This window comes from Homo sapiens, chromosome 11 (genome assembly GCF_000001405.40).
Source record: "Homo sapiens chromosome 11, GRCh38.p14 Primary Assembly".
NCBI lineage: Eukaryota > Metazoa > Chordata > Mammalia > Primates > Hominidae > Homo > Homo sapiens.
This window is the reverse complement of record NC_000011.10, coordinates 90,107,395-91,260,827: the sequence shown is the minus strand read 5'-3', so window position 1 is coordinate 91,260,827 and position 1,153,433 is coordinate 90,107,395. Positions and strand designations below refer to the sequence as shown.

Genomic DNA, 1,153,433 nt, shown 5'->3' with positions numbered 1-1,153,433 from the left:
TCAACTTTGTTCAACTAGTAGTTGTTATAGAAAAGTCTCTTCAGTCATTCTAATCCTACCTTTCCCAATACTCACCACCCATGCTGGGAAATTTGCAGAGGCAGTTTGGAACACTAGGTGTGAGTGCAGGCTTAAACGTTTCCCAGGCTCTTGCTAGTCTTGTGGTTCTTGCTGCAGTAATAGAACATGGATCTTCTCTTTAAGAATTAATTGTTTGGGAAATAACAGTAGCTCAGACATTTTATTATTACCATAAATTCTGAAACAGAGACGACTTTTGCTCGTGAAAAAGCTTTACCATTAATTGGCTATCTCTAATAGTCCTCAGACACAACATGATTAAAATCGAACAAAATAACCTTTTTCTGTTCCTGGCTTCCAATTTTTCCAGGCATCCAATTTCAGAACCACAGGATATTCTCTGATTCCATATTTCTCACTTACCCAAATTCCCAAGTTCTATGGATTTTCTGTCTCCTTCATTGGATTCCTAATATTTCCACTATAGCTTAGATTCTTAACTGTTTCTCACCCACACTTCTGATAACTTCCCACTAGTTAACTGTAAGCCTATGTAAGGTTCACTTCACCTAAAGCACAGCTCTGATCAAGCCACTGCCTGCTTTCTAAACTTTAGTTTGACCATTATGGTGCAACTTGTATAACACCCAATTCTTTCTGCTACCCACATCATATTCTTTGAACGATTTCCAAATATCTTTCTGCATTTTCCCATCCTTGAGTATTTTCTCTAGTCTGTCTAACTATCCATCTTCATTTCCCTTTCCCCAAATACCTTCCAATATCTCTTCTTGTTGAATTTCTATCATTATTCAGGAGTCATCTCAAAAGTAACCCCCTGTGAACAGTCCTTCTTCACTAAATTTCGCCCCCTGTGAACAGTCCTTCTTCACTAAATTTCACCAATTGCACATGGTATTTTTTATCTGAAATTTCCTTGCAGTCTGTTTTCTTCTAGTACTACTTAAGATATACTATATTCTCTGGTGTACAGCAAATTGCTGTAAGAAGTAGTAATAAATTGGAATTATTTCTATTAGTTACAGAGGAGGTGTTTTATTGAGCTGTATTAGTGAAACATATTTTTAAATAGTAAAGTCATAATGTCAGTAACCAGTCTTTGTTCATGCATATCAGTGCTTCAAGTTATTTATTGCGTTAGCTTGACTCACAATAAAAGGAAGAGTTTGAAGAATAGAAAAGTAACACAAAGAGGAAAGATTGGAATAGATAATAAAGGCCTAAAGAAAAGAGAAATTGTGAGCATTAAATGCAATATAGAAGTGATTAGAAAAAATGGTTAAATATTTGCCAACTCCATTCTGGATTGTAAAAGAACCTCAAAGGCAAAGACATATATATATATCTATATATAGATATATAGATATATATATATATGTATGTATATCTATATATGTATATATATATCTATATATATGTATGTATGTATATACATACGGTATAAATGTATAAAAAGGTATATATATATATATATATATATATGCCTTTTTCAAATATTTGCTGCTTAAATACTGGCAGAAATAAGACTGATTTACCATATCAAGTTAGAAAGATTTCTTACCTTTTTTGCATACTCTGATCACAGTAACTTGACTGATATAATTGCTTTCCTGACCCTGCTATCCTTCAGAATAGAAATGTTGTTTTTAATCTGTATCTTTATGAAGTCAACCAAAGGCTATTCTTGTAAAAGGGCCAAAACTACAGAGTGAAAACCATAAATTGCTTCCAGTATAGTCAGTGAAAACATGCTTGTATAACACGAACAATAAATGTTTTTATAGTGAGTTCAGAGTATAAGTTTCCAATTCTTTCTCAATATAAAAATGGTTAGCCAATGTGATTTAGAGAATATTCTCTGTTTATTTCTGGTCTTTATATTCTCTTCCTTTAGTTTCTGCTAAATCTCTTGCACATTCTTAAACTGTGGTTACCTCATGGAGTTCTATGCTACGATACCACTCTTTTATCAGACACCATATGATTATTTCTATTGAATTTCTCAAGCTTTTATTAGTTGTTTGGTAAAAAGAAATCTGCTCCTCTCCAATGGGCATTGCAAAATGCCTTCTATAAATTATTTTCTGTATCTAAAAATTGTTCTCTCATCCCATTTATGAGATGCTGTGGCTTATGGTCACTCTCTGTGCTCTCCATTCTTTTATGTTTTCTTTATGTTCTGCTCCAGCTGTGATTCAGAGGAAAAAAGTATTTTGCTATTCTTTCATTAAAGATATGATAGAATTTCTGACTAGAGTCTGGCCTTAAAATGTCTTTCCTATGGGAAGATGACATGACACTTTCAGTGTGACACCATTAAACACTTTCCTTTGATCAACAGCTCAAGAGTTTATTTAAACTGTTTCATACCCGTTCCCATTCAACCTACATACAAATAATGAACATTTGGTACGTTATTTTTAAAAGGTTACAGTGAATAAATCTGGGGCTTTTGGCTAATAGCCTCTACCAGCATGTGTCCATAATGTACCAAATAGCTATTTCTAAAAAAAGAGTATTCTTGAAAGAGAAACTCAGACATTATTTATGCTTGGCTCAGCATTCACCCTACAATAACATATTCTTCATCTTTTTATTAGAAAAAAATTAATTTTAAGTTTCCTATCTGTAGTAGATCTTGATCTTAAACAAAATTTCCCTTACAGCACTCCCACCAAAAAATTGAAGAACATGTTACCAAGTATTGAAACCAGACTATCTAATTTTATTTCTTTTCTGTTCTTCTTCCATGAAAAGAATACATTTGGTCTGACTTAATGTCTCAGAGATGTGTCTCATCCCAAAATCCTTGGCTGTTATCCAGACAAGTTTCTTGCAGTCCTGTGTGATTTCAGAGTTTAAATGTTCTCCCTGTCTGTAGGGAAATTTCATGGTCAAAAATCAAATAGTTTTCAATTTTTTATGAGAAGACAGACTTCTCTCCAAGTCTGTTTCAGTTCATACCTACACCCCCTACTACAAACACACATATCCACATATCTCCTGGGACATATCATTCTTTCCTCAGGGTGTTGACGAGAGAGTTGGATTGCCTAGCACAGTGAAGAGTAAATAGATGAAGTACTAAGGTAATACATAACACAAGAACATCTAATGATAATTTATTTTTATTTAAACTAGGATATGCTAGTTTCCAAGAGTTGAGTTTTCTTTTTTTTTTTTTTAAGATTGGGGTCCTTTTATATATATATATATATATGTGTGTGTGTGTGTGTGTGTGTGTGTGTATTATATATATTTATTATACTTTAAGTTCTAGGGTACATGTGCACAACGTGCAGGTTTGTTACATATGTATACATGTGCCATGTTGGTGTGCTGCACCCATTAACTGGTCATTTACATTAGGTATATCTCCTAATGCTATCCCTCCCCCCTCCTCCCACCCCACATCAGGCCCCAGTGTGTGATGTTCCCCTTCCTGTGTCCAAGTGTTCTCATTTTTCAATTCGCACCTATGAGTGAGAACATGCAGTGTTTCGTTTTTTGTCCTTGTGATAAATTGCTGAGAATGATGGTTTCCAGCTTCATCCATGTCCCTACAAAGGACATGAACTCATCATTTTTTATGGCTGCATAGTATTCCATGGTGAATATGTGCCACATTTTCTTAATCCAGTCTATCATTGTTGAACATTTGGGTTGGTTCCAAGTCTTTGCTCTTGTGAGTAGTGCTGCAATAAACATACGTGTGCATGTGTCTTTATAGCAGCAGGATTTATATTCCTTTGGGTATATACACAGTAATGGGTTGGCTGGGTCAAATGGTATTTCCAGTTCTAGATCCCTGAGGAATCACCACACTGTCTTCCACAATGGTTGAACTAGTTTACAGTCCCACCAACAGTGTAAAAGTGTTCCTATTTCTCCACATCCTCTCCAGCACCTGTTGTTTCCTGACTTTTTAATGATCGCCATTCTAACTGGTGTGAGATGGTATCTCATTGTGGTTTTGATTTGCATTTCTCTGATGGCCAGTGATGATGAGCATTTTTTCATGTGTTTTTTGGCTGCATAAATGTCTTCTTTTGAGAAGTGTTTGTTCATATCCTTCGCCCACTTTTTGATGAGGTTGTTTTTTTCTTGCAAATTTTTTGGAGTTCTTTGTCAGATGAGTAGATTGCAAAAATTTTCTCCCATTCTGTAGGTTGCGTGTTCACTCTGAAGGTAGTTTCTTTTGCTGTGCAGAAGCTCTTTAGCTTAATTAGATCCCATTTGTCAATTTTGGCTTTTGTTGCCATTGCTTTTGGTGTTTTAGACATGAAGTCTTTGCCCATGCCTATGTCCTGAATGGTATTGCCTAGGTTTTCTTCTAGGGTTTTATGGTTTTAGGATTTAAGTCTTTAATCCATCTTGAATTAATTTTTGTATAAGGTGCAAGAAAGGGATCCAGTTTCAGCTTTCTACATATGGCTAGCCAGTTTTCCCAGCACCATTTGTTAAATAGGGAATCCTTTCCCCATTTCTTGTTTTTGTCAGGTTTGTCAAAGATCAGATAGTTGTAGATGTGTGGTATTATTTCTGAGGGCTCTGTTCTGTCCCATTGATCTATATCTCTGTTTTGGTACCAGTACCATGCTGTTTTGGTTACTGTAGCCTTGTAGTATAGTTTGAAGTCAGGTAGTGTGATGTGCCTCCAGCTTTGTTCTTTTGGCTTGGGATTGACTTGGCAATGCGGGCTCTTTTTTGGTTCCATATGAACTTTAAAGTAGTTTTTTTCCAATTCTGTGAAGAAAGTCATTGGTAGCTTGATGGGGATGGCATTGAATCTATAAATTACCTCGGGCAGTATGGCCATTTTCATGATATTGATTCTTCTTATCCATGAGCATGGAATGTTCTTCCATTTGTTTGTGTCCTCTTTTATTTCATTGAGCAGTGGTTTGTAGTTCTCCTTGAAGAGGTCCTTCACATCCCTTGTAAGCTGGATTCCTAGGTATTTTATTATCTTTGAAGCAATTGTGAATGGGAGTTCACTCAAGATTTGGCTCTCTGTCAATGGTGTATAAGAATGCTTGTGATTTTGCACATTGATTTTGTATCTTGAGACTTTGCTGAGGTTGCTTATCAGCTTAAGGAGATTTTGGGCTGAGATGATGGGGTTTTCTAGATATACAATCATGTCATCTGCAAACAGGGACAATTTGATTTCCTCTTTTCCTAACTGAATACCCTTTATTTCTTTCTCCTGCCTGATTGCCCTGGCCAGAACTTCCCACACTATGTAGAATAGGAGTGGTGAGAGAGAGCATCCCTGTCAAAGGTCTAATATCCAGAGTTGAGTTTTTAATAGCAAAATTTTCATTAAATGTAATGAAAGAGCCAACTAAGTTATATGTATTTTATGCTTCTTAAAGTAGAAAAGGCTAAAATTTGTGACATGGTAATCGTCAAGAATTTTGCCACATCAGAAGCAGAGAGCACATTTAAAAAATCTATCTAGTTTTGTCCCTAAATCTATCATTGAGCAGCATGTCCTTCATGTTTTAGTTGATGTCATGCTATGTAGCAGTGACATGATCCTCCCATGAACATGACAAAGTGCTAGAAGAACCTCCCCAGACAACTTTCCTAGACTTCAGAGCAAATGTAAGTGTCTCTGGTGTCAGTTTGAACCCCAACTCTAATAGGCATGTCACCCTTGGACAAATTAAAGGGCTACAGATATGCAACTATATACAAAGTTGGAATAAAAATGCAACATTCACAAAGATCTATGGATAAGGATATATATATATACATATATATGTATATATATTCTAAAATAGTCTTTAAATAAATATTCTCATCATGTTCCCTTTCTTTTCTTCCAGTTTATTCCCCTCTCCTCTCTTCTGATTTAAGTGGAGAAGAATTTCAGAGATGGTTGTAGTTTCCAAACAGCCTGTGATTCCAGAATTTTTTTTTTTTTTTTTTTACTACTGAATTAAGTTAAATGTATGTGCTCCATGTAAGAACAAACAACTTCCTTGAGGAAAGATGCACCTCTTTGCACAGGGTTGTGCCATCTGGTCCTTGGCAGACCAGTGTGCAAAGATAGGGAGGAACATTAAGTTAAGCACAGCCAGAAAATGATGCACACAGTCCATATGGCTTTATGGTCTGCTCCCCGTATTTCTCTAGGCAGTGGTGACCAAAAAGAAAGCCGGGGAATAAGTTAATCTCGATTCTTTCTTCTAAACTATAAATTTTAAGAGGTTGGGTACTCTTCTTGTTTATTGTATTTACTCCTGAATGAGGTCTTATGATTGGATTGGGAGAGAATAAGTCCTTCACAATTGATTTTTATGGACCTCTTCTATTTGCCACTCTGAGGGTAAACATTTAAAGTTTCTGACAAGAAGAATTATTGTTTAATGGATGCAGAGTTTATTTTGCAAGATAAAAAAGTTCTGGAGATAGAGAGTGATGATGGTTGCACAAAAGGGTGAATGTACTTAATGTCACTGAACTGTTCACTTAAAAGTGGCTTAAATGCTGGGCGTGGCAGTGTGCGCCTGTAATGCCAGCTACCCAGGAGGCTGAGGCAGGAGAATAGCTGGATGAAACCCAGGATGCAGAGGCTGCAGTGAGCCGAGATCAAGCCATTGAACTCCAGCCTGGGCCACAGAGCAAGTCTTCGTCTCAAAAAAAAAAAAAAAAAAAAAAAAAAAAAAAAGGCTTAAATGTTGTATTTCATGTTATGTATACTTTACCACAATTAATTTTTTTAAGTTTCTGATCAGTAGGACTTAAGGGAACAAGAGTAAACAAATTCAAAAGCTAGCAGAAGACAAGAAATAATTAAGATCAGAGCAGAACTGCAGGAGATAGAGACACAAAAACACCCTTCAAAAAATCAGTGAATCCAGGAGCAATTTTTTTGAAAAGATTAACAAAATAGATAGACCACTAGCCAGACTAATAAAGAAGAAAAGAGAAAAGAATCAAATAGACACAATAGAAAATGATAAAGGGGATATCACCACTGATACCATAGAAATACAAACTACAATCAGAGATTACTATAAACACCTCTACGCAAATAAATCAGACAACCTAGAAGAAGTGAATAAATTCCTGGACACATACACCCTCCCAAGACTAAAGCAGGAAGAAGTCGAATCCCTGAATAAACCAATAACAAGTTCTGAAATTGAAGCAGTAATTAATAGCCTACCAACCAAAAAAAGCCCAGGACCAGATGGATTCACAGCCGAATTCTACCAGAGGTAGAAAGAGGAGTCAGTACCATTCCTTCTGAAACTATCCCAAACAACAGAAAAAGAGAGAATCCTCCCTAACTCACTCTATGAGGCCAGCATCATCCTGATACCAAAACCTGGCCGAGACACAACAAAAAAAGAAAATTTCAGGCATTGGCCTGTTCATCCCTGATGAACATTGATGTGATAATCCTCAATAAAATACTGGCAAACTGAATCCAGCAGCATATCCAAAAGCTTATCCACCACGATCAAGTCAGCTTCATCCTTGGGATGCAAGGCTGGTTCAACATATGCAAATCAACAAACATAAACAATCACATAAACATAACCAAAGACAAAAACTGCATGATTATCTCAATAGATGCAGAAAAGACCTTCAGTAAAATTCAACACAACTTCATGCTAAAAACTCTCAATAAACTAGGTATTGATGGAACATATCTAAAAATAATAAGAGCTATTTATGACAAACCCACAGCCAATATCATATTGAACGGGCAAAAGCTAGCAGCATTCTCTTTGAAAATCAGCACAAGACAAGGATACCCTCTCTCACTACTACTATTCAACATAGTATTGGAAGTTCTGGCCAGGGCAATCAGGCAAGAGAAAAAAATAAAGGGTATTCAAATAGGAAGAAAGGAAGTCAAATTGTATCTGTTAGCAGATGACATGATTGCATATTTAGAAAACCCCATCAGCTCAGCCCAAAACTCCTTAAGCTGATAAGCAACTTCAGGAAAGTCTCAGGATACTAAATCAATGTGCAAATATCACAAGAATTCCTATACACCAAGAATAGAAAAGCAGAGAGCCAAATCATGAGTGAACTCCCATTCACAATTGATACAAAGAGAATAAAATACCTAGGAATACAATTTACAAGGGATGTGAAGGACCTCTTCAAGGATAACAACAAACCACTGCTCAAAAAATAAGAGAGGACACAAACAAATAGAAAAACATTCCATGCTCATGGAAAGGAAGAACCAATATCGTGAAAATGACCACACTGCCCAAAGTAATCTATAGATTCAATGCTATCCCCATCAACCTACCATTGACTTTCTTCACAGAGCTGAAAAGATTGCTTTAAATTTCACATAAAAAATACCCCATATAGCCAACACAATCCTAAGCAAAAAGTAAAAAGCTGGAAGCATCATGCTACCTGACTTGAAACTATGCTACAAGCTTACAGCAAACAAAACAGCATGGTACTGGTACCAAAACAGACATATTGACCAATGGAACAGAACAGAGGCCTCCGAAATAATACTACACATCTACAATCATCTGATCTTTGACAAACTTGACAAAAACAAGCAATGGGGGAAGAATTGCCTATTTAATAAGTGGTGCTCGGGAAACTGGCTAGCCATATGGAGAAAACCGAAATTGGACTCCTTCCTTACATCTTATACAAAAATTAACTCAAGATGGATTAAGGGCTTAAACATAAAACCTAAAACCATAAAAACCCTACAAGAAAACCTAGTTAATACCACTCAGGGCATAGGCATAGGCAAAGACTTCATGACTAGAACATTACAAGCAATGGCAACAAAAGCCAAAACTGGCAAATGGGATCTGATTAAACTAAAGAGTTTCTGCACAGCAAAGGAACTATCATCAGATTGAACAGGCAACCTACAAAACGTGAGGAGATTTTTTCAATCTATCCATCTGACAAAGGTCAAATATCCAGAATCTGCAAGGAACTTAAACAAATTTAGAAGAAAAAAACAACTCCATCAAAAAGTGGGCAAATGATATAAACAGACACTTCTCAAAAGAAGACATTTATGTGGCCAACCAACATATGAAAAATAGCTCAACATCACTGGTCATTAGAGCAATGCAAAAAAAAAAAAAACACACACACAACTAGATACCATCTCACGCCAGTTAGAATGATGATCATTAAGAAGTCAGGAAACAACAGATGCTGGAGAGGATACGGAGAAATAGGAATGCTTTTGCACTATTTGTGGGAGTATAAATTAGTTCAACCGTTGTGGAAGACTGTGGCAATTCCTCAGGATCTAGAACCAGAAACACAATTTGATCCAGCAATCTAATTACTGGGTATATACCTAAAGGATTATAAATCATTCTACTATAAAGACATATGCACACATATGTTTATTGCAGTGCTATTCACAATAGCAAAGACTTGGAACCAACCCTAATATCCATCAATCATAGACTGGATAAAGAAAATGGGGCACATATACACCATGGAATACTATGCATTCATAAAAATAAAATGAGTTCATGTCCTTTGCAGGGACATGGATGAATCTGGAAACCATCATTTTCAGCAAACTAACACAGGAACAGAAAACCAAACACCGCATGTTCTCACTCATAAGTGGGAGCTGAACAATGAGAACACATGGACACAGGGAGGGGAACATCACATACCAGGGCCTGTCAGGGGGTTGGGGGTAAGGGGAGGGAGAGCATTAGGACAAATACCTAATGCATGTGAGGCTTAAAACCTAGATGGTGGGTTGATGGGTACAGCAAACCACCATGGCACATGTATACCTACTTAACAAACCTGCATAGTTCTGCACATGTATACTGGAACTTAAAGTTTAATAAATAATAATAAAAAGTAGTAGAAATTTAGGTGTGATGAGAAAATAACAATATTATCTAAAATAAAATGGGGAATGTGTGGTAGACAGGAGAGACCATGTTGGTAAAGTACATTAAGATTGGAAAAACACATCAGAATATTCACATTTTAAAACTGTATTATAAGAATATATATTTTTAATATACATCATGTATATTATAGGAATAGTCTATTACAAGAATAAAATTCTACTGTAAGGGAAAGAATATACAGAGATTTTCCTAGGATGGCATATAAACATAATCACAGAATGTTAGACTGGAGAAAATTATGATAAAGATATAAGCCATATATTGCAATCTCATTTTTACATATGAAGCAACAGGCTTAGAGAGATTCAATGACTTCTCCAAGTTCTTACGTTTTGTGAATGGCAGTCATGGTTAGTATTCACAAACTTTATAGTATATTCTTCCTAAGAAAGACCATACCTTCTATAGAAAGAAACAATAGAATCTCCTTCTATGACTAACTTAAAAAAAATTAGAAAAATCAACTCTCTTGTACATCTTAATAGTCAGAGTCTAAACATTTTGATTTATTTTAAAATCAGCAATAAACTAATCATGTATGAATCCATAAATAGCTTTTAATACTCTGAAATGTTTTTTATCTTATTAATGCTCATTTAATTGTATAGAAATGACATAAAAGACAAATACCTACAAAACTTGTGCATACAATGATAATTGCTGTGTAGCATAAGATCTTTAAATTAGAATCATTAACAGCTGGTTTAAAATATAGGAGAATAAATTGGATTCCATTACATGATCCATTTTCACATATAACTTGACTTCATAGTTAGGATGCTTTAATTCTTTCACCCTTTTCCAGTTTTATTCCCGAACAACGTTAATCTTGTTTTTACACCCAGTATGAAAGTGGTCACTGCTTACAATTCTCCTGTTCTTCTACTCCAGATTCTCTGGTTCTTTCATTGTTTGTCCCAGGAACTTTGCACTTGTTTTTGTTCATACCTAGAATTTTTTCTTGAGACTCCTGCAAAGCTGCCTCTCTCTTATTATTGATCTTCCACCTCAACTCTCACTTTATTAGAAAAGTTATACCTTTCTCACTTTATTTCAGTTTCTGCTTTCTGCATATTTTCTATTGCATCCCTTTTTTCACTTTACATACTACTTTTAACTATCTGAAATTTTTAATTTGATCATTATATGACTTCCCTCTAAGACTAAATTAAACATATGTTCTTTCAGTTTTTGGTTTTACTTGATTTCATTTCCCTACCTTCTCTAGGACATTTAGACTCTTTATCGTGGCATTGTGGGGCTGCTATTTCCTAAGGTAGACATTGCACTCACTAATACTGCCCAAGACACTTTCTTAGCATATCATCTCATTGGCTCATGTGAAGCCTGTATGCATTAAGGTTTTCATGCAAGTTGCTATAAAGACTCTTCTCCCAAATTCTATAGATATTTAATTAACTTTTAAGCAAATTTAAGTGAAGGACTTTATAATTAAGTGCCATAAGAATTTCAAAATATAAGCCAAATCCTTTAGCCATGTCCTTTAGAAAGTCTCTGTAGCGCTCATCTATCGAGAAAGCAGACAAGAAATCCAACATATAGCCCTGTTTAGTTTGCATTCCTTTTTACTTACTGAGCATACCTCATCACTTTAACTCCCCTGTGAAATTATGTTTCATGCATCTAGGAACTCTATATAATACCCATACAAAGGCTGCATTTTGAGTGGCTTGGGGAAATATTTTCAGAATCTTGTTTTGAAAGCAAAAAATATAATAGTGGTGACTCTAGGTGGAATGGCAAATTGCTTGTGTTATGTGTAAGGGAAGCTGTTGGCATGACTGGTGGAATGCTCTTTAGCTATTTGTGAATAAGAGATGCTGTTAATATATTAGATATGGTTCATCTTCCAACTCAACCCATGCCTAATTACACTGTATTGGAAGTTAAGTAGACACTGAAGTTAGGGATGTGGAATCACAGGCAGTGTATCCCCATTGTGATTTCTCCCTAGCACCACACAGTTGTGTTTTTTTAATACTGTAGGGAACTTCATAATTATACATTTTCTGCCTCTGAGAGATCCAGTGTATAATTACACAGTTCAAATACAACAGTGCTGGTTACTGTCAAATGCATGTAGCTACATGGGATTAAAATGTATTTAACCCTAATTGCATAGAAATTAGGTGTTTCTATGCAATGATGGGACCTATTACTTATTTTATTGTGAATGTGAAATGTGCAGGTATAATCTACTCCATTTATATGTGAAGGCAGTGTCTATCTCTGTATGTGACATTGTACAAGAATCCAGTTAGTGTAATGCTTTTGATATTTTAACACATACTTTATAAACATTATACAAGAAAATGAATAAAATCTGCAGTGGGATGTATCTTGGGTACATAGTGCATATTTATCACTTATATATTTTGGAGTTATTTTGCTGTTTTTTCTTTTTCTTTTTCTTTTTCTTTTCATTTAACAAGAACTGTCAGCTAATCTCATCGGTAAACACCAGATGGCGCTGCATTGAATATCATTGCCTTGGCAATTTTCCGTGAATGCTATAAACATTCTGGAGGTGAAGTGCATGTAAGAAATAATCTTGTCCAACTCTCATTTCTCAAATGAAAATACTCAAACTCATAGAGGTTACGTAATTTTTACAAAATTATGTTAAGTGTAAAAGTCTGACACTGCATTCACACCTTGCTGGGTTTTGCATATCCTATCCTATATTACTTGGGACCATGGTTTAGTTGCACTAAAGAAAAAGTAGCACAAGGATAATGGTCAAATTTTAAATCTATGATGTTTCATTTACTAGCTGTATGACAAGTGGGAAAGCCATTTAGCCATCTTCACCTTTAGTTTCCTCATTTGTGGAAAAAACGAAGGATTCAAAACATACTTACTTTATAGTTTTATGTTGATTAAATGTAAACTCTGTATTAAATAGCACAAAATATGCTACACAGGAGATGCTGTAGATATGATTCCCTAGATGAATTTAAGGCACCATACATATTTCCTCATTTTCATAATCCCAAAGCCTTTATTACATACTTAATTTTACTTTACGCTGTATTTAAGATAATTTACCTTTTGCTTTTTAGGAGCTTACACCACAACATAGATATTCTGATGTAGATATGTAGACGAACAGCAGAGTTCAAGTACTCCAAGGAAATAATAAGTAGAAAGATATTAGGCAGTGATGTGTGAAAGGGATATGGTGTTTCAGCTTGACCAGTGCAGGCAAGGGACAATGCAAATTAATTCTCAAGTGGGTTACTTAAAAGCAACTTCACAGGATTGGACTCTCAGACTGTCCACTGATTGGCTCTTTTAATCTCCACTTCAGCTGTGTTCAGCCCATGCATTCTACTCACATTCTTCACTATTACCGCATGCTGCAAACTCTCCATTAGAGCTTCTCCTTTGGATTTTGGTGTCATCTGCATTCTGAATCTAGTCTTTGACAATAGTTAGATTTATGTGCCTAGCCTGGCACTTTTCTATTGTGGCTCCAATTTATTTACATGTAAAATGAAAGGCTGAACTAGATAGATGGTGTCTCTCTGAAATTATGTAGTTCTATTTTTCTCCCGCTCTAGTCTCCAATGACAAACCTTCTCCCCTCCACACACACATGCAAACGTAAGCCTAGTCCAAATGTACTTTCTGGTGGGTCTCAAAGCTCTCTAAAGTGCCAGTATTGTATCTCTTGTCTTCTAGACATTGTTTAATCCTCTCCCACAGTCACAGTACTTTTTCATGTGACTCGTTGTGGCCAGTGAGATGTTAACAAAAGTGATGCAAGCAGAGACTTAATAAACACTTTTTTAATTGACTTGTCTTTTGGAAAACTCGTTTGCAAGCATGAGATCACCATGCAGGACTCATGCCAGAATTGTGGATAAATAGCAAGGGACCTAGACAATAAACAATTACAATAAACAAAATAAATAACAGACATATGGCTCACCCAGCTGTCCTATCCAGCCCCAGCCATTGAAGCCACCTCCAAATGACACCCTAGACCTTGTGATGCCCCCACCCTCATGTCCAGCCCTGTAGTGCTGCCCCATGGTGCCTCTACTCGTTCCAGTCCAATCTGTGGTAGAATCCAGAGATCCTGCAAATCTCTGACTGGTAGAATATAGAGCAAATAGAATGATGGATGTTTTCAAGCTATTAAATTTCTGAGTGGTTGTCACACTTCAGTTGATAACCAAAACAATGTGTAACCTTGTTGACTAGTTTTGGCTTAGCCTCTCTAAGCCTCAATTCCCTCATGTGCGAATGAGGGATAATAATGGTACCAATGTCACAAGATTAGGGTTATTAAGTGAGAATTCATGTTATTAATATGTAACAAATAGTGATTAAGGCAGTGATAGGAATAGAGAAAAATCTCAGTATATAATACTGGTTATTATTAAAGGAAAACACTGTCATGATTTGATAGATTTTGTCCCAAAAAAATCTCATTCAAGTAAAATTAAGGATTGGTTATTAGAAGGTTAATGAAATAACTGTAGTTAATCTGCACAGCTGGCAATTAGAAATTCCAGTGTGGCCTTTGTGACCCAAATATTTCCCAGTTCCAACTGCTGTTTAGTGTACCTGCTGATATTTTTTAGCTGTACCTTAAAAATGAATGGGAAGGACTTGGAGTTTTCTAAATGTTTGGGACTTCCAAAACTTCCCAGTTAATTGACACCTGTTTCTCTCACTCTATTGAAAGACACTAGGTCAAGAGATTAGTAGATTACTGGTGACATGAGGACCCACATTTTACTTCCTTGTTTCCCTTCTTTTTTTTTTTTTTTTACCTATTCCCTCCCTTCTAATTTCTTTATCCCAATCACATTTTCACCAGGTATAAAAACTTTTGCCTGCCTCCATTTGAGAACCAGGTTTGGGTGAAAGAAATGATGGGCTATTGCAAAGCATGTTTAGGTTATGTTATCATGGTGCTTTATTGCATTATAATTCTTTGTTATTATTACCATAATAATATGCTAACTATTTTACACATTTTGTGTATTAGAATACAGATGTAATAAAATGTATACATTATTACTATACACATATTATATATTAAAAACTGCATATCAATAATGTTAAATCACATGCCTGAAATAGCATAATGAATAAGATTTGAACTGGAACAGACAATCATCTATCACTGATGGCATTTTCCCCATGTATATAATTGGGACAATTGTACCTACTACTACAGTCATTGTGAAGATTTTTGGTAATAATACATGTAAATAGCCTATGATAGTGCCCAGTATAGAACTGTTACAGATCTACCTTCTTCCACTCTGGAAAATATTCCTCATCAAATATCCAGGACCTCGTTAGTGGTACTTTGTGTACATGAGATGATCCCATCATCAAAGACCATGAAAAGACCTCACATGAGTCCTTATGACAACTTAGCACTCTATAATGCACACCTGAATTACCTAATATATAAGTGATAAGATGAACATTTGCATTTTTATTTTTGGAGTTTGTTGTTAAATTACTGACCTGGATATCTCTTCTGCTGCAAGCACCATGCTCTGGAGTTTGTTAAGTCTCCTGTGCATTGTCGCTACTTCTATAGATCATTTCTGAGTTACTTTTTATTTCTACAGTAAATTAGATTGAAAGACTGCTAGTGCTGCTCAGTGCACCCAGGAGACAGCTGTAACTTGATCAGGGTCATGCAGCCAATCAGTAATGGAGGGAAGCAGAGGTAGGAGACCTCAGAGGAGAGTATTATTAGGCCAATGATAAGCTGTTATTTGGTCCTCTGGGGAAGCAGGTCATTAGGTAGGTATCAAGGCGAGTAACATGATGCACTTGCCTGAATCATATCACTGAGTGTCTCTTGGGAACCAAAGCATCATGCACCATGGCGTTCTCTCATTCTAAAACTGAGGCTGCTCTGTCGAAGGCAACTAACATTCTGTCCTTTCCCTGGTTTCCCTACTTCTTGGTAGCCATTCTTAGGTTCACTTAGATCAAGCGAAGGAGCCAGGACAAAGCCCTGACAGGCTAGCCTGGATACTTTCCTATATTTTATGTGTGTTTTCATAGTATCATAGAATCAAAAATTTTGAGGCCAGAGTTTAATATCATCTGACATGGCCATTTCACAATACTTAAATTCTCTCTGTAATAATTCTTTTGGTAAACATTTAGTCTTCTACTTCAACACATTTCTTGTAGGGAAATTCATTACCAGGTAAGTAGTCCATTCATTTCTTCAGATTTTTCTAATTCAATAAATATCTTGCTTTCCTTAAATTTTACTTATTTGTTTCTCTATTATCTTTTTGTCATTAATAAATCATCAGATATCTGAAGTACACAATCAAGACTTTTTCTCATTTTCACCACTCTTCATGCTTTCCAATGCCAAGGAAAAAAAAATCTACAGTTCTAGTAATTCTTTATTTCTCATGTATTATGGTTTTGAATTTCCTCATCAGTGTTATTTCACACACACAAAAAAAATATATATATATAGCCTTTGGAGTCAGATCCGGCTCCATTTCTAGCCATAGCAGTAGATTTGCGATTCAGTACAAGTTACTTAAATTTCATGCCCTTATTTCCTCTTCTGAAAAATGAGATGAAAATATTTTATAATTTGATGTTTCAGGCATTTATCCAACTGACTAGTTTCTTTGTTGGAGGAGCCATATCATATGGTTGATTGATTAGGAACTTATATCAACTAAATACCCTAGATTTCCTTTCCATTTTTTTTTTTTTGTCCTTAACTCTGACCTCCTCACCTCATACTTACATAATTGGTGTTCTAACTTAACACAGTTATTTTTACTTTTCTCAAGTTTTAACTCAAAAGATTCATCCAGGAATACAGAGATTTAAGAATTGTTTCGCTATTTCTGACTAGATAGCCATATGATTGGCATTGGCTCATATTTTTATTAGGGAGTATGTGGTAGGTTAGCTTGATTGCTTAATGAAGACTACAGAAACTAAGTGCAATCCTTGGGTGGGTAACTGTTGCAGTCAGAGACTAAGCAGGATCCCTGGCTAGCCTTCTTGCAATTGCACAACAATGGTGTCATAGTGATATATTGTGCCTGGATTCAAGACTGCAGCTCATAAATGAGTTAGGGTATATTTCATGTTTATGTGTGAAGAGCAAATGTTTCTTCAACAGTAGGGTCCTCATTTGAATTAGCATAGGATTTTCATTAAAATGGACATTTTACTGTTAATCTCATAATTCGTTTATTTTTTGGAACTGGTGATATGACCCCTGAGACTCCTTAAATTTATAAAACAGCAGCTTATTGCCACCCCTACTCCAATAACAAACAGGTGGGAGTTACCAGGACTGCTAGTAAGAGTGATATATGTATATGACTTTGCTTTATTTACTCATTCAAATGTACTTGCAAATTACTTTACTTGAGTTTCATTAAGAAATTTGAAGTGACCAACACATTCCACGGTGAATTTCTAAGTAAGTTTCTGGATATTCACCTGACCCATTTTAGGCTCTTTGTGGATAAGCCTGAGTTATATTGTTTGATTTTGGCTTTCTGCATTCCTTGGCAGGGTAGCTATTAATACAAACATCCCCCTTAGTTCATTTAAATAAATGTGTGGTGGTGCATTTTTGACATATTATCTGATGTTGCAATCTTCTAAAACTGTATAAGCTGTTTCACTATTACGTCTTGCTTCTGGCCTTATCGTATTTATAGTTTTCCTTTACCATCACCACTGTCTTTGAAAAATGTTTTATATGTTATCAAAACCTTTGTATGTCCTTAAAACCTTGTTTTCTTTCTGTAAGTCTCAACAGTTTATTTAATTCCAATATCTTGGAGACTAGCCATCTTATAAATTTTCCTAGATGAAATTTATGACATCCAAAAAGTGAGTTGAGTGTTGAATTGCCTGAAGGATGTGATGTTTTAAGGACTTCTTTTGTGGATATGAAGTCATGACTGGAATAGCAAAATCTTTATTTTGTGTCGAATCTAAGTTTGCTTCCATTAATAGGAAATTTGCTAGATAAACTGCATTTATCGTTAATATTTTTATGTAAAAAAGGCTTTCAATGTTTAGACACAATCTGTTTTCAATGCTTAGCAGTGTGTAATTGAATACCAGATGTTAAATACTTGCAAAGTAAATTTTTAATGCCTATTTCTCTATAGATCTGTGTACACTTAAAAATGTTAGTCACATATATTAACTCATTTACCATAATAACTCTGTAAGTGGTTATTATCACTTCAATTTATAGACGAGTATAACTAAGTCTAGAGAGGTCAAAGGATGGGCCTCAGGTCATTCAACTATTAAAGCAACTGAGCTGAGAGTCAAATTTTAGTTTTTTTGACTGTCAACAAAATGTTATTTCAATTCTGCTGGCTGTATATTTAGGAAAAGGTCTTATTCTTGGCCCTTAAGGGACAAAAGACTTGTATATAAATAAGACAATCCCCAAAATACCAGAGGTATAAGATAGAAAAAATAAATAAATGCTGAAAGATTGTTGCAAAATCAAATATAAAGAAAAAACTGTCCTCTCTTTACGATAACATTTATAAAAACAGATTTAATTTTGTGTCAATGTCCCTGCATCTCCTGGAAGATTATTAGCTCCCTACGTTCTCAAACCTCTTCTGCCCTTCTCACAGTTGTAGTCCCAGTGACTAGCGCTGTGCTTGGCACACAGTATGCAATTAATAAAGTTTGCCATATGAATGTGAAATGCGTGCTATGAAGGCACATAGGAATTTTCTCTTTCCTGAATTTGCAGATGAGAACCCCACAAAGATTATAAAATCTTAAGGAGCAAGGAGAAAATAGCCCATGATCTATGCTCAGCCCTAGGTTCCGATTTTGCCATCTTCCTTATTCCTTGAGTGAACATGAGCAATCCTAACCCAGAGACTTGCTGGTTTAATGAGGGTAATCATTTGAAAGTAAAAAATGCAATGTTCTCCTTTAAATTTTGTAATACACATTCTTTATCCTTCTCAGGTCTTGGCTTACATCTAACTAAGGAGAGTTTAGAAATGCAAAAATAAGGAATACAAATAAAACAAACAAAAACATATTTGTGACTTGTATTTAAAATTATAATTCAATAAAACAATTCTCCAAGTTTTATACAAAATAAGATTTTTCAAAATTCCCAAATTGCATTTTAAATATCAAATATTGAAGTTCTCAGATTATTGCATTAGCCAGAATGGAAGAAAAAGTAATTATATAGAAATGAATCAACCTTTCTGGCCAAATAGATTATGGAAAGGAAGACAGAGATCTAGAGAGTTAAATGCATCTCTATTTTGTTTCCTTATACTGGCTTAGACTCAGGGAATATGAAGATGCTAAGGATAAACGACAGCAGTACTATTGCAGAAGTATTTTTAGCCGCTGTCACTAGATTACGATTCTGGAAACAAATTATTTCTCTAGCAGCTATAACACCAAACTGGGATACAGCCATCTAAATTTGGCATTTCAGAGCTTTTTTCAGTTCCCAGTGACATGAAAACTGACATGAAAGCCAAGAAGATTCCATGGATTCTGCCCTGGTGGGAAGAGGCACCACTACCCCAGAGACCAGTGGGCCCACAGGTTTGATAAAGTAAAGAAGCTATGCAAGGATTTGCAGCCAGCAGGAACTAAAGTAAGACCTTCAAATGAAGTATCACCATTCTCTGATGAAACAACATTAGAAAGACTATGGGATGTAAACCCCAAATTTCAAGCATGGAGATCATTAATGCTCTCAGTGACCAGAAAAATACAGAATACAGTAAAAGGATATCAGAAGAATCTGAAGATCTTGTCCCTCTCAACTATAAAATAAGCCATAAAATTTCATAAACCACAACTCTTTCATAAAAAGCTAGATGTCTTTTTTTTTTTTTTTTTTTTTGAGACAGAGTCTTGCCCTGTCACCCAGGCTGGAGTGCAGTGGCATGATCTTGGTTCACTGCAACCTCCACCTCCCAGATTCAAGTGGATTCAAGTGCTTCTCCTGCCTCAGCCTCCTGAGTAGTTGGGATTAGAGGGACGGGGTTTCACCGCGTTGGTCAGGCTGGTGTTGAACTCCTGACCTTAGGTGATTTGCTTGCCTTGGCCTCCCAAAGTGCTGGGATTATAGGAGTGAGCCACTGCACCTGGCCTACATGTCATCTTAATGAAAGCATCAGGGTCCTAGAGAAAGAACTGATAAATTTTAATCATATAATAATATTACCTAGAGGGATTATTTAAACTACTTAGCAGGCTAAGTTTATCAAATGGGATTAAATGAAATTTCTTAATTTTCTTTTCTTTCTTTTTTTTTTTTTTTTGAGACAGAGTCTTGCTCTGTCCAGGCTGGACTGCAGTGGTGTGATCTTGGCTCACTGCAACCTCTGCCTCCTGGGTTCAATTGATTCTCATGTCTCAGCCTCCTTAGTAGCTGGGATTACAGGCATGCACCACCACGCCCAGCTAATTTACATATTTTTAGTAGAGACAGGGTTTCACCATGTTGCCAAGGCTGGTCTCGAACTCCTGACTTCAGATGATCTGCCCACCTTGGCCTCCCAAAGTGTTGGGATACAGGCGTGAGCCACGGTGCCTGGCCCCAAATTTCTTAATTCTCTAATTAAATAGAAAGTGGCATTTTAAGTAAGAATAGGTTCATAACAGACTGAAAGTACTATTTTTATTTTTTTCCCATAGGTTCCAATTGTAGTGCAATTGAGTTTTGAGACTCATTACATTAATAAAATATGGATTTTTTTTGAGTTCTGTTTTCTCAACATCGGCAATAGGACAGCTGAAGTTAGACAATCTGCATTTTGTGTATGTTTGTTATTGTCATAAGAGCAATAGGTTTTTCCAGTGTTCTTATCCCTTTGCTAGTTGATAGAAGAAACACAGGTGATAGCACTGCTCGGGGTTCAGATGGCAAAAACAATTCAATCAAAAATTGGTAGCCTGGGGTTTCCAGTTTCAGGTCCAACATCTAAAGAACTGTCCATCACTACCACCCTTACAACAAGAAAAACCTGAGCAAAAATCTTACCTTGAAATTACCCAGGAACTGCAGTTACAAGGCAAACTGCATCTCCCAAAATCTGGAGAAAGAAGCACTTACAGAGAGAGACAGCTGAGGCTTGCTCACCTGGAACAAAAGCTGTTAAATCTCTTAGATGGTTAGAGGCAGCTAAGTGCTAGTTTTGATGATGTGCTGAAGGTTGAGCGCAGACTATCATGAGAATGAGAAACACCTGGGGATCTTAGTCATAAGGTAAACCACATATTTTCACAGGCTTTCACTCCAGGAAACCCTCGAGGTTCCCACTGTGAGGAACTGAGAAAGATCACCTCCTGGCCCTGGCAGGAATAGGGAAAAAAAATGCTCTCATGAAACCCATCCAGTGTCTTCTCTTAACAAAGACCTAGCATCCTGAGGAAGGAATTTTCCAGAGCATATGCTGAAACTTGATTCAAGCTAGGGGAAGGAGATTCCTTCACACTCCAGCCCTCTCCTAACTTCCACCTCACCTAACAGGGTAAAGGCGAGGGTAGACAACAGGGGAAAAGGCTTCAAGACAGTAGATTAGTGTACTGCAACCAGAAGAGACAGTAGGGAAAAGCAAGCAAAACAAGCAAACAAAAAATGACCTTGGAAGATAGACTAGAATACTTTTGATGGCCATATCCCTGAAACATTGGTCCGCTGAGACTAACACTTCATTAGAAGATTATAGAAATATGCCTCTTATTCGCATGCTTCCATGACAACAGAAAGCTTCAAATATAATAATAATAGTAATAATAATGAATTATGGCTGAAAGAGCTGCAAGTCTCAGATCTTCTTTAAGCATCATTACAAAGGGAAACTCAAAGTCAAGGAGTACAAACGCAAGAACAGGAGAGGAGTTTGAAGCCTCGGGTACTTCTGTGAGACATTAAACAGAGCTCAACTAGCCACATTAACATAAATCCTCACATTGAAGGCCTATTTACTTCACTTCTGTAGCATGCTTGGCTTTCAACAAAAAAATTATCCATACCAAAAGACGAGAAAAAAACACAGTCTAAAGAGACAAAGCCAGTATCAGAATCAGTCTCAGATATAACAAAAATATTGAAATTATCAGATAGATAGGATATTTAAAATAATTGTGGTTAAGATCAAACAACTTTTAATAGGAAAACACACACACATACAACGTACAAGACCAGATGGACACTGTAATCAGAAAAAGAGGAATGATGGAAAAAAAAAGGAAATGTTGTAAATTACAAAAATAATCACAGAAATGAAGAATACATTCAACAGGATTATCATTAGATTCCACACATCTGGGGAATTACTCAATGAACTTAAATATAGGCCAACAGAAATTTTGCAAATTAAAAAGCACAGATTAAAAAGAGTGAAACAAAAAAAGACAAGAAAAAATAGATCAGAATATGTAAGAACTGCAGGATAAAAGGTGTGATACAGGTAACCGGAATACCAGAAAGAGAAGAAAGAGAGAATGAAGCAGAAGAAATATTTAAAGTAGTAATGACTGAAAGCTTCCTCCAATTATTGAAAATACCAAATCATAGATTCAGAAAATTCAGATTATATCAAACTGATTCATCTACTTACCATTCCGCTACCCTCTCCTTCCACAAGAAAACACCTAAGCAAATTATATTCAAACTGAAGTAAACAAAGGCAACAAATATTGAAATCAGCCAGAAGAAGAAAAAAATAGTTTAAGTATAGAGTAACAAGATTAACTATTACTCTCATCAGAAAACAAACAGCAGGAAAATAGGGAAATAAACTATTTAATGTATGAAAGACAAAAAAACACCAAACTCAAATTTCAGATCCAGCGAAATTATCCTTCAAAAGTGAAGAAGAAATAGAGAACTCTCAGATGAACAAGAACCCAGGGGCTTCATTGCCTGCAGATCTTCTGTACAAGAAATATTAAAGTAAGTTATTTATGAATGAAAAGAAGATATTAAAAACTTGCATATACACAAAAAAGAGCATCAGAAAGAAAATAAATGAAGGTAAAATAAAGCATTTTATCTTTTAAACGTTCTTAATTTATCTAAAAGAAAACAATGTTTTAATCAGCTCGGGTATCATAACAAAATAACTGAGATTGGCTTACACAACAGAAATTTTATTTTCTCACCATTTTGGAAGCTGGCTGCGTTCTTCCCCGAAAGAAACCATAAAGCCAGTCTAACAATAAGAAAAATGTGACAAATGAATCTGAAGTATATTCTACAAAATATTTTATCTGTATTCCTCAAAAAAACAAAAAAAACAGAGAAAACATCTTAGTCTAAAGCAGTCTAAGGAGAAAAGACAAATATAATATGAAATCCTAATAGAATGCTGGAATAACAAAAAATATTAGGTAACAACGAAGGAAATCTGAATAATATATTGATTTTAGTGAATAACTATCAATGTTGGTTTATCAGTTTTGACAGATGTGCCATGGTAAAGTATGATGTTAGTAATGATGTCAACTGGGTTTAAGATATACGGGTACTCTCCGTGCTATTCTTACAATGTTTCTGTAAATTTAAAGCTATCCTAGAGTAAATAATTTAAAATATTTCATGTTGCCTCATGGTCAGAATAATAAATATGAACTCTCATTCAAAATTTGGGATGACTGTTAGTCTCCATTTTTACCTACACAGCAATTGAAAACTAGAGACAAATTTGAATTTAAGTGCCTATTTGAGACACACACCCTCCACTTTGCCCTTGTCCCAGTCACCTATTTCCTTGAGTATGCTCTACTTCATACATTTTTGTTACGTACCTATCTTCTTTAGGCATGTGAGTTTCAATCACTGATATAAAATCTATAACAGCCTAGAAATAATTTTGTACTGATAAATAAAATTTGATCATAAAAAATGTTTTAATCTGAAACATTCTCATGTCCTGACTCCCTAGATAAGATTAAGCAGTTGAAACAGACGTAGAACTGCCTCCCCATGCCCACTCCACCAGCACTACACAATACCCATGATGTGAGGGAGCTCAGAAGGTTTGAAAGGGAGGGACAAATGTGAATCAGTCTTGTTTGGTAAGGGGAGTGGATCTAATGAACAGTGAATTTATAAGATGGCCTAGCTCTTGCCAGGACAGTGGGCTTCACCCTTGATTGTTTATAATTATGCTCTCAGTCCCTATTGGAACTCTCTGATTCTTACTTAGAACAAACAACATCAGTTAAAATGGAAGACCTAGAATTAACTAAGTCTTAGTTTAAGATGAGTAATTTGGTGTCAAAACTATTTCAGCCACATTTATTTTAAGAGAAATAAATAAGTCTAGTTAAAATTCTTGGTGTTAAAGAAAACATAAACCACTTGAGCTGTAAGGGTAGACAATGAATTGAGCAATACTCCTATACTTTAACCCACCAAAGCCATCATCAATATATAATATGGCATATTGATGATATAATTTGGCTGATGATATGTGCAAAAGACTTAGAATGTACTAGCAGGTAGAACATATTAAAAACGTACAGATTGGCTTTCATTCTGATGTGTAGTAAATATGCAGGATGGAAGAATGGAGAGTTGGGGAAAGGAAGAACAGAGCCTATGGAAGAAATACCAAAGGAAATAGAAAGTACAGGGTGTATTTGACAGGGATAGGAAGTTTTAAAGCTCAGCTAGAGAAGTTTCAGGAAATATTCATGATGTATTTCTTAAATTTTGTTTTCACCTAAAAAAAGTGGCAACCACAAAAACAGAAGTTTCATAAAACATTTAACTGGATTAACTTTGAGGACAGATCCAACTAGAATAATTTAGGGGTATCATCACACATTCCATTTTCATCCAAGAAACTAGCAGTGTGCCTTAAATGTCGTAAGTACTGAATTACTAATTATTTAATTTATCCCTTTTGTTTTATATATATAACATATGTTATACATATCATGTTTTATATATGTTATATATGATATATATGTTATGATATATATCATAGATAATATATATCATATATGTTGTATATAGTGTTATATATATCATATATAACATATATGTTATATATCATGTTATATAATATATGATATATATCATAATACATATAACATATATAACTATATATGTTATATATATAACATATATATACACATATATATGTTCTTGTATGGTCCTCTTCACATAAAAAGAAAAGACTTTCTGGAACTCACTTGCCTTTGATATTTCTCTCTATTTGATTAGACTTCATTATGCAAATCAAAACCACAATGAGATACTATCTCACACCAGTTAGAATGGCAATCATTAAAAAGTCAGGAAACAACAGGTGCTGGAGAGGATGTGGAGAAACAGGAACACTTTTACACTGTTGGTGGGACTGTAAACTAGTTCAACCATTGTGGAAGTCAGTGTGGCGATTCCTCAGGGATCTAGAACTAGAAATACCATTTGACCCAGCCATCCCATTACTGGGTATATACCCAAAGGACTATAAATCATGCTGCTATAAAGACACATGCACATGTATGTTTATTGCAGCACTATTCACAATAGCAAAGACTTGGAACCAACCCAAATGTCCAACAATGATAGACTGGATTAAGAAAATGTGGCACATATACACCATGGAATACTATGCAGCCATAAAAAATGATGAGTTCATGTCCTTTGTGGGGACATGGATGAAATTGGAAATCATCATTCTCAGTAAACTATCGCAAGAACAAAAAACCAAACACCGCATATTCTCACTCATAGGTGGGAATTGAACAATGAGAACACATGGACACAGGAAGGGGAACATCACACACTGGGGCCTGTTGTGGGGTGGGGGGAGTGGGGAGGGATAGCATTAGGTGATATACCTAATGCTAAATGACGAGTTAATGGGTGCAGCACACCAGCATGGCACATGTATACATATGTAACTAACCTGCACATTGTGCACATGTACCCTAAAACTTAAAGTATAATAATAATAATAATAATAATAAAAGAAAAAAATAAAAAATAAAAAGCTAAGCCAAATTGGCCAGGCACAATGGCTCAGGCCTGTAATCCCAGCACTTTGGGAGGCCGAGGCAGGCAGATCATTTGAGGTCAGGAGTTCGAGACCAGCCTGGCCAACATGGCGAAAACCCACCTCTACTAAAATATATAAAAATTAGCATCACTTAAAAAAAAAATATTAGAGACTATACATAAATGAATAACAAAATGTACTGCATACTGATGAAGATTTGAAAGAAACATATTTAATTTCTTAACTTAGTCCATATATTTTTCTTATAAAATAAATTTTTCTTATAAATCTGAAAATTATTACCTATAAGAATATTTGTTTTTTGTTCAGATTCTACTCATAAACCATGCCCTGGACTCTTCTCAATGGTTCGAAAGAGATTGCTGTTTTTTTGTTTCTTTGGTAAATGTAATATAAGCAGCAAAGAAGCAAAGGAAAGAAGAACTCTCTACATATTTGAGTCAGGAATTAAACTTTATTCAAAATCCTTTCCAATAGTACCTTCCCTCTTCCAAGTCCTTCAGAGTGTCGAGAGAAAAAAATTCAATCAAGATCCCATTTCACTTTATGACAGACCAAAGCTATTTCTTCTTCTCCTTCTTCTTTTCCGGAATTTCTGCATTTAAAAATTATTTTGTAATTTTTAATTTAAAAATTGTATGGAATTTTCCAGTTTTAATATGAACTGAATTTCCTTTTCCCTGAGACCTAGGAGAAGCAAGAAAGAAAATAAAATTGTTGATAAATAAAATGTTTCTCTGAGGAAGACAATTATACATGCAACTAATTACAATTACAAAGGGATGAAATACATTCTCTAACACTACTGTATGGGAGCCCAGAAAAAGAAATGATTAATTACAATAGGTGAATGGATTAAATACAAAGAAAAACTCCATGGGAAAAAAAATAAAACATTGAAATTGGCTCAGAATCATAAACAAGAGTGGCCATGCTGGAAGTCAGAGGGGTGATATCCCAGGCTCAGAGAAAAACTTGACCAAAATACAAAGCTGAAATCACATCTGATTGAGTTGGAATAGAAACCAATTCAATATGGTTAGAATGTAGTTTATTTGAAAGTGTATAATAGGAGCCAAGGCAGGCCAGGAACATGGCTAAATAGGTTAGAGGCTTGGTTAAATAATTTAGTTTTTATAGGTAAAAATTAACTGCTGAAACTTCTGAAAAGGAGAGTGCTAGAACCTATTCTATAAACTAAGTCAACCAATTGCTTCCTTTTTATTCAATGTCAAGACATACAGGCTAAAATGTTGAATAATACTCCATTCTTACAGTGAGAAATTTTATGAAATGAATTATGCCCCCACAACCTTCATGTTGAAGCCCTAACTGCTTATGTGATTGTATTTAGAAATAGGGCCTTTAAAGAAGTAATTTTGGTTAAATAAGGCCCTGAAGGTGAAGTCATAATCTAGTATGACTTATTGTCCTTATAAGGAGCCTGGTCTGTAAAGTTTCCTCTACCACCTTATCCCCTTTTCGTGATTGTTATGGTTTCGCTCTGTCCCTGCCCAGCCCAAATCTCACCTTGAATTGTAATAATCCCCACGTGTCAAGGGTGGGACCAGGTGGAGATAATTGAATCATGGGCGTGGTTTCCTCCATACTATTCTTGTGGTGGTGAATAAGTCTCACAAGATCTGATGGTTTTATAAAAGGGAGCTCCCTTACCAAGCTCTCTTGCCTTGTGTTATGCGACATGTGACTTTGTTCTTCATTTGCCTTCCACCGTGATTGTGAGGCCTCCGCAGCCATGTGGAACTGTGAGTCAATTAAATTTCTTTCTTTTATAAATTAAGTCTCGGGTATGTCTTTATCAGCAGCGCGAGAACAGACTAAACACTGATTTATTTTTCTCCATAGTTTTTATCACCAGCTGATATTCTACATATTTTATTTCTTGATTTGTCTCACTTTCTCAACTACAATGTGTTCAATAAGGAATTGGGGGGCTTGTTTGTTTTGTTTTTTTCCCTACTGTAGCCGCAAAACAGCCATACAACAGTGTGGGGCACATATTAAGAAATGAACAGGTATTTGCTGAATACTGAGTGCATGTACATAAAAAAAGAAAGAATATAGACAAAAAGGAAGACTTAAAAATAATTTAAATAGCTTACATTTATGAAATATGATTATTCTATACGAAGAACACAAAAATTATGAAAAGTTGCTGGTTTGAGGAAAAATTAATAGTTAGCTTCATATATATAGGTCTATATATAAGTCTGTAGGAAGCAGTGACATCTGTGTTTTAGATAGTGGGAAAAATGGGTCTAGAGTCCTAAGAAAAGATTAGACGTATAAAAATAGCCCCAAGAGATCTTCAACAATTAAAAGAGCACTTTTTATGAGAAATGTGGCCCTTAATGTCAGAAATCATTTTAAATTTAACTATATTTTCAATGATTATTTTACTAACCCCTATCTGCTTGTTAGTAACATCAGACATCATATATACACAAGATTGTTGGCATTCAATTTTTTAAATATGTTTTCCAAATGTGGGATTAATTAGTCCTCTTTGACAAGGCACTTGGGTCAGTGGCTTAGGTGTCTGTTAATAGTTTTAAAGAGTGTGAATTGTCCTTTCCATTACTTAACAAAAAGGGTCTATTCTCAGTAGACCTCTGCAGGTCTGGAAGGAGAGAGCCACTAACAGTCTCTGGGTTTTGTCAACATACTTAAAAGTAACATTTTCAAATGTAATTGTGATTATGCAGAGGCACTGGTGCTCTTCCTTCACCTTCCCTCTTTGGGTACTCTGGGTGTGACACCAGGATTTCCCTTTAATTTATCTGAAGCTATGTCAACTCTCTAACATGCAAAATGAAATGGGATAATGGGAGCGTATTTCACAATATTTTTCACTTCAAATTCAATAATTTTAACTCTAGATTAATTTTCAGCCAATTTTATCCAAATAAATGGTAGTGAGCCAGTTCTCTATTATATTAGAAAGTTAAATTATTTTAAAAAGGCAACAAATGCTACTATGTTTTATAAAGAAATGATTAGTATGCACTTATATTTTCCTAACAAAAATATTGAAGGAGTCAAATGGACAGAGGTAGAGGGGTAATGTGATAAGAGTAATCAGAAACATGTGCTTTAGAATGAGAGGATAATGAGCAAAAGAACCAAGTCTCAGCTGTTTGACCGTAAGTGAGACAAGAGTCTCATTTGCTACAGATTCTTCTTCTGTGAAATGGGGATCATCACACTCATGTAATACCGTTGATTAGATGAGTTAATGTAGGTCGATTTTTGGCAACATTTTCTGTAGTTTGGAAGAACTCAATAAATGGCAGCTATTAATAGAAAATAGGCAGAGATAATAGAGCTTTGAAAAGTGGAATTTCCTAAACTATGCCTAGTGTTCCATTACTGGAATGCTTAGCACGCGGGAGTTATTTATAGCCCACTGCTCAGGGTCATCACCAAGGTCTGATAGCAAATATTCAAAAAAATTGTAACCTCAGGCATAAGTGGGTTAAAATGATTCAAACTAAAAGGTATAATTTATTAGGCCAAATGAGTGGTTTTGAAGGTTAGTTTAAGAAAGAACTGCATAACAAATACAAGTTCTCATGTTTCTTTTTTTTTTTTTATCTTCAAAGGATTATGTTAACACACAGAACTCCTTGAGAGCTGCAACTGAGATCATTGTAGCTTCAAAATGTCATTGACATAGAAAAAAAAGTCCCATCAACTTATTTCAGGAAATAACTTAAGGATTGTGGAACGTGAGAGAAAGGCATAATTATCTTAGATAGTCTATGCATTTTTTGGAGGAAAAGAATTCAGAGGATCTGTGTAAGTCTTTCATAATCTGAAGACAGCTCATTTTGAAGTGCACTTAATGAGCTGGTCCTACAAAAGAACTTAAAAGTAAACACATTGCAGACCTAAGAGAAAGAACAATGTACTGGTACAGCACTCTTTTCATCTAGGTGGTTCTCCTGTTACCTGAGAGAGCTTTTACTAACCTCAGCCAATAGGATGGACTGGATCAGTGGCCTGGAGCTAAAGTGCAGTAACAACATCTCATAAAGGCAGCAAACCATATAGGTTTACATTGGCTTTGAAGTAAGAGTGTCAGGGTTCTAAAGTCTCCATTATTGGTTAGCAGTGACACTAAGGTCAAGTTACTTAATTTCTCCAAGTCTCACATTCTTCATTTGTATAATTGGGATAATGATAGTACCTATTTCATAGGATTTATCAGAAATTAAATAAGGTAATTCATTTAAAGCATAGCATACCACCTGGCACACAGTAGCGGATCACTAAACGGATTACTGGCTGTTATGATGCAAATAAAAAACATTTAATTCTTTTATTTACAAAAGGTAAAGAAAACTCAGAGCTGGGCATCAAACATTCATCTTTGTATTTCCAATTACATTTCAAGAAGGACTGCTTTAATGCTTACATATTTTTAATAACATTTTCTTCTGCACCAAAGAGTTTTCTATACAGATAAAATTTTAGGGAGAAGGAGATATTATGGGAGATTGTATAATCTAAGATTGTTTGTGAAATTATTTCAAAGTCTCTCATATTTCTTGCAGTGAAGAGGGGTAGAAATACAACCTTAGGAAAATAATCAAGTCACCCACCCCACGGGCCCCTCTAGCCTAAGTGAACACACAGAGGAGAATTGGAAGTGCGTGGAGCATGGTGCTGGGAATGTAGTCTCAGCAGACCTCACCACAAGACAGCATTTTCTTGAATCTTGATTACTTTAATGAAGCATTTCAGGTCACCGGCCTCAAATTTTACAAATATGAATTTACGTTAGTTTCTTCAGTCTCTTAAAAACACTTTCTGTAGCTCTGTACCTGATTTTAAAATAACACTTATATCTGTTATTTACAAGCCAAATTTCCATGGAAAATAAACATATCTTTGGAAATTGCTGAACTCTTGGACAATTCTAGTGAGTCTTTTCCTCTCTTTAAATTTATTTGAAGACATGGAGTCTCTTTTACTCTCTATTCTCTCTATTTATTTTTTATTCATTTTGTAACATAAAAGATAACCTCTGATAACCTACTATTCCTTATGTGGTTTATATTATCCAACCTTAATACTCCCTTTTATTGGTACAAGTATTAATGGACTTTTTTTCTTGTTTTTACCAGTTTTGCTGTTTCTGAGATAAATATTATTGACTATAAAAGTAAGAATGCATCATTCAAAAGCATCTGTGTTTTTTTTTCCAACACATGACAAATTATGTGTGAATAACTTACTGTCTGACAAAGGCTACTGTGACAGTGAAAAGCTCTGAAAAAAACTAGAAGGAAAACAAAATTAACTTAAGAAAAATCTTAATTTTAAGGTAAATTTCTTCCTTTGCCCAATTTTGTTATAGTAAATTGAGGTTACATTTTAATATAGGGTTCAGACACAAAGATTACTCATCTTAGATTGGTAACTATATATATATATGTACGTGTATATAAATATATGTATAAATATATATAAATATATATATATATATAAAATCTCCACACATATCCACACACACACACACACACGTATATATACACATATCTTGTTAATATTAAATGTATATGGTTTCTCAGGATACCATTTACACAATTTCTTCACTAATCACCTTCCCTTTTATTTGATGCTTTTTTTAGTTCTAATTCCTCATCTTAATTTTGAATCCAGAAAATATTAATATTTAATGGTAATTTTCTTAGCCCTTTCACATAAATTATGTTTTAATTTTAGCCACCTTAAAAGGGCATATGAAAGAAATGCTATCATATTTATCACCATCTTGCAGATAGAGAAACTTAGGAAATTGCCTTTTGCTAGAAGTCAGCAAAATAATAAAAAGTCGAGCTAGCTCCCTATTTTCTAGTGTTTCCATATTTGGCACTAGCTGCAATATTAAGCAAAAGCATTGACTTATAGAATGCAGTATATGGTGTTAGGTGGCACATGGGAAACATAATGTCTGAGATGTGTCAGACAAGTCTGAAGTCTGGCTGCTGCCCAGAGGCCCCACTTTTCTTTCCCATAAGAGCCACCATTTTGCTTGAAATGCTATTTTCTACCATGCCTACCTGGTTGGCTCCAACTCCTCCTGCAGGACATAGAGGAGATGCTCCCTTTCCTGGAATATCTTTCTTTTCTGACCCCTCTATCTCTAATGAAAAGTTCTTTCATCTGATGCTATAATGTGCTGGGTTATCTCATTCATTGATTGAGCAATTATAGAACACTGTACTCTTAGAAATTAGAAAGGAATCACATTGTAATCACCTTCTTTGTTCAAATACCAACTCCTCGCTGAAACCTAGGAAACTATTTCTGGGCTGGCAAAATCTACCTATAGACAAATAAGCATTTGTTGACACATAATTTTTTTTTATTTTTGTTTTTGTTTATTTCTGTGCCTATATCCACCAAAAGATTATCATCAATTTGGAGGTTTAAATTTGCACTTGTAAGTTTTACATTCTCAGAGATCAGAACATCTCCTGAATTTTATAAAAGAAATTAAGAGAGAAAAGGATAGCTAAAGAATGCATGCTTTAAGTGCTTGACCAAGTAGACATTTAATAATCTTTCAGGCTGTGTGACAAAGATAACTCTTCATATATCATCAGCTACACTAATCCTGTTCTCAGTACAACTCTGTAGACCCAGGCCTGATTATTAGGGAAAACAATATATTGTTTCTATGATATGTTGATTGTTAATAATTGTGGTCAACTAAACCATATTACACATATTAAAATCTATTCCCTAGTAGTCATCATTTTCTTCAGTTCTACTGGCTCCAGACAGTCTGGCATTGAATCAATTCTTTGTTCTGTGGAAGAAAAAAGAAGTATATTTAGAACAGGAATGATTAAAAATAAACTAATATCATTCCACCTGGAGTTTATTTGTAAGAAACCATCTGGCCATGCTTGGATCAATACTATCAGGAAGCTTGAAAAATTAAGCTAGTATGATAACTTTCCTTGGTGACTGGTTATTAAAAGAAAATAAGGTGGTACTTATTTTGAGGGGCTTCTTTTAATAAAAGCTTGTGCTTCCCTGAATCTTAAATATAAAATGTAGATTTCCATGGGAGGACTGGAGACCTTAGAAATGATTCAAGTCAGGTGTTAGATAATGTCACAACATTATGTGATATATTAGAGAATGCCACAGGATGTTGAAATGTAGTATACATAGTTTTTTAACTATAGAGAAACCATTTGTAAAAGCAGAAGGAAATCAAAATATGAGAATGTTTATTAATTGTGATGATTTATTCAGTAATAGTTATGGAGACTATATTTTGTGTCAAACACTATGCTGAGCATCAGAAAGATTTAGGAGAGATGAAATTATCTCCTCAAGAGATTACAGTGTAGTGTGGCAAGGGGAAAAATCAATAGGTAAAAAATTATTATAAAGTATGAGATAATAGTAGAGTTGAGGTGTGTATAAGGTGGACTGGGATGCAAAGGAAGGCCATACAACTTGCAGTAGTATAAGGAGTTCTTAGAAAACTCTATAGAGTAGGAAATGCTCGCCCTGAGCCTTAAAAAATAAAATAAATGGACATATCTTCAAAGTAGATAAAGGATTCCAGTAGGAGAAACCAGATGGGCTAAGACAAGATCAAAGCATAATAATTTGGCAGAATGAGTAGTAATTTGGTACAGCTAAAGAATAGGGTTTCTTAAAGCTGGTATCAGTTTTGCAAATGTGGAGTTAAATTTAATCTTAAGAGTATACCCCAATTAAGTAAGCTAAACATTTTTCAGCAATTAACTTCACATACATAAATATGAAGCAAAACCCACAGAGATTCTTAAGCATATGCAAATGAGAGAAACTTTATTTGGGGTACCTGGGAATGTTATATCATCCTTGTGGTGTTCATAGGTTAAGTGATTAGACAATTGAGAGCATTGACTTTGGAGGCAGAAAAAGCTATTGTCACATCCTCACTTTGCCACTTATTACCTGGGTGACTTTGGGAACATTACATAAACTGCTTAATGTTAGTTTACTTGGCACACAAGATAATGTAAATAATAAACTCTTCTTGCAGAGGTATGCCTGGAACCTAGTAGGTCTTCAGGGAATAACAGCTATTATCTTTGTCATGCTGCTAATTACAATATTTTCAATTTGGTCTAGAAGAAGTATTACTATAACAAATAAGACATTGCACTTAGATAATATACAACATATTTTCTTTTTTTTATTATACTTAAAGTTCTAGGGTACATATGCACAATGTGCAGGTTTGTTACATATGTATACATGTGCCATGTTGGTGTGCTGCACCTGCTGCACCCATTAACTCGTCATTTACATTAGGTATATCTCCTAATGCTATCCCTCCCCGCTCCCCCCAACCCATGACAGGCCCCAGTGTGTGATGTTCCCTTTCCTGTGTCCAAATGCTCTCATTGTTCAATTCCCACCTATGAGTGAGAACACGCGGTGTTTGAATTTTTGTCCTTGCGATAGTTTGCTGAGAATGATGGTTTCCAGCTTCATCCATGTCCCTGCAAAGGACATGAACTCATCCTTTTTTATGGCTGCATAGTATTCCATGGTGTATATGTGCCACATTTTCTTAATCCAGTCTATCATTGATGGACATTTGGGTTGGTTCCAAGTCTTTGCTATTGTGAATAGTGCTGCAATAAACATACGTGTGCATGTGTCTTTATAGCAGCATGATTTATAATCCTTTGGGTATATACCCAGTAATGGGATGGCTGGGTCAAATGGTATTTCTAGTTCTAGATCCCTGAGGAATCGCCACACTGACTTCCACAATGGTTGAACTAGTATACAATCCCACCCAACAACAGTTTAAAAGTTTTCCTATTTCTCCACATCTTCTCCAGGACCTGTTGTTTCCTGACTTTTTAATGATTGCCATTCTAACTGCTGTGAGATGGTATCTCATTGTGGTTTTGATTTGCATTTCTCTGATGGCCAGTGATGATGAGCATTTTTTCATGTGTCTGTTGGCTGCATAAATGTCTTCTTTTGAGAAGTGTCTGTTCATACCATTTGCCCACTTTTTTATGGGGTTGTTTTTTTCTTGTACATTTGTTTAAGTTCTTTGTAGATTCTGGATATTAGCCCTTTGTCAGATGAGTAGATTGCAAATATTTTCTCCCATTCTGTACGTTGCCTGTTCACTCTGATGGTAGTTTCTTTTGCTGTGCAGAAGCTCTTTAGCTTAATTAGATCCCATTTGTCAATTTTGGCTTTTGTTGCCATTGCTTTTGGTGTTTTAGACATGAAGTCCTTGCCCATGCCTATGTCCTGAATGGTATTGCCTAGGTTTTCTTCTAGGGTTCTTATGGTTTTAAGTCTAACATTTAAGTCTTTAATCCATCTTGAATTTTTGTATAGGGTGTAAGGAAGGGATCCAGTTTCAGCTTTCTACATATGGCTGGCCAGTTTTCCCAGCACCATTTATTAAATAGGGAATCCTTTCCCCATTTCTTGTTTTTGTCAGGTTTGTCAAAGATCTGATGGTTGTAGATGTGTGGTATTATTTCTGAGGCTTCTGTTCTGTTCCATTGGTCTATATCTCTGTTTCGGTACCAGTACCATGCTGTTTTGGTTACTGTAGCCTTGTAGTATAGTTTGAAGTCAGGTAGTGTGATGCCTCCAGCTTTGTTCTTCTGGCTTAGGATTGACTTCGAAATGCGTGCTCTTTTTTGGTTCCATATGAACTTTAAAGTAGTTTTTTCCAATTCTGTGAAGAAAGTCATTGGTAGCTTGTTGGGGATGGCATTGAATCTGCAAATTTCCTTGGGCGGTATGGCCATTTTCACAATATTGATTCTTCCTATCCATGAGCATGGAATGTTCTTCCATTTGTTTGTGTCCTCTTTTATTTTATTGAGCAGTGGTTTGTAGTTCTCCTTGAAGACCTCCTTCACATCCGTTCTAAGTTGGATTCCTAGGTATTTTATTCTCTTTGAAGCAATTGTGAATGGGAGTTCACTCCTGATTTTGCTCTCTGTCTGTTACTGGTGTATAAGAATGCTTGTTGGTTTTTGCACATTGATTTTGTATCCTGAGACTGCTGAAGTTGCTTATCAGCTTAAGGAGATTTTGAGATGAGATGATGGGGTTTTCTAAATATACAATCATGTCATCTGCAAACAGGGACAAGACAGGGATGCCCTCTCTCACCACTCCTATTCAACATAGTGTTCGAAGTTCTGGCCAGGGCAATCAGGCAGGAGAAAGAAATAAAGGGTATTCAATTAGGAAAAGAGGAACACAACATATTTTCTAATCAGTCAAACTTACGGGCAGGGCGTCTTCATCCCATGTGGGGCTATCCTTTTTACTAAAAATGTCTCAAGCCAGTCAGAAACTACAAGAGCAGAATTGTTATAACGTGAGTATAACTTTTGAGTCCTTTTCCACTACTGACTTCGTATTTCATGTCCCGTTCAAGCTTTGCTGTTTTCTTCGTAGAAATAGGCAACATAAACACAGATATGGCCACAAAGTGAAGTGGTGATACAATTTTTTTCAGTGTAATGATCAATTGTTAAATATATAAAATTTAATAAACAGCTTTCCAAGCTTTTGAACAATGATTACTAATTGATTAGTTAAATTATCTTATGTGATTTAGACCACAATTTCAAACCAGTATATCTTATTCCTCTAACTACTTTTAAGATAGAATATATATAAATACCATAATTTCAAAACTATTCCTAGAGTTATAATAAAGCCTGAGACATCAACACTGATTTTAATTCATATTTCTCTTTTAGATCTTATGTTTTTCAAATGTTATACTTATTTTGAGAGCTTATTAGGGTTTTTTTATTTTGATGCTTTCCTAGGGTTTCTGTAATCCCATTAATTAAAAGTCTCATAATATAATACGTAAAACTTTGCTGTAGGAAAATAAAGGACTCCATTTAATGTTCCTACAAACAGGTCTAATATCTCAACCAATAAATAAATCAAGTGATGTTGTTCTTATTGTTATTGCTCTGTTATATATTGAAGGGTTAACCTGTCACAGGCACTATGCTAATGGCTGTAAAAAATGTGTCCTTATTAATTTTCAGGACATCCTTGTGAGTTAGCTACTGTAATAATCTGCATTTTAGAGGTAGGAAAATTGAGGCTTAAAGTGGTTAAGTTTGATCTCACCCAAGGTCAAACATTTACTAAGTGGTAGATCTAGAACCTGAATCCAGCCTATATTCTAACTCTCATAAAACTAACGACTTTGTTCAGGATAAAATTATATTATTGTAAATATAGAATATTTTATACAATTCTAAAAAGGGCAGGAAATAAATGTCTCTATTTGCAATGTCTTTTTCGTGGCCTTGTTCTAATGTGTAGAAGTCTTGAAGGAGCAGACTGCAAACACGGTACATCCCCTAGCCTTTATACATCATATTATTCTTCCCTCTGATCATATATTAAGAAATATTTATTGAACGGCTACTTTGAATTAGGAACCGGGGTTTCTGTGATGCTCAAAGCATGTTTGCTACCTTTTCAGCTCTATAGAATGTACAATAATAAGAAAAATAGGGTTAAGCAATGCTTATAATACATTATGACAAGTGGTACATAACAATATTGGAAGGCATGAATAACTCTGCCTAGGTTGGAATTAACAAATTTCTTTTTTGATAAACTGTATTATAATAGGATAGTGCTATAGTGACAAATATAATTGATTTTTTTTTAGCTGGGCCATGAAAGAGTGCTTGTAAGGTTAACTAATAGCCACGTACATTTCTGACAGAATTACTCTATAAGGCATATTTATGGATTCATTTTAACTATAAATCAAAAAGCAAATGCCTGGGCTGCCTCCAATTTTGAGCAAGTGCCAACAACTCTAGAGTCTCCCTTACAGTTCCTTCTAAGTCTCCCTCCTATTTATTTCTTTCTCAAAATTCAGTGTTTTATCCTGTTTGGGAGTCAGCCAGACTTGCAAGATTATAGGTCACTTACCTTAGAAGAGGTTCAAGAGGGACTGTTACATGCGCTATATTCAAGGACAAGCCAGGATTCCTGTTGCCCAGCAGGTATTGGTCTGACTCTCTTAGGTGGAGAATAACCTGAAATCTTGCATACCTTCCTGAAAAATGTGACACTTGATGGAAGTGTCCAGTCACTATGATAGGATGGGATACTTTAGTACATATGATAGCAAAATTTATTAAAATAATCCTTTATATTTTGTTTATATTGCTATTGAAATAAGGCTATAAAAATTACTAAAAATAATGGTCAGTTTTGACTCCCTTCCCTTCCTGACTGCAACCAGTGATGTTTTGAAAAAAGCAATATTATTTTTGTTTTTTTGTTTTTTTTTTGAGACAAGATCTTGGTCTGTTGCCCAGGCTGGAGTACAGTGATGAGATCAAAACTCACTGCAGCCGCAACCTCCAGGGCTCAAGCAATTATTCTACCTCAGCCTCCCAAGTAGCTGGGACTTCAGATGAACAGCACCATGCCCAGCTAATTTTTGTATTTTTTGTAGAGATGGGGTTTTGCCATGTTGCCCAAGCTGGTCTTGAACTCCTGGACTCAAGAGAAATGCAATACTTTAAAGAGCTGACATTGACTTTGTTCCAGAGTAAAAACATATTTATGTGGAAAAGAGCAGAATTGTTTTAGTGGAGGAATAACACGTGGGATAGAATCAAGGAAATGAACATTGGTTATAGGACTTGGAAAATGAGGAAGAAGTGGCCCATATTGGCAGTGTGTTTTAGAATGAAGCCTGTTAATTCTTAGAACAGTGAGCTGCTTAGCAGAAAATGAATCAGTGGTATACCTACAGATGCTGAATCTTGTTCACTGGGACTTCTGTCCTAATAAAAGTCTCCAACATGCAGATTCAGATTTTCAAGGATACAGTTACTTTTCAGGGCATAATGCAGCTTAAAAAATGAATATGTAAAGGTCACCAGGACAGACCCAGGCCAGAGGAGATGTCCTAGATATTTGCACTAAATAAAACCTTCTAGACTTCTTTATGTTTCTGGAAAAGAGGCAGTCCATCTCTGGCTAATATATAATTTCTCTAGCACAGTAGAGGAGAGCTGCAGATGAAGTATGAGCTTTTAAGAAATGAATTCAATCTTCCTTATATATTCTCTGAGGGCTCCAATTAATATTTACCACGGAAGTAAAGCCTAAAGGCCATTTAGGCTATGATCCCTTGGGAAAGCTAGAATGGAGACCAAAAGAGAAATTCACAAGCTTTAGGGAAAGGATTAAAAAAATGATTAATCCGTGGCATCAGTAGCCCTATTGATTAACTATGTTGACTGAATTCATTTGACTAAGCAGGCACATTTCTGCTTCCTCCCTTTCTGCTTTATATGCATCTTTTCTGTAGAAGCTCACACTTTCAGATAAAGAAATAAATTTTACTTTATATAGGGAGATCAAGTATTTTTAGAATCTAAGACAATTCTGACTCTAAATCCTTCTATTACCCACACAACAGACTCTGAGATATAATTTTCTCTGCGCATGAGAATCACCATATGCAAGCACAAAATCTTAGTTAACTTCACTGCTTGTACTGAGGATAGCGATAGCAAGATTAAAATGAACATCAGATAACTTCTAAATCATTTATGTTTAAGCACCAGAATACATTTTATAATTTCCTTACTAAATCCTCACTCTTACCTTATTTTGTGGGAGATAAATTTAAAATGGAATGTCCATTTATATTTGCAATCTCAGAATCCATCTGTGGTAGGCAGTCTTTAAAATGGCTTTCAATGATTTCTGCCTCCTAGTGTCCACAGCCTGTGTAACCCTCTCCCCTTGAGTGTAAGCTGGACTTAGTGCCTCATTTTTAACAAACACAGCATGGCAAAAATGTTATCATGCCATTTATTATATCCTTTTCTCTATTCTATCTTCATATTCTATCTTCTCTATCTCTCACTCCTGTGATTCTATGGAACCAAACCACCATGTTGTCACTAGCCATATAAAAAGTCCACATAGCAAAGTACTGGAGTCTCTGCTCAACATCCAGTGAAGGCCTGAAGACTACCAGTAGCTACTTGAGTGAGCTTGGAAGTGAATACTTCCCCCATCTGAGCCATGAGGTGACTGTAGCCATTTATGACAGCACACAGCCTTGTGAAATTTCCTGAGTCAGAGACACCAGCCAAGCCATGCCCAGATTCCTGACTCAGAGAAAATGTGAGATAATAAATATTAGTTATTTCAAGCTACTGTGTTTTAGGATAATTGTTATGCATTATTAGTTAACTAATATACCGCTGAATGGTGAGAGAAGGGCAAGAATGAGTATAGGCTAATGGATGCAGAGTGGAGAAACCACTGGTGAGAGGCAAGCTTGACATAGTCATCTGATCTAGGCTGAATAATCCTACCTGAATACTTACTTCTCTATATAATCAGAGAAAAGACAAGGTACAACTATTGCATCTACAGAAGACACATTCCAAGGAATACAGCTTTCTCAAAGCACATCACATGAGCCCTGGGCTCAGCTAACAAGAAATCCCCATGAACATAAACAGATGTTTTCATGTGCAGCTTCTGTCAGCTAATCTTGTAAATGGTGCCACATTTGCTTTCTACAATGAACTTGTAATAGTATTTCCTTAATATATAAGCAATTATGTTCCTGAAACTCATATTTGTTGAACATTACAATTGTACATTGATTTACCAGTTCTGAAAATCAGTTCTTGACTGCTCTTTGTAAATTTGAGTGAGATTCCAGAATAGACAATTCCTTTATTTGAGAATGAAGTATGTTTATATGGTATCCTCTTATCATGAAACCCTCACTATGGCCTTGAGTTTAATGTTGTGTGTGCGTGTGTGTGTAATATAAACAGGAATCAAAGAGTTCTGGTAGTGCTACAAAAGAGAGATACATTGAACAAAATTCTGTTCTCAGAAAAGACAAGTGAATGTTAGGAATAAGTGACATGTTGATTTCTTGAGGCAAGATATGGGGTTACCATGGTGATAATTGCATAACATCTATATTTCTATAAAACCATCTGGGAGGGAGTAGAACATTCTTTTTTAAAAAGACATTATATCCTTGGCATATTATTTGTAGTTGGTTAAAAATAGCCCAGGCATGTGGGCGTTTGCTATTCTTGTCATAAGCTTAGGCTTAGAAGAAATGCATACCAAACATCTCTCTCCCACCTCACACTCAGTAATTGACACATTACTTTCTACTCTTCTGTCCAGTAATTCTATAGTTTCCTCTCCAGTCTGCAAGGAAAACTTAAGACTACAATTTGGAGTCAATTTCGTACTACTTTTAGTGAGAATCTCTCTACCTTAAGACTAATGCCTTCAGTTACACAACAGGTAAATACCTTATACTGTCCTTCTCCAGGTTAGATTTTTCCCTAACTGGATGACACAGTCTTGCCTGAAGATGGTCAGTCCCCACAACACTTAGACAGATAGCTTTTCATAACTACACTTAAAGTATTGAAAAGAAGTATAAAGAGGTTTTGAGTGGCTGTGGCATCAGTGATGGGGGAGCCACAGCTGTTTTAGAAGAAAGTTTTCTTGTTAGCAAGTGAGTTTTCTAAGGATAGAGGTTGTATCACATTCTTCTCTAAATGAAGTACCTAGCAAAATGAGGCAAACAAAATGTGTTGCGAACATTTTGGCTGAATATGGTTCATCAAAATATTGGTTACCAGTTGATATTCAAAGTGTCACCTTTTTCACAAGTTGAATTGTTCATTCTGAAAGTATTAACCCTCTCAAGCTGTACTGAGTCATGTGATAAACTGTTTCTTCTCAATAATCTTACTAATTAGGATAAGAACAATTTATCTAAAGCAAGAAGTGCAGCTTAAATATATATAACTATTGATCTCATTTGTTTAGGATTTTCTGCCCTAATCACGTTCACCTGCTATTTATAGTGTGTTGTCTTAATAGGCAGGCAAGCTTTTAGCTTGATACAAATGAATATATGTGACATTCTTTTGGATGACATATTATGAAGCTGAATTTTGTATATATTTTGATCTTATTATTTTCACTTTTTATTAAACTCTTAGAGTTATTAACAGGTGAATTAGTAATAGGTGATTTATGAATCAAATTTTTTTATTTGTCTCTTACCTGCCTAAAATTGTTTTCAAAAAGGACTTAGTCTCTTCAGATCCAACTTTCATTTTAGATAAAGTAAGAAGCTGCTGACAAGGATGTGATATAGGAAATATCAGGAAAGCCCCTTGACCCAGTTATCTCCTATTTCTTCCAGCTTGTATCTTTAAATTCCAGTTTTCTCTGGCTTAAAAGCTTGAAGACCCTGTTTAAAGGGCAAGTACTACCTGGACTAGATAGAGCATTTATTTAAAGTCTATTATTTTAAACTACCACACAATTACACTGTTGGTGAGGCATCCTATCAGAGAGCAGGGCACAAAGATGATAGTTTAAGCAACAGACAACTTTGGAGTAGAACATTAACGTTTTTCTGGAAATGGGGACCATCTCTGAATACTCCATGAAATTTGAGGACTGTGGGATGGGGTACCTAAAAGGAAGTGAAGAGATACTGACTATAATTATTAATGGTGTCGCAGTTTTACTTAGGCCCTTATGAGGTGCTGTGCGGAATCATTACATTTTTTGTTCCTGTCAGTAAATCATTCATATGTATAAGAGACAATGAAATAGGGAAATTGATAAACCACAGCAATGAAACATATGCATTCTAAAAATCTGAACTAGAAGTGTTAGTAGACATAATTTTGTCTTATCCTATTTTTCATCTTATATTACTCTCTTTTAAACTTTCAGGTTTAGATTGCTATCATTTATCCAATAATCACTTATTGAATCAAAAAGAAATGTGCTGAGAAGTCACTGTGCTTACTGTCTAACATAGCAACTGCTAACACAGCAAGCTAATACAGAAAGTTTCAGATATTATGAAAACCCAAAATAGAACCTGTCAATTACTGCTGATAGATTGAGTACCTACTCTGCTCTAAGTATTCCTACTAAGATCAGGTCATGAATATGTTGTGATTACAGTGTGTTTGATTAAGTTAACATTTGTCAACCCCAGGAGTCCTGCACTAACAGAATCAGATATTTTATTCCTTTCCCCTTTAGTTAAAAACAAAAAGGGCTATCAGAAGTTTCTAGTATTCCATCACCAAGCAGAAAACCTGGTAAATGCCTACATTCAACAACACCAACACAGCACCAAACAAAAAATAAAGCAATTACTTTTAGAGGAAGAAGCTCTGGTTTCATAGGAACCTCAGCCTGCTCCTGGCCTCTCTTAGATTGTACTGAGTTATTTGGGTCTGACTCAAATCAGTAATAAATTTGGGAAAAAACAGCAGTTTTGGCTTAGCTTCCTCCACTTCCCTCTTTCAAGTGAACTGTGCAGAAGTTGCATTTCCCTTTGCTGCTTCTTGTTGAGTGTCTTATAGAGCAGGGGTCCCCAACCCCCAGACCATGGACCAGTACCAATCCATGGCCTTTTAGGACCTGGGCTGCACAGTAGGAGGTGAGCAGCTGGAGAAAGAGCATTACCCCCTGACCTCTGCCTCCTGTCAGATCAGCGGCATCAGACCCTCATAGGAGCGCAAATCCTGTTGTGAATTGCACATGTGAAGGATCTAGGTTGTGTGCTCCTTATGAGAATCTAATGATAAATGTAATGTGCTTGAATCATCCCCTAACCATCCCTCTGCCCCGCCCTCATCCATGGAAACAGTGTCTTCCATAAAACCTGTCCTTGCTGCCAAAAAGACTGGGGCCACTGTATAGAGAGATGCTTACCCAAGTTTGACAGTGCCGTAACTTGGAAAACAGCTTGTCTTCTTTCTGGACTTCATTACTAGTGGGCCTACTTGCACAAGACATAAACCACATCCTCTAACCTGAGTGCTACCATTAAGAAAAATGTTCTTTATGCTTCAATATTTACTTTAAAAAAATATTTTCAGAATTCAGAGATGGAAGGCAATACCATACACTCTGAGATCCTTAACAGGCACAACCGCAACCACATTTAAGGATAAATAGTAAGAGCTAATATTTGTTACATGCCTAATGAACATCAGACACTGTTTTATGTGCTTTACAAATATCTACTCCTTTAATCCTCATATAAAATTTTAGCATATGGATGTATGAAATGGTTACTATATATAGGAAACAGCTATTCTCTTAAATATCTTGAGATTATTGCCTCCCTGCAAAAAGTGCAACAGATGGCTTTACATGCCCACCAATAATGTGTAAGAACATTCATGGCTTTACCTTTTTCCAAAAGGCATTTTGTAAGACTTCAATTTTTGAGATTATGTTAACAATAAAATTTATTTTGATCAGTTTTAATTTGCAAATCCATTATTATTAAAGTTAAGTAACTCTTTGTTTATCCCATTATAATTTCTTGTTGTGTCAAATGCATGTTGCCTATTTTTATTTTGTGCTGTTTTTTTCTTACCTATTCTTAGTATATTTGATATATTATGCATAGTAGTCCTTTGTTCCTTCCTATGTTAAAAATATCACATCCCACTCTTTGACTTGTGTTTTTACTGCCTATAGAGTTTTATAATAAAGGTAATTTAAATATTATCAATCTTTCCTTCCTTTCTTTGTTAAGCATCTTTATTGAGATACAATTTAATATCATAGAGTTCCTCCACATCTTCACTAGCATTTCATGTTGTTGGTATTTTTCATTTAAGTCATTAGGATAGGTATTTAGTAACATCTTATTATGGTTTTATTTAGCACTTTCTTGATGACTAATGATGCTGAATATCTTTTCAGGGGATTATTTGTCATCTATGTATTCTCTTCTGTAAAGTATCTATTCATATCTTCTATCCATTTAATACATGGATTTTTTTTCTTTTACAATTGATTTTGTGTGCTGATTATGTATTTTGGATTCTAGTCCCTTATCACATAGATGTTTTGCAAGTAGTTAAATAGTTTGCTCCAGTTCTGTTTTTTTTTTTTAAGTAGGGTTTTGCACAAAGTAAATGTTTTTAATTTTGATGAAATCCAATTTACCAAATTTTCTCTTCTGCATTGTGCTTTTTGTGCCAAGGCTAAGACCTCTTTGCCATTCCAAGGATGTCTATCACTTTTCAAAAGGCTTTTTGGTTTTTACTTTATGCTAAAATCCATGATCCATTTTAGGTTAATTTTTATATAAGGTGTGAATTTAGAAAGCCTTTTTTTTTGGCATATGGATATAAAATTGCACCAGCACCATTTGTTTAAAAGATATGTTCCTTCATTGAATTGTTTTTGCATCTTTTTCAAAAATTAATTAGGCAATTTTTATGAGTCTTTTATGAGAGGTTCTGTATTTTACTCCACTGATCTGGAGATCATGTCAATTTATTCATTAATACCACAAAGATTTGATTACCATTGGTACAGGATACATCTTAAAATCAGGTAGACTTATTCTTCCCATTTCATTCTTCTTCAAAATGGGTTTAGATATTCTATATCATTTGCCTTTTTATATAAAGTTTATGATAATGTTGTCTATAGGTAAACAAAATACCTTACAGAAATTTTTATATGAACTGCATTACATTGGAATACGTATTTGGGGGGAATTTGTTTTCACTCTGCTGAATCATTAAATCTATCAGCATTGCATCTATCCTTATTTATATATTATTTATATATATTATATATTATATATACATGTGTATATATATATACACACACATATATACACACACATATATATAGTGTGTGTATGATTGCTGTTGTCAGTAGATTATAGATACATATTTATTATAATGTAAGTTTTTGTTTCTACTGGTACTGTCATATTACTAGCTAAAATGAGACATATATGTATATATACATACACATCTATTTGAATTTATTATTTATATTTATCTTATTTCTTGCACCTTTGTTGAATTTCCATTTTGGTTCTTGATTTTGTTGTAGATTCCTTGGAATTTCCTATGTAAGTAACCATGTCAACTATAAATAAGAACAGATATCCTTCTTCCCTCCTTCCCTCCCTCACTTCCTCCCTCCTTCCTACCCATCCATTCATTAAATAAATAAATTAAATTCATTTTATTATTTCTTTTGAGATTTCCTAAGTTATGCATTATTTAAATATATACATATTTGATTTGCAAGTATTTGAAGGTTTTTCTGTTAACTTTTTATTAGTGATTTCTATTTTGCTTCTATTGTAGTCAAAGAACATAGTCTGTGTTCTCTTAATTCATTTAATTTTTTTAGGCTCAATTAATAAATCAGCATATAATCCATCCTAGTTAATATTTTGTAGGCCCTTGAATAGTATGTATATTCTGCTGTTGTGGGTTTGAATAGTCTATGAATCATTAGAAGTTCATGTAGGTGACTTTTTTTTACTTTTCTATTATATCTCTGTTAATACATGTGGCTGCTCTAACAATAGTTAAAAGAAGGACATAGACATCTCCAACCATAATTTTGGATTTGTCTTTTTATTATTTAAAGTCTATCATTTTTTGATTCACATGTTTTCAGCTCTGTTGTTTGGTACATACACAGGCATCTCTTCTTTGTGAATTGACTCATCTGTAATTATATAATGTCCTCATTCACCGGTAATTTTCTTTGCCATTCACTTTGGTTTATATTAATACAGGTACTTATTCCTTCTTATGGTTGATATCTGTATGCTTTATATTTTTCCATACTTTTATTTTTACTTTGCCTATAGCATTATATTTGGAGTATGTTTCTTATAGACGGCATATAGTTGGATCATGTTTTATTCACTCTTTCAATCTGTCTTTTCATTGATGTATTTAAATCATTTACATTTAATATACCTATTGATATGTTAGGGGTTAAGTTGGCCATTTTTTTTCTGTTTTCCATATGCTGTCTGTTTTTACTTTCTATGTTTTCTTTGTCCTGCCTTACACTGGGATACATGAATATTTTTAGAATGTCACTCTTATTTATCTCTATAATTTTTGAATGCATATTTTTGTATAGATTTTTGTGTGATTGCTGTTGGCAGTAGATTACAGATACATGATTTATTGCAATATAAATTTTTCATTTCTATTGGTACTGGCATATTATCAGTTAAAATGAGAAATATAAATATTATCCCCATTTTATCTCTACTTTCACTAATTTATAGTTTAATTGTGTTAATTTCTCTTCCTACCTTTGGAACTATATCAGATAATGTTATAATTTTTGCTTCATATATCAACTATACTTTAGGAAACTCAAGAGGTGAGAAAAATTCTATTGTATTTGCCTATATAGATGCTTCTCAACTAATGGAGTTACCTCCTGAAGAACCTATCATAAATTGAAAATATCATAAGGCAAAATGTATTTAATACACCTTAACTACCAAACATCATGGCCCAGCCTAGCTTATCTTAAATGTACTTAAAGCATTTACATTAGCCTACAGGTCGGAAAAATCACCTGACATAAACACTATTTTATAATAAGGTATAGAATATCTCATGTAATTTATTGAGTACTGTACTGACGTAGTTTCTACTGAATGCAATTCACATCATTGTAGAGTTGAAAAATGGTAAAGCAAACCACTATAAGTCAGAGATTATCTTTGCTTACTGTTTCTTCTTCTTTCTAGATACCTCAAGAAACTCTCTTGTATTATTTCCTTTCAGTTTAGAGAAATTCATGCAGTTATTGGAAAATAAGGGAATATCTGCTTATGAAAAGCTTTTCTGCTCCTGATTTCTTAACTTAAAATGTCAAGAATTATCTTCATTTCTCTATCATTCCTGAGGCATAGTTTCACTAGATGTAGTAAGCAAAGTATAGCCTGAGTAACATGCTTTAATACTAAAAAAACTTCCATTTTAAGATAGGTCTGCTACAAGCTTTTTATCTCAGTTTGTATTTATCTGGGAATATTTATATTTCACCAGGGCCTTTGAAACATATTTTTTTCTGGTTGTAACATCGTTGGTGGGCAGTTGTTGTTGTTATGGGTTTTTTTGTTTGTTCATTTTCTTTTAGCACTTTGAATATGTCAATTTTCTTCCTTCTGGCCTCCAGTGTTTCAAGTGATGAATTAGTATATTATCTTATTAAATTTCTGTTGTCTGTGAGGAGTCATTTTTCTCTTCCTACTTGGAACATTTTCTCTTTGCCTTTGGGTTTCAATTTTGTTTGTACTGTGTTTGGTTGTGGATTATTTTATGTTTCTCCTACTTGGTGTCCCTTGAGCTTCTTTAATGTGAATATTAGTATATATCATCCATTTTGAGAAATTTCCTTTCATCATTTATTTAAATAATTTTTCATCTTCCTTTTTTCTCTTTGCTCCCATATAATGGGTACTCCCATTATATGTATCTAGGTGCAATTAATGGTGTCCGGATTTGTCAAAGGTTCCATTCACTTTTCTTTTTTTCCTCTGTTTCTCAGATTGTTTAATCTCTGTCCATCTGTCTTCAAATTTGCCGATTATTTTTATGATAACTCAATTCTACCGTTGAATTATATAGTAATCTTTAATTTTATATGTTTACTTTTAAGATTTAAATTTATATGACATGTAAATATAAATTTTGTTTGTATTTATAATAGCTGATTTGATGTGTGTTTCTACCTCTGCCAGTATATGCTTACTCTCACAGTCAGTTTGGTTTCTCTTAGACAAGGGTTTAATATCCAAATCTGTAAGGAACTTAAGAAATTCGACAAGCAAAAACCAAATAACCCCAGTAATAAGTGAACAAAATACATGGACAGATGCTTCTCAAAATAATACATACAAACAGCCAACAAACATATGAAAAAATTCTCAACATCATTAATCATAAGAGAAATGCATCAAAATCACAATGAGGTACCGTCTCTCACCAGTCAGAATGGCTATTACCAAAAAGTTAAAAAAAAAAAAAAACATATTCTGGTGAGTCTGGAAAAAAGGGAACATTTATACACTATTGATGGAAATGTAAATTAGTTCAGCAACTGTGGAAGAAGTTTGGAGCTTTCTCAAAGAACTTAGCACTACCATTTGACCCAACAATCTCATTACTCGTTATCTATCCAAAAGAAAATAAATTGTTCTACCAAAATGATGCATGTACTTGAATTTTCATCACAGCATTATTTAAAATATCAAAGACATGGAATCAAACCAAGTGCTCATTAATGGTGAATTGGATGAGGAAATGTGGTACATATACCCCATAGAATGCTACACAACCATAGAAAAGAGTCACATTGTCCTTTGTAGCAACATGGACGCAGCCGAAGGCCATTATCCTAAGTAAATTATTTCAGGAACAGAAAACCAAATACCTCATGTTCTCACTTATGAGAACTAAACATAGGGTATTCATGAACATAAAGATGGCAACAATGTACATTGGGGACTACTAGACAGGGGAGAAGAAGGGAAGCAAGGGTTGAAAAACTAAGTATTGTGTTCTATGCTAGCTACTTGGATAACAGGATCAACCATACACCAAACCTCAGCATCACACAATATACTCAACAACAAATCTGCACATGTATCCCTTGAACCTAAAATAAAAGTTGAAATCATAAAAAAAAAGGAAGAGAAACAAAAAAACTACATCACACCACACATACACACACACACACACACACACACACAAAATAAAAAGCCTGAAAAAATTACAGTTACAATTAAAAAATCTTTCCCTACACTCAGGTTTTAAAAGTATTCACTTTTGTTATTTGAAATCTTAATTGTTTTGGCCTTTTGGTATGGTTTGAGGTCTAATATTTAAGTCTTTAATCCATCTTGAGTTAATTTTTGTATAAGGTGTAAGGAAGGGGTCCAGTTTCTGTTTTCTGCATACGTCTAGCCAGTTGTCCCAGCACCATTTATTAAATAGGCAATCCTTTCCCCATTGCTTGTTTTTGTCAGGGTTGTCAAACATCAGATGATTGTAGATGTATGGTGTTATTTCTGAGGTCTCTGTTCTGTTCTCTTGGACTATATATCTGTTTTGGTAACAGTACCATGCTCTTTTGGTTACTGTAGCCTTGCAGTATAGTTCGAAGTCAGGTAATGAGATGCCTCCAGCTTTGTTCTTTTCACTTAGAATATTCTTGGCTATTCGGATTCTTTTTTGGTTCCATATGAAATTTAAAGTATTTTTTTTCTAATTCTGCAAAGAAAGTCACTGGTAGCTTGATGGGAATAGCATTGAATTCATAAATTACTTTGGGCGGTATGGCCATTTTCACGATATTGATTCTTTCTACCCATGAGCATGGGATGTTTCTCCATTTGTTTGTGTCCTCTCTTATTTCCCTGAGCAGTGTTTTGTAGTTCTCCTTGAAGAGGTCCTTCACATCCCTTGTAAGTCGTATTCCTAGGTATTTTTTTTCTCTTTGTAGCAATTGTGAATGGGAGTTCACTCATGATTTGGCTCTCTGCTTTTCAATTCTTGGTGTATAGGAATGCTTGTGATTTTTGCACATTGATTTAGTATCCTGAGACTTTCCTGAAGTTGCTTATCAGCTTGAGGAGTTTTGGGCTGAGATGATGGGGTTTTCTAAATATAAAATGTCATCTGCTTTGCTTTTTTGTCTTGTTATTATGTAGTATTTATTATGATGATATTTGTATATTTATTTTTGTCTCTGATTTTAGCCTTTTATCAGTGAGCTTGTTTCATCCATTGTAATAAATTCCTGCATGTTATGTTCTCAAATACTTCATGTCTCTATTCTCTATTTCACATATGTCTCATGACCAAATTATTTATACACACACAAACACACACACACACACACACACACACACACACAGAGTACTCTTATCTAGACAGGATATCTCTTAAATTATTCTACTTTTCATATCTTTTAGTCTGTTTGCATTCCACTCTGGTTGCATTCTTATCTCTTTTTCATTTTTAAGAAATAACTCACTCTTTTCCTAAACTATTTTAAAGCCACTGTTAAATCCATGTATTGAGTTAAATCTCAGTTATTATATTTTTTAGTAAAAATTGTGTTTAGGACTTTAAATGGATTGTTGATAATTTTTGTGTAAGATTTATTTAAAGAATTTCCAATTTTTTTAATATACAGTAAGCATCATTATATTCTGTGCCTGGTCCTTCTGGATCTGAATATTAGCATATTAATTTCTCCTCTTTATTTTTTTGGGTGGTTCTTGCTCACAGTCCTTTGTTTCATAATTTTTTGAGAATGATTGCTCATACTCTTTAGAAAATTAATTTTTATAGTCATTTACAAAATGGATGAATCATTTACAAAAAGAATGAAAGTATGTTTCTCTAGAGTTAGTCAGCTTTGTTTCTATAAAGTGCTTATGAAAACATTATTAGAACAATTCAATTCAAATGAATTTAAGGCTTAAGGTAGTTTTTTGTTTAGCTCTGTTTCTTTTCATTCATTGGAATGAAGAATCACATTTGTTCCCAAGTGACATTACAACATTTTTTCTTTCTCTGGAAAGTGGCAAAGAAATATTTATTATAGTTTTATTTTAATAAATTATTTCTAGTTTATCACCAAATGTATGCATTTTGGGCATCAGTTTCATTCAACATTCAGGGCAGAATGTTGACCTGCTGAGATTCCCCAGCATCAGTAAGCCCTATATTTTTTTTTTCTTCTTCCCATAGCCCTCTGACATAGGTGAACTAGAGTTTCAATTATCCAGGATTGGCAAATTACCTAACAACATGGTTTTACTGTTGTCATTTCTTTCTGGAGTCCTACCTTCACTTAGATTTGATATGATAATTCTTCACTATCTATGAGGCTTTTAACATTTTTATTATTTTTTCTGGTGTTTTCATTTTCAGCAAGGAGTTTGGTTTGACCATGTAGGAAGCCATATTTCCAGAAATGGATGTCTATTCCCATCTTTATAGATACACTTTTACAGAAGGAATTTTGGATTGTAGTGCTATTTCCTCACACCCAAATTTTGCTGTAGAACCTCATTGCCACTCCAACTGAATATTTGATAAATCGTATGTTTATACGTTTTCTGAAATATGTTCTTCCCTTTTCAATGTACATATTTTACCCTCAACTGGTCTTCTTATCTCTTTTAAAAACAGACAAAAAACACAGGCAAGAACAGAAAGCTAAGATTGCTCTGCATTTTAATCAGCAATCTAAGCAAAATTAACATGAAGACACTGGGATGCATATTTAGTTCAATTAAGAATATATATCTAAAAATATCAATCTATGTAAAGGTGTAAGTCTGGTATAAGGACCCTTTCGTAAAATGATCTGATTCTATAATCATAAAATGTAGGTTCATCTCTTTTACTAGGTGAGTAATCTCCATATTTAAAGATATGAGCCACCATTCCATAATGCCCTACCAGAGTTTAATTAGTAATGTTTATTGCTTTTTATGAAAATGAAAGGCATTATGTGCATGCACACAGTTTACAAAGCAAGGGATTTTCTCTAGTGTTTGGTTTACCTGATTTGTATTTACATGAAACAAATGAGATCACTGGCAAATTGCCATTTCTGTTGATATGTGAATAAAAGCTCAAGTAAAATAGTACTCTGAAGAAACTATAGACAGAAAAAAATGAGTCATTGGGCTCTAATTCTCTCAGATGTATATAACTTATTGGATGTTCTCACATTGCCTTATACATCTTTTCTCTAGGTTTATCTCTCTAGGGAGGTCAGATTTTGCAAGGAATCTTGTGTATGACTTAAATATATTATAGATTACTATAATTTTGAAGTTACTCAAAGGCAGTTCCTAATTATTATTTTTACCCATGCTTTTTTGATTAATATAAAAACCTTAAACTGATGCACATAAAGTTTTGACCCCCGTTTAATGTTACTTAATAGTGCATGAAACCAAAATAAAACAATAATTTCGAATATATATTTTTAAATGATAAATGCTTCTCCTGAATTTCTGATACTACTTTTTGAGTATCACATCCCTTTTCACACTGTAAGACTAATCATAGTGTATCTTCAGCTAATGGAACTTCCTGAGGTATTAGCTAAAATAGTGACCTTGCTCATATATTTACAATTTTGGTTTTAAAATTATTCTATTAAAGAATTGAATAAATGTCAGGCTTAATGACTCTACTGAGATTCTGTCCTCCTTCATGTGTGGTATAGTGTCTTGCCTTTCCATACATCTATTATCAATTAAATAAGATGAAGGACATGAAAATAGAAAATAGTTAACAAAATTAAATATTAAAAGTGATTTAAAAATCTGGCCAGTATATTTGGAATAATTCCTTCAAATAGGTTTCATTTGAATAACACTTTTCTATTTTGACACCTAACAGGAACTTTACTATCTCTGTATGAAAGATGGAATTTTGTCATAAATTAGACTTCAACACGAACGTCTCCTGTTAGACTTAATCACTCTATATCAGCTGTGACAAAAAGAGTATAGCATATATTAGTATGTAATTTTCCTCCTCCTTCCTTCAAACTGGATAAAGTTCCACGTTATCATTTTTTCAAAGTACCATCATTCTCAATTCCACTAATATTTTCATCTGGCATATAAGAAACCCAACTCAGAACTGCAGAGAAAAATAACAGTTCTTATTTCTGGAGGGCTGAACAGAAACTGGAATATAAAAACTGGAGTGCCTGAGTGGAAGAAATTCTGTCCTTGAAACTTGGGAAACCAATTTTATGCAAAACAAAGAGCAATTTAAGGCCAGGAATAGGATATATTTGTGCTAGAGTAATAGTGAATACCTAAGTATCTATAAAATAAATAGATTCATGCTTTTTGGCATATTGCTAGAATAATATCATGTACCAGTCTATTTGTTTTTAGACATAGTCCATTTTTGCTTGAGAGGTCTCATTACTGGCCTATTCACAGTCCATATTGGATGTTAGACACAATTGGATTATATTCTTTTTGTGAGTTTTGCCAAGTTCTATGTGTTGGCATCATTAACAGTCTCATCCTCAACTCCAGTCCACTTGAAACTCCCTGTAACTGTTGCATGCACAAGTTATTTCCTGACTGCCTGACTTTGCTTTGGTCTGGCTTACAGTAAAGTCCAAGAGAGAACATCCAGGAAAGTAGGAGCATAGGCTGCATAGCCCTTCTAAGTATTCAGTCTTGTATAGTACTGTGGTGATTTCTCCATAAGGTCTACCTAGCATGGAATTCAAAATGATGTGGTGTGAATTTTATAATGACAAAATCAAAATTTAAACAAACCATAAAATTAGAAGGATGAAGAAGTGTAGCTTTATGAGAGCTCAACAACCAACACTTACTTTCTTCAGTCATTATAATTAAATCCAAAAGCATTTCTGTGGACTTAAATGCCCTATGTGAATCTGGCCCTTGCTGACCTATGAGGACCTATCATCACATTCCACTCTTTCCTTCAATCACTGTATACCAGAAAATCAATCTCTCCATTTCTCTTAACTCCTGAGCTCTCTTCTCCATAAGGTCTTTGCTGCTCTATCTTCCTTAGGTTTTCCTTAGATTTCCATCTACATGATTCCTTAAGATATCGGCTCAACTACTCATTAGAATAACCTTCTCTCACTACCTGCTCTACATTAGCTCTGCCAGTCACTCCTATCACATTAGATATGGATACAGTAGATTACAAATTACATTTCCATTAAAACTGTCAAAGAAAGAAATGAATAACAAAATGATAATCCTCTGAAAAGTTTCCTGTGAGTGTTTTGACCTTTTTTTATATTAAAATCCATAAACAAAGGAACATAAGCAAACTTACAAAAAGTATTTTATCAAAATGTCAAATAATTTTGGATTAATTTATTATACAGTTTTGTAGTCTATATGAATACATATGTATATAATATAGGTGCTTCCAAATATGAACTATGTAAATATATTCATAAATATACCTCGGTTTTACACATTAAAACAAATCTATTCTTAGTCACAGTAATATATTCAAGATGTTAAAATTCTAATACAAAACATATTGAGTATGATTTAAAATGAACAATTACAGTGCATGGATGAGTGAGTAACACAATAAAGGAAATTATCACGTGTCAAAAATATAAGAAAAGTGTAAACCTGAGAAGTAAGCAAGCCCCAAAGCAGATGGCTGCCTAAAGGCATCTGATAATCTCCAGTGTTCTCAGACTTCGGCTGTAAAAAGATGCGATTCACTGTATGAGAAGTTAGTTTGGAGACCCCTGTATAAAATCAAGAACTTGAATGGGAATAACTCCAAGTGAAATTCTGGACTAGTAAAACAGTAAGCAAGAAATGAGGAAGAGCAAGGAAATATTCCTGTCTCCAACAATTAAAACAAATGTAAAAGAAAACAACAAAGGTTTGGAACATGGATTCAAACTACTCACATGGCCAGAGGGGAAAAAAGACTAGAAATTTAAAGTAGACTTGGATGATAAGGGCCCTAGGTACCTAGTAGAAACTAAAATAAATCTTCTCTGTCAAATACCCCACAACCAAGACCTCAGAGAAATCCCATAAAGTTTTAATGAGTATAATCTTAAACTCAAAAACAACACAAACGCATAATAAAACAAAAAAATTAGAAACTCTAAAGTGAAAATACAAACGTGTGATTTTGGAATTACTGTATGAAAAAATGAGAATATGTTATATGTTTAGAGAAATAAAAAGTAAATGAAATTATGAGTAATATCAAAGCCTATCACAAGAGTAATTTGAAAATTATAGTTAGATATTATATATCTGAATACAATATTTCAGTGAAAAATATTCTAATTAAAATCAAAAGCTCAATGAAAGGATTAAAAGGAAGATTAGACATAGATTAAGAATTACTGTACCAGAAGCTGAACTAAAAGTAAAAAGTCATCAAGAATTCAGCCTGAATTACTAAAAAAAAAAACAGTTGCAGAGAAATGTTGAACAAAGAAAGCATATAAGTTAATGGCATAGTTAATTCAGTTTATTATGTTATTTGGGAAAATAGTAAATATACTAAATACTCATAAACTTTGTTCATTGAATGTACATTATGTAACTAGGAAAATCACTGTACATAAATGTCACATATAATATCTATATTTTGAAACTTTGTGTGGTGAAGGAGAATTGAAGGTAAAAACATGTACAAATAAACAAACTTGAAACCTAAATCTATCCAAAACAAAGCAGAAAATCCTTTATCCTTTTATTTTTATTTTTAGAGATAGGGTCTTGCTCTATTGCCCAGGCTGGAGTGTAGTGGTGCAATTATGGCTCACTGTAATGTCAACTTCGTGGGCTCAAGTGATACTGCCACCTCAGCCTCCCTAGCAGCTGGGACTACAGGTGTGCACCACCATGCTCAACTTCTTTTAAAAATACTCTGTGGAGACAGGGTATTGCTCTGTTGCTCAGGCTGGTCCTGAACTTCTGGCTTCATGCCATTCCTCCTTGGCCTCCCAAAATGGTGGGATTACGGGCATGAGCCACCATACCCAACTAGGAACAGTTTGCTAATACATAAAGTAAATTCAAATTAAAAAGAAAACCAGTTATATTGAAATGCTCTATTATCTACCAACTCGCTATGGGTCTGTCATGCTCCAGTTAAGAATTCCTATAAATCTCAGCCAGTGAACTATAGCAAGAAAAATAATAAAAAGATAAAATGATTTGAAAAGAAGAAAGAAAGTATCTACAAGTGATAAATAAGAATACCTAGGAAAAATGTATTTGCATTGGTAGGATTTAACAAGGATGCTAGATTTAAAAAATTAATACCTAGATTTAAAATATTAATATACAAACAAAGCTTGCACTTTAATACTATAGCATCATGTAGTCAATACATTGCAGACAGGTACTATTTATAATAGGAACAATCATATCATGTATAGAAAAAGCATAATAGAAAGCATGCAAGGCTGTTATGGAAATGTTTATAACATGTTAAATGTATGCAAAAAGTCTAGAGACACCTATACCATTTTTAATTAAAATATAATATTTTAAAAATATAAATTATCCTGATAATGACTCATAATTTTGATTGTTTTCTAATCAAATACCAGCAGATGTATTTTCTGGATGTTGATGCATTAATTCTAAAATATATGTGGAAGAGGAAAGAACCAGAAAAAGCCAAGACAAGCCTCAAAAACACCATGATTGCAGAGCACCATGGGACGTGTGAGAATGAGTGTGTGTGTGAGTGCGCACGTGCATGTGTGTGTATGAGAGAGAGAGAGATCCTTACAGAATTCCAGACCTATTAAAAAGTTAGACTAATTGAGTCTATGTTTTATAGCTGTGGAGAAAGACAACAAATTAGCCCAAAATTAGAGAACAAAGTTTCCAAACACTGTCTCATGGATATAAGAAAACTGACATGAGACAGAGATGGCATTGGCATTGAAGGTCAGTAGGGAAAGATGAAACTATTGAGTAAGCAATTGTTGATGCAATTAATCCAATTATCTATAAGGAAAAGTATAAAACTGACTATCTACATTATTCTATATTAAAAAATCAATTCCAGGTAGAGTAAAGATAAATGTCAAAGACAAAATTTGAATTAAAAGAAAGGAAATGTAGAAAATAGTCTCTTTTATTAGGGGTTAGACAAGGATTTCTTCAGCAAGACACACTTAGAGTCTATTAAAATAATAATTGAAAAATTATCAATCAATAAAACTAAGAACTTTCATTTATCAAAAGATAATATTAAAAAGGAATATGGAGCCAAAAACTATAGAAAAGATAGTTGTAATATGTTTAATTGAAAAAAAAGAAATATCTAGAATATATAGAGATAAGATATAGATAGCTGTATTTTAAGACTCTGTGTGTGTGTATATATATGTATATATAATTATATATATGTGTGTGTATATATAATTATATATATGTGTGTATATATATATATAAATATATCAAAGAAGAACAGCTCAGTAAAAAATGGGTCAAAGATATGAACAGAGTTTTATGGAATATGAAAGATAACCAATAAATATGTAAATATGCTCAACCTAATTAGTAATAGGGGAATTGCTAACTAAAACCACAGTGAAATTTTACTACACATCCAAAAGGATTAGGAAAAAAAGTCTTGAAATCTCAAGAATGTCGAATATCATGGATGTTCATAGGCTACTCTGGAAAGCTTCCCTGGTATTGTTGACTGTGCACACACTGATGATGCAGAATTACCAGTCCCAGGAATAGACTTTTGGCAGGTTCAGGAAAGATTTATATAAAAACATGTTTAAAGGCATCTTTAAGAAAAAAAAAGTTACAGAAATTAATGCTATGCCTAATAAGAAAAAATTGAGAATAGTGGTCACTCTGATGGTAGTTTCTTTTGCTGTGCAAAAGCTCTTTAGTTTAATTAGATCCCATTTGTCAGTTTTGGCTTTTGTTGCCATTGCTGTTGGTGTTTCAGTCATGAAGTCCTTGCCCATGCCTATGGCCTGAATGGTATTGCCTAGGTTTTCTACTAGGGTTTTTATGGTTTGAGGTCTAACATTTAAGTCTTTAATCCATCTTGAATTAATTTTTGTATAAGGTGTAAGGAAGGGATCCAGTTTCAGCTTTCTGCATATGGCTAGCCAGTTTTCCCAGCACCATTTATTAAATAGGGAATACTTTCCCCATTTCTTGTTTTTGTCAGGTTTGTCAAAGATCAGATGGTTGTAGATGTGTGGTATTATTTCTAAGAGCTCTGTTCTGTTCCACTGGTCTATATCTCTGTTTTGGTGCCAGTACCATGCATGCTGTTTTGGTTACTGTAGCCTTGTAGTATAGTTTGAAGTCAGGTAGCGTGATGCCTCCAGCTTTGTTCTTTTGGCTTAAGATTGTCTTGGCTGGAAACCATCATTCTGAGCAAACTATCGCAAGGACAAAAAACCAAACACCACGTGTTCTCACTCATAGGTGGGAATTGAACAATGAGAACACTTGGACACAGGGTGGGGAACATCACACACTGGGGCCTGTTGTGGGGTGGGGAGAGGGGGGAGGGATAGCATTAGGAGATATACCTAACGTAAATGACCAGTTAATGGGTGCAGCACACCAACATGGCATGTGTATACATATGTAACAAACCTGCACGTTGTGCACATGAACCCTAGAACTTAAAGTATAATAAAAAATAAGTAAATAATGATGAATAGTGGTATATTCACATAATAAAATATATAGCAGATAAAATTAATAAACTGTGGATACACACTAAACATGGATGAATTTTCCTAAAATTTTGGGGTGTGAAAAACAATTTCAGAGTTTTTACTACATTATTTTGTTTATATAAAGTTCAAATTCAAACATATATACATAGATACATAAACATACATTTCTTATATGCACATATACACAAACATACGCACACAGACACACTTAACTAAAACCATGAAAAACGCAAAAAATTAGCTATCATAATGTTTAGGATAATGGTTATGTTTGCTGGGAAGGGAGGAGAATGCATCCCAGAGACAATCACAAAGATAAACACAGGGCCTTCGAGTATTGATGTTTTATTTGTAAAGTGGAGGTGTAGTTATATAGTCAATACAATTTATTATTCTTTCAATATTTTGTATATCTCAATGAGACTCTTTTGTATGTATGAAAATAGAACTGAAAAATAAACACATACAGCAGAAGAAGGCTGTAGCCAGTGCAACTCTAACATTAGAAATAATATAGTACACAGCCTGAGCAGCCTGTGGGTATGGAACTTTACATGTGCAGAATAATTCTATTTTCTGTCAAATTTTTAAACTAATTAGCTGAAATAATGAGAATATGCTTTAAGAAATGTTGCAACTAATTTAAATTTGTTTTCTAAACCGCCTTCATCTTCCTTTAGCACAGAGCAAATGTTAAGGATTATGCTAACGGTTTCCTGCAGAAAATGGGTGAACCAAAAACATTGTCTGGTCTCATCTTATTGTTTTGTTAGCTATGTAACAGGCTCTATCAGGCCCTGAGCAAATTATTCATTCATTCATTTTTATTCACCTGCAAATTGAAAATAAACTGTTGATATGTACTCTGCTGCAGGCACCGTGCCAGTGACTATGGGTACAAAGACGGATAAAGCATGAATTTGCCTGGACATAACTCACAGCTTACCAGAGCAGGAAAACCTTGGTACCATCGGTAAGTGGTATCTGAGATTTTACTTGCTTCCTTAGCCTTGGTTTACTTTTTAATTTCAGTGTGTTTCTGAAATCTAACCTATATCTTTAACTCTCAATATCCTTATCGGCATCCTGAAAACCTGATTTTCAAGAGATGTTTGTCACTGCCTCATCTGGAAATGAGGAGCATCAGAGAAGATCTTTTCCAAACATACTCCCACAATCCCTAAATGTTTCTGTGCCCAGGACTTCCTGCTGTTATGCCCTCACCTTTCCTTTGGTGGTCTCTGGGATACAGCTAGAGATATTCTGTATTGGCCTAACAGTTGGGATTTCCCTCTAAAGTCAGGCCATTTTGATTTGCAGGGTCCTTTTTGGTTTTTGCTTCATTTCCTTCAAAGTCTAAAACCCTGAAAAGCTAGCATGCCTCAAGATTAAACCCCCAGGGTTTCTAACATTGTCTTCCTCTTAAGTACTGCAGCTAGCAAAATGCCAGTGAGAAAATAGCCTGTGGGCAGTCCCTGAATTAGCTTAGCTTTGGGATGCTCTTGGACCCTGTGTGAAATCTTCTGCAGAGGAATCTCTGGGGAATATTCCTCAGCCTGTGGTTACTTGAAGTTTCATTTTAAAAGAAAATGATTCTCAGCTGAACAAACAGAATAGAAGGCAGCTGACTTGACTAAGGGAAGCTGAGATAACTGATTTTGACCATTTGGGCTTTTTTCTTCGGGAGCCAGAAAACACCTACATACCATATTGTGAGGCTGGAGACTTCTGGGTTCTGTGGTTAAACTGCTAGCCTGGCATTATTAAGATCCAGAATTCATGTGTTCCTCCCTTTAACAGCTGAATTAAAGGGGAAAAAAATTTCCCTAGGGAGAAAGTGGACAGTTCTTACAGGAAATTATAGTGAAAGGTTATCTCCATCATATATATAGGTTGTGCCAAAATTTCCCTTGGGAGAAGAACTGGAGAATGACTAGATTTAATAATAAAATAAACAAAATCCAAAAATGAGGGATTCATCACAATATTATTTAATAATATTTTTAGTAAAATATAACTTTTAAAAAATAAGCAGCTGTATTTTCAAAAGGGAATATCTGAAATCACAAATATAAATTTCCTCTTCGCACATATTTGTAAGCTTTTGTGTCTTTGAGGCCTTCAGTTAGATGCTATGGAGCATACAGTGATAAATCAGAAATGGGTTCTGCCCTCAAAAGAATGGCATTGAAGGAGAATAGATAACATGTACAAAAATATCTAAAATATAATGCATAAAAGGGTAAGTACTCTAATAGAGGTGTTAACAAAATTTTCTGAGCTGATGATGAAGTTTTCACTCACAGCTATCTAAGCAAGAAAATAAAGTAAACATCATCCAAAAAATTAAAGAATATGGGGTTTGAGAAATAGTACATAGTACAGGTTTGTTAGGATAATAGTGATAATTATCACTTAGGGACTGAAATCTGAGACTGCTATGAATAGACTTCATGTGATAAGTGGATAGAGTTGAAGGTTTTTGATTGTATATGTTGTTTGGTTGGGGATATGTCATAATTATAACTTCTTTCTTGAAAAATTAACTGGCTGTGGCATCCATATTAGAAATGGTAGGGAAAATGAAGTTGGAGACCATGAAAAAAAATATTAAATAGAGATATGAGGAGGTCAGAAAATATAAATGTATCTATGAAATGGAGCAATAGGAATAAATATAAATGATACATTAGCCAAAGACTGTACCACACTTGACAAAATAATAAATATGAGAAGATTAAAAGTGAATTAAATTCAATTTAGCAAATATTTTGAGCGCTTGTTATTTCAGAATATATTGAGTTCTGAGTTCTTTGATTAAAGAATTTATAATTTAACTATAATAATGATAGTATCACCACTAATAATAGATAAAATTGTCTTTGAAGGTAATCGATATAGCACAAATTGAGCTTGACATGGTAGAGACATTAAGAAAATCAAGTCAAAAGGTATTTGTAAATTTGGAGGGGTAGGTGGAGAACACAAAAGAGAAATTAAAAATGTGGGTGGAAATTCATAACCAAAAAGTGAGATATGAAACTGTAGAGAATAGTTGAAAAAATAGAGAAAAGAAAGCTTTCCCTATATCATTATCAACATTGAATGTTGTTAAAGGTAAAAAAAGATGTTAATAAGAGAGATGAGAAGACTTAGAGGAGAACTGATGAAATAAAAGGTATTTCAATGTCTTGGTGACTAAGAAAAGGCAGAATTTCAAGAGGTAGGTGTGATAAAGCCAAAATTGCATAGCTCATTACATTAATTGGCCTATGGGAGAGGGCAATAATGCAGTTATTAACACTTGATAATATGAGTTTGAATATAAGGCAGGAGAAATAAAAATGCAATAGTTTAGTGATACAATCATGACACAAAAGAATAGATGACATGGACAGGATTTTCAAAAAGCTTTAAAGTAAAAGAACAGATTATACTATGATGGTTGGTCCAAGGGAAATAGCTTCTAGTGACTTTTTTTCTATAATTTGTTCCCGTATAAAGAAGACATATATGTATAAGGACATATATAGAGAGAAAGAAATAGAGCCAACTACAGTAGTTATTTGTTGTCTTTTAGACATTTAATATTGTTTTACAAACTCATAACCCAATTTCTATTTGAAATATTAACCCTCTCTTCTTGGTCTATGTGACCATGGTGCAATTGACTTCGTACTCCCTTGCTCACTCACCTTCCTTAATTCTAGGCTTCCTGAATTCAGATCTGATCAATTTAAGCACTTCCTTCAACTGGAGAGAGAGATTGACTTAGAAACGTTATATGACTGAGACTTGTATCAGAGATATTGAGAGACTATTTCAGAGTTTTTGTTTTGTTTTGTTTTTTGTGCCAACAAGGGAATAGATTCTTATTCTTCCCATAGATCTGATGATGGATTGAAGTGATACTGAAGTTTCTTATTACCTGTATCTGGAAACTGAGAATTAAGTCAGTGCAGCAGAATGCACAAGAGGAAAGTGGGGGAAAACACAGTCCCCATGGTAGCATTTGATCCTTTTATCTAGCCATTCCTAAAGCCAATTTTACTTGTGGGATTTTTCACTTAAATGTATCTATACATTCTTGTAATTTTAATTTGAGTTTCTAACCACTTGACACTGAAAGGGTCTTAGATGGTATGCTGGTTTCATTGGAGGGTGAGGGAAGTGGATTAAATTGGAGTATGGATTTTGAGAGACTGGGGGAAAAATTTTATCTAGATCAGAAGAAAAATAAGAGAATTTATAATTTATATCTGTCTATCTATCATCTAGAAAAAGAGAGATTGAAGATGGTAGCTTTAGAAGTCTTGCCTTGATAGATTATGAGACAATGACTACTATTGAGGATAAAGGAGGTGCAAATTTGACTTGGAGTTTGCAATGTATGGAAAAGTTTTGAGTCAGTTACTGTGTAAACAAGAGAGCTAACAAAAAATAATAAATAATTACTCAGTTACAGTAAAGCACAGTTGAAGCGGCTCTTTAATTTGGTACAAATTAGATCAATAAAAATACTTGGAAGCTCAGAATTAAGGGTTAAACAGCAGGCAGTGAGGCTTTTTTAAAGCATCAAGACTGGTAGATTTTTTGGATAGATAAATATGGTATTTTGAGATGTACATCAATAACATGACTGATCATGAAATTCAAGTGTATAAGGAAGAATAGAAAGCCAAAGAGTGGTAAATATTCACTATAAGAAAAGTGAGAAAGGACAAGTAATCAGAGTATAAGAGGAAGTTCTCACTAGAAGAAAGAATTTGAAGAAGATACAGTATAAGAACTGGTTTTCAGAGTAGAGGATTTTAAGATTCCAAAACTTGAAAACTGAATAAGACTGCATGATGATTTGAGTTGAAGCTCTCTACTGGGTAGCTAAAATAGAGATGAAGTTTCTAAGATGGGAACTTAGAAAGAAATGTCAACAGACTTAAAAAGAATACTAAGTAGGCGATGGAATTTGTCAAGGAAAATAGTGGAAGATTAGTGTAAGCAAGGTGTGTAAACCATAGGTTATTGAAGAAGCTAGGACAAGGCTGTCAACATTGGCAGCTACTGGATTTATCTTAGGTTGGAGACAAGGTGTTATAAGATGATAGAATGAATTTCAAAACAAGGGAATACTTTTGGAGCAATGGTTATCTGAATGAGACAGTGATGAACAAGCATATTTTAATTTCTGCATTAAAATGTACCCAGCATTTCTTTTAAGCAAGTAAGACATGCACACATAAAAATGATTGTCATAAAGGAAGAAGTTTATACTGACAGACCCCTAGAAGCAGGGGTCACATAATTATATAATCACATAATTATATCAATTTAATTGAAGATATAATTTCTCATACATATAAGAACTAAAGACAAATTGGGGGTAGTACTGTGTATGCTAAGCCACAAATCAGTAGAATAGGAGTTGATAATATATCCATTAAGGCATTACCTGCTGGTAGCCATGACTGGGATTAATTGGATTTCATATGTGCCTTCTTGTTAAAGAGCTGAACTGGGGTCCACTCACCGGGCACAGTAGAACCAGATATGTACAGCAAGGTTTGCAGCTGTAGAAAGGAAGGTGTTGGTCTGCAGGGCCCAAGCAAGGAGGATCAGGCAGCAAATGCTTAAATTTAGAAGACCCCTTCTAGGGGTCACATGCTTCATGTGACCATGAAGGGTCACAGGGGAAGGAAGAGGGTCATTCAGGAGACAAAGGAGCAAAAGGGGAGAACATGGCCCAGAACCTTTATTGGGGCTTTTACAGGAAGAAATGACAAGGCAGGGTTGATATGCTAAAGTTTAAAATTAGGCTGTTTGAATAATTTCAGAGGGTTGTAAGTTATAAGGGTGGTTCTGACTTTTCTGGTATCTGGCCCAAGGGTGACTTGGGCAGGGGAAATACTGGCTTGATATGTGAAAGTGTGATAAAGGAGAGGGCTGGCGGGGTAGGGGAGGGGGGCCGGTGCGGGTTTGATTGGTTGGTTTGTAATTCATAGCAGCCCTTGCAGGGTAGTTCTTTGCTAATTCTAGGAATTAGCTAGCCCTGGCGGTGGGGGTAGTTTCTCTGGGAATCATAGCACCAAATGTTAGAGCATCAAGAATACGGAAAATGGGAAAATACAGTGAATATACCTTCTCTTCCAAGTAACTATGGAGAATAGAGGAAGTGACTAATTACATATTTCCTTTCATTAGCTAATTTAACTCTGAATGTAAATTTATTAACATTAAGATTTGATTACTTTTTCTTGAAACAAATACTAAAATGAAGAAAAAGTTCATGACTTTAATGATAAAATTACTCATTATTTTGAATACTTACCAGCTACTATGCTAAAAACTTTTCACACTTTATATACTATACAATCACTGATTACACTATATAATCATCAGGAAAACCATAATGAGATAACTACTATTAATATGTATGTTTACACCTAAGGAAACTGAGGCTTAGATAGTTTAAGTAACTTGTCCACGTTCACTGGGATATAAATCTAGGTCTGTCTAGATTCAAAAACCTAGGCTTTCTGTAGCAATATCTACCTATTTTTCATGCAATGTGTTCTTAATTCAGGAAATCACCCATTCAATTCCATATCATTCATTGGAGGCACAAGTTATGATAAAATAAAAAAAGTATAGAAGCTGGTGTCTACCTTAGTGGTTTCTGATTTGCTTAGGATTTAACTGAATTTCATTAGTTTTTCACTCTGAATAAAAGTAATCCTTACAATGATACATGGCATGCAGTCTATCTTAAGTTTTATTTTGAACATGGCAGTGGCATGTAATTTAAAAAAAAAAAATCAGCCTAACACTAAGTGTATGAGGCAATAAATCTCAAGTCTCCAGAGCAACATTTTTCTGCCACCCCCTTCCTTCAGACATAAAGAGATGTGGGACTGCTGCCAGAGAAATATAATAAAATGTAATAACAGTTATAAATGAAATACAATCAGAGGCCAACGATCTGCTTCTTTGCTAGCTGTCTTTATTCCTTCCTTGAGGATTCTATTTCTTCCTCTCCTTCACCATGATATTCCATTTCCCTTGCTTTCATTTTCCTACGTTTGCCACTATTTATAACATTTGCCCTTTCTCATTTATTCTCTTTTATGTGTTTTCTTTTTTCTTGAAGAAAAAAGATATCCTATGACTTCATTCCTATGTGTACTCAGGATCAGGGTTAGCTTTTTCTTTTGCCTTTTATTACTTTTTTTATACTGGATATTAATTTTTTCCCTCCTGTGTCTTTTTCCTGCATTTAGTTGGTATTAATACTGTGATCTTACTTCTGGGTTGGATGGAGAAGTTTCCTATGGACTATCATGTTTAGAGATTTTTTTTTCTCTTACCAAAGCCAGTCATAACTTTGCTTATGGGATCAGACATCAGAGTCCCTGAGTCTAAAGAACAGTGCCAAAGTATGTTGAAGGGGTTTACTCTTTCACTCTTTTACTTAGGTAGGTGAAGATATATTTATTCATTTACCCTTTCTTTCATCTCTGTATCCGTCCTTCCACCCTTTAACCAAGTATTTATTGAACACCTTATACTCATTTATTGACCCAGTTAATGATCATTTATAGAGCACCTATGATGTGCCAGGAGTCAGTGGCAAATGTGAGAATAGGTGGAAGCAAAAGATAAGATATGCATTGTCATGAGGTAATTTAAAAGGAATATTGAAGTCAATTGTCAGTCTTTTTTTTATCATCCTCACGTATCCAGATTTCTAAACGATGCTAGTGATAATCCTTCCCATGGAGGCTGTTCACTTCCACCACTTTCCATCTCCCCGTTGGTGTGGAACTTTCTAGTACAGAGCACAACAGATAAAAATTCCTGGCCTCTTGAAGGTTACATTCTAGAAGAAGTGGGTATATGTGTGTGTGCACATATATAACTATATTGATAATTTTATCAATTTAATTGAAGATATAATTTTTCATACATATAAGAACTAAAGACAAATTGGGGGTAGTACTGTGTATGCTAAGCCACAAATCAGTAGAATAGAAGTTGATAATATATCCATTAAGGCATTACCTGCTGGTAGCCATGACTGGGATTAATTGGATTTCATATGTGCCTTCTTATTAAAGAGCTGAACTGGGGTCCACTCACCTGGCACAGTAGAACCAGATATGTAAAGGAAGGTTTGCAGCTGTAGAAAGGAAGGTGTTGGTATGCAGTGCCCAAGCAAGGAGGATCAGGCAGCAAATGCTTAAGTCCCAAACTCGCCGATGCCTTGTAGGTAAGGGTTTCTAAAAGCAGGGGTAAATTGGGGAAAAAAAAAAAAAAAAAAAGTTACAGGCAAAACTGTAAATCAATGTATGGAGGTTACATATTGGTTTTGGCTTAAAAGGCCAGGGTATCTGAAAGCAGAGGCTTATAGGTCATAGGTAGATTCAAAGATTTTCTGATTTGCAATTGGTTAAGGAAGAGAAGCTTTGCTTAAAAATTTGGGGTCAGTAGAAAAGAACGTTAGCTCTAGCTCATGGTATGACTTTCTTCAGGCTTCTTAGGAAGAAATTTAGAACAAGGAATGGCAGCCAAAGTTCAATCCTCAGTTTCCCCTTATCTGAGGTCTATGTGACAGCAGGTCAAGTCTGTGGGTGTCTGGGTTTCTGAAAAACAACTGAGAGCTACATGTTAAGACGTTATCTTTACTTTCTTTAGAAGAACCAAGCATCCCCGTGATTTCAGCTTCCTTGGCTATTGTTTTTTTACTACTGTTACCTTCTGACTTATCAAGGTCCTTATTTGCTTCTTAAGATGAGCTAAGTTTCTGGAATTTCCTTTGAAGGAACTAAATATTTTTCTTTATTTTCATATTTGGGGGACCTGGCAGGCCCCTGAAGGGGTCTTTTGTCTCATTCTGTCAGTGTTGTTACATGCACTTGGGCATCATAATCACCTAGGGGTGTTCTTACAAATAGAGGTGTCCTAGCCCCATTCAGAGAAATTTTAATTTCATTGCTCTGTTGTATGACCCAAGTGTGTATATTTTATAAATTCCTCAGATAATTTGGGCAATCAGTGCTGAGAAACATATACTACATGACCCAAAAAGATCATGAAAAGGAAGTTAAACTAGTTGTTGTAGGTTTGTGTCTTCAAAAATATAATATTCCTGTGCCTCAGTATGTCAAAATATGACCTTATTTAAAAGTAGAATCATTATAGATATAATTAGTTAAGCTAAAATTGGATCTCCTGGTGTAGGCTGGACCCTTAATTCAATATGACTGATGTCCTTATAAGATGATGTGGAGACATACAGAGAGAATGCCAGGTGACGATGGAGACAAAGATTGCAGTGATGCAGCTGCAAGCAGTGAACACCTGCCACCATCAGAAGCTAGGAAAAGGCTAGAAAGACTTCTACCCATAGCATCAGAGAGAGCAGGGCCCTGATAACACCTGGATTTTAGAGTTCTCCGTAACTGCAAGATAATAAATTTCTGTTGTTTTACAGTACCATATTTGTGTTACTTTTTCACAGCAGCTCTAGACAATGAATATAGTAGATTTTGTCATCTGATGTTTATTGTGAATTTATGGTGATGAAGCTAGGAAATATCTTTGCTTTGAGCAATATTTGTATCTGTGTCACCTATATTTAGCCCTGTTGCAGGAGAACAATACACAGTGTTGGACCATCAGGAGAAAAATGTCAAGGAAAATGATTCTAAAGAAAACACATCTTGACCTCTCCACCCATATGAACTTTATTTCTATGCAAACACTGAAGGTTCCTCTAATGTTGCCAGCCAGTTACTAAATTGTTGGTAGCTTAAAATCAACCTTGATAACAGTATATAAGCTATGGAGATCTGCAAATGCAAAAAGTCAGGCTTTTGTTGTTGTTGTTGTTTTTCCAGAGAGTGTTCATCAGCATACTACTACAGGGCCTGGTGAGTCATATAAATGTGAGATATTAAATGTAGAAAAAAAGATGGGAAAGTTAATGGGTTTTCTTGGGCATGATAGGATAATAGGAAAGCATGAAGTGTAAACATCTTCCCTGTAAACAGAGGAAATCATAATGCTACACAGCATCTCAAAGAAAAGTGAATATGGGTTCAAGTTTGACTAAGTGGTTGAACTAGCATGGCTGCTGGCTTCCACTCCCAAGTTCAGCTTCGGAGGAATCAGTAGGGAAAAGGGAGAAAACTGACAAACCCCTGGGAGATGAGGTTTTAAATTGGTGTGTAGGAAGAAGTAGCTTTGACCTGTGACAGGAGGCAATCAAGCACTGCTGAGGTTTAAGTACAGTGAGGATTATTGGAGTTATGCTCTTATTTTTTCCAGGACATTTCCTGGAGACGAATAATGCCTGTGCCACACAGCTGGGTCCAGGTGTATTAGGAATAACTATCAAAGAATCCCTAGGGCTTACTGACTTCAGTCAATTGCTTCTCCATTTCCCATCTTTTCCCTTTCAAAACTCTAAACATTAGGAACTATATTCCAAGTATTTAATGAATACTTCTTGGGCTGAGAAGGAAAAATAATTGATAAAAGTGTTTGTTTTATAAGAAAAGGAATGATTGAATCTGGTTTTCTTAGACGGCTCTACCCATGGGCTTTTCTACTCCACATCTTCTGGATTTATCAGTCTGACAAATACTGGGGTTTTGGTCTTCCTTAACTCTCATTGCCTGAAGAAGAAAAAAAAAGCTAATATTCCTGAGGAAAATGAGTTCACAGATCAAAATAACAAGATATTTAGGTGAAAAAAAAAGAATTTCAAACTGTCACTTCAATATGAGAACATGATAAAAATCATATTAGAAATGTACAGTATCAGAAGTATTGTAACTGAGAAACTCATTAAATTTTTGCATGTAATACTTAAATCAGGAGTGGAAGTGAGAAAGACCAAGACATGTAAAACGATGCTGATTTCTATTTTATTAAAAGAGGTATACAGTTATCAATTTAAAAAAGAAATAATTAAAATAGACATTGCAAAAATAGGATATAATACAAAAATAAGACAGTAACAGTTCTAAATAAATCAATAGTTACAATAAATAAATATGGACAACCTTAACAGTTCAAAGACAAATTCTGACAGACTGAGAATAACATTCAAAATTTTGCTATATACTGATTACAAAAGACACTTAAAACATGAGGATAAACAAAAATTCAAAGAGAAGAGATAAAGACATTTAACACATGTTTTTCATTTCATTTCATATACTAGCACAAGGAAATTGCCATACTGATATTAGATAAATTACAGTTAAGATAATGATATAGGGTAGTGTCACTATCTAATGATGCAATTTCAATTTACCAAGAATTTATAGGTATTAGTAATGAAGTAATTTTGAAATATATGATGCATAAGCTGAGAGAAATACAAAAATAATTTCATAAATCCAAAATTTTATCAGTAGGTTGAACACACATCTGTCGTTTACTAACAGTTAAAAATGTAAATGAAAAGGGGTATATAAATATTTACAACAAAATCAGTAAACTTGCCCATAATCAATAAATTCATGGAATATATATATATATATATTCTACGTGTAACAATTAATGAAAGACATTTTTCACAGACACTTGCAAAGCCTTAGAAAATTTCAAAGGCAGGTATCATAAAGATTATAATCTTTGATCACAATATAAATTAGAAGTTAATGACAAAAATATAAATGTTTAAAATATCACACATTTGAATAATATAAAAACATTGCTAAATAACTCATGGTATAAAGAAGAAATTATACTAAGGAATGACTAGAACTGAATTTTAATGAAAACATTATATATCAAAGCTAGTAGGATACAACAAACCAATGCTTTACGAAACACATGTATAGCCTACTTAGTTTTTTTAGAAAATTAGAAAACTTCTAAATACATAAGCTAAATGCCCATCATAATAAAGTAGAAAAATAAAAATAAAACTTAAAGAAATTAGCAAGTGAAGTAAAAATCTAGCAAAATTCATTAAAATATAAACCAATACTACTGAGATCACCAAAGCCTAAGTAGTTGTTTGAAAAAAGAATTAAAGGGAGACAAACTTTTGTCAACAGTAATTAAGAGAAAAAGATATACATATAGAATGATAGGAATAAAAGTTGTAACACTAGAAGTAATATGCCAACACTTTTGCCAATAATTTTGAATACTTTTGATTAAATTGAAATTTGCAGAAAATATATCTTACTAGAATTAAACCAAGGAGAAAAAAACAGCATGGATAATATAAGCATTCAAGTAATTGACACAGTGCTTAAAATAATCCCACAAGCAAACACTAGGCTCAGAAGGTTTTAAAGATGAGTTCTTGTAAGTGTTCAAGCACATGATACCAAGTTTATTTAGTCTCTGACATGAAATTTTAAAGGAGGAATATTTTCCAATGTACTCTATGAGGCCTCATCAACCTGGTAAAAAATCTAGAGAAAACTATGTAAGAAAGAACAATTGCATGTCTATTTCACTTATGATGATAGATGCAAAAAAAAATTAACATATTAAGAAATCAAACACAACAATGTACAGAAAAAATATTGCACCACAACCATATTGGTGTTATTCCAGGTATGAAAAGACAATATAGTATTAGACAATCCAGAAATTCAATCCAACAAATTGATTAATTTAAAGGGAAAATAATATAATATTCTCTATACATGCAGTTTAAAAAATTAAAACCCATTTACAAGGAAGATTATTACCAAATTAATAATATAAGACCATTTTCTTAATATAATAAGGGTATAAAAAACCATGAGTAGCCGTCCTAAATTAGAGACATCTTCTTTTAAGACAAAAATGTCTATTATATTAGCTACTTATTCCATGCCCCACATCCTTTTGGCTCTCCTTTTACTCAAGTCATATTCATGGCATTCAGCTTCATTAAGGTGTAAACTGATAGCACTTTGCTTCGGTTACACCTCGCATTTTCGCTTTCGGCCTTGGATGTTTCTAAAAGCATGACTTAAGAGACAAGGGAAATCTAACTGATTTTTATGCATATGTGGTCTGGGAAGGTGAATGAATACCTCATGGACAATTCTTGACCAGGGTGAGACAGGAGCCAGTGAATAAATTCTCCCCTCTTTCTTTTCTCAAGTGAATAGTTGCGAAGTTCAGTCTACACAGTATCTTATATAACCTTGATGATGCAAATGGCCTCATTTATCATGGAGAGCAATCAAAAATCGGAAGTACCCTCTGTATTGCCTTCCTCTCCTTACATATTTTACTCTCATTAGCTTTCTGCCTATCTTCCCTGAAATTTTTTCCGCAATTAAAATCCTTGTTTTGTTCTGGATTAACCCTGGTTAAGACAGATGTTATCACTATTCTAGTCAACATTGTGTGAGCAGTCCTAGACTATGATTAAAAACATAAGTATTAGAAGGAAACAGAAGCTTATGTAGCTATAGATGTTATGACCTCTCAATTAGAAAATTTAAAAGAATCCATACGTATATTATTAAATGTAATAAGAGCATTTAGCAAGCTGGCTGGATATAAGATTAAAATATAAAAATGATACATTTTTATACAGTAACAGCATATTTTTTACACCAACTGCTGAATATTAAAGAAAAAATATTTTGTACAGTAGTAACATAATATCCAAAAACATATTTAATAAACTATAAGACTTCTGCAGGAAGAAATAAAACATTTTATGATGAGATATTAAAGAAAACAAATAGGGACATGTACCATCGTGGATAACAGGAATTAATATTTTACAGATATTAATCATCAAAAGACCAACTTTTAAATTTAATAAAATTCCAAACAAATTTTAACAATTTTTATTTTGGGAACTTGATAAATTGCTTCTTTAATTTTATGAAAAATTACTGCACTAAGTATATTCGAGGCGTTACTGAAGGCAAAGTCAGGAGGAGAGGGATATTACTTGATTATATGTTAGAATTAAGTTTGAAGCTAGAGAATTACTTAAAAAAGAAGCAGGGAAAAGGAAGGAATGCACAAAAATCCATCTTGGACTTGTGCAATGGTAAAGGCGGTGATAAGTCTGGAATTTACATTAAAGATCATATTAGAGAATATCTTAAATTCCATAACATAAGGAATTTGTTTCCCGTAAAGCAGGGGGAGAAGTTTGGAACATGTCTAATGTGCTGGAATTTTAGCACATGTTGTGTAGCATACATTGAGAAGAAAGAAGACTTGAAAGAAGCCAGGATGAGAAGTTTTTAAGTTGTCAGGAAGTGAATAAGTAATTGGTTAATGTTTTTGGATATTCTTAAGAACCTCTGACTTAACATATTTAGATATTAAGATACCTCCTTTTGGATACACTTAAATTACCTCCAATTCAATGTATTTAAATTGACTCCTATCATTTGTGTCTATTGATTTTATGATGCATAAGTACATTACTCTAATGATTAGCTAGGTATGATTTTTTTATATAAATATTCTAGCCAATAATCATAAAACATTCAATGATAATAAACCCAGGGCTGCAAATTTACAATGATTGACATAACTTGCATTTATTTGTGTGTGTTTAGTTAACATAGTTAAAATTAATTTTATTATTTTGAAACTATATATTGCATATTTATGACATGAATTTAATATATGAAATAAAAATGTTTATGAGAATTCTTTAGACTTGAATCTCTCATAGGAAAAAGCTTTGATTAGTATTTTATAATTTCCACAGTTATAATATATGTGACTTTTTCCAGAGCTTGATCTTTGGACTCTTTAACATTATTTCTGAAAAGAACAAAATTGTTCCATGCGTATGTAATAAAATATATGAATGATGAATTATTAAATAAAATTCAGGCCAGGCGCGGTGGCTCACGCCTGTAATCCCAGCACGTTGGGAGGCTGAGATGGGTGGATCACAAGGTCAGGAGACCGAGACCATCCTGGCCAACACAGTGAAACCCCGTCTCTACTAAAAATACAAAAAATAGCTGGGCGTGGTGGTGGGAGTCTGTAGTCCCAGCAACTCGGGAGGCTGAGGCAGGAGAATGGCATGAACCCAGGAGGCAGAGGTTGCAGTGAGCCGAGATTGTGCCACTGCACTCCAGCCTGGGTGACAGAGTGAGACTCCATCTCAAAAAAAAAAAATAATAATAATAATAAATAAATAAAATTCAATTAATATTTTACTAATAACCTTGAAGATCTGGTAGCACAACAAATTTCAGAATTGAAATAGCTGTTATAGATTGGTTTTCTTTTGGCTGTTATTGTTGTAATTATCAGGATATATGGGATTAAATAGACTCTCCAAACAGAATATAAACATTTTATCCTTTGCAGATATTTTTGGCCTCAGTTATAGATGACTAGTAAAAATTTACTGGTCTTTTTCTTTAGAAATTTTGAGAGATGGGTATATATATTTTCTTTTTTCTCTTATTTTGCATTGCATTGGGATGACAAATGAAATAATGATTTTACTGACTATAAATTCTTTTTTCTATTTTCAAATATCACAGATTTAAAGTGGAATTATTTATCTCAAAGGATTTACTGAATGGCCAAAATAATAAGAACAAAAATGAAGTTTCTCTAGTTAGGTTGTAGTAAACTTCACCAAGGACTCAGACAAATCTATTAAACAGCAATTATTTGACTGGGCACTCAGTGCAAAGGATGTTATAGACCAGGGGTCCCCAACCCCTGGGCTGTGGATGGGTACTGGTCCGTGGCCAGTTAGGAACCGGGCTGTACAGCAGGAGGTGTGCGGCAGGCAAAGGAGCATTACAACTGAGCTCCACCTCCTGTCAGATCAGTGGTGGCATTTGATTCTCATAGGAGCATGAACCCTATTTTGAACTCACATGTAAGGGATCTAGGTCAAGTGCTCTTTATGAGAACTAATGCCTGATGATCTGAGATAGAAGAGTTTTATCCAGAAACAACCCCCTCTGCCTTCCCTCCTTGGAAAAATTGTCTTCCATGAAACCAGTCCCTGGTGCCAAAAGGCTGGAGACCACTGCTGTAGACAATAAGATGAGAGAAGGCCTGGGCCATGCAATTCAGAGAATTTTTATCTTTACAAACTATGAAAACATTGACAATTAATAGTGCAACAGAAATAGTCAAGATGTAACTACAGCTAAGAGATATAGTTGTGATGCAGGAGAACATTATCATTGTTTCTAGTGGAAAGAGATCATCTTTCAGTGGATGTAAACCCTTTTCAGAGAAAAGGGTTTAAGAGGTATTTTCAAGTTTAGCAACTTTTAGATAAATGGAGAAAGACAGTGAATAGGTGGTTGTAAGATAGATAAATATTTATTTACGGAAAACTTATGAGAAATTAGGACAGGAATGTACGTTGAGATAATGTATCTCAGGACTTGAATGCCAAACTAAAGATTTTGGGCTGTTTTCTAGAAAATGGAGAAGAAAAAAGCAGTTAAATAACTAGATGAAAGTAGTGGTTTCGGGAGATAAATGTAATCATAGATGATTTTATATAGATGTGTGTGTGTGTGTGTGTGTGTGTGTGTGTATGTAGAGTACAAAAGTTACTACAAATTTACTACAAGAAGAAATACTGAGGGTAAAAAGAACAACTGGGAATAAAGACTGGTACAGAGACATAGTACTTTTTTACAATAATAAATGTGTATTTTTCTATACTTTGAATTACATAGTGGCCCCTCCTCCCCATTCCAATAATAGCTAAGGCATTTTTATCTTTATTGTTCAGCAAGGAGACAACACAGCAGTAAGGCAGAATACTTAGAATACTTGGGGTTTTATTTTTTAAGATAGCCATTTATAATTTATATTAGAGACAGCTTTGAGGGAAATAAACAAAAATTATGAGTTTCAAAACTCTGAACTTTTAAATGTCCTCTGCCATAAAGAAATTGCATAATACATGTATGCCATTAAGAAAAAGTAGTTTTAGAGTATAACCCATGGATCAGGTAACATCAGAATCCAGGAAGTAACATTGAGAAAGGGAACCTTCCCCACCCAAGGAAGTGGTGGGTAAACGTGTGACCCCGGGAAACCACGCTTCTCCCACGGACCTTTGCATCCCTTGGGTCATAAGATCCCCTCATGAACCCACTCCATAAGGGCTTCTAGTCTGACACACAGAGCTGTGTGCAGTCACACAGAGCAGCTGCTCAAGCACATGTAGAGACCCAGGAGCTTTAGATACTCTGGCTTTTTGGGCTTCCAAGAAAAGGTAATAGCAACTCCAGCAAAGTGGGAGGTTAGACCTCCATACATACCCCGAGGAAAGAGGCTGAATCCAGGTGGGCAAGCAGCAATGTTCTGCAGGCCCCGCTTCCATGTGACATAGGTCTGTCTCACAGGACACGACCCACTGGCTTGGAGTTGCAGCCAGCCACCAGTAGCAGTGTTGCCCCTACCTGGGACAGAGCTCAGTCACTGTTTGGGCAACTTAGCCATTCTAGCCTATAGGCTTTGGAGAGTCTAAACCGATCAGGAGTGGAAAGGATCCTCCAGCACAGCATAGCTGCTCTACCAAAATGTGGCTAGCTTGCTCTTTAAAGTAGGCCCCACATCTATTCCTCCTCACTGGGCAGGACCTCCCCACTGGGACCTCCAGCCACTTCTGCTGGTGTTCTCCTGCTGATAGATATTTGAAAAGTCCCAGGGACAGCACTCCCAGAGAGAGGGGCATGCCACCATCTTTGCTGTTTGGGAGAGTTAGCTCTTCCAGCCTCCAGGCTCTGGAGAGCCCAAGCCAACCAGGGGCAGAGCAGTACCCCAGCATAGCACAGCTGCTCTATGAAAGCATGACCACACCACTTATTTAAGCAGGTCCCTGATCCCATTTCTCCTCACTGGAAGAAACCTGCAAACCTGGGCCTCCAGCCACCCCCAAAGATGTTCTCTGGCCTACAAAGATTTAAAAACTCCCTGGGCAGAAATCCCAGAGGGAGGGGTGGGCCACCATCTCTGCTGTTTGGGCAACTTAGCAGTTCCACCCTCTGGGATTTGGAGAGTCTAAGCCAACTGGGGGTGAAAACAGTACCCCAGCACAGCACAGAAACCTGATGAAGCTATCCAAATTGTTTTTATAAGTGAGTCCCCAACCCCATTCCACATCACTGCGTGGAGCCTCCCAACCAGGGTCTCTGGCTACCTCTACTGGTGTTCTCTGACTGACAAAGGTTTTAGGCCACCCGGAGATGAAGGGGTAGGCAGAGGGTGATACCTCCAAGTGGACCCCCAGCATACCACAGCAACCCTGTGAAAAAGTAGCCAGACTGTTTAAAAAAAAAAAAAAAAAAGACCCATTCAAAGGTCAGCAACCTCAAAGATTGAAGATGGGTAAGCCCCTAAGGATAGAAAGAATCAGCTCAAGGAAACTGAAAACTCAAAAAGCCCAGAGTATCCTCTTTCCTCCATATGACCATGTCATCTCTCCAGCAAGGGTTCAGAACCAGGCTGAGGCTGAGATGGCTGAAATGACAGATGTAGAATTCAGAATATGAATAGGAAGAAAATTCACTGAGATAAAGAAGTACATTGTAATGGAATGCAAGGAAGCTAAAAATCATGATAAAACATTGCAGAAGATGGCAGACAAAAGAGACAGTATAGAGAATAATGTAGCTGACCTGATAGAACAGAAAAACATATTACAAGAACTTCACAATGCAATCACAAAAGTATTAATAGAAGAGTAGATCAAGTGGAGGAAAGAATATCAGTGCTCAAAGACTGGCTTTCTAAAGTAAGTCAGGCAGACACCGAACAAAGAAAAAAGAATGAAAACCTCTGAGAAACATGGGATTATGTAAAGAGGCTGAATCTATGACTGATTGGTGTACTTGAAAGAGATGGGGAGAATGGAAGCAACTTGGGAAACATATTCCAGGATATCATCCGTTAGAACTTTTCCAACCTAGCTAGAGAGGCCAACATTCAAATTCAGGAAATTCAGAGAACCCTAGTAAAATACTCCATGAGAAGATCATCCCCAAGACATATAATTATAATATTCTCCAAGTTCAAAATGAAAGAATGATAAAGGCAGCTAGAGATAAAGGCCAAGTCACCTACAAAGGCAAGCTCATCAGACTAACAATGGACCTCTCTGCTGAAACCCTATAACCCCAAAGAGAGTGGGTTATCAATATTCAATATTATTTTAAAAAGGAAGTTCAAACCTGAAATTTTGTATCTGGCCAAACTAAGCTTTATAAGCGAAGGAGAAATAAGATTCTTTCACACAAGCAAATGCTGAGGGAATTTGTTACCACCAGACCTGCCTTGCAAGAGTTTCTGAAGGAAGCACTAAAATGAAAAGACAAGACCATTACCAGACACAACAAAAACACAATGAAGTACACAGACAGGTGACACTGTAAAGCAACCACATAAACAAGTGTGCAAAATAATCAGCTAACATCATGATGACAGGATCAAATTTTCACATATTAATATTAACCTTAAATGTAAATGGGCTAAATACCCCCGAATAAAAGACACCGAATGGCGAGTTGGATAAAGAACTAAGACCAATTGGTATGCTGTCTTCAAGAGACCTATCTCACATGGAATGACACATATAGGCTCAAAACAAAAGGATGGAGGAAAATCTACCAAGCAAAAGAAAAACAGGAAAAAAGAAGAGTTTCCAATCCTAGTTTCTGACAAAATAGAGTTTAAACCAACAAAGACAAAGAAGGTACACCCAATACAGTAGCACAAAGATTCATAAGGCAAGTTCTTACAAATCTTCAAACAGAGTTAGACTCTCACACAATAATAATGGGAGACTTTCACTCCCCACTGACAATATTAGAAAAATCATCAAGAGAGAAAATTAACAAAGATATTTAAGACTTGAACCCAGAACTGAATCAAATGGACCTCATAGATATCTATAGAATTCTCCACCCAAAAACAAGGGAATATACATTTTTCTCATTGCTACATGGCACTTACTCTAAAGTCAAGTGCATAATCAGAAGAAAACACTCCTCAGCAAATGCAAAAGAATTCAAATCATAACAAACAGTCTCTTGGACCACAGCACATTCAAATTCAAAATCAAGAGTAAGAAATTCACTCAAAATCATACAATTACATAAAAACTAACCTGCTTCTGAGTGACTTTTGGGTGAATAATGAAATTAAGTCAGAAATAAATGCTATTGTGGAGTAAGTAAAGGGAATAGAGTTTTGACAAAGAAGTTTTAATATTGATAAATGTTTTCTGAGGTCCTGAAAAGATTATCTGAAGGCACTCTTCTCACAAAGAATATTAAATTGCTGGACCTAGCCCTAGAAAAAGAAAAGGAACTATGAGAACACACTGTCATTCTTCACCTGTTTTTTTCTCTTTTATAATTAGTATGTTATATGGTCAGTGTATAAATAATAACTAACTTCAGTGGAACAATATTGTCTAGACCAAGACCAAGGAAATGTAGTAGTTAACTGTCAACAATAAACAGAGAAGCAGAGGAAGACAATAAGTCAGCTACAGTCACAGAAAGTTAGTTGGAGAATGAAGGAGAGTGGCAGCAGCAAATTTAGGATGAGGTTTGGGTACAGTTACTAGGAAAGCAAAGGACAGATTCAATTTCTGAAATGGTAAAGTAAGAGAAAAGATACTGTATCAGTTAAACATTTCAGAAACCAGTGATTCATGAACATAGAGGTGCTGGGTTTTGACTTCGAAAGCATATGTGCTAGGGTGCTTTCAGATGCCAATAATTGAAATTCTAAATTAAACTGGTTTACAAATAAAGAAACATACTGTCAATAAACCCAGCAATCTGGTGGTCTTCAGGTATTGGTATGGTCAGGATACTGACTCCATTTCTTTGTGATTCTTTGTGCTCTGCCTGTCTATGTGTGTTTACTTGATCCTCAGAACAGTTTGCCTTCTGGTTGCAAAATGGCTAGCTAGCTACAACTGGAGCAATAGAATTCCTAGCTCACATTCAACTGATGTGTCACTCCTCCTCCAATCAAAAACTAGTCTCCCTTTAAGTTGATTGATTCAGTTTAGTCTAAGCCATTCCCCAAATCAGTAGGAGTTTCCAGAGAAATGTTTTACATTCACTAGATTAAGCCTCAATCCCTGGAAAGAGAGATTAAATCATCATAGTTAACATAAAATGAAAAAAATCAGCTTTTCCTGAGTCATAGGGATGCATAATTTAAGTTTTTGGAACAAAACTGAAGTTCTGTTAGGAAGAAAGAAAAGTTAATGTCTTCACTAGCCTTTATAGAATAGATTTTGTAAAATGCAGGATTTTCTTGATTCCAGGAGACATTTTTCTCCCCACAGGTTTTAATACCTCTAAAGTTGGGATGTAACTTACAATCAATGTCATCTTAAAGTTGAGTTGGCAATGATCTATTTTCTCTGTTTTAGAGTGACATAGGACACAGTGTTGCATATTAAAATTTTATACCATTATAGATCTTAGGTAACATGATATTTCCTTCAAAGATTAAAACTTTGCAAAAACTAGGACTTTCTTTATATAATGTGACTAGTCCTTTCATTTCTGCAAATACTTACTGAATCAATTCATTTAGGTATGTGAAGGAAATAATCTTGTCAATAACATGTAATAAACATATTTGAATTCTGTCAACTTCTTATTATGTATTCTACAATTTTAGCCCAAGCTACTGACACTTCTCTTATTGATTGTTTCAGTAGTCTCCTAACATCTTTCAGTATTCACTACTGGTCCCCTTTGAAATCTACCACATCACAGTTAGATGGGATTATTTGGAAGTTTAAATCTGCAATTCTGCTACAGGTAATTGTAGAACAGCTTGCATCAGACTTACTTGCAGATAAGTATGACAAAAACTACAAACAAAATATTAAAAATGACTTTCAAAATGGTGGACTTTCAAAACAGAAAAAAGCCAAAAGCAACCAACCACTGAAAGAAGTACCTGCACTCAATAAGATATCTGTTTATTGACATTTTAAATTGGAACACACCCTAAAACAAGTTCTTTGCTAGAACTCAAGTCAAAAGAGCAAGTGGGGTGCTAGGACAAACAGGGGTGCTAGAATTCAACTAATACCAATCAGGGACCGTGGCTCAAGTAGTCAGACAACAGAGTTTGGGGCTTCTTGAGAATCCAGAAAGAGACAGAATGCAAAAAGAAAGGAGCCACAGAGTGGGCAGCCTCATCATAAGCTATGTATATTCTCCAGCTAGATATTTGGATAACCCTCCAACTAAATACATGTATGGTCCCAAAGTGCATTCACAGAAAAACTCCCAGGAGCCTGGTAGAAAGTAACATCTAGGGAGACAGAGTATAAAGTTTGAGTCCAGCCAAGTCAACAGCTCACTAAGAGGATGGCATCAGCAAAAACAACATTCTTCAGATAAAGATGAAAGATTCCAGACATCCTAGGATGTATTACAGCATTGTCCAGGATAAAAAAATAAAATAGCAATTATTTGCAGTAACCAGAAAAGTAGCCTCTCATCAAAAGAAAATCATTCAATAGAAACAAAAACTTAGCTCATATTTTGAAAACATAATGATAAAGTTTCAGATTTAAAAAGTACAATATCTAAAATTTAAAAGATTGCCAGCTAGGCTTAACAGAAAATCTGAAATGGCAGAAGAAAGGACTAGGTAACTTGAAGACAGTTCCATAAAAATTACCAATATGAAATGCAGATACATGTATTGAAAAGATAAAGAGTCTCAGTAATTGGGAGAAAAAAACCCCTAGATATTGTATGTAGTTATACTTACTCATAGCTGTAATTGAAGTAAAAGAAAAAATATTAGGTCAGGAACAAATATTTGAAGAAATAATTTGGGAAGTTTTCTCGAATTTCATTTAAACACTCTTCCTTCCTCCCCATATACACTTAGGGGTTCAAGAATTTCAGCAAATCTTAAAGAAGATAAATACAACAAAATGCAGGATAAAAGACAACACATATATTATAGTTAAAAAGAAATACCTAGAAAGCAACCAGAGAAGCAATATACGTAGAGAGGAATAATGACACAATGAGAGCTGACTCATCAGTAACCATGTAGGCCAGAGCATGACATAAGAGCATCTTTAAAGTGCCAAAATAAATCCAAAGATCTGTCAACCTAGAATTTTCTATCCAGTACTATTATATTTCATAAACATAAGCAAGAAAAAGATAATTTCAACTGACATAAACTATGGGAATTAGTCACCAGCAGATCTGCACTACAAAGAAAGCATTACAATATTCCTTAGAATGAAAAGATAGATCTACAGAAAGGAGTTAAATGGTAAGTCTTTGGACAAATATAAAAGAATATATTAAGTTTCAAATAATTTTTATTTATAGACAAAATTTTTATTTATAGAAAAAATTATTTATAGACAAAATAACCAAATAGTCATCATCATCCAATACCCAGAGAGCCCACCACCATGTGTCTCCTAACATAAAACACCAAGAAGGAAACATCAATTTTGTCAAATTTGATTGCCTAAATCTAAGCATGAGAAAACATGGAGCAAACCCAAATTGAAGGACATTCTAAAAAATAACTGGTCTATGCTTTTCAAAAATATCATTGGCAAAAAAGGAAAGAAATGCTGAGGAATTGTTCCAAATTAAAATATAATATAAAGATATGGCTAGTAAGAGCAATGTCTGCTCCTGGGTTGGATAATAATCAAAAATAACATTTCTGAAAAAATATTACAACAGTTTGAATACAAACTGTTTATTAGTAATAATAATGTATGACTGCTTAATTTTCTCATAGTGATTTCTAAAAGGTATAGATGTGTTCAAGTCTCTTCCCTATTTGACGTTGTATCAAGGCTTACTGTTGGTTTCAAAGAAATCCAAAGTTAACATTAACAAGATCTAGATGGTTCCAAGCATTCTGGCTTCTGATTACCTAGCATCTTTCATCTCAGCTCCTTGTATGCTAACTTTGTTCAAAGCACACAAACATACATTTTGTGCACTCTGTATCTCTCTTTATTATCTCTCTTTTATTTTTCATGATTTTGGTATTCCACCTGTTCTTTCTTATATGTATTTCAACAGTTCTTTCTTTCAACTGTTCTTGCTTATATAGGGTTTTTGCTCCTATCTGGTTCTGTTAAAAAATGTTACTACCTAAGCCCTACTCACTCTTCAGAACTCTCCTTAAAAATTTCTTCCATAGAAAAATATTTTTTTCACATGCCTCATAATCTTTCTTTTATACACCACCCTAACATTATGTATATCTTCTTTATAAAATGTAGGATAATTGTAAGCCAGTAATCTACTATGTTATTAGTTATATATTTATCAGTTCTTCCAGGTAGAATGTAAGCTTAATAAGGATAAGGAATGGATCATTACTCTTTAGTACTATAGCTCCAGCAATCAGCTCAGTGCTTGGCAAATAGACACCGCTGAATACATTTTGTTGAATGAATAAACAAGAAAGAGTGTGAGTATGGAGAGGAACAGTTATAGGTAAGTGTTGTTTGTGTAGAGAAAAAGACTGAAGAGACTCTTAAGTGTCTACTGCACTCCTAATTTCCTTTTGAAGAAAGTGGCTGCAGTTGTTGACACCTAAGAAAAGTTGTTCTCATTTTGCATCATATAACTATGGTTCACTGGCCACAGCTTATTGGCCTATGGATCACTCTAACCAACGGCATCCATCTAGAGGTTAGAAAAGAAATGAAAGTTTCTAATCTTTGAGATGACTCCAAATGTGAGTGCTGTACATTAGTTCTGTACTAGGTTTTGTATTGAATGGTGATTGATTGTGGTAATAAGTTTCTCACTTGGGTTAGGAGTTACAATTAAGAGACAAAGATATAAAGATTATTTAAAAAGAATGGTCAGCATTGTAGAAGATATCAAACATAAAAGATAAAATTAAAATAGATTGAATAGCAGAATCCTAAGAATGCCAGTCCTGAGAATGAAAATCTCTAGAATAAAAGAAAGTAGATAAATTTTATTAGGAGTAACAGGATGGCACTACCATGGACTCCCCTTTTCTTTCTATTATATATTAAAAGAAAAGAATCTGAAAGAATTAAACATATGCCACCCCATCATATGCCAGTCTGGCATATGGACTATTTTGAGTTAAAGGTACTTAAAAACCAGCAGGTACAAGAAGATCACTGTGACCTTTGAGCTATTTCTTAAAAGCAGGAGATGAAATTCCCATATGAAAATGTCTTCTTTCTACCAGAAGGAAAGTATCATTCTAGTATCATTCTCATCTTCCAGGACATAAAGTTGGGGCTGAGGGAAATCTGTATAAACCTTGTTAAATTAAGCCTTATCTTTCTTGCCACATCTATACCCAATTAATTATCTTAGCCAAATCCCTTTTGCCTTGTCACATTTTCATAGTTTACTACTATTTCTCCAATTCAGTAGATAAGCTTTCAACTCTAACTGCATCTTTGGTTCTTCATTTACTTGAGGAAGACCGCTATGTCACATAAAATTTACTTTAAATAAATTTGTAGGCTTTTTTCCTGTTCATCTTTCTCTTGTCAATTCAATTATCAGATCCAGCCGAAACACCTCGAAGATATAGGTAAAATGTTGTCTCTCCTACAGATTCATCCTACTTTTCTATTTAAGACCTAGCTTTGTGTTTGCTGATATGGTTTCTTCTGTTTCGTTGCTCAACCCTAACTACCTCTGGTAACTTGATCATGTGCCTGTTACATATGACACATCTTTCTGTTCTTCTAACACACCTTTTAAGAAAGAAAAATTGTAAACCATATCTTAGTTATATTGTCAGCCAGGAAGCATAATAATAATCATAAATTAGGCCGGGCGCGGTGGCTCACGCCTGTAATCCCAGCACTTTGGGAGGCCGAGGCGGGCGGATCACGAGGTCAGGAGATCGAGACCATCCCGGCTAAAACGGTGAAACCCCGTCTCTACTAAAAATACAAAAAATTAGCCGGGCGTAGTGGCGGGCGCCTGTAGTCCCAGCTACTTGGGAGGCTGAGGCAGGAGAATGGCGTGAACCCGGGAGGCGGAGCTTGCAGTGAGCCGAGATCCCGCCACTGCACTCCAGCCTGGGCGACAGAGCGAGACTCCGTCTCAAAAAAAAAAAAAAAAATAAAATAAATAATAATAATAATAATAATCATAAATTAGGGTATTTTTGAGATTTCTATTACACTGTTTTGTCATTTATTTTGAGTAATATTTCCTTCAGTGAAAATCAGTTTTACTCATAAATAAGTACAAATAAGTGCTACTTTCCATGTATACCTTAGAATTTTATCAGTTAGCAAGTTCACTACAGGTGTCCAGCTTAGAGCGTTAATATAACTTAAAGACAATGATTAGTCTACACAAAATTACAAACAGAATGGTATACATTAAACAGATTTTCAAGGGCATTAAATGACTTGTGTAACTAGTTGCTGTATAATCAAATCATGTTATAATAAATTACATAGAATAATGAAAATTCTCATAGGCATGCGCACAGGCAAGCATGCATCACAATTACACATGATGCTAGAAGTTAGACTGAGGCAATCACACTAAATTTATTCAGATGTTATTCATCCTAAATCATTTGAAATCTAGAACAAAGCTTATCAAATCTGAGATCAATAATATCTTACAAGGACTCTATATTATTTAATGAAGGACTTTTAAGGTCTTTTATTTTTCATAATGTATTTTTGGAAGTGCTGAATAGACATTAATGTAACTGCACTTTAATAATTTCAATTAAATACATTTGTCAAAACAATGTCACTTGTTAATGTTCCTCTACAGATATTTTCATGGAGGAAACCATATTAATGCTAAAGTCAGAGTCACTGCCTTTAAAAGCCCTTAAATGTTATTTGTGTAAAATGTGTGACTGGGAACATATACAACCAGTGAAATAGCAGGTTCCAGTATAGGAGATTATAACCCACCACAAATAACCTTGATAAAAGGCCAGTAACTTTCAAAAAAATCTTATCCAGTCTGCAGAGCCCACAAAATAAATTTTATAAGTGGCCCAGTAAAGAAGGTCAAATATTTTACACTGACAAAATTTTATTAAAGTGGCCCAGATCCTCAAAAGAATTACTGACAGAAGATATCTGAATCAAATAATGGCTTCTCTTATTTGCCCTATTGTATTTTCTTATTCCCTTTGGGCAACACCTCTCTTCAAATTGCCAAGGCTCCTCAGAGTCTCACACTGATATTTGCCATCTGTGTGTACGTATGCTGATCCAGCTGTCACTGCCTAGTTACCTGATATATAGACTGGGTTTTGATTCTATCTGTTTTCTTCTAGTGTTTGAGCCTTGTGTATATACAAGTTGATTCTTTTCTCTATATCTGATGCAGTTTGGATATTTGTCCCTGGCTAAATCTCATATTGAGATGTAACTACCAGTGTTGGAGGTGGGGACTGGTAGAAGGTGTTTGGATCGTGGGGGTGGATCCCTCTTGAATGGCTTCAGTCATCTCCTTGGTGATAAGTGAGCTCTTGCTCTGAGTTAATAAGAGATCTGGTTGTTCAAAAGTGTGTAGTAGCTTCCCTCCCACTCTTTTGCTATTGCTTCTGTACTACCCATGTGAGGTTCCTTTTCCCCTTTTGCTTTCTGCCATGATCAGAAGTGCCTTGAGGCCTCCCCAGAAGCAGATGGAGCTATGCTTCCTGTACAGCCTGCAGAACCATGAGCCAATTAAATCTCTTTTCTTATAAAATACTCAGTGTCAGGTATTTCTTCAGAGCAGTGCAAGAATGACCTAATACAATATCATTGCTTAGTATTTCTCACTGTAGGGTCAGCAAGTGGTTTGATGAGTAATGTCAAAGGAAAACAATGAGGAAAACATTTTTAAGTATATTTCAAAATTTTGAGATACTAAGTTAATTATGATTTTAGTATACATCCCATAGTATTCTTAATGATTTTTACATTTCTAAAGGTTTTTTTAAAGAAAGAAATTGATCATTTAATATTATTTGATATTAAATAGCTTTTAATGTAATTTTCCAATGTCTTTAGCATGTGGTGGTTTATATTTATCAAACATGAATGTTTCAATAGAAATGATTTTTATATTCCCAAAAAATAAAAATAAAAAGAATAGCTTAAAAGTGGTTAATTAACATATCATCACATTATCATTGTACTAGAAAATAAAGCCTAAAAAATGTAATAATAGTAAATAATTAAGAGGACATTTGGATGAATTTCTTTTTCTGGGGATAATGAAATTTAAAAGTGTCATGATTTTAAATAATTAGAAAGGTATGTATAGGAAATGTTACGATGATCATTTGAAAAAACAGATTTTTGGGGAACATCAATTCATTCTTCTCTAGTCCCCAGTGTGTTGTAAAATAGTGGCATGTAGCCATCAAGTGCTTTAATTTCTCCCCCAAAACAAAGTTAATTATTTTATAAAAATAATTGTTTTTCCCCCAGAGACAGTACAAAATAAAGCTCTCCATTATGAAACTGATTATTAATGTGGTTAAGACCACAAAAACCTCATTCAAATTTTATAATCTCAAAGACTGAGAGCAGAATGAGCTTTTGGCAAAATTTTTCAAATGATACTTTTCAGTGTCCTGGAAGATGAAGTCCAACAGCATGGAAGAGTAAAACTACCAAATTTACATATTTACATTCTGGGTGATTTTTTTTTTTTTTTAACAAAGGAAGTGGGAAATACATTACCAGACAGCTTTATTTTCTTCCGAAAGTATCTTGTGAACATTACAGATAATAGTTTAAATAACACAGAGGTGGTATAAGCTATAAGGCTGAAAGAATAATTAAGTGAAGAGAGGAGAAAAGATGCATGATTTAGAAAAGCATAGAATAAGCTGAAATTTGTAAAAAAAAAAAAAATTAAAGTGGCATGTCTACTACAATTTGAAAACTAGCTTAAGCCTTCATTTGCCCTTTCATTTTGTGAAGGCACAGCATTTGTTCCCCCTGGAGGATGTAGCAAAAAGGAATCATCTTGGAAGCAGAGACGGGCCTCTCACCAGATACCAAACCTGCTAGCATCTTGATCTTGAATTTCACAGCACCCAGAACTGTGATACATAAATTTCTATTTTTTATAAATTCCCAAGAATGTGTCAATTTGTTATAGCAACAAAAATAAACTAAGACAACAGATAGATAGATAGTTTTATATCTATTTTATTGATTTTTTTCCAAAAACCATCTCCCAGATTTGTTGATTTTTAGAAGGGTTTTTCATGTCTCTATCTCCTTCATTTCCACTCTGTGCTTGGTTATTTCTTGTCTTCTGCTAGCTGTGGGGTTTGTTTGTTCTTGGTTCTCTAGTTTTTTTAGTTGTGATGTTAGGGTGTTGATTTGAGACCTTTCTAGCTTTTTGAAGCTGGCATTTAGTGCTATAAAGCTCCTCTTAACACTGCTTTAGCTGCGTCCCAGAGATTGTGGTACATTGTCTCATTGTTCTCATTGGTTTCAAAGAATGTCTTGATTTCTGCCTCGATTTCATTATTTACCCAGAAGTCATTCAGGAGCAGGTTGTTCAATTTCCATGTAGTTGTGTGGTTTTGAGTGGATTTCTCATCTTGAGTTCTAATTTGATTGTGCTGTGGTCTGAGAAGACTGACACGATTTCAGTTCTTCTGCATTTGCTGAGGCGTGTTTTACTTCCAATTATGTGATCAGTTTTGGAGTAAGTGCCATGTGGCCCCAAGAAAAATGTATATTCTCTTGTTTTGGGGTGGAGAGTCCTGTAGATATCTATCAGGTCCACATGGTCCAGAGCTGAGTTCAAGTCCTGAATATCTTTGTTAAATTTCTGCCTCAATGATCTGTCTAATACTGACAGTGTGATATTAAAATCTCCCACTATTATTGTGTGGGAGTCTAAGTCTGTTTCTAGGTCTTTAAGAACTTGTTTTACGGATCTTGGTGTTCCTGTATTGGGTGAATATATATGTAGGATAGTGAACCCTTCTTGTTGAATTGATCCTTTTACCATTATGTAATGCCCTTCTTTGTCATTTTGATCTTTGTTGGCTTAAAGTCTATTTTGTCAGAAAATAGGATTTCAACCCCTGCTTTTTTCTGCTTTCCATTTGCTTTGTAAAGTTGCCTCCATCCCTTTATTTTGAGCTTATGTGTGTCTTTGCATATATGATATGTCTCTTGAATACAGCACAATAATGGGTCCTTTGTTTGTTTGTTTGTTTTTAAGAAGAAGTCTCCCTCTGTTCCTCAGGCTGGAGTGAAGTGGCATGATTTTCGCTCACTGCAATCTCTGCCTCCTGGGTTCAAGTGATTCTCCTGCCTCAGCCTCCAGTGTAGCTGGGACTACAGGCACATGCCACCATGCCTGGCTAATTTTTGTATTTTTAGTAGAGATGGGATTTCACCATATTGACCAGGCTGGTTTCAAGCTCCTGACCTGGTGATCCACCCGCCTCGGCCTCCCAAAGTGCTGGTATTACAGGTATGAGCCACTGTGCCCGGCTGGTCTTGTCTTTTTATCCAGCTTGCCATTTTGTCTTTTAATTGGGACATTTAGCCTATTTACATTTAGTGTTAATATTGTTATGTGTGAATTTCATTTTGTTGTCATGATGCTAGCTGGTTAATTTTTCAGACTTGTTAATGTAGTTGCTTCATAGTCTCATTAGTCTGTGTACTTCAGTGTCTTTTTGTATTGGTTGGTAATGGTTTTTCCTTTCCATGTTTACTGCTTCCTTCAGGAGCACTTACAAGGCAGGCCTAGTGATGATGAAATCCCTCAGCATTTTCTTGCCTAAGAAGGATTTTATTTCTTCTTTGTTTATGAAGCTTAGTTTGGCCAGATAGGAAATTCTGGGTTGGAAATTCTTTTTTTTTAAGTATGTTAAATATTGGCCCCCAATCTCTTCTGGCTTGTAGGGTCTCTGTTGAGAAGTCTGCTGTTAGTCTGATGTGCTTTTCTTTGTAGGTGACCTGGCTTTTCTGTCTGACTTAGCATTTTTTCCTTCATTTTGACCTTGGAGAATCTGATAATTATATGTCTTGGGGTAGATCTTCTCATGGAGTATCCTATTGGAGTTCTCTGGATATCCTGAACTTGAATGTTGGTCTGTCTTGCTAGTTTGGAGAAGTTCTCCTGGATGATAACCTGAAGTGTGTTTTACAACTTGGTTCCATTCTCCTTATCTCTTTCAGGTATTCCAATCAGTCGTAGATCCAGTCTTTTTACATAGTCCCATAGTTCTTGGAGGTTTTGTTCATTCCTTTTTGTTCTTTTTTTCTCTAATCTTGTCTGCCTGCCTTTTCTCATTTGCTTGTTTGATACGCCTATTGATAGTTGTGTTTGCATTGTGAAGTTCTTGTGCTGCGTTTTTCAGCTCCATTGGGGTGTTCAGGTTTCTCTCAAAACTGGTTATTCTAGTTATCAGCTCCTATAATCTTTTATCATGGTTCTTAGCTTTTTTGAGTTGGGTTAGAACATAATCCTTAAGCTCAGTGAAGTTCGTTATTACCCACTTTCTGAAACCTACTTCTGTCATTTCATCCATCTCAATTTCAGTACCATTCTGAGCCCTTGCTGGAGAAGTGTAGCAATCATTTGGAGGAGAAGAGACATCCTTGCTTTTGGAATTTTTAGTGTTTTTGTATTGTTTTTTTCTCATCTTTGTGGATTTATCTACCTTTGATCTTTGAGGCTGTTGACTTGACCTTTGGATGGGGTTTTTGTGGGGTCTTTATTGTTGATGTTGTTGTTTCTGCTTTCTGTTTGTTTTTCTTCTAACAGTCAGGCCCCTCTTCTGCAGGTCTGCTGCAGTTTGCTGAGGGTCCACTCCAGACCCTGTTCATGTGGGTATCACAAGTGGAGGCTGTGGAACAGCAGATTGCTGCCTGCTCCTTCCTCCAGAAACTTCATGCCAGAGGCACACTTATCTGATGCCATCCACAACTCTCCTGTATGAGGTTTCTGGCAACCCCTTTTGGGAGGTCTCACCTATTCAGAAGACACGCTATCAGGGACCCGTTTAAGGAAGCAGTCTGACTGTTTCTTAGTAAAGCTGTTGCACTGTGCTATGGAATCTTCCTCGTCCAGATTGCCCAGGCTCTTTAGAGCCAGCAAGCGGGAAATATTAAGACCACTGAAACTGAATGGGTTTATGGAGTTTCTCATGCTGACATATTAGAATTCAAACTCCCCTAGTCTTTTTTTGCTGATTGTCAGTTCAGAAAATCAAACCCTTTCATCTTCTGTTGTCTAATTTCCGACATATGCTTATAGCAAATATATTTTCTGGTACACCTGCTATATTTTAATGCTTCTATAAAAACATTATGTATTATTATAAACTTTGATTTATTCTCCCTACTATATTTCCAATCATCTTTAAGAATTTCAAAGCACTGCTACATTGGTTATCCATGCATATACTCCATTAACCACTTTGCATGACTCTGAAAACATAGGTTAAACATGTTTTCTAAGTAAATTGTAGGTGGGTCATAGTTAATTGTAAGCTTTCTTCCATCATGAACTTCAGATTCTAATAAACAATATGACATTGAAGAAGAATATGTTGTTATCAAAAAAGAAAACATCTCCTACAACTCTTTCTGTCTACTTTACTCTTAAGCTCTTAATTAGTGATGGAAGGGAGGGCAAACAAGCCTTTAAAGACAACAGAGAAGTAATTGAAGGTGGTGTTTAGTGACAAGAAAAGGCTATCTATTATATATACCAAATGGTGTTTATTGGAACACTTTCTGCAAAGTCTGTAAGTGGCAGTGTCAATCCCCTGGAAAGATCTGCAACAATGTGGCTTAAAAGAGAGACCAAACCCTTAACCAGGAATGCCTGAAATCTTGACAGAATAAGTGAACCTTAAGCCTTCCAGCACTCTGAATATATGCTATATATTTCTGTTGACTTGGAGTTATTTCCCTAAGTGCCCTCTTTTGGGGTACTATCACTGAAATAGCATCAGGTGTAACATTCCTATTTTTCTCATCATATGATGAGGTGACTGTAGAAGAAAAAGAGATTAGTAGAAAAGCCTTTTTATTCAATTCACAATTACATAGATGCATATGCATGTAAATATGTAATAGTTTCCATAGATTAGCATAGATCATAATTATTGACTGAAAAGTAAAATTAGGTATAGTGCTTACTGTTATATTTTTAAAGATTCTAGCACTAATTATGCTGTGGTAATTTCACATTTCAAGTGTTTCTGTCTTTTTTTTTTCTGAATCTTTTACCTCCTCCCTTGCTCTATATTCTCTGGCAGCAGCATCCTTCTCTCAACTTCTTCCAGTTTTACTATAATAATTTCTTATAAATACAGATCATCTGAAATAATACAAGGTTTAGCACCACATTTTACAACCAATTTGAGATATGGGCTGTTGTCACTGTTGTGAGAACATGGAAGAGTCTATGAATTAATCAACAAAAGGTAGTAAACATAAATAAATGAGACAGTATTTTCCACTTGTAGTTTAAAGTACATTGAGTCTGATAACCTTTATTAAACCTTGTGTTCACTTGCGAGGAAATCACTATACCTGGTGGAGGTGACTCTGAGCCCTGGTGTCCAATTTGCTGAATTCAAATCCCAATTTTACAACTTATGAGCTATTTGAGTTAAGGAACTTATTCAAATGTTTATATCTTAATTTTCCCAATGATTAAATTTGGGTTAAAAACAATATCTACTTTAAAATTATACATGGATTAAATAAATTCATATGAAAGTGCTGAGTATAATGCCTGGTACATGGTGAATACTCAATAAACATTAGTTATTAATATAGTCATTCAATATACTGAAGCTAGTATTGCCGTTATCTTACCATCTCTTTTCCATTTTTTAACTGAATTTATTCAATGAATGCTTCCTATTTTATGCTTTTTTTAAAGTTCAAACATCGTATGTAGATATGTCTTATATCTCAATATAGCAGAGAATATACTTCCAGTCTGTATAAAAGATCTGTTTCTATAGCTAAATATTCTCACTCAGCAGGCTTTTTTATTGTACTAACTCCCTGTCACAGTTTAGGCTTTCAAATTTTTTTGAACTCATAAATGACTTCATGATATGATTAACCACTGAATTGCAATATCATTTTTCCCATTTTATTTTTTAATCTAATAAATTTGGCTTGATGTTTCCTAACTGTGCTTATTATCCAACTAAATTATAACTCTTTGAGAATAAGAACTCTGTTTTATGCTTCCCCATATTATCTGAAAGATGTGTTGATTTAATGAAAATAGATTACATAAGTAACAATATAGCTGAGTTCTATAAAACTCACCAGTGACTAAATCAGGGCTCATAACATAATGAAATTGGGGTTCCTTAATGAAGCCTCACTTAGATTGGTTTGGTTGCTTCTTCCTGTTTCCTAAGTCACATGTAAAGACTTGTGATCCTCCAGTTTGAACTTGGTACAAAATGGTATTCTTGGAGAGTACTAAGTCTTTCTTGATGTAAGAGACACAGATTGTATTCCTGTAACAGTGAAAGAGATATTTTTATTTTGGATTTTGCTTGCATTAGCACTTTCTTCATTATTCAGTTTAGGTCCCAAGCTAATATAGCACAAAGAAATAACTCTTCATACTTAAACATATTAGAATAATTATGTGGTCTGAAAAAAATATGGACTTTCTGGCAGAAATGCAGTACAGAATAAACACAGACCAATGAGTCAATAAAGATATATTAAAATGATTAAGTATGATAGCTATACCATTACCTCCAGGATCTACATTTGGATAGACTTCATTGATTTTACTTGCAGTCCCATCCAAATTTCCTTTACACTGTATTCTTTCTTGCAGTGACTCGTTAATATTTTGAGTTCCACTTTGCAGAGACTGTATTTGCCTGAGTTGGAGACCTGTATATAGAAAAACATTTTACAAGTGAAAGTAAAGACTACCTTAGAATTTTATTTAGCTGGAACTTATCATATTACTTACTCTTTTTGTAAAATAAGATTTTATTTAATCCAAGGGAACTTTAGAGGTTATTTAAACTTATTTGGGTAGTATAAGGGGTAAAAAGGACTTAACATTTTTACTAATAAAAGATATCAATATCTTACTTTATGGAAACTTAATCACTTGGACTTCATTATAAGAAAGATAATACTGCCTTATTTAATTCTGACAACACTCTCTTGTAGGAAATACTATATTAACTATTTTACAAATATAGATCAAGGTCTCAAAGTGAATGCCTAGCTCACAATGATCAACCTGATCTGTGATACAACACCATATGTATCTAAATTCAGATATTTTAACCTTTTAAAATTCATCACCCTGCTTTCATACTTTATTCTCTGTACAATAAAATGTCACATTTATATGAGCATGCTAATTTATCTGGCCCTCAAAATATACAGAATCTAATCATAATGACAATATTGTAATTGCATTTTATAAATTCCATATTATCTTTGATTAATACTAGTAAAGAATCCATAATATTTGCTTCAATAAGATATTTTTTGAAAGGGGATACAGATGTGAAATCATTTGACTTACATGTAATTTGCATATTCTGAATGACAATTTTGCCCTGAAATCCTCAGTGACAGTTGAATTTTAAGTTGGACCATACGTCATCAAATAAATAATTTGCCTTGGAATTTGACTTGTAATAATGCCTAAGCCTTCAACTTTGACCTTATTGTCATTAGATATTAATGATCTATACCAAAGAATAGCAAAGTTTATGCTAGCTTTTATTGAGATTTTATTTACAAGGACATACAGTCACTAAAATTCATTAGGTTCATAAGTGGAACTTTGTATCCTGAATGTATTCATGCCTTAAATGAATTGCTTTAAGATATGAAATTGAATTCATATTATACAGTTAATGAGAATATATTACATAGATTTTTCTGTTACTTTCTTCACACTTTTCTCTCCTACTTAGATATTAGAGTAATTTGGAGTTTGAGGGTAAAAATCCATATTTTAAAAGGGCACCGTTTAAAATATAAAACCAGTTATTGGAAGATAAACCAGTCTTATATATGACACTTGAATTTATACTCAGTAGAATTAACAAATCTATACAAAAGCCTCTTCAAAAATAAAAGTGACCATGATCACCAGTAATTTATTCCACCATGTTTTACACCATATAGTCCATGTTTATGAGCTAACATTGAATATTCCTTACATCTCCCTGTTCAGAATACGGTGCAGGGAAAGGTATCTGTATGCAACACTGAGCAGTATCAAAAGGCAGTGGTCATGCCTAAAATACACTATAAAGGTCACTACTGGAAAAGGAATAAATGTTGTATCCCAAGGCATACTTTCTTCATTATCTCCCGAAATGCTCTCAAATGCGGTATCTCTGTAAGAATTATAGCATACGTAACACCATCTTTCATGGGGCAAAGTTCATTTTGCTAAAGCATTCAGCATTTCATGATTCTTGCTTGGAAATTTGGCTTGCAACAAGAAGTCCAAGGGTAATCTGAAATAATCCACGGAGGCTTCAAAAATTTCACTGTGCATTCTATAAAATACACTTTATAGTAATAATTTCATTGAGAATACCTAATTAGGCACTACATATTGACGCTATGCATCAGAGATGGGAGTTATATCAATTGACCATTTCATTTATTGAGTTTGACAATCTAAATTCTCAATTAAAATGACAAATGACTTTCTTGTAGCCAAATGATACTTCACCTTGCAATTTTCCTTTCCCTTTTCAATCTTATTCTAGCATAAAGACAGAGACTATTGTTCATAAATATTGTAAACATCTACCATTTGCTTTGTTCAGCCTCAACGGTTATTTTTATGCAATTAGCATCTTGTATCTATTATTACTGGCAATTATCATACGATATTTAAAACATACAATTTAAGACAATAAACACTAGAATGCCTTAGACTCTACCACCCTCTAATGTGTTTCTGAGAAGAAGCCGCAGCCTTTGTCATTGTTTCTTTCAGCAAATATTTACTGCAATGCTTTTTTGTGCTGTGCACTTTACTGGGTGCTTTAATTGATGACTCAGCTCTGCTTGTTTGATACAAGAAATGTATCTCCGTTCATCTTTTTTGCTTCTCTCTCTGTTCATTGTTACTTAAAATCTAGCTTAAGAACTCCACAGATGTGATTTGGGAGTTTCAGGGAAGTTCCTTATAAACAAAGATCATGATTATTTGAAAAGAATGACTAGAACATGCTATTTTTCATGTGATATATTTTCATCTGCAAAGCACATCTGGACAGAACACTTCTGGCAATAAATAATAAAACAGCAACATAGTAGATAAGGGAAAGTCTGATCCAAAAGAAAACCAGTCAAGGCTATACATATCGGCCAGCAGGCAAATAAAAGCAAGGGAAATCACTGTTTACAGTGAGCAGGTGGTGATAGAAGCTGATAAAAGAATGAAAAAGGAAGAAAATAGGATTCATGCTCTGAAGATTTTGAAGTCAATGCTACAGCTGGCCTGGTGACCCAAAACACAACAGTGCCCACCCCACAGGCACAACATATCTGGCTCAAGGCTGAAGTCACAAATACAGTACTGAGTAACCCTCTGTCTGGGAACTTTAAAGCCAAACAAGGTCATGGAAAAGTCAGACTGTTCTTTTTCTTGACAGCCAGTGCATAGAGCAGGGTACAAACTTAATTTTTGCACAGCTGTGGAATCCACTGAATGTTCCTGCACAGAACAATCTGCCTGTGATGGAGATGATCTGCTGGAAGCCCTACAAAGCAAGAATTACAGACATCAGGCAGGTTTGTTCGTGAAAGCAAGGCTTACTACAATTATGTCCAAATAAGCAGTACAAAGTACATGTTCTCTAATGGTGTGGGGGGAGGTACCAAATTCATGCTATTTCAACTATGTAATTGTCAAGTAAGACTGAGTCACTGCCAAAAAGCAATTCCACATTTGTGAGATTGTTGCACTGCCCTCCTATAAATCATTCAGCAAGACAGGTGCTTAGCCTTCAATTGTGCTTTCTCTATCTGGGAAGTGTCTGGAATTTTGGAAGAAGCAAATGGGAGACAGAAGAATGAATAATGAACAAGTTTCTTTGGATTTACAATTTTACTGTTAGAAGTTCTTCACTTCACTATAAGAACATAAATTATAGTAGTAAATTTATATATAAAGCATATTATGTGCTAGATGTGGTTTTAAAAACCTTACAAATAATAACCGCTTTAATTTTTGTTAACAACCCTAGGAGGTCAATACCAATAAGGAAATTAGTAATGAAGAAATCAGTGAATGTGGGATTTGAACCCTTGGAATTTGGCTCCATGCTTTGTGGTCTTTAACCCTATTCTGTACTGACACTCTAGGAATAGAAAGATAAATAGAAATAGATGAGTGATAGTAGTATGGGAGAATTAGGTCTCTTAATTGCAAGCAACAGAAAGAAACTGGCTAAGAGAAAGGGTGGTTATGAAAGGGTGAACACAGAATCAACAGGAGGCAGGGGTACAGGAGAACATTGAAAGGACAAAAGTTAGCAAGTGGGGAACATGAAGATTGTTTCACAGCTAATGAACTTGGTCTGTCTGCAGGCACTATTTCTGCCTCTGAGATAATTAACCAACTTTAAACCTACAATGTGCACCCCTACCTCAAGACATAAAATCCTGAAACCGTCGGAGTTTAGGCCATGTACCTGCCTTCTGTCTGATGGGCCTTGAAGAGGACCTATATCCTTTTTTATTTCATTTGAGAAGTAGATTTTGGAATTATATTTCTCCTAAAATTAATGGGACAGAGAGCTTTCTGAAATAGAAAACAGAAAGTTGTAACATATTCACCCATACTGCTGTCACTTGCCCTGCACAATGGACAAGTAAACACACCTGCAGCTTCACTCTCTTTAAGAACTGTGCACAAAGATGGCTGGTGTATTGGAGCTGCTCGGCATGGAGTAATTGTGGAAAAAGAACGAATTTTCAAGTCAAGCACACTCAATGGATGAGGTATTTATCTATCTGAACTTGGTTTTCTCATTTATTAAACAGAGTTAGTAATTATTCCTATTGCATAGGGTTGTTGTGGGGATAAATTAAACAATGTGTGTGTGATGTTCCCCTTCCTGTGTCCATGTGTTCTCATTGTTCATTTCCCACCTATGAGTGAGAACATGCAGTGTTTGGTTTTTTGTCCTTGCGATAGTTTGCTGAGAATGATGATTTCCAGCTTCATCCATGTCCCTACAAAGGACATGAACTCATCATTTTTTACGGCTGCATAGTATTCCATGCTGTATATGTGCCATATTTTCTTAATCCAGTCTATCATTGTTGGACATTTGGGTTGGTTCCAAGTCTTTGCTATTGTGAATAGGGCCACAATAAACATACGTGTGCATGTGTCTTTATAGCACCATGATTTATAATCCTTTGGGTATATACCCAGTAATGGGATGGCTGGGTCAAATGGTATTTCTAGTTCTAGATCCCTGAGGAATCGCCACACTGTCTTCCACAGTGGTTGAACTAGTTTACAGTCCCACCAACAGTGTAAAAGTGTTCCTATTTCTCCACATCCTCTCCAGCACCTGTTGTTTCCTGACTTTTTAATGATCGCCATTCTAACTGGTGTGAGATGCTATCTCATTGTGGTTTTGATTTGCATTTCTCTGATGGCCAGTGATGATGAGCATTTTTTCATGTGTTTTTTGGTTGCATAAATGTCTGGTGGGGGGAGTGGGGAGGGATAGCATTAGAAGATATACCTAATGCTAAATGATGAGTTAATGGGTGCAGCACACCAACATGGCACATGTATACATATGTAACAAACCTGCACCTTGTGCACATGTACCCTAAAACTAAAGTATAATAATAATAATAATAAAACAATGTGTGAAGCATCTATGTTAGTAGGCTCTCAGTAAATGTTATTCCCTTTCTTCCTAGATTCAATTACTGAGTCCTCATACACTAACAGAATTTAATAAAAATTGCTACCTTTTATTGTATATTCTTTATGCTCTCTGCACTTCTGCTAAGCTTTTCAAATACTGTTTCTTGCTTTAATGTTGCAAAAATCCTGTAAACATGGGTTCTATCATCTTCATTTACAGATGAAAATGCCAAAGCTTAAAAAGGTTAGTTGATTTATCCAGTTTCACACTGCTTGTAAGTAACAATGCTGAAATTCAAACCTAAATCTATCTTTACAATCTTTCTTCTTAGACTTTCTTCTTAGACTTCTTCTTAGACTTTACCATCCTAGACTTTTAAAAAAAAGTATAGTTTGTGATATTGTATCACAAGGATATTTTTGCATTTATTTGCTCTATTTCTCAAATACCTGTATAACTTTTATTATTTCACTTAAAATATTATTTATTTTTTACTATAATCAATGAAATTGAAAAACTTAATAAATTTTAAATTCAAGAAATATAAACATAAAACTCAATTTATAGTACATATGAAAACAGATTATGTTTTAAAGTAATTAGCAGACAAAATTAATATTTTTCAATAATATTAACACAAAAATGAAGAAAATTTAACCAGAAAGTATTTAAATGAAATATTCCCATTAATTTATTCTTAAAGAGGAATTGTTTTGAGGTACAGAAATACTTTGAACATTTTTTTTAGCTGCTGAAAGCTATTTCTGATTTTAAACCAATCTGCTAAATTGAGTTATGACCTAACTTCAAATATTTCCCTCTGACTCCATCTTAAAATAATGACCCATCCGTGTTGGAACTTGAAAATAAAAATAAAGTGAGACAATGGGATACAACAGGCATTGCAGACATAGGTGAGTTTTCTCTGTTCCCTCTCAGTTTCAGGCTGACTTAATGGGAAGTGGCTACAGGATGGAAATATGAAAAGAAATTCCTGAATGCCCAAAGTGTTTGCTGAGAAATCACTAACTCTTGTGGTCTTGGTGGCAGGTATGAGGGCAATGTTAAGTACAGAGAGATTATTAGGGGTCAGTTATGTCCTGTTTTAGGTTAGTCACAAAGAGTAAAGAGGGTTGGGCCCAGCCGTATAAAAACTGTGTCCTCACTTGCACCTTTTAGGCCATAATAGAGAGAGACAGATTTTGTCCTGAGGTCGATGAATGTTTTCCATATCTTAGGAGACCTGGTCATCTGACTCTTCTTTGTACTCCCAGGCAAAGGGCCTCTCTACATCTAATGAGCTAAACTCTTGACCAATTCCCATTGTCACAGCCCGCATCCAGAGTTAACTGCATTTTAGGGGAGGAGGACAGAACAACAGAATCACAGTGATAGATGCCTGAGTCAGAATCGAGAGGCCATTTTTGTCTTCCTGACCAAGAGTAGGAGTCCTGGGTCAGGACTTGGAAGAATTTGACCTCCATTCCTAATTTATTACTGAAATGTTAGTACTTCTTCAATAAATAATGGGTATATTGTGAATTTTTTAATATGCACTATATACAGTTATGCACCACATAAGGATATTTCAGTCAAGACCATACAACAGCAGTCTTATAATAATATAAGAGCTGAAAATTCCTGTCACCTAGTGACATCATAGCTGTTGTAGCATCATAGCACAAGGCCTTACTCACATGCCTGCAGTGATACTGATATAAATAAACCAACTGTGCTGCTAGTTGTATGAAGTATGGCACATACAATTATGTAGACTATGTAATACATGATAATGATAATAAATGACTGTTACTGGTTTATATATTTACTATACTATGTTTGTGTTGTTATATTAGAGTGTACTCCTTCTACTTATAAAAAAAAGTCAAGTGCAAAATAGACTTAGGTGGGTTCTTCAGGGGATATTCCAGAAGAAGACACTGTTATCATAGGAGAAAACAGTTCCATGTGTGTTATTGCCCCTGAAGACCTTCCAGTGAGGCAAGATGTGGAGGTGGAAGATAGCGATATTGATGACCCTGACCAGTTGTAGGCCTAGGCCAGTGTGTGTGTGTGTCTTAGTTTTTAACAAAGAAGTTTAAAAAGTAAAAGAGAAGATAAAAATATTAAAAAGAAAAAAGCTTATATGTTAAGAATAAAAGAAAGAAAATATTTTTTTGGAGAGCTGTACATAAGAAGTATTATAAAAGAGTCAAACAAATATAAAAGTTTATGAAGGAGTTCGTAAACCTTAGTTTATGAAGCTAAGGTTAATTTATCATTGAAGAAATAAAAATGTTTTAAGTAAATTTAGTGTAGGTTCAGTGTACAATGTTTCTAAATTCTACAATACTATAATGTCCTAGGGCTTCGCATTCATTCAGTACTCACTCAGTGACTCATCCAGTGTCACTTCCAGTCCTGCAAGCTGCATTCATGGTAAATGATCTATACCAGTATATCATTGTTCAAATCTTTTATATCATTACTTAACCATGCATTTTCTATGTTTAGATGTATTTAAATGTACAAGTATTATTGTGTCCCAATTGCCTACAGTATTCAGTACAGTAATGTGCTGTACAGGTTTATAGGGTTTATAGCCTAAGGGCCATATACCATATAGCATATGTGTGTAGTAGGCTATCCCATCTAGGTTTGTGCGACCACATTCTGTGATGTTCACACAATGACAAAATCACCTAACAATGCATTACTCAGAATGTATCCCCACTGTAAGGGACACATGACTGAATTAGAAACACTATTGTAATTACTAATTACTTTGATTTATGATGATACCTTCAATTCAACCTCCCCAAATGAATAAAGAATTAATAACAAACATATAGAATATACACAGTAGTGTTAGATGCATTTCTAAGTAAGTGCATAAATCTAAAATCTCTTCCTTAAATATAGATTCTCTTTTGTTTTTCACTAATACAAGGGTTCTTTGGTAACTTGAAATCTGGAAACAATTTAATAAAACAGCTTTCCTTTACCAGGTATGGTCATGGCTATTCTGGACTTGTATTCTGAATCTTAACATTTTTGAAGAGAACACTAAGATTTCTATGTTATTTATGTTAGAATAGACTCAACAACTAGTCAGCTGAGGCAAAGGTTCAACTTGCATAAGTGATTGAAAGTGCTGATTTCAGCCTAAACCTTTAGAAATAAATGCTGAGTTTCTACTTGCTTTATATGGTTGTTACCTGTCACCCTGTAAGCCAAGTGCAACTGAGTTGAAACTGACAATCACTCTAATAACTGTTATGATGTTGCCTTATTGTTAAACTGATAGTGATGGGTCAGGCAGAAGAGGACACATTCCATCTGCCACAGAGGAACCATGCTGTGCAGCCCAAATCCCTCATCACCTTTGCAGCTGCTTCTCTCATGCATTTGCCAATTTTATATAGGCCCCAAAAAATAAAGAGCAGAACGTTCTATATCATTCGTACCTTTGTTTTGGGAAGCAAGGATAGTAGTAGGGCCACAGGAAGTCGAAAATTAGATGCATTATTTTTCAAGAAAATATTTTGCCACAATAACTTTGTTAAGGCTTTAAAATGACAAGCCAATTATTGGTTCAGAAATTGAGAGAATAAACATATTTTGATCATAAAGAAAACTTCTTAAACAGTTTCTTAAACATTGAAAACCTCCCACAATTCCTGGTTAAAAGTTAGACATATAAAATATTTCCTTCTTTTTCTTTTAGAATCACATCTTCCAGAAGAAACATTCTCATGTCTATTAATTTAGAATTTAGAATTTAAGTTTAAAATTCCATGGAATATAGGATAAATCAAGGGATGATCATGAGGTCACTCCTTTGTACAGTAGGTAATTACATAGCCATTTGTGAAAACTTGAATTAATCAGCTTTTTAACTAAAGTATCAGCATGGAGATTGGAATGCATGTGTTTTCACTTCTAATAGGGAAGCTTTCACAATATTAACTTTTCAAGAAAGACCTACATTTTCAGGATGGCTGATAACTTCCATTATATGAAAATGTTTTCAGTTGGTTGTGTTGGTGGTATTATAAGTGAATATATGGTTATAATACCATGAGCTACAGTCAGGATAGCTACCTACTGGATATGTGTGTTAATAAACAGACCTTGCTTTAGTAATATGTTTATGTAGTGTGTTTGCGTATGTTTGTGTGTGTGTGTGTGTTTGTACATTAAAATGTTCTGGTTAATTAGATTTTATAAAATAAATGATAACCTGTAAGGCAGCCAGATACAGAATGACAAATAGTTTGCTTAGGAAACTGAGAACCTATAATTTACACATGATTTTTTTTTTGACATTGGCCTTATATGCAGTTTTAGGCAAGACACCTACTTTCAGGAACTTGATTTCTTAATTTCCTAATATTTAAAATGTAAGTAACAATACAACCTTCCAGAACTCCTTAAGCCCTTTTCCAGTGTTCATTTGTCACAATTATCACTGCTCAATATGTTTTCACTTGAGTCTGTTTTTGTCCTCTGCCTAAAAAAATCTAAGTTCCATGAGAGCAGAGATAAGTGCTCTGTTCACTGCAGTTTTGCCAGCACCTAAAGAGTGCCAGTCACAGAGTAGGCATTTAATAAATACATATTAAATTAGTTTCTTACTAGACATTTTATGAAGCAACTTTGCACATCCAAAATTATGTAGCACAGGTTAACATTGAGTCAGATTTCAGCCCATCTACCGAGGAATAAACAACTGAAAACTGCTCACCCTTTCAAGCTCTGCCATCAACATCTGAATTGTTTAATGTGCCTGCATATCAAAAGTTTCAGCAAATCTGAATTGATTTACTTTATTGGTATAAAATAATGGAAGTCATTTCTTATGTATAATCTCCAGATTTTACCACATACAAATAAAAAATTCTTTATTTTGTTGTGTAAATCATTATCTCCAGGGTTTACTGTATAATCAGACTCTAAGACTTACTGGAATACTACTGTAGGTATATGTCTGTGTCCAATGAAGAGAAGTATGAATGGGACTGGAATTCTACCCTAGGTATATGTCTGTGTCCAATGACGAGAAGTATGAATGGGCTTTAAAAAAAATGGTCTTCTTTTACATAGTAAATATCTTGGAAGAGGATTACAATTTTAAGTTGTTCATGTGCAGGGTTAAACTTTGCATTCAGTTTTCAGTTTTCTTAACTATGTCACTATAGGATATAACAATGTGTTAGTACAATCATTGAAACTCCCTACACTTTAATTTTAATGTACTGTGCATTTAAGAATATGTGTGTTATTCCTTCTAAGCTGTCTAGATACCACTAAAAATAGATACAACTCACCTCTCACCGACTACCGCCACAGCGCTTATTTTTCTCATGCCCTTTAAGAATTATTTTCTTCTGAAGTTTTCACTTCACCGAGCACTTATTTCTGGTGTCCACGATTGATCATTTTACTCTTCTGCCATTGCACACACAGGGATGACTCACTTAGAGCTAGCTCAACTTCCGCAGCTTTCTTCCAAATAACCAATCTCAGACTTGATCATTTTCCTGAAATTTGGTTCTTCTGGTACTGACACTGATGTCTTTTAGTCATTATTTCTGGTCTACTGAGCGAGTTCTTGGCAGCTTAAAGAGTTTCTTTTTATAACTTAAACAGAAAGTAGTTGTATGAAATATTATCAGGTACCTCGTGGAATGAATTAGATGGTTGATGAATTGGTTTAGGCAGAGACTAAGGGGACCCCAGTATTGTCATATGAATATTCACCTTAGAATACTAACATAGCACTATCTACAGCTTTCAACATAGCATTTGGTGCAATGGTGCTGAACCTGGGTCAGATCACCATGTCACTAGATTTTCAATGTGCCCTAGATGTCATTAGAAATAATCCTCTGTAGAACCCTATGTCTTTGTGTCAAATTCTCAAATTTAAAATTTTAGAGGGAATATCTAATTGACCATATATTTTAACTGCCAGGGGTTTGGGAGAGGTGTTACTCTCCTTAGTAGCCTTTTGTAAACAAAGAGATAAAGCTTTGGTTTTCCCCTGTCTTTGGGAAGATTACTTTGCAAATAATGAGAAACCCTTGTGATAAAATCTAATACAATTGTTCTGGTAAATGCCAAAGCTGAGTTTCAAAGTGGTCAAAATATTTAATCACAGTAAACAGATAAGGTGTAACAGGAAAATACTAGCATCAAGATTTTCTGATTCTTAAAGCAATGGTAATTTTACAAAATTAAGCTATCTTTGAAGTTTGGCTGAATTAACCAAACTTTAGTAATGGCTAATAGACTTTCCCACAAAGCATGTACAAAAGGCTACTTCCTACAACTGTGATCATGCTTTAAAATGCAAATAGTCTTAACTCTCTGAGACTTAGTTTCTCTATCTCTAACATACAAATCGAAGGGCCTAGTTGCCAACTTAGCAAGTTGTTTAAAACATATGGCATATTACTCTGTATCAATACATACAATATTTTTAGCATTTGTGCAGTAATGTTAATGGAAATGATTATGTGGAGACATTTAGTCAATATTCAGTTTGGCTGTGTTTATTTTTTAAATATTGAAATGTCTTGATATTTAAACTGCCTTCAAGCCCCTTATGTGCTTCCCTGCTTCCTCCTCAACATTCCCCAGAATAATTCATCATTGTAAGGAGAAAGAGTTAGTGAGCAGGGGTCCTGTATAATCCTTCTTCTGTGCTATTATCAGTTTTTGTTTTAATTGGTATATATCCAGTGAACTTGTGAAATATTTTAAATATTACCCCTATTTATTCTGCCATACACACACACACACACACACGTATGCACACATATACACCTATGTATGACCATATATCATATTACATTTATACTATATAATATACATATACATATAACATATAGTACTTTTAATGGCAAAAATCACAATTACTTTTGCACCAACTATATATATATATATACATAATTATATATTATTTATCATTGTAAACTCATAGATAATGGTACATGAAAATCTCATTGTATTTGAGGAGCAATTGGCTTAAAAATTCTGTTTATTTTTGGATGAATTATATGGTGTTGACTATTTGTATTGATCCAGACAGTTATATAATTGCTCCTGTTGTTTCCATTCTCCCAGGATAAAAACTAGCATTGAACTACAAGCTTTGAGGAGAAATATGAAGATTTTTAGCTTGCAAGAAGTAATCATCCATAAACAACATTATTTTAATTCACAGTTATATCTTCCTATTTTAAGATTAATTTTCTAAAGTTAATCATGGCAAATTAAAGAACACTTTCCATTAGTGGCCACAGATTTTTTTGTTATAAGTAGTAAACGGCATCACTGATTACACTCGTGACAACATACTAGCTTAATCTGAGAGGGCAGAAGTAGAAGGAGAACCCCTTGCTTATCCTGAGACTTTCGTTTGTATTTATGATGCAGACGAATCTCTACAGCTGGTTGTCTCCAGTTTCCTTGAACAAATTTACCAATAAGAGAAATAGGCAGCTACCCTTATTGCTTTGTTTTATGGAAAGGGATAACACATACACCTTTCCATTTGGTAATAAAATCTAAATTTCCAGCTAGATTACCAAAACATTTGCTGTTAAAATATAGTTAGTTATCTTTCAAAAGAAAACAAGTATCTTTTCTGAACACTCCAGTCCTTGGAAATTTTAAGGAAGATGTCAGTAGCAATCATTTGTCACCACTTGAATTGTATTCTTAATAAAATCAAAACTCATGTTAGGTAAGTTTTCATTATGGACCTTGGCCGATATGGCAATCTACTGGGAAGCAAATACTCAATAGATCAGTTACTCTAGTCCTGATACTAAATGTTTGTAACTTCCTTACATTTCATGTAACAATTACTTGGTATATGTTTCTTATGGTGCTAGACATTCTGGATACAGGTATTAAAAAGATGGCCAACTAGAAACCTCTAAGCTCTTCTTTTCTTCAAAGAAACAAGAAACAATTACAGACTGGCTGATATAACTTTTTAGAAGTTCTGGAAATCAATCAGTGATTTCAGTGGCCAGGTGAAAATCCAATCAAGAAAGGGTCACACTCTGAATGGTGGGAAATCACGTGGCATTTTGCTCATTCATACCTCCCTCCCTCCTTATGTGTCATGGAGTGGATTAAAAGCACTGGGCTGGTCCTTAAATTCCTTTCATAAGCCTTACAGAGCAAAGTGAACCTAATTTACAGTGTTCTAACTTGTTTGTGTGATTTTTTGATTAGTTCTCTGTGTCTTAAAATTCTTAATTTACAAGGGATTTTTGTTGTTTGTTTTCTTTTATTTTGCTTAAGAACTTTAAATATATAATTCTACTCCCTTTTGACTTGCAGGTTTTCAGCTAGACGTTACTGATAATCTTTTTGTGGGCTTTTCTTTGTAATGAGTCATTTTTCTCTTGCTGCTTTTAACAGTTTTTCATTCAGACTGATGAGGTTTCAGATGGATATGAGGAATTTATTGGGAACACTGAATTTCACAGTGATGGTTGAGGGTATCTGGTGGAAGAAATTTCCATGCAGCAAATTGTTCAATTGTTGACCTGGCTGCTTCTAACAACATATGCTTATATGCATGAGCAAAGAAATGATCTGAAAATGGAACTTGTATTTAAAAGGCAAGCAGAACATAAAGTTTGGAAAATCTGCACCCTGACCATGTGGTAGAGAAGAAAAACCCATTTTTTGGGAAGAATTCAAGCCTGCTGCAGAAATTTGCATAAGTAAAGAGGAGCTGAAAGTTAATAGCTAATACGATGGGGGAAATTTCTCGAAGACATTTTAGAGTGCCTTGTGGCAGCCCATCCCATGACAGACCCAGAGGCCTATGGAGGGAAGAATGGTTTCATGGGCAGGGCCCAGGTCTCTGCTACTGCCCTGTGAAACCCAGGGACACTGCTCCTTGCATCCTAGTGGCTCCAGCTCTTGCTGTGGCTAAAAGGGTTCCAGATATGTCTCAGGTCATTGCTCCAGAGGGCTCAGGCTGTAAGCCTTGGCATCCTCCCTGTGGTGTTAAGTCTGCAGGTGTGCAGAGGGCAAAAGTTGAGGCTTTGGATCCTCCACCTAGATTCAGAGCATGTATTGAAAAGCCTGAATGTCCAGGTAGAAGTCTGCTGCAGGAGTGGAGCCCTCATGGAAAACCTGTACTAGGGCAGAATAGAGGAAAAATATGGGGTTGGAGTCCCCACACACAGTCCCCTCTGGGGCGCCTACTGGAGGTATGAGAAGAAAGCCACTATCCTCCAGACCCCAGAATGGTATATCCACTGACAACTTGCACTGTGTTACTAGAAAAGCCACAGGCACTCAACACTAGCCTGTGAAAGCAGCTACAAGGGCTGTACTCTGCAGAGCCACAGGAGTGAATCTGCCAAAGGCCTTGGGAGCCCACTCCTTGCATCAGTGTTGCCTGGATGTGTGCTACGGAGTCAAAGGAGATACTTTTGGAAGTTTAATATTTATGACTACCCTGCTGTGTTTCAAAATTGCATAGGGACTACATCCCCTCTCTTTTGGATGATTTCTCCTCTTTGGAACAGGCCTATTTACCTAACACCTGTGCTCCCATTGTATATTGGAAGTAAACTAATTTGTTTTTGATTTTACAGGCTCATAGGCAGAAAGGACTTGCTTGTCTCAGATGAGAATTTAGACTGTGGGATTTTAAGTGAATGCTGAAATGATTTAAGACTTGGGGGACTGTTGAGAAGGGGTGAATGTATTTTGCAAAATGAGAAGGATGTGATATTAGGTAGGGGCTGGGGAGGGAGGAATGATATGGTTTGGATTTTTGTCCTTGCCCAAATCTCATACAGAATTATAATCCCCAATGTTGGATGAGGGGCCGGGTGGGAGGTAATTAGATCATGGGTGCAGTTTTTCTCCTAGCTATTCTCATGATAGTGAGTGAGTTCTCACAAGATCTCATTGTTTAAAAGTGTATAGCACCTCCCCCTTTACTCTATTCCTTCTGCTCTAGACATCTAAGATCTGCCTGCTTATCTTTCCATTATGACTGAAAGTTTCCTGTATAGTCATGCTTCCTATACAGCCTGAAGAACTGTGAACTAATTAAACCTCTTTATAAATTACCCATTCTCAGGTATTTCTTCATAACAATAAGAGAATGAACTAATACAATCCTCATGGCAAAGGCAAAGGAATATTTGTAGAATACATACAAGAGGAAAAGAGAAATGAATCCAAATATGTCCATACAATAAATCAACTAAATACAAAGAAAGTCAATAAAAGCAAAAATGAAAGACAAAAATGCTATAAGACAAACAAAACCCAATTAAAAATAGCAAAGTGAAATATTTCCCTGTCAGTAACTATTTAAATATAAATAGATTAAATTCCACATTTAAAAAAATATATTGGCAGAATATATTTTTGAAAAACAAGATCCAACTATATCTGTAGAAACTCATTTTGTATCTAAAAACACACAGTGGAAAATGAAAATCTGGAAACCGACATCTCATACTAATTAATAATTAAAAGAAGACAAGGTTTGTGGACTGACGTTATCTGACTTCAAGAATTATTGTAAATATACGTGATCAAATTAGGGTAAAACTGGTGAAAGAGTAGACAAACAGATAAATGAAACAGTGGAGAAAGTAGAAATGAGACACCTAACTGTAGTCAACTATTGACAAAGAAGCAAAGGAAATTCAACTAAGACATAGTCATTGCAATATGTGGTGCTGGACCAACTGGACAGTACATGCAAAGAAAAAAATAATCTAGACACTGACCTTATATACCTGATCAAAATTAATATAAAAGGAATCATAGACTTCAATGTAAAACACACAAATATGAAATTACTAGAAAGTGATATAGAAGAAAATTTAGATGATCTTGAGTTTGGTGATGACTTTTTAAATATAACACTAAAGGCACAATGAATTAAAAAAGTTTGATAAACTGGACTTTATTAAACTTATATTTTTTGCAGAAGACTTTATCAAGAGAATGAAATGACAAGCCACAGTCATATCTGATAATGACTGATATCCAAACTATACGTAGAGCACTTAAAACTTAATAAGAGAACAAATGACACAATTTAAACATGATATATGGCTGGATGCAGTGGCTCACGCCTGTAGTCCCAGCACTTTGGGAGGCCGAGGTGGGCGGATCATGACATCAGGAGTTTGAGACCAGCCTGACCAACATGATGAAACCCCATCTCTACTAAAAATACAAGGAAAAATTAGCCGGGTGTGGTGGTGGACACCTGTAATCCCAGCTATCCGGGAGGCTAAGGCAGGAGAATCACTAGAACCCAGGAGGTGGAGGTTGCAGTGAGCTGAGATTGAGCCACTGCACTCCAGCCCGGGCAACAGAGTGAGACTCCGTCTCAAAAAAATAAAAAAAATAAATAAATACTTTAACAGACACCTCATCAAAGAAGATACAGAATAGCAAATGAAAAGCCCATATCCTATATAATTAGAGAAATGCAAATTAAGATAGCAATGACATACCACTATACTCCTATTAGAATGACAGAAATCCAAAACACTGACAATATAAAATGCTGGCAAGAATGTGGAGCAACTCAAACTCAGAATGCTACAGACACTTTGGAAGACAATTTTGCAGTTTCTTGTAAAACTAAACATGCTCTTACCATATGACCCAGCAATTGTACCTTTTAATATCAACCCAAAGTATTTAAAAACTAATGTGCACACACACAAAAAACAAACAAACAAACAAAACTGCATATGGATGTTAATAGTAGCTTTATTCATAATTTCCAAAACTTAGAAGTAATCTAGATGTCCACCTATAGATGAATGGATAAATAAACGGTGATACATCTAGACAATGAAATATTTTTCAGTGCTAAATAAATGAGCAATCAAGCCATGAAATGTCATGGAAGAAACTTAAGTGCATATTACTGAGTGAAAGAAGCCCATCTTAAGGGTTGCAAACTATATGTTTCCAGCTACGTAACCACTGTAAAACCAACAGTGGTTGCCAGAAGCTAGGAAGGAAGGAGGAATTAACAGGCAGAGTGCAGAGTGTTTGTAGGGTGGAGAAATTATTCTGTATGATGTTACAATAATGGATATACCATTAGGCGCTCAAATATAGAATGCTTTTTGTAGAATCCTTTTTAAAATATAATTTGATATGAAGAAACTTCAGAGCAATAGGGTTAGCACATCATCTATCTAGATGTGGAATAGAAAATATTCAAAGTCCTTTAAAAAAGTCATAATCTGCTAGAAAGATTAGAAATATTTGAGCAAGAGTCAAAGCAGAGAGAAAGAATGAGAAATAAAACCCCCTACATTTGGTCAACTCATTTGCTTCTTTATGTTCTAATCGTGGAAGACATTCTGAGTGTCGAGTATCATAACTGCTGTAGGGCTGCTATAGAAATGAATATTGTGCCATTATTGCAGATGCTGGAAGGTGAGCAACTTAGCCAAATGCTGGGTAAAGATGCATGGCTTAGGCCAGTGCTTGTTAAAATAAGGTCACATAATCAGTACTGAAACACAAGCAGTGAATGACAGAAATTGAAAATAAATGTTTAGAAACTAGTATTTTGAAATTGATGTGACATTTGAGTATTGTCATTTTTCTGGTCATTCATTTCCATTGCATTTCACAAAATTAATCAGGTACAAAATAGAATTTAAAAAAGCCCACATGCTTCATCACAGATTGTTTGAAACCTTCTGGATTAGACTACAATCTGCACCCCTGGAGATAGCCAGGTGACTTGAGGTAGGTGGGGGAAGGAGGGAGACTCAGATGTGAATGGCAGATGCTAGCATAGGGTACATGGCCAAGTGTAGCAAAAGGTGGATCTGCAGAACCTTGGAAGGTCTTAGAAGGCAACTCAGGAAACAGATGCTAGGACTCCTCCTCCAATAATCATGAAGTGATATGAATAGTAGATTGTTGTGGTCTTCTCAGTATGTTTAGAAACACAAAAAAATAAAGGTTAGTGTGGCCTTTAGTTATCTGGCTTCTGTGTGGATAGAACTTCCCTAGAGCAACATCTCTGCGATCTCTCAACCTCTTCACTTTCTCTACTCCAGTTAGGAAGGAGAGACATCTTTTTGGGTTTGAAAGAAGGAACTGGGCATGCCACTTCATTTCTGTTTGGAATTGCACACAATTTCCTTTTGCTGTGACTTCAAAGGTACCATTTCTTAAAGGGGAAACTTGTGATTTGTACTCCATCTAGTTGAATGAGTAAGTCTATCTTATGGATAAAGTGTTGTCAAGTCAACTTAGGCAAAACATCAAAGTCACATTTTCCAGTACTATCAGTGTTATCAATAATAAAGGTGATTATTTGTATCTCAATTTGTAAGACTCTTAAATTTATCTTTCAACTGATCCTAAAGAAAAGTCTATAAGTAGTTCATAGAACACAAAGTTTGGAAACCACTACCTTAAAATGAATCATAAATGTCTATGGCTCCTTTCAATTCACTTAGGTTTCTACTGTTCAGAAAGATGTATCTAATTTTCATAACTTTGTTCTTTTGCAAATGGTTAATCTTATATACTGTATTTGCCCACCTAATTAACTGTCAAACAGAACTAATCAAATTCCAGTTTTACAAAATTTCAATTTTGTGGCTAAAAATAGGACTGTGTCAGCAAAAAGAAAAAAGTACTCTGAAGTAAGAAAGTTAGTCACATGTAATAAATTCCTGAATTTATACATTCATTTTTTAGCAGGATGAGGATTGAAACCATGCATTCATAGCATAACTAAACGATTTGCTCAATTGCCAATGATAAATCGACATTTTTTGTTGTTTGTAAACTCAATGAGATGTTATATCTTTATGTGTTGTACACTTTCACAAATTTATTTTGCAAAATTTTATATTTTTTCCAATATTTCACAAAAATTGCAAATGTATTTTTCCCAAGATATATGTAGGTTTTAAAAACAAATTTTAATTTTTTATGCTCTGCCATTGACTTAGATGTTTTTAAAATCTTATATGTAATGTGTTTCTCTTAAATACCACGATGTAGCTATCTATAGAAATAGTTGCATTATTAGGAAAAACATCGAGTTGAACTCAAGAAGTTATTTCCTAAAAATCTTTTATAATTTTTTTCCACTACATTACAAATTGAGGAATGGTAAGTGTTGTTCTACGAGGATAGAGGGGTTTTATGCTTTTATTTAATTACTGGTAAAGAGAATATGCTCACAAAGACCTACAGAAAATCAGGAGACAGCCTTATTATATCAGAATAGTAGGAAACCTATAATATAAGTTAAAGGGCAAGTACTCTCTAAGACTTCATTACATATTTGAGAGAAGTTTGGTATATTTAATATTAGTTGGACCGTATTATTCATCCATTCAGGACTCACTGAGTACTTACTCTGTGACCAGCACTGGAAATACATCATGGTCTTTGACTTGGAAAAATATATGATAAATTAAAAAAAGGTATATGTGGGTATATATACATATATACATGTATATATACATATATGTATGTATATGTGTATATATACATATATGTATGTATATGTGTGTATATACATATATGTATGTATATATGTGTGTGTATATGTATATAGATGTATACGTGTGTATATGTGTATATATGTGTGTATACATATATGTATATAGATGTATATATGCGTATATACACCTATATGTATATATAGGTCTATATATAGATGCGTATATATATGTATATATACGCATATATACATCTATGTATATAGATGTATATATGCGTATATATACATATATGTTTATATATACACACATACAACTGAGATATGCAACAAATATTATAAATAGAGAAAGAGGACACTGTGGAAACACAGAAGAGGCAGGACTTAAGTTTCCTTGAGTTTATGAAGTAAGGTAATATTTGATTAGGGTCTGGAAGAATGAATATAAATTTCTTAGAAAATTACTTTCTGTAAGTGGTGTTTTTTAAATAAATAAATGTATCATTTCAAAAGTCATATTGTATTATGGAAGCCATAAACTCATCTTATGGTACTAGAGATAAGGGAAGGAGTGATATTTCAAGGTGAACTTGGAGAAAATATTTGGTACCAGTTGGGATGAACTTATATTCCATCAGGACTTAGGGTCTGGGTGGAGCTTAATAATTTTAAATGCAGGCACATAAAATGGTCACACCTCTTTTAAAGACAAATTTGGCAAAAGATCAAATAGAGGAAAATGAGTATGGGTATACTATTGGAAATTCTGAAATAAAGTCGTTAAAAAATCTAATTGAGAAATGAAGAAATTAAGAAATAACCAGGTCATTGACCATGACAGCAAGAAACTGGTCTTCAAAAATTCATTGAGGATTGTATAAATATGATGTATCCCAAAGTAAAATAAATTATTGAGAGGTCTGAAAATAATGTCATACAGAGTCTGTGAAAGTGTTTTTCTTTGAGAAGACCAAAGATTTATTTTTTAGATCACATGAAGTTATGTACATTTTGTGGTCCTCATAATATAAAAAAATAAAGTTACAAAGTTGCAACCAGGAAAGATTTGTAATAGTCTTATACAAGAAATCTGAATGTGTATATGCCTTCACAATGCAGTATTTATTTAGCTTGAATCAATACGTGGCTCACAAAAAAGAAAGAATATAAAACCTGAATCACAGGCAGAACACACAGGAGGCTGCTTAAACACAACTATGAAGAGTAGAGCTGGGATGTATTATAACTGATATGAGAAACTCTTTCTTAGAAGTAAATGAATAGAAGGAAATATCTTTCAGTGTATTTTAAAGGGAAGTAAACATTGCTCAGTAATATAGATGATATATATTGAACCTAAAATGAATTTTGAGCAATTGCTAATAGATACACTTTTCAAGAAAGTCATAAAGCCCTGAAATACATAATATCTTACCCTAGATTACAGTTGGACTCAGGAAAGATAATAGTAAAAATGTGGTGAAAAAAATGAATGAGACATATTGAATTCTCTTAGCTGTTCCTGGCTGAGAATTACAACAATCCACATGAAAAAAGAGTCAGAAAATTGAAGGGCTGGAAATATGCAGTATTGGTCAAAATGTGAGAAAATTACCAACTGGAATCTTTTAATGAGTACATAAATTGGCTCTTGTTGACCATGCAGTTTGGAATTATATCACAATTTTTTTTTTTTAAAAAAAGCATGTTATCAACTGAATTGCATTGGTCAAATTTCACATGTTAAAGCCCTAACCCCTGGTTCCTCAAAATGTAACTATATTTGGAGACAAGATCTTTAAAGAAGTAATTATACTGGAATGAGGCACTTGGGGTGGGCCCTACTGCAATATGATTGGTGTTGTTAAAAGAAAGGAGATTAGAATATACAGAGAGAAAGAGAGACCATACAGATAGAGACTATGTGAGGACTTTGTATGATGGTAGCTGTCTACGAACCAAGGAGAGCTTAGATGACACTAGACCTGCCAATACTTTGATTGCAGGCTTCTAATCTCCAGAATTGTGAGACCATATGTTTTTGTTGTTCAAGCCACCCAGTTTGTGGTATGTTGTTATGGCAGTGATGATAGAAAAAACAAATTCTGCCAAAATATATTTAAAGAGGTTTATTCTGAGCCAATATGAGTGACTGGCCCAGGGTGACAATCTCAAAAGGTCCTGAGTAAGTGTGCCTGATGTGGTTGTGTTACAGTTTGGTATTATATATTTCAGGGATATAGGAATTTCAAGTAAAATCATATATCAATGATATAGTTTGGTTGTGTCCCCACCTAAATCTCTCTTTGAATTGCTTTAATCCCCATGTGTCCAGGGTGAGGCCAGGTGGAGATAATTGAATAATGGGGGCTGTTTCCCCATACTGTCCTCGTGGTAGTGAATAAGTCTCATGAGATCTGATGGTTTTATAAATGGGAGTTCCCCTTCACAAGCTCTCTTTCCTGCCACCATGTAAGATGTGACTCTGTTCCTCCTTTCCTTCTGCCACAATTATGAGGCCTCCCCAGCCATGTGAAGTCAATTAAACATCTTCCCTTTATAAATTACTCAATTTTGCGTACATCTGTATTAGCAGCGTGAGAACAGACTAATGCAATCAATAAATCAATATGTGGAAGATATACATTGGTTATGGTGGAAAAGGCAGGATTTCTCCAAATGTGGGGGAACTGGTAGGGGTTCTTACAAATCATAGGTGGGTTTTAGGGATTCTTTAGTTGACAGTTGATTGAGAGAGTAAAGCTATTGTTTAGAGACTTAATGTCAGTAGAAAGGAATGCCTGAGTTAAGATAAAGGGGTCGTGAAGGCCAAGGTTCTTGTTATGGCTATGAAGTCTCATAAATAGCAGCCCTCAGAGAGTATAGATGGTAAAAGTGTCTTTTCAGACTTTAAGGTGTTTGTTAATCTCTCCTTTATCAGGTGTCTTAGTTAATCTCTCCTATATCCAGGAAAGGCATAGAAAGAGAAGGCTTGGCTGCATTAATGGTGATTCTCTGCAGATGCAAATATCCCCTACAAAACAGGGCTTTGCCATGACATTTCAATCTGTTGGCCCTGTGGCAGCAATTTCAAAATATGTAGAAGGTATATATTTTGGGTTAAAATATTTTCATTTCCTTCAGGACCTGTTCTCTGTCATGTGATGCTATACCAGAGTCCATTTAGAAAATAAACCACATTATACAAGGTTAATAAAAATCCATCTAATGAGATGTTATAGTTTGCAGGGTGTGACTCCACAGGCCCTTTAGTTAGGAATTTGGGCAAGAGAAAAATAAAGGTCAGACTTTAGTCTCCAGCAGCCATAGCTGATTTATATAGCACATGATTTACTATGGTGTGTCTACTTTTAGATATCTATCCTCTAGAAATAATTGCACATGGTCCCCGAAATCATAAATAGACATTGTTTATCATTAAAAATTGGAGACAACCTGAATGTCCATTAGTGAAGGAATAATTAAGCTATGTTACATTCATACTATGATACTCTGTAATAGTTTATAGGAGAATAACAGTCAGGGTCCAACCCAGAGACAAGACAAAAACTGCATAGTAACTTGAAAAGGGAATATTTAATATAAAGATTGTGAAGTATAAAAGACATTGGAGTAATGAGGATTAACTAGTAAGAAGTAAAGTGAATGTTAAAGAATCCAGAGATAGTCAAACATAACAAGCAACCTCTAGTGCTATGGTAAAACCTGCAAGGAAAAAGTCATCCTCCCATTTGCAATGAGATCCATTCCTTGCAGAAAACAGCAGGACTTTGGCTTCCTGGATGACAATAAAGCCCCTGACATGTTGTGCTGTTGGAATTTTCTGGAAATATGCCCTACAGAATGATGGGGAAGCTGTCTAAAAGCAATGTCATTCAGAAAAAGGCCCTAATTCTCTTCAATTCTGTGAAGACTGAGAAAGGTGAGGAAGCCCAGAAGGAAAGTTTGAAGCTAGCAGAGATTGATTCATGAAGTTTAAGGAAAGAAGCCATCTTCATAATATAAAAATGTAAGGTGAAGCAGCAAGTGCTAATCTAGAAGATGTAGCAAGTTATCCAGAAGATTTAGCTAAGATAATTGACAAAGATGGCTACACTAAACAACAGATTTTAAATGTAGATGAAACAGTATTATATTAGGAAAAGATACCATCTAGGACTTTCATAAATTCTATGCCTAGCTTCAGAGCTTGAAAGGACAGGCTGACTCTCTTGTAGGGGTAATGAAGCTGGTGGTGTTAAGTTAAAACCAATGCTCATTTATTATCCCAACAATCTTAAGGCCCTGAAGAGTTATTCAAAATTTACTCTGTCAGTGCTCTGCAAATAGAACAACGAAGACTGGAAACAACAAATCTGTTGATGGAAACATCAAATCTGTTTATAGCATGGTTTACTGAATATTTTAAATCCACTGTTGAGATCTATTCTATAAAAAGTTTTCTTTCAAAATATTATTGCTTGTTGACAATGTGCCTGGTTACTCAAGAGCTCTGATGGAGATATGTAAGAAAATTAATGTTGTTTTCATGCCTTTTAACACAATATCCATTCTGTAATCCATGGATCAAGCAGTAATTATGGTTTTCAAATCTTATTTCAGAAATACATCTCATAAGGCTATAGCTGCCACAGACAGTGATTCCCCTAATGGATCTAATCAAAGTAAACTGAAAACGATTTTGAAAGGATTTACTCTTTTAGATGCCATTAAGAATATTCATGATTCATGTGAGAATGTTAAAATATTGAACTAGCAGTAGTTTGGAAGAAACTGATCCAACCTTCCTGGGTGACTTCGAACAGTTCAAGATTTCAGTGGTGGAAGTAACTGAAGATATGGTAGAAATAGCAAGAGAACTACAAATGGAGTCTGAAAATGTTATGGAATTGCTTTAATCTCATAATAATGCAAATGAGGAGTTGATTCTTATAAATAGGCAAAGGCAGTGGTTTTATGAGATGGAACCTACTTCTGTGTAAGGTGCTATAAATATTGTTGGAATGAAATCTAAAAATTTAGAATATTAGATAAACTTAGTGATAAAGCAGCAGCATGATTTAAGAGAACTAACTCCAATTTTGAAAGAAGTTACATTGTGGGTAAAATGGCACCAATCAGCATTGCATGCTACAGATAAATCTTTCACGAAAGAAAAAGTCAACCAATGCAATAAACTTCATTGTCTTTAGAAATTGCAACAGCCACCCCAATCTTTAACAACCGCTACTCTGATCAGTCAGCAGCCATCAACATCAAGGCAAGACCTTCCACCAGTGAAAAGGCTACATCTAGCTGAAGGCTCAGATGATAGTTAGCACTTTTTAATAATAAAGTAGTTTTAAATTAAGGTACATGCATTTTTAGACACAATGGTATTGCACAATAAATACACTGCAGTAAGATATAAACATAATTTTATAGGCACTGATAAATCAAAAAAATCGTGTGACCCACTATTGTGATATGTGTTTTGTTGCAGTGGTCTGAAACTGAGCTCACAATATCTCTGAGGTATGCGTGTACATTAGTAATTTACAGAAAGATTAAAAAAATCTAATCATATGAACATAAGAGATTTTAATATATTCAATAGAGATCCATCTATGTTAACTATTATGTATGTGAATACATAGAGAACAAGATATGAGAACAAATAGATGGTCTGATAACACTGGTAATAACTGCTGAAAGAAAATGACTCAAAGAAAATTACTCAAAATGTCAAATAAATTTTTAAAAAATTTAATTTATATTATCTATAATTAGAATAGATAACTTTTAAATGCATATATTTTTCATTGTATGATGCAGATGTTAATTTTCATCTAAAATACAAAATTATTACAATTACATAATGCATTATACACATATTAGAACTGAATGATATATTACTTAATTTTAGTAGTCAAGATTCAAATATGTTTAAGAGATAACAGTAACCTGACGTTGGGATCTGGTGGTGCTAGGCATAAATATATGCTTTCTTTCCTCTCTCATCTTATGCTTTGTTAGATTTCTTTCTTTCTTTCTTTCTTTTCTGTCCTTCCATCCTTCTGTCCGTCTTTCCTTCTTTCCTTCCTTCCTTCCTTCCCTCTTCCCTTCTTTGTTTCTTTCCTTTTTTTCTTTGTTTGACACTTCCATTGTTTCTACCTTCTCTTCTATCATAGCATCTTTCTGTTGAAATATCCTGGCTGCTTCTTCCACTTTTAAGGGTTCATGTGATTACATTGTTCCCATCTGGATAATCTACAGTAATTTTCATATTTTAAGGTCAATTGAAAAGCAAACTTAATTCCATTTGCAAAATTAATTTCCTTTTGCCATGTAATGGAAAATATTTATAGGCATAACACCAGGGGGTAAAGAGAAAGGGTCAAAATTCTGCCTACCGTAAGAACCAAGTTCATTTTTTAGCATATATGAGTCCCATTGTCTAGCACAATTTTTCAAAAAGACTATCTGTTTATCATTAAATTACCTTTGAATCTTGTTGAAAATTAATGGACCATGTATGTCTGGGTCTACGTCTGGACTCTCTTCTCTTCTGTTGGTTTATATGTATGCATTCACCCATAACATAATGTACTGAATATTGTAGCTTTATAAAAAGTCTTGAAATTAAGTAGTGTGATTCTTCTGATTTTGCTCTTCTGCTTTCTGTTACTTTTCCTAAATTTAGAACCAGCTTGTCAATTTCTTAAAAAAAAAAAAAAAGAATCCTGGTATGATATTGATTGGGATTACACTGTGTCTATAAATCAGTTCAGGAAGTTAGAGGTAGTCGCATCTTAACAAGTATGAATTTTCAAATGTATGAACATGGTGTATATCTTTATTTAAAAAAAATTATTTGTCAATGTTTTATTGCTTTCTCAATACAGACTTTTGTAATAGTTCTATACGTATTGCATTTTTGCAATATGTTTTTATTTTTATTTTAAATTATTTTTTAATTTTAATTTTAAACTGTCTATTAATAATATATTGAGATATTATTGAATATTTATATAGATCTTTTATCATCTTGCTTAATTCACTTATTGATTTCAACAGTGTTTTTTTTTTTAATATTCCCTGGCTTTATTTCTTCCTTTCCAATCTTGATATTTTTTCTTGCTTTATTATATTGGCTACAATACTTATTATGATGTTGAATATGAATAATAAGGCTAGATATATTTCCCTTGTCTTTAGTCATTGGGGAAAAACATTGAACCTTTCACCACTAAGTACAATACTATCTCTAGGTCTTTTTTGTACACCTTTTATTAGGTTGAAGAAGTTCCTTTCTTTCTTAATCTATTTAGAGATTTATTTATCTGTAATCTATTTTATTATTTATTTATCTATAATCTAATTAGAGATTTATTAAGAATGGATGTTGAATTTAGCCAAATCATTTTACTGTATTTAGTTGATTATATTGTTTTTATTCTTCAGTCTCTCTATGAGTAACATTTCTTCAAGTGTAATTTATTTTAAATGCTGAACCAGTGTTGTATTACCAGAATAAAATTTATTTGATCATGTTATTTTAAATATTTTATATATTGCTAAATTAGATTTTCAAGTAATAGTTGAAAACTCTAACAGGTATATTTATTAGGAATACCGGCTTTTAGCTTTTTTTTTTTACTTCTTGTATGTTAGCCTATTATTGGTAAAAGGGTAATGATGACTTCAATAAATTAGGTAGGACATTGTCTTCTTTTGAATTTTAGAAGATTTTGGATAGTATTGCTATTTTTTCTTTCTTACGTGTTTGGAAAAACAGTGAAGATATATGAACCTGTAGATTACTTTGATAAAAGGTTTGTATGAATGTATTTATATCACTTGATGTAAGATCCTTCTGGTTATCTATTTCTATGGCAGTGACTTTTGGTAGTTGTTCCACTCAAGAACTGTCTTTATTTCATCAAAGTTGTCAAATATATGTATACATAATTGACATAATTCCTGTTCTTTTTTTTTTCTTTTCTTTTTTTTTTTTTTTTTTTCCTGAGACAGAGTCTCGCACTGTATCCCAGGCTGGAGTGCAGTGGCGCGATCTTGGCTCACTGCAACCTCTGCCTCCTGGGTTCAAGCGATTCTCCTGCCTTAGCCTCCCGAGTAGCTGGGACTACAGGTGTCTGCCACCACGCCCAGCTAATTTTTTGTATTTTTAATAGAGACAGGGTTTCACTGTGTTGGCCAGGATGGTCTTGATCTCCTGACCTCATGATCCGCCCACCTCGGCCTCCCAAAGTGCTGGGATTACAGGTGTGAGCCATGGCGCCTGGCCTAACATAAGTTTTTAATATCTTTCTGTTGCCTTAGTAACTTTATGATTACCCCAAACCTTATTACCAGTATTGGAAAATATTTATTTTTACCTGAATGGCAAGAAATATATCACTGTTTCAAAGAAAAACTTTTTTTGTTGTATTGATGTTCTCTATTGTGTTTTCTAAATTCTATTTCATTGATTTCTACTAAGTATTTTTAACTCTTGTATCCTTTTCATTTAATTTGCTATTATCTTTACTGTCTTGTAAAGTAGAAGTTTAGGTAATTGTTTCAATACTTTTCTTCAAATAGAAGTAGTGCTGTAAATTTCATCCTAAGCACTATTTCATCAGCAAGCGGTAAATATTGATATATCTTAATTTTATTTCCATACAATACAAAATAGGTTCAATTATCCCTCATGAGTTCCTCTTTGAATCACAGGCCATTTTAGGCATATTGTTTAATTTCCAGTATATAGGGGATTTTAAAGATGTATGTTTTGTTAACTTCTGGTCTAATTCCATTATAGTTATACACTGTGTAATTTTAAATCTGTTTTACTTAAGGATTGTTTTATGGGCCAGAGTGTGGTCTCTTTTGGTGAATATTCCTGAAAATAATGTGTATTCTATCATTGTTGGTAGGTTTTTCTACAAATATTAATTAAATCAAGATGTTTATCAGTGTTGTCCAGGACTTATATATTCTTACTGATTTTATTTCCACAAATCAAATTTTAAAATAGGCAAAACTTCCTTTATGGTGATAAAATTCAAAACATTAGATGACTAGCAAAGGGCCTAAGAAAGTTTCTTAGGTGACTGTTCTGTCTTTATCTGAGTCATTTGAGTGAATATATATGTAAAAATGTATCAAACTGTAAACAAGTTTTGTACACTATAATTATATATGTTTTAACTCATAGAGTATGATAAATAACAAAACAACAAAATAACCAAATTTACCTATTCTCTTAAGAACTGCAATACATCTAAGCCCCATATATATAAATTAAGATTAAAGTATATTATATGTTTTCTTCCTTGATATAATTCCAGCATATCCATTTACATAATTAGAATATATATGTTATATCTTCTGAATCTTTCCAAATATGAAAATTTCAATGCATGTTCTCCCACTTTTTTCGGACACATATCTTAATTTTAATATTCAACTGACATTGTGATTTGGCAGTCTACAAGTTTCAATCATTATTCTTGCTCCCATAGTCTTGTGGCTACAAAGTATAAAAGTTCTTTCAGTCACAATTTTAAATGTTTGTTATTCTCTAGTTGTTACATAAGCCAAAAAATTACTTAGTATTTTCCTAAATTTCTTGTCTCCCTAAGCTTTTCAAAGTAATTAGAGCCATACAGCTTATTACATAATGCTAGAATTCCCCATTTCATTTACTCTGTTCTATGGAAATTTATTGCCCTCACAGCCAATATTCAACTCCAATATTCATTCTGAATGACAACAGGTAATATATTTTTTTCTTAATCACTAACAATTTTTATTTCATACTTAAAGAGCCCTTTTAGGCTTATTTAGGTATAGTTTGTTTTAGAATGAACTATTTCTTTTAAATGGTTTCCTTTTTTCAAAAACATTGTGAAAATAATACAGAAAGTACCTATATAACCCACACTACATTTCCACTATTACTGATATTTTAGCTCCAACTTTGCCAGTCTCCATCTAAGATTTCCATTACCTTGGCAGTCTATTGTTTTTGATAATTTGCAGTTAACAATATATCAGCCAAGGACGTGCCTTGTGGCAAAATCAATCATTCAGTCATTCTAGCTAGTTTAAGCAAGTAAGTTCAGATTCGCTCAGGATATTATTAAAGTCATATAATTATTGATATTATGAAAGGATCATTCCCGAAGTCTTTACGTCTAGTAATACTGGCCAAATCATCTTACAGGGCTTCCCAAAAGAAGACCCAGTACCATATTTGCCTGCAGAGATATGGCAGTTCTCTCTTCCGAGTGTACACTGCTTTCCTGAATCTCCACCAGTGATCCTCCAAATATTCAGATATGTACACTCTCATCTCACAGTAAATATGGTCCTCATAGCACTTGAGTGTTCGCATGAATCATTTCCTGATTTGGGGATGTGTATAATTGGCCAGCCTTTATCACATGCCTACTTGTAGTATGAAGGAAGTCCAGTAAGTTGTGACATTTACTGTAAGGAGACACCAATAAAAAACAGGACATTCCCCAAACATATGAATAGTGCCTCAAAGATACCAGGCTGTCAGAAAATATGGCAAATATTTTAAGTGTGATGCCACTGGTTTAAGAAATAAATGGTAAAGACCTAACCTATGCAATCACCAGGTGATGGGAGAATAGATTACATAATCGAAGGATCACGTTTCACGGTAAGAGTTGGCAGGAAATGTGATGAAGTTTGTATGTTTTGAGGGTTTGTGAAAAACAATTAGGGAAATGCTATCCCAAGCTATTTTTGAGGGGGACGGGGCTATGTGCAGGGATTGGGTCTTGCTCTGTCACCCAGGATAGAGTGCAGTTACACAGTCTCAGCTCACTCCAACCTCCTGGGCTCTAGTGATCCTCCCACCACAGCCTCCAGAGTAGTGGGGATTACAGGCATGCACCACCACACCCGGCTAATTTTTGTATTTTAGTAGAGATGGGGTTTTACCATGTTGACCAGACTGGTCTCGAACTCCTGACCTCAAACGATCCACCCAGTTCAGCTTCCCAAAGTGCTGAGATTACAGGCATGAGCCACTGTGCCTGACGCCTATACCCAGCTTTAAACTGATTTTAGCACCATGAGCGTGATGAGCATTGCATCTTTATATCCACAGTTTGCCTAATTTCAACTGTTACTCATCTGTTGTGCCCAAATAAATCTTAGGTGCTTCTTCCATTATGCTTCCATTACAATTTGTTCAAACTCCTATGTAGGTAGACATGTCTTTTATGTATTTTTCTTGCCTAAGCGTCATTTTCTCTCCTTCTCTAGAAACAGCACCACAATTTTTCATGAGTTACTACCCTTCTCCACTTTCAATAACAGAAAGGAAAACAAGACTGGCAAATCAGAACATTCTCTCCCTCTTACATCAGTGATTGGTTTTTGCTGTGATGCACTAACCAAACAAATCAAATTAAACTTAATTATGGAGATTATTTTTTAAGCTATAGAGAAGAGAAAATTTATCTATGTATTTTTCTGAGATAGTTTACAGACTTGAAACTGAGGGCAGCAGTCTTACCTAAGCGTGGATCTATCATAGAGGAAGAGAAAACCGAGAAGTGATGAGAGTTAAACTGTCTTTATGGCATATATTCATCTAAATCCAGCCATTGATATGTCATTAGACTTATAAATTTTTAGGAACAAGTAATTATCTCCATTGTTTAAGCTACTTTGTGTTGGACTTCTGTCTCTCCCTACTGAAGAAATCCTTAAAAATACATTTTTTGCGACCACATAATTATGCTATTATAATTTTGTATTTGGGTAATTTTCTGATTAAAAACTCCCCAAATCTAGAGACCATGTCTTTTCCCATTTTTTTTTATATTCTCTAACACATTCCCTAGCAAATATCTGTCCCTTATTTCAAGAATGAATGAATGACATATAAGATAGATAAGTAACTAAAGTCATGTAATTCATACCAAAAGTAGGGAGCCTAACCCAAGACACCTGCTTCTCCTACTTATATTCTTTCTATTATGTTTTATCATAGAGGTAAGAAACGAAGTTACATTTCCAGAAGCATTTTTTTTTTACCATAGAACCATGAGGTAGACCATTTTCATCACATGTTCTTATCTGCCCTCCTAGCAAAGTTTCACTACATGAAAAAACAAAGTGAATTAAGATACCTTAAGCCTTTTCTGAAGGGGTGTGTGTGAATGTGTGTGTGTGTGTGTGTGTATCAGAAGTATCTTTTATCTTTTATATATATATATATACAGATTCATACTCTATTGACAAAGAAATATACTCTTAGGAAAACCTCAAACATTTCTTCTCCTGGGAAACAACTGCCCTGTAATACAAGAGAATGACCTAAATGTCTCATTACAGAAAATCCCTAGATCAGTGTATTGATGATATTTTTTATCATTAGGATTCAAAACATAGCTTTCCTCAAGGGTCACTACTGGGCAGCTTAGTCTGTACTTTTACATAGTTTTTTTTAAAATTTGTCAAAGAGGTGACCCAAAAGGAGTAAAATCTTTGTTGCTTCTATATGAGCATTAATTTGCTACCAATGACAGATGGTTCTCTAATCCACTTTCCTTTGTTTGGGAGTTGGGATAATTACACTGAAGAATTTGAGAGAAGACAAAGTTTTCTTGCTTACCTTTCTTCTCTTGTTCCAGTCCAGTAAGAGGCAAGTAAATTAAGCCTTAATATGACAATTACACTAGTGCTTAAAAGTGGTTGATATATAATGTGTAAAATATATACTTGATTTTCATTTCATTTATGCTTGGCAGGTACATATTAGAATCTGTAGTTTTTGAAATCTATAATTAAAAAATGTAACATGTAGACTACTCAAAAAATTTTGAATAGTGTTCCCTTTTCTGTGTTTGTATGGATGATTGATATCATAAATCACATATGCACATGAACAGTGTTTCTTTTTGCATATATTTAGTAGCTTCTCTTTCTCCTTCTTAAGCTAAAGAAAGTAAAAGTGACTGCAACTTGATAGGAAGATAATACATATTTCATATAATGAAAAATTACTTTCATAGACATTTTAAATGTTAGCATTTTTTAAATGGAGGTTTCTGATTCTTATTTAAACACAACTGGGGATATTTGAGGAGTACATATTTCTCCTCTGAAGTATCATATTGTATAAATACTTGATAACTTAAAGTGGCATTCTCTAGCTAAGCAAGTGGTTCCAAAACTGGGCCGTATCATCAATAGAACATTAAAAATATATTTATGGGCTCTACTCCAAGTCAGTTGAGCCTAGATTCAGGAAAACTAGGATCCACAAATCAGAAACATAAACTACAGCCACAGGATTCAGGGTATCCAAATTTAGAAATCACTGTAGCAAGTAATTCCTGTTTTAAAAATAAATTTCTCTTTTTGTCCTAAACTTAACTTACTGATTTCACAAAATCTTCACTTCTTTTTCAGAAGCAGCAGCACTGGCAGTTGAAACAAGAAATATATTTTAGTATGAGGATGTTAGTTGTAAATTAGGTGATTGCCCTCCCTTTGCTCAGATTAGGGTTAAGAAATGTTTAATAATAGAGGTTTGCTGATCCAACAAATATGTATGAAGTCTCTACTACATGCCAGGTTCTGTCCTAGTTATTGGAGATAGACCAGTAAAAATAAAACAGAAAAAACCTTTTTCCTTTAAAGGACCAGGAATTCTTGGAATCTGTCCTGGATAGGGTTTTCCCAGAAGCTTACCCTGAGACAAGGATTTGAGTAAAGTAGTTTATTTGGGAAATGATCTCAGAAAGCAACTGAAGGAGATTGAGGAATGAGGCAGAGAAAGTAAGTTAGTCATGGGTGCAGGTTATCAAGTAGGAAGCTGAAACCTGATTCCATGGGGGAAATTTGGGAGATAGTATAGAATACAATTAAGTGTTATCCCACTCAAAAGTGCCAGGGTATTCACTCTCCAGCTCTACCAACTCCCAGTACTGCTGGTCTCGTGAGGTTGAAAATAAACCTCAGACAAGGAACTGCGGGTGTTTTAATAGGATGGCGTAGGCATGGGCAAGAACAAGGAGTGCTGAGGAAATATGGGCAATGTTCTAACACCATCTACTACTGTAGCATATAGGCAGAAATAAAAGTAGAATACTTGGAAGGTTGTGTTGTGATCAGTAGTATGAGCAATATAAAGCATGCAATAGCAATATGGAATGTATTCATATGTAGAATGGCCAATGTGGAAAACAAAAAGATGGTTAAAATGGCCTCATGGAGAAGGTGATTCTAGAGAAAGCCTGAAGCAGATAAGCGAGCAAGGTATGTGACTATCTGGGATAGAGAGAACCATAAGTTCAAAGGCTCTGAAGTTAGGTTGGACATTGCATGTTGGATTAACAACAACATATTTTAAATGCTCTGTAGATGATTCTGATATATAATCAAGTTTGAGAACCAGTTGCTTAGTTAGAGGGTGTGACTGTTGATAATTATACATTTATGATGTGTGGCTGGAGCTGAGTGGATTAGGAGCTGAGAGCTGAAAGTGTAAAGGGGCTTTATCAGGCAGGTCTTTGGCAATTCAGGGCTTTTAAAGAAGTGAGGGGGGGAACCCTCAAAGGACTCTGAACAGATGTGTTCTGATTTATGCTGAAACAGGATCATTCTGGCGGCTGTGCAGAGAAAAAGTAAAAGGAGAAATTGTGAGAAAAGAGAGATCAATTTAGAGGGTTGTTATAATTCAGTACAGAGATAGTAACTAGGAACAAGGTAGAAGCAGGAAAGGTGATAAAACATAATCACATTGGATATATTTGGAAGGCAAAATTAATGGTATTTGTTGATTAACTGAATATAAAGTTAAGTGAAAAAGTTTAATGAGGGGGATAGAGGATAACTAAGAATTTTGACTTAAAAATTAGACAAATTGAATTGTTATTACCTAACGTAGGAAGCTTTGGTGGAAGGAAGGGCAGATTTAGCAGCTTGTGTTGGGGCATGAGGTCAGAAGTATAGTTTTGAACATGTTAATTCTCTCTATATATTACAATACAAATAGATTCCTCAATTGTCTTTACAAATCTCAACTTCCAGCCAAGAGCTGAGCTAGGAATTATCAGCCTAGAGGTGATATTTAAAGGTAGAAGACCAGATAAGAACACCAAATCAGAATGTGCAAATAAAGATGAGAATACATTCGTGGTTTGAGTCTGGACACGTAATGATTAGAGGTTGGAGAGATTAAAGTACGCTGGAAAAAAAGACTAAGAAGGAATGCAATGAGGTAGGAGAAAAACCAGTAGAATGTGGTGCTTTGGAAGCCAAGTAAAGAAAATATCTCGAGAAAGTGGGAGATGCCATTAAATCAAATGCGTTTTTTAGGTTAAATAAGATTGGACCACGTGGAATTTCTGTTATTGTAGGTCTAACATGGTCAAAATCAGCAGTTTCTCATGGTTCAATCTAAGTAAGATGAGGACAGAGAACTAGTCATTAGTTTTAAAAATAGGAAGCTTGAAAAGAGCAGTTTGGAGTGGATATTTGGAACTAAAGCTTTATTTGAATGGATTTAAGAAAGAATATGAGAAGGGGATTGGAAAGTGTGAATAACACCATTTTTATTATTATACTTTAAGTTTTAGGGTACATGTACACAACGTGCAGGTTTGTTACATATGTATACATGTACCATGTTGGTGTGCTGCACCCTTGAGCTCTGTTCTAAGGAAATATGGTAAAATAGGTTGGGTCCTACTGGTACCAGTCCAGGACTGGGATGTGCCAGTTTCAGACATCTGAAAACTCAGCGTTTGCTTGGATTTCTATTTGTTTTCTCCCCTGACACAAGTTGATGAGTGGATTTATTTATTTATTTTTCCAAACATGAGACCAATATCTTTTATAGGCTACAAAAGAGCAACATCAATCAGGTGAGTGGCACAAAGAATTAGAATCTTAGTCATACAAAGAGAGTCCCATTTCCCTGCAAAGACTCCTGTCAGCTGCAACATTTTGAAGCATATTAATATCAAGCCCTGAATATGTGTCTTGTTTTAAATACTGTAGTATAGGGCAATTCATCAGCCCTTTTGTAAATAATGATGCAGATTTGAAGTCAGGCATATTTTAAAGAAGAGGTGCTCTTCAGTTTTTTGTTTTTTGTTTTTTTTTTTTTTAGAATTTTTGCTTCCTAAGAACAAGGGACTGATAGTCAATACAAATCACCCAGATTCAGAAGTGGGGCAATAAGCATAGTGTACAGGATGGTGTGTATTAGGTCTGATTATGCCTCTTAACTATATTCTGATATTCTCATAACTTCTCTGCAACTGAGCAGTAGCATTCATGCTGCTGTTTTATTTCTCATAGTGTCCAAAAAAAAAAAAAGAAATCCACCAAAAAGAAAAAACCAAACAGATCTTTAAATAAAGAGAATAAAGAGGAGAGTTTTATCCAGTCTTTGATTTTTAAAATTTCAAATAGCAAAAGATCTGTTACATTATAATATCATATCCCAAATAGAAATTTAGATAATTTTAGCCGGGTAAAAGAGATTTTGAATGTTTTATATTCTTTCTTATTTGTAGTATCAACAGGTCAAAAGGTAAGTGTACTCTAAAGCCAAATTTAAAGATCTAAAATTATTCATTGTTTCTTTTTGCTGCTTATTATTCCTAATAAATAATAACTAACAAGGATATGGTAATTTTGATTTTGCTGAGAAAGACAAGCTGTCTTATGACAATGAAAATATGCTTGTAATAGTAACTAAAATAAAAATCCTAATATTCCTTAATCTACACTATTGAAAAATAAAATAATAAAATTAAAATAAAAGATCCTAAAACTATCAGGGACCTTAGAAATAGTTTTACTAAACCATCTCTCTTCAAAAATTAGAAAAATGAAATTTGAGGATAGTAACAAACATATCAAGGTAACACTGGTATGACTCGCCAAAAGTGGCTAGAGAACTCTGCTTTCCTATTCACTAGCCCTGTGTCTCTTTGCTTATGAAATGCAGGCTTTCGTCAGTATTATGAAGGTAAGAGGCTAGTACACTGGCTTCTCTGGCTTCTTAAATAGTGCAATATATGAGGGATATAAAGAAATCTAACACATTCTTTACTGGAACTAGATAGAAACCTCTTGTGAACCCTTAAGTGGAATGAGTGAAATAAGCAATTATCCTAGCTGTTGCAGCAGAAGGAAGAAAGAATGAAATTGACCTTAGTTATCTATTTAAAAAGGGAAGAAAAACTGGAATGAGAAGAAACCTAGCATCATGGTTCAACCAAGAGTTAATATTTGTATCATTTCAGAAAAATGTAATCATTATCTGTTGTGGATGACTTTTTGCTTCATGTGACGGTTCTTACATTGCGGTCAATAAATAAAAGTGCTGACAGAAAGCTCGTGTGGTAGATCATGTAATTTACAAGAGACTGAAATATATCATAATACTCATCTAGTACTTAACCAAGAGCTTCAACAACACATAAATCTTACCTTACTTTGAAACAGTCATAGAGTCTTGTTTCATACTAGGCTTTTCAATTGCAGCTGAGCATTCAAGATTGCTCTTGTAATAAGTACCATTTTTCTCCCCCATTTCTCCCTTTGCCCAAAGAAATGGAATCTGGAAAGTGCTAAAACAATTGAAGCCTCCAGGAAATTGTCCTGAAACCAGAAACCAGCAGGAAATTGTTCTGAATACCCTATAGGCAACATCCAAAGTATTGTTTAAAACATATTCCTTTGTAATAACTGTCACTATTTTTTAATAAGTGCAATAGTATTCATATTCGAGCTACTGAACTCTGTGCATAGATGTTGGGTTGTAGTGTAATATCATCAGAAAAGCTCCAGCACAGGGAGAATTGAACTTTTTATGGGATAAGGAATTTATCTTCACAGCATGTTTAGGATCATCATTGAATATTGCAACTGTCATTAAAAGCCTGTTTAGTGTCTGTACCGGAAAAAAATTCTACTGAAATCCTGATTCCTTTAAAAATTATCTAAAGATATTTTTGAGGAAATGCTTTTTGCTCTATTTATTTCCCACTCCATTAAGTTTTTGCACTGATTATAATTTGTTTTTCTAACAAGCATCTTTAGCACTGCTCCTTACTACAATAGCCTCTTGTAGAGTTGCTGAAACTGCTCTTTAGAGTTTGAAATTTTTTTCTCACATAAATAAAGAGATAAACAGTATTCATCAAGCCCTTTTGAAAATATAACATGCTACCCTCATTTTATTTGATTCTGTAGTTAAATTGGTTAAGCTCATATGTAGTCTTCTCTTTCCAAGTCTTACATTTTACAGTAGGCTGAGCTCATGGGATTGCCCTTTCTACAGCATCTTCAGGTTGCCATTCTCCAGATGGAATTTTCTCTCCAGTCTTTTAAACAGCACACCATAATCACACGTTTTGCTCTTTTATGTAGCTTTGCTCTGCATCTGCAATCTGGTGCCTACTTTGCCTCTCTTTACAACACCTAAGGGTGAATGTGCCTTTGAGCAATAACTCCCAATGTACTTTATTCCAGGATACTACATAAATGAAAGGAAATATAAATGCATGAAGAACAGGAAAGAAAATAATATATCTACCTCAAGTATAAAAGACAGGCATGTTTTATATAACCATTTCCATATTGCTATTACCATTTCTACATTATGGAAATGTATATTTACATTATCCATGGGGCAAACTGAGAACATGAAAATTAGTGTTTTTCCCCGGTGCCTCCTGTTTTTAAATGAAATAATAAATGAAATCGTGTTTTCAGAGCCTGTTTTCTCGTTCTATTCAAAATATCACTCTTTTTCATAGTGCATATAATGTCAGTATTTTAAAAATTGTTCTTTATGTAATTGTAGTTTTTATATTTAATATTTTTCAGGTTTTTAAGAGAGATATATATGTATTATAAAACTTAGAAAATATAGGGAAGACAATAAAACTCATCTGTAATCTTGGACCATTTTTACTTTTATATAATACTCAAGATGAATACATTTAATAAAATTCTGAGGCTATTAGGTACATTGTTTTGTAATCTATTGTTTTCCCATAGCATATCATAAGTTCTTTCCTACATTATTATTTTTTCTTTTTTTTAATATCTATCCATGGGGCTTTATACAACTAACAGTAAATCTTGGTATCCATTAAGACAAGCATCCTCGCTTTTTTCTTTTTATTATTATTATTATTATACTTTAAGTTCTAGGGTACATGTGCACATGCAGGTTTGTTACATATGTATACATGTGCCATGTTGGTGTGCTGCACCCATTAACTCGTCATTTACATTAGGTATATCTCCTAATGCTGTTCCTCCCTCCTCCCCCGACCCCACGTCAGGCCCTGGTGTGTGACGTTCCCCACCCTCTGTCCAAATGTTCTCATTGTTTAATTCCCACCTACGAGTGAGAACATGTGGTGTTTATTTTTCTGTAGTCTTCCATCATGTTCGGGTTTGTTTTCAATTTGTTACTAATACAAATAATTTTGTGTTAAAAGTCACGTGCTTAAAAAAATTCCAGTGCTTAAATTTTTGTGTAAATCTGTTTCTTTAAGTTTGTTGATAAATTGTAAACTTAAAAAACTTTATTATCAAGTCTATTTTTTTCATTCTAATTTTGTCTTTGTTTTACTACATTGTGTCAAAATATAAAAATGTAGGAAAACAGGAAATGCTTGATATCTATAAAAAACTTTCCTCTTATGGAGAGTAATGTCTATCTAGTTCAACTCCTCATTGATTGCTTAGAACTAGGGGTATTGGGAATTCAACAGACTATGCTGAAGTAACATTAGATGGTCACCAATCACCTTGTAAGAGGGTTCGGTTACTGACAGAAATTTGAGGTTTCTTGAATGCCTAGAAAAGTAGGGAAGCTAATTTGGATTACAGAGTAATTGCTCTGGAGAATAGAGGAGTCAGTGAATCTTGTGGCCAAATAAGAAAGGGAAAAAAGAGAGAGAGAGAGAGACCTAGGGTGCTAGAAGGATGAATTGCTATAAATAAGATTACTGACACTGAGTGCAGGTATAGAGGCGGAGAGGAAACAGCAAAGAAAAGAATGTGGAAAGTTAAAATGTGCCTAAAACAGTAAAAGAAATACTCCTTAAAGTAAGGTATCTTGAACCTTAAGGTAAAGGCATCTTGAAAAACAGACATATATTTTGATGATGATGATCAGAAGAACTCTGGACTAGAGGCTGAAGTCCTCCTATGCTTGGCAAGTTTCTGAGAGGCAGACGAGCCCTGTCTACACAGAAGAAACATACGTTAAGTAATTATAATATCAAAGGATGAAATCCAGAGAAGATAAAATATGTGGTAAAACACCAAAATCTTCCTCATACTTACAGATCTACATATATATTTTCCCTTTGCTTTATAGTTATGAAAAATGTTGCTACAAAGCAGAGGAAAATTTAAATAAATGTTAATAAGTGTAAATCATCAATTGCAGCTCTGAATGGAGAACACAAAAGCAAACATAACAACTTGAGTGAAGAGACCATCCGACATTCTAATGTGAGAACCTGACAGGAAATGAAGGTGAATCAGAAACTGAGAAAACAAATAAGAAATAAAAGGGAAAAAAGCCTTCTTAGAAACAAAGATGAAATATAAGGATTTCAATGGAAAATAAGCACAACAGAAAACATGGTAGGGAGATAGAGATTGCATACGAAATGAACAAATGAAGGGAAATAGAATTACAAAAAAGCAAAATAAAAAAACGAGAAAACAGTAGCCATTGGAGATATGATATCTGTAATATTGGAGTAGTCCAGAAGAAAAAACTAGAAAAATAAATTATAGTCATTTTTAAAATTATAAAACTGAACTTAAATAACTGAAAGGAAATGGTATTTTCCAGGGAGAGTTGTTGTACACACAACCCACATAATTAATACAAGAATACAAAGTAGGCTGGTCTCAGATATATCCACAGAAATATTCAATTAAATCCAGAATATTTAGTAAAAACACGTTACAAATACGTACACGGTAAGTCAGTGAAGACGGTGTAGTAGGAAGTATCAGGAATCTGTATTTCCACCTGGCCAATAACTATATTAGCAGAACTTTTCTGAAGTGACTATTTTGGAACTCTGGAACTTATTTGAACACTTGCAGCTTCCAGGGGAAAGCATTGCTTATATGTTGCTGTTAATTTCAGTCCATTTCTACCATTAGCATGATTGCTATCCATCCTTCATCCTTTACCCCCTTGGAAGGCAGCTGTGGGGATGGCAATCACATATTTGCCATGGATTGATGGAGCCAGGGTGAGAAATACAGATGTTGTCCTCCAAATCTCAGGGTCCCAAGTTCTGCTTGTGAATTGATGCTTCTAATTGCTGATGTCAAGCAGATTGACTGCCATGTGACTAAAAATGGATCCAAGACCTAAACTTTAGAGCTGAAACTATATTTATGAATATGACACCAAAAAGCACAGGCAAAGCAACAAATTCAAAAATAGACAAATTAGACTTTATCAAAAATAAAAACTTTTGTGCATCAAAATACACTATCATAAAAATGAAGACTACCTACCTACAGACTAAATGTGAGAAAATATTTGCAAATTATTTATTTGATAAGCGTTTAACACCCAGAATATATAACCATCTCCTACAACTCAACAACAAAAACAGAACAAATGACCCAGTCAAAATGGACAAAGATTGCTACCACAAACATACAAAATATCATGAGGCTAAAATGAACAATTATAGCAACAAACTGGATAACCTAGAGGAAAATGATATATTCCTAGAAACGTATAACGTACCAAGACTGAATCATGAGGCTGGGTTGCAGTGGCTCACGCCTGTGATCCCAGCACTTTGGGAGGCCAAGGTGGGCAGATCACTTGAGGTCAGGAGTTTGAGACCAGCCTGGCCAACGTGGTGAAACCCAACTCTACTAAAAATACGAAAAATTAGCTAGGTGTGGCAGCTACTCGGGAGGCTGAGGTGAGAGAATCATTTGAACCTGAGAGGCAGAGGTTGCAGTGAGCCGAGATTGGGCCACTGCAATCCAGCCTGGGCAATCCAGCCTGTCTAAAAAAAAAAAAAAAAAAAAAAACTGAATCATGAAGATGTATAAACAGTAATTAAAAAGTCTGTTATCAAAGCAAAGTTCAGGACCAGATGATATCATGACTAAATTCTACCAAATATTTAAAATTCTACCAAATTCTAAATGCTACCAGATATTTAAAAAATACAAGTACCTATCAAACTCTTCTAAAGATTCAAGAAAATAGAATACTTCCAAATTCATTTTACAAGGACAGCATTACCCTGACATCAAAATGAGGCAAAGACACTGCAAGAAAAGAAAATTACAGGCCAACGTCCCTAATAAACATACATGCAAAAATCCTCAACAAAATACTAGAAAAATTAATTCAATAGCACATAAAAAATTCACAATGATATAATAGGATTTATCCCTGGAATGCAAAAATGACTGAACAACTGTTAAATTAAGTTTAGCCTAAAGCTGCTTCCTTACATATACATTTGGCCAAAGGGCTTCTTCATACATATTTAACTATAACCTAACTGGGTGTGTAAACAGACTTCAAACTATTCTTGTAACAAGGAGCGGAATCTCAGCTAATCACAGCAGCTGAGTTTCAGACAGTCACAGGTGGCCACTGTGCCTCATTTCCATTTTTGGTACATCACTTTCCCTTTGTGTTCATAAATGTTACTAAACCATGTGGCAGCCCCAGAACTGCTCTGGAACTATTCTACTTCTGGTGGCTCCCTGATTTGCAAATCTCTCTTTGCTCAATTACTCTTAATTTAATTAGTCTATTTTTTTAAGTAATACATAAGCCTATAAATGTTACACAACACATTAATAGAACTGAAGACTAAAACTATGTGTTTGTTCTAATAGATGCAAATTAAACATTTGACAAAATTCAACACCCTTTCGTGGTATAACTCAAAACAAGTATATCAACACCATAAAGCCTACATATGACAAATCCACAGCTAACATTATATTCTACAGTGAAAACCTGAAAGATTTTCATCCAAAGTCTGAGACAAGACAAGGATGCCCACATGTTCCACCCTAATTCAACATTGTAGTGGAAGTTATAGTCAGAGCGATTAGGCAAAAAAAGAAAGAAAATCATCAAGAATAAAAAAGGAACTTGTCTTCCTTTAGCTGACAGCATGATCTAATATATAGAAAACACCAAAGACGCCACGAAAAAACTATTTAGAATTGATTAATTCAGTAAAGTTGCAGGATACAAAATCATACAAAATTCAGTAGTGCTTCTATATACTAACAATAAACTATCTGAAAAAAATTAGGAAAGTGATTCCATTTATAATAGCATCAAAAATAATAAAGTGCTTAGAAAGAAATATAACCAATGAAGTGAAAGACCTATATATTTGAAAACTATACAATATTGATAAAAAGAAATTAAAGAGAACACAAATAAGTGGAAAAATATACTGTGTTCATGGATTCAAAGTATTAATATCATCAAAATATTCATACTACCCAAAGTGATATACAGATTTAATGGAATATCTATCAAGTTTCTATGACACTTTTCACAGAAATGGAAAAACAATCTTAAAATTTACAACTGCAAAAGGCCCTATACACAATCTAGAGCAAAAAGAAGAAAGTTGGAGGCATCACAGTACCTGAGGTCAAAATATAAGACAAAGGTATAATAATCAAAACAGCATGATATTGATATAAAAACAAATAGACTGGTGTAACAGATTCTAGAAATAAACCTATGCATTTGTAGATAATACATTTTTTGACATAACTATAAATAACACAAAGAAGAGATAGACGGTCTTTTCAATAATGTTAGAGAAATTGGATATCCACATGCAAAAAATGAAATTGGATCCTTATGTGACACCACATGCTAAAATAAACTGAAAATGAATTAAATACTTAGTAAGACCTGAAAACATACAACTAGTGGGAGAAAACATAGGGAAAATGCTCTATGACATTAGTCTAGGCAATTTTTTTTATGTAACATTAAAATCATAGAAACAGAAGCAAACTCAACAAATGGGATTACATCAAACTAAAAATGCTTTAGCACAGCAATGGAAGCAATTAAGAGTGAAGAAAAAGACCTCTAAATTGGAAGAATATATTTGACAACCATATATCTGATGAGGGCCTAATATCCAAAAAAATAAACAATAAACTAAATTAAGAAACTCAATAGCAAGAAAAGAAATAAACTGATTAAAAAGTGGGAAAAGAACTTGAATAGACATATTTCAAAAGGAGACATTCAAATGATTGACAGAAACATAAAAAATTCTCTACATCACAAAGTATCAGGAAATTACAAATTAAAAGAATAATGTAGTATCATCTCACATCTGTTAGAATGGCTATTACCAAAAAGACAACACATAAGTGTTGAAAATGTGGAAAAAAGGAAACCTTGTACATTGTTGATGGCAATGTAAATTAGTACAGCCATTATGAAAAACAATACAGAGATTTGTTCAAAAAACAGAAAATAATATTAACATTTGACCGAGCAATTCAAAAAATTGAAATCTGCATGTTGAAGAGATATCTGCACTGCTATGTGTATTACAACGTAATTCATAAGGGCTGAGCATGGTGGCTCACACCTGTAATCCCAGCACTTTGGGAGGCCGAGGCAGGCGGATTACCTGAAGTCAGGAGTTTGAGACTAGCCTGGCCAACATGGTGAAACCCTGTCTCTACTAAAAATACAAAATTAGCCAGGCGTGGTGGCACATGCCTCTAATCCCAGCTACTTGGGAGGCTGAGGCAGGAGAATCGCTTGAACCCAGGAGGCGAAGGTTGTGGTGAGCTGAGATCACGCCATTTGCACTCCAGCCTGGGCAACAAGAGCAAAATTCCATCTAAAAAAAAAAGTATAATTCATAATAGTCAAGATATAGAATCAATCTACGTGTTCATCAACAAACGAGTGAATAAAATGTTGTATCTATACACAATGGAATAGTATTCAGCCTTAAAAAAGAAGGAAATTTTGTGATTTGGAACAATATGAATGAACCTGGAGGACATTATGCTAATTGAAATAAACTGAGCATGGAATGACAAATACTGCATGATCTCACTTACATGTGTAATCTAAAAAATTTTGAACTTATAGAGGTAAAGACCAGAATGATCATTACCAGAGGATGGAGGTGAAGAGTGGGGAATGGAGAGATATGGATGAAAGGATGAAAGGATGAAAGTATATTTTCAGTGATATAGAAGGAGTAGGTATTTGAGATCTATTGAACAGCATGGTGGCTTTAGTTCATAATAATGTCATGTGTGTTTCAAAATTGATAAGAGAGTAGTCGATTTTAAATTGTCACTCCATGCCATTAAAAAAAAGTGTGTGACTTGATGGCTATGTTTATAGCTTGACTTAATCATTCCATAACGTATACAGGTTCTGAAACATTACATTGCGCTCCATAAATACATAAAGTTATTATTTATCAATTAAAGTAAAATTAAACAAATAAGCAAAGGACTTTAACATTTTCCCAAAGATATACAAATGGCCAATAAATGAAAAAGAAATTAGCTCAGCACCATTAGTCATTAGGGAAATCCAAATTAAAGTCATAGTGAGATAACACTTCACACCTATTATGAAAATTATAATTTTGAAAAATGAAAAATAACAAGTGTTGGCAAGGATGTGAAGAAATTAGAATACTCATGTTTTCCTGAGGAGAACTTGAAATGGTACCACAACAATAGAAAGCAGTTTGGTGGTTTCTCTAAAGATTAAATACAGAATTACACATATTCCTGCAATTCCAGTTCAACATATCTATCTAAAAGTATTGAAAGAAGGGGCTCAAACATATTTGTATTCCCAAGTTCATACTAGCATTCTTAACAATAGTCAAAAAGTAGAAATCACTCAAGAGTCCAGCAATATATTAATGGATAAACAAAATGTATGTATATACATACAATGGAATATTTTTGAGCCACAAAAATGAATAAAATTTTGATATATGCAACAACATGGATATACTTTGAAAACATTATGCTTAGTGGAATAATCCAGACAAAAATAACAAATATTGTATGAATCTTCTTGTATGACTTACCTAGAGTAGTCAAAATCATAGTGACAGAAAGTAGAATAGTCATTAGGAAAGCAGAGAGAAAGTGATTGTTTAATGGTTACAAAGATTTTGTGGGGAATGATGAAAACCTGTTGGGTATAAATAGTGAAGATTACACAGCATTGTGAAGATATTTAATGAACAGAATTTTATACTTACAAATGGTTAAAGTGATGAATATTTTGGCACATATATTATATTAAAATATGCAAAAAATTATTAGGCCAGATATAAAAACAATATAATAGAATTTAAATCAAGCATATCTGTCATACAAAACATGTAAATAGAATTAATTTACTTTTTATGAAATAATTTGCAAATTTTCTCCCAAAGTAAACTCAAGAAACATGACTAAAATTTCTTATTTGTCAAACATTACCTGCACATGTGCACACATACATACAGAGCAAAAGGAATCCAAGCAAATGAACATATTAAAAAAATCAGGGAGATAATATCATTAAAAGAATTTTTTCAAAATTGTTAGGATAAACATTTTAAGAACTCTGGGAGTTAACCAAAGGCTTCCAGCAATTAAGGAAGTATTTAATTAAGAAAAATGCTGCAACTTGGTAAGAAAAGTGAGTTTTACGGCATTTAACTTGAAATACTCTCATTCTCCTATCTCCAGCTCCACTGTAGCCTTGAAAATCAACAGCCCACCATCATAGTGAGAATTGCAAACCAGTAGAATGGCAGCCTCCAGAGACTGTAAAAGGGGGCTGGAAATCTTTTAATGTCTCACTCTTAGATAATTGTCGTTCTCTGACATTTTTTATAGTTCTCCACAAAATTCCACTTAAAAGGCTGTCTTTATTTGATCTATCATCTCACATACCACAAAAATCCTTTTTAGTCAGGAATATATTTCAAAAATAATGAGAATAAATTGTTTACATTTCTGGTTTCCTGGGACAATAGATAATAGTTGGGGACAACAACAGGCTATTCAAAACACTTGCTGGTGAAAGTTGGGAAATAACATGTTCATATTGTCTTTGAGCAAGCTCAGAGATATTCCTGGAAACAAGCCCATATGTATTTGTATGACTGCGTGCATGCCCAGGACTTTCTGCATATGAAGAAGTAACAGAGAAGGCACTAAGTTCTCACTTTTGGCTTACTTTGAGACTTGGTGCAAGCAGAAGGTGAAGAATAAAGGACACTTCTCAATTGCCTGGTTGGGTCTTGAAGTCATGCCCAACACAGAGTCCCTTAGCAAAAGATTGGGAAACTTATTGGTTCTAGGCATTCAAGAAAATGTCGTTTCAATCATTAGCTGACCACTAAGCTAACCCAGCAGAGGCTTTCATGGCTACACCATCCAAAGAAACCCTCCCCTAACCCCAAACAAATGACTGTTAAGTATACTAAATAATTTGAAATGGTTGCTAAATATAAGCTCAGTATATAAAAAATTAATTGTGCATAGTGTATTTCTTTGCACTAGCAATGACTGATTTAAAAATAAAAACTATAAAACAATGTTACAGTAGAATCAAAGTAAATAAAATACTTAGAAATAAATTTAACGAAAGTGCAAGATATGTACAATGTAAACTACAAAACATATTGAAAGAAATTAAAGATGGCAATTATCCCCAAATTAATTATCTAATTAATCACAGTCGTTACCAAAAATTCACCTTATTTTTAAAATTAATGTGATTCCTTTATAACTGACAGATAATTGCACGTATTAGGGAGGGAGAGTGTGATGTTTCCATTCAGTTATACATTTTATAATGATTAAATCAGCATAATTTTACTCATTACTTTGTAAATGTATCATTTCTCTGTGATGATAACATTCAAAATCTTCTAGCTATCTTGATATATATACAACACTGTTATTAGCTGTAGTTACCTTACTGTGCAATGTAGAACATCAAAACGTATTCTTCCTATTCAACTGTAACTGTGCCTGTTGACCCCACTCTCCTGGTTCCCTCACCCTTCCACAGACTCTGATAACTACTATTCTACTCTCTACTTCTATGACACTAACTTTTTTAGTCTCCACGTATGAGTGAGATTGTCTTTCTGTGCCTGACTTTGACTTTTTTCACTTAACATAATGTCCTCTAGCTTTATCTACATTTTTGCAAATGACCTGATTTTCTTCCCTTTAATGAATGAACAGTATTAAATTCAGTATTCACATTGTGTGTGTGTGTATGTATGTATACATGTATTACATTTTCTTTATTCATCTATAGATGGGCATTTAGATTGATTCCATATCTTGGCTATTGTGAATTGCATTGTAGTAAACTTGGGAGTTCAGATACATCTTCCACATACTGATTTCATTTCCTTTGGATATATATGGAGTAATGGATTGCTAGATCATATGGTAGTTCCATTTTCAATTTTTTGGGGGAAGCTCCATACTGTTTTTCATAATGGCTGTATTTATTTACATTCCCATCAACTGTGCATAAGAAATCCTCCTAACTTTTTTAAAAAAGATTGACAAGCTTATTCTCAAATTCATATGAAAATGCAAAGAAACCAAAGTGACTATAATAATCTTGAAAAAGAACAAATTTGGAAGACTTCTTTCCAATTTCAAAACTTACTACAAAACTAGAGTAACCCAAATGCAGTATTGAAATTAGAATATACATGGATAGCAATGTTTCCATTTTTGAAACATTTTATAGAAATAAACCAATAGATTTATAGTCAATTGATTTTTTATGTGTGCCAAGAAATTCAATGGGCAACCAATATTACAACAAATCTACATTCATAGGAGACAGCTATTTTACCTAGTAGTAGGAATAAGTAGACTTCAAGAGATGTGTTGTTGGAGTAGCAAGAGGTTATAAATTGATGCAAAGAGGGAAAGCCAGATCAATAATAGAGCAATGGCAATAGGGTATTAAACAGTCTCTCTCCTTATCATCATGAGCTCAGAAAAGGAGAGGTACAGAGTCATTTATGCTTAAGAAATACAACTTGAGCTTGTGTCTCTGTATTTTCAGAACAGATAAGGAGAGACATAGGTTTGCATAAGTAGATTAGAGCCTGATTTGGAAGGCTATTCATACTGTGTAGGTATTTCATGTCAATATTAGAGAGGGGAACAGAAAAAGACAAAACAAGTCACCTATAATTCCAATTTCAACTGAAAGGCAAGTTATATTTGTATCTGAAAACTATTTATCACTAAATAACCTATAATTTTCTCACCCTATGCTTTTGTACATGCTATTCTCTAAGACTAGAACATATATTATTTTCCTGCTTTGCCATTCTCTTCAACTCTACCTCCCATTATCTTTCACTACGCCAGTTTATATAGGTCTGGGTTAAAATGCTGCCTTCTCTGTGAACCCTTTTCTGACTTCATGCAGTTAATTTCCCCTTTGCTGTGTGCCCACACAGAATGTGTACAGTTTTTCACTTTCACACATATCACCTTGAATTGTAATCTATCTGATTTTTCCTCTAGAAATTCATCTTCTTGAAACAGAGATGACTAGGTCTTAATTACCTCTATATCTTACTGCCTACACTGCCTCTGACATATGAGAGATATTCAACAAGTTTTAGTTGAAAATGTACGAATAAGTATCCCCAGTTAATTGATTCATTGGTTAAGACTATCAGCTACTGCTCAATCTGTGCATAATATGAAGAGAAAAACTTTAATACTGTTACTTCCATGCAACACTAACATAAACAATTGATTATTTTACTTTCATTTAACTTCCTCTACAACTGTTCCAGCCTTCTGTGATCCAGTCATGCCAGCTCTGCATATCATCTGTTTACATGTATCTGATCAAAATATTATTTTTCAGAAATCATTTCCTGGGCATGATTTCTAATATAAGCACTGTGTGGTCTGTGTCTTCTGAAATAAATGGTTGAGGACATTGGCAAGCTTTTGCTGTCAATCTTACAGCTGAAAAAAGATTGGTAAGCTCACCAAAATTTGCACTATAGCTGAGGTAGACTGATTCCATACAATAGGTGGAAGAAAAGTAGCATCAGGTCCAATTGGTTGAGTGTCAAATTTAAGTCCAGGACTTACTTGTTAGGTTTCTGCTTTGATGCTGTCTAACACTGTCAGTAGAGTCTTGAAGCCTGTTACTATTATTTTGTGGCTGTCTAGTTCTCCAGAACAATCAGGCAAGATAAATAAATAAAAGATATCCAAATATGAAAAGTCAAACTATCTCTTTTCGCCGGTGATATGATTCTATACTATATCTAGAAAATCCTAAAAACTCTGCAGAAATGCTTCTAGAACTAATAAACATATTCAGCAAAGTTTCAGGATACAAAACCAATGTACAAAATGAGTTGAATTGCTATATACCAATAATATTCTAGCTAAGAGCCAAATGAAGAACACAGCCCTATTTACAATAGAGAGAAAAAAAAAATGAAGTACTTAGAAATACAGCTAACCAAGGAGGTTAAAGATCGCTACAAGGAGATCTACAAAATTCCACTGAAAGAAATTAAAAAAAGATACAAATGTAAGAAGAAACACCCAAGCTCCTGTGTATCAGGACTGAGGCAGATCCAGAAGAATCTATCCAGTGCTTTGGGGATAAGCCAGTTTGATGGAATTCATCGGCATCATAAAATTCATCTTCACTAGCGGAGTAAGAGAACTCTGGGACTGTATTTGGAGACAAGTTCACATGGCTTGGAGAAGTTAGACTGCTATTCGGTGGTGAATGGCCACTGCCTGTACTATTTGGTGTAAGAGTCTTATGCTGTCCCAAGGTAGCCAACACAGGTCCAACTGGTAGGGAAGATGGATGCTGCTGTTTTGACTTACACAACTGAACAGGTTCTGGAAGTAACAATCTGGGAAGGCGTGCTGATCACAGGTTCCAAAGGACTAGGTTGATAGATTGCATCTACAGGATTAATAGTACTTATTCCATCTGCGTGCTTTTCTGCATTACCCTTTAGCAATGTGCAGCAACACAATGCAGTGTTTAGCTGATTCTACTATGCTATTTGTTGTTTCTTTGAGAGTTTCCATTTTCTTTCTCTGTTCATCTTCTTTGTAGTTTTGAAGCTTGTCATCAAAAGACTTTAATTGTTCAATCAAGATTTGTAGGTAATTACATCAGCAGCAGCTCAGGAAATAGTCTAAAACATCCAGATACTAGAGAATCACTTAATTCTTCCATGTCCAATGGAACAAGTGATGCTGACCTTTTTGATTCATATGACAGTAGAGATGATGATGTGTAGGCGGGGTCCGCAGGGAGCACAAGAGCGTTATCATGCATCTCTTGTCACAGGTTAGGCTTGGGATGGATCTTACTAAGGTAGTTCTTCCAAGGTTTATTCTTGAAAGAACATCTCTTTTAGAAATGTAGGCAGACTTTTTGCACACTGGGACCTGTTTGTGTCCATTAGTGACTAGAAGGATCACAAGGATAGAATGGTTCTGGTTGTGAAATCATACCTCTCAGCCTTTCATGCAAGAAGGAAAGGGTCAGTTGCCAAAAAGCCATACAGTCCCATTTTGGGCAAGATTTTTCAGTGTCACTGGACACTACCAAATGATACTGAAGAGAACACAAAACTAGTTTCAGAAAGACCAGTTCCCTGGGTTTCCAAAAATACTGTAACATTCGTGGCTGACCAGATTTCCCATCATCCACCCATTTCAGCCTTTTATGTTGAGTATTTTAACAAGAAGATACAATTCACTGCTCATGTCTGGGCCAAATCAAAATTCCTTGGGATGTCAATTGGTGTTCACAACATAGGGCAGGGCTGTGTCTCATGTCTAGACTATGATGAACATTACATTCTCACATTCCTCAATGGCTATGGAAGGTCTATCCTCACATGGTCCTGGGTGAAATTAGGTGGAGAATGTTGTATTAATTGTTCCAAACAGGCTAGAGTGCAAATATCATCTTCCATACTAAACCCTTCTATGTGGGCAAGAAGCACAAAATTACTGCTGAGATTTTTTTCTCCAAGTGACAAGAAGTCTTTTTGCTCAACTGAAGGGGAATGGAATGGTTTGATGTATGCAAAATATGCAACATGGGAAAATACATCCTTTGCAGATACCAAGAAGTTGCCTGTAATCAAGAAGAAAGTGATGAAGCTAGAAGATCAGAACAAGTAAGAATCCCGCAGCCTTTGGAAGGATGTCACTTTCAACTTAAAAATCAGCAACTGAAGCAAAGCACAGGCTTGAATAAAAGAGCAGAACCCCAAGAAAGGAAAGAGGGAAAGAGAAAGAAATTCAGTGGGAGACAAGGTTATTTCATAAAGATGGAGAATATTGGGTTTATGATGAACCATTACTGAAATATCTTGGTGCTGCCAAGCATTAAGTTTGAAGATGCAAAGTATATACCTGATGATCAGGGCAGTAGACATAATTCAGCAACAAACAATCTTCCTTTGGGAGAAACCTGTTCACTACCTTCTTATTAGAGTGGTTCCTATCTCAGGGATACTGGACTTTTGGACTCAGATGAACAATTAAAGTGCAAAAAACTTCCCTTTTCCCTCTGTGGCAGTTATGATTTTGACTTCAGTCCTGAGAAAAACTTCAGGTTTTGAAAACGAGATGTCTGCTCCTTTTCCAAACCCCACACGTTGAAAATCATTTATAAATCCAAACCTGAAACTCTTTACTCTAGTACTGCTATTAAGATATACAACCTGTTTCTTAGTACATATAATCTTGAGATACGTACATGCACACACACACACACACACACATATATATACACACCACATACACACACGTGTATATATGTATATATATGTGCATATATATGTGCGTGTATATATATGTGTGTGTATGTGTATATATATATGTGTGTATATATATATAATATATATGTGTGTGTATATATATATATAATATATATATGTGTGTATATATATATAATATATATATGTGTGTATATATATATAATATATATATGTGTGTATATATATAATATATATATATGTGTGTATATATATATATTATATATATACACACACACACACACCTGGTGCCAGATTTTTTCATAAATACTCTGCCTAATGTAAATATGGGTTCCTCTGAGTTGTTTTAGAAAATTACCGTAATGTATTAAAATCAAGTGTTAGGAAATGTCATGGTCTTACCTATAATAACTTTTATTTTAGAATTGGACTATTATTAGACTCTATCTAATCCTGGAAAAAAAGGAACAGCCCATACTCATAGATCAGAAGAATAAAAGTTGTTAAAATGGCCATACAGTCCAAAAGCAATTTATAGATTCAATGCTATTTCTATGAAACTGCCAACATCATTCTTCATTGAATTAGAAAAAAAAAAATTATAAAATTCCTATGGAACAAAAAATAGCCCAAATAGCCAAAGCAATTCTAAACAAAAAGAACAAAGCCAGGGGTAGGCATCACATTACCTGACTTCAAATTATACTGGAAGTCTACAGTAACCAAAACAGCTGGGTACTGGTACAAAAACATTGGCATAGACCAATGGAACAAAATAGAGAACCCAGACATAAAGCCACATACCTTCAACCATCTTATCTTTGACAAAGTTGACAAAATTAACCAATGGGTAAGAATTCCATATTCAATCAATTGTGCTGGGATAACTGGCTAATGCAGAAAGATAAAACTAGACCCTTACCTTTCATGGTTTACAGAAATTAACTTGAGATGGATTAAAGATTTAAATGTAAGATTTCAAACTATAAAATTCTGGAAGAAAACCAAGAAAATACCCTTCTTGACATCAGCCTTGGCTAATGTCAAGAATTCCTAAGAAGTTATGGCTAAGTCCCCAAAAACAATTGCCACAAAAACAAAATTGACAAGTGGGACCTAAGTAAACTAAAGAGCTTCTGCAAAACAAAACAAAACAAAAATCAATAGAGTAAACAGACAACCTACAGGGTGGGAGATAATATTTGCAAACAGTACATCTGACAAAGGTCTAATATTCAGAATCTATAAGGAACTTAAACAATTCTGCAAGTATAAAACAAATTACCTCTTTAAAAAATGGTCAAAGGTCATAAATAGATACTTCTCAAAAGAAGACATACAAGCATCCAACAAATATATGAAAAAAATGCTCATAAACACTAATCATCAGAGAAATGCAAATAAAAACCACAATGGGATGTCATCTCACACCAGTCAGAATGGCTATTATTAAAAAGTCAAAAAACAACAGATGCTGGCGAGGCTGCAGAGAAAAGGAAATGCTTATTTACTGTTGATGGGAATGCAAATTAGTTCAGCCACTTTAGAAAGCAACTTGAAGATTTCTCAAAATACTTAAAACGGAACCACCATTCAACCCAGCCATCCCATTAGTAGATATATATGCAAAGGAAAATAAGTTAGTCTACCAAAAAGACAACATGTACTCAGATGCACTATTCAGGATAGCAAAGACATAGAATCAACCTAGGTGTGTGTCAATGGTAGGCTGAATTTAAAATGGTATATATACACCATGGAATACCATGCAGCCATAAAAAAGTGGAATCATGTCCTTTGCAGCAACATGGATGCAGCTGGAGGCCATTATCTCAAGTGAAATAACGCAGTAACAGAAAACCAAATACTGCATGTTCTCACTTATAAGTGGGAGCTAAACACTGAGTACATTTGGATATTCAGATAAGAAAAATAGACACTGGGGGACTACCGGATGTGGGAAGAAAGAAAAGGTGTGTGGGCTGAAAAACTACCTGTTATGTATTATGGTCACTACTTGGGCTATGGGATCATCTGAATCCCAAACCTCAGCATCACACAATATATCCATGCAACAAACCTGCATATGTACCCTCTGAATCGAAAATAAAAGTTGAAATGTTTTTAACAATTAATTTCTTAAAACATGAAATAAGGAGTAGAATCAGCCAGTAGGGTTTATGCGGCACCACCCAGCATCAGCCGACACATTGACACCTGAAAAATGATGACCCTTGATGTGAATATCTATCCCAGGACCTAAGATTCTCTTTCTCTCCTGTTCATTATCACCTGTTGAGCTTTTGCTTTTCAACAGCTATTACTGATCCCAATCATTGTCTTCCTCTATAGGCTTTATTTAAGGGAAAAATATATTTGAGTTACAATAATTTTCATAGAATAGACAACTCACATTATATTGTTGCAACAGATATGGCTAGGAGATGAAAAATGTCCAAACAGTAGAGGGTTTCAAATGCAGTTTGGACACTTTGCCTGCTAGGGGAGGGAAAGTGTTGGGATGTGATGGAAGAATTTTGAGCAGGGGATGGTGATGTGATTAGGTTTATGCATCAGAAAAGCTAATCTGAAATTATATGCAGGCCATATCACACATGATAAAAACTGGAGGCAGGAACACTAGCGAGGAAGCTAGTCCAGACAAATGAGAGGCAATGAGTGCAGAAATTAGGACAATGGAAGGGAGACTGACATTTCTGAGGGCTGACTGGAACATATGCTCTGTATATCTGTCAATAAACTCTTAAATTTGAGATACTCTCCATCCCCAAACAACAAAGTTCAAAAAATTAAAAGCTCCTTCATCTCCATCCCCAAGGTACTCATTATTCCCATCGCTGGCATCATCTCCTTCACTTTTCTCAACTCATCAGTCACTCACTCCTGTTGATTTTATTTCCCAAACACTTCTTAAATCCTTTAACCATTCTGTTTATATTGCCTATGGAGAAGAAGAAGGAAACATTATTTAGTGAGCATAGTTAACCAGATAACATGATCCAGTCCTACCCACAGTGATTAAATTAATTTTAAATGATCTTTGGTGAGCCACTTAATCTTGCTGCATTTTCCCCCTTATCTGTCAAGAATATAATAATCATATAAACCCAATATAAACTATGAAAATCAATATTTTACATTTGGCAACTTTATATTTTTATACTTTCACAGAATCTGGAGACTATTTCAGTAGTTTTCAACTTTAGCTTATGTTGGAATCATTTGAAGGGCTTAAAATACATTTTCAGGTACCATCACCCCAAGAGTTTCTGGAGTGGGCTTTAGAATTTGCATTTCCAACATGTTTTCAGTGTTGACAGTCATGCTGCTCATCTAGAGACCACACTTTAAGAGCATTGACTTATTTGAGTTCCCCTTGAAAACTAAAATGGACTTAAAGTGAGTTTGATTTTATTCTAGTTCCAACACTAACTAAGCAAGAGTATCACCATAGGTATATTCTTTGACTTTATAAGCTATAGTTTTCTAACCTGTAATGAAGTAATTGAGTCTCCAAAGCCTATATTTGTTGCTATGTCCCTATTATGCTTCTGAAGTATGCACATATCTTGCATCTTTATGAAGTATGCAAATAAAATAAAAAGATCATTGTTTCTGAAGGAAAATGTAAGAACCTTTAGTTTGGGTATAAAGATCATTGTAACATTGGTGAAGAAATTATTGTATTTAAGTCTACCTCTCTTAAATTCTCTATTCAGGTGATTCCTGTACCCAGAAATTCTTTCACTTTATCCTGCTTAAGCAATGTTTTAGAGTTTTGGAATATTAATAAATGTTCATAATAAGAAATAATGGAGTGGAGCTGAAATTTAGAAAAATAGTGAAGTGGAGCTGAAATTTAAAATTTTGGTACAAAATTTTAAAAATTTTAAAAATTTTGTGCCAAAATCACAGTAATTCCTTGTGACTTGAGGCGTGTAAGGCTGGCTAATAGTAGTGTAGTAGCAGAGTAAGATGGATCAACAGATGCATTTCCTATCTTATTTCAGTGACTCTTGGCTTGAAAACTTCAAGTTTTCCTTTGACTCTGCTCGAATGTATCCCAAATAGGCTAAGGCATTATGCAATGTAAAGGGAAATACCCAACATAGATCGGTGCATTTGAGAATCACTTAGCTTAAGCTGTTTTTGACTGAGTGCAGTAGCTCTAGAATGAAATTTCACTGGTCAATTTCTCTGCCACTATCCAGTGAAGTGTTATCTGCTTCTATTTTCTCAACTAACTAATGTAATAACACATGAATGATCTTTAGGAAATGGCCGTTGGTGTCAGAAACTTGGAAATTGAAAGGATTATGATTTATAATATAATTAAGAAGTTAATTCTAGATGGCACATTTTCCCTTTCACTTATGTTTAATGTACACATGGGATGTAGTACAAAAAAGTATCTCATGATATGTTCTGAAGGATGCAAGTGACACTAAGCTTTTCCTGTCACTCCAATCGAAGAATGGTCATGTTCCAAATTTAACAAATGATAAATTTGAAATGTTTTAATTGATATAATGGTCCCAATAATACATTTTTGTTAAATATTTGGAGCATGCTCCTGCCTACCTACATTAGAATCTGTCATACAAAGATATTCATTTAAACTCAAATATATTTTATCTCTTATTTTAGAGTCAAATAGGGTTAGGTCTAATATGTGTCATAATATTCCACTCATGGTATATTATTTCTCTAAGTGCTCTGTTGCTTGAACATGTCTAAAACCACTATATTTTAAAGATAAAGAAGGGTAAAAATTGACTATTAAAATTTCACGAACAATTGAATTAATGAACTTAGTTCAGAAAGTATGAAAATCATTATTTCCTTCTGTGTCTGGTATAGTTGTCTCTTGAGTTTTGTATCAGGGAAAAAAAATCAAGCTGTTAATGAAATTGGAACTTCAAGAGCATTGTTTCTAACATACAGTAGGGTGAAAATAAAGGTTGATTTCCTTTCCAATGGCAGTGGTGGTGACTGCGTATACTGGATTCAAGAGATATTTGAAAATAATAGATACAATGAAGTAAGCAACAGATTTAACTTCAGAGTGAGGGAGAGGAATCAGTCTATAAGGACTCCCAGATGTCTAGCTTAAGCCAACAACCACAACAACAACAAAAAAGAAGTTTGGATGGTTAATTTTTTGTGTCAACTTGATTGGGCCATGGAATGCCGAGATACTTAGTCAAACTTTATTCTAAGTGTTTCTGTGAGGGTGTTTTTGATGAGCTTGATATTTGAATGGATTGAGTAAAGTAGGTTGCCCTCCCTAATGAGTGTGGACCTCATCCAGTCAGTTGAACATCTGAATAAAACAAATAGGCTAAATAAGAAGGAATTACTTCTGCTTGACTACTTTGAACTAGGACAGTGATCTTTCCTTGCCTTCTGATTCAAACTGAAAAATTTGGCTCATCTTGGGTCTCAAGCTTGCAGACATTCATACGGGAACTACCTTCTCTTGGATCTCCAGCTTACAGATCTTGGAAATTCTCAGCCTTCACAGTTGCATTAGCCAATGTCTTATAACAAATCTATTTCTCATTCTTTCTCTCTCTCTCTCTCTCTCCATATATATATATATATATATATATATACACACACACACACACACACACACACACACTTGTTTATATAATGAAAGTTTTATATATATATATATATATATATATATACACACACATATAATGAAAGTTGTTTATATACACACATATAGTGATGTGCTTCATAACAACTTTCAGTCAGTGATGAGCTGCACATATGATGGTGGTCCCACAAGATTATAGTACCATATTTTTACTCTACCTTTTCTATGTTTAGATATGTTCAAACGCACAAATACTTACCATTGTGTGACAATGGACTACAGTATTCAGTACAGTGACATACTGTATGTGTTTGTAGCTTAGGAGTAATAGGCTATCCCATATAGTCTGGATGTATAGTAGGCTATACCATCTAGGTTTGTGTAAGTGCACTCTATGATGTCTATACAAAAAAAATTACTTAATTACGCATTTTTCAGAATATATCCTCACTGTTAAACAATATATATACACACACATCTGTACACACACGTGTGTATATATATATATATATAGATATACACACATATACATGTATACAGAGTATATATATGTGTGTGTGTATATATATGTATGTATATGTATATATATATATATACACACCCATACACTTATTGGCTCTCTTGAGAACATACACTTATTGGCTCTCTTGAGAACCCTGACTAATACAGTTAGTTTCAGTATATTCCTATGACAAAAGTAGAAGAAAGTGGCAATCATTCCCTCTCCCATAAATTCTGCCCTTTCCTTACTCTATATTTTTATTTTCAAAGAAAGATATTGTCAATGTGATAGCTTGAAGCTCAAGACATTAATTGGGTCAAACAGGTAATGGATGATGTTATTGTGACTTAAATGTTGACCGAGTGCAGGGCTCTAACATTTTCCAAGAGGTAAGCAGTTCAAGACAAGAGCTTTTCTTTTACTTATACCATCTCCTTTCTTGCAATTGGTTGGATGGACTTAAGACTTGATCTGCAGTTTGTGAGGAGAGTGTGAGATGGTGAGCTGGAGGAACAGGAAGCCCTGCTGAGCTCCAAGTTACATTTTTAATTCCTCAATTATAAATCTCTACATAGGGGGCTATTGACTGCCAGTTTTAACTATTAATAATGCAGTCACTTTTTTCTTACTTGGCCACACTTACTTGCCTTAGGGAGAAAGTTATATTAACTCCCTACTTGAGGAAACTCACATGGAGAAAATGTGAGTGTTAAGTCCGAATCTGTATATTTCTGAACCTTTAGGGTAATACCATAACAACCTCATGTCTACATTTAAACATAGCTGTTAAGTTACTCAGACACCTTTGAAATTGCTCAAAATAAAGATTTGAAGAGAAAGAAATATCAATATAATAATCAAACAGAACTAGAAGGTTAGAACTGGTTTGACTCTCACCCAATACTAGCTATGCATCTTAAGATTCTCTGGGACTCTACCTCCTCATTTGTAAATTTAAAAAAATAGATAATATGCATCATATAAATAACTACAATGAGTCTTTTCAATAGCCTCCTGCCTATTCAATTCCATTTCTATATTCAATTTAACTTGTTTGTTTTTTACTTCATATCTGGATTTAAGTTTGTAAAACATAAGTCTGATTACCTTACTTTCCCACTGAAGAAAAGGTTTACTGTATTCCCCTTACTCTTAGGAACATATAAACATGACAAACTGATATTTTTGAGGCTCTCCCCAACTTTGACTCATCTGATTCATTTAGTTTTATCATCTCGCTCAGACTTTCGTATCTACATAAAAACCAAATTATTTATTATTCTATGAATGCCCTACACTTAATTCTGCATTTTTGAAAAAAAAATCTACTGGGAATTTGAAAAAAAAATCATTCTACTGTGAATGTTCTTCATCATTGCTGAAATCCTCTAAGACCCAGCTGATAGATCATCATCTTTGCCATGCCTTCCCCAGTAAACTCAGCTGGAGGTCACTGCTCTCTCCTGCAGAACTATTTTACTTTTTCCAAGTACATAAAATAATTTATAAGTGTTTTTGACTTCCCATTAGATTTTTAGCTTCAATGAAGGCAGCAGACCTCCACAGGGACAAATACATTGTCTTGTATGTGGGAAGTGCTCAATGAATGCTGAGGTGAGGTAAACAGTGAATCCATATATACATTCTTTTAAATAAAGATCATTTTATTATTAACATTACTTACAACATTTATGTAGAAAATTATATACTGCTCACATATATCTGTTTTCTTTTTATCAATCCTCTGAACAGCATTGCTAATTTATGTTCCTAGTAGACTAATTAGTGTAGAGCAGACCTACTTTGAGTACCCTGAAATAAGTACAGAATGTTTTATATGAGAAGTATGCAAAATATAGCAATGCAAAAATATACACATCTATGAATAATGTGAGTATATATACATATACATATATATTACATTTTTGACTCTCTTTTCTGAGCTATGAATTGCTAAAAACAATAATCATGAAAGGGCACCATCTGCTATACAAAGGATGGAATGCTACAAAATTTTGAACAGAAATCATATGTAGACTTTAAATTAATTCCACTATTTACTAGGTATGTACATTCATGGAATAGGAAACATAGTTTACTAGCTCTGTACAGGCCACATAACAATATTTGGACAACAATGGACCATATATATAACAGTGTATTATGAAATTGTAATTTTTTTTTTACTATACCTTTTCTATGTTTAGATATGCTTAGATACACAGATACTACTGTGTTACAGTTACCTCCAGTATTCAGTACAGTAACATGCTGCACAGGTCTATAGCCTAGGAGCCATAGGCTATACCATATAGCCTTGGTGTGTAGTAGGCTATACTACCTAGGTTTGTGTAAGTTCATTCTGTGATGTTTGCACAATGACAAAATCATCTAATGGTACATTTCTCAGGACATTTCCCTGTCGTTAAGTGGCACATGACTCTACTTAAGAAAGTTACTTAAATTATTCTTAGCTCTAGTTCCATCAACTGTAAAATGAGAATGTTAACATTGATCTCATAAGATAGATATGACAGCTATCTCTCTCTCTCTCTCTCTCTCTCTCTTTCTCTCTCTCACACACACACATACACACCACACCACACATATTTTCAGCCCTGTATCTGGTAAATCATATATGATAAATAATGATTACTTATTATATTAATAAGAACAATGATTAGTATTTTACACTTAGCATAGAATGAGGGTTGGAATTTTTAATGATTTTTTGGAACCCATTCTTCAAACAAATAATTTTGCAGTACTTTAATTACTAACTTATCTATCTTATAAATTCTAGTTATGTATGGATTTTCTTAAACTTTTAAAACCATCTCCTGTAAATAACAGTAAACATATTTACAAAGATCTGAACTTATATCAAAACCAGTCCTGTAAAGTTCTAAGACTGTGTTATTTTTCCTCTAACACAAAATAGTAACAATTACTTTTCTTAAACTATTTCCTGCCTTCTCTAATTTAAATTGGAGACCACAAATAAGTGGACACTTCATATCAGCTTATTTCATTCTTTGTGGCCAGGAAACATCTCAGGTATTTACCTGGTGAGCCATAGCAGCTGTTATTGTACTTAAGATAAAATTCTTATAACACAATAATATTGAAATTAACTTAACATATATGGTATGCTGATATAGTTTAAAAATATCTCTGATGATAGTGTCATGATTTTTCTAAAGAAAGGGTAAATCCCCTTCCCTTTCCCAATAAATATTACCAATACGCACATGAGGATTCCAGTTGAGTCTTACGAGAGCATTTTATTAGACAAAGCCCCTGCATTCAAGGATTTAAAGTTAGAGAAGTTGAAGTTAAAATTGCTATAAATTGAAATTGTTTTAAGCCTCTTATTTGTTATTTTGTTACATATATTATATATATGTTAAATATATATTATATTTGTTACGCAGTAATAGAAAACTAATATAGATAAGTTTTAGGTTTCTTTACTCTGTAGTCACTATGCCTTCCTCAACTTTAATTAGTTTTTCTGTCTGTCCATCTGCATTAAAACAAACAGAAACACACTAATTTAAATATTTGCTCGTAGTGCAATTATTTTTAAATCACTGATCTTTGTCCTTGGCTTTCTACAGATCTGTTCCTTCATAGTCATATAATCAGATCCAGTATCTCATAATTTTTTTTTTATGGAGAGAAAAAAATGTGCTTACAGTGTAAATGTATTTAATGTTGCAAGATTTTGTTCATAGCAGCACAATGAGTCACTATCTTCAGGCAACCGTCTGCCTTAGTAGATAAATTCCAAATGTAATGACCTTCTCTTGGGCCTCATCCTCATCAATATTATGAGGCATTTGGCTCTGCCAACATGCTCACTAGATTTTATGGAATATCAACTCTGCCTGTGCTTCAAGCCTTATATCTTTTCTTCCTCTGATTTTGTGGCCATTTCTTACCCATTAAAATGTTTTTGAAAATCAGTGTTTCTCTATTTGCTTTCTTGCTTTGCTTTTGCTATATGTTTTGATTCACGGGTTTTATCTATTTATTTCAACTATCACCTCTTTGCAGCACCTAACACAGGACCTGGCAGGCAGCAAGACCTTTATACACACGTGCAATTTAGTAACTAACAACACCTAACTTTATAGTTCTAATCCTTGTTCTTCTTAAAACCGTTGGAGCTAATTTCCCAACTACCAATCAGACATATTCACTTTGAACTAGGGTTGCCAGAAAAAATACAGGACTTGTTAAATATAAACATTTGATAAATATTGCACAGGATGTACTTATACTAAAAAATACTCATTGTTTATCTGAAATTCAAATTAAATTGGATATCATGTATTTTTATTTGCTAAATTGGAAATTCTGGTTTGATGCGCACTGAAATCTTAAAGTCAAGATGTGCAAAACAAATTTATGCTATCCTACTCAAAGCAGCACCTGTGATGCCCTTCTTTGTTGGATTTATTTAGCCACTAGGCCTGGTTCCTTAGGGTCAAGAAGTAGTATACGCTGAATAATTTATTAAGCACAGTTTCTAGACCCCTAATTCATATTGTCCAGGGCTACCTCTGAGTTCTATCACTTATTAGCTGCATAGTCTAGAGCAACATACTACATTTGTCAAGCGGTCTGTTTCTTGGTCCATTTTGTGTTGCTATAACAGAATACCCAAGACTGGGTGACTAATAAAGAAAAGAAGCTTACGTGACTTATGATGCTGGGGACTGGAAAGTCCAAGAGCATGGTATTGGCAACTGCTCAACTTCTGATGAAGGCCCATACTGTGTCACAACATGACAGAGAAGCAGAAAGGTGAGCAAATGTATGCAAAGAAACACACACTATAAACTGGGTACACTTTATAGCGATCAACTCTCATGACAACTAATTCATTCCCATGAGAACAAGAACTCAATAGACATGGCATAGATCTATTCTTGAGGGATCCAACCCCATAACCAGACACCTCCTACTAGGCCCCAGCTTCCAACATTTGTGCACTGTAAACCAGGCCTCAACTTGAGTCTTGGAGGTGACAAACCACATCCAAAACACAGGACTCCGTTTCCTTTTAAGTAACACGAAGAAGATAACAGTAAGCCCTATCAAAGGGGTTTCATAAAGATTAAAGTATCAAACAATGTAAAGCACTTAGCAAGGCACTTAGAAAACTCCTTAATAAATGTTTAAAAAGTATTATACATTTTGACTCCCTTACTCTGCTATCCTTATGTGACAAGATACAGAGTCTGAGTTGAAATGTCTCTGAAGGTTGATCTCTAATTTTCATTACTGACACTTCCAGTATAGATGTGAATTACTCTCTTGTGGGCTGCTGCAACATGTGATGTGGTATCCCTGCTCCTGTGTCCTGACATGAATATTTGTCTCGCAAATGTATTATTGGGTTCAAAACGTATGCTCCTTCCCTAACTGCATCAAATTAAGTACAACGTACAACTCCTCACATTCAAAAGCCTCCACAAATTATGCTCTAAATTTACTTTCCAATTTATAGTTTTGTGCAAGTTCTTCTTTTCAGCAAGAATTGATCAGTGAAGTGTCTATTGATCTTTTAATTGGATGCAATTTCAATCTATCCTGTCTTTTATGATGTGAAGCTTTTAGACATAATTTATTTAATATACTGTTTTGTGACTGTGTTCTTGTGTTTGCTACATCTTAATTTCTAAAAATTGTCTTTGCCCTATAAAAATGGTTTATAATTATTAATAAATTATAATAGAGTATAAAGAAAAAATTCTATTTATAGCTCCATTTCTCAAACATAGTATTAGCTAACATATATTAGATCTTTATTGTATACACTCCTCTATATCATTTACATAATGAACAATTTTGGTTCCCTCAAAACATATAAGGCTATTTATTCTCATTTGAAAAAGATCTATGGAGAGGTAAAGTAATAAATCCAAGGTTTGACCACTAGTAAATAGACAACCTAGACACCAAGCTTTAAACCTAATATTGATCCCTGGCAAACATTCTACAATGCATCTTTACAAAGGTAATTAATTGATAAACATTGGCCAGGAACAGTGGCTCCTGCCTGTTTCACAGTACTTGAGGAGGTCAAAGTGGGAGAATTGCTTAAGTAAATGAGTTTGAAACCAGCCTGGACAAAATAGTCAGACCCCATCTCTACAAAAATTAAAAAATTAGCTGGACATGGATATGCACACCTGTGCCCCAGCTACTTGGGAGGCTGAGGCAAGAGGATTGCCTTAGCCCAGGAGGTCAAGGCTGCAGTGAGCCATGATTGCACCACTGCACTCCAGTCTGGGTGATAGAGATCCTGTCTCAAAAAAAAAAAAAAAAGCAACAAACAACAAATTGTTAAACATTTGTGAACTCCAGGTGACAGTGTAGGTTGATTAATGAGAAAGTGTTTCATACAAATCTCCTGGGCTTTATTGTTTATATCTAATAATATAATGATTTATTCAACGGGTGACATGCACCATGATTTCAGTGAGACATTTGCTAATAACCTTAGAATATATTTTGAGCAAGTATGGGAACATGTGGAATAATGAAGATGCTAAATGTAGAGGTACTTGCAACAGTTTAGAGCAGCGGTCCCCAACCATTTTGGCACCAGGGGCCAGTTTTGTGGAAGACAATTTTTCCATAGACAGAGCAAGGGGATGATTTCAGGATGACTCAAGCATATTACATTATTGTGCACTATATTTCTATTACATGGTAAAGTATAATGAAAATATCATACAGCTCACCATGATGTAGAATCAGTGGAAGCCCTGAGCTTGTTTTCCTACAACTAGATGTAGATGGTCCCATCTGGGGCTGAAGGGAGAGAGTGACAGATTGTTAGGCATTAGATTCATATGGAGTGTGCAACCTAGATCCCATGCATACACAGTTCACAATAGGGTTTGCACTCCTATGAGAATCTAATGCCACTGCTGATCTGACAGGAGGCAGAGCTCACATAATAACACAAGTGAAGGGGAATGGCTATAAATATAAATGAAGCTTTGCTCCTTTGCCCGCTGCTCACCTCCTGCTGTGTGGCCTGATTCCTAATATTGGTCCATGGCCTGTGGGTTGGGGACCACTCGTTTAGAGAGTACACAAAAGGAGAAGTTCTAGGGGAAATGCTGGGAGTGGCACATTTGAGATGTCTATAACAGAAAATTGAATGGCCAACATTAGTGTCAATATATTTTATAAACATAAAGCAAGACAAAAAGATGAAACTCACTTTTTTATGTTGAAATAAAAAAATCAAAAATAACTTTAAGGGGCTGAGATGATGGTTTAAATGAAGTAAATAAGTTAAATAAGTAGTAATACTGCATTTAAGTTAAAAATCAGTTATATACGTTGAACAAGTAAGGCTTAAAATTTATAGAAATCTTGGGATTTCAATGTGATACTAGTGTTAAAATGTTAATGCAAATTAAGTATGAATTTATAGCATTTTGCAGTTCAGCAAAGGAACAGAGAGTCCCACTGTGATATGCTTTAGTCATACCATGTTTGGAGTACTATGTTCTGCTCTGGGCTTCACATTTTTACAATTTCATCGTCACTCTGGAATGCATAGAGACTAATGTGGAATCTAGGAACCATGTTATATTGGTGATCATTGAAGAACCTGAGAAATTTAAAGATTAGAAGAAATACGGTAACATTGCATCCTTCTTCAAGTATTCAAAGAGCTTTTATATAGGATAGAATGAGAGTTAGTCAGAAATACTATTTCTGTGCCAGGCATTACACACGTTCATATGCACAACTTCCTTTTTTTTTTAAATTATTAACCAAACTATGAGGTGGGCTTTGTTTTGTCATCTTTTTTTTTTTTTTTTTTTTTGAGATGGAGTCTTGCTCTGTCACCCAGACTGGAGTGCAGTGGTGCCATCTTGGCTCACTGCAACCTCCGCTTCCCAGGTTCAAATGATTCTCCTGCCTCAGCCTCCTGAGTAGCTGGGACTACAGGCACATGCCACTATGCCCAGCAAATTTTTGTATTTTTAGTAGATACAGGGTTTCATCATGTTGGCCAGGATGGTCTCGATCTCTTGACCTCATGATCTGCCTGCCTCGGCCTCCCAAAGTGCTGGGATTACAGGCGTGAGCCACCATACCCGGCCCTGTTTTGCCACTTTTATACATAAGAAAAAATTTTACTTAGATAAAGTAAAATTTATCTAAGTAACTACTTTTTCTAAGGTTATCCACTTACTTACTTTATCTTGTTACTTAGCTAAGAGAAAAGCTTGAAATAAATATCAGGTGTTTCTATTTCCAGAGTTTATGCTCTTTTTTTATTGTGATTTGTTAAAGACTGCAGACCTATGGCTAATGATGGTTAAAAGAATTATGGAGCCAGATCCCGTATCAAAAGAGAGAATGATTATAAAATTGTACTTCACTTTTAATTTTTTTCTCACTAAAAGAGTTCTGGAAAAGCATTAGTGATACTAATTAGTAATGCATCTGAATTAGATGAAAACTGAAGGACTCCTAAAATAATAAATTTAGTATTAAATTAATACTTATTGATAACCAGCAAAACTCTCATAGTTCCTAACTTTGAAACAACATTATTTCAGACAATCCATGCTTTTAAGAACACAAAATACAGAAAATGGGCTCCTATGAGCTTTGAAGCAATGTTAAGGTTCCTGCGTCATTAAGATGTAGGAAGAGAGTTGGCCCCACGAAAGTAGGTTCTGGCCCTATTGATAAAGACCTTTTTAATCATTTGATACCTGTGCTTCTAAGGCTTTTGATAGAATTTGCCGTAGATCAGAAAACATATAATTTATATTCTTAAGAACAGATCCCTGTGCCTGATTTTATCCTCAACCCTTCAGTATAAAAGAAGTGTGCATAGCACCTCCATTGCAGTCATCATATTTTATTGGGCAACTAATTTTGAGCAAGAATAACATAAGGGAATTTAAGTTCTAACTGCTTAGCAAAACATATTTTATATGCTTCTCTTGGTAGAGAATCTTGCTAAAGACAACTGACATTAAGTTTTCAAAGTGAATTAAAGCAGAAAAAGTTCAGTTAACAAGTTTCACACTTCTTAGTGTTACATTTTGCATGTATTAATTTCAGATATTACAGAGGTATTTAGAGTTGTGGAAAGGCAGATATGTAATCATGCAGCAATGTATAAAATTGCACTTACTTTTAGGTGGCTTAGAGGCATTAGAAAATTTTATACAATAAGCATGTATGTTAGCAGACTATGTCATGAAAGGAAAATCAATATTTATTGAGCACCTATACCTCACGGACTTTCCTGAAATGGACAAGGGAGTATATTAGTGAATTCTAAGAGTATAAGCCAGCCTTTCACTTCCTAATTTTAGGTTGAAAAAGTAGTTCAACATCTTGAAACCTCAGTTTCCTCTTTTATACATTGTACATAATAATATCTTATTACTCATGGAAATTAAATTTGATAATGTGTGAAATGTTTAACGCAGTGCTCAGCACAATATCAGCATTCTATAAATTTCTCTTTGAACGTTTCAGCTGGTTTTCTACTTTGTTCACTTTTCTTGTATGCCTTCTTGCTTTCTTCGTCAAGTGGCTTGCTGTCAGTTCTATCCCTTCCCCACTTATTACTTATGGAAAATAGAGTAGGTGTAGTATAGGGTGATACTAGATAGCGGTACTAACTCAGGGATGTTTGTGAAGTGTGAGGAGGTAGTGAATATCTTTATTTCATGACTTTAAAATATTAATATAAAATATATTTATTTGGTAGCATTCTAAATCACAACTAACACTGTTTATAAAAATCACATTATTTTTTCATACGTATGTGTCTGTAAATACTATCCTATGCTGTATTTCTCTCACAACATTTATTTTTCCGGTATAAGAGGGGCTTCCATGTTGGGAAGAGGAGCATGGGTGAAAATTTGGGCTGACTGTGGTTGTGTATTTCCTGACACGGGTCAAATATTTGACAGTGAGGGGATGAAAAAAATTACACTTTGGGAAGAAGTTCAGTAATACCCAATATTTCTTCTTAAAGAGGGAGTTTGACTTGAAATGGTTAAAATGGGTCTGCAGTATCCCAAATTGCATTATTGGAATAATTCAATGTTGAAATATATTAGATATTTGCCTACTTTTAAATACTTAATTTGTCATTAGTAATTGAACCTTAAGTCATTTGATTGTTTACTGTGTATGAATGTAAATGTTAGATAATATGTGACACTCGGAATTGCTCATTAAGGGAGAACTACCATGGAATCTATACCTTAAAGTGAATAGACAGAAATAACAGCTAGGATAAACTGGAGAAGAGATGTGAAATGCTAAAAGCTAGTGATAATTCAATGGTAATAAATCTAAGTCTGTTTATAATAGTGTCAATAAAGAGGAGAGTAATACAGGTTATAATCCAGATCATAATCTGAGATACAGCAGTGATAGCAGTTTAGTGAAGAGTCCTCCAGGCAGTAGATCACGATGTGCTAGAGTGGAACAGAAGTAGAAAATAAGGAATTCTTTCAAAAACCTTTTTATAAACACATTAGATACCTTTGTTATTTGAAGTATCTATGAAGTTAAACGTAATGATACACATCAGCCAGAGAAAAGAAGCTGAAATATTTGACATAATGCTAAATGAACTGCTTATATAAGGATTGGAAATATTAGCAGTCCTAAGTAATTTCCAAGAGAGTTATTTGACAAAAACCTCTTGACCTGGAGTGTGATATGTCACTCAAATGATTCTAGCAATATGAATCTGCAAAGAATGAATCAGACCATGGGATATCATCAGGTCATAGGTCAGTCTGTTCTTTGAAAGGGCCTATCTGTGATTAAAAAAAAATTAACAGATTGGACTCTGCAGTCGGTCAAAGCTTGAATCTGGCTGATACCACTCACCACTGCCTGGTGCTCTAATAACTAATGTCAGTCAGTGCATTCCTAGGGTTATCTTCAAATCTGAAATTGGGGCCTGGCATTTGAACACTAAAGAAAGTGTTCCTTTTTTCCCTCTTAGCACACATGTCTATTTTTTGCATTTACGATGAAAATGTATTAAGTATTTCAAAAGCTATATAATAGGGTTGAGCTATTAAGAGGAATGAATGGAAAAATGCTTTTTGTCTATTTTTAGTTATATTGGCAAAGTTTGTTTTGTTTAGTTTTAAAATGTTTTCCTTGATTTAGAAGTCTTTAGAGAGAGATGTCAATTACATTTGTGGATCTAAAAGACTTACCCCAGTAAAAACAAAGCCCTGTGATACAGAAAAGCTGGTTGACCTCAAGGCACCCAAATGATCAGGGTACCAAACAGAATGCCAGAGGTCAAAGAGTTGAGTTCAGAGGTGACAAGGAAGCAAAGCATATGACAAAAGCAATTATTTAATGATCAGCACAGTTGCAGAAATTCAGAAGATTGAAAATGTGCAGAAATCTCATCTCTATGTATAATTATCAGAATTACTCACTCTGATATTATTTTATATAAAAATATTCCTACACTACCATGATTACATTATTACTTGAAATTTCTGGCTTTGTAAGGGTCATGAGATACTCTAATGCCCTTTACCTTTGACCATGCTTGTGTTTCTATACCCTAGTCTGTACCCCACACTCAAAAAGCAAGAAAGCAAGAAAAGCAAGAAAGCAAGAAAACAAGAAGGGGAGAGAGAGGGAGAGGGAGAGGAAGGGAGGGGAGGGGAGGAGAGAGGAGGAAAGAAAGAAGAAATAAAGAAGGGAAAGAAAGAGAGAACATAGGCATCGAATATCAGGATTGTTCTAAATCAACGATAGGTTGACCAAAAATATGTGATTGCTTTGTTTTTATATTTAATTCTATCAGGAAAAGCGGTATTCTATACAACGTTTTAATTATCTGGCTTTTTTTATTATACTTTAAGTTCTAGGGTACATGTGTACAACGTGCTGGTTTGTTACATATGTATACATGTGCCATGTTGGTGTGCTGCACCCATTAACTCGTCATTTACATTAGGTATATCTCCTAATGCTATCCCTCCCCTCTCCCCTCACCCCACGACAGGCCCCAGTGTGTGATGTTCCCCTTCCTGTGTCCAAGTGTTCTCATTGTTCAATTCCCACCTATGACTGAGAACATGCGGTGTTTGGTTTTCTGTCCTTGTGATAGTTTGCTGAGAATGATGGTTTCCACTTTCATCCATGTCCCTACAAAGGACATGAAGTCATCATTTTTATGGCTGCATAGTATTCCATGGTGTATATGTGCCACATTTTCTTAATCCAGTCTATCATTGATTGACATTTGGGTTGGTTCCATGTCTTTGTTATTGTGAATAGTGCCGCAAGAAACATACATGTGCATGTGTCTTTATAGCAGCATGATTTATAAACCTTTGGGTATATACCTAGTAACGGGATGGCTGGGTCTAATGGTATTTCTAGTTCTAGATCCTTGAGGAATCACCACACTGTCTTCCACATTGGTTGAACTAGTTTACAGTCCCACCAACACTGTAAAAGTGTTCCTATTTCTCCACATCCTCTCCAGCACCTGTTGTTTCCTGATTTTTTAATGAATGTCATTCTAACTGGGGTGAGATGGTATCTCATTGTTGTTTTCATTTGCATTTCTTTGATGGCCAGTGATGATGAGCATTTTTTCATGTGTCTGTTGGCTGCATAAATGTCTTCTTTTGAGAAGTGTCTGTTCATATCCTTTGCCCACTTTTTGATGGGGTTGTTTGTTTTTTTCTTGTAAATTTGTTTGAGTTCTTTGTCGATTCTGGATATTAGCCCTTTGTCAGATGAGTAGATTGCAAGAATTTTCTCTCATTCTGTAGGTTTCCTGTTCACTCTGATGGTAGTTTCTTTTGCTGTGCAGAAGCTCTTTCGTTTAATTAGATCCCATTTGTCAATTTTGGTTTTTGTTGCCATTGCTTTTGGTGTTTTAGACATGAAGTCCTTGCCCATGCCTATGTCCTGAATGGTAATGCCTAGGTTTTCTTCTAGGGTTTTTATGGTTTTAGGTCTAACATTTAAGTCTTTAATCCATCTTGAATTAATTTTTGTATAAGGTGTAAGGAAGGGATCCAGTTTCAGCTTTCTCCATATGGCTAGCCAGTTTTCCCAGCACCATTTATTAAATAGGGAATCCTTTCCCCATTTCTCGTTTTTGTCAGGTTAGTCAAAAATCAGATGGTTGTAGATTTATTTCGAAAAATTGAGATTGTCAAATTGCTTTCTCTTTAATTCTAGGTTGTGTTTGAAATTTATAAATATATAAATATAAAAAGGATTCATATATAAAGAACTTGAGAGAATTGACTTATTAAGCAGTTTTTTAGCACAATACATTTTAACTGTAGCGCAAGTTAACATTTATGCATTAAATTGACCTTGATGATTCTCAGCCTCCTTTGGAAAATATAAACTTTACTTCAACAGAAATTTAGTAAATTTTGTTAGAATAAGGCAAATAAATAACTTTATTAAAGTCATGGACAGAATTATTATACTTCAGTAATCTGCTAAATTTGAATTCCTTGAGTCTGAATGGAGCAAGGGCTTCTAGGTTCAAAATAAATAGTTTTTGATCCTAAGGTTAATATATATGTATATTGTATTTTGCCAACTACACTGCTGAAGTGCAAACCTACTATAGAGTTAATCATTATGAATGGGAAATCAGTCTTAAATAGACAAAGTAATAGTCAGTGATTCATATATATATATGTAATTTGTGTAGCACTTTGCACATTTAAGGAATATAAGTTCAAATATTAAATAAATCCTATAAATAAGCATTGAACAGGTTAAGGAGGCAGATCCAACTTGCTTTGGTACGTTACTGGTATCTGAGGGAGAAGAGGGTAACTCAGTGATGATTCTGAAGTTTCAAGTAGAAGGTAACAGGAAGGCCATACTATGGAATTTGGCAACATAGAAGGGTGTGTGTGTGTGTGTGTGTGTGTGTGTGTGTGTGTGTGTGTGTTTGGGTATACTTAGATAGTAGTGGGATTGTTGCAATTTATGGTAATTTTGTGATCCTTGGTGTCAAGCTCTTAGAAGTATTCAAGATCAACTGGAAAATATTTACAGCTTCTACATACAGTGCAGGAATATAAAAATATGCTGATTACCACAAAGTTTGACCTAGTATGACTGTGAGAGCAAAAACTTTTTAATTAAAAATAAAAATTACATTTGAAGTCTCACTTTTTTCACCTGTCTTGGCATTTCTTCCATACTCGAAACTGATTTGAGGTCATTACATAGATGAGATGACTCTGAGCTGGGAATGAATGATGCAACAGGTAAGAAAGTACAGTTGAAAAAATGTAAATTGGGCTCGAGATACTCACTTGCTATAGTCAAGATGCCAGTGGGAATCTTGCTGCCAACAGTTACAATTTTCTATAGTCTGTACCGGCTTCTTGCTTGTAGACACTGCTCTGGCATTCAAGGAAGGGCATGGATTCTAAGTAAGGCTTTCCTAGTAGCAATGATAGCAAGCACTAATAACTTTGGTTGAGTAGAAAGCAAGAACTGATTTAGACCATAAAGCACTAAACTGAGGTATTTCAGATGTAACTCACCAATAAATGGTGAACAATTGGCCGTTATGTGCTTTTAGAAAAGAAATCCAGTGGGTGAGGTAGTATTTAAGGAAGTGTTGTCTGGCATCATGGTTAAAGGCTAAATGAAATAAGAAAGACTACCAATAAAACTACCCTTCTTTTACAAGAAATGTGAATTGGAAACTTCTTACATTCATAGGTTGTGTCTCCCAATGTCATAAGTGTACACTTCCCACCTTGGTGATGACAAAATGCTGTGATTTAATAAATGAATCAATTGGTAAAATTCTGCTGACTTGGTTGAATCATCTGTCTTCTTTGATAAAGCAACAGTTTCTTATGAGGTAAATGGTTCTCTATTTATTTATGCATGTTCTAAATATTTTACTTCCTATTTCTGTAACCTTTTCATAGCCACCCATTTGGGTATAAGGGAGCATATTAATTAAAAATGAAGGCAATCCTGACCATTTACTCAGGATTATTACAGACAGATCTCCACTGGATACAATCTAGTTTGAATTGACAAGTTCTGACTTTAAAACAACTTTCTGGCCGGGCGCGCGTGGCTCACACCTGGGAGGCCGAGACGGGCGGATCACGAGGTCAGGAGATCAAGACCATTTTGGCTAACACGGTGAAACCCCATCTCTACTAAAAATACAAAAAATTAGCCGGGCATGGTGGCGGGCGCCTGTAGTCCCAGCTACTCGGGAGGGTGAGGCAGGAGAATGGTGTGAACCCAGGAGGCGGAGCTTGCAGCGAGCCAAGATCGCGCCACTGCACTCCAGCCTGGGCGACAGAGCGAGACTCCGTCTCAAAAAAAAAAAAAAAAAAAAAATCCTAATGATATGCAATCGGCAGAAACTTAGTTGCATCTTAATCTCCTGTTATTTCATTCTTATGTATCTATTAATGAGGCCTCAATGAGCTAATACAATATTTGCAAAAGAGGGTAATACGATAAAATAACTGAGGAGGCACACCTTGCAGCAAAGAAGACTTGAAGATATTATGCCTGAAAAGAAAGGCTGAAGGGGGATACAAAATAGTTTCATTTATCTGACATCCTCTTATGTGGAAGCAAAAATAGCATGATCTGATGAGTATATGTTAAAAGGAAATTTAGATACAAAGAGAAAAAGACATTTCTAACTGTTCTGCCTAAGGGTAAAGTGGGCTATTTCAGTTTAAAGACAAAACAAAACAAAACACAATAAAATGAATGACTACCTGTTAAATTAATGTGTTTATTGGTCCAGAGACTGGGGAAGATAATGCATAGAATTATTTTCAAATGCAGCCTTTTCTTAGCTGTACATTATTTTAGCTACCAAATCTACAAAGAAAGAAACTTTGTTTCTGTAATTGCTGAAGTTTAAACTTTCTCAACAAATGAATAGGAAAACTGAAATTATCTTGAAATTGCTAAATCAGAGGTAGCTAATTTTATATTGATGTTACATTGTACTCTAGGTTGAAATCTTGTATATTACCAAACTCTGTAAGCTTTCCTACTGTGAATATTTAAGAAACAGAATCAGAATATCTAACAAAAGCAAGAATAACCAAAAATGTACAAGATGATAAAGTATTAGTCATAGAGAATAGAAATTGATTTCTTCAAGCTAAGCATAATATCTGGTATCTCCTGCTGTATTACAAAATTGAGAACACAGTATCCACCACAAAACTGTACCCAATAGGATACTAAAGTTGAAGAAATAAGTTAAAAATATTATTTATATATATTTATATATTTATATATGTACTCATTATTCAAATGCCATAGTTTAATTATGTAAACACAAGAGAAAATGATGAGCTTCATTTGTATGAAACTACAAAAATATGCTGATTTGACAGAAAAGAACATGATGCATTATGGATGAATTTTAGTCTATATTATAGTTTTCCTGAGTGTGTAATTTATTAAATGCAGCACAATAAAAATAGACATTACTGTATATTACTGAATAGACTGTAAATTGATAGACTACTTAAAGGGATTTTGACAATATTTCAGACATTTTAATTATTTGACAATTCATGGCTGGCCACTTTTTAAGATAAATCATGAGACAAAAAATCTGAATATGGGCTGGGTGCAGTGGCTCACACCTGTAATCTCAGCACTTTGGGAGGCCGAGGCTGGTGGATCACAGGGTCAGGAGATCGAGACCATCCTGGCTAACACGGTGAAACCCTGTCTCTACTAAAAAAAAAAATACAAAAAATTAGCCAGGCTTGGTGGCGGGTGCCTGTAGTCCCAGCTACTCAGGAGGCTGAGGCAGGAGAATGGTGTGAACCTGGGAGGCGGAGCTTGCAGTGAGCCGAGATCCCACCACTGCACTCCAGCCTGGGTGACAGAGCAAGACACCATCTCAAAAAAAAGTAAAAAAAAAATTTGAATGTGGTCCAGGATGTTGATAAAAGGCTACTCATTGCAGCAAAATTTAAAGATTGAAAAATAAAATCTACATTATCCAACATTAGGGTACCATTTAAAAATTTACCCTTTCAGATAATGCAGTAGACTATAATCAACATATTTATTACAGAGCAACGTTTAATGACATGGAAAACTATTTACAATGATTATTACAAGTATATTACAATTGTTACAAAACAGACTTTAAAAGTTGATCTAATTTTGACTAAAGACTAATACAACATAATGTTTTCACTGATATAGCTATATGCCAATGTTACCTAAATTTTCTATATTGTCTCCAATTGCTTATCTTTTTGTAAATTTCCAGTATTTAGGAGATCTAACTTAATTATGAAAACATATTTCTAAATTAATTTTTACCTGTTTGCTAACAATTGTTTGCTGTTAAACTAATTTTATGATCACATAAATAAATAAATTTATGTAAATCTGATCACATAATAAATTCTGATGACTTATTATCTGGTAGTTGTAGTGTGTAGAAATGTGAATTTGGTAACAGATGGATTAAAAAAAAAAAACAGATTAGACTTCTTGCCTCGAGGAAACTGCCCAAAAGGTTCTAAGTTAAAATGATAACTGATTACTTCTTGAATTTGTTCTTACTTTCTAAATTGCAGTATGCATGTTATGTTTACTTATTCTTAAATACAATCAACATCCATATAGTAAAATATACACACAAACACACATATATACAATATGTTGATTGTCTCTGAGTCAGAAAAAACATAAATGTTGTGGGCTAAATTTTAAACCTCAATGAGATTAAAAAATTAGCCAAATTTGTAGATTATAATAAAATATATTATCTTCCAAATCTTGAAAAAAAGATTTACTACTAATGAAGTAAAACAAATATTATTTCAACTTTTGATACTCCTGGTTCATTCCTATCATTATTCACATTTGTAAAACGGACTTAAGGTAAAACAGCAATAAAAATAATCCTAATGTTTAAATTCAATAACAACTTTATATGTAACTTTCCAATACACTGGCTTACTCAAGAGGTCCATAATTTGCTTCCTGAACATATGGGTTGGAAAATTAAAATATTCACTGTGTATCATATGTGTTCACATATGACACAGTTTTTTTAAAGATCATTCATCCAGGTGAATTCTCTTCTTCTACATGGCTAGCTATTTATATTTTCTTTGTAAGGGCGTAATTGTACAATCATTGGGACATGGGATTCCTATTACAATTAATAAAACGCATCGAGATCAGAAGAATCAAACTCCATCTTCTGCATTCCCTAGTTTATAACTTTTAGGGGCCTGTGTCTTGCAAATGAAATTATACATCATTGTGGGCTTAGTGAGATTTAGCAAAATGTATTTCCAGAATGAAAGAAGTAGTGAAAACAACCCTGCAATTTGAGATTAGAAAATACAAAATTGTTCACTTGACAGAAAGGCATTTCCTTAGTATTTTCCCATGAGTATATAATCAGAAAGAAAAATACTTTAATAAGGGGAAAATAAACTTGACAAAATAAAGCACTTAGAATAAGAAGTTATGTTAAAATGCATCAGTTCCATGCAACCATTTAATGTCAAGTGTGTTATTGAAGTGGAATCATTGAATGTGAAAATATTATGAAAAGCACTCAGTGAAAATAGGCAGAGTCATTTTAAAATATTTGTAAACTGCTCTTCATAAAACTTTGCTCAACATATCAAATAAGAAAACTTTATGCCAAGAAGTGTTTATATTTTAGGAAATCTTCCTAGTCCAAAATCTAAAAGATGTACTTAGATTGTCATCAACAAGAATTTATTTGCATACCTAATATATGGGTAGGACCTAAAAATATGAATATTGCCATCCTAAAAGAAGTAAAGTATTCCACTTGGTACTTCTAATATACTATATTTATGTCAAATGTCCTGGTTGTTCTGTAGTAGAAGTGGCTTAGAAATAGGTTATTTTGTTTTCATAAGAGCTAAGCTTTGGGGTAAATTGTTTCCCCAATTCTTATAGATTCTAGATGAACATCAGCACTAAACGGAAATCTACTTAAAATTAATGTTATATGGAAAAAAGTACCACAATTTTACAAAGATACGATGAGTGATTCCCTTGGTTTTTTGTTCTTACCTTATAAGTATCTCCTTTCAGGTTTATTTTTATCATCTCTTTTCTTAGAATCTATTTTGAATCGGTCTTTTAGTTAACATATCCCAAACAGAGCTCTTACACCCCTCATTCTCTTCACTTACTCCTCATTTCAGCAAGTCCCACAATCATTCACCCAGGTGCCCAACCCAAACCAGAATATGATCCTTGATTTATCTTTTCTCTCATCCCTTCCCTCCCTTAAGCAGCAGGCCTATCAATTCCACCTCCAAAATATGGTTTTCATATATCCACTTCTCTCTATCTGCACCACACTATTCTTGTTCATATCGTTAATAATGTCAACCCTCTAACAGGTCTCCCTCTTCCCTGCACTCCATTCTGTACTTGAGTACCTTAAGTGATCTTATTTAAAGTATCTGTTAACTCATTCCATAGGCCTGCCTAAAACACTTGAACGTTTTTGTCATGTATTAGAATCAAAACCTAAACATCTACATTAGTTTGCTAGGCCTACCATAACAAAATGCCACAAACTAGGGGGCTTAAGCAATAGAATTTTAATTTCTAACTGTTCTGGATCCTGGATTTTCAAAATCAAGGAACCAGCAGGGTGTGTTTCTTCTAAGTCGTCTCCCTCTGGCTTGCAGATGACAGCTTTCCCACTTATGTCCTTGCAGGAACCTTCTGTGCTCATGTGCCCTGATGTCTCTTCCTCTTGTTGTGACACCAGTCATGTTGGATTATAAGGCCCCACGCTTCTGACTTCATTTAACTTTTCATCTTTAAAGTCCCTATCTCCCAATACAGTTACACTGGGGTAAGGCTTTCACTTATGAATTAGAGTGGACATAGTTCAATCCATAACAACCCCTTACCAGAATTTCACTGGGCCTGGGAGATCTAGTCTCTCCTTACTTCTTTAATGTCACCTTAGACCACTCACTTACTCTCTGTACCTCATCAACATTGGTCCTTTGATCTTCCTCAAATATCACCTCCTCAGGGACCTCCTCTATTTCCCGAATAATACGTTTCAAATTCGCAGCCCCATTATTCTATTATAGCATTCCATTTTATTTTCTTTCAAATATTTTCCTTTACCAGATTAAAAAAATATTTAATTGCTCACTTGTTTCAGGCTCTGTTTCCCAGTCTAGAATTTTAGCTTTATTTTATTTACTGCTTTATCCTCTAGAATCATATGCAGACAATATAAGTGCTATCTATCATCTGTATAATGCTCTCTATATATATGAAAATAAGTGCTCACTTTCTCTCTCTACATATATGTATAAAAGTTATACATATGACTGTGTCTGACCCCATAGAGGCAAATATTTTAAGAAGAACTGTTTGATTTCTTTCTTTATAAAGCTTAACGCTTAATTTCTGAATTAACTTTAGACAGTAAAATTTTCAATATCATTTATATAGCCAACAGTGAACAAACTAAAAACAAAATCAGGAAGCAATTCCACTTACAATAGCTACAAAAAATATCTAGGAATAGAATCACCAAATAATTGACATATCTGTAAAATGAAAACCATAAAACACTGATGAAAGCAATTGAAGAGGACACACATCAAAAATGGAAAGATATCCCATGCCCACAGATTGGAAAATTAGTATCGTTAAAATGTTCATATTACCCAAAGTGATCTACAGACTCAGTGGAATCCCTATCAAAATACCAATGACATTCTTCACAGAAATAGAAAAAAAATCCTAAAATTTGTATGGAACCATAAAATAGTGCTGGGAAAACTGAATATCTATATGCAGAAAAATGAAACAAGATTTCTATCTTTTGCTGTATCTTATAACATTTATTTTTTACAAATTTTGAAATTCATATCCATTCAAAATTTTGCTGTTTCTCTGTGACTTGAAATTCTCTGTAGATACAGCAACATCTTTTCCTTTCCATTTGTCTTTCAAATATTTTCAATTTTTAAATTAGCCTTCTTATTGGCCTCTCTTTAATGCTGCACAATTTAAACTATTCTTGCCACCTATCCACACGTGTATCTATGCATATGCTTTGCAGTTATGAGCATTTGATTTATGCAGTTATGAGCATTTGCTGGCATTAAGAGCATTTCTCTCTTAACCCCAGCATCAAAAGTCACAGACCTAACTTCTATCATGTAGGAGATGTTTTAAGTAAACACTTATATTTTACACTGCTTTCCTATTGCTAGTATGAAGTTAACTGGAGAATTGTGATAAGAGTAAAAACTATTATAAAACATCTATCAACAAATCTCAATTTGTGTCACTTGATTGTGTTGTGCATATGAGGCTGCATTGCCTTCCTGGAATATATTTTGATGTCAAGCCTAAGCACACTCTCTGATAGCACAGTGTCTGACCTATTGGATATTTCATGTTCAAAGTCTGAAAATCTCATGTTCCTAGCAGTATTCCACGTATCTACAATGTTAGCTATTATCATATGGCACATGTTAAATAAACTTCAAAGATTATGTAATGGTAACAGATTGATATGCACTCAATGCTTATCACAACTCTGAAAATCCCAGAAAAGTAAAGTATTGGGTTAGACATATAGTGAAACTCAGTTTACTCAGATTTGATGTTGTAAAAAATATATAGATCCTCTTCCTATAAATCTCTCCTGTTTTTAGACTCATGAAACCAGATGCTGTCTTTTATTTTTTCTTTTATTGCTGAGTTCTCACGACCAGGTGTGATCTCAGCAGTGTCCTGGACAAGCTTACATACAGTGGGTTAAAATGACAGTGTTTCAGCCTTTCTTCCAACTTTCTAACCACTCTGCTTTTTGTTTGGAACATTTTGGACAGTTTAATAATGAAACTCCTTCCTCTGTATTTCTAAACAAGTCTATAAGAGCCAAAAGGCTGACTAATCGAAGTTCCTTTCTCAAAGTAGGGTGTGGACATAAAGATGCATAATTTATTCACTTCAACATAGGTTTGTTAAGTGCACACATTTTCTTTAAGCACAAGTTTAATTATGAGATTCTTACAGTGTGCTAGAAAGGTATGACATCTGATTTTTCAAAGCAGTGGTTGCTGGAGATGATAATCAGTTAATCTGATGAGTGTTATGAGAAATGAAGATAGTAATAAAAAGGGTCCTTGTGGTGGCTTTGTAATACACCACAAGGTGAATAATTTTCAGATCATGAAATTCTGGTGGCAATAAAATATAATGAGTTTTAAAATATTAGAATAATTTTATTGTAGTTTATATTTCTAAAATTTTATATTCATATGTAATCTTTATAACAATATTGGAGTAGATATCATTATCTCCATTTTGATGATGAGAAAGCACACTGCTATAAAGAAATACCTAAGACTGAGTAATTTATAAAGAAAAGAGGTTTAATTGATTCACAGTTCCACAGGCTGTACAGGAAGCACAGCTGGGGAGGCCTTAGGAAACTTACAGCAGGCAAAGGGGATGCAGGCACGTCTTACATGGCCAGAGCAGGAGGAAGAGAGAGAAGGGGGAGGTGCTACACACTTTTAAACAAGCATATCTCATGAGAATTCACTCAGTATTATGAGAACAGCAAGGGGGAAATCTGCCCCCATGATCCAATCACCTTCCACCTGGCCCCTCTTCCAGAATTGGGAATTACAACTGGACATGAGATTTGGATGGGGATGCAAATCCAAACCATATCAGAAAGATTAAGCCAACAGTTGTTAAATGATTTACCATCACTCAGCTTATAAAACAGAACCAAGGAATCAAACCCTAGGTTTAGAGTCTTAGTCCCATGGTTCCACAGTTATTGAGTATATTTTTAGTACATGAAGCAAATTGATTGCATTTTCTTTTGTGCATTAGAATTCTATCCTATCTATCCATCTATCTATCTATCTATCTATCTATCTATCTATCTATCTATCTATCTATCGATCATCTATCTATCTGTTTTAGTCTGTTTTCACACTGCTGGTAAGACAAACCCAAGACTGGGAAGAAAAAGAGGTTTAATTGGACTTACAGTTCCACATGGCTGGGGAGGCCTCAGAATCATGGCGAGAGGTAAAAACACTTCTTACATGGTGGTGGCAAGAGAAAAATGAGGGCGATGCAAAGGCAGAACCCCTGATAAAACCACCAGATCTCGTGAGACTCACTACCATGAGAACAGTACGGGGAAAACAACCCTTATGATTCAAATTATCTCCCACCGGGTCCCTCCCACAACATGTGGGAATTATGTGAGTACAATTCAAGATGAGATTTGGGTGGTGACACAGAGCCAAACCATATCATTCTGCCCTTTGCCCCTCCAAATCTCATGTCCACATATTTCAAAACCAATCATGCCTTCCCAGCAATCCCCCAAAGTCTTAACTCATTTCAGCTTTAACCCAAAAGTTCACTGTTTAAAGTCTCATCTGAGACAAGTCAAGTCCCTTCTGCCTATGAGGCTGTAAAATCAAAAAAACAGAAAATTGCTTCTGAGATACAATGGGGGTACAGGTTTTCAGTAAATACAGCTCTTCCAAATGGGAGAAATTGGCCAAAACAAATGAATTACAGGATCCATGCAAGTCTGAAATCCAGTGGGGCAGTCAAATTTTAAAGCTCCAAAATGATGTCCTTTGACTCCAGGTCTCACATACAGGCTATGCTGATGCAAGAGATGGGTTCCCATGGTCTTGGGTCGCTCCACCCCTATGGCTATACAGGATACTGCCTCACTCCCAGCTGCTTTCATGGGCTGGCATTGAGTGTCTGTGGCTTTTCCATGCACATGGTGCAAGCTGTAGGTGGCTCTACCATTCTGGGGTCTGGAGGACGGTAGCCCTCTTCTCATAGTTCCACTAGGTGGTGCCCCAGTAGGGACTCTGTGTTGGTGCTCCAGCCCCACATTTCCTTTCTGCACTGCCCTAGCAGAAGTTCTCCATGAGAGCCCCACCCCTGCAGCTAACTTCTGCCTGGGCATCCAGGCATTTTCCTACATCTTCTGAAACCTTGGCAGACGTTCCCAAACCCCAATTCTTGACTTCTGTGTACCCGCACGGTCAACACCACATGGAAGCTGCCAAGGCTAGGGGCTTGCACCCTCTGAAGCCACAGCATAACCTCTACGTTGGCCCTTTTCAGCCATGGCTGGAGCTGGTAGGATGAAAACACCAAGTCCCTAGACTGCACGCGGCATGGGGACCCTGGGCTAGGAAGGAAACCCTATTTTCCTCGTAGACCTCCAGATCTTTGCTGCTGCAAAGGTCTCTGACATGCCCTGGAGACATTTTTTTCCATTGTCTTGAGGATTAAGATTCAGCTCCTCGTTACTTATGCAAATATTTGCAGCCGGCTTGAATTTCTTCTCAGGAAATGGGATTTTCTTTTCTATTGCATTGTCAGGCTGCAAATTTTCCACTTTTATGTTCTGTTTCCCTTTTAAAACTGAATGCCTTTAATCGCACCAAGTCACCTCTTGAATGCTTTGCTGCTTAGAAATTTCTTCTGCCAGATACCCTAAATTATCTTCCTCAAGTTCAAAGTTCCACAAATCTGTAGGGCAGGGGGGAGGTGCCGCCAGTCTCTTTGCCAAAACATAACCAGAGTCACCTTTGCTGCAGTTCCCAACAAGTTCCTCATTTCTGTCTGAGACAACCTAAGCCTGGACTTTATTGTCCATATTGCTATCAGAATTTTGGGCAAAGCCATTCAACAAGTCTCTAGGAAGTTCCAGACTTTCCCACATTTTACTGTCTTTTTCTGAGCCCTGCAAACTGTTCCAGCCTCTACCTGTTACCCAGTTCCAAAGTCATTTCCACATTTTCAGGGTTATTTTCAGCAGCATCCCTCTCTACTGGTACAAATTTACTGCATTAGTCTGTTTTCATGCTGCTGATAATTACATACCCAACGCTAGGAAGAAAAAGAGGTTTAATTGGACTTGCAGTCCCACATGGATGGGAGGCCTCAGAATCATGGCGGGAGGCAGAAGTCATTTCTTACATGGTGCTGGCAAGAGAAAAATGAGGAAGAAGGAAAAGCAGAAATCCCCAATAAAACCAGCAGATCTCTTGAGACTTATTTAGTAACACAAGAACAATATGGGGACAACTGCCCTCATGATTCTAATTATCTCCCACTGGGTCCCTCCCACAACACGTGGGGACTATGTGAGTACAGTTCAAAATGGGATTTGGGTGGGGACACGGAGCCAAACTATATTACTATCTATGCTTATCTCACTATAGTTTATAATCTATTATCTATGTATTTATGTACAGCCAATTTTCATGTACATTTTCTTTGACCATAGGACTACACACATTTTTCTCTCATGCATTGGTTTAAATGGTAAGCAGTATACAATTTTTGACTGAATTTTATTTTATAGGAGATATTTATTGTCTCATCCTAAATGATAGCCAGATAAAAGCTGAAAGTATATAAGAAAATGCTAGCTTTTTATGTTTAGATATGACTTATGAGACTCAACTTTATATATAGAATTTATGATGGGAAGACCCAGATGTTTATTCACTTTAGACATGGTCTAGATCATCATTAAAAGTAAAAAAAATTTCTGTTTTCAGGAACGCCAATTATGTTCTTGTTCCAGCAATGTCTAAGGTTTATTCCAATAAGTTTTTAAAACAAAGTTTTAAACACAAAGGGCAATCCCTATATCAATGACCTCATCCTTAATTTCAAATATGATGTTATTAGGACATTGTATCTAGAATATAGAAAACCATGGTTTGAATTTAATTTTTTTTTTAAACTGAAAGAAGCCTGGAAAAATTTAGCTTGCTTTTCCTCTAAATTAAGAGTCTTCACTCTTTTCTGCCCTAGAACTACCACGGTTATCACAATCATCCAAAGAAAAAAATTAAACAATATTGGTGCAATGGATCTTTTTTCCCTTAAAGGATAATATATAATTCTTATGGCCAAAGTGTTATTTGTGAATCTTTTTTTTTTCCAGGAAAGGGAGTTTTCAGCTCCTCTATTATGATTTCTGATTGTATGAATCAGAGTACCCTCAAAAGAAACCAGCAAACAAATACCGATTTATGTGTTAATTATTATTTTTTTTAAGATACGGAAACAAGAAAACACAGCAAAACCTATAAGCTTCTTTTTCTCAGTCTAATGAATAGGAATTGCAACATACCATGATCCCATGCTGACTCACTAATTTGCAGTCTGGGGACTTGAGAGAAGATGACAGCTGCAGACAGTGTGGAGGGAAAGCCACCTTGCAACACATCTTGTCAAGTTGCAGCCTCTGGCTTTGACCTAGGGCCAGTATTCCTGGACACATGATGAAGTGTGAAAAGTACTGGCAGGCATTTCAGACCAAAAAAGAAAAAAAAGTTAGGCAGTAAGGGAAAATGAGGACCAGAAAAGATTAATATTTGTGAGGTTTACAGCAGAAAAGGCAAAGCAATAGGAAGTAAAGAAATCCCTAAAGAGAATTTCTTACAACAGCAGCAGATTAGAAACAGGATGGGCCTGAATGGGAAGCTTATTTTTCCAGCTGGAACCTTCTCTACAAATCTGAGGTTGTTTTGGGAATGATAGACAAATGCCAAACAAATGTATAATCAAGAAATAATGATAGAATTTACAGTCAGTAGGAAAGGCCGAGAATGGAGGCGCAGAGAGAGAGAGGAATAAACTGTTATACAATTGAATGCACTGGTACACTAAACTTTAAACATTTTGCACAAAGATAAAAACATTCTTGCTAATAAGTGAAGATTTTAAAGTTATAAGGAAAGTTTGAAATGACCTAGTCTAGATATTTTCAAATTTTGTAGCCACAGGAAATGTATTTCAAACAAATTCGTATGCAGAATCCCCACATGAATATAGAAGAGCTGATCTGATTTAAGAAGTTGCAAAGGGTAGGGTGGGGGGCAGTGGGGCTCCTATGCCCTCCTGTCAACTCATGCCTGGAAATTGACTCCTGGGCACTTAAGAAATCTTTAAAGCTTTTCAAAACGATTTGAAAGCAACCTAGCCTAACTTAACCCTTTATTTATTGCCTAAGGAAACAGAGTCCAGTGTCTCAGGGCCTGCAGAGTTACATTTTGAAGGCTTACCAGCAATGAGGCTCTGTGTCTGTTCCCTGAGACACTGGGTTCTGGACACTGGTAGACTTTCAGGACCCCTGTGATGGAAATCTACTGCCTCCAACCTGTTTTATCACGTTGTGGGTAATTGTTATTCTTCCTTCTTAATGATGGATATAAGAATATATTTATAAACTCCAATTTCACTCCGATAAACAGAAAATAATCTTTTTCTCCTTCAGAAATGACGGGATGAAGGATAGTGCTGGGATGGTGAATGGGGCAGAGTTGGCAGTTTAAGAGTAATCTTCCTTTACATGAAACTCCATCTGCTTTCTGTGGCGTGTTCTGCCATAGGTAGCTTTTCCCAACAGTTTTCGTCAGTTTCTCCTGTTTGTGATTACTCCTTTTAAGATCATTTCCATCAATTATCCAATCAACGTCAGCTTTCAGCAATGGCGGCTTATGTTGACTTTAACTGCTGCAGATGTTCACTGAGTCTGCAGTTACTACTGGTTGCTATGATAGGTTAATGGTGTCCCAGCATCACTCTGCAGCTGCCCAAGAGTTCTTCCACCCTGATTAGCACCTCTACAGTGTTTTTCTTAGAAGCAATTCCGGGAAAGTTTTTAACCACAGCTACCTTGCAATACACCCTTTCAAGGTGTATATTCAAATAACCAACTACTTTCATTGGGAAAGCACATCTTTGTATGTACATATTTTGATACATTTATGTTGTTTTTTCCCATTAACCACTGCTTAAAACTGAATTCTGAACTGTGGACAGAAGCATGAGGTATGAATGTTGTCTCCTCTACTTTCTAAAAGTGTGATCTCAAGAAAACTATAAAATCTCAAAGAATTTAATGTCCTTTATCTGTTCAAATGGAGACACATCCTAATGACATTCACAGTAACCGGAAGACTTAAATAAAATCAAATGGATGTGAAAATATTTTCAAAACTACAAACTATTATGTGAATATAAGGATTTGTGTGACCAGAATCACGATAGTATCAATCTGTTTCCTCTCCCTTGCCTACCTTTCTCTCAAGGATCTCACTGTAACAAAAAACTCACTGAGGAAGGAAATTCAAGCTGAGATATACAGTTTCCCAATATCTAAAATTTGACAATAGGGTAATTGGCAAAAATCTCTCAATTCCTCTTCAACTAACATGCAGAGAGGCAATTATGTTTTAATAATGAGTAACAAGAACAGTCCCCTAGGTATTTCATAGTTTCCTGTGCAAAATATAAACAAGCTCACACTTCTTAGAAACTAAAGTCAGCCCAATGCTTTTTATTTGTCAATGAAATAATTCAGTGATCTGAATTTAATGCTTTCAGTGTTCAGTTTGTCATTTATTCTCTGTAAAGGAATCTGTTGATTATTACATGCAATTTCACAAATAAGCTCTTCATTCATTTTCTGCTGTATTTTATTAGCAAATAAAAATACAAGCCACCCAGTTAAATTTGAATTTCAGATAAACAACAAATAATATTTTAGCATTAGTATGTTTTATATGATATTTGCAGCCCTACTTACCTGTCTCCTCTGCTCCGCCTCTCTGCAAACGGTGTTCCTGTTCCGGTCTTTCATAGTTTAAGTCAGAATCCAACCCCTTATACCTGGACTCATGCCACTTACATTTTACGAATCACAGAAGGCTCCTGATTGTATCCTTTTTATGTGTCTCAGATTTATCTATTTCTTTTGACTCCCATTGGCATTTCTCTACTAGAGGTCACCATTAGCTCTGACTTTGATGACAACAACAGCATCCAAATTAGTATTCCTCTCTTAGTCTTGCCTCCAGTCACCCTCTAGTAATCTAAATGTTATTTAAAATGCAGTCATGTAAACCAGAAATGTCATCCAGCTAGTAAGCTTCATGAGGTCAGGATTGGGTCTTTCTTTCTCACTCTAGCATCTCTAGTGATTTACACATTAATTAATTCATTCAAAAAAACATGTATTAAGTGTCTACTGTATAATAAGTAATGTTCCAAGCAGTGGAAATTCAATATAGAACAAGACAGACAAGATCTCTGCCCTCAAGAAGCTATTATTATAGTGAAAGAAGACAAAGCACACAAAAAAGTAAGAAAGTATAAGATAATGATAAGTGCTACAACACAAATGAAACATGTGGTATAACAAAGAGTGTCAGTGGATGGCTACAGGGAAGGGTGTCAAGGAAAACTTCTGCAATGAAGTGATGTAAATGAATGGTTGTCACTTTCCTCATAATTTTTCTGAGGGTCATTTGTGGGCATTCATATAATTGACAACAACATGATTTTTTTTTCTGGTCCTATCTCATTTTGCAAGGCTAATCTTTAGCTACTTTTGAGCATTCTATATATTCTTGCCAATTTGAATTCTAGTTCCTCTACACACACTTCTCATACTTCAGCTGGCATCAAAATCACCTGGAGGGCTTGTCAAAATACAGGTTTCTGGGCCCCTCCCCCAGGATTTCTAATTCGTTAGACCAGGAATGGGGCTAGAGGATTTGCAAATCTAGCATGTTTCCAGGTGCAGTAAAGTTTAGAGAGGAAATCTTTCGGACCATCTAATTACTCATCTTCTCAATTTCCTTTTCCACAAATGACAACGAATTTATTGTCATCATCTAAGTTCATAAGAAACCACAGACTAAAATTCATCTTTGGCTAAAACTGAACTTGTCAGTAGGGAAGCGAAAGAGGAAGAAAGAAAGAGGAAGGGTTAGATTTTTAAAGAGGAAAATTGCTTCTCAGAGATGATATGCATTTAGTGGAGCGTAAAATGAATTTGATCTGAGTTGGGAATTCAGAACGCAGAAGCTTTATGGGATTGCCAAAATCCCAGTCCCTACATTTAACAAATCTATTTTCCACCTTGGAGAGTTAGAAAATAAAAACTACATGTCAGTAGAGGACTGGGGATAGGGCTTTTTGGCTTCTGGAAAGTTTTAAATAAGTCACTTAGTGTCATATGAGAAATAGGTGTTATTCCTACAAAATCCATCATACTATAAAAGCAAAGCACTGTAAAAGACCTTTAACAGACAAACTATCCCACTGCCTGCACACATGCCAATTTAAAAATTATTCCCGACCAATTTTATAAGCCTTCAAAAACTATTTCCTTATTCTGTTTGTAATCTGGTATAGTACGTAACCATTTTAATACTTAAAATTCTTCCTTATATATTAATTAAATCTATTCTTTTTGAGTTTCAAGTCACTTTTTACTTCTCCTGTCTTTCTTCCCTTTTAAAAAAAATTCAAACCTAAGTGCTGATAAATAGTAGCTGGTACTTGTAATTTTCATATGTCTTCACCTTTTATATCATTGGGAAATAATAATTTCTCTCTAGTTAAATAATCTCAGTTGCTTTGACCTTTTTGCCAAGCCTAATTTTTTTTCTTATTCTGATCTTAGTTTCTACTCTCTCCTCCATTTATATTGTATCAAAGTTTCTGTTTATTTATGTGTTCAGTGAACGAGGTAAAGCAGAACGCAGTTTCATACAGGGTTGACTGAAATAATGTAGGCATCTTAACTATCTCTTACTTTCAGTGTGTAAGATAATCAGTGTTGAAAAATTAGAAAATCCAGAAAAGTAAAAGTGGGGCAATTTGTTAACCCAAATAACCCTACTCAGTGGCTACAATTGTCAATATTTTGTCTTATTTTTTCTAGACTGATTACTTGTAAATAATTTATGCTTTATATAATATATCATGATTATTTTATATCGATGAAATTATATCTTAGGAGTAGCTACTATGCGTTGCAGAGTAATTTCTCAAGTCAGTCGGAATGGAGTAAAATTGTAGACATATAAACACACAAACAAATATAGTACAGGGTATCAAGTATCATAATAAAGATATGGTAAAATTCAAGAGGAACAAAACTAGACCACTTTCTTAAAAGTTTTCTGAGAGAAACAGTGAGGTCTGTATAGAAGATGACATTTTAGTGACTATTGGAGGATGAACAGCTGTTTCTCTAACAAATGGAAGAGAATACATACAGAAAAAATGAATCATATAGCTACTAAAGTATAATAGAATTATAGTCTGAGTCTATACAGCTGTTATAGGAATACAGAAGCCTATTATTTAAGCTGTTTCCATAGGATGAATTATTCTTCCTCACCTATTCTACTGGATCTGTAAGGCAGTTCACATCTTCCACAGTCAAGCTAGGCTTAGACCTCAGAGGACAGCTTTAGTCTCTTCATTTGCTATGTGAAGTACTGTAGGATTCCTTGTGGACATGAAGAAGATAATGGGACTACCAGGGAGAATGCTGAGTGGTAAAATTAATGTTACTTTTCTTTTTATAGTTAACCTTTTGTTATGGACTAAGTTCAAAGAAAAGTAAACCAAAAGGCATTACTTGAATTCCAGGCTTCTCTAATTATTATAGCTATGTTGCTTGATATAAAATTACTAAAATTCTTTGAGCCTCAACATCCCATTTATTAAATAGGGGTAATAATAACACCTACTTATATAGTGGCTATGAAAATTAAGATGTTCATAGTGATTATATGAGGAAGTAGTCAAACTCATTCCTTTTGATGCCATATTAGTTAAGGATCAAGATTGTCTTTTCTTTCTCCCACCCTCACACGTTGTGTCTAGTACTTTACTCCCTCATCCAAGAATTTACAAGCATCCATGGTTTTTAGTAAGGCAACATTGTACTCAGGTGTGTTATAAAGAGTTTTAGCAAGTTTTGCTTTTAACAAAATGTTTGGAAATCTCATTGATAACGTATTTTTAATTTGGATAATTTCATGAGGACTAATCCAACTGTAAATTCTTAATGCATGGGGAATAGATGTACAGCATCTTTAAGCAGGACAGTTTCATTTTCCCCAATTGTTTTGCTACTTGGGTCTTCAGGTGCTGTAACCTAAGTTTTCTCTTCAAATGTTCTTACAGATTGTGCTCTTCTCAGAGCCTCCATCTGACTCGAGAGAATATGCTTGTCAGTTACCTGCTAAAACCCTACTGAAACAAAACTTTAGAACTGTAGACAAAGTGTTGTTTATATGTCTCCCAAATGCCTTCTCAAAGGATGTCTTATTGCCACCTACTTTCACATTGTCATATGTATCTAACAGAAAAGAATCGGCCCATTCATGGTACTGGATATATAACGGAGTGAAATATATGCTTCTCTCTAGGAAAGCCACAATAGAAAGATTGCCCTATCTTCTGGAAATTTCAAAGCAAAAGGTGCAAATGGATGGCATAGGCCAACATTCAATGAGTACCTATTTTGAACCTGCATTGTACCAGCTTTTAAATATAAAAATTCAGAGATGTGGAACATATTGTATCCCAAAAGTTGAGAAATGACCTAACATTAAACAAGATAAATCAGAACTGATATGGCAAAATTAATATTTCTGGTTTCTTTCCATAAGGTGACTCCTTAAGAAAAGGAAACATATATTACCACATAAAGAGACACTGAGAGTTAAAGGGGAAGGGCATGGTGCTTCTCCAAATAACTCTCTGTAACATTATAAAGCTCTCTACCAATCCCATTAAGTAAGACCTGCTTGCCCAGGCTAGAAGCTTCCGTATACCTGACCTGCATCTTTGGAGCATTAACTCTCTTAGAAAACACAATAATCATTTTAAGGTCAATTTTCCATGTGTGTTTTCAGATATGTGAAGTTACTGGCAATTAGGCTCAGAGTCAAGCAGAAAGTGAATACCAGGATAAATGTGAAGTGTGTCTAAAGATAAACTACTATTTGGGTTACAGGGCTCTCTGGTGTCTGGCTCACTGCTATATTTGAAAAGTCACTTTGCTGGTCTCTCATCTAAGTTGCTACTTGACACTTTAAGCTGGAAAAATTGGCATGAACTTTCTATTCTCATGTTCGGAACAAAGAATTGTAGGCTTTTTATTATCATAATGTCTGGTAAATATCAATCTCACTGATACTGTAGCAGAGGAGGCCAATATCTCCCTGTGATTCAGATGTGTTTGCTTTAGTAAGTGAAAAAATTACTCTTCCAACACAGAATTGCCTGAGACTTGAACTCATGATGTGTAAACGTCCTTCATCATGTTTAAAGATGTCTAGTGGAAGCTAATAAAACAGTGCACCTTATTCATCTTCTTTTTTTTTTTTTAACAAGTGTGAACTACACCATAATATGACAAGGTTATTCATGCCTTAGTTACTTTTCAGAGGAATTTATTTTCAAATGAAAACTACATCACAGTGTCTATTAAGTTTTGAAATTTTATAATGTATGCCTTGCAGTTTGCTATTGGACTTATAACAGGCCCTAACCTAGCCATGTGGAAAAGACAATTATGAACACAACATTAAAAATGAGGTTTCAGGATATCTGATCTCTGGAAAAACTTAAAGTGCCCTACATGATGAAAACTAATACAGCTGCATTCTAACTTACCTTCTCACTCAGTGTCCTTGAAAATATTAATGCTACTATAATAATACAATAACAGTAGAAATAAATTTTTTTAAAAAATGCAACGTTTGTTCAATTCAAAAGGTATTTTGAATTGAATTATAAAATGGGTTCAAATTTTTAAAAAATTGAATTACGAAATGAGTAAAATCACAGAGGGAAGGTGACTGTTGAACAATCTTTCCTGCATTTCTCATATTATCCATCTAAATTCCTTTACCTTAGAGGGGTGCCTATATGTATACTATATCCATATGCATGTATGTACTCATATCCGTATGCATATCTATAGTCATACCTATATAAATATTTCCTCCTAAACACTTTTGACTAGTTGAATTTCCATGAGTGTAAAATTCTAGATGGAAGAAAATTTTTGTTTGCTTGTTTGTCGGTGTTTCTTTTGGGGATTTCCCTAAAGCACCTACTCTAATAATTGGGAAAGAGACATTTGTTTCTTCTGTACTTACACATTGTTATGATGTGAAATGTGTGTCTTTTATTTCTATATAGAAAAACTGTATGGAATTACTTATTCCATAATGTATGGAAGCCATATATCATGTTAATAGCAAAATGGGAAATCAATATATCTTTTGACCGCATGGTCTGAAATTTTATTTTGTTTCATTTTGTGGTGCTGTATGAACTGTGTGATACTGGTGTCATTGATATGGTATCTGAAGCAATTAATGAAAATAAACTTTTGCATGATATTTAAATAACCTCCTGCCCGAAACAAACTCACCTCATGCACACTTCACAATAGCATGAAGAAGTTTCCCCAGCTAGCCCATTATCCCTATCATAATAACTTGATCCCCATAATAATCAGTGGGTTCTATCACCATAAAAGGTAAAAATAATTCATTTTTATATTTATTCTAAAGGCATTATCCAGTGATCTTATTTTTATACAGTGGAGAATGAATGTTCTGTTTCCATTTTCTTTCCTGACAAAAAACCAAACCCAGTCATCTCTGGAAACATGTCTCCCTGTAACCGTCCAATGTCCAGTTCTTGAAGTTGTAAGAAACTTTTCTTCAAGTGTGTGGTTCTTATGGAGTTTATTTTTATTGTTCTTGATGTTACAGGGAAGGATAACTATTTAATAAATGGTGCTGGGAAAACTGGCTAGCCATATGTAGAAAGCCGAAACTGGATCCCTTCCTTACACTTTATACAAAAATTAATTCAAGATGGATTTTTATTTTTATTTTTATTATTTTTATTTTTTATTTTATTATTATTATACTTTAAGTTTTAGGGCACATGTGCACAATGTGCAGGTTTGTTACATATGTATACATGTGCCATGTTGGTGTGCTGCACCCATTAACTCGTCATTTACATTAGGTATATCTCCTAATGCTATCCCTCCCCCCTCCCCCCACCCCACAACAGTCCCTGGAGTGTGATGTTCCCCTTCCTGTGTCCATGTGTTCTCGTTGTTCAATTCCCACCTATGAGTGAGAGCATGCGGTGTTTGGTTTTTTCTCCTTGCGATAGTTTGCTGAGAATGATGGTTTCCAGTTTCATCCATGTCCCTACAAAGGACATGAACTCTTCATTTTTTATGGCTGCATAGTATTCCATGGTGTATATGTGCCACATTTTCTTAATCCAGTCTATCATTGTTGGACATTTGGGTTGGTTCCAAGTCTTTGCTATTGTGAATAGTGCTGCAATAAACATACGTGTGTGTGTGTCTTTATAGCAGCATGATTTATAATCCTTTGGGTATATACCCAGTAACGGGATGACTAGGTCAAATGGTATTTCTAGTTCTAGATCCCTGAGGAATCGCCACACTGACTTCCACAATGGTTGAACTACTTTACAGTCCCACCAACAGTGTAAAATTGTTCCTATTTCTCCACATCCTCTCCAGCGCCTGTTGTTTCCTGACTTTTTAATGATCGCCATTCTAACTGGTAGGATTAAATAGGGAATCCTTTCCCCATTGCTTGTTTTTGTCAGGTTTGTCAAAGATCAGATGGTTGTAGATATGCGGCATTGTTTCTGAGAGCTCTGTTCTGTTCCATTGATCTATATCTCTGTTTCAGTAGCAGTACCATGCTGTTTTGGTTACTGTAGCCTTGTAGTATAGTTTGAAGTCAGGTAGCGTGAGGCCTCCGGCTTTGTTCTTTTGGCTTAGGATTGACTTGGTGATGCGGGCTCTTTTTCGGTTCCATATGAACTTTAAAGTAGTTTTTTCCAATTCTGTGAAGAAAGTCATTGGTAGCTTGCTGGGGATGGCATTGAATCTGTAAATTACCTTGGGCAGTATGGCCATTTTCACAATTTTGATTCTTCCTACCCATAAGCATGGAATGTTCTTCCATTTGTAAAACATGGCAATTTCTAAAACACCCATTTTAGTGACTGTTTTGGCTTCCTTGATAGCCAGTCTTGATTAATCAGTCTTGAAATCTTGGGAATAAGGCCTTAGTAAATGTAGATAAATGATCAATCATGCTCTCTGGGAAAATACTTGATAATTATTCTCTCTTCAGAAATATAGAAGATAGATAGATAGCTAGATAGATAGATAGATAGTGTGTATCTCTGTGTGTGTGTATCTCATCCACTTTGCTCCTCCACATCCCCTACCGCTATTTCATACTTCTCATTTGATACTGGTTGAATTCTTACCATATGAGTAGGGCAGTTATTGTCCTTCACAGGTCTCAAATGAGTAGCCTAAAATTCAGAGAGTTTAGGTACTTAGGCAAAAATCCCTCAGTGAATGACAAATCCAGGCTTTAAAACCAAGTTTACCAGCTTTGTGTCCACTGTTCTTTTGGTTTATCAAACTTTGAAATGAATATACTTGCATGAAACAAGTATATTCCTTTTAGACCATTTGTATAAATAGCTGTGAAAGAAGGGCATAGGAATACAATGTCATAGGGAGGAAATTAGTCAATGAAAGTATTTAATAATTCTGACAATTATAATTCAAATGAGAAAACAAAGCTTTTCCAAATAAAGTGCTCATGGGCTTTTGGGGAGGGAGTGCTGAAGAAGAAAATTAGGGAATAGAGTTTTACCACAGTTTCTGAGAAATTAGAGCTATGAGTGTGATTCTTTAAGAAATAAGAATGTAAACAAAGCAGAAGACAAAGCTAAATGAGGCAAGCCAGGGCTGTGGATAGTTGCAGTGATAGATAACACAGTCTTCCATGCATGAGTGGGCTCCTTAATTTACCAGAAAATTAAAATCAAGATACGACTATACATGCATATTTAAATTGCTTCTTTAGGTTTCATATACCCTGCCTCTGAATATATACATTTTTATTTAATTTTACATATGTACAGTTTTTTTTAAAACATTGTTATTTTTGAATACATATAGTTAGGAATCCAGTTGTCCTATCTGCCATTTTCAGGTATAGAATGAGCTTGTACAGAAATTAGTCTGAACTTATTTTAGAAAAGATTAGAAAATAGATTTTGTCTTTTCATTTCTTTGAAGCAGCATTTAATTTTAAAAAATAGTTTAAATCCACTGCTTAGAGGAAAATCAAATCATTTTGAATCACAGAGACTAAGATGGGATAGAAATTACTGGGTATCTCTTAGTTGTATCATTTATATCAAAGCAGTGCTATGACAGAAATTTCAAAGAATTTTAGATTGAAAATTACAGTTGTGGAAAAATAGCTTAGACAAAAACGAAGGGTAAAAAAGGGGAAAAATAATGTGATATTTACATCTACAATATAATCTTGTTGGGTCACTTAAGTGTTTAGAAATCTGATTCCCAGTTTTCTCTCGTGGTTTTAAAATGAAGCCATTGAAAGCTGTGCTCAGCAAGCACTCCCTTGGTCCCACTACTCTTTTTGTTTCCTTTTTCTCTCGACAGATACATTCTGTTGCATTTTTCCAGTCACTTCCCTCCAATGCCAGGCCTTCCTCAAAGAATATTTTTTTATGATACTGAAAGTGAATTTTTCTTTTTTTTTTACAAAGGACATGGGGATAATTTGACCTATCCAGGGACTATTTAAACAATTTTTGGGATTGAAAAGAAAACATTTGGGGATTTGTGGGTTCATCTGTAAGAATTTGAGAAAGAATGATCAGCAGGAGTCCATTAATATGTTTTCAAATAATAATCTCAAGTGTTTTATGACAAATGTTCAAGTTGATAGTACAAAATGGCAGCATTTTGGAAGGAACTTAATTGTACCTAGGTGCAAAGATTCTTATGCTAAGGAGGCCATCTATCTTGCTTACTCCAACTTATTAATTTAACTGGACTTGAAAATAAGGTGAAAGAGGTAGAATATAATGATTTTGCTCTGTTTTTACTGCAAAACAAATTGCCTGTATATTTTAACTCTGTGGCCTGAGTATATGGTGAATATTTATGATGTATTGATTTAAGCAAATTTCTGTTATAAGAAAGGTAGTGAGTGTGGTAGGGTGGGAAGTGTATGGATTATCTCTGTCTCTTGTGTTGAATTCAGCAAGTTGTTTAATTACCTCATAAAATGACATTTTAATATTGCTGTTTCAGTTACATGAACTTGAATCCAAATATTCCTCCTATTTCATCTTCTGACATCTAAAATATTCTGAATAACAGAGAAAGGTCTACGATTATGTGCAAAATGGTTGGTGATGATGAGATGGAAACACATTTGTCTGTGCATTCGGCGATCTTCAAATTGAATGCACTATTTTTTTTAATCCTGAGTAGATAATACATTACCAGAGGTCCAACAGACTAGCAAAAGCAAGGAAAAGCAGGAAATTAATAAGAAAAGCGATAGGTGAGGGGCCATTAAGGAAAGCAAAATAAAATAGAGAGGACTCAGGCTGAAGGGAGAGCAAAACATCAGTCATTGAAATAATGAGTAAATGAGTTCAGCAGTCAAAATACACTTATTCATGTGTTCAGGAATGTATTCAACACGTATTTTTTATAATTTCCTCTGTGCCAGGCTCATTTCTAGGGGACACAAGAGGAAACAAAAAAGGCAAAAATTCCTACCTTTGTAGAGCATTCATTCTAGTTAGGGAGAGAGTAAAGAAGTGATAAAGGGTTAAAAATAAAGAAAAAAGGGACAGAGAGGAGAAGCATAAGAAAGCGACATTTAAATAAATTACTGAAAGAAAGGAGGGAGCCTTATGAGAAGAGCATGTCAGGAAAAGAAACAGAGGATGCAAAGAACCTGAAGCAAAGGTGCCTTGGTGAGAAAAGTTGCTTCCATGAGGAGGCTGATGTGGCTGCAGTGGACTGATGCAGTGAGAGTAGCAGGAAATGAGATTTAAGAAGTCAGCAGGCCCGTGATTTCGAGGGCATTGTTTTACTTTGAAGTGAAAAGTCACTGAAGGATTTTGAGAAGTGAAATACATAAGATAAAGTTAGGGAAGTAAGACCAGTGAAAGTCCTTGACATGGGCAAAGTCAAGAAAAGAGGTAGAACATAAGGCAGGGGATAAAAAGAAATGTGGGAAACACATCTCTTAATGGCAGAACATGGGTTGTAATACCCAGGACATCAGCTCTTCCACCAGCACCTCCATTTTCAGTTTGTTGATTTCTTTGAATGCTGTGAAAGTTCTGACTGTGCTTGGTGAGCAGCTGAGTTATGGAGTCAGGGAAAGAAGTAAAGCAGATTATTTACCAATGAACAAAATGAACAAATAACTTTCCCATGGCTTTCCATTGTCTTCAAATCTTTAAAAGACAATAGGTACCATTTTTATCTTGTCATCCATCTTTACTTATTAGTCATCTTGTCATATGTCATCTTGTAATTCATTTCTACTGCTGATACATGGACTAGAGAATGCTGTAGGTAAGTTGGGGCTGGTGGTGGTGTGAAAAGCAGTACTTTTTCTCAGAGGGCATTAGGCTTATTCCAGGCTGAAGATCTAATTTATTTTACCTCAATTTATAAAATATAATGCTATAAGGTGTTGTTTGCTTATTTTTATGAAAAAATATAAACATTTTTGAAATTCATATAATACTATTTATGAGCACCAAGTGGAGGTATTGTTTTAAATAATAAATATGCATTATCCTGCTTCATTATAACATTATTAGATATATTTTATACGTATCTGTTTGGTAAAACATTGTCATTTTGTGGTCACAGTATATTTTAAATATCTTTCAATATTTTGTTAATTTTTCCCAACATGAATCATAATTTCCCAGCATAAAATCCAAAAGTTTCCTTTCCTAGCCTTTTTTAGAGTATATTACCTACATTTCTGCAATTAGATGCACTCTCAGAGCAATAGAAAGAAGAAGGAAGGGGTTGTATTGAACACATTTTTGTGGGAAAAGATGTAGAGCAGCAGTCCCTAATCTTTTTGGCATCAGGGACCAGTTTCATAGAAGATGACTCTTTAATTTTTCCTCTAATGTGGTGGGGTAGTGGTTTTGGGTTGAAACTGTTCCACTTTAGATCATCAGGCATTAGATCCTCATAAGGAGCATGCACCCTAGATCCCTAGCATGCTCAGTTCACAGTAGGATTTGTGATCCTATGAGAATCTGATGCCGCTGCTGATCTGATAAGAGACAGAGGTCAGTCAATAATGCTAACACTAATGCTAGTTCACCAGCAGCTCACCCACTCCTTGTGGCCCAGTTCCTAACAGGTTGGAGAATGACACCCGTCTGTGGCCCAGGGGCTGGGGACCCCTGATGTAGAGTACAATAAAGAGATCACATGTTAGTGGATGGGGTTCTAATAGTAGTGCTCAGTGTCCAAGATGCAAGCTGTGGTTTCTGTGGGTAGGGGTGGTAGGATCTTGCTAGTAAACCTGTGAGTGAGTGGTGATTGCTATTAAAACTGGCTTCATAGCTATGATCCTGCATCTGTAGCTCAGAAATCTTCAAGACTCTTTGAGGTACATAATACCATTTAATATGGAGGTTGATAATGCCTGATTTTGAAAATAAAGTTTTATTGAATGTCCATGCTAAGTATTTGCAACAGAGACCATCTGTCCCATAAAGTCTAAAATTTTAAGTCTCTGACCCAAATAAAAAAAGTTTTCTAGTTTCTACCTTAATAAATACTTTACTGCTTTAGCTAGATGGGTTATAAATTGCAACTAAGGTTTTAATTGATGAAAACTATTTTAAAGGTAAGGATAGGGCACAAAAAGGGTTTAAATAACGTTCTCATGTTCATATATATTTAATAAACATAGAAAACATAAAACTAGGATATAAACTCGAAGGACTCAGCTCTAGAGTTCAAATTTTTAAATACATGTTACATTTCTTCTGTTAAATTTTATGCTGGCTTTAGAGTTAATAAAGATTTGGACTCTTGACTAAGTATTTCAGCTTTCATTTAGATGTATGCATTAGTAGAATCTTGACAAATTTAGTAACTATGTAAGTTTAGCTTCATCGATTTAGGGGCCAGGCTCAGATAGAGGTTTTTTTGTCAATGTAGTTTTTACCAGTTTTAGGTTAGAACTTGATCTGCTAATCTTCTTGTAGAAATATTATGCTACTTATATTTAAGTATTTTTATAATCCTGCACATTTACATAGGCTATTTTCTTTCCGGTTACCCTTAGTGATGCTAGTATTCTTCCAAAAGCCTATTCAATGTCAAATCTTAATGGATTAGTTCACTGCCAGGTTGAAGTAGGATCCTCTGCCTCCGGGAGCAAATTATGGCTGTAACAAAAGTAATTGGTTTAAGAAGCATAAACAAAATCAAATCACCAGGTGATAATGATGTCACATGTGGTCTTTCCGTGGATACAAAATGACTTTTATGAGATCGTAAAACACAAAAGTCCTGAGGTCTGGTTCGTGTGAGAGGACTTTGCCTTGCAAAGTAAGAATTTGAGAAATGGAATTTTAAAAGTAAAAACAAAAATTGCATGGACTCTAAGTTTTGGACCAGATTCCTCACCATCTGTAGCCAATCTGCATTGCCTGTAAATTTAATCAGACATCTTGCCCATCTGTAAATTTCAGTCTTTTCACACTGATTTTGCCCTAATGAATGGAATTTTCTGTCATAATTTTCTTTGTTCATTTGTTAAACTTGGTCTCACAAGCCCAATAGGGCAACTGGGGAAAGATATGGATTCTTTATAAATGAAATGTGTGTCTTTAACACTATGACTCTTGAGTAAATAAAAATAAAGAATGAGAATTGTTGTCACTACCAAGTAGTAAAAGTAATAGAATATTTCATTTCTGTTTACTCCATTGTAACACTGTTTACACAGGAACAATGAAAGTTTTCATTATAAAATTTAGCAGACTGACAAAAACAGTATATCATGGACACATTCTCAGACTCTGAGGAAGGAAGAAAATAAAAGGATTTTGGCTGTTGATGAGTACCAGCTCTGATTTAAAAAAAAAACAATAAAATTAAAGCAATGTTTAGTAGTTGAATTTTTATTTAATTATCTAAATTCTGATGATGGGCTTAAAGTCATTTATGGGCTAAAAGAAAATAACACTCTATATAGATACGTATCTGTAAGTGGGACATTGTACCACAGATTTTGGGACACATAAACATTCAATAATCATTATATATATATATATATATATATATATATATATATATAATCTATCTATATAAATATATATATTTATATAAAGTTAAATAACATACTTACTTTGGCTCAGGTGTTTGAAATGTTCGTCTGACAAGGTGTTTCTTCACTATTTGATAGTTGGCTTTCCCCTGCCAATGGGACTTAATATGCGCAAGATTAAACGCATCACTTGGTACCACAGAGTAGGTAAAATGGCTCTTTTATATAAGCAAAGCAGAGCAAAGAGTTCATACTTCAGTCACTTAGCATGATCGCTTTTAAAAAAATTGATAATTTTTAAAAAAGGGATTTTTTTGTGTCTTGCCGGTACTGTGAGGCCATCGTTCATGTTATTAAAATGTGCATATAATGATGCAGGATGTGACTGAATGTCACTCATTTCGATCCCATTGATCACATAGTGTCTGTTGGTCCCAACTTAATTTGTCATGGCAAGGCACTCTAGTTTAGAGGTGGAAGCAAATGAGTTCAGTCATCTCACAATTCCCAAGGACAGAATCTGCTTTTAATTTTCTATACATGTTACTGCTTTGTGTAATTATTGAACTGAGACCTCAATTAGCAACCTGCTGGGCTTTTTGTGATATTTGAAGTGTCCGTGTGACATAGCCATGAAAGAACCCCAATTTGTACCACCATATAATAAAAATAAACTATTAGCTAGATTTAGTTGTTTTAATACATGTTTTGTTAGGCATTTTAAAAATATATAGATCTGTCTTCATTGCTAGTTACCGATATGACACAATATATGCACTTTTTCTTGGTAAAGTTTTATTTAGGAACAGATGGTTGGTTGAGGTGGGAAATAAGAGACACAGAGCATGATGACCAAGATCTTAAGAGGATAACAGCTTGAATCACAATTACAGGGCATTCTATCCAGCAGAAACGTGTTGGTTTTCTTTTTAAGGTTTCTGCTAACTTTGAGTGTAAGGAGGATTTCTTTCCAATTTACTGTCAAAGCCAGAGAGGAAAGGATTCTGCTGGGAAGTGGCTATTTTAGAACAGTAAATTGGGATGTCTTAGGAATCTTCTTAGATGCATGCTTCAGGAACATGATGCAGGATTCTAGTGGGTTTGGAGTGAGAATCCTTTAATTGATAGTAAGCTCTTTAGGTGCTGAGACTGAAAGTAGGGCCAATGACACTTTGCTCTTAAAAAAGCTCAAAGTGGAGTTATGACGTTTTCAAATACAGTGACTGATCCCAGTGAAATCTTTGGGCTACCAAGTGAGCTTCACACTCAACACTTAATAAACACTGGTGATCAAATGCATTAAAATTTGAGGAATTGTAAGTCTAAGTTACTGATGTTGAGCTCTCATCCATTTTGAAGGAGGCTAAGCAAAGGTGTACTTGATGAATATCTCGATGAGTATTTTAGCAAGTGTAAAAGGAAACAGGTTAGAAAAAAATAGTAAAAAAAAAAAAAGTAAAACTCCAGAATTTTCTTTTTATTTATTTATTTATTTATTTATTTATTTATTTATTTATTTTTTTATTGATCATTCTTGGGTGTTTCTCGCAGAGGGGGATTTGGCAGGGTCACAGGACAACAGTGGAGGGAAGGTCAGCAGATAAACAAGTGAACAAAGGTCTCTGGTTTTCCTAGGCAGAGGACCCTGCAGCCCTCCGCAGTGTTTGTGTCCCTGGGTACTTGAGATTAGGGAGTGGTGATGACTCTTAACGAGCATGCTGCCTTCAAGCATCTGTTTAACAAAGCACATCTTGCACCACCCTTAATCCATTCAACCCTGAGTGGACACAGCACATGTTTCAGAGAGCACAGGGTTGGGGGCAAGGTCACAGATCAACAGGATCCCAAGGCAGAAGAATTTTTCTTAGTACAGAACAAAATGAAAAGTCTCCCATGTCTACCTCTTTCTACACAGACACGGCAACCATCCGATTTCTCAAACTTTTCCCCACCTTTCCCCCCTTTCTATTCCACAAAACTGCCATTGTCATCATGGCCCGTTCTCAATGAGCTGTTGGGTAAACCTCCCAGACGGGGTGGTGGCCGGGCAGAGGGGCTCCTCACTTCCCAGTAGGGGCGGCAGGGCAGAGGCTCCCCTCACCTCCCAGATGGGGCGGCTGGCCGGGCGGGGGGCTGACCCCCCCCCACCTCCCTCCCGGACGGGGCGGCTGGCCGGGCAGAGGGGCTCCTCACTTCCCAGTAGGGGCGGCCAGGCAGAGGCGCCCCTCGCCTCCCGGACGGGGCGGCTGGCCAGGCGGGGGGCTGATCCCCCCACCTCCCTCCCGGACGGGGCGGCTGGCCAGGTGGGGGGCTGAACCCCCCATCTCCCTCCCGGACGGGGTGGCTGCCGGGCGGAGACGCTCCTCACTTCCCAGACGGGGTGGCTGCCGGGCGGAGGGGCTCCTCACTTCTCAGATGGGGCGGCTGCTGGGCAGAGGGGCTCCTCACTTCTCAGACAGGGCGGTTGCCAGGCACAGAGGGTCTCCTCACTTCTCAGACGGGGCGGCCGGGCAGAGACGCTCCTCACATCCCGGATGGGGCGACAGGGCAGAGGCGCTCCCCACATCTCAGACGATGGGCGGCAGGGCAGAGACGCTCCTCACTTCCTAGATGGGATGGCGGCTGGGCAGAGACGCTCCTCACTTTCCAGACTGGGCAGCCAGGCAGAGGGGCTCCTCACATCCCAGACGATGGGCGGCCAGGCAGAGACGCTCCTCACTTCCCAGACAGGGTGGCGGCCGGGCAGAGGCTGCAATCTCGGCACTTTGGGAGGCCAAGGCAGGCTGCTGGGAGGTGGATGTTGTAGCGAGCCGAGATCACGCCACTGCACTCCAGCCTGGGCACCATTGAGCACTGAGTGAAGGAGACTCCGTCTGCAATCCCGGCACCTCGGGAGGCCGAGGCTGGCGGATCACTCGCGGTTAGGAGCTGGAGACCAGCCTGGCCAACACAGCGAAACCCCGTCTCCACCCAAAAAATACGAAAACCAGTCAGGCGTGGCGGTGCGCGCCTGCAATCGCAGGCACTCGGCAGGCTGAGGCCGGAGAATCAGGCAGGGAGGTTGCAGTGAGCCGAGATGGCAGCAGTACAGTCCAGCTTCCGCTCGGCATCAGAGGGAGACCGTGGAAAGAGGGAGAGGGAGAGGGAGAGGGAGAGCCAGAATTTTCTTTACATATTTTATTTTGGTATTGAATCTACTTTAATCCATACTATTAAAGATAACCTTTTAGTTTATTTTTCAAGTAATATAGGCATATTAAATATAACTGTCTATATAAAAAAAAACACTTTATTTTTTTGGCTCATTTCCTTTTTTTTTAGGAGAAAACTCCACAAGTAAAATTGTTGGATGAAACCAGCATTAACTTGAAAACTTTTGAAATGGCATAATTGACCTTTGGAAAGATTGTAACACTCCCAGCAGACTTACTTTTAAGTTTTGAATTGTTCCTAAATTTTGACATATTTCAATTTTTAATTTCTCTTTAAGCTTCTTAAATGAACATTCATTTATTCATTAATTCATTAATTCCCCTAATCACTTTTTTATTCACTGATAGCTCCTAATGTTTGCCCCAAATCATTATAAGCATGGGAGGGAGATGATGATAAGAAGAAAGGGTTATTATGCATATTTATAAAAATGAGATAGTTTGTAAGCAGCATGGCATGTAAACTCACAAGATCTTCATTTCAAAACTAACTTCTGTGTATTATTGTATGTCACTTGACATTTTTTAGGGTGTAGTTGATCATCTGAAAAAATCAAAAAGACAATAACACTGTCAAATAAGCATATATGTAAGTGTTTTGAAAACCAAAAATCTACTAACAAATTGCGGCTGTGAGTTGCTTGACAAATGCAAGATGCAAATCTTTATACCCTCTATCATTTATTTTCTAATTTCTCCTTCCTTTTCTTATACTGCTTTCATCTTTTAGATTTTATATATGAGTTTAATAGACAAAACATTACTTAAAAGGTATATTATTCTGGTGTTTAAAAAATTTAGAAAACATGAGGCAAAAAAAAAAAAAAAGAAAATATGAGACAATATACTGTGAAAATTCTCCTCCTTACTGTAGGGCCCAGCCATTCTGTGTTACTTTTTGAAGGCTCGGATTTTCTAGTTTCTTATGTATTCTTGCATAGTCTCTAATGTAGTCTCTCTTTCTCTCTCCATATACATACATATGTATCCCACTTTACTCAAAAGGATTGAGTATTACATTCACCATTTCACACTTTTGTTTATTCACTTAAAGTCATTTAAAATACATGTTAAAGATTGTCCCATGTGGGCTTATAACTTTGTTTTTACAGCTGTACATTAGTCCATTGTGTATATACCATAAATTATTTAAACAGCTTGCTATTGATGGATTACTGTTGCTTTTGAAATTTGTTTTTAAAATTTTAGAGCAATGCTCCATGTCATTTCACACATGTGATTAGAAGTATAGTACACATTTCTATAATTGGAATTGGCTGTTCAAAGAGTGGATGCATCTATAACTTATAATTCCTCTTGAATTTCACTTTATAGATGTTATACTAGTTTATATACTATGAGAAAACATGAGAGTACATGAATTTTCTCATAATCACTCTCATGATATTTTAACAGATCATTCCAAATTAGGTAAATAAAAATAAATGAATAAAAGGTATCTCACAGTGTTTTAAATTTGACTTTATTCTACTGTGAGAATCGTTGAACCACTTTCCAACTGGTTAAGGAAATAGTCTTTTTCTGTTTATCATCGTCTTCCTATATTATTACCTGTTTTTGCTGATTTCATTTTTACGTGGATAGTTTAATGGATATTTCCTCATACGTGAATTTACATGTATTCTTTTTCATGTAATAAATTGCAAATATTCCTCAACTTTGTGATTCGATGTTTTAACTTGTTTTTTCTCATACTTTTATCATTATGAACACTGTACATTTTCTTACTTTTTAAAATTTTACTTCAAGTTCTGGCATACCTGTGCAGAACCTGCAGGTTTGTTACATTGACATACATGTGCCATGGTGGTTTGCTGCACCCATCAACCTATCCTCTAAATTCCCTCCCCTAGTTCCTCACCTCCCAGTCCCTGGTCTGTGTTGTTCTCCTCTCTGTGTCCATGTGTGTTCTCATTATTCAACTCCCACTTATGAGTGAGAACATGAGGTGTTTGGTTTTCTGCTCCTGTGTTAGTTTGCTGAGGATGATAGCTTCCAGCTTCATCCATGTCCCTGAAAAGGACATGATCTCATTCCTTTTTATGACTGCATAGTATTCCATGGTATATATGTACCACATTTTCTTTATCAAGTCTATCATTGATGCACATTTGGGTTGGTTCCATGTCTTTGCTAAATAGTGCTGCAATAAACATATGTGTACATGTGTCTTTATAGTAGAATCATTTATATTCCTTTGGGTGTATACCCAGTAATGGCATTACTGAGTCAAATTGTATTTCTGGTTCTAGATCCTTGAGGAATCGCCATACTATCTTCCACAATGGTTGAACTAATTGACATTCCCACCAACAGTGTAACAGCATTTCTATTTCTCCGGAGCCTCACCAGCATCTATTGTCTCCTGACTTTTTAATAGTCACCATTCTGACTGGAGTGAGATGGTATCTCATTGTCGTTTCAATTTGCCTTTCTCCAATGATCAGTGATGTTGAACTTTTTTTGCATATGTTTGTTGGCCGCATAAATGTCTTCTTTTGAGAAATGTCTGTTCATATCCTTGGCCCACTTTGTGATGGAGTTGTTTGTTTTTTTCTTGTAAATTTGTTTAAGTTCCTTGTAACTTCTGGATATTAGACTTTTGTAGATGGGTAGAGTGCAAGAATTGTCTCCTATTTTGTAGGTTGCCTATTCACTCTGATGATAGTTTCTCTTGCTGTACAGAAGCTCTTTGGTTTCATTAGATTACACTTGTCAATATTGGCCTTTGTTGCAATTGCTTTTTGTGTTTTCATCATGATGTCTTTGCCAATGCCTATGTCCTAAATAGTATCACCTAGGTTTTCTTCTAGGATTTCTATGGTTTGGGGTTTTATATTTAAGTCTTTAGTCCTTCTTGAGTTAATTTTAGTATAGGGAGTATGGAAAGGGTCGAGTTTCTGTTTTCTGCATATGGCTAGCCAGTTTCTCCAGCACGATTTATTGAATAGGAGATCTTTTCGTCATTGCTTGCTTGTTTTTGTCAGGTTTGTTGAAGATCAGATGTTTGTAGATGTATGGTGTTATTTCTGAGGTCTCTGTTCTGTTCCATTGATCTCTATGTCTGTTTTGGTACGAGTACTCTGCTGTTTTGGTTACTGCAACCTTGTAGTATAGTTTGAAGTCATGTAGCATGATTCCTGTAGCTTTGTTCTTTTTGCTTAGGATTGTCTTGGCTATGCAGGGTATTCTTTGATTCCATATGAAATTTAAAGTAGTTTTTTTTCTAATTCTGTGAAGAAAGTCAATGGTACCTTGATGGGGGTAGCATTGACTCTATAATTTACTTTGGGCAGTATGGCCATTTTCAAGATATTGATTCTTCCTATCCATGAGGATGGAATGCTTTTCCATTTGTTTGTGTCCTCTCTTATTTCCTTGAGAGGTGGTTTGTAGTTCTCCTTGAAGAGGTCCTTCACATCCCTTGTTAGCTGTATTCCTAGATATTTTATTCTCTTTGAAGCAATTGTGAATGGGAGTTCACTCATGATTTGGCTTTTTGTTTGTCTCTTATTTGTGTATAGGAATGCTTGTGATTCTTGCACATTAATTTTGTATACTTAGACTTTGCTGAAGTTGCTTATCAGCTTAAGATTTTGGGCTGAGACAATGGGATTTTCTAAATATGCAATCATGTCATCTGCAAACAAAGACAATTTGACTTCCTCTCTTCCTATGTGAATACCCTTTATTTCCTTCTCTTGCCTGATTGTCCTGGCCAGAATTTCCAGTACTATGTTGAATAGGAGTGGTAAGAGAGGGTGTCCTTGCCTTGCACCGGTTTTCAGAAGGAATACTTCCAGCTTTTTTCCATTCAATGTGATATTGGTTGTGGGTTTGTCATAAGTAGCTCTTATTATTTTGAGATATGGTTCATCAATACCTAGTTTATTGAGAGTTTTTAACATGAAGGGATGTTGAATTTTTTCAAAGGCGTTTTCTGCAATTTTTTGAGATAATCATGAGGTTTCTGTCTTTGGTTATTTTTATGTGATGGATTACGTTTATTGATTTGCATATGTTGACCCAGCCTCACATCCCAGAGAGGAAGCTGACTTGATCACAGTGATAAGTTTTTTATGTGCTGCTGGATTTGGTTTGCCAATATTTTATTGTGGATTTTCACATCAACATTCATTAGGGATATTGACCTGAAGCTTTTGTTGTTGTTATGTCTCTGCCAGGTTTTGGCATCGGGATGATGCTGGCTTCATACAATTAGTTAGGGAGGAGTCCTTCCTGTTCACTTGTTTGGAATAGTTTCAATAGGAATGGTACCAGCTCCTTTTTCTACCTCTGATAGAATTTAGCGGTGAATCCATCTGGTCCTGGACTTTTTTTGGTTGGTAGGCTGTTAGTTACTGCCTCAATTTCAGAACTTATTAGTCTGTTCAGGATTCGACTTCTTCCTGGTTTAGTCTTGGGAGGGTATATGTGTCCATTTCTTCTAGATTTTCTAGTTTATTTGCATATAGGTGTTTATAGTATTCTCTGATGGTAGTTTGTATTTCTGTTGTGTCAGTGGAGGATTCCCCCTTATCATTTCCAATTGTGCTTATTTGAATCTTCTCTCTTTTCTTCTTTATTCGTCTAGATAGCAGTCTATCTATTTTGTTAATTTAGAAAAAACAGCTCCTGGATTCATTGATTTTTTGGAGGGTTTTTCATGTTTCTATGTCCTTCAATTCTGCTCTGATCTTAGTTATTTTTTGTCTTCTGCTTGCTTTAGTATAGTTTGCTCTTGTTTCTCTATCTCTTTTAATTGTGATGTTATGGTGTCACCTCCATACAAAGGGCGTGACCATTGCCAGGTCATCTACAATGGAAGCCCATCAGACTGACAGCAGACCTGTCAGCAGAAACCCTACAAGAAGAAGAGACTGGGGGCCAATATTCAACATGCTTAAAGAAAAGAATTTTCAACTCAGAATTTCACATCCAGCCAAACTAAGCTTCATAAGTGAAGGAGAAATAAAATCCTTTCCAGACAAGCAAATGCTGAGGGATTTCATCATCACCAGGCCTGCCTTGCAAGAGCTTGTGAAGAAAGAACTAAACATGGAAAGGAAAAACTGGTATCAGCCACTGAAAAACACACCAAAATATAAAGACCATAACACTCTGAAGAAACTGCATCAACTAGTGTGCAAAATAACCAGATAGAATCATGAAGACTGGATCAAATTCGCACATAAAAATACTAACCTTAAATGTAAATGGGCTAAATGCCCCTTTTAAAAGACACAGACTGGCAAATTGGAGAAAAAGTCAAGACCCATCAGTGTGCTGTATTCAGGAGACCCATCTCACTTCAAAGACACACATAGGCCCAAAATAAAGGAATGGAGGAAAATTTACCAAGCAAATGGAAAGCAAAAAAAGCAGGGATTGTAATCCTACTCTCCAAAAAAACAGACTTTATACCAACAAAGATCAAAAGAGACAAAGAAGGGTAAAGAAATCAATTCAACAAGAAAAGGTAACTATCCTAAATGTATGCACCCAATACAGGGGCACCCAGATTCATGAAGCAAGTTCACAGAGACCTACAAAGAGACTTAGACTCCTATATAATAGTAGTGGGAGACTTTAACACCCCATTGTCAATATTAGACAGATGAATGAGAGAGGAAATTAACAAGGATATTCAAGACTTGAACTCAGCTCTGGGCCAAGTGGACCTAATAAACATCTACAGAACTCTCCACCCCAAATCAACAGAATATACATTTTTCTCAGTGCCTCATGGCACTAATTCTGAAATAGACCACATAATTGGAAGTAAAACCCTCCTTAGCAAATGCAAAAAAACAAACAAACAAAAAAACCTGAAATCATAACAATAGTCTCTCAGACCACAGTGCAATCAAATTAGAAATCAGGATTAAGAAATTCAGTCAAAACCACACAGTTACATGGAAATTGAACAACTTGCTCTTGAATGACCCTGGGTAAATAATGAATTTAAGGCAGAAATCAAGAATTTCTTTGAAACCAATGAAAATAAAAAGACCAAATACCAGAATTTCTGGGACACAGCTAAAGCAGTGTCAAGAGGAATATTTTAGCACTAAATGCCCACTCAGAAAGCTAGAAAGATCTCAAATGGACACTCGAACTCTATACATTTTCTAACTATTTCTGGGTTTCATATCACATTAAATAGAACATCGTCAGCTGGAGATCTTTAAAGTATATTATTATTTTACTAGTACTATGAAGTTTAAGTGTATATTTCATCATAAACTTATTTTTATGTATTTTTTATCTATTACTCTGTTTACTTATTTTTGACAGCTTTCTAATTATGCAAATATTCTATTAGTAATATGCATTTTACCGAATTACCTACTATATAATCTTTTTCATACAATAATTCTGTAATACATTTTAGCCTATCTCTGGACTTTCCATTCTGTTGTATTGATCTGTCTATCCAACCTCATCCTTTTAACTAACTATGTTAACTTTAAAATAGTTAAAATAGTTTAAAATAGTTAAAATAGTGTAACTATGTTAAAATAGTGTAACTATTTTAAAATAGTTAAAATAGTGTAACTATGTTAAAATAGTGTAACTATTTTAAAATAGTTAAAATAGTGTAGCTATTTTAAAATAGTCAAACTATTTTAAAATAGTTTTTAAATATTTAAATTTAAATATTTTAAAATAGCTAAATAATAGTTTTAAAATAGTTATAATAGTTTAACTATTTTAACTTTAAAATTATATTTATATAATTTATATAATTATATTTAAATATATATTATACACAGTTCCCCCTTATTATTGTTCCCTTTCATAATTATTCTGACTTCTATTATGTATTAATGATGCCATATGCCTGTAGAAGCAGCTAATATCATTCTCCCACAAAAGTCCCTATTGATATTTTTGCTGGGCCATAGAGTGTTATAAGTTAATTCAGGTAGATTTTGAGTACTTATAAAATTGTGTCTTCCTTTACAAGAGTATGGTAACATTTTCCCTCTTTTAATGGTCCTATTGTGACTCTCATTAGCATTAAAGACATTTATATTTATGGATATCTGGAACATTTTTATTCATAGGCATTACGGGATATTACATATTACATTTTTTGTTAGTTTATAAACTATAACTTGTTATGGTTTGTATTATAAAATCTATTAATTTCTGTGCCTTACTGAGTTGTCATTACTAACAGTTTTTCAGAGAATCCTCTTAATTTATGTGAAGCATATAATTATATACAGCATTTTTATGTGTACAATCATATACTTTGCCAATACACAAATAATTATATTTCTTTCTTTCTTGTTTACATTTTCTTTATTTTCTCTTGTCCAGTTGTATGTCAGTAATTTCATACATTGATAAAATAATTCTGTTAATGTATGGTCTTTTTTAACAATAACATAAATATTACTGGTGAAGCTTACTTAAGCATATAGTTAACTTTGTTTTCCTAATTTTAAATTTTAGTTTTTATGAGTACATAATAGGTATATATATTTATGCGGTACATGAGATATTTTGATATGGGCATCCTGTGTGTAATAATCACATCAGAGTAAATGAGGTATCCTTTACTGCAAACATTTGTCATTTATTTGTGTTACAAACATTCCAATTATAGTCTCTTAGTTATTTAAAAATGTACATAAATTGTTGTTCACTGTAGTCACCCTCTTGTGCTATCAAATACTAGATTCCTTTTTGTCTAACTATATTTTTGTCCCCATTCCTTAAGCATCTAGTCAACTTTGGATTAATGTCAATATAATTTTAATCAAAGGAAATATCCATTTACTTCTTGGTCCCCCACAATAATTACTATTTCGTTTTATAAATACCTTTGGAAAAGTTATTTATGAAGCTGATCATCTTGATTTCTTCTCTGATTTACTGAAGTGGAGAATAATATGAATAGACATGCTAAGATGTAATAATTGCACCATTCCTAATGTAAACATCATGTCATGTTTTTGTATTGTTAAAATTTGCTCTTGATTGTTTGCTAATATTCCTAGATAAAATCTGACTCCAGTTTTATTTTTGACATTCTTGATTGTGTTTTGAATTTAATATTAGGTAGATGATACAAATAATTGAGAATGTTTATTTTGTATGATTTAGAATACTTTAAAATGCATTAAGATCTTTCTGTCCTTTAAATGGTTGGTAAAATTCTTATGTGAACTTGTCTGGGCCTGGCATTTTCTTAGGAAAAAGTTAATTTATTTGATTACTTTGAGCAATTTGTACAGATTTTCAGCTTTTCTGGAGGCAGTTTTGGTCATTTGTGTTTTTCAACTTTTACTTGAAAATTTTACTTTTCTGTGTAAATTATTTTTTTAAATCTAGGTTTTAAACTTTATTTGCATAACACTTAACAATAAGGCCTATATTATTATCATTGACATCAGAATCTATTATTTTCCCTAAAAATTTGCAATGATAAAATGTATCATATGTACGATACTATGTAAAATAATTTTAAGTAATATAATATATCTGATATATAATATATAAGATATTTTAAATATTTTAAAAATGTCAAACAAAACCCATGTTAACCCGGCTAAGACTGAAAACATTGGTATCATTTGTGCATCTCCTAGTAGACATGTGCAAGTGTGTGTACTATTGAGAATTAAAATGCTGATCATAGTGTATGAATATTTTCAAATGTACTAGGTATTTACAGACAAAGTATACATAAAAGTATATAATTAAATTTCTGACTGGTCATCTCCGATAGCTCTCAAGACTTTAAATCCATACCAATAATTCAAACATACCTAATTGTTAATTTTTGCCAATATTTGAGTTATTAAATGATATTTCAAGGTGGCTTCAACTGGTTTTTTCCTGATTAGTAGAAAAAGTTGAGTTCCTATTAATATTTTTGCATGTGGATTTATCATTCGATGAAGTATCTGATTAGAGGTTTTCTGCATTTTTCTTAAAAGTTTGAGGAAGTTCTTCATTTATGCTAGAGACTAGTTGTTTGTCAGTATGTATTCCAAATCATACCTCTTACTATATGACGTTTTCACTCTCTTTATAGTGGTTTTTGATGAGTGGAAATGCTTAATCTAAGTGAAGTAGAATGTACTGTTAAGAATGTGGTTAGTATTTTATGCATTTTATTTAGGAATATATTCCCTAACTGAGAATTCAAAGATATTTTACTAATATCCTTAAAGTCTTCATAAATTTGCCCTCAAAATTTCAGGCCACAATCCCTCAGGAACTGATTTTGTATAAAATATGAGGTTAAACTTCATTTTTATCTCAAATGAATACCTAATTTATCAGCATCGCTGAGAATAATAATAAATCTTGTCCTTTTCTCATTGATTTAAAGAGGTATGTCACATGTCAAGCATCCATATATGTGTGCCTTAAGTTCTTGGTTCTGTATTCTGATATATTGGCATTTTTGTCCGCATTTGGAAAATCAATTATTTATTTTAATCACTCTAGTAATAACTCTTGATATCAGGTACAGGGGCTTCCTACTTGTTCTTTTTCAACAGGTTCCTGACCCTTACACACACACACACACACACACACACACACACACACACACACACACACATGAAAACCCTGCTGAGATTTTAATTAGAATTGCATTGAATGTACATAAAATATAGTGTGATTTACAATCTTTCCAATGTATCAGTTCATCTATAATACAGGATATTTGTTTCTATAAATCTCTGTTCTGTGCAAAATCACTTAACCAAAGGGCTGGGGGAATATGGTGTTTTGGGGAAAAAAAACACTTAAAAATTATTCATACATAAAGATATAGATATCTAATAAAATAGTGGCAAATTTTTACATGTTATGTGTTTAAAATACATATAGACTACAATAAATATGACACTTTATCTTGAAAGACACCTGATGTTTACTTGTGAAAGTAGACATTGGAATGGTTGCAACTTGTGAGGTATTATGAAGTGATGAGAGGAGGATTATTTGAAATCAGATAGTTGTAACACCAGGTGTAGATTAGTGTGTCTTATAACAAACATGGTAAACTGAGATAGCCAGTACAGGTTTGAGATGTGTGTATGAGTTTTCTGTGTTCCTATGTGGTTCTGTTCATCTGGGTGCAGTTTCGCAGTCACCTATTGTTTTTAACTTTTGAAATTGAACAAAAGCAAACAGAAAATATGCCTTAGTCTCTAATATATCAATTGCATTGAAGAATAAAATTTTAGCACAAATTTTGTTACATAATTGTATTAGTCCATTTTCACACTGCTGATAAAGACATCCAAGACAGGGCAATTTACAAAAGAAAGAAGTTTATTGGACTTATACATGGCTAGGGAGGCCTCACAATCATGGCAGAAGGTTAAAGGTAAACTCACATGGTGGCAGACAAGAGAGAAGAGAGCTTGTAGAGGGAAACTCTCCTTTTTAAAACCATTAGATCTTGTGAGACTCAATCACTATCACAAGAACAGCACAGGAAAGACCCATCACCATAATTCAATCACCTCCCACCGGGTTCCTCCTATGACATGTGGGAATCATGGTAGTTAGAATTCAAGATGAGATTTGAGTGGGGACACAGCCAAACCATATCAATAATTGATTGTATTGAGTTTTACAATCTATGACTATAGTATAATTGTCCATTAATTTAGGAATTCTTTATTGTCTTTGAATGAAGCTTATTTATTCTTTCTTTTCATTTGCTCCCTAAGAGATTATGCATATCAATTGTTATACTTGTCTATTTGATTTTTATTCTTTGTAAAATATATAAATCTTATTAATATTTTTTAAATTTTTGACAAATTTTTAGTGCCAGTCTATAGAGACACAATTAATTTATTGATGTTGGCTTTTAAAATCTGCCAGTCTGCTAAACTCTCCTAACAATTCTAATAACTTAGAACTGATTATCTCTTATATGAAATATATACAATTATATTACTTGCAAATAATAACAGCACTCCATTTATGGTCCTTATAGTTTTTCTAATTGCTTTATTGCACAAATAAGGAATTCCAGAACAATATTTTAGAATATTGACTGTTGCAATTCTAAACAATTCAATGTATTGTAAATTCAATCTATTGATTGTTGTATTCTAAAATATTGTAAAGCAATATTTTAGAATATTGTCATGTTGCTGGTCATACATGGAGAGCTTTTACTATATGTTTAATTAATGTTATATTTAGAGGACTTTTGCAGTAGATACCCTTAATCAGATTAAATATATTATTTTAAGAGCTTGATAAGAATTTTTATAAAATATTTTTATAGTTTTTGCTCACCTATTTAAATGTACAAATTATCTGTCCCTAATAAGTTGTAATTACAAGCCATCCCTTGTAATATTTAAAGGGATCATGACTGAGGATTTTCAAGTGATGAAAGATATCAATGTACAGATTTAAGAATACAAGCATGTTAAATAAAAATAACAACAAACAAAACAAATCCATGCCTAGAATGAGATTTCATATGAACAAGAGGAAACAAAAAGCAAAGAAAGATCTTAATATGAGACCCTTTTAGCATTTGATGTAAGGGAAAATGTCTCAGCTGTCTCAGTTTTAGCTTTAAGTAAGGGTGTGTAATGTTTTGGTGCTCCAGTTTACAAGGAAAGCTTTTCTTATTAGATTCCTCATTTTGAACAGGCCCCCAACTTTTTTATCTGTATCTTTCAAGGCTATTAAATCTAAAGCTCAGCTTTTCCAAGTTTGAGAACTGCCCTGAGACAAAGTAGCTCTGGTGCTTTGCTTTCCTCTACGAATTGCCGTTTTTAATTATAATTAGCCTGATGATGTAATCGCTTATTCTATAATAATTTTAAGAAGATTTAAAAAAATATTGTAAATAGAATGTCACTTAATGATGGATGGGGTCTTTATACTTATACCCATTCAGTTATTTCATCTCCTCTTTTCTTATTTTAGGTATTTGTTCTTTCCTCTTTTTTTAATGGACAGGAAATAAATCCTAATGGTTATTGATCATTTTATTTCATTTTATTTTTATTATTTTAATTGATAGATGATATTGTATATATTCTTGGTATATAACAGGATATTTTGATACATGTATACATTGCAAAATGACTATATCAATTTCATTAACATTTCCATCATATTACATACTTATTTTTTTGTGGTGTGAACATTTATAATCTATTCTCTTAGCAATTTGCAAGTACATAATATAGTATTACTAACTGTAGCCACCAAGCCATACAATAGATGCCCAGAACTTATTCCTCGAGTTTAACTGAAACTCTGTACCCTTTAAATAACATGCCCCCGTTTCCTGACATCCTTGCCCCTGGCCCCAGCCTCTGGTAACCATCACTGTATTTTCTGTTTTCATAAGTTGGCTTTGTAAAATCCCAAGTATAAGTGACATCATACAGTATTTATCTTTCTGTGCCTGTCTTATTTCACTTAATATAATGTCTTCCAGTTTCATCCAGGTTGTTGCAAATAATGGGATTTCATTATTTTATAAGACTGAATGGTATTCCATTTTGTATGTATACTACATTTTGTTTATCCATTTTTCTATCCATGGACACTGAGGTTGATGCCATATCTTAGCTACTGTAAATAATGCTACAGCGAACATAGGAGTGCACATATCTCTTTGACATAATGTTTTTATTGCCTGTGCATATACACTGAAAAATAGAATTACTGGATTATATGGTAATTATATTTTTAATTTTTTGAGGAATCTCTATACTGTTTTTCATAATAGCTATGCTAACTTACATTCCCACCAACAATAGTCAAGGGTTTTCTTTTCTACACATCCTCACCATAATCTGTATTTCATCTTTTTAATAATTGCCTTCTAACAGGTATGAAGTGGCATCTCATTGTGGTTTTAATTTGCATTTCTCCAATGAGTAATGATGTTTAATATCTTTTCATATACCTGTTGACCATTTGCAAATCTTGTTTTGAAAAATGTCTCTTCAGATCTTTTGCCCATTGTTTAATTAGGTTATTTGTTTTCTTCCTATTGAGTTGAGTTCTTTATATATTTTGAATATTAGCCATTTATCAAAAATATGGTATGCAAATATTTTCTCCTTTTTCTTACATTGTTTTTTCACCATGTTTATTGTTTTCTTTGCTGTGCAGAAGCATTTTAGTTTGATACAATCCCATTTGTCTATTTTGTTGTTGTTGTCTGTTCTTTGAGGGTCATATCCAAAAAATCCTTTCCAAGACCAACATCATGAATTTTTTCCCTATGCATTCTTCCGGTAGCTTTTCAGTTTCAAGTAATACATTTAATTGTTTAATAAATTTTGATTGACAAATTTTAGAATTGTTTTTCTCTTTCTGTGAAAAATATAATTGTAATTATGATTGAGATTGCATTGAATTTATAGATTGTTTTGGGTAGTAGTGACATTTATAACAATATTAATTCTTCCAATCCATGAACATGGGTATCTTTCCATTTATTTGTGTCTTCTTTGATTTCTTTAATCAGTGTGTTACAATTTTCAGTGTAGAGATCTTTAATCTCCTTGATTAAATTTACTCCTCAGTATTATTTCTTTGTAATTACTGATAATGGGAGTCACTTCTTAATTTCTTTTTCAAATGGTTTATTGTTAGTATATACAAACGCTACTATTTTCGATGTTGAAAATTCTTTAATATTGGATAACTCATCATGTTATCGGTGGAAGGTATCCAACTTACCAGCAGCAAATCTGGGGTCTGCAGCAACCTCAATTATTGCCTCCTCAGAAGAAGAAATTCAATTGAGGGGCATACGGCAAAAAAAGAAGCCCAAGTTTCAGAGTAGGAGTGGAAATTTATTTAAAAAGGCTTTAGAACAGGAGAGAAAGTACAGTACAGTTGAAAGAGACCCTAGCACATGACTTGAAGGACAATTGCAATTTTTAACCATGATCCTGGGACTTTATAGGCTGGCCTCTTTCCCATGATTTTTCCCTTAGGGTGGGCCGCCCACATGTGCAGTGTCCTCCTTACTCTTGGGAGGTGAGCACGCACACTGTGTTTAGGAAGTGTAGGCATGCCCATCTGAGGCTTTCTTCCTTTGCTGTGGTGTGCCTCCAGAAGGTCATACTCTGCCATTTTGTCTCTTCATGTGTAGGCCCAGGAATTTGCTTTTCCTTGGTGTCTGCATGCAATTAACACTTTAGTACCACAGGTGTGCACCATCAGGAATTGGCCCCTCCCTGGCTCAGGCTGCCAATTTATCACTTTTATAGATAATATGATAATTGCCAAACAGTCACCTGACATTCCCAGTGGGTCAAGGGAGAGCCCTCCCCTGTCCCGCTCATGCCTGTTTAAATAATTGTGACAATCATATGTCATTTCTATCAATATCATCATTCAGCTTAATTCACTTTGTCTTTGGGATATTCAAAATCATGTCATAACACCACTTAAAAGCAGCCAAGTTATGTTTGGGGGTGATATGGTTTTGATATTTGTTCCCTCCAAATCTCATGTTGAAATGTGACCACCAATGTTGGAAGCGGAACCTAGAAGGAGGTTTTGGATCATGGGGGTGGATCCATCATCACTGGCTTGGTGCTGTCTTCATGGTAACATGTGAGTTCTCACTCTGTAAGTAATTTTGAGGACTGTTATTTAAGAGTCTGGCATCTCTCTGCACCATCTCTTGCCATGTGACATGATGGCTCCCCCTTGCTTTCAATCATGATTTTAAGCTACCTAAGGCCCTCACCAGAAGCAGCTGACAGGACCACACTTCCTGTATAGCCTACAAATCTGTGAGCCAAAATAAATTACCCATGCTCTGGTATTCCTTTATTACAATGAAAAATGCCTGACGCTGGGAGTAAGATATTCTTTTGCTGAAAATCTAAATTTCATAACATAGAAAACAATTATCTTTAAATTGATATTTTAAACTTGAAGGATTTCTTTTGTAAAAGAGAGCTAATGCCTATATTTGAGATTTTATTTCTTAATATAAGAAACATAATAAGGTCTTTGTACCTTTTAAAGAATACAGTTAGATGACAGAAGAAGAAAACAAAACAAAACAATGAGCTATACCTGAGGCTCTGACTCTAGCACTTGGAGTTTAAATCGAAGAGGCAGCCTGAAATGAGAAGCCCGGACAGCTCTGTGCCTTGTCTTACAGCATCAGCCTGACCTCAATGTAAATTGTCTTTAGATAGTGGGGTCAAATGAGAAAATTTTTAGAGAAGTAAAGAAAACACAACTTTAACTAGAAGACGGCTGCCCCTGGGGATTCATTTGAATCTTTTGAAAGCTTTACTTGTCTACTGTTGAGAAAGCATGAAAAGAGATATGCCTCAACCATTCATGTCTCTGTTCTCAATAGATACTACTCTGCGAAAGAAAGAACATATTTTTGTATTCTGGCTTTAAGAAGGTCAAATTTGATTTCATTGTAATGTCACTATTACATGCATTGCCCGGCAGAGGAGAAAGGAAAATGTTTAAATGAGGACAAAGTCCTAGGGTACTCCCCTCGTTATGGAATAAGTCTGTTGCTCACAGGATTGAAAAATGTATTGGGACTCACTTACAAATAGAGTATAGTACAGGTTATATTTTAGTTGAATAATCACATCAAAATTAAAATAAATATCCAGATAGGGACAGGACAATAAAAAAAATAGTTGGCAAATATTGTTAAGGACTTAGAAAAATATCCAAGACTGTCAACATTATGCACCAACAATATTTAGAGAATTTGTATGTATTTTCATTACTGATTTGTCAACACTGATACAGGATTTGACCTGACATTACTAATGTCATCATTAAGATTCATAATCTTTCAACTTGCAAATAACAGCAATATGAAAAGGACTGCTAAAAAAAAGTGCTGGCTCTTTCTAGAAGTAAAAAAAAAAAGTATAAAAATCTAAGAAAAGCATGAGATCCTGAAAATGACCAAATAAGAAATGAGACTAGGCTCCTAACCCTGATTTTGGTCTAACACGTGGCCTTGGGCCATTAACCTCACCTCATGGAACTTCAATTTTATATAAAATTGAGGAGAGAAAAGTTTATATGTTCAATACTGTTTTACATGCATTACCTTCTTTCTAAGGAAAGTATGATTTTTTCTATTTTATAATTATTAGGAATAAGGTTCAGAAAGTTCACATGCCTAGGAAAGTATACCCAGTGAGTCGCAAAGTTAGGTTTCTAACCCAGTTACATTAGACAACAGAAGACACATTACTTACATTATATTAAAGATACTTACTAAGGAAGTGAGTTTTTTCCTGAATATTTATGCAACATAGATAATACGTAACATATGCATGATTCTGGTAGCCAAGTAGTAAACATAACAGGCGTATTTGACTGCAATTTCATATTATTGATGGGAAAACAAGCACCCATTAGAGGACTTCCGAGAGCCCGAGTAATTGTCCACATCCTAACATCTCCATAAAATCACTATAAATCAACGTGAAGAACAAATAAAATAATGAAAATCCACACTTTCAAGGAAATAATGCAAAATGAATTATCTGAGAACATAAAGAGTGAGAACAATCAGGCATATTCAAAAAAGAATTAACTTAGAAGAGGAACGAAGCAAAGGTTGTTCCCTCACTTTTTCTGGCTTTTATTCTAAGGGCAAACCATAGACACAACTTTTTGGACTTCTGAATTCCCAATGGAAAAACCATGGTATTTAAGCCTTAAGACTTCAAAATCAAAACGCGGAGTATCCACAATGGCTTGAAAGTGAAAGGAAAGTTCCAAAAGGGAACTTTTCATTCTCACTGTTATTCTGAGGTTTCAACAGATTTTACACATTTTATAATTTTTGCAAATTATGCGTGCCTGAGACAGACCAAAAACAGCCCAGCTAAGAATGAAAGAGATGAACTGAAGTCTGAACAGACATCCAAATGAGAGGTTAGATTTGAGTTTAAGCAACTTAATTGCCTACCAAAACAAATTAGAGAAAAATAAAACTTTGGTAGATTTATAATAGAATCCACAGTGTACAGGATACGATCAAAATTATTCAACATATTAAGAATATACTTAACTAAGGTGAACCAGATATTGAAGTTAGCAGCAAGTATTTTAAAGCAGCCACAATAATCATGCAATACTATAAAAGAAAATGTGTTCTCCATGTATTAAAAAATAGGAAACTGCAAATAGAAAAATAAAAATTATTTAAAAAGAATAAAAAGATTTTACAAGTAAAAATATCTATAATGAAATTTAAATATCTGAAAAGAGTTACAACATAGAAAATATGGGAGAGGAAAAAACCAATGATCTTGAAGGCAGAGCAATAGAAGTTACTCAATTTGAGCCAGAAAGAGAAGAAGAAAGAAAATGAAATGCAGAATCTGTGGAAAAATTTCAAGAGTTTAATATGTATGCAACTGACAATCCAGAAGAGAAGAGACACAATAGGATTAAAATTAATAAAAATAATTAAAGAAACATCATAGAACATTAGCCAAATTTTAGTGAAATACATAAATTTATTCATGAAGCTCATCATACACCAACAGTATATATAAAGAAAGAACAGTATACACTGAGAAACAAAGATAAAACAAATTGTTCAACAACAAGAGAATAATAACACCTTACAACAAATTGGCAAAAATTAAAAATCTTGATTTTGTTAGTAATGCTTTGGGGAATCAGGTACTCTAATATTGTCTTTGTGAGGCTGCAAAGTAGCTGAATTTTTATAGAGGCAAATTTGCCAATATTTGAAATGTACACGTGTATTTACCTTTGGTCTACTAGCAATTCTACTTCAAAGACTTTATCCTGAATACACACCTCCAGAAAATATACAATGTTATTATCTGCAGAATTATTTGTGATAGTAAATTATTGAAACAAAAATTCATTTGCCCATCTAAAAAATAGTTGAATATATTAGAGAAATGTGCACCTGTAAAAAATAAGAATGATCTTTGTGAATTACTGTGAAGCTTTCAAAATATAATTTTTAGTGAAAAGTTAAATTATGAAAAATAGAGACATGATAGATGAAGATACTTATCTATACATCTATATGCATAGTATATCCATAAGATACTAGCTACTAAGGGAAAAATGATAACTATACACTAAAGTAACCTATCAGAAAAGACATGAACCAAAGGATCTAATACACAACATCACCATTAATTGATCAATCAGCAAAAGTGTTATTATGCACCAACGACACATCACTAATGTGGTCTCTCTGCAAAAAGTGCATATCATGAATCTTATTATGAGGGAACATCAAAGACAATCTGTGTTCAATTTTACAAAATTAGTAATTTTCATTCATTATAAATACCAGAAAAAGGAAAGACTGAAGTTTGCTAGATTAAAATGCACTGAAGAAACAAGCAATGCATGATCTTGCCTTGTATCGACAACCAGAATAAAAGCATAAATAAAAGTATAAATCACAATATTAGAAATGTGATGATAATTAAATATGGACTATGAATTAAATAATAATACTCTTCATTTTAATTTATATGATTTTCACAATTTTACTATTATGTAAAAGAAAACTCTTAAGATATAGATAATATATTATATATTATCTATATCTTAAGAGTTTTCTCATACATATAATTACCTTTTCTGATGTGTTGTATCCTCATTGGTGAAATTGTATGATAGTTCCTTATCATCTTGCAGATGTAATATCTGAATAATAAGATATATATTATATACATATATTATATATATGTGGGAAAACTCTAAATTCCACAGGAATGTGAATGTGGGTCATTTGAGAGTACAGAGAATATGCTTGTGCTTTCCAAGATAAAAAGTAACTGCAGAAAAAATCAAATGACAGAATATGAAAAAAGGACACCTGGAGCCAAAATAATTTGGGAATTATCAGGTCTTGATTACAAGAGGACATGCTTGGCCCAGTAATGTCATGAAGGGAATGGAAGTGTAAGCTCCTTGCTGACTAAAAGTGTAGGCTGTAAGTCCTAAAGAATATTTGAGATTTGGAAATTGAGTGTTTCATTCCATTTTCTTCCATGTAGAATATGCCTCCCTTTCATTTTAGTAACTCGTGTCAAGATGTAACAGTAGAGTGCAGGAGCAAGAGATTTGTAGTCAGGCAGTGCGGACTTGAACCCACCTCATAGTAATTTTGTGAATTTTCTCAAATTCCCTGACTTTTCTGAGCTCCTGATCTGTAAAATGGGGAAAATAGCAATTTCTTCCTGCTTGTGAGGCTAAGTTGTAATAATGTATATAAATTACGTGTATATAAATATTAATAATTTAAACTGTGTACCATGTCCATTCATGTGGACAGCCCCAGGATGCCTACCTGATATGGTCTGGCTGTGTCCCCACCTAAAACCTCATCTTGAATTGTAATCCCCATAATCTTCATAATCCCCACGTGTCAAGGACAGGACCAGGTGGAGGTATTAATAATTGGATCATGGGAGCGATTTTCCCCATGCTGTTCTCATCATAGTGAATCTTACTAGATCTGATGGATTTATAAACTTCTGGCATTTCCCGTGATGGCACTCCCTCCATCCTGCTGCCCTGTGAGAAAGGTGCCTGCTTCTCCTTTGCCTTCCACCAATGATTTTAAGTTTCCTGAAGCCACCCCAGCAATGCAGAACTGTGAGTCCATTGAATGTCTTTCCTTTATAAATTACCCAGTGTTGAGTATTTCTTTATAGCAGAGTGAGAATGCACAAATACACTACCTCTTACCAAATGTTTGAGATGTTAAAGAGGCAAAGTTTTTCTCCTGTCTTCGAATATAAACTTCTAAATATCAATAAAGAAGGTAGGTGAAAAAAATGAAAGAAAATATTGATACTAGTAACTTGTATTATTTTTCCTATACAGGGCTTTCCCACACACATATCCCAAATTGTATAAGATTCAGGCTATACAAACCCTGCATCAGCCTTCTTATGGGATCATAATTTCTATCCTGGGGAGCTGAAACGCCTCTTCGGTGTATGCAAAGTTAATTACTTTTCTGATCTGTTGTATCTTCATTGGTGAAATTGTATGATAGTTCCTTATCATCTTGCAGATGTAATATCTGAATATTGAAAAAACTGAATTAAAACTATATATAATTGTTTACATGTTAACTGTAATTTTTGATGTGGCTTACCTCCAAATCTCTGGTTCAATTACTTCAGGACATTGGTAGAATGGCATGGAAGTGAGGAAAATGCTTTTTTGCTAGTTAATACAAGTAAGTGTTATTTTATTTTAAGATGTTATTAATAGCTCACTTGTTTTGAAACAAGCCATGATTTGGTTTTGTTGTACTGGATTTCTTTTAATTGTTCTACACTGTCTTGTAATCACTGACATGAACTTGAGAGACAGAGAAAGGAAATATACAGTTCAAGGTCTTCAAGTAGAGCAGAGAATAAGAAAGGGTATGGATTCAGTGTCCTATAACCTAGATCATCCACCTTGACTAATTGACAAAAAGATTTTATATATTCAGATAAGACACATTAACAAAAGGAAGCTTAGAAATGTACTTCCCATGCAGAATACGTGGCAATAAAATAACTCCTTAAGATGCAAGAGCCGAAATTTTACCAATACCAGATGTATGGCAGATTTAAGAGAGAAAACCAAGTGACAAATATACCCCATATTTGATACATTATTGACAAATTCTATAATACCTGCTATGTCACAAAATGTTTAGATAACTGTTCATTAAATGTTTAAAAATCTCTTATCTGCCTGACCTCTCAGACATCCAATGTGACTATGTTAAGTGATAGAAAAATCATGCCACATTGTTTTTACAGAATCCTGGATTTGGAAAGGAAATTTAAACCATTTGTTTACTGCACCTCAGAAATATAATCTATTCTCTATAACTGTGCTCCATTGAACACCAGTATTTGGTAAAATACTGACAAGTGTTTCTACATTATAAAGCAGGCCATCTTGTGGTTGAATGATCAAATTCAGCTATAAAGTACAGTTTACTAATATTAATGCAAAATCCCTCTACCATCCAACTAATCATATTTTTTTGTAGTAACTTAAACACTTCTCCTTTATCTAATTTTTTTAAATGTATGCTGTAGTGGATATTGTGGTTATTCCCTCAATATCCATTCTGCTCCATCCCATTGTATAGCAACTATACTTACTGAATGAGGTTGACTTCAGCAGGACCCTGAGGGTTCTAAGCCATCACTACTGTCTCCAATGCCTCATCTTAGTCCTTCTCACTCTCATCTCACTTCGAGTCTCCTAGAATCACTTGTCTCCTCCCTGATTCCAATCCATCCTTCATGGAACCCATTCTTCGGCAGCCCAGATGATCTTCAGTAGCACAAATCATACTGTTACTTCTCTGTTTTATTTGTGCACAAAATTCTACAACTGTTTTGCATTGCTCTTTGAATAAAATCTATTATGTTTTTCATGGATTGCATATCCACAATGTGACCCACTTTCTTTCTACATTCCTAGACTCATCTCATAACATTCCACAACTAAACCAGTATTGCCTGGCCACAACAGCTTCCTTTTCCTTTCAGTGAAGAACTCAGCTTTTTCTCTACAGATAGAATGTTGCAGTTGTCATTCTTTTACCTGGATTTATTTTCCCACAGCAGTTCATGAGTCTCATTCATTCTCATTTTTCAGATGTGAACAAAATGTAGTTCCTTAGAAGAGTTCCATGACACACTAGTATTACTAAAGTACTCCCTCCGGGGTACTGTATTTCTTGTTCACCAGTTTATTTTTTTAATGGAACACTGCATAAGAAATAATAATATTATATGATTCTTAACTTTTAAATTAAATATCTCACCCACTGGGAATGTGAGCTGCATGAAAATAGGGGATATTTTTGTTCTCTTCACTGCTTTGAAATGAGCACTTGAACAATGACTTTTATATTGTGTTTTGTTACACACCAACACATAATTGTTAAATGCTGAATAAATGAATGGAACTAGCATATAATATTTTATTATTCCTATCAGTCATATTACTAAATAACAAGTATAAATTTGTATAGTAGATAGAGGGCAGTAGTAATAGGAGACAGTGCTTCTAATAGCACATCACAAAATATTAAATTATTTTCACTAACACCATCAGGGTACAGTTTAGCATGAAACAGTAAATTAATCACCTGTCCCATTTAGTATTCCTGACTACACTAGCCTATAATAATTTCTACCTGTGAGCATCCTTAGCCTTTGCTAAATATACAACTCATTTGATATTGGCACACACTGTCCTTTGATATCAAGTATATTAATGCAAATTGCTCTCACATTTATAATTGCTTCATGTTTATAAGAAAGTGTCACATATAAATTCTAGCCTATTATGAGCTGTTATAACCTTCCAAAGCATTCTGAAATATAGGCAATGCTAATCACTAGTAAACACTAGTTTAAGACATAGTAGAAGCCAGAGGAATGAAACAAGGGAATAAGGAGAAATGTATTAAACATTTCCTATTAGCCACAATGCTAAGCATGAATGAGTGGAGTAAACACTAGTTTACTAAATAGTAAATAAATATTTTACTTGGCCAGGTGTGGTGGCTCACACCTATAATCCCAGCACTTTGTGAGGCCAAGGTGGGCGGATCACAAGTCCAGGAGGTCAAGACCATCCTGGCCAATATGGTGAAACCTTGTCTCTACTAAAAATACAAAAATTAGATGAGCATGGTGGCGCATGCCTGTAATCCCAGCTACTTGGGAGGCTGAGGCAGGAGAATCGCTTGAACCAGGGAGTTGGAGGTTGCAGTGAGCTGAGATTACGCCATTGCATTACAACCTGGTGGCAGAGTGACTCTGTCTCAAAAAAAAAAAGTATTTTACTTAATGAATATTTTAGTATTGCTTTGATAAATTAGATGTTTGTACTTTTCTTGGGGACCTTCCTTACCTTTTTCAATCATAAAGCCTATCAAAAAAAAAAAGATTTTTATTTTTACATGTGTCCTTCTATCCTCATTTTCTTCTAAGTGTAGAAACCAAAATTAAACAAAGGAAGATAACTTAGAGGTTTTCATTTCACAAATCTCTTTTCACTCACACTAGGTATTGTGCTAAATTTGGAGATATAGCTGGGAACAAAACAAATGACTTTTTTATTGAGATATACACTTTACTTAAGAAAGTAACAAAAAAACAAATACATACATTAGACAGAGTTTTTATGTTTTACTTTTTATGAGATGGAGTCTTGCTCTGTTGCCCAGGCTGGAATGTGGTAGTTTGATCTCATCTCACTGCAACATCTGCCTCCTGGGTTCGAGCCATTCTCCTATCTCAGCCTCCCAAGTAGCTGGGATTACAGGCACACACCGGCATGCCTGGCTAATTTTTTGTATTTTAGTAGAGACAGGGTTTCACCGTGTTGCCCAGGATGGTCTCGAACTCCTGAGCTCAGACAATCCACCCACCTCGGCCTCCGAAAGTGCTAGGATTACAGGCACGAGCCACCACGCCTGGCCAGAGTTTTTATTTTTTTGCTTTTGAAGGCAAGTGTGAAATGATCCCTTTTGTTGAACTGATGGAGGAGTCTAGGCTTTAGTCGAATAATCCCACAGGAAAACCAAGTTGGCCTGTATAATAAGATTGCGCTAGAAGGAGAAACAAAAGAAGCAGCCTATGAGGACTGTTTGTGAGCAAGCTTAAGAGATCTTGGATTTAGGGTGAATGTTTTTATTAGCAGCTGTGTTTGAAATCTACATTGAGAATAAAAGTTGAAGAATATATATTTCTGAAAAGTTTTGCAACGTAACTAATTTATCATTAAAATATTTATTTGACTTTTTTTCATAAGTGTCCTTGGTTGCAGCAGTGATGTTCTATTGAGCCTAGTAGCACAAAGCCTAAATGGGTTACATTGAGTTAGTTCATACTTAGCATAGTAGCTGATAGGTAATATTTAATAAATTGGTCTTCTACCCTTGTTTCATTCCTCTGGCTTCTATGATGATTTAAACAATCATGATTCTTTATGGTTAAAAAGCTTGCTAAGCATGTCATAGAGACCTACCTCCATTTCTCCCTCCTGCCTCCTAGTCTCTCTTTACTGACATCCTCCCTGATATGGTTTGGTTCTGTGTCCCCACCCAAATCTCATCTGGTAGCTCCCATAGTTCCTACATGTTGTGGGAGGGGCCTGGTGTGAGATAACTGAATCATGGGGGCAGGTCTTTCCTGTGCTCTTCTTGTGATAGTGAATAAGTCTCATGAGATCTGACAGTTTTAAAAACACTGGTTTCCCTGTACGAGCCCTCTCTTTGCCTGCGGCCATCCATGTAAAACATGACTTGATCCTCCTTGCCTTCTGCCATGATTCTGAGGCCTCCCCAGCTGCTTGGAACTGTAAATCCATTAAACAGCTTTTCCTGTATAAATTACCCAGTCTCAGGTATGTCTCTATCCGCAGCATGAAGATGGACTAATACACTGCCTCTTTGCTTCCTAATATTTCTTAAACTCTTATAGTGGATCAAGCAACACAAATTTCCCAAAACATCAAAATAATAAATGGAATTCCTTCATAGATATTTTGAATCTCCCAAGGTCTTCAGTGTTTCATTTAACCTGACAGTCCCCTAGTATTTTCTCAGAGTCCTTTTTATACTCATCATAAATTATGAAGTTTACGTTTGTTTCTCAAAGCAAAGCTAAGTTGATAACACTTTAATTTCCAAAATTATAATTTTTTTCTTCTTTTAGAAAGATGAATATACTATTAACCTCATCTGTTTCTTGGTTTGACATTTTATGAAAGTGTCAATTACCTTCTTTAGAAGATCTCAGGGGGCCTTGCCCTACTCACAACTGAATAATTAGAACTAAATATTAAGATACTGTACTCTCTATATAAATATCTGTACATGGGTGATGTGAGTATATAGGAGAAAGACACAATTTAATAAACTCTGAGAATATCATAGGCACCAGGCTGAAAACTACCTATAGTTTTTTGGGTTTAAATACATTATCTTTTTTTTATTTTTTGTTATTATACTTTAAGTTCTAGGGTACATGTGCACAACGTGCAGGCTTGTTACATATGTATACCTGTGCCATGTTGGTGTGCTGCACCCATTAACATGTCATTTACATTAGATACATCTCCTAATGTTATCCCTCCCCCTTCCCTCAACCGCACGACAGGCCCCGGTGTGTGATGTTCCCTTCCTCTGTCCAAGAGTTCTCATTGTTAAATTCCCACCTATGAGTGAGAACATGCCGTGTTTGGTTTTCCATCCTTGAGATAGTTTGCTGAGAATGATGGTTTCCAGCTTCATTCATGTCCCTACAAAGGACGTGAACTCATCCTTTTTTATGGCTGCATAGTATTCCATGGTGTATATGTGCCACATTTTTTTTAATCCAGTCTATCACTGATGGACATATGGGTTGGTTCCAAGTCCTTGCTATTGTGAATAGTGCCGCAATAAACATACATGTGCATGTGTCTATAGCAGCATGGTTTATAATCCTTTGGGTATACACCCAGTAATGGGATGGCTGGGTCAAATGGTATTTCTAGTTCTAGATCCTTGAGGAATTGCCACACTGTCTTCCACAATGGTTGAACTAGTTTACAGTCCCACCAACAATGTAAAAGTGTTCCCAATTCTCCACATCCTCTCCAGCACCTGTTGTTTCCTGACTTGTTAATGAATGCCATTCTTGCTGGTGTGAGACGGTATCTCATTGTGGTTTTGATTTTCATTTCTCTGATGGCCAGTGATTATGAGCATTTTTTCATGTGTCTGTTGGCTGCATAAATGTCTTCTTTTGAGAAGTGTCTGTTCATATCCTTTGCCCACTTGTTGATGAGGTTGTTTGCTTTTTTCTTGTAAATTTGTTTGAGTTCATTGTAGATTCTGGATATTAGCCCTTTGTCAGATGGGTAGATTGTAAAAATGTTCTCCCATTCTGTAGGTTGCCTGATTACTCTGATGGTAGTTTCTTTTGCTGTGCAGAAGCTCTTTAGTTTAATTAGATCCCATTTGTCAATTTTGGCTTTTGTTGCCATTGCTTTTGGTGTTTTAGTCATGAAGTTTTGAACATGCCTATGTCCTGAATGGTATAGCCTAGGTTTTTTTCTTGGGTTTTTAAGGTTTTAGGTATAACATTTAAGTCTTTAATCCATCTTGAATTAATTTTATATAAGGTGTAAGGAAGGGATCCAGTTTCAGCTTTCTACATATGGCTAGCCAGTTTTCCCAGCACCATTTATTAAATAGGGAATCCTTTCCCCATTTCTTGTTTTTGTCAGGTTTGTCAAAAATTATATGGTTGTAAATGTATGGTGTTACTTCTGAGGGCTCTGTTCTGTTCCATTGGTCTATATCTCTGTTTTGGTACCAGTACCATGCTGTTTTGGTTACTGCAGCCTTGTAGAATAGTGTGAAGTCAGGTAGCATGATGCCTCCAGGTTTGTTCTTTTGGCTTATGATTGTCTTGGCAATGCAGGCTCTTTTTTTGGTGCCATATGAACTTTAAAGTAGTTTTTTCCAATTCTGTGAAGAACGTCATTGGTAGCTTGTTGGGGATGGCATTGAATCTATAAATTACCTTGGGCAGTATGACCATTTTCACGATATTGATTCTTCCTATCCAAGAGCATGGAGTGTTCTTCCATTTGTCTGTGTCCTCTTTTATTTCATTGAGCAGTGTAGTTGCATTGAGTGAGTTGTAGTTTTCCTTGAAGAGGTCCTTCACATTACTTGTAAGTTGTATTCTTAGGTATTTTATTCTCTTTGAAGCAATTGTAAATGGGAGTTCACTAATGATTTGGCTCTCAATTTGTCCATTATTGGTGTGTAGGAATGCTTGTGATTTTTGCACACTGATTTTGTATCCTGAGACTTTGCTGAAGTTGCTTATCAGCTTAAGGAGACTTGGGGCTGAGATGTTGCAGTTTTCTAAATACACAATCATGTCATCTGCAAACAGGGACAATTTGACTTCCTCTTTTCTTAACTGAATTCCCTTTATTTCTTTCTTCTGCCTGATAGCCCTGGCCAGAACTTCCAACACTATGTTGAATTTAAGTGGTGAGAGAGAGCATCCCTGTCTTGTGCCAGTTTTCAAAGGGAATGCTTCCAGTTTTTGCCCATTCAGTGTGATATTGGCTGTGGGTTTTTCATAAATAGCTCTTATTATTTTGAGATATGTCCCATCAATACCTAGTTCATTGAGAGTTTTTAGCATGAAGCGCTGTTGAATTTTGTCGAAGGCCTTTTCTGCATCTATTGAGATAATCATGCTCCTGAAGGAAGCACTAAACATGGAAAGGAACAACTGGTACCAGCCACTGCAAAAACATGCCAAATGGTAAAGACCGTTGATGCTAGGAAGAAACTGCATCAACGAATGAGCAAAATAACCAGCTAACATCATAATGACAGGATCAAATTCACACATAACATTACTAACCTTAAATGTAAATGGGCTAGATGCTCCAATTAAAAGACAAGACTTGCAAATTGGATAAAGAGTCAAGACACATCAGTGTGCTGTATTCAGGAGACCCATCTCACGTGCAGAGACACACAAGGTCTCAAAATAAAGGGATGGAGGAAGATGTACCAAGCAAATGGAAAAAAAAAAAAAAAGCAGGGGTTGCAATCCTGGTCTCTGATAAAAGAGACTTTAAACCAACGAAGATCAAAAGAGACAAAGAAGGCCATTATGTAATGGTAAAGGCATCAATTCAACAAGAAGAGCTAACTATCCTAAATATATATGTACCCAATACGGAAGCACCCAGATTCATAAAGCAAGTCCTTAGAGACCTACAAAGAGACTTAGACTCCCACACAATAATAATGGGAGACTTTAACACCCCACTGTCAATATTAGACAGATCAACGAGACAGAAAGTTAACAAGGATATCTAGGAATTGAACTCAGCTCTGCACCAAGCAGACCTAATAGACATCTACAGAACTCTCCACCCCAAATCAACAGAATATACACTCTTCTCAGCACTACATTGCACTTATTCCAAAATTGACCACATAGTTGGAAGTAAAGCACTCCTCAGCAAATGTAAAAGAACAGAAATTATAACAAGCTGTCTCTCAGACCACAGTGCAATCAAACTAGAACTCAGGATTGGAAACTCACTCAAAACTGCTCACCTACATGGAAACTGAACAACCTGCTCCTGAATGACTACTGGGTATATAATGAAATGAAGGCAGAAATAAAGATGTTCTTCGAAACCAACGAGAACAAAGACACAACACAGCAGAATCTCTGGGACACATTTAAAGCAGTGTGTAGAAGGAAATTTATAGCACTAAATGCCCACAAGGGAAAGCAGGAAAGATCTAAAATTGACACCCTAACATCACAATTAAAAGAACTAGAGAAGCAAGAGCAGACACATTCAAAAGCTAGCAGAAGGCAAGAAATAACTAAGATCAGAGCAGAACTGAAGGAGATAGAGACACAAAAAACCCTTCAAAAAATCAATGAATCCAGGAGCTGGTTTTTTGAAAGATCAACAAAATTGATAGACTGCTAGCAAGACTAATAAAGAAGAAAAGAGAGAAGAATCAAATAGATGCAATAAAAAAGATCCCACAGAAATATAAACTACCATCAGAGAATACTATAAACAGCTCTATGCAAATAACCTGGAAAATCTAGAAGAAGTGGATAAACTCCTAGCCACATACACCCTCCCAAGACAACCAGGAAGAAGTTGAATCCCTGAATCCCTGAATAGACCAATAACAGGCTCTGAAGTTGAGGCAATAATTAATAGCCTACCAACCAAAAAAAGTCCAGGACCAGACGGATTCACAGCTGAATTCTACCAGAGGTACAAAAAGGAGCTGGTACCATTCCTTCTGAAACTATTCCAATCAATAGAAAAAGAGAGTATCCTCCCTAACTTATTTTATGAGACCAACATCATCCTGATACCAAAGCCTGGCAGTGACACACACAAAAAAGAGAATTTTAGACCAATATTCCTGATGAACATCGATGCAAAAATTCTCAATAAAATACTGGCAAACCGAATCCAACAGCACATCAAAAAGCTTATGCACCACAATCAAGTTGGCTTCATCCATGGGATGCAAGGCTGGTTCAACATACACAAATCAATAAATGTAATCCATCATATAAACAGAGCCAAAGATAAACACATTATCTTTAAAGCAACCCTGTGGAATAGGATCCATTATACTGTTTCAAAGATGGGGAATAAGCCCAGAGAGGTAAAATACTATACTTAAGTTGGCATAGTTTGCACTAATTGAGTAGCGGCTTGAATGCAGGTCTATAGCCTGGACCAATACACTATCCATAGTAATGAAAGCAATTAGGTATTACTAGTGCAAGCAAATGTCAAGCCCAGTAGGCCAGGGAGAATACTTAGTACTTTGTGTATATTAAATATTTTAATTTAATTCTCAGAATTCTTTTATCAGATGGACAAAATTATTAATTCATTTTACAGTTGGTGAAGTTGAGGCATGGGAAGATTGGGCAATTTTCAATCATCAGTTAAGGATCTAGTAAATCATTCCCCAATCTCTATTGCAATTTTGTAGAAATAGGTGTTTTTCCATTAATTATATTTAAATAAATATAACTCAACTTAGTAGTCTATGACTGTCATTTTTCTCAAAATCAGATATTTGGAGCTTAGTTTGTACTGCATATTTTGCTCTATCCCAAGGAAAATTGAAAAGGGAATAAAATATATATTCGGCTTCTGGAAGTGTTCTGTCTAATTCTTCTGTCTTTAAAGTGAATTGAGATAAAAAATGTTTCAGTGAGTGTCTGTTTCACTGTGGTGTCTTTGAGAAATGTGGACTCTGTAAACTATTCCAGTGCTTCCTTTAAATGTTTAAAATTGTCTCAATTAATGCATAGACCAATGGCCAGAGTGCTAGATAGGGAGTTGATATAACAGTACTTAAACAATAGATTTATCCTTATGTACGTAGTATTGAGTAAGCCATTTAAATTCCCCAAGCCTTGTTTTCCTTATGTCTAAAATGAAAACAATTTGACTGGAAGATACTGAAGGTTTCTCTAAGATTCTATTAAATGTTCTCCTATATCTAATTTCAATTCTAGGAGCTTCAATTTAGGTCAAGGCTTATTAGTTTCTCAGTGGAAAGATGGGACAGATTATTTTTCTTTCAAAATGATAGCATTGAAGGGAAAGAAATCACATATAATTCTGAGGCCAGGATTCTGGATCTTAAGAGAAAATATATTAGTGAACATAAGGTTTAATCAGTTTGGTCAAGACAATATTCCTATGCTTAGGGGAACACAGTTGTGTTAGTGTAAGCAGTGATTGAGTGTTTAAGAAGGCAGGGGTAAGTTTTTCAACTGAATATCTAAAAAATCTTTCTCCTAAAACTTGAAATTATAGTAAAAGCAAGGCATTCCTCTGAATTTTCTAGATATAAAAATAGCCTTGTTACACTTCTAATTCTTAAAAGTATGGAACTTAGAGCAAATATAAATTAAGAGCTGAAATTCCTTATACATACAATTCTCCTCAAAATGAGAAAAAGCTTAATCATTGTAACAAGTAAATAGGTAGGACACACCTCAATATAAATTGATCTTGAACTTGCTCTCAAGGTGTTTGCTGTTTTTTGAAACTTGGCACCTTTAGCTCACTATAGTAAACTTAATATTCGCTGTAAAAGTCTTAAGCTAGGCAGGGTATGATGGTTCATGCCTGTAATCCCAGAAATTTGGGAGGCAGAGCCGGGCAGATAGTTTGAGCCCAGGAGTTTGAGACCAGCCTCGGCAATATGGCAATACTCCATTTCTTAAAAAAAAAAAAATAGCTGAGTGTGGTGGTGTGGGTCTGTAGTCCTAGCTACTCAAGAGGCTGAGGTGAGAGGATCACTTGAGCCTGGGAGATAGAGGTTGCTCTGAACCAAGATTGTGCCACTGCACTCCAGCCTGGGCAACAGAGAAAGACCCTGTCTCACAACAACAACCACGATAACAACAACACAAACACACATACACACTCATTAAAAAAATAAAGTCTTTGACTCTATAGGATAGCAACTTAATAAAAATTGCATTTGAAATTAAAATTGCTTGATGAGTATAAGGATCATTAAAAAGAAATCTGGGCACAAAACAGATATTAAAATAAACAAGGATTAAAAAAAGGAAAACTTAGAATAAAAAAATAAAGAAATGAATCTAACTGCATTTAACATGAATAATGCAACTACACTGAAGGAAATTTAAAAAAAGGATTCTAGCATTTGAACATAGTATTTTTGTTACAAAACTTTCTGCTATATGCAAAGGAATTGTGAAGAAATGTAAGACTGTTTAGTAAGTTTATTTTTCTCAATGTTATGAATTAGAATTTATGAAACACTATATATTTCAGGGCTGAGTAGATAAGCACATATAATGTAAATAAAGAAGTCAAGATTCTCACTGTTGGAGAAGAGAGTGCATGATATATATATATAGGAAAACTAGAATAAACCCTGTGATACTGAAATGGAATTGGAGGAATCAATATAAATTTATGGTTTTCAGTATATGCAGACAGATGTTTAAAATATAAATATAGTAAATAATGTTCATCTATATCTATTGTATATTTTACATATATGTGTGTGTGTGTGTGTATGCTATACATATTTTGTCATCAAACTTTGCCCCCTAAGTTTAACTTCCGCTGATGTTTCTTGCCTTAATCAAATAATTACTATGAAGGTTGACAAATGGCGATTTTCTAATTCTATAATTCCTTCCACATGTATTGGTTGGCTAGTGACATTTGACTATAAAAAGAAAAGAGATGCTGTGTTAGTTATTTCAGGCTGATATAATACAATATCATAAACTTGGTGTTTTTTAAATAACAGATATTGATTTATCAAAGTCCTGGAACTTGTGATATCTAAGATTAAGGTGCCAACAAATTGGATGTCTTGTGAGGGTGTATTTCCTGTTTCATAGATGGGTCCTGCTTTCTGTGTCCTCACATGGTGGAAGGTGGAAGGCAGCTCTCTGGGGCCTCTTTTGTAAGGGCACTAATGCCATTTACAAGGGCTCTGCCTTCATGACTTAATCGGATTCAAATGATCCCCATTTTCTAACACCATAACGTGTTAGATTAGGTTTCAACAAATGAATTTGGGTACCGGGGAGGCAGACACAAACATTAAGATCATAACAGATTTTATGTAGGTAGATCTTATGTCTACTTAAAGGGCTTAGAATTAATGACAGCCTAGTAGCAATGAGTATGCCTGGTCCCCAGATCTTGTTTTCTGTATATCATATTCCACTAAATAGAACCAGGTCTCATTGAAGAAATGGATGATTCCAGGGATGAGGCAAAGTAATACAAAATGAAGCTGGAACATCTTGCTGAACAACAAAGAAACAAAGGTGCTAAAAATTGTGCAGGGAATGTCAGACACAGAAGCAGGGCTTTCATTAGCTAGGATAATTTTCACATGTATATGAATAATGATGCCAATGATTCTAACCCATGGAATAGAACAGAAAGCCATGAGTCTGTACTGACAAATGTAAATATATTAATTAATAAATAACATGTGAAAACATATGTCAAGTCATCAACAAATGTCGAAGGAATGATGGAATTATAAAATCAAAACTTGTCAACCTACATGGTAATAACAAATTGAGGCAAGGCTCAATACATAATTGAATTGAGAGTAAAAGTTTAATGAGAAATACGGTATATACATAACCACAGATTTCTTCCCCAGTAATGACTCTTATTGGAGAAATCTAGCGCAAACTAACTAAATGAAATGATCACAGTTAACATGACCAGTGATGAACACAGTTCACTTTTTTGTGCCAAAAAAGCCCCAGGTTTATTTTGAGTATTCCCCCTCTCAGTACTTGAATCGGCCATTTCTTCAATGAGCTGGGTTTTTTACATTAGATAATAACAGACATTGACATTTTTGAAGAGTCCAGTAAACCTATTGTGTAGTGTCTCTTAATTTGAACTTGTGTGGTGCTTTCTTATAATTATGCTCAGACCATGCATTTTTGGCAAGAACACCAACCTTAGAGATGATGTTTTGTTGTTCTCACTTCATTCTCTCAGAAAGCATATAATGTGGCCTGTTCTGGGATTTCTTTTGGTGGAAAAAAAGGTGGAATGTACTGAAAAAAAAAAAAAAAAAAAAAAACCACACACACACACACTCACACACACACACACACAATAATGAAGGTATATCAAAGGGACATAGAATTCAACCAAAAGGGCATGTCAAACTTCAGTAAAGCCACAGAAAAGCATCAGAGAAAAATCAATTGAAGAATTTTACAAAAATACTTGGCCAATATTCTTCCAAACTATCAAGACCATAAAAAACATGGGAAAGGTGAGAAACTGTCATAGTTCAGAAGACTCTTAGCAAACATGATGATGAAGTATAATGTGGTATACTGGAAGATATCCTGGGATGAAAAAACGAACATTAATTACAAATTTAGAAACTCTATGGACTTTTAGATAAAAATAATATATCAATACTTGTTCCCTAGGTGTGACAAATGTATCATCCTAATGTAAAATCTTAAGGAAAACTGGGTACAGCGTACCCAGAAATCTCTGTCCTATCTTTGCAACTTCTAGAAATCTAAAACTATACGAAAACGAAAAGTTCCTAAAGAAATACATATCAAGGTCATGAAAGGGAAGGAAAAGCTGAACAACATTTTAGATTGAGGGAGAGTTAAAGAGACATGCAAAGCATGATTCTTATTTCGATTCTGTACTTTTTTTTCTTTTGCAATGAAAGTCATTGGGACAAATGGAAATATAAACAATTTCCACAAAGTAGTTGATTCCCCTAAGACTATTTTAATATTTGAGGCTTTAAACAGAGGAGGTAAATCCAGGAGTAGGTTCCACGTGGCAATCCCTCACCTCCACTGCAATCATTGTGAACAAAATAAAAGTAGGCTTAATTTGCTTTGTAAATGATTATTTCTAAGTCAATACTTGAACATCTTGCTTACTAAATCCTTGCCAGTTCACTTATGTAGATCAGATTCCAGAGAACAAAAGTTTTTTAATTTCATTGAATTGCCGGAGACCTTCCCAAACTGAGAATAGGCTTCTCCCTGTGGAATTATTTTGCGTCCACAGGACTTTTGCTGAGAGGCAGTGGAGGAGTGAGAGGACCCTCTTCACAATGCGGAAGTCTCCCTAACTGATGATCCAGCCTTAAATCTGTGAAACTAGATGAGAAATAGAACTAGCTTGGGTAATTTAATAACTTTTTTATTTTTTCTGACGCCTATTCCCACAGATCATGATGTGCAGACATTAAAAAACAACTTTGATGAGGCAGTGGCAGGAAAAAAGTGGAGAAAAATTAAAAGATTACATGCTCCATACCCCATGCACATTGGCTAACTCAAAAATAGGCCCACTTTAAGAATATGCAATAGAAAATTAGGCTTCATTTGTATGTGATCAGTTTAATTCCTGCCTTTATTGTTCCCCATTGGTATAATTCTAAGAACTAAATATGAAAAGGAAATTGTCTTAGAGGAAACTAAATTGAAAAGAATAGGTTTTGTAAGAGAAAGTAGATTAGACATATTAGTTTTTTGCATCTTGGGTATTCAGAAATGTTTGAAATGTTAGGCAGTATTATCCACTAAATATATTTCTCAAAATCGAAGAGTTCTTTAATTCCATTTCTAATCTTTGTAATTGCTGCTTACAGGGTTGCCTTCAGCAATACAGAAGTATTGCTCTGATGGAATGAATGCACATAATTATTCCAGAACCTCACTCAGAGAGAGGTATCATTATTTGCCCGAACAGAGAGTACTTAAAATTTTTGACCTTTAATGGAAACAAAAGGAAAGCCATCCTCCAGGCAAGCCCTAGAGTGGACTCACATCTGAATCCAGCGCTTCTCTAGCTTGCATTGAGGAATGTACCTCTCAGCAGATTCTCTCAGAATTTCATAATTATAGATATTTTGATGTTTTTAGCTAGTAATACCCTATTTCATCAGAACTTCCTTGTCAACTCAGTGATGAAATTAGGAGTTATGCTTTAAATGAAAAAATGAACTTTAAATTTATGCATTTTATATGTATAGGAGATTAAAACTGCATAGCAAGAATGTTGTGCTAAATTGGATCACAATTAAATAAGGAAATCTCTCCTTTGAGTGATTTTGGGGAGTTTTCAGGAGATTTCAAGACCAACCCTTTTTAGAAGGCCCATTCTTTGTTACCTCCATCCCCAGCCAACAAAACCAGAACATTTAACATTAGTATAGCGTTAAAAGCATGAATGTTCAGAATAAAAATGTTAGTTCTGTACCTAAGCAAAAAAAAAAACAGTAACATATAGAATAGAGTGAAAGTAAATAAAGCCTACTACAATAAGCTATTAATAAATTTCGGAGTAAACTTTGTGCAAGGGTCTAAAGGCAATGAAGACTATAGATTGGTCAGTAACAATAGTTCTGAGCAAGCAGTCGGCAGATTATACTTAAATTGTGTTTGATAAAAAATGAATATGAGGATATAGAAGTACAACTTTTCATTTAGCAACACTTACAGGACATATATCAGAAGCCCTTTTGTAGCCTTGTTTCTTTCATGCACTGCTCCTCAACTTACCGCATCCAGGATACTAAATGGGGTAGACACCTTAGATTGGCTCTCACTGCTTGCATTCCTCTTCCTTTCTAATTGGAAAGGTAAAACAAACACACAACATTGTTTCCCAGACTGTTGTGAGACAAAGTGGAAGCTGGTTTTCAATTCCTGTTGCTGTGATAGATACAGATTTCTAGAGACAATTGAAGCATCAAGACTCAGTGTTCCATGTTTTCATCCCTAGCTTCATGGGTATAAAAAATAGCTGTGCAGGACACAGCAGAAGCAGCTGCAGCCTCCTAGTCTCTGAATGTAACTGCGGTAGTTATAGTTGAGTTCTCTTAACCATAATAGGGTAGGGATGGTCTCTTAACTTCTGCCCCACCAGGTAATTCAGTGATTTGGCAGGACCCTAATTCCTTATGTTATTTCCCTTCCCTCTAGCAATACTTTAATTATTCCTTCTAGAATGGGCATTACGTTCTGACTAATTACCAAATTGCAATATATATATATATATATATATATTCTTTTCCATGTAGATTTCTATGTAACATTCTCTTTGCATAATGAGGTTCATTAATTCTTACAAAAGTCCATCTATTATTTTCACAAAGCCCTAAGTTAAAGGAATTCTTCTAATTATTGAACTTTGTAAATTCCCTTTTTGGAGATTTTTAACTGATTATTACAGTGGTACGGAAAGTAGTAAAAAATAAATAAACTTCTCTTGGACAATCCTGTGTTAATTATACTTAATGTTATACGGATAAACTCTCTATTACAAAAACTCTCTTGGAAGATACACAGTGCTAAGTTCCCAGGCTTTGTAAACAAATTCAGAAAAGAGAATCATCTGAATGTCACAACAATATTTATATTGGAATCAATCATTAATTGGCTCATATTATATAGTGTCATTACTAGCACATTGGATGTATTTGTGTGAATAAGAAAAGGAGACACTTTCAGGAACCCCCCCAAAAAACCCAACTTTAAAATAGATCCACTCAGGGTATAGAAATAATAAAAGACAATGACTCTTCCTCCTAGTGGACAAAAATTATGCCGAGGATTTCAGCTATAATTCACCATTGCATTAGCTGACCTTGTACATGGCATGGAATGCACACTGTTTATGATGGCCCTTTCCAAATGCTTGTCACACTGCTTGGAATATGGTAGATGGCTAAAATAAGTATTGGATTAATTAAATTTGTCTTCTAGGAGTCCAGCCAGTGAAGTATGGCAAAAAGACGATAGTATTAATATGTGCCTTCACCTCTTTATCTTCTGCACATAATCTGAGGTCTGATGCATATATGTGGATACCTTACCAAGTCTCTCTCATGATTATGGTAACTACAATTCAGATGAGATTTGGGTCGGGATACAGCCAAACAATTTCAGGCTTATTTGTTGTTCTTTGTTTATATTTGTTTTGTTGTTGCTGTATCTTCAAAGTCATTGCTATTCCCTTCTGTAGTACCTACTCTTCTCTCAAGCCCTTCCAGTAATTTTTTTAACTTGAGATATTTATTTTTCATCTCTTGAATCTTCTATTTACCTATATTTATAGCTGCAATTTACACACTAAGTTTTTGTTTTCCTTTAAATCTACTATTACATTTATAAAAGGTTTTAAGGATTCATTCTGTAATACCAATAGCTCTGATATATCTTTATGTTTTTCTTCATATTTACTTTTTCCTTTAGAGACAAGGTCTCTGTCACCCAGGTGGGAGTGCAGTGGCATGATCATAGTTCGCTGCTGCATTGCACTCTTGGGATCGAGCAATCTTTCCACTTCAGCCTCCCAGAGAGCTGGTACAACAGGTGCATACAACCATGCCTGGCTAGTTTTTTTTTTTTCTGTAGATACAGGGTCTTGCTGTGTTGTCCAGGCTAGTCTCGAACTCCTGGGTTCAAGTGATCCTCTTGCTTCAGCTTCCCAAATAGCTGGGACTACAGGCACATACCACCATGCTGAGATACTTCTTTCAAAAAAACTTTTGTAGATACAGAGTCTCTCTATATTGCCCAGGCTGGTCTTCAATTCCTGGGCTCAAGTGACCCTTCCTCTTCAGACATCCAAAGTGCTGGGATTTCAAGCATAAGCCACTGTGGCCAGCTTGGATGTCCTACTTTTGATTTGAATTTCTTCCATTTATAATTCTCATGTTTGTTTTGTTTTGTTTTGTTTTTTGTTTTTTTTTTTTTGCTTTTTTCTCTGTCTAGTAAAATTTGTATTGAATACCAGACACTGTTAATGTTATATATTTAGACTTTGAACGTCGCTATCTTCATTTAAATTGAATATTGTTTGGGAAGTTTGTTACTTGCAGATCATCTTTAGATGCTTTTGCAGCTTGTTTTTTTTGTTTGTTTGTTTTTGTTTTTAATGGGAGGTTTAGAAAACCTTTGTTGTAGGTTAAATTTAGCCTTACTATTAAGATCTTAACACTATAGGATTTCTCCTGGACTTCTCAAGTGTGTAACAAGAACAAGGTCTCTCCATTTTTATGGATTATAACTTGAACAATTCCCAACCCTTTGTGAGCTCTTTGAATTGTTCAGCTACATCTCTCTGGTATTTTTTTTTTCCAGTATGTTGATGTTTTACCCTACACAGGTACAATTTAGTATTCAACAGACTCATGTTATTTCTTAAGCAGATTGCTCAAGTTCCTCCCTTTCGGTAATTTGCCCTCTACCTTGAAGCAGTGACAACTTCCCTAGACTGTAGTCTTTGCCTTGCCAACTCAGCCAGATCACCGTGTCCTTCTTGTATTTCTTCTCTCTGTGCTACTCAGGAAAGTGAATCATGGCATAAAACTGAAGAATTTTAGCTCTTTTTAGAGCTGTTTTAAAACTCACAGTTATCTCTGGGTATTATGTGGTTGTATCCTTCAATAGGAAAAAAATAAATGGGTAAATGTAGCCTTAATTTATTGCTACTAGGTTTTTTGAATACTAATGGAAATCAAGAGTGCTTTTAGAAGACCATATTCTACTTTGTATACAATTATAAAAAGACTTGGAATTTGGATTCATGCATTCATAACAATGGACACCAATGATTATACCTGGCTTTCTGTCACTAATAATCAACAACAGATTGCCCAAGATGTGCAGCTGCTAGGCTGCTGAGCTGGAATCTACCCAAGCACCACGGCTCTTTAATCAGGCTCTCCAACTCAGTGGCCCATTTCCCAAGCAATTACTTCAATACTCTTCAGTTTTTCTTGGCAAATCTTATATTTTCCTTTTATTGCAGGCATGATTTTTCCCTTGAGAATGATGGAAATATATTAACCATTTATATTTAAGATACGAAACTTTTTTCAAAACCAATTCATTGTCTTGATCCACTTCCTTTCCTGTCCTATTTTGAAATATGACAAGTAAAACATTTTAGGCACAGATGGAGGTGACCACCTGCCAACATATGTGGCAAAAAAGTTAAAATACATTTATAACACAATTTCAAATCTTAGATTGCAAGAGTTTATAAAAGTAATAATTGGTTTTTTTTCTGAGTAAAAGAAATGTTTTCCAATTTGAAATGTTTTAAAAATTGATTTCACACTGCCAATAATTCTATCTCTAACATTATCACAACAAATATGAAATAGTCCAATTGTTTTATACAGTTATGGCATAAAATTTGGAACTCTTCCAAGTAGTTCTCAAAATTTTATTTTATTTGTAATATTCTGAAATCTGTTGAGTGTCTCTGAAATTCATGCAAGTGTACATGTAGCCATGTAATGACATGACCTTTCAGGAATATACATATATGATGTAACCATAAAATTATGTAATAACAAATGCAGTGTTATTCTAAATGGTATTATAGAAATATTTATCAAGAAAATATGTGAATGACATTACAGTGGCAAAAAAGACTACTGGGTGTCCTGTCTAGCATGTTCTTCCAGGTTATTACTACCTTTTATTATCTTTGTGCTACAACTCTGTAAATTATAGAAAACATAACACTGCAAGTGATTTTTGTTCCTAGCAATGCAAACTGTGTCCCATAAAATACTGCTGATTATTCTTCTGTGGTTATTCACTAATTTTGCATCTATTATGTAAATTTTTCTCAGTATTCCTGATTGCCTAAGTATGTATCCATCGTTTGTATTTGCCTTTGATCTAGTTGTAGCAGTTTACTGGTTTTCTCATTCATTAATAAAATTAAATCAAATTCTTGACGTGTACATTTACATTTGTATGAGAATAGAGATTTTGCTTTTAATAATTATTCCTTAACAAAATTTATTATAATTTAAAAGTTTATTTTATTAAATATGGTTTACTAAACATTTAGCAAAATGTTTATTTTATTAAAGTTTGGTTATAGTGTTTTGTTTGAATAATTTCAGAATTTTTATATTAATTTTTCTATTGCTTTTGCCATTTTTCTTTTATCTGCAGATATGCTCTGTCATAATTATTTAATAAGATTGAAAACTAGAACTACCAGAAGAATATTTTTCTTAGCATTTTAGTCAATTAATAAATAATAAATTGAATCAACCATAAACGTGAGAGCACACTTATATGAATACTTGTAGAACTGCAAAAGTTGGCATAACCAACCATGTAGGAAGAGGCGCTTGGGATTCATTCACTTCTTTTCTGACTCGGTTTTAGAAACCACTATTTAGAAATGCTATAATATCATATAAAATCATATTTGAATTTAGTTTAAGATATAAAAATATTTAACTGAGTGTCTACTATCAGTAATAACCCTGCTAAGTGCTGAAGATGCAAAATAAGATATGTTGCCTGCTTTCAGGAAAAAATGAAATTTAAATCTGAAAATGGATGAACAAAGATACTTTTCTTGGGTTTAGTACTGTATACAAACTAGCTTATCTAATGTTAATAGTTATCTACTAAACAGTTTACATTAAATAAGTGATAAGCATCACCTCTATTGTGTAGAAGGCTACCCCGTTAATTGTGTATACTGGCAACTAATGACTCCAAATATCAAAACATTTTCCATAAATTTGACAATAGATTTAGTCTAAGTGCTCACAGCACATTTGTTCAGTTTAATTAGTGTAATATCTTATTCAATGCCTCCATATGTTCCACTGTGCTATATCGTAGGATTAAATGATTAATATATGGCATATTAATTTTCCCCTTAGTTGAGCAAATATAAGTGTTATTGAAGGGGCAAAGGAAGAAACATACATAATTAAATATATAAAAATGCTGCAGGAGTTACAACAGAATTATGAACAAAGAGTTAATGCACCAAAGATAGAGCAAATTAAGCCACAAAGGTGTATAAAGGTTCCACTCAGCAGGGAACTTTTGAACTATTGTTTAAGGAGGGGTCAGTTGTACTTAGAAAAAAAAAAAGAGAGAGAGAGCATTTTGGAGGGAAGACTCAGTGTGTGCTGTCTCAAGGATCACAAAAAGTAAGTAGTATTCAGACATGCAGAGAAACATGGCAAGGGAGACAGTGATGAGTCTAGGTTGTAATGAGATAGAAAACAAAGTGGAAGGGGCTGAAAGCAAGAAACACACCTAAGAAATTAAGTTAAGATCCACTTATAAAAAATCATGTATTGAGTTTTAAACAGTTTTCCTATAGATCTTCTATACAGAATTATGTATGAAGCAACAGTTTAATCAGGAATTTATAAAATTAAATATAGCGGAAATAAATAGAATCTAATGGAAGGGGAGATTAAAAGCAGGGAGTCCAACTAAGATGTCTGATGATTTTTAATATGTACATTTGTCATTTGTTGAGATATCAATGTACAATTGTTATTTTATAAAAGGACCTCCTATGTACAATATTAAAATAGGTAGTATGTCTTTAGAAACCTTTGAGACCCCAGTAGCTGAGACTTGCATACTTCATCATGACCAGCTTCCCTAGCAGCTCCCTCTAGACTTCTACTTTGTAGTCATTCTGTCTTAAAGCCTGTTCTCAGGGGTTAAAAAAAAAAATCTATAGTAATTTACATCTATGTGTGAGTTCAAAAAAACATTATTTCTCCCATGGCATTTTGCATTTGAAATTTAATCTCCAAGCCTAGAGCTAATATTTCATTTATGTGACATCCAGGATATTCATAAATGAGTTGTTTTTTATTCTGTGATATTTGCTGTTGTATAACTATTGTTAATTAATTATGCTACTATTGCAATGAGCAGTGTCTCTATCAGAAGATAAGGTTGAGATGGGAAGCAGTTGTAGAGCTGTTGGTAAAGAATACAAATTTCAGTTAGATAAGAGAAATAGTTTCAAGAGGTATACTTTACAACATGACTATATTTAATAACAATGTATTGTACTCTTGAAAATTGCTAAGGGAGTGGATATTAAGCCTTCTCACCACAAAGAATAAGTATGTGAGGTAACGTGTGTTAATTAACTCAATTTAGCCATTTTACAGTCTATACACATTTAAAATATGTACACAATAAATATATACAATTTTTATTTGTTAATAAATGCAATTTGTAAAAAGGACTTCTTTCATATTTTGCTATGTTAACAACTATGATGACTAAAATCTACAATATCAACTTTGAAGTTTTTTATTCTCATCACTCTCTATGTTTTTATGTAATTACATTTATCTCCTTAATAGTGAATCTACAGATTGCATTTTCATGACAGTAAAAGGCTCTCTCAAAATCCTTGAATTAAAAAAGCTAGCTCTTACTTAACAGAAGCATGTATATTTTTCTTATTTAAGAAAATTTGTAGATCAGATATGGGCCTCATGTGTTCAGTTTCCATGCAGTTGGGTGGTTTTGAGTGAGTTTCTTTTTTTTTTTTCTTTGTTTCTTTTTTTATTTATTATTATTATACTTTGATAAGTTTTAGGGTATATGTGCACAATGTGCAGGTTTGTTACATATGTATACATGTGCCATGTTAGTGTGCTGCACCCATTAACTCATCATTTAGCATTAGGTATATCTCCTAATGCCATCCCTCCCCCTCCCCCCACCCCACAACAGTCCCCAGAGTGTGATGTTCCCCTTCCTGTGTCCATGTGTTCTCATTGTTCAATTCCCACCTATGAGTGAGAAAATACGGTGTTTGGTTTTTTGTCCTTGCGATAGTTTGCTGAGAATGATGGTTTCCAGTTTCATCCATGTCCCTACAAAGGACATGAACTCTTCATTTTTTATGACTGCATAGTATTCCATGGTATATATGTGCCACATTTTCTTAATCCAGTCTATCATTGTTGGACATTTAGGTTGGTTCCAAGCCTTTGCTATTGTGAATAGTGCTGCAATAAACATACGTGTGCATGTGTCTTTATAGCAGTATGATTTACAATCCTCTGGGTATATACCCAGTAATGGGATGGCTGGGTCAAATGGTATTTCTAGTTCTAGATCCCTGAGGAATCGCCACACTGACTTCCACAATGGTTGAACTAGTTTACAGTCCCACCAACAGTGTAAAAGTGTTCCTACTTCTCCACATCCTCTCCAGCACCTGTTGTTTCCTGACTTTTTAATGATTGCCATTCTAACTGGTGTGAGATGGTATCTCATTGTGGTTTTGATTTGCATTTCTCTGACGGCCAGTGATGATGAGCATTTTTTCATGTGTCTTTTGGCTGCATAAATGTCTTCTTTTGAGAAGTGTCTGTTCATATCCTTTGCCCACTTTTTGATGGGGTTGTTTGTTTTTTTCTTGTAAATTTGTTTGAGTTCATTGTAGATTCTAGATATTAGCCCTTTGTCAGATGAGTAGGTTGCAAAAATTTTTTCCCATTTTGTAGGTTGCCTGTTCACTCTGATGAGTGAGTTTCTTAACCCATAGTTCTAATTTGATTGCACTGTGGTCTGAGAGACTGTTTGCTATGATTTCTGTTCTTTTGCATTTGCTGAGAATGTTTTAATTCCAATTATGTGGAAAATCCAGAGCAAAAAGGCTGAGAATTCCAAAAACCAGAACACCTTCTCCTCCAAAGAATCACAACTCCTCGCCAGCAAGGGAACAAAACTGGCCAGAAAATGATTTTGTTGAATTGACAGAAGTAGGCTTCAGAAGGTGTGTAATAACAAACTCTTCCAAGCTAAAGGAGCATGTTCTAACCCAATGCAATGAAGCTAAGAACCTTGAAAAACAGTTAAAGGAATTGCTAACTACAATAACCAGTTCAGAGAAGGACATAAATGACCAGTGGAACTGAAAAACACAGCATGAGAACTTTTTGAAGCATACACAAATATCAAATAGCTGAATCGATCAAGCAAAAGAAAGGATATCAGAGATTCAGGCGGGTGGATCACCTGAGGTCAGGAGTTTGAGACCAGCCTGATCAATATGATGGACCCCCACCTCTACTAAAAATACAAAAATTAGCTGGGTGTGGTGGCATGTGCCTGTAATCCCAGCTACTCAGGAGGCTGAGACAGGACAATCGCTTGAACCCGGGAGGTAGAGGTTGCAGTGAGCCGAGATCATGCCATTGCACTCCAGCCTGGGAAACAAGAGTGAAACTCCATCTCAAAAAGAAAAAAAAAATAATAAAGGGAATATCACCACTGATCTCACAGAAATACAAACTACCATCAGAGAATACTATAAACACCTCTATGCAAATAAACTAGAAAATACAGAAGAAATGGATAAATTCCTGGACACATACACCCTCCCAAGACTAAACCAGGAAGAAGTTGAATCCCTGAATAGACCAAGACTAAACCAGGAAGAAGTCAAAGCCCTGAATAGACCAATACCAAGTTCTGAAATTGAGGCAGTAATTAATAGCCTACCAACCAAAAAAACTCCAGGACCAGACAGATTCACAGCCAAATACTACCAGAGGTACAAAGAGGAGCTGGTAACATTCCTTCTGATACCATTCCAAACAATTGAAAAAGAGGGACTCCTCCCTAACTCATTTTATGAGGCCAGCATCATCCTGATACAGAAACCTGGCAGAGAAACAACAAAAAAAGAAAATTTCAGGCCAATATCCCTGATGAACATCGATGCAAAAGTCCTCAACAAAATAACGGCAAACCTAATCCAGCGCACATCAAAAAGCTTATACACCATGATCAAGTGGGCTTCATCCCTGGGATGCCAGGCTGGTTCAACATATGCAAATCAATAAACGTAATCCATCACATAAACAGGACCAATGACAAAAACCAGATGATTATTTCAATAGATGCAGAGGAGTCTTTCGATAAATTCAACACCCCTTCATGCTAAAAACTCTCAATAAACTAGGTATTGATGGATCATATCTCAAAATAATAAGAGCTATTTATGACAAACCCACAACCAGTATGATATGGAATAGGCAAAAACTGGAAGCATTCCCTTTGAAAACCAACACAAGACAAGGATGCCCTCTCTCACCACTCCTATTCAACATAATACTGGATGTTCTGGCCTGGGCAATCAGGCAAGAAAAGGATATAAAGGTTATTCAAATTGGAAGAGAGGAAGTCAAATTTTCTCTGTTTGCAGATGATATGATTGTATATGTAGAAAACCGCACCGTCTCAGCCCCAAATCTCCTTAAGCTGATAAGCAACTTCACCAAAGTCTCAGGATACAAAATCAATGTGCAAAAATCACAGGCATTCCTATACACCAATAAGAGACAAATAAAGAGCCAAATCATGAGTTAAATCCCATTCACAATTGCTACAAAGAGAATAAAATAACTAGGAATACAACCTACAAGAGATGTGAAGGAACTCTTCAAGAAGAACTACAAACCACTGCTCAAGGAAATAAGAGAGGACAGAAACACATGGAAAAACATTCCATGCTCATGGGTAGTAAGAATCAATATCATGAAAATTGACATATTGCCCAAAGTAATTTATAGATTCCATGCTATCTCCATCAAGCTACCATTGACTTTCTTCACAGAACTAGAAAAAACTACTTTAAATTTCATATGAAATCAAAAAATACCCCGTGTTGCCAAGACAATTCTAAGCAAAAAGAACAAAGCTAGAGGCATCACACTACCTGACTTCAAACTGTTCTACAAGGCTACAGTAACCAAAACAGCATGGTACTGGTACGAAAACAGAGATACAGACCAATGGAACAGAACAGATGCCTGAGAAATAACACCACACATTGACAACCATTTAATCTTTGGCAAATCTGAGAAAAACAAGCAATGGGAAAATGATCCCCTATTTAATACATGGTGTTGGGAAAACTGGCTAGCCATATGCAGAAAACTGAAACTGGACCCCTTCCTTATACCTTATACAAAAATTAAACTCAAGATGGATTAAAGACTTAAACCTAAAACCTAAAACCATAAAAATCCTAGAAGAAAACCTAGGCAATACTATTCAAGACATAGGCATGAGCAAAGACTTCATGACTAAAACACCAAAAGCAATGGCAACAAAAGCCAAAATTGACAAATGGGATCTAATTAAACTAAAGAGCTTCTGCATAGGAAAAGAAACTGTCATCACAGTGAACAGGCAACCTACAGAATGGTAGAAAATTTTTTGCAACCTATCCACCTGAAAAGGGCTAATATCCAGAATCTACAAGGAACTTAAACAAATTTACAAGAAAAAAACAAATTCATCAAAATTGAGCGAAGGATATGAACAGATACTTCTCAAAAGAAGATATTTATGCAGCCAACAAACATATGAAAAAATGTTCATTATCACTGGTCATTAAAGAAATGCAAATCAAAACTGCAATGAGATACCATCTCATGCCAGTTGGAATGGTGATCATTAAAAAGAGAAAACAACAGATGCTGGAGAGTATGTGGAGAAATAGGAATGCTTTTACACTGTTGGTGGGAGGGTAAATTAGTTCAATCATTGTGCAAGACAGTGTGGTGATTCCTCAGGGATCTAGAACCAGAAATACCATTTGACCCAGCAATCCCATTACTGGGTATATATCTAAAGGATTATAAATCATTTTACTATAAAGACACATGCACACGTATGTCTATTGCATTGCAGCACTATTCACAATAGCAAAGACTTGGAACTAACCCAAATGCCCATCAATGATACACTGGATAAAGAAAATGTGGCACATATACACCATGGAATACTATTCAGCCATAAAAAAGGATGAGTTCATGTTCTTTGCAAAGACATGAATGAAGTTGGAAACCATCATTCTCAGCAAACTAACACAGGAACAGAAAACCAAACACCGCATCTTCTCACTCGTAAGTGGGAGTTGAACAATGAGAACTCATGAACACAGGGAGGGGAACATCACACATTGGGGCCTGTCAGGGGGTGGGGGGCTAGGGGAAGGATAGCATTAGGAGAAATACCTAATGTAGATGACGGGTTGATGGGTGCAGCAAACCCCCATAGCATGTGTATACCTATGTAACCTGCACATTCTGCACATGTATTCCAGAACTTAAAGAAGAAAAACAAATTGTGAAAAGTAATTAATTTTATTTTGTAAATTGTCATTTCAATTCTTATTAAAATATCCAAATTACAAGCCTAATAATAATAACAAAAAGTAGACAATGCTGAGATCAACAGATGATTGTTTAATTTCTTTTAATACTTTGAGAATATGGAGTTCCTAAATTCAAAATTCTATACTAATATCTAACTTTTCATCATTCTTTTTCTTTTTTCTTTTCTTTTTTTTTTATGATAGGGAATCTCTCTCTGTCACCCAGGCTGGAGTCAGTGGCGCGACCTCAGCTCACCGCAAGCTCCGCCTCCTGGGTTCACGCCATTCTCCTGCCTCAGCCTCCCGAGTAGCTGAGACTAAAGGCACTCGCCACCACACCCAGCTAATTTTTTTTTTTCTTTTTTTTTAGTAGAGATGGGGTTTCACCGTGTTAGCCAGGATGGTCTCGATCTCCTGACCTGGTGATCGGCCCACCTCGGCCTCCCAAAGTGCTGGTATTACAGGCGTGAGCCACCGTGCCTGGCCTCATCATTCTTTTTACAGTGTACTGGTGAAAAACTGCTAAAGACCTGCAGTGTTCTTCTCTACTAGAGGTAAAAGACCCTGTGAATATAAGTATGCTAGTAAAAGTGAAAAGATTGGATATGACCATCATTCTCCTGTAATTAGGAATTGAGATAAATTCCATCAGATTTTGAGCTTGTGATTTTTAACTTGATTTATAGTTGTATAGAATGAAAGGGTTCATTTAGAAAGTGCTAGTTTCAAAAATATAATTTTAGCTTCCTGTCACCAGAATTATCTACTATACCACAAATCATTTAGCCTGTATTTAAAAGTATACTGCTTTCCTGGCCTCAGTATAGCCAAAAATTTCCATTCTATACTATTTACTCAATATTTATTTTTTAAATATCTGGTTAATTGAGCTATAATTTTCAGGCTACAAGTTTCATCTCTTTTTAGATGTTCACTTCTACATGCTCTAACAAACATACACAGTCATGTGAACACTACCAAAGTTAAGAGAAAGGATTTTCCATCGCCACCCCACTAACACACAAAATTCCCGCATGCCTCTTTACATTCAATCCTCTCTCTCCACCTACAGCCCCTGGCAACCGCTGATCTGTTCTTTGTAGCTATAGTTTTACCTTTTCCAGAATAGCCGATACATGGAATATTCAAACATGCATTCATTATAATATGGTTTCTTTCCTTTAACATATTGGCCATTCGTTCATTTTATTATTGTGCTTAGGAAAATTCTGCTACGTATCTGCACCACATTCTGTCCATTCACCTGGTGTGGACATTTTGGTTGCCTTGAGTTTTTGGAGATTATAAATAAAACCATTATAAACATTTGTGAACCTGGCTTTGTCTGGACATATGTTTTCATTTATATTGAATAAATATATCTAGGAGTTATATTTCTGCATCATATGGTAACTTTATAGGAGACTGCCAACATATTATCCAAAGTAGCTGTACCATTCTGCATACTAGCAATTTATGAGACTTGCAACTGCCTTACACCCTCACCACCTCTTGATATTGCCAGGTGTCAATATAACCTGGCAATATCATTGCTTTGGAAAATGCCTCTTCAAATCTTTTGCTGTTTTCTTCATAGTTTGTTTTCTTGTTATTGAGTTTGAAAGGCCTTTACATTTTATGGATGAGTCTTTTTTAGATATATGTTTTGCAAATATCTTCTCCCAGTAATATAGTTGTTTTTCACTTTTTTTGAAAAGTATCTTTGCATGAGGAGATATTTTAATGTTGATGAAGTCTAATTTTTTTGTGATTTGTGCCTTTTTCCTGTCCTTTGACAAAATATTTGCATAAGTATATTATCTCCTGTTATCTTCTAGATGTTTATATTCATATTTTTGTTCTTTTTGATTTTTTTGTATGTAGCACATAGTATAGGTTTGTTTGTTATTTTTTTGCATATAGATGCTGAATGTTACCAGTATCATTTGGTGAAAAGACTTTAATTTTTCAATAATTACCTTGGCAATTTTGCTGAAAATCATTTCACCATATTTGGGTCTTTCTCTTAGCTTTCTCCTTTGTTCTATTGATTTATGGGCCTATTTTTTCACCAATACCACAGTTTCTTGATTGTTATATCTTTGTAGTATGTCTTGAAATCTTGTAATATGAATCTCACAACTTTTGTCTTACTTGAAAATATTATGGCTATTCTTATTCCTTTGCATTTTCATCTAAATTTTAAAATTAGCTTTTCCATTGTCATAGAAAAAACATGCAATAATTTGGGCTGGAGTTGTGCTGAATATGTAGATCTGAGTCTACATTTATGTAGCTCTTTTTATCTCTCAACATGTGTTATATTTTGCAGCATACAAATGTGCATATATTTTTGAGAACGCATGTTAATTATTTCATGGTTTTGGTTCGGTTTTAAATGCTAATTTAAATATTTCTAGTTGTTCACTGACTGCATATAAAGCTATGATTGATTGTTACATATTGATCTTGTATACTGCATTCTTGCAAAAATTGCTTTTAGGTCTATTACATTTTTTGTAGACTTTGGGAAATTCTATGTAAAGAAGTCATCTTATGTATTCCTTTCTAATCTATATAAGTTTTTTATCATTTTCATTGGCTAAGACATTTATCATGATTTTTAAAAAATGTTTATTTTATTTAATTAATTAAATAATTTATTTATTTATGAGACAGGATATCACTCTATCACCCAGGCTGGAGTGCAGTGGTGCCATCTCTGCTCACTGCAACCCCCGCCTTCTGGGTTCAAGCAATGCTCTGGCCGTAGCCTCCCAAGTAACTGGGACTACGGTCACCTGCCACAATGCCCAGCTAATTTTTTGCATTTTTTATTAGAGGCAGGGTTTCATCGTGTTACCCAGGGTGGTCTCGATCTCCTGACCTCGTGATCCGCAAATGTCCTCTTTAATGAGCTTCAGAATTTTGTGTTTTTTAAGGAATTTATCCATTTCATCCTAGGTGTTGAATTTGTGGACATGAAGTTGTTCATAATATTTCTGTATTATACTTTAACGCCAGGAGAATCTTTAGTAACATCTACTCTCTCTTTTCTCATATTGGTTATTTGTATATATTATCTCTTTCTTTCATTTTTCTTCTTCAGTGTGGCTAGAATTATCAATTTATTGATCTTAGAAAAACATGTTTCCTCATCATTTTCTTTATTTTATTGTTTCTAATTTTAATTTTATTGATTTCTGCTATCTTCATTTTTTTGTTTGATTTGCGTTTAAGTTTGTTTTCTTTTGTATTTTCTTAAACTGAAAACTTAGGGAATTTAATTGGGACTTTTGGTCTTTTCTAACATAAGTATTTAGTGTTATAGGTTTCACCATAAGCAATGCTTTTGTTGAATCCCACAAAAGTTGATATGCTGTCATTTCATTTTTATTTAATTCAAAATATTTTTAAATTTATGTTTCTCTTTGGGCGTGGGTTATTTATAGTGTGTTTATATGAAATTTTCAAATACTTGGAGATTTTGTTAATATCTTTTTGTTATTAATTTCTAGTTAATTTTATTACAGTCAGAAACATAGATTTTGTATAAATTTAGGGGGTACAAGTGATATTTTGTTACATGAATATATTGTGTAGTGGCAAAGTCTGCGATTTTAATGTAACCCTGTCCCCAATAACATACATTGTACCCATTTAGTAATTTCTCATCTTTACTCCCCTCCCAACACCCCACTTTTTCAAATTTCCAATATCTATTATCCCACACTCTGTGTCCACATGTATACATTATTTAGCTACTACTTATAAGTGAGAACATGCAATATTTGACTTTCTTGTACTGAGTTATTTTACTTAAAATAATGGCCTCTAGTTACATCCACGTTGTTGCATGATACATGATACATCATGCAAGATACATGATTTCATTCCTTTGTATGGCTGAGTAGTATTTCATTGTGTGTTTGTGTGTGTATATATACATATATAATATTACATATTTATTATATGATATTTATTTATTCATTTATATTTATTATTTTATTTTTTCTTATATATGCTATTATATTAATTTATTATAAATATAATATATACACATATATACATGCATTATACATACACGCATATAAATACATATACATACATCATATGTATATGTATGTGGACACACATATACATTCATTATATGTATAAGTATGTATATATACACATATACTCATATATATGTATACATGTACATACATTCTTTGTATGGCTGAGTAGTATTTCATTGTGTATATATACATATATACATTTACATATAATGAATGTATATGTATTTATATATGTGTATATATAATGTATGTATATGTGTGTGTATGTATACACTCACACGCATAGAAACACATATATAATTTTATATACCACACCCCACATTTTTAATTTAATCACCCATTGATGGACACTCAGGTTGATTCCACATCTTTGCTATTGTGAATAGTGCTTTGATAAACATATGACTGCAGGTATCTTTTTGATAAAATAATTTATTTTCTTTTGGGTAGATATCCAGTAGTTGGATTACTGAATCATATAGTAGTTCTATGTTTAGTTCTTTGAGACATCTCCAAAGAATATCTCCATATGTTTTCTACAAAGGTTGTACAAATTTACATCCCCACCAACAGCGTAAAAGTGTTCCCTTTTCTTTGCATCCTTGCTAACATTTGTGATTTTTTGTCTTTTTAGAAATAGCCACTCTAATTGGCATAAAATAATATCTCATTGTGGTTTTAATTTGCATCTCTCTGGGGATTATTCATGTTTAGCATTTTTAGTATGGTTTTTGGCCACTGATATATTTTCCTTTGAAAATTATCTGTTCATGTCCTTTTCCCACTTTTTATTGGGGTTATTTGTTTTGTTGTTGTTATTTGGTTGTTTGAGATCCATTAGATTCTGGATATTAGTCCCTTGTTGGATGCACAGTATACAAATATTTTCTCCCATTCTGCAGGTTGTCTGTTCACACTGATGACTATTTATTTTGCTGTGCAGAAGCTTTTTGTAGTCTTATTAAGTTTCATTTGTTAATTGCTGTTTTTGTTGCATTTGCTTTTGAGGTCTTAGTCATGAATTCTTTGCCCAGGTCAATGTCTAGAAGAGTTTTCCCTAGTTTTTCTTCAAGTATTTTTACAGTTTCAGTTCTTACATATAAGTTTTTAATCCATCTTGAGTTTATTTTCATATATAGTGAGAGATAAGGATCAATTTTCATTCTTCTGTATATGGCAATTCATTTTTTCCAGCACCATATATTGAAAAGTATATGTTTTTGTTAACTTTCTCAAAGGTCAGTTGGCTGTAGGTATGTGGTTTTATTTCTGGCTTTATAAGTGTGTTCCATTGATCTGTGTATCTATTTTTATACCAGTGACATGCTGTTTTGTTTACTATAGCCTTGTAATATAATTTGAAGTCAGGTAATGTGATGCCTCCAGCTTTGTTCTTTTTGTTCAGGATTGTTTGATCTGTTTGGGCTGTTTTTGGTTCTACGTGAATTTTAGGATTACTTTTTCTAATTCTCTGAAATCATAACATTGGCATTTTGACAGGAAGTGCATTGAATGTGTAGATTGCTTTCAGAAGTATAGTCATTTAAATGCTATTGATTATTCCAATCCATGACATGAGATGTTTTCCCATTTGTCTGTCTGTCGTATTAGTCTGTTCTCATGCTGCTAATAGAGACATACCTGAGACTGCATAATTTTTAAAGGAAAGAGGTTTAATTGACTCACAGTTCAGCATGGCTGGGCAGTCCTCACAATCATAGTGGAAGGCAAAGGAGAAGCAAAGGCATGTCTTACATGGCAGTAGACAATAGAGGTTGTGCAGGGAAATTCCTATTTATAAAACCATCAGGCCAGGCATGGTGGCTCATGCCTGTAATCCCAGCACTTTGAGAGTCCACAGCGGGCAGATCACTTGAGGTTAGGAGTTCGAGACTAGCCTAGGCAACATGGTGAAACCCTGTCTCTACTAAAAATACAAAAAAATTAGCTGAGCATGGTGGCGTGCATTTGTAATCCCAGCTATTCAGGAGGCTGAGGCAGGAGAATCGCTTGAACCCAGGAGGTGGAGGTTGCAGTGAACTGAGATCGTGCCACTGCACTCCATCTCACAAAAATAAAACAAAACAAAACAAAAAACCCTTCAGATCTTATGAGACTTATTCACTACCACAAGAACAGTATGAGGGAAACTGCCCCCCATGATTCAGATATCTCTACCTTGCCCTGCCCTTGACACATGGAGATTATTACAATTCAAGGTGAGATTTGGGTGGGTACACAGCCAATCCATATTATCTGTGTTATCTACAATTTCTTTCATCACTGTTTCATAGTTTTCCTTATAGAGATCTTTCACCTTCTTCGTTAAATGTGTTCTTAGGTTTTTTATTTTATTTTATTTTATTTTTTGTAGTTGTTGTAAATGAGATTGCCTTCTCAATTTGGTTGTCAGCATGATTGTTATGGGTGTATATAAATGTTACTGATGTTTCAGTTATTCATTTCATATCCTGAAACTTTATTGAATTCATTTATCAATTCTAGGAATCTTTTGAAGAGTCTTTAGTTTTTTCTAGGTATAATATTATATCATAAGCACACAGAGATAATTTGACTTCTCCTTTTTCAATTTGAATGCCTTTTACTTTTTTCTTCTGCCTGATTACTCTGGCAAGGACTTCTAGTACCATGCTGAATAGGAGTGGTGAAAGTGAGTATTCTTGTCTTGTTCTAGTTCTCAGGGAAAATGCTTTCAACGTTTTCCTTGTTAGTATGATGTTCACGGTAGGTTTGTCATATATAGATTTTGTGAGGTATGTTCCTTTGATGCCTAGTCTGTTGAGGATTTTTATTATGAAAAGATGCTGACTTATATTGAATGATTTTTCTCCATCTATGATTTTATGGTTTTAATTATATTCAATGTTTGAAGGTTTGTTTATATCCCATAAAATGGTCTACCTTAGTGAGTTTTCCATGTACCCTTGAAAAGAATGTATATTTTTCTTTTCTTGGCATCTATAAATGTCTGTTTGGTCAAGTTATTTCATAAGGATTTTCAGGTCTTTAATATACTTATTAACTTTCTATTTATTTGATAAATTACTAAGAAAGAAGGATGAAATGCCCAACTATTGTAAAGTTGTCTATTTCTTCTTTGATTTATATGTTTTTGTTTTATATATTGTTAAGTAGATATTGTTAGTTGCATACACATTATATTCCTTTTTATTCTTTAACATGTTATAATAAGACTTCATTGCTTCAAATCATTTGTGTTGATATTTTATAAATTTTACATGGGGTTAGTTATGAATCACACTGAAAATCAATTTTCTTCTGATTAATCATATCTATTTATGTGTGTTTAATATATGTTTATGTATATATTTCATTATATGTATACCACACCGTCCAATTTATTTGGTTTCTAAATGTCTATAGTGAGCATTCAATAGCAATGGATACAAAATTATTTTTAAATATTTTATTTCTGGCTTTTGAAAAATGAGATCTGGGATATAAGAAATTTGAATAGCAAGAGGTATCCATATATAATAAAGGAAGTATGATGTATAGATGAAGGGATGGAAGAATTTTGAATAGAACTTCAGGGTAAAGTAATAGGTAATAGGCAAATTTAAATACACTTTAAATATGTAGTATACCACATACCAAATGAATTATAGACAAATTGTAATAGCTCATAGATTACAGTCCCATCAGTTGAGTGGACCATGTGAAGCCTCCTAATACTTTGAGCCTTTAGATGATTACAGACTTAGCCACCACATAACCACAATCACATTTGAAACTTCAAGCTATAACCCTATGCGAGACTCCAATCTGATTTTATCACACAAGCCAAATCTACTTATAGAACATTGAGATTCTGGTATTTTGAATGGCTCAAGGTTGGAGCATTTTCTAATCAGCATTAGATAACCAGAATAGGCTGAAGAGAGCTACTCAGTTGGAATTATAGGATATAAACCTAAGATAACAACATAGGGCAAACCAAAAGCCCAGAAGAGCCAACAGGTGTGTGGAAAATTTTCCAGGATATAGAAATGGATGACAAATGCCCAGCTGAACTTGAGAATTGCTTTTACTTCATATCCTCTTCCTTTTGGAATAAGAGTATTTATTGAGGTTATCCTATCTACATCTGTAGTGGGATGGGTCTCCCACAAGGTGACTAAAGGGTGTACGCCTGCTGCCTGAACCCTGAAGGCCAGGCTGAGAGCCAGGCCATGGTGCCCAGCTGAGGAGCAGGTGTCTCTGAGAACCTAAACATATCAGAGAGCATCAGATAATGTACCAAGGAAAACAGTCCCATCACACAAACACACACACACGCGCGCGCGCGCGCGCGCACACACACACACACACACACACACACACACACACAGTGGGTAAAGAGCCAGAAAGTTACTTTAAAAGCAGCTTATAAATGGGAGGCAGGGCAGATCTCTAAAGCTATCCTGCTGCCAACCTGGAGTGCCTCCTATGTAAGTTCTATAGACACATCTACTCACCAAGCTGGACTGGTTTGAGTCATTCTTTGGTCCCTTGGCTCCCTTCCAGTTTGGGGGAAGGGCTTTTAGAAATACGATTCTTGATTTTCCTCTTTACAATATCTCTCCACTATATGTTGTACGTATTAATATAAGCATCAGGTAACTAGTCTGTATAGTTCAAAGAACTTTGGGTTGAGAGGTGCCAAACTCAAGAACCGCACCTAGGGGCCTCATTCAGACCAAGATATGATTTAGATAACAAGACCCTGAACTTTGAGTCTGAGCCTGATGCTATAATAAGATGAGACTTTGGGGAGTGTTTTAGAAGAAGGTGAGTGCATTTTGCATGTAAGAATATAAAAAATAACCTTTTGACCATAGGGCTAGATTAAATAAGTTACAATTATTTGAAACTTCTCCCTTTGAGACTTTTAATTGCTCCCCTTTGAAACTACACTGCCCTTAGTGACTAGTTTGACCAATAAAATGCAGTAGATGGGATGTTTAAAGGTCTCAGAAGCTGAGTCATATGAAGCCTTAAAACTTCTGCCAGGGTCTCTAAGAATGTTAACTCTCGAAATATTACTCTTCAAATTTAGCTGCCTTACTGTGAAAACCCCAAGGCACTTGGAGAGGTCATATAAAGATGCTCTAGTTGACAGCCTCACCTAAGCATCGAGCCAGCAATCATCATTTAATGCCAACCATGTGAGTAAGCCGATTTGGTTTTAAAATATAGCCAAGGTTCAAATGGCTGCAGCCTCAATGAACATTTAACTGCAATCACAAGAGAGACCCTCAGTGTGCACTGCCCATCTGAGGCCACGTAACCCACAGAATCAAGAAAGATAATAATAAATTGTTGTTTTAAGCCACTAAGTATTAGAGTTACTTGTTACACAGAAATAGACAACCCAGATACCTACTGATATAACATTTTAAAATAGTATTAGTTGTATTCTATACTTCATAGTCTGTTCTCTGTTTTGCTATCTGAAGCCTACAATGCTGCTTTCCCAATTTTCTCATTTTGAATATTATTTTATTATAGCATATTTTCTTTCCAAGTGAACATGAGATTTTTAATAATGTTCCCTGATAATTGATTATGATTTTAGTTTTTATTGAGCCTTTCAAAAATTTAGCTGCGATTACATTTTTTCAAATTCTAGCTCCAAACTCTTAGAACTGCTAAGTGATAAAAAATGGATTCATTTGAGAATGAAAATCTAGAATAGAAATCATGTTTTTAAATGTGCCTACCATTTTTATCAACTTTAGATAAACATTTTATTCAGACTTTTGGAATATTTAGAACATTTAATGGTGTAAACATGAGCATTGGCAACTAAATACCGTTTGATCTTTCTTGCATTTGTAAGTATTTTAGTTTCATTCAAATTATGTTAATTTTCAGGTGTGCTGAATCTCCTTTACAGGTGGTCTATTTTTGCATAGTCATCAATATTTAAATGGCAAAGATAACCTTGGAAAAAATGATGAACTTTGCTAAACAATTCCTCTGTCATGTATGTTCTAAGAGCCAGATCATTATTCTAAAATTCTTTATTTACATTGACCTTGAATACATTACTTAGTGTTTTCCCTGAAAGTGATGTTTAAGAAAGAAAATAATACTTAACTCTCTATTCATCTCCAAAACAATTAATTAACATGGCCACTCATTTAAAAAAAAAAGCAACAAGCTTATAGTAGATCATTGCTATAACAATAATCACATTTACTAGAGTAGAAATCAGTATCAGAAATCCTTATTATACCACACAGAGCTTCCCAGTGTGGAATAGTTTTAACAAAGGACAAATGATCATAAAATCTTCAATAGTTTTAACATCAAATTACTAAAGCGTGGAATCTTATAAGTCAGAAATCAAAAACATCTTTTCAGTATTATCTCTGTCATTCAGTTTTCAGTCTCCCATTACCTCTTACTTGGTTCTTCTGGTTAATTTGCCCAACTGTCAGTTCTTAGAAGGCACTCTGCTGAGTCTTACATTCATGTATATTATCTACAATTCTTCCACTGCCTAGAATATTCTTCACAAGCTACCACCAGGTCTATCCCCACCTACTCAACTCTTCCTCTTCTTACAAATTATTTTGACCTTATCACACTTTTCCTGATGCTCTTCTTGCTATAAACAAAATTGGAACTGCCCTCATTTGTGTCTCATACATCCGTATCTAATTGCCTATAACAGATTGTTTCATGTGACTTTATAAGTATGAATCACTCCACCATCATGTGATTCTTAAATATAAAGACTGTAACTTATTTGTCCTTGTGTTCACTTGACTGGCAAAAGTGATTATACACAGCAGGCCATATATTTATTTATTGAGTCAGTGAATGAATAAATGAATGAATGAATATATAAAATGATCTTAAACTCATCTCATCTTGAACCCAGGTACTGTAGTGGTATCTATTACATAAATTTGTATAGAATTGAAGACAAATAGTAATTTCAATGTTGTTACAGGAAGATAATTTTTCATCTTCCTTTACAAATCCAGCATGAAGGTTACATTCCATTCTCATACTCCATCATCACATCTATAATCTATTTTCTCTTGGCTTCAAAATTACTTCTGGGTATTAAGGCCTTTGCCTTAAATGAAAAAAAAAGTATATGTGTGTTTTCTCATTTTATAAAATGGTATTTAAAAACAGTAAATAAAACATTTTGACCTTTTTTCATATTGCTGTTTTACACTTTTGAAATAGAAGTCCTACTTATTCCAGTCATTTTTTATAACATAAACTTATATTTCTAGGAATACAATTACATGAATATATAGTCCTGTCCATCCCCCTAACGTTCTCCTAATAAATAATGCCAAAATCAGGAGTATATATTTGTCAGAAGTATAACAAATAATTATAAAAATGATTGTTACTGAATACATTATGTAGGAATAGAATTGAGTTTCAGAAGAGAAAGTGGCTCCTTATACTGATCTCCTATCTTTTCAATTAAAAAAAAAGTAGTCTGTATTTTTAAATATTAGATTTTAGGAAAAGTCTGACAGTGGAGGAAGTTTATTCTTCATTGCTCCTTTTGCTTTTTTGGTTATTTTTTTTTTCAGTATCTTTCAAATAAAACTAGTGAGACCTACCTGGCCAATGGCTATTGAATATTTTTGTATTCTTTGTGTGCACAGCTTCAACCACAATTTTTGATTACCTGTTCTGGCATGATCACAATTTCCTGTAATAGTTCTTTTCTCTCCCAGGGGAAATTAATGTCTGTTTGTAGCATTTGTCCCTTATTTTCTTTGTGAAAACTGAGACAAGAAAGCAAGGGATTAATTTAATATTTTAGCAATATCCATTTCATTTGTCGATAATTTATTCTTATAATTTTTACTCTGCAAGCTTCTTAAGGGTGACCTCTTGTCCTTTATATGCCCAAAACACATTTTGTATAGTGTTTTGACCTCCTGTGATATTTTTCATTCATTCTTCACTTAGGCGTTCCCTTTTATTTTGCTCTCATGACTGTGCCCTTTGTCTCTTTCCTGCAATTCCAGATAACCAATATTTTATACCTCATATCTGAGCTGCTCACATACTTGATTACTTTTTACAAATCATTTTTCATTCATATTGGATTTTTTAAAAATTCTGTGATATTTTCTTTTAGGTTACACATAAACACACTCCTTTGGGAACACTGAGTGTTAATTTACTTTGGAACATGCTCCATTTTCTCTTCTCTTTTTTATTTGAGTCCACAGGAAAAAAAAAGGCTTTTTTTTTTTTTTTTTTTTTGAGACGGAGTCTTGCTCTATTGCCAGGCTAGAGTGCAGTGGCATGATCTCGGCTCACTGCAATCTCCGTCTCCCGGGTTCAAGCAATTCTCCTGCCTCAGCCTACCTAGTAGCTAGGACTACAGGCACGCACCACCACGCCAAGCTAATTTTTGTATTTTTAGTAGAGACAGGGTTTCATCATGTTGGCCAGGATGGTCTCGATCTCTTGACCTTGTGATCGCCTGCCTCGGCCTCCCAGAGTGCTGGGATTACAGGTGTGAGCCACTATGCCCAGACAAAAAAAGAACATTTTTTTTTCCCACAAATACAGTACTGCAGGTTACCAATTCCTTATTTTTCCTTTATTTTTCCTGTATTGAATCTTTTACTCCCTTATTAATCTCAGACGTTTCCTAACATTTCTTTATTCCCTGTTATTTTATACTTGTATGGAGGCATCTTAAAACATGGCTCTATTGTATGTGTTAATAAAAGTTAACACAGTAAATGTGTTCCTACATTTGAACTTCCCCTTTAACTATAACCATTCCTGGTCAAACATGCAAAGAACATGTCAGAATAGCAATAATCTGTTCCCAATTTAGTTTTCTTGTTTTAGATATTTTATAGTTCCTTTCTGTCTTCAATGTTCCTGAAATAAATTCCTTAGACATAGTTATTTTTGATCTCTTTTAAAAATATGCTCTGTACTCTTTAAACTTTGTATCTGATGCTGTGTCTTTTTTCCCATCCAGTTGATTTATTTACTTATGCATTTATTTATTAGAGATGGTGGCTGGTCGTGCTGCCCAGAGTGATCTCAAACTTCCGGGCTTAAGCCATTCTACAGCCTCGGCCTCCCAGAGTGCAGGGATTACAGGTGTGAGCCACTAGTTCCCAGCCCATTCAATTTTGGATTCACATGCAGTTTTAAGAAATAATACAGAGAAAACCTGTGTACCCTTTACCCAGTTTCCTTTCGATGGTAACACCCTGAAAAACTACAATACAATATCAGAATAAGGGTATCACAGTAAAGATACAGAACATTGGCATCATCACAAAGATCCCTCATGTTCCCATGTTTTGGCCATACCCAATTCTCATTTCTAGAATTTTGCATAGATTGCATCATATATTTGTGACCTTTTCGGATTGGCTTTCTTTTCACTCGGCATCAATCTTTGGAGCCTCATCCAAGTTATTACAGGCTTCCATAGCTTATTGCTTTTCCTTTTATTACTGAGTAGCATTTCATGGTATGGATGTATTACAACATGTTTAACCATCCGCCTGTTGCAGGAAATCTAGGTTGCTTTCAGTTTGGGGCCCCTATGAATAAAGATGCTATAAATATTCATGTGCAGTGTTCTGTATGAACCGAACTTTTCATTTCTGTGGAATAGATATCAAGGAATCAAATCGCTGGGTTGCCGGTTAGTTGAATATTGAGTTTTTTAAATAAACCGCAAAAATATTTTCTAGAGAGGCTGTACAACTTTATATTTCCACCAGCAACAATTTGTGAGTCAGTCAGTTTCCCTTCATCCTTCCCAGCATGTGATACCCAAATTTTTACATTTAGCCATTCTAACAGGTGTTGTAGTGATACGTCATGCGGTTTTTTAATTTGCATTTTCTTAATGCCTAATAATGTTGAACATATTTTATATGTGTATTTTCCATCTGCATGGCTTCTTTGATTTATGTCTTTTCATTATTTACTCATTGAATTGTTTTTTACTATTGTCTGTGAGAGTTTTTTATGTATCCTAGATACTGTTCTGTTGTCAGTTACGTAGTTTGCAAATAATTTCCTATAGTGTGTAGCTTGTGATTTCAATTTCTTAAAAGGATCTCTCACAGAGCAGAAGTTTTTAATTGCTGTCTTTTTTAATCTTGGCCAACCTTGATGACTGGCTTAACCAAAAAACTAGAGTGAAAGTGAAATTGCAGGACTTAACAGGTTAGATCATAAGAAGCCATAAAACTTCACGTTTCTCTTACACATGACAGTGAGATTTGCCTTGGTTTCGGTAACTTTGATGATTTCGAGGAATATTGACCAGATGTTTGGTAGACGTCACTCAGTTGGGATTTATCTGATGATTGTCATTTAATAATCACTTGGTGATGATTGTGTGGCATGTAAAATAACTGGAATACTGATAATTAATGTCAAGTTGTGGAAAAATTGATGCAATAAGGAAATGGTACTTCCTGAACCTATGCAGTGCAACTTGTACAAATGTGGTGTTTCCTTAATTGCAAGATCAGGGACACAGGATTTTTGTGAAAAAAGGAAAATGAATTAGTGAATTAAAAAATTATGAGTGCAAAACAGTATACCCTTAAATATACTTAGGATTGTGCTTCTTGCTGTCATTTCTTCCCATTTCTAGAAGAGAGATGAGCTAATGCACAGGTATATGTACATTACCAAATATATCAACAAGTAATAATATACCAAGCAGCTGCATCCCTATTAAACCTAGGGTTTGCTTTTCTGTGTAAGCACTGTAAGCAGGAACATATATGCCATCCATTTACCAGCCTGTTGTAGACTCCTTTTTGTGTCTTCCTAACCACATAAAGTAAAATTAAGTGATGATGACAAGCGTCACTTCTTTTAAAAAATGGAAAAAAAGAACTTCATATTTAAAGGAAGTTGTTGTAGAAAATATATAGTTGTAATTTTGTCTATTCCAGCAATCTCTGCATTTTATTTGGTGTATTTAGACCTTTCACATTTATAGTGATTATTCATATACTGGAATTAATACTGAGCATGCTTGCAAATGTTTTCTATTTGTTAAATGTTTCTTCATTTTTGTTCCTACTCTACTACCTTCTCTAGTTTTCACTGAGCATTTAGATGATTCTGTTATATCTCCTCTCTGAGAATATCAATTATATTTATTTTTAATAGTTTTTGAAGGCTGTCAAAGAGTTTGCAATATATTGTTTTAACTAACCTAAAATCTAAGTCTACTTTTAAATAACACTATATTCCTTCAGTTATATTGCAGGAATCTGATAACAAGAGTATTCCAAATTCTGCTTCTCCAGTTCTTATGACACTGCTGCCATTCATTTCACTGATAAATATGCTACAATCACTCAACATAGTGTTATTACTATTACTTTTTAAAATAGTTATCTTTTAGATCGATTAAAAAAATAGGCTGGGCGTGGTATCTCATGCCTGTAGTCACTGCACTTTGGGAGGCTGAGGAGGGAATATCACATAAGCCCAAGAGTTTGAGACCAGCCTGGGCAACATAGTAAGCCCTCATCTCTACTACAAATTTAAAAAAACATCAGGTGTTGTGGCACATACCTGTGATCTTAGCTACTTAGGAGGCTGAGCCAGGACCATCACTTCAGATCAGGAGGTCGAAGCTGTAGTGAGCTGTTGATTGTTCTACTGCATCTCAGTCTGGGCAACAGAGTGAGACCCTGTCTCAAAAAATAGTAATAATGAATAAAAATTTAAAAATAAAATATTATGTTTTACCTACATACATTCCTTCTTTAATGATTTTTCTTTCTTTGTAGATCCACATGTTTGGCCTATGTAATTTTCCTTCTGCCTGGATAAAATCTTTTAAGATTTTTCATAGAGGCAATCTGCCAGTGATGAATTTCCTCAGTTTTTGTCTGTCTGAAAAAGTCTTTATTTCTTCATCACTCTTACATATAGTTTCACTTCACAGAGATTTCTAGATTTTTTTCTTTCAAATACTTAACTATTTATGTGACTGTTTCTTGCTTTCACAGTTTCTAATAAGACTTTTATAATTCTTATCCTTGTTTGTCTATGGATAAGGCTACCACATGCTCTCTTGGTTTCTTTAAGATTTTTCTCTTTGTTTTTATCCATTTGTATAGGGCATGATTTTATATAGTTCTTATTTTATTTCATTAGTGTGTACTCTAGTTGGTATTCCTGAGTTTTTGGATTCCGTGGCTTAGTGTCTGTCATTAATTTTGAAAATGTCTTGGCCATTATGACTTCAAGTACTTACCCTTTCCCCTTCTCTCTGTATTTTCATTTTGGTATTTCAATTATGTCTATATTCTACTGTTTCAAATTATCCCACAGTTTTTCAGCATTGTGTAATTTTTAAATATTTTTCTGTATGCATTTGAATTTGTAACATTTCTATTGACCCATCTTTAAACTTACTGATCTTGCCTCAACCATGCCTAGATTACTGATGAATTCATTAATGGCTTCTTCACTTTTGTAACAGGGTTTTTGTTTTTTAACATTTTTCCCTTGGAATTATCTTTTCTCATTGCCCATATTTTGTCAAAATCTAATTTTTGTCATTAGAGTTTCTAATAGAGTGATAGATATTTTAACTTCCCTATCTGATAATTCTAAAAATCTCTGTCCCATCTCTGTCCTTCTGAGTCTTGTTCTGAAGCCTGCATTTTTCTCTTCCTTCTGTTTTCCCTTCTCATTTAGAATGCTTATAGATTTTTGTTTAAAACTGAATAAAAATGAATTCTTACATAGCCAGAGAAAGGTGAGGAGCATAGACACCTAACTTTCTTTAGAATTACTGCTTTTCTTCTGGTGCTCTTGCAGCAACTAAGAAATAATTATTAGTTTTAATTTAACTTCTAAACATATAAATACAAAATTTACATAATATCGAGTATGTATTTAAAACGACTATTAACCAATACCTCTTTCCCTTAAATCCCAACAGATCTATATTCACAGGGAAAATCACCACATATACATTTGTGTTCACAGACAACATCCAGAAAATGGTGGAAAAAAAGGAAACTACAATTTATTGAAAACCTATAGCCTGACCTAGGCTAACTTGTATTTATAGTTATTTGTTTACTTAACTGTCAAGTAGCTCTATTAGGAGGTCATTATTACTATTTTACACATGAGAAATCAAAGGTTTATAACAAAAAACACTGCCAAATTCATGAACTAAACTTTGTTACAGTAAATATTTATAACTAGACAGCTTATTTAACCCAAACCTAGTGACAATATGAAACAGATGAGATTGCTTCTTTGCTTTAAAATGATAGCAAGCACTTTGCATATACCTGATCATTATTATAGTCAGTAGGGAGAAATATTTGTTCTGCCATTTTTTTCCTATTCTGCACCCCATAAGTTCTTTACCATATTGTAAAACCTATACATGCTATATTCTAATCGCCCCTTAAAATATGTCCTACTTCAACATTAATTTATTTTCTTGTTTGAAATGCATTAAGACATCATATAGACACTCTTTTGCTAAAACTATAAATTCAGCTTCCTAGGAGCTCAACAAGTCAGCACCAAATATTCATGTAATTCTCCAAAGTTATATAGATCCACAAAAATACTGCATTTTGCACTTTGTGGAAACAGATGCATTTTGTATGAAGTGTTTCTTCTTGTGTTAGCTGCTAATCTCTTCGCCTAGGAAACCATAATCCTACCTTCTCTTAAATCCTATCCTGGAAAAGAAACCATGTCAAGAAAAAAAAAAAAAAAGAGGAAACTTAATACAACTTAAGGTGAATCAGTAAGCCTTAACTATGTCTACACAAAATCAGCTCCAGCTGTAACACAGTTATGGTCAGAGCTTTAATTCAAAACACTTAACATGTTTTGTCATGACAAATCCAACATCCTGAGAAAATTGTATTTTGAAAACTCTTTTCCTTAGATGGTAATTTAACAAAAATTCTTAAACAAAAATAAATATATACAGTTGAATTGTAATTAAGTAGGAATTAATAGAACAGTTTCTACGAAAATATCATGTTACTAAAGTTCTTTAGAAATAGTCACATTAAAATGTTCATTCTATAGGAGTTTTCACTCAGTAGGAAATGACCTCACCATCACAGTAGGAAGTAAACTACTCTTATCTCAGACAGACAACTTAATTAGTAATCTTACCTTTAGAACTGTGAGGCCTTTCTTTATGTTCATTCTTTTCTGGTGTATTTTACAGAGTCAAGGATTTCTGAGTTGTGTGATTTACATGAAAGATCAGTGGTTTTTTCACGATTTTCCTCCTGGGAGCACCGGACTTAATCTGCATAGTCAGTAAACTTAAGATTTCACAGCTTTAATATTAAGCGTCTGATTACAAGAATGGTTATCTTGTACTTCACCAAATGTTAAACAAAAATACAACAAACAAAATAACAAGATCAAACTAAATTTCGTTTCCCAAAAAAACTCACTTTTTTCTAGGAAGCTAATTTTCTGAGATGCTATGCAATAGCACGGTGGAAACAAAATCAGATAAAAGATCCATTTTCAATATTTGAGATAGGGAGCAAAAGTCAGGAGTGCAGTTAATATTTCCATAAACATATTTTCTTTTTTGACTAAATATCAAAGTGTTTCAGACATTTATGAAGGAATTTGGCCAAGATAAAGAAAATAAAAGTGTGAGGAATAATACCAGGCCATTTTTTTTTAGTATCTCAGTGTTTCAGTAATCTGTTTAATAGTAACAAAATGCTATTGCTTAATAGGAAGATTGTTCTTGAGAGTGTTTGATAATACAACAGAAATAGAAAACACTATTTCCATTGTCTGTACTTTAGAGATATCCATATAAATACATATTAAAAATAAAAATATATGACGTTAAAAGAATACCTGACTTCAAATTATGCTACAAGGCTACAGTAACCAAAACAGCAGATACTGGTACCAAAACAGAGATATAGACCAATGGAACAGAACAGAGCCCTCAGAAATAGTGCTGCATATCTACAACTATCTGATCTTTGACAAACCTGATGAAAACAAGAAATGGGAAAGGATTCCCTATTTAATAAATGGTGCTGGGAAAACTGGCTAGCCATATGGAGAAAGCTGAAACTGGATCCCTTCCTTACACCTTATACAAAAATTAATTCAAGATGGATTAAAGACTTAAATGTTAGACCTAAAGCCATAAAAACCCTAGAAGAAAACCTAGGCATTACCATTCAGGACATAGGCATGGACAAGGACTTCATGTCTAAAACACCAAAAGCATTGGCAACAAAAGCCAAAATTGACAAATGGGATCTAATTAAACTAAAGAGCTTCTGCACAGCAAAAGAAACTACCATCAGAGTGAACAGGAAACCTACAGAATGGGAGAAAATTTTTGCAATCTACTCATCTGACAAAGGGTTAATATCCAGAATCTACAATGAACTCAAACAAATTTACAAGAAAAAAACGACCCCATCAACAAGTGGGCAAAGGATATGAACAGACACTTCTCAAAAGAAGACATTTGTGCAGCCAACAGACACATGAAAAAATGCTCACCATCACTGGCCATCAGAGAAATGCAAATCAAAACCACAATGAGATACCATCTCACACCAGTTAGAATGGCGATCATTAGAAAGTCAGGAAACAACAGGTGCTGGAGAGGATGTGGAGAAATAGGAACATTTTTACACTGTTGGTGGGACTGTAAACTAGTTCAACCATTGTGGAAGTCAGCTTGGTGATTCCTCAAGGATCTAGAACTAGAAATACCATTTGACCCAGCCATCCCATCACTGGGTATATACCCAAAGGATTGTAAATCATGCTGCTATAAAGACACATGCACATGTATGTTTATTGCGGCACTATTCACAATAGCAAAGACTTGGAACCAAGCCAAATGTCCAACAATGATAGACTGGATTAAGAAAATGTGGCACATATACACCATGGAATATTATGCAGCCACGAAAAATGATGAGTTCGTGTCCTTTGTAGGGACATGGATGAAGCTGGAAACCATCATTCTCAGCAAACTATCACAAGGACAAAAAACCAAACACCACATGTTCTCACTCATAGGTGGGAATTGAACAAGGAGAACACATGGACACAGGAAGGGGAATATCACACACTGGGGCCTGTTGTGGGGTGGGGGGAGTGGCGAGGGATAGCATTAGGAGATATACCTAATGTAAATGACGAGTTAATGGGTGCAGCACACCAACATGGCACATGTATACATATGTAACAAACCTGCACGTTGTGCACATGTACCCTAAAACTTAAAGCATAATAAAAAAAGAATATAATTCATAATACAATCAATATTATAGAGTAAATTGAGGCTGAGTATGGTGGCTCATGCCTGTCATCCCAGCACTTTGGGGGGCCAAGGTGGGTGGATCATTTGAGGCCAAGAGACCAGCTTGGTCAACATGCTGAAACCCTGCCTCTACTAAAAATAGAAAAATTACCCGGTGTGGTAGTGCATGCCAGTTTTCCCAGCTACTCAGGAAGCTGAGGCAGGAGAATTGCTTGAACCCAGGAGGCAGAGTTGGCAGTGAGCCGAGATGGCACCACTGCACTTCAGTCTGGGTGACACAGCAAGACTCCGTTTCACAAAAACAAATAAACAAAAAATTTTAGAGTCAATTGGATAATTAAAGTTATTCATACATGGAGAGTACAAAATAAATAAAACTTTCTAATGCAGCTTTTGGTAGCACTAATATTATAGAGTGGTAACAAACACAGAAAAAGAATGTATATAAAGTATTTTATTTCTTGAGAGACAATAATTCGTCTGGGATTTTGGCAAAAGCTAGTGTAGTATTTCATGTTGTTAATTTAATATTTACAAATATGTACATTTGACATATTGATATACATATATATTTAAATAGGTAATTAGAGTATGCAGTTAATTTTTTTAGATGGCAAATCACTGAAATGCAACACTATACTCATTATATGGATCATAACAAGATACATAAAGCAGTCATTATTCTACTTTGTGTCCATTATTCACTAGCGTATTTTATTATTCCTCAACTCCCAGATTCTCAATATAAGTGATATCATAACTTAATTAATATGAATTTAAATTAAAACATAGTAGAGATTTGGGTTGTAACTTTATGCTTGGGCATAATTTTTGTCACATTTATGTGACAAAATGCTTGGACATATTGTTATTCATTGCTATAATTATTAAACACACATGGCACATTATATGCATATATTTAATTCTGTAATAAAAGGATTCACAGATGTGGAAATGGAGATGAAAAGAAACTAAGAAGTGACAGAGGTTTATTTTGAACCAGGTCTGTGTGCTACCAAGATCGGCAGCAACCTCCATATCCTGCTCTATCTTATAAGACCCACATAGGTCGTTAAACTGATAATAATAAATCTTCAAGCAAATATCTGATTTCTGTAATGTAAGATGAGAAAAGTTGGCCTTCCGATTTTATAAGTTTGATTCGACTGCTTTGCACAAAATAGTACTTATATAAAAATGGGAACCCTTCCATTTTATAATTACAGAAAATAAAAAATTGGTTTTGAAGCTATTTTTCCCATGAAGAAGGAGCGTGTCTAGTATTATTATAAGCACTCATGAGAAAGGGCACCATAATCCCGAAGGCTCCTGTCTTTCTGATTTATAAATATTAAAATAATAATGCAAATTTCCCTACAGAAATGCATAACAAAGTGTCCACCTACATTTCTAGGATCCAATAGAGGATGTGTTTTATTTTACTTTCAGAAGAAGACATTTTTGATGGTGGTTTTAAAATTTATACTGTATTCCCAAGTAGTGGATGACTATTTAATCATAGAATTTAATTATGTCAAGCTTTTAAAGAATGTTAGACATCATGTTGTTATACAGCTTTTCTGGTCCTTAAACTTTTTTCTTTATTATTTTCTTTCTTGTCTTCTTTTCCCTCTTTGTCTCTCTGTTCTTCCTCCTATTTCCCCATAAACTGTTTATTATTGTGAAAAATGGTGACAAAAAAAATCTTACAACCATTACTTTAATGTGGCTTTCTCTTTGAGTGCAGGGCATCGTTACCATGTGGCTTAACTATAGATAGACGGCTGTTCTGAATTAGGTAGAATGTTACTTTTTTCAGTTCAGTTCAGTTAAGTCAAAGTTGTAGAAATCAATTACAGATGTTTGAGATCCTGGACATCATAACTCTTTAACACTTTTTGTTTATACCACTCATTTGGAATAAAGCATATGCTACTTTATATTTTAAATAATTTTATAAGTCTTTTTGTCTGCATTTTATTATAAACTTCAATGCAAACATAATTAAAATTTCCAAACAGAATGTTATATTTAGCCCCATACACAATATATTTTCTATACATATTTGTTGTTTCAACACAATTTAAAACAACCCAGATGTATTGAATGGCCTACTGTAGGTGACTCAAGTAAGAGAAAATAGTTGTTTTTACATAAAATAAATGTAGAACCAATGTTCAGTGGGGTTTTAGATGTATTGGGAGGAAAAACTTCTACTATAAATGTGATGCAATGTCGCCTAGAGAGAGTGTTTACTTTACCAAGATAGATAAATCATTAATAAAGTATTACCATTTTTTACTTTTCTCAGAAGAATGACATTTCATTGATAGTCATTGAAGTTAATACTTAGTAGATGATCAATAAATTTTGACTAGCAGTAATGTTTTTAAACAGGTGAACAAAATGAAAGGGCCATAATAAGACTCAAGGTTAAAGGTAAACTGGGCAAATTATCCGATTCAATTAGAACACAAATAGCATTATGTTGAAGGGAGAGAAATTTGCCTATAGTTTTAATTATTAATATTACATAATCACAGACTGTGTAGAAAGCAGTAAAATTGTCCCCAGAGATGTCCACACCTTAATTTCTTAGAGACTGTAAGTAGGGAAGAAGGGACTTTGCAGGTATGATTAAAAGTATAAACCTTGAGATAGGGAGATTAACTTGAATTATCTGGATGAGTACAATTAAATCACATGAGTTCTTAATAACAGAGAACCCTTCCTATCTATGGTTGATGAGTGATGTGATTGTGGAAGAAGAGTCAGAGGGATGTGCTGTTCTTGACTTCGAAAATGAAGAAAGTAAATCATGAGCCAAGTAACACAGGCAGCCTCTGGAAATAGAAAAGGCAAGGAAACAGATCCTCCTTTAGAGCTCCTAGGAAGGACACAGTTCTGTCCAACTCCTGTTGGACTTCTAATCCAAAAAAAATATATAATAAATTTATGGTATTTTAAGCATGCTAACTTCATAGTAATTTGTTACAGCAGCAATGGGAAACTGTACAGTATTATGTGACATTCTATGTGGTTAAAATTAATTTATCAGACTGTAGAGAGCTAATAAAGCTTTTCAATCAAGGCAGTGATTTTACTTAATTTCATATGTATTAGGAAAATGACATTACTTTGTCTTTAAAATGTAATACAAATAAAACTAGAGTTAGAAAAATCAGATTTCCAGAAGAAATAGGAAATAATTATATAAATAAAATATATTTTGCCTTTAAATATGAATTAGAAAATCCAGTATAACATTTGTAAGACAAGAAAATATATTTGATATAAATTATAACTGCTTAAAATAAATTATTAGAGAAGGAAGCTATTTTTTCATCTGATATTTTGTTATATTTCTAAACAGGTTGCAGAGATGAAAGAAGTATAGAGTGAAAACTTACGTCATCACAATCTAGATTCTATTATTGATGTTATTATACATGCTTTATCACAATCTATTCATCCACCTTTTTATCAACTATTTTTTATTTAATACATTTCAAAGAAAATGTCAGACATCAGTAGTACCCCCCTTAAATATTTTAGATTTTTGTATCATTAGCTACAGTTCTATATTTGTTTAAAGTTATTTTGTGGAAAATTTACAAAAAGTGAAATGCACAATTGTAACTGCATATTTGCTGAGATTTTTCAAATGCTAACTATTGTTAAAATTCTATCATGATACAGAATATTACTGTCTTCTAAAAAGCTCCCTCACACTCTACTGTGTGAGGAATCAGCTTAAATCAGCTCATAAGAGCTAATTATGCATACCCTTTCCAAAATTCTGTTTGCTGACATCAAGTCGGTAGCTTGTAATTTATCATGGTGATGGTAGTATTATTCACACCAGGGAAATAGGGAAATACTTCAAATGTAAGTTTCCTCCTCATCCCCCACTTAATCCTCCTGAAAGCTGAAGACAATAACTCTTGCAATTTTTCCCCCAACCCAAATTAACTTTGCCTGGCCCATTTTATTTTATTTGCCATTTTATTTCATTGAAATGGCATCATATAGTATGACTACTTTGAATAAATTAACGTTAACTCATCTCAATAACTTTTAGATCTGTGTTATTGAATGTATCAGTAGTTTGTTCCCTTTTATTGATGATTAGATCTCTAGTATACGAATAAACCAGTTTGTTAAGTCATTCTCCTGTTGATGGACACTTGGACTACTTCTAGTTATTGGTTATTATGAATAAAGCTTCTATGAATATTCTTGTACAAATGTTTGTAAATGTATTTTAATACTCAGATAAATATTTAGGATTGCTGGGTCATGTGGTAGGTGTATGTTTAATTCTATAGGAAAATGCCTGACCTTTGCCAAAGTGGTTGCACCATGTTACAATCTCATTGACAATGCATGGTAGTTACAGTTGCTCCATGTCATCTCTAATATTTGATGCTGTCAGTCTTTTAATTTTAGACATTTTAATTGGGTGTGTATTGTTGCCATTTTTTAGTGAAAAATTTGATTTTGTTCATGACTAATGCTGTGAAATAGCATTTTATTTGTTCACTATTTGTATATCATCTTTTGTGAGGTTTCTGCTCAAAATATTTGTATATTTTTATTGGATTAGGTATCCTAATTATTATTGCTGAGTTGTAGGAGTTCATTTTACATGCCTGATAACAATCCTTTACATGCCTTTTGTTTTCTTCTATTGCATTCTTCATTGTCAAAAAGCTCTAGTATAATATTGATCAGAGTGGACATCCTTACCTTGTTCTCAATCTTAGAAAAATATAATTACTATTTCCACATTAATTATGAGGTTAGCCAGAGGTTTTCCATACTAGCAATTTAACAAATTGAGAAAATGTCTGTTTCCAGTTTGATAAGAAGTTTAATCATTAGTTTTTTATTAAAAAATTTTTTTTTGCAAATATTGATAAGATCTCATGATTTTTCTTCTTTTTTATGGTAAACTGAAAAATTATCCTTCTCCATGTTTATGGGGTATAAACTGATACTATGTTTTAAGAATACAATGTAGATAACTTAAATAAAAAAATAATGAACGTAGGCATTAGCTCAAATATTTATATTTTTGTGGTGGGAACTTTTGAAATTTACTACCAGCAATTTTGAAATGTGCAGTACACTATTAGTGACTGTATTCACTATGCTGTGTAATACATCTTAAAAAAAAACCCTACTAATTTAGTATTCTTGTATAAGACTTTGTATTCTTTGGTCATCATCTTCCAACTCTCTCCACCCACAAGCCTCTGGGAACCACCATTGTATTCTCTGCTGCTATGATTTCAATTGTTTTAGAGTCCACGTACAAATGATAACATTCAGTATTTATCGTTCTGTGACTAGGTTATTTCACTTAGCATAATGTTCTAGAATGTTGTTGCAAATGACAAATTGCTTTCTTGTGTAAGACTGAATAGTTTTCCATTGTGTATATATACCACATTTCTTTATGCATATGTCGATGAACTCTTAGTTTTACTCCTTAACTTGGCTACTGTGAATAGTGCTGCAATGAACATGGAAGTACAGGTATCTCTTTGACATACTGATTTCAAAAAATTTTAGATAAACACCCATAAGTGGAATTGCTGGATCATATGGTAATTCATTTTTAGTTTTTTGAGGAACCTCCATACAGTTTTCTGTGATAGCTGTAGTAATTTACATTCCCACCAACCATAAACAAAGCTTCTATTTTCTCCACCACCTTAAAAACTCTGGTTATCATTAGTCTTTTTGGTACTAGCCATTCTGACAAGTATAAGGTGGTATCTCACATTGGTTTTTATCTTAATTTCCCTAATGACTAGTGACATTCAACATTTTTTTGTTTAACTGTTCTCTGTTCACTGTCTACAATAGACATTGAGAATTGTCTATTCAGGTCCCTTGCCAATTTTTTATAGGATTATTTGTTTTCTTTCTATACCATTGTTTGAGTTCCTTATATATTGTGGACATTAACCCCTTATCAGATTATGCCTTGCAAATATTTTCTCCCAACCCATAGATTGTCTCTTCACTGTTAATTGTTTTCTTTGTTGTGCAGAACCATTTTATTTTGATGTAATCTCATTTGTTTATTTTTGCTTTTGTTGCCTGTGCTTTTGGGGTAAAATCTAGAAAATCATTGTCCAAATCCAGCAAATCCAGGTCATATAGTTTTTTTCTTGTACTGTCTTCTTACAGTTTTGAAGTTTCAAGTCTTTTATTTAAGTCTTTAGTCCATTTTAAGATGATTAAGGGTCCAATTTTGTTCTTTCATATATGAATATCCAGTTTTCCAAAGAAATATTTATTGAAGAGACCATCTTTTTTTATTTTGTATTCTTTCTCTTAGAAATATAGTGAGTTATACTGTTTAATTTTTTTAAAATGTTAAGCCAACCTTACTTTTCTGAAATTAACCCTACTTGATCTCAATATATTATTCCTTTTACATATTCCTAGATTGCATTTGCTAACATGTTTTGAACTATTTTTACATATATATATGTATATATAATATATACATAAAGAATATTTTATTTCTGGTTATTTTGGACTTACAATTCGGCAGTATCCTTTCCCTGTATATTTTCTGAAATGATTTGAATAGGATTGGTATTATTTCTTTTTTAAGTGTTTGATGAAATTTATCAATAAAACTATCTATTCCTGGGCAATTTCTTTCTGGCAGTTTATTTTTTATATGTAACTAATAGATATAAGGCTATGCATACTTTCTATTTCTTCAGTCATTTTCAGTCATTTTACTAGGTTGTATCTTTATAGTTACTTATGCATTTCATCTTTATTGTCAAATTTTTGGCATAAAATTATCCACAGTATTATTGTATTATACTTGTAAACATCTCCAAGATCTGAACTCATAACTTTCCTTTATCCCTAACTTTTTAGTCTTCTTGGAGTTAGTATTAACCTTGCAACCATAAATTCACATATCTAATTCTCAATTTTTACTCAAGTTCTAGTATATCTACATATAATATAAATAATAAGACATGATATTTTACTTTTTGCCTTAAATGATCTATGATTTTTAAATAAATAGAAAAGATAAAAATGTTTACCCAAATATTTACCATTTTTTTATGTTCCTTATTTCTGGCTTGAAAAATTTCTTTCAAAATCTCCAGTTCAGGTCCAATAGAAAGAACTCTCTCAGGTAGCTTTTATATGAAGATTAATCTGTTACAATGTCAGTCTCAGTGGATATATTTGCTTGGTATGTAATTCCTGTTTGAAAGTTCATCCCTGCCATTATGTTACTGATGTTTTACCAATGTCTTTTGGACTTGATATTTTCTGTTGAAGCTGGCTTTCATTCAGAGGTTGTTTCCCTATGTGAAATGTCAGACTTCTATGGCCTTTTTCAAAATTTTCTGTTGCTGTTTGTTTTGCAGCAGCTTGATTATGATGTTTCCAGGCATTACATTATTTGGATTAACCTGCTTGTTCAATTTTATTTTATCTGAAATTTGTTCACACATGACTGATTTAGGGGTCAGAGATTCAGAGAAAGTTACACCAATAATTTGGTGATATCTCCTTGAACATTTCCTTTCTGGGATTCTCCCCTCTTTTTTAGCCACATGATTTGCTCTGAACTTTTGCCACTGGAGTTTCATCTCCCCGGAGTAGCATCTATTACAGGCTGACCTCAGACTCAGAGATATAGGAATTGATAACTTACCCTTCCTATTCCCTTTATCTAAGTGTCATCTCCTGGATGTATTTGCTCACATTTCTGAGTGTTTAGGTAACGTCCCTTCATCTGCTCCTAGATATTATAGTTGTCTGGTAGAGGAATGGGTATAATAGCAACCACTCAATCATACTGCAGCAGAAATTCAGTGCTAGGAATTTTTAATAAAGAAAAAAACCATCAAAATCTGTAACTTTGGTTGTGAATAAAATTCAAACTAACTAAATTTATTTTATACTTCTGCTGGGCTCACTGATCTGGAAATACAACCAATTTCATACTCAGTATAAAAGGAATGATAATATAAAGAAAATAGTGATTTCCTTTGAGAGGTTTTACTTTTTATAAAGGCAGTTTGAAGACCATCCTAGATAATGATAATAGTTCCATCTCATTGTAATGAAGAAATTTGACCACTCTTTTTCTTCTAAACTTCCCCACAACTTACCACTTCTCTCATTTTACAAAGAGGAAACTATAAAATGTAAAAACGATTGGACTATCATAATATGGTGATTATGGAATAGCCTGCAAACCATCCCAGTACAACTAGGTCAAATAGATTCAAGAAACATTTACTATGCATGTTTGCTAAGATCACTATCAAAAAAAGTATTTTTTAAGAGAATTGCATTTTAGTAGATAAAGGATGAGAGACATATACAGGGATATTTTTAATTTACCAAGCAAGTACTATGAGAATGATAAACACATAATTCTATAAAAACACATATATAGGGCATCAAACTCAACGTTGTCAGGAGGGAAACAGGTATCTCCTTTATGTCTTACATTGGCATGTGATAAAATAACTGAGTCCTGACAGATTTTTAAAGTTAGTCACATTTAGAATTGGGGCTTTCTGACTTCTACTATGTCATTGCTCCAATGTTGCAGACAATGTTTTCCCTGACCACATTAAAATTGCATTTCCCTTCCTGATACTCACTGTCTCTCCTCAGTTTTATTTCTTTTCCCTGAAATGCTTACTGTTCTCTAATATACTGTATATTTCCTTTGTTTTCTCCTCACCCTGCCATCCAGAATACATGTTGCATCACCATAGGACATTTTTGCCTGTTTTATTCTCTGCTCTGTCTACAATCTTAAAAACAGTGTCTGAAACATAGCAGATTCTCAATAGATACTTGCTGTATGAATCAATTTGATAAATGCTGTGAGTAATAAATAATGGGCAATAACACTTGAAAAATTTTCAGGTGCTACTTAATATAGCACCAGAATGCTGTACTAAGATATTTGGAACTTGTGTTATATGTGATGGGAAATCATCAGAAAGAGGAAAACCACCTGTTTACATGAATTACTGTCATAAATGTAGAAATAATAGATCCAAGGGGGCAAAAATGAAGTTATTTCTATTGATTGAGAAAAACTTCAAATTCACAGCATAATTATAAAATTTATTTTCAATAGAGAATGTAGTTTTGCAAAAGAGTAGTACAAACTTAAAAATCTAATCCTGGAAGATTCACCTTTTGTGAGTAATGAAAATTCTGCCTTATGTAAATTCTGCCATAATAGATAAGAAATTAGGAGTGTCCTGAATCTTTAAATTATATGAAGATCTTCTGGAATCTGAGGGAGCAAAAATAAAGAGAAAATGAGAGGAATGTGCAGTTGACAGGGCAGAAGACAATGTGTTTAGAAGGGTTAATATCTGCAGAAGCACAGAGGTACCGAAGTGCATGCACGCTTGGTGAACCAAACTTGTTTTCATTTATAAATAATAGATCCATATGGAAAAAATGCAGATGTATTAGATTATTAAGCATGTATCCACTTATGTACCTCTTTATTTGTATCCAGCAAATGTTTATTAAGCACAAATTTGTCACTATGCTTCATTTCAAGGATACAATAATGAGTAAATAGTTTGACACAGACTCTGACTTTAGATTTACATTTTAGACATTTCCACAATTATCAATGCTAACATACATTTCCAAGCTATAAGAAGTGTACTATAATCTAATATAAAATAAAATGGATACAAAACCTAACATTGATGGTTAGAAAATAAGTGCCTGAGGAAGTAAAATATCCACTAACCTAGAAAATATTAAGAGAAATTAAGAGGGTAAAGGAAATACAGGTAGGGTACTTGAATGCAGAAGACAAACTATTTGTAGTTTCTATGTTTGGAATATTTAAATAACTTGAGAGTGGTAGGTGATTAATGCCTAGAGAGTGGCAGAAAAACTGACATATGAAATGAAGCAGTTTGAAAGGCCTGGACTATATTAATCCTTAGAGTCCATACAATGATATGAGCTATAGCCTAAACAGAACGAGAAATGTTAATACTTTAGATGCCAAGCTAAGGAGTTGAACGCCATCCTTATCATAATGATGACTACCAAAGTATTAAAAGCGGAGAGTCAGACAGTTCTCAAGCATAATCCTGGCCTTACCTCACTAATTTAGCTTATATTTATTAAGCACCTATGATATAAGACACTAAGCTTAGAGTAATGGACAAAGCAGATGAGGATCTTGCCCTCTTGAAACCCATATTCTCTTTGGAGAGACACATTTGATGGGAAAAATTTGAACACTGCGTTTTAATCTTAAAACCTATATTATCATTGTTTCATGTTCCAAAGAAACATAACATACTCAGAAAAACTAATACAACAGAAATATAGTACTCAAAAAAGCAAAAAACAGTATGGCTCTTAACTAAGTATTGCTTCAGGAGTTAAAATTTAAGGGAAAGAGCGTAGGCAGTGGAAAATGTCACACAACACAAAAATTGCTTAAAATTCATCTTTAGAAATCTCCATGTATAATATACATTCAAACTTTACAAGTTGGAATTTAAGGGAAAATATACATAGACATAAAATGAACATTTAACAATGTAAAATAAAAAAAGGAGTTATTTATCTTATGTAGCCAAAAGCAAATATGGTTAAAGATCAGACCAAAGACCAATAGAATGAGTGATTGTAAAGTCCCAGAGAAACAAAGACTTTTTTTTTTTTTTTTTTTTTTTTGAGAGGGAGTCTTTCCTCTTCTGTCACCCAGACTGGAGTGCGGTGGTGTGATCTTGGCTCACTGCAACCATTGCCTTCTGGGTTCAGGCAATTCTTATGGTTCAGCCTCCTAAGGAGCTTCAGTTACAGGTGTGTGCCACCATGCCTGGCTAATTTTTTGGTAGAAATAGAGTTTTACCATGTTTTTCAGGCTGGTCTCAAACTCCTGAGCTCAAGTGATCTGCCGACCTCAGCCTCCCAAAGTGCTGGGATTACAGGTGTGAGCCACCGTGCCTAGTTAACAAAGACATTTTAAATAAACGTGTAAATGTGTGCTGCTTTATCCATTTGTCAGCTTACCTATAAGGCTGCCTGCTTTGTTGGAGCAAAAAACAATTCTCTATCACATTCAAGTTCTAATAAAATGCCGCGTGTCATTTGGATCTTATAGCCCATCAGATACAATTGTGCTTTAAGTGCCTGTGGCAAATGTGAATTTTTCTTCTAATAAGGCTTGATAGAAGAATTGCAATGTTTGAAACAAGGACATGCAATATTTTGCTAACAATGTTCTTCATTTAAAAAGAAGCTCCTGGCTTGCTACTGCTAGTGGGTTGCTACTTCTAGTGCATAGAGACTGAATGCTCAAGAAAAAGCAACCAAGTATATATGCAACTTGAGCTATTCATCACAAATTAAGTGTTGTCTGATATACTGAATCATAAAGTTGGACATGAAAGAAAACTTTTGAATGTGAATAAGCATTTTATTTTTACACAGAAATGGTATAATACACCTTGATATGGTATGACGAATCCTAGGAAGTTCAGGAAGACACAATTGAATTAATAGGTATCCCATGTCTATGTATATCTATAGTTTCAAGGAGAATTTTCTATAATGAGTTGATGGAGAAAGAAGAATGCATGAGCCTGGTTTATGAAAGAAAATTAAAGGTAGAATTACTTGAACTGACAATGAACTCCTACAACAGAGTTCTACTCATTTATCTGCAATAATCAACAGCATAGAATTTTCCTCACCGAAGATTATTTGAGTCATGGAGCCTTACATAAAGTTTTACCCGGTCACTAAGCCCAGCCCATGACCCTGACCAATTGCTGAACATAGCATGTGGCCACACCTAAGCAAGAAGCCCAGCCAGTGGCCCTGACCAGTCATGGAGCATAGTCTGTGGTCCTACTAAACTAGGGAGCCAAGCCGGTGACCCTAACTCACAGCAGAAAATAGCGTGAAGCCACACCCAACTGTGAAGCACAAGCAACCTGAGACCTCATTTGATAGCAGAACCCAGCCTACAGTCCTACCTGAAAGTGGAGTCCAGCCAGACACACCAAGCAGCTAAAAATGGCATCCCGCTTGACCAGGAGCGATTGCAGAGCTTACCTGTGTCTTGACCCAATCATGGAGGTAAACCAATGACACTTCTAGAAAAGGGAATAGCCTGTAAACTTGCATGACCAGAGGTGATTGAAAAGCTCAGCTACTTGCCCCACTGAACCAGAAAGCTCAGGAAGTGGTCCTACCACAATACAGAGCTCAGTCAGAAGACACCTAACTACAAATCCCAGACAGCAACCCTACTAAACCGTAAAGCATGTGCAGCAGACCTGAACAACTACAAGCTCTGAGATCAGGCCCCTCCTCCTCACAGAATTTACCAGCTGGCCTGTCTAGAACTCCAGGCTGGACAGAATGGTGCAGGTCTTTCCCCACTAAGCAAACCAGCCAAGGCTGAAAGAAGTGATCACTTTCTCAAATACACAGTCATCACAACAAATATATAACTTTCATAAATAACCAAGGAAGCAAAAAACCTCCAGAGAAAACTAATAGATTTCCAATAACTGACACTAAAGAAATGAAGATCTGGGCCAAGTGCGATGGCTTACGCCTATAATCCTAGCATTTTGGGAGGCTGAGGCAGGTGGATCACTTGAGGTTAGGCATTTGAGACCAGACTGGCCAACATGGTGAAACCCCATCTCTACTAAAAATACAAAAATTAGCCAGGTGTGATGGTGTGCACCTGTAATCCCAGCTACTCAGGAAGCTGAGGCACGAGAATTGCTTGAGCCCAGGAGGCAGAGGTTGCAGTGAGCTGAGACCATGCTATTGCACTCCAGCCCAGGTGACAAGAGTGACACCCTGTCTCAAAAATAAATAAAATGAAATAAAATAAATGAAGATCTGTGAACTGACTGACAGACAATTTAGAATAATCCTCTTAAGTTTAGTGTGCTACAAGAAAACAGAGATAGACAATTTAATAAAATTAAGGAAACAATTTGCGAACAAAATGAGAAATTCAGCAAAAATAGAAAACATTGAATTTTTTAAAAATCACACAAAAATACTAAAGTTGAAGTATACAATGCCTGAATTAAAAAAAATAATATATTTAGAAGAAGACTCAAGCAGAAGAAATAACTGTTAAAGTTGAAGAGAGGTTATTTAAAATTATCCTGTCAGAGGAGCTAAAAGAAGAAAAGAATGAAAAAGAGTGAATAAGTCATATGTATGGGACATTATTAAGCAAAATAATTTGTGCATTATGAAAATCTCAAATGAATAACAGAAAGGGACCAACAATCTATATAAATAGTAGCCAAAAACTTCTCAAATTTGGGGAGAGAAATGTACATCTAAATTTATGAGGTTTAAAGATTCTCAAATAACTGTCCCTCTTCACTGATGATATGATCCAATATCTAGAAAACCCTGTCTCAACCCAAAAGCTTCTTAAGCTGATAAGCAACTTCAGCAAAGACTCAGGATACAATATCAATGTGCAACAATCACAAGCATTCCTATACATCAGTAATAAACAAGCAATGAGCAAAATCATGAATAAAGTCCAATTCACAGTGGCTACAAGGAGAAAAAAATACCTAGGAATAAAGCTAACAAGAAATGAAGGACCTCTTCAAGGAGAACTACAAACCACTGCTCAAGGAAATGTGAGAGGACACAAACTAATGGAAAAACATTTCATGCTTATGGATATGAAGAATCAATATTGTGAAAATGGCCATACTGCCAAAAGTAATTTATAGATTCAGTGCAATTTCCATTAAACTCCCATTGATGTTCTTCACAGAATTAGAAAAACTACCTTAAAATTCATATGGAACCAAAGATGAACCCATATAGCCAAGACAATCCTAAGCAAAAATAACAAACCTGAAGGCATTACACTACCTGACTTCAAACTATACTACAAGGCCGTGGTAACCTAAACAGCATGGTACTGGCATAAAAACAGAGGCATAGACAAATGGAACATAATAGAAATCTCAGAAATAAGACTGTATATCTACAACTCTCTGATCTTCGACAAACCTGACAAAAGCAAGCAAGGAGGAAAGGATTCTCTAATAAGTCGTGCTAGGAAAGCTGGCTAGCCATATGCAGAAAATTGAAACTGGACCGCTTCCTTATACCTCATATGAAAATTAACTCAAGATAGATTAAAGACTTAAATGTAAAACCCAAGACTATAAAAGCCCTGGAAGAAAATCTAGGCAATACCATTCAGGACATAGGCGCAGGCAAAGATTTCATGATGAAAAGTGTTAAAAGCAATTGCAACAAAAGCCAAAATTGACAAATGGAATCTAATTAAACTAAAGAGCTTCTGAACAACAAAAGAAACTATCGTCTGCTGGGCATGGTGGCTCACACCTGTAATCCCAGCACTTTGGAAGGCCAAGGTGGGTGGATAAGTTGAGTTCAGGAGTTTGACTCCAGTCTGGCCAAAATGGTGAAATACTGTCTCTACTAAAATTACAAAAATTAGCTTGGAGTTGGTGACATGCACCTGTAATCTCAGCTACTCAGGAGTCTGAGGCAGGAGAATTGCTTGAACCTGGGAGGCAGAGGTTGCAGTGAGCCAAGATCACACAACTCTGCACTCCAGTCTGGAAAACAGGGTGAGACTCCATCTCAAAATAAATAAACAACAACAACAACAAAAAAAAAAACAAGAAAGAAAAAGAAAGAAAAAAAAGAAAGAAAAATGAACTGTCATCCGAGTGAACAGGCAACCTACAGAATGGGAGAAAATTTTTGCAATCTATCCATCTGACAAAAGTCTAATATCTAGAATCCACAAGGAACTTAAATAAATCTATAAGAGAAAATCAAACATCCCCATTAAAAAGTGGGCAAAGGGGCCAGACACGGTGGCTCACACCTCTAATCCCAGCACTTTGGGAGGCCAAGGTAGGTGGATCACAAGGTCAGGAGATCGAGACCATCCTGGTTAATATGATGAAACCCCATCTCTACTAAGAATAGAAAAAATTAGCCAGGCACGGTGGCGGGTGCCTGTAGTACCAGCTACTCGGGAGGCTGAGGCAGGAGAATGGCGTGAACCCAGGAGGTGAAGCTTGCAGTGAGCCGAGATCGCGCCACTGCACTCCAGCCTGAGCGACAGAGCAAGACTCCATCTCAAAAAAAAAAAAACAAAAAAAAAGTGGGCTAAGGACATGAACAGACACTTCTCAAAAGAAGACATTTATGTGGCCAAAAAACACATTGAAATAAAGCTCAACATCACTGATTATTAAAGAAATGCAAATCAAAACCACAATAGGATACCATCGCATGCCAGTCAGAGTAGTGATTATTCAAAAGTCAAGAAACAACAGATGCTGGTGAGGCTGTGGAGAAATAGAAACACTTTTAGACTGTTGGTAGAAATGTAAATTAGATCAACCATTGTGAAAGACATTGTGGCAATTACTCAAAGACCTAGAACCAGAAATACCATTTGACCCAGCAATCCCATTACTGGGCATATACCCAAAGGAATATAAATCATTCTGTTACAAAGATATATGCCCACATATGTTCATTGCAGCATTATTCACAATAGCAAAGACATGAAATTAACCCTAATGTCTATCAATAATAGACTGGATAAAGAAAATGTGGTACATATACACCATGGAATGCTATACAGCCATTGAAAGGTACAAGATCATGTCCTTTGCAGGGACATGAGTGGAGCTGGGAGCCATTATCCTCAGCAAACTAACATAGGAACAGAAAACCAAATACCACATGTTCTCATTTATAAGTGAGAGCTGAACAATGAGAACACGTGGACACAGAGAGGGGAATAACACACACTGGGGCCTGCTGGAGAAGCAGAGGGAGGGAGAACATCAGGCTAAATAGCTAATGCATGCAGGGCTTAATACCTAGGTGATGGGTTGATAGGTGCAGCAAACCACCATGGCATATGTTTACCTATGTAAGAAACCTGCACATCCTGCATATGTATCTCGAGACTTAAAATAAGCAAATAAATAAAATAAAATAGAAGATTTCCAAGTAATTTGAACCTGAAAATGTCTCAACCAGGACAATGTCAAAAGGCGTATTCTCGATATTTATTCTACAAATTTCGTGGATCAGAACCGACATTAATTCTTTACTCCACTAGGAGTTAATTTTTGTGAATGGTTTCAGATAGGTTACAATTTCAGTTCTTCGGTTTGTTTGTTTGTTTGTTTTTGGATATCCAGTTTTCCCAACACCACTTATTGAAGAGACTCTATTTTTTTCATTGTGTATTCTTGGCACCTTCTTCAAATATTAGTTCAGTGTATGTGCAAAGATTTTTATACCAGTACCATAGAGTTTGATTTTGATAGATATGTATGTATTTTGAAATTAGATAATGTAATGCTCCCACCTTTGTTCTTTCTCAAGATTGCTTTGGCTATTTGAAGTCTTTTGTGTTTTCATACAAATTTTTAGGATTCTTTTTCTATTTCTGTAAAAAATGCCACTGTAACTTTTATAGGAATTGTGTTGCATCTGTTGAAGACTTTGGGTGATTCAGGCATTTTAGCAATATTAATTCTTCTAGTCTATAAAGAGATATCTTTCAATTTATTTGTTTCTTCCATTTATTTTATTAATATTGTTTAGATTTCACTTACAACTCTTTTATCTTTCATTAAATTTATTCCTAAGTATTTTATTATTTTGATGCTATTATAAATAGTAATATTTTCTTAATTGCTTTTTCAAATAGTTAATTGTCATTGTATAAAAATGTAACATTTTATATCTTGCAACTTTACTAAATTTGTTAGTTTTAACAGATTATTTTATTTTATTTTATTTTATTATTATTATACTTTAAGTTTTAGGGTACATGTGCACAATGTGCAGGTTAGTTACATATGTATACATGTGCCATTCTGGTGTGCTGCACCCATTAACTCGTCATTTAGCATTAGGTATATCTCCTAATGCTATCCCTCCCCCCTCCCCCCACCCCACAACAGTCCCAAGAGTGTGATGTTCCCCTCCCTTCCTGTGTCCATGTGTTCTCATTGTTCAATTCCCACCTATGAGTGAGAATACGCGGTGTTTGGTTTTTTGTTCTTGCGATAGTTTGCTGAGAATGATGATTTCCAATTTCATCCATGTCGCTACAAAGGACATGAACTCATCATTTTTTATGGCTGCATGGTATTCCATGGTGTATATGTGCCACATTTTCTTAATCCAGTCTATCATTATTGGACATTTGGGTTGGTTCCAAGTCTTTGCTATTGTGAATAATGCTGCAATAAACATATGTGTAAATGTGTCTTTATAGCAGCATGATTTATAGTCCTTTGGGTATATACCCAGTAATGGGATGGCTGGGTCAAATGGTATTTCTAGTTCTAGATCCCTGAGGAATCGCCACACTGACTTCCACAATGATTGAACTAGTTTTTTTTTTTTTTTTTTTTTTTTTTTTTGAGACGGAGTCTCGCTCTGTCACCCAGGCCGGACTGCTGACTGCAGTGGCGCAATCTCGGCTCCCTAGTCCCACCAACAGTGTAAAAGTGTTCCTATTTCTCCACATCCTCTCCAGCACCTGTTGTTTCCTGACTTTTTAATGATTGCCATTCTAACTGGTGTGAGATGGTATCTCACTGTGGTTTTGATTTGCATTTCTCTGATGGCCAGTGATGCTGAGCATTTTTTCATGTGTTTTTTGGCTGCATAAATGTCTTCTTTTGAGAAGTGTCTGCTCATGTCCTTCACCCACTTTTTGATGGGGTTGTTTTTTTCTTGTAAATTTGTTTGAGTTCATTGTAGATTCTGGATATTAGCCCTTTGTCAGACGAGTAGGTTGCGAAAATTTTCTCCCATTTTGTAGGTTTCCTGTTCACTCTGATGGTAGTTTCTTTTGCTGTGCAGAAGCTCTTCAGTTTACTTAGATCCCATTTGTCAATTTTGGCTTTTGTTGCCATTGCTTTTGGTGCTTTAGACATAAAGTCCTTGCCCATGTCTATGTCCTGAATGGTAATGCCTAGGTTTTCTTCTAGGGTTTTTATGGTTTTAGGTCTAACGTTTAAGTCTTTAATCCATCTTGAATTAATTTTTGTATCAGGTGTAAGGAAGGGATCCAGTTTCAGCTTTCTCCATATGGCTAGCCAGTTTGCCCAGCACCATTTATTAAATAGGGAATCCTTTCCCCATTGCTTATTTTTCTCAGGTTTGTCAAAGATCAGATAGTTGTAGATATGCGGCGTTATTTCTGAGGGCTCTATTCTGTTCCATTGGTCTATATCTCTGTTTTGGTTCCCATGCTGTTTTGGTTACTGTAGCCTTGTAGTACAGTTTGAAGTCAGGTAGCGTGATGTCTCCAGCTTTGTTCTTTTGGCTTAGGATTGTCTTGGCAATGCAGGCTCTTTTTTGGTTCCATATGAACTTTAAAGTAGTTTTTTCCAATTCTGCGAAGAAAGTCATTGGTAGCTTGATGGGGATGGCATTGAATCTATAAATTACCTTGGGCAGTATGGCCATTTTCACAATATTGATTCGTCCTATCCATGAGCATGGAATGTTCTTCCATTTGTTTGTATCCTCTTTTATTTTGCTGAGCAGTGGTTTCTAGTTCTCCTTGAAGAGATCCTTCACATCCCTTGTAAGTTGGATTCCTAGGTATTTTATTCTCTTTGAAGCAATTGTGAATGGGAGTTCACTCATGATTTGGCTCTCTGTTTGTCTGTTATTGGTGTATAAGAATGCTTGTGATTTTTGTACATTGATTTTGTATCCTGAGACTTTGCTGAAGTTGCTTATCAGCTTAAGTAGATTTTGGGCTGAGACAGTGGGGTTTTCTAGATATACAATCATGTCGTCTGCAAACAGGGACAATTTGACTTCCTCTTTTCCTAATTGAATACCCTTTATTTCCTTCTCCTGCCTAATTGCCCTGGCCAGAACTGCCAACACTATGTTGAATAGGAGTGGTGAGAGAGGGCATCCCTGTCTTGTGCCAGTTTTCAAAGGGAATGCTTCCAGTTTTTGCCCATTCAGTATGATATTGGCTGTGGGTTTGTCATGGATAGCTCTTATTATTTTAAGATATGTCCCATCAATACCTAATTTATTGAGAGTTTTTAGCATGAAGCATTGTTGAATTTTGTCAAAGGCCTTTTCTGCATCTATTGAGATAATCATGTGGTTTTTGTCTTTGGTTCTGTTTATATGCTGGATTACATTTATTGATTTGGGTATATTGAACCAGCCTTGCATCCCAGGGATGAAGCCCACTTGATCATGGTGGATAAGCTTTTTGATGTGCTGCTGGATTCGGTTTGCCAGTATTTTATTGAGGATTTTTGCATCAATGTTCATCAAGGATATTGGTCTAAAATTCTCTTTTTTTGTTGTGTCTCTGCCAGGCTTTGGTATTAAGATGATGCTGGCCTCATAAAATGAGTTAAGGAGGATTCCCTCTTTTTCTATTGATTGGAATAGTTTCAGAAGGAATGGTACCAGCTCCTCCTTGTACATCTGGTAGAATTCAGCTGTGAACCATCTGGTCCTGGACTTTTTTTGGTTGGTAGGCTATTAATTATTGCCTCAATTTCAGAGCCCCTTATTGGTCTATTCAGGGATTCAACTTCTTCCTGGTTTAGTCTTGGGAAGGTGTATGTGTCATGGAATTTATCCATTTCTTCTAGATTTTCTAGTTTATTTGCGTAGAGGTGTTTATAGTATTCTCTGCTGTTAGTTTGTATTTCTGTGGGATCAGTGGTGATAACCCCTTAATAATTTTTTATTGCATCTATTTGATTCTTCTCTCTTTTCTTCTTTATTAGTCTTGCTAGCAGTCTATCAATTTTGTTGATCTTTTCAAAAAACCAGCTCCTGGATTCATTGATTTTTTGAAGGGTTTTTTGTGTCTCTATCTCTTTCAGTTCTGCTCTGATCTTAGTTATTTCTTGGCTTCTGACAGCTTTTGAATGTGTTTGCTCTTGCTTCTCTAGTTCTTTTAATTGTGATGTTAGGGTGTCAATTTTAGATCTTTCCTGTTTTCTCTTGTGGGCATTTAGTGCTATAAATTTCCCTCTACACACTGCTTTAATGTGTCCCGGAGATTCTGGTATGTTGTGTCTTTGTTCTCATCGGTTTGAAAGAACATCTTTATTTCTGCCTTCATTTCGTTATGTACCCCGTAGTCATTCAGGAGCTGGTTGTTCAGTTTCCATGTAATTGAGTGTTTTTGAGTGAGTTTCTTAATCCTGAGTTCCAGTTTGATTGCACTGTGGTCTGAGAGACAGTTTGTTATAATTTCTGTTCTTTTACATTTGCTGAGGAGTGCTTTACTTCCAACTATGTGGTCAGTTTTGGAATAAGTGCAATGTGGTGCTGAGAAGAATGTATATTCTGTTGATTTGGGGTGGAGAGTTCTGAAGATGTCTATTAGGTCCACTTGGTGCAGAACTGAGTTCGATTCCTGGATATCCTTGTTAACTTTCTGTCTCATTGATCTGTCTAATGTTGACAGTGGGGTGTTAAAGTATCCCATTATTATTGTGTGGGAGTCTAAGTCTCTTTGTAGGTCTCTAAGGACTTGCTTTATGAATCTGGGTGTTCCTGTATTGGGTGCATATATATTTAGGACAGTTAGCTCTTCTTGTTGAATTGATCACTTTACCATTATGTAATGGCCTTCTTTGTCTTTTTTGATCTTTGCTGCTTTAAAGTCTGTTTTGTCAGAGACTAGGATTGCAACCCCTGCCTTTTTTTGTTTTCCATTTGCTTGGTAGATCTTCATCCATTTATTTTGAGCCCATTTGTGTCACTGCATGTGAGATGGGTCACCTGAATACAGCATACTGATGGGTATTGACTCTATCCAATTTGCCAGTCTGTGTCATTTAATTGGAGCATTTAGTCCATTTACATTTAAGGTTAATATTGTTATGTGTGTATTTGATCCTGTCATTATGATGTTACCTGGTTATTTTGCTCATTAGTTGATGCAGTTTCTTCCTAGCATTGATGGTCTTTACAATTTGGCATGTTTTTGCAGTGGCTGGTACCGGTTGTTCCTTTCCATGTTTAATGCTTCCTTCAGGAGCTCTTTTAGGGCAGGCCTGGTGGTGACAAAATCTCTCAGCATTTGCTTGTCTATAAAGTATTTTATTTCTCCTTCACTTATGAAGCTTAGTTTGGCTGGACATGAAATTCTGGGTTGAAAATTCTTTTCTTTAAGAATGTTGAATATTGGCCCCCACTCTCTTTTGGCTTGTAGAGTTTCTGCTGAGAGATCCACTGTTAGTCTGATGGGCTTCCCTTTGTGTGTAACCTGACCTTTCTCTCTGGCTGCCCTTAACATTTTTTCCTTCATTTCAACTTTGGTGAATCTGACAATTATGTGTCTTGGAGTTGCTCTTCTCGAGGACTATCTTTGTGGCATTCTCTGTATTTCCTGAATTTGAATGTTGGCCTGCCTTGCTAGATTGGGGAAGTTCTCCTGGATAATATCCTGCAGAGTGTTTTCCAACTTGGTTCCATTCTCCCCGTCACTTTCAGGTACACCAATAAGATGTAGATTTGGTCTTTTCACCTAGTCCCATATTTCTTGGAGGCTTTGTTCGTTTCCTTTTAGTCTTTTTTCTGTAAACTTCTCTTCTCGCTTCATTTCATTCATTTGATCTTCCATCACTGATACCCTTTCTTCCAGTTGATCGAATCGGCTACTGAGGCTTGTGCATCTGTCACATAGTTCTTGTGCCATGGTTTTCAGCTCCATCACATCATTTAAGGACTTTTCTATACTGGTTATTCTAGTTAGCCATTCGTCTAATCTTTTTTCAAGATTTTTAGCTTCTTTGCTGTGGGTTCGAAATTCCTCCTTTATCTCGGAGAAGTTTGATCATCTGAAGCCTTCTTCTCTCAACTCGTCAGTCATTTGCCATCCTGCTTTGTTGTGTTTCAGGTGAGGAGCTGCATTCCTTTGGAGGTGGAGAGGTGCTCTGATTTTTAGATTTTTCAGGTTTTCTGCTCTGTTTTTTCCCCATCTGTGTGGTTTTATCTACCTTTGGTCTTTGATGATGGTGACGTACCGATATTGCTTCCAAGAGAATAAAATACCTAAAAATCCACCTTACAAGGGATGTGAAGGACCTCTTCAAAGAGAATTACAAACCACTGCTCAACAAAATAAAAGAGGACACAAACAAATGGAAGAACATTCCCTGCTCGTGGATAGGAAGAATCAATATCGTGAAAATGGCCATACTGCCCGAGGTAATTTACAGATTCAGTGCCATCCCCATCAAGCTACCAATGACTTTCTTCACAGAATTGGACAAAACTACTTTAAAGTTCACATGGAACCACAAAATAGCCCACATTGCCAAGACAATCCTATAACTTTCACTTTTGGCTCCATTAGCAGCTCTAGAAGAGAGGACGGCAGTTGCTATGCTTTAGATGATGTAATTATTTCCTCTTTTTCCTTTGATACCTTCTCTGCTTTTTCTGATCTGTGTTGTTAAAGGTTCAACTGTATGTGTTATATGTATATACAGTATAAAGTATATGCATGCACATTTGTTTTGGAAATTCAGCTAGCAAACCTTTAAAAGGAAATGATTCTGCTTACCTCCAGAGCATGCACATTATATAGATAACTAATCTTGGCTTTATTTTATTTCATTTAAAAAAAATTCCACTCCTGAGTTTGAGCTGGGCCTGGAGGACCTGGGCCAAGACTTTCGAGCGGCGGCCGCCTGAGGTGCGAGGAGCCAGCCCCGATTTCCTCACTGGGTCCCGCGCAGGCGTCCCCGGGACCGCAGAGCAAACTTTCTGGACTATCTGAGGACACTTGTCCAGCGAGCCCCACTGCTCGGGGAGGAGGAGCCACGGCCGGGGACAGAAAAATATTAACTGGAGGAGGAGCCAAGATGGCCGAATAGGAACAGCTCCTGTCTACAGCTCCCAGCGTGAGCGACGCAGAAGACGGGTGATTTCTACATTTCCATCTGAGGTACCGGGTTCATCTCACTAGGGAGTGCCAGACAGTGGGCGCAGGCCAGTGTGTGTGTGCAACGTGCGCGAGCCGAAGCAGGGCGAGGCATTGCCTCACCTGGGAAGCGCAAGGGGTCAGGGAGTTCCCTTTCCGAGTCAAAGAAAGGGGTGACGGACGCACCTGGAAAATCGGGTCACTCCCACCCGAATATTGCGCTTTTCAGACCGGCTTAAGAAACGGCGCACCACGAGACTATATCCCACACCTGGCTCAGAGGGTCCTACGCCCATGGAATCTCGCTGATTGCTAGCACAGCAGTCTGAGATCAAACTGCAAGGCGGCAACGAGGCTGGGGGAGGGGCGCCCACCATTGCCCAGGCTTGCTTAGGTAAACAAAGCAGCCGGGAAGCTCGAACTGGGTGGAGCCCACCACAGCTCAAGGAGGCCTGCCTGCCTCTGTAGGCTCCACCTCTGGGGGCAGGGCACAGACAAACAAAAAGACAGCAGTAACCTCTGCAGACTTAAATGACCCTGTCTGACAGCTTTGAAGAGAGCAGTGGTTCTCCCAGCACGCAGCTGGAGATCTGAGAAGGGGCAGACTGCCTCCTCAAGTGGGTCCCTGACCCCTGGCCCCTGAGCAGCCTAACTGGGAGGCACCCCCCAGCAGGGGCACACTGACACCTCACACGGCAGGGTATTCCAACAGACCTGCAGCTGAGGGTCCTGTCTGTTAGAAGGAAAACTAACAACCAGAAAGGACATCTACACCGAAAACCCATCTGTACATCACCATCATCAAAGACCAAAAGTAGATAAAACCACAAAGATGGGGAAAAAACAGAACAGAAAAACTGGAAACTCTAAAACGCAGAGCGCCTCTCCTCCTCCAAAGGAACGCAGTTCCTCACCAGCAACAGAACAAAGCTGGATGGAGAATGATTTTGACGAGCTGAGAGAAGAAGGCTTCAGATGATCAAATTACTCTGAGCTACGGGAGGACATTCAAACCAAAGGCAAAGAAGTTGAAAACTTTGAAAAAAATTTAGAAGAATGTATAACTAGAATAACCAATACAGAGAAGTGCTTAAAGGAGATGATGGAGCTGAAAACCAAGGCTCGAGAACTATGTGAAGAATGCAGAAGCCTCAGGAGCCGATGCGATCAACTGGAAGAAAGGGTATCAGCAATGGAAGATGAAATGAATGAAATGAAGCGAGAAGGGAAGTTTAGAGAAAAAAGAATAAAAAGAAATGAGCAAAGCCTCCAAGAAATATGGGACTATGTGAAAAGACCAAATCTACGTCTGATTGGTGTACCTGAAAGTGATGGGGAGAATGGAACCAAGTTGGAAAACACTCTGCAGGATATTATCCAGGAGAACTTCCCCAATCTAGCAAGGCAGGCCAACGTTCAGATTCGGGAAATACAGAGAACACCACAAAGATACTCCTCGAGAAGAGCAACTCCAAGACACATAATTGTCAGATTCACCAAAGTTGAAATGAAGGAAAAAATGTTAAGGGCAGCCAGAGAGAAAGGTCGGGTTACCCTCAAAGGAAAGCCCATCAGACTAACAGCAGATCTCTCGGCAGAAACCCTACAAGCCAGAAGAGAGTGGGGGCCAATATTCAACATTCTTAAAGAAAAGAATTTTCAACCCAGAATTTCATATCCAGCCAAACTAAGCTTCATAAGTGAAGGAGAAATAAAATACTTTATAGACAAGCAAATGCTGAGAGATTTTGTCACCACCAGGCCTGCCCTAAAAGAGCTCCTGAAGGAAGCGCTAAACATGGAAAGGAACAACCGGTACCAGCCGCTGCAAAATCATGCCAAAATGTAAAGACCATCGAGACTAGGAAGTAACTGCATCAACTAATGAGCAAAATCACCAGCTAACATCATAATGACAGGTCAAATTCACACATAACAATATTAACTTTAAATATAAATGGACTAAATTCTGCAATTAAAAGACACAGACTGGCAAGTTGGATAAAGAGTCAAGACCCATCAGTGTGCTGTATTCAGGAAACCCATCTCATGTGCAGAGACACACATAGGCTCAAAATAAAAGGATGGAGGAAGATCTACCAAGCCAATGGAAAACAAAAAAAGGCAGGGGTTGCAATCCTAGTCTCTGATAAAACAGACTTTAAACCAACAAAGATCAAAAGAGACAAAGAAGGCCATTACATAATGGTAAAGGGATCAATTCAACAAGAGGAGCTAACTATCCTAAATATTTATGCACCCAATACAGGAGCACCCAGATTCATAAAGCAAGTCCTCAGTGACCTACAAAGAGACTTAGACTCCCACACATTAATAATGGGAGACTTTAACACCCCACTGTCAACATTAGACAGATCAACAAGACAGAAAGTCAACAAGGATACCCAGGAATTGAACTCAGCTCTGCACCAAGCAGACCTAATAGACATCTACAGAACTCTCCACCCCAAATCAACAGAATATACATTTTTTTCAGCACCACACCACACCTATTCCAAAATTGACCACATAGTTGGAAGTAAAGCTCTCCTCAGCAAATGTAAAAGAACAGAAATTATAACAAACTATCTCTCAGACCACAGTGCAATCAAACTAGAACTCAGGATTAAGAATCTCACTCAAAGCCGCTCAACTACATGGAAACTGAACAACCTGCTCCTGAATGACTACTGCGTACATAACGAAATGAAGGCAGAAATAAAGATGTTCTTCGAAACCAACGAGAACAAAGACACCACATACCAGAATCTCTGTGACGCATTCAAAGCAGTGTGTAGAGGGAAATTTATAGCACTAAATGCCTACAAGAGAAAGCAGGAAAGATCCAAAATTGACACCCTAACATCACAATTAAAAGAACTAGAAAAGCAAGAGCAAACACATTCAAAAGCTAGCAGAAGGCAAGAAATAACTAAAATCAGAGCAGAACTGAAGGAAATAGAGACACAAAAAACCCTTCAAAAAATCAATGAATCCAGGAGCTGGTTTTTTGAAAGGATCAACAAAATTGATAGACCGCTAGCAAGACTAATAAAGAAAAAAAGAGAGAAGAATCAGATAGACACAATAAAAAATGATAAAGGGGATATCACCACCGATCCCACAGAAATACAAACTACCATCAGAGAATACTACAAACACCTCTACGCAAATAAACTAGAAAATCTAGAAGAAATGGATACATTCCTCGACACATACACTCTCCCAAGACTAAACCAGGAAGAAGTTGAATCTCTGAATAGACCAATAACAGGCTCTGAAATTGTGGCAATAATCAATAGTTTACCAACCAAAAAGAGTCCAGGACCAGATGGATTCACAGCCGAATTCTACCAGAGGTACAAGGAGGAACTGGTACCATTCCTTCTGAAACTATTCCAATCAATAGAAAAAGAGGGAATCCTCCTTAACTCATTTTATGAGGCCAGCATCATTCTGATACCAAAGCCGGGCAGAGACACAACCAAAAAAGAGAATTTTAGACAAATATCCTTGATGAACATTGATGGAAAAATCCTCAATAAAATACTGGCAAACCGAATCCAGCAGCACATCAAAAAGCTTATCCACCATGATCAAGTGGGCTTCATCCCTGGGATGCAAGGCTGGTTCAATACATGCAAATCAATAAATGTAATCCAGCATATAAACAGAGCCAAAGACAAAAACCACATGATTATCTCAATAGATGCAGAAAAAGCCTTTGACAAAATTCAACAACCCTTCATGCTAAAAACTCTCAATAAATTAGGTATTGATGGGACGTATTTCAAAATAATAAGAGCTATCTATGACAAACCCACAGCCAATATCATACTGAATGGGCAAAAACTGGAAGCATTCCCTTTGAAAACTGGCACAAGACAGGGATGCCCTCTCTCACCACTCCTATTCAACATAGTGTTGGAAGTTCTGGCCAGGGCAATCAGGCAGGAGAAGGAAATAAAGGGTATTCAATTAGGAAAAGAGGAAGTCAAATTGTCCCTGTTTGCAGACGACATGATTGTTTATCTAGAAAACCCCATCGTCTCAGCCCAAAATCTCCTTAAGCTGATAAGCAACTTCAGCAAAGTCTCAGGATACAAAATCAATGTACAAAAATCACAAGCATTCTTATACACCAACAACAGACAAACAGAGAGCCAAATCATGGGTGAACTCCCATTCACAATTGCTTCAAAGAGAATAAAATACCTAGGAATCCAACTTACAAGGAATGTGAAGGACCTCTTCAAGGAGAACTACAAACCACTGCTCAAGGAAATAAAAGAGGACACAAACAAATGGAAGAACATTCCATGCTCATGGGTAGGAAGAATCAATATCGTGAAAATGGCCATACTGCCCAAGGTAATTTACAGATTCAATGCCATCCCCATCAAGCTACCAATGACTTTCTTCACAGAATTGGAAAAAACTACTTTAAAGTTCATATGGAACCAAAAAAGAGCCCGCATTGCCAAGTCAATCCTAAGCCAAAAGAACAAAGCTGGAGGCATCACACTACCTGACTTCAAACTATACTACAAGGCTACAGTAACCAAAAGAGCATGGTACTGGTACCAAAACAGAGATATAGATCAATGGAACAGAACAGAGCCCTCAGAAATAATGCCGCATATCTACAACTATCTGATCTTTTACAAACCTGAGAAAAACAAGCAATGGGGAAAGGATTCCCTATTTAAGAAATGGTGCTGGGAAAACTGGCTAGCCATATGTAGAAAGCTGAAACTGGATCCCTTCCTTACACCTTATACAAAAATCAATTCAAGATGGATTAAAGATTTAAACGTTAGACCTAAAACCATAAAAACCCTAGAAGAAAACCTAGGCATTACCATTCAGGACATAGGCGTGGGCAAGGACTTCATGTCCAAAACACCAAAAGCAATGGCAACAAAAGCCAAAATTGACAAATGGGATCTAATTAAACTAAAGAGCTTCTGCACAGCAAAAGAAACTACCATCAGAGTGAACAGGCAACCTACAACATGGGAGAAAATTTTCGGAACCTACTCATCTGACAAAGGGCTAATATCCAGAATCTACAATGAACTCAAACAAATTTACAAGAAAAAAACAAACAACCCCATCAAAAAGTGGGCGAAGGACATGAACAGACACTTCTCAAAAGAAGACATTTATGCAGCCAAAAAGCACATGAAGAAATGCTCATCATCACTGGCCATCAGAGAAATGCAAATCAAAACCACTATGAGATATCATCTCACACCAGTTAGAATGGCAATCATTAAAAAGTCAGGAAACAACAGGTGCTGGAGAGGATGTGGAGAAATAGGAACACTTTTACACTGTTGGTGGGACTGTAAACTAGTTCAACCATTGTGGAAGTCAGTGTGGCGATTCCTCAGGGATCTAGAACTAGAAATACCATTTGATCCAGCCATCCCATTACTGGGTATATACCCAAAGGACTATAAATCATGCTGCTATAAAGACACATGCACACGTATGTTTATTGCGGCACTATTCACAATAGCAAAGACTTGGAACCAACCCAAATGTCCAACAATGATAGACTGGATTAAGAAAATGTGGCACATATACACCATGGAATACTATGCAGCCATAAAAAATGATGAGTTCATATCCTTTGTAGGGACATGGATGAAATTGGAAACCATCATTCTCAGTAAACTATCGCAAGAACAAAAAACCAAATACCGCATATTCTCACTCATAGGTGGGAATTGAACAATGAGATCACATGGACACAGGAAGGGGAATATCACACTCTGGGGACTGTGGTGGGGTCGGGGGAGGGGGGAGGGATAGCATTGGGAGATATACCTAATGCTAGATGACACATTAGTGGGTGCAGCGCACCAGCATGGCACATGTATACATATGTAACTAACCTGCACAATGTGCACATGTACCCTAAAACTTAGAGTATAATAAAAAAAAAAAAATAATAATAATAAAAAAAATTAATTTATACAAAAAAAAAATTCCAAATGATATGCTCTTTACAGCATCTTGTTTTAAATTTCATCTTTTATATATTTTGTAAGTAACCTTAAATTGAGAAGGAGGGGGCAAAGATTTCAATATAACTTTAATACAATGGTCTATGGATATGACTTACTCTTAGTTTCATTCCTTTAAGGAAAGAAACTGTTGTTTCTTTTATAGCTACAGTTTGTTCTGTCCTTTCTGATATTTTATCAGATGGCCCCTTTTAAGTCACAGATTTTAAATACTATAGTACTGTCAAAATTGGGCCTCAGACATAAAAATAAAAACATCATTTATGAGATTTTTCTAGCCAATCTAGAAATGTCATTCACATTTACACGTGTAGTAATTTCAGGTTTGGGAAATACCTCTGAGTATGGCTCATACCTTTATCTTTAATTGAATTTGAAAAATTATTAACTGACACAATTCCTGATTTCAACTTTTTCTTAGTTTAATTGTCCCATTTTTGCCATGGCTTTGATGGATAATTTCTCCACCACTGTATTAACTTGGTTTGTGCCTATTGTTCTGACAATCCTGAACAACTACTTACATGAAAAAGAATTGTGAGAACAAAGAAGTCTTGTGATGCATTCATAGACATTACCACATTTTGTTAGCTTTGTATCTCTTCTTCAGAAGACATTTTAATCACCTTATACTAATAATTTTCTGAGTAAATGAATTCATAACATATATAAGCCTTTCCCTAATCTGTTATTTTCTGCATCAGTATTTAAGTAGTATATTATTGATCAATTTGTAAATAGAGCCCTCATTTGATATCATATTATAGGGAAGCTACTATCATTTCAGATCCTTTATTTCTATACTGAATTATACTACTTAATGTCTCATTACTTTTATATTTTTAAAATTATTTTGTATTTTATTTGACTATTTTGATCCTGCCATTTTAAGGAATATGATTTAAATAATAATATTTCTTGCTTTCTTTAGATTTCTCTGATTTTAACCTACTATACTCATTCTGTTCCAAGATCCCATTTAAGTATACTGAATTATATTTAGTGCTCATGTCTTTTTAAGCTTCTCTTGGCTATGAGACTTTCTTATATGGGCCTTATTTTTGATACTTTGTAAGTTTAGTGGAGTACTAATCAGATATTGTATCAAATGCCCATCAATTAAAATTTTTCTTAATTTTTTTAATTTTTACAATGGGGTAGTGTATGTGGGGAAGGAAATACATGTAAGTTATGAAGATTGTGGGCCTAGACTCTTTATATTATTATCACCTTATGTCTGCAGGATCAGAAGTGATGACCACTCTCTTATTTTGGTTATTGGTAATTTGTTTCTTCTCTTTTTCTTGTATTGCCTAGCTATAGATTTAGTACCTTCACTGATATATTCAAAGAACCATTTTTGTTTCATTTATCTATTAATTTCTTGTTTTCGATTCCATTGATTTCTGATCATTTTTTATTGTAAATTGAAAATATATAGTTGAATATACTAATGGGTTAAAAAGTGATGTCATTATTAATGAATACAATGTAGAATTCTTAAGTCAAGCTAATTAACAAATCCATCACTTCAAATATTTATTATTTTTTGTGGTAAGTACATTTGAAATTAACTCAGTCATTTAGAAATATGCAAAACACTTGTTCCTTGGTATCTGAAAGGGATTGGCTCCAGGATCCCTGGCAGATACCAAAATCTACGGATGTCCAAATTCCTTGTATAAAAAGGTATAGTATTTGCATATAAGTTATGCATATCCTTCCATATGCTTTAAATCATTTTAAGATTATTTACAATATCTAATACAATGTAAATGTTATGCAAATAGTTGTTACACTATATTTTAACGTTTGTATTATTCGTTATTATTGTACTCTTATTTTTTATTGCTTTTTTTACCAAAATACGTTTGATCCATGATTGGCTGATTCCATGGGTGGAACTCACAGATACAGAGGATCAACAATATTCATCACCCTGTGCAATAGATCTCAAAAAAAAAAAAAATCACCCTATTCTTCTGGTCTAATTGAGGCTTTATCTCCTTTAACCATCATCTTCCCATTTCCCCCACCCGTCAGCCTCTTGTAAGCACTATTCTACTCTCTGCTGTTATGAGTTAAATTATTGTAGATTTCATTAAGTGAGAACATGTAAGATTAGTCTTTCTGTGCCTGGATTACTCCACTTAGAATAACGGTTACCAATCCCATCCATGTTATCACAAGTGACAGAAATATATTCTTTTTTAAGGCCAAATAAAATTTCATCATTGTACATATACCACATTTTCTGTATTCATTCTTCTGTTGATGGACACTTAGGTTGACTCCATAACGTGTCTATTGCAAATAGTGCTGCAATGAACATGGGAGTGCAGACATATCTTTCACACAGTGATTTCAAATCTTTTGAGTAATTGTCCAGAAGTAGGAGTGCTGGATCATATCATAATTCATTTTCAGTTTTTTGACGAACTTCCATACAGCTTTTTATAATAGCTGCACTAATTTACATTTCCACCAATAATGTACAACAGTTTCCTTTTCATCACACCTTACCAACACTTGGTATTGTTCATCCTTTTCATAATAGCCATTCTGAAAGTTGTGAGATGGTATCTCATTGGGAATAGCATAATTAATTTGCATCTCTTTAATGATAATATTGAGCATTCTTGATATATCTGTTGACATTTGAATGTCTTCTTTTTAGAAATATCTATTCTGTCCCCTTTCCTTGACAATTTTTCATATGATTATTTGTTTCTTTTTATTGAGTAGTTTGATAATCTTATATGTTTTGGATATTGACCTCTTATCAGATCTATAGCTTACAAATATTTTCTCCCAATCCATAGGTTGTCTCTTGAATTAGTTGTTTTATTTGTTGTGCAAAAGCTTTTCATTTTGTTTTAATCCCATTTGTCTATTTTTGCTTTTTTTGCCTGTGCTTTTGGAGTCTAATCGAGAAAACCATTGCCTAGACCAATGTTGTGTAGTTTCCCCCTAAGTTTTTCTCTAGTAGTTTTGCCATTTCACATCTTTTTTAAAGTCTTTATAATCCACTTTGAATTGATTTTTGTGTATGGTTTGAGATAAGGGTTCAATTTTATTCTTCTGTGCATGGATATCCAGTTTTCTCGAAATCATTTATTGAAGATATTGCCCTTTTTATTGTGTATTCTTGGCACCTTTGTTTAAAATCAATTGACTCTTTATGTTCAGTTTATTTTAGGCTTTCTATTTTGTTCCATTAGTTAATATGTCTACTTTATGCCAGTGTATTGCTGTTTTAATTAATATTACTTTGTATTATAGTTTGAAATCAAATAGTATGACATTTCCAGCTTTATTCTTTTTACTCATGGTTACCTTGACTATTTGAGCTTATTTTGCCATTCCACATGAATTGTAGGTTTTTTTTTCTATTTTTATGAAAAATGACATGGGAATGTTGATAGTGACTGCACTGAATATGTAGATCACTTTAGGTAATATGGACATTTTAACATTAATTTTTCCAGTATATAGACACAAGATATCTTTTAATTTACTTGTGTTTTCTTCAATTTATTTCACTAACTTTCTATAGTTTTCAGTGTGCATGTTCTTCATTTACTTAGTTAAATTTATTTCTAAGTATTTTAGTTTTTGTAGCTATTATAAATGGGATTGCTCCTTTGATATCTTTTTCAGAAAGCCTGTTATCATATAGAAATTCTACTGATTTTTGCATGTTAATTTTATATCCTGTAACTTTAATGTATTTACTTCTAACAATCTTTTTGTATGCATGGAATCTTTTGGGGTTTTCTGTATATAAGATCTCATCATTGGCAAACAGTAAGAATTTCACTTCTTTCTTCCATATTTACATGCCTTTATTTCTTTCTGTTGCCTAATTGCTATAGTAAGGCCTTCCAATACCATGTTGAATGGAAGTGATAAGAGTGGGCACACTTGTCTTTTTCTGGATGTTAGTGGAAAGGATTTCAACTTTTTACTGTTGAGTATAATGGTAGCTGTGAGTTTCTCAAATATGACCTTTATTGTGTTGCAGTACATTTTGTCTATATCTAATTTGTTGAGTTTTTATTATAAAATGATGTTGAATTTTGTCAAAATCATTTTTCTGCATCAAATTACATGATCATGTGGTTTTTGTCCTTCACTATGTTAATATATGTGTCACATCTATTAATTTGCCTATGTTGAACCATTCGTGCAGGAATGAATCACACTAGATCATGATGAATAACCCTTTTAATGTGTTGTTGAATTCAGTCTACTAGTATATTGTTGAGAAGTTTTGCATCTATGTTCATCAAGGATATTGTTCTGCATTTTTTCTTTATTGTATTGTCCTTGTCTGGCTTTGGTATCAGGATAATGCTGACCTCATCAAAAGAGTTTGAAAGTATTCCCTCCTCTAGCCTGGCTAACATGGTGAAACCTTATCTCTACTAAAAATACAAAAATTAGTCGAGCATGGTGGCGGGCACCTGTAATCCCAGCTACTTGGGAGGCTGAGGCAGGAGAATCACTTGAACCCAGGAGGCAGAGGTTGCAGTGAGCAGATATCGCGCCGTTGCACTCCAGCCTGGGTGACAAGGCTCCATCTCAAAAAAAAAAAAAAAAAAAAAAGAAAGAAAGAAAGAAAAAGAACGTATTCCCTCCTTTATAGTCTCTTGGCAGCATTTGCGAAGGACTGTTATTCTTTAAATGTTTGGCAGAATTCAACTGTGAGGCCATTAGATCTTAGGCTTTTTTTTTTTTTTTTTTTTTTTTTTTTTTTTTTTTTTTCTTTTGAGGCAGTGTCTTGCTCTGTCTCCCAGGCTGGAATGCAGTGGTGTGATCTCGGCTCACTGCAAGCTCTGCCTCCCGGATTCACGCCATTCTCCCGCCTCAGCCTCCGGAGTAGCTGGGATCACAGGTGCCCACCACCATGCCTGGCTAATTTTCTTTTTTTGTATTTTTAGTAGAGACGGGGTTTCACCATGTTAGCCAGGATGGTCTCCATCTCCTCACTTCGTGATCTGTCTCTATTTCATTTCATTTCATTTCATTTCATTTCATTTCATTTCATTTCGTTATGCTCTGAACTCCATTATTTATTTCCTCTCCTAATGCTGCGATTCGTTTGTTCTTTAAAAAAAATTCTTAAAACATAGCTTTGTTAATTTAAGAGCTTCTTGTTTGATTTAGGCATTTATTGCTATAAACTTTACCTCTTAGAGCTGCTTTAGTGGCATGCAATAAGTTGGCATAATAAGTTTGGTATTTTATGTATCTATTTTTGTTTCTTTCAAGATATTATAAAACTTAATTTTTCAGTGAATCATTGGTTATTTGCAAATGTATTTAATGTACATGTATTTGTGAATTTTCTAAAGTTTCTCTTGTTATTGATTTTTAATGTTCTAATTTTTTCATTTTTTTCTTTTGTTTACTTTGGATTATTTTTCAATTTTATTTTAAGTTCAGGGGTACATTTGCAGGTTCATTATGTAAGTAAACTTGTATTGTGAGGGTTTGCTTTACATATCATTTTGTTATCCAGGTATTAAGCCTAGTACCTATTAGTTATTTTTCCTGACCTTCTCGCTCCTTCCACACTTCACTTAACTGATAAGTTTCAGTGTCTGTTGTTCCACTCTATGTGTCCATGTATTCTCATTATTTAGCTCACATCTATAAGTGAGAATATTTGGTATGTGGTTTTCTCGTCCTGCCTTAATTTGCTAAGGAAAATGGTCTCCAGCTCCATGCATGTTCTTGCAAAGAACATAATCTCATTCTTTTTTTTGGCTGCATAGAATTCCATGGTGTATATGTGCCATATATTCTTTATAAAGTCTTCCATTGATAGGCATTTAGTGTGATTTCATGTCCTCACTATTGTGATTAGTGCTGCAATGAACATATGTGTGCAGGTGTTTTTATGACTGAATGATTTATACTATTTTGGGTATATACCCAGTAATTGGATTGCTATGTCAAATATAATAGTTATATTTTTAAGTCTTTCAGGAATTGCCACTCTATCTTTCACAGTGGTTCAACTAATTTACTCTCCCACCAACAGTCTATAAACATTCCTTTCTCTCTGCAACCTTGCCAGCATCTGTTATTTTTTTACTTTTTAATAATAGCCATTCTGATGGGTGTGAGATAGTATTTCATTGTGGTTATGATTTACATTTCTGTAATTATCAGTGATCTTGAGATTTTTTTTTTCATATGCATGTTGGCCGCATGTGTGTTCTCTTTTGAAAAGTGTCTTCATGTCTTTTGCCCAATTTTTAATAGGGCTGCTTGTTTTTTCCTTGTAAATGTGTTCCTTTTAGTTTGCTTACAGTTCCTTATAGATGCTGGATGTTAGACCTTTTTCAGATGCATCGTTTGCAAAAATTGTCCCCATTCTGTATTCTGTCTGTTTACTCTGTTGATAGTTTCTTTTGCTGTGCAGAAGCTTTTTTAGTTTAATTAGATCCCATTTGTCAATTTTTGCTATTGTTCCATTTGTTTCTGTTGTCTTCGTCATGAAATCTTTGTCCATTTCTATGTCCAGAATGGTATTACCTAGGTTGTCTTGTAGGATTTTTATAGTTTTGGTTTAATTCATATTGAGTTGGTTTTTGGATATGGTGTAAGGAAGGAGTCCAGTTTCAATCTTCTGCATAAGGCTAGCTAGTTATCCCAGCACCATTTATTAAACAGGAAGTCCTTTCTCCATTCCTTGTTTTCATCAGCTTTGTTGAAGATCAGATAGTTGTAGGTGTGCGGCCTTTGCTGGGCTCTCTATTCTGTTCCATTGGTCTATGTGCCTGTTTTTGTACCAGTACCGTGCTGTTTTGTTTACTGTAGCCCTGTGGTAATGTTGGAAGTTGCGTAATGTGATGTCTCCAGTTTTGTTCTTTTTGCTTAGGATTGTCTTGGCTTTGGCTCTTTTTTGGTTCCATATGAATTTTTAAAATAGTTTTTTTAATTTCTGTGAAGAATGTCATTTTTAGTTTGATAGGAATAGCATTAAATCCATAAATTGCTTAGAAAAGTATGGCCATTTTAGTGCTACTAATTCTTCATATCTCTGAGCATCAGATATTTTTCATTTGTTTGTGTTATCTCTGATTTCTTTGAGCAGTGTTTTGTAATTTTCATAGTAGAGATCTTTCACCTCCCCGATTAGCTGTATTCCTAGGTATTTTATTGTTTTTATGGTAATTGTGAATGGGATTGTGTTCCTGATTTAGATATCGGTTTGACTGTTTTGGGGGTATAGAAATGGTAGTAATTTTTGCATGCTGATTCTGTATTCTGAGACTGCTGATGTTATTTATCAGTTAAAGAAACTTTTGGGCTGAGACCGTGGGGTTTCCCATCTATAGGATCATGTTGTCTGCAAACAAGGATAGTTTGACTCCCTCTCTTCCTATCTGGATGCTTTTATTTCTTTCTTTTGCTGATTGCTCTTGCCAGGACTTCCAATGCTATGTTGAATAAAAGTGGTGAGTGTGGGCATCCTTATCTTGTGTCAGTTTTCAAGAGGAGTGCTTCCAGTTTTTGCCCATTCAGTATGATGTTGGCTGTGGGTTTTTCATAGATGATCCTTATCATTTTGAGATATGCCCCTTCCATACTTAGTTTATAGAAAGTGTTCAACATGAAGTAGTGTTGAATTTTATTGAAAGCCTTTTCTGAATCTATTGAGATCGTCATGTGGTTTTTGTCTTTAGTTCTCTTTATGGGATGAATCACATTTATTGATTTGCATATATTGAACCAGCCTTGCATCCCAGGGATGAAGCCTATTTGATCATCGTGGATCTTATTTCTCCTTTGCTTATGCAGCTTAGTTTGACTAGAAAAAAATTCTTGGATGGAATTTATTTTCTTTAAGAATGTTGAATATTAGCCCCCAATCTCTTCTGACTTATAGCGTTTCTGCTGAGAGTTCTGCTGTTTGATGCGGTTCCCTTTTTAATTGACCCAACCTTTCTTTCTAGCTGCCTTTAACAATTTTTCTGTAATTTTCCCCTTGGAGAATCTGGTGATTATGTGTGTTCGGGCTGATCTTCTTATGGTGTACCTTATAGGGGTTCTCTGCAGTTCCAGAATTTGAACGTTGGCCTGTCTAGCTAGGTTGGAGAAGTTCTCATGGATGATATACTGAAATATGGTTTCCAAGTTGCTTACGCTCTCCCTATCTTCAGGGACACCCATGAGTCATAGATTTATTCTCTTTACATAATCCCATATATCTCGGAGGTTTTATTCTTTCCTTTTGTCTCTATTCTTGTCTGGCTGTCTTACTTCAGAAAGCCAGACTTCAGGCTCTGAGATTAGTTGCTCTGCTTGGTCTACTCTGCTGTTAATACCTGTGTCTGCATTACAAAATTCTTGTAGTATGTTTTTCAGCTCTGCCAGGTCAGTTATGTTCTTTTCTATACTGGCTATTTTGTCTGTCAGCTACTGTATTGTTTGATAGCATTTCTTGGCTTACTTGGATTGGGTTTCCACTACTCTTGCCTCTCAATGGTCTTTGTTTCTATCTAGCTTTTGAATTATATTTCTGTCATTTTAGACATCTCAGCCCAGTTCAGAACCCTGGTTTGAGAGGTAGCACACTCATTTGGAGGCAAGAAGGCGCCTTGGCTTTTTGAGTTGTCAGAGTTTTTGCACTGGTTCTTTTACATCTTTGTAGGCTTTTGTCAGTTTCTTCAGACTTTGAAGTTGCTGACATTTGGATGGTTTTTTCCTTCTTTTATCCTATTTGATGACCTTTAGGGTTTGATTGTGATATAATGTGGGCTCATTTGACTGGCTTTGTTTCTGGAAAATTTTAGGGGGTCAGTGCTCAACTCTCAACTCCTGAACTGCATTAGCGTTTCCTAATATAGAAGATTATTAATTCTGCACTTTTTTCATTTCTAATATGTGCATTCAATACTATTAATTTTCCTCTAAGCACTGATTTTGCTGCATGCCGCATATTTTGATAAGTTATATTTATTATGGTCATTTTTATTTAGTTTGAAATATTTTTAAATTTCTCTGAGATGTCTTTGACCAATATGTTATTTAGTAGAAGTGTGTTATTATCCAAATATTTGGGGATTGAAGCTATCTTTCTGTTACTGATTTCTAGTTTAATTACATCATGGTCTGAGAACAGACATTGTATCATTTCTATTCCCTAAAATTTGGCAAGGTATGATTATGGCCTAGAATTTGGTCTATTTTGGCAAATTTTCCCTATGTCCTTGAAAAGAAAGTATACTCTACTATTGTAGACTGAAGTATTCTATAGAGCCAATTAGATCCAGGTGATTGACAGTGCTGTTCAGTTCATAGTATATCCTTACCGATTTTCTCCATTCTAGTATAAGAACCTATTTTGTCTGATTTCTATTAATGTAGACTAATTACAGTGGATTTATGGTCCATAATGCAGACTGTCTTGGTTAGTAGTCTATGTGAGCTTAAGAATAGTGGATGTTCTGCTCTTTTTCAGTGAAATAGTCAATAAATGTTAATTATACCAAGTTAAATAATAGTGCTGTTCAGGTCAACTATAGTCTTACTGATTTTCTGCCTGATCAATTAATCGATTATCTACTAAACAGGGGTGTTGAAATCTCCAAATATTAGTAAACTGTCTATGTCTCCTTTGAGTTATATCAGTTTTTGTCTCATGCATTCTGATGTTCTATTTTTTGGTGCATGACCATTTAGGATAGTATATCTTCTTAGAGAATTGGCCACTTATCATTATATAATGGCACCCATTATCTCCAATTTATTGTTTTGTTCTGAAGTCCATTTACCCCTGAAATTAATATAGCTACTCCAGCGTTCTTTTGATTAGCATTAACATGAGATATCATTCTCCATCCTTTCACTTTTGACCTAATTCTTTATAGTTAATGTTGGCTTCTCATAGACAACATATAGGTGTGTCTTATTTTTTATCTACTCTGGCAATATTTGCATTTCAATTGTGATATTTAGACTATTTCCCTTCAAAATAATCATTAATCAGATTAGTATCAACCATATTTCTAACTCTTTTCCATTCATTGCATTTGTTTTTGCCTGTCCCCACAACTTTTTGGTTTTATTGAACATTTTGTACAATTTCATTGTGTTTCTTCTCTTAGTGTATTAGTTATCTTCTTTATAATTTGTTTTACTTTTTTCTCCAGATTTTATAATATATATTTGAACTAATATAAGACCACCTTCACCTAGCACTATTTTGCATTTAATATTCCTTCTTAGACAATGTGCTAGTCATAAAGTCTTTGAGTCAAAGGAGTGAGAGGAAAGTTAATCTATAATGAAGATTAACAATAAGAGGGAAGATGTCTTCCCTGGCATTCTTGAGTCTTTAACAACATTTTACAAAACAATGTATGCAAAGAACAAGGCTAATCTATAATAAGATAAACAACCATTATAGCTACCTGTTTAGTTGACTCAGGTCCCATAATCTTATTAAGGCTCAAAATATTTTAAAGTTCTGACAATTTAGGTTTTAAATTATTTATTTTCATGTTATATAGTAAATTGTTTTTCCTGTCAATTTTCCCATTGTCTTTGATTTTCTACGGCCTGAGTATGTTTTCCTGTGTGTCCTTTTGTTTTTATTTTTAGGGGAGTGGTTTTTAATCTGTTTGTTGTTTTCTGGCCTTCCTGAATTTGTGGTTTGGTGATTGTCATTAATATTGAAAAATCTCCTGCCATTATCAATTATTACTCTTTTTTTTTTTTTTTTTTGACTGAGCTGTTGCCCAGGCTGGAGTGCAGTGGCATTTTCTCAGCTCACTGCAACATCCACCTCCTAGGTTCAAGTGATTCTCCTGCCTCAGCCTCCCTAGTAGCTGAGATTACAGGCACATACCACAAAGCCTGGTTATTTTTTGTATTTTTAGTAGAGACTGGCTTTTGCCATGTTGGCCATGCTGGTCTTGAACTCTTAGCCTCAAGTAATCCACCCGCCTTGGCCTCCCAAAGTGCTGGGATTACAAGTGTGAGCCATCACACCTGGCCAACCATTATTACTTCTAATTATTCTTCTGCCTTGTGCTCTCTTTGCTTTTTGTAATATTAATTATGTATATATTATGACCCTTTGAAATTGTCCCACTGTTCTTAAATCTACTTTGTTCTTTCTTTTTGCATTTCAGTTTGAGAAATTTCTATTGACCTAACTTTATGCTCGCTGAATCTTGTTTTTTGCTCCTGTTGTGTCTACTGAGGTGCTCATCAAAGGAACTCTTCACTTGTACAGTGGTTTTATTTTCTGGCATTTATTTTTGAATTTTTCTTAAAGTCTTCATCTCTTTGCTTATGTTATTAAAAAGAGGTCCCTATCCAGACCCCAACAGAGAGTTCTTGGATCTCATGCAAGAAATACTCCAGGGCACATCCACAGAATAAACTGAAATCAATTGTATTCAAGAAGTAAAGAGACAAAATAATGGGTACTACATGGACAGAGCAGGGCATTCCCAAAAGCAAGAAGAGGAATGCTCCCATTTTATTAGGTTTAGTGCTTGTTTATATATAAGATAACAAAGCGAAAAAAAAAACATAGGGGAGGTGTGTTCTATTACAACGACTCCTGACAAAGTATTGTTCATCTTTGTTTAACTACTGACTTTGACAAGACTCTATATGGTTTTATTTAAAGTGAAACTTATTCTTAAATGAAGAATGCTTTTGCCCTTAAGATAACAGGACATCAGGACATTCCCTGAGTCTTTTAGGTGTGGGTCTGTTTAATAAACATATTAATCTGTTCCCTTATTCATAAACATCTTGTGACTAAGAATGCCGAACTCCTGGCAATGCACCAAAGCAGGTCTCAGCCTCATTTGACCCAGTACCTGTTCAAGATGGAGGCATTCTGGTTCAAATGCCCCTGATACTTACATGACTCCTCTTTTCTTGCATGTTGTCTATTATTTTCATGAGAGTTCTTAACATATGATTAATAGTTATTTTAAATTATTTCTCTGTTAATTCCAAAGTCAGTGTGATATTTGAGTTTGGCTCTACAAATTTTTTTTCCACACTAATTTTCTTGTCTTTTGGCATGTCTTGTAACTTTTTGTTGAAAACAGGTTGTATTTTATAGAAAAAGAAGAACTGATTAAAGTTGGCCTTTATTTTGCAAATTTATGTTAATAGGGCTAGAAGTAGTGCTGTATAATATTTGCAATATCCATAGGTACCTTAAAACATCAAAATTCTCTTTTGCCCCATTTTTGTCTCTCATCTTCAGTTTGGACTTTTCTAAGTACACTCATCACAGAGAATCTGTATCTTGCAACTCTTTAAGCTGTTATTCATAGTTATTATAATGGAAGCCTCTTGGTGTGCGGGTGACATGACAAGGGAGGGCTTTCTACAATCTTATAATTAAATCTGTCTTTTAATGGGCCTATTTCTAAGGGCTGTGATCTTCACATGTGTTACTCCAGTGGTGTAACATTCTCCCTCCTGCCCCCAAACATTCTCATTACTTCCTCCCTAGCTACAGAACTCCAGTCTATCTATCTGACAGCCTAAACCTCAGTAACTATGTATTTTATTCCCCGCTGGTGAGATAAAAGACTAGAAGAGACTGGAGTGACAAAAATGCATTTCTCCCAATGGTATACGACAATGTCAGAATCTTTCCAAAAGGCAAAGCTCTGAGCATATTTCACAATGATTAGTTTTTACCTCCACTTCCTGAATCATGAGGGAACCTTTTCCAGAGTTTCAACATTTGAACAGGTTAGGAATCCTGGTCACAAATGTGTGGGAGTTCTCTTAAGACTTCAGTCAATAGGAATTTCTCATTCTAATGCTAGTCCACACTTAGCTTCAGAAATTTGTCAGTTACCATTCAAGTGTCTGTACCAGTTTAGGGTGGCAGAGTTTTCTGCTCCAGGTAAAAGATATCTTAGTTGTGACTATCTGAATATGCTTATCTTCCCTCATTTCCAAGTAGGAGTATGTCCTGCAACATCAATTATTTGTTGGGTCTGTGAAAAGTTATTAGTTTTCGGGTTTCCTACATTTATCTTGAAGTAAGAATGGGAGTAAGACTTTAAGCACTTTACATAGTGAAGCTGAAACCAGAGTTTGTTATCATTACTTTGTATTTAAAAAATATTTTTCCTTTAAATTGTGCTTAAAATAGTCCCACTTTGAAATCCAAGTTCATTTATAAATTGTTGACTTTTTCTGTTTTTAAAATATTATATTTATATTTGAATGAATATGGATGTATATACATGCTTTATTTATTGTTATATACCTGTTGCGTTATGTGGATATTAAGACTTATTACATGTTCATGAATTAAAAGAGTCTCTCATCTAGAGGAAAACAACACCAGACAAGCACTTTAAATGTCATAGGAAAGACACTGAGCTTTTTTCTTGGGCTTTTATTTCCAGTTTACCACTCGCTCATTGAGTCATCTTGTAAACTGAAGCTTTCCATGCAGGATTGTAATGAAGGCTTACTGATAACAATGCAGTTAAAGAGCCTGTGAGAACTCAACTAAACTTACCTATTTCTATTAATATGAATTAAGATCATTGTAAATCAGGAGTACAATTGCTTTAATTGGGATATTGACAGAACAGCATGGGAACAGAAGAAATCATGCCTTGTCCTGGCTCATAAGGTCAAGAAAGGTACAATGCAGAATGTAGGATATTTCTTCTCATGCTGTGTCTGAAAGATGAGGATGAGTTTTCTTAGTAGACATGTTTGGAAAAGGCTTCCCATGCAGAGACAACCTTGTGTACAAGGTATGGTTTACAATTTCAATAACACTGTAGCATTTCTCAAACATAAAATAAAAACTATAAAGTCAACAAAGATAAAGCTAAACAGGAAGCAGGAGCTAATAATGGTAAGCATCTTAAATCCAAATAAGTTTAGATTTTTGTCTTAATGTATGGAACATTTTTATAGTAGAAAAGTGACATAGTCTGATTTCAATATCAATGTTTATTATAGATCAGATTTAGATTTTTTCATTAATCAGGAACTTCAGAAGATATTCAAAAGACAACAAATGACTCATATATAATGAGAATTAAGATGTATGTAGATGAATTCTACATTAATAATCCCTTGAATTTTGGGCACTAGTTTCATGATTTCTCCAAAGTTTAGTTTCATTCTTATAAAAATAGGGAATGTAAAGTATATCTTAAAAAATTAAAATATAATTATTAAAATGAGAACTCTAAATCTTACATTAAAGAAGTAAATAATTAATGTACATACAAATATCCTAAGTCAGTGCCTACCTAGCATAGTTCAGATTCTTCCCTGTTGGTGTTACTCATCAAAGCTTAAACTTTATTGAAAGGAAAATGAAGTTACTTGATCTTTCTTGCTATATTTTCCAAAGATAATTGACAACTTTCCCATATGGCTAGCTCTTTATAACATCCTTTATTTTAATTCTGAACTCATTTTTTTATATTTTCTGTTCCAAAGCCTGTTACAAAAATTTTCAGTGACTTGTTTTCCAGGTTGTACTTAGAACACCTGGTCTCTAAAGTCACCAGAGCAAAGAAGATTTTGGAGCCAGTTGGCAAACATAAATGTAAGAAAACAGGTAAAATCTAAGAGTAAAAGCATTTAGATGGCCTTTTAAATTAAAAAAGGAGAGAGCAAGAAGAGAAATCATTATGTTGGCAGCAAACTGAGAAGAGAAATACAATGAAGAAATTGTAATGTTTTCTACTACCTCCTGCTTCCATGACTACATTTTGCTTTATTGATGACCATTTCGGCAGACTTTTTCAGCTTTTCCAAGAAACCCTTTACTTAACTGAAATACTTTGATCTTTCTCTCTCTCTTTTTCAATTTTTTTTTAAGACAGGCTATCACTCTGTTGCCCAGACTGGAGTGCAGTAGTAGGATCATAGCTCACTCTAAGCTCCTGGGCTCAAGCAATCCTCCAGCCTCAGCCTCCGAAGTAGTTGGGGCTACAAGTACACCCCACCACATCTGAGTAATTTTAATTTTTTTTTTAGAAGAGACTTGCTATGTTGCCAGGACTGCTCTTATACTCGCAGCCTCAAGTAACCCTGCCTTAGTCTCCTGAGTAGCTAGGACTAAGGCATGAGCCACCATGCCCCGACTAGTCTCTTCTATAATGGCCATATTTTATAACTCTTCCCCTACCTTCCTTATATCAGATTTTTCTTCCTTACTCTTTCTATATAATTTATTGACTTTCAGCTCTGGTCTAACAATTGAGCTAGGTCACAGGAAAATCATGTGAGGAAATTGCAGTTTCTACCTATATAAAGATCATAATCTAGTGGAGGAGAAAATCCATCCAAACAAAATAAAAATGAATAAATACCTTTGGCAGTAGATCTACTGTCTACCAATATAGCAAACTTTATAGTAGATGGAATATAATGTGTCTAATATGGAATCCAAGCAGCATTTCTTGACTCCTCTGTGGGATAGGCTAAGTGCTATTTATATTACTTTATTTAATCTTTATAATAATTCTATGAGATTGTATTATTTTGCCTATTTACAATTGAGGAAAATAATGTCCCAGAGCAAGAAAGTTGTTGAGCTAATAGAATGAACTCCTTTAGAATAGATGTCCTTGACTTTCTTAACTTTGAATTTCCTCTGTATAACAATATGCATAGGACATGCTGGCCCCTACATAAAATGCATATTTTCTGAATGAATGAATTGAAATAATATGTGTTCAAGACCAAAAGCCTAGAAATCCTAGAGGTAAGGTGTTCGCTCTGATTTAGGGTGAGAAGGAATGTGGGCAAAAGAGAATTGAGGAAAGAGTTTTATTGTAATAGTTAATCTTTGGTCCTGGTATTCAGTAAACATATGCTTGCATATAAATAGGGTCTTATTGCACATATATAAAAAAGGATATTTATTTATTTATACCATTCATTACACAAAACTGTATAGTTATATAATGTCCTCAGGTATCTCAACAGCATTTTTGGCCCTCTACATTTAGGTAATCTTGAAAAAATGATTTTGTTTTGATTTTTTTCCTGGTGAAAAAATATAATTCTTACATTTTTTTCTTTTGGGGAAAATCATAATTTATTTAAGATTTTTGTCATGTGACTATTTTCATATTCTGTGCTTCTTTTCCTTTTTTTCTTATACCTTGTAACACATGTCTTATAAATTTCTTCTAATGCATGTTTATGAGCACAGGTAGACTCAAGTTTAACAGTTTAACTTTCTTTTAGAAATACAATTAACTCACCCTTATTTTATTGTGTATTTATTTAAACATTCTTTTAAATGCCAAAATATGCTTAAAATCTAAAACTCAAGTATGAGGTTTTCATAAATAGCTGAACTCTTGAGCTCTGATGTCTGTCCAAAAAATCCATTTACTTATCTTTAGGTTGGAGCACTATATTCACTTGCTCCTAAAATAATCGGTAAAATATAAGCCTCTATCATTCTTATTTTCTCAGTGAAGCACATCATAATTTGCCCACTTCGGTCTCTTTAAACTTACCCAAAGAAAGAAATCTGCTGAAAAATGCCTTTAGTCAAACTGAACCATGTCTTACTTTTCTCATCATTTTGATCCTACCAATTTTGGTACCTCATATTTGCATTTGCTCCTTGATTTTCACTATTTCTGCTCAAATTTCATCACCACCACCACAAAACAAATTATATCATTTAATCACTTTTAGGGAAACTATTGGCTTTTTAATTTTAATTTTTAAAATATATTATTATTATTATCCTTACCTGCAGGGCTCTTAAAAGCAGACAGAGTATTCTTATCTTTAGTAATTCATTTTATATTGTGAATGTATTTCCATTATAATTGAAATTTATTATTTTCATAATCTAACAGCTTTTGCAGCTTTGCAAATGTTGATAGTGGCTATTATCAATGCAACCACAAAATAAGAGATAATTTGAACGTCATATTCTATTCTTCCTTGCACTTAATGCAGTAAATTCTACCTACCTCCAAATGTTCATTTTGTTCAAACTAGCTCCCCTCTGAGAACTTGTCCTTTTGTCTAACTTAAATGGTCTCTTACTTAATTGACTCTCACTTACTGTTTTTTGAATTCCTGGAGATATAAGCAGAGACCACTGATAATTGACGTCATTATTCTTTACATGTACTTTTGAAATGTTGCGTGCTCTTCTCTAAACAAGCACTTTTCAATGCATAGTCCATGTGACAATAGTATCTTAAATACTGGGTTGGGATAAAAACCAAAATATTTTGCAGTCAAAGGAAGTCAGTGACTGCCAGAAAACGTATCCTTTTTTTGGATGCACATTAATCTATTAGTGATTCTGGGTCCATTTAACACAAAGAAGCATGTTTAACTTAAATTTCCTCAGCACTTCTTAATCGTTTTTCATTATGAGCTTCATTTTTCATGTAATATCTCTGAACACCCTGTGAAAAAGTGCTTTGGGAATTACTAAATTTGCTCCTTTTTAGATATTTTAACCAATTTGCCTATTTTCCATGGTTTGTCCATTTTATTACTTGCTTTAATTTTTAATAATATTCTTCTCATATTTTTGAATAATTATGTTATAGACTATACACTACATTCTAGTAGGGGTCAGATGCATATGAAATAGAATAGAAAAATGCTTTCAGACTCTTACAGAACTTCATAATTTTAAGACACTCTGATATCATGTTCACTTCTCTTTTTGTACTGAGGAAGAGTACCACCACAAAGATACCAAAATAAAATGGTAATCTGTGTTTCCCACAAAGTTCTTCTTCTTGTTCTTTAGCCATCCAGATAAGAATACTTTCTTTTCTTCTTTAAAAATCTCATGGTTACATAACAGAAAAATAGTATTAAGTCTAATTATGTTGGAATTTTCCTTTCTCTATCACTACCTTTTTTTTTTTCAAAGGATTGAATATTCCTGTAAGGTTATAAAGGTTAGTACTTCAGTTCTTATTTTTAAGAAAAGGAGAACAAGATAAAGTGTTAAGTAAGTTGAGCCAAAACAAATCTTTGGTACCCCTGGGTATCAGCTGGTGCTTTATCTGGTGAATTGTGCCACCTCTAGGCAAGGAACTAGCAGTTATTCCAGTGGAGATCAAGAAGGAGAAATGTAAACCAAAGGAAAGAATAAAAAATCAGTGAAGCATTTGACAGTTTGATATGACCTATACTCTAATGAGTATAAAATGTCAATAAAAATCACAGCAAAATAGTTGTTGGTTTCATTCTGATAATTTTATATTCCTATATAAAGCAAAACAGATACATAAAGCAAAGTAATTCATATATGAAGAAGTATTTTAAGGGGTGAAAACCATTCCATTTACTGCCTTAATACTCTACTTAACTAGAAATGGAAAAAGAGGTTTATGCCACCAAGTAATTAAGTTCAAAAAGTATTGCTTGGGAGATTGAAAAATCTTGATGGCATATCTTTATGTTCCCCCATATAATTACTTATTTATATTGCATTTAATGTGTATATCAGAGGTAATTATTGTATGGACCTTTATTCGCAGGAACTTACAGTACATCCGTCATTCTGTACTGAATCACTCCTTTCATCTGTGATATCTTTCTGAACGTAGATTGGTTAATGACACTTACTTCTTTAAAAAATCATGTGTAAGATTCTAATGATTATGAACTAGATCCACATTATATGGAGTGGCATTCAATACTCTTCTCAGCCTGGGGCCAATTTGCCTGTTCACCAGCATCCTCAGTTCCCAACTAGAGGCCGCTTGTGCACTGTGGTCTTTGTAAGGTGTGCCGTGTACAGACGTTCGCATAGGTTGCAAAGTGAACAAGCCCTGGAGTTGAGGAGTGATACTTTTTTTTTCTCACCACTTCTTGCCTTATATTGCATTGAATTTTTGTCATTTTATGAAGCTGTTGTATTCCCTTACTCTACTGTCAGTTTTTCAATCCATTTAATTGTTTTTTGCCTGAAATGTATTTTCCGTTGTTTGTAATCTGACAAACTCATAGGTATTCTTTAAGACCCAGTTCAAACATTTATTTTCTGAGGACTAATGTAACTCAGAATTTGTAACTGGCTGCTACATTTTCAGTCACTTGCCTGTAACCCCTACTATCAAGTTTACTCCATAAAGGCAGAAATAGGTCTCTAACTCTATTGTTTTCCTATTACTGTTACAACAAATTACCACAAATATAGTGGCTTAAGAACAACATGAATTTATTATATTGCAGTTCCAGAGGTCAGATATCTAAAATTGGTGTTACTAGGCTAAAATAAAGTTGTCATCAGGGAGGTATTCCTTCTGGAGTCTCTGCAAAAGAATCCATTTCTTTGTATTTTCCAACTTTGAGAGGTAGCTCACATTCCTTGACTCATGACCTGTTCTTCTGTATTCAGCGTCAGCAGCGAGGCATCTTTAAGTCTCTCTGTCTGATTCTGATATTCTTTTACTTTTAGGACCCTTATGTGATTATATTCAGCCCACCTGGAGAATGCAGGATAATCTGCCTAAATCCATATCTTTAATTTAAGCATCTGCAAAGTCATTTTGCCATGCAATGTAACATATTCACAGGTTTTGAGGATTACAACATACATATCATTGAAGGGACATTATTCTGCCTAACAAACATACTAATCACGTGTTTAATATTCAATATTTATTAACCGAAGGAATTTGTGAGATTTTTAGTTATTAGCATTTATAGTAGACTTTTACTAGATTATGAAATTCTTGAGGTGAGGGAGCATGTTTTCTTTATCCCTCTATTCTCATGTCCTAAGTAAAAAATTATTAATAGATTCCTTAAGAGAGACACAACTAAATGCTACCTTTAATAAATATAGCTAATGAAATATCTTTATATATATATAAAATAACACTTTCCAGAAGTTATGCACTTTGGGTCTATTAAATCTCGTTCCAGATATAGTATCAGATCAGAAGGGAAAGTAGAAATTACTACACAGAGCTGGCAGCTTTTCATTTGGAATTGTTGAGTTCTCTTTGATTCCCTTTATGGGTCATTTCTAAGCTATATCCTTACTTCTGTTATCAATATTGGTGATGCTGATTCCAGTTCATAACTATATGTAACTCAGTTCAGCGTAGATTTGATAAAGCAGTTCATATAAAAATAATCACATGAAAGTGATCAATAAAAATTAAAAGTCATAATAATATAGGGAAGAAACATATTCTATGACAATAATATCAATGATCTGAGTTTTCTAAGTGGTTGCTGTATTTTACACGTCAGTTTTCCTGTGCTGGTGCAACCCATGTGTCAGAAGCAATGAATTATTTGTTCAAGAGATGCATCTACAAGGTGTGCCAGAACAATATGATTAAATTACAGGGACTCTTTCCAATCTTGCAGCCCACAATCATGGTCATTATCACCTAAAATCAGTATTCATTTTTCTGATACTTTCAAGTTCAGGAGTACATAAATGTTACAATATAACAAAATCTCCTTCCTCTGCTGACATGTTATGCAGTGCCAGGATGAGAGTAGTTGCTTACTATATAAATAACTGTTGAATTAAATTGAATTTTTAAATAATAGACACTTATCCCTTCCTGTTTTCAACCTCTTTGCTTATTTGTCTCATCTTGTATAAGCACCAAGGTAAATTTCTTTATTCTAGCTAAGCAAACACTATTCATGATTTCCTTAATATATACCAAGTGCTACAGTCATCTAAAGCGATATTTTATTTACTCCTATAAACACATATGTTTCACAATATGTTACTTATTCTTCTACATTATCAAGCTTGCTTCAGTCAGTAACTCCAGTTTTTCTTCGGAAGTTCTGAATGTGTTCTATAAAGGCAGCATTTTATTTGCTTATTTCATTTGGTGTACTTACCTTTTATATTTACATTTCTAGATAGGAGAGGTCATGTCCGTTTCTTATCATCACTCTTTAAATGTTTTTAAGACAAGAAACTGTAAAAAATAAAATACCGATCTTTGAATATACCATAATCATTCCTCAGTTCAAGACTCCTGAAATGCTTTTCCTCTTTTCTCTCCCTTTTTAGGTTTATTTTTCTAAATACAGCTCTACGTCTCTCTATTAAAACCTTTGCCAAATTGTGCTGTCCCCTTTGATCTGCTTCATTAATAAAATTGAGTATCAATCATTTTTGTATCATTTACTTCAGAGTCTCCCAATCTCCCCTTGAAGATTAGAATAACCTGGACATGTATTAAATATGTAGATTATCAGATATTTCTCTTATAAATTCTGATTAAGTAATACTGGGTGGGGCTTAGGAGTGTAAGACCCAGATAATTTCTTTCTTCAGAGAAGTTACGCAAATGCTACTGCCATTCACTGACAATTCATGGCATTAGCAGCATTAATGGCAGGCTGGGTCCTTACTGTCTATGGTTCAAATGTCCTAAACACATTTCTACTGACTACTGGCCATTTTATGCCCCTGAAGAAATGTCCTCTACTTTTTATGGTCTGAACACAAATCCTATCTAATATGGAACTGAAATCCATGTCTTTATGGTTTCCACTTACTTCCTCACTTTGACTTTTGGGGACACAGTGACCAAGTTAGAGGTTTTTGATACAGGACAGTCTATCAGTTATGAGAAACTGGCTGCCATACCCACCCAACTCCTTTATTTAAAAAAAATCAAAACGTCAGTTCTGTTGACATTCTCCAAAGTCAAGATTTTACCATCCTGATTAACAACATACCTTTGACCTATACTGTCCAATATGGTAGCAACCACCCACATGTGACCATTGAGGAAATGAAATGTGACCAATGTGTCTAAGAAACTAATTTTATTTAATTTTAACATTTAAAATTTACATTTATAGTCTGGGGGCGGTGGCTCATGCCTGTAATCCCAGCACTTTGGGAGGCCAAGGCAGGCAGATCACAAGGTCAGGAGATTGAGACCATCTTGGCTAACTTGGTGAAACCCTGTCTCTACTAAAAGTATAAAAAATTAGCTGGGCATGGTGGCGGGCGCCTGTAGTCCCAGCTACTCAGGAGGCTGAGGCAGGAGAACCGATTGAACCTAGGAGACCGAGGTTGTAATGAGCGGAGATCCTGCCATTGCACTCCAGCCTGGGCGACAGAGCGAGACTCCGCCTCAAAAAAAAAGATACATTTATATAGCCAGATATAGTTAGGTATAAATTTAGAGTACACAGAGACCACTTTAGGATATGGTTGCCTAGTTTCATTAAGGAATGAGTTAAGCTGAAGCTTTAAAGTAGTTACATGTGAAGAATAACAATTATAGTTGTAATAGGGAGAAAGGTTATTACATTTACAAAAGACTAAAGGTGTAAGTTTAGTAAACATATTAATTAGATAATCTGAACTTGATTCACTAGAAAGTAGTTTTAGGAAAGCTACATAGTTGTTGATAATGTTTGGATAGTTTTGGTTGGATATTTTTGCCATAGTGAGGAAATTCAACTTTATTGTAGAAGCAATAGAGAATTATTGAGAATTTTTAAACAAGAAAGATCAATGTCCAGAGGGATTTATCTAAATAACTTCTGTTTATAATAATTATTAATAAATTTGTTTCTGAAAATAATAATACTAAGGCATTAGACTTTTTATGAAAGATTGAGTGAATATTTTTGCCACAGAAAGACAAGTAGAAAAGGCATAATTTCTAAAATATGGAAACTGTTTTGAGGCTAAATGAAATGGCTTTAAGCAGTTCAATAAGATTAAAGACACAACACAATATGTTACACTACAAGTGACACCTTTAGGAGAATCTCAGTTGGAAATTGAAAATGAATTGCATTCTATGAAATACATCAACTAAATTTCTATATTGGCATTTTATATATGACCTTACATTTTATTCATTCCTAGGCTGTCTCTTTAACTCCTGCCTTTGTCTTTACGCTTCCATGGCTAAAAGATTTGGAAGGTAAAGATAACATTATTTGGACATTACTTGGGGTTCTAATGCAGAACAAATACATACTGAATGACTAAATAAATGCATAAGGTGGAAAAATGACTGTCACAGAAAATAATATAATTGAATATTTAAATTTTTCAATTAAATTTGAATATTGAAACAATTGCATATGCTTATGATTTTTATATACAATATTACTATCACTATTTTCTTTATTTTTAAGATTTGAATGATACAGCTGAATTGTCTACACACCTTGACTTTTTATTTTCTTCTTAACATGAAAGTAGAATGTTCTGGTCAATTTAAGAGCTTAACTATTTTTCTATCTCTATAATTTAAATGTTACAGATCTAAATTTCAGTTTAAATCTTTAAAATAAGATTTAGACCATTTTTCTGTTCCTAGTCTAAGGTGTGTTACTTTGAAGCCTGCGTGTGTAGAGTGTTTCACCAGTGGGCATTTTGAAGGCAATTACCATGACCATTTATGATAATTGTTAAATAAATGTATTTATTTATTAATTCTCTTAATACACAGTTACTAAGCTAGCTACATGTTCCAAGCATGATTCAGATAGAGGGATACGTGGCTAAAAAAGAAAACCAGATAAATTTTCTCATCTTTCATGGAACTTACTTCTAGTGGAAAAAACAAAGAAACAGCACAGAAATAAACCATTAATATAATGTCATACAACATAAAGGAATATAATGTAATATTAGTTAACAAAAGTAGAGTGAGTTTTCTTCAGGTCTGTACTCAAAAGTCGCCTGCTTAGTGTTCCATGGTACTTTATATAAAATGGTATCCACTTTCTAATATTTTATACTATATATGCTTGATATGTATATATCAAGAAGACTATTGATACATATTTGTATTTATATATATTTTAACTTAGCCATTTCTAATATATTTAACATATTTCATTTTTTACTTATTTAAATTTAAATCTACTCCGTTAGAATGTAGCCCCCATGAGGGGAAGGACTTTTGTTTATGTTTTTTACAACTATATACCTAACACTACAATTAGTGTTACCTATTAACAAAAGGCCAATAAATATTTTTGAATAAATAAATGTTGAATTTATGCATTAGTATATCAATACTTTAGGGAGTAATTCTATTATACATATTTATTCTGAAGTTTCTAAAGTTTCAGGGTTACAGTGAAGCAAAACTCTCCCTGTCTGGAAAATGGCACTAATAAACGCATCACTTAAATTAGCCTTTTCTACTTAATCCTAAAACATATTCTTCCATGTCAAATCACTGTTTTTACCACCTTACATCTTTCTGATTTTCTGTTTTGGCAAATTTCTGACAGAATGAGCCAAATACAAAGTAAATAGAGTATTACATGTAATAGCAAAGTTTATAAAGAATCAGAATTTTGTGAAGCCAAAGCTGAGTATTATAATGTGGATAAACACCTTTAATTTGTAGATCAGCAACTTTACAATTGATAAAGAGATTTGAAAAGGAAAATAGTGATAGGCCCTTTAAGTAAAAAGTACCTGGAATGATCAAAATTAGTGACTCCTAAATTTATAAGCCCAGTCCCAAATCCTCCCCACAGTTCTGTCTAATCAAGTGATTTTTTCTTCAGAAATTTTAGGTGAAGCCATTACCTCCAACATCTTGATTTCCTCCCAGTGAAACTGATTTTGGACTTCCAAGCTCCAGAATTATAAAATAATAAGTTCAGTTGTTTTTTGTTACAGCAGCAATAGGAAACTAATACATCACCCTCTAATAGAATACAAACTAGATGATGCAAATGAGAAGAAATCCAACAATTCTGTTTTCTGTACAACCACATGATCATCCTCCACACATCGTCTTTGTCCCTCCAGATGTAAGGCATTATGTTTAGCTCGCATGTCATGATTATGTGGTGATATAATGAGAAGATTTTTTAGTTTCCTTCAGTTGCTTTTTTACTGACTACTTGGTTTGTTGAGACACAGACAAATTGTCATTTTTATTATTTTTTTCCAATTGCTGCCAGAGGTTTTACTACAGCTGTAAGGCAGGAACATGAACTTTTTAAAGTGATCAAAACTAACAGTTTTTGCAATGGGAAAAAATAATCCAAGATAATATTATTGTAATTATTTATTCTATTCACAATGAGATAATTAGTGCAATGAAGACCCATTAGGGATCTATCAACATGTGAGAGAAAAGATCTCAAAAAAAAATCAAGATATCTGAATAATTTCAGAAAACTCAGATAATGGCTGGTCAAATGATCAGCCATGTACAAAACAAAGGGACAGCCATTCTTGAGAAAGTTGTGCAGCTGGTTAAGCTTCCTTTAGGAATCCTCCTTGAAACCTTTTTATGACCCTCCTTCCTTTCCTTCCTTTTTCCTTCCTTTCTTCCTTCCTTTCTTCCTTCCTTTCCTCCTTCCTTCCTTCCCTCCTTCCCTCCCTTCCTCCTTTCTTTCTTTCTTTCTTTCTTTTTCTTTCTTTCTTTCTTTCTTTCTTTCCTTCTTTCTTTCCTTCTTTCTTTCTCTCTCTCTTTGTTTCTTTCTTTCTTTCCTTCCTTCCTTGCTTGCCTGCTTCTTTCTTTCTTTCTTTCTTTCTTTCTTTCTTTCTTTCTCTTTTTCTCTTTCTTTCTTTCTCTCCTTCTTTCTTTCTTTCTTTCTTTCATTTTCTTCAGAGTCACACTGTTGTCACAACAGGCCGGAGTAAATGGCATGATCTTAGCTCACTGTAACCTCCACCTCCAGGGTTCCAGCAATTCCCCTGCCTCAGCTTCCTGAGTAGCTGAGATTACAGGCGCCCACCACCACACCCAGCTAATTTTTGTATTTTTAGTAGAGAGGAGGTTTCACCACGTTGGCCAGGCTGGTCTCGAACTCCTGACTGCAGGTGATCCACCCCCATCGGCCTCCCAAAGTGCTGGGATTACAGGCATGAGGCACCGCATCCGGCTTTTACAGCTTTTCTTACCACTGTATAGCCATTCCATTTATTATATCTCTGGCCAACTAGGCTTTCAGTTAAAGAAGTAATAAAACCAGGGCTATATTTGTATCATCGGTTTCCTATTATTAGCTATATCTCCTATGAACTAAATAACTATTTTGTATAGTTATTTATTTTTCAAAATAAATACAGTGTTTACTCATTTCATAAAATTAATATATAACCACATGGAAATAATAATGACTATTCTTATTTAAGATAGATTATGCACTGGCAACAAATAGTGCTTGGTACCACCACAACATACCTCATTTGATGTGTACCATCTTCTTATTAGATGGGAATTATTACTAATTCATTTTGAACATGAGAAAACAGCATCAGACAGGTTAACAATGAGCTTAGATCTTGGAACTCTAAGGAGTAACAAAAACTAATTTAAATCCAGATTTTTGAACTCTGCAATTTTTACCCTAATTATCATGCTTTACAGAAAATGTAGGCAAGTAAAAGGTATATATAGACATTCATAATTCTACCGACCCAGAAATTACCACTGCTAACCTTTGTTTCATATACTCATTCAGGCTGAACTACAGTGGTGCAACCATGGCTCACTGAAGCCTTGACCTCTCAGGATCAAGTGGTCCTCCCTCCTCAGTCACCCGAGTAGCTGTAACTACAGGCATGCTCCAACATGTCCACTTATAAAATTATTAATATTATTTGTAGAGAGAGAGTTATTACTGTGTTTCCAGGGGTGGTCTCAAACTCGTGCGCTCAAGTGATTCTCCAACCTCAGCCTCTCAGAGTGCTGGGATTACAGGTGTGAGACACTATGCCCAGGCATTGCTAACATTTGTGAGATTTCATACACCACACACACATACACGTGCAGTGCTCAAGGTGAAAATTTTAAATAATGTTAAAGTATAGATGAAAAGTTAAAGTTCCTAGCTTGATTCCTTTTAGTTTTTCCTCATATAGTAACAAATATGATCAGATTCTATGTAGACCTCCATAAATTTGAAGAGATATATATTTGAAACTCATATTTTAAATTGACTACCTATAGTTGACTTAACAATTACTATATATTAAGCTTCACTACATAAAAATACAAAGATTCTATATGACATAAAACATAACATATTCACATCATATTTGTCAATTTAGCTTTTGAAGGGTATAATTAGTTGACAAAAATCTACATATGAATGTTCGAAATGATGATAATGACATTACAGTAATCTATAGTAATATTAAAAGAAGCCACTATTCATTGGATACCAGCTATTTTAGATGTGTACATGTAATTTTTAATATTCATGATATCTACATTTTAATTAGTTTTATTTCTATTGTACAGGTGAGAAGGCATAAACTTAGCCAAGATGAATAATTCAATCTATGCTACATAATCAGCAGTGAAAAGGGATTTAGTCTAGAATTTGTGTGACTATAAAGTCAGTTTTCTATTCACTGTAATACCTTCACTCTCCTGCTTTTTGAGGCTTGAGACTTTCCCTTCACAGCACAGAGTTTAACTTTGTATAGACATACCCACATTTGTCAAATTTGCTAAGTACTTATCAAATTCTACTTTTCTTTGTACTATGTGAGAGTAAAAATCAGGTTTTATAAGTGGTTGCAAAAATCAGTCAATGGAAGAGTCTGAAGAACCATATAGATTTTTTATTTCAGATAAACTTAGTGAGACAAAATTATCCAAAGGCCATTTGAAAGTTTTGCTTTTATTCTACATATCTCCAATCAATTGATTAAGCCTTGGTCTCAAGTCAATATATCTTTGCAGCTTCCTGTTATTTTGGTCATATCCATGAAGTATAACATTTGTTTAAAAGCTTTCAGTAAAAGCTTAGGCAAGTGAGGCAAAGGAAAGAAATAAATACTTGTATTTGTTTTAAGCTTCTTTTTCTTACTGGACTACAGGGACAGTTAATTGGAACAATGTGCATTACAATTTGCTGCTTCTTTGGTTTAAAATGAACAAAGAATGAATTATAAATGTATAAGAAATTATATGATATTCCTAGCAATTGTGTCAAAATCATTAACCAGGATACATGTTATGATACTCATTGATTTAGAATATTTCTTGTCCCTTTTTCCTTCCTTCCTTCCTTCCTTCTTTCTTCTTTCCTTTCTTTCTTTTGTATCATGGGAAAATGTCTAGGGACTCAGGGTATAATTCAGGGAAGACTCTGAAGAAAAGAAGAAAATATCTGAAATAATGGTGGGAAAAGGCCTAATCTTTGTTTGAGTGTTCCAGTTCAGACTGTTAACATCACACATAGCATCCAACTGAATCAAATGAGGCACAAACTACCACACATATGAACGTTACATGGCTCCAAAGGCGAATGCAAAGGAGAGTGTTACTAAATGACAGCTGAGGAGGGGAGCTGTAGGCCAGAGTTAACGAATTTATGTTAAGGAAAAACATAAGACTAAAAATTAGATGTAGAACCAGAAAAAGGTCAGGAACTAAAGAAATTCAGTAATAGCCTAGAAAATCAGATGTAAGAACCTAGAAAGAAGATTCAGGAATTGGCAGTGAGTAGGGTGGGACCTGGGGATATTCTTCCTGAATGTGTTGGGTTCAGTATACTTTGGTAGGGGAACTCAATTTGTAGGGTCAAAGTTGAGGAACAAAGAAAGCATTGCGTGCAAGTTTTGCCCAGGTCTCTAGAAATCTGATCATCCTTTAGGTTCTGTTCTGATGTTCTTGAGCTTATATAACAAATATATCATAAAGTAGGTGGCTTATAAAACACAGAAATTTATTTCTCTAAGTCTAGGATCCTTAGAAGAACAAGATTAAGGTACAGTACCTTTGATGCCCCATAAGTGCCCCGTCCTCATAGATGGTGCCTTCTCCCTGTGTCTTCACATGGTGGAAGTGGCAAAGAAGCTCCCTTGGGCCTCTTTTATAAAGACTCTAACTCCACTCATGAAGTTTCAACTCCTATGATCTAATCACTTCCCAAAAGCCTCGACTTCTCAGTATCAGCACCTTGGGATTATAACAGGGATTTTTAGGGGACAAACATTCAGACAATAGAAGATCATTTAAATATTCATTCTTAAGGAGCTTGTGTTTCTTATGGTACAGTCTTTAACTGACCAAATCTTTATTAGCTGTTTCCAAGGACACCATTTGTTGTAAAAAGTACCAACTGCCCAGTTTATTTGTCAGGGAACTACAGCTCTGTCTTTCTCATCTCCCTGACCTCTATACTCTCTTAAGTGCAAGGGTAGTTTAATGGAAAATGCTGTCTCTAGCATGTGGTATAGGTATTAATCCTCCATTAATCAGAAGTATAGAAACTATAATTTCTTCTTGCAATTCCAGTAACCAGTGAGTCTATCTTGTGTATCCTATTACAAACACTGACCAATGACTAATATTATAGCACTCGCATAATAACATTTTATATGTGAATCCCTCCCCTTTCCTTTTCATGCTTTCTTTGGAGCTCTGATCCCTCCTTAATTACCTTCCTTTCTTTCACTTTCTGAGATTCAGGTTACTGATTACTGTAAGGGTAAGGGACCTGTACAACAAACAGAAATATAAAATGATTCACCTGTGATATAGCACAAAGAAAACATACATTATAGCTATGTGGACTTCCTAAAGGCAGCCTAGAGTGATGGTTGAGCATTCTGTCTGCGAACAGATTAACAGACTTTGAATCTTATTGTGGCTGCTAATTGGCTATATTATCTTGTTCTTTAAACTCGTGGGCCTCAAAATGGGGAACCTACAGCATCTCACAGAGTAGGCATTATAACTCGAGTTTAATGAGAAAATATACATAGAGGTTTTTTTTTTTTATGACTGATCCATAGTAAGTGATTCATAAAAGACAGCTATGTTGCTTTCCCAGGGGAGATTCATCTGCTAATAAACAGGGCAAACTTTGATGGTCAATGAAAGCCTGGGCATATTATTTTAAGCACTCCATAGGAAAGCAGAGCTTTGGAAGACCTGCAGCCTCTAGCCAGATCCATGCCTATTCTTTTACTGAGTAGAAAACCTAAATTTCACTGAATATCACTGATCACAAGACCCTATGGTTCAGAGACACTTGAGGATCTTCAGGGGCCAGCAGATAATTGTGCTTTCTTTTCCCAGTTCTATATCCGCAACACCCTCACAAGTTAAAGTGCAAAGGGATTTGTCACTTACTTTACTCACATGTTCAGTAGATGAAAGGGGGAACACAGTTTTGCACGGATAACGTACTTGTTTTTAGCTTCTGTTAACTCTTGTATGGTCCTTCATAAGGATTAGCACAATAAAAACTACTTTCCTGGCCGGGCACAGTGGCTCATGCCTGTAAATCCCAGCACTTCGGGAGGCCCAGGCAGGCAGATCATGAGGTCAGGAGTTCGAGACCAGCCTGTCCAACATGATGAAACCCTGTCTCTACTAAAAATACAAAAATTAGCTGGGTGTGGTGGCAGGTGCCTGTAATCCAAGCTACTGAGGAGGCTGAGGCAGGAGAATCATTTGAACCTGGGGGGTGGAGGTTGCAGTGAGTCTAGATCGTGCCATTGCACTCCAGCCTAGGTGACAGGGCGAGACTCTGTCTAAAAAAAAAAAAAAAAAAAAAAAAAAAACACTTTCGTTTGGCTTTTAATTATCTGTGATTTATACTCTTATTAACTTTTTCTCCAAAAGTATTCACCAATGTTGGCACCTACAACACTCCCTGCCTTCACATCCTGTAATATCAATGAAGTGTATAGTCTTTTTCATGCATAACAGCCAAAAACTTTGAACGCTTTCATGAATTCTTTTTACCACCATTTTCTGCCTTAGTTACTGGCTTTGAGTGCGCCGTGCATTATATGGTGTTTTTATTTCTGTGACTGGGATTTCTTAGATTCTGTAGATGTTCATTACGTTTTTTTCTCACAACCTACTCCTTAAGCCTCCCCTCCACTCATTTGGCAGAAGCAGGCTGTATTTTTGAAATTTTTGTCTTTCTTCTTTTCTGGTCAGCTTCACAGCATCATTCTACTGAGGATGTGAGCTCATGTGTAAGTCTCATCTCTTCTTCTTGTGGGTAAACTGCCTTCAGGTGTACAGTGATATGTCTGCTTTTCCAAAGGTTTCAGAGTTCCACTTTATCTGTATATGACTTCATTTCAGTAGAAACATAAATTCAATATAAGTGTTGTTTTTTTCTAAGTAACTTCCCAGTTATATGGAGGGTATTGCATCATTTGTGTATGCATTGGTCCCCTCTGATAATTTTCAAACCCCTATAGGGAGTGGGATAGTATGTAATTCATATTTTTATACCCTATAATATCAAACACATTTCTTATACAGAAGAATAAATAAATATTTTCTTTTGTTTTGTTTGAAGGAAATGCCTGTAGTCTATGAGAAGACACCAAATCTATTAAGTGGAGGCAATTCCTTGACCATAGGTTTACAGCAAAAATTAAATGAGTGATCTTGATTTAGATCTTTAAATTTTTATACTCATTTTTTTATTAGTGGAATAGCTTATATTTGCTTACTTACATTTTGTTGTTGTTTTTGTTTTTTGTTTGTTTAAGACAGAGTCTCAGTGTGTCACCCAGGCTGGGGTGAGGTGACGCGATCTTGGCTTACTGCAATCTCTGCCTCCTGGGTTTAAGCAATTCTCATGCCTCAGCTTCCTGAGTAGCTGGGATTACAGGCAAGCACCAGGCATGCCCAGTAATTTTTGTTATTTTTAGTAGAGATGGGGTTTTGCCATTTTGGCTAGGCTGGTCTCGAACTCCTGGCCCCAAGTGGTCTCCTGGGCCTCCCAAATTGCTGGGATTACAGGCATTAGCCACTGTGGCTAGCCTTATTGCAATGTTTTCAGAAGAGATATATTTAATTTCTCCGAAGTTTAGAGGGGACTATGTTATTTTGTTTTATTATAATCCCATGTTTATTTGAAGATTGAAAGAAATGTGGACACTGGAGTTGAAGAAAAATAAATAGCCATCTTTCCTCTCTTAGTTATGCAACTCTCAAATTCTATTTTATCAGAGTATTGGTAATTAACAATACTTTTCTTTATATAATAGGGTGTAAATTTGGATGAATTTTAAGTCCCCAAATGGGCCCCAGTGTGGCTATATGCTGAGTGGCATTGAGCAATTTGCAATGCCTGAGTTTGTTTCAGCACATGTAAAGTGGTGGGTGATAATAATATCTCTCCATAGGATTGTCATGAGGATAAAATAAGATAATGCATATGAAAGTACTTTCTAAACATAAAACCCCTTTCAAGTGTAAGATATTATTATAATTTTTGGCTTACAAAATAATACAACACCCAAACTTTTGAAATTCAATTTAAATGCAATGGATAAGCTGTAATTATCTGCATAGTTGTTACTTAGTCTGTTGAAAGGGTTATAAAATCAGAAGTTTTATATCCTTTGAGGAAAAATTGCTAAATACAATTTCTATGTTCTAACAGGACCTTTGTGCTTGGGTTATTAGCTTAGAGGATGAATTTCTGGTAACTTTTGACCTATTTAAAAATCTGTAACTACTGGATTTTGAGAGTTAAATTAGCATTGCTAATTAAGCATTGACATTCAGTTGGATCTTAAAATTATGGTGGTCTGAAAAAAAAATTAATGCTTTTGAAAAGGCAGAAAATTGAAGCTGTAAGTTTGAAGTCTTCCAGAATTTGTAATTCCTGGTTCTTAAATTAGCCAATCAGATAAATTTATAGAACAGAATTATATTCCTAGCAAAGAGTTTCTTCACTTATCCTAAGGAATAGGAGGAAAAAAAATTGATATCATGAAAAGAGGAATGCATTTTCTCCAGAGAACTCGAATTTGAGTTTTAGCTCAACCACACTTGAGTTATGGGATTCACATCTAGACAAATACTTTAGCCCTATGAGCTTCAACTTACTATTGGATTGTTTACAGGAATCAGATGAAACAATATGTATTGACTGATTGACTGAGTCCACATTTGTATGTATGTGTATACATAATTTAACATTGAAAGATAGAGGCAGAGTAATGTTTTCCATTGAGGAAAAGGACAAAGGGAAGCTACAGAATATAGGTGTATATTTTTAAAAAAATTGTGTACACAAAAAAATCCCAAGCATATCCATGTTTGAAGAATGTTATAGGAGGGGCAGCGAATGGTTGAAGAGAAAAGAGAATAGGAAGACATAAGCCTGATAATGGAGGGTTTTGCAAACAATGCTAAGAGAACTGGACTCCATTCATTATGTGATCATGAGGATTTGAAAGGTGTTACACAGAAAATCAGAACGGTGTTATTTTCATTTTAGCTAGATCTGATATAAGCCACAAAGTTTTTTGATGTTGCTTTTGTTGTTTTAGTAAAACACACTTATATTACTTCTCTGTTTTAAATCATACATTGTTGTCCACCTGAATAACAACAACAAAATAGAAGACTTGAAAGAACAAAATGATCTATAAGTAAATTGACTGCTTGGCCAAAAAAAAAATCCACTATTTAAAGAAAGACAACAAAATCCAACATCCTACAATGTAAATTAATAATGTCTAATATCCACTGAAAAAAAAATCACTAACATGAGAAAGAAAGAGAAAAATGTGACTCACAACCAGTGGATAAATTAATAGAAAAAGACTCAGAAAGTCTGAGATGATAAAAGTGTAAATTAAAGATTGAAGCTGCTATGTCAAGGATTTAAAGAACATGGAAAAAGTATATGTTTAAACAAATTGTGGTTTATGAATACTGGAATCTTTATTTATTAAAAATAAATAAGAAAATGGTGCACGTAACCTGGATATGTCTCAAAACCATTATGCCAAGAGAGAGAAACCAGGCCAAATATTGTATTCTATATGATTGTATTTTATTAAATAATAGAAGAGGAAAAACTAACTCATAGCAGGGGTTCTCAAGTAGATGCAGTTTTGCTCCCCAGGGTATGTCTGGCAAAGTCTATAGTAATTTCTGGTTGTCACAACTGGAATTGTGGGATAAGAGTTCTGCCATCTCATAGGTACAGACCAGGGATGATGCTTAAAAATCCTACAATGCACAGGGCAGCATCCCTCTCCCCCAACAAGAAATTACCCAGCCCAAAGTATTAATATTGCTGAATATGAGAAACCCTAATATACAGTTATAAAAAAGCCAGTGATTTTCTAAAGGTAGTGGTGGAGAGAAGATGGCTGCAAAGGACAAAAGGGAACTGTTCTGGAGCCATGAAAATGTTTTAATTACAGTGGTGATTACAGGGGCATAGCTGGTTGTCAAAATTCAAAGTTTATTCTTAAAATGGATGCAATGTATTGTATATAAAAATTCATTATATATATATACAAACAGTATAGTTATATACCATATATATGTATATACTGTATATATTAATATATTGTGTGTATAGTATGTACATTATATATGTGTTTGTATAGAATACAAACACATGCAATATCTCTATAACTTAGAATAAAACTGAATCATGTAATATGAGGTATAAGGAGATATTACTAATCTGGCCTTTACCTAGAATTCCCATCTAAGCTATCTCACTCTGTGCCTTGCTCAGTATGGTCACTTTCATGGTCCATGAGCATGCCAAACCCTTTTAACTGCTAGCACATGCCACTGCTGTGCCCTGTGCCAGGAATCCTCTTTCCCATCTCATCATTCCAAGCTCAGGAAAATAAAATCAGATCCTCAAATAAATCTTCCCTGACACCTCTCTCATGTGTTTTTCTGACTTTTCTTTCTGTTAGTACACTATTAATGCAGGATATTTCCATGACCCCTTCACAGGACTTGCGACAGGGGTGCCTCATTTACTTAGCTTGCCCCTCTCAACTCCTCATGGGAAGGAGTGCATGAGTAAACAAGGTGGGAACTGGAGTGCACAGGTGCTAGAACCAGCTGGCCATTTTGACACAGGCAGGAGCAAACTCCACTAATTCAGACCTGCTGTGTTCCACCCTTCATGGGAGGGAATTCACAGATGAGAGGGTGCAGGAGCTGGAGCAAGTGCTTTTGGGCACCAGCGGGGGTAAATTCCCTGCAGATTCCATGGCAGTGTGCAGGCAGGGTGCCTGGAACTCACAGAGCCTCAGAGAGTGTATTACAGTGCTCTTTATCTCTGCCATTGATGGATGCCTTAAGTGTTAACAACTCAGTGGGCCTACAGCTGCCCTCCACCAGTGAGGGCAAAGGGCCACGTTGACAACCTTTTGTATCCAGACTCATGGCTTCTGAGCTCTGGTATGGCATCCAGGAGAAATGAGATCACATGAACAAATGAAAGGATAGTAAATGCAGGAGATTTTATTGCCAATGAAAGTGGCACTCAGTGGGAAGGGGAGCTGAAAAGGGGATGGGTTGTGTAGCTAATCTTTTTTGAAGTCTGGCCATGTCTGTCTGGATTATTCTCCTAACTTATGCCATCAAGCTGTCCCTCTGAAGTCAAGCTGCTTCTCTCTGATGTCCAGCTACTTCTCCTTTCTGTCTGCTGAGTCTGGGGTCTTTATAGGCACAGGATGGGAAGGGCCACGGCCATGGGTGGTTTAGGAAAAGGCAACATTCAAGTGGGAAAACAGGGATATAAGTTGTCACGTTGGGCCGCAGTTTCAGGCTTTTCTGCTTGAGGGTTGGTTTTTCGCCAAGGACCTGCCTTTTTCTGTCTAGAATTTGTCTGTCTCCTGTCCCTATTATTTCCCCACTCTGAAGAGGCACATCTAACTGCTGTTAGAACATGGACAATGACTGATTTAGCTAATTCCTGCCGACAGTGGGTGTAGTTTTGAGGTGAACAACAGTCAGATTCTTCCCAGAGATCTATTTTAGGGTTCCCAGGAAGAGGGAGCCATTGTCCAAGGATCAGATTGCCTTCCCATTTGGAGTTTGATGACCTCTAGGTGAGAAGAAACAAGTTTCACAAAGTTAAGTATGCATTGATCAAATATGTGTATTGTATGAAAAGGGGTTAAAATAAAAGAATCTAATGCCAAAGATTACAGAAATAAGAAGTGAAATACACTAATCATCCCTAAAACATTGTACCCTGTGGCATAGAACAGAAAAAAGGTAAGATCAGCAAGCATAGGCAAGACTATAAAGAGGATATCCATGGAAGGTGAATTATTAACACTTACCTTTTGTGATTTTTAGCTTGAGCCTGGTTTCTTCACGTTGGTACTTTGGGTGCTCTTCTGGGTTGAGGGAGGTAATTCCATCAGCTTCCCAGGCCTTTACTCAGGTATAATAAATCCAAGAATCTATTCCAGTGAGGTATTGTAAAAGACTGAGGTGGCCACTTTCAGGAGGTTCTCAAAGTACTATCTGGTCCCAGGGCCTGTTTCTGCACCTTCCTGCTGAGTAATAAATTTATCCTTTAGGATTAGTTGTCTCTCAGCTGAAACAGGAGATCTACAGGTGTGCTTTACCAAGGTCCCTCTTAGACTCTCTGGGAAGGCAATGGGATTCTCATCAAATCCTTGGCCTATCATGGATAGCTTGGTGTAATTGAACTTGGTGTAATTGGTATACTAGTCCCTCCATTATGCACACCTGAAAGTGTCTCCTTTTCCATTCTCCCAAATTATTATTGGGATCCCATCTAGAGTCATCCAATTGGTACTGCTTCTCTTCCAGTTGGATAAAGTTTGACCCCTTCCCTGACACTATATGTGATACAAAGCTCATCCCCAAATCTCTCTGCTGCTTGCAGAGTAGTCTGCTTCTCAGTGCTAGTCAGGGTTTGATTCAAAAGTAACTAATCATCTTTCCAGGAAAGTTCAAATACTTGTGTTAAATACTGGAAAGCCTATATATATCTTTCAGGGTCATCTGAAAAGTTGTCAAGATCCCCCTTAATTTGCCTTAAGTCCTGTAGAGGGAAGGAGAACTGGACCTGGGTGCAGAAGTGCCCCAGGTAGGAGGGGAGTGAGTGAGGAGGGGAGCTGTCCTGTGCTAAACACACCCGTGGCTGTTGAGGTGGGGGTGGGGGGTGGTCTCTCCTCTAAGCACAAATGAAAATCACATTGTTCTGAATCGCGTATCTCGTGACTGGGTCAAATGCTCATTCTACCTAGTAGCATTTCTGCAGTTTGCAGTAACACCCGTTACATTATAAAAGAAGAGATAGGAGCCATTTCAAAACATAAAAGAAAGAAGGAAAGATACCATAGAAAAGTCTGGAGGTCTTGGTTGATGCCCTACCAGGTGGTTGGCGATGGGGTCCAGTCTAGGGGCCTTCTGGCAACACCAAGGAGTGCCCTCAGCCAGATGGTGTCAGTTGCCCCAGGACTTTATTCCAGCCCCATGCGACAGCTAGACTTCCATGAAGGGAAACAGAGCCAGCATTCCTTTTGCCCAAAAGAACGAAAGAGGTGGCAGGGTTGCATCCTGTCTTCTGCAAATGGCATAACTCAGAGAAAAGTCTGAGGACAAGAAGAGAGAGATCCAACAGATCCACATTTACTCACCTTTCTGACATGCCAGAGGAGACTCCATATGAAGTAGAATAGTTCCCTGACCCCTTCACAGGACTTGTGACAGTGTGTCTCATTTACTCAGCCCACCGCTGTCAACACGCATGGGAGGGAGCACATGAGTGAATAAGGTGGGAACTGGAGTACATAAGCACTGGAACCAGCTGGTCGTTTTGGTGCTGGTGGGATCAAACTTCACTCACTTGGACCCGCTATGTGCCACCCATTATGGGAGGCAGCGCACAGGTGAGTGTCTCACCTAATAGGAAAATGAGTCCAATTCAACTCAATGAGCATTCATTGAGTGCATACTAACAACATATTTTTGGCATGATGATAAATGCTGCTTTAAACATTTGATATGGTTTGGCTCTATGTCCCAACCCAAATCTCATCTCAAATTGTAATCCTCATGTGTTGAGGAAGGGACCTGGTGGGAGCTTATTGGATCATGAGGCACTTTCCCCCAGATTGTTCTTGTGATAGTGAGGGAGTTCTCACAAATCCGATAGTTTAAAAGTGGCAGTATCCTCTGCACTCCCTCTCTCTCCTGCCACCATTTAAGACATACCTTGCTTCCCCTTCCACTTCCACCATGATTGTAGGTGTCCCCAGGCCTCACCAGCCATGCAGAACTGTGAGTCAGTTAAACCTTTTTTGTTTATAAATTATCTAGTCTCAGGTAGTATCTTTATAGCAGTGTGAAAACAGACTAATACAATATTGTTCTCTATCTGTAACACAGTGTTAGGTAGCAGCTTTTCTATTTGGTCAGCTATTGTTACCTGGTGGCTTCCAAACTTTCAGAATAACTGTTGGCCTTAGTTAAAATTCATGCATCTGTAGACAATGGAAATGCATAGCTGTGTATCGTAAATAATATTGGTTAAACATAAAATGAATTAATGTTAACTTAGAGCCTTTTAAATCTGTTTGTAGGGATAGGCTGATGCTTAATATTTGTAGGACCTAGAATAATCATGTAAATAGAAGCAACATAATTGTTGTCTAAGTATATAAAAGTTGTAAATCAAATTAATGACTTATTAAATAAAACATGTTGCATGCTGTATCTTGGAACATGTCTTGATAATTTAAAATATGCAATGCTGTAATGTTTATATTATACACAGACAATGGGCAAACATGATTGAATTTGATGTTTTTGACATATGTCTCCTTCTGTTAGTGGACAGTGTCATTTAGATATGCAATAAAATAAATACATTATTTACAAAATATTATAGTCCCATGCCAAATATCATTTTGGTCAGCAACAAACTGCATATATGAAGGTGGTCCTATAAGATTATATGATACCTTATTTTTACTGTACCTTATGTTCAGGAACATTTAGCAAAACAAATATATACAATTGTGTTACATGTGTCTACAGCTTTCAGCACAGTAACATGCTATACAAATTTGTAGCCTAGAAGCAATAGGCTATATCTTATTGCTTGTGTGTGTGGTAGGTTTTACCATTTACGTTTGTGTAAGTATACCCTGTGATGTTCACACACTGATGAAATAACTATGCTTTCTCAGAAAAAATCTCTGTCATTAAGAGATGCATGATTGTATATATTTAGTTCAAACATTGTTTTCTGGCCCGTAATATCATTCCACGTAAATATCATACAACTATCATATAAATGTGTAAGAATATATTGCACTATTATTCTCTGAAAAATGTCAAATTAATTTTCTTCCTTTGTTCAAAAGCAGACTTCCATCTCATCAATGGTAGCATTATCTGCAAACCTTCAAACAATTTAGATATAGCTGCCTTTCCTTTCAGGAACATAGGACAAGAGTCGGGATTAATTGTTTCCCTAAGGTCTATATGGTGTTAAATATGAGAGTAGATAGTTTGGCTAATGTGGTGTATTGTGCCACAATTGAGCACCATATGCTGAGTTCCTGAGACACCCATTTCTAAATAACATTATTATTTGTGTGAGTATTTGTGACTTTTAGGGCTATCTAAATGCGTGCTCCAAAACCAAGAATGCTCTTACCTGAGTCTAACATACTACTGAGTAAAATACATATATAATATATATATATGTATGTATATTTTATGCAACTTCACAAAGTGTGACACAGAAAATATAGACCTGTATAATTAGAAACTGGTACTCAATGAGAAAGTGATTCTTTCAACGGAAAGAAAATAAGCAAATCACAATAGTATAGACAAAAGGGAATTGATCCTGGGTAAAAATAGAGCTAGAGGTGAGATTTCCACCTCACTGTATGTCAAAGTTACATGTGGATTTCTTTTTTTTTTTTTTTTTTTGAGATGGAGTCTTGCTCTGTCGCCCAGACTGGAGTATGGTGGCATGATCTCCGCTCACTGCAAGCTCTGCCTCCCGGGTTCACACCATTCTCCTGCCTCAGCCTCCCAAGTAGCTGGGACTACAGGCACCCACCACCATACCTGGCTAATTTTTTGTATTTTTTAGTAGAGACGGGGTTTCACCATGTTTGCCAGGATGGTCTCGATCTCCTGACCTCGTGATCCACCCACCTCGGCCTCCTAAACATGTGGATTTGTAAGAAATACAGACCTTAGTGGTCTGTTTCTGAAAATTCTATTTTGGTGCACATAGGTTGAGAATGAGGAACTTACATGCTTAAGAAGCTCTGCATATAATGCTGAAACACCTTATTTGGAAACCACATTATGGACTATCATTAAAAAGGAAACTGAAGAGCTAAGCAAACAGATCAAATACATTCCAAGGCATTAAATTATAAAGAAGTAGCATTTTACCAAATAAAAGTAAAATAATATTTGCAAAATAAAACTAGTCACTTGTTATTCAAATCAAAAAATAATCACAAATAAAGAAGAGTTGCAAAACTAAAAAAGCTGCTGAAATTAAAAAAGAAAATAAAAAGTGACTAGATCTAACAAAGAAAGCGACTAGATCTAACAAAGAAAGCATAGACTTAAAACAAAATGAACAAACAGAATGCAGAGAAAAGTCTTATTCAAATATCTTAGACATAGGAAGCAGATTCCAGGCCAAAGCAAAGCAGTGACTGAAGATCAGAGAAGAAGGCAAAATTAATTCTGTTTAGAATTCATTTTATTTAAAATGAGGCAAGGAAATCTTTACAGAGAAGGTGATGTTTGTGCTGGACTTTGAAGAAAATACTCTGTTAATTGACAAGGAAAGAGGTTCTTTTTTTTTAAAAAAAAAGTACATATTCTAATTAAATGTGCATAGCACTTAAAAAGTCCATGCAATTTTGTCTTTCCTTAATAATTTAAAAGACAATTCCATATCTTAGTGTTGCCAAGTCATTACTTTTGACATATATTTTTATGGAATGCACTGAATTATTGACTTTTTTTAACTTAAAGGAAAATCTACAGGGTATGAAATGCTGCAAGAAGAGAAAGAGATATGAAACAACAGTAGATTTTAAAAGATGATTTAAAAAATAAAAATAATGATAGAGTTGTGCTCCTGAGCAATCAACATGGAAAATTAAAATAGCAGCATTGAGAAGAAAGTGCATGAAGACATTACAGCACCCACAGAAGAATGTGTGATAGGTAGAGGGAGTGAAGTCAATCACAATATAAGACGTCTGTGATAATTTTTATATCCATCATACTACTATTATGACTTTTGATTATCTCCAGTAAAAATGATCAGAATAAAAATTGCCAAATAAACAAACAGCAAAGTTGTATATGCCTCTGGGACTACACTAAGAAATAAAGGAATAAAGACAATACAAATGGATAATATTTTTCCATCAGAAGTCTTACAGAAACTTTAGGAATGGGATTTTCAATAATTGTCCATGTATAGAATGCGTCAATCAATAAAGCCTGATGAAGAATAAAGTTTGGCTTTTTTTTCTTATATTTCATACAGGTATTCGATGTGATCCTAAGTGCAGGAAGTTGAGTCAGTCACTCTTCTGCTCCTTATAAGAACGCGAACCTGTCTCACGTTATTTTCTTGCCCCTTCATAGCTGATCTCCACTTCTATTCAACTCCCAATCATGGCCAATGTATTCAATTGATATGCTATTACTTTGGTTACTATTATTTGGTCATTACTATTTTTTTCCCACTCAACATTAAGATCTACAGTGTTGCTGCCATTTATTGTTCCAATGGGTTGCATAGCATTTGCCGCCATGTATATGTCACATTTCATTTCTCCATTGCTTCCTGTTCCATCTCACCACAAACACCATTCTTGAATATCATCTCTTCTATAATCTATATAGTAAACACTCTTATGTTTACCTCTCTTGCAGATACACACACACACATACATACACTTATATATGCATATATACATATCACACATGTACACAAATAGTATTGCTATCATGAAATGTTTATATATTTAATTATAAAAATATTGTCAGAATGCAAAAATTAACCAGGTGTGGTGGCATGTGCCTGTGGTCCAGGGTACTCAGGAGACTGAGGCAGGAGGATTACTTAAGTCCAAGAGGTGGAGATTGCAGTGAGCCAAGATTGTGCCACTACACTCCAGCCTGGGGACAGAGCCAAACTCTGCTTCAAAAATATATAAAAAAAATACTGCCAAATGATTTTCATAACTACTACATCAGTTTAAATGGCCATTAATAGTGCTTGAGATTTATGTTTTCCTGCATGCTTGTCAATATATGGTGCTCTCCTACTTTCTATTTTCTGCCTTTCTGTGGGTGTAATTTCAGTGTGATTGTAATATTAGTTTATTTCAGTATAAATGAAGTTAAGACGCTCCCTTTATAGTTGTTTACGATTTAGATTTTGCCTTCGCTGAATAGCCTATTGAAATACATCATTCTGTTTTTATCGTAAATACATTTTCTTATTTATTTTGCATAATCCAGATACCAAAGTGTTTATTTTTAGGCTTTGCATTTATTTATTATAGGTATATATTTGATATCTATCTTTTCATTGTTGCAGGAAAGCAGTGCTGATTCAGACCCCAAGTGAGCATTCTTGGATTTCATGCAAGAAATAATTCAGGGTGAGTCCATACAGTAAAATGAAAACAAGTTTATTAAGAAAGTAAAGAAACAAAAGAATGACTACTCCATAGACACAGCAGCCCTGAGGGCTGCTGGTTGCCCATTTTTATGGTTATTTCTTGATGATGCTAAACAAGAAGTGGATTATTCATGCCTCCCATTTTTAAATCATATAGGGTAATGTGCTGATGTTGCCATGACATCTGCAAACTACCATGGCACTGGTGGGGGTATAGCTGTGAGGACTACCAGAGGTCACTCTCTTGGCCATCTTGGTCTTGGTGAGTAATGGCCGGCTTCTTTAGTGCATCCTGTTTTATTAGCAAGGTCTTTATGACCTGTATCTTATACTGACCTCCTACCTCATCCTGTGACTTAGAATGCCTTAACCTCCTGGGAATGCAGCCCACTGGTTTTAGCCTCATTTTACCCAGCTCCTATTCAAGATGAAGTTGCTCTGGTTTACACACCTCTGACATTATAATTCTATAAATTTTGGTCTTCTTTGCCACTATATCACCAATACTAAGTATAGCATTTGGCACAAAAAAAGATTCAGTGTATTTGTGTATTTGTTGAATGGAAGATTATGTCTTCATTATAATGCTTCTGCATAAAAAACCCCAAGTTTGTGATGTCTACTTCCTACTTTTGTGGCTACATGCATCATTTAACGCACTAGTAGAATTTTTGAAAGTTTGAAAAAATTGGTAAAAATTTGGTTCTAGGTTTCTATAGAATAAAAAAGCTTCTTTAGATTGGGTGTCTCCATATGTTTCCCACACCACATTCACACACACACACTCAAAACCCATATTGATAAGAAGGCAAATTATACCAACATTAGCCCATGCCTGCAATATACCTGGGAGACACAGAATGCTAAAACTCATGAAGTACATGTAAGTAGGGAAATAAATATACAAAATAACTAAGCCAAGTTTAGTACTTACAACTGAGTTAAGAGTTAAACATATTCAATAAAGAACGGAGACAATGGGGAGCCTGTGGGTAATGAAACACAGGTAAATTTACTCTAAAACAGATGCAGATAATGCAGAGAACATATATGAGTACTGGGATCTATAAGCATTGGCTACTCAGAAGTGAGAATGAAGATTTGAAAATATACAATACATGAAGTGGCTTTTTTTAGAAAGAAGAGGAAATTTGGAAAGGCAAGGAGTCCCTTGATGGCATAGTGGGAAGGGGAAAGAAGGAGTTGAGATAGATGTTAAAAGATCCTTTCCAATCATCAGATCAGAAGGAATAACTGCAACACCCACTGTCTTCTTACCCCCCCACCCCCAAAATATTGTACCATTGATTTAAATAAACTTATTTAATATATTAATATTATATATTAATGTTAATATATCATCAGAAAAGAACAATCTTGAACTAGGAACCTAGTAAGTCACCCAAAACACTTAAACCACTGTACATAAAAATATATCTCATGAGCCAAAAATAAAATTCTGAGCCCCCCAAATGACTGAATGGACCATTCCTCTTGGCCCATGGGATTCCGAAGAAAACTGAAAACTAGTTCAGTCCTTGATGGGAAGTGGGAGTCATACATGACTCATTATATCTTCCTCCCTTTGGAATTCAGGTACAACTGACCAGCATGAACATTAAAACAAGATCTTAAGACAGACAAACAGATTCTTTATAGCAGTAAGATACCAAATACCAACCTGCTTCCAGTATGGCATCACATAACAGTAGCATGCCCTGAATGAAATCAAAGTATTTTACCCCAAAATGTATTTATTTGACATATTTTGAAGTGGCCCTGAAAAGCTGTCTCTTGTGAAGGAGATTTATATTCTGTAGATAATCTCCTTCCCTTTCTAGTCCTGAAGAGATTAGCTGAGAGCCTAAAATCTTTTTAGGTTGGAATAGGAAACATTTGCCATCTATTGACTCTAAGGCTGGATACCTAAGAGACTTCATCTACATAATAAGAATCTTGGTCTTCATAACCCCTTGTCTCAACCCGACACTCTTCTCTATTGATTTCAGGTGTTTAGATAGGCACTTAACTCCTTCAACCAGTTGCCAATCAGAAAATGAATCCACCTATGACCTGTATGTAAATATTTGTACATACTACACATATGCAATCATCCAGACAAAAGGGGTAGATATCTTCACCTCTTGTTACTGATGTGTGTAAGATAATAGATCAATACAGTAGTTCAGAATAAAAGACCAGGAACAGAGTAAATATACCTTGTTTACAGAGAAGTGGTTAATTGTAGTAAAAGTTTGATATTCAGAAGCCAGATGTCACAGATAGATTAGCTCAGCAATATTCAGATAAGATTTTCATTGACTTATTCAGTCTATGTCAATATGTATTTATTGCCTGTCTGTGTTTTATGCATTGAAGTAGAATCCATTGTCACATTTATGATTAAATACAAATGTTCCTCGATTTATGATGGGGTTAAGTCCCAATAAACCTATTGTAAATTGAAAGTATTATAAGAGAAATGCATTTAATACTCCTAAGCTACAGAATATTGTAGCTTGGCCTAACCTTTTTTTTTATTATTTTTTTGAGACGGAGTCTTGCTGTCTCCCAGGCTGGAGTGCAGTGGCGCGATCTCGGCTCAGGGCAAACTCCGCCTCCCGGGTTCATGCCATTCTCCTGCCTCAGCCTCCCAAGTAGTAGCTGGGACTACAGGCGCCTGCCACCACGCCCAGCTAATTTTTTGTATTTTTTAGTGGAGACGGGGTTTCACCATGTTAGCGAGGATGGTCTAGATCTCCTGACCTCATGATCCGCCCGCCTCGGCCTCCCAAAGTGCTGGGATTACAGGCGCCAGCCACCACGCCTGGCCGGCCTAACCTATTTTAAATGTGCTAATGTGCTCAGTATACTTGTATTAGCCTACAGTTGGGCAAAATCATCACAAAGTCTATTTTATAACACAATGTTGAATAACTCATGGCTGTTTGCCCTCCTGATTGCATGGCTGACTGGGAGCTGCCACATGCTGTCAGTACTCAGCATTGAGAGAGAATGTCTTGATGTATATTGCTAGCCTGGGAAAAGAAAAAAAAATCAAAATTCGAAGTAGTTTCTACTGACTGTGTACCCCTTTCTTACTATTGTAAAGTTAAAAAAAAAGGTTGAACCATTGTAAGTCAGGGACATCTGTAATTCTATCTGTGCCCTCAAACATTTCATGGATTACACAATCCATGAAATAATGATGATGCTGTGTGACCACTTTTATGGATAAGAAAAATTATTAAATTTTCATAAGAGTATGGAGGACTCTGCCTGGAATCATTAGCTGTAAGGGAAAGTTTTATTTTAAATATAGCATTTAATTTGGCCTTAAGAATAAATTGAAATATGACAAAAATGGGAGTGCAAATGTCAGTCAAAACAAGGGCACTCTTTTATCCTATATTTATCTGTGAATTTCATGAAAATATGTGCTTTTTATGTAAATGTCTTGAGCAATCCAAATTCATGAAAGTGTTGAAAACATGAAGAATTGCTGCTGCTTCTGCAAAGGAAGTAAAGCAGGATTCACTCAAAAAAGAGAAAAAACAAGGCAAGAATAGTGTAGCTTCCCTACCTGCTCCTGTCCATCCAGTGGACATCTGGGCCCATGAGTCACCTGAAAAGAACAACACTTACTGGACCCAATTTTATATTAGTTAGTATTTTTCTACTTTGACAGATGAGCCAACTTTATTAAATATCACTACAAAACATTTTAAGGAATTATTGATGCCAATAATGGGAATAGTCTTACAATGTCTGATCTTTAAAACATTTGCAAATCTATCACCAAAAACTCTCAAAAAATGTAATAAAAACAATGGCCCTGGCAGAATATCCATCAATATACAAACTGAGGATTAGAGGACAACCTGGTAACAAGGGTACATGCTGCACTAGCTGGCTGAAAACATTTACATGCATTTAAATTATGTCTACATTATCTTTGAGGGAAGGTACGTAAGATCTATTTTTGCCTGTGAACCAAAGCAAATTTAGCAATCCAACTTTCAAAGTAGCCACATGAGAATCTATACACAGGCTATAACAACTTTGAAATATATGCCCTGTAACTTTGGAAGTTAGATAAAGATTCAGTATTGGGGCTATTGTCTTGTGTGACTGACATTTATTTCATTGTCTTTAATCCTTTTGCTGTCTTCCTGTGGAAAGTGTATTTCCTGATGGTGTTGGCCAATTCGCTCCTTTCACTTTAAAACAATCATCACTTCCTGCTTTTAAGTAAGATTTGCTTTTGGTTTTCTGCACTCAGATGAACTATGATTTATTTTTGTTATGTCATCACGTTTAAAATATTTCCTTTTGATGTTTTATTTTCAAGCTGTCCAAATTTTCTTTCAATGTTGTTCTAATCTTCAAGATTGCCAGTTTTGCCATCAGATTAGGTTTTTTTTTTTTCTGTTTGTGTTGATTGTTCTCTAAATGATGCTCACCTAAATCTCAATTAATAAAATTCAGAGGCAAACCGTTTTTAGTCACAGGGGCCTTTAAATTGAATACAGCTGTGTCATGTGCTGCTTTCATTGTCAATGGCATATGATGTGCCACTACCCTTTACTGTTTCCAGTTTGGCAAATCAGTCCCATTATATCAGGGTGATGATGATTCCTGCTGGAAATGTCTCTGAGGCAGATAAATGATAACTGTAATACAAAATGATTCTAGTTCCATTAAGAAATGTTAAGATTATTAAGGACATTATTCTTAATCCTCAAGGAAACATATGATGGGACATAAATGAATGCATGCTCCGGAGTACATTTATTTATAAGACAATGACTTCCATCAAATAATCAGTACATTTAAAAGAGTCACTTTCACTAGAGTTGGCTTCATGCTCCTGCATGGGGGTCTTTGTAGTCCAAGGCAAGAGAGAAAAACTGTAGTGTCTATATTAATGACTTTCTAGAAAATTGAGGCAAAAAAAATAAGCATACTAAAAAAAGCACATTAAACAATATATATTTGAAATCCTAAAAATTATGTGTTAGAATTGTTCAATGAGATGAAAAGACTGATGAATGACTTTATTGTCTTTAAGGATATTAAGAAGCATTACTAAGAAAATGCCTACCAGCTGTTCTACATTTCCAAAATGAGTATGAGCTAAGCAGTAAATGGAATTCAAATTCACCTGTTGGAAGGCAGGGAACCAGATCAAAAGACCTTTTGAGATGACCTCCAGCTCAAAGATTATATAGAAAACAAAATGTCTTACTTTAAGATCATTGAACTATACATGCTGTCAGATGAGTTGAGAGTCTATGTATGGAATAATGGTAACATATTTCCAGTGATTTCCTTCATATAAATGAAGTTATTAACCTTCAATCACAAAAGCATATACTTTTGGTTGGTTGTCCACTAGTGGTGCTTTATTTATATTCTATTCAATGCAGGTTGTTTCCAACTTTAAGGGCAAGTAAACTTAACTGACTTACGTAGGGTTTGAACTCATAACCCTTGACTCATTAGCACTAAGCAAAATGAGCTAGCCACCAGAACCAAGCCACACCAGAATATTTTAGACCAAAAAAAGTTAATCTGTACATATTTTGTCAGAGGCAAAATAAATGAATTAGGCATTATAAATAAAGTAAGCATAATAAATTATTGAGCCCTTTGTATTTCTTGGGATTCTGAGCCTATATAGGGGTTTCATAGGAGAGAGATATGGATAGAGTCTTTCATGCCTGACAACTGATGAAACTTTTAGAATGAGGCAAAGGTTTTAGTCAAGACTCAAGATAAAATGACTGAAGCTTGCAGAAAGAAAAGGTGATTTTCTTTCTGACCCGATTTGCTGATTCCAAATGCAACCCACTGATTCTTTTTCATTAAACCACTAGCCACCATGGTAACCATTTTATATTATTATTCAACGTGGTCAGCAGTTGAGCCAGTTTTCAAGGGGCGATAGTTTTAGAATAGCATTAACAAAAAAATTTCTTCAGTCAAGATAAGCATTTTCTAGAATAAAAGACTTGGCTTGAAGCCTTTCTGTTTAGTGCAAAAAGCAAAAGATAAATCAGATATATTCCCACTGTGGAGTAAGTAGAAGATGGCAGTGTATTTTTGTAGGCATAGAAATGGGAATTAAATAACCCATATATCTTCTTCCTACAAAGCGAGGAAACCTTGGAGAGCAGACACATTTACCTTCTGCAGGGCTTCAAGTACCAAATTCAATTCAAAGAAGAAAGGCACAGAGCAAAAGTAATACTTTGGATTACAACAATAAAGAGTGATGGCAGATTCCCATTCCCATCCCAATGAAGTAAATGCTATCCTAGAGGGAGTTAAAATAGAAAATGGAGGCTGACAATTTTATTCACCAAGGGAATAAATAGATAATACAATAATTTATTTTCATGTGTTATTTCTAGCATTCCCTTAGATACAATAGTGGGCATTATTGCAATTTCATAAATGCTTCCCAGAGAAAAGAACATGATACAGTATAGATGGTTTTTACAAATGTCAAGTAGATATATTACTGGATTATAGAATTTATAGAAGTCAGGCAAGATTGCTAATAGAGTGTGAATATTGAATGTCCTTTAGAGAATAGCTATTTTCCCTTTAAATGGAGGATTTTTCATCCTCTTCAGAGCTCTAGAAAAGTTCACTGAGTCCCCAAGAATCCTGATTATGGGCTCATATGATTCATCTGAAGGGCAGGAGGACTAGGAAAAGACAGAGAAGAAAGGCTGGCCAAGTTACCTACTGCCTTTCATCTCAATAGGAGCCAGTAAACCTGTTAAGGCATCTCTCATTTTTCTCTGAGCCCTGGTGAGTAGAGCCTGAATGGCAGACTGTGAAATTCCAGTCTATCACAGCCTCCTGATTCATACTTGACTGACCAGCTCTAGATTTCTGCTGAGTCCTGTCAATTAGCTTCCTTAACCTGGAATGGATTCAGAATTCCTAGAGTTTAATCATTTTCATACAAAAGAGACAGTAAAATGCTTTTCTTTTCTCCAACATCTCTAAAATGTGCAAATACAATTATGATAATTTAATTCAGTCTGCCTAGTTCTCAATTATTTCTATTATTATTTTTTGAGACAGGTTATTACTCTGTCACCCAGTCTAGTGTGCGGTGGTGCAATCATGGATCACTAAAGCCTCAACTTCCTGGTCTCAGGGCTCCAGCAATTATGATCATCTCACCTCAACCTCCTGAGTAACTGGGACTACAGGCACGTGACACCACACCTGGCTAATTATTTAGTTTTTTGTGGAAATGAAATATCGTTATGTTGCCCAGGCTACTCATGAACTCCCAGGCTCAAGTGATCCTCCTACCTGAGCCTACAAATTGCTGGGATTACAGGTATGAGCCACCACACCAGGCCTCAACTTTGATATTATAGGACAATAAATACCCTTTCCTGTTGAATAGGTGCCAAAGGAAGAAAAAAATGCCTTCTAAACAACTGTTTTTAAGGCCCATTTCTAATTGTGACTTGCTCAGATTTGATCATATGCATATTTATCAGTAAGGATTCTTACATAGAGAAGTTACAGTGGAAGATAATTCACATTGATTCATTGTCTGCTTTGGTTCACTATGATAGGGACCTTATATATTTGTTAATCCACATTTTATAGATACATGGCTTCTATCTCTATGATTTCTAAGAGGTAGAGCTGAAGTTGGAATTCAGCTATGCTTGTTCTGATTCACTGCATAAACAGAAGGTGGAAGGAATAAAGGAGTGGTAAGTATGTAATGTGGATGGCTTATCACCATCTGTATTACACCACTTCTCTAAAATATAAATTTTAAGTGTTCTCCTTGACAGTGAGGATAATTTTAGTAGTGGAAATAACACTAGGGATGAAGCCAATTGAGCTCCTTCTTAGTAACTATCTTCCACAAACTCAGCTTTCCTTTCTGTGAAACAGGAATAAAAACTGCATGGCATAGAGGAGAGTGGAAAGAGCATGAAGTGATTTTGAAGTCACTTTGTGCAACTGGTCAAGTTACTCAACTTAGCTTCAGGTTTTACATGCAGAAACTAAGTTTGGGTTTGAGAAATTACTTATACACACAAAGCCACAGGCTTTAATTTATGAATTTTGTTTCAACTATTGTGTTTCTTAATAGCATTTTATTGTTCTTTGAAGTCCTATGCTTTGTTCCAAATATTCCATAATATATCAGTCAAAATACGCTAGGTTACACTGAGGCAACCAACAATCCTAATATCTCAGCTGCTTGGAGCAGCAAAGAATGCTTCTCACCCATGCCCATTGTGAGTCAGCCAAGGCCCTGCTCCATACTGTCTTCACTCGGGATCCCAGGTTGGTAGAGTTTCTATCTTGAATATTGCCATTTATTATTGCAGCCATAAAAGAGATATGATGAACTCCATACTGGCTTTTAAAACTTCTGCCCCAAAGTGACACAATGTCACATACATGCAAGTGAAGCAAGTGAAGAAATCAATAGAAAGACATTGCTAAACAAGTCACAGAAGTCTTAGAAAAACTATCCTTTCCACAAAGGCCAAATTATTAATATTTTATTTTTTAAAAAAATGGATGTGTATAGTGTATGCTAGGTATGGAGAACATAGAAAAAAGCCATGAGCCCTACCTTAAGACGCCCTTAGTCTAGTGAAGGAGACAGATATATTGTCTTTTTATGTCAAATTGCAGGATTTGAAGTAGAAGTGAAAATGGAGAGGCATTTTTTTTTTTTTACTTTCTCTTTGAAGACTTTGGTGATGCTTTGGATCATGCTGTAGTATTAAGGGCAGTGTCAGTCATATCCATCTGCTCCATGAGCATTGAAACACGGAGGCTATCAATCTTAGAAAGTCGTTACAAACACAGTTTGCAGGTCTTCAATCATTCATTTACTTTGTCCTAAGTGGGAAAACCACAGAAGGAAATTTAATATTCATCTGAATATTACTGTCAATAATCAAGCAGCATCACTTTGACTGTTAAATAATAAGTTTGGAAATAGCCAACCCTAATTTTGAAGTACCTGCTATGCTACTTTAAATTAAATTATTGTTTTAAATGCAAATGTTAATATATCATGCATTTAATAATAATTAACAGCCCCTTATACAGTGTTGACTTAGATAGCATCTTAGTATATGATATCTAATCTAAGAAAAATGTGTTAAGTATAACCTACTCAGTGTCTAATCCCTCTGACTATGCATGCTTATTCTTGAAATCCAGGATGAACTAAAATTTCTCTACATTTAACCATGAATTAACAGAGAAAATGCCTCAAGTGCTGTCTTCCATTCTCTGTTTTGAAGCTTTCTTCATTTGGCCTCCTATACTTAATCTATTGAATTTTCACATAGATTCAACCCTCTGACTACCTTCTCTTTCACAAATGTCTTGGAGTATGTGCTTCTCTGTTGGTGATTCAGCACTTCCCTAGGTTGTTGTCTCACTCACCAGGTCTCTGTACCATGATTAGAGCCAGTAAATGTGCGGTGTCATCCTTCCAATTCTGGAGAGGTATAGGCTTGTAATGGTTGCTTATGATGTTTGTCACATATTTCCTGCTAACTTTTTTAAAGCATGTGCAGGATTGCCCACCACTGTTTCCTTTAATGTTAGGTATGACCATATGATGTGTTTTGACCAATGAAATATGAGCTGAATAGATGTGTGTAATATGCTGCTAGAAGTTTTAAGAGCCATTGCAAACTTTGCAACGTTCCCAAGTTTGTGCTACCCATCAAGTTATGGCCCCAATCACTCTAGGTCTGTGGATGACTATGAAAGCAGAGCCTGCTTGCAAACCTCAATTGAATGTCTACTGTGTATGAGAAATAAATGTCTGCTATTTTGAAACCACTGAAATATTATGTTATTTGTTAGATTTTCTATAATGTCAGCATCATACAGCCTATTTCGACTGATACAATGCTGAAATGAGATAAATTGTTTAGTTGTTTTTGTTTGTTATAAAAAACACATAATATAATTATTTTAGTAATTGGTTATACATGTGTTAAAATGAGAGTTTAGAGCCCATTTGATTTTTTTTTTGCCTTTTAAAAAAATCTTTCTTACATCATTAAAAAAGAAAAATAAGCCTTCTGATGAAATTCTGTTCATGAGTTAAACAAAATCCCAAAAAAGGTAATTTTAAATACGTTCAGATAAATATCTTAACTTTCTTCCAAGGAATTATATGTGGAAATTCTCTGCCAGAATGATTGTATCTCTAAGAAATACTTTGACATTTACAAGGCCAACATAAACTTAGTATTGGAATTTGCAGATCATTCTCAGAGCATAAGATTAAAGGAAAGAGCTTTAAAAGTTTTCAGCTGGTATATGTCAGCATGTCCACCTAAATAAAGAGAAAAAGGCTGAAGGCTCACAACTTTTATTTTGTATAAAGGAATAACCTTATTTATCTCCAGATCACTGACTTTTATCTACCTTAAGTCAATTTACTAAGGTTTTTTATGGCTTTTATGAAAAAGTTGGTGGTCTGGACTAGACATAATATCAAATAGGCAGATGTATAAGTCATAAAAGCAAAGGCTTGAAAGACTGAATATGTTGTGGCTACATAAAAGGAACTAACAGCGAAGGGAAAGTGACCAGGTAAATCATGTCACTGGGCAGTTAATGAACACTAGGAAGAAAATAGCCTGAAGCACTTGCTTAGAGCATTCTTCTTTATCAGTTTCACTATATATATGTAAAAAATTTCAAAACTAGAATTTACTTTGAAAACTAAGTTCTTTACTGACCATCAGCTCATTAACTGCTATTGTCTGTGTCCGTATGTTTGTTTTTATAAATTGGTGAAAGACCAGTGAGATTGAGTAAATGTTCAAATTTCCTGGCTCCATCTTTGGGACCTTATTCAAGGGATCTCTGTGGGCACCAGGAATCCTATTTTAAAGCTATTATGCTATGAAAGACTTTTACCTTGTTTGATTAGGAACAAGATCCAGGCTAATGGAACGTCGTGCTTGTAGCAGGTACTCTGTTCATATTTGCGAAAAGTGCGCAGGTATGTGCTTGTGCATTTAGATGTATATCTATCTTCTGGGTGTACTCAAGATTTTTTCTATTAAGTTAATTAACTGAAAACACCTGAAAGCTGTGCATGACATGATGTAGAAGGCACTTTTCTTAAATGAAAAACCTGCACATTTTGACATTTTTGACATTTCTAGACTCCTTTTGGTCTTGTGTTTTGCATATTAAAATATGGTTTAATAATACCTACATTAGACAATTTTGGTTCTTAGGGTAGAAAAGGACTGTTTTTCTTAGCCTATGGAGTTAACTGCCCCACCTCCTTCTTAAAATAGAAGTGCTTTCTACTGATGATATAACTTTCTTCAGAAACCATCTACTCCCTTGTTCTATTTTATAAGACTTTATTCCCTTTCTCTTAACTTTAAATTTATGTTATTTCAGTTTGATAAACAATAGCATCAAGTTTATAGTCAGGGCAACATGGATAAAAATATTTAAATGTAATCACTTCACCTTGTCATAAACAGTAGTAGTATTATAGGATTTAACTGGTAGAAGTCCAAAATGCATATAAATATTATCTAGTGGAATGTTATGAATAAAACAGTAAGGCTTCTAAATGAAAAAAAAAAGTACTATAAATAAAATGATACCTACAGACACTTAGCTATGAAACTAAGTTTAAGCCAGGCTTAGATGTTTATAAATAATATTTATGTTGTAAACATAACTACTAATTTTTAAAATATGCCAGCTCCTCATAATTTGAGTCATCAGGATGGCAAACTATTTGAAGAAAGAATACTCCCATATGGCCGTGCACGGTGGCTCACACCTGTAATCCCAGCACTTTGGGAGGCTGAGGCAGGTGGATCACGAGGTGAGGAGATGGAGACCATCCTGGCTAACATGGGGAAACCCCGTCTCTACTAAAAATACAAAAAATTAGCCGGGCCTGGTGGCGGACGCTTGTAGTCCCAGCTACTTGGGAGGCTGAGGCAGGAGAATGGTGTGAACCCCAGTGGCGGAGCTTGCAGTGAGCCAAGATGGCGCCACTGCACTCCAGCCTGGGCGACAGAGCGAGACTCCACCTCAAAAAAAAAAAAAAAAAAAGGAAAAGGATACTCCCATACAACTTCCAGAAGAACATTTAAATCACCAAGTAGAATGTTAAAAACATTGGAGGTGTTTTTGTCAAGCCCATCATTACAGAATGATCACTTTATCTGTTTTTCTTCATGACTGATTATGTCTTTTTTATTTTCAATGTCTTATTTTGCACCTGTCGGAGGTAGACATTACTAGAAGCAAAAACAAAAGTGAGGAAATGAGTCAGTGGCATCAGTTCAGAGTCAATGTGAAAAGAATGATCTGCCCCCATTCTTCTACAATGTCCCAAGGTAAAAAAAAAAATTATGTGAAACTGTGCAAAGGTATATGCTCAAGCCTGTATCACTACTGAATTGTAGGTAATCAAAGACTCTGCTCTGAAATTATAAGACAACGTAGTCAAGTAGAAGAAAATAAACTGTGGTCTACTTTCCAGTAAGATCCCCTTTTTATCCCAAAGTGTGTTGAAGGATGTTAATTGTCATATTTAGCCGAATCATTATCATCAACACCATTGCCAGGCACATTCATGAGGTTTCAATATGCTTGTGGAATATTTGAAGTAAAACAGTTTTGCACTCCAACTTCTAGAAGCAAACTTTTTGTAAATTCAGGTTTATTGACATAAAATTTACAGATAATAAAATCTACTCATTTTTAGATGTACAGTTTTATAAATTTTGACAAATGTATGTAGTTCGGTAACCACCCCTAAAATTTCCCTTATGCCCTTTTGTAGTTAATCTCCTCCTCCAACCCCTCACACTTAGAAACCATTGATATAATTTTTGTCTCTATTGTTTTACATTTTCCAGAATGTCAAATACATGGAATCATACACTATATAGTCTTCTATATCTGGTGTTCTTCACTTAGCATAATACTTTTGACATTATTCTTGCTGTTTCATGTACCACTAGTTACTTTTTTTTTTTTTTTTTTTTTTTTTTTTGAGATGGAGTCTTGCCCTGTTGCCCAGCCTGGAGTGCAGTGGCACGATCTCGGCTCACTGTAAGCTCTGCCTCCCGGGTTCACGCCATTCTCCTGCCTCAGCCTCCCGAGTAACTGGGACTACAGGCACCCGCCACCACTTCTGGCTAATTTTTTGTATTTTTAGTAGAGACAGGGTTTCACCATGTTAGCCAGGATGGTCTCCATCTCCTGACCTCGTGATCCGCCCGCCTCAGCCTCCCAAAGTGCTGGGAAAACAGGTATGAGCCACCGCGTGGGCCTAGTTACTCATTTTTTATTAATAAATAGCTTGTCATTGGATCGTTATACTACAGCACTGTTTCCGTGTAGCACTTGATTGACACTTGGTTTATTTCCACGTGTGGACAATTATGAGTAAAGCTGATTTAAACTTTTGCATACAGGTCTTGCTAATTTCAAGCTTTTAAATTATTACCTTAACTCAATGCCAGATGAACATGTGATATAGTTTGGATGTTTGTCCCCTTCAAATCTCACATTGAAATGTGATCTGCAATGTTAGAAGTAGGGTCTAGTGGGAAGTGTTTGGAACATTGGGGAAGATTTCTTATGAATAAGTTAGTGTCCCCTCCCCGCCCCATAGTAATCAGCAAGTTCTGGTGGTATTAGTTCACATGAGAGCTGTTTGTTTAATGGAGGCTGGCACCTCCTCCCCTCTCTTACTTTCTCTCTTGCCACTTGACACGCCTGCCTCCCCCTTCACATTCTGCCATGAGTAAAAGCTTTCTGAGGCCTCATGAGAAGCTGAGCAGATGCTAGTGCCATGCTTGCACAAGCTGCAAAACTGTGAGCCAAATAAACCTATTTTCTTTGTAAATTATCCAGCCTCAGGTATTCCTTTATAGCAATGCAAAATGGACTAATATACCATGAAATGTATATAGTAGCTGCTTAATTTTTTATATGGAATGAATGATAATTACATCAATAATATTGTTTTACTTATTTTTTATTTTATGTATTTTATTGTATTTATCAGTTTCTTTAAAACACATTGTCTCACTCTATTTTCTAGGATGGAGAGCAGTGGCTATTTACAGGCATCATCCTAGTGCACTATAGCCTTGAACTCCTCGGCTTAACTCGTCCTCCCACTTCAGCCTATTGAGTGGCTGGGACTATAGGCATGCACTATTGTGCCTTACTTAATGTTTTATTTCACATATACAGAATAGCATGTGTAATACATAGGCTGAACTCTATAATGTTATCACATATATATAAAGCATAATATAGTAGCATTTATTGTTAATAACACAACAACTATCAAAAGTAGAGGCATGGAGAAATGCCACAAAATGACCATCATTGTTATTATTAACATTATTAGCATTATTTATATTTCAATGACAATGTGAAGACTCTCACCTAATTTATACTCTCTACTATTCTTGACTTGGGTCGTTTAGACAATAGAAGACTGTTTTGAGTAAGAAAAACATGTTTCCATAGCTCCAAGAAAATTAAAAAGCTTTACTGATATCATCAGCTCTGTAGTCATGTTCCAAAAATAAGAAGGCTTAAATTTTCCATTCCCCTGCAAAAGGTGATGGGATCCACATTTCTCCAGTTGACCACTTCCCCTTCTACTGTTTCTTGCCAGGGAAAGAAAAGGACTTTGATACCCAGGACAATTATTCTATCATTAAGTAAGTTTCTTTAAAAAAACACAGTTATGCAATTAAAAAAAAAAAAAAGTATGTTCTGCTTCTCCAGGTCTCACTACCTAAAATTTTGGGAGCTAAACTGGTCTGAGCTGACTACATAGGTAGTTTTTTGTTTGTTTTGTTTTGTTTTGTTTTGTTTGAGATGGAGCTCACTCTGTTGCCCAGGCTGGAGTGCAGTGGCGCGATTTTGGCTTGCTACAGCCTCCACTTCCCCAGCTCCAGTGATTCCCCTGCCTCAGCCTCCCAGGTAGCTGGGATTACAGGCACATGCCACCATGCCCGGCTAATTTTTGTATTTTTAGTAGAGACAGGGTTTCGCCATGTTGGCCAGGCTGGTCTCAAACTCCTGACCTCAGGTGATCTGCCCGCCTCAGCCTTCCATAGTGCTGGGATTACAGGGGTAAGCCACAGCACCCAGCCTCATAGGTAGTTATAAATTGGCCTATCATCACATGATATGAAGTTAGTGTTATGGAAAAACATTTTCTCATTTTACCAACTCACCCCATAATTCTTAGGAATATTCCCTTCAAGTCCACAGGAACTTCAGTTCTCATCATTATATCCAGTGATTTGATTAAGAATAGGGTCCCTCTAAAGTGCAAATAGCCATTTCCAAGTCTGCTCTGTGTTTAATATTTCTTTAGCAGATTTTTCATTTAATATTAAGATTTATGACACTATCGTAAATTCTACTTAGCCATGGAAAAATGGCACCCTCTAGAGGGTACCTAAGTCTTTGATACAGTTTTTAAGGGTAGTCCCTGCAGCAAATTGTGGTTTGATCATTTATTAGTCTTTAACAAGTTGGAAAGAACATAAATGGCCTCTATGGAGCCAACGACCGTTCTCTTTAACTCTGACTCAAGGTTACTAACTGGATATCCAGTGCCTCTGAGGATGTCCACATTAGCTGGGATAGACTATTTCACATTGTCTTGGGCTAACCTTAGGTCTACTAATTTCTTTGCATCCCAAGATGAAGCTTTGATATGCATTCTATAAATAGCTTCCAGAGTAGGCATTGATCCACAATTTTCATGTTCAGCCAGCTACTGCAGCCACTTTCCTATTTTACAATAGTATTAATATAAAAATATTTTAGAAACCATTCTGTCTAGCAAACAAATTCATGATAAGGGTATTGTATTGTTTACATGAAAAGCAAGTGTTAAACCTTGGTATTCTTTGAGAGTATTCTAGGTATCTCTGAGATCCACTAGTGTCAGAGATCATACCAATTTTGATTCACAGAGGACTTTTAAATACTCCATAAGTAAAATATAGGAAATAAAAGTTTGATAACATCTGTTTCCTTCTAACAGTCCTCTATCCCCTGTATATAAACTGTTCGTTGTATTGCTGTTACCAATATTTCATGTTTTATCTTCATTAAACTTCATACCCCATTGCCCATTTGAAGTTGTTATTTAAAGCTTTCTATAGATGTAAAATAATTATAATAGTAAGAGATTATTTATAAGTACAACATCTTCAACACCTTCAACACTAACAGTTTCAACAATAACAGTTATTACAAGCAAGAAAACAATCTATTTTATATTCATAAATTGTTTCCTAAATTTTGAAAACAAAGCATTCAGCAGTCTTTCCTGAGTCTGGCAGTTTAAAAATGAGCATACTTGACTCTTGCCTGCAAGCATCGTAGATTTAACATTTTTTTTTTTTTCTGATGAGCTCTTGGTTTTCAGGCATAGTTTGGTGTGACCTTGGCATCTGTGAGAAATTCTATGTTAAAAGAGTAACTATTGTTCTTCTTACCAGTAGAGGCTTTCAATTCTCCACTTTTCAAGGGAAGAGAAACTGTTTTTATTTTTTTGTTGTTGTTCTGGCTAGAAATCAAAGATTTTGCAAAGACTTAGCAAAAAATAATTCTGTGTAGGAGGAAGAAGATCTGAACTCTAGATGTTTACCAATAAGAACAGCAATTTTTTTACATAACAATGAAAGATTTATCACAATCTGTTATAATTAGTTGCTTGGTTTCTTTTTGCCAGAATAGTGTTCTTGCTTCCATTCTATATATTTGGTCCAAAATCTAGTAGTGTTTAGCATATTGTTTGTCTTAAACAAATGAATAAATCAAAGTATAAATGTTCATTTTCACTTAGCAGCATAGTCAGTTTTTTGGTTTTTTATTTTTTATTTTTTGGTTCCTGGAATGAGGGTGAGAAAATGAGCTCTTTTCTGCAAGTCTGTTTTTATCCCTGCATTTCCAGTCTATGTGAATAAAGTCACCATTTACTTAGTAGATTGTCAGAACCAGAACCTGAGTTACCATAAATATCTCTTTTTTTCCCCCATCTCTAACTAGCAATCATCACCAGGTCTTATCCACTTTCTCCCTTTATAGTTCACTTTACGCAGCACTCCCATTCCCATTACCTCAGTTAATGTCTTATAACTTGAATTTTGGTTGTAGTCTCCAAATTTTTGTTCCCATCACAATTATTCTCCTCCCTTCAATTCAGTCTCATTTGCAATCTGACAGAAAAGTTTTAGGGTTCTTTTTCTTATTTTAAAGTTTCAGTTCATTCATTAATATTTCCAGGAGATTTCTTTTACTCCTTGCCCTTGTTCAGCAGCTGATCTATATGTTATTCCCCTGCTGTTCCATGCCCTCCTTATGTGTATATCTACCATGACACATACCACACCCTTTTACTCCACTATTTCTTCCATTAGAATGCAAACTCCCTATCATATAAATAACACCAGATTTGATTGTATAAAATCTCATATAGAAGTCACAGACAAATACTCGCCATTCAATATATATTTAATGAGTAAATAAGATAATTAAAAATGGAATTAATAAGTGCAGTAGGAGAACTGTTTTGGTAATAATTTAGGACAGCTTTAGAAAATAATCATGAAGTCCCAAGATAGGATGAGTCCTTAACACGTTTTATCATAACATTTTATCAAATAATAAATAATAGAGCTGATCATTTCAAATCAGTCATCTCTGTAAGGAAGATATACCCCGGACTCTAGGCTAGGGTCAGCAATAATTTACTATAAAAGGTCATATAGTAAATTTGTAGGCTTTGATGACAATCTAGTCTTTCTCACAATTGCTCAACACTGTCACTGTGGAAGAAAAAGAATAAGAAAAAAGCTAGAGACAACATATATATTAACAGGCATGGCTATGTTCCAATAAATTTTGTTCACAAATATAGGAAGCTTGTTGAATTGAGACCAAAGGGGCAGTAGTTTGCAGACCACTGTTTCATACCTCAGAAAAAAATACGCATCAATAACAAGGTCATACAAGCGATTGTGTGAAAGTATGTTTTCATTTCTCTTGATTCCTAGCAGTGGAATTATTGGGTACAATTGTAAATCTATGCTTAAAACTTAGAGGAATTGCCAAACTGTTTTCCAAAGTGGGATTTTACACCCCTATCAGTAAGGTCTAAGGGATTCAATTTCTCCACATCTTTGCCGACAAATGCTATTGTCTTTCCTTCCGATTTTAGGCATTGTAGTAGACAGGATGTGGGATCTTGTGCTTTTCATTTGCATTTCCTCTTCCATTTCCCTAACGATTAATATTGTTGACCCCTTTTTTGTGCATACTGATCTTTGCACCTATTCTTTTAAGAAATGACTGTTCAAATGTTGTACCCATTTAAAATTTGGGTTAATACTTTTTATTATTGAGCTGTAATAATTTATTTAATTCTGAATCCTAGGGAGGCCCTTATCAGATACATGATTCACAGGTATTTTCTCTTTTTCTATGGGTTGCTTTTTGCTTTCTTGATGGTACCCTTTGAAGCACAATTTTTTTTAATTTTAATGAAGTCTGGGGTTTTTCTGTGTGTGACTTCTTTTTTTTTGGTGTTATTTTTTGTTTTTTGTTTTTGAGACGGAGTCTTGCTCTGTCACCCAGGCTAGAGTGCAGTGGTGAGATCTCAGCTCACTGCAACCTTCACCTCCTGGGTTCAAGCAATTCTCCTGCCTCAGCCTTCTGAGTAGCTGGGATTACAGGCACCCACCACCACGCCTTGCTAATTTTTGTATTTTTAGTAGAGACAGGGTTTCACCATCTTGGCCAGGTTGGCATCGAACTCCTGACTTCATGATCCACCAGCCTCCACCTCCCAAAGTACTGAAGTCTGTTTTTTTTTTTTTATTACTTTGTTCCTTGTGTTTCAGTGTTGTATCTAGGAACCCATTGCCCATAATTTCTTGTAACGGTTTTATAGTTTTAGCTCTGATATTTTGGTCTTTGACCTATTTTGAGTCAATTTTTGTGTATGGTAAATTAGTGGGTCCAAATTCCTTGTTTTGCACAGGGATACACACTTCTCCCTATATCATTTATTGAAAAGACTATTCTTTACCCCATTGACTTTTCTAGGCACCATTGAAAAAAATGAATTAACTATAAATGTAGTGGTTTATTTCTAAACCTTCTATTGTATTCCATTGACCTATCAGTCTATCCTTATGCTGTGTTGATGACTGTAGTTTTGTGTTAAGTTTTAAAAATCAGAAAGTTTGAGTACTTCTCCTATTTTGTCTTCTTCAAGATCGGTTTACATATTTTGGATACCTTTTATTTCTATGTGAATTTTAGAATCAGCTTTTAAATTTCTGTGGAAAAGTCCTAGATTTATATTATGTTGAATCTGTAGATCAATTTGGGGAATATTGTCCCCTTAATGATATTTAATATTCTGATCAATAAACATAAATATCTATCCACTACTTAGGTTTTTTCATTTATTTCAACATTTTGTAGTTTTCAGTGTATATGACTTGTGCTTCTTTTTTAAAATTTTTCAAAAGTATTTTTTCTGTTTTCAATGCTATTATAGATAGGACTGTTTTTTAAATTTTATTTTTAGATTCTTCATTGCTAATGCATAGAAATAAAATTAAATGTGTATTAATGTTGTATCATGCAACTTTGCTGCTATCTTTGTTAGTGTAATAGGGGTGTGTGTGTGTGCATGTGTGTGCACACACACATCATAATTTTCTATATAAAAGATCAATGTCTTGTGAGTATAGGTATAATTTTATTTCCTCTTTCCAAACTACATAACTTCTATTGCTCTTTTATTCCCATTTACCCTTGCTAGAACTTTCAGTTTAAGTATATTCTTAAGAAGGAAAGCATTCAATCTTTTACTTAGTTGAAGGCAACTGTCTGTCTTTTTGTAGAAGCCCCTTATTAGCTTAAGGAAGCCTGCAGATACTTCCAATTTGGTGAGAGTTTTTACAATAAAAGGATGTTGGATTTTGTCAAATGCTTTTTCTGTTAATTTAGAAGAACACATACTTCCTGTCTTTCATTCTATTAATATGATGCATTGAAATGATTACTTTTTGTTGTTATGAAATCAACCTTCTCTTCCAGGTATAATTCCTTCTTGGTCAAGGGATACAATCCCTTTTATATGTTACTGTATTTGGTTTGCTAGTATTTTCTTGGGGATTTCTGCACTTATGAAAGATATTGATCTGTGGTTTTCTTTTCTTATAATATATTTGCATTTGATATCAAGATAATATTTGCCACCTGGAATTTTTTGGAAGTGGTTGTGAAGGATCAGTATTAACTTTATTTCTGTAAAATCAGTAGTGATATCAGTCAGGACTTTAGTGATTTGAATCGTCTCTCTCTTGTATTTAGTCAGTAGAGCTAAAGTGTTATCAATTGCATTTATTTTTCCAGTGAACCAAGTTTTGGTTTTGTTGAATTTCTTCATTGTCTTCCATTCAGTACTGTAAACATTTCCACTCTAGTATTTATTTTTCTGTTTCTTCCACTTGCTTTGGTTTAATTCACTCTTTTCTTTCCAGTTCTTCAAGTGGAGGTTTAAGATATTGATTCAAAATATTTTTAACATAGCCATCTATAGGTATTAATTTTACCCTAAAAATAGAATTTGTCTACTTTTAATTCATGAGTTTTGGTATATTGTGTTTTTGTTTTTATTCATCTCAAAGAGTTTTCGAATTCCCTTTTGATTTCTCCTTTCAGCCATTGTTTATTTACAAGTGTTTTTGTTGAATTTCTATATATCTGTTCATTTCAAACAAAATTGCCTTTTTTTTGATATCTAAATAATTTTATTGGGTTTAGGGAACATACTAAGTATAATTTTAAACATTTTAAATTTACTGAGTTTTTTTTTTTTTGGCTTAACATGGTCTATGTGGTTTATAACATTGTTCATGTCTTTTATTTCCTTGTTGATCTGCTGCTGTGCTCTTTACATATTGAAAATGTGATATCCAAATTATCAGTGTTTAATTACCTATTTCTGACTTTAATTCTGCCAAGTTTTCTTATATTTTGGGGCTCAGTTGTTAGGTGAATATATGTTTTTAATTGTTATATCTTTTTGGGAGATTTACTCATTCATTTCTATTAAATGCCATTACTTGTCATTAGTTACTTATTTTTCTTAAAGTCTACTGTCTGGTATTTGTGGAGCAATTCCAGTTTTGTTTTGCTTTGGTAACTTTGGGTATAATACAGCTTCTACTTTTAATCTACTCATGTCTTTGAAATTAAAACCTCTTTTAGCATTATATAGTGACATCACATTTTTCATGTGTTTGTTATATTTTCTGGCAATCTCTTATTTTGGATTGAAGTGTGATATATAATTTGATACCGAGAGTCATTCTAGAGAAAAATAATTAAAAAGATGAAGTTTCTACCGGGTGCAGTGGCTCATGCCTGTAATTCCAGCACTTTGGGAGACCGAGGCCAGCAGATCACTTGTGGTCAGGAGTTCGAGACTAGCCTGGCCAACATGGTGAAATCCAATCTCTACTGAAAATACAAAAATTAGTTGGTTGTGGTGGTGCATGCCTGTAATCCTAGCTACATGGGAGGCTGAGGCACAAGAATCGCTTGAAACTAGGAGGCCTTAGGTTGCAGTGAGCCAAGATTGCACCACTGCACTCCAGCCTGGGCAAGACTCCATCTCAAGAAAGAAGAAAAAAAACGATGAATTTTCTGGGTTGGTTCTGAGGTTCCTGAAATCAGTTCTCTAATCTGATTAGATTTAAAGACACAAATAACTCTTTCCGATTATAAAGGAACCACTGATATGTCATGACAAGATATGGCAATAGAGATATAAAAATATCACTGTTGGATATATCTAATCAAATACTGATAAATGGCAAGTTCCTTGTGAACTTGTATTTGATATATTAGAACACTTTTATCAAATTAATGTGTATAATGAGATTAGTTATTTTCTCCTAATGGCTTCCAAGAAAGTAAGGGTGGGGGAAAGGATGAACTCAGGTATTCAAATTGTCAGCTCAAGCTCCACATACACAACTTGAAAATTTCTCTGTCCTCCATGAAAGAAACTCTAATTTCCATTAGACGTAGAGCTGAGACTTTTGAAAAACAAGCTCAGAATCTCATCCTATGAATGGTTGAATTACAAGGCAAATTGAATTCCCAACCTCACAGCATGTATGCTCTAAACTAAGGACATTGTTTGGGAAAAAATTGGATATCAAATATTACAATGGGAACATATGGGAAGATTCTGATGAAGCAGAAGACACTGAACCCTTAAACTCTGCTGAGTCTTTTTGCCAATAGTGACAGCGATCTACCCCATCTAAATTGACTCAAAATGTCACTGTGATCTACCAATCAGAATTGGGGCTTCTGAAGTTCACACGATTTATAGAATTGTAGCTCAGGCTCATTTTACAGTGGGTCCAGTGACTACTCAAACGTATTCCGTGGTTATTTCCCCAGATTCAGAGTGCGTAATTGGAAAAGACATACTCAGCACTTGCAGAATTTTCACATTAACTTTGTAACCTATGGAGTGAGTACTATTATGGTAGGAAAGAAAAAGTGGAAGCCACTAGAATTGTCTCTATGTAGGAAATACTAAATCAAAATAGTGTCACATTTCTGGTGGGATTGCAGAGATTAGTGCTATCATCAAGGACCTAAAAGATCCAGGCCTGGTGAGTTTCACCACATCCTTATTCAACTCACCTATTTTGCCTGTGTTGAAGTTAAATGGATATTGAAGAATGACAGTGGGTTACCATAAACTTAACCCAGTGGTGACTTCAATTTTACTTCCTGTTCCAGATGTAATTTTATTACTTGAGCAAGTTAATACATCCCCTGGTATTTTGTGTGCAGTAATTGATCCGGTAAATGCTCTCTCCTTGGAAACTTAGTAAAGATCACCAGACGAAGTTTGCTTTCAGCTGGCAATGACATCAGTACTGTCCTAAATCTCAGGAGTATATCAACTCTCCAGCCCTATGTCATCATTTCGTTCACAGAGATCTTGACTGGTTTTCTTCCACATGCTATCACACCAGTCCATAATATTGATCACATTATGCTGATTAAAACTAGTTGGCAAGAAGCAACACTTTTCAAAACTCTTTGGTAAGACATTTGCATGTCAAAGGAAGGAAATAAATCTTACAAAATTTCAAGGGTTTTCTATCTCAGTGAAGTTTCTGGGGGCCCAGGGATGTAAGGAATTTTGAGATATCCCTCAAGATGAATAATAAGTTATCGAATCTGCCCTTTTAATAATCTAAACAGAGGTTCAATGCTTAGCGGGCCAATTTGAATTTTAGAGGCAACATATTCCCCATTTGAGAGTATTAGTGAGGCCCATTCATTGAGTGGTCTGAAAGCTGCTAGTTTTGATTGAGGCCCAGAACTAAAGAAGGCTCCGAAAGAGATCTAGATTACCATTCAAGCTACTCTGTCAGTTGGGCCATATAATCCAGTACAGTAAACAATGCTTAAATTTTGGGGGACATTATTTCTTCAAATATTTTTTCTGTCCTTTTTTTTGGAAACCCAATATTCATGAATTATTTGACTATGTTTCACAGATCTCTGAGACTCTGTTTATTTATCTTTTTTATTTTCCCTTTCTGTTCTCTGACTGGAGAATACTCGAATTCTCTAATTCTGTCTTATGCTAATTCAAATCTACTCTTTAGTCAGTCTAATAAACTTTTCATCGTAGTTATTATACTTTTAAACTCCCAAATTTCAATTTGACTTTTTGTTTTTAGTTTAATAATTTTTTCATTAATATTCTCTATTCAGTAGGGCATAGCTCTGATACTTTCTTATAATTCTTTAGACATGGTTACTTTCAGTTCTCTGAACATATTTATAATATCTGATTTAATGCCTTTGTGTGTTAAGTGCAACATCTAGGCTCCCTCAAGGACTGTTTCTTTTGTTTTGTTTTGCATATGAGTTATACTACTTTGTTTCTTTTTTAATAAGCATTTAAATAATACAGTGTTTTATATGTCTTTTTAATGGACATTTAAAATGATATAATGTTATTATTCTGGAAATGAGATCCTCTCCCCACATTTAATGTTTTTACTGTGTGTCATTTTTTGTTGTTGTTGCTAGCATTTAATTGTTTACTTGCATTCTTAGATATTCTATACAATTTGTATTTGCTGTTGTGTACAGTCACTGAGGTCCCATCTCAGTTAGTTTAACGTTAAGGTAATAATTGGAAAGAAATGTGTTTAAATTCCTTGAACCAATACATCTTGTATCCTTGCTGAGTTGCTCAGTGGGTGTATTGGGGCAGCTCTTCCATGTTCCAGCCATTTATAACTGTTCTTTAGCCTTTACTTTCTACTTGTGCAGGCAACAACGTCAGCCAAGATGAGAGGTTGGGACTTCTCAGGTCATTCTTGGGCATGAATATAGTCCTGTAATTGTTTTTAGCCTTCTACATCCTAAAGAACATGCTGTTATTTTTCAGAGCCCCTGTGCATATCTTATTTTTCAGATATTAATTTTTAAGTTTTAAGGATCTTCTTTGCCTTAATTGGTATCTCTTTCTCATATAGCCACAATATTAACAAAATGACACTAATATTTTTTGAAAAATGCTCTATAGAATAGAGCTTTTCCCACCAAGTGAGCCCCAAATCAGTGTAAATAGGGTATTGTCCTGTGATTAAAACTTTTCCCAGGGGGCTGCCAGACAGGTAAAATAATAACAATACTCTGAGGATGGAATTCTTTGAGGAGTTCTCACCCTGTTATTTCCTCTTTGATGGCTGCTGTTTTTGGTGGTTTTCATATTTACTGTGTGGCTATGCATTTTCAAAGTTACCAAGAAGCTGAGAATAGGGATAGTTAAAAATACTGTAAAGCTTGTTATTAACATTGAGTTTCAGCAGCTTTCCTTGAATACATAATAGGCAGATTATTGGAAGTCTTTGGTTGATTTCCAGAGTTCTGTAAAAGTTAACTTTGACAATTTTTGTCAGTGGTCTCATTGCTTGTATGGATGAATGGATTTTTTGAGATTCTTACTCTGCTGTTCCAAAGTCCTGCTGCCCCTTAATTTATCTGATTATTTTCCTTGAATAGCACTTTAAATGATGAACACATGTTTTTTAAATGCCAAGTATTTCTTACTATGAATTATGTGTTACGTTTCTCTTCATAGAATTTCATAGAGATATATTCACAAATCAGTTTTCTGTTAGGGTTTGTCATTTTTGTTTCTAAACTACTCATACTTCAAATTGGGAATAAACATATATTAATGATGAATTAAGTAATACCAACATTGTTGAAACTAAATGTGTTTTGGCTCAACAAATGTATTTTAGTTCACATACATACACATAAATAGCTGTATGAGGTTCTTTATCTTTGTCCATCAATGGTATATCCTTTATAGAATTCAGAAACTGTTAACTAAAAGATGTCTGTGAAGTAATTTCTCAAATCCACATTATTTTAAAAGGACAATTATGAAGCCTAGAGGAAATTAAATTGGGAAGAGGCAAAATCAAAATTTCATAATTCAGTATCTCCATTTCTACAGTAGGACTGGGGCATAAAACAAATTGGTAGAACTTTGGAAGAAACAGTAAACAAAAAATTAATTTATAAAGTGATATAATTGGATCAAGTGAATTCTCAGTTTTTCCTCTCTTTCTGGTTATTCCTCTTTTTGTATAAATATACTATTATATATCTCAACTAATTTTTTTTCTTCTCATTGTACTTCCATCTTCGTCTGCTATGCTGTTTCTCTACAACCCTTTATAGGGAAATTTGCAAAAGAGTTGTATGTATTCAATGCCTCTAATCATGTCCTGTCATTCTTTATTAAAGTACTACAGTCAGACTTTACCTTTATCATTCTCTGACTCTCCTCTTTGGAACATCAACTGAAATCTTCATACTAAGAAACTCAATAGTAGATTTTCAACCTTTATTTTATTTGACCTACTAGTCACATTTAATATTGTTAATCTTTTTTTTTTTTCTGTTTTCTCACAGGCCATCAGCATATCACAGCCTCCCAGTTCCCCTCCTACTACTTTGACTTTTCTTTTTCAGTCTACTTTTCTATTTCATCCTTATCTCCCAGACCTCCTTATAATGAACAGCCCTGATAGTCAGTTCTTAGACCACTTATCTCCTCTATCTAAACTCCTTCCTAGGTGATCTCATCCAGATTCATTACTTTATCACCATAAAACATACTATATTTCTTAATGACTCCAAAATTTTTATCTCCAACACCTCATCTACAATCTCCTTGCTCTAATATATTAAACTCTTGTCTTGGAAGCTCCACTTGGATAGAAAGCATTTCAACCGAAACATGTCTATAACTGAATTTTTCAGCATCTCCCTGAGTCTGTTTCTCCTGCCATAATTTCATATCTGCAGTTACATCAGCCAAGACGGTTAAAATCATCATGGACTCACTCTCTTTGCCTCACATCTTATTTAATCTGTCAGCAAGACCTACTGAGTGTACTTCTAAATACACTTGGAATTTGACCAATTCATACCATGCCCACTGCTACCACTGTGGCCCAAAATGCCACCCTCTGTCACTGAAATCATTGCAATAGCTTCCCAACTGTTCTCCTTACTTTCTGTCCTTGTTTGCCTGTACAGACTATCTGAACCAAACTGTCACACTAGTTATTTTAAATCATAATTGAGAGTTGACATTACTCTTTCATTCAAATCCTCCAAATAGTTCCCTATTTCTTGTAAAATCAAAGTTAAAGTCTTTATCAAAGCCCAAAAAGTCATAGACAATTGGATCACTCTGTCATCTCTCCGACCTCATCTTATTTTACTTGACTGTGTCTGCATTTTGCTGTATCTTCTAAAAGCTGGGCCTGTGCCTGATTCAAGGCATTTGTATTATCTATTCCCTGTGCCAGGTATAGGCTTCCCTAGGACACCCTTGCTTCTTTCAAATCTTTATTTAGATACCTCTTTCCCAGTAATGCCTTCCATATCTACTATTTTTAAAATTGTTAATACATTCCATTCCAGCAACTCTTTATCCTACTTCCTCACTCTATTTTCTCAATAGTATTTATTACAGTACTTAATATATTGTAAATGTTATGAATTTATTGTTTGTCATCTGTGTCCTCCCACTGAAAATCCTAGTGTGTAAACTTCATGATGAAATGAAGTTGTGTATGTTCTTTCACTCCCTAATTCCTCAACTTATCAACACATAGTAAGCACTCAATACATATTTATTGAATAAGTGAATGTTTATTTACAACTGACTTTCTCCTTTTATTATATTTTTTCAAAAATAAGATGGAGGCACCCTTATAGTTGCAAACTACAACAACCAGCCTAACTGTGGAACTCCAAAAATAAAAATGCTTAAAAGCTTTATCAAATTATAAGGCTATTTTAATTACAGAATAATCATCTGTCTTCCTTTTGTCCAAGGCCTTTTTTTTTTCAGTTATACTATGTTTACTAAGTGGCAGAAAATCAGAATTATAGAAGCTTTAATAATAAGCACAAGTGTTTATATCAATAAAACCTTGAGAGGTTATCAGTTCTTTGTTTGAGACAGAATATCATAGGCTCTCTTGCTTATCTTCTGTTTTCCAGAAGTGTCCAGCAGACTTCCCCTTCCAATTCCTTAGTCAGAACTACATCACATGCTGACTCTTGGTTAATTGATGGCATGAAGAAATAAAAATGCCATCATGGAGACAAATCATTATTTACCCCTTGGGTAGGAACAGGAGAATTCCTTTCCTGAGCAAAATGCTCCTTACCAATATCTGGAGAAATAGAGATTTGATAGCAAGCATGAAGGGTGAATTGGCACTTTGATTGGCAATTACCAGGGTATGCCATAGCTCTTTCTCTCCTCCAAGTATAGAGTAAGTTCTCCTTTCATTAAAAATGGTAAACAAACAACAGTAGTACAAAATCATGAGATTTATAAGACAAACCTGAATTAAAACCATGGCTCCTACACTAGACTGATGACCTTAAGCAATTGTCTAATTGTTAACTGCTTCCTCTCTAAACTGATTAGAATACATCCTGTATCATAGGGCTCTTATGAGTATTCCATGAAATAACACGTGCATGTGTTTATCAGAATACAACTTATAGGAAAAGCTTAGTAAATATTTTTAATATTATTGTTAATATACATTCAAAAGAGCAAATGCAGTTACAATATAACAACATTCTTATATGTTTCACCTGTTTGAAAATCTCTGTAACAGGTAGGCAGAGCTGTTATTTGTGTCTTATACTGTTGAGGAAAGTAAGTCATAAATATTTGAACACTTGCTCAAAGTCAAACAGGTAACAACTGTTGACCTCTAACAAAGGTAGACACAAACCTCATGCTTGTGCGTTTCCTGTTCAAAATCATGATTATTATGACTTTGAAGATATAGATGAAACTAGCAATCTAAAACAATGAGATTATCCAAATAACTACAATGAAGAAAATAGTTTTTTGAAGAACTAGATTTTGTTCAGTTGAGAACGTATTTATTTTGCATCTACTATGTTCTTGTTGCACTAGAGGTAGTTACAATATTATTAATCCTTTTATAATTTTATCACATCAAACATGGTTTTACTCTTTCATATAAAATGACTTGGTCCAATCAATATTTCAATTAGAAACAATTATATGGGGGCCTAAAATCATGAAAAAATATAGTTGTCCCAATAAAAAACTACTTTTGGGATTAAAACAAAATTTTGAGACTATGAAGGTGAATGTAGGGCAACCATAATCGTACATAGAAACAAAAACACAATTAGCCCCATAAGTGGTTAATCTGTTCCTAACTACGACAAACGTCTTACCCAATGCAGTTTCCTGTGACCTCATAATGTCCTCAGTATTCTGCCTCTCTTCCTTGATTTTTAAGGTATATTTCATACCATATAAAAATGTCCCAATAGATGAGTAAAGTAAGTAGCCTCTATGATAGTCTCCATTGATCCACACCTACTGGTGTGCTTGTGTAATCTCCTCCCTCTGAGTGTGAGTTGGACTTGTTTTACTTGTTTCTAGTGAATGGGATATGTCAGAAGTAATGAGATGTCACTTGTAGAATTGGGTTATCTAAGAACTGTGACTCACGAACCAGGGGCTCTCTCTAACTCTGTCATTGATGACTTGCTCTGCCATCTTGGAAGCCAGGCCCTCTATTATAATGTAGCCATGTGGGAAGGCCTACATAAGTGAACTTGGAAGCCAATTTTCTCAGACCTTCCAACAGACACAAGAATGTACTCAGCAAACTAACACAGGAACAGAAAGCCGAACACTGCATGTTCTCACTCACAAGTGGGAGTTGAACAATGAGAACACATGGATACAGGGAGGGGAACAACACACACCCGGGCCTGTCGGGGGGTGGGGAGCAAGGTGAGGGAGAGCATTAGGACAAATACCTAATTCATGTGAGGCTTAAAACCTAGGTGATGTGTTGGTAGGTGCAGCAAACCACCATGGCATATGTATGTCTATGTAACAAACCTGCACATTCTGCACATGTATCCCGGAACTTAAGGTAAAATAAAATAAAATAAAATAAAAAAAAAAAAGAATGTACTCAGAAGCAGATCCTTCCTCAACCAGTTTGAGATATAGGAATCCCTAGTCAACACTTTAGAAAGATGCTGATTCAGCAAAACTGCCCCCAGATTTCTGCCACACAGAAACTGAAATAGGCCTGCCATGGTGGCTCACGCCTGTAATCCCAACACTTTGGGAGGCTGAGGCGGGCGAATCACAAGGTCAGGAGTTCGAGACCAGCCTGGCCAACATGGTGAAACCCCGTCTCTACTAAAAATACAAAAAATTAGCTGGGCCTGGTGGTGGATGCCTGTAATCCCAGCTACTAGGGAGGCTGAGGCAAGAGAATCGCTTGAACCTGGGAGGCAGAGGTTGCAGTGAGCTTAGATTGTGCCACTGCACTCTAGCCCAGGCAACAGTACAAGACTCTGTCTCAAAAAAAAAAAAAAAAAAAGAAACTGAAATAATAACTGTTTTCAGCCAGTAAATTATGGCGTATTTGTTACACAGCAACAGAAAACTAACACACTGACAGAAAATAGTACTTTTTACATTCTGAATCTGTTTGAAACTATAGCATGAGTATTTTAAACCAAATACCCTGGTGGTTTTGTAAATGTTTTAGCCATTCCAGGTGGATGACACACTCTCAAGAGTGGTGACCAGAGCAGTGATTCTCAAAGGATACAGAGGGATGCCTATTAGGGTGCAAGAATTTGAATATCCAAGGTTAACATTCCACACTCTCAGGTGATTCAGAGATATTTCCTTCCCTACCCATCAGGAATCACCATGTAACATAAATTGGGAATTAAAATGTTGGCACAAATTAAAACAGTATTAACCAACCATAAATAACCTATGAATGGTTTAGTATCCCTGGAAGATTTTATCTTTACCTTTTGTTGTTAAGTCCTTCCAATGATGACTCTGTGTAGAGTGTGTGTGTGTGTGTGTGTGTGTGTGTGTGTGTGTATCTGTGTGTGTAGCATTTCTGTGGGAACACTATAATATCTGAACAGGATATTACCATTTTATTTCTTTTCATTTTCTCACTCTTGTTCACCCTAATTCCACGTGCTCCTGACTTGTATACTAAATACCATCAGGCAAGTGTTGCCCAGGCATAGAATATTCAATAAATGTAATCTCCAGTAGTTCAAGCAAATATATTTTAAGATTCTATAGGATTTAAAATGAGAAATTAAGTATGCCTGTCCTGAGAAATATCTTCCAGAAAATATGAGTATAGACCTCAGGGGCCTTAATGGTCCAGGAATCCAAACAGGGCTGATTAAGAAAATCTTTGTAGAAAAATTTGTAAATATATTAATTTGACAGTTTGAGAAAATGATGGAAGAAGTGGAGTCTTTCTATCAAAGGAATGCTTTTAAAACAAAATAACATGATCCTCAGCTGGTTATTTGTTCCACCTTACCAGATCATAGACAAAAAAAAATACACAGCCCTTTCACCTATTTAATTAAAACATTCACAGCTTGATGAAAAACACAGAGTAGATGTAACTGTTCCAAGTTTGTAGCTGACAAAACTGAGATTATAATAAAAAAAGTGAACAGTACTTTCAAATCAGTATGCTAGCACTGACTTGTGCATTACTGCAAAACCCTATGAAAGCCATATGATCTGTATAATTCTAGTGAGAAGTGACAGAGGAGAGATTAGGGTTCCACTGCTGAGAGGCTGAGGAAAAGAGATTGCCAGCGGTTTCAACAAATACATAAAACCCAAGAGAAATACACATGTAGACACAGAGACTGGGCAATAGGGCAGCTTCCCTTCATACTTCTCCATATCCCTAAGATATCTTTGGCATACTGATACGGCATGTAAAGACAGCAGTTACCCTGGGTAAAACTTAAAACAAACAAGCAAACAAAACATGAGAAACAATTTTGTAAACTCTCTATTCTAAGACAGACCAATCCCATGTGGACATTCCTGGCACAGGTGTACACAGTCCCTTTAAGCATGTAATACTACTTAGTGCAATTATGTGATTTATTCTATTATGTATACTTTAAATGCTTAATATGTTCCCAAGGAATTTACTATTTGAGAAATCACAATTAAAAGCTGAAATGAGAAATTATAAGATTATTTCAGAATTAAAATGAGAAATAATAGAAAAGGGAAAATGCTGTGCTTTTATTTTAAAAATCAGTAATACTTAAAGTGAATAGTGCAAAGCCATCTTATATATTAGTTGCAAATAATATAATCATATAGTTTATTAATTAAATATGTTAATTAGCTATACCATAGTTAATTATTATAATATGGAAGAGCTATAATTAATATAAACTAGTAAAAACACATTTGCACTCATGTTTTAAGAAGGCTAATGTAAATTATCACTACAATACTTGCTCACTCAAGGTGCATAAATTGTTTAGGTTTTCTGGGCATAACTGTTAATATGAAAAATCTCAAATAGAAAACTGTCTTCCTCGAAATCTTGTCATCTGACAACCTTCTTAAGCAAACACTTGATTGACGTTTGCTTTTTCCCGTAGGGCCAGTACTCAAACCTGGAGGGACAGTTGACCTTTTTTTTTCCCAATAACACAGAATTAGGACTGAATTTTAAGGGATAATAATTGACTTCCTTGGAGGAAGGAAGATAAGTGCAAATTCTCAGGATCAGCAGGGAAATTCGGTTTGGTGTGAATTTTAGTATCTGCAGGTATGAGAAACCAACAGAGAAAAAAGACATCACAGCAGGTAGCAACTGGCTTAATGTGAAAACTACTCAGGATACTAGTTGAAAAAGAAGGTAAATCCAACTGAGGTCTGTTTCTGGTGAGAATGCTATAGCCCAGTTGTTGCCTATATTCGATATGCCCTTAAAATTGGTAAGTGTTCAGTTTTCTTTTCTCCATGAGCATGTGTTGGTGGGGTGGCGGTTATTTGGAAAAGCATAGCTTTAGTGACAAGAGACTTAGGCTTTCACTCAATGTGATTAATCACTTAATTAGCTACCATTTAACTCTGAAGTTGAATGCTCATTGAACAAAAAAAACAACACCATTCAGAGAGGTTGGTATGGGAAATAAAGTTACCAACCACCACCTCTAAGTGATTTGTAGGAATTGGTAAACTTTTAGTACAGACTGAATGTACTGTGTATGTTGATATATGTGGAGGAGAGCTCTGTTTAAAATCTTTGTTCAGAAGCTATCCTTTTTAATCTCAAATAGCATATATTTTTAAGCAAGAAGTTTTTAGTATTCCTCACTCTACTTTTCCTCTTCTAGATGATTCATTTAAAAAAAATTAAACACAGTGGAATAGACAACAGTTGCTTTTAAAACTTTACCAAAATGAATAGCCTAATACATTGGAGAAGGAAGTGAATAGTTAAATCTATAGTATACTCTTTTAAAAACTAAAAGATGACACATAATGGATTTGATGAACCTATGATTACATTATTAATATAATCATTTAGAGCCAAATCTGAGCTTGCACAGAATGTTGAGACTCATAGCCAAAATCACTCTGCAATATTGGCACAGTATATCTATTTATGTTAGATTGGATAAATATAAAGATTTTTCCTAATGTGGATTTTATAGCCAAAGATAAAACCAAATGAATAAACAATATTGAAATCATCATTCTATGTTTAACTTCTCCAGAACAAAATTAACATTTTGGCTCTGTCCACATAATACTAATTGTGAGGAGAGGGAGTGAGAAATAGAGTATTTTTTTGGTAGTGTGCCAAATTATCCAGATGAACAATGATAAATAGTACTGAAACTTTATGCTTAAGAAGTTTATTATTACATTAAAGTATCTTTTTTACCTTCTTTTTAAATAGAGGTGCAAGAGTGGGCATTAGTGCATATATTTAATATGAAAGGCTAGCTTTTATCAAATCTCAGCAGATGAGGTTTACTCATTTTAATTCTAGAATTTGGGGGAAAAGTTGATACATTTATATATGTCATGTTTTAAATAACATGTTTTTATGTTTAATTTGACCAATATAAAAGGAAAAACAATTCATTGCCCTAAAAAAAAAGAATATCAAAGTATTAGCTACAGGATAAAATATTCAAAAATTGATTTAAAAAGCAAACTTCTTAAGAACAATGAAAATTCAAATTTGCTGTGCACAGAAATATTTTTATTAATTTCCAAAACCTACACAGCATTAATTATTTGGGTTCCTCTGAATATACACACACACACGTACGCATTATGCCAGCCTAAAGTAATTAAATATATCTCTATTTAGTGGAATGCCATAGCAAACAAATTCAGATAAAACTTAAACTTCATGTTTCAAACTATTAAAGCACATTAAGAAATGTAGTGACTACCCATGAAAGCTTTGTGTGCATTCAAAACTTATTTCCACTCTGGCTCTGTCACTATCTAACCCCAATGACGCTAAACAAATTACTTAAAGTCTCAGAACGCCTATTCCCTTATCTGTAAAGGGGAGAAATATTATTTACTTCAGAGGTTGTTAAAAAGAGAAAAAGTTGTTTGCCTGTGTAATAAAGTGCTTGTCCTAATGACTAGAAATGCCTCTCTATACATTCGATTATAATTAATAAATATGACTAAGCAACTTATGTTATTGCTTTACTGGGAAAAACCTAGAAGACTCCCATATCTTTATTCAAATACCCCCCCTTCAAGCCATTCTTTTCCTGAAAAATTATCTTACTACAACTCTTTTTAGTAGGCATTGTCTAGTGACAATAATAATAATCATAATATGAAAAGTACTCAATAGTGATAGCCATAATTTAAGGTTATCCTTACTAAGCACTTTCCACATGCTGGGCATTGTGTTAAACGCTTCAATGTGCCCCTCTTTGTGTAACCTCACAGAGTCACTCTAATTCCAGTACCTAATTTAGTTGGACAAATAGATATCCCATCTGGCATGATGGCAGCGAGTGAAGGGGAATGCACTGAGAATGAATGCATATATCATTTTTAAAGAAACAGTAGACATGGACAAATATAACCACTTACATTGTGAATCCTCCATCCAGCATAACTGGTAGATTGACAACCAGTAATACATCAGTAGAACATATTCTAAAGATACAACTATAGCAATGGACTTGGAATAAGAAGACCTGAAGTTTGTTTTGTTTTGTTTTGTTTTGTTTTTTTCCTGGCTTTGACATTTAGAAAACATGGAATTCTTAGAAAATTAATTATACTATTAATTCTTCAAGTTCTTCATCTGTGAAATTAAAATAATCCATTATTCTTTGTCCTTTTTGGCTATTAAAGGACAGACTGATTAAAGGATTAAATGTTAGATAGATGATGCTATTATGCATCTGCATCATCACATTGATTTTATTTGCATTTTTATAAACATTGATGAAATTTAGTCATAGTTTCAATGACTATTGCTGTTAAACAAACCACTCCAAAATGTAGTCACATAAAACAGATTAGATTTTGAGACTCAGGAATTCAGGAAGATCACAGAAGACATGGTATATGTCTACTCCATGACATCTGCACCCTCAGCTGGAATGACTCCATGACTGAGGGTAACTTTGTTACTGGGGGCATGGAATTATCTGGAAGCATCTTTTTTAACATGTCTGGTGACCGATGTTGACTGTCAGCTGGGATCTCGGATGAGACTTTCAACTGCAGTACTTGCATATGATTTCCACATGTGGCTTGAATTCTTGTAGTATGACAGTTAAGTTCGTAGAGAGCTCCCTAAAAGAACTTCCTAAAAGAGAGCCTCAACAACAAGCATTTTAAGATGACCAAGTTGATACTACATGGCCTTTTCTGACCTTAGAAGCCATGTGGCATCACTATTCTATGGGTTAAAGCAGCCACAAATCACCTGAAATCCAAGTAAAAAGGCCATAGACCCCAACGTTTAATAAGATAACTGTCTTAAATTTGGGGACCCAGGTATAGAACCATCAAAATCACATATTAGTATTTATAGATTTATTTTACTTTTTCTAATTTCCTCCTCACTCTAAAATACAATATTTAAATGTTTCTAAATAGGAAATTTTTGCCTCAATATTTTAACTCCCTCTGATCCAAGTTTATGGAAAGTACTCCATCAAACTAGATAAGCCCCATTTGTTTCAATAGCATGAAAATATTTTGAAATCCAACTTCTTTCAAAATATGAAATTATTGGCAAGTTTCCTATCCTTTATGTTTATGTTTATGTTATGTTCCTATATTTTATTCTTAAAGCTACATAGTAAACAAGTTCAGAACAATTATTGACATAATTCAAGTACATAAAATCCCTTTAAAATATCCATGTAATTAGGAATTTGTTAATCAATATACCCTTGAATTATTGAGATATTGGTTTCTGTTGACTTTTTTGATTTGGTTTATTCAGATAATACACAGGTGGGATTATTTTTACAAATGCTTGTAGATAATTTCTTTGAGTTTTATCCTATTGCTAAAGAGATAATAAGTGAGTATGGCTCTAAAAATGTGTATAAAGTTAAATGTTTAATAAGAAAAAATATTATTTTCTATTAAGAAGTTGATTATTTCAGGAAATTCTAAGTACAATTTCAAATTGGTAGAGTGAATTATTAAAACACGGGTTTTCAAAATTTAAATGTTGGTATTTTTATTTTGCTTACTGAAAGGTAAATCAGTAGTTTTTAATATTAATGCCATAAATACATACTATTCATACTTTTAGATGTTTGTGTGCATTAGCATCTTATGTTTTAGGTATTAAGTGCCACAGGATAGGTGATTTTCTTTGTATAATATTGTGTGTAGGAGGATAATTATTGCTTTTTGATCATGATGGATAATTATTATAATTAGTGTAATGGGAATCATGATTTAATATTTTATGTAGCACTATAAAATTCACACTGAGTTGCACCAATTAAAGTTGTGACTCAACAAATAAAAATTAAAAATTTATAATCCATGACCGTGTATTAAATACATAAGCCTAAAATGAATATATTTTTAAAATTGTGTAGGAGTGTTAACTATTAAATGAGCATATTCAATAATAGGCAAAGGTTCAGAAGTTCTTTGAAAAGGTTTTTGCAGTTTGTAGATCAGTCTGGTATCTGAGACTGAATATAACAGGCTATGGGTTGTTTCTCCCTGAGGTGAAACAAAGGAGGCCTTTAGAATGGATGTTGAAGGTGAATAAGGTAAAATATAATTCATGGAGAAGGAAATGAGGACCAAGATTCCATTTGGAAAATATTCCAATATATTTAAAAGAGAGAGAAGATTGTATGTGAAAGAGGAAAGCTGGGAAATCAACTGAGGGCCTCTTCAAGACTCAGCTCAGTTGTCACTTGACAGTTTAGGGTCTTTCAAAGGCTTCTTCTAGGTGCTAATTTAGCCCCCAGTACATATGTAGAGCTGACTCAATATATGTGGAAATTGGGTATTGTAGTTTGGATACTCCAGGAACAGATCCTCACAATAGGTGCAAGAGACATTGATATGAGAGTAATGAAGTAAGGTAAGCAAGAGAAAAAGCAAACATATAGTACATTTAAAAGGCAACTAGTGCTGTATGGCTGGAGATAAGCCTATGGGGTAAGTTATTAGAGAACCAACATAAAACTCACCCTTCAGAGTTGTGGCACAAGAAGGGCCATTGACCTGGGTACTTAGACCCTAACTCCTCTCAGTTACTGATTATGGGTTATTTGTGGGTGTAAGCATTTCTAACTTCTGGCCTGTTTTGGAGAAGACCCTCAGGCACAGAGATGCATATTCCAGCAGAAGGCAATAGGCTGGAACACACTGAAGTAAGAAGGCCTACGGAGTATAGTCTGGCACAGAAAACACCTGACTACCTGTGCAGGCTAAAGTTTTGCATTCGTTTGAGTGGGTATTCATGTACGCATCTATTCTCTTTACTCATTAAATTCAAAACAACTTGTTGACAAAAGACTAATACATGCCATTACAGCTCTTTATTCTGTCAACCAAGGTGTCAACAAAAGAAGAAGATAATTAAAACATTGGCCATTCTTAACTGGATGTAAACATGCTTAGTAAGTAACATATTTATGAAATGAATAAATGAATGAGTAAGCAAATAATAAACCCACATCCAAAAAATCCAACCCATTAACACAAAATTAGTAAGTTAAATTATTGTAATAAAAGCTGTGAAGAAGAACAAAAAAAAAAGTGACAAAATGGTGACTAAATGAGTAAGGCAACTTTCAATTCAGCAGTCAGAGAAGACCATGTTGATGTATGATATTTGAATTTAGACCTTGATAAAATCTGGCCCAAATTAACTTGGTTATAAACAATGATTTAGCTATTTCTGGCCATTATTGGTACTGCCAAAATACAGATATAGACTAGCTATTCACTCTCAAATTCCATACTCAGTTAAAAATAAAAGCAATATTGGGCCATATTCCATTACATATAGTTGACTATGTCCAACACAATGTTGATAGGAGAGAGCTTAATTTACTTATCACCTCAGTAAGCAAGAACACTAGGCTTTGGTAGTATCTCACAGGGAGAAGGACAAGATTGGATTTTATTGAGAATTTGAAGTTGGGTTTAAGGTGAGTTTTTCAATGTGAGGACTGAATTAGAATTGTGTGTCCATCATGGTATATTTAGGATCAATGGAAACAGCAAGACAAAAGATTTTAAGTTGAGATAGTCAGAGTGTCTTATGTATAAACTCTGTTGATGCTTCCTACTGAAGTCAGTGGGTTGAGAAGTTCCTATAATGAACAATAAAGTTACTTGCCTGGAGAAGGGCTTCTAGAAGTAGTTAAATTTTGCCACTGAAGGCAATGGAATAGTAGGTTTGCTTAATGTAGACACTAAGATGTGTGGAGGTCCTCATATAGTCATTTGTCACACCAAATATACTAACAAATTAGGAATAACAAATTCCTAGAGTAGTTCTATTTCATCTATGTTACCTCAATTCTTGGTGCTCTGGTAAAATCTTGAATGAAATAATTTAAGGCTGACACAATATTCAATGTACAATGAGGATTTATAAATTTATAGTTATCATCAAATACAAAATCTTTTGAAATTGTAGTCAAGCATGGACATTTCATAATCAAGTGTTGACTGTCTCTCCAAAAGGTGAAGGGTTAAGGCTTTTTTTGATTCACATGTTTATTTATTTAAAGGAGAGAGGGATCTCTAAAATAACCCACGTATCTTGAACACCGTTAAGTTTACCAATTAAACTCATTTCTAGTTTCTATTATATTGTAAGCACAATAAACATTTGGTGATAAGAAGATAAAAAGATGGCTCAAGTGCTGTAGCAGTAGATTTAAGAGATTGTGAATACATAAATGGGGTAACCAACCAACCACCACTAGAGTGGTGAACAAAGCTGTTTCTGCCAAAAGGTGTCAAAAATTCAGACTGAAGAATAGATGTGAAGGATGATTCCTCTAGGAAGAGGGTGCAACAAGTATAAAAATTCAGAGAGGAGATAGAGCATAGTGTATGAGAGAACAAGAAAATGGCTGTAGCTCAATGAGGGAAGATGATAAGATTTTGGAGGGAGGTCAGCAACAAGGTCACATAGTGCTTTATGTCTGTGATAGGGATATATATATATATAAAATTATATATTAATATATTATTGTATCATTAATATATTGTATATTAATATATTATTGTATAAATTAATTTATTGTAATTTACATTAATATTTTAATATAATCAATATAATTATAAAATATAATTATGAGAAATAAAATATAATTATAATTAATATATTATTATACATAACATTATATATTATATCATATATATTATTCTAAGGGAATAATCCAGAATAGTAAGGCAGAGGGAGATTGGAGAGAAAAGAGAGAGAAAGGAATTAGAAAGAAAATGCAGATAAATGAAGGATACAGTTCTAAAGAAGGAAAGAGTAAGAAGATCCTGAGTACAAGGAGATACACATACTTTTGAGAGGAGCAGATACACTTCCCTATTGGACTGGGAGGAAAGCCTTAAAAAATGAGATTCTGATCTAAGTAGGTTTGTGATATAGCAATAAAAATAGAATAGAATCTCGCTCCATTTGCATCTATATTAATGAATTATGATGCAATTTTATTCGTTGATAACATACATAAATGGGGCTATGGTCATTTTGAAGAGACAGTATGACATGAAGTTAAGTCTTACATTAATATTTGTTTAATTTTATTTAGAGAAGAGGATCTTCATAGTATAGTAAAAAGACATCGTGGAACAATACTTGTAAGGGCATTCCAACTCTACTCTCTCATTCATAATTCAGCTTTGGACCCAAATATGTGTGCTCCACCAAGTAAAACAAAAATTCCACAATGAACTCAATTTAGAAGACATTCAGTCAAAATAATATTCCCTTTGGAAACGTTATATTTCCGTTCTCAGTGACTTATCAAAGCGTTCCTTCCAGTTATCTGTAATAGTAATTCTGGCAGGCTATGCTGGTAAATGCAACGTTTCTGTTCTTCTTGGGGACATTTTTTTAAAATTATACTTTAAGTTCTATGGTACAGGTGCACAACGTGCAGGTTTGTTACATATGTATACATGTGCCAAGTTGGTGTGCTGCACCCATTAACTCATCATTTCACATTAGGTATATCTCCTAATGCTATCCCTCCCCCCTCCCCCCACCCCACAACAGGCCCCGGAGTGTGATGTTCCCCTTCCTGTGTCCATGTGTTCTCATTATTCAATTCCCACCTATGAGTGAGAACATGTGGTGTTTGGTTTTTTGTCCTTACAATAGTTTGCTGAGAATGATGGTTTCCAGCTTCATCCATGTCCCTACAAAGGACATGAACTCATCACTTTTTATGGCTGCGTAATAGTCCATGGTGTATATGTGCCACATTTTCTTAATCCAGTCTATCATTGTTGGACATTTAGGTTGGTTCCAAGTCTTTGTTATTGTGAATAGTGCCACAATAAATATATGTGTGCATGTGTCTTTATAGCAGCATGTTTTATAATGCTTTGGGTATATACCCAGTAACGGGATGGCTGGGTCAAATGGTATTTCTAGTTCTAGATCCCTGAGGAATCGCCACACTGACTTCCACAATGGTTGAACTAGTTTACAGTCCCACCAACAGTGCAAAAGTGTTCCTATTTCTCCACATCCTCTCCAGCACCTGTTGTTTCCTGACTCTTTAATGGTCGCCATTCTAACTGGTGTGAGAGGCATCTCATTGTGGTTTTGATTTGCATTTCTCTGATGGCCAGTGATGATGAGCATTTTTTCACGTGTCTATTGGCTGCATAAATGTCTTCTTTTGAGAAGTGTCTGTTCATATTCTTCACCCACTTTTTGATGGGGTTGTTTTTTTCTTGTAAATTTGTTTGAGTTCATTGTAGATTCTGGATATTAGCCCATTGTTAGATGAGTAGATTGCAAACAGTTTCTCCCATTCTGTAGGTTGCCTGTTCACTCTGATGGTAGTTTCTTTTGTTGTTCAGAGGCTCTTTAGTTTAATTAGATCCCATTTGTCAATTTTGGCTTGTGTTGCCATTGCTTTTGGTGTTTTAGACATGAAGTCCTTGCCCATGCCTATGTCCTGAATGGTATTGCCTAGGTTTTCTTCTAGGATTTTTATGGTTTGAGGTCTAACATTTAAGTCTTTAATCCATCTTGAATTAATTTTTGTATAAGGTGTATGGAAGGGATCCAGTTTCAGCTTTCTCCATATGGCTAGCCAGTTTTCCCAGCACCATTTATTAAATAGGGAATCGTTTCCCCATTTCTTGTTTTTTGTCAGGTTTGTCAAAGATCAGATTGTTGTAGATGTTTTGCATTACTTCTGAGGGCTCTGTTCTGTTCCATTGGTCTATATCTCTATTTTGGTACCAGTACCATGCTATCTTGGTTACTGTAGTCTTGTAGTGTAGTTTGAAGTCAGCCAGCATGATGCCTTCAGCTTTGTTCTTTTGGCGTAGGATTGACTTGGCAATGTGGGCTCTTTTTTGGTTCCATATGAACTTTAAAGTAGTTTTGTCCAATTCTGTGAAGAAAGTCATTGGTAACTTGATGGGGATGGCATTGAATCTATAAATTACCTTGGGCAGTATGGCCATTTTCACAATACTGATTCTCCCTACCCATGAGCATGGAACGTTCTTCAGTTTGTTGGTATCCTCTTTTATTTCATTGAGCAGTGGTTTGTAGTTCTCCTTGAAGAGGTCCTTCACATCCATTGTAAGTTGGATTCCTATGTATGTTATTCTCTTTGAAGCAATTGTGAATGGGAGTTTACTCATGATTTGGCTCTCTGTTTGTCTGTTATTGGTGTAAAAGAATGCTTGTGATTTTTGTGCATTGATTTTGTATCCTGAGATTTTGCTGAAGTTGCCTATCAGCTTAAGGAGCTTTGGGGCTGAGATGATGGGGTTTTCTAGATATATAATCATGTCATCTCCAATCAGGGACAATTTGACTTCCTCTTTTCCTAACTGAATGCCCTTTATTTCCTTCTCCTGCCTGATTGCCCTGGCCAGAACTCCTAACACTATATTCAATAGGAGTGGTGAGAGAGGGCATCCCTGTGTTGTGCCAGTTTTCAAAGGGAATGCTTCCAGTTTTTGCCCATTCAGTATGATATTGGCTGTGGGTTTGTCATAGATAGCTCTTATTATTTTGAGATACGTCCCATCAGTACCTAATTTATTGAGTTTTTAGCATGAAGGGCTGTTGAATTTTGTCAAAGGCCTTTTCTGCATCTATTGAGATAATCATATGGTTTTTGTCCTTGCTTCTGTTTATATGCTGGATTACGTTTACTGGTTTTCGTATGTTGAACTAGCCTTGCATCCCAGGGATGAAGCCCACTTGATCATGGTGGATAAGCTTCTTGATGTGCTGCTGGATTCGGTTTGCATAGATGTTCATCAGGGATATTGGTCTAAAATTCTCTTTTTTTGTGTGTGTCTCTGCCAGGCTTTGGTATCAGGATGATGCTGGCCTCATAAAATGAGTTAGGGAGGATTTCCTCTTTTTCTGTTGATTGGAATAGTTTCAGAAGGAATGGTACCAGCTCCTCCTTGTACCTCTGGTAGAATTCAGCTGTGAATCCATCTGGTCCTGGACTTTTTTTGGTTGGTAAGCCATTAATTATTGCCTCAATTTCAGAGCCTGTTATTGGTCTGTTCAGAGATTCAACTTCTTCCTGGTTCAGTCTTGGGAGGGTGTGTGTGTTGAGGAATTTATCCATTTCTTCTAGATTTTCTAGTTTATTTGCATAGAGGTGTTTATAGTATTCTCTGATGTTAGTTTGTATTTCTGTGGGATCAGTGGTGATATCCCCTTTATCATTTTTTATTGCATCTATTTGATTCTTCTCTCTTTTCTTCTTTATTAGTCTTGCTAGCAGTCTATCAATTTTGTTGATCTTTTTTAAAAAAAAGCTCCTGGATTCATTGATTTTTTGAAGGGTTTTTTGTGTCTCTATCTCCTTCAGTTCTGCTCTGATCTTAGTTATTTCTTGCCTTCTGCTAGCTGTTGAATGTGTTTGCTCTTGCTTCTCTAGTTCTTTTAATTGTGATAGGGTGCCAATTTTAGATCTTTTCTGCTTTCTCTTGTGGGTATTTAGTGCTATAAATTTCCCTCTACACACTGCTTTAAATGTGTCCCAGAGATTCTGGTATGTTGTGTCTTTGTTCTCATTGGTTTGAAAGAACATCTTTATTTCTGCCTTCATTTCATTATGTACCCAGTAGTCATTCAGGAGCAGTTTGTTCAGTTTCCATGTAGTTGAGCGGTTTTGAGTGAGTTTCTTAATCCTGAGTTCTAGTTTGATTGCACTGTGGTCTGAGAGACAGTTTGTTATAATTTCTGTTCTTTTACATTTGCTGAGGAGTGCTTTACTTCCAACTATGTGGTCAGTTTTGGAATAAGTGCAATGTGGTGCTGAGAAGAATGTGTATTCTGCTGATTTGGGGTGGAGAGTTCTGAAGATGTCTATTAGGTCCGCTTGGTGCAGAGCTGAGTTCGATTCCTGGATATCCTTGTTAACTTTCTGTCTCGTTGATCTGTCTAATGTTGACAGTGGGGTGTTAAAGTCTCCCATTATTATTGTGTGGGAGTCTAAGTCTCTTTGTAGGTCTCTAAGGACTTGCTTTATGAACCTGGGTGCACCTGTATTGGGTGCATATATATTTAGGATAGTTAGCTCTTCTTGTTGAATTGATCCCTTTACCATTATGTAGTGGCCTTCTTTGTCTCTTATGATCTTTGTTGGTTTAAAGTCTGTTTTATCAGAGACTAGGATTGGAACCCCTGCCTTTTTTTGTTTTCCATTTGCTTGGTAGATCTTCCTCCATCCCTTTATTTTGAGACTTTGTATATCTCTGCATGTGAGATGGGTCTCCTGAATACAGCACACTGATGTGTCTTGACTCTTTATCCAATTTGCCAGTCCTGTCTTTTAATTGGAGCACTTAGCCCATTTACATTTAAGGTTAGCATTGTTATGTGTGAATTTGATCCTGTCATTATGATGTTAGCTGGTTATTTTGCTCGTTAGTTGATGCAGTTTCTTCCTAGCCTTGATGGTCTTTACAATTTGGCATGTATTTGCAGTGGCTGGTTCTGGTTGTTGCTTTCCATGTTTAGCGCTTCCTTCAGGAGCTCTTTTAGGGCAGGCCTGGTGGTGACAAAATCTCTCACCATTTGCTTGTCTGTAAAGGATTTTATTTCTCCTTCACTTATGAAGCTTAGTTTGGCTGGATATGAAATTCTGGGTTGAAAATTCTCTTCTTTAAGAATGTTGAATATTGGCCCCCACTCTCTTCTGGCTTGTAGAGTTTCTGCCGAAAGATCAGCTATTAGTCTGATGGGCTTCCCTTTGTGGGTAACCCGACCTTTCTCTCTGGCTGCCCTTAACATTTTTTCCTTCATTTCAACTTCGGTGAATCTGACAATTATGTGTCTTGGAGTTGCTCTTCTTGAGGAGTATCTTTGTGGCGCTCTCTGTATTTCCTGAATTTGAATGTTGGCCTGCCTTGCTAGATTGGGGAAATTCTCCTGGATAGTATCCTGCAGTCTTTTCCAACTTGGTTCCATTCTCCCTGTCACTTTCAGGTACACCAATGAGATATAGATTTGGATTTTTCACATAGTCCCATATTTCTTGGAGGCTTTGTTCGTTTCTTTTTATTCTTTTTTCTCTCAACTTCTCTTCTCACTTCATTTCATTCATTTGATCTTCCATCACTGATACCCTTTCTTCCAGTTGATCGAATCGGCTACTGAGGCTTGTGCATTCGTCACGTAATTCTCGTGCCTTGGTTTTCAGCTCCATCAGGTCCTTTAAGGACTTCTCTGCATTGGTTATTCTAGTTAGCCATTTGTCTAATTTTTTTTCTTGGGGACGTTTTAACACTCCAGATACTTTATTGGCTGGTAGAGATGGACATCCTAGGCAATTCCTTCAGTCCTTTCATTCAGATTTGTCTCTTTTTCTGCAGTTATATTTTTGCTTGACTTATAGCCTTTAAACTAAGTGTTCTTCCGGAGTAGGGATTATTTCTTATTCATATTTGTCATTGTTACTAGAATCCAATAGGTGCTCAACAAAGGCTTCTTGAATGGAAACGCTAATTCAGGGCTAAACTACTAGAGAGAATAAATAGGCCAAAGTAATCATTTACATCAATTTAAGTTGGCCGATTCAACAACATTTTAAAAACCACATATTATAGTAACTTATTCGTCGTTTGAATTTTTGTATCAGAATTTCTGTTTATCTATGTTATTTCTCCCAGGCCTGATTCAGAAGAGTAGTCTGTATGAGCTGTAACCATAGTAGAAGTAGAGTCTGGTTTCAGCAGAGTGTTTGCACCCCTCTGACTTGACTTTGCTTCTCCGTGAGAGGCAGACTAAGATTAAGTGCTGACAACCAAGGCATTAGTCTAGGAAGTGGTAGGGATATTACTGAGAAAGAGAGCAGGCCGATGGGGGAAGTAGCACAACTGATTGTTGACTGATGTCCTGAGATGAGAGCTATGGGCAACATAATCCAAGGAAATGTGGGTGATTCAACACTTCTCTTAGGCCGGGGAAATCAAGTTAGCACCAGTTGGTATCTTGCCAGACTGCTCAGTAGGGCCTTTAGAGCTTTGGGCACTTTATTTTGGCAAACAGGAAAGCTGTACATTTTCACTGAAAAGACAAATGAAGCTGGCACAGAATTGGTGACTTTGTCACTTCTCTATGGACACAGCAACCACCAAAAGACTCCTGCATAGCATGCACAAGGCTTCATCTCTTGGCCACTTCCAAACCTAAATATCATTTATTCCAAAGGGTCTTAATAACTTTATTGGTTCTGTAACTCTCTCTTGTGCTATGTGAGACTTTACCAACTGAGATTATAGTGCTTTATTAACTGGTTATGAATTTATTATTGAGAAATACCCTTACTCAACCTATATATAATTATTAATTGCTTTAAAATTGTATTTTCCAGCCAGCAAGATGCTTTTATATACAGTATTTAATTCTCACTGGGATAAGAATATTTTTAATTAATTTTTGTAAAAATATAAAATTTAAAGCTCTGATATGTTAAGCAATGTACTTAATGCATAATCTGCATAATACTTTGAGATAGTTTCCATGTTTATGATCTACAGAAGGACTTCTTTATCTTGTATATTTTAAAGTGACCTCCTACTTGCTCTATAATTATATATTTTATTTATTGAGTTCCAGTAATGCAATTGGTTCTTTACTTGTCATTCCTCACAATATTTATAACAAATCAATGAGGTAGGTGACAGGAAGTGGAAATCAGTTCCTAGGCTAGCTTGTTGCTGGTAAATTGTATCCACACAATATTTTGAAAAATAAGAAACACGATCTAAGCTGATTCCAGTGGGCTTGTTAACATACAATTTTAGGTCTTTCATAATCTGGCTCCAAGTTATCTTTGTAAATTCATCTTTAATTGTATCACTCTGTATACAATAGTCTGCTATCTCACTAATCTATTACCTCTCTCGGACACAGCCAATGACTTTCCAACCTCCTACCTTTGTCTTACTTCTCTTTCAATGTGCAATACTATGCTGCGTTTTCTATTATTTGAAGTCATACTTGAATATTGAGATCTTGCCTGAATGGCCTAAAAATCTGAGGAGAATATTGATGTATTCTTACTGTAAGATAACAACATGTGTTGCTTATTCCTATATTTTATTATTGTTAAGTTTCTACTACTGATATTGTCACCCATTCTGCTTCTATACTAGTAATTTCATGTTTTGTCCTTTAGAGCTTAACAATTTAACAGTGTTTAATTTTGAGGGTTTTTTTTTTTTGTTTGTTTTTTTTTTTTTTGAGATGGAGACTCGGTTTGTCACCCAGGCTGGAGTACAGTGGCGCGATCTTGGCTCACTGCAGTCTCAGCCTCCCAGGTTCCATCGATTATCCTGCCTCAGCCTCCTGGGTAGCTGGGATTACAGGTGCACACCACCATGCCTGGCAAATTTTTGTATTTTTGGTAAAGATGGGTTTCACCACGTTGCCCAGGCTGGTCTCGAACTCCTGACCTCAGGTGATCTGCCCGTCTCAGCCTCCCAAAACGCTGGGATTACAGGCATGAGCTACCATGCCAGGCCTCATTTTGATTTTTATAATACCCTTTGGAGAGAGAAAATATATTATTGTCCTAATTTTAGAAATATTAAAAACAAAGATTACAGAAGTTAAATGGCTGGCTCAAATTCATTACTTATGTGTATATACTCAGCCTTCTGTATCTGCAGGTTCTGCATCCACAGAGTCAACCAAGCACAGATTAAAAACATTTTATAAAAACATACAACAAATAATGGTACAAAAATAGAAATTATACAAATAAAATATGTTAGAACAACTGTTTGCATTTTATTTACATTGCATTAGGTATTATAAGTAATCTAGAGACAATTTAAACTATACAGGAGGATGTGTGCGAATTATATGTCGATGCTATATTATTTCATCATTTTATTTCAGGGACTTGAGCATACACAAAATTTGGTAACTATGGATTCTGGTGTCTGTGGAAATCCTGGAACTAAGCCCGTACGAATTCTGGGGGATGACTTTATATATGTATGCCCACACAGACAAACACACGAGAGATAGCCAAAAACAGAAGGGTCCTTTCTCTGTGCCACATATTTTGCTCAGCACTTTATCATGTATTGTCATGTTTGTACCATAACAGCATTTTGAATGATAGGCCACTAATATATCCACATATAGATGAGAAAAGTTAGGAACAGAGATGTTATCACACCAGAGTTTATTACAGTATAAGATAATAGAATCTGGATTTGAACCAAAGCAATCTGGCTCTGGATCTCTTATTCTTTTTCTTATATGATGATCATATTTTTACATCTCTCACTGTTTCTATGTTCTTAAATTCTGATAATGGAGCCTTCTTGCCACTTCCTCTTTGCCAATTATATACCATGAAAACTAGCCCAGAAATCTTGTTTCAAGTCTCTGGGTTTTTGTCTAGAAGTGTTATCCAAATCATCCTCCACTCTAGGACTGGAGCTTTTCCACTGAACTGTAAGCTCATATTGAGGTCATTATAGTTTGCTAAACTGCAGAGAGCTTTGGTTCAAATTAGAAAAAGAGAAAAAAAAGTTTTCTTATATAGGTGAATGTAGTAAAAGCACTCACTTGGTGTAATCCTAAAAATATTTTCCACCTAATATGTCTGCCTACTTTCAGATCACAAACACTCCTTAAAGCATCCTGCAGTGTATTAGAGTGTTCTCCAGATGCAGAGAGACATAGTGGGCAGATCCTAGATTTCAGTTGTCTAAGGCTTGAATCTTGTCATTATTATCTCTAGGATCTTGGGAGAAGTACTTCTGTTGGTCTGAACATATTTCATCACCTGATGTAGAGTCATTGGGGAGATTAGCAGTAATCCATTTAGAGTGACTCACGTAGTGCCTGGTTTATAGTGGGTTCCAATAAAAGGGTTTTTATTATTTCACTTGTTTTACTGATAATCTGATAGGTAGAACTTTAAAACTACTTTAGAATTCAAATCCAATCATACCAGTACTTAATTTAAAACATCTTAATAATTTTTAATCACTGAAATAGAATAAGGTTCATACTTTCTATTCTAGAATGTTTTAGAGTTCTTTAAAACTTGGTTCATAACTACTTATTCACCTTATTTCTTTTGATGCTCACTTAAACTTATTTTGTGCATTTTTTTCTCATTAACAATTTAAAGTTACCTTGTCATTATTTTCTTAAAGCACATATTAATATGTGAATTTGGTTTACTCGAGCTAGAATTTTGTTTTGAAACCTTGTCTATCTAGTGAACTCCTACATATCTTTAAAAATCTGTCTTAAATGATATCCCTTAGATGACCTTTGTATTAGCCACTCCACTCTACCCCATGCCCACTAGATGAAGTGAATCATACTAGAGGTAATGGATCTGCTCCCACATGGAACATACTGTTAAAATTAGTGTGTATGTGTATTGTGTGTGTGTATTACACACACACACTCCCAGAGCTCTACTCTGAGCTTCTTTAGGGCATGAATAATGTATCACTCATTTTACCCTCAGGCCTGGCATATAGTATGAACTGAACTTAAAAGTCTTGAATTACCCAAGGTTTAATAGGCAAAAGGTATTGCATCATGTTCTTCATCCTTAATTATCTTAAGCTAGTTTCCTGAGATGCTCTCTTTGAAAGAGTCTAAGACTAGATCCAGATTCATAGGAAAGGGCATTATTTTTATTTTTGTTTGTTTAATGCTAGGGGTTTAAATTTTAACATGGCTTTAGGAATTTTTTCCCCGCTTTTTTATTTATTTTGATACTGTCTATACACGAGTTTACTTTTTCTATGTCTTCTGAGGTCACTTCTAATAGATTTGACTTTTGACTTTAAATCCATTCCCTTTATGCTAGAAGGTGTTATTTACAGACTGCAAATATAGGCTGGCATGATTTCAAAGCCTGCATTTTATTTCAATAATTCAAATCGCTTATTACAACAAAATGCACTTAAAAGAGCAAGAACAGTGAAATCATTACCATAATCAATTTTACAACATTTTTATCATCCCCAAATGGAAACCCTGTACTCTTTATCTATCACTCCCCAAAGTCCCCCTTTCCCCCAGCCCTAGGCAACCACTCATATACTTTCTGTCCCTATAGATTTTCCTGTCCTGGACATTTCATATCAATAGAATAATATAATATGCAATATTTTGTGACTGGCTTCTTTCATTTAGCATGATGTTTTGAAGGTTCATCTGCATTGCAGCATGTATCAGTACTTCATTCTTATTTATGTCTGAATAATAGGTCATTGTAGATATGTGTTCATTTTTTAATTTTTGTAGGTACATAGTAGGTGTATATATTTATGAGGTACATAAGATATTTTGTCACAGGCATACAATCTATAATAATCACATCACTGTAAATGGGATATCCATCACCTCAAGTATTTATACATATTCTTTGTGTGAGAAACAATCCAATTATAATTATTTAGTTATTTATTTTTAAATGTACAATTATTGTTGACTATAGTCACCCTGTTGTGCTACCAAATACTAGGTTTTATTCATTCTATTCATTTTTGTACCCATTAACCACATTCCACCATTACACTTCCCATCCTCTTACAACCATCCCTCTAATCTCTATCTCCATGAGTTCAACTGTTTTAACTTTTAGCTCTCACAAATAAGTGAGAACATGTGATATTTGTCTTTCTGTGCCTGGCTTATTTCACTTAACATAATGACTTCCATTTCTATCCATGTTGTTGCAGATGAAAGGATCTCATTCTTTTATGGCTGAATAGCCATATTTCTCTATGCATTTATATGTTGATTGATACTTAGGTTACTGCTCAATCTTTGCTATTGTGAATAGTGTTTCAATAAACATGAGAGTGCAGATATATTTTTGATATACTGAATTTCTTTCCTTTTGGTATGTACATAGCAGTGGGACTGCTAAATCAGATGGTGATTCTACTTTTAGTTTTTGAAGAACATTCAAACTGTTCTATACAGTGGTTGTACTAATTTACATTCCCACCAATAGTGTATGAGGATTCCTTTTTCTCAACATCGTTGCCAGAATTTCTTATTGCCTTTTAGACAAGAGGCTTTTCCAAATATAACATCATACCATCTGCAAACAAAGATAATTTGACTTCTTCTCTTCCAAGTTGGATGCCCTTTATTTCTTTCGTCTGATTGCTCTAGCAAGGACTTCCAGTACTATGTTGAATAACAGTGTTGGAAGTGGACATCCTTGTCATGTTCCAGATTTCAGAAGAAAGGCTTTCAGGTTTTCCTCATTCCGTATGATACTAGCTGTGGCTCTGTCACACATGGCTTTTATTGCGTTATGTTCTTCCTATACCCAGTGTTTTAAGGGCTTTTATCATGCAAGGATGTTGAAATGTTTTCAAATGCTTTTTCAGCATCAGATGAAATGATATGATTTTTGTCCTTCATTCTGTTCATATGATGTGTCACATTGTTTGATTTGCATATATTGAACCATCCATGGATACCAGGAATAAATCCCACTTGGTCATACAAATGTTCTTTGTAATGTGTTGCTTAATTTGGCTTGCTAGTATTTTGTTGAGGATTTTTGTGTCCATGTTAATCAGGGATATTAGCCTGTAGTTTTCTTTGTCTGATGTGTCTTTGTCACATTTTAAAAATTCATTCATCAGTTGATGGAAATTTGAGTTGTTTCTGCCTTTTGTCTTTTATGAATAAAAGTGCTATGAATATTTGTGTACATGTTTTTACATAAACAATTACATTCATTTTTTTCTTCAGAATCTACTTAGGAGTAGAGTTGCTGGGTCCAATAGTAACTTGATGCTTAACTTTTTGAGCAACTTTCAGGCTGTTTTCCAAGGTGGCTGCACCATTTTACATTCTCTCTAGCTATGAAAGAAGATTCTTATTTTACCACATCTTCATTAACACTTGTTATTATCTGATATTTTATTACAGTTATCCTAGTGGGTATGAGGTGGTATCTTGCTGAACTTTTGATTTGCATTTCTCTGATGATAATGATTTTGAGCATCTTTCTATGTGCTTATTGTCCATTTGTATATTCTTTTTGAGGAAATGTCTAGCCAGGTCAATTTTTACTTAGGTTGTCTTTGTATTATTGAGTTGTAATAGTTGTTTTTGTATTCTACACAGAAGTCATATAATAGATATATGATTTGCAAATATTTTCTCTTTATTTTTCACTTTTTTAATGGTATCATTCGAAGCACAAAAACTGTTAATTTTATTGTAGTTCATTTTAGCTATTCTTTCTTTGTTGCTTATACCTTTGGTATCTCATCTAAGAAACCACCATCAAATGTGATTGTGAAAATTTTTCTCCATGCTTTCTTCTGAGATTATTTTTTGTTTTTTAGTTTTAACTCTTGCATTTAAGTCTTTGATTTATTCTGAGTCAATTATCATATATGGTGTGAGAAAGGAGTTCAAGTATTAATATTTAATTTATATTTAAAAAGTAAGTTCTGGTATATCCTTTTCCTTTGCCAGTCAAAGTCACAGGATGCATTCCAGCTATTAGACAAGGATACATATTGAAGAAGAAGTTTTAAAACATCAAAACTTTATTTTATTTATTCTTTTTACTTAGAAGTCAGTGTATTATGGAAAGGGACACATGTATTTGAAATCTATATAATCTGAATTAAAGCTGTAATTTCTATATAGCCTTTGTGATTGTAAAAAATAGAATACTTCTCTGAGCTAAAAATTTTATCTTTACAACAGAAATTATAATGAATATATTACACTGTTTTATTGAGGATTTAATGAGATACTTTCTGTCAAACAGCTAGTACAGTTCCTGGAAGTAAATGGAAACATCTTAAATATTAGTTTTTATATTCTACCTTCTTGTCTGCTGGCAGTATTTCCTATGCCACTTGCCTTAGATCTCTATTGGATTTGTTCTTCCGACATCTTTCCTGCATGCATTAATTTCACTGACTCCCTCCTCATACCCCTAACACACATAATGTGCTCAGTCTTGACAGTGTGGTTAAAATATGTGTAGAAATAACAGCAAAGACAACAAAAATGAGGAAGCAACAAACTTCTTAGAAAGGGAAGATCGAAATAAACTGCTTTGAGAATAGAAGTAGAGGCCTAAAGATATGGCTTGGAAAAAGAACTTAAGACAAAATAAAATACCAAGCTAAACTGTGCTGTTTTCATTTAATACACATGCAGGCATGCTTTGCAGATAGTGCAAGTTTATTCTAGACCACTGCGATAAAGCAAATGTCACAATAAAGTAAGTCACATATTTTTTATTTCTGGTTTTCTAGTGCATATAAAATAATTCCAATTGCAATACATCTAAAAAACAATGTACATACCTTTATTTTATTGCTAAAAATGCTAAAAACCAGCTAAGCCTTCAGAGAGTCATAGACTTTTTGCTGTAAGAGTCTTGCCTCGATATTGATGGCTGCTGACTGATCAGGGTGGTGGTTGCTGAAGGTTAGAATGGTTGTGGCAATTTCTGAAAATAGGAAAACAATTAAGTTTGTTGCATTGATTGACTCTTTCCTTCATGCATATTTCTCCAAAGCATACAATGCTATCTGGTAGAATTTCACAGTAAAACTTCTTTTGAAATTGGAGTCAATCCTTTCAAACCCTGCTGCTGCTTTTTCAACCAAGTGTATGTGATATTCTAAATATGTTGTCATTTCAACAGTGTTCATAGCATCTTTACCAGAAGTAGTTTCCATTTCAAGCAACTATGTTCTGTGTTCATTCATAAAAACAAACTCCACATCTGTTGAAGTTTTATCATGAAATTATAGATGTTCAGTTCCATCCTCAAGTTCCGCATCTAATTGTTCTCTTGCAATTTCTATTACATCTGCAATTACTTTCCCCACTGAAGTCTTCAATCGCTCAAAGGCATCCCTGAGAGTTGGAATTCACTTCACTTACACTTCCATTAATGTTGATATTTTGACCTTCTCCTTTGAATCATAAACATTCTTAATGCCATCTAGAATAATGAAGTATTTCCAGAGGGTATTCAATTTACTCTGCCCAGGTCCATCGGAGGAATTATATCAAAAATTATTTCTTGGATAATGAATTTGAAAGCTTAAATTACTCCTTGATCCTTGTGTTGCAGATTTAATGTTTTATTAGCAGGGATGAAAACGTACCTTGTGTATATCCCTATCAGAGCTTTTGGATGAGCACATGATTATCAATAAGCAGTAATCTTTTGAAAGGAATTTTTTCTAGTTTCTGGGGAACAGGCCTCAGCAGTGGGTTTAAAATGTTCAGTAAATCATTTTGTAAGCATACAAGTTACCATCTAGGTTTTGCTGTTCCATTGAGAACAGGCAGAGATAGTTTATTATGACTCTTAACGGCCCTAGGATTTTCAGAATAGTAAGGATTGGGTTCAACTTAAAGTCACCAATTGCATTATCCCCTAAAAATAGTCAGCTTGTCCTTTGGAACTTTGAAGCCAAGCACTGACTTGTCCTCTTTAGCTACAATCTTAGATGGTATCTTATTCAAATATAAGTCTGTTTTGTCTACATTGAAAATCAGTTGGAAAGTGTAGCCACCTTCATCATTTATCTTAGCTCTAGATACCTTACTACAGCTTTTCCATCAGCACTTGCTACTTCACCTTACACTTTTGTATTACAGAAAAAGCTTCTTTCCTTCAACCAAATGAACCAACCTCTGTTAGCTTCAAACTTTTCTGCTGCAGCTTCCTCACTTCTCTCAGCCTTCATAGAACTGAAGAACTAGAGACTTGCTATGGATAAGGCTTTGGCTTATGGGGATATTGTGGTTGATCTGTTCTATCCAGATGACTGAAACTTTCTCCATAGCAGCAGTGAGGCCATTTTGCTTTCTTCTCATTTGCGTGTTCACTGAAGTAACATTTTTAATTTTCTTCAAGAACTTTTTTTTTAACTTTCACAACTTGTCTATTAGGCCTCTCTTTCAGCTTACCTCAGCTTTCCACATGCCCTCTTCAGTAAGCTTTATCATTTCCAGCTTTTGATTTAAAGTGAGAGATGTGTGACTCTTCATTTCACTTGAACACTTAAAGGCCATTGAAGGGTTATTATTGGACTAATTTCAATATTGTTTTGTCTCAGGGAATAGAAAGACATGTGGAGAGGGAGAGAAATGCAGTAACAGCTGGTCTGTGGAGCAGTCAGAATACACACATTTGCCAATTAAGTTTCCCATCTCATATGGGCTAAGTTTGTAACCATTACAATAGTGACATTGATGATCATTGATTACAGATCACTGTAACAGACATAATAGTAATGAAAATGTTAGAAGTAATCACCAAAATGTGGCACAGAGAAATGAAGTGAGCACATGCTGTTGGAAAAATGGTGTCAATATACTTGCTTGATGCAGAATTGCCATGAACCTTCAATTTGTTAAACACACATACACACATACACACACAACATCTGCAGAGGGCCAAAAAGTGAAGTGCAATAAAATAAGTTATTCCTTTATTTTTTATATTAACATCTGCTTATTTAGTATTATTGTTTATCTGATTGAGGCATTTTCTTGTCCATTTATGGCATGCTTTAACTTATCCTGACAAATTCTGAAAATCATAAACAACTGTTTGGTATCAGAGAGATACATATTTTACTTGGAATAATAAAATTACTTGCCGCATGTGTATAATTTGAGAATTATTCTCTTAACTGTGAAAGATATGTATAAAGTAGAGCAAATCCAAGGCTATCTTTTTTAAGCTCTCAAAAAGTTAAAAAAAAAAGCACCAGGCAGTAAGTGTTTTGAGAACAGTAACGTACATTTGTCCTGCAAAAGACCAATTCATCTGCTTTAATAGAAATCCATTTAAAAAAAAGAGATCATTAAGTTGGAAAGTTAATATCCAATATATTTTTTGGCAATATACAAACTTATAATCATGATTTAGGTATCTAATTTTGACACTTGGACTTAAAAATTATAAATCGTATAAACTTCTAGTTGTTCTAGAAAACTTGCTTTGTTCTTATTTATAGAAATATAAAAATTGGCACACAGCAAAAATATAATATGAACATTTCAGTCAGAAAATAAAAAAGGTTTTAATTATCACATGTCTCCTGTCAAAAACACCACAGATGTTCATCTAAAAATGCATATTTTTAAATTAGAATTTTCTACAAATAAAAGTGATTCATCTTTTACACCAGGTCTTAGACAAATTGTGTCACTTCTTACATGATAATAAGCCACCATTTTAATTAGTAGTTGTCATTCACTCCAGCACACCAATCTCTAGAAGAGAGCAAGTAACATTTTGTACAGCTGCTCTCATGCTTTGCCTGTCATCTTTGTCCTGACTTTGAATTCCTCTCCCCAACATTTTCCTCTCCTTTACATAATCCCCCTCCTCATTTTCCTTACTCCCACTGAGCTGTCAAGAGTCAAAATACTGTGATATGAAATCATTGCCTCTATGACTCTAAAAAAGGTGAGCTTGCACTAGATTTTGATCAAAGGGAATCATTTATAAGATAGATGCAGCAAAAAACCTTGGGGAGTGTTTCCCCCCCACTACCCAAAGCATCAGTATTACGTGAAATAGAAAAGACAAAGAAACATATTTCTAAACACTTTTTTGCTCTTAATGACATGATTGATGTTCACTCTATATAATGTTTATTAGTTATTTTCACCTTGTTATTCAGTACCATCTCAGAAAGATGTCTCCTATGAACATATAACTCCAGTAAAAATGGGGAGAATGAAGGCTGTAAGAATTACAGCTCTCAGTTTTGTAAGCAAGAATGAATGGAGAATGAAAAAAAATCTATAACTATTTTGCAGAGGGAAGAAGAGCTTTGGAGGAGACTCTTAAGGTGCCATCATCAGGTGATAACAAAAATTGGGAAGATTTCTTGACTGTTTGCAATTCTCCTTGCCATCATTCTTACAAGGATGTATTTATGTTGTGCCACATCACATTGCAATCTTTGTCTCTACAGTAAAACCTAATTTTGCTAGTGTTTTGGTGAGAGAAGCAGGCCACAGTGCTTTAAGGGAGGCTGTTTGGTTACTGAATCCCACATAGTAGTCTTTGCTGGGATCTCTCAAGTGAGAACTTCCACAGTAAGGTTATAGCCCAATCAAGAGGTGATCCTACCTGTCTTCATGTTGGGTATCAAACATTAGAATTCTTACATCTCCTTTTCTTGGCAAAGATATAACAACCAGAGAAAGTGACACTACAAATCCATTTCTGAGAAAGTATGATAATAAGAATGAGTAATGGAAACATGGGCCATTTTTACCTCTGGTTTTGGGGTAACAGTCCTGATGCCTTCTTTAGATACAGAAGATGACATTTTAAAATTGTAAAGTGAAATAATGAACGTAATTTACATAAATGTACTCTGCACCCAGATTTAAAAATGATTATTTATATTCTGGTTTTGAAAATGTAGCCATTTCCTCAGTCTCTGGGCTTGTGTACAGGAAACGATATTCATTTATAATTTATTCATTTAATTTTTAGCTTTATAAAAGTGCACCCATTGCCATGGTCTCTGAGTGAATATAAAATACTAAACATATAACAACAAAGACAAAGTTAAGCAATAAAAGTAAATTGCAGAAATGTTATGGCTTTCAGATTGTGAAGTCAAGAGCCAAGATATTTTCAGATTAATAATATAAAGGCAATAAAATAAATTCCTACTTAGATGTTCACGTACACACTCATATATATATATATATATATATATATATATAGAGAGAGAGAGAGAGAGAGAGAGAGAGAGAGAGAGAGAGAGAATCTATGATGAAAGCAAAGAAAGGAGGTGGAGGTAAGTGACAGAAGACAAGATGATTAGTAGAATGAGGAGAGGAAAGTTAGAAGTTACAACATGTAGAATTGTCAGTTATCTAGGCTCTCTAAATAGGCCCTGTGGCTTTGTTTGTTAGTGTCAGTTTGTATGTGTTTATGCATAAGGAGGACCATTTTAAGAGGACTATTGGATATGTGCTGGGAAAAATAAAATCTGATTAAGGTGGGATGTTGACCATGGGGACAGAATTGGAGTGTAGGCTTTTTTCCAGAGACAACACAATACCAAAAGTCAGGGGTTGGGTGGGGGTTGGTGGGGACATCCAGGGTCAATTTGTAGGAAAATTCCAGTATTGGAGCATAGGACAAGGCAAGTAAATTGCAGAAAGTCCAATGACTCCAAATGAGAACAAAACAGAGTGAGGTACTATATTTTCTCACCAGTGTTTTCCCAAAAGCTAGCATATTCTCAATAATTATTTGTTAAATGAAAATGGAGGAACTGTGTAGGTTTGTAGCTTTTCATTATATACTGGAAAGTTCCTGATTTATAAAATATTCAAATAGTGTTAAAGTGCTAGGGACAAAGTATGCAAAGGCAAAGGTTTGAAAAAGTCATAGTTGAAAAAGTTAATTGGATTTTTAAAAACTTACTTATTTTTTATATTTTAAGTATGAGAGTGAAAGATGTATATGCATAAAGAAATGTCCCGAAAAATACAAAGTAGTAAATAGGATATATAGAGAGACTGTCCTCATAAGGAACATGGTGTGTGTGTGCACGCACGCGTGTATGTGTGTGCACGTGCATGTGTGTGTGTGTGTGTGTGTTTCTGTTTCCTTAAAGGAATGTGTTTCCTTAAAGTTTTACCCTTGACTAGTGTTGGTTCTGATGATATGTGTTATTTCTTTTCACATATTGCATTGTCTGCAAAGCCTTACATTTTGCTGATGAAAGTAGAGGGAGTTGGCGGTAGCATAGACACTGCAAAAAATGCCCTCAAAGCTCAGTAATTATTCTGAGGCAGATACAAGTGCCTGGCCTGAGAATAAGATCCAACTATAATAATGAGAATTAAGGCAAAGATGCCACAGGACAAAGACCAAATATGTTGCTGAGCTCACCCACTCTCTTCCCATGTACTGCCTTCCAGTAAGCCTTGGACCCTTTCCTCTTCCGAGGTCAAAAAAAAAAAAAAATGAATATATGTATTGAAAGAAAGATATAAATTTATTTTTTTTTCAGAATATCAAGGGTCCCCATATACAAATAAATTAAAAATATGTGTTCTATTGTCTGAAAGGACAGAAGAGAAAAATTCAGGCTAAAACTGTGGAATATGAATTTTATGTAAAATAGAAACGTAAATTTTCCAGTCATGAGGATTATTATATACTATGATGGTTTATCAAAGGAAATTACAGAATAGCTTCCCTTGGAGGCCTTTAAAATGATTTTTTTTTTCATTGAGCATTGACTCCACTCTTCAAAGACATTTTTGTGCATAAGGAGCTGGATTTAATGAAATAAACCAGCTTTGAAATAAACTGAAAAAAGTAAAATAAAAACTTACTTGTTCTACGTTAAAAAAAAAAAAAGGCCTGACATTGTTTTAATGATATGTTCTGCAAGTAATTTTAGAACATGTTATGTTACCCAGGGATCTAAGTAGAACTCTGTTCCAAAAACTAATACCGATGTTCACCATTTGTTGTCTACTTTACTTAGGTTTGTGGATCTTGTAAGTCTTGACTTTGGATTAATATACTGAATAAGTAATTAGAGACATGTATTTCTTTAGTGTTATATTTCTATTAATGCTTACAAAATGGGATTTATTCATATTACTGACACATTGGTGATGTAAATTTTTCTAGGATTATGCTCTTTCATTTAAATGCATGCATTTGAAATTTGAAATGGATATCTAAATTATTTTTATTTCCCCTTTAATATTAGAGCATTGCCTTTGTGCAGTTGTGAGTATGGGTTAGAGAGGAGACTTTGTGACCAGAAAACTAGGTTGACTTTCGATTTTCAGTCCCTTCTTGGAGACTACAATACTTTTTTCCAAAACTTGTTCTGGCTGACTTATTGATAAATTCCCATAACGATGCAGTTATTTAAATATGTATGGATACTACACATATAGACATAAAGATACTTGATTACCTGTGTACATATATAAACACATTTTATTTTATTTTAGACGGAGTCTGGCACTGTTGCCCAGGCCGGAGTGCAGTGTTGCAATCTAGGCTTACAGCAACTCTGCCTCCTGGGTTCACGCCATTCTCCTGCCTCATCCTCCCGACTCATCCTCCTGAGTAGCTGGGACTACAGGTGCCTGCCACCACGCCCGGCTAGTTTTTGTATTTTTAGTAGAGACAGGGTTTCACCATGTTAGCCAGGATGGTCTCGATCTCCTGACCTCGTGATCCACCCACCTCGGCCTCCCAAAGTGCTGGGATTACAGGTGTGAGCCATCGTGCCTGGCCACACATTTTTGAAATTATTTTTTCAATAAATTAGATAAAACATATCTATGATAAAAAAATCAGAATATTAGGAAGAAAATGAAGCTTCTTCACTTTAATGCAAGGCATCTATAAAAAATCTATAGCTAATATCATATAAAAAATCTATAGCTAATGTCATATTAAATGGAGAAATACTGAATTCTTTCCCACGCAGATCAGAAACAAGTCTCACGATTCTGGAGACAAGAAAGTCCACAATCAAGGTGCTGGCAGATCCGGTGACAGGTGGGTATCCTCTGTGTACTTTGTAGATGGCCATCTTCTGTTTGTATTCGCACATGGCAGGGGGGGTGGGGAGGAGAGAGAGAGAGAGAACGCAAACTCTATCTTTTGTAATAAGGGCTTAGTCCCATTCATTCATAAAGTCGCTACCATCATATCTTAATAACTTCCCAAAGGCCCCACCTGAAAATATCATCACATTGTAGATTAGGCATCAACATAGGAATTTGGGAAAACACAAATATTCTGTCCATAGCTCCCTCTCTTACCACTATTGTACAGTATTGTATCAGGATCTGAGTAAGCACAATGTCCAGAAAGGAAATTTTAAAGGGCAAAGGAAAGATAAAAGATAAATTTCTTTTTATAACTTTTATTTTAGGTTCAGGCTTCATTGGAAGGTTTGTTACATAGGTAAACTTGTGTCATGGGAGTTTGTTATGCAGATTATTTCATCACCCAGGTATTAAGCCTAGCACCCACTAATTTTGCTGATCCTCTCCCTCCCCCCAGACTCTCCACCCTTCCATAGACCCCAGTGTGTGTTGTTCCTCTCTTTGTGTCCATGTGTTCTCATCATTTAGCTCCCACTTATAAGTGAGAACATGCAGTATTTGGTTTTCTGTTCCTTTGTTACTTTGCTAAGGATAATGGCCTCCAGCTCCATCCAATTAGTACAACCATTGTTGAGGACAGTATGACAATTCCTCAGATCTAAACACAGAAATACTCTTTGACCCAGCAATCTCATTACTGAGTATACACCTAAAGAAATATAAATCATCTGTCATAAAGACACATGCACATGTATGTTCATTGCAACACTATTCACAATAGTAAAGACATGGAATCAACCTAAAAAATCTATTTTGATTTACCTGTAGTAATTTCTAATTATTACATGATTGCTTAAATATAACCCCAAATAACTTACACATGAATTACTATAATTAATTATAACATTTACTAAGGTTACAAGATTCAGGGTGAATATATATAAATTCACTGTATTTCCATAATATGCTTGCAGGGAACAATAGAAAATTGAATTGATGAAATATTTGATAAATCTAACAAAATTGATAAGCATGCTGAAAATAACAGAACATTGATAAGATAAATTAAAGAGCTAAGTAAATGGGGAGATATATTTTGTTTATGAAGCATATCTAATAAGATTTTTAAGACGGCAGTTATTCTAAATTAATCTGTAGATTAAATTGCATTTTCATGCAGACCTTAGCTGGCTCTTTTACAAAAATTGACAAACTAATACTAAAATTTAGCATAAAAAAATGTAGAAGACCTAGAAGAGGCAAAATAAGTGCGACAATAAAGGAAAAATGAAATAGACACTATCTATCTTAAGTCTTACCGTAAGCAAATAATAGTTAAGACAATTTGGCTTTATTGTAAAGATTGACAGAAAGATCAATGAAACAGATTAGAACATGCTAAAATCGACACATACACACTAATTGTTTTTTGAAAAAAAAGGTATTTCAATGGAAAATATTATTATTTTTAACAAATAGTACCTGAACTTTTGGACATACATATTCAACAATGAACCTTGATAACTTTTACCCTATACCATACACAAATATTAACTAAAAATGGATCATAGACCGAAATGTTAAAAGCTAATACTGTATAACATCTAGAGGAATATATATGAAGGTATCTGTAAGACGGGGTAGAATAATAATGAAAGCTATATAAGAAAATAAATATATATACACATATGTATATATAATACATAGTTTTAGAAACTGATTTTACTCATGAAACTATGACCACAATAAAGATAATGAATATGTCAGTCACTCCTTAATGTTTCCTGATTCCCATTTATAATCTCTTTGGACATCTTCCCCTTATCCCCAAACAGTGATTTGCTCTCTGTCATTGTAGATGAGATTGCGTTTTCCATAATTTTATATAAATGAAATAAGAAAATAGGTACCATTTTCTCATCTTGACTCCTTTCACTCATTAACATAGGTTAGAGACTCAGCAATGTTATTTTCACTATTTTAACAAAGTTTTTAAAGATCATGTATTAATACTTCATTGTCTTTTATTGTTGAGTATTATTTCATATGAATATACCACAGTTAGTTTGTTTATTCCTTCACCAGTTGATGGACAGTTGGTTTGTTTCCATCTTTTAGGTATTTGTGAATAAAGTTGCTATGAACGTTTATGTATATGTTTTTGTGAGAATAAATATGCTTTCATTTATTTTTCTAGTTGAAATGCCTTGGAGCAGAATGACTACTATATGCTATTTAAATTTTTTTAAATGCCAAACTGTTTTTCAAAGTAGTTGTGCCATTTTACTTTTTCACCAGCAGTATACGAGAGCTCTGATTACTTCACATCATTGCCAACACTTGGTATGGTTAATCCTTTTTCATTTTAGTTGTTCTATTGGTTCATAGTAATGGCACTTCATTATGGTTTTAAATTGAATTTTCTTTTTTGTAAACTCATATTTTAGGTGCAGAGATACATGTGCAGTTTGGTTATATAGAGAGACTCGTGTCCCTGGGGTTCGTTATACAGATAATTTTGGCACCAAGGTACTAGGCCTAGTACCCAATAGTTTTTTTTTTTTTCTGATTTTCTCCCTCCTCTTCACTCTCCAAGCTCAAGTGGACCTCAGTGTCTGTTGTTCCCCTCTTTGTGTCCATGTGTTCCCATCATTTAGCCATTTGGCTCATACTTATTAATGAGAACATGCAGTATTTGGTTTGGTGTTACTGCATTCGTTTGCTAAAAATAATGGCCTCCAGTTTCATTCACGTTCCTGCAAAGGACATAATCTGGATTTTTTATGGCTGCATAGTATTCCTTCATGTATGTGTACCACATTTTCTTTTTTTTAAATTATACTTTAAGTTCTAGGGTACATGTGCACAACGTGCATGTTTGTTACATATGTATACATGTGCCATGTCGGTGTGCTGCACCCATTAACTCGACATTTACATTAGGTATATCTCCTAATGCTATCCCTCCCCCCACCCGACGACAGGCCCTGGTGTGTGATGTTCCCCTTCCTGTGTCCATGTGTTCCCATTGTTCAATTCCCACCTATGAGTGAGAACATGTGGTGTTTGGTTTTTTGTCCTTGCAATAGTTTGCTGAGAATGATGGTTTCCAACTTCATCCATGTTCCTACGAAGGACATGAACACATCTTTTTTTATGGCTGCATAGTATTCCCATGGTGTATATGTGCCACATTTTCTTAATCCAGTCTAGCACTGATGGACATTTGGGTTGGTTCCAAGTCTTTGCTATTGCGAATAGTGCCGCAATAAATATATGTGTGCATGTGTCTTTATAGCAGCATGATTTATAATCCTCTGGTTATATACCCAATAATGGGATGGCTGGGTCAAATGGTAGTTCAAGTTCTATATCCTTGAGGAATTGCCACAGTGTCTTCCACAATGGTTGAACTAGTTTACAGTCCCACCAACAGTGTAAAAGTGTTCCTATTTCTCCACATCCTCTCCAGCACCTGTTGTTTCCTGACTTTTTAATGATCGCCATTCTAACTGGTGTGAGATAGTATCTCATTGTGGTTTTGATTTGCATTTCTCTGATGGCCAGTGATGATGAGCATTTTTTCATGTGTCTGTTGGCTGCATAAATGTCTTCTTTTGAGAAGTGTCCATATCCTTTGCCTACTTTTTTATGGGGTTGTTTTTTTCTTGTAAATTTGTTTGTGTTCTTTGTAGATTCTGGATATTAGCCCTTTTCAGATGAGTAGATTGCAAAAATTTTCTCCCATTCTGTAGGTTTCCTGTTCACTCTGATGGTAGTTTCTTTTGCTGTGCAGAAGCTCTTTAGTTTAATTAGTCAGTTTTGGCTTCTGTTGCCATTGCTTTTGGTGTTTTAGACATGAAGTCCTTGCCCATGCCTATGTCCTCAATGGTATTGTCTAGGTTTTCTTCTAGGATTTTTATGGTTTTAGGTATAACATTTAAGTCTTTAATCCATCTTGAATTGATTTTTGTATAAGGTGTAAGGAAGGGATCCAGTTTCAGCTTTCTACATATGGCTAGCCAGTTTTCCCAGCACCATTTATTAAATAGGGAATCCTTTCCCCATTGCTTGTTTTTGTCAGGTTTGTCAAAGATCAGATGGTTGTAAATGTGTGGTATTATTTCTGAGGGCTCTGTTCTGTTCCATTCGTCTATATCTCTGTTTTGGTACCAGTACCATGCTGTTTTGGTTACTATAGCCTGGTAGTATAGTTTGAAATCAGGTAGCATGATGCATCCAGCCTTGTTCTTTTGGCTTAGGATTGTCTTGGCAATGTGGGCCCTTTTTTGGTTCCATATGAACTTTAAAGTAGTTTTTTCCAATTCTGTTGAAGAAAGTCATTGGTAGTTTGATGGGGATGGCATTGAATCTACAAATTACCTTGGGCAGTATGGCCATTTTCACGATATTGATTCTTCCTATCCATGAGCATGGAATGTTCTTCCATTTGTTTGTGTCCTCTTTTATTTCGTTGAGCAGTGGTTCGTAGTTCTACTTGAAGATCGTTCTCCTTGAAGAGGTCCTTTACATCCCTTGTAAGTTGGATTCCTAGGTATTTTATTCTCTTTGAAGCAATTGTGAATGGGAGTTCACTCATGATTTGGCTCTCTGTTTGTCTGTTATTGGTGTATAAGAATGCTTGTGATTTTTGCACAATGGTTTCGTATCCTGAGACTTTGCTGAAGTTGCTTTCCAGTTTAAGGAGATTTTGGGCTGAGACGACGGGGTCTTCTAGATGTACAATCATGTCATCTGCAAACAGGGACAATTTGACTTCCTCTTTTCCCAATTGAATACCCTTTATTTCTTTCTGCTGCCTGATTGCCCTGGCCAGAACTTCCAACACTATGTTGAATAGGAGTGGTGAGAGAGGGCATCCCTATCTTGTGCCAGTTTTCGAGGGGAATGCTTCCAGTTTTTGCCCATTCAGTATGATATTGACTGTGGGTTTGTCATAAATAGCTCTTATTATTTTGAGATACGTCCCATCAATACCTAATTTATTGAGAGTTTTTAGCACGAAGGGCTGATGAATTTTGTCGAAGGCTTTTCTGCATCTATTGAGATAATCATGTGGTTTTTGTCTTTGGTTCTGTTTATATGCTGGATTACGTTTATTGATTTTCATATGTTGAAGCAGCCTTGGATCCCAGGGATGAAGCCCACTTGATCATGGTGGATAAGCTTTTTGATGTGCTGCAGGATTCATTTTGCCAGTATTTTATTGAGGATCGTTGCAACGATGTTCATCAGGGATATTGGTCTAAAATTCTCTTTTTTGGTTGTGTCTCTGCCAGGCTTTGGTATCAGGATGATGCTCACCTCATAAAATGAGTTAGGGAGGATTCCCTCTTTTTCTATTGATTGGAATAGTTTCAGAAGGAATGGTACCAGCTCCTCCTTGGTGTACCACATTTTCTTTATCCATTCTGCCATTTACAAGCTTTTAGGTTGATTCCATGTCTTTACTATTGTAAATAGTGCTGCAATGAACATATGCATACATGTGTCTTTATAGTGGAATAATTTATATACCTTTGGGTGTATACCAAGTAATGAGATTGCTGGGTCAAATGGTAGTTCTGTTTTTAGCTCTTTGAGGAATCACCACACTGCTGTCCACAATGACTGAACTAGTTTGCATTCCCACCAACAGTGTATACACATTTCCTTTTCTAAGCATCTATGCCAGCATGTTATTTTTTGACTTTGTACTAATAGCCATTTGGACTGGTATGAGATGTTTTCTCATTTCTCTAACGATCAGTGTTATTGAACTATTTTTCATATGCTTGTATACTGCAAGTATATCTTCTTTTGAAAAGTTTCGATGTCCTTTACAGTAACCCAAACAGCATGATACTGGTGCAAAAACAGGCACATAGACCCATGGAAAAAAAGAGAGATTTCAGAAATAAGGCTGCACACCTATAACCATCTGACCTCTGACAAAGCTGATAAAAACAAGTAATGGGGAAAGGACTCCCTATTAAATAAATGATGCTGGGATAACTGGCTAGCATATGCAGAAGATTGAAACCGGACCCCTTCCTTACAGTATATACAAAAAAATCAATTCAAGATGAATTAAAGACTTAAATGTAAAACCAAAAACTATAAAAACTCTGAAAGACAATCTAGATAATACCATTGTTGACATAGAAACTGGCAAAGATTTTCTAGATAATACCATTGTTGACATAGAAACTGGCAAAGATTTCATGATAAAGATGCCAAAAGCAATACAACAAAAGCAAAAATTGACAAATGGAACACAATTTAACTTAGTTTCTTTTGCTGTGCAGAAACTCTTATCAACAGAGCAAACAGACAACCTATAGAATGGGAGAAAATATTTGCAAGATATGCATCTGACAAAGTTCTGACATCCAACATCTATAAGGAGCTTGAACAAATTCATAAGGAAAAAACAAACAACCCCATTGAATTTTCTGATGACTAATAATGCTGAACACATTTTCATGTGCGTATTTTCCATTGATATATCTTCTTTAGTGAGGTCTTTATTTTTCCAATCATTTGCCATTTTAAAAATTAGATAGTTTGTTGTCTTGAGTTGTGAAAGTTTTTATGTATTCTGATATGTCTTTTTCAGGTACAAGGTTTGCAAATTTGAGATTCCTTTTAGTCTCTCCATATTGCATGTTTCCTACTAAAATAAAGTTGCAACTAAAGAGATTGAACTACTGAATACAAACTAACAAATGCATGATTTTAAGATTTTTAAAAGACAATTATATGATAAGTTAGAGTAAATGGCTATTACTGAATTAGTTGCTTAAAGAAATTGAGTAAAAAAACTCTCAACATACCAAAAAAAGGTAATATTGCAAAAAACTATAGAAAGAGATTTCTCTAACCTTAAGCAAGACGTTATACTGTCAAATTGAAGCTTTAATTGTGGTCTAGACAGCACTTATTTTAAAAGACTTTAGCATACCTTGTACAATTGTTGGAATCTCAAGACAAGGAAACAAAAAATCTCTCTGACAGAAAGATAAAGTGTATGGCTTTTCTGCACTTCAGCTTAATGATGTAATCTATTATGGCAATACATTTTCTGATATGGAAAAATTAACACATTCCTAGAATAATTTCTATCCTTTTTATACTTTGCTAGGTACTATTTTCTAATGTTTTATTTAAAAATTACACATCTATTTTTTCAATGGGTATTCTTTCTCTGTTTTCTTTCTCCATCTTATTCATGTTTTAGTATTTAGAAATAGGTAACTGCCTAAAACAAACAAACAAAAAAAACTTTTATCTTTTTTTATCATTTTTCTTTTCTTTTTATTTATTTAGTTAGTTAGTTAGTTAGTTATTTTTGAGACAGACTGTCACTCTGTCACCCTGGCTGGAGTGAGTGCTGTGGTGTGATTTCAGCTCACTGCAACCTCTGCCTCCTGGGTTCAAGTGATTCTCATGCCTCAGCCTCCTGAGTAGCTGGAGTTACAGATGTGCACCACCGCACCCGGCTAATTTTTGTATTTTTAGTAGAGACGGGGAATCACCATGTTGGCAAGGCTGGTCTTGAACTCCTGACCTCAAGTCAAGTCATCCACCCACCTTGGCCTCTTAAAGTGCTGGGATAACAGGCATGAGTCACTGCGCCTGGCTGTCAACTTTTACCTTTTCTGATTAGTTGGAATACTTAAGTTTCAGGATAATTTTTTTTTTTTTTTTTTTTTAGAGATTAGATAAACCTCTTTTATGAAATTATGTTGTCCTGGAGCCTTTATACAAAACACACACACATGCACTCTTTAATCATCACCTTTCCAATCTCTTCTAAAATCATTTGTATATTTATTTTAGTGTGCTTTTCTCTTTTCTTGGATCAATTTTGGGAATGTATACTTTACTAGGATATAATCTAATCTATTGTATTACAGCTTTTGCTAGAATCACCAAGCATGTTGAATCATAGTAAGTATTTTAAATTTGTAAAAAGTCAGTTGTGACTCCAGAATATTTACCATTTGGAAACAGAAGCAGAGAAGATCACAGACAGTTTACATTCAATATGATGAAAAATAAAGAGCCACCATGCTTTGTTCCTTCTCCTAAGGTTTTCAATCCAGTCATAACACCAGCGTTGACTGTTTTTATTCCTAACAGATGCTTGTTATATTCTCAGTTTGATTACAAATTCAGAGGAGGAAAAAACGTGACTTGTCAGCCCTCTTAAACCAAAAGAAAACATTAAAAAGTAATAATAGGGACTATGAAAGAGCAAGAGTACATACAACCTACCTAATATGTATGTCTCTTCATGTCTCTTCAGCACTGTACTGTGTTCAACATCGATGATAAATAAAATTTTCATTTTTCAATTTAAAACTAAATTTAAAATTAATACAATTATCAGTTTATCAATTAAGGTATTTATTAATCAGGCATCTTCACTATCATTAAATAATAGTTTATTAGATAATTATGATTAATAGTTCATTAAGAGGGTTATTTAATGATAATGAATATCTGGTGAGCAATTTCTATTAAGCATCTACCATATGCAGATTTTATGCTTGACTTTAGGGATTCAATGTTGTGTTATTTAACATTACAATCCGTGAACATCTTATGTTCTAGTGCTTGTTACTGTACTATAGGCTATATCAAAGATAAGCCATCAGAGATGATTTAATTTGAATTTCTTTTAAACAAATTAAAAATTAAATTATCTGTACTGTTGCAATACCCGTTTTCCTCAACTTTCTCTTTTCCTTTGCATTCTACATTTATGGGCAGAAATTTGAAAAGAAAAGAAAAATGCTGAGCTCTCATGTTTGAAAAAAAAAAGAGGAATGTTGATTCCTCAAAAACACTATTCATCCGCATAGTCTGTTTGATACACCCAAGAATACTACCAAGAGGCCTCTAGGGGTTAAACTCACTTTTTTGATTGATTAATGTATTAAGATTCAGATCTGGTCCCTTGTTTTCCTGGTGCAGCACACTGATTCATCAGCACATCAAGGGGCATTAATAAATATGTCAGAGGTATCTACACATGAAGCAAGCTCTGAAGACACTTATAAATTCAGAATGGCAAGTGATTAACTCACTATGAGAACTATAATTGTCACAGGAACAACATTTGCACCCCTCATAATCAGTCTATTTTCTCTCTCTAGGTAGACCTACATGAGCTGTCCAGTCATATTCTGAATGTCAACCTATCTTTCCATAAAACATAACTATCATAGGTACCTTACAAACTTCAGGTTTATAAGACGAGGAATTGTATTTGATCTGAAATGCCTAAGTGGACACAGTTCTGCCAATAATGAGCCACATCCACCTTTGAGCAAACAGAAGGGCTGGATGGATCTCCATAATATATAAAAGAAAAGAAAAAATAACTTTTTAATAAAAATAAAAAATAGCACCTGTATTAATCAAGATTCTTCAGTGAAATAGAGCAAATAAAAATTTGTTTTTTTTCCCCCACTGGAAAATACCTTTTGTTTTTCCTTTTCTGAGCATCTCCCTTCCCTTCCTTTCCTTTCACCTTACCTTTCTCCCTTCTTTTCTCCCTCCCTCCCTTCCTTCTTTCCTATTTTAACTGTTGACTGTAGAGATGCGTATTATTTCAATACAGAGCACTCCATCATTTTTCTCCCTAAATGATTCACAGATTCTCTCCTAATGAGATTTCTGTCATGATAGTTGTATTCTCGTTGTTGTTTGTTTTGTTTTATTTATTTTGATTCATTTGGTTTACTTTAATTGTAGCACATTTGTTAGCTTGGATTTATAAACTATTATACGTTGTAAGGACCTGGAGAAAAGCATGGTTCACACAGTGAAATGTTAGAATTTTACATTAATTCCACGCTAGCCCTCTGATGATGAAGCTGCCCTGGGATTCAGAGAACCTTTCTTCTCATAGTATTTATATAATAAACAAACTGCACACATCCCCAAGAATTCATTTCTCACCCAATAAATGAGGGTAATGTTTTCCCAAGTTACCTCAGAGAGTTGATGTGAGCATCTAATACGGAAATAAAAAGAAAACTCTTTGAAAAGAATAAAGCACTTTTGTTATGAGTTTGGGGAATTATTAATTATTGATGTTTATAAGCCTAATTAGGAACTACCCTTTAATAATTTATCTAATTCTATAGATTATGTTTCTTGAAATGCTCTCTCATTCTATCAACAGCTAATATCATTTGTTTTATGACTGAAACAAGAGTGTTTTCCAAAGTGTAATTAAAAATTCTTTCTATGAAGAAAATTTTCTTTGAATATAAATCAACCTTTGAAATCAAGACCCAACATGAGTCATCTCTGTAACAGAACAGGTATTGTTATAAATATGCATTTGAAAATCATATGTAACAAACATTAAAAAACTAAAAATATTCAAAATTTCTCACATTTATACACTAACAATTTATAAATGAAAATTTATCATATGTATTAATGCATGAAAATTATATAGTGTACTTTCTTTTTATATTTTTACAAACATTTTTCTTTGGATGAAATTGATTAATGTCTCAAAGTACCCAACATATCAAAAATGATGCAAAAAGAATTAGAAAATCTACGTATCTATTATAGCAATTGAATTTGTAATTTGAATCTTACCAGAAAAGATATCTTCAGGCCCAGGTAGCTTCTTCATCACAAAATTTTTCCAAATTTTTTAGGAGAAATATATCAGTCTACCAGAAAATATTCTAGAGAATATAGAAAGAGAAAATACTTCAAACTTATTTTGTGAGGTTATCATTAATACAAAAACATAAAATAAATTATAAGAAAGAAAAATTGTGTCATTCATAAAATAGATGTAAATTCTAACCATCTTAGCAAATCAAAGAACTATATTAAAAAGGATAATATATCATATTCATGTTAGATTTATATTCCAAAACAGTGTTTAACTTCCAAAAATCAATGCAATTCAACATAATAATGTTAAAAAATTGTATGATCATTTTGCTACATTCAGCAGGTGCAGTGCACAGAAATCAGTCCCATTCATTTTACTTTAGCATGTTGCAGCCATTGGAGAATCTTCTACAGAAAGCCAGGATGATTTTGCAGCTTACCTCATGAGTTCTCCTTCTTTCAGTTGTCACATTCTTCTATTGGATATTGTACAATGCCTGGATGTATTGTTTTCTTATATTTTACTCAGGTTATTAGACCAGAAAAAGATCAGCGCCCCACTTTGGTAGTTGGGCAGTTTTTAAAAATTATTATAATTATTAAAATAGAATTTTTTTAACATCTTAAATTTGTGATAGCTTCACCAACAATGTATCCTCCTCCAATTTCTCATATATATGAATGCTAACTACATTCCAGTGCATTATAGAGCTTTCTAAAATATGATATATTGCAAAAATATATCATTCGAACATAAGAAAACTATGTTCTTTAAATAGTAGGTGAATATGACTTTCTGAAACTTGTTCATTAATGCCCACAATCTAGTGTGGCAGAATACTATATAATTAATGAGAACCAACTTCAGAAAAAGTAAAATAGTTAAATAAGCTGTAATGCAAATTTTTACATACCTTTATTCAAGTAAGCACATTGACAATTATGTGCTTCTGTTCATGATTTGAAGACAGAACTATGTTTTCATGTTTCTATGTGATAAGTGGGGAATGATTTGCATTCTATTTTTATGAATGCAAATCAAATTGTCTATATATGTAAGAAAGTATTACTGCAACTATTGACAGCATTGAATCCTAATTTACACTTCCTAAATACTGTAATGTTAGGCAATCATTTCAAGAGTTAGCAGCTGCAAAATCTATAGTTTGTAAAACTTCCAGCCATAAATATAACTGTATTTTGTAGAATAGGTGATAAAAAGAGAGCATTTTTATCCAGAACTTTATTTCTTACACTCTCTTTCAAACAAGTAATCTTCCAAGTGCTGAGTCAGCAGAAAAATTATTTTAGTAAATTATATACAGTGCATTAAATTTCACTGCCTTTAAATCTAATTCAAATATTTATGTATATTCTCTCTACAATATCCAGTTACATGGCAGTATAAATTTTCCATAATCATATTATGTCTCTGAGCTTGCTTTGGTGGATCTGTGTAAAAAAATCTTTGTTGTATTTTTTATCATCATACCTTATGTGAAGTATACTGTTTTCAAGAGACTGTAGGATTTTATAATATCTAAACCATCAGTTTTTCTATTATCTCAAAATACACAAAATGGCATTTCCTGCAGTCATAAGTAGGCCCAAACTTCCTACTTTAGCCCCAGAGGATGCAAGCCAGTTTGGATGAATTAACTGTGAGTTGGGAGAGCACCATGGTTAATGACCAGAAAATATATCACAAGCGAGGAAAATATACATTACCCAGGTTGCAAACACCTCCATCTCATGGGCATTGACTTGCAAAGTCAACTTAAACCTCTGGGAATTTGAGATGAGGTCTCGTTTGTTTGCTTCTCTGGAGAAAAATTGGTTTCTTATTTACAATAAAATGGGTACCAAAGGGATTATATAGAATAAGCCAAAGCACTTCAGGGATTCAAAATTGCTTTTCCACAGCAACATTTTGGAGACTTGAATGTAACTGCTAATCAAACTCCAGATACATACATATATATGTGTATACACACACACACACACACACACACACGTGCACATATATATGGAAGGACCACTCGAGAGAGAGAGAGATACACACACACACACACACACACATATGTGTGTGTGTGTGTGTGTATATGTGTGTACATATATATGTGTGTTTGTATATATATATATTCTATATGGCAGGACCACTCATTAACTTAATAGTAGGGAAAAATCTCAGACTCTTCCCAGTTGTTGACACTGATGTAATTCTAATGCTTATGAGAGTGTATGTATGACCCATGAGGGTACTAAATAAATATTTGTTGTTAATAATTAGAGAATGAATAAGAAATGAACTACAGCATATATATATATATATATACACACATATATATATTGTTTTTCTATCATCTCTAATGATCACTAAATATCAAAAATGATGGTTTACAGAGGCTTTCTCTTCTACACTATTCTTATCATTCTCATGTGAAGACTTAAACCACAATAAACAAAATTAGAAATATGTTTCATTTTAAGTGAAACATACGTCTTTCTCCCAATGAAATTAATTAGGATAAAAGTGAGTGAAAAATGTAATATTCAGGGAAATTATTTGTAATTATTTGCATATATTACTTCTTTTCTTGGCCTACCCTAACCAACCCAAATTTAAACTACACTCTCAAATACTCCCAATCTCCTTTATCCACTGTTTTTTTTTTTCCTTAGCATTGATTACCTGTAATCTAATAAAAACCTTTTTAAAAAATGTGTTATATTTACTGGGTGTTTTTCCTTAAAATGTAAGCTTCACAAGAAATGTTTGTCCATCTGTCTATTGAGAAACAGTTCTCCATGAGTCATTTTGATTTGTGTACATCTTATAAGTAGAGGCACTACAGCCTTTTCTTCTCTACTCCCTTTTCAAGGATATGTGCATAGCAAACATTCTTGGAAGAAATCATAGATTGTCCCTTCCTTCAAAACAGAGGACAAGTTTCTTTCCTTCCCAGTATAATAAATAAATATAATATATCCCTTCATGGCCAAAGTTGGGTGTATTTACTTGCATACCATTATGAAAGATTAGGGTTAATCTTTCATAATGGTATGCAGTCTTCTTAAAATTGCATAATGGTGTGCAATCTTCTTAAACTTGGGGTTCCTCAGCAGTGATGCAAACTTACTGTGTGCACAGCATCCTCCAAAGTCATTCTGTGTCACTCTGTATGACTTAAAAGGCAATTGAAACTGGAACCAACATGAAGGTCATATTGTCCGTTGTGCCATGAGTAATAACTTCTTTTGCCTCTGCCCCAGAAGTCTTGCTTTCTCTGTCAGCGCCTATGAAACCGCGGCAGGAAAACTTGCTAACTTAATAGTAGGGAAAAATCTCAGACTCTTCTCAGTTGTTGACACTGATGTAACTCTAATGCTTATGGAAGTGTATGTATGGCCCATTGAGGGTACTAAATAAATACTTGTTGTTAGTAAATATGTGAATGAATATGAAATGGACTACAGCATTTATGAGAATAAGTGATAATATTTCTGAAATGATAGACCTTGACAACTGTAATTTTTTGAACTAAAATGAAATATAGATGTCAACATGATTGTGATATTATAATGGTTAAGAGTTTGGCTCTTACATCAAGTAAACATAGCTCAGTCGCACCTATTACTCACTGTGTAACCTAGAACAAGACGTTTCAATCTTAATTTCTCATTTGTAAATTAGAAGAAATAATTGTATAATACATGTACTGTTGTTGAGTTAGATGGGATAATAAACTGAGTTTATTACTGAAGTTGTATTATTATTTTGTTCAGATTCCTTTCTGAATTATCCTTATTCAAACACAATAGTATGACTTGTAGAGCCCATAAATAACTCACACAATATGTAATCTGCCCCCCTTTTTTTGTCTCCCAGGTGCCAAAACACTCTATTACATGCTCCAGGTTCGTAAAACTTTGAATCTATAGCTTGATATCTTTCATCCTTCTAAAAACATTCTCACCCATTATCTCTTCAAATACTGATTCTGCTTTGTTCCCTTCTATTCTCTTTCCTCTATTCTCTTTTTCTCTTCTCTTTTCCTCTCCCCTCTTCTTCCCTCCTTTCTTTTCTTTTCTCTTCCTCTCCTCCTCCTTGCCCTTTTTCTTCTTGTCTTTCACATCTGAGGTCATACTCTAGAACTCCAATCACATGTATGGTAGAATTCTAAAATATTATATACCCTAGGCATCTTATAATCTTTACTGTGTTTTGTTTTACCATTTTATCTCTTAATGCTTCATTCCTCATATTTTCTAATAACCTATCTTCCAGTTCCTTCTTCACGTGCATCTAACAACTGTTAAACCTCTTGAGATCTTAAATTTTATTATTATTACATTTTTCAGTTCAGTAATCTTTATAGTTTCCCATTCTCTGGCAAGGCTATTAACATTTCCTTTTATTTCTATCAGCATATTAATCACATTAATTTTAAAGTGTCTGTCTGATAATCCTTTAACGATCCTGATGATTTGTGATTTGTGTGTTTTCTTGGATTTTGGTCACATACCTTATCCTCATATGCCTGATAATTTTTGTTTCAGTGATAGGCATTGCATATTTTAAATTTAGGGAAAAAATAACTAGAGACTAAGTATACTCTTATCTTTCTTCAGAAAAAAATTTATATTTACTTCTAGCAGATGGCTAGAGACACTAGCCACTTGGATCACATGAATCTAAATTTAGGAAATAAAATAATGCAAAGTTATGCTTCAGTCCTTGAGGGTAGTTCTACTTGTGTCTCTTTTTTAATTCTATAATGTATTTCTATGGGGACCCTGCCCAAAGTACTAGGGAATTTTTTGGTCACCTTCTCCCTAAATGGCCTTCAACTCTAACTTTTGTTCTGTTAGGCCTAAAAGACAGTCAACATTCCTTTCCTTCTTGTTGACCTCACAGATATTCTTCTGCAATGCCTTAGGGGCAATGTGGTCCCAAATACTAAAAATGATAGATATCTTTCTCTTACATCACAGTCCTTTAATTTTCCACTACTGTTAGCTTTCCAGGGCCTTCACTGGATATATAAAATCTCCTAGCTGTCAGAGCTATTTTCAGTAGATGAATTGCCACTACTGGAAGCCCAATGCACTCTACATTTTTTAAATTACATCTCACTCACTTCACTTACTCTTTTATATAAAACTACACAGACCAGCAACACTTTAAAAGCCATTTATGCCTGAGGTTGCAATTTTTTGATTTTTTGCATGAGTGAAAAAATCAGATTTTGGCGATGACCTTGAGCAGTAGGCTATAAATAACTTCCACATGCTTAGTATTTCAATAATGGAACATTAGGCATAAGTGGGTTAAATTAGATGACATTACTTAAAGTATAAATTACTTACATGAGATTATACATTTCTGAGTTGCCTACTATACCATCTGGAACTGTATTTGTTAGGTATCTCATTATATGCAAAGGATAAAAGTATAAAAACTTTGAAAAATATATGTTACAATTGTAAATTTTTTAGATTCAAACCTATAATCTTGAGAGAACAGAAACCCTTGGGAATAGAATAAATAGTGATCAAGTTAAAGAAGAGGGAAAGAAAGATCAATTTCTAGGTCTCCAATAGATGAAAGAAATGTTGCACTGAAGTCAGCCTTAAAACTTTAGGTAACCCTGAGTAATTCAGATGAGATAAATATGTGATAGTCTTAAAACAATTTTTTTTTTTTGCAAATCATGGAGAGAGGCGAAAAAAAGAGAGAGAAAGAAGTAAGAGAGAGAGAAAGAGAATAAGAGTGCTATGAGTTGTACAAACACAGATGATTATCAGTTCTGGGGAACAACACAGAAAGAAATACGGCAGGCAAAGTTGGACCACTTGTCTGTTCTGCCTAGAGCCAGCAGCTTTGCTCATACCTGAACTATTATGCTCAGAGGAGATAACGAACACTGTTTCCAGTAAATTTGCCTGTGGATACAAACTGACAGAGCAGTGTAATAGATAAATCTCCATCTCATATAAAGTCAGTGTCTCTCCAGAAGATTTTCTTATGGTTTCAGGAATATTATTTCATTTTATTAGAGTTAAAAGTTAACTTAACAGTCTTTAAATCATAGTTTGCTTTTCAGGCCACTGACCAGGACTCTTTGCCCTAATTACAAGCAAAAATAAGCAATTCTATTCAGCTCACTGACTAAATTATTTAACAACCAAAGGAGAGAATTTCTCTTATTATAAATGATATCCAAGTTGCTGTCCCAATTCTAGACTCATTTTTTTAATATTGGTGAAGAATAGTTTCTTTTTCAGTAAACTCTGGGAGAAATTATATTTTAATTTTCAATTATGTTTTAAAATGTATTCCTTAACTAAATTTTTTTTAATGAACTTGGCTAAATTTAGATAAACGATGTCTTTTAAATTGCAACACCTCATACTTGTGATAGGTTATTCTCTTTAGATGTTTGATATCTTATTTAGACATATTGATTTTTATTCTATCAATTTCTTTTCATGAGTTATTACATTAAACAAATTTTCCTAAGGAAACTTTCAAAAAATTGGAGAACTTTTTTTAATTAAGAAAAATATCTTGTATGCATATTGTACATACATACTGTTGAATTTTATCTCAAGTTCTGCATCTAGAGTATTCGATGATAATATCACCTTCTGTTTAATTTGTACAGCATGACTGCACATTTGTTGATCTGCTTAAGACAAGCAGCTAATTACACCCAAGGCATAGATTTGATTTCCTTATAGGCTAATTCTCAAAAGGAGTGCCTTCTTTAAATGCTCCATGTGTCTGCCTCTTTTATTTTTCTCTCTCTTTATATTTTCTTCTTTTTAATCTTATAGTAGTTTATTTGTTCTTTCCCGCCCTCCCTTACTTTCCTTCTTTCCTCTGCATAGATTTCATAAGATTCCTGTAATGTGTGAGACATATTAATGAATTTTAAAATATTCAGATACATAAGGCAATAATAATACAAATTGAGGTACAATGATTTTTTCTTCCATTCTAACTACTTTTGTTTTATTACATTTCATCTTTCTAATTGCAGAATATATATATAATATATATATGTAAGTGATAGCCCTTCCTTACCCACAAGGGATACGTTACAAGACCCCTAGCAAATGCTATGCTGTTTCCTATACATATATGCCTCTGATAAAGTTTATTAGTCACAATAAGACATTAATAGCAATAACTACAAATAGATAATATTTAGTTACATAAAAGACTATAAAAACAATTGTTATAAAAAATTATAACTATGCAGTGATAAATGTTATGTAAATGTCATCTCTCTCATCTACTAACAGGTGGATAGCATGTACAGTATGAATACACTGAAGAAAGGGATGATTCATATTCTAGACAGGACAAAGCTGAATAACGTGAGATTTCATCATACTACTCAGAACAACATGCAATTTAAAACTTATGAATTGCTTGTTTCTGGAATTTTCCACTTAATCTTTTAGGACTACATTTGCTTTTTAAACATACTTATTTTTCAACATTTGTTTTGGACTTAGGGTTACAAAATTTTATGGACTAAGGGGTACAAGTGTTGTTGTGTTACATGAGTCATTGTGTAGTGGTGAGTCTGGACTTTGTTTTTGTGTGTGCATTGTTATTTTTTTGAGACAAGGTCATTCTGTTACCCAGACTGGAGTATAGTGGCGTGATTGTACCAAATTAATAATACTTCATCCCTCACCCCCCTCTCACCTGCCCACCTTTTGGAGTCTCCAATGTCTCTTATTCCAGTCTGTGTATTGGACCACATTTGACTTCAGGTAACTGAAACTGTGGGTAAGAGGAAAGTACTGTATTATGATAAATATAATATATATACATCTATGTTTTATAACATACTGAATATAGTATATAGAATCATGCTTTTTGCACATCCACTTTTATAGTTAAATAGTTACACATTTGCCTGACATTAGAGTGACTTATTTGACATATACAAATACAGTCCAATGTGTCTCAAATCATTTAGAATAGATTGATTACTAGGAACAAATATGAATATGCTTCCACATCTGTGTTACTGAGTCCTAAATCGGGAAACAATAAACGTTTTCCTAATATCTGACTCTATAAAGAAAAGTCTTGTTAAGTTATATATATTATTACGTCACCTTACATATCTACTAGTAAATGACCTTTGCAGACAAAAATACAAGGCAAATGAGGAAAACCTTGGAAATTTGAATCGATGACACTGTCAAGTCAGGTAAATATTTGAGATGTTTATTCAACCATAAACTCATCGGCTACGTAAGTAGATGCTGAGTATGACTGCTCAGTAAAATACAGCTTCTTACTGAACACATTTTTAACTTTCCTATCCATGAATATGCAGTAAAAAAATTGACTCTCAAGATACTCCCCTTATGCTATATTTTCCATTGGCCAAATTCAGTGTGTTTCAAAAATAGGCATGTTTGGCATGCACTCTACTGTGAGCAGATTGGTGGACTGTAAAATAGAGCAAGTTTCATGGACTGCTGTATTTTCAGTCTTGGTAAAACAGAGACAGTTTTTCAAATACATGAATAATATACATAACTATCGTTTTTGTCCTTCTTGAGTATATGACCTAAATGTCATGTAGTTAGTTGATTAAAATATCCCTGTCTGGACTATGCATCAAAATTTGTTAAAGAAGTAATGAAAATAGAGAAAAATAGTAGTCAGTTTTTGACATTCAAAATCAAATTTGCAATAACATTGTAGTCAAGCTGTTGATTTGAGAAAGTGCATATCAGTAATCTATCCTAGTCTTCAAATTATAGCTTTTTTTAATGCTTATTTAAAGGTATCTATTTTTCTATTAAAGCTTAGCCAGAAAATTAGCCAGAGCCAAGGAAAAGAAAATTTGAGTCAGGGGGAAAGAGAATTTGAAGCACAAGAAACTCTCCCTTTCTGACTCCGGAGAATTGTGAGAATGAAGAGAGAGGTATTGGCAGTGCTTCTTATTCCACTGAGCACAGAACTACCTTGTCCCAATCCAGGAAATATCCACATAAAAAGGTAAGTTTCTTCCTTTTTCTCCCAGAAAAGTTGGTGTGGGGAGTGGGGCAGGGAGAAGAAAAACAGGTAATTATGGGAAAAACATGATTATTATTTTCTCAATTAACCATACCCAGAGGAATCATGATATATTAGATTGGGAAGTTGCTACTTTGTGGTAACATATATCTACTTCTTTCACAGCCTTAAAAAAAAAAGAAAAAAAGGTTTTTTTGTTAGTCTTTTTTGTGTGTGGATTTTTTTTATTTTTTTGTTTGTTTGTTTTCCAGATTGTGATAAGCTGACTGAGTGGGTCTCTGGATGATGTTTGAGGACTTCTGTGATGGAATGAGGAAAAGGGGAGGCTGACATCAACTCAAATATTTCAAAGAAATCACATCTGAGGTGGAACCCACAGCCAATGCAAAATAAAATAGGAAATTACAATTGGAATGGAAAAAAATTAAAATGTGAAGGCAAGTATCTAGGTGGTAAGACTACAAGCTCACATATGTAGTCCAGCATTACTGGTTAGCATCAAGTTTATGATAGCAGAACTTATAAACAATCAATATCCCAAAGCCAATAGACCTGAATTAAGCCTTCATCAGCAACTCTCCCTTCTGTCTTCCAGTTTGATTAAAGCTCTGAGACTGTGTCTGAGCTTTAAAGTTAGAGATCATGTGACTTACATTTAAAATGCACTGCTTTAAATATAGTCCATGTCTTACTCCATTTGGGCTGCTAAACAAAATACCATAAACTGGGTGGCTTATAATAACAGAAATTTATGTATCACAGTTCTGGAGGCTGACAAGTCCAAGACTTAGGAATTGGCAGATTTTGTGTCCCATGAGGGTCTGTTTCCATAGTGGAAGCCTTCTCACTGTGTCCTCACATGGAGGAAAGGATAAGGTAACTCCCTAGGGCCTCTTACATGAGGGCACTGATTCCATCCATGAGGACTTCACCCTTATGACTGAATCACCTCCCAAAAGGCCCAACATCCTGATACTTTCACCTTTGTAATAAGGTTTCAACATATAAATGTGTGCATGTGGGGGCAAGACAGGGGGAACAAATCTTCAAAACATAGCAGCAATGTGGCTTAACTTCCTAAACCAACAATAATTTTCAGAACTCAATTGCACTGAGTAACTATAGAATTATTACAACATCTTCCCTTCAAAAGAATCATTCAAAGACTATATAGCCCCACAAAATTAATACTGCAGTATTTTAAAAACATACCTTTAGAACATTCTAAGTCAGAATTTTGACAGGATTCTCAGGATCCTGAGGATTGTAACGAGGCTGCAGTGGTTGAAAACTATCCAACAAAAATTCTAAAAGTATGGTATCAGAACTAAGCATTAGCTATTCTGAATTCAAAATATATAAAAATAGATGTAAAACAACCATATCATGTTTAATTTCATGCATATGTTTCAGTCATGAAAACAACAGAAATATATTTCAGTTGGGCTATTGTAACTTCTACGGATTCAACCAAATGCAATGCAAATACCATGTTTGTATTATAATAACATATTCCTAATAATGGAAGTATGCAAAAGTGGCCAACATACTCCTTGTCCCTGGGGTCTCACAGCCTAGTGAGACATAATTTAAAATTCATAAATGAGAGATAATGAAAAAAATTAACCTTTTACTCTATTTTCTTGTCTATGATGGACCCTTACCTCCTCTTCAAACATGCTACCTATGTAAGACCAGCATTTACATTAGAAAGCTGAAAAACAGAATGTCTATCAATATGGAGTCACAGAGCTATCACCTAGTTGTTCCTAGCTCCTGTAGATCTTCAGTAAATGAAGCCCTGTTTGACACACATACTTCTTCAGCTCACAGAAAACCAGGGCCCTTACCAAGCCCTCTTATGAAGTCTTTGACTTCCTGTGCCATGTGTTAGCAAGTGTGGGTGTTAACACCAGATGTAATATATATCTCCTTGTTTGAATTTCACACACACAAACTTATAGCATAATTTACAAAATCTATTAATAAACTATGAATTATTGAAAATTTTAGAGAAATATATATAACAACAAAGTTTTATTATGCCACTTGGCTAATTCAACAACAGTCATTTTCAATGTCCTTCAGTTTATTTATTATCACCCTGTCTCAATTTTGATAGCTCCTCTATTTCTCTCTTCCCTTCTTTTAGTTCCTTATCAATTATTTTACTGAAGATACTAAGTATTTGCCAATACCATTTCAGTCTGTCTGTTTTGGGTGTGTGTGATTCTGTGTGTGCATATGTATGTTGTAGTGGTGATATTTGTTTGCGGGGTGTAGTAAACATTTATTTTTAGAATTATTTTGCAGTCACAAGACAACTCAGGTTAAAGTCAGTTTGGGAATTTGGGTAAGTTATATTTTTCTGAAAATTTATACATTTAGTCTTGTATTGTTAAAATTTATTGTCATAGATCTGTCCATAATGTTTTCTTATTGAAATACTTTGAAATACTTTGAGTTATATATTTATAATGTACATAAATCTTAAATATACAACACAATGAATTTTAACTTATGCACATATTCACGTAATTACCACCCAGAACAAGATGAAAAACAAATCCAGTGCCCCATTGGTTTTCAATATGCCACTATTGGGCTGATACCCCTAATAGTAACCACAATTCAGCTTTCTATCTTCATCATCAACTTTGACTAATTTTGAGCTTGATATAAATGAAATCACGTGATGTGTACTTTTTGTGCCTGGTTTAATTTGTTCAATATTAAGTCTGGGAGAAGTACCCATGATGTGTATAGCCATAATTTTAACTTGTAGATAATTTATTATAGAAATACCATAATTTATCTATCCATTTTACCCTTGATAGGCATTTGAGTTGTTTTCAGTGTTTGTATTTTAAGAATAAAACTTCTTTGAATATTCTTCTCCCCATATTTTACTGAAATATGAATTTATATTGTGAGTTTTATTATTGTTTTAATGTCCATGTCATCAAAGAATATCCCTCAATTCTGTTGTTGGTACATAATAGAATCATTTAATTCTATTATTGGTTATAATTAAATTTTTTTGATGGATTTCATCTAAAAGTTGCCAAATTTATTATTTCTTACAGAGAATTAACTTTTTGATATGTTGAGCTACTGTATGTTTGGGTGCATGTGTGTGTGATTCTGTGTGTATGCGTGTGTTTCTTCTCATTAATTTCTGCTCTTTACTATTTACTTCATAACAACATTGGGACAGTGTATTCATTTTACTGTTCATTATGTAAATTCATGATAGTTAAAATGTTAGTGATTAGCCCTTCTTATCTAATTTGGGCATTTCAAGCTAATGTATTACTACATTTTAACGCTTATGGAATGCAGCTAAACCTCAAAATACTGGTTTAGCTGCATTCCACAAGGGTTAAAATGTAGTATAGTATTCCAATTGTTGCATTCAAATTATTTTATAATTTCCATTTGTATTGCATAGTTGAGCCTTGAATTATTTAGAAATATGTTTTGTAAATTCTAGGAGTATCAGACATTTCTAGTTATGCTTTTATTATGGATTTCTAGCTTAACAGTATTGTTGTCAGAGAATACACTCTGATCATTCCAGTCATTTCAAATTTGTTGAAACTTGCTTTGTAACCCAGAATGGAGCCCATTTTAAACACTTACTGTCCATGCATTAAAAGAATGCATAATTTAAACTTTTATGGCTTGATATCCTATAAAACGCTGTTCACTGAAGAGTGCTAAATGTACCGTTGCTTTATAGATTTCTGCCAGCTTTTTCTGTATTTCCTAAGTGTTTTAAAATATCCAAATATGTTAAGAATTTGTCTATATTTCCTTATGTTTTCTTAGTTGTGGCTTTATATATTTTTATACTAGTATATCAATCATTTTAATTATTATACCACATTTTAATGTTTCTTAAATTATGAAATAAATTTTCTATCTCTAATAATGCAATTTGCCTTAAAATTAATTTTGTATCTCCTAATTCTATAAATTTTCTCTTAACTATTCTTCACATTTTTTACCTTTTAACTGTTACTCTTTCTATATTCATTCTTTATGTTCTAAATTATCAAATAAAATAGGTGTACTTTTAAAAACTCCAGACTAAATCCCTTGTAATTTTGTCTGAGCATTTATTCCATTTCCATTTAATATAATAAGTAATATAACTGAATTTGTATCTACCATTTTCCTTTGCATTTTAGAAGTGTCCAGTTCAATCTGTTTTCTTTATTTTCTATTTTCTTAACATTTTTCACTGATGATTTTTTCCTCATCTTTAATTTTTTCTCTCAGGTAGTCATGGAAGTACAATATCGTTTGTTTGGTTATTTATTTATGTATTGGTTTCCTTAGGAATAGTGACATACATAGTTAACATGAATGCCTAAAACTGACATACATCTTTACTTTTCTCCTGAGAGCTAAGACAATCTTAAGTATGTTAATGCTCATGTTTCCCTGCTAACTAACTTACATGCATTCTCTTCTCATGTATTTTAATTCTGTCTCTGGAACCCCTTCTCAAATCATTCAGATTATTTTACGTAGTGGCTAATCATCTTTTATTTACCTACTAATTTTACAACTTACTTTGCTCCTCCTTTCTTCTTTCATGTAAAACTTCTTTTGTGTTAACTACAGAACAATCTTTTAAAATTTAATTCAGTGTGTACTCTTATGAACATTTCTGGTTTTGCTTTTCTGAAATGTCTTCATTTTTCTTCATTTTTGAAAGTATGTTTTGGTGAAAGTAAAATTCTAGATTGGGAACTTTAAACACTTTGGTGTTATCAAAGCTCTGTATTTGAATTTCATCTTTGCTGTTGAGAAATTAACTGATGATCTAATAATCCAACCTCTGGAGATAATCTCTCTTTCACGTCTATCCCTTCTTGTTGACTTTTTTTGTTTGATTTTGCTATTATTTTTAGTAGTTTAAAGTTCATAACGATGTTTCTAGATGCGCATAGCTTTTTATTTATGTTGCTTGATATTCTTACAGTTATTTGAATCAACAGAAGGTATTTGGAAAGATTCATCTCTCTTTTCTAGTTTGTATCTGTCATATTCTTTCTTTCCCATCCTCTTGGAACTACAATTAAATGTATCTTTAGAAAACTTAAGATATTTATTTTAACCTCTTAACTTTTTTTATTCTTCGTTCTCTCTTTATTCTCTCTATGCTGTATTAAGAATAATTAATTCTAATATATTTTCCAGTTTATTGATTTTTAGTTTGCACACATCTGTTGTTATATTATTTATATTTTCACAAGAATCTCATAAGGAAATGTTATTACTGTTTTTATTTTACATATTAAATAATCAAGCAAGTTGTAAGTTACAGAGTTGGTCTAGGAATCTATAACTATCTTTAAACCATGTTTTTAAACATCATAGTATATTTCTCTGGTTCTTTGAAGAGTTCAAAGGGTCTGAAAAATCACTTTTTTAAATGAAATATTATTTTGGGTAGTTTTATTATCTAAAAAGTTGTGACTACCATGTCAGGAAGCTTGGGTTCCAATACTATTCCTATTTTAGCTTTTAAAGCTTTGGCATGCAAAACCTTCAAAAGACCTCGTTTATATAAAATTAGAAGATCATACAGATCATCCAGCCTAGATCTACAAAACTGTATTTAAATATTAGATTTCTTAATACAAATACATCTTAATGGTAATCTCATAAATAAAACAAAAAATTCTGACTAAAGTGATGTCAAGAGATATAATTGTGTCTCTATCACCAAGCCAGTCACTATTGAACAAGTTTCTAAACAAATTTAGTGTCTATTACATGCCAAGAAACTGAAAAAAAGAGTGGTAAGTAAGAGTATGTGTAAAAGCTTTCTCTCATGAAGTTTAGCTGGTGGCTCAGATACGTTGTTGGAAACCCCTGATCTGACAGGAGGTGGAGCTCAGGCAGTGATGCTCCCTAGCCCCTGCTTACCCCCTGCTGCATGGACTGGTACCAGTCTGTGGGCCGGGAGTCTGGGGACCCCTGCTATAGATGAAAGGAGTAAAGCAAAGTTTCAAAGAAGGGGAAACTGTTTATGTGTGTCAAACATCTAATTTGTGGCACAGTCGGTAGAAGAATCTGTATCTTCTAAGTGTTAAGTTACTGTGTTAATCTACAGCATATGTGAATTGTTATGAAAATATTATAAATACTTGCCTTGTTTATCTTGGACTGTTATGAGAATTAAAAAAAAAGGTGAAAGGACTTTGGACATCCCTTTAAAATACAATCACTTCTACTCTTTTTATGATAAATCTCACCCCCATATTCATATTCATTGCTTTATTATTTTCTGAAATATGACTTTAACCACTCTAGGAACGGGATGTATGGCTCTATCAAGCATGCAGGTACAAGGCAATGTGTTTAAACAATTCAGTTAATCCAATAAAGTCAGTTAGTTTGCTAAGTATTGATTTATAAAATTATTAGTATGTTAATTGGAGTTTTTAACCATCAATTTTTTTTGTTTTCTTATAGACATTATTCCTCCCACCCTCGAATATAACAAAGATTTTTACAAAATTCATTGTCTTCACTTTCATAATAATTTTTGATAAGTTAAGCTATGTTTTCAGAACCTAAGAAACAAGTTTCCCATGAAATTATAAAGTGTAAACATAGAAGATATTATATGAAGTTAAGCAAAGTCCATTTAACGTTTACATATAGGCAGGAATTAATGTAAAACGATATAATCCACTGAGACTTCTATTTAAAAAAAAATCATGACATTAGTTTTACACTTATAGTGTCAAGAAACAGAGTTAAGGGCCAATGATCAATTGCACCTACACTTCTGAAAAAGAATCTGCATCTTTTTATAGTTAACTAAAACTCTACACATAAATATAAATTGTTGGTATTTTTAGGACTCACATTTTCACATTCCATAATTTAAATGAGCTTTTAGCTTTTGAAATGGTAGCTATTTCTGAGACACTGTAATTCCCAATTCTGTTTTCTTAAAATGAAAGGTTACCCAGGGAACCCCAGGAAACTATAAATTCTTAATGACTAAAAAGGCAGTCCAAATGGTCTGATACATTAGGTAACTGAGAAATAGAGTGTGGCAAGATTTTTAAGAGGCATTGACTTCATTTATGATCATCGACAACATCTGTGGCCATGAGTGTTAGCAGAGAGTGACCAACTTTGAATGTGAATTGATTATCCACATGACAATAGAGGACTACACTGCCAATGAAAAACACAGTGTCATTTTGATACTGCAACGTATTTTTCTCCCAGTCATTTCAGTTTTCTTCAATTGTTGACAGAAACATGAGGCCAGGCTGGGTACTAATAACATAATCCAGGATGGCAACAACTTGTTGTAGTATTGAACTAGTAAGTGCACCTAACTCATCCAATGAATGTGCACCAGAAAAATTATACTCATTCTGGTGTCCAAGACACAAAAGGTCTGGAGGTCTTCTGCTAATTAGCCTCTGTAGGAGCAGACTGCATTCTCACAATGAGCCTTTTTATGTTCCCTTTGGCTCTTTTGCTAAGTCATAATCTTTATTTGCATAAGCATTTTGTTAATGCAGAGCTGTGAAATGTCTCCTTTCAGCATTGTCTACATAAACCCAACAATATAGCAAGTAAAACTATTTAGTGTCTGGACTAGAAGAAATAGGCTCTTAAATCTGAGGTAGTTCATAATGGCTTATAGAAGTTGTTATAAAAGTCCACAATTGAAAGCCAGCTTTATATCTTCAGATATTTACTTTTATTAGCAAATACAAAATTCGGAGCTTGAGGAATGAGAGGTATGGAATTGGTAAAACTCAGAACATGCTTTTGTCTTCATGTGTTTTCCATCCATGTGGCACACATTGTCCTGCTCTCTGTGCTTCTAAATTATATTAATTCATTGAGTCACATTAGTGATATTGTGTAAGAAGCCTAACAGTCCAGTGATTTAACCCAGACATAAGGACTTAGCCAAGTCAATCTCCTATTCATGTATACCTTTGAAAACTAAATAAATTTAAATTTGATTTATAACTGCTTTGTGGTTTTTGAATTTTTCTCTGGTTATTAATTCAATTACATAAAATTATTATATATTATTCACCTATTTCTATCATTATTTTCCTTTCTCTATATATACATAACATTATCTGACCTCTTAAAAACTTGGTTTTAAAACTGATCTTAATTTTATAAAAGTATCCATAATGATTTTACCAGAATTCAATGGGAATTTATATTCATTACTATATATATTTTATTATCTCATTCATAATTTTTATGTAAGGGAATGGGAGTGCAAATAGATGCAGTCCTGAAAATGATCAAAAGGAAGAAAGGACACATATTTAATTAAAGGCAATGCTTTAGAAATGCTGATTTATGAAAACTATTAAAGTGCACTATGTTATCAATAGTTTGAGTTTACAACGACATTAGCATGTATATCATGCATGTAAAATCAGCAACTGCAGCATTGAATCAGATAGTTGCTCAACTAGGATGTCTAAGCTGTCCGTTAACAGAACTTAGTTGTATGCACTGGTCCTTCTTGGGCTCTTTCACAGTTGTACCAAGCCCATTTTTCTACGGACTACTGCTTAGATGACCTGACTTTATGACTCGGAAATTACAACAAAGCAAAGCTAGTAAAGGATAGTTCTGAATGCATGGTCACTTTGTGCACCTTCGTCAAGTGATCTAACTCTACTGTGCCCTGAGAGCACAGACCTGTTTCTGGGAGCACCTTGCTGCAGAAGGCATGGCCTTATTTAAACTTCCAAGATGTGTATTGTGACTCCCCTTCAGAAATTTTTTACAAGCTCCATACTGCATCTCTATCTTTGGCCCCTCTAACAAACATTTAATTTCACAGATCACATGTCCCAAGAAGGAAGACTGACTGTACTGTCGTTCTGCCTATGACAGTGCCCTTTCACTCTCCAGGTCCCACTCAAAGCTGAAAACATTCTGTGTCAATAATATTTCTAGGAATATATTGCCTCCATGACTCAAAGAGACCTGCCAGGCACTATGCTTCTTCATTTTTGTGGGGCATGCAAGATACAGCAATTTGTTTTTTTACTTTGGAGAGGGTACCTTGACTTCTAGACCCTCTGTAATTTGAAGCAGCCAGTTCATGAATCTTTGAAGGGTTTTTCTTCTACCATCTCATAGATCTATCTAGCTTCTACAAGAGCCAGCCTGGAAAGTTAAATAGATATAGTATAGTCCCCACCATCCCTGCTCAGTTTAGGTCTTTGTTGATAGGACTACCATTCCTTCAAAAATTAAATGTTTTTTGTTTGATTTATTTATTTATTTTGTTGACTTATGTGTATGTATGTGTGTGAGGTTAAGGCAATTAGAGGTTTTCATTTGGCTTTCCTCGCAGTGATAGTTCTTATTCCACAGAGCAGGTCCCTAAAGTAAGGGTTACTCTGGTAAGTCAGTGAATGTCAATGATGCACTCAGGGACTGAGGATATAACCACTGGATGGGCTCATGGACACTCACTGTGAACTGGACTGTATACAAGGGCCCATTTTAAAATTTATCCTCAGGCCACCATAGACCCTAATAGTAACATGAGGACATCATGGCCCTTTGGGTCTCCATATTAGGTGTCAATTTGGCTCCATCTTTGTCTGTTTCTTATTGCTGTAACTGAATATCTGAGACCGGGTGATTGATAAATTTAAAAAAAAAAATACAGTTCTGGAGCCTGGGAAGTCCAAGGTCAAAGGGCTACACCTGATATGGGCCTTCTTCTGGTGAGGATGTTCTACACAGTCCTGAGGCTACACAGAACAAGACATGGTGAGGGAGCTCATGAGAGAGCCAACCAGGCTTTTTTTAACAAGACACACTCTCATGACTAATTCACTCCCATGATAATCCATTAATCCATTAGCCTATTAATCCATTAATTCATTAATCTATGAACTCATTAATTCATTAATCTGTTAATCTACGAATGGTTCACATTTATGAAGGAAAGCCCTCATGACCCAATCACTCTTAAAACCTCTGCCTGCTAATACTGTTATATAGGAGATTAAGTTTTAACATGAGTTTAGGAGGGGCCAAACATTCAAACCATAGCTGGTTCCTGTGCTCTGTAGTCCTCAGAGTGTCTTATTATTCCCCTTTTACCAGTATATGTAACTTAAGTAATTGGCTGTAGGTGCTCTTGGGTAAAACCTGGGAAACTACATGCTATGTATTTGCCATGACAACACGGGATTCTTCCCTCTAGGGACCTGCTTCCACGATTCCACTATAGGTGACGAGAGACTCTATAAGCCACCACAGAAGCTCTCTGGCTCTTATTTAGCCATTATTAGCCTTTGCTTTCCCATTTTGCTTCTGCAGGAAGCAGGGCATCAATACAATTTAGCAAAAGCCAGGCAATTCCCTCCTTCTCCCTCTTTATAGACATTATTTTCTCTATATTATTCAAAATACCTGTACCTGTTACAGCGTTAGCCACCTCTGAGCAGAAGTCAGGCATTTCCTATGTACCCAACTGTCATCTGTTGAAGATATTTTACCCTAGTTCAGACACCCAGATAACATCCAACGTCTAGAGTAAATCGAAGTTGAGGGTGTTAGTCCAAGATGGTTTACAACAAATAAGTGCTTCTAATTTATTTGAAGGTTGTATATCAATTCATCAGCAGATATTTTTGTCCAACAAAAATATGGTAACTGAGGTGAAATAGACTGTATTGCAGGTATCTCAGACTCAACTGACTGTATTGTTGAAGATTATTACAAGTTGTATCTGAATGTCTCAAGTAAATCAGAATTCAGAGTGTTAATACAGGATAGTTTTCTGTAGTGATTGATAGGTAGATTTCAGTCTTCATAGAATTCCCTAGTCTGTCACATTGCTTCAACCCACATTTAGAAGACAGTGAGAAGTACCTGAGTGCAAGTTGAGGGTTCTGAAGCTTTTCCTAGGCAGAATTGTTAACATTCTTTGTGTATCTCAGAAACCTGGGGAGCTTTCTCAGGTACATAGAGTGGCAAAGATGGAATTGGAATCCAGATGTGTGTGGCACCAACCTTGATATTGTTAATCAGTGCTATGCTACATTGATTTTCACTGTAAAAGAGTGATGAAGTTTTCTGTTTTGAAATTGCCTACAAATGGGTTTTGGGTAAGAATCCCAAAAGATACAATCCCGAATGCCGTAATTCTGAATGTTGAAATCCCAAAATATCGAAATCTCTAAAATTGTAAATTCTCAAAATCATAATTCTGAAAGATAAAAATTTCACAAATTGTGAACAGTGTGGCAATAAACATACATGTGCATGTGTCTTTATAGTAGAATTATTTATAATCCTTTGGGTATATACCCAGTAATGGGATTGCTGGGTTAAATGGTATTTCTGGTTCTAGATCCTTGAGGAATCGCCACACTCTCCTCCACAATGGGAAACCATCATTTTCAGCAAACTAACACAAGAACAGAAAACCAAACACCTAATATGGAGACCCAAAGGGCCATGATGTCCTCATGTTACTATTAGGGTATATGGTGGCCTGAGGATAAATTTTAAAATGGACCCTTGTATACAGTCCAGTTCACAGTGAGTGTTCATGTGGGCTGAATATATGGTGTTGTGTCAGTATTATTAGATTCCTATAATTGCGTATAATCACTGGCTTCTAAACAATCTAAAACTGAAATGAAGTCAGGCGCAGTCACTCATGCCTCTTGGCATTTTGGGAGGCCAAGGCCTGTGATTTGCTTGAGCTCAGGAGTTTGACACCAGCCTGAGCAAAATGGCAAAACCTCATCGCTACCAAAAATTAGCCAGGTGTGGTCGCATGTGCCTCTAGTTTTCGCTACTCAGGAGGCTAAGGCAAGAGGATTGCTTGAGCTCAGAAAGTTGCAATCAATCAAACTCAAAAAATAATTTAGGTTATAAGGTTATATTGATCAAAATTGTGTGATAACTAAGCTCATGCTAGATTTAAAAAGTAAATTCGGTTGGGCACAGTTGCTCATGCCTGTAATCCTAGCACTTTGGGAGGCCAAAGCAGGTGGATCACCTGAGGTCGGGAATTCAAGACCAGCCTGGTCAACATGGAGAAACCCCATCTCTACTAAAAATACAAAATTAGCTGGGTGTGGTGGCGCATGCGTATAACACCAGCTACACGGGAGGCTGAGGCAGGAGAATCGCTTGAACCTGGGAGGTGGAGTTTGCTATGAGGCGAGATCGTGCCACTGCACTCCAGCCTGGGCAACAACAGAGTGAGACTCTGCCTCAATAATAATAATAATAATAATAATAATAATAATAATAATAATAAAAGCAAATAATAAAAGCTCTTCAGTAGTGACTTCCCTAAAAGAAAAAGGGAGGTCACAGCTGGGGAGCTTTCTCAGCTGCATAGAGTGGCAAAGATTTGAGTGAAAGATCAAAATTTCAAAAATTCATTATTTTCTTTATATTATTCAAAATACCTGAACCTGTTACAGTGTTAGCCACCTCTGAGCAGAAGTCTGCCATTTCCTATCTACCCAACTGTCATCTGTTGGGTTGAAGATTTTTTACCCTAGTTCAGACACCCAGATGACATCCAACATCTAGAGTAAATCGAAGTAAGTTGAGGGTGTTAGTCCAGGATGGTTTACAATAAATAAGTGCTTCTAATTTATTTGAAGGTTATATATCAATTCATCAGCAGATATTTTTATCCAACAAAAATATGGTCACTAAGGTGAAAGGATAGAGTGTATTGAAGGTATCTCAGACTCAACTGACTGTATTGATACATATTATTACAAGTTGTATCTGAATGTCTCAAGTAGTATCTCTTTTATTTATATATATAAGAAGAAGATACAATTGCAGGTGAACTAGGAACAACATAGGAATAAGTGATTAATCCTTATGTCCTGGGGCTGAAGTGTACCTGGTCCATTTGCATCCTCAAAGAGCCCTCTCACTCTACAGCAGGTGGAGTGATACCAGCTAACATAGAATTTTTTAGTTCCCTATATTCAAAGAACTCATTGCCAAGAGAAATGCTTCCTAGGATTGTTGGGAAATGATAATGACGTATCAAAAGCTGACTGGCCTATCCTACATGTTAAAAAAAAATGGTAAGCTACTCTTCTAATATTAGTTATCAATATACTACATAAGAATAAATATAGTAAGTTATTAAGCTAATGAATATGTATAGTGATATTAGTTTTCTACTGCCACTGTAACAAGCTACTACAAACTTGGTGGCTTAAAACAACAGATATTTATTTTGTCACAATTCTGGAGGTCAGAAGTCTGAAATCAAATGTGTCAGCAGGGCCACACTCCATCCAAATGCTCCATAGGAGCATCCATTCCTTGCCTCTTCCACCTTCTAGTGACTGCTAGCATTCCTTGGTACGTGCCTCTGTCACTCCAATTCTTGCCTTCATCTTCATATCACCTTGTCCTCTGTTTGTACATCAAATTTCCCTCTGCCTTTTTCTTAAAAAAGGACTTGTAATGACATTAAAGGCCTACTAAAGTAACCCAGAATAATCTTCCTATCACAAAATCCCTAACTTAAACACATCTGCAAAGGTTATTTTTCCAAATAAGGTAATATTTATAGGTTCCATGGGTTAGGACCAGGTATCTTTGTTGATCAATTTGTAGTCTACCTACCACAATACTAAAATGTAAAATAAAAACAATGAAGTAGGTATCAGAGACTAGAATCTTGACACATGTAATAAAACTGGTTGACATTCGATGAATGTTTACTCTCTTTCAGGCACTAAACAGTGATATATGTATATATATATATATATATATATATATATATATAGCCTAATTTGTATTCAAAACAACCATGTAAAATAGATATGGTTATTGTCATTGTACTGATAAAGACAATGAATTGTAATCAACTTACAATTAATCAGTAGTTATACAATAGTAACATTGTCAAAATTTAACCCCTGGTGTGCTTCATTCCAGAGTCCATGCTTGTAACCCCTACACTATAGTTACATTGCCTCTCCAGCATCTACTTGCTCTAATTAATGGTTTTGGTCCTTTCACTTACAAAACTTGTCATTTATTAATACTTGTCTAACACACTCCACAGGAAATTGTAAGATTAAAATTTAAAAAGCATATGTAAACTTTGTAAATTGTTGCATTCTTTAAAAAATGTCAAGTATTAATTAGGATTTTTAAATAACAGTTTCCAGCCTTTTGTCAACCCAATTAACACAACGTAGCATTTGAAATGGGCTGTCTGTTTGTTCTCTAAATAAAATTCTGTCTCTGTTATTGATTCATACAGGGGAATTTTGGTTTTAGGTCCTGAGTCTTCCAATTAAGCCTGGCCATGGTCACAAAATCTTAACTGTTTTAGACTGGAGTGAGATTTTAAACAATGACAACAGCAACAACAACAAAAGTACCAAATATGTTCAAAAAGAACCTTTTCTTTCTTAATGTCCATGCTGCCTTTTGAAGACAAAATCAATAAAACACCACGTATGCCTCATTCCTACAAAAGACCGAATCAATGAATGATAATTCGCTCAGTTTTGATTAGGGATGCGGTTTCTGCTGGGTGCTTTTGGTATTGGATTTTGGCAGCACTAAGTGATAGAAAGATCGTTCATTAATATAAGAGGTATATTCAAGCAGTGGGACTTGGAGAAAGAAATAAAGGAGGCCATTGTAGCTCTAGTGTCCATTAATTGAGGAAAGGGTTTCTCCTGTTTACTTTTCAGATTATCAGGCTTGACTTCCAATCAAGACTTGCTAATAGTTAATTAATAACAACCCAAGAAATGACATTTGGGTTTAACACTCATAAGTTGTACAAAGATTTTAATATATTTTTATTAGAGATCAAACCATGAGTCAGCCATTGTTCTGAGTTACTTACATATTATCATATTTAAGAAACTGATCTTTAAGAACAATATTTTGGACTCAAATATATATTTGTACTCAATGTGAGAAAGATGTATCTTTATTAGAGGGTTTTAAAAAAGGTTTTCAATAATTAATCACCTATCATATACACATATCACTGCCTAACCCAGTGATACCCATCTCCTTTCTCAAGCTAGTTGCAGTGCATGTGGTCCAAATCCTCTGCATTTTTTTTCTATCGTTGCATTTTTTAAACTAGATTATCATTGTTTCTTATAAGCTAGGGCAGGTAAAACTTCTTCAGTCTGTACATTTTCAGTGGTCATTGCTGGGCCTAGCACATAGAAGATTCTCAGTAAGAGAGCTTATTTTGTAAAATCCTTTTCTAAAATCACTTGATAACACACATTACTTCTAGGATATAGCTGTGGCTCCTTTAAATTTTTATAGAAGGATCCTCATTGTCCCTCCCAATTTCACCGCTCAACCTCACCTCCTGCCACTCCTTGTTTCATTCACACTAGCAACAAAAACCTTCTTCTTTTTCCCTTTTACAAATTGTGATGCATAGATTTTTGTTGGTATAGAACAAAACTCTATTCTTTTTGAGGACCTATGGTCAAATAATTGTTCAACATAATGAAAAGAAACAAACTGAACATAGTATTTGGCATTTGTATAATGCAATTACTTGGGTCACTTTAATTTTTCGATATACTGTGATATGATCCAAATGCAGTTTTAAAACTTGTCTAGAAATTATTTGAGACTTTGGAATTTTTTTTTAAAAGTTAGAGTGTCATTTGCTCAGTGCAAGAACAGCAAATATGCTACATAGCTCACAGTACTGTCTACCTTATGCCAAAGGCTACATTACAGTGGGATTCTAGCTCTCTTTTTGCTTTGTTGCTGATTCTTTACAATTTGATAGGTTGCTGAATATAATCACAGCCAAATTATTAAAGATGACTACATTATGAAACCTATATGCTTTATTATCAAGTAAGACTTAAATAATTAAAGTATAGAGCTGAAGAATTCCAGATTTGACCATATTACAACTAAGTAAATATATACCTAAAAAACAAATATATTCTAAAGTTTACAACATTCCAACAATCAACTAGGAAAATGCTAAAATAACAAAACTATTTGGATCACATCAATTAGTAATAATAGGAACAGTCAATTAACAGATTTTATATGTTATGTGTATTTCTTTGTTTACTGTATTCTTACAATAAAGAAAGCTAAATAAATGAAAATGTTATTAAGGAAACTATAAGGAATAGAAAATATATTTGTGATTCACAAAGTGGAAGTGAACAATCTTAAGGGCTTTCATCCTCATTGTCTTCACCTTGAGTAGGCTGAGGAGGAATACAAAGAGGATGGGTTTTCTTTGCTGTCTCACGAGTGCCAGAGGCAGAAGAAAAACTGTGTATAAGTCAGTTTTCTTGTATTTAAAAATATAATAATAAATATTGCCTTTATCATTAGATATTATTCTACCACAACAGCTTAATGACTTTATATTATTTTCTAGTAAGAATATAATTCATGCTGTTGTTATTTGACACTTTTTGACATTTTTTTCTCCACACTAGTAAAAACATAAACATTAGGATCCACTGTTTAATGCAAATATAAGTTGATATCCTTAAGATATATTCTTAAAATAAAAATAACTCTGGAGGTAAGCAAAATTCTAAAGCATTGCCAATTTAATCTCTATATTTTTTTTACTAATACAGATTTCCAATAGTAGAATAGAGCTTTCCCTATAGTCTGCAACAACATAAACATCATTCTTTTCATTTAATTCCAGTTAACTTGCTAACTGTAGAAGGATATTGTATTAAATTGCCATTATTTTATAGCCAATAAGATTAAACATATATTAATATAATTATTAGCAATTGGGACTATTTTTTGAATATCTTCCCTATGCTTCCTTTACATATTTTTATATATTTTAGTTGTTGATTTGTAAGAACACTCTCCATTTTAAGAAAAAGAATATTTTTTCAGGAAAATTATTTAAAACATTGTTCCAAGTTTGTTATTTGCATTTTTGTTTTTATAATTTCTTTTTTGATGTTTGCAATTGTTGCTGTTGTTTTAGTTGTAGTAAAATCCATGAAATGATCACCTTTATACTTTCTATTCTTGTTTTCTGGTATAGAAAATTTTTTATACAAAAGACTGTGTAAATAAATATTTTCTTCTTGACATTTTATTTATTCTTTTTATATATGTAATCCACTTAAAATTTGGTGTAAGAATGAAACAGAAGCTATATTTTTCTATATTTATCACAAGGTTATTTCAAATTTCCACAGAAATTTTATAATGCAATTTGGTAATATTTAAAAATACATAACTGTTAAACATTTATGGTAGTAATTTGTCTCAATGAAAAATACTCAAAGCAAGGAAAAGCTATAGAGCTATACCATGACAACTGCATAAACTACTAAAGAGTCCATTAAATGCCAACAACTGTGTTAAGGATATGATCTTACATAATTAGCATAAAGCTAATTAAGGCAGCAAATTACATTGCACACAATTTACAGATGTGAAAATTGAGGTTCCAGTAGTTAAGCAGCTTTTATGATAGCAGTCTATAGTGTTTATACTATGATTGCAACTGCTAATCCCAGATATATCAGATTTTGCAAGAAAAAGGAAACAAGCCAGAAATTAAGAAAGAAAGAGAAACAGAAGAACAAAAGGAAGAAAGGCAGAAAAAAGGAACACAGGAAGGAAAGAAAGAAGGAAGAAAAATAGAATGAAGGAGAGAGGGATGAAAGGGAAGTAAGGAAATACCAATTCCATAAATCATGCAATCTGTATAATGCATAGGGACAGTAGATGGAAAAAATGATAGTAATCATTTTTAGAGTTGTTCTATATAGGGGCATTATCCCCTTTTCAATTTTCTGAAAAGTATGTTGTCTTTTTATAATAACAATTAAATACCCTCCGTATCTTCTTTATTCCAAGTTAGCTATTATAACAGAGATAGCTATTCTTCTTTTAGTTTTAATTCTTTCTTTTTAAAAAGTATCCCTTTAAGCTTTCTTTGTACTGTAGCCCAGCTCTTCTGTGATTCTTCCAGATAGTCTCAAGGGCAGCTGGAACAAGAGTGGTTTCTAGACAGTACAATGAGCTCAATTGAGCCTCACACATTCACTGTATTTTTTTCTTTTTCCTTAACACCTGGATGCCAATTTTGTACACACTTCCCTGATGTGCCTTACATAATAGCTAAGCTAAGGAAAAGAAAAAACCACTGCTGCCACCCGTCTGTGTGTTCTAGCAATGTGCAGTGGCTCATGGTCCTCATAATCAGAAGGCATGCTGGGCTGCCACACAAGTGGGAGGCCAAAGAGGTTGGGAGGTCCAAGGCTTACAGTGGCAATTCATAGTTTAGCTTCTAAAAGAAGGATAATGATGCTTTACAATTTGGGCTATGTGTGCAATACACAATAGAGAATGAACCAGTTATGGGGTTCTTCACTTCATTATGATTGACATAAGTATGGTTTAGAGCTTAAATTACTTGATAATTATACCTCCATTCTTTATCCCACTAGCTCCTCCATCTTTACTCCAATAAAATTCCATGCTAGTTGCACAATGACATAAATCTCAGTATATTCTAGTTATTGGTTCTTTACCAACCACCCCTTCCCTAAGACTTGCCTCTGGGAGTACCTTAAGGACAGTTTTTTTTTTTTTAATTTCATTTATTTAGTTCTCAGAATCTGATACAGTCTTGCGTGTAAGACATTCTCAATAAACATACACTAGCTAAAATTATTTAAGTGTAAATTTTTAGCATGTGTTTTATTTTATTGAGATTGATAGACTAAATAAAGTTTATAAACAGAGGAATCTGAATGCAAATAATCGCTGTATCTTACAGCTATCTTCCCCACAGACACAAGACAGAACAAAGTGGAAAATATTAGATCTAATACAGAAATGTTCAATTTCCTCAGGTTGTGAAGGCCCCTTTGAAATTACTTATTTTCCGTTTTTTTAGTTTGTTAAAATAATTTTAAAATTTTAATCTTTATTCCCCATTGAACAATGGCCAGTCCAAGAAAATAGAAACTACTACTCAGAGGGGGAAAAAAACAATTTCTGCTGGTTCTCACAATTGCATTCTTTCTTCTTGCCAGAGACATTTACATATTGTAATGATAAACTCATGGTTTTTTTTTTTTTTTTTTTAGTTTTCAAATTTTCATATACCTTTCTCCTTTTTTCACACTGCTTCTTAACATATAGACCTTAGTGGTATTAATTTTAAGAATATGCCATATCATATAATATTGGGGCCAAACCACAAGAGGCATGTTTATTTTTTATTATTTATATATTTTAGTATTATTATTTAGTGATTGCTGATGCTATACTCAGGTATATTTTCCTCACTAGGTATGTTTGTCAAGTTAGGTAGTAGACAATGTTCTGCCAAAAAATCTTTTTTCATTACAGTGTTTTCCCTAAAGGCTATAGTAGTCATGGAAAGATTAATTCAACAAAGACTCCTCCCAAGTTATTAACCTGTAAACATCAATTCCAAGTAAGGAAATTAAGTAAAGATACTGAGTACCTTCACACTACATACACCTCCACCTTATAAGATATTTTCAATCGTATTTTACTCAGTTCTATATTAAAGAATATATTTGAGCACTATGTATTGAAAAATTGAAGATAAAAATAGATTAAAGACACATTTTCTTCTCTCAAGGAGTTCACAGTCTACTAAATGCCAGAACTCAAAATATCATATCCCACAGTATGGTGCCTTGACATGCTGAGTATTTTTTAGCTGAAATGGACAGGAGGGCCTCAGAAGCAAGATTTCTGTTACATTCTTCAGCCCTCCTGTCTCCTTCACCTTTTACTGCTCTGAACCACGCCATAAAACCTAGGAAGTTCAATCTCTGACCTACCTTCCCTTAACGTAGGTTATAAGACCCTCTTGTGACAGATGTACTACGCTATACCTGGAGGAAAGAATTGCTACATAGAGAGACCAAGAAGAATCTGAACAAACAGGCTTTGCTGGATTCCTCCATTAAATCATACTCTACTTTCCGATTATGCTTCTTTCTCCACTGTTATCCACTTATTTCATCAAACTTAGCATAAAAATATACAGTTTTCCTTAGGTCTTTGGATCTTCATTTCTAAAGTCTTCCATGTCACATAAAACTTTGATTAATAAATTTGTTATACTTTTTTCTTGCTAATCTGTCTTTTGTGATTGGGATGTCAGCTGTAAACCTTGCAATGGGTAAAGAAGAGACATTACTTTGTCATACATGAGAAAGATAGACTAAGTAATAAAATATTATATGCTGTGCTGTAACGCAAGTCAAGTATTTAACACGTTGTTGGAGGACACATCTGGAAAGTGTTCCAAGATTAATGGACAAGCGAATTAAATCTTAAAGGCTTTATGGGATTTGACTAGCTATAAAAAATGAGGAAATAAATATTCGAAAGAAAGGAAGCCAAAATGCGTTGCTAGGAAGGCCTGAGAGAACAGAACAAATTTGAGAAACAGCTGGATTCTGCAAAGATGGGTTGTAGCTGGATCAAGAGGGATGTTGCATGAAAGCTTGGACTTTAACCTGTACTTAAAGAAGATTTACCAAAGGATTAAGTAGGAAAGTGGCATGGTGGAATTTATTTTATAATGATTGCAACAGATAAAGCAAGAAATAATGAGACATAAGGACATTCTAGTTTCAGGCAGTAAAAAGCCTAATATTGTGCCAAGTCCACAGTTGTTCAGTATATAACTGCTATGTAAATGAATGGTTGAAAGGTTGGGATAGGGAAGGGACATGTGAAAAATATACACAAATTAGAAATATGGAATTGACAAAACTTTAGGAGTCTTTGGATATGGAGGCTGATCTCTAAGTTTCTTACTTGTATGACTATGCTAATTGAGGTGCACATCATTGAATAAAGCAAACTAGTAGAAGTAACAGATACACAGAGACAGATGATTTTAGCATATTGCTTGTTGAATTTGAGGTATCTGCATGCAGGAAGTTGATTATGTAGATCTCAAAAAGTAAGGACTGGATTCAAATTGCAAGTTTGGTAGACACATGCATTTAGGAGGCAAATGTTTGAAATTCTGGGTATCGATAACATTGCCCGGGGTGAGAGGCCAAAGAAAAGGGCTAAGTATAGAACTTTTAAATATAACTGTAGTTAAATGGATGGAGAATGGTATATCTGTAAAGAGTCCCCGATTTTCCCTAGGAAAAGCAAGTAGATAACTTTGAGAAAAACAAACAAACAAACAAAACAAAACAAAAAAAACAAGAGAAAATAGTGTCGACATATAAGAAAAGAAGAGAATCTCAGGGATAGGAATTATTCAAAAATGCCATGTGCCTAAGAATACTCAACTGAGACTAATTCAACTAATCCCTATCATAGGATCTTGAAAAAGAGTAGAAATTACTTGTTCATGAGACTAGATGGAAGAAAGAAAGAAAGAGTTTGTTCATAAAGAAGCTCAGATGTGAGAGGGTTAGTAAAGGGCAGACAATTTAGTTATTCCACTTCTATTTAGGGTAAGAGATAAAATAATGTGTTGAGATGAAGATTTTCCCAAGGAAGAGCAAGCAGATAACTTTGAGGGAAAAAAAAAAAGGAAATAGTGTTGAGAAAATAAGAAGAGAATCTGAGAAGGATGTCTTAGACAACTGGGAAATGTAAAGGAAGCTCTGTTTAGTTCTAAAGGACAAGATTCTATTGGAGACCAAGTAGTATGATATACAGATGACTCAAAAGTTATAAAAATGATTATGCTACTTGAATGAGAAATGACTCTTTTCTATAGGTACTGAATTTTTAAAAAGGCATATGAATATTCAGGTCTACCCAGAATTATGGTACAAAATTGACTTCTGGGATAAAATCTACTGATTCAAAAGAGACAAAGACCTTTTCCATATACAGACATACATCTTTTTATTAGACTTTACTTTATAGAGCTTCACAGATATTGCAACATTTACAAATTAACTGTTTGTGGCAACCCTGTGTCAAAGAATTCTATCAGCACCATTTTCCAACACTGTGTGCTCACTTCTTGCCTATGTGTCACATTTTGCTAATTCTTGAAATATTTCAGAATTTTCCATTATCTTTATATGTGTTATGGTGATCTGTAATCCGTGATCTTTGAGTTACTAATGTAATTGTTTTGGGGGTGTCCATAGAAGATAATGAACTCAATTGATACATGTTGCGTATTTGTTGACTACTCCATCAAGTGGTCATTACCCATCTCTTTCTCCTTTTTCAGACCTCCTTGTTTCCTGAGGAGCAATATGAAATTAAGCCAGTTAATAATCCTACAATGGCCTCTACATGTTCAAGTGAAAAGAAGAGTTCCAAATCTTTCACTTCAAATTAAAAGCTAGAAATAATTAAGCTTAGTGAGAAGGGCATGTCAAAAGCTGAGACAGATCTAAATATAGGCCTTTTGCACCAAACAGTTGGCATGACTGTGAATGCAAAGGAAAAATTCTGGAAGAAAATTAAAAGTATTACTCCAATAAACATACAAATGTTAAAAAAGCAAAACAGTATTTTTGCTGATATGAAGAAAGTTTTGGGGTCTGGATAGAAGATTCAACTAACCATAACATTTCCTTAAGCAAACTTCTCATCCAGACCATGGTCCTAAATCTCTTTAATACTATGAAGGCTGAAAGAGGTGACAAAGCTGCAGTAGAAAAGTTTGAAGCTAGCAGAGATTGGTTCATGAGGTTTAAAGAAACGTGTTGTCTCTCTAACAAAAAAATACAAAATGAAGCAGCAAGTGATGATGTAGAAGTACCTGTTATCCAGAAGATCTAGGTAAGATAATTGATGAAAATGACTACACTAACAACTCATTCATTTTCTACGTAAAATAGACAGGCTTGTATCGGAAGAAGTTGCCATCAAGAAATTACATAAAGGGGAGAAGTCAATGTTTGAATTTAAAGCTTTGAAGGACAGGCTGCCTCTCTTGTTAGGGGCTAATGAAGTTGGTGGCTTTAATTTAAAAGTAATTATCATTTATTACTTCAAAGATACTATGGTCCTTAAGAATTATGCTGGCCGGGCATGATGACTCATGACTGTAATCCCAGCACTGTGGGAGGCCAAGGCTGGTGGATCATCTGAGGTCAGGAGTTCGAGACCAGACTGGCCAACATGGCGAAAACCCATCTCTACTAAAAATACAAAAAATAGCCGGCTGTGGTGGTGTGCGTCTGTTCTCCCAGCTACTTGGAAGGCTGAGGCAAGAGAATCACTTGAACCAGGGTGGTGGAGGTTGCAGTGAGCTGAGATCGTGCCACTGCACTCCAGTCTGAGTGACAAAGCGAGACTCTGTTTAAAAAATATATATATGCTAAATTGACTCTGCCAGTGCTGTCTCAATGAAAAAATAAAACCTGATGACAACACCTGTGTTCACAGTGTGGTTTGCTGAATATTTTAAACTCACTGTTGAGATCTGCTGCTCACAAGAAAAGAATTTTTTCAAAATATTACTGCTCATTGACAATGCACCTGCCCATAAAATAACTCTGATGGAGATATACAAAAAGACTAATATTTTTATGCCTGCTAACATACATCTATTCTACAGCTCATGAATCAAGGAATAATTTTGACTTTTATGCTTTATAGCTTAAGAAATAGATTTTGTACGGCTATAGCTGCCATACATAGTGATTCCTCTGATTGATCTGGGCAAAGTAAATTGGAAACATTTTGAAATGATTTAATCTTCTACATGCCACTAAGAACATTCATGATTCCTTAGAAAAGGTAAAAATGTCAACATTAGGCTGGGCGCGGTGGCTCATGCCTGTAATCCCAGCACTTTGGGAGGCGGAGGTGGGTGGATCACGAGGTCAGGAGATCGAGACCATGCTGGCTAACATGGTGAAACCTCGTCTCTAATAAAAATACAAAGAAAAATTAGCCAGGCATGGTGGCAGTCGCCTGAAGCCCCAGCTATTCGGGAGGCTGAGACAGGAGAATGGTGTGAACCCGGGAGGTGGAGCTTGCAGTGCAGATCATGCCACTGCACTCCAGCCTGAGGGACAGAGCAAGACTCCTTCTCAAAAAAAAAAAAAAAAAAAAAAAATCAACATTAGTAAGAATTGGGAAGAACTTGATTTCAACCCTCCTGCATAACTTTGAGTAGTTTAAGACTTCAGTGGAGGAAGCGACTGCCGTTGTGGTGAAAATAGCAAGAAGAGTCAGGAGTTCAAGACCAGCCTGGCCAACATGGCTAAACCTGTGTCTACTAAAAATACACAAATTAGCTGGGTGTGGTGGTGGGTGCCTGTAATCCCAGCTACTCGGGAGGCTGAGGCAGGAGAATCGCTTCGACCTGGGAGGCAGAGGTTGCAGTGAGCCGAGATCAAGCCATTGCTCTCCAGCCTGGGCAATGGAGCAAGACTCCATCTCAAAAACAAACAAACAAACAAACAAACAAACAAAAACAAAACCAAGAAAATAGCAAAAAAAAACTAGAATTAGAAATGGAACCTGAAGATCTGACAGAATTGCTCTGATTTCATAAATAAAACTTGAATGGATCAGGAGTTGCTTCTTATGAAAAACAGAGAAAGTGGTCTCTTAAGGTGTAATCTACACCTGGTGAAAATGCTATGAACATTGTAGAAACTACAACAAAGGATTTAGAATATTACACAAACTTGGTTGATACAGCAGCAACAGAGTTTGAGAGGATTACCTTTAATTTTAAAGGAAAGTATACTGTCAGTAGAACAGTATCAAACAGCATTGCATGCTACAGAGAAATATTTCTTGAAAGAAAGGGTCAATCAGTGCAAAATATTTCCTTTTTCATTTTAAGAAATTTCCACAGCCACTCTAACCTTCAGCAACCACCACCCTAATTAGTCAGTGGTCATCAACATTGGGGCAATACTCTCCACACCAAAAAGTTTATGACTCACTGAAGGCACAGATGATTGATAGCATTTTTTAGCAATAATATAGTTTCAATTAAAGTATGATGCTATTACACACTTAATAGAATATGCTATAGTATAAACATAACTTTTATATCCACTGGGAAACAAAACAATTATGTGACTTGCTTTATTGCATTGCTCTCTTCATTCCAGTGGTTTGGAATCAGACCTAAAATACCTCCAAGGTATGCCTATATAATGATATAAAGTATCACATGCATTTACTTAGAAAACAACAGGCCCTGAGATTATTAAGATAATACAATGCAGTTATTTCTCCATTATCCATGAGATCATGGTGCAATTCTTCTCATAGATGCCCCCTGGATTACCTACCACTTTGACAGCAATTTAATATATTCTAAATGGTTGACTGGATAGTCGCAATTAACATCTTGCTGTAAAATAAAATAATCAATATTGTGTAGGATCCAATAAAATAAAAACTTGGTTGACTAAAAATTCATATTGCCTTAGCTGCTTCCATCAGTTCACACTGCCTACCAAGGCCTTAGTGTAAATGAAAATTTAGAGACTGAAGACTGTAAACATGTGTGAAAACCGTTAATAAATATGCACATAAGTATCTATAATTTGGCAAAATCCTAGGAAAACTAAGTCTGATATTTATTCACAACTCTCAGCCAAATCCAGAAACTGAAAGGATCAATATTTGAGCTATCCAAGTTCAAAAAGTTTTATGGAACATTTTACTAGTACGTGATGTGCTCTGATGACTTGAATATGAGTGTTATTGAGTAAAAATAGAAAGATTTTAGAACTTCTCCTGTAAGTGGGTCAGGATAAATATGTCTTTTCATTTACATTGTAAAATGGGGTGGAAAAATCCAAATCATGAATAAATAAAATATCTGGCTCCAAGTAGTGCAATGAAGCTTGTAGACTTTAATATCTCCACTGGTTGTGAATTTTTTCATACCTGTCTCTCTTGTCTAATCAACTGGAGCCTCCATAAACATAAAAAGGATTGAGATTTGTGATATTCAATTGTTAGAAGAGAATCAGGAAATGGCCTTAGGGCAAGTTATAAATTATTATTCAAAAATTGAAAATAGTACATGCAATTAAAAGAAGTTTAAAACCTATAGCTGAAATTGAAACTGTTTGATAGTTTATGAACTTTGCTTATAGAAGTATTTTCATGTAATCTCCTTTAACTATATATTGGAAATAAAAATGTTTAAAGAAAACAATGAAGAATTAAAAACTTATCTTTGTTTTTTCTTCTACTTTTGTATTTTCCCATGTATACCATAGAACTATATGGGAAATCAAATTGCCAAAGAAATTCAAGGCTCCATGAAAACTTTTAAAAAGTGATTTCTATTATATAAAATGAAATCTAGACATGCCTTTTTGCATATATCTCTTATCTCTTTCTCTCTACACATGCATGGCAAGCACATATATGTCTCAGTTTATAATATTTCATTCCACAAAATCTATAGTGTATCTTGCATAGAAATGAAACTTAACCCCTGCATCTTTCCTTTATAAAATATAAGTCATAAGCAGAAATAAGCACATTTAATTTAGTGTGGTAAGATTAACCCTGTCTTTGGTAAAATTTAAAAAGACCACTTGTTAGGTCATGTGAGAGGTAATAAACACTAGACAAGTCGTTGAAAAATTTACTTATTTATTCATAAATATACACATGATCACATTTCATCCTATAAAAGGGAAAGTCTGTGTCATGTAATGGGACCCTAGTCTGACACAAGGCAAATTCATAGAATGGGTTTATAAGGTCTGAGTAGTGCTATGGGTTTGAATGTTATCTCCAAAACTCATTTTGAAATTTATTTGCAATTGTGACAGTATTAAGAGGTGGTGAAATCACAAGGGCTGATAAGGTTTGGATGTGTGTCCCCTCCAAATCTCATGTTGATAGGTGATCCCGTGGTGAAGGTATTTGGGTCATGGGGGCAGATTTCTTTCTTTTTTTTTTTTTTATTATACTTTAACCATTGTGGAAGTCAGTGTGACAATTCCTCAGGGATCTAGAACTAGAAATACCATTTGACCCAGCAATCCCATTACTGGGTATATACCCAAAGGATTATAAATCATGCTGCTATAAAGATACATGCACACGTATGTTTACTGGGGCAGATTTCTTATGAATGGCTTGGTGTCTTCCATATAGTGATGATTTTTATGACGTCTGGTTTTTTAAAAGAGCCTGGCAACTCTGCCTTTCTCTCTCCCTTGCTCCCTCTCTTGCCATATGATATCCTGACTACCCCTTCACCTTCTATCATGATTGGAAACTTCCTGAGGCTGTGCTAGAAGCAGATGCTGCTGCCATTTTTTGAACAGTCTGCAGAATGGTGAGCCAAATAAACCTCTTTTCTTCATAAAGTGCCCGGCCTTAGGTATTGCTTAATAGCAATGCAAACAGACTAACACAAAAGGTCTGCCTTCATGAATGAATTAAAGCAGCTATCACCAAACTGGGTTACTTTTTGTATAGGAGTGGGTTTCTGATAAAAGGATACAATTTGGCCTCCATCCTCTGTCTCTGTTTTATATGCTGTTTTGCCCATTCACTTTCTGCCACAGAATTACACAGCACAAAGGTTCTCATGAGGTACCAATGTCATTCTTTTGGATTTCCCAGCCTCTAGAATTGTGAAATAAAAAACTTCTATTGCTTATAAATTTCCACCTGTGATAGTTTGTTATAGCAACATAAAAAAGACTAAGAAAATTTGGTGTCAGAAGTGAAGATTCTGCTGTACCTGCAGTATCTAAAAAAATCTGCTGTACCTGCAGTATCTAAAAAAATCTGTACCTGAAGTAGCTTTGGAACAGGGTAATGGGTAAAGACTGGAATAATTTGGAGGAGCATACTAGAAAAAGTTCAGGTTTCTGTGAATGGGACAAGAACTACAGTAAAAGTCTGGAACATTTTAGACATTACTTAAATGCTCATGATCAGAATGCTGATAGAAATATAGATGATAAAGGCCATTCTTATGAGATCTCAGATAGAAAGGAGGAACAAGTTATTGGAAACTGAAGTAAAGGGCATTTTTATTATATACTTCCAAAAACTAGGTGAAATTTTGTCTTTGTGTTGGGTGTTTATGGAATACAGAACTTGAGATAAATGAACTAAGAGCACTGAGAGCAAGACTACCATCAAGCCTCCAGAACTATAGAGCTACTAGCATTCAATGCCAGCCTGGGATTATTGCTGGCACAATACTCCAACACACGGGAGCGCTGAGTAGACTGAGCCAAACAGAGCTCTAGAGGTGGGATTGCCTGAAGCCTTGGGGATCCAGCCCTTGCCCCAGTGTGTCCAGGATGTGAGACATTGTGTCATAGAAGATTAGTCTCCAGCTTTCACATTTCATGTTGTTTGCCTTGTTGAGTTTGGACTTACTTGGACTTGAGACCACTGATCGCCTTTTTCTTGACTATTTCTCTCTTCTGAAATTACAATATCTATTCTACGCCTGTACCATCATCGTATTTTGGAAGCAAATAACTTGTTTTGATTTCATAGCATCACAGGAGGAAAATTTTCTTCAAGATTAATTGTGCCTTGATTCTCATTTATATGTAATTTAGATGAGTCCATTAGGCCGTTCTTGCATTGCTATAAAGAAATACCTGACGTTAGGTAATTTAGAAAGAAAAGAGGTGGATTTGACTGATGGTTCTGTAGGCTGTACAAGAAGCATGGTGCCAGCATCTGCTCAGCTTTTTAGGAGGGCTTGGGGAGCTTTTACTTGTGAAAGGTGAGGTGGGAGTTTGCATGTCACATTGTGAAAGCAAGAGTAAGAGAATGTTGGCGGAGGTGCCATACACTTTTAGACAATCAGATCTCATGAGAACTCACTTACACATCACCAATGGGGTGGTGCTAGGTCATTCATGAGGGATCTGCCTCCATGATCCAAACATCTCCCACGAGGACCCACTTCCAACATTGGAGATTACAGTTTGACTTGAGATTTGATGTGGACATAGATACAAACCCCATCAATGAGACACTAGTCTTTGGACTTTGGAGTTGGTACTGAAATGAGTTGAGACTTTGGGATTGTTGGAATGGAATTAACATATTTTGTATGTGACATATACACGAGTTTGGAGGGCCAGGGGAAGATTACTATGGTTTGAATTTCCCCTCCAAAACTTATATTGAAATGCAATTACTTCATTCCTTCCCAGCCTCTAAAACCATGAGACAAATAAACTTCCACTGTTTATAAATTACCCAGTCTGTGATATTCTATCATAGCAACCTAAGATGAACTAAGAAAGGTAGGGTTAAGGGAAACCAAGAAGAAATGAGAAAATGTGCTTGTCCTAGTTAAAATGAGAGCTTTTTTCTTCCCCTATACTTTTAGTGGAAAGGGAGGATATAATTGCAGGATTTGTGGTTTTAACCATAAGTAAGCATCATGGACTTCAACAGAGGGATGTAGCCACTGTTAACTTGAAGCCCAACAGAGATGAAGCTGAAGAAAATATATTTCATGTTTACTCTCCTTCTACCCTCCAATCTTCTGCCTATACCTTCTGTAGGTTTAACCCAACTTGGGGTTAGATAGCAAACTGGCTGGTTGATACAATTCATTAGGATAAGTTTCTGGGCAATAGAGCATGATTAAATATGATAAGTAGATCTCAAGATGCAAATGAGAATATCCAGCCCTGGAATGGACTGAGATTATGTTGGTCCCTTTATCTTTTCCCTGAGTATGGAAATGCACTGGTCTTTTGAAAACTCACAGATAAATTCCTCTTGAGTGAAACTTGCCATAATCCAGTGACCTAAAAAAGTTCAATTTCTCCCAATAGAATATGAATTTTAATCAGTAATTTCCTGAAAAAATTAGCAAAATATGTATTAAAATACTACAAAGTCGATAAGAAGATGAATTCATATTGACAGTGTACTTTAAAGACAGCACATTCCTTGTTAAATTTATTTTTGTCCTCATTGGTTAAACCAGGTAGAAATAAAATAGAAGACTTAGAAAGTATTAGAATGTTTTAGCATCAGATTCATAGCGAACCAAGGACCACACCTTATAGTTAAGAGTTTCCTATGTAATTTAATGTCTAATGAACTTTTAATTTGGTAGAAAGGGTAAATGGCAAAAATGTAAATAATTCCATCAACTATTTGACTAATTTTTTTATATATAAGAAGCAATTATTTGAAAGACAAGTGTGTCATTTTTCCATATGTCATGAGATTTTCTCCCTAAATGGTCCATGAAACATGAAATTAACATGAAGAACATGGTATCTCCTAACAAAAATGCCTAAATTAAAAAGTATGATAGAGAAATGAATGCAGGATTTAGAGGGAAAAGACTTCAATTCAGGTCCAGTCTCTATTTATAAATTTGCAGGTGATCTTGGGCAAATCTTACTGTTTACAGGCTATAATCACTTCATTTGTAAAATAAGTATATTGGTCTAGGTTGAAGATGTTATCAGTCATGGTTCCACCAGAGAAATAGACTATATAAATTCAAGTAGTATATATACTTGAATATATACGTAACATTATAACAATATATACATAATGTTATATACAATATATGTATACAATATATACATAACATTATAACAATGTTATATATACATATATATATATATATATATATATATATATATATATGGATTTATTGCAAGGAATTTACATGATTCTGGAGGTTGACTAGGCAGGTCTGAAATATGTAGGGCAGGCCATGAAGAAGGGCAAGATCGAATTCTCAAGCGTAAGTCGAAGCTTCAATCCACAGGAAGAATTTCTTCTTCAGGGTGACCTCAGCTCTTAAAACCTTTCTCTTAAGCCTTTCTCTTAAAATCTTTCAACTGATAAAATCAGATCTACCAAGATTACTAGGAATATCTCCTTTATTTAAATTCAACTGATTACAGATGTTAATTACATTTACAAAATATCTTCAAAGCAACACCTAGACTAGTGTGTGCTTAAATAACTAGAAATTATAACCTAGCTATATTAGCATATAAAATTTACTATCGGAATCAAAATTTTTTGATTTTGCAGTTTAGTAAACCCTTTTTAAAAACAAAGGGTAATATAGTTTTGGTATTTGTCCCTGCCCAAATCTCATATTGAAATATAATCCCCAATGCTGGAGGTGGGGCCTGGTAGGAGGTGTTTGGATCATGGGGGCAAATCCCTCATGGCTTGGTGCTGTCTTTGCAGTAGTGAGTGAGTTCTCACGAGACTGGGTTATTTGAAAATGTGTGGCACCTCCATCCTCACAGTCTTTCTCTGTTGCCCCTGCTTTCACCATGTGATATGCCTGCTTCCCCTTCCCCTTCTGCCATGACTGTAAGCTTCCTGAAGCCTCCCTAGAAGCCAAGCAGATGCCAGCACCATGCTTCCTACAAAGCCTGTGGAACTATGAGCCAATTAAAACTCTTTTCTGCATAAATAACCCAGTCTTGGGTATTTCTTTATAGCAATGCAAGAATGGCCTGATAAGAGAGGGAGACTGACTTTGGTAGATTGGTCTCCTTTTACTTTTGCAATATGAATCTGTCTTATTTGGTAAAAGATTATGCATTAATTTAATAGCTATGTGTTAACCAATTATTAATAGCAAATAATTGTTTAAATAGAAAATAATTAGTCTTGACAAAAAGAGAACTGTTCTTATTTGTCTCATTTTACTAAAATTGTCATGGAACAACTCTAGTTGTGGATTTTGGAAACCACTGAAGAATATCATTCCTACGGTCCCTTTCAACTCGAAATTTCTCTGAATCTATGAAATCAATCAAATGACAAATGCTTGCTATATATATGGAGTTCTGAATGTTAACACAGACCAGTTTAAAAAAGGTGGTGTCTTGGTAATATTTCACCGTGTGCTTATTAGCAGGTGTTTTAGAGTCAATCACTAGAGTAATCTTGGGCAAATGAACTCATCTCTCTGGGTGCCTAAGATATTTATTACAAAATGAAAGCAATGGTGCTTACTTCTTTGGATTGTTCAGAGGTTAAAAATCTAAAGTATTTAGCACATGTAGTTCATTGGAGGTGTTTTATAAATATCGGTTATTTTTGTTACTACTATTGTTTCTTTTTGTTATACCTTTCAATTAGTTTTAGATGATCATCTTCTGGCCTTTTAGGTAGCAAGTACAACTTCTCATACCCAAGGAAAACATAAAATAAGTTCTGCCTAAGCAGACTGAGTTTCTACTACATTGTTTAAATTGTAGATATCATGCTAAGATTTTTTAAACTGTTAATCCTGTCCACAACCCTTTCAGAAAGCATTGTTATCTATATTTTATAGATCAGAACAGTGAGGGGCAAGCATTCTAAATAACTTGTTCAATATTGTGAAGCTCGATATGTAAAAAAAAAAAATCATTATTTCAACTCAGGTATTCTAATTCAAAATGCTTTGTTATTTCTCTACATATTTCTCATTCTTAACGGATTTGTCTACTTTAGCTATAATAACTAATTACTTGACAACCCATCCTAGTTCTTTCTCCCCTCTTCTCCTCATAACTTTTAATGTGGTAATGGATGTCAGTGAGATTGCAGCACTTGTTGGGTAAATTCAGCTGAAAAGGAGCACTGATACAATAGGAAAGCTTTCCCAATGTCCAATAAAAACCAAAGTTGGCCGGGCGCGGGGGCTCAAGCCTGTAAATCCAGCACTTTGGGAGGCCGAGGAGGGTGGATCATGAGGTCAGGAGAGCGATACCATCCTGGCTAACACGGTGAAACAACTTCTCTACTAAAAAAAAATGCAAAAAATTAGCAGGGCGTGGTGGCGGGCGCCTGTATTCCCAGCTACTCCAGAGGCTGAGACAGTAGAATGGCGTGAACCCGAGAGGCGGAGCTTGCAGTGAGCCGAGATGGCGCCACTGCACTCCAGCCTGGGCGACAGAGAAAGACTCTATCTCAAAAAAAAAGTTTAACTGCCTTTCAGTATTTCCTCCGAACATCTGTGTTTTTTTGTTGTTGTTGTTGTTATTGTTTTGTTTTGTTTTTTAACTTGCTTAATTTTTTCTTCTTTCATGTACTTCTTTGCACTGGGTTATCATACCTTCACTGGTACATAGAGGTGTGCCAGATACGAATGATGTTACATATCCTGACACTGAAAATTCAGAGAAATGGAAAACAAATGGTCTTTGATTTACTAGACATTCCCGTTAAAACAAACAAACAAACAAAAATTAGAATATAATACAGCAACTATTCACTTGGGAAGGCTATTACTTCAAATACCATAACAATATGCATTACTATTAATATAATAAACTCAATTCCTTTGCAGTTTGAAAGTATATTTAAAAAAAAAAAACTCTGTGGTCTTTTGCATTGTATTACATTATAAGAGGGCATTTTGATCTCTGTGAAATATTCACCTGATGCCTGTGACATATTCATGCAATACAATCTTTTGCTCAGCAACACAAATGAGTTTATTTTCAAAAGTTAACTGAGTACATTGAAGTTGGAAGGCAAGTTTGAGTCATGTTTTCCACTTTTGGGTTGATAAGTCAACTTAAGGCATTGATCTTGACAGATAATAGTAAAAACTGTTCAAAAAACATTATTCAAATGATAAAATATTTATTTTAATTTGAAATTGTTCCTTAAAAATACAAAAGAATATAAAATCACTTTACTTGCAGAGATAATCTTATTCTGCTTCCTTAAGTTGCAAATCATGCACTGTTTCATCCAATAGTTTTCTATTTTACTAAATTTCAAAAGTGGGTCAAAAATTTTAAATGTTGCCTTCTTGATTTTGCACTGTGTTAAGCATGTTAGGACAGAAGAATGAGTGTACTTTGAGTGTTCATCCGGCCAAAGTGTTCCAAACAGCACTCTGAAGAATGGTAATATGAGGCTGCCTACATCAGAATTACCTAACTGAGCTTGTTAAAAATAGATTCCAGGGGCCGGGAGCGGTGGCTCATGCCTGTAATCCCAGAAGTTTGGGAGGCTGAGGCGGGCAGATCACCTGAGGTCAGGAGTTCAAGACCAGCCAGACCAACATGCAGAAAACCCGTCTCTACTAAAAATACAAAAAAACTTAGTCAGGCGTGGTGGTGCATGCCTATAGTCCCCTCTACTCAGGAGGCTGAGGCAGGAGAATCACTTGAACCAGGGAGGCAGAGGCTGCGGTGAGCCGAGGTTGTGCCATTGCTCTCCAGCCTGGGCAACAAGAGTGAAACTCTGTCTCAAAAAAAAAAAAAAAAAAAAAAAAAGTTTCTAGGGACAAATTCCATTACAAATTCCTGTTCTACTAAGACAGAATCTCCCAGAGTAGTACCTGAGGATCCCTGTTTTAAATAAATCCTGAGGACAATTCTCATGCCCAGCCATGGTCAGTAATACATCAAGTCCATTTCTTTCCTAAATATAGGGTATAGAAATTATTCCACAAAGAGGAGACATAATTCTTGTTTTAGAAATAATATATTTCTCCCATTTTTCAATAGCCCTTCTAATATTTCACAACTTTTGGCTTTTACTTATTTTTTTTTTAAACAGAATAATTTTTTATAGTTCTCTTCTGGTATACACATTATGTACAGGGAAAGAGAGGAGCTTATATGAATACAAATACAGTTATCTCATAATACTTTATAGTGCTGATAGAGAAAATACTGATTACCTACACACGTCTTAATTATTTCTCTTATTTTCCTAAAATCTCCTCTTACCTGGAATACTTTCTCTTCTTTCCACTCCCCTTTTCCTTCTGTCCCAGTCCTCTTAGCCATAGCTCTTCACGTTGCAACACATACAATTTTAGAATAGTTTTATCACTTTCTCATGCTTGAGGGTTTTATTTGCTTATATATTATATGCAATTGCTATAGTCAACTTTATAATTTTCTCTAGCTTGGAATGCATTTCTAGCTTATTGAGCTAAAATGTATAAACAGTAAAATGCACTTATTTATACGCACAGTTAGATGAATTGTAACGACTACATATACCCAAGTAACAACTATCCAAAAACAACAAAAAAAGAAAATAGAAAATTTCTATCAATGCAGAAAATATACTTGTGCCCTTTTGTTGGCAATGCCTCCACCCAGAGGTAGTGACTGTTTTTATTTATGTCAAAATAGTTTAGATTTACCAATTTTTTTATTTCATATTGAAGAAATATAAAAAGATTTTTATAACTGTAGATTTTTTCATTTAATATATTTAATATTTTATATTCCTTTATATTGCTTGTCATTTGAATACAAGTGTTTTGGTAGATGTATGTTTTCATTTATCTAAGGTAAATTTCTGGTTCAAAGGGTAAGTGCACATTTAATTTGATCGAAAAACTACCTATTGGGTAATATACTTATTACCTGGGTGATGAAATAATCTGTCTACCAAATGCCTATGACACGCAACTTACCTACATAACAAACCTGTATGTGTATACCTGAACCTAATTTTAAAAAACCTGCAGAAGAATTTTTCAAAGTGGTTGTAGTATTTTACACACCAAAAAATATGATAATCTGAATTACTCCATATTCTTGATAATATTTGCTATTGTCAGATTTTTGTCTGTTTGGTTTTCTTGTCTTTCTACTGGTAGTGTAGTCATACCTGAAAGTTAGTTAGCATGTATTTCATTGATGACTATTGACAAGGAACATTTTTTTCCTGTGTTTATTAGCCATATATGTTAAAATATATATTATATATAATATGTAGTCTATATATTCTTTAATGTGCTTTTCAAATATTTTAATTATTAATTTGTACTTCTGTATAAATTCTGGGTAAGTCCTTTGTTAGAAAGTATTGTGAATATTATCTTCCAATATATGGCTTGTCTTTTCACGTTCTTACACTGACTTTTGAAAAACAGAAGATTTTGACCTTAATAAATTCCAATTAATTACTTTTTTTAACTGATAGTTTTTATGACCTATATGAAAATTTTTTATCTTCCCCATGAAATGTCTATTACAAATTTAGTATCTTTAGTAAATATGTAGCTATTTAGATTTTTTATTTCTTCTTGTGTTATATTTGGAGTTATGTTTTTAAAAATATTATGCTATTTAATTACAAAGTTGATGGCATAAAGCCACTTATAATATTTCCTCATTATCTTTTTGATGTCTTTAGGATCCATAGTGTTATCTTTGCAAATATTATTGATATCAGTAATGTGTTTCCTTTCTCTCATTCATTCTCTTTTCAGTTTTTCATGATTAGATTTTCTAGTCAATAAAATCAATTGTATTACCCTTCAAAGAGCAACCCTCTTTAAGAGTTGCAGTCTCCCCTCTATCACACAGGCTGGAATGTGGTGGTATGAGCATAGCTCACTACTGCCTCCAACTTCTGGGCTCCAGCTATCCTCCTCTCTTAGCTTCCTGAGTAGCTGGGTGATATGATTTAGATCTGAGTTCCTGCTCAAATCTCACGTTGAACTGTAATACCTAGTGTTGGTGGTAGAGGCTGGTAGGAGGTGATTAGCTCATGGGGACAGGTTTCTCACAAATGGTTTAGACCAACCCCTTGATGCTGTTGTTGTGATAGTGAGTTCTTGTGAGATCTGGTTGTTTAAAAGTGTGTAGCACCCCCCCACCCATCTCTGTTTCTTGCTCCTACTCTGGCCATGTGAAGTGCCTACTTCCCCTTAACCTACCTCCATTATTGTAAGTTTCCTGAGGCCTCCCCAGAAGCCTAGCAGATGCCAGCATCATGTATCCTGTACAACCTGTGGAACCATAAGCCAATTAAATGTCTTTTATTAATTATCCTGTCTTGGGTATTTCTTCATAGCAATGCAAGAACAGGCTAATACACTGGGGCTACAGGGATGTGCCACTATACTTGACTACTTTGTTACTTTTTTTGTAGAGATGGCATCTCACTATGTTGCCCAGGCTGTTCTTGAACTCCTGGGATCAAAAGATCCTCCTGCCTCAGCCTCCCAAAGTGCTGGGATTATAGGAATAAGCCACTGCAACCAGCCAGCAAACTTTTGGCCTTATGATTTCTTCTATTATTTGTAATATATAGCCCATTGATTTCTCATTGTTCTATTTATTATTCTTTTTCTTCTACTTTCTCTCTGTTTTGCTAGTTTTTTTAGCTTGATATGAAAGTGTAGATAATTGATGTTGAATCTCTATTTTATTATAAGCATATAATCTTATATATATCTCCTCTAAACAAAGCTTTATCTGCACCCCACAAATGTGTTGTAGTTTCATTAATGTTCAGGCCAAATTAGGTTTCAATTCCCCTTGTGTTTTGTTTTTTATCCCATAGGTGATTTATAATTGCATGTTTTCCAAATGTTTTGACATTTTCTAGATTTATTTTGGTTATTTAGTTCTAATTTACAACTAAGACACTCATAAAAGACACTTTGAGTGACTTCAAGACTTAACAATTAATTGTGTCCTATTCTATGAGAAGATACATTATCTATCTTGGTAAATACATCATGGTTACTGGAAAAAATGTGTAATCTGGAATTTTTTTATATGTGTCAGTCTTTAAATGTAAATTAATTCAAATTGCTTAAAGGTTGTTCAAATTTTCTATATAATTACTGATTTTTTCTGTCAATGAGAGAGAATTAACAAAATCTACAATTTGTGGATCTCTTTATTTCCCTACATAAACCTGACAATCTTTATTTCATGCACTTCGAAGCACCAATGAAGCCCATATTCATTTAGAATTTTTATACTTGAATGAATTAACACTTGTATTAATATACAACCAACTTCGTTATCTCTGGATAAAGAATCTACTTTCCAGTCTGTTTTTTCTGATATTAGTATAGTCATTTCAGCTATCCAATGATGACTTTTGCATGATATTTCGGTTTTCATCCTGTTATTAATAAAACAATTGTTTTTAGATGTTACTTGCTTTCCTTATATTTAGTCAGATATTTCTATTTAATCTAGTCAATCTCTGACTTTTAAATAGTCAATATAGTTGAATTTATGCCCATTATTTTGCTATTTTCTATTTGTCTCTACTATCTTTATTTATCTTTTCTTCCTTTTCTTTTTTATCTTGGTAAAGCCAATAACTTTTACTATTTAAATCTAACTCACATTTTGACTTTAAATTTACATCTCTATATTTTTAAGTAGTTTCTCTGGAGATTTTCTGTGGTATAGCTTACTGCATACTGTCTTATTTCATATTACCATTTTTACATAATATGTAACAAACTGGTTACTCTATAATTACATATGTAGCTCTACCCACACTTTGTACTACTGTTACGTACTTTATACCTACATACCTTACATACTTCACATTTATTTGTTATGACTCATGCTTTACGTAATTTAAAGTTTTTAAAGATAGAAAACTTATCTAATATATTTATCCATATATTTAACATTTCAAGTACTATTCCTTTTTTTCTGTGGAATTTACTTTCCATATGGTGTCATTTTCCTTCGGCCAAAGAGTATTCTTTTGTTTTTGTTCTGGGGGGGGTGTGTGTGTGTGCGTGTGTGCAAGTGTGTGTGTGCATGTGTGTGTGTTTGATAGCACAGGTCTACTTGTGACAAATTCTTTCAGCTCTCAGTTTTCCCAAAAATGTCCTTATTTTGTATGTATTTTGGAGAAAAATTTTACAGGATATAGAATTCTACATGGAAATAATTCTTTCAACACTTTAAAGTTGTTATGCCATTTTCTTCTGGCTTTCATTACTGATGGAAATTCAGCTTTCAACAATATTAATGTTTTACTTTACATAATTTGTTTTTTTCTTCTCTTGCTTTTAATGGTTTTCTCTTCTGAAATTTGATTATGATATTCGTAGGTAAAATTTGCTTTGTAATTTCATGGTATTTGCTGAGCTTCTTGGATATGCAGTCTCCCCTTTTTGATCATACCTGGGAATTTTTTAGCCCATATTTCTTCAAAAATTTATTACCCTAATCTTATCTTCTCTTTTGATATTTCAAATATATATTTATTAACTCATTTGATAGTGTCTCACCAACCAATAAGCTTTCTTGATTTTCCCCCTCTAGATTTATTTTTACCTGTTTTCTGGTTCACTGATACTCTCATCTACTGTTTCTAATCTGCTATTCTTTTTTAGATTTTGCATTTTCTTCATTTCTAATATTTCCTAAGTAATGTTTATAATTTTTAGTTTTGTAAATTTATACTTTTATAGTTTTTATAATTTCCAAATACTTTCTGAAAATCTTTACCTTCATTTATCTTTTTCTACAGTTTCTTTCATATATTTATTATAGTTATTTTAAAGTACATGTCTGCTCCTTACAACAACTGGGTTGTTAGTACATCTACTTCTCTTTCATAAATTTTCTCTTGACAATGAATCAAACTTTTTCTGTTTTCTTTTATCCCATTATTTTTATTGTATTCCAGAAATATGGATGACACATTGTATAGACCTCCCGTATTTTCTTATCTTCCCCTAAACAATGTTAAGTATTGTTGTATTAAGCAGTTTAATTACTGATAAGTCACTTTCAACCATTCATAATTTAGTTCTATGCTTTGTTAGGGTAAGTCTACTTTGCTTTTGCTGTTAATTTTAGGATGAATGTATTAGTTTTGGCTTTATGCCTAACGCCTTCCTAGAATTTACTCAAAAGGTTAGCTTGTTTTTTTTTTTGCGGGGGGAGGGCGCGGCGGGGTGCATTTTAGTGAGAAGTCTAATACACTTTGAAGTCTTGCTAATTTCACGGGACTTGAACTCCAAACTCTTTTATCCCTGTAGTGGACAGCAGCTGTAATCTATGCTAACTTATTTCAGTCTTTTAGTTATTGTCTCTTTCTAATATGCTTATAATCTCACCTGCACATGCGTGTCAGCCAATGATTTAAAGAGAATTTATTTTCATTTTGAGGTCTTTCCTTCTTGAAGGTTCTTCCTACTTATATTCCCTGAAATTGCCAGCTTTTCTGGTTTTTATATTTCTTCCCTTTGACTTTTAAGTCCACAAACACTGCGACCCTCTGCTTGAGTTCTAGCGGCCTCATTATATTTTCAGGTGCTGCCCTTGAGGGGAAGCTATATACAGATTGATTTCATCAATGTGGTTTTCTTTCAAAAGACACATTCCTTCTAGATTCTTTCTGCATTAGTCACTTACCTGTGCCTTCATACAGTTTGTTTTTAATACTTTTCCCAGGATTTATGTATTATCACTGGGGTGGGGGGGTGGTTAATTCAATTAAAACTATTCTGTCATCACCAAAACCGAATCAGAATCACCTTCTTCATGTTGTCTAGTTATGTCTCTTTTTGTCTTCATTTGTGTGTGCGTATACCTGTGTGTATTAACTTCTGTTTCTTTCCTCTCCCTGACTCTCTTTCTCTCTCTCAATAATAGTTGCTAAATTTATGTATACAGAAGGACTTTTGTTGTTATTTTCAAAAAACTCTCTTAGAAACCAAAAGATATGGAGTAGCATAAGATCTATTTCCTGTTATTAGATTTTTTAATTTATATAATCATACCACAAAAATCTCTTGAGTGACTACTATATAGAATTATGCTAAGTAATAGAAATATTAAAGAGATACAGATATAAATGAATAAATCAGTTTCACACAGTAATATATTAAATATCTGAATTAATCTATATATGATTTCAAACATAATTTTAATGTATAATATGTTATTTAATGTACAATTACTTTTTGTATAACCAAGATGTCTCTATTTTATAACTATGCCTTATACTTGTTACTCCTTTTACTCTCTGAGAAATATTTACAAAATCAGTTTCCAGGGCCCTACCCTGCAAGATTTTAGACTATGATACTGTTTATTAAGCTCTCTGAGAGATTCTGATATATAATTAAATTTGTGAATCACTTTTTCTTATTATATATACATATCGAGATACTTTTGCCCCAAAGCCTAAGAAAATTTTATTACCCAAGTATTGTAAGCAAAGAAATATATTCTATTTTCATTTTTCATGTGTGTGTTGAAAAATATCTCCACCTTTGAGCTAAGAGTCTGATATCCCTAGCTCTAATATTTTGCAAAGTTATGTACCACAGTAATGGCTTAAAATTGTTCTAAAAGACTCAATAGAGGAAAACCGGATTAAAAAATAATGTTCATAAATTAAAAGTGTTTTTTTTTTTACTATTTTGGTCTATACCATGGTGGAAAAAAATCTCTTTCCCACCTATCTGCATATTTCATTGCTAGAATCAAAATGATGTTAAAATAACTATTATCAAAGGAAACCAAAATATTACTCTCTAAAATACTGGAGATTGTTTAGCTAAAAAGAAAGGCTAAAATGCAGGGACACACTCTGCCACTCTTCTCTGCCTTTCCCATCTAAATGTAATTCCATTTACAACACTTGCTGATGAGCTCAGAAACAGAGCTCAGAGACAATGGCACCAGAGGATCTAAGAACAGACTTTAGTCTTCCCCTAAATTTACCTTCACACATTTTCTTGCCATTGAAAAGCCTCAAGATGCTCTCTTCTTTGTCATTAATATGAGTTATGACTCTTTACTAAACTACTACTTAAACAAGGCCCCTAACTACCGCCTTAAGAGAAAAATACTTTTAAGCTGAGGCTTCTCCCACATGACAGGTACGGCACACATTAATAAACTTCTGGGGTGTTGTTGCTATTGTTGTTGTTGTTAATCTGACTTTTGTTTTCAGGAAAGTGTTTCAACTAAAATTCTAAAAACAAAGAAAAAGTATTTTTTCTTCTCTACAATTTGGCGACCCATATGGGACTAGCAGATGCACTTTACTCACCCTAAGACCCACAGATGGAATCGAACTGGTAGAAGCCTGCAGACAAAGGCAAAATTTCTGACCAAAGTAAGCTTCTCAAGGCTTCTATCTGTGGTACCTGGTCAAGAAAAGAAAGTAAAAATTGTTTCTTGTCTCTTCCTTTCTAGTTTCTGATTGGCGAAAAAACATTTATAATAATTATCTGTTGGGGGTACCTACTTGGTTATTGATTTTTAGTTTTCCAAGGATCTTTGTTTTCCTTGTCTCTCTCTCTTTTTGTGGTTTGTCATGAGGAATAAAATCATAATAAGGTTCTATTTTCATTTTGTTTTGTTTCTTGAGAAACTTGGCTTTGTAACCAGTGAATTAATTCTTTGATTTCTACCACCCTGGAGGACATAAATTGTTGGGTTCATGTCAGTTAGCCAGCTGGGAGGCCAGCTGGGAGGCCAGCTGGGAGTCTGAAATGTCTGTTTGTCCAAATGCACCAAGCTCTCAGAAATATGCCTTAATTATCTCAACCTTCATTGCCTTGTTAATAATGAGGGTCTTTACTTAGGGCCCCTAAGCTACTGCTTTAAAAGGAAAATACTTTTAAACTGAGTCCTGTCCTGTATAATGGGTATAGCACACAATTATATCTCTTTTTTTTCTTTTTAATAAACCTGACTTTTGTTTTCAGGAGGATGTCTTAAGTATAAACCAAAAAGGGAAAAAATATGTTTCCTTTCCTACAATATTTGAGGTGAATGTCTTATCTAGATTTTCAGCATTTTATAAATAAACTAGACTATGATCGTGGCAGGTATTGCTTTTCCTGAACTCATTCTGCCAAAATTGACATCTTCTCCTGGGACTTAGAGAAAGAGGTGTTATTTGATTGATTGCTGGCTAAAGAACTTTGAAGTGAAAGCCTGGTAGTGGGTAAAGAAATTATATTAGACAAATTGTGATAGGAGTCTCAAAAAGAGAATGCAGAAATGCATGCCTGAATATAATAGGTACTCTACAAAAATAATTAAATAAGACCCTTTTCTTAACAGAAGTTAATCAAGAATTTAGCCATATTCTGGAATTCCATTTATTTCCTGCAAAAGTGTCATAGTCATATTGATGCCCCATCTGTGGGATTCAATTATAAAGATGTACACATATAGGATTTCAAACGATGAATATAGGATGAAGCTGTCAAATATTACTATTTTTCAAATTATGTTGATTTGGTGTATCTTAAGAAATAGCATTATAGGTAATAATCAAGTTTTCTCTACCCATCTTTTTTTTCAGGGAAATTTCAAGAATGTTAGAATTCTAAAGATAGACTCAATGAAAAAATAGGCTAGTAGATCTCATTCATGGCCTTGATCATGAAGTTTCTAGTATTAAATTGGAAGTCTCAAGTTTATCTCTGTAAAGAAATTAAACACTTTGAGATAGCTGGTACTTTATAGTGTTTCAGTGATGATGTGTGACCTTCTATACAACATTACATTTTAAAATATTAATGCCAATATTATTTAATGAAGGTGTGATATTTACATTTCCATCATAAACTAAAACAAAGATCTCAACAGTAATTTATATTATTTTTCATGAAAAAAACAATCAATTTCCATTAACAAGTTTTATTCTCTAAATGGAACTCAAAAGTATGGGCCGTTTATATCCTCTGGAAAAAAATTCATTATAAAAATAAAAATATATAAATAAATGAAAAGATTCAAAGTCTAAAATTAAGCAATAAACAAATATAAAAGTCTGTGACATTTGACTATAATGGGCCATGATATTGAACAAAACACAAAATTATTGCCACATAAGATAATATGGTGTCAAGAGAAAAATGACCACTTTGACTTTTATTACTATTATTGATCTCTAATGTCAGGCACAAAGCAGTGATTTGGCATGTGTTGATTATTTTAAATATTGCCTAACGAATGAATATTTAATGGAAGTGAATTGGCAAAGAATACTAGGAAATGTCTCATTTAACCACTAAGGTTATTTTAATGAAGTGTTTTCTGCCCTAGAAAATCTGTGAAACAAAAAGTAAGCAAGGGATTATTAAAACCAATAGTTTAGATTCATTCAGGCAGTTCATCATTCTGATTAAAGGGATTTCTTACGTAAGAGAGGAATTTATTTGTGCTTTGAATTTTTTTCCTTTATTTCTTTTCTTTTGAGACAGGGTCTCACTCTGTCACCCAGGCTGAAGTGCAGTGGTGTGATCTCGGCTCACTGCAGCCTCTCCTGGGCTCAAGGGATCCCCAAACTGAGTCTCTGAAGTAGCTGAGACCACAGGTGTGCTCCACCATGCCTGGCTATTTTTTTTTATTTTTGTTGAGATGAGGTTTTGCTATGTTGCCCAGGTTGGTCTTGAACTCCTGGGGTCAAGAGATCCACCAACTGCCTTGGCCTCCCAAAGTAGTGGGATTACAAGCGTCCAGCCAAATTTTCTATCATCTTTTAAATATTTTTTTAAATAAAAAGCTTAGTCTGTTTGAATGACAATGAAAATTCCAGTCCAGGTCAAATTATCTGGCGTTATTATAGAAGTCTGATTAGATATTTTAGTTTATAGTTCTATCCATTCTAGCTGCCCACACAGGATATCATTATGCTTCATGTAATCAGCAAGTGTGTTTTGAATAAATAAATGCAAATTCTTGTGAATTCCTTCCCTACAATATATCTTAGATTAGTCTATTTCTCTTGATATCTACTACACTATCATGATCCAATGAAATAGCTTCCTAAATGGTCTCTTTACAAGCACCTTTAACCTATAAAGCTGTCAAGCTTCCTCTGAAAACACATCAGATCACATTACCCTTTCTTCAATTGTTTCCCTTCGCACTGATGAAATTGAAAATCTTTGCTGTTACTCAAAAAGTCACTTAGAATTCTTACTCTGTCACCACATGCCACATGGTTTAGCTTCAATCACATTGATCTTTTTATTTTTTACATTTCCTCAAAGAAACAACTGTCTTTCCACAGTTATGGTTTTGGTTTTTGTTGTATTCTCTTCCTAGAAAACGCTTTCCCTGTGATAACATGACTGAATTTGCTTTCCGCTCTGTTTATAAACTCCCCCAAAGGATCTTTCCTGATTACCATATGCAAAAGGCATATCTCTCTTCTCATGTTTTCCCTTTCTCCCTATCCCCCATCACACTATTGTTTTCTGTCACTGTATGAGGAACATCTTGTTACCAACACAAGACATACTGATCCCCTTGAATTCTCTGTGAATGACCCCTTTGGATCAGAGTATGTATGTACAACAAAAAGGACATGTATCTTCCTTTCATATGCACAGCTCACGCTATACTGCTGAAAGAGTAAACGATGTGCCATCCCGAAATGCACCAAATTAGTATATTGATTATTTTGAGTTAAAAAAATGGAAAAAATGTAGTTTCAAAATGGATTAGCTGACCGTTTCATCCTGCATGCAGCAAGCTATAAAGATTCCTTTGGGAGGGATATCCTCTTCATACAAGGGTGAGAAAATAGCCCTTATCACCAGAGACTGGGAGTTAGTGGCTGCAATGAAGCTGAATAAATATACATAACGAAGGAACCTTTATCTTCCACTGGATCTGCACCCCCAACTCCCACCAATATATTTCCTAGTGACTCTTCTAGAAATTTACTGTCCCAGTCAGCTTTTCTTTGTCCCATCATTTCCTCTCAAATGTATCATTCTTTGTCTAAAATGTATAAACACATCTTGCCTTGGCCACTTCTTTGGGGAGTTCATTCTCTTGTGAAGATTCCTATGCACATGTGAAACTAATAAAATTTGTATGCCTTTCTCTCATTAATCTGCCTGGAGTCAATTTGGTTTCTAGATACAGCCAAAGAGCCCACATAAGAGCTACAGGGAGGTTGGAGATGATCTCTGTCTCCCCTACACCATGCCTATCCTGTTATCTCTGCCTATATAACAATTGGTTACATTTTAAATCAATGTTATTTCTTCATTTATGTGTTTATTCTGGTCCCTCTTTTTGCCTGGAAACTCCATAAGAACAAGAATCATGTCTGTTTACCTTTGCAAAAACAAGCCTTGGATGTAGAAATCCCTCAATAAGTATTTGCTAAATAGATAAATGAAAAAAATATAATTTGATAGAGTTAAGATACAGAAAAGAGCAAAATGCAAAATTTCTTAATTATTTGTGAGAAATGACAGGTTTTTCTTTCTTTTTGCAAAAATAAATGTAAAGTTTCTTCAGAGCATATCAGAGACTTCACTAAACCACTGTTTAAGAACTTGGACTTTGGTCTTATCTCTTCAACACTATATTAAAAATCCTAAATGTTTTAAATTATGTAGATTAACATTCATTTGAGATACTTTAGGTAAAACTTTTAATGGGAAAGTCATCCAAAAAAGAAATGTTAAATTAAAATTAAATTCAGTGTAAGTATAGTTTTCAAGCTCTGATTTTAATTCTGGAAATGCTGCCTTCAACCTACCATGTGAAAAATTTTGATAAATGGTAAAATAATTAGATTTGGAGAACTATTTTTATTGAGAAACAATCTCTCTCCACATATACTCGCAACTATTACCTGACTAAGCCAAAAGAATAATGGTATTACTAATGGCTAGGTAAATATCTTTCCATTAATGTGTTTTCATTAGCACCATATTTTTGATGTTTTCATTCTTTTAATTGTGTGGAGCACTGATGCTTTTTGAATTAGCTCTCATTGTCTGAAAAAGGTTACTTTGGTCACACGATTTAACTACTGCAAAGCAGTTCAAGCAGTTAACAGTGGGGTAGGGGAGCAAGAAAAATAATAGGATATCTCCTTACAATAATAAATTTGGACTTTATTTCAGTTTTTAGTTTGATCATTTATATTCCTGTCTGCAGAATTTTGACAAGGCTTAACAAATTGTAAATGGATACTTTATAGAGTAAACATAATACTATATATCGCAGACTATCTTAAGTGAGTTTGACTGATTCATCTGGGTGGGCAAAGTAGAAGTTTTACAGTGGAAACATCTTAGGCATAGACTACACAACAGGAAAAAAAATGATAAAACAAATTTAATTTCAAATTAATTTACTAAGCAATTAAGAACTGCCAATTTAATAGTCCAAAGTTACTAAACTATAGCCTGTGGATCAAATCCAGCTCACCTACCATTTTTGTAAACAAATTTTTATAGGAAAAAGCCATATTCATGTGTTTATGCCTTGCGTAGGGCTGCTTTTGACTACAATGGCAGACTATCTGGACTACAAAGCCAAAAATGCTTACTATGGAGTCCTTTAGTGAAAAGTCTGCCAACCTGTAACAGTTAAATGGTCTCACTTTATGGCAAATGGCTTAGATAACATCTTCTGCTAAGATATTTTTCTGGGATCCACATAATGATTACAGGGCTCAAAAGAGAAATGAATTTTTCCATTTGTTGTGCTAAGAAAGCCATCAGCTAAATGGTACCTAAACAAACTGAAAGAGTAAATCATCTTTCAAAAGTCCTATTGTAACCTCCCTGTATATGTGACAGCACTTGACCCAGGGCAGTGATAAAGAATAAATAATTGGGTAAGGGGTAGTTGATTATTTTAGGAGAAATTCTGTGCTAGGTGGGAGTTCAGCAAACACATACAAATTTAGGCCTTCCCAGATCCCATAATCAAAACTATAGTTTGGAGAGAGCAATCCATCAGGCACATGTGGATACCAGAAGCTGAGATAAAAAGCACCTCAGGAATTGCAATCCAGGTGAGAACAGAAAGGCCTAAAGGGAAGGCAATGCAAGGGGCCAGCATTCACACTGTTGACCAAGAAACAAGAGGCCCACAGAAACGAAATGCAGGAAAGAATGGAAGAAGACATAAATGGAAGCACCAGAGGAGGGCAATCTAATTGCTCTGGTTTCCATTATGAACAGGTCCTATAGCCTGGCTGGAGCTTAGCACACAAAGCTTCTGTGCTGAGCAGAAATCCAAACACCATTCTAGCCTTGCCCTCACCACTGATTGTACCCTCACCCACTCAGCTAGCAGCTCCTTTAGACCCTGACTGTTTTCATCGTTACTCACTTTCTTCTTTCCACATTCTTAGAACGAATGCCCTTTGAATTAACCAGCCGGCCACTTGAAACCGCTTCTGCCACCTGACTCCAGTTGATTCAGAAAGCCATTTTTTCTCTTTTTCAGTTTTTGCCCTTTATTTTTCCATAATCACTTTATTTATAATAGAACTATGATTCTTAATCCTAGCAGGCCCTATGTCCTTCTTTAATAACTTTATGATATGAAGCCCTCTTTAGCATTCTAATGGAATTTACAAAGTATATTAAATACTTATTCATATTACTTAAAAATCAACATAATGTCCTAACAGTAATCTAGTAATCTATAAAAGAAATCTAAAAATAATTTGTTATAATTTGTATTCAATATGTAAATGCTGTGGCATGGCTACTAGAAAACTTAATGGAATGATCATATGCTTGCTTCTGTATATAGGATTATTAATGAACCATACATGAATTCAAATTGAAAGTTATATTGATGACTCAAATATCCAAAAGTGACCTTTCTACTCATGTGATTTTCTCTAAATGGTATAAACCACTCCTGTTGAAATTTCAAACAATAGAAAATATAATATTCAATCTATTTACATGATATTTTTTCCTGGAAAATTTAATGACTATTCAAATGATGAAAACTACTATAATTTTAACTGTTATATGAAGACATGTTTTAAGATTATATTTCTACAGACATGACTTTCACACTAATTAATAGGCATAAATATATTTGGAAGTTCCATGGAATGATGTACAATATTTTTGATAGGTGGGGCATTCTAGAACATTGCAGGAATACTAGCATATTGCCTATTTCCTCCTACCTTGAGAGTAGTGCTCCCCTAATTGTGACAACAAAAAATACCCTGAGGACATTATGCTCCATTGAGATAGAGTAAGTAGTGAGGAACATGGATTCCTGGCTCAGCCCTCCTGTTGTCTATACCTATCCTTTTGTTACGGTTTTGGAGCGCTAACTAAAAGATTTCACGCTGTGGGAAATAAAAGTACTGAGGAAATTTCAGAAACAAGCCAATTTTCCTGTTATAATATTCTATTTTTAAGGCTTAAGTTTCCTAGGAGTTAAATTTAGAAACAGGGGAGGGGTTAATAATAAAGGGAGGGAACATAGTGAGAAACAGGATAAGTCCAGCATATGGGGTGGCATGGCCACGTGGATATACAATTATTTCACTCACAAAAAACTGCATTGACAATAGGCTTAAAGTAGGACCTCATTAAATACTCATTGATAATTTACATCAGAAATTCTAGATAAAGGAAACAGACTGGTTGTTGATAACTTCATTGGTTTGTACTTAGTTTCTGTTCAACATACTGGTAACGACACTGAAAGACTAAGAACCACAAATACACTTTCCAGGAGATGATAAAAGTCACATTTGTGAATTTGCCTTCTGTTTAAGTTCCAATTAGAAAGTATATGTTAATAAGCTTATTTCTGCTTTATGCCTGAAGCACAGGTGTTATCAGTAAAAAAAGCATGGCTTTCTAAGGTGAATACAAAATGGTGAAATTCCAACATACTTGTAAAACCCAAGAGGATTTTATTAATTAATCTACTTCTGAAGCCTCAAATAAAATCATAACATATACAATATAGAAAAAAGCAAAGGGTATGTGAGTTAGAAAGGGGAACACGGGATAATTCATGTATTTGTAATGACCTTATCCATAGAGATATCTGCCAGAAAACTGATCAATCTTTAAAAATCACTTCCCATTTTACTCCTACTTTTAGCCTTACCCTTACGATACATGCTAAATTCTAAACATTCTCCTTTTTTGTGTGTGTTTTGGTGAGAAAAAAAAAATGTTTAAAAATATCGCAAGGACAAAAAACCAAACACTGCATGTTCTCACTCATAGGTGGGAATTGAACAATGAGAACACATGGACACAGGAAGGGGAACATCACACACCGGGGACTGTTGTGGGGTGGGGGGAGGGGGGAGGGATAGCATTAGGAAATATACCTAATGCTGAATGACGAGTTAATGGGTGCAAAAATTAATTAAAAAATAAAAAACAAACAAACAAAAAAATACACTAGCCCTGCAATCAACTTTAGCATTTCTAATTTCTCTCACAGTATGAAATAATGTCAAAATATGTCATTTTAAAATTTCAAATATCAGTATATCATATTGAAATCTTAGACTGAGCAGATTGTGAATTTTAGTTTTCAATGCCATATCTCCGCTCTTCTTAAAAGTCCAAAAAAGAACACTCAAGAGAACGTGGCAGGTTAACATGTGAAACCGACATGCATCGTGGGAGCCCATGTGGTGGACATCTGCCCACACCTCCTCTATATATGCCATGGGGTGCCACCTGAGGGTTAGGCAAAAAATAGACATAAGCAAAAATAGAAGCTAATTCTGAATCTTTCAGTCAGACCTGGGATAAATCACTTAACACACACATCCATTTCCTTGTTTTCAAATGACAAAATGCTTTTTCCCCCAGAAAAAAAGTAACTAGAGGTCTTTAAATGAAAGACTCTGAGTCCTATTTTATTAATAATGTATTATTTTTCTTCTAAGAATAATGATTCTGAGGCACTTATCCCCCAAGCCATCATCCATCAGGGAAGGATAAAGCATTCATACTGGTTGCCTGTATTTCAAATGATTTATTGTTAATGCTGAATATATATCTTAATGACTTCAAGCTTGAGCGGTGCTGTGAAACCACAAAACTTGATGTTTCAGATTTATTTTTCTGTTCAGATAAAATTTCAAGTGTGTTACAAGCAATTAAAGTATGGGGAAAACCTTTGTTTCCATTTAGACCTTTCACAAACTTTTAAAATTATATCACCATCTCTCCAACATGAAATAGTCTCCAGCTGGGAACCTATGTTGGAATAAAACAGTGGTGTCTATGTCAGGTTGAAAAGCTTGCCTGCAGAGATCACCTACCAACTTTATAAGCCAAAGCACAGGAAAAACATCAACATCACAAAATTCTGGCCTTTGGATATTACTAAGTATTATTAGGCAGGATGACATCAGCCTTGGATATGAGAAGGACAGAAGCTACAATGCTCATTAAAATTGTCTGCAAATAAAAATACTAATAAAAGATGCTAGAAAAAGTTTTACAACCAGAAGTGATATCTGCACATTTGTATGTCGAAACACATAATTGACTGGCTACCGGGCATTCTTTTCTTGTAAAACAGTTTATTGTATTTCGTGGATATCAGGGACCAGGTAAGAATACCAGGCTGTGCATTCTGCTTTTATATCTTCTCTAGTCCAAGAGTTCAACTCTCCCTAGCTTGTTCAAAGCACATGAAGTGCCTTCTTACATTTTGTGAAGCAGTAAATTAAACTAACATGTTTGCACAAAGATTTTTCAAGTAGTTCTTCTATTACATCATTCTATCATTTTATTGTTTTCCTCCCCTGTACAAATACACACATACTGTTCTTTACATTTGGTCTCATTTGAATCAATGCTAAAGCCAAAAATATAAGATGCAAATGTGGGAGAAGTAGAAGGACAACATATCTTTAAGAAAATTTAAAGATAACAATTGGAATTTAATTTTTCATTGCTATTTTGACACAATGTAAAAAGGAGCAAAATATATTTCTACTTTCTTCTTAAAATGTGAATTTATGGAACTGTCAGATATAAAAACATTTCAAAATCGTCATTATGAAGACCAACGTTACTGGCCTTTAGGACTGGTGATATGTATTAGTATTAATCTAGGTTTCATGTCCCCAACAGGAGACTAAACTGAAAGTTACAAAATATGTGTTAGTTAATATTCAACAGCAACCTTTTCTTCTATCAAAACTATGCATTAAAAAAGTGATGAACTAAAAATATATGTAGGCTCTATACCTTGTTCTATCAGAAAATAACAAAGCAACATAGAACTAGTCAGTTTCCCTGATTGGCTGATCCAACTATACACTGCTTCATCACTGATTATAATTTATTTTATGTATATAAACACATTTCTGTGTAATACACATGACCTCTTTTATATTGGAAGATCTAAGAACTAGAGTCATGTGTTCTCTGACAGTGGATAATTAATCACATTAAGAAATGCAGAAATTAGGTAATGTCAGGGAAAGTGGCATAGTAGGGAATTCTGGGGGTTCATTTCTCCTCATAAAAACACTAAAAACTCTAACAGAAACTATCAAAATCAATCCTACTGGAAGTCATGGAGCCAGCTAAAGATTTAGAGCAACCAAGCAAAAGAAACCAGGAGAAAGGCTACCTAAGCATGGAATATGATCTTTGTAGCATTTTAACTAACCCTAGCCTTCTCTCCCTCCCAAACATAGCAGTCTTGGAGACTGTATTGGTCCATTTTCATGCTGCTGACGCAGACATACCTGAGACTGGGCAATTTCCAAAAGAAAGAGGTTTATTGGACTTACAGTTTAACGTGGCTAGGAGGTCTCACAATCATGGTGGAAGGTGAAAGCATTGGTGGCAGACGAGAAGAGAGCTTGTGCAGGGAAACTCCCCTTTTTAATACCATCAGATCTCATGAGACTTACTCACTATCATCATAACAGCATGAGAAAGACCTGCCCCATTATTCAATTACCTCTCACCAGTCCCTCCCACAACATGTGGGAATTCAAGATGAGATCTGCGTGGGGACACAGCCAAACCATATCAGAGACGATAGCCTACATTCTCAGTGTGAATACTTGATTTCTGAATGAGCAGAACAGCCCTGTTTCCAAGACATATTGGGGGTTTGTTTGTTTGTCTTACCTGACAGTTTCCCCAAAGTATTAACAAAAGGAATTTTTTTTTTTGTTTTGCCTAAGAATTTTATCAGGCAGGAAAGGCTATGAAAACATTGAAAGCCAAATGAAAAGGTGCTGCCACCTGGAGCAAAAAGTAACAGATGGGGCAAATATTTGACACACTGAAAGGCTTGGAGGAAAATCTGGGAAGTGAGAGTTTTGGGGAATAAGGACTGTGAAAAGTTCCTACATATACCAAGTTAACTAAAAGGCCATACACATAAACAGGGTAAGACACTCAGAAAAGACTTGAAGAGATCATAAATTTGACCTCAGCTAAACTTTAAGCTCCACACTAGCAAGAGGTAAAGGCTAAGACAGAGTCAAAAATGGACAGGCTAAGCCCCAAAACAGACACCATTTACAAAGACATAGAGAATTTTCTTTCCTGCTTCCTTCTTTCTTGCTCTTCCTTTCTGCCTGCCTTCCCACCTTCCTGACTTTCTCTCTCTCTGTCTCTCTCTCTCTCTCTCCCTCAATCTCTATCTCTCCCCCTTTCTCTCTTTCTGTTACTCCAAGCATTTAAAGGAAAGTCTGCTGGGTCACTGGCTAACTGGTGAGCTAAAGGAACAGACAGTTTAGTAACCACATACAAAAAGAAATACAATATTTGCAAAAAACAGTTTGAAAAAGCCACTTGAAAAAATGGACAACTGGTCGGGTGCGGTGGCTCATGCCTCTAATCCCAGCAGTTTGGGAGGCCGAGGCGGGTGGATCATGAGGTCAGGAGATCGAGACCATCCTGGCTAACACAGTGAAACCCCGTCCCTACTAAAAACTACAAAAAAAATTAGCCGGGCATGGTGACGGGCACCTGTAGTCCCAGCTACTAGGGAGGCTGAGGCAGGAGAATGGCCTGAAGCTGGGAGGTGGAGCTTGCAGTGAGCAGAGATAGAGCTACTGCGCTCTAGCCTGGGTGACAGAGCAAGACTCTGTTTCAAAAAAAAAAAAAAAAAATGGACAACTGCAATCTACCATAAGCAACTAGAACTAACCCTGAAGAGTAGGGAGAATCTGATTTGCAAAGTTACCACATTTTAAAATTCAAAATAAAAGATGACTAGCTGAGCACTAACTAAAAGAACAGAGACCACAAATGCCAAAAGCAACAAAGAATGTAGTATCTGCCAAAATACTAAAAATGGAAAGTTTCATGAAATAAATATGAGGCTTTCAAAGAAATAAGAAAATATAGTGCAATCAAATGAAAAAATAAACTAATATAAACTGACTGAGGAATCAAAGTCATAGAACATGCTGGACAAAAACTTTAAATCAACTGTCTTAAGTATGTTTAAATAGACAAAAAAACTCATAGACCAATAACTAAAGGAAAAGAGGAAAATTATAGCTCAATAAATAGAGAATCTAAACAAAGATCAAAATTATAAAAGAAACCAAATAAAAATTGTGAAGCTGAAAACTACAATAAGTGAAATGAAAATTTCACTGAAGAAGTTCTACGGAAGACTTCAGTAGGAAGAAGAAAAGTGAGCAAATTTAAAGAAAGGTCAAGTGAAATTATTCAGTGTGTGGAGCAGAAGGAAAGAATAATATTGTAAAATGAGCAGAGCCTGAGAGACATGTGGGAGACCATACACATAAGGGAAATTCAAGAAAGAGAAGAGAGGAAGCGGCAAAAAAAATATTCGAAGGTATTATGATCAACAACACTCAAATCTGATAAAAGATATGAATCTAAACATCTAAGAATCTCGACAAAAATTTATAGATAGACAGAACCAGAGTGACACACACTAAAATAAAACTGTTGAAATCCAAGAACAAAGAGAAAATCTTAAAATCAGCAAGAGAGAAGTGACTCATCTTATTTAAGAGATCCTCAATAAGATAAACTGTAGATTTCTTATCAGAAACTATGGAAGCCTGAAGGGAGTAGGATGACATTTTTGAAGTGCTGAAAGAAAAGCACAGTGAATAAAGAATTTTATATTCTACAAATCTATGTTTCAAAAGATATATTAAGATGATGTCATACAAATAAAAGCTCAAGGAGTTTTCTACTAATAGACCTGTTCTACAAGAAATGCTAAAGGAAGTCTTTCAGGCTCAAATGAAAAGACATTAGACAGAAATTTAAAGTCATATGAAAAAAGAGAACAATGGTTTAGATAAATGTAGATGTCAGTATTATTGTATTTATGTTTTGTAGTGCTATATTTTCTGTATTATATAAAAAAATTGAAAAATAATTATAAACCTATACTAATGGTCACACAATGTATAAAGATGTAATTTATGACAAAATCATAGGAGTGAGATGTATAGAAGTAGAAATTTTGGATACTATTGAAGTTAAGTAGGTATTAATTCAAATGAGGTTTTTATATGGTTGAAATGCTCATTGTAATTTTTAAGATAGCCACAATAAAATAAGTAAACCCTATATACGTAAAGCTAACAGAATGGAATCAAAATTATATACTATAATAAGTCAACTAAGCATATAAGAATGCAGTTTTGGAGGAATTCAGTAACCAAAAACACATGAGAGATATAGAAAGCAATAGAAAAGTGGCAGAAGTCCTTCCTTATTGGTAATTACTTTAAATGAAAATTAAACTCTCTAATTAAAATGTAGAGATTGGAAGAATGTAATTTTCTTAAAAGATACATCTCTGTGCTGGATAGGAAACATTCACTTTATATTCAAAGACACAAATAGGTTGAAAGTGAAAGGATGGAAAAAGATATTCTCTTTAAGTCATAAGGAAAAGAAAACTGGAATAGCCAAATACCATATAAAAGAAAAATTAAGTAAAATCTTGCTAGAGATAAAGGGCATTACATATTAAGAAAAGTGTCAATTAATCAAGAGCATGTAACAATTATAAACACATATTCATTTAACAGCAGAGTCTGAAAATACATGAAGAAAAATTGAAATTAGACAATAGACAATAATAATAAGACAATTAGACAATAATATTGAACATTTCAATATCTTGTTTCCAATAATGGATAGAACAACTATATACAAGATCTATATCTTGTGCAATGTCGTATATACATAGCACTTCACTCCAAGGAATGAGAACATACATTCTTCCCAAATGCACATGGAATATTCTTCAGCATAAATCATATATTCATTCACCAAATGAGTTCTTTTTTGATTTGAGTTTAATTTATCTAGCTACTAACTAGCTATTAATCATCTATCTAACAAGCCAAACATATAATTTTATTTTTTCAGCTTTATTGATATGTATTGGATATATAAAGTTATATATATTTAAAGTGTATAACATGATTTGATATATGTATACATTATAAATTGATTTTCAGGTTAATTACATCTATTACCTCACACAGTTATTATTTTTTGTTTGTGTATAGTGACAACACTTAAGATCTACTCTGTTAGCAAATTTCAAGTATTATTAACCATAATCACCATGCTGTACATTAGCTCCCCAGAAGATATTCTTCTAAGAACTTAAAAGTTTTCACTTTTTGACTAGCATCTCCTCACTTCCTCCACTTTCCAGCTCCTGGTGACCACTATTCCACTCTCTGTTTCTATGAGTTAAACTTTTTTAGATACTACATTTAAGTGAGATCATGCAACATTTGTCTTTATCTGTCTGGCTTATTTCCCTTAGGATAATGCACTTCCAGTCCATCAATGCTGCTGCAGATGGCAAGATTTTCATTTTTTAAGGCTGAGTAATATTTCATTATATGAATAACCACCACATCTTCTTTATCTATTCACCTGTTGAGAGAAGTTAGATCGTTTCTATATCTTGGCTACTGTGAATAATGCTCCAATAAAAATGGGAGTTCAGATATCTCTTTGACATACTGATTTGATTTCCTTTGGATATGTAACAGAAATGGGAGTGCTGGCTCATATGGCAATTCTATTTTCTGTTTTTTGAGAAAAATCCATACTGGTTACCATACAGCTTTATTGATTTATATTTTCACCAACAATATATAAAGGTTCCCTTTTCTGTACCTCCTCCCCAAATTTTGTTGTCTTTTAACTTTTTGAAAATAGCCATCCCAACAGGTATGAGGCGATATCACTGTGGTTTAGAATTGTATTTCCTTGACGGTTAGTGTTGTTTGAGTACTTTTTCATATACCTGTTGGTCATTTGTATGTCTTCTTTGGAAAAATGTCTATTCAGGTCATTTGCCCATTTTGTAAATTATTTGCTTTTATTTTTGGATGTTGTTTATCTTCTTTATATATTTTTAATGTTAACTCCTTGTTATATACTTTACATATTTTTTTTGTTCCATTCAGTAGGTTGCCTTTTCATTGTATTGGTTGTTTCCTTTGCCGTGTTAAAATCTTTTAGTTTGATATCATCCTACTTGTTTATATTTTGCTTCTCTTGCCTGTGTTGTGGTATTATACAAAAAATCATTGCCAAGACTAAGGTCAAGGAGGATTTTCCCTGTTTCCGTTTGAAGTTTTACAGTTTCATAAAACTTATGTTTTAGTCTTTAATCTATTTATAACTGATTTCTGTGTACGGTGTAAGAGAAGAGCGCAATTTTAATTTTGTATGTGGATATTTAGTTTCTCCAGCACCATTTATTGAAGGGACTATTCTTTCATTATTGCATATTATTGGCACTTTTGTTTTAAGTTAGTTGACCATATTTGCATGTTTTTTTTCAGACTTTCTATTCTGTGCCATCAGTCTGTGTCTGTTGTGATGCCAATACCATACTGTTGTGATAACTATAGCTTTGTAATATAGTTTAAACACAGAATGTGTGGTGCCTCTAGTTTTTTTTATCTTTCTCAATATTGTTTTAGCTATTTAGGGTTTTTGCTGGTTCTATAGACATTCTGAATTTTTTTCTATCTATTTAAAACATATATAGGGTATTTTATATATAAGATACATATATGATATAGCACACATACATGGTATATGTGACATATATGATATATAGCATATCTATCGATCTATATCAAAAATAGATTGATAGATATATCTTACATATATGTGACTCTAGGTAAAATAAAGGTTTAAGCAATTATTCACTTTTGGCAGTATTCATAGTTAGTGAGTTTTCCCATTGTAGATTTTCTAGAAATTTTATGTTGCAGAAATTGTATCTGGATAACACACGCTATATAAAGTAATATATTCTAGTGATCAATTAACCCTATGCTAGTATAAGGGGATTTTGTTGAAAGTCATTATATAGGAAGATGATTAGGTTGACTTAAAGACAATGTATGACAAAGACACATGAAAATGATCTGATAATGTGCCTGTCTCTTCTGCAGTCCTTAAGTTCCTTAACTGAAGGAAAAATGTTAACATTTTCATAGTAAACCTTCTTTAAAAAAAAACAAACATAATTATTTTCCTTTCTGTTGTGCAGGTGGGTTGGTCTGAGTCTGCTCTACATTCCTCACCCACTATTAAATTAGTAATCTAATTAGAACATATTCTTTGCATGCTGATGGCAGAGACACAAGAAGGCAAACAGAAACATGTTATGTTTCTAAAGTTCTAGTTTTGAAACTACCATACTGTCTTGCCTATCCACATGCCAATGGCTAAATCAAGTCACTAGACCAAGTCCAAAGTCAAAGGCCAAGAGAGTATACTCACCATAATAAGTTTGTAGTTAAGGGTATGGTTGACATTTGGTTCAATATTCTATTTACAACAAGTAGTGTCATGTCTTTTTTTTTTTCCAGAACATCACACAGTTTCTGGTATTCAGCAGATAAGTAATAAATGTCTGTCAAATTGAACTGAATAAAAGTATTACTTCTTTAACTCAAATCTGTATTTGGTATTTTTGGTTGCAATAGACACTATCTCAATGTTAGGAAATGGGAAATTTGTAGAAATTTGGGGAACATTTTGTTTAGTAGGAAATTTGGGAGGAAAGGGTAAGAAAGTAAAGGAACTGAGAAAACACTAGAATACATGAACAGAAAATTCACAATCTGGGCACTATTGCTAAAATGATTCAGTGTATGTGAATATTTGTAAAGCACATATTCTATGGAGGTGAGAATTTTTATCTTTTTTGAACACTAACCCTGATCTCTAGATCAGTGTGTGACGTGGAATAGAGGATAAGCAAATTAATGAATATATATTTAATGAATAAGCATGTGTACATACTTATACTAATCCACTCAAGATTCAAAGTTCTGGGAGATAGAATCTGACTGCCTAGATCAGGTCACATGGCTATCAGATGTCTACTAGTTCACCCTGATTTACCAAACCATGGATGCTTCATACAAGGGGTAGATTCCTCAAAAGGAATTTGGGATGCTGTTACCAGAAATTGTGTGATTATACTGACCTAAGTATGTGCTCTGAATTGATATTACTAGACTGCATAAAAATCTGATGACTCATGATTGTATCTATACGTAGTTCAAACCTCATTCATATGAGGGTCTTCAAGATATAGTCATGACATTTCTTTCAAGGTTTTGATCTAATCAGTGTCCTCATTCAACCTGAGTCTCCAGCTTTTCTAAACATAATACAAGCATGCCATCTTATCTCATCCTTTCATAATGTATTGATTAGAGTATAAGCTAAGCTACTGTTACAAGAGGAACAGAAAATATAGCAGCTCTAATGAGATACAATTCTATTTTTTCTCATGTGACAGTTTAGACGTAGACAGGCAATTCAGAGTAGACAGATACCAGGTCTCTTCTAATTGGGTTGCTCAACCATTTCCCAGGACAGAGACCTCACATTCATGGTTAAAGTTTACTCACTATCACCTTGTCTGAATTTCAGTATAAAAAAGAGGAAAGGGAAGAAGCAAAAAATAAGCAACTTTCTTTTCAAATTTTATTTTTATTATTACTTTTTTTAGAGACAGGTTCTTGCTCTGTCATCCAGGCTGCAGTGCAGTGGCGTGATCATACCTCACTGCAGCCTCAAACTCCTGGGCTCAAGTAATCCTCCCCCCTCAGGCTCCAGAGTAGCTGGGCTTGCAGGTATGGACCACTACACCTGGCTATCTTTTTAAAGGATATGACCTGGAAAATGAAAACGTAACTTTCATTTACCTTCTAATGTCCTGAATATAGTCACATGGCCACACCTAGTCAGATAAAAACAATTCATAACCTCTATCACACATGCTTTTGCACATGTTGTACTCTATTTCTGAAATTCTGCATTTCCTCTTCTTTGTGCCTGTAGCAACTATAAGTGCCTTCTATTCTGAGAAATCTTTCCGAACTTCTCCTTGGAGACTTATTTAATAGCTGCTACATTTTAGAAATTTAACATCTGCACTTTAGAATTTATCATTTACTATGCATCTCCTTGAGGACCAGAAACATATAGAGCTTACACATATTTTTATTTCCAGAGGGTAGGTCGGTGCATTTTTTATTTAAAAAATCAACATCTTAAGAGTGTATTTTCACTCCAATTTACTATCAGATCACAGAATATATATTATGCTCATTAGTAAGATGGAGGCATATTGAAAAGCATTTGTTAGGAAAGGAAGCTACTGCAAAAAGAATTTTGCCTTCGTCCCCAGTCTCTTAAATGGGTTTATTGAAGCTTAACAAAGAAAACTGCTTTTCCATAGACATCTCTGGATGGAAATTTTCTTTTATAAGACAGTTTTGGCATTCTGTATTAAAACCTATACTGCACATGGGTGTATTGTTAGGAGACATTCAAATGCAGAAGTTTTCTAATGAGGGCTTTGCACATGTGTAAAGAATATTTAAGGGACAATGTCACAATAAGTCAGCATGCAAAGCAATGTATTTCTTCTGTTACTGGTTACGTTCCAAAGCAGAGCTGAGAGCAAAGACAGCTGATAATTGAAAAAGCCATTCTGTGCATTTATACTTCAATATGGTTAACGCAATTTCTATTAAACACAGTATTTTTCCTTCACAACAAACAATAACAAATAAAATCTTAGTCACTACTTGGTCCTTCAAAATTCGTAGTTGTTTTTTGTCTAATGCAGTTTGCTGCTGTTAAACTATTATTTAATGATTGAAACAGCTCCCTAGGTAAAAATAATAATAATAATAATATATAATTAATACAATAATACAAACAGGCTCAAGTTGACATAAATAGTTCTCTCATACCAGCTTAACTAATTTTGCTCAATAAGGTAAAAGAGGCAGAAAAGCAATGTTTTTTTTAAATAGTAATTTTCATGAAACTTGGAGACTAGCTTTGAGTTCCTTGCGTAAGACCTGAGAATATCTGGATGGAAATTAAAAATTCAGTCAAACCACTAAGTTGGTTTCATATAGGCCACAAAAATATTGTTGGACTAAGTGGTCATGGGATCTACTTATATTTTCTAATTCTGAATTCACTTAAAAATTATAAGTAAAGGCTCATCTAGATGTTTTAGAGAAAATTGGCTCAGTTACTCATCTTTGTGTGTCTGTCTTCCTCAGTATAACTGAACTTGTGAAAAAAAAAACAGTTCGTGTGTTTTATTGATTTTTGAAACTATGATAACATTTCTAGTATTTTTTTTTCTGATTTTCATGGTCATGGAGACCTCTTCTTTTTTTATACAACTAAGTGGACAGTCCATGCCTTTATAACAAAAGTTGAAAACTGTCACCAGGACCCTGGATTGAAAAGTAAAACAAAAATTTTTTAAAAAAGTACTGTGCTGCCCAATCTAGTTAGAAATGTTGCACTATAGCTAAAGAGAATGTCCTAGTGTTCATAACAAAAGACAGACTCAATGTTCTAGAAAATCCTAATAGTTATTCATAAATATTAAAACATTTTATATATCAATGCATACATTTTCTGGGCAACACATTTAATAACTCACTTGTTTCATATCTCAGTAAGAGTTCAACAAGAATATTTTTTAAAAGCAATATATAATTATCTAAGATTAAACATTTGTTTTGGAAGATATTTTAAAGACTTTCAGGTAAGTGTGCCTGTGACTTGCTACATGCTCAATTAAAAAGTTTTATTGGAAACTGTCTTCTTTAGGGTTGAGCCACTTATTGTATAAAATGAAGTAAAATGTAAGCCCCATCTCAAAATAGTTTCCAAGCTCATTCTAGTGCTCAATTTTACCCATATTTGAAGTCACATTCTTCAAATTTAATTGAAGTTAACTGAAGATTTCATTCAAAATGTCTTTTTGATTAAATCTACAGTGTTTTATCTTAAGTTCAATATTCTTTCTTTTTAATGTTTTTTGATGTTCCTAGTTTCATTTTCACAGAGTTTGGACTTCAAGTGCATTTGGTCTCACTATGTATCAGTCAGGACTCAATCAGTACTATTAATACTATGAGTGTTACAGAATAAGGAATTTATCATGCAAATTTAACAATAGGTGAAGGAACTATAAAAATAAAGGTATCAAAAGGAATTGGGAGGATCAGAGAAAAATCCCTACCCAGCTTTGGCACAGTCAGTTTGTAAGGAAGTTTGGAAAAATAGGCACATCCAGCTGCTAGAGCGGAACCATGAAGGGAGGTTGATGGCAGGTTCTTGGCTCTATATGGTTTCCACATCTAAGTTTCTACAAGTGTGTAATGGTTAGCCTCAGGTCACTGTTGGTCATAGGGGTGGCACTCTCACAGGAAAGCTGGATATAGACCAGACAGGAGCAAGTACGCATTAGAGTCCTCTGGAAACTGGATTTGAATCTTACTGCTTCTAACCAACAACCTGCAAAACATAAAGGTCCTATTCTTTCACCTGCCAAATCTCACACAACTGCAATTTTTGTCAATTCTAACCTGAAACCACAGAGTTAAGGGGATTCTGGAAAATATTTTTCCCAACATAATGCAGCTGACAATCAAACAGTCCAGTTCAGCTCATCCTTTGTCAAACTGACTCCACACATAGCTTTTTACCATATTTAACTTCCAAATAAAGGCAACAGCAAAGTCATGCTTCTTCCTAATATGACCCAATAATCCTTGCTTTCACACAATTCCAAACACTGTAACACTCTCCCTAAACATGATGCCTCAAAGTCCCATTTATCTATCTCTTGATGATATTCATTTCTCTTCTAGCAGTCACACTATTTCTCCTAACATTCTACAACTTAATAATGAGATATAAGGTTAACCACTCTAATATTTTCTACGTTTGATGTGTGTGTGTATGTGTGTGTGTGCATGTGCACACATGTGATACGGTTTGGCTCTGTGGCCCCACCCAAATCTCTGCTCTAATTGTAATCCCCACATGTTAAGGGAGAGACTTGGAAGGAGGTGATTGGATTACAGAGGTGGGTTTCCTTATGCTGTTCTCATAATAGTGAGTGAGTTCTCCGGAGATCTGATGGTTTAAAAGTGTTTGGCAGCTTCCGCTTTGCTCTGTCTCTCTCTCCTGCCACCATGTAAGATATGCCTTGCTTCCCCTTCACCTTATGCCATGATTATAATTTTCCTGAGGCCTCCCCAGCCATGCAGAACTATCAGTCCATTAAACCTCTTTTGTTTATAAATTACCCAGTCTCAGATAGTTCTTCATAGCAGTGTGAATATGGACTAATATTGTGTGTGTGTGTGTGTGCGTGCATGTATTATGTGTCTCATAAGTATTATAGATCTTGTTTCTGGTCATATCTGCTATTTACTTCCTTCTTCCACTACCTTTTGCAAACTTAAATCATTTCAAGATAAACTTATTTTTTTAAGAAGATTGAATTCTGCTGCATGTTAAGGAAAGGATTTGCTAATTTAAAAAATCTACAAATATATTGTCATAACTGAAATTCAAACCTCCTGTATAAATTTTTAGAGAAGGTCTCTTAGGTTGAACATGGTTCTTCAATCATTGGCATACCTGGGGCTATTTTGAACAAAGTTTTCCTGGTGTTCTAAGCCAGTATTTCTTAACCATGGCTGCATATTAGAATCACCGTGGGGAGTTTTGACACTATTAATGCATTGGCCCTGTTGCTTATAGATTCTATTTAATTAATCTAGGGTGGGGCCTGAGCATGAATATAATCTGAAAGTACAAAGGTGACTGTAAAATACAGTCTAGGTGGAGAACCAGCCACAGCTCTATACCCATCCTGAAATATCAAAATATATTTTACTCTGTCAAAGAAGAGTAGTTGGGCAAATTGGTTCAATTATTAGAATTTTAATTAAAGTATTCTAGTACTTCAATGGTAGAATTGTCATTTTCTTCACTGATTTTTCACTTCACTTTATCCTTCACCAGTTATTCAGAAAAAAAACACTACTATTTAGTAATATCGCTTTCTGCTATTTTCCCAATAAATCATCAAATTCATCACCTTGTTATATGTTCCATTTTCTCGTATTTGATTGGGTGCATTACTGAAAAACCATCATTAAACTCTGCATGGGCGAAACCCAAACTTCTTTCCAATATGGGATTCTTTATTTTTTATCTTTTGGTTATCTTTGAAACACAGTGTAATCCCTTTCATTCTGACACACTTGCTTTGGACTTATTGCAAGTTGTATTGAGGTAATAGATTTGGATAGTCAAGATGATTTTTTCAATTATTAAATGTGTCTTTGAATTCTCTTAATTAGGAACCCCAGCTGGATTGCTCTCTCTCTTTTTTTAATCTGTACTGAGTCCTGACAAATAATTAAATAATTGATGGCAAGTGCCAGAGTCCCAAGTGAGTTTTCCACTTTTCCACTTACTAGAAACCTTACTAGAGGGTTTTATTTATTTATTTATTTATTTATTTATTTATTTATTTATTTTCTGACAATGAAAAGACAGAGGATTCTGTTTTGTTTGGTTTGGTTGTTTTGCCAGATAGATAGATAGATAGATAGATAGATAGATAGATAGATATTAAGGATGGGATTTCTGAAGAAAAACAGAAAGGCTAGTTGGTAATTTATCTTTTCTAAGTTTAATAATTTCTCCAAAAGCTCCTCCCCAATGCTCTTTTATTTTGTAAGCAGAGATATTTTCAGTGAATTATGAGTATTGACTATAACTTAAAAACCCTTCCTTTGCAATAAATATCTTCAGATGAAGATATTCACCTCTAAAATGTGGCCAATAAGCCTGCAAAAGGCAGTGAACATAATATAATTACACTACTCCTTATTAAAATGCTCAACCATTTGCTACAGATGCACAGTTCATGGTTATGGAAAGGGGTAATTTGTTTAATAATATATCCACTCAGTTACACATAATGTAATTTAATCAGTACATTATATGCAGGCTTCAAATGTAAAGTATCTCAAATGATCAAAATGAATTATTAACAGTTTACAGTCATCAAGTCCTCATGGGGGAAGGGAGACATGGAGATTCGTCTTATCCCCTTATAAATCTTTTTTACCTTTCAGCGCATCTAAAGACAAATATTCTGAAAATTACCTGCTATATAAAAAAACAGAATAACTGGTCTTATGATTTGATATCAGTTTGTCCACACTGTAAGCTCATTTCATTTAAGAATAATGTATCAGTTACTTATTTTTCAGGCCAAAAACTTCTCTTCCTTTATACTCCATATTGAATCTATTACACATTCCTTAGCCCTATCTGCAAAATGTAATCATAATCTGACCATTTTTCTATTGCTGCTATGCTGAACCAGGACATCATCTTTTCTTACTTGGGTCATTGCTACAGACTCCTGATTTATCTTTCTACTTTTGCCCTTGTCTCTTTTAAGTACATTTTCAATTCAAGATTCAGAATGATGCTATTAAAATGAAAGCCAATTCCTGACATTCCTTTACTAAAAATTCTCCAGCAGCTCCCCATTTAAGTAAGGATAAAAGTCAAAGCCTTAGAATGACCTGAAAACTCTTCTTGTTAATCTGACCCCCATTATTTCTCTGACCTTATCTCCTATTACTCTCCCCATGGTTCATACAGTGCTGGTCTAACTGGCCTCCTCTAAGTTTCTTCAACACATCAGACATCTTTCTACCTTCAGTATTGCATAGACTTTGCATCGGTATGGGATATCCTTCCCTCAGATATCCTAATGCTTTACTCCCTCACCTCCTGCAGGCATTTATGAAATGCGGCCTCCTTAAAGAGGCCTTCCCTAATGGCCCTATTCAAAATTGAAAGTCCTTGGCTTTCCCATTTCACCCTGCTTTATTTTTCTTCTCTGTACATACCACTTTCTGCTTTTACTTATATATCTAAGGTATATATTCTTATTTAAATATTTTGATGTTATATCTCTGGCATGTGGCACAGAATTAGTGACTGTACTGGATTAGAAACTTATTGAATTAGTGACTATGCTGGAAACAGTGAACATCAGCAACAAATTACCTCTAGACCTATGGCTTGAATGTGTCCACAAATATGACTGTTTTCTTTTGACGTGATGGCAATAGTGAGAGAATTGTTCCCAGATTTGAATCACCAGTTAAGAATTCCACTATGCTATATTAGTTATCAATTGCTGAATTAAAAATTACGCCTAAAACTCTATAGTTAAAAGAATAAGCAAGCATTTAGCTTTACCTTGCTGGACTTGGGATTAGTTGAATAGTTCTATGGGTTTATGCCAGGTTCACCTGATCTTGACTAGTGTCACTCATGGGTCTATGGTCAGCTGGTTGGTTGATTGTGAGAACTGACTGATCTAACACAGTGTGAACTGGGAGGATTTGGTATCACACCACATAATTTTTAATCCTGTAGCAGGCTAACCTGGGTATGTTCACATGGTGTTCTCATGGGTCCAAGCAAAAGAGTAAAGCTCACCCAGCCTCTTGAGGTCTAAGCTCGGGATAGGCACATCTTAATTTCATATACATTCTATCACCAGTGCAAGTCACAAGGAAGCCCAGATTCAAGGGCATGAGAAAAGAGATTTTTCATTGATGGAGAAGCTGCAAAGCCACATTATAAAGAGCATCTACCACATAAACATTTCAAAAACATCACTCAGGGTCATGAATCATTAAATCCTTATGGTAAGGTAGAAAGTTTGGGAGATGATCTCTTCACATACCACATAACGGTAAAGTCGTTTTTACCCATTCTTAATGGAATATGTATACATATCCCCATTGTGACCAAGAGCTGATTATACTGGTATATATACAAAATTTTCTTGTTTTATTTTCATATTCTTAATAAATCAGTGTAATATAATCTTTTCTTAAAGAAAGGTAATTAGCTTAAGTCTTTTATTACTAATATGGAAAGAGACATTGAATGAAAGTATTTATATGCAACTTTATCAGGGACTTTGCAAAAATATCTTGAATGAAGCACACATCAAAATCATACTAGAGAACTTGGTATTGTTTGCTAATTATACATCAGAATATTTTAATGGGGGGGAGCAATGGTCTTGAGAAAAAGGTGTACTTGTTATGTAACTCTTGCCAGAGTAAGCAGTTATATGTGAATTAAAAATATGCATTCTGTTTGTCTTCATATACATTTAAGTATATGTATTTTGGTTATTGACATTTGCTGGTATTTTTTTTTTTTTTTTAACATGGAGTCTCACTCTGTCACCTAGGCTGAAATGCAGTGGCACCATCTCGGCTCACTGCAAGCTCCGCCTCCCAGGTTCACACCATTCTCCTGCCTCAGCCTCGTGAGTAGCTGGGACTACACGTGCCTGCCACTAAGCCCGGCTAATTTTTTGTATTTTTTTTTAGTGGAGACGAGGTTTCACCGTGTTAGCCAGGATGGTCTCGACCTCCTGACCTCGTGGTCCGCCCACCTCGACCTCCCAAAGTGCTGGGATCACAGGTGTGAGCCACCATGCCCGGTCTATTTTTTTCTTTTTCACTGATTACCTATTCTTTTCTTGTTTGATTTTTCTGCCTTTTCTCTATGGTGAACCATAATTCTTTTTTCTTCTCACTTTTATAATCTTGGAATCGGGTTACTCTTCACTTTCTGTCATATTCCCTTTTTAACTGGGTTGGAAACTTGAGTTTAAAGGAAAGGCTGATTCTTGCCTTATTCTGAAGATATTTCAAGTATCCTAGGGGGTGGGGCCAAGATGGCCCACAGAAGTAGCCGCCATCAGAGGCTCTTATGGAAAAAAACAAACATAATTAGCTTGTGAATTTACTAGAAGGCTGGCATAACCCACGGAGAGTAAGAATAGCAGTGTGGTGCTGAGAGAGAACACTCCTCATATTGTCTTATACTTAATTTCTTGTTTGCTGAAAAAGTAGAAGTTAAAACAGTAGGCAGAAGTGAAAAACATAGTCAGACAACCAGGTGCCACATTTCGGGCCTGGTAGTTAAAATTCAACCCCTGACCTCATGGCTGTGCTATCTATAGATTCCAGACATTGTATGAAAAAGTGTTATGAAAATCCCTGTTCTGTTGTTTCATTCTGATTACTGGTGCCCGCAGCCCCCAGTCACATACCCCTCACTTGCTCAATCAATCACGACCTCCCTCTCACACAGCCCCTTTAGAGTTGTGAGCCCTTAAAAGGGACAGGAATTACTTATTCAGAGAGATCGATTTCTAGGATATGAGTCTGCCAATGCTCCCAGCGGAATAAAGCTCTTTCCTTCCACAATCCGCTGTCTGAGGGATTTTGTCTATGATTCCTCCTGCTACACTATAGCTTACATGAGAGCCACGAGGGGAAGGAGAACCCCTCCTCCCAGCCAAGGGAGGCAGTGCATGAGCTGGCTACGCAGCCAGGGAAACTGTGCTTTTCTCATTGAATTGTGCAAACCACAGATCAGAAGATCCCACTCATGATCTCACACTCGTGATCTCACACTCGTGATCTCACACCAAGGCCTAGCGTCCCAACCCTGGAACTCGCAAATTCTTGCAGCCTCTCAGCTGGAATCTGCTTAAGCCTACTGAACTCCCGGCAGGAGGGGCGACCAACACAGGCTGCAGCTGACCTCTGTCTAAGCTGTTTGAGCTCCTTGGGGGAGGGGCAGCAGCCAGCACTGGGGCTAGCAACTGCCGAACACACTAAGCTCCCTGGGCAGGAGAAGTGGGGGCACCCATTTCTATAGCTCCAGGCTGTGCTTTTTCCCTACTGGAGCCAGGGTGGCTGGATGGCTTGGTCCTAAGACTTGTCCCCACAGTTCAACACACCAGCTGTGGCAATCTGAAACCAGAGTGCCTCTTCAGGTCTAACCCTGACACATCTTTCCTCAGTGTGTGGGGCTTCCTTGCAGTCTCTCCAATAACTCCAGCCAGAGGCTCAGGGACAGAATTTGAATATACCTGGGCCTGAACCCCTAGGGGAAGAGGTGGCCACAGTCTGCAAAGCAGCAGACTTAGCCTCTCATCCTGGTAGTTCTGAGGAATCCCGGCATCCCAGACAAGTGGCTTTCCCCCCAGCAAAACATACCCCCTCCACCAAGGGACAAAATGCTTCATTAATCGGATCCAACTTCTCATGCCCCCCAACGGAGTGATACCCTCCAACAGGGGTTGTCAGACACCCTACACAAGAGAGATCCTACTGGCATCAGGTTGGTGCTCCTTGAGGTCAGAGGTCCCAGAAGAAGGAGCAGGCACCCATCTTTGCTGCTCTCCAGCTTACTTGAGTGATATCTCCAGGCACGGGAGCGAATCAGATGCATAGGGCCTGAAGTGAACCCCCAGCAAACTGCAGCAGCTCCACAGAAGAGGGACCTGACTATCGCAGGAGAAACAAACAAGCAGAAAGTGACAACAACAGCATCAACAACAACATCAAAAAGGCCTCCACAAAAACCCCATCCAAGGGTCAGCAGCCTCAAAGGCCAACACTAGACGAACTCATGAAGATGAGAAAGAAACAACGTAAAAGTATTGAAAACCCAAAAGGTCAGAGTGCCTCTTCTCCTCCAGATGATCTCAACGTCTCTCCATCAAGGGCAAAAAAACCGGGCAGAGGATCTTATGGACATATTGACAGAAGCAGGCTTCAGAAGATGGGTAACAAAAACTATGATAAGCTAAAGGAACATGTTCTAACCCAATGAAAAGAAGCTAAGAACCTTGATAAAAGGTTAGAGGAATCGTTAACTAGAATAACCTGTTTAGAGAGGAAGATAAACGACCTGATAGAGCTGGAAAATGCAGTACAAGAACCTGGTGAAGAATAAACAAGTATCAACAGCAGAATCAACCAAGCAGAAGAAAGGATGTTGGAGTTTGAAGACCACCTTACTGAAATAAGACATGCGAACAAGAATAGAGAAAAATGTTTAAAAAGGAATGAACAAAGTCTCCAAGAACTATGGGACTTCATAAAAAGACCAAACCTATGATTGACTGGAGTACCAGAAGGAAACAGGGAGAATGGAAATGAGCTGTAAAACACACTTCAGGGTATTATCCAGAACTTCCCCAACCTAGCAAGACAGGCCAACATGCAAATTCAGGAAATACAGAGAACACCACTAAGACACTGTATGAGAAGATCAACCCCAAGACACATAATCATCAGAATCTCCAAGGTTAAAATGAAGGAAAAACTGTAACAGGCAGCCAGAGAGAAAGGCCAGGTCACCTACAAAGGGAAGCCCATCAGACTAATAGCAGACCTCTCAGCAGAAACTCTACGAGCCAGAAGAGATTGGGAGACAATATTTAACATTCTTAAAGAGAAGAATTTCCAACTCAGAATTTCATATCCAGCCAAACTAAGCTTCATAAGTGAAGGAGAAATAAAATTCTTTCCAGACAAGCAAATGCTGAGGGATTTCATTACTAGCAGGCCTGCCCTGCAAGAGATCCTAAAAAAAGCACTAAATATGGAAAGTAAAAACTGGTACCAGGCACTGCAAAAACACACCAAAGTATAAAGACCAATGACACTTTGAAGGAACTGCATCAACCAATGTGCAAAATAACCAAATAGCAGCATGACGACAGGATCAAATTCACATATAACAATACTAACCTTAAATGTAAATGGGCTAAATGTCCCAATTAAAAGACACAGACTGGAAAATTGAATAAGGAGTAAAAACCCATTGGTTACTATATTCAGGAGACTCATCTTACCTGTAAAGACACACACAGGCTCAAAATAAAGGGAGGAATGAAAATTTACCAGGCAAATGGAAAGAAAAAAACAATAGCGGTTGCCATCTTAGTCTCTGACAAAACAGACTTTAATCCAACAAAGATCAAAAGAGACAAAGAAGGGCATTACATAATGGTAAAGGGATCAATTCAACAAGAAGAGCTAGCTATTCTAAATATATATGCATCTAATACAGGAGCATCCAAATTCATAAAATAAGTTCTTAGAGACCTACAAAGAGACTTAGACTCCCACACAATAATAGTGGGGTATTAGACAGATCAACAAGATAGAAGACTAACAAGGATAAATAGTATTTCATTGCATGTATATACCACACTTTATCCATTCATCTCTTTATGAACACAGGTTGACTCTATCTTGACTATTGTAAATAGTGCTGAAACATATGGGGTGCAGCTCTCTCTTTGATACCGTGATTTTCTTTCCTGTAATATTGTAAATACACAGTAGTGGGATTGCTGGATCACATGGAACTTCCATCTTTAGTTTTATGAGAAGCCTCCATGCTTTTTTTCTTAATGACTGTACTAATTTACATTTCCATCAACAACGTATAAGAATTTCCTTTTCTCTTCATCCAGGATAGTGAGATTATATCTCGTTGTCATTTTGATTTGCATTTCTTTGAATAATAAGTGACATTGAACATTTTTTCTTATACCTGTTGGTCATTTGTTCTTTTTTTAAGAAATGTCTATTCAGCTCCTTTGCTGAATTTTAAGTCAGATTTTTTTTTTTTTTGCAGTTGAATTGTTAGTTCCTTGTGTATTATGGATATTAGTCCCTTGTGGAAAGACTAGTTTATAAATATTTCTTCCCATTCTACAGATTGTCTTTTTCTTCTGTTGATAGATTTTATTGCTGTGTGAAGACGTTTGTGTTGTAAATAATACCATTTGTCAAATTTTGTTTTTGATGCCTGTACTTTTGAGAGCTTACCCATAAAATCTTTACCTAGACCAATGTTCTGAAGAACCTCTCCTACTTTTTGTAAATATAGTTTTATAGTTTGTAGTCTTACATTTAAGTCTTTAATCTCTTTTGAGTGATTTTTGCATATGAGGAGAGATCAGGGTCTAGGATCATTCTTCTGCAAATGGGTATCCGGTGTTCCCAGAACCATTTATTGAAGAAATCCTCCTTTCCCCAGTGTATGTTCTTAGTTCTTGACAGCCTTGTCAAAAATTAGTTGGCTGTGAGTATGTGGATTTATGTCTGGGTTATCTATCCCATTCCATTGGTCTATGTGTCTGCTTTTATCCTAATAGCATGCTGTTTGGTTACTATTGCTTTGCAGTGTATTTTGAAGTCAGTTAATGTAATTCCTCCAGCTTTGTTCTTTTTGTCCAGTGTTCCTTTGGCAATTAAGGGACTTTGTAGTTCCTTACTGATTTTAGAATTTTTGTTCTATTTATGTGAAGATGCCATTGGTATTTTGATAGGGATTGCATTGAATCTATGGATTGCTTTAGATAGTATGGTCATTTTACCAACATAAATTCTGCTGATAGATGATCATGGGATGTCTTCCCAATTTTATTATGTTCTTTTCTATTTTTTCATCAATGTTTTATAGTTTCTATCACAGAGATCTTTCACCTCCTTGATTACTTTTATTCCTATGGGATTTTTTGTTGCTATAATAAACAAAATCGCTTTCTCAGGTATTTCATATTGGTATATAGAAATGCTACTGCTTTTGGTATATTGATTTTGTAACCAGCAACTTTAGTGAATTTATTTATCAGTTCTAAGAACTTTTTGGCAAAGTCTTTAGGTTTTCTATATATAAGACTGTGTCATGTGCAAAGAGGGAAAATTTGACTTTCTCTTTTCTAATTTGGATGCTCTTTATTTCTTTCTCATGCCTATTTTCATGTCTAGGACTTTTTGTACTGCATTGAATAAGTGGGGTAGAGGAACACATCTTTGTTTTGTTCTGGTTGTTAGAGAAAAATATTTTAGCATTTCTTTATTCAATTGGATGTTATCCATGGATTTGTCATATAACCCTTACTGTGTTGAGGTATGTTCCTTCTATATCTAATTTGTTGAGAGATTTTATCATAAAGGAATGTTGAATGGTATTTTTTTTCTGTATCTATAGAGAGAGTCATGATATCTCACAACAACAGAATAAAGGACAAAAAACCATATTTGTATGTTGAAGCATCCTTGCATTTCTGGGATAAAACCTGTGTGATCATGGTGTGTCATGTTTTTGATGTGGTGTTGGATTTAAGTTTGCTAATATTTTGTTGAGAATTATTGCATCTATGTACATTAGGGATATTGGCCTGTAGTTTTTTGTTGTTGTGTCCTTGTCTGCTTTTGGAATCAGGGTAATGCTGGCCTTGTAGAATGAGTTTAGAAGTATTCCCTTTGCGTCTATTTCTCAGAAAGGTTTGAGAAAAATTGCTACCAGTTCTTCTTTAAATGTTTGGTAGAATTCAGCAGTGAAGCCATTGGGTCCTGGACCAGGTGAACAGTCCTCCAACCCCTGCTCAGCAAGCCTGAGCTTCAGTGGTGGCTGTGACAGGTCACATGTGGGCTGGTTCTCAGTCTCTAGGCAACAGGCAGGTGCACAGCAGCCAGCTGCTGTAGCAGATAGAGTGTTTTGTAGCCCTAAGAAGGTGGCCCTTAGGGTTTTAGAAGCAGGTACTATGGCTCCTTTTGTCTTGATGACAGCCTCCCCTATGTACTGGACAGCCTCTTCTTTGGGGTACCGAGTACAGTATGGGCTGGGATGGTGGGAAGGTAACTGCACTGCTGGGTCCATCTGGTGTTGGAACGCTTCCAGCCCTTTCGGTGTATGTGGGGAAATGTTAGTGGAGTTCCAGGGATTTGGAGATGCAGATGCTATTGTGCCCCAGGACAAGATGTAGTCTGATGTTTGCTCATCTCTCAAAATGGTGCTATGAAGCAGCAGCCTGGGTCTCAAGGATAAGGAAGGCCTAGCATGAATTTTTCTCTCTGGGACAATGCAGTCACAGGGACTCCAGGAAGTTGAGGGCCTGTGAGGGCTGTAGGGCTCTCCTGTATCAGGACTGCAGGCATCCGTTGTGCGAATGTGGCAGGCAGCTTTGCTTCCCTCTCTACGCTGCCATGTTAAGTTTCCATGCTTCACGAGATCGGGATCTTTGTTAATTCCTTCCTTTCCAGTGTTTTTTCTCAGAAGCTCTACTGGACATGTGGTTATCAATTCGTTGCTTTGGTTCTTCTTTGTGGAGGACATGAGTGCTGAATGCCTCTACTCAACCATCTTGATGACACCTCCTAAAAAAGATCTCTTTCAAAAATTCTGACAGCTTGCCACTTAGTGTTGCTACTAAAGAACAGAGAGGGTGAGCCTATTGTACTCATCTCAAATGAGGTACCGAAATTTGATTGGACATCATAAATGCAGTAATGGGTGCTCTTTGAGAGATGAGGAAATTGGTTAGAACACCTCTACGTTTGAAGCGGCTTCCCTGTGTGTGTAAAATCCCCCGGTTATGTCTCTGAAAAATGTAAGGTGATTTGTATATGCTTAAATGCATAAAAATAAATGAATCTTAAAAGAAAAAGACTGAAAAAATGTGTTATTATGTCTGAATGGTGTGCAATACTGTGCTGAGTAGTGAACTAAGGGGCTGATCTGTAAGTCTTTTACATTCCTCACATTTAACTAATTGTTTATGAGTATAATATTAGGCAATAGATAGTGCTCACAATGACTCTGAGGCATATAATATTACAAAAATGTAGCAAATAGTTTCAATAATTTGCAAACATTTCCTATTAATCTATAATTGCAATTTAGGCTCCCACTAGATCAGTACATTTCCAGAATGGCTATCAATTCAACTTGATGACTCGGGGTCACAGTAACCAAAAGCCAGAGGTCACAGCCACTTTAAAATTTCACCCCAGACTCGGTCAAGCTCCATACTGCTTGGAGAGTCTGGCTTTATCTGGAAATTATACAACAAAAGAACCATCCTGGAAGTCTTGACTTTACTGGAATGTAGGAACAGGGGAACTATTAGCTGTATCTTCCCATGCTAAATTAGCTTCTGGGTACCCCATTTCTATGTTTCTTCTCTGGTACTTTAATGCTCCAGACAGTCACTGGGCAATAATTCCTAGTAGGTTATATTTGTATGCCTTGGAAGCAGGAACCCCATTTTCTGTTCTTGCTAATATTCTTCTCGTTCTACTTCATGCATCTGCTTCATGCAACCAATAGACTGTATGTGCCCTCTTTTGGACCTGGAGAGCCTATTATCCCTTCCTGATTTATGGTGCCTGGGTATATAAATTATTTCAGAATGTGCTTATTCAAATTTCCTATTCTAACCCACCTGTTCTTCAACTTTTTTTTTATGCTACAAATTCCAAGATTCAGATTCAATAGTGATCAGTAGGCTCTACTGAAGCTTCCAGTTGTACCTGTGTGCTTCAACTCAACCTGCTTTACCTTGGCCTACTAACTCAGATATTGATAAAATACTGCTTAATTTATCTACATTCTGCTATTTCATGTGTACTTAATATGGGTTAATACATGTGGAGAGACATTGTGAGTTATGTTTTATTCATCTCTGTGTCTACGTCCATACATTAAATACAATCAAATCCAGTTAGCAGAATTAAGGAGAGTAGTAAGGAAATGGCTTGATATTTGAATATGCAGGCAGAGCACACAGAAATAGTTCTTGTGTTTGTATTGAAGCTTTCTCTAACTCTTAAAGTTCTCTTTGTAGGATAACACCATTCCCAAAGTCTGGGAAGAATTTTCCACATCTCACCAGTAGTATATTGAGACTATTGGGGTAGAATTCAGATCTAGGAAAGTCAAATGTTTTCTTCTCTAGCCAGGATACTCAAAGGTCTAGCAAAGTAAAATGAGGCATAAATGCATATTAAGCAGTAATAAATCTATAATGTACATTTACTTCAATCTAGACATAGCTCCCAGAAACACAGGGAACTGGCTGGCAATTTTGGATTGTTGTTTAAAAACCAATTCCTTAGTCTTTGTTTGTTTGTTTTTTGGTTTTATTTTCCTGTTCATATATTTTTTTTAATGTTGAAGAACTAAGCCATGGATCAAAATTCCAGAGTGACAATTCAGAAATGTAGGCATGTAATTCTTCACCTCAGGATACTTAACCAATGTAACTCTTTCTGCCTCACTGGCCTTGCCTTCTTCCAACTCTTCCTTTCTCTTTGTTTTCCCTTTCCTTTCCTCTCCATTTCATTCTTTTATCCTTCTTTATCTTCTTCCTCCTCTCCCTCTTCCTATTCTCCCTCTCTTCCCTATCTGAATTCTTCCCCTTTTTTCCTCTTCTTCATTCTCTCCTCTTCCCCCATTGTTTTCAATTTTCTTAGATTTCCTTTACATACTTCTTCCTCTTTTCATCATTTTCCCCTTTCTCTTTTTTCCTATGTGTGCTCCCTCTGCTCTTTCCATTTCTCCAGAAGAGTCAGTCTGCTCTTGCTGATCTAACACTTTAGTCTTGTTCGAAATGAATTAGAATGTGTGTCTTTAAAAAGAATTCAAGATATGCATATAAATTATTTAATATTCTCTAGTAGCTTTGATCAGTGAAATTTACCTAAAGCACATGCTAATGGACTTTAAGTTTTTAATATGTGCTTTATTATACTTTCATATAACATTTTCCTATTATCTGTTAGAGATGAAAAATCTGTAGACATTTTACCAGCTTAACAAAGCAATAGAAATGAATAAGAATCATACCATTAGCTGACAAAATTAAGAAAATATGGAAGAACCATAAACCTTGTTCTGCATTATGTTTCTATAAACCTCTAGGTGTAATAAATCTTATCTAACTTTAAAATACATTCACCAAGAAAGTCTTCTTTTTGTTAAAATAATGAAGCCTAATAATAACCTAAAATAATTGCAAAACTCTAATAAAACATTCATATATTATTTTTATTAATCTTTCCTTTTGAGACATAGAATTTCAATGTAAAATATTGAGATAATTTCCCAAAGAACTCAGCCTATATGCACAAGAAGAATAAAAGATAGGTAAACAAAGTGCCAGAAAGTCAGTAAGATGATAACATGCTAAACAGCAACCTAGACTCTTTAAAGAATTTCTCATTTAATAATAAATACTCAGAATTGGTTTAAGTATTGCCAATAATGAATGAAATTTTAGATGATTTGTATAGAGTCCACCAATGAAACTGTTGCCTCCAAATTAAATTACACATTAATAATACAATTAAACAATTAAATTGAAGCTAAACAATAATTATGATATCTCAATAACTCAAATTTACCACATGAATTATCTACTCCAAATGCTTCAGATAATTATAGATTAAGCACATTGTTTCTTAATAAACAGTTCCTATACAACTAATAATAACCCAAATTCTACTGGAACATTTAACAATCTTCAGTACTTTTCAGTGAGGCTTCTGGGCCCTTCTGTTTTGAGTATGTTATAGAACATTCTCATTTACCAAAATGTAATGAGAAAACGGTAAGGAGAAAATAAAGGAATGTTTTGCAGGCACACAGCTCCTAACTGCTTCTCTGTATCTGACCACACTTTGTGTGGCAGGAGGTGCTGCTGGCATGAGAATGTATACATGAGTTTCAATGAAGAAAGACCTACTTGTGAATTCCAGACTTAGCTTTATTCACCAGTTGTGCCAAAATAAATTGCGACCTAATTTTATCTAGCAGCTGAGGCAAGTGACAGGCATAGATGTTCCATATGTGAATATAGCTATGAAAGCACAACATAATCTTATGAATCACAAGCAGCAATATTTACATATTGCTACAGATGCCAGTGTAGATTAGTTGAAAACATCTTAGTGGCTGCTTTTCCGATATCTTCTATTCTCCATTTCTGTCTTTGTGAGTGTGTCTGCCTTTCTCATTGGTTTCATCTCTTATTTGTTGTTGTCCCATTCTTTATCATTTCTATTCTCCTTTATTTTCTTTAAAATCTCTACCTTTAAATTTAAAAGAATGAATATATTAACAAAACAGATTATTGTTTTAACTTGAAAAATAGAAGAGTATAAATATCTAGGAGTCATTCGGTATTTCTGAAGTTTCTATTTATGCATATAAACAGCTAAAAGTACAGAATCTGCCAAATATTTAACAAATCAAATATGAATTTATTTCTCTAAAGGAATATTCCCTGTGAGACTTTATTTCCCTTCCCAGTGGATCTGTGGCCTTCAGGTAAATAAATACATAAGTAAATTAGTTTTTAAGAAAATTCAGGTGTATGAAGTATAATCACTTTTACACAGAGGTATAAAGTGCAACTATGAGGCATTAAGTCCTGTTCTACCTCTTAGATTTAAAAAGTACAATTTGAACCACACGTTTGTTGATTTTTTTTAGAGGAGTTAACTTTATATGGCATACTTCTTATGTTATTGGTCTCAGTTTATGATACTATGTCAAATTTCTTCTCATGACTTCTTGAAACACACATTCTAAAAATGTAGGTCTTCAAATAGCTACACCTTGTTATGTTTCTATTAGCATTAAATTTATTTGAATTTGTTAGGAATTCAATATTAATTATAAAAATCAAACATATTATTAGCATTTTAATAAAAATAAAATATATATCTACATGTGAGATCTCAATGAATTTAAATTTTATGGAGTATCAATATTTTCCCATCAAATTTTTCAAAGTGTTTCCTAATACAATCCCCATGCTTTGGTATTCTTTCATCATCTCAAGCATTAATGTTTAACAGAAGAGTATTTACCATATTCCAGGTAATCTGTTAAGGAGTTCACATTCATTTTTCCTAGTTCCCAAAACAATTCTAGACATAGATGCTATTATGTCCACTTACAGCTGAAAAATCTGAGGCTCTGTGAAATTAAGTAGCTTAATGAAATTCACAGAATCATAACTGGACTCTAACTCTGTTTGGCTCAGAAGTTCTTCCCTCTTTGCTTCCCTAATTTTACAACTTATAAAACTTGATTTTGACCTAGATGTGTTTCATTATTTCTAAATCAATCACTGAGGAGTAAAATGCAATCGCTATAATTGTCTCAGACAGTTGTCCTTACTCAGGGACAATTTTGCCTTCAAAAGTACATTTGACAAATTTGGTTAGGACAATTTGGTTATGACAATTAGCTGGGGCTGGGATTCTGAGGAGAAGTCTCCTACTATCTAGCGAATGGAGGTCAGGGACGCTGCTAAACATACTACAATGCACAGAACATGCCCCCCCCCACCAGAATGGCTCATAATGTCAATAGCAACATTGTTGAACAACCGTGCTTAAGGGCTTCGATAAATGTGCCCTCATATTGCTTCCTAATCAAATACCAACTGAGTTCCTCAACATGCCGCAATATATCCACAAAACAGACTATAAAGAGATAAATTATTAAGAAACAGAAGTCAAAGTGACTGAAAGAGCAAGCTTCAACTATTGATTTTTTTAAGAGTGTATATTAATCAGCCAGGTATCTTATTTTCTGCCATGCCTTCTCAGAGATACCTGTAGTATGATAATACATGTGATCATTCATAAATTACACTCCATCATATCAATTTCATGAAATGTTTACAGTTGGCATGCTATTTTATTTCATAGCATTACTTAGAATAACTGAAATACAAAATAAGTATTTTTCTCAAAAAGTTTTATAAGTACATCTAATTAATAGAAAATATAATACAGATATTATGCATTAAGTTTTTAGGCTATACATAGGCATTAAGTTTACAAGGTGCCTTCAGTATAAAAAGTCATTCAAATGAACCTTAAACATTAAATAGTTTCTTAGAGGGGTGAAAAAAATCAAGTTTTCAGGGTTCGTTTTCTTCAACATCCAGCCTCCTAGAATTTCCTTCATACTTAATGAACATTTTATATCCTGAAAGCAGCAAGGAATTTTCTTTCAGCTCTGTATCAGTCAAACTACCATTTTTCCTTCTACTGGTGTTATTTCTACTGTATTGTTGTATTTGATTTGTGATCCCTTTGTCTCCTGTCATCCAAAAGGCAAAATCCAGGCAGTAGCAAGTGACTTTCTACACTTAAACACTCCAGAGGCCTTTAAATTATACAAGGAGCAGAGGTGTTGCGACCTTCTCTGGGACCCAAGGGCAAGGAAGGGCAGAATCATAATCTTTCTGCTGGTAGTTGCCAACTTACTTTTTCTCTCTTCCTTACTTTTTCCATCTTAACCAGAGAGTTCTTTTCTAGTCTCAGTTTAATCTCTGATGAACTATTTAATTTTCCAATATTCCTATAGATTATATCCCCATATTATTGTGTTCATATGCTGCAGTAACAAAGGCTCATATCATGAGTCTAATTAATAAAATATTTTGTCTAGGAATTAACACCAAAACTTAGAGAGAAAGCACAAAGCAAAACATTCAGATATATAATGTATTACTCACTAGTAATAAATTGGAAGATCTCAGAATATTATCTCTAGAACATAAGCACAATTCGTATATTTAAAAAGCAGCTCCTTCAGCGAGGTGTAGTGGCTGAAAGCCACATTCCCAGCACTTTCGGGGACCAAGGTGGGAGGACCGCTTGAGGCCAGGAGTTTGAGACTAGCCTGGGCAACAAAGTGAGACCCTGTCTCTACAATAAATAAATAAACCCCAGCTCCACCTATAATGAGTGTAAACAGTATCAAAAATGAAGTGTGCTGATATTGCTGAAAGAGTGCTAAGAATTATACAAATAAAGCTTCAGGCCCTGATTTTGTAGTATTTTACATCAACACAGATGCGAAATATAGAACTAACAGTATAAGTGATGGTGGTTATTCCAGTAGAAAATAGATGCAATGTTTAACCAACCACATCTATTAGCTGAGTCATTTAATGTATGAAGTAGAGTGGTAATTGTAAACTAACGTTATTTCCAAGACATATAATAAAAATGAATTTTAAGAAAAAAATCATTTGATTAAAAATATTTCAAACCCTATTTCACTAATATGATTTTATGTTAAATAAGCTTCTGTGTACCATCGATCTCCAAAGAAATATGCATTAAATTATTATTATTTACAATGCTGTTTATTCTAACATTTTCAGAAATTTCTCTACAAGTAGTAATGATACTGCCCACATCAAATTTATTTTATCCACATTTCAAATTTTATATTTATGCCTGAAATTCTTAACTGCTCTGTTTTTCTCTTCTAGTCACTTAGCTTGAAAAGCGTATATAGATTAGTCTTGCTGAGCTAGTATCTTTTCCACACAAAAGGAATGACTTATCCAAAAGAATGAACAATGAAAATAGTACTTTATTAAAATCCTTCAGTATATTGAAGTTGGGAGATTTAGATTTGAGTTAATGAGATGTATGTTATTTATACCTAAATAACATACATCACTTTATTTGAGAAAATCACTACACTCAATTCCCATGTGTCTTAGTTTTCTAATTGCTAACCTGCAAAGTATTTACAATATTGTCCCTTTTTCTTTGATTCATGTTAAGAAGGAAAAATATACCTGATCTAAAAAATGTCTTCATTGAATTCAAGCAAATATTTTCTTGTTGATTTGTATTTAGTTTACTAAGCCTATAATGACTAATTTAATGGCGCCTAAAATTGCAGTTTATTCTAACAACAGTAAATAGTCAAATAATTGTTTTTTTTTCCTGGTTAATTAAATTGTAAAGTGCCTTTCTTATATAGCCTTCTTTTGCTTCTCCTTTACTAGTTGCAATCAACAGCATATGCAGATAACAATAACTAACCTGTACAATCCAGAGGCTGCTACTATGAACATTATGGACAAGTTTATCACTACTTATATGCATGGGAATAGGCAATAATACAAAAACAACATTTCCTATTGGAAAAATCATATGAGAAAAACTCATATATTGAAACATGAATCAACTTTAATGAAAAGACTCCGTTGTAATTTATCTAAACCAACATTTACTGGTTGAATATTATATATCGAACATTAAACTAGTTACTAGAAATAAAGAGATATAGATAATACATATTCAATCTTCTAAGATTTTAAAAATCAGAGAAGTAAAAGATAATAATTGCTAATATTTATTGATTGTTTACTAAGTAGCTTGTGTCCTTGTAGGCAGAGAACTTTATTAATAAAAAGAGTAGATAGAGCACATTGGTTAAGTGTAAGTAGTTTGCCACAGCTGAAGCAAATGGAATTATTAAGTACATTTGAACAGTCATGAGTCAACAGCACTTAAAAAAATAGATGCTGATACAAGCACTAATGCATATGAGATATCACATACACCTAACAGACACATGCCACCATGGGATAGTCATGTTTTCAGTCACTATCTTTACCACCTGTTTACATTGGTGACTTCTTTTAGGTCAAACCGAAGGAACCGAAAGTTGATATCCAGGATCATCAGCCTGGCCTTCAGTGTTTTGTGGCACTGATTAGATTTAGAAATATAACATGTAAACAACCAAACTTTTAGATTAATGCATGTTCTAAATAATACTTTGTGTCTTAATGAGTGTTCAAATTCTAAATTGATCCTGAGTCTTACACATAAGCAAGATGAAGGGCTAATCAGTCACTACCACCCACCAAGTAGTTCATTCTGAGCTTTCCTCTTGGGTATACAATTCTGCCTTAATGTGCTATGTTAATTCATGTAATCATGCCTTTGTTCAACCTTCCACCAAGTCTTCATTGCATCCTTTCTCTGAACATGCTTCAGTATTCAGTTTGACAACTGAAAGATAAATTTTTGAAAGACATTTATTTTAACAAATTTCTTAACAAAACTCTGATTCAGGATACAAATGGAATCAGGTCAATGAGGGAAGGATATTATCTGAAAGGAGCAAAGACACAGCTTGTAGGAATAGTTAGAAATGGCAGTGACCAGAAAGAAAGAGCAACAATGTGGTCTTTGGGGAAAAGCACAGAGATAAAATAAAAAAGAGAATGAAGGAATGAGAGCTCTGGACCAAAGAAAAACTCTCCCACTTCAGTTCTAAGCAGACACACCACATCTGGCCCTTACTACTGAGGAACTGCTGCTATAAAGTCAGTATATTTGCTTTAGAAAGGCCTAAGTTGCTTTAGATGTAAAATAGGAATTACACCCACTTAAAGTTCAGAGATGATACTTTTCTATCATATCATATGTGTGAGAACTAAATTGTTTGAAAATTGTAACATGGTGTAAATGAAAGTTTTATTGACCAAAAACCTCAGGGGAAAAACATTATCTTCTTTTACTTCAATTTTTGCTGACAGAATTTTATAAACTTTTTATTCTGAAACAGATGCACAGGAAGTTCCAACAATAATATAGAGTTGCCCATGTACACTCCCTCAGTTTTTCCCATTGGTTGCATCTTATATAACTAAAGTACAATAGCAAAACCAAAAAATCTAGTCTAATAATAGGGCTACATTATTTAATCACATGTGTTGATTCATGTAACCTCCACTGCAATCAAGGTAAAGAATTATTCTATCACCAGAAAGATTTATCTTACACTGACCTTTGCACAATTTTCTGTGAGTGCTATAACAAATTCACATACATTTGGTGGCTTAAACTAGCAGACATTTATTTTCTTTCAGTTCTGGAGGCTAAAATTCCAAAGGTGTCTGCGGGGCTACATTTCTGTGGAAGCTATAGGGAAAAATCAATCCTTTCTTTCTTCTTTCTGTGTCTGTCAGATATCAGAATACCTTGTCTTGTGGTCCTATCTCTCTCTGCTTCATCTTCCCATCTCCTTCTACTCTGCATGTCTTCCCTCTGTGTGTATATCTTATAAAGATACTTGTGGCTGCCTTTAGGATCAACCCAGACCACACAGAATAAGTTCTTCATCTCAAGATCCTTAACTAATTCTGTCTTTTGTCATAAAAGATAATACAGGTTTCAGGAGAAGGATGTGGACATACATTTCTGCAGGTCACCATTCAACTCACCACTCCCTTTATAGCTATATACATATCCCTATATCTCCCCCTTCTTATCTCTAGTATAGCTAAGCCCTGACAAAAACCAACTATTTAACATCTGTAAAATAGCATCATTTTATTAATGTTAAGTAATGGATTTGCCCAGTATCTTATCTTTTGATATTCTGTGCTTTCATTTAGTATGATGTCCTTGAGGTCTTTTCAAGTTGTGTTTATCAATATTTGTTTCTTTTTACTGAGGAACAACATTCGATGCTATGATGTACCAGTTTGTACAACTATCAACCTACTTTAGAGGGTTTCTAGGTTTGGGTTTCTATAAATAAAGCTGTCACGAGCAATTATGTAAAGATATTTGTGTGAACATATATTTTCATTTCTCTAGGATAAATGCCCAGGAGTGTGATTTCTGAGTCACATAGTAAGTGTATGTTTAGTATTTACAAAATCATCCAACTATTTTTCAGAGTGGCTGTAACATCTCTTATTCCCTCCAAGAATATATGAGTGATCCAGTTTCTGTATGTCCTTGCCAGTATTTGGTACTGTCAAAACTTTACATTTTACCTGTTCTAAATAGAACATTTCCCTAATGGCTCATGATGATGAACATCTTTCATATGCTTATCTACTATTGCTATATCTTTTAGATGAGATGTCTCAATGTTTTTTGTTAATTTTTTAATTGAAGTGTTTTATTTGTTTTGTTTTTTTATTTTTCCTACATTTTGAGAGTCCGTTAGATATGTTGTTTGAAAATCTTGTCTCCTAGTTGCTAGCTTTCTTTTTCATTCTCTTATAGCATTTTTTTTTTTTTTACAAAGCAAAGGCTTTTAATTTTGGTAAAGTCCAGTATATTATTATTTTTTCCTTTTATGGATCATGCTTTTGGTATCATGTCAAAAAACTCTTCATAAAGCCTTAGGCTCTAAAGATTTCTTCCTGTACTTTCTTTTAAGTTCTTATAGTATAATTATCATATTTAAATTTATGACCCATTTTGAGTTATTTTTTGTATAAAGAATGAGGTTTAGGTTGAAATTCTTTTTTGCCTATTAATGTTCAATAATTGTTCCAGTACTATTTGTTGAAAAGTTATCCTTTCTCCATTGAATTACTTTTGCAATTTTATTTTTAAAAAATTGACAGGCTGTACCCATATGCAGCTAGATACGTGTTCTCTATTCTGTTCTGTCGATCTATATATGTCCATCCTTCTGCCAACACTATGTAGTCCTAATGACTAGTTATATAATAAGTTTGAAATAGGGTAGAATGATTTCTTTCACTTTACCCTTCTTTTTCAGAATTGATTTTCCTAATTCTAATACCATATAAGTTTTAGAATAATCTTTCCTATATCAATAAAAAGTATTGCTGGAATATAAATTTGGCAAGAATTGACATCTTTACTGTATTCAATTTCCCTTTTCATTTCCCTTACTCCCAATTTTTATCCTTGAGCAATTTAAAAGTTTGTACTCCACTCAACCCCAAGATGCACAGAATCACTGATCTGCTTTCTGTAACTAAAATTTTAATTATTTTTTCTAGAATTACTGATAAATGGAATCATACAATATGTATTTTTGTGGTTCAATTGTTTGGGTAAGCATAATATTTATAAAATTAATCTATCATATTTCTGAGTAGGATCCCTTTGTGTGCATAAACCACAGTCTGTTTATCTACTCACCTGTCAATGTCCATTTGGGATGTTTCCAGTAATTTGGGCCATTATAAACAAAGGTGAGTAGACATGTGTTTTTATTTCACTTGAATAAATATGTAAGAATCGAGTTGCTGCATTGTATGGTAAATGTGTGCCTAATTTTATAAAGCATTGCCAAAATGTTTTCCGAAGTGGTTATATCAATTTACATCAACAGCAGCAATGCGTATGAGTTCCCAGATTTCCTGGGTGAAGTTAAATTCTTCTATCTCATGCTTTACTGCTGTTTGTATCTATTTGGAGCATCGCAGCAGCCTGAAACCTGGTCTCTCCAGTGCCTCTTGCTCTCCCTGCAATATATTTCCATAGAGCACCCAGGGTGATAAATCAGATTACATCACTCTTCTGTTTCAAAACTGTCAATGATTTTCTTAGCTAATGATTTAGAATAAAATTAAATTCCTTAACATAGTCTACCATAATGTACATGATGTCTGTCTTTCTTATATTTTTGCAGTGCTTATTTAGTATACAACTCTCATTTGGTTCTTCAAATGCTCCAAGCTTATAAAGCTTATATGGTCTTTAATGAATAGTTCTTAAGAGCACAGCGAATGAATAAATTACTCTAAATAAAAATTACTGAATTGTATGGTGATTATTTGTGTATCTTACTGTCTTGCAGATTCAAAGTGCCTAAAAATACTCCTTTTGTCTTTGTACCTATAACTTTAGCAGTATGTCTACTAGAGATATTATTGAAGAATGCTTGAAGAAATATACTATGATTAATGTTGATTCTGTCACTTGTTATCCTTAAAACTCTTCAGCATCTTGAGAATTACCTTATTGCTAGAATGATATCACGAATGTCCAAATATGAACCAATGATCTGATTGTTATTTCTTGATATACTTATAATTCAGCTTCACAATTTCCTCAAATGTAGGTCTTTCCTTCTTCATTGATAATTTTATTGCCTAAGAGTCATCATATGTTCCTCTTCAACATAATGCTGTATCTCTGAGATCTTCATTTTTATGGTTTTAGAGATACATTTTAAAAATATGTTTTAGAATTGTATATTTTATTTCTTCTGCATGTAGTAACATTTACATCTAGAAATATGGACCAGCATAAGTATTTCATTTTCCATTAATGTATCTGTAAAAGTGAAATAAAATTATTTAAAATTTTTGGCTAACAAAATACCCAATTCTTCCTCTCCACATTTCAGCAGCCTTTTCTGACTTCATTATGTTTTTCTTCATTTTCATTGTTGCCAGCAAGAGGTATGTGATTCTTAATGGCACCTTTAGTTTGCATTTGGGAGAATTATTTCTCTGTGATATGATAGGAATGTAATTCTATTATTGGAAAAGCTGTTATTTTTTCTTTTCCAATGTGGTTCTCTTGCCATCAAAATCCAGGGGTGGAGAATGTAGCAAATTTCTAAACTGAACTCACTTCAAGAGTGGTTCCTGTTATTTTGGGAGCTTAATACAATTTCCAACTCTTATCTCAGACCTGGATCAGCTTGATAACTATATTTTCCTCCTGGCTTTCCTCCTCTGATCTGTAATTATTTTCTGCCATTGGTGTCATGCTTATTTGTGTGCAATTATAACTTCTCAAATGTCTTCTCTCTGACTTCTCTGCCTACTGAAGCTGACGTTTACCAGTCTACTTTCACTGATGAGTCACAATTCTACTTAATTTTATTTAACTCTTGCAAATTTAATATAAAATAACTAATCATACCAAAAATACAAAGAATAATTTAATGTATATAATTATCAGCAAGGTCTCAAGCTTAGTATTTCCCACATTTTGGTCTACTTTAAAAAAATGTTTTAAATTAACTTTCAAACACAATGATAATTGCCTTTAAATATTTCACTATTTCTCAAAATATAAAACATTTAATTCATATGTCACTATATAAACATAATTTTATTACCACACAACAGAAAATTAAGAATAGTTCTTATCATAATCTAATAACAGTTCCTTTAATTTCCCCCAATTTTTCCAATGAATCACTTACAAATGATTTGCCTTTGGTTACACTTTTTAAAAATAATTAATATAAAATAGACCCATATGTTTCATGGCACTGATTTGTTGAAAATAAGGTCAATTTTTCCTACAGAATTTTCCAACTTTATGATTTTTGATGACTGCTTTCTCGTAGCATCATTTCATTCGTTCCTGTATCCTATATTTTTCGTCAATTGAAATTTGATCTAAAGATGTGATTAGTTTCAGATTAGACAATTTGGGCAAGAATAGTTAATAGCAATTCTATATAGTTGTTTTGCATCATTGGAGTCAGGTAAAATGTGGCTGTTCTACATTGTTTATAGTGATGAGTGGGCTCAAATTATAGCTTTTACTTACTTTTATTTTTGTAACTTTACTTTTTATACATTTTCAAGTTTCAGACAAGTTTTGAGAATAAAACAAGTAACACACATACATACTCTTTACCCAGAATCATCAACTGATTACATTCTGCCTCTTTTTGTCTTATCCTTCTCTCTTTCTTTACACATACATACATACACACACACATGTGCACACACTTAGATATTTAAAACTTTGATCTCAGTCATTTGAGGGTAAGTTGGCTCTAAGTGCTTTATCCCTAAGTACATTACTGTGTACTTATTAACAAGGACATTCTCTTTCATATTCTACAGTAATTACAATCAATCTAACTTTAAAGTAATATTATTAGTATTTATTCCAGAGACTAATTTCAATTTTTGTCAATTATCTCTGTATCCTTTGCCTGTATATATTTTCTAGTCCAGAATCCAGTCAAGTATTATGCATTGTAATTGGTTGTGAAGCTTTTTATTCTTTTTAGTCTAGAATGGTTTTTCTGCTTTCCTTTATGCTTTATGATGTTGGTATCTTTAAAAATCCTAGCCAATTAATTTGCAGGATATCCATTAAGTTGGGTTTGTCTAATGTTTTCTAATGAATGTATAAATTCAGAAAGTCAGATTCACTCTTAAAAATGCAGATTGGTTTAACAATCAACTAAAACCCAGATTAGAAAATGCTTAGCTCACTTCATTTCTTCTTTTCTACTCCATGAAAGATAATGCTAACAAGCAAAGGCTCTCTTTTCTACTCAACTAAATTTGAATTCAGAATACTTCCTAAAACAGCACCTCCTAAAGCCAAAATAACTCAAAAAGAAATACCTATTTGACACTTTTTTTCTCAGACTCTTTCTGCTACTCAACATGTATGGTTACTTTTCTCTGTTTTGCCTATTTCACCGTATTCTACAGCCACTGAATGCAAGATGTCTATCCCATAAGAAAGTAGTAGTGAAATAAGCATTGCTTAATGGCATAATAGGGAGACAGTATGTTTTTGGGATATAAAGAAGCACTGGCGCCTAATTTTACTGGAGATTCTATCCCACTTAGGGCATTGTCATTGTAGGGAAATGATTTATTTGTTTTTAATCTCAATGTTTTCATCTGTGAAAGAAATGGTATTATCTTTTAAGGTTAATATGAAGAATAGAGATATTGAACATATACGTTAACTATTGCAGGGACTGGGCAATTTGTAATTACTATTGTTAGTTTTATTATGAGCTAGACCAAGCTCTAGAAGTTATTTTGAATTCTATCTTAATATTTTCTACTAACTGTGATTGAGAGGTAATGCTAATGAAGTCATATCAAAAAGCACATGGGAAACAACCATCCACAATTAGCTACAGAGATTGTGTAAACAATCAGAAAAATGTGGACAGTATCCTAGGAGCCCTTAAACTTTGATGCTATCTAGATCTTCATTGCAGTAGCTTAAAAGTTTGTATTGATAGAGAGAATACTGTTAAGCAATGTGGTGTGATTAAAATAATACATAAATTGAAGTTAAACTTGCATTTGAATCTTATTTTGGTTACTTATTTGCTTTTTAACTATATATGAATTGTCTTTTACCCTTAATTTTATCATTTATAAAATACAATTATTTTTAAAATTAAGTGATATTTTATAATTTTGCAAAGGATCTTACATATAGTGGTACTTCACTAATACATAAGCGTTATTTATGGTTACTGAAAAGATTAAATTTATAAAATTTGTTTGGGGCATATATTTAGCATTTTTATTAAGATGTCTAGGATCACATGTCTTTTAATACTCCTACCATTTATATATCACATAATCCAAACCTTAATTTGTAAGCAAAGGAAGAAATAATGATACCAAAATTTTGATAGCTTTCATATTTTTACAAATATATCTGACAAAGTGAACTTGAAAACTTAGTTTGTACCTTGGCATTTCTACCTCTCTGAATGAATCTTCAAATCCTAAATTAATATTTAAAATGTATCCTGTTGTTCTGCTTCCTGTGAGATCACATTTATTCTAGGATTTTTCAGTGTAATTTAATAGGCAAAACACAAAAAGAGGCAAAACAGCATACTACATATGAAAATGGAGATAGAATTTTACTAGCCATAGCTAATTTGATAACAACAGATTATCTAATTATCTGAAGGCAATTAGAAGATTCTTTCAGATTGTGTGTGCTAATCACATTGTATCTTCTGTTTTCCTGTGACGTATCTTCCCAAGCAGAAGCTTCTGCATGTCCTTAAAAGTGCTAGAGCCATATCAGTCTTTCCTCAAGACCAACATGCTCTGACTAGTCATTGTTTTTCCAGCTGCTAACTGGCTATCCATCCTAAATTCATTCACTCTCCCCACAGTGTCTTTGCTAAGCAATCACACTGCAGTGTTCAATGCTGTTTCTAACTTTCCAAGAGCAATAGTCCTATTTTTCTTCTTATTTTCAGCATCTTACTCCTTTTTTAAACCTCTGCCACCTGAATTTTCTTGAATACCCCAATATGTAGATTTCCTAACACTGAACTATACACAGAAAAAAAATCCTCAATCAGTGATAAAACTGTTGCTAATATTAAGAGCTTAATTTTCCATTTCGTAGTACACTCTTGCTTTGTACAAGGATTAATAAACTTTACTGATCCCAAGATCGATGACAAAATGTTGTGTCTACTAAGGACCCTACACAGAACTCTTTCAAAGACTGTTTCATTTTATCTTCAAAGACAGTTCACTGTTGTGCTCAAGGCATAAATTATTGTATGCATCTTAATGATAAATAATCTCAACCTAGGAAATGTCAATGAATCCAAAGTATCAGAGCTAGTGAATTGATCAGGACACAAACTGGTTTCTCTAACTCCATACACTGTGCTATTTCCACTATATAATTTTAGTTGACCACTTCCTGGTTGTTTCTGGGTTTCCTGAAGTCCCTAAAAAGAATTTGATGCCTATGAAGCATAAGAGAAAGTTAGACTCAGACACACCATTTGTGTGGATACAATGAAGAATTTGGGATCTTTCCTCCTAATTCTTCTGTCCTTAGCAGTAGTGGATACTTATCTGCATTGCAGCTTCTTTTACACGTCCATTTTTTCTATGCATGATTCTTTGAACTCAATTCCTTGGATCGCTTATCCTCAGCTTGAGATAATTTGGAAGATAGAAAGGAACTAATGACAGAAAAGAAATCTCTTGCGTAAAACAGAAATAAGCTCTAATTTTTTAAAGCAGGAAGAAAATAAATTATCTTACCTACTTTCACTAACCACCTAAATTACCACATCAGGTCCCATGTCTTTAAATACCTTCTCTATGATGAAGTATATCTCTAGCCCCACCACGCAATAACTCCAGACTTGTATGTCCAACTGCCTCCATGACATCGCTAACTGTATGTTTAAATAACATCTTCACAATTAACATGCCTCAAAACCAAACTCTTGAAATACATTCACCTCTGAAAATATCCTCCCCTCCCCACCACATTTTTCCACATCTCAGTAAACACTAACTCCATTTTTCCACCTACTCAGACCAAAGTCTTGGATTCATCCTTAACTCTAATCTCACACCTCATATACAATTTACCAACAGGCTCTGTATGTCCTGTCATAAAAAAAATTCTGTTACCGAATCTGTTTCTCCACCACACCAGAGGCACCCAGGTGCACACCATCATCATTTCGCACTTTAAATGTTGAAATAATCTTCTATAATGTCTCTTGCTTCTATGCTTGTCCCCACCTCTAGTCCACTGGCAATGCAAAAATCAAATTGATCCTTTTATAATAAAAGATGTCACTTCTATCTTCAGTACCCCCCAGTAGCTTCTCCTTTCATTTCGAGGGAAAGCCAAAATTTTATAAATGGCTGACAAATTTCTCATAATCTGCTCCCATTCTAACACTGTTACCTTACCTCCTACAACTTTTATCCTGACTGATTCTGTTCTGTTTATCAAACATACTAAGCACATTCCCGTATCAGGACACTTGAACTTGCTGTTACTTTTGCCTGGACTACCTATTTCCCAGATATGGTTAAGATTCATGTCCTCACCTCCATCAAATCTGTGTTCAAATGCCACCTTATCTGTGAAGGCTTCCTTAATTGCCCTATTTAAAATGCTAATCCCTCATCCCCAACTCTCCTTATTCTTATTTTGTAGCTGTTTATCTCACAACACTTTTCACTACCTGATAAACAATATATTTTACTTATTTGTTGGCCAATGGTCTGTTTACACCAGCAGAGCTGAAGCTCCATGAAGGAATATTTGTTATCCAATGTATTCCTAGAACCTAGAATAATATCTAGTCCATAGTAATCACTCAATACATTTTAACTTAAGTTAATATAATTTTTTTGTTATGAATTTATCTTATGATAAAACAGACCAGAGATAATAGGTAATTCATTCAAGGGGATACAGTATAATGACCGACAGTGACAAGAGTGATAGGGAAGAATGAAAACCCTAGTTCACAAGGACTGCTAGCTGACTAGGCTTGGGTGTCCCCAGCAAATATAAACTGCTCAGACTTGATTCAGTTGTGAAGGTCAGTGGTTAAATGTCTATTCTCGTCACTTCTATTGAGTCTTTTGAGCTGTGCTAAATTAACATTGAGTGGTACAATGGCAATAAAAATGTTATTTGAGTTTAGAAGAAGATAGTTGCATATTAAAGTATATAATAGTTATTAAGTTTCAAATCAGACAAGGCTTACTCAAAGCTGACCACTAATCAGAGAGTTTATTAGTTTAACATTATTTAACCTTGATGACATACTAGTAGAAGAGAAGGATGTATTTGGTTTAATGACTTGGAAGAATATATGAAAAAAAAAAAACCTTAAAGCAGGAGAGTGACTACAAATGCTTTCTTCTGAAAAATAGAAAAATTTAAATTTCAAAAATCATTTGGTTGCTACTAGGAAAAAAGTATTATAATGACCTGTATGGTAAAATACTCAAGACAATATAGGTATTTCAAGTAAGCAATAGTGTTCCCTTTCTGCCAGAACTTGGTAGGCAAAGCTGCAATGATAGCCACAGAACTCATGGCTAATCAGAAAAATATGCAAATCATTTGTAGATTATAGTTAACTTGTCATTTACCCTTGGTGTAAAATATTAACTTAGGAGAATAAAAAAGGAAATAGCTATAAATAAATACAAAGTGTTTGAAAATAGTTTATCCAGTAAAAACTTATTAAATCCTGGGACTTGGCAGATATAAAGCTAAAAGATAATTCAAGCTATTGGGTTAAGACTGATGCATAAGCTTATACACTTTTCTCTTTTTTTAATCTTTAAATTGACAGTGATGATTTTTTAAGGCAGTAAATCTATAAAAGAAAATAAAAGAGGGTGGGGCCATCAGGAAATAAGACATTTTACTGCATGTTTTAAAAATGAGGCGAAAGGTAGAACGTTGTCAGGTGAAAGGAAACTCCACCTAAATTTGCCCAATATATAGTAATTGAAGAAAGAAGGATCTCAAAACTCTGGACTTGGAATCTACTTGTGTGATGAAAGGTAAAAGGGAGATGGGCTAAAACAGGATAATTCAGTATCAACATAGCAATAAATCAGAGGTTAAAGAATAGAACTTAATGAATACTATGTCATTTGGAAAGTTGAATAAAGAGTGTAATATAATCTTTATTAGGCTGTTTTAAGTAGAAAAGGCATTTGTAAGAAAAGCCCTATGTAGCTCACAGAATTTCTGGGAAGGCTGGAAAACCAGAAAATAGAAAAAACAAAACAAAACCAAAAAAAAAAAAAAAAAAACAAAAAAGAACGGCACAATGAGATCCCAGGCAAGCAAACTACATTTCAAATGATCTTTTAGAATAAGCCTGTGTGTAGCAGCACCACTGAGTATTGAATTTGTAGCTGTACTGCTACTGGAGAGAGTTGATAATGACTCTCCAAGAGTGAATTATCCACTTTTAAAACATTTCTTACATCACTAACCCTACAACAAAACTCCAAGACCATACATTGTGTACAGTGTACACTGCTCAGGTGACGGGTGCACCAAAATCTCAGAAATCACCACTAAAGAACTTACTCATGTTACCAAACACCACCTGTTCCCCAAAAACCTATTGAAATTTTTTTAAATGCAGTATTCAAAGGAAAAAAAACTCCAGGAGTGTACAGCAATATAGCTGAGCCTAGCTCATATGTGAATGCCCAGACTATGGGAATTATGAGAAAGTAGGATCTGAGGGTCTGTTTTCAATAGAGATGAGGCAGTTTCTGCCACCCGCACTTCTTTAGTGAGTTTCAACATTAGGTAAACAAAGGAATACAAAACTTAAACATTGAAAAACAACCAGTAATTGCTAGCACTATTCACAATAGCAAAGACATAGAATCAACCTAAATGCCCATCAATGATATATTGGATAAAGAAAATGTGGTAGATATACATCATGGAATACTATGCAGCCATAAAAAGCAACAAGATGATGTCCTTTGCAGGGACATGGATGGAGCTGGAGGCCATTATGCTTAGCAAACTAATGCAAGTATAGAAAACCAAATACCACATGTTCTCACTTACACATGGGAGCTAAATGGTGAGAATACATGGATACTTACAGGGAAACAACCCACACTGGGGCCTATCAGAGGGTGAATGTGGGAGTAAGGAGAGAGTCAGGAAAAATAATTAATGGATACTAAGCTTAATATGTGGGTGATGAAATAATCTGTATTAAAAACCCCCATGACACACACATACCTGTGTAACAAACCTGCACATACTGCATATGTACCCCTGAACTTAAATAAAAGTTAAAAAAATTGGGGAGAGGTAAATGAGAAGGATTGTGTGTGTGTGTATTAATATTTTACATATGGTAAGAAATAATTTTACATAACTATAGTGTATATAAAGTTATATAATTTAATCTATGTTTATGTCTTTGTACAAAATTTAGACATAGATGAACTTGGTTTGTTTGTTAGTTTAAGATAGAGAAGACAAGGAGGAAATGTCAGGCTGCTTCTCATTAAAAGTTTTGCTTTTCTACTTGATTTTGTTTTTATTGCATCCATATATGTGATAAATAAGTGAATTTAAATATAATGTATTTGATCAATAAATGGTGAGTTTACACAAAATTAAGAGAGATTGAACTAAAGATTGCCCACTTCTAAGACTCTGATTTGGTTTTCCATGATTCTGTGGAATTATGATTTCAAATCTTAAGTCCAGAACCCCTTGCAGTTTCTGGTAGCCCTGCCTTCTTATCTGAGGCCTCTGCGACTGGGAATTTTAGAAATATCTGCCCTGCAAAACACAGAAGGAAAACTGATTCATTTTTAAAAGGAAAACAAGTTCTATTTCTGGCAAGAAAGCATGAGGAGCTCTCCAGATTCGCACCCAAGAAAAACTGGTGAAAATTGCTAAAAAATAAAATAAAATAAACTATTTAAACCTACACATATAACCCAGAACCTAAAATAAAAATCAAAAAATTAAAATTAAAAAAATTTAAAAGCAAATGAAAAAAATAAATGATTTAAAGTTTCTGGAAATATGCCTAAGGTCATGCAGCAAATGAAGGAACATATATTCAAAAAAATTACCAAAATTCCATAAGCACAGCAAGAGCTACCTACCTTTCATCTTTCATCTCAGAGAGCTGGACACTATCCTCCAGATGGATATAGCCAAGGGCACAGGACTCCCTTTCCCTAACTTCTCAAAGGACTATCATTCCAGGAGGGCCTTATATCAGTGTTTCTCATTCTGCTCCCAGATAACTGTTGCTCAGACTCAGTTCTGGGCAAATGCATCTGGGGGAAAAGAGGGCTCCCTTCTCCCGCCCAACCACTACTTATGCAACAGAGATTCCACTTTGAGTGCAATGCCATTAAGAATACTGGGGCCTGGATCACTCATATACAGGCAGAAGTGGTGAGGATTCCATAGTGAGAGGGGCAAGCTTAGGTGACCTAAAGCTACTGCTTTCCCCATCCACAAAGCACTCAGCTCCTAAGGCAGGAGTGTCATTCAGGGAAACTTGATGTCATTGTCCCTGCTCACAGCACCAGACCTATGGCTCAGAGATTTTATCTGAGGGAAAAGTAGATCATAAAACTGTATTTAAAATTTCTCCCCAAAGCAACTGACTTTATTTACAACAGAGTACAGAGAAATTTAAACCTATGAGCATTCTCAACAACAATGGAGGTTGTAGTAAAAGACAATATGAAGGAGATTAATATATCCACTGGAGATATCAGCTAAACTATGAGCCAGCTAGTTTGCTTGAGAGAAAAGTGGGAGAGAGATGGAAATAGCCCTCCTTGGGTCAGAACAAATTTCAAAGACTGACTGCAGAAATTATTTCTTCAAGCAAATCTAATTTTGGTTAATATGGGAAGCAACTTATCCTTCCAGATATTGTCAAAACAATAAAAAAAGCTGAAAATTAATGGAGCTTGACAGTTGGGTGTGATTAGGGAATGAGAGAGACAAAGGGAACTCTGGCAAAACCATTGACAACAGAGTGACTATGTATTTACTGAATTCTTTACCCCTGAGAAGCAATCTCAGAGACTTCACACTGCTGGTGATGGTGGGGTGAGAGTCATAGCCTTCGCTATTATAAGCCAGTTAATAACTAAACAAGTAAAAAAGCAAATAAAAATAACAAGCCTGGCATGAGAGGGAGTACCAGTACCCAGAGTTGCTGCAACATATTATTTAAAGAGTTCAGTTAACAACAAAAAATTATGAGACATACAGAGAATGAGAAATATAACTCATTCACCAGAAGTTACGCAACAGAAAATGCCTGTGAAAGTAATCATATGTCTTATATAGCAGACTAAAACTTAAAAGTAGCTATTATAAATATATTCAAAGACCTAAAGGAAATGATGATTAAGAAAGTAAATAAAAGTATGACAATGGTATTGCATCAAATAGAGAATATCAACAAAGAAATAGAATATATTAAAAAAGAAATTTCCAAATGGAAAACCTGGAACTAAAAAGTACAACTTAAATAAAAAAATTAATAGAGGGAAACAGCAGTAAATTTGTATTGGCAGAAGAAAGAATTGTTGCACTTGAAGACAGATTAATTGATTTTATGTAATCTAAAGAACAGACAGAAACAGGAATAGAGAAAAAAATAACAGAGCCTAAGACAAATGTGAACACCATTAAACTCATCAACATAAACATAATGAAAGTATACAAGAGGAGAAAGAGACGAGATAAATATTTGAGGAACAATTGGCTAAAACCTTCCAAATTTATTGAAAAGCATTAATCTATACATACAGGAAGCTCAGAAAGCTCCATGTATAATAAACATAAAGGGTTTCACAAACAGATACATCAGAATAAAGATGCTGAAAGCCAATGACAAGGAGAAAATCTTGAAAATGGCAGAGAAAAATGTTTATTTAAAAGTGAAGCAAGATAAAATTAACAGCTGACCTGTAAGTAGAAACAATGAAGGCTAAAGGGCACTGGCATACCACATTTGAAGTGCTCAAAGAAAAAAAGTGTCAAGAATCCTATAGCCAGTGGAGCTATCTTTGAAAAATAAAGGTAAAATAAAGAGATTCCCTTATGAACAAAAACTGTGAAAATTTTGTTACTAACAGACCCACTTTAAAAGAAATACTAAAGAATGCTTCAGGAAAAAAGCAAATGCAATAATTCAATGTTTGAAATTATTCATCATCAGGCAAATGCAAATCAAATCTACAATGAGATACCATTTCACACCTACTAGGTATAATCAAAAAGTTGGATAATAGTACGTATTGATGAGGATGTAGAGAAACGAAACATACGCAAACTGCTGGTGAGAAGGTAAAATGATTGTATTAGTTCATTTTCACATTGCTATAAAAACTTCCCTGAGACTGGGTAATTTATGAAGTAAAGAGGTTTAAGTGACTCACAGTTCCACACAGGTGGGGCGGCCTCAGGAAACTTACAATCATGGCAGAAGGGGAAGCATTTACCTTCTTCACAAAGTGGCAGGAAAGAGCATGAACATGTGAAGGAGGAACTGTCAAACAGTTATAAAACCATCAGATATCATGAAAACTCACTTACTATCACAAGAACAGCATGGGGAAAACCACCTCTATGATCCAGTCACCTCCTACCAGGTCCCTTCCTTGACACATGAAGATAATGGGGATTACAATTCAAGATAAGATTTGGGTGGGGACACAGAGCCAAACCATATCATTCTGGCCCTGGCCCCTTTCAAATCTCATGTCTTCATATTTCAAAACACAATCATGTCTTCCCACAGTCCCCAAAAGTCTTAACTCATTTCAGCTTTAACCCAAAAGTTCAAGACCAAAGTATCATCAGAAATAAGTCAATTTCCTTCTGCCTAGCAGTCTGTTAAATAAAAAACAAGTTAGTTACCTCCAAGATACAATGAGGATTCAGGCATTGGATAATTGATTCCATTCCAAGTGGGAGAAATTGGCCAAAACAAAGGGGCTACAGGCCCCATGCAAGTCTGAAATTGAGCAGAGTAGTCATTAAATCTTAAATCCCTGAGATAATTTCCTTTGACTCCATGTATCACATCCAGGGCACAGCGATGCAAGGGGTGGGCTTGCATAGCCTTGGGCAGCTGTGCTCCTGTGGCTTTGCAGGGTATGCCCCGCTGGTTGCTTTTATAGCTGGCATTGAGTGTCTGAGGCTTTTCCAGGAACATGGTGCAAGTTGTCAGTGAATATACCATTCTCAGTTCTGGAGGACAATGGCTTTCTTCTCACAGCTCCAGTAAGTAATGCCCCAGTGGGGACACTGTGTGGGGGCTCCAACCCCACATTTTTCTTCCACACTGCCCTAGCAGAGGTTCTCCATGAGGGCTCCACTCCTACAGCAGACTTCTGCCTAGACATCCAGCATTTCCATACATTCTCAGAAATCTAGACAGAGGTTCCCAAAGCTGAACTCTTCTGTGCACCCTAAGGCCCAGTATTACATGGAAGCCATCAAGGCTTGGACTTGTACCCTCTGAATCAATGGCCCAAGCTATACCTTGGCCCCTTTTAGTCATGGCTGGAGTGACTGGAATGCAGGGCACCAAGTCCCTAGGTTGTACACAGCAGGACGAGCTTGGACCTGGCCCATGAAACAATTTTTTCCCCCTAGGCCTCCATGCTTGTGATGGGAGGGACTGTTGTGAAGATTTCTGATATGCCCTAAAGAAATTTTCCCCATTGTCTTGGTAATTAACATTCCCAGCTTCTCATTATTTATGCAAATTTCTATAGCCAGCTTTAATTTTTTCTCAGAAATTAGGTTTTTCTTTCCTAACACATGGCCAGGCTGCAAATTTTCCAAACCTTTATACTCTGTCACCTCTTAAACACTTTTCTGCTAAGAAATTTCTTTTGGCAGGTGGCATTGAATAAATGCTCCCATTCCAAATGCCAGGTGGCAAAAGAAATCCACTTCTGTGAGGTGGCAGAAGGAATTTCTTAGCCGCAAAAGTGTTCAAGAGGTGACAGAGTATATTTTGGAACAAATCATCTCTTTTTATTTTATGTTGGAATAAATTTATATTTAAATATATATATTTAAATCATCTTTTTTTATTTTATTTTGGAATAAATATATATTTAAGAATAAAAGTATATTTTACTTTGGAATAAATCATCTCTTTCAAGTCCAAAGTTCCACAGATCTCTAGGGCAGGGGCAAAATGCTGCCAGTCTCTTTGCTAAAGCATAGAAAGAGTGACCTTTGCTGAAGTTCCCTCAACCTAAACCTCCTTGTCTATATCACTATTAGCATTTTGGTCAAAATTATTCAACATCTCTCTAGAAAGTTCTAAACATTCCCACATGTTCCTGTCTTCTTCCAAGCTCTCCAAACCATATCAGTGGTAAAGCCACTTTGGAAACAGTCAGACAATTCTTCAAATGTTTCCACAGAGTTATCATATGACCCAGAAATTCTATTTCTGGGTACATAACCAACAAAATAACAACACATGTCCACACAAAAACTTGTATAATAATGATACTCTGCATGATGGCCAACCAAATAGTGGGAATAACCCAAATGTCCATTGACTGAAAAACAGATAAATAAATTTGTGGTATGCTCATATAATTGAATATGTTTATACCATAAAGGGGCACAAAATCTTGATATATGCTACAACATGGATGAACCTTGAAAACATTATGCCAAGTTGAAGAAGCCAGACGCAAAAGACTACACATGATATGATTCATTGTATAAAAAACATCTACAATAGTCAAATCTATAAACTGGAGCGTAGATTTGTAGTTTCTTAGAGGTTGCAGGGTTGGAGAGTAGGGAGTTTGATATCTAAAAGGTATGGGGCTTCTTTTTGCTATAATAAAATATTCTAAAATTGACAGTGATGGCAGTTGTATACAATTATTTAAATACGTTAAAAATCATCAAATTTTATATTGGGATAATGAGAATTATTTCTCAATAAAGATGTTATTAATAATAAAAAATTTAAAAGAAAGAAGAGCACACAACTGTCTTATGGTGAGTCATATAAAATAACTTGTAGAGAAGAAGGAAATCAACCTTCAGTCCTGGTACTTGAAAAAATAGTTCAATATATATTACAGACATGGAAAAAGCAATCCAGGGAAATAATTAAGCAGTGGTTTGACTCAAATGTACTTCTGGTTAAAGTTATAAATAGAATAGTCATTGAGCCCTTCTTAGAGTAAAGGAGTTTCAAAATACTGCCTGCCACTGCTCAGGGTTTCTGGTTAAAAGATACAAATGTAAAGAAACCTGCAGAGTTTTGTGGTCCAGATGGGTGCCAAATTTTGGGAATAATATAAATAGAAACAGATTCTTTTTCTTATAATTAAATGAACTGATTTTTAGGTTTATTTTTAAAAAAATCAAGTATAGCCAAGGGAAAATGTAATGACGATAAATTATTCTTACAAGATGCTGAAATTCTTAGAAATCATAACAAATAAAACAATATAGTACTGGCTCATAAATAAATACATTAATGGAACTAAAAAAACTCAAGACAAACTCAGTATATAGGGATATTTAGATTTTTTTAATATTTCAAATCAGTGGGGAAAATATGGACTAATCAACAAATGATATTCAAACAATTTGGTAGTTATCTAGAAAAGGAAATAAGGTTGAATCAATCTCTCAAAATTTCAATTCTATAAATTCCAGTTTTCATTAAAAAATTAAATGCAAAAATACAAATATATGAAAGTACAAGGTGACATAATAAAACACATTTAATTTCTTTAAATTTGGAGAGAACTTTATACATGTGACACAACTCCAAAAGAAAAGACTGACAAATTAAATCTTAAATATGTCCTGAATAACAGAAATCTTCATCACTAGAGGAGTTACAACAAACTGGGAAAAATATTTGTAACATATATCTATACTCCTATATTACACATTACATAATGCATGTGTGTGCACACACACACACTTTATATTAAGTGATCAATTAAAAAGTTATCTAATGCATAGTTTCCTAAAGAATAAGTATAGACTAAATCAACAAAGGAGTAAACACAGATACAGGCAACTCATGTGGAAGGAGAACACTGAAGACTTTTAATGGGTTGAAAGAGAATGACTTTGGTTTACAATTAGAGCATGAGCATTATATGGAAGAGGAATGAGGACTCATCAATTGTTCTTATGAAAAGGCTTATTCTTTCTAAGGCGATGGCTCTGATCTTACTTTACCTCTTAGGAGATGCAATCAACGTCAGCCTGACTCAACCATTCTTAAGCAAAAAAGATTTTTGAGGATTTGGATTGTATTAGGAATATTACAATTTCAAGAATATTTTATTTATATATTTTCATTACCTGTAAATACAGGGAGATACACATACATCTTATTTTTGTATTTGTACTAATTTATGCTCATATGTTTGAGTGTATTTAATATTACACATAAATTTCATTTTCCCCAATAACACACGATAAAAATTTGCTACGTAAATTATCCTAATTTAAAGCTTTTTTGACTAATATTCACTCTTTTCCCCTAAAAGCTTTGCTTTAATACGTGTCTGTGAAACATCTAAATGGTGAAAAACACTACACGAATTTAATTAAAATGAAAATATTGCTTATGAAAGGAGCAACGTATGATTTTAGAAAGTCATGTATTTTCAATATGTTAGCTATTATATCTCCACATGCATTTCTGTATTCCTAATACTGGGGGTGCTGTCTGGTGGTACATTTAACGACTTCATGCCCTGTGTTTATGCTATTTTCCTGCCCGCTTTTACAGATTTGACACCTATTTATGTTCAAGCAGATGGGGTCTGTGAAATGCTGCCATTGCAAACAAAAGGAGGCTGTGGGAGACACCAATTCACATCATTAGTGATAGCAGTATGGCAGGGGTCAGTAGACATGCCTCTCTGAAGACACAGGTAAACCTTCAGAAGCTGGTAAGCTAGACTCAGGCTAACAGCTCTTCCTTTGCTGATTTCTACTTTTAGAGATACTGATCAGTTGAACTCTTCTAGAGTGTAAAGTCTACATATGTGAAGATAGACTGACCAGCTTGAAAACTGCTTGTTATTTGACTTTGAGCATGTTGTTTAACCTCACTATACTTCAGTTGCATCATTTTCAAAATGGTGCTAGTAAGTTTCTTGTCATGATTCATTATCTTCATGAATCTAAAATACCTAGAATGGTGCCTGTAAATAACGCAAAATCAATCATCACGAACCATTTATATAAGAGGAAATTATGAGGCACTTAGCACCAGAAGAGCAAGTCTGAATATACAGATTAGAATGAGTATATAGGAAAGTCTCCATTTGCATGGTCTGTAACATGAGTTTAAATTAAATAATTTCCATCTTGAGAGATAGCAGGCTATTTAAATACAAATGATCTTAGAAATCAGACTGTCCTGACATCAGTTATAATTCTGAAATTTTTCAGCTCTGTGGCTTTTGGCGAGTGTTTTTTATTCAATTAACAGTATTAACTTAGTGGTCATTATATTCCTAGTATAGTAACAGGTGCTGGGGATAGAGAAGTGAACACAAGTAACAAAAGTCCTTTCTCTCCTGGAGTCTGTGGTCTAGATTGGACCTCTGTGAGAAACCTAGGGTTATAATCAGCTTTTGGCTTGACATTTGTAATCTCAGACTCAAAACTCAGGCAGATTCATAAATCACTCACATGCTTCCTATTTACATTAATCCACATGAGGATGCTGGCTACCTCTTACCATTGCACAATTGTGGAAGAAACTTGCCTAATATAATAAGATCCAACAAAATATAAAGAATAGCAAAAGAAACACCAGAACCCGGGAGGAAATATACTCATATAATGATCATCAAAAAAAGAGAAAGAACATACCCAAACAGAATAATCTTACCAAAATAATTCATGTCCTATTTAACACATTAGGGGAACCGATATATACAGAGATGGACAAGGCAAGATCTTTGCCTTCAGGGAATTCTGAGACTAGACAAAGTAGTCAAAATGTGAATAGATGAGTTAAGACTTAACATGTTCATTCTGGCAGACATATGGACAAAATATTATAGGAGTACACAGAGGGAATTTCTCTTTTTAAGTAGGGAAGGCAGTTGGACATAATATAGAAAGTTCCATGTGAGAAGACTGGAACAGAAGTCTAGGCACTCAGACAAAAATAAGCAAGGATCTTTCAGATAGTAACATATGCAAAGCATTAAACAGCAAATGGCTGGTGAGTTTTAAAATGATGAGAAATTTTAGTGACCTTCACCCCCACATTCACTGACCGCCTGACTCCACACAACTCTAACTGTTTACAGCTTCATCAAAGGGGAATTAGATGGATTTGGTTCAAGCCTGAGAGTGTGAATCGGAAATAAACAACTAAGTCTGGAGACTTAAGTTAGATCCACATTGTGAAGTAGTGTATATGCCATTATTGAGTGTGGACTTTATATATTATATAATGAGACATCACAGAAGGCACATAGGCAGAGAAGTAAATATATTAGTACACACTATAATCCTAGTAGCAACTTGTATAATAGATATTAAGCTGAAGATTGAAGGCAGCATAACTATTGCAGATAGCAACGTGATCATTTGAAAGAGACGGATGAGTTCTTATCTAAGGCAGTGGTACTAGAAGAAACAAAGCATGAATTGAAGATAAACTAGCAAGAATAGGTAGTAGGTTTTATTTTACTTATTCAACCAATAATCATTGAACATCTACTTTTGCTTTAATCGTTTTTGTCTTCTCATTATTCCTCTCTCCTAAGAGCTATGCTTTATTACCTGTCTCTGCAATGGTTATGTGGTAAAAATTGTCATTTAAATTTAATTAAAATGAAAATACTATCTATTTAAAAAGCACTGAATGATTTTTAAAGGCGTGTGTTTTCAGTATGTTAGCTATTATGCCTCCACCACATGCTCTAGTTTCTGAGATTTAGCTAAACAAGATGTATATAATCCCTGCCCTCATGCAGCTTACGTTTTAGTGATCTGAAAGCTAGGGAAACATCTAGCACGTGATAGTTGCTCAATAGATACTTTTGGAAGAATGAATAGATGGTTTGAATTAATTCAAAGAGATAGAAAATGACTTCAAGTTAGGAGACTGGTTAAATATTAAGACCAATAAACTTGAGCAGATATATACTAAGTGTATTTATCATCACTGAAATAGAAATAAAACTAAGTAAAGTTATGTGCCTCATATTCATGAGATTGCCCTTTAACTAAAAAACCAAGCTTGAGGAGTTGGGGGTGTGTATTCTAGAATGAGGAGAGTGAGAGATAGAGGTGGGGCGGGGGGAGGATGTACACTTTAGGAATCCCAATGAAATGTAAGTGCCAAATAAAGGATATGAGAGTTTATCTGGTGATTCAAGATGGAGAGCAAGGTCATTGTATAACAAGAGAAGTTTCACAGAGGAACTGAGACTTAGATTGTGATTGTGATTAAAGAGTTTGAAGAGGTACAGGTGGGAACAGTATGTATTATACCAGACATGGCAACAGTGTGATCAAAATACATGAGTGTGAGGAATAGCCAAGTACATTCTTGAAGCAAAAAAGGGAGTTAGTGGGGTGAAGAGAATGATACAACCCAGGTGGGAAAGATGCAGTTGCAAGTAGGAAGCAAATTGTAAAGGTGGTGTTGATGAAGAAAGTTTTTTTTTTTTTAATTATAAACCTTGCTTATATCTTTTTTTTATTTTGATTCTTAGGTAAACTAAAATCAGGCAGAATGTGTCCAAAATTATGTTCTGCCTCAGCTGTTGCCTTCCCCTGTTGTTTGGTAACCATCACGCCATTAATAACTAAAATGTGAGAGGCTCTCCCATTGTTGCATTTCCAGGCATAATATTGGACTAAAGAGTGTCCACTTATATTTGAACTTTAAATACACTACACATACATTTTTAGTATACATATGTTTCATGAAATATTTAGGACATACTTATACTAAAAAATCATAGTAGATCAAATTTAAGTTTGATCTACCATTTAATTTGACAAATTTAATCCATCTACTGTGCATTAAATTCAAATTTAACTGGATATCCTGTATTTTTTATTGCTAAGTCTGTTAACTCCTCCTAAAACTATGAAAGCACTGGACTTGAAGCAGTTCTCATCTGTTAGTGAAAAGATAACAAACAAGAATTGAGTATCTGTAACATTCTTCTTTAAATTAAACTAATCTAATGTTTTATATGGCACATGTATGAGAAGAATAAATTATTTTCTCCATAAGAGTTATCACTTTGTAATAATTTGTACAGGGTTTTGTTAAGTTGCAAAGTCAAGGGGCAAAAATAAAGCAAAAGAGGAAGAAAAACATTTAAAAGTGAGGTGATTTAAAAATGACAAGTACCATAAGCAATTGCCCATTTTTCTTCCCCACTGTGGGCTAAGTTCATGAAAGGGTTAAACCTCAAAGCTCCCTTCAGCTTTTTGCCCTTGGACTCCTGTTTACTTTAATGGAAATCACTTTTCCAAGGCACCACACAGAGATTTGAAATGCTTGGTTAAAGGTCATCGTGCAACTCAAAGAATAATAAATTTGCAATTTGTACTTTTCTGACCTCTAGAAATATTTTTAGGTGTTTGAGGCCAAAGAAAACAAAGCAGTGCTTTGAAGGGACTGGGGAGCTATCAATTGATCAATTTAAGTGGGATTATCTGATAATTGGGTAAACACATTGTTATTGATGTGCAGAAGGAGGAAGATGTGCCAAGAAAACATCAATGCCTAGGCCTAGATTTATCTGCTAATCCTTGAAGGAGGCAGTGTACTGAGGACATGAGTAATTGCTCTGCTAACAGATTTATTCTTCATTTAGGCCCCATTTGGGGCTTAAATCTTCCCCTCTCTTTCCAGCAGCTCAAAATGTGGCCCTAATCCCACTGCTCATGGTGTCAGACTTTGCAAACCCTGCTAGTCATGTTCAGATTCCAATTTCTTTGCTTTTACATGCACTGCTATAGCTATGTGTTGGTGCTCTAGCCAGATGTGCTTTATCTGAATGAACTTTCAGGAATTTTGCATTTGATTGGGCTACCTGGAGAGACTTGCCTCTTTTCTCTAGTCATATTTTAACCAGACTGTTTTTAAATAGACCCCTCAAGACAACAAGGTTTAGTGGGAAGATCCCTGGATTGGAAACCAGGTAAACAAGGTTCTAGCCTTAATGCTGTCCCTAATTATTATTATGACCTTGATTAATCTTTTACATTATCTAACTGTTTGGCCTTTAATTTCTCATTTGTGAGTCAAGGGAGTAGAGCTGAGATTGCTTCCAGCTCAATCAATAAAAGAATGAAGTAATTGATCTACATTTTATGTTGAATATGTAGACCCAACTACCAGGACTTTTTATTATTCTCATTTGTATCCTTCCTGATTATAGCCACATGTTATTTCTACAACATGAATCACAATTGGGTGATCTTGCAATTATCACTGGGAGAATTAGGAAAATTGCAAAGTAAGAAAATTTTTTATTTATCCAAAACTTTTATGTAGATTTTCCTGTGACTATTAAATGATTCTGAAATCCAACTATGTATGGTTCATTCTATTTTAGGAATAAGGTCCGTTTAGCAAAATTATTCCCCAAGCCAAATATCTAAATATGTGTGTACAATCTTCCCCTGTGATCCCTCAAGTTATGGTAACTTCTGTAAAATTATAAAAATACTTATCTAAGTGATGATTCTTTTTTTCATGGATTTCTTGATCTGCTTGGGCAGATTTCATGTTGGGCAGATTTCATGCGTCAACTCCGTAGCTGCCCGTTCTAGAAACATCTATGATTAAAGCTGGCCATACTCAATTAAGTTTCTTTCTTTTTTCTCTCTCTGTCTTCCTTTCTTTTTTTCATCTATGTATGTATCTATCTACCTACTTATCTATGAGCTGAGTTGGATTTAATAAGTTTGAGCTATTTAAAGCTATCTTAATTCACAAGGTCAAATTTAGTACCATGATACTGAGAGATATTTTTTCAGCATATATCATTTTTTGTGAGCAAAAAGTCTTAACAACACTCACATTTCATTTGAGAAAAATCTACAACAACCAATCATACAATCTGTAAAAAAAAAAAAAAAAAAAAAAAAAAAAAAAAAGAGTCATCATCTAGCCTTATGTAAAATATATTATAGAGTGCATTAGTTATGGAATAGGCTAAGCTCCTTAAGAACCGGGAGATAAGAACTATTGTGGATGAAACAAGATAGAAGTTTTTCAAATACCTAGATTGACAGGAAGTATAAACAAAAGGCATGTATGTGTTGAAGTAGCTAGGCAATGTGCAGGGAGTAGGTGAAGGGAAACTTGTCAGAAGCCAAGGTAGAGACCAAGATTAAAAGGGAATCTCTATCGCATGAAGTCATCTAAGGGCTTACCTTCCTTATGTCTTGTTCTATATTCACTAGAGTATTCCTCTTACCTGAATAATAAATGCTGGCTTTCATTTCAGCTCCATATTTCACCAGATGAAAAAAGTAGAGTAAACAACTTATTGATATACAAGTGACACAGAAGTATCATATATCATTTCTGTTCATATCCCTAAAGCAAAACTTAGTCATACGGTTTCCTAATAGCAAGGAAAATGAAAATGTAATCTCTGCCTGGATGTCTATGCACCCCATATTCATTCTCTACTTTATTGTAATAGAGGTTTTGTCAAAAAAGAATTTAAAGCTGAAAGTTCTATTACAATAAAACAGTAGGGAATGAATATGGGGTGCATATAGCAGTCTCTAGTACAGAGATATGTCACATTCTCATATTTCTAAAGAATCTCTTCATCAGTCAGCAAAACATTTTACAATCATTCTATGAGAAATTCAGTGATCATAAAATCTTGATAATAATGGTTACGTTTCCAAGACTAATAATATCTCCAGTTATTAAAATGGTGAACTTACAACGAATAATTAACTTGTTGAGACCCTTCTCACCAACATAAAAACCTCCAAACTGTTAAGAGAGGTTTGCTTTGGGGATATTCTTCCAAGTCTTCTTGGTATTGCTAAATCTTTAATTCTTCTTGAATTCATTTTCAATTCAGACATATATACTTTATATTTGTGATTGATATTGATACATTTTTTCCCTAACTAGACAGATGTTAGACATATCTTAAAGATTATAGTCTTATTAATCCTCAGAACAGGAAAGAACCTAGCTCTAGGAATAAATTACATTCACAGTCTTTCTTTCTTATAGCATCCATATTCCTCTCTATTCATTTGTTTCATTCATTTTCTACTCCTGAGCAAGCTGCCTATGTACCAAATGATAGAGAAAACAGTCAAATTTACATGGCTAGTATTTAGCATAGCTCTTTTCTGGTGCCTACCTCATAGTCACTGGACAAGTTATGGAGTGACTGGCCCTGGGCCAGGTGAAACTTCCAGAATGATCAGGGAAACTTTTGCATAAATATCATCCAACATTAGAATTCCTGAACAGGTGGCTATTAGTGGGGTAGTGTTATCTCAAAGGGAAAGTTAAATATTGTCAGGTATTAAGACAAATAAACTTAATAGCATATTTTATGCAAGCTACCATTGATTTAAAGAGATTATTATTTTACATATTACCAAAAAAGAAAATAAATGCTGCTGTTTAAGACACAACTCAATTTGACAGTGTATGCACTATGAAAAAATATTGTATCACATAATTGATAAAACACAGTTATAAAATTATTGATAATAGAAGAGTTGAATACTACCAGTTTTAAGCATTTTCTATGTCGCAGAGGCTGTTCTATGTGATTTATGTGTATTAAGTCACTTGATTACCAGAACAATCTTATGCAGAACACAAGATATTTAATATAAAATGCAAAAATCACAAAAATTACATCTCTGATAAGTAATCATTCATACTTTTAAAAATAAAGATAGGGAAGCATACTATCTCACATAGTAGAAAATTCACGTTTGAAGTCTCCATTACTTTGACAGTTTTTTTCTCTCTTGAGCTTAATAAAGATCCTCAAAAACACTCTCTCTAAAGTGATTTTTATTTATCTTTCTTACAAGCGAAGTCTCCCAGGTGAATTATTTAAAATATGCCATCATGCCACTCCTCAATACTCTCTAAGACAATCTCCCTAGGACCTACAAATGTTTTTCCAGCCATGTAGCAGCCAGACTGGTTGTGATTCTTTTTACCCTCCGTTAGTCAGAGGCCATTAAATCCTCCAGCTGGTATCTAAGGCTAGGTTTATAAGTTTCATTAATGATTTGGCTGGCTACCTAAAAGAGTAGTCATATCTTAGGGATTCTCCTAGGGCACTGTCATTTATGTACCACAAGGACACAAGCTGTGCCCCTCATGCCAACTGGGAATTAATCTTTCAGTAACTCAAGTGACTTGAGTTGTAGAGGCTACAATAGAATCTGCACTACATCAACCATCTTGATAAGTATATAAATATATTTCTAACCCACATGAATTAAAGGACATAAAAATTGAGAAGTGGTTGTTACTTTTGGTAACCTATCTGCTTTGCAATGGAAGACAAAAAACTACTAAGGGACTCAAAACTAGGAAGTTGTTAGACAAGATAACTGTTGTGTTAATTAGAATGAACAGATTCAAAGGTACAAAGATGTTTGGAATTATTGTTTCCTAAATAATTCGTACTTAACGTATTTCATGATAAAGGGGAAGATAATTCACCTATATTTCAGAGCATCTGAAGGTGAGAAAATAAAAAAATCTAGAATTAGAGTCTATGTATTCATTTCTCTTATGAAATGTCATATGAATTATTTTCTCAGCCTCAACTCTCCCTTCTATGGCCAAGAAAATAACTCTATCTGATCTGTGCCTCACAATTCCATCACTAGTTAATGACTCATTAAGATTTTATCCTTTTGGTGACATGTTATTGAACCTATTCCCCTCAGGCTGGTCCAGTGATTACAGAAGCAACTGGCAAATGCTTAATCACCCACTTTATTATCTCCTTATTAATAATAAATACCAGAAGAAAGGTGTATATAATTACATTGCTAGTTTAGAAGTGACATAAAAATGGTGGCAATATTGAAATTCTAATTTAATTTGAACAGTATCACATTGGTACTTGGGGCAACAGATGCGTTGAAGCATGAGAGAATATAAATACTTGTATTTTCAATCAGGAAAACAATTGGTACATTAGTGATGCTTAATTGAATGACAGATCCTTCCAATGGAACCTGGAATGCATCTAAATATTAGTGTTTCCTTAAGTAAACTGTTGCACAGTCTCTCAGATAATCCTGGCTTTCAGGATTTGGAAGATTACAGCATTAAAATTGCTCATATATGTCAAAGATATAGGGGCTCCAGATAAGGATTGTCTTTCTGAAAATATTAATTTACCTGCTCAGTTATCCTAATCTTTTTATTATTAAATGTGGTTGGTAATAAGACAGAATTTTTAATAAATGTGTGTGGTTCTTCCCACAAAATAAGGCAATATCAATATACACTTTCCTATCAAAAGTTATTACAACTAATACTATGCTTTAGCATGAAGAATTTCTGTATTCAGAGCCCATCCTGCCTAATATGTGGACATTCTTTCATTCAATCAGCGAGTATTTTTTGAGTCCCTACTATGTGTCAGGCATTAGTCTCCACCACAGAGCAGTCTAAGTTTTATACTGCTATTACATATGTAAGCAATGACATTCACCTATGACAGATGGAAAGTCTGGCATGAAGAAGCAATGGCTTGAGCTAAAGCCAACCCGACATTTGTCTATGTGACATACTTCCCAATATGAAATTCCATGAAATGCCAGCCATTGCTCCATTTTCCTCTGGAATTCAAGGAATAGAATTGACATGCAACTGAATATTGTTATTCTACAAATAATATTGAATGCTGACCTTACCTTAATTTATATGACATGAATATTGAGTACTTAAAACCATCTAAGTAGCAAATTGCACATAACACACCAAGACTTACTAGCATGTCAAAACACTGCTGCCGAGAACCAAATCTTTATAAGCTCTATGCTGCATAGAACCAAATTTTTCCACGTTCTGTAAATTCACTTGAACTCCCCCTGATATTTCTACATGTACCAATTTCATTCTCGCTTCTGTGACTTTGTTCAAAGTTATTTTGTATCCCAAATTTTCCTTTTTTGTGTATGTAAAGAATCGTATCTACCTATCCACCAAATCTCAACTCAAATCTTCTTAATCCTATCCTAATTATTAATGCCAGTAAAAATCTATCCATTTATTGAATTCCCATTTTAAGTGCTTACTGCATATCTACAATGTATATAGCATGATGCAACTGTCCATTTGATTTGCACCAATCACAACAATTTAAATTTTCTCAATAAAATTTCTTCCATTAAAAAGTTAATCTATTTTTTTTTGTCAGGGTCTTGTTTTGTCACCCAGGCTGGAGTGCTGTAGTGCAATCACAGCTCACTGCAGCATCAATTGACCAGGCTCATGTGATCTTCCCACCTCAGCTTCCAAAGTAGCTGGTACTACAGGTGTGTGCCACCATGTCTGGCTTATTTATTTATTTTAAGTAGAGATGAGGTCTCACTTTGTTGCCCAGGCTGGTCTCTAACTCCTGGGCTCGAGCAATGCCCCTGCCTGGGCCTCCCAAAGAGCTGAGATTAGAGGCATGACTCACCGTGTCTGGCCAAAAAAAATTAATCTTCCTTTTTAATTACCATGATGGGAAGGATACTCATATGACTTATACTTATTTTTTTCTTACAACATAATATAGTTAGGAAATACACCATGTTCAAATGTTCAAAGATTGATTAATACTGATAATATGTTATCTATCCATCTATACTACTATGACTAAAAGGTAAATTAAAGGTAGGAATCACAGCATCATCTGGGAGATGGCTGGAAATGTAGAATTTTGAAAACCACTCGATTAAATAAATTAGTTTTTGTATTTTTAAAATATCCTAAGATAATTAAAATGCATAGTAAGTTTCTGGGGCACTGATTAAACTAAGGCACAAAATTTTCTAACTTTCCAACATTCAATTTATCTGAATTTGGTAATGGTATTATTCAAAAATAACTATTTGCCAAAAAACTGAAGTCAAAAGGGGAAAAGATTATTTTCTACTTTTAGCCAATATTTTTTAACATTAATAAGAACTTCATATCAACATTAATACATCCACTATATAACATATGCAGCCCAACATTCTATTACTGATTAGGATACTAATATATCTAAAAATGATATATGACTTGTCAAAATGCACAAAACCAGTGACTGACATGTTGAATTTTAGCTCGTTATTTTTAAAATCATTATTTAATATACCCAGGAAACCTATAAAGTTAATATTACTACTAAGTCCATTTCTATAATAAAGTAATTAAAGCTTAAAAATGATAAGAAGCCAAGTGCAGTGGTGTAGTCTCAGCTACTCATGTGGCTGAGGTGGGAGGATCACTTGAGCCCAGGGGTTTGAGGCAGCCTAGATAACTTAGCAAGACCTCATCTCTAAAAAAAAAGAGAGAAAAAAGAACATAAGGCATTTCCTTTAAATTATAAACCAAGTAAATATATCACAGATTCACACATGTCTCTGTTATTCAATACCATGCTGTTAATCATGTCATTCTATGATCACAACCATCCATGCCATAGATTTCCAAAGATGTGAAATAGAGAGAAAGCATGACAGATGAAAAAATGTTAGAGGAGGCTAATTTAAAAAACAAAGCAAAGTGGAATAATATATGTTGATGCTGAGAAGGAGGAAGTCTTTATTTTATGGCCAAGTTACATATTTATATCTTCCTCAAAACAGTAGTGAGCCACTTTAAACAGGAATATAATATAAGTAGTTTTGTGTTGTGAACAGATTACCCTGGCAGCATTATGGAGGACAACTAGGAAAGAAAAATAGAATTTATGCAGAAAAACATGTTATTATTTTTTTGCCAAGCTCTAGTCAAAAGTTAATGGCTACTTGGACTAGTGAGTTTGGCACTGAAAACACAGAGGTAAGCAACTGAATTTGAAGACTATTTGGAAGTAAAGTAATAGAAATTGAAGATAGATTTTGGTATGTTGAGTGAAGGTAAAAAGAAGTCTAAAATAACATTTTTAGGTCTTTGATTTGCTGTTTGAATAGAAGAGGGTATACTTCTCTGATGAAGATAAGAAGCCATGGAATAATAATAGATAAGAACATCTGAGTTCAACATATTGAGTTTGAAGTGCAGTTCAGCCACTAAATTTCAGCAGATACTTGAAAATATAGGTCAGTGAATCAGAGGAGATTTTGTACTAAACACAGTAGATTGTGAGTTATTTGTGTATGGAATGAAAAGTACTGTGGCTCTAAGATTGAGGGTTGAGTAACGCCAACACTAATAATTCTGCGACAGAGTTTTAGAAGTAGCAGACAGAGTGGGAAGAAAGTTAAAAGGGCATGTTACCTAGGAGGCCAGTGGAAAAGTAACTCAAAAAGGAAGACCTGAGTAAGGTAAGTACAGAAATATGTTCCTTGGATTGAAGCCTACAGCTGTCATCGGTAATTACTTTGACAACCGTTTTAGTGAAACAAGAGAAAGAAATAAAGGTCACCCAAGTAGAAAGACAGGAAGTCAAAGTACCCCTGTTTGCAGATGGCAAGATCTATATCTAGACAATGCCATAGTCTCAGCCCCAAAGCTCCTTAAGCTGACAAAAAACTTTAGCAAAATCCCAGGATACAAAATCAATGTACCAAAATTACTAGCATTCTTATACTCCAACAACAGTCAAACTGAGAGCCAAATCCAGAATGCAATCCCATTCACTATTGCCACAAAGAATAACATACCTAGGAATACAGCTAACCAAGGAGGTAAAAGATTTCTACAAGGAGGACTGCAAAACATTGCTCAAAGAAGTTAAAGATGACACAAATAGATGGGAGAACATTCCATGTTCATGGATAGGAAGAATCAATATTAAAATGCCCATACTGCCCAAAGCAATTTATGGATTCAATGTTATTTCTATCAAACTACCAGTTACATCCTTCATAGAACTAGAAAACATTTTAAAAATCATATGGAACAAAAAAGGAGCCCAAATAGCCAAGGCAACCCTAAGCCAAAAGAATAAAGCTAAAAGCATCATACCATCTCATGTCAAACTATACTACAGGGCTACAGAAACCAAAACAGCATAGTACTGGTACAAAAACAGGCACCAATACTACTGGAGCAGAATCAAGAGCCCAAAAATAAGGCCACATACCTACAGCTATCTGATATTAAACAAAGCTGACCGAAACAAGCAATAAAATGGGGCTGAGATAATTGGCTAGGCATATAGAGAAGACTGAAACTGTATCCCTTCTTCATACCATATAAAAAAAAATAACGCAGGATGGATTAAAGACTTAAATGTAAATCTCAAAGCTGTAAAAACCCTGAAAGACAACCTAGGCAATCTCTTTCTTGATATAGAAATGGGCAAATGGGCTGGGCGCGGTAGCTCATGCCTGTAATCCCAGCACTTTGGGAGGCCGAGGCGGGCGGATCATGAGGTCAGGGAATCGAGGCCATCCTGACTAACACGGTGAAACCCTGTCTCTACTAAAAATACAAAAAATTAGCTGGGCGAGGTGGCAGGCGCCTGTAGTCCCAGCTACTCAGGAGGCTGAGGCAGGAGAATGGCGTGAACCCCGGGGGACGTGAGCCGAGATCGCGCCACTGCACTCCAGCCTGGGCGACAGCGAGACTCCGTCTCAAAAAAAAGAAAAAAAAAAAAAAAGAAATGGGCAAATGTTTCATAACAAAGATGCCAAAAGCAATTGCAAATAAAAGCAAAAGTTGACATATGAGATCTAATTAAACAAAGAAGCTTCTGCACCACCACCACCACCACCACCACCACCACCACCACCACAAAATTTTCAATAGAGTAAACAGACCACCTACAGAATGGGAGAAAATTTTTGCAAACCATGTATCTTACAAACGTCTAGGAACCAGCATGTAAAAAGAACTTCAACAAATTTACAAGAAAAAGAAAAAAACAAAAACCACAACAATCCCATTAAAAAGTGGCAAGGGACATGGACAGATACTTTTCAAAAGAAGACATACAGCAGCCAACAAGAATATGAAAAAAAAACTCAACATCGCTGATCATTAGAGAAACACAAAACAAAACCACAATGAGATACCATCTCATACTAGTTAGAATGGCTATTATTAAAAAGTCAAAAAATAATAGGTGCTGGTGAGATTGCAGAGGAAAAGGAATGCTTATACACTATCAGGAGTGTAAATAGTTCAACCATTGTGGAAAACTGTGTGGCAATTCCACCAAGACCTAAAAATATATCCACCATTTGACCCAGTAATCCCATTACTGGGTATATACCCAAAGGAATAGAAATCATTTTGTTATAAAGACACATGCACACAAATGTTCACTGCAGCACTATTTACAATAGCCAAGACATGGAATAGACCTAAATGCCCATCAATGGTAGACTGGATAAATAAAATGTGGTACATATACACCATGAAATAATATGCAGCCATAAAAAGAAGAATATGGATCTAGCTTGGAGGCCATTATTCTTAGCAAACTAACACAGGAACAGAAAATCAAATAACACCTGTTCTCATTTATAAGTGGTAGCCAAATGAGAACATAGGGACACACCGAGCAGAATAAAAGACGCTGGGGCCTATCAGAGGGTAGAGGGTGGGAGAAGAGAGAGGATCAGGAAATACAATTGATGGGTATTAGGTTTAATATCTGTCTGGGTCACAAAATAATCTGTACAAACCCCCGCCCCCGACACAAGTTTACCTATATAACAAACCTGTACATGTACCCTGAACTTAAAATAAAAGTTTTAAAAAGTACATACTGACTCTAAAATGTGATTTGAAGGTATGATTTCATATGTCTGTGTTTTGTAGGAATATGTGTTTGTGCAGAGAAAGTATATTGTATAAACATATATTGGAATGGTATTTTAGAGGACTTTTAAATATAATGTCAACTTACTGACTCTCCTTATACTATGGAAGATAAACACTAGAATTGTGCCTATACATACTGGAAACTCAGCAAATATTCATTTAGTAGTTGAATACATAAATGCATAATTTTCAGGGATTTGATATATTGGAATGGAGGGTGTCAAAGGTGATTAAAGGGCTTACCATTTAATAGAATCAGGAAAGTTTGTCTAAAATACCTCTCTGGCAAGGGCACTAATAATACTTTCCTGGAGGAAATAGGGAACGAAGAACATTTATCTTTTAATATATGGTACAATATATTTTAATTGTTTGCATATGGGATTCTACTGCAGGTAACACAAACATAGTAAATTTCAAAAAGAAAAAGGGGAGAGTGTCTCCATAATGACTTCTGAAATTTGAACAGATAAACTGACTAATGGATTTCCCTTAATCCATTAAATAAAGCAATACAACGAAATTAACCTTGTGAGGTTTAAAAGAAAAAAAAACTATTCCTATTTATTTACATTTCTTATGTCTCTGTAAGTATCTCAAAAATATATCATTCTTCTTATCCAATCAAAAATGACATGGATTTCCTTATTATCTGAAGCATTGCCAATATCCTAAAAAGATAGTGATTACTACTATATTGAGAGCTTATTGCTCAGTTTATAACTTCTAAGGCCTTTGGAAAGCTAAATTTTCAATTTTCTCTTCTTTTTATATCATATGTGATCATTAGAATCCTTTTATAGTATTCTTTTATTTTCCTTCAAACTTTTTCATAATTGATGTGTACCAGATTATTTGTCTGTGGACCAAGAGCCCTTTGTTCCCCAATTATCTTTTCCTCCAGCCTGATTTAGCTAATGTTTGCAATATCACAGTTCATCACCATGGAGATAACTATAACGTGACAAATATTGAAACAAATTAAATGGAAAGAGAGTAGTTAGAAAGCAGAAGTAATCCTTTTGAGAGAATAGCCCTCACAGTAATCAAGTATGTGTGTGTGTGTGTGTGTGTGTGTGTGTGTGTGTGTGTGTGTATACACACCTCTTTTATCTCTTTCTCACTGAAAAAAAAAAAAACTTGACCTGACTACATTAACATGTATCCAAGTATACACTCTTTTTTAGAATCACTTTTTAATTTTACTTTCAAAATAGTAATAGAACTATATTATGTAGTAAAAATAGACTTTCCTCAAGGATCTTTCTTAATAATTCTAATAAAAGCAGAAAGTTGACATTTGGTAGTAAATTTGGAATTACTTCTCAACCTACTGAGGCAATGTGCTATATTGGAAAGAGAATGTTAGAGAAGAGAGACTTGGGTTTCAGTGTCATCTCTATTCACTAGGTTTACTTACTAGTTTTATAACTTTCAGAAAGTGTTTTGTATGTGAACATGACATTAAACCACTTGAAATATATATATATATATATATATATATATATATATATATTTATAATCACAGAGACATGGAGACTAAAATTTTTACAAATACTACATTTCGTAAGTTTTACTTCTGGGATGAGACAGGAAAAAAATAAAATCAAATTATGATCTCCAGTCTTTTGTTTTCCTGACACAGAAATGACAAACTTCCATCAGCCTGAATGCTGGAGTGACCGTGTGGATCAGAGTACTTGCCAGATGTTCACCAGACATACAAAGTAAGCAAGAAATAAATATTTGTTACATTAAATCAGTGAGATTATGGATTAAATTTATTACACATTTGTAATTACTACCTATAACATTACATATCCTACACAATATGCTTGGTAAAAAATAAATCAAAATGTAAAAGATACATTAAATATATTATTAATTCTATAATTATGAATGTTTTTGGTTCATCTCAATTCCTATTACTCAGTATCCTTAGGCGCTCATTCTTTTTCTATATCACCAATGTTGTACATTCCTATCAGGGAGACTCCTGTTGACTGCAGGGAAACACGACAAGCATTATCAGTCTTTTTTCACTTGTTCTCTTGTAAGTTGTAAAATAAAGCTTTGTTTTATTTAACCTATGACTAAACTATTTAGTCATAATTATTAGCATGTATTACTATATTGTCCTAATAATTCAAATACATAATCCAATTATTCTTTTTCAATGTATTTTTGTATATTTGCTCAAACTATGGAAAATACTACCAACAAAACTGAAGTTTTGCTGTGATATAAGCATTAATTATCATACCTACAGATTTGACAAAATAAACACTTTCCATACTATTCTTTAAACAACATTAGTAAATTAATACATAGGCCAATGGGTTAGCAATACTAAATAATAAAATAAGGACAAAATTGTTACCAATAAAGTTTAGTAGACCTAAGAATTTTAATATATCGTTAATTGTTAGTTTTCCTGTAATGAAGGGTCCAATATGACAAAAGCAAACATTAACTAAAAGAATTGCTGAAAGCGCTCTGCATTATAAATAGAGTATTATTATTATTAAAATAATTTAAACATTAAAGACATCATTTAAATGTGGAACTAAAGAGAGCTGCCATGGTTAACTTTCAACTCAACTACAGTAAAGAAATTCCTAGCCAGGTGCAGTGGCTCATGCCTGTAATCCCAGCATTTTGGGAGGCCGAGGCAGGCAGATCACCTGAGGTCAGGAGTTTGAGACCAGCTTGGCCAACATGGCAAAACCCCATCTCTATTAAAAATAAAAATAATAATAATAATCAGCCAGGCATGGTGGTGGATGCCTGTAATCCCAACTATTCAGGAGGCTGAGGCAAGAGAATTGCTTGAACCTGGGAGTCGGAGGTTGCACTGGTCCGAGATGGAACCACTGCACTCCATCCTGGGTGACAGAGTGGGACTCCAACTCAAAAAAAAAAAAAAAAAAAAGAAAGAAAGAAAGAAAGAAAGAAGTTATCTTCATTTCTTGCAACAACGCTGTAGCAGTAAGACAATTACACTTACTAAGAATCATAGAGGTTTGCTTGTATACTTATGTTACAAACCTGCATGTTCTGCACATGTATCACAGAACTTAAATTTTTTTTAAAAAAAGAACCATAGAAAATGAGATCTTTGCTTTCCAGTAGTATCTAGTCAGATAAAAAATACAAAGTAGTTCAGAAAGCAGGACTGATCAAATGTCTAGTCTTAGGGAATGTTTAACAAACTTTATATTTAAGTTCTCTTTCTTGGAACAGAATACTTTCATTTACTTTATTTTAATAAATCTTTATAAATATTTAATTGTAACTACTCTCTGACACCAACTGTTTATTTCTTCAATTAATAATTCTGGAATGCTTTGCAAATAGACTTGGTTATGTAGAATCTGATTATAAGAATACTGTACTTGGAGAAGACAAGTGGTGCTTCTTCCTTTAGCTCTCATTGCAGCAAACAGCATATGCTATTAGGTTACATGAGGAATGTGAGAATGTATGTTTCAGTTTGCCCAGGATAGTATTCATGTACACCTGCTGTTATAATGTTCCTTAAAATGTAATATTTGTCCCGTAATTTTAATTTTTAATAAATTATTACCAATTTTTTATGACAATAACCCAGGATTAGATAGACCTCCCACCGACTTTGCATTTCCAGTGTCTTCCACATTTTTCTAGCACCATGTTATGCATTTATGTACACTTTTATGCAAAGTTAAATCAAAAAGGCAGTCAGCGGTATCATATTTCTGTTTTTTAGAATATTTTGAAACCTACACCCTCAAGGGCAGTATGCAAAGGTACTTGCTGATAAAACTAAGTCATTTGGAAATGAGTGGCTAGAGACAGCTAAATCCCTTCAGTCTTGAATGGTAGTGAGAGAAGGATCTGATGTTCCTCTAACTCCCATTTACTTGGTTCTGAGCTAAGTTAGCTGTGGACTCTGATCTGACCTGAAAGATGCATAAAGAAATCAGGTGAATGGGCCACGTGAGGTGGCTCACGCCTGTAATCTCAGCACTTTGGGAGGCTGAGGCGGGTGGATCACGAGGTCAGGAGATCGAGACCATCCTGGATAACATGGTGAAACACCACCTCCACTAAAAATACAAAAAATTAGCCAAGTGTGGTGGTGGGCACCTGTAGTCCCAGCTGAGGCAGGAGAATGGCTTGAACCCGGGAGGTGGAGCTGGCAGTGAGCAGAGATCACACCACTGCACTCCAGCCTGGGTGACAGAGAGAGACTCTGTGTCAAAAAACAAAAAACAACAACAACAAAAAAAACAGGTGAATTTCAGTCATTAGGAATCAAGGACAAATGCCAAAAAAAAAAGAGAAGGTTAATTGTATGCAAAATATATACAGAAAATAAAGGTTGAGCATTCCTGTCATAGTGTATATTAAGGTATTAAGTAGCCTAAATATTTTTGCCACACTTTTTTTTCCATTTTGGTAGGGTGACTGTAGAAAATGAAATAAGTAGAGGTTCCTCTTCAAAGGGACTTTCCTCCCAGTCCAACTGAGAATAGATAATAACCTCTCTTAGAAGCAAAATTTACTCAAACACCTGTGTTAATATTCTTAAATATTTGCTAGCTGTAATAAAGAAATCAATATACTCTGTGTTCTTAACTCCCATATTTTAGCCTAGATATTTGCCCTGGCATGACTGAAGTGGTCCAAGCATTAGGTCATAGCCTATTCCTCTTCCTTATTTGGAAGTGTTTTTGCCTCTCTCAGCATTACGCAAGTTACTTCCTCTCTTCCTTTGTTATCTTCTGCTTTTGCCTCTTTTGGGAAGTTCTAAGTTGCTAGCCAATCGGTTTGAGTACAGAATGTGAGGTCCTGTTCCAGCTAATGGAAACCGGACACAGCAGTAGAGTGGACACATCAGGTTATAAATGACCCTGTCTCCTTTGTTCATGTGTGCTCTCATGGCAAGACTGCTAGCAAGCGGCACCCTTTCTGCAGAAAGTAAACTAGTCTTGCTGAGAGATCCTTTGTCTCAGTGCTGATTTTGCGACATTGAGCACCCGTTCCCAATAGTGACTATATATCTAAAATCATTTATTTTTCTTGTTAGATTCTGCTAAATCCATTTTTGTAGGATTGAAGAATGAAAAAATGTAAGTACAAAATTAATTTAAAAATAAATACTGACTTTCCAATTTTTAAGCAAGTTTCAATTGATCATTTAACTGGCATAATATATAGTTTTCAACTTTTATCACACATGTGAATACTGCAATTTAGATAAAATAACTGCTTTGTGGGCTAATTTTGCTCTTTCTTATTCCAAGATTTTTGTGCACATACTAAAATGACATAATAACTGGTTATTCATTGATTTCATTAAAGGAAATTTCCACACAATTACATGGTAATTGTTTTATATCAGTGCCATTAAGTACTTAGAATAAAATATCAGTTATTTCCAATAATTAATCATTTTTATATCACATTTGTGGACTCAGATAAATTTTTTGGAAGTCTTATCTGTTTAAGATAAAACAACCAATATTATTTTTCATGTAAATTCATTTAAAAAGTTTAATATTGGATTAAAAATTATGAATTATTTTGGTAAAGATATGGATATAAATTTTGATGTAGCACAGCATCATGGTAAAAATGACATTCTCATCAAATTAAGAAATTTGTGAAGTAGAAATTACAAAGTACTCAGATTTTGTTGCAACAATTATACAACTCAAAATTTCATCTAAAGAATTTTAAATATTTCAGAAATTAAAATAGAAGCCACAGTTATCAAAGTTAAAAAATTGTCATATATGCACACAGTTAATATAACTAAAATATAATTTTTGTGAGTATACTGATGTCTATTAAAAATGTACTGCAGCATGACCGTCCATGTTTTCTGTCTTCATTGCTAGCCAATTAAATTTTAGAAATGTTTGAGACTTTGGAAACTACACTTAAAAGAAATATTAGTATCTTAGAATCACTTTTGCTTTATAAATTAATAAACTTTAATTTTTAGAGCCCTTTTAGGTTCAGAATGGAAAGTACAGAGAGTTCCTGTAAACCCTCTGTCTCCACATATGCTCAAACTCCCCAACTATCAACATCCCACACCAAATTGTTATGTGGGTTACTGTCAATAAATCTACATTGACACATCATTTTAACCCAAAGTCCATAGTTTACATTAGAGTTCACTCTTAGTGTTATACATTTTACAGGTTTTGACAGATGTTTAATGACAAGTATCTACTATTACATTATCACAGAAAATAGTTATTACATTATCATAGAAAATAGTTTCATTGTTGTAAAAACCATCTGTGCTCTGCCTGTTTTCTCTCCCTCCTCCCTAAACCCTGGCAGCCACTGATCTTTTTAATGTCTCTATTGTTTTTCCTTTGCTAGAATGTCATATAGTTGGAATGGTATAGTATGTAGCCTTTTCAGACTGGCATCCTTCATGGTAATGTGCATTTAAGTTTCCTCTGTGTCTTCTCATGGCTTGATAGCTCATTTGTTTTTAGTACTGAATAATATCACATTGTCTGCAGATATGACATTTATTTATTCATCCACCTACTAAAGGGCATTTTGGTTGCTTTCAAGTTTTAGCAATTGTGAATAAAGCTGCCATAAATGTTATGTGTGAAATTTTGTGTGGACATACATTTTTAATCCCTTTGGCTATATATTAAATAGCTTGATTGGGTTCTGTGGTAAGAGTATGTTTGGCTTTGTAAGAAACTACCAAATTTTCTTCAAAAGTGTATGCACAATTTTTCATTTCCACCAGGAATAAACAATAGTTCCTATTGCTCCACATCCACTCCAGCATTTGACGTCAGTATTCTGGGTTTTGGTCATTCTTATAACTGCATAGCGGTATCTCATTGTTTTAATTTGCAATTCCCTAATGTTACATGTTGTTGAATATCTTTTTATATGCTTACTTGACATCTGTATATCTTCTTTGGTAAAGTGTCTTTTTGGGTCTTTTGCTCACCTTTTAATCAGCCTGTTCATTGTTCATTGCTGAATTGTTAGAAGTTCTTTGTATATTTTGGATAACAGCTTTTTTTCAGAAGTGCCTTTTGCAAATATTTTCTCCCAATCTGTGGCTTACCTTCTAGTTTTCTTGTCATTGTTTTTCACAGAGAAAAGTTTTTAGTTTTAATGAAATTCAGCTTATCGATTGATTTTTCATGGATTGTGTTTTTCATATTGGATCTAAAAGGTCATCAAAATACTGAAGGCCATCTAGGGTTTCATTCATGTTATTTCCTAAGAGTGTTACAGTTTTGCATTTTACATTTAGGTCTATGATCCATTTTGAGTTACCTACATTTTTTGAGAAGGGTTTAAGGTCTATAGTCAGATTTATTTGTTGCATGTGAATTTCCAGGTGTTCTATACCCATTTTTTTATAAAGATCACCTTTGTGTCATTGCATTGCCTTTGTTTCTTTATCAAAGATCAGTTAACTCTTTTTATGTGGGTCTATTTCCAGGCTTTCTACTCTGCTCCATTAATGTATCGGTATATTGTTTCACTAATACCACACTGTCTTGATCACTGTACCCTTATAGTAGGTCATAAAGTTGGGTAGTCCATCTTCTAATTTTGCTTTCATTCAAGATTGAATTGCCTATTCTTGGTGTTTTGCTAGAATGTCTTTTAAAAATAGCCTCTAAATATAGTTGCCCCATATTCAAAATGAGTTAAATGTGTTAAATATAAGTATTCAACAAATGCTATCACAGAAAACATTAACTTGCAACACAAAAAATTTAAATAACTTGAGCTCAAATAGTGTAAAACATTTAATTTTGAATCCAATAATTTTAGTTTGGAATATTTCAACTTGTGAAAAATATTTAATGAAATTCTTAATTTTATATCAACAAATTCATATTCTGTGCCAGAATAAGAGGAAAGTAAAAATAAATCCATAAACTCAAATGACATAAAGCTTCCAAAATCATTTTAAGTAGACAAGAGAGTGGTACTTTGATGAAAATGAAAACCAGAGCCTGTGAAGATATTTGAAATAAAATATAAACTATCTATTCATTTCAATAGAAAATAAATTTAATTAAAGTACATTTGATTAGAAACATTTTCTGTGATCTACCATATAACTTGACATGTGTGGAGAAAGTATTTTCAGTTAAAAACAATGTAGTTTATAGCAAAGAGTCCAAAAGTTTTAAAAAAATTAAAGAAATTTAATTGTAGACAATTTAGAATTCACTAAACAACATGGATCTTTCTTTTTTAGTTAATCTATCATTCCCAGTTTTCAAGAAATTATTTAAAAAAATCAGAAAAAATACTCTTAGTTCTTGTATTAGGGTTCTCTAGAGGGACAGCACTAATAGGATAGACGTATAAATGAAAGGGAGTTTATTAAGGTTTATTCACTATATGATCACAAAGTAAAGTCTCACAACAGGCTATCTGCAAGCTGAGGAACCAGGAAGCCATTCCAAGTCCTAAAACCTCAAAAGTAGGGAAGCCAACAGTGCAGGCTTCAGTCTGTGGCTGAAGGCCCAAGATCCCCTGGCAAACCACTGGTGCAAGTCCCAAAGTCCAAAAGCTGAAGAACTTGATGTCCCATGTTCGAGGGGAGTAAGCATCCAGCATGGGAGACAGATGAAGACTCAGCCAATCTAGTCCTTCTACAGTCCTCTGCCTGCTTTTATTCTAGCTACACTGGCAGCTGATTAGATGGTACATACTCAGATCGAAGGTGGGTCTGCCTCTCCCAGTCCACTGACTCAAATGTTAATCTCCTTTGACAACACTTTCACAGACACACCCAGAATAATACTTTGCATCCTTCAATCCAATCAAGTTGACACTCAATATTAACTGTCACAGTTCTACATTTTTCTGTTCCCAATCTCAGTGGAATGAGTTAATTGCCTTGTTCTTTGGTTTTCAAACAATAGTCAGAGGTTTGCAATGTTCTCATCATTACCCATTTCTACTGAGAAGAAAAATGTATATAATGAGCAAAATGGTTACTGATTAGAGAAGTGGCCTGTTAAAGGAAATATACTGCTGTAAGTTATTCTCTTTACCTTTAGTCTAAGGTAAATCACTAATGGGTAACTAACCACATCACTTTAAACATAAGGAAAAGGAGTCCCAGGCCACCAAAAGAGGCTCCCTTAGGCACATCTACTAAAGAGACACACCTATGTTTTGGATGCTCTTATCATTGCTTAGACTGTCTACTCTATTGGGTTCACTGACTGCCCATATATAACAACCTTTGGATTGGATTTGACTCCTATGAATGTTTTTCCTCTTGGACCTTGTGCTTCATGGGAGTCAACACAATATATTTCTTCTTGGTCATGCCAAGCCACTAGTACAATAGTATCTGTGCTCTCCTATATCCATTTCCCAAAGTTTCTTCCTTTTTCATGATACCCAGAAATGTTACACTGAATTGTAAAACCAAGAGTTTTCTGAACAAAATTCCATGATTTTATTTTTATTTATTTATTTATTTTTTAGATAACCTCACGTGTTGCGTTTCAAAATGATGGCATAGAAGGCTTCCCCATGTCTCATGATTTCTACACTGGAAAAAGTGAAATCAAGGTGGACAACCAGCTTTCCCACATTTTGGGTCTCTTGGCAGAGAACTTATCCCTACCTCAAACAACAGGAAGTATTGGGAGTAGTTGAAGGGAAAAATATCCCTGACAATAGCTAGAAACAAAGGTGGAGGTGGGACTACCATCCTTGCCCTGGAAACTCTGCTATGTAATTCAGCCAAAGGAGAGTACCACATTAGAATGGCTGTTGTGGGGCACCACACTGCAAAAGATTTGTTTCTAAGGTCCCCTAAACACAAACCCCTAGCCAACCTTCCCATATTGCTGGAATATCCCTCACCATTTAGGATAGGGCAATCTGATTGTTTATTAGAACCAAAGCAAATCTGTGGTTAAGGGGCAATCAAGTGCAGAAAAAGAGTCAGTGACCTAGCATAAAAATAATAAGGAGAGGAAAGGAGAGGAGAGGAGAGGAGAGCAGAGCAGAGGAGAGGAGAGGAGAGCAGAGGAGAGGAGAGGGAATCAACAGATAAACAAATCTCAAAGCAAACATAATAGAAACCAAAACACGCCATAAAGAAAAGACTAGAATAATTAACTAAACTTTCAATGCAACAACACAGGCATAGATCCACAAGAAACAACAGCAAGTTACCACCAGTAACTGACCAGAATGAGACGGCAATATGTAAACTACCTGACCAAGAATTCAAAATAGCAGTTTTAAGGAAACTTAGTGGTGTCCAAAATAACACAGAAAAGGAAAAACAATTCAGAAATTTATTGGAAAAATTAACTAGAGATTGAAATAATTAAAAAGTCAATCAAAAACCTTGGAACTGATAAATACATTTGCATAAAGAAAAAAATCACTAGAAGCTCTCAACAGCAAAATGGATCAAGCAGAGGAAAATAATTAGTGAGCTCAAAGAGAGGATTTTTAAAAACACACAAAGGTGGAAAAGCAGAATGAGAAAGAAGAAGTATCACCTAAAAGATATAGAAAATATCTCAAAAAACAAAATAGATCTAAGAACAATTGTTCAGGTGAGCAAGAGCAATGGAGAGAAAGTTTATTCAAAAAATAACAGGAAGTTTTCCAAAACTTGAGAAAAAGATAAATATCCAGGCATAGGGAAGTGAGAGAATACCAAAGAGTTTGACCCAAATAAGACTACCATAATACATATAATAATGAAACTCCCAAAGTTCAAGGATAAAGAGAGGATTCTAAAAGCAGTTAGAGAAGAGAAACAAATAACATACAAAGGAGCTCCAATTTATCTGGAAACAGACTTCTCAACAGAAACCATACAAAGCAGGAGGAATTGGGATGACATTTTCAACATGCTGGGAATAATAAAAAATAAAACTGCCATAGAAGATTAATGTATCCAACAAAGCTATACTTCAAATATGAAAGACAGATTGAGTTTTTTCTCAGATAAACAAAAAGATCAGATAATTCCTCACCACCAGAACCATCTTACAAGAAATGCCAAAGTGAGTTCTTCAACCTGAAAGAAGAAGAAAAAAATAAAAAAACTAAATTGCAAAACCAAAACATTTTTCAAGGTAGAAAACCCAACTGCTGACATTAAGTACACAGACAAACCAGAATATTAAAATACTGTAATTGTGGTGTGCAATCCACCTGTAAGTCAAATATAAAACCCAAAGGAAAAATATACTAAAAATAATAATAGCTACAGCAACTTGATAAGAGATATGAAATATAAAAATATGTAAATTGAGACAACATAAAGCAAAAATGTTGAGGATTTGGAGTTACGGCATAGAATTTTATTTATTTCATTTTTTGATTGTTTCTTTTCTTTTCTTTGTGATCTTGTATAAGTTGTCATCACTTTAAAGTAACTTTGTATATCTTTAAGATTTTTTTTGTAATCCTCATGGTAACCAGAATTCAAAAACCTATAAGACATTCACTAAAAATAAAGGCAATGAATTAAAATATATTACTGGAGAAAATAACAAAATCACAAAGGAAGACAGGAAGAAATAAACAGAGAAGTTACAAAACAACCAGAAAACAATCAACAAAATGGCAGTAATGAGTCTTTATGTATCAACAATAACACTGGCTGTAAATAAACTCAGTTCTCCCATTAAAGGGCATAGCATGGCTCAATGGATAAAGAAACAAGAGGAAATTATATGCTACCTACAAGAAACTTAATTCACCTATAAAGGCACACATAAAGGAAGATGGAAGGGTGTAAGAAGATATGTCATGTAACTAGAAACCAAAAATGAGCAAGATTAGATATGCTTCCATCAAATAAAGCAGACTGCAAATCAAGGCGAGTGAAAAGAGACAAAGAAACTATATATAATGATAAAGGGGTCAATTCAGCAAGAGGTTATAAAAACTATAAATATCTATGTACCCAACACTGGAGCACCCCAGTATATAAAACAAACCTTAATAGATATAAATGAATAGACGGACTGCAACACAATAGTAGTAGATTAAACAATCCACTCTCAGTAATAGGCAGATCATCCAGACAGAAAATCAACAAAAAATATAGAAGTTAAATCACACACTAGAAAAAAATAGGTCTGACATTATAGAATATTTTACCCACTGGATGCAGAATATACATTATTTTCCTCAGAAAATACACCTACACATGGCAAGTAAATAATATGATCCTGAATAGCCAATGGGTCAATGAAAACATTAAGTAATAAATTAAGAATTTTCTTGAAACAAATTGTATTAGTCCATTCTCACACCGCTATTATGATAACCATCAAGACTTGGTAATTTATAAAGGAAAGAGGTTTAATTGACTCAGAGTTTCACAAGGCTAGGGAGGCCTCAGAAAACTTACAATCATGGCAGAAGGCAAAGCAGGCACACCTTACATAGCAAGAGGCAAGAGAGAGAAAATGTGCGTGCAGGAAAAATTACCATTTATAAAACACTCTGATCTCATGAGAATTCACTCATTATCATGAAAACAGCATGGAAAAAACCACCCCCATTATCCAATCACTTTCCTCCCTCAACAAATGAGGATTATAATTCAAGATGAGATTTGGGTGGGGACACAGAGCCAAACCATATCACAAATTAGCACGGAAATATAACAAACCAAAATCTATGGGATATAGCAAGAACAATACTAAGAGGATTATAACAATAATCACCTATATCAAAAAAGTAGAAAGTTGTTTTCAATAAACAACATAACTAGGAAATCAAGACCAAATACAATCCAAAGTTACTGAAGAAAAATAATAATAAATATCAGAGCAGAAATAAATAAAATTGAGAATAAAAGCAAATACAGAAGGACAACAAAATTAATAATTGGTTATTTGAAAAGATAAGAAAAAAAATCTACAAACCTTGAGCTAGATTAACAAATTATAAAAGAGAAGACCCAAATAAATAAAATCAGAAATGAAAAAGAAGATATAACTAAGATCACAGAAATACAAAGAATCATTGACAACTATTATGAACAACCATACATCAACATATACTGGCAAATTGGAAAACCTGGAAGATATGGATAAATTCCTGAACACATAACCCACCAAGATTGAACCATGATAAAATAGAAAATCTCAATAAACTAATAAGAAATAGGATTGAAGAAACAATAAAATGGCTTCCATCAAAGAAAAGCCCAGGATCTGATGTGTTCACTATTGTATTCTACCATACATTTAAAGAAGTACAAATACAAATTCTATTCAAACTCTTCAAAAAGATTGAAGATGAGGGAATACTTACAAAATTATTCTATGATGCCAGAATTACTGTATTACCAAAAGCAGACAAGGACACACACACAAAAAGAAAAGTAGAAACCGATATTACTAATGATCATAAATGAAAAATAACAAAAGCATAGAAAACCAAATTCAACAACAAATTACAAAGATCATTCACCATAATCAAGTGGGATTCATCCCAGGAATGCAAGGATGGTTCGACTTATGCAAATCAATAACCATTATATATCACATTAACAAAAACAAGAACAAAAACTATATGATCATTTCAACAGATGCTGAAAAAGCACTCAGTATAATTTAACAACCCTTTATGATGAAAACGCTCATTAAGCTATATATGGCAAACCCACATCTAACATACTGAACAGTGAAAATGGAAAAAAAAAGCTTTTTCTCTAAGATCTGGAAAAACAAAAGCATGCCCACTTTCACCAATTGTTTTTCAACATAATGCTGGAAGCCCTGGCAAGGGCAATTAGGAAAAAGAAAGGAATAATGGGCATCCAAATGGGAAAGAAAGAAGTCAAATTAGCCTTGTTCATAGATATCTCCTTATATTTAGAAAAACCTAGAGACATCACCCAAAACCTGTCAGAACTGATTTTCAGTAAAGTGGCAGGATACAAAATTAACATAAAAAAATCACTAGCCCCTAATATTTCAGTAGCAAACAATCAGAAAAGGAAATTTAAAAAGCATCCCATTTATAATACTTAGCAAAAAAAAAAAAAAAAATCACAACCTAGGAATCAATTTAACTGCAGAAGCGAAAGACGTATACAAGGAAAAACTATGCCACACTAGTGAAAGAATTAAACAGGACACAAAAAATGAAAAGACACTCTATGCTCATGGATTGGAAAAATTAATATTGTTAAAATGGCAATACAAAGCAAAGCAATTTACAGATTCAGTGAAATTACTATTACAATACTAATAACATTCTTCAAAGAAATAGGAAAAAAAATTCTAAAATTTATATGTTATGACAAAAGACCCTGAGTAGTTAAAGTTATCCTGAGCAAAAAGAACAAGGCTGGAGGCATCACATTATCTGGCTTCAAAATATACTACAAAGCTGTAGCATATTACTGGCATAGAAACAGACACATAGACCAAGAAACAGAATAGGGAATTCTGATATAAATTCATACATGTATAGCCAACTCATCTTCAACAAAGGAGCCAAGAACATACAGTAGAGAAAGGAAAGTTTCTAAAATAAATGCTGCTGGGAACACTGGATAACTATATGCTGAAGAATGAAAGTAGACACCTATCTCTCTTCATATACCAAAATCAAATCAAAATGGATTAACCACTCAAATCTATGCTGTGGAACTATGAAACTACTAGAAGAAAATGTTGTGTATACACTCCAGGACACTGGTGTAGGCAAACAATTTTTGCATAAGACTGCAAAAGTCCAGACAATTAAACAAAATAGTTAAATGGGATTGTATCATGCTTAAAAGCTTCTGCACAGTAAAGAAAACCATCAATGAAGAGAAAAGCCACAGAATGAGAAAATATTAATATTTGCAAATGCTTCATCTGACAAAGCATTAATATCCTAAAATATAATGAACTAAAACAACTTAATAGCAAAATAATAATAATAATTATAATCTGATTTAAAATGTGCAAAATATCTCAAAAGACATTTCTCAAAAAAAACATACAATAGCAAACAGGTATATGAAAAAGTGCTCAACATCACTAACCACCAGAAAAATACAAATCAAAACCACAATGAAATATCATCTCATCCCAGTTAAAATGAGTTTTATCAAAAAGACAAGCAAAAGCAGATGCTAATGAGGATGTGGACAAGTGGAAACCCTGGTACGCTGTTGTTGGAAATGTAAATTAGTACAGTCCCTATAGAAAACTTTATGAAGATTTCTCAAAAAACTAAAAATTGAACTATCATATGATCCAGCATTTCTACTACTAGATATATACCCAAAAGAAAGTAAATCAATATATTAAAGAGATTTCTGCACTCTGTTTCTTGCAGCATTATTCACAATAGCCAAAATATGAAATACACCTAAGTGCCTATTGATGAACGAACAAAGAAAATGTGCACAATATTCTATATATACAATAGAATATTATTTAGGCATAAAAAGAATAAAATCTTGTCATTTGTAGTAACATGGATGGAACTGGGGGTTAATATTGTTAAGTGAAATTAGCCAAGCACAGAATGATGAATATCATATTCATCTCAGTCTCAGTCATACGTGGGGGTTAAAAAGTTGAATCTCATGAAAATAGAGAGTAGACTGGTGATTATCAGAGGCCATGAAGGATAGCGAAACAGGGAATGTAGAGAGGTTAATTAATGGGTACACATATAAAATTCGATAGAAGAAATAAGACCTAGTGTTTGATAGATGAGTAGGGTGACTATTCTTTACAATAGTCTAGTGCATATTTTAAAATAACTAGAAGAGACTAATTCAAATTTTTCTAGCATAAAAATGACAAATATTTAAGCTAAGAGATATTTCAATCATACTGGCTTGATTCTTATATGAATGAATATATTACATTATCACATACAGCCCATAAATATACACATCTATTATGTGTCAATCAAAAAAAAATTTTAAAAAGTTACTCTCCACCTGCACATGTACCCCTGAACTTAAAATACAAGTTAAAAATTTAAAAAGTTACTCTTGTTTATCTTCTCATGAGAAAGGACATGATCATTTAATCTTACAGGAAGGTTTAACTGATAGTGCCCTATCATATTAGTTCAGCAAAGAAAATCTATCTTTTGAGAAAGTAGTGTTTCAATCCATATAAATAAATCTCATGTGGGTGAATTTCAGCATTATTTTAATAATAGGTATTATTTAAGACATTAATACATTCAAGACTTTGTGTAATGCAACAGGACACACAGATATATAGGGATGACTCTAATTTCAATAAGCTTATCCTCACAGGAAATAAATTTACATAAAGAATTCATATATGTATATGAAATCTTTAGAATTCTATCTAGCTATCTATATATATGATCATACGTAAATACATTATGTGAAAAATATTTTAAAATCTAGAATATTCTATCCGGGATACTGGTAGAATTGGCTTATTAGGTTAAGTCTTTTAAAAAAACTTGAGAGTTCTGCATGCTAAATCGCGAAAAGAAGTAGAAAGGTAATAAACAGGAAATGAATTCAGAAATTCAACAATCTAGCAGACTATACATGAAAGATAATAAGCAGGATCATTGTTCTGCATAGCTTTGGAGCACCAGTATCCTAGATGGATCTAGATTTGTTATCAGATGTTCAGAAGGTAGGAAGGATGTGTTTGTTAGGGATGGGGTGGAAGTGGGAGGTGGAGGGATTAAGTTAGGTAGGATAATAAGTAAGTACAAACATACATTTAGATGGAACAAATAAGTTCTAATGTTTCATAGCAGAGTTTATGACTATAGTTAATAGTGGTGTATTGTATATTTCAAAATAGCTGGAAGCAAAGATTTGCAATGTTTCCAACACATAGAAACGATAAATTCTTGAGGTGATGAATACCCTAAATACACTGACTTGAATATTACACATTCTATGCATGCAACAAAATATCACATGTATCCCATAAATAAATACAAATATTATGTACAAATAAAAAAATGTAATAGCAGCCTTTGAATATACACAATTTTAGGAAAATATTTATATACCGGGAAAACATTAATGTATTAATAGGAAGATAAAAATAAAGATGATGATGATGAAAAAAAATCCAATCTGCCTTAAAGGATAAGTTTCAATGGGTACAAAAAGCAATTGGGGAGGGGGAACAGGGCAGTAGAATTGCAGAGGTTTAAATCATGGTATCTAGAATCAATTAGACCTGTTTAGATAAAGAATAGTGGTTATCAGCAACATAAATTATGACAAGTTAATTTCTCCTAGACTTAGTGTCCTCATATTAAAAAAAGGTGTAAATAATAATATTTATATTATGTTTTAATTAGATAAAATACTTACAAAGTTCTAGGCACCATGCCAGGCACATACCAACTATTTAATAAGTGCTATAGTATTATCATTTTAGAGGAGAGAATAACATGAGCTGGGGACAATATGTAAAAACAACCACCACTATAAAAAACTGGCTTATCTGTGACCTGAAAAGTCTCATGTAACTTACCTTTATGAGAGTAATAAATTTCAATTAAAAAATATTTGAAAAATGAGCACAGTGATTCTGGAAATTAATGGAATAAATTCAAGCAGAATTCAAAAGTAATTGTATTTGGTATTTAAATGTAGATCACCTTTCAATTACTTTGCCTTCTCCCTAATTGCTCTCTGGTATGTGTAAAGCGTTGCAAATCTCAAGAGTTTCTGTTACTTATATTATGGACAGAAACTTGAGATTTGATTTGGATTTCAATGATTTCTGAAATATGTATCTTGGCAGAGGCATAAATCAAATTCCTGTTTATCTAGACTGGTCAGGGAATACAATGTTCTGGTTGACTGAATATTTAGGTTAATAGGTCATTAGAATGTATGCATACCATGAGTTAATTGCATATTTTCAACACATACTAAAACAAAAGTGAAAATAATTAATCTTGTTTTGAATGTTTATGGGTCATTTGAAGATCTTACTGTGTCTTGCATTCTTCATATGAATGTCACTCATCTCTTACCTAAGATCTTTTCCAAACTGAGCTAACACAGACTCAACGATTTTTCACCTATTTCTCCATTGTCTTTGCTTAATCAGAAAGCCTCCCCTCCTCTATCAATGTAACATGGCATATCTGCTGCTCTAAATTGGGGTTCCTAAGCATTCCTGCAGAAAATAAATATATCATGAAGAACAGCTTTCAGTATACATTTATGGCATCCAACCAAGTATGTACCCTCAATCTTGCCAATTATTTTAATTTTAATAATAATTATTATTATTTTTAGAAAGGATAGTTTGTTTTTCTCTCTTCTTCTCAACAGTTACTCCAAATGTTTACTATTTTTCTTAAGTCCTCTGCATCTTACTGCCATCATCTCTCCCTAATGGTCAGATGGCCTTCATTTTTGTATAGAGCAGAAAGAGATTATGTGACTTGCATACATATCACCTCCCAGACCCACTTACACATTTACCTGCATCTGCCCTAATTCTTATCTTCTTAGCTGCCTCAGAGGGAGAACTAAGGCCCCTTCTATTTACTCACATAAATCATTTTGAGGAAGTACAATTCTCCATGCATGTTTATAAACTCAATGGGCAAGTCAGCCACTTAGAAATTCGGCACCAAAATATCTCAGGCATTGTTTTTAAAATTTTGTTCTAATGGACTCAAACTTCAATTTCATATATTGTTCTGGTTTCCAACTTCTATTTCCCTGTCCCTACAACATAATAAGAAAAAGATTTTTAAAAGATTATACTTTTAGTCATTCTCTCTGTGTACTTTCTTTTGTGGATGGATAAATTATTATTGCACTCACACAAGTAAATAATAACCTTTAGAACTATACATATTTGCATTAAAATATATCAACATATGTATGTGTTTATAAGAAGAGTTATTCTTTGTCCTTGAAAGAGGATTGACTATGTAAAGTGTTTGGTTGAAAAAAAGAAAAGGCCTGGTGCAGTGGCTCATGTCTGTAATCCTGGCACTTTGGGAGGCCGAGGCGGGCGGATTACCTGAGGTCAGGAGTTTGAGACCAGCCTGGCCAACATAGTGAAACCCTGTCTCTACTAAAAATACAAAAATTAGCTGGGCATGGTGGCAGGCACCTGAAATCCCAGCTACTCGGGAGGCTGAGGCAGGAGAATCTCTTGAACCCAGGAGGCGGAGGTTGCAGTGAGCCCAGATGGTGTCACTGCACTCCAGCCTGGGAGAGAGAGGGTGACTCTGTCTCAAAAAAAAAAAGCTCCCCACGAGTTTTTTTCTTACTTACATTATTTGCAGTTACACTTCTATCTTTCTAGTCCTTTCCACTTCAACTAACTAGAAAATCTCTAATCAATAAATTTAACAATCTTTTGTTTAAAGTAAATTTTCTTAAGACTCCCACCTTTCTGAATAATTTCAGCATATTTTGATCATTTTCATAATTTTTACAAAACTAAATAGTACTTTCCTCACATAAATATTTCTCACTCACATACAAAATTACATAAGAAATGTATGATTTATATATTTTGTACACACATATCAAACAGTAGAACTACTCTTTTTTTCTGATTAAATACTCATCTATGCCTAACCATAAAAAAATAGCAAAATCAAAAATGTTACTTGATTTTGGGAGAAAAATGCATAGAATTTCCAAAGTATAATTCATCGCAGGAACATAAGTAAATCTAATTTTCATGTTTGGTAATCAAAAACTTCTAGCAAGCTTTTTTCAATGAAGCATGACTCAAAATTTGTGAAATGTTAATAAGTAATTCAAATGAGTACTGTTGCAAGGATACAAAAATGTTAAAATTGTAGCAAAAATACTAATTATGTTAACATTATGAAAAGACTAATTATATTAACATTATAACAGTTTCTATTCCCATGGCTAATCTGACTTATTTACATAGTGGAAGTATATTGGCCATTATAAACTTGGGATTCCATTTCTTTTTATAGTTAACACATAACCAAATACTTATTCTAAATTATGAGGGTCTATTTGAATTTATATAATGCAGCTTCTGGCTTTTTCATTTTACTCAGCAGATCAGACAAACTGTAAGATCTCTATTACTTACACCCTGGAGCACCTCCTGAGAGGCTGATCTCTGTGACCCCTATTTTCTTTGTCTTTTCAAAACAGTAAGGTAAAGATCTTTGAGTTCTTAACACGAAATATTGTTTTAAAGCCTCATTAGTTTAAGGTGCCAAACCCTTCTTATAAACAAATATGAGAGATATAGTATTATGAAAATTGATTCCTAAATTAATGACATTTTGATTACCTGTTGGTAGTGGATGTTGAAGAGAGCCACCCAAATACCACTTCAGGACTGAGTGACTCCATTTTTCACCTTTCAAGGGCAGTGCCTGCTGATGCATTAATTTTGAATCTTTTGCTGGGAAAGCCATCATCATGCAATAAGTGATTGATGGGGCAGTAAAAAGGTGCAGGTCCTTGCCTTGATAGAGAACAATTCTATAGGGCTGTTCCAGCTCTAGAGCTCCCCATAGGATTGACTGAGGTCACTGATATGAAAGCTTGTAGATCAACCTTTCCCTCTGCCCAGTCCTGCTTTCCTCACTCACTCACATATTTATTCCAGAGATAACCCTCTAATCACTCTCTAATAAACCTGCTGCATGCAAATCTCAGAGTCTAAGAGTCTGTTTCCCTTTGAACCCAAAATGTGACATTTAGTGTCCAAAGTAGTAGCAGGAAGGCAGATCCTAGAATGACACTTTGGAGCTGAATGGCATTTAGGAAAAGGAATTTTTAAACCATTCATGGATGATGAGATTCAGTGTGGCAATGATGAAAGGAATTGCACTAGCAGGTGTAATATCTCAGGCTATTGAGAAATACTGAAGAATAGTAACTGTAAGGATTAAACAGTCATAGAACTGTTGCTAGGGTAATTGATACATTATAGAAAGTCTATGAAAAACTGATAGTAATTAATCATTGATTTAAACTCAGTCTTTCACCACCTGAGGGCTTCCTTGGCAATAAATATATTCTTAGCTTCCTTAGTCAAAGGACAAAACAGCTTTAGATCAGGCCAATGACTTATTTGTAGCAGTGGCAGATTTCCAGGAGAGGTCAAATTCTCAACTTTTGAAAATTTGATACACCAAGATCAGACATCTAATTTGGAAGTAAGTGGAATCTGAGACATTGGGTAGGGACATTTGGGTGGGCAAACTAAAATATCTTAAATCCCCAGGATCTCTTGAACCCTCTGAGACTGTTGAAGTTTCTCACTTTATTGTGGCTTAAGGGCGATTAATCCCAGTGGTTTTCTGATAAGTACTTAACAGTCTGAGAAGAAAATCAAACAAATGGGCAAAGCCCTGACATGTAGTATTTGCTGCTTTGCATGATGTAAATAAACACATCATAGTTGAGATTTCAAGCTACCAACAGTTTAGCAATTGGCTCACAAAATTTCTGAAATGCTTCACAATTTTCTTCCATGAGTTGGTACAAGCCAGCTCCAGTGTATCACTAGACCAAATAACATATGCCCTACTGAGGAATACTTTTCCTTGCAATCAGAAAAAATGTAGACCACCATACCAATTTAAGTCATAATATAACCTGAGGAAATTCTTGGCCAAGAGAAGAAAAGGACTTTATTCAGGAGTTGCATAATCTTGACAATGTGTACAGTCAAGCATACAGGTTGACAATATGACACAAACTGACTACACACCAAGGAACTGGATTCTAGGGTGGTTGGGCCACAGAGAGATGTTACAGAACATAAATTTGCATAAAGGAGAATTTATTGATATGGGAAAACTATTCTGTGACATGCATTGCTGTGATTGTCTTAGAAGCTTGAAGAAAGCAAAGACCCACACAAAATGAAACAGAAATTCCAGAACTTCCATGACAGAAGGGGAAAAATGATCAAAAGGCTCAGAGAAATGGGCATACCAAACATACCTACTACATACATCAAATGATTACAATCCATAAAAGGATCCAGATGACACTCTATTTACCAAAAATTTATAGGGGTTCACTGGTGAGAGAGGCATGGACACTCTTAAGAAACCAATTGGTGACTGTTCTTTGGAGGCTTAGGCTAATAATAGGAGATACAGTTTTAGAACTAGGCTCCCTGATAACAATGGGGATCACAGGATTATAAAATATTAGAAGCCAGGTGGTGATGCGTAACTGACAGAAGGAGGGCTAGTGCAATTATCAAAATAAATGGCAAGGTCAGAGTGGCAGCCAGGGTGTCAGACTCATAGAAAACTGTGAAATGCTTCACAGAAAGTGTGGCAAGTACAATGATGGCCTTGATAAGATATGTACTTCAGGAATGGGGGCTGGAAATGACATTGAACGAGATTCAGAGGGCTGTCATATCAGGTAATGTTTTAGGCATCCAGTGGTCTGGGACATTACAGAACATTCTTTTCAAATTTGAGTATAATGTCTAATGAACTTCCTCACTTTCTGTAGGTGCCATATTCCACATTTTGGAATCTGACCCAAATCCATTTACTGAGTGGTATAAAAGACTGCCTTGTTTGAGTTTGATCAAGCATAGAATAGGGCTCTTTAGCATCTACAGACTGTGATGTAGGAAACCGTCTTTCACGAGCCATACAATTTGGCCTCCAGTGAATTATCAAAGGTATTTGTTTTGGAGAAACTTGTCTTTCGCAGTTGATGGCAAGCTCCAATAGAAAAATCACAATGGAAACCTGCAGGATTCTGGAGTGGGATGACGCAATCAGTAACAGACAATTAGACACTATTCAGAATATAGCCTGTGGCATCGACTGGGTCCTAGTAGAGATGGAGTGCCTGGCTACTGAACATCAACAGGCTATACAGCCAGACTGTCCATCATAGACTGGATTCTGTCAGAGTCAATAAGTCATATGTTTGAGCAAGTTCAACAGCATCCATCATAAGATGAAAGTGGCATGTCTGGGACCAAGGTGGAACACAGCCAAAAAGCACAAATAAGTAGCATGACCGTGTGACTCAAACTCCCGTATAATCCACTATAATTGCGCCTGTGACTCTCCTGCAGTTTATACATATGGCAGCTTCTTAGGGGGTTCCTCTATGAGCAGCCGATGAAGAAGGAAAAAAGCTAGATGTGGATCAGAGAGGGTCAACTCAAAGTGTGAGTGAAAGCTGAAAACAAGAGTGTGGCTGCACTTTAGCCTTACACAGGGATATCTTTGAAAGACACTGCTTAAGGAGTATATTCCCAATAGGCAAAGTATTTCTCAGTGAACCAGTTTGATCAATTGGTTCCCAATTTGACTGGAAAAAGAAGTATCTGGGGTAAAAATATATGTAGAATCAGAGACAGTGCTCAATGGCTTGTCTTGTAACTCAAGTGCTTAGAAAGAAAAAAAAATGAAAGGCTAAGGACAAAGAGTTTTAGGGAAGAACTGTATAGATGGGTTAATGGTGTACAAAGTGTGAGAGTATCTACCATGGAAAAGGGATTTCACATCCAAATAAACTAAATGTCTCAATCAGTTGACACCTTCCAGCCTCTGACATCTGCCACCTCAGTGCTAGTACACTAGGCTTATGAACAAAATAGCAATGGTGTCAAGAACAGAAGTTACACATGGCCCCACAGGGATGTGTTTTCATTCACCAAGGTTGCCGTAACTACTCTGCTGCTGAACATCCAGACTTCCAGCCAAAAGGAACAATGCTGAACCTTTGAAATGCCACCATTTCTTCAGGAAACCAACCAGCTCTGTTGTGGCAAGTTGATTACATTAAACCATTTTGCTCTGAAGTGTCAGTAATTCATCTTGAATATATGTAACACAGGATTGTTTCTGCTTTTCCTGCTTCCCAGATCTCAGTCAGCACCACTCTCAGATAACTTAAAACATGTTTGATCCATAAGTACATGACACTACATAACCTCATGTATTAGTCCATTATCAGATTGCTATAAAGAAATACCTAAGACTGGGTAATTTATAAAGAAAAGAGGTTTAGTTAGCTCATGGTTCCACAGGCTGTACAGCAAATATGATTCTGGCCAGAGGAGGCCTCAGAAAACTTAGAATCATGGCAGAAGGCAAAAGGGAAGCAGACATATCTTACATGGTTGGAGTAGGACTGTGAGAGAGAGGCATGAGTTGCCACACACTTTACAAACAACCAGATCTCACAATGACTAACTCAAAATACAGTACCTACAGTACCAAGTGGGGATGGTGCTAAATCATTCATGAAGAACCACCATCATGATCCATCACCTCTCACCACGCCTCACCTTCAACATTGGGGATTACAATTCAACATGATATTTGTGTGGGGACATGGATCCATACCATATTACCTCATATCAGACCAAGATATCTACATTAGCAAAAAAGGTGCAATGGTGGGCAAATGACAAGATTATTTATTTGTTCTATCTACAAATTGGATGTTATAACATCCAATAAGCAAAGTTTTACAGGTACTTCAATTGTACATGGAAATGGTACCTGAATGATTACAGCCATCTCTCAGGATGCATCATATATCTTAAATCAACAATTACTGTTTGGTGCTGTGTCCCCATTATGTAGATTCTATGTTCAGACAATAATAGGAATAGTCTCATTACCATCACTCTGAGGCATCCACTTGGGAAATCTATGCTTACTCCTCCATAATTCTAGGCTCAGTGAATGGAATGGAATACTTCCATCTGGGACAGACGAAGAGTCCCATTAATCTGTAATCTGTGGAACCCATATAGTCACTCAAGACTCCTTGTAGCAAAGATACTTACAGGGATAGAAATGACAGGAGTTACCATGCTAGCACAGAAAATTGGCTCTAATTACAATAAGAAGCCAGCACTGGTATTATGAATGGATGTTGTGGTTTGTCACTGTATCAGAAGGGGTTCAACTTGAAGAGTAGAACAAGTAGGAGACACATCTGGAGAAATGTGTTGCAAGAAATTGGCTTATATGATTGTGGGGCTACCTAGGAAAGCACAAATCTGTAAGGCAGGTTGTCAGGAAGAGTAGATGGGAATTCTTAAAAGCATGGCTTAAGGTGCTATCTTCAGATAAAGTTTCTTCTTTATGGAAGCCTCTGCTGTGCTTCTAACGCCTTTCAACTGGCTGAGTCAGGACTACTCACATTATTGAGGACGATCTCTTTTAACTTAAACATATTAACGTTAATCATATCTAAAAAGTATCTGCAAAGGGCCACCCAGAATAGTGTTTGGTTGAATGAGCAACTGAGGACCATAAATGAGCCAAGTTGATACAACAACAACAACAACAACAAAAAAATCACAGCCACCATTATTCCATTTAAGACTGATGATTATTGGCTACTGAGTGTACAAAGCTTTGTCCAGAAATTTCCCTCAGCTAAAGAAAGCTGCTTCGCTCAGATTGTAGCTGTCATCTGATGACTGGTCCTTGTGAGGATACACAGTTTTAGAAGTCCCTGTGGGCAAAAAGTTTTGGGAGAATCCTCCTAGGAACAACAGCATTAAAAGACAGTGGCAGCAGGATTAGGAAGAGGGAAGGTTTAACTGCCCTGAAAGGACAATAGCGGCCTTAGCCACAACTGCAGGGAGTCTGTTTCCAAGGGAACTCAACTTATGCTATACATATAATTTATAGCACAATGTGTATTTAAGAAAAAAAAAAAAAACATTTTGGTGTCTTTCCACATTCACCCACCAAATAATTTAGAGGTGGAATAATGGACTGCTAGTTTAACTGCAATAAGAAAGATAACAGGCACTACTCCAGCGAACAATTTGAGAAAAAAAGAAAAAATGAGAGTTCTACAATAACAACAAAATCCACAAATGTTGAGTTAGTCCTTATCTGTGTAATTGCTGGTATTTGAGATTTTCCCATCCCGGCCAATTTTGTTCCCCAGCAGAGTGGCCATGATGGGATGGAGTAGTTCTTCACAAACACTCTTATCTCAGCTGTCAGTGCCTTTTGTTAATGTAGTCACACCCGGACTCTCTTTCCTATTTGGTTATATGTTAACGCTTCTGCATGTATTTAATATCTCTTCTCATATTTGTCATAAGCCCTGCCTTTTTGCTGTTGCAAAAAGAAATATCATGATATTTCTCTTAGGATTTTTTGTTGCTGATAAAGTTACCTCCTAGCATAACGTGTATAATGCTTGTTTCAGGACAAGTTGATTCTGAAATCACCATCCAGAAATGAGTCACTTAACATCACTGCAGGGGTCTTGCCCTGCTCTGGGTTCCAGAAGTGAGTACTGTAACACAACTATTTTTATAAGGGTATTTTCTGTCCTTTCAAAAAGAGATATGACTTGGGAAATCTTTCTTAGCTTAGGGAAACCTGCTTCTCAATGCTTCTTACTCACTGTTCACATGGAGGAAAAGTCCCATTAAATAAAAAATACCCACTCTCTCATTTACGAGGCTAAGTATTCCCGTAAGTCTCACTTTTCAATGTCAGAAGATATAAAAAAGTGTTACATAGTGTGCACAGCTGGGGCCCTTCTGTTTGAATTATCTGTGGCAAGTATCTCAGGTGGCCCACTTAAATACAAAATAAACACATATTTAATCACAGGATGCATGCATTTCCTGATGATTCTTCAAATATTTTTCACTGTATGGAAATGAAAATAATAAATTAAGTAGTGGCTATGTTACTTATTCACTCTATAGTTTTTAATGAGTCAATTTACTCAGTTTTATCTTTGAGATGAGAGTAACAATACTTTTGTGACCTTTACAGCAGATCATGCATATGATAAAATTTTGAAAAGTTCTGTATGAATAGTTTGTATTATCATTACCATATTTGTTGAGTGACAAGCCTGCAATTTTCTAAGGTGCTGGATGTAGTACTGATTTAGGCTAAATTAAAGAATACATGGAGAATGATGTTTGTCGAGGCTTACGGAAAAGAAAAACAGGTCTTTTTTTTGAGCAAAAGCTAAGCTCTGAATTGATGAAATTTAACAAACCTGTTAAGGAAGAAAGCCTCAAAGGTTTACAAGTTTTCTCACCTTTTTAAGAATCCGGGCCAGTAGATTCTTATAAATAACTAGCTCAACAATGAATAAGTACTGCGATGCTGTAAATGAAATCAGATAATATATTCATTTTCTAAAAACTATTTTAAAACCCATAGCATAATTCCCAATTTGAACTTGAGAGCAAACCACACGGTGACTCTTTGTGGAGTACATACAGAATAAGGCAGACAGGCCATAAAGTAAAAAGCCCAGCTGAATGGTTTCCCTAGCAACAATCTATAAAAGCAATTTCTCCCTTTCCTCTTGTTTTTCTTTGAAAAAGAAAAAAAAAACTAAACTATAATATTTATATCTGAAAGTTAACAGACTCTAATCTGAGCTTGATTCATTATGACAGACAGTGGGTGGTATAAATACCAGGAAAGATGCTATATTCATGCAAACTGACAAATTCTTAGTTTTGCCTCCAAGCTCAGATGTCTCTCAAGCTGCCTGGCACATCTCTGTACTGGTGGTTTAAGCCATATGTGTCCCTCTCCAGTAAGTTCAGGAAAGAGCTGCCCTATCATTCATGAATAAAGATAAGTACTCAGTTATAATTTTCTTCCACCAATGCAATTTAATTGTCCACCCTAAATAAAGTAGCCATTTGTTTTCCTACAAAACTATTGACCCATTTCATGAATTATATATGTATTCTTCAGGCACAAGGCCATGTAGTTTAGTTTTCGTAATGCGATGTTATATTTCCTTAACACAAATAAATCATGGAAAGGAACAGAGGGCAAATCTTCATTTAAAAGCCATTAAAAGGAAACATCCAATCCATTTGAATAGTTAATATGGCATTGGGTTTTTCTCTTGCTGAACTCGAGTCCTATGTGTCTTCAAAGTCACCATGTCTTCAGGCTAAATTTGTAATTTTTGAAGTTACCATTCCATAGCAGCACCATCAGGACAAGTAAGTAGGTGCTTTCCTGGAAATACATATGAAGAAGCAATGCTTCTCTATCATTAAGAAGAGCTATAGAATTTCAGCAAGAAGGTGTTCTTTTATTTATTTCTGAATAGTTTTAGGTAATATTTGGGAAACCAATATTAACTTCCATAAAATACCCATAATACTTGTCAGAGAAACAATACCATTAAAATTGCTTTAACTAAGAATAGTTGTTAGGAAAGGAAAAGAAAATTATAGGCTAATAATTAATATTACATGTAGAAGCTGCAGGGAACTATAAAGTAGATTTTATAGAGCTTGGAGAAAATCTTCCACCATGACAATTGCCATGAAGAGTTTTATGACAATATGACACCAAGTTGTAAACTCCTCAAGAGCAGAGACCTTGAAAAGTGTCCTAAATGCTTCTCAAACTGTTTAAGCTGGGCTGGATACCCTATTGTTCTCAGAGCAGTAGTCATCATAAAGCCATGTCTGGCCATTCCTTGGTGACATATCTCCTTGACATTTTGGTTATTTCCAGTGTGAAGAAGATTTAACTAAAGACTGACATTCCTTCACCTTTAAACAAATGCCCTGAAAGAGTGATTATTCTCAGAAATCTTTAGCCATCTCCTTTTCTAGCCTCAGGTCAAGAGCATAACTTGGCTCTATCATTCATAAACTATAGCTCACAAAAATCTCCTTTTATATATTACTGAAAACTATTCCACAGACCTTCCCTCTCTAATCCACAAGACATGAGATAATTCTATTCAGCTCATCTCAGTATAACCTGTGATTCATGGGCAGCCCCTGTGTAATAATGTTTGTTGTCATTATGTTGACCCAGTGTTGAGGCCCTCTTAGTAGCTGGTCAGTACTCTTTCTGAGTAGTTGATTAAGACAACACCCCAATCACTTCCCTCTTACAATCCAGGCTACTATGTGCCAGACCTAATCTTCTTGGGGCTACCCACCAGACAACCAGAGAAAGCTGTTATGCCCAAAAGCCAGAGGAATTATTCAAATTAGTCAGTCCACAGGGTGCCTGAAAAACCTAGCTAACTCCTACCCCACTTGTCATACATAGCTACCTCCTACTGTTCCAGCATGCTATTATCCTGTCCTCAGGTAGAGCCTCCTGTGTGGCCTTCCCTGGTAGCTTTCTTTCCCTTGTTGCTGTAACTGACAAAAGAGTTCTGCCTTTCATCTATCTAAGTGTAATTGTGTTGTGTCTCACCATCAAAACAATCTTTAAACATTATGATACACCCTCTCATCAGCATTATAACCTCCAATTTAAAAGCAGCCCTTCCATTGTCCATAATCCAGCAGCACTATCACCCAGCATTCTACTTCCAACCAGAAATTCCATAACATTGTGTTCACATTATGTATACAATATTTTATTTTATGAAATGCTTACTTGCTTACTGCTAATTTTTATTGACTCCATTCATTCTTCTATTCATTACCATTCTTAAAATCTATAGCCTATTAATAAGTAAAGACAATCTTCTAGGTAAATACAAGGTTATTAACTGGGGTCTTTTTTTGCAAGACTTAACACTATGTTCCACCTGTCTTTTTCTAAACTTATCACATGGTACTGCTGTATCTTAATTAATTTTTTTTCCTAGAGTGTATTCCTTTATTATAGTTTTACTGGTGTTTCTTCTTACTTCTAATCTGATGGGTATCAAGTCATTTTCATAAATCATTTATTAAGTATCATTCCAATTCAACAAGTACTTACTAAATATTTACTATGTGCCAGACACTACTAAACGAGAGATATAACATTAAAAAACAGACCATTGTTCCTACTGCTAAATATTTTTGAGTCTGATGTGGAAGTCAAGGATTCAGTAACAATATGGGTTGGATTACACCTCAACTCTTAACTTGTTTCCACAGAATTCCTAAACAATCTCATTCTGTTCTCCCCTAAGGAATATTTTCATATTCTCATTCACTTATTCATTCACTTGTTCATTCATTTGTCTTTTCTCAAAGAGGTTCTGATAAGCATCAGTGTTTTTCATACTCATTAATACAACCATGCTTTTCTCTAAAACCTCTGTGAATTTACTATTCTGCTGATATTTCCTGTGAATTTTTGTTTTCTGACTTTATTTTTTTCTGTCTGAAGTTACCTTTCTTCCATGTTCTATTTCCACAAGTTCAAATTCTGCAAAGCCTCAAATATGTAGAAAAAACAAAGCCTTTACTTATAATTCCTTACATTTGCCCAAACCCCATATACACATTGAAAAATTTTTTTCTTCTGAAAATCACTATTATAATTTTGGTGATACATAATACACAAGTTACCCAATTTTTAACTTAAATTTTGGTTTTCCATTTGTCTAGTGTAGGTATATGCATGTGTACATGTATATATAGCATATCTGACCTTAAGGGCAAGATTTCTCTAATTCTCTGTTACTTCCATGTGGAAGATATAGTCAGTGGCAGTTCAATATCTTATTTTAAATTTAGTTGGTACTCTATGTTTGTCACATAGACATGTTAGATGATTATACTTTTTCACTTTATTCTGAATCAAATTGGATATAAATACAAGAATTGGCTGTTCTCGCCAATCCTTATGGCTATCTTTTTAACAACAACAACAAAAAATCACTTCTCTTTGACCAATGTTGGCCATTTACATATCTCTCTGCCAAAGAGAAATTTTTATTTCTCCCTGACCAATGCTGGTTATTTATATATGTCTTATATATGTTCATACCTCTTATATTTAAAAATTCAGATAAACTAATATTTAACCTATTTTATAACTTCTATTCTCCTGTTCTCATTTTCCCACATCAACTTTTTCAAAGAGGCAAATCTCCACTTGAAAATTAAAAGTTAAAAATTATGCTGAATTTATCCAGTGAACTATTATGTAGCTATTTAAACTTATGGCTAGCAAACCTATGCAGCAGTATAACATGTGCTTAGGATATCACAATCAATGAAACGTATACATGTATCATAATATACTCTGTTACAACTGTAGAGAAATTGTCTTAGAAAAAAATTGGCAGAAAACACTCAGATTGTATTAATACATATTTAAATGCTGGATGTATGGGTAGTTTTTTATGCCTTTTCCTTATTTTGGAATATTTGTGGTGGAATATTACTTTTATATTTAGAAAAACAAATGTTAAAGTAATAGTGATGCAGTCTTACTGTGAAATATGGACCAATTTACTTTTCAAAACACTAAACCTTTTCATAAGAAAATATAATAGCTAAAGATTTCAGGAAGTAAAATAATGGTTTCACTAAATTGGCCTTAAGCGCAGGCCAATTTATAAATGATTTGAAGAGTTTAAATTTATAGGGGGTCTCCTTATTCCAATACTTGATTCTACATTAGCTTCTACTACTGAATAAATTCCTTAAATGCATTGCAGAGATTGCAACTAACACTTCTGTTTATATTGTAGAGAACCCCAGGTCATCAGAATATTGCTGTGATATGATATAATTATGCTCCAGTCTCAGCAGCAGAAAATTTTAGTCATTACAATATGATGCTTATTTTGGAAACCAGTAATAATTTATTCTTGACCTATGTAAATAAATTTTGGATTGCCTCTAACTGTGGCCTAATGACCGCACAGAGTTCCCAAGGGTTTCAAGAATGTATATTCAAAGAAAGACAAGGAAATCACTATTAATTGTGCTGGCAACATAAATAAAAGTAATGTGCCCCATTATTAAACTCAAATTAAATTACAATCTTGAGATATATCAGAGCACTCTACCTGACATTCAGCCACTACATACAAATTTACTTCACAAATGCACTACACTTAGGGAATGGCATGAGGGATACAGAAATAGGAAGTTACTGTGTGTGTGTGTGTGTGTGTGTGTATCCACATTAGACATACATGCAAACATATATAATAGTTAATATATTTTTATTATATGTATGTGTGTATATAATATGCACACATACATATAATAAACATATATATGTTAAATTTTACTAAATTATTTATTGTAGTTTTCTGTTTATAATCTAACTCAATTCTTATTAATAACCTCTAATACTATGATTTCTATTTCTGTTTCTAAAAAATAGAAATACATAAAAGCCTGAAGGCACAATAAAAACAGCTCTTAGCCCATTCTGCTCCCCTTGTTCAATGTTTACTCTTGTTCATTATGCAGTATTAGTATATTTAGTCAATATTCTACAGAGAAATAGAACCAATAGATATGGATAAAAACACACACACTATATATATATATATGGAGAGAGAGAGAGAAAGACACAGAGATTCTTCTTTTAAAGAATTGGCTCCCATGACTATGGAGGCTGGGACTCCAAGATCTGAAGCTGCCAAGCTGATCACCCAAGAGAACTGAGGGTATAATTTCTCATTCAAGTCCAATTGTTTAAGAATCAGGAGAGGTATATTAGTCCATTCTCATACTACTATGAAGAAATATCCAAGACTGGGGAATTTATAAAGGAAAGGGGTTTAATTGACTCACAGTTCCTTATGACTGGGAAGGCCTCAGAAAACTTACAATCATGGTGGAAGGTGAAGCAAACACATCCTTCTTCACATGGTGGCAGGAAGGAGAAGTGCCAAGCAAATGGGAGAAAAAGCCCCTTATAAAACCATCAGATCTGCTGAGAACTCAGGATCATGAGAACAGCACGGGGGTAACTGTCCCCATGATTCAGTTACCTCTCACCAAGTCCCTCCTACCACAAGTGGGGATTAAGGGAATTACAATTCATGATGAGATTTGGGCGGGGACACAGCCAACCATATCATTTCACGCCAGTCCCTCCAAAACCTTATGCCTTTACATTTTTAAACACAATACTGCCTTCCCAACAATCTCTCAAGGTCTTAATTCATTCCAGCATTAACCCAAAAGTCCAAGTACAAAGTCTCATTGGAGATGAGGCATGTCCCTTCTGCCTATGAGCCTGTAAAATCAAAAGCAAGTTAGTTATTTCCTAGATACATTGGGGGTATAGGCTTTGGGTAAATACACTCACTCCCAAAGGGAGAAATTGGCCAAAACAAAGAGGCTACAGCCTCATGCACATCTGAAATCCACCGAGGCAGTAAATAAATTTTAAAGCTTTGAAATAGTGTCCTTTGACTTCATTTCTCACAACCAGGTTACTCTGATGCAAGAGGTGGGCTCCCATGGCCTTGGGCAGATCCACCCCTGTGACTTTGCAAGGTACAGTGCCCTCTTGGCTGCTTTCATAAGTGTCTTTGGCTTTTCCAGGTGCATGGTCCAAACTATCAGTGGATCTACCATTCGGGGGTCTGGAGGATGGTGGCCCTCTTCTCACAGCTCCATTAGGCAGTGCCCCAGTGGGGACTCTGTGTGGGTATGCCAACTCCTCATTTCCCTTCTGCACTGCCCTAACAGAGGTTCTGCGTGAGAGCTCTGCCTCTGCAGCAAACTTCTGCCTGGACATCCAGGCACTTCCATACATCCTCTGAAATCTAATCAGAGGTTCCCAAACCTCAATTCCTGAATTCTGTGTACCCACAGGCTCAACACCATGTGGAAGCTGCCAAGGCTCAAGGCTTGCACCCTCTAAAGCTATGGCCTGAGTTTTACCTTGGCTGCTTTTAGCCACAGCTGGAGCAGCTGGGACACAGAGCACCAAGTCCCAAAGCTGCACACAGCAGAAGGGCCCTTGGCCTGGCCGATGATGCCATTTTTTCCTGATAGACCATCAGGCCTGTCATGGGAGGGGCTGCCGCAAAAGTCTCTGACATGCCCTGTAGACATTTTCCCCATTGCTTTGGTGATTAACATTGGGCTCGTTTTTACTTATACAAATTTCTGCACTGGGCTTGACTTTCTCCCCAGAATATGGATTTTTCTTTTCTATCGCATCATCAGCCTGCAAATTTTCCAGGCTTTAAGCTCTGTTTCTCCTTGAACACTTTGCTGCTTAGAAATTTCTTCTGCCAGATACCCTAAATTGTCTCTCTCAAGTTCAAAATTCCACAGATCTCTAGGGAAGGGGCAAAATGCTGCCAGTCTCTTTGCTAAAGCATAGCAAGAACTATCTTATTCCACTTCCCAAAAAGTTCCTCATCTTTATCTGAGACCACTTCAGCCTGGATTTCATTACTTATATAATTATCAGCATTTTGGTCAAAGCCATTTAACAAGACTCTAGGAAATTACAAACTTTCCCACATCTTTCTATCTTCTTCTGAGCCCTCCAAACTGTTCCAATCTCTGCCTGTTACCCAGCTCCAAAGTCACTTCCACATTTCTGGGTATCCTTAGGGCAACACTTCACTCTCTATAGTACCAATTTACTGTATTAGTCCATTTTATGTTTCTGTGAAGAAATACCTGAGACTGGGTAAGTTATAAAGGAAAGAGGTTTAATTGACTCACAGTTCTGCATGGTTGGGGAGGCCTCAGGAAACTTATAATAATGGCAGAAATGGAAATAAACGCATCCTTCTTCACATGGTGGCAGGAAGAAGTGCCCAGTAAAAGGGGGAAAAAAACCCTTATAAAACCATCAGATCTTGTGAGAACTAACTCACTATCACAAGAACAGCATGGAGGTAACCACCCCCAATGATTCAATTATCTCCCACTGGATGCCTCCCTTGACATGTGTGTATTATGGGAACTACAATTCAAGATGACATTTGGGTGGTGTCACAGCCAAACCATATCAGTAGCTGATGGCAAAAGTTCCAGTCTAAGGACAGGTGAAAATCAAAAACCCAGCTCAACCATTAAATCAGTGCAATTCTCTCTTATTTAGCCTTTTTGTTTGATTTAGGCCTTCAAAAAGGAGGGTAATCCGCTTTAGTCTACCAATTTAAATATTAACCTCATCCAAAACACCCTGACAGACATACCCAGAATAAGATATGAGAAAATATTTGGGGACCCCATGGCCCAGTAAAGCTGACCCAAATAACTAACCATCACAATCAGAATCTAACTGGCTTTTAAACCTTTGATTATGACCATTATGTACCTATTATATTTGAGATCAATGGCTTTAACTATTATTTGACCACTGTTCATAAAATTATTGATTTGGACCAAAAGTTAGCAACTGTACTTAGGAACAGAATTTTGCTCCCTTGACTTGTGACTACAAGGCTACTAAGTTCACACCTAGCTTCTAATTGCATTCTGGCTCCTCCTGTTCCTGGCTACTGAGTGTAAGCTCTCCAGGGCATACTGCTGGGCAGTGACTTGAGAAGGACTGACCCAGAGATTTTTTTGCACCAATAAAATTACCTTAGCAAGAATTTGACTGCTTCCATAGCAGTGTATGTTATGATCTTAACCCACATTTCACTGTTTTTATTTCCTTTTCTAAACCATAATTTTGCATGATGGAGCCTGCAAGAGACCAATTCAAGAACTGAGTCCAGTAACTGAGGAAGGTAAGGCTATATTTAATGTTAGAGGGAATAAGAGGAATTTATACTGTGCATGGACAGAAACTTTCATGAAGGTCATGTATGTGGTAGGCAGATTACTAAAAAAATTCAGATTGAGGGATCAACAAGATTATAATAGTCCAATTACCTCAAGATTACAAATAGGATCTAACCAACTCCACTAACACTGGACTGGTACTTCAGTCAAAAATTTGATAAATAATCTTAGTTTAAAAATCAGGATGGCCGAATAGGAACAGCTCCAGTCTACAGCTCCCAGTGTGAGCGACCCAGAAGACGGGTGATTTCTGCATTTCCATCTGAGGTACCGGGTTCATCTCACTAGGGAGTGCCAGACAGTGGGCGCAGGACAGTGGGTGCAGCACACCATGAGCGAGCCAAAGCAGGGCGAGGCATTGCCTCACTCGGGAAGTGCAAGGGGTCAGAGAGTTCCCTTTCCTAGTCAAAGAAAGGGGTGACAGACGGCACCTGGAAAATCGGGTCACTCCCACCGTAATACTCCGCTTTTCTGACGGGCTTAAAAAACAGCAAACCAGGAGATTATATCCCGCACATGGCTCAGAGGGTCCTACACCCACAGAATCTTGCTGATTGCTAGCACAGCAGTCTGAGATCAAACTGCAAGGTGGCAGTGAGGCTGGGGGAGGGGCGCCCACCATTGCCCAGGCTTGCTTAGGTAAACAAAGCAGCCGGGAAGCTCGAACTGGGTGGAGCCCACCACAGCTCAAGGAGGCCTGCCTGCCTCTGTAGGCTCCACCTCTGGGGGCAGGGCACAGACAAACAAAAAGACAGCAGTAACCTCTGCAGACTTAAATGTCCCTGTCTGACAGCTTTGAAGAGAGCAGTGGTTCTCCCAGCACGCAGCTGGAGATCTGAGAATGGGCACTCTGCCTCCTCAAGTGGGTCCCTGATCCCTGACCCCCGAGCAGCCTAACTGGGAGGCATCCCACAGCAGGGGCAGACTTGACTCCTCACATGGCCAGGTACTCCTCTGAGACAAAAATTCCAGAGGAACGATCAGACAGCAGCATTTGTGGTACATGAAAATCCACTGTTCTGCAGCCACCGCTGCTGATACCCAGGCAAACAGGGTCTGGAGTGGACCTCTAGCAAATTCCAACAGACCTGCAGCTGACGGTCCTGTCTGTTAGTAGGAAAACTAACAAACAGAAAAGACATCCACACCAAAAACCCATCTATACATCACCATCATCAAAGACCAAAAGTAGATAAAACCACAAAGATGGGGAAAAAACAGAGCAGAAAAACTGGAAACTCTAAAAAGCAGAGTGCCTCTCCTCCTCCAAAGGAACGCAGTTCCTCACCATCAATGGAACAAAGCTGGACGGAGAATGACTTTGACGAGTTGAGAGAAGTCTTCAGACGATCAAACTACTCTGAGCTACAGGAGGAAATTCAAACCAAAGGAAAAGAAGTTAAAAACTTTGAAAAAAATTTAGACGAATGTATAACTAGAATAACCAATACAGAGAAGTGCTTAAAAGAGCTGATGGAGCTGAAAGCCAAGGCTCGAGAACTACGTGAAGAAAGCAGAAGCCTCAGGAGCCGATGCGATCAACTGGAAGAAAGGGTATCAGTGATGGAAGATGAAATGAATGAAATGAAGCGAGAAGGGAAGCTTACATAAAAAAGAATAAAAAGAAATGAACAAAGCCTCCAAGAAATATGGGACTATGTGAAAAGACCAAATCTATGTCTCACTGGTGTACCTGAATGTGACGGGGAGAATGGAACCAAGTTGGAAAACACTCTGCAGAATATTATCCAGGAGAACTTCCCCAATCTAGCAAGGCAGGCCAACATTCAGATTCAGGAAATACAGAGAACGCCACAAAGATACTCCTCGAGAAGAGCAACTCCAAGACACATAATTGTCAGATTCACCAAAGTTGAAATGAAGGAAAAAATGTTAAGGGCAGCCAGAGGAAAGGTCGGGTTACCCACAAAGGAAAGCCCATCAGACTAACAGCGGATCTCTCAGCAGAAACTCTACAAGCCAGGAGAAAGTGGGGGCCAATATTCAATATTCTTAAAGAAAAGAATTTTCAATCCAGAATTTCATATCCAGCCAAACTAAGATTCATAAGTGAAGGAGAAATAAAATACTTTACAGACAAGCAAATGCTGAGATATTTTGTCACCACCAGGCCTGCCCTAAAAGAGCTCCTGAAGGAAGCGCTAAACATGGAAAGGAACAACCGGTACCAGCCACTGCAAAATCATGCCACATTGTAAAGAACATCGAGGCTAGGAAGAAACTGCATCAACGAACGAGCAAAATAACCAGCTAACATCATAATGATGGGATCAAATTCACACACAACAGTATTAACTTTAACAGTAAATGGACTAAATGCTCCAATTAAAAGACACAGACTGGCAAATTGGATAAAGAGTCAAGACCCATTACTGTGCTGTATTCAGGAAACCCATCTCACATGCAGAGACACACATAGGCTCAATATAAAAGGATGGAGGAAGATCTACCAAGCAAATGGAAAACAAAAAAAGGCAGGAGTTTCAATCCTAGTCTCTGATAAAACAGACTTTAAACCAACAAAGATCAAAAGAGACAAAAAGGCCACTACATAATGGTAAAGGGATCAATTCAACAAGAAGAGCTAACTATCCTAAATGTACATGCATCCAATACAGGAGCACCCAAATTCATAAAGCAAGTCCTGAGTGACCTACAAAGAGACTTAGACTCCCACACAATAATAATGGAAGACTTTAACACCCCACTGTCAACATTAGACAGATCAACGAGACAGAAAGTTAACAAGGATACCCAGGAATTGAACTCAGCTCTGCACCAAGCGGACCTAATAGACATCTACAGAACTCTCCACCCCAAATCAACAGAATATACATTTTTTTCAGCACCACACCACACCTATTCCAAAATTGACCACATAGTTGGAAGTAAAGCACTCCTCAGCAAATGTAAAAGAACAGAAATTATAACAAACTGTCTCTCAGACCACAGTGCAATCAAACTAGAACTCAGGACGAAGAAACTCACTCAAAACCTCTCAACTACATGGAAACTGAACAACCTGCTCCTGAATGACTACTGGGTACATAACGAAATGAAGGCAGAAATAAAGATGTTCTTTGAAACCAACGAGAACAAAGACACAACATACCAGAATCTCTGGGACACATTCAAAGAAGTGTGTAGAGGGAAATTTATAGCACTAACTGCCCACAAGAGAAAGCAGGAAATATCCAAAATTGACACCCTAACATCACAATTAAAAGAACTAGAAAAGCAAGCAGAAGACAAAAGCTAGCAGAAGGCAAGAAATAACTATAATCAGATCAGAACTGAAGGAAATAGAGACACAAAAAACCCTTCAAAAAATTAATGAGTCCAGGAGCTGGTTTTTTGAAAGGATCAACAAAATTGATAGACCATTAGCAAGACTAATAAAGAAGAAAAGAGAGAAGACTCAAATAGATGCAATAAAAAATGATAAAGAGGATATCACCACCGATCCCACAGAAATACAAACTACCATCAGAGAATACTACAAACAACTCTACGCAAATAAACTATAAAATCTAGAAGAAATGGATAAATTCCTGGACACATACACCCTCCCAAGACTAAACCAGGAAGAAGTTGAATCTCTGAATAGACCAATAACAGGCTCTGAAATTGTGGCAATAATCAATAGCTTACCAACCAAAAAGAGCCCAGGACCAGATGGATTCACAGCCGAATTCTACCAGAGGTACAAGGAGGAACTGGTACCATTCCTTCTGAAATTATTCCAATCAATAGAAAAAGAGGGAATCCTCCCTAACTCATTTTATGAGGCCAGCATCATCCTGATACCAAAGCCAGGCAGAGACACAACCAAAAAAGAGAATTTTAGACCAATATCCTTGATGATCATTGATGCAAAAATCCTCAATAAAATACTGGCAAACTGAATCCAGCAACACATCAAAAAGCTTATCCACCATGATCAAGTGGGCTTCATTCCTGGGATGCAAGGCTGGTTCAATATATGCAAATCAATAAAAGTAATCCAGCATATAAACAGAACCAAAGACAAAAACCACATGATTATCTCAATAGATGCAGAAAAGGCCTTTGACAAAATTCAACAACCCTTCATGCTAAAAACCCTCAATTAATTAGGTATTGATGGGACGTATCTCAAAATAATAAGAGCTATCTATGACAAACCCATAGCCAATATCATACTGAATGGGCAAAAACTGGAAGCATTCCCTTTGAAAACTGGCACAAGACAGGGATGCCCTCTCTCACCACTCCTATTCAACATAGTGTTAGATGTTCTGGCCAGGGCAATTAGGCAGGAGAAGGAAATAAAGGGTATTCAGTTAGGAAAAGAGGAAGTAAAATTGTCCCTATTTGCAGATGACATAATTGTTTATCTAGAAAACCCCATCGTGTCAGCCCCAAATCTCCTTAACCTGATAAGCAACTTCAGCAAAGTCTCAGGATACAAAATCAATGTACAAAAATCACAAGCGTTCTTATACACCAATAACAGACAAACAGAGAGCCGAATCATGAGTGAACTCCCATTCACAATTGCTTCAAAGAGAATAAAATACCTAGGAATCCAGCTCACAAGGGACGTTAAGGACCTCTAGAAGGAGAACTACAAACCACTGCTCAATGAAATAAAAGAGGATACAAACAAATGGAAGAACATTCCATGCTCATGGGTAGGAAGAATCAATATCGTGAAAATGGTCATACTGCCCAAGGTAATTTATAGATTCAATGCCATCCCCATCAAGCTACCAATGACTTTCTTCACAGAATTGGAAAAAACTACTTTAAAGTTCATATGGAACCAAAAAAGAGCCCGCATCACCAAGTCAATCCTAAGCCAAAAGAACAAAGCTGGAGGCATCACGCTACCTGACTTCAAACTATACTACAAGGCAACAGTAACCAAAACAGCATGGTACTGGTACAAAAACAGAGATATAGATCAATGGAACAGAACAGAGCCCTCAGAAATAACACTGCATATCTACAACTATCTGATCTTTGACAAACCTGAGAAAAACAAGCAGTGGGGAAAGGATTCCTTATTTAATAAATGGTGCTGGGAATACTGGCTAGCCATATGTAGAAAGCTGAAACTGGATCCCTTCCTTACACCTTATACAAAAATCAATTCAAGGTAGATTAAAGACTTAAACATTAGACCTAAAACCATCAAAACCCTAGAAGAAAACCTAGGCATTACCATTCAGGAAATAGGCATGGGCAAGGACTTCATGTCTAAAACACCAAAAGCAATGGCAACAAAAGACAAAATTGACAAATGGGATCTAATTAAACTAAAGAGCTTCTGCACAGCAAAAGAAACTACCATCACAGTGAACAGGCAACCTACCAAATGGGAGAAAATTTTTGCAACCTACTCATCTGACAAAGGGCTAATATCCAGAAGCTACAATGAACTCAAACAAATTTACAAGAAAAAAACAAACAACCCCATCAAAAAGTGGGCGAAGGACATGAACAGACACTTCTCAAAAGAAGACATTTATGCAGTGAAAAAACACATGAAAAAATGCTCATCATCACTGGCCATCAGAGAAATGCAAATCAAAACCACAATGAGATACCATCTCACACCAGTTAGAATGGCAATCATTAAAAAGTCAGGAAACAACAGGTGCTGGAGAGGATGTGGAGAAATAGGAACACTTTTGCACTGTTGGTGGGACTGTAAACTAGTTCAATCATTGTGGAAGTCAGTGTCGCGATTCCTCAGGGATCTAGAACTAGAAATACCATTTGACCCAGCCATCCCATTACTGGGTATATACCCAAAGGACTATAAATCATGCTGCTATAAAGACACATTTACACATATGTTTATTGCGGCACTATTCACAATAGCAAAGACTTGGACCCAACCCAAATGTCCAACGATGATCGACTGGATTAAGAAAATGTGGCACATATACACCATGGAATACTATGCAGCCATAAAAAATGATGAGTTCATGTCCTTTGTAGGGACATGGATGAAATTGGAAATCATCATTCTCAGTAAACTATTGCAAGGACAAAAAACCAAACACTGCATGTTCTCACTCATAGGTGGGAATTGAACAATGAGAACACATGGACACAGGAAGGGGAATATCACACTCTGGGGACTGTTGTGGGTTGGGGGGAGGGATAGCATTAGGCGATATACCTAATGCTAAATTACGAGTTAATGGGTGCAGCACACCAGCATGGCACATGTATACATATGTAACAAACCTGCACATTGTGCACATGTACCCTAAAACTTAAAGTATAATAATAATAAAATAAAAAATGAAAAAACCAGTATTTAAAATAAATATTGAAATGTGCATGCGGTGACTCATGAAAATATTAATAATTTTATATTTCTATTTAGAGTTATAAAAAATATTAAGAGATTAGGATTTTTTGTAAGTGTAGATATAATTAATCATTGGCACTCAACTCTGTGTCTTGGCAATACGAGTAGTTATAATGCAAAAATAATGCCGTTAGTTAAATAGAAATCTTGGGGGAATATTTACTTTTATATTAATTCCTGCCTAATTTTAAGCCGGAAATAAGACTTGCTTTAATTGACATAATAACTTCTATGTTTGAACTTAATCACGTATTGAAAATATTTTTCTTTAGTTATTAAATATTTGTCAATAATTCTAAAATAATTTTGAAAAGTAAAAGAAGTACATAATGTAAAATCATTATTACATTTTGTAGTTGAAAGAACAATGTCTATATTATAAGGAAACAAACAGAAAATAAAAATATAATCTTGGCCATTTACATCAAACTAATCGCCTGGTTTTCTGTATTAACTGAATTGTTTTACTGCTTTGTCCTTCAGTGGCTATGCTTGATAAAGCCATAGTACATCTATCTGCTTTCCATTGTGGTAAACTCATGTTTCAGAATCCAATACAGTGGTGAGTGTAAGTGTTAGTACCTTGAAAATAAGTAGGGCTTCATAATTTTCAAGGTAAATAAGACAATTTGTGTAAGATATTAGTATACAAATGAAGTAGCAGAGCATTCAGGAGAGACTTTTAATTTTAAGTTAGTAAAGGCATATTCTTTTCATGGTTGTCCTATAAAGTTATTTGACATTTTGACACCAAACTATTATTTTTATCTTTTCTGGACCCTCACTGTTTCTCATTCATAAAGTGTAATGTTTTTCCAAGTGGACACTCGGAGATATCCAAACCTTTCAAAGGGCATGTGAGATCCAAAGTATTTTAGAATAGTACTAAAATATTATTTGTTTTTTTTATTGTGTTAACGTTTGTACTGATGATGCAAAAACAATGGTGAGTAAAAATATGGGTACCTTAGTACAAGTCAAGGAAACGGCACCCAACCATACTAATAGTTATTGTTTTCACTACCATGTTTTTGATGAAGTAATAAAAATTACTCAACTTTTAAATCTCTACTCTTACTTACATAATTTTCGTTTAATATTCTGTATGATGAAATGGTAAGTACACATGAAATACTTCTGTTGTATACCAAAGTTTGAGGACTATCTTAAGGAGAAGCAATTGGCAAGTCTATTCTGTGCAAGCTAAACTAGCTGCTTTATTCAGGGAACAAAATTTTTACTTGAAAGAACAGACAGAAAAACTATAGTTATTTAAACTTAGGATTTTGATAGATATTGTCTTGAAAATGAACAAAGTAAGACCATTACCTCAAGAAAAGCAGTTAACAATATTTGTTACTAAAAAGTTTTGCATTTTGTACTATAAAGTTTTAATTTTATGAAACAATATTTGCTACATAAAATTAATGTTTTCAAGCAAAAGTCAGAATGTTGGAAAAGCTGTACTTGCTACCAGGAGCTTGACACCTTTTGAATATAAAGACTTTTCTTGGCAGATAAACAGTAATATTAATTATAAAATATTGTATAATAAACTGTGTTAATATTTGGAAGCTCTGCATCACTACACCAAACAGTATTATTTACATGATCTATGCATGTTACAGAATCACCTTCATGTGAGAAAAACAAATGTTTTTTAATAAAAAATATTAAATGTATATTGATATGGTCTCAGATTACACATTGCAATTATCCTTTGAAATCAACTGCTAGTTGAATTTTGGTATAGCATTAAAAAAGAACATAAATATCTCAAAAAGTTAGTAAAATAACCTCATATTTCAAACTGTATACTTGGATGGGGCCAGATATTCCTACACATGTCAATCAAATCAACATTGTGATAAATTTAATGCCAAATTAGATAAAAGAATTCAGCTTTCTTATAAAACCAGACATTAGAGATTAATAAAAATGAGAAATGGTGTCTCTTTTCTCACCATACTCTATTGGAAACTAATTATTATCAAAATATATTATTTACATTAACAGGTTAATAGGTTTATGTAAACAGTTTTATCTGGAGTTATCAAAGACCAAATCCAGCCTGAAGGCCTGATCTAGCTTCATGCCTATTTTTGTAAATAATGATTTTTTTTAACACAGTTATACTCAATGTTTTATATATCGTCCATGGTTATTTTTGTTCTACAGCAGCAGAACTGAATAATTACAAAAAAAATGGCTCAAAAAACCTAAAGTACTTATTATCCAGCCATTCACAGAAAAAGTGTGTGGTTCCCAGAGTTATTTATTATGATTTTAAAATAAATCAATGAAAGTTTTAAAATTGTCTGCTGTAAATTCCAAGATGGTAAACATCAAGAGATATAACTGGATATATTCTCTGGCATTCTCACTTTTTTTAAGACCATATAACAGCCCCAGAGATGCAAAGATCGAAAACCACTGACGTAAACAACTTACTTTTCTGGAACATAATTCGGTATACTCAGTAGCCATCAGCTTTCTTTCCAAAACTATTTAAAAGTCTTTAGACTGACTATCCTTTGAAAGAAACCCACTACTCCTCTCTAGGTGGCCTAACATAACTGTCTTTTCAGGTTCCAGAGACCCCTTCCTTTTCTTGTCCCTTTGGGGTTAGTGTGATAACAGCTCTGTTATTATTTGTTCAGAATCCTGTGCTCCCCTCCAGTATCTCTGAACCCTACCTCCACTTGTGTTGTTAATTTCCTTGATAATAATCTCATCTTCAATTATTCTAATTTGAGTGTGTTATATGTGCTTCCCTGGGACTCCAACTAAGAGTATTTATACAGTCACACCTCACTTAACAACTGAATATATTCTGAAAACTGTGTCGTTAGGCTGTTTTGTCACTGTGTGAACATCATAGGGTATTCTTATACAAACCTTAGTGGCATAGCCTGCTACTCCCCTAGGCTATACGGTGTAGACTATTGCTCTTACGCTACAAACCTGTACAGCACCTTACTGTACTAAATAGCACAGGCAATTGTAACAAGATGGTAAGCAATTGTGTATATCTAAACATAGAAAAAGTACAGTAAAAATATGGTGTCATAATCTTATGGGGCCACTGTGAAATATGTGTTTTGTCATTGATGGAAACATTGTTATGTGGCACACGGCTGTATATACACTTGCATATATGCTGCATATATGTCTGTGTATATGTACACAGATATGTATATACAACTATACAATACATACCTTTTAATTTGCACTTAACAGAGATAGAAAATGAAACACACAAGAGTTGAATAGTTACTACTAGGACACTAAGTTAGTGTATGCAAAATATGAGGCCAATATTATATCACAAGCAGTCTCACTGCAGAGCCTAGATGATCAACCTCTTAAATAATTTCCATTGTATTAAACCAAAGTCTTATCTATATATCAATCATATTATTACCCTTAGAAATAAATTACTAATTACATTTGTTTATGATCATAGTATCAGCTTCACCAGCATACACCAGCAACTCATAATTGTATTTTTTATTATACAGCATGTTTGTTGTTACAGCTTTTTTCATGTATCACCCACCATTAGTATAATATAGCAAAAAGAAGGAAAAGAAAAAAAAACAAGAAAAGAGCTACTAACATAAATTACTTCGACATGAACTATGTTATGTGCAATAAAATATCTATTTTTATGGTTTGATAAGGCACTTAACAATTTATTATTAGCCCTCAGTGTAAACTTTCCTACTCCATATATTATTTCAACTTATATAAGCATTCCTCATTTTATTGTGCTCTACAGATACTTCATTTTTTACAATTTGAAGATCTTTGGTGACTGTGTCAAGCAAATGTGTTGGCACCATTTTCACAACAGCCAGTGCCTACTTCATGTCTCTATGTCACATTTTGGTATTTCTCACAATATTTCGAATGTTATTATTATTACTACTTCTGTTATGATAATCTGTGATCTTTCATATTACTATTATAATTGGTTTTGGGTGCCATGAACTGCACCCATATAAAATGATGAACTTAATTAATCAATGTTGTGTGTTTTATGTTTATTCCACTGACTGGATGTTCTATATATGGAACAATAAAGCTTGGATGGCAGCACATCTGTTTACAATATGGTTTACCGAATATTTTAAACCCACCATTTAGACATATTGCTAAAAAAAAAAAAAAAAATAGGATTTCTTTCATTGACAAGGCACTCGGTTACCCAAGAGCTAGGAGACGTACAAGGAGATTAATGTTATTTTTGTCCCTCTAACACAACATTCATTCTGCAGCCCATGGATCAAGGAGTGATCTTGACTTTCAAGTCTTATTATTTAAGACATACATTTTGTATGGATATAGCTGCCATAGATAGTGATGCTTGCAATGGATGTGAGCAAAGTGAATTGAAAACCTTCTGGAAAGGATTCACCATTCTAGATGCTATTAAGAACATTTGTAATTCGTGGGAGCAGTTCAAAATATCAACATTAACTTGAGTTTGGAAAAAGTTGATTCCAACCCTCATAAATGATTTTGCGGGGTTTAAGACTTCCATGGAGGAAGTAACTGCAAATGTGGTGGAAATAGCAAAAGAACTAGAATTAGAAGTGGTGCCTAAAAACGTGACTGAACTGCTGCAATCTCATGATAAAACTTGAAAGGATGTGGAGCTGCTTCCACATTGTTGAAATGACAACAAAGGACGTAGAATACTGCATAAACCTGGTTGATAATGCAGCAGCAGGGTTTGAGAAAATTGACTCTAATTTTGAAAGAAGTTTTACTCTGGGTAAAATAGTATCAAACAGCATCACAGGCTACAGAGAAACCTTTCATGAAAGGAAGTCAATGGATGCAGCAAACTTTCCTGTTCTCTTATTTTAGGAAATTGCCACAGCCACTCCAAACTTCAGCAGCCATCAACATGAAGGCAAGATTCAAAAAAGATCATTAGCACTTTTTAGCACCAAAGTATTTTTAAGGTAAGGCATATACAATTTTTAGACAAAATGCTATTGCACACTTGTAGGCTATAGTATAATGTAATTATAACTTTTATGTGCACTGGGATGTGAAAAAATAATATGTAACTCTCTTTATTGCAATATTCACTTCATTGCATTGGTCTGGAACCAAACCCACAATATCTTCAAGGTATGCTATATCTGCATAAATGTATATGCTCTGTCATTAGTGTTTTGTTTTTATAAGTGAATCTAGTATTAGTCTATAAGGTTCAGGGGAAAAAATAAACAATTTATTGTTTTGCAAAATGCAGGGAATAGTGTTCATTACAACATGGGCAAACAAAATCTTTTAAGCTGCGGAAATGCTTCAACTATAAACCAAAAGAATCATTTGTCATTTCAACTGTTAGTTTTGCACTATACCAGAAATACCAGGAATAGGTGTGTTTTTGGCAGCTGAGGTATAAGCCATGCGGGAAAATTTCTGTGCTTTCTCCTGGCAGCATCAGGATTTCCCTCTTTTTCATTACATTCTTAATCATAAGTCTAAAGTATTTTAAAATATAAATTCCAAGTGAACACTTGAATTCCTACAAAAATATTATACTCACATAGTCATTCTTCACATCCTCAGTTTAATTGAGGACATTTTTTTAAACATAAGGCTAGAAAGTTGCCTTTCCTTCCCCGTGATTTCAAGAGCCTTAAAAATACCTTCTTATGCATTCTTTCCACATTTCTCACCTGCCAGTTTTCTGAATATTTTATTCATAAAACTAACCAGAAGGTAAAAACTTTTCTCCCACATCCTAAACTAAAGCTAAAGATGCAAACTCCCCAGGAGAGAAAACACTATAAATTAAATTCATACTCAGGCATCAATGACTGACTTAAAAATATATTTTTTTTCCAGGGAGTAGGTTTTGATGTGACAAGAGACCTACAGGAATACGCCAAAAACGGTAGAGAAAAGGGGTCTACATATTAAATAAAAGGCCCACATAAAGAATATCTGGAGCCATCTCCAAATCGTGGCATGGTGTAATATTTCCAAATCTTGCCTGGTGATAAAATGATCTAAAATAACTGTTGTTAAAATCTCAGCTTTCTGGCCTCACTCTAGAAATGTTGAACAAGAATTTCAAAGGAGAATCCTGAGAATTTTATTTTATGTTGTACCAAAGAGGATTTTTTGTAGGATTTATTGTAATCAGGCAATTTTTGGAAGCATTTGTGTAGCTAGTATGGGAAATGTGGCTCTGTTAGCAGCTAGATCGTGTTGCTTAACCTTCCTTTGCCTACATTTTATTATTTTAAATATTAATAAGAATTCTTAATTCACATAGTTGTTATGAAAATTAAATAATCGAATGCATATACAAGTGCCTGGAAATTAATAAGCATCTAATAACAATCAATCCCCTTCTTTCACCTCTGTCATGGTCTCATTACAAATTAGCATGATTACTGGTGCTGGGCTTCTCTAAATACTGTAGAATATTAGGCACTGACTGACAAGAGTCTCTCTAAGGCCTTAGTACCAAAAACAATCATTATTAACTTGCTATTTGAGATAGATTACAGTATCTAATTGTTATCATTTATATGACTCTAACATGCTTCAACTGACTTCAAGTGATCATTTTTTTCCCCATCACATTTTAGAATTTGAGGTAGCACAAATTAACATCATGTATAATTCAAATTACTCTCAATTCCTTGTCTCTTTCAGGGCCAATGATTCACCTACCCTCTCCTTTTGTATTTTCTTTTGAAAAATTAGATGAAGGCTTCAGAGAAAAAAACAAGAAAAATCTAAATAGGTGAAAGTGCAATCTTGTGCTACTTAAGAAAAATCCATTGCACCCATAAATAAGCAGTTTAGCTCTAGGTTGGGAAGCAGGCCTAGACATGGCACTGATGATAAAAACTGTAATGTCCTTAAACTGTTATTTGCACAAAGAAGGCATTTGGTAAAATTTATTGATAAACTGAACATACATGAATACTAATCAGTAATGATTAGCAACAGACATGGATACTAATCAGTCTGTCATAGTAACACCTTTTTCTAGAACTTCACTTTCTACCTTTAATATATATTGTATTCTACTTGACCATATAATACATTTAGCTATGTGCAATTCTTTTCTTAATTAGCAGAGATTAAGTTCTTTGCAGGTAAAAAACTGTTGAATTCATCTTTGTATCATTTGTAAAGCATCTTATTCATAGTATATGCTCCATGAACTTTGTCAAATTGATTCAAAGTAGTCTCCACAAACTGTTGCTTCTCTTACTAATTTATATGAACTATGTTTTTCCATTTTTACTTAACAAATTCAGTTAATTCAACAGATACTATTATCTTGCCATAACTTTTTTTGTTTCTTGACTACAAACAGTAGCTGTTCATGTTCTGTTTGTAACAAAACTGTACAAATGAAAAATACATCATGCCAGATATGTTATTTGCTGGATACTGGTGAACCTAATATAAGATACTCAGTTTTCTGATATTTATTCCAGTGTGATATTAATTTCGTGATGATATAAATCATTGAGATAGGAAACAGTCTAGAGAGATGCTCTTTCCTTGCATGGGAAGAAGATATGTATGCCTACCACATTCCATATGTTGTAAGAAATATTTACATATATATGATGTTGTTACATCTTCACCTCAATTCTAAGAAGTATAAATGATTATCCTCATTTTGCATAAAAGAAAATGGAAACCAGAAATTTAACTTGAATCAAATTATGTAGTTAATACTACAATTGGGATTTGAAACTAGTTCTGCCCTATTTCAAACACAAATCTCTGTCTTCTTCTCAACACAACCTTTACGTACAGATTAGAATCAAAATGGAGGGAATACATGATTTTCCTTGTCTCCTCCAAGGCTATCTATTGCCATTTCTCATTATTTTCTTAAGCAACTCATGTCTACTCATCTGATAGCGTAGTTTTTCTCCTTTTATAACCTTCCTCTTATCTGTTTGTTGCCTTCTGAAAATTTACATTGCCAAGCCTTTAAAATGTATCTTTTCCTTTGTTGCCTCATATCCCCTATTCTATTGGCCTTTTGATGCCCAGTTCTGTAATTCACTGAATGGACACCTGATTGTTATCTATTTTCAAATATTTTAAATTCAACGTGCTTAATTTGCTGTAGGCAACATAATATTATTGAGAAACATGTCCACAACAACTGTAAATGGAAAGGTATTATATAGAATTCCTTTGGGTTCATTTCTTCCCCAATTTTAATATAGCCTATTAACTTTTGAGGACAGCATTACTGCTTTGTTATTTTATCAGTTCTTTGAAATTGATTCTACTTGTGATCCAAATGTGAATTTCTTGACTGATAGCACATCTGGCCAATGATATAGTCAGTTTTGCCATTTAAATTTCAAATATTAAAGATTAAAAATATTAAATATCAAATATTAAAGATTTCAAATATCAAAAATATGTATTTTCACAGTTGAAATAATAAATAGCATTGCACATTTTCCTGCTAGTAATAAAGTTCAAGACATATTCATCCAGTACCACCTGTATATAAAGCAAGGAGAGAGTATTTATATTTGACAGGTTACACAGGGTAAATTAGAAGTATTTTCCAGTGGGAAAAAAAAAGAACTTAAATGTAGAACACAGATAGAATAATATTAGCGAAATATATGTGGTGATGATGGGTAGGGAGTATATTAGTCTGTTTTCACACTGCTGATAAAGACATAGCCAAGACTGGGCAATTTACAAAAGAAAGAAGTTTATTGGACTCACAGTTCCATGTGGCTGGTGAGGCCTCACAATCATGGTGGAACACGAAATGCATGTCTTACATGGCAGCAGCAAGAGAGAGGAGCTGGTACAGGGAAACTCCCATTTTTAAAACCATCAGATCTTGTGAGACCCAATCACTATCATGAGAACAGCACAGGAAAGACCTGCCCCCAAAATTCAATTATCTCCCACTGGGTCCTTCACACACATGTGGGAATTATGGGAGCTACAAAATGAGATTTGTGTGGAGACACAGAGCCAAACCATATCATTTTGCTGCTGGCCCATCCCAAATCTCATATCTTCATATTTCAAAACCAGTCATGCCTTTCCAACAGTACCCCAAAATCTTAACTCATTTCAGCATTAACTCAAAAGTCCACAGTCCAAAGTCTCACCCCAGACAAGGCAAGTCCTTTCCACCTGTGAGCCTGTAAAATCAAAAGTAAGTTAGTTGCTTCCTAGATACAATGGGGATATAGTCATTGGGTAAATACAGCCATTCCGCATGGGAGAAATTGGACAAAACAAAGAGGCTACAGGGCTCATGCAAGTCCGAAATCCAGCGAGGCAGTCAAATCCTAAAGCTTCACAATGATCTCTCCTGACTCCACGTCTCACATCCAACTCACTCTGATGCAAGATGTGGGTTCCCATGGTCTAGAGCAGCTCTGCCCTGTGGCGTTGCAAGGTACAGCCTCCCTCCTGGCTGATTTCACATGCTGGCATTGAGTGTCTGTGGCTTTTCCAGGCACGTAGTGTAAGCTGTCAGTGGATCTACCATTCTAGGGTCTAGAGGACAATGGCCCTCTTCTCACAGCTCCACTAGGTGGTGCCCCAGTAGAGAGTTTGTGTGGGGGCTCTGACCCCACATTTCCTTTCTGCACTGCCCTAGCATAGGTTCTCTATGAGAGCCCTGCCCCTGCAGCAAACATCTGCCTGAACATCCAGGTATTTCCATATATCCTCTGAAATCTAGGTGAAGGTTCCCAAACCCCTATTCTTAACTTCTGTGCACTGTCAGGCTCAACACCATGTGGAAGCTGCCAAGGCTTGAGGTTTGCACACAGTAAAGCCATGGCCCAAGCTCTACATTGGCCCCTTTCAGCCACGGCTGGAGTGGCCATGACCCAGGGCACCAAGTCTCTAGGCTTCAAACAGCACAGGTACCCTGGGCCCAGCCCATGAAACCACTTTTTCCTCCTAGGCCTCCAGGCCTGTGATGGGAGGGGCTGCTGTGAAAACCTCTGACATGCCCTGGAGACATTTTCCTCATTGTCCTGGTGATTAACATTCAGCTCCTCATTACTTATGCAAATCCCTGCAGCCAGCTTGAATTTCTTTTCAGAACATTGGATTTTCTCTTCTATCACATTGTCAGGCTGCAAATTTTCCAAACTTTTATGCTCTGCTTCCCTTATAAAACTGAATGCATTTAACAGCACCCAAACCACCCCTTGAATGCTTTGCTGCTTAGAAATTTATTCTGCCAGATACCCTAAATCACCTTTCTCAAGTTCAAAGTTCCACAAATCTCTAGGGCATGGGCAAAATGCCATCAGTCTCTTTGCTAAAACATAACAAGAGTCACCTTTGCTTCAGTACCCAACAAGTTCCTCATCTCCATCTGAGACCACCTCACCCTGGACTTTATTGTCCGTATCACTGTCAGCATTTTGGGCAAAGCCATTCAACAAATCTTTAGGAATTTCCAAACTTTCCCACATTTTCCAGTCTTCTTCTGAGCCCTGCAAACTATTCCAATCTCTGCCTGTTACTCAGTTTCAAAGTCACTTCCACATTTTCAGGCATCTTTTCCACAACACCCCACTCTAATGGTACCAATTTACTGTATTAGTCAGTTTTTAAGCTGCTGATAAAGACATACCCAAGATTTGGCAATTTACAAAAGAAGGAAGTTTATTGGACTCAGAATTCCACCTGGCTGGGAAGGCCACATAATCATGGTGGAATGCAAAAGGTGCTTCTTTTGTGGTGGTGGCAAGAGAGAAAGGCTGGTTCAGGAAAACTCCCATTTTTAAAACCATCAGATCTCTTGAGACCCATTCACTAATACAAGAACAGCATGGCAAAGACCCACTCCCATGATTCAGGCATCTCCCACTGGGTACCTCTCACAACACATGGGAATTATGGGTGCTACAAAATGGGATTTGTATAGGGACACAGAGCCAAATCATATCAGGGAGGTGTTGGGATGAATGTAGGTGGCTTTCCAGACTTTGCTTACTGTAAAAAAATAAATAAATAAAAAAGAATCTTGATTCTAATAATTGGGTATGTTCAGCTCTTTACAAATGTTTTATATAACAATACCTACATAGCTTTTTAATTCAACACTTTATAAAGATAACACAGATAAGTTGCTGGAAATCATAAGAAAAACATTCTATATAACATAGTATTTTAATATATCATCTAACATAATCATTTTATGAAATAAAGTGTTTTTACTCAGCTTCAAAATTTTCAGTCCTTTTTTGGTAATGGCATTTAAACCAGGGTGCTTAAAAGAACAAGCTCTATGAAGGCTAAAAAGGGATCCACTCTGAGGGGACCAATGTCACTTGGATCCCCTATAATCTTCCCTGCATCAGAATTATTTTGCTGAACAGCAATAAATAGGTTTTTTCTTTGTTATGAGCTGTAGTTTTCTGCCTCATTAATCAGAGGGTTCTATGAATATAATTCACCAACCAGCTACACTCACTTTTTGAAATCTGTATTTTGATGTGCTCAATGCTTGTTAGACTCAATTTTTTGCTGTTGGAATCATCATCTTTACAAATATAAAGAGAGTTTTTGAGGTTTTTCTTCCATTTTCTTAATACCATAGTACTTCCCTTTTAGCATCTGTAAGCATCACTTGGGAATACAATATGTTGGAAAATAGCCTATTTATCACTTAATATGAAATTGACTTAGTTGTTTATTTGTAAATATGGCACTGTTAGGAAAGAGTGACTTCACCCAACTGAATACTTTGGAATGAGAAATATGTTTTTTTTTTTAAATGATGGCATTGTACTCCACACAGCAAAAACATTTTAATAAATTTTTGAACTCTGTACTCAGAAAAAGGGACCACGAAGTATATGCCATTAAGCATCTTTCTGTCCAAATTTATTTAGAAACATGGTTCCTCCAAAATATGTTCTAATATTCCATGCTGTTAAACTCAGACTTTAAAAAAATTGATGACAAATAAAATGGAAAAATATTAACTAAGCACAAGGTCTTTAATTTTGATTTAAGCACATGAGCAGATGTGGCAGGGAGGAGTCTAGACTGGAATAAGTTCCAGATGGGGTGCCTATGTTAATAAAAAAAAACCCCTTTGAAGAGTTAGTGGCAAGTGAAATTCCAGCACTTGAAGACTGAACATTTTTAATCACTCTAATAATAAAACATAGCTGACAAGCACTAAGGTCTTGACCACGTTGGGATATTTTCATTAGTTTAACACAATTTAAGCAATAAGAATAATGAAGAGATTAAAAATTGGTCAGAGAGCAAAAGAACACAAAATTGTTAGAGTTAAAAGCAATTTTAAAAATTATCTAGTCAAGTAAGCTTATTTTTAAAAAATAAAGAAATGTACAGGTTATGTGTCTTCACTATATGGGAGTATAAATTAGTGACATATCAGTTTAGAAATAATTTCCAGTCCAGTTGTGGGGGTGAGGTATTCTAGATTTATTTTAGTTTGCTGTATATTCAGTATATTTTTAATGTATAATTATTTTTAATTTATTAATCAACTTTGAGTCTTTTGTTTACTTATCACATTTATTTTGTAAATATTTTAGGATAAGGTAATATAACACATATAAGAATTATTCATCATTAGTTTTCTTTACTTTATCTTTCTATATCATTGAGCCTTATTTAGACATTTTGATTACTTCATGCATCATTACCTCAACATGATTAATTGCCCAAAAATATACAACTTCAATACTATTAGTTATTTTGTCTTGAATAGAAAATTACGTAAGTAAAATACGCATTTTCCTTTTTATGACTTTGATAATTTTAGATTTTTAGCTTACCATATTATTCATTCTCTCCTATCAAAAAATCAAGTAAAGAATAATCTAGAGGGGATGCCTTCAAGTTTTGACTTCAAAAATATCACAAACTTTTAAAATATTTCTCATACACACAGATTCGGCTGCTACCTCTGAAGCTACACACACACACACACACACACACACACACACACACACACACACACACACCACCTATTGCTTCCTAACCTTTCCTCTGATAGTTCTGACTTTCCTATTTATAAATAATTTATTCTGAGTGAAGGCATTGCCTTCATGTGATATCTGCTATAATGAGCATGTGTTTCCTGAGAAAAATGGACATTCTGAGTCATTAGAGTCTAAGTAAAGAAATGAAAATGATGCAAGAAATCCAAGTGTGGGGCCTATGGCATCAGAATAAGAATTCTCACTGTTTTCTATGTTGAGGACTGTGGTCAAAATGATTTATTAATAGAGGTATATGATCAGAAATATTTGAATAACACATCCAGAGCTAGAGTGACATTTCTAAAACACCATTATGATTATACTATTTATTTGCTTAAAACATTTACAAGCTTACCCAACTTTTTAGGATGAAATTCAAACTTGGCCCTAGCATTCAAACCATTTTATGACATTTTCCCTGATTACTTTTCCACATGTAATATTTTACTTCTCACACTAAATACTGCATATTTTCTTATGCCTGTACATCAACTCTTAATGCCCAGGACACCCATTTTCTGCCCTTTGGAGGTACCCAAAAACTATAGAAATTGCTGTCATTCTTTACAATTATGAAATAGGTACTTTTAGAAATTAATGAGTCTGTGGAAGCAAATGTGGTTGGTATAGTAAAGAATAGTTTTCATGCCATGAATTTCAGCATACAATTAGCAAAATTGTAGCAATAATATTAAGGAATAGGAAGCTAAATGAAGAATATTAATTACATTTTACATGCCACATTCTCTAGATTCAATGGTACTATCTCTTCAATGGTACTTTTTCAACACGTTAATTCCTGTCCTATCTTTAGGCTTCAACCTGCATGTCAACTTTTTCTAGGAAGCCTTTTCTGATATGTCTGTTTTGTGTTCCTCTGGTGACCTCTGCTTATCCTCGTCAGGGCACTTGTCTTTTAATGAGGTTGTGAACTTCTTCCTGGCACTTTACATGTCTAATTCACAGTTGTACCTCTAGAACCTAGCGCAGTACCTTGAACATAGTGGAAGATTAATTTATATTTATAGAATAAACGAATGAATACAAATTCAGCATATTTTCTCTTAAAAATAATGGTTTCAATTTCAAGGTTAAACAGAAGTAAATATGAGAATCTAAGAATATTAATCTTTCTCGCCCTTCCCTTTTCCTTCAAAAGTCTTTTCCACTTCTAAGTCATCCCTTTCTTGCCTTGTAATACCTCTTCCCCACCAAAACATTACTCAAATCTAACTTTGATTCAGAGGCTAACCTCTTATTTGGAACAAAAGGAGTACTTCTTCCAACTATTATTTGATAGAAATAGTTTATACAGCATTTTGCTATTTTCATAGAACTTCATGTGCATTTAATGTCAAGAGGAATATATATCTATGATATATCTATGACAGTGGAATGACAGGATTTAGGACAGATGTTGCTGGACATGTGGCTTTTCTCTGTCTGAAGTAGGGCAATGACACTAAAATAAACTTCCACATTTGTAAGGTACTTACTCCAGCTTTTCTTAACAAATGTCTCAATGAACACTAATCATAATTCCTTCAAATACACTAGGAAAATTCATTATCTTCTTCCTCACCCATGCAGATACATATAGGGGCACACAGACACAATTTATAGTTGAGAAAAATTAGGGTTAGAATTTAAGCCACTTGACTGTGTTCATGGAAACAGTATGAGTTAACACCCTGGGCTTCCTGATAACTAGTTCAGGGTTCATTTCATTGCATTAGATGAGAAAGTTATAGCTGTTCTCTCTTCTGGTTTAAGTGGATTATGTAACTATTACATCTTCTCATCCCATCCACCACATCAGTGCAAGAAAATTAGGGCCATGCACAGAACAGCCCATGTGAATCACAGCTCTGTAACTGCAGAGAAAATATTGTGCTGATCAGTGGGAAGCAGCAATTTTTCCACAATCGTCTGTCCATGCTTAGATAGTATATCACATTAAAAGTGAAAGCCTTGATCTACAGAAAAGTAGCTGCCCAATTTCTAATTTGTGACAGTCGAACAAGAAAAAGCTGTGACATGCTCATTCATTAAAAGCTCTCATTACATATTAATCATGCCAGGAAACTGCACAAAAGTTGTGAAGATATCAGTATAGTTATCCATTTGTAATTTCAGAGAGAATTAAAGGAAAACGGAGTAGCAAAACTACAGTTTAGTCTCTTCTATAGAAGGAAAGTATCTGAAGTTCTTTTTCATCAACTGAATCGTATTAGCTCTCTTGACAAAAACTCACCACTATATTACTTATATAAAAATACTGTTATATACAAACATGTCACCCCAGGCACTGCCTTATCGTTTTCACATATATCTGATTATTTTTTTCAAATAATTTTCTGCGTCTCTATTTCACAAGCGATAAAATTGAAGTCTACGCAGGTTGTCCATTGATTAGGTTGTCCATTGATAGGAAGTCATGAAGATTCAAGCCCCAATTTTTCTGACATCCAAGTTCTTCCTCTTAAGTACATTCATATTATGTTTTACATGAAATAGGACCACAAACATAATTGCAATAGAGAAAGGTGTTTGACTCAATAGAGAACTCTAGTTAATAGATTCGTTCACCGTCACATAAAGATAATTGTAAGGAGTTTCTCCCCTTAAGATGAACTATGCTTACTTGTGAGTGGACCACATGATATAAAGTGTGAACTATGAAAGGTTAACTGTTTTGTTTTGGTCCCACCAGTAGGATCTTCTCTGACAAGGACACCACCCTTACCCAGCTGAGGTCATTCTCTTTGCCAATTGCCCTCAGGTATTTCAGCCCTTTGTGTCTCCTGAAAAAGTCATCTTTCAGTTTTTATTCAACCTTAGGCTGCAGAGAAGTAGAAGAGGCACTCACGTTCAAAGGATCCTCTCCAACTTGCCAGGGCATAACACAAACGCTCTTTTCCCAATTCTTTCTGGATCCATTGTCCTGAACACCTTAGCACCTTTGGATCTCCAGCCTAGTCTCTGGTGGTGCTTTCCTTACTCTAATTCAGAATTTCGTGTTAAGACTTCTATCTAACACCTGGCCCTTTGCAGTTTGATCATAACTAATATATATTATGCAAACCCTAGATCTCCTTTATCCCTTACCCCATGCTTTCCTTATACTTTCTGAAGGAACAAATCAAGGGAAAAAGTATTAAGAAGAGAAAGATATTCTGAAGGCGTACTAGTACAAAGAAAATAATGCAGTGAAGTTTGTTCAATATCCGCAAGGGAATGATGTTTTCCTTTGTCATGTTTGCTTGGTTTTGTCTTGTAGCTATTTTGCCCTGAAGGTGCTAAAGGAACTAAAATGCCTTCTAAGATTTGCATCTGTTTACAGAATAGTTATAGGAGTGAGACACAGAACTATAAAGTCCTATGCTGCTTCTCCAGGCAAGAAGCAGGATTCAGGGAGGGGGTGGAGGTAATAAAAGACAGAAAAAAATAGAAAAAAAAAATTGAAAATAAAGGGAGACAAGAAAAAAGAAACTGATAAAAAACAGAATTTCTTTCTGAAATTATTAAACAGGAAGAGCAAAAAAGTAATTGTTTTGTGCCATTTCCTAGACTCTATCTGTATCTGTAATTACAAAGTAGAATAATTATTATTTTTCAGATAGAGGCTTAATCACACTAAATATACTTGAGATATTGTAAACCTAAATAATTTTGTGTGTATATATGTATATACATACACACACACACACACACACACACACACACTATATATATATATATATGACTCCTTAAAAAAGGCTTAGAGACTTGAAAACAAAACCAAAAAATCTCATAGCCAGTAAAATGGAAGACCAAAACCTGACCATGTCAATGCTTATCTCTGAATTATTATTTCTATGTGGTCACTCTAATTAGTCTCTAACATATGTTTCTATACAGCATAGGGGCATCCTTTTGTTAACTATTATCTTCCTCTTTCACTTTCCCTCTGTTCCTTCAACTTAGAAATGATAAGTAAATATCATTATATTGGGTAGTGTGTGGGTATATATGTATGTGTGTGTGAGAGAGAGAAAGAGAGAGAGAGATGGGAGTATGGGGAAGAGAAACAGCATGTGTGTCTATATAAATTGGAAATCTTTGGCAGTGCTGAGAAAGTAGAAGTCATATCAAGGACACTGGGCCAAAGTTTTATGGAGTAAGAGAGCCATGGCTAATTAATCAGATGCCTTGGACAATCTGACTCTATTATAGGAACCGATGGATATTAGGAAGTTATGAGAGCATTTGCAGAGGCTTTTAGCTTCAGATATTTTCACAGCCTCCTATAGAAAAGGAAGAGCTCAGAGTTAAAGCAAAATCTCTGTATGAGCCAAGGGACCTACTGATATATTTTCCTTGGTACACAGTGAACTTTGCAGTCTACCTCCCACAGGAAAAAAAAAAAATAAAGCATTGGCAAGAAATCTTCACCTACTCCTATTCGGCATTGTTCTTCTACTACAAACTAGAAGAAACCATCTTTCTGTTCAAACCTAAACACTGTTGCTGATTTGGCTTCTTTTCTAAAAGGTGTGAAGTCCATAACCAATCCAGATAAAATTAAAGACATATTTTATTCTATATTTTTCCTCTCGTTTTTTACTGCAATAAATTTTTTTAAAGCAATGTCCCTGCGAAAGAGTGAAACAGTTGCATCTTTCTCTTAATCTCAACCATTCTGATTTCACCTTTCAGGTTGATCATTCAAAAGTGTTTCTGTGCTGAACACAATTTTACTAAGGGCATAATAAAGTAAATATCATAAACACAAGAGCAATTTGGGTCATTCAATCTATTTTGCAGAAAAGTTAGGTGTGACTGTCTTACCCACTGGGACTATCAATCTTTGGGTTCTGGTTAGCGTTTCTCTGACTCCCCTTCATGACATATTCTATTTCTTTTCTAAAATTCTAGATATTATTTTTAATATCTAATTACAATATTTTAACTTTATGTGATAAGATACATTTTATTTACAGTTTTCAAAATATCTCACCCCTCTAATTATTTCAAGTCCATTTATTTTATTTACTTAGTTATTTGGGAAACTAGACATTTGGTAATCAATACCAAAATAAAAGATATATTCAATATTCAAAAAAACCAGTTTTTATCAGAATTGTAGCTCCTTTATCTTATTAATCAATAAATATAGTATTATCTAATATACTATATATTTTGCTTAATCCTTTGTCTATTGTCTTACAAGAGACTTACTGAGAGTAGGAAATTTTTTAATGAGTTGTCAACTATATAGCTATCCCTAGAGCAAAAAATTGTGCCAGACACAAAATAAAGTAGCTACTCAATCAATATTGTTTTGATAGCAGAATTGATAATGACTGAGTCCTAACAAGTTATGTGAATTAATAAGGCACAGTCAATGCCACTGATAATTTATATTCTTAGAGAGAAATAATGGAAGTACATAATAATGAATACTTATAATTAATATTTATTGAGCTTCTTGGCACCTACTTGTATTTGATAAATTGAAAATTAACTATAAAAACAATAAAATGTTATTTAAATTTAATACTGTCAAACAGTCTTTCAATGAAAAATTAATATAATAATTATTAATATTACTAAGTTTGGCATACTGAGCCATATAGTCATACTCACATGATACAGAAACTAGGAAATGTAACTTTTTATTGTTGTTGTGGTTGTGGTGAGAACAGAACTTATTGCTGCCTTCCACAAAAGTGGAATTTTGTTAGCGATGAAGAAGGGGATGATGGATACCAAGTGTTCAAACCCTGCCTCCTCTAGAAGTGTTCCCTCATTACTCCTTCTCATACTGATCATTCCATCTTTTAACATAAATTCTGACTCTGTGGTTTATACAGATTACTACTTGATTTCACACTGTCTTCTAAACACTATTTGTTTTGTGGCAGTTTATTTCCTGAAGTAGATATTATGTGAAGCTTTTGCAGAAAGGATGATATTTGGGTTCTGATTTAACTACAAATGTCTCAGAAGCAAAGAATGGAATAGCATTCTTACCTTGTTATTTTAGAATTTCTACTGAAGACATATGTCTCTAAGAACTCTTACAAAGGGAATGAAACACATATCCTCACACAAATCACAGAGATGTAGCTAATGGTCCTTTGACACCCTCTTCCTGCTTACAAAACCAAAGACTAGATGTGCATAGTTATTGATTGAAGTAATGAATTATTAGCCTGGGGTAAAGTGTTTTGTACAGTTTCCTTCACTCCTTCATAAGTAGAGAAGGACTCCTCAAAGCAAGTGAGAGGACTCCAGGAGAATCCATGAGAGAGGTCATGATTACTTGAAAAAAGAAGAGTTAGGCAATACACTCCCTTCCTAGATGCCTATTTACTCTAGTTTTTACAATGTTCCTCATTATGTGTCTAGTGCAGAAGTTAATGCTTTTCTAAGTGAGCTCAACATGTGTCTTCTGCAGTTTGGGGGGGCATACATTAACATAAAAGCTGGAATCTGCTTTCTTCCTAAAGGATTTTGAAGCAAGAAGCTGGTAGAAAATTCTAATATTTGTCCTGATAATGGCACATGAATTTTTACCATGTGGATACTAGACACTTCTCAAAAGAAGACATTTACGTGGCCAAAAAACATATGAAAAAATAACTGAACATCACTGATCATCAAAGAAATGCAAATCAAAACCACAATGTGATACCATTTTATACCAGTCAGAATAGCGATTATTAAAAAGTCAGAAAACAATAGATGCTAGCAAGGCTGTGGAGAAACAGGAATGATTTTACACTGTTGGTGGGAATGTAAATTAGTTCAACCATTGTGGAAGACAGTGTGGCAATTCCTCAAGGATCTAGAGAAATTGTATCTAGAGGAATCCTCAAGGATCTAGAACCAGAAATACCATTTGATCCAGCAAACCCATTCCTGGGTATGTACCCCAAGGAATATAAATAATTCTGTTTTAAAGACACATGCACACATATGTTTACTGCAGCACTATTTACAATAGGAGACATGAAACCAACACAAATGCCCATCAATTATAGACTGGATAAAGAAGATGTGGTACATATACATTGTAGAATACTATGCAGCCATAAAAATGAATGAGATCATGTCCTTTGCAGGGACATGGATAAAGCTGGAAGCCATCATCCTCAGCAAACTGACACAGGAAGAGAAAACCAAACACCACATATTCTCACTCATAAGCAGGAGTTGAACATTTAGAACACATGGACACAGAGAGGGGAACAACACATACCAGGGCCCACTGGGGGGGTCAGAGTTGAGGGTAGAGAACTTAGAGGACAGGTCAATAGGTGCAGTGAACCACCATGGCATACATATACCTATGTAACAAATCTGCATGTTCTGCACATGTATCTTGTTTTTCCTTTCTTTTTTTTAGAAGAAATTAAAAACGAAACAAAACAAAAAACAATGACTAGGTTTACACCATCTTGATACTACCTGCACAAGAGGGTGGACACTATTGACTTAAAATTGAAGTTTTGATTTGAGTTGAAGAGAAATTTTAATACTTATAAATGAGTTTTAATAAGGAAAATGAGACTGTTGTTATAATTAAAAGAGATAAGAAAGTAACGATAACTGCCGGAGATATAGTCAATGTAGGGAAGGATTATTCAACAGTAGGGAAGGGTTATTCAACAGAATGTATATGAAATTAATAGTAGGAAAAAATGAAAGCGTTTTCTTTTTCTACCCAATTGAGTTTCATCTTTAAAAAAATGGCTACCTCTATAAATGAATAAATTAGAACTATTTGCTCAACATAAGAAGTTTTTCTTGTTTATTTGCGTAGAGGTTTTTTCCAAACACCACATGTTCTCACTCATAGGTGGGAGTTGAACAATGAAAACACATGGACATAGGGCGGGGAACATGACACATCGGGGCCAGTCAGGAGGTGGGGGGCCTTGGGGTAGGGATAGCATTAGGAGAAATACCTAATGTAAATGATGAGTTGATGGGTGCAGCAAACCAAAACAGCACCTGTATACCCATGTAACAAACCTACACGTTGTGCACATGTGCACTAGATCTTAAAGTTTAATTACAAAAAAAAAGAGTAAGCTTTTCATACATGCGCAAGACTATGGTTTCCCTTTTATGTTTTCTTCTCATTAGAGCAGCTGTCTTCAATTTCATCTCTTCCTACTTGTTTATCTCCCAAAGTCCATCTCAAACACTACTTTATCCCCGAAGCAGTGTTTGATTTCTACTCATCTACACCTCTAAGCCTTTAGTTATGGTATCCATCACTTCCTTCACAAACACTTATTAAGCACATACTTTTATAACCTCCTTGGCATTTAAGGTAGAAATTAAAATAAGCAAATGTCATTAAGAAGCTTAATGTTTAATGGAGAGACAGTCACATAAAGAAATCATTTCAGTGTAGTATATAGGTGAATGCATACAAAGTGGCAACCCAAAGCAGTTATTTTCTGTAGGCTGAAGGACAACCAGAAGTCAGCATTAAAGAAAGCTTCACAGAGGAAGAGGTACTGGAAGTGGGTTCTGAAGGACATTTTTGGCTAATTATATATATTTTCTTGCTCTAACTTAGATAATTTGTTAAATAAAAAACAACTGTTGTCCCTCTAAAACTTGAAATAATATGGAAATAGAATATGGTCCATATGAAAAGTCTACAATAATCCAATGGCATGAAATACAAATTTTCAGAGGTATAGGATCTGTGAGGAAAGAAGTTATTTAGTAGCATGACAGATGGAAATGAGACACAAGAGTTGAAGCTAAACTACATTAATTCCAGAACACGGGAGTTAAATTATGAAAACTATTTTTGCTAAGATCTTAGAGTGTTTTGAATGCAGAAGCTCGCTATAGCTTTGATCCTTACACAGCCTAGCATTTTCCCTCTCCTCTTCTTGAGTAAGTTTGAGAGGTTTCTTAAGTTCTTCAAAGTCAACCCCCTCTTCTTTAGCCATATTATGTGGGTTTCTGTTGCTTGTGAATAAAACATGATAACATATATGTAAACAGATAAATTAGATAAAAAGTTGCATATGACAAGTGTTATGAGTAGAGATAAAAGCACACCTTAGTGAAAGAAGAGAAAGCTAATATATTTTAAGTATCTTGAGGATCAGTAGCATCCTTTTGGTCTTTATTTTTATGATTTATATGTGTAGAAAAGTATCTTGCAAATTATCATTTCTCTACTAACGTTCATAATAGTTTCTTTAAAATTATTTATTAGTGCACACTTTTGTGACCAGGTGCTATAGAGGTGAGGATATATACCTAATAAGACATAATCATTGTTTTTAAGAAACGTACTATCTTTCAGGAAAGGAAAACACCAAATAGATAATATTAATGCAGGACAAATGCAGAGATAGTAACAAAATCAAAATAATTTAACATCCTTAAAAAGAAATGTTTGCTACATAAAAGTAAAAGAAGGTATTAAAAGACTTTTTTGTGTATTTAATCTTGATTTCTCTAATTTGTGACTGTTTCTCCACAGTCTTCCTCACTCATACTTTTAAAAAAGTGTTTACCTTCTCAAAGATTAAGTCATGAAGTCCCAACTAGCAGCTGCAAAGTTTTGTGAACAACATATTGGATGAGGGACAAAGATTTTGAATTTCTCTAATACACATATATTTCAATAACAAGGTGGTTATTAACTTTCTATCTGAGATCAACCAAATCTTATCAATGAAGAAGAAATGCAACAGACTTCTGTTCCTCCCTCCTATCTGCTCCTATGGTCCTACAGTATGAAAATTAAACCAAATATGCAGTTTCATAATGACTATGAAATCATTTACACAGCTATACCAATATTCAGAGTAGACGCAGACAGAATAAAAAACTCTGACCTCAATTGGGGTCTTCTTATGGGAATGTAATACAAGTACTTACATTCCCTTGGTTTTAATTTTAATAATTCAGAATATCATAACTGCTTTACATGGGCTGTATTAGAATATCTTGAAACTAGAGGACTTGAATAAGTGATTTTTACAGTCCCATTTTAGCACTAAATAAACTTACGAATCTTAGTTATTATTTCTCAAACTAGATTGTTGAGAAGCCCCAGAGGCAATTGGATATTTTTATACAAAATGCTTAGAAGGCATTTTCTTCCTTATAGACCCAGAACCAGTTGGTAAATAACCTTTCTTGATTTGCAGCTTTTCATAGCAGTAGATATTTCTGTGTCAATTTATGAATATAAAGTTTTCATATTAACTCCAAATATTTTACTCATTAAATCAGAACATGAAAGATCATTCAAGGATAAAATTTTCTCTAAAATTAGCTGAAAAACAAGGTTACCTTTTTTTTTAACTTTATTGAAAAACTTTTAATTTATCAAAAAAAGTTTAACAGAGAAAGATAGCTGTCAGCAAGTTAAGAGGCTGCCATTTCATTAACAGATTTATCTTTGTATAATACTGAGAAGGAATAATCATAGTTTTGTGTTTGTTTTGTTTTGCTTTTTTGTAAAATATAATTTTAAAATTATTTTTACTGCTAACCTAATTTGTTAGGTGGATAGATCCTTCAAAGTCCAAACATATAACAGCTCAGGAAGATAAAAAGCAAATGAAGTATATGGAACATTAATAAAAGTTTGAATATCTTGAAAGCTCTTTTTAACCCTAAAGTTTTATTAAGCTTTCCTGTACTTTTATAAATTTTTGGGGAAATAGTTATTTCTTATGCAAGTCAATGAAGCTCATTATAAGGCTCATTACAGTAAAAATCAGATGATAAAAGACCATTGAGGCATTTATAATTATAATATTATATTATATATCAAGCCATTACCAATAATGTCAAGTGTTAGAGTTCTTTTTACTTATAAAAATTTTCAGACATAAAATGATTATCTTTCTCTTTTCTACTTTCCTATATCCATGTCTATACATTTGAAGTAAAGTATTACAAATCAGGCATGTAATTGCTTTGATGTCTTCTTTGAATTTCTTTATAAAGTACAAAAGTTAAACTCTTTAAAACCTACGTGACCTATATAAACTAAAACATTTTGAAATTTGGAGGAATCAGAGAAAGAGTTCTTTGAAATAGAAAATTGTTCTATCTCCTTGGGTGAACCACAGAAACTCTGTTTCCTCATCAGAGAAAAGTTATACATTTATCAGACAGAAGATATTTATAGATTTCCTTTTTCTGAATAGCTTTCAAGAAGTGATAGACTTCTGGCCAAGGTCAAATATTTAACTTTTCTTAGTAATCTTAGCTTTTCTAACTTCCATAATCTAATTATGTCAGCAGAATTTCAACTCACTGGAACCATTAAAACTGTTTTTTGTTGATTGCTGAAATATCGTTCTGTTTCTTCTAAGTATAATTTGACATATACCTTCAAAATATGTATCAAATGGATATTCATTTAAGTGTGCTAACATTATGTAATAGTATTTGGGTTGGGGATTGCTGCGTTTCCGGTTGTACAAAGGATAACTGTATTGAGTTAGGTATAATTATGGCCTTATTATTGTTGTTTATGAAGATTATGTATGATTTCAGGAGATATGTATGGGTTCAAGTTGACAAGGGGTGGACTTGTGGTGGTTAATATTGAATGTCAACTTGATTAGATTGCGGGATGCAAAGTACTTTTCCTGGTTGTGTCTGTGAGGGTGTTGCCAAAGCAGATTAACATTTGAGTCAGCGGACTGGGAAAGGCAGACCCACCCTCAACCTGGGTGAGCACAATCCAATCAGCTGCCAGTGCTGCCAGAATAAAAGCGGGCAGAAGAACCTGAGAAGACTAGACTGAGTTAACCTCCCAGCCTACATCTTCCTTCTGTGCTGGATCCTTCCTGCCCTCGAACATTGGACTCCAAATTCTTCAGCTTTGGGACTTGGACTGTCTTCCTTGCTTCTCAACTTGCAGACAGCCTATTATGGGACCTCACCTTGTGATCATGTGAGTCAGTACTTCTTAATAAGCTCCCCTCTATATATACATCTATCCTATTAATTCTGTTCCTCTAGAGAACCTTGACTAATACAGTTTAATATGTCTAGATATTAAAAAAATTACAAAAGCAATAAAAGATATAAATATCCAAGAAACTACCAAAATGAGCAGATTAAAAAACAATTTCCAAGGGAAGTAAAATGAATGAAAAAAATAAAATTTAAAATGATATGGACAGTTTAAAAACCAATTTGATTTCTCTGAAGGATGAAATATTTATCTAGAAAATATAGCATAATTAATTTCTTGGAATGTATCGCAGAAAAATGAAATATTTAAAACTGTTTCAAAATAAAAGTAGAGGCCAGGCGCGGTGGCTCACGCCTGTAATCCCAGCACTTTGGGAGGCCAAGGCGGGCGGATCACAAGGTCAGAAGATGGAGACCATCTTTGCTAACACTGTGAAACCCCGTCTCTACTAAAAATACAAAAAAATTAGCCGGGTGTGGTGGTGGGCGCCTGTAGTCCCAGCTACTCGGGAGGCTGAGGCAGGAGAATGGCGTGAACCCCGGAGGCAGAGCCTGCAGTGAGCCAAGATCGCGCCACTGCACTCCAGCCTGGGTGACAGAGCGAGACTCTGTCTCCAAAAAATAAAAAACATAAAAGTGGAAGTAGGATACATGGGAAAAACAGTGCAGAGGCTCCATATATATCCAACTGGAGATCCAATTGGAATAAAAGAGAGAGGAAGATGCACAATATTTTAAAAAGTAAAGGGTGATAATTTGCTAGAAATCATAAAATATTAATAATGAAAATCAAATAACCTAACAAATGTTAAGTCTATAATTGATAGTGTATGTGTGTGTATGTGTCTGTATGTTTGTGAACTAAGCTGTAGCATAACAAAAACAAACAGTAAGGACTTAAATCAGTTAATAAAAAAGATAATTTAACAAGCTGAATTCTCAAATGTAACAATGAAAACTAAAACGACAGTAATAATATTCTCATGGTACTAAAAGCAAATGTGTTACAATTGTATAACAAGAAAAGCTAACTTTTAAGAAGGTGCATAAAATAAAGACTTTTCAACTAGTAAAAAGTCGAGTGTTTATAATCAATCAATCTTCACTAAAGGAGTGTCTAATAAATGTATTCATCCAAAAGGATGAGGACCAAAGACAGATGTTCTGAGAAGCTAAATGATTGCTAAGAAACAAAAACAAAAATTATTAAATGTATGAGTAAATATAAATAAATACTGCCTGTATAAAAGGATAATAATAATTATTTTTTGAGATATCATGAGAAAGTTAAAATACTGGATAATTTTGGGTAATGTAGAGATCGGCATGAAAGTGCCTTCATTTCCATATAATAAATTGCATAAAAGTAAAGAAATTTAAATAACTTTAGAATTTTTAATCATACAAAATGAAGCATCTAGCATAACTAACAATTCAATAGAAAAAATAATGTAATAATGTAAATTTCAGGTTGTAAGCAGGGAAAGAATTTAAAAAGGCTGCCTGTCTGCCCAAGAAAAAGAAAAAATATTCATCATCCAAAAGATGGCAAAACAAGACAAAATAAAAACGGGAGAAATGAATAAATTGAAAGTGAAAACTAAAGTGGTAACAACAAATCAAAGTCTATCAGTATTAAAAAGTAAAAATCAGGCCGGGCGCGGTGGCTCACACCTGTAATCTCAGCACTTTGGGAGGCCAAGGCGGGCAGATCACAAGGTCAGGAGTTCGAGACCAGCCTGACCAACATGTGAAAACCCATCTCTACCAAAAATACAAAAATTAGAAAGGTGTGGTGGTGCGTGCCTGTAATCCCAGCTACTCAGGAGGCTAAGGCAGGAGAATCGTTTGAACCCGGGAGGCGGAGGTTGCAGTCAGCCGAGATCACACCACTGCACTCCAGCCTGGGCAACAGAGCTAGACTCTGTCTCAAAAAAATAAATAAATAAAATAAAATAAAAAAGTAAAAATCAAGCTAACCACTCTAGTTAAAACAAAACAATTATCAGACTCTGTGAAAGGTAAGTTTCACCAAGAAGAAACACTGATATGGAGATTATCATGAAAGATTTTTATTATGGGCAGTCCTTGGGGACAAGAACACCAGAAGGGAAAGAAGAAGCAGGACTAGGCACAGCAAAGAATTTCTTTCAATGCAGGGTCAATGACAGCTTTGGCTAACCCCATGGGGAGCTCTGGAACTAGAAAAGCCCTTTTGAGTTTTCGTAAGCTGAGTTGTGATATCCAGGTTTGTACCATCAGTCAGTGGATGGAGATCAATCTAGGAGGAGGCATAAACTTAGGTTCTTTGCAACCTAAAGAGGCTGATAATATGGGTGTTTAATTTTAGAATATTATTAATTCCCTAATTATGATTTTTACCTAGAATCTAGAAAAAGAGAAGAGAAAAAACACAAAGCAGCAGAAAGAAGAAAATAATAAGTGTAAAGACAGAGACCAATAAAATTAAAAACAAGAGAAAATTTTAATAGAAAAATCAATGAAACATAGAGCTTGTTCTTTGAAAAGATCAATAAAATTGACAAACTTCCAATAAGCCTGACAAAGAAGAGAAGACAGAAGACACAAATTACTGATATCAAACATGAAATAGGGGCTATCACTACAAATGCTGAAGAACTTGAAAGAATAATAAATACTATGAACAACTATATCCATATGAATTTGACCAGTTAAGACTGTATGTTATTGGTGGAGGAATAGAAACATAAATCAATGGAACAAAATAAAGAACCTAGAAAAGGAACCACAAAAATTTACCCCAAACTTGTTTTGGATAAAGCTGCAGAAGCAATTCAATGGAGAAAGAATAGCCTTTTCAACCAGTAGTGCTGAAGCAATTAGATACCCTTTGGAGGGGTTGTGGGGGAGAAAAACCTCAACCTAACTTTCACATCTTATATTAAAATTAACTCTAAATGAAACACAGATTTACATGTAAATTGTAAAGCTGTAATTTTAAAAATAAATTTTCAGAATCTAGAACTAAGCAAAGAGTACTAAATTTGACACCAAATGAATGATCCATCAAAGAAAAAAAAAATCCAATACACTGGACTGATCAAAATAAAAAAGAAAGACTTGGGCCCTGAAAAAGACCCTGTAAAGAGGATTCAAAAGACAAGCCACAGAGTGGGAGAAAATATTTGCAGACCACATCTGACAATGAAGTAATTTATAGAATTTATAAAGGACTCTCAAATCTCAACCGTAAATGATAATATTAATAATAATAATAAATCCAGTTAGAAAATGTTCAAAGATATGGACAGTCATTTCACCAAAGATGATATACACATAACAAGCACATAAACAGATGTTCAGCATCCTGAGTCATTAGGAGAGTGCAAATTAAAATGACAGTGAGATATCACCACATACATATCAAAATGGCTGAACTAAAAATAGTGACAAAACCAAATGTTGGCAACGATGCACATCATTCATTAGTTGCTGCTGGGATTACAACTCTGCATAAATGGTTTGATAGTTTCTTAAACTAACTAAAACATGCATCTAACATACAGCCCAGTATTTGTACTACTAGACATTTATCCCAGAGAAATTAATATTTTTGTTCACATAAAAACCTATATATTCATGTTCACTGCTGCTGTATTTGAAATAGTCAAAAATGAGAAAAAAAAACTAAATTTCCTTTCTCAAGTGAATGGTTAAAAAAACTGTAGTGCATTTGTGTCACAGAATACTACTTACAATAAAAAGGAATGAATTATTGGTATACAAAACAACTTGAATGAATATCTTGAGAATTATGCTGAATATAAAAGCCAATCCCAAAGGTTACCTACTGTATCATTCCATTTATATTACAGTCTTGAAATGACAAAGTTACAGAAATGGATACAAGATTACTCTTTTCCGAAGGTTAGAAATGAGAACAGGTGAGTATGGAGGAAATAAGGAAGTGGGTGTGGCTATCGCAGGGCAATATGTGTGAAGGCAGAGTAATGCCCATGTCTCCCCCAACCCCCGCCAAAAAATATCCATGACCCCATCTTCTAAAATTGTGAATATATTATGTTACTTCATAAGAAATAATTAATATTACAAATAAAATTAAAGTTGTTAATCAACTGACCTTAAATGAAAGAGATAATCTTGTATTGTCTCACTGGGTCCAACGTAGTCATGAGGGGCTTTTAAAGAGTGTGGAAGATGAATGCAGAACAATCAGCATCACAGTGATAGAGTGTGAGAAAGACTCAACAGGGCACTGCTAGCTTTGAATGCGGAAGGTGCTCAAGAGCTAGGGAATGCAGGCAACCTGGAGAAGCTAGAAATGTTCAGAACATGGGTCCTTCTCTAGAGTCTCCAGAAAAAAACATGACCTTACTAACACTTTTATTTTAGCCCAATGAGACCCATCTCAGATATCTGACTGCTAGAACTATATGATAGTAGATTTGCATTGTAATCCATTAAGTTGTGGTAATATTTTTTTAAGCAGCTACAGGATAGAATTACAAAAAGATCCTGGTAGGGAAGGGAATGTTCCATGTCTTGAATGTTTTGGAAGTGCTGGAAGATGTACTGTTGGGGAAAACTAGGTAAAGCGTTCATAAGATTTCTCTGTATTATTTCTTACAACTACATGTGAATGTATAATTGCTTTCAAATAAATGTTAAAAATATGTAATCATTATAAATAAAATATACAATTATTTATATAAAATATATACTATATAAAAACAGGTTTAAAAATATGTAATTAGGGAATACATAAATATATACACATACATTTGTTTACATATATGTATAAATGCATGTATGTATACACATATATTACATATAAATATATGTATACATAAAAGATACATATATGTCAATAAATACGTATGTATATTTGCGCAGGTTTGTTACATAGGTTAACTAACCCATGTATACTAGTATATACATATATTTAAATGTTAAAGTCACATTTAAATGTTAAACTAACCTATGTCTATGTGTGTATACATATATTTATATATTTATATATGTGTATAAATATACGTACACACATATTTATATATGTATATTTTACATTCCTTAATCATTTGAAATTAACTTTAGAATTTTATTTATATTGTGTCTAAGAGCTTAAACATTTTATTTTTTATTTGAAATCATTTTATGAAGCTTATGACTTAAAATAGAAATCACAGCATTATGTCAATCATAGTCTTGATGTTAAAACATTTTTCCAACAATGATTCCAAATTAATAAATTGATATTCGCTTGTTTTAATGACAAAAATGATTACTACATGGATATTTTCATGACTGTATTTTATAGAGAGAAGTACTATAATTTATGAAAGAACTAAGTTCTGGGATTGTATGGCTTTTTTAACTTTAAGTTTAGGGGTACATGCGCAGATTTATTATATAGGTAAACATGTCATAGAGGTTTGTCGTACAGATTATTTAATCACCCAGGTATTAAGCCTAGTACCCATTGGTTATTTTTCCTGATCCTCTCCCTCTTCCCAACCTCCATTCTCCAAAAGGCTCCAGTGTGTGTCGTTCCCCCCATGTGTCCACTTGTCCATCATTTAGCTCCCACTTTTAAGTGAGACATGCATTATTTGGTTTTCTGTTCCTGTGTTAGTTTGCTAAGGATAATGGCCTCCAGTTCCATTCACGTCCATGCATAGGGAATGATCTCATTCCTTTTTATGGCTGTATAGTATCCCATGGTGTATATGTACCAACTTTTCTTTATCCAGTCTATCATTGTTGGGCATTTAGGTTGATGCCATGTCTTTGCTATTGTGAATAGTGCTGCAGTGGACATATGGGTGCATGTGCCTTTATAATAGAACAATTTATATTTCTTTGGGTATATACCCAGTAATGGGATTGCTGGGTCAAATGGTATTTCTCTCTTTAGGTCTTTGAGGAATTACCACAGTGTCTTTAAAGCCAGTCTCAGCCTTTACTATCTAGTTTATTTAACTTTGTACAAATTACTTAAACTTTATGAACCTCAGTTTTCTCACCTAAAAATTGAAGATAAGGATAGGATGCCTTGAAGTGTTTGCTCATGGTACTGTCAGTAAATGACAGTGCTATTTTTTGTTTAAAATATGCCACATCTATGTTGATATCAGATGAAACTTAAAAATATAGTGTTTGAATTATTATTGCATGAAAATGAATGAAAAGCTATATGTACCAATCCCTGCCTACTCAGTCCAAAATTTAAATTTTTGTGGGCTTCATCAGAAAAGGTTTTCAAAGTGACTCCAAAAGATTCTTTCCTAATTTACCTTTTTTATAGTGAGAAGGCCAAGTGATTTAGGGCATTTAGAAAGTGACTTTTGACTTCATGATGGGTGACATGGTTGGGATAGATCTCTACAAATATTCAGAAGTAATAGGATTCTCTGTGTTTATTCTCTGACATTTTTTAATGTTTCTGATTTACAGAGAAGGTTCTTTTTTTCTGGCAATGTTCAGCTTCTTCAGAGATTAAGTAAAACCTGTTTCCTACTAGAAAGAAGGTAAATTGTGGGCTATATTCAGGGAGACTACAGGCACCTGAGACTTACATGCTTTTCTAAATATTCAATGTCATTTTAGAAAATAAAAGATATCCATATAACTTTAAGTCTAATGTGCACAGCTATAAATTAGATTTTAAGCCTTTTCAAAGATACAGGTGGAAATCATTACAGTTCCCTTTGAGAAAGGAAAAACACAATGAACAGTAATTTGATTTCTAGCTTCTCTTCATGAATTTATTGGATGTTAAATGCTATTGCATTTTACTGGATGGTATAGTTCCATACGGCATTATTATCATGTATTCAAAACTTGAAACAGTACAGGAAAATCAGTTCCTTGACTTTTGAGATAAGGGTGTAGAAGTTTGCATAAGAGAGAATCCTACTCAAATTTAATTAAATCTCCTCTTTTTCCAATGATTATGCTGAGAAAACAAATTCAGTAAGATGGAGAAACCCAGATAAAATAAGATTATCTCACTCTGAGGGCACTGTTTACTGGAATCTGTGCCTGGTTACAAAAGGGTACATGGATGGTTTTGAGTCTCTGGTCCCCCTGGGATTCAGACATTTCAACATGTGCAGTTGACTCCGCCTTCATCAGTACTAATATTGTGCCCAAATTTGCAGGAGGTTCAAATTATTATTTAAAACTATCAGCTACTGTGAACAAGAAAATAGGTCACAGGAAAAGGGCTAGGAAGATACAGTGTAGTTATAGATGCCTTTGAGGCAGAGGGAGATTGTGGCAATGACAGCAGGTCAATGACTTAACATATTCAGAAAACTTATATAACTTTATAGTCTGCTGATAATATAGACAAATGAACTAAAATACCCCTTTGCCTGTATTGAGATAGAAAAACAAAGTGACTACTGTGGGTGAACACAGGAGTGATGGACTAGGGTGTGTCATAAAGCTACCTCAGGGAAGAATAAGTGGAACGCAGGAAGAATAGACCTATGTCATCAATTATTTGCTGCTGTAGCCTGGACCTTGCTAGCTTTGACATTCCTTCACTTCCTTTAGTCCATAATGGATTCAGAAAAAAATCATAAGAAATGCATTGAACACTAGCAAGCTTATTTTTATGATGGGAATCCTTCTGTATTTCCAGGCTGGCCTGAAACTCAGGGAATCCCTATAGGTAGACAGCTCAAAGTTACTATAGCAAAGTCACATCTGCCCTGGAACTTTCAGGGTAACATTGACTCTTGGAGAAGATTATTTACAATCAACTATTCAAAATGCCACATTCCACATCAGAACCTTCTGTATGGTTTTATGAAAGTGTTTTGCTGCACTCATGATTTTTGTGTATTTGCTTCCAGTGTACTTTGCAGAAATTTTCCTGGTGAATAGCAAAAGTCATAAAAATATAATTTTTTGTGGTTCTTGTTATAATCAAGCAGAAAACTTAATTTTATCAAGTATAACACTAGTTCTGGGACTAACCTATAAATGAAGCAAAGTTTATCCAATACAGTCACCTCCAATTTTTATCCAACAGATATTTATCCAATAGATATTAATCCAACATATTTTATCCAACAGAGTGCCCACTAAATACAAGATACTATTAGAGACACAGGGAGTTGTTCAATGAGCAAATCCAAATATTCCCATGGACTTATATTTCTAATGGGTGAAATATACAAACAAAAATATATATGTCAGTTTAAAGTAAATGCTATGAACAATAATAATGATTATAGTAATAAAAATAATAGTAATACTATATGCCAAATATAGTTAATGTGTTTAAACTACTATTATTTTTAATTCATCTAAAAGAAAAGTACTATTAGTATTTTCATTTTAGAGATGAGGAAAGTGAGGCACGGAAAGATTAAGTAACTTGATCAAGTTGGGAATTATTAAATGGCAAATCTTTCAGTCCAGGGAAATTGGCTCCAAATTTTAATAATGAATAAAAAGAGGTTAAGGGGGATTAAGAGAGATGGAGGGTGTGCTATTTTACATAAAGTGATTTGAAAAGTTTTACCTAGTAACAAGGTATTTGATCAGAAATATGAGGGGAATACAAGAACGAGGCATGGAGATGTGGCTGGCACACAGATGTTAGGGAGAGAGTCGTAGGAGTTGAAGTCATAAAAGTAGTGAGTGGGTGAAAAAGACTTCAAGAGTCAGATCATGTGGGACTTAGAGGCCTTAGCAAAGTGTCTTGAATGATATGGGAGTCATTAGAGCTTTGAAGAGAAATTAAGTGACTAGGAGCATTTCTAAATATTTAAGTTTTTAACTATGTTAAAGGAGGTACAAGATATGCTGGTTAAAAATATTTGGTTGCTATTATCAAGGAAAAAATTTACCTATGTTACCTTGCTATGCCCTCAGTAAATCTATTCAGCATTTTTATATTATGCGTACACAATTTCATATATTATCTCAGAACATCTCATTATGTAGATCACCATATTAAATTATTGGAGTTTCCTGACCTGCTCATGGCACACATTTAGCAGCAAAGCAAGTACTAGAAAATCGGTTTTCTTGAATTTTAATATTCTTCATATTCGTTTCTTTTATTTTATATTTTTCCTCTTTTTTACATTTTATTCTATTTTTGTTAACCCCAATTTATGACTCCCAGATAACACCTTCATAGGTAACATTGCCTGAGGTTAAAAAAAAAGAAGAAGAAAGAAAGAAAATGCTGCTGAAAGATATTCAACTACGTAAAGTTCTGTTAGACTGCAAAGATTTTATGTTAACACAGGGTTTCCCTTGGGTGTCTATAGGCAAATGAACCACTTAATAGAGAGCCATCACACTTAATTCCACATGATCAGAAACTTGCATTTTTTTTTTTGCTTTCTTTGCAAGTATTAGAAATTAAAACATGAAGCAAAAACTTCTTTATAAATGCACATTGCAACAATACAAGCAGAAGGAAGTAGACATCTAAAGTGGGCCCCTTCACTGCTTGCCTTCACCCAGTAACTGTCAGCAACAAAACCTTTTACTGTCTTATGCTGTTATCCAGACACAGAAAATATGTAAAGTTATTTCACTACTGGGTGAAATGTTATTTAACAACAACAACAAAATTTTTTTAAAAAAGGAAGATCAAAGAGATCATTTAAAGCGGAAACAATAACAATTTGAGAAATCTTCTTTATTTAAATTTTCAACATTTATTTTATATTCTGGGGTACGTGTGCAGGAGGTGGTTTTGTTGCATAGGTAAATGTGTGCCATAGTGGTTTGCTGCACAGATCATCCCATCACCTAGGTATTAAGTCCAGCATCCACTAGCTCTTCTTCCTCTTCCCCTCTCTCTTCCCACCCTCTGCCCTCTGACAGGTCCCAGAGTGTGTTGTTCTCCTCTATGTGTCCATGTGTTCTCAAAATTTAGCTCCCACTTAAAAGATACAGCATGCGGTCTTTGGTTTTCTGTTCCTGCATTAGTTTGCTAAGGATGATGGCTTCCAGCTCCATCCATCCCTGCAAAGGACATTATCTCATTCCTTGTTATGGATGCATGGTATTCCATGGTGTATATGCACCCATCACATTTTCTTTATCCAGTCTATCATTAATAGGCATTTAGATTGATTCCATGTCTTTGCTGCTGTGAGTAGTGCCGCAATGAACATACGTGTGAATGTGTCTTTATAATAGAATAATTCATATTCCTTTGGGTATATACCCAGTAATGGAATTACTGTGTCAATTGCTATTTATAGGTCTTTAAGGAGTCACACACTGTCTTGCAGAATGGTTAAACTAATTTACACTCCCACCAACAGAATAAACACATTTTTTTTTCTCCACAACCTCACCAGTTTCTGTTGTTTTTTGACTTTTTAATAATTGCCATTCTGACTGGTGTGAGATGATATGTCTTGTGGTTTTGATTTGCATTTCTCTAATCATCAGTGATGTTGAGGATTTTTTCATGTTTGTTGGCTGCATGTATGTCTTCTTTTGAGAAGTATCTGTTCATGTTCTTTGCCCACTTTTTAATGGGGTCATGTTTTTTTTTCTTGTAAATTTGTTTAAGTTCGTTATAGATGCTGGATATTATATCTTTGCTAGATGTATAGATTGCAAAACAATTTCTCCTATTCTGTAGGTTGTGTGTATATTCTGTTGATAGTTTCTTTTGCTGTGCAGAAGCTCTTTAGTTTAGTTAGATCCCATTTGTCAATCTTTGCTTTGTTGCAATTCTTTTTGGTGTCTTTGTCATAACATACTAGTCTGTGCCTATATCCTGAATGGTATTGCCTAGGTTTTCTTCTAAGGTTTTATAGTTTGGGGTCTTACTTTTAAGTCTTTAAACCATTTTTTCGTTGATTTTTGTATACGGTGTAAGGAAGGGGTACATTTTCAATTTTCTGCATATGGCTAGCCAGTTCTCCCAGCACCATTTATTAATAGGGAATACTTTCCCCATTGCTTTTTATTTATTTTTTGTCACATTTGTCAAAGATCAAATGGTTGTAGCTGTGTGGTCTTATTTTTCTGGGTTCTCTATTCTTTTTCATTGGTCTTTGTGTATGGTTTTGTACCAGTAGCATGCTGTTTTAGTTACTGTAGCCCTGTAGTATAGTTTGAAGTTGGGTAGCATGACGCCTCCAGCTTTCTTTTTTTTTTTTTTTGCTTAGGATTGCCTTGACTATTTGTGCTCTTTTTTTGATTCCACATAAATTTTATAATAGTTTTTTTTTATTCTGTGAAGAATTTCAATGGTAGTTTAATGGAAATTGTACTGAATCCATAAATTGCTTTGAGCCATATAGCCATTTTAATGAAGTTGATTCTGCCTACCCATGAGCATGGAATGTTTTTCTATTTGTGTATGTCATCTATAATATAAGCAGTGGTTTCTAGTTCGCCTTGAAGAGGTCCTTCACATTTCTTGTTAGCTGTATTTCTAGGTTTGTTTTGTGGCAATTGTGAATGGGATTGTGTTCCTGATTTGGTTCTTGGTTTGCCTGTTGTTGTTTATAGGAATGCTAGCAATTTTTGCACACTTATTTTGTATCCTGAGATGTTGCTGAAGTTGCTTATTGGCTTAAGAAACTTTCATGCTGAGACAATAGGGTTTTTTAGATATAAGGTCATGTTATCTGCAAACAAAGGTAGTTTGACTTCCTCTCTTCCTATATGAATACACCTTTCTTTCTTTCTCTTGCCCAATTGTCATGGCCAGAACTTCCAATACTATGTTGAGTGGGATTGTTGAGTGAAGGCAACCTTGTCTAATGCTGGTTTTCAAGGGGAATGTTTCCAGCTTTTGTCCAGTCAGTATGATATTGGCTGTGGGTTTGCCATATATGGCTCTTACTATTTTGAGGTATGTTCCCCACTAGTGATATTAGACATATCATCAAGACAGAAAATTAACAGACACTCAGGACTAGAGCTCAGCTGTGGATCAAGTGGAATTGATAGATATCTACAGAACTCTCCACCCATAAACAACAGTGTATACATTCTTCTCATTACCATGTGGCACTTATTCTAAAATTGATCACATAATTGGAAGTAAAATACTCCAAAGTAAATGCAAAAGAACTGAAATCATAAGAGTCTCTGGGTCCACTACACAATCAAATTAGAACTCAAGATTAAGAAATTTACTCAAAACCATTCAACTACATGGAAATTGAACAATCTACTCCTGAATGACTTTTGGGTAAATAATGAAATTAAGGCAAAAATCAAGAAGTTCTTTGAAACTAATGAGAACAAAGATAGCGTGTACCAGAATCTCTGGGATGAAGCTAAAGCACTGTTAGCAAGAAATATTTTAAAAATTAAATGATGCCCTTATTTCTTCTATATTGTCTGTCTGTAATGAGTTGGAAAAGCCATACACAAAATAAGCAGGGAATGTGAACTACTATAAATGAGACTTCTGAATTGTATAAATCAAAATCTCTACCAAAATGTTGCTAATTAAAAACATTGTTACAGGTTTCACAGCCTGTAATTATTACTGACTAACTAATCATTCAGTTAAATAAAGTAATTTGCATCTTAATTTGGCATATGTTACCTTGTATCATGTTAAATGAAGAGCTCCCACATCACTCTTGAGAACTTTTATTATAGCTAAGCCTCTCTCAGATGCAGAGCCCTATCTCTAGACTGACACATCCACTAGGACAATGTTATTTACTTTGTATGTAGCCAATTAGAATTTTTCAATTAATAAAAGCATCAATAATTCATAAAGTTTTAACAATAGGAGTGTCTCTTTACTGACAATAATCACTAAAAGCATTGCAGGGCCACTCTAAACTATTTAGAACAACCATTTTCAACTGTATTTTGTCTACAAATTTTTTCATTTTAATAGTTTAATAAGCCAATCCAAAGAAAATATATAGTAAAAAGCAAATTCCATATATTACTGACCAAAATTTACATTTTTCTACACTAGTATAATTCAAACAAAGACAAAATATGAATGAAATGTAAGAGAAAGCAATTCATCCTTAGGAAGCATGTGTTTATTTAAAAGTCTATAATCTAATCTTTCTAAAGTATATTTTATCACTTATTAAGAAATTAAAACTTAATTTTCATTTAGAATATTCATAAAATTTTAGAACTTAATTTCAAATTACATCAGCCCGCTTTTGTGCAGAATAAACCAAATAAAGCTGATTGTAGAGAAAAAAAGAGATAAGAGAGAAAGAGAGAACAAAGGTAGAAAGAGAGGGTGAGAGAGAGAGAGAGAAAGATATTTTAGTCTGTCTCATGTTATTTGTAAAAGCAGAAGTACATATGGAAACTATTAACCTACTTTATATCTAAGTGGCACCTGGGCATCTATTTGAAATTGGAACACGCAGAAAATATTTTGGATGAGGATAAATCTAGATTTGCATTCTCTGGGTGGACAGAATGAACACTGTAAAATTTTCAAACACTATATAAACAGAAACCTCATTATTATTATTATTATTATTATTATATTATTTATATTCATTAGAACTGGTGCTTCGCCATTCTCTCAACTACAATACCTTTTCACCACCTTCTATCCCAGTCCATTTTATCTCATTTGGCACTAATATTCCCTTACCACTCTTCTTAATATTGTAACCACAAACGTGGAGAGGTCATGAAAGTTTTCCTTGTATAAGATAGGTTCTCTTCTCAAGACTAGATCATAAACTGAGAAAATGAGTCACTCGCTCACTTCAGTAGTCATGGAATCTCATTTGAAAGTGAAAATGTCTTCTCTTGGCAACAAAGGAACACAATATAATGATACACAAAAGTACTATAGGTTAATTAGGCTTCTACAGGCAAACTGGTCACCTAACTAAAATTTCTAAGATTGACTTCATGACTAAAATATTTTTTAAACCTTTATTGTCAAGTGAATTATTGTAATATTATACATTTTCCTGTTGGAATCTGCTGTACTGACATTGTACTTCCACTCCCTTTTACCATAAAGAGCTTGTTAAATTGTGGGTGTCTTATAAAAGGGAGAAAATATATATGTAGAGACTAATTTTATTTAAAACACTAATTTGCTTATGAGATTACTCATTAGTCATCTGATAGGGAGCAAATATCTGATGGCGTGACTACAGGGAGAGCTGAGGTTTAAAGAATCAGGGAAAAGGGCTGTAGAAGAGAAAGCAATAAATTTCTGGAATCCAAGGGATTCTGACATGGGGTAGGGTTTAAAAGTGTGGTGTTACATGTGGCATAGTTGTAGAAGAAGTCACTGGGCCAATGGAAGGAAGAAGATAAAGAAGATAAAATTAAAGAATCTTTGTGGAGAATACCTTCATCTGCTTAGAAATTTTGTCTGGGGTCACCCTTACTAATTTATATCTAGTCTATCAAGACTGTGAAGACTGGCATTAAACAAATATGAAAGCTGGAATTAAACAGCCAGTAATTCTTCCTATGATAAGAATTGTCTCTTCTCATTGTCAAAGCATTTTCTGTCTTAAGTGTTTTTTTTTTTAAATTTCTAATGCTAAATCCCCAAATTAGTTCTATTTCACCTAGAGTGATAATTTCTGTGTTGACTCTTGAGATTACCAAAGTACTATATGCTTTTTAAAAGTAAATTTATAAACTAAATATACACCCATTCTTTGCACCAGATGATGAACCTGGTGATATTATTGGAACAATGAAGTTATCTTAGGCTATTTAATAGCTTCTTAGTAAAAGTGCTCTGCCTTTATCATTTCAGTCATTTTAAACTAGATTAGACAAGTCACTGGGGAATACACTGTGAAAAGCTTCCTCCTGGCTGTGAACTAAATAGCCAACTACAGCAGGACTTTACCGTCTTTAACTTTGTTACGAGTGACAGCTGTGTTCTGAGTGCAAAAATAAGAAATTAAAGCCACCCACGGAGTTCTCTTCCAAAATAACCTGTTTTCAAGATTTCTGAGTCTGAACTAGAAGGGGTTTTTTTGTTTGTTTTTTACATTTTTTATTTTAAAAATAAGCACTGAAATCAGTGTACTTTGACATACCAGTGATTGGAGATATTATAGAATACACATTTCCATAGACTGAGGAATGGAGGAATTCAAATCTTTGGAATTTCCTATAGCATGAAGTACCCTGTTAGTGATTTTCTGGCAATTCTTAACTCAGGGTAGTCAAGGGAAGGTGTAATAGAATCTGTGCATGTATGTTGGGGAGATAGGAGGGAAGTAACTTCTCCTCTGCCTTTCTCTGCCAGCCCCACTGCATTTTAATAATCGCTGCTTCAGATTATACAACTACCGATCAAAACTTGCTTTGGTGATTTTTCTCTTAAAATATTTGTTTCCAATTCTTTCATTTGAAGTTAATAGAATATCTGATTGTTATATAATATATAATATATGAAGGACAGAGTTAGTAGAAAAAGAAAGAGAACTAATTTAGTTGGCATTAAACCTTTAAACACACATTAGATTTTAAAAAGTTAAATATTAGATCATCTCAAGGCAACTTACAAATGAATGATTCAAATGACAGCTCTTCCACTACTTTTCTGAACAAACTGAGTAGCTGGTTTAAACAGTCAGTAATACTTCATATAAAGTCTTGGTAAGTCAAGACTGTCTTCCTTGTATAGAAGGAAGTTTTGGGGTTGTATAAATTGACAGTCAGAGTACCTCCTTGTGGATTGGCTGGTACCAGAAGAACTATCTTTTTCATTGGATGTCTTGTTAAATTGGAGTTGCTGGTACACTCTGAAATTATGACTTGCACCAATAGGGCATTCCTTTGCTACACCTACTACTCTGGTTTTTACTTCAAATCTCTCTGTGCTCATTTGCTGATAGATTTTTACACACATTCCATTCATTACTGTAGCTCCCTTAATCCCACCTCTATCCAGTCTGTTTTTTGTCTATTCATTGAATAATGTAGGACAGCAGTCCCCAACCTTTTTGGCACGGGGGCCAGGTGGGTGAGGGGGATGGCTTTGGGATGAAACTGTTCCACTTCAAGATGAAACTGTTCCACTTGACATTATCAGGTATTAGTTAGATTCTCATAAGCAGGGCTTAACCTCAATATCTCCCATGCACAGTTCACAATAGTGTTTGCGCTCCTATAAGAATCTAATGCTACTGCTTATCTGACAGGAGGTGGAGCTCTGGTGGTAATGCACACTTGCCTCCTGTTCACCTACTGCTGTGTGGCCCAGTTCCTAATAGGACACTGACCGGCACTGGTCCACTGACCAGGGGTTGGGGACCCCTGGTATAGGACATTTAATCTCTACAGAACGGTAATTTTATTGGCACTTGTTTCATTTGTGTGTGTGTGTGTGTGTGTGTGTGTGTGTGTGTGTGTGTGAGAGAGAGAGAGAGAGAAAGAGAGAGACAGAGACAGAGACAAACTATAATTATGCATGTTAAGCACTTAGCACAGGGCCCTGCCACTGTAATTTCTGCAAATAAATATTTGCTACCACTAGTATTATTTTTGTATTGGTAGTAGTATTCCTGTCCCTCTCCATGCATTGCAATCCTGGTCTTTGCATCATTTATTTTGTCATTGTCTCCACCGATGCTTTCATGCAGTCTTAGCTGAGCACAGATCTCACCCCTGTCTTGCCTTTTCAGTCATCTAGATGCCTCCTCCTATGTAATTCTGACTTACACTTGGCAGGAATTCTATTATAATTCTACTTAAATCTCTTTTGTTTGAGAGGGAAAGAGTAGACAATATCTAGTTTGTACCTACATGAGAAATAGGCAAACAATATACAGGTCTTTAGATATGATTTAATGATTAAGGGTTACAATGACTGAAATATGTATCTATTTTTGAGTTTTCATCCCTGTCAGGAAAGCACATTCAATCAAAAAATATGTTTTTGAATTTCTTCTTGGAGTTTCAGACCTCATCAGTATAGAATCTCATATATAAACAATAGACTGTTTAATTAAACCTCTGCAAAGAGAGATTTAATGAGTCTAGCACTGTGTTGTCCAATATTGTAACTGCATTTCTATTTCTATTTCAGTTTAAATTCAGACCCTCCAGCACTCACACTAACCAAAATTCAAGTGTCTACTAAACACATGCAGGTAGTGGCTACTATATAAAATAGCACGGTTCTTCCCCCACAGAGAGTTCTCTTGGATACTGCTGATCTACCAAAAAGTAACCAATATTTTATTCTAACCTAACGAAGGTAGAGACATCAAAAGTCAAAATACAAAACAGATATGGTCCAAGTGCAAAAGAAGCTGGTAACCTAGAAGCCAGAAGAAACACCAAGTGCCTATTCTTCAAATGTTTCAGTAAGCTTTTTTTCTAGGACACTCATTCAGTTCAAACAATTGAACAATTCCCTGTTAGGCCAGTGCTTCTATATTATGAACATCTTCCACTTATCTGGGTCAGCAAACTTCTTCTTAGAACAAATTAAAGACCTTGAAAAGAGATGGACTATATAGTTGTTCCTCAATATCCAAGGGGGATTGGTTTCAGGATCTCCCACGGATACCAAAATCCATGAATGTTCACGTTCTTGATATAAAATGGTGTAGTATTTGCATATAAGCTATGCCCATCCTCTTTCAATCATATACTTAAAATCTGTGAATCATCTCTAGATCGCTTATAATACTTAATAAAATGACAATGCTACATCAATAGTTCTTCTGTATTGTTTAAGGAATAATGACCAGAAAAAGCCTGCACATGTTCAGTGGAGACAAAATTCTTAAAAATATTTTTAATTCACAGTGGGTTGAATTCACAGATGCAGTATCTATAGAGATGGAGGGCCAACTGTATCTGGAAACTTCTAATTTGCATCAAAAGGGTCTCTCTTTGTTGGCATTTTATTGCTCCAAAAATTGGCTGAGTTATTAGTGATAAGAAGAGGTGGTAACCAATCCAATAAATCCATTAGTAAACTGGAAAAATTAGTTCTCCTTGACCGATCTATTAAATATAAATTTGGATGGAGAAACATATCTAATGATCATCTCATTCAACCTGGGGAAATTTGGATTTGCACCCCAGGATCATTGTGGTTATTTGTATTTTAAGGAGTTATGGCACACATCACTGCATGGTTGGTGTTTTAGCCATACTGGCCATTAAATATCAGAGTCGACTTCAAGAACTGCAAAAAAAAGTAGAACTCCTACTTTTACTAGATACCTGGATGTTAGAATGCTGATTGGTCGATTTTATTTCAAAAGTATCCTGACAGGTGAAAATCAAATTTGATACTTAAAAAAATGAAGAAATTTTATATGCCTTTAAGACTTCAAATTTCTGCAAAATGAGATACAAATGATTGTCTATTTTTAATAATATGTAAGCAACTAATACTATTAAAACTTAGTGGAACTGGAAAACAGCATCATACAGGGTTTAAAAAGTGCAAAGATCATGTAGTTCACTAGTCCTCCGCCTGGAAAAAAAAATCCTTTTCATTACATTATTTGCTTAAACACATCTAGTTACAATAATTTGAAGGTAAGTATACTTCATAAAAAATATTTTCCTAATTAAGAAAATAATGCATGTTTATTGTGGAAATTTCAGAAAACACAAAAACATATGTGGCAGGGTCATATATTAAGATGTTAATTTGCATGTTGTTTTAAAAATATTCTTCCAATTCTTATTTTTTCTTTTTCTTTTTGTGACAGTCTTGCTCTGTCACCCAGGCTGGAGTGCAGTGGCGCGATCTCGACTCACTGCAATCTCCACCTCCCAGGTTCAAGCAATTCTCTGCCTCAGCCTCTCGAGTAGCTGAGATTACAGGCACCCACCACCATGCCTGGCAAATTTTTTTAAGGACGAGGTTTCACCATGTTGGCCAGGCTGGTATTGAACTCCTGACTTCGTGATCCACCTGCCTTGGCCTCCCAAAGTGCTGGGATTAGAGGCGTGAGCCACCGTGCCCGGCCCCAATCCTTATTTCAAGAGAGAAGCTAGAAGTCTTTGTTATTCCTCACTCAGGAAAGATTTCTGTTACAAAGCTGAAAGCTGAAGTTGTTTGCAGACAACTTTATTTCCTGGATTTAGTTTTCAGAAAGCCTGAGCTCCTGGGGCAAGAAGTTTCTCTTGGGAAACAAGATGGATGAGTACTTTAAAGAAGAAATAGTGGCTGCAATGGGCCTAAGGCTGAAAGATGGTAAAATAAATGTAAGATTTTGGGTTTGAAAGGGATTGGGGCACGTGACTCAATTATCTGCAGTACCTTAGGAAAAGGTGGCAGGTCTAGGGGATTGAAAGATGTAATTGGGAGGTACCGCAGCTTAAAAATATTCTTCAACCACAGAAAAATACAGAGCTCTCTTATTTCAACAGATCAGAGATGCATGCAATTGACATCTTATCAGAACAGTGTGGACCTGAGACCAGAGAGCTTCCCAAATGTTTTATGCCAAATGTTTTACTCCTACCTGGAGTAAATATGACTCCTGTGGACTTGTATACCAAACACCACAGAATCTTTCACACAGCTTGTGGTAGGGGAATGGTTGTAATAATAATTGTGTTAGAATTTCTTATCATCTAGAAATAGGGCTTGGAGTTAGATTCAATTTAATTAAAATAAATAAAATAATATGACATTTCTTGCATGTTTGCATTTGTGGACTAAAACTTACATACTCTAAATGCATACAGAACAAAACTAAATCTTAACATTCAGGGTTCCACTTCTGTTCTAGAACTAAAATAAATGAAAATAATTGAAAGCAATTAATAACTATATTGTAAAGATGAGTATAAACTGAAAAAAATACTATAGAGTTTTTTTTTTTTTTTCATAAACATGCTTCCCTTGCAATTGTTTAGTTAGGGCAAAAAAACAAATAACAGTACTAATATGTTTTTTAAGAATGTCTGTCCTTTTCACTCATCCATTATTGGCCATTAGTAAATTAAAACAAGTTTGGACTTCACAGTATGCTCTCAAAACCCAGTTTACGTTTCCATATATGTATATGCATAACGAAGAGCTAAATAAACTGTTAAACAATTAAACTCATTTTTGTGGAATTACTATTACTTAGATAATTCACAATGTGGTCTATCTCAACACCTTTAGAGAGAAAAGCATATGCTTCACGTTTTCTTCTTTTCTAGATGAAATAACAGTTCTAGACTTCTGGCATATTTCCAACCTTTTCACTTGCTGTTCCAATTCTGGAAATATTAAAAAAATTCAAGTACTTGGTGTAGACATATTATTCATATATGTACATATGTATACATACACACACATAAATACATTGTACTTGGGATAATTGTATGTATCAGGAGGCTGAGAATGTTCCAAGCTGAGTAGACAAAAGGGCTCAATATACATCCATCTCAGTGTTTTTAAAGCTTGAAGTCTGTACTTTGACTTATTCCACAAAATGAAAGTGAAAGCTTTCCTCATTTTCCCAATGGAAAAAAAATAATTTCCCTATGAATTAGTAACCTGCAATGAAAAATTTTTTGCTATTTAAGGTAAGTAGAGGCTGGGCATGATGGCTCACACCTGTAATCCCAACACTTTGGGAGGCTAAGGTGGGAGAAGCACTTGAGGCCAAGAGTTTGAGACCTGCCTGGGCAATGCAGCAAGATGCCCATCTCTATAATAAACAAACAAATAAATAAATAAATAAATATAAAATGAAATAAAGTTGACTTTAAACAATATGCAATGACTTAATTTAAAAACGAGAACAAGACTTTGCACAAAATCAGAACTCCCTCTAGTGTTCCCAGTTGCTCTGCACAGCTATGGAAAAAAGAAAACATAAAAGAAATAGCTTAGGAATGTTCCCTTTCCTTCTGACCAGACAACTAGCTTGTTTCCCTATTTGGCTCTGTATCACAAGCATGTTGGGAGGCCTTGGCAATTATTGATAGACCAGGAGGCTACCAAAATGGTTGTCTTATGATCTTGAGCCAAAATCACCAAAATGCCAATCTTGGCTTTTAGAGACAACTGCCCTTCTCTTTGTGCCTTTTGATGCAAATGGAAAAGGGCATATTGGTGCTATTCAAAAGAGTAAGCACTAATGCTATGCAGCTGGCAGGAATTACCTTCCTTCTTGAGACTCTGAGTTCCCTGGTAGCATATGTTATTCATCAAAACACAGCTGATTTCACATGTTAACAATTGTATAATGAGCATGTAAGCTTATAATGACCCCCACACATACCAATGACTCCCGAGTCAGAGGAACACCACCACCCCCACTCTCCTTTTTTCTCTTTACTGCTTTATTAAACCTATTCTCAAGGTAGTGCCACTCTCCTTTCTCTTTTCTTTTTTTTAAGAAAACCCCAATTTAGATTTTTCTGTCTGTCAAAGCCAAAGTGCTGTTGTGATTCATCAGTGCTCACTATGAGGGGAGACAAGGAAGACAAATTAATAAAAAATACCCACAAGGCAATCTATACAGATGTATTCACCTTGAGCCAAATGTTCCTTCAGGGTTCCCTAGGAGTTCAGTGTGAATTGCTTGATGAGTGGACAAAGTGGGAGCTATTTGAAGGTAAATTATATTGATCAACTAGCCCCCATCAGGTTTTTGGCTGTGGTTCATTATCAGAGGCATCTCTCTGATTTTTCTCCCACACTTGTTCCTTTGTTTCCCTGTAAGGAGATGTGAATTTTCACATGTCTGGGTTCTTAACACAAGCATGATATAATCGTACTACATACAGATATATCAGCTGGAGTTGCAGTGATGCTTACTTTCTGAACCACATGTTTTAAGCACTTGGATATTTGTGTACTAGTGAAAATGCTGTTTTGCCTGCTTTTTATGTAAAGGCATTTTAAAAATCTTTAGTCTGATAACTCTGAAGCTTCTCTAGTGTATAAGAATATACATACGTGTTATTACTTATTCAGGAACAATGTTGTAGTGGACACTCAGAATATCAAGGCAAATAAAACTTATCCATCTTACAGAAAGCAGGTCAAGAGAGGTTTTGGAATAAGTGTGGCTTGAAAAATAATCACTTTGAATAATTAAAATTAGCAAATAACTTATATTTAGTCAGCATGAATCTCTTCACGTGGAAGTTGGTAGGATAATAAGCGTGAATTCGTATTCTTGGCGACCATCTGTGTTTTTAGTAAGCCTAGACTTTCCTCTGAGGTGTCCTGTGTAATCTAGTTCTTTAAGGCTTTTCTTGTCTAAGAAATATTCAGATTGGTGTGATCCTGAGGTGACTTTATTCTACCATCCTATGTGTCTCCAGGTGAATTAGGGTCATATTAATTAGTATCTTTGATACAGAAAAGGAACTATAAAAACCTAAGTTGAGGGCTGAAAGGAATTGTTAAAGAAGAAAGAGGAAATTCTTTTCACTTTGTCTCTAGGTTAAGTTTACAGTTGTGAAAATTTAATGAGATGTTTCAAATAAAGAAATCAGCACATTTGTTTGTGTCCTCTTTTATTTCATTGAGCAGTGGTTTGTAGTTCTCCTTTAAGAGGTCCTTCACATCCCTTGTAAGTTGGATTCCTAGGTATTTTTTCTCTTTGAAGCAATTGTGAATGGGAGTTCACTCATTATTTGGCTCTCTGTTTGTCTGTTATTGGTGTATAAGAATGTTTGTGATTTTTGCACATTGATTTTGTATCCTGAGACTTTGCTGAAGTTGCCTATCAGCTTAAGGAGATTTTGGGCTGAGACAATGGGGTTATCTAGATATACAATCATGTCATCTGTGAACAGGGACAATTTGACTTCCTCTTTTCCTAACTGAATACCCTTTATTTCTTTCTCCTGCCTGATTGCCCTGGCCTACAAATGGAAGAACATTCCATGCTCATGGATAGGAAGAATCAATATCATGAAAATGGCCATAATGCCCAAGGTAATTTATAGATTCAATGCCATCCCCATCAAGCTACCAATGACTTTCTTCACAGAATTGGAAAAAACTGCTTTAAACTTCATATGGAACCAAAAAAGAGACCGCATTGCCAAGTCAATCCTAAGCCAAAAGAACAAGGCTGGAGGCATCACGCTACCTGACTTCAAACTATACTACAAGGCTACAATAACCAAAACAGCATGGTACTGGTACCAAAACAGAGATATACACCAATGGAACAGAACAGAGCCCTCAGAAATAATACCACACATCTACAACCATCTGATCTTTGACAAACCTGACAAAAACAAGAAATAGGGAAAGGATTCCCATTTAATAAGTGGTGCTGGGAAAACTGGCTAGCCATATGTAGAAAGCTGAAACTGGATCCCTTCCTTACACCTTATACAAAAATTAATTCAAGATGGATTAAAGACTTACATGTTAGTCCTAAAACCATAAAAACCTTAGAAGAAAACCTAGGCAATACCATTCAGGACATAGGCATGGGCAAGGACTTCATGTCTAAAACACCAAAAGCAATGGCAACAAAAGCCAAAATTGACAAATGGGATCTAATTAAACTAAAGAGCTTCTGCACAGCAAAACAAACTACCATCAGAGTGAACAGGCAACCTATAGAATGGCAGAAAATTTTTGCAATCGACTCATCTGACAAAGGGTTAATATCCAGAATCTACAATGAACTCCAACAAATTTACAAGAAAAAAACAAACAACCCCATCAAAAAGTGGGTGAAGGATATGAACAGACACTTCTCAAAAGAAGACATTTATGCAGCCAACAGACACATGAAAAAATGCTCATCATCACTGGCCATCAGAGAAATGCAAATCAAAACCACAATGAGATATCATCTCACACCAGTTAGAATGTTGATCATTAAAAAGTCAGGAAAAAACAAGTGCTGGAGAGGATGTGGAAAAATAGGAACACTTTTACACTGTTGGTGGGACTGTAAACTAGTTCAACATTGTGGCGATTCCTCAAGGATCTAGCACTAGAAATACCATTTGACCCAGCCATCCCATTACTGGGTATATACCCAAAGGATTATAAATCATGCTGCTATAAAGACACATGCACATGTATGTTTATTGGGGGCACTATTCACAATAACGAAGACTTGGAACCAACCCAAATGTCCAACAATGATAGACTGGATTAAGAAAATGTGGCACATATACACCACGGAATACTATGCAGCCATAAAAAAGGATGAGTTCACGTCCTTTGTAGGGCCATGGATGAAGCTGGAAACCATCATTCTCAGCAAACTATCACAAGGACAAAAAACCAAACACTGCATGTTCTCACTCATAGGTGGGAACTGAACAATGAGAACACTTGGACACAGGAAGGGGAACATCACACACCGGGGCCTGTCATGGGTTTGGGGGAGTGGGGAGGGATAGCATTAGGCGATATACCTAATGTAAATGACGAGTTAATGGGTGCAGCACACCAACATGGCACATATATACATATGTAACAAACCTGCACACTGTGCACATGTACTCTAGAACTTAAAGTATAATAAAAAATAAAAGAAATCACCACAATGACTGACATGTAACAAAGGTGCAATAAATACTAACTGGAATAATAGAATGTCAATACTTATCCCTTCCTCGCTTGGCACCTCTGTACTTTGGAATCAGTGTAAACAAAATGAGTAGGAAAAAAATGTTGGCTTTATTTTTGATAGGCTAAAAAAAGAAAATGTATCTTTGACCTGCAGACAAAAAGGCTTACTAGATTATTCCCAAGCTCCTGCAAGTGTGTAACTTGAAAGCACATTCATGGAAAGTCTCAGTCTACAGAGCCTATCCCCTTCCCTGGGAATGCAGTCTCATACTAATCTGGGGAAGATAGGAAAGGAATAAAGAGAATGAATTCTCAATGATTTCCACAGTTTAATAAAATACCTCAGAAATTTGTACCAATGAATTTCACTCAACAAATCCCTTGGAGTCTATCTCAAGTCAAAATTCTTTCACATAGATGTATCAGACTAGGTAGAAATAAATTCCAGTCCCCAACTTTAACTGTTACAACTATTACTACTACTACTACTACTACTACTACTACTACTACTACTACTATAGGTTGGTAATTGCAATTACTCTTGCTCCAACCTACGACTACTATTACTACAAATGTACTGTGTGTCCATTACTTGCTTGCTCAGCTAAAGATTTAGAAATAAGGAAAGCAAAATACCTGAATTCAAGGAGTTTAGCAAAAGCTGTCCTTGAAAGCAAGGAGGACTTAACTCCTATTACACACATTATTGCATTAAGGTCATTTTTCACACTAGAATTGTTTGCAAACAAACTCTGGCCTGCCTCCTCCTTTCTAATTTATTCTCCAGCTGCTTACTGCCAAGATTCATGGTCCAGCAGGATTGGTCTCCACTAGCGTGAGTGAGTTCCCAGAGCAAAAGGAAGTAAAACAGAGTGGGGAGAACCAGAAGTCAATATGTAGAAAAATGGCCATGTGCTTTCATTTCAGGGATAAGAAATTCTTGCCAGTGACTACTTTTTATGTGAAAGTATTAAATTCTCCAACTACAACAGGAGAAGAATAGGGGAGAGTTGCCGGTAGCAGGAAGAAAAACAGCACTGCCCTTTTCAGCCATGAGCACACAGAGTAGTTGAATAAAACCTGAGAGTAGAAATTTAAAAGAACAAAGATTTTAGAGTAATTTTTGTTAAATAAGAAAAACAAACATCTAGAGTAGAGAAGACTTCAAGGACAAAAGGTAAGAGCACTACAGCAAAAGGCAACATGCTGAGTAGCAGCAGGGATGGGGGTACTAAAATGAGTGGAGTAATAAAATTGGAAGGTATATATGTTTAAAATGAGGCCAGGTGCGTTGGCTCATGCCTATTATCCCAGCACTTTGGGATGCCGAGGCGGGCTGATCACCTGAGGTCAGAAGTTCAAGACCAGCCTGGCCAACATGGTGAAACCCCATCTCTATTAAAATACAAAAATTAGCCAAGCATGGTAGCGGGCACTTGCAGTCCCAGCTACTCAGAAGGGTGAGGTAGGAGAATCGCTTGAACCCAGGAGGCGGAGTTTGCAGTGAGCCAAGATCACAGCACTGCACTCCAGCCTGGGTGACAGAGTGAGAATCTGTCTCAAAATAAAAATAAAATAATAAAAATGTGATCAAGGAGAACAGAATAACTTGAGCTAACATCTTTTTTTTTATTTTCCATAGTGGTAAATTATGCGTTATAAAATATTTATTATTTTAACCATTTTACTGTGTACAATTAAATGCCATTTAGTATATTCAAAGTGTTGCATAAGCATTACAAACTATCTCCAAAACTGTTTCATCATCTCAGAAGAAAACCCCATATCCATTAAACAGTTGGTCTCCATTCCCTCTAGCCCTGAGCCTTGGTCACCACTAATCTGTTTTCTGCTTCTATGCTGTATTTACCTATTCTGGATATTTCATATAAATGAATGCATGCCTAGGCATGAATGTGTTTTGAAATGTGAGGACATGAGATTTGGGAGGGGCCAGGGACAGAATGAGATGGTTTGGCTGGGTATCCACCCAAATATCATCTTGAATTGTAGTTCCCATAATCCCCACTTGAGGTGGGAGGGACTCATTGGGAGGTAACTGAATTATGTGGGCAGTTACCTCCATGCTGTTCTCATGATAGTGAGTTCTCACCATATCTGATGGTGTTATCAGGGGATTTTCCCCCACTTTGCTATCACTTCTCTTCCTGCCACCATCTGAAGAAGGACCTCTTTGCTTCCCCTTCCACCATGATTGTAAGCTTCCTGAGGCCTTCCCAGCCATGCTGAACTGAGTCAATTAAAATCTTTCCTTTATAAATTACCCAATCTTGGGTATGTCTTTAATAGCAGCATGAAAATGGGGGTGGTGGGGGGGGGTAATATGCTAAGAAACACCTGTGAAGATTATAACTCAGGGACACAGGTCCACTGAAAGACTGAGACTTAATCAAAATATTATAGAGTGTTTTCCTTCTCCTACATCTACCTACCATACCCACAGATCTTTATGCATCAAAAGACAGTAATAACAGAATAAAAAAGTAATCCACAAAATGAGAGAAATATTTGCAAATTATATATCTGATAAGAGACTGAAGTCTAGAAAATATATAAAATTCCTTAAACCCAACTACAAAAAAAATATGATTCAAAAAAAGGTCAAAAGACTTGAATAGGCATTTCTCCAAGGAAGATATATAAATGGCTAATAAGTACATGAAAAAATGCTCAACATCACTAATAGTTATGGAAATTCCAATCAAAACTACAAGAGATACCACCTCACACCCATTAGAATGGCTATTGTTAAAAAAAGAAGAAGACAAATAGAGGATAACAAATGTTGGTCAGAATGCTTGGAAATTGGAACCCTTGTGCAATGTAGGTAGGAATGTAAAATGGTAAAACTACTGTGGAAAACAGTATGACAGCTCCTCAAAAACTATTATATGATGCAGGAATTCCACTTCTGGATATATCACAGAAGAAGGGAAAGCAAAGTCTCAAAGAGATGATTGTATACCCATTTCATAGCAGCACTATTCACAATAGCTAAAATGTGGAAGCAGCTCAAGTGCCTGTCAACAGATGAACAGATAAGTAAAATGTCAGATATACATACAATGAAACATTACTTAGATTTTAAAAGGAAGGAAATTCTGAAATATGCTACAACCTGGATGAACCCTAAGGACATTAAGTGAAATACACCAGACACACACACACACACACACACACACACACACAAACACACACAAATACTGTATTATTCTACTCATATGATGCAATTAATCAAAATCATAAAGACAGAAAGTAGAATGTTGGTTCTAAGAGCCAGGAGAATGGCAGGGTGGTGGGGGATTTATTGTTTAATGGGTACAAAGCTTCAGTTTTAGAAGAAGAAAGAATAGTGAAGATAGATGGTGATGATGGTTAGAGAACATTATGAATATTTTAATGCTAGTGAACTATACACATAAAATAGTTAAGATGGTAAGTTCTATGTTATGGGTATTTTACTAAAATAAATACATAATAAAATTTTTAAATGATAAAAAAACTTTTTGCGAAGATTATAACCCAGACACACAGGCCTACTAAAAGACTGAGATTTAATTACATTATTATAGCATACTTCCCCTTCCATATCTAATCACTACCTCAACAGGGCTCTAGCATAATAATACGGGAGTACAACTAAAAGAACCCTAAGATGCAAACTCAACTTAGGAATTCTCAAGATGACAAGACATATAAACACAAGAACAATTTGAAGAACTCTAATAATTTGAAACCTCTGTCACAGCTATAGCAATCATTAAACACAGACCATCTTCTAACCAAATTAATTGAAAGACTCACAGTAAAAGACTCCATCTCAGTTCCTTTAGCCTAATACTGCATGCTCAGATCTCAATCAAGAATGACAAGGCATGCTGAAAGGCAAGAAAAAGACAGTCTGAGGAGACAAAGTCAACATAGGAACTTGACTGAGATATGACACAGATTTGGAGTTATCAGACAGGGCATGTAAAATAATAATGATGATTAACATATTAAAGGTTTTAATGGAAAAAGTAGACAGTGTGTGACAACAGATGGGTGATATCAACAGGAAGATGGAAATTCTGAGAATAAATAAAAAACACTGTGACAGAACTGAAGAATTTACTCCTTAAGCTCAACAGTAGACTGAGCAGGCCAAAGGAAAGAATCAGTGCACTTGAAACAAAACAGAATAACTGAGACCTGTTGGTCAATTTCCAAAGGTGTAAAATATGCAAAATTGGACTAGTAGTAACAGAAACAAGAGCATAGCTGAAAAAATATTAAATTAGTAACAATGGATAATTTTCCATAAATAAATGACAGATATGAAACTCAGATCTAGAAAGGTCAGAGAACACCAACCAGCATAAATTACCAAAAATTTTACATTTACACATATTGTATTCAAACTGCAGTAAATCAAGGAAAAATAGAAAATCTAGAAAGGAGCCAGTAATCCCAGCTACTTGGGAGGCTGAGACAGAAGAATCGCTTGAACCCGGGAGGCAGAGGTTGCAGTGAGCCGAGATAAAGCTACTGCACTCCAGCCTGGGTGACAGAACAAGACTCTGTCTCAAAAAAAAAAAAAAAAAAGAGAAGCAGCAGCAAAAATAAATAAATAAATAAAATTTTGAGTATAAATCAATAAAATTGAAAACAAAAAAATAAAAAATAACAAAACAAAATCTGATTTGAAAAGATCAATAAAATTGATAAAATTCTAGTTAGACTAACTTTGATAAAAAAGACCAAAAACACAAATTGCCAATATCAGAAATTTTTTAAAAAAGGCTTATTACTATCATATCCATGGACATCAAAATAATATGAACAACTGTATGCCCAAAACATTGACAACTTAAATGAAATAGAACAATTTCTTGAAACACTAAAACTACCAACCAAGCAGGTCCAAACTCCACTACCTTTCTCCTGTACTCTTCAGGCTATCGTGCTTTCTATGGACACCACTTCCCTGAACCAGTGACAAGAAATTGTCACTGGGAATAAAGCTAGGAAAATGGCGGGGCACATGCCATTTATTTCACTTTTTTTTTGGAATTACAGGTTCATATATCGTGTTGTCTAATTTATGAAACTATTTTCTACATTATACTTAGTTTTATAGTTGTTTATGGCAGGAGGCTATTCTTATCCCTGTTACTACCTTGGTGGTAGACTTTTAATTTTATCTTTGACAAAATGCTGAATTTATATTACCTATTTAACAAATGAAAGGATTTTTTGTTCATCTACACAGGAGACTATATATCAGTCTCCTAATGAAACTCAGAACATGTAGCTCTGTTTTTCTTTTTAACTCCAATTATATCATTATCTTAGTACTATATGATATGTTATTATTCATCATCTAAATCCTCCTCTCTTTTGATGGGAAAATAGATTCAGAAAGTAAACTGAGTTTTCCACATTCAAGTAAATAAGTATGTAATGGAGTTGAGATGCAAATCAAAGTTTCTTATATCTTCTTTCCCCTCATATTGCATGGCCAATTTAAAACAAAAAATAAGATGAGTAAGAGGTAAAAATGAACAAGGAGAAACAACATTGCTTTGAAAAGGATCATAAACATACTTCTAAATCAGAAACAATAGGAAATCTTAGTTAAAAATAATTTGTGTGATGGTCAATTCCTTTTCCATCTACTGGATCACGTAGTTCAGAATGCCCAGCATCTATGAGACATCTCAAATAGATTGCTACTTAGTCAGTTGGTTGGGAAACAAGTTTGCATGTGGAAAGGTCAGAGGAGATATTTTGTAATTTCTCAGATTCAGTTTTCAAAAAAAAAAAAGTATTGGTCAAGTTACAATCACCTATTACTTAGTTTCTCTCTCTTTTTTTTTTTTTTTTTTCTTGAGACAAGAGTATTGCTCTGTCACTGCGGCTGGAATGCAGTGGCACAATCTCGGCTCACTGCCACCTCCACCTCTTGGATTCAAGCGATTCTCCTGCCTCAGCCTCCATAGTAGCTGGGATTACAGGCGTGCACCACCATGCCTGGCTAATTTTTGTATGTTTAGTAGAGACGGGGTTTCAGCCTGTTGTTGCCCAGGCTGGTCTCAAAGTTAGTGTGTCTCTTTAATCACCACCACAATAAACAAAAATTGTGTCTGTTTTGACCTAGGGGCCTCCATTTCCTGGCTGCTGATGTGTCTTTCAGCCTTATTATTCTCCAAAATCCCATCTTATTGCTCTTCTTTTTCTTTTTAAAATTAACATATAACTATCTTTCTTAATACAACCATTTAATGATGTTCCCAAGATGTTTACAAGTGAGTAAGTAAAGCTACAATATACTTGAACAAGTAAAAATTATCTATTTATTTTACCCAACTATCAAAAATTTCTCCAAAGGATTGTCTTTTCCTTGCGAAAGCATCCTCAAGCCTTTAAGAATTTCAGAAATATAGCTTACTCTCATTTTCAATAACAGCTTGCTTCTAAGTTTGCCTGTCCTCAAGGAATAGGAAGCTTTGGCGGCTGCCTTAGTGCTCTGTGATCACGAGGAACTGTGTCACACTAGATGCAGCTGTCTGAAATGCTCTCCCTTAATTATGAGTATTGATTGTACTTACCCAACTCCATCGAGAATTCCATTTCCACATACAGGGCTAAACTTCTTTCTTTTTGTGAGGATTTAAAGAACAGACAGATGTCTGTTCTTGGGCTTGATATAACTTCCAAAAGAATATTCCCTTAGGCTTTTGCCTTCACCCTCCCAAATATACATAGCATGGGACATGGTTTGCATATATAGCATTTCTGCAGGCAGCACCACATTTGCACAATGATTGCTCACCAGTTTTTTCTTCCACTCACACATTCAAGCATAAGTCTGAGATTGAGTCAGGAGTTACTTTTCAAGAGTTGCTTTTGTTCTTAACTTCTTTCATTTCACTAATAATCCCAAGACCTAGCAACGAAAATGAACAATGCTTTACAATTATTTTTGCCAATGATCATATTTTATTGAACAAATAGCAGTTATAATCTGTGGGGTTTGTTATTAATGTTTTCTTTTATGAGTAGTTTCAGCAATACATGCTTTTAAATATTGTGTCTATGCCAGAAAGTATTAGACACTGAATTCTATGTTGATAAATTACCCTAAGGTGCAGGCAGGACAGTCCTGTAGGTAGACACTACTACTTACACAGGTGTGATTTAAGAAATTGAGAAGTGTTCTCCCTCAGATAATCTAACATTTTCATAAACATTTAGAAATATATTTTGTTAAAGTACTATTTTGTGAGAAGAATGCTTGTCTGGTTTTTCCCACTCGGGGTAACAGAATCTTCACTCTTGTCAAGTAGGGAGGACATAATGTGAGGACATAAATGTTGAGGACATAAATGTGAAAATCATCTAATGAGAATTTTTTAAACTATTAGGAAAATAATAGTCAAGACAAAACTTCACTGTGGAATGAATGATATATTCAGTTTAATATGCATTAGTATATCAGCATGTATTAAAGTATGTTAGTGGATACTTATGATATTGGGCCTTCATCTGTAGGAAATTGATCCCTGACTCTCTCAATACACCTCTTCAGGGTCAGGGCTGGCATGTTCTTATTTATCTGAGCCATTAATCACAGTCAATTTAAAGATGGCCAACAGACCCAAGTTGGACCAATCAAAATCTTTCCTCAGAATTTTTGAAACTGAAATTGACAATAAAAATTGTGTCTCTGTCTGATGGCACAAACTTTAGTGAAGTAAGACTTGGCAATTCTTAGAAGCTGTTGCCTGCCATGTGAAGCAGCTGGCCTATAATGAAAGAACATGTAGCTGACAGAAAAGGAAACAAGAAATGAAGGCAAGATAGAGACATGGAGCAAAGTGGGTGAAGAATAGAGAAAAAAAGGGAGAAAGAAACAAAAAGAGAGAGAAAAAAAACAGAGAGAGCTTTTTCTAAGCACTTGAGTTCCTGGTTGTAGGCATCTGGAGGCCCATCCACACTGCTGTTTTCTCTTTAGTTGGGTGGTTTAATATTCTCCAAATTATCCCCTTTCCATAAATTTCCATTTTCTAATTCATATTCATTTCTTCTTAACACCTTTCACTCTCTAATATTGTAGTAAACATTTTTTTTCACTAGTGTATACTTAGTGCCTAGAGCAGTGCCTGGCATAATGTATACTCAATAAATATTTCTTGAATAAATGAGGGAAGAAATGACTGATACATGATATCTCAGTATCATTTAAAAATCCCTCTGCAAACTAGTTCACATTGATTTCACTTGCATGGAAAAGTTTAGATTAGTCCTCTAAAGAATTTTAAGTATATAGATCCATTTCTTTCTCTCTAAAAATCTATTAAGATATCATTTACTGAGGTAAAACCAGGGATTCTCAACCGGTGGGCCAATGGAATTGGAGATACCATTCAGAAGAGACTAGATTATGCTGCAAAAAAGAAGCAACCTCATAATTCTAGTGGAATAACAAAATAAAATTATGTTGCCCATACATAATATGTGCCCATAGTAGGACATCAGAAAACTCTGCCCATCACACATGCTTCTGAAGACCAATCTCAGCACATGCATCTAAACTTACTACGGTGGTGTGAATAGGGCATGGCAAGTCATGCCCTGACTTCTACGGTTTCAACCCAGAAAGAACACATGACACTTTTGCTCACATTTTACGAACAAAAGCAAAACACAGTGGTCATGCCTTATTTCAAATGGAGTAAAGAAATAAAACCTACCATGGTGCCCAAAAGAAATGGAATAATTTGCAAAAGCAAAAATGAACACCACACTAACGTTCTATGGAAGTATTTCCAGTAATCTACAACTCCATAGTTATATGAAACATCACTGCCTATAGTAGGGGTCAGCAAATTATGGCTCAAGGGCAATATCCAGCCTATTGCTTGTTTTTATAAATAGTGTATTATAACACAATCACAGTCATTTGTGTATGCATTGCCTATGCTTGCCTTCACACTACAATGATGGTTGAATAGTTGTGAAAGAGACCAATATAGCCTGCAAACCCTAACATATTTACTATGAGTAAATTAAGCCTGCCTCACATTGTATATTTTCTACTGTTTTAAAATTACATTTTGGTTAATACATTCTTAACATATTTGCTAATTTCTTACTAGTTTTTGTTATTTAGTGATTTCCATCAATATGTTAAAGCTTTTTAGGTAAAAGAGGACTTTGTTTATTAAAAAGAAGAAAAAGGCCGGGCGCGGTGGCTCACGCCTGTAATCCCAGCACTTTGGGAGGCCGAGGCGGGTGGATCATGAGGTCAGGAGATCGAGACTATCCTGGCTAACAAGGTGAAACCCCGTCTCTACTAAAAATACAAAAAATTAGCCGGGTGCGGTGGCGGGCGCCTGTAGTCCCAGCTACTCGGGAGGCTGAGGCAGGAGAATGGCGTGAACCCGGGAAGCGGAGCTTGCAGTGAGCCGAGATTGCGCCACTGCAGTCCACAGTCCGGCCTGGGCGACAGAGCGAGACTCCGCCTCAAAAAAAAAAAAAAAAAAAAAAAAAGAAGAAAAAATTAGTATTCACTACATATTCTGGAATACTTCTTCCTCTATTCCTCTATTCTGATGTGAATTCTGGATTCTGCTTATTCTAAATTTTTATGATTATCTCTAAGTGACCCATAGAGGTTCTCATCCAAAATATAATTAATACTGAGAATTAACATTTCCTAACAGATCACTTGTGAGGCATTGTTTTGAGTATGTCACTCTTGATATCTTTTTAAATCCTCTTTAAGAGGCTCTACCTCTACCACAATAGATGGGCAGGTTGATGACTCAAGAAAGGCCAATGTGGGTCCTTTTGCAGGGATGAACATTATTATTGGGAGACAGTCTCTCTCTTTTGGAGACAGTAAAATTTAGGAAGTAGGTAAGACTGGACTTGTGGTGAGAGATCTTTCACATGAGAATCTGTGAAAGAAAGAAGCTAATACCAAAGAAAACAGAGACTAGAAATGGAAAGAGAGGCTGAGATAGTCCTGAATACCTTGTTTCTGTACCTGATTCAACACATCTTACACTGTACAGTGAGAAATTAATATCTTTCGCTCCAAGGCTTTTCATGTCTTTTTGAAAATAAAATATTTCTGGGGAAAGTAAAATGTTAAGCCTTAAGGATAAAGGAATTTATTATAACTTTTTCTGATTGAAAGTTTGAACATTGAGCAAAATAACAGGGTTAAAAAAGCACCAGGCAAGAATCATTTCTAGAAGAAGGTGAACTATGAAAGATTAATCTCATAGGTTTTCCCCAGTCCTAGGAAATAACACTGAACCAATAACTGGTGCTTATAAGGGGGTAAGCTCTACACATAGGGGACAGAAAATCATCTATATGATGAAAATAAAAAGCGATAGAAAGGACTCTTGCCTCAAATGCTTCTAATTCCAGCAGCTCTGTGTTGCATTGCAGTCTGAAGCCAAACTTCTTAGATTTTCACCCAACCTTTGGTATGTGCCCAAACTCTATTTTATTATCTCCTGGTGCAGCTTTCCTAGTCATTACCTAGACTTATTATTTGAGGAAAAAGACCCCCCATTCTTTTATCTTCAGTACCTAGCACATTGTAAGCCGCCTATGAATTTCTTCAATTATATTATTAAATGCATTAATAATTGAACAGATTTTAATAAGAATAAATTTTGACAGAAAATGTTAAGTGCTTAGCCTAAAAGATAATTAGTTGCAACCATTCAAACTTTGTGTGACGCCAATAGGAGACATGTTTGGAGATATGGAACCACTCTTGCAAAGTGTATTGAGAAGACTATATAGTTTAGAATGAGAGAGTTCTGTACTCATTCTACCGCCACTATCCACTAGATGGAAAAAGTGGAATAAGTTGAATTTATCTGAACCTCAGGGTTTTTTTTTTGTTTTTAAATTTTATTTTAAGGTCAGGGGTAAAAGGGCAATTCTGTTATATAGGTAAACTCATGACATGGGGGTTTGCTGTGTAGATGATTTAATCACTACTACCGATATTAAGCCTACTACCGATTAGTTATTTTTCCTGATCCTCTCCATCCTCCTACCCTCCACTCTCTGGTAGGCCCCAGTGTTTGTTGTTCCCCTCTACGTGTCCTTGTATTCTCGTCATGTAGTTACCATTTGTAATGAGAACACACAGTCTTTGGTTTTCTTTTCCTGCATTAATTTGATAAGGATAATGGCCTCTAGTTCAATCCATGTTCCTGCAAGGACATGATCTCATTCTTTTTTATGGCTGCACAATACACAATATGTACCACATTTTCTTCATCCAGCCTACCAATGGTGGGCAGTTAGGCTTATTCCATGTCTTAGCTATTGTCAATAGTGCTGCAATGAACATACACATACATGTGTCTTTATGATAGAATGATTTATGTTCCTTTGGGTACATACCCAGTAATGGGATTGCTGTGTTGAATGGTAGTTCTGTTTTTAGCTCTTTGAAGAATTGTCACACTGCTTTCCACAATGGTTGAACTAATTTACATTTCCACCAGCAGTGTATAAGCATTCCCTTTTCTCCACTACCTCGCCAGTATCTCTTATTTTTTAACTTTTTAATAATTGTAATTCTGACTGGCATGAGATGGTATCTTATTGTGGTTTTGATCTGCATTTCTCTAATGATCAGTGATAATGAGCTTTTTTTCATATGCTTGTTGGCCACATGTATGTCTTCTTCTGAAAAGTGTCTGTTCAGTGTCCTTTGTCTATTTTTTTGTAAATTTTCTTTTCTTGTTTAAATTCATAATACATTCTGGGTATTAGACCTTTGTCAGATTCATAATTTGCAAAAATTTTCTCCCATTCTGTCTGTTTACTCTGTTGGCAGTTTCTTTTGCTATGAAGAAGCTCTTTAGTTTCATTACATCCCATTTGTCCATTTTTGCTTTTGTTCCCATTGTTTTTGGCATCTCCATCATGAAATCTTTGCACGTTCCTATGTCCAAATTGGTATTGCCTAGGTTATCTTCCAAGGTTTTCATAGTGTCGGGTTTTACAGTGAAGTATTTAATCCACTGAGTTGATTTTGGTATATGGTGTAAGGAAGGGGTCCAGATTCAATCTTCTGCATGTGGCTAGCCAGTTATTCCAGCACCATTTATTGAATAGGCAGTCATTTCCCCATGGGTTATTTGTGTCAACATTGTTGAAGGTCAGATGACTGCAGTTGTGCAGACTTATTTCTGGGTTCTTTATTCTTTATTCTGTTCCATTAGTTTTATGTGTCTGATTTTGTACCAGTACCATGTTGCTTTGGTTATTGCAGCCTTGTAGTACAGTTTGAAATCAGGTAGTGTGACACCTCCAGCTTTGTTCTTTTTGCTTATTACTGCTTTGGCCATTCAGGCTTTTTTGATTCCATATAAATTTCAATATAGTTTTTTTTCTGGTTCTATGAAGAAGGTCATTCGTACTTTGATAGGAATAGCATTAAATCTGTAAATTGCTTTGGGCAGTTTGGTCATTTTAATGAAGTTGATTCTTTCTACCCATTAGTTTGGAATGTTTTTCCATTTGTGTGTGTCATTTCTTTGAGCAGTGGTTTGTAGCAGTAATTACAGAGATCTTTCACCTCTCTAGTCAGCGTTATTTCTAGGTATTTTATTCTTTTTGTTGCAATTGTGAACGGGATTGCATCCCTGATTTGGCTCTCAGCTTGACTGCTGTTGGGGTATAGGAATGTAAGTGATTTTTGTATGTTAATTTTGTATCTTGAGACATTGCTAAAGTTCAGCCTAAGGAGCTTTGAAGCCGATACTGTGGGTTTCTCTAGATATAGAATCTTTTCATCTGCAAACAGAAATAGTTTGACTTCCTCTCTTTCTATCTGGATGTCCTTCATTTTTTTATCTTGCTTGACTCCTCTGGCAAGACTTCCAATACTATGTTGAATAGGAGTGGTGAGAAAGGGCATCTTTCTTTTGTGCCAGTTTTCAAAGGGAATGCTTCCAGCTTTTGCTCATTCAGCATGATGTTGGCTATAGGTTTGCCATAGATTACTCAATGTTTTGAGGTATGCTTCTTCATACCTAGTTTATTGAGAGTTTTTAACATGAAGTGGTGTTGAATTTCATTGAAAGACTTTCTGCATCTATTGAGATAATCATGTGGTTTTTGTCTTTAGTTCTGTTTATCTGATAAATCACATTTATTGACTTGCCTATGTTGAACCAACATTGCATCCCAGGGATAAAGCCTACTTGATCATGGTGGATAAGCTTTTTGATGTGTTGCTGGATTCTGTTTGCAAGTATTTGTTGAGAATTTTTGTATTGATGTGTTCATCAAGGATACTGGCCTGAAGTTTTCCATTTTTTGTTGTACCTCTGCCAGGATTTAGTATCAGGATGATGCTGGCCTCATAGAACAAGTTGGGAAGGAGTCCCTAACTCCTCAATTTTTTGGAATAGTTTCAGTAGGAATGGTACCAATTCTTCTTTGTATATCTGTTAGAAGTTGTCTGTGATTCCACCTTGTTCTGGGCTCTTTTTGTCTGATAGGCTTATTGTTGATTTAATTTCAGAACTCATTATTCTGTTCAGGGATCCAATTTATTTCTGGTTCTGTCTTGGGAGGGTGTATGTGTGCAAGCATGTATTCATTTCTTCCAGATTTTCTGATTTCTGTACATAGAGGTGTTCATCATAGTATCTGATGGTTGTATTTCTGTGGGGTCAGTGGTAACATCCCTTTTTTTGTTTTAATTGTGTTTATTTGAATCTTCTCTCTTTTCTTCCTTCATAGTCTACCTAGCAGTTCATCTGTTTTATTAATTTTTTTCAAAAAAGCAACTCCTGGATTGATTGATCTTTGGAATGTTATTTTTGTCTCAAAGTCCTTCATTTCAGCTTTCATTCGGATTACTGAATGTTTAGTGCTATAAATTTCCCTCTTAACACTTCCTTAGCTGTGTCTCAAAGAATCTTCTGTGTTGTATCTTAGTTCTCATTAGTTTTAAAGAACTTCTTAATTTCTGTCTTAATTTTATTATTTACCAAAAAGTCATTCAGGAGCAGATTATTCTGTTTCCATGTAATTTTATAATTTTGAGCTATTCTCTTAGTCTTGAATTCTATTTTAATTGTTCTGTGATCTGAGAGAGTGCTTGCTATAATTTCAGTTATTTTGCGTTTGTCGAGGAGTGTTTTACTTTCAATTAGGTGATCAATTTTAGAATATGTGTCTTATGGCGATGAGAAGAATGTATATTCTGTTGTTTTGGGGTGGAGAGTTCTGTAGATGTCTGTCAGGTATATTTGATCCCATGCTGAGTTTGGGTCCTAAATGTCTTTGTTAATTTTTTTGCCTCAGTGGTCTGCCTAATAATGTCAGTGGGGTGTTGAAGTCCATCACTATCATTGTGCAAGAGTCTAAGTTTCTTTGGAGCTGTCTTAAAACTTGCTTTATGAATTTGTGTGCTCCTGTGTTGAGTGTATATATATTTAGGATACTTAAGTCTTCTTATGGAATTGAACTCTTTACCATCATGTAATGACCTTCTTTGTCTTTTTTGATCTTTGCTGGTTTAATGTATATTTTGCTAAATTAGGATTGCAACTCCTGCTTTATTCTGTGTTCCATTTGCTTGGTAGGTTTTTCTCCATCCTTTTATTTTGAGCCTATGGGTGGCATTGCATTCAAGATGGTTCTCTTGAAGACAGTATACCAACTGGTCTTGTTTCTTTATCCAGCTTGCCAGTCTGTGCCTTTTAATTGGGGAATTTAGCCTGCTTACATTCAAGGTTAGTATTGAAATGTGTGGATTTGATTCTGTCATCATGTTAGCTGGTTATTAAGCAGACTTGTTTGTGTGCTTGCTTTCCAATGTCACTAGTCTGTATAGTTATATGTGTTTTTGTAATGCCTGGCAATGGTGTTTCCTTTCCATGTTTAGTGCTTTCAGGAGCTCTTATAAGGCAAGTAAGGTGGTGATGAATTCTCTCAGCATTTGCTCATCTGAAAAAGATCTTACTTCTCCTCTGCTTGTGAAGCTTAGTTTGGCCAAATGTGAAATTTTTGGTTGAAATTTCTTTTCTTTAAGAATGTTGAATATTGGCCCCTAATCTTTTCTGGCATGTATGATTTCTGCTGAGAGGTCCACTATTAGGCTAATGAGCTCCCCTTTGTAGGTGACCAGATCTTTCTGTCTTTAACATATTTTTTTTCATTTTGACCTTGAATAATCTGATGATTACGTGTCTCGGGAATGACCTTTTCGTGGGGATCTCTGCATTTCATGAATTTGAATGTTGGCCTCTCTAGCTAGGTTGGGGAAGTTCTTATGTATGATATCCTAAGATATGTTTTCCAAGTTGCTTCCATTCTGGCCATCTCTTTCAGGGACACACCAGTGAGTCATAGATTTGGTTTCTTTCCATAATCCTGTATTTCTCAGAGGTTCTGTTCATTCCATTTCATTCATTTTTCTCTATTTTTGTATGAATGCCTTATTTCAGAAAGCCAGTGTTCAAGTTCTGATATTCTTTCTTCTTCTTGGTCTACTCTGCTATTAATAATTGCAGTTGTATTGTCAAATTATTATAGTGTGTTTTTTAGCTCTATCATGTTCGTTATGTTCTTGTCTATATGGCTATTTTGTCTTTTACCTCCTGTATAATTTTAACGTAATTCTTAGCTTTCTTGGATTAGGCTTCAATGTATTCCTGCATCTCAATGATCTTCGTTCCTTCCACATTCTGAATTATATTTCTGTCATTTCAGCCATCTCAGCCCAGTTCAGAACCCTTGCTGGAGAGGTAGTGTCATCATTTGGAAGAATGAAGGCACTCTGGCTTTTGTGTTGTCAGGGTTCTTGTGCTTGTTTTTTCTCATCTTTAGGAGCTGATGTTCCTTCAGTCTTTAAAGTGGCTGCCCTTTGGATTTTTTGGTATCTTTTATTCAATTTATGCTCTTGAGGGTTTGACTGTGGTATAAGGTGGGTTCAGTCAACTGGCTTCACATCTCTAAGATTTTAGAGAGTTAAGGCTCCACTCCCAACTCTTGGACTGCATGTTCTAACTCTGGGGAACTTGTATCAGGCCTTGAATTTGTTTTCTGGCTCCTCAAGATTAGGAACCCACTGTGCTTGTGAGTTGAGGTGCTCCCAGACTGCAGGTCTGTACACTCCAATTGGTGGTGTCACCTAAAGCATTTCACAGGGTGGTGGCAGCAGGATCTATGTTGTGAACCTAAGTTCCTTATAAAACTCATGACCACATAATATATATGTGTTTTACTGCTCACAATGCTAAGCTTTCATTAAAAAGTATGTTTAATGTAGGTGTCATATAAGTATCAGTTTATTTTTAAGTTTAAATAAAATCTATGTAAGCCATCAACACGCTGTCTTGTATATGGTAGGTATTCAATAAATTTCTATTTTCTTTATCTCCTTTCCTCTTACATAGCATCACAAAATAGCTTCCTATTCCATTTTATTCAATTGTGTTCTAATTTGAAAAGCATCTAGACTTAATCAGAATTTTTCTTTAGTAGCTCTACCGCCTCCCTCATAGTTTCCTCATAGTAACTCACATTTTGTGGTGTTTAACAGTTTATAAAGTGGGTTTGCACGTTATTACCTTAGGTAGTAGATTATGTTATTATGTTATTTTCCACATTTTATACATAAAGAATATGATCTCTGAGAACTACCCTGTAATGTGAATATGATCTGTTGGTTATGTGGACTTTTGGGAAAATGATGGCAATCTTATTTCTGGTCAGTTTCATATCTTTCATTATCTTTGGTAATTTTTTTGTCAAGTCTGATATTGCTGATGCTTTTAAAAAATAATAATTTGTTTAATTAATTTGTAAATTAAATTTCCCCTTTTTTCACATTTAGCAATGTTTGCAGCATAATACCTTTCCCCCAGGCCTGAATATTTCTTTTGCTTTTCCTTGGTCTACATTCCTGAAACAATGCATATGTTTGCAGTACAGTGAAATGTCTGGCTCAGATAGCAAGACTTTTCTCTTATGCATATGGAAGCAATTGAATAAAAATACATCAAAAACTCCCTTTAGGTGAGAAACTCAAGATTCACACATTCATTCATAAATTCTAAACTATGGTTTTGGTCATTTGTTTTTGACTATTTATCTATAAAATCTAAAAGTTTGACAATGTTTGTGGGAAAACAGACAATTCTGTATGCTGTTGATAAAATTGTGAGTTGGATCAAATATTAGAAAGGAAAATTTGGTAATGTATATCAAAAGTTAAAATATTTTTTAATCAGCTATTACATCAACAACTTTTGAAAATTTATCCTATAACTATACTTACACACATGAGAAATAAGATATGCATACAGATTTTTTGTATAATTGTTTATGATGGCAATATATGAAACCAACCCCACTCAAATGCCAATGACAGGTGACTGGGTGAGTAAAATATGATGGCTAATAAAACACCAAAAGCATAATCCATGAAAAAAACTGATAAATTGGACTTCATTAAAATTAAAAACTTCTCTTCAGCAAAATATATGGTTAAGAGACTGAAAAGGAAACCTTACACTGACAAAATATTTGCAAAACAAATATATTTGGGCTAAAGGACTGGCATCCGAAATACATGAAAGACTCTTTTAAAAACAACAGGAAAATGATGATTTCTAAGGAAATCATCAGAATTATACACACAGATTTATTTGAAGAATGTTTACCATAATATTACTTAAATTTTTAAAAAATAAAATTATAAACCTATAAAACCAAGTTAAATACTTTAGTCTTATTTCATATCAACAAAAGGGAATATTATGCAGACATCAAGGTTATCTTGTATCAAGTAAAGCTACAATAAGACGCCACTAAATATCTATTAGAATAGCAAAAATCCAAGACACACAATATTAATTACTGGCAAGGATGCAGAGTAATAAGAACACTTGTTCATTACTAGTGGGAATGCGGAATGGTACAATCACTTTGGAAGACATTTTTATAATTTCTTATAAAGCTAGACATAATCTTACCATACAATCCAGCAATGAAGTCCTTAGATATTTATCCAACTTATTTGAAAATGTAAGTCAACCAAAAAGCTTTCCTATAAATATTTATAGCAGCTTTATTCATAATTGCCCCCAATTGAAAACAATCAGAATCCTTCAATAGGTAACTGGGTGAACACATTGTGGTACATTCTTACAACAGATAATTATTCAGCAATGAAAAAGAGTGAGCTGTCAAGCCACTGCAAAATTATACATGAATCATAAATACTTATAAGTAAAGTGATGTGAAAAAGCAAGATATTGTATTTCCTTTATAAGACAGTCTGGAAAAGGCAAAGTTATAGAATAATAAAAAGAACAGCAGTTGCCAGAAGTTGGGGTGTTTTCTAGACATTCAGTCTATGGGTGAAGTCAGGCAACTAAATAGATCCTAATGCATTATGAGTGCTCTTAGACAGAGTCAACAGAGAGATTTGTAAACCAAAGCATGGATCTTGACCTTGAATCTCTCACGGATATATAGAAACTTCTTGACTACCCTGCGAAACAAAACAAATTGTTTGAAAATCCTATAAAACATGATTCAGTGGACTTACTGAAAATTTGTTCATATGTCTCTCATGTTATATTTTTCATGCTTTCCTGTATCATCAAGCTACCACCAAAACCAGTCTATTTTATGATACTTCATCTAAGATACTCATTCCCTAGAGAAATAAAATTAGATACTTTCAAATTTATTTTCTCTGTTTTGAACCCAAAACTGTTATCGAATGTGGAGAACACATAAATGTGCGTGCGTGTGTGTGTGTGTGTCCGTGTGTGTGTGTGTATCTATCTATAAAGTCTTGGTCTCAGAACATGAGGTTGAGAATAAAAGAAAAATATATCTGCCTGGATAGGAAGAAACAAGAAGAAAAACCCCTCCACAACCAAAGCTAATGTAAAATTACACCGAATAAACTAGAACTTTGACACAGCATTATAAAATAGAATTTCAATGTAGAGCTTAAATTTATGTTTTCATTTCCTTACACAAATACAGTAATTGTAATATGTGATGTCTGTTTTATGTACTGAGTAGAAAATACCCATATAATATCAGTCTTCAAAGACAATTCGATTGATATTTCCAATTGTTAGGTATGTTACCATATTTAAAGATTTCTTGAGATATTCTTTCAGGATTTGAAATCTTCCAGAAATCATTTCATAGTTAACTAATTAATATTTTTTTATGCTTGCCTCTAAAGTATCTGAAAGCTTTGATCCAAATTTCTTGATACTTTTAGATACTATTGCCAGGCTTAAAAGCAAAAACAATATGGAGAGTTTATCAGCGATTGGTCACAGTTTTTTCTTGAAATCATTTGTGTCATGATTTTTTCTTATTGTGATTCAAATACTTGGACAAATAGAGAAATATATCCTGTGATTTTCAGTCTTTTCATCAACCTTCTCTTTGTTTCCTTGGAGAAAAATAAATTATAACATCACAATACCCCTTATCCCTTAAAACAATGATAGAAACCCTGTATTTAACCTACAATACACTAGTATGTAATTTTTGGCATGGTATTTAATTTATCTAAGTCTCAATTTCTTTGCCCATAAAATGGTGGATATTTTATAGGTTACTATATTAACCTATATAATAATGGATATTTTATAGGTTACTATATTACATAAGTAATACATCAAAATGCTGTGTCTGGCACATAGTAATAAACACTAAGTAAATACTGCCTTTTAAATTTATTATTATTATTATTATCATAATTATTTTTGGTTGGTGTGTCTATTATAAGTACTTTTTGGTAGTTTAGAGTAAAACATGTCATGCCATACTCAAATACCTAGGGTTTAAAATAAAGCAAAATGAATAAATTATTTATAAAGTATAGTAATGAAGAAGCAGCATGAACATGGAATTACACTTCACGATGTCTTTGTTTCTGCTGGAGAAGTAGCAATCATGTACCCTCTGCTAGGGTAGAATTACTGCCAACCAAATTATAGTTGGCAGAGAGTTGCAGCTGCATTCATCTACAACAGACGGAAGATGCCAAGTGTCAATGAAGAAAATAGACTTACCGTGGCTAACAATCCCAAGACTTTCTTTCTACTTTTCTTTAAATCTCATTTTTATATCTCACTTTTTAAAATTTATTAATATTCTTTATCTCATATATTTGTGAGATATATTCTTTATCTCATATATTTATTTGTAAGCTACATTTCTCTATCATTACCAGTTTTTCAGATTAAAGTTTTCCTTCTTTAGAAATGGTGCCATTATGAGGAGAGAAAAATATTTATTTAATTATTAATGAAATGGAGTATTATTTGGTTAATAAAACAGCATCCTCCAAGTAACTTTAACACTTAAATCACTCTCACAAGCATTCATTTTATGAATCTAATTTAGGGGAGACATCACAAATAGGCGTATAAATATATGCATTGCTTGTCTTATAAATAATGCTTATTTATCTTGATGAGTCTTTAAGAGTTTTGAATTGTGGGACAGTTTTATTTATTTATTTATTTATTTATCTTAAATGTGCATTCTAAGAGTACCTTGCATAATGCCTGACACATAAAAAGTTCCCAATAAAAAGGTTTTACTTAAGTGATTTCACAGATTTCCTCCATTTGTCTATGAAATTTATTCCAGATAATTATGTTATCATTACAGGCTTTAGACTCATCGGTGTTAGAAAACGCTCTGTTTCTTAAATAAAATAAAATCCAGAATAGCTAAATTAGTACAGGAAATCAGTTGAGAAAAATCTGTTAAAATTTGTCCTCGTGTTTCTTTAACTCTTTTTCAGGTTTTCTTGACCTTGGTATCATCATCAAAATCAGACTCAAAAGGCAAGGCTGCTCCCTCTTGCCCTCTCTGAACTTAACATGTAATAAAATAAATGCCGTTCAGATAATCTCCTTCAGGACAATTGAGACTGGCTGTATTTTTTTAAATTCAGTAAAATACTATGGATAACCAAATAAAAATAAATCCAAAACATATTAGTAATGAACACAATGTGCTTATAGATGGGAATTTTAAAAATTAACATTTCCTATCATTTTGTTTGAAATATTTCAAGTTCTAGTACATTCTTTTCATGAGCAAAAGTATTGTAACACCCTATTCTTAAAGTATCCTTTTAGAAATCATGTCTTTGTAAAACGCAGACCAATAAGTTCAAACACTCTCTATAAATAAGAACCACCCAACCACATCCAGAATCCTATCTTAGAGGCACACTTTTATCCATGAGATTGCCTCCTGGAAAAGCATTTTGCTTAGGTATTTCCATATGCACTTACAGTGAGGGTACAGATATTACTTAAGAGAACAATGATACATTAATGCAAAAAGTATAGAATTTTCAAAAAGATACACAAACACACACACATATATATATACACATACATGCACATACATGCACACACACACAGTAATAAAAGAATATCTTTTTTCTCCAGTAATCTGATAAAATACCTTTTTAAAACGAATGGCCACCTGCTGGTGATGCACCTCCCCTCTTTGCTTCAGTTATCTGAATCCTACTTTCAGGCCTCTGTCACTCACTGTTTGCATTTATCTCTTTCTCCCTCCGTTTATAATCTTGTCATTTGTCTATGCAAAATTTGGGGCTCCTCTAACTCATATGTGCCTGTCTTGGTCACCAGTTCCCATGGTCACACCCTAAACCACTATTTTTCAAACTACATGTTTTGGCCTTTAATGAGTCATGAAAATGGGCATATAATAATAAGCATATTAAAAACAGAATAGAATAGAAAATATTTAATATTTTCTAATGTAGTATGGATTAAAATTGTTTTCAAAAATTTTTTATTCAAATATATGTATGTTTATGTAGTATGTCTCAATGTAAAAATGTAAAATATGAGTGTTCCAAAAGCCTAATGGCAATTTCAAACTAAGACTTTTAGGATGTTCTCAATTTCTTTATTTTTATTTCTATTTTTAATTATTATGGGTACACAATAGTTGTATATATTTGTGAGACACATGTGATGTACGTGTACAAATGTCAAATCAAAATGGATTAAAGACTTAAATCTAAGACCTGACACTATGATAGTAGTAGAAGAAAACATTGGGGAAATGCTTGATAACATCGGTCTGGGCAAAGATTTTTTGAGTAAGACCTCAAAAGCACGGTCAAAGAAAGCAAACATGGACAAATGGGATTACATCAAGCTAAAAAGCTTCTGCATATCCAAGGAAACAATCAACACAGTAAAGAGACAACCCACAGAATGGGAGAAAATATTTGCAAACTATCCTGTTTCTAATATTGGATCACAAGCCAAAAAGTTTGTTAACTACTATCATAGACTTTGTTATTAATAACCACATCACCGTAAAACCATAACATAAGAAATCCTACTTTGTGACTACAAAATCCTATTGGTCCAAGTGATGCAATGTTAAATACCAGAATCTTCAGTCTTGCAAATTTTAACCATTATTTCTCCATGTGTCTCCACATTCTTTCTTACTTAGCTTAATTTCAATTACTATTGTTACAGACATTTACTTGCACACAGCTTCACTATGTTGGCATGCTCTCTGTCTTGCTTCTACTTACCTCACAAAACTTAAATTTTATATAATTCTAACTATCCACTTAGTCTTTGCCAGTCCTCAAACAGCTTAAAGTTTCTAAAGACAAATAACCATAATGAGTGATCAGTCTTGAGAGAAGAGAGACAGACCCTCTCATATTGTTTTATATTGTTTTATACACAGAAAAGGAAAGCGAAGCAAAACTAAAGGCAGGTAGCCTGGTGCCTAGGAACCAGACCTGAAACCAGGGAACCAGACCCGAAACCAGGCCTGGGCCTGCCTGACCTAAGCCTGGTAGTTAAAATTCGACCCCTGACCTAGCAACTGATGTTATATATAGATTATAGAAAGACATTGTGAAACTTCCCAGTCTGTTCTGTTTCACTCTGACCACTGGTGCATGCAGCCCCTGTCATGTACCCCCTGCTTGCTCAATTGATCACGACCCTCTCACACAGACCCCTGTAGAGTTGTGAGCCCTTAAAAGGGATAGGAATTGCTCACTTGGGGAGTTCGGCTCTTGAGACAGGAGTCTTGCCAATGCTCCCGGCCAAATAAACTCCTTCCTTCTTTAACTTGGTGTCTAAGGAGTTTTGTCTGCGGCTCATCCTGCTACAGTTCACTTCAAACACGGCTACAAACACCAAACATATATGTTTCTGTATATTCTTCTGGTCGGTCTACTCTTCCACTCATTTGGTTGTGTATTTTATACTTCCTTTTACCTTCTCTAACCTCTCATAATGCTTTCTTACACTCAAACTTCTTACTTCTCATAACAATATAATCTTCATATTTCACTAGAAAGTAGGTACAATAAGAATATAATTTCAAACCACTTCAACCACAACACATGTAAACCTATTTGTATTTATACCTATGTAATCTTTCTTCCTTCCATGGATAAAAGTTTGTGCTCCTTTTTGAGGTCAATTCTCTCCAAAAAAAAAAAAAAAAAAAAAAAAAAACTGGATCCCAGCACCCAGCACCTACAGGCTACCTAGGAAATTTGCTTCTGTTATTTATCCACTCTCCAGTTTTGACAGGTGCCAAATGTAGGAAATATTAAAAAACAAAAACACACACAAAAAATTATCAAATGCTGCAGAAAACTTGAAGTAGGTGAGGCCTGTTTGAGACTATTCAATTTGGCAACACAGAAATTATTGATGACAATTATTGGTGACCTTGGGGGAGGGAAAAAAGGATTCTGTAGTAAAAGATAATAGGAATAAAGTATTTTTAACTGTAGAATTTTTATAAAATGGAGGAAATTATCTAATTTTAATTAAATAAATTTCTTTATAAAGAGAGGGGATAAATAACAAAAACAAATTTGTTAAGTAGCCTGGACAAACACTTGATCAGGTCATGAAGGCTCTCCCCTCATGAATGGAATTAGTGACTTTATAACAAGGCCTGAGGGATTCTTTTTCTCCCCCCTTATTGCCTTGCTTTCCCGTGAAGACACAGCAACAAAACAGCACCTGTGAAGCAAACAGCAAGCCTTCCCCAGCCACCAAGTGTGCCAGCACCTTCATCTTGCAATTCCCTCAATTCCCTGTCTCTAAGACTGTGATGAATAAATGTCTATTATTTATAAATCAAATGTATTTTGTTATAGCAGTCTGGAACAGACTAAGACAGACTATGTATATTTTACAATGTTATAAAAATTAAATAAATTATTGTAAGACAATTAATAAAAATAAAAAGAGAAATTGGCCAGGCATGGGAGCTCACACCTGTACTTCCACCACTTTGGGAGGATAAAGAGGGTGGATCACCTGAGGTCGGAAGTTCAAGACCAGCCTGGCCAGCATGGCGAAATCCCATCTCTACTAAAAATACAAAAATTAGGCTGATGTGGTAGCATGTGCCTGTAGTTCCAGCTACTCGGGACACTGAGGCAGGAAAATCACTTGAACCTAGGAGGCAGGGGCGGCAGTGAGCCAAGATTGAGCCACTGCACTCCAGCCTGGGCAACGGAGCAAGACTCCTTCTCAAAAAAATAAAATAAAAATAAAAAATATATTAAAAAAAAGGGAAATTAAACAAATGAACATAATTTGTGTTCATTTGGTAGCATAATATATACACAGAGAAATATTCCAAGTGATCATTAAAAACAATTATTTGGCTGGGCATGATGGCTCATGCCTGTAATCCCAGTACTTTGGGAGGCTGAGGCGGGCGGATCACAAGGTCAGGAGTTCGAGACCAGCCTGGCCAACATAGTGAAATACCGTCTCCACTAAAAATACAAAAAATTAGCCAGGCATGTTGGTGGGTGCCTGTAATCCCAGCTACTCAGGAGGCTAAGGCAGGAGAATCACTTCAACCCAGGAGGCGGAGGTTGCAGTGAGCTGAGATCATGCCGCTACACTCCAGCCTGGGCAACAGAGCAATACTCCATCTCAAAAAAAAAAAAAAAAAAAAAAAAAAATATATATATATATATATATATAAAATTTAACTATATCTTCCTTAAGCACAAAGAGAAAAGCTAAAATATCTTAAACTGCTCTTGGCAATTATATCTATGGTGGGGTGATGTTTATACTTTTATTCTAAGACAATTATTTTGTTTGTGCATCCACATGCACACACATGCCCAGGTACACACGCACTGTGGAAATATCAGTGAAGTAATGACATTTATGTCTTTAAGAATTGAATGTTTTAGAGTGGTTAAAAAGAGATAAAGTAAAAAATTAATATATTGTGATAGTTAATGTTATGTTTCAATTAAACAGGATCAGAGAATGCCCAAGTTAAACATTATTTCTGGGTTTGTCTATGAGGATGTTTCTGGATGAGATTAGCATCTGAATAGGTGAACTCAGTAAAGTGGTTTGCTCTCCTCAGTGTAGCTGAGCATCATCCAATCAATGGCTCAAACGCCAAATCAAATAAACTCTCACTGGTCAAAGTCAGGACAATTTAAATATCAAATAGATTTAAATCCATAAGTTCATAAAGATTCAAGCAAACAAACAAATATATGCCTCATTGGTCACTTTCAGAGGACATTTAATAAAAGGAAAGATTGCAATACTTATCTGTACTCTTGTGTAATCAAAATGTTGATGAGAGAAAGAATCTCTTTACAGTAGTATTCCAGCCAAAACTGAAGAAGAAATTTGAATTTTCAAATTAGTGAATCATACAGTTATAATTAGTAACTAATAATTATAACTGTTACAAAAACAGAGAGAACAAGACATTGGTTATCACATGATGGTAATACATCACACAATCTCTATAGTAGCCTAGTCCCCTAAAAGCAAAAAAAAATCAATTAGTATTATCAATTTACAGGATATGTAGACATTAATTTCAAATAGAAAAAGAAAAGAAAAAAGAGAGAGAGAAGAGTATTCTCAAATCAAAAGAAACTTATCAGGCATATCAATAGATTACAATGTATAGATTTTCCTAGATTTTTATTCAAATACACATAAGCAAAAACACATTGTAAGTCATTCAGAGAAATACAAACACCAAATGAATTTTGATTTTGTTATTGTTAATTTAGTGAGATAATGATATTGCAATTAAAAAATTTAAGGAGTTCTTATACTTTAGAATATGTATTGAAGTATTTATAGATCAGTAAGGAGATATCTGGAATTTGCATCAAAGCAATTCAAAGGAAGAGACAAGGGGTATCTGGAACAAGCTTGGCTATGTTTTCAAGTTATGGAGGTGAATAGTGCATAAATCAGATTCATTGTATTGCCTTTTCAACAGTTGCATGTTTCATGCAAAAAATAAATACAAGAAAAGTTCAAAAGATAAACACAAGATTTCATGGTTAATTTTATCTCAAAACACACATTCAATCTGTCAGATAATTATTCTCCACTTTGCTTCCAAAATTATTCAGAATCTCATCATTTCTACCAAGGTTTATTACTGCCACCAGACCAAAGTTTCATTATCTATTTCCTTGAAACTTCCAGGCCCCCACCTTGCCTCCCTGCTTTCACTCTCACCTTTCTATAGGCTGTTCTCAAACCAAGAATTTAAAAATGTAAGGCAGGTTTGGTAGCCCTCTGCTCAAAATTCCCCAAGGGCCTCTCTTCATCACATTTGGAATAAGTTCCTTAACTTGGCTCTCAAGGCTCCTCCCCACACTACCTCTTCCACAGCATTTCCTACCACTCTGCTCACTCTCTCCACATTCTGGTTTTCAATCATTTGCAGCACACTATGATCTCTAGGCTTTGCCTTGCTTTTTTCTCTGCTCTTACACTCCTTCTCTCACTATTTGCTTGGCTTGCTCCCTTGTGTCTTTTAGTTCGTGGTTCAAATGTCACACCTTCAGAGACATCTGCCTGACTACCCTATGTAAAATAATACCACTTTGCAATCTCTAAGCACTTAAGCTGCTTAATTTTTTGTATCACATGTTGTCATGTATTTATTTGTGAACAAGAACTTTCTTTACCACTGGACTACTGGCATCTAGAGTATCATCTGACGCATAGGAATAATTAACAAATATTTAATTGATAGAGTGAATAAATAGATTTGTTTAACAGAATAATAGTTCATTAGTAAGAACTTGCTTAAGTCTTTATAAGGCATCCAGAAGAGTATTTGATATTTTGCATAATTATCTCATTTAATCTATATATCAACTCTATGAAGTAGGCACTATGATCATCTATTTTTATTAAGAAGAAAAAATAACTGACACTCGTGGAGTTTAAAAATACCTATAACCCCATGGGGGGGAAAAAAGATACAGCATACATTTAAACCTAAATGAGTGTAATTTCAAAGCATTTGGTCTTTTTACTATATGATTCTACCACATACAAAGCACATCAGCCAGGTTCAGGCTTTCTGAAAAAAAATACATCAAGCTTCTGTTACAACAAAGAACAAGTGATCAAATGGAACAAATAGGTATGATGTTACCCCATTAGATATTTATCTGTTTATTCACCACCATTGAAGTATTCTCTTTACAGCTGGTCTCTTTGGGAGCCTTAACTCTCTGTTTGATATGTTCTTTCTGTAAACCCACAAAAGAAACCAGCATTTACCTGATCCCAAATAATGAAAGTGCAGAAAAATCAATAATGGTAAAAGAATAGCTACCTTCCGATTATGTTTTCTAGCAACAACTGCAACAAAAAGGAAAAATACAAGGTTCACTAAGATGCCGCTATTTTGTACTAAACTGATATTATTAGGATGTTCTCTCTGTGAAAAATTGCCCTGTTTTTCCAGCATTAACTTGCAGTAAAAATAAAGCCAAAGTTCATATACGTTTGCCTTAGATCCTGTAAGATCTACTGGTGCAAGGAAAAGATTTGCAGTCCTGGGTTCCAGACCTGTATCTACCTTTTTGGATTTTCAAAGAAACACCATTTCAAAGCCTACTTAGCTACAGTGTATTATGAGAATAAAGTTAAATAAGAGGCTCAGGTAAAGTTCCAAGAACTAATTGGTAGTTATTACAGGACTTGACATATTTTATGTTGTTTAATTCTCACAAAAGTTCTCTTACAGGTATCTTAGAGGAAATCCAGATGACATACCTCCAGGCCTACCAAAGTTCTCAATAAATACTTAATATCCAAGTTCTAAAATTAATAATATCACACAATATAGAGTTTTTTTCTTAAGCTTATTGTTTTCAGATTCTACATAATTTCCTTCAAGAGTCGTAATTTCAAATATCATGAAGAGGTAGGCAAGACCACAGAGGTGGGTCTGGGTTAGACCTTTAGCAAGAATGACCAGTTAGGTAAGGTTTAAGCTTGTTTTCCTGTCATTTTACTATCTAAACAGTGTACAAGGAATGCAAATAATGTATATAAGGCCAAGAATACAAGCAAATGTACCATCATTTTTACTGTTCCCTAGTTCTAAACAGTGTGCCAATGGAGTTCAGTGGTTTTAGCCACTTACTTGGTCAGAGGAAGCCAGAACTTTGACTTAAATTTAAGACCTGAAACTGTGAAACTACTCGAAGAAAACAATGGGGAAAATCTCTAGGACATTTTTCTGGGCAAAAATTTCCTGAGTAAAATACCCTACAAGCACCTACAAGAACAGGCAATCAAAGCAAAAATGGATAAGTGGGATCACATCAAGTTAAAAAGTTTTTCTGCGCAGCAAAAGAAACAATCAACAAAGCAAACAGATAACCCACATAATGGAAGAAAATCCTTGCAGACTACCCATCTGACAAGGGTTTAATAACCAGAATATATAAGGAGCTCAAACTACTCTATAGGGAAAAAACCTAATAATCTGATTAAAAATGGACAAAAGATCTGAAAAGATTTCTCAAAGAAGACATACAAATGAAAAACAGGTATATGAAAATGTGCTTAACATCACTGATCATCACATAAATGAAAATCAAAACTACAATAAGATGTCATCTCATCCCAGTTAAAATGGCTTATAACCAAAAGACAGGCAGTAACTGGAGAGGATAGGGAGAAAAGAGAATCTTCATACACTGTTGGTGGGAATGTAAATTAGTACAATTACTATGGAGAAGAGTTTGGAGGCTCCTCAAAAAACTATAAATAGAGCTACCATATGACCCAGCAATCCCGCTGCTGGGTATATATCCAAAAAAGGAAATCAGTATGTTGAAGACATATCTCCATTCCTATGTGTGTTGCTGCATTCTTCACAATAGCCAAGATTTGGAAGCAGCCTATGTGTCTGTCAACTGATGAATGGATAAAGAAAATATGGTACATATATATAATGGAATACTATTCATCCATAAAGGATAATGAGATCCTGTCATTTGCAACAACATGGATGGAACTGGAAGTCATTATGTTAAGTGAAATAAGCCAGACACAGAAAGAAAAACATCACATATTCTCACTTATTTGCAGGATCTAAAAATCAAAACAATTAAACTCATGGAGATAGAGAGTAGAAAGATGGTAACCACAGTCTGAGAAGGGTAGCGCTGGGGTCGGGGATTGATGAGAATGGTTAATGGGTAAGAAAAGTTAGAAAGAATGAATAAGATCAAGTATTTGATAGCACAAGGTGATTATAGTAAAAATAAATTATTTGTACATTTAAAAATAACTAAAAGAGTATAACTGGATTGTTTGTAACACAAAGGATAAATGTTAGAAGAAATGGATATTCTATTTTCCATGATGTGATTATTGCACATTTCATTACTGTATCAAAATATCTCACAAACTCCATAAATACATATACCTACTATACCTACTATGTACCCACAAAAATTAAACATTAAAAAAGGCATTTGATTATCTTGTTTATATTCTATGCTCTGCAGGAAGAACTGCAATTTATTTTATCTCATTTTATTTTATTTCATTCTATTTGAGATGAAGGTCTTGATATGCTGCCCAGGCTAGCCTCAAACTGCTGGACTCAAGCAATCCTCCTGCCTCAACTCCTCACCTTCTCACCCCAAGTAGCTGGAATTAAAGGCATGCAATACCTTGCCCAGCTTGAGAACTTAATTTTACATAATACTTAGGTATGTGACTATCCAATATTTAGAAAAATCTCTATTAATACAATATCTCTAATAAACCAATATTTTCTTAAATGGTGAATTTTACTAACTTGCCCCTAGAGTTTGGTACTCAGATATGTATTGTTACATGGTATTAATATTACCCTAAATGAAGGCACTATTCATCACATATGTGGTAGATATGACACAACCAAGGTACAGAATCAAGACCCCAAAATATCCAAAAAATGTTGAATAATAAGCTAAAATATACAAGATGGTATTTGTGGGTACAAATATAATCTTGTTCCCTCAGGTACAGAAGCAAATTCTCACACAGAGAGGATGGCACTTATGTAGCATGATATAAATGTTGTCATCATCACTTTATCTTATTTCTTGAATAATTCTATCTACCTGGTACTGAATATGTGATTTATATTAGTTTGTGTACTATATGTGGTAGATCTGTTATGTTTATCTTACAGATTAGGAAATAGAAGCTAAGTGTATCTGCTGAAGTTTACACTTCTAGTAAGTTGGATCTAGGATTCTAATGCACATAGTTTTTTTCCCCAGGGCCTGCAATCTTACAGCCTATGGTAAATTAATGAGTTTTATGTATGTTACAGCTGCTATAAAAATGAATGACACCATAGGCTACATAAAAAGAAGTAGATGAATTGAGGAGACAACAGGTTCACAGTTTACTTTACAATAACCCAGGTAATTTGCCACGGAGCCAGGTTTGAACTAGGATTGCCACCATTCTAACCATGCTTTTAAACATTCTGTTATGCTGCCACAAATGTAATGCCACCTCCAACATGGCTAGAGTCAATTTAGTGTCTTTTCCTTATCACAAGATTCTTACATCAATCAGAGACTTTAGAGAAATAAGTTTATAGGATTCATTTAGAATTAATATTCTCACACAAGTAACCTTAATCTACCCTAGAGTGTATACTTTCTAAAGTATACTTTGCGCTTATTGAAGGTCTTCCCACCACAGAAGTGCACCAAAGTTTGAATACTATCCACTGAGAACCCCTGCCCCGTGTGAGAAATTTATTATCGGAGGATTTGTACTTATAAAAATGGCTTACTACTGTTATATCAAAAATGCATAATTCAGAGCATCTAGGCAAATTGTGCATTTTAAATTTTAGTTTGAAAGAATACTTAATAATAATAATAATATCGAAGAGCATTAACAGCTCTATTTGAAAAAAGCAGCTATCTTCAATTAAAAAATACATATATGAAGCATGCTATGTGCTTGTTGATATTATTCTTAAAAATAAGATCTAATTGCAAAAGCTTTGCTTCTAAATGCAAAAAAAATCATTCTGAAGTATTATTTCATTATCCCTAATAAAATACTGCATATTTAATACATGTAGTATCAAATGGGATTAGGTGAAGAAATGCTTCAGTGAAATCATTCCGAAGACAGTTTTTGTAAAAAGCCAAAGTACCAACATCTTGCATAACAGCACTGAGATCTAGATGTGCTTCATTATATACGAGAGAAGGAGCACAGTCAGTCAGGATGCTTAGAATTCCACAGCTTCTCCTTCACAATCTGTCTGTTATTATTGAGAAATGAAATAAAAAGATGCTATCTATAAATACAATGATAAAGAGATTCATAAGTGAAATATTTCGTATTATAGGTAGTAAAGATAAATGAAAACACTTCATTGGTCAGAGATTGTTCAAGGCCAAGAAATCTTGGGAGGAAACTTGTGGATACACACAAAGAAACTCTAAAATGTGAGTAAAAATATGAAGTATTCCTCATTAGATTGAAAAAAACAAAAACAAAATTATGTGTTGTATTAGTTTGCTTTCATGGTGCTGATAAAGACATACCCAAAACTGGAAACAAAAAGAGGTTTAATTGGACTTACAGTTCCACGTGTTTGGGGAGGCCTCAGAATCATGGCGGAGGCAAGAGGCACTTTTTACATGGCGGCAGCAAGAGAAATTTGAGGGAAAAGCAAAAGCGGAAATCCCTGATAAACCCATCAGATCTCATGAGGCTTATTCACTATCAAGAAAATACAGCCCCCATGATTCAATTACCTCCCCCTGGGTCCCTCCCACAACATGTGAGAAATCTGGAAGATACAATTCAAGTTGACATTTGGGTGGGGACACAGCTAAACCATATCATTCTGCCCCTGGCCCCTCCATATCTCAATTCTTGACTTATGTCCACCCACAGGCTCAACATCACATGGAAGCTGCCACGGCTTGGGGCTTCCACCCTCTGTAGCCACAGCCTGAGCTCTATATTGGCCCCTTTCAGCCATGGTTGGAGTGGCTGGGACACAGGGCACCAAGTCCCTAGGCTGCACACAGCTTGGGACCCTGGGCTCAGCCCACAAAACCACTTTTTCCTTCTGGGCTTCCAGGCCTGTGATGGGAGGGGCTGCTGTGAAGGTCTCTGACATGGCCTGGAGACATTTTCCTTATGGTCTTGAGCTTTAACATTAGGCTCATGATTACTTATGCAAATTTCTGCAGCTGGCATGAATTTCTCCTCAAATAAATGAGTTTTTCTTTTCTACTACTACATCAGGCTGCAAAGTTTCTGAACTTTTATGATCTGTTTCCCATTTAAAATGGGAGGCTTTTAACAGCACTCAAGTCACCTTTTGAATGCTTTGCTGCTTAGAAATTTCTTCCACCAGATACCCTAAATCATCTCTCTCAAGTTCAAAGTTCCACAAATCTCTAGGGCAGGGGCAAAATGCTGCCAGTCTCTTTGCTAAAACATAACGAGAGTCACCTTTGCTCCAGTTCCCAGCAAGTTCTTCATCTCCATCTGAGACCACCTCAGCCTGGACCTTATTGTTCATATCACTATCAGCATTTTTGACAAAGGCATTCAACAAGTCTCTAGGAGGTTCCAAACTTTCCCACATTTTCCTGTCTTCTTCTGAGCCCTCCAAACTATTCCAAACTCTGCCTATTACCCAGTTCCAAAGTCATTTCCACATTTTTGGGTATCTTTTCAGCAATGCCCCATGCTACTGGTACCAATTTACTGTTATTAGTTTGTTTCCACACTTCTGATAAAAACATATCAAAAACTGGGAATAAAAATAAGTTGTATTGGACTTACAGTTCCACATGACTGGGGAGGCCTCAGAATCATGGCAGGAGGCAAAAGGCACTTCTTACACGGTGGCAGCAAAAGAAATGAGAAAGACGCAAAAGGAGAAACCCCTGAAAAATCCATCAGATATTGTGAGACTTATTGACTATCACGAGAATAGCACAGGAAAAACCAGCCCCCATGATTCAATTACCTCCCTCTGGGTCCCTCCCACAACACATGGGAATTCTGGGAGATACACTTCAAGTTGAGATTTGGGTGGGGACACAGCCAAACCATATCATGTGTTAACAATGATTTGTTAACCAATTACAGCTTTTCCTGATAGTCATAATAATATGAGATTTTTAATAAAAAGATGAACACTTGAAAAAAATTTTAAACAATACCAAGTACAGAATCAAAAGTCAGAAGAATGAAGAAAATGCAAATGCTATGCTCACCATTATTCTTTCTGTGTGCTTTTTAGTTAAAAGAAAGGTAGATATATAGCCTTTGAGAATTAAAATTTAATATCTCAGAAAAATAACTGAAAATAACAGTAAAATTATAATTTACTGGCATGATTTATATTCTACCACCCCCAGTTAGTACTGTACAAATAACTATTTGTCCAGTTGTAAAATCAGAATTACATATTCCTTACAGTGTTGTGGGAGTTGAATTAGATAATGTATATAAGCATCTAGCATATAACAATCATATCACAATGAATGAAAGCTTTTGTGAAGCTATGGGATGCTTACAGGAAACTGCTAATATAATATTTCTAACAATAAAACTGAATTACAGGAATTGCATTAATAAACTTACTTTTTTTTTTAAGTTGCCTGTAGTAAAAGTCTCTGTTTGGGTATAGAATCCCATGAGTTTTAACACTCATAGATTCATGTAACCAATACCACTAACATAAGGCAGAATAATTCTAGCACCCCTAATGATTTCTTCATGATAGACTCAACTTCGAGCCCTAATCCCTGGAAACCACAAAAAGTTTCACTATCATTAAAGCTTTACCTTTATCAGTATATCAAGTGAATGGAATCATACAGTATATAACATTTTGAGTCTGTCATCTTTCACTTAGCATAAAACATTTGATATTTATCTAAGTTGTTGCATGTGTAGGAACAGTTTGTTCCTTCTTATTTCAGAGAATATTCCTTTATATGCATATGTCAAAATTTATCAAGTTAGTCATTAAGGGACATTTACATTGTTTCTAGTTTTTAGTGGTTACAATTAATGCTGTTATAAGCTTGTATGTACAGCAGGGTTTCTCAATGTCAGCATTATTGATAATTTGGGCTGGATAGCTCTTTGCTATGGGGAACAGTTTTGTGCACTACAGGATGTTTAGTAGGATCCCTGTCTTGTACACACCAGATGCCGGTAGCACCCTCCTCTCCAGATGGAAAAGCCAAAAATGTTTCCAGACAATCTCTCATTGGGTGAAAATTACCCCCAGATGTTCAGGTTTTCTGTGAACATATGTTTTGCATTCTCCAGAATAAATAGTTATAAATGTGATTATTGAGATATAAGAGAATTCTATTTTTAAGTTTGTAATTAACTTTCAAACTGTTTACTAGTGTCTGTAGCATTTGTATTTCTCTAGCAAAGCAATGCAGGAGCTATTCAGTTATCCTTCATTCTTATAGTCCTTGTTGTCAGAACTCTTTTTGTTTGTTTGTTTTTTTCTCTGCTATCCATATGTAACAAATGCCAATATTTTTATAGTAACCACTTGAATAAGTTTTTAATGGTGTCAAATTATGATATTAACTTGAATTTTCCTAGTGACTAATGAATTTGAATTTTTTTATGTGCTTATTTTACAACCAGATATTTTCTTTAATTAAGTGACTATTCAAATGTTTGACTAATTTCTGTTGGGTTGTTTGTTTTCCTAATGCTGATTTTTTTTTGTATTCTTTATTCTGGGCACAATTCCTTTTTCAAAATTATAATTTGTAAATATTTTCTACTACTTTTGCTTTGCTTTTTTTTTTTTTTTTTTTTTTTTTTTTTTTTTTTTTTTTTTTGAGACAGAACCTCACTCTATCACCCGGGCTGGGGTGTAGAGGTGCAATCTTGGCTCACTGCAACCTCCACCTCCCGGGTTCAAGGGATTCTCCAGCCTCAGCCTCCCAGGTAGCTGGTATTACAGGCATGTGCCACCACACCCAGCTAATTTTGTGTTTTTAGTAGAGACGGGGTTTCACTGTGTTGGCCAGACTGGTCTCGAACTCCTGACCTCAGGTGATCCACCAGCCTCGGCTTCCCAAAGTGCTGGGATTACAGGCATGAGCCACCATGCCCAGCCTACTTTTGATTTACTTCTTTCTGTATAAAGTCCTTTAGAGAACATTTTTTTTTATTTTGATAAAGTCTAATTTATCTTCTTTTTTATTTTTTGGGTAACGCTTTGATTTTGCATTTATGAACTATCTGCTTAACCAATGTCATAAAGAACTTTTTCTATATTTTCTTCAGTGTTTTACATTTACAGTTAAATCCATGAACCATTTAAAGTTAATTTTTTGCATATGATATTACAGGTTCATTATTTTTGTATGTGAACGTCCAACTGTTCCAGCACCATTTGTTGAAAACTTTGCTCTTCTCCATATAATTGTCTTTGCACATTTGTCAAAAACAGTTGGCCATATTTGAAGGTCTGTATACTGTTCAATAGGTTTACATGTTTTATTTTGTCAGTACTATACTGTCTTCATTACTGTAGCTTCATAATATGACTTAATATCACATAACTCCAACTTTATTGTAATTTAAACAATTGTTTTGACAATTCAAGTTTTTGAGATTTCCATATAAATTTTGGAATAAAGTTTATGTATCTATCAGGAATTCTGCGAAGATTTTGACTGGGATTCCATTAACTCCATACATCATTTTGGAGAGAAGTGATCTTACTGTATCTTTCAGTTTTTAACAAAGTAAAACTATTATCCATTTATTTACATCCTCTCTGGTTTCTGTCATCAGTGTTTATAGATTTCACCATATATATTTTGCAAATATTTTGCTAAATCAGTACCTAAATATTTTATTAGGATGGGAAGCATATTGTAAAATGTAGTCTTTTTTTTTTCTTTCTAAGTTTCGGTTTCTAATTCTTAATTTTGGTGCATGATTGATTTTTTTTTGGCCTTTCTAAACTTACTTATGATCTCTTAAAGCTATTTAGTGTATTCACTGGTGTATTTTACTTATAAAATCATTGTATTTGTAAATTAGGGCAGTTTATTTCCCTTAACAATTAGAATACATTTATTTATTTTTTACTTTAGTGTACTTTCTAGAGCTTGCAGCACAATAATAAATAGGAGAGATCAAGAGTAGTCATATGTACCTGGATTGCAGGGAAAGTGCTCAGTCTTTCACTGCATGATAGCATCTGAGAAAAAAAAATTAGATATTTTTCTATTCATAGTGTTCTTCAATTTTTAAGACAAAAAATGGATTCTGAATTTTGTCAAATGCTTTTTCTGCAGCTATTGATATGATCATGTTTTTCTTTATTTAGTCTACTAATATAGTGGAAACGAATGATTAGCTTTCAAATGTTGAATTAGCATTGAATTCTGGTGTAAAACTATTTGGCCATGGTGTATCATACTCTCTATATATTGCGGTATTCCATTTTATAAAACGTGTTGAAGTAGCTCACAGTCATTTAACATATGAGGGATACTGGCCTCGAGTTTTCTTTTCATTCATTGTCGTTTTCTGGTCTTGGTATCAGAGTAACGTTGGCCTCATAAAATGAGTAGGGAAGTATTTCTTCTGCTATCATAAAAGATGATATACAACTGATACTAATTATTCCTTAAATGTTTGATAAAATTCTCCAGCAAATGTTTTCTTCTGCAGTGTTCTCTTTTGTTTGAAAAAATTTTTAACTAAAACTTTATGTTAAAAAATATAGCATCATAGATTATTAACTTATTTTTTATTGACTTTTAGCGGTTTCTGTCTTTCAAGGAATTGGCCCATTTCATCTGGGTAGTGGAACCAATGTGCATAGAGTCATTCAAGCTATTTTGTTATTATCCCTTTACCATCTATATTAATATTATTCCTCTTGTTGGCAATGTGTTGTCTTTCTTTTCTTATTGGAGAAACCGTCAAGAGGTTTATCAGTTTTATTGATGCTTTAAAAAATATTTTTGGCTTAATAAATTATTCTTTTGATTTTCTGTTCTTAATTTTAGTGATTCCTACTTTAATCTCTCTCATGTCCTTCTTTCTGCTTGGTTTAGCACTAGCTTTCTCTTCTTGTGCCTTAGGTGGTATCTAAAATTGCTGATTTAATATCCTGTTTTTCTAATGTGAGCATGTATTGCTATACATTTCCATCTCTGTAACATTTTAGCTGCATCTCATAAGTTTTGATATATTCTACTTCTACTTTCAAAATATTTTCTAGTTTCCTTTGAGACATATTCTTTGACATATGGATTATTTAGTTCTGTGTTAATTTCCAAATAGATGTGGACTTTCCAGACATCCTGTTATTGATTTTTAGTTTAATTTCCATATGACCAAAGAGTACATTTGGAATAAATCCAATTGTCTTATATTTATTAGTGTGTATTTTATGATCTAGAATGTGGTCTATCCTGCTGAATGTTTTATGTGCACTTTGTGTTAATGTGTATTCTGTTTTGCTGAGTGGAGTATTTCAGAAATGTCAGTTAATTCATCCTTGCTATTTTTTTTATTTTCATTCTATAGATTACAGATAGGTGAGTGTTGAAGTTTTCAAATATAATTGTAAATTTATCTACTGATCTTTCCAGTCTATCAGCTTTTGCTTTATGTATTTTGGATCTGGATTTAGGTGTATATAAATTTAGAAGTATTATGTTTTCTTAGTGAATTGACATCATCACTTTGTAATATTCCTCTTTGTCCCTAATAATTTCTTCATTCTAAAATTTAAAATTTGCTTTGCTTGATATTACTAAAGACACGTGAGCTGTTTTTTAAAATGGCTAGTGACATGATATTTTCTCTACCACACTATTTTAAATCAATATGCTTCAAGTGTATTGTTTATAAATAGTAGATAAAAAGGTATTTTAAAACATAAAATTAAAATGGCTTTTCTTTATATTTGGTATGCTTAGACTTACCTCCGATATTATTGATGGATTAAAGTCTGCCATTTTATTATTGGTCTTCTTGTGGGCCCTTCCTTTTTATTTCTGTTCCTCTGTGTTCCCTTTTTAAATTTTGCTTGTTTTTTAATGTTTTTTAGAATTCCATTTTGTCAACTGCAATTAAATATAGTTGCTGCTTTAGAGATTACAACACTCGTACAAAACCACTTCTTATTACTAAAAACAGTTCCTTACTCTCTTGCTTTTTTGATGTGACATCTACTTACATTGAAACTCCCATCAGAAAGTGTTATAATTTTAGCTTTCAACAGCCATACATAATTTAATAAACTTAAGCAGCAAAAAATGACCTATTTTACTAACCAGGTTTGGTTCTGTTATTTTATCTGACAATACCTTTATTTTGGCTTTATTCCAGAAAGAAATTTTTGCTAGTTGTAGGAATAAGATAACGTTTCTTTTCTATCAGTGATTTAAATATGTTGTTCAACTGTCTTCAATCTTCATGGTTTCTGGTGGATAATCTGAAGTAATTTGAATCTTTGTTTCTTTATATGATATGTACCACTTTTAAATTGGATGCTTCACAAAGATGTATTTTTTTATCTTTGGTTTCCAATAGTCTGACTTAGTGTGTCTGAGTGTAAATTTTTTGAATTCATCCTGTTAAGTTCACTGAGTTTGTTGAATTTTCCAACTTGTTTTTCCTCAAATTTGCAGAATTTGGGATCATTATTTCCTCACATATTTTTTGCATACCTATCTCTTTTTCTCTCTGACAGTCCAATGATACCAAGGTAAGACTTTTTGATATCATTTGATAGTTGCCTGAGGCTGTGTTTGCATCTTTCACAGTTTTTAGTTTCTCTGTTACTTAGGTTGGACAATTTATGTTGATCTGCCTAGAAGACCACCTCTGATGTTTGATCACTGCTACCACCTCTGCCTTGTATATGGTGTGGAAAGTAAAAAAGACTCTGCCCTGTGAGGCAGGATCCACTAAGCCAGTGACAAAGGGATGTTGCCTCAAAAAAAAAAGCTCTTTTTTCACAAGACAGTTTAAGAGTAGAACATGTAATTCTTACAAGTATAGCCATATTGCAGTTGAAAGCTAATCTATAGATTTGTGGTAGTCCTAAAGGAGACCTCACAGATAGAAGCACTGAAGGGGAAAACTTCTTAGTGAAAGAAAATGATTCCCTTGCCTGAAATATGAGAATAGAAATCTTGGATCAGGAAGAAGTGGATAGGGTGAAGAATAAATTTTCGATAGGCATTTAGTGTACAATTTATCAACATAAGGAGGAAGACAATTGGGGTAGAATTGAGGACTTTTTCAAACGTGTAAAAACAATAAACATTCCATTTGTAAGATCAGTAACGTATTTTAAAGCCTTTATTTTTACTTAAATAAAACCAAGAAGTATGAGGCAGAGAAAAACAGATTTCCATTTTTTTAAAAAAATGGTTTTATAGAAATTATAATGCAGGAAATAAGGCTACACTGTGAGGTGAAAGGTTTCCCATCCTGAATGTTTTAAGATAGTACAGCAGAAATTGGGCAACCACCTTGTAAGGATTGCACAAAGGGGAGTGCCACCCAGAGTTGAGAAGTTAGCAGATGATCAAACATCCCTTTCAACTCAAAAAAGCTAGAGTGATTTTAGTTACCTAAAAATAAAATCATTTACAAAAGGATAAAAACCAGAACAAAAGTAATGACTCAGAAAAATTTAAAATACTTGGTAAAAATAAATATTTAAAATAACACATTGTTTTGCTGATTTTCAAACTTCAGATCTAAAAATTTTCACCACCGAATCCCATAAATTAAACACATGCAGTATCATCTCTTACCAGCCAATCTATGTTTCATTTGGTTTATGAGTAATAAATAACAGAATATCTAGGTTACATTTATTATAAGAAATAATACCCTCCATAATATGTAGAGATAAATGTATTGACGAATAGGTTTAAATTTTTTTTAACATTGCTGATTAAGTTATATGTGAGTCAACAGAAGAGTCTGCCATAATTTTTAATATATATCAAATGTTTTTTAGAAAGCATACTCATTAACCATTTTATTTTTACTTGACTTGCAAATAAACAAAAATGAGTAATTTGATTTCATTATCTATGCAAACTGTCCCCATTTTTTAAAAGTCAAGGATCTTTAATAAATATCAATGCATACCCTTAGTATTCTATGGCCTCAATCTCTAAGGAAAACACAACAAAAGATTATTTACACTCTTATAATATTTTAACCAAGACTTATTGGTCACCTAATATGTGCCAGATGCTCTGATAGGCACTAGGTTATAAAATAAGGATATAGTCACTATTCTGAAGGAATCTGCAATCGAGGTAGATATACAAGCAAGAAGGTAAAGTCATAATAACAGTTATTTTAGAGTTTTTAATGTGTGGATTACACTTTGAAGTATTTTTATGTATTTATTTATTTGAGATTATAACAGTACTGTGAGATAGGCCCTGCTGATATAGCTGATTAAAAATCACAGACATGCTGCAATAATATTATAATCCTTATCTGCTGCAGGGGGTGAGTGCCACACATAAATTCCTAGTGGGCACAATGAAGGGGCATACGTCAGATTCTGTGTTCAACACTTTTTGGCATTCCATTCTCGGTGGAAAAGACAGATTAGCGTGCTTTAAAAAGCTGAATTTTCTGCTCCACTGTATAACTGGCATCCCATATATGATTTAGGATCCACCAATAATATTGCTTATATAAGCCTCTAAAAGTACTAAATTATTTGGGAAGAGAGGCAGAGTGCAGAAAATTTCTATTTTGACGATATATATCAACAAGCTGTGTAGTTCCAGAGCTGACCACTTCTCAATAAAGCACTTGACCCTGATTTGGCAGCCACCCAATTATGGCAGAGGTGGCTTGTTCTAGAGCTAGTGGCCACAGCAGCAGTTTCTTGGGTCTGCAAATCCTGGTAGAGGTAGCAGCTCCCTTGGCTTTGTTGAGCTGCAATTTTGGAAGTTTTCCTGGAAGTTTAGCTAAGAGTTCTTTTCATCAGTCTTCCTGGAAAACAATGTGAGCTCTTCCTAAAAATATTGTAAGCTGTTGATAACACTTAATAATTTTCTCCTTAAACTATTGTTATATTGTTATAAATTTGTTTAATACAGTTGCTGTCTCAGCATCCATTTTTAGTCCTGACATAAATTGTTTAAAACAATCATATCCTGTCACGTTTGGCTTAGTAAAAACTTACCTACCGTGTGGATGTGTTTGTGGTATAGCATTATTATTCCTTGTCCCACTGACCTGAAATCCAGCACACTCAACAGCTGCTGACGATGATAAAACCAGAGTCATGAAAATGTTTCCTCTTCCACATGTGTTTTTTAAACTACCCAGTCCTCACCTCTTGTGGGAAAGCCTAAAAAATAATGCTCATGGACTTTAGTAAAGATATAGTCCCACAGGTCCTTTCTCTCTCTCTTGCTCCCTGCCTGCTGGTTGAGCTCCATGCTGCCCCCAGACTTTTCCTGCCTCACCTCCCCATTGACACCACTAACCTCTCTGAGATCTGTAAATAATAAATTGCTTTCTGGTTCCAGCATTTTGGTTTCACCTCCTCATTGTAGCTCACCTAACTGACACACCTGAACCTAACTTTCCCTCTGTCAGGGTTCTCCTAGAGAGGGGCTGTCTTGGCTTATGGTTCCTCGCAACAGAGAACCCTCAAGACAAAATGAAAAAGAAATCAAAACAATGAAAAATCACAACTCTCTAGAATGTTTCTAATGTATTTACAATTTCTGACTAATTTTGAGCACCCTGTCCAGCCTGAGGGCAAAGAAATGGGATAAAGCAAGGATCTTGGAAGAAATAACTTCAGTGATGATCTTAAGGAAAGACTTCAAGAAAAGAAGGCTAAGAAGTCATCTGTGAAGTAGCAGTGTGTAGTATGTTCAGATGCATCAGAAAGTATCACATCCAGGGGATCATAAGTACTGGAATATTCACTATTGACATGGGATTACCTTGAAGTTTTATTTGAGACACGAAATTTCTCCTGAAAAGATTATGCAAAATATCTATATCATTTAATTAAAGCTTTCTGAGTTATGCTGGCATTAAAGACTCAACAATAGAATCTGATTAATGTAATTATAGCTTGTTACCTGTATGATTAAGGAAATATATGTTTGATACAGCACATCTCTCTAAAAGGAATGCACTTTGAGGTCAAATTTTTTTGTTGTCATTCTAGATTTTTTTTTTTTTTTTTTTTTTTTTTTTTGCCAAGAATTCCCATTATGCACTCTGTGGATTGTCCAGTGAAATCAATGCTTTGGCAAAAATAGTTTTTTTTTTTTTTTTTGGTCAACATGTATAGGACCACATTGAAGTTTATTCAATTCTGCTTCCTCTTTTTGAACAATGATTCAGTGCCAAATTTTGCTCTCACAGTTAACAGCCTACTTCCCTATCCACTCACCTTCTCTAGCCTCCGTGTCCTACAGATCCAACTAATACATTACCCTAATGTCCCACTCTACATGGAAAGTGTAGCCCAAAGGGTTAAACAATTTGCTCCAGTTCTTACAGAGTCAAAACCAGAAAGATCTGCCATACTCCAGAGACCTCACCTTAACTACCAAGTTTAGTTGCCAGGTTAACACCCAGAAAGAAACCATCTGAAGACAGCTGAAGGTTCTTAAAAAGAAGCACTTTGAATAGATGTATTAGTAGCTAATCTAAATCAAAGTAATTCTTCCTCTAATGTCATTCGGCCAGAGATATATTTTCTCCAACTAAGAGTATTCCTGATCACTAGACTTAACAATATAAACAAATAGAATCATGTAAATCTTTATGTGAATGTTCTTATAAAAATAGTCTTTTTATTTGAAATAAGATGGGAGGAAATGGGAAAGGAGAAAAAAGTAATTGTTAGAGAAACTGAGTTTACCAATTTTCTGTCTGATAATAATTTTTTTTTTTTTGAGATGGAGTCTCACTCTATTGCCCAGGCTGGAGAGCAGTGGCGCAATCTCGGCTCACTGCAACCTCCGCTTCCCAGGTTCAAGTGATTCTCCGGTCTCAGCCTCCTGAGTAGCTGGGATTACAGGCATGTGCCACCATGTCTGGCTAATTTTTTGTATTTTTTAGTGGAGATGTGGTTTCACCATGCTGGTCAAGCTGGTCTTGAACTCCTGACCACTTTGGCCTCCCAAAGTGTTGGGATTATAGGCATGAGCCACTGCACCCTGCCTTTTTTTGATTATGCTTTAAGTTTTAGGGTACATGTGCACAACGTGCAGGTTTGTTTCATATGTATACATGTGCCATGTTGGTGTGCTGCACCCATTAACTCATCATTTACATTAAGTATATCTCCTAATGCTATCCCTCCCCCCCAACCACTCCACAACATACCACCGTGTGTGACGTTCCCCACCCTGTGTCCAAGTGTTCTCATTGTTCAATCCCCACCTATGAGTGAGAACATGCGGTGTTTGGTTTTCTGTCCTTGTGATAGTTTGCTCAGAATGATGGTTTCCAGCTTCATCCGTGGCCCTACAAAGGACATGAACCCATCCTTTTTTATGGCTGCATAGTATTCCATGGTGTATTTGTGCCACATTTTCTTAATCCTATCATTGATGGACATTTGGGTTGGTTCCAGGTCTTTGCTATTGTGAATAGTGCCTCAATAAACATACATGTGCATGTGTCTTTATAGCAGCATGATTTAAAATCCTTTGGGTATATACCCAGTAATGGGATGGCTGGGTCAAATGGTATTTCTAGTTCTAGATCTTTGAGGAATCTCCACACTGTCTTCCACAATGGTTGGACTAGTTTACAGTCCCACCAGCAGTGTAAAAGTGTTCCTATTTCTCCATATCCTCTCCAGCACCTATTGTTTCCTGACTTTTTAATGATTGCCATTCTAACTGGTGTGAGATGGTATCTCATTGTGGTTTTGATTTGCATTTCTCTGATGGCCAGTGATGATGAGCATTTTTTCATGTGTCTGTTGGCTGCATAAATGTCTTGAGAAGGGTCTGTTCATGTCCTTCACCCACTTTTTGATGGGGTTGATTTTTTTTTGTAAATTTGTTTAAGTTCTTTGTGGATTTTGGATGTTAGCCCTTTGTCAGATGGGTAGATTGCAAAAATTTTCTCCTGTTCTGTAGGTTGCCTGTTCACTCTGATGGTGGTTTCTTTTGCTGTGCAGAAGCTCTTTAGTTTAATTAGATCCCATTTGTCTATTTTGGCTTTTGTTGCCATGCTTTCGTGTTTTAGTCCTGAAGTCCTTGCCCCTGCCTATGTCCTGAATCGTATTGCCCAGGTTTTCTTCTAGGGTTTTTATGGTTTTAGGTCTAACATTTAAGTCTTTAATCCATCTTGAATTGATTTTTGTATAAGGTGTAAGGAAGGGATCCAGTTTCAGCTTTCTACATATGGCTAGCCAGTTTTCCCAGCACCATTTATTAAATAGGCAATCATTTCCCCATTTCTTTTTTGTTAGGTTTGTCAAAGATCAGATGATTGTAGATGTGTGGTATTATTTCTTAGGGCACTGTTTTGTTCCATTGGTCTATATCTCTGTTTTGGTACCAGTACCATGCTGTTTTACTTACTGTAGCCTTGTAGTATAGCTTGAAATCAATTAGCATGATGCCCCCCTTTGATCTTTTGGCTTAGGATTGTCTTGGCAATGAGGGCTCATTTTTGGTTCCATATGCACTTTAAAGTAGTTTTTTAAAATGTTTGAAACTATGGAATGACTTGTGTGTTATTCATCACATTTGCTTTGTTCAATTTCAAAAGTAATTTTTGTTTTAAATAACTTGTTATAATATTAAACTCAATAAACACAGTTTAGTTTTTGATAGCTTAAAAGTAGAGGCAAAAATGTATCTTAGTGTCATTCCAGAATAATTTTTTAAATAGCTACTTTTTAAATTGTTTTTTACAGTGAATGTAACCAAGGCAAAACTCTTCTCAGGGGAAAACAATACATGAATATTGTAAGTCTGTTTTAGAATATGGTTAAAATCTATGTGTTTTAGAGTATATTGAGAAAAACAGTCTTTTTAAATAAAATATCTTTGAAAATCACTATCAAAGTAGAAGTTGTGAATGCGCTATGCTAACAGTGTGATTCCATACATTATGTCTCATGAGCTTGTTTTTATGTTAACATAAATGCAGAGCTTTTCCAGCTTCTGGCAAATCAAGAGGTAGACATACTGACCTGTCACATTTCAGATCATTCATTGGACTGCATTTACAAGTGGATGGGGTCTTCTGAGGACCTGCATTGACATGCACATACTGCCTTTCTGTAGCATGTGAACCAGATGCAAATCTGAGGCCTTTTTCTCTGGTCAGCCCCCTCATTCCAGAGAGCAGGATTAAAAAGCATTTCTGTATCCCTTAGATAAGTGTTGTGAACACATCTTCCTAGGCCTTAGCAAATAAGGAAATTATTTGTTGTTTAATATTTCTAATGTATAACTATTAAAAATAATTAGTTATGAAGATAAGTTTGCTTCCTTGTGATCTGTATATTTGTATTGTTAAACATAATGGCTTAGAAAATATGTTTTGAAGGTCAAACCTTCAATTAAAAATGAAAATACTGATGTAATTTTACCTATTTCATTCATTTGCTTTCAGAGAACTAATTCATGAAAAATGAAATAACACCTACAAGTTCACAACTGCTTAATTTAGTAAAACGATATAACCCTTCCTACTCACGGGTTGTGTTTCCTGTGAAGCTGTTCACACCCTGAAGCTAGCCACACAGCAAGTCACATTATACTGAGCTGTCATTTTAGGTTATTACTGTGCCATATTACCTCATCTAATTGTGAAGATGCTATTTCTGCTTTATTTTACATGAATAAAACACTTAATAACATATTTCATGTGACAGGTTAAAAAAAATCCTGACAGGGTCTGTACTATAAATTAAAATAAATGAGAGCTCTTGATCTCATCAAGAAAATTATAAGTCATCATGACCATTTTGTCTTAAATTGCAATATTTTCTTGAACTATGATGCAACATTCCCTTTTGTTCACAAAGGAGGCCATCAATGGATATTCGTAAATATCTTTAAATAAAAGATATTTATGTAATGTTTTCTTTAAATAAAAATGATGTGCTACATTTTAATAAGACAATGCTATGAACTCAGAATGAATCTTCTCATTCCCCTATAAGTAAGTAGTATACTCTTTAACATGATAATGAAGTCCAGTGATTATGGGTAAAAATCACTGGGCAGTATTGCAACATGTGCAACTTTTATTTTGTAGAAACAGTTTTTCCTCATAAATATCGGCAACTGCACCAATATTTCTGTTTTTATCCCCTAGAGTGCTAAACACATTATATTCAGTTGAGGAGTGGAAATATAGCTGATTTCCAATTGCAAGGAGCTGGTAAAGCCTTTAGTAACAATGTCAGAGTAACAAATTTAATCACCTTATGAAAGTTCCACAGGGAATGGTACATAGTTTGGGAGAAAAATATATTTCATTTTATATACATAGTAAATTAAATACATAAAATAAACAAACATATTGTGATATTTTAAAAACCAAACAAGTATGTCTACTGGTAAAACATATTTGTTTTTATTATTTTGAGAGATTCTTACCTAGCCTTAAATATAGACAAAACTGTAGAGTTTTCCCCAACTATTACCACCACTACTTCCTGTCATTCTGATAATTGACACCACAAAACATGCCATTAGAAAATCTTCAGTGAAATTATATCTCTAATGTGTACTCTAAGCATGTATCATGATTTTTTCTTAATAGAAATAGTATTGAAGATTTTTCCATTTGTGAATCATATGCTGGACAACAAGGATGACCAACTCAATAACTCCCATCTTACAGTCCAAGAAACTATTCCGTGGTTGAGTAACATTGAAACTATAGTGACATCTAGCAGCAAACATATTCGACATGATGAATCTTATATGAGAGTCCTATAAATGCACCAAATGTAATTAATTCAAGGATCCCAGCCTTTTCTCAAGGTGACAAGTATAATTTTATTTCTCGAATAGTTCCTTAAATAACCATCTTTTGTAAAGTAAATGAAATAAATCATATTTGATTTCTGCCTCCCAAACTACAATTTGTTTTAAACATTCAAATAAGAGTGCAATGAATGACTTTGATGTCAAGCTGTATTTTTACAACAGCTGTTGTTGTATTATTGAATCTATCTGCATTGCAGATTAGCTTTAACATTGTGCATGTTAAAAAATAAAAGATGCTTTTCTGTTAGCATAGTTAATGAGCTGCTTCTAAAATGTAATGTATGTCACCTATATGGCCTGGAAATAAACAAGTTTGATATTTTACTTTAGAGAAATATGATAAAATCAGAATTGCAAACTTAAATTTAAAATTTTATGTGAAAAAATCATTTCCTGACTATAAATGGATAGATATTTTAAAATATTCTAAGAATTTTATTCCACAACATAAATGTGGCAAAACTGTTTAATTTCTTTCTTCAAACAATATTAGAATTTGACTCATATAAATTGCCTCCAGACTGTGCCATTTTCTTGGTTTCGATTTTGCTTTACTACAGATGCTTTTTTTTTTTTTCTTTTTGAGACAGCATCTAGCTCTGTTGTTGCCCAGGCTGCCAGGCTGGAGTGAGGTGGCGTGATATTAGCTCACTGCAACCTCCACCTCCCGGGTTCATGCACTCCTGCCTCAGCCTCCCGAGTAACTGGTATTACAGGCATCTGCCACCACGCCCGGCTAATTTTTGTATTTTTTTTTTTTTAAACTACAGACGAGATTTTACCATGTTGGCCAGGCTGGTCTGGAACTCCTGACCTCAAGTGATCTGCCTGCCTCAGCTTCCCAAAGTGCTGGGATTACAGGCATGAGCCACCACACCGGCCCAGATGCTTCTTCTAATTAGTGTAGGAATCTAATTCCAAGGTCTTTAGTGGAGCAAAAATAAGTTTGGAGAGGATCCCTACATTTGTGCCAGTAGCCTCCATTAGGATCTCCACATTGAGAGTTTGTATTGTGTTATAGAAAATTAGACTTTGCTAACACTGAGGTTTATGTGTTACATTAAAATATTTTCCAATTATTCCTGTTATTATGAGAAAAAAAGAGAGAAAAAATTTTCCTCTCTAGAAGCAAGTATTAAAATTTCTGTCAGTCTCGCATGAAGGTGGTAAAATATATTTTATTTTGCAAAAAGTTGCCAAACTATCATAGATGAAACTCCCAATATGAAGAAATGAAAAGGAAAGTAGAAGCATGCCAAATGATGAAACATGTCTTGAGTTTTGTTTTTTTTTTAATGATGTTGAGAAGTCTCAGGGGTGATAAAAAGCCTCTTTCTGCCTCCATTAAAAAAAATAAACAGTAGCAAGTTTATATGAAGTTTAGTTTATATAGTGTGGGGGGGTTCCTCTTTTTGAGAATTTGTCAAGTACAGATAATGTATTTTTTGGAGAGTAAAAAGTTGCTTGGAAATTAGCTGAAAAGAGAGAGAAGAAATGAAACAATACAGACTCCATCACTGTTGTTAAAGTTTTACGCTCCCTACAGACTGAGGCTGTCTGCACAGCAAGGCCAATTCTTTATCTTTGATCTGTTAGTGAAGATCTTCAAATCCGTCTGCATAGATGATAAACACAACAGATTACTGTGAGAAAACAAAGGAGCTTTTGAAAGGAAATAGAGGAAAGAAAAGTGAAACAAATGCATAAGCCATATTAAAAATATATAAAGCTCCACTACAAAAAATAAATGTTCAGCAGAAAGAAAGAGTAGGTTTAAAACATTTAGATTTAATAACAATGATCATTTACTAATAGCTAACCATTTGAGCCCTTTAAATGGGCCAGGAACTCTGTTATGAACTTTACATTTACAAACTCATTTTTTTCTCACCACAGACCAAGTAAGATGCATACAGATAATCCAGCTAAAACGTAGTAGAACCAGGATTCACATCCAAGTAGTGCTACACTTATAATCACTAGAATAGACCACATCTCAAATTGATGGGTCATTTTGTGTGGCAAGCACTGGATCAACAAGTACATGTATCTACTTTATACCACCTTTGAGAAGTATGCATTTGTCTCTATCTTATAGATGAGAAACAGGAGATTAGAAAAGAAAGCCCAAAATTCCAGTAGCTTAACAGAATTTCAGTGTCTGATATTCTTCCTATTGCATTCTTAAAGAAAATGAAGATTATTTTATGATGGTTGTTTTATGATATAGAATATAATTGAAGAACTAGTTGTCATCTATGTGTTTTCTGCTTCCCCCAAGTAAGAACTTATTATTAAAAAGACATCCTGTGACTAATGGAAAAAATTCAGACTTTAGAACCATATCTCAGCTTTGCCATGCTCTGGCTGTGTTTTCCTGAGCATGCTTGCTAAATGTGCTGAGAATCCATTTCCTTAAGGAGAAAAACTGATTCATACGTTTCTCAGATCATTGCTAGAAAAATTTGAGCTCAATTAAAAATGTGCTTATCCTACAGAAAGTGCTCAGCTACTTTGAAATTTTAATCATTATATTTATTTGTGCTTTTGTTCTAAGGATGGCTCCAATTTATGGGAAATCCTCAAAGAAATAAAGAAGCTTCCAGGAAGAGCATGAACATTTGAGACAGACTGGCTGGCTGGTTTTATAGTCAGAAATTAGTCTAGTAGAAATGGATCCCATTAATATTTTAAAAAGCAAGGCCTATATATAGAAATAATTATAGAGTGTCAATCAGCAGCATTATGTAAATAACAATGTAGCTGGACCTACTGTCATAGCTGAAGAAAAGATTTTCAATACCTCCACGGCACATGTTTCAAAACATTGCTCCATGCATCAGGGCCTCATTTCCATTAACCTGATGGAGCCTGGTGGCTGGAATTGCCTGCTCTAAAAATTTCATGAGAACTGCTTTTGAATGTGCTATTTGGCAGTTTTTCTTTTGTCCTCTAACCACAACTAAATTATCTTTTCTTGAAATCACCTCTAACTATTAGGCATCAGTGAGTGAGACCCAGATTCAGAATATAATGGGAGCCCACTTGCCAGCAGGAAACACATTAAAGCAAACCTTCTAATGGCAAGAATCTATTTAAGCTGTTTCTCCCAAGGGAAGTGGTTCAAGGCCCATTGCCTAACAAAATTAAAATAAGATTGAACAAAAGGCTGCAACTTATTCATTGGGGGATCATTCTACAAAAACAATGGCAAGCATAGGTATTGTCTCTCATGGAAGAGTCTTAAATTTCTAGAATTTTATTCTCTTCATTTAAGCCACTCTATTAAATGCATAAGGTTATTTAAATTCTATAAATTTATAAGACCATATATATATAAATTCATTTATAAATTAGAAATTATCTGATCACATATCCTGATTTTAAGATTATAATATTGTCAAGGTATATAGAAAACTAGCTAGCACAATGATAGGACCTATTTATATTCAATTATTTGATTTTCTACTTAGTCAGAAAATAGAAAGAAAATAATGTCATGTCATTTCAGTTAAGTTCAGTGATAAAAAGATGTCAAAATGTGTGCTGTTTATGCTGTTTAGAAGCTTACATGCTCTTACCATTTTAATGTTATGTTTTTGCTTGAGAAAATTATTTACAATTTTTTATTGTTTCATGGTCATAGATTATTAAACTGACTTGGAGAATTAACTTATGTCTGAAGTGTAGACTGAAATCAGCCTACTGTATAGGAAGGTATCTTCATTTCTACTTTTATATGGAAATATCCTTAAAAGAGTTAAATTGCGAATCCTGAGTCTTATGTGCTATTGGAAACAGCTTAAACCCAGAGCTTTCTTTACAAATACAAGTTGAGAAAAATTGAATGGACAAGAATTTTTCTCCATTTCATCCTCCTAGTTTTCTCCTCTAACATGATTTGACATGTTTTTTTTTACAATTCTGAATAAAGAAAATTCAATATCAAAGAGCATATGGTATATTAAATTGCTTCTAAAGAAAAAACAATTTCTATATTCCCACAAACAATGTGGGTAACGTCACATGGAATAAAACAATTTATAAATAATTAGTTTTTAATTGCATGTTGGTTAGTTTGGAGTCTGTAGAATATCTGTTGCTTCTAAATCATGTAGTGAAAAGCATAAGGCTTGATTTTTTAAATAAATCTGAATCATAGAAAGGTTCAATTATCTAATCATTCTTACTAGTAATCATTCTGATTGATAAATGTGACAATAAAATTCACTTTAATGGGCAGGTAGCAGTTACAACAATAACTGATTACTTTTGTGGAATAATCTCAGAGATAAAGAAGAATTTCTCACTTTTCTCAACTAAAGAACATATCATTCAACAACCTGCAAAGCTAAAAAGTACACAAGCAGTGGTGTATCACCTTATCTGTGATATTTTTTAACATTTTCTTTTTCTTAAGGAAATTGAGATGAATATGTGGTAAATAGAAAGCTTGAGATGAATCTTTGACCCTTAAGATTATCTATTCTAGAACTACTACTCCTCGCTGGAACAAATGAAATGATCTCAGAAAGATGGGCATCTAGGAAAAGTGATATTGCCTTCATTTATTAAATTATTTTAAAGCTTTTCCTGCTTCTTCATAATCATATATTATTTATCAATTGTTAACCACATCAGTTTAAATGAATGTCTAGGAGACTTCTTACATCATCCTTTCCTGATTATTGCAGGTAGGTGAGTCCCAGGTAGGAAGAAAGAAGATATTGACTAAATAATCCAGAGGGTAAGGAGTGTTGAATTCCTGAGCCAAAAATTAGAAAACAGAATTAATATTACCAACTTAAGAAGTGAAAAAGGGAAAAATGAAGAGTGATCAAGTCAGAAGAAAATAGCTAATGAGGTCAGATGGATCTAAGTGTAAATGTCCATTCGGCCACCTATGATCTGAGTGATTCTCACAAATTTAACTCTTCTAGGTTCAGATTTCCTTTCTGGAAAAAAAAATGGGTCTAATATTAACATACTAAGAATGTATTTCATGACTAAACTTTTAACATCACATCACATATAAAGCACCTTACAAAGCACAAATGATACATCTGAAAAATCTACTTATCAGGTGGAGTCAAGATGGCTGAATAGGAACAGCTCCAGTCTACAGCTCCCAGCGTGAGCAACACAGAAGACAAATGATTTCTGCATTTCCAAATGAGGTACCGGGTTAATCTCACTGGGGCTTGTCAGACAGTGGGTGCAGGAAAGTGGGTGCAGCGCACCGAGCGTGAGCCAAAGCAGGGCGAGGCATCAACTCACCCAGGAAGTGGAAGGGGTCAGGGAATTCCCTTTCCTAACCAAGAAAAGGGTTGACAGACAGCATGTGGAAAATCAGGTCACTCCCACCCTAATACTGCGTTTTTCCAACGGTCTTAGCAAACAGCACACCAGGAGATTGTATACTGCAGCAGGCTTGGAGGGTCCTACACCCATGGAGCCTCAATCATTGCCAGCACAGCAGTCTGAGATCAAACTGCAAGGCGGCAGCGAGGCTGGGGGAGTGGTGCCCACCATTGCCGAGGCTAGAGTAGGTAAACAAAGTGGCCAGGAAGCTCGAACAGGGTGGAGCCCACCACAGCTCAAGGAGGCCTGCGTGCCTCTGTAGACTCCACCTCTGGGGGCAGGGCATAGCCAAACAAAAGGCAGCAGAAACCTCTGCAGACTTAAATGTCCCTGTCTGACAGCTTTGAAGAGAGTAGTCGTTCTCCCAGCATGCAGCTTGAGATCTGAGAACGGACAGACTGCCTCCTCAAATGGGTCCCTGACCGCCGAGTAGCCTGACTGGGAGGTACCCCCAATTAGGGGCAGACTGACACCTCACACGGCCAGGTACCCGTCTGAGAAAAAACTTCCAGAGGAACGATCAGGCAGCAACATTTGCTGTTCACCAATATCCACTGTTCTGCAACCTCCACTGCTGATACCCAGGAAACAGGGTCTGGAGTGGACCTCCAGCATACTCCAACAGACCTGCAGCTGAGGGTCCTGACTGTTAGGAGGAAAACTAACATACAGAAAGGACATCCACACCAAAACCCCATCTGTACATCACCATCATCAAAGACCAAAGGTAGATAAAACCACAAAGATGGGGAAAAAACAGAGCAGAAAAACTGAAAATGCTAAAAAGCAGAGCACCTCTCCTCCTCCAAAGGAATGCAGCTCCTCACCAGCAACAGAATAAAGCTGGATGGAGAATGACTTTGACGAGTTCAGAGAAGAAGGCTTCAGACGGTCAAACTACTCCGAGCCAAAGGAGGAAGTCTGAACCCACGGCAAAGAAGTTAAAAACCTTGAAAAAAAATTAGATGAATGGCTAACTAGAATAATCAATGCAGAGAAGTCCTTAAAGGACCTGATGGAGCTGAAAACCACAGCACAAGAACTACGTGATGAATGCACAAGCCTCAGTAGACAATTTGATCAACTGGAAGAAAGGGTATCAGTGATGGAAGATCAAATGAAAGAAATGAAGTGAGAAGAGAAGTTTAGAGAAAAAAGAATAAAAAGAAACGAACAAAGCCTCCAAGAAATATGGGACTATGTGAAAAGACCAAATCTACATGTGATTGGTGTACCTGAAAGTGACAGGGATAATGGAACCAAGTTGGAAAACACTCTGCAGGATATTATCCAGGAGAACTTCCCCAATCTAACAAGGTAGGCCAACATTCAGATTCAGGAAATACAGAGAATACCACAAAAATACTCCTCGAGAAGAGCAACTCCAAGACACATAATAGTCAGATTCACCAAAGTTGAAACGAAGGAAAAAATGTTAAAGGCAGCCAGAGTGAAAGGTCGGGTTACCCACAAAGGGAAGCCCATCAGACTAACAGTTGATCTCTCAGCAGAAACTCTACAAGACACAAGAGACTGGGGGCCGTATTCAACATTCTCAAAGAAAATAATTTTCAACCCAGAATTTCATATCCAGCCAAACTAAGCTTCATAAGTGAAGGAGAAATAAAATACTTTATAGACAAGGAAATGCTGAGAGATTTTGTCACCACCAGGCCTGCCCTAAAAGAGATCCTGAAGGAAGCACTAAATATGGAAAGGAACAACCGCTACCAGCCACTGCAAAAAATTGCCAAATTTCAAAGACCAACCAGGCTAGGAAGAAACTGCATCAACTAACGAGCAAAATAACCAGCTAACATCATAAAGACAGGATCAAATTCACACATAACAATATTAACTTTAAAGTTAATGGGCTAAATGCTCCAACTAAAAGACACAGACTGGCAAATTGGATAAAGAGTCAAGACCCATCACTGTGCTGTATTCAGGAAAGCCATCTCATGTGCAGAGAAACACATAGGCTCAAAATAAAGGGATGGAGGAAGATCTACCGAGCAAATGGAAAACAAAAAAAAGCAGGGGTTGCAATCCTAGTCTCTGATAAAACAGACTTTAAACCAACAAAGATCAAAAGAGACAAAGAAGGCCATTACATAATGGTAAAGGGATCAATTCAACAAGAAGAGCTAACTATCCTAAATATATATGCACCCAATACAGGAGCACCCAGATTCATAAAGCAAGTCCTTAGTGACCTACAAAGAGACTTAGACTCCCACACAGTAATAATGGGAGACTTTAACAACCCACTGTCAATATTAGACAGGTCAACGAGACAGTAAGTTAACAAGGATATCCAGGAATTGAACTCAGCTCTGCACCAAGAGGACCTAATAGACATCTACAGAACTCTCCACCCCAAATCAACAGAAAATACATTCTTCTCAGCACCACATCACACTTATTCCAAAATCGACCACATAATTGGAAGTAAAATACCCCTCAGCAAATGTAAAAGAACAGAAATTATAACAAACTGTCTCACAGACCACAGTGCAATGAAACTAGAACTCAGGATTAAGAAACTCACTAAAAACCACTCAACTACATGGAAACTGAACAACCTGCTCCTGAATGACTACTGGGTACATAACGAAATGAAGGCAGAAATAAAGATGTTCTTTGAAACCAATGAGAACAAAGACACAACATACCAGAATCTCTGGGACATATTCAAACCAGTGTGTAGAGGGAAATTTATAGCACTAAGTGCCCACAAGAGAAAGCAGGAAAGATCTAAAATTGACACCCTAACATCACAATTAAAAGAACTAGAGAAGGAAGAGCAAACACATTCAAAAGCTAGCAGAAGCCAAGAAATAACTAAGATCAGAGCAGAACTGAAGGAAAAAGAAACATAAAAAACCCTTCAAAAAATCAATAAATCCAGGAACTGGTTTTTCGAAAGGATCAACAAAATTGATAGACCACTAGCAAGACTAATAAAGAAGAAAAGAGAGAAGAATCAAATAGACACAATAAACATTGATAAAGGGGATATCACCACCGATCCCACAGAAATACAAACTACCATCAGAGAATACTATAAACACCTCTATGCAAATAAACTAGGAAATCTAGAAGAAATGGATAAATTCCTTGACACATACACCCTCCCAAGACTAAACCAGGAAGAAGTTGAATCTCTGAATAGACCAATAAGGGGCTCTGAAATTGAGGCAATAATTAATAGCTTACCAACCAAAAAAAGTCCAGAACCAGATGGATTCACAGCCGAATTCTACCAGAGGTACAAGGAGGAGCTGGTACCATTCCTTCTCAAACTATTCCAATCAATAGAAAAAGAGGGAATCCTCCCTAACTCATTTTATGAGGCCAGCATCATCCTGATACCAAATTCTGGCAGAGACACAACAAAAAAGGAATTTTAGACCAATGTCCCTGATGAATATCAATGCAAAAATCCTCAATAAAACACCAGCAAACCGAATCCATCAACACATCAAAAAGCTTATCCACCATGATCAAGTGGGCTTCAACCCTGCGATGCAAGGCTGGTTCAATATACGCAAATCAATAAACGTAATCCAGCATATAAACAGAACCAAAGACAAAAACCACATGATTATCTCAATAGATGCAGGAAAGGCCTTTGACAAAATTCAACAACACTTCATGCTAAAAACTCTCAATAAATTAGGTATTGATGGGACGTATCTCAAAATAATAAGAGCTATCTATGACAAACCCACTGCCAATATCATACTGAATGGGCAAAAACTGGAAGCATTCCCTTTAAAAACTGGCAAAAGACAGGGATGCCCTCTCTCACCACCCTATTCAACATAGTATTGGAAGTTCTGGCCAGTGCAATCAGGCAGGAGAAAGAAATAAAGGGTATTCAATTAGGAAAAGAGGAAGTCAAATTGTCCCTGTTTGCAGACGACATGATTGTATATCTAGAAAACCCCATTGTCTCAGCCCAAAATCTCCTTAAGCTGATAAGCAACTTCTGCAAAGTCTCAGGATACAAAATCAATGTGAAAAAATCACAAGCATTCTTATACACCAATAACAGACAAACAGAGAGCCAAATCATGAGTGAACTCCCATTCACAATTGCTTCAAAGAGAATAACATACCTAGGAATCCAAGTTACAAGTGATGTGAAGGACCTCTTCAAGGAGAACTACATACCACTGCTCAATGAAATAAAAGAGGATACAAACAAATGGAAGAACATTCCATGCTCATGGGTAGGAAGAATCAATATTGTGAAAATAGCCATACTGCCCAAGATAATTTATAAATTCAATGCCATCCCCATCAAGCTACCAATGACTATCTTCACAGAATTGGATAAAACTACTTTAAAGTTCATGTAGAACCAAAAAAGAGCCCACATTGCCAAGTCAATCCTAAGCCAAAAGAACAAAGCTGGAGGCATCATGCTACCTGACTTCAAACTATACTATAAGGCTACAGTAACCAAAACAGCATGGTACTGGTACCAACACAGAGATACAGATCAATGGAATAGAACAGAGCCCTCAGAAATAATGCCACATATCTACAACTATCTGATCTTTGACAAACCTGAGAAAAACAAGCAATGGGGAAAGGATTCCCTATTTAATAAATGGTGCTGGGAAAACTGTCCAGGCATATGTAGAAAGCTGAAACTGGATCCCTTCCTTACACCTTATACAAAAATCAATTCAAGATGGATTAAAGACTTGAACATTAGACCTCAAACCATAAAAACCCTAGAAGAAAACCTAGGCCATGCCTTCAGGACATAGGCATGGGCAAGGACTTCATATCCAAAACACCAAAAGCAATGGCAACAAAAGCCAAAATTGACAAATGGGATCTAATTAAACTAAAGAGCTTCTGCACAGCAAAACAAACTACCATCACAGTGAACAGACAACCTACAGAATGGGAGAAAATTTTTGCAATCTACTCATCTGACAAAGGGCTAATATCCAGAATCTACAATGAACTCAAACAAATTTACAAGAAAAAAACAAACAACCCCATCAAAAAGTGGGCGAAGGATATGAACAGACACTTCTCAAAAGAAGACATTTATGCAGCCAAAAAACACATGAAAAAATGCTCATCATCACTGGCCATTAGAGAAATGAAAATCAAAACCACAATGAGATACCATCTCACACCAGTTAGAATGGTGATCATTAAAAAGAAACAACAGATGCTGGAGAGGATGTGGAGAAATAGGAACACTTTTACACTGTTGGTGGGACTGTAAACTAGTTCAACCATTGTGGAAGTCAGTGTGGCGATTCCTCAGGGATCTAGAACTAGAAATACCATTTGACCCAGCCATCCCATTACTGGGTATATACCCAAAGGATTATAAATCATGCTGCTATAAAGACACATGCACACGTATGTTTATTGAGGCACTATTCACAATAGCAAAGACTTGGAACCAACCCAAATGTCCAACAATGATAGACTGGATTAAGAAAATGTGGCACATATACACCATGGAATACTATGCAGCCATAAAAATGATGAGTTCATGTCCTCTGTAGGGCCATGGATGAAGCTGGAAACCATCATTCTCAGCAAACTATCAAAGGACAAAAAACCAAACACCGCATGTTCTTACTCATAGGTGGGAATTGAACAATGGGAACACATGAACACAGGAAAGGGAACATCACACACCTGGGCCTGTTGTGGGGTGGGGGGAGAGGGGAGGGATAGCATTAGAGATATACCTAATGTTAAATGGCGAGTTAATGGGTGCAGCACACCAACATGGCACATGTATACATATGTAACAAACCTGCATGTTGTGCACATGTACCCTAAAACTTAAAGTATAAAAAGAAAAGAAAAATCTACTTATCTTTGTCTTGTTAGTCTTTTTGTTTGTTTTAGAGATTGTAGTGGTTTTATAAGATTTTATAACTTTGCAGGACTATCCCTTTGTGTATGTTTCTAATTTCAAAAATCATTGCTTTTTATTTTTTATTTTTGGACCATAAGTGTATGTTCCTCCTTAGGGGAATAACTTCTTCTACCTTGATCTAAACCAGCAACTCATGCCAGCCTTCCCTTTTCCTGGCTAATTAGCTCATAGTTTTACTTTCTCAATGTAAACTTTATTTCCTCAGGGATCATTTCTCTGATCACCCACCTTGCCATCTAGATAAGTTTAATTTCTCTGTCACAGCTCTCACAATACCCTGTGTTTTATTATCTGTACTTTAATGTTTTCATTTATTCCTCCAAAGGTAGTGGGCACTTATAATTGAATTATGTTTGTGACTTTAATTTAATGTCACCTCACCCATCATTGCATACTCCTGGAGAGGCTGTTGAGAATACTCCCCTTTACACCTACACATCTAGCATGATGCATGCTAGAAAGGTGGGTTCAATAAATTGTTGGGCATTTATGGATGTTGAATATCTTATACATATAAAAGAAAATTCTAGCATCATCAGTGCTATTTTAAATTACTTAAAATCAATATTTTATCTAGCATTTGATAATAGTTATAGGATCTATACTAAATAATCTAAGGCACAGTTACAATCATAATTGCAAGTCAAGTACTTGGCGATTAAACACACACTCTTGGGATTTTTTAGTCACAGGAATTTTTTAGCCATAAAAATCAATCAATCAATCAATCAATCTCTCTCTCTCTCCCCCTCTTCCTCTCCCTCTCTCCCCCCTTCATCTCCTTCCCCCTCTCTCCCTCTATCCGCCGTCTCTGTCTCTGTGTGTGTGTCTCTCTTCCCTTCTCTCTAGTGCACATGTATACACACAATTATACACAAAAACACACACAGGAAAGGAATAAGAGTATAAATTTTCAGGTAGATAATCATTTCAGCCTTCAGTAATGTGCAAATGTGCAATTACACACAAAAATGCATCACCTAGAGGATAAATAAGAGAGGAAAATCATTATATTGTAATTTCCATGAGTTGCTTATTAGGTAAGTCTATTTAGTGAAGACCTACATTTTGTCCCATTGTAATGTGAATCACATTTTACATTCATGATTTATATCACATTTTCCTTTCCTATTCTATTATCTTCTTTTTCTAAAACAAACAACAAATTATAATATTTAATGTAGTGTTAGAAAGAAATGAGAGAACATTCAGTTTGGATTTCAAAATTCGGCTTAATATATTGCAGCATCTGCACCTCTTCTAATTAGAGATAACTATAAAACATCTTGGCTCTATGCAAATAACACCAAATCTAATGGTGTTATAATGACTTGCTCTTCTACTCTTGAAGATAACCCTCAAACCTAAAATAGCTAAACCTGGTAAGAAATTGGCCAGCAAACTCGATAAGCACTTGCCTTGCAGGTAATCCATAGAATGCCTTTTTTCAATGTTAAATTACCTTTATAAAGAATCTAAACAGTCTAATTCTTAAATTAATAATAAATTCATTTCATAAATCTGCTATCAGTATAAAAGTCACTATAACAAATATCTAGACAATATACTATCTTAGAATGCAGCTCAGTCTATTCAAAAATTGATCTGCTGCAGTGATGTGGGTTTCTATCTTTTGGATATATGTTGAGCCTTAGATACCTATGTATCAGACCTTGCTGTTTCACCTCCATTACCTGCTAGCGTTTTGTCTCTGGAGCTTATTGACTATAGAAATATATTATAAGATCTCTACCTCTTTTCAGGGAGAGATGTCATAAGAAAAATATTAGAAATTCTTAAAAGTGAAATAAACCAACTGTTACTGATTACTCAAGAAATATAAGAGAACATTTTTAGTAGTGTGAAGTGTCCTTAAGGTTACTCATTAATAAAAAAAGCTAATGTGTTCTAAAACTCAGCATTTTGGTTAGTGTTTAAATTATTTAGAAGTAAGAATTAAGAACACATGAACAGTGGGCCAGGGGCATGAGTTGCTAAAGCAATGCTAATTATTAAACATGCTTGAAGGTAGCAATTAATATCAGAAGATCAATTTTACTTTTAAATATTTTACTTTTACAAGCTATTGGGAAAGTATATCTGAAACTACTGTATAAGTGAAACCACTATTAAAAACCTCAGTTTGTATATTATGAATTGGTTAAGATATGGCTTAGAGTGTATTTTCACAGATTATAATGGGAACGCTTCTCTCACATAACAGAGAAAGACTCCTCACCTTGTAAGATTCCATCCTTAGTACACCAGGCTTTTAAAAGGATCATTTGAGATCTTGATGTATTTAGATCATTGAATCATTCAATGCTTATGCCAGAATCAATCACTTCACATGCAGTTGAGTTTGTAAAAGAACCACTCAGCTGCCATGCACCCTAATCTGTATTTTCAGCTGAAAACCTATGTACAAACTACTGCCCCAGATAAGAATTATACACTATGAAATAGAGTGGGGAAGAGTAACTTTAGAGAGCAGAAACCTGGGAAACACTACCTCAGAGAGTTGATGAATGTCAACATTAAATGTGGTAACTCATGTTAATAGTATATATCCTTGATATGATGTGATAAAAATTGCACTTTGCTTCTGTGATTTTCCTCCTCAGAACCCAGAACCCCAAAATAATTATGATAAAAAAATCAGATAAGTCTCAAGTGAGGGATGCTTTACAAAATATCTAAACAATGATTCTCAAAACTGTCAAGAACAACAAAAACAAGGAAAGTCTAAGAAACCATCACACCCAATAGTAGCATACAGACAGGATAACAAAATGTAATATGATATCCTTGTGGAATCCTGGATCAGAAAAGGGACATTAGACAAAAATTAAGAAAAACTGAATAATGAATGCACTTTAATTAATAATTATATGCAAACATTGCTTTATTAATTATGGTCAATGAACCCTACTAATATATTATGTTAATAATAAAATAACCTAGGTGCTGAATATATGGAAACTTTCTGTAGTATATATGCAATTTGGGAGTAAATCTAAAACTCTTCTAACAATAGTGTTAATGTTCAAAACACCATAAAAAGACCAAAGATGCTGAAGGTGAGTCTCATGACTCACAAGAAACAGCAGATCTAGAAAGTTTTCTCTTTTTAACAATGCTTAAGGGAGTTAATTTGGCTCAAGATTTCTTAATGACTACAGAAAATAAATTGAGAATATCCTTATACAGATTATATAATTAACTGTATCAGCTGAATCCATAGCCCTGGTATATATCCCTTTATATATGAGTTAAATTATGAAAACACAAACAAAACTAATCCACAGAACCATTGCATTGAATGATAAGAATGCTTGAGATTTAACAATGAAATGTACTTTCACTCTTACTTTTAATGTATTTATTAGGATAACAATTTATTTCATTGATTCTAGATAAAAATTTTGGTAGCCCTAAAGAGTAACAAATTAAAGTTGTGACTTGAAATAATCATAGTATACCTTATTTCATAAAATGAACAACACAACAAAGCAAAAAAAAAAAAGAAATTAAGGCAAAAATCAAGAAATTCTTTTAAACTAATGAAAACAAGGATACAACATACCAATATCTCTGGGACACAGCTAAAGCAGTGTTAAGAGGAAAGTTTATAGCACCAAACACTTTAATCAAAAAATCAGAAAGATCTTAAATTTATAACCCAACATTACATCTGGACAAACTAGAAAAACAAGAGCAAATTAATCCCAAAGTTAGCGGAAGAAAAGAAATAACCAAAGTCAGAGCTGAACTGAATGACATTGAGATGCGAAAATCCATACAAAAGATTAACAAAATTAAAAGTTTATTCCTTGAAAGAATAAATAAGATAAATAGAGTGCTGGCTAGACTAATAAGGAAAAAAAAGAGAAAACCTAAATAAACACAATCAGAAACGACAAAGGTGACTGATATAGTTTGAATATTTGTCCCCACCAAACTCTTATTTTGAATTGTAATCCCCAATGCTGGGGGAGAGACATAGTGGAAGGTGCTTGGATCACGGGGTTGGCATACTCTTTTCTGATAGTGAATTCTAGTGAAATCTGGTCATTTAAAAGTGTGTCGCACCTCTCCCCACCTCTACCTCTTGCTTGCTCCTGCTTTTGCCCTGTGAAGTGCCTGCTCCCATTTCACCATCTGCCTTGACTGCAAGCTCCCAGACTCTTCACCGGAAGACAAGGATATGCCAGCACCATGCGTTGTATAAAGCCTGCAGCCATGAGCCAATTAAACCTCTTTTTTTTTTAATAAATGACCCAGTCTCAGGTTGTTCTTTATGGCAATGCAAGAATGGTCTAATACAGTGACATTACCACCAACCCCACAGAAATACAGAAAACCTTCAGAAACTATTATGAAAAGGTCCATGCACAGAAATTAGAAAACCTAGAAGAATTGGATAAATTCCTGGATATATGCAGCTTCCCAAGATTGAACCAGGAATAAATTGAATACCTGAAGAAATCAATAGAGTTCCAAAATTGAATAAGTAATTTAAAAAAACCTACCAACTAGTAAAGCCCTGGACCAAATGGAGTCACATCTGAATTCTATTAGATTTATGAAGAAAAGCTAGTACCAATACTACTGAAACTATTCAAAAAATTCCAGGAGGAGAGATTCCTCCCTAACTCATTCTATGAGGCCAGCATCATTCTGATACCAAAGCCTTAACCCAGCAACATCACATTACCTGATTTTAAATTATATTAGAAAGCTACAGTAACCAAAGTGCATGGTACTGGTATAAAAACAGAGCCAAAGACAAATGGAACAGGCTAGAGAATCCAGAAATAAAGTGACAAACCTACAACTATCAGATCTTCAATAAACCCTACAAAAATAAGCAACGAGGAAAGAATTTCCTATTCAATAAACGCTGCTGGGATAACTAGCTAGCCATATGCAGAATAAAACTGACCCTGTTCTTTTACCATATAACTTAACTCAAGATTTATTAAAGACTTAAATATAAAACCTAAAGCTATAAAAACCATTGAATATAGCCTAGGTAATACCATTCTGGACATAGACCTTGGCGAAGATTTTGTGACAAAGACTCCAAAAGCAATTGTAACAGAACCAAAAATGGACAAATGAGACCTAATTAAACTAACGAGCTTCTGGATAGTGAAAGAAACTATCAATAGAGCAAACAGGCAATCTACAGAATGAGAAAATATTTGCAAACTATACATGTGATAAAGATATAATATCCAGAATCTATAAGGAACTAAAACCAATCAACAAGCAAAAACCAAACAATCCCATTAAAATTCGGCAAAGGACATGAACACACACTTCTCAAAAGACGATATATACATGGCCAGTAAGCATATGAAAAAAATGCTGAACATTGCTGATCAATAGAGAAATGCAAATCAAAACCACAATGAGATACTATCTCACACCGGTCAGAATGGTATTTTTAAAAATTCAGAAAATAACAGTTGTTGGAGAGGTTGTGGAAAAAAGGAAATTCTTATACATTGCTGATGGGGATGTAAATTAGTTCAGCCACTGTAGAAAGCAGTTTGGAGATTTCTCAAATAACTTAAAACAGAACTACCGTTCAACTCATCAATCCCATTACTAGGCATATACTGAAAAGAATATAAATCATTCCAGGAGCCTGAGGCAGAAGAATCGCTTGGACCTAGGAGGTGGAGGTTGCAGTGAGCTGAGATTGTGCCACTGTACTCCAGCCTGGGTGACAGAGTGAGACTCTGTCTCAAAAAAAAAAAAAAAAGAATATAAATCATTCTACCATAAAGACACCACATGCATACATATGTTCACCGCAGCACTGTTCACAATAACAAAAACATGGAATCAACCTAGATGCCCATCAACAGTGGAATAAAGAAAATGTGGTACATAGAAACTATGGAGTACTATGCAACCATAAGAAAGAATGAAATCATGTCCTTTGCGACAACATGGATGGATCTGAAGGCCACTATCTTAGGAAAATTGACAGAGGAACAGAAAAATCAAATTGCATGTTCTTACTTATAAGTGGGTGCTAAACTTTGAGTATACATGGACACAAAGTGGGGAACAATAAACACTGGGGCCTACTGAGGGAGGAGGATAGGAGACAGGCGAGGATTTAAAAACTACGTATCTGGTACTATGGTCACTACCAGGGTGAGACCAAATCATTTGTTCACAAATCCCAAGCCATACAGTATTGATCCATGTGACATACCTGCACATATACTGCCTGAACCTAATACAAAAGCTGGAAAAAAATCAAACTTTAGTTCCTCTGTCATTTTAGTAGTAACGTGTTTTTTAAGTGCATTTATTTGCTGCTGTATTGGAAAGTGGAGAATATAAAACATTTTCATCACTAAAGAAAGTTACATTGGGTAGCACTATTTCACTTAAAGAAGAAAGAAGTCAGGATTACTGAAATTCCCTTTCCAAAGAAACAATAAAAAGAAAGAAAAAAAAAAAACTTACTGAATCTTTGGCCAGAAAAAACATAAGCAACTTTTTTTTTTGCCAAAGAAATTGACATAAAACAGCAGATTTGTAAAGGAGTAGAAGATTTAGAAGGCTCAATTCTCCCTACTCAACTACACAGAAGCATTATAAAAGAAAGAATACATGTATACACAATCCTCAAAATGTTCAATAAAATTCACTGAATTGAAAATATGTTTACCAAGATCATGAATAGGGAGCCCACAGAACACCCAAGAAAGACTTTTTAGAGTCAAAGGAATCTTTACTTCCTTAGAGTCTCAGCAGGCACAGGACTTCTCTAGTACAGAGGAAAGTTAAGAGCAAAGGCTGCAATAATATCAATATTAAACCAGTTCTCTTTCAAATACATAAGGGAGAAGTACAAAAAAAAGGAATTATTTCAGAGTTCCTCAACAAGAGTGCTATTAGTGTTTTGATTGGAACAGTTCTAGAATGTACAAAATTGTCTAGAACTTTATAAGATGTTTTACATACCTGAGCTTTGGTCACTAAATGCCAGTAATGTCCCATTGAGACAATCAGAAATGCCCCTTAAAATTTCCACAAGTTTTCCTAAACAGTTAGTACTATTAAGCCAGTTGAGAAAATCAAGAATTCTCAGCATAAAAGGGGCCAGACAGGCGTTACTGTATCCCCATGGGTTAATAACATAGAACCAAGTTTGAGAAAAGAACAAGACACCATTAGGAGAAGCAGTTAATTGACCAGAGATATTGGTAACTTATTGAATATATTTATCTGCTTAATATTTAAACCAAGTTTGAGAAAAGAACAAAACACCGTTATGAGAAGTAATCAATTGGCCAGAGAGATTGGTAACTTATTGAATATATTTATCTGCTTAATGTTTTGAAACAATTTTAAGGCTGTAGAGGCACTGAAACTTAATTGCTCAATTAATTGCCAAGTTAGAGCTACAGTTTTATTTATTGAACCAATTTTTTAACCTAAAAATGTTCAGACATCAGTCAGGATCTTCTCATAATTCAGGTTAACCTAATCAGAGACAAGGTATAGTTTAAATTTCATAACATTTCCTATACTGCTATAACAAATAACCACAAATTTAGTGGCTTCAAATGATACAAATTTACCGTCTTACAGTTCTAGAAGTGAGAAATGGTTCTCCTTTGACTAAAATCAAGGTGTTGGCAGACAGGGCTGTAACTTTCTGCAGGTGCTAGAGGGTACTTCCTTGCTTTTTTCCAGCTTCTGGAAATTGCTCATATTCCTTCACTCATGGCCCTTTCTTCCATCTTTAAGTTAGCAATGCCAGGCCAATTCCTTTTCACATGATTGTCTTTCTTTCACTCTCTCTACGTCTCCCTCTTCCACTTTATAAGGACCCTTGTGATCCATTGGCCCCACTGAAATAATTGAAGATAATATTTCCATTTCAAGGCTAGCTGGTTAGGACCTTAATTCACCTTTGCCATGTAACCTAATATATCCACAGATTCTAAGCATTAGGAGACAGGTATGTTGGGGAGGTTGGGGGGTGGCGGGTGGCAGATTATTCTGCTTTCATTTACTTAAAAAGTTTAGAGTGTTAGGATCTTCTTGCAATTTAATTCAGATAGTCCTAGTTAGAGACAAGATATAGTTTAAACTGTATGTTAAATGACATTCTTAACATTTTATGAAAACTCTTAGTTTTATTATATCTTTGTAATCATAAAGAAAATCACTTAAATGAATTTAAATATTTTTAAATTGCCTAGCAGAAAGAACATAGAATACTTACATTGTAAGACAGTATTATTGTTAAAATATTATACTATTTCATGTGGGCCAAAACTAAAATTTAGATTTTGACTGTTTTCCAGAAAACTGAATCTCAACTTTTGTTTCCAGCTCTAAAAACACACACACGCATGCACCCAAACACAATGGAACAAGGAAAGGATCTAAATTTCAATATGAGTTAATTATACATTATAATATTAATTATATAACTAAATAACTATTAGAATATTCAGGATATTGTATCCCTTATTCCCAGCAGTCTAAAATTGCCATGTTTCAGAGAGGAGAAAACTTTGTTTATATGAAGATAGTCTGCTTGATCTAAGAACGCAAAGATTGGCACTATTGTATTTAATGCCCTTTAAAACTACATTTGAGGATCTGTACTGGATTTAACTGAATCTCCAGTGAAATATATATTTTAAAACTTATATTATTGATTTTAATTATATTTTTCCTCAATCTTATTTCAGATAATTTTATCATCTCTATAGGTGCTATTTTGTTATGCTTCTTATCATTTCATCATACAGATCTCTAATATCACATGAAATTTTTTTACTAAATATTTTGAACTTGAACAATCTCATTTATTGCAGTAAAAAAAAAAAAAACAAAACACCTCCCAGTATGTGGTTCTCTTTGAGCATCAAAGGAAAGATGACTAACAATATTATAAATATTATATTTTGGTTGTTTTTTGTTTTTGGATCAGCAATTTATTTTAATTCTTTAGTCTGTTTACCCACTCAAAATTAGGATTGTTGCTATTGACTGGATTTTTAAAAAGTAATTTAAAATGTCTAATAATATTCTCACTCACAGAAGTTAAATGGCTAATAGGTAAAAGTAATCTATAAATTGTAAATTACTATTTGAATGTTATATGTAATTATAAAATGTGTGTTCATTTCTGAATTATGTAGGTGGCAACTAGGAATGACCGAAAATAAGATCTGGTGAACTTTATGCCTCATTTACACACTATTTTGTCAGAAAACCCTATTTTATCTGTGTTACTGCCAATATTTCTCTTAGGGGAAATGTAAATAGTGTATTATTTTTAGATAATTAGAAAAAGTTGAGGTTTGCTGGAAAAAGATTTTTTTTAATAGGACTATAGTGGTTTATAGTATCTGAGGACCTGGCATCAAGTAGAAAAGTTAGCATTTCCTCTTTATCAAAGTTAACATGCAGTGTATGAAAAACAAGCCTATCTCACAAATGTGGTCTTCCACACTATCACAAAATTTTGCACACTTTCAATTTTTCTTGTAGGACTACATTTTGTCACTGTGTTTTGTTCCGTTTATATTCATTTTGTTTTTTAAACTTTTATTTTAATTTCAGGGGTATATGTGCAGGTTTGTTACACGGGTAAATTGTGTCATGGGGGTCTGTTGTACAGTTTATTTCATCACCCTAGATATTAAGCCTAACTAACTTTCCCAATTTTGCTTGTTTTTTTAAGTTAAAAATAAATAAATAAATAAATAAATAAACAGTCTCTTTACAACTACATATTGGTTGAGAGAACTAAGGGAGGGGTAAAACTTCTGTTCTTGAGGTATAGTGTCAAAAATTATTGGATTTATTTTGGGAATAACCACTACTCAGAATAATAATACATCAAAAAACAAAAGAATAGGGCAGAACAAGAGTTCTTGTAACATGAGAACAAAGTTGAGAATTGGCCACATGAACTGGGAAGATTTACAGTGAGCAAAACTGAGGTAAAAAATCAGACTGAATGTGGTTGGCAAATTTCCTACTCATAGACAGGATCAGTTGTTCTATAATAGGAAAACAAGAAAAGAAAGTTGACAATAAATTACCACCACAAAGAACTACCTTTGCAATAAGGACTTAAGTAATAAGTTAACATTTTGATGGCCATCCTGAACAGCAAGTCAGGCCCTCAAGGAAAAACGTGGGAAAGCTCACTCAAAATGTTCTAGTGTTTTATCACATTGTCACAGTAGTTGCTAGAAGTAAAGAAGAAAGCACTTGATCTTTCATTAAAAAAAAAGAAGAAAGAAAACAAAAAAAATGCATGGAAGAAGGAGAGGAAAAAGTATTTTAAACTTCTATGACATTTTCTATGTCATCAAAGTGCTTTAATTTTATAGACCCTGAGATGCTTTCAAAAAATTACCAAGCGTATATTTTATTATCTTCAGTCTATTAATGAAGAGTTGGAGGTTAGTTGGTCAGCCAGACACAACATAGCAAGTCACTAAAAGATCTTGTATCAACTCTTTCAAATCTCTTAAGTATCCTTTTTGGGTTTTTTTTCCCCCAAGATGGAGTCTTGCTCTGTTGGACAGGCTGGAGTGCAGTGGCACATTGTCGGCTCACTGCAACCTCCACCTCCCAGGTTTAAGCAATTCTCCTGCCTCAGTCTCCTGAGTAACTGGGACTACAGTTGTGCACCACCATGCTCGGCTTAACTTTTTGTATTTTTAGTAGAGACAGGATTTCACCATGTTAGTCAGGCTGGTCTCGAACCCTTGACCTCATGATTCGCCTGCCTTGGCCTCCCAAAGTGCTGGGATTATAGGCGTGAGTCGCCACACCTGGCCTAAGTATGCTTTTTTTTATAAAAAGTAATAATGTTTTTTAAAACTTGAGCTCATTAAGGAGTCTGTTACCTAATGGTCCAATATTAGCATAAATTAGCTAATTATTTCTCTAATAAACAGAGTAAAAGCATTAGATCTGCCAGTCTCTTCTAAGTTCAATTTCAGCAGTGCCATTTTTTAGGACACTGGCAGTCATAGTCACACTACTATTTTTTAATACCAGTTTGGCAAAAGAATAAAATAAATGAGAAAACATAACAGATGCTTCACGCACTGTGTTAGACACTACAGTTTAAAAGAGAAATAAATACTGAGCCTAACCTGGATGGGCATACAGCTAAGTAAAGGAGATAAGCGTAAATAAATCGTTAAATCATATCTTTCCTACTGTTACTTAAGAGGTATAGCCATGAGTGACTATGCCGGCAGGGGAAAACATGGCTTCTTAGAAGACATGAATTACAGTGAAATCATAAAAGATATTCCAGGAGAGAACTTTCACTTCTGATTAATTTTTTTAAGTAGCAAAACTATGTCCCTCCCTCACAAATAAAGAGAACAAGTAGAATAAGAAATGAAATCATAGGAACTCAATGAGCCCAACACATCAAGCAAATCTGCACTCACTCAATTGTTTTCCACAGGCCTTTACTGAGAGCATATAAGTAGTAAAGTGAGGACCAGATAAAGCAAGAGCTGAGTAAGCTCCTTAGGAAGACAGGGACATTCTCAAGTACCAGGCTGAAGCCCATTGAAAACTGGGAGCAAGACAGAAAATCTCAGAGAATGACTTTCAAGTATTCTAGGTCTTGATGGGTATAAGGCAGTGTCTCTGGAAGCCTGAAAATTCAGAAAAATTCAGCTGATGCACATTGCTTTCAATTATACTTCAGAACAACCACTAGATAGATCATATACTGCATGATACAATATGTATCAAAAATTCCAAATGATAAAGATAATACAGAATGTGTTTTCTGACCACAATGGTGATAGATTGATAATTAGTAACCCTGGGATATTTAGAAAATCCCAAAATATATGGAAATTAAGCCTCAGAAGTCTATACAACTTGTAAACAAAAAATAAAATCACAGGGGAAATACTAAGATATTTTCAATTAGAAGGTACAGAAAACACAGTATATATATTAAGCTCTAGAGTTAGCAGCTATAGAAGTTTTAAAATGAAATTTATAGCTTTAAATGCCCATGTTGGTAAAAAAAAAAAAAAAAAAAAGAAAAAAAGAAATGTGTAAAACCAATAATCTAAACTGCCAAATTAAGGTAGTGAAAAAATAGCAAGTTTAGCCTACAATGTGACACAACACTTTTCAAGCACTGTTAACCTCAATTCATATCCAGAAAAGTATTTTCAGTGGAAATCAACACATTCTCAGATGAAGAAAAATAAGATATATCATCACCAATGCATCTACCTTAAAATGATGGCTAAATGAAGTTCCCTAAACGAAGATGATATAAAAAGGGATCTTGGAACATCAGGAACATTGTTTTCATTTAAAACAATGAAAATAGTTTTAAAATGAGTGAATATAATAGAATTTGATTCTCATTAGTTTTCTAGGTTATATTTCGTTATTAAACCAAAAATTATACCACTGCCTGATGTATGTCTCAATGTATGCAGAGGGAAAAAATAAGGTAGTTGTATCTTCTTAGTTTTTAGAAGCTATTTACACTGAGTAAAAAATTCTAGATTAACAGTTTGGGTTTTCTTCTGTTTCCTTTAGTGTTTTAAGGAACTACTCTACTGTCTCTCTATTGCATTGTTTCTGGCAAGAAAACTGCTGTCATCTTATTTTTGTCTCTCCTTATGTAACATTTTTTTTCCTCTAGCTGCTAAGGCTTTTTCCTGATCTGTTGTTTTGAGCACTATGATTATGGTAAGCCAGATGATAATTTTGTATTTTCATTAATTGGGGTTCATTGAAATTCTTAAACGTATTGGTTTATAATTTTCACTAAACTTGGAAAAATTTTGTCCATTATCTCTAGAAGTATTTTACTGTCCTCCCCTTCCACTGTATCCTTGTATCCTTTTTTTTTTCTAGCACTCCAAATTACACATACACATGGCTACTTGAAATTGGCATACTTCTCACTGATGCTCTTTTCTTTCTTTCTTTTTTAAAATTCAATTATCTTTCTGTGTTTCATATTGGGTGATTTCCATTGTTATGTTTTTAAGCTTGCTAATATTTTATTTCTGAAATATCTATTCTTATAATTCTCATCAGTTTATTTTTCTCTTTCTCTTTTTATAATTTCAACTTTTATTTTAGATTAAGGGAGTACACGTGAAGATTTGTTACACAGGTATATTGTGTGACACTGAGGTTTGAAGTATGAATGATCCCATCACCCAGGTAATGAGCATAGTACCCAGTAGGTAGTTTTGCAGCACTTGTCCCCATTCCCCTCTTCCTTCTTTACTAATCCTCAGTGTCTATTGTTATCATCTTTATGTCCATAGGTACCTGGTGCTCCTTAATAACTTAAGTGAGAACATGTGGTATTTGGTTTTCTGCTCCTGCCTTAATTTGCTTAGGATAACAGCCTCCAGCCATATCCAGGTTGCTGTGAAGGATCTGATTTCATTCCTTTCTATTGGTGCATAGTACTCCATTGTGTCCATGTACCATATTTTCTTCATGCAATCCATGGCTAATGTGCACCTACATTGATTCCATGTCTTTTCTATTGTGAATATTGCAGCGATGAACATATTAGTGTGTGTGTGTCTTTTTAGTACAACAATTTTTTTTCCTTTGAGTACATACCAAGTAATGGGATTGCTGGGTCAAATGGTAGTTCTGTTTTAAGTTCTTTGAGAAGTCACCAAACTGCTTTCCACGGTGGCTGAACTAATTTACATTCCCAACAAGAGTGTTTAAGAGTTCTCTTTTCTCTGCAGCCTCACCAGGATCCATTATTTACTGACATTTTATTAATAGCCATTCTGACTGATGTGAGTTAGTATCTCATTGTGGTTTTGATTCACCTTTTTCTGATGATTGATAATGGTGAGCCTCTTTTCATATGTTTTTTGGCCACTTATATGTCTTCTTTTGATATATGTCTGTTCATGTTGTTTGCCCACCTTTTAAGGGGGTTATTTCTTTTTTGTTTGTTGAATATTTTAAGTTCCTTATAGATTATAGATAATAGACCTTTTTCAGATGTATTGTTTGAAAATATTTTCTCTCATTCTGTAGGTTGTCTGTTTACTCTGTTGATACTTTCTTTTGATGTGCAGAAGCTCTATTTAGTTCTATTAGGTTCCACTTGTCAGTTTTTGTTTTAATTGCAATTACTTTTGAGGACTTAGTCATAAATTATTTTTCAAGGCCAACGTCCAAAATGGTATTTCCTTGGTTTTCTTCTAGAATTCTTGTGGCTTGAGGTCATATACTTAAATCTTGAATCCATCTTATGTTTTGTACGTGGTGCAAGGAAAAGGTCCAGTTTCATTCTTCTGCATATAGCTAGCCAACTACCCAGCACCACTTACTGAATACAAAGTCTTTCCCCCATTGCTTATTTTTATATGCTTTGTTGAAGATCAGATGGCTGTAGTTGTGTGGTTTTACTTCTGGATTCCCTAACCTGTTCCATTTGTCTATGTGCCTGTTTTTGTACCAGTACCATGCTTCTTTGGTTCTGTAACCTCAAGTATAGTTTGAAGTCAGGTAGTTTTATGCCTCTGGCCTTGTTTTTTTGTGGTTGTTGTTGTTCTTTTTTTTTTTCCTTTTTTTTTTTCTTAGGATTGCTTTAGCTACTCAGGCTCCTTTCTGATTTCATGTGAATTTTAGAATAGTTTTTTTTTTTTCTAATTCTGTGAAATATGATAGGAATAGTGTTGGATCTCTACATTGCTTGGAAGTTTGGCCATTTTAACAATATCACTTCTTCTAATCCCTAAGCATGGAATGTTTTTCCATTTGTTTGTGTCATCTATTATTTATTTGTCAGCAGTGTTTTGTAGCTCTCCCTGTAGGGACTTTTCAACTCCTTGTATATAAATATTTCCAGGTATTTTATTCTGTGTGTGTGGCTGTTGTAAATGGGATTATGTTCTTGATGTGGCTTTCAGCTTGAACGTATCCTGAAACTTTACTTTAGTATTTTATCAGGTCTAAGAGCCTTTTGAAAAATACTTCAGAATTATATCACTGGTGAAGGGAGAAAATTTGAATTCTTTTCCTATTTTAGTGCCTTTTCTTTCTCTTGCTTAATTGCTCTGGCTAGGACTTCCAATAATATGTTGAATAGGAGTGGTGAGAGTAAGCATGCTTGTCTTGTTTCTGATTTTAAGGGGAATGCCTCCAGCTTTTCCCCTTTCAGTATGATGTTTGTTGTGGGTTTGTCATAGATGGCTCTTATTATTTTAAGGTATATTTCTTGATGCCTAGATTGTTGAGGGGTTTTATCATGAAAGGAAGTTGGATTTTATCAAAAGCATTTTTCACATTTATTGAGATGATATGATTTTTGTTTCTAGTTGTTTATGTGGTAAATTACATTTATAGATTTTGGTTTGTTGAACCAATGTTGCATCCAAGGAATGAAGCCTACTTGATCCTGGTGAATCAACTTTTATGTGCTTCTGGATTTGGTTTGCTAGTATGTTATTGAGGATTTTTGTATCTATTGCCATTAGGAATATTGGCTTGTAGTTTTCTTTTGTGTCATGTCTTTGCCAGGTTTTGATATCAGGGTGATGCTGGCTTTGTAGAATGAATTAGAAAGGAGCCTCTCCTTGATTTTTGGGAATAGTTTTAGTAGAATGACACCAATCTTCATTGTATATCTGTTAGAATTTGGCTATAAATCCATGTAGTTGGAGGCTTTTTTCAGACAGTAGGGATTTTTAAATTGTTAATTCAATTGCAGAACTTGATATTTGTCTGTTCAGGGTTTCAAATTCTCCTGATTCAAACTTGGGAGGTTGTATGTTTCCAAGAATTTATGTATTTCCTCTACATTTTCCGGTTTGTCTACAGAGAGTTATTCATAATAGTCTCTCAAGATCTTCTGTATTTCTATGGTATTGGTTGTAATGTCACCTTTGTTGTTTCTGATGGTGCTTATTTGGATCTTATCCTGTTTTCTTTGTTATCTGGCTAGCAGTCTATTGATCTTGTTTATCCTTTCAAAAACCAACTTTTGATTGTGTTGATTTTTTTGTATGGATTTTGGAGTCTCAAATTCATTTAGTTCTGCTCTGATTTTAGTTATTAATATTTTTCTGCTAGCTTTGGTGTTAGTTTGTTTTTGTATTTCTAGTTCCTATAGGTGTGATAGTACATTGTTACTAAAAGATCTTTCTAACACTTTGATGTAGGCTTTAACACTGTAAACATTCCTGTTTTAGCTGTGTCCCAGAGATTTTGATATATTGTATCTCTATTTTCATTAATTTCAAATGATGTTTTGATTTCTGCCCTAATTTCATTTTTTACCCAAAAGTCACTCAGAAGCAAGTTGCTTAATTTCCATATAATTCTGTGGTTTGGAAAGATCTTCTCAATTTTTATTCCTATTTTTATTCCACTGTAATAATATGAGAGTATGTTTGGTACGATTTCAATTTTTTGGAACTTATTGAAACTTGTTTTACAACTGAGCATGTGCTTGATCTTAGGGTATGCTTTACGTGTAGATGAGAAGAATGTATATTATGTGACCGATGGGTGGAGTATTCTGTAGATATCTATTATGTCTAATTTGTCAAGGGTTGAATTTAAGTCAAGAGTTTCTTTGTTAGTTTTCTGCCTTAATAATATGTCTAATGCTGTCAGTGGGGTGTTGACATCCCCCACTATTATTGTATGGCTGTCTGTCTTTTCACAGGTCAAGAAGTACTTGTTTTATGAATCTGTGTGCTCCAGTGTTGGGTTTCCATATATTTAAGATAATCAAGTCTTCCTGTTGAATTAAACCGTTTATCATTATGTAATGCTCTCCTTTGTCCCTTTTTACTGCTGTTGGTTTATAGTCTGTTTTATCCGATATAAGAATAGGACCCTCTGCTCTTTTTTGTCTTTCATTTGTGTGATAGGTCTTTCTCCAACCCTTTACTTTGAGCCTACAGGTGTCATTACATGTCAGATGGTTCTCCTGAAGACAGCAGATGGATGGTTCTTATTTCTATCCAATTTTCCACTCTGTGCCTTTTAAGTGGGGCATTTAGAACATTTTCATTAATGGTGAATATTGTTATGTGAGGTTTTAATTCTGTCTTGAAGCTTTTAAGAGATTGCTTTATAGTTTCTATTGTGTGGTTGCTTTATGGGGTCTATGGGTTGTAAACTTAAGTGTGCTTTTGTGGTAGCAGATATTTTTCTTTTGTTTCCATGCTAAGAACTCCCTTAAGAAGCTCTTGTAAGGTTGGTCTAGTTTTAACAAATTCCCGTAGTGCTTACTTATTTAAATTTTTTTTTCTCCACTTATGATGCTTACTTTGGCAGGATATAAAGTTCAGTTGGATTTTTTTTCTTTCAGAGTGCTGAACAGGCCTCCAATCTCTCCTGGCTTGTAAGGTTTCTAACGAGAAGATCTGACTTTTATTTCTCTAATTGCCTTTAAGAATTTTTCTTTAGCATTGATCTTGAAAAGCTTGGTAACTAACTCTCTTGGTGATGTTAATTTTATAAAGTATCTTTCAAGTGTTCCCTGAATTTCTTTTAGCTCCATGTCTACCTTTCTAAGATTAGGGACATTTTCTGAATTATTCTCTCAAGTATGTTTTCCAGGTTGTTTACATTTTTCCTTCTTGCTCAGGAATGCCTGTTATATGTAGCTTTGGTCACTTTACATAATCCCATATTTCGTGAAGAATATTTATTTTAAAAAACCTTTTTTCTTTATTTTTGTCTCACTGGATTACTTCAAAAGACTGGTCTTCAAGCTCTGAAATTCTTTCTTCTATTTGATCTAGTATATTGATAAAGCTTTTGACTGTATTTTAAAATTCTTTAAGTGAGTCTTTTAATTCCAGAAGCTCTGATTTCTTTTTAATATGTATATCTCTTCCTTCTTTTTCTGGATTGCTTTTGAATTTCTGTGTGTTGGTTTTCAACCTTGCCTTAACTCATTGATCTTCCTTGCAATCCATGCACTGAATTCCTTATTTGTCACTTCTAAGTTTCCATTTTTATTAGGGATCATTGTTGGACAGCTCATGAAATCCTTTAGTGGTGTCACTACATTTATGTTTTTCATGGTGCCAGAATTCTTGCACTGGTTCCTTTCATTGGGAGATGCTAACACTTCTAATTTTTGTAATTATTTTGGAGCAGATAAAATTTTTTCTTTTCTTTTTTGTTTTTTTTTTTTTTTGAGATGGAGTTTCGTTCTTGTTGCCCAGGCTGGAGTGCAATGGCGCGATCTTGGCTCACTGCAACTTCCATCTCCCGGGTTCAAGCAATTCTCCTGCCTCAGCCTTCCTGAGTAGCTGGGATTCTAGGCATGTGCCACCATGCTGGCTAATTTTGTATTTTCAGTAGACACAAGTTTCCTCCATGTTGGTCAGGCTGGTCTCGAACTCCCAACCTCAGGTGATCTGCCCGCCTTGGCCTCCCAAAGTGCTGGGATTACAGGTGTGAGACACTGCACCTGGCCGTTTCTTTCTTTTTCTGTATTATTATCATTTTCTCTTTTACTTTCCTCCCCTTTCCCTCCACACCCCACCACCAACAGAGGGTGTGATTATAGAGAATGCTGGACAGGGTCTTTGGATTTTGCTTCTATAGCCCTATGCATTTCTGTCAGCAGGCTTTTTATTGGACTTTGCTGTTCAACTAACAAGTTCATAGATGATGTTAATGAGTAACAGCTAGCTGTGGCCAACATGGCTAAGTATATACTTAATCCTTGTTTACTAGGAGAAGCTCTCATTGCCTAAGGCAATGGGCTAATCCACGGGTTGCACAGTGGGCTGAGCTCCATGCTCAACCTCAGGAGAGGGAGCCAAGTTGGGTGGGGCTTCTCTGGGCAGGCCCACCTACAGGTCCCCCAATGGCAGGCACAAGCGCCAACACCGGGGAGAATCCAGTGCCAGCCACAAAGTGCCCAGACATATGCCTAGGTGTGGCACTAAGAAACCTCCTTGGCTCCAAGTTTTCTACATGAGTATGGGTGTCATCTAAACACCGAACCCAGGAGAGTGAGTTCTCCAGATGCCTGAAGATCTACCTAGGTGTGAAGTGTAGAAGGCTTTGCTTCATCACAATCTCTGTACAAGAAGGGTAGAGTGGCTCAGGCTGCTGTTTCAAGTGAGTGGGTGCTCTAAATGCCTGGAGATCTGCCTGGGATAGAGCAGGGAAAGCCCCACTGCACGATGATCTATGCACAGGTAGGGAGGGGTGGGTGAGTCTGCTGATATACCAGATAAGCAGGTGCTCCAAATGCCCGGAGATTTGCCTGGGCATGGAATGGATAGGGCCTTAACATACCATGATCTCAAGGGTGAAGGCTGGGATACCCAGCAGTGACACAAGCCACCAAGCTGGCCCTGGCTTCATGTCACCAGCTAGAAGAAACTGCAGCAGTAGCAGCTCTTCTCTAGCCCCAGGCTTGTGATGGGGGAGGGCATAAATCCAGCACCTACTGCTGAGGAACTTCCCACAGTTCTATCTGTGGAGGCCCCCGTCCCACTCGAGAGCAAGCACTCCAATCTCTGGTTCGAGATTAAAATACCTGTGAGGCCACACTGATGGGTTACTAAAGAGTGACTGACATTTTATGCATCTGAATTAAAAATGGTATCCTGCTCTTGGTCCCGGGTCTTGGAAGATGCCTGCAACTTTTCCCAGTGTCTCTCTCTCTCTCAGTGTCTCCAACCTTTTCCCCAGGATAGCTCCAGGGCTTTGGAGAAATAAAGTGCTCTCCCATGTCCTGGGTTGCTCAGATTCCCAGTGCAAAAGCAAGTCACAGAGGTAAGCTTTCTGCCAATCTCACCAACTGAGGCTTAACTCATTTTTATCAGCCAGACACCATCACTGCGACAGTTTGCCCACCTTTTTCCCAGGATCTGGGATGTCTTTCACAATTGCAGTGGTTTCCTGTTTGTCTTCTTGAATTAAAGCTCAGAGAGTAGATTTTTATGCACTATTTTGCTATTTCCAAGTAGCTGAGGCACACTAAAAGCCTCTAATCTGCCATCTTGGGGAAAAAAAAAAAAAAACTTGTATTTTTCACTACAAAATTTTTAGTCTTTACCTCTGGAATTTGATTTGTATATTTTTTGGTATCTACCCTGTCATAGTTATAACTATGATAATATCCTCATCCTTTAACATCTGTGTCAGTCGTGAATTGGTTTTGTCTAAATGTTCTCCTGAATATTGTTTTCATTTTCTTGCTTTTCAGCTTGCAAAATAATAATAAATACTAAACATTAAGGATTTTGTACTTTAGGGGACAGATTTTTAATATTCTTTTTAAAAAACAGTCAAAAGTTTCATTTTGGTACTCACTTAAGTCAATTAGATAGAGTGTGTTTCTTATATGTCTTGCTAATTTTTATAAATCAAGAACAGTGTAGCATTTAGCATAGTGTTAAATTATCCTTCTAAGGCAAGAACCTTCTGTGTTCTCTACCTAATGCCTCATGAATTTCTCGATTCTCTTTGGAACAGGCACTTGTCCCAGCACCTGTTTAAGCACTAGTCACTATTTCCTCTAATAATAGAGTCTGACGTGGTTCCTTCTCAGGCCTGATACAGTTACTGTGCATGCATGAGCTTGTCAACACTCAGCTGAATATTTGAGGAGACTCCTCTGTTGATCTCTAGAGTTCTCGCTCTTTGTAGCATTCCTTTCTCTGCCCTGGTAACTCTAGTCACCTTCTTATTCCTCAACTCTTAGTTTTGTCTCCACAACACGGGAATTCAAAGGTCTCCAACTGAATGCTATCTCCCTGTGCTGCTGCCTAGAAATTCACCGCACTGAATTGGAAGAATTTTTAGGATTTATTTGTTTCTCATCTTTCAGAGATTACTTTTTTTTTTGTTTTCAAGCAACCAGTGCCTTGTTAGCCATTGTATCATGTTTTGGTTTTTTCAAGCTGTAACATACATTCATCCTTATTGCTCAATCTTGCCCAGAAGTAGAAGTTCCAATGTATTTTTTAAATGGATGAAATCATTTGGAATCATACTAGTTACAAGGTTGAAGGAAACAGTCTCAATTACATTGCCTAGAATAACAGATTGTAACATTTTTGTTATAATAGTTAAATAGTTTGAACATCTAGGCTGTCAAGTGTAACAACGAATCTCTGTCTTGGTGCAACAAACTGTTCTGAAGTAACCACTTTGAAGAGTTGGGCCTTCTCAAAGCCTGAAGTTGTGAAAGTAATTTCTGATTCAACAACCAGCTAAGAATGACTAGAAATTATCTATTCAATATAATAAAATATTGTGAGTGTTTTGTAAAATTATCACAGAAGAGAAGAAGCTGGTGTGTAAAGCAGAAGAGTTTTAAAATAGGAAAATCAAAGTTCCAACATTTTAAGTGAAATAGTAAAAGATATGTGACCTTGTTTTGTACCTTAGGCTGATTAAGTGTAATGATCATTACACAAATAATCATTCATGGATTTTTATTTATATAGTTTGGAATTTTTATTTATATATATAGTTTGACATTTTTTATTTAAGTATGTAGTATAGTTTCTGCAATGCTCAAATCTCTGGCCAAAGACCAGAACTTAATGGTCTCTGGTAAGAGATTTGGGCATATTAGAAACTAAACTAATTACCCCAAAATGTCAGAGATAGACATTATTACGTTCTCACTGGAGTCTCTGGCTTTTTAAATACATTTTTAATTTTTTTTCTTTTTTTTGTTATCAGATATACTGAAAATTCAGTTAAGCCACACTCAGTGGGGCATAAAGTATGAGTTCATGAGTATCTGCACTAGGACAAATAAAATAAGCATCTCACTAATGTAATTATCATCTGTCTATTTAAAACCTATCACAATATTTGAAATATACTAAACACTAAATAAATGTTTGCCGATTGAGTGAATTAGCAGAAGGCATGTTAGAACATGGGCTATTGATGGGGTTTTTAACAATAAGTGATATAAAAAGGTTACTTGGTGAGAGAAGCTCAAAATCACAAAAGACTTCAAAAGTTAGAGATATGATTAAAAGACTAAGTAATGGGAATAATTTATTTGGAAAGAGAGAGAGGTGAGAGAGAGTTAGTATTGTTTGTGTCAATGTCCACTTGCTTTTCATAACAGTTCCATTTCATAGGATAATGTACAAAAATATTACAAATTATACATGAGAAGGTAAATTTACTTTTGCAAAGTGTTTTAGCAACATGTATGTTACATAGAAATTATTTACAACAAAGAATATGTGTGCAGAGGGAACATTTTGGGTAAAAGCATAGGCTGATTTCTTCATGGACCTGTGCAACCTCTAAACCTTCCTTCCTTTATGAATGCACTGAAATCCTACACATAGGACTTTGACTTCATAATGGATTCTGAGAGCAGTAATTCAACTTATGTTATAAATAACTGATCTCTCTGACCTCATCTTGAATATAGTTCTTAAAAGTATTTACTGAATTAATGGATGTTTAGGACAGAGGCCTTAACCAGAAGGGAGACAGGAAAGGGGAGAAGGAGAAGAAAAGAAGGAGGGAGGGAGGGAAAGAGAGAGATAGTAAGACATCAGGACATGCTGAAAGCCAGTGGATGAGATAAAAATCATGAAACCATATCATGGTAGAAAGATAAAACAAAAGGGAGACGCTGGAGCTGCACTGTCCATTACTGCAGCCAATAGGCAGGTGTGGCTAATGAGCATCTGACATTTGACTCCTCCCAATTGAGATTTGCTATGAGTGTAATATATACAGTAAATCTGAAAACTTATTAAAAAAAACCTTGTTAATGACTTCATATTGAATATACCATCATGAGCCACATTACAAACTGTTGGTCAACAACTGATTGCATGTATAACGGTAGCTTCATAAAATTATAATAAGGTAATTTTACTGTGCCTTTTCTATGTTTAGATGTTTAGATACGCAAGTATTTATCATTGTGGTACAACTGCCTATAGTATTCAGTACAGTAACATGCTGTATAGATTTGTAGCAATAGGCTATACCATATACCCTAGGTGTAGGGTAAGCTATCCCATCTAGGTTTGTGTAAGTACACTCTCTGATGTTTGCACAATCATGAAATTACTTAACAATGCATTTCTCAGAACGTATCCCTGTCATTAAGTGATGGATGACATACATTGAAAACTATGTTTTGGACATATTGGGGTAAATTAAATAACTATTGAAATGAATTTTACCAGTCTTTTCACTTTTATAGCATAGCAACTAGAAAATGTATAATTAAATATGTGGTTTACATTTGTAACTCACATTATATTCACATTGGATAGTACTTACATAAAGTGTTGTTTTTAATCTGCTTTAATTCAGAGACTTCTGTGTAATATATGAAATTTTTCTCAGTAAAAATACATAATTTCCCCTACAGACAAAATTATGTAAATAACTCTGTGGATTTCTTTGATATATTGAACCTGTCTGTGGGCCTAAGTTAAGAATTCCTATCATAGAAGAGTTACATCATCACACCAGCCATGCTATTTCAGAGTATAGAGAAGAGAAAACATCTGTCCTGGGGTTTTCACAAGGCTTCCACGCTGGGACACACAAGAACAGAGAAGTAAAAGATTTAAGTGTTCTGACATTTCCTACAATGATCTTGGCTTCTGTACCAATTGTTTTTCTCCTACCAAGTACTTGCTCAGTGTAAAAAAAAAAAATATATATATTTATAGTGTCTGCCTAACTTCAAGTCAGACTCCTGAGGGTAGAGACTTCCTTTGTCTTCTTCATGTTTCAAAATCAGCCTACATACATAATTTTTTTCATACTAAATATTGTAGCTCTAGCCACAGAATTGAGTGATTTTTCATATCCTACTTAGTTTCAAGATCATGTAGTCTGGGCATTTGGGAATTACATTTCATAGCCATAAAATCACAACCGTGAAATATGAATTGTTAAAGCATGAACAAACCTCAGAGAAACTTGATTGATAACGGTTGCCAAAGTGAGATTATCAGCAGTAAATGATCCAATGTTAATTTGATTGTGATTAGATGCAATGCCTTCCATGTCATAGTGTCACCTCTAAACAAGTCTTTCCATAATGAAGTAAAAATCAACCTAAGAACTAATCATGTGAAGAAATATGCTACTAGAATAATTTTGTGATTGGGTGCCACCTTCTTAAACTAAAATCCAAGAAGTGCTATGAGATTTGATAGCCACTGAGTCCTAGAATGAAGACATGTAGAAGTTCTTGTTTGTTTCCTTTTAGACATTTATTCATTTTCTTATATGACTTACAATTTTTCAGACTGCAGTTAGTCAAATTACTAATGCCAGTATATAATGTCTTTACAGAAAGTTCCTTATTATCTGCAAAATGTGTAGTATGCCATCCTTTTTCAAGCTTAATTCTATCATTTAAAAAAACAGTAAATATTTACCCTGTGCCCAATACTATAATAAGTGCCATGACAAAGACAAAAAGAAGTAGGATAAATGTTCTTGGTTTCTCCATACTTGCATTTCCCTTGGAGAAATAAAATATTTTGATTGAGATGTAGCAATGACATATATAATTCAGTGAGACAATGGAGAAACTTAACCAAAAAAAATAAGATTTAAATGGGATGGTAAATATTAGAAATGCTACAAAAAGTCAAAAGGAAAAAAAAAAAACTGTTGTGGAAACTATACATTAAAGAATCTGTTCCTGAAAGCTATGCAGCTTTGGATATCCCAGTTGAGCAGAGAAAGCAGAGGAAAGCACAAAGTCTGTGTTTGCTATTATTTTTCATGAAATAGCACATATAAATATGACAATACTTGTAAACTCATTAGGGTGAATGGAGAAACTGTCAGTGGGACAGAGACAACCAACCAAGAATTCTAATTTTCCCAGGGCCTGCCTTGGTGCACTCCAGCCTGGGGGTTTCAATATCTTGCACACTTAAAAGGTATTTATGACATATTTGTTGGAAATTGCTCATTTATAGAACAAGATCTTTCTGAGACATTACTCCTAAAAAGATTAATAGGTAATTTTTTGTGGAGGCAGGGTGTTTTGTTGTCTTTTGTTTTTTCTTTAACTTTTTTAACTATAGGATTCCATTATCTGGCCCAGGGTAGCAATCTAGAGTCCGACTGGTAGCTATGAAGTGTCCTTATGTAAGAACTCTGACAAAAAAAAAAAAAAAAAAAAAACTCTTAACCAAACTGCATCTGGCTAACTAAATCTTAAACCCTCTTAAGAAGGTTGAAGTGTGATTTCCAGAGAATATATAAAATAGAGTTAAAAATAAAAATGGAGAATTTTAAAAATAAAAGCAGTACAAGTTACAAGGGATCAAAAAACACGGGTAAATATGAGTCATGAGAGAAAAAGGGAAAAAAATGGCAAAAGCTGAGCAGAAAACACAAATGAGTAGAAAAGAATCACTAAATGGCAGGCTAAGTCAAAGAGGTAACGTTTTCTTGAGAAGGGAATAAGCTGTGCTGTTGAATGACTAGAACTGCTCTCAGACCACAAGAGCTACTGTTGACTCATGAAAGATCATGTATTCCCGTTCTCCATGGAGTCTGACTGCGGCTTATCAGAGTGCTCATTCTGTGCCTTGTAAGCCATTGCGCGTTGGTTAATGGGTGTTACTAAATGGGATGAGGCTTGAAATATGCTTGTGCATTGGGACATCTCTGCTGTTTGGAGCCATGAGGTTGTTGCATAGGAAAAAAACAAGATGTTTCTATTAGAGGATGATACCACACAGAGCAGAGACCATCCTCCCTGACTGAAGTCTTTCTAGGAACAGCCATTGTGTCTACTGCTAAGCACTATACAGGGGACTATCTTTGTCTATGCAGCCCTAGATGAGCTGACTCAGACCAAAGAAACATTCAACTAACCCAAAGAACTGTGAGAAATAACAAAGATGTGTTTACTTTTTTTTTTAATCTAGGCTTCTGGAAAGTGCCATATAACAATATTTTTGACTTTGTGAATCATATGATCTCTGTCTCAAGCATTCAGCTTTGTAACTGTAGCAAGAAAACAGTCATAAACAATAGATTAATGTATGGATATGACTGTATGCCGAAAAAACTTTATTTAAACATGATTTATAGTTCCAGTAAAAATAATGTTGCCATAGTTTACTGGCCTTTGTTTCAAACTAGTAAGTTATGACATGGTTTGTTACACAACAAAAGCTAAAAGATACACTATTTTTATTGTAGTTTCCTCTCTCACCTTTGCAAATTAGTTAACTACTCCTACTTGCCCTTTAAAATTCAGTAGAAGCATCATTTCTGAAAACCAAAAGTCACAGGTTTTGGAATCAGACCAATCTGAATTTGAAGCCCGGTTAGAATTCAATGTGGAGACTTGGCAAAGTTAACCTGTCTAAGCTTTGGTTTTTTCAGGTATAAAATATGCCTTGCATAAAATACTTTAATTTTTAAGATATTTATAACATTTTTATTTTTAGACAATTATAATACAGTTAAATATTATGTCATTATAATCTTACTACCTTCACTCTTGGTCTAGACTAGATGCTCTATAGTAACATGGTATCCCATGCATATTCCTACAATATCACTTGCCTTACTATATATAAATTGCTAAGCTTTTCTCATCATTTTTTGAGACAAAGGAATTAATGCATCACTAAGAAGAATGTTTCTTTCCTCCTCTGATGATTTCTTCCAAGAGGATACTCAGTTCTGCCTCACTTTTAGTTTCTCTTTGCCCATTTACTCAACTCAAGATACTGAGCTCAGTTCCCACCTTGTTCCTTTTGGAGAAGTGAATACCCTTTGAGAGCACACACCCTCTTTCACTTCTCTAGGTAACAGCATCACCTGTGGAGTAACCCAGTCCAAAGCTCCATAATCATATTAGTACATTGGTCTTATTCTAGGGTTCAAAATTAGGTATTAGAAGGACCCATTTGCTTCTCATATCAACCTTGGTTCTGTAATTCAGAAAGGTTTAATTTAGACTGTCATCTTCCTGTTTCTTGGTCATAATTCTCAATTGGTTCATATCTCACACAAGAAACAGAGATAAATTATTATTGGATCTCTGCAAAATTCCAACATACATGTCATATGCTTAGAACAGTTACTAAAAAACAATGTGCAATCCTTGTAGGAGAAAAGTATAGTACTTCTTTCTAATGCCAGCTAAGTAGAGAGGCTCCAAGAAATCAGATCATAAATATGGAGATTGTTTGCAAGAAAGAAGATGGGCATTTTACCCCTGGCTGGCTACTTGCTGAGCTGCTATTTGTTTGCATCAATCTGAATAAGCATGAGTGAGTTCTTGAGAGAATCTCACATATATCCCCAAGATCTTTTGAATGTAAGTTAAGTTATAGAGCAGAGCTAGAGGCTTGCTGGAGGAGACCTCATTGGCACTCGACGGACAAGCTGCACCTCAGATGCGTGAGTTTCCCTGTGGGCTAAGTGGGACTGTAGGTTTGTCCTCTTGCCATGGGTTTCCCAATAGAAAGAGGCCATAGGACACTGCTTAGGGGAAAGGAATTAACAAGGAGCATGAAGGTATCTGGAGAGTTGTTCATGAAGCTTGTTAGAAAGCAAGGTCATGAAGCTTGTAAGGGAAAAGGTCCCTGCAGGAAGATTTCCAGATAAATCACCAAAGATAAATTTTGGTGCTTGAACAGCTGAGGAAGCAGGCCTTCTTTTTTTGTTTTGTTTTGTTTTCTTTATCTCTTTTCCTCCCCTTCACAACTCCGTATTTTACTTAAGTTATAAAGCAAAGACCTAAGAAGAACAAAAATAGTAAAAGAACAAAACAAATGACTCTTCTTTCTCCTGAACTTCAACCAGGCATTAGGTAGAGAGAAGAAAAAAAAAAGTTTAAAATCTTGGCTTAAACTAAAATAGACTTTATAATACCCAATGTAGGTATTGTTATTTCAAATGAAAGAAACCAGCGTTGAACATAGAAAGAATTAACCTCTTTCCTGCTTTAATGCTACTGAATATAGCCCATTAAGAATCAATACATAGGTGCATACAAACATTAATTATTTGATTGTCTCTTTAAATAAGATTAGGTTGTTGAAATTATAGTAGAGCAATAAACACACTACCAACCCCCTTACTAGCAGAAAGAAAAATTGGAGCTGATTATGACAGGTCAGTAAAATGAGTTTATTCAATCTTATGTAAATAATAAAAAATAATTTTTAATTACTGTTCTACAAACACCAAGGTAATTTGATCTTGCAACAAAACTAAAACTGGAGCTAAATTAGCAAGCCAGCTGCAAATTCAAAAGTTTATGCATTTAAAAAAGTACAAAGAGTGTATACCCTCAGAATACAGACAAGAGATAAAAAACTTAGTATAGCCTCTTTTAGTCCATAGAAGTAATAGCTAGGTCCCTCACTTCAACATGCTATATTCTTTCAAAAGCATGATAAGGGTTCTCTAGTTAAATAGTTGTTTCTAATCTGCACTTTTATCCTTAAAAGATTTTGTAACCGATTTTGTTTTCTTCTTCGTTTGTTGTATACTTTTTATAGCATTGCTGGGCTAAACTTTTTATCACACTATTTTATCACTGCATTCCCATTTAATACAAAACCACATGACTTCTGAAAAGGTCTACAATAATTTAAGCATCACTCAGCACACCATTTCTCTGACTACATGCATTTTTTATACCCAAACTCTTATTGTAATGCTTATGATCAATAAAGATGCTTGCTCAGAAGTAGAATAAATTTCTGAATTATTAATATTTAATGTCTCAAGCTTCAAATCATTGACCAATCTTACCTAAATAAAATTCTTTTGTGCTCTCGGTGTTAGCTTATGAAAACCAGGAGTAAAAAATCAACAAAATCATTCCTATTTGTAGCAGTTTTAGAAAAATCACTTCTACATATTTATGGATAAAACCAAGTTCTATCCAATTTATTACTGCTGAAGGATGACATGGAGAAAATTTATGTAAGGTTTAGATAATGTTCAAGGAATTTGGATGAGAATTTTCTGCCTACAGAATAGATTTTCGTTCTCAAGTGTGCAAGGATTTAGCTAATTTAAGCAAAATAATAATAATAATATTTGATAAATGGATATAAGGAAGTGGAAATGCCAGAAAACAAAGCCCAGAAGTCAGAAGTGGCTTTAAAAAAATGGCTAGGTGAGGTGGCTCACGCCTGTAATCCCAGCACTTTGGGAGGCCAAGGGGGGGCAGATCACCTGAGGTCAGGAGTTCGAGACCAGCCTGACCAACATGGTGAAACCCTGTCACTACTAAAAATACAAAATTTAGCTGGGCATGGTGACACATGCTTGTTAATTCCAGCTTCTCGGGAGGCTGAGGCAGGAGAATCATTTGAACCCAGGAGGTGGAGGTTGCAGTGAGAAGAGATCACGCCACTGCACTCCAGCCTGGGTGACAAGAGCGAAACTCCGGGAAGAAAGAAAGAGAGAGAGAGAGAGAGAGAAAGACAGAAAGAAAGAAAGAGAAAGAGAGAAAAAGAAAAAAAGAAAGAGAAAGAAAGAAAGAAAGAAAGAAAGAAAGAAAGAAAGAAAGAAAGAAAGAAAGAAAGAAAAAAAAGAAAAGAAAAGAAAGACACCATAAAAACAAAGAAAGAAGAAAAAGGAAAACAGGCAAGCTCAGTGTCAGAACCACAGTCAAGTCAAGCAAACAAATAAGACCAGAGGCATGTTATTGCTGGACATTGGTTATTGCAAGCCAACGCTAATGCTTACCCTGGACACTGCCTGTCACTCCAGTTCCAGCACAGCTCCAGGATCCTGATGTCACTGCCAGCACCACTCAGTGTACCATGCAAAATGCAACTTTCCATGATGATGAGACAAATGCAAACCTAAACTGTAGTTTAGTCTTTAAATCACCCACTGAAGTGCAAAAAAATATGGGCAAAACCTCTGATTGGCTGAATGTCAGACATCTTTTTACAACCTAACTTCCAAAGTTCTGCAAAAGCAAGTATCTCACCCATAGAAGGCAAAATTTCAAACACATAAAGAAATTTCAGTACCCAGGAAGTAAAAATAAATAAAAGAGAAATACTTTTCAATTACTATTAAACTATCTGTGAGACCTGTATGACTGGGGAGACAGAGAGGAAGGGAAAGAGACAGATAGATAACTACATAGTGGTTAAGTGTCTGAGCTTTAGGGCGATATTACCAGGTTTAATTACCAGTTCCTCGTGCCAATGGCTTTGTAGCTTTAGCAAGTTTTATAATTTTAGTCAAGATTTGTAATATTTCTGTGTTTCAGTTTTCTCCTCTTAAAAATGGGCTTCATAAACATTTCTGCTTTCTATGATTATTGTGGGGATTAAATGGCATGATCCATATAAAGTATTTATTACACTGTAAGTCAGTCTTCAATGTTAGGTGTTATTAATATTGCAATTTCCTATTTTTTACTGAACAATTTTTTTCATCACTGAACATGCAAATAATAGATTTAACATTATGTTATATGTATAAAATAGAGTTTTTTACCTTGAGGAGTACGTCTTAAGCTCTTTCAAATATTTGCTGTTCTCTTTTTCTGTCTGGATCCACATCCACTCTTCTTGCTCTTTCAAACTTCTGTCTCTCCTTTAGGAGTCTCTTCAATTCCAGGTCCCTACTTCATAAATGCCTGTGAAATTACCACAAAACATAGATATTTTTGGTATTCTAGTATAATGAATGTAAATACTACAATATTTTAACAGTTAAAAACAATTATTGGTTTAATTATGTCTTTCCTCCTATTTATAAACTCTGAGGCAGCATTACCCAATTAGAGAAGGTATTGGATTTAGACAAACGGTGGTTCAAATTGTCTTATAATTACTTGTGTGAACTTCAAAAAGTTAATTAACCTCTTGAACCTCAATTTCCTATTCTGTATATTGAGAACAATAACACCTGTTTTACAGAGTTGCTGTAAAGGTTAAATGAGATTGTGTGTGTGTGTGTGTGTGTGTGTGTGTGTGTCTATGCATGTTTGCATGTATGTGTGGGTAATTATCAAAGTATGGTAGTTATTGCTCAATTGATGCCTATGGTTATTTTTATTACACCATTATATTATTTATTTTGCAGAGTACCTGAAATAAAATAGACACCTAATGACTACTTATAAAAAGAAAATAATTCTTATACTTGAAATAAAAATAAAACGAAAATTAATTTTTTATTTTAAAAATTAAAATGAAAGAAAATGAGTGTATAATAGTCAATGTATAGAATATGCCTATAAAGTAGTTCTTTTTTTCATAAATGTATATGCATATCTATCACGTTTCAGTTCCAGATAATGGAACATATTGAAGCTGATTTAAGAATTACGTTTAAAATGGATGCCCCACGCTGTATCTCTCATCTTGTTTTCTTCAGTTCCAAATTAAAGTCCTCCACAAGTGCATCTGACTGGTAGAATATAAATTTATTTAATCACTGCTTCACTAATTGATCTGTCAAATAACTTATTGTGTGCCAGTCATATGTTTGGTGCTGTGGATAAAGACTTCATGGAGTTTACACACCTAGTCAAAGAAGACACACATTAAAAGTGCATAAATAGGTTACGTACCATATTAGAACTTTAATATGATAAATTCTTTGGGAAAAAAATAAGCAAGAAATGACAGTGAGTGCCAGATGATGAAGATTGTAATTTTTAAAGTATAGAGTAAAATTTATTGAAAGGGGGACATTTGAGCAAAGAATTAAGGTGAGAAGTAAGCCATGAAAAATTTGTAGGAAAAGCATTTTAGGCCCCAAAAATAGACAATGTAAAGTCCTGGAAGAAAAGAATGTGTTTAATATTGAAGGAAAAATGAGGAGCTTCACATAGCTGGAGTGAGTGAGTCAGGAGTTCTGGGTGGTAGGAGAGGAGAAGAGAGAGATAGTGGAGGTCAGATGGTACAGAGCCTATAGGCTTTAATGGGGACTTTAATTTTTACTCTGAACAAGATGAATATACATGGAATAGTTAGGCCCTCAGACTGATACAATGGAACTTGTGTTTGAACAGGATCCCTTTGTCTAACGCATTCAGAATAGACTGAAGGGGAAGAGCAAGATCGGATGAAGGAGGGCAGTTAGGAGGCTATAGCAATAACCCTTCTCGATGATAATGGTGCTGTGCTACCAGGGGAGGTGATGAGCAGTAAATGCAGTTCTCAATACATTTTGAACATAAAGTACAAAGGATTTTCTGATGAAAAACAAGTGAGGCATACAGGAAGATTCCAAACTTTTTGAATGAGCAAATAAAAGGATGGACTTGCTACTAATTGACAGGATAAAAAGTGAAGATAAATCTCAGGTCGTGAAGGGGAGGAAAGGTGTCTGTTATTGTTTGTTTTTTGGTGAGTCATACTAAATATGAGATGTCTACTAGAAATACAAGTGGAGGTGTCAGTTGGCAAGCTGATCAATGTGAGACTTGCGATTACAGTGTTCCATGTGGCAAATGCACATTTGGGAGTTTTCAGGGAACACATCATTTTGGAAGTCATAGGACTGGTAAAGTCACAAAGGACATGAGTGTAGATTGCTAAAAACGGTCATGGCACAGGCCTAGAACACCATGTTAACAGATCAGGGGTAAGAAGAAGGACCAACCAAAGAGATTTAGGAAAGGCCAATGGGCTATGAACAAACACAAGAGGCTATGAAGTCCTAGATGCAAGCATGTTGGTTTCCTAGGGCTTCCCTAAGAAAGTACCACAAACTGGGTGCCCTAAAACAACAAAAGTTTATTTTCTCACAGTTCTGGAGGCAAGAAGTCTAAAATCAAGTTGTCCGCAGAGCTGTGCTTGCTCTAAAGTCTCTGAGAGAGGATTCCTTCATGTCTTTTCCTAGTTCTGGTGATTGCCAGGAATTCTTGGGTTTCTTAGCCTTCATCACTCCTATTTCTGCCTATGTATTTACACAGCCATCTTGTCTCTGTGTGTGACCCTGTGTATGTTTTCTCTTCTTATGAGGACACCAGTTATTGTTTAGGGACTGTACCAACCCAGGATGATCTAATTTTAGATAATGACACCTACAAATATCCTATTTGCAAACAAGGTCACATGCTGAAGTTCCAGGTGGACATAAGTTTTCAGAGGACACTATTCAACCCAATACATCAAGTAAAAAATATCTAAGGAAGTTTCCAGATGATGTTGGTAGTTCGAAATTGATAAATGGTGATATTTGATCACTATAAATAGCCACATGGTGGTCACTGAACCCTGCAACATGGACAGTTTCATGTGGTGGTAGGCAGCAGCATGTAAGCCTGACTAGATTCACTTAAATGAGAATAGAGACAACTAGAGACTGAGTATACGCAACTCTATTGAGCATTAAAATGAGAAAAAAGTGACAGTAGAAAAATGAAGTAGAGGCAGAGTAGGATAAAGATATGAGAAAAATAACTACATGCTTGCATGCTAATGGTACAAATACAGGAGAAAGAACAATATTGACACAATAGCATGTTTCCACTTAATATAATTAAGACATATTCACATAAATACAAAGCATGCTCACTCTATTTTGACGCTTTAATCTGCCTCTGCTTGAGCCTGACAGAATCTACTCCATTTATGGATCTGGAGGCAATGAGGGCTGATGGGAGTGAGGTTTGTGGAGGATGGATATCCCCTTTCAAGCTAGCCTTTTGAAGACATCCTTATCTTCTTCAATGTAGGCAAACCAGATCCAAATGTTATAGTGACCCAGCGGTCTATCCCAGGAAATGGTCAGTTTTTATGAATGATAGACTAAGTCTCTCATCTCTTGTAGCTGTAGACTAACAGAGTCAACAACCAGATTAAGAGTTTGATTCTGAAGGAGTCCTTGAATTACTAGTTTAAATTTCCCCACTCTCCCAGTGCTTAGATGAAAGAAAATGTATTAATTAAGAAAGAGTGAAATTCCCAAATTCCTTGGGCTGAAATCATGAGTATGTCCTCTGATAATAATATAATTATACTGCAAATCAACAACAAAAATAAAAGTAGGAAATCCTCCGGCATTCAGACATTAATAAGTACAATTCTAAATAATCACTGGACCAAAAAAGGAAGTATAATAAAATTGAGATAATATTTTGACTAAATAACAATGGAAATGTATATCAAAACTTGCGGGATGCAACTCTATCAGTACTTAAAGGAAAACTTAATAATGTAAAGGCTTGTGTTATGAAAGAAGAATGGAAATTAACTAATTTTTTTAAAGCACACACATAATAGATTAACAAAGAAAGAATCAACAAAGCTTGAATTTCTGAAAGGCAAATCTCTACGACTGAGCTGACTTTTCTGTATACAGGATAGGGATCGCAGGCCAGAAGATTTTTTATTAAAGAGAAATAGTATGTGTTTGCCTCTGTGTGTGTGTGTGTGTGTGTGTGTGTGTGTGTGTGTATGTGTGTGTGTAATCTATGAGATTCTGAAGATGTTTGTTAATGGAGAATAGTCTAGTCAATCCTGATTAATCCAGGGAATTGGAAAAAAGAATACCTACCAACATTTTTATTTTTAAGAAATAGGGTCTCATTCTGTCACCCAAGCAAATGTGTAGTGCCACCACTATAGATCATTTTAGCCTCTAACTTCTGGGCTCAAGCAATCCTCTTAACTCAGCCTCCCAAGTAGCTGGGACTACAGATGTGTGCCACTATGCCCAGCTAATTTTTATTTTATTTTTAAAAGTAGGAACAGGGTTTGACTATGTTGCTAAGGCTGGTCTTGAACTCCTGGCCTCAAGAAATCCTCCCATCTTGTCCTCCCAAAGTGCCAGGATTACATGCATGAGCCACCATACCTGGCCACCAACTATTTTTGATGACTAGCATAGCCTTGGTCTTAAAATTCTACAAAGACACTGCAAGAATACACAGAAACAGAATACACACCAATATCACTCCTGAATATTGGCAGGAGGGAATGTAAATAACCTTAACTCAGTACTACCATGATATAAATAGGATATATTATAGCTACCATTGAAGTAATAGATACAGCACTGCAAATCAGGCTTAAATGAAGCTTATCCAAGTATTTTCTTTTTTTGTAAGCCATATCACAGTCTTCCTGTGTTTAGCAACACTAGATGGCACTTCACTACACTTGGTGGCATATTAAATGTGAACTCACCCAACAAACAAACATAAAAATTTGGAAAATGTGGCACTAAATAGACTGCAAAAAAGGATACTCTTTACAGCATGAGAGTTGAAAACAAAAAGACAGAGAATCACCTTGTTCAACCTTAGCTGGGAAGAGGGGTATTGGGTGACTTAAGTTTCTCATAACACTGAGTATGTCTCTGAATGACCATAAAAGTGCATAGAACATTGATTTGGGGGTTACAAATAATTTTTTGCTAGTAGAATAATTTGCAAAAATGAAATCCACAAATAATAAATATCTACTATATATGTAAGGATATACCTGCAGAAATTATACTTAATGAGGAAATATTGAAAGATTTCCCTCTGAGATGAGGAATAAGACAAGGTTTCCAGGTATCACCAAAAATCTTCAACATTGTCCAGTGCTAATGAGTATATTAAGTATGAAAAACTCAAATAAAAATTGAAAAGGAATAAAACAGTCAATATCCATAGGTAATATGATTGTGTATTTTAAAACTTAAATATCAATCACATACTTTAATTTAGCTAGATTGAATATACAAATATACAAAAATCAGCTTATTTATTTATAAAAGAAAACAATTAAAATGTAATTTGAATCAATGTTATTTATAATGTCATAAATGATATTACATTCTGAGAACTAAATCTAATAAAAGGTATATAAGACATCTCTGGAACAATCTATAAAAATTTAATGAGAGAAAATTAAGTGATACACATGTTTAGGCATAGGAAGACTTAACATTATAAAATGTCAATTGTCTCTAAATTGATCTATAGATTCAATATGAACTCGATAAAAATCCCAGCAGGGATTTTACATTGGAAATTAACAATTATTCAGAAGTGTATATACAAAGTCAAAGGGCCAAGAACAGTGAATACTTGATACTCAAAGATACACAAAGGGGGAGAAACTACCCTATTGAACAGAACAATTTATTAAAAAGCCACAATGAGACATGGTAGCACTGGAGAAAAGATAGACAAACACACCAAGGAAACTAAATAGCAACACCAGAAATACAACATACATTTATGGACGTTTAATTTATGACAAAATTGGCACGCCAAAATAGTCAGAGAGTGATAGTGTGTTTTTGTTTGTTTGTTTGTTTGTTGAGACCAAGTTTCGCTCTTGTTGCCCAGGCTGGAGTGCAATAGCATGATCTTGGCTCACCGCAACTTCCACTGCCTGGGTTCAAGCAATTCTCCTGCCTCAGCCTTGCTGAGTAGATGGGATTCTAGGCATGTGCCACCACGCCCAGCTAATTTTGTATTTTTAGTAGATACAGGGTTTCTCCGTGTTGGTCAGGCTGGTCTCAAACTCCCAACCTCAGATGATCCACCCTCCTGGGCCTCCCAAAGTGTTTGTTTTTAAATAAATAAGTTGGGACATTTGGAGATCCAAATAGATAAAAATACTTTTGGAGTCTTACCCTCTACATATACAAATAAATCCCAGATAGATAATAGCCTTAAATATGCAAAGAAAAATAATAAATTTTTTAGAACATAGCAGAGGAAAAATCTTTATAACTTTGGGTTAGAAAATAATTCATTAAACAAGACTCAAAAAGCACTAACTCTAAAGAAAATAAATTGGTAAAAATAGGCTACATTGTAACTAAGACTTTTGTTCATAAAAGTATACCATATTCTTAGTAAAAAATGGAAGCCATAAAATGGGAATAATTATTTGTAATATAAATATCCAATGAAAGTTTTATATGTGGAATATATAAATATCTTTTACAGATAAATAAGAAAAAGGCAATCAGTCCTTCACACAGGAGGAAGTTTAAACATGTGAAAAGTTTTTTAAGCTCCTCTTTAATCGGAAAAATATAAATTAAAATCATAAAGAGATAATAAAACAAACATACTACACTGGAAAAATAAATACAAAAAAATTATCATTTTATAACTAAGAAGAATATTAATTCCAAATTTTGGTGATGATTCTGAGCAGCAACTCTGGTATAAGAAAAGTGCTAATAGTTGTAACACTGGAGTGGAGAGTATTCAATTATAGTTTCACAATCACTAGTTATTTTATAAGCCTTTGTCTCTCTAAAATACTTGGATAACATATGCTTCCTCTAAGAGATAAATGGGATACTTACAATTAAACTAACATGTGCGTAAGCTCTATTCACATTTAAGGAGAATAAAAGGATCATCCACTTTATAGATTGGCTCCCAATAACCATTTTTGGAATTAAAATAATACTTTATTAAAGCAAATATGAACTTTGTATTACATTTCCTCAGTCACAATCATGAACAAATGGCAAATATCAGCACTATTCACAATAGCAAAGACATGCAATCAATCTAGGAGCCCATAAACAGTGGATTGCATAAAGAAACTGTGGTACGTATGCACTATGGAATACTACACAGCCATAAAACTGAATGTAATAATGTCCTTTGCAGCAATATGGATGCAGTTTCGGTCATTATACGAAGCAAACTAACACAGAAACAGAAAACAAAACATCACTTGTTGTCACTCATAAATGGTAAACAATGGGTAAACATGGACGCAAAAGTGGGAACAACAGACAAAGGACTCTAACAAACCTGCACATGTACTCCTTGGATCTAAAATGAAAGTTGAAATTAAAAAACAAAAAAAAGGAATTACCAAAAGTAAGTATAGAAAAAGAGACAAACATTTATGGTAGTGAGGTTTGCTACACATAAAGATAGCAAGAACACACAGGGCAGTAGAAAGTGCTACGGCAGACAAGAAGGTGCTAATCATAAAACTAGAATACCAATAAATATTAAAACATGGGCTCTGCTTTTACCATCATATACAGAGAGAGATCTGCCAGAGAGAGATTTATGGAAAGTTAAAGAACAGCGGTCAGTATAGCTCTGATCTTGGTGTCCATGGCTTCTCTGGCTTCCATTATAGTAATCTTAGGTGAACTTTAAAAAAAAAAAAAGTGTATGATTTAGTTCATAATTCTGCTACTCTTTTGAAATGGCTTTCCTTTCTATCAAGAAACTGTTTCCAAAACCTTCTTTAAATATGTTTACAGAAAAGATAGCTAATTGACAAAAGATCGCTATATCTTAGATTTGTGCCAAGCACAATGTCATTCTGGATTTTATCAACTGCAGAAAGCAAAATCAAGAAAATATCTTCTTGTAGTTATGGGCTTTATTCTAAAAATTATCTGTGAGATAGATTGCTGTGAGACAATTGTATCAATAGCCCTTTTATTAACTCAAATACTTCTATCTTGCTCCTAATGCAATCCAGTAGTTCTTCTATTATTTAAATGAGATTCTTATGTTCAATAATTGAACCTGCTCTGAAACATCAAAACCAGAGTCAATAGAATAAAACGCAATAATGATGTGGATCCTTGCTCTAAACACCACACTAAACTATGGGAAGATATTGATCACCAACACTATGGGAAGGTAGAGTGGAGGAAGGAGCATGTAGGGAGTAATGAAGAGAATCATAATGAGGCATGTGATGGGGAGGATACAGCACAGCAGGAGAAGCTCCTGGACCCCAGGCACCTGGGCTGTCTTCTGAATGGCACTGCTATCCAGTTTTATAAACTTGAACAAATCATCTGATCTCTCTTGGTTTCTGATCCTTATTTCTAAAATACAAAGGCTAGATTCAATAGTCATTACTAAATTTTTAGTATCTGTCAGAATTTTCCAGTATTCATAAGGAGATATAAATACTAAAAATAGAGAGAATATGTACTATATATGACAATTAGAAACAATACATGGGCATTATGACCCTGTGGTTCTGGAGTACACAATATTATTATCCCTTGTGTAGAGAAAATTTAGCTGAAACCATACAACTGTCAAAGTGTGGATCTGGAATTTACCTGTAAGTCTATTAGACTCTAAAATTCCTATTTTTTTTTTACCAAGTAAAATGAAAATAGGAAGTCTGAAATGACCACATAGGTAGTCCAGACATCTATTATTATCTTTATTATTATTCTCAATAATGTAGAATCATTATTTCCTAAATCTCTGATCCAGATATTTTCTAAAATTCGAAGTTGAATTTTTTTTCCACACTAGATTTCTCAGACATGAAAACAAATGGGCAGATTATGGCAAGTGAAGGCAAAAGGAATGACATTTGCTAATATGTCAATACCATTTGTAAGTAAAATACTTGTTAATTAGGAATCATCTACATTGAGTGTTCATCATGCTCTTAACCCTTCCTAAGGCAACATAAAGATCAAGAATTAGAAGGCATAGAACTTGCAACAAATTTCCAATGACTGGGAGGAGAATATTGGTGTATACAGAACAAGAGTTAACACTACATGACAGAATGTATATGGAAACAATATAAACACAAACTAACCAAATACGTATGTTTATATAATATGACAAGTTTTAGATTCTGTAACTGTTTGAATGAAAGAGAAATCAGTGAGTCTAAACCAGTAAGGAAAGTCCTTAAGGAGGAAGTAGAACTTATGCTGTCCTTAGAATGAGTAAGAGTTAGGTAAGCAGAAAAAGAGATGAAATAATTCTAGGTGAAGCTAACAGCATGGTTAAAAGCATGGGAAGTTTGAGGACAGTGAAGAGACCATTTGACAACTTCAAAAATCACTAAGTTATAGTGTGGAGAACAAAAATCCTACTCTGAATTGAAGTGATATTAAGATTTTGGAAATGAAAATTCATAGGGCTTTTCAATAAGGGAGTATAGCATGATGAAAGTCATGTTTTAGGGAAACTAAGCTGATATGAAGACGTATTAAGTAGTGAGATGAGAAACCAAGAGACCAACAAAGAGATTGTTGGAATAAACCGGATATGGGAATATGAGAACAAGCCAGGATTGGGAGAATTATTACATTTGGGCATGCCCACAGACTAACTGAAAATAGAATAATTATTGTTTAATGGAACATTTTTTCATCTTCAGTTAACATTAAGTCAGAGTTGATGTTTAAATTCATAGACTGTTCTTGATAAATTTTAAGAAAGGGAATTTACTGCCACCTAAAAATATTCTACTAGAACATATTTTTTTCTGAATATTAACCCAGAGCTTAAAGCGATTTCCAAAGGTTAGTTTCCCTACCTCTTGCTAGAATTGCTTTCAAGCCATGCCAGACAGATCACCGTATATATAACAATTTAAAGATGATCTGGAAATTTATTCAAAGATGTCACTAGAATGAGGATACTGAAATTACAGGAAAACTTATTTCTACCCAGATAGACTGAAACAAAGAGCTCTGACAATCTTCTAGAAAAAAAGAAACTAAAATATCTGTTCATCATACAGATAAAAAGGTGTAAACAGCATATGTCAGCCTTTAAAAAACACATGGTGTATAAAAATTCTCAGTGCATAAAAATTAAGAAAGGGTATGATCTCATTAATGTTATTGCTAATTGGCAACTAAAAGAGAAAAAAAAATAATGCTAATAAGGTAGCATTCTTTTCCAGCTAGCTCAAAAAGCTGAACAGAAAGTATCATAATAAAATCTACACTAAATCCATTCTGTTCTGTTTGCTTTTTGACACGTCAGCTTAGAGCATGTTGTAGAACTGAGCAGGAGGGCATGGATTTTTGTGTGTGTGTCCTGTTCAAATTCATCTGAAGTGTCTGGAAGTGGTAATGGTGCAGTCTTCCACACGAATTTTTTTTATAACAGAGTTACCCCCAATACATAAATGTAAATGGTCTTTTATATATCTCTTAAAAGATTAAAGATTTTTTTCCTTCAAATATTTGGCGGTGATAGCAAAGGCATGCACTAACTCACCCATAGATACTGACAAATCCTGCAGAACATGCCATAGGATAAAGAGCTCCAGAGCACTGAATTTGAACTCAAAAGTTAAGCTGTGGTTTGGGTTGTGTTCTGATATCTAGTTATAGACCTTAGATAAACCATAATGCTTGTCTGAATTTCAGTGTCCATATCTATAATACAGGACTAAAAATATGCATCAGGTTGAGAATCAGGTTTCTTACTGTTGGAGTTTATAGATAACCAAGCGAAAATGTGTAGAATGATCCATATGGTAATGAATTAGAGTTGGTGACATTAGTATACACTCATGTTTAGCTTAATGTAGATAAAGATGCTTATAGAAGTATTTATAGTTATGTGTATATATGTGAATTAGTATAAAAACATATTTTCTTGCTCTGTCCACTGAGATGACTAGAATCAATGACACTGCAGTAGCTATAAGCACACCTAGGACTCAGATTTTGATTTCTAATATTTATTCTCCATAAAAGCAACCAGAGCTCCAGGGATCCTTGGAGAAATAATTGATTCTGGGACTGAGACAAGAAATGTCTAAGACGAATCTAGGTCATCTTGCAGATGCTAGAAAGTGCTCAAAACACACACACACACACACACACACACACACACACACACTATATGTAAATGGGCATGGGAGCCAATTGAAGGACCTCCCAATGGCAAAAGCTGGAATAGTTTCACCAAAACAAATAGGTAAAATTTAATGTTACTCTGGTATTACCCTTTTATTATACTGGTAAAAAAAACTGATTAACTAAACAAATAAATTGGGGAAAATAAGCATGGAAGATGAAAAATTCCAAATAAAGTATGTAGATACCTTGCCCACAAGGAGATAAAGTATAACCTCTTAATCATGACTAGTGAGTGGGACTAGTTCCCAAGTGAAGAATATGGAAAGGGGAGAGAAAAAAAGTAACTGTAATGGAGAAATCTGACAAAAATTACCTCAGCTGGGTGGTGAAGGTCAACATCAATGATGCTAAGGCTTATTATAGTAGGTAACCTTAATATGATGTATTAAAAATTGTCATGTTACTTCTGTGATCTTTCAAAAACATGTAACTCCAGTCAAATCATGAGTAATTCTAATTGAGGGACATTCTACAAAATATGTGAACAGTACTCCCCAAAACTCTCAAGATTATTAAAAACAGAGAAAGTATGAGAAAACATGACATCCAAGAGGACCCAAAGGAGACATTACAACTAAATGTAATGGAATACCCCCGATGGGATTCTAGCAAGGGAAAAAAATAAATAAAAATTAAGGAAGTTTGAAAAAAATATAAATCTTATTTCATAATTTATCAGTATTGGTTCATTAATTACAGTAAATACACCATACTAATGTAAGATAGCAATCATAGGGGAAACTAGGTGAGGGGGAATTCTTTGTACTATCTTTGTAAGTTTTCTGTAAATCAAAAACTTTTCTAAAATGAAATATTAATATATTTATTACAGATGAGGTATTGCTCTGTTGCCCAGGCTGGCATCAAACTCCTAGACTCAAGTCGTCCTCCTGCCTCAGCTTCCCAAGTAGCTGGGATTATAAGTTTATGCCATTATGCCCAGCTTTAAAATATAGGATTTATTTTAAAAAGTTATACAAGGTATAATCTAGAGTTGCTATATAAATCAAATAAGGTAAATATGGTAAATATGTAAGGTACAATTCAAATTGAAATTTCCTTTTTCTATCTTTCTCTCTCTCTGTCTCTCTCTCCTTCCTTCCTTCCTTTCCTTCCTTCCAAGTCATATAGGTATATGGTATAGGTGGCACTTAAAGAAAATTGGAATTAAATTTCTAGGGCATTTCATCATGTCAAGAATGCTTCTTCCTCTCAGGCTGAGCTAGAAATGTGTTGTTGGTTCTATTAAATGCAGCATCAACTCTGGCTTCTGTTGAATTTATATGTGACTATTGAAATAGATTATGTTATGTTATAGTAACAAATATCTTCCAGAACTCTGTGGCTTAAACCTGAAAAACCTTTCTTGTTCACAATACATTTTAATTACAGTTTGATAGTTCCAAATAATCTTCACTCAGGGACACAAACTCAACTCCACCAACCAGAATCTCACCATTTTCTGTTCCGTTGTGGTAATGGGGGAAAATATGGTATATCTTAAAGATGCCTATGTCACAATGACACATGTCACCTCAGCGCACATTTCATTGGCCAAAATAAACCATCTGGCTGCATCTTTAAGGAGGTAGAGGAAGACAATCTTACCATATGTCTTCAGGTAGTAGAAGCACAACTATCAGTGAACAGAAGAAGTGACTACAACATTTTTTGATAACTCTGTTATATATTATTCATTCATTCAGACCATATTTAAGAACCAACTACATTTGTTCTGAATGCAATTGGAACATTTGTGTGTCAGAAATTCATTCTTTATAAGACTTAGACTTCTCTCACCAGATATGTGATTCAAAAGTTCAAGATCTCAAAAACTCAAGCTAATATTCAAAATACAATCTCCTTAGGCCATCTATCTGAAAATCTCTGGATGAAAAGAACATATTGCTTTTTAGTAGATAGCCTCCTTTCAGGGAGCAGGCAAGATCCTGGCGTCTTTCGTAAATACATAATGACATGGCAAAGAAGAGGGACACAACAGAAGCCATCGATACACTACAGTCAAGATATAGGGAGATTTTATGATGAAAAACACAGGCTTTGGTTCAAATATCTGTTTTTCCATCTCCCTCCATCATTCCCTCTTTCCCTTCCTTCTTTTCTTCTTTCCTTCTACCAAAATAATAAAATAAAAAACCTGAGACAGTTAGATGTACCATGGGCCAGATGCAAAGACAGAGAGAAAGCAAGTAAGAAACATAGCCCCTACTCCAGCGGCTAACAGTTTAGTGGTTTATCTCTGGTTTATGTCTCTCATGTTTGCTTTTGAAGGACACTGGGGTGATGGTGGGGTAAATATTAGTCCCTCAGTAGAAAGCCAGCTCAGTCTCCCCTACAGTTTCTCCTCTGATCTGCAAATCATCAGTGCTTACAAGTTACACAAACCTGTTTAATGAGCAAGTATCATTTTCATACTATACAATTACAGCTTCTAGCAGAGTTTTCCAGAGACTATTGGCATTGCATGTTGATAGTGCCTGAAATTGCACTTTTTTTTTTTTTTTTTTTTTGAGACGGACTCTCACTCTGTCGCCCAGGTTGGAGTGCAGTGGCACAATCTCAGCTCACTGCAACCTCCACCTCCCGGGTTCACGCCATTCTCCTGCCTCAGCCTCCCGAGTAGCTGGGACCATAGGTGCCTGGCACCACGCCCGGCTAATATTTTGTATTTTTAGTAGAGACGGGGTTTCACTGTGTCAGCCATGATGGTCTCGATCTGCTGACCTCGAGATCCGCCCGCCTCAGCCTCCCAAAGTGCTAGGATTATAGGCGTGAGCCACCGCGTGAAATTTCACTACTACAGATTCATTTCACTGGTGCTTGGAAACGTTGTATAGGAGAGGAATTTTTAAAAGTCTACAATAACAAAGTGTAGACCTTAGGAAGAGGAGTACATTGGGCCCCTATTAGATAGATCTAACAAAATTATGACTTGACAGTGCACACAGACCAAGCCCTTGGAGTACTAAATAATAGTAAGAATCCTAGAAGACACAAAATGGAAGAGACAGGCACTGAAAAAGGTTAGATGGGTATGAAAGGGAAATCTTACTGACTCCACTACTTTGCCTAGGGCTAAAGTTGCATAAAAGAAACAGTGATATAAACATGGGAATAAAAATTGCCTGCTCTTCAAGTTTTCAGTTAATTGACAGACCAATCTTTTCAGCTTAATATTTTAAAACAGTTTAAAAAATCCTAAACGTGTAGTATTAATAAATACATTAAGGAGGAAGAGAAGGTCCTAGGGAGTGCAAAATTCCTTTAAGTCATTTCCATGCCATTGTTTTCAAGAAACACTGTAGGATTTAATATGAGATTAGCATCAAAATCAAGACAGGCCATTATAACTTTTTAAACATTCTTCAATTATGCTTTTCTTGGTAGATTCCTTTGGCCTCCCACTGCCATTCTGTTTGGAGATAGCATTTGAAATCAGGGCTCTGCTCTGCAGGCCACCTGGCAAGGAGAAATTAGCAAGCACATAGCTGGAGACAGGATAGAAGAATCTATTCACAGCTCAACAAGGCAAGCACTGATTCCACAAACCAGATAAATGGGGAGGTGAGGAGATTGAAGCTACATGAAAGTATTTATTATTAAAACACATTTTAGGAGTTTCCAGTCCTTCAAGGGATTCATGATGAGAAGTATTTATGATTAAAATATGAACCCTGCTCTTTTGCAAACAAAGCTCATTTGATGAAACTTGCAAGGATGTGTCTGCCTCCAAAATGTGAAAACCCTTTCATGTTTTTTTTTCTTTTTGTCCGTGAATGACCATATATTTTCCTTACTGGAAGCAATGCTGGTCACATAAGTCAGTGGTCATATTCATAGACTATTTGAAGGCTAGCCATGCAAGTGTGTCTACTTAGGACAATCCCAGATAATCCTGTTGTCCTAGCATGGCTATTAATAGCACCAATTTTACTCTCAAAAGCATCCTTATTTAGATAATAAATCACATGGTCACCCTACTAATAAGCAGCCTCTGTGACTGATTTTGGCTCAATATAAACTGATATCAGCTTCACACCAGTCATGATCAACGCACTTGTGTATTGATCATGTCATTTGATTCGAGTGCTGCATTGATGAGGTCAAAACCCTGAGTCATACCTATATTACTGGCAGAGGGGAGTATATCTATTCCAAAATCAAATAATTTTTTAATTAGTCTAACTTTCAAATATATTCAGGGATATTTAAAGAGAATATATGTTTGTGAATATACATGCCTCATTTGAAGGACCGCCAGCCGTATAAATTTGGCTGGCAGTACTATACCTCTAAAAGGTATAGACATATAGAGTACTATACCTCTAAAAGCCTCTGTTTTTTTCATCTATAGAACTGAGATAATAAATAATTGTATTATAATTTAAATAAGAATTTAAGGCTTACTAAAAAGTATCAGGTAGACAAAGATCACTCACTGAATTTGGAATCAGAAGACATCAGAGCATGATGTTATCACTTACTTGTTGTGAAACCTTGAACAACTCATTTTAACCACCCCATGCCTTATTTCCCTTTTGTGTAGATAAGAGTAGTTTCCTGTATCAAGGTAGGAGCATGCATAGATGGTAATGGGGAGTGAAAAGTGTCAAGTGCTTTGGCTACCTAAAGGGGACCACATGCTAAGGTTATCTCAAAGCTGGAGATACTAATAATGGTTAGAAATGAGGATAGTTCTATTGAACTGGTGGTTGCAAAGAAGTATCTACCTTCTAAAAGAAATAATAAAATTTATTTCGAGACAGAGATTCTCTTGGTATCAGCAGTCTTAAAAGAACTGCTGTGTCAGACTCTTAATTATGAATAAATGTGTAAGGTAAATACCTTCCTATGGTTGACAAAGAAAATATTAAGCTTGTATGGCCACCCAGTACTGGTACTACATCTTCAGTTGTAAATATACAATTTGAAAAGATAATTTGAGTACATTAGCAGTATTATTTATCTGCATAAGTATAAAAATTTTTGTCTTTTTTTCTTCTTTTCCAAAACATGTGCTTGGATTTTCTTATACCTGAAAATTTTTGTTTCTGGGCTATCCATGTGAATGTAGCACATGAGTGATCAAGAGCCAAAACTGGACTATGGCAGGTAAATGTAAACCCTAAATTTTTCGTCAATTGATGCAGGAGAAAACACCATTAAAAAAACTACTGCTAATAAATAATAATAGGAGCTAATACTTGCATACTATTTATTTATACAGCCACTATTTCAGACTATAGTTCCAAATGCAGTTTTAAGTCATTTTCATACATTAATTCTTTAAATTCTCCAGATATCTCTAAAAACAAGTACTGTCGTTATCCCCAACTTATAGATGAGAAAACTGAGAAGTTAAGTAAAGTCTTCATGGTCTCATATCTAGAAAGTCATAGACCTAGGATTCAAACATAGACATTTTGGTTACAGAGTCCTTTAATCTTACCCAGTGTTACCCTGTGAGACTAGCTTTGACATTATGAAATGCACAGTCTAAGGTGAAATACTTGGTGATACCTATGATTAAATAAGTTCGAGATTGATAAATGTGCTATTAGGCTACTGTTTCTCTCTCGGGGCCTGTGAAGCCAGATTCCACGCTAGCAAGGAATGGTGTTGTTGCCTGCTTATGACTTCCACAATTATAATTCTGGAAAGTAGTGAATTCTGGGTCAGTAAAAAAGATGGATCTCAGGATGAGGGGAAGAAAGATGTCCCTTTTTTGGGGTCTAGACAGGCCTGAAGTCTAGAAAGTAAAAGTGCCAGAGCATTCATGGTGGTGATTTGACCCCTGCCGTTTGCAGATGTTTCAGAAGTTATAGAAGAAGCCAGCTTGGTACAGGATTCTGAGGTCAAGTTTGAGCTTGTGGGTTCTGAGAGTGGCAAATTTGAATAGCATTTAAAAATAAGTATTTGGACTATATTTCTATTATTTCTCCTCCGTAAGTATTTTCACAAGGCAAAACGTGGTTTCATTTGTTCTATGGGAAAACAAAGGGATCAGCATTCCCCAAGGCCACAGTGGGGCAGGGGCAGGGGTCACTAGTGAAGGACAGTACTGTTCAAATGAACAGCTGGCTCTCCAGGGTCATTGGTGGTTATTACAGGGGCAGCCATGTAGGGGCAAGATGAGTTCTGGGCAGAGAAGGCTTTGAAATTTGATTAGGATTACTTTTAGGCAGTATCTGAGAAACTCAGAAACTGGGAAATATTTGGCAGGGGGCAGAATGGGAAAGCTGGTGACATTTGAGTTACATGATGTTAAGTAAAAAAGTTAAACAGCCTAAAATATATTTTTAGAAACTTACAGACACTGGATTCAATTTTTCCAAAACATCAGAGTCTTGGAGACAGAAAATAAATTTATCTCTCAGGATATATGCTTTGTGTGCTTGTGACCCATTTCCCTGTATACTTTACACTCATAACCTGACCCTAATTCCTACAAAGAGATCCGTTTAAAGTTTATCAGTAAATGGAAGGGAATGCTTCTCACTCCACCCCCTATTTGCCAATTTAATCATATTTACTAATAACTGAGATAACCACTGGAGGACCACACACTTGAGCAATGTCCTTTCTCCTTTCCTCTTCTCCTCCATGTCACTTCAGTGACAAAAAAGAAAAAGGTCAGAAGACATTAGGCTTGACCCTCACTGGTATCCTCTCTTCTGTTTTCTCTACCCTTTGTCTATTAAAAAGAAAAAAAAAGTATATGAGCCAAACACTCAGTGAGTTTTGAAGATGGCTCAAGCATTCTCTCTTTGCTCACTATAATTTGAGCTCCCTGACAGTAAGAAGCTTGCTCATCCTGTTCACCGTTCTAACCCAACGCTAAAGACTAATCATTCAATAAACGCATGGAAGAGTAAATGAATGTATGAATTAATGGTCACCACTTTGCCTTCATCCTTCCATGCAGCTGGACTGGAGATCCAATCCTGGGTCTCTTCTCTGAGCAGGTCCTTTCATTTTAGTATCTTCCAACCCTCTTACTTATATACTAGGCTCTACTAGACATTTGTATCTTGGAAACAAAAGTAAATAGAGATGGAAAACTGCACTCTGTTGCCCTCTAAGCTAAGCTATTTTGCAGTGAACATCAGTTGTTTCTTCTCAGCTTTCCTTTCTCTTTCCCTTACTTCTGCAAAACCCTTTTTCTATGCAAATGCTCTCAAGCAACTTTATGTGGTTCTGATGCAATTGCCAATCTCAGGAATCTGTCTTTCTGAACACAGGGTTAGGTACATTGTATATACAGCCCCCCAGAGGTACAATAATTCTAACTATAGACTGGTCATCTTGCTGTTCAAAATTTCCTACTATATTCCACACACTACCCACTCTCAGTGTGATCATTGCAACTACTAAGAACAGAGTTATTTATAAGAGAAAATGGCATGGATAGCCATTTTGGAAGGATTAGATTTCCAGGATAGGTGAGAATGTTGAACTAGAGATACTCTATATTTTTCTGAGGACAACCTAAACGGTTAGGGAATAACATACCCTAACTTTTTAAAAACAAAACAAAGTAGCTTTTTCTGAGCGAAGACATCAACAGATGTCAAATGCACTGAACACGCAGTGTGGTATCGCATTTGTCTATGACTCTCTTCTCTTTGGCTCTTCTGCCTACCAACACTGTCCATAAAGTTAATATTCTGACCAATATTTTCTTTGATATTTTTATCATAACCAAAGTTTTCTCTGTAATTATGTAAAGTAATTGGTGCAAAGCCCCCAATCAGATTTGTCCCCTGTTCAGCTTCCCACTAAAGTTGATTTAGGCAGTGCTTGGCTACCAAGTAGTTACAAAATGATAATATGGGAGTGTTGAGGACTTTCATGTTACTACTAATTTTTTCATCCTAGCTGCTATTCATATGAGTTTATTTTTCTTTTCTTTATTACCTTTTAAATCTGATTTTTAATACTAATAGCAGTATTTCGTTTTGTTTTTTTAGAAAGAATTTCGCTCTTTTTGCCCAGGCTGGAGTGCAATGGTGCAATCTCGGCTCACTGCAACCTCCACCTCCCGGGTTTAAGTGATTTTCCTGCCTCAGCCTCCCATGTAGCTGGGATTACAGGTGCCCGCCAACATGCCCAGCTAATTTTGTATTTTTAGTAGAGATGGGGTTTCACCATGTTTGCCAGGCTGATCTCAAACTCCTGACCTCAGGTGATACACCCGCCTCAGCCTTAATAGCAGTATTTTAAAAAATTATTTGAAACTATGTATACCTACATTTTATTTATCACACAAACATTCATATATAATAACATAGGTATATTCATCAATAAATAAAATCATGGCATAATATTGTCCTACAATTTAAAATATAAAAATATATGTTGTAAAACCTCATATTCATAAACTTAGATCTACATATTGTTTTTGTTTTGATTTTGGTGGAGTTTTTTGATGTGTAAGCAGGAAGGGATGCTGGTAATGTTTAATTTTTTATAATTGTGGTAAAACATACATAATATAAAATTTGGCTATTTTAACCATTTTTAAATGTTTAGTTCTATGACATTAAGAACATTTACAATGTTGTGCAACCATCATCACCATCTATCTCCAAAACTTTTTCATCTTCCCAACCTGAAACTATATACCCATTAAACATAGTCTTCACTCCATCCTGCACCCATTCCCTGACAATCATCATTTTACTTTATGTCTTTATAAAATTGACCACTGTAGGTACCTCATATATGTACATTAATACTTTTTTTTTTTTTTTCAGATGAAGTTTTGCTCTTATTGCCCAGGCTGGAGTGCTATGGTGTGATTCTCGGCTCACTGCAACTTCTGCTTCCCAGGCTCAAGCGATCCTCCTGCCTCAGCTTCCAGAGTAGCTGGAATTACAGGTGCCTGCCACCATGCTTGGCTAATTTTTGTACTTTTAGTAGAGATGGGGTTTCACCATGTTGGCCAGGCTGGTCTCATACTCCTGACCCCAGGTGATCTGCCTGCCTTAGCCTCCCAAAGTTCTGGGATTACAGGCATGAGCCACTGAGCCCAGCCTAGAATTTTTATCCTACTGTAATGTATGATATTTATCCTGTTATATCCTATTATGACTGGCTAATTTTGCTTAGCATAATACCTTCAAGGCTCATTCAAAATATAGCAATTGTCTGGGTTTCCTTCCTTTTTAAGGATGAATGATACTCCGTTGTATGTATATAACATGTTTTGTTTATCCATTTATCCATTGATGAACATTTGGGTTGCTTACACATTTTGACTACTGTGAAAAATGCTGCTATGAACCTGGTTATAAAAATACATTTTAAAGCCCCTGCTTTCTTTCTTTTGAGTGTATACACTGAAATGGAATTACTGGATAATATGGTAATTTTGTGTTGTTTTTTTTTTTGAGAAAATACTCTATCATTTTCTACACAACTCTATCATTTCACATTCCCACCAGCAATGCACAAAGATTCAAATTCCTCTGCATTCTTGCCCACACTTACTTTCCTTTTTTAAAAAAATAATAGCTATCCTAATGGGTGTTTACCGGTATCTCTTACAGCCAGTTTGAAACATCCTGTAAACCACATTTGCCAGCCCATTTAAGAAAAATTGGATGCCTGCTAAGTTGTGACATTTCTCAGACAGATATCTATGATCTCTTGATTATGTGGCCTTCACAAAGTCACATCTAGCTCCTCCAGATACAATTTTTATTCAGTTTTCTTAGGACCTGGCCATAGTGCTTGCCCTTATATTCTGACTTTGTCCTTCTTTCTGACTTTAGCAACTTCTATTGCCTCCATTGTGAATTCAATACTTATTTCTGGTTATCTCTAGCTTTCCCTTAAAATAAATATTTAGGCTACAATACCACCAGTGGAAGATTCCCAAAAGGATTTTAGCCATCACCCTAGCCTTCTGTCTTCTAGGTTAACTCTGGCTCTAAAAACAAATACAAATTATGTAAGTGCAATATAAAACATGACCAGTCAAAAGTAAGTTTTATCACAACAGGGTCCTATATAGAAGACTCATCTAGTTTTACCCACTTATGGTACCAGAATCTATATATGCAAATAGACATGCTGTCCATCTAGTATGGATATTTAACTCTAATAGTATCTCAGAAACATATGAAAATGAGCATAAAGACTAGTTGAGAATATCTGATCTCCAGGCAGAAGACGAGATAATTATATCTAGTTTTCTACATAATCAACTTATACTAAATTATCCAGACCAGTTATAAATATTACATCAGGAAATTTTTTATACCAGTTTCTAATTCTTTTTCCCAGGAACACATGAGACTCAGAATAAGAGAATTTTTGCAGTTTTTATTTGGCTCTGTTTTACCTTCTGTTTACATTGCTTACATTGTGTTTACCCATTCTCTGTGCTTCATGTGCTTTGTTTGCTATGTTTCTCATATACAATTCCATGCTTCTGTACCTTTCTGCATCATGGTACTCATGACTATTTGTTTAGAGTGCACTAACCCTTGGCAATTGCTTATTTTTTACTTTTAATTTAGAACCATTTTCATATATAATTTATCTTTTCATTCTGCTCCACAGAATGTCATTAGTTACTTGCTGTGTGTTCCCAGAAGTGGCCTTTCTCCCCATTGAGCTTTGACCCACTACTTGTCTTTCCATGCAGAGTACACACTGGCCAACTGCTTCTCTCTTCTGCATATCTACTTTAAATTGTACAGAGTGATCTTATATCTGCTGCCTCTTTTTCAATTGTCTGAGCTGGAAATTAATTCCAATCCTAATATGTAAAAAAAAATGCATGATACTTCCTTTGTGTAATCATTAAATATTCTATGAGAAAGCATCAATTCACAGATTTTATTATTTAACAATTAAATTACTAAGCAGCATCTGGCTCCATATGCATTTGGACTGTTGACCAAACATCCATATATATCAGACAACGTCACATATCTCAAAACTACCTTAGTTCAGCAAATCAATCAATTGTATTTACAAATAGAATGAGAATGCATTTGAAACTCCCTTCAATTATAGTAGTTATAAATAGCCTAATAACTGTCATCATGCAGAGAAGTAGGCACTGGTCTCTTCAGAACTTTCTTAAGTCAGGGAACCGCTGCTCTTATTTCTTTTAGATTATCAGGCACTTAGCAACACCACTTCCTCCTTCCCTGTGCAGCAGTGCAAATGTATCTGCCTTCCAAACCTTGCCCCTTACACTTTTCCTTTTGCCAAAAAGGAAATAAATTGTTTTTGCATGTGGCTTTCCATTTGCTATAGACAAACCATTCCAGTTAATGATATAACTTTTCGTGTAGATATTAAGCATCAATTAACCTTTATTTTTAATAATACTTTATATTTCAAAATCATTTACCACAAAAATTTTATCTTTCTTCAAAACAACATAAAATAGGAAATTTTAATTCCATTTTATATATAACAAATTGAGAATATGCCTATTTTCTTGTAGCTGACAAGTGTCTACTTACTTTTAATTATAGATGTTTCTTTGTAATAATGATGACAGGTCCTTTCTTATATGATTTATGTAAAAGTAATTGCTATTAATCTTAACATAAGGCACTAACTGTAATATTGAGCACAAGGAAAACTGGATTTAGGACAGCATTCAGGTTGGATTGGGGAATAGATGGACATTTCTGTTTCCCTTGAATCAGTAACTTAATCGATTGCCATTTTTCACATATGAACAAAATCATTCATCTACTTGTTCTTGGGTGGGACATTTTAATTTTTAAAAGAAAAATGACAGAAAATAATACAAAGTACATGCTCAGAAAGTTGGTCTAAACATAGCATAATGATCACATGTGCTTATGTTTTTTCCCATATCTAATCAAAATCACAAGAGAAAAAAAGAAATTGTGAACTTTTAAGAACAAAGAGAATAGAAGGATGATGGCAGAGGATGAAACAGAACAACATGGTATCACGATGTGACAGCCAGCAAAGGAGAATAAAAGGGACTTCCCAGGATAGCAATTGTACTCTAGACAGCAAAAGTAATCTTTCTAGACTTGCTGCTGTAAGATGGAAGCTATTGGAGGAAGAGAGAGGGTGAAATGTGATGGAAGAGTGGAATTTAAAATATTGACTGTGTCTGGGCATTGGAAATCATGTACTGCTAGCTGTTGAAAGATATTTTGAAGTATATTGGGTAGAATACCAGCCCCAGTGTCAAAACTAAGCAAATAAAAATAACACCAACTGTAGAATAAATATAATTTTAAAAGAAGCTATTTAGTAGTGATAAATATAAGGATAATTATAATACCTTAAGTCCTCATTATTGTTTCATTAAATACAACTTATAAAGAAGAATAATTAGGAGTATTGGAACTGTGTTAGTGGGGATAGGATATGTATCCAAGAAAGAAAACCTGTCAACTACCATAAAAAGCTTATAATAGACAATAGAGTCTATTCAGAGTAAATAGTTCAAGAAGAAGCAGTGAACATACATTTTTGAGAGCAGAAACAATGAGCTGTTTTTCACAGAAACCTTTCAGAATTATTTGAATTCTTATATGTGTATGTTGTTTATTACTTCAATCAAAAATAAATTGAGGAACAACAGCAACAAAACAGATACTCAAGATCTTTAGTCAAATACTTTTCAAATCAGTTTGAAGAAAAAGATGTTTCTTGTGTTGACACATGCCAGTACTATGGACTTTTTAATCAATCTTCTAATGGTTTTTTTACACTTCCAGTAACTGAGGGTCTCTAATTAGGAAGCACAAGATTACGTGCAAATCAGACTTATTGATGTAGCTAAATTGGAACTAGAGAATATGCATACGATATCTGGGTTCCTCACTCATGATTAAGGTTTTTTAAAGCTCAATTTACATTTTTAATATAGAAAAATATGTAATCATTACAAAATGTCTTTTGTTTCCTTCAGTATAATTTATACTTAGCTAAAAATAGATTATAATTGAAGAGTTTAATAAATTTGAAAATGCATACAATCATGTCAAGTTATAGAACATTCACGTCACAAGATAAACTTTCCTCATGCCTCTTCCCAGCCAATCATGACCCTTCCAGGGAAAAACCCTGTGAATGCATCTGTCACCATAGATTAATTTTACCTGTTCTAAAACTATAGAAGGGTAAAATCATAATATATGTACTCTTCTGTGTATGAATTATTTTGCTCATTGCTGTTTGAGGTATTAATCTATGTTGTGCATATCAGCAGTTCATCCTTTTTGTTACTGAATTCTATTCTTTTGTATGTATACACCTAACAGTTTTTGATTCCTTTGTGGATTGACATTTGGGCTATTTGCAATTTCTTACTATTTTGAATAAGTTGGTGTGAACTTTTGTATCTAAGTCTTTTTTGAGGATATATATTTGTATTTATCAAAAGAAAAGTCTCATGAGAGGTATTCCTGGATTGTGAGATATGTATTACTTTATAACAAACTACCAGTACTTTTCCAGACTGATTTACCATTTAGCACTTCCACCCATCGTGTGAAAGAATCCATCACTTGTACTTTTATGACAAAATTATGAGCCAATATTTGATGATACCAGAGCTTAGATTTATTTTATTTCATTTTATTTTTAATTTGTTTTTGCCTCCCTGGCAGATGTATGGTATCTCATAAGTTTTAATTTGTATTTCCCTGATGACTAATGAACACTTTTTCATGGCTTTGTTCCCATTCACATTTTAGATTTATTGAAATTAGACTTTAAGGTGCCTTGTTGTTATCTTTTTACTTTTGATCTCTTTGTACTTTTATAATTAGAAAGAATCTAGTTTAAGAAGTAGTTGTCTTGCTTTTCTATTATTCAATCTGAAAATCTATGGTGTTTAATTTGTGTGATTATTTTATTTAATGCATTTAATAGAATTACTTTTTGACACTGGTGAGTGGACATCCATTTTATACTTTTTATTCACCGTTTGTTTCAACTCTTTTCAACTCTTATTTTCTGCCTTCTTTTGGATTTTAGTTTTACTTTCTTGTTTCTCAGTGTTGTTCTAAGATTCACTACAGGTGTCCTTAACTTTTCAAAGTATGTCTTGAATGCATATTGTATTATTTCAGGTACAATTTAAAATTTAAAAGAGTGCTTTACACTCCTCATTCTTTATGCTAACATTGCTAGACAGTTTACTTCTCCATACACTATAAACTTCACACCAGCACATGTTATTTATCTTTTCAGACAATTGTCTTTTATAAAAATGAGACAAAAAAATCTTATATTTACCCACATACTTTCCATTTCTATCACAATGTTTATTCATATATATTTGCATTTCTGTCTGATATTATTTTTTGTCAGCCTGAAGAACTTTTGTCAATACTGCCTATAGAGCAGACTTACTGGTGACAAAATTTCCCAACTTTTATTTATTTGAAGATATCCATATTTTACCATCACTTTTGCAAGGATATTTGCTAGGTATATAATTCAAGATAATTTCTTCCTGCTTTTTAATGTTATAAGTTCATTATTTTCTGCCATGTATTGATTCCAACGTAAAGTCAGCAGTACATTTTTTCCTATTGTTTTTCTGCATACAATGTCTTTTTTTTCTAACCAATTTAAAATGTTTTCTATTTATCTTTGGTTTTCAGTAATTTGATTAAGATGTGCTTTTCCATGTTTTCATCCTGATTGGGGCTCACTGAACTTCTTGAATCTCTGTTTTGACATTTTTTCTCTAATTTGGAAAAATATGACTATTAATATTTGAAATATGTTTCCACTTGAATTTATCTATCCTCCCTTTTTGAGCTTCTATTACACATAACTTAGACTGTATAAGATTATCTCACAGGTCACTGAGCTGCAATCATTTTTTTTTTCTCTAGCTTAGCTTACTTTCCATTGTCTTGCCTTCGTGTTCACTAGTTCTTTCTTCTACAGAATCAAATGTTCTATTAATTCATTTCAGTAACATTTTTATTTCAGATGTTTCTCAGTTCCAGTATGTCCAGGTAACTGTTTTACAAATAATTTTAAGCCTGGGCAAAGTGGCTCACATCTTTAATCCCAGCACTTTGAGAGGCCAAGGCAGAAGGATTGCTTAAGGCCAGGGGTTCAAGACCAGCCCAGGCAACATAGTGAAAGCCTGTCTCCATTTATTATTATTAAGAAAAATGTAAAAAATTATAATTTATAATAAAAAATTTTATATCCCTGCATCTGTGTTTTACTCATGGTATATTTTACTATAAATCTTCAAACATGTTTATAATACTTATTTTATAATTCCTTATCTGATAATCCTAACATTCCTATTATTTCTGGAACTAATTTTAGTAACTGTGGTATTTCCTCCTATTTATGGTCTGCATGTCTATTTGCATGCTGAATATTGTGAATGACATATTGCTGCGTGATTGCATTTATTTGTCTTCTTGTAAAGAAGTTGGTGATAGATGACTTGACATTTTAAGGATTGTTTTCAGGATTTTGATAAAGCATACATGGACTAGTCCTCTTGCTAAGGCATGGTGACTTTAAAGGATCAATAATATTCAGTGAGATTCTCTACTTTCCTGTTGAGAAATCCAGTGTCTCCAAGTACTGTGTGAATTCCAGAGTATCTATTTATCTCAAATTCCCCTAGCAGTTATTCTCTTATGCTTCAAAGTATATTCAGTTTAGCATTTTTATAAAGTCTCAAGGGAACTCAATGAACATTTTAGAGCTTCTCCTTTACTTTATTCCTCTTCTCTAAAAGCCTGCCCCCATGAATTCCGACTACCTTAGGATGCCTGAGCTCCATTGTCTCTGCAACTAGATAGACTACCGATAACTACTTAGGTTAACTGCTTTGTACCATGTCTTGGAAAGTGTCCTTAAAAAGATAATCAGGTGGAATTTAAAGTTCAGCTCATGTGTTTTCCTTCTATCAAAAACCACATCTCTCTGCTGTCTGTTTTCTCATGAATAGAAACCATTGTTTTAGATATTTTATTTAATTTTGTAGTTATTTACATCTGGAGAGGAAATCTAACACCTCTTTTTCTGCCATGGCTAAAACTACCCATCTTTTTAAATAACCTAAAGTTTTAAATAAATAACTGAAGAAATTCTCCTAATAGTAATATAATAAATATATTTTACCTTGAAGGTATTCCTTCAGAAACAGCCACTATCAAAGCCAAAAGAGGCAAGGAGAATTGGTGTAGGTTATAAATATTATTTAGTTCATACTGCTGCCTTCGATAAAAAGTAGTACCAACCTGGCACCAATTGTGTATAGCTCATGGTGATTCTAAGCCATTTTCCTGGTGTGTTTTTTTTTTTAATCTTTACTTTTCACTGGCATCTACTAATCTTGGTGGTGACAATTTACTTGACTCTATTTCCACTTCCTATATGTTCTTGTCTTAGGTATTTGTGTAATTCAGGACAAATACCCACCTTGAGTAAGTTAAACATAAAATATTTCCATAAGAAGCAGCCTTCATATCTAAGATTGATATAACAAAAAATTAATACACATATTTGAATAATCTAGGTCTAATGGTCCTGCTAAACATCAAAAGCTTGTAAGACATGAAGAAAGACATCATATTTGAATTCAGCTAAAATTATAAATAGAAGTATGTAACAGGTTAGTAGTACAACAAGTGGTCCAAGACTTGAAGATCCAAAACCAAAAACTTGCTAGTACATTTACAAATGAGTAATTGCTAATGGTGTGCTTATAACAATTGAATTCGCATGGGACTGATGTACCAAGCAGGATGCAGTTTGTTACCTTATCATGAAAGACGATAGGTGCAGGACTGCCTGTATCCCTCAGACCCAGCATTTCTCTGGACAACAATTTTACAATAAATACATACACACATACACACACACACACACACACACAGAGAGAGAGAGAGAGAGAGAGAGAATCCCTCTAAAACATGTTTGGCTGGGCAGTGGCTCATGCCTGTAATCCCCAGCATTTTGGGAGGCCAAGGCTGGTGGACCACCTGAGGCCAGGAGTTCGAGACCAGCCTGGCCAACATGGTGAAACCCCATCTCTACTAAATATTCAAAAATTAGCTGGGCATGGTGGCACATGCCTGTAATCCCAGCTACTCGGGAGGCTGAGGCACGAGAATTGCTTGAGCCTGAGAGGTAGAGATTGTGGCGAGTTGAGATGGTGTCACTGCACTCCAGCCTGGGCGACAGAGCAGACTCTGACTCAAAAGCAAACAACAACAACAAAATGTTTTCCCAGGTTAGCTACACTCTTTCATTAATAAATTCATCCTTTAACTTGGTTAATATCATTGATGAAACTATAACTCAAGAATATATTCCAGGGGCCAGGCATGGTGGCTCACACTTGTAATCCCAGCAGTTTGGGAGGTCGAGGCAGGTGGATGACCTGAGGTCAGGAGTTCGAGACCAAACTGGCCAACATCATGAAACCCCGTCTCTACTAAAAATACAAAAATTAGCTGGGCGTGGTGGTGCATGCCTATAATTCCAGCTACTCAGGAGGCAGAGACAGGAGACTTGCTTGAACCTGGAGGCGGAGGTTGCAGTGAGCTGAGATCGTACCACTGCACTCCAGCCTGGGCAACAGAGTGAGGCTCCGTCAAAAAAAAAAAAAAGAAAGAAAGAAAGAAAGCAAAAGAAAAGAGAGACAGAGAAAGAATATATTCCAGGAATTCTAGTGAAAATTTGTCTCCTATTAGGGATGTATTTTAATCATTTGACACCATGAGGAATTTTTAAAATCTTTTCTATGGGTTGTTGGAGGTAACCACATGCCCTACACCCCCAATATGCCAATAACTTCCCAGGTTAAAAAAAATCAATAAAAAACTTTGACATAATGAATAAAATCTTTGACAAAATGAATAAAATAAAATTTTTAAAACAAAAAAACGCTAGTGTTCAATCATGTGACATTACAAGAAGGGAACTTGAATGAAGACTAAAACTATGATATAAATCAACTACTCTAATTTTTTTTTTTACAAACATTGCAAGGCTCAGAAAATCATAGCTACAAATGCCAAAGAACGTTCTCAGTTGAACATAATGGAAATCATTGTAATTTGTGTACCAAATTTTCTTAGTCAAATTGTAAGAAAGCGTTAAGTATCACCTAAAGATAATTATATTTGGACATTAAGAAAATTGCCCAGCCACACTCACATACATGTATATGCTCTTTAAAATGAGATACTAAAAAGAAAAAAGAAGATTTTCAAATGTGGAAACAAAGAAGTAAAATTCCAGAGCTAAAGATATTAAGACAATTTAATGCACTAAGATACAGCCCTTGAAAGACATGAAATCAGAGCTCTGTGCATTTTTCTATATAAGGGAACCTCACAGAAATCCTAAGAGAATTGCAGTAAAATAATAGTATCTTATAGCAAGAAGAATGTTCTTGTACTTTCACTGATAAAAGCTCACAGATCCCCAAGTGATGAAATAGCCAAAAATATGGCAAATCTGCTGGTCTAATTTATAGATTCAGAATAAATCTTGCCATTTTCTTACCTGGTTTGATGTATCTCCAAGACAAAGAACAAAAGTATTTGTTTACCACCCTGAAAGGAGTATGCTATGTCATCTGATATTACTTATGGGTTTTTTTTTTTCTGAAGCATAAGAAAATAATGGCTCTGCCACTCCAGCTTTTAGCTTTAAAGCACTATTCGGCTTTTAGCGTTAAAGAATGAAGCAAAAATAAAAGCTTACCCAATTCCCTTAAAAAGCCATCTACATGAAAGCTATTGGATATTTGAAATCATCTGCTAATGAATCATCAAATCTTATTAGGATATATTAATATATTTATAAATGAATCAATTTCAAGGATAAAATATAATACTGTTCACCTCACAATAGTTATCAGAAAACTTTAGAAAGTTTTCTCAATTTTTTGTGCAACATTTAATCTGCTAATTGCTGAACATATTGACTACCCTTCTTAAGTTCAATTAGTAATTTCATTTTCATAAGCTACTGAAAACTGTTCAGTATGTCCATTCATTCATTTTTTTATTCATTCACCAAGTGACTGCAGAACTCTTGCTGTGTGCCAAGCAAAGACCTTGTCCTCAGGGAGTTTTCAGTCAAGCCAGGGACACTGTTAGATTCTGGAAAGAGCAGTAAACAACACGGACAGTTTTCTTGCTCTCATAAAGCTGTTACTCTGCCTGGAGAGATTGATATGACACAAACAATTTTGTAAAACATATTAAATTTCAGTTTGATAATTTCTGATTAGGAAAAGTACACGGTTCTATGACGGTGCCTAGCCGAATGCCTGAAATTGCTCCCTTCCGTTTCAATAAATATAAAGTTATTTCAAATTCAGAGAACTCATTTGATATCTTTGTTTATTTTATGGGAAACTTTGGTTAATCGCATCGCTGCCTTTATTTATTTGTAAGTTCATGTTAAATAGCAGAAATGGACAGCATAGATAGATCAATCTAAAGTTCAGTAACAGTACTTACTAACTTTTTTCTGTCTGCCCATTGTGCTCCAGGCATTATTGTATACCGTAAGGATGAAAAAATATATAAGATAGTAACAGAATGAGTGACAGCACGAATGATGCAGGATCAAAGGGGAAAGGGGGTAGGGAGTAGAAATGAGATGGAATGGGTGCTTGATTTTGTTTTAACTGTTCTAGAACAAGAAAATCTTGATCACATTTACAGGTTAAGTGAAAAGAGACAATAAAGGGGAAAATGTTGAAAATGTATGAGAAAGGCTATATAGTTAATAGAGTATTTGTGATTTTTGTGTAACAAAATGCAGTCTAAAAGCAGAATTCTTCCTAATTTTTTTCTTCTGTGTATTCCTATGAGAAGCAAGCCTCCTAATATACTATAAAAACCAGCCTACAGAACCACCAGGAATTATAGGGGTACTAATCAAAAAACTTTTTTTACTTATTTTTATTTTTAATTTATGTGGGTACATAGTAGGTATACCCACCTACTATGGGGTACATGAGATGTTTTGATACAGGCATGCAATATAAAATAAGCACATCATAAAAAATCGGTATCCATTCCCTCAAGAATTTATCCATTGAGTTGCAAACAATCCAATTATACTCTGAGTTATTTTAAAACGTACAGTTATTATTGACTATAGTCACTCTGTTCTGCTATCAAATAGTAGGTCTTATTCCTTCTTTCTATAACCATCTCCACCTGCCAGCCAGCCCCCCACTACACTTACCCACTTCTGGTAACAATACTTCTACTCTGTATGTCCATGAGCTCCATTGTTTTGACTATTAGATCCCATAAATAAGTGAGGATATGCGATGTTTATCTTTCTCTGCCTGGCTTATTTCACTTAACATAATGATCTCCAGTTCCATCCATGTTATTGCAAATTACAGGATCTCATTCTTTTTATGGCTGTATAGTACTCCATTGTGTATACATATCACATTTTCTTTATCCATTTATCTGTTGATGGACACTTAGATTGTTTCAAAATCTTAGCTATTGTAAACAGTGCTGCAACAAACATAGGAATGCAGATATCTCTTCAACATGCTGATTGCTTTTTGGGGTATATACCCAGCAGTGAGATTGCTGGATCATATGGTATCTTTAAGTTTTTTGAGGAGCCTCCAAACTGTTCTCCATAGTGGTTGTACAAATTTACATTCCAACCAACAGTGTATGAGGGTTCTCTTGAGATAATCATGCGGTTTTTGTCTTTGGTTCTGTTATATGCTGGATTACGTTTATTGATTTGTGTATGTTGAACCAGCCTTGCATCCCAGAGATGAAGCCCACTTGTATTCAAGATGACAAAACATCTTTAATGAAATTCAACAAATATGTATTAAGCATTATTATATGCCCACTTGTATTCAAGATGACATTATAAAAATTAAACATATGTGTGTGTACATATGTGCGTATATGTGCTTCACAATCTTTAAATGAAAGAGGCCAACAAAAAATATGATTTCATGAAATGGGTATTATAAGACGTATAAACTCTCTTATGGAAGCATAGTGAAGAAAATAAGTTCTAGGGCAAACCAGCTTCTTTATGGCCTAAGTAACTTTAGTACTAGATTTTGAACCACAATGACAATTTCACTGAATACAAATGAGAGAGAAAAGTATTCTGGTAATGGGAAAGTATGTATAATTCCTGAGAAGAATGAAAATTGTTTAGGGGATTGCAAGTAGTCAAAACCAATTCATGGCTAGAGTATAATGTCTTATGAAAAAGAACCTGGGGCAATAACTGTGGTCCAATTTTGAAGTATCCTGAGTGCTATCAAAGTGTTTGGTTTTTTATAATCAAAGTAGATGTTTTTGATACTGGTTGTGATTAAGAATTATTTGCAGAGCTGCCTGTCCCCAAAAAGGATCAAGTGAGAAGGAATCTCTGTGGGAAAACCCAGAAAATAATATATATTTAAAATCCCATAACTTGTTTTGATATATATTAATGTTTGAAAACCACTCTGTAGGAGTAAGGTTTACAAGCAGGAAATTCCACGTTTAGCTCTTGATTTGGAAAAATAATTCTTGCTGCTAATTGGAATCAGGAGACACAAATTATGGGGTGATTGTATTATGCATGCACTTGGCATTGAATTTTAGAGGCAAATAAGACAAAGAAGTTTCCTGCTGTCCTACAGCTTACATTCTAATGGAAGAGGCCAACAATCAACACTATTTTGTGCACTATGTGAAAATGGAGATTAATGTATATTATTTGAATAAATAAATTTACTTTGTATACCTTTATTACTTTATTAATAGCCCTGCAAAATACAAAGTAATTTGTAACTAGTGGTTGCCAAACTTGACAGTTTATCAGTAGCACCAGGGTATGTTATCGAAAATACAGGCACCAGAAGCTGCTTTGGAATTTGAGGTATTGCTGAAAAGCTTCTCCAGCAGCTTTTGAAGTGGTCTCAGCACTAATTTGTAGAGTAGCTTTGGGTATACAAGAATATAGAACTTTAACAACCAGATTTGCTAAATAATGTCAGTCCTATACTTCACATTCTGCTTAGAACTGAGAATTAGCTAGAAATTAACTTTCAATTCAGCTTAAAGTTAGCCAAGATTGTGCATCCACTGTATGTCAGACACTCAGTGCTTGCAGTCAAATAGGTGGAGTCGGATAAAAAGATGCTTTCAAGGAAGCTACACTTTAGCACAGAAAGCAGACTCACAACTGTCTATAATACAAGTCCCAGTTACATAGAACTAAGTGGAAGGGCTAGTTACATATTGCGAGAAGGAAAAAGAAGTTGTAATTAATTCTGTCTGCTGGAAGCAGACAGGAGGTGGGGGTGGCATGGAAATTGGAGAAGCTTCACACTGGCGGTTGTAGCATAGCTGGGTCTTGCAATATAGATTTAGAAGGGAGGTTAGGAATGGCATTTCAGTATTAAAAAATATCATAGACTTAGATTCAGAAAATGTTTTGTTTTACTATTAATAATTTCACTTAGAGCTCTCAAGGGGTAACATTTTCCTAAATTCTTGTCACATTGAAAGACAAGCGTCTAATTCTTTTGTAATGATGCAGTTTGCAAAATTAGAAATGAACATCTCAAAAATCAAAGAACCAATCTAACAAGAATAACCCTGTGCTTTTGCCTGTGATTATTTTTCAGTCATAATTTGCCTAGTTCATGAAATTCTCACAGTTTCTTAATGCCTCCTCTACATTCTCACTTTTGGTTTTCATTTTCTCCTTCTGAAGCTCATAGAGATCTGCATAATAGGTTACCTGTCTTGAGAGAGAGCAATAACAAAGCAGACTGTCTCAACTCCCACTGAAACTAAGAGTCTTAATAAATGAGAAATGAAAAATAAAAAAATCAAGTCTGAGGAGCAGAGAACAGTATCAGATAAATCTCACTTGAGGCAAATTTCACTACCAGGATAACATTTGAATGTTTTTATGTGTGAATTCAAGCTCAATGTCCCTTTTGATTACATAGTCCCAGGGTTGAATTTTTTCTCTTCTTTTGTTCTTTCTGTACGTCCCTTCTCTCTTAGTGTTAGGGACAAGACTAGTACATAATACAAGGTGTTGGGAATAGGCCCCCAAAATCTGGCCATAAACTGGCCCCAAAACTGGCCATAAACAAAATCTCTGCAGCACTGTGACATGTTCATGATGGCCATGACGCCCACACTGGAAGGTTGTGGGTTTACAGGAATGAGGGCAAGGAACACCTGGCCCACACAGGGCAGAAAACAGCTTAAAGGCGTTCTTAAACCACAAACAATAAATAGCATGAGCGATCTGTGCCTTAAGGACATGCTCCTGCTGCAGATAACTAGCCAGACCCATCCCTTTACTTGGCCCATCCCTTTATTTCCCATAAGGAATACTTCTAATCTATAATCTATAGAAACAATGCGTACCACTGGCTTGCTGTCAATAAATACATGGGTAAATCTCCATTCGAGGCTCTCAGCTCTGAAGGCTGTGAGACCCCTGATTTCCCACTCCACACCTCTACATTTCTGTGTGTGTGTGTCTTTAATTCCTCTAGTGCCGCTGGGTTAGGGTTTCCTCGACCGAGTATGTTAGAATATACCAAGGTCCATATTATAGAACATAAATTGTACCTATGTAATACTAGTTAGTTAAAAATTGTGAGTTAACATATAAAACTCACTAATTTTCCCCTAAAGTTTTACTTCCTTAAATATTAGAAACAAAGTTAGCTCTAAGTTTGAGCCCTCTAAGGCTCAAACTAGGAGAACTGGACTTCCTAGCGTTCATTATATGTATTGTTTAAATAAGAACAGATAATTTAAGTATAAAGTATGGCGACTGTTTGCTCAGAAATGTATTGTTTAAATAAGAACAAATTATTTAATTATAAAGTATGGCAACTGTTTACTCAGAAATGCAAAGCATTTTTGGAAAGTGTACTCAGGCAGAATACCCGGTGATAGAAATGCACAAGGGAAATCTTAATAGAAAATCAAGCAACAAGCCCAGTTAATAAAGAGCCTCCTTCACTTTCTTGCCATGAAATAATATGGCATAATAAAAGGAAGGCAGGTTTTAGCATCTGACGCATTTGAGTTAGGATCCCACCTGTACTACTTTAATAACTCTATGACCTTGGACAAATTGTTTAATCACTCTGAGTCCCAATTAACTTATCTATAAAATGGAGAAAATATATATAAACCTCAGGATTATTCTAAAGAATCACAATAATATTAAATAACTTATAGAAATAACAAAGTAGGCTAGGCATTTACGTTTTTAGAATTAACAGTAAAAGGAACACAAACTTCTATTACTTTACCCTTTCTAGTGACAAATATCCAAAGAGTAATTCTGTCACTTGAGAGAGTTCAGTTTTTCTTTTGATTCACAATCTAGAATGTTAGGCTTTCCTGTTTCAAGTTATTCCCCTTGTACCACAGGTTCCTCAGCTAACACAGGCAATATCTGAGATTCTGTTGGTGCCTCTTTTGCCTACATGATAGAATCGAGCCATACGCCCAGCATTCCCTGCAATAGGAATACATACAGAGTAGCTGCGAACTCTCGCTCTTAAATAACGCAGAAAAGGGGATTCTTTTTCAAAAAAGGATGGTGCTGCCTAAATACACAGTGTGCACACAGTTTGATGTCCCGTTTCTCACATCATGAATTCCATAATAGAAGAAGGGCTCTTCCCTCTGGGCTTTCTCCACAACAATACTTACTCCCGCTCACTTCTCCTCATCCCTGCCAAATATTCTATTTATGAACTAGTCACAGGGAGATAGCAAATCACTGCTATTCTGAGTTGAGCTATTTGTCTGCAAAGGCAGACACTGTCAGAGATGCTAAGATCTGGTTAGCATTATAATTTAGTAGCTTTGTTGGAGGTTGAAAGATTCTGCATGCAAACACATGCAGTGTGAAAGGACCAGGGCCAAAAGAAAAGATTAAATTGTTAATAGTGCTGGAGCAACAGATAGTCATTTCATAAATATATTAGTGCTATATATCTACAAGCCAAGATGTAACAAACACATTCATTGATTCCATTTATAAAAAGAGCATTCTTAGGGAATATATATATATATATATACACACACACACACACACATACATACACACACACATATATATACATATATATATATACACTATGTATAACTAAAAAGAGAATTGTACCTACTAACTCTAGATACACCAATATTAACCCTATACAGCAACACAAACTGTACCATTTGCAGGCATAGCATAATATACAAAAACATATTAAATATATAAACATATAGACTTTTTATACAACCCTACAAAAAACCCATACCAGAATATATGTGTTGATTCTCTCATATATATATATATATATATATATATATATATAACTGATATTTCATAAAAGAAGATAGGTCAATATATTTTCATAGAATAAATATTGTTTTTGTTACCATTTTGAAAGCCTGTACTTTGTCAAAGAGTTGTCTGATATTTCTCTTCACATATTTCTTATTCTCTCCATATGAGATCTCTGATTTTACTCTCTATAATCCTCACTCAAAGAGAACAGGTTTGCCTCCTGTTTTTGATGCATAGCAATCTGCCTGTTCTCAGATTGCTCTTCAAAATCCATCACTTTCTTGGAACATCTTAGGTCTTCCTTCTACAGTGGTGACTCAATATGGCTTTGGGTTTTACTGAGATAGCAAAATCCCCAGAGCAGAGAACTCACCTATAACAAACTATAAAAATACGACATCTTTTAGAGAGACATGTAAAATAACCTATCCAAAATGTACTAGAAATTATATTATGCAATGATTCAGACTACAGGAACTAGAAGGAAAAGGTCACAAGTTCAAACCCTGGCTCTGCCAGTTATTAGCTGCCTAAGCTTACTAAAAAATTACTGACAAATTACTGACTAGTTGACATCTGTTCCTTCATCAGGAAAGGGAAATGTAATTCCTGCCCCAAAGGGTGGATTTGAGGACTAAATGAAAGGATGCATTTAAAATACTTTAAACAATGATTTACATAAAGTAAGCTGTCAGAAAACATCAGCTAGTATTATTGTTGTTTTTAAAAGTTATCTGCAAAACTAGATAACTCTAGAGGAATTCTGTCTAAGAAAGTACCTCATGCATATGCAGATTTAGTGACTTCTGAGAAAACATATGTCAAAATGTGGGGTGCTGATTTTATCATAGTCTATCCACAGATAAAACTTTACTAGGTGTTATTCTCCTGAGTGATTGATAGTGGTATGTATGATCAAATATGATAGATAACCACAGATGTTCTATTTCAAGCAATTCAAGGCATTAATCTCATACTAAGTGGATCGCTCCAAGACATGCTGACACAAAATAAGAAAAATAATACATATCCCCTTTTTGTCCAGAGCAAAATGTCAATTTCTTTTAGATTTCTTAGACATCAGTAGAACACTTGATTTAAGAGTTAGTTACCACTGCTTGTCAGTGGAAGCAGAAAGATATAGTGCTTGCTTTGCTTTTTATATAGTCCTTAAGTACGCATGAAAAGGGTGATTTGAAAATACACGTGCACACAAAGTAACATTCCTTATAGAGTTATTCATTTAGAAATTATTTTTCCTGGCTTCCTTGTGGGGTTCCTTGAGTATGGTATACAAAGGACCTAGTTGACTTGAACAAAGATTTCTCTGTCAGAGATAATAATCTTATTTTTGTGGGAGGGCAGAGAGAAAGGGGCAAAAGGGTAAGAAAGGATCATACATTCTTTACTATTGTTTGGTAGGATGTGTGTGTGTGTGTGTCTGCATGTGTGTGTCTGCATGTGTGTTTGTCTGTAAAGTGAGGTACCTTCAACTATACCTTGATAAACTGTCAAATGCCTCTTTGAACTCTCCTCTGTTCCTTCATCTTATTCTCTTCTTTACTTCACACTGCTCATTGAAGTTTGTTTCTGTCAAATGAACCAGTGTATGAGAACTTGAACTTCTTTGAACAGAACAAACACCACTATAATTTGAAGGCGCCTAATTTGCCTTGAGTAGTGAACAAACAGTCTCATAAACAGCACCATTTTATTTTGGATTCTACACATACAGGTTATAGTGTTTTTAAAACCCAATTTTGTGAACAGACCATATGAAAATCTTTGTCCAATTAATGTGTTTACTCACTTGATAATTTTGGTTCCTAAACTCTTGCCTTAATACCTTGAAATATCTCCTATAACTAGCAGCATCTGGAGTTCTTCCCCCATTTGGATGATGTACGAATATTTGTGTTTTGTTTAATTATCTTCATAAATCTCACTTAAACTACTTGGCCATAACCATGGAATAGAATACAAGAAAATTCGACTATCTGGCACAATTGGATATGTTTTTGTTGACATCATCCTGAGCACTCTTATGCACCAAACTTCTATTTAGTCTTCGTTTCTGAAGGTCAATGCTTGTGGTAGGGCTGGGGGAAGGGAGAAGCTCCAGTGACTGAGTCTCTATGTTGGCAAGGCTGTTTGAAAAAGTTTTCACAGCTGACTGAGTCTATATTATGCTTGGCCAGCACCAGTAATCCTTTGCATCAAGGAATAGCCAATTAAATTGTCTTCAAAAAATTATTAATTAATCTCATTTGAATTTTTCAGAGGAACAACGTTTTTGTTTTTAAGTGGCAATATGTACGTGCTAGGAAGAAGGGTGCTTGAAAGAACATATGTCCTGGATATTTCATAGCTTTTTCTTTGTAATATGTGAAGCTACCTTCTATAGAATTATTCACTACGGCAAAATTAATGTGATAAGATATATATATATATGCATGCCATCTTTGTCTTTGATTCTTAAGTTCTTTGTATTTGATTCTGTAATGCATGCCATCTTTGTATTTGATTATTAAGGTGAGAACAAACCTCAGGAGAAATAGAATCCTTTGAACACATTTTTACAATGATTCAGTATAGCAAGGAGAATAGAACCACGATACTATTGCCTCACTATTAAGATTTGTAAATCAACAATGAAATTATGAGCTCCCCAGCTAAGAATGTACCCTCCACCTCTTGGCCAAGAGGATCCCAAAGAAAGCCTGAAATGAGTTCAGTTCATGATGCGAAGGGAGGTCAGGCATACCTCATTACAACTCCTCCCTTTGGAGTTTAGGCACAACTGACCACCACTAACATTAAACTAGAAATCATAAGACTGACAAAGCAGACTTTTTGTAGCAATAAGATATCCAACTCTAATCTGACTCCAGTATTGTACCACATGACAGATAACAGGCCCTGAAAAATATCAGTGTTTTACCCCAAAATATATTTATTTGGCATATCTTGAAAGGGTCATCTCTTGTGGATGAATTTGCATTATCCAGAGAATCTCCTTCCCTTTCCAGGTCTTTTCTTGATCCAGGAGAGATTTACCTAAGAATCTGATATCTTTTAAGATCTAATAAGAGAAATTTACTGTGTATTCCCTCTGAAGCCTACTACTGGAGGCTTCATTTACATCACAAGAACCTTGGGTTCCACAACCCTCCCCACTCTCCTTATATTAACTCAAGCATTTCTTTCTACTGACTTTTACTTTTTAGGCAAGGCTTTACTTTTTCAGCCAATGGCCAATCAGGAAACCTCTGAGTCCACCTATGACCTGTGAGACCCATCATCCTACTTCAAGAAGTCCTGCCTTTCCATGCCAAACCAATGTATTCCTCACATGTATTGGTTTAAGTATCTGCCCGTAACTTCTGTCCCCCTAAAGTGTATAAAAACAAGCCGTAACCCAGACACTTTGGGCATGTGTTCTTGAGACTGTATCCTGGGCCATGATCACTCATGTTTGGCTCAGAATAAAACTCCTCAAATATTTTACAGAGTTTGGCTTTTTTTCATCAACAGGTTCAACTATTATAATTTATATTTGCTAACCATGTAGGTAAAACAGAAATGCAAGATTTACTTTGCTAACACTAGGCTCTCTCTCTACCCTCTGTATTTTCATGATCATCAATTATTAGCTCAATTATGTATTTATATTGGTGCCAAACATTAATTTTATCTTACATAGAAATCATGGCTTGTCTCCCGTGGGGCTGAAATCTAGGATTTTATAAATCTTTTTTCTAGTATCATTCTTTATAAACTTTTCACAGTAAAGGTACTTTTTCTAGAAGATGAGATGGATTACAAATAACAACTTTATCATTTACACATATTTCTCATTATATTCAAAGGCATTTTTATTAAGTTAGATATTATTTTCATAATTATAAATTGTATCATGGCATCATAATTTCTCACACCTTTTCCCAAAGACTGCAGAAAGAAGTCTTAAAATTAAGTACTTTTATGATAAAAAAAATCACAAGGAGTAAATAAATACATTTTGTTGTAGGGACATAATAATATAAACTGCCAAAAAAATCTAATAAAATAAAATTGTTATTTTTCTTCTTGGGAAGCAATTTGTTTTGTCTCATGTTACATCTTTGCAGGAGTTCTGGTGAAAGATGGCACATCAAATGTATGTTTTTATTTTCCCTTCCTCTTCTCAACTATGAAATGATAGTAAGGATGTATAAATATGAATAATCATAAACACCCTGAAAATGAAAATTGCTCTTATATGCATATCAAAGAAGTTCTCTAGAGAAACCCATGATCTCGTAGGATTATATTGACTTAGAAACCTAAAAATAGAGGTTAAAGCCTAGAATTTAACCAGCAAAACATAAGAGCTCTTCTCCCTAGTGGACTTGAAAGAGGCTCATGCTCAAACATTGGCAATAAACAGAGTAATTAGTGACTATCTATACAATAACTTGATCAGGTGGCACTTCTCCTCTACAGGCATTCCCAAACAGAGGAAAAGTATATGGTGTTTTTCCCCAGAATAAATCTATAAAACTGCTTTTTATAGAAAGTTCATTTCCCACCGCACCCTCCCGGGAAAAAGCTGCTATGAGTCTTTATGTCTAAGAGAGAAGCAAAAGAGATCAAAGTAACTTCAAACTTCCTTTAAAAATATATGGTGGTAGCAACAGGAGATAAAAGGGAAGGCAGTTCTGCCTAAGATAAACATATGTTGAACAACTTTTACATTTGAGAAAGTACCTCAGCTTATCTGACTACTCTTGATATTCTATGCCTCATAATTATATGTCAGCACTATTCTGAATTATTTGCATAAATCAATTCATTTTGGTCTTACAAAGCCCCTATGTGATAAATACCATTATTACCACCATTTAAGAGAGACGGAAACTGGGGCACATAAATATTAAGTAATCTGCTTAAGTTTATACAACTGCTAAGTACTATTGTTGGATCTTGTATACAGTCTAGTTCAAGAGCCTCGTGCTCTTAGCCACTACTCCAGGTCACCATAAAGCAATGCATACAATCTGATATGCCACAAACCTGTAGTCAGCTTCCCAATATAGAGGAAAGGACTTCAGTGAAATAGACCTATAAACCTACAAAGGAAACTCCTTTAAGCTCTCTTATGTTTATCAGGGTCCTTTGTCCATAAATACAAACATACAAGCAAGATTCATCAGACATTTGAGGAAACCCACAGGCTGAAAGAGAAAAAATAAAATGAACAAATGAAACAGCTGACGCTAAAAAAGCCAGAGAGAATTTAAAGAATAAAAGAGAACTTTCTAATGTATAATTATTACCATTAGAAAGATAACACAGAATATTTCTTCATTAAAAAAACACTACAATGAGAAATAAAAGCAATCATACAAAAGAAAGTTTCTCAGAAATTTCAAATAGCTTTTTAACTTTTTTAAAAAATACATGAAATGACTAAGTAATTGAATGGATATGGTTTAAATCAAATTATTCATTGTGGATGGAATAATTATGAACTTTCTCAGAATATGAAGAAAAGATATAAAATGAGAGAAATTAAGGAACACAATGGAATGGGACAGGCATTGTAGCACCCATCTAATAGAAGTTCCAAAATGAGAGAATACATAAAATTTTGAAAACAAAATGAAAAAATATAGTAGAATATAATTTCAACGATTTTAAGTAATCTTTTCTTGTATTTAAATAATTCACTGAGCATCAAATTGGGTAGAATAGAAGCTTCAAGCCTATAAATGCCTTGGTAAAATTTCTGAATTTGAAGGGAAATTATATACGATTTCAGAAAGGAAAATATAAACAGATTGCTTCCAAATAAATGAGAACTCAGAGACTGGCATCACATTGCCCACCACCAGCACCAAATGCCTGATGAAAATGAAACAAGGTTCTGAGGAAAATGATCTTAAGCTTGTAATTCCAAACTCAATTCAACTATCAAGTTTTTAAAAGACAATTTTAGACAGATTGAGATATTTTATTTCTTATACATGCTTCCTTCAGAAAGATTTCCTGAGGATAAACTCAAGCAAAAGAATAAGTACATTTAGGATATAACATTATATGGAATCCAAGACTGGTGGAACTAAGCTAGGAGAAGAAATGGTGTCAATCAAAGATGACGCTCTGCAGCCTGTCTAGAAAACAATAGATCAAAGCTAGAAGAAAAACTAGTTCATAAAGTTTGTGATAAAGAAGGTGATTTTTATCCATAAATTTTGTGATTATGAAAGTGAAGGCCTTCACTTGTCTCCTTTATAAACAACAAGTACAAAAATCTCTGGAAAACTTTAAAATAATTTAAACTTTAAAAGTGCAAGAAAATCATATTTTTAATATAAAATAAACTTAAAGGAGACATTTTTGAGCAAATACTTGAATATAGGAGCAGATATTTTATTTGACCTAGGCATATAGAAAATTCTTATTTGAGTGATACAGATTTGATAAAAAAAAGAATTTCTTTTCTTTGGTCAAATTATAGTATTATTTATTTTAAAATATTCTTATTTAATCATGCTGTGGTTATTAATTTTCTAATAGAATGAATAGTAAGATAAACATTCAAGGAAGTTTATTTTAGTTATGGAACATCCATGTCAGAAATCATGGAACTTCAAAAATGTCTACCTTACGTTGTAACTGACAAAAGTTAGTAGGAGGCAGAAAGAAGCTGTGGATGAGTCTTAATTTTCTCTTATTATGTAGGAAGGAATTAGTATATACTGTTTAACAATTATGGACTAAAAGTACAGACATGTATGATTTTATTGTTAACAAATATAACTACTAGAAAGACAAAAAAGTAGACGAAAACAAAAATGAAGCAGGGAAAAGACAGAAAAATAGAGGTGGTGGGCAGTGTACCTGTCCTAAATTCCAGCTGTGGTGACAAGATGCCAGGACATGTTTTCCAACTGATAAAATGATATTAATAAATAAATAAATAAAGATGTGAAAGCATGTAGGTTTAATGAAAATGTGAATAACAGATGGTAGGGTAGTAAGCCTCTGTAAGATATGGGGTATCACAGAGGCGGAGGAGCAGAAAGCTTTTAATTTTACATATACCCTTCCATACTGTGAATAATTTAAACCAGGAACATGTATTATTACTATAAAACCATAATAAGAGTATCAAAAATTATATAAATTGTATATATACATACACATACACATTTATGTGTGTCTGGCTTTTTGTCAATCTATGTATATACATATGCATGTACATACATATGCATGTACATACATATGCATGTACATACATATGCATGTACATACATATGCATGTACATACATATGCATGTACATACATATGTGTTTATGGAAACATGCATATACATGAATATCATGCATACACATTTAGATATATATTTTCTGAGTCTGTAGAACTCAAACCTACTTTCAGACAGCTAATGCTATCTTTTAATCAAGATCTATAAACCTTCTAGCTGTCCAATCCTGTGTTATCACTGCCAGTATGTTTCCGAAAGGTGAAACAGATTTTTAAGGATTATACACACTTACGGTTCAAAAAATTGTAATCTATATTGCATACAAAATTAATCTCTTGACTCTAAGGATGGGATGGTATGTTCAACTTCATATAGCTTCATTAATTTCTCTTAGATCATTAAGGCTTAAAATGAAGAGTTACTCATGAAAAAAGCTAAACTACCTTTCCATAGGCTTTCTTGAGCACTGGTTGCTGTTCTAAATAGTATTTTATTCCCTCAGTAGAACACATATTGAGAGTAATAATTCTAACATGCTAAAATCCCACAGCACAGAAATTCGGCCAGATTATGATCCAAACATAATCCAGAAAAACTGTGGTGTTGGGGGTCAAAACTATCTGATTAGTGTATTTCATTGTCTCACGCGAAGTATTCCAGGAGGAATCTTAAAGGTTTTACTATAAATTAATAATCATTGCCCTATTTTCCCTAATAAGTATTCCTGTAAATATTTCACATTGACAATATTTCACATTCCAAGTCTAGTATCACCTTTTTTTAATAAAACCTTTCCTAATTATCACAATCTACATTTATTTACTCATTCATTTGCACCATTTACTGAGCACTAATTACATATCAGGTAGTAAAATACATATATAAATAAAAATTATAGACCTTGTCCTCAAGCAACCCACATTCTATTGAAAAAATATATACGTAGGCAAGTCAACACACAATACAACAAAGAAAATAAAGTGCTTTTGATAGAGGAAAGCATAGAACACTTTAGAAACAGAGAGGGACACTCAGTCCAGTCTGAGGAGAAGGAAGAAAATGTCAGTGTTCATGAAACTCTAGAAGGAATATCTGAATTCAATTCTGAGAGGCAAGTAAGAGTTAATCAGGCAAATAAGAATACAAAGGGTCTTCTAGATACAGGACAACATTAACGTACGTATTCCTGATTTGCATAGTTTTCTGATTTGGGTTCCTAAGGAATCTCCTTGTCTGCTTGTGGAAACTAAATTGGGATGATCACGGATGGAAGCAGAGAGAACCACAAGCAGACTGGTACACTGATTTGTGTAAACAATAGTTGTGGTTTAGACTATAGTAGTAGAAAAGATGAAAAAATATGAGGAACATGTGATATATTCTGGAAGAAAAATTCACACACCTAGATGATGGGTAGTAGGTTGGCAAGTGAAACAAAAGTAGAACTGAAAAATCATTAACCAGCATCCAGATGGATAATGGTAGTTTTACTGAGATAGGGAGGTCTGGAGTAACAACATGTTTGGAGTCAGAGAGGAAATTAATAACTTTATATTTACATATATCATATCCCTAATAAAATAAAATGTCTTAAGAATCCTATGTGTGACATGTGGCTAAAAGAATAATTCATTTAAGAATCAGGATATAGGACTAAGACAATTAATTTTATTTAAGTTATATAAAGTGATTTTAATGTAAGTTATATAGTTCAATATAGAGGAAATCCGTGGCCATACATAATTCAGAAGTCCAACGAGAATGAGGTGAGTGGAGCCCGGAGAACCTCAACCCACTACTACAAGTTGCTTTCTGAATCATAGCCTTTATCACAATGGGTGTAGGCACAGGTTGAGAAAAGGAAAGAAGCTAGCCATGCTTTTGCTTTCAAAAAGTACCACAAACCTGATTAAAAATATTGAATGGCTTTTATTTGCACTTAGAAGAAACCATAACTACTCACAAACCTTACACTGCACTCCAGCTATATTCCCTGAACACATACCTGTTGGTATCTTTGCAATCGCTATGTTCTCTGCCTGAGTGTTCCTCATTCAGTTCTATGATGGTTTGGCTTAGTTTCATTTTTCAGGTCTTACCTCAAACATCCACTCCTCAGAGCATGTTTCCTTTATTTATCATCATAGCAAAAAATGACCTTGGCCTGTTTTTTCTACTTCATTTCCCGCATAGAATAGCACTATTGTAGTGTGAGTGTTTATTTTTATTGTCCCCTGGAATGCAATCTCCATGAAGGCAAACTTTGGTTTTCTCCTTCACTACAGTTCGAGGCCAGACATAAAAGGTGGTAAATAAGCATTTGCTATTTGATTAAAACATCAAGATTAATTATTACAAAGCAAATATGGATTACAGTTAATATATGCTTTAATAGTATCTTCTACTTAGACGATTCTTTGTACGCTTCTTTGCCTGATTAGTTCTTACTTGTCTCTCACAATTGATGACTGCCTGTAGACTATATCCATACTCATGCTACTTCTGCCCACCTTCATCAGTGCTGTCCTAGACAAGGCCCTTTCATCTGTATCCTGGAGAATTGTATTGTAATAACCTCCTAAATTACACTGTTAGCTTCTTTGCCTCTTTGGAGTCTATTCTCCACCCAGAAACCATAATGAAATGATCCCCATAAAAAGAAGTCAGATCCATTACTTTTCAGATCAAAAGACTATGACACATTTGATACTACTCATGGCAAATTCAATGCTTAAAAGAATAGTTACTGGAGTTAACTTAAGAGTCTACATCCTGGTTGTACCCTTTCTTGACCCTATGACCTTGGCTAAGTTACTTAACTCTTCTACATCTCAATTTTCACATGTGTAAAATGAAAGTAATTAAAGCACCAAATTCATAATGCTATTGTGAGGATTAATTGGGTCAAAATACGTGAAATCCTTAGGTGCTTTGTCTGTCATAGTTATCGTTTTCTTGTGCTATAGGTGCTACCATGATCTAGTCCCCCAGCCACCATCTGATCTTATCTTCTGTCTTCCTTGTTCGTTTGCTCTACCCTCAATGGTCTTTTGCTGTTTCTCATGCATACCAGCAAACTCCATTTCCAAAGCTGTCTACCTGGAAAAGTTTTGACTTACATATCTGCATAGCAAATAACCTCAAATAATATTTTGTAAGGAAATATTTGTTAGTCCCTTCATATAAAGAGTATATCTTGTCACATTCCATCTTCATATACTTAACTATTTTTATATTGCACATCTTGAGACAGCATATGTCTCTCCATTTATTTGGATATTATCTGTCTTCTGTGTTAGAGTTAACTTCCATAAGAACAAAAACTGAGTCTATTCCCTCACCTTTGGACAGCAAGAGACTAAAATAATGTCTGGCACATCATAAGGGCTTGATAAATATTTGTCTAACTTGTCCCTTAGTAATCATAAGCATTTATAATACATCACAAGGAAGTGATTTCTCTACTAGGTACAATTAACATTTAAAAATAACATGAATATTATTAGTAGGATATATTAACAAAGCTTGAACTTGATTAACATTTATTAAATTTTTAGATTTTATCAAATAACTAATTTTCCACAAAATAATAAAATAGGCACTTTTTTCAAGAATTCAATTTCCAGGTTTCTTGTTGCAATTCATATTTATTCAGGTCCAAGTCTCATAATAACTATGATTATAATAATTAAGCACATCACAATTCTAATGGCCATCTGTTCATAAATAAGTTGTTCTAAAAATGTAAATTATGTTTAGTCAACTCCACTTAAAAAGTGAGAGATATAGGCAGACCATATTTTAAAGCTTTTCATTAAGATAAAATGCTATTTCTAAAGCATTTCTTTTCTGTCAAATAGAAATAGTCAGTAACCAGAATATAACTATTATCAGAGCTCATTATTCTAATTTTTAGCTTGTAGCTCTTTGTAGAGAGGACATAGTATAGGTTTAGATTGTATCTCTTTTAAAAAAGAACAAAGAACATTTGACACTAAGAATGTTAGGAGATTTTTTAAAATCACAAACACTTCTACCACCTCACTGGATTCAAGCAGTGTCTCAATCTAAGCCTCTTACAAAACAAAAAATAAGGGAGAAATTTTCACCAAAGAAATCTAATTTAAAAATAATACAGGATCACCTCCACAGTTGCCTTGCAATTCTACACTTTATAGCACCATGCCCTTACACCATTAGTGGAGGAAGAAGTGGACAAAATTCTGAGGCCATCTTGTCTAGAAATTTTATATCTCAGGATACATGGCACAACCAGTAAGACTGACATTGTTCTTTGAAGATACCAAGTTGCATAAATTTTGCCTTTCAGCATACTTCATTCCTATCAGAACAGATATGAGAAGACAACAAGAGGACCCTAAAGCAAATAAAGAAACAAGAAGAACAAAGTGAAAATTAAGGAAGCAGTATTAGTATAGGCTTAGTGCCAGAAGTAGGCAACATTTTAAGCAGCATGAGTTTTAATACAAAAAAAGTGTTTACAAAATGTTTGAAACAGCAAGCAGTGTAATCTCAAAGCTAAGGAATCCTAGAAGTACACCAAGAACACCATGAAGTTTATTCTCTAGCATAATTGATGATTGTACTTCTAACAGAGATATTCAGGACCTAAACTCAACATTGAACCAAATGGATCTGACAGACCTTTACAAAACTCTCCACCCTAAAACAATAGAGTATACATTCTTCTCATGGCCACGTGGCACATACTCTAAAATCAACCACATAACTGGACATAAAACTATTCTCAATAAATGCAAAAGAATAAAAATCATACCAAATACATTCTCAGACCACAGCTCAATAAAAATAGAAGCCAAGACTATGATCATCACTCAAAATAACGCAATTGCATGGAAATTAAACAACATGCTCCTGAATGACTTTTGGTTAAATAATGAAGTTAAGGCAGAAATCAAGAAATTCTTTGAAAATAATGAGAAAAAAGATACACCATACCAGAATCCATGGGACACAGTCAAGGCAGTGTTAACAGGTAAATTCATAGTACTAATTGCCCACTTCAAAAAGTTATAACAATCTCAAATTAACAACCTAACATCACAACTAAAAGAATTAGAGAAGCAAATCTATTTTCATAAACACAGATTATTAAGTCAGAAAATGAAAATGTTTTTATTAGCAGGTATAGCAAAGAAAAACAGATGCCTTATACTAAATAGAACCTGGTGTTCTTAAAAAAAAAAAAAAAATAGAGAAGCAAGAACAAATCAACCCCAGGGCTAGCAGAAGAAAAGAAATAACCAGAATCAGAGCTGAACTGAAGGAAATTGGGACATGAAAAAAGATTCAAAAGATCAACAATTCCAGGAGTTGGTTTTTTGAAAGCATTAGTAAGATAGCTAGGCCACTAGCTAGACTAATAAAGAAGAAAAGAGAGAAGATCCCAATAAACACAATTAGATATGATGAAAGGAATGTTGCTATTGACCCCACCAAAATAAAAACAAACATCAGAAACTACTCTGAATACCTCTATGGACAAGAACTAGAAACTCTAGAAGAGATGGACAAATTCCTGAATACGTACATACTCCCAATCAATAAATATGATTTATCACATAAACAGAACTAAAGCAAAAACCACATGATTATCTTCTTACTGAGTCAGTAAGAAATTGATTCCCTGAACAAACCAATAATGAGCTCTAAAATTTAATCAGTCAGGAAACAGCCTACAACTCCTCCCATCCAAAAACTGAGGACTTGATGGATTCACAGCCAAATTCTACCAGATGTGCAAAGAGGAACTAGTACCATTCCTACAGAAACCATTACCAAAAAAAAAAAAAAAATTGAGGAGAAGGGACTCCTCCCCAACTCATTCTGTGAGGCCAGCATCATCTTGATGCCAAAACCTTGCAGAAACACAACAACAAAAAAAACTTCAGGTCATCCTTGATGAACATCAACACAAAAATCCTCAAAAAAATACTGAAAAACTGAATCCAGTATCACACCAAAAAGCTAATCCACCATGGTCAATTAGGCTTCATCTCTGGGATACAAGGTTGGTTCAACATGCACAAATCAATAAATGTGATTTATCACATAAACAGAACTAAAGCAAAAACCACATGATTATCTCATAGACACAGAAAAGGCTTTCAATGCAATTCAACACCCTTACTTCATGTTAAAAACTCAATAAACTAGGTATTGAAAGAACATACCTCAAAATAACAAGAGCCATCTCTGACAAACCCACAGCCCACATTATGCTGAGTGGGCAAATACTGAAGCATTCCCCTTGAGAACTGGCACAAGACAAAGATGCCGTCTCTCACCACTTCTATTCAACATAGTATTGGAAGCCCTAGCCAGAGCAATCAGGCAAGAGAAAGAAATAAAGGGAATTCAAATAAGAAGAGAGGAAGTAAAACTATCCCTGTCTGCAGGCAACCCAATTCTATATCTAGAAAACTCCAAGGTCTCAGCCCAAAAGCTCCTTCAGCTGGTAAACAACTTTAGCAAACTTTCAGGATACAAAATCAATTTACAAATATCACTAGCATTCCTATACACCAACAACAACCAAATTGAGAGCCAAACCAGAAAGGTAATTCCATTCACAATTGCCACAAAATGAACAAAATACCTAGGAATACAGCTAACCAGGGAGGTTAAAGATCTCTACAGTGAGAATTACAAAACACTGCTCAGCGTAATGAGAAAAGACACAAACAAATGTTAAAACATCTCATGTTCATGGATAGAAATAACCAATATCATTAAAATGGCTATAGTTCCAAAGCAATTTACAGATTCAATGATATACCTATCAAACTACCAATAACATTCTGCCCAGAATAAGAAAAATTATTTTAAAATTCACGTGGAACCAAAAAAGGTCCCTAATAGCCAAGGCAATCTTAAAGCAAACCAAACAAAGCTGAAGGTATCATGTCATCCAGCTTCAAACTATACTACAGGGCTACCATAACCAGAACAGCATAGTACTGGTACAAAAACAGGCACATAAACCAATGAAAAGAATAGAGAGCCAAGAAATAAGGCTGCCCACTTACGACCATCTGATCTTCAAAAAAAAAATGACAAAAACAAGCAGTGGAAATAAGATTTCCTATTCAATAAATGGTGCTGGGATAATTGTCTAGCCATATGCAGAAGATTCAAGCTGGACCTTTGCATTACACCATATACAAAGATCAACTCAAGATGCATTAAATAATTAAGTGTGAAACCCAAAACTATAAAAACCCTAAAAGACAACCTATGCAATACCATATCAAACATAGTAATAGACAAAGATTTCATGACAAAGACACCAAAAGCAAAAAGCAAAAATTGACAAGTAGGATCCAATTACACTTAAGAACATTATGCACAGCAAAAGAAACTATCAACATAGTCAACAGACAGCTTACAGAGTGGATAAAATATTTGCAAACTATGCATCTGACAAAGGTCTAATATTCAGCATCTATAAGGAACTTAGACATATTTAAAAGAGAGAAGCAAACAACTTGATTAAAAAAGTGGCAAAGGACAAGAAGAGGCACTTTTCAAAAGAAGACATACATGCAGCCAACAAATGTAAAAAAGCTCAATAAAACTGACCATTAGAGAAATGCAATCAAAACCACAGTGAGATATCATTTCATATCAGGCAGAATGACTATTGTAAAAAAGCAAAAAAAAAAAAAAAAAAAAAAAAAAAATGACTAGGCGTGGTGACTCATGCCTGCAATCCCAGCACTTTGGGAGGCCAGGGCAGGTGGACCATAAGTTCAAGAGTTCCAGACCAGCCTGACCAACATGGTGAAACCCTGTCTGTACTAAAAATACAAAAATTAGCCAGGCGTGGTCACGTGCATCTGTATTCTCAGTTACTCAGGAGGCTGAGGCAGGAGAATCACTTGAACCAGGAGGCAGAGGTTGCAGCGAGCCAAGGTCGCACCACTGCACTCCAGCCTGGGAGACAGAGCGAGACTCCATCTCAAAAAAAAAAAAAAAAAAAAGTAAAAAAATAACAGATGCTGGTAAGATTACAGAGAAAAATGGAACACTTATACACTGTGGGTAGAAGTGCAAATTAGTTCAACCAGTGTGGAAAGCAGTATGGCGATTCCTCAAAGAGCTAACAGCAGAACTATCATTCGACCCAGCAATCCCATTACTGGGATATACACAGAAGAATATAAATCATTCTGCCATAAATACAAATGCATGTGAATATTCACTGCAGCACTATCCACAATAGCAAAGACATGGAATCAAACTAAATGCCCATCAGTGACAGATTGGATGAATAAAATGTGCTACATATACACCATGGAATACTATGCAGCCATTAAAAAAAGAATGAGATCATGTATTCTGCGGAAACACAGATGCAGCTGAAGGCTATTATCTGCTCCTGCAAACTAATGCAGGAACAGAAAATCAAATAACCCATGTTCTCACTTATAAGTGGGAGTTAAATTATAAGAACTTATGAACACAGAGAAGTAAACAACAGATACTGGGGTCTATTTGAGAATGGAGGATGCGAGGAGGGAGAGGAGCAGAAGAGATGACTATTGGATACTGGACTTAATACTTGGGTGATAAAATAATCTGTACCATGAATCCCTGTGTCCTGAGTTTACCTACATAACAAACCTTCAAATGCACCCTCAAATCTAAACTAGAAGTTTAAAAAATCAGTTTGAAAAATTCTTAAAAACTTAAGAGTTGGCTCATGAAATGGTAAAAGTTGGCTTGAGATCACCGCTATATACAAGGATCAGCTTGGGATAATGAGGCTGCCACTACCACTCTGGCATAACTGAATACATTTAATAAGAACACTTCCAAATGTCTACTCCAGTTTGCCAAGTAACGTTAAATGAAAACTTCTACCTGACACCACTTTCAGGAGATCTCCTTTTACCCCCAAAACTAACAAAGGGAGCATTATCTTCAGACGTTTTAATTTTTAAAGGCAATAATATTTATGAACTTACTACCTCCCCATTTCTAAAATGCTCATTGTTAATACCAGTTGGGGGAGAATAGAAAATCATGACAGTAAAGTAAACGTATGTGAAGGAACTGACAAGTTTATAGTCAGAATCAGCATCGTGAAAAATGCTTAAGAATGTAAGTAATTGAATAAATGAATTTAAGACTGTTGGCTTTTAAAAAACTCTGCTGAACAGAAGTCATGTTCTCTTATATCACAGCTCATTCTCCCACAAAACTGATGGCCTATAGATTAGGCACTCTAATTGGTGTTGTTAGCAGAAAAATAACTGACACGACTCCTATCTTCCAAAGCTGATATGGAGGTCAGCAAGATGATGGATTAGGAGATATCAGCCTTCATCCCCCTTGATCAACAAGGAGACAGCTGTCCATTCACAAGAATAGCCTTGGGGAGAAGGAGCTCAAAGATTTCAATTAAAAACCTGCAGCAACAGAGTGGAGGAAAAATGAATAACTACACAGAAAGGATCACTAGAGAGATCAGCATATCTGAGATATCCAGAGACAGCTAGGAACAAAGAAGAGTGGGGGCTATCATTATCAGCCATGACATGAGTGCCACTGCAGTCCCTAGTGGCCTACTCCACATAGGACAGGAGCAGCTTGTGACCCCAAAGTAACCCACAGCCATTGCCACCACAAACTCTCCAGGGAGAAAGATGTTATTGCACCTAATTCACAAGAATGGCCACTGTTTTACAGTCCTAGTACCAGGGATGCCACCCTCCCTACCCCACTTGCACTCATTTTTTTCTGTCATGGAAAGGCAAATTCCCTGAGCAAAACTGAATCTGAAGTGTATTGTAGAAATATTTGAGTGTAATTTTAGTGACTTATTGATAAAAGGGATGGCAATGGGGCAGATGTCACTTTTGAATGCCATAGCCTCCCAGACATAACTTAGATCATCAACCAAGCATATATGTAGAGTAATTATATCAGAGAGTCCAAAGATAAGTCAGCAGTAAGTAATAATAATCAAAAAATGTTTTATTATGCTGAAACCTTTCCAAGAAAGTGAAAGTGGTAAGATGGTTATATAGTTGAAAAGGAGATACTTCAAACAAAGAAAGTAACTAAATTTATTCATTCTGCATCAAGTAGAAGGAAAGGATTTTAATGACCACTAAGAAATTAAGAAATATTTTTAAACATGATTTCATGCCAAGAAAATGTTCCTTAACATTTTGTGCTATTGGCTTGCCACACAAAGGCAATCCTAAATAATAAAATCTTAATAATATTCAAAACATTCTTATTCACTGAACCAGTCCAGTGGCTCTATTATTGTCTAAGTTTAGTATCAATATGCAGTCTACTAACAACATGTAAAGGCCCTTGCAAGTTAGTGAAATAGTATGCAATTACAATTAATATTATCATCTTGTGGAAGAAAACTTTCAGGAAACAATCCTAGTCAACTTTACAAATCTCAAAGTAAATATAGTAATTAATTCACTTATTCTTTCACTGAAGTCAAATGATGGGGGCTATTTTAACAGTTCATTGCAACAGCATAAAGTTATTTTCCTCAAGTCATCATGGAAGTTCAGGTAAGTGAGACAGAGGGTGTTGTCCAAACTAGAATTTAAGCTGGAAAATAATTAGTAATCCTACTACACATAAAATTGCCAATGTTTAAAACCAATTAATAGTTAAAAACTTGGTTTTAATGTAAAATGAATAAAAGTCATGATCTTTGATACTATGTTGACAGTTCTTTAAGTTTCCTTAGTGAGGGGAGAGGAATTGGTACAATGATATTTGAAACTACTTAGAGGGCTCTTATTAAGTAATCAAAGAGTCATTAGCTGAAATCTACAACAATTAAAAATGCTAGAACAGCATCACCAAATGGCACCTCTCTGACTCCTATTTGAAGAACAAAATTTACAGGAAGAAGTATATTTGACTGCTGCATTAGAAAGCTTGCATCTATTTTACAACCCATTTCAGTAGCCTTGCAACTTTTAATCCAATATTTCTCATCACCAAAGTAACACTTCATTATCTAATAAAAATGACATCAAGAAGTAGAAAAAAATTATGGTAAAAAACAGGTGACTTGGGATTAAGTCTTCTTCTTTGTATCTACAATTATGTGACCAAGTTTCACTGTCTTTCAGGCTTCAGTTGCTTTATATAGGAACCGGAAATAATAATACCTTCTGTTCCTAAATGTAGATTGGGCTAGGTGATCTCTTGGGGTTCTTTCACTGATAGAATTCATGACTCTGAGATTCAATATACTCATGCACCCATAGAAATAAAAGAAACCCAATATATTAGACCATTTTCAACCTGCTCATAAAGACATACCCAAGACTGGACAATTTACAAAAGAAAGAGGTTTAATGGACTTACATTTCAATGTGGCTGGGGAGGCCCCACAATCATGGTGGAAGGTGAAAAGCACATCTCACGTGGTGACAGACAAGAGAAGAGCTTGTGCAAGAAAAATTCCCCTTATGAAACCATCAGATCTCCTGAGACTTATTCACTATCATGAGAACAGCACGGGAAAGACCTGCCCCCATGACTCAATTACTTCCCATCATGTCCTTCCCATAGGAATTCAAGATAAGATTTTGGTGGGAACACAGCCAAATCATATCAACTACATTATTTTTCATTCCCCTTACCTGAAACACCAATGAATAAAATCCCATCATTTGAATTCTAATGTCACTACCATTTTGAGCATTCACAATATGCCAAGCATTGGATTAAGCATCAATTAATTTAATCTTAAATATAATGCTAAGAGATATCTATTAATGTCTCCTTTTACTAAATGAGGAACTGAATATTAAAGAGACTTAAAAATTTGTTGAAGGTTATATATGTTCTGAGAAACAAACTAATTTAAACCCAGGTCTCTTAGGTGTGGAACGAATGACCCTTCCTCTTTGTAATAGTTTCTTATGCTTATGTTTATTACATAAGTATTTGCATCACTGCAACAAGATAATACCCAAATTTGCATCAACTGATTACAAGGATTCCAATTTCAACCATTATTCTGTAACAAAAATGCTGTTTAGAACAATCATAACAGTTATATTACATTTTTAACTTTTCTAAAACAATGCCATATATCTTACTTATCCCCAAAATTTTATTACCAAATATAATAACTATGTCTATCTGTTCCCATTTGGTATACAAAAACAAGTGCAGTGGGGCTTGTTTTAGAGCTGGGGAATGATTATGATATGGTAGAAAGAGAACTGCAAAAAAAGTTAATAAGAGCTGAATCCATAGCCTGTGTGTTCCCAGTTCCTCCTCTCAATCTTTTCCTACCACTTTATACATTTTTTGCTTATGGTTTCCTGGAGGCCATGCCCTTTGCTGACTACTGCCCCAGTAGTCAGTATTGCTTGAGCAATAACAGCAGCAGCAGCCCTTGAAGTTGTAGTACATAACACATTGACTCACAAAAATAAATTTACAGAGAGACAAAATAACCAGGAAATATTAAATCAAACACATGATAAACATCTTAAAGAAAAGTAAGTGGAGTTGAATATCAAATAGAAGAAGCTAGAAATGTCAAAGTATCATGGTCTTGGGCAGCTCTACCACTGTGGCTTTGCAGGGTACAGCCTCCCTCCTGGCTGCTTTCATGGGTTGGCATTGAGTGCTGGTGGCTTTTCCAGGTGCAAGGGCAAGCTGTCAGTGGATCTACCTTTCTGGGGTCTGGAGGACAGTAGTCCTCTTCTCATAGCTCCACTAGGTGGTACCCCAGTAGGGACTCTGTGTGGGGGCTCTGTCCCCACATTTTCCTTCTGCACTGCCCTAGCAGAGGGTCTCCATGAGGGCCTCACTCCTGCAGCAAACTTCTGCCTGGGCATCCAGGGGTTCCCATACATCTTCTGAAGACTAGGCAGAGGTGCCCAAACCTCAATTCTTGACTTCTGTGCACCTGCAGGGTCAACACCACATGGAAGCTGCCAAGGCCTGGGGGCTTCCACCCTCTGAAGCAACAGCCGAAGCTGTACCTTGGCTCCTTTTAATCACAGCTGGAGTGGCTGGGACACAGGGTACCAAGTCCCTAGAGTGCATACAGCACAGGGATTCTGGGCCAGAAACATGAAAACATTTTCTCCTAAGCCTCCAGGCCTGTGATGGGAGGGGCTTCCATGAAGACCTCTGACATGCCCCAGACCCATTCTTCCCATTGTCTTAGGGATTAACATTTTGCTCCTCGTTACTTAGGCAAATTTTTGCAGCTGGCTTCAATTTCTCCTCAGAAAACATATTTTTCTTTTCTATCACATTGTCATGCTGCAAATTTTCTGAACATTTATGCTCTGCTTCCCTTATAAAATGGAATGCCTTTGACAGCACCCAAGTCAGCTCTTGAATGCTTTGCTGCTTAGAAATTCCTCCCACCAGAATTCCACAAATCTCTAGGGCAGGGGCAAAATGCCACCATCTCTTTGCTAAAACATAACAAGAGTCACCTTTGCTTCAGCTCCCAAAAAGTTCATCTCCATCTGAGACCACTTCAGCTGGATTTTATTGTCCATATCATTGTCAGGTTTTTGGTCAAAGCCATTCAGCAAGTCTCTAGGAAGTTTCAAACTTTCCCACATTTCCTGTCTTCTACGCCCTCCAAACTGTTTCAATCTCTGCCTGTTACCCAGTTCCAAAGTTGCTTCCACATTTTCAGGTAACTTTTCAGCAGCACCCCACTCTACTGTTACCAATTTACTGTATTCGTCCATTTTCATGCTGCTGCTAAAGACATACCTGAGACTAGGCAATTTACCAAAAAAAGAGATTTAATTGGACTTACAGTTCCACGTGGCTGGGAAAGTCTCACAATAATGGTGGAAGGCAAGGAGAAGCAAGTGAAGTCTTACGTGGATAACAGCAGACAAAGAGGGTTTGTGCAGGAAAACTCCTCCTTACAATGACCATCAGATCTCGTGAGAATTATTCACTATCACAAGAATAGCATGGGAAAGACCTGCCTCCATGATTCAATTACTTCCTACCGGGTCCCTCCCATTATACTTGGGAATTTAAGATGAGATTTTGGTGGGGACACAGCAAAACCATATCACTATCTATAGAGATGTTTTGGTCAGAATGAAATTTGGTTTCCTTGAAGATTATGGGTGCTGAGAGAACAGGTAACACACGTGCTTCATTATGCTAACTGCGCATTTGGGAGCATAGCTTTCAGAGAGGAAATCCATTGCACTCACTCACTCTTCTTCCAGCCTCTTGCTTTCAATGATTTGTCAGTTACTTTTAGATTCCTAGGATGGGTGAAAATATGGCAGGATATCCAAAAGGATCACTGACTTTCATGTATATGAACACGAAGCTTTCATAGAGTCTAATAAATTCTGATCACTGTAAGAATCTAAGTTAATAATAATGGTGAATAACATCTAATAAGAGCAACTATTTGCCAGGGACAATGCTTAACGTATTTTGTAACTACCCCATGAGAACGGTCTAGTCTAATATTTTATAGAAAAAAAGTGAGTTTCATAGACACTATTATTATTATTATTATTTGCTTAAAGTCATACAGACGGTAATTAGAAAGAGCCAGGATATGAACCTGGCAGTTGGGCTCTCTAGAGTCTCCACTCTTAACTGCTGCACAAAATAGCATTGTTTCCTTAGCATTTTCTATGTGTCAAAAACTATGGTAAGCACATAATTGAATTTTATTCTTATATTATTATTCCCATTTTCCAGATGAGGAAGCCAAGGATTAGTGAAATAAAATAAGTTAACATAGCTGGTTAGTGGTGAGGCCCAGATCAAACCTATTTTTGTTTTGCTTCTGTTTGTCTGTTGATTCTAGCATCCAAGATAGTGTGCACTCTGCCATAACCTCTAGTTAGAGAGTAGGACCATAAAACAATAAAAAGGAAACACTTAATATTGACCCTTTTTTTCAAATGAGAAAACTGAAACACAGAATAAATAGAAACGCACTCAAGATCACCAATCTATTTACTGAAAAGCTGTGACAAAATCTTTTAAGCAGTCTATCCAGAGATCATTCAAGTAGGCTATCTTTCCTATTTAAAGTATGCTTTCTGGTCTTTTTCTCATTAAGTTATGACTACAGTGAAGGATATTCAAATTAAAATTGTATGATATAATTTACAGTTATTGTTATCATTTTGTGTTTAAAGAGAAAATGTCTCTCTAAAAAAACAGTTTTTACCTGTAAAATTTCTTATCTGGAAAAAAATAAAAACACACGATAGAAAAGGTACACAGTTGATTTTCCTTTTATATCTGGGTTCAACTTCTACAACTAATTGCAAAGAATGGACTTTGTCAATTTACTTAATTCATCATCTAACCGAGCCAACAGATTCCCAGAAAATGTTTGGAAGATTTATGAACACTTAAATTTATGCCAAAGATTTAATGCCACATCAAAGTTTGTTCCATATGAGAATTACTAATGGGAACTTTTACTAGGCGCATTTGTGAGCATCTTTGACTGAAAGCTCTAGTATGTAAAAATATGTCCGTCAAATACACTCTTACTTTCCTAGCATAGTTTAGCTTGCAAAGACACAGGATAGGTATTTGACAAAGTCAAATTATGTATGTTTTAATTTTTTTTCCTTTAACTAACATAAAATTAAACCTCCGTGAGATTGTATGGCAGTCAGGAGTCTGTGATTCAAAGACAGCTGTGGAGATGATTAAAAGAACTTTGTTCTTAGATTGATATAGAAGGGTAGCCAAAAAATATATTGCTTTTATATTTATAAAAGCAATATTCATATTTGTACTTATGATCATTTATGGTTATTTTATACAATAAAAAGAAATTGGGGATGTGTAAGAAGCTATGTATATAAAAGCTGGGGACAACCATTCCAATAATGATATTTTGTCCAGCTTCCTAGACTTGAAATCCACTGGCTGAAAAGGAGAGTATCCTGGAGGAAGCACCTAGAAATTATATCCAGTAATAATTCCTCCACGCCTTCCCAAAAGAAGTATATGGCCATTTAATCAGATAATGATAATGTGGGAAAGATGAGTACCCAAACAGTTCCAGAACTGTTAGACACAGGGAACCAGGAACAAAAAGCACCATCAAAACCTATGTTGGAGTAAGAACATATGCAGTGTAGGTAATAAATAGGGTCCTGGCTCAGATCCAATTCACAGTGTATCTACAGGGTTCACAAATTCACCTACTAGTTATTTTTCTAGCCACTGAATAAGTAATTTGAATGGATAAACTTGTAGTTGGCTAAATCCTCATGTTGATTCCTTTACCTATAGCATAAGAGCTATCACAGTGATTAAGACTAAGGAGAAGCTCTGAAAATGTCCCTTCTCCCCAAGGTAATAAATCACCAACAATACTGAATCCTTATGGGAATAACCATGACTGCTCTCACTCTAAAATAATTTAAAAATGAGGAAGGGGGGTCCCCATCATATTACAATTTTTTTTCACCAGTCTGGCCCCTACCAAAACTGAATGAATCATGGTAGATGACAGTGGATTGCTGCAAACTTTTCCAAGTAGTAGTCCCATTGAAGTTGCTATGCTAGATGTGGTGTATTTGTTACAAAAAATTAACACAGTCCCCAGTAAATGGTACAAAGCAACTGATCTGTTGAATGCAATCTTTTCTATCAAGCTGGGCTCTTGGAGGTAAAGCATATAAACTATGTCCACAGGTTCTGGTAACCAGTGATTTCTTTTGAGGTTTGGCCATTGAGAATCAGAAGGAAGGATTGGGGGCCTACCTATAAAGCCATCTTGAGCTGGCTTGATTGAAAGTTACTGATCTTCTAATCAACTGTATGTCTCCACTTTCCAGTATCCTCTCCCTCACTTTATTGCTTTGAGCCTAAGGATGTTAATAACTTGGTTACCACAAAGTTTCAGGTTATGGTACTAAATCTACACTTTTGTAAATATTTCCTTAATAAATAAACCTGTTGGAATTATCTAATACTGCATGTGCTCTCTATTTCTTTGGGACTTTGACTCCTTGTTACAAGAAGTCATCAAATCTGCCTGAGATATTGAGAGGAAAGAGACAGAAAAATTGAGAATCAGGAATGTAAAAATCATAGTAAATGGCTGTTGACTTAAGTTTCATCTCATTGATTCCTGGACAAAGAGTTTCACCAACACTTAAGTGATTTTGCATGTTGTGCACTATGATACTGGTTCTTAATGTGTGGGCTTTGCACCAGTAGCATCAGCAATAATTGGAAACTTGTCAGAGATGTAAATTTGGGGGCTTCATTCCAGACCTGCTAAATCAGAGACTCCAGTAGTGGGGCTCAGCATTCTGTATTTTACCAAATCCTTCAGGTGATTCTGATGCATGCTCTGGTTTAAGAATCACTACATTAAGGCATAACATGACCCTGTTTTCCTAATATACTACAGAAATGAACACCAATTTTGTTATAATCAAATACATTGGAGAATCTTATTAGGTAAACCCAAATACTCTGAATCAAGACACAAATAGAAAATGAAATATTTAAATGATTGTATCCATTTCCAAACTCCAGCAGTTTTTTAATTTGAAAGTTCATAGAATGTTTAGCTCTCCTGTGCCAAGTTTATCGTAATTTTCAGTTCTAGAAACAATATAAGCCAAAAAGATGTGTCTAGGGAACAAATATAATTGCTTATAGATCAGGGTTTTCTAAATGTCTTCTGCAGAATGATACTGCCATGAGCTATTAATAAAAAGTATTGAGAATTGGTTGTTATGGACCCTAGATCAAATAATTTAGGAAAAGTGTTATTGAACAGGATTACTTACTGCATTTACATAAAATTATCCTGGGTTAATATGCAATCGTGCATTAAAAATCTCTAAAAGGCATAGAGCATGTTGTGTCTTCCAGAGTATTATAGATATAAAATACATGGAGAAAACTCAGGCCAGTGAATGACATGAGTAGTAAAACAGGGCTATACACCAGAAAATCAGAGGCACATCTGAACAAAAATGAAAGAATTAAAGTTATAAGCACCATGCTGGTGAGGGGCTCTGATTCTCAGAATGGACTGTTAGAATTACTTTCTGAGATAGCAAAAAAATTCCTATAAGGTTTAGGAAGGAAGAAGAAATGGCAGGATCAACACAAGGGAAGAAAAGATGGCTTTGTCATGTAATTACAAATTGGTCAAGTGGCTGAAGTAGGAAGTAAGCATAGAAAAGGTGCAATCCACAGGATTAAAATTAAAAATTTATTTACTAGAGGCATTATTCTACTTTAAGTGCAAGAGTAAGAATAAATTATTGACTAATCTATTATTTTAACAGTCTGAATTGAGGAGTCCATCAGAGTTAACCTTTATCACCGGAATGTCAATAAAAACCCAAGTATACACTGAGTATAATTTGAAGCACATAGATAGGTTTACCTCTTCCCTTATTTTTACTTCCACTGACAGTGGTCAAGAGGAAATGCAGTGTTCCCAACATGTTCCAAATAAAGATCTCTCCTTTCCTGGCTTTCACACTATCATCGGCAGCAATGAAGAGGTGGCCCCAGAACTTTGTGTTCTTTTATCAAGACTTCTACCATTCCCACTTTCACAACATTTACTGCCTCAACACCATTAATTTAGCTTGAGAAAATCTCATTACAATGTCAATCCCTGTTAACAGTGGTAACCAAAAGAAACCTAGAGCATTCCTCTTCCCCAGAATATAATCATAAAGTGTCATGGACAGTGAAGCAGCTCACCTTAGGGTGAGCACTCCCTTTCATCCTTCTCTGATTTATGTTTCTTTTCAGCACTTAACCTTATCTGATATACTTTATATTTTACTTATTTAGTGATTTGTTGATCCTCTAAAATAAGAGCTTAAAGGCAAGGATTTTTTTTAATTTGTCCTCTATCCTTTTATCTAAACAATTTCTGACATATAGGAATTCTACCCATTTTATAAATAAATTTTATTTAATGAATAAATGAATGAATTCATCACTACCTCTCATATTATCAACAAACATGATGAACGAATAAGGAGAACTCACTGATTCTATACGTATTCTTCTATCTTTACTCTGCATTCTAAGAATAAAGTATCAAACTTATATTGTGCCTTAATCTTACTGTTTACAAATAATCTGTTTTCAAAGAAGCTGTATTTCTTTAGAAGGTTGTATCTCTATATTTTCATCATCTACAGAGCAGTCTGCTATATATTCCTTAAAGTCATAAATATATGATGAAAATTATGTCTGAGTTAATAGAAAACATACTTTCCTTCAATTTTTAATAGTAATATAAAGTAATATACAATATAAAACACAATGACCTGATAAATATAAAATACAATCATCTGGGGGATAAAAGTTCAGTTGACTCATCAGTAATCTGATATCTTTGAATCCCCCAATATTTTCCAATTTTCCCAAATCTTCATTAAAACCATGTATTCTCAAATATCCAAAAAGGCCTAGGCTACTTTTACTTTTTGGGATTCTTAGTATTTTTTTTAGAAAAAGAAAATACGCCAGAAAAGACTTAGATATTTACACCTGATAAATTAATATATTTAAAACAAAATACAATAAAGTATGATGTAGGATGTATACAACAATATTAGTATGAATATATAAAATTAATATGCACAAACAAGAACAAGATGATTTGCAAAATAATTTTGAGGATGTATTTCTTGAGAAATTTTTTTCTTGGAAAATTATACAGTAAGTTTAACAAATATAATTTACACTGTGATAATATTTACACTTAATGAATGAATAATTTAAATTTAGGTGTTCAATATAAATCAAGTACACTTTGTAGAAGGAAATTAGAGTTTGTGAAAAATATTAATTTGCAGTATACTATAGACAGTATTGTTCCAAAATGGACATACATGTAAGTATATATGATAAAGGAATTATTTTATTAAGTAAGCATATATCTGTGGTTCAATATATAACTCACTTGGGAAAGTATGCATAATCCACATTTCAGGCTTGTTATCATTGTCATGGTTTGTTGCCCTGACCAAAATGCAAGACTAACCCATAAGACACAGTATCCAGTCAGAAGTAATATTAAGATAGCCCTAAGATTTACTGCCTTGCCATATGAGAATTTTATGGGAATAATTCATAATGAAAGCTACGATGGTTTGAGACTCCAGTTTTACTTGTGAAGTATCTATTAGCTAGCATGCAATCCAGGTGATCTAGGCTAAAAGGCCATATTATTTGGAAAGTATAAACTTGGAGTTGATACACAGCATTTATAAGTGAGGTCTCTGTGTATATCTTATCATTCTGAGAAAAGCCATGCAGACTCCAGGTTTCTTCCTGACTGATAAGCAGTTTCTGTGATTGTGCATGTAATCTCAAATTCCTTTGGGAAATACCCTAAATTGCTTGAAATAATATTAATGTTTCTTTGTTGGGCAAACATATTTTAAATTTTAAAAATTTCTAATAGATCATTAAAAGTTAGAAGTAATGGAGCCTATAGCTTTAATGCTTTAGTGTCAAGCTTAAGAACAATGTATGTGTACATATATATACATATATATTGAATATATACAATAAATATACATAATTGTAATTATTGTTTAATGGAAAGGTATGTGCTAGAGTATGTAATAAGTTAATTTCATGATTATAATTAAAGTATTTAAGTATAATTAAAATATTTAAGTGAAGTATTTAAGTAAATTACACATTTGATTTTAATGTTGTTACCAAAACACCTGGGGTTTGGTCTAGGTTTTGCTGCTTGGCACACAGAAAGCCAATCAATAAGACAACAAGTATTGCCAAGGAAGAAGGCTTTAATTGGGTGCTGCAGCTGAGGAGATGGGAGCTCAGTCTCAAATCCATCTTCCTGACTGACTAAAAGCAGGGGTTTATATAGCAGGGAAGTAATGTAACAATGTGTAAGAAAACAGGAACTAGGAGGGGCAAGGAAGCAATCATGATGAATGAGGGATCTGGCATCTGGTATGGTGATCTGGTAAGTTTCAGTTTTTTGATAGTTTTTTTGAGAAGCTTGAAGGTCATTTCCTGAGAAAGGAACTCAGATAAAACAAATATAAGTTTCAAGCTTTAAAATGAGAAAGGTCAATTTTGAAGTTTATCCAAAAAAACAGTCTGTGGAACTACTGGGTCAGTTTACATGTGAAAAGCAAAATAAATGTGATTACAATTTTGGAATATATGAATTATCACATTTTTTACATTTAATCTATTTATTATATTTATAAAGCTCATCTAGATACTTCAAATAGTTCTGTTAGGCAGTTGAAATACTTCAGAAAAAAATTGATTATGTTGAATTTATAAAGGTAGTTTAAAATTTTAAGAAAATTTAATTGTTATAAAGGCTGACTTTAAAGTTATTGTAAAAACTTGATAGATTTATTAAAAGAATGATAACATTTATAAATTAAAGTAAAAGTTTATGGATTGATAGATTTTTTGATTTGGAATATAAAGCAAAGGTTAGTTTCAAATGTGAAAGTTGTTACAAATTTTATCAGGTCAGTGCAAAAATAATTTTGTTTTCGAAAACCACTGAAAGTAATTATTTTTGCACAATGGCAAAAATCACAATTATTTTTGAACCAACCATAATATTTTCTGTGCACAAAAACAACTATCAAGAACACCGAAAAAACTCTCAATAACAATAATAAATGTGAGATTTTGTAAACCTTGTTATATGTTCTACTTATAGTCCTAAGGTGCTTATAATTTTTTTTCATTCTGATTACCAGAATCTCCACCCAGTCCAACTATCTTACAACTTTTTACTTGAATAAGAAAAGTTGAATCTATAATCCATAATGTGTAATGAGAACTACATATACTTTCCTATAGATAATTTTAATATACAAAAGTTAAAAAAAACTATTAAAAATATAATTTTTACTGAGCTGCATTCTAGGGGAGGAGCGATATTACCAAGATTAAATAGAGAAAGCACCTAAATAGATTGCCACATACTTGTGAAAGGTGATTATAATGATCTTGTCCCAATTCCTGCCAGGTATGGAGGAGGGTAACCACATGACAAAAAAATAAACTGCTGAGAATGACGAATATCAGGTATTCGGAGGATTAGGAAGTTAAGGATACAGAAAGAGAGAGAGGATCGAACAAACATGGCATCAGGCAGGTCCACAAGAAAGAAAGCTGTGAGAAAAGTTACTTGTGACAGTGATGACCAAGGGTCTGTTGCCGGTATTGCCAAGGGTCTGTAGCAGGTATGGCCAAGGGGCTGAAGAACTCAGTTGCTTGATAATTCAATTTTAAGTTATGACTTGCTCTATGCTGTGCTAAAATCCACTTTATTCTTTTGATTCTTTTTTTTTTCAGCTTTATTGAGGTATAACTGAAAACAATTCGGTGTATTTAAGGTATAAAACTTGTTGCTTTGATGTACATGTTCTTTGTATAATAATAGCACAATTATGCTAATTAACATATTCCAGCACCTCGCGTAATTACCTTTTATGTGTGTTCAGTAAGAACATTTAAGATCTATCCCCCTTAGCAAATTTTAAGTACAAAAAACAGTATTGTTAACTATGGTCACCATTCTATATATTATATCTCCAGAACTTCTTCATCTTAACATAACTAAAACTTTGCATCTGTTGACCACATCTCCCCATTTCTCCCTCCCCCTAGTCCCTGGCAGCCAGCATTTACTCTCTGCTCCTATGAGTTTGATTATGTAGATTCAATATATAAGTGAGATCATCTAGTATTATTTATTATTTAGTAAAACCATTTTGTCTTAGTATCTAATCAGTGACTCTGGGGTCTGAAGGAAAGGGGAAATTTTCCATGTTTATCATATAAAGAGCAGAGCAAAGAAAATAATCACACAATGTAAAGTTTAGAATTCAGCAGAAGCAAAAGACTTAATTGAGATATGTTTTTCTAGATCCATGGAAGATTTTAGGAAAACGGTTGAACTTTCCAGAAGAGGTGGCATGGGAGCTGAAGATAATTTGCTTCTATGAAAGTCCAGACAGACACCAAATAATTGGAAGACTTACTGACATTCAGGTGGCAAACAAATGGATTCTTTTTTGTGTGTGTTTACTTTTTTGCTTTATTATATTTTTTAAATTAACATACAGTCAATTGGCTTTACTGTGTACAATTCTTTTAATTTTAGCACAGGTATAGATTTCTGTAACCATCAGGACTGTAGAAACAGAACAGCTCTATCACTTCAAAAGCCTCCCCAGTGTCATCCTTTTAGAGTCACACACTCCCCAGTCTCAGCCGCTCAGAGTCACTGTCTGCTCTCAGTCACAATAATTTTGTTTTTTTGAAAATGTCATATAAACGGAATTGTACAGTGTTTAACATTTTGAAACTGATTTCTTTCATTCAGCATGTTGCCTTTGAGATTATCCAGTGGTTGCCTGTATTAACAGTTCATTCCTTTTTAAAAATTAATTCATGTTTTTAATTGACAAATAAAAATCATATATATTAAACTGTACACTGATGTTTGATAATATGTATATTGCAAAATGGCTAAATCAAGCCAATTAACATTTTCATTACCTCACATATTTAGTATTTCTTATGAAGAGTATATTTAAAATCTCCCATCTTAGCAATTTTCAGGTATGCAACACATTGTTATTAATTTTAGTCATTCCATTTATTGCTGCATAACGATGACCACACTTTGTTTATTCACTCACTTGTAGGAGATTTGAATGTTTTCTATTTCTAGTAATTATGAATAGAGCTGCTATAAATTTTTATATTCAGGTTTTTGGGTGAACATATTTTCATTCATCTTGGGCAACTACTCAAAACTGGGATTATTAGGTAGTGTGGTAAGTGTAACATCATGGGAAAATGTCCAACTCTTTTCCAAAGTGGCTGTCTCATTTTTCATTTCCAACAGTAATGAATGAAAGTTCCTATCCTAGGAGTTTGATTTTCATGCCTGTCAAAAGTAAAATGTGTGTTTCTGGCATGATACTCTCTTGTCATGTGCTAGTTCTGGTAAATTTCCTAAGTCATTTATTATTTATTTTTGAAAAAAATAGTCCTTACATGTTCTGTCATCAGTTAACTCTGTTTTTATAAATTGACATGTAATAATTATACATATTTATGGGTGAAATGTGATGTTTCTATACATGCATACCTTGTGTAATGATCTAATCCCAAGAATTAACACATCCACCACCTTAAACCTGCATCATTTCTTTGTTGTGGGAACATTCCATCTTCTCTGCTAGCTATTTGATAAGTACAACGCATTATTGTTAGCGATAATCAACCTACTGGGCAACAGAATACCAGAACTTCCTCTTCCTATCTAACTGTAACTTTGCACCCATTGATGAACTTCTCCTCATCTCCTTCTCTCCTCTATTTTCCTGTCTTTGGTAACCACTACTCTTTCAACTTCTATAAAATCAAGTTTTTCTTACTTTTATATGTAATGAAATGCACAAGGTATACAGTGTATATTTCTTTCTAGCCTAGAAACTGATGAGAACACTTACCTAGCGCATCAGACAGAATAACCTGGGCTGACTCACACTATAATTTTTCTCTTAATCTAGTCTGGGCCCTTTATAAACTTTCTATTGATAGTTGATTTGAATGAATGCCTGGGAAACATTTCTGCTCACTTTCACAAGCTACGTTGCCTGTGTTTATACCCATGGCTCTTTCCTTGGTTTGACTATTGCTTGTATGCTGTTCTCTAGGTAACTGTTAGCTCGGCCTGTTTCCTTAAGTTCCATGTTATCTGTGACTTTAGATACAAATACTCCTCTATCAGTAAAACCTTCTTCTAAGTCCTTCTCCTTTCCTTCTTTCTCCCCACTGACGGATAGGAATAAAGTCTTCATTTTATTAGTTCAAAAGCATATTTTCTTTTTGTTACTATGACTCTTTTATCTTCTATTCAGATATCTGCCCACTAAAATGTGTAATCATGCTCTATAAATTTTTTGCTTACAACATATTTATAACAATAACCTGAAACTTAGTACAAACATAGTCAAACCCAGAGATCGAATCTTGAAAAATACATAAAAGTATTTGTCATGAATCGGCCGGGTGCAGTGGCTCACGCCTGTAATCTCAGCACTTTGGGAGGCCGAGGCGGGTGGATCACGAGGTCAGGAGATCGAGACCATCCTGGCTAATACAGTGAAACCCCGTCTCTATTAAAAATACAAAATTTAAAAAAAAATTAGCCGGGCGTGGTGGCGGGCGCCTGTAGTCCCAGCTACTCGGGAGGTTGAGGCAGGAGAATGGCGTGAACCCAGGAGGCAGAGCTTGCAGTGAGCCGAGATCGCGCCACTGAACTCCAGCCTGGGAGACAGAGTGAGACTCCGTCTCAAAAAAAAAAAAAAAAGAAAAAAGTACTTGTCATGAATCATAAAGGTTTATAAAAAGCATCTTAAAAGGCCTTCCGGTCAAATGTTTCTAACTAGAAAATAGCAAGTTGAAGGAGTCAGTCTTAGGCCATAGACAAGCTTTCCAAGCTTACCAGTTTCCTTCTAGCTCACCCCAGAAAACTGTAATTGGTATTCATCTTCTAGCTGAGTTACTCTGAAGAAAAATGAAAGGCAGATCAGCAGGGTTTCTTATTAAAAGATAAACCAGAAATAAAAAATGCCATTAAATGACAACTCCTACAGAATTGCATGGGCTACCAACTAATGCTTTAATTTAAAAAAAATTGAGCATGAAAGACAGTAATCGTTAGTTGGTATCATTGCCCCTTAAATGCATAAGGAGTTTCACTAACAGTAGAAAGAGGTGGAGATGACCTTGTAGGTTGAGTTATTATTGAGAAGTGATCATGGATGGAGAGAGAGCCTCTCCCCATACTTCCTTCATTCTCACTGAACAAAAAAAAAAAAAAAAAAAAAAAAGAAAAAAACCATCAGTATTTGGTGGAATGAATCTTCTTATTTAATTAGAGTAACAGCCCTCTTACAACTATAAACTCTACTCCCCTTTATGGAAGCACTTGCTTGGACTATTTCAAATAATTTAACAAATCATTTGCTGGTTCAAATCAGTTTAAAAGGGTATATTTTTCTGAAGAATGAGGTAACATCAGCCACATGAAAAATCTTGCCATGCAAAAGGAGTCTAAAGAATGGAAATACATTTCTCCCTCAATTATTGACTCAAATCAAAGTGAATTCCTATAGCCAAACCTCACAGTTATATAATTAAAACACCTGTGAATGTTATCTTTATTATTTATCATTACTGTTGGGTCCTTTTAAGTGCCAGAGAGAGAAAGATTTCTCAAATTCTCTTCTCTACCACATATGGTTAATATGGATCAGAATTAGGATTTAGAGCCCGATCTTTCCTTGGATAGCTTGACAAGTTATTGGATTGAAATTTTCTTGAGGAGAGAAAGGACATATTGTTTTTCAACAAAGAAGTATATAGAAAGCAATCAGTAAATGGTTGTGCAATAAATCCCAAGTCATTACTTATTTTAGTCAAATTAGTCACTTCCTCTTGTTCCTAATTTGACTTCTGCCACCTGGTGGCAATTTTGCACAGGTCGATTTACCATTCAGCATGAAGTCTTGGCAAAGTACTAACTTACATACTTCAGAAAATGCTAATTTAAACTTGGGCCAGTGAAATCCCTGAGTACTTAATGCATCTCATAAAATCATGGGAATTAGCAAATGACAATAGAAAGCAAAACAGAAATGGGGCAGATACAGTGGTAATATATTTTTTTCATAACAATTGTCCAGCCTGGTGTGATTTTTACCTACTGTCCTCATTTACATTGACTACTTATAAATTTCTGACAAATACCAGTGTAGCTAAATATCTGGACATAGCTCTTATTAGGACTCAGTACTACCAAAACCAAGGACATTGTATCAAATACTTGAAAAATGCATTACTGTAACTGAGGTAAGGTGACATTGCTACATAGTATCTTTTCCTTTCTTTTCCTCTTGTTATCAGATGGATTAACAAAATTATCTTGTGGAATAAAACAGAGAATCAAATTGCAGCTAAGCAGGCAATGAGCAAAACTGTAGATATTCTTTCACCTTCAGTTTCTCTATATAGATATTTGTGGTTTCTCATAGTTAATTGAAAACACATAGCAAGCCCACTTGGTGCCAAACTGGAGAGTAGTATAATCCTCTTTGCATAACAGTTATTGGCAGCAATTTCTAAGAATCGATATTAGAAATTAATAATTTATTCTAGCTTTTTATAATTGTTACGTAGTTTTTCTGTCATAGTATTGTTTTGGGTTTGACAATGAGGGATAGGATTGGAGAGGATACAGAATATACAGTTTGGTGGGGATATTTTTCATCTTTCTAAGTTGCATTTTAGGTGAAGGAAGAGTTTAAAAACTTAGTCTAGTTATGCTTATTCAGTAGATATTACTGGCAAAGGAAAGAGTTTCTCTTTGAAAAGAGACAATTGAGCTTTTTGAAATACTTTCATTTTCTTAACAATAAGAATGCATTTCACAAAGGCCTCAGGCCATTCTGATTACACCTAGACAATAAAATTTCTCCACATCTCAGGTGACACCACTAGTGTTTCTGCTAAGTGCAAAAGATAAGACTGACTGAATCTTTTGCAAAACAGTTGGCAATAGGGCTGTAGCTACCTTTTATTTCTTTCCATTTTTAAATAGCCAGATCCAAAGGAACAGTCTGACCAGTTAACATGCCTGCCCAATTACAGGTCAATGATGATTGCACGTCTTTGGAGCTGGCTCTTCCTTCCCCAGCTTCATTCAATAAAGGTACCATCTTTTAAGTAAAATGACACTAAGACAACTGTGGCCATTATAAGACAAATGTACTTCCCATGAATTGGAAACAGTTTGCTCTCAGCTTCCTGGCTCATTATGTTCCCAGACTTATGATAATCTCGCAGCTGCAAACCTTGGAGCATGCTGCACTTCAGTTAATTCTCAGCTAGTGTCTTCTCTTGGGTACCAATGACTGGATGCTAGGCGAGCTTCTCCTTTACTGTCACATCAGTCTGTCTAAATGAATAAAGGGGAAAAATAAAAGTACCTCTGTCCTAGACTATTCTCTACTCTCAGGTTTTTGAAAGACTCTTTCTAGCCACTCAGTAGCCTTGTTATCACACCTAAAAGAATTTTGGGACAGAGTTCAGCCTTTCATGTGGACATTTGTGACAAAATCAGGGTTTCTATCCTCTCATTTTTGTTTTGATTCCAAAGAACACTACTCTAGGGCTCAGGAGACTTGGATTGTGTATCCACCTTCATCAAAAATCACTTAACATATCCAGATTTTTCTTTATATTTACAATGAAGTGTTTAGGATATATGGCCTCTAAGGTTAGCTTCAAGTTTCTATTATTTGTATAGACTTGTTAATTCCCTTTAAGCTGATGACTTCTTGAGGTGCATACAGTCATTACATTAATTGACATTATTTGTAAGCTATTCACACACATACACACAGGTATTTAATTCAAGAACAATAAGAACTGGCACTATTGAACATCTACTACAATGTCAAGCACTCTTATATGTTATCTCATTTAATTATCATGTAAATTTTAGAAATTTTATTATTATATCAATCTTTCAAGTATAGAAATTGCTAATTTGACCTGTTTTAAAACTTGAGTAATTCACTCTGCTAGCAAATGGCATAACTTGGGAACTGTCAACTGCCATGTTTATTCTGCAATTTTTGTGGTGGCTTGTACTGTATCCCTATACTGCTTACCCACTGGAAAAAAAAAAACAAAAAACTTATTTTTAAAAATAAATTACTTAACAGTTACTCAATAATAATTCATTGAATGACTTCTGTGTGCTAGGTTTTGTTCTAGGTACTAAAGGTGTAGATCCTGCTATTATGAAGCTTATATTCTAGTGTAGTGGGAAGAACTATAGAATAGAAATCATAAGTAAATATCTATCCATTACATTTCAGATGGTGATAAATGTCAAGGTACAGAATAAGTCACAGTAGAGACATTAAGAGTATTGAAGTATTAATGAAGGGGATTGTGGGGGTTGCTTGTTTGGTTAGAGTAGCAAGAAAAATCTTCATTGAGAAGGTGTTATCTCCCTAAAGCCTAATGGAGGTGAACACATTAGCCATGCAGATAACTTCAGGAGCAGCATTACATCTGGAAGAAATGGTAAATGCAAAGATCCTAAGGAAGAAGTGCTCCTACAGTGTTTTAAGAAAAACCCAGTGAGGACTGTGTGAGTTGAATGTGGAAAACAAAGAGAAAATATAGAAGATAACATCAAAGAGGTAATGGTGATTATAGGAGACAGATATATTTTTATTTTTAATTCCAAGTTAGGAATTATTAAAAATTAATAAATTATTTTTAATTCCAAGTTAGGCATGAAGTCATTAGAGGGTTCTGAGCAGAGGATTCACCTATTTAACTTATATTGTAACAATATTATTCTGGTGACTGTGTTGATAGAATGTAAAAGGGTGATGGATGAAGCTGGGAGAACAATTAGAGGGCTAATAGTGATAATGACCAAGGTAAGAGCTTATATTTGTTTAGACTAGGTCTCCAAAGTGGCACTAGGGATGATGAGAAGTGACAACATTCCAGGTATTTGAAGCTGGAGGCCACAGGATGTCTTAATGGATTGGATGAGGGTATGAATAAAGAGAAGAATGAAGAGCAGCTCTATGGTTGCCTATCTGAGAAAATGCAAGTCTGTTGTTACCATTTATTGAGATAGAAAAGACTTTTGGAGAAGCAAATGTGGCAAAAAAATATCAGGAGCTCAGCTTTAGACATTGAATATTTGGATGTTTAAAATTAGATGCTAAATTTGGTTTGCATAGTAGATATCCAAATGGAAATGTTAATTGTATTAGTTCATTTTCATACTGCTATAAAGAACTGCCCAAGACTGCGAAACTTATAAGGGAAAGAGGTTTAATCGACTCACAGTTCAACATGGGTGGGGAGGCCTCAGGAAACTTACAATCATGGTGGAAGGCAAAGTGGAAGCAAGGCATCTTCTTCACAAGGTGGCAGGGTGGAGAAGTGAAGGCAGGAGGAACTACCAAAGACTTATAAAATCATCAGATCTCCTGAGAACTCACTCACTATCAGGAGAATAGCATGGGGGAAACTGCCACCATGATTCAGTTTCCTCCACCTGGTCTCTCGCTTCACACATGGAGATTATTGGGATTATGGGGATTACAATTCAAGATGAGATTTTGGGTGGGGACACAGCCAAACCATATCATTAAGTAAGTGATTAGATATATGAGTCCAGAATATAGGGTAGAGGTCTGAGATTGAGATATAGAATTTTAATTAATCAGCATAAATATGGTACTTTAGGTTTTTGAAAATGTATGAGATTACTATGGATATAAGTGAAAATTTATTTCAAAAAATAAATGTTCCAAGAAGTAACTCTGAAGCTTTTGAATATCCTGGAAATAGAGGATAGGGAGAGAACTAGCAAGAGATAATGTGGAGTATCAGTTAAAACGTAGATGGAAAACTAGAATCTGCTGTTTCCTATAAGCCAAGTAGGAAGGAAATCTTGCAAGAATGAAGAAATAATTAACTCTGTCAAACACCACTGATAAGTATTATGTCACCTGGAAATTTCCTGTTCAATTTAGCAATGTGAAGATCATTGGTAACCAGGATATTTGTAGAGAACAAAAATGAAAACAATAAATAAAAAGAAGATCAGAACATGCATGGAGAGATTTTTGAGACTGTAAGCACAGACAATGCAAAGAATTTTGCTCTAAAAGGAAGGAAAAAAATAGAGTGGTAGCTGACATGGATATTATAAGACTGATAGTAATAGACGGTAACAGACTAAAGAGTCTTTACTTTCTTAATACAGAAAGGAAACAGTAGGATAAAAATAGGCTTGTCATCAATTCACTCAATTAATAAATAGTTGCTGAATGCCTGCTTTGTGTCAGGAAATGTTTTAATGTGCTGGGGAAATAGCAATAAACCTTCATAGAATGTTTTTGTTTAGAAACAGTAAAAAGTTTCATGCAGATAATTAATGCAGAGTTTGTGCATGAGGAATAGTTACTGTTGACTCTTGAAGGTTACATGTTCAAAACTTAGTTAGGGAGAGCCCCCAGAGCACCTTAAATTTCAATAATTCTCTAGAAGGATTCACAGAATTCAGAAAAGTCGCTATACTCATAGTTACAGTTTATTACAGCAAAAGGATACAGACCAGAATCACCAAAGGGAAGATTTGCATAGGGCAAAGTCTAGGAGATACTAGGTGCAAGTTTCCAGTGATCCTCTCTCAGTGGCGTCAAGCAGACATTTTATTCTACCAGCAACAATGTGTGGCAATATGCAAGAAGCGTTGCCAGAGTTTTAGTTGAGGCTGGTCATGTAAGCACGGCTGACTGCATATGTGGTTGACCTTAGTTACTAGTCTCCTCTAGAAGCCAAACTTACACCACCTGGCCCAAGGACCTCATGATAATTCATATTGATAAAATAAGCCAACCTGTATGGCCACGTCCCCAGTGACCCTCTTATCAGGCAGAATATTCTAACGTCTTAGAGACAACCTCCCAGGAGTAGGTCAAGAGACAAATATTTGGAAGATGTTCTCTCATATTGTAATGTAGAATTTTAATATTTTCATACAAATATTCATACTGAAAATACCTATTTTAATCTTTAAAATAATTTGGCAATGTCTTATTAAGCAACTCTTTTAGCGTCCAGAAACTCAAATAGAATTTCTGAATATTTTAGCAGTTTAATCAGATTTTCCTTTCTATTCTTTTAGCTAAAAACCTGTTTGGTGGTTTACATTATTTGATTTCAAGGAGGCTCTGGGCTGAATCAACTGTGTCCAAATTAGTAAAGAAATTATTTTTAATTACTGAGCAGCTTGAAAGAATTTAGCAATTTTCATTCAGAAGATGAAAAAGATGGAATACATTTTGTGACAGCTGAAAGCTTGTCTCATATCAGAAAATCTGAGAACAAAAATAATCTTTAACAGACATAGAAATATTGAATTTCAAATTCATCATTTTTCATCATAGAAACAATTATTTCAAGTTATAAAATCAAAAGATTTAAAAAATAAGCATTTATTTATGGCCCAAAAGGGAATGACAAAAATGTACAATACAAACAACCTGTAAAATTGAATCTATAACTACTGTCACAATGTTTTAATAACTCCTAAAAATACCAAACCATAGCAACCCACATATATTCTCCTATGAACATTCTGAAGTTTTTAGATTTACATTACTTTTGTCAATAACCAAGAAACGAAATGTGGTGACTCCATAATTCACATGTGTGCCATTCTAGCCCTAAAATACAACACCCACATTAAGCTTTGATTAGAAGCACACGCTCACAACTCAAAACATGAAGGTGTAAAAATTCTGATTACTTTAAAACATTATGGTGTTCAAGGGGGAAATACCAGTTTATTATTATTTTTGTATCTATCTGTTAATTTGGGGAAAGGAAAGAGTTGGAGGACAGGAATTGGTTTTGGGGTGTTTGGTATGATACCTGGAACTGTGCATTTTTTAAGAGTCTTTCATTAATGCAACTTCCTCTTTATTTATAAGGACTGTCTTTGATCAGGCTTATAACTAGATAAAAGAAGGATTAATTTTCTATTAGCAATAATAATTTAGTATTTACTACATGTTATATAATGCTAAATATGTATATATTAGCATCTTCTTTTTAAAAAAAAACTATAATGCTTGTACTATTATGATACCTATTTTACAGAGAAAATAATTATGATTAGAAAGGCTTGGCAACTTGTTCAAACACATAGGCTTAGTAGGAAGCATAGATAAAACCTGAACCTAGATCCATCCCAGAATACAACTTAAAATTGTGAACATGTTTCTGTCAAGAATAGAGACCCAAAAGCCATGAGCAAAGGTCATCTATTAGTCCAGGGGATAAACAGTTAAAATAATTGTGGGTTAATAAACAATTATTGAGCCAAAAAAGCTTATCAAGCATTTAGAACTCCTTGATACTGGGGTACTGATAAGAAATATCCTTAAGGGATACACACTCTAGTGTGGAAGAAAGATTCTTAAATCAGTGATTATAATCCACTTTGGTGGTGTAAACAATGATTTCTGGAACACTGAACACTTCTTTCTACTCGGGGGCTAAAGAGGATAATATGAATGTTATGTCTTAACACATGAATTCTTTAGAGAGGCGAGCTATAGAAGGATATTTGAAGCAAAATTGGCCAGTATGAAGAAAGACACCCAGGCATGAAAGAGTGTGGTCTGCTTAAGGAAAGGAAGGTTTACTGCTTTGACTATAGCATGTAGTATACGAGGGAATTGAAAAGACAAGATTGAGAACAGCTCACTTACAATAGTAATATCTACTCTTCCCCAGACACTGCAGTTCCCAGCCCCTAAGGCTTAGCAGTTGGCTCAATAATACTTCGGTTGATATTACCTGGAAAACAAATAAGCTCCTTGATTTGAGTTTTGTTTCTTTTTTAAATACAATTTTTGTATTAGAAGAGTTTTAAATTTCCAGAAAACTTGCAAAGATAGTACAGAATTTTCTCATAACTAGCATATATTTTCTCTTTTATTAATATCTTAACGTTAGTATGATACATTTGTTAATTAACAAGTATTGATACATTATTAACTATCTACGCTGTATTTATATGCCTTCTTTTTTTACCCAATATCATTTTTCTGTCCCAGGAACACCTATGATACCACATTTTTATTGTCATGTCTCTTTAGTCTCCTCTTGAATTTTACAATATTTTAATTTTTTTGTTGTTTTTTATATCCTTGATAGTTTGAGGAGCACTGGTCAGGTATTTGGTGGCCCCTCCCTCAATTGAGATTTTTCTGATGCTTTCCTCATGATTAGACTGGAGGTATGCATTTTGGGGATGACCACAAAGGTAAAGAGTGCTAGTTTCATTACATCACATCAAGAGAACATTCTATCAGTGTGATTCACTACTGGTGATATTAAGCTTGATCGCATGGCTGAGGTAGTGTTTGCCAAGAATCTCCACAGTAATGTTACTCTTTTTATCCCTTTGCACACTGTACTCTTTGGAATGAAATCATTACACACAGCCTGCACTTGAGGAGTGGGGATTACAGCCTCACTTCCTTAAAGTGAAAGTGGATTCTTTGCGAGAAAAAGGGGCCCCCTCTGTTCACTTATTTATCCATTCACTTATTTCTATCAATATAGATTTATGAGTATTTACTTTATACTTTGAGTTATAATTCATTACAAAATCTTTTCTTTTTCCACTCATGTTGTTCCATGTTGTTCAGTAATTGGAAATTCTTTCAGTAGGCTCTAGTGTCTCTTTGACATACCTATCATGTGGTGTTTATTTAAGCATTTACTTTCTGTCACTGCAAAATTACCTAGGATAATATTGTAAATTTCCTCGCTAATCTATAATCAACCATTTCTACCAAAAGCCCTGGTTCCTTTTATTGGACAATAGTATAAGAAACCAAGATCTAGTGGTATGCTCATTGCTACCTTCTGAGAACCTTCCAGATGATGGAACAAGAAAATGAATGTGTCTATACTAATACATGTATATATACATACATATTTATATGTATATTTTTATCTTTATCAGGCTAAATATAAGCACCAGTTGAAGTCTCCAATGCTCATACATTAATATATGGATCACTCAAGCATCCTTTTCTAGTCTCTCTCTAACCTTTCATTCCACCAGTGAGAAACCTGACTTCAATCGCTGGCCATCCATTTATTTAATTGCTCAATTCCAGAATACATGTATAAAGGTTTCAGAATTTTTAACATGAATTCCTGCGGGAAAAATACTTTATCAACTTGAGCAAAGTTTCGTGGCAGCTCCTTTTTCTTTAGTCTTGCAGACTCCACTCATTTCCAAAGTTACCTAGGCTGACAACTTCTCCCTCCAACCCATTCAATGAGGTTGTCACATCTTTGTAAAGCATTTAGATCCTTTTGTTACATTCTGATTTTCATCCTGGAACACTCTGACATCCTTAATGATTTTTTATTTGCATACATATAGAGTTTATTCTTTTTCTGTGGGTTTTGACAAAAGTTTGATGTCTTATACTCACCATTACAGTATTATACAGAATACTTTCAAACCCTAAAAAAATCCTCTGTGCTTCACCTACTCAACCCTCAACCTTACCTATTGTCAAGATCCTGTCAAACACTGATCTGTTAGCCTTTCCAGAAAGTCATATAACTAAAATCATACAGTATGCGGAACTTCAGACTTGGCTTCTTTCATTTAACAATGTGCATTTAAGATTCATTCATACCTTTCTGTGGCTTGAAGTTTATTTTCTTTTATCACTGAATAATATTCCATTGCACAATAGTATCATAAATTATTTATCCAATAGAAGGATATTTTGGTTGCTTGTAGTTTTATTATGAGTCAAATACTGTAAACATTTGCATACAGATTTTTTGTGGACATATTTTTTATATCAATTGGGTAAATAGTAGTACCATAATTGTTGGATCATACCATAATTGTTGGATCATACCGTAATTGTTGGATCCTAAAGTGAGACAATGTTTAGTTTTCTATGGGAACTGCCTATCTTCCAAACTGGCTGTACTATTTGGTAACTCCCAAGAGAGTTCTTGTTGCTTTGCATCCTGTACAGCAATTATTAATAGTGTTGTCAGGTTTGGGATTTCAGGCATTCTAATGGAAATATAGTATCTTGTTATTGTTGTTGTTTAATTTCCTAATGACAACTGATGTTAAGCATCTTTTCACACCTTTACTTGCCATCTGTATATCTTCTTTTGTGAGCTACCTGATCAGATCTTTTGCCTATTTTTAGTTGGTTATTTTCTTATGGTTGTTTTAAGCATTTTAAAATACATTTTAAATTCAAGGTCAGGCATAGTGGCTCACGCCTGGTAATTCTAGCACTCTAGGAGGCCAAAGTGGGTGGATCACTTGAGCCCAGAAGTTCAAGACCAGCCTGTGCGGTATGGTGAAACCCCAATCTCTACAAAAAATTTCAAAACAACCCCACGTGACGCACACCTGTAGTCCTAGCTACTCAGGAGGCTAAGGCGGGAGGATCACTTGAGCCTAGGAGGTCGAGGTTGCAGTGAGCTGTGATTGCTCCACTGCACTCCAGCCTGGGCATCAAAGTGGGACCCTGTCTCAAAAGAAATAAATAAAAAATCAAATACTTTATCAGGTATATGTTTTGCAAATATTTTCTCCCAGCCTTGTGGCTGAACTCTTCATTCTGTCACCATTGTCTTTTGCAGAGAAGTTTTAAATGTTAATAATTCTAAGTTATCAATTTTCTATTAACTACCATGTTATTGGGATGTTACACTTATATTTTAAAACTCATCACTAATCCAAGAACATGTACATTTTCTCTTATGTTTTCTTCAAGAAGTTTTACAGTTTGACTTTTTTTTTTTTTTTTTTTTTTGAGATGGAGTCTAGCTCTGTCACCCAGGCTGGAGTGCAGTGAGACAATCTTGGCTCACTGCAACCTCGGTTTCCTGGGTTCAAGCAATTCTCTGCTTCAGCCTCCCGAGTAGCTGGGATTACAGGCGCACAGTACCATGCCCAGCTAATTTATTTTTTTTCAGCAAAGACAGGGTTTCACTATCTTGACCAGGTTGGTCTTGAACTCCAGACCTTGTGATCCACCCACCTCAGCGTCCCCAAGTGCTGGGATTACAGGCGTGAGCCACTGCACCCAGCCAGTTTGACATTTTAGAGTTAGCATGAGGACGATTTTGAGTTATTCCCATGTAAAGCCTGTGTCTAGGTTCATTTTTTTTTTTTTTTTTTGCATATGGACATTCAGTCGTTTCAACATCATTTGTTGAGAGCACTGTTCTTGAGTTAACCATGCTGCTATATGAAAGATCAGTTAGTTATATTTGCGTGGAGCTATTTCTGGGTTCCTTGTTCCTTTCCGTTAATGTATGTGTCTATATTTTCACCAATATCATGCTGTCTTCATCACTGTAAAATTATAGCTAATCTTGAGGTTGGGTGGTACTGTAAAACTTCCAACTTTGTTCTTCAGTATTTATTTAACTATTCTAGGTCTATGGCTTTCCATAAAAAACTTTAGAAGCAGTTGTTCAATATTTAAAATATAACTTGACAGGATATTGTGATTACATGAGTGCAGGATATCTACTGATTATACTTTTGAAAAAATGTTTTCATCAGTGTTTTGAAGTTTCCTACATATAGGTGTCATACATTTTTTTAGATTTTTTTTTTTTTTTTTTTTTGAGAGGGGGTCTCGCTTCATCACCCAGGCTGGAATGCAGTGGTGCAATCTTGGCTCGCAGCAACCTCCACCTCCCAGATTCCAGCAATTCTCCTGCCTCAGCCTCCTGAGTAGCTGGAATTAGAGGCATGTGCCACCACTCCCAGAAAATTTTTGTATTTTAGTAGAGATGCGGTTTCACCATGTTGGCCAGGCTGGTCTTGATTCCTGACTTCAATTGATCCACCCGCCTCAGACTCCAAAAATGCTGGGATTACAGGCGTAAGCCACTGTGTCCAGCTGCTTTTTTAAAATTTATATTTTAGTATTTTTGGGTGTGCTATTATAAATGATATTGCTTATTTTATATATCAGTTGTGCATTTTACATATGTAGTAAACCTCTTGACTCCTGTATATTAAACTTGTTTCTTGTGTTTTTTATACACATATTAGTTCTAGTTTTCTTGTAGATTCTTTGAGTTTTTTTACCTAGACAATAATGTTATCTGTGAATTGAGTTTTTATTCATTTATTATTTCCAATGTGTTTACTTTTTATTTTTCTCTGATCTTGCTGCACTAGCTAAAAGTTCTAGTATAATGTTGAATAGAAGTAATGAGGTACCTTAGATCTTAGAAGAAAAGCATCTCATTTCTCACCATTAAGTATGATGTTATCATGTTGTTTGGCAGATATTATTCAAGTAAAGATAGTTCCTTCTATTCCTATTTATTTAGTAATAGGATATATTCCAATTTATTTATTTATATATTTATTTATCTATTCCTAGTTATTTATTTAAATTGTTAATTTTGTGTGCCCTTAGTAGGTGTGTGTGTATATATATATATATATATATATATATCTGAGGTACATGAGATGTTTTGACACAGGCATGTAATATATAATAATCATAACATGGAAGATGGGGCATCCATCCCCTTGAGCATTTATCCTTTGTGTTATAAACAACTCAATCATACTATTTTAGTTTAAAATGTACAATTTAATTATTATAGACTACAGTCACCCTGTTCTGCTATCAAAATCTAGGTCTTACTCATGTATTCTATTTTTTTTTGTATTCATTAACCATCCCCACCTCCCCATCACACCACCACTATCCTTCTCAGCCTATCGTGACTATCCTATCTCTATATCCATGAGATCAGTTATTTTGAGTTTAGATGCTACAAATAAGTGAGAACATGTGATGTTTGGATTATTTCACTTAACATAACTTCCAGTTCCATCTATGTTGTTGCAAATAACTGAGTCTAGTTCATTTTTATGGCTAAATGGTATGCCATTATGTATAAGTAACACCTTTTCTTTATTCATCTGTTGATGGACACTTAGGTTGCTTCCAAATCTTGGCTATTGTGAACACAGCTACAACAAACATGGGAGTGCAGATATCTCTTCAATATAATGATTTCCTTTCTTTTGGGCATATACCCAGCAGTGGGGATGGCTAGATTGTATGGTAACGCTATTTTCACTTGTGTGAGGAACCTCCACACTGTTCTCCATAGTGGTTGTACTAATTTACATTCCCACCAACAGTGAAGGAGGGTTGCCTTTTCTCCACATCCTTGTCAGCATTTGCTATTGCCTGTCTTTTGAATAAAAGCCATTTTAACTGGGTTGAGATGATAATGCATTGTAGTTTTGATTTCCATTTATCTGATGATCAATGATGTTGAGCACGTTTTCATATGCCTGTTTGCCATTTGTATGACTTATTTTTGAGAAATATCTATTCAAATCTTTTGCCCATCTTTGGATTGGATTATTAGATTTTTTTCCTATTGACTTGTTTGAGCTTCTTACATATTCTGGTGATTAATCCCTTGTCCCTTCCAAGCTCTTTGTATATCTGATGTAAAACTAAAATCCAGTTCCTTTGTGTTTAATTCATCAACACATGCCTGTCCTATTTTGAATTTCATCCAGGTCTTTTCGGATGAATAACATGAACTTTAAGACTTCAGTGACTGGGCAATAATGTTGTTAAGTGTTACCATTATGTGAAGTTATTTAAATGTTAACATGTTATAGAGGCATCTGTGGTATGAAATACAACAACCCATTTGGTATCAGAAGATCTAAGTTAGCATCTTACGTCTAGTATTTAAAGGCAAAATTTATGTTAAATTCATCTCTGCTATAACAGCATTAAGAGATGCATCTTTAGGCCATTGATGAGGCTATGAACGCTCTGCCCTCATAAATAGGATGAATTCCTTACAGAAGGGGCAGAGATAACCATGTAGGTGCCCTTCTGTTCTTCAACCCCTTTTGTCTGTGAAGACACAGGTTCCCCCCTCTAGAAGATATAACAAAAAGGTGTCATCTTGCAAGCAGCCCTCACCTGACACTGAACCTGCCAGCACCTTGATCTTGGACTTCTAGGCCTCCAGAAATGTGAGAAATAAGTTTATGTTGTTTATAAATTACATAGTCTATGCTATTTTGTTATAACAGCACCAAGACATATGAGATATCAAAAATATTCAAATTTATGGAATCACAGAATAGAATAGAACACAATATGTGGTTAACTACAGTAACCATACTGTGGAATAGATCCTCTTGAACTTTTTCCTTCTAACTGAAATTTGGTATCGTTTGACCAACATCTCCCCAATTCCACACCTCCCACCCACTCCAGCCTCTGACATCCACCATTCTACCCTCTACTTTTTTGAGATCTACTTTTTTGCAACCATGAATAATGGTAACAGACTGGATGCAAAGTGTTCTCACCATAAAAATAATAATGCGAGCTAATGAATATGTTAATTAGCTAAAGCCAGTCATTTCACAATGTATATATCCTTTAAAATAGTGTGTTGTACATAGTACATACGTATAGTTTTATTTGTCAAAAAAAAAAAAGAGTGGAATGGTGGTTGCTAGGAGCTGGGGGAAGAGGCAAATAGGAGTTACTACCAAGCAGTGGGCGAAAAGTTTCAGTAAAGAAAAATATATAAGCTCTAGAGATTTGCTGTGCATCACTGTGTTGCCGGAGGGCTAAGGTTGGTCTCCAGATGATGTGAGATCCCAGCCCCAACCAGTCTAGCTGTTCTTGTCATCAGCATGAGAAAGAATTCGAGGATAGCTCACAATAAAGTAAAAGCCAAGAAGCTTTTACTGTAAAGCAAAAGTAGCCACCTAGAGAAGTGTGGGCATCCTCATGAGAATGAGTTACGCACAGCGGAGTTTGGATTTCTAATTTGATGGGTGTGTCTTTAATTAGGGGGTTGGAATAATCATTAAGTATTCTGGAAAACAGTGGATTTCAGGTCTCCTGGTTACTGCCCCTTTCACCCTTATTTGGGTTTGCCTGGAAGAGTTATGGACATGTCTCCGTGACAAGAGTATTGGTCATTTTCTCTTTGTTCTCCCTTATTTTGGGTTTTCTGTTTTCTTTCTTTTTTTTTTTTTTTTTTGCCTAATTCCTGTTTTAGCTATTGTTTGTTTTTTTTCCATCCTCCTACGACTACCCAGTGCTATTCCTATCTCAATTGTGCCTTTATTTTCACATGTATTAGTCTGTCATTTACTTTCCTTGAGATGTCATTGTCTGCTTTTGTAATCATGATTACAATGGTAACAAGATGGGAAGTGTTGTCTTCTCATTTGTTTTGTACACGATTTTGTAAATAATTGGCATCAATTGGCCTGGCTCGGTGGCTCACGCCTGTAATCCCAGCACTTTCAGAGGCCAAGGCGGGCAGATCATGAGGTCAGGAGATTGAGACCATCCTGGCTAACACGGTGAAACCCCGTCTCTACTAAAAATACAAAAAATTAGCCGGGCGTGGTGGCGGGGGCCTGTAGTCCCAGCTACTTGGGAGGCTGAGGCAGGAGAATGGCGTGAACCCGGGAGACGGAGCTTGCAGTGAGCCGAGATCATGCCACTGCACTCCAGCCTGGGCCACAGAGCCAGACTCCATCTCAAAAAAAAAAAAAAAAAAAAAAAGAGGTATAGAGAAGCTGCAAAAATTAACCACCAGCAGAGCTGACTACAACAAATTTTAAAGGAAAAATAAAAACAATGTATTGTTAGGTCATGATAAATGTAAAGTAGAATGTATGATGATAGCACAAATGTAGAAAGAGGAGAAATTGGAAGTGTGCTTTTTTAAGGTCCTTACATAATACGTAAAATTTAATAACACTTAAAGGCACACTGTGATAAACTGAAGTGAATAATTTAAAATATGAATCATAAGTAAATCAGTTTTAAAAGGTATATACCTAATAAGCCAGTAAAACCCTCAAAAAGGGAGAAAAAAGAATGATCAAATAAAAAACACAAATAATAAAAAGAAAATGGTAGCTTATACCCAATGATATCCACAATAACTTTAAAATAGGCTGAGTACTCAACTAAGAAGCAGAGTGCCAGGTTGGGTGTTTTGAAAATAGTACCATTGTACATATTTCCCTCAAGAAATCCACTTGAAAGATAAAGAACTATGTCAAAATTAAAAGAATAGATAAAAGATACACCATGCAAACACTAAACAAAATAAAGCTGGATTTGAGACCAAAGACTATTACTAAGGTTAAAGAGGATCAGTTCACAATGATAAAGGGATCAATTCATTAAGAGGACATACCAACTGTAAACATTTATGCACCAAATCAGAAAACTTTAAAACACATGAATCAAAAAAGGATAGGACTGCCAGAAGAAACAGACAATTCTAAAATATATAACAGAAGTTCAAAACACATGAAGTAAATAATAACAAAAATGAAAAGATGAATAGAAATATCCACAAGTCCAACTGGAAATTGCAACTCCCCAATACAGTAATTGATAGAACAAGCAGAAAATCACCAAGGACATAGAATACTTGAGCAACAATATCAAACAAATTGACCTATTTAATATTTTAGAATTCTTGCCTCAACACATGCAGAAGGACTCTTTATTTTTTTAATTCAGGTACCTTTGGAACATTTACCAATATAAATTGTATTCTGAGACATAAATAAATGTCAATAAACTTTAAAGAATTAGAATCATACAAAATTTGTTCTCTCATCAAAAAGGCAATTTTCTCTTTGGCCTAAGCTAGAGAAAACAGAATTTCTGTCACTTGCAACCAAAAGATTTTATGATAGTACAGTTGCATGAAAAATTTCTTCATTAGAGCTGAGGTTAGAAAATAGGCTTCTCATTTACCAGCAACTTTCACCTCACTGTGATTAAAATTTTTTCATAGCATTAATTTAGCTTTCTTCTTCTTTTCACCTAAATCTGACTTTCTCTTCCAGCCATTTCACTGAATATTTTTTCACCTTTACCATGGTCTCTCCAAAGTTCAATATGAAGAGAATTGGGAGAATGACCTTCACAATGTTGTGCTGCCAGAAAACATTATTTAGTCATTTTTGGCTAATCTTACGGGTTTCCCCTCGAATCCACATTCTGAAGAAAGAAAGCACATATTGTGTAGCTTAGCTGTTCCAAATTTGTAGGACAGTGGACTTCATTCTTTATTAGATCATGATGTTTCAAATATTCAGTTTAAAGCTATATGGATTCTCCACGAACAATGGTTAAATACACACACACAAACACACACATACACACACCCCATTTGGAAGAATTTCATGGCTCCTAAGTAAAAAATTTTTCTATAAACAGAAATATAACATTTTAATTCAAAATGATTTTAAAATCATTATTATTATTATCATTATTAATAATATGAGACAGAGTCTCACTCTGTCACCCAGGCTGGAGTGCAGTGGTGCGATCTCGGCTCACTGAAACCTCTGCCTCCCGGGTTCAAGCGATTCTCCTGCCTCAGCCTCCTGAGTAGCTGGGACTGCAGGTGCTTAGCACCATGCCTGGCTAATTTTTTTGTACTTTTAGTAGAGACGGGATTACACTGTGTTAGCCAGGATGGTCTCAATCTCCCGACCTCGTGATCTGCCCGCCTCAGCCTCCCAAAGTGCTGGGATTACAGGCGTGAGCCACTGCACTTGGCCTATATTTAAAAATTTTTAGTTATTTTAAGAAAATATGCAAATACTTATTAGAAGCTTTTAATATAATTGTACTATTATGGAATAATGTTACATTAATTTTATTACTCATACAGCAACTACATAATTTTTTAAAATATTAAAAGTGCAAGTCTAAAATATTTTACTAATTAACCTCTGGTTCCTACATAAATAAACCCTGCTATAACTCAATGACTCCACCAGAGGTCATAGTACTATAAATGGAACCATGAAATCGCTGGTAAATATCTTTTAAATTCCCCTTGAATTTCTAAAATATTGAGACACAAACTACAAGAGCCCTGAGAACTATCACACTTACTGATATAAGATGAAACCAAACACCTCCCTTGGGGATTATGTGAAAGGTAAGCCAGAGAGAGTCATCTGAACATTGTAGAAAAATTAGATATGCAAATAATGTCCACCACTATGTAAATCGTGTTTCAATACAAAGGAAAACAATTACAATAGCAGTATTTCCCATTTCTGCACATTTTTATTAATATTTGTTCATTTGACTTTACAACAGTCCTAGGAAGAAAAGAGAGTTATTATTATTCTCATTTTTTTAAAAAGTAACAACGTTCCAGGAGATTCAGTCAATTTCCACCCTAGTTCTATGGCTATGGTTTACTTTTATAAGCCCTAGTCATAAATGGTAAAATATGAAACAAAAAGCATTTATAAATCTGATTTTTATTTGCTGCTGCATTGATGACATAAATAATGGTTTTTAAAGAACTCAAACAGAATTTAGAACATAGAGACCTGTAGGTTTTCTTTAAAACAATAAATAGAATGCTCTTGGGAGAAAAGCATATAGACACAAATTTTTTAATCTAATAAACTGTACTCCTCAAAGTCATCTATCTTGTTACTATCACTTGCAGCAAGGGAGTCTTGGCACAACTGAGAAATCATAAACTCACAAATATAAAATTTAATGAGAAATCAAATAACATAAACCAATCTCATAAAAAGAAATGAGGAAATGAAATAAAAAGCAGCCAGGAAAAAAAAAATCTGACTTTAGCATTTTTGATTGTTTGCCAGGTCACAGACTGCTATAAAAAAACTTCTATTAATGGATGCAAAATTGAAATATTTGGAGAATGGAAGGAGAGATGGCCAGGGTTAGTATTTTTGTTGGATTGATTATAAAATTTATGACAGTATGTGGCAACACCAACACCATAATGTAAGGATAGACCAGATTTTCAATTATTTTTTATAATATTATTACTAAAATTAAAGTGCAGCATATACCAGAAAGACTTCTAGCATGACAGATAATTTGCATTCATATCTCATCTTTTCAGCTGATTGATGTGCTCTAAGTTACTTCACCCATCTAGCTCTATTTTTCCTCATATAATGCGAGATGCTCATACTAACAAATTAAACATTCCCATAGTAAAAGATTAGTAAGCAAATACTGAAGTACCTTAAAGACATACTTTAAATAAATACAATTCAGTACAACTTTCAGTTGTGTATGAGAGTGCTTCAAATAATAATAATGTTTATAAATATTCAATGAATATTTATTGAGAACTTACCATGCTACATGTGTTGGGTACTGGATACTATTATTAGATAGTCTATAGACAGAAAGATATCAAAATAATATGTACATGAAATTTCTAGCACATTCATACACAGAAATAAGTAGTGTTATCTCATTTAAAAGCGTGGCTTTGCTCAATATGGGCAGGAGAAATTTTAAAACTTTGCTTCTGATCATAAAATCAATAATTATCCATTTTGTAGAACTTGAAAATATATAAAAAGTTCTAAAATGACCAGAAAAATAATCTGAAATACTGATAGATTTCCCCTATTAATATATTTCAAAAAGTTATTAATGTGATATTTACACATACATTATATTTTTGCTTTTTGTTTCATTTGTTTTTCTTTTATAATTTCAATTTTATTTTAGATTCAGGGGGTATATGTGTAGGTTCATAATACGGATATATTGAGTGACACTGAAGTTTGGGGTACAAATGATCCCATCACTAAAGTAGTGAGCATAGTACCTAATGGGGATTTTTTCAGACCTTGCCCACTTCCCTCTCTCCCCAGTCTGTCTGCAGTGCCCATTGTTCCCAACTTATGTGCATGTGTACACAATGCTTAATACATTGTATTCAGTTTTCTGTTTCTGTTAATTCACTTAGGATCATGGCTTCCAACTGTATCTATGTTGCTGTAAAGGAAATGATTTTGTTCTTTGTTATGGCTATGTAGTATTCCATGGTGTCTATGTTCCACATTTTCTTTATCCAATCCACCATTGATGGAGCATCTAGGTTGATTCCATGTCTTTTCTATTGTGAGTAGTGCTGTGATGAACATATGAGTGCACGTGCCTCTTTGGTAAAATGATTTCTTTTCCCTTAGGTATATACCCAGTGATGACATTACTGGGTCAAATGGAAGTTCCGTTTTAAGTTTTTTTTGTTTGTTTGTTTTTGTTTTGAGACGGGGTCTTGCTCTGTCACCCAGGCAGGAGTGCAGTGGTGCGATCTCAGCTCACTGCAACCTCTACCTCCCGGGTTCCAGCAATTCTCTGCCTCAGCCTCCCGAGTAGCTAGGATTACAGGCAGGTGCCCCCACGTCTGGCTAATTTTTGTATTTGTAGTAGAGACAGGGTTTCACCATCTTGGCCAGGCTGGTCTAGAACTCCTGACCTCATGATCCACCAGCCTCAGCCTCCCAAAGTGTTGGGATTACAGGTGTGAGCCACTGCACCTGACCTGTTTTAAGTTCTTTGAGATACCTCCAAATTGCTTTCCACAGTGGCTGAATTAATTTACATTTCTACCAACAGTGTATAAGCATTCCCTTTTCTCCACAGCCTTGCCAGCGTCTGTTGTCTTTTGAATTTTTAATAATGGCCATTCTGACTTGTGTGAGATGGAATCTCATTGTGGTTTTGATGTGTACTTCTTTGACAGTTAAAGATGTTGAGCATTTTTTCATATGTTTGTTGGCCACTTGTATGTCTTCTTTTGAGAAGTGTTATGTTCACGTCTCTTTTTAATGCTGTTATCTGTTTTTTGCTTGTTAAATTGTTTAAGTTTCTTGGCTGGGCATGGTGGCTCACATCTGTAATCCCAGCACTTTGGGAGGTCAAGGCGGGTGGATCACTTGAGGTCAGGAGTTCGAGACCAGCCTGACCAACATGGTGAAACCCCATCTCTACCAAAAAAAAAAAAAAAAAAAAAAAAGCCAGGCATGGTGGTGGGCACCTGTAATCCCAGCTACTTGGGTTGAGATGCTGAGGCAGGAGAATGGCTTGAACCCAGGAGGCAGAGGATGTGGTGAGCCGAGATCATGCCACTGCACTCCAGCCTGGGTGACAGAGTGAGACTGAGTCTCTAAAAAAGAAATTGTTTACGTTTCTTATATATTCTGGATATTAAACCTTTGATGCACAGTTTGCAAATGTATTTTTTCATTCTGTAGATTTTCTGCTTACTCTGTTGATAGTTTATTCTGCTGTGCAGAAGGTCTTTAATTAGGTCCCACTTGTCTATTTTTGGTTTTGTTGCAATTGCTTTTGAGAACTTAGTCATAAATTCTTTCCCAAAGCCAAAGTCCAGAATGGTATTTCCTAGGTTTTTCTAGGACTCTTATAATTTGAGGTCTTACATTTGAGTCCTTCATGCATCTTGAGTTAATTTTTGTAGATGGTGAAAATTAAGGGACCAGTTTCATTCTTCCACACATGGCAAGCCAGTTAGCACAGCATCATTTATTGAATAGGGAATCTTTTCCCCATTGCTTATTTTTGTCAATTTTGTCAAAGATCAGATGGCTGTAGGTGTATGGGTTTATTTCTGAATTCTCTATTTTGTTTCATTTGTCTATGTTGGGGTGATCAGACCCAACACCAGGTCGTGGGGGTGACAAAGTCCGGAAGAGTCAAAGGATTCAGAAAAAGACAGTTTGAGAGATAAAGGTGGGACCCAGGGGGCCATGACTATTGTGGAGGCTGCGAAGGCCCTGAGCTCTGGGAGCCCACCCTATTTATTGGTAATCCAACAAAGAAACAGGTGGTGAGAATGTGGAGGTCAAAAGGTCACATTGCATTAAGCACATGATTTACGCTGTGATGGTTTAGTATTTGCTCTGCTACTTGAGATAATGGAGAGCAGGTTCTTTTAACTCAAGATACAATCGATCCTGGAGAGCAAGGAGCAAGGAGCCAGCAAGTCTAGACACATTCCAGAGCCACAAGCCCTGGATTCTATCCAAGCTACAAGGTATTTTATGCCCTGGGCTTAGATTATGGTGTGTCAGGGTAGCCTTCCACCCTTTAGCACAGAGCTTGGTGTTCCAAAGGCCACAAGGGGTTTTAGACCCTGGACCGTGGACATGTTCCAAGACTCTTTTACATTATGTCAGACATGCAAGCCCTGCCTCAGCTTCTCCCAACACTCAGCTTTTCCCAACAGTCTATGAGTCTGTTTTTGTACCAGTACCATACTGTTTTGTAGCCTTAAAGTATAGTTTGAAGTCAGGTAATGTGATGCCTCCAGCTTTGTTCTTTTTGCTTATAATTGCTTTGGCTATTTGAGAAATTTTTCGGTTCTATGTGAATTTTAGAATAGTTTTCCAATTCTGTGAAAAATGATATTGGTTGTTTGATAGGAACAGCATTGATTTGGGCTTATGGTCATTTTAACAATATTGATTCTTCCAATCCATGAGCATGGATTGTTTTTCCATTTGTTTGTGTCATCTGTGAGTTCTTTCAGCAGTGTTTTGTATTTATCTTTGTAGAGATCTTCTCCTCCTTGGTTAACTGTATTCCTAGATGTTTTATTTTTTTGTGGCTATTGTAAATGGAGTTAATTTCTTGATTTGGCTCTCAGCTTTGAATATTATTGGTGTGTAGAAATGCTACCAATTTTTGTACATTGATTTTGTATCCTAAATCTTTTCTGAAGTCATTTTTCAGTTCTAGGTGCCTTTTGGCAGACCCTTTAAGGTTTTCTAGGTATAGAATCATATCATCAGTGAAGAGAGATAATTTGACTTCTTATTTTCCTGTATGGATATCTTTTATTTCCTTCTCTCACCTGATTGTTCTGGCTAGGACTTTCAGGACTATGTTGAATAGGAGTTGGTGAGAGGGCTTTCTTGTCTCGTTCCTGTTCATAAGGGGAATGTCTCCAGCTTTTACTTATTCAGTATAATGTTGGCTGCAGATTTCTTATGGATGATTCATTATTTTGAGGTTTGTTTCTTTGATGCCTGGTTTGTTCAGGGTTTTTATCATGAAGAGATTTGGATTTTATCCAAAGCATTTTCCGTATCTATTGAGATGATCATATGGGTTTTTCTTTAATTGTTTATCTGGTGAATCACATTTATTGATTTGCATATATACATACATTTAAAAGGCAAATAATGCTAAAAGCAGTCCTCAGCTTTAAACCTTTATACCACCCTCATTTGTGATCTCTGGGGTAAATCCCTTTGAACACTTTTAGCTACTTTATTTTTCTGATATTTATTTCAACATATTTAGATAATAGTGTTTGTGGCACTTACTGATTTTTCGATACACCATATATCAATTTCATTTTATTTTACACCATGATATGTTTTCTGTATCTATCACCTTCATCTTTTTCTCCATAGATTGTTTTGGTTTTTTATTGCTGCCTGCCATGACAAGTTATCACAAAGTTTGCTTCAAAAACACAAAATACCATCTCACAGTTCAGGTAGGTCAACTAGTTTATTCCCTGGGTCTCACCAGCCCCAAATAATGTTTTCCAGCCTGGGCTAGTATCTGGAGATTCTTGGGTAGAATCTGCTTCCAGTCTCTGTTTGGTGGTTTATAAAATTCAGTTACCTGTGACAGCATTCCAAGATTCTCATTTTCTTCTTGGATATCAGCTGATGACAGTTCTTTACTTTTAGATGCTTCTCCCTGTTCCTTGCACATGGTTTCCTATATCTCAGAACCAGAGCAATAAAGGTGTGAACATAAAGAGGAAGGAATCACTATAGGTAAACTTAGAGACTGCCACATTCTGCCATCCAGCCCCCAGTGCTTCACAGTCCTTTCACATGCTAAATGCACTCATCACCTACCAAGTTTCCTAACAGTGTCATCCCCTTACAGCATTTGCTCAAAGTCCATAATCTCATCATCTAGATCAAGTCCAGGTAGAGATGAGACTCCTGGTTATAAACTAGTAACTACAGCTTTTTGGGTACAATTATTTACCATCTGTGGACCTGTAAAACTAAAGAGAAAAATGGTCATTCCCAAACACAGCTAATCAATAATGGGACATGTATAGAACAATAGCTATAGTTATTCTGGATCAGAAATGGAAAAGTGAAGGTAAAAAGGAGTCACTGGTCCATTACAGTTTTGACATTCATGCGGACAAATTCCAGCCATAGTTATTGGTTTATAGGTTTCAAAGCCTAGGAATAATCTTCCCTGACTCCTACTTCTACTATTTGGGCTCTTGGTTTTGCCTTCTGAGTCAAACTTCCCTTTTACATAAAAAGCAGCATGTATTTATAAATAAATTATATCAGCCTAATTTCTGCCAGTAGAATTCTGGAGTTCCAACAGTCTCTTTTTATTTTGCACTCTTTTTGTCTTGTTCAGTCCAAGCAGGTAGTTTCTTGCTGAAATAAATTTCTTAAAAATTATGTAGATCCAGCCGGGCGCGGTGGCTCACGCCTGTAATCCCAGCACTTTGGGCTGCCGAGGCGGGCAGATCACGAGGTCAGGAGATCAAGACCATCCTGGCTAACACAGTGAAACCTCGTCTCTACTAAAAAATACAAAAAAATTAGCCGGGTGTGGTGGCGGGCGCCTGTAGCCCCAGCTACTCAGGAGGCTGAGGCAGGAGAATGGCGTGAACCTGAGAGGCGGAGCTTGCAGTGAGCAGAGATCGCGCCACCGCTCTCCAGCCTGGGCGACAGAGCAAGACTCCGTCTCAAAAAAAAAAGAAAAAAAAATTATGTAGATCTCCATGTATTTCATTGGTTTTCACTCCTTTATGATATTCTATGAAATAATGACAGGATGGAGAAGAATGGAAATCAGGATAAAGGCCACAGTTTAAGAGACTAAAGTTATATTTTAGTCTTTTCTATACGAATTCAACTTATCTATGATTTCTCTTTATGATGGAAATACAAAAACAATAATAAAGGTATATTCTAAGTCAATATCTACATACTATGTGTGAAAGGCTGTATTAGGTTTCTCCAATAAAGTTACCACATCCAGAACCAAAGCAATAATTTATATCAACGTCTGAACAATTAGTTAATTTTTATAACTCTTTTTGTTTTTGCATTGGCCAAACAGATAAGTTAAGTGTGGATGTGGTAAGAATCACCATATTTCTCAATTTACTGCCTATTATCTTGGCAATTTTTCCAAGGTAGGTAGTATCATTTTTAGTTTGCCATCTAGTGAGGGCATTTATATAGAACAATTTTGTATTCTTCTCACCAAAATAATACTTTAACACCCTTCCCACCTCTGTAAGTTTTTGTGAGAAGTGCAAAGATTCTGACAGAAACTAAGTATATTTATTTCCCAATATATTTTCTAGGACTGAGTAAATAACCCCAGTAAGCCTCCATGGTTCCATTGGATCCCTGTGAGACTGACTTAGGTCAACTCTTCAATTGTCACTCAACTACATTAATTCATGTCTTGTAACATTTAGGGTCTTTTGGGATAAGCACAAAAAGTCTATATCAATTAACTCTAGGAATATCTGCAGGGGAAAGGGGGTATTTTCTCAGTGTATAATCAACTTGGTGATTCTTCATGTTCCTTTGAGAAAGTCTCGAGTGAACTTTAATCGCTAGATGGTAATTTTAGTGGCTCAAGTAACTCGAGTAACTTTAGTGGCTAAACCCATGGCTAGATGGTAGGATCTTTGACCTAGGATCTCAGCCTTTCTTTATGTAGCACTCAGTTTGTTAGTGGGCTTAAGCCCCTACATAAAGTAAGAGTACATAAATCTCTACAATATAAGCTAGATTCAGATTTCTGACCAAAATATTTGAAATTTCCACCTATAAATGTCAAGCAGAACCACATCCAGCTGCAAATTTCATTTAAGGATCCCGTGATTAGTTAGAACTGTCATAAATACTTGTATGTTCAAACAGTCTGGTTTCTATATAATCTTTGTAGTTTATTAATTGCTTCTACCTTGCCTATGATATTTAAGCAATAGCACCAAGCTCTGTCACACTGGGATCTCATTTTTTTTGCACTGAAATCATGGAATTTAGCCCTATTACAGCACCATTTTCACCTTCTTTCTCACTTAATTTCTCATGTACAGAGGAAAATCAGTGGTTTCTCTAGAGATACTGGTATGCTGTAACCAATATATTTCTTAATTCTTTAATGAAGGGCATGACCTCTCTTACTGACAGGGGGTGTGGCTTACAGGTAGCTGAGAATATTTCTTATAATAAATTCATTCCAAGATACTAATTTCTGGGACCTTTCAGATTCCTTTCTCTGCAGTGTGACAAGGAACTTCTGGCATAAAGTCTCATTAAGTAAAGGCCACATTGCATCCAGGCTTCAACTACCCAATCAAATCAACTATTAAATCTAGTCTCCAGTGTTGAGGCCACTAATTAAAAACAGAATCCCTGGTAAGTGCACCCCTGTCAAGGACAGGCCTTCAGGTAATATGAGGGACTGGATTGGATACCAAGGAAAAATGCTTCTAAATGTATAAGACCATTTCTTTACAAGAGAAGCATGTTACCTGAAAGAGTAAAAGGTATTTAGAGAAACATGAGGTTCAAAGTTCTTAGCTTCATCCATGAGTGTACATATGTAACAATCCTATGTCTCAAGTTCCTGCTGCTTCTTCAACAGTGTTCACATTAGTGTAAGAGAGCTGGTGAAACTGAGCATTTATTTGGTACTTCAAGGTCTTTAATCATTCCAATCAGTAGCCACATTTGGTCCTCATAGGACAGATAACATCTTCCTTTAAAGCTGCTATGGAGGACTTCCAATTTTAATCAGATAACTTTAATTACATGATAATAGTTTTGACTTTTTTCTGTCTATGTGATTCCTAGAGCTAGCCTAAGAAGATATGTGATTCCACAATTTTTATAGTCACCTATATTGCCCTAATGATTTGTTGCTACAGCTATGTGATTTTCCAAAGCCTGGCCTTCTACCTGCATTTCATGTCATGCTGTCAGTTGAGGTAAGGATTAGACATGTCTCATTTTCTCTAGACAAGAAAATTATTCCTCTGTTCCTTCAAAGTATGGACCAGCCTAATCTCAGAAATGTATTCGATTGCTACTTTTCTGATCACTTGCAGGACCAATTAGCCAACAATTAGTTTTTTCATTAAGAAACAGATAGCATACTTGAAACAAGATAATTTGAGGAGTGCTTCCTTATAAAGAGGTAATTCACAACTGTAGCAATGGAAAGAAGCTACAAACGTTATACATTAATGAGAGATATAACTGTTACCACTCCTGGACCCAAAGACACAATAGAAGTAATAAATTGCCTGAATTCTGATGGAGAAAGTAGTTGTATTAAGGTTTTAGGTCACACACACAAACACACTGGGTGGCTTAAAAAAACCAAAATATACTGTAACCATTCTGGAGGCTAGAAGTCCGAAATCAAAGAGTCAGCAGAGCCGAGCTCTCTCTGGAGATTCTAGAGGAGAATCTACCCTTGCCTCTTCCTGGCTTCATGAGGTTGTACAGGAACATGTTTGATGTTCTTTGGCTTATAGCTGCATAAGTACAATATCTACCTCCATCTTCACATGGCTATCTTCCCTGTATTTATTTATGTCTCTGTGTTTTTTTCTCTTCTTATAAAGACAAGTCATATTGAATTTAGGGCCCGCCATATGCCAGTATGACCTCATTTTAACTAATTACATTTACAGAGATGCTACTTCCAAATTAGGTCACATCTGGAACTCTGAGAAGCACATAAATTTTGTTTGGGTGGAAAGGGGAGTGACTACTACGCAACCCAATACAATTATATAGAGTATGTGCTTGAAAGGAGCTTTATCCTTCATACAAGTGATACAACTAACTTGAGTTGACCTAGGAATGATGAAGCTTGGAAAATAAATATGCTGATTCTACTCTTTCACTCCATCTAGATCTCTTGCCAGACTTCACATTGACTAGAATCTAGAAGACATAGAGCCCATTTGTCAGACACTTGGGCAGAAAGCCAGGTGGAGGGAGGTATTAAGTGAATCTTAAAGAGCAAAAAATATTCATCACATGCCTAAAGGCACCCACAGAAGTCTAAATAAACTTACTAGGTTTCTAAACATTATGAAAAGTATACAAAAATTAAGTACCCATTGTAATAGAATGATAAAAGTAGGGGGATATTGTCTAAACTTCAAAAGCACAGAATTTTAAAATTGCTATTGATAGAATTTGTCCATCTTTACTCTAAAATTTTATTTGCTCTTTATAGTCTCAAGAAGTAGAAAGTGATAGATACTAGAGAGAAAAGATGTTTAAGAAAAGACTATTAAATTAACATATTTTGAAAGTCTAATCATATGGAAGGCCACTAATGTTATAGGTTAACTGAAAAACACAATTAATTTTCTGGGGATGCTTAGGAGTAATAAAGTGACTATCATCCCTCTTTGGGAATGACAGAGACAAGACATTTGAAAACTGATTATGAAAACATCTTCATGAGTTCTTATCTTCCAGTCAAATATAACTATATTTTGGGGAGCCTTTTCAAAATGATGACTGATATGGCTTAGAATAAACCAAGCTCCTATTATCCAAAGTGAATGAGCATTTTCAACAGAAAAAAAAATCATTAAACTATTTATTCATTAAAAGGAAAACAATAACATTTAAGTTAAGATGATGTCAATGCAGGAATCTCTATTGTATCATCTCTCTATACATGAAAATATTATTAGAAAACTACTCAACAATGAAGTACTCATATCAGCACTGAAAATTTAGACTAGCAGTCTTACATTCACCAGTGTCAAGGAAGAATGTCTACTAGGAGCAAGATTTAGTGGCCTCTCTTTGTATACTTCAGCCTCTGAATTAAAACACCAATTAACAAAACTAGCCTTAGGCTCTGCTTATCCCCATTTCTTACCTTAACTGAAAGTCAAGGCTGTGTTTCAGTCAGAAACCCGGTAAAGGAATACTGCTTTCCTAAGTATCCATTGCCCCACCGCATTGCCCTGCCGGGACTCCCTCCCTCTCTACATACATTTAGACACTACACATCTCATGACTGGGATAAAAGAGAACAGATATTGACATTTGGCATTCTCAAGTCAGAACGCTTTCATCTAAAGCACTGTAGCTGACAGAGAGGAATAAAAGTCATTTATAATGTGTGTGATGTCTGTGTGCACACTTTCCTGCTCTGCAAAGATCAAAGGGAAGCTATATTATCAGGGACATAAATTATCCTCCTTATTGTCAGAAATTATGTAAATAGCCTTAATTTAAGCATAAAAGTTTATAATGTCATACACCAAAACAACTACAAAGGTCACTGGAATGTATATAGTTTAGTTTTAAATTTTTATCACAAATGTTTGTATTTTCAAGTCATTTTACACTATTTCTATATATTTTTTGTTAAGAAAAAGAAAACACATTTGAAATGAAAGAAATGGAAAAAAAGAAACGCAGAAAAGAAGAAAGCAAAAATAAAAGATTTAAAAACTGCTGTCTGAATATATTATTGAATTTTTGTAGCAGTGGTTGAACAGACCAGTGAATTCATAATAACCCTCATAACATAGAACATAATTTTTGAACTTGTACCTTAAAACAAGAAAGTTGTGCCAGTGTTTGTATCTTAATTCTCTGATATTTTGCTCACAACCTAGTAACTGCATGCCTTCTGCTACACAGACTGTAGTTTCCCAGCACTACACTACAATGTATTTTAGCTTCAAGTGTGATGCTATTTTTGTTTTGTTTTGTTTTTTCAGCCAAGCTAACATATTTGAACCTTACTTATTTGAAAACCAGATGTTTCTCTAATGCTTTAAGACTTAGTTCAACCGGCGCGGTAGCTCAAGCCTGTAATCCCAACACTTTGGGAAGCCGAGGTGGGTGGATCACTTGAGGTCAGGAGTTTGAGACCTCGGCCTCCCAAAGTGCTGGGATTACAGGCGTGAGCCACCGCGCCTGGCCTGTAATTAATACTATTTTGAATTTATGTGCAATGACCAGATGTACATACACAGGTGAGAGAGTGTTTAACCCTGCCTCTAAAGGAGGAGAAAAGATTTAACCAAAGAAATAATATTAGAATTAACTCTTGAAGGATTCATGCACCCATTTATTTGTTTATGCACTCTTTTTATAAGAACTCCTATGTTCTCTTTTTTGAGAACCCCTATGTTCCAGGCATTGGGATAAGTAATAAAGATATAATTTCCCTGATCTATTACAATCTAATATAGGAGACAGAAATGACTTAAGTAATCTTCTTAATGAATATATACAGTGTAAAGCATATTATATGAAGACAAAGAATGTGCATCCATAAAAACATGTAAAATGATACACAAAAGTACCCCAAGAAACTGTTGCTTAAGCATGCTAGAGTTAATTAGGCAGAGGGAAGGATGAAATTTTAAAAAGAAAATTTTATATACAAAGACTGTTTGATATAAGGAAGTAGGACACACTCAAAAACTGATTTTTAAAAACCACCAAAACCACAACAAAAAGCCTTATAGTGGAGCGGAGTACTGAAGGAGGATAATACAAGGTGGGCTGAAACCCTAGTCAAGACCAGTTAGACAAGACTTGTAGGCCATGTTAAAAACTATATAATAACAACAGTGAACACCATTGAGAGGTTTTAAATGGAATTCTACTGCTCTAAGAAAATAATTTGGCACAATCCTGACATGAAAGTAAGAATGCAAGTGGCATATTCAGAGAAGGGGAACTAGGTGAATATAACTAGAGGAAGTTGGAGATTTGGAGATGACCAAGACATCCTTGACATTCCTCTCCCAGCAAGTTGAGAAAACTTTTAGACAAGCTTCTTACTGATTTTAGGCCCCTGGCCAATTTTTTTAGAGCACTTATTTAAAAAACCTGTCATTGTAAGTTCTTTCTCTGCCCCTTGGACATGTGAATATTTTTAAAAGCTCCTTGTCAATTTTTTTCAATGCAGCAATGTCATTCCTTGATATGTGATTATCAAGGAAGAAAACACCCCTATCTCAGTTTCTGTGGGAGGGTAGGAGCCTAAATTTAGCAGGTTCCTTGCTCCAAGTTGTAAAAACTATTCCTGTCATGAAGCTATGAGAAAGTTAAATTTAACTTTGGGTAAAGCCATTGGTAAATATAGATGGCCTATGACCCCTCATCCCCAGCCCAGCTCTTAAAAGCTCTCCAGGCCCGTGTTTTAGTAGAGTTGAGCTTGAAGTGAGTTCAGGCCTTTCTCCACTATTGTGATTGTCTTAGTCTTTCCTGCCTTTGATATTGTCTCATACGGGTTTTGCTTTGACAGAAATGAGACCAGAAAACATCAAACAACAAATTAAAGAGCTTGATTCTATTATTATGCAATGTGAAAGCAGCCAATAGTTTTAAGCAAAAATAAGGACCATATAATTTAGAAAGATACTTTTTGGGACAATGTAGAAGAAAGAAAAGTAGGTAAAGGATATATTGAGAGCACAAAAGGATCTGAAATTGGCTGGATTTGAAAGACAAGTTAGAAAAAAATTCAAATCTGAAAATATAAGGTTTATAACTTAACTGAATGGATGGATACTGATGCCATAAGTTATTTTTCTTTGTACATGTTTTCCTTGCCTGAAATGCTCTATTCCCAAACTTCTCCATATGGCAAATTTCTTCAAGATCTTCCTTATATGTTATTTCATCTTATGGGTTTCCCTAATGCTTCCAAGTGTAATTAGTTGTTCCTTCCTATGGATTCCAGAGTGCATTAGACATACTTGCACACAGTGATGTCTATCACCCTGATTATCTATTTGTTCACTTGCTAGTGTGCCGTATTTTATGTAGAAGGAAATGACTGGGTCTTATTCATATTTGACCTTTCAATGTCTAGCATTGTACCTATTATATAAAAGTTAAAGTCACAGGAATAGGCAAGTAAGACTAATGATAAAGTCACAAGTCTATAAGTGAAAGTAAAAGGAGGCCAGTTGCCATGGTATGTTGCAAGGGAAGGAACATGGATGATCATGGAAGAAAGACATGTGGTTTTTGTTTTAATGTACCAAGTAATGTAGTATTTGAAGCTACCAAAGCTGTAGGATTTGAGCAAAATAAAACAGAAGCAGTGAAAGGACATTTTTAACAAAACTGACTGAAAGTTGAACTGTAACTATTAATAAATACAGTCACAGGGAATACCTCCAGAAGACTTGGAAGATGAGTGAATGCACAGATCTCTAGAAGTACATGGAAACAACCTAGCCCTTAGAGATGTGATGTTATGGTGTGACTGCAGAGTTGCATTAAGAAGCAAATATTACATTTCATTAAGAAGCAGAGTTGCATGGAGAAGCATTAAGATGCAAAGATATTTAAGAGAGGTTTGTCTTACGATAGAGACATCTACCTTTACGTTTTAGAGCGAGGAGAAAATTAACCACTGAAGGCAAGAAGAAGGGCCACATCATTGGAGAGGCCAAAGATGAAGTTGAGATCATTGCTGAGCTTTGCTAAGGAGGTTATTTCAGCTGCCTTAATAGAGGAAGATAATTGACACATGCTGGGAATGTAAGGTTCTTGCATAAAGTTTTGTGTGAAAGAACATTCCTTATAATAATTTGGAATCTCAAATTATTGCTATATGGGACTCAACATATTAGAAAGTACTCAATAAGTGTTTGTTAATTTGAATTGAATTGACACATAATCTATAGTCTAGTGATTTATTTTAGATACATAACTTCAATCTTGGTAATATTGCCTTATTTAATTTAATCAGATATCTAAGTAAAATGTTTCCTATAGAAAATACTAATTAAACAATTTAATGATCTGACTGTCTACATACATAAGGGATAAATTAGCCCAATATCTAGCATATAATACTATTCAAAGAAAAAACTAGTTGCCTCCCCTTGTCTTTTCTTCCCCGTAACAAAAGCACCTAAGGAAATACCCAACATGTTATTATACTTCAATAAATATTGGAATGAAATATAGAATATTTGCTAATATTTAAACTGTCAATTATAAATAAAACCTAATTCAAACACAAATATTCTTTAAGAAATTTGAAGTTTTCTAAACTTAATTATATATAACTATATACATAATATATATCATTGCACCATATATATGGTATAAAAAATTGAATGATCCCAAAGTAATATGTTTAATAAAAGTTGGTAAATATATTGTTAAAGAATATAGTGTTGCAACATTTTCTATCTTTAAAATTAAAAATTATGAATTCTGGGTAGCTGGCATCATAATTGACCCATCTGAAGAATCTATACCTACCTTTCAGTGAGTTTTTGCTCTTGTGAAACATAAAATATTTTGTCTTTATTAAATTTTAATCATGTCTTTATTGCTTTGGTGAGTTTGCTTAAGTAAAAATAATTTTATTAAATTTGTTAAGCCATTTAAGGTTATGTTAAGCCATTTAAGACTATGTTAAGCCATTTAAGGTTGCCTGTTTGACTCCACTTAAAAAAAAAGTCATGGTATAAAATTGACATCCCACAAATAGCTTAGCTAAGAAAGATACTATAAAACAAAAATGTTAGTGTTATCTAATAGGTGTAGTATAATAGATAATGAAGATTAATGGCATATTTAATGATATTGTACTTACGATAAACATGCCCATCATTATAAGTTCAACCATGGCAGAGAGGAATATCTCAGTATATGAAAATGTTAAAGTTAAAATGACACCTGAAAGTCACCCTATTAAATTCTTCTTGTCACAGATGAGTGCACTGCATCCTTCAGATATTAGGTTTTATGTGCAAGTTTTCAAAGCAAGTTAACGACATAGCCAACCTATACCCCAGGATACTACACTGTCAATCCAGTTTCTTACTCTCACTCAGTCCCAGTTTTTCTCAGCTGTAAAAATAGGGTAAAAATACCTAAAGATCTTATTTTAAAGGAAGAAATGAGATTTCATAAGTCCATAATAAATGATTGTTGCTGGTCTTATTATGCCACCTGCCCCAAATTAACATCATTGTTTCCCAGCCTCAAATGAGGAATATTAACAATAAGAGAAAACAATAATCTGAATTCAGGAGCAATCTGTTTTCTAAATATCTGTGGTTAATTTATTCAATGAAATCAAAGCATTTCTCATAAATTTATTTTCTCCAAAAGCAGAAATCATTAGTATAATTACCTTTTGAAATATGATAAATTTGATAGACGGTTTGCATTTCCTTATCTATAAAGCAAACTGGTATGCAAGATAAACAAAAACTTCATACCTGATTTTCTGACTTTCCAAAACATCAAGATAGTTCTATTTATCTCAAGATTAGGAGTAGGTGAAAAATCTTAAAATAATATATTCAGTTTAGTATTAAAATAAAATTTCCTTTTGTTATATTGATTTATTTATATAATAAATAATACTTTACAGGAAATAAGGAAACAAGGAGAAAACAAAATCAAATATATTAGGCCATAATAATTGATTAAAACTTTAAAACTCTAAAAATTCCACAAAGAATGAGAATCATTGCTGAAAACAATCATTTCATTCAGTCAATCCTGTACCCAACATTTAAGTTAGTCATTTTCTCTCTATCATATGAAAATTATAAAATTCAATAGTATATTATAAAATTCAATAGCCTTAATCTTGGGTGAAGAACATTATTTAAGTGAAATACCAATTAACTTCTGTTTCTCCTTTTGGGTAAGACTGACAAATGATCTTCTCGTCCCAAACCAGGGATTAGGTCCCAAAGAAGTTCAAAATGCTAAAACAGGACCAAAAAATAACTGGGTCTAAGTAGGTGCTACGAGCAGATCTAGGCAGGATTAATGGTGATGGATAGCAACAATAAAAGGATTAGAAAATAATGAGAAGCAGAAGAACTGGGATAGAGAAAAAGAAGGGGTGAAGATGAACAACCAAGCACACTGAGAATGAACTCAGTTATACCCAGAAGTTCTCTTTCCTTTGCCTCTTATGAGTGATGCAATCCCTTCTTCCAAATCCATGAAAAAACTCATGTGAATACAAGTCTCTCTATAAAAAAATACCATAACTAAAGTCTTATTACTTGATATTTAATTTATGGCCATTTTACCGTCAAAATTTAATTTTAGCTAAAATATTTTTAAAGGCATTCTATTTGTATAAACAAAATCATTTAAAAGAACTTACAGCCTTCCTTAATTGCTTGCTCACTTTATTTTATAAATATTGATAAATGAAACAGTTAGGGACGTGGCAGGAAGGACCTGGCATGCTCAAACAGAATAATTGAGGCTTGCAATACGGAAACTATTGATATATGTGTAGGCAGGGATAGAAACTCAACAGAGTGTGTGAAGTACCATGGAAATGGCAACAGCAGGGATACACTATTACCCATAGTCCTTAGCATGCCTTAATTAATTGTTGTTACCCAAGAAGTACTAGAAGCTTCAGGCAAGAGCTGAGAGGAGCTATGGATTTTTAAAAGGTATGTAGTCAATTTCTAGTTACCCTGCAAAGAACACCAAGGGTACCATGACCTCGAGGTCTTTTACAACCTAATTATTTGGCTGGTAGCTCCCAATAGCCAAACCCAGCTGGAAGCTACAGGAGTAGAGAGCTTGTTAATGCAGTCCATATAGGCCAGGCTTCTGGAGCAGAAAGCAGAAAGAAGACTGGAGAGTGGATCCACATGGGCACACATTATATCCAAAAAGGTGCTACTATAATAGTGTGGGTTTATGTCAATCTGAACACACTCCTACCTAAAACCTAAAATTTTAGCCATGACAAATGGCCATTGAATATGGTAGCAGAGAATACAATGGGGAAAGGAAAATATTAAGTAACAAAGCAGTACTGCTGCAATCCCTGCATCATAAGGTCTAATTTGGTAATCAGAATTTCCCTCTACTGCAAAGTACATGCCTTCTGTTATTTCTGGCATCACCTCTGCAGGAAGTGTTTATACACCTACTGGGTTAAACCAAAACTTCATTCTTGTAATGCCTGAGTCCTTGGTGATCCTGTCTTTATTGGCCTGCTTAAATTTTCTATTGATCAGGACGGTTGGGCAAGAAAGTACTAGGAAGCGCCTCAATGAATCCTATAGATCCTAGGCATGGTTCTAATTGTCCCATTGATGGCAGTGGCAGGCCCTCTGGAGTGGCTGCTGCTATCACGCCAGCTACAGCAGAGAGGCATAGCCAGAACTGCATGCTCCATTGAGCCAGTGGCAGCTGGGGACAAACAGGAACCCAGGACCGAGCCTGAATGCTGTTCTATTTAATCCAACTGCTTCTGTGTCAACTGTAAAAATGGTGACTTTTGTAGTTGTGAATTCCTTGCTCATCTTTCCATAAGTCCCTTCGTAAAAGAGAATGCTGTGTGGGATATGATTACAATGTATCCATTTTGTAAGTCCACAAACGGTGGTGCTGGCAGAGCTTCAATGGATAGAAAGGAAATTCTGAATAGAAAATACATATCTGTTCCTATAAAGATTAATTTCTGTTTCTCCTTCCATAGTCCACCTGTAAAAGTGGGGTCAAACATAAACAATCTTCTCTATTGACCCCTATTTCCTCCAGAAATGAGCTTATTGAGGGCTTCAGCATAAGCCTCTGCTTTTGGCAGGATGGATACTCAGCAATGTTAGAAATCAGATCAGTCTTAATAAAAAGAAATCCATGCTGTTAAACCCATGCATACCCTCTATACTTGTCATGGTATTTTGTACTTTAATTTATTGACTAAACACTGGAGTGGCTAGAAAAAGAGGCTGTTTGACATACACAAGACAGCCTATCGTGTCCATATGATTACTGAGATTCATCTCTGCTTTAGATGGACATTTACATTGGCTAAGAATATCTTGACATTCTGTTCCAGTTCCAAGATGTTCACCAACATTTCTCCCATCAATATTCCAATTCTGAAATCTTTGTCATCAATATAAAATATTTGTCATCAATATTTCAATTCTATTCTTACTATCCCTGGACAATATATCATAAACTTTGGATGAATTAGTATAGATCAGTACTTTGTGTCAGTCTTGTTCTCACAAAGTAGATACAGACATAGGACTTAAGGACTTGCCTTTCACCATTACTTTCAGGGCTACCCCTGAGTAGGTAGTACATATAGTGGCCATTCACATTCAGTTGGTGCTGGCATACCAGAAGTTGCAGGGAAATATTCATGAGGCAGTAGGTATCAATTGAGATAGAAGCTATAAACCTACATATAGCCTAAGAATCTAAGCCACCTGCTCAGGCAGTTTACTTGTGTTTTCTAGACCTGTGTTTTCTAGACTTGGGTTTTCTAAGACCCAAATTTATATATGCCATTTTCTAACTTACAGCAGAATGTTGCTGCACACATCCAATTTTATAACGCAGTAGATCAGATAATGCCCAGTATATGATGGATGGTTCAGATCACATAGTCTATTGGGACTTTTGATCAGGCATTCAGTATCCATGAGGGTTTAGTATCATGCCACAAATTGATTTTCAAATGAAATAAAATTATTGGCAAAAGAAGGGATAACCTCAGATGAAAATCCTTGGGATATACATTCTGATATTCCTATTCTGGCTTGCTTAATGTTCCATATAGTAGAATTTCTCTCTGCCACAGGCACTCCTTGTTTCCTTAATTTAGCCAACTTGTAAGGCCCAAGTACTATGCAGCTTGTACCACAGTGTGGCCTGATTTAAGCCTCTTTTTACTCTACCCCACTCAAAATTGGCAAATTACTGGTTACCAAGAAAATGGAACACAGAAAAAAAGAAAAAAAAATACAATATGATGCATCTTGCTTCCAAAACCCAAAAAAGTCTCTCAGTTTTAATGTTTTGAGATAGCAGATAGCAGGTTCACTTTAGGATGGATATGCAAATGTATACCAGGCTGCCAGACCATTACAAGTTATCCCAATGTGACAGGTGCCTGAATTTTTATAGATTTCATCTTTTATCCTCAATCATACCTGTATCTTACTAATGCAACTCAGTGGTTACTGCTTCCTGCTCATCAGGTTGAATTACTACATCTTCAATATAATAGATTAGCATGATGTCCCATGGAATATCAAGATGATTAAGATAACTCTAAAATTTGCTGTGATACAGAAAATGAGAATTGACATAGTCTTGAGGTAATGTGAAATATTGTTTTGTTCTGTAAAGTGAAATTGATTCTGGTTATCTTTGTTGTTAGGTTTGGGAAGAGAAAGCATTTTCTAGGTAAATAACTGTATTCCAGGTGCTAGATGTGCTTTTTGTTTTTTGCTGTTTGTTGTCATTGTTAATTTCAATAACAAAAGCTCATCTAAGACCACAGTTACAATTAGCATCACTACCTGATGAACTTTGTGAAATCTGGTCATTCTTTAGGTGAGCTGAATATGAGTGTTGGGTAATTCTTTAACCATGCTTCTTTCAAATCTTTTAAGATGACATAAAATAAAACAACCTCCCAGTATTGTGCTTAACTTCCTTGCAAAGAAGGGAACAATTCCAGGTGCTTCCAGTTGGCCTTTCCTTTAGGCTAACACTACATGGGCCAGGAAATCAATATGGGGGTTCTGCCAGTTATCCTATATGTCTGTCTATTCCCTCTATGCATTCTGGGAATGGGAAAACAACCACAGAGTGCATTCACAGTGCCACTGGACCAACTGTTAGAACTGGTCAACTCATTTCATCACCTTCATAAGACTTTATTATGACTGGATGATCATAATGGCATTGAGGATTAGCATCAATTCAAAACTAGTATCTATTAAGCTCTGAAAATTCTAGATGTTTCACTTTCACAAATGCATAGTCACTCTGGTAAATGGCTACAGATTCTTCTGGGGAAACGTTGGATGAAGATGTATGGTCTATAGTGATTTTCTTCAAATGGGCCTATCCTCTCCCTCAAAAATGGAACTTGATATGTAAACTGCCTTAATTCAAAGACATAGGCAAAAGGTTGTGGATCCCAACTGTGGCAATGCATGTCAGAATTCTTCCCATCAAACCTAAAATAATGTGTGTGTGTGTGTGTGTCTCTGTGTGTTGTGTGTGTGTGTAGTCAATCAGTATTATCTACAGAGTTCATATTCGTGAATCCATCTTCCTCTCTAAAATTTATTTAAAACTCCCAAATCACTAGTCATGAGGCTTTTGCAGTCAGTTGCTAACATATGCAAAGTGTAAAAAAAATTGGGTCACCTGAAGCCCACATACCCAGCTCAGTTTAAACTAGCTGATTTTCTGCCTTCTTGTGTCACCTTTGATATGTAAACCAGTGCTCTTTTGTCAGTATATTTGTGTCACATTTTTCACATTTTTGTGCTTCTTATTGATGATTTTGCTGCTTACAATGATCCCTGAGCACAGAGCTGAAGTCCTGTATAGTGCTCCTAAGTTCAATAAGGCTATGATACGCTTTACGAAGAAAATAGCGTGTTAGATAAACTTCATACATATGTAAATTATAGTGTTGTTGGCCATGAGTTCAATGTTCATGAATCAACTATATATAGTAAATAAAGTGCCTTTAAACAAAAACACATTAAATAGGGTTGTCTGATAATTAGTTGATGAAATATTGTGAACAGAAGCTCACAAGAACATATCCCTGTATTTACCTTTGGAGCAATAGTACAATATTCACTTAATTAAGTGTTCATGGCAACTTTATAGAATATAACTACTGCAAATAGTGAGTATAATGAGAATTTACTGTGTGAGTGTAGTGTTATCTCATATGTAGTTTTATTTATGTAATAGCATATAGAATCAATATAAATCTTGATATATGTTATACATATCATATATAAATCAAGAAGCACATTGGTAGTCTGCTTATTGTTTTCATTCCTAAGACACTTTGATCAATTAGCTATTTGGTAGATCTCTTTGAATGAGATATTCTAATTATCTTTCCATCCCAGTGTAGATTATTGTAATAACTCTGCCCACCTTATCCCTTTGAATTAAGCTGTATATCTGGCCTCTCCATTCTGTAATCCTGTTGTTCCCATTGAAGCTAGAAAGCCCAATTCCACTGCATCAACCCTTATCAACACCTTTGAACTACAATGCACAAGCAGAAAAGATCATAGCATGATAATAATGTTTTAGTAATAGTCACTGAATATGTTTGGACACGGTTTATTCACAACTATAAATTTTACAAATTTATCTGCTATTTGTTTAAACTTGTTAATCACAAAATTTCCCCATTTTAAATATCCACATATACTTCATGCCATAAATCCTTACATACATTGCTAATAATTTTAGGGAAATCACATCATTTAAATGCCATAAGGGCTATTTAAGAGACCATATGATATGAAACAACAACAAAAAAGGAAAAGCTTATTCTAAAAAAAGTATATATTTTAGTCTTTTTTTTTAATTTTTGAAAAGTACTGGCCAAAACCACCTTTCTATAATAAATTGTTATTTTTAAAATAGGTCTTACTGTATATAATTTATTTCACAATGAAACACATATAACTTGTATCAATGAAGCTCTCAAGTATACCACTTGAAAATATTTAAACTAAGACCCTTATAATTATTACTACCATTTTGTTATCACCAATCAAAATCAAAATATTGTAGAAACCAATATATCAGAAACAAAAATGACATTAGAATTGCTTACAGTCTAATTAAGTGGAAAAATACACTTTAAACCTGGAAAAATATGCAGGAACAAAAGCCAAGAATACTTGGTAGACCTTAAGACAGAAATCACTTCTGAAGACAGAACTTGAAGGAGATAATTCTCTAGTTAAGAGATGTTTTCCACTTTTAAGTTGAATTTTCCTAAGCGTTGAATCCATATTATAGAAAATCCCTGGAGAATTTAGTTGCAGCTTAGCTACCCAGCTAAGTAAGACATTATTTGTCTAGAATTCAACTAGCCAAAGGGGTGGAGTGGGAGAAGAAACAAAAAAATTCAAAAGCAGTGCTCTCACAGAGAAAATTCTCTAGAGGCTATAAATTCCTCAATAAATACATGATAAATAAATTTATTTGGAGTGACAAGGCAGCTGCCAAATAAACCTTATCCCTAGTGTGCCTTATAATATCTAAACACTCCTCCAATGGAAATAACAGAAATCTATTTGTATATCAATGTACAGCTCAAAGAATATTTTTCATTTGCTTTGCTCAATTTAACCTTCATATTGTCTTTGAAATATAGGTATTATTATTTATGTCCCTGCTTTGGAGATGAGGAAACCAACTAATGGAATTTAAGTATGAAGAGTTGAGCTGGAGAAAGAGAAGAAAATGGACTCAGGTAAAATTAATTTAAAGCTATGTTTTAGAAAATGATAATGTGAAGAGAATACCAATAACATTTTTTATTCTCCTTTGGCTATACTATGATATTCTAGGCATAGCTTTCAAAAATATAAATATAAATTTAGCTTATAAATGTGTAATAATAGGCTCAACTATGTGCCCAGGCCATTAATTTTATGCTGTTCATTGTACTACTCCTACTACCAATTCTAATTTTATGATTAGAACTATTCTTTATACTGAGGATGGGGTTGGTAGAAGAGAAGAAAAGAAACATTGCAGTGGTTTGACAATTCTGTGGGAAAATAATACGCACTCGAGCTTAAAAAAATTCATTTTGTTTTATTTTTATATGCAGTGAATAAATATAATTTTAGTGTAATATAGATAGTCATGCAGGTATGTTTAGCAATTTATGACTTTGACAAGATGATGAGAAGAGACTGAAGAAAAATAGTCACTGAATGAACAGAGTGACTAAGCAGATGAAAATATGGAGGGGAAAATGTTGAGATTCAGTGCAGGCACTATGGAGGTTCTGGGTAGAAAGTAACTATTTACATTTATTCAGTAGACTATAATAGTCGGCAGACCCCACAAATAATAGTAAGAGTATATACTTTGTTATGTGCAAACTGTCAGGGAATAAGTAAGGAGACACAGTTTAAATCTCTTCACAGTTCAGTGGGCTGCCGCATACATAAATAATATAACATGACATTCTATGAGTGAATCACTAAAGTAAGTTCTACAAAATAGTGATTCCATATTAAATACTGAAAAGACTAAGGAGGTTGGGTTATCCTAGGTATTATGATTGGAATTTTTTTCATCAAGTTGGAGAAGACATGCTGAAAATGCATGTGAATTCATGTCTTGCAAGGTGTTCAGGTCAATCCACCTCCTGTGGATCTCTCAGAAAAACATTACTTTGTGATATACTGAGCTATTATTTTTGTGGTCTCAAGATGATTACAGGCTATGTATCGACATTTGGCTAATGAAACTTGAAAATAATATTTTGTTTAGAAATCAATGTTCTGTGTTGAGTAGATTTTACTTATAATTTTTTAAAGGGCTAGTTGATTACTCTTGCTTTTGCAATTTAGTCCCTAAATAGTTAATTCTTGGGATTCTTGAGTAACTCAGAGCCTTAAATGCTTGGCTAATATGAAAAATGGTCAGCCCTGCAACCAGCAGGAGGCATAAGAGGATTTGATAACTGTTGGAAAAGGCAGCCTAAGGCAACAGGACTCTAATCAGTCAGTGCCACTACTATTGGAAACTCTGAGAGCAGATGACAGAAGTGAGAATCCTCCTTGAGGACCAGTAGGGATTTTGAACAACTATACCTGCTCTTCTTTAACATTAACATATGTCAAATCTCAACTTGTATAAGACATTTCAACTCTTAATTATTCTTTCGGTTAAGATTCCTCCTGTTTTCTCTCTACTGACCCAAGGAGTAAATAAGGCATGTTTGCTTTATGTCTACTGTGTGAATCTGTATCTTTGTGTAAAGATATATTTGTGTGGTGAAAACTTTTTGAAGCTTTACTTCCAGCCTAGAAAATAAGTTTCCAACCAGGTTACTCCAGCTAGTGTCAGGAAACCAGGCATACTAATTAAAGGAAATTTGCCAGGAAACACAAGCAATCAAGAAATTATTGCCTGTTTGTAATTGGAGGGAGAGAGGAAATACTAATTTTGGATTGTGGAGTTATGTGAGTGTTGTGATTGTGTTATTATATTGCAATATACTCATGGGAATTTTAGTACAAATTCTGTACACTGTGAGAGAGAGGAGGATCACACCTGAATAGTGAGATCATACCCTGTATTAGCATCCTGAAAATGTAGCAGCTATCTCAGGAAGGAGCCCAGAACTGGAAGGGAAGTCTCAATGAGGTAGCAGAGAATGGCCATTTATTTTCTCTTAGCTTTGATGGTAAAATGGCCAAGATATTGTGAAAGGAGTTCCCAAGAACTAAATATGATGTTGCCCTTCAAATATTGGAATTAGTAAATTCAATCTCTTTGATCAAAATAGTCTCCTAGTCATGACTAAAGACATTCTTTTCCAACAGAAACTCAGCAATATTCTTAAGCAGTTACCAAGAGAATTAGCATAGCTATCAGTGATGAAACCACTTGAGAACATGGATGATGAAAAAGTACAGACGTGGAAGGGGTAAAGACAAAAGCTAGTTGCACTTTTCTTCTATTATCTAAAGTATTTTCAACTTATCTCTATTCTAGTGTTTCACATAGCATAATAATTCATGTACATGTCTGCTTTCCTCATTGGAACTTGAGCTTCTTGAGAGCAGATTTCTCATCTTTATATGCATAGTTCCTGACCCTGGGCCGGGCACATGGAAGACTCTAGACAATGAATAATGTTAATGAAGGAATAAATAGCACCTGAAAACTAAAGCAACTTCATCTCTATTTAGGGATGAGATGACATATTTGCAAACTAGTGGTTATTTTCATAATTGCCATTGTATTGAGGTAGAAAATAAATGTTATTGAGGTATAAGATTAATAAGTATACATAGATCTGATACTATAAACAATATGAACTAAGAACTTCCCTGTTTGACAAAACTTCCTAAAGTTAGAAGAACTTGGATAGTTTAGTATCTTATATAGAACTGAAAAATATTCCTTCATGCCAATATATGTCTGCCTATAACTGTTATGAACCCCTTTAGAACCATATACACCCCTGGCCACCACCCCCAAACACCAACCATCTTCAAAAACAAGATACAGATCTTATCTATAGAAATGCAAACATGACCAAAGATGCTGGAATTCTCAGTCCTGTCATACAGATAGCTGTGTAGTATTACTGGCAGACAGAAAAACTGAGAAGAAACTTGGAAAGTTAATAAATTGTATAACTCATAAAATCTTTGTGAAAACTTCTAAAACTCTCTGTATGAGGGAAGAAAGGAACTCCAAGTTAGCAGTTAAGCTCCCAGACATGTCTTAGTCAAACTAAGGTTTAAGGAAGCTAAATGAAGCTCGGTGAGTTGCTCAAGTGGTAGAACCAGGACCAGAAAACAGTTTTTTAGACTCTTGGGTTTATGCATCTATTACAAAATGGGCTTTGTCTTTATGGAAAATTTTATCAAGCAATAGAGGCTAATTAGAGTTCTGTGTTAACAAGGATCTGAAGCCAAGTTCTAACTCATTAGAAAAGATTGCTGTGGTTGATTATATATGATCAAAACCACAATGAGATACCATCTCACACCAGTCAGAATGGATATTATTAAAAAGTCAAAAAGTAACAGATGCTGGCAAGGTTGCAGAGAAAATGAAACACTTATACACTGTTGGTGGGCATGTAAATTATTTCAACCATTGTGGAAAGCAGTATGATGATTCCTCGAAGAAATAAAAGCCCAACTACCATTTGACCTAGCAAATGCATTAGAGTGTATATACCTAGACAAATATAAATCATTCTACCATAAAGACACATGTACACAAATGTACACTGCAGCAGTATTCACAATAGCAAAGACATGGCATCAACCTAAATGCCCATCAATGACAGATTGGATAAAGATAACGTGACACATATATACCATGGAATAATAGGCACCCATAAAAAAGAATGAAATCATGTCTTTTGTGGGAACATGGGTGGAGCTGGAGGCTTTATCCTTAGAAAACTAATGCAGGATCAGAAACCAAATACCACATCTTCTTACTTATAAGTGGGAGGTAAATGATGAAAGCTCATGAACACAAAGAAGAAAACAACAGGCAGTAGGGCCTATTGGAGGGTGGAGGGTGGGAGGAGAGAGAAGGGCAGGAAAGATAACTATTGGGTACTGAGCTTAATACCTGGGTGATGAAATAATCTGTACAACAAACCCCCAAGACACGAGTTTACCTACATAACAAACCTTCACATGTACCCCAAATATAAATTTATTTTTGAAAAAAAGAGTGGCCAATTATCAGCTCTTCCTATACTACATTCCCCTGTTGAGGTCTCCAGATATGTATGTCTACCCCAATAGTAACACTGATTTGACTGATTATAAGATCGCTAAAAAATGGAAAGAATTGCTTCCAGCTACAGAGAATTAGCGGTGATGGTAGGTGCCCCCTCTTATACCAGCATACTAGATAGAACTTCATTGACTGGCTTATCCTCAAACGCAGCTTCAGAGATAATCAGAGAAAGAGAAGGAAAAGAGGATATGTTCAGAAAGTGGGTTATGCCCTGGAATTCTCTGCTGCTAAAGAAAAAAAATAAGAGAAGGAATTTTTCATACAATTTATAGAATTTAAAATATTTGCATAATTTCTGTGATTTTAATAGCAAAAATTAAAGTGTTGCAGCTTTTCATACCAACCCTTTCCACCTAACTAAAGTATCTTTATTTTTGAGTCTTAACAATGAAGAGGCTTGCCTTTTGAATGATGGAAGTTCTTCACAAACATAAGACTAGTAATCATTCTCAGGCAATTAAGAATTCTCTCTTTCAGGTGGCCAATTCCATGGACTTGCTCAACACAGCACAAAGACTATAATTTATACATTGCTATACTTAAAGTACTTTTTGGCATATTCTTCTAAGAAAGTAAAAAAAGCATTGTAGCGGCGCAATAAGGTAATTGTTATCTAAATATGTAATATGATCATTCTTATCTAAATATGTAGAGAAAAAAACATGCTTTAAAATGTTATATTGGCTATTAACAATCTCTTGGACACTCATTCATACTAGAGTCTTTTTCATGTGTTTCTGTCCCTTTCTCTGAATGGTCTTGCTGCCCATTACCTTTTTTTCTGGCTGTAAAGGCCTAGTCACAAAGAACTTTCAGAGCCCACTACATTTCAGATCTATTGTCATTTTCAATGCCTAATTCTGTGTGGAGCGGTGTAATTTAAATTCAATTTTAGAGTAATTTTAATAGAACATTTGCATAATACAGTTCTTGTTTCTTGTAATTCAAATCTGCTTACTCCAAATAGGTTTCTCCATGGACACCCCTCAGCCACGCACCAAGTTCTAATACATTTGGCTTACCTGTAATGAGAGTAGGGAAGCAAAAAGAAGCAAAGCCTATGGGAAGAGGACTGAGGTGGGATTTCATAAAGCTATTAATTAACAATACTAGAAGGACCTTGAATTTTCACAGAATTACACATTGTTAAAACAAGCACACCTGTTATCTAATCCTTCCATTCTAATCTCTACTGGGCAACTTCAGGCTCAGACAAGCTCCCTCACGCAATATATTCACATTCGAAAGGGTGATATCATGGGTAATTTTCATCCTGAAATTTGGTGAAAAGTAAACGGAATTTAAAAGGGCCTTTTCTCTATCCTTGACTATCAGATGGCAATAATTACTGCTACCTGCTCTTGTCTGCTTCTATTCCTCATTTGCATTTGTTAGATATCCAGTTGGATTTTTTTCATAAATTGTTTTGGCTATTTTTTCTCTCTCCTTTTCCATAAGCCCTTTTTGGAAATTATTCTGAGAGTAAGGCAGAAGAAATTCTAACATCCTTAAATGTGTTTATTTCCATTCATTACAGAAAAAAAAGTTTAAGAAATACAACTGCATACAGTGGCTGTTATATCAAGAAATGTACCTGCATATATTGATTTTTATATCATTATTATTGATATTTAATATAAGGTTTTTCTCTTTTTCTCACTTCATGGGTATGTAAAATATGTATCATGTTTACCACTCTTGGACTTCTATTAAGAATTATTTAGGTAACCAATTTACATCTTAAATTCATATTTCTTTTCTATTTCTAGATACGCTGCCGACACAAATTTAAGTGGATAATTAAAAAAAAAAAAACAACTTATACCTTCAAGGTGGCTGCTAGTACAAAAGGAGGATTTTGTTACAATTACTCTTTTTTCTAAAATATCCTCCTAACTTGATCTTTTAAACTCAGGTTTCTCACCTGCCCAAAACCATTTTCATGCTACTGCTAAACTTAATTACCTAAAATAACTGTCTGATCTTCTACTACCCACATCGAGCCTGTGATGTATCACTACTGCCTTCAAGGTTTTTCATTGTGAAAGTTCTTCAAGATGAACTCATTTAGACCTATATCACAAACCAAAACTTAACCTTCATTCCTTTACTCATGGTCATTGAAAGGAATACCTCCAGGCCACCATTTATTGTTGCCTTACCGGAATATATTGTTTCCTTAAATTCTCAACTCATCCATAACTTCTTCTTTGAAAGGCTTCCACAGTGAAACAATCATCAAAATTTCATTCTTTATGTTTCCAGAACATGGTTTTAAAAATTTACCTAGCATATATATTATTATGCCTTACATTAAAGGTAGTTGCTTCTTGTTTTTAACTTACCTCATTAATCTGTATGTTCCTTAAGGACCTGCATTAGGACTTATTGTAATCTCCTCCCCAAAATAGCCATGACTGACATCCAGCGTAAATAAATGATTTATAAATTAACATCAATTTAAATTAAATGTCTAAAACTCATTAACATAAACAAGCAATTTCAGTACCATTCAGCCTTCACTATCTGAAGCAGCTTTTATGATTATCTTTCCCCAGGTCCGTGACACCTCCTGCAATTTCTCCCTAAACATTTGACCTATGGTCCAGGAATGTAGTCTCTTGTGTGTTACATTTTCACCTGATCAATTTTAGGCCTATAATGATTTAATTAAATTATTGATTATTCAGTGGTCTCTTCATTCAATAGCTTGTTCTATTTATATGTGCTGGAGTACTACTTCTGCAGTGAGCATTCTAAGATAATTGAGAAAGAAGAAAAGATGCAATCTAAAGCAGAAAGACTTTTTGTCTTTCTGACATGTATTTAAATTCACTGGTAATTTTCTTTCAGAATGAGTGATCAATGTGTATAGCTCTTAGTATCCTTTAAACTTGGCCACTCAATATGCACCCCCCAATTTTGTATTTATAGCCAATGCCCAAGTAGTCAGTCACTGCCAAAAACAATAAAATATAAAAAGTAAAAAAAACCCACACAAAATAGATTGATTTAAAGAGGCTTATATACACAATGGAGAATCCAGAACAAAAGAGAAGATTCAACAAGGAGATGGTAGTTGTAACATTAGGCAGCTTGCCCATGGAGTACCACTCTTAGTTAGCATTATTACCCCCAATGAAACTGGCTTAATACCTTGTGTGCAGGCACTCTGCCATCTAACAGATGGATCTGCACACAAGATGCCAAGAAACCTCATATGAACATCAAACATGGCTCTTATCCATGTTGTTTTCAGCTTATAGTATTTAAATGACTGTTGTCCTGCAATGCCATGGCTGCAGTTATAGAGAAGAACAAATACATCAATTCCAATCACAGCAACTGTTAGGGACCAAACAAGAGGGGTTCCCATTTCAATGTGTTTTTTTTTTTTTTTAAGTGTTACACTGAATTTTAGTCACTGGAAAGACCTAAAGTTTTGATGTTCTGATAGTACAGAGACTCCAGAAAACACACACACACACATATTCATAGATCTATATATTTTTATATAGATACATATATATGTAATATGAGTCACGTTTGAAACGTAAACACTGTTTACTGAAAGAAGTTATATATGTATCTATATCATTAGCAAATGGCCTAATGTCATCATTCCAAAAACTGATGACAGTTTTCCAGAGGCTGACAAGAATTTTGTTGCCAAAAATAGTTTCCATTAAAATCATAGCTATATCAAAATATACCTTTATTAGCAGTATATATCACCAGAATTTGAAAAGGTTGATTTCTAGTGACACTTAGAAGTTTAAATTTTGACTATCAGAATACATTTCAATTTTTCAAAGAAAAAGCATTATGTTAGCCAGATAGCCAACTATGTTTCTCATAGCATTAAATATATATATATATCAAACAAAATATTAAAGTCAATTAATAATAATGAAGCACCCATTACATTCACAGAACTATGCTGAGCTGTGAGGGGGATACAGAAACAAATAAGGCACAGGCCTACTCTCTTTGGACTTTCCATGCAACTGTGAAGGGCCTATGTAATAAGAGTCATGTTTGAAACGTAAACACTGCTTACTGAAAGAAGTTATATCCAGTTCAAGGCATCATAAAAGACCCCTGGAAAAGGTAAAGTCTAAAATAGGCTAAAGCGAATGGGTAGAATTTGCAGTAAGTTGACTATGGTGTTACATTGGCATTAAACCCTAATATAGGCTCAATGAAACAAGCAAGTCAATGGCTCTAATAATCAACATGTAATTTAAATGATTTCTCCACTGTTTTCCATATTTTATCATTTTAAAATAATACTTCAATTATTACCTAAGTAATTCATAATCTTCCCTGGTGGCTTCCCTGACAAAGATACCATTGGGCATCCCTAGCGAGGCAAGTGCTGCTTCTAGCTGTAGGGATAATCATGACAACCTGTCTGCTCATGGGGACCTAGCCAAAGAGAAGGCCAACCCATGAAAGCCCACTGTGCCAGCTTCTGGATGTGAGATATCTGAGAGATTTCCAGGGACACTTCCAACAGAACCGCCTTGTTCATCTTGCCCTCCGACTTTTCCAGAATTTTTAACATCTTTCATTCCTATGGAAAACTGACTTCTGTTTTCCTGCTCAACTCAACAGAATCCAGTCTAGGAAGTTAAATTTTTTTAAAGTATGAATTGCTCCAAATTACCTATTTTCCTCCTTCTGGTTCTTTCACTACTTTGGTTCCATTCAGGACAGGAGCTTTTCTTTCCCACAGGCCCCATAACCAACAATCTGTCCTCTGGTTGTTTTCAGCCTTGACTTTTCTTGACTCTTTGATTTAATAAACTTCTGCTCTAGAGAAGAAACTGGCTGGCTCTTATCAGTGGGCATATAAACTTTAATGACCCTCTCAACTAACAGTAAAACTATCAAATTTGCTTTAATAATCAGTGTCTTCAAGTGTGAATGTCTCCCAGAAGGCATCCATCCTCTGTGTAGGAGGGAAACAATGGCATGGAATAAAATGTAATCTCTTCCCTGGCTGCCAGGGTGTTATTAAGCTACCAGGCCCTGGTGAAAATTTAAAGAAAATAACTACTCAGCAGAGATTCACATGTTATTTGTTTTAATAATATCAAATATTAAACAAAATACCTGGCTTATGGTAGGCACTCAATAAATATTTAAAGAATTAGCAAATAAATATCTCTCTTTTCATATTCTTACTGTGGACCTATATAAACCCTGTTATCTAGAAGCTGCTTGATGAAACTGCCCTTCATCCAAAGGCAGAATTATTTTTATAATTATATGCATAATTTATAAATTAAGTTTTATGAGTAAAAATTTTTTTGCAAAATTTCAGTATGCAATTTTGAATTTCCTATAGCAAATAAGTCATTTGCAAATAACATAGTTATATTAGTCTATTCTCATATTGCTATAAAGAACTACCTAAGACTGGGTAATTTATGAAGAAAAGAGTTTCAATTGAATCACAGTTACACAGGCTGTACAGGAAGCATGGCTGGGAGACCTCAGGAGACTTACAAGCGTGGAAGAACGTGAAGGGGAAGCAAGCAGGTTTTACCATGGCAGAGCAAGAGAGAGAGAGCAAAGGGGAAGTGCTACCCACTTTTAAACAACAAGATCTTATGAGAACTCCTATCACGAGAATAGCAAGGGGGAAATCTGCCTTCCCACCATGTCCCTCCTCCAACATTGGGAATTACAATTCGACGTGAGATTTGGGTGTGGACACAGCCAAACCATATCAATGGTCAATATCAGAAACTAAAAACAAGTCCATTCTTTATTAATGTATTCAATTAATATTACACACTCTATCCATCGAGTTTGGTGAGCTTATGCTTCAATAATAAACAGGCTGAAAACTCAATGGCTTAATTGAGTTAATTTTATTATTATTACTATTATTTTTTCTTTGATACGTAGTCTCGCTCTGTGGCCCAGGCTGGAGTGCAGTGGCGCGATCTCAGCTCACTGCAAGCTCCGCCTCCCGGGCTCACGCCATTCTCCTGCCTCAGCCTCCGGAGTATCTGGGACTACAGGTACCCGCCACCAGGCCCGGCTAATTTTTTGTATTTTAAGTAGAGATGGGGTTTCACAATATTAGCCAGCATGGTCTCATCTCTTGACCTCGTGATCCGCCCGCCTCGGCATTCCAAAGTGCTTGGATTACAGGCGTGAGCCACCGCGACTGGCCAATTTTATTCTTATAAAATACACATTTTACTCATACTGTGTGTCCATTGCAAGTTCATAAGAAGGTTCTGCTCACTTTGGTTATCCACTGATTCAGTTTGACAGAGATTTCATCTCTATTTTTCCTTGATCACAGATGCAGGGAAAAAAGAGACAATATTGAACTAAACACTAGTTCTTAAAGCTATTTCATGAAATGACATCACATCTGCCAAAATTTCACTGACTGAAGAAAGTCACATAGCTACACCTGGGTTAAATAGGAAAAGATATATAATCCCCCCATATTTTGTGGCGTCACAGAAGGTAAATCAGATAAATGGTGAATAGTAACACAATATTCCACAAACACCTACTAATTAGCAGGTGTAAGGCACTAAGACACAAGGTGAACAAAACAGGCATAGCTCTGGTTGACTATTATCACCCCGTTGGTTGAGGACTATTTATTTCTCTCTGTGTCCTCCTTATATTAAAAAAAACACATGCCCAAATCTGCAATTGTGGATGATGATGGTGACTAAGTTTCTCTACAGAAGTAATTAGAAAATAATCAATAACATTTACAATGAAGTTGAATAAATACTTTTAGCTGCGGAGGCGTAAATGCAGAATGCAGATGTTTTCCTGCTCAGTTTATCTCATCAAGAACCACTACAAGCAGTATCTGTAAGAGACAAGCTGCCCTCTTAATGTACATGCCATGATTCTAAGTGCCTCTGTCTGTCTTCATCTAGGAAATTCTACTAATTTCCTCAAACTCTTATCATTTCTACAGACCTAAAAGACAAAAATCCTCAATTACCTGCCCATCTTGCCTCTGGGGACTCCCATTAGAACGAGAGGAACTAAAAAATAAATGTGAATATGTCTCATAAAGTACAAAGTGCTACATAAATTTAGGAAGACTATTTTTATAAACCCAAAATAATAAGCCTCTAGCGAGGACTGTGGGAATGGAGGAGGAGGTCAAGGAGAGAAAAACCGGGGAAGGTCTGGTATGACAGTTGCAGACATAAATAACTAGTCTGCTTCTTAATTATTAGGTTTTTTTCTTTTCTTTTTTTTTTTTTTTTTTTTTGAAATGGAGTCTTGTTCTGTTGCCAGGCTGGAGTGCACTGGTGTGGCCTCTGCTCACTGCAACCTCTGCCTCCTGGGTTCAAGCGATTCTCCTGCCTCAGCCTCCCGAGTAGCTGGGATTACAGGCATGTGCCACCACACCCAGCTAATTTTTGTATTTTTAGTAGAGATGGGGTTTCACCATGTTGGTCAGGCTGGTCTCGATCTCCTGACCTTGTGATCCACCCGCCTCTGCCTCCCAAAGTGTGGGATTACAGGCATGAGCCACCGCGCCCAGCCAGGTTTAATTATTGTTTTCTACTCTTTTTTTTTTTTTTTTTTTAAGCTTAAGGTCCTATTTTCTTTCTTTTACTTGTGGCCGTTAAATAAGAGTTGTTGATTTCTTCTGGATTACCAAAAGTGTCTGTAAGTTTATGCTGGGGACCATAACCTGGATGGAACAGAAAAGTTGGACTTTTTGTCCATTAGGTTGTCAATCTTGGCTGAAGGCATTATGATATAACGGGAATACCATGAATTTTGAAGACAAACTGAACTCATTTTGAATACAGGCTCTATTGCTCATTACTAAATTTCTCTCTGAACCTCATAATTTTTCTTCAAAATGATGATAATGCCATCCATGACATAATATTAATATAGGTTATTTTTTAAAGTAATGCAATACCAGAGGATAAATGCCCAGCACAGAGGTTCTCCCTCAGTCCTTTGGTAATCCATATATATATATTTATTTCTGCTGGGTGTTCCCCTCAAAGCATGCGGTATGTTCCATCTTTACAGTTTCTAATTTTATATGAAATATAAGTTATGACTATCTACTTCTGGGAGTATTTTAGTAAGTCTATAATCAGTAATACTGTAAGTGATAACTAGACTTAAGATGTTATCTCTCTTTAAGGTAACTTGAATTTTGAAATGAGATAAAGTCTTAGAAAATCAATCAATTGTATAATAAGCACTACACTCTGGATTTTTGTACTTTCAACTTGTGTAACTGTAAACTAATCATTATTTATGCTTGAAGAAGTTACTTCTGATTCTAAGCCCTAAGTTTTGTCTTTTTGTGTGTTACATTGTTTTTAGCTTTAACACAAAGAACCATGTTTTATTTTAATAAATAAGTCCCTACTAGCCCTAACATTCTACAGTTTTTGTTGTGGAATTGCAAGTACAAATGAACTAAAGAATGAAAATAATATTTACTGAATGCAAAAAATACTGAGCAATGTGTGGAGCTACTCTAAGCACCTTTAATTCTCAAGGAATTTCTAAAGGTTGTTATTATTCCCCCTTTTTCTTTTTTTTACAAATAAGGACTTTTAGTCTTAGTAACAGTTAAGAGGCTTGCTTCAGGTTGGATGGCTGACAAGAAAATGAGCCAGATGAACTGACTTAAAAGCCTTTGTTATTTTCACCAGGGAACAGCACTGCAACAGGAAGGCCTTTTTTTGCCACCCGCAAAATTAGACCATTAAAAAGTCCATATTTTTAAGGCTGTTTTGCTGCACTTGTTTTTACAGTACCACTTGTAAGCTCCTAGAAAAGAGAAGCATGCATAATTTGCTGAAGTTCCAGCACCTTAAAACACTCACGGATCAAGTATTTTCTTTTAAATATGGTTTGCAATAAAACAAAAGATGTGGAAAAGAGGAAGAAGAGAGAGGAAGAAAGAAGTGAGGAAACGAAGAAGAAAGCCAGTATTTTATTTCTTAGTCATGATTAACTTTAGATTTACACTAAGTACTAGTGAGAGAAGAGAGAGACCCTCTCATATTGTTTTATATTGTTTTATACTCAGTACCTGTTTTAAGAAAACAACAAGGAAATAAAACCAAAGACAGGCAGCCCGGCGCCAGGCCCGAAACCAGGCCTGGGCCTGCCCGGCCTAAACCCAGTAGTTAAAAATCAACTCGTAACTTAGAAACCAATGTTATTCATAGATTCCAGACATTGTATAGAAGAACATTGTGAAACTCCCTACCCTGTTCTGTTTCACTCTGACCACCAGTGCATGCAGCCCGTGTCACATACACCCCTGCTTGCTCAAATCAATCACGACCCTTTCATGTGAAATCTTTAGTGTTGTGAGCCCTTAAAAGGGACAGAAATTGTGCACTCGGGGAGCTCGGATTTTAAGGCAGTAGCTTGCTGATGCTCCGAGCTAAATAAAGCCCTTCCTTCTACAAGTTGGTGTCTGAGAGGTTTGGCCTGCGGCTCGTCCTGCTACAATAGTGTAACTTTAGATCTTACACTAAGTAATAGCTATCTAAGCACATCTTTATGGATAGCCATTCTTCACCATAAATAGGGTACTATAAAATTAAACTTTATTTCAAAAGCCCTTTAAATTTTTTAAACTTTAATGTCATTCTTCATTCAATTCTGTGGCATCACAAACAAGAATTGATTTGACATTGAAGGGGATGAAAATTTTTTTCTACCCTCATAAGTTATGTTCCTGAAGCCTGCAGACTATACTGGCAAAAGATTGATTATCAGAGGGAAAGAAATTCAACTTTTTAATTTTATGTACATGGGGCATCCACAGAAAAGTGAAAATCTAAAGAAGCAGACTTGGGGCATATATGCCATTTTAACAAAGGGCAATAAATTGAGAGAAGGTGAGTAGAAAAACATGTGGATGATAGGCTTGTTTAGTAAGGTTTGTTATGGAGACTCAATTCAAGTGCTGTCTATAGTCTTTCTAATATGGGAAGGTGACACCTTTACAAAAGAAAATGTATATCATCTTTACAAAGGAAATCTGTGCCCTTCATTTATGTAGAGAGGGAGAGGACAGAGAGATTTTCCTCTGTCTGTTGTTTTTCAATTGCCTTCAGCTCAAAATAACCCTGTTCGAAAATGACATATTTTGAGATGCCATACTCTGAACCCCATCAATGCCAATGGGATTTTAGATATCTAAAAGAGCGCTAAAGTCTATTTAAAAACCTAGTGAAGATGGGTATGAGGAAGATTCTTCAGACACTGTTGGTTGCCATGTTGGAAACACTCTTCCTATGTCAAAATTTACTTAAACTTGCATGTCTTTCTAACTAGCACTATTTCTTTTTTAAAATATATCCTAAGGCAATAATAAGACACATGTACAAAAAATGTGTTTAGATGTTTGTTAAAGAAACACATAATAGTAATAAAATAAGTGGTGGGGGGGGTGGGGAATCTAAATGTCCATCTACAGGTGAATGCATATATAAATTATTGCAACCAACCTATAAACCAGACATCTATAATCTAGATCTGTATTAATTGACAGATGTCCTTGACATATTATTGAGTGAAAATACTGGTTACAGAATAAATATAGCATGAGTATAAATTTTATATAAATAATACTTTCTATGTAATTATTCATTTGGATTTGTCTATAATCACCAAAACACTAAGTAATCTTTATTTGTACTTTATGTGTTATTTTAATCTTATTATTAAGAGATGTCACTTTATTATTGGAAAAAATAAGGTTATTTTGAATTAGGAAAAATGTTTCGGTTTTGAAATATTAGGAAATATGAAAAATGTTGCTATAAATTTTTAATGAAATGAACCTTGAGAGATTTGAAAATGTTTAGGGACAAAATATTTAGTTATATTCTCAATATCCATAAGGAGTTTAAATATTGCTACAACTTGATAAGCACAATTTGAAATATAGATCAATTTCATAATACAGCTCTACAGAGAGTGAGCAGAATGTCAGAACATGGGAGAATATATTACTTGTCTAACATGTAGAGTACCTCCATTTTTCCTTCATATCTTACCTATATTTTAAACCTGTTGGGGTATTACTCATTTCAACTCTGAGATTGTATATTGATTTAAAATGTAATGAGTTAGTTTACATCCTCGCCTATTTTTGGGCGAGATTTTATACAGTTTAACTGGTATTTAATCCCCACAAAAACTTTATTTGTAAGAGGATACAAATTGATTCAAAGTATTTTATGTTTTAATAATTAAACAGCCTTTCCTCAAAATGAATTTAAAATCTTGTCCTAGTCTCTGAAGAAAAAATCGTCGAGGGAACTTGATTAAAAGTGGCCTATTTCCTATACATCACATAACATCCAATCTCAGAATCAGTCTTTGTTTTTGGCTCAAAGGGGATAGGCCAAAAAGAAATCTTAAAAAGTTTTTGTAGTCACCTGTTGTCTTATCAAATAGTAGGTCTTATACATTCTTTCTTGTCAATAATGACTTAATTGTAAATTTTTTGTAACTCCAAGGGTAAATTCTTGAGGGTATGAATATCCCATTCTCCATGTGCTTATTTTACTTTACCTGCCTGTATCAAAGTATCTCATATATTCCACAAATATATACAACTATTATGTACCCACAAAAATTAAAAATAAAAACATTTTTTCAAAAATAGTTATTGTAAGGTCAGCTGCGGTGGCTCACACCTGGAATCCCAGCACTTTGGGGGGTTGAGGCAGGTAGATCACCTGAAGTCAGGATTTTGAGACCAGCCTAGCCACTGTGGTGAAACCCCATCTCTACTAAAAATACAAAAATTAGCCGGGCATGGTGGCATGCACTGTAGTCCCAGCTACTTGGGAGGCTGAGGCAGGAAAATCATTTGAACCCGGGAAGTGGAGGTTGCAGTGAGCCAAGACTGTGCCACTGCACTCCAGCCTGGGCAACAGAGTGAGACTCTGCCTCTAAATAAATACAATTTAAGAACATTAAAAAGTTACTGTAAAATGTTAGTGTGATATACTTATCATGAAACAACATTTCTGACCTGAAACTGGATTCTGGTAAACAATCCCGAGAGATGGAAGGTGCAACTGTGCATTCATGTCTTATTCAGTACATCAGCTAATTTTAGACTCTACTCAGTAATGATGGTATCTCATTGTTCTCATTTTTTATTCTATATTATCCATGATTCCTGACATGACAGTTAAATTGTTCTAAAATTTACTATAGTCAAAAAGTTTAAAATTACACTTGTGTATAATTTTGTTTCTAGAACTTTTGAAAACTGATGATGGTGATGAAAGAAAGCTTTCTTGTGACTCTTGATGAGTTTAGATTGGACCACAGCCAAAAAAAAAAAGCGTTTCAGAGTACATAATGCAACTATTTTTCAAATATTAAGGAATTATCACATTTCAAAATGTCCTTAATAAGCTGTAAATAAGATATTGCCGTATATTATGAATGTTACAATTCTTTTATTATAATTTAACACTGTTTTAATTAATATAACAGAATAGTAACCTAAAAGACTCAAATTTCTCATCTTATCATGTTCCATGTGGAGAGCTTAGCAGACAGTAGTACTAGTTTCCTCAACTTTGTAAATATTTGCAGTTTTGCCCATGAGGCTACACGCTACAAGAGAGTAATTAATACATGTGTTATTAAGTCTTGCCTCCTCAGTACCTCAGCTCAGTGTCCATTATATAGTAGGCACTCAAAAATCATCTGTTGAGTGAGTGAATGCTTATGCTCCTGTATTTTTGTTCTATAAACATCCATGATTAAATACATCTTTTAAATCTCTAGGAAATGGCAGATGTGTCTATATAATAATAACTTTACATCAAGAAAATGTTATTTTTAAGAAAGTTCCTATTATGTGGTTTAACTGCAGTTAAAGTATCTGTTCCTCCATAACAGAGATTAGACACATGAGGGCGTGAATTATTGTCTGTTTTATTCCTCTTTCCTCAGTACATAGGAGTGTTTATCACAGAGGCTTAATAAATATTTTCAAAATATATTAATGGATGAATATCAAGAGGATCATTATCTGGCTTTCTTAGGCATGGCATCATAAGCAGGTATTACCTTAAACATTCATTATTTCAATAGTTATTAAGTACATGCTAGACACTTCACTGAATGTTGGTTATACATTTGTTTCCATCCAAAATTGTATTCAGATATTTAAAGATCAAGAAACTCAGGTGTATTATCGGAGTCCATCAAAATCAGCTGTAGAATGTCATAACCCAAAAGAAGAGATTGGTAAAACAGAGTGTCAATCTTAAATTACAGTAAGGATATATACAGAAGGAGCAGGAGAGAAAAAATATAAAATAAAAGTAAGATTTAAAAAATAGGTTATAAATATTAAGAAGAATGAAGCACTCATAACAACTTCCCAGCAGATATTCTCTTTCAGGAAGTCTCCAACTTGAACTCTTATTACCGTAACAAAATAATTTTCAAGTCAGTGGGGTTAGAATAATCTTATTAGCTGTTATCAAACTATGATAGACTGATGTACCCATCTCCTCTTTAGAGGAAAAGGAATGAAAGAAGTGAGTTAGAACTTAAGTAGTGTTAGGTATGATTCCTCTTATTTTTTTAATTCTTATAACAACCCTCCAAAATGAGAAGCACTGTCCATAATTTTATAATCAGGATATTGAGATTTGGATCTTGTACCAAAGCTACTTGTCTCCAAAGATCATGCTTTTCCCATGATGCTTTACTGCTCCTATGCTATAGTTAACTGGACTACTTATGTTGGTTCATTGAAGCAACTTTATTCCTAAACAATGTTTGAGGCCCACTTTAGTATGCTTACTCTCCAGTCGTTTTTGTTAAAGCTGTTCCCACTTCTACATGAAATTTTCTAAATCAGAGTTAGATGATTTTTAAGGAAAGGTACAACAAAATCAAGAACATAGGGAAGTTCTATCTGATAGTCTGCTTGCTTCTTCATTTAGTTTTTAAAATCCTTAAAGTCATGTACTAGTTTTTAATGTCTAAATCTTTACTAAAATTTAGAATAATCTCTGGCACAGATGCATACAAAGCATTTATTTAGTGGATGCTATGTGCCAGGCATACCATTAGGACCTTTCTTGCACATTTTCCAACTCTTTAAATTCTAGAATAGTTGCATTTTACAGATGAATAAATTTAATGTCAAAAAATAAGTAACTGGTCTCAAATCACACAACAATTAGGAAATAAAGACAAGATTTTAAATGAGATTCAATACGTCATATTTGTTCCTCTGTCCCATGGCACCTCTATGTACCTAAATTATTTGTGTCGATTCAATTGGTAAGAAACCAGAAGTAATTAATAATATATGGAGATTAGATTTATTGTGATTAAAGATATTTAAAGTATATCTTACTTAATTCTTCCAATAATCCTTACAATTAGGAGGTTTTGTTGTTGTTGTTTGTTTGTGTTTGTTTTTATTTTTGTTTTACATAAAGAAAAGACTTTTAAAGAAATTGGGCTATTTGACAAACAGGTAGAGGGCCAGGCTTCAATGTTCTGTCTGACTTAAAATCCATTCCCTTTACACAATATTATTCTAGTTTTGACAACAGGAGGTTAAACAGGATGCTAGTGCAATACTATAGATATGAAAGGAAAAGTGCCTGGACTATAGCCGTGGAGTTGGAAAGAAAGAGAATAAGAGAAGAATGATGGCTTATTGTGTGGATTTTCTAAGAATGTTTTAATGTGACTTAAAGTAGGGTAAAGCTCAATACACTACAATGACCTCTCAGAAGTCTATAATAAAATTTTATTTAAAAAATCTAATTGCTAATTATTGTTCTAATGCTGGTTTCCTATTCTAATTATAGCTCAACATAAACTCCAAAATTTGTTGGATACAATGTATTTGATTATAAATTCCCAAATGGATATTACTGCCTTTTTCACTTTTCAGGTATAATGTTTTTAAAAAGCCTATAAAAATAGCATACAGATTCTATTACAGTCATATAAAAAGAAAAAAAATCAACTGTTTTACAATTTATTTCAGGGTTGCTTCAGGCATATTTTCTGAAGTAGAAATTCTTGCCCTGTATTTCTGTCTCTTATTCTGAACTTATTCTCAACTTCACCAGAATCATACCTGAATAGTCTATTCGGTCAATAACAATTTATCTTGTAGTAATACAAATCATGTACCAGGTACTGTTAGCCTCTGGAGAAACAAAATGAGTAAGACATGGTCAATGCCCAAAGGAAACTCACAGTCTCTTGGAGTCCTAGGTAAACAAATAGATTCAATACAAGCATGTGAGGTCCTTGCAGAAGTATAGTACTTAGAGGACACAATAGGGGAGAAAAGGAGGAAGGGCCAGTTATTTTTTATTCTTGCAATCTTTGTTCTTAAAGCTAGAATTGGCTTTTGACTCATTGTATATTACATGTTCTAAGCTACATCAATTTTCCACATAAATCTCATCATATCTTCTCCAGTTTAAATTATATTAATGGTTTCCCACCATATAAACTTGAAATCTTATCAGGACAAAAAGTCCTTTAAAAATTCTGGCCCCTGAATACCTCTCATTTCTTATTACACTAAAATATACACCATCACCTTAGCCATATTACAAAAATATGCAGTTCAACAAGTAATGCCACAATTCCTGCCTCTGTGATTTCACAAAGAACATTCCTTCTATCCAAAATATTGAAGAGAAATATTATAAACTCTCTTTCTTCTAGCCAGCTCCAAACTAAATTTTCTTGTAGCTGTTTCTTCTACCTAATATCCATCTAATTTCAGCTCAAGAGTCACATTCTCCAGAAATCCTTCCAACCCTAGATTTTAATTTCAGTGCACATACCCTGACTCCCACAACAGTATGTTTATGAGGCTAATGCTGAACTGTTAAATTTTTTATGCTACATAGCAAATTGGCAAAAACTTAGCAGCTTCAAACCACACACATTTACCTAACATTTTCTGTGGATCATAATTCTGGGAACAGATAAGCTGGGTGCTTACTCAAGGATATAATCAAGGTGTCTAAAAAGGCTAGTTTCTCATCTGCAGGCTGAATGGGAAAGGATCTGCTTCAAGCTCACTTAATTGGGTTGGCATAATTCTTTTTATTGTACCTGTACAACTCATGGCTGTTTCCTCCTTTAATGACAGTAACAAGAACACATCTTGGAGCAAGAAGAATTCTTATATAACATGAAGGATTCATAACCTGTCATCTTTGCCATATTTTATTGGTTAAAAACAAGCCACAGATTCTGCCCACACTTAAGCAGAGAGGATTATACGAAGGTATGAACATCAAAATGTGAATATCATAAGGGCCACCTTAAAGTTTGTTCAAAATGGTTGTCATCACTGATTTATAACCCTGTTTTCTCAATTAGGCTGTGAGAAAGTGAAGGGCAAGGAACATGGCTTACCTGACTTTGTGTCCCCAGTAAACAGCACTCTGTGTTCGGTATATGAGATACTTAAACTTTGATTCACTGACTAAAGTGTTACTTCTGATACAAATTATTTTATATTTTGTTAAAGAAATATGATAAATTCATTATAAAATCACTTCCTAAAGTAACGACATTTTCATTGTAATTCTCATAGCCATATTCAAAATAGATGTGAACAAATTTGTATATTTAATAGAAAATTAAACAAGCTTAAGTATTTTGAACCAATGAATGAACAGAGTATCTGTGCCTTATAAAGATACAGTTAATTTACCTACACACATTTGGAAAAATGCGTTTTGAGAGAAGGGGGTCATCTTAATTTTAAATATTTCTTGTTGCCACAATGAAACATATTGAAGCTATACAAAGTGAAAAGCAATTAACTTTTCATAAAAATACTCAAAAATGGTAGGATCTAAAAATAAATGAATATAAATTTGTGATTATAAAGTATCATAGATAATACCCTTTTCTCTTATTCTTTGATTATCACTATGATGTATTGTTTGGGATTTTTAGAAATGCAATAATTAGTGTGATGCATGAATCAAGAGAACAAAAACACTATGCATTTTTATTGACTATTTAAAGTAAAACAGAAATTATGGATGTATTAGAAGAGATTAGTGACCTACAGAATATCAGGTGCCATAGCAAATTAACTAACAGACTTGGTTTGTATTACAAAACTGTTAAAGTAAATTCATATACTTGGGAATGCAGAAATATAAATTGTGCTCCGAGGCTGTCCTGTATACTCCAGAGAAAGAAACCTTGTTTTGCAGAATCCCGTTCTAATAAATTGGCTAATTAAAAGTAGTGTTGATGGATTTCAAATGCTTTTATCTACACTTCAGGCAAAAATGACACATTTTAAAAGAACAGAGCCTACATTATTAATTTGCATTTATAGTATAATAAAGAAGTTCAAGATTGGAATGTAAGTACAATGAAATGATGTCAGTAGTGTAGACTTAGTCAACACAAGTAATTAATTTCCTTAATTTGTCATTAAAATTTGCACAATGGTAGCTATGAGGTCAGCTGACATAGCTCTACTGCCAGGCAGCAGAACTAAATGTACCTTGGCTCCAGGGATTTCATTTACAGCTTTTAGACTACCTAAAAAAAGTTCACAGAGCTCTTGTTCCACTTATTTCTGTGTTGGCTAAAAGAATATATGTCACGAGGAACCGTTTGTTCAAAGTCCCCCCAGTCCATTCACAAGAGACCTGCTAAATTGAGCACTCAATACTGGGCTCTCCAAAGATGAAAAAAATAATAGTTCATTTGTGTATTGTGGACAAAACAAATAAAGCATAGCCTTATTGTACTCTTACTTAGAATATGCCCTTGGGCTTAGCACATGTTGCTTCCAGAAGTGGGCATTCTTCAGAATAAATGTAGATGGTAAGAATGCAGTATTAGTGACTGCTTCTGAACAATCTGTACTTTGAGTGCTGCTGGGGCCACACTTAAAATGGCCTTCTTTTAAGGTCTTGTTTCTTTTTTAAAAAGTACAGGGTGAGGGGAGAGGGGAGGGATAGCATTAGGAGATATACCTAATGTAAATGAGGAGTTAATGGGTGCAGCACACCAACATGGCACATGTATACATATGTAACAAACCTGCACGTTGTGCACATGTACCCTAAAACTGAAAGTATAATAAAAAAAGTATGGATTATAAAACACATACAAAATATTTTACCAAGCAAAAATATATAGAACATGTAATTGTCACAAATTGAATGTCCACATACCTACCAATCTTGGACAAGAAATGGAGATTTACCATCACTCCAGATAACTCCCTCATCTTCTATCCCAATCACTACTTGTTGTATCCCCCCGAGGTTATGACTGTCCCATCTTTTATGGTAAATCACTCTCTTGATTGTTCTGATAGCAGTACATTGATGTAAAGATTTTTCCCCATATAATCACAGGAGTTTTGTCTTTCGCATTTATATATAACATTTCCCTAAAATTAGTTCATTTATACATATGATTTTTAATATATGCTATGAGGCGGGAGTCAATTGGCAAACAATATTCTTTTCTTACTGTTTTGCAGTGCCACCTGTGTCATAAATTACATGAATGTGCCTGTTCTTGGTCTCTTTATTTTAATTCTACCAGTTTGTCTCTTTTGCCAATACCACACTCTCATATGTCTTGATATGTAGTACAATGAGTTTAACTACTTCAAACTTTGATGGTATCTTGTATTTTAATTAAGATAGCATGTAATTTATGAATAGTTTTAATAAAATAGACATCTTTACAATATTGAGTCTTCTAGTTGATGAATTAATATTCTCATCCACTTATATAGGTTTTCCTTTTATATTTTTAGGAACATTGTATAGTTTTCTGCCTAGAGATCTTTTCCATTTTTGATTGATTTTTCCAGTAACTCTTAGCTTGAGTTCCTACAGAAGCAGAACTTGAGACAAAGATTTTAAGTCTAAGAAATTTATTTGGGAGGAGATCTCTAGAAACATTAGTAGGGAACTAAAAGTGAGATGGGTTAAAAAAAAAAAAGAAGTCAATAAAAGGTATAATCAAGTAGGTTACAATTGTGGAAAACTGGGGCTTAATCTTTCTGAAACACAATATGAAATATTTCTCAGTTATCCCACTTGATGAGACAGAAAGCTACAGTGTTTGTCCTCCAGTTATCTGCTTGTGTCACTGATGGAGGGCCCTTTCCCAGATTATATATTCTCTTTAAGTTATTGCTTTCCTTGTACATCAGTCAATCTTGCTCTTGAAAACCATCCCCTCCCCGCCAAAAAAAATCCTTCAGGAAAGAGTTTCAGGTGATCATAGTATAACACCATCAGAGTGTAGAAGTGAGTACTCAGAAAATATGGAAAGGCCACAGACATTGCAAAAATCAAACTCTCACTCCTCACAGTCTCATTCCTCCTATTAGGGCTTGATGACCCCTAGCATCATGTGATTGGTCAAGTCAAATGACGCAAGTGTTAAGGCCACTTGTATTATAATTCACACCAATTGTAAAGCTCACTAAGCCACACTCAAAATTGGCATCTTTCTGGGTAACCTGATAAGTGCGATACAGAGATATTACATGCTGTCTCCAAAATCCAAAGAGATCAAGACTCTTTGGTGGGAGGTTCAGTGTTCAATATGTGTCATTTACCTTGAAGGAGATGTCTTGCCATGCCCTTGACTAACAGACACCCAACAGCTTTAGCAATGAGCAAGCCCTCTGAGTTTCTATAGGGTTTATTTCCCACTCTGGCACACAGGTGTTTACCAGTGAATCTAGAATAGTTGCAATTTCCTGCCCACTAAATCCTTTTAACTTGATGTTATCACCATAGTATATAGTGGGCCAGATGGTCAAGTCCTACAGAGCATGTTGCCACGCAGAGGTGGAGAGTTAACATAGCCCTGGAGCAAGATGATGACTAGTGTCATACAATTATTGCCAGTTGAATATGAGCTGTTTCCAATCCTCTTTCTTTTTCCTTTTTAATTGAAAGATAAAATCATATGTATTTATCATGTACAACATGATGTTTTGAAGTATATTTACATTGTAAAATGGTTAAGTCTGATTAACAAATCCATTACCTCACATTTTTGTGGTGAGAAGACTTAACATCTATTCTCTTTGCATTTGACCCTCTTTCTTGATAGAAATTGTAAATAGAGCATTTGGCAGATAAATACCCACATACCAAATGCTACAGTCTATTCTAATCTATTCTTGATGAGATACCATATTCAGCCCTGTGATTAAAGCCATCACTTGGTTAAGTTTACAGCAACACATTACTATTCACCATCATCTATCTTATTTTTGCAAGACCTAGCCTGGTGAATTAAGCAAAAGTATGATGTAGACCACAACTGAATCTTTTTTGTTTTTGAGGATGGAAGTGACATCTGCCATTTTACCAAAGTTGCTATGTGTCTTCTGATTTACAGCCTTGACTTGGGAGTGAGGGAGGGTGCAGTTTCAGAGCTCCTACTTGTTTTCCTACCACTATGATTCTTCCTACACAGTTCAAGGAGTTCATATGAGTGCTCCATCAAGTGACAAATAACTACAATCGCAAATTTGCAATGGGGGACCAAGAAAATGATCATAGGGGTAGAGATGCAGAACCACTAACCCTACTCAAACTGGATGACCATGATGTTGTGTTGGAATTTCAGTTACCCACGTCACCTTAGCCTTTGTATCCAATAGCTTTCTAAGGATCTGAGTATTCTCTTTTCCTCAGGATACAGACACTCTGGTAAATAGTTATAGTCACTTCAGGGAATAATTAGAGGAACTGCTTTTTTCAAGGGTGTCCGCCTTCCCTTTCAACTCATGCATCCTGCATCTTAGAAATAGCTTAAATTTGGAAACAAGGCAAAGGATCATAATTTTTTATTATAGTGGCTGGCATCATTCTTCTACTCATCTCTAATTATTTTTGGATGTATACTCCAACTAATACCCTTATTGAACTCCTATTTATCTCACCCTTGGAAATACCGTCATCTTCTAACCATTAGCACAGAACCCTGTGAGTCAAGACCCCATGCATGCCATTCTGGCCTTGCTGCAAATGTTTACCTTGCTTCTCACAATTTAGTGCCACAATTCTAAGATCTTTTCACTGGTGACTTTTGCTATGGTCTGAATGTTGGTGTCTCCCCAGTATTCATGTGTTAAAACTTGATCCCCAATGCAATATGATTAAAAGGTGGGGCCTTTGGGAAGTGATTGTTTTATGAGAGCTTCAGTCTCATGAATTGAATTAATTGCCATATAAAAGAGGTTGATTGAAGTATCCCAGCCTCTTACTCCTTTTCCCCTATATGAGGACACATTTTCTCCTTCCACCATGTGAAAACACAGACAAGTTTCCATCTATAAAGAACAGGCTCTCATCAGAAACTGAATCTGCTGGTACCTTGATCTGGGACTTCCCAGCCTCCAGAACTGAGAGAAATACATTTCTGTTGTTTATAAATTACCCAGTCTAAGGTATTTTTTGTTATAGCAACTTAAATGGACTAAGACAACTGCATAGCAGCAAGCCTACTGATAATACTGGTCTACAGGGTATAGCTACCATAAAGCTTCCCAACGATACCTCTACTACCACACTAGGGGATTTCTTATCGCTGTAGTGAAAGAATATCTTATGAGAATATAGTCACCTGGTGAGTTCTCTGGCCATACATAATAAATCAGGTAAGGACTTTGTATATTCTCTAATCAAGAAACATCTGCTTTTCTTTAGCAATGGGCTGCTATCCTGTCATAAAGGGAAGCAGGTAATGTATAATCCCAGATCATTCAATGGAATGTAGGGATTCAAAGTTATCAAGAATACCCACAGAAATATTCCCACTCTATCTCAGAGTGTGTCTTCTTTCCTAATTAGCACAACAGTCTTGCTAAGAGTTAATTTAAACTTGTATGTATCTTCATTACTCTCAAAATCAGATTTTCAGCATTCACTATAGTCTGCCCTCCACTTGCAGGACACAAGGCTCTTCTAAATGATGCCCTAAAGGCCTCAAGAATGTATCCTAAATTAATAAATTCATTGTCCTAATTTCATAATTTTATTTCCTCAGTGTTCAATGTCAGTTAACAACAACCAATCAACTCCCCAATCTTTATAATTATTATTGTTCTGGCCAGGTGCAGTGGCTCACGCCTGTAATCCCAGCACTTTGGGAGGCCGAGTCAGGTGGATCACTCGAGGTCAGGAATTCAAGACCATCCTGGTCAATATGGGAAGACCCCGTCGCTACTAAAAATACAAAAGTTAGCTGGGCGTGGTGGCTGTAATCCCAGCTACTTGGGAGGCTGAGGCATGAGAATTACTTGAACCCAGAAGACGGAGGTTGCAGTGAGCTGATAACGTGCCACTGCACTCCAGCCTGGGCAACAGAGTGAGACTGTGCCTGAAAATAATAATAATAATAACTATTATTATTCCATATCTGTCAAATGCTAGTAATAGCGCATAAACCAGTATATTCCCTCTCACCTATATGCCATCCCAATTTGATCCTATAGTATGCCAAAAATTATTTTTTACCCCATTCACCATCAACAACGAGTACTTGTACTTACCACACTAACACATTACCAAAATTCTATAATCTATATAGATGATCTGCATATGCTACCATTGTTACTAATTGTCTTACTTTGGTTCCCCCAGAAGAAGACCCCAGAGCAAAGAATCAAGTGCAAGAATTTATTTTGGGAAGATATCCCAGAAATCTGCCAAGAGTCTAGGGAATTAAGACAAGGAAGGAAGCAAATAAAGGATACATTATCAAGCAAGTTACCACTATGGGCAACTAGGACTTAATTCCACTAGTGAACTATGGAAGGTAATGAAAAAAGATACCTCACACTTATCTTAACCAAGGGTCAAACAATCTAGAGTATTTGTCTACCACATATACAAATCCGTCATTAATGAGGGCATTTTCCAGAACTATTACCTTGCAGGCACTTTTGACTTTCCTTCCAGATGGCCCATAGTGCCCCTGAAGTCAGACAGAGGTCCTCAGTGAAGGAACTACAGGTGTTCCCAGTAAGTACCCATCAGAGCATAGAAGGGGATGCCCTGGTTTAGGCTGGAATGCTAACAGAGTGTGATATATTAGGTAAAAAAATTTTTTTTAACTTTTTATTTTGAAACAACCTTGTATCTAAAGATTTTTTAAAAATAATAAGTTTTATATATACTTCACTCACTTTCTCCACATGTAGTGACAATGTTAAACATTCTATTACATTTGCTTTGGAGGAAGGGCATTCTCTTATATAACTAATGAAAAATTATTAAGTCAATACAGTGTTATTGATACAAAACAATTATATAGTCTATAGATCATATTCAAATTTTGGCAATTATCACTCTCATTTTCTTTATAGCAAAAATAAAAATCCAATTAAAATAGCTTTTATTTATTATAGCTCCTTTAAACTGAAAATGTCCTTTAGTCTTTGTCTTTCATGAACACGATATTTTTGAAGCGTATATACACTTAATTCATATAATGACACCCAATTTTGGTGTGTCTGTTGTTTCACATGATCAGATTTACCTAACGCAGTTTCAGCAGGAATGTCAACCATAGAAGTGATGCTGGATCCTCACTGCAACATATCAGGAGGCACACGGTATCTATTCGTCTCATGGCTGGTAGTGCTAACTTTGATCACTTTGTCCTGGTGGTATCTGCCAAGCTTCCCCATTGGAAGAGTATTATTTTTCTATTTTAATTAATATGCATCTTGTTGGAGGTGCTTTGGAAACTACATAAATATACCGTTTCTTATCAAATTTTCACTTTCTAGTTTTAGCAGCCACTTGTCAGTGATTACAATTGTGGTTGCCAAATGGTGCCTTTTTAAATCCCATTACTTCTGCAAATTAATAATTGGCATCCCACCATAAAAGATTTCCTTTCTCTACATATAATTTATTCATTTATTTTTATCAGTGTGTACTCATAAATTTTAATGTCAATCTATAAGTTATAATTCACTAATATAATTATTTATTTTGATGCTCAAATTGACCCAGATTTGCTCCATAGTAGTCCTTCCAAACTGGCTTCTCTGCTTGCCCCCATATTTTTTTTTAACACTTCCTTACATTTTTGGTAGAGCAGGATGTTCTAGGTTTATTATGCACTCTCCCAGGTCCAGCTGTGGAATCAGCCATATTTTAAATGGGCCTGGATACCTGATAGTGGAGGATGTGACTCAGAATTCAAAATCTAGTGTTTTCTATCTTTATCTAAATATCTATCTATCTATCTATCTATCTATCTATCATCTATATATCTATCATTCTATCTGTTTAAGCATGAGTTTATACTAATACCTCAAATTTCAATCACATATTGCAAGGTTCATTCAAGTATTCCCCCTTTCCATCTTTGCAATTCCCTACTTGACATTGAAAAATCTGGCTCCCACTATCCAAAAATATTTTCTCATTTGCTCAATCTTGGAATACTCATTGAACTCCAGAAGTGCTAACCCATACCTTATGAAAAAAGAAACCTACTCATAAGTTTAAATGGTTTATAGTTTGACTAATCTTTAGCTTAATGGTATATCATTAACATAATAGTTCTAGTCACTTGAGGAAGTTCTTGCCTTCATCCTTTACAGGGGTGACTAAATTATACCCTTGAAATACATTCTGATTCATTTGTTTCTCTTTGCAATGTTGATTTCATATTTTTAAAGGCATAAATTGGCTTAGTCAAAACTGTACAGAAATTTCACTCAGAGAAGTGAGTGATCCTCCCTTTCCTGTTCCTCCAGCCTTTCACCTCATTTCCACATACCTCCATTAGTTTTAGATTTATCGTTCCTGTGTTTCTTTTTGCACAAATGAATAAATATGTGTATATTTCCTCATTCTTCCTGTTTTCTTATATTTTCTTTTTTCACTTAATAATTTATCCTGAAAATCACTCTGTTTCAATCATTATTTTTTCTTACTGTTTCATTTTCATTGCGGTTTTTTTAACCTTGGGTTTTAGCAGTTTATTACAATTTCAAAATACTGGGGATTTTGAATTATGTTTTAGTTTTCTTTTTAATAATTGATTTCTGGCTTAATTACATGCTCTCAGATTCTTTATTCTAAATTTTTATAACCACTTAAAATATAAAAATTATTTGCGGGCTGTACAAAAACAAGCCATGGGCTGAATTTAGTTTCCTCATCCCTGCTTTACACGTATCTTTTATTTGTCAGAGTTGAATATTAATTTACCTTCCTCTTCAACAATTACATTTATCCCACTCTAACTTAGAAACTATCCTTGCTATCTGTTTTGATTCTTCATGTATTTTAAACTTGCCCTAAATACTTACTCAGTGAACAATCACTTAGACTTAATGACATATTTAACCTTTTCATTGTTTATTCCTTCCTGCATTCTGATCTTCATCTGGGATCATTTTCCTTCTTTTTAAAGAAACCACTATTGCAGTGCCACCAGTGATAAATTCTCTCAATTTCTGTTTGATACTTCATTCTTGAGAACAATTTTACTGGATATAGAATTCTACATTTGCAATTATTTTTCTTTGGCTATCTAAAAAAGATAATTCTATTGTCTTCTGGCCTCCTTGCTTTATTGAGAAGCTATTAATGTAATTGTTGCTCTTTTGAAAGTAACCTTTCCTTTTTTTGTAACTTCCTTTAAGATTTTCTTTCATATTGGTTAAATCAGTTATATTATACTGTGCCCATTTTTTTTTAAATGCTATATTTATACTTTTTTTAAAATTTTATTATTATACTTTAAGTTTTAGGGTATATATGCACAACGTGCAGGTTTGTTACATATGTATACATGTGCCATGTTGGTGTGCTGCACCCATTAACTCATCATTTAGCATTAGGTATATCTCCTAATGCTATCCCTACCCCCTCCCCCCACCCCACAACAGGCCCTGGTGTGTGATGTTCCCCTTCCTGTGTCCATGTGTTCTCATTGTTCAATATTGTTCAATTGCCTATATGGTTTTATTTTGTATTTTGAACTTTTTATATTTAGATAATTGAAATTTAAATGCATTTATTAGAAATAAAACCTAGAGGAGGAGCCAAGATGGCCGAATAGGAACAGCTCCGGTCTACAGCTCCCAGCGTGAGCGACGCAGAAGACGGGTGATTTCTGCATTTCCATCTGAGGTACCGGGTTCATCTCACTAGGGAGTGCCAGACAGTGGGCGCAGGCCAGTGTGTGTGCGCACCGTGCGCAAGCCGAAGCAGGGCGAGGCATTGCCTCACCTGGGAAGCGCAAGGGGTCAGGGAGTTCCCTTTCCCAGTCAAAGAAAGGGGTGACGGACGCACCTGGAAAATCGGGTCACTCCCACCTGAATATTGCGCTTTTCAGACCGGCTTAAGAAACGGCACACCACGAGACTATATCCCACACCTGGCTCAGAGGGTCCTACGCCCACGGAATCTCGCTGATTGCTAGCACAGCAGTCTGAGATCAAACTGCAAGGCGGCAATGAGGCTGGGGGAGGGGCACCCGCCATTGCCCAGGCTTGCTTAGGTAAACAAAGCAGCCGGGAAGCTCGAACTGGGTGGAGCCCACCACAGCTCAAGGAGGCCTGCCTGCCTCTGTAGGCTCCACCTCTGGGGGCAGGGCACAGACAAACAAAAAGACAGCAGTAACCTCTGCAGACTTAAGTGTCCCTGTCTGACAGCTTTGAAGAGAGCAGTGGTTCTCCCAGCATGCAGCTGGAGATCTGAGAACGGGCAGACTGCCTCCTCAAGTGGGTCCCTGACCCCTGACCCCCGAGCAGCCTAACTGGGAGGCACCCCCCAGCAGGGGCACACTGACACCTCACACGGCAGGGTATTCCAACAGACCTGCAGCTGAGGGTCCTGTCTGTTAGAAGGAAAACTAACAACCAGAAAGGACATCTACACCGAAAACCCATCTGTACATCACCATCATCAAAGACCAAAAGTAGATAAAACCACAAAGATGGGGAAAAAACAGAACAGAAAAACTGGAAACTCTAAAACGCAGAGCGCCTCTCCTCCTCCAAAGGAACGCAGTTCCTCACCAGCAACAGAACAAAGCTGGATGGAGAATGATTTTGACGAGCTGAGAGAAGAAGGCTTCAGACGATCAAATTACTCTGAGCTACGGGAGGACATTCAAACCAAAGGCAAAGAAGTTGAAAACTTTGAAAAAAATTTAGAAGAATGTATAACTAGAATAACCAATACAGAGAAGTGCTTAAAGGAGCTGATGGAGCTGAAAACCAAGGCTCGAGAACTACGTGAAGAATGCAGAAGCCTCAGGAGCCGATGCGATCAACTGGAAGAAAGGGTATCAGCAATGGAAGATGAAATGAATGAAATGAAGCGAGAAGGGAAGTTTAGAGAAAAAAGAATAAAAAGAAATGAGCAGAGCCTCCAAGAAATATGGGACTATGTGAAAAGACCAAATCTACGTCTGATTGGTGTACCTGAAAGTGATGTGGAGAATGGAACCAAGTTGGAAAACACTCTGCAGGATATTATCCAGGAGAACTTCCCCAATCTAGCAAGGCAGGCCAACATTCAGATTCAGGAAATACAGAGAACGCCACAAAGATACTCCTCGAGAAGAGCAACTCCAAGACACATAATTGTCAGATTCACCAAAGTTGAAATGAAGGAAAAAATGTTAAGGGCAGCCAGAGAGAAAGGTCGGGTTACCCTCAAAGGAAAGCCCATCAGACTAACAGCGGATCTCTCAGCAGAAACCCTACAAGCCAGAAGAGAGTGGGGGCCAATATTCATCATTCTTAAAGAAAAGAATTTTCAACCCAGAATTTCATATCCAGCCAAACTAAGCTTCATAAGTGAAGGAGAAATAAAATACTTTATAGACAAGCAAATGCTGAGAGATTTTGTCACCACCAGGCCTGCCCTAAAAGAGCTCCTGAAGGAAGCGCTAAACATGGAAAGGAACAACCGGTACCAGCCGCTGCAAAATCATGCCAAAATGTAAAGACCATTGAGACTAGGAAGAAACTGCATCAACTAATGAGCAAAATCACCAGCTAACATCATAATGACAGGATCAAATTCACACATAACAATATTAACTTTAAATATACATGGACTAAATTCTGCAATTAAAAGACACAGACTGGCAAGTTGGATAAAGACTCAAGACTCATCAGTGTGCTGTATTCAGGAAACCCATCTCACGTGCAGAGACACACATAGGCTCAAAATAAAAGGATGGAGGAAGATCTACCAAGCAAATGGAAAACAAAAAAAGGCAGGGGTTGCAATCCTAGTCTCTGATAAAACAGACTTTAAACCAACAAAGATCAAAAGAGACAAAGAAGGCCATTACATAATGGTAAAGGGATCAATTCAACAAGAGGAGCTAACTATCCTAAATATTTATGCACCCAATACAGGAGCACCCAGATTCATAAAGCAAATCCTGAGTGACCTACAAAGAGACTTAGACTCCCACACATTAATAATGGGAGACTTTAACACCCCACTGTCAACATTAGACAGATCAACGAGACAGAAAGTCAACAAGGATACCCAGGAATTGAACTCAGCTCTGCACCAAGCAGACCTAATAGACATCTACAGAACTCTCCACCCCAAATCAACAGAATATACATTTTTTTCAGCACCACACCACACCTATTCCAAAATTGACCACATAGTTGGAAGTAAAGCTCTCCTCAGCAAATGTAAAAGAACAGAAATTATAACAAACTATCTCTCAGACCACAGTGCAATCAAACTAGAACTCAGGATTAAGAATCTCACTCAAAGCCGCTCAACTACATGGAAACTGATCAACCTGCTCCTGAATGACTACTGGGTACGTAACGAAATGAAGGCAGAAATAAAGATGTTCTTTGAAACCAACGAGAACAAAGACACCACATACCAGAATCTCTGGGACGCATTCAAAGCAGTGTGTAGAGGGAAATTTATAGCACTAAATGCCTACAAGAGAAAGCAGGAAAGATCCAAAATTGACACCCTAACATCACAATTAAAAGAACTAGAAAAGCAAGAGCAAACACATTCAAAAGCTAGCAGAAGGCAAGAAATAACTAAAATCAGAGCAGAACTGAAGGAAATAGAGACACAAAAAACCCTTCAAAAAATCAATGAATCCAGGAGCTGGTTTTTTGAAAGGATCAACAAAATTGATAGACCGCTAGCAAGACTAATAAAGAAAAAAAGAGAGAAGAATCAAATAGACACAATAAAAAATGATAAAGGGGATATCACCACCGATCCCACAGAAATACAAACTACCATCAGAGAATACTACAAACACCTCTACGCAAATAAACTAGAAAATCTAGAAGAAATGGATACATTCCTCGACACATACACTCTCCCAAGACTAAACCAGGAAGAAGTTGAATCTCTGAATAGACCAATAACAGGCTCTGAAATTGTGGCAATAATCAATAGTTTACCAACCAAAAAGAGTCCAGGACCAGATGGATTCACAGCCGAATTCTACAAGAGGTACAAGGAGGAACTGGTACCATTCCTTCTGAAACTATTCCAATCAATAGAAAAAGAGGGAATCCTCCCTAACTCATTTTATGAGGCCAGCATCATTCTGATACCAAAGTCGGGCAGAGACACAACCAAAAAAGAGAATTTCAGACCAATATCCTTGATGAACATTGATGCAAAAATCCTCAATAAAATACTGGCAAACCGAATCCAGCAGCACATCAAAAAGCTTATCCACCATAATCAAGTGGGCTTCATCCCTGGGATGCAAGGCTGGTTCAATATACGCAAATCAATAAATGTAATCCAGCATATAAACAGAGCCAAAGACAAAAACCACATGATTATCTCAATAGATGCAGAAAAAGCCTTTGACAAAATTCAGCAACCCTTCATGCTAAAAACTCTCAATAAATTAGGTATTGATGGGACGTATTTCAAAATAATAAGAGCTATCTATGACAAACCCACAGCCAATATCATACTGAATGGGCAAAAACTGGAAGCATTCCCTTTGAAAACTGGCACAAGACAGGGATGCCCTCTCTCACCGCTCCTATTCAACACAGTGTTGGAAGTTCTGGCCAGGGCAATCAGGCAGGAGAAGGAAATAAAGGGTATTCAATTAGGAAAAGAGGAAGTCAAATTGTCCCTGTTTGCAGACGACATGATTGTTTATCTAGAAAACCCCATCGTCTCAGCCCAAAATCTCCTTAAGCTGATAAGCAACTTCAGCAAAGTCTCAGGATACAAAATCAATGTACAAAAATCACAAGCATTCTTATACACCAACAACAGACAAACAGAGAGCCAAATCATGAGTGAATTCCCATTCACAATTGTTTCAAAGAGAATAAAATACCTAGGAATCCAACTTACAAGGGATGTGAAGGACCTCTTCAAGGAGAACTACAAACCACTGCTCAAGGAAATAAAAGAGGACACAAACAAATGGAAGAACATTCCATGCTCATGGGTAGGAAGAATCAATATCGTGAAAATGGCCATACTGCCCAAGGTAATTTACAGATTCAATGCCATCCCCATCAAGCTACCAATGACTTTCTTCACAGAATTGGAAAAAACTACTTTAAAGTTCATATGGAACCAAAAAAGAGCCCGCATCGCCAAGTCAATCCTAAGCCAAAAGAACAAAGCTGGAGGCATCACACTACCTGACTTCAAACTATACTACAAGGCTACAGTAACCAAAACAGCATGGTACTGGTACCAAAACAGAGATATAGATCAATGGAACAGAACAGAGCCCTCAGAAATAATGCCGCATATCTACAACTATCTGATCTTTGACAAACCTGAGAAAAACAAGCAATGGGGAAAGGATTCCCTATTTAATAAATGGTGCTGGGAAAACTGGCTAGCCATATGTAGAAAGCTGAAACTGGATCCCTTCCTTACACCTTATACAAAAATCAATTCAAGATGGATTAAAGATTTAAACGTTAGACCTAAAACCATAAAAACCCTAGAAGAAAACCTAGGCATTACCATTCAGGACATAGGCATGGGCAAGGACTTCATGTCCAAAACACCAAAAGCAATGGCAACAAAAGCCAAAATTGACAAATGGGATCTAATTAAACTAAAGAGCTTCTGCACAGCAAAAGAAACTACCATCAGAGTGAACAGGCAACCTACAGAATGGGAGAAAATTTTCGCAACCTACTCATCTGACAAAGGGCTAATATCCAGAATCTACAATGAACTCAAACAAATTTACAAGAAAAAAACAAACAACCCCATCAAAAAGTGGGCGAAGGACATGAACAGACACTTCTCAAAAGAAGACATTTATGCAGCCAAAAAACACATGAAGAAATGCTCATCATCACTGGCCATCAGAGAAATGCAAATCAGAACCACTATGAGATATCATCTCACACCAGTTAGAATGGCAATCATTAAAAAGTCAGGAAACAACAGGTGCTGGAGAGGATGTGGAGAAATAGGAACACTTTTACACTGTTGGTGGGACTGTAAACTAGTTCAACCATTGTGGAAGTCAGTGTGGCGATTCCTCAGGGATCTAGAACTAGAAATACCATTTGACCCAGCCATCCCATTAATGGGTATATACCCAAAGGACTATAAATCATGCTGCTATAAAGACACATGCACACGTATGTTTATTGCGGCACTATTCACAATAGCAAAGACTTGGAACCAACCCAAATGTCCAACAATGATAGACTGGATTAAGAAAATGTGGCACATATACACCATGGAATACTATGCAGCCATAAAAAATGATGAGTTCATGTCCTTTGTAGGGACATGGATGAAATTGGAAACCATCATTCTCAGTAAACTATCGCAAGAACAAAAAACCAAACACCGCATATTCTCACTCATAGGTGGGAATTGAACAATGAGATCACATGGACACAGGAAGGGGAATATCACACTCTGGGGACTGTGGTGGGATCGGGGGAGGGGGGAGGGATAGCATTGGGAGATATACCTAATGCTAGATGACACGTTAGTGGGTGCAGCGCACCAGCATGGCACATGTATACATATGTAACTAACCCGCACAATGTGCACATGTACCCTAAAACTTAGAGTATAATAATAAAAAAAAAAATTTAAAAAAAAAAAAAAAAAGAAAATTAAAAAGTAAAAAAAAAAAAAAAAAAAAGAAAAGAAATAAAACCTAGAGATCCACACATCCTTCACCCAGTATCCCCCAATGTAACACCTTGTATTATGGAACAATAAGATGACCAGGGAATTGACATAGATACAATATATCCTCCTTATTAAGAGCTCACCAGTTTTATATGCCCTTATGTGTGTATGTGGGTATATTTATTTCTACCCAATTTTATTATGTGTAACCACTGCCACAGTCAAACTACAGGACAGATCCATGACCACAAGGGTCCCTCTTGCTGCCCTTAGAATGACTGGACTCACTTTCTCTCACCCCCACCCCTCCACTTCCAGTGGCAATCACTAATCTATTTTAATAGTTTATCATTTTGAAATTGTTACGTAAGTAGAATCATACAGTATGTAGTTTTTAAATACATATTTTTAATTAAAAAATTGAAAATTACATACTATATGATTTTCTCATTCATGGTAACTCCATGGATATTCATCTAAGTTGTAAAAGTCTATTTTTATTCAACTTTATTGCTAAGTAGTTTTCTATAGTAAATATGTACCCACCCACCTCCTAAAGGACATATGCGGAGTTTCCATTTTGGGGCTATTACAAATAAAGCTGCTATGAACATTCTTGTATAGGATTTTGTGTAACTATATGTTTTCATTTCTCTGGTATAAATGACCAAGAGTATAACTGCTGAGTCATATGGTAACTTTGACAAAATTCAACAGCCCTTCATGCTAAAAACTCTCAATAAATTAGGTATTGATGGGATGTATCTCAAAATAATAAGAGCTATTTATGACAAACCCACAGTCAATATCATACTGAATGGGCAAAAACTGGAAGCATTCCCTTTGAAAACTGGCACAAGACAGGGATGACCTCTCTCACCATAGTGTTGGAAGTTCTGGCCAGGGCAATCAGGCAGAAGAAAGAAAGAGTATTCAATTAGGAAAAGAAGAAGTCAAATTTTCCCTGTTTGCAGATGACATGATTGTATATTTAGAAAACCCCATCGTCTCAGCCCAAAATCTCCTTAAGCTGATAAGCAACTTCAGCAAAGTCTTAGGATACAAAATGAATGTGCAAAAATCACAAGCATTCTTATACACCAATAACACACAAACAGAGTAGCCAAATCATGAGTGCACTCCCATTCACAATTGCTTCAAAGAGAATAAAATACCTAGGAATCCAACTTACAAGGGATGTGAAGGACCTCTTCAAGGAGAACTACAAACCACTGCTCAACGAAATAAAAGAGGACACAAACAAATGGAAGAACATTCCATGCTCATGGATAGGAAGAATCAATATCATGAAAATGGCCATACTGCCCAAGGTAATTTATAGATTCAATGCCTTCCCCATCAAGCTACCAATGACTTTCTTCACAGAATTGGAAAAAACTACTTTAAAGTTCATATGGAACCAAAAAAGAGCCTCCATGGCCAAGTCCATCCTAAGCCAAAAGAACAAAGCTGGAGACATCACGCTACCTGACTTCAAACTATCCTACAAGGCTACAGTAACCAAAACAGCATGGTACTGGTACTAAAACAGAGATATAGACCAATGGAACAGAACAGAGCCCTCAGAAATAATACCACACATCTACAACCATCCGATCTTTGACAAACATGGCAAAAACAAGAAATGGGGAAAGGATTCCCTATTTAATAAGTGGTGTTGGGAAAACTGGCTAGCCGTAAGTAGAAAGCTGAAACTGGATCCCATACACCTTATACAAAAATTAATTCAAGATGGATTAAAGACTTAAATGTTCTAATATTTAAGTTTTAAGACACTGACAAATTATTTTTTAGGGTGACTGTGCTATTTTACATTCCCACCAGCCATGTAATACAGTTTCTTTACATCATTGTTAGCACTTGGTATTGTCATTCTTTTTAATTTTAGCCATACTGCTAAGTACATACTGACATCTCCTTGCATATTTAAATTGCATTTCCTTAATGGTTATTGGTGTTAAACATGTTTATTGGCCACTTCATTCTTCTTCAGTAAAATGACGGTTCATGTTTTTGGCCCATTTTCTAATTGGTTATTTGGTGTTTTTGCTGTTGAGTTTTGAGAGTTCTTTATATATTCTAGATACCAATATGTTGTCAAATATATTCTCCCAGTTTATAACTTGTCTTCTAATCCTCTTAACAGGGTCTTTTGCAAAGTAAAAGTTTTTAAATTTGATGAGGTCTAATTTAACAATTTTTATTTATGGGTCATATTTTTGGTACCAAGACTAACAACTCTTTGCCTATTCCTAAAAGACCATTCAAATTCTACCTTTTTAGTTGTGACGTTCACCTTCAGAGCCTAATGATGCTATGTAAGAAGTTCAGCTATCCTGAGGCCCAGATGCTTCATGGAAGTCCTGACAACATTTAGATATTTTAAATGACAGTTCTACAGTGAAGTCTAAGCTGACAGCCAGCATCAACCACCAAACTTGTGAGTGAACAAGTCTTCAGATGATTTCAGACTCCAGACAGCAAGTTACCCCTATCCCAACTGAAGTCTAAGACATCGTGGAAAAGAGATAAGCCATCCCCCTCCACTGCCCATTCCAAATTTCGGACTCACAAAATCCATGAACATAATAAATGCTATAACGTTTTGGTTTGTTGTATGGAAATAATAACGGAAACAGTGATCATCTGCAAGATGGGCTCCACTGTAGTATTTTTCTTCCAATTCTGTCATTAGAAACACAGCAAGAGCTGCTCTTCTCAGTTCTGTCCCCACTGAGTTTGTAATTTCAGAAGGAATGGGAATAATCTATCTAATTGATGTAGTTGACACCTAAGATTAACTCATAAGAGACTATCTTAATACTATTAGCTCAACAACAATAACAACAATAGAAACTAAACTTTTTTCAATAATCAGAAATTGCTGATGACTAGAAAGTAGTTATTTTGCCTTTTTATTTCATTGATACATAATATTTTCCATATTTATGAGGTACATGCAATATTTTGTTCCATGCATAGACTGTGTGATAATTAAGTGAGGGTATTTGAAAGCTAAAAATGTTATTTTTGCTTTCTCATCACCCACTTGTGGTAGTCATCTTCCGATGTCAGCAATTAACAATAGAACTTTAACAAATCTCCTTCTTATTCAGTTTTATTCCTTATCTGTTTACCCTGTGGGTTTAAGCAATTTATGCAGTTTTAATATCAATTTTCACATATATAAAAAAGAATAATAATGTTTACCTCTAAATATGTTGGGGGATTTAATTAAGGACATGTAAATGAAAGAGCCTATTATATTATCTAAGCATATTAAAAGTGCTAAAAAGTATGCTAATCGAATCTAAATTTAAAATAAATAAGGCAGTATCTGTATGATTAAAAAATTCCTAATTTGATTAATGTTATCAGCCACATCAATTATTTTTCTTTCTAATAAATCTATTAATTATTTATTTTGATATTTTAAGTAGTTGCATAAGATTTTTAGATCACATAGCACCAATAGCAAGAAAGTAGTCACTATCTGAGGAATATTATAAAGGAAGGTAATGAAAGTTGTTGTCCACAAACTTGCAGGTGCTAAATTGCTGTGCTTACTATTTACAGGCAAGAAACATTAATTGTGCTTTGTAATTTTGATATAACACTCACCTGCTGCTAAATCTATGTTAGACAATTAATTAAACAATTAAACAATTTAATTTACTTAATTGATACATATTTTACATATTTATGGTGTACATGCGATATTTTGTTACATGCATAGAATGTGTGATAATCAAGTCAGGGTATCTGAAAGCTAAAAATGTTATTTTTGCTTTCTCATCACCCACTTGCAGTATTCATCTTCCAATGTCAGCAATTAACAATAGATCTTTAACAAATCCCTTCCTTATTCAGTTTTATTCCTTAACTGTTTACCCTTGAGGGTTTAAAACTTAAAATAGCAAGAAATACTTTATGTATTTCCAACTCTAAGGAAAACATTTTAGTAAAAACCATTATTTAAATTGTCATATTCTATGGGAGATAGGACTAAGAATCTCAAAAATTACATTTAATGATGCAATTGGCATTGCTTGAGAATTAAACATATCTAGATTAGCAGGTAGGAAGAAAAGGCCTAAAGGGAGTGAGATGGAGTGCAAAGGGATAAAAAATAAAGTTGGGCCTTGCTTAGAATGAATGGCAAATTTAAAGCTATCCTAAAAGCCTATAAAGATTTATTATAGAGAAAATGGTGCCCAGCTGTTCTCCATCCCTAAAGAGATAACACCACAGGAAACTGGTTTAAATTGCATTAGGAGGATTGTGGTTCCATATAGGAAAAGTTAGATTGAGAGTGGAGAGAGATGCATGGTTGCTAAGGGGAATGTGGTCACCTCCACTCTGAGGAAGGGTCTGTATCTAAAAAACCCATGATCTCTCTGAATTTACAAAAACCCTCTCTTGGGTCTTCTCAGAGTATACACATGAAGGGTGGTCTACTAAATAAATACTTTCTTGATAAAAGATATGCCAAAACCACCTCCAGTGGAAGAAAGAATTTCCTGAGAGGATTAAGCACTAGATTGGGGAATTTTAAAGTTTTGGTATCCCTTTCACGGTGCATTTTTAAGAAAGAAAGATTTTTTTCTGCCTGAAATGATTTACTCAACCCTCCTTAGAGAAACACCAGTCATTGTGTCAAGGACAGTCTTCTTGATAAATTTTATGCAGAAATTTTTGTCATTTTACATAGGGAAAAACTAAGGCTCAATGACTTGGCAATATTCCAACAGCATATATGTAGTGGTGCCATTACTCAAATTCCAGAAATTGAGCCATCCAGGGTTAAAACATGTTCAGCAAAGCCACACTGTGAATGAAATTCTGGGCTTACTTTTGGTTACAGACAGAAGCTTGCTATCAATCAACACAGAACAATCAATTGAGCTATATCAAAGAACCTGACTTCACTAATAATCCAGTCTATTCTCTCAGAAGTCAGTGTACTGACTCTGGTATATTAAACTTGGTATATTAATCCTGATCTCTGGTATACTAAGCATCATCCATTTTTTAACGTATTCAACAAATATTTATGGAGCCCTTATTATGTGCCAGGACCTCTTCTAGTGCTGTGAAGAAAGCAGAAAACAAGGCAGATATGGTTATTGTCCTCAAAGACCTTACATTCTAGAGAGTTTAAATAGATAATAAAAAGTAATAATAATGACTTTCAACATTTACTGGGCACATTATATGTCCCAAACATTGTATAAATAATATAATCTTCATAGTAACTCAATAAGTTAGTTAAGATCATTATATACATAACAGAGAAGGAAAATGGAACACAGAGAGGTTAAATAACTTGTTCTAGACAAGACAAGTAAAAATTGGCAAAACCAGTCTGCTTGGGTGCCGAGTTCATGCTTTTAACGATTATCTCATAGCAAAAATTCTGATTAATTTTGAGTGGTAAGTTTGCAAAAACTTCAACTGTCACTTTTATCTCCATATAAATGGAAAGAAATAAAAAGACAGGACAAAAAAGGAAAGAAAGAAAATCAGTACATTGGAAGGGTAGAAGGTGAGAGTCATATTAATTTTCAAATGTTTTGTTAAAAATGCCTCTGATAAGTTGATATGCAAGCGGAGGAATGAAAGACAAGGAAAGCTAGCCATGGGGAAACCTTTCTGAAAAGCATTCAAGACAGGAGCAGAAAACGCCAAGGATATGAGGTAAGAGCAACCTGGTTACCTCCAGATTGAACTAAAAAAGCCAGTTGCTGAAGTAGTGATGGGAGAGAATTATATGAAATGACATCAAAGAAAATGCCAATGGCCAAATCACGTTTATTCACTTCTAAAATGCCTTTCTCATCTCTCCTGTTTCAATAGTGCCAAACAAATGCCAAGCAAAATTCTTACTTATTCCAAAATATGTTCCCAACCAATACTGTTCTGGTAATACTCTCCATTCTAAACAACTGTAGCATTTACTATAATAAATTAACAGCTGACATTTATTACCGATTTACTATATTCTGCTGTTCTAAGCATTTGCTTAACCCATTTACTCCATAACAACTGAAGCAGATTCTATTATTATCCTGACAGCTGGAAACATTGAAACAAAGTAGTTCAGTAATTTGTCACAAAATTTTCTGGTTAATAAGTAGAGGAGCTGAAATGCAAACCCAGGTGATTTAGTTCAAGATCTCAGACTCAATCTCTACATTATGGCATCTTGGATTATCTTGAATGGATCACTTATTGGACATGAAGTTATGAAACTGTATATACTATTTAGCTATCTTTTGTGTAGAGATTGTCTCCAAATACATTGTCTATTTCTCAAAGGCAGACACGTAGTCATATACTTTATCATCATGATTCTCATAGTGACATAAAAATAATGGAATATTTAGAATATATATTATATATACATGACTATCTTGCAGTGTGTTTATGTATTTATATTTTTAACAAATAATTTGTTTATAATGGTAATTCATAAAACATTTATCTAACTTGGTAGATACTTCTCCACACAACAAAATATTTCTCATTCTTCAATGATTGCTTCAGATATTTACTGCTCTAATAAAAATCATTATCGGATTTTGTCTGATTGCTCTGGCTAGGACTTCCAGTTCTATGTTGAATAGAAGTGGTGAGAGTGGGCATCCTTGTCTTGTTTGAGTTCTCAGGTCTAATGCTTTCAAATTTCCCTGTTCAGTATTATGTTGGCTGTTGGTTTTGTCATAGATGGCTTTTATTACATTAAGGTATGCCCCTTGTATGCTGATTTTGCTGAGGGTTTTAAGCATAAAGGGATGCTGAATTTTTGTCAAAAGCTTTTTCTGCATCTATTGAGATGATCATGTAATTTTTGTTTTTAATTCTGTTTATGTCATGTATCACATTTATTGACTTGTGTATGTTAAACCATCCTTGCATCCCTGGCATAAAACCCACTGGATCATGGTGGATTATCTTTTTGATATGGTATGGATTTGGTTAGCTAGTATTTTCTTAAGGATTTTTGCATCTATATTCATCAGGGATATTGGTCTGTAGTTTTCTATTTTGTCATGTCCTTTACGGTTTTGGTATTAGGCTAATATTATCTTCATAGAACAATTTAGGGAGGATTCTCTCTTTCTCCACCTTGTGGAATAGTGTCAGTATGACTGGTACCAATTCTTCTTTGCATGTCTGATAAAATTTAGCTGTGAATTCATTTGATCCTGGACTCTTTTTGTTGGCATTTTTTTTATTACCATTTCAATCTCACTGCTTATTTTTGGTCTACTCAGAGTTTCTATTTCATCCTCATTTAAACTAAGAGGGTTGTATATTTCCAGGAATTTACCCATCTCTGCTAGATTTTCTAGTTTATGCATGTAAAGGTGTTCATAGTAACCCTGAATGATCTTTTGTATTTCTGAGGTATCCCAGTTGCAATATCTTCCATTTCATTTCTAATTGAGCTTATTTGGATCTGCTCTCTTCTTTCCTTGGTTAATCGTGCTAATTGTCTATCAATTTTATTTATCTTTCCAAAGAATCAAGCTTTTTGTTTCATTTATCTTTTGTACTATTTGTTTCAATTTCATTTAGTTCTGCTCTGATCTTTGTTACTGCTTTTCTTCTGCTGGGTTTGGGTTTGGTTTGTTCTTGTTTCTCTAATTACTTGAGGACTGACCTTAGATTGTCTATTTGTGCTGTTTCTGACTCTTCGATGTAGGCATTTAATGCTATAAGCTTTCGTCTTAGAACCACTTTTTTTCTGTATTCAGGAGGTTTTGATAGGTTGTGTCACTATTATCATTCAGTTCAATTCTCAATTTCACAATATAGCCACTGTGGGGGATGAAGATGTGGCTCTCAGGCCAATGCAGTTATGTTCAGGGGGGATTATGGCTGCCTCTGCTGCATCATAGAGGTCGCCAGGGAAGTGGGGAAAAGTCAGCAGTGACTAGCCTCACCCAGCTCCTACCTAGCCAGAAAGGCCAGTCTTACTCCCACTGTGCCCCACCAGCAGCACCGAGTTCATATCCAGGTAGCGAGTGAGCAGGGCTGAGATCTTGCCCCAGGATACAGGCCTCCCTGCTGAGGAAGCAAGCCGGACTTTCAGGATTTGCCCCACTCTGCCTGCCATGGCTTCTGTGCTTCCTATTCACCAGCAACCCCCCGCCCCCACCCTCCCTGACCCTCGCATTCTGCCCAGGAAAATTTGTTTTAGGTCAAAATTAATTACAGAAGTTCAGCTTGAAGTTTCGTTTTCCCTGTGTTCATTCCCTAATTCCACTGGCAGCCCTCCTCAAAGACCCCTGAGAGATAAAGTCAGAAATGGCTTTTCTGGGCTTCCCTGGGGGTCGGGAGTGCCTACAGGGCTCTTCCCACTGTTTCTTCTACTTTTACATTTCGCTCAGCTCTTGAAATTCATTTCAGCCTAGGTAAGGTTAAATCCTTTTCCTATGATCTGAAATTTAGGTTCCCCAGTGAGAATGTGTGTTCAGAGGTGGACTTTCCCACTCTCACACTTTGAGCACTCATTTTTTCAGCTGTGTCATGGAGTTTGCAGTGGCATACCACTTCTTTCAAAAAGTCTGTGAATTATTTTGGTTTTGCTGGTATGTTCCTGCAGTAGTTCTTGGAGGAAAAGTTCACAATGTGAGTTTCCACACATTGTTCTGTTAGTCCAAGTGGGAGCTGAAAGTTAGTCTTGCCTCCTATCTGCCATTTTCCCAGCAAATACCAGATGATACATTTAATCAGAACTTATTAGAAAAAAAGAACATAAGTTTTTTATATTCATGGGATAATCAATACTAAATAAAAATAAATGTTTTCAATAAAAGTAAATATATGTTTGGATGCTCCAGTGGTGCAATCAGTTAGTGCATGGTATGTATTTGGTAATATGTGTGTGAGAAAATATATGTTTCAGCATATATGTGTTAACTTTAGAAACTAAAGCTCAATCAGAAATAATATTATGGGCAAGCACAGTCGTTTGTTTCCTTGTGTGCTTTTGTTTTCTACTGGTTAAAATTTAAGTGACATAAGTGATCATTTATTTAATATCTTCTGTTTTATTTTATTTCATTTTATAGTACATAGAGTATCTGTCAGTATTTTAGAAAGTATTTGTAATTATTTGGTTAGCCTGTTTTTCTCACTAGCCCAGGAAATTCTAGAAGGCAGGGGCTATATTTACTCTGTTAGTTACTGTCCCCACACCAGGAATGGATACACAGTATACTTCATAAATTTTTGGTGACCAGGTAAATTAGATACCATGCAGTAAAGAAAGAGAAACAAAAAGATGCTCATATCACATTAATTCACACTAAAGTTTGATAACCTATTTATCTCTTTCACTGTACTAAGGTTTCCCCAAAGGCATGAATAATTTGTGTTCATATTTGTCCCAGAATGTATCACTATGAATAATATGTAGGTACTCAATAAATATATATTAAAGTAAATTGAACTGCATGGAAAACAGTGTGGTTGAATAGGAAATGACTGATGCAGAAAGGGCAATACAACCCAGCTTGCTGGGTAGATAATGGAAGTGAAGGAAACAAAAGCCAAAGATAATACAGGTTTCTAAGGACATGTTATCCTATCTCAAGAAGTTAACACTTTTGAGACACTGTACATCCAAGCATAAGATATTTTTTTGTCAACACAAGGCACCAAAATAGTTATGACAGGAAAATAGATATTATGTGATGTTATGACAGAAAGACCTTCATGAAGAGGAAAAGCTTTAGGAATTTATTAAGTTAGCTATAGTAAGTAATGAGGATGCCTATAGTTACAGTAATTATCTCTCCAGACTTTCCGACATACTACCAATTTCATATAGTTGGCCCACTGAACTACTGCTATTCAACATGGATGGAACTGAAGGCCGTTATGTTAAGTGAAATAAGCTAAGCACAGAAAGACAAATGTAGCATATTCTCACTCATATGTAGGAGCTAAAAAAAAAATGGATCTCTTAAAGACAGAGAGCAGAATGGTGATTACCTGAGGCCTGAAAATGTAGGGGTAGGGGGAGATAAAGGGAGAAAAAGGAATATAAATCTATTTTTCCCACTGAACTGTATACTTAAAAATGGTAAATATGGTAAATTTTATATGTCTATTTTAGCTAAACTTTAAAAATATAAATTAACTACTGCTATTATAGTATTCCAGAAATTCTAAAAGTGAAGCACCCAAAATACATTGACCACCTACTCTCAGTACAAGGAAAAAGTAAAAGGAAGAAATATTGAGAGCACGCCTCCAATTGAAAGAGTTCTGAAATATGGTTAACACACTGTAAGAATATGGGCTCCCCAAATTAAAGTTGATCAGATTAGTCAGTGGCAAAATCTGCAGTCATTTTTCTCATATAAAAGTCTATGTTAGTCCTATTAACTATGTTAGTAACAGCCTAAAATGTTGAAGATGTGAATGGAATAAACAGTCCTGTCACTCTAGCTTTAATAAAAGAAAATTCTGACAATCCCAAATCAAGGTAAATCTTACAACAAAAAACAAAAATTAATATATGGCAGGCATTTTCTCAATATCGCTACATTTAATTCTCAGAAAAACCTAGGGAGATAGGTGTTATTTCCATTTTACAGATAGAGTGAGATTCAGCACCATAACACAGGAAATAAAATGTGGTGCTAGAATTTGTACCAAGTCTGTTCAAACCTAAGGTTGGTCCTCTTAACACTATCACAAAAAAATTTCTCATATAAGATTCAATAATCTGCTATGAAATGATCCCTAACTCCATTGTTGGAGGGCTCTTCTAAAATAGAAGTTGAAAAAAAAGGAAAGGATTGAATATCTGTAAGACAGCTGAGCTTCCTTTATTGCATCTTAGGTAATGAGCTTATGACTTGAAATATGATTGACTTTATTTATCTCGAAATGTGTAAGAACCATATTTGACTTGCATTCCTAAACTTTTTAAGCCCTAACCACAACTGAAATTCAGCATTCAGGAAGTTTGCAGATAAGCACTTACTTAGAGGTTGTTATCAGAGTTAGTTAACAAGCCAAAATAACTCAAATGATGAATCTCGACTGCCTTTATTCCTTGTATTACATTGCATGTTACCCATATAGAAATACTGGGGCTGGGAAACCCCAGGTGCTGAAGGTGGGGTGAGGTTTTCGCAATGATATTGGACTTTCAAGACATCACAAACTAATACAAAAAGAGATAATTTATTTTTAGCAGTTGAGCTTTCCCTTTAATTTTAGCTTCTACTTCCCAAATCCAGTTTTATTAAAAACAGCTTGAATCATGAGCCGTAAAATTAAAGGAAATCTCTGTGATATTGAACCTAGAACTCACTGGTTCCCCACCTGAGTTGTTAGAAGCACTTCCAAAATTGAATAAAGGGACTAATTATAGTCATTGTTTATTTAAACGTTTTGTTTTAATAAAAAGATCCCCAAGAAATATAAAATTCTGCCAAGAGGAAGCCTAAGATCGCTCCTCCAGAGGTCTATAAAAAGCAGTACATGTAGTGGGCAAAGCATGGGTTCTAGGGCAGGATTGTTTACAGGTTCCATTACAGCTTTATCATGCTCTTGCTATGTGATAGAAGGCAAGTTATTCAAACTTTCTGTGCCTCAATTTTCTTATCTGCAAAGTTGGGGTAATAATAGTTCTTACTTCACTGGATTCTTGTGAGAAATGATTGAATTTATAGAAGCAGAGCACAAAACAACACCTGCACACAAGTACTTTAAAATTACTAGCTATTATTAAAGAGATTTCTCACCTTTTGTATTCCTTTCCATATCCCTTCCCAGTTGAAATTCTATAAAAAGCCAAAGATGTTAATATCTGTGTTGTTCTGTTAATTCATAATTTCTTGAAGGATTATATTCAAAAGATACATTTAAAAGGTTAAATGGGAGCCAACAGGAGATATTGGATCTAGCCCTGACTTTCTAAAAATTTGTCTGAATTTGCAAAATCAAAGCATATCTATTGGAGTATTTTTTCTCATTAGCTAATCAATAGGATGAACCACGTCAGCATACTCTAAAGCTTGTGCTATGATAAATTTACTGTAATGACAATATTATTTTGAAATATTTATATATACTTTCATAACCTATAAAGTTCCTTTTGCTGCGTACCATCCAACCCATTGAGTCAATATCATTGGTCTCCTACGGTGGAGTCTACCTAGAACCAAGTGGTCCTTCTTTAGGTTTGAACTATAAAGTTTACTATATTATTCTTTCAGAATCAATCTCAAGATAACAGTATAGAGAATAAAGATTGTTTATGAGAATCTTTGATAGAAAACGGATTTCTAAAGGTTTTAAGTTTATGTTACATATGCAAGCACCAGTAAGCAAGTATCTTATAGCTGACATATCAGTTATCTAGGCCGGGTGCGGTGGCTCACGCCTGTAATCCCAGCACTTTGGGAGGCCGAGGTGGGTGGATCACGAGGTCAGGAGATCGAGATCATCCTGGCTAACATGGTGAAACCACGTCTCTACTAAAAATACAAAAAATTAGCCAGGCGTGGTGGCGGGCCTGTGGTCCCAGCTACTTGGGAGGCTGAGACAGGAGAATGGCGTGAACCTGGGAGGTGGAGCTTGCAGTGAGCCGAGATGGCGCCACTGCACTCCAGCCTGGGCGACAAAGCGAGACTCCGTCTCAAAAAACAAACAAAACGAAACAACAGAAAAAAAAGATGTCAGATATTTATATCTTGTAGAGTGAAAGAAGGAAGAGGGATTCAAACAGGGAAAGTATAATAAATAAGAGATACATGCACATGGATGCATCCTCTTAGTTGGGGTGGGGGTTGTGGTGAGGGTAGTCTACTGGCTGTGTTTCTTTGTTACATAGTTTGAGGAGAAAGTCAAAAGCTTCCCTGATGTGGGAACCCTGATGAAACCCCAATGCATAGGTTTTCTCATTTATATGAATCCTTCAGTGTATATCCTAGAGCTGGAACCTAACAGATCCTCATTAAATATTTGCTGAATTTGTTTGCTTTCCATTTGTGATTTTATAGAATTACCTAAATGTTTTGGAATCTATAATCATGGTGAAGATAATGTCAACACTACACTAAAATTAACATTTTGAATTTGAAAAATGAAACTGTCTTGAGAAGGCATTATATGTACCATCATTATGTCTAGATCTACATGTGAAGGTTGAGGAAAGAATACTTGGTTTGCACTAGGCAGTATCGCATATAACAAAATTGAATATGCATGACAGTCTTATGTAAAACGTCTTGTACCCATTTTACAGATGAGTTAATGACGAAGTTCCTAATTTTTTTTTTTTTTTTTTTTTTTTTTTGAGACGGAGTCTCGCTCCATCGCCCAGGCTGGACTGCAGTGGCATGATCTTGGCTCACTGCAACCTCCGCCTCCGGGGTTCACGCCATTCTCCTGCCTCAGCCTCCCAAGTAGCTGGGACTACAGGCGCCCACCACCATGCCCAGCTAATTTTTTGTATTTTTAGTTGAGACGGGGTTTCACCGTGTTAGCCAGGATAGCCTCGATCTCCTGACCTCGTGATCTGCTCACCTCGGCCTCCCAAAGTGTTAGGATTACAGGCATGAGCCACCGCGCCCGGCCGGAAGTTCCTAATTTATTTAAGGTTGCTGTCTTAGTCCATTTGTGCTGCTACAACAGAATTATCACAGATTCAAAACAAATGCTGCATCTTTACATGGTGGAAGGCTTGGAAGGGGCAAACTCAACCACTTAAGCCCTTTTATAAGGTTCTAAGCTACTCCTGAGGGCAACGGCCTCATAGCTTAATCATCTCCTAAAGGCCTCATTCTTAATGTTGCATTGGGGATTACATTTTCACATACATTTTGGAGGGGACAAATATTCAAACCACAGCAGTTATATAACCCTTCAATAGGTAAGACTAACATTTAAATTCAATCTTGTCAGACTCCCTAGTTTAGCCCTTTCCACTAAATAAACTATGCCTGTAAGAATGGAATTTAAATCTCTGTTGTTCATATTTCACATTTCTAATGGCTTACAACAGGTTACTATTGAAAAAAATCTATGGTCATATTAAACACTTGAAAATATTCTAAAAATTATGCTAAGCCACATTTTAAAGTCAATTATATAACTATACCTATATCTATCTATATATCTCCAGAAATTTTGTCTTTAGTTTTCTTGTAAACACGTTTTAAATTAAGAATAAAAGACAAAGAAAAACGTAATTTGAGTATTATTAAGTTCTTAATGCCTGAATATACCTTGATATTCCTTGAAATTTTGAAACTCAGGAGGGTAATGTATCTAGGCATAATTCTTTTTTAAAAGTCACTCACACCTGGTTCTATTTTCAATGTATTGGGTTTTATGAATTAGTTTTTCACAAAAAGCACTTATGCCTAAATTTATTCTGCTCTAAGTGCAGACATCCCTAAGGTTCATAGTGAATATGGCATTATAGCAATGGTTTGTGTTATGATTAAAGCAAATTATTCTTATATGCCATCCATTTAAACAGTATAATATCCATTTCATGTTCTGGAAGTAATTTTTAGTAAGTATTTTTGCCATATCCATTAATGGTGAAGCAATAGAAAACACCAATGGAGACTTAAACATGTCTGGATTTGAATTTCCCATTAATATGGCATTTTAATGACAGATAGCATCATGCCTGTCTCTAGTGAGGGGTATTTCTTACTTTGTCAATGAGATCATATTTCTGTGCTTGTAACACATAAGCACAAGCTTGTGCTTCTATAATAAAAAAATTTTAAAATCTAGACAGCATATAATTTAAACCAGTATTTCCAAAAGTGTATTCCTTTACTTGTTAATAGGTTTCTTCCCCCTACCCTCAGCAAGAAAACCTTAAGTGGCCTACTGTTGGTTGGACCCTTTGTTTGCGAGTACAAAAACTCCAACCAGGAAGGAGAGAGATCAACCAGAGACTCACAACTCTCAGCTGATTTGCTATTTCTGTCTTTGATTCTCTCTGTTAGGTTGTCTACATTCTTTCTGGACAGTTCACAGCAATGGTGATAGTGAGCTCCAAATTTATATCTTAGCATTTGCAACCAGCACAGATAAAGGGCCTCACCAAATCAATGTAGAAAACATGTTGAAGGACTTTGATCTAGCTTGGCTCATAGGTTCATTACTAAGCCAATCCTTGTGCCATGGAATATAGATACTTAGTCCCACCCCTGTGGCCAGTGGGGAGACAGCTATAATCAGAAGTAAGTTTGGGGAAATGGTGTTAGCAAAGGTATAACAAGAGTCAAAACATTTGAACAGGTCTCTGTACTGTTTGCCATCTCAGAGTCTTCAATACGCTAATATGAATCATAAATCTGTACACAAGGAGGACATTATGTGCAATGCTTCTAAACATTGGAATACAGAAATTTCTTAATGGGCCATCCTGTGAGATTAATGTGTTATATGGATACAAATGTACCACATAATCTTCTTTAGTTTCTGTTATTGATTGAACAGTCTTCATGAACTACCACTGCTGAGTGGAAGGCCTGATTGAGGTGTACATTTATAGAATGAGTGAGTATGTGAATACGGTAACTTTAACTGCCAATCAAAAATACCTCATATTTTTCAAGTTTAGTTTCTACTTATAAATTTGTCTCTCTTGGTGTAATGTACAATTAGTTAAATTACCTCTCGCTCCTCCTCAAGTGGGCCTCTGGCTACATGGTTAAGGATGGAGTTGTTTATGTGTTATGATGTCTGTGCTTTTTCCTCTGGATGCTTGCCATCCTGTGCTATGAAATGTATGTTTGGGCCCCTTGGCTCCCTTCACTGAGGTTTGCTGAGGTATAGCTTGTAACCTTAGAATTTATTCGGCCCAGGTAGGGCTTTTTGCCCTTCTTTTGCTAAATGGTTTTACCTCAGCTCTTGCTAGTAGTACACTCCCACCTAATACCAAAATGTCTTGCATTCAGTCCTTGGCCAAGGCTTTCTTTTCCAAATTAAGGGCAATCTCTCCATTTGCCATGCTCCCTCATGGTCCCAATTTTGATTGTTAACTAATGTGATTCCTTTTCCTATGTGATATCATCCCCCACATCATCCCCCAAGGAGTGTTAATATAGTCTACCCTAAATATCTGCTAGAAATATAAATGAAGCCACAAATCTGAGACACATATGTAATTTTAAATTAAAAGCAACATTTTTTTTTGCTGTTGTTTTTTGTTTTTTGAGATGTAGTCTTGCTCTGCTGCCCAGGCTGGAGTGCAGTGGTATGATCTTGGCTCAATGCAACCTCCACCTCCCGGGTTCAAGCAATTCTCCTGCCTTAGCCTCCTGATTAGCTGAGATTACAGGCACCTGCACTACATCCAGCTAATTTTTGTATTTTTAGTAGAGACAGGGTTTCATCATGTTGGCCAGGCTGGTCTCAAACTCCTGACCTCAAGTGATCCACCCGCATCGGCCTCCCAAAGTGCTGGGATTACAGGCGTGAACCACCATACCCAGCCAAAAGCCACACTTTTAAAAGGAAAGTGAAAAAGTAAAAGTAATGTTAACATGATTTTATAATTAAATAACATGTTAAAATATTAATCCAATACATTCAAAATATTGTCTTTTTATATGCAATCCACAAAAATATTGAGATTTTTTTTTTTTTTTTTGGACTGAGCCTTCAAAATCTGGTGCATACTTTGCACTCACCACCTAGTTCAACTCTAGTGCCCAACAGCCACAAACCTTTAGCACCTACCATCTTGGACAGCACAGCTTAGGGCATGTGTCACCCAATCACAGTAAAGCAGATGCTCCCACACAGGATTTGAGTCTCAAGACAGTGGTATAAAGTCTCAGTCAGCCAGAGTTTGTTCGCACTGATTGCTGTGGTGGAGTTTAGTTAGCAGCATGGAGTAAGGTATCCTGTGGTAACAAGTGTCCACTGGCAACTGAGCCAGTCATGTGTCCTAGGTCAGCCATCCTACAGCAGGGTAGCCAGCAATTCTTGTTTCCTGCGTGAACCTGATTCTCTAACATTCATATGATCTTCATAACACTCTTTCAATACATTTATCTGCTGGCAATATGCAGCATAATTGGTAGTTTTGTTCGTGATTGGGAACCCTAACTGACAAAGAGATTTTAGAATAGTGAAGTAAATTTAGAGAACTGAAAAGAAAGATATAAAGCCCTGTGGAGGTTTGGGGTGAGCACTCAAGTAAAAACTCAGGTATAAATGTTAAGGATAGGTAGGACTTCAGTAAATGGATATGGGTTGAAATAGAAAATTTCAATCCTTTGCCTTCCTTATTACCTTCATTTAATAAATGTATCCAACCAACAAAGTTATGCGTAATGATAGCAACAAAAATCTAGAAAAAGTAATACGCAAAAGACAAAAAGTCTGATATTTCAGCCCTGATATTACCTGGAAAGAACGTTTAATATCTCTGGACACCATCTCATTTCCATCCATAGGGTGATAGAGTTTGATTAGATTACAAGATCTCAAAGACTATGATAGTGATAACAAGTTGGCCATAGGGCAAATGATTTTTGGATGAATGAAGAGGTAAATAAATACATAGATAGCAAAGGAACAAATACAAAATAAGAAAAAAATCTTCATTTAGCAACTTATAACAAGTTGAGATTTCTTAAAGGGAAAACTCATTTTACTGAGGAAATTTGTGAAAAATCTGTTCGAATAGGGAAAAAAGATGAATTCTGTAATTCGTACTGAAATTTAAAACATGTTTATTGGATAGGAACAGTGGCTCATGCCTGTAATCACAACACTTTGAGAGGCCAAGGAGGGAGGATCTCTTGAGCTCAGAAGTTCAAGACCAGCCTGGCAAAATAGAAAAACCTCATCTCTACAGAAAAAAAAAAAAAATAGCTGGATATGATGGCACATCCCTATGACCCCAGCTACTCAGGAGGCTGAGGCAGGAGAATCACTTGAGCCCAGAAGGTCAAGGCTGCAGTGAGCCATGATCACACAGCTGCACTCTAGCCTGGAGGAGACTGAGACACTGTCTCAAAAAAAAAATATATTATGCAAAATTTTTCTGCAAAATAAAAGTACAAGAATTTTGAAATTCATAATGAACTGCATGTTCAACTGATGAATTGCATGTTCAACTGATGAACTGCATGTTCAACTAAAATTCACAGATGAACTGCAGTCTTTAAGGGTAGAATCAGGAAGGGTAGTATAGTGTGGCAGGATGGGTGGTGGAGAAGAAATCCTCCAGTAGGCAGAGGAAGAAGAAGATGGAACAGTGCTTTGTCTAATAGTTCCATCTCAAAATAAATGCTACATGCTGTGAAATGTGAGCCTTCTTAAGAGCCTTCAATTTTAGTCTAAACTTCCGCAAACATAAGTATCAACGGGATAAATTTCTTATAGAAAATCCCAGTTAATGGAGCTGTGTTCTGCTCTCTAGTTGAGTATGGAAAAGTGTCAGGCCACATAGACTAGAGAACAATTGAAACCAGAGTCATAGAGTAAACATCCAATAAACCTTTGTCAAATTAAATGAGAATAAATGCATAATATCTTTAAAATGTTAACACTCATCTCCAGTGTTTTAATCCCCAAAATTGACTCATCGAGAAATATCAGGCAATGAGACTGCCTGATACAATTTAATAAGGGCTTAACTAGGGAAAATTCACAAAGTTCAAACATATCTCTTATTTTAGAATTTTAGAGTACCTACAGATCAAATTCTGATGGCCCAAAGGTTTTGGCAACTTCAAGGCGAAAGATGTAAAATATGTTTGACTCTATGTTTTAGCAAAAATATATTTATCATTATCATAGAATCATAGAAATCCATTAGTACAACCTTCATTTCATAGGCTTCAAGTATTTTTTATGTTTAAATGCTGATTTTCTGAGGTTCCATTTAATATTCTTATTCTGTCTGTTGAAGTCTGCACCCAAGCTAGCTGAAAAAAATATGCCAGCAATACCAGTAATAAGAATACAAGGGGAGAATAAGTAGAAGTGGAAAGAATAAATTAAGAAGCCTGGATGAAATGGCCCCCTTAGGAAGTGTGAGACTCAATGTAAATATTAATGATCTGTGGGCAGGACAGAATGGAGCCAGAGAAGGGGAAAAGAATGGAATCTACATACCTTATGATTGCCTGTGAAAATAATGGAGACCACATATCTTATGATTACCCTGAGAGATAGTATAGTGTTACAATTAAAACTTCAAGCATAAACACATGAGCATAATTGGCATTTTTTGTTAGAACAGAAACTGGAGCTTTATATGGCCTGTTACAATAAAGTTAATTTATAATGCAGTATAAATATGTACTCTAGAAAAAGACTACTGGGGGAGGGGCCAAGATGGCCAGTTAGAAGCAGCTGCAGTCTGTGGCACTCACAGAAAGGAATGAAAAGGAGTAAGTGCATATAGCACCTTCAACTGAAATATTGAGGTTCTTGCATAAAGAGTGATTAGGGAAACAACTCAACCCACAGAAAACGAAGAAAAGCAAGGTGGGGCGAAGGCCCACACAGGAGCAAGGTGGAGCCAAGGGAACCCCCACCTCCAGCCAAGGGAAGTGGTAAGTAATTGTGGGACCGTGGGAGGAATCCACGCTTCTTCCACGGATCTTTGCAACCCATGGATAAGGAGATCCCCTTGTGATCCCATGCCACCAGGACTATGGGGCAGACACATAGAGCAGTGTGAAGTCTTGGCAGAACAGATGCTCAGGCAGGTACAAAGACCCAGGAACTTTACATACTTCAGCCCTGGGATCCCCAAAAAACATGTCTGCAACTCAGGCAATGGGAGGTCTACACATACTCCTAGGAAGGTGGACAGAATCCAGGGAGCTGGGCAGCATCATTCTGCAGGCCCCACTTCCACTGCAATTCACCAGATAAAACCCCCTGGCTTGGAATTCCAACCAGCCACCAGCAACAGGGTGTAGCCTGCCTGAAATTGGATGGAGCCCCCATGGGGAGGGGCAGGCACCATCTCTGCTGTTTGGTCAATTCAGCCATTCTAGCTTGTGGGCTTTGGAGAGCCCAAACAGTCTGGATGAGGAAGGGTCCCCCCAGCAGCATAGCACAGCTGCTTTGCCAGATCATGGCCAAACTGCTTCTTTAAGCTGGGCCTGATCACTGGGTGAGACCTCCTAGCTAGGCTAGGAGGTCAGCCATGCCTGCCTGCCCACACATGTTAAGGACAGAGCTCTGACCTCTCCATGGGATGAAGTGCCTAAAGGAAGGAGGGCTACCACCTGGGTTGGTTGGATGACTCAGCCCTTCCAGCCTGCAAGCTTTGGAGAGTCCAAGCTGACAGGGGCAAATGTTGTTCCCCAACATGATACAGCTGTTTTGTCGAGGCGTGGCCAGATTACTTCTTTAAGCAGCACCTCAATCCACTCCTCCTGGTAAATTGGATCCTCCCAGCCAGGTCCTCGAAGACAGACCTCCAGCCAGCCCCGCCTATGTTCTATGGGCCAACAGAGCTCTAATTTCTCCCTGGGATGAAGTGCCTGAGGGGTGGGGCAGGCCACCACCTTGGCCTTTTGGGCTTCTCAGCCAGTCCAGCTTGTGGGCATTGGAGAGCCCAAACCAACTGGGGCCTGAAGGGATACCCAACACAACACAGCCGCTCTACTAAAAAGCAGCCAGACTCTTTCTTTAAGTGGGTCCCTGATCCCGTTCCTCCTGACTGGGAGAAGGATCTCCCAACCGGATTCTCCAGCCACCTCCTACAGGCACATTAGGGCCAGCAATATGTCAGTAACCCGTTGGGACAGAGCCTCCAGAGGAAGGGTCAGGCTGCCATTTTTGCTGTTTTGCAGCTTTCACTGGTGATACCTCCCAGGATGGGGAAAACATGAGCCAACTAGGGTCTGGAGTGGCTCCCCCAGCATACCACAGCAGCCCCATGGAAGAATGACCTGTTAAAAAAACCCGAAAGAAACAGAAAACAACAACAACAACAATAACAACAACAACAAAACCCACACACACACAAAAACATGTAAAGGTCAGCAGCCTTGAAGACTGAAGGTAGATAAGCCCACAAACATGAGAAAGAATCAATGCAAAAATGCCAAAAACTCAAAAAGCCGGAGTGCCCCTTTTCTTCAAAATGACCCCAACACCTCTCCAGCAAAAGCTCAGAACAGGACTGAGGCTGAGATGGATGAAATGACAGAAGTAGGCTTTAGAAGGTTGGTAATAATGAACTTTCCTGAGCTAAGGAGCATGCTGTAACCCAATGCAAAGAAGCTAAGAATCATGAAAAAATAATATGGGAGCTGACAGCTGAAATAGCCAGTTTAGAGAAGAGCATAACCAACCTGTTAGAGCTGAAAAATACACTACAGTAACTTCACAATGCAATCACAAGTATTAACCCATTTATGGCAGAGGTTGCAAATTTTTTATGTGAAAAATCAGACCTTGTGATGACCTTGAGTGGTAGAATGGACATAAATATCTCCTACAAGCTTAGCGTTCCAATAGTGGAAGACTAGGCAAATAGACCAAGCAGAGGAAACAATCTCAAAGCTTGAAGACTGTCTTTCTGAAAAAACACAAGCAGTCAAGAACAGAGAAAAAAAATAAAAATGAATGAATAAAACCTCCAAGAACTATGGGATTATGTAAAGAGACCAAATCTACAACTGATTGGGGTACCTGAAAGAGACAGAGAGAATGGAACCAAGTTGGAAAACACTTCAAGATATCATCCAGGTGAACTTCCCCAACCTAACAAGATAGGCCAATATTCAAACTTAGGAAATGCAGAGAACCCCAGTAAGATACTCCATGAGAAGATTATCTGCAAGACACATAATCAGATTCTCCAAGGTTGAAATGAAGGGGAGAATGTTAAGGGCAACTAGAGAGAAAGGCCAGGTAACCTACAAAGGGAAGCCCATCAGACTAACAGCAGACCTCTCAGCAGAAACCCTATAAGCCAGAAGAGATTAGGGACCAATATTCAACATTCTTAAAGAAAAGAATTTCAAACTAAAAATTTCATATCCAGCCAAACTGAGCTTCATAAGTGAAGGAGAAATAAGATCCATTTCAGACAAGCAAATGCTGATGGAATTCATTATCACCAGACTTGCCTTGCAAGAGCTCTCAAAGGAAGCACTAAATATGGAAAGGAAAAACTGTTACCAGCCACTTCAAAAACACACTGAAGTACACAGTGACACTATGAAGCAACCATATAAACAAGTCTGCAAAATAACCAGCTAGCATTATGATGGCAGGATCAAATCCACCCATAGCAATACTAACCTTAAATGTAAATAGGCTAAATGCTCCAATTAAAAGACACAGAGTGGCAAGCTGCATGAAGAACTAGGAACCATTGGTATGCCATCTTCAAGAGACCAATCTCACATGCAAAGAAACACATACACTCAAAATAAAGGGATGAGAAAAATTTACCAAGCAAATGGGAAACAAAGAAAAGCAGAAGTTACAATCCTAGTTTCTAACAAAACAGGCTTTAAACCAATAAAGATTTAAAAAGACAAAGAAGGGCATTACATAATAGTATGAAGGAGATAGAGACATGAAAAGCCCTTCAAAATACCGATGAATCCAGGAGCTGTTTTTTGATAAGTAAAACAAAATAGATACAACACTAGCTAGACCAATAAAGAATAAAAAAGATTCAAATGCACACAATAAGAAATGCTAAGGGCGATATCACCACTGACCCCACAGAGATAGAAACCACCATAAAAGAATACCATAAACACCTCTAAGCACATAAACTAGAACGTCTAGAAGAAATGGATGATTCCCGGGCACACACACCCACCCTAGACTGAACCAGGAAGAAATTGAATCCCTGAATAGACTGATAATGAGTTCTGAATTTTAGGCAGTAATAAATAGCCTACCAACCAAAAAAAGCCCAGGACCAGAAGGATTCACAGCTGAATTCTACCAGAGGTACAAAGAAGAGCTGCTACTATTCCTTCTGAAACTATTCCCAAAAAATTGAAAAGGAGGAACTTCTCCCTAACTCAATCTATGAGGCGAGCATCATGCAGATACCAAAACCTGGTGAAGACACACAAACAGAAAACTACAGGCCAATATCCTTGGTGAATATTGATGCAAAAATCTCAATAAAATACTGGCAAACCAATGCTAGAAGCACATCAAAATCTTATCCACTGTGACCAAATAGGCTTCATCCCTAGGATGTGAGGTTGGTTCAACATATGCAAAACAATAAATATGATTTATCACATAATCAAAACTAAAAACAAAAACCACATGATTCTTCCAATAAATGCAGAAAAGGCCTTCAATAAAATTCAACATCCCTTCAGGTTAAAACTCTCACTAAACTAGGTATTGAAAGAACATACCTCATAATAATAACAGCCATATATGACAAACCCACAGCCAATATCATACTGAATGGGCAAAAGCTGGAAGAATTCCCCTTGAAAATCAGCACAAGACAAAGATGCCCTCTCTCACCACTCTTACTCAACACAGTATTGGAAGTTTCACCATGGCAATCAAGCAAGAGAAAGAAATAAAGGGTAATGGAATTGGAATAGAGAAAGTCTAACTATCTTTGTTTGCAGAAACATGATCCTGTATCTAGAAAATCCCATTGCCTCAGCCCAAAAGCTTCTTAAGTTGATAGGCGACTTCAGCAATGTATCAGGATACAAAATAAATGTGCAAAAATCACTAGCATTCCTATACCCAACAACAGGAAAGCCAAGAGCCAAATTATGAATGAACTCTCATTCAAAATTACCACAAAAAGAATAAAATACTTAGGAATACAGCTAACAAGGGAAGTGAAGGACATCTTCAAGGAGAACTACAAACCACTGCTGAAAGAAATCAGAGATGATATAAACAAATGGAAAAACATTCCATGCTCATGAATAGGAAGAATCAATATTGTGAAAATGGCCATACTGCCCCAAAAGCAATTTATAGATTCAATGCCACTCCTATTAAACTACTATTGGCATTCTACACAGAATTAGAAAAAAAAAAAACATTTAAATTCATATGAAACCAAAAAAGAGCACAAAGAGCCAAGGCAATCCTAACCAAAAAGAACAAAGCTGGAGGCATCAAGCTACCCAACTTCAAACTATACTACAAGGCTATGGTAACCAAAGCATCATGGTACTGGTACAAGAACAGACATGTAGATCAATGGAACAGAGTAAGAACCCAGAATTAAGACTGCACACCTACAACCATCTGATCTTTGACAAACCTGACAAAAATAAGCAATGCAGAAATGATTGCCTATTTAATAAATGGAGCTGGGAGAACTGGATAGCCATATGCAGAAAATTGAAATGGACCCCTTCCTTACATCATATACAAAGATCAACTCAAAATGGATCAAAGACTTAAATGTAAATCCTAAAACTGTAAAAACCCTAGAAGAAAATCCAGGCAACGCCCTGTAGGATGTAGACACAAGCAAGTATTTCATGACAAAGATGCCCAAAACAATTGCAAAAAAAAAAAAAAAAAAATTGAGAAACAGGATCAGGATCTAATTAAACTAAAGAGCTTCTGCACAACAAAAGAAACTATCAACAGAATATACAGACAACCTACAGAATGGGAGAAAATTTTTGCAAACTATGCATCTGACAAGGTCTAATCCAGCATCTAAAAGGAACTTAAATTTACACACAAAAAAAATCCATTTAAAAGTGGGCAAAGGACATGAACAGACACTTCTCAAAAGAAGACATACATGCAGCCAACAAACATATATAAAAAAATTCAACATCATTGATCAGAAATGCAAATAAAATCCACAGTAAGATACCATCTCACACCAGTCAGAACAGCTATTATTTAAAACGTCAAAAAAATAAAAAACAATAGATTCTGGCAAGGTTGTGAAGAAAAAGTGCTTTTACACTGTTGGTGGGAGTGGAGAATTAAGAAAGCTTTTACAGTGTTGGTGGGAATGTAAATTAGTTCAACCATTGTAGAAGACAGTGTGGTGATTCCTCAAAGACCTAGAGGCCGAAATACCACTTGACATAGCAATCCCATTACTGGGTATATACCCAAAGGAATAGAAATGGTCCTATTATACATATACATGCATGTGTGCGTTCACTCCAGCACTATTCACAGTAGCAAAGACATGGAATGAATCTAAATGCCCATCAATGATAGACTGGATAAAGAAAATGTGGTAAATATATGTGATGGAATTCTACATAGCCATAAAAATGAACAAGATCATTTCCTTTGCAGGGACATGTATGGAGCTGGAAGCCATTATCCTCAGCAAACCAATGCAGGAACAGAAAACCAAATACTGCATATTCTCACTTATAAGTGGGAGCTAAATGATGAGAACACATGGACACATGAGGGAACAACTCATACTGGGGCCTGTCAGAGGGTCGGGGGTGGGAGGAAAAAGAGCATCAGAAAGAATAGCTAATGTATACTAGGCTTAACATCTGCATGATGGGATGATCTGTGTAGCGAACCACCATGATACATGTTTACCTGTGTAACAAACCTGTATATCCTGCCCGTGTACCCTGGAACTTAAAAGTTAAAAATTTTTTTTAAAATATATTCTGTTAACACTATGTTATGGTCAAACAGAAATTAGAAATGAAGTATAATTATTATTGCTATAAAAGTTTCCTAATCAAAATTATAATTAAGTTAATACTACTGTTTCTATACATAAATATTATAACATATAAATAATACATATTGTTTCAAAATATACAAACACTGTAAAAACGAGAAGTTCAAGAAAGGTTATAAGAGGAGGAACACTATTGGCCTACAGGGGGCCTCAGGATAATGTTTAACTGATTTAAATATTATACACTTGAAAAAATCTGTCATAGAGAATTAAGAAGAAAAATACATTTAGACTATTTAGTTCATAACACGTATAGTCATTTTGTTTTTAAAATTAAATAATACAGTATCTTCAGTATGATCAGCATTTTACACAAATGAAAACATAATGTAATGAAATGGGATTTTATGTACTTTTAGCAAAGCTAATGGAATATAAAAATAAAGAAGGGAATTGGTGAGGCAAGAAAAAGGAGAGAGGAAGAGAATAAAGGAGGAAATTCTCTTTTCAAGGAGAACATGTGATCACAATGTCATTACATTTCTTTGACACTAACCCAGAGTGAAAATAAGTAATGAGGCATCAACATACTACTAATCTTAACAAGATTTGTTTCTTTTCTTTTCTTTTCTTTCTTTTTTTTTTTTTTTTTTGAATGATTTTCAGCAGTTCAGGAGAGTATATAGACACTGATTTCTACCTGGGGAGATACTGTGGAACTAAATAGTGAGTAGTGGGACCAACTAGATAATTTTCAGGGCCCAGTGCAAAATAAAACTTCAGAGCCCCAGATGGGCGCAGTGGCTCACGCCTGTAATCCCAGCACTTTGGGAGGCAGAGGCGGGCAGATCATGAGGTCAGGAGATCAAGACCATCCTGTCCAGCATGATGAAACCCTGTCTCTACTAAAAATGCAAAAATTAGCTGGGTGTGGCGGCAGGCTCCTGTAATCCCAGCTACTTGGGAGGCTAAGGTAGGAGAATTGCTTGAACCCAGGAGACAGAGGTTGCAGTGAGCAGAGATCGCGCCACTGCACTCCAGCCTGGGTGACAGAGGAGGACTCTGTCTCAAAATAAATAAATAAATAAATAAATAAATAAATTAAATAAATAAAAATTTTAAAAAACTGCAGAGCCCCTTGTTCAATAAGTATTAAGATTTTTGGGATGCAAATGGCTGAATATTAAACCAAGTGCAGGACCATTCTAAACAAGGAGCCCTGAGCTAGTTCACAGTCATATGTCCAAGAAGCCAGTTGTGATGGTGAGTTTAAGAGCATTATTTATTAAGGATCAAGTATTTGCTAATCTAGTTTGGATCATTATGTGTATTTTAGAGGTTATCTTAAAATATTTTTTACCAGGTGACAAGGATAACAGTAAAAACTCAAGCCTTGAGTTTTCAAGGAGCAAACTCAGAATCTTGTTACTGTACTATTTGTGAGCTGGGCTGTCTGCAGAAGTATATTTTGTCAAGGTCTTCTCTCTAGCAATAGAGAGAGTTAACTAATGAATTTATGGCTAAATTCATCCCGCTTCCCCGGTTCTTGAAGTATAGTAACATAATCACATAGAGTACCTTGGTAAATGACATTTCCTCCTACATTAAAGAACTTTCTTGCTTCCAACATTCAGTATTTTAGTGAATTTTATGGGATTTAAGTGCCAACCACTTAATTAAAGATATAATTTTATTTTCTGTGTTGTGCTCCCTAACCCCCCTAACTCCTGCAAATCACTCCACATTTTTTTCTGAGAAAAGAACATGAAGAAAGACTTATCTAAGCAGTCCAATTTGTACTTAAAAGGTTGTCTAATATCACATGGGATATTACATGAAAATGATATTTCACGGCAAAATAAAGATCAGATAGAAAAAAAAGAAATCTGACTCACAAAGTCACATTTTTTATTCTTCCTACATTATAGAGATGTCCTTGAGGTGAGAGGCCCTGAGGTTTTACCACTTGGTTTATAGATATATGTATGTGTAGGAATAAATTTATCTAAATTAGTCCCAGGTATATTATAGTGATTACCTAAGAAAACAAAGCTAAAAGTATACTTTGGTCTTGTCCCTTATTACACAGCACTGCTATTCCTTGTGTCTATCTCAGTCATCAAATGCAGCACCAAAGTATAAAGGAGATAGTGCCAAATGGACTGCTAAGTACAGTATATGAAGAGAATTATTATAATTCCTGATTCATTTTCTTATTCTAAAAGTATCATTGTTATGACATTATTTATGATATTATACACTAGAATTTCGGTCTTTAAAAATCTATCTCCTGTGAAAAAAAAAAAAAAGTCATCATGTTTGACCCTTCAAGGTACCACAGTTTAGTCTACCCACTGGCTCTGAATGCATTTTTTTTAGTTTAAATTTATTTGAAATAAGTTCTGTCTATTGATTCTATTATCTAATATTATGACCTAGAATAAAATGGGGGGATTTAAGTCAAGAAAGAGAACTAAGACTCCTATCTATATAACCATAGATTTGCTGGCTCTTGTCCCTGCTACTTGCTAATCAAGAATTTCTAGCTTCCAAACAAACCTCCCAAAACTAGGTAGAGACAATTTATTATATAATCTTCAGGAAGCCAAGGTTTATGCTTGTTTTGTTCATTGTTATATTCACAGACTCTGTCATCATGCCTAGTATGTAATTGATGATCATTAAATATTTACTAAAATTGTTTATAACATTTACTAACATTTTATAAAAATGTGATTTTCATGAAGCTGACAAAAAGTAAAAATATATTTGTCTCTTTAAAAAAACACTAACAATCTCAAGAACGTGAAAAAAAATGAAAGTCAAGTTCTATCTATCTCTGATTTCATTTTAGACATCACACATTTGCTATCCATATGTATCATCTATTAACTTTGTGGCATTATTTAGTGAACAAAAATTTCTTATTTTGATGTGATCAAATTCAACTTTTTAAAATTTTATCATTATTATACTTTAAGTTTTAGGGTACATGTGCACAATGTGCAGGTTAGTTACATATGTATACATGTGCCATGCTGGTTTGCTGCACCCATTAACTCGTCATTTAGCATTAGGTATATCTCCTAATGCTATCCCTCCCCACTCCCCCCACCCCACAACAGTCCCCAGAGTGTGATGTTCCCCTTCCTGTGTCCATGTGTTCTCATTGTTCAATTCCCACCTATGAGTGAGAACATGCGGTGTTTGGTTTTTTGTCCTTGCGATAGTTTACTGAGAATGATGATTTCCAATTTCATCCATGTCCCTACAAAGGACATGAACTCATCATTTTTTATGGCTGCATAGTATTCCATGGTGTATATGTGCCACATTTTCTTAATCCAGTCTATCATTGTTGGATATTGGGTTGGTTCCAAGTCTTTGCTATTGTGAATAGTGCCACAATAAACATACGTGTGCATGTGTCTTTCTAGCAGCATGATTTATAGTCCTTTGGGTATATACCCAGTAATGGGATGGCTGGGTCAAATGGTATTTCTAGTTCTAGATCCCTGAGGAATCGCCACACTGACTTCCACAATGGTTGAACTAGTTTACACTCCCACCAACAGTGTAAAAGTGTTCCTATTTCTCCACATCCTCTCCAGCACCTGTTGTTTCAAACTATACTACAAGACTACAGTAACAGCATGTACCAAAACAGCATGGTACTGGTACCAAAACAGAGATATAGATCAATGGAACAGAAAAGAGCCCTCAGAAATAATGCCGCATATCTACAACTATCTAATCTTTGACAAACCTGAGAAAAACAAGCAATGGGGAAAGGATTCCCTATTTAATAAATGGTGCTGGGAAAACTGGCTAGCCATATGTAGAAAGCTGAAACTGGATCCCTTCCTTACACCTTATACAAAAATTAATTCAAGATGGATTAAAGACTTAAACGTTAGACATAAAACCATAAAAACCCTAGAAGAAAACCTAGGCATTACCATTCAGGACATAGACATGGGCAAGGACTTCATGCGTAAAACACCAAAAGCAATGGCAACAAAAGACAAAATTGACAAATGGGATCTAATTAAACTAAAGAGCTTCTGCACAGCAAAAGAAACTACCATCAGAGTGAACAGGCAACCTACAAAATGGGAGAAAATTTTCACAACCTACTCATCTGACGAAGGGCTAATATCCAGAATCTACAATGAACTCAAACAAATTTACAAGAAAAAAACAAACAACCCCATCAAAAAGTGGGTGAAGGACATGAACAGACACTTCTCAAAAGAAGACATTTATGCAGCCAAAAAACACATGAAAAAATGCTCATCATCACTGGCCATCAGAGAAATGCAAATCAAAACCACAATGAGATACCATCTCACACCAGTTAGAATGGCAATCATTAAAAAGTCAAATTCAACTTTTAAATCTAAGTGTTTATGCTTTTGAAATTTTGTTTAAGTTGTTTCCACAGACTGCAAAGGTATTTTCCTATATTTTCATTTATTAGCTTTATATTTTTACCTTTCATATTTTGGTTTTTTATTCACCTAGATTCTACTTTGGCCTACAGTGTTAACCTCAATCCAGTTTTACTTTTATCTGTGGATAGATCTAGCTTTCCAAACATCATCCTAAATAAGCTCACTTTATTATTTGCTGCTGAGTTCATTATTTCATGTTACAATGAAGAAATCCACAGAAAAGGATCCTAAGTGCATCCAGACGGTTGGAGGACAGGTTATATACAAATAAATGAGACTAAGAATAATAGCTACATGTAGCTTCTAAATAGCTACATGTATGCTAAAAGACATAGGATAAATGCTGTCAAATTTTTTAGGAAAAATAATTTTCCATTTAGGATATCAATATATCAAATGAGTTGAATATATAATAAAGGTAATTTCAGTTTTTTTTTTTTTTGAGATGGAGTCTCACTCTGTAGCCTAGGCTGGAGTACAGTGGCACAATCTTCACTCACTGCAACCTCTGCCTCCCAGGCTCAAGCCAATTCCCCTGCCTCAGCCTCCTGAGTAGCTGGGATTATAGGTGCGTGCCACCACACTGGGCTGATTTCCATATTTTTAATAGAGACAGGGTTTCGCCATGTTGGCCAGGCTGGTCTCAAGCTCCTGACCTCAGGTGATCCACCCACCTTGGCCTCCCACAGTGCTGGGATTACAGGCGTGAGCCACCACAGCCCAGCTGATAATTTCAATTTTTAAGCACTCAGAATATATACTTCACATCCACACTTTCTTGGATTGAGTTGTGGAATATGTCCTGCAAAACAAGAGAGTTAACCAAAATTAAAAAGTCATTCCAGATAATGGCAGCATATTCAACCCAGAAGAGCAGCAAGTAGAAGCCTCAGGATGAAATGCGTGTCTAGAAAACAACAATTTCACTTAGAGCATGAGCAAGAGTGCTCAAAACAAAAAATAAAAAAGATGGGGAGAGAGGAAGGAGATTGGTAGAATAGATAATACAATACAACCATATTTGGAAAGTGAAAAAAGGCAACGTATTTTACTCTAAAACGTAGCTAAAAACATTTTTTTTTATGAGTTCACAGGTTGGCTAATTCTGTTAATACCAACTGGATTTACTCAAGTGTATTCAGTCAGCTGTCAGCTTAGCTAAGGAATAAAAGGTCCAGAAAGGTTGCAGCTGGGACCACTCAGTTGTTAGCCCCGAAGTCTCTGATCCTTCAGTAGGTTGGACTGGACTTGCTCTTATGGCATGCACAAAGATCCGGCCAGGCGCAGTAGCTCACGCCTGTAATCCTAGCACTTTGGGAGGCCGAGGAGGCCGGATCACCTGAGGTCAGGAGCTCGAGACCAGCCTGGCCAACATGGTAAAACCCCATCTCTACTAAAAATACAAAAATTAGCCGGGCATGGTGGCAATGTGCCTATAATCCCAGCTACTCGGGAGGCTGAGGCAGGAGAATCCCTTGAGCTAGGGAGGCGGAGGTTGCAGTGAGCCGAGATCACCCCACTGCACTCCAGGCTGTGCGACAAGAGCAAGACTCCGCCAAAAAAAAAAAAAAAAAAAAATCCAAGGGAGAAAATAAAAATGTCCTAATGCTTTTTGAAGCCTCTCCTTGCATCAGTTCTGCCAAAGTGTCAGTGTAAAAGCAAACCCATATGGCAAACCTCAGACTAAGTTTGGGAAGATACTTTTAAAGGGTGTGAACATAGCAAGGTGTAAAAATTGAGTCCAGTAATACAATAAATCTAACACAAAATGTACAGATGCAAGAATTTAATCTTCAACTATTGTAGGTAGAAAACAGAAAATGATCATAAAATTGATAAATCAAGAAACAAGACAAGCATTTTACTTAGAGAAAGTTACTAGAAGAAACTAATAGGAGTTAATAGAACTTGCTTCAGAAGAAGGATTTGAAGGATGAAAATTTGGTGAAGAGGACAAATATTCTTCATTTTAAGACTTTAAGCACTGATTTAAAAGAAAAATGTGCTTGGATTACTTTAAAATATAAATTATGAGTAAATAATAAAATTTTATAGTTTTAAGTTATGAATGCAGAAAGACACCACTCTCAAGAAAATGTTCACTTGTATCAAAAAAGCTAGCAAGAAAGTATTTCGAGAGAAGAACTATGGCTTTTTTTTTGTGACAGAGTCTCACTCTGTTGCCCAGGCTGGAATGCAGTGGCATGATCTCGGCTCACTGAAACTCAGCTAATATTTACACGTCCCTGTTATATTTGTGCCTCTATTTTTTATTAGTTATCACAAGTATTTATAATATTTCAGATTACTAAAAACCAAAATAAATATACAAAAAAATTCTCTTTGATATCATTGGAGAATAAAGGGTCTGATACTTGCAAGGTCATTTAGATCTTAAAGTACTTCATCTCATTACATCATATTCCATAACACCAATCTCCCTCTCATTACTGGTGTTAGCCACCACATAATTAAAACCCAAACTATTTATGATTTTTAATACATTAAATAGCATCATGGAGCTACTTGTAACCCACAGACCTGGTCTGGCAGAAGGAGAAAGTTGGCCAAGCTGGTTGAGAATTTTACGCAAGCCAGATTTATCAGTGGCAAAATCCCAAGTAGAAATAACTACACTGTCAAAATAGATCCTGCCAGGCGTTCCTTGTATTGGAGAAAGATCAACCCAACATGGGGATGGCTAGTCAATCATCCTTCTGTTTCAGAGATGCCCCTAAGATGGGGCAGGCTCTCAGAGGAATTCAACTTAAGACATAAAGAGCTGCTTATGAGAAAGAGCCAAAATCACTACCTAGAACAAAAGTGGGAGACACTAGTTATTAAGAGGCTCTGGACTCAGGCAACAAACAAGGGTTTCAGTTCCATCACTTAGCAGCTAGAGGATCGTGGGCAGCACACTCATTGTTTTTAAATAAAAACTGGAACAAAAATAATTACTTTGCAGAGATGTTGTGAGGATTAAAGATAATGTACACAAAGTGCCTAGCACAATATCTGGCACAAACTAGCCTCACAAATTACAGACATTTTTCACTATGTGATAGAATTCTAGGAGTTCCTGGAATAGCAGATGAAAGGTTATAATCAGGGTGATTAAAGCACACTGATGTTTAGTGGTGAACAAGATTCTGAAACAATCATTTGTTACAGCTAACAGATATAAAACAACCCGTTTTCTTCTGTCTATACTGTACTCCTACAGTCCTAGAAAAAAAAGAGAAAGAATTCACAAAAGCTCAGTGATAAAAGCAATAATGATTTGAAAACAAGTAACCTCAATAATTTCTTTAAAGTGGATAAATTAGGCAATGAGTATGTAACACACATAGGGAAGAAAATCTGAAATTAGATCATACTTAACTGTTGACTGAGACATTAAATGAATTTATTAATTCAAAATACAAGGTATTACATATTCAGGATATATGCTTTTAATAATTATTATTCTTTTTATCAATATAGGTAACTGAGCTCTTGAAAATTATTATGTGATGTACAATTTAGCTCTATTTTTATTCACAAATATTTTAAAGACCATCCTATATGTCCAATACGTGGTTAAGCATTGGGAAACCAATGGTAAGAAGAATAGGCAAGTCCCTATCCATATTAAGTCAAAATTTCAACCAATACCTTTAAAAGATTTTTTGGCACTTGGTCTTATAAAGATTTTACTAGCTTGCTAATTTTTGTGTCACCAAAACAAGTGTTGTACTCCTGATACTTGAAATGTAGAATAACTATGAGGAACTCTAATCTTTGTCCAGAAATTAAATATAAATAGCAATACATCATTACATGTGCCAACTATTGCTGGCAAAATGATTGATTTTTAAAGGGTCAGACATCTTAATATCACTACAGTTAGCAGAGTTTTTGATGAGCATTTCATTTTAATAGTCATGGAGGATGTTTTCTTTGTAATAAATTTGTTGAAAACCTCCTTTATGAATGCCTTCTGTAATGGAAATCTTACCTATAAACATGCACAATATACTACCAACTCATAATATGATCATTGCTTTGAATTGATATTGGTATGCTCTACGGCCATAAGAAAAGCATATAATGTTTCTGAATTCCTTCTCGTTGAATTGAATATGCATTGAAATTCAGTGCAATAAGTAGGGTTAGCTGCCTTGCATTATACATAATGAAAATTCCCACTCTTCGGTCTGTGGGCTGAAGGGCTGATGAAACACTTTGTGACAGCTTTGCTTCATAACTTTTCCTCATGACTAAAGAAAAATGACCTTCCAACTGGTTCACAGAAATGACTGAAATTTCAACTCCTGTGTACAGTATCTGTAATATTGATATGGGACTTAAAATTAAATATTCCTGAGGTTATCACATCTGTCAAATAAAGTACTTCTGTTTTAACTGTATTTTAATATTATTTAATGTAAATTATTGGCATGATATAAATTATCCCATGCAGTTTAATTAAAATCAATTCAAAGTAAGATATGTAGCAAAAACTAAAATACATTCAAATCAAACAAAGAAAATGTATAATCACAAACCTGAAAACAATATTCCAGAGCTTTAACAAACTCCTGAAATTTGTTATTGATCAGGCAGACCAATACTTATGTATTTGCATTTATATTTAAAATACGTTCTTCTAAAATATATTTTTTAAATTTTAAACAAATTAAAAATTAACAGAATGATGTATTGATCTCTCAAATATCAAATGACACCAAGTAAGTTTTATAAAGTAAATTTTCGCTTTTCTCTGTGACTTTCCTACAAACGTAATATATGGAATGGCAGAGGCATCTGAAGAAACGTATAGAAATCAGGAAATATATTTGTTTTCAACTGAAATATAGACTATTTTAAAAACTGTTTTGTACTTCACTGTTTTCCTCTTTTCTCATTTCTCTTCCTGTATCATTCATCTAGCAGATTCACAAATCTTGATGAATTCGTCCATCTGCCTCTCAATAACTGCATCTGGACAGCTAAGTACAATTCAACCAGGGAAAGTATGACTGTGAATTATTTAACCAGGGCTCCAGCAATTTTGCTATAATTTTCAAGTTAATTGATTTTCACATACTCTGTAACTACTGTTGGACACTCTCTCCACATTTCTCAATCCACCCACTCTGTGGTTTAGATTAATCAGTTTATTTTCACTTATGGAGATCCAGGTAGAGCAGCTGTCCTGAGTAACTTTTGTTCAAGTAGTGACTCAGAGATCAGGCTCGTTCCATTTTGTAAATTCATCTTACAGTCAGTGTCCAATAGGAGTAAACTACATTAGAAATTCAGAGAGAATATTTAGTATAAGGAGTAAGTTAAATCGGTGCTAGAAGATTGAAAAAGTGAATAATGGAACACTAAGGAAATACTATCTCTGGTGAGACAGTATCACCAGAAAGCACATACTGCCCCTAGGTTGGAGACCAAAGGTAACAGGTAGGAGTTAGAGAATCGAGACATTTGGGCAAGATGCCATGGATCTGGGACTCAAGAGTTGAAGAGGGCCATTATCTGGCTGTTACCTCTGAGATATAATATAATACCTATTATGGAACAAGGAGATTTGTTCTATAATTGCTGGAATAAAAGCTGGAGACTGGTACCAACTGCTGCTGCTAAGGTAAAGGGCCACAGTTAGTGTAACACCGACAGGGATGAAAAGCAGACATAAAGGAGGAAGTCCCTTCTTCCATTTTCCTCTCTTTTGAGCTCTTTTTATTGTTCCCTATTGGCAGAGCCTAAGAGTCATGTGGCAAAGAAGAAATGCAATTTGCTAAGACTCCACTGCAGAATGGCAAAGCAGTAAGTAAAAAGGCAGGTTTGGAACTGACAGGTAATAGTTTAGCAATCTTCACAACTTTATCTAAATGCTCAGAAACCTCTTAATTCAGTTGTAGTTTAGAAAAAGAGAGAATTCAGAGATGTCCCCATGGGTTAAATGGGCCAGTGTACATTGCCTCCACCAATATTTACTTTGGCCAAAAATCAGATACCTGGATGCACCTAATGACAAGGGAAGCTGCGACCTCTATGTCCAGGAAGGATGAGAGAACATTAGTATTATGAAGCACTAGCAGTTTCTACCACTTCTCCACATCAGTCTCCCCACCCATGTACCTTAATTTTTTATTTCACAGATAAAGTATAAGCCATCACACAGAAACTCCCTCAGTTCTGCAACTGAACCCATTCTTATCTTCTTTTTATCAGACAGAATGGAGGAAGACTGTGTCCTGTTATCAGAGAGTGGTCTGATCATATATGCTAGAACATTAACAACCCAAACAAGGGCAGAACAAAGATATTAAGAAGTAGGGAATGTGTGGAAAGCCAGGATTCATAATACTGAAAGCCTCTAAAAGAGAAGGGACAATATCTCATGTGTCCTTAGTCGATTGTCTAGGACAGGGCACATAGCATACACACTATTCCAAAACATTCATTTATTTAATTCAATAAATATTCATTGAGCACTTATTATTTGCTATACGTTGAAGAAAAAAGCAGTAAGCAAAATACAAAAGGGTTTTGCCTCATCCAACTTACATTTAGTGGATAATGACAGCTAACATATACCAAGCACCTTCGATGTGCATTCCTGAGTGTTTTACATATACTAATTCACTTAATCCTTACAAGAATCCTGTAAGTATTGTCTCTATCCTATTATTCAGATGAGAAAACTGAAGCACATAAGCATTAAGTAACTTGCATAAGTAACAGAGCTGAAATTCAAACACAGATAAACTGGCTCAAGAACCCATGGCTGTATCACCACCCTGGATTATTATGGGTTAAATGACACATAGTATACAGATTTATTAAAATTAGTTATCTGTTACTATGTGTTTAATGATGAATACAAGAGAAATAGAGATGAAGGCAGGGCTATTCAAACCTAAAGTCTGGGCTCATTACCTTATTTCCTACTGTCTTCATTACCTTATTTCCTATTGTCTTTCTAAAGAAAAAAAAAAATAGAGTAGCTATAATCACATCTAGAATAGAATTACATTCCTCTGTGAGGAAAGAAAATGTCCCCCACATTTCTGAAGCCTTGCCCCTTCCCAACTAAACTAAAGTGGACATTTATTTTCTCACCTTCCCTACTCATTAATGTACTCAACAAATGTTTATTCAGTGATAATTCAATTATAGGCTATGTACAAGGGGCTAAGGACACTAGGGATGAACACAACAGTCTCTCCCTCCCAAAACCTACACATTAATAAAAGGACACAGAGATGTAAGCAGACAATTACAAAGAAAGCAAAAAGTGTGATAACAAAATTATGGGCACTCATGAGATGAGGGACATCTATCCCACCCTTGATAAGAAGTAGAAGGCTTCCCTGGGGAAACAAATACTAAGCTGACATTCAAAGGATGAGTAGATATGGTTGAGGAGAAGAAGCAAAAACAGGATGAAGAATCATTCCAGGCAAAGGAGCAAGATGTCCAAAATCCCAGCTTAGGATGTATACACTTCACTGAAAATAGATCACTTTGGCGTGAGGTTGGTCATTGGAGGAATGGCTAGATAGAAAAGAGCAAGGGAAGAATGATGAAGGCTTTGTAAGGCAAATGAAGGATGTTTAGCGGGAAGAAATAACATCTGCAGCACAGAAGAACAAGGGAATGAGGCAAACTGGGGGCAGTCCCAGTTAGGAAGGCCATGAAAGCAGCAGGTAGAAGTGAGAGATAACAAGAGGTTAAATGTTTTCTGACTATCACTTGAAATAGGTCCCTGTCTATGATAAATGAGTCAGCCTATGTAGGTTAAATAAAGAGGAAGATACCCTAAATTATTTCCTTTTACAGGTAGTAATTATTAATTGATTTCCAGCAGTATCAAGCCATTTGGCCTATTTACTGATGCTGTCACTTTCTTTCTGTGTGACCCTAGGCAAGTTATTTAACCTTTATAAGTCTTTGTTTCTTTCTTTTTAAAGTGTGACTATTATTTCTGGAACCCACCTATAGTGGGTTGAATGGTGGTCCCTAACAACACATGTCTCTGTCCTAACCTCTGGAACCTTTAATGTGACCTCACTTGGAAAAAAGAGTCTTTACACATGTAATTAAGTAAGGATCTCAAAATGAGATAATTCAGTATTATATAAATGACTCTAAATCCAATAACACTGTCCCTGAAAGAGATAGAAAAGACACAGACACAAAAGAGGAGAAGGTTACATGAAGATGGGGCAGAGACTGGAGTTATGCAGCCGCAAGGCACAGAATGCCTGGAGCCACTAGACACTTGAAAAGTTAGTGAAGGACTCTTACCTCCAGCCTTCAGAGAGAGGATGATCCTGCCAACATTTTGATTTCAGACTTCTGTCTTCTAGAACTGCAAGAGAGTGAGTTCTTATTGTTTGAAACCACTAAGTTAGTGGTAATTTGTTACAGCAGCCTCAGGAAACAATACAGCACCTTGTAGAATTATAGTGAGGGGAGCATGAGAAAAACATGAAGGACAGTGCCTGGAATATTATGAGACATCAATAAATATCATTAACTAAAGGCTTAGACAAAATATAAGCATTTCCATCATGTGCTTCACAATGTGCTGTCATTGTTTCTCTGGCCAGTATCTGCTTTTTTTTTTTAATCTCTACCAGTATTGCTTGTTCATAAAAGCTGGAGGCATCACGTTACCCATCTTCAAACTATACTACAGGGGTACAGTAACCAAAACTATGTGGTACTGGTACAAAAATAGGCACCTAGATCAATGGAACAGAACAGAGAGCCCAGAAATAAGGCCACATACCTACAACTACCTGATCTTTGACAAAGCTGACAAAAACAACGAGGAAAAGACTCCCTATTCAAATAAATAGTGCTGAGAAAATTGGCTAGCCATATGCAAAAGACTAAAACTGGACCCCTTCCTTACAACATATACAAAAATCAACTCAAGATGGATTAAAACTTAAATGTAAAACCAAAAACTATAAAAACTCTGGAAGACAACCTAGGCAATGCCTAGGAATGGGCAAAGATTTCATAACAAAAATACCAAAAGCAATCACAAAAAAAATTAAGAATTGACAAGTGAGATCTAGTTAAACTAAAGAGCTTCTGCACAGCAAAAGAAACTATCAACAGAGTGAACAGACAATGTACGGAATGTGAGAAAACTTTTGCAAGCTGTGCATCTGACAAAGGTCTAATATCTAGTGTCTATAAGGAACTTAAACAAATTTACAAGAGAAAAGCAAATAGCCCCTTTAAAAGTGGGCAAAGGACACTTTTCAAAAGAAGACATGCATGTGGCCAAAAAACATATTAAAAAAGCTAAATATCACAGATCACTACAGAAATGCAAATCAAAACCACAATGAGATACCATCTCACACCAGTCAGAAGGGCTATTACTATAATAATAACTCAAAAAATAACAGATCCGGCAAGCCACTGTGGAAAGCGGTATAGCGATTCTTCAAAGAGCTAAAAGCAGAACTAACATTTGACCCAGCAATCTCATTACTGGGTATATACTCAGAGGAATATAAATCATTCTGCCATAAAGACACATGCACACAAATGTTCATTGCAGCGCTATTCACAATAGCAAATACATGAAATCAACCTAAATGCTGATTAATGACAGATTGGATAAAGATAATGTGGTGCATATACACCATGGAATACTATGCAGCCATAAAAAAGAACCAGATCATGTCTTTTGCAGGAACATGGATGGAGCTGGAGCAAGCTATGCAGCAGGCTAATGCAGAGACAGAAAACCAAATACTGCACGTTGCTACCTGTAAGTGGGAGCTAAACGATGAGAACTTATGAACACAAAGAAGGAAACAACAGACACTGAGGTCTTCTTGAGGGTGGAGGATGGGAGTAGAGAGAGAAGCAGAAAAGATTACTATTGAATACTAAGCTTAATTCCTGGGTGATAAAATAATCTGTACAACAAACCCCCATGACATGAGTTTACCTATGTAACAAACCTTCACATGTACCCCCGAACTTAAAATAAAGGGTTATATATATATATAGCTTGTCCTCACAGCCATCAGCATACCTGGATGAAATAAATATAAAAAATTCAGAAAAACAAGATGGATTATTTTCCTTTATATTTTCCACAACAAAACAATCATCCTCTTTTATTTTTACAAAATTGGTCAAATTACACAATTACATTGCATTGTACGCTCCTGATAATAAGCAAAGAAGGATCTTTGTTTGATTAACTAAGCATCCACAGATCCTAGAATGGTGGGTTATAATCCAATAGTAATGTTTACTCCATTGCTCAAATTGTTACAGCTTTGGCCTTTGGATCTCAGTCTTTTCTAGTGTGTGTGTGTTTGTGTGTGTGTGTGTTTAGCACTACAAAATGCTCCAGGTCATCTTGTATATTATGTGCCTTAAACCTAGAATCAGCCATTTCCCCAAAAAGACCTGGCTTCTTATTTTGGAGAATAATATTATAAACCAACATCTGAGTATTGGGTGTGCTCATTGTTACTGGTGTATCTTAGCTTCTAGGAACTCTCAACTGACCGAACAAAGAAAAATATGCATATGTACTAACCTGTGTATATACACAAATGCATAAAGATTTCTGTGTGTAACAATCTGTATCTATATTACATATTTATGTCTCAAATTCTAATCCATTACTATGTGGTTCATTCCAGCCTTCTTAACTTGTCTATAATTCTCACTCCAAAAGTAAGAAACGTGGCTCCTACCATTCTTTATCTATTTACTTAATTGTTCAATTCTAGTATGCATGTATAGTGATTTCAGAATTATTAACTGTACCTCCATGAGAAGCTATTTTATCAGTCAGAATACAGTGTTTATGTTCATTTATTTTGTCTTTACTCTTAGCGTCTACACTCATTTCCAAGTTACTTGGATCAGCATATTTTTTTACCAGTGAGGTTTTTTTATACATTTTCAGTGAGGTTATTTTATACATTTGTAATAGTTGGATTATTTTGTTATACTCTGTGTGATCATTAAATTTTATTTACCAACTTGACCAGGACATCAGATGCCCAGACATTTGGTCAAACAATATCCTGGGTATGTTTATTAGTGTGTTTCTGGAGGATATTAATATTTGAATTGGTAGATTGAACAAAGCAGACTTCCCTTTCTAAGGGACATAGACCTCACTGAAGACCTCATTAGAAGAAAAAGTATGAGCAGGAGGGAATTCCTCCTGCTTGATTATTTGAGCTAGGACATTGGTCTTTTTTTTTTTTTTGGCCTGAAATATTGGCTCTTGTTAGGTCTTGAGACTGCCAGCATTTTTACTGGAACTTAGGCCACTGGCTCTCTTGTTTCTTGGGCCTTCAAATTCAGACAGAAATTATACCACTGGCCTTCTTGGGTTTCCAGTTTTCTGACTGCAGATCTTGGGACTTCTCAGCCTCCATAATCATGTGAGCAAATAATTCCTTAAATAAATCTCTCTCTTTTTGTCTTTACCTATATGTATATCTCCTAGTGGTCTATTTCTCTGAATAACTCTGAGCAACACAGTCTAAGTTTCATTCTGGAATTTCCAACTTCCTAAATGATTCCTTTGTTTGCATACATTAAGATTTGCTCTTTGTGCTGTAAGGATCTACAAGTTTTGACAAATACATAGTGTCATGTCACTGTTACAGTATCATACAGAACAGTTAAAACATCCCTAAAAACATCCCCTGTCGCTTCATCTATTTGAATCTCTTCCCTCCCTGAACCCCTGGCAATCACTATCTATTTACTATCTCTATAGTTTTGCCTTTCAAGATTGTCATAGAAATGGAATCATGTGGCATGTAGCCTTTTCAGATTGGCTTCTTTCACTTAACATTATGCCTTAAACATTCATCCATGTGTTTGCATGGCTTGATAATGCATTCCTTTTTGTTGTTAAGTAGAATAACATTTTTTGAATATATCATAGTTTATCTACTCATATATTGAATGATATCTTAGTGCTGCCAGTTTTTAGTGATTATGAATAAAGATGTTACAAACATTTGTGTACAGATTTCTGTGTGGAAATAATTTTCAAATCATTTAATAAATACCTACTAGCATGATTATTGAATTGTATGATACGACTATACCAAGCTCTCTTCCAAAGTGGCTATACCATTTTTGCATTACCACTAGCAATGATTCAGAGTTTTCATGGTATTTTGAGAAGAAAATTCCTGTAAATTAAATCACTGAAGTCATTTTCATGAATAAAAAATAAATATAAGTGCTATTACAGATTCTCAAACTTGAAAACATGACAATATAATGAACAAATAAATAAACAACAAATACATCTATTACTAAGATTAAAATTGGATATCATTCAAAGCAATATCCAGAGTTAAATCAGCTTATTGAATTATGTATAGGCCTTAGTAATGACTTTTTTGGGTACTGAGTCACTTCAAGAAGTAGGACTGGTTCTGTAAATAATGTCTTCTAAACCCAAAATATAATTTTCTCTTGGTATAGATTTATTTTCCTTTAAACATCAAAATCTACGTCTGTTTAGTCAGCACTTCATTTGAGACACTGAATCCCATTAATTCTTTCAATGTACTTTGGTTTCAGACGCTATAATGCATCCTTTTTATAACAGATTTAGGAGGAAGAAATGCATGGTCATAATGCATTTTCAAGTCATTTTTCTATTTGTGGGGAGGATAAACCAATCATAATTTAATTTGGGTGCAGTATCTTACGTATCTTTCTAAGGTCAAGGTTTATGCATAACCAACTATTGATATAAATGTGACAGAGATTGCTAAAATACATTATATATGTATTTTTAACATTTAACATATTATTGACACATATAGTCAATATGCCATCCATATTTCTCGCATGTTTCTGAACTCAACACTGGTTTGAACTCCTGAAAGTAAACAGTAGCATCAATTCATTGTTTTGTTTCTATGACTACTATGTATTGTGATCCAAAATAACTCATTCTCCTCTACCTACTTATTGAACAATAAATATTGGAAACACCCAAACTGCATAACTCCAGTCTACTTAGTGTTAGATGCTACAGAAAAAGTATTACATAGCATATAGAAAAAAAAGTTCACTTGTTTAATGACAAAAAAGTTTGTTTAATGACATTTACTCAAATGGATATGGACTATTTGTATTTTAACATATATTAAAAACTTATAATGTCCTAAACATGGTGCCTGAAAGGTACATTATTTCATATAAATGTATTCCTCATAAAAATCCTTTGCAATAAATGCTATTTTGCACTGCCCAGATCCCTGCTATCGATACTAGATATATAGCAGGTAAAGTCTGCTTAATTGAGGCTCAGCTTTTGTAGGAGAAAAAGAAATAGTAATGAAATTATTATTTATAAAGTTTAGATATTTTTCAAGTTTGAAGCATGCACTTAAAGGGCTTTACTAAATTCCATTTATGTGACAACTATTTATTGAGTACCTGCTCTGTGCTGGCACTATTTTATGTGCTAACAAATTAAAACCTTTGTTTTCATGCAGCTTTACATTTTGTGAATTTTGGGTCTAGTGCCTAAGGGCTTTGGGAAGTGAAAAAGGGACAGACGTCAAATTTCTTTTTGGTTAACACATAAGCCTTTCTTCCCTCTTCCTTGCTCCTGTTAAAAGCCTCAAATCATTAATACTATCTTCTCTCAAGGCTAGACTATGTAAGTTTTTAAAAATAGATATATATTTGAGCTTATAATTTATATTAAAAGGAATAAATTACTTGTAAAATTCTAAGTTATTACCAGTGATTAGAGCTGGAATAGTTTAGAAAGACCCATAGGAAAAAGTTATGAAATTAGGGGCTAATATTTCACTTGAAAATAAGCTCATAGAATGTAAACGTTACAAAGAAGAAAAGCTTAATAAAGGAAAACCTGCCTTTTAAAATTATGTTTATAAGATTTTACTCGATAAAATTATATCAAATTGTAAGCAGAAATTACAAAACCCTAATTTATTTTGTATGATTAAACAGTGAAATATCAATTAGCAATTTTATTACCTGAGCCAAATTTGGGGGCAGAGTCATATAAAACATCCTGTGTAAATTAGCAAAAGGTGCCATGTCTGAGTGGCTGAATCACAGAAGGTCACCTCTTTCCTTAGAGTGACACAGTAACAAGACAAGTTTCATGGAGGATTTCAGCCCCCAAGTGCTCCTTCTTCAGGGGCCCTTGTTCAGGGAACTACCTGAAAAAAAAAAAAACCTATACAGCAGCCCTGATTGCTGTTACTGGCAGAGGAAAGAGCAAAAAGTTCAAAAAGAGAATCATTAGAAATAAGCCAAATTAAAGTTATCAGTACTGAAGCAGCCAAATACTGGAAAAATATCCAGTCATTCTACAAAGAGGAAAAAAATGTCATAGATCAGTAAAGGAGGTTATGACAGGGTGACTCTAACTGAAGAAACAAATACAAGTTGTCCACTATGCTTGCAGCTCAAATGTTCATAAAGTGACAGATGACAGAGTCCCTTATGATTAGCAGTTGTAAGCCCTTATGGTTCCCATCAAAAGCCTCTAACTGTTTATTTATCCTTTGGCTCCCATCCCACAGGAAGCATCTTGTGCCAGCATAACTTTTTTCCTTAATACTATAAAGAAATGCATTCAAATAATAATGTAATATACATGTAAGTCAGTCTGACAAAAAATGTTGAAAGAAAGCTGGATGCACTCGATATCCTATAAATTACTTATGATTCATTTTTTTTCTAACAGCTTAGTATTGATACGCCATGCATCCTGCATTGCATGCATAACAATGCCCAGAAACTCTGAAATGGGTGTGAATAACTAGCTTTTAACAGAAAGCCTGGATATGTGTTTACATGTGTCAATATGAGAGAAGGAGTATCTACATACACCCTATATATACATACATACATACATATACATACACATATAAATTAGAAGCCATACTTACTTTAAAAAAAAAAAAAACTCTAGACTACACTTGTCTTAGCTTTCCCTGTGAAATGAGAATACAAACTGCCAAATTCTACAGTCTCTCTCTGCTTTCTGCTGCAAGTTTGGCTTCTCTAGAAGCAGATGCTGAGATTAAATTTAAAGCCATTTTGCTCTGTTCTAGCAAAAATATCATATCTGCCACAGCAGCTGGACTTTTGACTATTACTTAGTTGAACTTGTGGTAGTCTACAGTTGTTTCCAGGATCCACCTGTTCCTGAAGGGGATATTCTGGTGAATTAAGCATAGATATAATGAGGAAAATCACCATTGTATGCTTAGATCCTTAAAATCACTAATTTCCAACCCCCAGATCTATCCCCCAAGATACAATATTGATTTTTATTTACTTCAAAGCCTGGGTAAGGGAAGAATTTCAAAGGTTTCCACTTGGTCTCTCCCACAATGATAGCTACTACCTCAAAGGCTAAAGACCTAATGTGGGAGTTACACTACCCACTGTAAAGCATGTCGATCCCAATTACATATTTGAGGACTGATGGGATTGCAACTGGATAGCCTAGTTGAAAACTGGATCCATTTTAAGCCAGAACTTTTCTTCATTCATTGCCCTATCGCCATTTGCCCTCACTCTTAACAGGAGGGTGGTGATATTGCTTTAGCTCTCTGGATATCATTATTAACATAGACTCCAATGTACAACAGTCCTTAAAATGTCTAGGTATTCCCTTTTTCCATGTGAGTAATTGCCCGAATAGCAGACTATTGTTTCCTTTGAGGAAAACTGGAAAAAATTATTACTATTTATAGTTGCTGTGGTATTTGCAGGGTCTTTTCCCTTGGGGGCACAGCATCTTCTTTAGTCTATGGGTTTCAGGCACAGAAACTAGCCAATGTTTGTAAACTTGGCAAGAAATTTTGGCTTTTCATTTAAGAGAATGCCTTCAGCCTCTCAATAATCTATCCTTGATTTTATCTGTTGTTACAAGCTAAGTAAGAAACTGACAGCTGCCCATCTATTCTGCTCTAGGGCAGCTATGTTCTTAACCATCTCTACAACTCTTTGTAGATCAGCCCCCTCAGCTGCTATTTTGACTCTGAGGTTTATTATAATAATTATGGATCCCTGGCTTCTTACAGTCAAGTGCCAATACTTGGCCTCTATTTTTTCAGAGTCCTATCTTCTCCCTCCTTTCAAGTGATCCAAAACCTGTAATAGCCTAGTCTGCCATCAGCCCCCATCTACGGAATGTGACCACTGAATAACTATAGTGTGTTTCTGCCTTTCTCACCAAAATATTCCTTATGGCCTTGTGAAATGCTATGTTCTCTTGATCTATTCCAAAAATATAATCATCTGGCAGGTCTTCTGACCATACATAGTTTATCTCTCGCAACATGTCCACTTCCCAAGATCTTTACTCTCTTCCTCCACTTTCTTCCATGACGATTCTGACACTCACCTCCCTGAGGGCTATTGTTTATTGCGTGCCCTAGGACCAATACTAGTAGCAAGTTTGTATCATCTACAGTTCTTGCCAGAGTGTTATATATGTCAAGAGAGTGCTTCTGAGTGTACATAATGATTCCCTATTCAAATGTGTCTTGTAGCCACCCTGATCTACCAACTTTTAATTCATTCCCACATTTATTACTCCAGCTCCTGCTAATATATGACAGCTAATTCTCACAGATCCTTTGGAATATACATTCCCTCTCCGCTCTCATCAGGCTCATCACATTCCCACGCAAATGATGCTGTAATTTAATTCTATTTATAGAACATAGAGATGTGTCTTGAGAGGACATATGTTGCCTTTCAAGAAAAAGGGCTCCCCTTTGTCCTCCTGCAAGGGGGTGGGGGTTGAGTTATGCAATGAGATATAGAGGTAGTCAGTTAGGACAATGAGCCAAACTGAAAGTACTAGTCTGGCTTTTATTCACCTACTACAATAATGTAAGCAAGAAGCCTGAGAGAGAATAGGCTACCCCATCATGAACTGAACATTGAAGGGCTGTGATCATAGCCAGTTAATCTAAGGCAATAGCAAACCAGGTCCATATCAAAGTCACCACAAGCAGGATGATTAGCCCTTCCTGGCTGAATCATAGTCACGGTCCTTAACAATTACTAATCCAAGGAAAGATGTCCTGTATCCCATTAGGATCTACTCTAGAAATCCAGGAGACCTCCTGTCTAATTCTCATGATGCACTGTTCTGCTTTGCCAGTTTCACTGACAGAGGAGCAACACAGTTGTTGGCAATTTCACACCCCTCCTTGGATGGCCAAAAAAAACAGAGTTATGCAGGGAGACCTGAACAAAAGACATCTACCACTGTAGGAACTCATGGGCCAGAGGGAAGGAGAGGGGGAAAGGCTAGAAGTGGAAAGGTACTTAGCCAAAGTGGAGAAAAATGCCTCAGCCAAGGATCCCTCCCCACCCCTCCTCCATAAATAAGTCTTAGTAGAGGCACTTTGGTTCAAATGCAGATATGAGTATGAGCACGGCCTTCCCAGGGTACCTGGATTCTTGACTGTACTTCTCTCCAGAAAACTACCATACACAGGCTGCACACCAAGTCTGTGGTGGGGATGGCAGCTGCCCCCAAGGAAATGTGCCAGGCAAAGCTTTGAAACTCACACACAGAATTTTTTCCTGGAGCCAGACTCCTCAGTGTATGAGAAGGTTCAGAGTAGCAGCCCCCAAGCTTTTTAGCACCAGGGGACCGGTCTGAGTTTTCCATGGACTGATGGGGATGAGGGGACATGGTTTTGGGGTGAAACTGTTCCATCTCAGATAATTGGGTATTAGATTCTCAAAAGGAGGGCACAACCTAGATCCCTCACATGTGCGGTTCACAAATAGTGTTCGCAATCTATGAGAATCTAATGCTGCTGATGATCTGACAGGAGGCAGAGCTCAGGCGTTAATGCTAGCTTGTTCACTACCCACATTTTGCTGTGTGGCCCGGTTCCTAACAGGCCACTGGATCAGTACCGGTCTATGGCCTGGGGGCTGAGGACTCCTGATTCAGTGGATTCTAAGGTATCAAAATATTGAAGAGCATTCTCACATAAATTCTATCCCATATATTAGGATTCTAGATTTTTCCCATCCAGGTCCTTCATCTTAACATGAGAAGCCTGCCTTGGTTAGGCATTTAACTGTCTTTTAGGACCATCTATTCTGTTAAGTCCTAGGATTAGCCCTCGGCTTTCTTCACTCTCTTGATGATGGAGATAAGAAACTTATTTATGCAGCCAAAAAGATCTTCTGGCTGTCAACAGCAGGTTTCTCAGTTCTTATCATTTCTCCATAATGCATCAATAACACAACAGCCACCAATATCATTATCCTTTTAGCTACTATTTCCTCCATACCTCTCAAATACCTAATACATCACATCCACAAGTATATTTCCTTCTACTGGCACATCATCAGAGCATACCACTGGTGAGAGTGAGTGTCATCTTATGCTAGGGGCTGTCTGTGCTCTTCCTATTATCAGTGATAGGGTCTTCATTGCCAAAGAAACTAACTGATCCAACTCCAAATTTACTACTACTGTTTGCCTGCTAGGACCACTCCTGTTATCGAATGTAACAAGATGAGTTCTCCAGAAGCAGATGCTGAGACAGTTTGAGGTGCAAGATATTAGGAATCAACACCTGTGAAAGAAAGGTGACAGAAGCAACTTTTTTTTCTTTTTTTTTCTTTTTTTTTTTTTTTTTTGACAAAGTCTCTCTGCTGCCCAAGCTGGAGTGATCTTAGCTCACTGCAACCTCTGCTTCCCGGGTTGAAGCAATACTGCTGCCTCAGCTTCCCGAGTAGCTGGGATTACAGGCGTGGGCCACCACGGCCAGCTAATTTTTGTATTTTTAGTAGAGACAGGGTTTCACCATGTTGGGCAGGCTGGTTTCAAACTCCTGACCTCAGGTGATCCACCCGCCTCGACCTCCCAAAGCGCTGGGATTACAAGCATAAGCCACCATGCCCAGCCCAGGAGCAACATTTCACAGAGGAATAATTTGAGCTGTGATGCAGCTGCCTTGAATTCCTGAGGCAGGGGAAACAGACCATTATGTTGCTGACAGCTGAAGGCTATCTGCTGATAGCACTCCCCACAGCTGGGCGGCAAGGGTATATGGCTAGCACACCAGTATGTCTACCACACTCTTCTTCCTATAGCTTAATTCCTTGAAAAGACATCTAGGCCGGGCGCGGTGGCTCACGCCTGTAATCCCAGCACTTTGGGAGGCCGAGGCGGGCGGATCACGAGGTCAGGAGATCGAGACCATCCTGGCTAAAACGGTGAAACCCCGTCTCTACTAAAAATACAAAAAATTAGCCGGGCGTAGTGGCGGGCGCCTGTAGTCCCAGCTAATTGGGAGGCTGAGGCAGGAGAATGGCGTGAACCCGGGAGGCGGAGCTTGCAGTGAGCCGAGATCCCGCCACTGCACTCCAGCCTGGGCGACAGAGCGAGACTCCGTCTCAAAAAAAAATAAAATAAAATAAAATAAAAAAAAAAAAGAAAAGACATCTAACAGATACATTCATTGGCAAGAGGACCTTGTACTTCAATCATTTACAGAAGGCAACATGGCATCAGACATGGAATCAGATGAACATGGGTTCAAATTTTGGCAGTGCATTTTGAAAAGCTATGTGACTTAGAGCAAGTCACTCAACCTCCTTAAAACTAAATTTCCTCATTTAAAAAATGCAGATTTAGTAGCCACCATACAGTTCAGTAAAGATGTAATAAAATTAAAGATGAAACATATGCTAATTCCTTTCCCACTTTTTTCATTTATTCATCTTTCCCATATATTTTTGTTTGGAATTTGGTATACATTGTTTCAATTATATTTTTATTACAACCTTAATATTGCCCCGGGAAAGTACTTTATAAACTCTAACATCCATAAAAATATAAGGCTATTTTTGTTAATTTTTGTGCAGAGGCAACATGATAGAACAGAGTGCAAAATTTCTAGTTTCACATCCTACTTGTGAAACATACCAAGTGTGTGGTCAAAGCATGTTGTGTAACTGCTTAGAGCCAGTGTCCACATTTCCAAATGTAAGGTAGAACTCTTATATGCATGGATCCCAGTACAGTTTTGAGAAATAAATGGGTTAATAAAAGTGAGAATGCTCAAAACATTTTAAAGCACTGAACAAATATAAAATAACATTGTTATCACAATTCTGATAGCCTCTAAAATGGGTTCCTGATAGCCTCTGAAATGGGTTACCATTCGACACACAGCAGCTAAATAAGTTTTCTAAAAGCAGAACTCAAATTATATTATTTCTTTCCTCAAAATTCATCAGCAGCACCTCTTGGCTTCTCAAATAAAGGTCATATTCTTATCTTAGCATTTAGAGTTCTCTTACTTTTAAAGGTTTGTCATCATTATTCATGAACAAAAATAATAAATGCTACCGGCAAACTATACAACTGTTTAAATAATAATCAAGTTAAAGAAGTAATACATGCTTTTTGAAATAGGTAAACTAACATGATACAAAAATTTACGACAACAAAGTTATCATTTCCCCTACTGCCTTACTATCCCAACTGTATAAAATACTGAGTGTTAACAACCTTGTGAGCATAAAATCACACTATTCTTCCTAGAGAAAGAAATGCAAGCACATATATAGATTTTTTTCTCTGCATTTTTTGTCCTTTTTATTCCAAGATAAATTCTTTCTATAAAATTAATTGAAACTTGCATTTTTCAGTTTTCAAAATATCAATGAGAACTCTGTCATGTAAAGAGTCTGTAAGTCATTAATTCAGTCTTTACAACAAGAAAACAGTGAAGCAAAGTAAAAATTAATGATGTGTTTGAACCTATCAGAGAACTGCCACTCTGGAATCTGAAAAGACAGGCACATCCAGAAAGATACAACAACTGTGATCTGCTTACCTGGAACAAAAGCTGCTGGAGCCGTTAGATGGTGGAAACATTCAAATAGTAATTTTGAGGAAATAATGGAGACTGAGCTTAAGAGTGAGAAACTAACTCCTGGGGTCTCAGTCATCATAATTTCAATGGCTTTCTCTTTAGAAACTTACCAGGTTCTCAGAGTGAGAATCTGAGAAACTTGAATCTACATTAAAAATAAAGGTTCCTCAGAGAAGAAATAAATGAAAATAAAATAATCTGACTTTTCTTATTCATAATTGATCTAAAAGATAACTATTTGTTTAAGTCAATAAACGTTAAAATATATCGAGTGATTACAGCATATGGATACAGGAAATGACTGATGACGATATCACAAAGATGGGTGGGAGGGATCTGGAATACTCTAAGTTACCTGCAATACATGTAAAGCAGACTAGTGTTATTTAGAGTGAGATTTGATTAGTTATAAATGTATTGTAAACTGTGGGGGGAATTACTAAAATTTTTTACAAAAAAAGATAAATGATATGCTCAGGAAGGAGATAAAATGGAGTCATAAATGCCCAAATCAAACCAGAGAAGGCTGAAGAGGGAAAGATAAGGAAACAAAGAGAAAATTCAATAAATAGAAAATAGAAAAGTTACAAAATAGACACATATTAACCCAACCATGTAAACAGTTATGTGTTAATGGTCTAAACACATCAACTAAAAGACAAAGATCATTAGAATGGAAAAAAATAAAAATATGTTGTCATAAGAAGACATTTTTAAACATAAAGATGGATAGGATGTAAAAAAGTAAAAGGATGGAAAAAGATATACCAAGCTATCACTAACCAAGAAAAAACTAGATTAGCTGTACTAATTTCAGACAAAGAAGACTTCAGAACAAGGAATACTATAATGGATAAAGTCTTCACTCTCCAAGAAGACATAATCTCAAACATGCATTCACTGACAACAGAGATTTAGGATACATGAGGCAAAACAGAACTGAAATGAGAAAGAGACAAATCTAGTATGATAGGTGGAAGCTTCAATACACATCCCTCTTTCAATAATTGACAGATCCAGCAGGTAAAAATAGCAATAAGGCATGAATTTTATAAAGAGCACTATCATTATCAACTTAATCTCACTGGCATTTATAGAATACTCCATGTTTTAATTATTTTATTATTATTATTTTTAGATAGGGTTTAGCTTTCTTGCGAGACTGGAGGGCAGTGGCATGATCTTGGCTCAGATACATGAGGCAAAACAGAACTGAAATGAGAAAGAGACAAATTTAGTATAATAGATGAAGGCTTCAATACACATCCCTCTTTCAATAATTGACAGATCCAGCAGGTAAAAATAGCAATAAAGACATGAATTTTATAAAGAGCACTACCATTATCAACTTAATCTCACTGGCATTTATAGAATACTCCATGTTTTAATTATTTTATTATTATTATTAGGGTTTTGTTCTCTTGCCAGACTGGAGTGAAGGGGCGTAATCTTGGCTCACTGTAGCCTCAACCTCCTGGGCTCAAGCAATCTTTCCACCTCAGCTTCCTGAGTAGCTAGGACTAGAGGTGTGCCAAGACACTTGGCTAATTTTGTTTAATTTTTTATAGAGACAAGGTGTTGCTGAGGCTGGTCTCAAACTTCTGGGCTCAAGTGATGCACCCACCTTAGCCTCCCAAAGTGCTGGGATTACAGGCATGAGCCACCATACTTCATTTAACAACAGCAACATATACATTCTTTCCAAGCTGTCAGGTAACATTCAACCAAAATAGGTAACAGTCACTTTCATACCTTAATATACCTTAACAACAACAATGTAAAAATAGCTATGCTTGCTGGAATGGGATGCAAAATTTAAAAATAGAAGTCATTTAAATTATCTTCCTAGAACAGGATGAAATTATGTTCTAAAATAAAAATACCTGAAAAATCTCCAAATATTTAGAAATTACAGTGAACAGTAAACTTCTAAATGTTCCTAGTTTTTTTGTCCCCAAGAGCAAGAATTCTATAAAGTCTCCAAACCGTAATTTTATATGCTGTATTTTTATTTTTATGGGGTTGATTCCTAGGAATGGGGTAGTTTTATAGAAAAATATAAATTTCTTAAACAAATGGTACTCAATTGTTTTCCAAGGAAACAATAAAATTAGAAAAGTCTACCAATGATAAATAAAATTGTACCACCATATTTGCTAACATAGGTTTCACAGAATATTTCAATTTTGGCAGCTTGGTAAAATAAGTAATTTTTCATATTTTCTTCAGCATTCACTTTTTTGACTATTGAGCTTGATCACCTTCTCTGATTTTTGTTAGCCATGTAGAATTATTCATCTGTTAGTTGCCTACTTCTATCCTCTGTCCATTTTATAATTTAAATTACATACCATTTTCTTTAAAGTCTGTTTCAGAATTCTCTAGATTCCCTTTTTGTCCGATCTACTTTTTGTTTTTATGTCAGTATCATATTCATTTATTATTGTGGCCTTATAATTTTCCTGATATGTGTTCATCATTTTCATAATTTTCTTTCTATTACATTTAATGTTACACATAAACCTCAAAATAAGCAATTCAATTTTTTAAAAAATTGCATTGGAATTCAAATTGTCATTGCATTAAATACCTAACAGCTTTGAGAGAGTGGTCATTTTTATGATGTTACACTTTCCCATTCAGAAACAATGTGTGATTTTTCATGAAATTTATTTGCTTCGATGAGATTTTGTAGTTTTCCTTAGCATGCTCCTGATTGCCTTTGTTAATCTGATTCCTAAGTACTATATAGATATCTGTTTCTGCTAAATGACGAGTTAATGGGTGCAGCACACCAGCATGGCACATATATACATATGTAACTAACCTGCACATTGTGCACACGTACCCTAAAACTTAAAGTGTAATAATAATATAAATAAATAAATAAATAAATAAAAGAAATATGAAAAAAAAAAGAATGGAATTTTTCCTAGTTCCACTTCTACTTACTTATTGGTAAAATAGAAGTTAATGATAAATAAGGTGGTACTAAAAGTTCTGATATTAAAGTTATAATCAATTCATAAAATGAATTTAGACAGCATTGGAATCATCTTTTATTTATATGTCAGATAGGTTCCATTTTTAATGATGTTTCCTTAATGACCATTTCAATCTCTGCTTTTTGACAATTAGTCTATCAATATTTCCACTTCCCTTAGATGGAAACTAGGAAAAAAGTTCATTTCCTATACATTCTCAAATGTTTGCCATAGTTTCGTATAACATTTCTTATGGTTTTTTGCATAACTTTAATTTGTATTGTGATTTGTAATATGAGAATATATTAGAACATTAACATTGATAAAGAGCATCATAAACTTCTGATTTGCTTGCAAACCAGAAAAGACAGAAAAATGTGTTCAAGTGTTACCATTCATGTTTTGTAAACAGAAGTTTTTAGAGAACTTGGAGAGGAATATTTAGCCCTCTCTTCTTTCTGGGAAAATAATAATTCTATTTGGGATCCTTTAATTAGACAATTTACAAGCACAAGAAGCCATTAAAACATTAATCACTGAACAGAATTTTTACACATTTACAAAAGTATATGTATGCAACTATATGAAGCAAAAAGTAAATCTGCTATCATGCTAAGGCATAAACATATTTCTTTTCTAAATTTAGCAGGAAAATATTTTTCTATGGCTTATGTGAAAATAATGCATCATGGCATTTGGGAGGGACCCAATAAATAGCTCTCAAATTTTCTACCTGATTTTTAAACCAAATGATATATAAGATGTAAGAGCCAGTAAATGGGGCTGAAAATATCACCTTTATTACTAATAAAGATGATACTGTAAAATATGACAAATACATCCTGTCAAGCAGGTATTCCAGTAACAAACCCCAAAATCAGATAAATGTGGGTGCCCAGACATGGAAGCATTGGAACAGGGAAAATCTCTCCTAACGTTGTCCTGCCCATTCCCTCCCACTAACAAAAAGCATGTCCAGGGAATATGAGAGATGATTTGCTCCTTTGTGGCAACTGAATCCAATAGCTATAAAGAGAAGTTATTGGGCAATGCATGTCTTGTCATTCCTCCAAAACTCACCAATAAGTCACTTGCCCTTTCTAATAAGGAGCAGAAGAGATTAGAAAAAGATGCTGGGAGTGGTTAGGTCAGTAAGGTTTCCCCATAGATAAGGAAATATCAAAAAAAGAGAAGAAGGCCAGGTGTAGTGACTCATGTTTGTAATCTCAGCACTTTGGGAGGCCGAGACTAACGGATTGCGTAAGTCCAGGAGCAGGAAAGATGGTGAAACCTCATATCTACAAAAAATACAAAAATTAGCCAGGTGTGGTGGCACATGCCTGTGGCCCCAGTCACTTGGGAGGTTGAGGTGGGAGGATCATTTGAGCCTGGGAGGTGGAGGTTGCAGTGAGCTGAGATCATCGTGTCACTGCACTCCATCCTGGGCAACAGAGCAAGACCCTGTCTCAATTAGAAAAAAAAAGGAAAAAAATAATTCCACCTTATACCACCTTATACTTGAGGGTTAGGATTATTGAGGGTTATCATTCATTTATTTACTCATCAACTTATCCACCCATTAAACATTCATTACACACTACTAACATTGAGGCCCTTAAAAAGATCAGTCTTCAAACTTTATTCTAGATAGCTCTTACAGTTCACTCCCCAAAACGGTATTAATACCATATTCAAAATGGCTGAAATACAAAGATAATTTATTGTCTACTTTCCAGATGCCAGCTATCTTTCTTTCTGGAATGATTAATAGAATGGGAAGAGAGACCCAGCAGTTGTGTACTGTAATGTGTTTGGTATTAAAGTAGATACGGTGCTTTTAGCACACCCTGGAAAAAATTGAATAAGTATCAGAATAGTAACCAGTCCTAACTTATAACACGATTTTTGGTACACATATCACAAGTAGCAGATGTCTGTACAATGCTGATATCTAAGCTTTTCTGTAGTATTTTTTCTAGAATTTCTACCACCACTAAAACACAGTAGTGCCATCTTCAGAAACACACAAACAATACCAGTATAAACGACTTAGCCTTTACTGTAAAGCATTATGTTATCTGGATCCTGTCCACTTCCCTAGAATTTTCTCCCACCACTTCCCTCCTACTACTCACTGCTACAGTTCTACTAAACTATTTTCAGTTCCTTAAATATACCAACTGCTTTCTCACCAACGGACCTTTGTGTACATTGATTTCTTTGTGTAGAATATTATTTCATCTTCTCTAACACTTCTCTCCTTCACTCCTAATATTTTTTATATCCCAGTTCTCCAAGAGGCAGTCTATGAACCAGGGGTGATATTCAAAACATTTAATAATTGTGGCACAGTTACCCAGGACTAATCAGAACGGTCATAAACTACAGTGCTAGAACTGAATTTTGGAAGGCTTTCATGTCCAGGGATAATTCCTTTGTTGCAGTGTAACTGCCAGGTGTGGTAAGGAGCTCTCTGGAGAGAAACCTGGGTAGCCAAGGTATCTGCAGAAGCACTTGGGAGCACAAGCAGAGTCCACTTATCAACCAGGACAAAAGGTTTCACTGTTTTAATAAGTGGTTTGGCCATTCTGCTGTAAACTAGCTGTCTCCCTTTATAAACTCTATGAGAAGGTCAGGTATCCCTTTTGTGTCCTCCTATGGTATTTATCACTATAGTACCACTTTTCTCACTGTATCATAATTTCCAATTCACTTGTTTGTCTCTCTCACTAAACTAAAAAGCTCCTTAAAGTCAAGGTCCTTGTCTTATTTGTCATTGTGCTGTCGGCATTCAATATCATTACCAGAACCTGGTACAAAAACTTCACAAATATTTGTAAAAAGAGAAGGAAGAATGGTAAGAAAACAGGAAAGAAGAAAGAGAGAGAACAGAGGCAAGGGAGGAATTGTCGTAGACAAGACGTTCAAAGCACTGTTTGTATTCTACATAGCATCGTTCAAAAATATGTGTTAAGAATAGAAAAACGCAAAGATCATTTAGTCCAACCTCCTCTTTTTGTAAGCAAAGACAAAAAAACTCAGAGAAGTTAGTATCTTACCCAGTATTATGTAGCTTGGGAAAGTACTCTCAGGGGTCCTCATCCAAGTTTACTTCACTGAGCTTTTTAAACTCAAGATTGATTTCTACTGGAAAAATATTCCTCATTCATTCATAAGGTTTTCTTACTTTGGAATTGAAACTTTGTAAAGATATGCTATAACTGTTGCAGATACTTTCAGTATGTTTCAGGAAGGCTGTTGTCTTCTTTTGATACTCATATAAAATAAAAATGCCCATGTACATAAATGTTAATATTTATCAGGACTAGACTGAAATGCTGACTCCACTTTTGAAGATGGAAATTCATGCTGTTATTTCCTTGCAGCATGTTCCATGATCACATCATATGTCTCTCTGTGTGGGCACCTCAGGTGAAGCATCTGTGCTCTTCCAACTGAAATTCTCCATGAGATTCAGTTTTAAAACAGAACATACAAACTCTATGTAGCTTCGGGCTGCACACTCCCACATTCCAGAAAAAGTAAGTAAACCTTCCTTTAAAGTGCCTAACATATGTGAGTGATAAATTAGGTGTTTCGGCCTCTGAGATGTATTAGCAAAGTATAAAGTGAGACACATGGTACACTGTCAAAGAGTTGTGGTAGACAGTAGAGTAGCATGTATTTTGAATGTTTTAATCCTTTTGCTGACTTCAATAAAGCAGAGCCAAGGCTTTTACCTATTCAATAATATAGGCCATAGTTGTTTTAGAACAGCATCTTCCAGAATGAGTCAGTTGCAATACCAGTAAATACCAGCAGAAACAGAATTCTCAGGGGCGGAACAGAGGAATTTTAGGGCAATGAACCTATTCTGTGTGAGACTATAATGGTGGCTACGTGTTATTTTATATTTGTTAAAACTGATAGAAGAAATAAACCTAAGCAAATTTACAAAGAAACCCACAGAATGTACAAAACCACGAGTCTATCAAATATACCACTCTGACGCGGATGTTAATTGCTGGCAGGCTGTGCTGTGCCTGTGTGTGTTGGGAGTGCAGGGGAGGGGATACATGAGAATTCTGTACTGTATGCTCAATTTTGCTGTGAACCTGAAGATGCTCTAAGAAATAAAGTCTATCTAGGAAGGGAAAATTTTCTCTCCCTCTCTTCCTCCCTTACACACACACACACACACACACACACACACACACACACACGAATAGAGAAGGACGTGCTCAAATGTACTTGGGAATTACTGTATATTCTATCTACTTTTCAAAGACAAAGTTATCCTGAGTTTGGCACTTCTGCCGAGCTCAATAAAGAGGAATTGAACTCTTCCATCTTTTTTTTTTTTTTTTTTTTTTTTTGAGACGGAGTCTCACTCTGTCGCCCAGGCTGGAGTGCAGTGGCACAACCTCGGCTCACTGCAAGCTCCACCTCCCGGGTTGACCTCATTCTCCTGCCTCAGCCTCCCGAGTAGCTGGGACTACAGGAACCAGCCACCACACCTGGCTAATTTTTTTTATATTTTTAGTAGAGACGACCATGTTAGCCAGGATGGTCTTGATCTCCTGACCTCGTGATCCACCTGCCTAGGGTTCCCAAAGTGCTGGGAATACAGGCGTGAGCCACCGCAACCGGCCAAATTCTTCCATCTTAAGTTCCATTCTCATTTACTAGTCCAAGAACCAACACAGAACAAATCAATTAATTTGTAAACATTATGTCCTTCTACCTCTCAAATCCCTCAAGGGAAGGGGAAGAGGAAGCTTAGGAATTCAGTCATTTGTGTTATCAGGCTCCTATGGGTTCAGAACTGGTTTGCCTAAGTTAAGACCCCGCCCCTCCCACTGCCCCGATGCCAACCAAGGGAGTGAGCAAGTAACAAGGAAAGACTATGTGAGAGCCCTCTAAGCATCCGGAGAATTTTCTATACTCTTGCAGGCTGTCATATGACTTTAAGAATAGAAGTCTTATACTACATACAATCAAGATAATTGAGACCACTGAAATATTTTATTATGTTCTGGATTCCTATCTCCTTGGCCCCAGGTAAGATTAATTTTTATTTGAATTTTTTAATGTACTTATAATGACATACCCTAAATTGTTTAAAATGTTCTTGGCGACCAATTTTGCAGAGAACAGTGAAAAAAAGGCTACAGAGAACAAGTGTATCTATTCTAATAAAATAACTTTGTTGTACAAATTGAGAAGTAGGGGTTGAAGACAGTGATGTTCCATCAGGAGAAAAGGAGAATGCACCTGTACCATGCTTCCCTATCTTCCATGGTATGTACTGGTTTACCGAAAGGCTCAAAGAAGTCCCACCTTACAGTAATTTCTCCAATTTCCTGAATTGTTATAACCTCAGAATTCTTTTTGGGCAATATCTGCTGATATCTCACAATACACCAGTGTTCCTAGGAATAATTTGGAAAGCAGGGCTCTGGAAGGTATTCCTGGTCCAATTGCCTATAAATAAGATGATTCGTGACAGCAAATGACTTATGGGTATATGACCTATTCTCATATTTTGGGGAATTTCCCCAAATATAAAATTTTATTTAGGAAAACTTTAAAGATTTTCAGTTCAACTCTTTCATTTTATGTGTAGGATTAAAATGGTTTTACAGTGCACCAAAGGCCACACAGAAAAGGAATGGCCCAGATAGAGCTAGATCCCAGGTCACTAATTCTCTCTCTGAAACCTCATCAACTTGACATGCATATTTGTTATGTGCTGAATTGTGTCCTCCCAAAATGCATATGTTTAAGTCCTAATATGCCCAAAACTCAAAATGTTACTGTACTTGGAGAGATAGTCTTTAAAGAAGAAATTAAGTAAAAATTACACCATTCGGGTGGGCCCTAATCCAGTCTGAATGGTGTACTTATAAGAAGAGGAAATTTGGACTTGCAAAGGAGACACCTGGGATGTGCATGCACAGAGGAAAGACCATGTGAGGACCCAAAAAAGTGGTCATCTGCAAGCTAAGGAAAGCAGCCTCAGAAGAAACGAAACCTGCTGACACCTTGATCTTGGACCTCTAGACTTCAGAACGCTGAGAAACTAGATCTATGCCCTTTTAGCCATCCAATCTGTGGTATTTTGCTATGGCAGCCCTAGTAAACTAATACAACACCCATCTACTATCTGATTTTCTTATTTTTTCAGCCTTATTTTCCTCTCCAACCCCAAAGCAAAATGTATATTTCAACTAGAGTATATGCCTTGAATATTATCCCTCTGTCTTTCCCCATAGAGTGGCCTCTTTGCCCAGAATGTTGCTTATTTCTTCCCCTGGATGTTATGTGAATTCTATGCAGTGAAGCCCCACTTCTGTTATACCATTCTTAATCAGACCAGCTCATGGTGTTCATTGCTTTTGCTAAACTCCTCAAAACCACAACACATGTCACATCATTCTTTTCATACAATTATTCATGACTAGTCATCTTTTTCTGATTGTGTGTCTTGTGTCACAAACCAGATCCTCAAACATCATTTTTGTGGCATTTCCACTGTTACTAGTCTTTAAATATAATCTTGATTGTTCTCAATTTCTAGTAAGTTGGCCAGAATATACTCTTCCTAAGATTATGTATGGCCACATCAGTTTAAGCATAATGAAATTCAATATAACTCTAATGCTCACAGGGATTTCTACGGTGTCACCATAAAAAATAATATCATAAAAACAGGCATAATTGGACTGTTCTCCTGTTATAATGACAAAGTGCTGTCATTATTAATATTGGGGTATACATGAAATCACTAAACATTATATACACAAGGCCTAATTGTAAGAACAAACTGTCAGTTTAAAAAAGTTATTTGCTGGTCACTTCTGATTGTTTTTTCTTCATTCTTGTCTTCAGATTCCTTCAGTAAACTCGTAGTTCTTGTCTGTAATGATGTTTGGTATTAAAATATCAATCTAAACTGGGGAGTATGTCTGAAGGGTTTAAATGAGCCCTAAGCTGCTTGGCAGTGTTTGTGTCAAGATCACTGAACTCACTGGATAGTTCCAAGATTTGGACTCTTGATAATGATCAGCTTTGGGGATGAAGGAAGAGGACAAAGAATGACTTCACAGTTAACTCCTTTGAGTTACTGCTATCCAATTATGATGATTCAAGATCCATTTTGGTCAATATCATATCAAATCAAATACCAGCATAGTTAAGGATAAGGTTTCCAGCCAGATATGTTTAAAAATCACATCTAAATATGTCCAGCCTTCGTCAATATGTAACTATACATCTGCTACTTTTTATTTTGCTTCTTAAAAGCAAAATTTGTTTATTTTTAAAAGACAAAAATACCATAACATAAATTTTCTGATATCTTTAGACAAAATAGGTCTGTAGTAAAGGAATCATATACTTTTTCAAGCAATCTCCATAGAAATCATTAGAACAAAAAGGCAATCTTATTAGAATTCAAAACAAGCACGCATCTTTTTTCTCATTACCTTGATTCTCTGATTCCCCTGGCTATTTTAGCAAAATGCCAGTGATCCTTAGTTATTTCAATTCTATCAACCATGCCTCTCAAAAATAAATTGTACTATGACAACATCCCCCTCAGAATCACCTGGGAGTTTTCCATTTGAGATGTGATCCTAGAACAAAATGCTCCTTAGATGAATGCAGGGTTTTCTAATTTGTTCTTAAGGATTATTAGATAAACTCTGATTCACTCAATATCAACCCATCCCCTCAAACTTTAATTGACTAGATGTAAACCACCAAATCATGTTGGCATAAGAACTTTCGGGCTGAAAGAGCCTTGAGTAATTGAGTTATAAATGTGCTGTGGGTCTATGCTAATGTTCTAGCCAGAAGATAAAGGCTAGGAAAAGATACGCCCTGAAGGTTATGAGTGTTGATCTTATGGGAAGGAGGAAGTCCTGATACTTTTTGTCATACTGCCTTTTATTTTAGAACACTTATTTCCTTGGATAGTGGCCATTATAATAAAGATCATATACCTTCAAGGTTCCAAGGTGGTGACACTTCAAATAGATGTTAGGGCACAAATAAAATATAGGAATCTAAAGGTGACTTGCCAAAAAGGACTCTTAATTAGATATTCTTCACATTATGCTGAATGTCAGCAATAAAGGTGTAAGCAAGGAAAGGTAGGTGGCTATGAGCAACTAAAAACTGACCTTTCACAAATTCACTTTAGGTTCCCAAAGTCCTTCAATTAGAAAATGTTGCACTAGAATGCAAATTCCCGGCACACTCCTTAGGACACAATTTAGGAGTAATCTTATGATATTAGAAGCAAGAGCTGTTTTACCTCCCACAATTCTTATTTTTTTCTCTCTATCCACACTTCTTATATTTTTCCCTCTATTCTAAAACTACTTGCCATTAGTTATGCACCTGTCATTATCGTAGGCAGCACAGAGTTAAATACACAATACCAATGCAATATCAAAGCACAGGCAGTAACATCAAAACCTACAGTAGCCAGGAGCAGAGCTTAGGCCTGTAATCCCAGCACTTTGTGAGGTCGAGGTGGGTGGATCACCTGAGGTCACCAGTTTGAGACCAGCCTGATCAATATGATGAAACCCCGTCTATATTAAAATTCAAAAATTAGCCAGGTATGGTGGCATGCACCTGTAATCCCAGCTACTCGGGAGGCTGAGACAGGAGAATCGCTTGAATCTGGGAGGCAGAGGTTGCAGTGAGCCAAGATCACACCATTGCATTCCAGCCTGGGCAACAAGAGTGAAACTCTGACTCAAAAAAACAAAAACAAAAAAGAAAACAAAAAAAACAGCAACAAAAAACCACCAACCACCTACAGTATTAGTTGGGGAGACAAATTATGCACCTTATAAAATAGCTAAAAGACTATTTTTAGAAAATTAGATATTCATTAAAATATCATAATATGCACTTTATTTCTGAACGCTTAAATTGAAGTAGCAAAAATATTAGAGAACCAATCAAAGGTTTTCAGCAATAAAGTGGCATTATTAAGCTTAGGAAGATCAATCTGCTGAGAACTTTTTGAAGAACTTGGAGGCGAGACTAGGAAACAGCAGGTAGAAGAATTATGAAGTATGATGTCATATACGGAAAATGCCCATCTTTCCTTCCTGAGAGATGACAAGGAATGAAAAAGAGAACAGAAGACAATATGCAGGTAAAATACACAAGATTTGGCCCCTGATTCACTGGGGAAAGCTAAGGAAAAGTTAAAAATGATATTGAGTTGTAAAACTTATACAGATAAACTAAGGAAAAATGTCTTCTAACATTATACTCATTTACAGTATTGTTCACTAAATATTAAAAAATATTAGTACTATTAATAGCAATTTCCTCCAGTAGTTAAAATTTTTATTTATATAAGCTTACCCATTTTTCTGTGAATTCAATATATAAAAATACAATACTACCCACTTTTCTGCCAAGCTCTGTAATCCTCAACTCTCCTAAACATCATTAAACTTAAATATTAGTGAAAAGTACCTCTAAACCTCTACAAACATCCTGACATAGAAAAGCAATAAATGTTCCCCCTGGAAAACAATTTTATAACTTCAAAATTGTATTTAAAATTCAAGTTTCTCACTTAATAAGGTTAGACACTTTCTTTCTTTTGGTATCTTTTATTGTTACTAAGCTACCACAGGCAGTTAAATAAATTATAGCTAAAAGCTCCGTGCTTTATGTGCATTTTTAATTTGGTTCTCACCACAGTCCCTGAAGGAGGTACTACCATTAGCCTCCCAAAATGAGAGTTAAAGAGGTCAAGTAACAGCTACTAAATATTGAAATCCAGGACTTTCACACTGTAAAGTTATAGAGTTACAGAGCATCAGTGAGAAAGTGAGGGGTGGAGGAGTGTTGGGGAAAGGCTGCTAAAAGCAGCAGCTCTGAGCTGGGACAACTGCTTTTAAGGAGTGAGACAAGAGAATTAAAGCACAATACAGCAATCTAGGATAATTTAATCTAGGGGCAAGAAACTCAATAGCACTGATGACAATTCTGCCTTGTAGAATTTTATACCATCAGATGTTCAAAATGATGTCATGATGTCATGGAGGAGGTTTATATTCTATGCAGTATGCTCTCTTTAATAGAGCAAAGGAATGCACAATACATTTTAGACATATCTCTGTGAAACATACAGTCCACTGTTTAAAGGAATAAGTTTTAATTACTGAGAATGGAACTGATCCTAGGTAAAATGATTAAATGGACAACTTAAAGATTGTTTTGCAAAGTCTTAATTAGTCCTTTTATTTATTTTTTCACTCTCTTCCCCATGGGCACCAATTTGAGTAACACTTACACATTAGGAAGCTCTCCCTAAAAAGCCCTCAGGTTTTCTACAAGTCTGGCAAGGGTCACACTCACAAAGCTGAAACTCTAACATCATTGATTTTATGGCATTGTTTCTTAATGAGCCCTTTTAGAATGTAAGCAACTAAAAAGTACATAAGGTACCTGTACTTCAGCTTTGAAATAGAAAAGATAAAAGAGAAGCTCTTCCAAATCTTTCTTGGCTCCAGTAAACCATAGCTTAGTAAATGATCACAGTTCAGCTCCTAATACAAAAGACCCTTATGATTAAATAGAAAAGTACTATTAACAATCACACAGTTTTATCTGGATGAAACATCCTATTAAGCAGAAAATGTTCTTAACCTTTTTTGAAAGAATATTTCCTAGTTGTAGATAAAAGAGACTTGTTTTCATTGTTGCAGTACATAGGTTAATGAAAATTCTTTTTTATGGGACCATGTTTAAAGCTTAAAAAAAGTCTGAAGTTTAGAAATAAGCAATGAAATATTTAATCTTCCAGCAGGTTGTTAAAATAAGGGTAAAGCCGATTATAGTCAAAAGCTATTACTACCTTATAGGTACATGGTGATATATATGAAATTTGTTGATTACTTCAGCTCAGTACTAGCAAATGGCATAATTGCTATTATCATGTGAGTGACAGTAGTCCCATATAAAGTATTAAAAATAGTAAAAATGAAAAAAACATCAGAAAATACAGTGCTTAATCAATAAACATCTTTTAACAATATTTGACCATCATGTATCATGAAACTAATATGTTACTAACACTGTGGTATAAAGTGCAGGAAGATTCATAGATAGAAAGACATTTGTACTTAACCTCCAAGAGCTCAAGATCCAGTGGAGGAGTTAGGCTAAAATTGAGAATTACAATTCTTTGTAAGACCTATAACAGAGATATGTATAGTGTTCTGAATATGAGAAAGATATAGCAACTACCAGTGTAGTAAAGAAAGTCTTCACAGTAACGCTGGCATTGGAACTCGTTCTGGAAGGGAGGTGAAGTCCTTCCAGAGACTTCTGTGAGAGTCTGAGAAAGGTATTCTGACCAAATGAACAATATGTGCAAAAATGGACAGCTGAGAAAACATAGTGTATACAGAGAAAACTAGTCTCTAGCAAAACAACCAGCACATAGTAGATATCAAATAAATATCTCTGGAATGAACAAGCAAAAGATAAAAGTGAGAAGCTATGTTTCACTAGAATGTAAACAGTACATGTAAAACAAAAAGGAAATGAACTTGGAGTGATAAACCTAGGCAAGTACAAGTGGTCAATTTTCAAGAAACACTGTTCTCTCACTATACAGAACTATAAAAAATATTTTTATAAACCAAAGTTTAGATATGGAGACACTTTGTTGCAGCTATATTTTTTTTACCCATACACAAGATCTCCCAACTTAGTGGCTTCAAATTCTAAAAGCATTTATTTTGCTCACAAATGCGCACTTTGGGCAGGGCTACTAAAGGGATAGCTGGTCTCTGGCTCACTAAGCATCAACTGAGGTGGCTTGAAGGCTGAGGCCTATAATCATCTGAAGCTTGCTTACTCATATATCTCAGAGTGGACACTAGCTATCAGCCGAGTCTTTTGATGAGGCTGGCAACTGAAACATATACATATGACCTTCTGTTTGTCCTGGGCTTCCTGACAACATGGTGGCTAGGTTCCAATGGCAAACATCCCAAGAGACAGCCATTTGGAAGCTGTATAATTTTTAGATCTAGCCATGGAAGTTCCATACTATCATTTCTAGTACCATTTCTGCTATACTCTTTTGGTCAGAGAAGATATAACCCCTTTCAAGTTCATAGGGAGAGAAAACAGACTCCTCTTTTTGACAGTGGTATAGCAAGGATTCAGAGAATAAGATACCAGAAATACCACAGTGAATTTTTTTTGAAAATGCCATATACCACAAATGCTATTTCCCTATCAACATAATAATAAAAATTATATCCACAAAAGTCTAAACAATTTTTAATAAACTCAACAGTAGAGACCACAAAACTCATATAGTTTTAGTTAGCTCAGGACTTATCAATTATCTTACTATATTATAATTGTTTATAATATAAATGTAAAAGTTTGCCTATCTGATATTTTAAACTTCATTAGAGCAGAAAATGACTCTTTTTTAATCGTTTCCCAATATATAGTAAAATCCTGGCATATTAATATTTATTAATAAATGATTACACAGTATATATGAACTTAATATTAAAAATCACTCTCTTATATAACTGAGCTCAATGGTAAAGTCTTTTAACAAATGTATTTTGGAAGCATGACATGAATTTTGATATCAATGTAGTTTCTAGTGGATGACCCACTCAAAGACAGAGATAATTGATCTTCTTGGAGGATTATGATTTTGCCACGGTTGGAGGTGAGGGTCAGTCAACAGCAAATAGCCAATGGTTTTTATTTCTTAATAAGAGAAACTGACCATCAGAAATCAAAGCAAGTTTTTAAAAATAAGATAAATTGACCAGGCGTGGTGGCTCACGCCTGTAATCCCAGCACTTTGGGAGGCCAAGGTGGGCAGATCATGAGGTCAGGAGATCGAGACCATCCTGGCTAACACAGTGAAACCCTGTCTCTATTAAAAATACAAAAAATTAGCCGGGCATGGTGGCAGGTGCTTGTAGTCCCAGCTACTCGGGAGGCTGAGGCAGGATAATGGCATAAACCCAGGAGGCAGAGGTTGCGGTGAGCTGAGATCACACCACTGCACTCCAGCCTGGGCAACAGAGCAAGACTCCATCTCAAAAAATAAATAATAATAAGATAAATTATAAAAATTTGGACTTCTCTTCAAAAAAAATTTTACCCATTGTCTTCCAAGAACTAATGTATACCATGAAGTTAACTTAAGCATTGCAATTGGAATATTCAAATCGCTTTAAAGAGTTACCAGTTAAAGAGTTTGCTGCATGATGCACATAGAAGTCAATACTATGGCACTGGCTTTTAAGAAAAGAAAAGCTTTATTGTGAGTCAGCTGGCAAGGAGACAAGAGGAAACACCCAAGTCTCTCTTTCCAAGCTGGAGGCTGGGTCAAGTTTTAGAAGGATAGAGCAATGAGGTGTTGTCTAGAGGCATGATCTGCCTGGGAATTGTTATAGGGTGACATCAGGGCTCAATCTGATTGGATCCTGGATCTTACCAGGATTCACTTCTTAATTCTGTCCCCATTATTTGATCAGATCACTTAGGTTCCCTCCACGGTTGCATGCTTGGCTTATCTGGGTATTCTCAGGTTCCATGACCTTCAATTTGAGAGACCATGGCAACTAAAAAACAACCTATAACTTTGTTACATGAAAATTGAACCAGACTGGTGTGATGCTGTTACAAAACAATTACATTTTAGTTGTAATTCACTTTAAGTATATTTAGGATAAAAGTCTCCAAAAAATCTATTATTCACCTGTTTTATAGCTGCTGGACAAATGTCCAATCTGTATTAAGTAGGCCTCCATTCTCCTCTCTCCCCTCAGCCCAGTGAAAACATGGAAATTGACAAAAACTTGATTTCTAACATAAAAAATTTCAGTTTTGTTATTTGTAAGATGAAGATGCAACATGCTTTGATCTTATATGTTTAAGTGTAGAATACATAAACTAGGGGATTCATATGTCTGGGCTACATTTAACAGTTGTAAGACTGTAGAATGATTTACTTAGAAATGATGTATGCAGTTTTCTTTGCCAATCAATAAATGCTTAATCAAGTTTCATAAACTATTGTCAAGGAGGCTTGTCAGTTTCAAGTCCCTTTAATAATATTTATAGCTAAAAGGGATAAAATCACATTGTAAGCTAATGTGGAAGAAGCATGTGACAAGGTTTAGAATGCTTTCCTTTCTCAATATAAAAACACTGTTTGTTATCAGTAAATTTCCCAGTCCCTTAGCTCATCCAAAGCCTAGTGTCTCTTGAGTGACACAAATGTTGACCATATGTACATACGAGTTAGTCCTAAAATGATAGTGATTAAATATGATTTTTAATCTACTAACTCGTCAAATTTCTGGTAAATTCTCATGAACACAGCACTTCTTAGCACAAGCGTAATAGGAAGAATGGGAGCAACCAGAACCTGCTCCGATTTTGTCATTTAGGGTTTTGCACTGGACAAGCCATTTGACTCAGTTTTATTATTTTTGCTAAGCTGAAGTCAATCAGATCTTTCTTGCCTTTTCTTCCAGCTTTTAAATTTGTATGCCTCTATTGCACAAAATAGAAACTCAATAAGTACATATTTGGTGATCAAAGACTAAATGAATAAGCAAACATACTTAGTCCAACATCTTTTTAAATTTCCCCAAACAACCAGTTGTTTTACCAAATATAATTTTACATTTTTAATTGATATGCAAATATGCACATGTGCAAATATCAATTTAGGGCCTCCAAGCAAACATTTCAGAAAGGATTTCTTTTTTAATTATAGAACAGTGTTCCCTAATGGAGTAGAGAGTACCTAACATTTTTAAACATAAATACCCAGAAAAAAAAGACAAGTACTTACTATTTATGCTAGAAAAATAATTAAACCAAATATACATTCTAATGCAAGAAAGAAGATTGTAGTTTGACCATACCGTTGCCTATATAGTAAGAACTAATAAAACTCCATTTTTGATGCTTTATTGTGGCATAATTTATACATCATAAAATTCATCCATTGAAAGTATACAACTCTAAGTATATTGAGTTATGTAGCCATGACAACAATGTAGTTTCAGAACATCTTCATTACTCCCCAAAATTCCCAGTAAGACTGACTAAGACTAACTCTCTTACTCAATTCCTGTTTGCAGTTAATGTTGTCATTCACTCCCATACCCAGGTGACTACTGGTCTGATTTCTATGTCTAAAGATTTTACTTCTTCTGGACATTTCATACAAATGATTTTATGAAATCAATATGTAGTCTTTCGCATTTGGCTTCTTTTACTTAGCATAATGTTTCTGAGATTCATCCATGCTGTGGCATACATCAGTACTTCCATTTTTTTTCTTAAATAATATTACATCATAGAGATATACCACATTTTTTAATCCATTCACCAGTTGGTCAAGTTTTTACCTAATTTGAGTAATGTTGCTAAAACATTCATATATAAAATTAATGTGAATATAAATTTTCATTTCTCTCAGGTACATACCTAGGGGTAGAATTTCTGAGTTGTATAGTAAGTTTATGTGTAACTTTTCTAAGTTATGTCAAATTGTTTTTCAAGGTGACTGTATCATTTTACATTATCACCACCAACATATAATGATTCTAGCTTATCCATCTCCTTATCAACACTTGGTATTATCTGTCTCTTTGATAAGAGTCATTAAAGTGAGTGTAAAATGGTATCTTAATGGGTTTTGATATACATTTCACTAACGACCAATAATGTTGAGCATGTTTTCATGTGCTTGTTGATCACATGTATATGAATAAATAATAAGGCAGGGTAATTGGGAAAGAGGGGTTTGGGGTGGGGGCAGTGTTATTATATTATAAAAGTTATCAGCGATAATCTCCCCAGTAAGAAGGAGGTATCTGGGACAAACACTTAAAGGGTTTGGACTGAGCCGTCCAGTCCTAACACAAAAGGGGATCTTCTTTCTCATTGCAAATGCTGAGCTAAATGTAATGTAGGGTGAAGAAGAAGAAGAAGGAGGAGAAGGAGGGGAGGGGGAGGAGGGGAGGAGGGGGAGGAGGGGAGGAAGGGGAGGAAGGCGAGGAAGGGGAGGAGGGGAGGAAGGAGAGGACGGGAGGAGGGGGAGGAGGGGGAGGAGGGGTGGAGGAGGAGGAAGAGGTCATCCCTGGGAAGAAATCTGAAGAAGATGGGGAGAAGTATTTTGCATAGAAAGAACAACAAACAACAAGCACAAATGTCAAGGAGTAAGAGTAGGATTAGCAAGATCCAGGAAAACAAGGAAGGCACTGCAGATTGAGCAAAGTGAAGAAAAAGTGATGTGATAGAAGATAAAATCAGAGAGTAACAAGACTGGTTTGCAGAAGTACAGATTTTGTAGGGTTTTAAAAGCCATTGTAAGGATTGGGCTTCAATAGACTGTTTATACTAATTCAATTCAAGGAAATATGTAAGAAAACAAATTGCATAAGATAATTTGTTAATTTATAGTAAAAGTTAACTGGCAAGATTATTCATATCTGCAGATTACTATACTCATTCTCTGTAGGAACTAAGAATACTGTATATAGATAAATAAGCAGTAAAGACATTTGAACTCAGCTACCCAATCATCCCTAGATACTCTGCATGGGAAAGTTGCTGGCAATTTCCAGGGCATACAATATTCCAAAAGCAACCTTAGTACATATGAGAGCAAAACGGTTCCTCTGGCATGGCTAGTGAATGGGGAAGTGCTTGGGCCTCCTGTGAGGACATACCTCACTGGAGTCTAGTCCCACAGTGGTTTTTGCCAACATGATTTGTGAAAAGGGATATTTCATTATTATTTTCATTTGCATTTTCTCATGAGTCTGAGAATGTTTTAGCATTATTATTTGTCATTCCAATTTATTCTTCTGTGGTTTCTGTATTTTAACCTCTTGCTTATTTTTATGGCTGCTTATTCTATCAACATGTAAGGGCTAATTATATATTATAAATATCAATACTTTATCTTATATGAGACCTAAGTTTTCTTCCCAACTACCATATACTTGACTTCACTCATGGTATTTTACTGAAATTTTCACCTTTTCTCTAGTCAAACATATTCAAATATATACTTTTTTAGACTTCTAATTCATAAGTTATACAAATACTCTACTAAATTTTTTTCTTGAGATTGTTATCATATTCCTATAGCAGTGATGCTAACTGCCTTAGACTGTTAAGGCTGCTATACAAAATATCATAAACTCGGTGGCTTCTAAACAACAGACATTTCTCACCATTTCAGAGGCAGAAGTCCAAGACCAAGTCATAAATAGATTTAGTGACTGGTGAGGGCCTGTTCTTCAAGATGGCAGCTTTCTCACTGTTACCTCACTTGACAGAAGAGTGAGGGAGATCACAGGGGACTCTTTCATAAAGGCACTAATCATATTTATGAGGGTTCTGCCCTTATTACATAAACACCTCCCAAAGCCCCCACCTGCTACTACCATCCCATGTGGGGTTAGGGTTTCAACATATGAATTTTGGGGGGACATAAACGTTCAGTCCATTACACTAATGAATTTGTGTATTATGTATTTATTTATTTATTTGCCTTCATATGTGAGTGTATATGTATACTTACACATGAGGACAGTGAGAAGTTTCAACTATTTTCTTCCAGAAAGATGGCCACTTTTAACAGCACTATTGGTAAAGTAAACCATCTTTTCATGGTGAACAGAAACAGTACCTTTGCCTAATAAACACATATACACACATGTGCATGCACACATTCACATATACATGCACATTGCAGCCTATCACTAGGTTTTTTAATTAATTTATTCACATATTCTTTTTTGATGCACACATTCTTAAGTCAATATTATATTCTTGAATATTTTTCTTTTAATAAATTGTAGATTGCTTTAATCAAATTCCAAACACAAAGCCCAAAGCCCTAAGATATTAGGGCTTCTAACTAAATTATTTTGGGGGTGAAACAGAGTCTCACTCTGTCACCCAAAGTGCAGTGGTGTGATCATAGCTCACTGCCACCTCAAAGTCCTAGGCTTAAACAATTCTCCTTCAGCCTGCTGAGTAGCTGGAACTACAGGTGTGATCCACTGCATCTGGCTGTCTTTTTATTTTTATTTTTTGTAGATACATGGTCTCGCTATGTTGCCCAGGCTGGTCTCAAATTCCTGGACTCAAGTGATCCACCCACCTCAGCCTCCCAAAGTGCTGGGATTACAGGCTTGAGCCACCATCCCCAGCCAAAATTTCTCATAATTCACATATTAACTGGAGAAGACTTGTCACTTTTATTATATTACATGTTCCCATTAAGAACGTAAGTCTTTCCTTTAGTTCAAATCCTAATTAGTTCCCTTCAGAAATATTTTATGAATTTCTTCATATAGGTCTTATTCTTAAGATTATTCCTGATTATTTTGTAGTTTTCATTGATATTTTGAATAGGGTAATTCTATTTTTATTTATAGCTGGTTATAGCAAATATTAAAAAGTACTGATGTCTGCACATTCACAAATTTGAAAATTTCCCTTTAAAGGACTAAAAGACTTACAGATTTCTTTGGTTTAAGTTTTTAGCAAATATATGAATAATCTTATTCTTCTTTACCAATGTTAGTGCTATTTAAGGTTTTTTCTTATTGAATTTGCTAGAATGTATTTTTTAAGTTGAATAATAATAGTCAAAATGGGCCTTTCATTATTTGCAAGTGAAAACTATCATGTTGAAGTAAGACCTTTTATTTTCTGTTTTAATAAGGGTTTATTTAAAACATCTGTTAAATTTTATTAAATAACTTTTGATATTCAATTGGTTTTCTCTATTAATATATTGATGCTGGTCAGGCGTGGTGGCTCATGCCTGTACTCCCAGAACTTTGGGAGGCCGAGGCAGGTGGATCACTTGAGGCCAGGAGTTTGAGACCAGCCTGGGCCAACACTGAAACAGTGGAAAGTCACTGGTCTCAGAAGGTGTTATGCAAGCTTGTCGTCTCACGACCAAGAGAATTAAGGAACTTGGACACAAAGGGTGAGGTTAGAGCAAAAGTTTAGTAAGTGAAACAAGAAAACTCTCCACAGCAGAGAAGGGTCCCAGACAGATTGCCATTTTACAGTTGAATGCAAAAGCTTTTTTAAGAAACTCCTCTCATCTCTGTAGCTGTTTGAGTAACTTCTCTTATCTATAAAGCTGTCTGCAAAACTCCCCCTATCTATCCAGCTGAGGGGTGTCTCTAGGTAAGCAGAAAGTGCAGCTTTTCTTGTTTGTATAATTAAGAACAAAAGGCTCCTATGCTGGGCCTTGTCTGTCTTGCCTGCTTATCTGTGCAGGTGCAGTCTGAGTTTTCCCATATTGCTCTATTTTGCCTGTAGCTGTGATTTTTCAGGCAGGCTATTTCTCTGAGGACTAGCCTTAGTTGTCTACCCAACTGATTTTTCCCTTTTCTTCTCCCTCACATGGCAAAAACCCATCTCTACTAAAAATACAAAAATTATGTGGGCATTGTGGCAGACGCCAGTAGTCCCAGCTACTTGGGAGGCTGAGGCAGGAGGCTTACTTGAACCTGGGAGGCAAAGGTTGCAGTGAGCTAAGATCATGCCACTGTGCTCCAGCCTGGGTGACAGAGTGAGACTCAGTCTCTCTCTCTCTCTCTCTCTCTCTCTCTATATATATATATATATATATATATGTGTGTGTGTGTGTGTGTGTGTGTGTGTGTGTACACACATATATATATACACACACACATATATATACATATACATATCTTGATGTCATAAATTATGTCAATAAATTTCCTAGTTTTGTAGTCACCTTCATATTGAATGGCTCACTGCTAAATTCCAACTAATATTTTATTTGCATTTATAATTCAAAGTATCATTAAATTTAATAGGCTCCATTTTTGTGTACTCTGCCATGCTTTGATATTAATATTATATGAGTTTTATATAATAAATTTAAGAGCTTTTCATTTTTATGGTTGATAATTTAAATGAATTAAAAATTATCTCTTCTCTAAAGATTAAATAATCTTTGATCAGCCTTTGATCATGTGTTCATGTTTAATGATACATTTTAAATCTCCTTTTCAATCTTTATACAGTAATTGGTTTCCTCAAGTTTTCAGCTTATTCATGAATCAATGTTAGTAATTTAACTTTTTGCTAAGAAAACATCTATTTAATCCAGGTTTTCAAATTGGTTACCTTAGAGTAGCCACCTATAATTCTTTTCATCTCTTCTGTACCTAGGTTATATCTCCATTTATATTCTAATATGTGTTTTAGCTTTCTTTTTTTTCTTAATTGAGCTCACAATGAGATGATGTATATTATTGGTCTTTTAAAGAATCAATTTTCAGATGTATTTATGCTTTTGATTTTTATTTTCCATTTCATTTTCAGATTCTATTTTCATGTATTCTATCTACTATTTTAATTTAGCATGTTGTTTTTCACTTACTTTTCCAAAATAAATAAGCTTTTATATTTTTTGTCTTATTTCTCTAACAGTAATGTCATTTAAAGATGTAAAATTTTCTATAAGAATTTTTATAGCTTTCTAGATAGTTCATAGTTTCACTTGTGAATTACTTTTTCATCTAAAGATTACTTAAGACAATGTTTCTTAAATTTCAAGTAGCTAATTTTTCAGCACTTCTAGATTATTAATGAGAGAACGTGATCTGTAAAATCTCTAAAATGTCTTAATTTATTCTTTGTTGGCAAGCAAAAAATTTTAAACTAATCCTCAGACATTAAAAAAAATAAGTTTCCACTAAGATCTGGAACACAACAAGGATGCCCACTTTCCCCATTCTTATTCAATATAGTACTGGAAATTCTAGCTACAGCAATCAGACAAGAAAAAGAAGGGCATCCAAATTGGAAAGAAAAAAGTTAAATTATCATTGTTAGCAGATGATATGATTTCGTATTTGTAAAAACCTAAATACTCTATTAAAAATTATTAGAACTAATAATACAAATTCAGTAAAGCTGTAAAATATAAAAATCAACATACAAAAATCAGTGGCATTTCTGTATGTCAACACTGAACAAACTGAAAAATAAATAAAAAGGTAGTTCCATTTACAATAGCTATTAGGTTGGTGCAACAATACTTGCGATTTCGCTAATGCTTTTAATGGCAAAATCTGCAATTACTTTTGCACCAACGTAATATAAATATTCTTAAATATCTAGGAATTAATTTAACCAAAGAAGCAAAAAAAATCTCCATAATGAAAATTACAAAACGCTGATAAGAAATTGAAGAGAATACCAAAAAATGGGAAAATATTCTATGTTCATCAATTGGAAGAATTAGTATTTTTAAAATATCCATACTAACAAAACAATCTACAGATTCAATGCAATCCCTATCTAAGTACCAATGACATTCTTCACAGAAATAGAAAAAAGTATTCTAAAATTTATATGGAACCACAAAATACAGAGAATAGCCAAAGCTATCCTAAGCAAAAAGAACAAAACTGGAGGAATAACATTACCTGACTTCAAATTATACTACAGAGCAATAGAAACCAAAACAGCATGGTACTGGCACAAAAACAGACACATAGACCAATGGAACAGAATAGAGAACCCAGAAACAAATCCACACACCTATAGTGAACTCATTTTCAACAAAAGTGCCAAGAATATACACTGGGGAAAAAAACAGTCTCTTCAAAAAATGGTGCTGGGAAAGTGGATATCCGTATGCAGAAGAATGAAACTAGACCCCTACCTCTCACCATATACAAAGATGAAATCGAAATGGATGAAAGACTTAAAATCTAAGACCTCGAACTATGAAACTGCTATAAGAAAACATTGGGTAAAATCTCCAGAACATTGATCTGGGCAAAAATTTCTTGAGCAATACCCCACAAGCACAACCAAAGCAAAAATGGACAAATGGGATCACATCAAGTTAAAAAGCTTCTACACAGCAAAGGATACAACAAAAAAAGTGTAGAGACAATTCACAGAATGGAAGATAATATTTTCAAACTACTCATCTGACAAGGGATTAATAACTAGAATATATAAGGAACTCAACTCCATAGGAAAAAAAATCCAATAATCCAATTTAAAAATGGATGTAAGATGTGAATAGGCACTTCTCAAAAGAAGACATACAAATGACAAACAGGCATATGAAAAGGTTCTCAACATAAATGATCATCAAAGAAATGCTAATCAAAACTACAATATCGTCTCACCCCAGTTAAAATGGCTTATATCCAAAAGACAGGCAATAACAAACGCTGGTGAGGATGTGGAGAAAAGGGAACCGTTGTACACTGTTGGTGGGAATGTAAATTAGTGCAACCATTATGGAGAACAGTTTGGAAGTTCCTCAAAAAAACTCTAAAAATTGAGCTACCACATAACTCAGCAATCCAACTGCTGGGCATATACCCAAAAGAAGAGAAATCAGGGTATTGAAGAGATAGCTGCATCCTGTGTTTGTTGCATCACTGTTTACAATAGCTACGATTTGGAAGCAACCTAAGTGTCCATCAACAGATTAGAAAATGTGGTACATATACACAGTGGAGTATATTCGGCCATTAAAAAAAAAATGAGATCCAGTCATTTGCAACAACTTGTATGGAACTAGAAACCATTATGTTAAGGGAAATAAGCGAGACACAGAAAGACAAACATTGCATCCCTCACTTACTTCAGGGATCCAAAAATTAAAACAATTGAATTCATGGACATAAACAGTAGAAGGATGGTTACTAGATGCTGGGAAGGGTCGTAGGTGCAGGAGGTGGAGACTGTTAATGATAGGGACAGGTGACAGGGAAATACTGGGTAGAAGAGGGCAGTTACCAGGCAAAGGCCCCACCCTCAAGCCTGAAGACCCAGGGCCCTAAATGAGGACCAGCATTCCTATTTTCCCACCCAAAAGTTGCCTTTGGGCCTGCCACACCCCCTATCCTGCATCCATATAAACCCCAAACCTCAGGCTCCAGAAGGAGACCAACAGATCAGCAGACTAGCCAACCAGCAAGCCAGCAGAACAGCAGACAGACAGCATGACAGAGCACACTGTGCATGACAGAGCACACTGTGGAGGGTTCATAATGAGAGAGAGAAGCAGGGAGAAGAGAGATCGGGGAAAAGAGAGACAGAGAGGAGACAAACAAGGTGTGGGAGGGGGGACAGAGAGAGAATTAGGTTAAATGTTCTACATTTTGTTCTTGTAAAGACTTAGTACTCAAATTCAGTTTCCTGTCTTTTTATACTCCTAGAATGGAATGTGTAAGTTTGTTACAATTAAATTCAACACACATTTGTTACACTAAGCCCAGTGCTAGGTTCTGGGGGTATGTAAGGGAGCTAGATAAAATTCTATCTCACTCATTTTACAAGTATGTATTCAGCTCCTATTATGTTCCAGTAATGGTGTTGGTCTCTGTAAACAAAATGCAGGGGGGAGGCTAAAGAAATAAGTAGAAAAAAAAAAAACTCTGTTTTTACTATTGTACTCTCACAACATGCTTCTGACACTGTGTGGGGATTTCTCCCCATCAGCAAGCGAGCAATCAGTTCTGCAGTAGAAGACACCTGAGTGTACTCTAATTCAATTCCATTCTGACACTAGTTGCCTGGAGATGGCATCAGATCACAAAGGTTGATCCCACAAGACTGAGCCCCATTTCCGATGCCAGTTGAGAGCCACAGGTTATTTTGCTTCTGACCAACTGGCTATAAATCAAGAGTTTCCACAGCCCCCTCTTTGGGTTCAATTAATGTTCTTCAGAAGCTCACAGAACTCAGAGAAACACTTACATTTACTAGTTTATTGCAAGAAATATTTCAAAGGATAGAAATTAACAGTCAGATGAAGAGATACACAGGGCAAGGTCTGGAAGGATCTAGAGCACAGGAGCTTCTCTTCTGATGGAGTTGAGGTGCACCACCCTCCTGACATGTGGCTGTGTTCTTGTTCACTTTCCTGGAATCCCACATGTGTGCAGCTATCTGCAAGCTCCCTGAACCTACTTCTTTGGGATTTTTATGGAATCTTCATTTTATAGGTATGACTGATTAAATCATTGGCCATTAGTAATCAACTTGACCTTCAACCTCTCTCTGCTCCCCAGAGGTTGTGGGGTAGGGCTGAAAGTCCCAACCTTTTACTCCTTCTCTGGTCTTTCCAGTGACCAGCCCCCATCCTGAAGCTAACTAGGGGCTGCCAGCCATCCATCAACTAATTAGCACACAAAAAGATCCATTGTTTTGAAGATTCTGAGGATTCTAGGAGTTATACGCCAGGAAACGATGAAGAACTAATATATATTTCACATATCACACAAATACAAACATGATGTCCTCCATCAAGTAGCATAGAGTCTAGTTGAGAATACAGACAAGTAAATAAGTGGAACACAGAATGGTATTATGATGAGGCAAGGGCACAAGTGCAATGTATTCACCAGAGGCACACCTAACCCAGACATGGTCATCTAGAAAGACTTCCTGGAAAATGTACAGACTACTGAGACCTAAAGTACAAGTAGGAATTATCCAGGCAATGAGATTGTAACTGCTTGATGGGTTCTTCCTGCCCATTGCAAAGACCATGGCATTGCAGTAAAGAAAGAGTTTAATTGATGTGAGCCAGCCACACCACTTGGGAAACAGAGTTAGTACTCAAATCAATCACCTCAAAGGCTTGTAGGTTAGGGGTTTTTCAAAGGCAGTTTAGGGGAAGGAGTGGGGGTGGCTAGGCAATGAGTGCTTGCTGCTGATTGGTTGTGTCAGAGATGAAATCACAGCCAATTAAAGCTACTCTCTTCCACTGAGTTGCTTCTGGGTGGGGCCACAGAAACAATTGGCAGGTCCAGGTGCAGCCAGGTGTCAGACATGCCAAAAAAAAAAAAAAAAAAAAACTGAAAAGATTCTCAAAAGGCCAATTTTTAGATTATATAATAGTGATATTATCTGCAGGAGTAATTGGGGAAATTGCATGTCTTGTGTTCTCACAGATAATAGCAGGTGATCATTTATGTCTACACCTTAGCGGAATTCAGGCTCCTCTTCTCCCCTTAGCCTGATGGTCTCCTTAACTTTACAAAGACAGTTGAGTTTTAGGGAAGGGCTATTATCATTTAAACTAAATGTCTCCCAAAGATAGCCCAGTCTAAGCCCAGAAATAATTTAACCAGTTTGAAGGCTAAAGGCAAAAGGGAGATTGCTAGATCAGATCTCCCACACTGCCATAATTTTCTCAGTATTATAATTTTTGCAAAGGCATTTTCAGGATTAAGGTGGGAATAGATGTTCTAGGAAGAGAGGACAGCATATTCAGAGGCAATGAGGCAAGAGAGAGCATGGCTAATCTCAAAAATTAACTGTAGTATAGTATAGATAGAAGCAAGAGAAAGAGAGCAGAGATTAGGCAGAGATTGTTACTGGCAAACCCATATAGATCTGCAGCAACCTCAAATCTTGTCTACTCAGAAGAAAGAATTTGAGGGGCAGAAGGCAGAAGGAGGGGCTGTGGCAAGTTTTAGACAGGGGTGAAAGTTTATTAAAAAGTTTTAGAGTAGGAATGAAAGGAAGTAAAGTACACTTGGAAGAGGGCCCACCAGGCAACTTGAGAGATTCAAGTGCCTGGTTTGACTTTTGACTTGGGGTTTTATATGTTGGCATACTTCCAGGGTCTTGCATCCCTTCTCCCTAATTCTTCCCTTGAGGTGGGCTGTCTGCATGCTCAGTGGTCTGCTAGTGCTTGGGAATGGCCACATGCACAGTGTGTTTACTGGAGTTGTATACATGCTCACTTGAGGTGTTTTTCCCTCACCAGTTGAATGTTCCTAGAAGGTCATATACCAGTTAAACTCTGCCATTTTGCCTCTCAGTGCACATGCTTGAGCACACCTGCCAAACTCCTGAGTTCTTATTTGGAAGCAGCTGATCACCAGTTTCAGGTTTTTCTATTTATTGGAAGATTGCCTTCCCCTGGCACTGGCTGTGACCAATTATTATTAATATTTTAGAGAGACAGTTAACAACTGCCTGAACATCACCTGATTGTCATCTGACATTCCTGGTGTGTGTGTTGGGTAGGTGGGGACCCTCTCCTGCCCTGCTCACGTCTGACTACCTACCTACTGTAAGAGGATGAGTCCAAATGCAAAGTCAAGTCTGGATCTTATGAAAAGTTTATTTTATGCCATTTTAGAAATTTAGACTTTACCATGAGGGCAACAAAGAGACACCAGAGGGTTTTAAACACCTTCAAAGAGCTGTCACATTATTGGAGGAAAAATAGACACGCAAACAAGCAACACAGAATAACTAATGACACTCTGGACACATGTTGGTGGTACAGAAGTGGCATGCAAGAAGAGGTAATTATGCTCCCCTTGGGTGAAGTGACCAAAGAAGGTATAAAATGTGATATACAAAATGGCATTGTCAGAGGCGTTCAAACCAGAGTGACTCCATTTTGAATAGGGTCTGGGTAAAATGAGGCCGAGACCTGCTGGGCTGCATTTCCAGGAGGTTAGGCATCCTTAGTCATAGGATGAGATATGAGATTGGCACAAGATACAGGTCACAAAGATCCTACTGATAAAATAAGATGTGGTAAAGAAGCCAACTGAAACCCACCAGAACCAATATGGTGACAAAAATTGCCTCTAATCATTCTCATTGCTCATTATACACTAATTAGAATGCATTAGCATGCTAAAAGACACTCCCACCGGCGCCATGACAGTTTACAAATGCCATGGCAATATTCAGAAGTTACCTTATATTATCTAAAACGGGGACGAACCCTCACTTCTGGGAACTGCCCATCCGTTTCCTGGAAGATTCATGAATAATCCACCCCTTGTTTAGCATATGATCAAGCAATAAACATAAAAATAGCCAATTAGGAGTCCTTGGGGCTGCTCTGCCTATGGAGTAGCCATTCTTTTGTTTTTTTACATCTCTAATAAACTTGCTGTCACTTTACTCGGTGAGTCAAGACCCTGTTCCTGTAGCAGCCTCGCTATGGCTCAGAGCTCTAACATGGAGTTGGCAAGCCTTTCTAAGGACTACCTGCACAACCTGCAACCTTGCAAAACAGGAAATTGCCTTGAACCTTTTAACTGGGCCAAATCACCATGACCACAACATCTTGAAAAACAGCTACATTTCATCAGCACTACAACTTATGAACAATGACAACCAATGAACTATGGAATCATGTACTATGCCAGCTACCTCCATTAATGATTATTCCTTCAAAATAACTTGTGTAATCGCCTTCAGCATGCTTTTAAAAATTCCTACTACCTTTCTTCAGAACACAATTTGGCTTTTAGCTGAGTCTCTGTCTCCTGAATTGCAATTCCTAAGACCCGAGTAAATGCCTTGTCTTACTGCTTTGCAGTCACTCTTTGACTTTTCATTGACAAAGGTGAGCAACAGTGAATAAGGAGGGATAGTGAAAAGACCTCCCTGTAATGCTGATTAATCAAGTAAGTTTTAAAGCATAAAAAATAATTTTACCATGTAATATAGGAAGAATATAAGCAAAAGCAATGAGACTTGCAATAAAATGAATTTTTTGACCATTTCCTATTGCTAAACAGAAAAATATGAACAAGGTTGTGACAGAAACTAAGGCTAGAAAGTAGACATAGGTTAAGCCATGGAAGGCTTTGAATGCCAGGTTAAACTGTATCTTGTCCTGAAGGTACTCAGTAAAGGCTTCCAAAAATTTCAAAACCACCAAGAGATGTTCTATATGAAAAAACATATCACTTATTTTTCTTTCTTATGTTTCTCTTTATTTTCCTATTCTATCAAATCTGCTTAACACTGGCCTACTGTGATTTAAAAAAAAAAAGCTGGAAAAGTAAAATCAAAACACAATTTCAGTACCAGTCCCCACCTGCCAATTTTACCCACATGTGCCTTTTAATAAGACATATGATCTCCTCTTAGACTGTCTTTGATTCCACATTGAAAAAAGGTTGAATAACATAGAGTTAATGGAACCAGACTCATGGAATGTGAAATGAAATGAACATCTCAAAAGTATATTGTTACAATATCTCTTACTGAACTACTGAACTTATCTGCTTGATTCCACTCATCTCTATTCAATCTCCTCTTTCTACAACACAGTCTAATCTTTAAAACATAAATCAGATTATGTGACTTCCCTATTCAAAATCCTTCAAAAATGTTAATCAACCTTAAGCTAAAATGCAAACTCCTTACCATCACCTCCAAAGTCCTCCGTGAGCTGGCCTCTGTCTAGCTTTCCAGCTTCCCACCACTGTCCTCTTCATTTCATGTTAGCCTTCTTCCTGCTTCTCAAAAATTGTAATCTTGTTTTTACCTCAGGGTCTTTGCTTACTGTTCTTGCTGTTTTGAAATATTCCGTCACTAGATCCCCCTTGGCTTGTTCCTCACTTTATTCAGGTCTCTACTCAAATGTCACCGCCTCACAGAGGCCTTCTCTACCCATCATATCTTTGAAATGGCATGCAGTAACACTGCTCCCTTGTATTTTTCTGGGCTATGTTTTTTCCAGTTTTTCAGTGTTGTTGTTCATGGCATTCATCATCACCTGATATTAGATTATAGATTGATTTTGTTTTCTTACGTATTTTATCTATCTTCTATCCTCTACTAAGCTCAATGATAGGAAATTTATTCACCAATGGTAGGCACACAATAAATGTTTGGTTAAATAAATAAATGGGTGACTACATTAGAGTAATGTAGAGAAACATTATACTAAACCTTCCTAAAGTCATACAGGATTCTTGAGGCTGAAACTGCTTTTCCATAAGGGATTTTTAGGATTAGCCTTAATGAAGAACTGTGTAATTTCAAAATTTATTCTCACTGTAGAATCCTTTGTTATCAGTATAAGTCAGAGAAAAATAAAATTTCTTTTCTATGCCAGGTGAAAAAAAATTGACTAAGTAAATTAGTAGAACAAAGAAAATTTCTAAAAGGAGATATTGTGAGAGATATCATTTTGAAGGAATGATTTGCATTTACATATATATCAGGATACCTGACGTATTAGACACAAATCATTTTTTTGTTAAGGTATGAACTCTAGATATATCTGACATATACTTTGTGAGCCTGGTTTTGTTATTGCATTTATTAGAAAATAATAAAGTTTTATTTCCTTTGATATTCTATTAGTCTATGTAGTTGTACAGAGCAGCCATTATCCAGACAGACCCAACTTCTCCCACTCAGTTTCACTGAGCGATTATTACATGATTTATTATCCTCTTTAAATATTGGGGTTAAATGTACCCAAGTTTTTAGCCCTGGTTCTAACAATTAATAGAATAACAGTTACAAGAGCATAGGAAATTGTGTATGTGTGTGTTTACATAAGGCTAAAATTTGAATTTCATCAGTCCCTAAATAACTAAATGATAACACTCTCAAGAGGTGACATATGCTTCCACTAAACAGTGAAGATATCCATACGGTCAGCCACTAGAACCAAGCAGTATGTCACTAGAACAATAATTCACATGCCTCTGTGCTCCTTTCTATTCCTATTGCTACCACTTTTGGTTCATCAGCTGATTTTTCTCAATGGACTATTTTTCAAAGTCTTATATATTATATCCTCTACTTCAGAATTTTCCACTCCAAGATATCATACACGTAGTTGCTAGATTCATCTTGTATCCATTCAAATTACTGCTCTACTTAAATCCTTCAATAACTTGTTTTTCTTTCCAAAACTCTTCAGCTTCTCAGTCAAGGCTTTCCACAAACTCCACTACTTGCAAGTGAATCTTCCACTACTTACTCATTCAAAACCCAAATTTCAGCTGCTGTCCAAACTCTATGTTTTAACACCTTGCTATATTTACTCCCAATCTGTGTTTATCGCATCCCTATCCATTTCTTTAAGAAACATTTCAAATGTCACATTTATTTATTTATTTATTTTAAGACAGGTTTTTGCTCTGTTGGCCAGACTGGAGGGCAGTGGCGCTATCTCAGCTCACTGCAACCTCTGACTCCTGGGTTCAAATGATTTGTCCACCTCAGCCTCCTGAGTAGCTGGGACCACAGGCACACACTACCATGCCCAGCTAATTTTTGTAGAGATGGGGTTTCCACACATTGCCCAGGCTGGTCTCGAACTCCTGGGCTCAAGTGAGCCACCCACCTCAGCCTCCCAAAGTGCTAGGACTACAGGTATGAGCCACCGTGCCCTGCCTAAATGTCACTTTCTTTATTTCATCTGGTCCTCACCAGTTCTCTCAACCAGAGGAGATCTATTCTACTTTGAATTCCATCACACCTTTGACCTTTGTTCTAATAAAGTCATTTCTGACCATCTTTATCCCAATATTCTAACTACCAACATAAAGAACACGGATTTCAGGAATTATAGAAACAATGTTTGAAACAATATCTTCACAACATTTTCTTTATGTGACATTGAGGAAATAGCATCAGTGGGCAAATACCTTAACTTTGATATCTTCGTCTGCAACTTAAAGATAATACCTAAATTTAAGATCATTAGAAAGATTTAACTAAAATTATATCTGGTATGAAAATTATCTGGCTGCTTATAATTCTTTTTATTATCTTTCATTTCTTTTAGATTTTAATAAACTTCACACGGAATAAATTCACAAATTAAATAAATTAGCTACTGACTGGCCAAAGAAATAGGGCCACAGACGTTATCATCAAATTTCATCAAGGTACAGGCACACTGATGGAGCCTGCTAGTTGACCCTGTCCCTTAGTAACTCATTCATAAATCCTATGTGAGTACCTACAACTTGACGATTATCTTTACTACTTGTGGCCAATGCAGAAACATGCTACAAAATGCTACCACTGCTTAGGGAATATTTCTATATAAGAAAGAGCAGAACTAGTGTTAAAAATGTACTTTGTAAACCTTACTAAAGAGCATGTAATATATATACTAGAAAAATTATCTGTAGTTTAATGTTAATAATCATTTCTGTCACCAGCCAGATTTAAAACCATCTTATCATTGACCATAGTACTTTATAGCACTGCACTCCACACACTTCTATGGCTTCTGATACTGTTACTGGTGATTCAATTCCCATCTTTAGATTCTCATGTGGATAAAACAAATCCCAAGGGAACACACTTCTCTGCCTACCAGTAGCTGTATTCCTGTTGATACACAGGGAATGCCTGAAAATACCTATCTCAATTTCTACCAGAAGAAATTAAAACTGTCAATAAATTTCCCCTGGTAATCAATGCAGAGGCAGATACCAAAGGAATTAAAAACAGGTGTTCAAATGAAAACTCGTACACAAATATTCACAGCAGCCCTATTCACAATACCCAAAAGGTGAAAACAACCCAAATATCCATTGACAAATGAATGGATAAACAAAATGTAAAATATCTATAAAATGGAATATTATTCAGCTATAAAAATAATGGGTTCAGTGTCTCACGCCTGTAATTCCAACATTTTGGGAGGCCAAAGCAGGAGGATCTCTTGAGCTCTTCAGTTTAAGACCAGCATGGGCAACATGGTGAAGTCCTGTCTCTACAAAAAATTAGCCAGGTATGGTGGCACGTGCCCGTAGTCTCAGCTACTCAGGAGGCTGAGGTATGAGGATTGCTTGAGCCTGGGAGGTGGAGGTTGCAGTGATTACATCACTGCACTCCAGACAATGTGACAGAGAAAGTTCCTGTCACAAAACAAACAAAGTAATGAGGTGCTGATACATACTACAAAATGGCATATCTATATAACGATGGAATATTATTCTTAATCTAGATTAGTGGATTGTTGCACAACATGGTGAATGTACTAGATGTCATTGATTTATACGCTTTAAAATGGTTACGATGGTAAACTCCATGTTATGTGTATTTTACCACAATAAAAAAGTTCTCATTCATACACACAAAAGATAAATACCAACTGTATTAAAATTTGATGTATTCAGTGCAGTTTCTTAAAGAAGCTATTTGTTGAACAAAAGGGATGCAAAGGGGAAATGTATTTTTGTTGAAAAGTATGACATTACTTTCTAATAACTACTAAGTTGGGAGAGTGAAGATACCACCACAATATAGCCAGTTGCAGTGATTTAAGAAAAAATTGATGACGAAATACTGTAGCCTTAGGAAGAAGCATTTATGTTTTTCAAAATAAATTGGACTATTTGTTGATGATAAAAGGGTACAAACCTGCAATTATAAGAGTAATAAGTTCTGGAGAGCTATTGTGCAGCATGGTGACTATAGTTAACAATAATGTATTGCATACTTGAAATTTGCTAGAAGAGTAGATCTTAAATATTCTTACCACAAAATAAAAAGAAAAGGTAACTATGTGAGGTAACAGGTATGTTAATTAGTTTTATTGTGCTAATCATTTCATAATGCATGAATATATCATCACATTATATACCTTAAATATATACAATTTTACATGTAAATTATACCTCAAAAATAAGTAAATAGAACCAGATAATATGCTTCACATATGTTTAAAATGAATAAATTGCTTCCTTTGCAAAATAAATTATAAAGCACATAAGTATCTCCCACTGAGAGAATTCTAGTGACCTTATAGTCAGCACAGATCTTCAAATTGTCAGTGGACTTTCAGATCCTGAAGCTCTGTAGAAAGGGAGATTGTATATTTTCCTATCATCTTGCCATTGTCTGACTTGAATAGGATCAATTTAGAATTAAAAATTAGAACTAATGCCATCTGCAGAGCAAAGTTCAAATATAACCAATTACTGAGACTTAAGCTAATACAAAGACACTTTGGGACTAGCCACATATGTTAGGGAACATATGTCTGGTTCTACTAAACCAAAAATTGAAGAAGTATTATGAGGGAAGAAAGCAAACAAAGGAAACAAGAAAAGCACATAAGAGAGAGAGAGACTGGAAAGTAGAGTAGGCAACAGAGATAGGTTACAACAGTGAAAGCAATTTCAAGTTTGACATCTGTATTCTGTATTTTATGTTTCCTGGATTAAGACACGTGTCTTGAGATCCAATCAATTACAGCAGACCACCTGATTATAGACGCAATAATGAATTGACATAGAAAAGCTACATTCCTAGATAGAAAATTCAAGAAGGAAAATCTGTTATCTTACAGCCTGTTAGTGCCAACTTCAGATAATCATTACATTGAGTTGCTTAAATTTCCACTTATTATTTCTCTTGTGTAACGCTGCTAGTGAAAAATAAAGTCTGTCTTGTCCATTTAGACAAATTTCCTTGTTAGTTTAAGGAAGAAATATGCAGATAATATCTCATTTCTTAGTCTGTTAATGTAAGTAGAAAATTGTAAGGAAAGGTCTAAGAAGCATGAAAAGAGGTTAATTAAAATTGATGATTTCAAAACTCAATAAAGAAAACTCAAGGAGTAATGTGTTGCTTTTAGTGTTTAACGGTCCATATGGTTGCTTTTTCTTAAGAATTTTAAACATACCTGAGAAGATTAAAAAGCATTTAGGTTTTTCTGTCTAATTTTCCACTGAGGCCACATTTTCAGACATCCACCTCTCTGGCCCTTGCCATCTCCTGACTCTCCTAACTGTAGGGATATATCTACATCTCTCAAACTCTGCTTTACCCATTTATTGAACAAACTCTACAACCATGGGGTCCAGAACTGGTCTCTTGGCTTGTGATTCCACTATCTTGTAAGTCCACACTGAGCCCTACGTACCTATGTGTTCATCGGGTTGCATGCTTCCCCTGTCTCCTGCTGGGTTGGACCAATCCATTCAATTGGACCTCTCCCTAGCATTTTAATTCTATACTGGAGCTACAACTATGCTGAATCCCCATGTGCTTGATAAGAGGCAAAATCATTAAATCTCCCTAATGCCTTCATCTTAGGGGCTGTATTTTGCTGCTGGGGGTCATTCTATAAACAGGCTGATTATCTAGTTACATTATTAGAAATGGTCACTCAGAAAATACATTGGATGTCTCCTCAATTTTATGTAGCAGAAAAACAAATCAAAGTAGATATTCTAAGAATTATCTGGTAGGCTAGAAATCTATACTAGCTTCATTCTCCATAGCAGGATTTAATAATTGGTTCCAAATGCAGAGAAATCTTCAGCTGTCCATGATTTTCTTAGGTTCATCTGAAAATCAAACTGCTTAAAGCTCCTGATTTATTTTTATAGCACTTTTTATTGCCTTTTATATGGATAAAGTAAGATAAAATTTCTTATTCTATATTGAATGGAATTTACCCATGAACAACGTAATATATTGGATAAGAACTTTTATCATCTGTATGATTAGTATAGAAATGAATGATTTGAGATTAACATCATCTTGATGTAAACAACATAAAGTGAAATGGCTATATTCCCAAAACAGATACATTTTACTTTATATAAATTATCTTAGTGCTTTGAATGATGAATCACTCAACCAAGATCCAAAATATCTTTTCATATCTATAGGCTGTATCTAAAATTACCATAGCAGGGTAGAATATAATGATTCTTTTCTCTATTAGAGTTGCAAAAATGGATCATAACTCTCTGTGCTTGCTACATATATGAATCCTTGCTTCCTCTCCTAAAAATGAGGTATTTTACATTTTAGATTTGAGTTAAATTTGTTTTGTATATTATCTAAATTATGTAACACCTTCTGTGATCATCTGAAACACCAAATGAGGATTCAGACACTGTATGTAGGATCTTAATACATTGGCTATAAACAAGAAAGAGTAAAATAATTTCAAGATAGATTAATTACATCCCAGACTTGAGTGTATAAACAGAACTGCCTTTCTTGTCACTTTGCGGAATTCTTTCATTCATCCATTTATTTATTTATTTACTTAAGAACATGTATTGAATGTGTACTATGGCCCAGATACTGGGAATCTGCATATAAGATACGATAGTCTTGTAGGTGGATGATAGTGGGGAAAAAGTGTAGAGACTGTAGAAGATGTAGGGAATGGTATATTTAGAGGGTCAAAAGAAAAAAAGTAAGGCATGTTCAGGAGCAAGAACCTCAGTAAGATTAGAACATGGGAGGAGAAGGGTAATTGAAGAACAGTGAAATATAAGGCTGGAGAATTAAGCCTCATATAGTAAAGGTACAAAGTGTGGCACATGTATCCCATGTTGCAAATAGTTCTTACAAACTATAATTCATGAAATTTAAACTTCTCTTCAAGGGTCCATAATTTTAACTCACTTGTAAGGGTGTATTTTTAAATAATAAAACTATCATAATTGAAAAGCTGTATTTGACTGAACTACATAAAATGTTCAAATAAACCATAGTTATTTATAAGGGGGGTGAAAATGTATGAGTTAGGTGTTTGTATACTAGACACCAAATAATTGAGTTTATCCTACAAACTTATAATAGACTAAGTCCTACGAGAACCCAATATTTTCTTCAAATATTCATCACAGTGTCTAATTTTCTAGTTTATACATTGACTAGCTGTTTTCTTTTTCTATTTCCACAACCAGACTTTGAACTCTGAGGACAGAGACCTCATCTCTTGTTTACTAGTGACACTTTCAGGATATAGCTCAATACTGCCACATTGCAAGTGTTTAGCAAAATTGTTCAGTGAAATGTGAATTGTGAGTGAAATATGTCACAAAGTTGACAAAAACTGGGAAAATATTCTCAGATAATGTGATCTAACATATTAGAAAATTTATAGAAGTATTTTGTGCTAAGTATATAGTTAATGTAGCTCAAATATAAAATAAATAGGAGCCATGAATAAGAGAGAACTTTGACTCAAAAATGTAGCTGTGTAATTTTTTTTTTTAGGAAAGAAAGTCTGATTATGAGGAAGCTAATTCACATTTGTATTTTTTTCAACAATATAATTTATAACTGATTTTATGAGCACTTATTGTATGTTCTCAAAAGAATCAGAAAGTATACAAAGGACAAAGAAAAGAAGACCAATTTAATATATGAAGAAGCAAAATAAACAGCATACGGAAATATCAACATCCTTTTAACAATCAATCACTAATATTACATCAGCAAGCATGAGGTCATCTTCAACGGGCAGCTGAAGGGAAATAGATAACTTAAGTTAGGAAAGTAGTGTTACTAAATTCAACACACCTATCAATATTTGCTTGACTGTTTCATGAAACTGAAAGATAGCTACATAAAATAAATACATAAGAAAAACCTACAGCAGGCAAATTAAAATACTAGTCTTTCAAAATGGCTTTGGTCTGAATCTTCAATAAGATTTAACAAACTGAATTTTTGATAAGCTATCATATTTTACTTTTCAAAGTAAAAATTTGTCTTCAAATGGAAGAAACATTCTTAGCTTAGTCTCCTTAGAAGTGGCTCTTTTTAAAGGGAGAGGCGTTATTTTCATTCTGCACACTATAAAAGGCATATGAACAGAAATTGTTTCAGGTACAAATTATATATAAATGTAATCTCTTTTTGCCTCAGATGTGCATACATTCACTTTGCCCCTACATGTCTATGAGAAAAAGAGATGTGCTATAATTTTCCAACCATTTAAATACTAGCTGTAATAATATTTGCAGTAATAGAGCTTGTTCTTTGACCATTATGTAATCATAGGTTTCTAAAAATAGAGAATTTTAGAACAACTATGTAAATAAGTAATTAATTATATCAAGAATCTGATAAAGAGGGATTTGGATTTCAAGCTACAGATGAGACTTCGGCAAGTTTAAACAGAAATCATTGAGTACAGATGATTTGAAAATCTTAAATGTTTTATTGAAGAACGGTGCCTTCCGTTGAATGATTTATCATATCTGAAAATGTGGGAAGGGTGGATGAAAAAATGCATTGGAATAAAGAGTGCTCCTGCAAATCTCCAGCTCGACATATAAGTAATTAATTGTGAATTTAACTTTTCCTGATGCTTTAGATTTGCATCCAAGTATCACCACAGGCATTCTAAAGAGAGCATTCAGGAGGGTTTTTTAGTTTGTTTGTTTATTTAGTTAGTTTTTTTAACTTTATTTTTCCTTTTTTATGTATACTTTTTCCATTATATTTTAAGTTATAGGGTACATGTGCACAACGTGCAGGTTTATTACTTATGAATACATGTGCCATGTTGGTTTGCTCCACCCATTAACTCGTCATTTACATTAGGTATATCTCCTAATGCTATCCCGCCCCCCTCCCCCACCCCACAACAGGCCCTGGTTTGTGATGTTCCCCTTCCTGTGTCCATGTGTTCTCATTGTTCAATTCCCACCTATGAGTGAGAACATGCAGTGTTTGGTTTTTTTGTCCTTGCAAGAGTTTGCTGAGAATGATGGTTTCCAGCTTCATCCATGTCCCTACAAAAGACATGAACTCATCATTTTTTATGGCTGCATAGTATTCCATGGTGTATATGTGCCACATTTTCTTAATCCAGTCTATCATTGTTGCACATTTGGGTTGGTTCCAAGTCTTTGCTATTGTGAGTAGTGCTGCAATAAACATATGTGTGCATGTGTCTTTATAGCAGCATGATTTATATTCCTTTGGGTATATACCCAGTAATGGGATGGCTGGGTCAAATGGTATTTCTAGTTCTAGATCCCTGAGGAATCGCCACACTGCTTCCACAATGGTTGAACTAGTTTACAGTCCCACCAACGTGTAAAAGTGTTCCTATTTCTCCACATCCTCTCCAGCACCTGTTGTTTCCTGACTTTTTAATGATCGCCATTCTAACTGGTGTGAGATGATATCTCACTGTGGTTTTGATTTGCTTTTCTCTGATGGCCAGTGATGATGAGCATTTTTTCATGTGTCTGTTGGCTGCATGAATGTCTTCTTTTGAGGAGTGTCTGTTCATATCCTTTGCCCACTTTTTGATAGGGCTGTTTTTTTCTTGTAAATTTGTTTGAGTACTTAAAAAATTCCAGGACCAGATGGATTCACAGCCGAATTCTACCAGAGGTACAAGGAGGAGCTGTTACCATTCCTTCTCAAACTATTCCAATCAATAGAAAAAGAGGGAATCCTCCCTAACTCATTTTATGAGGCCAGCATCATCCTGATACCAAAGCCTGGGAGAGACACACAAAAAAAAGAGAATTTTAGACCAATATCCCTGATGAACATCGATGTAAAAATCCTCAATAAAATACTGGCAAACCAAATCCAGCAACACATCAAAAAGCTCATCCACCATGATCAAGTGGGCTTCATCCCTGGGATGCAAGGCTGGTTCAACATATGCAAATCAATAAACGTAATCCAGCATATAAACAGAACCAAAGACAAAAACCATATCATTATCTCAATAGATGCAGAAAAGGCCTTTGACAAAATTCAACAACGCTTCATGCTAAAAACTCTCAATAAATTAGGTATTGATGGGACGTATCTAAAAACACTAAGAGTATTTATGACAAACCCACAGCCAATATCATACTGAATGAGCAAAAACTGGAAGCATTCCCTTTGAAAACTGGCACAAGACAGGGATGCCCTCTCTCACCACTCCTATTCAACATAGTGTTGGAAGTTCTGGCCAGGACAATCAGGCAGGAGAAGGAAATAAAGGGTATTCAATTAGGAAAAGAGGAAATCAAATTGTCCCTGTTTGCAGATGATATGATTGTATATCTAGAAAACCCCATCGTCTCAGCCCAAAATCTCCTTAAGCTGATAAGCAACTTCAGGAAAGTCTCAGGATACAAAAGCAATGTGCAAAAATCACAAGCATTCTTATACACCAATAACAGACAAACAGAGAGCCAAATCATGAGTGAACTCCCATTCACAATTGCTTCAAAGAGAATAAAATACCCAGGAATCCAACTTACAAGGGATGTGAAGGACCTCTTCAAGGAGAACTACAAACCACTGCTCAACGAAATAAAAGAGGATACAAACAAATGGAAGAACATTCCATTCTCACGGATAGTAAGAATTAATATCATGAAAATGGCCATACTGCCCAAGGTAATTTATAGATTCAATGCCATCCCCATCAAGGTGCCAATGACTTTCTTCACAGAATTGGAAAAAACTACTTTAAACTTCATATGGAACCAAAAAAGAGCCTGCATAGCCAAGTCAATCATAAGCCGAAAGAACAAAGCTGGAGGCATCACGCTACCTGACTTCAAACTATACTACAAGGCTACAATAACCAAAACAGCATGGTACTGGTACCAAAACAGAGATATACACCAATGGAACAGAACAGAGCCCTCAGAAACAATACCACACATCTACAACCATCTGATCTTTGACAAACCTGACAAAAACAAGAAATGGGGAAAGGATTCCCTATTTAATAAATGATGCTGGGAAAACTGGCTAGCCATATGCAGAAAGCTGAAACTGGATCCCTTCCTTACACCTTATACAAAAATTAATTCAAGATGGATTAAAGACTTAAATGTTAGGCCTGAAACCTTAAAAACCCTAGAAGAAAACCTAGGCAATACCATTCAGGACATAGGCATGGGTAAGGATTTCATGGCTAAAACACCAAAAGCAATGGCATCAAAAGCCAAAATTGACAAATGGGATCTAATTAAACTAAAGAGATTCTGCACAGCAAAAGAAACTACCATCAGAGTGAACAAGCAACCTACAGAATGGGAGGAAATTTTTGCAATCTACTCATCTGACAAAGGTTTAATTAGTTCTTTTGAGACAGAGCCTCGCACTGTCAGGGCTGGAGTGCAGTGGCCCGATCTCGGCTCACTGCAACCTCTGCCTCCCGGATTCAAGCAATTCTCCTGCCTCAGCCTCCCAAGTAGCTGGGATTACAGGTACCTGCCACCATGCCCAGCTATTTTTTTGTATTTTTAGTAGAGATGGGGTTTCACTATGTTGGTCAGGCTGGTCTCAAACTCCTGACCTCATGATCCACCTGCCTCACCTCCCAAAGTGCTGAGATTACAATCGTGAGCCACTGAGCTCGGCCTCAGGAGGGTTTTTTAAAAGAAGTAAATACCGTCAGTCTCACCAGCACCCCCCGAGACCTCATGAAAGAAGAAAGGAAACACAGGGGCCCATGGAAAGAGTTGTAGAAAATGCAGACCTTCTGTTAAAATGTTACACATTACCTTTTAAAGGGAGAATAAGAGTTGCTCCTCCCATCCAAATAATGAGGCTCCAAGAAAACTACTTATAAAAAATGGAGCCTGAAAGAAGATGAGATAACACCACATTGTCTAGGTGGACATTTACTTGTGGCCCTCATGAACATTTGTGCAGGAGGAAAAGAGAAGTGGAGAGGCAATGCAAAGTGAAGAGACAATGTAGGACACAGAACATTCAAACTGCTTGGAATTATAAGGATGTAGGAGTGTCATATGAGCCAGATAAGCCCAGATAAGAAGGTAACTGGCTTGAGCTGCCACTTCAGAAGCAGATTCTAGCAGAAGGGAAATGACTGATACACTGCTTGGGGAGAAAGCTGAAGGAAGGTGTGAAGAGAATGGCTTCCACAGTATAAAACCATTTAGTCGGAAAACCTCTCAAAATTCCCAATGGCTTCACACATGTTCGACATGAGAGAGTTGCCATTCAGATGCCTTTCTTGCCCGTGTCATTGACAGCCAAGAGGATTACAATTAAATGAAAAGATTTCTGCCCCTTTTCCCCATCTCTGATCCTAGATCCAATTCACTAAAGGAGAAAGAAGAAGCAGAAGAGGAAAAAGGCAGAAGAGTAAAAGATTTGATTATGCCTTTTCCACACTAAGACCCTCAGGCTGAGTTTAAATGATCATTATGCAGAGAGAAAGATCTGAACTTAAAATGGTCAACTTATTTAAATTGTACTGGACTGAACTCTGGACTTTTTTATACTCAAAAGCAGCCAGAAAGTTCGGGGATGCCTGAGATGTAATTAAAACAGGAAAAGAGTTTCTGCAGAGCATGTTTGAGCATGTATGTATTTTTATTTAAGTTAGAAGTTAGATTTTTTTAAACGGATGTTAGTATCATTTGAGAATATTTAATAAATTACTTACATATCCAAATTTCCAGTACTAGCCATAATAATTTAATGCAATTAACACTTCTTTGATGGTAGCATCTAAATATGTTTTGGTAAAGAAGGAGAGGAATTTACACTATTAAAATCTCAAAAAGTTAGTGATATTTCCTTACATTCATCTTGGCTTCATCCTTCATTAATTTGACTAAAATCTTCTTGAACTAATTCATGTTTAAGCCTTTATCTTCTCTTAGTATTTATGTAAATACTCTCATTGTCTCATGTTTATTCCTTCAAATTTGAAAGAGTTATTCCAGACAAATAAGTCAATGTTGGCCAGGCACGGTGGCTCATGTTTGTAATCCCAGCACTTTGGGAGGCTGAGGCAGGTGGATGAGGCCAGGAGTTCAAGACCAGCATGGCCAACATAGAGAAACCCTATCTCTACTAGAAATACAAAAAATTAGCCGGGTGTGGTGGTGGACACCTGTAATCCTAGGTATTTGGGAGGCTGAGGCAGGAAAATCACTTGAACCCAGGAGGCAGAGGCTGCAGTGAGTCAAGATTACACCACTGCACTCCAGCCTGAACAACAGAGCAAGACCATGTCTCAAAAAATAATAAAGTCAATGCTAACATTATCCATAGTCTTCATAATTTCTTACTTCTAGGTGATTAAAATTCCTAGATTTGATCTTTTCTAACTGAAAATCCTGTATTTTAAGCTGTTGTCACACATGTAAAAGATACCAGATTTCATATTGTATTTGAATTAAATCTGTCAAAGGCAACACAGAGTTAGTTAAATTTTTTTAATCTGAGAACCCACACATGGTGTTGAATTGATTACATGATGGTAGAATCCATTTATAGAGCAGTGGGTTAGTTTTCCCAAGGCTGTTAATTTATTTACAGATTAAGTAGATAAATTCAATTTTCTACAAAAAAAAAAAGCATTTTATCAGCTAAGTGAACAAATACAATATCCTGTAACAAACATTTTATAAGTTTTGTGGTCATCACAATCCTCATATGTAAATGTTGCATTCCTCAAGATTAACCAAAAAATGTTTAGTGAGATAATTGAATATCTTGGGCTGCCCTTTATGTTTTACTACAAACAAAGAGAGAAGCTCATGTGATTATGAAAAGAAATGGAAAAGTTTTAGATTTTTACTATGTAACCCCATTTCTATTTGGCTGTCTTTCCAACATGACTCTTAATTGTAAGACAGTTATAATCACAGAAATGTAAATATTTTCTTATTGTCTTTCCTGTACATTGCTTCGAAAGGCAATTTCACATATCACTAAAGTATTTATGTCATGAGAAGAAAATAGGTCAAAATTGTTTTCTTCTCAAGCCCTCTTACCCAATTTTAATGTAACATTTTTATAACCAATGTCAATCAAATTAAAGCCTGCAGTTTCAGATGTCTACTAATTAAAGCTGTATGTGCTTTCTCTAAATTGTCTCCTGCCATGTTATGATAGTCTTCAGGTTGAGAACAAAAATTCCAAATGTAGCTATTTCAACAGTTGAAAGTAATGTAGCATAGGGCTTTTCTGTTTTGTTTCCAATATCTTTCTTAGAGCAAATATTTTTTGATCCTAATTGGTGTCAATCTGACAATATATCATCAGTGGTTATGTTTTTAGGATTTTAGACTCTTTCCTGTGTTACAACTAAAGTCCCAGAGTGGCAAGTCCAATATTTTTACAAATATGTGCTCTTTATTATGTGCAAAGAAGAATGCTTGGAATTCAAAGATGAACAAACTAAGTCCTTGACATTGAGAAATTCAGAGCTGAATGTATACATAATATTTTATTAATGTTTTATAAATGTTCTGGATAATTTATAAATAAAGTAGCTTTTAAAGATACATTAATAGGAGGTGCTGGCAAGATGGTCGAATAGGAACAGCTCTGGTCTGCATCTCCCAGTGAGATGGACGCAGAAGGTGGATAATTTCTGCATTTCCAGCTGAGGTACCCAGTTCATTGCATTGGGACTGGTTGAACAGTGGGACCTAAGGAGGGCGAGTCGAAGCAGGGTGGGGCTTCGCCTCACCTGGGAAGCGCAAGCGGTTAGAGAACTGCCTTGTCTAGCCAAGGGAAACCATTAGGGACCATACCATGCACTCCGGCCCAGATACTGCACTTTTCCCATGGTCTTCACAACCCGTAGAACAGGAGATTCCCTCAGGTGCCTACACCACCAGGGCCCTAGGTTTCCAGCACAAAACTGGACAACTGTTTGGGCAGACGATGAGCTAGCCGCAGAAGTTTTTTTTCATACCCTAGTGGCACCTGTAATGCCACCAAGACAGAACCGTTCACTCCCCTGGAAAGGGGGATGAAGCCTGGGAGTCAAGTAGTCAGGCTCGGCGGGTCCCACCCCCACAGAGACAAACAAGCTAAGATCCACTGGCTTGAAATTCTCACTGCCAGCACAGCAGTCTGAGCTCAACCTGGGATGTTCCAGTTTGGTGGGGAGAGGGGCGTACACCATTGCTGAGGCTTGAGTAGGCTGCTCCCTCAGTGTAAATAAAGCCACCAGGAAGTTCGAACTGGGCAGAGCCCACTTCAGCTCTGCAAGGCCTCTGCAGCCAGACTGCCCCTCCACATTCCCTCCTATGTGGGCAGGACACCTCTGAAAAAAAGGCAGCAGCCCCAGTCAGGGACTTGTAGATAAAACCCCCATCTCCCTGGGACAGAGCACCTGGGGGAAGGGGTGGTTGTGGGTACAGCTTCAGCAGACTTAAACGTTCCTGCCTGACGACTCTGAAGAGAGCAGCGGATCTCCCAGCACAGCATTCGAGCTCTAATAAGGGTCAGACTGCCTCCTCAAGTAGGTCCCTGACCCCCATGTATTCTGATTGAGAGACACCTCCCAGAAGGCACCAACGAACACCTCATGCAGAAGAGCTCCGGCTGGCATCTGGTGGGTGCCCCACTGGGACAAAGCTTCCAGAAGAAGGAACAGGCAGCAATCTTTGCTGTTCTGCAGGCTCTGCCAGTGATATCCAGGCAAACAGGGTTTGGAGTAGACCTCAAGCAAACTCCAGCAGACCTGCAGCAGAAGGTCCTGACTATTAGAAGAAAAACTAAAAAACAGGAACAGTATCAACATCAACAAAAAGGATGTCCACTCAGAGACCCCACTGGAAGGTCACCAACTTCAAAGACCAAAGGTAGATAAATTCATGAAAATTGGGAGAAACCAGCGCAAAAAGGCTGAAAATTCCAAAAACCAGAACACCTCTTCTCCTCCAAAGGATCACAAATCCTCACCAGCAACACAACAAAACTGGATGGAGAATGAGTTTGACAAATTGACAGAAGTAGGATTCAGAAGGTGGGTAATAAACTCCTCAGAGCTAAAGGAGCATGTTCTAACCCAATGCAAGGAAGCTAAGAACCTTGAAAAAAGGTTAGACAAATCAGTAACCACAATAACCAATTTAGAGAAGGACATAAATGACCTGATGGAGCTGAAATACACAGCATGGGAACTTCATGAAGCATACACAAGTACAGATAGCTGAATCAATCAAGTGAGAAAAAGGATATCAGAGATTGGAGATCACTCAGTGAAATAAAGAGAGAAGACAAGATTAGAGAAAAAAGAGTGAAAAGAACGAACAAAGCCTCCAAGAAATATAGGACTATGTGAAAAGACCAAATCTATGTTTGATTTGTTTGAAAGTGACAGGGAGAATGGAACCACACTGGAAAACATTCTTTAGGATATTATCCAGGAGAACTTCCCCAACCTAGCAAGACAGGCAAACATTCAAATTCAGGAAATACAGAGAACACTGCAAAGATACTCCTCGAGAAGAGCATCCCCAAGACACATAATCATCAGATTCAACAAGGTTGAAATGAAGGAAAAAAATGTTAAGGGCAGCCAGAGAGAAAGGTCAGGTTACCCACAAAGGGAAGGCCATAAAACTAACAGTGGATCTCTCAGCAGAAACGCTACAAGCCAGAAGAGAGTGGGGTCCAACATTCAACATTCTTAAAGAATTTTCAACCCAGAATTTCGTATCCAGCCAAACTATGCTTCATAAGCAAAGGAGAAATAAAATCTTTTACAGACAAGAAAATTGCTGAGAGATTTTGTTACCACCAGATAACAAGAGATCCTGAAGGAAGCACTAAAAATGGAAAGGAACAACCGGTACCAGCCACAGCAAAAATATAACAAATTGTAAAGACCACTGATGCTATGAGGAAAAGGCATCAACTAATGGGCAAAATAACCAGCTAGCATCATAATGGCAGGATCAAACCTTTCACACATAACAATACTAACCTTAAATGTAAATGGGCTAAATGCCCCAATTAAAAGACACAGACTGGCAAATTGGATAAAGAGTCAAGACCCGTTGGTGTGCTATATTCAGGAGACCCATCTCACATGCAAAGACACACATTGGCTCAAAATAAAGGGATGTAGGAACATTTAGCAAGCAAATGGAAAGGAAAAAAAAAGCAGGGGTTGCAATCCCAGTCTATGATAAAACAGACTTTAAACCAACAAAGATCAAAAGAGGCAAAGAAGGGCATTACATAATGGTAAAGGGATCAATGCAATATGAAGAACTAACTATCCTAAATATATATGAACTCAACATAGGAGCACCGAGATTCATAAAGCAAGTTCTTAGAGACCTACAAAGAGACTGAGACTCCCAATCAATAATAGTGGGAGATTTTAACACCCCACTGTCAATATCAGATAGATCAATGAGACAAAAAATTACCAAGGATATCCAGCTCTGGACCAAGCAGACCTAATAGACATCTACAGAACTCTCCACCCCAAATCAACAGAATATACATTCTTCTCAGCACCACATCGCACTTACTCTAAAACTGACCACATATATGGAAGCAAAATACTCCTCAGCAAATGCTAAACAACAGAAATCATAACAAACAGTCTCTCAGACAACAGTGCAATCAAACTAGAGCTCAGGATTAAGAAACTCACTCAAAACAACACAACTACATGGAAAGTGAACAACTTACTCCTGAATGACTAAAGAGTAAATAAAAAAATGAAGGCAGAAATAAAATATTCTTTGAAACCAATGAGAACAAAGATACAACATACCAGAATCTCTGGGACACATTTAAAGCAGTGTGTAGAGGGAAATTTATAGCACTAAATGCCCACAAGAGAAGGCAGGAAAAATCTATACTCGACACCCTAACATCACAATTAAAAAACTAGAGAAGCAAGAGCAAACAAATTCGAAAGCTAGCAGAAGACAAGAAATAACTAATTTCAGAGCAGAACTAAAGGAGATGGAGAAATGAAAACCCCTTCAAAAAATTAATGAATCCAGGAGCTGGTTTTTTGAAAAGATCAACAAGATAGATACACCGCTAGCCAGACTAATAAAGAAGAAAACAGAGAAGAATTCAATAGATGCAATAAAAATGATAAAAAGGATATCACCACGGATACTACAGGAACACAAACTACCATCAGAGAATACTATAAAAACTTCTAGGGAAATAAACTAGAAAATCTAGAAGAAATGGATAAATCCCTGGACACATACATCCTCCCAAGATTAAACCAGGAAGAAGTTGAATCCCTGAATAGACCAATGACAAGTTTGAAATTGGGGCAGCAATTAATAGCCTATCAACCAAAAAGAGTCCAGGACTAGACGGATTCACAGCTGAATTTTACCAGAGGTACAAAGAGGAGCTAGTACCATTCCTTCTGAAAATATTCCAATCAATAGAAAAAGAGGGAATCCTCCCTAATTTTATGAGGCCAGACTTACCCTGATACCTAAATCAGGCAGAGACACAACAAAAAAAGAAAATTTCAGGCCAATATCCATGATGAACATCAATGCGAAAATCCTCAATAAAATACTGGCAAACCGAATCCAGCAACACATCAAAAAGATTATCTACCATAATCAAATTTGATTCATCCCTGGGATGCAAGGCTGGTTCAACATATACAAATCAATAAACATAATCCATCACAAACAGAACCAATGACAAAAACCACATGATTATCTCGATAGATGGCAGAAAAGGCCTTCAAAAAAATTCAACAGCGCTTCATGCTAAAAAACTCTCAATAAGCTAGGTATTGATGGAACATATCTAAAAATAGTAAGAGCTATTTATGACAAACCCACAGCCAATATCATACTGAATGGGCAAAAACTGGAAGCATTCCCATGAAAACCGGCACAAGAGAAGGATGCCGTCTCTCACCATTCATTTTCAACATAGTATTGGATGTTCTGTCCAGGGCAATCAGGAAAGAGAAAGAAATAAAGAATATTCAAATAGGAAGAGAGGAAGCCAAATCATCTCTGTTTGCAGATGACATGATTGTATATTTAGAAAATCCCATCATCTCAGCCCAAAATTTTCTTAAGCTGATAAGCAACTTCAGCAAAGTCTCAGGATACAAAAATCAATGTGCAAAAATCACAAGCATTCCTATATACCAATAACAGACAAACAGAGAGCCAAATCATGAGTGAACTCCCATTCACAATTACGAAAAAGAGAAAAAAAATACCTAGGAATACAACTTACAAAGGATGTCAAGGAACTCTTCAAGGAGGACTACAAACCTCTGCTCAATTTGTTTTTCTACAAATAGAAAAACTTTCCATGCTCATGGATAGGAAGAATCAATATCATCAAAATGGCCATATTTCCCAAAGTAATTTATAGATTCAATGTTATCCCCATCAAGCTACCAATAACTTTCTCCACAGAATTGGAAAAAAACTACTTAGAATTTCATATGAAACCAAGAAAGAGCCTGCATAGTCAAGACAATCCTAAGCAAAAAGAATAAACCTGGAGGCATCACACTACCTGAGTGCAAACTATACTACAAGGCTACTGAAACCAAAAGAGCATGATACTGGTACAAAAACAGATATATAGACCAATAGAACAGATCAGAGGCCCCAGAAATAACACCAGACATCTACAACCATTTGATCTTTGACAAACCTGACAAAAACAAGCAATGGGGAAAGATTCCCTATTTAATAAATGGTGTTGGGAAAACTGGCTAGCCATATGCAGAAAGATAAAATTGGATCCCTTCCTCACACCTTAAACAAAAATTAACTCAAGATGGATTAAAGACTTAAATATAAGACCTAAAACCATGAAAACCCTAGAAGAAAACCTACACAATACCATTCAGGACATAAGCATGGGCAAATATTTCATGACTAAAACACCAAAAGCAATGACAACAGAAGCCAAAATTGCCAAATGGGATCTAATTAAACCAAGGGGCTTCTGCACAGCAAAATAAGCTATCATCAGAGTGAAAGGGCAACCTACAGATATGGGAGGAAATTTTTGCAATCTATCCATCTGACAAAGGGCTAATATCCAGAATCTACAAAGAACTTAAACAAATTTACAAGAAAAAAAAACCTCATCAAAAAGTGGGCAAAGGATATGAACAGACACTTCTCAAAGGAAGACATTTATGCAGTCAAGAAACATGAAGAAAATCTCATCATCACTGGTCATTACAGAAATGCAAATCAAAACCACAATGAGATACCATCTCACTCCAGTTAGAATGGCGATCATGAAAAAGTCAGGAAACAACAGATGCTGGAGAGGATGTGGAGAAATAGGAACGCTTTTACAGGGTTGGTGGGAGTATAAATTATTTCAACCATTGTGTAAGACAGTGTGATGATTCCTCAAGGATCTAGAACTAGAAATACCATTTGACCCAGCCATCCCATTACTGGGTACATACCCAAAGGATTATAAATCATTCTACTATAAAGACACATGTACACATATGTTTATCGTGGCACTGTTCACAATAGCAAAGACTTGGAATCAACCCAAATGCCCATCAATGATAGACTGGATAAAGAAAATTTGGCACATATTCACCATGGAATACTATGCAGCCATAAAAAGGATGAGTTCATGTCCTTTGCAGGATATGGATGAAGCTGGAAACCATTATTGTCAGCAAACTACCAAGAGAACAGAAAACCAAACACCAAACACCACATGTTCTCACTCATAAGTGGGAGTTGAACAATGAGAACACATGGACACAGGCAGGGGAACTTCACACACTGGGGTCTGTTGTGGGGTGAGGTGCTAGGGGAGGGGTAGCATTAGAAGAAATACCCAAGGTAGATGACAGGTTGATGGGTGCAGCTAACCACCATGGCACGTGTATACCTATGTAACAAACCTGCACATTATGCACATGTACTCCAGAACTTAAAGTACAATAATAAAAATCTACATTAATAATTATGTTATTAAATTTGGTACACTTTTAAAGAATGATCACAAAACATAGGTCAAAATATTCTGATTATATATTTTCAATGATTAAGAAGGCTTGATAAGGAATTGGTAATTATTATGGCAGTTATTTAATAAACTTTAATTCTTTCAGTTTCAAAGTAGTAGCATCCAGTGAAAGCAATGATTCCCACCCACCCACCCCCCTGCCACCCAGTTTAAAAAAGAGACTCTTATTTGTTTAAATTATTGATATGGAAATAAATTAATATATTTCTTAAATCTAAATGTATATTTGCAGGCTGCATTTTTCTGGCTTTCTTTTTAAAATAAAAGATCAAATATGATTTTTTTTTCATCTCACAAAACAAAGAAAAGATCAACACAGACATAATGGGTACTCATTTCTTTATGTGTAAGAGTGCTGGTACTAGACTTTCCAGATGACTAGGTGAGATAAAAAGAAAGCATTTATTATGGAAAAAACTCTGAAAAGAGTTCTAGAAATTCTAGATACACATGGACAGAATGGTCAGGTATTCTACAGTAGTTTCACCTCTAAATTGATGAAATGAAATCAGTGGCTTTCAAATTGTATTCCAGAGAAGCTGCCAGGATTTCATAAATGTTTATACAAATTTAAATATTTTTTATTTTTAGTTACGATAAAATACACAGAACATAAAATTTACCAACAACCATTTTAAGTGTACAGTTCAGTAGTGTTAAACATATTCATGTTGCTGTGCACCAATCTCCAAAACTTTTTCATCTTGCAAAAGTGAAACTATAACCATTAAACAACAACACCCTATTTCCCTTCATCCTCAGCCTCTGGCAAATATTCTAATTTGCTTCAATTTGTATTGACTACTCTAGTACCTCACATAAGTGGAATCATAAAATATTTGTCTTTTTATGATTAGTTTATTTCATTTAGCATAATGTCCTTAAGATTAATCCATGTTGTAAGCATGGGTCAGAATTTCCTTCCCTTTTAAGGCTGAATAATAGTCCATTGTATGTATATACCACATTTTGTTTATTCATCCACTGTTAGAAATTGGAGTTGGTCCCACTTTTTGGCTATTGTGAATAATACTGCCATAAACATGGGTATACAAATATATCTTTAAATGTTTAAATGTATTTTAAAATACTTAAATAAGAAATGAATAAGCAAACATGAAAATGTCACAAGCCAAAGTTTCACTTGTTGATCTCCAGTGTATTAATGTGTTTTTGTATAAACTTTGAAAATGAAGATTAACCTGCTCTCATATTTAATATATCTGAACTTAGTGTAAATATATCATTAGCTATATATAATGCTTGTACTGTGACACTGGCCTTTTATTTAAATTCAGGCCTGTATGTCTGTTCACATGTAGGTTATTCTACTAAAGCACTCAGCAACATACTCAAACCATCGGGCTTGAGTTTTCCTGCTTTGTTTGTTTTCTTTATGGTGTAGTACGAGGTGTCTTCAAAATGTTCATGGAAAACACACTATGAAGAAACTATGCATGAGTCTGAGCAGGGTGGCTCACACTTGTAATCCCCGCACTTTAGGAGGCTGAGGTTGGCGGATCACTTGAAGTCAGGAGTTTGAGACCAGCCTGGCCAACATGGTGAAACCCCATCTCTACTAAAAATATGAAAATTAGCTGGGCGTGATAGCAGGTACCTGCAATCCCAGTTACTCAAGAGGCTGAGGCAGGAGAATCACTTGAGCCGGGGAGGCAGAGGTTGCAGTGAGCTGAGATCAGCCACTGCACTCCAGCCTAGATAACAGAACAAGACAAGGATGGAAGGAAGGAAGGAAGGAAGGAAGGAAGGAAGGAAGGAAGGAAGGAAGGAGGGAGGGAGGGAGGGAGGGAGGGAGGGAGGGAGGGAGGGAGGGAGGAAGAAAGAATTTCAAAACTTTTTGCACCGAAATCAGCTTATACTAACTTGTTATAACATGGCTGAACAAGATCTTGTTTACGGCACTAAGAAAGTTAAGACATCAGTTTGAAAGAGCCCCTGTGAATTCTGCTAAAACAAACAACAAATTTATGGTAACGCTTGCATGGAAAAATGGTGAAATCATTAATGCTTTTTTCACAAAAAGCTTATAGGGAAAATGCACCCAAAGAAATCAGCAGTTTACAAGTGGATAACTTGTAAGAAGGGACAAAATGATGTTGAAGATAAAGCCCAAAGTTGCAGACCATCCACATTTCAAGAAAAAAAAAGTTTGTCTTGTCTGTGCCCTATTTCAAGAGGACCAACCACTAACCGCAGAAACAATAGCCAACAGTATAGACATCTCAACTAGTTCCACTCACACAATTCTGACTGTAGGATTAAAGTTGAGCTAAGTTTCCACTTGATAAGTGCCAAAACCTTTGTACCCAGATCATTTGCAGATAAGAGCAGAGCTTTCAATGGAAATTTTATACAAGTGAGACCAAGATCCAGAAGCATTCTGTATAGTCTCTTCTCATGCTACTAATAAAGACATACCTGAGGCTGGGTAATTTATAAAGGAAAGAGGTTTAATTGATTCACTGAAGGCGAATGAGGAACAAACTCACATCTTACATGGCAGCTGGCAAGAAAGTATGTGCAGGGTTTATAAAACCACCAGATCTCATGAAACTCATTCACTATCACAAGAACAGCATGGGAAAGGCCCCCACCATGATTTTGTTATCTCCCACTGAGTACCTCCCATGACATGTGGGGATTATTGCAATTCAAGGTAAGATTTGGGTGGGGACACAGAGTCAAACCATATCACATTTCTTTGAAGAATCGTAACAGGAGATGAAACACGGCTTTACCAGTATGATCCGCAAGACAAAGCACAATCAAAGCAATGGGTACCAAGAGGTGGAAGTAGTCCAGTCAAAGCACAAGCAGGCTGGTCAAGAGCAAAAGTCATAGCAACAGTGTTTTTGGATGCTCAGGACATTTTGCTTACTGCTTTCCAGAGGTTCAAAGAATGATAACATCTGCTTATTGTAATAGTGTTTTGAGAAACTTAGATAAAGCTTATATAGCAGAAAAATATTTGGGAAAACTTCATCAGAGTGTCCTTTTCCACCACGACAATGCTCTTGCTCATTCTTTTCATGAAACAAGAGCAATTTTGTGAGATTTTTAATGAGAAATCATTAGAGATCCACTTTACAGTACTGATTTGGCTCATTCTGACTTCTTTTTGTTTCCTAATCTTAAAAAATCTAAAAAGAGCATCCATTTTTCTTTATTTAATAATGTAAAAAAGACTGCATTGACATAGTTATGTTCCAAGACTCTCGGTTTTCTAGGGATGGACTAAATAGCTGCCATCATTATTTACAAAAGTGTCTTGAGCCTGATGAAGCTCATGCTGAGAACATTTAAGATTTTTTTATCTTTTAATTTCATTTTCCAGAAGCTTTTGAGATCCCTCTATAATCTGTACAAGTAAATGCATAATACATCATATTGAATAATATCATACTATGGTTTTATGATTACTGTATAAGAATTGGTTGTTTGTTGATTCACTTTTGTATACCTGACAAGAATACCAGCAATTGTTACATAATGGAAGACTTCTGCAATCACTTACACAACATATCTTTTATTACCTACTAATATTCTAATATTCAAACTTTCTCAACCTAGTAAACACCTGTACACTCTTCACAACAGTACAAGTGTCACCTCTGTGAAGCTGCATATAATTCTCTTCTGCAGTCTCACAGATAGATCTGCTTTCTTTTTTGTTTCTCCACTGTAGTCGTTACTTTATTGCATGCTTCTGTCATTCCACCTTTTATTTTTTATTGCTTCTATGTTTAATTTTTCATCTTTATTGTAAATTTCTGTGTCTTAAATAAAGACACAGACTGAGTCTTTATTCATATTTGTATATGTATTCTATTGTAGAATAATCATTCAATAAAAAATTTTTGGAAGGGTGAGTCTTTATTAAGTTAAATCTAAACCTCAAATTGCAATACATTTAGCAGGTGCTTCTTGGTTTTTTTGTTTCTTTGTTTTGTTTTGAGATGGAGTCTTGCTCTGTCGCCCAGGCTGGAGTGCAGTGGCACGATCTCAGCTCACTACAACCTCTGCCTCCTGGGTTCAAGCCACTCTCCTGCGTCAACCTCCCGAGTAGCTGGGACCATAGGCGCCCACCACCACGCCCGGCTATTTTTTTATATTTTTAGTAGAGACAGGGTTTCACCGTGTTAGCCAGGATGGTCTCGATCTCCTGACCTCATGATCCACCCGCCTCGGCCTCCCAAACTGCGGGGATTACAGGCATGAGCCACCACGCCTGGCCTAGCAGGTGCTTCTTAATAGTCGTAATTATAACCCTGGATGAATAGACAAGCATTAAGAGTCCCTATCATTCTTGATAGCTTATTTGATGAGTGTCCCAGGATTTCATAATAATCTGTTTTTAAAAGTAGTTATTATTTTAAAAAATTAACTTGTATGATTCAGGATTTTCTCTGAACAGTACCAACAAAGCAAAATACAGAAATAAATTGGATACTAAGGCTAACGTAATTCCAACTGTCATCTCTAGCAACCAAATTTAGAATTTTAGACACTTGTGTTCATCAAAACAGACTCATTGTTTTATCATGTTCAAAATATTTAACTGTTATAAAAATAAATATATAGCATAAATTTATATTAATTGTCTTACCCTTTTGTCAGTATCATACATTCAGATTACACATACTAATGGGTTTGGTAAAAGGAGATTCCATTAAGAAAACAAAAATAAGGTTTTGAATAACTTGTAGCCAGATAATCTCTGAAAACTCCCAGTTCTCATAATTTATGAGTTAATAGTTCCTCTTCACTGTCAGCTAGTCTTCACATCCTCAGTCCTGCTTTAGACGGCCCATGGAATTATCCTGCTCGCAACCTATAGCACCAAACTAAGACAAGGAAAAACCCCATCTATCTGGTGAGCTTGAAGAGAATTCTTAAAGGTAGAGCTATAAATTCCACTTTCCTTCCCCTTAGATGACCGTAAGGTTTAACCTTTCACTAAACTACACACTAGCTGTTTTACCTGATTATACAGGTTTGCATCCTAAAACTCATATCAGTATAGAAGATGAATATTTCTGGGTGTTACATGGATCACACTTTGTAGTGTGAGGTAGTGATGACATTGTAGTGATGACAAAGTGTACTTGATAAATTCAATTCCACAAGTGTATATTAACACCCACTCAGTGCTAGGTCTTGTGCTACATGCTGGTGATAGTTCTTTCTTCTTCCCTTCATACAAAAACTCTTTGAAAGAAAAATCTACATACTTATCTTCTCTTCCTTCTCTTTCCATTCCTTTTCAACCTTCAATCACCTGACTTCTAACCTAACACTCCATATAAACCACTCTGGAAAAGATCCTTATTACTTCCTAATTGCCAAATTTAATGGACTACAGTCAATGTTTAACCTACTGTGCCTGTTTGCTGCATTTGACATTTTGACTGCTTGTTCCTACTTTGGTTTCTCTATGTCCATTCTATCCTTCTTCTCTTTCTGCTATTTTTATATATTTAATCTCAGAGGTCCTTTGTATCTTATTTATACCTCAAATGCTATATTTTTCAATGTCTTGTCCTTTCTTCTTTCATTTTTTCTTCTTTTTTTCTTTTCTCTTCTTATCCTCACTAGGTGATCTCATACATATCCAGGGCTTCAGTTACCACTCACATGCTGATAGATCCCAAGGCCACAGTTCTAATTTAGAGCTTTCCTTTGATAACAAATGCTGTCATATATCTCTTCTATAGAAGCCCAATGGGCACCTCAATCTAAACCTATATAAAACTGAGCTTGTTATTGTTTCTTCTGGATTCATCTAATTCTACTGAAGTCAGGCCCCTCATTATCTCTTGCCTAAAATACTGGAAAGTCTCCAAGCTGATCTTGTTGTGAAATTCCTACTCCTCAGTCTATCCATTACACCTCTAACAGAGTGAAATTTCAAAAAGGTAAATGCGATCTTGTCAGAGCCCTACATAAAACATATATCTGGCCGGGCGCGGTGGCTCACGCCTGTAATCCCAGCACTTTGGGAGGCCGAGGCGGGCGGATCACGAGGTCAGGAGATCGAGACCATCCCGGCTAAAACGGTGAAACCCCGTCTCTACTAAAAATACAAAAAATTAGCCGGGCGTAGTGGCGGGCGCCTGTAGTCCCAGCTACTTGGGAGGCTGAGGCAGGAGAATGGCGTGAACCCGGGAGGCGGAGCTTGCAGTGAGCCGAGATCCCGCCACTGCACTCCAGCCTGGGCGACAGAGCGAGACTCCGTCTCAAAAAAAATAAATAAATAAATAAATAAAAAAAAACATATATCTGACTGACTCCAAGTACCCAGACAATAAAGTTCAAATTCCTTGGTACGATATACAAAGATTCCTTTACAACATCCCTACATTTACAGTACTACTGTAATGTACTACCCCACATCAACTAATTTCAGTTTTCAAATAAAACATGCTATGTATAACCTTCTGTAATTCTCATATTAGTCCTTCTGTGTAGAAAATTCTACCTCACAGTTGACCTAATGAACTCTTGTACACGTTTCAAAGGAGTTCAAATCTCTCTCTAATAAAGCTTTCCATCACTCCTCCTTACATCCCCATAGATAGAAAGACACTCATTATATTTTGCTCCTTCACTATAGCCAATTAATATTTTCATCATGGAGTCTGATTTACTAACCTTTTTTTATGTGTCTGCTTTACCTTTACATACTTTAAGTTTCATAAAGACAGAGTCTTTGTCTTATTCATTATTTTATCCCCAGTTTTTCATATGTTAAGTATCCAACAAATGATTAGTAAAAGCATGATTGCATAAATAAATTAATGTGAAAACTTTTCTGCCCTCATCTGTCTCAAAGCCTAATGGGGAAACACATACACAAACATTAAAAATTATTCAGTATGTAGCTTCAGTGGTTGAATTGTGTGCATTCTGACTGTTATTTCCAGTTACGTCAAAGGAAGACATATATAATCACAGTAAACATAAAGTGTCTTGGTGTGTCTTTTGCAATTTGTGTGTGTGTGTGCAATTGTGTGTAGTTGGTTTTATACATCCCTCAAACACTAAAGCAAAATAAAAATACAGAGCCTGAGTATAATATAAAGTTAGTCAAACTATCCATATAGCAATTTATTTTTAGAGAATAAATTTCATGAGAAATATGTGAGAAGCTACCCCTATACAAGGAACCTGTGTTTTTATCATGTCCTAAATTCTGTGGTTAACAATGGCTGTAGATTAGAAAACATTTAAGGTTGTGGTTCTTTCAGCTGTTGGCAAATTGTAGAACACAAAAGTAAGAGAATACAAAAAAGAAATCCATTGGAAACTAAACCCAGTATTTGAAATTCTGAGTTGTTCCCTGGGCTTTAGTCATGTTTTTTCTCATTGGAGTAGGGTCAGTGTGACAGGGCTGAAGTAGATGGAAAAATGATGAATGTAATCAGGGGAAGAGGTTGAGGAAATTATTCTGGAACCCATGATTTAGGTTTCAAATAAAGATACTTTCCAAAGGAAATGAAACTGGTGAACTCAGTTTGCTCCCTAGCAACTACTGTAGTGGAGATGCAATATGAATGCATCGGCATGTTTCACATATTGGGAATCTCTGTGGAAATGTATAATGAGCTCCTGTTGGGTCGGTTTTCCATCCTATGCTTCAGTGCGAGGGCATGCAGTTGTCCAGATATCTGCAGCATTCTGAGCTGCTCAACAAATTTTAAACGTTTTGGTGAGAAAAATAGTTTGACGGTTTCCCTAAATACTCTCCAAGGTACCAGGCTGATAACAAAGTGGAGCCCCCAAACTTAAACTGAAGTCTGCATCATTTGAGTGTCCAGCATGGCAAGAAACTGGCTGACATTTACGTTGAAAATCACACAGGCCATGTGGCTATTGATAAGCTTATTTTCAGAAAGAAATACACAGTGACATTTAATCAAAATGTAATTCATTGGTATGAAATTTGATGAGCTAGCACAAAGTCAATTGCGTTTGATGGTTTATTTCCAATTAACTTAAGACACATTTTAACTTTCCCTGCTTCTTAACAGTTAATTTTTTAAAATCTATTCATAAAAATTAAATAAACACAATGTGCTGAATTTAAAAAACTATCTTTATCTGTTTCCATTTTCATCTCTTTCTTTTTCAATCTCTTTCATCCTTTTTTTCTTTTAAAGAAAGATAGGACGTGAAGAAGGACTGCCATCTACTGGTACACAAGAAACATTTCTGAAATACATGAACAGCACCAGGTACCCTGGTGGCTTTGTGGAAAACATTCTCTGACACAAAAGAAAAGGTTATTATGCTTTACACCCTTTAAATGAAACAATGGTTAATATATTCATTTACTCACTCACTTCAACAAAATTGAATTTATCACCTACCAGTATTGCCAAGCACTGAGCTAAATCCATAGAGAACACAGAAATGACTAAATCATGGTACTTGATAGAAAAATCATTTCATTTTCTTTCCTTCCTCTTTTCATGTACTGTCAATAGTATACAAATATGTTTTTGTAGCATGCACTTGAGTTAATGGATTGAGGCTCTGAGGATAATATCTGGAAAATATTAAATATTTACAGGCTATGCTGCTGGAAAAAAAATTCCCAGGAGGATGCCAGAAGCATACAAATCTCATAAATACCTCTATTCTCACTCATTCAATATTCAGTCTACTTATTTTAATATCTGTAATAATCCCTTTAAATATTACTATTCACAAAGGAATAAAGACAGAAAAGTAGCTCTCTTAAATGTTTTTCTTAATAGGAGATATAGAAAAGGAATATTGAAAGTGGTACAGAATACACACAGATATGGATTTCACAACATTAATACTGACAAATGCATTGAGAATATTCAGCACATACCTGAGGATGTTAGCAAGCCTGCCCTAATACCTACGCTACCTACTCTATCAAGCCAGAAACACTCAGGCATTGAAAAAAGCTTACAACACATATGACCATCAAAGACGAGTTTAAAAAAATGTATAAACATTGCTGATTTAAAGCATTTCCATTATAAACCTTACTTTTTCATGAAAACTTGGTTTTCCCAGGACACATCAACTTTGAAGATGATGCAAAGATATTTGTAGCAGAGACTCCAACCCGATTTTATTATCACAAATCCAAACCTTCTCAGCCTCCCTCTACCTGTGGATATAACACTCATAAACCCCCTTGCCAACTGAAAGAGCATATATCTTTCATTTACTTCTATAACCTAGTCATAGTATAATGCTTGGCCCGCTATAGGTCCCCAGTACTTTTATATTAAGAGACCAAATGAATATCATTGACTTTTTTGTCCTGTGGGAAATTAGAGAGGCTCCCACCAGTGATATATCAATGCCTTGCCCTATTGCTTCTAAAGTCTCAATATTGCTTTATTAAAGAAAAAAATCATGGTGAGGTAATTTTAGCCTTAAAGAAAAGTTACAAAGATAGTAAATTCTCATATGGTCTTTATCCAACGTCCCCTTAATGTTAATATCTCACATAACCAAAGTATAATTATTAAAAGTAAGAATATAAAAACCATACACTACCATTAACTAAACCAGGGGTCTCCAACCCCTGGGTCATGGACTGGTACCCATCCATGGCCTGTTAGGAACCGGGACGCACAGCAGGAGGTGAGCAGCAGTTGAGAAGGCAAAGCTTCATCTGTATTTACAGCTATTCCTCATCTCTGGCATTACCTCCTGAGCTCCACCTCCTGTTAGATCAATGGTGGCATTAGATTCACATAGGAGTTTGAACCCTATTGTGAAATGCACATGCAATGGATCTAGGTTGCACATTCCTGGGATTCTAATGCTTGATGATCTGTCACTGTCTCCCATCACCCCCAGATAAAACAATCTATTTGCAGGAAAACAAGCTTAGGGCTCCTACTGATTCCACATTATGGTGATATATGTAATTATTTCATTATATATTATGATGTAATAATAATATAAATAAAGTATGCAATAAATGTAATGCACTTGAATCATTCCAAAACAATTCCACCCTGGCCTGAGTCTGGAAAAATTGTCTTCCACGAAACCAGTCCCTGGTGCCAAAAAGGTTGGGGACCACTGAACTAAACTACAAAATTGTTTTAGTTTATCCACCTTTTCCACTAAAGTACATATTTATGTTCTAGGACACAGCCACACCTCGTTTTGTTGCACTTCACTTTATTGCGCTGCACAAATACCATGTATTTTACAAATTGAGGACTTGTGGCAACCCTGTATTGAGCAACTCTATCAGCTTCATTTTTCCAACAGCATGTGCTCAATTCATGTGTTTGTATCACATTTTGGTAATTTTTGAAATATTTCCAACTTTATCATTATTAGTATATCTGTTATGGTGACCTGTGATCAGTAATATTTGATATTACTATCGTAATTGTTTTGTGGCACCACGAACTATGTCCATAAAAGATAGTGAACTTAACAGGTAAATGTTATGTACATTCTGACTGGCTCCATCAACCAGCCGTTCCTTCATCTCTCTCTCCCTCTCTTCAGGCCTCCCTATTCCCTAAGATACAATATTAAAATTAGGCCAATGAATAACCCTACTATGGCCTCTAAGTGTTCAAGTTAGAGTCACATAACTATCATTTTAAATCAAAAGCTAGAAATGATTAAGCTTATGAGGAAGGCATGTTTGAGATAGGCCAAAAGATTGGCCTCTTGTGCCAAAGAGTTAGCCAAGTTGTGAAAGGAGAAGTTATTGAAAGAAATTAGTGAACACATGAGTGATAAGAAAGCAATACAGCCTTATTGCTGATATGGAGAAACTTTTAGTGGTCTAAATAGGAGATCAAACCAGCCACAACATTCCTTTAATTCAAAACCTAATCCAGAGCAAGACACAAACTCTCTTTAATTCCAAGAAGGCAGAGAGATGTGAGGAAGCTGCAGGAGAAAGGTTGGAAGCTAGCCGTTATGTGGTACATATACACCATGGAATACTATGCAGCCATAAAAAATGATGAGTTCGTGTCCTTTGTAGAGACATGGATGAAGCTGGAAACCATCATTCTCAGCAAACTATCACAAGGGCAAAAAACCAAACACCACATGTTCTCATTCATAGGTGGGAACTGAACAATGAGAATACATGGACACAGGAAGGGGAGCATCACACACCGGGGCCTGTTGTGGGGTGGGGGGAGGGGGGAGAGATAGCATTAGGAGATATACCTGATGTTAAATGACGAGTTACTGGGTTCAGCACACCAACATGGCACATGTATACATATGTAACTAACCGGCACATTGTGCACATGTACCCTAAAACTTAAAGTATAATAAAAAAAAAAGAAGAAGAAGAAAGGTTGGAGGCTAGCAAAGGTTGACTAATGAGACGTAAGGAAAGAAGCCATCACCATAACATAAAAATGCAAGGTGAAACAGCAAGTGCTGATGGAGAAGCTTCAGCAAGTTATCCAGAAGATCTACCTACAATTATTGATGAAGGTGGCTACAATAAACAAAAAATAATCAGTGTAGACCAAACAGCCTTATAACGGAAGAGGATGCCATCTAGGACTTTCATAGCTAGAGAGAAGTTAATGCCTAACTTCAAAGCTTCAAAAGACAGGCTGACTCTTTTGTTAGGGGCTAAAGCAGTTGGTGACTTTAAGTTGCCACTAATCCTCATTACCATTTCATTTTGAAAATCCTAGAGCCCTTAAATTTACTCTACCTGTGCTCTATAAATGAAACAACAAGCCTAGATGATAGCACATCTGCTTATAGCATGATTTACTAAATGTTTTCAGTCCATTGTTGAGACTTACTGCTTATAAAAAAGATTGCTTTCAAAACATTACTGCTCATTGACAGTGCACCTAGTCAAACAAGAGCTCTCACGGAGAGATGCAAGAAGATTAATGTTGTTTTTATACCTGCAAACTCAGTATCCACTCTGTAGCCCATGGATCAAAGAGAAATTTCAATTTTCAAGTCTCATTTGTTCAGCAGTACATTTCATAAGGCTATAGCTTCCATATAAATTGTGAATCTTCTGATGGATCTTGACAAAACAAGTTGAAAAACTTTGGGAAATAATTAACCATTCTAAGATGTCATTAAGAGCATTAGTGATTTATGAGAGAAGGTCAAAATGTCAACCATAACAGGAGTTTGAAGAAGTTGATGACTTTGAGTATTCAAGACATTATTAGAGGAAGTAACTGCAGATGTGGAAATAGCAAGTGAACTACAATTAGAAGTGGAGCCTGAAGATGTGACTGAATTGCTGCAATCTCATAATGAAACTTGAATGGATGAGAAGCTTCTTCCTCTGGATGGGAAAAAAAAGTGGTTTCTTGAGACAAAATCGACTCTTAGTGAAGATGCTGTGAACATTGTTGAAATGCCAACAAATGATCTAAAATATAACATAAACTTTTTTTTTTATGTTAATGACTGTACTTTGAGACATGATGGAAAAACATTACAGGTACACATGGAAAAGACATGATCACCAAATGAAAATCTAACCAGAAAGCTTTAATGTCTGTCAGCTAAGCTGAAGCTGAAATTCTGGGAGCACGACATGCTGCAGGGCCAAAAGGAATGGATTAGTATTCCTCTCTTTCTTCCTCACCCTCTCCTTCAACAGAATCCACACCAACCTCCTCATAATCCTTCTCAAGGGCAGCCATGTCTTCACGGGCCTCTGAAAACTCGCCTTCCTCCATCCCCTCACCCACGTACCAGTGAACAAAGGCACGCTTGGCATACATCAGGTCAAACTTGTGGTCCAGGCGAGCCCAGGCCTCAGCAATGGCTGTGGTGTTGCTCAGCATGCACTCTGTACCATGGCCAGGTCTCCACCAGGCACCACAGTGGGAGACTGGTAGTTGATGCCAACCTTGAAGCCAGTGGGGCACCAATCTACAAACTGGATGCTACGCTTGGTCTTGATGGTGGCAATGGCAGCATTGGCATCTTTGGGAACCACATCACCATGGCACAATAGGCAGCAAGCCATGTATTTACCATGGCGAGGGTCACATTTCACCATCTGGTTGGCTGGCTCAAAGGAAGCATTGGTGATCTCTGCTACAGAAAGCTGTTCATGGTAGGCTTTCTCAGCAGAAATGACAGGGGCATATGTCGCCAGAGGGAAGTGGATGTGGGAGTAGGGTACCAGGTTGGTCTGGAATTCTGTCAGGTCAACATTCAGGGCTCCATCAAATCTCAGGGAAGCAGTGATAGAGGACACAATCTGGCTAATAAGGTGGTTAAGGTTAGTGTAGGTTGGGCGCTCGATATTGAGGTTTCTACAACAGATGTCACAGATGGCCTCATTGTCTACCATGAAGGCACAATCAGAGTGCTCCAGGGTGGTGTGGGTGGTGAGGATGGAGTTGTAGGGCTCAACTACAGCTGTGGAAACCTGGGGCGCTGGGTAATTGGAGAACTCCAGCTTGGACTTCTTGCCATAATCAACTAAGAGACGTTCTATGAGCAGGGAGGTGAACCCAGAACCAGTTCCCCCACCAAAGCTGTGGAAAACCAAGAAGCCCTGAAAACCAGTGCACTGGTTAGCCAGCTTGCGAATTCGGTCCAACACAAGGTCAATGATCTCCTTGCCAATGGTGTAGTGCCCTCGGGCATAGTTATTGGCAGCATCTTCCTTGCCTGTGATGAGCTGCTCAGGGTGGAAGAGCTGGCGGTAGGTGCCAGTGCAAACTTCATCAATGACCATGGGTTCCAAGTCTACAAACACAGCCCGGGGCACATGCTTGCCAGCACCCGTCTCACTGAAGGTGTTGAAGGAGTCATCTCCTCCCCCAATGGTCTTGTCACTTGGCATCTGGCCATCGGGCTGGATGCCATGTTCCAGGCAGTAGAGCTCCCAGCAGACATTGCCAATCTGGACACCAGCCTGGCCAACGTGGATGGAGACGCATTCACGCATAGTGGCTAGGGATTAGGAGGCGAAGGTGACAGGAGCAGACACTGGGTCCCGGTTACCGTCCCCAACAAGCTAAGAGTTGAGGTAAGTAACACACTGGGAATGTTCCATAAACTTAGTTGATAAAGCAGCAGCAGAGTTTGAGAGGATTGACTCCAATTTTGAAAAAAAAAAAAAAAAAGGCCTACTTAGGTAAAATGCTATCGAACAGCATTACATGCAACAGAGAAATTTTTCATGAAAGGAAGAATCAGTCAATGAGGCAAACTTCACTGTTGTCTTGTTAAAAATTGCCACAGCCACTCCAACCTTCAGCAATCACCACCCTGATCAATCAGTAGCCATCAACATTGAGGCAAGCCTTTCCATCAGTAAAGGCTCAAATAATCATTAACATTTTTAGCAATACAGTATTTGTAAATATGATATATATGATTTTTTAAATATCATGCTATTGCACACTTAATAGGTTATGACTTTTACATGCACTGGGAAACCTAAAATATTATATGACTCACTTTATTGTGAAATTTGCTTTATTGCAGTGGTCTAGAACCAAACCCACAATATCTTCAAAGTATGCCTGTACCACAGTGAATTTAGTTGTTATATCTCTTTAATCCCCTCCCACCTGTGACAGCTCCTCAGTTTTTCCTTGTCTTTCATGACTTTGACACTTCTGAAGAACACAGATCATGAATTTTGTAAAATGGTCCCCACTGTAAGTTTGTCTGATGGCTTATTATGATTACACTGTGTTATAGAATTCTGGGAATAATACCACAAAGAATAAGTGGCCTTCTCATCATATCATATCAGGAGGTACATGATATCAACATATCCTAGTACTGATGAGGTTAACTTCAATCACTTGATTAAGATGCTATCTGCCAGGTTTATCCACTGTAAGCTCTACCTCCTGGGGAGAGAAATATCAAAGAATTTGTGCCTGTTTCTCCAGGCTCAGGTAGCTTTCTCACATATAAGCACTAACATGTATTCAGCTAAAGACTCAAGAAGAAAACCTTTCCTTATTTCTAGAGCTCTTTCTCATCACCTCACTTCTCTTTAGTGTGCTGCTCAATGAATTTCTTTCTGCATTCTCAACTTAGCTTCCTTGACTCAGGGAAACTGCCAGGCTCTGTTTGTATTTCTCCTCCCTCCACTGTATCCTAAATATTATCTTAAGATAGTAAGCTGTATCAATTCTAGAATTCACCATGTTTGTTTTCCCTCTCTCAGGAGTCAGTCATCCAATTTCTGTAAACCATTGTTTCATATGTATTTTTATTTGTTTACAATGGAGGGGTAAATACAGAAATAGGTGCCTGGTCCAATATTTTAAACACCATCTATGTGCTGATACCACCAAAAATTAAACTTGTAGCTCAGAACTTTTCCATGAACTACAAACACTTATCCAATTTCCTATTTTATATTTCCACTTAAATTCTCATTGGCATTCTAAACTCAACTTATCTAAAGCAGAACTCTTGATTCATTACACCCCCATTCATTTCTCTCTTGCTCCTCTTAATCCCAATACATATTACTACAAGTCACTCAGATACTCAATTAAAAATCTGGGAGTTATCTTTGACTCTTCTCTTCCCCTTACTGCCATATCCAATACATTAGCAATTCCTATTTTTCTATTTCCAATATTCATATCAAATCCAACCTCTTGTCTATAACCATTCTTAGTATCTCTCATCTGAGCCATTGCAGAAACTTGTAATCTACTTACTTGCATTCTTGCTTCTCCCTTTTCATTCATTATCCAGCAGCCATAATAATATTTTAAAAATATACATAAAGAGTAATATCAGCAAGATGACAAAGTAGAAAGCTCTAGACTATCTTTTCCCCTATGAACACAACAATTCAGCAACAATTCACAGACAGATACCCTTTGTGAGAAACTAATTGAAAGGCTCTTGTACCCTGGGCAAACACAAAACCAGACTCATGGAAGCTAGTAGGAAGATTCAGAACACCCTCCCACCAAAATTCTCACACCTGACATAGGGCCATAAGATTGATTGGAAAGAGACCACTGGCACCCTCCCCCAGATCCTAACTTCTCTCAGGTAAGGAAAAGAATTGGTTCACACATAAGTGCCCCAACTTTTCCATAGAAGCATCCCAGAGGACTGGGTTCTGTCTTGCCAATCTAGGAGCCCTGATGGGACGAGCATAATCTAGCCAAATGGGGGAGAACAAAAACAGCAGTGTGGGGCATAGTTGCCATAGCTTTGCCCCTCAGCTCAGAATGGCATGAGCAGAGGGAAAATTCCAGCTCCCAGCTACTCCCTGAGGAGGAAAAGAGTTGGTCCATGCATCCAGCATCCCAACTTTCCTTCAAAGACTTCACAGTGGACTGGTTTCTGTTTTGCCAGTCTCAGCGCACTGACCTGGCAAAATGTAGCTGTAGGGGGAAGAGTGAAAACAGAGATGGAGGTTTGGGTTGGCAGTCACTATTGCCTGTCTTCCAAAAACTTGAAGAGGGGGAAACACTTCTGAACTCATTTTATGAGGCCAGCATTACCCTGATATCAAAGCCAGACAAAAACACCTCAAAAAAAGAAAACTACAGGCAAATATCTCTAATCAATATAGAGAAGAAAATTGTTTTAAAATACTAACAAATTGAATTCAACAGCATATTAAAAGGTCATATACCATGACCATGAAGGATTTGTCCCTGAGATACATGGATGGTTCAACATATGAAAATCAAGTAATGTGATATTCTAAATTAACAGAAGAAAAAATGAAAATCATATGATAATTTCAACAGATGCAGAAAAAGCATTTTGCAAAATTTAGTACCTTTCCATGGTAAAAGCTCTCAACAAACTAGAAATAGAATAAAATTATTTCAACGTAATAATGACCATATATAAAGAATCCACAGCTATCATCACAGTTAACAGCAAAAAATCTGAAAATTGTTTTAAGCTCTACGATCAGGAACAAAGCAAGAATGCCCTCTCTTGTTACTTCTATTTAACATAGTACTAGATGTCTTAGGTAGACTTTCCTGCAATTGGGCAAGAAAAAGAGACAAAAGGCATCCAAATCAGAAAAGAAGAAGTAAAATGGTCCCCCTTTGCTAATGACATAATCTTACATCTAGAAAACCCTAAAGACTCGACCAAAAAACTGTGAGAACTAATAAACAAATTTAGTAAAGCTGAAGGATACAAAATCAACATATATTGTAGTCCCAGCTACTTAGGAGGCTGAGTGTGAAGGATGGCTTGATCCCAGGAGTTTAAGTCTAGCCTGGGAAATATATAGCGACCCCATCTCTATTAATTTTTTTAAAAAATAAATATATAAAAATTAATTATATATCTATAGAGTAAAAATAAATTATCTGAAAATTCAGAAAGCAATTCCATTTACAATAGCATCAAAAAGAATAAAATAGGAATAAACTTAACTAAGGTGATGAAAGACTTATACACTGAAAGCTACAAAACACTGATGAACAACATTAAAGAAGACACAAAGAAATGAAAAGATATTTTGTGTTCACAGATTGGAAGAATTAATTTTGTTAAAATGTTCATATAATCCAAAGTAATCTACAGATTCAATATAATTTTCATCAAAAATCCCAATAGTATTTTTACAGAAACGGAAAAAAAAACACTCTAAATTTCATAAGGAAACACAGAAGACCCCAAAATAGTCAAATCAATCTTGAGAAAGAAGAGCGAGGCTGGAGCATCACACTTCATGATCTCAAAATGTATTACAATGCTACAGTAAGTAAAACAGTATGGTGCTAGCATAAAGACAGTTATCTAAGGCAAATGGAAGAGAGTACAGAACTCAAAAATAAATCCATAAATACACAGTCTTCAACAATACTGCCAAGCATACACAATGGGGAAAAGGTAGTTTCTTCAACAAATAATATTGGGAAAACTGGATATTCACATATAAAAGAATGAAATTTGAACAATATCTTATGCCATACACAAAAGCAACTCACAATGGTTTAAAAAGCCACACATAAGATCTGAAACCATAAATTCTTAGATGATAATATAGGGGAAAGCCTTCATGAAATTAATCTTGGCAATGATTTCATGGACATGGCACCAAAATCACAGGCAAAAATAGACAAGTGGGACTACATTGAACTAACATCTTCTGCACATCAAAAGAAATATTTAACAGAATGAAAAGGCAATCTATGAAATAGGAGAAAATATTTGCAAACTATGTATCTGATGAATGGTTAATATCTGAAATGTGTAAGTAATTTCTACAACTCAATAGCAGAAAGACTAATAACTTGATTTTAAAACGGGCTTAAGACTTGAATAGAAATTTCTTCCAAAAAGACATACAAATGGCCAACAGCTATATGAAAAGATGCTCAATGTCATTAATCATCAGAGAAATGCAAATATAAACCACAATGAGGTATCATCTGATACCTGTCAGAATGTCTATTATCAATGTTGGTGAGGATGTAGAGAAATAACAACCCTTGTAAACTGTTGATGGAAACACAAACTTATGCAGCCATTATGGAAAACATTATGGAGTTTTCTCAAAAATTAAAAATAGAATCACCATATGATCTGCAATCCCACTTCAGGGTATTTATCCAAAAGAATTGAAATCAAGATCTCATAGATATATTTATACTCCCATGTTCACTGCAGCACTATTCACAATAGGCAAGATGTGGAAACAACCTAAGTGCCCCTTAACAGACGAAAAAAAAAAAGAAAATGTAGTATATACATGTAATGGATATTATTCAGCCTTTAAAAAGAAGGAAATTCTGCAATATGCAATAACATGGATAAACGTCAAGGACATTATGCTAAGTTAAATAAATCAGTCTCGGAAGAACAAATGCTGGATCATTCCATTTATATGAGTACCTAAAATCATCAAATTTGTCCAGTAAAAGAGTGGAATGGTGGTTTCCAGAGGCTGGGAGAAGGGGAAATGGGGAGTTACATCAACAAGCATAGAGTTTCATTTAGGAAATATTAATAAGTTTCAGAAATCGGCTGTACAACATCATGCCTATAGTTAACAATACTGTGTTATGCACTTAAAATTTGGTTAAGAGAATAATGTATCAGTTAGGGTTCTCGGAGAAACAGAACCCTTTCCTAAAGTGTTCTTCTCCTGGTTCGTGATATGGCTCACTTATTTTTCATCATTCAGGTTTCGGCTTAAATGTCACTTTCTTCAGAAATCATTCCTTGACCACCCTATTAATAGTTGTGCTCCTGCCTCTGTGACCCCCTTTTACATCATGGTATTTAATTCCTTTATACACTTTAAATGATTTTTCATTATCTTATTTACTCGCTTCATTATTTATTTATCATCTGTGTCATAGACAAAAACTCCTAGAGGAAAAGTCATCTTTTTTTGTCACTGTATCTGCAAGACATGATTGATGCCTGGTATTCATTAGATATTACATAAAAATTCTTGAATATATTAATGAAGATACAAATATATTTTTCATAGATAGGAAGTTAATGTTATGGTCCAGGCAAGATCTGACTTGGTAAGATCTTGTTAGGAATCTAGACAATAGGGCAGCTAACAAGAGCCTACAGGTCAAATCAAACCTGCTTTTGAAAGTAAAGTCTTCTTTTGAGAAGTGTCTGTTCATATCCTTCACCCACTGTTTGATGGTGTTGTTTGTTTTTTCTTGCAAATTTGTTTGAGTTCATTGTAGATTCTGGATATTAGCCCTTTGTCAGATGAGTAGGTTGCAAAAATTTTCTCCCATTCTATAGATTGCCTGTTCACTCTGATGGTAGTTTCTTTTACTGTGCAGAAGCTCTTTAGTTTAATTAGATCCCATTTGTCAATTTTGGCTTTTGTTGCCATTGCTTTTGGTGTTTTACACATGAAGTCCTTGCTCATGCCTATGTTCTGAATGGTATTGCCTAGGTTTTCTTCTAGGGTTTTTATGGTTTTAGGTCTAACATTTAAGTCTTTAATCCATCTTGAATTAATTTTTGTATAAGGTGTAAGGAAGGGATCCAGTTTCAGCCTTCTACATATGGCCAGCCAGTTTTCCCAGCACCATTTATTAAATAGGGAATCCTTTCCCCATTGCTTGTTTTTGTCAGGTTTGTCAAAGAACAGATAGTTGTAGATATGCTGTATTTATGCAGCCAAAAAACACATGAAAAAATGCTCATCATCACCGGCCGTCAGAGAAATGCAAATCAAAACCACAATGAGATACCATCTCACACCAGTTAGAATGGCGATCATTAAAAAGTCAGGAAACAACAGGTGCTGGAGAGGATGTGGACAAACAGAAAAACTTTTACACTGTTGGTGGGACTGTAAACTAGTTCAACCATTGTGGAAGTCAGTGTGGAGATTCCTCAGGGATCTAGAACTAGAAATACCATTTGACCCAGCCATCCCTTTACTGGGTATATACCCAAAGGATTATAAATCATGCTGCTATAAAGACACACGCACACATATGTTTATAGCGGCACTATTCACAATAGCAAAGACTTGGAACCAACCTAAATGTCCAACAACGAGAGACTGGATTAAGAAAATGTGGCACATATACACCATGGAATACTATGCAGCCATAAAAAATGATGAGTTCATGTCCTTTCTAGGGACATGGATGAAACTGGAAACTATCATTCTCAGCAAACTATCACAAGGACAAAAAACCAAACACCACATGTTCTCACTCATAGATGGGAATTGAACAATGAGAACACATGGACACAGGAAGGGGAACATCACACACCGGGGACTGTTGTGGGGTGGGAGTAGGGGGGAGGGATAGCATTAGGAGATATACCTAATGCTACATGATGAGTTAATGGGTGCAGCACACCAACATGACAATAGTATACATATGTAACAAACCTGCACGTTGTGCACATGTACCCTAAAACTTAAAGTATAATAATAAAATTAAAAAAGAAGTAAAAAATAAATAAATAAAATAAAAGCTGTATAGTAAAAAAAAAAAAAAAAGTAAAGTCATGTTGAAAGACAGCCATATGCATTTGATTACATATTGTCTATGGCTACAGTGGCAGAGTTAAATAATTAAAACAGAGACTATTTGACCCAGAAAGCCTAAAAGGTTTACTAACTGTTCCTTCCTAAAAAATGCTTGCCAACTCCTAATCTAGACATATGTAGAGATAAGTGGGATAACACAGAGGGAATAGAATATATTAAGCATTGCTCTCAGACCAAAAGTCTGTGTTCCATGATAATACATACACAATTCATCTCTCTCCTACTTCATGGTCTGTTTCCTACCTTCTTCCCTACCACTATCACCCCAAGAATAGAATAACCTTTTTTATAGTGTAGATCCCATGTTTCCAAGACTCTTAACTATAAATCATTAAACCACCTCCATTATTACTATAATAGTAAAGACAGTAACCACTTGTACATTCTGTACCTTGTCACAATATTCCAGAACTTCCATGTTACATATGCTGAGTTAAATACTATCACCATTCTCGCTATTTCTTTTGCATGTTGAAAATGTTGCCATTTTGTGAAACTTATTAAAATGTATGTTGTTTTGTTGAAATTCTATTAAAATGTAATTTCAGCCAGAAACAGTGATCCATCTTTCTAGGACCATTAGTTCCTTTCAAATGGGCATTCAATGCATTCAACCTTTCAGACCATAGTACTATCAGCTAGACCACTAAAAAATGTAATGTACGTCTCCAGTGCTTTCCAGAGTTCCTAAAATCAACTCAAAGAAAATATGTTACTCAGCTAGCAATGAGAGTTTGTGTCAAAAGGTGAAATTATGCCCTTTTCCTACCTTCCAGCATCCTTACTTACACTTAGAGGCAGGTGACAACAGAAGACTTAATTTGTCTGCCACGGAAGTCTTAGATTGTCCCAACGACCTATTACTTTGTCACCATTCCAGCGGCTTGGATGTGATGATTTGATTTCATAAATCTTCAGTCAAAGATACAATGATAGTGCCATATAGACATAAACGATGTTATAACAATACTATTTTGTGCTCCAATATGAAAAATTAGAAAGGTCACCAGGTCACTAAGGAAAACATGCTGACTTTGGGAAAAAGACTGTTATGGGTGCATGTACCTTGCTCCTCTGCTTTGTCCTCTTCAGTTTTAACCTTGATTATGACCACAGTATGAGAAATTAAAGAGGATACTGATAAAAATAACTAAATTATAGTTTCATTGGTAACCACAGATAAAAGTGGAGAGATATTAAGAAGATGTGAATGCTTTTATTGGTAACTATCTTAGCTACTTTATGCCTGTGGAAAAGAAGCCAGCATAAATATTTGAATGCCTTGGAACCCTCCAAGCTCACACTTAAAAAACAAAATAAAATAACCTACTTGCCTACCTTCTATAATTCACTCATTCATTACTTAATAGGTTCTGCAACAAAAGTCTAATGAGTGATTTTAAGTAAGTGGAGTCAAAATCAAGGCAAATCAAAATAAAAACACAAAACTGAGAAAGCAATTAAAAACACAACCAAGTTATTTAGTGTGTAGCTTAATACTCAAGCATCTCTCATTAACATGATAACATGTAAAGGATATGTAATAAATTATGTTACGGGAGGCAAGAAATGGAGAGTATCAAATTTCCTCTAAAAGTAGAGTAAGATATTAGTTTATTATTAAGAAACCAGTTTGTATTGTTTTGTGTGCTCGACTTCTGTTAAACCGAAAATAATCTTTCACAATTATTTACTCTATAGACTCTCTTTTCATTCCCAAATTTAAGAATTTGTTATTATAAGTATTGAATTCCATAAATTTTCACTTCTTTAAATCTTCTCTAGTTCAACGTGGATCAGAAACCAACATCCCAGGAAAGAAAAAAAAATTTCAAATTATAGGGGTATTTTTTTGAGTTAGATGCATAAAGTGACAATATTTATAATACAAATGTATCAAGAAATAGTTTATCAATCTATTCAGGCAAAAGATGTGAACAGTTGGTTCCTGTTGTTCTTCAGTTTGTGTAGTTTTATTTACTTGCTTTGCTAAATACTGTCAAATACTCTAATTCTATTCTTCTGTTGATCAATTTTTTTCATTGTACTTTAAGTTTTAGGGTACATGTGCACAACGTGCAGGTTAGTTACATATGTATACATGTGCCATGTTGGTGTGCTGCACCCATTAACTCATCATTTAACATCAGGTATATCTCCTAATGCTATCCTTCCCTCCTCCCCCCACCCCACAACAGGCCCCAGTGTGTGACGTTCCCCTTCCTGTGTCCATGTGTTCTCATTGTTCAATTCCCACCTATGAGTGAGAACATGCGGTGTTTGGTTTTTTGTCCTTGTGATAGTTTGGTGAGAATGATGGTTTCCAGCTTCATCCATGTCCCTAGAAAGGACATGAACTCATCATTTTTATGGCTGCATAGTATTCCATGGTGTAGTCAAAGAAAGGGGTGACAGACGGCACCTGGAAAATCGGGTCACTCTCACCCTAATACTGCGCTTTTCCAATGGTCTTAGCAAACGGCACACCAGGAGATTATATCCCGTACATGACTCAGAGGGTCCTACACCCATGGAGCCTAAAAGAGCTGTTGATCAATTTTTTAAACCTCTTCAAAAAGGAAGGTTGGTAGTGAAAGAAAAATTCTTTTTTTTTTTTTTTGCGATGGAATCTCGCGTTGCCCAGGCTAGGGTGCAGTGGTGCAATCTCGGCTCACTGCAACCTCCGCCTCCCGGGTTCAAGTGATTCTCCTGCCTCAGCCTCCTGAGTAGATGGAATTACAAGTGTGTGCCACCATGCCTGGCTAATTTTTGCATTTTTAGTAGAGACAGGGTTTCACCATGTTGGTCTGGCTGGCCTTGAACTCCTGACCTCAGGTGATCCACCTGACTCAACCTCCCAAAGTGCTGGGATTACAGGCGTGAGCCACCGTGCTCGGCCAGAAAAAATCTTTTAAAACAGCTCCTACAAAACATTTTTTTTTCACATAAGCACAGTTTTACTTTTTCCCTACTAAAGAAATAGTCATCTAATGTTCCCCACATGGTGTGAGCAATTTCCTCTATTATTAAATTAGTAAATCTTCTGTACACATATATTTCCACACTCTGAACCTTTGGTCATGCCATTCTATCCATTGAAATGTTCTTCCCTCATCTTCATGTGCATCAGGGAACAATTCAGCTAAAGCTGATATACTGCTAGGTATCCTCATCAACCATTAGGAATCTCAAGTGAATTCAGTTATCCTCATCCTTAAAGATATGCTACATGCTTTCCTCAAAATTTTCTGTTTATTTTGCCCAACTTCTGTCCTCAAAATATTACCCATCATCATTAACATAACTTTTTTTGAGTTATATTTATTATTACATACTATTCTAATGCTGGCCCTATAGTCAGTTACAAAAAATTACAATTAACTTACTAGATACTCTCCTAGATGCTGGAACTACAATAAAGTTTTCAAATTATTAGCAATTAAGTTTGGGGTTCAACTTATACACTTTAAAGTAAATGATAGAAATAATATATAGTATCAAGTGATTAGCCCAGAAAGTAGAGAAAAAAATTCAGAAAAAGGAGAGATTTTTATCAGTAGAAGCAGTCAGAAAATACATATGAAAGTAAAAAACACAAAAAGTAATAAAAGAAGATATTCCAAGAAGAAAGAAAGGAATTAGTGAAAGTGTGGAGATAGATATGTATGAATTGGTTTCACTGACCCCGAGAATTCATAGGAGGTAAAGGAACAGCCAATCACCTATCACCTGAGAGCACAGCAGGATGGACAATGATCGGGATATAAACCCAGGGATTCGAGCCAGCAACAGCTACCCTCTGGTTCCCCTCCCTTTGTATGGGAGCTCTGATTTCACTCTATTAAATCTTGCAACTGCAAAAAAAAAGAAAAAAAAAAAGAAAGAAGAAACAGAAGAGATTGGACTGGCAAGATGGATGAATAGGAACAGTTCCTGTCTGCAGCAACCAGCGAGATGGATGTAGAAGGCAGCTGATTTCTGCATTTCCAACTGAGATACCTGATTCGTCTCATTGGAACTGTTGGAGAGTGGGTGCAGCCCACGGAGGGCAAGCCGAAGCAGGGTGGGGAGTCACCTCACACAGGAAGCACAAGGGGTCAGGGGATCTCCCTTTCCCAGCCAAGGGAAACTGTGAGACTGTACCAGGAGGAATGGTGTACTGTGGCCCAGATACTACACTTTTCCCATGGTCTTCATAACCCGCAGACCAGGAGATTCCCTCCATTGCCTATGCCACCAGGGCCCTGGGTTTCAAGCAGAAAGCTGGGTGGCAGTTTGGGCAGACACTGAGCTAGTTGCAGGATCCCTTCCTCCCTTCCTCCCTTCCTCCCTTCCTCCCTTCCTCCCTTCCTCCCTTCCTCCCTTCCTCCCTTCCTCCCTTCCTCCCTTCCTCCCTCCCTCCCTCCCTCCCTCCCTCCCTCCCTCCCTCCCTCCCTCCCTCCCTCCCTTCCTTCCTTCCTTCCTTCCTTCCTTCCTTCCTTCCTATCCCAGTGGCACCTGGAACACCAGCGAGACAGAACTGTTCACTCCCCTGGAAGGGGGACTGAAGCCAGGGAGCCAAGTGCTCTGGCTTGGCGGGTCCCACCCCCATGGAGGCCAGCAAGCTAAGTTCCACTAGCTTGAAATTCCTGCTGTTAGCACAGAAGTCTGAGGTCGACCTGGGAAGCTCAAGCTCTGTGGGTGAAGGAGAGTCCACCATTGCTGAGGCTTGAGTAGGAGGTTTTACCCTCACAGTATAAACAAACGCACCTGGAAGTATGAACTGGGTGGAGCCCACTGCAGCTGAGCAAGGGCTCTGTGGCCAGACTGCCTCTCTAGATTCCTCCTTTCTGGGCAGGGCATCTCTGAAAAAAAGGCAGCAGCCCCAGTCAGGGACTCATAGACAAAACCCCCATCTCCCTGGGACAAAGCACCTGGGGAAAGGGGCGGTTGGGGGCACAGCTTCAGCAGACTTAAACGTCCCTGGCTGATGGCTCTGAAGAGAGCAGCAGATGTCCCAGCACAGTGTTAGAGCTCTGCTAAGGGACAGAATGCCTCCTCAAGTGGGTCCCTGAACGCCATGTAAACTGACTGGGAGACAACTCCCAGTAGAGACTGACAGACACATCATACAGGAGAGCTCTGACTGGCATCTGGTGGGTGGCCCTCTGGGACAAAGCTTCCAGAGGAAGAAACAGGCAGCAATCTTTGCTGTTCTGCAGCCTCCGCTGGTGATACTCAGGCAAACAGGGTCTGGAGTGGACCTCCAGCAAACTCCAGCAGACCTGCAGCAGAAGGGCCTGACTATTAGAAGGAAAACTAACGAACAGAAAGGAATCATATCAACATCAACAAAAAGGACGTCCACACCAAAACCCCATCCGAACATCACCAATATCAAAGACCAAAGGTAGATAAATCCATGAGGAAGGGGAGAAACGAGCACAAAAAGGCTGAAAATTCCAAAAACCAGAACACCTCTTCTCCAAGGGATCACAACTCCTCGCCAGCAAGGGAACAAAATTGAACAGAGAAGGATTTTGACAAATTGACATAAGTGGACTTCAGAAGGTGGGTAATAACAAAGTCCACCAAGCTAAAGGAGCATGTTCTAACCCAATGCAAGGAAGCTAAGAACTTTGAAAAAAAGCTAGATGAATTGCTAACTAGAATAACCAGTTTAGAGAAGAACACAATTGACCTGATGGAGCCAAGAAACACAGCACGAGAACTTCATGAAGCATACACAAGTATCAATAGCTGAATCAATCAAGCAGAAGACAGAATATCACAGATTGAAGATCAACTCAATGAAGTGAAGCGAGAAGACAAGATTAGAGGAAAAAGAGTGAAAACAAATGAACAAAGTCTCCAAGAAATATGGGACTATGTGAAAAGACAAAATCTATGTTTGTTTGGTGTACCGGAAAGTGACAGGAAGAATGGAACCAAGCTGGAAAACACTCTTCAGCACATTATCCAGGAGAAACACCCCAACCCTAGCAAGGCAGGCCAACATTCAAATTCAGGAAATACAGATAACGCCACAAAGATACTCCTTGAGAAAAGCAACCCCAAGACACATAATCATCAGATTCACCAAGGTTGAAATGAAGGAAAAAATGTTAAGGGCAGCCAGAGAGAAAAGCTGGGTCACCCACAAAGGGAAGCCCCTCAGGCTAACAGCATATCTCTTAGCAGAAACTCTACAAGACAGAAGAGAATGGGAGCCGATATTCAATATTCTTAAAGAAAAGAATTTTCAACCCAGAATTCCTTATCCAGCCAAACTAAGCTTCATAAGCAAAATAAAGTATTTTACAGAGAAGAAAATGCTGAGACATTTTCTTACCACCAGGCCTGCTTTAGAAGAGCTCCTGAAGGAAGCACGAAACATGGAAAGGAACAACCAGTACCAGCCACAGCAAAAACATACCAAATTGTAAAGACCATCAACGCTATGAGGAAACTGCATCAACTAACAGGCAAAGTAACCAGCCAGCATCACAATGACAGGATCAAATCCACATATAACAATATTAACCTTAAATGTAAAAGGGCTAAATGCCCTGATTAAAAGACACAGACTGGTAAATTGGATAAAGAGTCAAGACCCGTCAGTGTGCTATATTCAGGAAACCCATCTCACATGCAAAGACACACATAGGCTCAAAATAAATGGATGGAGGAAGATTTATCAAGCAAATCGAAAGTGAACAAAAAAAAGCAGGGGTTGCAATCCTAGTCTCTGATAAAACAGACTTTAAACCAACAAAGAACAAAAGAGACAAAGAAAGGCATTACATAATGGTAAAGGTATCAATGTATCAAGAAGAGCTATCTATCCTAAATATATATGCACCCAATACAGGAGCACCCAGATTCATAAAGAAAGTTCTTAGAGACCTACAAACAGACTTGGACTACCACAAAATAATAGTGGGTGACTTTAACACCCCACTGTCAATGTTAGACAGATCAACAAAACCGAAAATTAACAAGGATATCCAGGACTTGAACTCAGCTCTGGACCAAGCGGACCTAATATACATCTACAGAAGTCTCCACCCCAAATCAACAGAACATACCTTCTTCTGAGCACCTCATTGCACTTATTCTAAAATTGGCAGCATAATTGGAAGTAAAACACTCCTAAGCAAATGTGAAAGAATGGAAATCATAACAGTCTCTCAAACCACAGTGCAATCAAATTAGAACTCAGGATTAAGAAACTCACTCAAAACTACACAACTACATGGAAACTGAACAACCTGTTCCAGAATGACTACTGGGTAACAAAATTAAGGCAGAAGTAAAGATGTTCTTTGAAACCAATGAGAACGAAGACACAACATACCAGAATCTCTGGGACAAATTTAAAGCAGTGTGTAGAGAGAAATTTATAGCACAAAATGCCCACAAGAGAAAGCAGGAAAGATCTAAAATTGACACCCTAACTTACAATTAAAAGAACTAGAGAAGCAAGAGCAAACAAATTCAAAAGCTAGCAGAAGGCAAGAAATAATTAGGATCAGAGCAGAACTGAAGGAGATACAGACATGAAAACCCCTTCAAAAAATTAATGAATCCAAGAGCTGCTTTTTTAAAAAGATCAACAAAATAGATAGACTGCTAACCAGACTAATAAAGAAGAAAGAAACAAGAATCAAATAGACACAATAAAAGGTAAAGGGGCTATCACCACTGATCCTACAGAAATACAAACTACCATCAGAGAATACTATAAACACCTCTACGCAAAGAAACTAGAAAATCTAAAAGAAGTGGATAAATTCCTGGGCACATACAACCTCCCAAGACTAAACCAGGAAGAAGTCAAATCCCTGAATAGACAAATAAAAAGTTTCAAAATTGAGGCAGTAATTAATAGCCTACTAACCAAAAAACAAATCCAGGACCAGACAGATTCACAGCCGAATTCTACCAGAGGTAGAAAGAGGAGCTGGTACCATTGCTTCTGAAACTATTCCAAACAATAGAAAAAGAGGGAATCTTCCCTAACTAATTGTAAGAGGCCGGACTTACCCTGATACCAAAACCTGGCAGAGACACAACAAAAAAAAATTTCAGGCCAATATCCATGATGAATATCGATGCAAAAATCCTCAATAAAATACTGGGAAACCGAATCCAGAAGCACATCAAAAAGCTTATCCACCACGATCAAGTAGGCTTCATTCCTAGAATGCAAGCCTGATTCAACATACGCAAATCAATAAATGTGATCCATCACATAAACAGGACCAATGAAAACAAGCACAAGACAAACGTGCCCTCTCTCACCACTCCTATTCAACATAGTATTGGGAGTTCTGACCAGGGCAATCAGTCAAGAGAAAGAAATAAAGGGTATTCAATTAGGAAGCGAGGAAGTCAAATTGTCTCTGTTTGCAGATGACATGATTGTATATTCTGAAAACCCCATTGTCTCAGCACAAAATCTCCTTAAGCTGATAAGCAACTTCAGTGAAGTCTCAAGATACAAAATCAATATGCAAAATTCACAAGCATTCCTATACACCAACAATAGACAAAAGCTAAATCATGAGTGAACTCCCATTCACAATTGCTAAAAAGAGGATAAAATATCTAGGAATACAACTTACAAGGGATGTGAAGGACCGCTTCAAGAACTACAAACAACTGCTCAAGGAAATAAGAGAGAAGACAAACAAATGAAAAAGCATTCCATGCTCATGGAGAAGAAGAATCAATATTGTGAAAATGGCCATACTGCCCAAGACAATTTATGGATGCAATGCTATCCCCATCAAGCTCCCATTGACTTTCTTCACAGAATTGGAAAAAACTACGTTAAATTTCATATGGAACCAAAGAAGACCCCGCATAACCAAGACAATCCTCAGCAAAAAGAACAAAGCTGGAGGCATCATGCTACCTGACTTCAAACTACACTACAAGGCTACAGTAACCAAAACAGCATGGTACTGGTACCAAAACACAGATATAGACCAATGGAACAAAACAGAGGCCTCAGAAATAACACTACACAGCTAAAATCATCTGATCTTTGACAAACCTGACAAAAACAAGCAATGGGGAAAGGATTCCCTATTTAATAAATGGTGTTGGTAAAATTGGCTAGCCATATGCAGAAAGATGAAAGTGGATCCCTTCTTTACACCTTATACAAAAATTATCCCAAGATGGATTAAAGACTTTAACATAAGACCTAAAACCATAAAAACCCTAGAAGAAAACCTAGGCAATACCATTCAGGCCATAGGCATGGTCAAAGACTTCATGACTAAAACACCAAAAACAATGGCAAAAAAAGCCAAAATTGACAAATAGGATCTAATTAAACTAAAGAGCTTTTGCACAGCTAAAGAAACTATCATCAGAGTGAACAGGCCACCTACAGAATGGGAGAAAATTTTTGCAATCTATCCGTCTGACAAAGGGCTAATATCCAGAATCTACAAAGAACTTAAACAAATTTACAAGAAAAAAAAACAAACAACCCCATCAAAAAGTGGGCAAAGGATATGAATAGACACTTCTCAAAAGAAGACATTTGTGCAGTCAACAAACATATGAAAAAAAGCTCATCATCATTGGTCATTAGAGAAATGGAAATCAAAGCCACAGTGAGATACCATCTCACACCAGTTAGAATGGCGATCATTAAAAAGTCAGGAAACAACAGATGCTGGAGAGGATGTGAAGAAATAGGAATGCTTTTACACTGTTGGTGGGAGTGTAAATTAGTTCAATCATTGTGGAAGACAGTGTGGCAATTCCTCAAGGATTTGGAACTAGAAATACCATTTAACCCAGCAATCCCGTTACTGGGTATATACCCAAAGGATTATAAATCATTCTACTATAAAGACACATGCACATATGTTTATTGCAGCACTGTTCACAATAGCAAAGACTTGGAACCAACCCAAATGGCCATCAATAATAGACTGGATAAAGAAAATGTGGCACATATACACCATGGAATACTACGCAGCCATAAAAAGGATGTGTTCATGTCCTTTGCAGGGACATGGATCAAGCTGGAAACCATTATTGTCAGTAAACTACCACGAGAACAGAAAACCAAACACCAAACACCGCATGTTCCGACTCATAAGTGAGAGGTGAACAATGAGAACACATGGACATGAGGGTGGGGGGGCATCACACACTGGGGTCTGTGGGGGATGGGGGCTAGGTGACAAATAGCATTAGGAGAAATACCTAATGCAGTTGACGGGTTGATGGGTGCAGCAAACCACCATGGCACGTGTAACAAACCTGCACGTTCTAGACATGTATTCCAGAACTTAAAGTATAATAATAAAAAAGAAACAGAAGAGAATAATTAAAGTCCATGAATGCTATAGTAAAATACCTAGATTTCTTTTATAGAATGACAAAGAGTAAATGAAAACTTTTGAACTATTAGTGACATAAATAGAGAATTGCTTTAGGAAGATTAATCTGGCATTAAGAGTGCTATATTAATTGGAGGTAGAAAGATGTATCATGAGACTTTTGCAGAAGACTGAGGATAATTGTGCTGTGCAATACAGCAGTGCCAGTGGGATTAAAAGGAATATTATGTAATGATATCACAATGAAATAAAATGATCAAAATTTATGACTGACATGACATGAAGAAAAATTTGGAGAGAGACTAAAACTAGAGAAGAATAATATTGGTTCAAGAAACTGATGCAGGCAAAATCAAAGTCAGTACCTGGAAGATGTAAGAGAAAAAAGTGTTATTTATGGGTCATGTTTTAAAAATTTAAGTGAACAACGCTTTTGCTTTGGCTTCATATTCTCCCTTTCCAGGAGGCTACATCTTGTCTCCTTCTGTTTATGAGCTACCTTTGACAAATGGAATAATTCAGTAAATCTTATCCTTCTGTAATGCGTTTTATTATTCATTTATTTAATATACATTTATTGAGTTCATAGTAAATGTTAGGCATTATGTTAGGTAGCAACAATGATGAACAAAATAAATGCAGTGCCTACCCTCATTGTAGATATACAGTAATAGAGAAGACAGATACTTAACAAATAATTGCTCAAATAACTATTTAATGATTGTTATGCATATTATTAAGCAAAAGTAGAGATGGCTATGAAAGTTTACAAAAGGAGGAAATAACCTAATCTGGCAAGAGGTTCTGGGAATGGTGCCCTGACAAATTAAACTAATATTTAATTTAATAGTTGAAGGATGAGTAGGAGTTAGCTAAATTAGAAAGGAGAGCAAGTGAGCCTGGGCAACATGAAGAAAACCTCTCTCTACAAAAGTTAAGAAAAAAATATTAGCCAGGCATGGTTGCGTGAGCCTATAGTCCCAGCTACATGGGAGGCAGAGGTGGGCAGATCACTTGAATCCCAGGAGGTGAAGTTCTGATTGTACCACTGCACTCCAGCCTGGGCAACAGAGTGAGACCCTATCTGAAAAAAAAACAAAAAAAAATCGCCGGGCGTGGTGGCTCACGCCTGTAATCCCAGCACTTTGGGAGGCCGAGATGGGCAGATCACAAGATCAGGTTATCGAGACCATCCCAGCTAACACGGTGAAACCCCGTCTCTACTAAAAATACAAAAAATTAGCCGGGCGTAGTGGCGGGCGCCTGTAATCCCAGCTACTCGGGAGGCTAAGGCAGGAGAATGGCGTGAACCTGGGAGGCGGAGCCTGCAGTGAGACGAGATCGCGCCACTGCACTCCAGCCTGGGAGACTGAGCAAGACTCCGTCTCAAAAAAAAAAAAAAAAAAAAAAAGAGAGAGAGAGAGGAGAAAGGGAGAAAGTATGTGTGTTTATATTACAGGTGAAAAGAATATCTCACATACAGGAAGCAGTATAAGCAAGGGTTATGAGGGCAACAGATCTTAGTACATTTTAGGGATAGAAAAGGTTGGTGTGGATGGAGCAAAGTGAGCAAGAGAGGGAGATGATTAGTGCAAGATGAGTGTCTTAACTCTTTTGTGTTGCTATGAAGGAACACCTAAGACTGAGTAACTAATTTTTTGTTTTAGTTTTATTTGGCTTATGCGTGGCACTGGCATTGCATCTGGTAAGGGCCACAGGCTGCTTCCATTCATGGTGTCAAAAAGGAGCCAGTCTATAGAGAGATTATGTGGCAAGAAATGAAGTGAGAGAGACAGAGGGGAGGTGCCAGGCCCTTTTTAACAACCAACTCTCATTGGAACTAGTAGAGTGAGGACTCACTCATTACATGAGGACCACACCAAGCCATTCATGAGGGATCTGCCCTCATGACCCAAACACCTCCCATTAGGCCCCACCTTCAACAGGAGATTAAGTTTCAACATGAAGTTTGGGGAAGTCAAATATCTAAACCATAGCCATGAGGATGTAAAAACAGGCAGGAACCATATTATCTGAATCCTGTAGATTTTTACATTTATCCACAGAGCAATGGAAAGATATTAAGGGCCTATAACATGGTTTTTTTGTTGCTGTTTTTACAATCTGGTGAAAGTGTGAGTACTGGAATGGAGAAAGTCAAGATTAGAAACAGGAAAACCAGTTTAGAGGCTATTTGTCTAAGTCTAGGCAATTTATCATGGTAGCTTCAAGTAGTAGCAATACAGTTTGAGAGACATGAACACATTCAAGACATATTTTGCACATTTGGGAAGTAGAATTGGCAAGATTTGATAATAAAGTGGATGTGAGGAGTAAGGTAGAAGGATTAAGGATGTCTCCCAGGTTTCTGAAAGGGCAACTCAGTGATTAAAAAATCATTTGCTGGTATAGTGTGGATGTTGTCCCCACCTAAATGTCATGTTGAAATGTAAGTCCCAGTGTTGGAGATGGGGTCTGGTGGGAGGTGATTGGATCACGAGGGTGAATTTTTCATGAATGGTTTAGCACTATCCACTTGGTACTGTCCCTTCACAGTAGTGAGTGAGTTCTCATTAGATCTGGTCATTTTTAAGTGTGTGACACCTCCCCTCTATCTTGTTTCTGCTTTCACCATGTGACATGCCTGCTCCCCCTTTGCCTTCTGTCAAGATTGTAAGCTTCCTGAAGCCTCCCCAGGAGCCCAGCAAGCATCCGCAGCATGCTTCCTGTAAAGCCTGCAGAATGTGAGCCAATTAAGCCTCTTTTCTTTATAAATCACCCAGTTTCAGGTATTGTTTTATAGAAATGCAAGAATGATTTAACGCACTTGCCAAGAGAGTTAACATTAGAGGAGAAACTGGTTTTATAGGAGCAGATTATGGGTTCAGTTTTTTACTATGAGGCCTATGTAGATTATTCAAATAAACCATAGTATATGAGTTTGGAGACCAATGTGGATCTAATGCTTCAGTGAAACATTATTGGGGAAAGGATTTCTGATAACAAGGATAAGGTGATGTAAAAATACTTTTCATTATCTATAGCTTAATATATTATGTGAAATAAACCCTTCATTTAAAGTGAATCTGTGAGCATAAAAACTATATACATTTTATTCATTTAATTAACATTCTGATGAGAAGAAGTTATCTTTTCAAAGAAAGCTTGATTAATTTATCTAATAATAGGGTTGTTACTCTTATTCATTTAAATAAAAGTAAGAATTGTCCAAGGTTTAACTTCTTCCTATACAGAAGCATAACATTTGGCAGGTTAATGTGCCATTACAACCACTTTGTACTTTTTTTTTTTACTTTCTAGACAAATAACATTTTTCCATGGAATAACTGCAGATGACAAAAGATATGTAGTTAATAAGAAGCCACTTAAAAGACACCATCCACCTCAAAAGATCAAATATTCAAGAAATAAATAAATTGTTAAAATATAAGTTGTCTTGGAATTTATTGCATCCAGCACTTCTCTAATACATGAGTCCTTTCCATAGCTGAACATTTTCTGCTAAGTTTTGTTTGAAATCTTCTAACAAAAAAGACACTGTATTTAAAGAGCAATAATTTTATACAATCATTTTATCCATTTATTTCTTCATTCATTTGTAAGTTCATTTATTCATATATTCTAATTCAACAAAGCATTGTGCTGGATGCCACATAGGGGAAAGTTGAATAAAATGATAAATCAGATATGAGTACTTGCTTCTCAAGACACTTAAAACCTGGCAAATATGAAAGAAAATTGCTATAATACAAGAAAAAATAAGTGATAAAAGAAAGCATATAAATAAAATATCATAGTATTCAGGAGATGAAGAGTCCTCTTTTAGCTAGTAAACAGCTTAAGGCTTATAGCAGACATTGTGGTTTGCCTCCTTAGCAATTATTTTTTTTTTTTATCAATTACAAACAGCCATGAAATTGATGACCTGCAAACTCCAGGGGAGGACCCTGACCAACTTAGATCAGAGGTAAGCTCTGATGATCTAATCTAATCAGCATTTATCAGCCTATATCAGTGAGAATATCACCTAAGCTATTTTAGTATGAAGCCGAGAACTTTTATTGAATTGGAGGTGAGTGGGTGGAGAGACTGGGGAGATGCTTTCTTTTTCTTGCTCTGTGTGATGTGGAATGTTAATGTAACACTTAAAATTGCTCCAACGTTGTCTAACCCTAAAGGAAATCAACCTAAGGACAGAGATCACATGAAGGAATAAAGACACAAGGGAACTGTGTATAAATTAATCTGGCACCTCATGAAATTGTACATGAACCTTTTTCTTTATCTTAACTTTTTTGTGTCATAAACCTATAAATTTCCTTTATTATAGCAATTTGAGTGGCTCTCTGCTACTTATAATCAAAACTATTCTAACTACAAAAATATTCATAAAGAAAATAGCATCTGACCTAGAGTTTGAAAAATAGTTAAGAATTTAGCATAAAAGGATGAAGGGAAGCATTCCAGACAGAGGGAATAAACACTTAGGAAATTAGGAAATTTCTGCAGCACCTCAGTTTGACTCTAATGGAGACTGAATATAGATGTAGCCTGAAAGTGATGGTTGGGTGAAATGTTCCAGAGTAAATGAATGCCTGGCTATGACAATTTCATTCTACAGACCAGTGATTCCAAGTATTAATAATCACGCCTTTACTAGAAAAGGATCTCACTCAACACCTTTCTCTTTATTCACTCATTTATAAAATATATACTCTTAATTATTAAGACAATGCAAATAAAGTTTTAATATGTTTTTCCCATATCTTAGTGTATCATCTTGTATCTCCACTTAAATATGTCCACTCCTACTTAGAATCTACTGTAACAGACAATGACAAACCACTGCAAAGTAAACAAGAGCATAAAGGGATAAGAACCACAGCTTAGAAGCATCTATCTGAGAGCAACATCTAAAATGGATTAAAATAGATATTACTGGAAATAGGGGGATTTGTTATTTTTTCCAAGAAGCCAGTAATTAAAGAATAATTGGAAACTTTAATCTTTAAGGCTTTGGACCATTCTAATAAGATTAACTTTTTCTATTTTCCAATCAGTTAACTGTTTGATAGTATTTTTTTTAAAAAAAATCCTTATTTAGTGAGCTGCATAATTTCTTCAATATCTAACATTTTTTGAATATCTGATAAAAATATAAAAGTTTTCATACAGGTAAAAGATGTATAGCATGTTTTTATAAAAATCAGTTAACTGGAACATTTTAAAAAATTAATCTTATTAAGATGGTCCAAAGCCTTACTTTTCCGTGGAACTTCCGGTTAGAGAAGCAAAGAAATCTATAGCATGATTAAAAGATATGTGTATCAAGATATTTAAGGCAGTGGGCCAAGTCTACTAAACTCTCTCATGCAGAAACTTCCTCTTCACCTTAGAAGATGTGCAAAGACAGAAAATCTATCAGAGAGCAACTATGAGTGACCACTCTTCAAATGTTACTAGCATCTATAAAAGATTTTTCTTGAAAAAAAATTCAAATTTTATTTTATGTTTGGGGAGTATATGTGAAAGTTTGTCACATAGGTAAACTCATGTCACAGGGGTTTGTTGTACAGATAATTTCATCACCCAGGTATTAAGCCCAGTACCCAATAGTTATCTTTTCTCCTCCTCTCCCTCCTTCCTCCCTTCATCCTCAAATATATGACTTACCAAATATATGATTTCTAAATGTCTATTAAAATGATATTTATTGAGCTGACAAATTTTGCAGGGTTTCAAAAAAGAAAAGGCACATTATAAATACATAATGAAATAAAACTGAATTGGAAAGATTGCCAGGACACAGAGGGATTAAAAGAATGAGGAGTAGGCCAGGCGTGGGTGGCTCACTCCTGTAATCCCAGCACTTTGGGAGGCCGAGGCAGGTGGATCACCTGAGGCCAAGAGTTAGAGACCAGTCTGGCCACCATGGCGAAACCCCTCTACTAAAAATACAAAAATTAGCCAGGCGTGGTGGCGGGCACCAGCAATCCCAACTACTCAGGAGGCTGAGGCAGGAGAATAGCTTGAACCCAGGAGGCGGAGGTTGCACTACACTGAGCCGAGATCGCACCACTGCACTCCAGCCTGGGTGACAGAGCGAGACTCTGTCTCAAAAACAGAAAAAGAAAAAGAAAAGAAAAAAGAGTAAGGAATAATTGGCTTATCTATACAAGAAACCAGCCTGGATATTGGCTCAATTTAAACTAACTGAAGGCAATTGCCCTGTATGTTTTTTCTAAGACTAGCTGAGAGATAAATATAAACATTCATTCTTTAAATTTTTGATGAATGTAACTAGTACAAATAAGCAGGAAAAAAATAACATTGTAAATAGATAAAATTTCATGTGTAACATCATAATATATAAAATCTGGTGCAAGTATATTAGATTTTGTAGAAATAATAATCACCAAAAAATATCTAATAGCAGCAGTTATAACTAATAATATTTTATAGAGACAAAACAATCAGCGTATCAAATCTCAGTTAAAAACTTTAAAAGAAAAAAAATATATTTTGATAAAAATTTCAGTAAAGTGAAATAGCAAAGTTGTGAATAGATAACTGTACAGAAATTGATCAATAGATTAAACTGACATGATGTTTATTACCCAAAATATTATTTTCTTCCAAATATTTTCTCAAAAATAAACAATTTTGTCATAATTCTGATTAAAATGCTTTAGACTTCTGAATAAAAAGCAAAATTACCTTAGGGTCAAAATCTGAAGTTAAGTGCCCATTACCTAAAACCAGTCAAGCCAAAATATTCTGTGCCTGTATTTAAAATATGCAATAAAGACTTTCAGATGTTTAAAAACAAGATAAATATCTTTATAGGATCCACTATTCACTAATTATTCACATAACAAACACTCACTGAAGGACTTTTAATTGTCAACTTGTGGTAATAAGAACCAAATTGCTGTCAATATGAAGATCAAAATCTGTGAAATATATAGAGAATCAGATACTGTAATTTTAATAAAGCTTCAAAAGTATAATACGCTTTAATATGAATGTTTCTTTAAAACATTTACTAATATTTTTACAACCATTTGTAGTTGACAACACATTTTCACAACAAAAACTTCTTAATTGATACTCCTCAAAAACTTTTTACAGGTTAGAAGCATGTGGGCCTGAAAAATAAAGTATATACCCAAGATTATACACTTGTACTCAATGCCAGGTCTTGTTACTCCAGGTCCTGGCTCTTCTCATTACATGGGTTTTTTTTCTTACAATTTTAGTGCACAGCTACTTTTATTGTTTTTCCCAATTTGACTCTTTTATATTGCTAAAAAGTCACACAACAAAAATTTAACAAGATTTTAGGAGTACCATTGGGAAACTTAAGCAGAAACAAAAATTAAATAAACATTTTCTTAATGGTAAATTAATATATATTTTGCTTTTAATAATAAGAATAAAGACATCAGCAGGATGGAGGAAAAGCTTTTAGACCTTGTATAACCATAAGAGCAACAATTAGACAGCTATCCACAAACGGAAATACCTCCGGAAGAGCTCAGGAGTTCAGTTAAGAAGGTGCAGCAACGTGGTGGGGAAGAAAAATGAGAATAATCTCACAGAAAGGGTAGAAAGAACAGTTTTATTTTTGCCTGCATCATCCCATCCCCCAGGTCCACACAGCTCAGTACTGAAAAGGAGCCCCGAGTCCATAAGTTTCCTTCATGAGGGAAAAGGAGAGCCTTTTCAGAGCACTGCCTGAAGGACCACTTTGGTTTTATCCCACCCAGGTTACTAAGGAGATAGGAATAGTCAAGACATCTGGAGACAGCTAGGAACAAAGAAGGTTGTGCACTATAAGTGTCAGCCATACTGCAGGTGCCACTGTGGTCCCCAGTGGTGTGCTCTACAGAGGATCCCGGGAGACTTCACAGCTGAGGACATCAACAACCATCACAGCCACTGAGACTCACTATGTTCACCATCAAAGACCTCACAATGTGAGCTGTCAAGGACCCCAGAAGTGTGCTCCACAGAGAAGCCAATAGTTCTCACCACTGAGAAACCCAACAGCCAGCACAGCTGCCACAGACCCCTACATCTTTTGCCACAAAGGATCCTGCAGTTTTTCGCCTCTGCAGAGCCCCGCTACCTGAGCTGCTGTCCCCACTCCTCTACCAGGGCCACCCCAGTCAGCACACTACAAGTGTCCTAGCCTTGGACAGAGTACAGCCACCCCATATGCTCCACAACCAACCCCAGTCCCATCAGTAGTCTCATCTATACCACCATGTACATATCTACTGTCAACCCGAACCACCAGTCCTCATTGCCTTGCGCACACACACACACTGTGAGTCCAGGACCCACAGCCAAGCATACATATGACCAGCTCTGACCAATATTGCCAACCCTCACTTTTATATGCGCATACACCACAGCCACAGTCCTCGCAAGAGCTTATGCACATGCAGACAGCCCTGATGCCAGCTGCTGGTCCCACCATAGCATATACATCTGCAGCAGACCCCTGCAACCACAATCACAGGGCATCAGCTCCAACCTCTGTAGCCTTGTGCACTCACCACTGATTTTGCCACTGTAACCATGCCAACAATCAGCCCTAACCCCTCTGACTGATCCCAGCCCTTGACACTGGGTGCATACTACAGCTAGTTCCCATCACTGTGCACACACTGCACATACCAGTGCCTACTGCCACATACTTGCCCACTGCTGCCCCTGGTTTTCACCAACATGCATGTTCATCACTGACCCTCACTTGCTGCGACCTGCCTCAGCCCCGGTCTAAGTATACCCACAACTAGAATTGGAGGCACTGCTGAGGACTCCAACAGCTCTCAAAGCCACTATAGACCTAGTACAGTGGGTCTCTTGCCACTGAGGACCACGAAGTTGCTAATGCCACTGACACTAACGGCCTGAGCCCCCTAGCCACCATGCCTTCCTAAACGTAGAATCACTGCACATTCCCACACTTGGCACTCCATGCCATCAGACTTGCTACCATAGTATGCTCCATCATACACCCCATAGTCACCACCCCACATCTCCTTCCTACCTCTACCTTCCTATAAGTGAAGGTCTTTCCTTACCAAAGCTAGTCCATAAAATCTGGAAGAAGTAATTACTTATTCAAATGTACAGACACCTACGCAGAGCTACAAGAATCATGAAGAATCAGGAAAACATGATAACATGAAAGGAACACCATGAATTTCCAGTAGGTACACGAAAAATAACATAAAATGAATCAAACCAAACCACCAAAAATGTCATCAAATACCAAAACAACAAAATAGGAAAAAAAAAATAAAAAGAACTGCAAGACAAAAAGGAAACAATGAACAAAATGGCAACAGCAAGTCCTTACATATCAATGATCATTTTAAATGTAAATGAATAAACTCCCAATCAAAATGAATAAAAATACAATATCCAGCAATATACAATCTACATGAAACTAATGTTAGATATAAGGACATACAGAGACTAAAAGTAAATGGCTGGGAAAAGGTAGTCCACGCAAATTGTAAGAAAAAGAGATGTGAGTGGCTATACATGTATCAAACAACGTAGTCTTTTAGTCAAAAAATGTCACAAGACAAAGAAGGTTGTTATGTAATTATAAAAAACAATTCAACAGGAAGACACAACAATTATAAATATATGGGCATTCAGCATTAGAGCACATAAATATATTAAATAAACATGCACAGAGCCAAAGGGAGAAATTGACAATAATACAATAATAATAGGAAACTTCAATACTCTCACTTTCAATAATGGATAAAACATCTAGGCAGAATTCCAATAAGGAAACAGCTAATTTAAACAAAACTATACACCAAAGAGACCTAACAGATATACACAGACCTTCTTCCCCAACAGCAGCAGAATACAAATTATTCTCAAGCACACATAGGACATTAACCTAAATAGGTCATATGTTAGATCACAAAACAAGTCAACAAGTTTTAAAAGATTTAAACCATATCAGGTGTCTTCTCAGATCACAGTGGAATGAAATTAGAAATAACAAAAACAAAACTAGAAAATTCTCAAACACGTGGAAATTAAACCACAGCTTTTGAACAACCACTGGGCAAAATAGAAAATCAAATGGGGAATTTTTTAAATATCTTGAGACAAAAATGAAAACACAATTTATTTAAACTTATGAAATTCAGCAAAAGCCATATACTAAGAGGGAAGTTCATTGTGTTAAATGCCTACATCAAAAATGAAATATCTTAACTAAACAACCTAACTTTATAACTCAAGGAACAAACTAAACACAAAGGCAACAGGAGGAAGAAAATAATAATGATCAGAGCAGAAAGAAAGAAAATATAAGAGAGAGAAACAATAGAAAAAATAATATTACAGAGTTGGTTTTTTTAAAGATAAAATTAACAAACTTTTAGCTAAACTAAGAAAAAAGGAAAGAAAACTCAAATTATAAAACACAGAAATGAAAAAGGAGGCTTTACAATTAATGCCACAGAAATAAAAATGATATTAAACAACTATGATGAATAATTATACACCAACAAATTTGACAATCTAAAAGAAATAAGCAATAGAAATATAAAACCTACTAATGCTGAACTAAGAACTAATAGAAAGGCTGAGTAGACCAATAACAAACAAGAAGATTGAATCAGTAATAAAAAACCTTCCAACAAGGAAAAGCTGAGGACGAGAAGGCTTCATGAGTGAATTCTACCAAATATTCAAAGAACTAATACAAACCCTTCTTAAACTCTTGCAAAAAAATAGAAGAGATAATACTCTCAAGCTCATTTTATGAGGCTAACAACACAATTCTAAAGCCAGAAAAAATCAACACCAAAAAAGAAAACTGGAGGCCAACATTCTCAACGGCCATAAATGTGAAAATCTTCAATGAAATATTAGCAAAAGAATTAAAATAATCATATATCATGACTAAGCAGATTTTATCCCTGACATACAAGGACAGTTCAACATGTAAGAACCGATCAATGTGATATACTAAATTAACAGAAGAATAAACTACATAATCTCAGTAGATGCAAGAAAAAATATTGGACCAAATTCAACATTAAGATAAAAACTATCAACAAAACAGATATGAAAGAAACTTTCCTCAGCACAATAAATGACATATATGAAAGAGGCACAGCTAACATAATAATCAACGGGGAAAATCTGAAAGCTTTTTCTCTAAGATCTGTAAGAAGGCAAGAATGCCAACTCTCACCACAGCTATTCAGCATAGTACTGGAAGTCCTAGCCAGAGCAATCAGGCAAGAAGAAGAAGAAAAAATAAGTATCCAAATCGAAAGGGAAAAAGAAAAATCATCTTTTTCTGCAGATGATATGATCATATACCTGGAAATCCCTAGACTCTACACAAAACACTATTATAACTAACTTAAAAAGTCAATAAAATTACAGGATACAAAGTTAACATACAAAAATCAGTGGTGTTTCTATACACTAAAAACAAACTTTCCAAAAGGAAAACCAAGAAACAAGCTCATTTAAATTAGCAACAATAACAACAAGGAAATACTTAGAAATTAAGAAATAAAAGACCTGTACCCTGAAAACTGTAAAACATTACCAAAAGAAATTTTTCAAAAGACACAAATAGAAAGACGTTCCGTGTTCATGGATTGGAAAAATTAAAATTGTTAAAATGTTCACACTACCCAAAGCAATCTACAGATTCAATGCCATCCTTATCAAAATCCCAATGGCAATTTATACAGAAATAGAAAAAACAATTCTAAAATTCGCATGGAACTACAAAAGACCCTGAATAGCCAAAGCAATTTTAAGAAGAATAAAGCTAGAAGCATCACACTGCTTGACTTCAAATCATATTACAAAGCTATAGTAATCAAAACAGTACAGTATTGTCATAAAAACAAACATCTAAATCAGTGGAAAAGACTAGAGAGCCCAGAAATAAGCCCATACATTTATGGTCAATGTATCTTCTACTAGGGTGCCAAGAACACATAATGGGTATAGTTTATTAAGAAAGAAAAAATTGGTGTTTGGAAAACTGGTTATCCACATGCAAAAAAAAAAAATTAAATTGAACCCCTATCACGCACGTACAAAAACCAATCTATAATGAATTAGAGACTTAAACAACATGCAACTGTAAAACTCCTAGAAGAAAACATAGGGAAAAAGCTTTTTGACAGTGGTCTTGGCAATATGTTTTTGGATATGGCAACAAAAGCAAAAATAGATATCCAGTATTACATGAAATTAAAAAGTTCTGCACAGCAAAGGAAGCAATCACCTAAATCAAAAGGCAACTGATGGAATTGGAAAAAGCATTTGCAAACCATTCACCTAATAAGAAGTTAATACCCAAAATATATAAAGAACTTATACAACTCAGTACCAAAAGTATAAATAACTGAATTAAAAATTCGGCAAAGTACTTAAATAAACACGTATCAAAAGAAGAAATTCAGATGGTGAACAGGCATATGAAAAAGTACTCAACATCTCTAATCATCAGGGAAATGCAAATCAAACCACCATAAAATATCACCTTACACCTTTAGGATGACTATTATTAAAAAGACAAAAGATAACAAACGTTGATGAGGCTGTGGAGAAAAGAGAATGTTTTTCCCCTGTCTTTTCAAAGGGACTTTCTCATAGAAACAGTTCATGATTACTAACGCCCCCTCTTTGCGTCTCAACACAGCAATCAGGTTCCCACCCTGCCATGCTACTGAAGCTGTTCTGGCAGAGGTCACATCCAGTCTAATTGCCAAATCCAGTCAATAGTTCTTAGTTCTTGTTTCGGTTCTTAATTGTGCAGCATTTGACAATAAATTATCCATTCCGAAAAGTCTTTCAATTCTTGTCTTACATGACCTCATTCTCTAGATTCTTATTTAGCTTCCTGGCCATACTTTTTCAGTCTTACTTGCTGTGTCCTCCACCTCCCTCTTCCTGAGTTACTGTTAAGTGAATTGCAGTTCAAAAACAGGATGCACATTATGGCACTATTTATGATGTATTATGTATACATAAATATGTTACTGGATAGAGTTGTCCAGGTTCTTGCCCTGTTGAACAAAGAATTGAACAAAATGCAGAAACAAAGTGACAAAAGAACAGAGCAAGGAAAGACAAAGCAACCGGAGAATGCAGCAAGGAAAGCACAGATTTATTGACAACAATTCACAGAGTGGGAGCCGGCTGTAGCAAGCAGATCAAGAGCCTCTCCAATTAGGGTTTTTATAAAGCCAAAATAACTTGGCAACACCCCTAGGTGCCCTTTAGTGGCCTCCAGTTGGTTATACCCTATGAAAGATGGGCCTGCAACCCAACAGAGGCTGAAATGGAAACTTCTGTCTTGTAATCACAGGAGTGAAGACGTGGCCTGTATGCTGCCTAATCTTGCCTAGAACTGGCTGCACCTGCTATTCCTTTGCTTAGAACTGGCTGCACCTGCTATTCCTTTGCCTAGAACTGGCTGCACCTGCTATTCCTTTGCCTAGAACGGGCTGCACCTGCTATTCTTTGCTTACTTATGCCTCAACCCTTGTCTATCCTAATTCCCTATTTTTCTGCCTCAGATATATTATACATAGATATTTAGAGTGTACACATAAAAGTTGTGTTTATGTGTAAGATAAGTGTGAGATATCAATATGTATATTATATATGTGTATGTGTATATATGATACATGTGTGTCAAAATGTTAGGCAATGGAAATAATCTGTGTGAACTTCACTTTAATCATTTCTGTAGCTCTTGAATATGTTTGTAATTATTATTTATAACTCTAAGAATCAATGTTATTACTCCGTTTTCAGACTGCTGTAAAGAAATACCCGAGACTGGGTAATTTATGAAGAAAAGAGATGTAATTAACTCACAGTTCTGCAGGCAAAACAGGAAGCATGACTGGGAGGCCTCAGGAAAAATATTCGTGGTGGAAAGCGAAGGGGAAATAAGCACTTCTTTACCATGGCAGGACAGGAAAGAGACCGGGAGATGGAGGAAGTGCTACACGCTTTCAAACAACCAGATCTCGTGAGAACTCACTAACTCTCACAAGTACAGCAAGAGAGAAGTCCGCCACATGATTGAATCACCTCCCATCAGGCCCCTCCCCCAACACGTGGTAATTATAATTCCAGATGAGATTTGGGTGGGAACATAAGAGCCAAACCATATAAGTCAATAATAAATTACCCACTAATGCTTATAGCTCTTTAATTGTACTTATATGCTGATGATTTCTAAACTGCCCTCTCAAGCCCAGGTATTTTCCCTGAGTTCCAGACCTGGATGATCCATAGTCGAATTTACCCTTAAGCCTTATCGTTTTGTGCCTTCACAGTCCCCAAACCATTCTCTAGGTAATTGCTTTCTTGCAGCTATATCTTTACAACTTTATAATATTCAAAATGGAAAGCTTCGTGAATTATTTGTGTTTCTATTGCTAGTGCCCATGATACATACATAGTGCCTTGTAAAGAGAACATGGTTACTGATACTGGTTGAGTGAATAAACTAAGTGGATTATTCTTTTTTTTTTTTTTTTTTTTTTTTGAGACGGAGTCTTGCTCTGTTGCCCAGGCTGGAGTGCAGTGGTGCGAGATCAGCTCACTGCAAGCTCTGCCTCCCGGGTTCACGCCATTCTCCTGCCTCAGCCTCCCGAGTAGCTGGGACTACAGGCGCCCGCCACCAGGCCCGGCTAATTTTTTGTTTTTGTATTTTTAGTAGAGGCGGGGTTTCACCGTGTTAGCCAGGATGGTCTGATCTCTGCCCGCCTCCGCCTCCCAAAGTGCTGGGATTACAGGCGTGAGCCACCGCGCCCGTCCGGATTATTCTTTATTCCTTGTGGTTTAAGGAATTATCAAAGTATTTTTAGTTAGGGAGTAACATGTTCAGATTTCTAATTTAAGATTAATCTGGATGTATATTAAAAAATGAAATAAGGCCGGGCGCGGTGGCCTGTAATCCCAGCACTTTGAGAGGCCGAGGCAGGTGGACCACTTGAGGTCAGGAACTCGAGACCAACTTGGCCAACATGGTGAAACGCCGTCTGTACTAAAAATACAAAAATTAGCCAGGAGTAGTGGCGCGGGCCCCAACTACTCAGGAGGCTGAGGCAGGAAAATCGCTTGAACCCGGGAGGCAGAGGTTGCAATGAGCCGAGATCCCGCCACTGCACTCCAGCCTGGGCGGGAGAGAGACTGCTGCATCACAGGAAAAAAAAAAAAAAAAAAGTGGAGAGTTTAGAAGGGAGAAGGGAGAAGGCAAGTATAAAAAGTCGCAGAAACTCTATGCACCAATGATAGAACCTTTCTGATGAAGTTTTACCTCTAAGGAACAACCACAAAAAAAAATTGCATTTCTTACACATTAGCTTTTTAAGATACACATTATTTGGTTTAATGACAGGTTGTTTACTGATTCTAAAATAAATCTTTTCTGCCATCTTGTGGACAGAAACAATATTTATTTATCTTTTTATACCAATGTTTAAACTTGGTAGTATTTACTGAGCCTATAATTATCCATAATGTTATTTATTATTTTAAAAGAAACTTCAACTTAACCCTTAAAAATCAAAAAGCATTTCTTCTTCTGCTTTCATGCCAACTTACTTTTAACTCTACATGGACTTTTTATGTGTATATATTTAGTCATACTGTTTTGTTAATTGTAAGATAAATATTTCTAAACTTACTGAAATTTGCTTTTGTTCAATTTTGCTCCAAATTCTATAGGCTAAAGAAAAACCTCAGTGATGATTTCATTGTGAATATACCTATTGAGCTCCTTTCCTATTATTGAGTTCTTATATATTAATTTATTCGATTTAACAAGTATCTACTGAGTACCTACCTTATGTCAGTCATTGCTCTAAACACGGAGGATATAATCGTTTTAAAAAGAGACAAAAATTTCTTCCTTCCAGGAGTTCACATTTTAGTTAGATATATGGAGTGGATTTATATGTCCTGATGTTCCTTAAAAACTTATTTCCCGCTATAACAAACTGATTTGGAAGGAAGATATAGGAGAAATTCTCTCTAAAATAGACTTTTTTGAGAAATATGGTCTGGAATATTCCAAAGTTAGGGTCACGCATATAAAATTTTGTAGAAACTACAAGTCTTAGTAACTTTCTGTATTGATAGGATTATAGAAAAGTATACTACAAATATACAAAAATTCAGTCAAAGAGTTCAAAACTGTAGGTAGTTTATTTAAATCTGAACAAAGCAATTCATTTAGCACTTGTATGCGCCATTTAAAAAACTAAAGTTTAATAAAAATTGAAATGGTATAGAAAAGCTGGGATGTTAGATAATAATGGAAATGTAATTTTTTTGGAAATGCCAGCCATCTTTGCACAAAAAAAATTCTTCTTCCTAATCAACAACGGTTCCGAACACTCTGCCTGTAAACTTGTTTTTGTTATTAGTAGAGCATTTAGTCCATCAAATTCTGAAATATGATTAATTTCATTTTCTGAACCTTTAATCTAAAAAAAAAAGATTCTCAGTAAAAATGCTTATGCTTCAAAATATTTCAGTTTGTCTCATGCCTAGGTCCTCTCCAAAAGCAGAGCTGAATACAAAGGCTTGTAAGCAGATAGTTTTTTTTTTTATTGTTTGTTGTTAAATTATCTCAAAGAAGAGAAGTGGGAAACTGGGAAGAGACGGAAAGGAAGGAAGAAAACTAAACCTTAGAGTACACTGTTGCACTAATTATTGCAGTATTACTTGGGGCTCAGTCTTTCTAAGAAGCCTTGTAGAAATCATCTCAGGTGTATTTTCCACTTGAGACAGAATCAGGGAGAATTTACACACCAGTTCCCATTCCTAAGTTGGACAAGTTTTGCACTATTTTGTGTTTACTCCTCTCACTTCCAGGTGTTTTTTTTGTGTGTGTGTGAGATGGAGTCTCGCTCTGTCGCCCAGGCTGGAGTGCAGTGGCGCCATCTCGGCTCACTGCAAGCTCCGCCTCCCGGGTTCACGCCATTCTCCTGCCTCAGCCTCCCGAGTAGCTGGGACTACAGGCCCCCGCCAACACGCATGGGTAATTTTTTGTATTTTTTAGTAGAGACGGGATTTCACTGTGTTAGCCAGGATGCTCTCCATCTCCTGACCCCGTGATCCGCCCGCCTCTGCCTCCCAAAGTGCTGGGATACTTTTCAGCTCTTTTATGAAGCTATTAAAACCAATTAAGGAAATTTTAAAAGTTAAAAAAAAATAAGATTTTATCATAAGAAAGTGTATTTCACAATTTGGATATAAAAATTTAATAAATTACTTCCATCAAGATTACTGTTTATAGAGGAAACTCAAATATGAATAACATTAGAAAAGTTGTATTCCTCAAATAACTGTGTGTATGGTTGCATGAGTGCACACAGGCATGTGCTAAAGAGTAAAAATATATATTTATGTTTTTTAATAACAACTTTGTCATCTCTAGTTCCTCCTACTCTTTGTATCCATTTAAGTTTTTTCCTTGCTTTGTAGGGATAAAGTTCAATGTATTTTTATTTGTAATCTTTATTTTTAAAAATCACAACTCTCTAAGAATTTCCAAAGTTGAAGGTTTTCTGGCAATGTAAATTTATTAACTGTTTTGTTTAAAGATGTTCAGCTCCTTCTGAAAAGAAAATGCAACTGAATTTTGGAAGAATCATTTATAAAATATGCAATACCATTTTGTTGATTTACAAAATAGTGAAATAGAGTAGTAGTGTTTATGTTGATTTACAAAGTAGTGAAATAAATTTAGTACATTCCTAAAAATTTGATTGATGCTAGGAAGAAAGAGAAGAAAACGTCCAGCCATACTGAGGTTTTGTTTGTTTGTTTTTCAGGAAGGGAAGGAATTCAACATAGGCTTCATCACAAAAAAAGTTCAGTTTAGTCATTCTATGGTATACAAAAATATTTGTAAATTCTGACAGAGTTATATTTTAAATAGTACACTATCATAGTTTAACTAAACAAAATTATAATGCACCAACACTAATCTCAAGTATATTTCTGCTTCATAAATTTCTTAATTTCGTAACATTGTACCATCCTGCTGTGCTCCAACAAAATTAGTATTCATATTATATTCATATTCATAAAACACTTTTATTTTCAATGTAAAATTACTTAAGTGAATTTGTAATAGCATTCACCATATCTCAGATGTACAACCTTTACAGAAAGCAATACAAAAAACAAAATAATAGTGAAGCAACATTTTAAAAAATGTCTAGAAGTATATAAAGGATTTTATATCAAGCTCTCCTTCACATTTCAGGCCTTTGGAAAAAGCTATTTTAAACATGTAAGAACTCAAGGAATATTATTTTCATAGGCTATTTCTGAGGACTCCACTAGAGTACAAGCCTTATATGACCAAAAGAATGACTGAGGAAACTGCAGCCAAAAGATGGATGGCAACCAGTGAACATATTTATTAAATATATTTGTTATAAATGAATAAATAAATTTAGATCAATTTAATATATACTTATAAATTTAGGTCAATTTAATATATACATATATTAAATAATTTATATAATAAATATATTTAAACTATAAATGCATAATAAAGCTGGGCTTAAGGGTGGAAGACTATTATACAAATGCTACATTTACTGACTAATATGGCTTTGCTCTGTTCCCACCCAAATCTCACCGTGAATTGTAATAATCCCCACATGTCAAAGGTGGGGCAAGTGGAGATAATTGAATCATGGGGGCAGTTTCCCCCATACTGTTCTTGTGGTAGTGAATAAGTCTCACGAGATCTGATGGTTTTATAAATGGGAGTTCCCCTGCACAAGTTCTCTTGCCTGCCATCATGTAAGCGGTGACTTTGCTCCTCATTCACTTTCAGCCATGATGGTGAGGCCTCCACAGCCATGTGGAAGTGCGAGTCAATTAAACCTCTTTCCTTTATAAATTACCCAGTCTCACGTATGTCTTTATTAGCAGCATGAGAACAGACTAATACACTGACAAAGTAAAAAAAAAATTAGAGAAGATGGAAGAAAGAAAAACAATGTAATAATCTCATTGATTGTCCTGTAGAAAGCAGTTAAAGGTCACTCAGTTAAAGCTGACAAACTGAACAGTAGAAGCCCAAGTAAGAAAAGAAAGAGGTAATTATATAAAGATATTAATACACAGAAAACCACTGAAACAAAAATGCAAAAGTTCCTATATACCAAAATAAAGACAATTAAAATAAACAAAATAAAACAAAACTTAGTTGACATCATTTGTTGCAGTCTTCTATTTAAATCTCTTTTATCTTTGTGGATTTATATACTTTTTTTTATTCCTACACTATAATTTTGGTGAAATCTGAGGAGAAAATGGCAATAAATGTATGTGTTCAATATGACATGGCTTACCAAAATAAAGTCTTTTTTTAAGCCCTGAGGTTGGAACTTCCTGCTGTATGTAGGTCATCGGGTTAGGTCTGTAACTAATCCTACATGGTATTCCAGATTCACAACTTATCATGAAGGAAGGTGAAAGGTGACTGCTCATCGCTGGATATGCTATGTCTCTGGCTTGGGAGGCTGGATGGATGATGGTACATGAATTGGTTGTTTACCTATTTCTATTCAGCTTCCAATGGTCCTTCTCTGCAAATAAGAGTTGCAAGTTCTTTGTCTAGTTAACACAGTCCACCACAATCTGTATCTAATTTGATTATTTAATCTAATTTTATGCATAAAATTTTTCTGCTATAATGTTTGCTTGTTTTTTTTTTTGAGACGGAGTCTCACTGTGGTGCCCAGGCTGGAGTGCAATGGCACTCCGCCTCCTGGGTTCAAGCCATTCTCCTGCCTCAGCCTCCCGAGTAGCTGGGATTACAGGCACCCACCACCCATCCCTCCCCAGCTAATTTTTGTATTTTTAGTAGAGATGGGATTTCACCATGTTGGTCAGGCTGGTCTTGAACTCCTGACCTCAGGGGATCCACCTGCTTCGGCATTCCAAAATGCTGGGATTACAGATGTGAGCCACCGCCCCCAGCCTTTCTGCTGTAATATTTAAGAGGTGTGTTGCCACTGGAAATTTCAAAATATTTAAATAATCTAGGCCTCAGATTCCCGTGATATGGAAATAATAATATGGAAACGTACATAAAACATAAACATACTGCTTTATGAATCATAAAGTGAACATCCATGATCTAAAGAAATGGAATATGCCAGTGCCTCAGAATCATTCCTCTTTCCTACCACAATCTCTCACCTCCCCATAAGTAACCATAGCCTGTTTTTTTGTAGTAATAATTTCTTAAATTTTCTATATGGGTTTACCATGATAGTATGTATTCTTAAATTTAATGGTTGCCTTTTTTCTGAACTTTATGTAAATGTAATTATGCTGAATGCATTTTTTTCTTTAGCTTTTTTTACTCAACATTATACTTGTGAAATTCACCAATTTTTGTTGCGTGTATCTGTAATTCATTTGTTCTTAATTTTGTATAGTATTACATTGTATGGTTATACCAGAATTTATGCATGCCCTTTATAGTTAATTAATGCTTAGATTATTTCCAGTGTTTGATTTTATAAATAATGCTGTTTTGAACATCTTTGTACATATTTCCTGGGTGTCTTTGTGTGTGCATTAATATACATGTAAAGGTGTAGCTGGGTCTGGAAAAGGCTCATCTTCATCATTATGAGAAAGTGCCAAAATTTGACAAAGTATTTTTACCAATTAACCTGAACCAGTAGTTGTACTTTCTTGGAAACACTTAAAGTACAATATTTTCAACTTTAGCCAAACATAAATGTATGGTGGTATCTTAAAGGACATTTTTTCCAACTTATTAATAATGAGACAAGCATCTGATCATATGTTTGATGGTGATTAAAATTTTATTTCCCCTACTGATTTCTATTACTGTTATGTAAATGTTCTTTGTACAGTGTTGATACAAATGTCTATCAGTTACAAATAATTTAGCTCACTCCGTAGTTTGTTTTTTTAGAGTCTCATCCATTGATGAAAAAGTTCTTAATTGCAGTATCATACTTTGTATATTACTTAGTGATTTTTGTTTTCTTTATTCTGTTTCAAAAATCATTCTCCAGTGAAATGTTCTTGTATGTCATCTTTCAGAAGTTTGTTTTTCGTTTTATTTTGTTTTGTTTTTACTTTCATATTTGTAATCCAATAAGAATCCTTTTTAGGTATGTGGCAAGAGGTATAGGTAATAGTTTACTCTTTTTTACATATGATTAATTAACCCAGCAAAACTTTTTGAACAGTTCATCTCTTTTACTACTGCTCTGCTGTGCCGCCTTTACCATGAATAGCATTTCCATGTAACCAATGTGGTGGAAATGGAGATGTGTCATTAAGATTTTCCCTTCAAGGACTGTTGCTACAGAGCACTATACAATCTCTGTCAGTTGTATCAGGTTACAATTAGCTTCAGCTGCAGATAGCCACCTTACATAATAGGATACATTACCAGGTTGTTTCACAAGCAATGAGTGATTGTCATGTTGATATAAAGACCTGACCATTTCACTTCACCACAGGACAGTATTTATATTTTTCAGAGCTCCCCATGGGATTGGCAAGATAATGTTGGGCCTGCATCATAGTTTGAAATCTCCATCTACCCAATCCTGTTTCCACCTCCTTCCTTCTACAGATATTGATTCCTGTAAATATCCTGTATGCCAAGCATGTCTCAATGTCTGCTTCCACAAAGCCCAACCTGAGACAATTCGTACCATTAGTGGTTTGAAAAAGCATTCAAAATCTCCTGTGACATTGATTCTAACTAAGACAGAAGAAGAGAAGCGAGATTTACTTTATTTCCCAAAACAAAAACGAACAGACAAAATGCATGGAACAACAGTTCACAAGACAATGGACATTAGGCAATAAATGACAGTGATCTCTGAGAGATAAGACACAAATGAGATAAGTAATACAATAACCCTAGCTTACAGCCTAGAGAAAGTTTCAAGTTTACAACACAGAGGAACTTAGGCACGGTAGTGGAACGGTCTTCCTGAGTCAAAGAGATAGAGCTGGAGTTCCAAGGAGGCCAAGGTAGATAGAATTTGCAAGGCAGAGTACTGAAAGATAGAGGGCTGCACAGAGTAAGAATTCCAGGGACCTACAGAGTCCCACTTGAGGAGGTGCTGCGTACTGAGCAGCACATGAATCTGAGAAAACTAATCAAAGATGGGAAAAGCATCATCCGAAAAGATTAGAGAAAACCCAAGAGATCATACAACGTGACAATATTTTGGTTCCCATCTGTCAGAGTTAACCTTACAATCCATGAGACGTGAGCTAGAGTACTCTGAAGGTTTTTGTCTCATTAGAAGGCAAAAATACCCACAGATTAACTGTTGCTCTTGTTCTCCTTTTCCCTAAAAAAGCTTAAAAGGTATATCCAAATAATAAAATGTTTAAGTAATTTAACTGCAAGGCAGAACAGATACTCAGCACCCACCAGGTAAAATTCACAATGTTAGGAAGTAAAATTTTAAATAGGTATGTAGAGAAGAAGGAAAATGTGTTCAATAATGAGAAAAAAAATCAAACAACTTAAATTAAACCAGAGATAGCACAGATAATATAATAGGCTAAGACATTAAAAGAGTTACTATAGCTCTTTTATAGCACTATACCACTTGTTCAAAAAACTAAATCAAAGATAAACATGTTAATTAGACACATATACTTTTTAAAAACTTCTACAGTCGAAGACTACGATGTAAAATATTGCATGAGATTAATGATGAATTAGACATGGTAGAATAAAAGACTAATAATTAGTATCAACAGAAATCATTGAAAATAAAACAGAGGGAAAAACAAACAAAAAAAAGTAGTGGACAGAACATCAGTAGCAGTGGGAGAACTTCAAAATCCTGATATATACAATACTGGAGACCTCAAAGGAAATGGAAAACCAGAAAAGATGTTTGAAAAAACAATGGCCAACTTTTTTCCAAATGTGATTAAAACTATAAACATGAAGATCCAAGTATCTCAATCAACCTTGAGCACAAGAAATATGAAGAAAACTACAGCAAGTTTTGTACATCATAATCAAGTTTCTCAAAGCCAGTAATAAAAATAAAATCTTAAAAGCAGCAAAAAAAAAAAAAAAGACACAGTACAAAAAAAAAAAAAAAAGACACAGAGATAAGGAAAACTACCTATTTCTTGTCTAAATGCAAACCAGAAGAGAGTGAGGCAACATTTTTAAAATAATAAAGGAAAAACGTGATAGCCTAGAATTATATACCCTGTGGAAATTCAAAAAGACTGGCAAAATAAAGAACTTTTAAGATATAAAAAAGCTGGGGCCGGGCATGGTGGCTCATACCTGTAATTCCAGCAATTTGTGAGGCTGAGGTGGGAGAATTGCTTGGCCCAGATGTTTGAGTCCAGCCTGGGCAACATGGCAAAAACCCATCTCAAAAAAAAAAAAAAAAAAAAGCCAGGCGTGGTGGTGCATGCCTGTAGTCCTAGTACTTGGGAGGCTGAGCGGGGTGGGTCATCTGAGCCTGGAGACAGAGGTGGCAGTTAGCCAGGATTGCATCACTGCACTCCAGCCTGAGAAATAGACAGAGTGAGACCCTGTCTCAAAAAAGAAAAAAGATATAAAAAAGCTGAAAGATTCTTTCACCATAGAAGATTACTATGAGAAATGTTGAATTAGGTACGGAAAGCAGAAGGAAAATGATATCACATGAAATCCACCACTGATACCCTTTCTTCCAGTTGATCGAATCAGCTACTGAGGCTTGTGCATTCGTCACGTAGTTCTTGTGCCGTGGTTTTCAGCTCCATCAGGTCCTTTAAGGACTTCTCAGCATTGGTTATTCTAGTTAGCCATTCGTCTAATTTTTTTTCAAGGTTTTTAACTTCTCTGCCATGGGTTCGAACTTCCTCCTTTAGCTCGGAGTAGTTTGATCGTCTGAAGCCTTCTTCTCTCAACTCATCAAAGTCATTCTCTGTCCAGCTTTGTTCCCTTGCTGGTGAGGAGCTGCGTTCCTTTGGAGGAGGAGAGGCGCTCTGATTTTTAGAGTTTCCAGTTTTTCTGCTCTGTTTTTCCCCCATCTTTGTGGTTTTATCTACCTTTGGTCTTCGATGATGGTGATGTACAGATGGCGTTTTGGTGTGGATGTCCTTTCTGTTTGTTAGTTTTCCTTGTAACAGTCAGGACCCTCAGCTGCAGGTCTGTTGGAGTTTGCTGGAGGTCCACTCCAGACTCTGTTTGCCTGAGTATCAGCAAGGCAGGCTGCAGAACAGCGAATATTGGTGAACAGCAAATGTTGCTGCCTGATCGCTCCTCTGGAAGTTTTGTCTCAGAGGAGTACCCGGCCGTGTGAGGTGTCAGTCTGCCACTACTGGGGGGTGCCTCCCAGTTAGGCTACTCAGGGGTCAGGGACCCACTTGAGGAGGCAGTCTGTCCGTTCTCAGATCTCCAGCTGCGTGCTAGGAGAACCACTACTCTCTTCAAAGCTGTCAGACAGGGACATTTAAGTCTGCAGTTTTCTGCTGCCTTTTGTTTGGCTATGCCCTGCCCCCAGAGGTGGAGTCTACAGAGGCAGGCAGGCCTCCTTGAGCTGCGGTGGGCTCCACCCAGTTCGAGCTTCCCAGCCACTTTGTTTACCTACTCAAGCCTGGGCAATGGCGGGTGCCCCTCCCCCAGCCTCGCTGCCGCCTTGCAGTTTGATCTCAGACTGCTGTGCTAGCAATGTGCGAGGCTCCGTGGGCGTAGGAGCATCTGAGCAAGGCACAGGATATGATCTCCTGGTGTGCTGTTTGCTAAGACCATTGGAAAAGCTCAGTATTAGAGTGTGAGTGACCAGATTTTCCAGGTGCCGTCTGTCACCTTTCTCTGACTATGAAAGGGGATTCCCTGACCCCCTGTGCTTCCCAGGTGAGGCGATGCCTCGTCCTGCTTTGGCTCACGCTTGGTGCACTGCACCCACTGTCCTGCACCCTCTGTCCTACACTCCCCAGTGAACCCGGTACCTCAGTTGGAAATGCAGAAATCACCCGTCTTCTGCGTCGCTCACGCTGGGAGCTGTAGACTGGAGCTGTTCCTATTCCGCCAACAACAACATGGCACATGTATACATCTTTAACAAACCTGCACGTTGTGCACATGTACCGTAAAACTTAAAGTATAATTAAAAAAAAAAAATCCATACAGGAAAATAAATGAAACACAAAAAGACAAATACTGCATTAACTCACATGTGGAATCGTAAATAGTTGAACTCAGAAGCAGTAAGTAGAATGGACTGGGGTAAGAGAAATGGCAAAATGTTGATCAAGCAGTGTAAAGTTTCATATATGTAAGATTTATAAATTCTTGGGATGTAATGTACAGGATGGTGGCTATAGTTAATAATATTGTGTACTTGAAATTTGCTAAGAAAAGTATAAATTGTTATCACAAAAAATGGTAACTATGTAAGGTTATAGATATATTAAGTCGATGGTGGTAAATATTTACATTTTAAATGTATATTAAAACATTATGTTGTACATTTTAAATATATACAATTTTTATTTGTCAATTATACCTCAATAAAGGTGGGAAAAAATGCCCTCAAAGAAAAATTCAGGCCCAGAGGGCTTCACTGTGGAATGAAAACAAAACTTTTCAGAAAAATATATATTTTTTTCACAACGTCTTTTAAAATTAAAGATGAGGGAATACTTTCCAACTCATTCTATATGTCCACTATTACCCTGTTAGGAAAACAAAAAAAAAGACACTAATAAGAAAAAAAAATTACAGATCAATATCCCTCATGGCCATAAATTCTATAATTCTTCAGAACATGTTACAAATCTAATTCAACTATAAGTGGAAAAGGCAATATATCATGATCATGTGGAGTTTATCCTAGGAATGTAAGGTAGGCACAACATTCAAAATTTAATCAATATAATTCACCATACTAACAACTTAGAAAAGCAAATTCATATGATCATTTCAATATATGCAGAAAAAAGCATTTAACAAAATTCAATCCTGTTTCATGATAAAGTCTCTCAGCAAACTAGAACTAGAGAAAAATTCTTCAACTTATTAAGGAGTAACTCCTGAAAAACCTACAGTAAACATGATATTTAATGGTAAAAGACTGAGTGCTTTTCCTAAGATCAGTAACAAAGCAAGCATAGCAGACCACTTCTATTCAACATATAGGTGGAGATTCCAGTCAATGAAATATAGCAAGAAAAGAAATAAAAGACTATATTGGAAAGAAAGAAGTTAAACTGTCTCTATTCTCAGATGACATGATTATCTATTCAAAAAATCCAATGGAGTCTATAAAAAGTAACTGCCCTAATGAGTGAGTTTAGGTTTCAGGATAAAAATACAAAAATCAATTGTATTGCTATATACAAGCAACAAACAATTGGAAACAGAAATTTCCTGAAGTCCTAGCTGTTCAGGAGGCTATTTAAGTACAGCCTGGGCAACACAGCAAGACCTTGTCTCTAAATTATTTTTTAATTTAAAAAAATTATATCTTTATAATCACATTCAAAGTTTTGGAATATTCAAGAATAAAGCTTACAAAAGATACGCAAAACTTATAAACTGAAAACTTTAAAATGCTAAGAGTAATTGAAGACCACTGAAGTAAGTTTAGAGATACACCATGTTATAGGTGGGAAGTCTTAATATCGTTATGTCAATTCTTCCCAAACTGATTCAAGATTCAACACAACGGCAGTCAAATCTCAGCAGGCTTTTTGTGAACAATCAACACATAAGATTTCGGTGACCAAATATGGGGATTTCTCCCAACCACCAAGCAAGCAAGCAGTTCTACGAGGAGATTCTAAAATCCACATGAAAAGGCAAGTGAACCTAGAATAGGCAAAACAACTTGATAAAGAAGAATGATTTTTAAGGGCTAACACCTGATTCAAAATTTATTATTACTTCATGTCTATCAGAAAGGCTAAAATTTTTAAGGATATAAAATGCTGGCAAGGATTTGGAGAAAATAAAGTTCCAACATATTGCTGATGGGAATATAAATGGTCCAGTATTATGGAAAACAGTATAGTACTTTCTTAATTAAACATGTAATTCACCATACCAACTTACCATATAACTAACTTATGATATGACCCAGCAATTATACAATTTCATTTATATTCAAGAGAAATGAAAATTTATGTTCCACAAAAAAAGCTGTATATGAGTTAAGTCTTTTTAAAATCTTGTTTCTGATTTTTTTTTTTTTTTTTTTTTTGACGGAGTCTGGCTCTGTCGCCCAGGCTGGAGTGCGGTGGCACGATCTTAGCTCACTGCAAGCTCCACCTCCAGGGTTCACGTCATCCTCCTGCGTCAGCCGCCCGAGTGGCTGGGACTACAGGTGCCCACCACCACGCCCGGCTAATTTTTTTTGCAATTTTAGTACAGACGGGGTTTCACCGTGTTGGCCAGTATGGTCTCGATCTCCTGACCTCGTGATCCGCCCACCTTGGCCTCCCAAAGTGCTGGGATTACAGGCGTGAGCCACCACGCCCAGCCTCTGATTCTTAAGTTCTGTTATGTAATTTCTGTTACTCTAATTCTGATTTGTGCTGTTCTTTTGTGTCTTGAATCATTTTCTTAAAGTTTTTCAGCCCATTTTAAAACATTCTATTAAAGTTGTGTTTATTTCTTGAATATGCCTTTCCAGTTATTCTGTAGGATTATTATTCTACTTCTTATTCACACTTTTTTCTCATGGTAGATTCATATGAGATTTGATCTTAATATCTTGTATCTCTCATTTTCATGTGAAATTATTCTTTCTGGGCTATGTGAAGAGATTCTGATTTAGATAGCTTTTTTTTTTTAATAACTTAATAGTTTCCCTTCATCCATTTTTTTTGTGTGTGTTGTTAAAAAAAATTGAGTTTGTTTTCTGAGATTCTCCAGTTCTCTCTCTAGCGCTTTTATCCGGCCCATCTTCTTTTTGCTCTGTCATCCTTATTGTGATTCCACTCCAAGCAGTTCCTCGTTAGATCTGAGCCCTGCCCTGGGAGGAATGCCTGTTGGTTCAGTTTGAAAGTTAATAGGAAATAACCAGTTTCAGCTCCCTGAGGCCTTACTATGGGTCCCTTGCACTCAGCCACTTTTACAGTGAACTAAACCCATCAGTTGTGTTACATTAGCGCTTTTGTTTTGCTTTTGTAAATATCATCCATAGGCTTTGGTTTTGGTAACTACCCTGTTCCCATGCAGTGATTTGGAAAGATCCAAAATCTATACTTCCACGGATGTTACCATATTTCCCAAATCCAAACCCAAACTTTCATTTTTGATGTTTTTTTTCATTTGATCACTTTAAAGATGTCATTCTATTGTTTTGTGGCTTCCATTGTTCTACTGAAAGCTATGTGAGTTTAGACGTAGCTTAAAACTTTAAAAACAAAAACTGTTTTTCGTCTACTCTCATACTGCAACAATCAACACATAAGATTTCAGTGACCAAATATGGGGGTTTCTCGCAACCACCAAGCAAGCCATCAGCTCTATAGCAGACACCACCTGAGTGCCCTCCAATTCAATTCTAACATTGTCTGTCAGCAGCATCAGATCCCACAGAGACCTGCTTCAAATTTAGCTTCCTACAGCACCCTTTTTGGGTTTGATTAATTTTCTAGCATGGCCCACAGAACTCAGAGAAACACTTGTTACCTTTACCAGTTTATTGGGCAAAGAAAACAGATGAAGAGATGCACAGGGTGAGGTATGGGAGAAGGGGAGGAGCTTCGACGAGTGTGTCACTCTCTAGGATCCTCCACGTATTCAGTTATCTGGAAGCTCTCCAAACCCAGTTCTTTTGGGGTTTTATGGAAACTTCATTACATAGGCATGATTGATGAAGCTATTGGCTTTTCATGATTGACTTAACCTTCAACCCCTCTATCCTATCTGGAAGTTGGAGATGGGGCTGAAAGTCCCAATCCTCTTAATCATGTCTTGTTTTCTTCTATGACCAGCCTTCATCCTGAAGCTACCTAGGGGCTACTAGCCATCAGTAAACTTGTTAGTATACAAAACAACATCACTTTGGAGATTCCAAAGATTTTAAGAATTATATGCCAGGAAACAGAGACAAAAGCCAAGTATATAATTTACACAATAAATTTTTTCTTGATCCTTCTTCTAGCAGGACTTTGAATTGCAAGCACTGTGAGACTGAGGGAGATCTTCACTCTACCTTTCCGGTGTAGCTCCCATATTCTTGTGCCACCCTTTCACTTAAAAAATGTCCCTTAGAGAAAATTCAATGTGTGTTGTGAGACAAAGTTGCAAATGTAAGAAGCCGTGTTTGTTCATTTCTGCTTGCCAGCAAAATTTCACAAAGCCCTGACTTTGTAATGATATGCAGCTCTCCAGAAGGATGATTTGAAGATAAAACAAGGATACAGCACATGGACACCACATCTCTTGCCTGAGTCACTACATTCCTTAAAAGATAAATGACCCTAGTCCTTGCCTTTTCCTACACATAAGACAACTTCTGACACGGTTAGTGATTATGCCTCTGTAATCCACAACCAGATATACTCTTGCACCTAAACGGTGATATGATTTTGCTTTAATGTAACTTCTGAGCATATACTTGTAGCTGGCTGAAGTGCGGCTGCTTGCTGCTCAGAGGCCGAAAACTCAAGAAGTGAGGTGTGGTGAGAGGAAGGCAGTTTTATATATCAAATGCTACCAACTGGGAAATGGCCAGACTCATATCTTTAAAAGACCATTTTAGGTCTTCGGCTGAGGGGAGGGATTTAAAAGTAGAGGCTTGGCATGAAAAATACACAGAAGTAGTACAGGATGCAGGTCTGCATGTCTTGCTGCAAATGCTATCTTGAATTATTGTCCACCTGGAGTTCCAGCTGGTACTATGTCAGTTGTAGCCAGGTTGCAGATAACCCATCTTGAGGTAATTTCCAAGTGGAAGAGAATCCCACAACTGGGCTTCCATGCTTGGCTTGTTGTAAAATAAGTCCCTGGAATTTTTAAACAAGCATACAGTTAGATAAGCGTGCGTATTTTAAGGGAGTGTCTGGTGGGAAAGAGAGGAGAGTTTCAAAGTACATTTCAAGGCTATATTTTAAGACTAAGAAAAAAATGTTTCTACAGTCTATTTCAGGGTTACATCTTAACAGTAGAGAGAAAGGAGAAAAAAGTTTTAAAATGAATTTCATACATACTGAACTTTCACAACCTGTATATAAGTAATGAACTGAAACACTGTTTTGGAGCAGGCTGATAGAATCTCCCCAAAAGACTCCTTTCAGGCTATAATCATCTACAGTCCTCAGTAAGGCTTGTGAATAAAACTAACTTTAATTCTTTAAAAGCTTTATTTTTCTTTCTTTAGTCAACAATGTCTTTGGTTTCTCTGGATTTCAGTTTGTCATGCCAGCCCGTGCAGCAGTTTTTAGAAAGCTCACTTTGTTTGTTTATTCATTTAGCTAAACTTAGTAGAGCTTTTCTATCTATGGCAAGCTCAGTCTTAATCCAGTGACCTCAAAGAGGAAAGACTGATTAACAATTCAACTAGGAAGAATTCTTGTCTTTAAAATTTTAGTTGATATATAAGCTTCTTTGCTTCTACACCTATGCAATGTCTTTAAAAATATAATCTTATGATGTATTTCTTTTTATAGTTGTTGAAATAGAAGAAAAAATAGCTTGCCACTACCTACTATATTTTAATACAAAATAAAATTCTCTATGATCCTATCTTGCTTCTTTTTTTTGGAGTGGATCATTCTACTTAATCTGTCAAAGGCTAAGGGGTGTTCTAATATAACCCATTATTATTGTATTTCTATCTGTGTTATATATTTATACACATTTTTGGCTCATTTTGAATATTATATTATTGAGTATATAACGTTTAATGAGACGGTAAAACATTTTTATCTTGGCTACTGATAGTATAATGCTGCTCTTTTCAGGCTTCCATTGTCAATTGCTACATACTCTGTCTTTTCTCTACAGCTTCTGCAAGGTCTCTTTTGCTTTCGCTACTTTACAATTTTAAAAATATTGTAATTTTTTTCTTTCTGCTTGAGATTCATTGAGATTCCTGACTCTGTACTTACTCATCTATCATTTCTGGAAAATTCTTACCAATTATCTTCTTACATACTATCTCTATTTTACTCTGCCCTGTTCCTTCTCTGATTACACAAATATCTGACTTTCTTAATCTCCTCTTGTATTTACCTTTTTTCTGTATTTTCAATTTCTTTTTCTCTCTCTTTTGCATTCTATGTATTTTTTTCAGTTCTATATTCCAGTTCAAAAATCCTTCTTTTGGGTGGGTCTATCAGCTATTAAGCTTATTCATAAACTTTTAACTATATATATTTTTATTTCTGGCTGTTTCTGATTCTTTTTCTTTTTCATTTTTGAAGTTTGTTGTTCTTACTTACGTTGTCAGTCCTTTTTATTTCTTTAAATCTATTGTATTTGATAAATTTCAACCCTTTAGCAGTTTAATTCCACTATTGTTTTGTTAGCTTTCATTCATGGTATTTTATACTTTTTTTTTTTTTCATTGAGAGCTCACATTTCCTGCAACTTTATCTATTGGTATCTTTTGAGGCCTAGCTTGAAGTAGGTGCATGTAGAGAGAATGTATATTGCTTTTATCAGGCAATTTAAAAAGAGCACTTCACACTAAATTTTTACTTTAGAGTTTTAAAAATATTCTTAACAATCTCTAGAGTGTGAATCTTGACTACCAACCTGAGTAAAGGTTGGCTTTTTTCCTTCTTTACTTATACCTGAGATGTGAAGCAAGCAATGCTCCTGGTAGTCTTCTATAGAGGATGAAGGAAAAGAAAGAGAAAGAGCAATGTAGGTTTATATTTCATTTTTATAGCAGGGATATAGCCCTTTGCTTTCCCAGCTTAATAAAGGAAGGGAGGGCAAATTTTCTCAACAGTTCCACCTCAGACAGATCCAGGAATGTTTCTCTTTTCTCTTGCTCTTGGTGACAACTTGAGCACAAGATCATTTCAAGATGACAGCCATCCTCAATGTTTCAGCTTTGGAGCTAAAGATTGCTCTTTCTCATAGTTTTTGTCCCCTGAGTATTTCTGATGTTCTTGCATTGGTGAATGTATAAAAAGTTTTAAAGAATTGTATCCCATGTTTTAAATTGTTTTCCATGGGACAGTTGATCAGGGTACCTAGTCTGCAAAAGTACTGAATGCAGAAGCTAGCAACATATATGACATGACAGTTTTGAAAAAGTCCACAAGTATCCAAAGAGGAAACACTGATAACCTATAAACAAAATTTACTCTGGCTTCCAGCTTCTCTTTTGCAATACCAAACATCCGAAAATAGCAGTTATACCTAAAGAAGAATTTTGACAGAAAGTGATTTTGACCCAAAATTTGATGTCCAGGTAAGTTGTCATTCAAAAGAGACACCTTAGAACTAAAAGAATTCAGAAACAACATCACTCTAAAGTTAAGAAACTGATATGAGTAAATTATGGTATGTTGACAGCGGTTATTAAAGCAAATTAAACATATGACTAAGTAGAAATATTGCAGATATGGTCACAAAACTGAATATAAATTACAAAAATTATTTCCAAAGGGGATATATAACATGAAAGCTATTAGTTTAATATTAATAATGTGATTTCAATTCTCCTCATTAATAAAATCTAAAAAGAGGAAAGAGCTATCAGGAGAAATATAACATGAATTTCTATTAATTAACCTGTAACTGGGAAACCAGTATTATATGCATTAATTAAATTTAATCCTCATGGAAACTCAAACAGGTATTAATTTTCTCTTGCTCCTGTACTAAATTACCTAAATTATAGTGGCTTGAAAACAGACAAATGTATTATTTTACAACTCTGTATGTCAGAAGTCCAACACAGGTCTCACTAGGCTAAAACAAATGTGTCAAAAGGACTATGTTCCTTTTTGGAAGTTAGAGAGGAAAGTGTGTTTCCTTCCCTTTCTAGCTTCTAGAGGCTACCCACCATTATTGGCTTGTAAACTGCTTTCTCCATATTCAAAGTGAGCAACAGTGAGTCGAGTCCTTCTCACATCACATCACCCTAACCTCTTCTTGTATAGCCTCTCCTACTTTTTAGGAAGCTTGAGATTACATTGAGCCCATTTGGATGTCCAGGAAAATCTCTATTTTAATGTCTACTAATTAGCAATCTTAATTCTATCTGCAACCTTACATCCCCTTTGCCATGTAACATAATATTCAGAGTTCTAGGAATTAAGGTATACAAATTCTTGGGTAAACCTTATTCTACACATCACATCTGGCCCTCTGGCTGCCAGATTAATGTTACTCCAAATGTTTGCTCCATCTCAAGGTCCTCAAAATTTCTGAACCCATTATAGCATCAATTCAAATCCTCAGATCTCATCCAAATCTCATCATCTAAATAATCTAAATTAGGTGTGGGTGAGATTCTGGATATGATCTACCTGGTAGCACAATTTTCTTTATCTATGGACCAATAAAACTAAAGAAGTAGACAATATTGAATTCATTTTACAAATAAGACATCGAAAGTAAAATACCTTTCCTAAAACCACATCCTTATTAAGTGTTGGAGAGTCTAATCTGTTTTCAACTCAGAAGTTCATAATATTTTTAATCATTTCACTATCTAGAGAACACAACCTCCTAAATTCTTCATTTTACAACTGGGGAGTTTAGAGGGTATTAATTCACCAGGAAATAAATAAATCAGATATTGGAAAAGGCTTTAAATATTTATATCACTCAGAAGTAGTTTAAGTCAAGGACAGATATGGATAAGACCAAACTGATGGAAACCATTTTCAGTTGCTTTGGAGAACCTTATGATACTGGTATTGTGGTAGGCTAAATAATGCCTCACCCTCACAAGATGCCCACATACTAATACTTGAAATCTATAAATATTATACTTAGTTTTGGAAGTATAATTTTGCAAAATAGACTAGTTGATGATCTTATTCTTTTATGACTTTGACTGTGTCATCCTATTTCTGTTTGGACTACAGTGTTTTGGAAATGAAATCATGTGTTAATCTTACAGAGAATCCCTTATATGTGGAGACCCATTTTTCTCTTACTGCTTTCAAAATTCTCTCAGTATTTTTGGCTTTTGACAATTTTATTATTTTGTATATGTTCATCTCTTTGAGTTTGTCTTACTGGGGGTTCCTAAATTTTTCAGATGTGTACATTAATGTTTTAACTACATTTGAGAAGTTTTTAGTTATTATACCTTCAAGTACTGTTTCTTCCCCTTTTCCCATATTCTCTTCTTCTGTGACTCTAATATGTGTATGCTGGTAAGCATGATACTGTTCAATTAGTCTCTGAGACTTTATGTATCTTTATTTATTCAGTTTTTTTCCTGTTCCTTAGACTAGATGATGTAAACTGACCTATATTCAAATTCTCTTTTTCTACCAGGACTAATCTTCTATTGAATCCTTATAGTAAATTTTTAGTTATTATACTTTTCAATTTGAGAATTTTTACTTTTTATTTCTTCATTAGTAATATTTGCTGAGACATCAGTCTCTTTGTTTTTTAGAATTAGTTTCTTCTATTTCTTTGAACATATTTATAATAATTGATTTAAAGTCTTTACCTATTACGTCCAATATCTACCTCAGGGACAGTTTATATTGCATGCTTTTTTTTCTTCCTGTATATGAGCCATTCTTCTTATTTACAAGACATAATTTTTTATTGAAAACTGGATATTTTATATAATATAATGTGACAACTCTAGAAATCAGATTATCTCCTCCCAGCCTTTCTTTTGATTGCCATTTATTGTTGTTGTTGTTGTTGTTATTATTTATCTCCTGGACTAATTCTGTAAACTCTTTATTCCCTGTTATTTGTGGCCACTGAGTCCTCTGTACAGTTAGCTTTGTAGTTAAGCTCGTGATTGGACAGAGATTTCCTTATATACCCTGAGTGAATAAGCTGTATATTATTTGTTGAGAGGCTCTTTGTATGTATTGACAGGCTCTCAATGTTTTGATAGTTTACAATTCTGCATTAGTCTTCCCTTCCTGCTTCAAAGGACCTAAAGTTCAAGTAGAGATGAGAGGATGGAACTTTCTCAGATCATTCTTTTACATGGACACAGCCCTACTCATGGATGTGGCTTTCTTCACATTCCTTAGGAATATGTCAGTGTTGTTCAAAGATTCTGGTGTTATCTCACTCATAAACTCTTCCATTTACATTTTTATTGGCCAGCTTCTTATTGGCCTCAACTCGTATAGTCTCCTCAGGCAGCTGCCATGTTAAACAATCACTTTTGATTGTTTTCAGCAAATGTCCTAGAAACAAGATTTTTCCCAATCAACAAGCTTTCAGTAAGTCAAAACGATCACAAGCCTTAAAAATTGAGCTTTTCCAAGGAGCTGTCAGATGGGTCAATGCTTAGACAATGCCATTCTGCCTCCTCTTGTAGCTTCTAGAATTCCACTTTACATACCTATTGTTGAGAGGCTGCTGGATTTTATACCTACCATTTAGGTATAAAGAAGAGAATGGAAATAGGGAAATTAAAATGTCACACAATTTGTTGTTCTTACCAATATTTAGCACTTTTGTTGAATAAGGGCTCTTTGGATTATTGCATGCCTTCAGTTAATTTTGAGATTTCTGGAAAAATCACATTAATGGAAAACTCCTTTCAATTATTCCTCTTTGCCCTAAGGATAAAAGCCTTTTAATCATCCTTACAGCTGCCTCTCAGGCTGCCTGTGTTGTTGGGCCTCTGTCTACCTTTCCAGCCTCAGATGGTGTTATAGTTTAGATATTCGCCCCCATCCAAATCTCATGTTGAAATATAATCCCCAGTCTTGAAGGTGAGGCCTGGTGGGAGGTGTTTGGATTATGGGAGTCCATCCTTCATGAATGGCTTGGGCCATTCCCTTGGTGATAGGTGAGCTCTTGCTCTGAGATCTGGTGGTCATTTAAAAGTCTGTGGAACCTCCCCTCCCCAACTCTCTCTCTCTTTCCCTGCTTTTGCCATGTGAAGTGCAAGCTCCTGCTTTGCCTTCTACCATGAGTAAAACTTCCTGAAGCCTCACCAGAAATTACGCTTCCTGTAAAGCTTGCAGAACCATAAGCAAATTAAATCTTTTCTTATAAATTACCTAGTCTCAGGCATTTCTTTATAGTAATGCAAAAATGACCTAATACAGAAAATTAGTACTCAGAGTGGAGTATTACTATAAAGATACCTGAAAATGTAGAAACAGCTTGGAAATTGGATAATGGCCAGAGGTTAGGATCACGTGGAGTATGTCTTTCTAGAGAAGACAGGAAGATGAGAGTAAGTGTGCAACTTCTTAGAGACTGCTTAAATGATTGTGACCAAAATGCTGATAGTGATATGGAAAATGAAATCCAGGCTGACTAGATCTGAGATGAAAACGAGGAACTTATTGGGAACTGGAGCAAAGGTCACACATGTTATGCCATAGGAAAGAGTTTGGCTGCATTCTGTTCATGCCCTGGGTATCTGAGGAAATCTGAACTTGAGAGTGATAACCTAGGGTATTTAACAGAAGAAATTTCTAAGCAGCAAAGTGCCCAAGATGTGGCCTGGCTGTTTCTAACAACCTTTGCTTAGATACAGAAGCAAGGAAATGGCTTAAAGTAGAAATTTATATTTAAACAGGAAACAGAGCATAAAAGTTTGGAAATTTTGCAGCCTAGCCATATGGCAGAGAAAGAAAAAGCTTTTTTGTAGAGAGGAATTCAAGCAGGCTGTGGAGCAACCACCTGCTAGATACATTGGCATAACTAAAAGGGAGCCAAGTGCTACTATTCAAGACAATGGGGAAAACAACTTGAAGTCATTTCAGCGAACTTCATGGCAGCCCCTCCCATCAGAGGCCTTAGGAGGGAAGAATGGTTTCATGGGCCGAGCCCTTGGCAAACTACTCTCCCCACATCCCAGCCACTCCAGTTCCAGCTATGGCTCAACAGGGTCCAGGTACAGCTCGGGCTGCCACTTTGAAGGATGCAAGCCATAAGCTTACATGGCTTACATGAGATGTTAAGCCTGTGGATGTACAGAGTGCCAGAGCTGAGGTTTGGAAGCTTCTGTGAGGGTTTCAGAGGATGCATGAAAAAGCCTGGATGTATAGGCAGAAGCCTGCTGCAGGGGCAGAACCCTCACAGACAACTTCTACTAGGGCAATGTGGAGGGGAAAATATGGGGCTGGAGCCTCCACACAAAGTCTCTAATGAGCACTGGCTAGTAGAACTGTGAGAAGAGGGCCACCATCCTTCAGACCTGAGAATGGTAGATCTATTAGCAGCTTGTACTCTGTACCTGGAAAATCCACAGGCACTCAATCCCAGCCCATGAGAGCAGTTGGGGGAGTTGTACTCTGCAAAGGTATAGGGGTAGGGCTGCCCAAGGCCTTGGGAGCCCTCTCCTTGCACCAGTGTGCCCTGGATGTGGAACATAGAGTCAAAGGGGATTACATTGGAGCTTTAAGATTTAATGACGGCCTGCTTGGGTTTTGCCTTGCATGGAGCCTATAGCCCCTTTCTTTTAGCCAATTTCTCCCTTTTGGAATGGGAATGTTTACCCAATGCCTATACATACCTATTGTATCTTGGAAGTAACTAACTTGTTTATTTTACAGGCTCATAGGTGGAAGGGATTTGTCTTGTCTCAGATGAAACTTTGGACTTTTGAGTTAAATCTGGCAAAGGTCAAGATTTTAGGGGATTGCTGAGAAAGTATGATTCTATTTTGCAATGTGAGGACATGAGATTTGGGAGGGGCCAGGAGAAGAATTATATAGTTTGGATAGTTTTCCCTGCCCAAATCTCATGTTGAAATGTAATCCCCAATCTTGGAGATGGGGCCTGGTGGGAGGTATTTGGGTCATGGGGGCGCATCTCTCATGAATGGCTTGGGCCATCCCCTGGGTGATGAGTGAGTTCTCCAGTTGAGTTCACATGAGATCTGATCATTTAAAAGTGTGTGGCACCTCCCCCACCACTTGCTCCTGCATTTACCATGTGAAGTACAAGCTCTCATTTTGCCTTCTGCCATGAGTTAAAGCTTCCTGAGCCCTTCCTGTATAGCCTGCAGAAATGTGAGCCAATTAAACCCTCTTTTCTTATAAATTATCCAGTCTTGGGTATTTCTTCATAGCAATGCAAGAATGTCCTAATACATCTGGTATCCCTTATTTCTGAGCATTGGTTTACCTCGATGATTCTGTGCTTTCTTTAATGTTATACTACCTTCCATTGCAGGACTTCTGTTTAGACTAACACCTATGCCTGCACTCCAACTCAAGATTAGGCAAATTCCCATCTCCACTAACTTAGCATAACGTACTTCCCATTCATAGCATTTATGGCAATTATCAGTGATTGAATTCATAATTGGGAATATTTGATTCACATCCGTCTTTCTTATAAAATTCAAATACAACGAAGACAGGTAAAATGTCACTTCAGTTCACCACTGTATCCTGCATCTAATGTACCAACACACATTAACTACTTAATACATGCTGAAATAAATTAAAACCTATATATATATTTTTTTTTTAAATCGTGGACAAAATAAAAAAGCAAGCACATACTTTATTTAGAAAATAGAATAAAATAAAAGCAAGGAAGCAGACACAACTGCATATAAAAGGGAAAACAAAAGTGAAATAACCAAATAGGACTAAACATCTAAGTTGACCATTTTCATTGCTAAACTTTTGTGAAATTATCATTCAGTGCTTACACTAGACTATATGTTTTACATGCATTGTTTAACTTAATCTTCACAGCACTCTGTTATCAATGTTTTACAGATAAGAAAACTCAGGCTTATTGACGTTAATTGACTTATAAAACCATTAATAAGTTCTGGGCCACTTTGGCACCTGAACTTTCAAGCATTAATCAGAAATAAAAAGGTTAAGCTTCTCTGCAAAATAAAAAGATTCTCGGATTTGAGTTAAAAAAAGAAAAACAAGATGCAATCTATCTGCTGCTTACAGCAGATATGCCCAAAACAAGATGACACAGGTTAAATATAAATGGATAGGGTGAGGTTTATTAGGCAAAAACAAAGAGAAACATAGCAAAAGTTGAAGCATTAATATCAAAGTAGGTTTCAAGACAAAAATACAAAATGATACAAAGAAGGTCATTTTATATTAAAAACATAAACTATGTAAATACGAAAGACATGCACCTTTATAGGATGAATAATATATGTTCAAAATACAGAAACCACAAACTGCTCAACACACAATCATAATGGATGAAATTTTCATCTTTCGAATAAAGTAGAACAAATAAAAATAGTCATTGTTAAGTTGGTTTTTTGTCCTCTTCATAATGTTAACTATATCAAAAATGAGTATGTATTTACATTTTCAAAACATATCTAAGAGTATAAAGTAAAATATTAACTTTACTCCTTTAAACTCATCCTTGTCTTTATACATATCCGTTATTATAAGAGATTAATGGTCTTTTCAAATATTATTTTATACACGTACATGGATACATACATATCTATAATCGTTTTTAAGATAATGGAACTTAATTATTATTTATTTATATTATTAATTAATTTTTTTTTGAGATAGAGTTTCGCTCTTGTTACCCAGGCTGGAATGCAATGGCATGATCTCAGCTCATTGCAACCTCTGCCTCCCCGGTTCAAGTGATTCTCCTGCCTCAGCCTCCCGAGTAGCTGGGGTTACGGGCATGCGCCACCATACGCAGCTAATTTTTTTGTATTTTTAGTAGAGACAGGGTTTCGTCATGTTGGTCAAGCTGGTCTCAAACTTCTGACCTCAGGTGATTCACCTACTTTGGCCTCCTAAAGTACTGGGATTACAGCCGTAAGCCACAGCACCCAGCCCAAGATAATGGAGCTTAATTAAACTTAACTGAATTGTTTTAAGAAATATTTTTAAATGCAGAAAAAGAGAGTAGTATGATAAACATTCATTTTGCACCAAGAATAATTGACAATTGTTTTAAGTTAACATATTTATTTAAGTCTTTTGTTAATAACAAGATAGTCAAAGTTAAAGCATATTTTGATATGTATGGGGGTAAAGAAGGAAGGGAAGATATATTCAAAGTGTATATAAAATATACATGTAAATTCTAGAAAGTTTTTCAAACAGTGGGTGTTAGTCAGCACTGAAGTGTTGGAATGGAAATGTAAGTGGAGGTGGGATTGAAACAGGCTGTTGCTGTAACACTGTTTTTCTTAATCATAAGAATGATTTAATTTTATAGTTTCTCAAAATACCCAAGGGAGGAACATAAACTCCTATATATAACACGACTCTTTTTAAACATATATATCTATAAATGCTTGGGGTGTCAGGAAACACTGAAAATAAATTTACCAAAGAGTTATTTTAGCCATTCAGTACTTATTGCTGGGTGGTGGAATTATTGTTGACTTTGTTCTTAGTATACTTCTGCGTTTTCCAAATTATCTACCATAAGCAATTATATTCTGATTGTAAAATGCTACAGATGAAAAACTAGAAATAAACATTAAAATTATTTAAAAGGTTTAGTTCACTAACAATCCTGGTAATGTTGCATTGATACTAGGATACTCAAGACAACAGATTTGGTCACAACTAAAACTTTTTAGAGCTCTCCACTTACTCATTTCCAATTGTGTATGATCAATTTCTACGGTCTATTACATTCACAGCCGGTGCAATTGTAAATTGGTACCACCTTTCGGAAAGCAATTGGCTCTATATATCTTTAAAATCTTAAAGTTATTTAAAAAGCCTTATGCCCTTTACCCCAGAACTGTCGCTTTCCAAAAATTTTCCTAAAGGGGGAAATTCGAAATAAGAAAAACAATACACAGGTTGAGCACTGTAACTTATATATAATAAAGTTGGGGAAATTAGAGAAAGGTTAAATTACAGTGCATTTATTCAACAGAATACTCCGTCATTTGTAACAATGACTATGAAACAAAATAGAAAAATACTCACGTTAGGTTAAATGAAGAAAACATACCTATCTATGGTGGATCACAATATGAAAATTTAATACTTCTAGGTAGAAGAAGAGAAAGAGAATATGAAAAACTAAAAAGTCTTTAGGGGTAGGAGGACGTGAGCAGATCTCTAAATAACCTTGAGATCAATGGAAACAGTGTATAGATTTTTAGGTTCACTTATAAGCTGCTGATCTTATTTTAAGATCCTTCAGTATATGTTATCAAAAAGTGTTTGCTTTTCTTGCAAACGCCCATGTTTGGGAAATATGCAAGTTGAAGCCAATGCATTACTGTACTTTTTATAATGCACCTGAAGTTTTACTAGCTGTTCCAAGAGTGGTGTACTGAGTATTGATAAATCGTTTAAGTGGAGGCTCACATGAAATATTAACTATTACCCCAGGGCTTTAGAGCAACTGTGATCAATTCTGGCACAGCATCAGATCCATAATTTTCTTTGCTACTCTGATTTCTACGTTTTTTGTATTTTCAAAGTAATGTGACCGCAACTGTTAAGTTATTAAAATTGCTCCTGAGATGAGGGCACTCGAGACACAAACACACGGAGAGGTTCGTCCGCTATTCCTCTCATTTACTAAGCTCACACGTCTACCCTGAGGATTTGGAAACACTGTATGATTCTGCACTTACTGTGCACTTATCCCTTAGTGCTAAGGGGTAAACAGATACCCACCGGGCTGTCTAAGGCGCAGCCTCAAGGCAAGGAAGAAGGGTGCTGGGTCGCAGGGGATGAGAGGGCGGGGCGGCCACTTTGCTGCAGGAGATACCCAAAGCCAGTTAGCACTGAGGAAGTCAGAAGAGAATTGTCAGTCTCTCGGACACCTTCATTTTCTGCCCCGGAAATTTCTCCTCCGCTGTTGTCTGGGCTCCACTTCCGACCCCCAGTTGCTACCAGCTGTAGTCCGACCTATCGTGGCCCGGGCTAGTGCCAGCCTCCCGCCGCTACCTCCGCCTCGTCCCTTCTCCTCTGCGCCTGCGCGACCGGAAAATTCGCGAAGGTTCCTGAAACGCAACGGATCGTTTCCGGAAGCCGGTAGCCGCCTCAGTCGTCAGACCGGTGCTAGCGACACGGGAGTGGCAAACGCATCCTCTTGCCGTTCCCGGTGTTTGGGCCTTGCCTGTGACGGTGGGAAAAGAAAATGGCCTTGCTGTGCTACAACCGGGGCTGCGGTCAGCGCTTCGATCCTGAGACCAATTCCGACGGTAAGAGGAACGCGCCGCCAGCCCTCCCTCCCCTCCACCTCATCAGCAGGGGAGGCCCTTTGGGCCGGAGGGTGTCCGCGGATCTCCTGCAGCCGTCCTCGCGCGGCCCCAGGTCCATGCCCCTCCTGGGCCTCCCTTGGCTGCCCGCGCAGCCCGCCGGCCGCCCCTCTGTTGCGCCGCGTTCCCTTGGCGAGCGCCCGGCCCCGGCGCCTGACTGTCCTCTGCCACTGCGGAGAGAGACGCTCCCATGGATCCACGTGTTTCCCCCGTCGTCCCCGCACTCCTTTTAAGTCGCCTGGAATTTAGAACGAACACGTTTCTCCTCTGGCCCTCCAGTCTCTGGGGAAGCAAAAATTAACGAGGTACTGGTGAGCTTGCTTTGTAGTTCCCGAAGTAGTGATGGCTGTGATTGCCTGCGCGAGAGGGAGAGGTGGCCGGGATGAGCAGCGGGTTGTCCTAGCATGTAAGCTCTGCCTTGTAGAAGTTTGTGTTCAGTCGATCCGCTGTTACAAACCTCTTACAAGTGTTCTTGGTAAGGGACATTACTCTGTATCTTCACGCTGTTTTGATAGGTTCATCCTGGTGGTACGTTAGTTATCTTTTTATTACTAGCGGCATTTGTTGCTTGTTCTTCTTGTGGCCTCCACGTTTTACTACCATGCCTACTCCCGTATAAAATGAGTGAATGTCATCTACAGCACCTAGATGTCGAGTTAAGGATCCAAAGCGAAAATGACTATTAGGTGAAGGACGGGAAATGATCAGTGAATTGAAATTTTGATTGACAAAGAAGTGAGATGATTCCTTGCGTATCGTGAGAAGTGACAACACGTTTTCAGATTGAACTAGCATTTAGTTTATATTTTCTGCATGCCAGCCATTATTGCTTTATCTTATTTAATCTTCATAACCACCCTGGGACGCATGTAATGTTAATTAGACCCATTTGATAGAGAAGCTCAGTTCAATGAGGTTGTATTAATAACATCCTTCATTATTGTGGAGGAGATGAAAACTGATGCCTTTTGAACTCTTCACCTCTGAGATGTTTGAAATACTTATTTTTGGCACACAGGTAAATTGATAGCGTTATTTAAAATAAGACCATTGATACAGAGTTTTAAGGAAAAGGAAAATCCAACCTATGCAATACTCAAGTTACCGCCACTGACATTTTTATGATGCAAATATGATGCTACTCATGAGGAAAATTGTGAGATTTCAGTCGATGACAAAATCGAGAAACGATTTTAAAGCCCTTTGGTGTTGGCAGCCTATGTAAAACATTAATTGCACTTATGTCTGCAGATATTCTACTTTAATATAGAATACAGGGGAAAGACTGACGCTTTGCTTATGAGACAATAAAGTTCAGGGGCGATAGTCATTTGTTGGAAGTCTGTATCCATGTGTGAATTGGTGCAGTGCCTAGGAAACAGAAAGCGACCAGGAAAACCGTCTCAAAACTTGGGTGGTCAGCAGTACTAGTTACAGCAGAGAAATTCCAATAAGTATATTTACTTTAGCGAAATGACGGTTTTTTTAGAGACTTAGAATACATTTTTCAAGTAAACTGATTGAGTGAATGGAAGGAGAAGAAAATGGAGATACGGAGTAGGAGACAAGAACTAAATAGAAAGGTTGGTTAGGAGGTTTTTTAGGAAGAGGTTTGACCTTGTACAGTTGACAGAAATAAGTTAAAAGAGGTAAATACACAAGCAAGTTCCATTTTGCGTAAGCCAGATGTTGGATCTGTCATCTTTAAATATTTCTTAATCTACACTAAATGCTTTTTTTCTCGGTGCTGTGGCATAATTACCGTGCTCGTTGACTTATAGTCTCATGATTTTTTTTTCCCCCTAGAGACAGAAATTAGACTCCCTTTTAAGCTGATAGAACGTTTTAACTTGTAACTGAAGTTAAAGGGTGTTTAAGGGAGACACAGTTGGTAACTTACATATGTTAAACACTTATTCTAGAATAAACACAGCTTCACAAACGGTATTTTTTTTAATCGACGTATACGAGGAAAACTGAAGGAACTACTAGCGAGTAGCTCAGTGAGAAATTTAGCCAGGGTCAGACCCAATGTTAGAAGCCCTGGACACTTAACCACTGCTACTGTCTTGTAGCTTCTCACCCATAAAATATTAATTTTGCCAAAACTCTTAAAACTGATAAAGAAAGGATGGATATTAAAGAAAGAATGAAGAATGTCCATTTGCTTGTTACTTCTTGTTTTTGAAAGCAGTGGCTTTCTAATTGTGTTCATGTTAGTTGTATGGTTCAGATCTGACTCATTCCTGCTGCCATGCTGCCAAAATTGACTTATTGTGACATTTTATGCCTCTGACTCTGTTATACATTGCGTTTATGTTTCTGACTACTTTAAATTTGGTGTTTGAAAATACTGGATCTATTCTCTACTTCCATTCCCCTCTCAACTTCATGTCCTTCTGCATACCCATTTCTACTTCCAACCTCCTTTTTCAGCCCTTAATTCCACAACTACCCTTAATTAATAACATCTTTCTGATCCCACGGATTTACTTACTGTATCAGGAAGATACCTAACACTTTCTACATTAGCTAGTATCTATGCAGCACATGGTTACTAAGGAAGCAATACTGGCTAGTAACGGGGTAGGGAGATTTCTGTGAGCACCAGTAGTAAATTTTGAGGCAACACCAGGAATCAGGTGATAGAGCAAGGGTGTTCAATCTTTTGGCTTCCCTGTGCGACATTGGAAGAAGAGGAATTATCTGGGCCACATTGGAAGAAGAATAATTGGGTCACATATGAAATACACTAACACTAATGATAGCTGATGAGCTTAAAAGAAAACAAAAACAAAATTCATAATGTTTTAAGACAGTTTACGAAATTTGTGTTGGGCTACATTCAGAGTTGTCTGGGGCGGCATGTTGGACAAGGTTGTTGTAGAGCATTGAAAGCTAAATAGACTTGAAAGGTTGAAAGATAGTCTTTTAAGCAGATTGCAGAGGGATGAAGCTGACTGTTACCTGATTTTTAAAAATATAGTACTCCATCTTGCAAATTGCTGAGAGCAGCTTGGTCGTGGAGACCCTAACCCGGTGGTGCTAGAGGAATTAAAGACACACACACAGAAATATATAGTAAGGAGTGGGAAATCAGGGGTCTCACAGCCTTAGAGCTGAGAGCCTCCAATGGAGATTTACTAAAAGTATTCCTTACGGGAAATAAAGGGATGGGCTCTGGCTAGTTATCTGCAGCATGAACATGTCCTTAAGGCACATATGGCTCATGCTATTGTTTGTGGTTTAAGAATGCCTTAAGTGTTTTTCCGCCCTGGGTGGGACAGTTGTTCCTTGCCCTCATTCAGGTAGACTCACAACCTTCTAGCCTGGGCATCAAAGCCGTCACGAGCATGTCACAGTGCTGCAGAGATTTTGTTGATGGCCAGTTTTGGGGCCAGTTTATGGCCAGATTTGGGGGCCTGTTCCCAACACAAATTGTAATAAACCCATTTACATAAGAGAAGTAAAGATTGATGGTGTAGTGGGGAGGGAAGTATAGAATAACACCCAGTGAGAATCTAGAAAATAGGCTGTAGAACTTGAGAGTTTTTTTTGTTTGTTTTTTTTAAGATGGAGTCTTGCTCTGTCACCTAGGCTGTAGTGCGGTGGCATGATCTTGACTCACTGCAAACTCTGCTTCCCAAGTTCAAGCGATTCTCCTGTCAAGATCCTGAGTAGCTGAGACTACAGGCATGCACTACCACGCCCGGCTAATTTTTGTATTTTTAGTAGACACGGGGTTTCACCATGTTGGTTAGGCTGGTCTCGTACTCCTGACCTCAGGTGATCTGCCTACCTCAGCCTCCCAAAGTGCTGGGATTACAGGCATGAGCCACCAGGCCCACCTAGACTTCTATTTTTTTTTTTTTTTTTAATTAAAAAGTAAACTTTAATGTTGAAAATGCACACTTGGGGAAGGCAGAAAGATCACACACAAGGCTGTCACTTCACACTTGGAAGGTTGCACAGTGGCCAGGCAGAGGTGCTCCTCACTTTCCAGACAGGGCTGCCGCCAGGCAGAGGCACTCCTCAGTTCCCAGACTGGGCGGGGGCAGGGCAGAGGAGCTCCTCACTTCCCAAACAGGGCAGGGGCCAGGCAGAGGCACCCTAGTCTTCTTTTTAGTGAGGTTTGTACCTAGGAATGACTGTGTCTAGGAAAGTTAAATTACCAATTAGATACTGCAAAAAATCTTTACAGTATTTAAAATGTTGAGCCTGTTATTACAAAATGTCTTTAAGGGAATCTCTTGTGAAACCTTTATGGATGAATGCACATAAGAATACTTCAAGTTTGATAGTACATTTGTAAAAGCAGGTTTGAAAAATGATGGTCAAAATTTGGGGGTTTGAAGTTTTGGTACTAAACAAATTTTACTACCAAGATTAGGGGAATATAAAATATAATTGTTATACATAAACAATTCTGTATTTTTGTCCTTAGTCATCATATGCTTGAATTAGAATTTTTAATACTATTTTAATATAGTACACTTTGTGCTGCACGTCAAACTCAATCATTTGTACCTTTTTAAGGTACTTGCGTTTGGAAAAAGGATTAAAGGTTAACACCTTAAGGAGATGATCATGTATATATTTTTCTTCATTATAAAGAGTGGTACTTTTTTTTTTTTCTCTGTTTTCTCCAGATGCTTGCACATACCACCCAGGTGTTCCGGTCTTTCACGATGCATTAAAGGTAGGAACTATATTTTCATTTTTTTCATATCTGTGTAGTAAATTGAGAGATGTAATACTAAATCTTTATTTTCTCATCTTTTTTTCTCAGCTAGTGACTTTCTTCTTAATGACCTTTGCGGGGGAGGTGCTTTAAGCGTATACTCCACTAAAGACAAAGAAAAGACAGTAGATGATGATCTTAAGGTCTTTTCCAGTTATAAAATTGTATTTTAATTCTGGGTTTTTTTTTTTTTTTTTGAGATGGAGTTTCACTGTGTTGCCCAGGTGGAGTGCAGTGGTGCGATCTCAGCTCACTGCAACGTCCGCCTCCTGGGTTCAAGCGATTCTGCCTCAGCCTCCTGAGGAGCCGGGATTACAGGCACCTGCCACCATGCCCAGCTAATTTTTGTATTTTTAGTGGAGACAGGGTTTCATCATATTGGTCAGGCTGGTCTCGAACTCCTGACCTCAGATGATCCACCTGCCTCAGCCTCCCAAAGTGCTGGGATTACCATGCCTGGTCTTAATTTTCATTTTCTACACCCATTTCTTCACTTTTCTAATTTTGAGGGAAAATAGAGTGGTTGTATTGAATCTCAGTCTGTCACTACTGGCTAATAACAGCTCTGAATTTTAGAAAAGATTCTTATAAACATTTAGTGCCAATCTCGGGACAGACCTGTGAGTTTTCCAGCTATACTTCTTGGATGTTCTGGAGAATTGGTGGAATGTTGTTTGACTAGGTTTTTGCTGGTCATCTTTTTAAAATTCATGATAGTATGATACATTTAAAGAGTTTCCTTTGTATATCTCAAAAGATGATGCTGTGGTAGGGCTGCCATGGTTTTAGGTTCTACTTCTTTGGTTCTCAGGAACATAAGCAGTCTTAACATGTTTAAATATTGTTGGTGCCCTTTAAATGTCTAATTATACCTTCCAAAGAGTAGTTAGACTGTTTTGGCACTTCACTGTTAACACCACCAAATCTAACAAAAGATGTATTAGTCTGGTTAGTTCTGAGTGAGGAAAACAGAGAAGACATTCAGTAGGGCAAGTTGAGACCTTATTCCTCCATACATTTTTTTAGTTTTTACAAATCTTTGTTGTGGTGGAAACTGTGGTGCTGTGGAAATGTTTATTTTTCTTTTTGTGGAATTTTATTTTTCCTAGACTGCCATTTCTTCTGATATTTTTGTTTTACTGTGTCTTTTTCTTTTTTTCCCTATGCTGTTTTCCTCTTAGCTCTTAAAGGTAACCTTTGGCTGTTTTCTCTCATTCAGTTCATTCATTGGTTTTCTCAAATGTCACCTCTACGCCGATGGCTCTTACAACATATTTCTATTTATGTGTCTCATTGGCAACATCAAACCAGTTTCTAGTGTGTACCGTTTATTCCAAAAGTAGTCTGCCTCTCAACTTTACTGCTCCTAGTAATGATACTACTGACTTTCTGATCATTTGGTCCATTGCCCGTTTTTTCTCTTACCGCATTGTTAATCACTCCAAGTCTTAATGAATTCACTTTGAAGTATTTTTGCTTCTCTCTCTTTTGCAGTTGTAGTGTTTATTGTGGTCTCTATTTTATAACCATTTCTTAAAGTCCTAGACTTTCCAAGATTATTGGATTTCACAGTCCAGAAGATTTCAGACAAAATGCGTATACATCAATACAGGGATACTAGTTGACCAAGTAAGAAGTTAAACATTGCATTGACAAAAGAAATACTATTTTAATATTAGAAGGGGCATATTCAGAGAAAAGGACAATCTTGCTGAAAAAAGACAACTAGCAACCTTATATTCACATAACTTAAATTTATCTTTCCTTTTCTCATTGTACTGAAGACTAGCATAGAATCCAGATTGGCATTTGGGAACAGCTGGCCTGTATTGTATTTTACATGTGTGTATCACAGTATCTGACATAATTTAGTACATGATTAAGACAGTAAAACTTTTTCTCTTATAGAATAACTTTTCTGTTGACTATATTATTGATGCTATTTAAACCCTATATTTAAGGTTGTAGTAATTGATCTACATCTCAATTCGGAGTAAAAGATAATTAAATTTCAAATTAAAGGAAAATTTGAATTATAGGATATTTGAAATTACCTTTAAAGAAAAAGAACCTACAGGTGCATATAATGAGAAAAATCACTACCATATTTTTATGCAGTCTTTTGAAAATCAGCGAGGTCCAGGCGGATGTGTGCAAAGTTGCATCTTAATCTGAATTTAGTCCCAAATCTTAATCTGAAGTTCCAAGTTTTGAGATTTTGCATTTTTGTTTCCCTATGCTCTATAAACATTGGAATTTAGAGATAATTATTAAAGCCATTTTTTGGTAAACTACTTGATAGTTTGTTCAAAAATCACAAATACTAATAGTTTCTCTGTCTTTATGCTTCTCACTGAAAAGATCACCTTCAAAGGCTTAATAGTGCTTTAGCTGCTGTGTTAATTAATCTTTGTTGTTCTGAAAATAGAATGCTTATTGTGAAATTAAAATTAACTAAAGATAGTTACTATCTTTAACTTAATAGATTTTAAAAGTAAAATACCTATACTTATTTTGAATATTCTTTAAATATGATAGTTTTAGGAATTATAACATGTTTTTCTTCTAAAAAAAAAGCAGACACGATTGTTGAAAAGAGAAACAGTTTTTGTTTTATAAAGGTGCTTCCCTTGATGATAGGGCATAGCACAAATCACTTTAACATTGGTTAATTGGCTTTTTAAAAATCAAAGATTAATATTCATTTTACTTGATTAGGTGAATTATATGCAACACTGAAATTTTGCACTCTATACGCAAGTTACTGCAGGATTCAAGTAGATAAGTGCAAGTAGAGTGTTTTAGTGGGTCGTGTTTCTCATGCAAATAGAGTTTTTAGTTTCCTTCTCTTGTTTTTCATAGGGTTGGTCTTGCTGTAAGAGAAGAACAACTGATTTTTCTGATTTCTTAAGCATTGTAGTAAGTACTAATTATTTTTTCTAGATTATCTTCCTAAAAATACATGTTATAGAAAGCTTCAGATTTGAGGAGTCTGATTTCTGATATAGATTGATTGGTCTTCATCAACTTGCAGATAACACCTTTCAAAAAGCAGCTCATCTCCCTTCCACAGCTTGTAAAATAAAGAATCTGTTTTGGAAATTAACGTTTTAAGGTATCAGTTACCTGCTTATCATTTTAGGTTTGTTCTTTCTGTTATGTTGAAAGAACATCAAGGAGAAAGTGGTAAGCAACAATTTAAAGCCTTTTCAGTTAGGAACGATAAAGTTTTATCTAAGATGCTGTTGAAATATTTTACATACCACTTTTATATAAAACCACTTTATATACCACTAAGAAAACTAAAGCTACTAACAAACTGATAATGCTATTGATTGTATCATTTCAGAGGTGTTAAAGAGTATGTATAATTCAGTAGAATGTAGTAGAAAAGTAGCTAACGTTTGTTGAATGTTATCACCTGCCAAATGTGCCAGGCATTTTATTATTTAACTCTCTCAGAAAATATCTTACCTGACATTACCTCCATTTTACAAATGAGGAGATGGAGGTTTAAAAAGATTATCTTGCTTAAGGTCATATAACTAATAAGTATGTTGAGAACTAGGTCTCAAATTGAGGCCTTTCGAGTAACAGATTTTTCTGTATAACTATTTTTTACAGTTCTTTGTGAGATTCTCCAGAATTCTTCTGTAAACAAGAGGTTTATGCCATATTTTTAATAGAATAAGTAGATGTTTATGAAGTGTAATTCAAAGACTTTTTAAAAAAGCCGTCATTCAGAGATTCAGCAAATATGGCAAATTTGGAGTTCTGTTTTTAATTTCTTAAAATCAATGTATTGAAACTGGAGAAAACATGAAATAGAATCACTATCAATAAAGAACTGAAAAGATAATATTTCTATCATGAAATGTAAAATAGATAGCTCTTAATGAATTATCTTTCACTAACAGGGCTGTACAAAAGGTAGACATAATAGTGAGAAGCCACCTGAGCCAGTCAAACCTGAAGTCAAGACTACTGAGAAGAAGGAGCTATGTGAATTAAAACCCAAATTTCAGGAACACATCATTCAAGCCCCTAAGCCAGTAGAAGCAATAAAAAGACCAAGGTATACTTTATACAGTTACATATTTTTGTCACACTTGAATAGTAGCACTTGTGCATGGTACTTTCCTTTATGATTTAGCATGATACCATTTGTAGCTACTATGTAGGCCACCAAGCTTTGAACCATTTGGTTTCTCCCTTAAATCTGCCTTAAATTTTTATTTCTCTTCAACTTGAGAGCATGTACACAATATAACTACATAACAGATTTGCATATTGTACTGTCATAATTACAGGGACATGTATCATCAGGGTAGGGAAGTCACATTTTTCTTGTGCCTTAGAGTGCATCTTTTTCACTGTGGCATGGTAAAATTCTTTGAAGCAGTTTTCCTTTTCATGGCATGAGTTTGAAGTAGAAAATAATGCAGAGGCCTAATCATCCATCTTTACTTTCAGATGCCTGAAAACTACCGTTAATCTCATTACTACTGGTCAATTTTTAATGCATTTGATTTAGATGACATATTTGTGAAAGTAGTCTTAAAAAAGCGTTTGCTCATTGTGCAATAGAGTTGTACAGATTCTTCATACTTGCCTTCTGATAACCAGACTCTGTATTCCCACACATGTATATTGAGTACCTTTGTTGAACCAGGTCTTCTTCGTGCTACACTTGAGTACTAAATTGTTTTAGAAGCAAACTACAGGACTTAAAAAAAGGTGATTTTTTTTTTTTTTTTTGGCTGCAAGTAGGCACTTATTGTAATTTTTATTCATGCTATGAACTCATGATTTTCCCTTTATTCTCCTTTGATCCTACTTAAATAAATTTATAGAGTATTGAATAATATAGAACCAAGATAAGAACCCTAAGAGACTTTAGATGTTTATTTGTTCATTAGCACTCTGAGTACAGATTATTGCTAAGGAAACTACTCAGGATGATTTTATTCTCTCTCCATCTTCATAGTTAGAGGAGACCATTGAATGCTTTGGCCAGTTTAGCAGTTAGAAAAATAATTGGGAAAAGACAAAACTTCAGTCATGGCTCATTCTTAATCTCTTTAGTAATATAATACAGTCTGTACTATAATAGTATGAGTTAATTTTTTCTTTAAATGATGGGCTGTTATTTTACTTAAAGGGCAGTGAGAGGCCAGGCACTGTGGCTCAAGCCCATAATCCAGCACTTTGAGAAGCCTAGGAGGGAGGATCCTTTGAGCCTAGGAGTTTGAGAACCAATCTGAAAGAGATCCTGTCTCTCCAAAAAAAATAAATTAGCTGGGTTTGGTGGTGTGCTCATGTAGTTGCAGCTACTCAGGCTGAGGCAGGAGGATCTTGAGATTGACTTTTTGAAAAAAAAGGACAAAGGCAGTGAGATGAGAAAAACTAAATATTTTATCCTAAATTCATTTGGTGGTATTATAACAATTATGAGGATATCAGTTTTTACATACTTTTCTTTTTTTTAAGAAGAAAAGTCCCTCTCTTACCCAGGCTGTAATGCAGTGGCATTATAGCTCACTGCAGCCTTTAACTCCTGGGCTCAAGCCATCCTCCTCCCTAACCCTCCCCGGAACTATAGGTGTATGCTACTATGACTGTATTAGTCCATTTTCACAGTTACGAAGAAACACCCGAGACTAAGTGATTTATAAAGAAAAAGAGGTTTAATGAACTCACAGTTCCATATGGCTGGGGAGGCCTCACAATCATGGCAGAAGGTAGAGCGAGTAATAAAGGAATGTTTTACATGGTGGCAGGCAAGAAAAAAACCATCAGAACTTCTGAGACTTATTCACTATCATGAGAACAGCATGGGAAAAAGGCATCCCCATGATCCAGTTACCTCCCACTAGGTCTGTCACACACCATGTGGAGATTAGGGGAGCTAGAATTCAAGATGAGATTTGGTTGGTGACACAGGGAAACCATATCAGTGACCGACTAATATTTTTTATTATTTTGCGGAGACAGGGTTCCACTTTGTTGCCCAGGCTTCAAGCAGTCCTCTTGCCTCAGCCTCCCAAAGTGTTGGGATTATGGGCATAAGCGACCATGCCTTGCCTATGTACTTTTAAAATGCCTCTTTTGTCAGTTTTTTCATCGAGGATATAGAATGAATAGCCTACGATTTTTATTTTTATTGCTGTGTTTATTAATATGTTTAATACTTATTTATTGAGTGGACTTAAATTATGTATACAACACTTAGCCATTATGAAATGTTAGAAGATGTTGTTTTTTAAACCCTACTGAAATTGCCTTGCAATACGATCGTATCTGAATTTACAGATCCATATGCCAGTGTCCACATAAATTATCTCCACTGGTAGAAGTGAGTATGGATTCACTTAGAACTTACTTATATTTCATGTTTATTATGTGCTCAGCATTGAGCTTGGGCATGGGATGTAAAAGTACATTATGGTCCCTTCCTCAGCATTACTCATCTTGAAAACCTTGGATTCCTAGTCTTTATTCCTTTCTCGTTAGTGCAACTGATTAATACTTAAATATGCTGACAATAGCGTGATTATTTGAGACTTACTATTCTAATATAAGGAGCTTTTCTGTTAAGACAGAATGTAGATACATTGTAACAATTATTTATAAAATACCTTTTAACCTTTTAATGGGAATCATTTGATACACAAAGCATTTGGCTTCTCAGAAAGCTTTTAAGGTTATTAATTTGGAGTACAAAGAAATATTTTGGTATATTAATAATGGTAATAAGGTTTCAAAATTCTCCAGCCCAGATGAACCAATGACAAATTTGGAATTAAAAATATCTGCCTCCCTAAAACAAGCACTTGATAAACTTAAACTGTCATCAGGGAATGAAGAAAATAAGAAAGGTAAGATTTTATTTTGTTTTATTGTTAATTATTTTCTGGTACAGTTAAGCAGTTATCCAAAAGAGAGAATAGTAGTTTACTGCATATAAATAGGGAAAAGTCGCACATTGTAGTTAAGAAACTTTTTCTTCTAAATGTCAGATATGATAAACTACAAATACTTCAGAACCTAATAGGTTAATTCCATATGTCTTTATTCAAAACGAGAACCTATATTAAATTTTTTTTCTTTTATGGTTCATTATTTTTTTAAGAATCAGCTAAATTTCTTTGATATTTTAAAATGTTTTCTTGTACATTATACAAAATATATTCACTATTCTCTGACTTTATACCTGGTACCATGGGAGGAAAACACCCTTTCATGATTTATTTTACAAAGTTAAGATACTGGATATAACATTTTGTTATGGAAAAAATTGTGTCCTGCATTGTTGAAGACACCAGGTCCTCAAAAGAAGAAGAAATGTGTCATATATCAATTTGGGGATATAAGCAAATCCTAGTCACAGTCGTTTTCTAAAAAGTATTGTTTTCTGGAAAAACCTAGTTTTTAAGAATGATGCCACAGCGAAGTTCTATTTTAACTTTTTAATTTGATTTTTTTTTCTTTGTTACAGAAGAAGACAATGATGAAATTAAGATTGGGACCTCATGTAAGAATGGAGGGTGTTCAAAGGTATATATCACAAGATTTGTGATGTGTTATGAAGTAAAATTTTAATTTTGAGGAAAGTGCAGTTTGCTGACTCAATTCAACAAACATTTGCATGCATATTATATATTGAACATTATGCTGGGGACTAGGGCTACAATCATGGATAAGAGACTCTGAGTAGCATCATGTCCAGTAGAATAATGAAAATAAGTAATTCCAATTCACTTAACATTTACTGAGCACTTATTATGTGCCAGACATTTTATGGGCTGGAGACATAGTATCAAATAAAGCAAACATTTCTTTTCTTATGGAGCTGATATTCTAGAATGGGGAGAAGAGCAACAAATAGGTAGTTAGATATTACAAAATCAGGATGATAGGAAGAAAATAAAACATACTAAGGAGTGCTTATCAGCAAAGCCCTTCTTGACATAGTAACACTAAATCAGAAATCTTCATGTTGCACTGGATGGATTATGTAAACCTGGGTGAAGAGTGTTCTGGATGCAGTAACATGAGCAGAGGCTTTAGAACTTGGCTATTCAAGGAATAACAAGGTCTGTGGAGCTTGGGCAAGGGTAGCAGGTAAGACAGGTAGACAGAATTATGGTGGTTCTTTTAAGCCATGATGAGGTATTTGGGCTTTATTCTAAGTATTAGGAGAAGCTATTACTTGCTTTAGGGAAGGGTTTTAGAAAGATTCTGTGACTGGTGAATGGTAAATACATGGTGATGCAGCAGGAGTGGAATTGGAAGAAGAGAAACCAGCTAGGATGCTATTGTGGAAGACCAGACAGTGGGATTGGAGAGTAGTTTGTTGAGAAGTGATTAAATGTGGGATGCGGTCAAACATACCAGTAAGCCATTTTCCTGCCTCTTGCTACTTGATATAAAACTTGCATATCCTCCAACATTTCTTCTCCCTCTCCTTTTTTCTCCATCGCTCTTAATCACTTTATATTACTTATTTTGTATACTTATTTTACTTCTGAGCTATACCATCTAACCCCCATGCTGAGTAAAAGTTGTGAGGATAGGGATTTTTTTTCTTTGTTGTATCTTGAATCCTTAGAACAGTGCGTGTAGAATGAATGATAGAATTTGAAAGTACAGAAAGTACAGATGGTTCCGAACTTACCATGGTGTAACTTAAGATTTTTTTGACTTAACAATGGTATTATCAGGCTATAACCACATTGTAAGCAAAGGAGCATCTGCCTGTATTAGCAGGATTTGCTAATGGATTCGATGTGAAGGGAATTCAAGCATCTGGGTGATTGGTGACACCATTAACCAACAAGGTGAAAATGGGGTGGGGGCAGGTTTATACTTTTTCCTCATGTTAAATTTTAGATCACTTAAGGAATGGAGATACAATTGTATTTACATGTATATGAGGTAGAAGTAGTAGATAAAAGGGAATTAGTAATTACTGGATTGGGGAAGGCAGTGCAAATGGTAGGGTAATAGAGGAAGATCAAGGAGAAGGTATCAGATGTGTTTTGAAAAGTGAATGACAGGGAAAACAGAGAAAGGGTATTTCAAGCGTAAGTAATAGCACAAGTATAGAGAAAATTATGTAATGGTACAAATTTGCTGCTGTGGAATTGAGATTAATAGAGATAAGTAGACCTGGCCAGATCCTAAAAGGGTTTAGTGATGCAGGGAAGTTAGATTGTACGTTAGAGTGTGGAGGCCATTGAAATTGAAGAATTTTTTAGTCTTTTTCATTGAAATATAACATTGAAGTTTGTTAAAGGATATACAAATATAAATTTGTAGCTCAAGGGATTTTCACAAAATTAAACACACCAGCAATGCAGAGCACTCCTTATGTGTTTTCTCATTCATTATCTTCCTCAAATGTTTTTCTGTCAGTCAACATATGTTTTTTCTGTTTCTGAGTTTAATGTAAAAATAACCATAGAATATGTACTTGTTTTTGTCGTCTTCTGCATAATAATGCTTGTTTTATTTATCTTTGTTGCATGTAGCTTTAGTTTTGTTTTTTTATTTCTTTAAGGTATGTCATTATTTGAATGTGCCACAACTAATTTCTACTTTATATTGTCCTTTAATTTTAAAAAATTGTTTTTAATAATGCTATTATGAACATTCTTTTTGAGATGGAGTTTCACTCTTGTAACCCACCCTGGAGTACAATGGTAGGCTCTCGGCTCACTACAACCTCCGCCTCCCGGGTTCAAGCGATTCTTCTGTTTCAGCCTCCTGAGTAGCTGGGTTTACAGGTGCCCACCACGCCTGACTAATTTTTGTATTTTTACTAGAGACAAGGTTTCACCATGTTGGCCAGGCTGGTCTCAAACTCCTGAACCTCAGGTGATCCACCCGCCTCGGCCTCCCAAAGTGCTGGAATTACAGGCGTGAAGCCACCGCAGCCGGCCTATTATGAACATTCTTGTGCATGACTTTTGTGACACATATACACATTTCCATTTCTAGTATTTTGGATTTTTTTTTTTAAATTTTGGCATATGTGCATTATACTTATCAGTTAGTTCAGCATCCCTAATCTGAAATGCTCCAATGAGCATTTTCTTTAACTGTCATGTTGGCTCTCAAAAAGTTAACAGATTTTTGGAGCATTTGAGATTTTGGATTAGGTATGCCCACCTGTATATCTTTAGCATTAACAGATACTTCCACATAGTTTTCCAAGGTGGTTGTATTTGTTTACGTTTCTACCAGCAGTATGTGAGGCTAGTTCAACTTGTCCTATGGTTTCTTAACATTTTGTTATACGAGTTTTTTTTGTTTTTTTTTTTTTTTTTGTATTTTAACCATTCTAGTGTGTGTATAGTGTTTTGTCATGGTTTTGATTTGTACTTCCCTAATGATGACTGCTTTTTTGTATGTTTATTAGCCATTTGTATATCCTCTTGTGAAGTGTGCAGAATCTTTTACCTATCTCTAATGTCTCTTGCTTACCAGTTTGTAAGAATTCTTTATATATTTTAGCTGTGACTCTTATCAGAAATTCTATGCTTTTTCACTGTCTTAATGACGACTTTGATAAACTTTTTATCAAATTGCTTTTTAACAAAATCCAATTTGTCCATCATTTTGTTTATGACTAGTGCTTTCCATGTTCTATTTAAGAAATCGTTGCTTACTTCAGGGCTGTGAGTGTTTTCTCATATGGAGGCACATTTAAATATGTAAATGACCTGGAACTGATTATTGTATAAGGTGTGACATGGATGTAATTAAAGAACTTTAAACAAAAGGGTGATAGTAATTTGATAATTAGTAGAAAATAGAAGTCGAAGGCTGAGAAATAGTAGAAACCTGTTAGTATAGTCTGATTGCTTAAAATCTGCTAGCTTATGAGGAAGATTAACAAATTAATATATTCAAGTCAAATTGATGAGATTTCATTATAGACTGCCTATGGGTGGAGGGAGAGGAGATGCTGAAGAGGAACGAATGGATTTTGCTTTGAGAAACTGAGTCTGTACGGTGCCATCAAATAATATGGGGAAAAGAATGGACTGTGGGGGCAATAGCATTAAGTTTAGTAGATGCTAACATACTGAGTTTTATGTTCTTGTGAAATATCTTAAGGAGAAATACACATCTAATACTGTACTTTGGATTTATAAAAGATAAACACAGAATTTTATTTTCTGTTTGTAGGTAGTGCTATAAATACAAAAATAGAAAATATACTACTGGCTACATCCATGTTTTATTAACATAATTTTTTGTGAATTCATCTGTAGAGCCTCCATCTACAGCAGCAATGGGGCCCGGATCTTCCAGACAAACCCTGGATATATATATAGGTCTGCAGCTCATTTTACCCTTTATAGGGATAAGAAATCACCATCACTCTAGAACTTCCAGAATTGCTTATTAGATTTCTCATATTATTTGACAATACTTACATGGAGTTTACTGTACACATAAGTCATGCAGTAACTGTATTTTTATTGAGAGTATTAATCCCTTGGTTTCAACATTGTTTTTGAAATTAGTAACTAAGTAAGTACTTGAATATGATTGGATGGGATCTCATACTCAAAAGGCTGAAAGCATCTTAATATGACTTTCTCAAAGGAACCTAAAACTTAACCAAGTCCAAAAGGGAATCATTTTTCATTTTTTAACAGAATGGCGTGGGATGGATTTATGAATTTTCTAGGTAATTGTCATTTAAGTATTTTGCAAAGTTCGTAGAGGTCACCAATACTGCAAATATGTATGAGATGTAACTGTAAGATACGCAGCTAATTTTTTTTCTCTTTGTTTCCTTTTTAGACATACCAGGGTCTAGAGAGTCTAGAAGAAGTCTGTGTATATCATTCTGGAGTACCTATTTTCCATGAGGGGTAACTTATGCATGACTTATTAAAATAGTTTATGGTAGAATTTAGAAAGTTAAACCTTTCTGTCTTTAAACATTGTTTGCCATGCAGTGTTATTAGGCATTTTACTTACATTGCCATTAACATCTTCACAATAGCCTACACAAACACAGGGGTTTGTATGTTGTGTGTTTATACATGAGAAAACAGAAACAAGGTTACAGTTCTTAAGTGGTCATTGTGATATAAACTGCCTGTTTTTCTTCATATTCTGTATTTAAAAGTGATGCTATTTGGGCTAAATGTTTTGTTTGAAGGACTGTCCTACACATTGCAGGGCATTTAGAATTTTGGGCCCTGGGGCACTAAGACAACATTATCCCAAGACGACCCATACTTTTCCGCATCCTGCAGTTGAGAGCCTCTCTTCTGTATTATGCTCTAGTTTATAGAAATGCAGCACTGTGTAAAAATCTTCCACTCTGTTTCCACATTCTTCCTGATATACTGTACATTCATTTTTAGTAACTTAGACACTTGTAAAATGCTAGAGTTTGTACACTTACTGGCTTATTAAAAATCAGATTTATCCCTAAAATACTTGTGGATTTAATTGGTTGTGAGATTTTATTTCTGAAGTTTTTCTGTGATAATTTAAAGGATGAAATACTGGAGCTGTTGTAGAAGAAAAACTTCTGATTTTAATACATTCTTAGCCCAAGAGGGCTGTACAAAAGGGAAACACATGTGGACTAAAAAAGATGCTGTAAGTAACTCTTCCAAAAATAGCACACTGGGTTTATATTCATCTGAGTCATTTTTTAAAGATTTGAAATTATTCTGTCTTTAGATTTTAAAAAAAAGTTTTCTTTTTTGCACCATAGAGCTTTGATGTGACTACGAAATAAAATGAATCTGAGTCAAGCTGCCAGTGTACTGCCTTTTGAGCAAAATAGCCATTGTCTGTTTTGATGCAAGCATGTGAGGTTTTGTGAAATACTTAAGCCTGACAAAATTGAAGAATTTTTGTCTTCTTTAATTAATAAAATTAGCTCCATGGCCTCTTCCTACTTTTTGTTTTTTAAAAATTACTTTTCTATGAATTTGATGACGTTAAACGTTTAGACCTCTGTTATTCTTTTGGCCACTTAAAACTTCAATCATTTACAGATGCACAAACACTCCATCTAGTGGCCAGAGAGGAGGATTGCAGTCTTGTTTCAGTGGAATTGTTTTGAATGCCTCTGCTTGCTAATGGGATATTTATCAAAAGGGGGGAAAAAAGCATCATTTCCTACTTCCCTGGACAGCTTTTTAAAAAGACTTGGGGGCTATGCAAATAATTTCCCAAAACCCCATTAAATTGTGAGAGGATGAGCAACTTATTGCTCAATAAGTTTTTGTCTGTTAGCTATTGTTAATGTATTTTATAATGTATTAAATTTTCAAATTAATTTAGAGATTTCAATATTTTAGTCTTCTGTAGTTGCTGCCCCTCCCCCACTTTTTTTTTTCTTGAGACAGAGTCTCGCTCTGTCGCCCAGACGTGCAGTGCAGGCTCACTGCAACCTCCGCCTCCCGGGTTCAAGCAGTTATCCTGCCTCAGCCTCCCTAGTAGCTGGGACTACAGGTGCGTACCACCACGCCCAGCTAATTTTTTTGTATATTTAATAGAGACAGGTTTTCACCATCTTGGCTAGGCTGGTCTTGGACTCCTGACCTCGTGATCCACCCGCCTCGACCTCCAAAAGTGCTGGGATTATAGGCGTGAGCCACCGCGCCTGGCCCTAGTTGCTTTTTAATAACACATGGTTGGATATTATAAAAATACCCTGAAGTTATAAAAATTCATCTACCACAAAACTATCAGAAATGTTTTTAAATAAAAAGAGTGTATTTTTTATAGTCCAAAAGTTTGAAAATTTTAGTTTGAAAAAATAAAATGTTGTTTTCCATTATGTTAAGTTTGGGAGTATAATCCTAGATAAAATGATGTAATTTCTCTTGTTTTTTAATGTATGCAGTTATCAAGTATTAAGTATCTAAGCTAGTAGCTAAGGGGAAAAATGTGAGTGATATATATAATTTAAATTTAGTTAATGTAATTTTATCAAAACGAAAATAGTACCTTTTACAACAGTAGTGTCTCAGTTTCCTGAATTATGTAACTAAATTGTTCTCATTTATATAACAAATCATCATTTGCCTCTATAAAAAAAAATACTGGTAGGGCAGTATAGTATACTACTGGTATGTAAGGATTATTTTCATAATCAGAAAATCCAAAAATCATTTGTTCTTTATTAAAATGGGAAGAAAGTAATAACTGGTCAGATTTTTTTCTTAGATTCTGATTTGTAGAAAATAAATAAGGTTTCTAGTGCATGAGGTTAAGGTGTTGTCTGATTTATCCCAGTAAACAAATGTCTTTCATTTCAGTCTTCAAAGAATGTTTTGATGACAGTACTTAGTAGGTTACAGAATGTTAAATTGGATTAAATTTAGTAGGAGTTCTTAAATTGTCTTTTTAGCTGTGTATCAATATTATGGCCCTGAAAGAAAAAAACAAAGGGAAGGAGTAAGTGTGTTCTGAAATCATAAAATTTATGAAGAATCTTTGTACCATGATATATTTTCTTGTTTAAGCCTCTTGGGAAATATAGAAGTTTTTTGCCCTTAAACATTAAGTGCTTAGTTGTTGTGCATGGTAGTTTTTTCTCAGATGGGTCAAATTCCTCTTTTTAAGAAATTAATTATGTGGCACTTTTTTAACTTACAGAGTTTCTCTTACATTACAGGGGAAAAAAGTTGTTCCATGTAGACATGACTGGCATCAGACTGGAGGTGAAGTTACCATTTCAGTATATGCTAAAAACTCACTTCCAGAACTTAGCCGAGTAGAAGCAAATAGCACATTGGTAAGTACATCTTATAATTTTGGGTAAAAGTTCTTTTCTATACATCATTCTTTATGTTACTGTATTTTAAAGTATTGTTTATATCTCAGCTGATTTGGGGGTAAGATTTTATAATGACTCCCATTAAAAAAAATTAAATTACTTCTATGAAACTATTTTAAATGAAAATTTCTGTATAGTAGACTTACTGCTGAACCATTCTGGAGATACTGTAGTAGATTTATCAAGTAATATAGTACTTAGTTCTCAATATGAAACTTGAAGCCAGTTATTCTTTTTTGTCAGTGGCTTTTCTCATATGAAACAATACAGTATTGGCAGTTTCTTAAAATAGCTTAATTCATTTTTGTCAGTCTTATTTTTATAATCAGTGTTTGATAGCATAAATCTTCAGTTTGAATTAGATCAATTAACTGTGTATATCTTTTTCAGTTAAATGTGCATATTGTATTTGAAGGAGAGAAGGAATTTGATCAAAATGTGAAATTATGGGGTGTAAGTATTACAAATTTATAAGAATTTTTTTTCTGATAACTTAGATCATTTGTAGAATAAAAGACAATTCTTCAGTAAACATTGATGCAAAGTATAGATGTATAACTTAACAGTGTATCCTACCAAAAAGTTTAAGACTAGATATAAAAGAGGCCTTTAGAAGCTTGGATTTGGGATTATTGGCATAAGCAAGTCTGATGTTTTCCTCTGAGACTAATAAAACTACTGAGGTTTCCTGTAATTCTCTTTGATATGTTACAGGTGATTGATGTAAAGCGAAGTTATGTAACTATGACTGCAACAAAGATTGAAATCACTATGAGAAAAGCTGAACCGATGCAGTGGGCAAGCCTTGAACTGCCTGCAGCTAAAAAGCAGGAAAAACAAAAAGATGCCACAACAGATTGAGTGGGAGATGGAAGGAAGGCTATTACATTATTTCCGAATTTTTAATACTGTGTGAAGTGGTGGCTTGCTGCTGTAATCTTTTGTTTTGTTGTTGTGTTACTGAATGTGGCATTTCAGGGTTAACATTAGGTTCTTAAAAGCCAAAGTCAGTTTGTCTTTTTGTGCCTCTCATCTTTCTTTTGTGTTATGTAAGATTGATTATTCATTTCTCCCTACTGGTAGGAACCATAGTTGTGTCCTATACTTGAAGAGGCTGGAAAGTAGCCCATAACCATAATTGCAGTATTTCTTTGTATTTCTCTGTTAAGCAAAGAAATATTAAGGAACATTTTTTTTATGTTTTTGTATTATTCCATAATTAGTAAAGCAAGATGAAATGTCAAATTTTAATCAGTTTTTTCATGGATTTGTGTTCTTACAGTACTTGAAAATATTTAAGGAAGAGATGAAGCTCTGCAGTTTTTTCTATGTGGGATGATTACTTTTTTAAGGAGGATTAATTCTGAGGTAGTATAGTAACTAAAGGGGAATATATGAATTGTTTAACAAATTAGAATTTGTTTACAACTACTTGAATTTTTAAATTATGTCAAAACTTACATTACTTGCCAAGCAGTATGATGTTATAGGAAACATAAATAAGATTACAGAGGTATCAATTTGGTTAAAATTCACCATTTTATAAGACTAAGCAATAATCTTAACAACCTCTTTCCTGAATATTTAAATGTGTTTGTATGGTGTTATGACTAATTGTTACTGATTTAGAGACTAAGCCCTCTTAAAACCTTTAGTTAAATATAAAAAGAAATTATATATATCTTGCCTCCCTGATGGAAAACTATATAAAATTGTAGACTTAAAAGGTTTGTGGAAATACATTAGGATATCAGAAAACTAAATATATGGAGTTGCTTTATGACTATTACATGTTAAATAAAAATAGCTTAATTGTTTTGGAGTTTTTTTTTAAAGTCATGAAGAGCTTCACAATTCTAGTGATACAATGTTGACTATATATTGTACTTTATATTAAATATAGGTAATACAGAATTAGATCGTTTGGATAGGTTTTGAGTTAGTGCAGAACTCAAGAAGAAAAATTAGGAAATATTCTGAAGGCCAGAACTCTGGAAGAACTTAGAAAGTTTGGGAATAAATTAAACTTATGTAGATTTAAAATTAAAAGGGGTTTATTTCCCAAACCCCTTGAGTCTTTTCTTTTCCTTGGTATTTATGGAATTCTTACAAAGAAAAATTTGCAGAAGTACTATTTTCGTGAATAAAACATATGTATCATTCTACTACCATTAGCAAATAACTTAGTTGTAGTTAATATAATTGTTAAAAGGTTTAGCTCTGTTACAAATAAAAACATAAAGATCTGGCAACCAGACTTTCATGATGTTACATTACCATGACAAGAAACTCTGGGCAGTAAAAGTTGGACCCACATGGAGTACATAAGCATCTGATACCTGGAGATGTATTTAAAATTTTTCAAGTTATCTTCCATGATTTAGGAACCATTTAGAGACATGAAGTCTTTATGGGTTGGGGGAAAGGTTGATAATTAGTTTGATTAAAGGTAATGATTAATATCCCTTTTTGTTCATACTTCCTTCTGAGGCTGTTTTCCCCTAAACAGTATCTTAATCTGTTACATGTAATTGAAATATTATTTGAAGCAGTGAGTTATTGTAACCTCAGATTAGTTACATTGATCAAAACATTGATTTATACACACACACACACACATACATATGTAGCTTTTATATTTAGTCTGGTTACATTAGTGACCATGGTATTTACTTTCTTCTTAAGGAGCCTTTGAATTTCTTGTCCAGATAAAAATCCGAATATTTCTCTTAGACTCATACATAAAGGGACACAGTTATCGTTAGGTAGCATATGTTTTACTATCGGTTTGTCAAAAAAGTTAATAAAAAGTGCTTATTGATTTATTTCTCTAGAAATTTGCTTTGTCTTTTTTAGCATTAAAAATAATTACTATAGCAAAGCAGTCAAAGTTAGGTATATTATATATATACTTGGTAACTAAAGATGGGAAACCTAAAATGCTATTTTTCTTTCATAGCACATTTACTAGTATAAAGGAAGTAAGATCCTAATAAACTGAGCCTTTATTTAACTTCTTTGACCTAGTTTTAGGTTTACAGAAAAGTTGTAAAAATACAACAGTTCTTTATGTCTTATATTAATCTTAATGTTAAAATCTTACGTTATCATAGAACATTTATAAAACTTAAGAAATTAACCTTTGTATAATACTATTAACTAAAGTAGAACATTTTATTTTTACCATCTGTTTTTAGTGGAATTCTTCAAGGTCTTAAGACTTGTCCTACTTTTTTGGTAATAATTTAAGCCAGTAATTTATAAACAATTAAGATATGATTAGGAATCAACAAATGTTTATAGGTTGAAGATGTAACTTCTTGGTGTAACTATACTGGCAAAGGACTGTAATGATTTTACTTTATTCTAATTTATATTTTATGCAAGGATTTAATTAAGAATTTTCTTCAGAAAATTATTCAACCATCAAAGTGTAGAGAAACTTAAAGAGTTCTTGCAAATATTTTAAAGGGACTTTGAGTTATTTCCCCTCTCCGAACTCCCAATTTTTTTTTTTTTTTTAATCAGTTATTCCTCAGCCTGAAAATTTATGTCATGCGTATACTCACAGTAAGTAAACTTTTTTTTTTTTATTTTTTTTATTTATTTATTTTTTTTTTTTTGAGACGGAGTCTCGCTCTGTCGCCCAGGCTGGAGTGCAGTGGCGGGATCTCGGCTCACTGCAAGCTCCGCCTCCCGGGTTCACGCCATTCTCCTGCCTCAGCTTCCCAAGTAGCTGGGACTACAGGCGCCCGCCACTACGCCCGGCTAATTTTTTGTATTTTTTTTTTTTAGTAGAGACGGGGTTTCACCGTTTTAGCCGGGATGGTCTCGATCTCCTGACCTCGTGATCCGCCCGCCTCGGCCTCCCAAAGTGCTGGGATTACAGGCGTGAGCCACCGCGCCCGGCCAAGTAAACTCTTAAAAGCTCATTTATGAGGGCTGGTGTCCCTTTTAGGATATATGGGTATGTACTCTGTAAATTTTGTTTTTAGCAGTCAGGTACTTTTAAATTATCTATTTGAACATTAACAGGGTTTTTTTTTGTTGTTCATCTTTTATGGCAAATTATTTTGACTTGGCATTCATATTTGTTATTTACTTTGTTTTCACCAGTATAATTCCATGGCCTCAGTTTTGAAATGCAAGCTATTAAGCCCAGCTTGTTTTTAGGTTTTGTTAATAGGGTTTTCTGTTTCATTTGTTTTGATTGTTTGATAGGTTTTTTGTTGTTGTTGTTAATTATCCCTGACTGCTTCCCTACTGCCCAGGTATCTTAACAACTTAATCTGGTGGTGTTGGATGGCTTGCCTTCTTCAGTTACGTATATGCCTATGGCTTTATACATATGGCACTATCTCTAAAATACCAGGCTTGCAGAGGTTTTCTTCTGCATGTTCTTTAACTTTTTAACAGAATTCTTCATTGTGAAGATTATCTTTAAGAACAGTTTTTCTGAAGACCATGTTTTCACTAAAAACTCAATGACTTTTCTTAGTTTTTCCGTTTAGTGGGTCACCTTTAATGTCCATTGAAAAGAAATATAACTTCCAGCCTTAAACATTTTTATGTTTCTTAAAGATTATGTGTCAAAATAATTCAATTTGCCATTCCTTTTTCATTAGGCAGAGATGCTGCTTAAATGTTTAAATTATTTTTTAAAAACTTTGCTAATAAAAGTAAAATCAGTGATTGAGTCTGGAAAAGGGAAACCTCCCTGAACTTGAGGCACTTTCCCCTCGTTCAGTAAAGAGGTTAGATGGATGTATTAATATTTTTAAACACCCTGATCCTTTTCTTCATTTTGCTTATTTCATTTTGCAGTTTCATATTTATTCAGATTTTATTTTTATGATTAACTTGTTAATCTTCTTTACCATGCTGTGAGGTGGGTTTTTTTATTCTTATATTACAGATGAGGAAACTGACTTTATGACATTGGTTAAGTAGCTTATCCAGAGTTCAGACTAATGAGTTGTGGTATAAAGATTTCAAACTCATGCAGCCTGCCTCTGTGTTGTTCCATGCTCTTAACCACTATTCTGTGCTGCTTCTGATATAACATGGGCATATAGCATGGAAAACTCTTAATGTGTTTGGTAACCAGGAACAATTTTTTTGTTGTGTTAGTAAAGTTATAAAATTATGTAGTAATTTTGCCTGGATGGTTTTGGATATAATAGCCAATTCATCACTTGTGATTTGATGACTCTTAGGGTCTCTAGTTTTTCTTAACAGCCTCCAAATTGAAGTTTCAGAATCCTTACTGCAAAAAGCACAAAAGTTTTCATTGCCATTTTGATAGTGATATGTAGCTCGTAAATAATAATTCTTACCTCTGTGTTAGATAAAACATCCAGTAAAACAGCATCAAGTTTAGCTTTGATAGAAGGGAACAATTAGAGTTGGTGTAGAGACAGACCAGTTAGGATGAGGGCATGAAATACAGCAGAAGCAGTAGGAAGAGAAGAGAGACTGAGGATCTTGAATTAGGGTCTAGATGAAAATTTAGGATGATTCCTAGGTTTGGGAATGGAGGGAGAGCTTAAACAAGATAGAGAATATAGACACAGATTTTGGAGGAAATGATTTTCTCAAGGGACTGCTGAGTCCAAGGAATGTTTACAAATCCTCAAGAAGTACTCCAGGCTATTTGTAAGATCTGAGGCTCATAGGCCTTTTCTGGCTCTCAGGATTTAGAGTCGTAATAGGCAGTAATGTAAATTCACTAGCTAACTTTGAGGTTGCAACATTCATAGCACTCTGAACTTTGAGGGCATCTTGTTTTAATTCAAAAAACTGGTAATCCCTGCTTTTGATTGTGATGTAAGTAGCAGTACACAAGCATGGGAATAAGTAAATCCAATAAAGGAGTATTTAGGCTCACCTGCTAAATACTCAGTGTGCCACCCAAACCATCTGTAATGGGTCCCCTTATTGAAAACATTCTTTTTCCAGAATGGGCAAGGAAGGCTGGATGGGCAAAAGCAAAATAAATGTACCACAGACCCTTGATTCTGTTAGTATCAGTGATAAAACATGATTGATAAAACTAGGCATGATACATTCTTAAGGTACAGAAAAATGTGGAAATTGTGTCAAGAAAATTCACAAATTTTAAATGGTTCTTTAGGCTGATAGTAATAAATGGGATCATTATAATTTTATGTAAAACCTTCAAAGGCTTCCTACTAAAGAAAGCTGAATTCCAGTAACAGATTGAGCCCAGACTACTCAGTTCATATTTGAGGCCAACTTAGACTATTTTTGATGCCTTAAAGATTCCTTCAAGTCCCCTTTCTCTTTCTACCATACCCCCAGTAAAGCTACTTAAAATCCTCTGTAGGAAAGAGCTGAGTAATTGGGGGCAGAGATGGAGGACAAATTTAAGGGAACAGAAAGCCATTGGGAAGACAAATGAAAGCCAGAATCTGAAGATAATTTTAAAACCTTCAGGGAAAGTAGGTGTCTAATCACAGGACTTAATTCACTTGAGTAGAAATTTGTAATTTAGCCATAGGAATTTAGGAAGTGTTAGTTACAAGAGGTAACTTGAAGCTGTGGACATGATGATAGCTTTTGTTGCATAATTAGAATGTGCCAAACACTTTGCTAAGTGCTTATGATAGCTTTTCTCTTCAGAACATCACCATGATTATTTACAGTATAACCTGTATTTTACAGATGGAGAAATGTAGGCAAAGGAAAGGGGCATAACTTGCCTCCAGGGTCACATAGATAGCAAATGATGAAATTTAATTTTAAAATTAGAAACTGATTCCAAAGTCCTTACACTCTTAACCATGAAACTGAAGACATCTAAGTCACCACGCAAAACCCAGAATCTAAATGGCCATTTATTAGTGCTTATTCCTTTATTTCCTAATATTAATTAAATGACTTAATTACCATGAGAAGATAATGTGCTTTCAGTTTTCGCAGTAGTTAGTTCAGCCATTGATTTTCTTACTAAGAACCTCTAAAAGGCCAATGGGCAGTTGACAAAAATTAGGGATGGATTCTGCAGCTGTAAGACCAAGTGAAAGTAAAAGGCCCATGGCGGTAAATTTGTCCCTTGCAGGCAGTTTGTTCTAAATGCTTGTGCCTAGAAATAAACTTAGCCTTATTATCATCTGGACTCTGAGCAATTTTTGCATCTCAGTATTCTTAGATGTGGATGATTAAAAGGCCACGTATGAAGGCAGCTAACATAAGACACTTTGTGGGAGTGAGATAATTCATTAAAATCAAATATTAGTGTATTAGGCAAACAAATTCAATCATTTCAGTTATGTAAAGCTAGCTGGGTTCTCAGTTTTAGCAAGTTAGGGAAGATATCACATTACAGGAGAAAGACAATCTAAAAGTTTTTGAAGTTTTAATGGATTTAACCACTTGTAAAATGTTATAAATTGTAGGACACTTCTCCCAGAGAGATCCTCTAGCATACATGGATGATTTACTTTTCATATTTATGATTTGGCAGGAAAGTTTGAGTTCATTTGAAGTTAGGCTTTTTAATAGTTTTTCTCCTCCCAGTGAATTTTTCTGAGTTGATAGGTGTAAAATTTATAGATTTTATTGATAATAAAAGTTTGTAAGCATCTTTAATGTAGCGATTCCATTGCTTATTTTTTATTCAGCACTCAGGTCACTTCCTATGTGCTGGAGATAATTAAAGACTCCACTTCCAAGAAAGGATACAACAAGGAAAATAAGAGGTTGTTAAATAAAAATTATGCCAAAGATAAGCCTGTAGAAAGCTTCTGTGGTGCGTATTTGGTAGATTTTATGGATGGATTTCGTGAAGGATAAATAGCAGAGTCCTGAGGGGGGAAAAAAGGATAGAAGTGGCCAAATACAAGAGAGGAAATGGGAGAAAGAATAGGATATGAAGAAGCCTGGCATTGAGAGGTGGTATTGGCCTGTTAAGAAAACTTGTTTGCCTAGCCCCTAAGTTCTAGTCTCACTCAGTATTGGGTTTAGGGCTCCTCTAGATTCTAGTACATCATGATAGATCATGCAGTCAGTAAAAGTCCTGCTGATTTTCCCCAGTAAAGTGCTTTAGTCCACACAAAGCCTGATCTTTAATCCATGCCTAGAATTGGCAAATGATGCCAGGAAAGAAAACAGTTGGTAGTCTCAGCTATGTAGAAAAGACAAAGACTTTTAGTACATCTAGTCTTAAGCGCTTCCACAGCTCTTTCGTATCTGTAATGTATTTTGCATTTGATCCATTTTTTCCTAGTTACTGCACCTGGGAGCGACTGCCAGTACTACCACATCATTTCGGTAGTGGAGGTCCCCATTGAAGGTTTTTTTCATAGCACATAGCATGATCACGTCTAGGAAGATCGTTCTGGCTGTAGATAGTATAATTATCTACTAATACAAAGGGGGAAAGGACGTGAGATGATGTGAAAGGAAGTTTTGCATCATTTACTTGAAAGATACTGTTCTTCTGAATTTAATCACATTGGGGATTGGAAAAAGTAGATGAATAAAAATTAAAAAGAAAAAAACAAATGAGTTCATGAAGTTAAGCAATTAAAGAAAAAGACAAATCTAATACAGTACTGTAATTATTTCAAAGGTTACTATTTTACCCTAAACTCATTTCTATACTTGAAAGTTCAAGGATCGATTGATATTTTTGAAATTCTGAACTAAATGGAAATATTAAGATGGCTCATGTGTGCATATATAAATGTTATTTGTATCCTCAGAATAAACTAATAAATTTCAAGGGTACAAAATAGGATTACTATTTGTGAACTGTATTGTATCCCAGAACTCTGTACTTTTGTCTGTTCAAAATGAAAACAGTAGTTATTATATTATTTTAACCCTTATAAAAGGGAATATGATGTAAAAAATTTTAGCAATTCAGTACAGAGTACAAGTCACATAAAAGTCTACCACCGAAATGCAAGCACTATTTGTATTTTGTTTGATATTCATATATTTAGTTTTATCACTTTTTTTAACCAGTAAGTCATGGACAACTTACTATATAAGTGAAAAATGTATATATGATCATTGTATGATCATTTTTATATTATACTATAATCAATTCTCCATTGATATTTAGCTTGTGATTTTTTTTTTTTACTATTTTTTACTGTGATAAAAAATGCTGTGGTAAACACCTTTGTGTCACATACATTGTCATTCTGTCCAGTTTTCTCTATAGAAACCAATTTTTAGAATTTCTTGGTTAAAGTATATACATTTCACGTGCTTTTTTACTAGTTTTTATATTAGACAACTTCTGATTAAACATTTAGTTTAAATGATTAAAAGTATGGCATTACAATAAGAATTTATGGCTTATTTGATTTTAAAAGTAGGTCTTAAAACAGGCAATATACTGTGACAAGCAAAATATTTCCATGTCATTATTTCGTAAGTATCCTTAAGAGGAACAGTATCTCTCTCAGGACTTGGACCAAGGAATGAGATCAAAGGGGAATAATGATTAGCAGCTTAATTCAGCTGATCTCAAATGCTTAGGGGAAAAGTTTTTTTAAAAAGTTCAAACATATGCCCTATTTAACATGTGATAACACATATTCTATATTAAATATCCTGAATTGATTATAGTGCATGCCACACAATCACTTGTTCTGTTGCTAACAATCAGATATTGATTAAAAATGATTAAAAAAAACAAGAATTAAAGGAAAAATTAAATTGCAATAATTACTATTTTACTCCAAACTCATATTTCAGACCAAATATGCTGTTCTGGCAGCTCGCATTTGTCTTCAGGAAAACTACCAGTAGGAAGAACACCCAAGACATTTCTAAACCTTTGTGCTTTGTCTCCTTTAGAAATGATAGAGTTGGAGGGAACTGATGCCCAGAGATACGTAGTGATCTACTCAGTTGGGTAGTAGATAGTATGATTCATGGGTCTTAATGCAGTATATTTTCTACAACACAGTGCTTCAAGGCAAAAGTTAAAGTGTTATACTTTGGTAGTGTAGCGTGGTAGTAAAGTTAACTCCCTTTTACAAAAGTCTTAATTGTGTATATTTATACTTCATAAATAGCACACCTTATTGCCTCTTTAAGCAGAAGGAATGGAACATATTTAAAAGTTACCTTGATGACAGAGTCATTGCTATACTTGCAACTTATTTTATTGTGGGGGATCAGTGAAATACCCTCTAGTAATACTGAGATGTATAGAAAATGCCCCTAAACTAAATGCCCCCACTGTTTTAAGTTAAACTGTATTGTTGGCCTGGGAGCAAGGGTAATGGGTAGTTTTTCCTTGTAGTTAAGCTTTGAGCTGTCATTTCTTATTTTAGTTATTGTACTTGCCTATGAAGGCTCTTCTAATTTTTAATTCTTAACTCGTTTTGGTGAAGTAGATGAACAACCAAGTTTATTGAAGCTTTAATCATAGTTGAACATGTAATTGAGTCACTGGGATCTGCATAAAAGTTTGCAGATTCTGATATACAGTCTTTATAGGAGTTAGAATATGAAGATTGTAGTAGCTATTTTCATCACCCATCAGACTTATATGTTTATTCAGTAGAGCTGAAATTATTAAATGTATGAATATTACTGGCTTTTTCCTGACCATTCACACTTCATGGTGATTTCACAAGAGAAGGTATATGATTCTGGTTTCCTTGCAGACTTGTTTTTTATAATCACGTTTATTGAGGCTTAATTTTCATACAATAAATTTTATATATATTTTAAGTTTACAATTTGCCACTCAGATCAAGATACGGAAAATTCTCATCTATTGGAGAAAGTTTCCTCATACTTCTTTGCAGCCATCCTCCCCAACCTGCCACTTGGCCCAGGCAATCACTAATCTAATTTTTAACACTACAGATTAGTTTGCCACTTCATCTAAATAGAAACATATTTTATGTAGTTGTTTGTCTGGCTTTTTTCCTTCAACAATGTCTGCCAATAATATTGCATTTATTGAAAGTTACTTCATTTTTATTGCTGAGTAGTAAGTAGTCTATTGTGTAATGGATACCACAGTTTATACATTCGTCTGTGGATGGACATTTGGGGTTTTTACGCTTTTAAGTTGCAATGAACATGCATACAAGTATTGCTGTGATCATTGTTTTTCCTTCTCTTGAATAAATAACTAGAAGTGGAATTCTGGAGTCCTAAAGTAAAAGTGTATGTTTAACTTTATAGGAAACTGCCAAACTGTTTTCAAAAGTGATTTTACCATTTTACATTCCCACACTCACAATGTCTGAGAATTCATGTTCCTTGCTATAATTTAGGGAATTTTCTTTTACTTTCTGCCACACAGGAGTTTTTTACTTCATTAGATTAACACTTTGCTAATATAATTATTAACTTTTAAAGAGCAAAAAAAAAAGGCTTTGCAGATGAAAAGACCAAAGCCTATAATCAAAACATGACATGAAAAGAGTTTAGAACACCCTGGCTTCATAAGTTATCAGAAAGGTGAATTTTATCCTCAGACTTTTAGCAACACCTTTAATGGCTAGCCACTTGAGACCTTCTATAATACTTCTTTCAGAGTTCCTGCTGCTGCTTGAATTGTAAAAGCTGCAATAGAAATATGTTTCTTTACTTCTTTCCAGGCCAAACGAGAGTTGGCTTTATTTTCAATATCAAAGATAGCATCATAGATTCCAGGAAATGATTCTCCAGCATATTTGTTGTGGCTACTTGGAGCAAATATGATGTGCCTAAAAGGAAGAAAACAAGGCAAATTGAACTAAAGTGTATACATGCATTTTGCATGCTTTTTGTTTAGACCACATGATGTTTCCTTGTGATACTCACTTTTGTTCCTATAATAAGAAGACAGTTGATCTGAGATACTTATGCGAATCATAATTTCAAGCCAGGAAAGAAGCTAACAATATGCATTCGCTAAGACATATCTCAGGAATCATATACCATGTTGCGAACCCAAAGCAGATGGAAGAAAGCAGGTTCTTTTAAGTTGTGCAGAATAATTGCTCAGCGTCCCGTAAGCATCCACAAATATGGTGATAACATGTAAGTTTATGGATGTTTTTAGTAAGAGGAGATTGAGAAAGATAATTTATTTTTGTGTTGCCTTTTAAAAATAGATTAAACAAGAATGACAGTTGTTCCCAATACTTTTTAGACATTAAAAAACAAGTAATTAAAGAAGCCTGTATTTCAAAGTGTTACAAATGGCAAGGATAATGACGTCCATTCCACAAAGGTAAGACAGTTATATGTGGGTTGCCCGCAAAGACACTCAACTTTTGATCTAAAAAGAAAGTTTTATAGTTGCTTTTCTACTTCAACATAAGTAGCTCAAGGGATCAAGCTACTTTCCGCAATAATGACGTAGAATTTTGCTTTCCAGAAAGGGATGTATTTTATTAATACATCAGGAATTAGGTCCAACAGTCAAACCCCAAAGCTTATTCTAGAGTAAATCTGTATGAAGCAATATAGAGCTCCATATAAGTCAGTATTAATGATTAATGATTAATGACAAATCTATAACACTCATCATTCAGATTTACCAAAGTACATCAGGATTTATTATCTTGGCTTTTAAATCTTAATATGGCCTCAGATGGATTTTTTTAAAATTAAAATCAGTTTATGTGCTAAGTTGTTTATAAGCATTGGTATCCTGACCTGTATATGAGTCAAGAAATTAGAGATGCAAGTCATAGATATTCCTTAGTATACTTACCCTCTTCTGGAGAATTGTAAAGGAAGAATATAGCAAAAAAAATTTGATATAGGAAGCGAATAACCTTTGAATCATTGATATGGCATTTAATATCTCAGTGACCTTTGGCAAATTGCCTAAGTTGTCTAAATTTGTCCCAGATTTGTAAAATAATTGAAATAATGTAGACTCTGCTTAGAGTAGTGACTGAGCAGGTTGTAGACTGAGACTGCCTGTTTTTTAAAAATCAGAATACTAGCATATTTACTATCAACAGAATACTATCAACTATCAGCCTTGTGGCCTTGCACTGGTTATTTAACCTCCCTGTGCCTGTTATCTTAAAAATGATGGTGATAAAAGTACTGTTCTAAAAGAATTGTGAGAATCAAATGTTGGATGAAAAGCATAGCTTGACATTTAATAGGTGTTCAGTAAATATTAGCTATTCTGAAACTAAATCCTTTCCCTAATTTTCTCAGATAAGAAGCAGGCAGCAAGCTAAAAGAAATGATCAGACAATTGGTAATGCTTAAGCAACTCAAATACCCTTTTATGAAATGGTGGACTCAAATAGCTATTCTAGTCCCATAAGAATTCAAACTCTGGTCTAGTTCTCAAGGTTTCAAGTATATGATGATTTAATTACCCTCCACAATGGACATTTCTGAATTTTTAAGAGGCATCAAGAACTACTGAGCAGACTAGAGAATATGGTCAACACTTCATAGTCTTTTTTCCTCAACCTTCCCCTCAGTACATAGTAAGTATTCACTGATGAGTTGTGATAATGCAAAATTTCTTTTTTTTTTTTGAGATAGAGTCTCGTTCTGTCGGCCCAGGCTGGAGTGCAGTGGCATGATCTCGGCTCACTGCAACCTCCACCTCCTGGGCTCAAGCAATTCTCCTGCCTCAGCCTCCCGAGTAGCTGGAATTACAGGTGCCTACCACCACGCCTGGCTAATTTTTGTATTTTTAGTAGAGATGGGGTTTCACCATGTTGGCCAGGCTGGTCTTAAACTCCTGACCTCAGGTAATCCACCCGCCTTAACCTCCCAAAGTGCTGGGATTACAGGCGTGAGCCACCATGCCCGGCCACAAATGTTTCTAGAATTTCATAATTAAATGCTTTGCAGCTTTTAAAGACTTTTACAGTATTTCACTTGATGTTTGCAAAAAAGGAAGCTTTATTTAATCCTTTTTAGATTCCATTACAGAGTGTGTTCATTTTATATTGCTGCTGTGCAAATTACCACCAACTTAGTGGCTTAAAAAAATTTATTATCTTACAGTTGGTCTGACATAAGTCTCACCAAGCTAAAATCAAGGTATGATCAGGGTCACATTCCTTCCTGGAGGCACTAGAGGAGAATCCTTTTCCTTGCTTTTCTAGCTTCTAGAGGCCTACCACATTCCTCCACCATCAAAATCCGCAACTGCATTTTAGATGAGTCTTTTCGCAATGGCATCACCCTAACTTTCTCTCCTGCCTGCCTCTTACAGGAAGACTTTTAAGGACCCTTGTGACTGCATCATTGGGACCACCAGTATAATTCAGAATACTGTCCCTATTTTAACTCAGCTGATTAGTGTGACTCATCCATCTGCCACCTTAATTCCTCTTTGTCATGTAACCTAACATATTCAAAGGTTCTGGGGTTAGAAAATAGAGATCTTTGGGAGGCCATTATTATGCTTACCACACAGAGCAATTAATTTTTGTGGAACTTTCATTAGGGAAAAAACGAGGAGTAATAGAATATAGAAAATGAGCTCAGTGGTAGATAAGGATTTATTACTTATTTGCCTTTGTTGTGATAGTTACAATATATTACCCACAACTCAAAAATAATTAAGTTTGCAAAATTTATCAAGCATGCTGCTATGGTCTGAATGTGTTCATTCCCCAAATTCGTATGTTGAAACTTAATTTCTAGTGTGACAGTATTAAGGGATTAGAGCCCTTATAAAAGAGAATGAAGAAAGCTAGCTAGCCCTTCCATCTGTTCTGCCAACTGAGGACGCCCTGAGAAAAATACCATATATGGGACAGGTGCTCATAAAACATTGAATTGGTTGACACTGATCTTGTACTTCCCAGCCCCTAGAACTGTGAGGAATAAATTTCTGTTTTTTATAAATTACCCAGTCTCAGGTATTTTGATATAGCAGCAGGAATGGACTAAGACACGTTTTTTATTCACAATAAACATTTAGTTATACTTCTGAATTTTAAGAAGAATGTTTTATATGTTCCACATTAACATTTTATTTTAAAATATGTACAATGTTTTCTGATTTATTCATTACTGAATCTCAACTGTTAAATCAAGTTTAACTTAAAGCTGCCTCCTTAAATATTTTAAGTTCAGCCTAAAGGTTTCTCTGTACATAGTGAACTATAACCTAAATGGAGTTGTCAACAGACTGAGTCTACTCTTGTGCCGATCACCAAGTTTTGGCCAATTAAAGGGGTCAGTTCAAACTGTTCAAATAAGGTAAATTCTGTGCTGTAACCAGTCTGGCTGTTTCTGTTACTCATTTCCGTTTTCTGTATGTCACTTTCCTTTTTCTGTCTGTAACTCTTCATCCATCACGTGGCTGCACTGGAGTCTCTCTGAGTCTATCATTCTTTGCTCAATTAAAGTCTGTTAAATATAATTTGGCTAATGTTTTTGTTTTAACAATACATACATATGTAATGTACATATATATATAATGGCTATACATACATACATCAGATTAGTCTAATTTTCTTAGTCTATCAATTCTACATGGTAGAACAATTTTATTACACTACAGATTTGGTAATCTCTCCATTCTTGAGGTTCATAAAATAGCAGATCTTAAAAATGTCATTGATCCATTATACGTACTGAAAGTTTTTACTCTTAGAGGTTTTATAAGATTTACAAGATCATTTTTAACCTGATATACATTGCTGGATGAGGAAAAAATAATTTTGAAATAAATTCTTTAAGACAAATGAGAAATTCTGGGTAGCTGGAATTGCTATTATAGCTACATTTATCTTAGCAGTTATTGGAAAAAGTGTGCATATGCAATATGTCATATCAATCCATAAAGTAATCCTTATGATCATGAAGGAAGAACTTATTTCCATACTACTGCAGTAGACTAAAACATAATAATATGAATTAGCATTAGAATATAATCTTAACATTCAGCTAATAGTTCAAAGTGCATTTTTAAAAATATGGTAGTCTTTGGAGGACAGTTTGGTAGTAACCTAATCAAATTTAAAAATGTGTTTACCCTGGGTCAAATGCTATTTCTAGTTCTAGATCCCTGAGGAATCGCCACACTGACTTCCACAATGGTTGAACTAGTTTACAGTCCCACCAACAGTGTAAAAGTGTTCCTATTTCTCCACATCCTCTCCAGCACCTGTTGTTTCCTGACTTTTTAATGATTGCCATTCTAACTGGTGTGAGATGGTATCTCATTGTGGTTTTGATTTGCATTTCTCTGATGGCCAGTGATGATGAGCATTTTTTCAAGTGTTTTTGGCTGCATAAATGTCTTCTTTTGAGAAGTGTCTGTTCATGTCCTTCGCCCACTTTTTGATGGGGTTGTTTTTTTCTTGTAAATTTGTTTGAGTTCATTGTAGATTCTGGATATTAGCCCTTTGTCAGATGAGTAGGTTGCGAAAATTTTCTCCCATTTTGTAGGTTGCCTGTTCACTCTGATGGTAGTTTCTTTTGCTGTGCAGAAGCTCTTTAGTTTAATTAGATCCCATTTGTCAATTTTGTCTTTTGTTGCCATTGCTTTTGGTGTTTTGGACATGAAGTCCTTGCCCATGCCTATGTCCTGAATGGTAATGCCTAGGTTTACTTCTAGGGTTTTTATGGTTTTAGGTCTAACGTTTAAGTCTTTAATCCATCTTGAATTGATTTTTGTATAAGGTGTAAGGAAGGGATCCAGTTTCAGCTTTCTACATATGGCTAGCCAGTTTTCCCAGCACCATTTATTAAATAGGGAATCCTTTCCCCATACCATTTGACCCAGCCATCCCATTACTGGGTATATACCCAAAGGACTATAAATCATGCTGCTATAAAGACACATGCACACATGTTTATTGCGGCATTATTCACAATAGCAAAGACTTGGAACCAACCCAAATGTCCAACAATGATAGACTGGATTAAGAAAATGTGGCACATATACACCATGGAATACTATGCAGCCATAAAAAATGATGAGTTCATGTCTTTTGTAGGGACATGGATGAAATTGGAAATCATCATTCTCAGTAAACTATCGCCAAGAACAAAAAACCAAACACCGCATATTCTCACTCATAGGTGGGAATTGAACAATGAGATCACATGGACACAGGAAGGGGAATATCACACTCTGGGGACTGTGGTGGGGTGGGGGGAGGAGGGAGGGATAGTATTGGGAGATATACCTAATGCTAGATGACGAGTTAGTGGGTGCAGCGCACCAGCATGGCACATGTATACATATGTAACTAACCTGCACAATGTGCACATGTACCCTAAAACTTAAAAGTATAATAAATAAATTTAAAAAAAAAAGATTACAAGTTCTTCAGTGTAAGCAAAATATCATGGACTCAAAAAGTCATGAGATGTGATCAAAAGCCAATGAGCCAGAAAAGGCAAATATGGCTGTACAAGTTGCTCATTTCTGTGAAAACAAATAAAATTTTAAATGTATATAAAAAAAAAAAAAAAAGTGTTTACCCTTTCACCCTGAAATCCCAGGTCCTGATTATAGAGATATTAACAAATGTTCAAATAGGACTCAAGGACATCCATACAATGCCATTACTTTTCATAATAGTAAATAATTGTGGAAAAATCCTAATCTGAAATTCAGTAAGAGGTAGATATTTTCACAAGAGTCAAATCTTTTATCTAAAAAAATGAAAAAAAATCTTAGAGATTGTCGAAGCTGGAGTGCAATGGCATGATCATAGCTCCACTGTAACATCAAGCTCCTGTGTTCAAGCAATCCCCCTGCCTTACCCTCCCAAGTAGCTAGGATTGCATGCACCACTACACCAGCTACTTTAAAAAATTTTTTGTAGAAACAGGGTCTCGCTGTGTTACCCAGGCTGGTCTTGAGCTCCTGGCCTCAAGCGATCCTCCTTTCTCAGCCTCCCAAAGCGCTGGGATTACAAGTGTGAGCCACCTCACCCAGCCTAAGATACATTCTTAAGGAAAAAAATAAAATTGTAACGTATGGTCCCATACATTATTTATGTAAATATAAATGGGTTTACATATTTATACATGTAAATATAAATGATTACATATGTAAATTTATAATATGTTAAATATAGATGTTTATGTAAATAAAAATTGTTTATATATTGTGTGTGTACACTTTTATGGAAATATTTGCATATATAGTATATAAATGTAATATATGTATATATAAATGTATATGTAAGTATATACAGTAATTCCTCAGTATCCATGGGGGATTGGTTCCAGAATCCCCTTTGGATACCAGAATTTAAGGATGCTCAACTCCCTTATATAAAATGGCTTACTATTTGCATATGACATATACAAGTCCTCCCAGATACTTTAAATCAGCTCTAGATTGCTTACAGCACCTAATACAATGTAAATGCTATGCAAATAGTTGTTTACTGTATTTAGGGAATAATGACCCAAAAAAGGTCTGTAAATCAGTACAGACACAACCATTCATTTTTTTTTCAAATATATTCTATCTGCAGTTGATGAATCAACAGATGTGGAACTCACAGATACAGAGGGCTGACTATATACATATATAAACATGTATATAAGTGCATTAAAACTTACACCAAACTCAACATTGAGTTTCACTGAAGAGAATAAAGAACTGGGTGTAGGGGGCAAGGGGGGAATGCTGAAGAAGCACTGCTCCTTTTTATTTTATATGCTTCTACAGAGCCTGAGTTTTTAAAATAATGACAAAATATAGATTTCTTATAAATAAATAGAAAATAAATATATAAAGATAGACTAATAACAACACCTGAGAGGACTAACAAACACTGTAGATACGGCTTTCGGCTTTTGTTTGATCCATATAAATAATTGATCATTGCTATTTCATTTGCATCAATGAAGAAACAAACATTTGTGTTTTTATTATTTATAAAAATAGCTGCCATTTATTGAGTGCATCCCTCTTGAGCTAAATCTTCTACAGGCCTTAAATCTACAGGCCTATTGAGTAAAAGCAATTATAATCTCCACTTAGTAGCTGAGGGATCTGAAGCTTAGAAAAATAATTTTTCCAGGTCACGTGAAGTATGTGGCAGAGCTGGGTTCTAAAAGCGTATGCTTGTAATTATCTAAATGTTAATATTAATCATTAACATTTATAAGAAAGGTAACATATAAACCTTTTTTGCATATTATTTGATGATAAATAGCCTTTAAAGTAGCAATTATCATCATCTTAATTCGGATGGGAAAACCCTAGAAGTTACTTGCTTTAAGTCACACATCTGCAAGTGAACTAGAATATAGATTTTCTGGCTTTGAATGCTAGGACCTTTCTAATTTCCACCAGAGAACCAGTTTTAGAAGGACCTTGAGAAAATGGAGAACATCCAAAGGGATGCAGCCAAGATACTGAAAGAGAACATGATGTAGAGATACAGATAGGAAAATAGGATACAGAGGCTTCGTGACTTAAAGATGAGTTGTTTTCTGATAAAACCATCATAAACTGAAAATATCACAAGTCAAAAATGCATTTAATATACCTAACCTACCAACAATCATAGCTTGGCCTAGCCTACCTTAAATGTGCTCAGAACACTTACATTAGCCTACAGTTGGGCAAAATTATCTAATGCAAAGCCTATTCTATAATGAAGTGTTGAATATCTCATGTAATTTATTGAATACTACACTGAATATGAAAACCAGAGTGGTTGCATGGGTACTTGAAGTATGGTTTCTACTTAATGTGTATTGCCTTTGCACCATCATAACGCCGAAAAATGAAATCTAACCATCGTTGAGAACCATCTCAAAAACCTAAAATACTATATGGAAATAGAGCTAAACTTATTTTATTTGACTTTAACAGAACAAACTCAAAGAGAAAAATATTACAGGAAAATAGATGTTAAATCTTTATGAAGAAAACTTTCTAATAATTAGACCTTTCATAAAGTGAAATGAGCCTCCTCATGAAGTAGTAAGCTTCTCATCACTAAAAGATTCTGAGACTGGATAACTATTTATCTGAGATTCTATAAAAAGGATTATGTAGAAGGTTGAACTAGATAAGCTCTAAAATTCCCTTTAAGATTCTACAGTTTGAAGATTTTGTTAGAAAGAGTTCTTTTTTAACTAGCCTTTACCATTTTCCCTCACAGCAAAGCAATAAACAATATGAAATTTATTTTTCTAATATGTATTATACCTATTATTAAATGTACAATCTTACCCAAATTCCCTAGAGTGTACATATTTGCCTTTCACCCATCTAATGGCATTAGTTTAAAGCCAACTTTAGGTATGCTGGTTTTGGTCACAGTGATGTATTTGGCGCCTGTTGTTTCCTTACCTATAGAACAGCTTTCCTGGTAAACCAAGAGGATCGATGAATGCTCTTTCCAGGAGCATCAGTTGGTCATTCATCATTCTCACTGCAATGGGACTTCGAGAAGAACATATACATAATTATAACGCAAACCGCAGAATCATGCTTCAAAAATAATATTAAATAAAAACAAGGCTTGGGAAAATATATTTCTAAAATTGATCAATTTTTAACAAAATGAATATTAACACAGTAATGCTTTACATGGTGAGCCACAAACAGCAGAGTCATCTTTCTAATATTTACAGTCAGCAGAGAGACCTATTGGAAAATCGTTTGTTATATTTTTTTACATCACACACCAATCAAAAGGGACTCAAAGACATTCTATACTTCTAGGAGGACAGCCAGGCCTCCTGGAAAGGCAGACAAAGTGAGCTATCAAGTTATTCCTGATAAGTCATTCGGTTCTACTGCTGAAAAAAGGAGCAGATAACAGGCTGGACAACAAAGAGTGAATGAAGGTTTCAGAAGCCTGTAAGGAGGGTAAGAGATAGCTGCACATAATGGATAGGGAATCCCTTGTCACACTCAGACTATCCCTTTGGGGAGTTGAGTAAGTTCCCTGGGCTCCCCTACAATCCAAAGGAGAATGAGGTCCCTTAAAACTACTGATAATAGCTTTCTTCCAATATGGGAAGTAGCAAAGTTTATTCTGATTACATCTGAAAAAATAAATGTGACATGGACACATCTGTGGATAAATTTATGCTTGTTACATGGTATTTACTTTGAATGTACTTTGAAACTATTTTCAATGTGAAAGTGGCAAGAAATTAAATAAAATGCAAAAAAAATTATCCATGAAAAAAGAATTTCTAAACTGGTACACAGGAGTACTGAACAAAGAACTAGTAAAATATATTACAAACGCACTTAAACTCATAAAGCTATGAATTTACAGCTGTAGTCAGAATTTTCATCATGCAGACTCCTAATGACAGGTACCTTTGGCCCTTGTCTCTTTGGGATGAGTTTTTAGTCTACCATTCAGAGCAGTGCTCCCCAAACTTTACTGTTAGTATAAATCATTGAAGGGCGGGGTGGGGGTGGTAGTTAAAATGCAAAATTCTAATTCAGCATGTCTTGGTTGGTGTCTGATATTTTGCCTTTCTAACAAGTTCTCAGGTACTACTGCTATTGCTGATTTGCAGACTATAATTTGAATAGTAGTGATTTAGAGGTTAATGCTAATATGAGTGAAACAGTTCATTCTAGTAACCAGATTGCTTTTTTTTTTTTTTTTAAAAAAAAAGGGATTTGAAACTTACTTGTTAAGATCAACTTGTATAAGTCGTTTATGAAAATCTGAAGCAGCCTCTGAGAAGTTTTTCACAGCAGAAAATAAGGAGTCTTTTTTAAAAATAGAAAAGAAGAAGAGAAATTAGCTCATATTTCAGAGGTTCGCTTTCCCACCCTCCCCATTCCAGATTGATATGACCACATAGATGTCGAAGCCATTTTTCTACTGAGTCTTCTTGCAGATCCATGAAAATTAGTAGAAAATATAACAAAGTAATATTGTTTGAAAACAAAAAATGGTAACATTGTTTCTTAAAGGAAATGACTTTCAAAAATCTAGGACACAAATAATTCCTTAACCCATAGTTTACCAGAAACCCAGAATTCATTTTTTTATTAATTCATTCATTCATTGGGACAACAACTGTATGCTAGACACTGGATACAGCTATGCATAGGATATGATTCTGTAATTATTACAGGGCAAAAAAAAATACCAATTCTTGTTTTCAAATAGTGCATTTAAGATCTTGTTCAACAGGCAACCTGTGACAAACTGATATAACCAGATACTGAGAAAGAGGATCAGATTTGATCTGGTCAAACTCTTCTTTAATTCACAATGCTTCTGAGGAAAGTGATTAGGTTCTCAGTACAGTCATACCTCAGTATCAGTGAGGCCTGGGTACCAGAATCCCCTGCAGATAACCATATTCCATGGAAGCAACTCCCTTATATAAAATGGCATAGTATTTGCCTGTTACCTACACACATCCTCCCCTATACTTTAAGTCATCTCTAGATTACTTATAATGCCTAATACAATGCCTATATATAACTTCATGTGGATTCAATGTAGTGCTCAGAGCACAACAAATTCAAATTCAAGTTTTGCTTTTTTGAAACTTAATGGGTTTTTTTTTCTGAATATTTTTGGCTTGCAGTTGGTTGAATACATGGATGCAGAACTCACCAATATAGAGAGGTGACTATATTATATTTTTATTACAACAATTTATTATTTTCCATATTTTCTACACAGGACTTTAAACATACATTATTGATTTGTTGCTTGCATCAATCCTGTGGTGCAAGCAAATCAGGAGATACGATATTCATTTTATAGATAAAGCACTTACAGCTCAGGATTTCTATTAGGTCACACCTAATGGAAAGAATTTCTATTTCTATTACCTAATTTCTATTAGGTCTGACCTAATAGAAATCCTGAGCTCTAAATGCTTTAGCTAGTAAGTGGTACATTCAGTATAAGTATATTCAGTATTTTTAAAAACCTTCTTAGTCCCAGATTTTAGTCCTAGATTTTAGTCCTAGTCTTTTAGTCCTAGATTTTCCTTAACTTTTAATTGTTGTTTTAAGCCAAGTTCAAACCAAAGAATGTAATAAGAGATAGAATAGAAACTATGAGGAAAGAATGCTGAAAACAGAATTTTAAATTTCAAATGCAGGACAGAAGTCAAGATAGATAACTGAAACGTGTCCTGGGATTTAGTAACACATGTCAATGACGACTTTTGCAAGAGCAGTTTTACTAGAGTAGAAAGGACATAAGACAGCACAGTGGATTGGCTAGTGAGAGGTAAAAAACTATAGACAGGGAGTGTAGATTATGTATTCATTCATTCATTCATTCATTCATTCATCAATTATACCTTCATTCCTACACTAACACATTTTCTCAGGAACTGTTTCTGCCTGGCACTAAATGAAGAATTTTGATTGTGAAGAAAGTGGGACACATCAGGCAGAAGAAATGTTTTTGAAATAGAAAAGCTATAAGAATAATTAATCTAATGGATAGTCACCAATAGTAATGGTGATTTTTGAAAGTATGACAGGGAAAGGAATTAACAGATCAAACCAGGCCTCTAAGAAGGTAAGTAGGTAGAAGAATTAACCTTGTCTAAAGAGAGCCCTTCCACTCTAACTGTGTGGTTTCTGTCTCTTAATTGGACCCTGACTTATAAAAACTGATAAAAGATCATTCACCAAAAGGAAATCAGGGAATTTAGGAAGACAACTGGATGCTGAATAGCCACAGAACTACCAATGTCCATTTTGCTGTAGGCTCTGCTTATTTCTCTGGTTTTATCTCTCCTTATTTCCCCCATCACTGCAGAGATACTCCAATTGTATTGATATAAACACATTTTATTTGCTTCATTTTTTTTCTAGACCATAGTATTTGCTATTATTACTAATCCTGTATATAATATTATATAAAGATTACTAATCCTTTATATAATAATATTCAGAAGTCATTACTATTCCATACCCATTTTCTGTGTTTTTATAGTACTCTCTACATAGCCCCATAGTAACCTATTATCTGTATATTGCTTTATTCCCCACATGAGACTTTAAGCTTTCTTAGGACTATGACCATGCCTTGTACACATTTATATCTCCCAGGTAATAACATAGTACTTGGTACACAGTAGAAACTCAGGGCATATTTGATAATTTGGGTATATACTAAAAATAGGTGCCCCCAGAATAATAAAAGACAATGTTTGTAATAAAACAGTAATAGGTAATATTTAATGAGCACTAAGTGCTACCCACCACAGCTTCTATATATTACCAAACTGAATCTCCACAATGATCTTTGAAACATGATATGTTCTTTTTTATCTTTTAATTGTATGAAAGCTAACACATAGAGAAGTTAAGTAACTTTCCCAAGGTCACATAACGAAGAACTGGTAAAGCTAGTATCTGAACCAGGCAAACCACTTCCAAACTCAATCCTCAATGCTACTACATACACTGCATTATGAGTCATCCTTGCTGTATAGGAGATGCACAATGCAGAAGAGCAACCACTAAACAGTCATTAATAAAAGGAAAGTATACTTATAACCATGGAAAAAATGTTTCATATAGACAAACACTAAAAGATATATGCAGTAATAATCATTTTGTTGACAATAATTAAAAATACGTATGTAATAGTATTTGTGGCTTTCTCAATCTTTTGCAAATAATGTTACATTTTTCTAATATTGTTTCTATAACAGTAAATTTTTTTTTTTTTTTGAGAAGGAGCCTTGCTCTGTCGCCCAGGCTGGAGTGCAGTGGCGCGATCTCAGCTCACTGCAAGCTCTGCCTCCCAGGTTCACGCCATTCTCCTGCCTCAGCCTCCCGAGTAGCTGAGACTACAGGCGCCCACCACCATGCCCAGCTAGTTTTTTGTATTTTCAGTAGAGACGCGGTTTCACCATAATAGCCAGAATGGTCTCGATCTCCTGACCTCATCATCTGCCCGCCTCAGCCTCCCAAAGTGCTGGGATTACAGGCGTGAGCCACCGCACCCAGCCAGTAAAAATGTTTTTAAAGGCCATAATACAAGAAAAATGTTTACCATCCCAATGTTTGTGGTAATAACTCAGCCATAATGGATTCATTCTATACATGCCAGATTAAATCAGATTCTTTAATAGGTGTTTGTTTTAAGTTTTTGTGTAGAAGTCAAAATAAGTAAGGCAAATATGTATTCTAGGATGAAACAATATGCATTGATCATCATAGGAGATAATATCTTAAAGCTCTAACTTAAAGACTGTAAAATATCTGCCCAACTATTTCTTACCAAATGATACTCCATGGTCTGTCAATTGTTGATCATGTTTCTTAGATAGATTATAGATACTTGCTGCATAGTTTTTCAAAGCTTCTGCATAGTCTTGAATATTAAAAGGAATGATTTTAGAATCCACAAGCTCATATACCAGTGCTCCTCGTAATTGAGCCACAGAAAGTTGTTTTTTAAATGTGGGGTCATAAAATTTCTCTACCAATTCAAATGTCTCATAAATTGTGTGGTACACTGGGTAGCTGCTGTACTTATCTGTTTTCTGAAAAAAAAATGGAGAGGCAAGTATAAATAAACATTAAATATTCAAGTTATAATATTTTTATGTAAGCATAAAAATAACTATAGAAAAAATAACAACCAGCCAGTCATGGTGGCTCACATCTGTAATCCTAGCACTTTGGGAAGCCAAGGCAGGTGGATTGCCTGAGCTCAGGAGTTCAAGACCAGCCTGGGCAACATGGAGAAACCCTGTCTCTACTAAAAATACAAAAAAAAAAAAAAAAAAAAAAAAAAAAAAAAAAAAAACAAGAAAAAGAAAAAATACAACCATATAACACCCTGAGTTTTACCACAAGGAGGCAAAACGCTAATAACGAAAACACTATAGCCAAATATTCACTGGTTTTAAAAATTTTCTCATTATTTGTTTTATAATTTATGTAACCTTCATTCAAGATGCTACACCTTGAACATTTTCTCCTTGTATCTTCGATAACTAAAATTAGGGAATACATATTCAAATTGCACCTCAGCATAGTTCAAAGTTATCTATCAATTGATTGGTAAAAAAAAAAAAAAGGTTCTGGGCAGCTAAGTACACAGCTTAAGGATGATTTATTTAAGTAACTTCCCTTCCTTCTCAAACAGTGTATATCTAAATGTCATTTAAGCTTTATTACATAATTAAGGTACCATTATGAATATGAATTATTACATAGTAGTATCCCGTATAAATATTCTTTTTAGTTCTTCGGTCTGCCTTTTCTAATTTTAGTTTTTATTATTTGCCACCTTGTATGGCTATCGTTCTTACTGCTGTTAGTATCACTAAAAAGCAATCTCCTTATCAGTCCTTCTCCTTCTATCTAATTATCTGCTTCTAATCTAAAGTGGTCTTAGAAACTAGATAACTTTGAGCAAATTACAGAAGACAGAGTATAAAAGTGAACAGGCCTTGACAAAGAGTTAAAACACATCATTTATGTATTAATTGTAATGAATGTAAGCATTCTGAGTTTATCTATTTTGGGTTACTCTGGGGTTGCTTTTATTTCTTTGTTCTTTGTTGTATTCTGAACAGTCAAATTTGCAAGTGATATACATATAATGGGCAAGCAAGATTTAGATGTACTGTAATTATGATTTGAAGATTGATTAAAATCTATGACAAATCTGTGTCTGCTACTGTAATCTTCAATTTGGTTTATGAAATAATTTATAACATTGATGAGCAAACATGGTATATATTGGTTATATCCAAGTACCTGCATATCATCAGGATGTCTGTGTGACAGTAGTGCAAACCAGTCAGTGCAGAACAGAAAAGGGGATCAAGTTAAAAGAGAAACTTGCTTTATTTCCCAACCAAGAACCCTTGACTCAGGTGACAGGCAGAAGTGGCAATATGAAGAGGAGCTACCGACAATAATGAATCTTACCCTAATGCTCCTCTTGACCAAAATATGTTCTCCAACTGCATTTATCCTCATGAAAAGTACATCAGAGCCTGCAAGACTAGTCTAGAGAATGAGAGTTTTCTGACAAATCAGGAAAAGGATGTGAACTACTTAGTACTGATTAACCAGATAAGTGTCTGGCATTACTCTGTGAATCACCATTTATTTGATTAACCCTAACAATGAAATTTTCACAAAATTACTCAAATTGCTTCCTTGTCCATCTGGAAAGGGACATGCAGTCTATCTCTATCCCTGGGAACTCTTCCCAGGCCACATCCACCAGGTGTCTGGTGCCAAACAACTCAGTGACATTCTTCGCCAAAGGACTGTAGATGAAATGTTATATATTCAAAATGATAAAATGGCTTACCTTATTCTTAGTGTAACGGGCTCTGCCTGAAGCAATTCCAAGTCTCTGAAAATAAGCTTCAAAGTCACTTCCAGATCCCAGCTTATTGATTCTAGATGTAGAATGCAATCCACACACACACACACACACACACATAAACAAGTAAATGATACAAAGTTAAATAGATGGGACAAGGAATCCTGCCCCAAGAATAGCAAGGAATTATATATTACATTTATAAGAATTTAAAAAAGGTCAACCACCATCAAGACATTTTCCCATAATCTGCAGGAAAATTGCTGTAAAATTAAAAGTAATGCTGAAAATTAAAAATAATGGCAAAAACTGCAAATACTTTTGCACCAACCTATAACAAGAATTGGGCTGTGCCACCAAAGACTGCATCTTGTGATGATGCTCTCCATCATATCTTCAGCATTTACATTTTTGTTTAGAGGGGAAAACAATGAAGACGTGGGCCCTACCCTCAGAGAACTATCATCTAGTAAGAAAACTGCCATAAAAAAATCTACTTTTAAAATCATGAAGAATATAAATGTGCCTCATTTTAGAAATAAATCTAATTATAATTTATTTCTTTGCATATGATTAGGAAACCTCTGTTGATCTATCACATATATATGCATATACATAAATAAAATGTAAGACATGAAAATTTTTAGTAAAATAATGGTAAGTCATGAAAGCAGAATATAAAATTGCATGTTCATTAATAACATAACTGTTTATTTCCAAACTATTAGGTTAGTAGATATGTTTTTGAGACTGACCTCTTCAATGTTTTAGAAATCATTTTTGTATTTTACTGTTTTTGTTGAATTGGCATGTGAAAGTTTTATAATGGACCCACATTCAAACTTTCACAAGACTGATTTGAAATGAGGAATAAAGCTATAAACTGTTACTATTATTTGCTTGTACAAGTTGAGTATCCCATATGAAATGCTTGGGACCAGAAATATTTTGGACTTCAGATTTTTTTCCAACTATGAATATTTACATATATGCAGTGAGATATCTTGGGGATGGGGCCCAAGTCTAAACATAAAATTCATTTATGTTTCATATGTATCTTATAAACATAGCCTAAACTTAATTTTACATAATATTTTAAATAATTTTGTGCATGAAACAAAGTTTGTGTTAAGTGCTATAAGGTGTGGAATTTTCCACTTGTGACATCATGTTGGTGCTCAAAAAGTTTTGGATATTGGAGCACTTCAGATTTCAGGTTTTTGAGTTAGGAATGCTCAGTCTGTATTAGAAATGGCACTACAGTAGAAAACAAATATATACTTTTTATTACATAATGTTTAGAAAAAAGAAAATAAAAACAAATAAATATAAAATAAATTTAAGAAAGCTGCTGTAGCATGAATGAGATGACATAAAAAATAAAATAATATTTATATAAATTCTAAATCACAGGTAAAGACACAATTTGGTGGTTACTGATAATGTTCCTTAATAAATTTACAAGCAAATAATCTAGCATTTGTCTTTTCATCATTATCATCTGAAGTTATATTATATATTAATACACCTAATACATATGTAAATGAAATTTTAAGCAAGAATGCCAACTAATGGCTAATAATGTAGCGAAACTATTTTGGCTAAAAATTTGCAAAACTAGATCTATTTGTGCTCTAACATAGACTGAAAGACTTCACATGCTGGCTAATCAGCAAAACAAAACTGGATAGAAGAATTCTTATTTTTTTTTTTTTTGAGATGGAGTTTCACTCTTGTTGCCCAGGTTGGAATGCAATGGCACGATCTCGGCTCACTGCAACCTCTGCCTCCCGGGTTCAAGCAATTCTCCTGCCTCAGCCTCCTGAGTAACTGGGATTACAAGTGCCCGCTACCATGACCGGCTAATTTTGTATTTTTAGTAGAGACAGGGTTTCGCCGTGTTGGCCAGGCTGGTCTCCAATGCCTGACCTCAGGTGATCCACCCGCCTCGGCCTCCCAAAGTGCTAGGATTATAGGCGTGAGCTACTGGGCTCGGCCAGGAATTCTTCATTATCTTTTCTTGGCTCAAATTATTGATGAGACGCTTGAGAATTTCATGCTTGGAGAAACAAGAGGCAGAGGGGAATTCATAACTTATCCTACAGTAGAAAAGGTGCATATCAGTAACTTACCTAGGCAAATTTTTATTTTCAGGTGAAGGGTCTTTTTCCAACCAGCTTTCATACAGTGATTTACTCTCAAACCCATCATCAGGGCTGGGGATCTGGAAAGAGAAATCAAATACTGGAAATTAGGGGTAGAAGCAACTACATTTATGCCAAAATAAAACTATATATTATTTGTCATCAACTTCTACTTTTAATAACATATGTACATGTATATATTTATACACATGTATATGTTTTATAGAAAAATTATATTTTTGCAAATGGCAAGAAATAAATCTAGCCCAAATTATTTTTTATTCATGATGTCTACCTGTGTTGGTAATTTTGCCATGTACCTAAGATGTAATTTCCTGCTTATTTTGGTAAACTTTTAAATAGAACTTAAAATCTTTACAAATGCCATTTTAATTAATGTTTGGCAGCTTAGATTTCTTTTAGTGGGAAGACACTGGAGAAAACTTCAGATAAAACATTTGCTTTTGTAAATTATTTTTGCCTAATAAGACCTATAAAGAGGTCTCAGAACAATAGAGGTGACATAATTTCAAGCTCAGCTTCTTAACCTATAAGTCTTGGTTTTGCAGGGCAGGCAGGGGTTAGCGCTGGGACTATTCTTTTAGACAGTCTTATTATGTTTAAACAAAGTTAAAATTTTATGGATTTTTTAAAAAACTCTACATAACCTCAGATTTCTACTTGGGAATTTTTAAGAGCTCGTGTGTGTGTGTGTGTATATATATACATTTTTACTCCTTTCATTAAAAATACATTTACAAACTTATACTTGCCTTGTCTTTTGACACTCTAAGAAGAGCAGAGACATGTGGTGAAAACATTGTGGACTGTGGAGTCAAATTGGTCTATTTTAAATCTAGACTACTACACATATTGACTATATTTTGTTTTCTTGTTTGTTTATAACACTGATTTGCTCAAAAATAGACCCAAGGCAGACCCTACTTAAGTAACTGTGAAAGCATTATAACTTGGTGTATTTGTTCCCCTCTTTGAACCTTAGTCTTCTCACCTGTAAAACTGGGGATAATGGTACCTTTCTGAATATAAACATCTGGTATTTTCTCTGGCCTTTAGACAGAGTTGGTTATTCTAACTTCTGTGCCACTATTCTTAATTTTTCTATAGATATTTACTAAGCACTGAACTCAGAAAAGAGATGCGGAAACAGAGACATAGTCTCTACCCTCTTGGACCTCACAATGAAATCTAATTGGGGATACACACACCAAACAAATTTTGTAATACAAAATTATAATAAGCAGTTTAAAAGAAAATATCAAAGTGCTATAAAGAGATGTGGGGATGAGAGATAGATATGTCTCCAAGTAAGGGCTTTCTGAGAAAATGGCAATTAAATTTAAGAGCATCTAATAAAGATGTTGGGTATTGGCACATGATTTTGAACAATTTCCCTGTTTCAATCTCACCCCACTTATTTAGAGGCACAAATGTGTTGTGTCTACTGATAACACAAGCCCTCATCAGCCTTCAAGTAGAAGGTAACAGTGGTGAATCCACTGCCATCCACAGAGTAATGGTAGGGCTGGGAAGTGGTCACTTGCCCTTAGCTTTGTATGAATGAGATGATATTTTATGACTGCATAGAGGGTCCACAGCTTAGAAAGTCTTGGCACTCTACACCCTTCCTCACCAACATGAGGCAGCTGCAGAGATGTTCTGCTCATTTCTAGCCAGCTGACTGGGTTCTACTCTCTACTCTGCTCCTGCCAATTTACAATGGTTGAGAGAGATTCTGTTCCAGTTCCTACATCCTGCTTGGATTGAACTCCCAGTAAAACCCTCTTCATTTTCTGAATCATACTGTCTCCATAATAGTGCCAATCAGAAATCACGTCCCGTTGGCCTAGAAAATCCAGATCAGCTTTCTTTCTTTCTTTTTTCTTTTCTTTCTTTTTTTGTCAGGATTTCTATGGCTTACACTCCTGGGCTCAGGTGATCCTACTGCCTCAGCTGGAACTATAGGCATGTGCCACCACACTCGGCTAGATGAGTCTTACCTCAGCTACATGCATTGTCAGAATTGATAGCCCTCCTCTTATTTAGCAACACTTTGCCCCATTTCTTGCTGCATCTGGCAGCTGCCCTTCTCTCCAAGCTCAGCCTTGTCTCTCACCCCTACACTATCCTCAAGTCACCAATATGGCTTGACTATTTGTGCTAACACACACTAGGGATTAATAAAATTGTAATAATCAGTTTACAGGAGAGTAAAAACAAGTCTCCTTTGTCTACTGGGTCTTGGCATGCCCACAGATAAGAATTTATCTTTGTACAAAGAGGCACAGATGTCAACTTCTCCCTTATCAACCACCAAATTCTTATCATTCCTGACATCAAGGCCAGGGATCATCTCTCTAGGACAGCACAAATCATAAATTCCTGTTCCAAAAAGGGTTCTCTCAGTAAAGATTTTCTTTTCAGCTTACTTTTAGATAAGATGCTTTTATGGAACATTCCAATGAAAGGATCAAAGACATCAGCTACCCAAGATGGTGAGAGCATTGTGATGAGGAAAATGAGAGGAGTTTCATTTGGAAAACTAGTTTTTAAAGACATGAAAAAGAGAGGGGTAAGATTAAGGGAGGAAATATTAATAGTACCCAGAGAGAAGTGATATCTACTTCATATTGTTATCTAAGGATGACCTTGAAGCAAACATTTCCACAGGTAAATTCTTTGGCAAGGAACTATTTAAATGATGTTCACAGATATTAAATGAGTAGATTATATAAGTTTTAGAGATTCAGAGTCCTTTAGATTTTAGAGTTCTTAAAATATCTATAACTCATTTAATATTTATAAATTACTGGGAGATTAGCAAGCCTGCAGAATTATTTCCATTTTGCCTTTAGACTTGCAACTACTTAATGTATTCACTACACTGACATAAAACAATGAACAACCTTGTTAGAAATTCTTTAATGATTTCTCCATAACAGATTTCTGAACTCCTTGGCCCATTGGTTATGCCTCATTTCTTACCATCTTTCCCACCAACGCCTTTGGCTTGGCCATGCTGAGCTACCTTCAGATCAGGAAATACGTTCTTTTAAACCTCCACATCTTTTTTAGATACTGTGTCCTCTGCTTAGAATGCCCTCTCCCTTACTTCTACATCCCTTCATTTGACAGTCCAAACATCAGTGACTCTGCAAACCTCTTCTTATGCTCCTCAACTTCCCCCAGCCACCTCAGGATTTAATATTCTCTATTCCATAACTGTTCTCCATCATACATAGTATCAAATATTCTAGTGAATTCTAATTCCTCATTTACCAATCTGTGTCCTCTCTAGATTACAAAGTCTTCGAATTCAGTGACCTTGTCCCCTTATCACTATTGCTGCTATAATTCATTTTGTAGAATCTGACATATAGTGACCACTCAGTGAATATTTGTTGAATGAATGAATGAGTAGCTAAGACAGTTTTTTAACTGTATGCCTTTCTATTCCAACTCAGTGTTCTTTCTGCTATATCAAATACCTCTGCCAGATAAATACATGTTACAACTATTTACACAATTATTAATAAGAACTATTGCTAGAACAAAGAAGCTGGTGATAATATCTTCTTAGTTATGTCATATAGGTAAATGGCATATTAAAGATTTTGTTTTGTTTATATGATTCTATTATGTTCTCTCACCAGCTTAAAAATAAGTACCATTAATTTAGGGGGGAACACACGTTATTCATTTATCCATTCAAAAGAGAACATATGAAGACACATTTCCTTATATACCTCTTTTGTCAGTTTATACACTAATTGGTAAAGAAGGGGAGTACAGTCAACTCTGAGAGTATAATTGCCTGAAAAATAAATAAGACACAGAGTATTATTTCATACTTCTAAATGAAATTCCATTTGTTTAATTCTAACTTTATTTTCTAATTTTAAACAAGATATAATGATCTTCAAATCAAAGATTTTATTCCCAAAGAATAAAACAGGGTGGAAATAGTTCTTCAGGAGCAAGAGAGCCTGCACCAAATATTCTGAATAGTAGAAGGTCTTGGTGGACTTTGGTTGCTAAGGCAGCAGCTGTCACAGTGATTATAAGGGTCATTCTCATGGCAGCAATTCTTAGGGGCACTTTGGCAAAGGAAGTGGTAAGTCTGTAGCATTAATTTTTTACTTGTTTCATTCTATGCAATAGTATATATCAAGATATTAGACAAAGCCATGTCAGTAATTATTAGGTTCTAACATTTATTTAGAAATAATCACAATGCAATGAAAGCCTAGAGACACGAATCTCTTCATTTTCTGAATCATACTGTCTCCATAGTAGTGCTAATCAGAAATCAAGTCCTGTTGGCGTAGACAATCCAGATCAGTTTTTTTCTTTTTCTTTTTCTTTTTTTTTTTTTGAGAGTCAGGGTCTCTCTATGGCTTACACTCCTGGGCTCAGGTGATCCTGAGCTAGATTCAATAGGAGTTTGTAGTTCAAAAGGAGTGAGTAAGTGAGTACACTTACTTCAAATTTGTTACAACAAATACAGGAAATATTTCTACACAGAATAGTCTGCAAAACCTTTCTTCTGAACTGTTTTAGCCAAATTCCATTAATATCTTTATCGAGAAAATATGTGGTTAATACTAGAGTTTTAAGTAGTAATATAAACAAATAGTAAATATATCAAAGAAATTAAAAGCAATAGCTTAGTTATGAATCATATCAATTCATATGAATCCTAATTATTTTCTCTGTGGCAAAATGAAAAATAAAGGTATTACTGAGGCATCTCAAAGGAAGGGGATATCTGAGGTGCTTAATAAGCTAGAATTTATAGTCTTAGTAGATGGTATTCTACTCAATAATAAAAGTTACTTGAAGTAAAATTTCCTTTCTGAAAATTTCACTTCAAATTGAAATAAAATTTACCTTCTATAGATGAATCCGAGTTGATATAAGCAATGCTTCTCTCCTGGAGTATTTTGACATTCTCCTGTAGTTGAAGCAAAGTTGTTACTTAATTCACATTACTTAGTTGTGAAAATGTAAACAAAATAAGCAAATTAATTTCGTGGAAAAGCGGTTTACAAGTATCTTTCACAATTAAATAGCTAGGTCCATCTGTGACCCTAATTTCTGAGAAAATGCAGAAAACCAGTTTGTTAACAACAATTACGCAATTAATATAAGAATTAAGGATACTATGAAGCAATAGCTACTGTTTATAGCAATAGCAGAGAGCCCTAAGAAAAAAAAATATTTTCAAAGTGTGGTTCCTTGATTCCCTGCATCAGACTATGCAGGGATGTGGCTCCCATATTCTAGGGCCCTGCCCTAGATCTACTGAATCAGAACTCACAGTGAGGCTAAAAGTGAGGCCTGGCAATCTGTATTTTATTATTTTATTTTATTTTAGAGACAGAGACTCACTCTGTTGCCCAGGCTAGAATGCAGCGGCACGATCTCAGCTCACTGCAACCACGGCCTCCCAGGTTCAAACAATTCTCTTGACTCAGCCTCCGGAGTACCCGGGATTACAGGTGTGTGCCACTGTGTCCAGAATTGGTGGGTTCTTGATCTCACTGACTTCAAGAATGAAGCCGCGGACCCTCGCGGTGAGTGTTACCGTTCTTAAAGGCGGCGTGTCCGGAGTTTATTCCTACTGATGTTCGGATGTGTTCAGAGTTTCTTCCTTCTGGTGGGTTTGTGGTCTCGCTGGCTCAGAAGTGAAGCTGCAGACCTTCACGGTGAGTGTTACTCTTAAGGCGGCCCATCTGGAGTTGTTCCTTCCTCCTGGTGGGTTCGTAGTCTCACTGGCTTCACGAGTAAAGTTGCAGACCTTCAAGGTGAGTGTTACAGCTCATAAAGGCAGTGTGGACCCAAGGAGTCAGCAGCAGCAATATTGCAAAGAGCAAAAGAACAAATCTTTCACAACGTGGAAGGAGACCCCAGAGGGTTGCCACTGCTGCTCCGGCAGCCTGCTTTTATTCTCTTATCTGACCCCACCCACATCCTGCTGACTGGTCCATTTTACAGAGAGCCGATTGGTCTGTTTTACAGAGAGCCGATTGCTCCGTTTTGACAGGGTGCTGATAGGTGCGTTTACAATCCCTGAGCTACACACAAAAGTTCTTTCCCCACGTCCCCACTAGATTAGCTAGATATAGAGTGTGGATTGGTGCATTCACAAACCCTGAGCTAGACACAGGGTGCTGATTGGTGTGTTTACAAACCTTGAGCTAGATACAGAGTGCTGATTGGTGTATTTACAATCCCTTAGCTAGACATAAAGATTCTCCAAGTCCCCACCAGACTCAGGAGCCCAGCTGGCTTCACTCAGTGGATCCCACACCGGGGCCACAGGTGGAGCTGCCTGCCAGTCCCACGATGTGCGCCGGCACTTCTCAGCCCTTGGTCAGTCGATGGGACTGGTCGCCGTGGAGCAGGAAGCGGTGCTCGTCGGGAGGCTCCGGCTGTGCAGCGGCCGCGGCGGGGGCGCAGGCTCAGGCATGGTGGGCTGCAGGTCGGAAGCCCTGCCCTGCGGGGAGGCAGCTAAGGCCCAGCGAGAAATCGAGCACAACAGCTGCTGGCCCAGGCGCTAAGCCCCTTACTGCCCCGGGCTTGCAGGCTGGCCGGCGCCTCCGAGGGCGGGCCCGCTGAGCCCACGCCCACCCGGAACTCTCGCTGGGCCGCAAGCGCCCGCGCAGCCCCGGTTCCCGCCCGCTCCTTCCCTCCACAGCTCCCAGCAAGCTGAGGGAGCCGGCTCCAGCCTTGGCCAGCCCAGAAAGGGGCTCCCACAGTGCAGCGGCGGGCTGAAGGGCTCCTCAAGCGTGGCCAGAGTGGGCGCCAAGGCCGAGGAGGCGCCGAGAGCGAGCGAGGGCTGCCAGCATGCTGTCACCTCTCACCACGACGCCTGGCTAATTTTTGTATTTTTAATAGACACGGGGTTTCACCATGTTGGCCAGGCTGTTCTCGAACTCCTGACCTCAGGTGATCCACCTGTCTCAGCCTCCCAAAGTGCTGAGATTACAGGCATGAGCCACCGTGCCGGGTGGAAATCTGCATTTTCTTTTTTTTTTTTTTTTTGGAGACAGAATCTTGCTCTTTTGCCCAGGCCAGAGTGCAGTAGCGCTGTCTCTGCTCACTGCAAGCTCCACCTCCCGGGTTCACGCCATTCTCCTGCCTCAGCCTCCCGAGTAGCTGGGACTACAGGCACCCACCACTGCGCCTGGCTTATTTTTTGTATTTTTAGTAGAGGTGGGGTTTCACCATGTTAGCCAGAATGGTCTCGATCTCCTGACCTCGTGATCCGCCCGCCTTGGCCTCCCAAAGTGCTGGGATAACAGGCGTGAGCCACCGCGCCCAGCCAATCTGTATTTCCTAATAGATATAACTGGCAATTGACACTTACATACATTGAAGTTTGACATCCATTTATGGAGGGGATACCCAAGTAAATTTATCATTTCAAAAGTGAGAAATATAAAATTTCCATTTGTTTATATTTACTATGTATATGAAGTGAAAGAAAAAAGGAAGACAAAAAATTAGAGGAGGCACACATTAAGACAAAAATAAGACTCTTTCGCTCTCTCTCTCTCATACACATACACAAACACACACACACAGACACAGATTAAAGAAAAAGTAAAGCAAAACTAACACACAGACAGAGAGGAACATGCTGAGAGAGCCCTTCACCGCTCTCTCTAGCTTGTTAGCTTTCTAAAATATGTTATAGTAAAAACATTTAAAGCTGTGTGTGGTTATGGCACAAATAAAAACTGTCACCTCTTTGCACTTGCCTGCATAGGCCAGGTGATAGTTGACTCCATTACAGAGAAATATAAAATCAGAGTTTCCATTATAACAGATTTATAGTGAAAATAAAGAAGATTCCTTATGTGTATTTAAAGAAGGTAAGCATGCTACTGAATATAATCAAGAACCTGGCACAAAACTGGAAAGTGTATTGAAATTGCCTTTTAATGCACATGTTTATAAATTAATGCAAAGCGTTTTTATTATTTTATATATTAGATTTCTTTATGTTCAGCTGCTGAAATTTAAAAAACAGATGCATGTGTTTATATGTGTTTATATATGTATCACAAGAAATCACATGTTTCTAAATCGCATGTTTCTAAAAGCAAATGACCTCACCCACCACAGGGGCAAGGGGAAAAAAGATAATGACCTGAACTAATAAAATTTGATTCATCAAATTAATGTTATAGTTTCAAAATGCCCATTAATAATACCAATGTGAAAATAACAATTCGCAGTGTAAATGTAATCAACAAAGGGTGATACCAGACAAGTAATTGTGAGTGGGATTTTTACCCCCTCTGTATTTGTTTAATTCATATTATTCCTATTATAGTATTTTAAACTAATGTAAGAGAAACTGAGTTAGGAGGAAAGCATTTTCAAAACTAAACACAATGGCAAGACAGGTTTGCCATATTTTAAAACAGCTCTATAAAATCTGGACTTATAAATGATAACTAGCAGATGGAGGAGGGAAGGTAAGTACTTATGTAGTGCACCTACCTGGAAATACTACTGGACCCAGCAATCCCATTACTGGGTATATAACCAAAGAAATATATCATTCTATTATAAAGACACATACACACATATGTTCATTGCAGCATTATTCATAATAGCAAAGACATGAATTCAACCCAGATATCCATCAATGACAGACTTGATGAAGAAAATGTGGTACATGTACACCTTGGAATACTACACAGTCGTAAAAAATGATGAGACTATGTTGTTTGCAGGGACATGGATGGAGATGAAGACCATTATTCTTGGCAAGCTAATGTTGAAACAGAAAAATAAATACCACATGTTCTCACTTATAAGTGGGAGTTAAATGATGAGAACCCATGGACACATAGAGGGGAACAACACACTGGGGACTTTCAAAGGGTGGAAGGTGGGAGAAGGGAAAGGGTCAGGAAAAATAACTAGTGGGTACTGGGCTTAATACCTGGGTGATGAAATAATCTTTCACTAGTAATACCACAATATTAGTTTCATAGAGTCTCAAAAATTACTACATTTGAGTTATAGGTTTAACATTTCAAACCAGGTTTTTCAAAATTCTCTCTTCACCTAGTTTTTAAAATAGTTTTTCAAATAACTTTCAAAATGATATACATGTGAAAAACCAGGTGAAGTTAAGGGAGGGGTAAAGATGAAGAGAGAAGGGAGCCAACATTTATTGATCACTTACTGTGTGGATTAAATGAGTTAAAATGGGTAAATCACATAGCTACTGTAAAGCTCAATAGAAATATTATTACAATTATTATTATTAATACATGATAACACTCTTCTAGAAAAGATGTGATCACAAATTGTGTGTTTATTGAGCTTACTCTTACAGAAAGAGTAAAAGTTTACCACTGCGTCAAGGCAGGCAGGAAATGCCAACTAGAGAAATCAGCTTGTACAGAGTAGTTGAACAGCGTGGCAAATCCCCATGACACAGTTTACCTATGTAACATACCTGCACTTGTACCCTGAACTTAAAAGTTAAAAAAATGAATGTGCTTACCTTCTACATTTAAGAACTTAGAGATTACTTGACAGAGAGACTAAAGGAAGAAGTTGGAAGAAAAGGGCCCTAGGAGAGACACTTAAATATAAATAATTAAGAGTCAGTGACAAATGACAATCATATGTGAAGAAAAAAAACCCCACCTATGAAATTGTAAAGCAGGTCAATTTATTAAAGTAATTCAATTCACAGAATTATCACTTTATACTTAACAATGAAGCACATATCTGTTGTAAATGCTAAAGTATACTTATGGTTGCCATTTTAAATGGAATCTGTCAATGTGAAAATATAGTCAATATATGGCCATCTTAATAGAACATCTTATATTTTCTCAGATGGAAGAACTCTAAAGAAACTTCAAAAACTTGAAAATTAGCTCTAAGCATCTGTATCAGTTTTTAGATAAGTAAATTATCATCAAAAATATCTCATTAATTTTGATTATTTTCTGAGCTTACTGATTTTTCTTATTTTTTATAAAACAAATGCAAATGGCAACGAAAATATTTTGACAAGAGGCAATAACTCTGTCTGCAGTCTAGTACTAAAAGGTTATTGCCAAACTGATGTGAAAGTAAAAATAAACTATTTCTTAAATTGTCTTGAGTCATTCTCCAAAACAAAACCATATTAGGTAATGGAATATATTTTTGATCATCCTGAGACACATACATATTTGTTCCCTGTTGACCAAAAAAATAATAAGAACCTTCTTTGTCTTATTTACCTCAGCCCATTCTGTGGAACCCAGAAGTCCAAATTCTTCTGCATCCCAGCTGGCAAAAATGATAGTTCTTCTAGGTCTCCAGCCTGTAAGAATTGTTAACACACGTGGTTAGGTACAACTGCCTAAAAAATAAAAGAAAATTCAGTAAGTCACTTTTTGTCATCACCTAGGAAAGAAAGGTTGTTTACCTTTACTCATCAGTTTTCCAAAACTCCGGGCAATTTCTTGCAAAACAGCAACCCCACTGGTTGGGTCAATAGCTCCAAATACCCAGGAGTCCCGGTGACCTCCCAGAATAACATACCTGTCTGGAAAATAATACGTTCAAGAAACCTACAACTTTGAATACATTATAAATATTTGTAATTTATGTTTTTAAAATAAACATCCTCTTGCTTGAGTTTCCTCTATAGAAGACAACACTATAAAGTAAAATCTTCTTTTAGATTTGTACAGTTTTCCTCAAAATTTAGTAGTTTCAAATCAGCCAAAAAACCCCACTTCAATTGTTGACTACAATTTATCTTTACTTACCCTTTAATTTTTGTAAAAACAAAATGTTTTAAAAAATTATGTGACTCACCAGGTTCCACAGATCCTCTGATAGTTCCAACTACATTGTAAATCCTTGTAATTTTATTGATGTTATAAACATGCATTCTAACCTTCCTAGAATTTTAAAAGGAATAAATTACTTAGTACAGCAAATTATGTTTTTTACAGTGTTTTATTATAAAAAACTATTTTCATAATAGTGTTTTATTATGAAAAGCTGTGCAATAGCATAATGGATTCTCATATCTCTACCACCTAAATTCAATAATTGTTAACACTGTTGAAGCATTTGCAAGTAAGGTACAGACATTATGCCAATTTACTTCTAAGCACCTAAGCATGCACCTTGAAGTCAAATTTTAAAAGCTGTCTATTTTATATTATTTTCTCATAGCTAAATTGTTATTTATTTAAAATTCAAAATATTCTATTATTCAAAATGTCATATTTATTCTAAAATGTAAAAATATACCCCAGTTAATTATGAAAACGAAGAAGACAGCCCATTATGTAATAAAGAAAAAAGTATAAGCATATTATTTAAATGTATCTATTTATATTTATATTAAATCCGAGGTTCAAAAATTTTCTTTATGATTATGGAAATGATATGTAAGTTTAAGAGCTGGTTGAGTGCCACCTATAAAAAACATAAAAAATTCTGTTGTTAAATGAGAATTTGGGAAGCTCCTGCTACAATGCACAACTACATAATGAAATGTTTCTAGGCCATGATTGTTGATTCTGATTTGGGTCAGGCTTTTAAATATTCATTCATGAGTTACAATCAACCGAATTAGAAAACAAGGGAAAATATCAAGCTCAGCCAGACAGAAAAAACAAAGTATCACTCACATTTTATGAATCCAAGATGACATGGGAAAATGCTACTTTTCCCCAAGGGAACAAAATTAATCATCATTTATTCTAAAGGTAGGGAGACCTCCGTTGTTTCTAGTTTGTGATCGTTTTTTAATGGAAGAATGAATAAGCCCCCGAAACTTGTATATTGTTAAGAACAAATTCTGGCTTCCCTCACCCCCACCAAAAGTATACTGTGCTTCTGATATTTAATCCATTTGCAATATTCAACTAAAAGTACCTCAGAGGAAAACTAATCGATGTTTTTTTTTTTTTCATTTTAAGGCATTAAGTAAATGATTTCTTTTTGCTACTGACAGATGAAAATTAATAGCAGAAAAGCAGAAATATTGTTTAGCATGTGTTTCTAAAAATATGAGCCTTAGATATATGATTAGTAAGAAACCCAAATTCATCGGTATTGTGTCATTAAAAGAAGAAAATTAAGTAAAGAAAAATGCAACATATGAGGAATGAAAAAAATTGATATTAGTCTAAACAAAAACATAGGCTATCTGCTAAGATTCTCAAAGAAGCACATCTACGTCTTTAAACCTACGTCTTTCTCGTTTTTAGTATTTTTGAGCTCCAGAAGAATATTTATTTGTCCTATTATTACTTCAAACTTATCACGTTTCAAATAAACTGAACTCTAGAATGCAGGCTCCACAGGGAGGAGATTTTTGCCTACTTTATTCACTGCTGAATCCCCAGAACCCAGAATGGTTCCCGGGGCATAGGAAATGCTCAATAAATATTCATGAAATAAATGAATATAATCCTGTAAGGAAAAATTGGGAAAAACTTTGGTTCATCCATTATGGTCAACTTTACCTGTCAGTGTCCTTAACTAGACTGTTTTACAGCTCTGTAAAGAGAAGTTAACTTATAGAAACATGACAGTAATGCAAATAATTCAAATCCACTGAAATGCACAATCTGTCTAGTGAAGGTTTGTGTTCCTTTCCTCACTGTGGAAGACTTTTGGAGGCTCCACTCTGAGGTAAAATGGATTCATTTTGCAGAACCAGGTATGGGCAGCTTAAACCAATTCTTCATATCTTCTTTTGGCTCTCATATGTAAATTCTAAACAACAGTAGAAATTTAACTTTGCTGATACTCTATATCTCTAGCTTTATTTTTTCTCTACTGATGTTTTGTTTTATGTTTCTGCTTTGCTTAGGGCAAATTAAGTTAGTCCTCATTGGTGGCAGCAATGATTTGGAGTTGGCCTTTATGTCTTGTCATTTGATAATATCTGTAAATGGATTAATGGATTTTCAAGATCTCTGTGAGGTGAGACATGAGAGAATCTAGTTTTTAGTTTTGTTGTTGTTTATTTGTCCACTTTGAGTTCTAACCAATAGAGAATTCTATGCTCACAGTGAAGGAGCACAGCTATTTTATATCTAGACCTAGGAATGTTTATGTTTTTGAGTTTACTCTTTGTGACTAAAATTGTAGAACTGAAGTTATATGTTTTCTCTGTCTGTATGTTTCTGTTTGTAAATCAGAAAGGGCTTTATGTTTCATTGAGTAAGTTACATTTTCCTTTCTCTGGAGGGCATACACAAATTAGATAATAAAGTCCCAAATTAAAAGAGCACTGTTCTGATTTAATGATAGAGATAAACACATATAAATCAAACATTTATAAACTTATTATAAAACAAGGAAATTGGACTTCTAATACTTTAAAATTTCTGGAATACAAGAAATCCTACAGAAACTAAAAAATATTCTGAGAATCCAAATTCACGTAGTTAAGGGTAAATTGTTAGCAAAGAAGACTGATTTAATAATTTTGGTTTAATAAAAACAGCTATATGCACTCTGATTTATCAGTGTTACATTTCTCTCTCCCATCACATTTCAGGCAAATCAAACTTCTTGAAGTTCTGATCATGCCACGCTGTTCAACTACTCTGTACAAGCTGATTTCTCTAGTTGGCATTTCTTGCCTCCCTTTACCCAGTGGTAAACTTTTACTCTTTCTGTAAGACTAAGCTCAATAAACACACAATTTGTGATCACATCTCTTCTAGAAGAGTATTATCATGTATTAATAACAGTAATAATTGTAATATTAATTCTATTGAGGCTTATAGTCTTATAGTAACTATGTGATTTACCCATTTAAACTCATTTAACCCACACAGTAAGTGATCTATACATTTTGGCCCCCTTCTCTCTTCATCTTTACCTCTCCCTTAACTTCACCTAGTTTTTTTTTTTTTTTTTTTTTTTAGATGGAGTTTCAGTCTTGTTGGCCAGGCTCAAGTGCAATGGCGCGATCTCAGCTCACCGCAACCTCCGCTTCCTGGGTTCAAGTGATTCTCCTGCCTCAGCCTCCCAAGTAGCTGGGATTACAGGCATGCACCACCATCACACCTGGCTAATTTTTGTATTTTTAGTAGAAACGGGGTTTCTCCTTGTTGGCCAGGCTGGTCTTGAACTCCCAACCTCAGGTGATCCGCCCGCCTCAGCCTCCCAAATGCTGGGATTCCAGGTGTGAGCCACCACACCCAGCACCTTCACCTAGTTTTTCACATGTATATCATTTTGTAAGTTATTTGAAAAACTATTTTTAAAAAATAGCTGAAGAGAGAATTTTGAAAAATCTTTGAAATGTTAAACCTATATTCAAATATATTAATTTTTGAGATTCTGTGAAACTAATATTGTGATGCTGCTAGTGAAATAATTCAATATTTCATGTGTAAGTACTTCTTAAGTAATGTAAAATGGTTGTTTAGAAAGAGAAAAAGAGATAAGCAAAATACCCCTGGCAGAACAGTTATCTTGACATGTTTCCATTAAAAATATAAAACTTTTTCAGACTATTAAAGTAATGCAAAATTACCTGAAAGAATCACTCCCTGTAAAGCCAGGTCCGATACTATAACTCACATTAAGGGCTCCCTTCCAACTCTTATCTGGTGGAGCAATTCCTCCCAAGTAGCTGACAAAATAAAATGAAAGTGACAGAAAAAGGCTACCACAATTTCTAAGGAGAAATTTTAAAGTTTGATGACAATATTTCATTCATATATATAACAAATATTTGTCATTTACTAAGTGCCAGGTACTGTCAAAAAGCCCGCCCTTTGTGGAGCTTATTTTCTAGCAAGAGAGCCATACTGAAATCAGTAAGTAAAATACGTAATATGTTAGTGATGAGAGCAAAGAGAAAAAATAAAGTAGTCATGGCAAATGGGAAGGCTATCTCCTTATTTTTGACCTTAATTATTTATGTGGGGACTCACTGAATCCAAGATATCCTAAATACAGGAAATTAATGACTGCATTAAGGAGAAGAAATGTATTTGTAAAAAAGCTGCTGATTACACAGTAGGCACCCAAACAATTATTAAGTTGTAATACACATACAGGCATTTAAAAATGGGAGTTGGGGGATATGTAAAGAAATATCAGTTATAGAATACAATAATTGTTTGTTTACTATATTCTAAATACGGTGCTATGTATTTTACTCATATGATCTTATAATAACCCTATCAAGGAGAAACAGTTACTAGCCTCATCTTACAAATAAAGAAACTGAGCTGGAGAAAGTTTAAGCAACTGATCCAAGGTCATACCTCTAGTAAGTGGGGGGCATTGTCATATTCTTATACTAGACGTTGAATATAAATATCTAATGAATACCTATGAAAATTCAATTGCTTGAAAAATCTCAAATCAGAATTATCTTAGGACATAGCTTTGTATTTGAGAATTTCATTTGTAGCGAACAGAGCGATATTTTATTTTGATTTCTTAGTCACTAAAATGACTACTTTTATGAAATAAAAAGATAGTATACTCTGTTATTCCTATTTCAGGAGTTATTTAGTTATAAAACTTTGTGTTTAACATAAGAATGCCATATTGGTTTTCAATGAGAAAATAGACAACTAGTGCAAAATATCTTAATCTCATATCCAACAAGAAAACTATACCGTAATAATATTTCTGCATCATTATATCCAATGGGATGTACAGGTATTCGGGGGATTCCCACTCCTTCTTCAACATCAAGTCTGAAAGTGTATTCTAAAAAAATCAAATGCATAAAATGAAAACAATTTAAAAATCTGAGCAAGAGATATACAGGGATTTTTTGCATAACCGTTGCAGATTTGCTATACATTTGCAATTATGCCAAAATTAAAAGTTCCTGGCCAGGCGTGGTGGCTCACACCTGTCATCCCAGCACTTTCGGAGGCAGAGGTGGGCGGATCATGAGGCCAAGAGATGGAGACCATCCTGGCCAACATGGTGAAACCCCGTCTCTACTGAAAATACAAAAATTAGCTGGACGTGGTGGCGCATGCCTGTAGGCCCAGCTACTTGGGAAGCTGAGGTGGGAGAATCGCTTGAACCCAGGAGGCAGAGGTTGCAGTGACCCGAGATCACGCCACTGCACTCTAGCCTGGAGACGGAGCAAGACTCTGTCTGAAAAAAAAAAAGTTCCCCAAAAGTCAGACAATTGTTTTACCTAATACATCTTTATTTAATAAATCATTTATATTTTAAGGTAATGTTAATTATAGAGATGGCAGTTTTCCAAATTTGTTTTGACATTTCACATAATTTTCTTGACCTTTACAAGAATATTTTATTTCCTCAAGGATCTCTTGAATCTTTCTTAGAGAAATGTTATTAACCAGATGCTTAGAAAATGTGTCCCAGATTCTGAAACTATAAATAATTGGAAAAAAAACAAGAGAACATATGCAATCTTGGGAAAAAATGAGAAACATCTTATTCAAATAGTGATATATTATCATTCAAGGAAGATTGAAAAGTATTGCCAGCCTTAAAACCTCATTGGAACTGTGACTTTCAGCCAAGATAGAGTTAAAGGGACCAAATTTACCTTCATGCCTGAAACACCTTATTTTTTATTCACCTTATTTTATGTAAATGAAACACTTTAAAAATAATAAAATATGTAAAATAATAGTTCTATCATGAGATTTTTATTATGTAAGTAGCTTCATGAGATAATTGACTGCTGAAACAAAATTGTAACAATATAATTAGATAGTAAATCAGTAAGTATATAAGACTTTCATAACACTATTAACTAATTTGACCTAATTGACATTTATAGAATACTCCAACCAAAAACAGAATATACATTCTTTTCAAGTGCATATAGAATATGTATTACAGAGACCATATTCTGGGCCATAAGACATGTCTCAGTAAATTCTCAGTATGTTCTCCGACCTCAGTGGAATTAAATTAGAAATCAATATTAGAAAGATACCTAGAACATCCTCAAATATTTTAAAATTAAATAACACATTTATAAATAAACCATGGGTCAAAGTAGAAATGAAAAGGGAAATCAGAAAGTATTTGGAACCAAATAAAAATAAAAACACTCAGCCTAGGCAACACAACAAGACCCATCTCTAAAAGTAAACATTAAAAAATTAGCTGGGCATGGTGTCACATGCCTATAGTTCCAGCTAACTTGGGAGGCTGGGGCAGGAGAATCACTTGAGCCTGGGAGTTTGCGGTTACAGTGAGCGATGGTTGGACCACTGCACTCCAGCCTGGGTGACAGACAGGGTGACAGAGTGGAATCTTGTCTCTAACATAAAATAAAACCACAATATATTAAAAACTGTAGGATGCAGCTAAAGTAGTGCTTATAGGGAGAGGTATAGCACTAAATAATCCATCGTAGAAAAAAAGTTAAGTTTCTGACAAATGACATCAGATTCCACTTTCAGAAACTAGAAAAAGAACAAATAAAGGCCAAAATAAGCAGGAGAAAGCACATGATAAATATCACAGCAGACATCTAAGAAATAGAAACTGGCTGGGTTCCTGATGGCTCATGTGTGTAATCCCAGCACTTTGGGAGGCCAAGGCAGGAAGATTGCTTGAGTCAAGGAGTTTGAGACTGGCCTGGGTAGCATAGCAAGAGCTGTCTCTATTTAAATTTAAAAAAAGAAATAGGAAACAAAAATAATAGTAAAGATAATCAATGAAACCCAAAGCTAGTTATCTGAGATCAATAAAACTAATAAACTTCCAACAAGACAGATCAGGACTAAAGGAGAAATGACTAAATTGCTAACATCAGGAATAAAGGAGAGAATATCACTCTAGTACCTGCAGACAGAAGAATAGTACAAAAATATTATAAACCACTCTATGCTCATAAATTCAGCAAGTTAGATGAAATGGACAAAAATCTTTGAGAAAATGCAAACTACCAAGGCTCACTTGAGAATAAATAGATCACATATACATTACATATATATTACATATTATATAATATATAATATATATTACATATACATTACATATTATATATAATATAATATATATAACATATATATTACATATATTACATATATATTATATATTATATATGTGTAATATGTATGTAATAATACATATTACATACATAATACATACATATGTAATAATACATACATATGTATGTATGTATTACATACATACAATAATAATACATACATATGTATGTATGTATTACATACATACAATAATAATACATACATATGTAATAATTATATATATATTAATATATATGTAATTTATATGTAATATATATTATTACATATATATTACATATATATTATATATTATATATTACACATTATATATCATATATAATATAGCATATATAATATGTAATTATATATAATTATATATAATATATTATATATAATATATACATGTATATGTAATATTACATATTACATATTATATATTATATATTACATGTATAATATGTAATATTACATTATATATATTATATATTACATGTATAATATGTAATATTACATATTATACATGTAATATATAATATATATAATTATACATTATATATTATATATAATATATACATTATATATACATATATGCATATATAATATATACATTCTATATACATATATTATACATGTATATAATATATACACACACATATACATATTATGTATATAATATATACACACATATATACATATTATGTATAGGTATATAATATATATACACACATATATACATATGTATACGTATATTATATATACACACATATATACATATGTATACGTATATAATATATATACACACATATATACATATGTATATGTATATAATATATACACACATATATACATATTATGTATATGTATATAATATATACACACATACATATTATGTATACGTATATAATATATACATATTATGTATACGTATATAATATATACATATGTATACGTATATAATATATACATATGTATACGTATATAATATATACATATATTATGTATACGTATATAATATATACATATTATGTATACGTATATACTATGTAACATTACATATTACATATATTACATATATATATATGAAATTCAATTTGTAGTGAAAAACAGTTCTACATAAAACACTTCAGGCCCAGATAGATCCCTGGAGAATTCTACCAAATATTTATAGACAACATTGAACCCATTCTTTATAAACTCTTGCAAAAAAGTGAAGATGAAATGGTTCCCAACTCATGCTAAGAGGCCAGCATTTCTTTGATACCAAATGACACAAAGATATTACAAGAAACTAAATCTACAGGTTAACATCCCTTATGACCATAGACAGAAACATTCTTAAGAAAAATATATCAAAAATTCAACAATATATAAAAGGATAATACATTGTCACCAAATGGGATTTATTTTAGGATGACAGGGTTGGATTAACATTAAAAACATCATATAATTTAACAAAAGTAAATGATAACATATGATCATCTCTATGTGCACAGAAAAAACATTTGGCAACATCCAACATATATTTCTAATGAAAACGCCCAGTATATTAGGATAGAAGTAAACTTCCTCATTGTGACAAAGGGAATGTATAAAAAACCTAGAGCTAACATAATATTTAACAGAGAAAGACTGGATACTTTCCCTGTTGGAACAGAAATAAAAAGCAAGTATGTCTGTTGTAACAACTTCTATTCAACATTGTACTGGAGTACCTCTATAAAATGTATATACAAAAAAGAAAGAAAAAAAATGTCCTGGAGGGTCTAGCCAGTACAATAAAGCAAAAAGAAGAAAGAGAGAAAGAAAGAAAGAGAGAGAGAGACAGAGAGAGAGAGAGAGAGAGAGAGGAAGGAAGGGCATGTAGATTGAAAGCCAAGAAATAAAATTATCTTCATTTGCAGATGACATAATCATGTATGTAAAAATGCTGATAGAAGCTACAAAAACCTAGCAGAATCGATGGGTTTAACAAGTTTGCAGGATACAAGACCAATGTATTTCTTCTAGAAATAGAATAATGCTTTCATTTCCTAGTAAAGAAAAATTGGTATTGAAACTTTACAATAGCATAAAACTATGAAATGTTTGTGGATAAATCTGACAAAAGGTATGTGTGATTCATACAGTGAAACTATAAAACTCTGCTGAAAGAAATTAAAGACTGCAAAGTTGTATTTTATTTATGGATCAGAAAATTCAATATTGTTAATTCAATTCTCCCAAATATTGCCAATTCTCCCCAAATTGATTTATAGATTTCATTCAATCTCAATCAAACTCCCAGGAGGCTTTTTGGTGGCAATTGTAAATTAGTGCTAAAACTCATATGGAAAGGACCAAAATTAGACAAAACGTTTTGAAAATAGAAGAGTTGTAACCTGGAAGTTGTATGCATCTGTTAGAATGTAGAATTGAAAAGACTGACATACTAAATGTTGGTGAGGACATAGCAAATAGAACACTCATACATTGCTGTTGAAATATAAAGTGAAACAACTTCAGAAAACAATTTTAAAATTTCTGTAAAAGTTAAATATCCAACTAACCATAATATTCAGGCATTTCACTTCCAAGTATTTCCCAAAGAGAAATAAAAGAACATGTACATACAAGGTCTTGTACAACAACTGTTCATTACACCTTTATCTGTAATAGCCCCCACACTGAAAGCAATCCAAATGTCCATCTACAAGTAAAGGAATAAACTGTGCTATAGCCATTCAAGGGAATACTACTCAGCAAAAGAAAGAAAAACTATTGACAAAGATGCCAACATGGACAGATCTCAAAATAATCATGCTGACAGCAGAAACCAAGATGAATGGTTGCCTAGGGATTGGATGAAGTGGGAAGGAAGAGTTGGGAGGGTGGGAATATAAAGAGACGAGAGGAAGCTTTTTTGAGATAATGGGTATGTTAATTATTTTGATTGTAGAAATCATTTCACATATGTAAAACTTCCAATTTTATGTTTTAAATAACACAAAAACTCATTTTTTTAAAAAATGTAATTCAAAAATACAATCTATCGATAATTCAATCTATCTATTGTATTTTTAAAAATACAATCTATCGGTAATTCAGCAAACCTAAATTGTCATTTGTTAAAAGGAGCATTACTTTAGGTATGAGGATCAGTATTTCTGAACTCTAATAAAGGAAGAAGGAGAGTATGAACTGAGTGTTTACTCCCCATGCCGACATCTCATGAAAATTTAAAACTAAAATAATACAAGAGCAAATGTTTTAAAATTCCTAGCAGCAGTAATCCAAAATGATATAAGTGTACTCAATTTTAGTTTAATATTATTCTGAACATGCTTGCTTGTATTCCTTCTAAAAGGGCAAGGAGTATTTTTGCAAAATTGGTGGACTGATAGGCTCATCCCTTACCTTTTGCTGGATAGCCTGGAGTGAGTGGGTCACCAGCACCATTCAAATTTAACACATTTCCTCTCTGGGCTGCAGTTCCAGGAAGATTCCATCCTTTGGGATATGGCTGTACCTCAGGAGCAAAGTAGTCAGCTGGATCTGAGTACAAGATGATTCCTATGGCTCCTGCTAACATGGCATTTTTAACCTGCAGGGGCAATGTGCAATTCATAATGCAGATATGGCAAATGGTTGGCTTATTCATATAAGAAAGACATTAATTTAATAATGGAAGGATATTTAGACACTGCCTTTTACCATACAATTACACATTCAGTTCTCTTGGCTTTGAACACAATTTCCCACCTATTAGACCTAACAGACTTCCATTATTCCATGGAAATCTAAACGAGTTATCATTTCTTCTGTGAAACATTCCTATTACAACCTGCAACTGTAGAATTCATGTCCCTTCTTTGTAGTTCTATATTTTCTATATTATAGGATAGCTCTTAATGTATTAAAACATCTATTAAATATCTATCTCTCCTATTAGGCTGAGGGTGTTTTTGAAAACTTGAACCATGTGTTCTTAATTTTAAACTACTGCCCTGTAAAATCTCGCACATCATAGAGTAAGCATTCTACAAATATTTATGGAACTAAACTCATTTAAAATTGTATGCAGAGCAGTCATATTTGTGAAAAACAGCCCAGGGTTTTTGTAAACATCTTTCTAACAATCCAAACTGGCCAAAAATAGGAAAATGTACCCTGTGAGATACTAAATTCTTCTTCACCAAAAGTATTGTAGCAGAAGATGGATAACAGTCTTGATTCATAAAAATGCATTCCAATATTTAGAGAACACCCTGTTATATCACTAAGAGTATAATCTGTCACAACTTTTTGAAGGAAAATTGATGATGTCTATCAAAATTTTGAAAGAATATACACTATTATTTAGCCATTTAATTTCTATGAATCTATACTACAATAATCTTCACACAAATTTCTGGAGCATATATGGACAAAGATGTTCACAATTAAATTATTTGTAATAGTAACAAATTCAAGATGAGACAAACATCGTCAGTAGCGGAATGGTTAAATAAATGGCTTATCAATTCTGTGAAATATGATGCCATCATTTAAAATACTGAGGTAATTAATAAGCAGTTATATAGAAATTACTAAGTACCAGCCACTTTCCTAAGTGCTTTCAAACAAAGTCATTCAATAAGGACTCTATGAGATTGGTGCCCTCGTCATTCGCATTTTATATGTGAGGAAACTTTGCAACAGAGAAGTTAAGTAACATGCTCACAGTAAAAGATCTAGAAAGAATAGGAGCCAGACTAGACAAGAACCCAGGTGATATGGATCTAGGGTTCTATACTCTTAACCAATGTATTACATAACTCTCAACATGTGGACATGAAGAATATGAGTCATGGCTGAATGAAAAAAAATAAAGTCTTATAATATACAATGTAAAAGTAAATAAATAAATATATGTAAAATGGACATATAGGGACAGATGTATTTATATGTCACAGAATTAGGTTTGAAAAAAGCTATTAAGATTGATTATATCTGAATAATGAAGTGGGTAATGCAGAGAAGCTTTTCATTTTTTACTTTATATAAATTTCCTTCAATTAAATTTCTAAAAGCAAATATTACTTTTATAATAAAAATGATTCAAAATAATCTCCTTTTCCAGGTATGTAAGAAAACATAAAAACATGAGTTTCCGTGTACCCATGGCAAATAGGAAGAAAAAAAGAAAAGAAATGTTTGAAAGCAATTTGGAAACAGAGAAGCAAGTTGGTCATTTACATTTACAGAATATATATATCCTCTCATTCTCTGTAGAAAAACAAATAATACTGTACTTTATTTCCTCTGAAGATTTTTCCATATCTTGCAATAACAATCTTCCCAGTACAGTTGATGCCCATCTCTCTTTCTAGTTTGAAAAAGTCTTCAGTGCGAGCATAGTTCACATATACAAGATCTCCCTATAGGGAAAAGAAAATATATATAATACTGCTAAAATTAAAGAAAAAAAAAAACAAAAAATAAGTTTGCTTCACAATACTACATCATCAAAAGTGTTTCCTTTCTTTATTTGGGGAGTAATAAACAGACCCACAGTAATTATGCAGAATTCATTAGAGAATCTTTTAAAATCCTGAAAAGTTTAAAAAACGACAATGTATAAGAGTTATTTATTTATTTATTATTTTTGAGACGGAATTTCACTGTCACCCAGGCTGGAGTGCAGTAGCACTCCCTCGGCTCACTGCAACCTCCTCCACCTTCTGAGTTCAAGTGATTCTGCCTCAGCTGCCAGAGTAGCTGTGATTACAGACATGCGCCACCATGCCCAGATAATTTTTGTATTTTTTAACAGTAGAGATGGGTTTCACCATGTTGGCCAGTCTGGTCTTGAACTCCTGACCTCCAAAGATCTGCCCGCCTCAACCTCCTAAAGTGCTGGGATTACAGGTGTGAGCCACCACACCCAGCCAGACATATCTAAACAGCATGTCCTGTGTTGAAGAAATCATCAGTGTATACAAAGCCACAGGGAATAGAGTAAATAAATGTCATTTTAAAGATCCTAACTATATTTATTTAATTTCCAACCATTGCATTAATTTAAGAACCTCTATGGTATGATCTATAAAATCCTATCTATGAATCCATAAAATATTCAAATTATGAAAAATGGAAAGAAGCTTGTAAAAACACCTACTGCTGGGCGGAAGCGGTAGCTCACGCCTGTAATCCCAGCACTTTGGGAGGCTGAGGCAAGCAGATCACCTGAGGTCGGGAGTTCGAGACTAGCCTGACCAACATAGAGAAACCCCGTCTCCACTAAAAAAAAATACAAAATTAGCAGGATGTGGCGGCATGCACCTGTGGTCCCAGCTACGCGGGAGGCTGAGGCAAGAGAATTGCTTGAACCTCGGAGGCAGAGGTTGCAGGGAGCCGAGATTGTGCCACTGCACTCCAGCCTGGGTGACAAGAGCGAAACTCTGTCTCAAAAAAACAAAACGAAACAAAAACAAAAACAAACAAACAAAAAAACACCTACTGCCTCACTGAAAGGCATGTTCAGCAGTTTGTTATTTCAGAGAGTGGCAACTGCTTCAGCAGGGTCAGTTTTTAATGTATTTGTTTTGTTTCTTTTTTCTCTGGTGTTCTTTTCTATTTTATTTTATTGTAATTTTTTTAATTTGAGGGATGAGGTTTTCATAGTACTGAATATCAAACAAGGAACCCGCATGAATGATTCACCTAATTTCCTTGGTTTTAGTCCTCCATACAGGTTTTACATAGCAAAAGAACCATTTAAAGACTTGGATTACAAAAGTATTTTATTTTACCTCTGGCATGCCTTGGGCTGAGAAAGCATTATATGGTGGCACAATATTTGTAACATTCTCATAGCCATCTGGTGGTGGTTCAAGGTATGATGTTTTGAAAATCTAGCAAGAATTAAAATATGTCAAGTTAGAAAAATTCCAGATTATTATTAAGATATAATTCATTTTGCCTCCAAGTATATACTTCAGATTAAGCATCCTGGAACAAGGTTCTGTAATAGATAAATTACACTGACAACAATGAGAAAGAGCCTTATCATTATTATTGTCTTCCTAACAATAGAAACTTTTATAAATGCATGCAATCCCAGGTAACCAAAAGTTTCCTTATAAAGTGTAACAGCAGAGCTTCAAAGGTGGCACTTTGGTGATCCTCTTTTTTTTGACTATGCCTTTTCAGCTTCCTTTGTGGGCTCCTTTTCTTTCATCTTTATTTAAATAATATTTCCCCATGTTTTATCCCCAGCCCATTGCTTGCCTCTGTACTCCCTCCCTGCGACACTTCATTAAGTATCAGAATTTTACCAATAGCTAATATGCTTATGATGCTTACCTTTTCAGATTCATATATTTAAATGTTTGGTGGTTATTTCATCCTGGATGTCCAAACTCAACATGTTAAAATTCAAATTTATCATCTCTCACCCTGGGCCTGCTTTTGATCTGCATTTCCTACCTCTATTAATAGCTTCAGTCATTAGCCACCCACACCAGACAGTCTCGGAGTCATCCTGAACTCTATCTTCCCCTCCTTCCCCAAGTCAATCACTAATCAAGTCCTGCTAATACATTTCCTTACTATTTCTGAAATCCATCCCTCATCCTCATTCCTACTAACATCCTAATTTAAAACTTTATTATCTTTTACCTGGACTATTGTCTTAAGACAACAACTTTAACCCGTTGCTTAGCCTAGGTGTGATCCATAGAGGACGTTGTCTATCTAAAATGCCCCTCTAGCCACATCCTTCCCCTGCTCAGGACTTGTCATTGGCTCCCGTGAACTGAAGTTGAAGTTTAAGCTCCCTAGGACAGCATACACGCCCTTCTATGATCTGTTCCCAGAACATATTTACTGGTTTATCTCATATCGTGGCCTACTTCATATTTTACACTTTTGAAATACAGAAAATCATTACATTCTCCCAATAAAACTAGGCTAGTATATGCCTCCAAGCATTTGCCAATATTTTGTCTTTTGTTGAGAATTTTCTTAGCTTATTTTGTCACATGGTTAACTCCTATGTCCTTTCATGACTCACGTGTCAAGACTTCAGGAAACATTGTCTAACTCCCAGGCTGGGCTGAGTGACCCTTTTCTGGGTAAATAATGAATTCTAATCATAATCTTCATAGCACTTACCATACTAATTTGAGGTCTGAAGTATTCCATTGTCTGCCTCAACTTACTTAGGCAAAGGAACCATGCCTTAGTCTTATTCTGGCCTCAGGACTTAACACCATGTCGAACACATAGTGGATACTGAATAATTCACTATTAACAAATTTCTACTTTTACTTGACCCTACATTACAATCCACATAAAACGGTCGGATTGCAAAATATAAAAAGTACCAACAATTTCACATACCTCAGTTTCATGTTCATCCACAATCGATATATAGTTGGCATTTGTCTCATTGGGGTAAGATAAGAGGACATCATAATGAACCAACTTGGCTGAATCTAGTCCAAATTTCTTCCACTGGGTTTGGATTTTCTTGGCAAGCAAGAAATTTTGTTCTGTTCCTGCCAGATGAGGAAGCTTTGTAAAAGAACTAAAATGAAAATAAAACATAAGAGGGCATTAAAGACTATGCTCAGACGATGTGCCTAAGAACTATTCTAAATGCACTACTTATGCATTGGGCATTAAGTTGTCATTCCTATATGACAGATAAAAGAAACACAGCTAATGCTACCAGTTTCTAGATAGGCCAATTTTTAAGTTATTTGTGTACAACTGCAGTTTTCATATTATGCTTCCTCAGAAAAGAACACATTTCATGGTAGATACAATCAGCAAAGGCTCAGATATGAGATGACACCCTGGAAGAATGTCATACTTCTATACCAATAATGTTCCTTTTTGCTGTTTGTCAGAGAACAGAGACATTTTGGAAAAAAAAAATAGATCTTAACCTCTCGCAGGGACCACTTGGGCACTTCCATGTTTATCTTATATATTTCTACTGTTGATTGTATCATGTATGCAGTTGCTTATTTATCTCATTGATCTCAAAGTCCATGCATTTTTATTTTTCATATCCCCTAGTGCTTAGTTCTTGCCTTTTACCCAAAATGTACAGGCTTGCTGAATTTAATTTGGGCAGTGTTCTCTTGGTTTTGGATGTAAATGAGTTGTAACATTTAAGTGACCCCACAAACATAGTTCTTAGTGAGATTTATTTTACTTGGGGTGAATAATATTTTTAAAGTCCCTGGCCAGGCATGGTGGCTCACACCTGTAATCCCAGCACTTTGGGAGGCCGAGGAGGGTGGATCAACTGAGGTCAGGAGTTCAAGACCAGCCTGGCCAACATGGTCTTGAACTACCCCGTATCTACCAAAAATACAAAAAATTAGCCAGGCGTCGTGGCGGGTGCTTGTAATCCCAGCTACTTGGGAGACTGAGGCAGGAGAATTGCTTGAATCTGGGAGGCGGAGGTTGCAGTGAGCCGAGATCATGCCAATGCACTCCAGCCTGGGTGACAGAGTGAGACTACATCACAAAAAAAAAAAAAAAAAAAAAAAAAAAAAAAAATTAAACTCCCCCACCATCAGTAGAACAAAAATAAACCCTTTTTTAATTTTTTTTTTTTTTTAGTTAACCGGATGACAGCCACAAAATATACAGCAGTAGAAGGAAATTAACATGTATTGAAAACCTGTTGTATGACAAGCACTCTACATTCACTTTCACATGTGTTTTCTCATTTAATCATCACAATCCTTCTTCTGTCATCCCCATTTTGCAAATGAGGAGACTGACAGAGTGACTGAATAATCTACTCATAATTTTACAGCTAATAAATGCTGGAACTGGAATCCAAAATTGTAGTTACCCGATCCTGAGAAATAGTGATATTTCTAAATAATTCATCTGCTGTTATTACCCATGTGCTTAAAACTCTTCTACAACTCCCTGTACCCTGCATTAGAAAGTCCACACTCCAACATGGCATCTAAAGCACTTTTAGGTTAGGTCCTGTCTTCTGTCTTTTCAGGTTAATTCCACATCACTCTCTTATAAATTCCTCTACTCTCTGTCACTGAGTATACTTATTTTTCTCATAAAATGATTATGATCTTTAATACCTTTTAGCCTTTGCACAATGTCTTATCTCAACCAAAAATATTGTCCCATCTACCTGAATCTCCCTCTATCACCACTTCTAATCACTCTCCTTTCTCATCTGCAAACTATTAATCATCCATAAGGACTCTTCAAGCATCATCTTCTCTCAGAAGATGTCTTTCTCTATATCAGAAAATGAAAACTGCAGGTATCAGATGTTTAATTTCTTACCATATTTATTTTTTAAAAGTACAAATGTGTTCAGACAGAAGTTATTTTATATGTATAGGAATAAAAAAGCAAAACAGCTAGAGATATTTAATTTCTACTTTATACAATTCATTATTTTTGTTTCTACATAGAGCAGATATGATTCTTGCAATTAGAAAAAATATATATATTTCCTTAAATTAGGAGGGAGGATTAGCCATGAACTTTTTTGCCTCCCATCTTTTCAAGAACCCCCTGAAATGAAATAGAGAAGTACAGAAAAAGAGTAGGAAGGTAGAACATCCTTTATTTTATATCAGGGTTTCTCTGTATGGTCCCAAGATGGGCATTACAGCGCCAGGCATACATATTCACCCAGTAACTTCAGGAGAAACAAGTACAAACTAGAACAACTATTCCTTCTTTTGTGTTTAACAAAGGAACATTTTTCTAGAAGATCTTAGCCAAGTTTTTCTCCCATTTCATTAGGCAAAATAGGGTCATTTACCCCTTCTCAAATCAACCATTGCTAGAGGGAGGGTAATGATTGGCTTATGGACTAATCAAGAGATTCCTGGGCTGGGAGGAAGGTAACCTTTACTGAACACATACCCTCCTGAGAGAGGGAGAACACTCAAAGTTGAGGCTCTGTTAAAAAGAAAGTGGCTGGGAGAAATACAATTGTTCCCACATTTAAGCCCTTTAACCCACTCTTCAAGCCCTCCTTTGCCTTCTAAACTCTTCTGCTGTGTTCATTAACCCTTTAGCTCTGCAATCAACTATTCGCTTATATCTTCAGCACCTTCTCTGAATGTTTCCTTGACCTCCTTGTCTTTCTTTTCCGTTTTTTTTTTTTTTTAATGGAGTTTTGCTCTTGTTGCCCAGGCTGGAGTGCAGTGGTACAATCTCGACTTACTGCAACCTCCGCCTCCCAGGTTCAAGCAATTCTCCTGCCTCAGCCTCCTGAGTAGCTGGGATTACAGGTGCATGCCACAATGCCCAGCTAATTTTTTGTATTTTTAATAGAGGTGGGGTTTCATTATGTTGGACAGGCTGGTTTTGAATTCCTGACCTCAGGTGATCCACTCTCCTTGGCCTCCCAAAGTGCAGGGATTACAGGCATGAGCCAACGTGCCCAGCCAACCTCCTTGTCTTAACTGGTTTCCTCTGAGGACCCTGCTCACATGCCGGCTGTTTTATTTTCCATGATCCCATATAGCTCATGGCTAAAATTCAGCTAGGAGGCCTTCTTACTCTCCACTGGCTCTTTCAAATATATCTCTTTTATCTTCTTTAAAAACTAACAGCTTTTTTGAAGCTTACAACAAAAGTCACCACCCACTACACCTTCTAGGTATGTACTGTCATCTACAAAACTTTGAGTCATGCCTCTTCATTCATTAAAGTTGGGGGCTCCTAATATGGTGTATTTCCCTCTATCCCTGTTCTTGTCATCATTCTTGGTGTGTAATTTTTGTATGTGTATCTCTCTTCAAGTGATGTTCATTCCTACTCATTCTTTTCCTGTATCATCAAAAAAGCACCTCACAACAGACATTTTGAACTAATCTCTTGATATCTGATGTGCCTTGATAATACATAAGCTGAAATTTAATAAGAACATTATAGCTGATTTATTCCTCATTACAATAGCTCACTCGAGTTCATCCATAGACACTAACATGGAACCTTGTGATCTCATCAACAGCACAGATGGGTAGAAAATAGAGATACTACTCAACTTATGGTGAGGTTATGTTCCTATAAACGCATTGAAAGTCAAACATATTACTAAATTGAAAATGCATTTAATACCCTGATAAATCCATCATAAAGTTGAAAAATTCTAAATCAAACCATCATAAGTCAGGGATTGTCTGTTAACTGTAGTGTATGTACTTCGCTCAGTGTATCTGTCTGTAGGGTTTAACTGGAGTATTAAAAGAGAAGAGGAGAAAGAATGGTACAGAAAGATATTTTAAGAAATAGTAAACAAGACCTTTCTAAATTAATAGAAGACATAAATTTACATTGTCAAGAAGCTCAGAGAGCCTAAACAGGCTAAATTTAAAGAAAACTATGCCTAGACACATAGTAAAACTGCTGAAAATCAAAGACAAAAATAAGACGTTACATGATTTAATGACTGTAAACTTCTCATCAGATGACATAGCAGCTAGAAGACAGTGAAACATTTAAAGTTCTAAAAACTTCATGTGTATTAGCGGAGTCAACCCAGAATTCTATGTCCAGGAAAAATATGTTTGGAGAATAAAGTTGAAGTAAAGAATTTTATGGGTGAAGAAAAACTAAGAATTTGTCACCATCAGACTCCACATTACAGGAAATACTTAAGGAAGTTATTCAGACTCAACAGAAATAGCACAAGGCAACCTAAATCTTCAGAAACAAATGAAAAGCATCAAAAACGATAAATACCTAAGAAACATGAAATACTAATTTTAACTTTAATTGGTTTACAATACATATACATGTTCAAAGAAAAAATATAACATTAATATAACATTATTTTTTGAGGTTTATATTTCATGTATGTATAATACATATGACAGCTACTTTATAAAGGATGGTGGGGGAGAGAGTAAATGGACATAAAGAAATGTGAGTTTCTCCATTTTGTATTAAGTGACACAGTAGTAAATTTAAGAATACAGTGAAACATTACAGATGTATAATATAACCTTTAGAGTATCCACTAAAAAGTATAGCCAAAGAGGTATAGCCAAAAGATAAATTGAAATAAAATAAAATTTCATATATTTTCCCCACTATCAAAAAGTCAGAAAATGAGTAAAGGTACAGAAAGAAAACAGAAAACAAACCAAAAAGTGGCAGACTTAAGTTTAATTATATCAATCAATAACTATATTATATGTTAATGGACTAAATACTCACAAGGCAGAGGTTACCAGAGTGGATAAAAAAGCAAATATCTATTATATGCGGCCCACAGAGGGCATACTTAAATTAAGATTACAAAAATGGATAAAACAGCAAATGACAACTGTGTTCTCTCTATAGAGGGTACATTTTAATTCTAATGAAAGTGATAGTTAAAAGTAAGTAGATGGAAGAAGACATCGTATATAAACATAAGTATTAGAAGGCTGACGTGGCTCCATTCATATGAAATAAAATAGACTTAAAAAGATTATTACTAAAGATAACTAAGCACATTTCATAAAAATAAAAGGTCATTCTGTTTTGAAAACATAGCAACGTCCATGTGTATATGCCTAATGAATGAGCCTCAGAATACATAGAGTAAAAACTGAGCAAGTTAATGGGACAAATAGACAATTTCGCATTCGTGGAGAAAACTATAACATACCTCTGGATTAAATTTGACCCCCTCCCAAATTAGTGAAGAAATAAAGGAATTACCCTACCGACCAGCTAAAAAAGAAAAATCATATGATCATATTAATTGATACAGAAAAAGCGCTTGACAAAATTCAACACCCATTCATGATAAAAACCCTCAGCAGTCTTGGAATAGAGGAGAGCTTTCTTAACTTGACAAAGAGCATCAACAAAATAACGACAGCTACATCATACTTAATGGTGAAACTAAATCTTTCTCCTTAAGATTAGAAAAAAGAAAAGAATGTCCACTCTTACTACTCTTATTCAACAGAGTAATGGAGTTTCCAGTCAGCACAAAGAGGCAATTTTTCTTAAAAAAGTAAAAGGCATACAGGTTAGAAAGAAAAAAGAAATGAAATGTTCCCTTTTTGAAGATGACATTATTGTCTACATAGAAAATTTCAATGAATCTACAAGAAACAAACCAAAACAAACAAACAAACCAAACTCTTTCCCACCTTCCAGCCAAGTCCAGTGGCTCACATTTGTAATCCCAGAACTCTGGGAGGCCTAGGTGGGAGGATCGCTTAACTCCAGGAGTTTGAAACCAGCCTGGGAAATATGGCAAGACTCTGTCTCAGAAAACCCCCCCAAAACCAAAACAAACAAACAAACAAAACCTTCTTAGAGTTCAGCAAGGCCACAGGATGCAACATCAATACACAAACACAACAGTATTTCTATATGCTAACAACAGAGTATGTGGAAATTGAAATTAAAACACAATATAATTTGCATTTGCTCCAAAGAAAATGAAAGATGCAAATCTAACAAAGCATGTAAAGCATCTGCTTAATGCAAATTACAAAATGCTGATAAAAGAAAGATGATCTACAATTGGAAACATACCACGTTCATGTAATAGAAGACTGGACATAGCAAAAATGTCAAGAATTCCCAAATAGCTCTATAGGATTAATGTAATTCCTATCAAAGCTCCACCAATAGTTTTTTAGACAAATATGTGTTTATTATATATTTTAAATGAAAAGGTAAGGGATATAGTATAGCTACAATAATAGTTTAAAAGAATAAGGTAAGAGAAATCATTCTATGTTTTGTTAAAATCTACTATGTCACTTTAATAATCAGGACAGTATGGTACTGGATAAATAGGGCAGAATATAAAACCCAGAAACAGAATAAGACTCTGTCTCTACAAAAGAGAGAATCTAGAAATAGACTCACACAAATACGCCCAACCAATTTTTAACAAAGGTGCAAAAGCAATTAAATGAAAGAAGGATAACATTTTAACAAATGGTGATAGAGCAGTTGGCCATTCTCAAGCAAAAGAATAAACTCAACCTAAACCTTACACCTTTATGCACAAAATAACTCAAAATAGGTCAGAAACTTTAATGTAAAAGGTAAATTATAAATCTCTGGGGGAAAAAAGAAGACAAAATTGGTCAAAGTCCAGATCAAAGAGTTCTTAGATATGAACCCAAAAGCATGATCCAAAAAGAGAAAAATTGATAAATTAAACCTCATCAAAATAAGGTTTTAACTTCTGATCTGCAAATGAGGGTGGGCAAATAGACAAATTACAGACTGGGAAAAAATATTTGTTCACTGCATTTCCAACAAAAGACTTATATCTAGAATAGAGTTGACCCTTGAAACATAGGTTTGAACAACATGGGTCCACTTATATATGAATTTTTTTCAATAAATATATTGGAAAATTTTTTTGAGATTTGCAGCAATTTAAAAAAAACTCATAAATGAACCACATAGCCTAGAAATATTAAAAAAAAAAGAAGAGGTTTGTCACGAATGCATGAAGTACATGTAAAAGTATTTTATCATTTACTGTTTTAAAATAACATGAATCTATTATAAAAAGTTAAAATGTATCAAAACGTAGGCATACAGTTACAGACTACATGGTGCCATTTGCAGTCTAGAGAAATGTAAACAAACATAAAGATACAATATAAAATCATAATTATGTAAAATTAACTGTAATACATTGTGTACTACAGTAATACTTTTGTAGCAACAGCTTATTGCTCTTGCCGTGAGCTTGTGAGGTGACTATCTGCTTAAACCACTGTGTGATATTAATCATCTCCCTAATCATCACTACCTGAACAGTTTGTTTCTCCAGTAAATTGCTTATGGCAGTTTAAAAAATGATCTCCCATGGTTCTCATGTAGTTCTTACCATGTTTAGTACAATACTGTAAACCTTGAATAACACCGTGGGATCCATACAAAGTGCCACTAATGATACATTATAAGAAAAGGTTGAATTGCTTGGTATACCGTAGACTGAGGTATGCAGCTGTGATTGCCCTCCATTTTCAAAATAAATCCAGCATAAGGACTATTGTTAAAAAAAAAAAAAAAAAGGAAAAGTTTGTGAAGCTGTCATGGCAGCTATGCCTGCAAATGTGAAAACTTTGTTCTTTTGCAAATTACCTTTTTTTCTTGTATTGAAAATGTAGCTTTTATGTGGGTGTAGGATTGTTATAAGAAAGGCATATCTATAGACTCTAATTAATGTGATTTGAGAAAAAGCAAAGTCATTCTATGATAATTTAAAGCAAAAGGAAGGTAAAGGTGGAGAATAGTATGCCTGCAAAAGATGGTTTGATACATTTAGAAAGAAGTTTAACTTAAAGTGTCGAGATAAGAGGAGGAGCAGCTTCTGCTCACCAAGAGGCAGTAGACAAGTCTTCAGATGACATTAAGAAAATTACTGAGGAGAAAGCATATCTGCCTGAAAAGGTTTTTTAATGCAAATGAAAATGCCCTATCCTGGGGGCAGAGGGGGATGCTACAAAGGGTATTTATGAGTAAGGAAGAGATGTAAGCACTGAGATTTAAGGCAGGAAGGGATAGGCGAATTCTACTGTTTTGTGCAAATGCACTTGGGTTTATGATAAGGACTGCCCTTATCTATGAAGCTGTTAACCCCCAAGCCTTGAATGGAAAAGATAAACACCAGCTTTCAGTCTTTTGTTTGTACAACAAGAAGGCCTGGACAACAGAAACCTATGTTCTAGATTGATTCCACCCATACTTTGTTCCTGCAGTCATGAAATACCTTGCCAGGAAGGGATTGCCTTTTAAAATTCTTTTGGTATTGGAAGACACCTCTGGCTACCCAGAAACCCTGAGATCAAGTAGTCTACTTACCCCCAAACACATCTCTCTAATTTGCCCCCTAGATCAAGGGGTCATAATAAGAATTTTAAGGCTCACTGCACTCTATGGAAAGGACTGTCAATACTACGGAAGAGAACCCTGACAGAACTTCATGAAATTCTGAAAAAAATTACATTATTGAAGATGCCATCATTGTTATAGAAAATGCTGTGAAAGCCATCAAGCCCAACACAACAAATTCCTGCTAAAGAAAACTGTGTGCAGATGTTGACATGACTTCACAGGATTGATGACAGAGCCAAACAAGGTAATCATGAAAGAGATTGTGAATATGGCAAAAAAAAAAAAAAAAAAAAAAAAAAAAAAAAAAGTTGAGGGATGAAGGGTTTCATGATAGTAATCTTGGAAAAATTCAAAAGTTAGTAGACACCAGAAAAATTAACAGAAGACGATTTGATGGAGATGAATACTTCTAAACCAGTACCAGGTGATGAGGAAGAAGACACAGAAGAAGCAATGCCAGAAAACAAGATGATATTAGACAATCTGGCAGAAGGGTTTCCATTATTCAAGACTGCTTTTGACTTCTTTTACAACACGGTCCTTTCTATGATATAGGCACTAAAACTAAAGCAAATGATGGAAGAAGAACTGGTAGTGTATAAAAATATTTTTAGAGAAAAGAAAAAGCAAAAAACATACATGATGTCTAAGAATTAAATGGAATGTGACTGCCTTTCCTGACTCCCTTCTCTACCTTCTCTGCCTCTGCCATCCTTGAGACAGCAAGACCAACCCCTCCTCTTCCTCCTCCTCCTCAGCCTACTCAATGTGAAGACTGGATGAAGACCTTCATGAAAATCTACACTCACTTAATGAATAGTAAATGCTTTTTCTCTTTCTTATGATTTTCTTAAAATCATTTTCTTTTCTCTAGCTTACTTTATTGTAAGAATACAGCATATAATACATATACAAAATACATATTAATTGTCTATGTTATTGCTAAGGTCACTAGTAGGGTATTAATAGTTAAGTTTTGGGGGAATTAAAAGTTATGTGTGGATTTTTGACTGCATGGGGGGTCAGCACCCTATGCCCACATTACTCAAGAGTCAACTCTATATAAAGAACTCTAAAATCTCCATAGGAGGGTTGGGGATGGTGGCCTATGCTTGTAATCCTAGCACTGTGGGAGGGTGAGGTGGGTATGTCACTTGAGCTCATGAGTTCGAGACCAGCCTGGGCAAAATAATGAGACCCTGTCTCTACCAACAACAACAACAACAACAACAAAATAAATAAAATAAACAAAAATAAAAAAATTAGCTGGGTGTGGTGATGCATGTCTGTAGTCCCAGCTACTCAGGAGGCTGAGGTGGGAGAATCCCTTGAGCCTAGGACATGGAGGTTGCAGTGAGCTGAGATTGCACCACTGTACTCCAGCCTGGGTGATGGAGTGAGACTCTGTCTCAAAACAACAACATCAACAACAAACAAAAAACTCCACAGGGGGAAAACAACTTATATCTAAATACAAAATAAGCCAAAGCCGTGAATAGACTTCTAAAATTATTTATTTTTAAATTTTATGGCTACCTACTACTTGTACACATTTATAGGGTATATGTGATATCTTGATACAAGCATACAATAAGTAATGATCAAATCAGAGTAGTTAGGATATCTATCACCTCAAACATTTATCATTTCTTTGAGTTTGGAACATTTCAAATCCACTCTAGTTATTTTGAAATATACAATAAATTATTGTTAACTATAGTTGCCCTATTGTGCTATGTAATACTAGATCTTATTCCTTCTATCTAACTGTATTTTTGTACCCATTGAACCAACCCCTCAGTATTGTCTGCCCTCCTCACTACCCTTCTAGTTTCTGGTAACCATCATTCTATTCTCTGTCTCCATGAGATCAATTTTTTTTTAGCTCCCACATATGAGTTAGATCATGCAATATGTGTCTTTCTGTGCCTGGCTTATTTCACTTAATATAATGACATTTAGTTCCATTCATTTTGCTACAAATGATAGGATTTCTTTCTTTTTTATGCTGAGTAATAATCCATCCTGTATATACACCATAATATTTGTTGATGGAAGTTGATCATCAGGTTGATTTGGTATCTTGGCTATTGTGAATATTGCTGTGGTAAATATCAGAGTGCACATATCTCTTTGGAATACTGATTTCCTTATTTTGAGGTAGAAATGCAAAATGATGCAACCACTTTTCACTTATCTTAGGCATTTTCTTAAAAAGTTAAACTTATGCTTATCATCAAACTCAACCATTTCAAGAGAAATAAACCACATATCCACAGAAAGACTTGTAAACATCTGTTCATAGCAGCTTTATTCACAATAGTCAAAAACTATAATCAACCCAAATTTCCATCAATTATACATTGCAATATATCCATACAATGGAATTCTAGTCTGCAATAAAAATAATGAACTACTAATGCATGCAACAATCTAGATGAATCTCAAAATCATTATTCTGAGTAAAAGAAGCTAGATACAAAAGAACATATACTATATGATTCCATTTAAATAAGATTCTAGAAAATGCAAATGAATCTCCAGTGATATAAAATTGGTTAGTGATTGCCCAGTGACAGAGATGGAGGGGGATGGGGAATAAACTGCAAAGGGCATAATGGAATATTTTTGTAGCATGATGGAGGAGGTGGTTTGTTCAGCATAGCATACGTCTGTCATAACTCTCAAATTGTAGGCTTTATAGGGATGCAGTTTATTTTATGTAAATTATACTTCACTAAAGCTGATTTTAAAAAATAACACCCATTTGAAAGAGTCTGAATACAGAAATAAATACCATGGCCATTGTTCTTAAGGAGTTTATGATCACTCCCCCAATTTCCACTGTTTTTCATGGTTAGAAGCTGGAGGAATGGCAATGATTCTTTTTGGTTTCATTTTGTCTTATTTGTAAAAAACAAATTTATACCTGCAAGATGGGATAAAGGTTTAACTTTTGGCAGACAGAATCAGACACTTTGATCACTTTTCCACTAAATCACTTAGTCAACCATCATCTAACTTTCCCTGACAGAATATGGTATCTAAGAAAATTGCTGATTAAAACCCAGGCACTGATGAACAAAGAATAACATTCAGTTAGATCCAAAGTTACATGAAGTTGAAACATCTCTCAATAAGCCAACCAGATACTTTTTGTTACATAAAGTTAGGGAAGAAAGACCTACTTTTTCACCCCAAGACTGGTGTAAAGAGACATTAAAAAAAAAAAAAAAGTTGATGACTAATATGTAATTTCACACAGAGAAGACTGTCCTCATGCATATAACCAGGTATAATATGCTTCTCACTGTGATATTTTAAACATGATTTTTAAGATCAAATACGTAAAATAAACTTACCGAAGAAATGATTTGATGTTTTCAGCTTTCATTTCGGATACCAGTTTCCACCGTATACTTTGATGATAGCGCACAGAAGTGGTCGTTTCTTTGAGAGGCTTAATAAACCAGCCTAAGGAAAAAAAATACACAAACATGCACACATACACACAAAATCACTTTGACTTTATTAAAACTAGAAGCCACCCCTCTGTCCTTCCCCCCAAAAAGCCTTTATCTGACAAGTAGATCATGGTGAGCTTTAAAAAATAATGTTTATATTAAATGCAGAAAACCTGTAAATTCTGATATGTAATATAATTTTTAGATGCTTAAAAGGAGTTTTATTTAAGAGAAGCTCTTTCATTTTCTCACGTTATGCATGAAGGCATGGCTTTTGTTGTTCTTCCCTGGATCTCTAGTCCCTGACACATAGGGAACATTCCACAAATATTTATTTACGTATAGAGCAGGGTTTTGTTTTGCTTTGTTTCGTTTTGCTTTGTTTTTAATGCTGCCCGTATTAGTTGAAAGTTTTGACTCACTAATGTTGCTTGGAAATAAAACGATTTTTTTTCATCCCTGCAGACAGTGACAGCTGTAGGTTGTCTTTAGTGAACTCAGTGAACATTTAATAAATTTGAATTTCAAGCACACTTTATCTATTAGCAAGCCCAAAATACATTCCATCTGGTTTCTAGTTTTGCTGAAATGTGCAGAGTTTATCATATCTAGCCCAGCCGGCCAGGGCTAGCGCACAGCCCAATCCCTTCCAGCTCCAGGATTTCTCCCTTTATCTCTGCAGAGAATCACGAGCCCCGGAGTCGGGGTAGAGTGTTTTGTTCACTTACCCACCATAAATCCCATCAGGAAAGATGCCAGCGCAGCAGCCAAGCACATCCAAAGGTACAGACGGCCCCTGGATTCCGCCATGGCTTCTTGAGGACCGAGCTTGGGGCGCCTGCTACATTCGCGAGCTTCGGGGCTGCAGAGAAACAGAGAGCGCGCTGGCAGGAGGCTGTGAGCTCTGGGTGGCCTCCGCTGACCTTCGCAAGGCCACGCCTCCGCCCTACCCGCTGGGGACCTGTGGTCCCCAGGGGCCCTCGATGGGGGAAAGGAAGCCCTGCAGAGGGAGGAGACATTCTTCCTGTTGGCGGGCAACTTCCATTCTGTGGATCCCGCAGTAACCCGGACATAGTAGGTGGCGGGAGCTGCTGAAAACGTCCCTAATTTTTTCCTAAAGAACTCTACTGCTGTTTGCCATGCCCATCCCCCAAAATGCCCAGTTTCGGCTCAGAAGTGAATTTAAGTATTGCTTTTCCTGATCTATTGGTTATTCTTCTTCCAGATTCTCTGCTGTAATTTCCCACTCGTCAGACTCGGAAATGATTTCTGGTCCTGGGTGCTCCGCTGTTAAAGCTGTTAACATCACTAATACCGCAATCACTGTCAGCATCAAAATCGATGGGATTGCGTTTTTTTGTTCCCCTTTACTTAAACAAAACTCCACATTTCTGTAATTCTGTTTCCACTCATTTAACTGAGGTTTTTACCTACCTCACTGGAATGTTTTAGGTTCACATTAGTAAAAGTAATCACTGAAAGGACCTTGCACTGCCAGTAGTTACTGAGAGTCTGTTCTTAATGCTAAAGCTCAGACACCAATTTCCCAAAATATGGTGCTTTGACATGCTAAACCGAAGAAGCCAGGGGGTCTCTCTGACCATACCCCTCTCTTCCAGCTCCTCTCTCTCAATCCTTTGTCTCTCCCATAGCACAGAATAAAGCTGTTCTCTAAAGTTCCCTTATCTGCCTAAAGTCCAGAACTACTAAAGGCAAAAACAAACAAACAAAAAAAAAAAGAGTTTCTTTCCTGAGTTTTCATTAACCGAACTAATATCTCAGGAAGAAGGACTGCAGTCTGTCAATACAACTGGCAGCCTTCTGTTACAAACTCTCGTCTGCCCTGTAGGGCCAACAGACTTTGTCCCAGGCCATTGCATATTCTTCAAGCCCATTGAATTTCCCTAAAATTCATTTACTACCCTCTTAAAATTATACACACATTCTCATCTTCCTTTCCTCTAAAAAGATGGGTATATTATCATCTGTACCTCATTGGTTATTGGGTAATCATTCTACTACGATTCCCTTATGCTATGTTATTCATAAATTTGTAAGCCTTTTTTTTTTCTAATAGTCTGCCTTTTGTGAGTTGATTTTCCAGCAAAACTTCAGAGGGTGAAGGGGAAGCTTTCCATTGACCCCTACATTAGCAATGGTCCCTGTCATTCCCCTGTCCTCACCATGCTACATTCATGAAGCATTTCTCTTTAAAGATGGGTTTGCAAAATAGTGGCCATTGTAAATAGCCTTCATCCAACCATCTCATCTCAGAGAAAAATTTTAGGAATTTATGATTGGCTTCACGTATCTAACCAAAAGTAGTTTTTTCAGCCAAAGCAAAACTGCTATGTTGATTTCAAAGATGGTAGTATATCTAGGATAAACTTCACAGCATTGTCTGCAGCCCTGATAGCTTTAGGTAATGCACCTTTGCTCCTAACAAGTGACTGGAAGAGTGAAATTTATTTTTCTGGGACATAACTTTTTTTTGTCCTTGTATTTCAATGGCTATCAATTGAACATAATTGTTGATAGGTATGCCTAATAACTTATTTCTTGAAACTTTTGTAGCATACCTGGTACTTAACTTTGAAGCAAACCTCCTTAATGAACTGTTGATTTCTAAATGTTTGCATGCAATTTAAGTCCCAACTAACTTCAGCTTTTTCAGCTACTAGCCTGTTAGACATTCCTTGACTGACTCCTCCAGTGTTTTTTATTTTAGAGAGAAACATCTTTCAAAAAACATTTTCATAACAAAGTGAGTTTGTTCCCCCTTATATGCATACACACAACACCAAATATAGGGAATTAGAATAGAATTATTCAAAAGGTTCAATATCCAGTGAAGTAACTAAACCCCTCAAATATGGCTTAAGAAACATTTTCCAAGAGCACTCAGAATTATTTTTATGTGTGACATTATGAAATAATACTGGGATTTTAATAACTCTCCAGTGTTTAACAGGTGACACACAAAGGTCTCAAACAATATCAAATGTTATTTTTGTACATATAAACATTTTGGGTATTGATTGTGTAATTTGTCAATTTTTAGACTCTTGGCTTTTTCTATTTGCTACCCATTGGACCATTCACTGTTGACTACATAGCCCTCAAGAGGCAGATCAAAATTATCTCCAGGAAAAGATTTACTGAAGAAAGAGAAGGTAGAAACTAATGAATAAAGTTGCTAAGCTATTTATTAAATTTATTTTTTCTTGCTCATTTTGTGTTTTTTATTGCTAATTGAAGTTTGAGTAATAGAATAAATCAATGCATTATTTAACACAGTTTGCCAGTTTGAATAATCTCCCTAAATTAAAATTAGATTAAAGAGTTCCAAGAATGAGCAATGTTACCTCAAATATGACTGTCGTCTCTGTAGGCGGCATCTGCAATCTTGAAAAGCCATTGTAAAAAGCCCAGTTAGCTGGCTCAACAAGTCTTTGGACTTTTGTCAATATAGACACTGCAAGCATTCAAAATTCTATGTTAATTAAGTTTGTAACAGAAGGCTGCTATCAAAAAGTAATTGCTAATTATTACCATCTTGGCAAATACTTGTACTTTGCAAAGCACACTTAACAAAGCAACACTGTTGACGTAGGGCAATCCTTTTCAATTTCTCCATCAAAGCTAATAGTATATAAAAACTTTGAGTATTGAAAACCAGTCTCTCAATGAAGCTATTTGACACATTTGACCTGCTCATGATTCAGTGAGCCTCTAACATAACAAAACTCACCACTTCCTCCATTTAAGTTAAATTGCTCTTATCTAAGCATTTTTTCCTCCTCTTCTCCATCATAGCAGAAGCAGTTTTGTAACCCTGAAGCTCAAGTTCCTTCAAACAGGTTATGGCAATGTTTGAAAACAAAGTGTCATATATGTACTAATAAAGCAGTATATATAAATTTCACTTGCAGAATTAAGCTTTAATTATTAAGCTTTAATAAAAAAGAATAATGTTTAACTTGATGATAAAGTGGTGAGATATTTGTCAAACCCACAGTCTCACCAGGTGCTGTGCCACAAAATTTCAGGTTTTGCTTGAAAATGTTGCCTTATTCTGCATATGAGAGGCTCACTGTATAGATACAGACATTATGCCCTTAGTGATGTCACAAGGTGGCATTACTAGGGAAATGAATAGGCCCACATGATGTTGTGGTCATCCAGAAAGCAATGTTCACTTTCAAAAATGTGAATCGTTGATGTTATGATAGCTGTGATTCAGCACAAGAATTATATTCCAGTTGGGTATTTGTTTCTTTTCTCTTTTATAGGATGGGGTCTCACTACGTTGCTTTGGCTGGTCTCGCACTCCTGGGCTCAAGCAATTCTCCCAACTTGGCCTCTCAAAGTGCTGAGATTACAGACATGAACCACTGTGGTTAAGTATTTTTAAGATTCTGGGCCACAAAATTGGCAAAAATTAGTTTCAAACATAAAATAAGATGTTAGAAAATTAGTACATTAAACAATATACCAGAACTTATATCACAGAGGAGAGGTGAGACAAAAGAAGTCTAGATAGTGAGAAGAGGTGAAAGACTGATAAAAGTGAGAAGAAATTTTAAAAGGAAAGCAGAAACCATGATTGGATGATTTCCTTCTGATGTCATAATTACTCTACTCAACAATAAATGTAGAAATTAGAAAAGACCTACCAGGTAAATGTGTAAAATAGACCATCCATACCTTCTTATCAGCGTAGGATATGCCTCCTATCATGCTAGCATTCTAGTTGGAACCTTGACACTGGTAAGTTTTACAACTTGGCCTTTAAACCAGATTTTCCGATTTAACATTGCTCATCCCTTATCATTAAAATGCACCTTCAAGCTATTTTCCATAATAGCTTTAACTAATAGTGCCATGATTAGGGTACCTCCAGTGCTATTCCTTCACAAACTCTCATCCTATAGCCTTATTTACAGCTGCAGTCCCTGTATCCCTTTAGTATCATTTTATTGTGTATAAATCCCTTTATATTTTGAATCCTCTCTCTAACATATCTTTTTCTACCCCCTCTTGTCTGACACCTATTTTCACTTGATACCACTTTTTTCTGAAAACCAGTTAAATGGACATTTCCTTTTCTTGCCTCTCCATTGACTCATGGGGTCAGAGAGGAAGGACAGATCTTTGCTTTGTCACCATTATTCCCTGCACATTCTCTTCTGAAGTCACTTCCATCTGATTATATAATTTGCTTCCTTTTTTCATCATTGTCCCCACCAAGATATTATCCTACTTTCTCCAGTGGTTTTAATGGCTACATTGTAGAATTTGAGTGTGCCCCATTCTTTGGCACTTCACTCCTCATTTTCTTTCACACCTCACATAGAATTCTTTAGTATGTTCTATTGGCTCTGCAATCAAAATGTATCTTGAATCTAGCTGCTTACCATCTTCACCGCCATTATTCTAATCTTAGCCACAATAATCTCTCATGTAAAGCATTTTTATTGGGTTCTCTTTCTCCACCTTTGCAGACCATCTTTGACTCAATAGAATGTCCTTCCTAAGTCAAAAATCAGATCAAGTTATAACTTAAAATTTTCCAAAGCCCTGTCTTTAAACTTAAAAACAAAATTTATCAGAACAAGGATCTCTGAGAAAAAATAAAAACTATAAACAACCCCAAATTCCCCCAAATTTAGACTCATTAGAGTGGCTACCAAAAACCCACATGATCTAGCTTTTGAATCTCACCTCCCCTCAAAGGAAAACTGCACTAAGGAAATACAGGCAAGCCAAATACATGGAGACCAGGCAACCACAAAATCAACAAAGATCACCAACATCATAAAGAAACAGACAAACCCAAAGGGAGGGCTTGTGTCACTAAGCCCTCCTAGTGATAATGTAATAAATTCATATGTCTATAGATAAAGGAGGCTTTGTTATATGGCAAATGGCTAAGAAAGCCCCAGCCTTCTATAGTATTTTTCAAAGATCTCTAACAAAGTAAAATAGCAAGAAGAGGGTGTTTAACAATTTTACAATTTGAGTTAACCATTGGAGAAACTAAAATTATTTGATATTTTTATTGTGGTGAGTTGAAATTCATTTGTTATTTTAAAAGAGAATTATTTTTATTAACTGGTTACTTTTCTTGGCCAGCTAACCTGACCAAGGACAGTCTAATTCATAACAAGAGGAATATAATCCCTATTCTACAAGCCACATCCATAACCCCATAGTTCCCTATATTATATTGCCAGTTTTTGAGACTGAGCATTCATTTCCTGCTAAGTCTCAGACCACTCTGAGAAAAGCTGCCAAACATTTGCCAGCCCTGCTCACTACTATCCCACCTTCCATACAAAATTCTTTTTCTTAGGCTCAGAGAAGCAAGGCTATTAATGAATGAGTGAAGGGAGTTTTTCAGATCATCTAGTGATGAAGTTATGGCACACTCTGGTTTGTGCAGGTTGATATGGTTTGGCCACATCCCCACCCAAATCTCAACTTGAATTGTATCTCCCAGAATTCCCACGTGTTGTGGGAGGGACCTAGGGGGAGGTAATTGAATCCTGGGGTCCAGTCTTTCCCATGCTATTCTGATGATAGTAAGTCTCATGAGATCTAATGGGTTTATCAGGGGTTTCCGCTTTTGCTTCCTCCTCATTTTCTCTTGCTGCTGCCATGTAAGAAGTGCTTTCCACCTCTTGCCATGATTCTGAGACCTCCCCAGTCACATGGAAGTGTAAGTCCAATTAAACCTCTTTTTTTTTCCAGTCTCAGGTATATCTTTATCAGCAGCATGAAAACGGACTAATACAGTAAATTGGTACCAGTAGAGTGGGGCACTGCAGAAAAGATACCCAAAAACGTGGAATTAACTTTGGAACTGGGTAACAGGCAGAGACTGGAAGAGTTTGGAGGGCTCAGAAGAAGACAGGAAGATGTGGGAAAGTTTAGAACTTCCTAGAGACTTGTTGAATGGCTTTGTCCAAAATGCTGATAGCAATATGGACAATAAAATCCAGGCTGAGGTGGTCTCAGATGGAGATGAGGAACTGGTTGGCAACTGGAGCAAAGGAGACTCTTGTCATGTTTTATTAAAGAGACTGATGGCATTTTGCCCCTGCCCTAGAGATTTGTGGAACTTTAAACTTGAGAGACATGGTTTAGGGTATTTGGTGGAAGAAATTTCCAAGCAGCAAAACATTCAAGAGGTGACTTAGGTGTTGTTAAAAGGCATTCAGTTTTATAAGGCAAGCAGAGCATAAAAGTTCGGAAAATTTGCTGCCTGACAATGTGATAGAAAAGAAAAAACCAATTTTCAGGGGACAAATTCAAGTCAGCTGCAGAAATTTGCATAAGTAGCAAGGAGCCTAATGTTAATTCCCAAGACCATGGGGAAAATGTCTCCAGGCCATGTCAGAGAACTTCTCAGCAGCCCCTCCCATTGCAGGCCCAGAGGCTCAGGAGGAAAACGTGATTTTTGTGGGCTGGGACCAGGGTCCCCGTGCTGTGTGCAGCCTAGGGACTTGGTGCCCTGTGTCCCAGCCACTCCACCTGTGGCTGAAAGAGGACAACATAGAGCTCAGGCTGTGGCTACAGAGGGTGGAAGTCTCAAGCCTTGACAGCTTCCATGTGGTGTTGAGCCTGCAGTTGCACAGAAGTGAAGAATTGAGTTTTGGAGAGGCCAGGGGTGGAATGATATGATTTGGCTGTGTCCCCATCCAAATCTCAACTTGAATTCTATCTCCTAGAATTCCTGCTGTTGTGGAAGGGACCCAGAAGGAGGTAATTGAATCATGGGGGCTGGTCTTTCTTGTGCTATTCTTGTGATATGAATAAGTCTCATGAGATCCGATGGGTTTATCGCAGCTTTCTACTTTTGTTTCTTCCTCATTTTCTCTTGCTGCCACCATGTAAGAAGTGCCTTCTGCCTCCCTCCATGATTCTGAGGCCTCCCCAGCCATGTGGAAGTGTAAGTCCAATTAAACCTCTTTTTCTTCCCAGTCTTGGGTATGTCTTTATTGGCAGCAAGAAAATGGACTAATACAAAGGTAAAAAAGATTAAAGAAGATACAGAGAGTAAGAGAATCATGGTGGGGCCCCAGAAGACATAAAATAGCTGGTTCAGTGAATGGTCTCTGGCCTTCACAAAGACCAAAACTGTACCTGGCTACCTATTCTAAGTCCTGAAACACACACAAGTCATCTGTCCACAACAAAACTAAGTCTCTAACCAACACAAACTTTTGTTTTACTTCTCCTTAAAATCTCTTTTCATTAAAAAGACCTGGAATCTGGAAAACATTACACTAGGTGAAATAAGCCAGACACAGAAAGGAAAATACTGCATGAGCTTACTTTTATGTGGAGTCTAAAACAAGTCAAACACGTAGAAACAGAGAGAAGAATGGTGGTTTTCAGGAGCAGGAAGGAGGAGGAAATGGAAAGTAGTAGGTCAAGGGGTAGAAAACTGCACTTTTATAGGATAAATTAATCTAGAGATCTAATGTACAGCGTGAGAACTGTAGTTGATAACATTGTATTGCATATAAAAATTTGTTGAGGGTAGATTTTAGGTGCTCTCACCACACACACACACACACGCACACACACACGCGCATGCACTCACTCACACCAGTAATCATGGTAGGTCATAGATAGTTTAATTTGCTGGAATGTTGTGGCCACTTCATTATGTATACATACATCAAAACACCATGTTGCACACCTTAAATATATATGATACACATTTTATTGGACCATTTCATAGAATTCTTTTTTACTGCCATATTGAGAAATGGGATAAAATCCCCTCAAACTAAATATATAAAGCAGAGTATTAAATGTGCAATAATCAGAGGATAATTATAGTCAAATGAAAACACTGTTAAAAATTTTTCTTCAAAAAGATTTAAAAAGCATTTAACTTTAGTCAACAGTGAAGGATACAGAGACCCTAGGACCATTATTTTTGCCCTACCTGTTGTCATCTTTGGCATGGTGAGCAGGTATACTACAAAAGTGGTGTTGCAACATCAAAACATTGCATTTTATATATTGCTTAGAGAAGAGTCTGTCTTTACAATTTATTGGCCTGAGGAGATCCCACCTCCCACTCAGCAAAATACAGTGAAAGAGAGACTCTACCCTACTAGACAATCAGCTTTCCTGCATCTTATACTTTTATCCCATTTGATCAGTTTTGGTGAAACCAAATTTAAGACTCATGTTTGAGTACAGAATTTCAGAATTTAGAGGAAGGTGATTCTTGTTTACCTTCCACTTTAAAAAATGCTTTGGATACTTGATCTGTAAGCATTGGGAAGTGACATTTCACCTAAGTGAAAGGGTGTTTTGCCTGTCATTAAAATGTCTCCATTGTAAACTGTATTGCCTGTAATCTGTATCATTTTTGGCCTATGCTTTGGTTTCTGTTAGCTTCTATTTTGCAAACAATATACATTACTCTAACTTGAACAGAAAAGAAATAGTAGCTCATAGAATCTCTGGCAAGATTAGAGAATCTTTTTTTTTTTTTTTTTTTTTGAAGTGGGCAGTGATTAAAGTGGCCAGTCAATCATAACTATGGCAAAAATGATGACAGAGGAACAATCTGGTGAGGCTGGTATGGCTGCGGCAGCGGGACACTGGATGGCACCCCTTGTTTTAGAGATGATCCCCATGATCACCACCACCATAGAACAGTGAGATCATGTGCCTGTGCTCTACCAGGGTCAGGGAAGACAGATGTCTAGACTTTATAGATTCTGAGACCATGAAGAATCACACAGCAGAACATTCCACAAACATAGAAAGGGTGTTCAAATGCTGTACAGACAAAAATACACCAGCAAACAGTTATATAGTCTCTTTTTTTCTGCCTGCCCAATATCTGTACATATTAATCTTCCAATAAACTTCCAAAAAACACATCCCCAGTGGAAGTTTTGTAATTTTCACATTTAGCAAACAGGACTACACTCATCATTTCTCTAAACAGACAGGAAAAAAATGCATTAGAGTATTATTTAGAGAAGTGGTTCGCAAAGTGAGATCCCCAGACAACAGCGTCAATATTACCTGGCAACTTGTTAGAAGTGCAGTCTCAGGGCAATTCTAGAGCTATTGAATCAGAAACTTTTCTTCAAGAATGAAGATAACTATTACTTTTAGAGTTGCTTTTATACGATGGGAAAAAATCGACCCAAAGTCTTGTGGTTATTGCATCCAGCTGCAAATCTAGCTTTCTAGTTGATGCTCATTCTTCTTGTAGTTCTGTCATGATTCCAACTCAGTTGTCTCATCCTATGAACAAAACTGAAAAGCTAACTGCTACTTTCACATCCCGTTTACCTCTATATGCAATAGGAGGCTGGGTTCAGTGACTCGTGCCTGTAATTCCAGCTATTTGAGAGGCTGAGGCAGGAGGATTGCTTGAGCCCAGGAGTTGGAGACTGCAGTGAGTCATGATCATGTGACTGCACTCCGGCCTGGGCAACAAATGAGACCCTGTCTCTTAAAACTAAAAATTTAGCCAAGATGGTGGCTCATACCTGTAGTCCCAGCTACTTTGGAGGCTGAGGCTTGAGCCAAGGAGTTTGAGTCCAGCCTAGGCAACAGAGTGAGATGCCATCTCCATTAAAAAAAAAAAAATAAAAAATATATATGTAATAGGGAGAGAGAAAAGAAATTTAAGATAAACTGTAAGAATATATACATGTTACAGTAAGAAATGAGACACATGAGATTAAAATTTTTGTTTCAGCATTTCATTATAAAGTCACTTATAACTTCCTTCCACCACTTTTCTCCCATATTCCCTTTGCTTTCAGCAAGTATCTCAGCTATTCAGAATTATTTACCTTCATTTCTAAGGGACCTGAACCCTTGCTGTACCCTCTAGTTTAGTAATCTCAGTGAACCTTTTGCACTGAATGTAGGTTTGAGGAGGTGATTTAGATTATTATCTCAGTTTAATGGTAACTCTTATCTTCTTATGACAAGAATCTCAATTCTTTCTTACCACAAGAATTTTCCACTCCAGCCAACGGTAAATTCATCTTCTGCCTACAGTGTTGTGTTCTGTTCAGTGGCATGAGAGGCTTAAGATAGCCAGGTTGGAGCCATATCTATGTAACTATTATTTCCCCTGACAGAAACATTTGCTCTGTAGGGACTGGAACCTCTAAATCATCAGAGTCCAGAATTGTGGGGACTACAGTGGATCTTCAAATGTAATCATGAGAAGAACTACCTTTTCTCTATGCTTGGTTTCCTGAGATATATTTTCTGGTTGTGGGAGAAATGGCACTACATGTGTATTAGTTGCGGCTCAGCTCAACTGAGCTGAGTTTGAAGTCCTTCAGGACAGCACTTCAAACTCACAAAATGTTGTCTAGAAAATGCTACTGTAGGCTGAACGCAGTGGCTTATGCCTGTAATCCCAGCACTTTGGGAGGCAGGGGCAGGTGGATCACGAGGTCAGGAGTTAAAGACCAGCCTGGCCAAGATGGTGAAACCCCATCTCTGTTAAAAATGCAAAAATTAGCTGGGTGTGCTGGCGGGCACCTGTAATTCCAGCTACATGGGAGGCTGAGGCGGGAGAATCGCTTGAACACAGGAGGCAGAGGTTGCAGAGAGCCGAGATTGCGCCATTGCACTCCAGACTGGGCGACAGAGCGAGACTCTGTATTTGTTTTTTTTTTTTGAATTAGAAAATGCTACTGTGTCTGAGTCATCAAAAAGCATTCCACTGTTCTATAAGGTTAGATTTTTGTGAATCAAGAAGTACATACACAGACCAATGATGATCAATTAACTAAGACTACTTCCAGGTACCTGAGCTAGCACCTTGAACATACAATGTCTGGTAAACACATTACACTGGTAAATTCACCCTAATCTAAAATTTTCTTTTTTGTCATTTATCACCAGAATCTATAATCCATGCATTTGCAAGATAGTGGCCAATATGAAATGCTAAAATCTGTAATTCTTGCAATGTGTAAGCATTGTTTATGATATGCTATGGAAAAAGCCTTTTTGGGTTTGATTCCATTTTAACCTGGTTACTATTTGGGAGACAATGAGTTATGAAGACTATGGATATTTTCTTTAAAAGTAGGAAAATTCCTTTGAGTGAGAGTCTAGGAGGCTCATTTTCCTCAGGGAAAGGAAGGGCCACACAGGCTGGAAAGCTGGACTCTAAATCCTCTAAGTACCTCTGTATATTCACATTCCAGTGTTTGGTATCTTGCTCTTTTAAAATCAGTGCTCAGACTTTCAGTTAAGAGATTCCAGGCTGGGCGTGGTGTCTCACGCCTGTAATCCCAGCACTTTAGGAGGCCGAGGTGGGCGGATCACAAGGTCAGGAGTTTGAGACCATCCTGGCTAACACAGTGAAATCCCGTCTCTACTAAAAATACCGAAAAAAAAAAAAAATAGCCGGGCGTGGTGGCCTGTGCCTGTAGTCCCAGCTACTTGGGAGGCTGAGGCAGAAGAATGGCATGAACCCAGGAGGCGGAGCGTGCAGTGAGCGGAGATGGCACCACTGCACTCCAGCCTGGGAGACAGAGTGAGATACCGTCTCAAAAAAAAAAAAAAAAAAAAAAAAAGATAAAAGAGATTCCAAAACCCGGATTCAACCGACCTTGCAGTTTGTCAAGTGACAGAAACAAACTTGGCATTTGTTTATAACAACCTTAGCCTTTCACTTGCAGGAAATAAGAATTTGTGTGAGGGAAAAGGAGGATATCAGTCTCAAAGTTTTAGAATGTTACTGAATGATAATTAAGAAACTTGAGTCTATTTATATACATCTTTGAGATACCCTTTGCTGTTAGAGGCAGCTACCCTCAATTATCATGCTTTGAATTTCTCTAGTCTTTCGTGCTGTCTGTCCTAAGTCAACAAATATCTTACCCATATGATTTAAGAAATGAACGAATATTATTGTACTGAATGTAGACAAGAAATAGATGTATATTATTGCAATATACATGTAGACAAGAAATGGATGTGTATTATTGTAAAGTGCTTATACTACACATGAAGTGGTATAATATCACCCATAGGTAAACTGATAATTTAAAGATACATACCCTAAAGCAGTCACTAAAATAACAAAGCATACAGCGAACAAGCAAAAAAGTAGATAAAATTTAATCATAAAATATTCAATCCAAAAGAAGAAAAAGAGGAAAAGAATACTTGTAACAAACAGAAAACAAATAGCTGTCCTTTCCATGGTCAGCACAAAAAAACAAAACAAACAAACAAACAAAAAACACATAAAAAAAGAAAGAAAAAAGAAAACAAATAGTAAGATGATAAAATTAAACTTTACCGTACCAATAATCATATTAAAGGTATATGATGTAAACATTCCAATAAAAAGCCAGGTTAAGAAGAACAAGATACAAAAGACACAGTTATATATGCCATATAAGAAATGAACTTTAACTATAAAAACAAATTGGTTAAAAGGAAAATAACAGAAAAAAAGATGTAACTTGATAACACTAGTGAAAAAAGCAAGAGTAGCTATTAATACATTAGAGGAAGTATATTTAAGAGCAAAGAATATTAGCAGTGATAAAATTAGGTCATTTTAGAATCATAAAGTGATCAACTCATCGAGAGGACATAATGATCCTAAACATTTATGCACCTATGAACAAGCTTTCAATATACATAAAGCAGACACTGATAGAACTGCAAGAAGAATCGAACACGTTCCTAATTATAATGGATTTTTAAATTTCTCTGTCAACAGTTGATAGAAAAAGTAGACATAAAATCAATAGAAACATATAAGATGGTGCAACACTGTCAACCAACAACAGCAGATTGTGCATTTTTTTTCAACATTACAGAAAACATTTAACAGGATAGTTCATATTCTGGGACATAAAACTAACCAAGTTTGAAATGGTTCAAATTACACAAAATACATTTTCTGAGCACAATGGAATTAAATTAGAAATCAGTAACAGAAAGATATCTGAAAAATTCTCAATTATTTGGAAACCAAATAACATATTTTAAATAACCTATGACTCAGAGAGGATATCTAAAGAGAAATCAGGAAGTGTTTTAAAGTGAAAACACAACATACAAAAATGTATGTAATGCAAGTAAAGCAGTACTTGAAAGGGAAATTTTTAGCACTAAAAGCCTACATATTAGAAAAGAAAAAAAAATCAATAACTTCATATTTTATCATAAGAACTAGAAAAAGAATAGAAATTCAACCTAAAGTATGCAGAATCACAGAAGTAATAATCTTAGCAAAATTCAGTGATACAGAAAACAAAAACAATTGAGATCAATAAACCCAAAACCTATTGGTCTTTGAGAAGATCAATAAACTCGATAAACCATTAGTAAAACTGATAAGGAAATGAAGAGAAGATACAAATTACCAATATCAGGAATAAAAAAGGTGATATGGCTGTAGATTTTATAGATATTAAAAGAATGGTAAGAAAATACTTTGAAGAACTTTATGCCAATAAACCAGATGATTTAAGTAAAATGGAAAAAAATTCTAGACAATAATTACAGGCAAAGACCTATAGAAACACACTCGTAATTAATTAGATTTGCTACAACTTTCTTTTTTCCTTTTTTTTTTGAGACGGAGTCTTGCTCTGTCACCCAGGCTGGAGTGCAATAGCATGATCTCGGCTCACTGTAACCTCCTCCTCCTAGGTTCAAGTATTCTCTTGCCTCAGCCTTCCTAGTAGCTGGGATTACAGGTGCCCACAACCACACTGGGCTAATTTTTGTATTTTTAGTAGAGACGGGGTTTCATCATGTTGGCCAGGCTGGTCTCGAACTCCTGACCTTAAGTTGTCCTCCCACCTCGGCCTCCTAAAGTGCTGGAACTACTGGTATGAGCCACCATGCCTGGCCTGCTACAAGGAGAACACATACCAAGAGAAACCAATGGGTGTCTCAGTAATAGGATGTTAAAAGGAACCTATTATAGGACTTACCCTTTGGTTGGGAGATGAGTGAATGTCTAAGAAAGAAGGGGTTTGCTCTAATTGGATGCTGTCAGAAAACAGGCAGATGGTCCAGCCATTTCATTCCTAGGTATTACTCAAGAGAAACAAAAGCATATGTCCATATAAAGACTTGTGTATGAATGTTCACAGAAGCTTTTTAAAAATTATACCCTCACGCCGGGCTTGGTGGCTCATGTCACCTAACACTTTGAGAGGCCGAGGAGGGTGGATAACCTGAGGCCGGGGATTTGAGACCAGTCTGGCCAACATGATGAAACCCTGTCTCCATTAAAAATACAAAAATTAGCCTGGTGGGGTGGTGCATACCTGTAATCCCAGCTACTTGGGAGCCTGAGGCAGGAGAATTGCTTGAACCTGGGAGGCAGAGGTTGCAGTGAGCCGAGATCATGCCACTGCACTCCAGCCTGGGTGACAGAGTGAGACTTCATCTCAAAACAAACAAACAAACAAACAAACAATTACCCCCTCAAACGGGAAACAACAAAGATTTCCATTAACAAGTACTATAAAAGGTTAAACAAACTGATATAGTCAAGCAATCAAACACTATTTTGCAATAAAAATGTATGCACATAACAAGGACAAATCTCATGACAAATATTGAGTGAAAGAAGCCAGGCAAAAACAACAAATGTATACTCTATGACGCATTTATATAACAATCTAGACAATGCAAACTTATCTATAGTGACAGAAAGCAGATCAGTAGTTGCTTGGAGAGGAGCAGCAGGGAAGGTCAGGAGGGTGGGATTACAAAGTGGCATAAGGAGGCCGAGGGCAGTAGCTCAGGCCTGTAATCCCAGCATTGTGGATGGCTGAGGCAGGAGGATTACTTGCACCCAGGAGTTTGAGAACAGCCTGGGCAACATGACAAGATCCCATCTTAAACAAAACAGAAAGTGGCACAAGGAAATTTTTAGGTGATTGATGTTTATTATCTTGATTATGGTGGTGGTCTTACACACGTATATTTATATATGTCAAAACTTCTCAAATTGTGCAGTTTTAAATATGTGGAGTTTATTGCAGGTCACCTATACCTCAACAAAGCTACCTAGAAAGAAGGAAAGGAGGTAATTGACTTTTTTAAGCTTCATGCAGAGTCAGTTGGATCAGAAGAAAATATACTCATCCAACATCCTCCTTCTTCCTCTATGGGCACTGATTGTAATATCTCTATTAGCGTACAGATATTTTAAAAATTTATATAAATATTTTTGATTGACAAACCATAATTGTATACATTTATAGGCTACAATGTGAGATATATATATATATATATATAAGGTGGCATGATTAAATCAAGCTAATGAACATATCCATCATCTCACTTACCCATCATTTTTTATGGTGAGACGTGAAATTTACCATTATTTTGAAGTATGTAGTACATTATTATTGACTACAGTCACTCTGCTGTGCAATAGATCTCAAAACCTGTTCCTCCCATATCTGAAACTTTGTACCCTTTGATCAACAGGCTCCCACTCCCTTCCTCCCCTTCTCCCAACCCAGCCTCTGGTAACCATCCTTCTACTTTCTACTTAGAGCACACACTTGTATTTTAGTGGAATGGATGTGAGGCTAAGTAACCTGAAAGTTTAGTTGGAAGTCAAGGTTTCTTTATGAGCCACTTTTTTCCCATTGGGAAGATAGGTAAAACAACATTTTCTTCCACGTATACGTAGGCAATATTATGACTCACTATTATGTTTAAAGACTAAATTACAAGTTTGAGTTCATGGAATTCAAGCAGAAAAATTCGGAGAAGTTTTCTTTTTCTTTTTTTTTTTCCTGGACTAGGCGCTGATTTTCTTCCAGCCTCTCTACCCAGAAATCTTGATTCCTACTCAGTACAAATATCCAGAAACTTCTTACCTTCCTACACAGAAAAGCCACTTCTTTAATCATATTTTCTCTAGATAATGGTATTTACAGGCGCCACTTGGATTGGCTGAGAACACTTTGCTTTGCTTTACTCAGAAGGTAGACTTTATTCTTTCCCCCCTCCCGCCTTTTGTGTTATATCCTGTCAATCCTTGAAGGGGCAAACTATCCCGCTCCCTCACCCTGTGTTTCCTCCACCCTCAGCTTCACTCAGACCCACGGTATCAACACTCAATGGGTGAACTGCTGTCGATGAAACATATTGCCATCATTGTAGTTGACTTTATTCTTAATAATAATCGGAGCAAACTGACCTTAAATGTCACGTAGGTCAAGTTGTACACAAATGCCTATCACGGATCTGTAGATGGGTATTGTCAAGTTCATTTTTGTATGCTTTCTACTTCTGTTCTAACTTTGACATACATTTGTGGTTTCCAAAAGGGAGGTAAAGACAATTTTACACTTTATAGTTTTTAACTTACAAGATGTCTGTAAAGACCTCACATTAGAATCACCTGGGACCTTTAAAAATGTCAATGATTGGCTGGGCGCGATGGCTCACGCCTGTAATCGCAGCACTTTGGGAGGCCAAGGCAGGCGGATCATGAGGTCAGGAGATCGAGACCATCCTGGCTAACACGGTAAAACCCCGTCTCTACTAAAAATACAAAAAAATTAGTTGGGCGTGGTGGCGGGTGCCTGTAGTCCCAGCTACTCGGGAGGCTGAGGCAGGAGAATGGCGTCAACCCAGGAGGCAGAGCTTGCAGTGAGCCAAGATCGTGCCAGTGCCCTTCAGCCTGGGCAGCAGTGGGAGAATCCATCTCAAAAAAAAAAAAAAAAAAAGCCAATGATTGAAGCCTAATACTGAAGATTCTGATTTATTAATAATTAGTCTGTGCTGGGTGTTAATTGAGCTCCCCAAGTGATTACGCATGTAGGACTTCAAACCACTAATTTAGAATCTTGTGACTCAAAATTTGGGCAAAAATGAGCAGCATCAGTATCACCTGGGAGCAGCTTCAGGCCTCACTTTAGATTTACTCTAAATCTAAATATTTTATTTTTATTAAAAAAAATTAAGAACAGATTACAAGCTTCAACTACATCTAAATTCTCTGGATTTACTTTAAAAGAATCTACATTTTGACACAATACCAAAGTGAACTAAATTCGCTTTTTTTTTTTTTTTTTTTGAGACAGAGTCTTGCTCTGTTGCCCAGGCTGGAGTGCAGTGGTTCAATCTTGGCTCACTGCAACTTCCATCTCTTCAGTTTAAGCGATTATCCTGCCTCGGCCTACAAAGTAGCTGGGATTACAGGCGCATGCCATCATGCCCGGCTAATTTTTGTATTTTTAGTAGAGACAGGGTTTCACAATGTTGGGTCAGCTGGTCTTGAACTCCTGACCTCAAGTGAGCTGCTGGCCTCGGCCTTCCAAAGTGCTGAGATTATAGGCATGAGCCACCATGCCCAGCCTAAATTTGCTTTAATTTGGAGAAGTACTGGTCTAGAAAACACAAATTCCAAGGAGACTCAAGTTCTTAAAATAAGCTGATTTCTTGAGTACAAGTTCTTCAAATGCATTCTTCAAGATTAATTTTTTTTTACTTTTTAAATTGACAAAAATTATACATATTCATTGCTATATGGGGATGTTTCAATACATGTAGATGGTGATCAGATCAGGGTAATTAGCATATCTATCATCTCAAACATTTATTATTTCTTTGTGTCGGGAGCATTCAAACTACTCCTTGGTATTTTAAACTACATAATATAGTATTGTTAACTATAGTCATCTACAGTACTATAGAACACTAGAACTTATTACTCCTACCTAACTGTAATTTTGTATCCGTTAACAAATCTCTTACTATCCCTCCTTTCTCCCTACACTTTTCAGCCTGCAGTATTCTCTGTTCTACTTTTTACTTCTATGAGATCAACTTTTTTTTAGCTTCTGCATGAGTGAGAACACGTGGTGTTGAAATTTCTATTCCTGGCTTATTTTGCTTAACATAATATCCTCCAGTTCCATCCATGTTGCTGAGAATGACAGGATTTTATTTATTCTTTTTTTATGGCTAAATAGCCTTCCTTGGTGTATATATACCACATTTTTAAAATCCATTCATCTGTTATTGGAAACCTAGGTTGATTCCATATCTTGGCTATTGTGAACACTGTTGCAATAAACATGGGGATGCCGATGTCTCTCCAATATAATGCTTTTCTTTCCTTTGGATAAATTCCCAGTAGTGGGATTGCTTGAGGGATTTCAATACTGTTCTCCATACTGGCTGCACTAATTTACATTCCTACCAACAGTGTATAAGAGTTCCTTTTTCCCCAGCTACTCACGAGGCTGAGGCAGGAGAACTATTTGAACTCTAGAAGCAGAGGGAGCCAGGTTACACCACCACTGCCCTCCAGCCTGGACGGAGAATGAGACTGTCAAAAAAAAAAGTCCCTTTTCTTCACATCTTTGCCAGCGTTTATTTTTGTCTCTTCTATAATAGCCATCCTAACTGGGATGAGATGATGCCTCATTGTGGCTTTGATTAGCATTTCCCTGCTGATTAGTGGTGTTGAACATTTTTTCATAAATTTGTTGGTCATTTGTATGTCTTCTTTTGAGAAATGTCTGTTCAGAGCATTTGCTTATATTTAATTAGATTGTTGGGTTTCTTTGCTGTTGATATGTTTGAATTCCTTGTATATTCTTGATATTAATTTCCTGCCAGATGAGTAGTTTATATTTTCTCCCATTCTGTAGGTTGTCTTTTCACTCACTTCATTATTTCCTTTGCTGTGCAGAAGCCTTTTAGCTTGATGTGATCCCATTTGTTTACTTTTCTTTTGTTGCCTGTGCTTTTGATGCCTTATTCATAAAATCTTTTCCCAGAGCAATGTCCTGAAGGATCTCCCCTATGTTTTCTTCTAGTAGCTTTACCATTTTGGGTCTTATATTTGGTTATTTGAGATACTTTGAGTTGATTTTTGTATAGGGTGAGAGGCAGGGGTCTAGTTTCATCCTTCTGCATTTGGATATCCAGTTTTCCAAGCACCATTTATTGAAGAGACTATCCTTTCCCCAATGAGTGTTCTTGGCATCTTTGTAAAAAATCAATTGGCTGAGATATGTGGATTTTCTGTGTTCTTTATTCTATTCCATAGGTCTATGTGTCTGTTTTTATGCCAGTACCATGATGTTTTGGTTACTACAGCTTTGTAGTATATTCTGAGGTCTGGTAGCATGATACATCCAGCTTTGTTCTTTTTGCTTAGGATTGCTTTGGCTATTCAGGATACTTTTGTTTCCATACAATCTCTTTGGATTTTTTTTTAATTTTGTGAAGAATATTCATTGGTATTTTGATAGAGATTGCATTGAATCTGTAGGTTGCTTTTGAGTGTACTGTCACTTTAACAACATTAGTATTTCTGATCCATGAGCATGAATGTCATCTACAGTGCTATAGAACACTGGAACTTATTACTCCTACCTAGCTGTAATTTTGTATCCATTAACAAATCTCTTACTATCCCTCCTTTCTCCCTACCCTTTTCAGCCTGCAGTATCCTCTGTTCTACTTTCTACTTTTTACTTTTCATTTATTTGTATCTTCTTCAATTTCTTTCATCAGTGTTTTGTAGTTTTCATTTTACCTCCTTGGTTACATTTATGTCTAGGTGTTTTTTTTGGTAACTATTGTAAATAGGTTTGCCATCTTGATTTCTTTTTCAGCTAGTTTGTTGTTCATATATATAAATGCCACCAATTTTTGTGTATTAGTTTTGTGTCTTGCAACTTCACTGAATTTGTTTGTTCTAAAAGTTTTCTGGTAGAGTCTTCAGGTTTTCCTATATATAAGATCATGTCAACTGCAAACAGGAACAATTTGACATCCTCCTTTCCAATCTGAATGCCCTTTATTTCTTTCTCTTGTCTAATTAATCTTGATAGGACTTCACATTTATATACTTTGAATATTTAAAATGTTTACATAGATGTCAGAATCAACTTTCATTTTTCATAGAAAAAGAAGACCCTGCTTGTTTTGTAGTTTTAATATCAATTAATTATTATTATCTGAGACAAATTATTTAACAAATTAAACCATCTATTAAAATATATTATCACAAATAAATTCCATAAGGAAAATATCTACAACTGTTTTTATGAAAGAAAAAAAGGCTTCTCTAAAGTTGCTTAGGCCTGGTGCTATGGCACACACCCATAAATCCAAGCACTTTGGGAGGCCATGGCAGGAGGATCCTTTGAGCCCAGTAGTTTGAGACCAGCTTGGACAACAAAGTGAGACCTCATCTCTACAAAAAAGAAAAAAGAAATTAGCTGGCTATGGTGGCGCATGCCTGTGGTCCTAGCTATTCAGGCGGCTGAGGAAGGAGGATCACTTGAGCCAGGGAGGTGGAGGTGTTACTGAACCATATTCATGCCACTCCACTCCAGCCTGGGTAACAGAGCTAGACCTTGTCTCAAAAAATTAAATTAGTTAAATTAAACATAAAGTTGCATTGTATTTAAAAAATTGGGAAAGCAGAAAATGCATCTTTTTTTTTTCTTTTGAGTTGAACAATGAGAACACATGGACACAGGGAGGGGAACATCACACACCGGGGCCTGTCAGGGGGTGGGGGGCTGGGGGGCTGGGGGAGTGATAGCATTAGGAGAAATGCCTAGTGTAGATGATGGGTTGATGGGTGCAGTAAACCACCATGGCACGTGTATACCTATGTAACAAACCTCCATGTTCTGTATATGTATCTCAGAACTTAAAATGTAATGATAATAATAATAAAAACGACAAAAAAAGGAAATGTTTCTTGTTAGAACAGATTACATACCCTCATTGCTTTTTATAATAGCCTATAATAACAGAATATCCACAAGGTGGCAGTAATATGTCAGTTTCATCCTCTGAAATTAAAACTTTTGCCTATTCAATAATACAATGGATCTTTCTGAACTCACTCTAACACATAGAATTCAGCAGTTTGACTTAATAATTAGCCTTTAAATTTATAGTCTTGCATTATCAATTTAGTGGTTTGAATTAGTTTGTATTTTAATATATTTAAATGAACTGGTCTTATGCAAATTGACTAATTTGACATGTTTTTTATTTTGTATTCTATTTTCAGAAGTTTAGCTTTAAAAAAGTTTCTAAACTTCGATATCTGGTGAGTGTTAATGTTTTTATCTTATTAAAAGGTGACAGACCACACAATATTCAACTGATTTTTTTTTAACAAGGATGCAAAAACAGTTTAAAGGAAGGATACCTTTTTCAACAAATGGTGCTAGAGCAATTGGACATTCATAGATACAAAAACTAAGATTGACCTAAATTTATACTTTATATAAAATTTAGCTCACATAAATCACAGGCTTAAATGTAAAATGTAGTATTATAAAACTTTAAGTCATGTATGGTAGCTCGTGCCTGTAATCTCAGCTACTACTCAAGTGGCTGAGGCAGAAGGATCACTTCAGTCCAGTAGTTCGTGGCTGCAGTGAGCAATGATGGCACCACTGCACTACAGCTTGGGCGAAACCTCGTGTCAAAAATAATAAATAAATAAATAAATAAATTCATTCATTCATTAAACTTTTAAAAATAGAAGAAAACTCTTTAGACCTTGGGCTAGGCAAAGAATTTTTAGGCTCGATATCAAAAACAAAATCTACAAAAGGAAAAAGTGATAAAACTGGACTTCATTAAAATAAATAAACACCTTTTTTTTTTTTTAACTTAGAAAGATCCTGTAAAGAGGTTGAAAACATGAATTACAGACTGGGAGAAATAATTTGCATACTATATATCTGACAAAGAGCTTACATCTAGCATATGTAAAGAATTCTCAAAACTCAATAGTAATAAATAAGGTATCCAATTAGAAAATAGGCATATGTGACCTCTCTGTCTTATAACTTAAACCTCATGTGACTACAATTATTTCAAATGAAATAAACAAAACAGTAATGCCTGTTTCTAGTGTATAAAATAATCAGAGAACATAGAATTTTACAAAGTTAAATTATTGGACCATTTACTTAATTTAAATATTTTTAAATGCATGTACCCATTTTGCTTGAAGGTGTGTGCAAGTATGCTTGTATTTTTTTAAACGATAATATGGTCACATGAGCATATACTTTATTTTTTAAGAGTTTATAGTTACCCAACACAAGTTCTTATTGATTCCCTCATTCTTAACACCTGCACAGTATTTCATTTTATAATTAATGGATTGTAGGTTTATTCTTTTAAAATCACTTGTGTTGTTCTCATGTTTTTTTTTTTTTCACTAAAAAGTGTTGCAATGCACAAAACTACAAATATAAAGAGGGTCTTCTCTGGATCTCTGTTGAAAAACTTTGAATAAAAATTACAAGTTCAAATCACACGTAAAATAAACATTTTAATTCATAGGGCTTTTATGCAAGATGCTAGTAGCAGCAGCACAGTTTTATTAATATCCCTGAATCTCTCACAAAAATTGACTGAGCAACTGGGATAACAAGGTATTAACTATGACAAAACAATGTAACAGGGTGTCATCATGAACCTTTTGTGAGGTTAAACCACAGAGACCCAGGGGAATCACCAACTGTTTTGGAAGAAGGAAAGGAAAGGAAAAAAATCTTTAATGGCCCTGGGAACTGGAAAAACTAGAAATACAATTGCTAACATCTATGTTCCTAAATTCAGAGATTCCTACTAGGCAAAAAGAACTTAGCAGATTAATCTGAGAACAGCAGCTGAGGCTGGCAGAAGGCTTCCTGGGCCTCAACTCACAGCTGAGAGTGAGGATGGCAAAAAGCAGTGCTGTGAGTGGTCTGTATCCTATGAACCCTACAAATTAACCACCCCCAAAACAAAGCCCTGTCCTAAGGAGAAACTGCAGGAAGTCAATTATAAATTGAGTTGGGAAGGACACTGAGGCTCAAGAAAAGAGAAGCTCCAGGTTAAGATGCAAGAGAAGAAGGGAAAAGGCAGTTTTCTGCAAGTTCAAGCACAAATAATTTCTTTACCTTCTAGTTCTGGAAATACCAGGTGCCGTCTATGTAAAGCAGGAATTTTGGTTGAATATTATATAATTTTCTGACCCACTGTTACTAATCCAGTCTCCCCTGTACTCAGATCTTCCATGCTGCAGACAGACTGACAGATGCTCAGCAAATAGTAGCTAATATTTTCTAGGAAACTAGGTGCTAAACGAGCTTTCTTAAATTTCTACCTCCAGGTCTGTAAGTTGATTTGAACCATTACCAGTTCCTGGTTCTGCACAGGTTGTTGAAGGCAGGACTTCTCTCCTTCAGTGGAAACTCCACCTGCTCACAATCAACCATCCTTTCCTGCAGCCTTGAGACACTACTCAGTGCAGCACCCCTCCCAGTCTAGAATAAGCACACTCATCATCAATCTCTCTCATTTTCTGTCTTATCTCCATTCCATCTACATACATTTTTTGTTTGTTTTTGCCAATGTTTTTAAATAAGCAACTGTACAAGCACAACAATGACAACAAAAACCTTCCTCTCCCCAGTGTCGTAGTGAGCAAGGAATATATTTAACTTCAAATAAAAGACAAAAACAAATGCTGGATAAAGCTGACAGAAAGAAATGCAACTGTAGGTGCTCTGGCAATATAGAAATGATACAACTAAGAAAAATAGAAGAAAAGGAAAAAGAAGGTATTCTGCAGAATGATTTTACTGACTGCTCGTCTGTAATGCCTGGGAGTCAAAGGATACTGTTTATAGAAATGTAGGCATACTTAATGGCATCAGGGGAAACAAAGTTAATATTATTATATCAAATTGGGAGATGAAAGATCACATAGGGAAGACAAGAAAGAGTTAATACCATTGTTCTTAGTTTAGAGACATTAGCTACTGTCTAAAGAAAGAGATGATTTTATGAAGTTACATAAGGTAGCCATCAGAATAAAAATTTAACTCTTCCAAATATCACAACATCAAAACAAAATCAATAAAAACAAACAAGGCAGCAAAAGAAGATACGTGCATATAGATCATAGCATAACATGCTGTAACCAAAATATAACCAAACAGAATTTACCAATAAAAGTAAGTGGGCTTGACTCTCTTATTAGAGGAAAAAAATATTGTCAGATTAAATCAAAAAGGAAAACTCAGTTCTATGCTGGATATAACATAAAGTGTTTCAGAAAGTTTAAAAATAAAAGTACAGGCAATGAATAAAAGGATCTTCATGCGTTACAGAGTATAAAACAGTGAGTAAACACATCATACGTTTTCTCTTTTTACACTTAAATGGCTGGAGATGTTACACCACTAGTATGAATTTACTTCAGATATGTAACGGATACACTTTTATGTGATTAGAAACAGAAATGATAACAGTTAAGGATAAAACAACATCTGCATTGACGCTAGGAAGAAAGAGCCATTGTTGGGTACATAGTGATCACATTACCATGGAGCAATCTGTTCCCAACTGAAATTTCCTTGCCCTTCTACTGAAATCGTGTACGATTCTGCAAACATAATGTTTACTTCCCACAAATCAGCCATTAGCTCTGCTATTGTTGTCCACACAGAATAAGCATCAGACCTAGATTTAGCTGTTGTATCATTAAGAGTCTTATTTGGCCCTTTCCAGAGGCTGTTATTTCTATTATATTTTGGATAATTTGTCTATTTCCAGACAAATAATTTTTCCAGAATGTGATGAGTAGATACACTTTGATCCATATGAAAAGACCCTTTGGTAGAGATCCAGGGATTGAGTTTATTTTTAATTACTATAGCATCTTGGTCAGGTTGAGAAACAGATCACCTTTATAATTCCCTGGCATGTGAGCAGGGCTAGACTTAGTGTGAAAATGCTTGAAAGTTTATAGTTTTTTAGAAATTTTATTTACTTTGTGTCTCTTTGTCAAAATAAAATTAATGCTGAAAAGCTATATTAAATGAATTTCTTTGAGATGGTCTCTTCCCCCTTCTTCTAATGAGAGGATATCCACAGATATGTCAGGAGCTTGCTTTACCTAGAAACGTGTTGAGGGCCACAGGTTTGGGTTCACCTAGGAACATTTAGGGACACCTTCCCAAGTTGTTGTTGAAGAGTGGGGTAAATGTAAGATAGAATTAGGCTCACAGAGGCCTGATGAGAGCATCATGTCACCCCAGAAACACAGCATATACCTAGGAGAACTGTTCTCAGTATCAATGTCTTAAGCACTGTAAGATTGACTATAGACCAAGACAGTAACTACATATATGTATAGTTATATATATTAACTATATATATACTTAATAAAATCAGTTAATATATACACATATATTTATTTATTTATTAACTTATTTTTATTTTTATCTTGAGACAGCGTCTTGCTCTGTCACCTAGGCTGGAGTGCAGTAGTGCAATTACGGCTCACTGCAGCCTTGACCTCTGGGGCTGAAGCTCTCTTCCTGCCTCAGCCTCCTAAAGTGCTAGGATTACAGGTGTGAGCCACCTTACCTGGCCCAGGGCAATAACTATGCAATGCTTATATAATTTGGAGCAAAAAAATATTTGAAATATGTATGCATTGCTTTTTAACCTTTTCTATTGATTTACTTTATTAAATACTGAATAGAAACAATATATTTATAAAATATTTATAATATATATATAGAATAAGCACACAATGAACACTTGTGTCTCCAGTCTTGGTTTAAGAAATTAAGCCAAAAGTAATCATAAGTGCTTATGATTACTTTTGAAGTCACCTGTACAACTTTTGCTGACTACATCCCCTTCTTCAACACTCTAATGATGGCCACTGTGAGCACTGTGTATATTGAATTGTGTTTTATTTTAATACTGTGTGCACTACATTGTTTTTCCTAGCTGCATGCTATTGCATTTAGTGAGCATAATGAATTATATCAATATAATTCACTTTTGTCATTTCATTGTTTCAGCTTTTCTGTACTAATTATTGCCAATATATTTCTACTGGCATAAAAACAGACACACAGGACAATGGAGCAGAATGGAGATCTCAGACATAAATCTACACATTTACAAACAACTCATCTCTGACAAAGGCATCAAGAACATACACTGGGCAAAGAACAGTCTTTTCAATAAATAATCCTGGGAAAACTGAATAACTAAATGAAGAAGGATAAAATTAAACCCCTCTTACCATATACAAAAATCAAATCGAATAAAAATAGATTAAAGACTTGAATCTAAGACCTGAAACTATGAAGTTACTAAAAGAAAGCATAGGAGAAATGCTCCAGGACATTGGTCCGGGCAGATTTTTTTGCGTAAGACCTCAGAAGCACAGGCAACAAAGGCAAAAATAGACAATGGGATTATATCAAGCTAAAAAGCCTCAAGCAAAGGAAATAATCAACAAAGTGAAGTGCCAACCACAGAATGGGACAAAATATTTTCAAACTATCCATCTGATAAAGGAGTAACAACTGCAATATATAAAAAGCTCAAACAACTCAATAATAATCAAAAAATCTGATTGAAAAATGGGCTACTGAAGAGGCTGAGGTAGGAGGATTTCTTAATCCCAGGAGTTTGAGGTTACAGTGAGCTATGATTAAGCCACTGCCCTTTATCTTGGGTGACACAGCAAGACCTTGCTTCTAAAAAAATTGTTAAAAATATATAAATAGATACAATTTTTTAAAAAAATGGGCAAAAGATCTGAACAGATACTTCTCAAAAGAAGACATTCAAAAGGCCAATAGGAAGATGAAAAAATGTTCAATATCACTAATCATCAAGCAAATGCAAATCAAAACCACAATGCAATATCAGCTCATGTTGGTTGAAATGGCTTGTATCAAAAAGACAGGCAATAACAGATGCTGGCAAAGATGTGGAGAAAGGGGAACACTAGTACACTGTTGGTGGGAATTTACATTAATAAAGCCACTATGGAGAACTGTATGGAGGTTCCTCAAAAAAGTAAAACTAGAGCTACCATGTGGTCCAGCAATTTCACTACTGGATATATATCCAAAATAAAGGAAATCAATGTATCAAAGACATCTCTACATGCCCATGTTTATTGCAGCACTATTCACAATAGCCAAAATATGGAATCAACATAAGTGGTCATCAACAAACGAACAGATTTTAAAAGTAATATATATACATCATGGACTACTACTCAGACACAAAGAAGAATGAAATTCTGTCATTTGCAGCAACATAAGTGGTGCTGGCCATTTCGCTTAACGTA

The 1,153,433-nt window shown here is 35.3% G+C and overlaps 2 protein-coding genes, 3 long non-coding RNA genes, 3 other non-coding genes and 3 pseudogenes across 19 annotated transcripts, besides 14 other annotated features; 4 read left to right on the top strand and 7 right to left on the bottom strand.

The window, feature by feature from the left end:
• Positions 1-32,381: 32,381 nt before the first annotated feature.
• LINC02748 (long intergenic non-protein coding RNA 2748) lies at positions 32,382-102,837 on the bottom strand. The gene is made up of 5 exons (NR_183632.1): positions 102,541-102,837; positions 93,936-94,079; positions 93,492-93,688; positions 67,340-67,479; positions 32,382-32,846 (listed from the first exon to the last, which is right to left on the bottom strand). It is a non-coding gene; the product is annotated as a long intergenic non-protein coding RNA 2748 (long non-coding RNA).
• Positions 144,281-144,877, bottom strand: OSBPL9P3 (oxysterol binding protein like 9 pseudogene 3; annotated as a pseudogene).
• OSBPL9P2 (oxysterol binding protein like 9 pseudogene 2) lies at positions 144,826-146,952 on the top strand (annotated as a pseudogene).
• Positions 157,204-157,405: a silencer, noted in NCBI's record as "fragment chr11:90836591-90836792 (GRCh37/hg19 assembly coordinates)". NCBI's record gives its function as "represses an EF-1alpha promoter that drives an FKBP-Casp9 reporter gene in an ReSE screen in K562 erythroleukemia cells {active_cell/tissue: K562}" and the evidence as "EXISTENCE:reporter gene assay evidence [ECO:0000049][PMID:32094911]".
• Positions 345,776-1,009,596, bottom strand: DISC1FP1 (DISC1 fusion partner 1). Its single transcript, NR_104190.1, has 7 exons — positions 1,009,511-1,009,596; positions 713,933-714,074; positions 657,920-658,023; positions 458,966-459,062; positions 415,879-415,948; positions 408,121-408,212; positions 345,776-345,958 (listed from the first exon to the last, which is right to left on the bottom strand). It is a non-coding gene; the product is annotated as a DISC1 fusion partner 1 (long non-coding RNA).
• Positions 391,626-391,707, top strand: MIR1261 (microRNA 1261). The gene has a single exon (NR_031663.1). It is a non-coding gene; the product is annotated as a microRNA 1261 (primary transcript).
• Positions 485,175-485,913: an enhancer, noted in NCBI's record as "NANOG-H3K27ac-H3K4me1 hESC enhancer chr11:90508083-90508821 (GRCh37/hg19 assembly coordinates)". NCBI's record gives its function as "activates a minimal SCP1, AML or CMV promoter by ChIP-STARR-seq in primed H9 embryonic stem cells {active_cell/tissue: H9 hESC(primed)}" and the evidence as "EXISTENCE:reporter gene assay evidence [ECO:0000049][PMID:30033119]".
• Positions 522,832-523,333: an enhancer, noted in NCBI's record as "NANOG hESC enhancer chr11:90470663-90471164 (GRCh37/hg19 assembly coordinates)". NCBI's record gives its function as "activates a minimal SCP1, AML or CMV promoter by ChIP-STARR-seq in primed H9 embryonic stem cells {active_cell/tissue: H9 hESC(primed)}" and the evidence as "EXISTENCE:reporter gene assay evidence [ECO:0000049][PMID:30033119]".
• Positions 559,647-559,716: an enhancer, noted in NCBI's record as "active region_5387". NCBI's record gives its function as "activates an Ori minimal core promoter by ATAC-STARR-seq in GM12878 lymphoblastoid cells {active_cell/tissue: GM12878}" and the evidence as "EXISTENCE:reporter gene assay evidence [ECO:0000049][PMID:35858748]".
• Positions 675,025-675,526: an enhancer, noted in NCBI's record as "NANOG hESC enhancer chr11:90318470-90318971 (GRCh37/hg19 assembly coordinates)". NCBI's record gives its function as "activates a minimal SCP1, AML or CMV promoter by ChIP-STARR-seq in primed H9 embryonic stem cells {active_cell/tissue: H9 hESC(primed)}" and the evidence as "EXISTENCE:reporter gene assay evidence [ECO:0000049][PMID:30033119]".
• MIR4490 (microRNA 4490) lies at positions 704,971-705,054 on the top strand. Its single transcript, NR_039711.1, has one exon. It is a non-coding gene; the product is annotated as a microRNA 4490 (primary transcript).
• Positions 822,136-822,863: an enhancer, noted in NCBI's record as "OCT4-NANOG-H3K27ac hESC enhancer chr11:90171133-90171860 (GRCh37/hg19 assembly coordinates)". NCBI's record gives its function as "activates a minimal SCP1, AML or CMV promoter by ChIP-STARR-seq in primed H9 embryonic stem cells {active_cell/tissue: H9 hESC(primed)}" and the evidence as "EXISTENCE:reporter gene assay evidence [ECO:0000049][PMID:30033119]".
• Positions 825,673-825,967: a silencer, noted in NCBI's record as "tiled region #15479; HepG2 Repressive non-DNase unmatched - State 13:Ctcf". NCBI's record gives its function as "represses a minimal TATA promoter and a strong SV40 promoter by Sharpr-MPRA in HepG2 cells {active_cell/tissue: HepG2}" and the evidence as "EXISTENCE:reporter gene assay evidence [ECO:0000049][PMID:27701403]".
• Positions 854,401-854,979: an enhancer, noted in NCBI's record as "H3K27ac-H3K4me1 hESC enhancer chr11:90139017-90139595 (GRCh37/hg19 assembly coordinates)". NCBI's record gives its function as "activates a minimal SCP1, AML or CMV promoter by ChIP-STARR-seq in primed H9 embryonic stem cells {active_cell/tissue: H9 hESC(primed)}" and the evidence as "EXISTENCE:reporter gene assay evidence [ECO:0000049][PMID:30033119]".
• Positions 854,980-855,560: an enhancer, noted in NCBI's record as "OCT4-NANOG-H3K27ac-H3K4me1 hESC enhancer chr11:90138436-90139016 (GRCh37/hg19 assembly coordinates)". NCBI's record gives its function as "activates a minimal SCP1, AML or CMV promoter by ChIP-STARR-seq in primed H9 embryonic stem cells {active_cell/tissue: H9 hESC(primed)}" and the evidence as "EXISTENCE:reporter gene assay evidence [ECO:0000049][PMID:30033119]".
• TUBAP2 (tubulin alpha pseudogene 2) lies at positions 976,655-978,265 on the bottom strand (annotated as a pseudogene).
• Positions 1,019,454-1,019,706: a silencer, noted in NCBI's record as "fragment chr11:89974290-89974542 (GRCh37/hg19 assembly coordinates)". NCBI's record gives its function as "represses an EF-1alpha promoter that drives an FKBP-Casp9 reporter gene in an ReSE screen in HepG2 liver carcinoma cells {active_cell/tissue: HepG2}" and the evidence as "EXISTENCE:reporter gene assay evidence [ECO:0000049][PMID:32094911]".
• Positions 1,020,333-1,020,627: a silencer, noted in NCBI's record as "tiled region #337; K562 Repressive DNase unmatched - State 1:Tss". NCBI's record gives its function as "represses a minimal TATA promoter and a strong SV40 promoter by Sharpr-MPRA in K562 cells {active_cell/tissue: K562}" and the evidence as "EXISTENCE:reporter gene assay evidence [ECO:0000049][PMID:27701403]".
• LOC124902812 (uncharacterized) lies at positions 1,024,343-1,037,669 on the bottom strand. Its single transcript, XR_007062978.1, has 2 exons — positions 1,037,408-1,037,669; positions 1,024,343-1,025,665 (listed from the first exon to the last, which is right to left on the bottom strand). It is a non-coding gene; the product is annotated as an uncharacterized LOC124902812 (long non-coding RNA).
• Positions 1,032,282-1,032,788: an enhancer, noted in NCBI's record as "NANOG hESC enhancer chr11:89961208-89961714 (GRCh37/hg19 assembly coordinates)". NCBI's record gives its function as "activates a minimal SCP1, AML or CMV promoter by ChIP-STARR-seq in primed H9 embryonic stem cells {active_cell/tissue: H9 hESC(primed)}" and the evidence as "EXISTENCE:reporter gene assay evidence [ECO:0000049][PMID:30033119]".
• Positions 1,037,670-1,037,778: 109 nt separating the features above from the next.
• Positions 1,037,779-1,060,399, top strand: CHORDC1 (cysteine and histidine rich domain containing 1). Of its 5 annotated transcripts, none has more exons than NM_012124.3 (11): positions 1,037,779-1,037,937; positions 1,042,644-1,042,693; positions 1,045,598-1,045,654; positions 1,046,653-1,046,810; positions 1,049,510-1,049,613; positions 1,050,234-1,050,292; positions 1,054,556-1,054,626; positions 1,055,263-1,055,368; positions 1,057,401-1,057,520; positions 1,057,953-1,058,015; positions 1,058,277-1,060,399. In NM_012124.3, the coding sequence occupies exons 1-11, from the start codon at positions 1,037,874-1,037,876 to the stop codon at positions 1,058,421-1,058,423; spliced, it is 999 nt and encodes a 332-aa protein (NP_036256.2). In that variant the 5' UTR covers positions 1,037,779-1,037,873; the 3' UTR covers positions 1,058,424-1,060,399. The 5 variants fall into 5 exon arrangements, with proteins under 5 accessions (NP_036256.2, NP_001137545.1, XP_047282723.1 ...); XM_017017541.3 differs by lacking the exon at positions 1,037,779-1,037,937 and adding an exon at positions 1,038,129-1,038,299; NM_001144073.2 differs by lacking the exon at positions 1,045,598-1,045,654.
• A 7,534-nt stretch (positions 1,060,400-1,067,933) lies between these two features.
• Positions 1,067,934-1,129,129, bottom strand: NAALAD2 (N-acetylated alpha-linked acidic dipeptidase 2). Of its 8 annotated transcripts, XM_017017043.3 has the most exons (21): positions 1,129,011-1,129,129; positions 1,128,625-1,128,734; positions 1,125,988-1,126,121; positions 1,125,158-1,125,269; positions 1,113,312-1,113,498; positions 1,111,721-1,111,822; positions 1,110,221-1,110,346; positions 1,108,344-1,108,530; positions 1,102,590-1,102,683; positions 1,101,491-1,101,589; positions 1,097,794-1,097,879; positions 1,097,399-1,097,518; positions 1,097,211-1,097,293; positions 1,091,836-1,091,899; positions 1,090,692-1,090,759; positions 1,086,913-1,087,004; positions 1,084,766-1,084,856; positions 1,082,711-1,082,975; positions 1,079,127-1,079,208; positions 1,077,820-1,077,912; positions 1,067,934-1,069,270 (listed from the first exon to the last, which is right to left on the bottom strand). In XM_017017043.3, the coding sequence occupies exons 2-21, from the start codon at positions 1,128,675-1,128,677 to the stop codon at positions 1,069,081-1,069,083; spliced, it is 2,328 nt and encodes a 775-aa protein (XP_016872532.1). In that variant the 5' UTR covers positions 1,128,678-1,128,734; positions 1,129,011-1,129,129; the 3' UTR covers positions 1,067,934-1,069,080. The 8 variants fall into 8 exon arrangements, 6 of the variants coding, with proteins under 6 accessions (XP_016872532.1, XP_047282124.1, NP_005458.1 ...); XM_047426168.1 differs by lacking the exons at positions 1,101,491-1,101,589; positions 1,129,011-1,129,129 and having other exon boundaries at positions 1,128,625-1,128,732; NM_005467.4 differs by lacking the exons at positions 1,128,625-1,128,734; positions 1,129,011-1,129,129 and having other exon boundaries at positions 1,125,988-1,126,165.
• Positions 1,092,920-1,093,120: a silencer, noted in NCBI's record as "peak1387 fragment used in MPRA reporter construct". NCBI's record gives its function as "represses an SCP1 promoter by STARR-seq MPRAs in K562 erythroleukemia cells {active_cell/tissue: K562}" and the evidence as "EXISTENCE:reporter gene assay evidence [ECO:0000049][PMID:32103011]".
• Positions 1,125,558-1,126,261: an enhancer, noted in NCBI's record as "H3K27ac hESC enhancer chr11:89867735-89868438 (GRCh37/hg19 assembly coordinates)". NCBI's record gives its function as "activates a minimal SCP1, AML or CMV promoter by ChIP-STARR-seq in primed H9 embryonic stem cells {active_cell/tissue: H9 hESC(primed)}" and the evidence as "EXISTENCE:reporter gene assay evidence [ECO:0000049][PMID:30033119]".
• A 13,237-nt stretch (positions 1,129,130-1,142,366) lies between the features above and the next one.
• Positions 1,142,367-1,142,437, bottom strand: LOC124900309 (small nucleolar RNA SNORD56). The gene has a single exon (XR_007063003.1). It is a non-coding gene; the product is annotated as a small nucleolar RNA SNORD56 (small nucleolar RNA).
• Between the last annotated feature and the right edge of the window lie 10,996 nt (positions 1,142,438-1,153,433).

What these genes read in the sequence shown, in the direction of transcription:
- CHORDC1 (NM_012124.3), top strand. Translation starts at nt 1,037,874, where the DNA reads ATGGCCTTGCTGTGCTACAACCGGGGCTGCGGTCAGCGCTTCGATCCT. An exon ending in AGAATGGAGGGTGTTCAAAG is followed by an intron (nt 1,050,293 to 1,054,555) that starts GTATATATCACA and finishes TTTCCTTTTTAG; the next exon opens with ACATACCAGGGTCTAGAGAG. An exon ending in GTACCTATTTTCCATGAGGG is followed by an intron (nt 1,054,627 to 1,055,262) that starts GTAACTTATGCA and finishes GATAATTTAAAG; the next exon opens with GATGAAATACTGGAGCTGTT.
- NAALAD2 (XM_017017043.3), bottom strand. Translation starts at nt 1,128,677, where the DNA reads ATGGCTTTTCAAGATTGCAGATGCCGCCTACAGAGACGACAGTCATAT. An exon ending in AACATCAAATCATTTCTTCG is followed by an intron (nt 1,113,499 to 1,125,157) that starts GTAAGTTTATTT and finishes TTTTCATTTTAG; the next exon opens with TTCTTTTACAAAGCTTCCTC. An exon ending in GAAAATAAAAATTTGCCTAG is followed by an intron (nt 1,084,857 to 1,086,912) that starts GTAAGTTACTGA and finishes TTCTACATCTAG; the next exon opens with AATCAATAAGCTGGGATCTG.